We start from the raw sequence: 1,050,316 nt of genomic DNA on the forward strand, positions 1-1,050,316 counted from the left end.
TAAGGCCATGGTCACTTCCTGGCCAGTCCTAACCCTGTCCTATACCCTCATTACCGTAAGACTTGTCTGAGTCGGTGTCACATAAAACCAATAGAAAAATTTTAATATATAAAAATACTGTCTCTCTTCAGTGTGGACCGAGCTCGATAGCTGCAGTCGCTTAGTGCGGCCAGTATCCAGTAATCGGAAGATAATGGGTTCGAACCCCACTGTCGGCAGCCCTGAAGATAGTTTTCCGTGGTTTCCCATTTTCACACCAGGCAAATGCTGGGGCTGTACCTTAATTAAGGCCACGGCCGCTTCCTTCCCACTCCTAGCCCTTTCCTGTCCCATCGTCGCCGTAAGACCTATCTGTGTCAGTGCGACGTAAAACAACTAGCAAAAAAAAAAAAAAAATCTTCAGTGTGGTGGGAATTAATTCTTCAAACTCTGAAGATTGTGGCTAGTAAATACAATAAACGTATCCTACTTTAAATAAAGAGTTTGAAATTCAATTCAACTACATTTATATATACTGTGTATACTGAAGTATGTCTGTACAGTCATTTACAGTACTTGCAAACATTATGTTAAACTAAACCATATCTGCCTTTTTTTTTTTTCTGACAGAAAGTGTTAAGTATCACATTATACATTATTATCATAATATAAGCAATTTTAATGCCTGCAGTAATAAAATGTTATTGTACTGTCTGGTCTACGTCGAGATCACACATCAAGTAGCTTCTGATAGATCATTAAGGAACCAGATATTCCTTTAAATAAATAGTTTTAAAAGAATTGTTTTTCTGGAGTTTTAGTGAAATTAAAAACTACTCCATCATTGTGAATTGAGTATAATTCCTCAATAATAATCATCATTCTCAATATTAGCAATGATGAAGTCTATACAATTCATTATTCCTTAGAATTCCTCAGTCAATAACAGGCATATTTCCTCTGCCATGACTATTGGCAAAACAACTTTTGTACTTTAAAGAAAATATTGTATTTGAGTCTGTAATGATTACCACAAAAGAAAAAAACAAGAAAGTTTCAAGAATACATTAATGTATATCAACTGGGAAAGTTGATTTTTTTTAAAAGTTCTAATCTACAAACTATCACATAATCTAACAAGGCAGAACATTAAAATATTATAAACAATACATAACAAAGAAATAAAAATATCTATAACAATATCTACCTGGAAATGCTACACTAAAAATTACAAAGTTGAAGTTAATACATGTATTATATATAATTCTTATAAGTATACCAGCTACTTCACATACAATGAAATAGCCATTTGTAAATATTATCTATATAATAAATGTGCCTCACATGAGAACACTTACATTAAATTTCTTAAAAAATATATTATGGTATTGGTGTTCATAGAACTTACTGGAAAAAATATATCATAGATATATGGGACCAAAAATTACCAACTTTCAACACACCTATCAGCACTTGAGAAGCCAGAACGAAGTCCATACCCCACCTCCAATATGAAGGCTAGGCAGATGGATGGCTGGTCTCTCCTCTCCAAGCACAGGGCACCGGAGAATGCATGACAGGTGGGATACTTGTCAGTAAGTAACATAGTAAATAAAACATAAGAATACCAGATGGGGTAAATAAAGTAAGCTAACTACTGAATCTCCTCAGACCCAGGATTATGAAAATTACCTTTCTATCCTCTGGATCTGAGAAATCAAAATACACTATGTACTCAATGTATTATAATAAATTATTGAGATAACCCACTGATATTATAAATATATTCCTACAAATCCTATTTTAAATATTGTATTGCTACAAAGGACCAGCCTTTTATGAAGCAAACCTTATTACTAATTTGCCAATGGCATACTTTGCTCTCCTGCTAATTCCACTGCAAATGATCTTCTAAAGTATGTCCTTAGTTCACACTTCAGCATTGCTCGTGGAAATACTGCAGAAGATTAAATAAACCACTCGTTGCACCTTGCTGACTGCAATGATGCAAGAGGGAAAAATAAATATGTACAATAAGCTCTCTAGTTCACAAAACATGAGATTCTTGTTAGATATCAGGCACTTCTGAGTAAGGCTTAATATATTCCCAGGATACCAGTCCCAATGAAGTATTTACAGATGGTGAGGCATGATGGATAATTCATTAGCAAAACATGAGTGAGAGAATTACAGTATATCAATCTATAAATATTTCTCAAACACATTTTGCATGACATGCCAAAGAGTTGAAAGGAATCTACAGACAATATGGGTGACAGAACTGGTAAACCAGCCTCTGCGACCTTTCTGTCTTTTTCATAATACCCTTCTTGTAGTACTGACGTATGGAACGGGAAAGCTTATCGTAATTCATTGCAGGTCTATTTTTGCGCTTGCCCCAGAGTCGAGCAACACGGACAGAGTCTTCAATCTTAAATACTCCCTTAGAACGGTCAAGCCAGCGAATACACGAACCATGCAGCTGGGGAGAAGAGAGAAGTTCTTTGAGAAATTGCCAGAGATGGATATGGGAACCACCTCCACTACCCCCTGGGCGGCTTGAAGTTGATTTTCCTCCTCCCACTGATGCTGCTGGGGTTTCTACCTCCTCATCTTCATCTGTAAAAATATTGCCCACAATCACACAAATATTCTTATCATTTGTTTATTAAATAATTCTACAGCTCACTTAGATGCAATGATAGTGGAGCATGTACAGTTTGAAGAAATAAAACTATATTTCAAGCCTTGGATAAGGTCAATAAGATAAACCATTTCTAGAGAAACAAATAAGATGAAATGTTTATTGAAGATCATAACATCTGCAGAAATTGTTGTGTTTAGTACTAATATACATTTTTTATCATCAGCTATGTTTTATGCTTGTGTCCATTAACATCACTGCGATTGATTGTTACAGATGGACACTATCCTGATTGAAACAAGAGGTCAGTACAGAGTTATATTTGTTAAATTAGGATTTATGGACTCAGTGCCAATCAACAGAAAAGCTATTCCTCAAATCCGAAGTGACAGTATACAGATGTGCCCTTGATAATTTATATGAACATCCATGCTGCAACTGTCCACGTTGGTTTCAAGGTAACCTTCATGTGATTCAGTAGTAGATACAGTATAAATTGTGTTGTAGTCTCGAAATCCCCACTCAGCATGTCGAATTTATCAGAGCAAGAGTTTTATGCAAAATTAGAGGAAGCAGTAAAGAAATGTCCATGTTTATTAGATGTTAGCAGATTATTCAAAGAAACATGTAGGTAGAAAAACATGGGAAGTGATTGGAAAAGAATTTGACTAAAATCATAAGTTTATCAAACTTTTAATAATAATGTTGTTTGGCTTTACGTCCCACTAACTACTTTTATGATTTTTGGAGTTGTCGAGGTGCTGGAATTTAGTCCCGCAGGAGTTCTTTTACGTGCCAGTAAATCTACCGACACAAGGCTGACGTATTTGAACACCTTCAAATACCATCGTACTGAGCCAGGATCAAACCTGTCAAGTTAGGGTCAGAAGGCCAGCACCTCAACCGTCTGAGCCACTCAGCCCAGCAGTTTATTAAACTCAATGATAGCTTAATGATTGTCATTCTAAAAGGCCTAATATCTAGGTTATCAGCTCTATTGAACTCATTAACCAATTTATAAACAAACTATTAGTTTGAAAAAACTCCCTAACATAAAAATGGTAAATGATGCAACTGAATGTCCACATTTTGACTTATGAAAGGGTGAATCAAATATTTTCATTTTCTTTGTCTCATTTTCAAAAACCACTTTAAGAATCGCAGCAATCGACATGTGAAATCACACAGAATAATAAAGTGTTGTTTATTGGCTGGATTAGTGAACAAAGGACGTACCTTGTAATTTGTTAGCAATTGTCATGATGCAGCTGAATCTAAGTCAAGTTGCACTTTCGTTGCACCAGTGGATAAAAAGCCTCAAGTTGGCTGCACACTAGTACGATACGATATATATTTTACGTCGTAAGCGATACGCAATAATTGTCTTATAAGACTGACAGTGCTCATAAGAGTGCAACTGTACTGAAATGATTAAACTGGTGTACATCAATATGTGGTAAAAACATCTATCAAAAGATACGTGCATTAAGCAACATGCTCTGCTAGTCTCTTTGCTCAATATTTTACAATAGTTCAAGCGAACGACATGTATAAATGTCGATCAAGGCTGAAGATACAACATTCTTAATTTCCTTCATTAATACTGCTGAAAAAACCGAGCAGAGTGGCCGCGTGTTCACGTGCTATGGCTATGGAGCCAAGCTCTGCATCAGAAGACGGGCGGGTACCAAAATCACTGTCGGCTGTCCTGAGAATTGTTTTCTGTGGTTTCCCAATTTCACTTCTAGGCAAATGCCAGGACAGTTCCAATTAGGCCACACCCAATTCAATCCCTCCTCTTACCCAATTTCATTCATCATTCATCTTCATCAGCTGAGGCTGGCATCAGAAAGAGCATCCGGCCATAAAAGCATGCCATATAAATTCATTTCACCTCATCCCTGACCCCGTAACAAGGGAAGGGATTATTTGCAATCAAATTTAATTTAATTTAATTATTACATTAATTACATTATACAGATGCACCCAATACCTATCTTCCGGTTCTTTAAATACATGGCAACCAGATGTCATAAACAGGAAAGAGGACGTGGTGCCCCAAAATGTAGGATATTACAGAATAAAAGTTTAAAACTCTCATAAACAGATGTCATATAACACTAAATTTTGTGATATAAGTATTAGGCTACATTTATGAAATATGCCCAGGGAAAGTCATATAAACTTGAAAAAATAATAATTCATACATAAACAATTAAGTGATTTTGTAGATGCAGCCATTACATGCTTAACTGTATTTTTCTGATGAACATATCTTCTTTAAAACAGTTTGTTGACTTAGAATATAGTTATAGAATTTCCTGACAAGCCATTTTATGGTGGAATTTATAAATCCAAGTTTGCTTTGAAAGCAAGTCACTAAGATATGACAGCTGAAATTACTATTATCACAAATGGATGATATTTTTGAATTGCTGAAATTACCTCCTGGATGCCAGACAGAAGATTACAATGCAGGACATGTCAGGGTAAAAGGAGGACTTCTATAGCCACCCAGTTTAAATACCAATACACTGCAACAACGTCATCTTCACTTGAAAAGCTCTTTACTGAAACTGACTGGAATGTGTCATTTAGGAGAGAACATATCTCTTTGGTCACCAGCAAAGCTGTCTTACGATAAATATCATACATCGCAGAGATTGTGCGATTAATATCTTTTCTTCTTGGTGTGCAGGATGCCTAAAAGTACGCTCCAACACACACAGTGCAAACATTTTGTGGGTAATTTTATTTATAAAGATAACTAATAGATGTTCCTTTCCGCAAAATATCTATATGTTAGGCCCCTTTAAACAACGAGCATCATCATCATCATCACCATCATCATCATTGGATTTCTTAACAATAAATTATTATTTCAGTTTCGGAAAGTCTGTACTTTCATTTACTGCTGCTCAGTGATTCAGCAAGTACGTTAGTGCAAGAAATGTTTTTGTTATGAGCAATAAAATGCAAAATCAATAATGATCTTTCACAAATGGTACTATTTTTTTAGTAGGCCCACCAATATACAAATGAACAATCAAAAACTGTTGCATCTCTGGAGACATGTAATATAAGACAGTCCACTTCGGCTATGTTCGGCTCTGTACAGGCAGTTGGATGCATATTGCAACACAGCCCATAGTTCTAACTCACTGTGTCAGTTACTCCCCCACTACCCTCTCCCCTCACCTTTCTCACTCCTCCTCGTGATATTCACTTTCATACATCACTATGAAATTATAAGCACATGGCACGATCCCATACAGCGCAGTGGGTCAGCTGCAAGCTACAAAATTCATGCCTACCACATCAGCTGAAGTTCAAATCCTGGTGTGAACGATTCTTTTTTTGCTCCCGAATGAATACACTGTGATGAGGTCAGACAATGAAAACACCAAGTTTGGCCGAGCTTTGAAGCTAAATACTACACTCCATTCCGACATGACACATTATTCACACGCATCGTCCAAAATGGCAATTTAAGCATTTGTGAGGCAGCGATTTAGTGTGGTGTTTCGCCTAAGGCTGATCAGAGATGGATATAGCAGTGATGGGTGTCAGAGGGCATTCACTGGAAGTCTACTGGGCACTGGTTTAAAGCAGGTTTCTAGTAGGGAAGAAGACAACAGGTTAGCTGAAAATTCACACGAGAACCCGTTCTCAAACTTGGCGGAGCTCATGCAGATGACCGACTTTATTTAATGTCCGTACAAGGTTTGTAAACGATTACAAGAAGCCGGACTCCATTGCAGAAAAGCTGCCCTCGAAGAATCTCTCTCTAATGAACATATGGTTGATGTGCCTTTGCCGAGATGAAATTAAATCATAAATGGAATCATGTGATCTTCTCTGATGAAACTTCTTTCAGTTCGGCAGAGGTCGGGCCAGTTCGTGTTTACAGACCACGGGGAGCCCAATACGACAAAATATATATACCAGAGTATTCACGCAGTGGCTGTATATCTGTGTCATGTTCGGGGTGGACATCATTTGATGGGGTGAAGTGCTTCATTGGATAGATGACCGTCTCACATCGGACCAATCTTTTGACGTTGTGCAGGCTACTATGATCCTGAGAGTGAGAGAGCGCTATCCAGATGAGGTAATACAGTTTGTGCAAGACAACGAGCGGTTGTGTTCATGGCTGGTTTCCTGAGCAGGACTCCAATGAACTGCTCAACTAGGTCCCTCAAGCTCCAGACTTGAACCACATTGAACATGTGCGGGCAAGGTGGAAAGGCTTCATAAAGAAGCACTGACCTCATCCTCCCCCTCATTCGTATAATACTTTGTTTGGCATTATGTTAGATGCATAGAAGGAAATCACCCCCAACGAGGAATATATTAGAAAGCCTGCTGAGTCAAAGCCACATCGGCTCCGACAAGCTGATCAAGCCGGCAGGTACTGGACAAGGTATTAAGCCATGTTTAAAACAGTCTGTTTGAGGACTAACCTAATTAAAAGCACAACACAAGATTTTGCAATGAACAGAAATACCCATGTATTCGGTTAATGCAACATGCTAAATTTTTTTCAAAAGGGCCTGTCAGAGTAGGACTCAAACTCTGGTTCCCAACTTGACAGGTGGGTATGCTTCCTTGGTGCTAACTGGCACTCGCATGAACACACTTAATAGTGTAAGGCTATTCCCCTTTTTTACATGACACATAGCATCCCTACACATCCAATACAGTCCTTTGAGGGACTGGTGATAATAAACTACATGCTCAATGCGAGTGAAAATACAAACTGTTAGCATAGTGGAGTTACACTATGGAGTAATAGAGTCCAGTAAACAAAAACTGCAATACCAGTACTCAAAACCCGGATCTCCTGGTTGATAATCAAGAACCCTTCCCCTACACTCATACTGACACACCATGAAGTGCTTCACATGGAGCTTCACTTGCCAGGCGTCCCTCATTTCACATATTCATTACCCATTATGGCAGTTTCTCATCCATTTCATTGTACTCGTTTGTTATTCTGATATGTGAACAGTCGCATTTCGTCAGGAACGTGTAGCTTAACAATAAGCGACTTGCATCACTTTTTGTTGTACTTGTACCATAGCACCCAAGGATGATGATACATGATACAGGAATTTGAATTTTTTAACTATACAAGTAGTTAATCTAACCACTTTACTAACCCTTTTAAAATGTCAAAGACTGACATTGTTTCAAAGCAGATTACAGATCACAAGCCTGAAGACTGCTCTTCTTTACTCTCTGATAACCTGTCTAGCTGCATGGTGAGTACAAGGAAGGTTAAGAATTCCTCCTTTGGTAAATTTGGATGTGGCAAGCTGCTAGCACTCCCTTTAATCCACAAGCTCTTGCAAATAGCTTTAATTCATTCTTACTCTCAATCGGTTCAAGCAAATGCATGAATAGATTTCCGTTATTCCTATACTTAACTGAAAGAAACCATGATAAAGTACAAAAAGCTGATGATAGTACCATAACAATACAATGGTACATCTAAACTCCAAGTGAATTTTACGAAGTTGCATGCATGTGAATTTCATCAATCAACAACATTTCAAAAGATTTAAAAAAGAAAAGCTTTAAATAATTCATCTTGTGAAGGATAGAATAATACAGAAATGAACATACATCCTCAGATTTTGAAAAACAGTGTTAAACTACACTTGGAATTTGACAATATTTCCTGAAAAGGCAATACAAAGGAGGGCTCCTAATTTCTCAAACAAGAATAAATAGAAAGATGCAGCTGTAATACAGTGCAGGAAACCTAACTAAAGTTGTCAGGCTTAATACTGTATTTTTTTTGCTAGGGGCTTTACGTCGTACCGACACAGATAGGTCTTATGGCGACGATGGGATAGGAACGGCCTAGGAGTTGGAAGGAAGTGGCCATGGCCTTAATTAAGGTACAGCCCCAGCATTTACCTGGTGTGAAAATGGGAAACCATGGAAAACCATCTTCAGGGCTGCCGATAGTGGGATTCGAACCTACTTTCTCCCGGATGCAAGCTCACAGCCGCGCGCCTCTACGCGCACGGCCAACTCGCTCGGTAAATACTGTATTGAAGGAGACTAGAGAAATGTGCATGCCAAAATTATAGGTTTTCAGATCTCAATATTATTCCTTAAATTCATCCTTTAAATGCCCTGTGAATGCACCTGCTTTGGTGATACCGTAAGAACAGATATGAAGAATGCAACAGAAAAACCTATACAGTTTTTTCCTGTAGGTAAGAGTTTTACATCTAAAAAACTTAAAAATTCCACCAAAAATTAATGTCCTAGATCAGGACATGACTAACTTCTTAACACATTCCGTCCGACTCGTTGGCTGAATGGTCAGCGTACTGGCCTTTGGTTCAGAGGGTCCCAGATTCGATTCCCAGCCAGGTCGGGGATTTTAACCTTCATTGGTTAATTCCAATGGCCCGGGGGCTGGGTGTTTGTGCCGTCCCCAACATCCTTGCAACTCACACACCACATATAACACCACCCTCCACCACAATAAAACGCAGTTTCCTACACATGGCAGATGCCGCCCACCCTCACCGGAGGGTCTGCCTTACAAGGGCTGCACTCGGCTAGAAATAGCCACATGAAATTATTAACACATTCAAAATTTTGTACATTCATTTAGCCTTACAAAACCAGAAAAATTTACATTTTTGGCATGTTTTTCACTACAATGACTTATCTTACAGATACCAGTCAAAGGATGTTAGGGGTCAATGTTCCATCATATTGTGTGTTCTTTGATAGAGGCTTTTACTCTGTGATAATGTATAAACTATGTCGACTCAGCTGTGTCCCACTATCAATGTGCGTGTCAGTCATTCGATGTATCAGTTGGATGGCAGTTGTACATGTAGCAAGATGTAGTAAGCTGGTGTACTAGCAGACTGAACTTTTACAGATATATAGTATGGCTTGTGATGTGATGTTGAATAAATTTGTATTTTAACTAACATGTGGTATCGTGGTTGTGTTACCTCGCATAGGCCGATAGAGAGTTCGCCTACAAAAGAAAATCTTTTAAAATTTACTATATACCAGTAACTACATAACCTGATGTCATGGAATTCTAGATTAATAGAACCCTGGGAAGTGTCAACAAGCTTTGTAACTGTACCAGCCTGTAAAGCACATTGTATACTTCATGGACATTTAGAAATGAATGATAACAGAGTACTTTTTGAATAAATGTAGGAGAGGAAACTGAGAGTCATTGATGAAATATATCCTCTGCAATTTTCACATAAAACCTAACCCCATGGCACTAGAGCCCTGAAGGGCCTTGGTCTACCAAGTGACCACTGCTCAACCCGAAGGCCTGCAGATTGTGCTAATATGAACCTTACAACATTTACTGTAAGTTATCTAAACACAAACACAATATCATTGTTGAATGCTAACATACTTTTGTTGTACACATCCACAGACCAGAGCCAGTGATGGTACACCTTTTCTAGTAGATGTGTGATTCGTTTTATGATAACTTTTCACTGATCATTTTGGTGATGGTACGAAGGCAGATCAAATATAAACAGGAATTTGAATGTACCGCTGCTGTTAGAAGTAATTCTGAGGTGGGGCTTTAACATGATGTTAGTGGGGGTGACTGGAGAAGGGGTTTGCACATGCGAACGACAGTGGAGAGCTGGCTGCTTCAGTACGGCATGAGTGAGCTAGAGGGGCACATGTCTGTTGCGTAACGCATCATTATAAAATTTCTCGACCCATCCGAAAGTATGAAATGGCTCCACGCAAAGTTTGGGGAAGAAATATTTTCGCACATTCGAGTGTATGAGTGGGCTAAAAAATTTGTGGCCGGAAAAAAAATATCTCTGGAAAATGAACCTCATGAAAGGAGACCGCGGATGAGGATCACTGCAGACAACATTGCTGCCATTCGCGACATTACTGGTGAAGATCGGCAAATGAAAATTTCGCACATTGTTTTAGCCATAGGAATAAGTTATGGAAATGTTCAAACCATCATCCAAGATGAACTCCATTTCAGAAAATTGTCTGCCAGGTGGGTTCCTCGTCTCCTCAACCAGGAACAAAAAACTTTACGCCAGAAAGTTTCTCAGAGACTCTTGCAATGCTACGAGAAGGAAGGGGAGGATTTCTTGCGTCGTATTGTGACTTGTGATGAAACTTGGGTTCATCATTACACCCCAGAGTCAAAGCAACAGGCATGGAGTGGTGGTGAAGTGACAAAGCAGGTCCAGTCAAGGCCAAAACACGCCCATCGGCTGGAAAGGTGCTTGCAACCGTTTTCTGGGACTCCACGGGCATTTTCTGGTGGATTTTCTTCACGAACAAAGGACAATTAATGCAGCATATTACTGTCACATTTGGATGAAGCAAAAGCTGCGTATCACAACAAGCAATGCTGGCAACCAATCTGGAACGCCATTCTTCTCCATGACAATGCAAGGCCAAATACTGCCGCTTTAACACAGGAAAAACTGGAGGAATTCACTGGACACATCTGGAACACCTTCCGTACAGTCCAGATTTATCGCTCTGTGACTACCATTTGTTTAGACTACTCAAAATCAAACAAGACCTAGGAGGACAGCGGTTCGATGATGATGCAAATGTAGAAGAGTTCACGTGCAACTGGCTCCGCACACATCCCTCTTCTTTCTATCAGGACAGCATCAAATACTTACCAATCCGATGGAGAAAATATGTATCAAAGGCAGGACACTATGTAGAAAAGTGTTTTTGGTTGATGCAATAAATATAAAAAAGTAATTCCCGCTTATATTTGATCCACCCTGGTACAAACCTTCCCTAACCATCCACTTTCACTATAACATACACTATTCAGCCAGAACATTACGACCACCTACATACTATCGATATAAACCTCTCTAAGTGATAGCAGCATCACCTGACGAGGAATAACTTTTAGTCAGACACAACCAAGGTGCATGTAGTATCAGTGAGCGTACTGTCCGTGTGTTCAATGGGGAGAGCGCGCGATCTATCTGAGTTTGACCGACGTCAGACTGTGATGGCCCAGAGGCTCAGCACGAGCATTTCGGGAAGTGCTCAGCTTGTCGGGTGTTTGGGAAGTGCTCAGCTTGTCGGGTGTTCTGGAAGTGCTGTGGTGAGTGTCTTCAACAAGTGACGAAACCAAGGTGAAACCACGTCCAAACGTCGAGGGATTTGGTGGCCACCCCTCATTACAGATGTCGGATGTCGTAGGTTGGGCAGACTGGTGAAACAGGACAGGCAGTGAACTGCGGTGGAACTAACATCAGATTTTAATGCTGGGCAGAGTATAAGTGTGTCTGAACACAGTGTACCGAACACTCCTACGGATGTACCTCCGCAGCCGACGACTCACGCATGTGCCAATGTTAACACCACAACATCGCCAACTACGACTGAAATGGGGACGTGAACATCGTCACTGGACGTTGGTACAGTGGCAGAACATTGCATGGTCTGATGAATCCCGATACCTTCTTCACAATGCCAATGGGAGTGTGGGAATCCGTCATCTTCCAGGGAAACAGCTCCTTGACACTTGTACTGCGGGATGGAGACAAGCTGGTGGCAGCTCAATTATGGTCTGGGGGCCATTCACGGGGGCATCCATGGGTTCAGTGGAGCTCGTGCAAGACACGATGACGGCCGAGAAACATCGTTCACTGGTTGCAGACGACGTACACCCCTTCATGATGATCATGTTTCCCAACAGCAGTGGCATTTTTCAACAAGATAATGAGCCATGTCAAAAGGCCAGGGGTGCGATGGTGTGATTCGAGTATCACAGTGGCGAGTTGCAATTCATGTGGTGGCCCCCAACTCGCCCTATCTTAATCTGATCAAACATATTTGGGATGTGATTGAACATGGGGTCAGAGCTCATCCCCCCCCCCCCCCCCCTTCGGAATTTACAGCAATTAGGTGACTTGCGTGTGCAGATGTGGTACCGACTCCCTCCAGCGACCTACCAAGGCCTCATTGCTTCCATGCCAAGAGGCGTCACCACTGTTATCCGTCCCAAAGGTGGACATGGTGCTATTAGTTAGGTGGTCATAATGTTTTGGCTGGTCAATGTATATACTCTTATTGTTTCTTCTTTATATATGCAGAAATTCAAATACAAGTAATAGTATTATTAATCCTTTCCCACGGGCTATCTTTCACTCATTGTCTGACGAAACCTAGAGTAATAATTTGCTTGTCAGGTATAATTGTGGAGTACCTTCACTAAATAATTTATTCTGTAAAAACCACTTAAAATATCGGTTTCAAATTTTGCAACAAAGGAAAATACACCATACATATTCTAAAATGATACAATGAGATCACCTAATTACACGCAGGAACCCCACAGTTCAGAATGATACATCAAGAAGCATCCAACACAGTGCGAATTAATGTTAAATTGCTTGTTCTCAAAGTCAGTCTGAATTGCTCGACCTGATGGGGCTCTTATTTTCTTGGTAATGCAGAGAACACAGGATTTTACCCTGAATCTCCAAATTTATTTCATTTTTGTGATCCGTCAGATGATGATTTATAGATAGCAAATCATACTGCCTCTCGGACGTACAAATTATAAACTATTTTTCACTGAATGGAATTGAAAGATGAACTGACATTAGTAGGAATATCATTTAATTATGTAGAAGCCCATAGTCCGGAACAGAATTAACTGGAGGATTAAAACTGATAATTATTTCTTGTCCAAGTAGGCCTAATATTTTAAAGGGAGACGGTACCTGAATGAACATTTCCTGTCCTGTGCAATATACCGTATTTCAATTTCCCTCAGTTTCATCTTCTGTCCCATCTGCTTCCCACACCATTTTTATGTTATCATACCTACAACTTCAAACTTGCTACCACTGCATTCATCAACATATTAATCTAGTTTGTAACAAATATCCTCTTCACTCAACTGGTTATGTGCAGCCATGTTGCTGCAATGTGTTTACATTCAGTCAGCTGTCTGTTCTATCTAAGAAAACGTATACAAAAACACTTTATTTTAGCATTCCGTGCATGTCAGTTGTATCTAGGAAGCATAGGAAATTCACTGGTTCCAAGAAGTTATATGTTTAGCAGACAGATGGCAGAGGAAGTCGGTTTCAAAGTCGAGTACGCTCTACTACGCAAGCTGCGGGAGACAATGAGTGACTCCAGTGCGCTTTTCTACACAACGCGCAGGAAGGAGTTAATAAATTTCCTGCTCTTGTCTCATTCCACTATAGGTGAGAAGTCCTGAATATTTCATTATAGTGGGGGAGGGGGAAAGACCTGTTTAACCACACATTCATAAAAGTCATTTTAATTTCAATGAAGTTCAATGTTATTCAACCTACACTAAAGAATGTAGGTGTATTACACGTTAATTGCAAATACATACAGCATGTTCTTTGTGAGTTTAGAAATGTTGAATTCAAGTGATTTGTACTGCTGAACATCTGAGTAGCTTGAAAAACCTTTAATGGGAATATAGATACTAAACATCATGGTTAAGGTATGTTTTTTGTAATATATAATTGAAAAAGTTTAAATAATCTTTCATGGTGGGTAAGTTACAAAATTCCTCTCATTTTCATTGGAATATTTTATACATACACTTTATATATCATATCATATATATTCTCATCACTAGAGACGGGAATTATAGGCACAAATAGGTTAGAATGCAAACGTATTTAACCAAGGCGCAGGTGCATGTTACCCGCATGACGGTTCTGCGGTGAGATTTTCATATATATTATCGGTCTGGACAAACAGAACCCCAAAAATTTATGGAATTCCCCGACATAACTGTAGAGCGGCTGGATTACACTTGCGCCTTCTTCAAATACGTTTGCATTCTAACCTATTCATGCCTATAATTTCCGTCTCTATTCATCACAAATTGGAAATGTTAAGTAGAAGTTCACTTCAGGGAAGTGTTACTAGCAGAAGAGGCAGAAATCTTAATGAAAATAATGACTGGAAAGATTAGCACCCATTTAACAAGAGGAATTGGACGTCTTTTTTTTTTTTTTTTTTTGCGTCGCACCGATACAGATAGGTCTTATGGCGACGATGGGACAAGGAAGGGCTAGGAGTGGGAAGGAAGCGGCCGTGGCCTTAATTAAGGTACAGCCCCAGCATTTGCCTGGTGTGAAAATGGGAAACCACGGAAAACCATTTTCAGGGCTTCCGACAGTGGGGTTCGAACCTACTATCTCCCGAATACTGGATACTGGCCGCACTTAAGCGACTGCAACTACTGAGCTCGGTGGACATCATTTTACAGGTCATATTCACAATGTCAAAGGTCAAATTTGTTCCCACTAAATTAAGCAGAAAGGGATGACAAGAATCTTCTAAAGATTAAACAGGTCATTTCCTTTCTTATGAATCATCAGTTGTCAACTTTTGAGGTAGTGAATTAACATTTTGAAAAATTCATGTGTTACCTCTGTGAGACTGTGATTTTACAATGTTTCTTAAAGTAATCCAGATATCAGCAAGGAATTAGTACTGTGGAGTCATGCTCAGAAAGTTATTTTTAATATTTGATATTCCTCTGAAGAAGCAGGACAGGCAGATCACTAAGCAGTGTTGGAATCTCACATCAGAAACTTGTGACCTACACAATGTTACTGTGCCACGTGAATGCCTTGAGATCAAGAGGTCAAGTTACAGCAATGTTTAATATTTCCACCCCTTAGAAAACATATTACATCTCCAGAAAATATTACAAAGTTTAAATGACTTCGACCAGCACTTGCATGCAATGGAATGTTTAAGCTTCAGGTACAAAAACAGATGAACAATGGACAAAAGTTCCTAATGGACAGAAAAGAAACTGAAGCAGCAAGGTACTTACACACTATGCACCAAATTTGTTGTTTAACAATTAGAATTGCTGATTGAAATGAATCTGTCAAGATTCTTCACGATAAGATGGAACTGAAGGTACACATGGGAAAAATTGTATGTGGGTTCAGCAACAACATATCTTTTTCCCCTGAAAGAAACTGGTTTTTGAATATTGTTTCCTAAATTACAAGAGGGAAGTTTAATTGAGAGAGAAGTAGTCACATATCTTTTGGTCGCTTCATATAATATTTCCAACAAATGCTGAAGAAAATGTGGCATTTGGTCATCAACTTTAGGAAAAGCCTCACCTCCTGGTGGCAGAATTTTCAGATTCTGTTCTTCCACTATTTATCAAAACAATCATCAATCCAAATTCTAATAACACCTAATGCTGCTCATCACCTCACATCCAGATATGCAGGTCTCCCATGTGCATCAACTAGAAACTAGGTCTTTTCGGAGGCCACCCAACATCAATCAATCAATCAATCAATCAATCAATCAATCAATCAATCAATCAATCAATCAATCAATCAATCAATCAATCAATCACTCAATCAATCTCCTAAGACTCCATGGGTTGGTACAACTAAGTCATCTGCTACTTTGCCCATGGTAAATTTCTGCTTATTTTAGAATGTAAGGTACGGTAAAAGTTTGCTCTTTCTAATGCACAATCACACATTTCTTTATTTGCAATAATGGAAAGCAGACATTTGCAGGAAAAGGGACTTTCTACTATCTCTACAATATTCACACAAAGTTATTCACATTCACAGTTATGAAAACAATATAAACTCTTTATAAAGAAGTATTAAATGTAATATATGCCTAAAATGACACCACGATATAAGCACTCTCGTAAGATGAAATACCTCATTTGACTCCTTTACCATTCATAAAGGATCAGCTGTACCCTGAGACTGATATATACAGCACTTGATCCTTCTATACTCTCAGAATAATTAACAATCATGAGTGTACATTTCATGATTATTTTTTGGAACCAGGTCTAAGATGTCCTTTTGTTCATTTTCCTATTCCTGGTATTTGTATGACCAGTGATAAACAAACTATTCAGGAAGCTATGGTATGCATCACTGGTTCGTAGAAAAAATTGCTGAGGTAAGGATATTGTATAACTCACTGGTTCATAGACAAAAATGGTCAGGTACGGAAGCCAACATGAGCAATATGTAAATGATGCAAGGAACAATATTGAGATCATAACCAGGATGATTTGTGTTTTATCTGTGGAATGGATATCAACATCACTGATAATATAAACTTAGAATTAACAATGAATGGTAATGACTTCACTGAAGTTACCAAGTTTATATAGGAGCCAGACCACAGTGGTAGAGAATGGTTAGAACATACTACAGGATTTTAAATTCATGCCTTCTAATACAGAAACTGTATATGTATTTGTAAGAGCAGCAAACATTACCAAACAGAAAAACTGAAAGGATGGTGTTTGGATACAACTCAGCAGACAAATTTATTAAAAATTTATAACTACCGGTATATTTAAGTGACAAACGGTAAAGAACGCAATATTCTATGCTCCAATGGGAATTGAAGAACACCAAAGAAAACAAGTCTTAGCTCACCTTCAGAGGCATCTCCACTTGAACTACTGGAGGTATTGCCATTATTCCACTGAATGTCCAGGTCCTGACAAGCTGCTTTCCAGATTTCAAGCTGAGCAAACAGGGTACTACCACACTACAAAAGAAGAAAAAAACACTATTTCATCAAACAGAAGAATCATATAATCATTGAAATGACAAATGGTCAAAGTCATTATTATTTTTTTTTTTTTACCACAAATCATACAGATTTTATGGATGGTCCAGTGAAAAAGGCCAAGCCCCATGTACATTAGCTGCTTCACAGCCCCTCCAATCAAATATTTAAAATAATTACATTATTCACATATTTACACTTGTACAGTAATTCATTCACTAGATAACACTTACACTTCCTTTCACTCTTGTTGATGCGCACAGAGATTTACACTTTATTTTTTTATATGTCATCTTGAATAATAACTCTATAATATTCCAACTAACCTGCGGTGCTCTTTGCTGAAAGTCTTGCTCAGTAAGAGCAGTCAGAGCGGCTCCATCCATGTCAAAATACTCCATAGGGACCATAGGTAAAGCATACTGGCGAAGCGTCCACAACAACCATGAACGCACATCTCCGGCGGCCCAGCGTGTAGGGTCTGCAGTCAAAAAAGTTAACAGCTATTCATAATCACTTCCTAACATCAGATCCCTCAACAGGTTCACACTAATATCAGCTGATTGATATTGTATGGGTTACTGGTTCATAGCAAAAATACTCAGGTAAGGAAGCCAACATGAACTATATATATACATGTATAGGAAACAAACGGTGAGAAGCAAACTTACTGTGTACGCACACACAGATAGAGTATGCATAAAGGATAAATATGGGTCCAGAATTAATAGCTATCAATCTTCTTTCAGAACAAATGCTATAGTGAACACAGGCCTGTTCTAGATCAGAAATTCAGCTGCAATTAGATTCTCAGCTTCTCAACAAAAAAATGTAGATGACATGGAAAAATTATACATTATTTCACTGAGGACCAGAATATTAATATCATGCACCAAATAGAAGTTAAGGTCTGTTATGTGCAAATACCATACCTTTGTCTCTTATTCCAGGAATATATTGTAAATATATTAGAATAATCACATTCATGTAAGGATCCAGAGGAGGCAACATTTACATAATACTACTCTTGACAGAAATCATCCGGGAACAAACCGTATTGCTTTCCTTTCTTGAATCAAGTAATCCTGGTGATGTTCCCATATCCTGGAACCATACTCTAATTAGGGTATTACCAGCAACTTTTATGCCCTCTCCTTTAGATCCTCATTAATGTAATTACCACAATGAAGATCTTTCCTTATATTACTTACAGTGATCCCCATGAGGTACTTTCACACCATTAACCCATTAATTAGAACTTAGAGGCCTTTACCTCTTGGCGAAACTTACAACCAGAGTTTTCATCCTGTTTACCGTCATTCCATTGTCCGCTGTCCATCTCACAATTTTGTTGAGTTCCTTTTGCAGTCACTCACAGTCTTGTAACTTATTTATTAATCTATACAACATCATCCACAAGATGTATTATGCATGATTCCACTTTTTTTACTCATATTATTTAGCCTACAAATATATAAGAAAACAAAGTTCCAATAATACTGACTTGCAAAACCACCCCTTCCCCCTTACTCTAATTCTTTCTCTAATTCTCAGGTTTGCTCAACAATACAAGGTACCTGGTACAAGTAATTCTCAACAGCAATTTCTCCAGAGACTAAGAACACTTATTTGACAATATGCACCTTGAACACAATTCATCCATAATATTGAAAAGTGGAAAATGCAGGGATCTCAGTGTCTAAGACATAGCTTCTCATGAAGTGAAGAAAAAATAATATCCTTTAAAAATAACCCTAAATGAATGTATGAATAAGTTTTCTGAACAACAATCAATATTTTTGTAAATGCCTTTGTACACATTATTTGTTAATACTGAACCACAAAATACCTTCTTCTTTTCTTTTCCTACCGCTATTCCCACGCCTGTGGGGTTGCGGGTGCGAACTGTTTTACTGCCGGATGCCCTTCCTGACGCCAACCCTATGTGGAGGGATGTAATAACTATTGCATGTTTCTGTGGTGATTGGTAGTGTAGTGTGTTGTGTGAATATGAAGAGGAGAGCGTTGGGACGGACACAAACACTCAGTCCTTGAGCCAGATGAATTAATCAGAAGTGATTAAAATCCCCGACCCGGCCGGGAATCGAACACGGGACCCTCTGAACCGAAGGCCAGTACGCTGACCATTCAGCCAACGAGTCGGATTCCCACTGGCCTTACAGTTCAAGAAACAAAACAGTCACCAAGATTACAATTCAACCACAAAATACCAAAAATACAAAAAAAACTACTTTGGAAGATTGTTGTAAAATTGTTTGCATTCTTCTTCAATAATATAAGGATTCATTCCCAGTACTTTAAAAATTAAGTTCTCATCATCTTAGAACGGTGTAACAATCCCACTAACAAGCCCAATGTCATACCGAGGCAAAACGCTGCTGAGAAAAGCCTAAAGGGCTTGAATAATTCCTAATACATATTTATCCTTTATCTTGACCTTACAGGAACACACTTTTTTCTTTTTCTGTATTTTTTGTATCTTGTATATTTTGTACAAACCATGAAAGAAAAGAACTACTTGAAAGATTCAAATAAAATTATTTGTAAATCATTTTGTAAGGTGAGGTAACATTTCCAGTTTATATTCATTACCGGTACCTATTGATTTAGGGGTTTCATGTGTCTTAATTCATCCGATACCTTACAATGTTTTTCTTAGGCAGAAATTCGGCCTGCCGGTGTTTTTGAAATCGACTGTACACAGTTTTTTTTGTTTTACGCCACACTAACTAGGTACTTCTACGGTTTTCGGAGATGTCGAGGTGCCATAATTTTGTCCTGCATGAGCTGTGTTACGTACCAGTAAATCTACCGGCACGAAGCTGGCATATCTCAGCCCCATCAAATAACATCAGACTGAGCCGGGATCGAACCCGCTAACTTGAGCTAACAAGGCCAGCGCTCAACCGTCTGAGCTATTCAGCCCAGACTGACTGTACACGAATGAGGTGTTAAACATATAACATTATTATATTACTGTCCTCAAAATTATAACCGAGTAGAATTGTTGGAGGAACTCCATTATTACAAAATTATGTTTATAGTCACGAATAAAACAAAATATACGTGACGTCTAACAAGTTATTTCACGATACTGGATAGAATAAAACTGAACTCGCCCACAAATGACATGATGGACTCCTCGGCAAATAACGCATGGTTATTAGAGACGTAGAATCTAAATTTTACGATTAGATGGAAAGTGGTGGGAGTTAGTGGCAACATATCAACTCGTTTCCAAGAACTTGAACCAAGAGCCAGAATGTCAGATGTTATCTGCTGGGGCCGGGGCACGGTCGCGTTAACATGGACGCCTCGTGCTTACACGGCAGGATTCGCATATTGATAGCCTGGTGTGAATAAGTAACAGCACACGGACCGAGGTTTCGTATCAAACAAAAATGAGAAGAAAAGTAGCGATTATCACACACACAAAAAACCGAAATACTGTTGGAGGTATTTGCAGTTTTCAATTGTAAAGTAAAGCTAAAGAACAGAATAGTGCAAATACCACTTAAAAACTTCCTATTGTGCAAAATGGAAATCGGACGCGGAAGCTCTCAATACTGTGAAAGCTGGACGTTAGAGGGGTTATAACTTGGCAGTATAGACTAAATATCCCTGCCCCTAAGTCGAAGAATGAAAACTGTTAAGATCATATTTCAGGTCTAATGATATCGAACATTTTCAAGGACGACCGAAGTTTTACTTTGGACCCATTAGTTCCCACGAGGAACCTGTCTGAATAGCCTGTGGTCACCTATACCGTGACTCTAGTGCGGCCAACAAGTGTTTCATTCTGATTGGCTCGGCCATCTTTTAGCCAAATCTTCCGTCAGCTAATTAAAACGTACATATTCCGCACAGAGTAAGAGCACTCTATAGAATTTGAGTGAAGTTTAGGGGCTACCTATTTTAAGTTTAACAGTACCTATTTTTTTAATCAAGCACAAGGGATTATTATCTACCATTAATTTTGAAATATATGTGCATTTACGTATTTCTCAGGTCTGAGTTTTAAAGAAAAGGCATGCCAGGGATTAACAAAATGGGTTAATAATTTTAAAGGGGCCAAATAAATAAACGTAAAATGTCTTCGTTAATATTAGCCGTATCGAAAATCTGTACATAACACAAGTTGTTTAGAATTTCCTATCTTTTACGTTTCGTGCGATTTTACCGTGCGAGTAAAAATAACAGAGATTTTCTATATTATTAATGTTTACACAAATTTCCAAATACTTACAAGCATTCCCGAAAATACATGTTTTATCTAAAACTTGTATATAACAAATTTATAGGAACGGACACTTCTGATCATTTATTTGTCTCATTCATGTTTACTGCATGAGCTGTCATGACAGATATATTCTCGAATTCAAGCTTTTATTGCTATTCATCTCTTGAAGGACCAGATTGTAAGTGCCACCCAGCATCAAACAGGGTTTTTCATACATTATAGTTATAACAATAATAACAATGTAATAGCAAAACAGATAGTAACAAACAGAACTAGAGCATAAAATTAGTCGTTTATCATGTGAATCGAACCGCGGGTGGTCGGTAACCGAGTCCTAAACACAAGTACCCCGTAACCAGGAAAACTGCTCGTTTTCCTTGAACAACAAGCAGTATTTTCTCAAACTATACTGTATAGAGATACCAATATTTAATTGCTCATCACGGGGATAGGACCGTAACCGTCATTAACAGAACACTATACACAACTATCCCCGGGCCACGATAATTGCTCGTTTTCACCACTAAACAGTAGCAGATCATTATTAGTTATATTAGTAACATGAGTAGAATGATACAGTATATCGTCGTTGCGCCTACAAAAACCCGTGGGAGATATACTGACCCGCAGCACATATATCAAACGACCGTAAATTCTTTGAAGTTGCTCACACAACATTAATCCTTAAATGACAGAACCTTACCATCCAAAGTTAAAAACTTCATAATTGATCCGTATTGAACTGAGAATCACAATGCTAAAAAGAGAGATGTTCCACCTATTCAATACAATGATAAAGTGTTGCACAAATTAATGTCACAACATGTTTAATTTGGTTTGGGACCGGTTTCGACACATATCTATGTCATCATCAGCCGATAGAAAAAAACATGGCAAGAAGTATACAATTATCAACACATAATAAAACACATTAAAGGATAACTGTAACACATATGACACTTTCTTGCAGAAGTGAACAATCAATGTTCATGTAGCACTTTTCCATGAAGATAATTTTTGTAGAACATCACACTGCTTACGATCTCTACAAAAATTATCTTCATGGAAAAGTGCTACATGAACATCGATTGTTCACTTCTGCAAGAAAGTGTCATATGTGTTACAGTTATCCTTTAATGTGTTTTATTATGTGTTGATAATTGTTTACTTCTTGCCATGTTTTTTCTATCGGCTGATGTGTGTCGAAACCGGTTCCAAACCAAATTAAACATGTTGTGACATTAATTTGTGCGAAAGTTTATCATTGTATTGAATAGGTGGAACTTCTCTCTTTTTAGCATTGTGAGGATCTTACCGTCCAGAGATGAATTATTTCACAAAGCGGTTTTTGCAGGAGCAACAATGATATTACGTTAATGCAAACATGGAGCTAGGTAATATAATGTTGTCTACCCATCGGTTAATACAGGCCTAATCGATTACAAGTAGCTTCTATGTTCTGCATTTGTTAATATTATATGTACCGATGAGCCATACATAAGAAAGTAAATTTCTATGTACAGTTAGGGTTTGATAATACTATTTTGTGTATTCTGATAGTCATCACATACATTATTCAAAACAATGAGTATACTCCTTTATGCCACATGTATTATAATATAAATGTTAATATAGGTCTAACTACCAACACAGAATTTCTAACCTCTCAAATAATCGTGACTTGCTGTATCCCACGTATAAATCTGAATTTTGAGAAGTCTTATGTCAGGTGGTCAGGCTCTGAATATAACAAATACTGTATCAAATATCGACATGTAGCCTATATAAGCAAAATAAATATAATCGTAAAACAATGAACTATACTTTACTGAAACAATAATCATCTATTTATCAATCTATTTATCAGCTGACTGAGTACTTGGCTAAAACATGGCGGCTGGACTGGACATGGCCACTCTGCCCATATAGAGTCACTGTGTGATAACGGTGCACTGTCTTCCTTTTTTTTTTTTTTTTTTTTTTTGAGTGAATGACAAAAGGAAGTTGATGAGGACTTCTGCAGGAATATGATGACCACTACGTGTTATGATCGTAAAACAGGCATATCTCAATACTAAATTTCTTGGACAAGTCTGAAGTAGAATTGTCAATATATGGAGGGAGACAAAGAAGATAATAATAATGGAAAGTATGAATCACCCACCTGGCGCAATCCCCAGTACACTGCAGGTGTCCCCGACATCCTTGCGGAGTTGCTCGATGGCAAGCGACAGTACAGGTTCCATCTTCTCGCGACTGAGAAGAGCTTCTCCTTCCTCGAGCTTCACCTCCGTGGGCTGTACAGTCTGTTGAGACTGTCCTGCCGCTCCTTCAGACATAAAACCAGCTGTTAAGCCCGAGAATTCGAATGGTTTCCAGTTGTATCGTCTCTGAAAGCTGGTGTCACGAAGGACCTCCCTGAGTAGCCTGTGGTCACTTCCAGTGCCTTCAGGAGTGCTACACGAAGCACTGTCTTCCTTTTTGAGTGAATGACTTCCAAAGGAAGGTGATGATGATTCTCGTAGAATTCTGTCGTCTGCGCATCCTAGAGTCTTCTTTTTGTCTAAGGATTCTTGAAGGGCACGGGACTCCTGAAGGATATCCTGGAGATCGATGGTTTGTTCAGGTTTGATGGCGGGAGATGGACAACGCTGGTAAGAGGTAGAGGATGAAGATGTTGAGCCTGCCGGTGAAGAGGGCATGGGTGACGCCGATAAGGGAGCGTAAGGTGATGTCATATAGCTGCAAGACGGCTCCCTCGACAGGAAGGAGATTGGCTCCTCTTTTATGGTATTTGTAGCAGGCGCTTGGAAATGGAATGGATCCGATGTGCATGACGCCATGCTGGAAGTCGGAGTACTCGTAGTAGTGCTTCCTGTTGATGTGGTGGTATTTGTAGCAGCCTTCAAAGAATGGAAATCATCCGGGGCCCCAGAGGGAAACATGGAGGGTGGAGACGTGGTAGGATCACTGTAGAAAGACATCACCTGGAACAGGTTGACAGGAGAGTACGGGACCTCACCGTCTGGAGAAGGTAACAGGGACAGATCGAAGCAGTCGGCCGCAAAATTACTGTAGTCGCAAGGGGGCGAAAAACCGGCTGAAGGCACCGTCTGCGGCATCTGCAACAGAGAAATGAAGATTCGTCACATATTTGTAACTATGCATTTGGTGTATAACATAGTTATAAAATTTCAAGAATAAACAATCTGTTAATTTACAACAGCTTTAAATTATCAATGTTATGTTATAAAATAGTGCCCCTAAATGATGGTTGCATGAGTATTCTTTACCTCAAAACGCTTACTGATACGAGAGAAATGAAAACTTACAACCTGTTTTCCAGTCAATGACCGGATCAGGGATGGAATGAATGATGCCCCTATCTTGCGGCGAGGATAGGAATTGTGCCGGCTGCCGAAGCCTGTCGCACTCCTCTGGGGCAGTGATTATTGACTGACAGATGAAATGAAATGATAGTGGAGAGTGTTGATGGAATGAAAGATGACAGGGAAAACCGGAGTATCTGGAGAAAACCTGTCCCGCCTGAACCACGGAACCCAGCGGTGAGAGTCCGACGCGCTGCCGTCTGAGCCACGGAGGCGCCTTCTGATAAGAGTATCGGACCCAAAGAAAAAGTACAGAAGTTATACAAAGGAACTACAGGAGCTTGTGTAACACTAGCTCTGGGAAGTGAAAAGGGGAGTATAACCTCGCGTGCAGCGCAAGGAGGTATACAATTCCGGCCACTATATGAATGACACATTTTTTCTTTTGTCACATTCAAGTCGCATTTTTACCGGTCTCAGTATTATCAGAAAACTCTTTGCTAGTCTGTGGTGTGGAATGCAATTATCTTCGAAATGTAAAGTGCCGGCCGTAACGTCACTGACTAAACGTAGGCCTACTGACGTGGGCTAAGAATCCCTACCTATTTATTCTGGTGTTTATTTCAATGTGTGAAAATTTCGGCCCTAATATTAGTGAAGGTGCTTTGAAACTTGAAACGTGGGTACTATTGAAGCATTCACTTGGAGTGTGAGTTGCATAACACGGGTGAGAAACACATACGCCGCTACTGCCTCGGTCTCCGTACTATGTTCAACCACTCGATTCCATTTCTCCTCCTACGTCCAGGCCAGAAAATACACGGCCATCGAGGTTTGAGGGTATAACGAATATACCAAAAAAGAAAGGTTAGTAGATATTCGGCGGTGGTCTCGTACAAAATCTTACATGAACACGAGAAATAGTACAATAACATATATCGATTCGACCAGCACACGAACTTTGTGTGGGACTGAGAAACGCAAATCAGAAGGGTACATTTCATCTAATGAGGTATCCTGCCGGAAAATCATCTGTTTTCTTGTCGCTGGCCGCGATGCTTTGCGAAAGTTTCAGAAATTTGAAACGAATCGAAGCAAGAGGACAAAGAGGAAAGGAGACATCACAGTCGCTGCCTCACCCTTGCTCTCTTACTTCACCGAAAAATTCAAACACATGAAAATTTCCGATCATAGCGAGTTTGTAACGCAATTTTAATTAACAGGTATTTTTCCAAAATTATTTACTTTAGTTTTAAAAAGTTTATTCAGCTAATCCCTGTTATGTCTGGGATCGCTGGAGCCTTCCAAGATCATCTTGTTTTTAGCCGTGGTTTTACGGCCGGATGCCCTTTCTGACACCACGTGAATGTTTGAGGTGAAAATCTCAACCCAGAATCGACCGAAATTCGCCCTTCCAATTGAGAATCCAGCAGCATTTGCTTCACCCCCCCCCCCCCCCCCATCCCGCATTGTGAAGCAATTACGATGTCCATCCTCCTTTACAGACTTCCCTGCGAGTTACAGTATATTTTGTAATTAGACCAATTAACTTCATTTTAGATACAATAAAATGCTTTGCCAGCTATGATGAAACACTGCTGTGACGGGAAAAGGACGTGTAAGTTCGGAAAGTTGAAAAAACCCTGTCGTGAACCATTACTGGAGTTTTAAAAAAAATTCGGGGATAACTAACAGTAGAAATGAAACGCGAATGTCCTTCGAATCTGAGAACAGCGGACACTTTGGCCAGCACTTGAACGCAGCACTGGACCGGTACTCAGATTTTATAAATAGGCTAAAGGAAGGACGCCCAACATCATAATACACAGTTTACTGTTTCTTTTCTCTGCCTTTAATTTTTATATCTGTGCTGGAAGTTGGATATCCTAGTTTGATGACGTCAAAGAAGTGGAGACTCGTGGGAGCGGTCCACAGTTGCCATGTTCTTCAGTTCCCCACCATACAACCACTCCCTGTTCACAGCCGCCGCATGTTACGCTTGTTTTCCCTTTCACGGCATCTATACCCTCCTTTATCACCAGTCTCCACCCACAACACGAAAATAGAACCTCTTTCACACCGATGAGTGACAGACAAGTCCATTGACGTCATAAGAGTTTCTCAGCTGCACTTTCATCTGGTTAAAATTAATTACACAGCACCCTCTTACGAGCGCAGCGAACTAAGTTGTTGAATGTAAGCAATGGTACCTTCCCATTCCACTGTCAAACCTTCAGTAATGACCGAGTAACTATTCTTGAATGAAGAGGATAATAAAGCAACATTGCTGCCAACTCTAGTGAGATCTTGGTAATCTCTCGACTTCAAATACTTCACACCAAAGGCAGGAGGAAAACATCTTCCACCAGGTGAACTGATCTACCAACCATAAATTAACACGAAAGAAGCTTCAAATCTAGACTGGCAAGTAGTTTCTACCCAACAGCCACTCATTAAATAAGAGAGATTTCTCTTCATCAGCTCTCAATTTAAATATTCTTAATCGGCACAAAATTAACTAATTTTATCCTCGCTGTTGTTCTGAAACATGCAAATCAATTTTACGAGGCTAGGAACATCGAAAACATCAGCCCCGTGCAGAAAAAGACTCATTTAACGTCACTTCACTTTACAAGTTAGTACACAGTTTCAAAATATACTTCAAATTGACATTCCTGACTACTCTACTACGTCATTTATAGATTACAAATTAATACTCTCTTATTCCTCTCATCACTGATTACTCAGTGATTGTTCATATGACTACTTTTCCATAAATAGTTCCCCCCTTTGTTCAGGGTCTGCACCCTCTACAAAAAAAAAAAAAAACTCCTGTAAAACGTATGAAGAATGATGTAACATTTCTACTGCGCGATTACAAAAGATTGTTAGCTATTTAATGTCGCGCGAGAACAGGCAGGTTTTCGGCGACACCAAGATAGCAAGATAACGCAGTAGTCTTACATAACGAACAATCCCAGCATTAGCTTGTGTGAAAATTAGAAACCACGGAAAACAATCTTCATGGCTTCCAACGGTGTATTTTGGTACTACCATATTTCAAACGTGCAACGTTACTCATGGCTTCCAAAGGTGTGTTTTGATACTACCATATTTCAAACGTGCAACGTTACTCATGGCTTCCAACGGTGTATTTTGATACTACCATATTTCAAACGTGCAACGTTACTCATGGCTTCCAACGGTGTATTTTGATACTACCATATTTCAAACGTGCAACGTTACTCATGGCTTCCAACGGTGTATTTTGATACTACCATATTTCAAACGTGCAACGTTACAACTTTATGACCAAACCAAATTGCATAATAAAAATTAGAAATCACTGACAGAAGAGCAGTAAATATTTCAACTGGTCTCATTCCTATCTCTATGAAAACTTGTCCCGTTCTGTAGACGATGTTCGATGGAGAAATTGTTTTCGCAATCGAAGAAACAACGAAGCCCAAGAGCTCGGTGAGCTTAGGTTTCTGAGGTCACAGAACCGTAGTCGCAACTACAGAGATTCAGTCCGTATCAACAAAGAAGTTCACGGACTTAGGTAAACGTATAATTAGTTTATAATTCAATGTTCGCCAAACACTGAATGCAATCATGCAGTTCTCATATATTCTGCACGGAGCTCGATAGCTGCAGTCGCTTAGTGCGGCCAGTATCCAGTAATCGGGAGATAGTGGGTTCGAACCCCACTGTCGGCAGCTCTGAAGATGGTTTTCCGCGGTTTCCCATTTTCACACCAGGCAAATGCTGGGGCTGTACCTTAATTAAGGCCACGGCCTCTTCCTTCCCATTCCTAGGCCTTTCCTATCCCATCGTCGCATAAGACATATCTGTGTCGGTGCGACGTAAAGCAAATAGCAAAAAAATAGCATATATTCTGCTTAACTGAACAATTTCTAACAAAAGCCAACTGACCTGAAAAATACAGAGCCATACGACTAATACAGCATGAAAGTTCTTCTATCAGAATGAGATGTGTTTGATTTTCAACGGTTATGCTGGGACAATGCTCAACTCCGCGAACTGAAAACTAGCAGGGCCGTACGAGGATGATCGTTTCAATGTAAAGAAGTGAACTTAATCGGAGGAAAGTTACGGATTCAGCCAAGGAAATATCGGGATCACCACTGCAACATTCTCAAGCTGTGAGCTATGATAACCGTTCCCTTCTGGACATGTCGAGGGTATCATTGTGCAAACGTTAATTCCATAAACGGAAAACTCAGACGTTAAATTACTTCATATGCCTTGTAAAAATAATCATCATTCCGAAACACTTGTCTACCTTCTAATCGTACATGTTTCCACTTCCGCGTTCAGGAATGAACGGAGTGCTGTAAAATTAAATTGTTCCACTTAAACCGAAGACCGTGCAGTCTTGGTTGTCTCAAACATCGCAAGATATTTCAACACGAAACAATACAATAATCAACATGATAAACGATTTTTTCTTTCTTACATCTTTCATTCTTACCCTGAAGGGGTAAGGCGGGCCACTTACAGGGTGATGCCCCCTCTGTGGCCAAAAGATGTGTGATTATGATTTGAGGTGAGGTAAAGGTGAGAAGGGACCGGCTGTGGCCTGTGAATAAGAACTGTGCCGGCATTTGGTTGGAAGTGAGAATGGGAAACCACAGAAAATCCTCCTCAGGACAGCCGATAGTGGGGTTCAACTCACTTGCCTCCAGAATGCACAGCTTGGCTCCAGATCCAAACTGCTCGTTATAAACATATTTTTAAAAATATTTTCTATGCTATTATTTCGTACACTGATCAGGTATTGCCGGCCTCCTAGAAGGTGACGCCCTCTCTCAGACCAGGTGAAGTGTTGCGGTGAGGGCCGATTTCCCAGATATTAGACCCCTATAAACAACAAGCATAGTCATGTTTCGGTGATTTGAGGTGCAGAAAAGGGCGAGAAGGGAGCCGCCGTAGCCTATAAGAGAAACTGTCCCGGCATTTGCCTTAGTGGGGAGAATGGGAAACCACGGAAAATAATTTTCAGGCCACCCGACGATGGGACCAGCCCACCACCTACCGAGTGCAGAACTGCTCAGTCGTAGCCACTCTGCTCGGTACAGACGTGGTTTTTTACTTTGAACTTTCATTACGTACCCGCGAACATCCTACAAGGTGACGCCCTCTCTCAGACAAGGAGATGTGTTGTTGTGCGGAGAAGGGTGAGATGGGGAGCGGTTGTGGCCTATAAAGAAACAGTTCCGGCATTTGCCTTAGTGAGGAAAATGGGAAATCACGGTAAAACATTACCAGGACAGCTGAAGGTGGTACCAACCCACCGCCTCTCGAATGCGCTGTCTTTCAAGCTGTAAATGCTCTGTCTAAACGATCTCATATGGAGAAGAAATGGATAATGGGAAAGCGGTTGAAATGGAGAGGAAAGCCGGAAAAACGCCATGAAGCCGTCATGGAAAGTCAATAAAAACCAATAGTTGCGAACATTCAATAATAATAATAATAATAATAATAATAATAATAATAATAATAATAATAATAATATCCAGACAAAATATTTGGTGCTGTCAGATTCTAACAGAACATTTGATGTCGACAATAATAACTGTACAAAAAAAGTGTGCTCCTTGGTGTGTGGTGTGTGGCAGGCAGCAAGACAAGTTCTCCTACCTAACCCAACTCTACAAAAACTAGTGCGCTCCAAGGTCTACTGCCAGCACCCGCTCACCTTCAGAAATTCCCAGGGCCGTCAGTCCCCTCCCGTGGAGTGAGTGGCAACAAGCACGTGAAGGAATAGACTGGCTCCTTCCTCACATGCGGAAAAGCAAACTACGCAAGGTAACACCTGCACAAGAAATGTAGTATGCCCCATCCAAATATTCCGTTAATATCCATGTCCCTTCATGTAAAGGGCTCGGGCCATCGTGGTCAACAACCACGAGTACTTAGCAAGTGTGAACTCTGACAACGTGAGATTCATGGGCGCCCGCAGGATCTTTTCCAGGGGGGGGGGGCACATTAACAATTTTCTTGAATATAAAAACCAATATAACGTCAGCAACATTAAATTGTTTACAGAAACTTCCAGTTATAACATATGCTAGATGACTGTCAGTAATTTCAGTTTATGAAATAATCTGTTATTATATTAAACAATTGAACATCAACATCTTTAGAATTCCAGGGGGGGGGGGGGGAAGTGCCCCCCTTGCGGGCGCCCATGACGTGAGTGGATGTAGATATACTGTAAATATAGCTGTTATACTTCGCTGTATTCGTATGGAGTCGAAGAGGGAAACCGTCTGGGATGGAGGACAGTATGATTTACAAGATATAAGACGATTTCTCTTTTTGACTGGATTACTTGAACCTGATACAACCGTTCCTGTCTGTCAAACCAGTCTTCAAGTGATGACTATGTTAACTGCTAGATCCAAATTTCCCAAAACTTCATCTAATTGTTAATAATTGCTTACCTAACACATGTGGTCGACTGAATAATGAAAACAATTTTCACCCAACACTCCCAATGGAATATTAATTGTAAGATTAAAGTATAACAAGTTCCAAATGTTTAACAATTTGCTTTACGCCGCATTGACACTGATAGGTTTTATTGTGACGATGGGATAGGGAACGGCTGGAAGTTTGGAAGGAAGCGGCCGTGGCCTCAGGTAACGTACAGCCCCAGCATCTGTCTCAGTACCAGAAATTTCAATAACGACCAGACCCCCAGGACTTCCAAGATAAGGAAACGTAATGACTAGTTATATTTCCCAGGACCGGGTGAGTTGGCCGTGGGGTTAGGGGCGCGCAGTTGTGAGCTTGCACCCGGTACATAGTGGGTTCGAACACCACTGTGGGGAGCCCTGAAGATTATTTTCCGTGGTTTCCCATTTTCAAGCTAGCCAAATGCTGGGGTTGTACCTTAATTAAGGCCACGGCCGTTTCCTTCCCACTCCTAGGCCTTTCCTATCCCATCGTCGCCATAAGACCTATCTGTTACGGTGCGACGTAAAGCAAGTTGTAATATACAGTATGTATATATATATATATATTTCCCAGGCATTCGACAAAGCAAGGAAATTAACAGTGTACAAAGGAAAGTTTTAACAGTGTATCAGAAGTGGTGTTTTTTGTTTGTTTTTGTTTTTTTCTTTTCGGTATATACAATATTACGACACAGCTATTGGGGTGCTCTTGATGTCTAATTTTTCCACTTCAAGTTACGGAGAAAATAGCCTTTCACTGTTTTAAGGAAATCAACAGCCCCCTATGGTATTAGTTCTGTAAATACATAAAATGTCAAGGTGACTGCTCGCTGCTGGACTAGACGACCAGTATTTCAAAGTCAAAATGAATAGAAGAAGACGTAATTTTTTACAAGCTGTTTTACGTCGCACCGACACAGACAGGTCTCATGGAGACGATGGGCCAAGGAAGCGGCCGTGGCCTTAATTAAGATACAGCCCCAGCATCTGCCCCGTGTGAAAACGGGAAGCCGCGGAAAACCACCTTCAGAGCTGTCGACAGTGCAGTTCGAACCCACCATCTCACGAATGCAAGCTGGTAGCTAAAGCGAGTCAAACCACGGTCACTTGCTCGGTTCTCCCCGAAGTAGAGATGGGGAGATTCTGAACGAGTGATTCGTAATGAACGAATCATTGCACTGAACGATTGAATCATGATTCAGTGAACGAAATGAATCGACTCGTTTGTGAATCGAAAGCTGAATCGAGAGATGGCAGCCGCAACTCGTTCCTTGGTTCCTCGTTCGTTCTGATTCATATCCCCAAATCGAGTATCCAGTATCCACCCTTTTTGAATCAATGACAACTAGTGAAGAACGACTGTGTTATTTTTTATTCAACCTGAACTAAAAGTTCAGTTCACAAGTCAAATACTCCTAACCCAACCTTACAGGATTTTTTAAAATAAGAAATTACCACGTCGTTTCAAGTCACGCACTTCACGGAACTGTAATATACAGTCAACTTCCAGCTCGTTGCGAAATGTTAGGTTAAGTTTACTTCAAGGTTCCCGTTACCGTTCTCGTTCTCGTGAACTACTGTGAACCAACGTGTGGAACATGAAAGCGTCCCCTCTCTCGTTCTTAGCCCTTAGTAAGAATAGATATAAGTGATTACTTTTAATGAAGCAAATAAAGCAAGGCATAAATCCTCCAAGTGATAGATTCTTGTGAATATGATATGTACACCAGTTACTATCTGACACTGAACCTCAATTAGGCCTATTTCTTAAGCATTTTCGTAAATTGTTCCACACTTCCCCCTTTGGCGTTCGCCTTTCTGGTTTCTATGGTTACTCTGAGGAGCGGCAGTATATTAAGGGGCAACCGTACTAAAGAAAAGATAAGTGGCCGAGTGAGTGGCTGCGAGGTTTGATTCACGTAGTTGCACTCAGGAGATAGTGGGTTTGAACTCCACTGTCGGCAGCCCTGCTTCCTTCCTACTCCTAGTTGCTTTGTCACGGTTGATTATTTCACAGTCAGGTGATCACATTTAAATATAGTTTCAGATGTTTAAAAAAATTAAAAGTAAAGACTTGATGGTGAGCTGCTGTCTATATCCACTTTCGAATCGCCACAAAAATTTTCAAATCTACTATAAATTTCTAATTCGATTGTCGTATAGTTTCGAATGGCAGCTTTGAAGAATGCACGTTACTTTCCTAAAATCACAGTTAAGCATCGCCAGTTCCTAACCTACTTGAGTTTGGAAAGGAATAGTCGAACAGTGGTGTAGCTTTTTTCTACTATAACCTCTAAAATGGATATTGCTCTTGTTAAAATGCTAACGATTCGCTTCAACATTTCACTTCTTGTAACTTGTAAATCAGTAGCAGTTATGAAAAACACAACGGAATAGTTCATCTGAGTCGATGGCTTCGTTTTCGGCTCTCAGTCACGTGGTAATCGAATGAACAAATCAAATGAACAAATCATATTGGTGAATCGTTTTAAATGAATCTGTTCTTCTAAATGAATCGAATTCCCGATCTCTACCCCGAAGACCTGTATATCTAACTCGGACAACAGCTGACAGAATAATCTACGTTGATACTTTAAATTGTGTTTAAATGCTCAGATGCAGCAAATTTCGTTGCTAACCTCAATAGGAAAGTTAATTACATCCCCTGAACACTGATACACACCTGCTCCCTGTTAAGTACAAGAGAAAAATTATTTTCTTTATATTATCCGTCAATCTACTCTTTGTATGGTATTATTTCTTAAGTTACTCTAATAACGAAATTGTAACAACTGGTCGATTCTCCTTTAGCGGGTGCCAGAATATTGATATACAACTCACCATGAAACAAGTTTATAATAATAATAATAATAATAATAATAATAATAATAATAATAATAATAATAATAATAATAATAATAATAATAATAATAATAATAACAATAACAATAACAATAATAATAATAATAATTTACGCAGCCGTGAGCTTGCATTCGGGAGATAGTGGGTTCGAACCCCACTGCCGGCAGCCCTGAAGATGGTTTTCCGTGGTCTCCCATTTTCAGACCAGGCTGTACCTTAATTTAGGTCACAGCTGCTTCCTTCCCACTCCTAGCTCTTTCCTATCCCATCGTCACCATAAGACCTATCTGTGTCGGTGCGACGTAAAGCTAATTGTAAATAATAATAATAATAATAATAATAATAATAATAATAATAATAATAATAATAATAATTTTATGCCCCTTTAAGTACTAGTGATCTGAAGAAACGCCGCAGTACCGGAAATTTGTCCTCAAAGGGATTCTTTGATGTACCAGTAAATTTCCTGATGCGGGTCTCACGCACTTAAGCAGTTTTAAATACCGAACCCGCAACCTTGAATGTCAATTTATTGCAGTACTGTAGTTACAATGTGACAATGAGGATCATGGACCCCTTTACGTAACGTCTACGACGAATACCGTATGATGTACAAGAATTTCAAAGCAAAGTGAAAGGTGAACTGAAGTGAGCACCAACTTAATACAAAATCTAATCAACCACCGAAAACAAGAACTTGAAACATAATATTTTGAGATAAACAACAAGATCTGTAGGCCTACACGTTAAAACAATATAGTCTAAAACTGGTCAATCTCAAGTATCAAGTGATTAAAGTGAGCCCGGAGAATTAAATGGACTAAGTTGTTTGCAATAAAGAACTCTGAGAACCCAATGGTCTAATTTGTTTTACAATAAAGAACAAGCTCTTCAAACGAATAAATCACCGTGAAACCATCCCCGAATAAATGAACACCTTTGTGAAATATCTGCCCCGGTTTGGAGACCGACTTGGGTGTTGAAGAATAACTCTCTTCATCCTTTCTCAGGTCAATGTCTCTAATGCTCTGAGAAACGATAAATTGTATGATAATATTTATTGCGATCATTCGTGTCAACTTGTCTGGGCCGAGTGGATAAGAATTATCGTAACAAACACGAATTTTCCCTTTGCTGCAAACACACGTTTATCCTGATCTCTATAATGGATCGTTCTGTTGAGCCATTAGCCAGTAACGGAACTTTACAGGCTAGGCCTAGGTGCTGTACAATCCGTTAAACTTTCTCTCTACTGTACCACATACGGAAAAATACTTGGACACTTTATCTGAATGTCGCTATATATAATCAGTACTCTACTTAGAATGATTGAACGAATGGAAAACATTACAACTCATGAAATAGTCCACCATTTAACTTATTATCCCACAGAAACCGCGGTATAGCAACATGTCTCTCACCAAACGAGATGCAAGATTTATAATCAGAATGAGCCTTGGGTATGGTTGTTATCCAAGTCACTTGCACAGGATTGAAACTCTTGAATCGCCAAACCGAACGGCTGGCCCGAGTAAAGCAGCAGACTTCTACCACTCACAACCTAACTGCAGAAAGTACACTCAGCATCAGTCGAAGTTTTATGAGGCACTCCTCAAGTTCTACCAGTAAGGGCACCACGATAACCGAATAGATCTAGCCATAATCCATTTTCTATCCGCAGCCAATGAAAAGTTTTTTATGGCGTGTGACCTCCGAAGAGGCCTGGTGCATGTATTTTGAGTTGACGCCATATAGGCGACCTGCATATGCCCTACCTATGATGAATTCGAATGATGGAGACGGCACACACACCCAGCCCCGTGCCATCGGAATTAACCAATGAAATTTAAAATTCTCACCTGGCCGGGAATCGAACCCTAGAAGCCCTGGACCAAAAGCCTGCACGCTAATCATTTAGCCATGGAGCTAGACAATGTAACAATCTGAACCAGTGACAGATATAGAGCACAATGAAAGTGGGGAAGGGGAAAGATTCGTATTACTTTTCACATGCTTGTCTACTATAATTAGCGTGTATTTTAAAAAAGGGCAATTCTAATAATGATTTAACATAATATGATGTTTAGAAGATGTAGTTGGTCTGTCTTGAGTAGGCATTTATTTTCTCCAATATAAACACCAAAATAGCAGTTCCCCCCTAATGTTACGAAATCTTATGCATAGACGCAGCTTCCAGAACACGTCCCATGTCACCATCGTATCTAAACAATTCAAGTCTATCTTTAAACTATGTATTTAAATGGATTTTCTCAGTTTGTAACATAAGTGAAATGGAACCATGATTTGGGACGGGCGGGGGGCAATGGGCCCTTTCTTTAAATCCGCGCGTGATATGAACATAAATACACTCTGTTAAAGTCATTTTGAAGATCCCTCACGTAGTCTTATTTATCCCATCCGAGGCCTACCAACTAGTAGAACACATGCCATTGGCGAGACGGTATAGTGCTCCCACAATCAGAACTGACTGTGTGATCTGTCGGAATGGATGCCGTAAAAAAAAGGTCAGTACCTTATCCATAAGTTACGATAACTCTTTAAGCAAGGATATACATGGAGATGCATTAAAATATTCGTCTGTCAAGCAACTTTATACAACCACATTCCAGCAAGGAAATTCCTAGTATAAGAGCTACTGTCTGATAAAGCTCGATCTGCAGCTTTCCCACAAGTTTCAGACTGGCTTGAGGATCTAAGGTAAGGCATATTTATCATCGAGAGGACAATAAATTACTCAGTTACCATATTCGAAAAGATCGCAAACCTGGCCGTTTCCACTGATATGGTGGTGACCACACATTTAGTCCTCCAATGACAAACGTCAGTCAGTAAAGCAGAGGCGCACAAATAGGCACAGAGGTTGTATTTTAATTCCTTAGAATGTGGCATTGAGAAGTGACAAGCGGCTGCATGGATGGTCAATTAAATATCTTACCTAAAGGTAAGATGCGCTGAATTCTCGAAAACCTCCAAAGGATTTATCAACCGAGGGCTACATAGAAACTTTTCAGAGAGACTTCAGCATCCCTATAAATTATCAGCAGTTGGTATTCTTGTAGGAATATCTATATATATATACTGTATATATAAAATAACATGTCCTGACTGACTGACTGATTCATCATCGCCGAACCAAAACTTCTGGACATAAAGAAATGAAATTTTCGGGATACATTTATATTAGGGTGTAGGTGCTCACTAAGGGAGGATTTTTGGATATTCTGTCGCTGAGGGGGTGAAAAGGGGGTGAATTTTTAAAATGAGGATATCTATATATCAAAAACTTGAAAGTTTACGGACTTAAAAATTGATATTTGGAATCTCCTTTAAAAATAAAGAAACACGTATTTTTTTTGTTTTCAGAAAATCCCATTAAGGGGGGTGAAAAAGGGGGAAAAGGGATTGATCACCTTCTATGAGGGGATTTATATCTTAAAACGTTAAGATGTTACAGACGTGAAAATTGATGTTTGGAATCTCCTTTGAAAATAAAGAAACACGTATTTTTGTGTTTTTGGATAATCCGACGAGTAGGGGGTGAACAGGAGTGACAAACGGGGTGAATTTTTAAAAAGACTATATATGCAAATTATCTCAGACACGTAACATATTACAGATTTGAAAAATGGTATTTGGAATTTCCTGTAAAAGTAAAGAAACTTAATGTTTTCGGAAAATCCACTTAAGAGGAAGTGAAAAAAGGGAGTGAACTTTAAAATTAGCATATCTACAGTATATCCGAAAAATTTAAGTTGTTGCAGACTTGAACATTGGTATTTGGAATCTCCTTTAAAAATAAGGAAACACGTATTCTTTAGTTTTCGGAAAAAAACTTGACGGGGGGGGGGTGGAAGAATTGAAAAATTACTTGAATTATTTGTATGAGTATATATAAAACATGTTTCAAACGTGAAAACTGGTATTTGGAATCTCCTTTAAAAATAAAATACACTTAGATGGGGGTGGGAGTGGGGGAAGGACTGATCGAGGGGTTGAATTATTTCTGTGGAGATACTTTTGTATATCTCAAAAACTGAAGATGTTACAGATGTGGGAATAGGTATTTGCAATCTCCTTTAAACATAAAGGAACATCTATTTAGTTTTTCGACTTAAGAGAAGACTGTTCTCGCATGTACAGTTCTATGTCGCACGGTCGTATTAGCCTCAAAACATAATACCACAAACATGGTTTACAAAGAATTTCTGGGGTAAATGAAACTCAATTTTTGTATGAGATTTTATACTTTATGAATTTTCAGATACCGGCAAAGTCTTAGTACAATGCCGAGGAACGATTACTTTGTTCAAATTACAAAATCCACGCGAGCGAAGCCGCGGGTAATTGCTAGTTATTAATATGTAATCATACAAAGCGATTTCTCTGCTTTCTCATAATATCTGAATTTAAGAACCAGCAACGACTCTTAGCTTTGACTCCATTCATGACATTAAGGTCGAAAAGGTTGATTTTCGAATAATCAGAAACCTCCTCAAAGCTTCATTTTCCCTCGTGGAAGAAATATTCCAGACATCAGTGACAATAACGACGCGCAGCTTTACCACAAGTTTCAGACAGGCTTGAGGATCAGATATAAGGTATATTTATCCTTGAGAGGACAAACAATTGTTAATTCAACAGTCTAGGCATGGTGGAATAACCAATCGCGTAAGATCACAGTTGAGCACCATTAGGCGTGACCAACAAGAATTAGGTGATAGAGGTAAGTTGAAAACTCTCCATATCAGTTGACGTGTTTAAAGCTGGCGCTACTGTTGTTTCGCTTTCAGGTAACAGAAGTCATCAACATTCCTATGTACTTTTTGGTGTTATTATATGCAGCTCTGTGTGCAACTGTAATCACTTAGACCTTTTACTAAGATGGTGTCCCAGGATTTAAGATAAATGCCTCATCCTTAATGAATATGGTAAAAACAGTAATAAACACGCATAGGTTAGTTAAAAAGAAGCATAAAATGCCTGTGATGTGATCAATCTACTAAAGTTTGTCTTCCCAGTCACACCGTGCTTGCGTAATTGACACGTTAGGATACTGAAGTCAGGAGCAATTAAAAATATTAGGTAATGCAAGAAAAAGTCATTGAAGTAGCTATCCACGAGGTGTTCTTAAACCATATTTCTAACCTACTGGAAACATTCTGGGGGTATTGCACAACAACAGTATCTTAATTTTCCTATGTGTGTTGTGCGGAAAGAGAAACTAAGAATTAAAACTTTATATTATTTGCATTTCTAACCAAGAATTGCCAAGTGAATAAGAGGCACGCATTCCATTGCAATTCGGTAATCCACCACAAGTATCTCTAATCTAGATAGTATTTTAATTTTAAATAAAAAATTCTTTTTCACGTTGACCTGCTTGTGTACGATTCTACAGTGACGATCGCACTCCTTTCAACCTTTGGATTTCAAACTCAAACATTAAACTAGCATGAGAAAATATTTCGGGTACATTGACGAGTTTTTAAATCCAATCCCGAAATAATACAGGACTCTTCTAATTGGTAACAATTTGCACCCTGAAAAGTCAAAGTAAATGTAATCGATAATAATCCTTGTCGCGCTCGGAAAAAACCCCTACGTGACAATCTAGTCGGGAAAATACTGACCCGCGACACATGCCATTCATAACGAGAATGCTTGCACAATGTTCCACCTCACAATGTTCCACCTAAGTGACGAATGCTGTCGAGTCAAGAGTTGTATGTTGTCATAATGTCACATAGTGGATTTCTTTGGTGCTTCGACGTAGTCTCTATGATGTACTGCAGACGTCGTAATGAAACTTATTTTTTTACATACAGTGGTAACGACAAAGCTAACCGTTAATATCAATATGGAAGAAAAATGACTTGCTAGTTCAACAATGGGGACACTATCAAATTAACTAATGTGTTCATAGTTGCTCGAACGACGTCAAGACTTTCTTATCACTAGGTTGTCGTGAAAAAACCTCGAGAAGTGGAAAGTTCAGGCTTCTAACTATATTTAACCATGGAATTAAGTAGTATGGGATGGTAAGCTGTGTGCTCGTCCGTTTTTTACCCTAGGACTTTACCTAGTGTTTATTTCCGTTGAAGACTGTATGAATGTGTTAATGTTTGTGTCTCTCCCCAGAAGTGAACAAGTCCATTTCTCAATTCCTTGGTTTCCCAACGGGGAACTAAACCCTTGTCCTAGCAGTCGTTCCAGTTCAGCAGCCACGCTTAGAAATGTTCCTAGGAAACAAAAGCACTGCAGTGAACTGTAAGCAGTAAAAACTGGCAAACCTTTATACAGAGTGATCAGAAATAACGTGAACCGGGTATATCAGCGTTAGAGGGTTGGTCGTGCTGATAAATAATTTGAAAGAAATAATTCAATATCTCGCACCGTCGTCATTTTATCAGCTGCTGAAGTTAGCCAATCAGATCACTTCGCGGGGGAATTCGAATGGGCTTTGCGCGGCGGTGTTGTAAATCTGCACGCGACTTAGGGCCGGCAGGAGAGCACCAGTCAAAGAATAAACCTTCCCCAGGGTAGGGGTAGACCTCCAAGCTGACAGGATCACGCCAAAGCAAGTACGCTACTGTGAAACCGGCTGAAACCAACGGTGTGTTTGTGTTTGATGCTGATTTCTCGCCATGGCTCTCAAGCTGTGCAGGTTTAGCAACAGTGCCGCGTAAAGACTTGAATTCGCCATCGAAGCGATCTGATTGGCTAAATTCAGCAGCTGATAATATGACAACGGTGTGAAATTGTGAATTATCTTTTTTCAAATAATTTATCAGTATGACCCACCAATCCTCTAACGCTGATTTACCCGGCTCACGTTGCTTCTGACCACCCTGTATAGACAACATAACAGACTGCCATGTCCTCGAGATACTTCAATAAGTTTTCATCCACACTGAAAGTCGAGCATGTGAATACACATTTTCGAGTTCTCCAAATGATATGGTCAGATAGCGTTACATTTTCCGTGGAAGACTATATCCGCAAATTTATTCGAGAACAGGGCACTATCCATAAATCAGACAGTAGTCCATGAATGTCGAGCAATTAATTTTACCAATCATAAGCGGTTTTATGATATAGTTACAACGAAAAAAATAAAGGTATACATATAAAAACTCACCAGAATCAAGAATAAACAGCAAGCGTAGTATTATTTAGAAAGAACATAACAATATAATGTAGAGTAGCAAAGTCTGCCCCCGGGCTGAGTGGCTCAGACGATAGAAGCGCTGACCTTCTGAGCTCAAGCTTGCGAGGTCGATCACGGCTCAGTCTTAACGTGCTCAAAATGCTCTAAGTGCTCGTGTCGATAGATTTACCGATACATTAAAAAATGTGTGGGACAAAATACCGGCACCTCGGCGTCTTCAAAAACCGTAAAAACGTGAATGGCACATAAAACTAATATCATTTACTATTATTAGCAAAGTCTTCAAACTTGACTTCCCTGAAAATCGTACCTGAAACATGTACGGACCCTAATGTTCTCTACATGGAACTGGCACGAAGAAATTTTAGTCAAAATAGAACATACAGTGTATATGTGAATTAACAACGTGGTCTGTTAGACTCAATTGCCCTTTTAGTACAACTGATTAGTTAATGAGAGTAACAATACTTTTTACGATCTAAGCGTTAATTCGGGATCTATTTCTCGTGTACCTAAAAGAACAGATCAGGAAAACTGCTGCAATCAAGAGGCCAGTGAAAAGATACATTATGTAATAGAAAATAAAAGCGATTCCGAAAATATACCGGTATAATCAGAGCCATTGATAGCAAAATATACTTAAATAGTTCTTAAGCGACATCACATTTGATATTTGCATCAAAATTACGAGAAGTGTACAATCGAGACCTAATTCACAGACATTCAATTAATGTCAATTTTTTTAATTCATGGAACAAGATCAGTGAATTAACTGAGCTAAATTTCTCCAAAAAGCCTGGAAATTCAAAAGAAGCCAGAACATATTGATTAAAGGATGTGGAATGTTCGTTGGCTGCACGATAAATTATCAATAATATTACAAAGACGACAGGTAATGAGAATTCAATTCCCGCCAGGCTGTGTTACGCAGTCTTCCCTCAACAGTCATACAACGTAGTCCAAGTTCTATCCGTCTAGCCACAACCGTGGGTGGAGATTCACGAAAGATGACGAGGTCAGTGGAGATGTTACGACATTACCCTGAAGGCCAACGATTAGTCAAAGACCATAGGTCTCATTTCACATGGATGAACGCTACAGAATACAACGGAGCCCGTTAATGACTAAAATAATCATTTTGAGAGGGCAAATAAAGCAGATGAAAAACGTTCTGTCCAATTTCCTAACGGTCCAATTCAGTCTGTTGGGACCTACGATGGAAATAGATCAGTTGTAAGCAGACAAGGTTATAAATTGAACAGCACAAAATCTTTTGTTAAAATAGTTCCTAAATCAAACAAGAGAACAGTTAAAATCTTAAAGAGGTCCAAACCACTGAGGGCTCTGAACTTTATATTTCTCGCCATTGGTCACTGAAATGGTTGTTTTTGTTGTTTCTGCCTATTAACTTCGGAGGATGGTGACATCTTTCAATATTGAACACGAACTTGTGCGTTCATGAATTTTGTGAAAAATGATATCGCTGTGAGGTCACTGTGGTACATGAAACTAATTATTTGGGAATTCCAGTTAGAATGGTGTAACACATGAAATAAGTTACTATCCCATTATTTTTTCGTCAGCAAGTATAGATAAAAGTAGAAAAATGACACTTAGCAGAATAGTCACCTCTGAGGTTATATCAAGTAGCTCAACGGGACGTATGAAAGTAGGATTGCCACGTACCCCGGTTTTCAAGGGTAGTCAACCCATCTCTGGAGAGAATCGCACGTTATTAACATTAATAGTAATGTAAGTGTACGACAATTAAACATATTTTCGTAAAATCAATACAACCCCAACATATAAATATGTATTATAGAAATAATTCATGCCATGTCAATATTTTAACATTGCTTGCCGTAGTTTTGGATTCTTACGTTAACTACAAGAGGCTCCAGTGTTACCATCGACGAAGTAAAGAAGCTGGCATTTCCACCACTAAAATAATGTAAAACAGATGTAATAAGGTGCGTGCGCTAAATAATGCCAATCTATTCGGCATAGTATTTCGCACAGATTGGCCGTGTGCGAGTGTTCAATGAAGCAACAAAAATATTTCAGAACATTCAACTGAGGAATGCTCGTTTACATATCCTACTTCACACATAAAGCAAGCCGTAAAGATTGACCCGGGCACAAATTTATCAATCCGGGCTCTTTCTCCAGGCCAACAGAGGTGTTACTGAATGAAGAGCGGGTAAATATAAACCGAGATTTCGTAGTGCGAACAACATTCTACGATTCTTCGTGTAACTCGAAGAAACAATGTGAAAGAACTTCCAATACACAAAATTAATAATACAAATTAAACGGATAATTTGCAAAATACACCAAGGCAAGAATAAACATAATATTGTGAAATTTCCAATTTTCTATTAAAACATTTTTTTCAATAGCAGTATTAAGGAATTTTCAAGGAAATACTATTCACTCAGCAAGGATGATAAAGCAACTTTGAAAGAACTTCCTAAGATTACTTCGCGAACTAGTCGCAACAAAGATAATAAATAATAATATAATACTGATTAATAACAAAAATGTATTATGCTATTATTGTCCGGCGCCATGGATAAATGGTTAGCGTGCTGGCCTTCGGTCACAGGGGTTCCGGGTTCGATTCCCGGCAGGGTCTGGAATTTTTAACCATCACGTGTTAATTTCGCTGACAAGGGGGCTGGGTGTATGTGTTGTCTTCATCATCATTTCATCCTCGTCACGACGCGCAGGTCGCCTACGGGAGTCAAATCAAAAGACCTGCACCTGGCGAGCCAAACATGTCCTCGAACACTCCCGGCACTAAAAGCCATACGCCATTTAATTTCATTATTATAGTTATTATTATTTTGCATCCTCATCATTTCCAATTAGTGCAGATTGAAACTAGAACAGGAACAGTAATGCCTAGAACGTTTACATGATGGTAAGGTGAAAAGTCCACTTATTAGTAAAAATGGGGTGCAGTGAATTTAATGCGAAGTTCTAAAAACTCATCACTGTTAAATCAATTACAGTATATACGTTACTCGATAATAATAATAATAATGTTCCTTACGAAACGTCGAAGAGCCAATTTTTTTCTCTGAGAAAAGTAATTGTATTTATTCACAGGAGTCGCTCCATTCTAACCAGGTTTAAATGCCAACCGGCCGGGCTGAGTGGCTCAGACGATTAAGGCGCTGGCCTTCTAACCCCAACTTGGCAGGTTCGATTCTGGCTCAGTCCGGTGGTATTTGAAGGTGCTCAAATACGACAGCCTCGTGTCCGTAGATTTACTGGCACGTAAAAGAACTCCTGCGGGACTAAATTCCGGCACCTCGGCGTCTCCGAAGACCGTAAAATCAGTTAGTGGGACGTAAAGCAAATAACATTATTATTAAATGCCAACCGATCACGCCAGGATACGATTTTCGAACCTTGAGCATAGGAATCGAGCACCATCGTTACCGGTGAGTCCGAGATACAAAGAACCATATACTGTACATAGTATTTTTCTGGGACGTGGATGCATCAATAGCTACACATTATTATTATTATTATTATTATTATTATTATTATTATTATTATTATTATTATTATTATTATTATTATTATTATTATTATTATTATTATTATTTAGTATATTCACAAGTGGACGCATGGGGGTTGTTCTGAAGCATTCCACCAGAACGAGCTCTTATCTTCTATCATGCACCATATCGAAAAGGAAATGCAGTCGTGCCAAGCAGATTCGTGTTAATTTGGAAATGCAGATCGAGATGTACAGTATCATAAAAACTAACAAACGTCTCCACTGAACAGACGTAGGGCTATCCGGTCCGTTATTACGTTAATCATACTGAGGTGTAAGCTATAATAAGCACTGGTTTCTACGACTAAATAAACACGAATTAATCATTTAGTACACAATACTGTGGCTGCTTGTTGTCTCTCGCGAAGACTGCAAGGTTTCATTAATAAAATATCAGTCTGCTGTGACCGTGTGATTACGTCACTAATAAATATGGTCGCCAAGAATGACTGTAATTGCCTAGGACTTGTGCCAATATTTTGATTACAAACCTCGACAGCCTTTAGACGTGTTCAGTATGAGAATTAATTAGACTCTGTGAATAACTATTCATGGTTTTATCAGCAATGATACAACACATTATCATGCAGAAAGGTAGATGCAACATAAATTATTGAATGCATTGCACGCACTATTTTACGGCATAAATATTACGAATTTCATTATTGTCTGCCGATACATAACCGAAACATCAAAACTGACACTAACAGAGCCAAGTGTCAGTTTTTCATATGTAACCTTGTTACTGATAGCAAATGCTGCGTAATGTTTGCTTTTGTCTTTTTAATCTTAAATAATTCATTATATCCTTTGAGAAACATTTAGCAAATCAATACAAAATCAGAAAAGAAATCTGCTCAGACTGCTTTGCATTTCAGTAGCATTACACACTCGCTAGAGATACGCATTTAATGACAACGTGAAACTATTTAGGGCTTAGCAGTTGGGCGAAACAAGAAGTTCTTACATCTGGCAGCAAACAGTATTAAGTTCTCACCAACATTTCAGTTAATGTTTGCTATCAATGGGGGAAAGCATGTTAACTTTTTTTCTCCGATTCCACGTGTGCCACCATCTGACAGTCAGGTGAGAAGTTCACTTCTCGGAAAAGAAAAGAAAAGAAAAGAAAAGAAAAACACCGCCATATTGAAAAAGAACTATTTTGGCGCCATTTTCAAGTTAGTGAACTTCCCTCGCTTAAAAAACTAGCATAATCATTTTTGCAAACAGAATATCTGAAACACAACTAAACATAAGTACGAAAAGTCTCCGCAATCAAAAATGTTAACTTCCTTGGTGTGGGAAGTATCTTCAGGTACAGGACGGTAGACTTCTGGTTCTATAAGAAACTCGTTGTTATATACATGATAAGAAAAGAATGCTAATCAGGTATACAGTATTTAATAAGAAACACTCAGGTTCGTTTAATGAGCAATAAATATTCAAAGGAAAGGAGAAAATCACTGTAAAAGAATGTAACGCATGCCTTAGCGACCATCGACAGATATTATTACAGTCAAGACGGTTTCACTTTAAAATACGCTATTATAAACTAAGAGTAAATAAAACATTCACCGTCTATTAACAACAATGGTTTGAAAAAACTATGCTTACCCAGCTGCAGCCATGGCAGGTACCACCTAGAGCCGGCCGGTGAGGCGCAACTGATTACTGAAAAGAAGTCTTTCTTTCGTTCCGTAGCGCATGCGCATTGAACACGGCCTTGCTAGCGCACGACAAACGGGCTTCAGTGGCAGGCAGTTAATGGTGCACTTGAAAAATACGAAAGCGCTCACTTCCAACATTCTGTCATCGCATACTCACGGCTACGTAGGGAAAAACAGGGAAGCAATGATTTAACACAGAAAAGCCAACGGATAGATGTGGATGATGGGAATCAATGATGCTTTTCTCTCACCGAAATCATATCAACACCGTTGTAAATCCTCATCACTGGTAAATGCTTATGATTGATGTACGGTACTTGAATGGTGTCCTTCAAACGATTGCTATTAATTATTTCGGACAGGTCATGAATATCTTAGCTATCACGAAGTGCAATATTTATTGTACTTTCCTCGAGCTCCGTTTCACGTCAGTATTCACGTGAAGAAGATGGTGATGAAAGACCGGAATATTTTACATTATGTTCAGCTTAAAAAGTCAGATTTCCCACATTGCAAAACTTCGCAATTTTCTATATGATATGAGGTCTACATACATTTTGTGTGGACTTTCCTGAGTATATGGCCTACTACAAATAATTGGCCTGTACCGACACGCCCTGACCTTCGATAAATTTAGCTATTAAGGTACCGATACCGGTATTACATGCAGCCCAACCTTCCAGTATCTATTATAATATTTTCTGAAACAATGATTTCACTTTATTTTATTTCATTCCCTTCCTCAATATTTGGTGGAAATGACCATCTGGTAATGAATTCCACTCCCTCTACACATGTTTAATTATATGTCAGGCAGCCCCGTGTTTCAAGTTAATCCAGGAAAAGGCAAGAGTGATTTTTAAAGAAAGTTACATCATTATATGGTAGGAATAACACAATGAAGAACTCATCTAATCATTGAAATAAGCAACAGTAAATTTGGTTTGATAATCACTGAACAATGATAAGGCTAAGTATTTTACATTAATGACTACTCCAATGAGGAACTGCCGATTCATGAAGTTAAGGAATATGGGAGTGCAGCACGCACTGTATTCGGGACGGTTTAACAAAACAAAGGAAACACTTCAGATTCTCCGAGCTATTGTATTTCTGTCTACAATAACAGAGCCTCTACTGGCATCTTATCTATCAAGGAGAACCTTCTTGAATTAGTACGGAGGAAATTTCTGGAGGAATAGGAACTAACTGTATGAGAGTAGAAAACTTACCAGTCTCATAAATGTTCCCTGAGCGTCGATTTTGATCAGAAATAACACTAGCAGTACAGTGACCAGCTCATCTTGAACCAATAAAAGTTCGAAAAACAAAACGACGGCGACATCGAATTCAGCAGAAGTCCCGACAGCCCGCCATTTGCGAGATCATTAAACTTCAAAAGGTCCTATAATTTTAAACATAGGTAGCTCGCAAAATGGCCTAAGAGTGCATCATGATGTAGCACCAGGAAGATGTATAGAAGCTTGGCCTCAGTTACATAAAACCGCTTCGCGTACAGCACAACGCGTTCCTTGTGTTTGTTAGGTATTACGCGCTGGGGCTTCCCCACTCACTTTCTCTCTATCTAAAATAGCTTCATCTCTGTCGCTCCACAGAGCCAGTCACTTGCTCGCGCTTGTCCGTGAAGATCAACAGCAGCGATCTCTCTCTCCCTCTCTATTCAAGAGACGGGAAAACACTTACGTCATGAAAATTCCCAAAAATAAAACTAATACTAATAAAAGACACGCGGATAACAAAAGATCTGTTATAAATCACTTTCTGTGCAATAAATATCATATTCCTCCTACAAGTTTATAAATTTCGCGAAAGGATTCTTTAATTTTAGAGGCGTAATCCATAAATATACGATGAGTCACAACCATCTTTCAAATTATGGCCACGAATAGCTGGGGCTCTCACTACAAAGTTATTATGAAGTAGTCTCATAATGCTTCTTACAGCTCAGAATTTACTTTTATGAGAGCATCCTATTCGTTATACGCTTTTACAAATCGAATCAGCCCGCAACAGTAATTTTAAGAACATCAAGCCGTTTCCTTCATAGAAACACACATCTTGCCTTTAACTAGAGTTACTATTTCTAACGTACGAAGAGGAAAGTTTCTGAACTTATATTTCAGAATGCATGAACGCAAAGCCTACCAATCAGTAACAACTATGTAGCAGATCTATGATGACCAGACGTCCTCTCTTAGCCGGACATGTCCTCCTTTTTAGACCACTGTCCGGTGTCTGGGTGGATTAGTTTTAAAACCCGAAATGTCCTTTTTTAGTGAATATGTTTATTTTGGGGTAAACTGTTTTACTACTTCGATGTTTACAAGTATTCTTCATTACGCGACGGCATCACCGATATTGTGCCGATATACAAAAATCATCGATACTGTGCCGATATACAAAAATGTGATTATTGATATACAGTACATGCAATTATTCTATGCATGCCTTGTATTGAGACAGAAAACTGCGATGTTAATGTGCGACAGCTACAACGTGACAAGCGACAGGAGATAGCCGGGATTTGAAGGAAACCTGTTTAAAATGGATGGTGCTGAAAAGTGACATTGATTATTGTGATGTTGGAAAATGTATTCTGTATTTCCTTTCAAATTGATGATGTGTAAAATCTTTTGATCAGTTGTGCAATTTCAAACAATTCCTGAATGAAAGTAGTAATGTGGTAAGTAATGGCCAAAGTATTTCAATTCACGTACGCCAGTTGATTGTAGTTCAGAGTTATTAAGAGAGATTTTTTCTGGTACCAGACCACAATACAAATGTAGAAACACTATATTCATTGATCTCAGCACAATGGACTGATAATAGGAACCGTTTCAAAATAGTATCTCTGAAAACCCTCTTAAAGTTTCAAAATTAAAGGAATTTACATGTGCATCCTTTCATATTCAGACACGCCAAACCTCCTGAAGGCAACCGAATCTTCAGAAACGTACCAGCAAGGCGTGTAAATCAATTTCATTTATTAAATTGTGTAAGAATTTACTGTATAATGTGGACATGTATAAATTTGCTGTGGGTGTGTGTGTGAAAATTAAAATATATACGTCTAAATTCAGGCTTTCACTGGAGGATATTTGGTCCTATTTTTTCCTGCATTGTCCTGCTTTTTAAATAGTTTTGTCCTCTTTTTCTTTATTTACTTGCAACGGGTCACCCTGAACAGGACAAAACACTGGAGTACCAGATCAGTCCAAATGAGAGATTCCCAGAATTACTAACTTGCTTTGCTAGTAAACAGATGCTCGATCTGAGGCTAGTGAGAGGTAGATGTTCTATTTCTTGAGTTGCTCACAGGTCACCAGAAACTACTGTAACTCCCATCCGTGAGCTGTGATAGCGACCGTCAGCGTAGTGGCCTTCAATTCATAAAGCCCGGAATTTTAGCTATGCCTGGTTAATTCCTCTAGCTCGGGGGCTGGGTGTTTATGGCCGACTGAAATCACACACAATATATCTCATCCCTCCACATAGAGTTGGCATCAGGAAGGGCATCCGGCTAGAAAAACTGCTTAATCCACATCAGTACCTACCCCAGGTAAATGGACAAAAAGGCTGAAGAAGTGAGCACCCCCAGTCGACGGGGACGGACATCGTACCGTGCTCCCCCAGTGTTAGAGAACATCTCACAACTGAACGATAGAACGTTTTCTTGGCCACTGGTAAAGAGTTGTAATTCTCCAGAAGCTGCTTCCTTTATAAATGCAAGTATCAGAAACATTAAAATGGGCTAGTGATTTAGTGTTCACTTCTTTCCTCAAACTCCAAACACGAAAGAATCGTCGAATCGCGACATCCTAAAAAGAGAATTGAAGCTATACTAGCTACATTACTGCACTGCGAAATAGCGGTAAATGATCGAGGGATATCTCAAGATCTGATGGCCAGAATGTTTACTGCATAGTGTCTTTTAGATGCCAAAGGAGAAATTATAACCTCAAGCTGTTTGCACTGTTGGGGAGTTTAAAAATTTCTCGGCTCTAAGCAGGATATCCAGGGCCTAGGCTTTCGTCACGAGCAGGCACATTACAAGCACACCTTAATGTACCTACATCGACCTTTCGAAAACAAGACGTGGGCGTTAAGCATGCACTTAGGTAAAAAGTTTCAGCTCGTGGAAGGTTAAGGCAACTGTAAAATATATATATATAACATGCAAGACGAAAGAACGGAATGTGATGAGCAGATAAGGAAGTGCTCGTATGTAGTTACTATAAGGAGAAAATGTCAATAACTTAAACTACAGAGCCTTAACAAGTAGAGTAGGAAAAATGATTTTGATAAATCGGTCATGAAGGCATTAAGGTTCTACTTCACTATGACTGATGGCAGAATGACTGAACGTCTTTGTTGAGTGTCAGTCAATTCTCTTTTTTTGTGCCCTGTTCTTTGTTTTGAAACAATAACCTCCCTCTTCACAGATAACATCAGAGTGGATGCTCAGAATTTCCTAGTTTGTATTTGTGAATGGTCAAAATAAGTTTGTTACTAACTACAGAAAAGGAATATATAGCCTATGATCTCTTTTAACAGACAGATACAGGTTTATCTCGGGAAAACATCTCTGGATACTGTGAAGATATCATTCAAAGGAAACGAAACCCAGTGTCGAACAACTGGCCTAACGTACAGCTCTCCAGTCCAATGCAACCTCAACTGAGTAGCTGTGATTACAGTAGAGAAATAATATTTAGAGGTAAAGAGGTTTCCTGTTTCCTGCTGACTGATAGGACGGCGTAAACTTTTCATGACTGACAAAAGTCTCCGTGCTTTTCCTGCCACTAGTAGAAGAATCCGTGTAAGGCCTGCTGTTATTTATATCTCATTTACAGCCTATTGGCACCGTTCATTGTCCTCGTGTACCTGACGTGTCCGATGCTGTGGTGATTATTGGCGAGCGCATCTGAGATTTAGGCTCGGCATTACGTAAGAGACGGACGTGGCAGTTTCCCTAAGTGAGATAGTAAACTAGGAATATGTACTCATTTCAAGAACAGCCTTCAGTAGCCTCTTTGTAACATTGGCACTGGTCAACAATGTATCAACATGCTCATATTTCATTACATCAATCAACACTGATCTGCATTTAGGGCAGTCGCCCAGGTAGCAAATTGCCTATTTGTTTTCCCAGCATTTTCTTAAAAGATTGCAAATAATTTGGAAATTTACTGAACATCTCCCTTAGTAAATTATTCCAATCCCTAACTCCCCTACCTATAAACGAATATTTGCCACAATTTGTTCTCTTGAATTCCAACGTTAACTTCACATTGTGATCTTTCCTACTTTTAAAAACACCACACAAACTTATTCGTCTACTAATGTCATTCCACGCCATCTCTCCACTGACAGCTCGGAACATAACACTAATAAGCCGAGCAGCTCGTCTCCTTTCTCCCAAGTCTTCCCAGCCCAAACTCTGCAACAGTTTTTGTAAGGCTACTCTTTTGTCGGAAATCATCCCGAACAAATATCGAAGGATGTACTAGAAAATGATTAGCGTTCCTCTAAATTACGTAGCAATTTACCTTGCTCTTATACATAACTGAAAAGAGACTAACAAAATGGTTTACTTATTCTGGTTACTTTACGAAAATTATAGGGAGCAAAGTGCTTAGGATTCATAATTCTCACATCAGCTACAAAAGGAAAAACAAGGATGACAAGAATGTATTCCCTAAGGCGTTCGAATACCAGCGCTTACTGAAGAATTTCTCTCATTACCACAATCTTCACAGTGAAAAACAAAACCGTCAAGAAAATGTCCCAAATGCTTAGGACCATGTAGTGACGTCTACAAACGGACAATTTTAATCTTTAAGGACGTTAAAAGAAGAACAATATAATTACGACCAAAATAATCCTTTACTCGTCTTGAGGTAAACAATTACAATAAGTACTCAATCGACAGTCCTCGTATGCAATGAAAGAACCCTGGATATTCTCCCTTATCTAAGAAGATGTACAATAAACACCGCACAAAATCTTTTTCTTCTGGAGAACATTTGAAATTTATCTACTGTCCATCTTCACGGAGTTGAATAGAGTGAGGAGAATCCATTTGGCGTTCTAAATTAAAACTACAATAAAACGTCATCCCAAATTATTAAACAGCAACATTTTACTTGTACACAACTGTTAAATGAAACATTTCATACATTTCCATGTAATTGCTACTCGTTTTTATTGCGTATTAAAGCTACTTCCCCCCCCCCCCCTTACATTAAGATTATTGGAACAGTTGAGGAATTAACTCTTAATGGGAGAAAGCTAGCCTCCTCTGAATTTTGAAACCTGTTTCTAGGAAATGAACAGTCGGAGATGGAATTGATGGGAATAGCTACATAAATGGAAACGAAAAATTTCTATGTTACCGCCATAGTAACGGTAAACAGAAACCATCGAGGGCTAAATGAAATAACAAAGCCACATTTTCTCAGTAGTACATTATCTGAGAGGTCTACGTATACACATTTCTTCCTGTGACACTCAAAATCAAAATGCATGGTTTAGAGCGGAAATTAAAGTTCTAATTTTAAGCAACTCTAGATTTTGCCCGGCCAGGTCCATCTCTGGCGAGATACAGAGTGCACTGTAGCGCCTGGTATCGACTCAATCAAATTTGTTAGTTTCCTTTTTCTGTCTGTCTGTCTGTTTGCGTCATCCTTAGCTATAATAACATGAAATTAATTGAGGTATGAGGTATGCTTTTGTGGTGAACGGTGTGAACGTTTTGCTCGTAGGGTCGGTTAGTATATGCACTTGAGTGGACTTGGCGGACTCATGCATAATAGTACCTCCTGGCTCGGCGGAAAAAGTAACTGGAAACTAGTTCACACCTCATTTACCTAGCACGCCTCTTCACTGATGCCTAGGCCACCTATGACAGCTGATGGTGGATCTGTTGAGGATCCAATCAGCCTTAAGGCTGAGGACTAAGCATATGTGTGAGATTCCGATTATAAATAAGTTACATGGGAAAAGCCCATACCAGAAGACATAGTGCACTGTAAACACTACATCTCGCCAGCAAAAGCATAAAGCAACTTGTAAAAAAAATTAGAAATGTATAGCATTTCTACTCGCTCGCTAGTGTCTTCTTATACTAAATGCAGGTCAAAGCTGTGGACTCACTGCATTAGCATATAACCTAACAATAGACTAACAACTTTCAGTCAACAGGACATGCTTATGCCTGTACTTTAACTGTGCATCAAAGCTTCCATTTTAATGGCAACATGGAAGCATGGCACTTTTGAATGAGAGGAAAGTAACATTTTAACACATGTTTAGTAAGCTACAGCAATCTATATACATCCATTTCGGAATCTCACCAATCTCCAAACTTTGCATGCGTATAGTTCTGGAGGACTTCTTGTAGTTCGTGGTTTGGTGAATTAACAATGTAGGTCAGTTCTCTAATCAACAAGGTACTTAATATGAAAGAACTGGACGTCTAAGTAAGTGATTATCAGAGTAAATACCACCGCCTACGTTCCTGCTAAACAGCCGCACCGTTTCATTCATTTAACCCACTACATGACGCAAGCATACCACATCCGGTCTTGATAACGTAAATCGACTCGCCGGGAAATGAGCGATCCCGTATTTCACGAAATTTCAAACATTACACTTACTCCTTAAAAACTACAATGGGTAAGGCGATAGCTTTGCAACTGGACAGGTCAAGATTTTATTATATTCGGTAGTGATAGATGCTAAGGAACTGTCCGTCCATTTATCAGACAGCACATGAATGACTCAGTCAACTGACCAAATGAGATCAGAAAGCTGAAGTTTTACTCGCATATCTCCCATTGGACAATTGCTGGTGCCGGGCTGAGAGGCTCAGACGGTTAAGGCGCTGGCCTTCTGACTCCAACTTGGCAGGTTCGATCCTGGCTCAGTCCGGTGGTATTTGAAGGTGCTCAAATACGTCAGCCTCGTGTCGGTAGATTCACTAGCACGTAAAAGAACTCCTACAGGGCAAAACTCCGGCACCTCAGCGTCTCCAAAAACCATTAAAAGTATAGTTAGTGGGACGTAAAAACAATAACTATTATTTATTACAATTGCTGGCTGGCTTTATTGCTAAGACAACTCTTTCATTCTAAATGATAGTAAGGCAGTAATTATTAGAATGACAGAGTGTCTGTCTTCCAGTATGAATTAAGCGACAGCATAGGGGAAGAAAATAGTCACTTTTCATCATATGAGATCAGAAAAGTTCACGGATCCCTCTTTTGACTATCGCTGGTCGGCCTTCCTAGTAAGTCGACCCTTTCATTTTAAATGAGACCGAGACTGTCATCACTCCTCATCTTGCCTAGTACGCCTCATTTTGGTGCTGCCATTGGTTTTTGTTGTTTTCTGATAACCACATAACCTTTGGTGGTGCTATTTGAGGACCGAACCAGCCTCTGGGCTGATGACCTAACAGACAGACAGACAGACAGACAGACAGACAGACAGACAGACAGACAGACAGACAGACAGACAGACAGACAGACAGAGACTGTCAAATTTCCGAGTGGCTGTCAGCGATAATTAAGCCATTCTATGGATAAACAAAATAGTTACTTAAGACTTCTGTGCAAATGGAACAGGGCATTCGATTCCTTGTTTTCAAAGTATAAAGGTCCATTTTCCACTACAAAATTATTTTCTGAACAAACTGGATCAACAATAGGCAATCAATTGCCCTCATTTAAATCTCCAGAATAAAGAGTTAGAAATTCGAACGATCGAAACCTTAAAAAGCAATATTCTTATCCAAAAGAAAATCTAACTCTTCTTTAAACTCTTTGAGCAAATAAATTAAGTACATCTCCACAACAAGGAATGAGAAAATAATTAATGCGAAAACGAAGCATGTTGCTTTTCCACCGAAGAGCATAAAGGGGTTCTCAACAAAACTAATGCTATCCGAAAAGTGTTCCGTTACAACTAAGATCATTCTAACAAACTAAATTTTCTCTATGCGTTGAGCGTTTCATGGATGTCAATCGCGACGGTGAGTCGATAGTTCATAATTTATGATTCGACAGAATCGTGCGTCAGACGCCTTCCGCATGTCCAGTTGTCTTATAAAAGACCATGTTCTATTATACATCACTGTAACATGCAAATCCATCTTTCCCCTCCTCCGCCTTTCATATTATGCCTCTCGAAATTACAGACGATGTAAATTCCAAGGCCACCCATCTCATAACCTAACTTCGTTTTGGAGGCCATGCTTCCAGTTACTGTCGATTCAGTTGGCCGATACGACCAAGCTCCTATTTATAAAACGATATCTCGGTTGCTAACCGGTGTCCTGCCAATAAGCAAGAGGAAGGCTACCCATTATTACAATTACTATAGAGCAAGAAGTACGGCTTGGAAGTTTACATAATCAGCCCGCTGCGATTAGCCCAGCACACACAGCAATGTATAGGCGAACATGTTTTCTTTGGATCTCGTTTTTCTCTTGTACACATCCTAGTCTCATTTCTCTTCAGATTGCAGTATAGAAGTCTCCCTATATAATGATACGATGTTCTCCATCCAAACAAATTTTTTATTCGCAGTAATATATCTTCAACTTCACGAATGGGTTGTGATTGCAGCTAAGAAATTGTAAGCATGTACAATAGTGGTCATGAAATTTCCGATCGTAATAACTGGACAAAATAATTGTCGTTCACCGTTTGCCATAATTGTTCCTTGCACAGATGTTACACCTGAAACCACAGTCACACGTGAAAGAATATCAACTATATTAAAATCCTCATCTTCTTAAAGTGTATGTTGCACCCAAATTATAACTTACCAGTAAAGTAGAAATTTACGACTCAATTAACAGCCAAGGACAGCTTTGTCATCAGTTCCACGTTATTCTTGGGTGTGTGAAATAATCTATGTTATTTTGGAGTTTGTGTAGATGTGTTTTATCGAGATTAAAATTTATAATAATGTGTTTAACGTCTCTTCATTTACTAACCGATTTTAAGAGACGTTACGATGCCAGGATTTTTCCCTAACCCTTTCAGACCGAGTACGCACAATTGTGCGGGTTCGTATTTTAGTTATCCCTGACCGTATTTGATGTTTTTTCGGCGCTACACCGGACTGCAGTGATTGTGCAGGACACGTGGCGTGTATTTCAATTGATTTTAGTATGCGCTTGACCGCCAGGGCGAAGGAAGAAGAGTTTAAAAAGCACAGTTGATCGGCGAGATGGCAGGAAGCAGTAGTGCCGAAAGTAAGTATTTATTTACTGCGTTTATTTTAATCTAGAAGCTTTACTGAATACCGGAATATATTCAATGAAGTGTGTACATTGGTTAGTGAACGTAAATTTTGAAGCTACACCATCGTACGTGATACAACAAGGTTTTGAATTTTAATACGCACCATTGTGTGGGTCCTGTTTTCCGGATGTTAGTTTTTATTTTGTAAAATAAACTATTAATATGTGTATTGAGGAGCATTTTAGTCAGTTCTTGACGTACAAACAAAAATTCACACCGCCAGTTTTCTTTCAGGTCTGAAAGGGCTAAAAGAAGGTGATCTTAAACGTGTCAGGAAATCTACTCACAAGAGGGCCAGTCATTAACTACTCTGAGAAGACAACCAACCGCGCCAGGATTTGATCCCGCAGCCATAAGCAGAGGAGACGAGCGCCTTACCAAATACGCTATGCTACAGGTCGCTAAAACAAACAGGTACCTATATTTTCTGCAAACCAGTGAAAACCATATTCATTATAGTGACCAAAGACAGTGGCCGGCTGTCGAAAAACTCAACACTGTTTTGTATTTGTTTTTATAGTTTACTCATGATACGCATTTTAACACAAATATTGAGGTGAAAAAATGAAATGGCGTTTGGCTCTTAGTGCCAGCAGTGTCCCGAGGACATGTTTGGCTTGCCAGGTGCAGGTCTTTCGATTTAACTCCCGTAGGCGACCTGCGCGTCATGATGACGATGAAATGATGATGAAGACGACACATACACGCAGCCCCCGTGCGAGAGAAATTAACCAATGGTGATTAAAATTCCCGACCCTGGTGGGAATCGAACCCGGGACTCCTGTGACCAAAAGCCACCATGCTAAACATTTAGCCACGGGGCCGGACAATAGTGAGGTTAAGCGCCATGAATAAGTTGAGCACGACTCCCGCAACGAGTATTCGTATGAAATCGTAAATACAGCATTAAGTTTCGAGTTCAGGTGGCCAGATAAAAATAAATGCTTGCTGGGATGAGTAGCTCAGACGATAGAGCGCTGGCCTCCTAAACTCAAGTTGACGAGTTCACTCCCGACTGAGTTCAGCCCTATTTGAAGGCGCTAAAATATGTCAGACTCCTGTCGGTATATTTACCAGCACGTAAAAGAACTATGGTCAAATTTCCGATATCTTCGCGTCTCCGAGAACCGTAAAAGTAGTTAGTGGGACGTAAATTATTATTATTATTATTAATAAATGCTTACTAGATACATGTGATTTACGTTCGAAATAGCTGCACAGAACGCCTATCCATGCCTGACATCGGACTCGAACCAAGACGCAAGAGTAAGCCCAGTGCCCTGCAGTTTGAACCACTCATTAACTTCTGAATGCCATTCCAATCATTTCCTCCATTCTCCACTCATGTTTATAGAGTTGTGTTCTAAACAGGTATGCATCATCAATACCAAGCATTGTAAAAGAACAGAATTAAAATGTACGTGAGATTGTATCATTGTGTAGTAATATTGAGTGCCGGCCCTGCAGAGTTGGGATAGCGTGCCTGCCTCTTATCCGGAGGCCCCGGGTTCGATTCCCGGCCAGGTCAGGGATTTTTACGGGGATCTGTGGGCTGGATTGATGTCCAATCAGCCTATGTGATTGCAATCGATGAGCTGACGATGAGATGGCGGCCCCAGTCTAGGAAGCCAGGAATATTTAACCTGGTAGGCTCTATTAACGAGTCGTCTTATGATGCAGCCTGTGATACACTCATGGTTTTCATATTGCTTACTTCTCAGGCGCCGTACAAATTCGACGGAGTTTGTTATAGAATAGATAAAAGAATGCACCAATGAGTTTTCGCTAGCACTGATGCTGGGCTAAGTGGCTCTAACGACAGAGCGCTGGTTTTTCTAACAAGGGGATTGTCTGGGTTGGATCAGACAGATTTAAATGAAACCGGAGTGAATGATCAACTAACATATACCAAGTTGAATGGTGGTAACGATTTTGCCGTAAAACTAACGATAGTGCTATAATAAACCACTGAAAAATATCTGGGCGGCTCGGAACAGCATGATACTGCCAATGCACTGTGGAAGTATACCAAGAGTTCTAGTTTAAACCTACATAAAATACTTTATATCGAACATGAGTTTTTCACAATGCGTACAGAATGTCACGTGCGCGCATCTATTTCACTAACACGTGCAGTATATTAATATAACAAAATATTAGGGTTTTAATAATTCTGTACCGTTATAATGGATGCTAAATACTACGGGGTATGAAAGCACTGTCATATATATAATGTATAAGCGAGCATGCTATAATATAATATTTTATGCGTAAAAACAAGAAAACTGCCGGATTCCGGTTCAGAATAACTCATTTTGTCTATTAGCAACCAAGGCAACTGAAGGGAATCTCTTATTTTCCCTTAAGGTCCTATTTCGCTAGACCACTCATACTTATTTCTCTTAGTACATCTTAATTTTTACTTCCTGCAGTTTCTATTATACCACTGTAGGCAGATATATATTGAATACATTTATGCAATGCACATAAACAGACTGCTCTCGGAGCAAGAGTGAAGGTGAAAATACAGTATATGTACCTAGGTCATATGGGTTCATAGTCAATAATTATTTGTGCCTGTTACAGTCATATAATTCTTGAGTCACAGTGTGTTAGACAAGCATCTATTAGATACCATTACATGAATATGCAGTAAAAGTCTCACGGTCTAGCCCTGAACCTCCTGATTGGCTTAAACAATACTCATTTCTGCTTGAGTTGTAACCTAAAAGAGACCGCTCATATGTACGCTTTTCCAGTGACAATTAGCTCTTGCCGAAAGAACCAACAGAGTGTATTTGCACATCTTTTAGCAGTGCTATACTCTCCTTGTGACCGCCTGTTCTTGGAAATGTGAGAGGTTAACTTGGTTTTGAAAAGAAGGAAAAATTAGAGACTTTCAAAACAACTGATTCATAGCTGCAGTGTTATCGCATTTTCTTCGTAGTAAACTAGGGTCATTCGAAAACGTTATCATCTTGAGAGGGAACATACACGCTAACGATGAGTTTGGACGTGACCGATGATTTATGGGCCTTACTAGTGACATGACGACATAGCTGGAATGGCAAGGTCTTATTGTCCTGTCAAGTTAAGGTTGGTTATTCACGTGTTTCTGACGCTAGGTTGAGAATATGATTAGATAGTGCTATTTGCTAAGGCAAACCACGAAGTACAGTACGCAGCACGCACGCACACACACACACACACACACACGTAGCAGAAGCTCGGCATACCGATATATGGGGCAAAAATACATTCTTTATCACAGTGTTGGAGGATTTTAAGAATTTCGAGTCCATACGTAGAAGTTCCCCTTCTATCACCATGGAACGATCAGGCAGTCCAAGTCGAGTGGTTTCATTCCGTGTAATGTCCAGCTCCATGGTTAGCGTGCTGGCCTTTGGTCACAGGGGCCCCGGGTTCGATTCCCGGCAGGGTCGGGAATTTTAACCATAATTGGTTAATTCCGATGACACGGGGGCTGGGTGTATGTGTCGTCTTCATCACGACGCGCGGGTCGTCTACGGGCGTTAAATAGAAAGTCCTGCATTGGCGAGTCGAACTTGTCCTCGGTCACTCCCGTCAAATTTCATTTTTCATCCCGTGTAACAACGCTTTACTGAGCGACTTCTTTCCGGGGGTTCATCTTGTTTACTGCAAGCAGTAAATTATTCTCTATTTCACCAGTATGGTGATAGAAGGGGAACTTCTAGATATGGACTCAAAATTCTTAAAATCCACCAACACATTGATGAATGTATTTTCGCGCTCACTCCATTCAAATTAACTCATTTTAATGCTTGGGTCCAGGTCGAGTGTCTTCACTAATGTCTGCGCTTGCAGAATCTAATATCAGCACAGTCGTTCGACTTTTAAGCGTACTTAAATACAGTAGGTACGACCCGATTTAGTAGATATATTAGCATGTTAAAAAACCTTTTGCAGGCTAACCCCAGGTACATCGACATCTTTCAAGACTGTAGAATATAATGAGACAGAGAAATTATTATAGTCATGTCCGACTCGTTGGCTGAACGGTCAGCGTACTGGCCTTCGGTACAGAGGGTCCCGGGTTCGATTCCCGGCCGGGTCGGGGATTTTAACCTTAATTGGTTAATTCCAATGGCACGGGGACTGGGTGTATGTGTTGTCTTCATCATCATTTCATCCTCATCACGACGCGCAGGTCGCCTAAAGGAGTCAAATAGAAAGACCTGCACCTGGCGAGCCGAACCCTTCCTGGGATATCCCAGCACTAAAAGCCATACGACATTTCATTTTCATTATTATTATTATTATTATTATTATTATTATTATTATTATATTTTCATGTGGCTATTGCTTGCCTGGTGCAGCCCTTGAAAGGCAGACTCACCGAGGCGTGCCCGCGTACAGGATACTGCGTGTAATTGTAGTGTAATTGTAGTGGAGGATAGTGTGGTGTATGAGTTGCAAGGATGTTGGGGAAAACACAAACATCCGGTCTCCGAACCAAGAGAATTAACCTTCTAAGGTTAAAATCTCCGACCCGGCCGGAAGTCGAACCGCGGGCCCCTGAGCTGACAGCCAATACTCTGATCATTCAGCAAAGGAGCCGGACTACGAAGCTAATAAAAAATAGAGGAGGTTTCAATGAATTTGTGACGCAAATTATGAACATAGAAACCGAGAAGGTGGCTGCGCTATTTGGGTCACGTAGCTATCAACTTGCATTCGGGAGACAGTGGGTTCGAACCCCACTGTAAGCAGCCCTGAAAATGTTTCTTCCGTGTTTTCCCATTTCCACACCATGCAAATGCTGGGGCTGTACGTTAATTAAGGCCACGGTCGCTTCCTACCCACTCCTAACCCTTTTCTATCTCGTCGTCACCGTAAGATCTATCTGTGTCGGTTCGACGTAGAGCAAATTGTAAATGGACATAGAATGTACTGTAATTTAAAATGTCTTTACTGGGCAAACAAGAGATGGCAGATACAAATTATTCCTAAATGAAGAAGTTTGGTGAGTTGGCCTACTGCATACCGTACCGTGGGTTTAGTTTAACTGTATAATCTATAATTCGTATAGAATTTAATGCTGTATTTTAGGTACTTCTGTACTATAAAGTCAGGCTTAGAAGTAAATATACAATACAAAATAAACCCAATTAAGTTTTGTTCTATAATATTTTCCACCTCACCGGCCAGACTGCATAAATCTTTTGTTACAACGACACTCTTTCATAACGACACAATTAGTCGGTTCCCTTAGATATCATTATAACCAAGTTCTACCGTATGTTAATTTAGCTATGTTTCTTGGGGAACTCTGTCTTCTTCTTCTTCTTCTTCTTCTTCTTAATCTGCTTACCCTCCAGGGTTGGTTTTCCCTCGGACTCAGAGAGGGATCCCACCTCTACCGCCTCAAGGGCAGTGTCCTGGAGCGTGAGAAATTGAGTCGGGGGATACAACTGGGGAGGATGACCAGTACCTCGCCCAGGCAGCCTCACCTGCTATGCTGAACAGGGTCCTTGGTGGGGGATGGGACGATTGGAAGGGATAGACAAGGAAGAGGGAAGGAAGCGGCCGTGGCCTTAAGTTAGGTACCATCCCGGCATTTGCCTGGAGGAGAAGTGGGAAACCACGGAAAACCACTTCGAGGATGGCTGAGGTGGGAATCGAACACACATCTACTCAGTTGACCTCCCGAGGCTGAGTGGACCCCGTTCCAGCCCTCGTACCACTTTTCAAATTTCGTGGCAGAGCTTGTTCGGGTCATTCTTGTCCACATCCACATTTCCGTAGCTTCCTGTCCCTGACTTTCGCTTTCATATGAAAAAAGAAGGTTCATTAAAGAGATTAAAAGAAGGAAGACGAAGACCCTGGGTCACATGATTAGACACGATGACTTCCCTTGCAACATATTCGAAGGAAAATTCTTAGCGAGAGCGGAATATCACGACTAAGAAAGTCTTATTTCTAAATCATGGCCATCATAATCATCTGCGGCTCTTAGTTAGAGCTTCAGCGAACTGCTAAAGACGAAATTTTGTGGTTGCAGTAACAAGGCTTCGCCTTTAGAGGATGAATAAAATGAATGTCTCGACAAAGGCACACTGTTGACTACTTAAGACGAAAAAAGCCAGTAAAGAACGTCTTGTCGGGGCTCGGATATAACAAACTACATGCATAATATCCCCTCAGTGTTTATGGAAATCGTGAGACTCGTTTTGGTTCCTACAGAACCACTAACATACGCGACCACCGAAAGATCACCTCTGATCTGCAGCTTCGTCATCAGAAATTAGCTTTGCCGTTGCTTCAACAACGCCTACAAACGCACGACCAGGAAATGGCATGGTCTGTTCTTTGCTGGTGAAAGAGAGATGTTTCACCTTGAATATCCCACTGCGCTTTGTCTCGGAGTTCACGTCTTGTAGTGGCTTACTTTTCATTTCGTACTGGAGTAAAGTCATGTCCTCATACCGAGGTAGTGCAGATCTTTTCAGGCACACCCCCAATTGAGGTGGGCTGCATGTACCATTTTAATTACATACCAGCCCTCCTGTCATTCCTAAGTTTCTAGCAATACCGGGAATCGACTCCGGGCATCCGAGGACGGCAGCTAGTAGTGCTAACCACTATGCTACGGAGGCAAAAATTTCTTACTGATAATCGTCGCTATCTATCACCAACCAGATCTGCTGGGTCATCTCTCGGAACCAACGATCCAATGAAAGAAAAGTGGGTTCCATATCTTACCAAGAACTGTTAGTATTAAGTATCAGAGCAGGCAAACATACGTAAAGCTAGTACCAGGACAAGACGCAGAAGTCCGTGAACGATACTATCTCAGCATTATCCTGGAATGTTTTCATACCCCGTAGAAGTTCCCCTTCTATCACCATGGAACGATCAGGCAGTCCAAGTCGAGTGGTTTCATCCCATGTAATGTCCAGCTCCATGGCTAAATGGTTAGCGTGCTGGCCTTTGCCCACAGGGGCCCCAGGTTCGATTCCCGGCAGAGTCGGGAATTTTAACCATAATTGGTTAATTCCGATTACACGGGGGCTGGGTGTATGTGTCGTCTTCATCACGACGATGAGCAACGGCTTCGAAACCCAGAAGTGGTCCAGAGAGTCAAGATACTAGTTATTATGGAAAAGGAGTAGGTTTCTCGTGATCCTCTTTGTGTTTAGGATCCTAGGACCACGCAATTCTCTGGTGACCCCTTACCCGTTCGAGCAAATCTCTCTGGGACTACGTGTAAAGGCATTAGTCCTGTTTCTCAGACATTACCGAGCGCGCTCATAACGTTTTATGCTAACCTCGAACCTTTAGGAGTGACTGAATCCCACTCCCATTTAACAGGCCAGAACTCCTGGTAAGCGCATTGTTAATTTCCAGAGGCTTGAAGACTTAACGCTGTAAGGCATAACAATCTATAATGAGTATGTATGTATGTATGTATGTATGTATGTATGTATGTATGTATGTATGTATGTATGTATGTATGTATGTATGTATGTATAAACGGGACGCAAAGATCTAGAACGAAAGATAACAGTCGGAGGTGAAATTAAGCCTGACACTAAATTTGTCACAATTTTCTCCTCTAGTAACTGTTAACAGCCGTAGGATTGCTGCCCCGTCCGTTCGTGTTGCTCATTTACTGGATGCAAAATCTTCAGGCGTGAACCAGAGGAGCCTACATTTCACCTCAATCGTGAAGGCTCCACAAGTCTAGAGATCAAACCTGAAATAACTATCTTGGCTGTATACGGAGCATACATGTGATGAAGGTCCCGCATCTGTTTCCGATAGACTGCGTGACAGTTATCCATACTATACTGCCTCAATAGATCAGCACCCAACTGGCCTCTAAGGAAAATCGGTTAAGCAAATATTACTTCCATGCTGGTATTTTAATGTATGACATAACCGAAAAATTCAATTCGTTTCACGATATAGCTAAGACCCTGCAGCGTTCAGAAATCCTAAGTTTTAATTACGACACCGACAGGGGGGTGTTCAACGTGTTGTCGTCGTTGCCGCCGCCGCCGTCGTCGTCGTCGCCGCCCCCATCCCACTCCCATCGATATTATCGCGCCCTCGTCAGAAATTAAACGGGGGTTTTCCAATTTTAAATCTCGAAGCATTTAACTCCATCGTCGACCACAATAATACTAAAAACAGTGCACAAAATGCAGGTCACTACACGGTTAACGCACTCGCACGTACCGGAGCCATAGATGACTCAAAGTAATCTATTCAGGCAATCGGATATTATTCTCTCCACAACATTCTAATTCACACATCATATATTTCAGAAGTGGTTCGGATAATGAAAAGTTTCTTTCTTAAACATTATTACCATAATTCACTACAATGTCATCTTGGTTTTAAGTAAGAAAACAGCAAATGAAGAACTGAAATAGGGACATAAATAAAAGTAATAAAAATATGTCTCAGAACTAGTGCTTTCGGAAAATTTCCCATTACTAATAATACTAATACCTTGGAAATGCACTTAGGCAGAGCCACTACCCAAGTACAGTAGAAAATCCAACAGTATCTTAATATGAATCAGCTCAGCGAAGACGCGCTTAGAAAACAAAGTTGGCAAATGGCCAACGACCCCAGAAGGAAAAGAGAAAGTTAGAACAATAGTCCTGCCTCGGACTTTCACCCACTGACCCGAGTTCGATCTTCTGTTTGGATTCTACAGCACACGTCTTACAGAGAACCATAAAAGCGATACTAAAAACAGACTTTCACCATGAACAAATCTATCAACATTTGAAGGTATATTTTCTAGGAAGACCCATTCCAGAATTCAACCCTTAACTTTCCTCCGCTCGGGCACTTCACCTAACTCGTGGACTAGTCAGAATTAAGACTTCAACGCTTAAAGGTTTTTGTTTTGTTTTTGCTATCTGCTTTACGTCGCACCGACATAGATAGGTTTTATGGCGACGATGGGATAGGGAAGGCATAGGAGTGGGAAGGAGGCCGCCGTGGCCTTAATTAAGGTGCAGCCCCAGCTTTTGCCTGGTGTGAAAATGGAAAACCACGGAAAACCATCTCCAGGGCTGTCGACAGTGGGGCTCGAACTCACTATCTTCCGGATGCAAGCTCACAGCTGCGCGCCCCTAACCGCACGGCCAACTCGCCCGGTTTAAAGGTCTTATACACGTACATATGATTAATCATACCACGAGGAAAAGATGTTCCACTAATTAGCTACGATAAATCATACACCAGGGAGAGACGTTCTGGAGATTGAATTACTGGCAGTTGAGCATAATATACACTCAGACACAAGCAAAAACTGATAACCTCTTTGTTTTGTCCCTTAACATAAACAGCATAATAATGTTATGGGCTTTACGTCCCACTAACTACTTTTACGGTTCTTGGAGACGCCAGGGTGCCGGAATTTAGTCCCGCATGAGTTCTTTTACGTACCAGTATTTCCATCGACACGAGGTTGACGTATTTGAGCACCTTCAAATACCACTGGACTGAGCTAGGATCGAACCTGCCATGTTGGGTTCAGAAGGCCAGCGCCTCAACAGTCTGAGCCACTCAGCTCCGCAAAATAAAAATCACCTCGTCACATACAAACAAAGACATCCCATGAGTTGTGATTTCTGGTCAGTTCAAGGAATTCAGTTCTGGAACTGAACACAGCCTCGTGAGGCAAACTGACGAACTATCTGATATGAGAAGCAGCGAGATATGATTGAGGATGTCGTATTTCTTCATAAAAGCCATTTATCAATTTGCTTGGTTGTGCAAGAAAGACAAGCAGCATTGTAGATACATAGATAGATTGATAGATCTTCGATGGATTATTCTGCATTTCATTTCACCTGAAATAAATTTGTTTTTTAGTTTACCTGGTTGCGCAAGAGGAGAGCAAACCAAAAGAGAAGGCGTGGAGGGGGCGAGTGAAAGGACAAGGATGATTCACCGCTTCCCTTCCTGATTGTCACAACCAGTGACCTAGAAAGCGGCATGCGTCATTCGATTCCTTTCAAAACTACCGACCACAAAGCAAAAACACACTCATTTACCACCGATAGGCTTTTCTCACGTTTTCTGGTTCTACTAAGCACAATCTGTAACAAATGAGGTTGTTGAAACAATTTCCCTAGTGATTTAAAACAAAATCAGCAATAACAATAACAGAAAAAAACACCCAAGAGGAAAAAGCGTAAATATACAGTGAGTCAAAATTAAACTCATACACCAGAGGAATGCTTGTTTATTTGGATTCAACAAAAAAAATATCCAATACTTTATTTTAGTCTTGGTTCTGGTTTAACATACTGTATACACATTTCTCTACTAAGGTACAAAGTAAATCAGGTCCTATTTCTTCTTCTTCTTCTTCTTCTTCTTCTTCTTCTTCTTAATCTGTTTACCCACCAGGGTTGCTTTTTCCCTCGGACTCAGCGAGGGATCCCACCTCTACCGCCTCAAGGGCAGTGTCCAGGAGCGTAAGACATTGGGTTGGGGGATACAACACGGGGAATGGCCAGTACCGCGCCCAGGCGGCCTCTGCTATGCTGAACAGGCTAAGTTAAGGGTACGGTAACTAGCCTGAGGTGACTTAATAATTCAAGGCATACCTTTATCGTTCCCACACATAAAATGCGAACATTAATTATTGTCCACATGTCTATTCATAAACACATACAGTACTAGTTACAATCGTGTATGAGTTTCATTTTGACTCACTGTATATAGTGTGAGTCAGATAAAATGTTCACCTCAAATAACTCGTAAACTGTTAAAGACATCGAAAATCTGTTTTCACTGACAGTAGACCTTATGTTCTTAATCAAATTTGCAATACTCTTTTCGGGTGTCAATGTCGAGATAACGGTACTAGCATAATGTGTTTATAATGTTTCCTACACATACATTTGAAGACATGAACATTCCAAGTTCAAGGGTGTGAAAATGTTCACAATCCGACAAGTACTTACACCTTGAGAAAGCGGAATGTCTTCAAACTTGCTTCGTTCGTTCGCCAGCCGAAGCTGACCTATTCGAGTGAATGTTGTTTCTTTAAACCCATCACATATCCTTTTTCTTCCTTTACCTACCACCTTAACAACCTCCGTGGCTTAGGCGGCAGCGCGCCGGTCTCTCACAGCAGAGTTCCGTGTTTCAAATCCCGGTCACTCCATGTGAGATTTGTACTGGACAAAGCGAAGGCGGGACAGGTTTTTTCTCCGGGTACTCCGGTTTACCCTGCCATATTTCATTCCAGCAACACTCTCCAATATCATTTCATTTCATCTGTCATTCATTAATCATCGCCCCAGAGGAGTGCGACAGGCTTCGGCAGCCGGCACAATTCCTATCCTCGCCGCTGGATCGGAGCTTCATTCATTCCATTCCTGACCCGGTCGAATGAATGGAAAACTGGCTGTGGATTTTCATTTTCAACACATACCGGTCTAATGTGCAGAAAATGTAAATTCGTGTACTCGTTCCAAGGTGGCGCAGCCCGTTTCAGGGACATCCCCAATGGAGGTAAGATGCATGTACCTTTCTAACCACATACCAGCCCTCGTGCGAGTCTAACATTTGTGGCAGCACCCGGGACTCCAAGGACGGCACTAATAGCTCTAACCGTCACACTACAGAGATGGACTTCAGAAAACGAGGGCTATGAAATAAGAAGTTAATTCAGTTTGTACAGCACGTTACTGGGAGAATCAAAGGAATTTGCTTTCAATTAAGACCTGAAAATGAAAAGAAAGGATTGTCAAAGTCAGCCAGAACCTGCTAAAAGGTCGTGATGAGAATACTGGCTGTGTTTATTTCATTGAGTGCAGCAGAACTATATCTTATCGCACAGAAGTGTTCGACATCCTTGTGCACCTTCGCGTTCCCTTTCCAACACATGTCTGTCAGTGAGATCATCAAGAGTTCGTTGGCTGGTTGGACCCTCAAATAGCATTACCAAGGGTTATGCGGTTATAATGAAACTGCAAAACCGATGGCGGTGCTAAATTGAGGCGTAATAGGCAAGATGAGGAGTGAGGTACATCCAGGTGTTACGGGCAAGCGGAGATGTGCGTGTGTACAGTGCAATAGCAAAATACGCGAAGAAAATTTAAAGACACAAGAGTGTTTATCCCAAGTGTGTGTTTCCTTTTCGCTCTTTTCTAGGCCCTTCCTCTCATTTTATATGTATTTTACTTTGTAATCCAATTGTTTTCTCTTATGCTGTAATATCTTAATCATTGTACATTGTTGATGGCGAGTCAGCCGTAGCAAACGAATGGCAGGTTAGTATCCTCTAATTCTCCTTCTCGCTATTTTTTTTTTTTTTTTTTTTGCTAGTTGCTTTACGTCGCACCGACACAGATAGGTCTTATGGCGACGATGGGACAGGAAAGGGATATGAGTGGGAAGGAAGCGTCCGTGGCCTTAATTAAGGTACAGCCCCAGCATTTGCCTGGTGTGAAAATGGGAAACCACGGAAAACCATTTTCAGGGCTGCCGATAGTGGGGTTCGAACCTACTATCTCCCGAATACTGGATACTGGCTCTCCTTCTCGCATGCGCCTTTTTTTTCTTTAGTGGTTTAACATCGCACTAATACATCGAAGGTTTTCGGTGACGCATGGATGGGAAAGTGATAGGATTGCGATGGTAGTGGGGCCGTGGCCTTAACTGAGGTGAAGCTTAGCATTTGCCTGGCGTGACAATGGGAAACCACGGAAAACCATCTTCAGGGCTGCCGATGGTGAGGTTCGAACCCACCATTTCTCAAATGCAAGCGCACAGCTGCACGACCCAAACCACACGGCCAACTTGCTCGGTCGCGTAGGCCTATGTTGTGCTGAGAAACATGCTAAGACTGATTTTCTACTTTTAAAAGTTCTAATTCAACAGTATGGCGCGGAACTTTCACAACCCAGATGGACGATTATGCTACATTGTATCTGTGCGTACATTTCCTGGCACTACCTAGCACTTAGTGCTAATAGTGCACTTCGACACGCGTGTCACGTGGACCGTTTAGTCATTAACTAAGAATATTACTTCCTTTCATACCGTATAACATTACTCTTTATCTTTATGGCAGCCAAGTGCAGTTACGTACTTCTGAATGAAATATGCTTTATTAATGTGAGCATTCGACGAAGACTGTCAATTCGGGTACAGTAAATCATTAAGTCAATATCTTCTTACATTCTGTTCTGTGACTGGTAGTTTCATGGCAGCAAGGTTCTTAATAGCTGTTGTTGTTGTTGTTGTTGTTTAATATCCCTTCAACTGCTCCAGATTTTAAGAGACGCCAGAATGTCGGAATTTCGCCCCTCAAGAGTTCATTAAATTGGCAGAAGCCGATGATAAAGAGATTGCCACTCATCTCAACCAGATTCGAACCCGTTATACTGGGAACAGAAGGACGACTAGCTGACTGCGTCACTGAGGTCTGTTTGATGCAAGGGGTAGTACATCTAACTAAATTCGGAAGAATTTGGGCTCTACTACCGAAAGGCGATCGAATAGTGTATTTTCAGCACTGTGAATTTTTGAATGAAACTAAACTTCAACTTCCACCATGACACCTATATTCATGGGAATAAAAAGCTAAATTGGATGATTGGTGACTAAAGACTGCCTCGGGCGGTGGAAAGAAACGAAACTCGTACCGAGCGATTTGGCTACGTGGTATGTGCCGAACCCCCACTATCGCATCATGAAGATGGTTTTCCGTAGTTTTCCATTTTCACACTAGGCAATTCATTAAGGTCACGCCCACTTCCTTCCCAATTCTAGCCCCTTCCTATTCCATCGTCACTGAAAACCTCTTTGTGTTTGTGCAATGTTAAACCACTAGGAAAAAAAGCACACACAAGATGTTAAGGTCACCGAGAAACCCGCCCTAGACGCTACGAAAAAAAATCGTACCGATCTCGGAATGATTTACATTAAGGACATAGGAAGGCCTGCAGTCTAAAATCTACATTAAAGCCTGACAACAAAATGGGTTGGAGGCTCAAATTCCTGTTGTCAGCTAATACAGTTTTTATATTAATTTTTCAAGAGTAGGTCAATGCCATAATCTTTTCAAATAGTTTACCTTTAAAAACTGATACAAATTACCGAATGTACCAGCCCGTTATAAGTGCATAATTACATACCACAATCTACTGTATAAACAATGTACAAAATCAAATACCAGAAGTATACGGCCATAATATGTTGCAATAAGAAATTCACAGCCCGTTTCCAGTTATTCGACCGGGTCAGGAATGGAAGGAATGAAGTCGCCATCTAGCGGCGAGGAAAGGCTGCCGAAGCATGTCGCGCTCCTCTGGGGCAATGATTAATGAGTGGCATATGAAGTAAAATGGTACTGGAGAGTGTTGCTAGATTGAAAGATGAGAGGGAAACCGGAGTACCCGGAGAAAAACCTGTCCCGCCTCCGCTTTGTCCAGCACAAATCTCACATGGAGTGACCGGGATTTAAACCACGCAACCCAGTGGTCAGAAGCCGTCGGGCTGCCACCTGAGCCACGGAGTCTTACACGTAACATTAAATTCCGTTGAAAGCACGCTATTCAGTCTCTCTTCGCTTAGGAGTCAGTGCGGTGCAAATGTAGGCAGAGGACTGCGAGCTCGAAGTTCTGAACTATGATTTCCCATTTCAGCAGTCAGGCTTTTTTACTGACTTTTAAAATGGAAACTTCCGTGCGATTTGAAAGGAAGTTTGAACAACTTCCCTATTCATCACCTCGAAGTAAGTACAATACGCTGGCATGCAGAACAGGCAGTCGCAGCAACGTAAACGAAGTATGTGACACTCAGAATTGTTCAGGGAGCGATTGGCTGGGGATGAATCATATCGTAGATCGTTTTAATAGGAAGTAATCAGTTTAAATTTTAACGATACCAAATCCGGTCAGCAGATGCCGAACTTATAGCAGGTTTAATCATTTCACAGTACGTAAAAACAAATCGGCTAACTGGATTCCATCAATACTGGAATCTCATCGGTGAATTAACGACCTGTCGATTAAGTGTTTATAACACTCAAGTGTTATATGACAGGCCTATTTACACGTTAATGAAATAACACAATGAACATTATTAACTAGCAACATGGTAATAAAAATATGTAATGAAACTGATCTTGTATCCAGCAAGTGCTAGGCCTGCCATTCAGGAATATTGGTGAAAATACACTCCTCATATTGAAATACAAGCATGTACCAGTTATCTTTTTGCTGAGAATGTATTTTATAACTTATTTATGAACAAAGTCCGCCTCTGTGGTGTGGTGGTTAGTGTGATTAGCTGCCACCTCCAGAGGCCCGGATTCGATTCCCGGCTCTGCCATGAAATTTGAAACGTGCTGCGAGGCCTGGAATGGGGACCACTCACCTTCTGGAGGTCAACAGAGAAGAGGGGGTTCGATTCCCACCTCAGCCATCCTCGAAGTGGTTTTCCGTGGTTTCCTCACTTCTATTCCAGGCAAATGCCGGGATAGTACCTAACTTAAGGCTATGGCCGCTTCCTTCCCTCTTTCTTGTCTATCCCTTCCAATCTTCCCATCCCCCACCAAGGACCCCGTTCAGTACAAGTCTGAGCCAATTGAAATATGTATCACAAAACACACACACTAATAAGTATCAAAAGTATCAGAACACAGCTTTCGTCACCAGGGCCTAGCCATTAGCCACGTACGCACTTCGCGTTACCCAGCAACTAACAGTAAATGCTGTGACGTCACACACATGTAATATGTCTTCTCGTAAATTACTCCCAGTTGTTGCTTCAGATAAAGTACAGTGAGTGCAAAAGTAGCACCAGGAGCCTGAAGCCACCCAACTTTCTCTTGGCAAGCTAGGCCGCATGCGTTGCACAATATGGGTGTGAACTAAGAATTAACGGCAGTTCAGTGCTTCCAGGGAAGATATGTTTATTACAAGCATTCTCAGAATTCCCCCGTAGTTATCCAAACAGATAAAATCAAACGTCCAGCAGGGTAATCAGATTCAGATTACTGTACAGTCGATAAGGGAAAGTTGTGTCAATACGTTGGCCGAAAAATATCATAAGACTTCCTGATTATGTAAAATTAAACCGAGAGAGTTGGCTACGCGGTTTGAGTCACGTAGTGTTGGCTTGCATTTGGGAGATGGTTGGTTCGAAACCCTGAAGATGGTTCTCCGTTGTTTACCATTTTCACATCAAGCAAATGCTGAGGCTGTACATTAATGAAAGCCACGGCCACTTCCTTTCTAATCCTATCCCATCGTCGCCATAAATAAGACCTGTCCGTGTCGGTACGACGTACAATAAATAAATAACAAAAAGCAAGAAAGCTTTTAGTTATACGTCACAGTTTATACAGTGATCATAGCAGGACCTCCAGTTTTACGCGGGATACGAACCACAACACCGTGAATTTTTATTTCAAAAATCCCATGTGTAATGGCTGGGATTCGAACAGCCACCTCAGGGAGAAGCCAAACGTGATGCCACTTAGTTCTACAGACCACATTGAAAATACTCTTCCAATCAGTATAATTTTTGTACAAGGTGTAGACAGATTTCACTAAATAGCTGGAGATATCAGAGTCTCCCTTTTCCCGAACTTTTCTCAATTATTTAGGGTCGGCACTACATTTTAGTATGGCTCGGTTTTACGGACGGATGCCTTTTCTGACGCCAACCCTCTATGGAGGAATGTATTCATTACTACGTGCCTCTATGGTGGTTGGTAGTTGGATATGTTGCTCTTATACGAAATGTCATGTATTGAGACGATCACAAATATCAAGCCCCCTGACCCATATAAAATTATTCAGATGAGGCTAAAATGCCCGGCCCTGAAGGGAATCGAGTCCTAGACCCTGTGAACCGAAGGTCGCTACGCTACCATTCAGCTAAGAAGTCACACAGATATGAGAATATTCATGTAATTTAAATCGCATTCCTTAAACCACAAATACATAAATAAGCTAACTAGGTCCCTAAAACGTCAAATCCATATGAAGTACCGATCCCAAGAAATCAGGAAAATGTCAAGAAGAAGAAGAAGAAGAAATACGTTAATAAGGGACTAGGAAGCCGTAAACTGATATAGGCCTACCCTTGCCTCTCATGAGACCCTCTGATTAAACACATGAAAAGTCTTTTAAACATGAAATGAGAAATCCTAGGCAATTCAGGATCAGACCACTACGCCACGTACGTACATACAAGTCGGTCACGGCAACACTGGAGGCGATCGACTACACTTGGCGAATACTAATCGTCTCATGTGGGACTTCGAAGTGGGTAAATAAAGCGTTCGTAGAGTTCTACCAGTAGCATGTATGAACAGCCCCATTCCTCAACAATTCTATGAAGTAGAAAACAGGGAACAACCCGCTAAGAAGATAGCAGGTAATTTTTACCTTAGGTTATAGCGTAGCATGGCCTCTGATGGAAAAATAGTTATCCTTCTCTCGCTGATAGAATTGTGTGGGCTTATTATTATTTCTCGCTCCGTTTATTCAACTACAGTAGGTTGTCTCGTCATTTGTTAAAAGAAACGAAGACACCGTACATGTAGAACTATTTTATTTATTAAAAATATCGTTACATGGTCCATATTGCTGTTACCTCGTTGCAAGCTGTGAGTGACACATGTTTGAACTTATTACAGCAGCAAAGCAAGTTTGCAGTTTTACTTGACTACTGAAATCGTAATCATAGCCACATGACCTGCATGGGGATTCCAAACCACTAGGATGCATTAGCTATTTCAGAATTCTCACATGAATTGGGCGGGATTTGAATCACAGCCGCCTTGATGAGAAGCAGATGACCTTGTCACTCAGTTATCACTCATCACGCCCCCTTTACCGGGGTTATTCCAGTAAGCTAGAAACATGAGTTGTCGCAAGAAATGTCAAGACCCATTTTCACACTAGGCAAATGCTAAGGCTGTACCTCAATTAAGGCCACCACCGCTTCCTTCACACTCCTAGCCTTTTTATATCCCATCGTCACCATAAGACTGATCTGTGTCGACATGACAAAAAGCAAATTGAAGATGAAAAATCGAATTCGGGTCACAACTTGCGGTGGTCATCCAGAGGTTGGTTTATCTCCAGGCCTCTCCTCACTCAATCCATTCAGATGACGAATCGGGATCGTAATTTCTATTCCCGGGAATATTTCTGAACTTAAAATTCAAATACCGTTGCCACACTCCCCGGTAAACATAGGCTACCCAGAACAAGATTTTCACGCTTCATTTGACACGAGGCTAGAGCCATAACATCAAATGCAGTCACGCGTAATCTTGAAATGAACTTGACAAAGTGGATTTCTGTCTACAGGATGGCATTGCAGATAATGTAAGTTACTGATCAAATACGGGTTAGTAAGGAAAAATAAGAGGGCGATGAGATCTACACCTCTCGATCAAACCTTCCTTAGATACATCTTCGGTACTCCTTTAAGAGCAAGGAAAATCGATCTGGGTTTATGGGAAGGCAAAGGGGTACCGTAAACGTCCATATTGCCTTAAAAAAATTGAATCTCAGTCCTTCACGTCAGGAAACATGGTTTAGTAAAAAGTATGTATTCTACTTCAGGAAAGAGAGTTGTGTATACTGCTCAAACGAAATTCTCTATTGTACGTACTTCCTAGATTTCATTGGAAATTAGTCTTCCCGGGCGATGAAAATTCTTCTTATCGTTCACGATTTAGAAGGAAGCAGGTCGGCAATAACATCTGCCCAAGGAAGTATACCGAAGATCATATTCCATCAGTAATTTGTTGAGACAAACGGATAAACGTTGTTAATAAGCTAAACAATTAAGGTTACTGACCAAATGGCTATCACAAGAATATAAACAACATTCCGATGACATATACCAGATTAAAGAATATCTTCAAGCCGCTGCAATGTCTTAAGTAATCGCGAAGCAATCCAGTAGGGCCTATTAAGTGCCTTTGCCAACATACTGATGAACGCAGATAAACTGCACATTGTTCGTATTCACGCCATTAGATAACATGCGTTGTGGGCGAGTTAGAATAAAAACCCGGCTTTTCCCTGTTCTGGGAAGTGTTTAGGCACGTAGTAAGTAACTATCTCTTAACTGAACTCCTTGCGAGAAAATAAATTTGCTGGTTCTTTTTAAAGCTTTTATTCCCCACCCTTATCGGGTGGGGCGGGCCACCTAAAGGTCAACACCCTTCCTCTGGCCGGGATTGCTGAATTCTCACGGAGTGATTTTTTATTTCCTCACAACTGCATTCACCTATGGATCTGATGCAGACATTTCATTCTGATTAGCATTTAAGGTAGCTCGACTGATACAGCGACCCACGAAATCGCTTGATACGCGTGGATCTTCACCTTCAAATCATGAGGACTGTCACGAGCAGGGTGAGAATATTTAAATTATTTCCCATCACTTTCGACTAATCACAGGTTACCTGGCGTGAGATTCGAAGGTATCGAGGCCAATTCGAAAATTTAGGGTATATGAAAGATAGCATAACTGTCCGGCTCCTTGGCTGAATGGTCAACGTTGAAGCATTTGGTTCACAGGGTCCCGGGTTCAGCCCCGGTCAGTTCGGAGATTTTAGCCGCATCTGGGTAATGCTTCTCATTCGGAGGCTGGGTGTTTCTGTTTTTCTTTTTTTTTCTTCTATTTGCTATTTGCTTTATGTCGCACCGACACAGATATGTCTTATGGCGACGATGGGATAAGAAAGGCCTAGGAATTGGAAGGAAGCGGCCGTGGCCTTAATTAAGCCACAGCCCCGGCATTTGCCTGGTGTGAAAATGGGAAACCACGGAAAACCATCTTCAGGGCTGCCGACAGTGGGGCTCGAACCCACTATCTCCCGATTACTGGACACTGGCCGCACTTAAGCGACTGCAGCTATCGAGCTCGGTAGGTGTTTCTGTTAGCCCTAATACACTTCTTTTCATGCACATACAATACATCTCACTACCAGCCTCCACAAAAACACGCGATAGGGAGTACATCCGTCCACACAGGGCATCTGGCTGTACAACAGGGCCAATTCCAACTTGCTCAGAGTTCGCACCCGCGACCCCACCAAAGTGTGGAAACAGCGACGGAATAATAAAAATAATAATAATAATAATAATAATAATAATAATAATAATAATAATAATAATAGGAAGAAGCAGGATATTATAATTGTTATTCCATGATGTTACAAATTTGCCACGTACAAGGTGTTTGCTAAAGGGCTTGACGTTTCCACCAGACACAAGAGAATTATCAAGGAAAACATGAGGATTTTTAAGTGTTGCCAACTACAAAAGCTATCCGGTTGACTATTATTTTGTTCTTTGTTTCAATGCATTTAACTCTTGAGGGTTAGGATAGGCAAGAAAGCAGTGCTTAAGAGCAGAGATCACCCTGAAGTAATATGGACCTCTGAGATGTGAGAGTCAATATGGACTGTAGAATCGGGTCACCCAAACCACAGCACGTGAAGGTGTACTGCCGTACACCCTTCAAGGAAGAGGCCAGCCAATGAAACAGCTCGCCTGAGATGGCGTAACTGGTGCTAACAAGCTCTAAGCTGCTACGCAGCAAAGAAAGGTATCAGAAGGGAGATCCGGAGAAAGTTATGATAGGAGGAGGAAATCTCCGGCCATTACAGTTCAGTAACCTCCCCCACCAAAGTGAAAGTGTCAATTTATTTACACAACCGAGGAGAAGTATTTCTCGGAATTGTGTATCATTAAGGAAATGCTATCGTTTTCGGTCTGAAATTACAATGAGTCTAGTCTCAGAACGAGGCCTCATATCTCAGAGGAGAAAGTAAACTGATATTGTGACTAGGTGTTCCTACAATCATCGTCAAGAATTTCCGCCTTCATTCCAAGAATAGTACGTCAATGAAGTCTTGGGGGTTACATCGACAAGGGCTCTAACTTCAACTTTAAGTTGAATGACGATATCAGTAATTTCGGTTTTAAGCGGCCAAACACCGAGGTCATAGTCACCTCAACCCTTAAAACAAACGCCTGTGGATCAGAGAAAGTTATTATTATTATTATTATTATTATTATTATTATTATTATTATTATTATTATTATTATTATTATTATTATTATTATTATTATTATTATTCCGAAACACGGTCAGAGACCCTATATTCCATTCTTTGTTAGACTAGAGGCTCACTGTCTTTCCTGTTAGCTAAACTCGTAAAAGTATCGACTGAGAACTACATGCCAGAACATTACTGTAAGTTAGTATTTTTAACTACGGTGGTATAAGCCTTCCCTGCATATCGTTGAGCACCATCGTAAGTTGCTGCGCTTTGAGCGATTCTTTTAGTTTGTACAAAACAATATTTATCGTTCTAAAATATTGAAATTTTATGATTAGTTGACTACAAAACTACGGACTGTACATGTATTTATTTTTTTGCTAGCGCTTTAACGTCGCACTAACACATCGAAGGTTTTCGGGGCCGCAGGGATGGGAAAGGGCTAGGATTGGGAAGGAAGCGGCCGTGGCCTCAAGTAAGGTACGGCCCCAGCATTTACCTGGTGTGAAAATGAGAAACCACGGAAAACCATCTTCAGGGCTGTCAATGGTGGGATTCGAACCCACCATCTCTCAAATGCAAGCTCACAGCTATGCGATCCTAACCGCACGGCCAACACGCTCGGTCATTTGGTTTTATTACGGGTAAATATGTTTAATTTTATGTAGTTTTATGTTTTAATTGTAACGTCATGACTATATTGTTTCTTAACTGTGCATGGAATTTAACTTTAATATCGACTTTTCAATAGATTTAATTGGAAATATGGTTCTAGTCTGGTACAGTCATAAATTTGTTACGTTTTTCCAAAGCTTCAACTTTCCGTGAGAATGTAGCAAACCTGTGAGAAAGAAAAAACTCTATAACTTACTGCTACCCGACATATGACGTAAAGGGATCTTTGGAGAAACCGGAACTCGTGGGAATAGCATTAATTTTAAATAAAACACTGGTAGATAAATGTGTCTGCCGCAACAGCTGAAAACAGTTCGTTTATAAGAAATGTAATTTGATATAGCCGTTGCTACAAGAAGAACACTCTTTAGTATTCTTCTTGTTTTTTGCCGCACCAAGACAGACAGCTCAAAGTTCTTTACTATCATTATCGCGGAACTAGAATGAAGTTTAATGGTACGTCGGTCATGGCAGGGAATGTTCTGTAATCACTGGGACCTCGACACACACGCATACTTCAGTCACATATATTTCATAAGTTATGAAAAGTACTGTTTCCATCTTTTCTCAGAAATGATCGTATTTTACAATTTTGAATACGTGGTACTATATGAAAGGCTAAGACATGTCAAAAAGAAAGTTTTACGTCACATGTGACAAATCTATAGTTCCTTTATGATTTTTTTCGTAAGCATGTTTTTTTTTGTTTTACGTCGCACCGACTCAAACAGGTCTTATGATGACGATGTGATAGGACAGGGCAAGGACTGGGAAGGAAGTGACCGTGGCCTGAATTAAGGTACAACCCCAGCAGTTATCTGGCGTGAAAATGGGAAAGCATGGAAAACTGTTTTCAGCGCTGCCGGCAGTGGGGTTCGAACCCAGTACCCCCGAATTCAAACCCACAGCTATGTGATCCAAACCACGTAGCCAACTCGCTCGGTCGGAAGAAACCCAAGAATTGAATGTCCCGCCAATATTACAAAAGTGGATCAGGTGAATTTTTCAGGAGATATATTCTCCAAGTATGGTAGTAGACTATGTTAAATCGAATCAAGGTGAAGGAATTTAATGCAATGACCTTACATTTACAAACAAAGTTATCTCTAAGAAAAAAAGTACCTCTCGGACGAAACTATCCCTACATCAGTTTGTTGTCAGACGGACTTTGCTGTACGGAAGTCTTATTCACAAGTTAGAAGTAACAGACACGAAAGTAGCGAGAATGAATGGTGCCAAGAGGGTAATCAGAATGACGAGATAAAAGGTTAAGTTAGTGAACAAATTCAACGGATGAAGTTGAATGCATAAACCGGCTTCGATAGTGGGGTCATGTGAGGCGAATGGAGAAATATATGTTCTACAGAATAAAGGACTCAAACATGGACGGTAAGAAAAGTAGAGAGAGACCAAGGTAGCGATGGTAAAACGCCGTTTTTTACGATTTATTGATATGATAAGAGGTGTGGAACTAAACGAGGTCACAGAACTAGTTGCAAATTGAGGATTATGGAAGGGTTTAGTGAATTTACAGAGGTTATCACACTGAACACTGACAGACATAGCAGTCTATAGTGAAGATGTATATGCATGTTATGACCAAAGTCTCTAACGTTTACTGTTTTAATTCTACTTTTATGAATTTTCCACGTCATATTTAAACAGTCACCGGCATATTCTGTATTAATTTCTATTCCATAGTTTTTGCAAAGTCATTTTTTAAATATCTTCTTATGAGTAACTGAAAATCCAAAACCCAAGCCAAACCCCATGGCACTACAGCCCTTGAAGGGCCTTGGCCTACCAAGCGACCGCTTCTCAGCCCGAAGGCCTGCAGATTACGAGGTGTCGTGTGGTCAGCACAACGAATCCTCTCGGCCGTTATTCTTGGCTTTCTAGACCGGAGCTGAAAATGAATATCCTGTAAATATAAAAATTACTAAACTTATGACTCCCTAATCTCCGATGCCTCGGTGAGTACATCTTTGAGATTTTTGAATAAATTTTGACATCTATCGCGAGTACGCTAAACTGAAATATTGTGGCTACAATACGATTAATTACTTTTATTTTTCTACATGCTATTTTAGCTGAAGAAATATGATGAAGAGCAAGTGTTTGTAATTCAGACAGTAAGGTATATACAGTTTTATTTTAATTCAGTGACTACTTTTTTAACTCTTTCATTGCATCCCTGAAAATATAAATCCTACCAGTCCAGTAATCCATAGGATATGGTACACAATGCATTGAAAACATCGAATGCATTATAATTAAAATAATTCAATATGAACATTCACATAACCAAACACCGAATACTGCACTCTGCAGGCATACGTATTTTTAATGGCAATACTACCACCGTAACGAATGAGGCAGCTTGTTGTCATTTATTTGTCGAAATAGAGAAGTTTCAATACGAGGTGGTTAAAAATTGATTTTTTTTAAATTCTGCATCCGGTACAGGTAAACGTAAAGATCATATTTCTAGAACAAGTGTCCCAACAAACGATATACCTATTTATTCTGTAAATTCGAAGTTATCTTGTGATGAAAAAGTTTAAAATATCAACATTTTCTGTTTTAATATGCCGGGCTGTGTGGCTCAGACTGTTGACGCACTGGCTTTCTGACCCCGGTCCGGTGGTACTTGAAGGTGCTCAAATACGTCAGCCCCGTGTCGGTATATGTACTGGCACGTAAAGAAACTCCTGCGGGACTAAATTCCAGCATTTTGCGGTCTCTGAAAACCGTGAAAGTAGTTAGTGGGACGTAAAAACAAATAACATTATTATTTATTATGCTTTTAATGCACCAAAATAAATAGTCGTAAAAAGTTCCTTATGTAACGAACTTGACTGGAATATTATAACTTATACATGCGGAAACTTCCATATAAAACTGGACGTCTCTTGGCTATGATAAAGATCAGTTAATCACTACTATCTGCATTTATGGCAGTCGCCCAGGTGGCAGATTCCCTATATGTTGTTTACCTAGTCTTTTCTTAAATAATTGCATAGGATTTGGAAATTTGCCGAACATCTCCCTTGGTAAATTATTCCAATCCCTAACTCATCTTCCTATAAACTAATATTTGACCCAATATGTCCTCTTGAATTCCAACTTTATCTTCATACTGTGATCCTTGCTACTTTTAAAACACCACTCAAACTTATTCGTCAACTAATGTCATTCCACGCCATCTCTCCACTGACAGCTTGGAACATACCACTCAGTCGAGCAGCTCATCTCCTTTCTCCCAAGTCTTCCCAGCCCAAACTTTGCAACATTTTCTTAAGGCTACTCTTTTGTCGGATATCGCCCAGAATACACCGAAATGCTTTTCTTTGAATGTTTTCCAGTTCTCAAATCAAGTAATCCTGGCGAGGGTCCCATACACTGGAACCATAAAGATATCAACATTCAAATAAAACTGCAAACTTGCTTGCTCATTAGTCAGGATAGAATGAAAGGGATAGAAACAGAAGGTAGTAGCTTTCTGGGCAATACGACTGAAAAATTACGAATAGTCCAAGATTATAGTAACACTCCTACGTTAAAGTTTATCTTCGAGTGGTATCATGGAAATAATAAACTTATTACGTCTGCCAGAAAAGTTTAGTGCTGTATCCTTCTGTTATTAACGCACTGTTCACTTTTGTTCTGCTATCGAAATGATCCTTCTCAAGTGTCTCATATTGTAGTAAGACCGGTGTAGCGGGCGTGGATATGTTTTGGTTCTCGACTGGATGTTCTGTTGATGCTGACCTACTTGAGCAGACGACGGCTACGCGAGCAATGTTGACCCGCAAAGTAAGCTACGTTCCAAGTTTGAAATTGCTCGCCGAGATTTCGTGACAGAAGCTCAGCGGGATAGTATCATCGACCCGGCAGAGGATTACAGAATTTTGTCATAAACCAGAGGACGTAGCGTCTGGTATGTGATTTAGGTATGTATATGACTTTATGAATAGCATGATGGCAGCAGTGGTTCGGTGGTTCTCCAAAGGTACCGATGCAGGTGGTCCCAGTTCCGTCATGGAGCTCTAGCTTCTTATTCTTTTCCTAGGAAAATTCTGCAACCACACTTTTTGATCTTAATCAGCTCTGCTGGCAGAAACACCGCAATGACTCAGGTTATCAAACGGACTTGGGTAACGAACGAAAAACCCATAAACGAAGCAGCAGCCGTAACAACAATAACATGAGATGATGATGATGATGATGATTGTTGTTTAAAGGGCCTAACATCGAGGTCATCGGCCCCTAATGGTACGAAATGAGACGAAATAGAATGACAAATTAAAAGTCTAAAATTCTCCACTGACCAGAATTCAACGCGTGAGAACGAAGAATGAATGGATGGACATGAATTTAAAACAATCAGTGGATGCGACTCGCAATGCTTTATATTCACACAAACTGACGTAAAAGAGTAGCTATCATCCCATGGTCCTGCTCATATGGTGGTACTAATCACAGGTACTGCAAAAGCCGACCGCACGGTGCTCCTGTGTGTTACTAATCACAAACCTATTTGGTACCTAATATAGTGGTACTACGCGCAAGTAAAAGCGGCCCATGATGTTCTCCGCGTGGTGGTACTAATCACAAGTAGTTTCATGGTTCCAAGACAATCATCCCTTGGTCGCCCCTTTTAGTCGCCTCTTACGACAGGCAGGGAATACCGTGGGTGTATTCTTCGTCGGCGTCCCCCGCCCACAGGAGGTTGTGTGTTTGGTCCGCGAGAGGTATTTTATTTCCCTCAAGTCCGCCGGCAAGCCGGTTAGGACCCCCCTATCCGCTACCTGGGACGCGCCACGTGGGAGTATCACCTCTCCCCCTGCTACGCCAGCGCAGCAGGTTCGTGGCAATGACATGAGATTGTCTTAGTTTTCAAATAAGATTAATGGATAGGTCGAGTACACCGAGCGGTGTGGCCACGCGTGTTAACGCGCTGTGGTTATGCAGCCAAGCTCTGCAATCGGGAGGCGCGTGGGTTTGAGCCCCACCGTCGCCTGTTCTGAGAATGATTTCCTGTTGTTTCCCATTGTCACTTCCAGGCAAATGCCGGCACAGTTCCTATTCATAGACCACAGCCGATTCCTTCCACCTCCTTACTCAAATTAATTCAATGTCATACTTTTAATCTTCATTAGCTCCTTAACTGAGGTTGGCATCAGGAAGGGCATTCGGCCGTAAAAACATCCCATATAAATTCATCTCACCTCATCTCCGACCCCGTATCAAGAACGGGACTAAGGAGTAGACATACATGCATGTAAAACAGCGGTTTCAATAAGAGGTGGTCAAAAGTGGAGTTTTTAAATCTGCATCCGTAGCAGGTAAATGTAAAAGTCATATTAAACTCGTAAAAAATATTCATTTAGCCCCAACTATGATAAATAATACTGTCGTGCTCCACTGCACGTCAGTAAGAGACTTAGGTGTTATAATGACTGAGATGCGAAATTGGTTTGAACAAGCTACAAATACATGCCGTAAATTTCAGAAATCCCCTTTTCCTCTCAAAAGCTACTCTACTGCTTTTCCAAAAGTCTTTAAAATACAACTGGTACAATCCCTAATCTTAACTGTTCTAGACTACTGCGACGCTGTACTTCAGACTTTAACTCAAGACGGTAACACGACACTCGAACGGCGTTTAAACACCTGTATTAAATGTATATTTAAGCTGGGATATGATTCTCACATTTCACCTTATTACAGGGGTTTGTCATGGCTTCGTGCGCACGAGCGTCGCAGTCTCCACAAGTTTAACAATAATGTTATTGTTTTCACGTCCCACTAACTACTTTTGACGGTTTCCGGAGACGCCGAGGTGCCCAAATTTTGACCCACAGGAGTTCTTTTACGTGCCAGGATATCTACCGACACGAGGCTGTCGTATCTGAGCACCTTTAAATATCACCGGACTGAGCCTGGATCGAACCTGCCAAGTTGGGGTCAGAAGGCCAGAGCCTCAACCGTCTGAACCACTCAGCCCGTCTCTCCACACGTTGTCCCTTCTACGTGGAGTTCTAAACTCAGGTGTAGGCCTACCGAATTACCTTTCATCAAACTTTAATTCCATCTCCTCCTAACATAAGCACGATACACGATCTGGATCTTCTTTAACTACATCTCCCAGTCATTTCAGGACTTAAAACTACTCCTTCATAGTCACTGCCGCAAGACTGTGGAATTATCCCCCCCCCCCCCCCCTGCTAACATTAGGCCAACAGATTTGCATTCTCGTAGGTTTAAGGTGGATTGCCGAAATCACTTGCTGATTGCTCCCAGCTGACTTGTATGAGTAAAGTGTGAATGAGAAACGTATTTGATAGTTATAGGTTTTTACTGCATTTCTGTCTGTTTTCGTTACTATTGTTGGTTTTAATAATTGTTATCTTCATTTATATTGTCATATTGTACATTCTATAAGTATTTCTATTACTACTATGTCCATGTTTGCTATTGGCAGGCCTACTACTAATTTTGTTCATGGTTTGTTGTAATTTCTACTATTTTTATTACATAATTGTAAAATTATAATGTTGTGTTTAAGTGTAAGAGAGGACCTTGAGCACTAGCTTCGCAACGAATAAAGATGAATTAATTATTTAATTAATTAATTACCTACTCACTCACTCACTCACTGTAAATGAGTATGTTTCTACTCACTCACTCCTCAGCATTCCGCAATGTTCTTAAGTACTGTCTTATGGTTCAGGTATATTACATCGTGTACTATGGACATTTAATGTATTTCCACAAGCACATATTATACGTTCGCCATTTCTACTCTCAGAAATTTCTTAAAAGTCTTCTGAGCCCATATCAGTAATATAGGTCCAGATATTCTATAAAGGGGCTGCCTGATCGCAGTGGTAACGGCGTGCTCGGTTCACCAGAAGGACGTGGGCTCGATTCCCCGTCAGGGCGTCGGAAAATGTAGAAACGAGATTTCTACTACTGGACGAGCACATGACGGAGAGGTTTACTCAGCCTACACAAAAAAATGAGAACGAAGTTAATTCCTGGAGACAAAGGTGGCCGAGCATAAGAACAACCACTCTATCCCACGTAGTGCTGAGGTTACGGATAGTAGAAACCTTTATCTTCCACTCCTCCAAGGGCCTTTATAACATGTGTGGAAATGGTTCTGTTTTGCTTTAGACGTGCAAAACGTCAGTCTGGTAGTTTGTGGCTCTACTGTTCTACCGTGAGGCCCCAGGTTCGATTGCCCGGCTGGAGGAATGAGTTTAATCGCCCTGTGCGTTGGAATGGGATCCAATTAAACTCGTAAGGTCAACTGTTGTACTGATAGGAAAGTCAGCGACCCGGTCACGAAAACCAAGCAATGCGACTGAAACAGTCATCATACTGGGAATGTATCGTTCAAATACCTGAAGGTTATCTAAATTCATGAGGCACTGGTGACGGTGGGACAGTAAAGGGCTGGGAGTGGGAAGGAAGCGCTCGTGGCGTTAATTAAGGTACATCCCCAGCATTTTCCTGGTGTGAAAATGGGAAACCACGGAAAACCACATCCAGGGCTGCCAACAGTGGGGTTCGAACCCTCTATCTCCCGAATACTAGATACTGGCCACACTTAAGCGACTGCATGTGTCGAGCACGGTCTCTCATATTTTACTACACATTTCTGGATACGGACTAACGAGAGTAACTGAAAAAACTTTATTTTATTTCCACTATCGTCACAAGAAATTGGCAAGAGTATTGTTTTATGAAAATGTATTCATTTCCTTTGTGAGGACAATGAGAGCGTATCAAGGCCAATGTAATTCCTTGAAAGAACCGATGTGCCACAAAATACCAACCGCCCATAGCTTCTTTCGACTCCTTCCACAAGTGACATTCCTATCAACTGCGGGATGTCGGCAGCAGGTAGTTTGCAGAGGGTCAGATCAACTTCTCTCATTAATCTCCAACGGCTAAATTAGCCTACGGGTATGCAATATGCTAATGCGTGTGTCGTCAATAAAGGGGTCGGGAACAATGAATCATCCTCAGTCACTGAAATGATGACTCTAGTTTGATACACTGCTAGCGATAACGAACGATCTCTTACGTTATTGATGATGTGATGTTTCCTGAAAGTAGTCACGCGAAATGTCGCTTCCTTTCTATTCTCCTTGACTCAACAATGTGGTTTTCCTGCCATTTGCACACTCGACTAATGTCGGTCGTAATCGGCTAAAGTCGTCGGTACTGGTTAGCCTTCATTTTAACATGTTTATGGCCAGTTCCAGTTTATATGCGTATTATCTGCTGCACTCTCTATCCTGGCACAAAACTAAGAGCTTGCTCCAAAACACTGTCTTCCAGAAATAATATCTCTGAATACAAAATTAAATCCAAACAGACATAAATTACGAACATTTAAACAGCCTCAGTTCAGTAAGTGAAGCAATCGTAGGAGAGCACATTATTTACCACATGGACTGTTTTACTAAGTAACTTATATAACTGGCCCTACATTTTAATAACTATAAATCTACCCATACTAGTAAGAAATTATTTCATTTAATGCATGTGCTGGCCGAATACTGGACATGATTTAAATTAGTCACGGCGTGAAAACTAGATAAATCATACAAAAGATTTGACGTCTTTGAAAGAATCGTTGCGTTTTCAGAAGAACTGTAGCTTGTGTTTCAGTTTCAGCGACCAAACGAGTTGGCTCCGTGGTAAGCGTCGTATGGCTGTGAGCACAGGCATGAACCATGCCGTCGACAAATTTATCATTTTCACACCAGGTAAATACCGGGACTGTACCTGAAATAACGTCAAGGTTGCTAACTTACTAGTCCTAAACCTTTTTTTATCCCAGTGTCGCCGAAAATCTACGTGCTAGAGCGATGTTAATAGAAAAGAAACAGAAAATCCGTTTCGTGATCAAAAAACCCAGGCTTCATTGTACATGTGAATTTTATCTTATAAGAGAGCAATGATATCCGAGTGACATGTTCACTGGCTTCTCACGCAAGTGGCCGTAGTTCGAATTTCGAGCAATGCATGTTTGATTTTAAATGAAAAAATTACGTCCTTGTGGTTTAGATTTTACGTAATACTGGAATCCCGTCAGCAGTCATGTTTGCTTCCTTTTTCCATTTGATAACCTGAATTTCTGTGGTATCGGTTAATACAGCGTGCAATACACAGCATTCCAAGTTATATCATAGTCAAACTGAAGCTTTTTCCGTCCTTCCATCTTCTATCTGCCAAATCTATTTAAATGGTTAGAAAGAGAAGGCAAATACTACGTGAGAGTCTGTACCATACGAGCAGTGGGAAGCATGGAAATCCCTGAGCGCCCACTCCTTCCATTGTTCACAACAAACATGGGAGAAACCAACTGCAGCAATCAAATAATATATGGATTCCAATATGAGGAGGAGAGGAAAGTGCGCTTCATACACGGCCACGGCTCTGCTCTTTGAGCTTTGTCACGTCTTCATTGCTCTTAAAGTCCGGTTCCATGGCTAAATGGTTAGCGTCCTGGCCTTTGGTCACAGGGGTCCCGGGTTCGATTCCCGGCAGGGTCGGGAATTTTAACCTTCATTGGTTAATTTCGCAGCCACGGGGGCTGGGTGTATGCGTCGTCTTCATCATCATTTCATCCTCATCACGACGCGCAGGTCGCCTATGGGAGTCAAATCAAAAGACCTGCATCTGGCGAGCCGAACTTGTCCTCGTACACTCCCAGCACTAAAAGCCATACGCCATTTCATTGCTCTTAAAAAGATTCTCAATGACCTATTAACCAATCACCACTGATCTGTATTTAAGGCTGTCGCCCCGGTGACAGATTTCCATCAATTATTTACCTACTTTCCTGTAATCGGAATCTTGTAAATGAATAAAGGTTCTCATGAAGTAGACAACTTCCATGATCATTTTAAACCAATTTATATACCATAGTTCTACTGTTTCGATGAAATAAGTTAGTTCCAATTCCATTACAAAGGCAATATACATTCTTCCAGTTTCTTGTTGCTCGTAGGTCTCTATGGCCATCATTCCCAAGAAATTAATGCGAGCTTAAATGATTGGTTACATACATAATTGTGTTGCCTGTACTTGCGGTTTATACGTAAAAAGTATTAAAAAGTATAATACTTCCAGAGGCTCCTGACTTGGGAACATGGAGTGACAAGTAAGAAGCCCTTAGCTCAGCCTGGTACTGTTTTCAATTACACCAGGCTTCTCGCTTTCTTTCATGTTTTATCTTCGTTTCTCTCCAACCCCGGAGATATTAGGTGTACGAGGCTTAATAGTGGGGTTCTTTTTTTTTTCTCACGTCTTTCTTTACCGATATCCTCATCCTCGGAAGAGTCGGGCCTCTTCCTCCTTCTCCAACGAATAGAGTTAATAATAATAATAATAATAATAATAATAATAATAATAATAATAATAATAATAATAATAATAATAATAAAAATAATAATAATAAATAATTCTCTTAGTCCACTTCCTGCACGATTTTTTAGCGATGTTCGTGTCGGCCATGATCGTCCCTGGAGAAGCGAACGTTAATGGCTCCCACAATTCCTAGCCGCTGCACCGAGATAGAGTAATTATCCCTATTCCTGGTCACCTTGCCCATAGGAATTAATCTAGAACTCATTTCTGGTGTAGGCTGAGTGAACCCACAGCAGTGTACCTTTTCAGAAGTGGAAGAATCATTCCGAAATTTTTCAACTTCTTCACGGGGAATTGAACACACAGCCTTTAGGGTTTACTAAGAACGATTCTACCATCTCGGCTACGCACACTTTACTAGAGCATTTTCCTATGTAATTTCAGTCATATACTTTAATCTTCAAACCAGGCTTAAGTGCCTGGCCTTTTGAGTCGAAGATGGCGGGTTCCATTCCGGCTGAGTACAATGGTACCTGAAGTTGCTTTAAAAATGTCAGCTTCGTGTCGGTAGATTTATTGGCACATATTTTTTTTATGCAGGAAAACATTCCGACACCTCGGCTTCCACGAAAGTATTTAAAGTTCAATATCAGGAGTTTAGTCTGTATGCATATGCGAAGATTTGATACGTCTTGGCTAGACTAACGCTAGCACTCCACTCACGATCTTCCGTAATTACATATAGGTACTTTTACTTGCCATACCCGTTACGACGGCAACGGATATTTTCCTCAGTTACAGGAGGCTATTTAATTTCGTTCGAGAAGTTTAACAGTCTATGAGGAACTTAACACGACAGTTCAGTATTTTTTCTTTTATAGTACCTATTCGGCACGTAAGGCCGCCCTATTCTCTTTTTATAATGGCTCATCACTGCAGCCATCTTGACTAGTTACATATCGAAATCACCAGACATAACCATAACAAACTAACTTCAATGTATGGATCAATAATGGAGATTCCCTTACCTAAGTAAATGATAAATCAAAATATTCAACAATTAAGTCGGTTTTCAAGATCAATGAGGAATTAAAGAGATAAACACTCTCTCACCCCCACTCAATTTAATGTCATATATTTCTGACTTTATTTTCATATATGCATTACTATAACCGCAATCTACCGGTGTTTGCCAGATGTAAATCATTCAGCTCCCTTCTTGAAATTTGCTATTACTTGCCGCACTGAGGTGAAACCACGCTGTAATGATACACACAAGCAAATATATTACATACAGTATACACATATACCGTATATCAATAAGAATACACAAAGGCTAAGTCTGCAAATAGTACCAAAGTCGAGAGAAAGTTAGGTTAGTTACGAAATTTCCTTCCATTTCAACTGATTCTCATTATGCGAAGGACTTATCATAGAAACAAGATTAATATACATTCTTACCACCGTTAATGTTGCAATTCTTATCATAAGTTGCGTATCACTACGAGTGGATACCCTCATCGTTGTCTTTCCTCTTCAGTGCCTCTTAACAATTCATGATAGCCTCCTGAACTGATCTTTGTGATTTATACATTTCCTAACTGAATTATGTATGGACGAAATAAGACCGTATTAATGAACTACTGCGCTCGTCATTTCACACCAACTACGTTATTAAATGCATTATTCGAACATACTGCAATTCTACTTACCTGGTGTTATCCAAATAGGTTTACAATCCTACAGAAAAAGAAAATAGTCTTCACTTACACTCGCCAATGTAACAGTAGTGATTTTCATAACACGGCAGTGGCAGTACGTATTATCTCGCAAGTCACGAAAAAAATATGACTGCATAGTGCCAACATGCGAGGTGAACGGTAACTGTAAGACGTCGAACCCAACAGTTAGAAATAACTATAAATCACTACTTTCAATATTAATACGGGGAAAGGGTGAGGTTGTTCCCTTAGTGTGACGAGTAGTATAAGAGTGGAACGCTGATGAACTGAACAACACCTAGGGTGTGGATGAAAATGAAATGAAAATCCATAGCCTATTTCCAGTCATTCGACCGGGTCAGGAATGGAATGAATGAAGCCCCCATCTAGCGGCGAGGATGGGAATTGTGCCGGCTGCCGAAGCCTGTCGCACTCCTCTGGGGCAATGATTAATCAATGACAGATGAAATGAAATTATATTGGAGAGTGTTTCTGGAATGAAATATGACAGAGAAAAACCGGAGTACCCGGAAAAAAACCTGTCCCGCCTCCGCTTTGTCCAGCACAAATCTCACATGGTGTTACCGGGATTTGAACCACAGAATCCAGCGGTGAGAGTCCGGCGTGCTGCCGCCTGAGCCGCGGAGGCTCTAGAGTGTGGATATGGGACCAAATTCGAGTAATGGACGACCATGAACAACAAGACAGGAGTTTTATATCCAGGGGGGTCAATAATAACACGAGGGTTCTTTACTGGGTAAAGAAAAAGCTCTCAACATGCCTTATTACCAGGTAGTCGGTAGCCCAATATGACATTTTAGGCCTACTAGAGAGTTAAAGAAGGTATTTCAAGATTGTACTGACAGACCAAAATGTTACAATAACGGCACAAGTGAAAGTGAACTTTAATGAACACCAGTCAAGTTTCCTTTAGAGAATTAATGCGAGAGGTAAATAAATAATTGACACCTCCAAATCTAACCGCTGACAAATTTCTCGGAAACATCCTGTAAGCGGCCAAAGGCGGGAAGTGCTTAGAGCAGAACGACATGCCGTGCCGCGCGGTGCAAAGCTATGACGTTCGTGCTACAGGCCTTCCCAGAAAGAGCATCGATGTGGCTAACTGACCCACTTACTTACTAACGGCACTTGGAGAGTCGACAACGAACAACTTTTAACTAACTGGTGCCAACATCATGAGCAACGAATTATTTAATAAAATACTCGTCGATAAAAAAGAAAATTTCAATATTCCTAGCTGAAATTAAATTATAATAGTTCGTCCCTTAAAGCACATTGTACTATACGCAAGCAGATTGCGCAAAATGTTGTGTTGTGGACAAGGAACACAAGAAATACGTGGTCGGTGCTTGAGGAAGTATCTGGACTGTTCCTGGGATCTATCCTTTCTATTTCACTTACGTTACCTCACACTACATGACAGAACTCGAGAAAGCTCCAGGGTTAAACTCGGGGCAAGGAGCCATGATACGTAAGTATTGTTCTTCCCCAAGCTCTCAATTCGCGCAACACTAAGATAGTACCTTATTTCAAGTCCTCTGCCCTTTTCTAAATCAAGTTGGATAAGTTCTTCGCAATTTCCGTAGGACACATGAATTGCTTATTTATAAAAGGGTACGAGTGTAAGTCCTAATTAACAATTTTTCAGGAGAAGGGAAAACCGATTTTTACAATTACTTTTTGTGTTACCGTTATTATTTTTGTCTCATTGCTTTGAGTCCTGTATCGGAAATATGCATGGATAAGAATACCCTGTTGGAAAAAAAGAAATGGCTGCTACCGTGATTTTTTTATCGTCTGGACATGCCCTCTTTAAGCAACAAATTTTGAAAAGAATAAACTTTAAGCTTGCTTACTAAAATTAAATTAAAATAAGAAGCTTAAAATAACATAAAACATTACTTAAAGAACAACAGATGCTATTTAAGACAAAAGTTGTCACATAATGTCATTTAATGGCATGTGATCCCCAAAGAGGCCTGAGGCAGGTCTTTCGAGATGACTCCGTATAAGCGACCTGCGCATCTGTGAGGATGGGGCCCTACCTATGATGAATGAAGAAGACGGAAAACACACCCAGCTCCCGGAATTAACCAATGGAGATTAAAATCCCCGACCCGGTCGGGAATCGAGCCCGGGACCCCGTGTACCAAAGGCCAGCTCGCTACCCATTTAGCAATGAAGCCGGGCACATAAGTACATGATAACTATATACAGATTATAAAATCAATTCACTTGATATCCAAACACTTAACAAACTTCGGCTTTGCACTGACCAATTTCCTATCAAATTCATTCTGACCTGTTGCAGGCCATTTCTTGAAATTAACGTAAAAGCCTTCATACTGTGGTCCTGTTATTTTTCTTTCTTTCTCTTTCTTTCTTTCATTCTTTCTTTCTTTCATTCTTCCTTTCTTAATCCGTTTATCCCCAGAGTTGGTTTCTCCCTCGGACTCCGAGGGATCCCACTTCTACCGCCTCAAGGGCAGTGTCCTGGAACGTGAAACTTTGGGGTGGGGGATACAACGTGGAAGGAGGACCAGTACCTCGCCCAAGTATCCTCACCTACTATACTGAACCGGGGCCTTATGGGGGTATGAAAATATTGGAAGGTGTAAACAAGGAAGAGGGAAGGAAGCGACCGTGGTCTTAAGTTAAATACCATCCCGGCATTTCGCCTGGAGGAGAAGTGGGAAACCACGGAAAACTACTTTGAGGATGGCTGAGGAGGGAATCGAACCCCACTCTACTCAGTCGACCTCCTGAAGCTGAGTAGACCCCGTTCCAGCCCCCGTATCACTTTTCAAAATCTTCGTAGCAGAGACGGGCCTCTAGGGGTGACAGCTAATCACACTAACCACTACACCACAGAGCGGACATAATGTTTCTCAATATTATATTCCTTTTTCTTCTTCGTTGTGGGAAGTTTTTCAGGATATGAACTTCTTGTAGAACACAATGTCATTAATGGGAAAGTTGCCATCTTTCATTAAAATGAAAGATAATGATCATTAGCCCTCTGATATAGGGCTTAGTAATCACCGGTCCTTTCCTTCTAGTGTTGTAGCCTACTCAAAAGTGCAGAAACTACTGGGGAGCAAATGATACTTGTACACTTTTGCTAGTGTCTTTTGCATGTTTTAGCAGAGAACACTATTTTTGTTGTGAAGAATTCCCGTTAAACATGGATATATTTCTCTTCCTTTTTTGGTTTTATTCCAAGCCTGATTTATGAAATTAGCAATACACGCAAAATTCTAAGTCCCTTATCTACACATGGTAAAGGAACTGACATACCCTAGTTTAGCACCAATCGATGTGTTTACTACCAAATAATATGAAACAAACAAAAAAAGTATTTTCCATTTTTGCGGAGCTATTCCCTTTTCGTAGTACAAGATTCAAACAACAGTGCAAAACTACCACAAACCAATCAATCACCACTGATCTGCATTTATGGCAGTCGTCCATGTGGCAGATTCACTCTCTGTTGTTTACCTAGTTTTTCTTCAAGAATTTCAGATAATTTGGAAAAAATTGGTAAATTATTCTAATCTCTAACTCCTCTTCCTATTAACGAATATTTGCCCCAGTTTGTCCTCTTGAATTCCAACTTAATCTTATTATGATTTTTCCTACTTTAAAAAAAAACTCAAACTTATTTGTCTACTAATGTTATTCCACGCCATCTCTACACTGACAGTACGCAAAATACCGCTTAGTCGAGCAGCTCATTTCCTTTCTTCTAAGTCTTCCCGATCCAAACGTTGCAACATTTTCGTAACGGTACTCTTTTGTCGGAAATCACCCAGAACTAATTCAGCTGCATTTCTCTGGATTGTTCTAGTTTTCGAATCAAGTAATCCTGGTGAGGATCGCATACACAGGAACCAAACTCGAACTGGGGTCTTACCAGAGGGCCAGCAAACAACGGCTCAAGTTCCCAGGCTTCATTTTTCTCGTTTCTGTATCCATCTGATTAGAAAGCTTTTAAAACGTACAATTATTCTTTACAGCTCAGTGATCGTATTTTTATGGTATTTACGACAAAATATTTGATTGAATAAATTTCTAAATTTGGTATATTCTGTGTAACATCCTTTTTAATGCAAAGGCAATGGTATCGTATGAAGACCAACGGAACAGTGGAAGCGTAAACTCGGCACTACGTGAGATGGAGTGTTTACTCTATATCCAATCTGTTTTTCCCCCAGGAATTAACCTGGTACTCATTTCTGGTCCGGGGTAACCTGCATCTACAGAAGTTGAAGTCTCGTTTCTAAATGTCTCGAGTTTCCGAAGGGAAACTGAACCTACCTCCTGCTAGGTGAACCAAGCACGTTTTTATCCCTCAGCTCATCCTTAATACAATATAATATAATATAATATAATATAATATAATATAATATAATATAATATAATATAATATAATATAATATAATATAATATAATATAATATAATATAATACACTTTGCATACTCTTTCATGATTACGTATCCTACTTCATAGCATTCTATGTCCAAGCAATATCTTCCTACCGTGCCACCGGTTCATTCAGGTTCATGCTCTCGCTCTACCACGAGGTTATGACTAGTTTGTTATATCTAGTTCGCTATATGAAACAGAGTGCACTTATTCTCTGGAACACAGTGTCATACATTTTTAAAAAAGCAAGAAAGCTCCCAGTTTTACACGATTATTACTATCGTGATCACAGCCATAGGATCCCATATGCATTGGCCGAAATTCGAACCGCGGCCATCCAGGTGAGAATCCAGTAACGATGTCACTAAGCTCTTTTCGCCCTATTACCACAATTAATTCAACCTGTGGCGAATGACACAAGGATCCGTAATATGTCTGCTGTATTACTACGGATACCACAGTAACATAGGCTTCATTTGTAGTAGTTGTATGTGGATCAATCAACAACAACAATAATTATATTATCACAAAGGATATCAGGTCAGTGGACAGGATGTGGGGGGGGGATGGACAACTCCCAGATCTGACACTGCAGTGATGCAAATATATATCATAGTCCGCATTATATAAGTTATATTTTTAACGAGTATTCTACATTTTCCTTTCCTTTCCACGTTGGTTACGTTCCATTTCACACACATTATTTCACATTATTTATGCCGGGGTCAACACTGATTTCAAATAAGATGAACGTTTGATTGATATAGTTTCGGTTTAAATAAGGTTTATTATATTTCGAATCAATTTCAGGAATGTGTTTTACTATCCTGCAAATCACATTTTAAAATGAATGCAGTATTCAATACTCTAAATATTTTGAATATCAGGAAAAAAACATACAGACGTTTAGAACTATCGCAGGCTTCGATAGTTCCTGTACGTATCACCTGAACTCGGCGACTCAGAGACCACTCACCGCATGTTCAGCACGGAAGTCAATGAAGTACCACCAGCTGTCAAATGATTTCATGAGCAAGCAAGAATGATTCTCTTATTTGAAGAATGAAACGTGAAACGTGGAAGTATCGTACTTCTGAATGCATTATTACAAAGGCGGATATTTTCAACCATATAAGCAGACCTGAAGTGATAAGTTGTCAAATGACGTCACTGCTTACAGGAATTTGCACGATCCTTTACGATGGTGTGATTTGCATGCTTATTTTCTAACTGCCGATTGGGTACTTAAATACTTCCACCCAAAATGCATACATTATGATTAGAAAGGGGGAGAACAAACATGTTTGATAGCTTTTGCTCAATGTGAAGTTATTTAATATGAGAAACCACACTCACTGAAAGAGTGATAGTTGCATTTTGAATAGAAATGTGTTTAAATTAACGCACTAGTTGCACTGTCTCAAACTTCAGGCATTGGGGGGTCGCTATTACAGATTATCAACATTATGTTCCTTCTGCAAGGAATGGTAATATTTTTCTTCTTTCTCCCCAGAAATAAAACAGTATATTTAACAACTAATTCGTCCACCTCTCTCAAACGGTGAAGGACATTAAAAACTGGATAAAAGATTACAGTGTGGGTGTTAAAAGACAAGCTTACTAACTTTATAGTGTAAGACCGATGTTTCCACCCAAATGACTGTTGTTAAGAAAAGGAATATGAAAAAAGGAGCCTCCACTGAAGAGGCTAACCGTAGTGAGAATGGAGAAAATAAACGTATGTGAATAGATTACAACTACGTGGCGTGCGATTTACATGTTTTTACATTTTAGTCCCTCTTCTTCTGCTACAAATCGTTCTACCGGTCTCGTACATGTCTGGGTCACTGAACTAGAAACGACTGTCGCTGAACGGAAAGATAAAGAGGAAGGTATTCAGAGAGGACGGTTCATAGAGATGAAATGGCGTATGGCTTTTAGTACCGGGAGTGTCCGAGGACAAGTTCGGCTCGCCAGATGCAGGTCTTTTGATTTGACTCCCGTAGGCGACCTGCGCGTCGTGATGAGGATGAAATGATGATGAAGGCGACATATAGACCTACACCCAGACCCCGTGCGAGCAACATTAACCAATTCCCTGCCGGGAATCGAACCCGGGACCCCTGTGACCAAAGGCCAGCACGCTAACCATTTAGCCATGGAGCCGGACTTCATAGAGATAGTAAGATACGATACAATCCACGAACATAGGAAAACTGGCAATTGCCTAAGTAACTCAAACGAATAAGGGGATACTGCTTGGGACTTCTGCTGCACAACTTTCCACAATTCCCCAGTTATTCAGGAACGTATTTCTTATCGAAAGACCTAGCTCCATGAATAATGAAGAGACACGTCACGCATTACATGAGCATTCCAGTTATCTCCATTATTTTTCACAAAAAAGGTTCTTATAAACAAATGGATACATTCCCAAAATAACGACTAGAATTGCAGAAGATTATTTTAAATGTTGCTGAAAATGCGTTACTTATTTTATTTATTTATTTATTTATTTATTTATTTATTTATTTATTTATTTATTTATTTTTTTATTTTTTACGAGCGGTTCAACGTCACACTAACACATGAAAGGTTTTCAGCAAGGCAAGGACGGGGAATGGGAAAGAGCTATGATTGGGAAGGAAGCGGCCGTGCCTTAATTAATTTGCCTGTTGTGAAAAGTGGAAAACAACGGACGGTGGAGTTCGAACCCACCCTCTCTCGAATACAAACACACAGCTACGTGACTAGAACCGCGAAGTAAAATCGCTCGGTACTTCTGACATTTATGAAGCGAACGTTGATTCCGTGGTAATAAAAGAACTATGTTGTTAAGCATGTCTAGAGCATAAGTTATAAATAGTGGAAATGAACACAACATATCGCAGGAGAAACTTCAGTATTACTGCACAATAAAATTTAACCTCTTTAAACAAAGCTCGTTCATATTTTCAGCAATTAAACTGGTTTAACTACCTATTTTACAACGTATCCCATATAACATGTCCATTAATAAACCATCAAAATAAGCCTTAATCTTCTAAGGACGGGAATGTGGGGACCACGATATTGTTCTTACAAACTCCTGTCCCTTTGCAAAGAAAACTGTCCTTAAATTTTAATATAAACTAATTCCAAGAAGTCAGGTTTCTTTTAGAGAAGTATCTATCTATGCTGTGTTTGCAAAGTAAAGGTATGGGAATGAAGCAGGAAATCTTTATCTACAGATGTTTCCTGTCACTCGGAGCTTGTAGCAGATGACACGAAGCACTTTCCATACATGGTCCATTAGGTTCTTTACATGTTCCTCTTCAACACGTTTGCTTATCCAGGACCAAACCTGTCTGAATCATTGAAAAGTTACTTTTTTCTACGATATTAATGTTTGCAAACTGCTCCAAACATTTAGCATGCTGCATTCTGGCCTGGCATGGTAAAGTGTCATTAAGTCAAAATGAGACAGACTTCTTGCGCACGGAAATGAAAAGTAACAAAAATGAATTCGTGCTCCCAACTTATCCGAAACACGGGTGCCAGTTTTAAAACAGGATTACTCAAAACAAAGGAATAAGCCCAAAACACTTCATGGATTTAGCCGTGTCAGTTCCTGCATCAGGAAACAAGTCGCTGAAGAACTAAGAATAAGCTAAGCTTGATAGACCATGATTGGTAAGTTATTCTGCTACTGGTTACAAGAGTTTTCAACAAACATACATACAAACAAACATATGAGAAGAAAAATGTTTCTCGTCTCTCTGTTTTGGTTTGCAAAGAATGATGACTTCATAAAATATGTCTCTCTTCGGAGTACAGTGTTTCATTGGCAGTACCTTAATTCTAGAATGTTTCACCTGCTAGATCTCGTCAGAATGGAAACAGAACATGACACCTGGACTACGCTGAAATGACCAGTAATGTATTATGACAATGGTCAAAGCAGCCACAATTTAAAGGATTATTGAGACAGTGTAGTTAGAATCACAATCTCCTTCCATATCAACTTCGGATGTACCTTTCCTTACGACCATCCTCTCTCCTCCCATTTTTCAGCATCCTATATTCCAGCCAATTAGGACCATTAAGGGGTGGGGCTGGACTGGACTAACCATCTAATATTCTTCTTATTGAAAATGACTGAAAAATGGTCCCCCGTGTGATCTGAGATTGAAATCAAAATTCGAGGGTTAAAAGTAAAGAAAGAATGAAGCATGAAAACAATGAAGCTAATGCCAATTCCTCCAGGGGGTGGGGTAAATATTGTATGATAAGGAATCGTGTCAAGAGTAACCTAGGTTGTATTCAATTACAATTGAAATTGTTGAGCATCTAGTGTTGTGTTCATTTATTAATCGTACGTATGTAATTAGTTTCGGTTGGTTAATCCTCCGTTGATTATTATCAGCAGTTACGATGCATACAATATAAAGAAAACAAATCAAACACTCATCACATAAGCAAATTGTATTCAAAGTGCATTACGACAGGGACATATGTGAAAGAATGAACTAAACTGGCATGTAATCTCGCTCACTGCACATCCCATTAAAGAGGAAAAATTACTCACTGGATAAGATGTGATCAGCCTTTTTAATGAAAATGAAAATGTAGTTCATTAGAAGTACTAGTCAAGTTTATATGAAAAATAGACAGAATGAACGCCCGTCTCATTTGTCGTCGTATCTAGAACCAGAAGTCAATTTGTTGCGGCACGGCGTTAGGGTCAGGTAAAGGGTGTACATGCTGGCCGTGAAATACTGTACAACAGGAAGCAGAAAGTCAAATGACTCCAAACACAGGCAATGGAACTAGATTATTACACATGATTCTGTATCGAAGTATTATTTAGTAATGTTTATTTAATTATCATCTCGTAATCTTTAATCTAATGTTACTTCACTCCGTTCGGCTTTCATCCCCTGCTGTCTCATAAATGCTGGGAACCTTTAGCTTACAACTGCTGACTGAATCTAATGATTTGAATAATATTATTCTAGAAAATACTCGCCTTTCAACCATATGATACAACGTTCTATTACTATGTAACAAGGGGTTGATCAACTTGTTAGACTTGCTTAGTCGGTGCAGGAAATGGGATTACACTGTCTCTGAATTGTTAAGAGAAGTACAATTCGTATGCTATGTGAAAAACATATATACTTATTGTTATTCTGCTTCCCAGATCTATAGCCATACTTCAGTTCTGCCCTTAACAAAACAATTACCATTACTGTACCTCGATTTGAAGAAGTAGGATGCAATATTCTTAAAGATGTTAAATAGCTCCTGCTTTAATACTTTAATCAGAAGTTTCAATCTTCTCAAAACGTGGTATTCTCGTTCTTAAAATATCAATACCCGTTTTGCAAAATGAACATCGAACGTGACAGAAAACTTAAGAAACGCAAAACAATTATCGTAACACCAACACGCTAACCATTCGCTAAATAGCAATTTTGCCCATATAAACTAATGAACTGAAACATTTATTTTCTAATTTGCACCGATTTATAAAACAATAACTATGTTAGAGATCAAAATACAAAAATGTATAGTCTGCACTATAAATTAAATGTGCCGCAAATGAATAATCACTTTTAGTACGTTCATGATCATTTTAACTCCATATTGGACAACTACTAGGTCAATAACAAATGCTCCCAGTGAGTGTGCCCGCAACAGAATAAGTGATCCATAACATTTATAATAACTTTAAATTTACTCTAAATACATATTCTTAACAATTCTTAACAAAACTAATAATTTCTTGATAATAATCAAAAGTTCTGATTAAAAGAAAACTTTCGATGTCTGTAACCTTCACGAACAGTGAGGATATTTACTACACCAAGAAAGTAGTAAACAAACCATAAAAACACTGAAAGATAAAACTGAAAAGATTGGAATACCTACTGATGAGATAAATGTGTGTTGTGAGTGAGCCCAGCAAACAGTCTGAGAAGCGATGGAAAGTTTACAATCAACGTTTATCTGAACTATTCAAAAAAGAATTAACATTTTAACATGAAACATACAGATTGCTGTTCATCAGACATCACGACTATAAATTTAAAATTTAAGTGTAAAGAACACAACTTGCTGGAAAGCCGTTGGTAACTTAGAATTTGTTAACAATAAAATGTATTTCCCAATATTTAATAAATAATGACTTAGCTCAATGGAAGTGTATTCCAATAGTTTAGCAATTCATGACAGGCGAATCATTTATCGGCGAGTTCAAATGGAACCAGGACTCCAACCGAAATAGAATATTCCAATTACGGACAAGCATCCAGTTGACAAGCAGATGGGATCACACTTCCCCTTATTGATAAGATTATTTAAAATAACACAAAAAGTAATTACAAATATATATTCTTAAAACGATAAGAGTACCTATGATGAAAACTTAATAAATACGACCGATTGGGAATTCCCACCAATACTGCCGAGGGTCGACAAGTTATGAAGAAAGAAATTTATAATAATGTGAGTACTGCAGTGTTCGATGGAGCAATGTTGTTGTTACCGTAAACTGAATAATATTCGGACAGAAATGACAAAGAAAACCTCAACGAAGTTTCTATCCTCAGAAAAGTGGTCTGATTTAAGTTGATGGATGAAATATATCGTTCATCGGTTTATTGGTCAACCGGAAAAGTATGGTGATGGAATAATTCATAGTCTTTTAGTGTACCCCAGACGAGATAACATTTCGGAATATTTATTGTCTGTACAAAGAGGGTGGACGTTTAGAAATACGGTACATGCATAACACTAATCTCGTAACTGCTTAAAATGCATAGGACAAGCCAAAATGGAATGTTCAACTACTTTGACACAATTTAAGAAAAGAATACGCTAACAACTGATAGGGAATTTGCCATCTTGATGACAGCCCTAAATACAGATCTGTGGTGATTGACTGATTGTGATGGTAAGCTAAAACGACACATGCAAAACAATATATTCTAGAACCAAACCCAAACCAAACCCCATGGCACTACAGCCCTTGAAGGGCCTTGGCCTACCAAGCGACCGCTGCTCAGCCCGAAGACCTGCAGATTACGAGGTGTCGTGTGGTCAGCACGACGAATCCTCTCGGCCGTTATTCTTGGCTTTCTAGACCGGGGCCGCTATCTCACCGTCAGATAGCTCTTCAATTCTAATCACGTAGGCTGAGTGGACCTCGAACCAGCCCTCAGGTCCAGGTAAAAATCCCTGACCTGACCGGGAATCGAACCCGGGGCCTCCGGGTAAGAGGCAGGCACGCTACCCCTACCCCACGGGGCAGGCATATATTCTAGAAGTTTGTAATAAACAAAAGAACCGTCAAGGTATCATTAACGTTAGGCTACTGAAAAATATAAATCTCAATAAAATCTGTCACTCCGATTTGCTATATTAAAATTCTATGAAAACCAAGGACTAACAATGAGGTTATTAAAACAATAACCTTTTTAAAATGGGCCTGTAAAATACTTTGAATTAGAGTATTAATTTCACTTAGTTTACGTACGAACGCAAAAATAGAGTGCAGGCCACTAACATGATACATTTCTTTTAAAATGTTACGATTAGTTTAATTGTGTTCAACTAAAAAGGCAATGGTGAATTAGAACATCTCCCTATCATCTACGTATTAACATTCAGACTAACGATACACATAGCAATATTATTGATAATAACGAAAATAGAGTCACAATCAATTAATATTATAAAACAACATTTTTGGACAAGTGTGACCTATCCAAATGATCGGCAATTATTTTCTATCTACCGTATAATAGCGAGCGTTGCCAAACTCAGAATTTACAACAAATGGCAGAGGATTAACGGACATCGCAAAACCACAAATACCAGCAAGATCACGGTTCATCAACGTTTGTACCACCACACACATGAGACATGGTCAAGGATACCTTAGACATCTCTTCAGAGTAAGGGTATTCAATGCGCCAATGACACACGCTAAAGTGACATAGCGGACATTAATCATATGTTCTTCGCGTGTTCCAACAACATACAATTCCAGACCTTATAGTATAGACTCAAATATTTATACATGTTTTTCCAACCCCAGAACAGACATGATTATCATCATGTACTCACAACTGGACCCTACAAAAAACAAATCGTCCTTGCCGGGACAAAACCTCCTATGTGAAGTATTTTAGCTTAGAAATTTGGCCGGTAAGGTTCTGTCAGGTAAGGTGCAATATTGTGTGAATATTGTCAAGGCATTCTCGCTTTTCATGATGTATGTGCTGCGGGTCAGTATATCTCCAAAAATATTATTACAGGGAAGGTTTTGTCCCGGCAACGACGAAATATTAAAAAGTCATTCTTTAAAAACTACGAATTATTATGTTATTAGTGTATTAAAGTAAAGCTGAGTAATGGTCAAAAGTTAAATGTAAGGCATTAATTTATGGACTCTAGGGAAGAGAGAAGTTTGTCCGTTGCCTTTTGATAAATTTCATTATCAGAGATATTGTTTTTTATATTTTTAAGTGTGCACTGCGTAGCCTCTTCTGATTAAAACAAACTGGCTTCGTACAGCAAAACAAACGCACCAAGTAACTTTTCAACACACAATCAACCGAGCGAGTCAGCCGTGCGGTTAGGGATCGGTCGGCTCACCTACACTGGAGGTCAAGGAAATTGGGACCTATTTCTACCCATCTCTCATTGACCAAGAAACCAGTCAGAAGGGCACTTTGCCATAACTTAATTTACCGTGCAACTTATTGTCTTTTCTTCCGTTTGTATGGAGTCATTGGGCTATTCTTCTCAGTCTCACTCTCCATCGAAAACGTTTCTTCTGTCGTACGGTATCCCATTGGAAATTTTAGCCAGTCGACTGGATTTACTCCAAGATATCAGCTACTAGTCGTAGGATCAATCACCTCCAACCTACCTACGCTTCCCTACAGACGAATATCTTCAAACGGAACTCTACGATGAAATGATTTGCAACGGGAACGAGGCTTTCCTAGACAATAAGACAGAAGTAAATATAGGGTTAATTCACTATTAAGCCACATAAACAAACCCGTTGTGCAACAGCCCATTACATCTTTGGCCTCCCAATAAGACTGCTGCCCATTCAGAAGTCCTGTAAATAGTGGAGTGGGACATGGTCAGCGTAACATACTCAGCCACACAGAGTTATTTTCTGACCAGATCCGCTGCCTCTCGTATCAGTCAGCTCCTCGGTTGGTTTCACAGTCTGAGTGAACCTCGTTCCAGCCGTCAGTCCAGAACTGAAATGCCTAGATTGGCTCGGAATTGAACCCAAGACCTCCGGGCAAGAGGCAAGCCTACTACCCCTACATCACGGGGCAGGCATTAAGGCAAATAAGCCGAAACATTTAATGAAGGCTGGACGTAAGATTATGCTGATTTTATTTACACAATCATGTAAAAAAAAGGCATTCAGGGATATTAGAACTACTCGAGCATTTGGGAGGAAGAATATATTTCGAGTTGTTTTATCACTTCTCGTTAAATCGATCAATTATGCTGTTACCTATACTTTTCCTAGTACCTAATTAATATTTTATATTAGGCAAATAGCGTTAAGATTCCGCGAAATCTTTTCAACGATAACGCCTTTCATTATTCAAACTGTTTCTCGAGTACAACCAGAGTTCTAAGGAATGTGTTCCATTAATCAAAAGAACAACTGTTTAATCTCGTAATTAAACCAAGCACCACCCTGAACGAGTATGGAAATTGCAACCTTGGACAAGAATTACAATTTTCATCATGCTGTTTCTACACTGATACGAAAAATTATCTTGGCTTGCTTCCATACCAGGAGTTTTAATATTCCGGTTAACTCCACCAAGGCCCCTCCTTGGTTCAGACGGTAAAACGATGGCCTTTCACTGCTGCGTCTCAGGTTCATATCTCAGTGAAGGAATATAAAGTTAACGAAGGCAAAATGGAGACGAGGCGAGATTTCTCTGGACACTTTCATTCTATTAATGATTCGAAACTGTACACATCTGATCGGCACGAGGACGTTGTAAAGGCCGTGCCAATCTGCGCGTTACTATTTCTGGGATTTTATCTACTTCGTTAGAATCAGGCTGAGTTTGCAAGATATTTGGTCAGGCATAGATCGAGAGGGCTGGCGTTTCAGACAATAGGATTTGATGAAATGTATGATACAGAGTATGAATGTACTTTTAAATCTCTACTACAGATGTTAAGGCTAGTAATGTTCCAAGAAAGAAGATAAAAATTATATGAAAAAAATATCTCCCCCCCTCGCGACACAACAGCCACTGAAGGGCCAAGTCCTGCCAAAACGACTGCTTCTCAACCAGATGGTCTGCAGGTATTGAGCGTTCCATGTGATCAGCATGACTACACCCTCAGCAGTGTTACCTGGCTTTCGCGACTGGGCTCGCTGCCTCTCATATCAACAGCTCCTCAGCTGGTCTCGTGAGACTAAGGAAACCCCGTTCCAGCCCTGTCTAGAATTATAATCATTGGATTGGCTGGTAATCGAACCCACGGACTCCGGGAAAGAGGCAGGCACGCCAGCCCTCTAAACCTGGGGCTAACTCTGAAACAATAACAATTTCTATAAAATATGATATTCCTATGAATGAAGAAAAAATTAGAGCATATGTTCATTTCGGATAGCAATATAACTGGCATGTTATGTGTTTTGCGCAGCGCTGAGCAGCTTAGACAGCAGAGCGCTGCCCTTCTGGGTCCAACTTGGCGGGTTTAATCCCAGTTCAGTCCGGTATTATTTAAAGGTGCTCAAATGCGTCAGTCTCATGTCAGTAAATATACTGGAACGTAAAAGAACTCCAGCAGGACAAAATTCCGGCACCTCGATATCTCCAAGAAAGTAGTTAGTGGGACGTAAAATTAATAACATTATCATTTGGGACGTAAAAGTAAAAAATATAATCATTATTCTTATTACTGTTTTGTTTTCATGTTGCGCAGTAATGTTTCATTATTCGGTTATTTGTATTCAACAAGTGATGAAGCAATAAAAGAGTTTATTAGTAACATTTACAATACTGAAGAACATTGTAACCAAGTGATTACTCCTTTCTAAGCTTATCAGTCAATAAACAACATACTGTTTACAAATGACGCAATTTATCTAAGAGATTCATTATGCTGCTTAGTTTCTTATCTTTTAAGTTTCATCACAGGTCAAACAGCAACTGATTTAACAGAATGTTGAGAGAGCATTTTCAGTGACTAAGAGTTACAAGTTTTTTAATGCAATGGAAGGCCCCAATGTACTCGGATGACAGGGGGTTGCATGCCCATATGCTCTCAGATTTTGGGACCAATGCAAGCTGTGAACGTAATAAAATGCATTAAATTATAGATATTTTGTCACAGCCCTGTGATACTTCCTAGGATCGACGAAATACAATTAATCTGTCTCTGGCAAAACCTTCACACCGTAGGAGTACTTTACAGCCAACCTGAATGGTCAACGTAGCGCCATTCAATTCAGAGGGCTCTCGGTTCAACTCTTGCCCGGGGATTATAGTAGCATCTGGTTGATTTATCTCGTGCTTGTCTTAATATCCACACCTCACAGTGTGAACCACAACAGAAACACGTATGAGCGGACTACACCCCTTCACATAGGATGAATATGAGGAAGGGCATCCGACCGTAAAACTGGACCAAGTCTACATGCGCTACATTTATCGCATACGCGACTCTATAAGGAAGTGGTGAATGTGGCAGAAAAAGGAGGGAAAGAAAGAAAAAAGAGGAGATATGTGAAACCATTAGTTACAGGATTCAACTAGGTTCTCATAAAAGTGCATGTAATGTAGCCTTTATAATCATCATCGTCGTCACGGCTTCTTTCCCCAATTTCCTAAGGTCGGCATGACATGCGAAGGCTAGTACGCTGACCATTCAGCCAAGGATACGGACTAATTCTTTATTATACTACACTGGGGAAGAAATAAGACGCTCAGATGTCATCACATCTTCACACTATGTCATTTCGAATTGGCATCTCCTTTTACCAAGTTCGTTAGCTGTAGAGATTTCTAGTCTGTATTTCTCGAGAAAAAGATACTACTCTTGTCTTGAGGTCTACAGACGACTGTAGCTCCTGTTTCAGACAGAAATCGCAGATTAGTATGAGATACGTCGACGATGAGTGACATGCTTTCGATATCGTGTATAACTGTTTGTACAAGAGGGTATAACCAAATGCTTAGGGACTTTGTCCAAGATTTAATCTGGAATTTGCTTGGAATGGGGGAAAACCGGAAATAAAAATTCACTGAGAGCAGGAACAAAGAATTTGTGAGGTCAGCATTCAAGTCGCGAATACACAAAATTCGTGTTTCTCATTTAGGTGAGTGCTCTCTCATCTGAGAAATTCTTGGAGGACATATTTCAGAAGTGTTCTCAAGTGTATCTGTTCTTTTCATGTATAATTCATTCGCATGACATTTTAAAACTGAGATATAAGACTTTTATTTTGGTTGTAACTGTTTTAAAAGGTCATATAACTTAATCAAGCCATAATACATATGCATCTCTAAGAAAAACGGCGGAATCTGAGAGGCATGAGAGGCCAAGGCTTCCTACAAATGTAACAAAATACTTTAGTATAGTGTATCCAGTTCGGCCCCGCGGTGTAGGAGGAAACGCGTCCTCCTGTCACCCGGCGGCCCCGGGTAAATGATTAAATTATTAATATCCCTGGCCTGGGGATTGGGTGTTTGTGTCTTCCTTAATGTTCCTTTCCTCACATACAAAATTCTACACTTCCGCAATTCCAATTACACGCAGGTTCATATCATATGGTGCAAGTAGTGGCAAAAGATCCGCAGGGGCCGACGCCACGAACAAATATCATTTTTTTTTAATAATAATAATGTATCCAGTTGAAGACGAGCGTGACGTAGAGTTAATTCGTCTCCCTAATCGAAAGAGAACACTATGAGCAAAACGACCTTGCTCTTGTGGAGACAGTCAGTTTCGCTCGGAAGGATAAGGCGCGAGGGGAGTTCAGGTCCTCAAACTCTGTCCCGATAGTGACGACAAGGAACGTTCAACTAATGATCAATAAAGGAACTCGCAACAGCGTGTAAGGACAGAAGCAATATGAGTAATCCACTTTGGGAGAATCCTACTCGTATTATTCTATTGCCGTGATTATTGTTATTGTTTTTTAATCTAAATTCACTCGGCCAGAGAATTTGAGCCCTAACTTACAATTGTTGTCCATTTCAGTCATTCAGGGTAAGCATTTCTTGGCACCTCCAAGCGTCAGACCTACTGCCTGAACCTTGGCAAAGCATCACTTTGTTACATGAGATATTATGGTGATACTATTACATATTATGTAAATGGCTGGGACGGAGTATTTATTTCAGAGGGACCGACAGAGATTTGAGCAGGGGTTAAATCCGGGTGATAACATGAGAGATAGTGATGGACAAAGTAAAGGTGGGACAATTTTTAACGGGAACCTAAGATCTTTTTCTTAATTGCTTCATAGTCATTAATGAGACGTCTGAGTGCAAGCCTTGTCAGCCAGCATGTTCCTATATTCCTCCACTAACTGGGCTAAAATCCCTCCCAAAACCATCAAAATGCTTCAAGTAGGTCAGGTAGATGCATAAATCATATCAAAAGTTCCCTAGCTATCACATTATTCGACCCTGCACAACTAGGGGCAGAAGGAAAACTTATCGTGGTATTTAGCGTTTTCAGTACATATGTCAACAATTCTAGCGGCCAAGCAGATGCAACTTAAATATTCGTACCAGGTCTTTTTGATTCGCTTCAATATACAATAGGTGAGTTTGTTTTTATCTACCAATGAGATGATCGCAATGTGGTCACCCCAAACGAGCTTTACCCACAGAGGAAATCTGTCTATGGCTAGCTGGCTGAGTTGACAAGGAGACGTGTGGAAACTGGGAGATACGGAAATCAAAACATTCGAGCTAGCACAATAAGGAACAGGAAGAGTACTAAATGACGCTTCGCGTTTTTAACATTATTGCGGATCGAGGCTCGGCCCTTCCAATTAGAAACCAAACGCCTAATCTGATGTACCATCGCAACTCGATTACACATACAGTAATCAAAAACCATTTTCTTTGGGAAATATTCTCACCGTCCGCCCTTTCCAATCCCAAATTTCCTGGTGACTACCAGGTTTAGCTTTTCGGCGGTCATATGACTAATTACCATCGAAACTCAAGACATGAGACATTATCTTCTGAGAACCTAAACTGCATGTAGGACGTCCTCCAAATACCCGTACATTAACTTTTCTTTCTTTCTTTCTTTCTTTCTTTCTTTCTTTCTTCCTTTCTTTCTTTCTTTCATTCTTTCGGCGTTTCCTTTCTTTCCTTCTTTCTTTTTCTTTCTTTCCTCACCCAATTTAGCAGATCACGAATCAGCCACAATACATTGTAAACAAAATTAAATTAATATTTTACTATAGAACTGGAGCTCTTTCTCCGAGGAATACTGCCATCCTCAGCAAATTACTCCCTGGACAGCAACGCTTAAAGTATTCTATCCAATGCCAACACTGTGATTAGATTAATTAGAAAGATAGATAGATAGATAGATAGATAGATAGATAGATAGATAGATAGATAGATAGATAGATAGATAGATAGATAGATAGATAGATAGATAGATAGATAGATAGACAGACAGAGAGACAGACAGACAGATAGATAGATAGATAGATAGATAGATAGATAGAGGGAGGGAGGGAGGGAGGGAGGGAGGGAGAAGGGAGTACGTGCATATACTTTTCTTCTTCTCCTTTTCAGTCTTCTTCCACGTTTCCCACATACATGTGGGGTCGCAGGTGCGAACTGTGTCGCAATGTAGACATGACCCAGTTTTACTGCCGGACGCCCTTCCTGACGCCAACTCAATGAGTAAGGCTGTATTCTGTATTGCGTGTTTCTTTAGTGATTGGTAGTATGGTGTGGTGTGTAAATGTGAAGAGGAGTGTATAAAGACAAACACAAACACCGAGTTCCCTAATCAGAAGAATTAACCAGAAGCGGCTAAAATCTCCGTCCCGGGAATCGAGCGCGGGACACTCTGAACCAAAGGCTTCGACGCTGACCATTCAGCCAAGGAGCCGGACAATACGCGAATATGCATAAAATTCACATTTTCTAAGAGTGTTAAAGGGGCGAGTCAGTTACGGCGCATGCTTGTGCCTGATGTCAGAGAGACCGTTCATGGCTTGTGGCTAGGTCTATAAGTGGTAGACAATACATAATTATTCTGTGTTTTGCTTCGGTGCTCTGATATATTTTGTGTGTGTTACGTTTTCTCCAGAGATGAAGTACTCACCACGTCACTCTTCTCTCAAGTCGCAGATGGCTGTGTGGCACAACCGGATAGGTGGCCGCCTGCTATGCCCAAAGTTGTGAAATTAGATCTGAGTATAGTTCCCCGGTATTTAAGCGAGGCATGCAGCAGCAGATTTATTGGCATGTTAAAGAACCACGTTTCCATAGGTCGTTAAACCCTCATCATTACTGTGTTTCACTGGACATGAGCTGTATCTTATGCACCCCATAAACGTTGTCATGCTTAAGTGATTCATTAAAAATGTATATCACCTCATTAAACTCAACAGAAATCAAGTCCATTTCGGTGACGACTGGATATGGTGGCACTATTTACCACTCGCCAATGTTTTTTTATGTTCATCAACACCTTAAAAGTCCCAAAAATGGGCTGAGATAAGGAGGCACTATAGTTGTGCAATCAAAATTTACAGTGACTGCCCACTTGAAACTTGTGACTTTTCTAGGGAGTTACAATAATTCCATGTTTACGCGAAACACGATAATGAAGGAAAAAGAAGAATAAGATGTCGTACACTGTTCGTTAATTATTTCAATATTATTTAAGAACTACTTCCTGAAGAACACATGTCGTATGCAATGCATTCTATATTTATGGAAAAAGAGATTTTAAAAAAAACATAGAAATACAGTCCTGTATATCGGCTAATGGCATGCCCTGGCTTACTCGATGTGCATTCCTTAGACTTAGAGAAATTGTACCTGCTCTAGGTCGGACGAAAAACCAGGCAGCTATCACGCAGAGACCTGAGTTTCAAATCCCAGTGCTGTTGGAAGAAGTTCTGCGAGTTTACCTCCCTGAGGTCCCCAGATTCTCTCCGAGAAAATTCTGAGATATTCCCTCCCACTCCTAGCTCTAAATAGTTATATACTGGCGAAAGGGAATACTTCTCCGGTGAGGCAGTTAGGAAGAATAGTTTCCAAAACTAAATAAATGCTTGCCAGGACGAGAGGCTCACAAGGTGGAGCGTTTGCCCAAGATGGCAGGTTCGAACCTGATTACTTAGAAGTGTTCAAATACGCCAACCTCGTGCCAGCAGATTTACAGGCACTTGAAAGAATTCCTGCGGAACAAATTCCAGTGTCTCCTGAAAATCCACAGCCTGTTTCCAGTCATTCGAACGGGTCAGGAATGGAATGAAGGAAGGCCCCATCTAGCGGCGAAGATAGGAATTGTGCCGGCTGCCGAAACCTGTCGCACTCCTCTGGGGCAATGACTAATGGCTGAAAGGTGAAAAGAAATGATATTGGAGAGTGTTGCTAGAATGGAAGATGACAGGGAAAACCGAAGTACCCGGAGAAAAACCTGTCCCACCTCCGCTCTGTCCAGCACAAATCACACATGGAGTGACCGGGATTTGAACCACGGGACCCAGCGGTGAGGCCGGTGTGCTGCCGCCTGAGCCACGGAGGCCCTTCCAGTGTCTCCTAAAACCGTAAAAGTAATTAGTAGTAGAATGTACAAACAACGACATTATTATTATTATTATTATTATTATTATTATTATTATTATTATTATTATTATTAAATGACACTTATATTTTTCTAGAATTCCAAGGAATACTTCAATCGATCCTCCAAGAAAAAAAGCCTCAAAACATAAATTGTTTTAACTATTCTATGGACGTAAGGGGAAACACTGCTGAATAGAGTGACCTATGTGGAACAATTTGTACAGCCACCACAAGAATACAGGCAGAATTCCAAACAAATGGAAATGAAACCGGACAATATCGAAAAATAAGCGGGAATTACCATTAAATTCAGCTTCCTACTGCAGTTTAAAAGTGCCAGTGGGGATATAAGGATTTTCTTAGGGTAGAGCGTAGCTACTCAAACCGCGCACGCAAGTAGATGGGAGAGGTGGAACCACCCTGAAATATTTTAGCTCCTCCTCGTTCCCCACCTGCTCTGCGCTGTTGAGTGAGACGGCAGGTGCAGAAATCATTGTTCGGGAAAAGATCAGGCACATTTTATAATAATAATAATAATAATAATAATAATAATAATAATAATAATAATAATAATAATAATAAATACACAGAACTACCTTCATTGAAGTTATACATTTGCCTATCCGTCCCGAAAACGTGTCGCTGCATGAGCGCCACATCGAGAAATTAAGAGAAATGCATACATCAATCATCATGAAGGTAGATTTCATAGACGGCGCACTGCACTGAAACTCTTTAGACATTGGATTTAAGTCTAGATAATAAATTGGATGAAATAAGAAAAACAATTGTCTCAAATATACCTAAATATTCTGACTAAACTTAAATTTTCTTTTCTCTAGTCGTTCCATATCACGGGTCATTTGTCGTCTTCGAAATAAATGGTCGATTTATATGAAAGACAATGTACTGTAGGTACATTATGCAGCAGTCATCTAAATAAAACCGCAGTTGAAGTCCAGATGTTGACTTGCTGAGGCCCCACGTTTCGCTGCACACATTAATCAGTTAATCACAGTTTACGGGACGCTTTCCATAACCCACGGTTTTTAACAATCGGTTTAATGCATATCAAAATAGAATAAAAACACATTCCGTTTACCTTTTCATAACAGATAACTTGACTTCAGGCCTTTAATCATATTACACAGCAGATAATTCTCTAACGCTCCACTTTACACCGAGTCGAAATAAATGTAAGTCTCAGGAGCAAAATATACATGGATAAACTTATAATACATTGTCGAGAAACCTCAATAATAACAATAATAATAATAATAATAATAATAATAATAATAATAATAATAATAATAATAATAATAATAATAATCAATTGCACTAAAATCAAGTTCTGTGTGAGGTATATATTATAAAGAAATAATCATATAAAACGCAGTGAAAAGAAGTCCTCATGGAATTCAGTTCCTTGACCTAACTCCTTCCACGGATGATGCGACGAGATTAGAAACTCAGGTAGCCTTACACTTGTCCCTCGAAATAGATCACCTGTCATTGAAGCAATAGTTTTTCCCCACAATAAGTTACAAAATATTACAAGTAGGGGAGTTCTTTTGTAATACTGGCAACTGAAAGTTCATGGTGAGTCAAGTTAGGCGAATTCACGTTTATTCCTAGCTTTTTCTCAAGAATGCATAGCTGCGGTAATTCAAACAATCCCTTCTCAACCTCATGCAACTTCGGGCAAGTTCAACAGATAAACAACTATACGAACAATATTAATTATTATCCGGTTATTTGATCAATCACATGCCATACCTATGGATACCTACGAACAAATTAATAAGAGAATTATTACGGTATTTGTGAACTCATTTAAGTGGTGAAGCATTTCCAAAATTGAACTGTTTCTATATGTAAACAAGGTGAAACTATTAAAAAATTGGCTGCCCCACAGAATGTCAAGACACGTGGCATTTGTGACATTTTGGGAATTATTTAAATTTCCTTCCCTTCCATGTGGAGGAAAACCTTTTCTTAAGAGGTGATCTTAAGAACAAGATGGCGGGCCAGTTATGCGCCGTGACCTCGTTTCCCAACCTTGGAAATGACATTCAGTGAGGTAAATAAAAGTACTAAAAATTGTAAGCTTAAATTTTTAAACAACGTGACAGAGCTGGAAGTCAAATGAAATACATATATTACGAGTAATTTTGAAGCCTTGGGCATTAGTATAATTTTAAGAAAAAATAGTAACTCACCGTGTCTCTCATCGTGTCCAGACTTCGATAGCTATACACCAAGTCGCACATGTCTGTTTCAGGCTGTCAAATACAGGGAGGTCTGGACATACGTCAGGCTGACTTACACGCCCAGGAGGTGAGTTGATGAAGCCCTTGTTCTGCTGAAGCAGTGTGGACTGTGGATAAACCAGCGACCAGCGCTAAAGGTGTTCCAACAAACAGTCCTTCTCCTGCGTCAACTGTCTAGCAACTGCCGAACAGCACAGCCGAGAACGAGTAAGGCGGTGACCTCAAAAAGCTGTTGCTTTGCTGCTGCTGCGGTCTGCAGAGTTACCAATACAACAGCGGGAAAATACACTGCTTGCATGCCTAGTGGCACGTTCTTCGGGAAGTCTTTCGTTCAAAAGGCGCTCTGTCAGATGTACGAATGGAAAGATGCTCGAGATCTATTGAGAACGTTGACATGATCATTAGGACATATGAACGTGCATTCCTCATTAATGGGATGTAATCTGCTCCCTCTTCGTTTCGAAATATTGGGAGCGATTGTGGTTTCCCCGAGGCGTAAACAGTGTGTACTGCACCAGCCAGTAAACACTTAAATTTACTTGCATTGACGACAGCTATGTTAATTACCGGTATCCTGAGGGAAAGACACTCTCTAGTAAACAAATCACTGAACCAAAGATGGCCTACGGGGAGTGAAAAAACATCCTTCTGGATAGTACTGTAGCTCCACATCCAATGCAACCACGGTACCTAGAGGTGTCGCCCTTCACCCTGAAGCCATCACTATGAGATGAATATTAACATCGTCAGCACCGTAATGTAGAGGGGTAGCTTGCCTGTCTTTTACCCATAAACCTTGGGTTCGATTCCTGGTCAGTTCAAAATGAAAATCACAGGGAAAGTGATTGTAGACTGAGGGCTGGAACATCCTCATGAGACCGATTGAGCAGATGTCTGATACGAGAGATAGCAGACCCGGTCAAGAAAGCCAAGCAATACGGCTGAGGATATCGTCACGACCACCGCGTGGCACTTCAGTATCTGCAGGATATCTGGCTGGGCAGCAGTCTTCTTGGTAGGTCAAGGCTCTAATGGGATGTTGCCTCCATGGTTTTTAATATGTTCGCGCCATGTTATCTGTTGATGTTCTGATGAGATACCGAGGTGCTAAAATTTCACCTTCGAGGAGGTCCTTTAACGTGTCATTAAATCTAAACACTCGCGTAATACTTCAATTTGTTAAACGTCCCTTCTCATACAGAAAGAGTGATCAGCTGAAAAATCCAAGTCCCCGGGTAGAAGCACCATCAAACATGAGGAGTACATTATCATAGAGGTCTCTTGGCTAGTTGACACATGGAGGTTTACCTACACTTGACCAATAAAATAGTACACTTGTATGCTTTTAGAACGAGTTTAAATGATAACTTTCACTACAAATTCCCCTAAACGCTGCTTGGCATTATTCTAACATAACAGAACCGCTCAAGCCTATTGGTAAAGTGTGTACTAGAGAAATGTTTATTAAAGAGTAAGCCAGATGTATACAGAGTTTTCTCCGGTACTAAAGTCCGCTCAGATTTTGTCAAATAAATAAATAAATACATAAATAAATAAATAAATAAATAAATAAATAAATAAATAAATAAATAAATAAATAAATAAATAAATAAATAAATAATGCTGTTACGTCCCACTAACTACTTTTGACGATTTTCAGAGACGCCGAGGTGCCACAATTTTGTCTCGCAGGAGTTCCTTTACGTGCCTGTAAATCTACGGACACGATGCTGACGTATTTGAGCACCTTCAAATATCACTGGACTGAGCCAGGGTCGAACCTGCCAAGTTGGAGTCAGAAGGCCAGCGCCTTAACCGTCTGAGCCACTCAGCTCGGCCAGATTTTGTCAACAAGTGTACTAATGTTCTTAAGAACCATCGAAATGCTGGAAATCTGTCATGAAAACATGGTCCTTAAACTGCCAGTAAAAATTCAGACAACGAGTCTCGCACATTTAAACACTCTTAAATGCCAAGTGATTATCCCGATATTCGACCTCGTAACCTTTTTTTTTTTACCCGGAGGACCGGGGTTCGATTCCCGGCCAGGTCAGGATTTTTACCTGGATCTGAGGGCTGGCTCGAGGTCCACTCAGCCTGCGTGATTACAATTGAGGAGCTATCTGATAGTGTGATGGGGGCGCAGGTCTAGAAAGCCAAGAATTACAGCCGAGAGGATTCGTCGTGCTGACCACACGACACTTCGTAATCTGCAGGCCTTCCGGCTGAGCAGCGGTCGCTTGGTGGGCCATGGCCCTTCGGGGCTGCTGCGCCATGGAGTTTGATTTGGGTAACCTTTTTGTATATGAGGGGAGTACCTAATCAACTAGGCTTACTCTACACAGGTAGCATCCATACGTTGAGTCCTCAGACCGAACGCTGCTTAGAACCCTAACACTCCGTCAGCTGTCAAATAAAGCCTATGGCTCATTGAAGAGGAATACTAAGGGAATAAGTAGCGGTTTAGTTTCCCGTTAATATCCTCATTGAACCAGCAGCTGCTATTGCATATCAGTCTGTAAGTCAATTGAAATATACGCACCGACAGACTACACCTGGGTGTGCTTACGTGAGGAATGTTGTTACTAGCATAGTTCATGCCTCAATCACTTTCATAATGTTAAAGCCAAATATCAGATTGAGATCTGTTCGAACCCATACTGGAAGGCAGAAAACACTGTAAACACTGTGGTGGATCTGGGCTGAGTAATTATTTAAGCTGGCTTAAATGCTGATCAACGGAGCTCGATAGCTGTAGTCGCTTAAGTGCGGCCAGTATCCAGTATTCGGGAGATAGTCGGTTCGAGTCCCACTGTCGGCAGCCCTGAAGATGGTTTTCCGTGGTTTCCATTCTCACACCATGCAAATGCTGGGACTGTACCTTAATTAAGGGCACAGCCGCTTCCTTCCCACTCCTAGCTCGTTCCTGTCCCACCGTCGCCATAAGGCCTATCTGTGTGGGTGCGACGTAAAACGACTTGTAAAAAAAATGCTGATCAGGTGTGGTGCAACTTGGCACGCAGGGATAAGCGCCTGACCAACTGCACCTTTCGTCAGCTCGCAGTTTATTTTACAATTTTCACGTCGCCAGAGCGAACGAACACGGGGATAGAAAATAAGGGAGGCCCGGATATCGCATCCAGCCTCCGACTATTCCAGTAGCTCTCTCTGCCTGGCCGCCTAAATTCCAGAAAGTATTATCCCCCATCACTTCTCTTCAATTACGAGGGAATCTCAAGGCTAAACGCATCCTTGAGGAGTCAGTCGCAAAGTCTAGCATCTCATAGAAAATTGAATCCGCGCCCTTCCAGAGAGGGAAATGCACACACACCCCTTTCACCTCGACTAATTGTGTCCCGAACACAACACAAGCTTCTTCTCAACTGTATAGGCCTACATTTTGTGCAAGTGTTTTATCGTCGCGTCGACTCAGTTAGGACTTTTGGTGACGATAGGATAGGAAAGAGCTACAACGAGGAAGGAAGAGAATATGGCCTAAATTAAGGTTCAGCCTCAGCAGTTGCCTGGTGTGAAAATGGGAAACCACGGAAAATCATATTCAGGGCTGTTGACGGTGGAGTTCGAACCCATTATCTCCAGAATGCAGGGTTACAGCTACGTAACGCGAACCGCGTATCCAACTCGCTCGGTCAAATTACAAGTCTACTTCTACTACTACTACTACTACTACTACTACTACTAGCGTTTTTTCTCACATCCTGCTGAAGTTGTGGGTACGAATTGTGTCGAATACGTGACCTTGGCCCAGTTTTACGGTGAGATGCCTTTCATGACGCCAACCCCATGTGAAGGAATGAATTCACTCTTGCGCGTTTCTGTGGTGATTGGTAGTGTGACGTGTTAATGAAAGGGTGTGTATTAAAGCAAACTCAGACACCCAGCCACCGAGCCAGAGAAATAAACCGTATGCGGTTAAAATTCCTGACCTGCCCGGGAATCGAACCTAGGGCCACTTAACCAAAGGCCACTACACTGACGAACGTAAAACTTGACGTGACTTTAGTTGACTGTGCTACGCTGGCCATGATCTTTTTATACTTTCAGCGACTATCATCTTTACAATTTCTGTCATTGGTTAACATAGTCTTAACATAGTTTTCATGACTGACTTACATCATTAAAAATGAACAGAGCAATCTCCAAATATGCTGCGCATTATTGATGAAATTAACCTGACAGTGAAGAAATCTTGGTGACCTTCAAGAGGCCACAATGCTGGAGACCTATGTACTATCCCAACGTGATTCTTCAAAAAAGTACTTTGGTGACATTAAAACCACATAACAAATCCTCATTACGAGCTCCCGTTCGACAGCACATTCAAACTTCACAATAAATTTGATCCATAGCTCTGCACAGGGTTGGGAGACGTTCCGCCTCTCATGTATTCGGTTTGCAAGAAGAATTCGTTATTATTTTCCCCATGGGCCCTTAAAAGCATCACTTTAAAGAACTAAGCTTTGCGGTCAGTACCGTGGACTTGAATCAAAGGTGATTTAGAACGTCATCTTTCGCCATTCTTAGTCTAGTAATGCTCAGAGAAATTAAATTGTGCTCTAAACATTTACCTTTCATTCAAACTGCTTCATATAGTCTCACCTTCCTCACTTCGGCTCAATTTATACTCGTTCCATGGTTTCAATCCTTTCATTTTTGATATGGTTATTTCTTACCATTAATAAGTTAATAAATACATACACACCTACATCATAATTGTAGACCGGTATGCCTTTCAGCGTTCAGTCTGCAAGCCTCTGTGAATTTATTAAATGTCGCCACAATGCTGTATTATCAACTAGTGCTGTGGCCTCATTTCATTCTATACCTCTTATCTTTAAATCGTTAGAAAATGAGTCTAACCATCGTCGCCTTGGTCTTCCTCTACTTATCTTACCCTCCATAACATAGTCCATTATTCTCCTAGGAAACCGATCTTCCTCATTCGCCTGACATGACCCCACCACCGAAGCCGGTTTATGCGTACAGCTTCATCCATCGAGTTCATTCCTAAATTAGCCTTTATCTCCTCATTCCGAGTACCCTCCTGTCATTGTTCCCATCTGTTTGCACCAGCAATCATTCTCGCTACTTTAATGTCTGTTTCGTCTAACTTACGAGTAAGTTATCCTGAGTCCACTCAGCTTTCGCTCCCATAAACCAAAGTTGGTCTGAAATCAGACCGATGTAAAGATAGTTTCGTCCGGGAGCTGACTTCCTTCTTACAGAATACTGTTGATCGCAACTGTGAGCTCACTGCATTAGCTGTACTGCACCTTGATTCAGTCTCACTTATAATTACCAACCTGGGAGAACACACATCCTAAATACTTGAAATTATCTACTTGTTCCAGTTTTGTATCACAAAACTGACATTAATTTCTGTAGAATTCCACATCTACTGACATCAATTTAGCCTTCGAAAGGATAATTTTCATACCATACCCATTGAACCTATTTTCAAGCTCCAAGATATTAGATGGCAGGCTTTCGGCACAATCAGCCATTAAGACCAAGTCGTCAGCATAGGCCAGACTGCTTACTACATTTCCACCTAACTGAATCCCCCCCCTGCACACCTTATACCTTTCAAAAGATGATCCATGTTAACAGCAAAGGTGAAATATTACAGCCTTGTCTAAATCCTGTAAGTACCCTGAACCAAGAACTCATTCTACCATCAATTCTCACTGCACTCCAATTGTCAACATAAATGCCTTTGATTGATTTTAATAATCTACCCTTAATCCCATAGTCCCCCAGTATGGTGAACATCTTTCCCTCGGTACCCTGTCATAATACTTTTTCTAGATCTACGAAACATAAACACAACTGTCTATTCCTCTCGTAGCATTTTTCAGTTACCTGGCGCATACTGAAAATCTGATCCTGACAGCCCCTCTGTGGTCGGAAACCACACTGGCTCTCGTCCAACTTCCTCTCAGCCACTGATCGCACCCTCCCTTCCAAGATGCCAGTGAATACTTTGCCTGGTATACTAATCAGTGAGATACTTCGATAGTTGTTGCAATCCTTCCTGTTTCCTTGCTGCTGGATAGGTGCAATTAGGCCTACTGCTTTTGTCCAATCTGAAAGTACCTTACCAACACTCCATGCTAATCTTACTACTCTATAAAGCAATTTCATCCCTGCCTTTTCACTATACTTCGCCATTTCAGGTAAAAATTTCATCTATTCCTGCTGATTTATGACAATGGAGTTTATTTATCATCCTTTCCACTTCCTCCAGCGTAATTCCACCAAAATCATGATCCTCCTCCCAATGAGCTCGATTGTTCACAACACCACCATGAACATTTCCTTTTACGTTGAGAATATTTTCAAAATATTCCCTCCACCCTTCCAGTGATTCCTTGGGATCTATTATGAGTTCACCTGAATGACCCAAAACACTGTTCATTTCCTTTTTCCCTCCCTTCCTAAGATTCTTTATTACTGTCCAGAAAGGTTTCCCTGCTGCTTGACCTAGCCTTTCCAGGTTGTTACCAAAATCTTCCCATGACTTCTTTTTGGATTCAACAATTATTTGTTTCGCTCTGTTTCTTTCATCTACATACAACTCCCTATCTGCCTCGGCCCTTGTTTGTAGCCATTTCTTATAAGCCTTCTTTTTACGTTTACAAGCTGCTCTCACTTCATCATTCCACCAAGATGTTCGCTTTTTCCCATCTTTACATACAGTTGTTCCTAGGCATTCCATTGCTGTTGCTACTACACCATCCCTGTATGCCACCCATTCTCCTTCTATATCGTGAACCTGCTTAATGTCCACTGTTCGGAACTTCCTACTAATTGTATCCATGCACTTCTGCCTAATTTCCTCGTCCTGGAGATTTTCTATCCTTATTCGTTTACAGGCAGATGTCACTTTCTCTATCGTAGGCCTAGAGATACTTAGTTCACTACAGATCAGATAGTGGTCTGTTTCATCGAAATATCCCCGAACAACCCGCACATTCCTAACAGATTTCCTGAATTCGAAGTCGGTTAAGATATAGTCTATTATGGATCTGGTACCCCTAGCTTTCCATGTGTAGCGGTGAATAGCGTTATGCTTGAAGAATGTATTCGCAACTGCTAAACCAACACTAGCACAGAAGTCCATCAAATGCTTCCCATTCTTATTAGCTTCCATATCTACCCCACATTTACCAATCACCCTTTCGTATCCTTCAGTTCTATTTCCAGCTCTCGCGTTGACATCGCCCATTAGCACTATCCTATCCTTGCTGTTCACCCTGACAACGATGTCACCCAATGGTTCATAAAACTCGTCAACTTCATTCTCATCTTCATCCTCACATGGTAAATACACTGAGACAATTCACGTACTAATTCCTCCAACTGCCAAATAATCTACCCACATAATTCGCTCATTTACGTGCCTAACAGAAACTATGTTGCATGCAAGAGTATTTCTGATGAACAGTCCTCACCCATACTCTGCCCTTCCCTTTTAACACCCGCCAAGTACACTTTATTATCTCCTATCTCTTCCTCGTCATCTCCCCTTACCCGAATATCACTTACTCCTAGCACATCCATATGCATTCTCTTTGCTGACTCAGCCAGTTCTACTTTGTTTCTCCCATAAGCCCCATTAATATTGATAGCTACCCATCGAATTTCATTTCGTTCGCCAAGTTATTTCCAAGGAGTCCCTCGCAGTTAAAATGGGAGTGGGGATCCGTTACTACCATAGGCTTGCTTAAAATGTTCTGAGCTCGGTAAATTCGTGATGCAGGATACTACCCTACTTACACATAGTCCAAGTGAGGATCTCTCCTTTAACGGGTTAGGGACCACCGGTGGATTTTATAGTCCTAGCCGCCTGAGTGCATGGAAGGCCATGACTCAGAATATGTCCGAGATGCCCACTACCATTCTGAAGCAACTGGTTTCCCGACTCTCAGTATCACTAACTGAAAAATAATGTATTCAAAAGTAATATGAATTGATTCATTCATGACGTTCTTAGCGGAATCAAATACACTTACCACACACACACACGTACATACATACATACATACAAACATGCATACATACATACATACATACATACATACATACATACATACATACATACATACATACATACATACATACATACACACATACATACATACATACATACATACATACATACATACATGGTGGCTCAGACGGTTGAAGCGTTGGCGTTGTGATCCCAACTTGGCAGGTTTGATCCTGGCTCATTCCGGTGGTATTTGAAGGCGCTGAAATACGTGAGCCTCGTGTCGGTAGATTTACTCACCCGTAAAAGAATTCCTGCAGGGCTAAACTCCTGCACCTTGGCGTCTCCGAAAACATTGAAAGTGGATAATCCTATATTATTATTATTATTATTATTATTATTATTATTATTAGTATGATTAGGTACATACATCTTCATTATAGAATTTTATGCCTTTCAGCGTCTCTATGGATGGAGCTGTGCGTATAAACCGGCTTCGGTTGTGGAGTGATGTGAGGCGAATGTCGGAGGTTGCCTAGAAGAATAATGGATTGAACAATGAAAGGTAGGAGAAGCAGAGACAGCCCAGGACGACGATGATTAGACACAGTAATTAATTATTTAAATACTGTATTACTAAAAGACACCACGGAACAAGTTGAAGATAGGGGATTGTGGTGACGCATTCATAAATCTAGAGGTTTGCTGATTGAACTGTAATTATCTTTAAAAGTCTAGCCTCTTATACATGTTAATCTTGCACAGCGTGAGAGATGTACCTACCATTCCTGCTCAGGCACCAAAAATGAAGTATAATGAAGAATTTATGGTAATTTGGATTTAAGCTTGTTGAGAAATGTAAGTTTGTTTAATGTTTTCTGGTCGATGCAAGTGTTCAGTACCAGTGTCCGGCTCCGTGGCTAAATGGTTAGCGTGCTGGCCTTTGGCCACAGGGGTCCTGGGTTCGATTCCCGGTAGGGTCGGGAATTTTAACCTTAATTGGTTAATTTCTCTGGCACAGGGACTGGGTGTATATGTCGTCTTCATCATAATTTCATCCTCATCACGACGCGCAGGTCGCCTACGGGAGTCAAGTCAAAAGACCTGCACCTGGCGAGCCGAACGTGTCCTCGGACACTCCCGGCACTAAAAGCCATACGCCATTTCACTTCATTTCAGTACCAGTGGCACGACCATCGGGGACTCAAAGGTGCAAATTTATCGCATAAGTTATCCAGCAAACGTATTCCATCACCTCCTGACTGAAATTTTAATCCATAACTAAAAAACGATATTCCTCCGCATCATTGCCTTTTTGTAGTAGGATTACTCATAAAGATTATTTTTTTCTTCTCATGTCACACTATACTTTCAGAACCGGTCACTAGTGGGAATTTCAAAACGTTCTTTGCAGACATCGGCTTGACTTCGAGCTTGGGCTTCAGTCAATTCATATAGATATAATCGTCAACGTTCGAACACGATCCCGATTTGATGGCGGTAGTAATGGACTGAGTCCAAGATTTATTGACAATTCAGTGCAACTGGCCAATAGCTGCTATTTCCAGTTTAATGAATATAGCCAGCCTCGTTCTCATAGATAGGTTGTCTTCATGAGCGAAGCTTGTCTTCAAGGCATAAAACGAATCGCTAAAAACCAGTTTCATGCCGTCCTACTACTGACCACTCCTTCACCATCCAATTTGCATATTTCTTCAGCTTCTGATTTTGCATTCATGTTCGCTTTTTAAAACAATCCAGATACTTGGCTGAATTACCAACGTAGAGACCTTCGGTTCAGAGGGCCTCATGTTCGATTATCGAGCAGGTTGAAGGTTTTAACCACATCTGATTAATGTCATTAGTCTTGCTCGGGGACTGGGTATTTGTATTTGTAATAACACACAAATATTATTTTACACAAACGCACTGCACTGCCAACCACCACAGAAATATACGTAGGTCCAGTCATAAGTCATGGCAACGATTTTTTTCTCGCGAACAGGAAACGACACGGAAAATCTAAGATATGCATTTGGAAACGTACGGTATGTGCTTGAGTATGATGCCACTAGATGGTGTATGCAAACAACAGTATGGGTCTAAGCATCCCCTAAGTGCAGTGCGTGAGTGAGAGAGTCCCAAAATATAAGTTTTTTTGCTAGTGGTTTTACGTCGCACCGACACGGATATGTCTTTTGGCGACGATGGGTTTGGAAAGGCGTATGAGTTGGAAGGAAGCGGCCGTGGCCTTAATTAAGGTACAGTCCCAGCATTTGCCTGGTGTGAAAATGGGAAAAAACGGAAAATCATCTTCATGGCTGCCGACAATGGGATTCGAACCCACTATCTCCCGGATGCAAGCTCATAAAATGGAAGTCAACAAGCAGGAGCAAAGATCGAATATTAAAATAGGCAGAAATGCACGCTAATGCAATGCAGAGCTGCGGGAAGCATTGGGTGGACAACGGTTTGCTAACAAAGAGGACATCGTAACAGCATTTCGGACAGAGGTGTCACACGTTAGCGATACACATGCAGCGAATGATATTCAGAGCCTGCCCCACCGCTGGCAACGCACAGTGGAAACCTTGGGTGATTATTTCGAAGTTCTGTAACCAGTGGAGAACCGTGCTTTGTACGTAGTCTTGTGTATTTGCTGTCTATACCATAATAAAACGATGTTTCCCAATGGCATGTTTTCTGTCACTTTCCTACAAGAATCTCCTGAAGTCAGAATTTGTCTTCAGGCACTGTGCATAAGTACATGCCGTATCTTTCCAAATGCATATCTTAGATTTTCCGTGTTGTCTCCTGTTCGCGAGAAAAAAAAAATAGTTGCCATAACTTATAAATCGACCCTCGTATAATTGTTTAATACATCCCTCCATTAACGGTGGACCTCAGGAAGAGTAGCCAGCCGTAAAACTTAGACACCAGTATCCAGTATTCGGAAGATAGTGGGTCGAACCCCACTGTCGGCAGCCCTGAAAGTGGTTTTCCGTGGTTTTCTATTTTCACACACACTAGGCAAATGCTGGGTCTGTACCTTAATTAAGACCACGACTGCTTCTTTGCCACTCCTAGCCCTTTCCTGTCCTATCGTCGCCAAAAAGCCTGTCTGTGCGGTGTAAAGCAACTTGCAAAAAAAAAAAAAAAAAAAAAAAACCTTCGACAGGTCCAAATGCACAACTCTAAATTATACCCGCGATTCCCTCAGGGTGTGGGAAAAGCAATGGAAAGAAAGAAAGAAAGAAAGAAAGAAAGAAAGAAAGAAAAAACAAGAAGGAAATTATTTTTGAAAACAATCACAGAATTAGGATGCTGCCGGGTTGTGCCTGGGCATGGGTGCTTGTGTTGTCTTTAATTAAAATTTATTTTCATCATGTACTGTATCGAAATCATTTTTTATCTTCATGGAAAATATATACACATTGAAATGGCGTTCAGCATAATTCAGATGTGCATTAAAACGGGGGTTAGTTTTATGGTCGACCAAAATCGAAAAAGAAAAATTACAAATTGACATGCGACTTTATCACTGCACATTCCCAATAAATAACTGAAGATAATAGTCGCTATCAATTTTTTTTTTGCTAGGGGCTTTACGTCGCACCGACACAGATAGGTCTTATGGCGACGATGGGATAGGAAAGGCCTAGGAGTTGGAAGGAAGCGGCCGTGGCCTTAATTAAGGTACAGCCCCAGCATTTGCCTGTTGTGAAAATGGGAAACCACGGAAAACCATTTTCAGGGCTGCCGATAGTGGGATTCGAACCTACTATCTCCCGGATGCAAGCTCACAGCCGCGCGCCTCTACACGCACGGCCAACTCGCCCGGTGTCGCTATCAATATACCGTATCTTAAATACTTAGACATTTCAAGCCTTCTTAATATGTGTTTCAAGTGCTATCCGTAACAATGAGAGGTGGAACACGTAAGACTCCCCTGGCGTCGTAAAATTAAAGAACACGAGTTGATAACGGAAGATCGGGCAGATAATACGATAGAAGTAGTCTGCACAGACTCGGTTGGGGCCCCATGGTCCTCATACACGTCTCTCAATTTGTGGGCCGTGGAAAGGGGAAAGACAAATGAGCAGAAGATTCAGAGAAACACTTTCCAGACAATCTGGTTAAACAGAGATTGAAACCTGCGTTCGTCTACGCAAGTTCGAGAATCGAGCAACAATATGAGCACTGATTAATTTATCTACATGTAAAGTTGGAAAGTGTGCGACCAGTCCAGAGCTCTACTAATTACACTCGAGGTCCTGTAGCATATAACTAGGGCTCGGAAGTTAAAGACCTATACAGTGCCTAAAAACGACCTATAAAAGACCTAAAATATCCAAAATGAAAGGCATAAAAGCTGGCAAAAAAGGACGTAAAAATGCGATCCAAATTCATTCATATTAAAAATGCAAAATTCTGGTGATATGCAACATTTTCGTAATCTGGTTACCCTCCAGGGTTGGATTTTCCCTCGGACTCAGCGACAGATTCCACCTCTACCGCCTCAAGGGCAGTGTCCTGGAGCGTGAGACATTGCGTCGGAGGATACAACTGGGGACGATGACCAGTACCTCGCCCAGGCGGCCTCACCTGCTATGCTGAACAGGGGCCTTGGTGGGGGATGGAAAGATTGGAAGGGATAGACAAGGAAGAGGGAAGGAAGTGGACGTGGCCTTAAATTAGGTACCATCCCGGCATTTGCCTGGAGGAGAAGTGGGAAACCACGGAAAAGCACTTCCAGAAAGGCTGAGGTGGGAATCGAACCCATCTCTACTCAGTTGACCTCCTGAGGCTGAGTGGACCCCGTTCCAGAACCCGTACTACTTTTCAAATTTCGGGCAGAGCCGGGAATCGAACGCGGGCCTCCGGGGATGGCAGCTAATCACACTAACCACTACACCACAGAGGCGGACGATATGCAACATACAGTGCAAAAATATGAGTGAGATACTTCTTTCAAACTTTATATATTTTTAGATTAACATAATTTAAAAAAGGAAATCGTGTTAGTTAAAAAATGTACTTGAAGAATTTAGAATTAAATATTTTTTTCACCTAGAATGAATTCATCGAACCTGAAATGGGTATCCTGGAGAAAGAAATTGAAATGAGTATAACTGGAATCATATTTGGCTTACTCACACTAGGGTTACAGAAATTGGAATTCGGAAAACTTACCTCAGTTGGCTTTGCAGTATATCACAATAATCATATCCAGGTTCTTAGGAGTAAAATATCTTGGATTTTAAGACAGCACGTTGCAACAAGATTGAGAAATTTCCGCATCAACGGATGTTAAGAGTTTATACTTCAAGCAAGTGAGATCTTCAAAAACACTCGCATCAAAATGTTCTAATTTCAATATGTCACTTATCTTGCACATAATTTGACCCCACTGTTTTATTTCAAGCACTAGTTTCATTTTTCATTTGTCCGACTCCTTGGCTGAATGGTCAGCGTACTGGCCTTCGGTTCAGAGGGTCCCGGGTTCGATTCCCAGTAGGTTTGGGGATTTTAACATTCATTAGTTAACTCCAATGGCCCGGGGCCTGGGTGTTTATGCTGTCCCCAACATCCCTGCAACTCACAGACCACACATGACACGCAGTTACTTACACATGGCAGGTGCCGCCCACCCTCTTCGGAGGGTCTGTCTTACAAGGGCTGCACCCGGCTAGAAATAGCCACACGAAATTATTGTTAGGCCTATTATTTTTCATTTGATTTTATTTTCATGTCGTTTTCTCTCTTTTCAGATATGGTATAAATATATGCATTTACTAGAGAAAAGGTGTTAAGGAGATGATGGATGAACAACTGATGATTCGAATTGAGAATGGGCAGCAAAAATGTAGTCGAGAGAAGGCGCGAGGTTGCAAAAAAGAGCCGTTAAGACCTAAAACAGGGTAAAAAGGACCAATTAGCCAAAACATGCCGAAAAAGAAGAATGGACAAATAAAACCAATCATATTCTGACCTACAATGACCCAGAATGATAATAATGGTATTGGCTATACGTCCCACTAACTACTCTTTTACGGTTTTCGGAAACGCCGAGATGCCGGAATTTAGTCCCACATGAGTTCCTTCACGTGCCAGTGAATCTACCGACACGAAGATGACGTATTTAAGCACCTTCAAATACCACCGGACTGAGCCAGGATCGAACCTGCCATTTTGGGGACAGAAGGCCAGCGTCTCAACCATCTGAGCCACTCATCCCGGCGGACCCAGAATGAGCATACTGTATATAATGTTGGGCCTCGTCTACGGACACTCGAGGGAAAAAAATGGATTATTCCTCAACTTCCGAGCACTACACATAACCTTGGCGTGTACCGACGTAAAACGTTAAGTAGATAATGAGGAGTCTGTACAGAAGTAGATGCTGCAGTAATAAATGCAATAAAGGAACACCATAAGCTACCTCTATTCAGCCTTTGAATTTCTCCAAGCTTGTTCAACTCATGTGTAAAAATTAAGGATATCTTTTTACAATTGGCTTTTTTTGCTAGTGGGTTTACGTCGCATCGGCACAGATAGGACGTATGGCGACGATGGGATAGAAAATGGCTAGGAGTTGTAAGGAAGTGGCCATGGTCTCAATTAAGGTATAGCCCCAGCGTTTGCCTGCTGTGAAAATGGGAAACCACCGAAAACCACCTTCAGGGCTGTCGATAGCGGAATTCGAACCCACTATCTCCCGAGTGCAAGCTCAAACTTGCGCTTCCTAACCGCACGGCCAATTCACTCAGTAAATTAAGCATAACTTCCACACACATGGGATGTTACACAGAGTGGCAGTTTAGTTGAAAAGCACAACCGAAGTCAGAACTTAGCCTGGAAGACCAGCTGGTGATAACAGACTAACTTGACATCCGACCCAACATGACGTATATAGTGAGGTGTACAACTCCGTGACTGAATGGTTAGCGTTCTGGTCTTCGTACCACAGTTCGGGCCTGTTCATGTAGAGAAGGAAGTAGCATTTCTTATGGGTTTACCGAAAGGAGTACTATACAATATATTGTCGGGGAATGTCTCTCTAGAAGGCCAGTCTTTTACTTTGTACTGTGGTAGTCCCCAAAACAACCCAAAAAAATGAGTTTGTAGGTGCCGGGCTGAGTGGCTCAGTCAGTTGAGGCGCGTGCCTTCTGACACCTACTTGGCAGGTTCGATCCCGGCTCAGTCCGGTGGTATTTCAAGGTGCTCAAATACGTCAGCTTCGTGTCGGTAGATTTACTGGCACGTAAAAAAACTCCTGCGGGACAAAGTTCAGACACCTCGGCGTCTCCGGAAACCGAAAATGTAGTTAGTGGGACGTAAAGCCAATGCTATTATTATTATTATTATTATTATTATTATTATTATTATTTCTTTCCTTCTTTCTTTCTTTCTTTCTTTCGTTCTTGTTTATCCTCCAGGGTTGGTTTTTCCCTCGGACTCAGCGAGAGATCCCACCTCTACCGCCTCAAGAGCAATGTCCTGGAGCGCGGCTAAGTGGACCCCGTTCCAGCCCTCGTACCACTTTTCAAATTTCGTGGAAGAGCCGGGAATCAAACACGGGCCTCCGGAAGTGGCAGCTCATCACGCTTTCCACTACAGCGCAAAGGCGGACTCTTATTATTGTTATTACTATTATTATTATTATTATTATTATTATTATTATTATTATTATTATTATTATTATTATTATTACTATTAAGTGTGTAGGTTTATGGAACTGTTGATGTGGCGATCATTGCCACGGTCCATTTTTTTACGTGAAATTCGAACCACAAGAGCTAGACTTAACTTCAAATATCCCATATATGGCCCGGATTAGAATCGCGTTTTTATTGGCGAATGGCCTCCGGAGAGGCCAGGTGCAGGTCTTTCGAGTTGATGCCCTTAAGCGATCCTTCGTGTCTACGAAATTTAATTTTGAAGACGGCAAAAAACATCCATTCCCCGAGCTAGAGGAATTAAACAATGAAGGTTAAAAATCTCAACCTACGTAAGAATCGAACCCAGGACCCCCTGGGCCAAAGGACAGCATACTAACTAGTTAGCCACGAAGTCTGGCGTCCGCCTTGGTGAGAAGGCAGTGACAATGCCATGTACCTAGTCTCGAAAACCAAGAAAGCAACAGCAGGTATTTGACACATTCCTCACTTAAGAAAAAAATACGATGATTTTAAAATCTCTGTCAACTTCCTGGCAGTAGCGACCCACCCCGGTTTCGCACGGGAGCAATTTTGAATTTATGTTGACAAGCGTAGGCAGCGTAAGCCAAAAAGTGGTCGGATGGCCAATTTGTCATTGATTTCCTTCACTAAAATAGTCATTGTTCGACTCGTGTTTGTCATAGATTCATTGTTCACGCAGCTAAACCTTTCTCGATTGATGTTCTGTACAGTGGTGTAAACAACATTAGAATCCACTGAGTGGTTCTAGAGGCTAGCCTGCACAAACACACGTTTCATTCATTTGTAGGGAATGTGCCACTGTTATTGATGATCTAGTGTTTACAGTGTGCAAGAACTCAGCTTTCAGACTTACTTTACAGAAATCAATAAATAACCACCATTTCTAAATGATACGTTTAAAAGTAAAGTTATCCATCTCGCCACGTATACAGGTGTTACCAAACATGTGGGAAGTAGTCAGGGGTGGGCGTGGTGGACAGTAAACCCCACAACAACGCACATAATCGCTATGAACGTAAGCTCTACGCTCGATCTTTTACTAAATACACACTTACCCATTTTGTATGTGAAGTAACCTGGCACATCGCATGTCGAGTACTTATCGCCATGTTTTTGTACCAGCAGGGATAGAGCATCCTAATACAAGAAGTCCCCAAAATGCCCACTACGCGCCTGAATGGACGCCTGCACACACCACCTTATTGATGGTCAGACATGTTGGAACATTCCAAGGTATTCCATGTATTCGATGGCAACCTTGTTCCACACGCTGGCGAAGTACTGCAATGCCCGTAACGGCATGCCTGACGCTAATCTTAATTCTAAGTACGAATTATCCCCACATTCCCGCTAATAACTAAAACAGACGGAGGTCGTCAACGATTGACCGTAGGGCATAGGTTCAAAGGTAGTTTTGGTGTTGTTTTGGGTTATTGTCCACCCCCGCTTACTTCCCACATGTTTAGAAACACCATGTAAATGTAGCACAATCATAGGAACACATATTATCTTCTTCTACCGCTTTTCCCACATCTACGGTGTCGCGGGTGCGAACCGTGTCGCACGTGTGTATTTGGCCCTGTTTTACGCCCGGGTGACCTTCCAGACGCTAACCCTGTATGGAGGGATGTAATCACTATTGCGTGTTTCTGTGGCGGTTGGTAGTGTAGTGTGTTTTCTGAATATGAAGAGAAAACTGTTGGGACAAACACATACATCCAGTCCCCAAGCCAGAAGAATTCATCAGACGCGATTAAAATTCCCAACCCGGTCGAGAATCGAACCCGGAACCCTCCGAACCGAAGGCATTAGCGCTGACCATTCAGCCAACGAGCCGGACAACCATAGGAAAATATATAATGTAAAGAATATTGAGAATTGTTTATGATTCTTTCCAAACATTTACATTTTAGTGAACTTGTACGGTAGTTCAGGGAAATTAAGATCTTTCACCAATTCTTTAAGTCTGGATTTCCAAACTAGGCGAAGTTTCTCTACACAATCTACAGTATATTTTGGAAGAACTTATGTGGACGATAGGGTAAATTTTTTACTTGCTCTTCTGATCGAAACTTTCTTCTTCTTCTTCTTCTTTAAGTGCGGCCAGTATCCAGTAATCGGGTGATAGTGGGTTCGAGCCCCACTGTCGGCAGCCCTGAAGATGGTTTTCCGTGGTTTCCCATTTTCACACCAGGCAAATGCCGGGGCTGCACCTTAATTAAGGCCACGGCCGCTTCCTTCCAATTCCTAGGCCTTTCCTATCCCATCGTCGCCATAAGACATATCTGTGTCGGTGTGACGTAAAGCAAATAGCTTCTTCTTCTTTATCTGTTTACCCTTCAGGGTCGATTTTCCCTTCGGACTCAGCGAGGGATCCCACCTCTACCGCCTCAAGGGCAGTGTCCTGGAGCTTCAGACTCTGGGTCGGGGATACGACGGGGGAGGATGACCAGTACCTCGTCCAGGCGGCCTCACCTGCTATGCTGAACAGAGGCCTTGCGGGGGAATGGGAAGATTGGAAGGGATAGACAAGGAAGAGGGAAGGAAGCGGCCGTGGCCTTAAGTTTGGTACCATCCCGGCATTTGCCTGGAGTTGAAGTGGGAAACCACGGAAAACCACTTCCAGGATGGCTGTTGACCTCCCGAGGCTGAGTGGACCCCGTTCCAGCCCTCGTACCACTTTTCATATTTCGTGGCAGAGCCGGAAATCGAGCCCGGGCCTCCGGGGTTGGTAACTAATCACGCCAACCACTACACCACAGAGACGGACGACTTCAATTGCTAGGCAGAAATAACATTTATCTACGTGGTGAGTTGGTTCACGCCAGGAAATTGGAAGCATGAAATATATACTGTAGCTCCATTTTTGTCGACATTCATCCACGCAATGAGATCATAAACATTTTGGCCAAAATATATGGCAAAAATTAGGAGCCCAGACTCCGTGAAAATCAATACGACATCCGAAATAGCGTTAAGAATCTTATTGTTACGTTCCTTTTATAGAAGGGAGTTGACCTTTTTATCATAAACTTTTCATATATCGTCATCATCATCATCATCTGTTTACCCTCCAGGTTCGGTTTTTCCCTCGGACTCAGCGAGGGATCCCACCTCTACCGCCTCAAGGGCAGTGTCCTGGAGCTTCAGACTCTTGGTCGGGGGATACAACTGGCTAGAATGTTCATATATATAATAGAAACAATTCGGAGAGGTAATACTGCTTGCGTGCCGTAATTTCTCCATCACGAAAAAGGAACTATCTAAGCCACTTCAAACTACTTGTTATAGAAATAACACAAATTTAAACTAAGTTTGCAGTATGAATTTTCTTTCTTTCTTTCTTTCTTTCTTTCTTTCTTTCTTTCTTTCTTTCTTTCTTCTTTCTTAATCCATTTAAGTCCAGGATTGGCTTTTCCTTCGGACTTAGCGCGTAATCCCACCTCTACCGCCGCAAGCGCATTGTCCTGGAGCGTAAGACTTTGGTCGGGGGATACAACTGGATATGAAAACCAGTACCTCGCCCAGGCGGCCTCATCTGCTATACTGAACAGGGGCATTCTGGGGAAATGAGGAGATTGGGAGGCATAGACAAGGAAGGAAGCGCCTTGGCCTTAAGTTAGGTACCAACCCGGCATTTACCTGGAGGAGAATTGGAAAACCACTTCGAGGATGGCTGAGGTGGGAATCGAACCCCCTCTACTCAGTTGACCTCCCGAGGTTGAGTGTACCCCGTTCCAGCCCTCGTACCGTACCACTTTTCAAATGTCGTGGCGCAGCCGGGAATCGAACCCGGACTTCCGGGCTGGAAGCTAACCACACCAACCACTACAACACACTGGTAGACAGCATGCATTCTTCACCTCAAAATTCCATCCCTTAAGCCATTTCCTGTCAGCTTGGCGTTTCAAGTTAAAAGGTAAAAAGCTCAGGTAGGTCCTTACAGCGTCTTGAAGCTCTTCGTTGGTAGCGGAGCGTTGTCCGCCTAACCACGCCTTCATTTCTCGAAAGAGGTGATAAGTCACTGGGTGCTAGGTCAGGACTGTAAGGTGGGTGGTCAAAGACTTCCCACTTGAACTTTTGGAGAAGTTATTTCGTCATATTGGCACTATGTGTCATGGATTAGAACCACGCCAGATGAGAGCATGCTTCTTCGTTTGTTTTGTATCGCTCTTCGGAGGCTACGTAGGGTCTCACAGTAGACTCCCTCATCTTGCATAGACTGGTGGCAGACTTCTTTGCAGAAGGTATAGGAACGCTGGTCTCTCGTTATGACAAATGTCTCAACCTTCATGGTGACTATGTAGAAAAATAAGTAAGAATGTACAAATCTTTTGGTAATAAAATCATCTTATCACAATACGTCTATTCTTTATGGCCTTCGGAAATTGAAAAAAAATCAGCCTTCGTATTTTCACAAACTCACAAACACTGTATGAAGAGTTCCTCTATGGATTTTCAAAGACGGGCTAGTGCATGAAAAATGTACAAACAAATACACCATTGAAGCGTTTAAAAGGTCCCGAATTCGATAGCTGTATATCCTAGATTTGTTAATGTTTTAAAAATATATTCATGATATACTTCAGTAGAAGGTAATAATTTTATGGCCTGTGGCCTCCGAAAAGGCCTGATGCAAGTCTTTCAATTTGACGCCGTACAGGCGACCTGCGCGCCTGTGAGGATGGAGCCCAAGCTATAATGCATTTTAATGCTGAAGACGGCATACACACTCAGCCCCCGAGCTATTGAAATTAACCAATTAAGGTTAAAATTCCTGACCAGGACGGGAATCAAACCCGAGCCCCTCTGGACCAAATATGACAGCACGCTAAACATTTAGCCATGAAGCCGGATAGTGGGAGGTGATAAAACACGTCTACGGTCATGCTCGCTAACAGCATATAAATATTGGCGTAAAATATTTATTTATGCCTAGGAGGCAAAAGGCTTGTTAATTAGTAATAGTCATTAAAGGTGAAGAGAACAATTCTGGGAGGAATTAACAAGGATGTAGTAGCAGACTACGCCCATCATTAAGTACTTAATATTCTTGATTTACTGTAATTAAACTAGTCTTATAACTAACCATAACGTATAGCCTATTATTATAGCAGGGCATCGTTAGGAAAAGCACTAGATTTGTAGAGTTTCCAGGATATTTGATTCCAGCTTCGCCCACTGTGACTGAGTAGCATAGATCCAATCGTCTTCCTCCAGAATCCAGTACCATGAGTTCATTTTTAGCGCTTTGGATGTTGTGGGACCCTCTGGTGGGTTGGTACCGATTGCCCGCGAAAGGGTCAATTTTTGCCCAACTTCGCGCGAGCGACTGAATAGTAAAGAAGCTGTTTGCGAGCGGGTGTACCAAAAGAACAGATGTTTGGTGGTCGTTGTCATGTAACAGAAGTGTGACAGCATTAGTAGTAAATTAAGGTTAGTACTTTGTTTCGAGAATAGTTGTGGCAATAGGGATGGTAGCATTGTTAACGACTGTCAGTTTTCCCAAATGTATATGACGGCGTGCTGTGTACAACAACTTTCATACATTCTGAATCTCCGTTTCCTCCAGAAATTTCGGCTTCAGACACTATCACATCAGAAAGAACAACCATTGCATGTGAGGCATTCGAAAGGTGTTTCGGACTTAAACAGTGTACATCTAGTGCCGTCCTAAGTCTCCGAAAATAGGAAGGAAAATGGACTACTACTACTACTACTACTACTACATGTTTTCGGTCCTCCCCTGAAGGGAGAGGCGGGCCTTATAGACGGTGACGCCGTCTCTCAGGCCAGGAGATTTGTATCTTTCTTTTTACAAGTTTCTTTACGTCGCACCGACACAGATAGTTTTTATGGCGACGATGCGACAGGAAAGAGCTAGAAGTGAAAAGGAAGTGGCCGTGACGATAACTGAGGTACATTCCCAGCATTTGCCTGGTGTGAAAATGGGAAACCACGGAAAACAATCTCCAGGGCTGCCGACAGTGGGGTTCGAACCCACTATCTCCCGAATACTGGATACTGGCCGCACTTAAACGACTGCAGCTATCGAGCTCGGTAGGTTTGTATGGAAGAAGGATATGTGCGGTGAAGGTGAGAGGGTTGACGGCCGTGGTCTATATTAGGAACTGTCTTAGAACTCGCCTTAGTGTAGGAGGATGGAAAACCATTCTCAGAACAGCTGACAGTGGCGACCCAGCCCCACTCCGTTTCCCGAATACAGAGGCGCAGAGCCGTGGCACCTCTCCTGTGCTCGGTTGGCCGGTCGGAGTGCAGTGCTGTCGCACTACGGGCCAGCCGTGGCCACTTCTGGGCCGAGACCTTCTCCGCATTCGACGACCAGGAAAATGGATGCATAATCCCCGCGCGCAGTTGAACTATTCCCAAAACTGACCGCCGTGCGCAGTGGGGCGCTTCGAAACGTTTAACACTTGTTCACAGTCGGGATCCTCTGCCTCTGCTTTAGACGAAGAGTTTCGAACAAGGACTTTTAGTGAGAAGACTTGGACGTTACTCTTGGCTCCGTTACCACACCTTCGTAGCGGTATCCTTCTTGAAACTGCGTAACATGTTAACACACTCAAATACAAAATAGAAACTTAACCTCAGATAACACAGATTAGGACACGTAAGGAGAACGAGTTTGAAGAGAGAATTTATACAGCAGAGAGGGAATATAGCGGTAACATAAGAATGAAACTCATGACCAAGTTTTTAAAACGAAAGCAAACTCTACTCCCAAAGCTGTAAAAGTAGTTAGTGGGACGTAAAAACAATAACATTATTTCGAATCTTCTCAGCTGTTAGCAGCCTCCGTGGCTCAGGCGGCAGCATGCTGGCCTCTCATCGCTCGGTTCCGTGGTTCAAATCCCGGTCACTCCATGTGAGATTTGTGCTGGACAAAGCGGAGGCGGGACAGGTCTTTCTCCGGGTACTCCGGTTTTCCCCGTCATATTTTATTCCATCAACGCTCTCCAATATCATTTCCTTTCATCTGGCAGTCATTAATCATTGCCCCAAAGGAGTGCGATAGGCTTCGGCAGGTGGCACAATTCCTATCCTCGCCGCTAGATGGGGCTTCATACATTCCATTCCTGACCCGATCGAATGACTGGAAGCAGACGGTGGATTTTCATTTTCAGCTGTTGTTCTTGGCTTTTTAGACCGGAGACGCTATCTCGCCGTCAGATAGATCCTCAATTGTTCTCAAGTTGGCTAAGTGGGCCTCGAACCAGACCTCAGATCCAGATAAAATTCCTAACCTGGTCGAGAAACGAACCCGGGTTCCCCGCTTAAGAAGCAGGCTCGCTAGACAACGGGGCCGGGATAAGCACGATTTTAGGTACCCGTAAATTAAAATTACAAACACCCAGACGTGCAGGTCTGCATCATGGATCTGAGGAGGCCACACGACATCAGCCAATAAATGTAGAAATGGGAAACATTAATTACGAAAACAAGTGATGATCTGCTCTTACCTACCTACCTACCCAAAGACTTTAATATTACTTATCTAGACTCACAGAGCGCGCTGATGCTAAGCGGAATATTGAACACTTTTGCGCATCGCCATGTTGCGGGCGCTTCAGCTTCGAATGCATGGCTAGCAGGTGGTAATGCTTACAGACCCTTGCATATTTTCGATCTGAATCATGCCTGTTAGTGGATCTGGTTTGGTATTATATGTGATGGAGTGTTAATATATTGTCAAGTATTTTCAAGGAATGTGGGAGCTGAAACATTACGTTAGTTAAATTGAACGGCAATATTAGGCCTTACCTGTGGAATAGAAAGATATTCACGAGAGTGAATTCGTGTGCAGTCATCATTTGTACAGATTGCTTTCCGATGGTATCTGGTATTTATTTTCACATGTGAGTAGAAATTGAACTGTTAAAAATATCTTTCATTTACCATAATCGAGAACTAAACAGGTTATAGGGTGGTTGATTCAGAGAACGCATGGACATGAAATTTAGAATATTTAGGCTTATTTTTCTTGTTTGGCTTTTTCCAATTCTTGGGGGATAATTGTTTAGAACTAAAAAGCTGTTCTGAAAAAGACTACATATTTTTCATACAAACTGTGTAGCGGTATTACAAATTTGAGAAACCTGGGCCAAGAATCCGTAAGATATGATTGATACAACTTGATAAAACCTTCTAATATTACGGCAAGGTATTGCTTCAAATTATCAATTATCTGAAAAATTATTATTATTAATAATAATCTGAAAAATGATTTATTAGTATCGTATTGTTCTCACTTACTTTATAATAAAAAAATACACTTGTTAATACGCTATTCCAGACAAATCTGACAATATAAAGTCTAAACAAAGCTCATTACAATCTTGTCAATCCTAGTATGCATTAGAAAACGCTAATCAACTTAACTTTTCACTATGATATTAATCTGTATTGTTTGCAAGTGCTTTACTTTCAATTTCATTTTATTTTCTTTCTGGTGTAAATCATGGTGCTCATAGTAGAGAAGAATTAGAACTCACTTTCAATTTTTATGCGCTCAGATAATGTTAATTCAGAATGAGTTTTTAAAAGGAGTAATATTTAAGAAGATAGTATTATGAGGAGGGGTTTACGTCTTAAATGATAACATTCTTACTTAAGCCTAACCGGGCGAGTTGGCCGTGCGGTTAGTATCGCGTAGCTGTGAGCTTGCATCCGGGATATAGTGGGTTCGAACCCCACTGTCGGCAGCACTGAAGATGGTTTTCCGTGGTTTCCCATGTTCACACCAGCCAAATGCTGGGGCTGTACTTTTAATTAAGGCCACGGGCTCTTCCTTCCCATTACTAGGCCTTTCCTATCTCATCGTCGCCATAAGACCTATCTGTGCCGGTGCGACGTAAAGCAAATTCTAAAAAATAAAACTTGAGCCTAAACCACGCAGAGAAACTCAAACTAACCCTAGATATTAATTTCATTTTAAGAAATACACAATAGAAGACTAGCACCAGTGTAACGAATGTCAGGCAGCATTTAACTTACCTAAATCCAAATCACACAAATATGATAATGTAACTTCTACTCATCCAATTACGTTATATCATATCCAAACCAAACCCCATAGCACAACAGGCCAGAAAGGTCATGGCATACCAAGCGACCTCTGCTCAGCTTGAATGCCTGCAGATTACGAGGTGTCATGTGGTCAGCACGGCGAATCCTCTCGGCCGTTGTCACCGTCAGATAGCTCCGCAACTGTAATCACGTATGCTGAGTGGACCTCGAACCAGCACTCAGACCCAGGTACAAATCTCTGACCTGGCCAGGGACTGGACCCGGAGCCTCCGGGTAAGAAGTAGACACACTACCCCTAAACCGCAGAGCCGGCATTTCATATTCAGAAAATGATAAAACATGTATCTGATTGTTTTAGAAAGATTTCTGCAGTCAGGTACTTTTTAAACAATCTGTTCAGATAATTGAGTAAAATTTGCTGTAATGACTTATCTGAGAAGAATCATATGTACCTTTCATAGAATAATTTTATTTCACATGTTTCCTTTTTTGTTGATATTGAAGATTATTGTTATCGGTACAGGAGTTTGTAAATATTTAATTTATGTGTTTTCCAGTCAGCTGAGAGACAGGTAATTTTTTCACGTAATCATACTTAAGTTGTAGACCGCTTTTTGAACATCTCTTCATATTTTCAATAAAGCTAAATAGTTGTTGATCCTAGGTTCAGCCCGCCTGGTGGCCATGATCGTTAAGGCGCTGAAGTCTAAAACGGTCTAACACCGAGGTTAGCCGGTTCGAGTCCCGTTGGTCGAAAAAATTTTCACCATCAGAATGTTGGCCGGCAGGGTAGGGGAGGTGGTGGTATACAATTTCTAATCACTAGATTGCGTGCCAAAAGCCTGGATTAAATTCCAAACCTCTCCGCAGTGCTCATATGGAGTGAGGGCATATGACGCTGTTGATGGTGATTCGTCCGTCGGATGGGGACGTTAAGCCTTGAGCAGACCCCTTGGTGCTATTCGACAGGAGTAGGCTATGTGCCGGCACCGGGTTTCACCCTCTCCCTACTATCATATATCACGTCATTCATTTCATCTCTCATTAACTCCTCTGATGAGGTTGACGTCAGGAAGGGCATCCGGTCATAAAAAACCGCCACGACAAATTCATCTCACCTCATACCCGACCCCGTAGGGAAACGGGACAAGGGCTGGACAAACAAACAAGTTGTTGATCCTAGGTTTCTCAAGAGACAGATTACCACGTTATTCTCGTCCTTTGAGTCTGGCCTTCTTGCCATACGTACACTGTTCAAACTCATCAGTTACAAACATACCCTTGTATTAAAGTGAGCGACATGATCATTTTCAAGGTACCGCTAGTGTATTTTGGTAGTGGTGTATTTTTCAGTCTTCTTATTCAGTCCGATAAAGGTTTCTCTTTTTAGGTGCGCCACCTATAAGCTATCCAAAGGATTTGTGTAGATTGTTCACAAGTATATTTTAATATTTCCACAGTCTTAATACACTGACTGACAGAGCAAATGCAACACCAAGAAGGAGTGGTCAGAACTTTATGCCAATTGCAGGGTAGACTGACGTCACTGAGGTATGCTCATGATGTGAAATGCGCCGCTGTGCTGCGCACGTAGCAAACGATAAATGGGACACAGCGTTGGCGAATGGCCCACTTCGTACCGTGATTTCTCAGCCGACAGTCATTGTAGAACGTGTTGTCGTGTGCCACAGGACACGTGTATAGCTAAGAATGCCAGGCCGCCGTCAACGGAGGCATTTCCAGCAGACAGACGACTTTACGAGGGGTATGGTGATCGGGCTGAGAAGGGCAGGTTGGTCGCTTCGTCAAATCGCAGCCGATACCCATAGGGATGTGTCCACGGTGCAGCGCCTGTGGCGAAGATGGTTGGCGCAGGGACATGTGGCACGTGCGAGGGGTCCAGGCGCAGCCCGAGTGACGTCAGCACGCGAGGATCGGCGCATCCGCCGCCAAGCGGTGGCAGCCCCGCACGCCACGTCAACCGCCATTCTTCAGCATCGACCAGAACAATTTCCCGTCGATTGGTTGAAGGAGGCCTGCACTCCCGGCGTCCGCTCAGAAGACTACCATTGACTCCACAGCATAGACGTGCACGCCTGGCATGGTGCCGGGCTAGAGCGACTTGGATGAGGGAATGGCGGAACGTCGTGTTCTCCGATGAGTCACGCTTCTGTTCTGTCAGTGATAGTCACCGCAGACGAGTGTGGCGTCGGCGTGGAGAAAGGTCAAATCCGGCAGTAACTGTGGAGCGCCCTACCGCTAGACAACGCGGCATCATGGTTTGGGGCGCTATTGCGTATGATTCCACGTCACCTCTAGTGCATATTCAAGGCACGTTAAATGCCCACCGCTACGTGCAGCATGTGCTGCGGCCGGTGGCACTCCCGTACCTTCAGGGGCTGCCCAATGCTCTGTTTCAGCAGGATAATGCCCGCCCACACACTGCTCGCATCTCCCAACAGGCTCTACGAGGTGTACAGATTCTTCCGTGGCCAGCGTACTCTCCGGATCTCTCACCAATCGAACACGTGTGGGATCTCATTGGACGCCGTTTGCAAACTCTGCCCCAGCCTCGTACGGACGACCAACTGTGGCAAATGGTTGACAGAGAATGGAGAACCATCCCTCAGGACACCATCCGCACTCTTATTGACTCTGTACCTCGACGTGTTTCTGCGTGCATCGCCGCTCGCGGTGGTCCTACATCCTACTGAGTCGATGCCGTGCGCATTGTGTAACCTGCATATCGGTTTGAAATAAACATCAATTATTCGTCCGCGCCGTCTCTGTTTTTTCCCCGACTTTCATCCCTTTCGAACCACTCCTCCTTGGTGTTGCATTTGCTCTGTCAGTCAGTAATAATAATAATAATAATTTCGTGTGGCTATTTCTAGCCGAGTGCAGCCCTTGTAAGGCAGACCCTCCGATGAGGGTGGGCGGCATCTGCCATGGGTAGGTAACTGCGTGTTGTTGTGGTGGAGGATAGTATTATGTGTGGTGTGTGAGTTGCAGGGATGTTGGGGACAGCACAAACACCCAGCCCCCGGGCCAATGGAATTAACCAATGAAGGTTAAAATCCCCGACCCGGCCGGGAATCGAACCCGGGACCCTCTGAACCGAAGGCCAGTACGCGGACCATTCAGCCAACGAGTCGGACAGTCAGTGTATTATGTACATTTATTGTGTGTGTACACGGCAGTCGGTGTAGGCTGTCATTAATTTTATAAGGCGAATGTTTTCATGTGTGCGAAATGTAAGTTAAAGCATGAATTCCATACGATCTCCGCGTCAACCGAGGAGCGCCCGCAACATGGCGGTACGCGCATGGACATGTCTTCCCCAGTTACACGCTTCTGCGCAGCCAACGGTGTGGGGCCTTGTAATTACCTACCGTACCTAGGAAGCAGGTCAGGCAGACAATCAACTGGGAATTATATAAAACGAAAAATTCAAATATTTCGAACGAATTAAGAATAAGCTAAATCATCAAGTTTAAGAATGTATATGTATATATCTCGCCTGTTGCCATTTCTTGATGGATGCAGTATTTTTGTATCCGTCTCTTGGCACAGGCTAGAGCAAAGTGTAGCTTCCACCGAAGTCCTAGTCTCATCCATGGCTGTGACAATATGGAAGCTGCTGGGGTATGGGTGGTGCTGAGTAATGACATTTGGGGCACAACTAGTGTCCGAGTGTTAGGAAAGGTGTTGCTCATAGGATCAGTCGTGCTGCAGTGGCACCTTCTGGTCCAGTGAGGAAAGCAATGGCAAACTACCTCACTCCTCATCTTGCCTAGTACGCCTCATTTGGGCTCAGCCATTGGTTTTTGCAGTTTCCCTATAGCTGCATAGCCTTTGGTGGTGCTATTTGAGGACCCAACCAGCCTCTGGGCTGATGACCTAACAGACATGTATATATCTGAATCTAGTCTCCGCCTTTGTGGTGTAGAAGAACAAAATTATGATATTGCATGACTTGAGTTAAACTTGCGACATGATTATGTCAAATGAAAAATACTTAAAGCAAACACAAGAAGAACCATGTCCCAAATGAAAATGTTAATATCGAAACTGTGAACTACTCTCAAAGTTTTATGTTCAACTTGATAATAACAATAAACGAAGCAAATAACTAAAATGAAATCATATGCTTACAATAAGCGTTCAAATTTAATTGAACGAAAATGAATATGGACTCAACGAAATGGCGCACTTGCTATTCACAGATACGGTATACAAATTGTGATCTCCTGCGTTTAAAAATAAAATATTCATATTGACAGCGTTGTCGTTTATAACATTCCGTTAAACTAAAATATTATACAACTTAAAGTTAATTTTCTCATGAAGACATCTACTAAATAATAAACTTACCTACCGATGAATCCAACCGCACTCGAAATAATAGGCTACAACGATATACTATACAACATATATTTACAAACCTCATCAACAACAAACATTGAGCTAAATTCGTCAAGATCAACTATAACTTGAAAACGCAAAAACATGGAACATGACAATCCATCAACTAACCCTCTACAAGTGGTCAAACCCAATCACTATTAGATGGGATTCCATGTGGTGAGAATAATACGGCGAACCAGGTTACGCAATATTAGACCACCGGGCGAGTTGGAAGTGCAGTTAGGAGCGCGCAGCTGTGAGCTCTCATCCGGGAGATAGTGGGTTCGAACCCCACTGTCGGCAGCCCTGGAGATAGTTTTCCGTGGTTTCCCATTTCCACACCAGGCAAATGCTGGGGCTGTACCTTTAAGGCCACGGCCGCTTCCTTCCTAAGCCTTTCCTGTTACATCGTCGCTATAAGACCTATCTGTGTCGGTGCGACGTAAAACAAATAGCAAAAAAAAAAAAAAAAGATCAGAAATATACCCTAGCTTACTCGGTTTCTGACACCTACCATGCCTTTCGTGTATCCCACTGAACATCCTTCCATGATCTAACTCAGAACACTAACAACGTTGATCACACTTACGACACGAACGATCTCTTGAATAAATAAATCCCAGTAATAATTTATAAATATTCATAAACCAAGAAAATGACCGGCGCGGTCCTATCGTGTGTATGTCCAACTAATGGGAATGAAACCTAAATAAATAAGCAATTGCGCCATTGGCATTACCACATAATCACTACTCAAACTGTATTATTATTATTATTATTATTATTATTATTATTATTATTATTATTATTATTATTATTATTATTATTATTATTATTATTATTATTATTATTATTATTATCGTATGGCGTTTACAAGCATAATGTGCAAAAATATACAATGACCATATAAATTAAAATAGAGAAATAATTAAACTAGAATGTCCATCTTCGACAACAAGTCCACTTCACTTGGTGTCAATTCATGCAGAGCCCGTAAACCGTCCTTAAATGCTGACAGTGGACAGCTCTCAACAACATGAAGCAGTGTCTGCTTCTCAACACCACACTCACATGTAGCACTTTCACAATATCTCCACTTTTTCATCATATATCGGCACCTGCCGTGGCCTGTTCTGAAACGGTTGAGTTTTGACCACTCATGTCGTGCAAGATCGAAACCTGGCACTTTCTTCGTTGGGTTTTTAATCAGAAAGGCGTTGGTCAAGCTGTAATTGACCTTCATTACATCTGGTGCACTTGTGAGGATCCACCCTGCCAATAACGCTGGTGGTTACTTGTGAGAATACAAAAATATGAAAATGAAAACTCCCTTAGGTCTAGTAACAAATGTGTCCCATCCATCCATGAAAATAATCTTTAGTCCTCTCATACAAACCCTCGGACTAACCTTTTTTGCTAGTTGCTTTACGTCGCACCGACACAGATAGGTCTTATGGCGACGATGGGACAGGAAAGGGTTAGGAGTTGGAAGGAAGCGGCCGTGGCCTTAATTAAGGTACAGCCCGACATTCGCCTGGTGTGAAAATGGGAAACCACGGAAAACCATCTTCAGATTGTCGATAGTGGGGTTCGAACCTACTATCTCCCGAATACTGGATACTGGCCGCACTTAAGCGACTGCAGCTATCGAGCTCGGTCGGACTAACCTACGGCGTTCCCAAACAAAATACTGAACTCAACATCAAGTTGTTACCATGAATACATTTGGAATAGATACAAAGAACACAACTTCCCATCTACGCTCCAAATTCAAATAGAGGCCTAAGAATAATCGACCTTCACCAAGCTTCATTTAGAACCGTGGGACGAAACCTACCACTGAACATCATGGACCTGCGACCTTACACAATATACGAATCATAGTACGAACACTTCACAAAATCACTTCAGGCATCTCAAAATCTGCATGGGCTCTCGCGGCTATCCACGGATAAGACTCCAAAACTGCACGACACATCAACACAATAGAGGGGCTCAAACCTGGCTACACACTGTACTGAAAGTAGTGCACACATTAAAACTCGACAGGGACGATCACAAAATTCACTGGCTACAATACAACTATGTCTGAAATTACGATCTCACAGTCAAGCGATGCTGCCGCCTACTCCAAATTTGATGACTATAAATTCCGATATCTACACTTGGCCTCATTTGTCTAGTATATTCGTCATGAGCTTGTGGCGACCGCATAACATGCGCTACTCAGCCCAACCTTTTATTGTATCGTAGGCTTCCTTGGTTTTTATTAAATTTTGTAACACGTAGATTTCGAGGCTGTCTTCGGATAGAGTGTAACCATCCAAGTGGGTGACATGTAATGCCTTAAGTATGTACGAGTTTGGACCCTCGTTTCCCTTGTTCACTTTGCTCTTTGGTGAATAAGCTTTTACAATTTTCTAAATTGTTCTTCTTGCATTTTGTTAGTAATTTTCTTTCTCGCCTTAGTCACTAACGTAGTATTGCCTATCGTCCCGTGTCACCGTGCCTTCTGCCCCATTAGCTTTTATGGTAAGTCATGTCACGGGATTACTTGAGTTGGTTCAGCATCCCATTCTATTTTGTTTTCGGCCTTTGCTATGAATCGTTATTTTCTCATTCTTGGCCGTGTAGTATGAATTTCTGTTCCTATTTCTTCTGAATCCTTCTGATCCATATGTTGTGTTTCTGCTTTCGTCTGAATTAAGGGCAGCGAGTGTCAAGTGTTGCAGTAAATGGTAGATTTAGTGTACGAAGAAGTACCCTGATTTGGATTCTAGGCCCACTCGGCCATTAAATGTATAGTTGAGGGTTCGATATCCCTCTCCAGGGTAACATTTATTATTGGAAGACTAGCAACTCTTGTAAAATTGGAGCTCCATCTCCCCTGTTAATTATTGTCGTTGTTTTTGTTACGTTTGAAAAGAAAATACAAACAGAAAAGAGAGAAAAGAAAAGATATTTTAGCAAATCTACTCAAAATTTAAATTTTTTTTGTGTGGTCATTTGATCAGTAGCCTAGGCACTGCCACGTTTTTCCTCCCTACTGCCCTTGTAGCCCATAATAATAATAATAATAATAATAATAATAATAATAATAATAATAATAATAATAATAATAATAATAATAATAATAATAATAATATGCCTTCTTTCCCACGCCGTAAACGGAGATTATTTGTTACCACTGTAGCAGATAAAATTTCCTCCAGCGTATTGTGGAGCGCCGTCCCTAATATTGTATTTATATGATGCAAGTGGTTGAACTATAACATGCTGACGGCATGAGACGTTTCCATTGAAGGCCTCATCTTCTAATTCTGTCCTGAGGCGGTAGACGCGGAATAACATCAAGCAAGTGGAATCTTATTTAGTGATTTCAAATGGACAAGAATTTCTGTGACATAACGCATCGTTTAAAACATAAATCGAACATAGGTCAAGTATCCGAATAGTTATTTACAAAGAGAGTGGCTGCGCGGTTTGTGTCACGTAGCTAACAACTTGCATTCTGGAGATAGTGCGTTCGATCCCTACTGTCGGCAGCTGTGAATATTGTTTTCGTGGTTTCCCATTTTTATACCAGGCAAATTCTGGGGTTGTACCTTAATTATAGCCACGGTCGCTTCCTGTCCACTAGTAGCCCTTTCCTATCCCATCGTCTCTATAAGATCTACCTGTGTCGGTGCGACGTAAAACAAATTGTAAAATGAAGTCCCTGGTCAGTTGATAAGTATCACGCCGGAGAACGCATGTTCCTGCTGAAGAAAGGTAGAAAATAAATCAGAAACTATGAATTAAATTGTTAGAAACATACCATAAACGAACATACCCGACGTAGAACAAAAGTTCAGAAAATTGTCAAAAGCAAGAAAAATGATTGGTAAACAAACTTGAAAATAATTTACAGATGTTTAGTGTTAATGGAATACGGTCTTATATACCCAGCCAAGTGATTATTCACGATTGGATAGGAAGAATGTACCCCTTAAAACAAAAATCGTCACAACTATTGCCGAATGTGTAGACTACGCGGTACGATCCGTGTAGCTGATATCTTGCAGTCAGAAGATATTGGGGGATCCTATTTCTCCGTCGGAAGACCTGAAGATGGTTTCCCAGGGTTTCCCATTTTCACCCTAGGTGGACGACATAGCTGTAACTTAATTAAGACCACTACCTTATAGTACCTGTCCTTTCAACTCAACACCGAAAATCTGTATCTGTTAATTCGATGTAAAACCACTACAACTTTTTCTATAGCCACGTGTAATATTTGAACATTTGGCTTAGAATTATGTTTATAAATAAATAAATAAATAAATAAATAAATAAATAAATAAATAAATAAATAAATAAATCATCATCATCATCATCATCATCATCTGTTTACCCTCCAGGTTCGGTTTTTCCCTCGGACTTAGCGAGGGATCCCACCTCTACCGCCTCAAGGGCAGTGTCCTGGAGCTTCAGACTCTTGGTCGGGGGATACAACTGGGGAGTATGACCAGTACCTCGCCCAGGCGGCCTCACCTGCTATGCTGAACAGGGGCCTTGTGGAGGGATGGGAAGATTGGAAGGGATAGGCAAGGAAGAGGGAAGGAAGCGGCCGTGGCCTTAAGTTAGGTACCATCCCGGCATTCGCCTGGAGGAGAAGTGGGAAACCACGGAAAACCACTTCCAGGATGGCTGAGGTGGGAATCGAACCCACCTCTACTCAGTTGACCTCCCGAGGCTGAGTGGACCCCGTTCCAGCCCTCGTACCACTTTTCAAATTTCGTGGCAGAGCCGGGAATCGAACCCGGACCTCCGGGGGTGGCAGCTAATCACGCTAACCACTACACCACGGAGGCGGACAATAAATAAATAAATAAATAAATAAATAAATAAATAAATAAATAAATAAAATGGCGAATAATGTGAACAACTAACCTGTAAGAGTTGTTGAGTTTGATCACAGACTAGCGTCCAGAAACATACACTATATGTATTAGACAACATACGCTATATCAAAACGACAGCATATTGGTAATAATTTAATGGAGTGTGGCCTCCGGGATGGCTTGGTGCAGGTCATTCCAGTTGACGACGTATAAGTGATCTACGCGTCTATGAGGATGGCCTCTACCTATGATGAATTCTAGTTATGAATACGGCACACACACCCAGCCCCCAAGACATCGAAATTAACCAATGAAGGTTAACCTCTCCGACCCGGCCGGGAATCGAACCCAGGACTCGCTGGAACAAAGGTCAACACGGATAGCATTCTGGTGACAGGGTCAGGGAGTCTACACATAATCACCCCCAACCGTTTAAGCACCTGTCCGAACTCTGAATAAGTTTCTCTATATTTTCCACAATGAAGGACACTGGCTGCTGATTGGACCACTCTTCTACTGAATCAGAAACCGCTTCATCAATGGTGAAACGTTTCTTTACTCTTCAGGGCTGTCTTCAGCAGACCAAAGACTTGACTATCGCAAGTGGAGAGACCTTGGTTGTAAGGCGAGTGATCTTTCCAGGACAGCCAGCGTTGGGGTTCGAACCCACTATCTCCCGAATGCAAGCTCACAGCTTCGCACCCCTAAGCGCACGGCCACTTGCTTGCATTCGACTACACAAGAGAGTGATAATGATTTGCTATATTTCTATAAAATAGAACTCAGACAATTAAAGTAGATGAAGCATTATCTGATCGTGTAATCATTAAGAGAGGAATTCCTCAGGGTAGTATTATTGGACCCTTATGTTTTGATATATATAAATGATATGAGTAAAGTACCAAAATCAGAGATAAGGTTTTCTTCCGGATGATGTTATATTGTATAGAGTAATAAATACTGTAAGTTACAAGATTATGAGTGACTGAAAAAGGACCTCGAGAATATTGTGAGATGGACAGTAGACATTGGAATGATAACATGGGTGAAAAGTCAGGTTCTGAGTTTCACAAAGTGGAAAAGCCCTCTCAGTTTTAAAGTTCCTCGTTTGTGTTAATCGAATAAATGGAATTGTATTTGTTTTATTTTCTATTTTTTACAAGTTGCTTTACGTCGCACCGATACAGATAGGTCTTATGGCGACTGTGGGATAGGAAAGGACTAGGGGTAGGAAGGAATCAGCCATGGCCTTAAGAAACAGCCCCAGCATTTGCCTGGTTAAAATGGCAAACCACGGAAAACCATAATCAGGGATGCCGAGAGTGGGGTTTGAACCCACTAACTCCCCAATGCAAGCTTATAGCTGCGCGCCCCTAACCACAAGGCCAACTCGGCGGGATTATAAATAAGTGTTACAGCTCTTTTCACATGGTTATGATAATGTTTAAGGGTTGTAGTAAGGATGTAAAGGAGTTGGCATATACAATTAGAGTATAGTCACAGTGTGTGGGACCCTCACAAGGATTACTTGATTCGAGAACTGGAAAAAATCCAAAGAAAAGCAGCATGGATTGTTCTGGGTGATTTCCGGCGAAGGAGTAGCGTTACGAATATGTTGCGAAGTTCGGGCTGGGAAGACTTGAAAGAAAGGAGACGAGTTACTCGACTATAAGCGGTATTTTCCGAGCTGTCAGTGGAGAGAAGGCGTTAATTGCCATTGGTAGATGAATAAGCACGAGTGGAGCTTGTAATGTTAGGAAAGATCATAATATGAAGTTAGATTTTAAGAGGACAAATTGGTTCAAATATTCATTTATCAGAACATGAATTTAAGATTGGAGTAGTTTATCAAGAGAAATTGCAAGTTCTTTGAAATAATTTAAGAAAATACTAGGTAAACAGCAGGTAGGGAATCTGCCACTTGGGAGTCTGCCTTAAATGCAGATCAATGGGATTGATATCCTCGCCGAATTGTGAAATAACTTTCCTCCAATGGACAGCTTTACCGTAGATGGCATTATCATTGACATTCTAATGCTTTAACTGAATCATATACGAATAAACAAAACTTTCTCTCAGAAAAACGAAAATAACAAGCACCAACTTGTATGCTAATACTCGGGCACGTCGACAACCTGAATGAAATATGAATTTGTGTCTACTGCACTGATCATACGACCCCCACCCTCTCATCGCAAGCCAATCTTTTACGTCGCACCGACACAGATAGGTCTTGTGGCGACGATGGGATTGGAAAGAGCTGGGAAAGGGAAGGAAGCGGCCGTGGCCTTAATTAAGGTACAGCCCCAGCATTTGCCTGGTGTGATAATGGGAAACCACGGAAAACCATCTTCAGGGCTGCCGACAGTGGGGTTCGAACCCACTATCTCCCGAATACTGGATACTGGCCGCACTACAGCTATCGAGCTCGATTCAAGCCAATCCATGTCGCTGTCTAGGGATGCAGCTTTCGAAAGATTACGGATAATGGATATAGAAGGTTACTTTATTTCACAGCTTCCAAACATTTTTTCATTTCATTTTTTTAATTTTTACAATTTACTTTACGTCGCTCCGACACAGATAGGTGGCATGGCGGCGATGATTAGGAAAGGGCTAGGAATGGGAAGGAAGCAACCATAGCGTTAATTAAGGCATCGTCCCTGCATTTGCCCGGTGTGAAAGTGGGAAACCACGGCAAAATATCTTTAGAGCTACCGACGATGAAGTTCGAACCCACTTTCTCCCGAATGCAATATGACAGCTATTTGACCCAAACCACACAGCCATTCGCTGGTGAACTGAGTGCTGAACCTTTCGATGTTTGAGTGTTCTCGTTTATTGAAAGCTCGATTGATATTCAGATACGTTGTGTGTATGTATGCCTACCCCTTAGTCACGTTTAATCATACGGGGTCGGGGATGAGGGGAAATGAATGTTGATGGCATTATTTTACAGCCGGATGCTCTTCCTCACGGCAACCTCAGTTGAGGTCCTAATGAAGTTGAAATGTGTGATAGTGAATTAAACTGGGGAAAGAAGTGGAAGGATTCGGCTGTGACCTATGAATAGGAACTGTCCCGGCATTTGCCTGGAAGTGAAAATAGGAAACCACGGAAAATAATTCTTGGTTCATGCGGATGGACGTGGGGTATGGAACTGAGTTGGACGAGGATGAGGAGGTGATGATCAGTGGCTAGGACACAGGAAACCAGTTAGCTACGTCGTACATGTTCCAAGCTTCGTAGACCACAGGTAGGGCAAAGTATGGCCCATTGAAACCATAACAACATGCGATGGCAGGTAGGCATGCTGCTGCACAACCTCCCGTCCTTCGAGGCAAGTCACAACACAACAGAAATTGTTATCCACCGCCTCGTAATGTATTCCAGCGACGACTATGTGGATATGTTACTCATCTATGGAGAAGCTAGACAGAATGCATACCAGTCACAACGCAAGTATAAAGAACGCTATCCGGATAGACGACAACTGACAGGCATGGGCTTTTGGAGTGTGTAAAGACGTCTGCGGGCTATTGCATCCCTGGGAAGGAAACGGCCTGTTCGAGATCATCCCGTGGCGTCTGCTCACAATGAAGAGTTTGTCTTCGACGCTCTCCGGCATAATCCTCACACTAGCACATGGGTCATTGCAGAGGGGACGAACATCAGTCGGGAGTTTGTCATGCGGAGATTGCATACCCAGGCGTTTCACCCGTACCATCTGCACTTACACCAGGAGCTCCATGGTCATGATTTCGAAGCCCACGTGGCGTTCTGTCCATGGATTCTACAGCATGTGGACACTGATCTTGCCTTTTTAGTGACCGTCCTACTTACGGACGAAGCGCGGTTCCTCAACAATGAACCATTAATCACCATAATATTCATTACTGGAGTGTGGATAATCCCTATTGGGTACGACAGGCACATTTCAGGTACTGTGGGGCGTGAACGTATGGTATGATATCGTGGGTGATCACCTCGTTGGTTCCTATTTCCTTCAGTGACCCATAATGGGAGAACGCTATCTGCGGATAAAGGCAAAAGTGTTAAGAAGAAGAGAGAGACAATGTGAAAAGAACTATGAAAAGAAATAGTGAACAAAGAATCAGGTCTGAAGGATGGACTGATGTGTGCAGTGTAAAAGTCTATGTTAAGAGGGTGAGTAGTGGCTTAGGTAGTAAAAGTAAGGTTTAGGTAAATAGGAAGAAGGAAAGAGTATGAAAGAGAAGTGGGTGGATGCAATTTGGAAGGCATGTACATAAAGGGTTTACAACATGAAAAGGTATAGAGTTGGTGATGGAAGGAAGGGTAGAAGGAGCAAAATAGTCTGAGAAGTAGAGAAAGTTAAAGACAATAAACTCATAAGAAGAGAGGGAATGGGTTGAAAGATCTCTGTAATAACGAGCAGAGAACGGGGTATTAAGGATGGACCGTTTAAGAGTGTAGTAAAAGTCGATGTATTATATATTGTAAAGATGTGGTGAGCACATGGGTGTGGATAATGTGTATGGGTGTGTATATCTAAAATGAAATTCTATGAATATTAAAGGATGAGGGTGGATAAGAGAGGCTAAGCTTAAGGGGGATCTGGAAATGTACCTGTAAAGTAAGTAAGAAAGGAACTGTTGACCGAGTTAGTTAGGAAAGAAAGAGAGAAGCAAGATGGTGGAGTTGTGTGATGTAAAGGTGAGAGAGGGAGTGATAGGCGTGAACTATATCAAGCTAAAGTTCTGAATCAGACCCACTGTAGTTGTAGATTAGAATAAGGTACAAAGTAGTATTAGGTTAGAGGAGGGCAAGATGTCAATGAAGCAAAGAAAGAAAAGCCGAGTTATGGTATCCGTCTCGACAGGGGAATGCAGAGGTAGCATGCTACATGTGGAGCTGGCAGTCCGCTCAGTGTGAGCTGCTGCATAGAGGAAGGGTGGGGAAGCTAGCATTGTCATCTTAAGGTGTCTATGAGGACTCGGTTTCCGGCCTCATGAGACATGTCTGGTCGCGGCATCCCATGGAAGGGTGGTTGCAGTTCTTCGCCAAGGGGTGATGTCGCGGCCACACAGACTTATGTATAGATTTAGTTGTAGTTAAGTAGTTAGTCCAGTCATGTGCTACCTTTATTTCCTTGTACTGATGGTTTGTTACTATGGTGGGGTAATAAAGCTGTAATGTAATGTAATGGAGGGCCACCTGTTATATTCATATAAAGCGATCTCACAAACCTGATTCCCAGTTATAGGAAAGAAGCCTGGAAATGAAGAACGCTACGTGTATGCTACATATTAAGAACCAAACATAGATGTACAATGCCTATTTCCTGTGGCTGCGAGCAAGCCGAAACTGGTGTGTTACGAAGTACTCATGAGCACGGGTTAGTTAGTGTGATTACTTCTTCTAATTCCGTTTCTCCCCACACATGTGCGGTCGCAGGTTGCGACTGTGTAGCACAGATGGATTTTCCCTGTTTTACGGCCGGGTACCCTTCCTGACACCACCCCTACGTTGACGGACGTAATCATTATTGCGTGTTTTTGTGATGTTTGGTAGTGAGATGCGTTGACTGAATATAAAGATAAGCGTGTTGGGACAAACACAAACACCCAGTCCCCGAGCTAGGAGAATGAATCAGATGTGATTAAAACCCCAACCTGGCCGGGAATCGAACCGTGGACTGCCTGAACCAAAGACCTCAAAGCTGACCATTCAGGGAAGGGTGGTCGGAGTTCCTCACCAAGGGGTGATGTCGTGGCCACACAAATGTAGTTATAGATCTAGTTGTAGTTAAGTAGTTAGTCCAGTCATGTCCAGTCGGAAAGTTAGTGTGCTTACTAGTATAAAATTATTCAATTATTAGTGTTACTCCGCCAACGGCCGTAGCCGTGTTGAAACACCGGATTCCGTGAGATCTCCGAAGTTAAGCAACATTGGGCGTGGTCAGGAGTTGGATGGGTTGCCACGCGCTGTTGGTGGGGGGTAAGGAAATGGAGGAGCGGAAAGGAACTGGCCACCTTACCGCACGTAAACTCCGGCTCAGGAACACCTCTGCGGAGGTTCGAATCTGCCTTCGGGCAGAATAACCCTTACCTTAATGTTACTCCTGTGAAATGCAATACAGTGTTCTCCGCTCGAAGAGTGATGGCTCCCAAAGTGACGATATTTATATAATTTCTAAGCAGTAATAGACATGCATGCAGCGTGCAGCAGAAGAGATCTGTTTGAAGACACTGAGACTCCCTGTGTTCTATGTTCGATAGCACGGACAATGGATAATTGTTTCAGTATAACACCTTTGAGTGACTATTACAGTCGGATGCAGCGCTCGTAAGGCAGACCTTCCGATGGTGGGTGTCGTCTGGCGTGTATGGTGATGATGATGACGATGATGATGGTTGGAATTTAAAAATGCCAAACATTGTCGTGTATGCGAAGCTGTGAACCATTGTGACGGAGGATAGTGTTGTATATGATATACGAGTTACAGGAATGTATAGGACAGCATGAAGACCCAGTCCCAGAGCCAAGGAATTAACCATTTGCAATTAGAATTCCACGACCCACTTGGAATCGAACCCAAGGCCCCGAAGCCTGAAGGCGAACGGACTGACCACTCAGACATGTATATCCCTATCTCTTAGTCCCGTTTACTGATACGGGGCCGGAGTCAGATGAAATTATATGGGGTGTTTTACGGCCGGATTCCTTCCTGACGCCAAACTCGGTTGAGGAGCTAATGAGGACGAAGTGAATGAAATTGGGTGAGGAGATAGGAAGGAATCGACTGTGGCCGAGGAGCTGTCCCGGCGTTTGTCTGGAAGTGAAATTGCGGAACCACGAAAAACCATTCTCAGTTCAGCCGACGGCGAGGTTCGAACCCACTCGTCTCTCGAATACAGAGCTTGTCTCCATAACCGTAGCGCGTTAACACGCGTGGCCAAGCCGCTCGGTGGATAATCGTTTCAGTGAGGAATATATTTGTGTTTTCATGAATTTCTCAAAGTAGTCCGGCTCGCTGCTGAATGGTCAACGTAATGGCATTCTTTAAGAGGGCTCATGGTTCGATTCCCTGCTGGGTCGGGGATTTTAACTGCTTATGGTTAATTCCTCAAGCTCAGGGCTGGATGCTTGTGTTCATATTAATAATTTTCTTTTTTTTACAATTGGCTTTACGTCGCACCGACACAGATAGGTCCTATGGCGACGATGGGAAAGAAATGGCCTAAAAATGGGAAGAAAGCGGCCGTGGCCTTTATAAAGGTACAGCCCCAACCTTTGCCTGGTGTGAAAATGGGAAACCAAGGAAAACCTTCTTCAGGGCTGCCGACAGTGGGGTTCAAAACCACTATCTCCCGGATGCAAGCTCACAGCTGCGCGCCCACTCGTCCGGTACACATCTTCATTTGCATAGCCTTCAACTAATTACGTTACCTTCCCCCACAGAAACACGCAATAGTGGATAGATCGCTCCACATAGACTCGACATCAGCAAAGGTATCCCACCGTAAAACTGGTTCTAATCGTACTTAGAGCCAATATCAAGTCTTTGAAAAAAGCTAGGAAAAAGAAGAATTAGAATTAATCTCTCAAAACAGTAATGGTGACAGTAACATTCGGCAAGTAATTATGATTTGAAAAATGGAAATGAAAATACACAGCCTGTTTCCAGTCATTCGACCGGGTCAGAAATGGAATGAATGAAGCCCCCATCTAGCGGCGAGGATAGGAATTGTGTCAGCTGCCATAGCCTGTCGCACTCCTCTGAGGCAATGATGAAGTGAAATGATATTGGAGAGTGTTGCTGGAGTGTAAGATGACAGGGAAAACCGGAGAACCCGGAGAAAAACCTGTCCCGTCTCCACTTTGTTTAGCACAAATCTCACATGGAGTGACCGGGATTTGAACCAGCACGTAAGTATAATTTCCGTTAACGGCACTGAATAAAAACAAGCTAGTCATCTGTTTAGAGCTTTTGATTGTATCAACATCAAAGTTCCACGACGGCAGAAAACTCAATATTACACGTACGGTAGCTGTCAAGGGAAATGTTGGCGGCGGGCCTTTGGAGGAAAGAGAGTGCGCTAGTTGTATATGAATATTCTCGAAATAGCTTCATTCTCAATTTAGCTTTTAATGAGGAACAAGTTGAACGCTCATCGGTATCTTGAGATCTCCAAGCAGAAGAGATATTAACCACAATATCAGGTCCCTGAGGTCAACAGTCATCATTATCTAAGTTACACAGACACAATATCACTCCATTTATGTTCTGTCAACGCAGTTTTTTACGTCCATGTTCTGATATTAATATGACCGCACATGCAATTCAAATTAAGTACTTCGAAAGTAAAACATTTTATGAAACAATGCATTAAAGCACAGATCCAATACGGCAAGTGTCGTCGATTCAGATGACAGGTGAGCTCAAGTCTACTATCGGCTAACTCGAAATGATTTTCCGCAATCACCCACATCAGCTACAGACAAATGCTCAGATAGTAGCTTGCTGAAGCTTATAGTGCCATCCTTCTCAAAATGAGAAAATGGAAATTGCAACACCATGAAGGCATTGGTCGTTTGTGTTGATTTTCAAGATATGGAATGATACCATGTAGGTATGTAAACGATCAAAGTTTCAGACTCATTGGATTGTTGCTATAGGTCTCCCCACGTGATTGGTCGGGGAGGAATCAACTCCAGTATACGGACTCTGGTGCAGCGTAGTTGACTTGCAGTCTGTGCAGTGAAGTGTTCCCCGTCAAATATGCCTCGACGACAGGGAAGAGCACGCTATCAACAACTGTCGCCGTTTGAGAGGGCTCGGATAATTGGGCTGTGTGAGGCTGGATTATCGCTAAGGACTGTCGCTGCACGTGTTCGCCGACAGGCATCTACGGTACAACGTGTATGGCAGCAGTGGTCAAATGAAGGTACCCACACTCGTAGACCTGGCACAGGCCCAGCGCGACAGACAACTGTGAGAGAGGATCGCCGCATCATTCGGATGGCCCGGATGGAACCCCATGCAACAGCAGCGCAAATTTGAGCAGCTGTGGCACCCCACGTTACACAACAAACAGTTGGTAATCGCCTGCTTGCAGCTGTCTTACGAGCCCGTGTCCCTGCAGAAGGTGTTCCATTGATCCCAAAACAGCGACGTGTAAGGCTGGCCTGGTGTCGAAAAAAGATCGTTGTGGGTCGACGAATGGCATAGGGTCGTCTTTAGTGATGAATCGCGCTTCTGTCTTGCCCGCAGTGATCACCGGAATCGTGTGCGCCGACGTACCGGGGAGAGGGGCCGCCCAGATCTTATTGTCGAGAGGCACACAGGGCCAACACCAAGCATTATGGTCTGATGAGCTATTGGCTTTAATGTGAAATCACAATTAGTGCTTGTTGAGGGCACTATGACTGCTCGACAGTACGTTGATAGGGTACTCAATCCAGTGGTTGTCCCTATGATGGCGAACGTTGCTAATGGGATGTTTCAGCAGGACAATGCCCGGGTTCACCCTGCACGCATCTCCAGAGAAGCTCTCCACGACATCACAACCTTAGAATGGCCCGCCAGATCCCCGGACCTCAGTCCTATTGAGCATGTGTGGGACATGATGGGTCGACAACTGGCCAACCGTCCTCAGCCACCCACAACTCTGGAACAACTGACCCGTGCAGTGCATTAAGCATGGGCCACAATTCCTCAGGAAGCGATCCATGGCCTTATTGACTCCATGCCTCGACGAATTCATCAATGTATTGCAGCTCGTGGTGGGCACATCCTGTATCGATTGTTGTCCAAATTTGCGGTCAGAGGGACCTGAAAGTTTAATCATCGAATCACAACCGAACATTCGTCCTGCATATTAAATTGAAGCAATGTAGCACCACTCTTTCTGGGTGTTGCAATTTCCATTTTCTTCAGTGAATATAATATAATATAATATAATATAATATAATATAATATAATATAATATAATATAATATAATATATGAGAGCATGCTAAATTTCTTGGAACAGATACTATAAAAGAACTACATATAAAAAATACAGTATTATAACACAGCAGTTAAAATAGAAGCACTTTATTCATCAGAAACTATTATAATTGGTGGCAAATCTCGAATAAAGATGATCGAAAAACAAGAAAGAAAAATCCTCAGAAAAATCCTATTACCAAAATGCGAAAACGGAATTTGGATGAAAAAGAAATCACACGAAATCTATCAAGTAACTGAAACATCACAGATACAATCAGGAAACGGCGATTACAATTTTATGGTCACTTATATAGGATGGATAATAACAGGCTCACAAAGAACATTTTAAATTTAGCCTTATCAATGAGAAATCACAATAATTGGCTAAAAGAAATCAGTGAAGACCTAAATGAAATTGACATTAATGAAGAAACTATTCAAGATAGAATAAATTTCAGAACCTGAATTCACAAATACACATCTTCTATAATGCCCACAAGACTAAATACAGGGGTGGATTGAACAACGTAAAAAGGAACACAGCGAGAGGATGAAAAGAGATTCGGAAGAGAAGAAGAAAAACAGAAAAGTGCTAATAAATTCAAACGCGCTCGATAGCTGGGCATAACGAATCAAGAAAGGGTGTAATGTTCTGGCCCCGCGGTGTAGGGGGCAACGTGTCCGCCTGTCACCCGGCGGTCCCGGGTTCGATTCCCGGCCGTGTCTGGGATTTTTAATTGTAAATAATTAAAATCTGGTGACTGGGTTTTTGTGTCGTCCTTAACGTTCCTTTCCTCACATTCAACAGTTTACACTTTCGCCATATACGTAATACACGCAGGTTACTCACATATGGTGCAAATAGGGGCAAAATATCTTTATACGTCGACGCCTCGAACAAATGTCATTTTAAATATAATATAATATAATATAATATAATATAATATAATATAATATAATATAATATAATATAATATAATATAATCAAGTGGACGTTTACGATGTAGTCATTGTCGCACCTAGGCCAGGAGCCACTAATCAGGCATCCTGAACCGGAGTTTACTTGTGGTAGGGTCGCCAGTTCCTATCTGTTCCTTTTCTAGCCAACAGCACCCACGTAATTATTACTTACCCCACGTCATTCTGTTTGGTGAATGGACCATCGTATGAACTCTCTCCATCAGTTATGTTTTTCTTTCTTCTTCTGCTCCCATAAACCTCCATACTTGTCTTCTTCTTTAATGGCAGATTTCACTATGCTATGTCTCTGTATCTCATTCTGGGTCACCCTCTTGGTTTCCAGTCTTCGAGTGTTGGGTCGTGTATGTTCCTTGCTACTCTATTTACCTGAATCACCTGCAATCGATCACGCCGTCTGAAGCTAATGATGAGGATGGTTGTTTATTGGGGCCTAGCATACAGATCATCGACCCATCTGTAGTCTACCAACCTCTGCCCTGTGCCTTATTAGTCTATTCGTACTCTGTTCTGTCTTATCTCCCAACTGCACTTCGAGTAAATCTCTGTTAATAGTCCACATCCATATAGTCTATGTCTTGTATCTGTGTTTCGAAATCGGTACATACTAACGATAAGTTCGGTAGTCGTTTCACTTGAATTTAAATGGCGTTTTTTGTTCCGTATTAGATCTCTAATCTTACCTGGCTCCTTGTGTAAATGGTCAGCGTACCAGCCTTGCGTTCACAGAATTCCAGGATCAATTCTCGATTGGGCCTGGGATACTAAACGCGTTTACTTAATTCATTTGGTCCAGGGACTTAGTGTTACTGTTGTTAGTGTTTGTCTTCATACACACCTCTTCATTTACATACAAAACATCGCACTGCCAATCACCACAGAAACAGGAACTATCTGAATACATTCCTCCGAATAGTGTTGGAGTCATGAAGGGCATCCGACCCTAAAACTGAGCCAAATCCACATGTGCGAGAAGAAGTGGTGGAGAAAGATTATATCCCTAACCATATCAGTTTCAGCCCCAATTGTTTAGTACCACACACACATATGAGCGCGCAACATAGATTATCAGTTAGAACTCACAATTATTGCAGTAAGTAGGCCTACAAAGAACTGTTGATCGAGAAGCTCGAAGCTCCTAGAATTAATGAAAAGTGCTAGGTTAATAATGATGTTATTGGCTTTACCTCCCACTAACTACTTTTACGATTTTCGAAGACGCCGAGGTGCCTGAATTTAGTCCCGCAGGAGTTCTTTTATGTACAAGTAAATGTACCGATACGAGGCTGACGTATTTGAGCACCTTCAAATACCACTGAACTGAGCGAGGATCGAACCTGCCAAGTTGGGGTCAGAAGACCAGCGCGTCAAACATCTGAGCCACTCAGCCCGGCAGTGTTAGGCTAAGCATTCATGATATTCATACCGAGTTTCCATTTGATTTGTAAAATTATCTTGAACGACTTACTAAGTTGTGCTGTCTACAAAGTTACCGTGTTCAAGAACAAAAGGAAAACGAAGTATGATAAGCATATCTTCTTACTTCGCGGAAATCCCCCGGAAAACATACAGTACACACGTACACTTTGTAACACGTTCACGTCACAACCCGTAAACTAATGAAACTCAACCGCTTTCAATTATGATCGGCGTATGCATATTTTATAAAGTGGCATATTATTACTTGATCAAATATTGAACGTGTTTGAATAGGTTTAGATATCGTAGTTGACTGAGACGGCATAAACTTATTATCTGTGTATTATATTTGTAAGGGGATAGGAAGTATCCAAGTTGTATTTTGGGGTGAGTGCTTGGGTAATTCTATGACTCAGATGGATAATTTATTTTCTGTAAGGGGAGTTGCTATGAACACTTGGGTTGAACCAAATAGAGTAGAGACAATACGCGACACTCAGCGAGATATCGAGGGACAGCTATTAGACCTCTCTCTAGCGGGTAGACCTGAGAACTACTGATTCTGTCATAAGAGCACGTGTATTTGTGTGTGAAGTTGTTGGTGTTATTTATGCGTTTTCAGTGAGTTGACATAATTAACAGTAGCGTGTGTCATTCCTTGATATCTCCTCTCAACATGAGGGGAATGGTATGTGCTATGTTTGGCTGCAGTAACTATGAAGTAGAGAAGAATGCGCGGTCTTTCTTTCGCTTCTCTCGTGACAAGAAAATGTAAGTAATATTGTGTTTGCATATATATTCTTCCAGGGACAAAGCGATTTTTATAGTACTTCATAATCTTCTGACCTGCTCGACCCACATTTTAACTGGCTTAAAATATAATACTCATGTTTGATTGTATAATGCAGCAGTTAACCTTCAATACCGATGTGTTGTTGTAGATGTGATCTGTGGGTTTTGAAATGTCACAGAAGTGATTTGGATAAGGTGTACAAGAAAGAAGGGACGTCACGCTTATATAAGAACTATAAGATCTGTTCAGATCATTTCCAGGCCAGCGACTTTAGAAATCCTCGACTGTACAGCCATGGGTATGTTACATTTTTACTCTAATTGTACGTAAATATTCCTCAATGCATCACTATCGACAACATTTTCATACTTTTCTTTCTTTTATCCCTCTTCCCAGATTAAAGCCGGGATTTCAAAAATTTTCTTTCTGTTAGTAGGCTTCATGTTAAGAGGAAAATTGTCCAGCTTTTAAATGTTAATTCATTGCATTATGTGTGTAAGGAATGTGCCGATATTTTTATTGACAAGTGTCTTAATGTGATGATACGATGTTTTTTAAATGAGAAAAAAGGACAAACCTAACCGTAAAAGTTCAGGCAGGAACACTAAAGCAAAAAAAGTAATGCATAAATGAAAGATCAAGCCATTTGACAGCAGTCCATTTCACATCTTGTTTATATGTCTAATTTCAGTCTTTAAATAATAACCTTTTAAATAATTCTTCATCCATTTATCCAGAATTGCTTTAGCAACGAAGTTAATATCTCAATAATACTTTCTTTCTAGACGTAATTTATTTATCCATTTTCGTATATGCATTTCCATTGATATTTGAATTTAGCGCGACTTTTCAGGTCAAGTCACTAGGATCGCCACCGTCGAATTGTCTCCCATTTTAACAAGACTAAATCCGTAAGTGTCGCGTATTGTCTCTTCTGTATTGGGTTGAACTAGCTAGCACTGCAAACCTAGGACGTGGTCCAGCCTTCAGGTATAAAAGGAGGAAGATATAATCAGGAAGTGCCTCGTCTTAGACCCTCACCTCGCCAGGGCTTATCAGTACTTAAATATCAGTACAGCCAGGGCACTTGTACTTCTAAGTACAAATAAGTCCGGCTCCTTGGCTGAATGGTCAACATAGTCGCCTTCGGTTCAGAGGACCTCGGGTTCCATCACCGGCTGGGTTGGAGATTTTAACCTTAATTGGTTATTTCTCCTAGCTCGGAGACTGGGCGTTTATACTGTCCTCAACATTCCTGCAACTCACACACAGCACAATTCTCCTTTACGAAAACACGCAGTTCCCATACACGGCAGATGCCGCCCACCCTCGTTGGAGGGTCTGCTTTACAAGGGCAAGGAATAGCGACACGAAATCATTATTAGTATAAATAAAAGAACATTGTCTATAGCGATGTACTCATCGGTAGAGTTAGTGCAACCTCTCTGACAGGTCTAATTTCAGGTATCCACAACTCGACCTTCCAGAGGACTTCCATTACGAGGGCACATCATTCGTTCAGCAGCTAAACCCCCTGAATCTGGCCCTCCTGGCGCTGATGGCGCATCACCGACGGGGCACGACAGTCAGCATCTTCGAAGTCTTGTCTAAACTAAATAATGAATGCGGAGGAAACGACCCGGAAGAATTCGTCGAGGATGTCCTATCCTGGCCGTTAACCATACGTCCAAAAGACCCAGAGCGCATCGGCTTCTACAAGAGGAACCTTTCTCTGTTCTTTCAGGTTGCCGGGCTACCAGGTATGAGGGAAAGCCCAGCAGACACCGGCAGACAGGTAGCAGCCACCCAGACTACATGGAGGCAGAAACACAAGCAGGCTGGACCTTTGGCAGCCACGGACGCAAGGACCGGACGGGTCGCTACGGGGAGACCGAGGTCATCATGCCCCGCTTCTCCGAGTGGAAGCAGACGACCAGCGCAGCCGCCTATTCTCCACCACCTGCACGTATCACCCAGGAAAGGCCCACGACCCGGGCACAATCCCAGACGGCTCGCAGGACTAAGGACGGCAGCACGTATATTCTGAGCCCCAATTACAAATACCCCTCCCAGTTCACGCCCCAAGGAGGGTTTTGGGAATTTTCTAGTTTTCAAGGGATCTTATAGCTTTTGCATTACAGTGTAACAAGCTTCTAAGTTTCTAGCGTGACTGAAATTGCCTCCTTAATTCATGTCTATTTTCATCTTTATATATTGCTACACTCGACTTATGTTTGTTAGCATACAGCAGATTATGAACATACCAATGAAACACACGCATTCAGAGACACGTGTTTCAGTATATTTTTTATTCTTTTTTAAAATTTTCAAAATCTTCCTCTTCTTGGAGGCTGCCTGAGACAAAGAATGCTCTAAAACAACTCCGTTAAAAATAAAGAGATTAAACGTGAATCATGATCTCACTCTGGCGAATACAAGTGGTGTCTGAGGATCAAAAAACCCTGAGCGCTTTCAGCCTCCAGTCGATGAACTCCTTGGTACTGATGTTGAAGGTCTTCATCAGCTCTAGGGTCTTGTTAGGGACTATCCGTCTCGCACCAATCGTTAGACCCCTCACTTCTACGTTATCCAACTCGTATTTATTCATTCATATAACACGGCACTATAGCCAGGTAGATGGATTTATTTTCTCTGTGTACTTCGTCTGGCTGGTCAGAGTGTGTTCTAAATCTTACTGTGGAGTCTAATATTTACATCCTTCTTTCCCCTTAATGGCGATCATGTCTGTCCTTCTCGTGCTGTCATTTACTCGGATGCCATAGATTTCCCCATGCACTTGAAATCTTTTCTCACGGAGCGACTGCGCTGTGGACGATCTGATGTGATGCCCAGTGTTTCGAAGAGCTTCACCGAAGGCACAAGAATCCAAGACTATCCCCTAGACCCGTTTCCTTGATACGAGGTCGGTGATGGGGTGAATTGAATTTTTATGACACGTTTTACAGCAGGATGCTCTTCCTGACACCAACCTCACTTGGGAGCTAATGAAGATGAAAATGATGGTGAATAAAATTTGGTAGACAGTTGGAAGGAATCGACTGTGGCCTGTGAATAGGGACTGCCCTGGCATTTCCCTAGTAGTGAAAATGGAAAAGCAAAGAAAACCATTCTCAGGACATTCGATGGTGGGGTTCAAACCCACTCGTCTCTCGTCTTCTGAATGCAGAGCTTGCCTTCATAGCCGTAGCGTTAACGAGAGCGGCCACTCCACTCAGTATCTTTGTTCTTGTAACAAAAGTGTAAATTGTTACACCTACTTCTGACAAATTATACGTACCATTATTCAGGTTATCATATCACACTCCTTTTATCATTGTTCATTTAAAATTATAACTTAAAATTCATCAAAACAAAACACTGTCTCAGGGGTGAAGTTGGTATTATAGCACTTCTACCGCTGACGCTTGTACGAGGTTGGATGAAAACAAAACACAGTTACACGAAAGTGACGAGTGTGCGGGCGTTGTTCATCTGTTATTGTTACAATGCCGTGTGGCAAAACTATGTCAGGTGAAGAGAAAGCAAGTATTAGTACTTACAAGGAGTTGGACCTCTCCAGTCGTCAATTTGCTAAGAAACTAGGGCGTTCAACTTGTGTTATTGACGGTTTTGTCAAACTGGAAGCACAGTATGGAAAATATGGAAAATATGATCGGACAAAAAAGATCCTAGAGCGCACTAAGCGATTAACCCAGCTAGCGCCTACTCAGAACGAAACAACTTCGGGGCCAGGTTGCCCCCGCTGTTGAGGAACGAGAGCAGCTGAGCGAGCATGGAGGGTAAGTGCAATACGCAATACGTACTGAAGGCCAGTGGGGGTGCACGTTATTCTCACACCACATGTATTATAACAGAATTTGCAGGTGTTCGCTACACCCGTCTCAGTGAGCGTGCAAAATATTAGACCAGAACTACAGATAGAGCTGATTGACTTACAGTGCGATACTCCAATGAAAGATAAGTTTCCAAACACAACCAGTTTGGCTGAATTATATATTCGTTTTTCACGGGAGAGATTTCCTAGTTTGCACGAACGTAATGCACGTATTTTAAGTATATTCGGATCAACTTATTTATGCGAACAACTGTTTTCATTAATGAACATTTGTAATTCTAGACAGAAGTAGTTTCACCGATAAAAAAATGTAAAAACGTTGCCAGTACGCAAACGATGGTACCAAACATTGACACAATACTATCTAAAAGTCCCGTCCAGGAGCAATACACTGGTGATACGTTTCAGATCGTGTGTTTAGTTTGTTGTCATAGTCATAAATGCCGTACATATTGCACCCATATCCCTTCATATATCTGGCATAATTGATAATCTAATATACCTATTTGATATAAGAATTGGGCAGTACAAAGCCATTTCACTGCTAGTTATGCAGAGCAGAATTTGGCAGGCCACACAAGAAGAATAAAAAGCCAGTGAAATTCTTAAAGATCACATTCTATTTTGACCATAAAATAATTATGTTGTAAAGTGCGCACTCACCGGAAACAACAAACCCGGCATGGGAAGCTTGCTTTTGCAGCACTCGCCAGAGCCGATACGCTTCCAGAAACTTCGAAAAGCCGCAAAGTAGGAGATAGAACATGAATCAGAAAAGGATAGCGTCAACCTTACCTCCCTCAAGTGAGAATGGTTTCATCTAGATAAAAATAGCACAGCCAATCAGAATATTCTATTTTTAAGTACCACAAATCGCCGCCGAGAAATATTTAGGTCAGCCCTGATATTTGAACATACCTACACGTAAATAAACAGTAATAGTTTATCTCTTAATTTTGGTGAACTTTATTCAAGTAATTGTGACCTGGATTGTTAAAAAAGTAATCTGCGCCTAGGACTAATTAACTGTTGGGACTATAAACAGATGTTGAGCAAACCACCGCCCAGGATAGAACTTGCGCCTGTACAAGTAGTTCCCACCAAGCCGAGCGATTATTAATTAAGTGTGTGGTTGAATATAAGGTTTAGGCATGATGACACTACTGAACCAATTTTATAAACTCAGAAAGCCAGGAGAGACAGTGGTAAGATTTACATTATAGAAACGGGCAGCCCTCCATAGACCCCCACCTAGCCTTTATTGGAGAAAGCTCACCCAAGACTTTAAAAGTAGATCCAAAAATAACGCCGCACACACTCGACTCAGTTCATTCATGGTATAAGGTGTATTCAGACCGCTCAACAAGTGCGCGCCGATTTTCGTTACGTCTGCTCGGCAAATGTCAACACGAAGCGATCGGACAAGTATGGAATTTCAGCATGTGAACCAGGGAGTAAGTGTGAACTTATAAACTATTCATTATCACGTCCGTTGTTGGAAACAGACGAGAACTGATTAATTTATGTGATGAATGTTAGATACACACAAAACTGTACAAATCACATTTATAATTTGTGGGTCAATATGAGAGCCTGTCTAGGAATATCATGTTCACTTAAATGCATGGCAGCTAAGAAAATATAGACTGTGAAAGCCCGTCCCGGTTGTAGGAAAGGACGGTAGCAAACAGTGTTACGAATAGTAAGTTTTCAAAGTCTTGAGTAGTCCACGAGAACAGATAGAAACCCTACCTCGAGATCATTAGCCAGTACCGCTAGTTGGAAAGAGAAAAGGACAGTGAATCGGGTTATTTACAAACATTAGAACTGACCTTGGGGAAAAGACGGTGACCAGGGCCTATATTTAAAAGGGAGTTGCATTCCTGTATTGTAACTAATCAGCTGAGATGCTCACGTAATTTGGGGAGAGTTTCAATTCCGCCCAACCGAAGACGTCGGAGCGATGGATGAAACAAGATTGTGTTAGTGAATAAGTTAAAAATTAAGTGGTAATGTCAAGAGCCATTGTAATAGGGCGGGTGTTGAAAATAACTCGTGTGCTACAAATGTATCATATCGTGCCTAAATAGATTACACACATATGTCGTCAAACGAGAGTTAAACCGTCATGATGGAGTAAATAAAATCGCCGTAGGGGCCCAACGACGCCCCAAGGAATCATCCGAATGTCAACGCCTTCAACAATGCAAGTAGAATACGAAATGTTGTTTTTATTTTTGAATAGTGTGCAAATTAAATATATTGATTATCAAGTTGTCTTCCGCAACATATCGATTTAATACGGGCGATATCGTATCTTTATAAGTTCAACTAAAATCATCTTAATTATAATATAAATCCCACTTCACGTATAATAAGTTACAGGCAAAATTTTGAAGTAATGTTGTGGCAAGACATTAAGTCAGGATGTGTCTTACAGAAGCAATAAACATTTCAATGTAGGATGAGCTGTGTTACTTACTAACGGGATGGATGAGGATGATGATTATAATATCACATAACAATACTAGTAAAAATGTCAAGAGAAATTATAAGTCGAATGCCAATGATAATATTTATGATAACCAATAGTGTGACGATGAACTTTGTAGATCGAATTTATCCCAGTAATTTGATTTAGATTGTCGAACATTTGTGACTATGGTAAATATTCAATACAATAATATTAACTATGGGAATACTGAATAATTCCAACAATTACAGATTTATAATAATAATAAAAATAATTGTGCTACTGAGATTATTGTTATTAGCAAACAGATAATCGTTAAGTTTATATACCCGACATTTGTGACTTACGTCAGGAAATGATGATGATGATAATAATAATAATAATAATAATAATAATAATAATAATAATAATAATAATAATAATAATAATAATAATTCGTCATTGGCTTTTTAATAGGAAAATATAATTTGAATTTTCTCAAATATGTCAAAATAATATTGTGGTGCATTTATTTAAATTAAACACAGAATTGTAAAAGTGTCGATGGGACGTAAGAGAATGTCGTTGTGGTCTATACGTTATAATTGAGAGAGAGATAAGCAATAATTAATTTCGTTCCGAAACGTAAATATGATAATTTCCCTACAAGAGGAGGAGGAGTTGTGTCTCTGTAACAGCGAAGGATTCTGGACAATGGAGATCAAAGAGGAATATGATTGAACTATGTGTAACGCTTCTTGAATGAAAGCTGATATATACGTGACTGTAAGAGGAATAATAAATGAATCGACGACGTATAAGGAATAAAAGAAAGACTGATAAGGAATCCACGACGGATGATAGTGATGAAATGGAGGAACGATAAAATAGGATCATGATGATGAATGAATAGTACTGATCCAGCTCAGATAAATGTTGGAAGGGCAAGGTAGTTATTGTACCCAGACGCACTTCACAATGGTTTGTCATGAAATATGCTGTATTTTATGCTACTAGGCAGAGTAATGGCATGTAAAATTATTTCCATATGTCAAATTTTCATGGTAAATTTAATAATAATGATGATGATTTTCATAGTATATGGTAATGTTGATATTTTTATCATTTGAATGAGAGTGATTTAAAAATATATTTTGTGTGCAGTTATAAAAGGACACGAGTGATGAATATTTCAGTTACAAACAATTATGGTGAGCAGGAAAGTAAATCTGAGTCATGGTCAGCGATTTTGTTTCAGTGAGAAAGTACTAATAGTCACTGGAACAGGGATGTCGCATTTATAAGATGTCAGAGGGAATCAACAAGACAACATTCATCCTATCTATATGGTATGCCAAATAAGTGAAGATATTTTATTTGTGAATAGTCTGGATAGCATAGGATTTCATTGTATTTCAGGAGTGTATTTAAGTCATAGAGATATGATCGATGATGCTTAGCTGACAATTCGCTTGTAATCACTTAATTTTAATCAATGTGGGAGCATAATCCACATTTTATTTTATTTTCATGACTGGAGGACAATTAGGTGGTCTTTTAAAAGCAACATTTCTATTATACTATGAAGGCAAGGCACATGCAACTAAATTAATCGCTGAACAGACCTGTGGTGAATTGTAAATAGCAATGTTTAAGTCATAGTCCATAGATGTGACCCTTACCAGTCGTTTGAAGTAATTCAGAGGTAAATCAGAATAATCACAAACCCATAGGTTTGACATGGAATTTTACAGCAAAACATGTATAATATTCGCTTGTAAGATGTCAGGAAGGTCTGTTCAGGCGGTCGAAAGAAAGAATAGTAGAGACAATTGACCTTCAATGATCCGTGTATATCAGTATGCTCATATTGAGGTATTTGAACCATAAACTACAATTGTAAACTTGTGTAATTTTATCATGCACAATGGAGTTTAAAATGAATACTAGAAATGTGTTGGGGAATATTTACTGAATAATTTTAGTTCATGTTTTGATACTACAAAGGTGTCTTCATATCAACTTATAGCACAAGGATAGTGGTTTTTCTTAGTTTTCATGCAATCTTTCTGCATGACTTATAGCAACTAATTTTGATATGATTTATCTGTAATTTATACTCTATACCTACCGCAGCTAAGGTATTATGCTTATGAAACAATCAATAGCCAGATTCTCTCAGAAACGCCAAGTGCCTTTATACGAATTTCGTCCACAGTGGCACGTCATCCGATCTTTATCGGATCTCAGAGCTAGGGAGGTTGAGAACCTCTGCTCTAGTTGTTCCCTGCTGAATGATCAGCATACTGCCCTGTGGTTCAGAGGGACCCGGGTTCGATTCCTGCTCAGGTCGAGGATTTTAACTGCGTATGGTTTATTTCTCTGGTTTAGGAGCCGGGTGCTTATGTTCATCTTAATACACTTCTCTTCATCTACTTACACGCATACACAAACCACCACAGAAACGAAGCCCGGAAGTGCATCCGACCGTAATACTGGTCCAAATTCACATTAAGTTTCGACTTCACTGAATTAGAAAAAAGGCGAAGAAGAAGGAGAAGAATTTAGCGGTTTTACAATCATTACTCACCTAATTGTAGCACTGAGAAACTTATAGTTTCGATCATTAGTTGTATCATATATGACGGTAAACGTAAACTCGTGTCCTCGCCCCGAGATGGTGCAGCTTTTTTCAGATACACCCGCAATGGAGGTGAGCCCCATGTACAGTTTTAACCACCTACCATTCTTAAATTTCTGGCAGTACCAGGAATCTAAACCGGTCCACCGAGGATGGCAGCTGATAGTGATAACCGTTACTCTACGGAGGGCGGGCTTGTGTGATGCTTCACGTTACGACATTGGGTTACCTTGGCCATCAACTTCGAAAAAGGAACCATCTCGCAGAAGAAGAAATTATCTACTTATGTAATTACCTTTCGCTATTATGTTCATGATATTTAAAGCAAAAGAACAGAACTGGCAGTGATCACTGTGAACAGCTCTGTAGACAGAAAACGTACTTCACTGATGAAAGACCTTCTGCAGCTTAATTCAAAGACGTTGACGCATTCTCGTCCTCAAGTCCAGTTAATTCGCTAAACTCATAAATGTTGTAAATAGCGTAGTATGCATTCATGTCGTTTCATTTTACAATACAATATAGAACGAGAAAGCTAATAATAACAGTATCCAGAGAAACAATTCAATATTCGTGTAGGAGGGGACATTGTCGGGAGCGAAGGCTAGCTTACACCAACCATTACCCAAACAATGCTATTGTTTATTGTCTTGATTCAATCACAATTCTCGCTAAGTTGGTCGTTGTATACCTATAATATAAAGGATACTTAAATGAAAAGACAAACATATACACGCGCACTGGTTTATAACTGGCTCTTTCTGTTTCATAGATAAGCAAAACAAACTAGTTTGAAAACATTACACAATCAGTCGGAGAACCCGGAAATTGGGATAAAATTATTGAGGTTACAGTGTACTGCAATGGGCTGAGCTGAGTGGCTCACGCGGTAGAAGCGCTGGCTTTCTGAGTCATGGTTAGTGGCTTAGTCCAATGGTATTTGAAGTTTGCTAAAATACGCCAGCCTCATGTCGCTAGATTTACAGGCAAGTAAAAGAACTTCTACGGTATAATACTTCGGTACCCTGGCGTCTCCGAACACTGTAAAAATGGTTAGTACCGAGCTCGATAGCTGCAGTCGCTTAAGTGCGGCCAGTATCCAGTATTCGGGAGATAGTAGGTTCGAACCCAACTGTCGGCAGCCCTGAAAATGGTTTTCCGTGGTTTCTCATTTTCACACCAGGCAAATGCTAGGGCTGTACCTTCATTAAGGCCACGGCCGCTTCCTTCCCACTCCTAGCGCTTCCCTGTCCCATCGTCGCCATAAGACCTATCTGTGTCGCTGCGACGTAAAGCAACTAGCAAAAAAAAAATGGTTAGTGGCATGTAAAAACTATATCATTAGTATTATGCACTGTACAGATATTTTCACGTTTTATTTTCATTAAAAACGAATTCTATGCAAGCGATCAATGATGGGTAAAGTGATGAGTTTAGCCTTCTGGAGATAGATGAAAGATATTCTATGGAAACACGCTCACTTATATGTTGTCAGTAACAACGGGTATCTACTGATGCTTTGTTCAACCGAATCGTGCTCAGTCCAATTTTAGCTGGATAAACAAGATCCCACCGTTAACTTTCAAATTTGTTTCGTTATGAATCTTGCCGAAAGAAATAATACCGGGAGAAAAATTATGACTATGTTACTTGTATTGAAGTACTGTAACTATTTAAAATAAACTCCGTTTCAGCAACATGCCAAAAATGTTTGACCAAAAATATGGAAGTCGCATGGCGACAGGTCAGGGCTATACGTTGGATAATCCGTTGAGAAAGGCATTGAAGTGTCGGCGCTTCCACTCGGACAATGAAATCATGGCCAATGTTTGGAACCGGTTCCAATCTCAGCCACAGGAGTTCTGCAAGGATGTTCATCGCTTGGTGAAGCAGTGGTACAAGAGCTTGTGTAACTTTAGGGGTTGTTTATGAAATAAACTTTGTTGATTTCATTCTTTGTCTCCTGTTAAATTTTCATTTTATCCGCCCTTAGAGCATGATTTGGTAGTAGGAGGAGTCAGGAAGTATTCTTTGCATATGTTATTTTCAATAAGTCATGGGATATATTTATTTGCATGAGTCAATGAGGGAAAGATTATAGAATACTTGTCTTCTTACGAAATGTCGTGGATAGTATGTAGCAAACGCCAGATGATTGTTATTCTTGAACGGGGTGACACCGAGCAACTTTCTATGCAGAAATATTTATTTGGATAAATTGAGATGGATAGTAGGTGGTAAATATAGATGGTTGCTATTCTCGAACAGGGAGACACTGAGTAACTTCGAATGCAGAAAATAATATTTAGGATAAAGATATCATTCCAGGAATAGAATTTGTTAGCTTTGTGGAAAGGAGAATTTGATACTTTAGTTTACTAACTCTTGCCACCATGGATCTAAGAAAGGTGCTTATGGGAGCCCAGGAAAAACGGACGTAAATAATCTCTTCAAGCAGATTTCTAACATACTCAGTCTACCCGATTGGAAAAGATCCAAAGGAAAGCAACACGATTTGTTCTTGGTGATGTTTGACAAAAGAGCAGTGTTACGAAAATTTTGCGAACTTTTGGCTGGGGAGACTTGGGAGTAAGGAGACGAGCTGCTCGACTAAGTGGTATGTTCCGAGCTGTCAGTGGAGAAATGGCGTGGCATCAAATTAGCTTGAGTGGAGCTTTTACCATGTAGGAAATATCATAATAGGAAGATAAAGTTGGAATTCAAAAGGAAAACTTGGGACAAATACACATTTATATAAAGAGAAATAAGGGATTGGAATAATTATCAAGGGAAATGTCTGTTAAATTTCCAAGTTCTTTGAAAAACGTTTAAGAAAAGGCTTGGTAAATAAGCGAGAGGGAATCTGTCCCCTGGGCGACAGTCCTAAATGCAGATGATTGATTGATTGATTGATTGATTGATTGATTGATTGAATGATTGATTGATTGATTGATTGATTGATTGATTGATTGATTGATTGATTGATTGATTGATTGATTGATTGATTGATGTCCGCCTCCGTAGCGTAACGGTTAGTGTTATTAGCTGCCGTCCTCGGGGGCCAGGGTTTGATTCCCGGTACTACTAGAAATTTAAAACTGCCAGGAAGGCTGGTATGTGGTTGAAATGGTACATGCAGCTCACCTCCATTGCGGGTGTCCCTGAAAAGAGCTGCACCAGCTCTGGATGAGAACACGGGATAACTTGATTGATTGATTGATTGATTGATTGATTGATTGATTGATTGATTGATTGATTGATTGATTGATTGATTGATTGATTGATTGATTGATTGATTGATTGATTGATTGATTGAAACGAAGAAGATACTGATTCGTGAAGTGCAGCTTATAATATTACAGGTGGTACTCTCCTTCAAGGAGTGATAATTAGTAGATTTCCTCCAGGAATCAGCTGAATGATAAAAAAGAATGGAAATCTTAAATAACATATTTTATTATTAGGGTACTGGATATAGGTTATGCTGAGGTGATCAGAGATGTTCTCAGTTCCCTCAGGAAAATATGAGTTTATCTTCCTTTCCATGGCCTGCACGGATATACTTAGTTTATATGCTAAAAAGTACGTTACATGAGCCAGGAATGCCGGGAGCAAACGCATGTTTCATTGACTTAGCTTCAAAGAATATGTACTATGGTTTTCATTTAAGATTAAATAATACTTCGTGAGCGAAGTTTCTGTGAACCTTTCATGCCTAGGACCTTCAGAAGGAAGTTACATGTCTTATTTAAAAGCCACTCAAGTGCCACGAGATTGATTTGCCTAGTTCTATACGACTCCAGTGTTGCGAGGTGGATAGGTCTAGGTCTATACCACTCCAGTGCCGCTTTGTTGATAGGTCTAGGTCTTTACCACTCCAGTGCCACGAGGATGATAGGTCTAGGTCTACACCACTCCAGGGTGGCGATGTTGATTGGTCTAGGTCTTTACCACTCCAGTGCCACGAGGATGATAGGTCTAGGTCTATACCATTCCTGTGCCGTGAGTTTGATTTGAATAGGTCTATACCACTCCAGTGTCGCGAGGCTGATAGGTCTACACCAGTCCAGTATCGCGAGGTTGATAGGTCTAGGTCTACGCTACTCCACCGTCGCGATGTTTATCATGGACACTTGTTCCCTGGTGTACAGACCTAGGTCTATACCACTCTAGTCTTGCGAGCTTGATAGGTCTAAGTCTATACAACTCCTGTGTCGCGAGATGAATAGGTCTAGGTCTATACCACTCCAGTGTCGCGAGGTTGTTAGGTCTAGGTCTACACCACTGCAGTGTCACGAGGTTGATAGGTCTAGATCGATTTCACTCCAGTGTCGCGAGGTTGATAGGTCTTGGGCTATACCACTCCATTGTCTAGAGGCTGATATGTCCAGGTCTATACCACTCCAGTGCCGCGAGCTTGATAGGCCTAGGTCTGTACCATTCCAATGCCGCGAGGTTGATAGTGCATCCGCTCACCCTCTGAGTTCCAGGCTAGCATTAATCTCAGGGGTGTCCGGTTCGTTAATAAACATCTTAAAAAAATTGAACTATAAATATAGGCGCACAAATAAACCCCATGGGTGCTGGGGCACTGACAGTACCGGTATTATAAAATAAAATAAAATAAAATAAAATAAAATAAAATAAAATAAAATAAAATAAAATAAAATAAAATATTATAACAAACTCTTGTTCTCTGTTTAACTTCGCTCTAACATAGCAGTAGGTTTCTGCCAAAGCTGGGATAAGGGCGAGATAGATCTTTAAAGATAGCGGTCGTAGTCCAGGTTCGCCATTTTACTGTTGTGAAAATAGGACTTGGCGGTAAACTGTAAATTTATTTAGGAGAACTTTCTCCCCTACCAGGCTTTATAGTCAATAATGAAATTAGACTGCAATTCTAAAGGAGTAGAATTAACTACTAGGGCTTAAAAATTTGCTGTCTTTACTTATAGCTTTGAAGGCTATTAGTTTAGATAACTTAAAACCTAAAAGCATAGTGTACACGGAGAACATTCTTCAGTGCTGTCAACGGTGGGATTCGTACCCACTATCTCCTGAATATTTTGCTCACTTCAAACATTGATATCGGAATTAGAAAGATGTTTTTGAAGACTTTCGTGTGGAGCGTGGTATTGTATGGAAGTGAAACATGGACGATAACTAGCTCAGAAAGAAAGAGAATAGCAGCTTTTGAAATGTGGTGTTACATAAGAATGTTGAAGGTGAGATGGATAGTTCGAATCACGAATGAAGAGATACTGAGTCGAATTGGTGAGAAGAGATCGATTTTGCTAAATTTGACGAGAAGAAGGGATAGAATGATAGGACACATCCTAAGACACCCAGGATTTGTTCAGTTGGTTTTTGAAGGAAGTGTAGGTGGTAATAACGGTAGTTGTAGACCAAGGTGTGAATATGACAAGCAGATTAGAGCATATGTAGGATGCAATAGCTGCGTAGAAATGAAAAGGTTAGTACATGATTGGGTGGCATGGAAGGCTGCATCAAACGAGTCTGTGGACTGATGACTCAAACAACATCTCCTGAATACAAGATCACAGATACACGATCCGTACTACGTAGGAAAACCCCCTCGGTATGGAAACTATCTCGTATTAAATTATATTTGTATTCGCCAAAGCTTTTTGACGACAAGATGGATGTCAATGCCTTAAGCAATCCTTTGTCATTTAAGTTGTAGCAGCCTGGCTACATTTAGTGAAATTTGTACAGGTTAAGAAAACTTTCACCATTTTACGAGACTGTTGATGTGATCATACCGTCATGAGTTATGTTGAACTCGATCCAGAGTGACATGAATTTTAATTTCATGTATCCCGAATCCATTAGCCGAGGTTCAAGCTTCTGAACCCTCGGTGAGAAGTCAGTAGTGATGTCCCTCGACTATCATACCCCAGCAAATTTGTACTTTTCTGGTACAGTTTATACAAATCTCAATCGGTTGAGAAAAGATGATGATGATGATGCTTGTTGTTTAAAGGGGCCTAACATCGAGGTCATCGGCCTCGTTGAGAAAAGACATATGGAATAGTTAACCTATCATTTGTTATTTGTTTCACGTCCTACCGACACAGACAGGTCTAATGGCGACTACAGGATAGGACAGGGCTAGGACAGGGAAGGAGCTGACCGCGGCCTTAATTAAGGCCTGGGATGAAAATGGAAAAATACGGAAAAGAATATTCAGCGCTGGCACAGTGGTGTTCGAACCCACTATATATCAAATGCAAGCTAACAGGTACACACCGAGCTCGAGAGCTGCAGTCGCTTAAGTGCGGCCAGTATCCAGTAATCGGGAGATTGTGGGTTCGAGCCCCACTGTCGACAGCCCTGAAGATGGTTTCCCGTGGTTTCCTATTTCACACCAGGCAAACGCCGGGGCTGTACCTTAATTAAGGCCACGGCTGCTTCCTTCCACTTCCTAGACCTTTCCTATCCCATCGGCGCCATAAGACATATTTGTGTCGGTGCGACGTAAAACAAATAGTAAGAAAAACAGGTACACACCTCGAACCGCGTAGCCGACTCGCCCTGTAGTTGGATTATCATGCCATGGGACATCAACCGTTAGGGAACTTGTAAGTTTGTGTGATGTGTAGAATTCTGTGGCCTTAGAGATCGATACAAAGTAATCTGCATCGCTAGGCTCTGAGCCATCTAACCTTGAGTCAGTTCGTGAAGATCGAATGACTCAACTGTAATGTACAACTTGCAGAGAGCAAGCTTTCACTTCTCTCATCACTATGTAACTTAAAATAATACATTCTTTAGAAACTGCATATCGAGTGAACACAATCTGATTTATGATAAGATTTGTAAACAATATAATGAGAACTATGCTAAATCACTATCAGCCTTTTAATATGACCCGGAAAAGACGTTGATGAACGTAGGCGAAGTACCAGCGTATTAAGTATATTCTCGTTTGATGAACGTAGGCGAAGTATCAGCGTATTAAGTATATTCTCGTTTTAAGAGTTGGTAGTCCAGATCTACTGATATTCTTGTTCCATAGACTGCTGTATCTGTTTGAAAATATACTCGGTCGAGAATCGAGCCCATGGAAACTTTGAACTAAAACCCACCACGCTATCCATTTAGCCATGGAGCCGGACATTATTATTTGCTAAAGTGTTAGTGGCTGGCGGTAAGGGAGATTTTAATGGTTGTATCACTCCCATTCAAGGTTAGAGAACAAGCACAAGAAACAACACTATTGGTAATAAAATTAAATGTTTAAGTCGGTACTGCGATGTTACCCCAACAGCAGGTCATGATTGTCCAACTGTTACTGTATGTGTTTTAAGACATTCAAGTCCTGGTATATAACACTACATCATCATTAACGCTTTAAATTTTCCAGTTGCCACCACAATGCCTTTGATTGATTTTAATAATCCACCTTTAATCCCATAGTCCCACAGTATGGCGAACGTCTTTTCCCTCGGTACCCTAGATCTACGAAACATAAATGTAATTGTCTGTTCCCCTAGTAGCATTTTTCAGTTTCCTGGCGCATACTGAAATTCTGATCGTGACAGCCCCACTGCGGTCTGCAACCACACTGGTTTTTATCCTACTTCCTCTCAACCACTGATCACACCCTCCCCTCAAAGATGCCTTTGTATACTTTGCCTGGTATACTAATCAATGAGATACCTCGAGAGCTGTTGCAATCCTTCCTGTTCCCTTGTTTATAGATAGGTGTAATTACTGCTTTTATCCAATCTGAAGGTACCTTACCAACACTCCATGCTAATCTTATTACTCTATGAAGCCATTTCATCCCTGCCTTCTCACGGTACTTCACCATTCCAGGTCTAATTTCATCTATTCCTGCTGATTTATGACAATGGAGTTTATTTAGCAACTTTTCCACTTCCTCAAGCGTAATTTCACCAACATCATTTTCCTCCTCCCGATGAGCTCGGTTGTTCGCGACACCACCAGAAGGACTTTCTTTTACGTTGAGAAGATTTTCAAAATATTCCCTCCACTGTCCAGTGATTCCCTGGTATCTATTATGAGTTCACCTGAATCACCCAAAATACTGTTCATTTCCTTTTCCCCTCTCTTCCTAAGATTCTTTATTACTGTCCAAAAAGGTTTCGGTGCTGCTTGATCTAGCCTTTCCAGGTTATTACCAGTCTTCCCACGACTTCTTTTTGGATTCAACACCTATTTGTTTTGCTCTGTTTCTATATCTATGTACAATTCCCTGTCTGCATCAGCCCTTGTTTTGAGCCATTTCTGATAAGCCTTCTTTTTACATTTACAAGCTGCTCTCACTTCATCATTCTACCAAGATGTTCGCTTTTTCCCATCTTAACACACAGTTGTTCGTAGGCATTCCCTTGCTGTTTCTACTACAGCATCCCTGTATGCAACCCATTCTCTATCTATATCCTGAACCTGCTTAATGCCCACTGTTCAAAACTTCTCACTAATCATGTCCATGTACTTCTGTCTAATTTCCTCGTCTTGGAGATTTTCTACCCTTATTCGTTTGTAGACAGATTTTACATTCTCTACCCTAGGCCTAGAGGTACTTAGTTCACTACAGATCAGATAGTGGTGTGTATCATCGAAAAATTCCCCAGAAAACCCGTACATTCCTAACAGACTTCCTGAATTCGAAGTCGTTTAAGATATATTCTAATATGGATCTGGCACCCCTACCCTCCCATGTGTAGCGCTGAATAGCCTTATGCTTGACGAATGTATTAGTAACTGCTAAACCCATACTAGCACAGAAGTCCAGCAAACGCTTCCCGTTCTTATTAGCTTCCATAACTTCCCCACATTTACCAATCACCCTTTCGTATCCTTCAGATCTATTTCCAACTCTCGCATTGAACTCGCCCATTAGCACTATCCTATCGTTGCTGTCGACCCTGACTACGATGCCACTCAATGCTTCATAAAACTTGTCAACTTGATCCCTATCTGCACCCTCACATGGTGAATACAGTGACACAATTCTCGTCCTAATTGCTCCAACCCCCAAATCTACCCACATTACTCGCTTATTTACTTGCCTAACGGAAACTATGTTGCGTGCGATAGTATTCCTGATGAAAAGTTATACCTCACACTCTATCCTTCCCTTTTTATTATCCAATTAAAATTTGGTACAATTGATTATATACCGTATATATAATCTATATAAATAACCAAAACTGTTACACTCAATAAAAAAATTGAAGGGGTTACAGTGGCTAAACCACGAGATATTTCATAATTTCAAAAATTAAAATTTGAATTATTCTAAAATCTATATGAATGTACTTCTTGTTCCCGTGGTGTCTTGTTCTCTAGAAGAAAGTCTCTGATCTCAAGAACTGTGAAAAATTGCCCGTATTTTTCTTTACTTTTGGGGATATTGTGTTTTTGAAAAATATGGAAACAAGATTTTGAAAAGTCTTTAGTAAGCATTAACAACATACAAAGTATGTTTTTCTATACCGTACGAAACATTCAATAACATTGTACACCACAGAAAAATTTCAAGAAAATTCCTCCAATGATTGCAGAAGGAAGTACGTTCGGTTGTGGATGAAATCCCCTACATCTTGTTGAAATGACAGGTGACAACAAGGATACAGAATAATGAAATATTAATTCTCTACAACAGATATAAACAAACGTAATGGTATATAAATATGCAACAAAAAAAATTATAGTTTTCGACACACTGAATCCGTTAACGTGAGGTTGAGTATAAATCGTGTCTCAATGTCATGATTGATCTCCTCAGTGTTGTGAGGGCACCAGCATGGATGACATCTCTCCTGATTCTGAATATTTTGCAGAAGTCCCTATGACTCCGACTATAAATCATACGACTTCAGGATTCATAAGTTGATATTTCTTAAAATAGTTTTTATCTATTCCTTCTCTTTGTCGACTTGTACGGGATGTGTCGCATCAGTCGCATCTGATGGTTTCTTATTAGAAATGGCTTACTGGACCAGACAAATGCAGAATGGTGCCACACGTGCACGGATTATTGATGGTTGAATATACATGACGGACAAGTACAGTATCGACTAAGTCATAGCATTAGTCTTTGTGGTTCATAAACATAAGAGACAGCTTTTTATATATACTGTCTTTGTTCGTGACGTCGACCTCTAGAGATCTTTTGCCACTACTTGCACCATCTGATATGAACCTGCGTGTAATTGGAATTGCGGAAGTGTAGAGTGTTGTATGTGAGGAAAGGAGCATTAAGGACGACACAAACACCCAGTCCCCAGGCCAGCGATATTAATCATTACAATTAAAAAACACGGATCCGGCCGGGAATCGAACCCGGGGCCACCGGGTGACAGGCGGACGCGTTGCCCCCTACCACGGTAGCTAAAAGGGGACGGTAGGTATGACGCGCAGCCGGCCAGGAGCGTGTGACGTCAGCGGAACGTGGACGGTCCGCCAGGCGCTTACGTTACTGCAAATCAGTGTGCCGAGCACCCCACTTATGTTCATTATCACAATTACGTTTAGGTTGTAATAACAAAATTTCACATGAAAACCACTAAGATACTGCATAGAACTATTACTTTTTATTATGTTTGCGTGCTTTCGTAAATATTGCATATATACTTTGAAATCCAGAATAGTGAGACCTTTTGCAAATATGTTCAAAAATCATTTTTAAATGTTCCAATATACCGGAAATAATATTAACCGAAACAGGCTGTGGATTTTCAGAGTCTAAATAAAATATACAAGATTAAATACTGCATGTTATTACTTTTCCTGAAAATAGTAAGAACTGTACTAACATTACTGCTTTTTTATTTCTAACAAAATATAACACTAATAATAATAATAATAATAATAATAATAATAATAATAATAATAATAATAATAATAATAATATTAATATTAATAATAGTAATAGTAATGATACTGGGCAAGTTGACCGGGCAGTAAGGGGCGCGCTATGAGCTTGCATCCGGGCAGCAAAAAAAGAATATCCAGTAGAGCGTATACAAAAGTATATTAGGGCTCGGATGGTTTGTACAGCCTACCACCGCACAGCACGGCATTTTAACAGCATAAATACGACATATACAATGGAATTCACTTCATTCACGAACGATATGCACAAGTTCACGACTTTCAAAACATTCGCAATCCTCGAAAGTAATTAAATAATTAAAGAAACAATGTGCAGACCGCAGACGAACAGCAATGCACCGAACTTCACTGCTTAGAATGAATTCACCGACACCAAAGATTATATACACTGATATTAACACGCCAAACATTGCGTAGTGTAATGGGAGCGACGGTCCAGTGACGTCACGACCACGGCAGTCTACTGCGCATCCGACTCGTGACACCTACCGTCTCTCTTCTAGCTACCGTGCCCCCTACACCGCGGGGCCGGACAAGAGACAGCTTAATTCAAATTCCACCCTCGAACATCCAAAACGTACTTTTCAGTTGTTACATATTTTAACCTCCTCTGCGAACCACGTACCTTTCCGCGGTGGGGAGGCTTGCGTGTCCCAGTGATGCAGATAGCCGAGCCGCAGGTGCAACCATATCGGATGGGTATCTGTTGAGGGACCAGACTAACGAATAGTTCATCGAAAGGGGGGTAGCAGCCTTTCGGTAGTTGCAAGGGCGGCAGTCTAGATAATTGACTGATATGCCCTTGTAATAACACTCAACATGGCTTAGCTGTGTTGATACTGCTACGTGGCTGAAAGCAACGGGAAAATACAGCCGTAACTACCTCCCGAGGACATGCAGCTCTCTCTGTATGAATGATGTAATGATGATGGCTTCCTTCCGGGTAAAATATTCCGGAGTAAACTAGTCCCCCATTCGGATCACCGGGTGGGGACTACACGAGAGGGGGCGATCATCAGGAAGATGGATACTGATATTCTGCGAGTCGGAGCGTGGAATGTTAGAAGTTTGAATCGTTGTGGTAGGTTAGAGAATCTGAAAAGAGAGATGATTAGACTAAAGTTAGATGTAGTTGGTATAAATGAAGTACGTTGTCAGGAAGAACAAGATTTTTGGTCAGACGACTACCGAATTATCAACACAAAATCAAACAGGAAAAATGCAGGAGATGGTTTAATAATGAATAAGAAAATAGGGCGGCGGGTAAGCTACTACGAACAGCATAGTGAAAGAATTATTGTCGTCAAGATAGACACCAAACCAATGCCCACCACAATAGTGCAGGTCTATATGTCTACTAGTTCAGCGGATGATGAAGAAATCGAAAGAATATATGAGGAGATAGAAGATTTAATACAATATGTAAAAGGTGACGAGAATCTAATTGTGATGGGAGACCGGAATGCAGTGGTAAGACAAGGAAGAGAAGGTAGTACAGTAGGAGAATTTGGATTGGGACAAAGGAACGAAAGAGGAAGTCGGCTGGTTGAATTCCGCACTGATCATAATTTAGTCCTTGCCAATACTTGGTTCAAACACCACAAACGACGGCTGTATACGTGGACAAGACCTGGAGACACTGGAAAGTATCAAATAGACTTCATTATGATTAGGCAGAGATTCAGAAACCAGGTGTTGGATTGCAAAACTTTCCCAGGAGCAGACGTGGACTCTGACCACAACTTGTTGGTCATGAAATGAAATCTGAAGTTGAAGAAATTGAAGAAAGGAAAGAATGCAAAAAGATGGGATCTAGACAAGTTGAAAGAAAAGACTGTGAGGGATTGTTTCAAGGAACATGTTGCACAGGGACTAAATGAAAAAGCTGAAGGAAACACTATAGTGGAAGAGTGGAGAATCATGAAAAATGAAGTCAGTAGGGCTGCTGAAGAAATGTTAGGAAGGAAGAAAAGATCAACTAAGAATCAGTGGATAACTCAGGAGATACTAGACCTGATTGATGAACGACGAAAATACAAGAATGCTAGAAATAAAGAGGGCAGAAAAGAATACCGGCGATCAAGTGGATAGAAAGTCCAAGGTAGCTAAGGAAGAATGGCTGAAGGAGAAGTGCAAGGATGTCGAAGGCTGTATGGTCCTGAGAAACGTAGATGCTGCATACAGGAAAATCAAGGAAACCTTTGGAGAAAGGAAATCTAGGTGTATGAATATTAAGAGCTCAGATGGAAACCCACTTCTAGGGAAAGAAGACAAAGCAGAAAGATGGCAGGAGCATATCCACCAGTTGTATGAAGGTAAAGATGTAGATAATTTGGTTCTGGAACATGAAGAGGCTGTTGATGCTGATGAAATGGGAGACCCAATTTTGAGGTCAGAGTTTGACAGAGCTGTGTGCGACCTAAATAGGAACAAGGCACCTGGAATTGATGACATTCCCTCTGAATTACTGACTGCCTTAGGAGAAACCAGCATGGCAAGGTTATTTCATTTAGTGTGCAAGATGTATGAGACAGGAGAAGTTCGATCCGATTTTCGGCAGAATGTTGTTATACCTATTCCCAAGAAAGCCGGTGCAGACAGGTGTGAAAACTACCGCACCAAAAGTTTAGTATCTCATGCCTGCAAAATGTTAACACGTATTATTTACAGAAGAATGGAAAAACAAGTTGAAGCTGAGTTGGGAGAAGATCAATTTGGCTTCAGAAGAAATGTAGGAACACGTGAAACAATCCTGACTTTACGTCTGATCTTAGAGGATCGAATCAAGAAGGACAAGTCCACGTACATGGCATTCGTAGATCTAGAAAAGGCATTCGATAATGTTGATTGGACCAAGCTATTTACGATTTTGAAGATGATAGGGATCAGACACCGAGAACGAAGAATTATCTACAATCTGTATAAAAATCAGTCTGCAGTGATAAGAATCGAGGGCTTTGAAAAAGAAGCAGCAATCCAGAAAGGAGTGAGGCAGGGCTGCAGTTTGTCCCTTCTCCTTTTCAATGTTTACATAGAATAGGAAGTAAAGGAAATCAAAAAGAAATTTGGAAAGGGGATCACAGTCCAAGGAGAGGAAATAAAAACCTTGAGATTTGCCGCTGATATTGTTATTTTATCTGAGACTGCAGAAGATCTCGAGAAGTTGCTGAATGGTATGGATGAAGTCTTGGGTAAGGAGTACAAGATGAAAATAAATAGGTCCAAACAAACGTAATGGATTGCAGTTGAACGAAGGCAGGTGATGTAGGAAATATTAGATTAGGAAATGAAGTCTTAAAGGAAGTAGATGAATATTGTTACTTGGGTAGTAAAATAACTAACGATGGCAGAAATAAGGAGGATATAAAATGCAAACTAGCACAAACAAGGAAGAGCTTTCTTAAGAAAAGAAATTTGCTCACTTCAAACATTGATATCGGAATTAGAAAGATGTTTTTGAAGACTTTCGTGTGGAGCGTGGCATTGTATGGAAGTGAAACATGGACGATAACTAGCTCAGAAAGAAAGAGAATAGAAGCTTTTGAAATGTGGTGTTACAGAAGAATGCTGAAGGTGAGATGGATAGATCGAATCACGAATGAAAAGATACTGAATCGAATTGGTGAGAGGAGATCGATTTGGCTAAATTTGACGAGAAGAAGAGATAGAATGATAGGACACATCTTAAGACACCCAGGACTAGTTCAGTTGGTTTTTGAAAGAAGTGTAGGTGGTAATAACGGTAGGGGTAGACCAAGGTATGAATATGACAAGCAGATTAGAACAGATGTAGGATGCAATAGTTACGTAGAAATGAAAAGGTTAGGACATGATAGGGTGACATGGAGAGCTGCATCAAACCAATCTATGGACTGATGACTCAAACAACAACAACAACAACAACAACATATTTTAACACCAGTCAAATGACGGGGTAATGTTTTGCGACTGAGACCTTTCAAATTTCCATCCCAGTTAATTACAACTACAAAACCTAGTACATATTCATCAGCAACAAAGGTTATCATATAGATCTCACACACTAACCACAATGGATTAATAATAAGAACTTCCGTTTCTCTAAAATGAAATGCCATCTAAAAGGTAGAGGTCTTCTCGTGTGAGAATGTTTAAGCAGGCTCCACGAAAGAGGAGTAATGGTCCATCTCCCGTGAAAACAAAGATTATTGTTTTAAGAGGAAGTACAACTAGGCAACCATCCTCTACATAACACTAATCAGAGAGAAAAATGTAAGGGGTCCGACACTTCGAAAAATGAAGGTATCGGCCAAACAAAGACAAGGGCCACGAAGGGCGTGAAAGTGAAAGACTCCCTAGCCCTCGCAAACCTAATAGCGTCGGAGTCGGAAAAGAACAAGAGTTGACCAAGGGAAGTCGGATAGGATAGATGAAAGTGAGCAGCCTGGCACAAGTAAGTGGAAGCAATGCCAGGACTCAGCTGAGGGCCCGTGGTCGCCAGTCCACGCTCCAAAGTTCAGAGCCCCTAGGGCCCCTTTTAGTCGCCTCTTACGACAGGCAGGCGATACCGCGGGTGTTATTCTACCGCCCCCACTCACAGGGGGATTTCATTTGCTCAAACGACTGTAATGCAAGAATACGAGCACTTTAAAAAAGTATTTAATGTTAGTTAAAAAGAGGTTGTAAGGGGTCCTCCTCTCTCGTTTCGGGTAAAAATCTTAAATGTCCGACTCGTTGGCTGAATGGTCAGCCTACTGGCCTTCGGTTCAGAGGGTCCCGGGTTCGATTCCCGGCTGGGTCGGGGATTTTAACCTTCATTGGTTAATTCCAATGGCCCGGGGGCGGGGTGTTTGTGCTGTCCCCAACATCCCTGCAACTCACACACCACATAACACTATCCTCCACCACAATTACACGCAGTTACCTACACATGGCAGATGCCGCCCACCCTCATCGGAGGGTCTGCCTTACAAGGGCTGCACTCAGCTAGAAATAGCCACACGAAATTATTATAATCTAAAATATACTACTGTATATGGATAAGGTTTATCAAAGTATTAACGGAATATTAAATCATAAACTGCATGGGAAAAAAAGGAAGGACCACTCTTTATAGAACTACAGGAAGGAACAGGCCAACAGTACCTTCGCTGTGATTCTTTGACCTTATGAACATTTCACAGAGTGGCATTAGTTTTCAGCTAGGCTTTAGAATTATGATAGACCTCTAGAATATTGTATTCCTCCATAATGAACGTGGATGTTTAACCTACATCTGTAATTAATCGCATTACATAAGCTGCGTAAATACTTGTCTTCAATTAAAGGAAAACTGGTGTCACTGACAATCGGCAGAATACATAATTTCAGAGGTCAAGAGAAGCTCCCGTGACTGCACCACTGATCTCGGATCCGTAATTTTGTTACATTCATCGTAAGAAAACTGATATGTTTTAAATATAACCTTCAGAATGTGTCACGTCGCTTCAGACGTTCCGAATGTTTAGCTCAAGTATGATGCGGGTCGGCGAACTCCGTCGATCAGGAGAAGAATATACTATATTCTGGATGATTCGTGACTGTGTTGCCTTGACCTATTGACACAACAACTGTTATTTCATTGTTAGTGTACCTGGAGATCTATCCTTCTCACAGTCGACTACGAACACGGATTCGATGAACTGAATGTTGGATGAGACTCAATCACTCAAGTTCTAGCGTACGTATTGCAATCTGTAAGCTAAATAACTACCAACAGTAAGTTCGTCCGAGGACTGTAACGTATCTACAGAAATAAAATTATAATTTTGTCTGAACACTTAACAGTTTTGACACACACTTAGTTTGTATACGGAGTGGCCGCGCGTGTTTACGCGCTACGGCTGTAGAACCAAGCTCTGTCTTTGACAGACGCGTAGGTTTGAACCACACCGACGGCTATCCTGAGAATGATTTTCTGTGGTTTCCCACTTTCACTTCCAGGCAATTGCCTGGAGAATTCCTAATCATAGGACACAGCCGATTCCTTCCCCCTCCTTAGTAATTCAATTCACCATCATTCATTTCATTTTCATCCTCTCAATAAGTGAGATTGGCATCAAGAAAGGTACCGACCGTAAAAGCATGCCAAATGAATTAATCTCACCTCATCACCGACCCCGTAACAAGAAACGGGACTTAGAGATAGATATCGTTTTCATCCTAAGTACACAAAAGTCGTAAATAAGTTTCGAATGGAATTATTGTTTGTTTGTTTGTTTGTTTGTTTGTTTGTTTGTTTGTTTGTTTGTTTGTTTGTTTGTTTGTTTGTTTGTTTGATTGTTTGTTACCCCCACGACATCACGCTGAACACTGTTTCTCGAAACTCGGTGCTATGTGCAGGGATAATCGATTTGTGCACTAGGCTATAGATCTTTTTGATTGATACTCTTAGTGTACAGGCCATAGCATTTTTAAAGGTGCCAAAACAGATAATATCAATGTTTCCGTTAATATTAGCTGTATAGAAATATTCTATCTACCTAACAAGAGTTATGGAAGTTATCATTTTCGATCTCTTATGTTTCACTTGTTTTTACCCTACGAGCAATAATAGCGGAGAATTCACGATTATTGCATCTTTCACAACTTCTACGTATCTCCAGAAATATTACTTCCATCCAGGCCTTAACATAGATAACAAAAGTTGTATAAATACAGTAAGCAATCTTTTACATCTGATATATGTTACTATATGATTTAAGGTACAGGAGATATCCACGAAATTCTATTTGTATTGCTAAGATCATCAAAGGCGAACATCGCTGACTTAGAAACAATATTCACTCGTCGTCATGGTAAATGCCAGGATGAGTGACTCAGACGGCTGAAGCGCTGGCTTTCTGAGTGCAACTTGGCAGGTTCGATCCTGGCCCAGTCCGGTGGTATTTCAAGGTACTCAAATACGTCGGCCTCGTGGCGGTAGATTTACCGGCAAGTAAAAGAATACCTGCGAGACTAAATTACGGCACCTCGGCGTCTTCAAAAATCGTAAATGTAGTTAGTGGAACGTAAAGAAAATAACATTATTATTATTATTATTATTATTATTATTATTATTATTATTATTATTATTATTATTATTATCGTCAAACGAGTTAACTGATGATTCTTGACGTGAATTTTTTTATAAGGTGCAATATCGCACGGTTATGAATTATAAGCTACTGTTCATCATGATTGATCTATGAATTAACGAAGCCCCTCTAGAATCCTCCATTTACTGTGACGTCATTTAGTTCTACAAATCCAGCCAATAAATCATCATATTACTTTTTAAATGATGTATTCCTTTGTTTCTCTTACCTTCCACGACCGAATCCATTCTCCATGCTAATTTATCCTCATCCAATCCCCTCATATGACCTCACTACCGAAACTGCTTTATACGAACACATTCATCCAACGAGTTCATTCTTCACTTAGCATTTATCTCCTCATTCCGAATACCCCCTGTCATTGTTCCTGTCTCTTTGTACCAACTATAATTTTAATACTTTCATATATCTGTAGCTTCTAACTTATGAGTCAGATATCCTTGATGATGATGATGCTTGTTGTTTTAAGGGGCCTAACATCGAAGGTCATCGGCCCCAGTCAGATATCCTGCATCCAACCAGTTTACACTTCCATTCAGCAAAGTCGGTCTAAAAGCTGACTGCCCCTCGAGAAGTGCCCTTTCTTGAATTACTTCTTTGCTTACAAGATGGAACAGCACCCTGCTCTTTAGTCAAACAGCTGAGAACACCTTCACTTGTTTACTAACTTCGATTACCAAGATTATGGCATCAGTTAATGCAGTTTCTGAGTGTTCTGTTAGGTGTAAAAAGCGTAAGATGAGTGTAAGAAATGTGAAAGATTACAAATGTAACGTGATAAAGCAAGGAAGGTTTGGAGGTAGTGAATATGTCAACAAGCCAACCTTGCAGGTAATTATAACTTCATATTTTCTGTCGTGTTTGATAACAAGTTAACACTTAAGTACATTTATGAGCTTCTATTTTCACAACACTTTTATACTTAATGCTAGTTTGTTTGATGATAATATTGTATATGTACGGTTCTGGTCACAGAAGTCATGTGCAAAAATTATGTCTGTTAATTAACACATTTGATTAGTCCGACTCGTTGGCTAAATGGTCAGAGTACTGGCCTTTGGTTCAGAGGGTCCCGGGTTCGATTCCCGGCCAGGTCGGGGATATTAATCGCTTCTGATTAATTCTTCTGGCTCGAGGACTGGGGTTTGTGTCCGTCCCAACACTCTCCTCTTCATATTCACACAGCACACTACATTACCAACTACCACAGAAAGACGCAATAGTGATTACATCCCTCCATATAGTGTAGGGTTTGCGTCAGAAAGGGCATCTGGCCGTAAACAGGGCTAAATCCACCTGTGCGATACAGTTCGCACCCGCGACCGCACAGGTGTGGGAAAAGCGGTAGGAAATGAAGAAGAAGAATTAACACAGTTGATTAATACAAGGCCTTAGCCTACTGTATTTTTCTTCGAAAAACAAATAGACTACATGAGTTGAAATGTATTTTTCAGGTGTACCAAGAAGTGTTTTGGAAAATAGGTTAAAATGAGTAGGTGAAGATAATAAAACTTTACAGTGAACTGGACAGGATGGATGAACAAGACATATATTTATCGAGTCTTCTTGAATATGAGCATATAAAACGCGGAAGACCTACCTGCAACCCCAAAATCAGCAAGCCACATTCTGGAGTGTTCAAGTACGTCTTCGTCAATTTACAGTGGGTGAAAGTTTGTAAGGTGGCTTTTATGAGTTTGTTTGGTGATGTCAGTGCCAAATGCCTATGGAGGCTTCAGAGTTTACTTCTTAAGGGAAAACCACCAAAAGATATGAGAGGCGAAGGAAGTATAAACATAGCTCGTAGTGAAGATTCGGTGCGAGTTCTTCATGACCACAACGACTTCACATTATTAATCGCGAGAGTTCAGATTTCTTTCACCCGATTTCAGTTGTCAGAAGATGTATGACCTTTTCAAGGAGAAATACCCGACCAGTAATATAACTTACAAGTACTGTGTTAAGTACTTCAAGCATAATTTTGACCTGTCATTTTGCCCGCCTCAAATTGACACATGTATTGAGTGTGAGGAGCTGACCATGAGAATCGGGAGTCCTTTTTTGAACTTAAACACCAGGAAAGCTGCTGAGGCTGAACAGAAGTGCATAAACGCAGAAGCACGTCGTATATTCCAGTAATGAAGAAAACTGCGTTAGAATTACAAAAGTAATTCTTAAATACTAGGATTTTATGATTATTTTCAGAACCTTCCCCTGCCAAAAATACCAGCGCAGGACATATTCTACATGCGACAGCTGTGGGTGAACGTGTTTGGAATTCATAATAAACAAACGACATTGTCAGTGCTTTATGTTTACCACGAAGGTAAAGCTCGTAAAGGTGCCAATGAAGTGTGCAGTTTTTTGTTACACTATATTCAAAAATATGTATCGGTACCAAAGAGTGTAAAGGAACTTCGACTATTCTCTGATGGAGCTGTAGAACAGAACTAAAATCATACAGTGATCAGATTATGTGCAGCACTAGTTGACATAAAGCGATTTGAAACCATTCACTATTTCCTCTCTATCCGAGGGCACTCATTCAATGCATATGATAGAGATTTTGCTATCATTAGAAAGAACTGTAAAAAAATGATCGAATTTATGACTTAAAGCAGTATTGTGAAATCGTCTTACAATCACCTAAATGCCATGACAAGTTCACTATCATTCCGGTAAAGACTAGTGATATTCTGAACTTTAGTGCGTGGTGGACGAAATTTTATAAGAGGGTTTTAATGAAACTTGTCATTTCGGTTTAGAATAAGGTCGAATAGAATCTTAGATATGTCCAAAACTGTCACCGGGAGGGATGCTTCCGAAGAGACCTAAAGCATAAAACTCTATGTCTCTCTCGTACGGTTGGTTTTACACGAAAATAGCTCATGGCGAATTTTTGTTCAATGCTCTTTTCCGGTACAGTGAAAAATAAGGGAAAAATTCATTGGCAGTCACATGAAAGCTTAAAGCCAAGGACCAGTAACTAGTTCTATAGACCGTCAAGAGAGTTGCTATGGAGATCGTTCTGGCAACGATTTAAAGGCTTTATTCATCTGTCAGTATTTTTCTAATATCAACCCGATACTTTCCCGTCTAAGATTCTTCATTAGAGTCCAGAAAGGTTTCCCTGCGGGTTGACCAAGCCTTTCTAAGTTATTACCGAAACATTCCCATGATTTATTCTTGGTCTATACAATGGTTTGTTTCGCTCTGTTTCTTACATCTACGTACAATTGCCTATCTACACCAGTTCCTGTTTAAAGCCAATTTTTGATACACCGGCTTTTTCAAGCTTACAAAACTGCCCTGAATTCATTATTCCGCTAAGATATTTTCATTTCTCCATCTTCACAGACAGTTATTCCAACTCCAGCTAAGAGACGCTGATAGGAACGAGGAGTGTGGACACTTTACGGGAAACGTGTCGGGCCATTCCAGGTATGGAACTTGGCACTGTTAGAACGCCAGCGTTGTGCCGTTCATGTAAAGTGAGAAATTGTGCCGTTTTTCATTTTATCAAGCAATCCGTATGATAGTATTGCTTTTAATCGCACTACAGCCAAATTATAGGGTGGTCGATAACATCCCTGAACATCTATAATAAATTCTGCGGCGGTAATTAATTAGCTTGGTTTAGCTCACGAATGATTATAAAATGTTACCAAGAAAGAGCAGTAGAAGTTAATTGCTCAGCTATTTCAGGAAAAACTTACGAAAATTATGAACACCTCTGCCAACAGGAAACAGTCCTCAAATGAGTCCAAAAGTGGTTATGTGGCCTGATTCGAATGAGATAGAGTATAATTAGGGTGAATATAAAGTTAATTTTTCTGCGGTGATCTCAGGCTCTGTACAGTGAGTAGATCTTATACGAACTGGTTAAATCTGGGGACCCAGCCAACAGGATTGTATTGAACTTTGACTGTTGAGCATGTGCTGTCACCTCTACTGTCAAGGCCGCGAATGTATTGACTTGCTTAAGACAAGTCATCAAGATAAAGATGATGCAATCTCACAAAGTATATAATATATATCTTGAAAGGATAAACACACGATCAATACACGAATAAAGTTGGTGGTTGTAATTTTATCTCTTCCCACGTATACGGTACCGTATCCATTCAAGTATTATGACGTAATGCTACAGTCGAATATGTTGACGAATTCTTAGTTCCTATGAATATAATGTTTGTTGTGGGTATCCCCAGGTCTTTTTTATCTACATGGTAGGTGAATTATAGTTTGATAATATTATTTGACGAAGAAATTCGGCCTTTACTAAACAGAGGTTACGAAATCATTACAAGGACGCCGCAATTATACAATTTAAAGAGTACGCTGTACCGAAACAGAAATCACGCTGAAGTAGCGCAAAAAGAGCCAAGAAGTTCCGAAGAGGTTGTGCTTCGTGAGAAAATCTTTAAAATGTCTGACGGGAAGATTTTTTCCTAGCCGATGATGGTGTAAAAGGTAGGTTGTTGGTGTTCGGTGGAGGCAAAGCGAAGGAGGTTTTGAGAAGCGAAAAGTCTTTCTTCATGGACGGGACATTCATAAGCTGCAGCAGTTAGTTTAATCAAATCTATTCCATACATGTCGACCTTGGAAGCACAGAAGATGAAACAAACGTTGCGCCAGTTGTCTTTGCTCTTCTTCCTGACACAAAGAAAGAAACTTATTTACGAACGCTACGATTGCTTCTACGAGAAGTACCTAATTGGCAGCCTGAGATGGTATATACTGATTTTGAAACGTCAGCGATCTCAGCCTTAAAGGAGGTATTTCCCGCAGTTAATATACGCGGGTTTTTTTATCTTTTTATTTTACGCAATGTATCTGGAGGAGGGTTCAGCATATTGGTATGGCTACACTATACAAAGAAAGTGACTCCAGACTGTGTGTACGAATGTGTGCTGCACTTGCTCTTCTCAAGCCTGAAAATGTTGATGAAGGTTGGCTATATATCTACGGTCAAGCACCAGAAGAAGGAAAGCTCGTCGAATTCCTTGACTGCTTCGTGGACCATTGGCTACAAAATACTGAAGTGCCACCTGAATTATGGAACTGCTACCGGTGACGTCATAAAACGAATAATTCAGTAGGAAGGTGAAATCATAAACTGAACAGTCAGATTGGAAGACCACAACCCAGAGTGAACGACCTCACCAAGTACTTAAAATCTGAAGCTGAGGATTCTAATCATAAGATTCTGACGACAGGTTTGAATTTAGAAGGAGTGAAAATGGTAAAAAAGCTGTGTAGGGAGTTGGATAGAAGAATAGCAAGGATTACTGGAAGGTACGAAGGAGATTCTGATGTTGGAAAGTTTCTGCTGCTTTGAGCTGTTTTACTGTCTCGATTTGTGCTGCAAAAGGATGGCTCCAATTGCTGTAAAATTATCGCGGATGAAAGCAGTAGTTTACTGCTCCTATCTGCTATAGCCCGGCTGCACTAGCAGTTATGTGCAGCTGTGGTGAGATATTCTTTGTGTACGAGTGATGTGTACCAAATATAATAACACAATAGGCCTATAATAAATAAATAAATATATTATAAAATATAAAAATATAACACTACAGATATTAATATTGTAAGTCAACAATTTATTAAAAATGACTACAGTAAGCGTAAGGTAATTTTATGCTTTTTTTGCTGGTGGCTTTACATCGCACCGACACAGATAGGTCTTATGGCGACGATGGGATAGGAAAGGCCTAGGAGTTGAAATGAAGCGGCCGTGGCCTTAATTAAGGTACAGCTCCAGCATTTGCCTGGTGAAAATGGGAAACCACGGAAAACCATCTTCTGGGCTGCCGACAGTGGGATTCGAACCCACTGTCTCCCGGATTCAAGCTCACAGCCGCGCGCCCCTAACCGCACGGCCAACTCGCCCGGTGTAATTTTATGTATGACTAGCAAGATACCCGTGCTTCGCTACGGTATTATACTGAATTTATAATTGAATGCTTAACATTTGTTATATAATCCGCCAAAATTCGCGATCCGATGACAAAGTTCCTCCCATTTTTCAATCTTTCTTTCCAGCAATCGATTTCGTACTTCCCAGGCTACCTCCAGGTATTCCGCCCGGCCAGTTGGTCCCTAAATCTTTGCCATCTTTCCCTATAAGTATTGTTAATATTGGTAGAATTCTTGAAGAGATCCAGTGAGGTGTCGTCTTGGGTACCTTGGCGGTACTGAACCTGCGGCCGGACTGCATTCGTAGTCATTATCCGGCCAGGACCCGTTTCCAGCGCGGTCCGCACATTTTGACGACGGTCCAGAACATTATTATTATTAGGGTGGCTGATATTAGTTGAATTTAGGTTATTATTATTATTATTATTATTATTATTATTATTATTATTATTATTATTATTATTATTATTATTACGCAAGACCGCTGCTTGGCGGTAAATTACATCTGCTGCCATTGTCATTGCTGACAATGTGACCAGCACCATTGTCGCGCGTACGCAAGTGCGCGAGATTTCTGGTGATACGAATGATATACTTCCGTGCAATATTGAAATTATTATAGAGGTGAACAATTGCACGGTCAGTATCATTCCTATCGTTTGTTTCTTTTTTGCTATTGGCTTTACGTCGCACCGACACAGATATGTCTAATGGCGACGATGGGACAGGAAAGGGCTAGGACTCAGAAGGAAGCGGCCGTGGCCTTAATTAAGGTACAGCCCCAGCATTTGCCTGGTGTGAAAATGGGAAACCACGGAAAACCATATTCAGGTCTGCCGACAGTGGGGTTTGAACCCACTATCTCTCGAATACTGGATACTGACCGCACTTAAGCGACTGCAGCTATCGAGCTCGGTATCGTTTATTTCAAATGTGTTCACATTTTATTTGTATGCCAGGAGAATCTACTGTAATCTAACTTTAACGTCCCCAAAGGCAGGTAGGGACCCTCTTCAGAGGTGTCCCTGCCCAGGGATTGGCGCCCCTGCCTATGTGAGTCCCAGAGCACACTGACCCGGTGTGTAGCATCTGGTAAGGGTCCCAGTTCAGGGTTATGAGTGAAGCCCTCAACGGAATCTACAGCAGAGAAGATGGACTTCTGAATGGTGGAGATTGCGGAAGAGGCAGCCTAGTACTCAGGTAAATAATATGAGTACGCTTGGCATCAGCAGCGTCTGTTTCCCATGTCAGGGGCGGCTGCAAGGGCGTCTGTTCCCCATGTAAGTGACGGCCTAAATAATTGCTGGCAGTAGCTCTAAAATGCCTTTGGGAGTGGCGACCCCATTGTAATCAACGCTCCTGAATAAGATTCGGAGTGGCCAACCCTGAAGGCGTTTAATCTTCACCCCTAGTAAATTTCTTTACTAGTCGGCATGCGATGATAAACAACGACGCAGATGTCACTACCCCAGGGAGTATCCAATCTCCCGCCACCAATGGTGGCGCTTTCAGCCCTTCGGATTCTGGGGAGCCTGACCTCATCGTGCGGGGAAAGTCGGAGTTCCCCAATATCACCAACCTACTGAGACCCAAAACTGTCACACACTTTGGAACCATCAATATTCAAACTCTCTGTAAGACGGGAAAACTAAAGCAATTGACAGACATCCTGTATAAGCGCAAAATTTCAATGACAGCAGTCCAAGAAACCCGATTTACTGATGATGTGTCTTTTGAGTCAGAAGGTTATAGAGTAATTAAGGGGAAATCAGCGTCTAAGAACACGCATGGCTCCAGCGTTTTTAGTACAGCCTTTTTAGTACGACGTGATATAATGGATTCTGTCATCGGATTTACATCAGCTAGCGAACGCATCTCCGTGTTATCTCTAAGATGTGGCAACAAGGTATACTCTATTGTAAATGCACACACTCCAGTTAATGATGACAATAAGAAGAACCCTGAAAAGGTCCAACGTTTCTGGCAGATGCTAGAAGACGAGATCGGTAGGATCCCTGGTCACCGTGTCAAAATCCTCGTAGGTGACTTCAACGCTCAAGTGGGAAAAGAACGACGGTACCAAGATATACTGGGGCCTTACACAGCACATAGATGAACAAATACCAACGGCAAGCGCTTAATTGAACTGTGTAGATTATATCAGCTGAATATCATGTCCACAGTTTTCCCCAGAAAGGCAAAATACCATACCACCTGGCAGTCACCGAACGCAGCTATAGGATCAATTCAAATCGATCATGTTGCAATCAGTGTAAAATTCAGTAAATAGATCATGAATGTCAGAGTTCATAAAGGTTGGAATGTTGATTCTGACCATTTCTTCACACAAATAAAAACCAGATTACTGCCCAAACGAAAGATACCTTCTACCACAATTCCACCAAGGACTGATCCCCAATTCCTGTCGGAGAATAAAGAATGTATTTCAACTGACATCTTGCAAAAAGATATGAAAGACTGGAACCAACTAAAGTCCACCATATGTGATACGACCAATAACCTTGGACAACCTCGAAGGAAAAGACAACATAGATGGTGGAATACTGAATGCGATCTTGCAGTTAATGAGCGCGCCGCAGCCTGGACGAAATGGTACTCGACTAAACGAAAGGAAGACTGGGAAAATTTCAGAATGATGCGGAAACTCTCGAGTAAGACCATCAGATGTGTGAAAAGATCTTACGATCGGTCAAAACTGGAGAAGTTTGATTAAGAATTCAAGACGTACAACACCAGAAACATTTTTCGGGCCTTCAAAGAGGAACCCTCGGGTTATAAACCACAATGTCTTCACTTTAAAAATACAGACGGGGAGTTAGTCACCGGTAACCGCCGGAACGTGGAACTTTTGGCAAACTACTTTGAACAGTTGCTCAATTGCGAAGAGCCTACGGAAAGATTACCTGTTGAAGATCCTCCAGAAATACACCTCCCAACTAACCCACCAACAATGCAGCAATTTGCTAATATCATCGGACATCTTAAGAACTGCAAGGCACCCGGTGAATATGGCATCATTGCGGAAGCTCTAAAAACAGGTGGAAATAAGATCACAGAGGCAATGCACCAGACCTTGATCGACTGCTGGGAGACTGGCAGGATCCCTGATGACTGGAAATGAGCTATCATACACCCTTTACATAAAAAAGGTGACCGCATTGATGTCAACAACTACCGAGGGATATCTCTGCTGTCAGTAGCATACGAAGTGCTATCAAGGATTTTACTGGACAATGTGGAAAGTCAATGCGTTCGAAAGATTGGTGAATATCAAGGAGGATTTCGGCGGGGACCGTCCTGTACCGAGCAGATCTTCAACCTAAAAACCATTCTCCAACTAAAACAAATAAGGAGTATGAACATCGCTGTGGTTTTCGTCGGCTTTAAAAAAGCTTATGCTTCCATCGACCGCCAGACACTCTTCTCCGTACTGCAAGAACGAGGTGTCGTTTACAACACACGCACCCTCATCCAGCAGACTCTTACGGATGCAATATCTAAGGTGGAGTTCAGGGGAGAACTATCTCGGAGTTTCAAGATAAAAACTGGAGTACGACAGGGTGATGGCCTCTCACCCATTCTGTTTAATCTAGTGCTTGATAAAGCCATCAAGAACTGGGACTGTTCACTGAGGAATCTAGAAATCAAACCAGTTGCCATTGGAGCAGGGACCCGAAAGATTGAGATCAGGTGCCTAGCATTCGCAGATGACATTGCAATCCTAACCAACAACTCTAAGGATACTGTCATTGCTATCGAAGCCCTGCACGAGATAGCGGTGAAGGCAGGATTACACATATCGTACGACAAAACTAAGTACTTTGAGACTCGGCATCCCGGAAAGCCCCCTTTGACGAGCATACATGGGACGATTGGGAGAGTAAATCGCTTTCGATATCTTGGTGAATGGGTTCATCCCAATGGTAGAGACAGTACATCCATCTTAGAAAGATGTAACGAACTCAATGCAGAGTACCAACTATCCCACAACCATGATAATAAGAGGTGAATTCGAAAAATGCTAAGATCTGTAATTACAAAGCTGTTGTCAGACCACAGTTTATGCACGCCTCAGAAACCCTCCTGATGAACAAAAAAGGCACCGTGAATGATCTAGAGAAAGCCGAAAGACGTATCCTCAGGAAAATTCATGGACCGAGATTGCTCTCACATGGAACGTACAGATTTAAATCGAACTCTGAGCTGTATCGACAGTTAGAATCAGCCAATACCAGCATGCCACGTAGGAGGCTTAAGTTCTACGGACACCTACAACGAATGGACAGCAACAGGCTTATCAAGAAGATCTTCTCTTTGGTTAACAGCTACAAGACTAGAAGCTTGTGGCTTAATGAAGTATAGAAGGACTTGGATTCGGCTGGGATGTCAGACATTGATATAGAAGATCGTTCCAAATTTTGTGCTATGGTACAGTCTTGGACCCCACCACCTAGAGTCCCTAGAAGTCGGAAGCCCATTTCACAGGAGAGAAATGAGAAATTATCAGCAGGGCTCAAGAGATATTGGGAACGAAGAAGAGCATCGAGGAAGAACTAGTCATCAGCGCTCCTTAGTGGGCTTGAATCAATAATAATGATGACTCTTGAAAACGAACCCAGGAAAGATTAAAAATGATCGGTTTATGATCAGAATCAAGTACATTATGAACAGTAAAATCAATTGGTATCAACTCCTTTTTCATCCCCACCACCGTTAAGTTGATTCCCTCCACCACTCAAAAAAGAAGGCGTGTTTCTTTATGTTTAAAGGAGATTCCAAATACCAATGTTCACGTCTGTTACCTTCAGTTTTGAGAAATAATTATCCCCATAAAAAGAATTCATTTTTTCACATCCTTTCACAATCCCCCCTTAAGTGAATTTTCCGGAAAAATACCGTAGGCCTACTTGTTTCTTTATTAGTAAAGGATCTTCTAAATACCAATTATCACGACTGTAACATCTTCAGTTTTTGATATATGTGTCATCATAAAAGGAACTCAACTCCTTTTCACCCCCACCCCCAAGATGATTTTCCCCCAAAAATGCGTTTTTCTTTTTTTTAAGGAGATCTAAATATAAATTTTCACGTCTGTAACAACTTTAGCTTTTATTAGATGTAAGTATCCTCAATTCAATTTATTTTTCAATTCTTTTATCACCTCCTTTCATTGGATTTTCCGAAATCAAAGCAATAGGTGTTTCTTTACTTTTAAAGCAGATTCCAAATACCAATTTTCACGTCTGCAACATATTTCGTTTTGGAGATAGTAGTATCTCCATACAAATAATTCAACCCATTTTTCAATTCTCCCTCCCCTCCCCTTAAGTGGATTTACGAAAATAAAAATACTTATTTCTTCATTTTTAAAAGAGATTCCAAATACCAACCTTCACGTCCGTAACATCTTCAGTTTTTGAGATATCAGTATCCGAACAAAAATAATTCAACTCCATTTTCAGTCATCCCCCCCCCCCCCCGCAAGTGATTTTCCCGAAAACCAAAAATACATGTTTCTTTATTTTTAATAGAGATGAAAAATACAATTTTTCACTTCTGCAACATAAGTTTTTGAGATATAGTGTAGATACGCTCATTTTAAAATTTCACCCCCTTTTTAGTTCCCCTTAAATGGAGTTTCCGAAAACAAATCACCTATATTTCTTTACTTTTACAGGAGATTTCAAATATCAATTTTTACGTCTGTAACATTTTACGTTTCTGAGATGTACTGCAGATAGAAACTTTCTAAAAATTCACCCCATTTGTCACTCCTGTTTAACCCCCATTAATTGGATTTTCTAAAAACAAAAATACGTGTTTCTTAATTTTTAAAGGAGATTCCAAAGACCAATTTTCAGGTCTGTAATATCTTCAGTTTCTGAGATATAAGTATCCTCATTAAAGGCATTCAACCCCTTTTTCATCCCTTTCACCCCTCCTAGTGGGACTTATTCAAAAACAAAAAATACGTATTTCTTTATTTGTAAAGGGGATTCTAAATACCAATTTTTACATCTGTAACCTTCATAAGTTTTGAGATATAGATGCACTCATTTTAAAAATTCACCCCCTTTTCACCCCCTTAGCGACGGAATATCCAAAAATCCTCCCTTAGCGAGCACCTACATTGTAATATAATTGTATCCTCAAAATTTCATTTCATTTTTATGTCCAGTAGTTTTAGCTGGGCGATGTTGAATAAGTCAGTCAGGACATGTTCTTTTATATATAGAGATTATGATGACGCTTGTTGTTTAAAAGGCCCTAACATCTAGGCCATCGGCCCATTGTATGTAGACAGTGGTTCGCCGTCGACGATTGCACCAAAGGAAATGGTGGATACATCCAATATTATAAATCGTTGGAGGCGCGTTTGCTGCGATACATCACAAGCTTAGTAAGTATACTGAAACATGTTCTGAGTACTACCGAATGCCCGAGAGTTCCTTTGATTATCTTCTGTCTGTGGTCTCAGGCAGTCTGAAGAAAATAAATACCAAGGCGAGGGAACGCGTAAGAGTAGAAGAAAAAAATTTCTGTTACATTAAGGTTACTTTATTTCGTGTAGATTGCACCCATATCCCGAATTTATACAGAATGGTTCTTCATTTTAATCAGTATATTAGTTGCAAACACAGCCAGCGCAGCGAAATTCACTCCAAGTTCGGCATTGGAAACTCAAAGAGAACTTGGGGCGGAAGTCTTAATCCGAGTAAGCAACTTTAAGGCACGTTTCAGGAAGTTCGCAAATGGACAGCACTTGTACGGTACCCCCAAAATAAAACTGAGATGCTGACAGCTACCAGTTCTCGTTTACTTTCTCACGGGAAGCCCAATGTTGAGAAAAATAGATAACACTCCCAGTCCCAGACAATGACAGAGCAGCCTAAACACGGATACGAAAGGTTCGCAATAAGGGATGGAAAGATGTCTGTCAGTCATCTTTTTTTAGGTACGCCTATACGGAAATACGTCAAGATCCCCCCTCCCCAGACTGTCTGCAATCAATGGATACGTTCAAATATCCCAATTCAAAACCAGCACCTATGATCGTTTAGTAGATCTTGGAGATGTGAACAATGTTAACGAAATAGCGAGGTGCTAGAGACACCTGGTTAAATCAGCATATTTTCTGTGTGAATTTGGTGATTAATTGTATGTGGTATATAATTACATTTGTGAAAGTGCATAGCAATGACGTAGTATGCCGTGCTCTGAATGACGTGTTGCCGCCAAATACGGAACTACATTGTCTGCGCAGGAGAAGATAGTAATAACCCCGAGCCCCTTTAACGAATAAATATACGAGCGATTTCGGAAAATAAGGCCAACTGTGAATACGGATTAATATTACGAATTCACGGACACTAGTGATAAAGTAATACTGATATACCCTTTAAAATTATTTCTGTGAGTGAAATCCACCCCCAACAGCGGAGAGATACAAACTATAGCAAACCCCGTGGTATCCACGCACCTTAAAAAGAGACCCTGCCACCGCACACGGTCTCAGAGGACAAGCTTGGCCGTTACAGCGAGAGGACGTACGTGCTTCCCGCTGACTCATCTCTCCTCGCCAGGCGATCTGTACTTTCCAAGTACTAGTCAGGCAGCTGTACTTGTTGGTACATTTTCGAAAGAGCATTGCCTACTGTGTGTACTTTTAAGAACGCAGCACGAGCTTGCTCAGGGCACTTTTCAGTGCTCTCTCTCTTTCAGGTTTTTATTTCAGGAAACTACAGGAATGGAGGAACTGCGAGACAACCTACCAGAGGACTACAGGGAAGCAGTGGCGGAGATTGTTCAGTGGGTCAACCAAAGGACCGTCCCACTGAACCTGGCCCTCCCTGCTCTGATGGTGTACTATCGACCGGGACACGACGGCTACAGGAAGGCCTACCTCATCATTGAACTCCTCACCAGGCTAGAGGGGGCTGAAGGAAAGGACCCTTCAACCGACGCCATCGAGAACATCCTGAACTGGACGATAACCACTCGTCCCATGGAACCAGGTCAGATCAGCCGCTATGAGAGGAGCTTTTCTGCCTCATTTCAAGTCAGCCGACTACCAGGATGGAGAAGCTGCCCTGCCGGCACCGGCAGCCAGGAGGTAGCCACCCAGACGTCGCAGGGGACGTCTACAGTCGAGACGCAGATAGCAAGGAGGCAGAGGAACAAGCAGGTTGGAACGGATCCTCGCTACTTGGCTGCCCCGGAGCCGAGGACCGGGAACGACTGCGGCGCCTCCGAGCGCCACGATGGCGCGACCCAAGTCGACTTGCTGTACTTCACGAAGTACACACTGACCGACAAGGCCGCCAACCAGGATCATCCACCAACTGCCAGGGCTACCCGGGAAAGCCCACCACCCGGGCGCAGACCAGGAATGCGGCATGGACACGGACGCCCCCGGGCGTTCAGAGGCTGCTACCTAGGCCCGGCCTGCCGGCGCCTCATTCACGATGCAGACATCCATGTGTGCCCTACAGGACAGGGACTGTACAGAGATGCCAGCAACAAGCGCCGCCGCCGCCAGCCAGGAGGGAAAAAACGGCACTGCAGAGGGGCCACCCGCCACACCACGGTCACCAGGCCCGAAAGAGGACTACCAGGAAGCGGCCTCTTCCCCCGCCGAGAAGACACATCCTTACAAACGCTATTTACAAAATGTCAGGTTTTACTTGTAGGCATCTTTCTATTTGCGCCTATGTAGTTTTGTCCTGATACTTATTACCCGATTACACCACTATTGATACCCATCACCACATCTGGCCTGGTAACATGCTGAGCTTGGGGACAGGCAGATACTCCTGTTGTATCACACTCCCACTCCTCCCTGCTATATTTTCTCTTCTTAGAACTAAAAGCATGTCGGAGGCAATGTAGAATAGTGACGATTGCCACGCGGGGGGAGCGAGCTTCGGGCCCCCCCCCCCAAAAAGCACTCAGTTTCAGTGTGTTCTCAGCTCTCAATATGTAATCAGCAGTCAGTCTGTTTCGCACGCTCCGAGCGAGTATAGTATTTGAACTTCGTGAAACTTTCTGTGTCTAGCTAGGACAATGCTTAGCGACATTAACTTTAAATCGGCTATGCCGAGAGATAATTACTAAACCAGCAGAACCTAGGTCGTATGGCTTTTAGTGCCGGGATATCCCAGGACGGGTTCGGCTCGCCAGGTGCAGATCTTTCTATTTGACACCCGTAGGTGACCTGCGCGTCGTGATGAGGATGAAATGAAGATGAAGACAACACATACACTCAGCCCCCGTGCCAATGGAATTAACCAATTAATGTTAAAATCCCGACCCGGCCTGGAATCGAACCCGGGACCCTCTGAACCGAAGGCCAGTACGCTGACCGTTCAGCCAACGAGTCGGACAGATCCTAGGTGAATGCCTAGTTTTCAGACTTTATTTGGAATAGTAGTTTCTGTAGAGAGATTAAAAATGATGAAATCTATCTTCAGCATTATTATTAAATATCAGTGTCTTGCCGTATAAACAAATATCATCATCATAAACAATAGCATTTTCATTAATCATGTTAGGTAATCAGCACGGCTGACAATGTTACATCCCAGTTAGTTGGAAAGGGAGTTGCAAAAGGAACTGTTTAGTAATAACGGGACAGACACTTGTATTCATTGTGTAAAGGGAGAGATGTTTGCCTGAGTGAGGAAGGCAACCCCGACTAGCTCATACAACCAGTCTAAATTCCTAGAACTGTAGGGTGAGCGACTTTCAACGTAAACAAATTTGGTGACCTTGTTAGGAGGCAGTTGTGTTACCAGTACGAGGGGAGGCACGTATTTTCCAAGCCCAGCTGAGTAAATTTTCAATACAGGGATGGATCCAAGACTCTCAAAGTGGCAGCAGAAGTAAAATCCCGAATGCAAATAGCGTCAGGAAATATCAAAAGTGTTATATTAATAAATTGTGTATGTAGAAAGTAAAGCAGCAAGACTGTGTGATCGTGTGTGGCAAGGTGTGTGTGAAGAAAGCTATCATGATTGGATAGCTCAAAATTGTCATGTTTTCCGAAATTTCAGCTACAGTGTGGTAGATACAATTTGCCGGAGTGGGATGAAGCGACGACCGATCATCGCACAATGATCACTCAATTGAAGATGCTGTTTCTCCTTGTGATGTAACTTGTATTCTTTTCCAGACTCGAGCTTGTCGTAGATAGATGTCGATGGCATAATGTACTAAATGTTAGTCAGGTAGGAAGATTAGAGCAGTCAATCACCGTGTATATAATCTTGCCAGTCACGCACCTTATCTGTAATTATCTCACTTAGTTGGAGAGTAGCTAGGATTTACAGCAGTAACTTGATTTTTAAACTCACAGCTCAGGGAATAATTCTCCAGTATGATAACGTCCGTAACGATATTCAGATTGACAAAGTTTCTTTTACAGGGAGTAATATTATTATTATTATTATATATTATTATTATTATTATTATTATTATTATTATTATTATTGAAGCTGTACGCATAAACGCATAAACCGGCTTCGGTGGTGGGGTCATGTGAGGCGAATGGAGGAGGATAGGTTACCTAGGAGAATAATGGACTGTGTTATGGAGGGTAAGAGAAGTAGAGGGAGACCGAGACGACGATGGTTAGACGCTGTTTCTAACGATTTAAAGATAAGAGGTATAGAACTAAATGAGGCCACAACACTAGTTGCAAATCGAGGATTGTGGCGACGTTTAGTAAATTCTGAGAGGCTTGCAGACTGAACACTGAAAGGCATAACAGTCTATAATGATAATGTATGTATGTATGTATGTATGTTATTATTATTATTATTATTATTATTATTATTATTATTATTATTATTATTATTATTATTATTATTATTATTATTATTATTACTAATGATGATATGCTTCAGAGATTTTCATCTAGAGCATTTCAAAAAAAAACTTTTTAATGGATAAACAATAATTAGGAACGTTAGTTGCCATTTAAGATCAGTGTAGTAATAATAATTCGCGATTTTTTTGTAGCGAGGATCTTTGCAATGTTGTATTATTATGTATTTCACGGGAGCAGCTTAAATCCTGGTAAACACATTTGGGATTATTTTCAAAAGTTAATAATAGAGCCAGCATAATTATGCGGAGATCGGTGAATCGGCTGTGGAAGGTTGTAAAAATAGTAATTGGTCTAAAATGATGATGACGAATGATGAGCATTTATATTTTAATTTGTCCTGAGAATAAAGGAAAAGATCATTTCTATGACGGCGAGTAAGCTGTCGAGTGATATAGAAAGTGTAGATAGCTCTGAGTAAAGAATATAAGAGCACTAGGCTGTATAGTCCGGGAGAGGAACGTTATGTGAAGTCTGCGATGAAATATGAAGGAAGAGATGATGAAAGAAAACGCTCTCTACAATGCTGTAAGGACCCAAGTGCGAAGGAAAGGCCCACGCAACCAACCATCGAACATCCATTTCAGTAATAATTATGGAAGGCTCGAACATCACCAGGTTAGAAATTGTTTTAAAGTACAGTAATTCCCAGAGGTGTTTAAGAGGAAGTTCCTTTGTTAAGGGAGATAGTGTTTAGTGTAATAGTTTCGATTTCTTGTATGTGAATGTCATCCAAGAGAGTCATTTATAGCATATTTCGATTTGGTTATTACATATTATTTTTTGGTGTTATGAGTTTATTTACGTGTTTTACGCCAGAAAAAGGCCATGAAAATCTACCTCAAATCATGGCGGCCGCTGATTTCGGTAATGATAAAACCTGTAGACACTGAAATCAACGCGTCCTAGGATTCAGTAATGTGATAGTTTACTATTTATGTTGTAAATAGCCGAGTGCGTGAATTGGCTAGTACATAAATTAACATAGGATATTGGTGTAAGTTTTCTCTTTATTTTTTTAATTTTCAGCTGTGTACAGTTTGTTGTGTTGTCTAGGTTGGGTGGTGATTGATTGCGATTTTATTCAAAGAGGGACAATTGTCCACATTATCTTCAATTAGCAATAGGGTTTTGACAGCTCATGTCAAGTCACGTTATGTTAATTATAGTAAACGGCACTTTCAATTCACTTTTTTACATTATGGCAACACACATAATGAGAAACGTCATTGAACAGTACACGTACCAATCATAGATTTTCTTATGTGTGAAAATCAAGCTAATGTTGATCATGGAATTATTAATGTATTTAATGTGGTTTTTTATGTATTTAGGTAATGTGGGTCCCTGTGAGATCGAATATGAACAACACATGTTATGGAAAATTCAAGATTATCAGTGACTGTTCAGTTGATCAGTTAAATTAGGGTCTATTCAAAGTCGAGGTAAATAAACTCCTGTTTTCATGGTTTTACACAGTGCTGACAGCATTGAATCTGTGAACTCGTGATGAAGAAAGAATTAATTAGTATCAATAAAATGTTATCATGTAATTATTTTGTTTTGAGATGTCAGATTGTGATTTTCCATCATGAGAGGTCATAGGGCCATTTGAAGATATTGTAATTTAAATGAAGATATAGAGCGAAGAGATTAATGTTCTGAGTTGCTAACTACACACACTTGAACACTATGTCACACTTGAATACTATGTTTCTTTTTGTTAATAACAAGTAAATGCAAGGTTGTTTATTATTAAATTTGACAATAATTGATGTCCAGAGTTCAGATCAGTGAGAGTTCGGTTGATTATTATCAGAGAACCATGTACATTTTCATTAGAATTATAGAATCCATATCGAAATTGGATTATAATTTATCTAATTAGATCAGAAAGGTTTATTTGGAGGATAAGTACATTTTTGTATGATTACAATGAGTTGATGACGGACACAGTTGTTACACACATGCTTTAATCAGAGTTATGTGCTATTACTTGAACTCCTCATTTTTATTAATTTTATTATTCATTTTAAAATAGAACACATTTAAACCTCAGTCTGTGACAGTATTTCATTTAATTCAATAGGATAGATTAGCCTATAGCCTAATAGCCTAATATTCTCCACTCGCACCACACAAGACAGTCTAGAGGACGTAATTGCACCCTGGAGAGAAGAGACGTCTGCGGTGAGTATATTTTATTACAGGGCAGCCGTGGCGAATCCAGGAAGAAGAAATCACCGCAGAGTAAGAAGTGCAGTGGGTGCACGATTAACATTTAAATTCATACCTATATTGGCATATAACATTTGAATGCAATGCCCAGTTTGTGAGTTTCAAATTAACATCACTGATTCTTCAGACATAATATTTTTCTTCCTTCCGTTGCTAGTACTGATCGTGGTGATAGGGAAGAATTGGATGGGTAACATGGTGAAGACATTTGAACGCGAAGAAAGGCCTGATTACAAGCTTCAGAGGAAGGGATTTGGTGTTGGGTCTGAATGTTTTGTAACTGTCTGGGAAGGATTTGTTGCTGTTGTTGTTGTTGTTGTTGTTGTTGGTTAGAAGAGGTAGGTAGACCTACCTCGGTAGGAAACAGGGTTGGTTATATGGTGTGTCTGTTATCGGTCAAATACTGCTGTAGTAGTTGCATAACTAAGTTGGAAATCGATAGAAGATAGGTGATTTAATTGTTTAATTTTCGAAACTAATGAAAGTAGGATCATTTCGTCCGCATCATTTTCTGGTGAAAGTGTGCCTTGCTGTGAAGTTTCTCTTCTTAGAACCTGTATGAGGTGATTTTCAAAAGACTCTTTCTGTTCCTTTTTCCTCATTGACGAAGGTATTTCAGTGCGAACAATGGGTGGAAGTGTTTCTATTCGTTCATTCTCGTTTCTTTTATCGAAAACTATTTCCATGTTTCCAGTAGTCCTGAAAGGAATAGGGATTACATTGTGGTTAACAAAATTGCTATAAAGTGGTTTATACATTTTAATACATTGTAATAACACATTTTTCGTGTTGTTATTTATCACTTACGTATATCATTTTCTTGTGGTAAATCTAACTCATGGTACCGCTTACCAACGACAGCTTCTGTAATTCTCTTCCATGCTTCAAGTTTTGCAGTTCTGATTTTATAGTTTTCATCGCCAGTATTGTACAGTGCTGGATTCTTCTCAATTTCCATTATTATGACCTCACAATTAATCTCAGGCTCCATTGATACTTAAAATGTTCTGAAACACCACAAACTATTTGCAAGGCAACTGAAAACCACGAAGCGCTCACCACCGCTGCCAGAAGTAAACTACTGCCAGTGGAGCCGGAGCACGAGCAGTGAACTTATGCAGAAAAATGGAATACGGCTTAATCCCTGGCAGTGAGACATTGACACTGTCGCCGTAATTCTCCTAGCCGCAGTATATAGCCACCCACCTTGTTTTGCGTGCGTTCCATTTTAAGGCAGTAAAAACAGCTCAAAACAGCAGATAATTTCAGCTAGTGGAGGCCTGGACTTAGCGGCAGTACTAACATTCCTACTCTGTTTCAGGTTGGCCAGTTGCAGATATTTTGTAGTTATTTGAAATGCTCTTTTATTAGGCTTATGGCCGTGCGGTTAGGGGTGCGCAGCTGTGAGCTTGCATCCGGGAGACAGTGGGTTCGAACCCCATTGCCGGCAGCCCTGAAGATAGTTTTCCGTGGTTTCCCATTTTCACACCACGAAAATGCTGTGGATGTACCTTAATTAAGGCCACGGCCGCTTCCTTCCAACTCTAAGGCTTTTCCTATCCCATCGTCACCGTAAGACCCATCTGTGTCGGTGCGACGTAAAACAAATGGTAATAAACAGTATATATTAGGCTAACGCGTGGTGATCATACAGTAGCGCAGTTCCTCGATACATTCCCGCGTGGTCTTTCTACGTTATATTTCGTGTTTCACGCTGTGTTGAGGACGATGACTAAAATACAAACAAACGAGTCCTCTATTGCACACGTCCCTACTCTATGGTCTTCGGCGTTAAATCTTCACGGTCGCTTACGGGGAAAACTCAATAGGACATCAACTATATAATAACTTAGCGGCATGAAGGGTAGGAAAAGATGAGAAGAAGTTTTATAAAGTTTAAATCAAATCAAAGGGGTTTATTAAATCCTGATGTTTATGAGTTATTTACAAGAATTGATTCTACATCGTTGTGGATTGTTTTCAAAGCTGATATTGAGGGATAAGACCGAGTACCCACCATTCGTAAAGCAACTATGTCATGATTTGTCGTGTACGGAAACATTTAACATAAATGACTGAAGCTATTCCCACATTACTGGGTAATAAAATTAAACACTCAATGCAGACAAGTCTGAGTGACACCTATTGTACCACAAATTGGTTTCCCAATGGAATAACCTGAAATGATATGATACAAACCATACAGGGATCATAAGTCTTGCGTTCGGATCGACCCCTCACCTGAACACACAATTTCGCCGCACCAATGGAGAACAACCATTGTCAACGCTGAATAACAACACAAACAAGACACGAAACACAAAAAACACACATGAGAAACACACATTTTTATGTACACAAAGCTTGAGAGACGCACATCATTTGTCCCAACACTGCAAGGTAGCTGTTCACAAGCCCAGGACCGAACACAGATCCACGATGTCTTCAGGTACGGTACCATGAAACCCTACTAGTCATTTAATACGCAAGAAAACAATAATAAAGAAAATAATAAGTACAGAACACCGAGTCGCTTACTTCTGAAGTTGATCTAAATCAGCTGAGGCAATAAATCAATCGACTCGTTCGCAAGAACAAAATGCGTCAGACAAGAGGTTCACGTTAGAGTCGAAGCTAACAGAAAAAATACTGCACACGAGTCTCGCACAAAAATACGGTTTCCTTCTAGGTCAGCCACCCCTCACAGCGGGCGGGGCTGAGGGACATCCAACCGCTCGTTAAAGGAAGAACAAATATCGTCCTTTTAAAATACACATCATATCAAACCGCAACATACCATAACTTCGTCATTATAATGAGGTAATTCCTCATTCATCTCTCAAATCATAAGCATCTATGTGTGCAACTATGGTCTGACAACAATATCTCACATCGTGAGTCCTGACTTCGAGTCATCCTAACTTCGTAAACCACATCTCCGCACACAATCTTACACACAGCTGATCCGATGGCACTCAAACAAACACGTACATCTGAACATCAAAACACCGACTTCTAATATTATTATTGATATTATTTTGATTATTATTATGGATCCTTTAAAAACGGGTCTACTCTCTATCTGACGTGCCTACGCGATTTACTTTTCACACACGCGTTAATCAAACAACATACAGGGTAATTAAAGCAATGCAGGCGTTAATAAAACAACGAAAACAAGCACAGTGATCGTTTCACACTGTTCAAAACGTACTATCAAACACACGTTAAATGAACACAATAAAATGAAATATTATCTAGTTAAATATCTCATTGGAGGTCAGATTCGGTCCTCTGGGCGATTCTCACAGTTGCATTCCTTCTCTCACACAAATTATTCTACAATAATACCACTAAGCATACATACTAACTCCGCTGGTTAAATACCAGCTTCCCTTACATCATCTACCCAGAAACTATCAAAACTACGCAAATATAGGACTATTAGTGAAATATAAAAATCCCCAAAATAAAATGTAAAGAACAACACTTTTCCCCACTAATACATTTACCCATATTTACAATCAAAGCCAATCAGACTTGTTACAAAGGGAAAACTCTGTGCTTTGCATAGGCACATTTATATTTAAATACAATTGAATCCCTGACATTTTATAGCTACTGTTTAAAACAAATTCCCGTACCCCAACGTCATGCATAATGAATGGCGCTACTCAGCCTTATATCCCCGAATACACCTTCGTCAGCTCAGGTGGCCCATCTAGTAGGTTTAGCGCCGGCTCATCTCCATTGTAACGGTCACCAATTCCACATGTTGACTGCTGGGTTTAATCTCCATCGTCTTTGGTGAATGGAAACTCTTCAGTTATCTAGACACTGAATATACACAGATTTAATCCACGTAACGCACGCCTGCTTCACCACGTACAAACCGACGGGATCTTTGATTAGCAAGTCCCGAATCAAAGAATACTGGTACAAGGTATTACGATACGACCCGCACGATAGTATACACGACTAAATACTGAGTTAACCCTGTATCTTAAACCGGAACAGTGCATTTATTATTACGCGTCCCCTTTGTTATTTCGGGTAAGCGTTGAAGTAATAATAACAATAATAAAAATAGTTTACGAGTTTACACAATATGTTCAAAACTCGATACGGTTTGATCACTCATTTATTTAAGTCTCGCGTGTTAATTCAGCACACATTTCACTTGAATTAAGCAGTTTTAGCAGTTTTCAAATTCAACAGTTAGTTAAACAAAGAAAAACTGGGAGCTCGCCTGGACATAGGTCCGTCCCTCGCATGAAGAATCATCCAAGTGTGTGGAGTGACGTTTCTACAGCCTTATAACAACTAAGAAACTACCCCCTCTCAAAACTCGCATACAGCCTGTTCTCAGCCTAACCGAGACAAAATAGTGCGATATTTAGGTGTCCAGCAACCTAATGTAAATGAGACATATCCGTACGAAATCCGATCGTGGGATCTCTAGTAATCAATACATACTTTTCCTCAATTTCTCCCGTCGTCGTGGGAATCCCCTTGGCGCTTAAGTGTGAAGAGATAAACCAGATGGCCCCCAGTAACTTTCCGTCGCTACGTAACCAACTATTCCTCTTTTTAGCAGCAGATTATCGTTAAAAAGGACATCACACACTTTAAACTAAACAAATTCTCCCATTACGACCAGCACTTTTGGACCAAAACGCAATGCAGTAATATGAATTTCATTAATTCTTTCAGCGCAGACGATCAAATTGGTCATGCTGATTTAAAGATGGCTCCCATATTTCGATTCGAAATAGTATACCTCTCCCAGTCGGCTACGTCATGAGATGGGGGTAACTTCTCCTAATATTCATCTAGGTGCTTCCCTGGCGCAGGCCACACCCATAGCGTCACCAGCCTCGCTGCTAGACCGAGAAATGCTTGCCCAACTAGATCATAAAGAAAGAAAGATTTTGGAATAAAATTTATAGGATTGTTTTATCTCTTGCCAAGATGTTGAGAGTAATCTATTTTACGTTTCTTATCTCAAAATAGTATTACATCTGTGATTTAGATGATTAATCTCGACCATAGGTCCTCGGTTCATGTCCCTATCGGACACAGTATGGTCTTTTTCAGTCACAATCTATGTAACTAAATTTGTCCAATACGATTTTTGTGGATAAAATTTCGTTTATAGGGAAACGGGTTATTAATTTGAAGAAACGCATTGCCACGTGGTCAGCACGACGACACCCTCATACTGATGGCTTTCGTGAAGGGGCCCACTGCCCCTCTTATGAGTTAGCTCGTCATAATTAGCCCTTTTCATAATTAGAATCCTAGGCGTGGCTTCGAATGGAACCCGGGGCCTTCAGGTAAGAGGCAGGCACGTGGCGATGTCCTTAGTCCTACTTGACCGGATCCGATACATCTCATATCAGAAAACCCCTCAGCTGACCTCACAAGGATGAGTAAACCCCGTTCCAACCCTCAGTGCAGGATTTAAATCTTTATATGAACCACGACTAAAACTTGGGGGCCTCCGGGTAAGAAACAGACAAATTCCTTCCTTAGCTGTATTGTTTTAATAATAATAATAATAATAATAATAATAATAATAATAATAATAATAATAATAATAATTGTTACGGGGTTATCCGTGAAGCAGAAAGAGGTGAAAGAAAGTGCTGATGTTGAATGGGTCTAATTACGATATCAAAAACTGAATTAAAACTTTATATTTCTTTATATTTCTTTATATTTCTTTTCAAAAAAATAACTGAACAATCTTTCACTTAGTGAAGTAACAACATGACAGGTACAAATAGCAATATTAAAACAAGAATTGGAAAATCCAACAATCGGTAAGTTAGAATTTTTTTGAGCTTCATGCTCCAGATTTACAAGTTTTGAGCTTCAGGCTCCAAATTTACAATTTTCGCAAATGTTGTGCTAGTCAGATAAGGAGCGATATCTCCCAATACACAGTGTTCACGAGAACTAGGCTCCAACAGTAACATTTTACGGCCTTCCAAACGCACCCCTCAATATTACAGTAAACTTAGGAAAGAGCTTACATGCTCTCAACCATTGACCAAATTTTAACAGCCCACTTAAGGCAACATTACACCAAACTTTACGATCTCTGGCCTCTCTAGGCACAATTTACAATTTAAATTTCTTTTACACAGGGGTATCTATTACCCAACTTACTGGGCCAATGTGGAAAAAGAATAACAGGTTAAATTAATGGCCCGAACACAAACTGGATGGAGGCGTATACTTGCACTCCTAGATAATGAAGAATAAAATCCTAACAGGGCTCTCGGTCCAGGGATACAGGGGCTAATCCCAAGCTACTGAGGTAACTCGAATGGAAGTTAATTTAATATATTATAGAAAAGAAAAACAGTTACGAAATCGTAGTCACCTCAAACCAAGTTGAAGGGGAACTCGAGAGAGTAACGCACTCTCTATCCCCGATTTACAGTTAAAGGCTTTATAGAATTTTGCATTAACCGAACGAAAATTTACATTTTAGAGAAGTTGGTTACATAGTTAGAAATTCGAACCTTCCCGTCGGATAAGTTTGGGGAGACAGCTAGAAAGATAGAATATGGTGGCCATTACCTGGCTGTTGCTCTGCCTGCCGAAGAATGAGGCGCCCCGCCTCCTGTCTTAACACACTCAGAAAGACGACGATCAGTGAGACAAGGTAGCCCGAAAAGCCTCAGCTTATATACCCGAGGGGATTGTTCGAGAGGATTCTGGACTACTCCGGACACACCCTCTCAATTTTGTTGGCAAATTCAAAAGATACACCCAAAAAAGCAACAAGAAGCCTGTGATAGGCTAAACAATAATTGCAGAAAATTCTTATTGGCCAGATTCAAAACTGGCGAAATGAGAAAGAGGTGTTGCAAACTTCGAAATATATACAAAAAATAAATGAAATTTATTTGAGAAAACCCATAAACACAAAATTTCTTTCAATAACAACTTCTTTTACCTTGCACCAGAGTGAATGACCTCCGTTTTTGTAATGGCATCTATGGAGAAATGTCCAAACTTCTTGATGTACAGCAAAACAAAACAAAATAAATCTAATCAGTTTAGGAAACTTAGAAATTGTAAACTTCTCAATTATTCATTAGTGACATCTTTTGATTAATATTCCAACTTCATGCAATAGCAGTTTCACGTTTGTTGGATAGATAAAGTTCATTAAGGCACTTCTTTTGAATGAGCGGAGTTGAGGTGTACCTCCCAGTACAATAATAATAATAATAATAATAATAATTTTACGTCATACCTTCCAAATTTATGGTTTTTCAGAGGCACCGACGTAGTGGAATTTTGTCCCGCAGGAATTCGTTTATGTGCCGGTAAATCTGCTGGCATGAGGCTGGCGCATTTGACCACTTTCAAATTCCAACGGAATGAGCTGGGATCGAACTCACCAACTTGAATTCAGAAAGCCAGCGCTCTGATCCACTCAGCCCGGCTGTTTAGTTTCAAACTTCTCATTACAAACCTCATTATATTCTGCAAAGTGCTCATTAAAAGAAAGTACGAAGAAAATACTTTACATAAGATGTGCCACTTCGGAGGTAGGGTGTAGCTTTCCTTCAACATAAGAAAGTATGACCAAACACGAATTGCTATTGAATGTTGTAGAATAAATGATCATTATTGACTTACTCCTGTCCATCATGATCATTTATATCCAGAGTTTAATTTGCATTGAAGGAATACATACCTCTGATTTTATTCGAACGTCTAGAACAGGGCCTCTCAGGCTGCATGCACTGTGCACGGTGCAAAAGACGATTTCGCTTGACTGACCAGAGTGCAGCACCCCCACAACACCTGTCTCACCCGTTCGGCCTGTCACCGCTTTCCTCACCTTCACCGCTGCTTCTTCCCCACTGCGAAATGTTTACGTGTGGTGAGCGGAGACGCTCAGTTGTACGAGACAAGGTTACCAGTGTTATAAAGAAAAGACCTCTTCTTTCAGTTTAGTTTGAGGGTCCCATTTCAGAAAGGTGCTGGAACAGGGTACTAAACAACTTTACAGGTGGTGCACGGCATGCTGGATATTTGTCAGCATATACTGTAGATTACGTTTGGTTTGAGTAGTGTCCTTCTTTAGCTCTTCTTTTCCTTTTTCCTTGCAATTATACCAGTAATGTCTGGAATAAGGGATCGGCTGACAGCAATTCTGAGAGCGTTCTTTGAATTACAATCAGAAATACTAGCACGCAATCTACTTTTCGTACAAGTTAAAACAGAAAAACCTTTCACATATACACGTGGAACCAAACAGAAATAACCTTAGCTGCTTCTCGATGTAGCTTAGGAAAATCTTCCTTCGCCAAATTCTGGTCTATTGTCACGGAAAATAGCTTTTCCCAAGTGAGTCCTATTCCTTCAGCCGCCATTTCGACCGCGTCTAAATCATCCGCACCTGTAGCAGTGTCCTTCATTGAAATCATATCTAGGAGCTCTTCCGTTACATGCAGGTCGTCGCCTACGCCATGTAAAAAAATGGCTAACTGGGATGTGTCGCTAATATCCGTTGACTCATCAAGTGCAATGGAATAGGCTAAGAAGTCTTGAGTTTTGGCTGCCAATTGTTCACGCAAATTCCCCGCAATGTCGCTGATTCGTCGAGTTATAGTCATACTGGACAGTGGTAATCTGCTGTATGCTGGAGCTAATCTAGGATTCGTTGTCTCTACTACGTCCAACAAAATACTCTTTATTAGTGGCCCTTCGATAAACGGTTTCCCAGTTCTTGCTAGCCGTAGAGCAACTTTATAACTAGCTCTAAGAGCAGCGTCGCTACATCCTTCATCTTCTTCGCCCTAAATTAGATATATTAAAAAAGTGAATTAGAAATACACATACATGTACGAGAGGAATGTAAACATAATTTTAAAAAATGCAGAGCCCGTAACCAAAATGAAAATGCTACAGTACTGGAACAAACCTCATTTGTGGATATAGAATACTCTTCTTCAAGATGTTTCAACTTCCTTAATTCTTTCTCTCTGGCGTCTCCTATGATTTCACAATAATTTACCGAATGTAGTCTGTTGTAGTGTCTTTCAATAGACGATTTTCTTACGCACTCAATTATCGTACCACAGATTAAACATTTGGCGTTATCGTTAGTACAGACAAAAAATACGAAAGTTCCAGTTCGATTGAAATGGACTTTCGGAAGTCTTTGCTTTCTTCGAAACAGGTTACTCCATTATTATGTTGTTGTTGTGCGCTTATCTATTTCACTAATAAACACGTCGTCTACCACCAAACGCTTCGTCGCTCTCAGTACACTACACCATCCGAGTCAAGCCGAGTTGAGCCGAGGCGGACCGATGCACAGTGCACAGAGTCTATGCACCTCGCTCTGCACGCGTGAGAGTTTGTTTGTTTGAGAGGCCCTGGTCTAGAAGTACACCCTGGCTGAGTAACTCGTATGGTAGACCACTGGCCTTCTGATTTGAAGTTGGCAGATTCGATCCAGACTCAGTCCACCGGTATTTGGAAGTACTCATATATGCCAGCCTCACGTTGGTGGATTTGCTGGTACGTAAGAGAACTCCCGTGGGACATTCCAGCACCTCGGCGACTCCAAAAAGCGAAATAATATTATTATGAAAAAAAAAAAATGAAATGGCGTATGGCTTTTAGTGCCGGGAGTGTCCGAGGACAAGTTCGGTTCGCCAGATGCAGGTTTTTTGAGTTGAAACCCGTAGGCGACCTGCGCGTCGTAATGAGGATGAAATGATGATGAAGACGACACATACACCCAGACCCCATGCCAGCGGGAATTAACCAATTATGGTTAAAATTCCCGACCCTGCCGGGAATCGAACCCGGGACCCCTGAGACCGAAGGCCAGCACGCTAACCATTTAGCCGTGGAGCCGGACATTATTATTATTATTATTATTATTATTATTATTATTATTATTATTATTATTATTATTATTTACAGTTTCAGTCCTTAATATTAATTTTGAGCCTCCGTGGCTCAGGCGGCAGCGCGCCGGCCTGTCATCGCTGGATTCTGTGGTTCAAATCCCGGTTATTCCTGTGAGATTTGTGCTGGACAAAGCGGAGGCCGGACAGGTTTTTCTCCGGATATTCTGGTTTTCCCTGTAATATTTCATTCCAGCAACACTCTCCAATGTCATTTCATTTTATCTGTCTTGTTGTAGCGCTGCTAAACCAATTTATTAAGTCGCCTTCAGCAACTGGCTTAGGACTATTGATACATTTACGTGTGTAGGGTTGGGAGGGGTGAACTGCATATTATGTACAAATACAAACAAGTAAAAGTCCATTAAGTTATATTTTAAAAGAGAGAATTGAAAACACGTCCCTCAACCACTTCAACGAGACTTAAATGATATTTTCAAGGGGAGAAAGACGAATGGTGATCGATTAGCTCCCAATCCGCAAGGCATATAGACCGCATAAATGCAACTTGGTGCGACGTATTGTTTTTATTTTTGTGAAGTGACGAAGCATAAATTCCCGAAGTCAATGTATTTAAGCGAATCTTGACCTTTCTCGTCTTCTATAAGTTTCTACAAGCTTCTTTTCTTTATCGAGTTGATAAGAGCCGCAAATCAATGACTTCCCCTTATCGCTATGCCCCATGGCCAGCGCAGTGTTGTTACTACATAGCTGCATGACTCATTAGTCCCAGCATTAATTACAGTATGCCACGTGCTGATTTTTCTCCACTAGATTGACTACCATAGCACGCTTGTGGATTCAACTCATTCAGAACGGAACACTTCACTAGAGGAAGGAAATTAATTCGTTTATAACATTTGGCCTTCTGAGAGCATACAACATGAGTACCATTCTTAAAGAAAGTCCATACATACATACATACATACATACATACATACATACATACATACATACATACATACATACATACATACATACATACATACATACATACATACATACATACTGCAGCCATAAGCGGATTTACGTAATTAATTTATGAATTAAAAGTTGAATAATTCGCATATGGAATACTACAGTAGGCTGTGAAAGCCAGCAGTCACAAAGCAACATTCTGGCGCCAGGCAGTCGGCAAGGAAATCCTCGAAACTTTTCTTAGAGCACGAACAGCTTATAGACCGACCTGAGTGCTAACATCCAAGGAGTGGCAACTTTCTACTTGGTTCTCACGAGAAAATCACGCGTTGAGGCCTGACCTACTTAGAAGGACAAGGGAGACAACGATAACACCCACCAACCCTTGGGAGGAAATGGAAGCATCCATGCTGCGAAGAGCGGGAAAGTCTCAGCCAATCACAAAATTCCAAATTTGAATGTCCTGTCATAGCGGGAATCTACAGTCAGTATTTCACTATTTGGAGCCCGGAGGAGTTGTGTAAAACAGTGTCCTGACTTCCTAATAATATTTTGAAAATTTATCGGTGCAAATGTGTGAATAATTAAGGGTCAATTAAGAAAATTTTAACTTCACACGTAAGAGTAGTATCGCCCAGGAACTGAACCGTCATGGCGGGAAGAAACCATTCGCTGGAAGAAAATAACGCCGGTGACGCGCGCCGTCGTGTGGATTACCCTGTGATCGTTTCCCACGGCGCAATATAACAAGTAAGACAGACCGAAATTAGGAAGATTTTGTACATAATTTTTGAAGCGTTAACCTACGGATGTATGATAAAGCGCTCCCAAGTGCTGGATTACTACGCCACATCCCTTCCACAGAACTATTTTCGAGGTGGGGGAGAATTGATTATAAAACCAGCGAGCAGAGTGGTGAATCTTCAGTGTGTGTGTGGGTTAGATGATTCAGAGTGTGTTTAGAGTGTGTCAGCTAATTCAGTTAGTGTGAGTCAGCTTTCAAATTCAGTCTTGTGTGAACTTTACTTTTGTGAACGCTGAGTCTGGTAGGAAAGCGATCAGAGACACTTGTTGGCATGCGACTGAGCCATGTATTTTACTTGGGAGAATAATATTTCAGGAGAAATGAACACTTTAACAATCTTTTACTTTACTTTGAGCTTATGCAGAGATAACAGGCAATAGCTACATCTTTCAACACTTGCCTTAAATGAACTCACATTACCAACCAAGAGGGACAATGGAACATGTTGCGACACGTAACTGCATAAAACCTTTCTAATCCACGTGTAGTTTGACATTTGTTGGAAAGCTATTTTTATTCTTTTATTTTTTGGAGGACGATCAGTATAAAATTTCTCCACACATCATTGGAAACTGTACTTTTAGCTTGCTTTTCATCACTTACAATAAACTGTTATGGCAAGCGAGATGTTTCGGGGAGAAACTAGTTAAAGCAGACAGGGAGGAGAATGACTTCTCATTAATGGAAGGCCGCGATGTTAAGACCTTGAGCAAACTGTTACGTTCCGAAGAGGTGAACAACCGGTATGCTGTAAGTAAACAAACTGAGAGGGGTGTGAGGGACCAGCAGGAGGCGTCAGGCAGGTAGCGGAGAGAAAACTTTCGACTTCACGTCAGATGTTACGCAGTGCTGTTCTATCATCTTCACTGAAGTGTTAGAAAATGCGTGTGTTATGTAAATGTGAGCGTGTGTAACGCCATGATAAAAATGTATCAAGTTTGCGTGTGTGAAAATTTGGAATACCACATCAGCCTCAAGATGGAATTCTAATTCATCATGACGGAGCCCGGAGGGTGATCCAACCTGCCTCCAGCACCAAGGTATGAGCAACAACAAAAATAATGTGTAAATAAATATGTAGGACTGTGAACTAATCGATGATCAAATGTAGCTTAGACTGTTAGATAGGATTGTAAATAATTCACATTTAATAATAATAATAATAATAATAATAATAATAATAATAATAATAATAATAATAATAATTTTGCACTTTTAGCTAGGGTTATTTTGCGCACTTTCTTTACGTAGATGTGTTGCGTATTATTATGGATCACTTGTAGTAAGTCACTTTGACAGTTTAGGATGCTATATTATTAGATCTCAATGAGTGTAATGCCGATTTTTATAATAATAATAATAATAATAATAATAATCATGTTATTATAACTTTAGTTTTGAGCGATACTGTCGTAAGAAATAGAGATGTGCACGACAGATATTTCGCCCGCCGGATACGAGCGAGGCCGTACCATGAGGTACTACGTCGAGAATAATGATGAGTAAATAGAATTGAGAGATGAATAATGTAACCAAGAGTGTTAAATACGTAACGACATGGGTTATGATTGTAGGCAGAAGCCTGTATTTTGTTTCAAATAGTTCCAGGGAAAGTAGATGCTCGGCAAATATGCTAGTTATAGCGAGGTATATGTGAGCAGAGCGACGAATCAATGTGTATTTTGACAGTCATGTAGAGTCATGGATGACATGGAATAGCAGTAATTATTGTCCATAAAGGTTCAATAGTGTCATGGCCAGACATTTGTCGTCTGAGGTTAGAGATTGCCGTCAAATTCACAATATTTTTGCTACTCGTAGCGGGGAAAATTTTCCTTTAGACTCCGATATTTGCGCATTTCATTCTTATTATTTTCAGCAGCCAGCGATGTTGGGATCTAGATTTGTTTATTTATTATTCTTTCTTTGTGTACTTTTTATTACCGTTTATTTATAGGATGTGATCGTACGTGAATTATTTGCATTTGATGTGATGTAAATAGATAGGCGTAGTTAGGCTAGTTTGATTTCTGTATTTTTTTGGTTGGAGCAGTGTTTCTCCATTAACAAGTTTAATTATGTAAATAAGATTCCATGTGTTAGGATAAGAGATCATCGATTAGGTCATAGTCAAAACCATAGTAGTGGTATGCTCATACCAGACATTCAGTAATTACCAAACCTTTAAAATCCACTACATTCTAATTAGGAAATGAAGCGATCTTTAATAATCCAGTTGTATAATAACTGCCGCAATGAATGAGGTAAATAAGATGGGATCTGCCTCCATCTAGTGGTGGTACCACAAATAATGAGTTCGTAATGAAATGCAGTCAGCGGCAAGTTAAGTAAAATTTTAATGTACAAGGATCGCTTTCATTTGAAATGTAAACATGAGGCACTTGGCCTAATCATTTGGATTATTTTAGGAAGTCCAGGCTATCACAGTCATGCAAGTGAAGTTTAAATAATTAGATGAGTAAATGTAACACTCAGGTTCATGTTACAATAATTTCCTTTTCAACCATGAGTAGTTTGAATGTGACAATGGTTATGTGGTAAATGAAGTACGATGTTCATGGCTGTTTTCATTGAATTATTCTTTATTTGTTACACATGGTTAGTGCAGTCCATGATTATTTTAAAGTTGGGTGTTTCCCAACTGAGTCACATGAGTTAAACATTTGATAAACACCTCTGAGTCAGTGTTGATTTGATGATTAATTAATTAATTATTCAACCACACTAATTTATTTGATAGACACTTTTCTATGTAATACAATTCAGTACTTCAAATGAGGCGGTATTTTCTGAGCAGAGTTTTGAATTTATTCACGTCATCGTCTTGAAGACTGTGTCAACGTAATCTGGAATATAATTAATTTGATTGACCTTCAGTCAGTTTTATTAGGCAGATAATTGAGTTATTGTAAGGCAGATCTTCAATCTTTTTTTTAATTTCTATTTCATTACACTTTGTTTATTTTCTTTCACCAGTTCATTTTCAATTTTGACACTTTGCACTTTGTTCAATAAATCAGTTTGTCATTTAAATTTTAATTCAGTCTTTGGGTACCGTCATTTATAGTTAGTTTACCCCATCTTTTCATTTCCTCACTCCCTGATCGACGGGTGGCCTATCGCCGGGGATATCATCGGACGCACCGCGACTGAGGAAGAAGAGTCTACATGCAGCGGTGAGTATCATTTAAATGTCATTTATTACAGGAGCAGCCGGCGCACAGAAGAAGGGAGAAGTTCACCGCATTTGTTGCCTTGAAAAGGGCACAATACATACATACATACATACATACATACATACATACATATTCATCATATGCAGGAACATTATGCCTTTCAATATTCAGTCTGAAAGCTTCTGTGAATGAATAGGCATCTCTGCAATACTCTGTTTACAACTAGCTTTGTGGCAACTCCTAGTTCCACACTTCTTATCACAAATCATTAAAAACTAAGTCTAACCATTTTGGTTTACCTCTATCTCTCTAACTTTCCAGGGTCGAGTCCATTATTCTCTTTGACAAACTATACTCCTCCATTCGTCTTACATTATCCCACTATCGAAGTTGGTTTATTGGCCCTACGTAAAATTTCATCCATCAAGTTCATTTTTAACTTCGCCTTTATCTCCGGAGTTCAAATAACCTCCTGCCATTGTTTCTACCCGTTTGTACCAGCAATCATTCTCGTTACTTTCACGCTTGTTACTTATAAATTATAAATAAGATATCCTGAGTCCACCAAGCTTTCACTCCTGTACATCAAGGTCGATCTGAAAACAGACCGATGTAAAAAATCGTAAAATATAAAATCGTAAAATATTTTCTTAAATGTACTTACATCTACATTTTGCATTTCCACGTTCACCTACAAGGTGTAATAACAATGTCATTGTCCATCAATTATGACAGTATGTTATAAAAAAAGGTAACTTACATACGAGATATGTATATGTTTTATACTGTATCATTAAGAGACATTTATCTATATATATATATATATATATAATAACTTATCCTGACTGATTGACTGACTGACTGACTCATCATCGCCGAGCCAAAACTACTAGACGTAAAGGAATGAAATTTTGGGGGTTCATTCATATTAATATGTAGGTGCTCGTTAAGGGAGGATTTTTGGGCATTCCGTTGCTAAGGGGGTGAAGAGGGGGGTAAATTTAAAAAAGGAGGATATCTATATCTCAAACACTTAAAAGTTTACAGACGTAAAAATTGGTATTTGGAATCTACTTTAAAAATAAAGAAACGCGTATTTTTCGTTTTCGGAAAATCCCATTAAGGGGGGGTGAAAAAGGGGGAAAGGTGTTGAACACCTTTCATGAGGAGACATATATCTCAAAAACTGAAGATGTTACAGACATGAAAATTGAAATTTGGAATCTCCTTTGAAAATAAAGGAACGCGTGATTTTTTGCATAATCCGATAAATAGGGGGCGAACAGGAGTGACAAACGGGGCGAATTTAAAAAAAAGACTATATCTGCAAATTATCTCAGACACGTAACATACTACATATTTGAAAACTGGTATTTGGATTTTCCTGTAAATGTAAAGAAATATTTTTTTCGGAAAATCCACTTAAGGTGAACAAAAAGAGGGCGAATTTTTAGAATCAGCGTATATACAGTATATCTCAAAAACATAACATGTTGCAGACGTGAAAATTGGAATTTGGTGTCTCCTTTAAGAATTAGGAAACACGTATTCTTTGGTTTTCGGTAAAAACACATAACGGGGGGGGGGGGGGTAAGAATTGAAAAATTAGTTGAATTATTTGTATGAGAATAAATATATATATATATATATATATATATATATATATATATATATATATATATATATACACCAAAATCTAAAGATGTTACAAACGTGAAAACTGGTATTTGCAACCTCCTTTAAAATAAAGAAACATGCATTTGGTGGGGTAATCAACTGGGTAGGGGGGGGGGTGAAAACGGAGATAAACTCATTTTACGAGGATGCATATATCTCAAGAAATTAAGATTTTACAGTCGTGGTAATTGGTATTTGGAAGCTCTCTTAAAGAAACTGGTACTGTTTGTTTTTTGGAAAATTCACTTGAATGGGGAGTGTGAAAGGAAGTAAAAAATTTGAATTCTTTTTCTGGAGAAACTTACATATCAAAACTGAAGGTTACAGACGTGGAAATTGGTATTTGGAATCGCCTTTAAAAATAAAGGAACGCGCATTTTGTGGGTAGAGGAAACCAACCAAACGGACGGGGGTGGAGTGAAAAAGGAGTTGAATTATTTTCATGAGGATACTTATAACTCTAAAACTGAAGATGTTAGAGGCATGAACATTTGTATTTGGAATCTTCTTTCATAGTAAAGAAACACGTGGTCTTTTGTCCTCGGAAAATCCACTTAAGGGGGGTGAATGAATTGAAAAATTGGTTGAATTCTTTCTGTGAAGATACTTATATCTAAAAAAACTAAAGATTTTAAAGACGTGATAATTGGTATTTGGAATCTTCTTTAAAGATTAAAAAACACGCACTTTTGGGGAAGGGGAAATCAACTTAACGGGTAGGAAGAGGCGGGGGTGTGAAAAAAGGAGTTGAATTACTTTTATGAGTATACTTATATCTCAAAAACTGAAGATGTTACAGACGTGAAAATTAGTATTAGGAATCTCCTTTAAAAATAAAGAAACTAGCATTTGTTTTTCTCGGAAAATCGACGTAAGGGGTGTGGGGTTGAAAATAAGTGCAAGGAGTTGAAATATGTTTATGAGGATTCATTATATTAAAAACTGAAGCTGTTAGAGACGTGAAAGTTGGTATTTTAAATTTCCTTTCAAAATAAAGGAACACGTATTTTTTTGTTTTCGGTAAGTCCACTTAAGGCGGGAGAGGGGTGGAAAGAAGTAAATAAGAAGAAGTTGAATTATTTTTATGAGTATACATTATTTCAAAAACTGGAGGTATTACAGACGTACAGACGTGAAAACTGGTATTTGGAATCTCCTTTAAAAATAATGAAACACTTATTTTTTGTTTACGGAAAATCCAATTAAGGGTCTAAAAAGAATTGCAAACGCGGAGGAATTTTTAAAATCTGTATATCTATGTTATATGTTAAAAACTTAACATGTTAGAGACAAGAAACTCGATATTTGGATAGTCCTTTAAAAATGCAGGAACCTGTACCTTTTTGTTTTCGAAGAAGCGGTGAGTGAAAAGAAGTGAAAAATAGTCGAATTATTTTTATGGGGATACCTATATCTTAAAAACTGAAGATGTTACAGACGTGAAAATTGGTATTTGGAATCTCCTTTAAAAGAAACATGTATTTTTGTTTTCGGAAAATACACTAGATGGGGTGGGGTTGGGGGAAGGACTGATGAAGGCGTTTAATTCTTTTTATGGGGATACTTAAGTATATCTCAAACAATGAAGATGTTACAGATGTGGGAATAGGTATTTGGAATCTCCTTTAAAAATAAAGAAACATACATTTTTTTTCAACTTGAGAGAAGACTGTTTTTCACATGTACAGTTCTATGTTGCATGGACGTCTTATCCCCGAAGGGTAATACCACAAACATGGTATACAAATAATTTCTGGGGTAAATGAAACTCAATTTTTGGGTGAGTTTTTATACTTTAGGAATTTTCAGATAAAGTCTCAGTACAATGCCGAGGAACGATTACTTTGATCAAATTACGAAATCCACGCGTGTGAAGCCGCGAGTAATTGCTAGTTTACTCATAAAATCAGGAAGACTAGAATTGGCTCACCTATTGCATGCTCACTCAAGTTTATACGCTCTTGTCCATTTATTCTTTCACTTTCATTAACTCCTTATAAAGCGCACTATCTTACTAAAAGCAGAAGAGAAAAATCTGTAACACGGACAAACCTTTCCAAACGTTGTTAAATAAGAAGAACCCTTAAAAATATGTACAAAAGGCTGCATACATTATAATGGACAATAAGTTTGAAAGGATCACCGAGACAGACCATTTTGTCGTTTTTCCTTAGCGTCTAGATGGTCAGATTCGAAACCACCAATATCAAGTTTGGCATATATGGTAACAATTGTGAGTATATTTCATATTATCCCACCCCAGAGACAACCTACTAGCAGTACGTGAGGATTCTCACATGGAAGAGTTACCTACTATATGGTAAGCATAAGGTTAAGGTTTGTATCCCAGTAGGAGATAAGGGTGACTCAGTCGACTCACCAGATGAAGAAACGAAGTGAGGTGATTACCACATGTTAACAATTACAGACTAATATTAAGGATAAGCGAACCTCCGTAGCTCAGGCGGCAGCGAGCCGGCCTCTCACCTCTGCGTTCCGTGAGATATGGGCTGGACAAAGCGGAGGCGGGGCAGGTTCTTCTCCAGGTACTCCGGTTTTCCGTATCATCTTTAATTCCAGCAGCACTCTCAAATATCATTTCAGTTTATCCGTCAGTCATTTCATTGCCCCAGAGGAGCGCAACAGGCTTCGGCATCTGACACAATTCCTATCCTCACAGCTAGATGGGGCTTCATTAATTACATACCTGTCCCGGTCAAATGACTGGAAACAGGCTGTTGATTTTCATTGCGGATGAGTGGCGGAAATAAATCATAAGATATTCATTTATACTTCTCATTATATCGCACACCTTTCAATTCTCTTTAAAACTAACCAATGCCAAATTTGCAAATTTGCTAACAATATTACTGAATCGGGCTAGATGGAGAAGAATTATCTTAAATTCTGTTCAGTCTAAGCTAATCAATTTACTAGAACTCTGTACTAGATTACGTACGGGATGCACAAATATAATGCAACTACAGTAGAATAGAGGGAAACAAGTTCCAAAATGGTTCACAACCGAACCCATTTATCTCTTCTATAACCTTTCAAACTCTATCAAAGCAGCCGATGATACCGCAAAGCCAATGTTTGACTAGTGGTTTTCTGTTCCTTCCCTTGTGAGAAGTGATAATAATAATTGTACAAGGGGTACACCTTCCCCGGCTACTTAGACTGCGCGCCTTCTCTACGGCCATCTATACCAGCTGACATAAACTTTTCAAAACTTCCGAAAACTTTCTTCTCCGACGGTTAGATGGCTCTGCCATCTATTCGTTAGCGATATCTTATGGCTAGACATAAACTAATAGCTTAGGAAATTTTGTTTTTTGTTATTGGTAAACCTTTTTAGAGGATTTTTTTAATGTACCGAAATTGTCAACACTTCAGCTGGTTCCTGCTCTCCATTTTCACACCAGGCAAATGCTGGGGCTATACCTTAATAAAGTCCACGGTTGCTTCCTTCCCACTCCTAGCCCTTTCCTGTCCCATCGTCGCCATAAGACATATCTGTGTCGGTGCGACGTAAAGCCAATAGCAGGTTTCTGCTCTATTGTAATCTACCTACCACACGCTTGTAATTATGTTCTCTAGCCAATCAAACCCAGGGGTATGTATGGAAATTCAGCCTATCAACATATTGTATTTTGATTTTGTCTGGAATGTTTCCCTACGGAACTAAATAAGGAGGGCACATTAGGGGCGACTTGTCTGAATTGCCCCAGATCTTGAGAGTGCATCTTGACGGAGGCCAGAGAGGGGTGGGGCCGGCTTTAAGAAGATCAAGCGCCACAAGGTAGCTTGCGGGTGGTTCGAGGGGAAGGTTTCAGCCGTTTTCTAAATGTAATTTGTTTTTCTTGTGGTTGAAATGTGGGAACTTTCGTGCAGTCTTTGACTATTTCAATTCCCTACTGGGAAATATGTAATGTAAGGGAGCACGAGTGGTGACCCTCAGTTGTCTCCTCTTAAAACTCTTGAGTTGGGCGACTAAAGTTTTCAACCTCTAAATTTTGAAAATCTTGTCCCAGATTTTAAATTTTCCACCTTTAGTCCCCCTTTTTAGTACGGGATTAGCCTCTGTGTCATTGAGCCTTAAGTCACTTAGTTTCTCGTCCTTTCAGAGATTTCTATAAGGAGTGCTAGTATTTCGCCTCCTTGCCTTTTGTTAAAGGCCAGTTATGTGTAACCTTTTCTTTTTATTCTGACGGCCTTGTAATATGGATAATTATGTCCCTGTGTATTCTTGATTATTCTTAGGGTAACTATGTTTTCGCTTCGGTTCCGTTTTGGAACAGTAATCAAACTTATTGTGGAGCCTTACAAGCCCAAGATGGTGCAACTGCGTATGTACACTTTAAAGTGGGGTCACTGTTTGGATTGGCTAGTGTAATTAAGAGTGTCAAAAGCAATTGATTGCCTGTTCGAGGCTAGACTCTTGTATATTAGAGCTGAGACTCCTATAAAATGCACTATTTCGGAGCAAATATGCTCTTCCACAATATTGTAGGCTACCTGTCAGGAGCAATTAAGCTCTTTCGTATGTAATTTAACGACTGGGAGTTTTCTCCCAAGTTATTTTGTACCTGATTTAGGACTTCTAAGCCCAAGGCATTGTTAGAGCTAACGAGCTCGTTGTTAATATATACAACTGTTCTTTGTTATACTATTAAATTTCTGTCTCTCATTTTAACGAAACAAAAGATATAAAATTTCCAAATTTGTTATATTAATAAATTGTTGTAAGTAATCCTCTGTCCAGCCGTTCAACCCAGGACCCAGGCGCTTTCTATTCCTCTGAGAGTCACAGAATTTCCGAAATAATAATAATAATAATAATAATAATAATAATAATAATAATAATAATAATAATAATAATAATAATAATAATAATAATAATTCTTTCCTTCTTTCTTAATCAGTTTACCCTCCAGGATTAATTCTTTCCCTCGCACTCAGCGAGGTAACTCACCTCTACGCCTCAAGGGAAGAGTCCTGGAGCGTGAGACTTTGGGTCGGGGGATACAACTGGGGACGAGGACCAGTATTTTGCCCAGGCGACCTCACGTGCTATGCTGAACAGGGGCTTGTGCTTGTGGGATGAGAAGATTGGAAGCGATATACAAGGAAGAGAGAAGGAAGCGCCTGTGGACTTAAGTTAGGTACCATCCCGGCATTTGCCTGGAGGAGAAGCGGGAAACCACGGAAAACCACTTCGAAAAAGGCTGAGGTGGGAATCGGAACCCCCTCTACTCAGTTGACCTCCAGGGCCTAAGGCTGCCGGGAATCAAACCTGGGCCTCCGGGGGTGGCAGTTAATCACACTAATCACTACACCACAGAGGAGTACCCAATTTCATTCAATATCATTAATTCCATCTTCATTAGCGCCTCAACTGTGGTTGGCGTCAGGAAGGTTATCCAGCCCTAAAATCATGCCATATGTCCGACTCGTTGGCTGAACGGTCAGCGTACTGGCCTTCGGTTCAGAGGGTCCCGGGTTCGATTCCCGGCCGGGTCGGGGATTTTAACCTTAATTGGTTAATTCCATTGGCACGGGGGCTGGGTGTATGTGTTGTCTTCATCATCATTTCATTCTCATCACGAAGCGCAGGTCGCCTACGGGAGTCAAATAGAAAGACCTGCACCTGGCGAGCCGAACCCGTCCTGGGATATCCCGGCACTAAAAGCCATACGACATTTCACATTTCATTTATCATGCCATATGAATTCATCTCACATCATCCCCGACCCAGTCTCAAGAAACGGGGCTAAGGGATAGACATACATACACACACACACCTTTGTCCGAAAGTCTGACCTGTCATTTAAGCAAAAATAAAATAAAATAAATAAATTGCAACAATAACGCCTTTTTGCTAGTGGCTTTACGTTGCACCGACACAGATAGGTCTTATGACGACTATGGAATAGGAAAGGCCTAGAAATTGGAAGGAAGCGGCCGTGGCCTTAATTAAGGTACACCCCCAGTATTTGCCTGGTGTGAAAATGGGAAACCACGCGAAACCACCTTTAGGGCTGCCGACAGTGGGATTCGAACCCACTATCTCCAGGATGCAAGCTCATAGCCACGCGTCTCTAACCGCACGACCAACTCGCCCGGTCGTAATAATGTTTACAAAAATATATCACCTCACCCGATACTTGGTTCGAAGTGTAATAAGCAGATACGCTATAGTACAAACAGCTGTAAACTTCCATATCGTAATACATTAATGTGCCTGTGCATGGACTGTAATAGCCCGGACACAAAGGAATAACATACTGAAGTCGGCGGGAGTGGGCAGTATTTGTAGTGGGAGCAATAAAACGTTTATTACCTGAACCATTCACTCCACTACAGTGCTGATTACTGGAAATCCAGTCTTGACCTGCAAGGAAATTTCCGATTTCCATTTATACACTGTCCGGCTCCTGGGCTGAATTATCAGCGTAGTGCTCTTCGGTTCAGAGGCTCCGGGGTTCGAATCCTGGCCGGGTCGGAGATTTTCACCTTAAACGGTGATTCCGTAGTCTCGGGGACTAGGTACTTTTGCTGTCCCCAGCATTCATACAACTCTAACAAAGAATAAGAGACATATCTGGAGATTTTTTTATTACTGTACTGTTTTGGCACGCAGTGGTCATAGAATATTTTATCTGACGTTATACATGCTCGGTACGATGAACAGACCTCGTAAAGCTCAGACAGCATCATAGGACCTGTCAAGAAAAATTCCCAGCAACAAGCCATGGAAGATATTCAAAACGATGATTTTCGAGTTAAATTCATTGGTGCAGTCGACGTCGAGGTCAGCATCAGAAGAAGATTCTGGTCACTTTTCATTGGATGTGGACATCCGGCTCCATGGTTAAATGGTTAGCGTGCTGTCCTTTGGCCACAGGGGTTCCGGGTTCGATTCCCGGCAGGGTCGGGAATTTTAACTATCATTGGTTAATTTCGCTGGCACGGGGGATGAATGTATGCGTTGTCTTCATCATCATTTCACCCTCATCAAGACGCACAGGTCGCTTACGGACGTCAAATCGAAAGACCTGCACCTGGCAAGCCGAACATGTCCTCGGACACTCCTGGCACTAAAAGCCATAAGCCTTTTCATTTTTCATTGGATATGCTAGTTAGTTAGTTGCTTTACGTCGCACCGACACAGATAGGTCTTATGGCGACGATGGGACAGGAAAGGGCTAGGAGTGGGAAGGAAGCGGCCGTGGCCTTAATTAAGGTACAGCCCCAGCATTTGCCTGGTGTGAAAATGGGAAACCACGGAAAACCATTTTCAGGGCTGCCGACAGTGGGGTTCGAACCTACTATCTCCCGAATACTGGATACTGGCTGCACTTAAGCGACTGCAGCTATAGAGCTCGGTCATTGGATATGGATCTAAATGAACATCTGACATCAACTGAAGATATCATTCGATGTCAAATATTAGCATTAACACTTCCAAGGTGTGGACGTCGAGAATCGTGATCCTTTCGAACAATGCTACTTGTTCAACCGTATTTAAAAATACCTCAATTTTGGAGAACACCACATACTGTACTATACGAAGTCATGTATACAAGTGGTACGTCCGGCCCCGCGGTGTAGGGGGCAACGCGTCCGCCTGTCACCCGGAGGCCTCGGGTTCGTTTCACGGTTGGGTCAGGGTTTTTTACTTGTAAATGATTAATATCCCTGGCCTGGGGACTGGGTATTTGTGTAGTCCTTAACGTTACACGTAGGTTCATATCACATGGAAGAAAATACCAGTGGTATTCGAGGTGTGGTACCCATACCACTAGGGGTACGCCATCGTCTCTGCTTTCATTGAGCAGTCCAGAAAATAGTTGACACTGCTAATTTGCAATAAAAGATGGTTTTGATTTAGTGTCCCCTTTCCGAATTATTAATTCTAAAATATGTGCCAGTTTGAACCTCCCATTGACTAGGTATGTAAAAATAACTTACTTACTTACTTACTTACTTACTTACTTATGCTGAATTACTCCTTTTTATATTTCTTTTTTCGAAATCCATTCATTCACTTCAATTTTTTTCAGTAGTGGTGTATATAGTAAAATATTAATCGTTGCACCGTTGCTAGACAATGAAAACCTCGTAATTCCACTCACGAGGAAACCACGTTTATCCATCTGTCTTGTGAAGGCTTGGCGCGTTGCCTGAGAAGGGAACGGAAGACTCCAATGGGCGACAGGAGATATTCAGTAAAATACGAGGGTATCATTTCTCGTTCTTATCAGCCTAAGTCTGGCGTTCCACAAGGTTCAATATTGGGACCTTTGTGTTTCCTTCTATTTGGTTAATGATCCGCCATCACAAATCCATTCGAGCAACTACCTGCTCTATGCTGATGATCTTAAACTTTACAGCGTAATTGAAAAGACGAGTGACTGTGAATTGTTACAGTATGATATAAATAATATTAGTGATTGGTGCAAAGTGGCATTTAACCATAAATATTTCAAAGTGCAGTGAAATATCCTTCACGAGAAAATCGCAAGTCAGTGTATTCAACTATCATATAAAGGATCAAGAAGTAAAGCGTGTTAATAAAATTAACGACCTTGATGTTAATTTTAGTAATCTAAATGGTCTATCTTTCAATGAGCATGTGTTAAATATCGTTAACAAGGAATTTAACACGTTAGGCTTCCTCAAAAGAAATTGCAAGAGTTTTAAATCTGTTGGACCATTGAAAACCCTGTATTTCTCGCTTATACGATCTAGTCTAGAGTACTGCTCTGAAGTGTGGGTCCCTTCACAGCAATACTTAGTTAATGCCTTAGAGCGAGTACAGATCAGATTCTCAAAATGGATCAATAAAAAGTATTTGGGTATCAAGCTGTCATCGATAGATTATAATTTGTTTTGTACAAACATGTGTATTGAGTCTCTTAGGACTAGGCGCAGGTATGTCAACGCACGTTTCATACACAAATGTTTCCTTGATTGTCCCAATTTACTCCAGTTGCTCCCAATTCATGTTCCTTCCCGCAACATCGGACAGGCTGTCACCTTTCACTTACCCAGGTGCAGAACAAAATCACACAGGAACTCTTGGTTAATGCAGGCCCTAAGATCCCTGAACAACGAAATTAGCGGGATGGTGGATATATTTATTTCACTCGTCAGCTAGTGAAATTCGCAGACATCTTATGGACGCTTCATAGACAGTGTGTTATTCCTTGTAACTTGTTCTTTGCATTTGGTAACTGAAAGTTATACTTCCTTCCTTCGATCATTTCATATGTTAAACACTTTTCTGTTTTCATGTTTCTTTTCTTCCGTATGTGTTTTGTAAATATGTATATATTATATATTGCTTTGTTATAATTAGTAGTAGTAGTAAGTGCTGTTACGTACTTACTTACTTACTTAATCTGTTTACCCTCCAGGGTTGGTTTTTCCCTCGGCCTCAGCGAGGGATCCCACCTCTACCGCCTCAAGGGCATTGTCCTGGAGCTTCAGACTCTGGGTCGGGGGATACAACTTGGGAAAATGACCAGTACCTCGCCCAGGTGGCGTCACCTGCTATGCTGAACAGGAGCCTTGCGGGAGGATGGGAATATTGGAAGGGATAGACAAGGAGGAGGGAAGGAAGCGGCCGTGGCCTTAAGTTAGGTACCATCCCGGCATTTACCTGGAGAAGTGGGAAACCACGGAAAACCACTTCCAGGTTGGATGAGGTGGGAATCGAACCTACCTCTACTCAGTTGACCTTCCGAGGCTGAGTGGACCCCGTTTCGGCCCTCGTACCACTTTTCAAATTTCGTGGCAGAGCCGGGAATCGAACCCGGGCCTCCCGGGGGGGCAGCTAATCACACTAACCACTACACCACAGAGGCGGACAAGTGCTGTTAATATTGATATTATTTGAATGTATTATACCATCTGTAATTGGAGAATTATCCGGCTCCATGGCTAAATGGTCAGCGTGCTGGCTTTTGGTCCAGAGGGTCCCGGGTTCGATTCCCGGCCGGGTCGGGGATTTTAACCTTCATTGGTTAATTCCAATGGCTCGGGGGCTGGTTGTGTGTGCCGTCTTCAGCATTAGAATTCATCACAGGTAGGCCCCCATTCTCATAGACGCGCAGGTCGCCTATACGGCGTCAACTCAAAAGATCTGCACTCGGCCTCTTCGGAGGCCACACGCCATTATTATTATTATTATTATTATTATTATTATTATTATTATTATTATTATTATTATTATTATTATTATTATTATTATTATTAGCATCCAGCCATAATCATTTGTTCTTTCTGGTATAATTACTTAATACTCGTACTTTGCGGGCACGAAAGTAAAACAATTGAATGTCGGGGCTACGCCAACCAAAAAGTTTGAATACCACTGATGTATACAACTTTACAATAACTGGAACGCCACCGCTCATGTCTTGCTTTTACTGTTGTAGAAGAAGGGGACCCACCGAGCAAGTGGCTGCGCGGTTTGGATCACGTAGCTATCAGCTTGCATTCGGGAGATAGTGGGTTCGAATCCCACTGTTGGCAGCGCTGTAGTTGGTTTTCCGTAGTTTCCCATTTTTACACAAAGATCCCTTCCCACTCCTAGCCTCCTCCTATTCCATCGCCGCCATAAGACGTATCTGCGTGTCAGTGCGACGTAAACCAAAATCCTAAAAAAAAAAACGAGCTCGATAGCTGTAGTCGCTTAAGTGCGGCCAGTATCCAGTATTCGGGAGATAGTAGGTTCGAACCCCACTGTCGGCAGCCCTGAAAATGGTTTTCCGTGGTTTCCCATTTTCACACCAGGCAAATGCTGGGGCTGTACCTTAACTAAGACCACGGCCGCTTACTTAGTCACTCCTAGCCATTTCCTGTCCCATCGTCGCCACAAGACCTATCTGTGTCGGTGCGACGTAAAGCAACTAGCAAAAAAGAAAATCCTAAAAAAGACGATGTGTGGGGTGGAGCTTTGGTGAAGTACACATTAGGAGCCTAGAAAAACAGTTCAGATATTTTGTATTCTTATGTTTACATTAAGGGGAGGAACAGGTCTTCTTCATAAGATATTCATCATTGCGCCTGAGAAAGCTTTGTTTTATAGAAAAGCAAAAATTAGTTGGCACAGAATTTTGAAGTAAATAAATTCAAATGTTACGGCAAACAACATATAATGTTATTTTCTTGCACAGGAATTGGAAGGAGTATTCCTTACATACCTGTGGCCATATTTCGTTTAGTACTAACTTATCTAGAAGTCCAGTTTTCTTTCTTCTAACTGCCAACTGTTGTCGAGTTTGGAGTTGATGAACTGTCACAGATGGCAGTAATTCAAAAGAAAAACAGAAGTTGGAGAGGCAAAAGACACCAACATGTTGGGTTATAAAAAGACTGAGAGCTTCCATCTGGCAAGAAGATGCTAAGACACATGTGGTAGAGGACACGGAAATTATTAGTGTGCTCCTGTATTATGTAATGCGTTACAACCTCTATTTTTTACTTCCTATTTACGCTGAAACGATGAACCACGACGTAGGAAGTATTAATAGGATTATAAAGATGTGCCAGCAACGTCATAGAGACCTTTTGAAGGTGCCCTGTCGATACTTTTAACTAAAGTTCTCCATTGGAGCATTCTCATTTCAGATTTCTTCTTATTCAAGCGAAAAACAATAGTCTATATTAAGCATTTTGTTTTTGGTTCACTTTTCGTCGTCCCGTAAATACTGTAGTACTCATAGCTGCTAAACCATTCGGTCTAGATACCAAGCCAAACCCCATGGCGCAACAGCCCCGAAGCGCCAAGGCCTTCCAAGCGACCACTGCTCAGCCTGAAGGCCTGCGGATTACAAGGTATCATGTGGTCAGCACGACGTATCCTCTCGGAATTCTAGACCTGGGCCGCAATCTCACAGTTAGATAGATCCTCAATTGTAATCACGTAGACTGAGTGTATCTCAGATCCAGGTGAAAGTCCCTGACCTGGCCGGGAATCTAACCCGGGTTCTCCGGGTGAGAGGAGACACGCTGCTGCTACATCGCAGGGCCGGCGATCTAGGTACGGTTCGTGGTTTTGGGTAAGGCGTGCTCTTAAAAACTGGATATGGATACGTGTGGTCACCGGGGCCGCTATCTCACCGTCGCATAGCTCCTCAATTGTTCTCGCGTAGGCTGAGTGATCCTGACATGAACGTACTGTATAAATTCTGATGTCTACCGAGCAAGTGATAGAACAAATAGCGAACCGGCCATTAAAACCGACAGTAAGGGAAGTGCGATTTAGAATGTTTAACGCATGATATTTATCGTAGTTCTATCATTTGTTCGTGAGTTACAAATCCATAGAAAGGGTAGCCATCAGACCGTAGATCTTGGCCCCGTAGTGGTTTGTAGAGGTTCGAATTGAATGCAGCTTTGATATAACCTATTAATGGAATTTGATTGAAGTGCAAGAAAGTTTAGGTATATACAAAAAATCCTGCAAAAATGCGCCAAATTCAAGATATCTCACTAGCCTGAATCATCCTGACATGAAATCTAACGAGCGCGTGGCTACGCGGTTTGCTCATGCAGCTGTCAGCTTATTTTTTTTACAAATTTCTTTACGTCGTACCGTGACAGATAGGTCGTATGGCGACGATGGGGCAGGCAAGGGCTAGCAGTGGGAAGGAAGCAACTACGACCTTAATTGAGGTACAGCCTCAGCATTTTCCTGGTGTGAAAATGCGATACCGCGGAAAACCATATTCGGGGCTGGGGACAGTGAGGTACGAACTCACTATCTCCCGAATACTTGATACTGCTCGCACTTAAGCGACTGCACCTATCGAGCTCGGTCATGCAGCTGTCAGCATGTATTCGGGAGATAGCGGTTTTCCATATTTTCTCATTTTTCACACGAGACAAGTACGTGACTGTACCTGATTAAGATATATCTGTATCGGTGCAACGTAAAACAAATTTTAGAACTAGTATGAATGCTATGCGCAATTCGGAAAGATTTGCGACTTAGGAAACCTTCAAACTTATGCATTAAGTTGATATTTCTGAAGTACAGATACGGAGGTTGATTAACTCGTAGACTGCAGAACACTGCTTAGCTCACAGCTGTGGTCCAAAGGAGATCGACAGAGAGAGAAGAGAAGTGAGATACGAACTAGAAGCCAGCCAAATGCACACAAGAAGCGTTCTTCGAGTACTCTATTTCAAGGATTTTCAGCGCACTCGTGTCCCTTGCCCGCTGTTGACACTCAGGCATACAGACTGAAAAATGAGGGAAGGAAGGGTAACATATCCGTTTGTCTGTCTCACTTTCTATATTGCTATGATTAGAAAACACTCAACAGCTTCAATATGACCGAATTTATTGAAGAACTAGCTTTTTTCTTCTTTTTATTTAACATTTGTTTTACGTCGCACCGACACAGTCAGGCCTTGTGGCGACGATTGGATAGGAAAGGCCTAGGAGTGGGAAGGACGTGGCCGTTGCCTTAATTACAGTACAGCCCCAGCATTTGCCTGGAGTGAAAATAGGATACCACGGAAAAACATCTTCAGGATGCAAGCGGTGAACGATGAATTAACAATAATAATAATAATAATAATAATAATAATAATAATAATAATAATAATAATAATAATAATAATAATAATAATAATACAACATACGTACATACATACAAACATACATACATACATACATCTTCATTGCAGATTGTCCGACTACATGGTTAAATGGATAGCGAGCTGGCATTTGGTCCAGGGGTCCCGGATTCGGCCTGGTCGAGATTTTTAACCTACATTGCTTAATTTCGACGGGATTAAATCCTTTGGTTAATTGAAACTGTGTGTGTGTGTGTGTGTGTGTGTGTGTGTGTGTGGGTGGAAAGGAAGCGCCCGTGGCCTTAATAAAGGTACTGCCCCAGCTCATCCCCGGTGTGCAAATGGGAAGCCACGGGAAACCATATTCAGGGCTGCCGACAGTGGGGTTGGAATCCACTATCTCCCGGATGCAACCTCACAGCTGCGCGGCCTTAGCTGCACGGCCAATTCGCCCGGTGAGCCTATCTTTCCTTCCTGGTAAGTAATCACGCCAGGTTTACTCAATACTGTGAACAGATTGTTGAAAAAGGTGAATGAATATTTCCAAAAAAATAGCTATGTCAAGTGTTCACCACAATTAAACCTACTTACTAAATGCCAACTGAATGAAATACATCTCTACATTATTTCCTGGATATGAAATAACATATCTGGATTAGTATACTTTCAATTATTATTTCTGTGTGGTGTAGAACATAGTATTTGACATCTTCTGAGACATTCTTCTAATACAAGGGGTATTATAAAATGAAGTGAACCAGGGAACAGGAATCATGCGTACTGGTTAACAAACCGAATGGATTGAGTTAAACGTTACCTGTCAATCTTTACGCTGGTGAAAGTCTACCTCCTAATTATAAAAGTGTTTCTTACAAAACCGCATGGCGCAACAGCCCCGTAGGGCCATGGCCTACCAAGCGACAGCTGCTCAGCCCGAAGGCCTGCAGATTACGAGGTGTCGGGTGGTCAGCACGACGGATCCTCGTCCGTTATTCTTGGCTTTCTAGACCGGGATGGAATAAAAACCTAGGTTAAATATCTTAGCAGTGGTTTAGGCTTAAATACGAAGAAAATTATATCGTTCAAGATGTAGCATTCCCCTACTACTATTCTGTCCTTTAACACCAGTATTACTGCATTTATAAACTCAAATTGAACGGAGATTATCTAAGCACAAATTAAAACTGAAAGTGTCTTCTAATTTTTTCTATAATGGCAGCATTACGATTCACATCAGGAAAGAAATAGGAGTTGAATATAAAGCACCTAAAACATAACGAATATCATAGTTATACAGATAATTTGATTCATGTTTCCTAGTGCAAAGTAGGAGTCACAGGTTTGTAGTAAGCTTTATACTGACTTAGTCCTAATCAGAATTTTCTGGAATAGCGTATTTAACAATTCTTTTACTATAGAGCAGCTGTGAAAAACTGGAAAAGTGAATATATACGGTACCAATAAACTATTTTACCGAGTGAGTTGGTCGTGCGGTTAGGGTCGTGAAGATGTGAGCTTGCATTCGCAAGTTAGTGGGTTTTAACCCCACTGTCGGCAGCTCTGAATATGGTTTTTCATGGTTTCCTATTTCTGCACCAGTCTGTACACTAATTAAGGCTACGGTTGCTTCCTTTCCAGTCCTAGCCGTTTCCTATCTCATCGTCGCCATAAGACATATCTGTGCCGGTGCGACGTAAACGCAAATTGTAAACATAAACGTTTTGCTCGGATCATATTTAATAATAATCTAAAGCAGTAATTTTCCCTAAAATTAGATGGGTTCTATCAAGCATTATCAATATTGTTTTCCGGATCTTAGGTCCATGTTTATAGAATTTTAGTACCGGTACACTGTCTGTAAGAAAAAAGTATATGTTTTCTCAGAATAGTTCTTAATCACTCCCAATGCACTGGAGAAAAGGCCAAGAAGGAGGAGAAGAAGGATAAGAATCTTAAACACTCAAAATGCTACGTTCACACGTTATCTGAATCCACCACCCTATATTCTTCTCAACTCTCGATTATGGTGATTGGAAGTAATTTTATAACAGTTGAGTTTCTACTCACTTGTGAAATGAAATGCCAGATCCCTTCTGATAGCGATCTGTACAATGAAGAGGTGCACAAGAGTTCACCATACTGGATACTTTTCCACCCCCAAACGTAAGGCCTAACTTAGACCTACTTACCTTTCATATTGCCGATCAATTTAATTGCTCTCACTTATTCCCTGAAAATACTTGGTTATACTGTATATTAACACGCAATCACACATAAATACTACTACAGCTCCACTAACCGACACGATTCAATACGAAAGCACGCAATGTATGTAAACATTACCACGTGCTAACAATGCATTCGGAGTTGGAGCCAGTAGCGTAGGCAGGATCGGCCAATCGTGCTATAGTTACAAAATGATGGTAGAACACAACGAATGTGCATGCATGACTTGTCATTACAAGGGCACTGATATAAGTGAATTACAGATCTGTTGGTTCCACAATTATGTCTCTGTATGTTTATTTAGTTTATTGTTTATTTTCTTATTGTAAAAATTCCATGTAGGTGGAGTTCTAACCCCCAATACCCCCCCCCCCCACCACCTCTGGCTATAAACCTGGCTGGAGCGCCCCTAACATGGCGATGCACGAAAGTGTTAAATATTCCGCATAGCACCAGCGTGGTCTGTGAGTTCAGAAAAGTAATATTAAACTCTCTGGGTGATATAGCACTGAAGAGACATAAGCCTATTAAACAACCGCGGTTCAGCCCGAAGCCCTGCAGAGTCCGTGGTGACGAGTGGTCACCGCCTCGAATCCTCTCGACCGTTATTCCTGGCATTCAAGAATGGGGTCGCTCTGTGAAAGTAGTGAGGTGAGTGGACCTCGAACCAGCCCTCAGATCTAGGTAAAATTCCGCGACCTCAACGGGAATCGAACCCGGGGCCTCCGGGTGAGAGGCAGGCATGTTACTCCTAGACCGTGAGGCCGGCTCCATTATTATCCTACGTAACCTATCCTCCTCCATTCGCCTCACACGATCTCGCCATCGAAGGCGGTTTATACACACAGCTTCGTCCATCGAGTTTCTTCCAACGTAGCTTAATCTTCTCATTCCGAGTGCCCTCCTGCCATTTTTCCAAGTTGTTTGTACCAGCAATCACTCTCACTACTTTCATATCCGTTACTTCCGACTTTCAAGATGTCCTGAGTCAACCCAGTTTTCGCTTTCTTACAGTAAATTCGGTCTGAAAGGCGACCGATGTAAACCGAGTTTCGTCTGGGTACCGACTCCTTTCTTACAGAATGTAGCTGGGAGCTCACTGCATTGGATTTGCTGCACATTGATTAATTTCACTTACAAGGGAACATCGGCGATGGTTAAGTCGCCGATCGCGTTGAAACTTGGAAAACACATTGAGGTACATGTAAAAACGATGTCGGCATCAATTTTGGGTGCCAACATTCATTAGGGCGTTAACTACGGGGCCTAAAAGTTGCGACATTTCAAATTCCGCGCGATCAGCGATGAATACCTGCTCTCCAATGCTAAGCCGGCACTGCGTGCTTGGAGACACACCTCCGCCCCTCCTTCTGGTTCGCCACCGCACGTTTCCCTTCCCCCCGCGCCTGCCCGTCTTCATAGCTATCCAAGAGAAACGGTACTTTGCGTACTCTATCAGCCTCATATCTCTCCATTGTAATTTCCACATTGTATTAGTCAGTTTACGTTTTCTGAAATGTTTATGAAAACGTTTGCACCGGGCGAGTTGGCCGTGCGGTTAGAGGCGTGCGGCTGTGAGCTTTCATCCGGGAGATAGTGGGTTCGAATCCCACTGTCGGCAGCCCTGAAGATAGTTTTCCGTGGTTTCCCATTTCCACACCAGCAAATGCTGGGGTTGTACCTTAATTAAGTCCACGGCCGTTTCCTTCCAACTCCTAGGCCTTTCCTATCCCATCGTCGCCATAAAACCTACAGTGGTTGCTTATGCCGAAGAGGAATCAGGGAGCATTGATTTACATTATGCTGTAAAAGAAAGGATATTGCTCACATGGGTGAAATGACACGCCTCAAAAATATTCGGTCACCCGGAAAGGCCAGGATTGCCGTTGTGTTCATTGACAGAGACATCCTATCCCATCGTCGCCATAAGACCTATCTGTGTCGGTGCGACGTAAAGCCCCTAGCAAAAAAAAAAAAAAAACACTCCACGGTTGGTCACGGTTTTCACAAGCTGCATGCCGGCACTAGTGCTGACACACTGAAGAACGGCTATTATACGTATACTGTTACTCCGGCAATGTTTACTGTTCATCAGTGCTGCCACACCAGTATCATATGGACGTGTTCGTAAATTCAGAAATTAAAAGACGGCTTGATAAATTTATGATAGACTCAATCTTCCTTTCTACAAACGATTTATATGCCATAGTTATAGTTTAGAGCCATTTAGTCACTTTCAATGTGTGATTAATTTGTCACATTCATTTGCGGTATTATAACCTGAATTTTTGCGGTACTGTAACCTGTATTTTTGTGGTTATGTCACGGTATCCCACGATCAGTTTTGCGCAAATGGCATGCACCCGAAGTTGCCTTGAGGAACGCCAAGTCTGATCAAACAGATGGGCAGGACATGGCTTTCTTGGCTTTTATTTTAGAGACAACATCCTCTTTGTCCATGGTCTGAATTATGTAGCGTTGGAACAAACAACTGTAAACAGATGTTGGGAAAGGAGAAAATAATTATGTCGATCTCACCAGCTAGAATATAATGCATTGGAAGAAAATAGGCTTCTTTAAAATACTGTCAAATCGCATTAAGTAAGCAGTTATACTTCAAATAGGCAGGCACCCCTGAAATAGGCATTCATAGGCACTTTTTTTTTGCTAGTGGCTTTACGTCGCACCGACACAGTTAGGTCTTATGGCGACGATGAGATAGGAAAGGCCTAGGAGTTGGAAGGAAGCGGCCGTGGCCTTAATTAAGGTACAGCCACAGAACTTGCCTGATGTGAAAATGGTAAACCACGGAAAACTATCTTCAGGGCTGCCGACAGTGGGATTCGAACCCACTATCTCCCGGATGCAAGCTCACAGCCGCACTCCTCTAACCGCACGGCCAACTCGCCCGGCCATTTATAGGCAAAATAGAACCAACAAGTTCTTGCTTAAAAGGGCTTACAACCGATTTATATCTTAAAAGTCTACGTTTCCGTACACAGGAGTGAAATAGGCAGAATCCCATCCCTAGTGATAACAGATATAACCACTCTGCGTATGTGTATTAAATGCGTCTTTCTCAGTAATAATCGCTCACTCTTATGTCACCGTGTGATAGCTGACAAGCAACAGGTGATAACTGGGGATTGAGGGATTTGTTTATAGTTGCTGTAATATCTCTAGGACACACTCAGACAGTTTCCCACAGAGGGCAGCACACTTTATTGTTGTGTCACAATGCCGCACCTCGGTTATGGAACCCCGCTTGGGCCGGTGTCCGGACATTTGCGGTCACTGAGATAAACTTGTGCCCACTTACAGAAATTCCCCAGTTGTCACAGGACATTTGCTGTCACTGCAGCAGTGGGTGGGCCTCATTAGCTTAATCTCGGGGTATCCCCGCTATCCTACCTGAACTCCTGCTCGCTCCTTGGGATCAACATTTTTCTCTCACGGGCATTATTTAGAGACTGATACCTTCAGAAACAAACACAATTCTATATCTAAACTTCTTGGTGTAAGTATTTACTGTTGTGTGCTGTAGTGGATTTGATAGTTACTAATAAGGAAAATGGTTATACAGTATGTACAGAAAGTATAGGGAAAGTCAACATAAAATCGTCACCTGGGTGTGTCTGAATGAGAAAACCAAGTCATGTCATGTTTTTGGTAGCATACAATTCTGTAGATGATAAATAAATATATTCTATTTCCTATTCGGCCTCTCTTGGTCAACTCTTGTTCTCTTCCGACCCCCACGGTACGATGTTTGCTAAGCCCAAGCAGTCTTACATTTTCACGTCCTTCGTGGCCTTTCCCTTCTTTATCCCTGAAAGCGAGTCGGACCGATTCGACTTTTTTTCTAGTTAGTTTTAGGGAGGATGGTGGCACCGTTCTACATTCTCACAAAAACAGTGATCACAACCACCACGAAAAGGTCCCGTGGCTACCACGATATAAGTAGTGACGCAGATATACAAGTTCGTATATTTGATATTTAAACTCTAACACACCACAAAGTGAATTTTTATATACAAACATCAGAGACTAATTCAAAAATTTAGTTTCCTGTTTATTTATCGTGGGATAATTAATGGTAGGCCAAGGTTAAAGACACTGTTTTATTCCGTACCAGTCCTTTATTTCTAGAAAAGCAAAAGTTAACCCATCGTTAATTAATTAATTTATTTATTTATTTATGGTAGTCTAACGTCACGCTAACATATTTTTTGGAGAAAATGGGATGGGAAGGAATTAGAAATGCCGGACTCAGTGGCTCACTCGGTTGAGGTGCTGGCCTTCTGACCCCAGCTTGGCAGGTTCGATCCTGCCAACCCACGCTCCCAAGTTCTGAGCGCCCGACTTGCATCTTACGACAGGCAGGGGATACCGTGGATGTGTTTGTCTGCGTGCTCCACCCACAGGGGTGTCACAGCCTCCAAACTCGAGCACAAACAATAATTTGGTTGACAGTAAATTATATGTTTTAAAATGCTGATTCCCATCACACTTTATCCACGCTTTGGACTGGCATAATGATTGTATTAAAATCATTTTGGCGTTTTTAAAATCAGCTGCAACTAATCTTCGTCAATTATTTTTGTCGGTTTTAGGTAAGCGTCCTTATAATTTTGTTCCTTTGTACATACCTATTTACATTAGGAATACCTGAAGCAGCAAGAAGATTACACTAGTTTTTTACGTAAGAAATTGCCTTTAAGCAGGACCTGGTGTTGCTTTTTTTTCTTCATATTTCTTAAGGGTTCTTTTAATCCTGGCACCATTCTTCATATATTTCGTCTCCCTCCTCTTACGTTCAAGATTTAGGTCCAGTTTCAGGTACATGCAGTTCGTCGCTTCTGCTTCCTCCTTTAAACAAACCACCAAATCGTCGAAACGAGAATGTGGATTTCCAACTAAAGAGTTGATCTTGTGATGCCATACCTCTACAGCATTTGCTGTTCGATGTGGCTTTTTGTAACAGCTCCACATAGTAATTGGTATCTCGCTGTTTTCAAGCCATACGCTTACAAAATAGTCGAAGAAGCCAGTAAGTTTTTCTGTAGAAGGAGCCTGAGAATGTATTACCATCCATCCCTCACTGACGTCATCTGGCTTAAAAAATGCCAGAGCAGCGCACATTCGGATGTGGAGACGTATATCTTCGTTCTCCTTGTAGTCGCCCGTCAGGCCAAGTTCCTGTACTTTTCGCCACAGACACTGCTTCATGTGAAAAAACAGCCACTTAACTCTGCTGACGGAAATACTTCTTGTGGGGCTGATATCGTAGCTGCTTCGAAGTCAATAGTGATTTTCTTAGGATTCTATTGGGGAACCGCTTCCAAGATAAGGTGAAAGAAACGAATACAAGTTTCTTTCTTTTTGTTAGGCAGGAACGCAACGACGACTGGATAAACGTTGCTTTCATCACTCCGGCCTCCACGATCTGCGTGAATGGTGTATATCTGGGCGAACTGTTTGCTGCAACTCTTAAACGGGCCGTCCATAAAAACTGCGCACAATGCCTAAGACTTTCTCTACCTTTTTCGGCACTAAACATTATAATTCTCGCATGCCGTCGTCAGCTAAAAGATACGGGCTGCCATTATTCATCCTTAATGCGTCTTCATTAAGAATTATCTGAGCACTCGTTTTTGGCTCTACTTGAAGTCCGCATGCATGATTTCGTTGCCGACGCATTGTTATTTTTAAAGTTTTTTGAGCTGGCATATCAGTGACAAAGTCGCAGCCCCTGTTATACATATCACCCAACTTCCGCACGTAAATCTGTGATAGTGAAGTCGCTTCTTCTCTTGTTCTCTTCTTTACTCCGTGAACTTGCTTTATCACTGTGAAGGCCGCTTCATCAGGTGGTCCACAATGATGAACGACGGTATGAAGTATTTCTTCGCCTCTTGTACTCAGGTGACGATACCAGGTTGACTCTCCCTATACTTTCTGTACATATAACCTTTGTAAAGTGCACAACGATTCCCCTGATTAGTAACTGTCAACACCATTACAGCACACAATAGTAAATACAGTACTTACACCAGGATGTTTCGGTATAGAATGTGTTTGTGGCTGAAGGTATCAATCTCCAAATAATGCCCGCCAGAGAAAAATGTTGATCTGCAAGGAGCGAGCAGGTGCTCAGGCAGGATAGCGGTGATACCCCGAGATTAAGCTAATGAGGCCCACCCCCTGTTGCAGTGACCGGAAATGTCCTGTGACAACTAGGGAATTTCTGTAAGTGGGCACAAGTTTATCCCAGTGCCCGCAAATGTCCGGCGACCGCAAATGTCCGTGACCGCAATTGTCCGGCAACCCTTGGGCCAGGGACTGAGCGAAGGGAGAGACTGTTTCTGTTGTCACCAGCGCGATAAAGTGGTCACACAAGGAACAGTGCCAAGGACAGAGTGAAATGTAAGGAAAAGGAAGCCGGACCATTCAGACTCCGCATATGTACATAACAGCAATTTGTACAATAGATCACTGCATTCTTTTGAAGTTTTATACGAGTGTTTAATAACGGTAAAGGGCCTGCCCCTTCAGATGTTGAAGGATGTTTTCCTCGGTTCTTGACTTGACATACTATAGCAGCCCGGAGGTTGTTGGAAGTGTGTGGAGAGAATGGCAGATCCCTCAGCACTTGATCATCGCTACTTGTGCAAGAGCGTTAGTCTACATTTCGTCCCATACTGCTTATCAGTTGTCCTCACAAGGATAGGCTAATCCTTTCCCAGTCCACACGTCAAGTTTGAACCATGGCTAAAGTCTGGGATTGAACCCGAAGCTACCAGGACAGTGGCCAACGGTTTTCAATGGAAGGCCACGATGTCCTTAGAATACAAAAAAGGGAACACTGTAACAAATATAACAGCATCTCCGTTCGAGTTGTGAGGCACATAAAGTGGACATGCCTCTCCCTATCAGCGGCCTGTCGTGACATGTGTTTTTAATGCTATTTTTATCGGGGCGTCGACCTATAGAGATCTTTTGCCCTTACTTGCACCATGTGATATGAACCTGCGTGTAATTGGAAGGGAGGAAGAGTAGAATGTTGAATGTGAGGAAAGGAACGTTAAGGACGACACAAACACCCAGTCCCCAGGCCAGGGATATGAATCATTTGCAATTAAAACCCCTGACCCAGCCGGAAATCGAACCCAAGGCCGTCGGGTGACAGGTGAACGCGTTGTCCCCTACAGCGCGGGGCCGGACTTATGGTGACGTACTCGCTTCCTTGCTCTCTGTGGCCCTTTGCAGTTTCATAGCTTTTTGTATTATTGCTGAACTTGATTTGATCTTCCTTCCGGTATAAAAGATCGCCTAGTGTTGGGTTAATATCAAAATAATACTGACAGGTGTACAAAGACTTTAAAGCGGTGCCGAAACGATCTCCATGGAGACTCTCTTTACAGTCTATAGAAGTAGCTACCAGCTCTTGGATTTAAACTTTCACATGAGTCCCACTGATATTTCCCTTATATTTCACTGTATTGGAGAAAGGTATAGAACAAATTTCACCATGATTTTTTATTTGCAAGTTGCTTTACGTCGCACCGACACAGATAGGTCTTATGGCGACGATGGGTCAGGAAAGGGCTAGGAGTGGGAAGGAATCGTCAGTGGCCATAATTAAGGTACAGCCCCAGCATTAGCCTGGTGTGAAAATGGGAAACCACGGAAAACCATCTTCAGGGCTGCCAAGAGTGGGGTTCGAACCCACTATCTCCAGAATACTGGATACTGGCCGCACTTAAGCGACTACAGTTATCGAGCTCGGTATGAGTTATTTTTTGTGTAAAACCAACCGTAAGAGAGATACATCGAATTTTATGCTTTAGGTCCCTTTCTGAAGCACACCCTCCCGGTAAATTCTTTTGGACAACTACAGTACTCCATCTTATTCTAAACTGAAATACGAAGTTTCATTAAAATCCACCTATCCACTTCCTCATGATGCTGTAACAGACACAGGCAAATATTAAACTGACTCGACATAGGTCATAACAATTAAGTCAATATTCTTTTCAGAATACAATATTAACCGACTGGAATGTCGCGGTTAAAAGAAATGCTGTCATATGAAATGGTCGATAAAATGGAAAACGGCACAGTTTCTCACTTTTTACGAACAGTACCAAGTTCCAGAACTGGAATAACCCGGCCACAGACAGTGGTGAACACAGCTGTGTCAAATTCCATTTAAGTGTACACACTCCTCGTTTCTATGAGGGCTTCACCAGGGATCGAATAGCTGGAATACTGTAATTAAACTGTGTGTTATGTACCAGTAGTTAACAAAACGTATATTAACTGGAGGCATGGCATGCTAAAAGGAAAGTTACGTAACTCCCAAACTTCTTTCCGGCAATATTCAGGCAGGCTGTTCTACTCGCGACGCAGCAGTGATCCCATCTATTGGAGATGAATGGCAGCGGAAGGGACAAAGCACATCACAACAAGCAGTAGTCAATGTAATATTATTGTTAATCAGTTTTATGAGCTTTCGATATTGTAGACCTTCATATTAATTTTAGGAGGGAAATGAAATGTCGAAATGTCGTATGGCTTTTAGTGCCGGGATATCCCAGGACGGGTTAGGAGGGAAATGAGAGAATGGTAGTATTTCACGTTGGTACCAACAATGTAAGGCAAGCAGGTATAAGTACCAACATGTTTGGGGATTTGTGGAATCTGGTAAATGCAGCACGGGTGAAGGAAGCGGAGATTGTTATCAGTGGAATACTGTGTAGGAGGGATAATGTCTGGTAGCAGATTGGGAATTTAAATGAGACTACGGAGTGGGTATGTGGGAAACGGAGTGAGATTTCTAGACCCTAATGGGTTGGTAGTAGATAGGGATTTGTGCTCAGATGGCCTTCACTTAAACCACAGTGGTACGTATAAGTTAGGAAATTTGTTTAGAAAGGTTATAGGGAGGTAATTCAGGGAAACGGGGTGGTCTAGGGAGTGGTGATAACGGTACAGCGATTTGGAAATCAAGTAGGGATGACACAAAAATGTTAGTGTTGAACTGTTGAAGTATTGTAAAGAAAGGAATAGGATTAATTTAATAGATATATATACTTAACAGATATTGTAATAGGAGTTGAAACATGGCTTAGAAATGAAGACATTTTCTCACGGAACTGGAGTGTGTATCGTAGAGATAGGATAGGAATGGCACAAGGGAGAGTATTCATTCTGGTGAAAGAAGAATTTTAAGCTACGAATAAGTTAAAGATGACAAGCATGACATTCTTGGTGTAAGGCTCATCTCTAAAGATAATAGGCAACTTGATATTTTTGGAGTGTACAGAACGGGAAAGGGTAGCGCTGACGCTGATTCGGAATTACTTGATAAGATAGTCAGCTATGTGTGAAACGATATGGAAAGGAACGTGATTGTAGCGGGTGATCTCAATTTACCAAATGTCAATTGGGAAGGTATTTCGAACAACAGGAAGCATAATCAACAAATGGCAAATTAGTTAGTATGGGAAGGACAGCAGATTTAGAAAGTGATGGAACAAACTAGAGAGAAGACTGTTCTGGACGTGGTGCTGGGAAAACCAGATGAGCAGTGTAGAGAAACCGATGAAATAGATGGTGTTCCGGGAGGTACACCTCAACGCCGCGCATTCAAATTAAGCGCCTTAATGAACTCCTCTATTGATCAATAGGTGAAACTGATACTACACGAACTTGGAATTTTAATCAGAAGATGTCACCACTGAAATATTAAGTAATTTTTTTTGTGAAGTTTCCTAAACTGACTGAATTTCTCCTTGTTTTGTTTTGCTCTACATCAAGAAGTTTGGACATTTTTCTACAGATGGTACTACTAGAAACTATGATCATGCACCCTGGTGCAAAGTGAAAGAAATTATAATTTAATGAAGTTTTGTATTTCTAGGTTGTCCATAACTGAATCTATGTTCATTTATTTTTGGGTTGGCAATACTTCGTTTTCTTTCCGCCAGTTTTGAATCTAGCCAATCAAGAATTTTTGTAATTAATTTTCAACCAATCCCGCATTTCTTGTTCACTTTGAATCTGCCAATAAAAATTAAGAGGGTGTGTCCTGATCAGTCTTGAATGCTCTCGAGCCTTCCCTGAGGGTATATAAACCGCGGCTTTTCACGTTTCCTTGTCAATTGATCATCGTCTTTATAAGCGTGTGTGTTAAGTCAGGAGGCGGGGCCGCCTCTTTCTTCGGTCAGCAGAACATCTATAAGGTAATGGCCACATGACTTCATTCTTTCTTGCTACCTCCGCAACTTCATTCGAGGGGAAGGTTCGAATCTTTAATTATGTAACAGTACTTTTCTAAAATGCAACTTTTCTTTTGGTTAATGTAAAAACTTCATAAAATCATTAATTGTAAATCGGGGATAGAGAGTGAGTTACCCTCTCGAGCTCCCCTTCATCTTGGTTTGAGGTGACTACGTTTTTGTAACTGTGTTCTCCTGTAATGTGTTAAAGTAATTTCCATGCGAGCCACCTCAGTAGTTTGGGAATAGCCCCTGCTTCATCGGCCGAGAGCCCTATAGGTTTTGATATTTCATTAGCTGGAGCGCAGTGTACGTCTCCATTCAGTTTGTGTTCGGGCCATTTATTTAACCTGTTCTTTTTCACAAAGGCCCTATAGGTTGGCTACTAGATACCGCTGTATTAAATTATTTTCAGTTTGTAAGTTGTGCCTGAAGAGGCCAGAGATTGTAAGTTTTGATGTTGCATTGAAGAACCTGAAGGCCTGTTTGCTCTTTTTCAAAGTTTGTAAAAGTAAGGTGTGCCTCTGGAAGGCTAGATATTGTATTTTGGGAGCAAGTGCTCTTGGATTAGGGGATTTCTGCCTTTAACTAAACAATACCATTTTTAATTGTAAATTTGTATCTTAGGAGCTTGTAGCCCAGAATTGTTAAGGTCGAAATCTTGAATTTTCCAATTTTTGGAATTGTCATTGTACCTGATGTTTCATTGTTATGATCATTCAGTGAATAATTGTTAAGTTCGAAGTTCTAAAAGAAATATAACCTTTTACAATTTTAATTCAATTCTTGATATTATAGTTAGACCCATTCAAGCCCGCACCTTCTTTCACCATCTCTGCGTTCCACACAAACCCCGGAACAGATGGTATGAGTGATCACGAAGCTGTTTGTGTCGTAGTTAAAAATAAATGTAAGAGAAAGGAAGGTCTTAAAAGTAGAACTATTAGGCAATACCATATGGCTGATAAAGCAGGCATGGAGAGTTTTTAAAAAGTAACTATGATCGGTGGAAAACGCTAAATAAAAATGTAAATATACTCTGGGATGGGTTTAAAGCAATATTGTTGAGGAATCTGAAAAGAGGTTTGTACCTTTAAAGGCGGTAAGGAATGGTAAAGATCCACTATATTATAACAGAGAAGTAAAGAGACTAAGAAGGAGGTGCAGGTTGGAAAGAAATAGAGTTAGAAATGGCTGTGGAAGTCAAGAGAAATTGAAGGAACTTACTAGGAAATTGAATCTAGCAAAGAAGCCAACTAAGGATAACAAGATGGCATGCATAATCGACAGTAATACAAATTTTGTTGCTTGTTGTTTTAAGGGGCCTAACATCAAGGTCATTGGCCCAAGTGAAAAAATGGAAGTGTATGTATAGGTACTTTAAGGTAGAAACATGTTCCAAGAAAGACATTCCAGGAATCATTAATGAACAAGGGGAGTGCGTATGGGAGGATCTTCAAAAGGCGGAAGTATTCCGGTTGTTGGTTACAAGGATAATGTCCAGATATTTTCTTTCAAGTTGCTTTACGTCGCACCGACATAGATAGATCCTATGGCGACGATGGGATAGGAATGGGCTAGGAGTGGGGAGGAAGCGGCCGTAACCTTAATTAAGGTACAGCCCCAGCATTTGCCTGGTGTGAAAATGGGAAGCCACGGAAAACCATCTTCAGGGCTGCCGACAGTGGGGTTCGAACCTACTAACTCCCGAATACTGCATACTGGACGCACTTAAGCGACTGCAGCTATCGAGCTCGTGATGTCCAGATAGAGGAGGTGACTAATACTAAAGAATTATTAAATTTACCTGCGATAACAACGACATTTACAATAAGTTGCGGATGATGTTATTCTGTATAGATTAATACATAAGTTACAAGATTGTGGAAACTGTAGCTTCCGTGGCTCAGACGGCAGCGCGCCGGCCTCTCACCGCTGGGTTCCGTAGTTCAAATCCCGGTCACTCCATGTGAGATTTGTGCTGGACAAGGCGGAGGCAGGACAGGTTTTTCTCCGGGTACTCAGGTTTTCCCTGTCATATTTCATTCTCCAGCAACACTCTCCATTATCTCTTCGTTTCATCTGTCATCCATTAATCATTGCCCCAGAGGAGTGCGACAAGCTTCGGCAGCCGGCAACAATTCCTATCCTCGCCGCTAGATGGGGGCTTCATTCATTCATTCATTCATTCATTCATTCATTCATTCATTCATTCATTCATTCATTCATTCATTCTATTCCTATCCTGGTCGAATGACTGGAAACAGTCTGTGGATTTTCATTCATTGTGGAAACTGTGAATAAAGGGTACAGATCCCTGCACATGTTTATGAGGGTATTTAGGGGTTTTAGTAAAGATGTACGTATAGGAGAGGGCATACCTCAATAATGTTGTGGGATGGACAGCAGGCAATTGTATTATGACAAGCGGGGTTAAAAGTCAGGTTATGAGTTTCTCAAATAGTAAAAGTCTTCTCAGTTTGAATTACTGCGTTGATGGGGTGACAGTTCCTTTTGAGGATCGTTGTAAGTACCTAGGTGTTAACATAAGGAAAGATCTTCATTGCGGTAATCACATAAATGGGATTGTGAATAAAGGGTACAGATCTCTGCACATCGTTATGAGGGTATTTAGGGGTTTTAGTAAGGATGTATAGGAGAGAGCATACCAAGTCTCTGGTAAGACCCCAACAAGAGTATCGCTCCAGTGTATGGGACCCTCACCAGGATTACTTGATTCAAGAACAGGAAAAATTCCAAAGAAAAGCAGCTCGAATTGTTCTGGGTGATTTCCGACAAAAGAGTAGCGTTACAAAAATGTTTCAAAGTTTGTGCTGGGAAGACTTGGGAGAAAGGAGAAGAGCTGCTCGATTAAGTGGTATGTTCCGAGCTGTCAGTGGAGAGATGGCATGGAATGACATTAGCAGACGAATAGTTTGAGTGGTGCCTTTTAAAGTAGGTCACATCAAAATATGACGATAAAGTTGGAATCCAGGAGGAAAAATTTAGAAAAATATTCGTTTATTGGAAGGGGAGTTAGGGATTGGAATAACTTACCAAGGGAGATGTTCAATAAATTTCTAATTTCTTTGCGATCATTTAAGGAAATGCTAGGATAACAACAGATAAGGAATCTGCCATTTGGGCGACTGACCTAAATGCAGATCAGTATTGATTGATTGATTGATTGATTGATTGATTGATTGATTGATTGATTGATTGATTGATTGATTGATTGATTGATTGATTGATTGATTGATTGATTGATTGATTTCTTCCGATTGTGTGAAATTAGTCAATCTAATGTAAAGTGGTTATTTCTTCCACCTTTCAAGACTACGTCTTGTTTTATTTTTCAAGTGATCGTTCCTTTACATTTTTTTCCATTTTCATAAAGATGTTCACAATTTTCCTTGCCGGTATGCGTTGATGACTACGCGGTTTTTAACTTAAGAAAATCATGGCCAGTGAACACTATTGAACGATATTTCCATGTTAGCGATGCTAAGCTTTCGTATGGACTAAGCAACAAAAGTTTAAATTCATCAATTCCATTATCATAGTCGGTACGGTAAAACTGTGTAAGGCATAAATGATCGAAGATTGCATTCTCTATAACTTTTGTTACGTAGTATTTGTGGATAGGACCACTAATAACGTAGAAATTCGTGAATTAATTTTTAGGCCTTCCCCTAAACTGCCATTTTCACCCAGCATGAATAAAATAATATACAGCCTGACTGTAGTGCCTTAATCTTCGACTATACACACAGATTTTCATTCAATTTTGTTCACCCGTTTTCTCGTGGTTCCGTGTTGATATGGACTAGGAAACAAAAATGTAAATTCACTAATATCTCTGATATCACAGCCGGTACAGTGAAACTGTTTGAGGCATAAATGATCGGAAATTGTATTGTATAAAATATTTGTTTTTATAATAATAATAATAATAATAATAATAATAATAATAATAATAATAATAATAATAATAATAATAATAATAATAATAATAATAATAATAATGTTATTTGCTTTACGTCCCACTAACTACGTTTTTTGTTTTCGGAGACGCCGAGGTGCTGGAATTTAGCCCCGCAGAAGTTATTTTACGTGCCAGTAAATCTACCGATACGAGGCTGACGTATTTGAGCATCTTCAGAAACATATTTGAGCATCTTCAAATACCACCAGACTGAGCTAGGATCGAACCTGCTAAGTTGGAGTCACAAGGCCAGCGCCTCTATTGTCTGAGCCACTCAGCCCGGCTTTGTTTTTATCGATAGGATTACTAATAACAAAGCTTTTTGAGAATTAAATATTAGGCCTTCCCCTAAACTACCATTTCACTCAGCCTGAATATCATTATTTATAGCCTTAAATGCAGAGCCTTACTGCCCGACTTTACGTCCAGATTTTCATTATATTCTCTCGAGCCATAGCGGGACCGGCCGGGGGACTCCCATCAACGTCTTAAAAGTTATAACAAAAACTTAACCTCAACTTCGGTCATTCGGAAGGAGTTTCCCCCGGTTGGCGTATATTAAATTTTACTTTTTAAAATTGTAAGTCTATCCTCGATATTTAAAGTAGATATTTCTCCAACATTTTCAAGAAAGAAGATCCCTTACATACGGATTTTATCTCAAGCTTGAACATTGACTTGTTGAGTGTTTTGGCTCAACATTAAAGATTATTTTATCTCATCATCATCATCATCATCATCATCATCATCATCATCATCATCATCATCATCATTATCATCATCATCGCCATCATCATAAGTGTTATATTTCGTTTGTGCCCATTTTTGTACCCCTTTTATAGATGAAGATGTTCCGCATTAGGAACGAAACATGTACTTTTTTAAAATAATGCAACTAAATTTTAAGCTGGAATATGTTTTATAATTACATAGACTAGCAGTAAAAAACAAATAAGTATTGGAAGGTGGGATTCTTCCGTCAATCCAAACTTCGTCAAGGGTTTATATTGTAGAGATTGTATTCATATTGTAGAGATTTTAATAATTAGTACACTAGTGTCTAAAAGTTAAGCATAATCACTAAACGAGGCCATACCGCCTGATAGGAATGTCAGACGGATTGCCGAACAAACGTAAGCTGAATCACACACCATATGTCACACAACTTGACCAAAAAAACAGTGTCAGAAAGGTTCTGATAGCTAAGGCACACCTTTGACAAAAACTAACAAAACCTGGGAATGTCTTCCACAACAAAATATTCTGTTAATAGGGTCTATGGTTACCCCTAACGGCCACACATGCTTCGCAGCGACGTGGAATGCTCTCTATCAGATGGTCCAAGAGCTCTTGTGGCAGTCGATCCCATTCCTCCAAAAGGCCAATGCGAAGATCTTGGGAGGTCCTTGGAGGAGGCTGACGGGATGCAGTTCGCCTCTCCAATGTATCCCAGGCATGTTCTCTAGGATTCAGATCCGCAGACCTCGCTGGCCAGTCCATGCGATGAATGTCTTCCCCAGCCAGAGATTCATCCACCAGAGCATCGCGGTGCGGTCGGGCATTATCATCCATTAAGAGGAAGTCTGGACCAACCGCACCTCTGAAGAGTCGAACATGTGGTCTCAGTACCTGATCCCTGTATCCCCGAGCGTTAACAGTGCTCCTCGGACCACCCATGAAGATGTGCAGCTCCGTACGGGCATTCGACATGATGCCGCTCCACACCATGACGCCACCACCACCATACTGGTCCCGTTCCACGATGTTCCTGTGGATGTATCGGCTACCCGGTTCTCTCCAGATTAATGTGCGACGGGAATCATTCTGCAAACTGAAGCGGGATTCATCTGTGAAGAGCACATGCCTCCATTCATTCATGGTCCAGTTTCAATGCTGACGGCTCCAAAGTAAACGGGCCCGTCTCGGTGTTTGAGTGAGCGGACGCATGCCGCTGGGCGTTGGGCAAATAGCCCTGCTGTTCTGAGCCTCCGGTACAAAGTTTGCCGGGAAGCGTCAATCCCTGAGACGGCTGTAAGCTCCACCGACAATTGTCTTGCAGGTGCACTCCGATTTCGTCGGGCGGTTAAGGCCAGATATCGGTCCTGCTGGGGTGGTTACCCTTGGTCGACTTGGTACTGGCCAACGTCTAACATCTCCTGCGTCTCGAAATCGTCTCCAAAGCCTGGAAAAGACACTTTTTGGCTCATTCAAGGATACGGCGACTTCGGTCTGTGTCTGGCCTGCTTCCAGGCGGCCGAGTATTCTACCCTGCAAAACGGGGGTCCAAATGGCGTCGTTGTGCCATTATGTTGCCACGTTCACCACGAGGCTACACTCCGCACAATATAACAGGGAATACACGACAGAAGGTATATGGGGCGCAGGCACTGGCTGTGTTTACCTTGCGGTTATGCCGATAGTCAAAGAAGGGAACACTCCTTTCCTATACAGACGAACACATAAGGCTGATAGGTGCATATGTCGTGCGATTTGCGGTCTATTTCCTGTTGCCCTGCTTATGCTTAACTTTTGAACACTAGTGTAGACAGTGTATTAGTTTAGAAAGTTACATTGTTTCAAATGGAACAATGGCTATTGAGATTAACAAAAATATTAACAAAATAAAACTAGAGAAAATTAGGATGTCAAAGGCTTTTTTTTTTGAGAATTCTGTATAAGTAGTTTACGAGCTATCGTAGTTTGAAAATTGTAAATATCGACAGGTGCCTGTTCCATTCAACTGCTTAGTTACGATGCTATGATGTTCTTAAGTTTGTTTCCATTACAGTACGCTGATTGCATTGTGACTTCCTTGTCAGTTTCTTTGTGATAGTTCAAGAAGTAGGATGTGGTGAAAGATGGTATTTACCAATGCTGAAAAGGCCGACATGTTAATGGTGTAGACTATGGGGAATGCAGAGAAAACAATACTGTTCGTTCTTGTGCTCTGTACGCAGAACGATATCCTAATAGACGTCACCCATCTCGACAATTATCTGCGGACCTCTTCAACCAATTACGTGACACTGTAAGTGTAACACCTAGAAAACGTCAAAGAAACACCCGAGTGATTGGAGAAGAGGGTGAAATTAATGTTCTAGCTGCTGTTGCTGTAGATCTACACGTTAGTTCCCGTGCAATCGCACGTGGAAGTGGCATGAGTCAGGCAGTTAGTGTACTATGCGTTCTCAGCCGTGATCTTAAATTCCATTCGTATCATGTCTTTCTCCATCAAGAGCTGCATGGAAAACATTTTTGAGAATCGTGTTATATTTTGTACATTAGCGTTACGACAAGATACACCAGATTTATCATGTATCTTGTTTAGTAATGAAGCAACATCTACAAATCATGGCTAAGTAAACCTCCGAAACATGCACTATTGGTCCGTAAACAATCCGCATTGGCTTTGTCAGATGGAATTTAAATGTGTGGTGTGGAATAATGAACCATCAGCTCATAGGTCCTTTTTTCCATAGAAGGAACACTGGATCCTCAAAAGCATCTCAACCTCCTAACAGACCAATTTCCACAAATGTTAGAAGACGTTCTACTGCAAACTAGGAATATTATGTGGTATTGGCATGATGGCAGTCTAGTGCATAGTGCACGACGTACTGTACCAGTAAATATAGCCCGACTTGATCATTTACTTTAAGTTTGCATGGAGTATTTCCCAGGGCAGTTACAGGTAAATTATAGCTTGGGCTTGGTACAGGAGGAAGGGTCCTATCTACAATAAAACTTGAAAATTTACTAAAGAATGAAGTTTTATTCATATAAATGCAAGTTGACGTGCACATCACCTCAATGTAGATACTTGCTCTCTTCAACATCGCCTATCAGGTAACCCATAATCCCAAGTCACCATGCTGAAATGGACTGGAACTCGTTCTGCAGGCCGCTCGTGTTGCGATGAAATGAAGCAGGAACACGGAGGTCGGCCTGACATGGGATCGAACTCGAACCTTTGTAGTTCTAGACGGTCTCAGACGTTCTCCGACGATGTTGCGAGGTAATCACTCGTCACTTTACTCACACGAGTGTCCACAATTGCACAGTCGCCCGACACATTTGTGTAACAGCACTGTTTAATTTAATATTGTCGTGACATGCCATCGAACTCTACTAGTCCCTTGTAGATAGAAAAAGTTCATTAAAGATGAAGATGCGGATAGCATCGAGTTTGAAAAGAAATAAATCACAGTTCATGAACAGAAATAATGAAACTGAAAATTGTTCACACATTCGGCACAGTTCGTGGTGGCTTTCCGCTTAAACAGAGTCGCACTTGACACTTAAGTAAATGTATGACTGCTCGAGAGTTTATCAAAGACACTGCTGTCAGTCATGCATAAATTATTAAACACTTTGATGAAGAAATAAGGTTAGTAATTATTAAACACATTTCGTGATTGCTACAATATGGGCGCACTTGACACAAAAAAAATATGCGAATGTTCGAGAGTTTATCCTACGGACACTGCTGTCAGTAACGCATAAATAATTAAACACTTCGAAGAAGAAATAATGTACAGCTCAAAAGGTAGTTCAGTTCGAACTGAAAAGCATTCGCTTCAACCCATAAATTGAGAAAATAAGCAATTGCAGTTGTACATTAATACAGTTTGAATTGATTATCGTTCAGAATGAACCACTTTTGTCGAAGCACACGAGTATACCTTTTATAATAGGCAATCACTTGCATTTATATCAGTGAGAAAGTCTGAACACTTTCATGAACACACCTATTCAATAAAGAAATTATGCTGACTGAGTTTTCAGGGAATACCACAGTTAATAATATATCGCAGTAGTGTCACTTTTAAATTAACCTTTGTTCAGAGACTAAGTTCCACTATGGCAACGTGGTAAGAAACATAGAGACATGTCACATCTAGAAGTTTCTACACACGCACAAATTCGAAGTTCACTTCGACTGTCGGAACCTAAGTCCATTATAAGACTTGTCACAATTAGAGTTTCAACATGCACACAGATTCTAAGTTCAACTTGACTGATAGAATCTAATTCCACTATAAAGACTTTGTTACATAATGGAGTTTTAACACGCGCACAGATTCAAAGTTCAACTCGACTGACAGAGTCTAAGTCCATTGTAAAGGCTTTGTATAATTTGAATTTCAACACGTGCACAAATTTAAAGTTCAACTCGACTAACAGAGTTTAAGTCCACTATGAAGACTTTGTATTATTTGAAGAGAGACTTGTTCAGCACTTCGACCCGACGAACAGTAATGAGGCAGCGTCTTGAGTCAGACTGGACTCCCAGTTGTGACTGACTGATTGGGGTCTAGAGAGCTCGCCTTATATTCGGTTTGGGCTCCTACGTCATCAGATAGCGTGATATCTTATAAGTTGAATATCTCGAGAATACCCCGACGGATTTGCTTGAAATTCACAATAAGAGACGGTTATGTGATCCTCTTCAAAATGGTGCATCTCTCAAGCTGATACGATAATTATTATAGAAGTTTTAAAAATTTTCAAATCTAATATTCGAGAAGGTGTGACGTTCTTTCTGGAACACGTCAGGCCAGGCCAGGCTACACGTGGCATGTCAAGCTGGTAGCCTATCCTGCTCCTGCGTCTACGTCACTCACACAGCTGCAGCTGGATCAAGCCGGCTCGCCTCGTCGAGAGTAAACAACCCATCCTCGCAGTGAATGTCTTGCGTGAAGATTAACATAATTGATCGTAAAAAATACGGCATTTACCACTCGTAACCGGTACAGTACTACTGCTTGTTTCCACCGATTGTTTCCAAATCGTTGGATTGGACGAAGTGAATCTGTACCTTGGCCGGCCCGTTCACCACATTTGAACCCTTTAATTTTTTTCTCTGGGGAAAGCTGAAAGACGCTGTTTACATGGATATACCGACTACACCAGATGATATGAAACCACGTACTACAGCTGTCTAAGATGATATTTTTGATGAAATGCAAGAACGTGTGCATCAGCCTTTACATGGCAGACTGGAAGTTTGTATTGAAATCGGTGGTCGTCATTTTGAACACAACCTTTGAATGCCAATTCTCTTTCTTCTTCATAATCCAAGGAATGTGTTTATTCACTTTTTTCTTAAGTTAGTACTGACACATGGAGCAGACAATTGCCGGTATTTACAACTCTCAAACTACGACAATTTGTTAACTACATCTACTACAATCCTGAAAAAGTACCATTGATATTCTAATTTACTTTTATTTTATTCTGAATTTATTACAATCTGTGTATAGGCTACAATTATCAGCCCTTGGTTACACCTCATATCTGTGAAAACAGCGCATCAATAGCACCTTCCAGTTCAGAAATATTTGGGGTGCAAGTTTTAGGTGATTCACCCTGTAGCTGATACGATAATTATTATAGAAGTTTTAAAAATTGTCAAATCTAATATTCGAGAAGGTGTGACGTTCTTTCTGGAACACTTCAGGCCTTAACCTTAATTGGTTAATTCCAACGGCCCGGGGGCTGGGTGTTTGTGCTGTCCCCAACATCCCTGCAGTTCACACACCACACATAACACTATCCTCCACCACAATATCACGCAGTTTTTACCTACAAATGGCAGATGCCGCCCACCCTCGTCGGAGGCTCTGCCTTACAAGGTCTGCACTCGGTTATAAATAGCCACACGAAATTATTATTATTATTATTATTATTATTATTATTATTATTATTATTATTATTATTATTATCATAGATAAACCAATTCCTCCCGTCGTATATTACAGGGAAGAAATGTTGTACAGGTGTGGTTTATTTTGAAGGAGACTGCATGCAAACGATGATAGACAATGTTATTTCAAGTACAAATTCAAGCCCAATATGATTGCACCTATACACTCAAATTAGATATCACCGAGCTCGATAGCTGCAGTCGCTTAAGTGCGGCCAGTATCCAGTAATCGGGAGATCGTGGGTTCGAGCCCCACTGTCGGCAGCCCTGAAAATGGTTTTCCGTGGTTTCCCATTTCCACACCAGGCAAATGCCGGGGCTGTACCTTAATTAAGGCCACGGCCGCATCCTTCCACTTCCTAGGCATTTCTCATCCCATCGTCGCCATAAGACCTATCTGACCGGGCGAGTTGACCGTGCGCGTAGAGGCGCGCGGCTGTGAGCTTGCATCCGGGAGATAGTAGGTTCGAATCCCACTATCGGCAGCCCTGAAGATGGTTTTCCGTGGTTTCCCATTTTCACACCAGGCAAATGCTGGGGCTGTACCTTAATTAAGGCCACGGCCGCTTCCTTCCAACTCCTAGGCCTTTCCTATCCCATCGTCGCCATAAGACCTATCTGTGTCGGTGCGACGTAAAGCCGCTAGCAAAAAAAAAAGACCTATCTGTGTCGGTGCGACGTAAAGCAAATAGCAAATTAGATATCAAAATAAAGCTGATAATAAAGGAATTTCGAGTGAAGTGGTAAAGTAACACGATATCTCCCTGTCTTTTCTTAACAATTGCTTTACGTCGCACCGACGACAGATAGATCTTACGGTGACGAAGAGACGGAAAGGGCTAGGAGTGGGAAGGAAGCAGCCGTGGAATTTAATTAAGGTGTTAAAATGGGAAACCACGAAAATCCATCTTCAGGGCTGCCGACAGTGGGGTTCGAACCCACTATCTCCCGAATACTGTATACTGGCCGCACTTAAGCGACTGCAGCTACCGAGCTCGGAAATGATCTCTCTCTCTCTCTCTTCCCTAGTCTGATTCTCTTTATTGCTCACTCACCATCAACTCTTTGCTGCTTCGTGGAAGAAAAGGAGAGTTCATATCGTTTGTCATTGAAAACCTCCAGCTCACGCCATTATTCGTGCAATGGTGTGGTTGGCTGTACATTGTTCAAGAAATGATTACTTTTCAGTAATTTCAAGTCACTAAGGCCTTTCCTGTCATAATATTTAAGTAAATAAAACCTTTAGAGCAGAGAGTCGTTGGCTAGTAGCATGGTTAACATTTTGAATATTTTCCGTCCCTTTGGTTTGATTTGTGGGTACACCTACATTTGTGTAACATCAATTAAACAGTCTTCCTGAAGATACATCTGAGTTCTTAAGACCATCATTCGTTAAAAAAATAAAGTAAAAGAATTTCTGTTGCTCTTTGTTTAGTATTAGTACTGAAAAACTTAAATATGACGCAATAGAGCAGGGCCATCCACGCAGCGCTCCCCGAGCGCTAGCGCTCTGGCCGCGCTCTAAGCCAGTGCTCCGAGCGCTTTGGGGGCAGGTAGCTTCGGTAGTGGTGAGAGGAGCTTGGCTGGCTGAGCGAGCAGCCGATCCATCAGTCGCTAGTTTAGTCCAATGCGCTTTGTTAACAGAGTGTAACTAAATCAGTTTCGCAGCTGTCATAAAAATGAAATGAAATGGCGTATGGCTTTTAGTGCCGGGAGTGTCCGAGGACAAGTTTGGCTCGCCAGATGTAGGTCTTTCGATTTGACGCCCGTAGGCGACCTGTATGTCGGGATACGGGTGAAATGATGATGAAGACGACACATACACCCAGTCCCCCTGCCAGCGAAATCAACCAATTATGGTTAAAATTTGCTACCCTGCCAGGAATCGAACCCGGGACCCCTGTGACCAAAGGTCAGCACGCTAACCATTTAGCCATGGAGCCGGACGCAGCTGTCATGACTGAACATCATAAAGCAGAATGGAAAAGTTCATTTTTCTGTACAGCTTATAAAGGCCATGCCAAATGTTTAGTGTGCCACCGAGATTTAGTGTGTTTAAAATAAACACGATTTGGAACGGCACTACAGTGCCAACCACAGGGATGATTGTGGTGATTTGACAGACGCCAGTCGCCAATCGAAATTGGAAGAATTGAAAGAAAATGTCAAGCGGCACTATTCTGTAGGTATTATTTAATTTTAAAATGATTGTTTACAAACGGGAATGAAGAAATGTTTGAATTATCTGAAGAACACTAAAATTGTGACTTGCCGTATTTTATTTTTATTTTTTATTTTTTTTGATAGGAGATTGAGGAGAGTGTGGTTGGTGACCCATTTTACGAGCAAGCTATAAATGTTCGCTGCGAATTTCCAAAGCTGGGGAGCCCTTCACGGAAGGGAATTTAATGGACGCGGCAGCATGTATTTGTCCTGTGGAGGTAGTTGAGAAATTTGACAAAATTTCTCTTTCTCCTCAACCTGTGGCTCGCAGAATAGACAATATGGCCGTTGACATGGAACAGCAATTAATGGAGAAGGCAGAAAATTTGGTATCATTTTCCATCGCACTCGACGAATCAACCGACAATGCAGACACAGCTCCGCTTGTTATTTTCATTCGAGGGGTGGATGACGATCTTCGGGTCACCAAGGATTTCCTAGACTAGGTAGCTCTCAAAGACACCACTACCGGTTTAGAAATCTTCCAAGCTGTGGAGGGTGTTTTTGAGTCAATGGGATTAAAATGGGAGCTCCTGCTTTATATGGTCTACGCTCGGAGGTTCCTCAGCTACGTAAAAGTAAAAATGGCTGAGAGCGGTAGTACCCTAATGGCGGCGATCCATTACTGATACAGCAGGAGGCAATCTATGCAGAAGTCGCCAAGCTTAAAGACGTAATGGGAATAGTTGTGCGAATGGTAAATTTTCTTCGCACCCATTGACTCACGCACCGTCAATTCAAAGAGTTCTTGGATGGCATCGAAGCGGAGTATCCGGATATGCCGTACTATGCAGAAGTAAGATATCTGAGCAAGGTGAAAGTGCTTCACGTGCTTTTTGCGGAACGCAATAGATACCTTTTGTGACATGAAAGGGCGGCCCGAAGTTCTTTTGCGTGATCCTAAGTGGGTGGCAGACTTGGCATTTTAAGTGACATTACTGCCCATCTGAATACTTTGAATATTTCGCTTCAGGGCGAAAAGCACAATATCTGCGATTTGGTGGAAAGAATCGAACTGTTCGAAAGAAAATTGATTTTGTGGGAAAACCAGATGCGTGCAAGGAACACAGGACATTTTCTATAGCTTGAAACAGTGAAAGAAGGTGTCGACTTTGATGAGTACTTGCAGGTAATTCGCCAATTACAAGAAGAGTTTGAAAAGAGATTTTTCAGAATTATCAGAACTGCAAGTGGTGTTAGATGTATTTGTTCGACCACTTTCTCTTAGAGCAGACAGTGCTCCACACTTAAGAGTTGATTGAACTGCAGTGCAATGTTCGTCTTAAAGACCGCTTTCTAATGTCACGAAGTTTAGAAGAATTTTAAACAGCGACTTTCCGCAAGAATACCCCCTTTTGTATCAACGTTCATGTAAAGTTATGTCAATGTTCGACTCAACGTACATTTCTGAGTGTTTCTTTTCGGTTCTTAAGCTTACCAAAAGTAACATCGTGCAACGATGAGCGATAGAAACTTTCGCAATTGTTTAAGAATAGCTGTGTCTAGAAATATTAAACCCAATTTTGAGAAGATTCTTTGCTCTAAAACTAAAAGCTCGTAAAAACGACTGAGCAAAAGTCACTCAAGGTCTGTACTATCTGTCCATATTTGTAAAATTTTGTTGAATTTTCCTCTCAGATATGTTCTAATTTCAGATTTGGAAAATTACATTATTCTTTACTTAACACTGGATTTCGTTTCCTGCATATTCCATAATTGGAGTACCTTTCGATTTATATATGCCGTAGATGGCAAAACAGCCCTATCAGTATGATGTCAACAAACCCACAAAAGCCGTCGACCGCACGTCTGTACGTACGTATCTAGTCAGTGCGGTCCGAACATAGTCCGTCTGTCCCAGGTCCCCTAGCTGCCACAGTGTAGTGGTGGTAGGGGAAGGAGCGCTAGTCTGACTGCCCAGCGCTCCCCGAGCGCAATGACTGGATGACCCTGCAATAGTCTCAACCCAAAAGTACCGTCCGACTCGTTGGCTGAATGGTCAGCGTACTGGCCTTCGGTACAGAGGGTCTCGGGTTCGATTCCCGGCCAGATTGGGGATTTGAACCTTAATTGGTTAATTCCAAGGGCCCGGGGGCTGGGTGTTTGTGCTGTCCCCATCATCCCTGCAATTCACACACCACACATAACACTATCCTCCACCACAATATCACGCAGTTTTACCTACAAATGGCAGATGCCGCCCACCCTCGTCGGAGGGTCTGCCTTACAAGGTCTGCACTCGGTTATAGATAGCCACACGAAATTATTATTATTATTATCATTATTATTATTATTATTATTATTATTATTATTATTATTATTATTATTATTATTATTATTATTATTATTATCATACATAAAGTACCTAGGTTTGGTTGAACTTGTTAATTAGTAAGTTATAATGCTAAAAACTTTAGAACAGCCTTCGCTTTGATTATAATGTCAAGCTTATTATGAATTTATTTCATCCACTGACCAAAGACTCACAACCTATGAGTGATAGCAGGATGCAAATTGTATCGTTAGCCTGGTATTGTGTCTAATCGTTAAACCGCGCTTAGCCGATGCATCATTTAGTGCCTTTCCGCTTACAGTACTGTATGCACAAGTTGCAGGACTTGCATGCATTTTGCTTTATGCCTCTTTTTGTTTACACGTGCTGGTGAGAGATGAATGCAGTAATACATGAAAATGTATTGTAAATCACTTCAGTGTACAGGTATCGCTCACATCTATCATAATTATTGAAAGCAAACGAAAACGTAACCGAAAACGATGATCGTCATATTTTCTGAGAAAACGGATTAAATACAAAATATCCTTTATGAGTACCGAAATGATAGTCTTATTCAGTCAGAAACTTTATAAGAATATCAGCAAGTGTTTGTGAGCTGCTGCTACAATTGATTGGACCATACATTAAAAAAAAAGAAGATACTAACATGAGAAAAGCTATTTCATTAGGCATGCGTTAACTATGACTTTACGATGTTTAGCCACTCGTGATTGCTATCATACTCTTATGTTTATCATCTTCACCACACTGATAAATGTGAAATTTCCTACTGTTCAGGAGAGCAAAAGTAAGTTTCCATGAGATATTATAAATCTGCCCTTATGAGCAGCGTCTTCCCCTAACTTTTCTTCGACTTCCGCTTACTTACATGTTAAGTGATTGACATTACAATTGCAATGGTAGCTTTAGTTTAACTACAGTATATTGGTATAAATTTTGGCATTTTCGTTACCTCACACTGCATAGGCCTATTCATTTTCAATTAGCTACCAAAGACGAGGTGGAAAACTCACTGATATGCTAATTTCGCTTTATAAATTTCAAAGTATATCACATTCGTCGTGTTATTTTCTCTTTAACTGTACAGGTAAGTAGTGGTAAATCATAATTATGAGCACAAGATTTGAAAACAAGCTTGACTTTCACGCACTGTACTTATACTCTATAGTAAGTAGGAACGTAAGAGGGCAGAAAGAAAAAATGAATGAGAATAAAAGCAATATTCATTTATTCATTCATTCACTCACTTTAAGCACTTTCCTCTCTCAGCATTAAGATAGCAACACAAAGTTACGAATATGACATATTCGCTACTTTACCATGGCCACTTTAAGAACAACCTCATATTCATTAAAGTGCAGGGGATCATGGTAGCCCCTCATCAACAGATACAGATTTAACCATTTCCCATGGCACACAATAGCACTGGAAAATGATAAAAATGAACAAATGCAATGTTGCACATTCGTGAGTGCCAACGATGTGTTTAAAATATCAGTATATCAATCGCCATATTTAAAAATAAGATACACATTGAATGAAAGATTATAATTACTTTATACCTAACCTCATTTTCAAACAAAGCATGTGTTGTACAAAATGAAACACGGAGAACCGTATTCAGTATGGGGAGCACTTGCAAATACTTAGTACGCCTAGCCGTGCGCATAAGATGATGCGTGGGGTGCTGAATGCTTCAATCTGTCTCTAGCGCATACCTCTTGTAGCAAGAAAAGATGCACCGTTTAAACGCAGCATTAGGCGAATTCCTGTCCAGTTTCTATTGGCGAACACATCTCGACCAACGCGGCAGAATTAGGACATCACGCTCACTCGACTTCCACAAATCTACTCTATCGGTCATGCACGTAGTGGTTCCAGATGAAAGTCGGAATGATAACTTTCTCAAGATCACAGTTCTAGTCCGACTGATTACAAACACACACAATGAAGCAAACATCACAATAATACAGTTATTGAGATTCGCAGTAGATACGCGGAACTTTTCACAAGACATTCTAAACACTTCAGCGAAACAATGAAAATGCTTGGCTCATCAGGATTTGCAAATTCATTCTGCTAGAGGTCATAATTCTTCTTTCTGTATTTCAACGGACTGATGACCTTCATGTTATACACATATGACAAAAAATATATTCTATTTCTATTATATTTCTTAGAAGTAGTTGGAGGGGGTTATCACAAAAATTACGCAATATATTGCAGCTTGCAGATAAGCTTCCAAAGTTCTAATGAGATAACAATTACATATTTCAATATTGACCTCCATACTACAATATGTTATCAAAAGCTGCTAAAATACAAGATTTGTGAGACAATTAACTGTATACTCGTCCATGGCGTGATATCGATATTTATGTCAGCGATGCTCGGTGTTGATGGACATGGCAATAAAAATTCAAGTCTATCATAGGTCATTTAGTAAAAGTATACACAGAACACAAAATATTGGAAATTGCATTTCCTACAACGTTTGTTAAGTACAAGTATTAAACAGAACACTGATATTTATCGATATATTTGAAATTTGTTAAAAATGTATCAGTCGCGAATATCTCCGTTATTCTTTCTAGAAAGGTAAGAACAAATGATACATGAAAGATCGGGAATTATATTTTACACAATTTGCATTATACACAATTAGTAATAATAATGGTATTTGCTTTACGTCCCACTAACTACGTTTACGGTTTCCAGCGACGCCGAGGTGCCTGAATTTTGTCCCGCTGGAGTTCTTTTTCGTGCCAGTAAATCTACCGACACGGGGCTGACGTATATGTGCACCTTCCAATACCACCAGGATCGAATCGTTCAAGTTGGGGTCAGAGAGGCCAGCGCCTCAACCGTCTGAGCTTCCCAGCCCGGCATACACAATTATTTGATACAGCTAATATCAACGGAGAAATCTGGTATTTCCCGCATTGGTCTCTTTAATATTGCTATGCTACTGTATACTAATCAAATAATATATAGCCCAGGGCACTACCCGACTATCCCTAAACTTAAATGTAGAGTTTCTAGAAATTCTATTGAGCCGTTTTTCTGTAATGTCGTAACAAACAAACAAACAAACAGTCAGACAAAAATTGAAGTGAACCTACTTTCGACATTTATATACCTAATTCGAGATAAATACGAAGTATGCGGCAACAAATTGAAGTGTATAGACAAAATTATAATTTTATTTATATAGACTGAGGCGGTAAAGGAGTGCTCGGTTCACCCGGAAGGATATGGGTTCGATTTACCTTCAGAAAGTAAAAAAAAATTAAGAAACGTGATTTCCACTTCTTCTGGAGGTGCACATGTCCATGAGGTTCACGCAGCCTTCACCAAAAATGAGTAACAGGTTAATTTCTGGCAGCAAAAGCGATGGGCAAACGGCTTTCATGACCTGTATGGAGATGACTTTGCTTTATATAGTCATTGTATGTAAAAACGTTGCCAAAAATCGTGAACTAAGTGATTTTATACTTTTTTGAGTGCCCTCGTTAAGAAATATATGGTTGTGAATAGAGGGTTTAAATTTGCCCAAATGCATGAAATAAAGATCATAATTTCCATACCTGATTCCACGAAGGAGTTATTTCTACTGTCGTACCACCAAACACTGCTGTGGTTACTAGAAAATTCCCTCATACACAAAGAGTGCGAAAGAACTGTGTGGGTAGTTACATTATTGTTCTTAAAGTCGTAAATTGATTTCAAATGGAGAACAAAGGGGCAGGTTGACGCACGTAGCTATTCAACGCATATCTGAAGCAAAAATAATATTCCCTACCCATTGATAAAGTCCAGCACCTTTAATTTACGACCAATAACTAAGCATAATTTTAATCATTAACAACCTATTCAAAATGTCTATTATAAACCATATAACCACCCTGCCAGAGATACTGTATCAGCAACAAACGGAAATAACGCCGAACATACATAATCTTTACATTTTCGCTTCCAAGTGATCGCTTACTAGCTTCGAGAATTCCACCAGGGGAAATAACTGCTACCCTGCAAAGTAAACGATATTCATATTCTCTGTTTATTCATCACTTGTCCTGAAAAAAAAGCAAAACACTTTTTTTATTTCGTCTCACCAACACTGATAGGTCTTATGGTGAGGATGGGATAAGAAATGGCTAGAAGTGAGAAGGAAACGGCCATGGCTTTAATTAAGGTACAGACCCAGCATTTGCCTGGTGTGGGAAAAACCATCTTCAGGGTTGCTGACAGTGGGGTTAGGACCCACTATCTCCAAAATGCAAGCTCAGAGCTGCACGCTCCTAACCGCACGGACAAGTCGCTCGGTGCCGTAACTTGTAAACACTACACTCGCACACACTTCGAACTGAGACATTCATACCTGTCAACTAATACTGACATTTCCCAAACATTCGGATGACAGTGGAGACCTCTGTTATGTAAGCCATGTTATTGCCGTAACAGTCCAATCCCCATCCCGCTATGTAATCGTACAATGAGGTTCGGAACATCTAAAAATGTAACCGAATTTATTTTTTGAGCAGTGTGTAAACTGTGTTAGGGTTAATGAGGCACTTACAACAAACAAAGGACGTTATCAATTCAAATATTTATATTTCTTTCGACCAAAATTACTATATTCCAAACAATAAAACATGCCATTAAAATTACCATATTTAATTTTAAACGTTGCGAGCTTTATAGAATGTATGTACTCATATCCCATGTACCAGGGGTACACCTTCCCCGGATATTTAAACTGCGCGCCTTCTCTGTGGCCATCTATGACAAATAACTTGAATTTGCAAACTCCCAAAAAATGTAATCTCCTTTGGTTAGATGGCTCTACCATCGATCCACGATCCCCTCTTATGGATTAAAACTAACTTAGAGCTTAGGAAATTTATTCTTTGCTATTGGTAAAGCTTTTCCTGTGGATTTTTTTGTTAATGTACCAAAGTTGTCAACACTTCAACTGGTTCCTCCTCGATTGTAATCAACCTATCAGATACTTGGACACATGTTCTGTAGCTAATTAAAACCGGTGGTGTGTACAGGAATCCAGCCTATCGGTAAAGAGTTCTGGAAGATTCCGCGTAGGGTACTATAAAAGCAGGGCACTTGTCCGTCTTGTCCATCTCCTCTCCATACTCGAGATCAACTAATACACCTGTATTTTTTTCGGCTGGGGTGCCCTCAACTCTAAATCGCAACTCAGTCGGCCCACACAAGCATAAATAGGCAGACTCCTAGTTGGTTGTCGCCTCCCCATAACAACATGTATTATCCCTGCCTTATCACAGGTGTAGACACCAGTCTTTCAGAACATGTCATCCGGACCCAGCTACGAAAAGCCGGCCTCCGAGTCTACGATGCCCGCAGACTCCTGGACCGCGCAACTTCTCAACCTTCCACGCAAGTCTTGGTCTACCTTCGAAACGACGTCGATGCAGCAGTCCTGGAAGTCGACGGAGCGAAAATCAACAACAGGATATATACAGTGGTACCAACCCCAGACTACATTCTGCAGCAAATGGATGAAAACCCCAACACTCTCCCCACTGTTATTGAAAATCAACTCACAATCCAGGAACCCCCACCACCTACCTCCGTCATCTCGTCCATATCAATAACTACTACCACTACTACCATCACTACCTCGGCCTCCACTCCTACCTGCACCTCTATCATCACCACCACTACTACGCACCCTTCTCCCATAATGTCAATACCCATCACCCCCCTTAGCCCCTCACAACCTAGTACCCAGCAACCCCCTGCCAACAGAGAAGACGCAACCATCACAGCACAGCCAGCCACTCAAGAAGAAGCAACTGTCAACCGAGTAGAAGCAACCCGCACAACTCAGCCAGCCACACAAGAAGCAACTGCCACATCACCAGCACTCCAGCAGCCACCAGCACCGAGTTGTGTCATACGGGGTATTGACCCAACCATAACCACAAGTGACATCCTCGAGAAACTCAAAACAGCAGGCATCCCAGCCCTCAGAACATACAGAATATACAACAGGAACGGCCCGACATTCATGGTTCGCATTCAACTCCCATCTGAAGAAGATGTACACCACCTCATCACCACCGGCGTCCGAATCCACTCTCAGTACCACCGAGTAGAGCAATCCCGCTCCCTACCCCGAACCACACGTATACCTTCCAACAACTCCCACCGCCGCCCACGCCCACCTCCACCCCCAACACCTCCACCAGTCATCCATCCACCTATTCCTCAAACCAATTACCTTATTCCACCCCTCCCAATACTAGACCTTCTCCGACTACTAGCCACTTCCATCACAAACATCACAACAACCCTCCACTTCCTAACATCCCAACTCTACCTCAGCACCCCGTCCAACTCGCAACTATACCATCACTATATGTAAAACAGCATTGTAATCTCTATATGTATTTGTAAAATTAATCTTATATGTATTGTAAACCTAACATGTATTGTAACTCAATGTATCTCTAGCAAAACTCAATAAAAAGCAAAAGAGCAGGTACTGCACCCTTAGCCAAGAGGCCAAACACCCCCACTTCACCAAACCCAAAGCTCCTTTCTTTTAACTATAAACAACTCCAAATCCCTGAACCCCGCCAAATCTCCTGGCCAGAGAGAAGGCGTAACCTTCTAGGTTTATTCGGGAAGGGGAATGAAAACTTCCCCCTTGGTCCTTGGTCCGTCTTGTCTGAATTGCTCCAGTGCTTGGGAGTGCGACTTGACCTAAGGGAGGCGTGAGCGAGTCCAGCGTGCGGAAGATCCAGAGGTACAAGGTAATGGCAGAATTTACCTAGACATGTGATAGCCCCTGCGGATAGTCTGAGGGGAAGATTTCAGCCGTTTTTCCATTAATGTAACTTTATAAACTGGTGGTTTAAATGTAGAATTTTCGGTGAAGTCTGAGGACTCTATTTCTGTTCCCTAATGGGAAGTATGTAATGTAAGGGAACGAAGAATGCTGACCCTCTGTCGTTTCCCATTCAACCTTGTATTGGGTGACTAAAGTTTTCAACCTTAAAATGTTGTAAATCTTGTCTCAGCTTTAAATATTCCCCCTTTAGTCACACAATGTAGCATAGGATTAGCTTCTGTGTCATCACGCCGTAAGCCCACTTAGGGTTTTAACAATTTCTATAAAGAGTGCAGCTGTTTTGCTTCCTTGCCTTTTGTTTATGGCCGATTATGTGCAACCTTTCTTTTTAACCATTAAGGCCACGTACTATCGGCAATTATGTCCCTGTTTATTTATTTCAGAGTGTAAATATTCCCTTGTGTTATTTCCCTTTGGGAACTAACGTAACTGTTGAGCAAGAGATAAGAACACATCGTGGCAACTATCTATAAATACTTTAATGTGAGGCCAACCGATAGGTTGTCAGGTGGAATTTTTGTGCGCCATAAGAAACTGATGCCTGATCAGAGCCAATCGTGCTCTTGAAAAATATTGTACCTGTCAATGCTCCTTTGTAAGCAAACTAAGTGCCTGGTAATTATCACTACCGGGCGAGTTGGCCGCGCGCGTAGAGGCGCGCGGCTGTGAGCTTGCATCCGGGAGATAGTAGGTTCGAATCCCACTATCGGCAGCCCTGAAGATGGTTTTCCGTGGTTTCCCATTTTCACACCAGGCAAATGCTGGGGCTGTACCTTAATTAAGGCCACGGCCGCTTCCTTCCAACTCCTAGGCCTTTCCTATCCCATCGTCGCCATAAGACCTATCTGTGTCGGTGCGACGTAAAGCCCCTAGCAAAAAAAAATTATCACTAGTCTTTGTAGCTGATTTTCGGACTTCTAAGTCCCTGATATTATTTATAGCTGACGAGCTCATTAAAAACTTGTTATATTGTCTCTTATTCATTCCGATTTTCTATCCAACAAAAAATAAGGAAGGAAATAAAATTTCCAAAATTTGATATACAATATTAAAATTTGCTTTAAGTAATGTTCAGCCATTCAACCCAGGCTCTTCCAAATCCTCTGTGAGTCACCGAACCCCCGGAATATCCCACATTCCATGATATTTTACGGATTTTTCTACCTCGAGTTTCCCAGAGATGCACTTAGGCCCTATCCGCACATTTACTCTTACGCTACCGACAGCGATTTGCAAATTGCCACGAATGTTGCTCTAATGAAGGGGTAACGACTTGTACAAATACCGCCATAAGTATTCTTAGACCTGTGCTGACGAACGGTGTATAACACTGATTCAGCTGCTCTGCGATACTTTGTGGGGCTGTGGTATTACTAAACAATACATTCCTTTATTTTTATACATCTAAGATTTGAACAAAACGTGTATACAATCTCTAGTATTAAAGAAATAATGTCAAGAAACACAAAAGGCTATCGTGTCCAAAGTATTCGTACACGTACCATGTTTGTTGTGAACGAACTGAATGCAGTCTCTTTCCAGGTTTTGAATACCCTGTTGGGTTTCCCTTCGCTTTAAGGGGAGGTTGTAAGCTATTTTGCGTTAAAAGACCCATTTTTAGATCTTTGGTCATTTTGGTAGCTGGAGGTCTGTTTTATAATGTGCATGTGTTTTTTTTTTTGGCTGAAAAACACCCCAAACACCATTTAAAGTCCATTTAAATGCCATGTGACGTAAGAGCCACGTCTCCTTTCTGGATCTGTTCCTTCAGGCCTGGGAATTGCAATATTTTTTGTCTTCCAGATTAGTTCCTTTTAAATATCTAGGGGATGGGGACAGCAAGGCTTTTGCAAGTATTGTCCAAAAGAAGCCTTATGGGGAAATAATTATTGAGAAACTGGAATATATAGGTCATATCCGGAAACGAATGGAGTCCCATCCCCGGAGACTGCGCAGTGAATACGAAGGGAAAAAATTGGAAGATGGTAAATTACTATCGGGAAAGGGTAGGCTTAGTGACAAAGAAATAGATACATTACAAAACTATTATGGAATGGCTATAAGAAGAGACACCAATAGTGTGGAGGAAATAGGAAAGCTGTCTGGGCAATTTTCTTACACAACATTTCTACAGATGAAGTTCCTCAGCACTGTCTTTGTCCAAAAGGTTTGTCTTCCTGGTGTAAATATAATAGGTCCAAAGTTACAGGAGAAAGCTATTCACATAAACATTCATTCCCTATGTCTGTGGCTGATGTAATCAAGCCAATATTCAGAAGTCTAGCACATCCTGACCTTCTGAAAAAGTGCTTACATGGGAAAACCCAAAACCCTAATGAAAGTCTTAATAGCTTTATGTGGGCTAGGGTTCCGAAACGAGTATTTGTGGGGTATTAGACACTGATTCTAGGAGTTAATGATGAAGTATTGGCATTTAATGAGGGAAATGTGGGGCGACTTCAAGTGCTGCAGCAGCTAGGTATACAACCAAGAATGAATGCACTGAAGATTTACTAAGATCTCGACAGGATGCGGGTTACTAAAGCTGATTTAGATGCAGAAAAGCTGGCAAAGAGGGCCAGGCGGCTGCAGAGGTCTAGGAAGAGAACCAGAGATGATGAGGACAACAGTGAAAGTCCAGAATATGGCTTTGGCATGCACTGAAGGTACTGTCAACTTTAAATCAATTTTTCTCAAAATCTTACCATGGTAACATATTATTGCATTTTTTCAGGAAGTTCTTTGCCCAGATGTGTGAAATTTTGTATAGTTATTCTATACTTAGCTATGGTGTTACTGACTTTCTATTGTTTTGTTCCTAATTTAATCATGGAAGTTATCCAACATTTTTATGGTAAAATATGGGGGAAATTCAGTGTACTTAAAAAAATATATAGAGAAATTAAACTTTTCACTCGGCATTAAAGAAAGTCACTGTATTGGCAAAGCATGTGTCCAGCACTGTTCATAAGTTCAACCTCATAGTTTTATTAGTTTCTGAAATAACTGCAGTCAGTTCGCCAATTTAACATTGCCAGTATAGGGCTTACAACCTCCCCTTAATGACAACTTGAAGACGCCATGACATTGATTCAACGAGTTTTTTCGTTACCTCATTGGAAATAGAGGACCATTATTCCTGCAAATATAGGATTCTGGGTTCAACTATTTACTGGATACTGCTCAGCAATGCTAGAAATGACAAGAATCATCTATTGGGATCATGAATATAAATTTATTCCTGAATTTTGACACAAGAAAACAAAGAGCATTACTACGATAAAATGTCCGCACACGGAGGAAAGAAGAAAAGAAATACGCAAATTGAATTGACTCGCCTGAAGGGCGTACAATGATCTCACTCAGCACAGGCTTCATTTGGCAATGAAGTATAATCGAAGTCTGTCAATTAACATTATCTATCTTTCTATCCTTAATTTACTTTCTTTTGGTCGATCACCACCATGTAATTTGAGAAGATGTCCCCTACACAATACACTCTATCCTTATCACGCAATTAACCGGTGCCTACGCTACATAGTTAGCACATGAGATAAATATTCACATTAATGAAACACAGAACCATGAGCAAAACTCTCCGGACTCTCCGTAGCCCTGACACCACGACAGGCAACGATGGAGATCGGTTCTGCTTGAACTCAAGGAAATAAAACAATACACTGAACAATATCATATGTACACTTTATGTATAGATGGGGCCATTCCTGTAAGAAAAACATGGATGACACTTTCTTCTGCCCCCGACGAAAGCTTAATGCAATCTTGCGCAGGCCGGCTAATTCTGGCCTGGGTTCGAACCGGGCTCCTTCTGACTGAGAGATACATATTTCGAAATCCCTAGCTATCCCCTGCCTTGTACACCTGTACGTGGGGATACATAATTATCTATTAACTAAATATAAATTATCATTATGTTTTCATTTAATACATGTGTTCTTAAACCGAACTGTTGGAAAAGAAAAGAAAAAACACAGTTTAAAATCCAAGGGTCCATAGCTTTTAACTTCAATACACAGCAGTTTGCGTGAAGGGGGACCGGAACAAAAAAAAACGTTCCTTTGTCACCCTGGGAGAATAGTCACCCGTCGCCCTCCCCATTCATGAGCGAAGGCCTTCTAATTACAGCCGCTATTTCCCTTCCTAGGATACACTTATTATCACCCCAATTAATTTATTTATTCCATTTATTTCATATCACTGCAGATATCCCAAGAAATATTATTCATTTGCTCTCCATCCTCTCATCCTTCACGTCGAATATCTTGAGGCATTATAACATCCGAGTTCCTCACTTCATATATCGTTGTAGACTCTTTTGGGCGTTCTGCCTTCTCATTACTTCTCATACCGCGTACCCCAGTTCCTTCGGCATAGGCTACCATTATTCTTTTCTCACCCCTTCATATTTCTCTTCGCTCACTTTAAACATTCTGACCACTCTCTCAAGCACCCTGCACCACAGCACTTCACACTAGTTCCGCACAAAAAAGAACACTCCGGACAGATTCTGATAAAAATCAACAATCACGGGAAATTTGCACGTTGTCCCTAACGTAATTTACCTAAATAAAACAATTTTGTGGAGCCTCCGTGGCTCAGACGCCAGCGCGTCGGCCTCTCACCGCTGGATACCGTGGTTCAAATCCCGGTCATTCCATGTGAGATTTGTGCTGGACAAAGCGGAGGCGGGACAGGTTTTTCTCCGGGTACTCCGGTTTTCCCTGCCATCTTTCATTCCAGCAACACTCTCCATTCTCATTTCGTAGCATCTATCATTCATTAATATATCACTTTGGGATTGGCGACCCCATCGTAATAATAGCCTATATAGCAATCATTCATTACATACCTGACCCGGTCACTGACTGGAAAACAGGTTGTAGGTTTTCATTTTCAACACAATTTTGTATCTCTCTCAGTCAGAACTCTTCATTCTTGATGTTCATGAATTCATAGTATGTATCAGCTAAGCATGCATTGTCTAAATGACCCGCGAGCTCCCCGGCTACTCTCTACAACAACCATATTGAACATAAATAGCAATTTCTTGGACATGGTATCCCTTGTACATCACTCACTACTGTTTCCAACCCACCTTAGGGGAACTCAAAATACCATTCTCTCCTTGTTTCTCATGCTTGCTAGGATATTACTTATTACTGACAATAAACTACTCCTCACGAAGGACTTATTAGAAACAAAGAAATGGTTTGTCCGGAGAGTTAGCTCTCTTAATTTTACGTTAACATGACAAAAGAAAACTCAAATTCCATATTAGGATATGCATTATTTACAGCATTTATGTATTAACAAAAGGAAATCCTACATTATATCACTCCGGTTATACTTTATCGTGCTAAGAAGTAAAATGACATCAACTCATCTGTTTGGTGGTCGTTTTTCTTTCCACGGCAAGCCCCTGGTAGAGTTCTACTCGTCCATCCTCTCGGCGCCGTAGACGGGAGTATCAGCCTTCGAACCTGGTCTGCCGTTCAACTGCTACAAATCTTGAAGTTATCCAATTGGTATCAACTCCCCACACTCGTCACACGTTCCCTTTGTCTACAACGACACATACACAGAATTTACACCGGAGTTTCCCTTATGTAGGTAGGTCACTCTAATCAAGGGCGGCACGCATTGACACAGTGAATAGGGTGACTCATAAGGATTGAGGAAACCTGACTCCGAATATCGGATTGTCCCTGTCGACGCTATTCTACCGCCGTACCTTACTGCTACGAACTGGATACCACTAATTTACTGATAGCACGTTCATAGCCCACTTCCGCTATTCATTTATACAAATGTTTCCAGCGGCCTACTTCATTTATGTTCAGCACTGAGACACTTGCCTAGGGTCGATTGGCTATTGTTCGAGTTACCAACACACAGTTCATAATGTTATAAAGTTTACGGTCGTGACGGACACAATCAATTCGTGTTTGCTTTTCGTTTTGCTATTGGATTTACGTCGCACTGACACATATAGGTCTTATGGCGCCGATCGGACAGGAAAGGGCTAGGACTGGGAAGGAAGCGGCCGTGGCCTTAATTAAGGTACCGCCTCAGCATTTGCCTGGCGTGAAACTTTGTGTTTGTGAGTGGTCAATAGACTGTTCTCAGCGAGGAACAGGACAGGCCTTATATTGTCAACTCGCTGGTCCTTGGGGTGGGAGACTCCTTCACGCTTATTTAAGGAAATCGGCTCCGTTAATAACTGGAGTTCAAGATATTTAAAGGGTGCGTATTGTACGCCTCGATTCCCTCTTTCACCCGAGCTAAGTTTGATCGCAATCTCATCGGCAGTTCTTAAATAATCAAGCTCCCGCCATTAATTAGGGCACTCGCGTCTCTTCGAGGGAGGGCCTAACTTTGGCCTCAATTCTCAGCTTTGGAGAAGCGCTACATTCACACGTGTTAGCAATACATTGCAGCTGGACATCTAGTGACCTCAATTCGTCCCGTTAATAAAGTATTCCATATTTTCAGTCTGGGATAAACAGAAAATTCAGCTCTATTCCTTGATGTGGCTCACATATTTTTCCTATGTCTGGATCAAAATATCACATAATTTTGCGCGCCATAATTCAACGTTGGCACACGTAAAACTAGCAGGAAAACAGGAAGTTTCTTCTGTTAGTGTGGGACCCTGTAAAATAGGCCACACCTCTGAGCGTATTAGACTGTTCGTGGCGTCGCGTCTTATCTCCTACTCTGTTTTACATTTCAGAGCGCATTTTCCGCGGTGCATGGTCTCAGCCACACCTTTCCATTGTTCGCCCGGCTGTCTTTTGCAGGTCCGGTTCTGACCACATGGCGATCCAGTCTCGGGAATGTTCCTTTTGCCCAACATGCTACAAATAACGTGAGTTTTGAAGTGATTTTAATGGGATGGAAAGGCGCAGATGCTGTCAGTGAGCTGTACAGGACACTGTAAGATTTCAGTATCCTGACCTCCAAAATGCTCCATAACTGCTCAGTCGGATATCCAGGAATTGAGGAGGGTATCGAACTGTTTTGTAACATTTTATAACAGCCGCAGTCTTGTACTATGGGCGGTATGTTTGGTATCATCGTCTTTTAACACGATGTCATTTTGGAGGTTCATTTGTTCGGTACTGGAAGCCAGATTTGTTTTCAAAATGTCAATATACATTTTGTGATCCATTATACTGTCTATAATAAGAAGCTTCCCTACTCCGGCAACACTCGTGCATCTCCAATTTAGCACATTTCCACCTCTGTATTTCACTGTGGGACACAGGTGTTCGGGCGCTAGCTCAATATTCTTTCTCCGCCATACCATTTGTCGTCCATCGAACCCAAATAAACTAAATTTACTTTCATCGGAAAAAATACATAACTTTATTCCAAGGTGCGTCACCGTATTGTTTAGCGAAAGCAAGGCTTTACTTCCGATTCGCTTCAGAAACATGGAACTTCACGGTAAAATTTCTTGCGAGCAACTCGACCATTGTACCTTTCGTGTTTAAAAGTATGGCGAACTGTGCTTTCGGATGCTGCAATACCTTGATTGAATAGCTCCGTCACTATCTGTGGAGCACTTAATTTTGGATCTTTCTCAGTCAGACCCACCACTTTACGCTTGTCTCTGACATTCAGTTTGCCTGGACGTCCAATTCTTGGCATATTTTGCACAGAGTTAGTAGCACAATACTGATCTATTACAGACTGCACTGTCGATCGGGGCCTCCCGACAAGCACTAAGATCTCCCATAAAGATTTACACTGATGGTGGAGTCTAATAACAAACTTGCGCTCCGCTTGATTGATTTCTTTTCTCTTACGTCTCATATTGACACCACTTTACAATCACACATACAAGTACAGCTGCAGTCGACCTCGGACTGAACAACTGCTTGTCGGAGGGGTTTTCGTCGTATGGGAACTGCGCATACAACCCTGTTTATACAGATTGCTTTAATGTCTGTACGAATACTTATGACACGATAGCTGTTTGTGTTTCTTGACATTGTGTCTTTAATACTTGAAATTGTATACAAGTTTTGTTCAAATCTTAGACGTATAAGAATAAAGGAATGAATTGTTTTGTAACACCATGAGTCCTATTACTCTAGGCCCAACAAGTATCGCATATCAACTGACTCAGTGCTACGCACCGTTCGTCAGCACAGGTGTACGAATACTTACGGTATTAACTATATACTATTTGTCCGATTTGACCATTTTTAATTTTTATCATCTCTCCCGCCACAGTATTTGTTTGGCGATGGCCCTAATAATTTTTAAAAAAGGAAAGGCTCTCTCTCTACAACATACGTACACGATATGCAAACTATAAAGTCATGGCTTATCTTCGTGGATGTGTATGTCACATCACGCGCAATTTTCATCATTCGCCCAAGGCAAAATGGAAATGAAACTATCATTCGGTTCATGAAAGTGGTTATAATTTTAAATGAAGGATAAGGAGAATCGATAAGGATAGTGTTTCAGACTTCCATAATCAGATCGGGGTACCTTATGATCGACATGTTCTGTTACCCGTCCATCACTTTTCTACGAATAGTCACGAGAATGAGAACTTAATTGCGCCCCAAGAACAATTTATCGGTGTCAAGTGAGAATAAATCTCTTCATTCCAGTCTCCATCTCTCCAAGGAGTAAAATCTATGTTTTGTGCGAATAGCGGTTCCGCAGTTGCAACAGCATGAGTCACGGACGTAGCGCAGATGTGATGTGTTAGTCAGGCTACAGCTCAGTAGTGTTGCAGTGGATGAATTGAAATAAACCTCCTCTCTTGTCAACTAGAACAATAACGAACGTCACTTTAAAATAACTTCACTGTTGTAGTGTTGTGACTGATTGTTCACTTTGTTGTTTGAAGGGGCAATAAACAAAACAACACAAAAGAAGAGAATACTATATAGGACAGAATGTATAGTATCGAGCTCGATAGCTGCATTCGCTTCAGTGAGGTCCATTTCCAGTATTCGGAAGTTAGCGGGTTCGACCCCCACTGTAGGCAGCCCTGAAGATAGTTTTCCGTGGTTTCTCATTTTCACACTAGGCAAATGCCGGGGCTGTACATTAATTAAGGCCACGGCTGCATCCTTCCCACTCCTAGCACTTTCCTGTCCAATCGTCGCCATAAGATCTATCTGTGTCGGTACGACGTAAAGCAAATTGTAAAAATAAAATTAAAAAAAAAGAATGAGTAGTGGAAGTCCTTACCTTCTGCTCCTCCAAGCATCTTCGTGATTTCTAAAGTGTGAACTTCGCTATTGTTGGAGCCTATAATCTATTATGGAATTGTGTCTTTAATAACAACGATGACATGTTGATTTACGGATCCTAACATCGTAACTTAGTTATCGGCCATTATAGGATTTAAGTAAAGCAGGAACAAGAGAAACAGAGAGAAGCCAATGGAAAGTGAAACATTAAACCCAGCGCAAAGACCCCACGCGATTGCTACATCTCAAACGGAGCTGGAATACTATGTGAAGATATAGCCTAAGTAGGCCTATACAAGCAAATATGCCTAGAAATGTAATAAAATACCGCTTGAGATCAAGCGGGAAGACGGGAGGGAAAAATTAAATTTAGCATATCAACACCAGATGAAACATTTAAATAATGATTACTGGCTTATGACAGTTAAAAAAATTACTTGACAGAATAGGAATGGGAGAATACTCGGATAAAGAGATTCAGAACAAAGATAAGAAGTTATGCAAGGAAGTAACGAGTAGAGTGAAAGATATTGAGAAGCAAATGATTATGGAGGAACGTAAGACTAAAAGAACATTATCGGAATTCTGTAAAATTATTTCAAAAATGTCAATAAAGACAGAAAGGTTTCCAAACAGAGGAGTAAGAGGTATGATATGGTGGCTAATCGCGCTAATGGGAGGAACATGACGAAAACCTTTGTTTACTTTCTGGAAAAAATAAGGGAAGAGGCGCATCCATTGAGAGTTTATAGGGAGACTAATGCAATAAGAACGGGAAAAAAGCAAAAATGCGAAGTCATTCCTGTACAGGCTATGAAGGCCCTGGGAGGAGTGGAATGTAAAAGTTTCCACTATCCGTAACCTCGGCACTTGGTGGGGTAGAGTAATTAGCTATACGATCGGCCGCCTTTGCCCCCAGGAATAAACCTGGTACTCATTTTTGGTGTAGGCTTAATGAACTTCAGGGCCTTGCACACCCCCGGAAGTGCAAATCTCGTTTCTTAAATTATTTGACTTCCTGACCGAGAATCGAACCCACGTCCTTCCGGGTGAACCAAGTAATAATGAATAATAATAAATCATAAAGAATTGATTACGCCAGGAAGAACAGTAAAAGTAGTTAGTATCTTAAAATATAGCCCGCCTCTGTTGTGTAGTGGTTAGCGTGATTAGCTGCCACCCCCGGAGGCCCTAGTTCGATTCCCGGCTCTGCTATGATACCTATTTGAAAAGTGGTATGAGGACTGGAACGGGGTCCATTCAGCATCGGGAGGTCAACTGAGTAGAAGTTTGTCTCCGTAGCGGAACGGTTAGCAATATTAGCTGCCAGAAATTTAAGAATGGCAGGAGGGTTGGTATGTGGTTAATGGTACTTGCAGCTCTAAAGGCCTTCCACAGGGCAGTGTATTAAGCCCCTTACAGTATGCTATCTACACCCCTGACTTGGGCTCAAATTTAGTCCTGCCATCAGTGTCTTGCAATATGCTGATGATGTCTGCATTTATATATCCTCAGTCTGCTTAACTATTACCCTTCAGCGCCTGAACGCAGCGTCAAAACGTCTTCAAGAATGGAATACACAGAGTGGACTTACGCACTCTCTCTTTCGAAATCGTCAGTAACTACAGTATATTCACCAAAATGAAAGAGGTTCTTCAGTCTCCTACAGTTCAACATGACCGGGCGAGTTGGCCGTGCGGTTAAGAGCGCGCAGCTGTGAGCTCGCATCCGGAAGATAGTGGGTTCGAATCCCACTGTCGGTAGCCCTGAAGATGGTTTTCCGTGGTTTCCCATTTTCACACCAGGCAAATGCTGGGGCTGTACCTTATTTAAGGCCACGGCCGCTTCCTTCCCATTCCTAGACCTTTCCCGTCCCATCGTCGCCACAAGACCTACCTGTGTCGGTGCGACGTAAAACAGAATAGGAAAAAAAAAAGTTCAACATGGACCAAATTCCTAATCTGTGAAGTCTGCTCTCTGTCTCCTGGGAATGCATTTGAGTAAACCAACTTTGAGTGGACATATTGCTTACATCCAGACACGGACACTATGTGCACTCAACGTAATTCGTTGTTTAACCCGCACTTGGTGGGGAGATGCCTTAATAGGCCCTACGGATCGTTATTGACTATGGCAGTATGTTGTATGATTTGAAGAACTTAAATGTCCGACAACATCGTGCTCTCAGAATATGTCTCGGTGCAATGTCATCAAAGCCTACCAATGCTCATCAGCTCGAAGCTCTTGAACTACCCCTGCATTTGAGGCGGTAACTACTAGCAACAAAATTTCTCCTGCAACGTGTAACGGTTCAAATCCCGTTACATGGTGATATCTGTATTATTATTATTATTATTATTATTATTATTATTATTATTATTATTATTATTATTATTATTATTATTATTATTATTATTATTACGTCCGTAGTATTATTATTTTATCTGTGAGATTACTATTATTGTATTATAATTATTATTCTATTCAATTCTGCAATGCTTGTCGCTTGCGTGATTGTAGTTAAATGAATGCATTATATACCTGTGTGTAGATTAACACTAAATACATGTACAGTAAAGAAATGCTGTATATCAGATGTGGATGTGACATTGTTATATTGTGCAATACTGCTGGAGTAAATGCAGAGTCATCGCTACGTCATGGCTACGTCATCGTGCTTATTTAGCAATGAGCTCAGTTTCTTTGAGTAACCCAGGCCGCCCCGGGCGATTTCGCCATAGGGTGTAATATTTGTCGCGAGGTGGGAGTAGATCATAGTTATTTCTGGAGATTACGTAGGTGCGTCAACCAACGTCTATAAAAGGTGGCTGTATATTGTAGTGTCAGTCATTATTCTACTGGAAGGAGAGGCCACAGTTGGCCATTAACTGAACGAGATGGAGAGGCCTCAGTCGGTAATTAATCATTGGTCATTGAGAGAGTGAGGCTACAGTTGGTCGGTCTCTTAGTTGAAGATACTGACGGGAAGACTTACCACGAAATCATAGAAGGATAGACTTACCAAGTAGTCATCAGGATGCAGAAGAAGCAGTCACATGGATACATCACCAAATTAGGCTTGACACTTCTACAGTAAACACCAGATCTAAGGAATACGTCGTAATTACACTAAAAGTGTTGAAGGTACAGTCAAGTGAACCAGTGAGGGATATATTTCGTTTAAATTGTTAAATGTCCGGCCAAGAAGAATTCAAATTCATGCCCAGTTTCTTACGATTGCAATGTCATAATTTCATATTCTCATCTGTGTTATCGCAGCAAGACTTACTATTTTTATATAAAATTTAAAGAATACATTTTGTTCTATCAAATTAATTTAGCGTTTCATTTCCAGAATAGAATAACATGACCTCAAATTTAATGGGGAAACCGAACGCCAATCTCCTTTTCTCAGAACTTACATGGTATGTTGTCAAAAGTAAGCTTATTACCCCACACCCTAGAGATAGTCAAGATTCTCATTCTATTATTTCTGCACTGAGTGGTAGCTGGCGCCCATCAAATAACGTATGTGTAAGTAAGCAGGTAAGAACTAAGTGTGAGTGCATGGTCCGACGATTATGTATTTTATTTAATGAATATTAATTTTCATATTTTCCATTTTAAATACAGATACTGTATTTCATAATTTTCAATTTAAATGCAGTTTGATATGTTTCAAAAGATGGTAAACGAGTTAGGAACATCTCAAACGATCTACTCTGAAGGAGCACCCGTTGTTCAAGAGCCTACACCTTCTGCATAATCAGTATGGAGAATATCATGGCAATGGCATCCACCTCTACTCCTAGAATGTTTCAGATAACTGAAGTTTTGCATCCGGGAGGTAGTTGGTTCGAACCCCACTATCGGCAGCCCTGAAGATGGTTTTCCGTGGTTTCCCATTCTCACACCAAGCAAATGCTGGAGCTGTACCTTAATTAAGGCCAGGGCTGGTTCCTTCCCATTCCTAGTCCTTCCCTATCCCATCGCCGCCGTAAGACCTATCGGGACGTAAATCAAATAGAAAAAACAAAACAAAAAAGAACTGAAGTTCTGTAGCCTATACCTTTGATTTTGAAGTCCCACACAATTCCGGCATTCCAGTTTAACTACGACTGTTCGATATCTCCAACCTCCACATATTATATCCCGAGGTACCCACAAGAAACACGTGCTTCATATAATCACCTAATGGACTTTATTGAATCTACCTGGTCAGATTACGCCCACGTTTATTGTGACGGTGCAAAGTTTACTTATTCGGTTGGTTCTGCATACTTCTGCGTGCAAACACAAAAATGTGCCCATTTTATATTCCCTTTGAACCATCCATCCACACTGCTGATCTTATCGCCATCCAGGAGGCACTCTATTACTTACAATCAAGAAATTATCATAAGACACTTATTTCAGATTCTCAAAGTGCTATCAGAAAATTGGAGCACCCTCGAAGATACATACGAAGACACACCTACATCTATGAAATATTAGAATTATCGTCAGTCATGAAGTCGCGTGGAAAGAGTATGTCATTTTTATGGGTGAAAGAACACACAGGACTTCCATACAACTGTTTGGTTGACAGTCTGGCCAAAGAAGGCGCACGCACTGGCTTATTCCTTTCATTAAGCCTCCCCTGCATTGATTTTAATGTAAATAGCAGAAGGAAAATTTACGTTGAATGGACAGCTCTTTGGAACAGGACTACTTAACACAGAGGTCATTACTGTCCCTCCATCCAGTCAGCTATCCCACACAAGCCATGGTGTCAAGACGTCAGATGGGCAAGTGGCCAAATAACCACAATCATCCGGATAAGATTCAACCATGCTTCATTCCCCGCTCTCCTCAACAGAATTGGAGTCCTCCAATCATCACAATGCCCGGGCAGTGTAAGAAACACAGAAGATGTGAACCACCACATCTTCGAGTGCAGCAGAACTACAGTATATTTTACCGCACAGAATTGTTCGACACCCTTGTGCACCTTCGTATTCACTTTCCAACACATACCCAGCTGTTACTGACAACCGGAGTTTGCGCGTGTACAGTGCAAGTGCAAAACTTGAAGAAAACTGGTGTAAATATCTAAATAACCAAGAGTGTTTTTCTTTCTTTTTTGCTCTGTTATAGACACTTTCTCGAGCATTCCACTGCCCGTATGCTTTATGAGCTTCAGCCGTTGACGCAATGAAAGTAGGGAGGACGAGACTTCAAGCCTGGGAAATGACTTCTGAAGTTCTCATCCAACAATTCCATCTATACATCTGTTTGTGAAACCGAATTATATAATAGTTGCCCTAATATGCCCAGGATGGGTACAATACAGATGTGTTGTTGTAGGTTCGATCTGTGAGTTTCGATTTAATTAAGGAAAATGCATGTGCATATGTGTGTGTGGCTGCTTGTGTTCCAAGATACCCCATTTGGAATGCCGTAATGCGTTGTCAAGCACTGAAGGAAATATGAGTAACTTAAGAAATGTACATATTTTGTTGAAACAACATGATGATGCAAATTTGCTTTATCCTAATGTAATGGCAAGTATTGCTTATAGGGAAATTTTGAATGTTTTTGAGGCTAAATTTATAGATTATCTTTCTGTTAGTAGGCTTCAAGTTAAGAGGAAAATTGTCCAGCTCTTAAATGTTAATTCATTGAATCATGTGTGTAAGGAATGTGTCGATATTTTTATTGACGACTGTCTTAATGTAATGATACAATGTTTTTTAAATGAGAAAAAAAGACAAATCTAGCTGTAAACGTTCAGGCATGAACGCTAAAGCTAAAAAAGTAATGCATAAATGAAAAACCAAGCCCTTTCACAGCAGTCTATTTCACATCTTGATTATATGTCTAACTTCAGTCTTTAAATAATAACCTGTTAAATAATTCTTCATTCGTTTATCCAGAATTACCTTACCAGCTCTGAAGTTAATATCTTAATAACACTTTCTTTCTAGACATAATTTATTTATCCATTTCCGTATATGCTTTTCCATTCATATTTTAATTTAGCGCGAATTTCCGGGTCACGCCACTAGGAGCGCCAATTGCGAATTGTTTCCCATTTTAACAAGGCTAAATCCGGAAGTGTCGCGTATTGTCTCTACCGTATTTGGTACGACCACCTCTCTAACGCTCATATAGCCGGTTCACATTGTTCCCGACCACCCTGTATACCGATAAAGGCATCACAATAATACGCTCACACGGATAACATGCTGCCTAGCCCAGGTGGTAAAGGTGTGCAGAAGGACGTAAGTTCGATTTCCCGTGAGGAAGTAGAAAAAAATAGAAACGAGACTTCCACTAGTGGATAGGTCACTCAGCCTACTACAAAAATATGAACCAGTTTAATTTTTGGGGTCCAACATCACCAGACAAAGAGTTAAGCACTCTGTGCCACTTAGTGTCGACCGAGCGAGTTAGCCGTGCGGTTAGGAGCGTGCAGCTGTGAGGCTGCATCCGAGAGATAGTAAGATCGAACCCCGCTGTCGGCAGCCTGGAGATAGTTTTCTGCGATTTTCCATTTTCACACCAGGCAAATGGTGGGATTGCACCTTAATTAAGGCCACGGACGCTTCGTTCCCACTCCTAGCCCTTTCCTATCCCATAGTCGCCATTAGACCTATCTGTGTCGGTGGGACGTAAAGCAGAATGTAAAAACAAAATAGCTTAATGTCGAGATTAGAAAGACTGGAAGCCATTACCTTCCACTCATCCAAGGGCTTCCTTTGTCTGTGCGGTTAGGGCTTTACTTTTGCTCTTAGTGAGGAGGTAATATTCGTAACCCGAATGAACCAACAACAACGAGCACTATGGATAAAAATTCGAAGAATGTAGTTGGTAAGCAGAAAGAGAAGCAAATTTATAAAACAGAGTGCAGTCGAGGACATGACTATTTTCAGTAATACGCCTCAATTAATTGGATCGTAGTCGCTCTGCCAGTTCTGATAAACTCTTGCTATCCTATGGTCAACGCCGTCCCACATGTTACAAACAATAGCGCTGTTAAGTTAGATCGTACCGTGGGTTTTTCAGGCACAGTGATACATATCTAAGAGAACCCAAGGCCGTCTAGCTCTCCACACCTGCAATGCTTGAGTGTTCCAGTTATAATAGCTCTGTAACAGTCGACATGCTTTACCTCTGGCTATTTCTTTTCAGCATCAGGACTGAATCACCAGACTGCAAAAGGTCATAAGACATGTTCCAACTCTTTCTACGTTACATTATTAACAATATGCTGAAATATAATATTTGCAATGTTAAACGGTGCTGTATAATTATAATTTCGTGTGGCTATTTCTAGCCGAGTGCAGCCCTTGTAAGGCAGACCCTCCGATGAGGGTGGGCGGCATCTGCCATGTGTAGGTAACTGCGTGTTATTGTGGTGGAGGATAGTGTTATGTGTGGTGTGTGAGTTACAGGAATGTTGTGGACAGCACAAACACCCAGCCCCCGAGCCACTGGAATTAACCAATGAAGGCTAAAATCCCCGACCCGACCGGGAATCGAACCCGGGACCCTGTGAACCTAAGTCCAGTACGCTGACCATTCAGCCAACGAGCCGGACAACGGTGGTGTCGTAAGGAACATTTCGTTCAAGAACCATTTCTATTTAAAATAAAGGCGCACATGAACATGAAGATACCTTCTTTGATATGTACTTTTTCCTGGAGGCAGTACTGAAGACGGTTTTCCGTGGTTTCCCATTTTTACGCGAGGCAGATGCTGGGGTTGTACCTCAATCAAGGTCACGGTCGCTTCCTTCCCACTCCCATCGTCACCATAAGACCTATTTGTGCCGGTGCGATGTAAAGCAAACTGTAAAAATAAGAAAAGCATCATCATCATCTCTCTCTCTCTCTCTCTCTCTCTCTCTCACTAGAAACCCGTCGTCATCTTCGATGGTTCTTATTTTGACGTTCGGTTTAGTTAACCAGCTCCAGTTCGTATTGCTGACTAATATCGTGGAAACTAATGTTTTTTTTTTCTAGTTGCTTTACGTCGCACCGACACAGATAGGTCTTATGGCGACGATGGGACAGGGAAGGGCTAGGAGTGGGAGGGAAGCGGCCGTGACCTTAATTAAGGTACAGCCCCAGCATTTGCCTGGTGTGAAAATGGGAAACCACGGAAAACCATCTTCAGGGCTGCCGACAGTGGGGTTCGAACCTACTATCTCCCGAATACTGGATACTGGCCGCAATTAGAAACTAATGTTTAATTTATTATCCAATTTAGAACGATGTACAGTAATACAAATAAGTAATGACACAGATGAATTGCCAAGTCTCAGATAATATATACCGTACATTCGCAAAGCACTGGTTACACTTTGGTGGAGACGGAAGGATTGGTATTCGCTCTAAGTTGATTGTTATCCTATCTCATTATCCCATAAACCGACGTGTCAAGTACGAAGGACATCCATATAATGTCTTGTGCATCCCTACAAATCAGCTATGAAACCACTTAATCATCAATACAATAATCATTTATGGTTACAAGCACACATCCTTCTTTTGAATATTCGCGTAATAGCTAAAGAGAGACATCCTTAAAGATCTCATACACGTGGCATGAAACGTACAAATTTGCTCGTGAACCGACTCTAGATTAGAAATGTTTCTACATTTTTTTTTAATATTTCAGATTTCCTGAATGGAACCGGCCATTAAATAAGGGATACCGACTTGCTTGAAGTACTAGTCTGTTGCCATCTTCGCCTTCATACTTGGCATAAAACGTACAGACATCAATTTTTTCTTATTTCAAATTGGGAATATTTGTGAACTAATTATGAAATTTTGAAATTTCCTAGGTAGTGGCATGAGAAATTTTAAACGCCGCCTACTTGAATTTTCTGACTAATCTGATCCGAAAATTGAGTTTTAAGTGCTTTTGAAAATTTATTTGTGTGGCCAATCACAAGAATACGGTTACGTTTTAAATACTTAATGCCGGTAAGTTACCGGGATAGAAAATAGACATTGATCAGTCGCTTTGTAGTACTAACAGCGCTCAGTTTGAGTGTTTTTTGTTACATGAAATATTAAGAAGTGTAGCGTTACATTTTCAACTCTTTTTATACTTTATCAGAGTGTATTATTATTTGTAGGCGATTTTCCAACTAAATTGAGATAAAAACATGAAATTGACACATAATCTAATCAGTCGAAAAATGGTTTATTAAGACGGAAGACATTCTTTTCAGGGTCGACACAGTTAATAGAAATTTATAAGACTTTCAGTTTATCAAAACACAACATGACCGGGCGAGTTGGCCGTGCGCGTAGAGGCGCGCGGCTGTGAGCTTGCATCCGGGAGATAGTAGGTTCGAATCCCACTATCGGCAGCCCTGAATATGGTTTTCCGTGGTTTCCCATTTTCACACCAAGCAAATGCTGGGGCTGTACCTTAATTAAGGCCACGGCCGCTTCCTTCCAACTCCTAGGCCTTTCCTATCCCATCGTCGCCATAAGACCTATTTGTGTCGGTGCGACGTAAAGCCCCTAGCAAAAAAAACACAACATGTAACACTAAGAACACTATAACATACCTAAGTGTTACATTTCCTGTTTAGACTGACTAAAAAGCTTGTCAATTCTACTATAGTAGTTGTAAAATGTCTGGAGCTGTTAATTGAAAGTGTTGATAAAGAAGGAAAGGTTGATGCTGTGTCACACATCTACCAGTCCGCGCGTTGTAGTAAATAAATGTATATCATAGAACTATGAATAACATAGCGGATGCTATGTGAATAAGAGAGGCATTTATGATGATGTGAAATACAGTTTATTATGCAAGGAAAGGATAATCGACTCAAAGTATGAATTTCCTGTTAATAATCAAGGTGGGCACAATCGAAAATTCCAAATGAAGTGAGCAGAGCAGTGTCGTTTTTGTGTGCTATTTTTCAGAAACGAAGTGGTAAGGGATGACCAAATTCTAGGAGCCTTTACAACAAAACAATTTCGTCGGCATAAAGTAGCAGTTAGTGAACTAAATAACCATTGGTCTTGTCATTATCACAAAATGTATATAGTAAAGGCAAATGTGATAGTGTATCATTGCAAGTTGATTCACACATGAAAAATTAAACAAAACATGTTGCATGTTATTCCTATAATAAACCGATACTATTGCGTAGCCGCCAGAATGTTCGTCTGAGAGGTCATTTCGGTTCACGTATGGGAAGTAAAATGGTAGGGAATTTCTACGCAAGTCTTAGATTTCGAGTAGATACTAGGGATGGGGTTTTAAAGACTATTTGGAAAAGGCTTGCAGAAATGCAACCATAATTAGCAAGACGACACAGAATGATGTAATTTGGTGTTGTAGAGGTAAAATATGCCCGCCTCTGTGGTGTAGTCGTTAGCGTGATTCCTGTTCAGAGGTCTCTACGTCATTAGAAAACATACGGCTTAGTCCGTCCGCCACAACATTTTCAGACCCGCTAATATGCCTGACATCAAATTGGAAGGCAGAAATTCTGATGGCCCAGCGGGCTATACTACCCGTACGACGCGGCCTAGCTAAGACCCAACTTAAGGCTTGGTTATCTGTTTCCAAGTCGAACCTGACATGTTCCAGGTAAAGGCGGAACTTCTCTAGCGCAAATAAGACTGCCAAACCCTCAAGTTCATAGATGGAATACTTGGCTTCTTGAGCCTATAATGTCCTAGATGCATAGGCGATGGGTCGCCTCCCTAGTTCAGTCTCTTGGAGAAGAACTGTAGCCACCGCCAACGACGACGCTGTTGGTTTGAACGATGAATTTCTTCGACAAATCAAGCATAGCAAGGACAAGGGCATTACAAAGAGCTAATTTCAGGTCTTCGAAAGCGCCTTGTTGAGAAGGCCCCCACTCGAATTTGACGCCTTTCCTACGAAGTAAGTTCAAGGGCGCCGCTCTGTTAGCGAAGTTAGGAATACATTTCCTGAAGAAATTCACCATGCCAATGAATCTGGCAATACCTTTGATGTCCTTGGGAGGTTTGAAATCACGGATGGCCTGTGTTCTGCGACACCATCGGGCGATACAATATGCCCTAGAAAAAACAAGGAAGGCTTAGCGAAAGCAACCTTAGAGAACTTCACGGTTAACCCTGCCTTACGAAGGCGATTAAGGACCTCTTTCATATGATCTAGATGTTCTTCAAAGGTCTCCGAAAATACGACGACATCATCAAGATAATGGTATTAGTACTCGAATCTGATGTCGGAGAAGACCCTATCTAGCAGTCTCGTAAGCACAGCTGCTCCCGTTGGGAGCCCGAAAGGCACGCGGTTGTACTCATACAAGTTCCAATCCGTGGCAAAAGCTATAAGATGTTTGGATTCTTCAGTATAGAGGGATTTGGTTATACGCCTGATTAAGGTCTAAAATGGTGAAAAACTTAGCTTTGCGAAACCATGAAAAACAAGAGTGAAGGTCGGGAAGGGGCACAGATTGTAACACCACTTTCCGATTTAAAGCCCTATAGTCAATCACAGGCCTGAAGCCACCTTGGGGTTTCGGGTTTAAGAAAATAGGCGATGAATATGCCGACATAGAGGGCCGAATTATACCATCTTTCAGCATCTGATCTACGATCTCCTTCAGGGCCCTCATATTAGGTGGAGATAACCTATAAGGTGGAAATCGGACTGGAATCGAATCCGTAACCTCGGTCTTGTATTCGATAAGGTCAGTAACACCAAGAGTATCGGAGAAAACATCTGGAAACGACTGACACAACTTACGAATACTCTCAGCCTGCTCCTCAGGTAGATGTCTAAGGTCTAACAATATCTCATCCTGGGTAGGCGAAACAGATGAGCATGACGCAGAACTACATTCGACCGAAATAATGGAACACACACTCCCAGAGTCTAATAGAGCAGTAATCGGTTCATTATTCAGCTCAGTTTTTAGGAAGGGTACCGGAGCCGGAGACTCCGCCGCAATCTGAAGACATTCTTTAGGTCATTCAAATGTGGGGTTGGAAGACTTTCTACCATGTTCCGAGCCTGAGATTTCGGATGGTTTACTTGGGGCTGAGCCTTGAAAAGATGGATTTGCCGACTCAGCCGAAGGCACTAGTCACGTTTGATTATTTGCATTGGTGGAAGTTGCACCAGAAGTTGAGCAGGAGGGGCTGCTATTAGTATTAGGACAATTCTCGGCTATATTGGAAAACGAGCCGCATTTAAAACAACCTTAGGATGACCCTGCTCCATTCCTTGTCCCACTAGATTTAATCAATGGACACTTGTTCCGAAGATGATCAGGCGACCCACAAGCATAACATTTGCGAGGTGCGATGGTTCGGCGAGGTGGAGGCCGAAAATTACTTAACGACGGAGGGGGCTCCTTCGCGACGCGTAAGGTGTCGGCATATCTAACTCCTTCGGCTGAGACAGGATAGCCTCTAACTCAGCAAAGGTTTGAGGACGCGACGCAAAACACAGATATGATCTGTAGGGTGGTGAAATCCCTTCCACAATGGCCTGTACGATTTGATCTTCAGGAAAATGAAGAGCAAATACCCTTGTGTAAAATTTAATATCTTGGATGAAGTCGGCCAAGTTTTCATCCAGTCGCTGTACTCTGTAATATTACTTCTGTATTAGAGAGGACCTTGCCCTAGCCGGAATGAAATTAGCTAACAGGTGGGCGTGGAAGTCTTCTATAGATGATTGTTCAGCAATTGCTCTTACTATTTTGTCTGAGAGGAAACCTATGGAGTAGGGGTAAATAATTTGAAGAACTTGACACGGAGAAAGAGAAAACACCAGAGCGTGAATTTGGAATTCAACTAAAAATCTTAAAAATGAAATGACATCACTAGTAGAGTTAACGGAAAACTTGGAAATACCTCTAAACAACATCACTAGAGGATGAGGCAAACTACTGAACCCGGGTGACATAGTAGTTAAAGCCTAGGGGGCGGAGAAGCTGTTTCAGAGAGTGCATTATTCAAAACAAATGGAAGAATGGATGTACGACGACCGGACTCAGTTTCTAAAGGGGCAGATGTTTGTTGGACTCCTACGGATTTTCTACTTTCTTCCCCCTTGGAAGAATCCTCCTCATTTGCTATGTTTGCAACCGTGGCTTGATCGGTCTTGGGAGGAACTGTCCCAGTTAACAACTGACTAACTTTATTGGACATTTTAGAAAGGTGTTCTACAAGATTACTAGCCTCCTTACCCTGAAGTTCATTTAACTTAAGAGACAATAGATCGCTCACCCAATTATAAAAATGGTACAGTCTAGCCTGTACACTTTTAAGTTGATTTGGGGATGGATCACCTACTTCAAGGAAACTAACTACGGATGCTAGCTCAGTAGTGTTGTCAGTGATCGTGGAGAGAGCCTCATCGATATCTTTCTCTCCCAAGGTTGGGATACTAATCGGCAAATCAAGGGAATCCTTAAGTTTGGTGGTATCGGCCGCAACCGTGCCTCCAGATTAAACATTTCTAATGGTTAATTCATAAATCAATTCCTCCTTGCGCAAATAGCCGGGGTGGAGGACTTCGCGAGGGCCGGACATGATGACAGAATGTTGACAAATTTAGAAATTTGGAAAAGAAAATTCCAGCAACTGAGAAAATTGTTAAAGTTCAAATTAAAAGCAATGTTTAGCCGTCAAAGGGGCTTAATTGAGACCCATTCAACCACGCTCTGCTACCACTTGTTACGGGGATACCCGTGGAATGCAGAGGTGAAAGAAGGTGCCGGGGTGAATGGGTCTAATTACAAAGCCGAGATATGAATTAAAATTGCATTAAAGGTTATATTTTCGAAAATAGCAAAATTTAACAATTCTCACATAGACTTTCAAAATTTAACAAATAACAACAAGTCAACAAATAACCGACAATCAGGTACAAGACCAGTAAAGCCAAGATTTAGGGACAAATTAACAATCTGGGCTTCAAGCCCCCATTTTTTACAATTTCTGAGCTCTCCGCTCAACTTTACCAAGGCACACTTTTGTCCAAAGGGCAGGAAACCCCTTCATTCAAGGAGCCTTTGCTCCAAAAACCATATCAGGCCTCCTAGAGGCACTTTTACCACATATAAAAGAGCTGACCCGCTCTCAATTTTCTGAGCTTATCAAAGGCCACAACAGAATTTACCATTAACTGCCCTCAAGGCACACTTACAAAGAAACAGGGGTATCTTGTACCCAACCTACTGGGGCTTAGTAGAAAAATAACAGGTTAAGTTAATGGCCCAAAATGCAAAATGAATGGAGGCGTGAATTTGCACTCCTACATGAAACTTCTTTAAAACCTAAGAGGCAGTAGGCCGATGAAACAGGGGCTATTCCCAAACTATGGAGGTGACTCGTATACTGAATAAATTTAACATATTAAGGAAGAGTAGAAAATCGGTTACGAAAACGTAGTCACCTCAAATCAAAATTAAGGGGAGCTCGAGACGGTAAAGCACTCTCTATCCCCAAATTACAGTTAAAGATATATGGTTTTACAAAAGGGACGGAGAATTACATGTTTGAAGATAGGTTACATAGTAAAGGTTACGGACCTTCCCTGCGGCTTAAACTGCTGAGCTAGCAAGAAATAAAGATGTTAAGCGGCCATTACCTTACTGAAGAACTGCGGCCGGAAGAAAGAGGCGCTTCTCGCCTCCTGCTACATGTCCATACACCAAGTTAAATGTTGATGATGTGGCCGAGAGACAAGAAAATCAGCAGTTTTTATACCCTCGGGGAAGATTCGAGACCTTTCATGAATAATTAAGACACACCCACAGGCGTTTATTGGCTAAAGTACACAGTCACACACAAAATCGAAGAAGAAAGACACGATTGGTCAAAAATTAATTACAGAAATTATTGATTGGCTAACTTCAAAACTGGCGGAAAGAAAATATTAATATTGCCAACCCACAAATGAAAAAATGAAATTTAGTAAAGAAAAAACTTTTGAATCCAAAATTTCTTCAAAAACGTTCCTTCACTTCGCACCAGGGTACATGATCATAGTTTTTTTGGTAGAGACATCTATGAGACAATGTCCAAACTTCTTCATAAATAGTAAGCAAAAACACGACGAAATTAACACAGTGACATCTTCAGAGCAACTTATGAGTTGATCCAGTTTTTAAAGTTCAGAGTTTCTCCTGTAGAGGAGGACTTTAAGGCGGAAAATTCAAATGTGCGGCGTAGAGGTGTACCAGCCGGTACAATTATTATTATTATTATTATTATTATTATTATTATTATTATTATTATTATTATTATTAATCGAATGGTCTGCAGGCAATTTTGATTCACGCCATCTTGCTGCCTGTGCATCAATATCGACTTTCAGTTTTGCTCTATGAAACGGTGTAAAAAACCGGATCTCTCTTGGGAAATCTGTCACAGATTAGAAAAAACCATTGTTGGGTAATCACCAAATGTGTCACCAGAGTCCAAAAATCTGCCTTCTCCCGCGATTGAACCCACGGTCTTGAGATCCGGAGGCCGACACTCTCCCACTGATCCAAAAAGGGGTCAACCGTTTGACGAATCGTAATCTTACCGAGCGAGTTGGCTACGCCGCTTGAATCACGTAGATGTCTGCTTGCATTAGGGAGAAGTGAGTGAACCCACTGTCGGCAGCCCTGAAAATGGTTTCCCGTGGTTTCCTATTTTCATACCAGGGAAATGCTGGGGGCCGTACCTTAACTAATGCTGCGGTCGCTTTCTTCCCAGCCCAGCCCAGCCCTTTCCTACTTTAGCGTCACATAAGACCTGTCTGAGTAGGTGCGACGTAAAAAACAAAAAATATCAAAAGAAAAGAAAAGTCGTAAACTTCGTAGCCGAAGGGCCGTTGGGAAAGAGGCCATGATAGAGGAGCCTCCCTTGTCAGTTGAGAGTTTATAGATTGGGAAAGCGTCGTCCTTTCCGACGAGAAATGCATTTCTCCCGACCGAATGGGCCCTGTCAGAGTGTATCGTGAGCCTAGTGCTGGATAGGACACACGCTATGTGAACTGGCGTCGAAGGTCAGGACGCTTTATCGTGTATGCTGGGGTTGGATATCTCGCCATGGCACTTGCATGTTGGAACACGTCCACGGCCGGTTGAAGGGGCTTTTTCACGGGACTAGTTTACGAGCTGCAAATTCTAACGTCTTGTGAACTTACCCAATGTAAGCATACTCGCTAGTCAGATTCCAGCTTACCGGACTAGTGGCAAGCGGAGTTGAACTCCCGGCTACTTTACAAGCCACTTACCTCTCATGTGACAAGCTTGCAGCACGTACTTGCCGCGTGCAAAACTCAGAGTTACTCAGTTACTGGCTAGCGAAGACAGAACCTAGATTTCATCGAAGTGGACTTGTGATTTCTTGATATCTATGAGCAATATGAGTGCCTTTGGAGCATACGACATTCTGGTTATTGGAATAAAAATCAACGAGATTCTGCCATGATGAAATGAATGAGTGCATTGGCGAAAGAGAACATTTGCGTTGATAATATAGAGAACTTACGTAAAAAGATCAAAGTACTAAATAATGTTTATCGACAAGAATTACTCAATATAGAGAACTCTAAAGCCTCAGTGGCTCAGGCGGCAAAGCGTCGGCCTCTCACGGCTGCGTTCCGTGCTTCAAATCCCGGTCACTCCACGTGAGATTTGTTCTCAACAAAGCGGAGGCTCGACAGGATTTTCACCGGGTACTCCGGTTTTCCCTGTCATATTTCATTCCAGCAACACTCTCCATTATCATTTCATTTCATCAGACATTCATTAATCGTTGCCCCAGAGGAGTGTGGCAGGCTTCGGCAGCCGGCACATCTATGGGAAACTGCGTTTTATAGTGGTGGAGGATAGTGCTGTGTGTAGATAATTAGTTGCAGGAATGTTGGGAACAACATAAAAATCCAGTCCCCGAGTCAAGGAAATTGACAGTTTGAGACTTGAATCCCTCGACTCGGCTGGGAATTGAACCCCAGGCCCCGAGGCTCGATTTGTTCTGGGTAATTTCCGAGTAGCGGTACGAAAATGTTTCAGTTTGGGCCGGGAAGACTTGGGAGAAAGGAGACGATCTGCTCGACTAAGTGGTATGTTCCAAGCTGTCAGTGGAGAGATGGCGTGGAAAGACGAATAAGTTTGAGTGGTGTTTTTAAAAGTAGGAAAGATCACAATATGATCACAATATGAAGATAAAGTTGGAATTCAAAAGGACAAATTGGGGCAAATATTCGTTTATGGATTGGAATAATTTACCAAGGGAGATATTCAATAAATTTCCAAATCTTTTGGAATTATTTAAGAAAAGACTAGGTAAACAACAGATAGGGAATCTGCCACCTGGACCGGGCAAGTTGGCCGTGCTGTTAGGGGCCGCAGCTGTGAGCTCGCATCCGGGAGATAGTGAGTTCGAACCCCACTGTCGGCAGCCCTGAAGATTGTTTTCCGTGTTTTCCCATTTTCACACCAGGTAAATGCTGGGGCTGTACCTTAATTAAGGCCACGGCCGCTTCCTTCCCATTCCTAGGCATTTTCTGTCCCCAGTTATGATTGATTGATTGATTGATTGATTGATTGATTGATTGATTGATTGATTGACCAACTCCGAAGGTATTAGGTTTGCGACCAATGATTACATGGCCGTTTTATCTTCGTTTGTTGCACATGCCTCCTCTGTAAATATTGGAACTTTTTTCAAGGACATTCTGTACATGGTAGCAGAGAGAACTATACGAAATACAAAGGTTCTCCAAAGAGATTATACATATTTTGAAACATAACGTAGCCACACAGACGCACACGAGATGCTGTCAGTTGGTACAATGAATTTTATTCACATATATTCACAAATAAACACACACATAACCTTTATCACAGTATCAAAACACTTCACTTCGAGAATATCAACAAAGCCACCATTATTAAAAACAACTGCCAAAACTTCAATATGGAGGTTACAACTTTGAAACACAGTTGAAAACAGATATTTCAATATAAAACCAAACCCCAATGCACTTTAGCCATTGAAGGGCCTTGGCCTACCAAGGGACCGCTGCTCAGCCTGAAGGCCTGCACATTACGAGGTATCGTGTGGTCAGCACGAAGAATCCCCTCGGCCGTTATTCTTGGCTTTAGAGACCGGGGCCGCTATCTCACCATCAGATAGCTCCTCAGTTCTAATCACGTAGACTGAGTGGGCCACAAACCAGCCCTCAGGTCCAGGTAAAAGTCCCTGACGTGGCCGGGAATCGAACCCGGGGCCTCTGGGTAAGAGGCAAGGACGCTACCCCTACACCACGGGGCCGGCCCGTATTTCAATATGGAGACTGCAAATATTGCATGTCAGCCCGGGATATATACTTGCTACACCATAACTCTACTAACCAACAACTAACTTCTATCGTCAAGATCGTCCCCTTATCTATGTGCCTGGCCAGGCTTCTAGAAAGTTACATTGCAAAATATATCTTGGTGAAAATTCTAGAGTGCGTAATACACAGTTTACAATGGATGGAATATTCTCAATCGTTCTCGTCAACTATGACCATTCTGGAAGTTACAGTGTATTTCACAATTATGGATTACAATTTATATATACAAGTAAGAATAATTTATAATATTTATTTACAGGTATTTACATTAACTGAACTGATATAGATGTTTATATACAGTATCTGTTTCATGAAATAACCTCAAAAACAACGCGATCATATCGCATGTACACATGATGTAATAATACTAATACGAATACTAATAATAATAATAATAATAATAATAATAATAATAATAATAATAATAATAATAATAATAATAATAATAATAATAATACCAAATCGATGAAACACTTCACAGCTATACATACAACAATCATAACTGTAAAATAATAATACTAATAATAATTACTATTATTCGAGCTCGATATCTTTATTAGTTACACATGGGTGAGAAAAGATTGTTTTCAAGTTGTTACGGAGATATCCGTGGTAGTCAGAGGTGAAAGAAGGTGCGGGCTGGAATAGGTCTCAACTACAAAATTAAAGTTAATTTAAAACTTTAACAAAGGTTATATTTTCTTTTCGAGATCAACAAATAACAGATAACAACATTTAACAATTTCCACTAGGTGAAATAACAACGAAAGGCAGGTACAAAATAATTTTACCCGTTCAGGGGTTTTTTACAAGGTTTTGGGCTTCGAGCCCCACAGTCACAATCCTTGAGCTATTAGCCCAACTTTACCAAGGTACAAAATTGAACAAAGGGGCAGAAAACCCCATCATGCCAAGGAGCACTTGCTCCTAATTACAATGTTAAGCCTCCTAGAGGCACACAGAGATCAAATTTAGGAAAGAGCAGACCTGCTCTCAATAGTTCAAGCCTATCAGGAGGCCATAAACAGACCTTACACTCAACTGCCCTTAAGGCATACTTATAAATAAACAGGGGCAACTTGTACCCATTCTACTGGGCCTCAAATGAAAAAAATAATAGATTAATTTAAACGGCCCTCAATACAAGGGGAATGGAGGCGAGAACTTGCACTCCTAAATACACATATTAAAACCTAAGAGGCACTAGGCCGATAATACAGGGGCTAATCCCAATCTATGGAGGTGACTCGTATGAGGAAACTTAACACATTAAGGAAGCGTAGAAACGGTTATGAAAACGTAGTCACCTCAATTTCAAAATGAAGGGGAGCTCGAGAGGATAAATCACTCTCTATCCCCGATTTACAGTAAAAGAGATTTGTAGTTTTTACATAGACTGAAAAGGAATTTACATTTTGAAGTGGTAGGTTACATATTAAAGGTTTCGAACCTTCCCCGAGAGTTAAACTGCTGAGCTAGCAAGAGATAAAGATGTTAAGAGGCCATTACCTTGATGAAGAACTGCTGCCTGAAGAACGGGGAGCTTCCCGCCCCCTGCTACATATCCACACACTAAGCTAGATGTTACTGAAGTGGCGCGGAGACAAGAAAATCAGCAGTTTTTATACCCTCGTGGAAAATTCGAGACCTTTCAGGAACGAGTAGACACACCCCCTAAATTTTATTGGTTCACTAATAATTACACATGGAAATTCGAAGAAGAAAGCAATGATTGGAGGAAAATTAATAACATAAATTACGGATTGGCTGAATTCAAAACAGGCGGAAAGGAAGGATTAATATTGCCAACCCACAAACCACAGAATGAAATTTAGTAAGGACAAAACTTATGAATACAACATTTCTTCAAGAGAGTTCATTCCATTGCACCAGAGTGTATTACCATAGTTTTTGGTAGAGACATCTGTTAGAGAATGCCCACACTTCTTGATCACTGAAACACAAAAGTAAATCAAAAACACTCACTGACATCTTCTGATAAACCGTAGAAGTTAGTTCGGTTTTTAAAGTTCAGGGTTTCACCTGTAGAGTAGATTAAATTGGCGCAAGATTTGAACTTGCGTCGTTGAGGTGTACCGCCCGGTACAGACCTCCCCCCCCCCCAAAAGTCCTTCCAAGGGGTGACACAAAAGAGAAAAGAAAATTTTCGAAACAAAGTCCAAGTTTGTTGCTGATTAGTTGAAGAAGAATTTCGAAGAGAAAAATATAACTTTTCAGTAGTCGGAGGTCTCTGAAGTTGATTAATATGGATGGGTAGGACTAGTTTAAATCCAGCTTTAGAGTTTCTTGGTAGTAGTAGAATTGCGAAACAAAAACATTAATTCATGGAAGTAATATTTTTCTATGTCCACCAAAGGTTGATTTGAAGTCAAAAAATTATTAATAGAGTAGTACATTAGCAGTCAATTAATTTTGACAGCAAGACCAGTCGCCGCTGCCAAAGTTCAGTCGAGGTCGACCGGACCCCTCAAGTACCCTGAGATACACCTCAGGGGTAGTCGTGGTGAAGCACGCCGCAGACGCGACGATTGTTTACAGTCCTCGAGCAGTTTGCAGGTGGTGCGCCGCACATCAGCCATGGTCGAAAGGAGGGCTCCGGCTCGCCGTACACTGGTTGACCTCACTGGAGTGGAGTGGGCCCGTACCCCACCTCAGTGGCGGTACGGCGCCGCACGGCTGCGGGGCACTGAAACAGTAAGATATCGGCGGCAGAATTGTGTTGGACATTAATGTTTTAGGGTACTGACTTTGTGGGTGAGGGGCCAGCGGCGTGGAAACTTTATTTAATTTGCCACTGGTGTGGTTTAGCAGGAGACAGGAGCGTGGTAATGGCCGAACGGAGAGGACAGCAGATTACCCTCGGAGGAGGTTTGACAATATTTATACTAAGCAGATAAAAAAACAACCAAATGTAAAAATATAAGGGGCAGAAGGCCTAGGATTTAGAGAAAAATATAACCTTTGGTGTTCTTACAAGATGTTACAGATCCAATGAGCAAGTAATATACACAGGTTTCACCTGAGACAGGTGAACCCTAAAGATTCTCTCGGTGGCTGGATTGCTCACTAACAATGTCACCGGCGTTAAAAAATCCAAGACGGAGCACGGCCCATGAAATCTGGGGGCAAGCTTGCCCGCGGGAACGAAGTTTTTGACCATAACTTGGTCTCCTACCTTTAAATTGGTGGGCCTCCGTCCACGATCATATCTTTCCCTAACCTTTTCATGAGAAATATTACGGATGGCCTTAGCCTTCTTCCAAAGATCTTTAATCTTATCTGGATCTATTGTCTCAGGTAGAATATCACTAAGAGACCAAAGGGTAGAGAGAGGCGTGTTGGGTACAAACTTAAACATCAAAGAAGCTGGAGTAAACTTATGGGATTCATGAACCGCCGAATTCAAAGCGAAAGCTAACCAATGCAGGGACGTGTCCCACCTAGAATGATCTTCATGGTGATAGGCAATCAGAGCCGACCTCAGATTACGATTGACCCGTTCAGCTAGAGATGGTTGAGGATAGTAAGCAGAAGTAGTCACATGAGAGATGGACAGATCAAAACAGAATTTGCGAAAGAGATTGGATGTGAAAGCTTTAGCATTATCAGACACAATATATTGACACGGACCAAAAGAAGCAAAAATAGAATTTAAACAAGAAATGGTGGACTGGGCGGTAGCCAGCTTAGTCGGAAAAAACCAAGAAAATCTTGTGAAACCTTCTACACACACCAAAATGAATTTGTTGGCGTTCCCCTTTGATTGGGGGAAGGGTCCTACGTAGTCGATATAAAGACGTTCCATGGGGCACGACGCTTGATGAGAAGACAAGAGCCCTTGCTTAGAAGACATGGTGGGTTTACTAAGCCAACAAGCTTTACAAGCTTTTACTAATTCACGAATTTCTCCGTCCATACCCTTCCAAATGAACATCTCTCTGATCTTTTCTCGAGTTTTGAAGATGCCTAAATGCCCCCCTAATGGGGTCTCATGATAGTACTTGAAGATCATGGGCACAAGAACAGCTGGAACCACTACTTTCATCCTCCTATCATGCAACGACGGGCAACATAAAACACCATTCCTCAATACGTAAGGGACGACATGTTCCCCAGAAGAAAGGGTTTCCATAATGGGAGCCAGCACTGGATCACGTTGATATTTTTCAATATCCCTAAATAACATGGGAGCATCAGTCAGAATGGCATTAACCTCAGGTAGTATGGACTCGGGAGGTGAAGAACTATCAACCTCTTCAGGGGTCTCTGCGTCATTGGCAAACATACGGCTTAGTCCATCTGTCACAACATTTACAGTACCTCTTATATGCCTAACGTCAAATTGGAAGGCAGAACTTCTGATGGCCAAGCGGGCTATACGCCCCGTACGACGCGGCCTAGCTAAGACCCAGCTTAAGGCTTGGTTATCTGTTTCCAAGTCGAACTTGACATGTTTCAGATAGAGGCGGAACTTTTCTAGACCAAATAACACTGCTAAACCTTCAAGTTCATAGATGGAATACTTGGATTCTTGGGCCGATAATGTCCCAGAGGCATAGCCGATGGGTCGCCTCCCTAGTTCAGTCTCTTGAAGAAGGACTGCAGCTACCGCCGACGACGACGTGTCGGTTTGGACGATGAATTTCTTAGAGAAATCAGGCATAGCGAGGACAGGGGCATTACAAAGGGCTAATTTGAGGTCTTCGAAAGCAGCTTGTTGAGAAGGCCCCCACTCAAATTTGACGCCTTTCCTGCGGAATAAGTTCAAGGGCGCCGCTCTGTTGGCGAAATTTGGAATAAATTTCCTGAAGAAGTTCACCATGCCTATGAACCTGGCAATACCTTTGATGTCCTTGGGAGGTTTGAAATCACGGATGGCCTGTGTTCTAGAATGGTCGACTGCGACACCATCGGGCGACACAATATGCCCTAGGAATGACATGGAAGGTTTAGCGAAGGCAACCTTGGACAACTTCACCGTTAACCCTGCCTTACGAAGGCGACTCAGGACCTCTTTCAGATGATCTAGGTGTTCTTCAAAGGTCTCAGTAAATACGACGACATCATCCAGATAATGATATAAATACACAAATTTGATGTCAGAGAAGACCCTATCTAGCAGTCTCGTAAGCACAGCTGCTCCCGTGGGGAGCACGAAAGGCACGCGGTTGCATTCGTACAAGTTCCAATCTGTGGCAAAAGCTGTCAGGTGTTTAGATTCCTCTGTTAGCGGTATCTCACAGATTGTAACACAACCTTCCGATTGAGAGTCCTATAATCAATCACAGGCCTGAACCACGTTGGGGTTTCGGGACTAGAAAAATAGGCGAAGAATATGCCGACTTATAGGGGCGAATAATACCATCTTTTAGCATCTGATCAATGATTTCTTTCAGAGCCTTCATTTTAGGTGGAGCTAGCCTATAAGGCGGAAACCGGACCGGAATCGAATCCGTAACCTCAATCTTGTATTCAATGAGGTCAGTAACGCAAAGAGTATCAGAGAAAACATCTGGAAATGACTGAAACAACTTACGAATACTCTCTGCCTGCTCCTTAGGTAGATGTCTAAGATCTAACAACATCTCATCCTGGGTAGGCGAAATAGATGAACATGATTCAGAACTACATGATAACAAGGGGATTTTGAAATTACTGACAAATTTGAAAGTGCACGACTTGCTGTGAATGTCGAGCACTAGACCGGTGTGTGGCATGAACTCCGCTCCTAGTATAATGGGGCAAGACAAGTGCTTAGCCACAAACAGTTTAACTTTCCAAGTAAATTTGGCAATTCTAATTTTTGCATACAGAAAACCTACAATTTCTAATGGAGAGGAGTTTGCCGAAACGCATTGAACCAAAGACGAACAATAATCAGGAAGTTTACACACAGATTTTAATTTTGAATACCATTCAGCCGAAATAATAGGACAAACACTGCCTGAGTCTAAAAGAGCAGTTACGGGCTCATTATTCAATTCAATTTTGAGAAATGGTACAGGTGCGGGGGAATCCGCCGCAATCCTAAGACATTCCTTGGGACCTTCAAAAGGTAAATTCGAAGACTGAGTTTTCCCTGAGATTTCGGCTGGTTTACTTGGGGCTGAGCCTCGGGAAGATGGATTAGCCGACTCAGCCGAAGCCACTAGTCACTTATGATTGTTGGTGGAAGTTGCACTCGAAGTTGAGCAGGAGGGAGTGCTATTAGAATTCGGGCAATTCTTGGCGATATGGGAAAAAAGCGCCGCATTTAAAACAGCCTTGGGATGACCGTGCTCCCTTGTTTGTCCTATTGGATTTAATCAAGGGGCACTTGTTCCGAAGATGGTCGGTTGAACCACAAGCATAACATTTGCGGGGAGTTACGGCCGAAAATTACTAGAAGATGGAGGGGGTTCTTTCGCGACACGTAAGGTGTCGGCGTATCTAACCCCTTCGGCTGAAACAGCCATAGCTTCCAACTCGGCAAAGGTTTGCGGACGCGACGCAAGGCACAAATATGACCTGTAAGATGGGGAAATTCCTTCCACAATAGCCTGTACAATTTGATCTTCTGGAAAATGGAGTGCAAATACTCTAGTATAGAACTTAATATCTTGGATGAAGTCTGCAAGATTTTCCTCCAGCCGCTGTACTCGGTAATAGTACTTCTGGATTAGTGACGACCTAGCTCGAGCCGGAATAAAATTAGCTAACAGATGGGCGTGGAAGTCTTCGATAGATGATTGTTCGGCAATTGCCCTAACTATTTTGTCAGATAGAACACGAATTGAATAGGGATAAATAATCTGCAGAACTTGACACGAGGAAAGAGAAAAAACAAGAGCATGATCTTGGAATTCAACAAAAAACCTTAAGAATGAAATAACGTCACTGGTAGAGTTAACAAAAAACTTAGAAATACCTCTGAGCAACATTGCCAAAGGATGGGGCAAACTGCTGAAGCTAGGTGACGTAGTAGCAAGGGGCCTAAGTGGCGGAGAAGCAGATTCAGAAGGTGCATTATTCAACACAAAGGGAGGAATGGAGGTGCGACGAACGGACTCAGTTTCTAATGGAACAGAAACTTGTCGGACTTCTACAGTTTTTGTAATTTCTTCCCCCGTGGGAGAATGCTCCTCGCTGACAACGTTTACCAGAGTGGGTTGGTCGGTTTTAGGGGGGACCGCCCCAGTTAACAAAAGGCTAACCTTACTGGACAATTCAGAAAGGTTTTCGAGAACAGCACTAGCTTCCGTCCTTTGACTGTCATTTAACTTAAGAGACAATAGATCAGTGACCCTAGTGTATAAATGAAACAATCTAGCTTGCACACGTTTAAGTTGATTTGGGGAAGGATCATTTTCTTCAAAAAACTAACTACAGATGTTAGCTCAGTAGTATTATCCGTGATCGTGGAGAGCGCATCGTCAATCTCTTTCTCTCCCAAAGAGGAGATGGAAATAGGCAAATCAAGGGAATCTTTAAGCTTGTTGGTATCTAGTGCAACCGTGCCTCCAGATTGCATATTTCTAATTGTTAATTCATAAATCAATTCCTCCTTGCGCAAATAGCCGGAATGGAGAACATCGCGAGGGCCGGACATGATGACAGAACCTTACAAATTTAGAAAATCGAAAAATTCCAGCGACGGAGAAAATTGTTAGATTTCGAAACAAAAGCAAAGTTCAGCCGCCAAAAGGGGCTAAATTGAGACCCATTCAACCACGCTCTGCTACCACTTGTTACGGAGATATCCGTGGTAGTCAGAGGTGAAAGAAGGTGCGGGCTGGAATAGGTCTCAACTACAAAATTAAAGTTAATTTAAAACTTTAACAAAGGTTATATTTTCTTTCGAGATCAACAAATAACAGATAACAACATTTAACAATTTCCACTAGGTGAAATAACAACGAAAGGCAGGCACAAAATAATTTTACCCGTTTAGGGTTTTTTTACAAGGTTTTGGGCTTCGAGTCCCACAGTCACCATCCTTGAGCTATTAGCCCAACTTTACCAAGGTACAAAATTGAACAAAGGGACAGAAAACCCCATCATGCCAAGAGCACTTGCTCCTAATTACAATGTTAAGCCTCCTAGAGGCACACAGAGATCAAATTTAGGAAAGAGCAGACCTACTCTCAATAGTTCAAGCCTATCAGGAGGCCATAAACAGACCTTACACTCAACTGCCCTTAAGGCATACTTATAAATAAACAGGGGCAACTTGTACCCATTCTACTGGGCCTCAAATGAAAAAATAATAGATTAATTTAAACGGCCCTGAATACAAGGGGAATGGAGGCGAGAACTTGCACTCCTAAATACACATATTAAAACCTAAGAGGCACTAGGCCGATAATACAGGGGCTAATCCCAATCTATGGAGGTGACTCGTATGAGGAAACTTAACACATTAAGGAAGCGTAGAAACGGTTATGAAAACGTAGTCACCTCAATTTTAAAATGAAGGGGAGCTCGCGAGGGTAAATCACTCTCTATCCCCGATTTACAGTAAAAGAGATTTGTAGTTTTACATAGACTGGAAAGGAATTTACATTTTGAAGTGGTAGGTTACATATTAAAGGTTTCGAACGTTCCCCGAGAGTTAAACTGCTGAGCTAGCAAGAGATAAAGATGTTAAGAGGCCATTAGATTGATGAAGAACTGCTGCCTGAAGAACGGGGCGCTTCCCGCCCCCTGCTACATATCCACACACTAAGCTAGATGTTACTGAAGTGGCGCGGAGACATGAAAATCAGCAGTTTTTATACCCTCGTGGAAAATTCGAGACCTTTCAGGAACGAGTAGGCACACCCCCTAAATTTTATTGGTTCACTAATAATTACACATGGAAATTCGAAGAAGAAAGCAATGATTGGAGGAAAATTAATAACATAAATTACGGATTGGCTGAATTCAAAACAGGCGGAAAGGAAGGATTAATATTGCCAACCCACAAACCACAGAATGAAATTTAGTAAGGACAAAACTTATGAATACAACATTTCTTCAAGAGAGTTCATTCCATTGCACCAGAGTGTATTACCATAGTTTTTGGTAGAGACATCTGTTAGAGAATGCCCACACTTCTTGATCACTGAAACACAAAAGTAAATCAAAAACACTCACTGACATCTTCTGATAAACCGTAGAAGTTAGTTCGGTTTTTAAAGTTCAGGGTTTCACCTGTAGAGTAGATTAAATTGGCGCAAGATTTGAACTTGCGTCGTAGAGGTGTACCGCCCGGTACACAAGTTATACCTGTTATCGTACTTCTGTTATCGCACTTGTATCAGTATCCCCCCTATAGCTTGAAACAATTTTCACACTTTGTCACACACGTCGACTTTGTCTCGGACGTAGATTGTATCTTCTTTCTTCCTTCCTCGATGTCGCTGGATGTGATCTCCTTCTCTTGACCAGCATGTGGCGTGTCGGGGGTCGGGGTTGATTCGCTGCCAGCCTCTTCCTCGATGATAGTCGATGTGTTCTCCTCACGATGACCAGATGATGCTGTGTCATTGGTAGCCTCTCCTCCAGGCTTACTCTGTATGCGCAGCGGTTGAGTGACTTGTCACAACTCCGATGCGTGGACCTTGACAGAAGGGTTGGTCTTCAGTAAGTAGACCCCCATGACCCAGCTGTTTATCCACCTCGAAAGGACCAACCCACTTAAGTGCGAGAACTGCGTGAAACCCTCCAATCTTACTACTGACTGGGTGGTTACGTCGCAGTACTTGTTGGCCCGGTAGGAAGATCTAAGTCTCTTCGACATCCTGAGCCTTGGCCTGGGTAAGAAATGTCTTCTCGGCCAAAGCCTGCTTCTGCTTGATGTTCTGAACCTACTGCTGCTGCTGCTGCCACTCTGCCAGGGAAACAGCTGCATCATCTTGACCCGAAGTGGATGCCGGACGAATCTCTCAATCCCCAGTGCGGTACAGCTGTCGACCAAGAAACAGCTCTGCTGGGGAATAGCCGGTGACATGGTTGATGCGTCGTCTCAGGGCAAAGAGTGACTGCGGTATCTGACGGTCCCATAGTCGATGCTCTTTGTCTATCAGGTGGATTCGTAGCATCCTTTTCAGCTCCTGGTTCCGTCGTTCCGTTAAATTTGCCCTTGGGTTGTAGATAGGGGAGTTCCAGTGGTCCACACCCCATTCCGTCATCATTTGCTGCCACTTCCTCGACGTGAACTGACTCATGTTGTCTGACAGAATGTACCGTGGATAACCGTAGCGGCTGAATACCTCGTCTTGTACCAGGCTGGTGATGCGTCCCGGCGTGGCATAAAGTATCGGAAAGGCCGCAATCCATCTTCTGAAGAGGTCAGTGATTACTAGGAGTCCTGTTTTACCCCGTGGTGTTCTAGGGTAAGGACCCATCAAATCCAGGACTATGACCTCCCACGGGCGTTGTGGCCGTATTCCTTGTTGACTGGAATCTGCCTTCCTGTTGTTCGCCTTGGTGGAGGCACATATGTAGCACCCCTTCACGTAGCCCATGATGTCTTTCCGCACGTTGACCCGGAAGAATCTCCGTCGGATAGACTGATATGTCTCTTCGCCTCCTCGATGTCCGGCTTCCGCGTTGTCGTGGAACATCTCGAGGATGTCCGTCGTGTGCTGTCTGGGGATCACCACTACTGCAGGCGCGTCGGAGAGGTGCGACCTGTACATCAAGGGTCCTCCGTTGACCCGGAAGTTCTTATAGCATATCTCGAATTCCCTCGGGACAAGTCGACTATCGGTGTTCTGTCTCCTAATCCACTGCGTCATGGTCCTACAGGGCTTTTCTTGTTCCTGCCACTGTCTGATCACTCCCAAATCAAGTTCCTTCTTGATGGTCATAAGAACAGGTTCTTTAGGCTCACTCTTGTTTTTTGTGGGAACTCCATCTCGACAATGGTGCTCCTAGCTTCAGGTCCCATCGCCGGGTGCCTAGATAAGGTATCTGCTCCTATGTTCTTTGGTCCTGGGACGGGACACACATCGAAATCAAATTCTATGATTAACAGGGCCAATCGCATCAATTTAGGTTTTGAGCCAGAGACCGAGTTCAACCATTTGAGAGCGGCGTTATCGGTGTAGAGCTGGAACTTCCTCCCCTCCAAGTAGCCTCTGAATTCGCCCATGGCCCACACCACGGCTAAGGCTTCCTTCTCGGCAATGCAGTAGCGTTGTTCGGTGGGAGATAGCTTCCTGCTGGCATACTCGATGATGTCCCTTTCGCCGTCACCCCTCTCCTGGAACAACACTGCTCCTAAGCCGGAGTCGCTGGCGTACGTCTGTAGGCACATCTTACGTTGAGCGTCGGGATAGGCTAGACCGGGAGCGTTGCATATCGCAGCCTTAATGCCTTGGAATGCTGCCTCTTCCTTGATGGTCCATCGCAACGGGCGGTTGTTATAGAGTAGATCGGTTAGTGGTATTGCCTTCTCTTCAAAGTGTGGCGCTAAGCTGCTATACCATCCACACGAGCCAAGGAACTGACGTACTTGTCGCTTGGTCCATGGTCCACGGTCGTTCAGCTTCTTCGATAGCTCGATTCTTCTCCGGTTTCCTTTCTGGGATTGGGCGAAGTTGCACTTCTCCAAATGGCAAGTCAGTCCATGAATCTTCAGTCGTTCCAGCACTTTCCTCAGATGTACAAGGTGTTCTTGAAAATTCTTGCTGTGAATTAAAATGTCGTCGAGATACACTTGGCAAAAATCTCCAACATATCCTGATAATACCTTACCCATCAGTCGCACGAAGATGGCAGGAGTATTCTTCAATCCAAAGGGCATTACTGCAAACTGGTACAAACCTCTCGGTGTCATGAAAGCGGTCAGTGGTTTAGAAGTTTCCTCGACCTCCACTTGCCAGTATCGGGAGTTGAGATCCAACGTGCTGAAAATCCTAGACGCACTTACTTCTTTCAGCGAGTCTTTCAGGTCAGGCATGGGGTAGGCATCACTAACGGTCTTCTCGTTCAACCTGCGGCAGTCCACACACAGTCGATACTCCCCATTCTTCTTCTTCTTCGGTAGGCGATAGGTGAAGCCCAACAGGATGTAGAGGGTTCGATGAGACCTTGCCCTTCCATCTCTTGAATCTTCTCGATGACGAAGTTGCGCTTATCCGGGTTGATTTGATATGGACGTTGCTTGATGGGTAAGGAAGTGCTGCATTTAATGGTGTGCGTTACCGTGGTAGTCCGTCCTATTTTGATGGTGATGACTTCCGGAAAGTCCTTTAAGGTGTGTCTCAGCTCCTCTTCTTCACTCGGTCGAAGATGTGTTAACTGGATATCTCCCAGGTTTACGTCTACTTCTGTATCCTTTTGAGTCCGGAGATTTCCATCGTGCCAGGAGACCCTCAGAAGTCTGTCTTTTTCCAAGAAGACTTCATGAGCTGCGTAGTCTAGGATCACCTTTTATTCCACCAGAAATTTATGACCTAATATGACGTCAGGTATCAGGTTCCGAATCACTGCAACATCAATTACAATAGGCATGTTCATGCATTTAGCGGTTAGGTTAGTCTGTCCTTGGATGGAATAGGTTACCCCATCCACTGCTTCCATTACCGTTACGAGATGGTGAGGCATCATAGGTGGTAGTAATCTGGCGACAGTCCCGTTTACAAATGAATGGCTTGCTTGGCTGTCGAGTATGGCTGAAAAATTCCTGTTCCCAATCCTTAACATGATACCTGGGCGAGGTGGGCCTAATCTACTCACTGTCTGGAAAATCCCTCACCTACTTGACCAGGGACGCTTATCTGCTGGTCTTGGGGCGCATTCTTGTTCCCGGTCCCATGCCCCCACTTCCACACCGGTAACACTTCCTAACTGCACTGGACTCTTTCGTAGATTTGCTCTTATGTTCCTCCTCCAGATGGGCGATGATTCTGCCTAGATCATCAAAGGATCTGGGTTGTGATACTTTCACTACCGGTCGAATCTTATTGTAGAGTAGCTCTGTGATATCTGGCAAGATCTCGTTTTCGCTTCCTTCCGGATGCAGGCGCTTGAAGAGTTGGTACTTCTGTAGGATGAAGGCGCTAGCTCTCATGCCAGTGAGTTGTGCCTCAGTCAGTAGCATCCTTTTCACGGAGATCTTCACCCCTTCGGAATTAAACCTAGCGAGGAATTCCATCTTGAAGTCCGTCCAGTTTAGATTTAATCCCTTCAAGTTGTTCCACCAAGTAGCGGCTTGCACCTTTAATCGCGGTGTGATGTGTTGCACGAAGATGTCCTCTAGTAAATTAGTCGTTCCCAATAGGTTGACCGATCTCTCGACGAAGCTAGTAGGGTTAACCTCCAATCGCCCGTGGTATTCTGGAAGGCTCTCTATAATCACCTTCGGCTCCAGGTGTGCTGTATTGCCGGTTAGGTTTGAGTGGGTTAGAGGTGTGGCGGTATGTCCTGTTTGAGTCAATCTATTTTCTACTGCGTGAAGGCTGCTTTACCTTATATTCTGTACATTTTCCTTGATTGTCGAAATCTGGTTTTCTATCCTTCCTTCAACAGCAGAAATACGGCTCCCAAGATTTCCCTCGAGGGCAGATATACGGCTTTCAAAATTTCCCTCGATGTTAGAAATCCTCCTCTCAACCTGTTGCTTTATGCCGGAAACCTGGATTTCCACCTCCTCCTTGAGGTCCCCTTACAGCTGGCTTACACTACTATCGATCTGGTCAACCTGTCCCAGTATTAACATGATGTCCGATATCTGCTGCGTTAATCGATCGGTGACGTCGCTAATTTGCGATGAAATTTCGTCATTTACAGTTGAAATTTTCCATTCTAGGCCCTGTTCTACATTGTGGACATGTGTGTACACTTGTTCTATCTGTCCGGTCAAAACTGGAGTCCATTGTGACTGAAGATATCAAGATTGAAGAACATATAGAATCTTCTTCTTTTTCTACCGCTTTTCCCACACTTGTGGGGTTGCGGGTGCGAACTGTATCCCACATTTGGATTTTACCCTGTTTTACGGCCGGATGCCCTTCCTGGCGCCAACCCTATATGACGGGATGCAATCACTATTGTGTGTTTCTGTGGTGGTTGGTAGTGTAGTATGTTGTATGAATATGTTGAGTAAAGTGTTGGGACAAACACAAACATCCAGTCCCCGAGCCAGAAGAATTAATCAGACGCGATTAACATGCCCGACTCGGCCGACAATCTAACCCGGGTCCCTCTGAACCGAAGGCCTCAACGCTGACCATTCACCTAAGGAGTCGGGGTGAAGAACATATAAAATACCGGATTAAATCAGCATTTGCGTCTTTATACTCTCTTTTGAGAAGTAAAATCCTTAATAGAAAATTAAAGTGTTTTTTTTTTTTTTTTTTTTTTGCTATTTGCTTTACGTCGCACCGACACAGATATGTCTTACGGCGACGATGGGATAGGAAAGGCCTAGGAATTGAAAGGAAGCGGCCGTGGCCTTAAGTAAGGTACAGCCCCGGCATTTGCCTGGTGTGAAAATGGGAAACCACGGAAAACCATCTTCAGGGCTGCCGACAGTGGGGCTCGAACCCAAAATCTCCCGATTACTGAATAGTGGCCGCATTTAAGCGACTGCAGCTATCGAGCTCGATGAAAATTAAAGTTGGCATAAGACCATGTAAGACCAATATCAGAACTGTTGTGACATATGACGGTCATGAAAGATGGGAAAATGAAGCCTCTTTGGCCTCTTAAACCTGACACTATCGGAGATGCAGAAGAACTAGAACTGGTATTTGGCAGATGACAGACAACAATTAAGTCAAAAATAATATTGGAGACTAATGGCCACCACATACGTCTCACAAGTTGTTAACCCCTGAGGAGAATGTATCAAGTCCTATGATACGTTGTCATAGGTTTCAATACATCGTGAAGAAGTCAACAGGAAAGAATTTGACATACCTGCTTCGGGCTGCGAGCTGAAACAAGATAGTTGAGTATTTGTGTAGCAATGACAGTAGCAGTCTCGTGATGGACTGTTATTTCATTGTAGGTTTCGGTCAAAACAACGTGTAACCCAGCTTTAAAATACAGCAATCCTAATTGTCGTCAGCTAAACCATCGTGGAGAATTTAACTTAGAATGAGTGCAGCCCCACTCTAAAATACAGCAATCCTAAGTGTCCTTGGCTCAAACATCGTGGAGAATTTAACTTAGAGTGAGTGTAACCCAACTCTAAAATGCAGTAATCCTAATTGTCATAGGTTAAATCATCGTGGAGAATTTAGCATATAGTGAGTGTAACCTAGCTATAAACTACAGCAATCCTAATTATCATTGGTTAAATCACCGTGGAGTATTTAACTTAGAGTGAGTGTAACCCAGCTCTAAACTTCAGCCATCCTAATTCTCGTTGGTTAAAACATCGTGGCGAATTTATCTCAGAGAGAATGTAACCCAGCTTTAAAGTACAGCAGTCCTGATTGTCGTTTGTTAAGTCTGAAAGCACTGCGTAAGTTATGTGGTTTTAGGGGTATTTTCGATGCCCAAAGCAGTGCTATAATGATACTAGGCAAGGTGTTGAGTGAGGGAGTTTGCAATTGCGCTCTGTATTAGTCCAATAGGTGCTAAAACATCGTCACTGACCCTATGTTTAACACCTCTCACAACAGCTGCTTGGTATATATGAATGATATTGCTCAGCATTACCCTTTCCTCATCAACTTCCATACTAAATCAGACTTAAATGAGACCGAGACATGTGAAAGCTACATTTCGTTCTAACCTGTAAAATTGGACAAATAAAAAAATACTGCATTCATGAAGAAAAGTGAACAGGCAGAGCGCTAATTATTTGTTTCATTTTTGTTTTCCGAATGACTTGAATTAATTTCGAAAATATCTCATTGATCCATTACCTTACCCATGGAACGTATCAGACAAATTTTGATGAATGTAATTTCGAGACGAGGTTGTACCCTATGACTAGAGGCATGATTTTTTCGCATTAACGATAAACGCGACAAGAAATATTTTGGAGCGATTTTGCGATATCTTTACGAATCATATGTTTCTGGTTAAGAAAATATGGATATTATGTTCGCGAATTAAAGCGAATTAAAGCGATAAGGCCATTTAAAAGCGAAATTCAATTATTTCGCGATAAGCACGATATTACAGCGAAACCTGTAGTGAATAACGAACTTGACATTTTGTTCCAATATTATGTATGAAAAGAAAAGGAAGAGCGAACAAAGATTCATCAACAGGAAAAAAATATGTTACCATTAATGTTCTGGAAAATCTCTCTAAGACATGGCATCAAAGAATAGGGGTTGGTTCCCAGGTTTCTTGCCAAACGAAATGTTTGTAATGTTGTTCTTGTGGTGGCTGGTAATCCCACCCCAGCCTGTCTCCTCACGGCACAGTGCAATCCTGGAATCCCTAATGACGTCTACAAGCAGCACAATTGACTGGTGTATTTCGGCTTCGTAGTCAGGTAAAATTAAGAAAGTGATCACAGACAGTAGAGAAGATTGGTCGCTCGACAAGTGTTACAGTGCACAGCAGAGCTAAACAGTTTGCGAGTGAAGGTTCATACGTTTCGTAAAGCAATATTTTAATGTGTAAATTTTGTAATGTTCGTATCGAGTGGGAGAAAAAAGATACTGTCTCAAAACATTGTTTTAAAAATAAGGAACATTCAGAACGTAAATTTAGCATTCCAACAGTGAAACAGCAGGCAACGATAGAACTCTCATTAGATATGCAAAAGAAAGCTAAGAGTGAAAAAATAGAATTTATTCACGAAACAACAGCGATGCTACTCAAAGCCAACATCCCGCTGGAGAAGGTAGACGACCCTGCAGTCCGGAAATGGCTTCAGAAGTATGTACCAGGTATGTAGGCCTACCGTCTATCAACTAAACCTCCACAATCAACGATCAGTAATAGTAAAGAAACCTTTAATGATTAATTTTAATATTTCATTAAAGCGAAATTTAAGCGATACGGCAATATCTATTTCGCAAAATAACGCGAAAATTAGTATCCTTCTCGCGAAATCGTTCAAAAATTAAAGCGAAAATATCATGCCTCTTCCTATGACCCACGCCATGTATATCGGTTGTTCTCGACTGATTTATGTTTGAGTTCAGTGAGTTTAACATAGGGGCTGCCTGGCCGAGGCGGTAAAGGCGTGCTCGATTCACCCGGCAGGACGTGGGTTCGAATCCCCGTCAGGAAGATATAAAATTTAAGAAATGAGATTTCCGCCTTCGGAGTTGTATATGGCTCTGAGGTTCACTCAGCCTACACCAAAAATGAGTACCAGGTCAATTCCTGGGGGGGCAAAGGCGGCCGGGCGTAGAGCTAACCACTCTACCCCATCAAGTGCCGAGGTTACGGATGGTGGAAGCCTTTACCTTCCACCCCCTCCAAGGGCCTTCATGGCCTGTACGGAGAAGACTTTGCTTTGCTTTTGGGTTTAACATAAAGATCGTTCGCTACATTTTATTCAAACTAACGGAGAAATCTTTGTCAGCTCAGAAAAGGGTGAACAAATTTCAAGAGTTAATTAATTTTAATTATATTTGTTTTACGTCCCACTAACTACTTTTACGGGTTTCGTAGACACCGAGGTGCCGGAATTTAATCCCGCAGAAGTTCTTTAACGTGCCATTAAATCTACAGACACGGGAGTGACGTATTTGAGCACATTCAAATACCACCCTTCTGAGTCAGGATCGAACCTGCCAAGTTGGGGTCAGAAGGCCAGCGTCTCAACCGACTGAGCTACTCAGCCCGGCAATTTTAAGCGTGACAATGAATAAGAAAGACACCCTGGCATAGGGCTCAAAGGAAAACAAGAGTTGGATGGTGTTCAGAATTTGAAGTTAACAGGAGATCTTCAAATACAGAAAGTAATTCTCATATCCTAGGCCTCCTTCCACTCCTGTTATTCGCTTAAGCCGAGTCCGTGAGCCTGCTAGGTGACCAAGTCTCCTCGTTTGCCCTACGGCTGCACTTACGGCGACTCTCACACGCAACCTCCATTCGTTTGTAAAGTAGCTTTTGTACTTTCATTATAAGATTATAACCCTCTCGCGATTGTTTTCACCTGTTCATAACAGTAGCCTTTCGAATTATTTTTACATAAATGTTACATCCAGCTTATAAATGAGATACTCCGAGTCCGCCCAGCATCCTCTTCCAGACATCGAAGTCGACCCGAAACCAGAGCATTGTACGGTTTATTTGGCCTGTGAACTAAATTAATTTGTATAAAATATCGAAGATCGCGACTGTAAACTCACAACGTTAGCTTTGCTATACGTTGATTAGATTGTACTCGTTACGTCGAGCAGCACACGTATCCTGAATAGTTAAGACGATGCCCCTTCTCTAATCTGACGTCACGTTAGTAGAGGAAATACTTATTTTCGAACCACCCTCGCTGGATTTCTTTTCAATTTCCTTGCTGTCAGATTGCAATTACTTTGTAATTCCATCCTACAACACTATGTATTTCAGTAATTGATGAATATACTGTAAACTACTAGCTGCTGCAGTCGAGCTTGCATCCGGGATATAGTGGGTTCGAACCCCACTGTCGGCAGCCCTGAAGATGGTTTTTGCGTGGTTTCCCATTTTCACACCAGGCAAATGCTTAATTAAGGCCACGGCCGTTTCCTTCCCACTCCTAGGCCTATCCCATCGTTGCTATAAGACCTATAGGTGTCGGTGTGACGCAAAGCAAGTTGTAAAAATAAAAGAGGAAATTGCTGCTGCCACAGAAGCAGCAGTAGTAATGCCATCTATCGGAGGGGAGTGACAACAGACAGTCAGTGTAATGTTAATGTTGATGAGTTTTAGAGAATCTGTAATGCGTGATTTAACAATAAATGTGTAATTTTCTGGAGAATCGTTCGAGTTACGAAAAAAATTATATGGCCTTTTTGTAGAAAACGGACTTTGTAGTCCACATACGGGTCTGTATTTTGTAATGCTACTAACCATTTGCCCATTATTTTGGTTTTTAGACAATACAACATGCGCAAGTTCAGTAAATACCTACATACTTGGGGGCGCCATTTTGAAGAGGTTAATAATTGAAAAATTAGAACAGACTTATATTTGAACTGAATATCTGAGATGTACCCATACCAAATATCAGCCCAATTGCTGCAGTAGTTCCAGGCGCAATTGAGCGTGAAAAACTAGACAACATCTCATTTTAGTTCTTACCCATTTTTTGCTAACTATTTCGTAAGTAATTTATTTTCAGTTCAATATTTTAGAACAAAACGTGGTTAGCCTGACCACCTCTGTGGTGTAGTGGTTAATATGATTAGCTGCCAAATCCGGAGGCCCAGGTTCGATTCCCGGATTTGCCACAAAATTTGAAAAGTGCTACGAGGACTGGAACGGGGTCCGCTCAGCCTCGGGAGGTTAACTGAATAGAGGGGATTCGATTCCCACCTCAGCCATCCTCGAAGTGGTTTTCCGTGATTTCCCACGTCTCCTCCAGGCAAATGCCGAGATGGTACCTACCTTAAAGCCACGGCCGCTTCCTTCCCTCTTCCTTGTCTATCACTTCCAATCTTCCACCCCCCCCCCTCCCTCCCGCAAGGCCCCTGTTCATCATAGTAGGTGAGGCCACCTAGGCGAGGTACTGGTCCTCGTTCCCATTTGTATTCTCCGACCCAAAGTTTCACGCTCCAGGACACGCCCTTGAGGCGGTAGAGGTGGGACCCCTCGCTGAGCCCGAGGGAAAAACTAACCCTGGAGGGTAAACAGATTAAGAAAGAAAGAAGGAACGTAGCGTGTGATATCTCCCTCTGAGAATGTGTAAATTTTCATGAAATTCGGCCCCAGTAGTTTAGACGTGATGGCGTTTCAGAAGGGAGACAGATAGACATACATCGTCTTAATAAGACAATGGTGTCCGACTCGTTGGCTGAACGGTCAGCGTACTGGCCTTCGGTTCAGAGGGTCCCGGGTTCGATTCCCGGCCGGGTCGAGGATTTTAACCTTAATTGCTTAATTCCAATGGCACGGGGGCTGGGTGCATGTGTTGTCTTCATCATCATTTCATCCTCATCACGTGAAATAAAAAGACCTGCACCTGGCGAGTCGAACCCGTCCTGGGATATCCCGGCACTAAAAGCCATACGACATTTCATTTCATTAGACAATGGTCAAATAAATTACAAAGAACTACGGGGCCGCTCTTTCAGGCATCATATAGTACGTCAAGTACTTTAGACATAGGCCTATTTACATTTATTCACTCATACTGTATTTGATATTAATGATATATTCTACTTTATTTATTTTCACTTAACTGTAAACGCGATTCTTCTTTCATTTGTCAGTTTAGTTTATACGGCAATTAGTTGATAGGACGCAAGGTTGAAAACTGATAGGTTCAGGTTTGTGTCCCAAACAGGTACACCATCTCCAAGTCTTTTACAAATGGATATCTTTCATCCTTGTTACGAACTCCCATTGACTGGATAAAACTTACAGATTTGCTTCGGTACGATGGATCGTGTCCTCCACAGAACGAAAGGAGTCTTAATCTTTATAAGCTACGACCATCCAAGAGCCTTAATCAATTCTGCACTGAAGTTTACTCGTAACTACAGAGCACGGCTTTGTAATCAAAGCAGCTCCAAAGCAGTTCACTGAGGATATGTCGCTGTGTCCATGACATCTGACATTTCCTTAATAACTTTCAGGTTTCTACATTCGTCATATAAAACCACAAGTGTAGTTTTTTTATGTGTACAGAAGAGAGACTAATTCTTATGATTAGTATAGAAAATGGTACGATTTCAGAACAATAAGAAAACGGAAATATTTCTACATGAAATGCGATGCTAGAAAGAGAAGAATATATTAAACTCCCACCCATTTTCTTGTACACAATCCAGCTATGACAAGCTATTTTACGTGTTTGATAGAAGTTTCAATCTACACCCTAACGTGCGGTTACGGGCGTACAGCTGTGAGCTTGTATTCGGGAGGTAGTAGGTTCGAACCCCACTGCTGGCAGTCCTGAAGATGGTTTTCCGTCGTTTCTCATTTTTACAGCAGGCAAATGCTGGGGCTGTACCTTAATTAAGGGCACAGCCGCTTCCTTCCCACTAATAGCCCTTTCCTATTCCATCGTCGCATAAAACTTATCTGTGTCGGTGCGACGTAAAGCAAATTGTAAAAATAAAATATCCAATTCTTAATGGTTTGACTTTTAGCCTAATTGGCCATGCAGGTAAAGCAGACGGCTTTCATAATTTTAAATATCTATCTGTCCATATCAGGATGTATAGCAATAGGGGGGGGGGGGCGGACTACAGGAGGAAGAAAATCCTATTTACCATTCTGCACCAAACATATATCCTGTGCTTTATCACACTGACCAACACCAATTTCCATGTTAAACGTTCGTGCATGTAAATCACATTTTCTGACAAATTTCGTAAAACATTTTAATAACACTCATGTTAACTTTAGAGGTAAGTAAATCGAGCTCTGTTCAACTCACGCCAAATCCAGTAGAGATAATACGCGACACTGAGCGAGATATCGAGGGACAGCTACTGGAGCTCACTCTAGCGGATAGACCTGAACAGTACTGATTATCTCATAAGAGCACGTGTATTTTTGTGTGAAGTTTTTGGTGTTATTTATGCGTTTTCAGTGAGTTGACATAAATAAATAGTAGTGTGTGTCATTCCTTGATATCTCCTCTCAACATGGGGGGAAAGGTATGTGCTGTGTTTGGCTGTAGTAATTACGAAGTAGAGAAAAATGCGCGGACGTTCTTCAGGTTCCCTCGTGACAAGAACATGTAAGTAATATTGTGTTTGCATATATATTCTTCCAGTGACAAAGATTTTTATAGTACTTCATAATCTTCTCACCTGCTCGACCCATATTTTAACTGGCATAAAATGTAATACGCATATTTTATTCTATAGTGCAGCAGTTAACCTTCAATACCGATGTGTTGTTGTAGGTGTGATCTGTGGGTTTTGAAATGTCACAGAAGCGATTTGGATAAGGTGTTCAAGAAAGAAGGGACGTTACGCTTATATAAGAATTATAAGATCTGTTCAGATCATTTCCAGGCCAGCGACTTTAGAAATCCTCGACAATACAGCCAAGGGTATGTTACATTTTTGCTCTAATTGTACGTAAATATTCCTTAAAGCATCACTATCGGCAAACGTTTCATACTTTTCTTTCTTTATCCCTCTTATCAGATTAAAGCCGGGATTTTATAGATTATCTTTCTGTTAGTAGGCTTCATGTTAGGAGGAAAATTGTCCAGCTATTAAATGTTAATTCGCCGGGCTGAGTGGCTCAGACGGCTAAGGCGCTGGCGTTCTGATCCCAACTTGGCAGGTTCGATCCTGGCTCAGTCCGGTGGTATTTGAAGGTGCTCAAATACGTCAGCCTCGTGTCGGTAGATTTATTGGCACGTAAAAGAACTCCTGCGGGACTAAATTCTGGCACCTCGGCGTCTCCGAAAACCGTAAAAGGGTAGTTAGTGGGACGTAAAACAAAAACATTATTATTATTATTATTATTATTATTATTATTATTATTATTATTATTATTATTATTATTAAATGTTAATTCATTGCATCATATGTGTAAGGAATATCTTTCTGTTAGTAGGCTTCATGTTACGAGGAAAATTGTCCAGCTATTAAATGTTAATTCATTGCATCATATGTGTAAGGAATGTGCCGATATTTTTATTGACAAGTGTCTTAATGTGATGATACAATGTTTTTAAATGAGAAAAAAGACAAATCCAACCGTAAGAGTTCAGGCAGGAATGCTAAAGCTAAAAAAGTAATGGATAAATGAAAGATCAAGCCATTTCACACCAGTCCATTTCACTTCTTGTTTATATGTCTAATTTCAGTCTTTGAATAATAACCTTTTAAATAATTCTTCATTAATTTATCCAGAATTGCTTTAGCAACTTCGAAGTTAATATCTCAATAACACTTTCTTTCTAGACGTATTTTATTTATCCATTTCCGTATATACATTTCCATTGATATTTGAATTTAGCGCGATTTGTTCAGGTCAAGTCACTAGGAGCGCCACCGTCGAATTGTTTCCCATTTTAGCAAGGCGAAATCCGTAAGTGTCGTGTATTACCTCTACTGTATTTGCTCACACCCCTCTTATCCTTAACGGGGTTCTAATCACTACCAGAATAGTCAGAAATGGGTCTAGAGGAAAGTTCTCATAAAGCAGCTGTTTTCACGGAGAATAAATAGGAGAGTACACCCCCTTGGGATTTGAATTCTTCCCGTTCTCGATACGAATACGGTCCCAATACCACTTCGAAAGTACGGCCATCCCTAGAGAGGCCTTACTTCTCAACGTTCCAGTATTCGAAGAAACGGGCATGCTTCGACACAGACTGTCTGTGGTGCCTAAGGTAAAGTTCTGAGAATTCTTGTAGTTATCGGCTTCCTTTACTCATTTGGAATTTGTGAAGGAGCCGCGATTTCCTTGGATTTGTATATGGCAACCTGGGTCCTGTTTATTCTATGAGAGTGATTTGGAACAGAAATCCTTCAAGCCTACGATCAGAATGTAGACAAGCCTGCTGGTAAGTTAGTACACCAGAATGCTTCTGGCATGGGTGTGAGTAAACCCAGGATAACTCTCCTTCAGGCTGGCCACTATAAGGACCGTGACATGAGCATTAGATGTATTGGAGGAGCAGTACCTCGTCTTAGCTATACCGGAGTGTAGTAAAACAGGTGCCCATTTCTTCATATATAAACCATCGTTATACTTCTCTCATGCATGAGTAAAGTGAGAGCCTTATTTTACACCTCTCTTATCGTGAGGTGATAGTGTGATAGTACATATATCACACCCCCGAATTATATGTAGAAGTTAGAGATATTATTGTCAGCATTCGATTTATTATTATTATTATTATTATTATTATTATTATTATTATTATTATTATTATTATCAGTATTTCATTTGTATATTTTGCTATTTATATTTATAAGCTGGAAGATATCCACATATGTAGGTATGAGTAATTTGTTTTGCATGAGTGGGAAAACATTGCTTTAATAACTCTGGTAATTTGAATGAGTCATATGGCTACCCCAGTGTCTGTTGTGATGTACTTGTGTCGGGAAATTCATGAGTCATGTATATATCCCAGCCTGATGAGATGAGCTTGTTGTTGTATTAGGAAAGTTTGGTGATTCATGTAAAACTCCCGAGTGTTTGTTTATCTCTTGGGAGAAAGGAGAAGTTCAGGGCATGTCTTGACAAGAGGTTCACTCATGATTGGCTGGCAAGCACCAATCCAGACGTATCATCTGAGAGGAGGGGGATGTTGATGTCTATAAAGGTTGATCATCCAGCGGCAACCAAGGAGATTGTAAGAAATATTGTGAGAGTGATTGTAAAGGAACGAGAAGGAACTACTACAACTACAAGCAGTAACACTGTATGAAGGAACGACAACTGACGCACTGTACGGGAAGGAAGTGGTGCTGATACACGGTACTGGAGTGACACGGCTGCAATGGACTGGACTTCAAACGATCGTGGAGCGTAGTCTTGTTATGTTTGTGGAAAGTGGATGATTGTGGAGAGTGCTAGCGCATTAAGTATTGTAGCACTTGTGGCGGCCTAGCATTATATGTTGGTGAAAGCTACCTCAGACTTTCCATAAATTTATATGTTGAGGATCGACAGACGTGTGTATATATCTTTACAACAAGTGTTAAAATATGTGAACACAGTAGTACAAGGTAATCTGTGTGATGTGATAACTGCCGATTATGAGAATCGGTAAGTCGAATTGATACAGAGACAGTGAAGGGTATTTATCTTCATACATGTACATTGTTCATCGGACTATTTACAAATGGTAACATAGTTCTCGCTTTCGTTTTCCCACGGTTTTCATTATTGTTGTTGTTGTAAATATGGAGTCTTCCAGCAATATTTTAAGTGTGTATTATATGTATAATGTTGTATGTTGATGAGGTGCTCATGCACGGAATTTGTTCAGAATATAGTTACAATTGGCTTCCCAACGTGTGGCTGAATGATTGGTACATCTGTTAGGCTTATAAGCGTAGGTGCACTTGTCAGGTGTGGATGGAATTCTACAAACTATGTCAGTGAAGTGTTTTATATGTACGTGATATGTATATTGGAGTATGAAGAAATGTTGTAGCGAGTCCAGTATTATAAAATTGAGAAGTAGAGAGGTTGTTAAAGTTGTGGGTACTATGAATCAGGATAAGAGAAATCAAAAGAAGTCCACCACATCGAGTTTATCTAATTTAATTGAGAATAGCGAAATGGCTGATAGTAGGAAAGATCAATCGGTAACGATAGGTGAGAAATCGAGTAACCCGTCTCAAACTCAGAATGTAGGGGATTTAGAGGAGGCTTCCATTCGTAGTTTGCTACAGTTGATTCTTATCCAAAATAAAGAGTTCAAGGATGAATTAAATGTTGTTAACAATAAGATTGATAGTCAGAGTGTGGAATTGTCCAGTAAAATCGATAAGAATAATGTTGAACTATCCAGTAAAATCGATAATCAAAGTGTTGAATTAAATAGTAAGAGTGATGAAGTGTCCAGTAAGATTGATAGTCAAAGTAAGGAGTTAAATTCAGTGAGTGTTGAATTATCCAGTAAGATTGATAGTCAGAGTAAAGAGTTGAAGAGTGAACTGAGTTTTTTAAGTAATGAAATATACAGTATTAATAGTGAATTAAATTCAGTTAGTACAGAACTGTCCAGTAAGATTGATAATCAGAGTAAAGGGATAAATTCAGTGAGTGTTGAACTGTATAGTAAAATTGATAGTTTAAGCAGTGCTGTGAATGGTAGAATAGATGAATTAAACCAGAAGTTTGACCATCAAAGCAGTGAAATTCAGGAAGTCAACAATAAGGTAGAATCTCAACGCTTGGAATTGACTGAGAAAATCGAATGCCGATTTAATGTAGTTAGGAAGGAATTTGTTGAAAACAGCAAGGAATGTGACAAGAGAATAAAAATAGTGGAAGATAAAGTCGAAGAAATAGATAGAATTAAAACCAGTCAGAATGTTTTAGCGAGGCGAATAGATGAAAAGACTGAGAAATTGGAGAAAGATCTCAAGTCAATAGAAGGAAATGCCAGAATGGTAGTGGAAGAAGGAATTAAATCATGTCATGTGAAATTAAGGCAGGAGATCAGTCAAATCCAAGTAGGTAGCAGCATATGTAATAGGTACATATCTTGTACGAAGGACTCTGAATTACCCAAATTTAATGGTCGGCAGTTTAATCCGATGGAATTCTTGAAAACGGTGGAGAAACGGTTTTCCAAGAATCTTGACGATGGTTTGATTGAGTGGAGTATGGTTGATGAGCTGTTGGATGTTGCATTTGTTGGAGAAGCGAGATCTTGGTTTCAAGTTTATAGACAGGGTATTTCGAGTTTAGAGGAATTTAGGGAGAAATTTAGTTCTAAATTTTGGAGTGAAGCTATTCAGGGAAGGGAAAGAGATCGCGTGCTATTTGGCAAGTATAAACCTCAGGAAGGTGTATCTATGACGGAGTATTTCTTAGCGCATGTTCTGATCAGCCAGAATATTGAAGGTCTAGCATCGGAGAGAGATACAGTCCGCCAGATGTTGAGGCATTTTCCTGAGAAGGTCGGATTAGCTGCATGTATGCAGAATATTGTTACGATTAAGGAATTAGAGCAGCTGTTAGAGAGGTTTGATGCTTTGGAAGGGCAGGGGAGGACTAGGCAAAGTGAAGGTAGAAATTACGGGGATAATGGGAGACAAGGTAATCAGGTAGCGGGAGATAGGAATAATCAGAATTTCAGTCATTCTAGGCAAGGGAATCAGGGTGGTAATTCCGGAAGGGGAAACAGACACTCTAACCAAGGAGGTAATCACCAGGAATATTATGGCAGAAGACCTAATCAAGGGGAATCAGAAAGTAGGGGGCGTACGGATCAAAGACCGCCAGATCAAGTGCCGAGACATGATAATAGTGAACAGTCCATGTCAAGTAATTTAAACCGGAATCGGACTTCTTAGTTGGGTCAGATAGGCAGTCCGATACCGAAATTCCTATTCACGTGATGAAACAGGTAAGTTACGAGGTAGACGTGAAAGAGGAATTATTGTATGACCATGTGTTTTGTGATCAGGGAGATTTTGAGAATAGGGGGCGTGATGAAGGTAAGAAAGCTGTGTCGGATGACTTACTTTGTGCTAGTGGTGATGGTAATAGCGGTGTTGCGATCGATAATCTTGTGGAAGTTTCTGAAATTGAAAGTGAAGTTTTTTGTGAAGTTGATGAAGGTTGTTTTGTGAGTGAAGAGTGTTCACGGAGTATACATCATGAGGATGTTTTTGTTGATTTAAGTGTATGTGAGGAGAGTAAAGTTAGGTCCATTATGTGTGAAAATGGTGACTTTGAGATTAATGAAACTTCTGATAAGAGAGTCGAAAGTAGCAATGTTGTTGGCATGAAAGTGGTGCAAGTAGGAACTGATATGGAAGGTGGTGAAGATGGATTAATTGTTGGGTCATTAAGTGGTAATGATAGCAACATTAAAGTGTATTATGGTAATAATTTTAGTAATAGAGTGAGCGTGTGTGAGAATGGAAGTGTGCGTGAGATGACAGAAAGTCTATTCAAGCGAGTGTGTTATGTTTTATTTAATTCTGAGAGATGTGTGAATGATTTGAATGACGTGCTGAGTGATAGCGATGTGGAATGTGTGAAAAAGTATGTGATTTGTTTGCTTGCATTAATTATGAGTTTGTGGAAGAGTAAACATTGTGAGATTCCCGCGCATTTCAGAAAGAGGGATTTTCTTGTTATGAATGTTCTGAATGAAAGCTTGTATAATTCTTGTGTGACTGGATGGGATGAATGTTTCTGTGTGAGATAGAGTGGATTCTAAACGTAGTTAGATTTTATTGCGGTACGCATTCCTCACTTATCGATGCTGATGTTAAGTTTATGTATAGTTTTTTCATTTATATCAGGGTCCGTATACTGTGGACAGTAGAATAGGCAAGTGTGCTTATAGGCTCCTAACCGCTGAAAATAAGGTTCTTGGAACATTTAATATCCATAGTCTTCGCAGATATAAGAGATAGGATCTGCACCTTGGATGTATATATTATCAATTATGAGTTATGTGTACAGTAGTAAGAAAGGATTGTATTCAATGGTATATGAAACAATCGGAGTTGTGTGTATATAGCCATACTATGATTATTATTATTATTGTTTGGACAAATTGTATTTCGTGTGTGCGAATACAATGCAGTAGACGCAATGTATATATCATTATTACAGTAAATTATGTGTTCAGTTATGTCATTATAAGGTTATGTATGAAGTTCTGTTTTATGGTGAATCATAATATGTGATATCATCGATTCACCAAGGGGGCGTTATGTGATAGTACATATATCACACCCCCGAATTATATGTAGAAGTTAGAGATATTATTGTCAGTATTCGATTTATTATTATTATTATTATTATTATTATTATCAGTATTTCATTTGTATATTTTGCTATTTATATTTATAAGCTGGAAGATATCCACATATGTAGGTATGAGTAATTTGTTTTGCATGAGTGGGAAAACATTGCTTTAATAACTCTGGTAATTTGAATGAGTCATATGGCTACCCCAGTGTCTGTTGTGATGTACTTGTGTCGGGAAATTCATGAGTCATGTATATATCCCAGCCTGATGAGATGAGCTTGTTGTTGTATTAGGAAAGTTTGGTGATTCATGTAAAACTCCCGAGTGTTTGTTTATCTCTTGGGAGAAAGGAGAAGTTCAGGGCATGTCTTGACAAGAGGTTCACTCATGATTGGCTGGCAAGCACCAATCCAGACGTATCATCTGAGAGGAGGGGGATGTTGATGTCTATAAAGGTTGATCATCCAGCGGCAACCAAGGAGATTGTAAGAAATATTGTGAGAGTGATTGTAAAGGAACGAGAAGGAACTACTACAACTACAAGCAGTAACACTGTATGAAGGAACGACAACTGACGCACTGTACGGGAAGGAAGTGGTGCTGATACACGGTACTGGAGTGACACGGCTGCAATGGACTGGACTTCAAACGATCGTGGAGCGTAGTCTTGTTATGTTTGTGGAAAGTGGCTGATTGTGGAGAGTGCTAGCGCATTAAGTATTGTAGCACTTGTGGCGGCCTAGCATTATATGTTGGTGAAAGCTACCTCAGACTTTCCATAAATTTATATGTTGAGGATCGACAGACGTGTGTATATATCTTTACAACAAGTGTTAAAATATGTGAACACAGTAGTACAAGGTACAGTATCTGTGTGATGTGATAACTGCCGATTATGAGAATCGGTAAGTCGAATTGATACAGAGACAGTGAAGGGTATTTATCTTCATACATGTACATTGTTCATCGGACTATTTACAAATGGTAACATAGTTCTCGCTTTCGTTTTCCCACGGTTTTCATTATTGTTGTTGTTGTAAATATGGAGTCTTCCAGCAATATTTTATGTGTGTATTATATGTATAATGTTGTATGTTGATGAGGTGCTCATGCACGGAATTTGTTCAGAATATAGTTAGCTATTTTAGAATCAGTGTTATTGATGAACCTAGGTGCAGTACCTACCTAATTAGTCGTTTTCAGGAGATTAGGTAAGGCCTGCAGCAGATGTACCAGTACGCAGCATTATGTACACGCCCTGGGATATAAAGTTTATCATGCTCTTATCTAAATTCGAGGGATCCATTCTGGTGAACTCTGGCGCCCATACTACGGACATTTCGGTTAATTATGCTTATTAATTTTATTAAGTTTTTGAGTAATTTTATTTATATATTTTTATTCATGATTTTATTTATTTATTATTATCATAAAAATGTTACAATAGATAATAATAATAATAATAATAATAATAATAATAATAATAATAATAATAATAATAATAATAATAATAATAATTTCGTGTAGCTATTTCTAGCCGAGTGCAGTCCTTGTAAGGCAGACTCTCCGGTGAGGGTGGGCGGCATCTACCATATGTAGGTAACTGCGTGTTATTGTGGTGGAGGATAGTGTTATGTGTGGTGTGTGGTGTGTGAGTTGCAGGGATGTTGGGGACAGCACAAACACCCAGCCCCGGCGCCACTGGAATTAACCAATGAAGGTTAAAATCCCCGACCCGGCCGGGAATCGAACCCGGGACGAAGGCCAGTACGCTGACCATTCAACCAACGAGTCGGACATAATAATAATAATAATAATAATAATAATAATAATAATAATAATAATAATAATAATAATAATAATAATAATGTTATTGGTTTTACGCCCCACTAACTACTTTTAAGGATTTCGGAGGCCGAAATTTTGTCTCGCGGAAGTTCTTTTACGTGCCAGTAAATCTACCGATACGGGGCTGACGTATCTGAGCACCTTCAAATAACAACCGGGCTGAGCCAGCATCGAACCTGCCAACTTGGGCTGGATGTTTGTACCGTTTCCAACATTCCTGCAAATCACACACCACATACAACACAATCCTCCAATATGATAATTTCGTGTGGCTATTTCTAGCCGAGTGCAGCCCTTGTAAGGCAGACCCTCCGATGAGGGTGGGCGGCATCTGCCATGTGTAGGTAACTGCGTGTTATTGTGGTAGAGGATAGTGTTAAGCTCCACTATAATAACACGCAGTATCCCATACATGGCAGATGCCGCCCGCCCTCGTCGTAGGATATGCCTTACAAGGACTGCGCCGACCTAGAAATAGCCACACGAAATTATTATTATTATTATTATTATTATTATTATTATTATTATTATTATTATTATTATTATTATTATTATTATAGCCTCCGTGGCTCAGGCGTCAGCGCGCCGCCCTCTCACCGCTGGGTTCCGTGGTTCAAATCCCAGTCACTCCACGTGAGATTTGTTCTGGACAAAGCGGAGGCTGGACAGTATTTTCTCCGGGTACTCCGGTTTTCCCTGTCATATTTCATTCCAGCAACACTCTCCAGTATCATTTCATTTCATCAGACATTCATTAATCGTTTTCCCAGAGGAGTGCGACAGGCTTCGGCAGCCGGCACATTCCCTATCCTCGCCGCTATTATTATTATTATTATTATTATTATTATTATTATTATTATTATTATTATTATATTGACATTTTCAGGTATGCATGGTCGTACTAGATGGGAAGTTGGAGCGCGCAGTTGCTCCCTTGATATTTATCCTTTCAGTTCTTATTGCGGTTCATCTGTGTTTCGGCCTGTCTTTAAAAATACTCCTTAAAATGAAGTGTAACTTATAGACGTGTAACATGTTATTTTTACGGACTAAGTGCATTTGGCATACCATCCATCTTTGAAAATTTAATAATAATGCTACGAGTTTTGCGTCCTTACAAGTACCTTCGATCTTAAAAGACCTCAAAGTACCGGAGTTTTGCCCTGAAAAGTGATTCATTAAAGCATCAGTAAAAACACTGACACGGGTCACTCGTCCAATGCTTAAGTACTCACAATTATCAATAGGCTGTGCTGGAGTGATCTTGCAACCTCAGGCGTAGGAGACAATAACCTAACCAATGATGATCATGATCATTATGATGATGGTTGCTATCTTAAGGGGCCAACATCGGGAATATCTGTCAAACCTAACCAAGTACTCTATGCAAATGGTCCTTTTAAAAGTCTGAAATCATTGGGAAAGCAATAGCAGTTAAAAATAAAGTTCCCAGAAGGAAACCATAATTTAATTTCATCGTTTCCAAATGTTTTTATAGCAGTTAACTTATACCTATAGCCGGCGATTTAATCACTTGCAAAGACGAAGCAAAAGTAAACGTGAAGTTTTACGTTACTGTTGATATTGTAATCATAGCTACGGGGCATCCATTTTCAAGAGGAATTCAGACTACAGGGATGTGACTTTTCATTGCAAAAATCCCATATGCATTTGCCAAGATCCGAAGAGCGGACGTCACAAAGACATGGCATGTGAGTTTCATGGAGCCGGCTCTGGATGATGAGGTCTACTGGCAGTGCCGATAGCCCTGCGGCTACTTGTTTGAACCTTCATAGCCCGACTGTGTGACTAACACGAATGATGATGCCACGCAAATATGTGGAGCTCTTTCGCCACTACCGGTCCTTAAATTGCGTTTCGAGTACGGAGCAATTGACCTTAGAGGAGAATGAGTATTCTTTTAGGCTAAGCTATCTAGTAATATTCCTGCCTAGAAGAGGCGAAGGACATGATTGGTTCGAACGGAAGGGCATGGATTCCATACCCCCGAGTGTGTTGGTTTATGCTCCATTGTGCTTCAAAGTGGTATTTAAGCAATTGATTGCTGTTTGTCAGTTATATGTATTTGTAAACAGATTTTTTACACCCCTCAGTATGTGTTATACGAACTCTCGTGCTTACAGGAGAAGATCGCAGGTTGTATAATCGGTCTGATCTGTCAATGGAAAGAGACAGCCACATTCTAGGTAAGTGGCTTCTCTTTCCAGCCTTTCAGCGTTTAGATTGTGATGTACTGTGCATGGACCTCCAAGTAAAGAACTGTGGATAATGCTACCGTTTTTCAATTACTTTTCAGCTAGCGGGTTAACGTCGCGCTAACCCAGATGGGTTTTCGGGGACGATGAGATAGGGGAGGGCTAAGACTGGAAAAGAAGCAGCTGTGTAAAGTGCAGCCCCATTTGTGTCTGGTGTGGAAATGGGAAACCACGGTAAACGGGAAACCAGGGTTGCCGATGATGGGATTCTAACCCACTCTCTCCCGAGTGCAAGCTAAATGAGTTACACCCACTGACACTCATATGAATTATGCATCTCTGTATTATCCCATCGACCACCAACAGCCATTAACTCAACTGACGTATACCAGAGAGGAGGGGTGGGGGAGGAGTAGAAGCTGAAAATATGACCGGAAACTAGGACACAGGAACGTTTGGTACGGTATCCATTGTGAGAGTGATCTTTCTACTTGACCACAACACATAATACTGGCTAAAATAATACATTATACTAAGTTCCGAGGAAAATTTCTCGACAAAGCCCTATTTAAATAATAATAATAATAATAATAATAATAATAATAATAATAATAATAATAATAATAATAAAAATGACACACTTTCAACTCAAAAATAGTTAAAGAAACAAACCCATCTCTGTACAGGTCCGGAAAGCCCTTGGAAGAAGGGAAGCTCAAGGCTTCTACGTACGTAACCTCGGCAACGAGTGGGATAGAGTAGTTAGAAATATGGTGGTCACCTGTTGTTATTATTATTATTATTATTATTATTATTATTATTATTAATATTATTATTATTATCTTATTCCCTCTTTCTTCACGTCAGTAACATCTTCAGTTTTTGAGATATAAGTACCTTCATAAAAGGAATCCAACTTCTTCTTCACTTCTTTCCACCCCTCTCCCTCTTAGGTGGACTTTCCGAAAGCAATGAATACATGTTTCCTTATTTTTAAAGGAGATTCAAAATACCAACTTTCACGTCTGTAACATCTTCAGTTTCTGAGATATAAGTATCCTCAAAATCAGAATTCAACTCCTTTACTTATTTTCACCCTCTCCCCCCACCCCCATTAAGTCGATTTTCCGAAAAAAATACGTGTTTATTTATTTTTAAAGGAGATTCGAACTACCAATTTACACGTCTGCAACATCTTTAGTTTTTAGATATAAGTATCCTCACACAAATAATTGAACTAATTTTTCAATTCTTTCACCCCGTAAGTAATTTTCCGAAAACAAAAGAATACATGTCTCTTTATTTTTAAAGGAGATTCCAAATAACAATTTTTATGTCTGTAACATCTTTAGTTTTTGAGAAATAAGTACCCTCATACAAAGAAGACGATTAATTTTTAAATTCATTCACCCCATCTTAAGTGGATTTTCCGAAAACGAAAGAATTACGTGTTTCATTACTTTAAAAGAAGATTCCAAATATAAATGTTCATGTCCGTAACATCTTCAGTTTTTGAGATATATGTATCCTCATAAAAAAAGAATTCAACACCTTTTTCACCTCCCCCCCCTATCAAGTTGATTTCCCCCCCCCCCCAAACAATGCGTGTTTCTTTATTTTTAAAGTAGATTCTAAACACCGATATTCACGTCTGTAACATTCAGTTTAGAGATATAAGTATCGCCATAATAAGAATTCAATTTCATTCGCTTCCTTTCACCCTCCCCCTTAAGTGAATTTTCCGAAAACAAATTAATGTGTTTCTTTATTTATCCTCCTGAGACTTATAAAGGTTGAGAGATTTGGATGAAACTTGTTTATATATTGAAATAGGTTAATAAAGTGTTGTGGAGTAATTTTTTGATATTGATGCCCAAGGGCTTAAATGAGGACTGTCCATTTAAATGGACATTGGGTCTTTTTTCTCAATTTGTAATATTCCACTATTTGTTAAATTTCAATAGATATCTATCAATTTACAGAAAAAATGAGGGAAATCGAGTAAATATACAGGCGCACAAAACATCAAACAACAAAATGTGATACAAGACATTGGTCAAAAATTATATAAAATATTGGAATCAAGACATTGGGGTCACTTACATAGTTGCTACAGATACTTGCTATTGTAATGGATACTTTAAAATAATCAATTAGAATGTAAATACTGCCCAACGAAAAGAACAAATTTTACATAGAGCACATGATAATATTGAGGTTTTAATGACTTGACTTTTCCCTTCAATCAGTCATCACTTTTCATGGAACTCTGAGAAATAGCTGTTGTTTGTAGTGATGCAGAAGTATTTTTCATATCTCCGGCACATTAGTTTTGTTTATCGTCTATTTATTGAGTTAAATCTTACAATGCCTACTAAAGCATCGGAGTACAGTACGAAAGTTGAGGTTATGGCAGAATAACAAATAAACGCACCATGACCCCATATCCAATAAAATGGCCATACGTTTTAATCTGTAGTTTCATCAACTTACTGCATTAAAATCTCATAGTAATTACTAAAATACTAAAATATGTAGTATTACTTTCATTTTATGCCAATACACATATTTTAGAACCATTCATTTATTTTTAATTCCATAGAGAATTTAGAACACTTACTATAATGGTGATGCCTACCGAGCTCGATAGCTGCAGTCGCTTAAGTGCGGCCAGTATCCAGTAATCGGGAGATAGTGGGTTCGAGCCCCACTGTCGGCAGCCCTGAAGATGGTTTCCCGTGGTTTCCCATTTTCACACCAGGCAAATTCCGGGGCTGTACCTTAATTAAGGCCACGGCTGCTTCCTTCCAATTCCTAGGCCTTTCCTATCCCATCGTTGCCATAAGACCTATCTGTGTTGGTGCGACGTAAAGCAAATAGCAAAAATGATATTATCTAATAAAATCAATAGACCCTCTCATTACAGTAAAAACTGTTGGACATCAATGATATTGAAGTTATGAATATATTTCAGTATAATTTTAAACTGCACTTAAGACTATCCTAATTACACCAGGTTAACTGAACAAGTATTATGGAAAACTAAAGCAAGCAAGATATTTTCTATTAAAATAACTACACTGCAATCCTAAACTGCGTTTTGAGACAAGGTTAAATGAAACGAGAGAAATGTAGTTAAAACTAAATAATCATTAGAGAGCTTTTTTACAACCCAATAGAAATTTATAACTGCCCTTAAATGCTTAAAGATCGAGGGTTGAAAGTACAAAGTACAACGGAGACTTGAACCGTGCAGAAATACTAATATCGGAATACAGGAATCGGTTGATAATCGTAATTATTTATTTTTTTCGACCTATGCGAACAGTGTAATATTTGAATACGAAGGGCAGAAATAATCACCAACAATACAAAGACAGTCAACTATTTTGCCACTGAGATATCGTGTATTTTCTCAAAGTTTTAAAACAACATTTACAATGGTACCGTGTTTTTTAATTATTACCTTCATGATAGGCGGAACGGAGCTTGAAGTGCTATTCGAAATACTGTGTCAGTCGCCTGCACGAAAGTAAAAGCTAGAAAACGTAAAACTCCGTAAAATAATCTATCATTGTAGGTATTATGTAAACAAAACTGAAATGGGAGTAATATTTCCTATTTCCCCAACCCAAAATCAAAACAAAGTAAACCTAACCTACGTAACCTTGAGCACGTAACATACCGTACCGAACACCAAAGCAATTACTGAATGTAAAATTTGAATTAAGTTAATGGTCTTTGCATTATTGATGACTATTATTGCTGCTCTTCGTAAAGAAACCTTGTAAATATAGAGAGGTTCTCGAAAGGTACGCGAGAATCAAGCTGAAACATGTTTCTTAATCGATACAAAAGACAACAGAGGCCACAAGGAGTCAAACCAAGGCCGCCTCAGTGAAAGTCCAGGGTCTCCACCATTACCTTTCTCTCCCCTGCGTTCTCACACAACGAAGACAGCGAACCGAGAAACATTCATTAAGAAAATACACATAGTAAAATAAAAGTCTATTTGAAAATATTCACCAGCTTTGCTTAAGTATAGCTTAAAATACCGAAGTTTTTTATAACAAGCTTATCAAGTGTTAGAGTAGAAATCACCTACATTGAGCATTCTTTCAGAAGCACTATTGGAACTAAAAGAATAATACATTCAAATTAACTTTCCACCAATCAATATCAAACGAAGTTACTAGAAGTTAGCACAGCTCCGAAGGATGTACAGTAGGCTACCTCCAAACATATACGTACTTGGACAAATTTTTCAAGATTCATTACTGAGATTTATAATCCCCCAAGTAGCCTAGTCGAGAAGATAAAAGCGTGGTTGCCCCTTGCTCCTCAACATTCATGATTATTCTAACTTATTTGAATAGTTCTTTCAATCTGATTGTTAAAACACTAAGTTTAGCCATTTCTTGGATTCTATAATAATTTCTCTCAATCTTCAACTCTTTAAGATCAACTTTCATTAATTAATGTCCATTGCCTATTTAAAAAAGTATTTTAGTATTCATATCTTTCCTATTCCATCGTTCTATTGATCTACTTCCTAACTTGTAATTCTTGGATTTGAACATCGCTTCAGTCCCTCATTTTAATACACAACACTACATTCCACGTGGTATTCTGTGTCAAATGTCTATATTACATTACTTTGCGGCACGTGTGCATGCTAAAAGAAATTCGTTAAGCTTATTGCCTAAATATGTAAATATTGCCGTGTATTTATAATGTTGAGTTGAAATTAGATCATATAGAATTGGAAAGTTAAATTCTTCACGCACACATAAATTCTTGAGGATGCCAAACAACGACTATATTCGTGGGATAATTCACTGGCATTTCCTCTATTATTCAATAACGATTTTTAAATGTTTTTCGAGATTCAGTCGAGGCTCAACTTTGCATCCATGGAAAAGGAAACAAATATCTTCCCGGCTACACCATACAGTGAGCTATCTGAGTCTCAAAACGAGTAATAAACCAATCAGATAATCAGCAGTAGGGCTACCCCATGAGTATTTATTTCGTAAGAAAGTGACGTCATTCTCAAAAGATCACAGCAGTTGAGGGGACATTAAACACACTCAAAACGAGGGCCAAAAGAATGATAAATTAAAATAAAATCTCTGTAATATATGCCTTTAACTTCACATTTAAGAGTATTCTGCAATCGTAGTATCGATCATGTAACTACGTCAACGATGCCGAGCGCCTGATTCTCGGACCATTGTGTGCATTGATAAAGGGGTTCCAAAATATTAACAACAGATCCTTATAAAATGTAAGTAATCCGAGAAAAATTTCAATACATTTATAAATGTTCCTGGCACATAGCACTAAAATTGGGCAACAATAACCCTAGTCACTCCATTATAACTGTCCCACAAAGTTCAAATTTGTTTGTAATATACAAATTCGCTCTTCTTTTCGTTCTCGATCCCAGTCTCAATACACGACTTAAATTAAGTCCAAACAATTCATATTTCCATTCCATTAACATTAAATAACAATAGGTTAATTCTGAGGTTTATTTGGACCGAGTAAATTTGCCGTGCGGTTAGGGGCGTGCAGCTATGAGCAGGCAAATGCAGAATGGGATTAGCAAATACGATTACATTCAAGCATGAGGAGGCTAGGGACACTAGCTCCATAATAGACAGTATCCGACTTTGAATTCAAGAAATCTATTAGGAATGCACTGGTATTCCAGTTTTTTTAATAATATAGGCCATTGGTTGATCTGTAGTGAATTAAATACCCCTAGGCCTAGGATAGAGAAAATGAAATCTGTCTGCAGGCGAATAAGAGTAGACAAGCTCTAGGACGAGGGAATTAGACAGAAGTACATGGATATGATTAGTGAGAAGTTCCAAACAATAGATAGTACGCAGATTCAGGTTATAGAAAGAGAATGGGGGCATACAGGGATGTTGTGGGAGAAATAGCAAGGGAATACGTAGGGACAACTGTGTGTAAAGACGGGAAAAAGCGAACATCTTGGTGAAATGATGAAGTGAGGGCAGCTTGTGAACATTAAAGAAAGGCGTATCAGAAATGGCTCCAAACGGAGAGTGAATTCTTCCGTAGATGACAGAAACAGAGCGAAGCAAGTAATCACTGAATCCAAGAAGAAGTCGTGGGAAGATTTCGGTAAAAACCTGGACAGCCTATGTCAAAGAGTAGGGAAAACTTTCTGGACAGTAGTAAAGAATCTTAGAAATAGAGGTTAAAAGGAAATTAATTGTGTTTTGGGTAATTCAAGTGAACTCATTAATAGATCCCAGGGAATCGCTGGACAGGTGGAAGGAATATTTTTTCGAAAGTCTCCTCAACGTAAAAGGAAATGTTTCTGATGACTTCCCGAACAATTGATCTCATGTGGAGGACGACAATGATATTAGTGAAATTATTTATTTATTTATTTATTTATTTATTTATTTATTTATTTATTTATTTATTTATTTATTTATTTATTTATTTGTGACTTTGGCAGTGGCGAAGTTCGGGCTCGTGGACCTCTCTTACATTTAACAACGTCATTACAGAATAATGCGTATGTAAAAGAAACATTATATTCCATAATAAAATCAAATTAAGCTAGATAACCGATTTGGAGAACATATAAGAAATAAAGAAATAATGAAAGAAAGAAAGAAAGAAGGAAAGAAAGAAAGAAAGAAAGGAATCAAATCTCAACAAATAAAATTAATTTGGAACATAAAATTAAAAACAGTCCGCCTCTGTGGTGTAGTGGTTAGCGTGATTAGCTGCCACACCCGAAGGCCCGGGTTCGATTCCCGGCCCTGCCACGAAATTTGAAAAGTGGTACGAGGGCTGAAATGGGGTCCATTCAGCGTCGGGAGGTTAACTGAGTAGAGATGGGTTCGATTCCCACCTCAGCCATCCTCGAAGTTATTTTCCGTGATTTCGCACTTCTTCTCCAGGCAAATGCCGGGATGGTACCTAACTTAAGGTCATGACCGCTTCCTTCCTCACACAAGGCCCCTGTTCAGCATAGCAGGTGAGGAAGCCTGGACGAGGTACTGGTCCTCCTTCCAGTTGTATCCCCCGACCCAATGTCTCACACTCCAGGACACTGCCCCTGAGGCGTAGAGGTGGGATCCCTCGCTGAGTCCGAGGGAAAAATCGACCCTGGAGGGTAAGCAGATTAAGAAAGAAAGAAAGAAAGAAAGAAAGAAAGAAAGAAAGAAACAAACAAACAAACAAACAAAGAAGAAAAGTAAAAACAAGGAGAAAAGTCGTAATGATAAACAAGTAAAGTACAAACTGAAAAATATAAGCCAATGCACATGCACAATACATAATAACGTAACGGAAAATCATATTAATGGCTTATGGCATCCGGAGAGGCCTAGTGCAACTCTTTCGAGTTGACGGCATATTAACAACCTGCTTGTTTGTGGGCATGGGGCCCTACTTAATATGAAATCTAATGCCCAAGACGGCACAAACACCCAGCCCCTGAGCCATAGGAATGAACTAATCAAAGTTAAAATCCCCGACTCGACCGGAAATCGAACCCGGGACTTCTTGGGACAAAGCCCAGCATACTAATCATTTAGCCATATGGCCGGTTATAACGATAGGCCTATAACTTAAACTCTATGCACATGAGGTAAAAGATTAATATTATGTACATTTACACTGTAATGCCAACGGCCGTAGCCGTGTTGAAACACCGGATCCCGTGAGATCTCCGAAGTTAAGCAACATTGGGCGTGGTCAGGAGTTGGATGGTTTGCCACGCGCTGTTGGTGGGGGGTAAGGGAATGGAGGAGCGGAAAGGAACTGGCTACCCTACCACACGTAAACTCCGGCTCAGGAACACCTCTGCGGAGGTTCGGGCCTGCCTTCGGGCAGAAGAACCCTTACCTTACCTACACTGTAATAATAATTGTACCGCGAGCTGCACCCGCCCCGTGCATTCAAATGAAGCGCCTTGTAGAATGCCATCTTAAAAATAAACTTGCAACAACTTGTGCAAGAAGTTTGGACTTTTCTTCACAGATGTATCTACCCGAAAAAAAAAACCGTATGTTATTCCCTCTAGTGTGAAGAGGAACGATTAAGACTAAAAAGTAATTTGTTATTTTAAGGTTTCAAAAACTGAGTTGATTTTTGTCTTTGTTTTTTGGTGTATCACACAGTTTTCAACACTTCGATCTCTTTCCGCCAGTTTCAAAGTTGACCAATAGGAAGTTTAGTATGTGTATTTTTCTACCAATAATGTTCATCTTCTAGTTATTTGACTGTCCAATAAAAATTGGGGGTGTGTTGGACCTTAGCCCAGATCTCTCTAGAACCTCCTCTAGGATATAAAAGATGGTACCTTTTTGAGCCACCCTGTCTTATTGATCGTCCTGTTTACTGAGTATGTGCTAATAGAGGAGGCGAGGGCGTCTCGCCCTTCATCGAGCTTTACTGCAGATTATAGTAATGGCAGCTATTTAATATCTATATAATAATAATAATTATTATTATTATTATTATCATCATCATCATCATCTGTTTACCCTCCAGGGTCGGCTTTTCCCTCGGACACAGCGAGGGATCCCACCTCTACCGCCTGAAGGGCAGTGTCCCGGAGCTTCAGACTCTTGGTCGGGGATACAACTGGGGAGTATGACCAGTTACTCGCCCAGGCGGCCTCACCTGCTATGGTGAACAGGGGCCTTGTGGAGGGATAGGAAGATTGGAAAGGATAGGCAAGGAAGAGGGAAGGAAGCGGCCGTGGCCTTATGTTAGGTACCATCCCGGCATTCGCCTGGAGGAGAAGTGGGAAACCACGGAAAACCACTTCCAGGATGGCTGAGGTGGGAATCGAACCTACCTCTATTCAGTTGACCTCCCGAGGCTGAGTGGACCCTGTTCCAGCCCTCATACCACCTTTCAAATTTCGTGGCAGAGCCGGGAGTCGAATCCGGGCCTCCGGGGGTGGCAGCTAATCACGCTAACCACTACACCACAGAGGCGGACATTATTATTATTATTATTATTATTATTATTATTATTAATATCTATATGATAGCCTCTGAAAGCTAGCTCGAGGGGAAGTTTTTCTATCTTTAATAATGTAACCTTTAATTTCCAATCTTCCAAAACGTAAATTTTTACTGTAAATTTCAAATTAGCCGAAAAGCACTTGGCTTAAATTCGGGAATAGAGAGTGCGACACCCTCTCGAGTTCCCTATCAACTTGACTTCGAAGTAACCGTTTTCTGTCTGTAACGTAAATTTTCTCCATCTAGTCACCTCAGTAGTATAGGATTAGCCTCTGTAAAGTGGGGCAGTGAGCCCAACTAGGGCCAAGGAGTACAAGTGTCCGCCTCCGCATCATTTTGATTTTTGGGTCAGTAACTTTAACCTGTGTTTTTTTCTTCCCACAAAGGCCCGGTAGAATGAGTATTCGATACTCCTGTAAAATTCAATCATTTATGCCTTGAGGAGGCAATAAGAGTATAAGGTTCGGAGCGCAGTCTCCTAGATAATTCATAGAACATGGACGCTCTTTCTATTTTGTAGAGATGTTGTTAAAACTCTGTAAATGAAAGTGGGAGACCTGTCTCCTTGGCTCTTGAGTGGATGGAGCAATAGTGCTCAAGTAACATTTGTAAAATTGGGAGCTTCAAGCTCAGATGATTAATTGACAAATTTTGTTGATTTTCTGATTTCTCCTAATTTGTATTTGAACTACTGTACCTGAAATCTCGTTCCGTCGTTGAGCGACTTGTTTTGTTAAAATTTAGCTTCTGAAAGAAAACCAGCCCAAAAGAAATATAACTCTAATTTTAAAGCTTTTAATTAATCTTTTGATTGTAGTAGATAGACCCATTCATGCCCGCACCTTCTTTCACCTCTGTCCTCCACGGAACCACCGTGACAATAACAACCTAATATTAATTATAATAAACAACAGTATTTTTTCAGTTGTCCGACTCATTGACTGAATGGTCAGCGTTCAGGCCTTCAGTTCAGAGGGTCCCGGGGTCGGGGATTTTAATCGTCTCTGATTAATTCTTCTAGCCCGGGGACTGGGTGTTTGTGTTTGTCCCAACTCTTTCCTCTTCATCTTCAGACAACACACTACACTACCAACCACCACAGAAACACGCAATAGTGATTACATCCTTCCATATAGGGTTGGCGTCAGGAAGGGCACCCGGCCGTAAAACAGGGCCAAATCCACATGTGCGACAGAGTTCGCACCCGCGTCCCCACAGGTGTGGGAAGATCGGCAGAAAAATAAGAAGGATAACAGTACTCTTCAATTGTTTAAGAAAATGGCAATCATACCACAATCACACAACTATCGTACGCCAACAATCACACGAAACAGTCAGCGGTATTCAGCAGATAATATCCGACTCCATGGCTAAAAGGTAAGTGTGCTGTCTTTTGGCCCAAGGCGTTCCGCGTTCAATTCCCGACCGGGTCGGGTATTTTAACCTTCATTGGTTAATTGTGTGCCCCGTCTTGAGCATTGGAAATCATCGTAAGTAGGGCCCGATCCCAACAGCCACGGCAGATCTTTTATAAGCCGTCACCTTGAAAGACCATCAGGCCTCCCCGGAGGCCACACTCCATTACACTCCATTATTGTAGCAGGCAAACTGCATGCAGTCTTAGATTTTGACATTGTCTTACAGTTCTCGACAGCGGCTGGAAGTAAATCCCAAAGTAGTGACCCAGCCACAACGAAGGTTCTATTGAGCATAGAACAGCGGTTGACGGGACCAGCGAGGGAAGTGCCAGATCTAGTTTTACAATTGTGGAATAAGGACAAGAAATGGAATTTTGAAGAAATGTATTTGGGTAGGTTTTCGTTACATATCAGCGTAAGTACAAGATACTTACGAAGCCTGCCGGGTTTAAGCGAGGAAATGTAGTAAGCAGTTTGGCCTATGACGACGTCATGATCTTAACGGCAGATTGTGCTGAAGGCCTGTAATCTAATATCTTGGAACTTGAAAATATGTGCAATTAGTATGATAAGAAAATCAGCATTTTCAAGATTAATGTGAACATCGTAACTCCAGTTAAAAACAAATCGAAGAGCAGAATTCAATGATCGTTGCAGATTCGTAGTTTGCTCACGGAGCGCATCATTGAGGACAACGTCGTAGTAGTCAAGTATTGGTAGTATCAAAGTGTGGTGAAGTTTTTCTTTACGTAATACGGCAAAATGTGCTTATGTCATAGAGTAAGTCGAAAGGATGATAAATAAACTCGATTGACATAAAGCAGCAGGGATAGATGAAATTAGACCTGAAATAGTGAAATATAGTGGGAAGGCAGGGATGAAATGGCTTCATAGAGTAATATGATTAGCATGCAATGTTACTAAGGTACCTTCTGATTGGACGAAAACAGTAATTGCACCTATCTAAAACCAAGGGAAATTACAATAACTATCGAAGTATTTCATTTATCTATATACCAGACAAGGTGTTCACCATCATTTTGGAAGGGAGGGTGCGATCAGTGGTTGACAGAAAGTCGGATGAAAAGCGATGTGGCTTCAGACCACAGTGGGGCTGTTAGAATCAGATCTTCAGTATGCGCCAGGTAATTAAAAATGTATACGAGAGGCATACAGTTATGTTTATGTTTCGTAGATCTAGAGAAAGCGGCATATGACAAATCGAGGGAAAAGATGTTAGCCGTACTGGGGGACTGTGGGATTAAGGGTAGACGATTAAAATCAATCAAAGGCATTTATGTTGACAATTGGGCTACAGAGAGAATTCATGGTAGAATCAGTTCCTGGTTCAAGGTTTTTACAGGCGTTAGACAAGGTCATAATCTTTCACTTTTGTTGTTCATAGTTTACATGGATCATCTACTGAAAGGTTTAACGTGGCAGGGAGGGACTAAGGAGGAAATGTAGTAAGCAGTTTGGCCTATTCCGACGACATGAACTTAACGGCAGATTGTGGTGAAGGCCAGCAATCTTGGAACTTGAAAATAAGTGCAATTAGTATGATAAGAAAATCAGCATTTTCACGATTAATTTGATGTCAGTAGGTAGGAAACCTAAGAGAACTGAATGTCAGGTAGGGAATACAAAGCTGGAACGGACAGATCATTTCACATACAGTGGACGCCGTTTATTGTAATCACGGATAATGTTATCAACCGTATTATATAATCACTTTTATGAAGTCCCGTACGGACAAATACTAAAACATTGAAAATCTTCCGTTTATTGTGATCTTGAATTCGGTTTACGTTATCACATTTGCTTTCAAGGATTTCGTTCTCAAGTATGCAAGTAGAGTGCATACAAGAGAGCTGCCAGAAGGAGAGGAGAATGTTGAACTTTGTCCAACAGGCTTAACGGGAGATAAATTTCAGGAATGATGAAAAAAATGAAATGGCGTATGGCTTTTAGTGCCGGGAGTGTCCGAAGACATGTTCGGCTCGCCAGGTGCAGGTCTTTCTATTCGACACCCGTAGGTGACCTGCGCGTCGTGATGAGGATGAAATGATGATGAAGACAGCACATACACCCAGCCCCCGTGCCATTGGAATTAACCAATTAAGGTTAAAATCCCCGACCCGGCCGGGAATCGAACCCGGGACCCTCTGAACCGAAGGCCAGTACGCTGACCGTTCAGCCAACGAGTCGGACTCAGGAATGATGAACATTGATGAGGGCATCATTACTGATGCGAAACAGACAGAAGACGACATGTGTGAGGCAGTTTCTTCCGCAGAATTAGATATGAGAGATAAAGAGCACGGAGCGATGCTGATGATGACGCTGTTGCCGAAGCTTCCCAAACAGCAACAAATGCTGAGATGCGACAGGCGCTAGATATCTTGCGACGAGGTGTTCAGAGTAAGTCAGAGGACTTCCAAAAACATTATGAATATGAAAGATTCACTAATGGACTTTTGAGAGACAACCAGAAGCAAACAACAATTAGAGACTATTTTACTTAGCTGAAAACAGTTAACTGTATTGCAGTGCTGTGTATAGCGGTATCTGTTTCATTGTAGTGCATGTAGGCTATGAGTAAATACAGTAGGCTACCTATCAATTTTTATTTTTTCGGCTACTGTTATCAACCGGTTAATGTTATCAAATCATCTTCGTCCCAGAGTGATTATAATAAGCGGCGTTCACTGTCTTTAGGACGTGTATTCTCCCAGGATGGTGATATAGTGAGAGTAAATCAAGGCGCAGCAAACCTAATGCATTGAGCTCGTAGTTGCGATCAACATTATTCTGTAAGAAAGAAGTCAGCTCTCGGGCGAAACTATATTTACACCGATCTGTTTCCTGACAAGTTTGCTGTACAGGAGTGACCGCTGGATGGACTCAGGATATATTATTCATAAGTTAGAAGTAACAGACATAAAAGTAGTGAGAATGATTGCAGGTACAAACAGGTGGGAACAATGGAAGGAGGGTACTCGGAATGAAGTGATAAAAGCAAAGTTAGGAAAGAATTCGATAGATGAAACTGAACATATAACCGGCTTCGGTGGTGGGGTCGTATGGGGTGAATGGAGGAGGATATGTTACCTAGGAGAATAATGGACTCGGCCATGTTTGCTAAAAGAATTAGAGAGCGACGATGTTTAGACTCAGACTTAGATATAAGATTTATAGAACTAAACGATGCCACAGAGCTAGTTACAAATAGGAGATAGAGGCGTCATTTAGTAAATTCACAGAGATTTGCTGACTGAACGCTGACACGCATAACGGTCTACAATGAAGATGTAGTCTATGTATGTATTTATTTATGTAGGTATATAGACTGTGTATAATAATAATAATAATAATAATAATAATAATAATAATAATAATAATAATAATAATAATAATAATAATAATATGTGAACATCACCTCACTTGATGGACTATTCTTTCTAAAATGATGGTAGTAACTACTGTTTTAAGGTGAAGTCATCGAGGTAAACCATCCCCATTGGTTTTAAGGGAAGCCAAGAGGTACTTGTCCAATTTTCAAATTAATCACGGTGCTGAATTTGTAATGTTTGTACGTTTAAGGCAATGTGTAGTAATCAGTGTAGTTCAATTTAAAAACAAAGTTAGCACCATTATCTCAGATGATATTGATGCCATGAACAAAATACTGTAAGTCTGATTAAGAGCCCCCCAGTATCAGTTCTTAAAATGAAAACAGAAAGTCGATATCTTGAACGGTTCAAGAGTTATTTAACTTGGACGTATTATCTGAATAAACCTGTATAAGGGTTGGCTAAATGAAACTGAGACTTTTGGTTGTTTCTGTAATAGTTTATTGTTTGGAATAGGCCTACGTGATTGCATAAAATGAATTTCATTGCAAAGCCCATATTGTCGATAGTATACTTTTTAAGGTACAGTCAGAGGTTCCTCCTTTGCAATGCTAATTTTTGCTTAATTAGTAATTAACAAGGGTCGGGACATGTATCGTCTTTCATTTTGGACATCATCAGCCGAAAATACCTGTAAAATAGACAAGGTTACAAATACACATTAAAATACGATTCGGGTTACCGAATACGTCAAGTTAAAATGCATGATAAAAATTTGACGAATGTTCGTAAAATGCTGGAGCTCAATTGCTTTTTAGTTCTGTTGGAATGAATATAAAATTGTTTAACACTCGTAATAGTTCCATTAAAATTCGATGATTGCGCTCTTTTATGTTGGCGTGATGATGTGTTGTTGATAATTCTTGGAATTCGTGAACATGCTGGAAGTAAAGAGTGATATATGGGTGATATATCTGCCGGGATATAGTCATCATGTTGGTTCAAGCAGTGTCCCAGCGGTCCACTTGATGACGAATACCCCGAGCGAACAACGTCCGTGGTTGGCGGCATTACCGTTCTTCAACGGCGTCACGAAGCTAGCGAACCGTCATCCTTCGACTGTTTTTTTACATTTCTCACCAGGCTGCCCACTGTGCGTGGCCTGGTTATGGCACTTTCTTACCCGTCCATGATGAAATTCCCAAATCCATCTGAGTACTGTACAGCGTGATACATACTCATTCCCGTACACTTCCTTCATACGACGGTAAATCTCGGCTTCGCAAACACCGTCTACCAGTATAAAACGAATAACCGACGCTGGGCAACTTTGGATGAACGGCGAAACCGTACCTAGTCACGTTTCCTCACATACAAAAGGCACATTAACACTTTCCGACGATAGATTTCTTTCTGACACACGTAACCATCCACGGACGCATGCGCAATGTTCTCTTTCTTCGAATAACGATGTTCGTGCTAAAGTCTCAGTTTCATTTGGGCAGCCTTTAAAGAACCAGTGGAGAAAGTAAACTTAGGTGAAAAAACCTTAACAAGTGAAAAATAAGACTTGGTACGCTTGTATGTGAAATGAACATACATGTTCAGTATTTACTAATAATATGGAGATCTCTTTGAGGATTTTTCTGTCAAGGATGGTTACTGGTACCTGCAGTGAACGCTCATTTTCTAAAACGAAATTATCTAAAAAGTGAAGGCCCAGGATTCGATTCGATTCCCGGTTAGTACAGATATTTTAATTCTGGGCTGAGGGCTGGAATGGGGTTCACTCAGCCTCATGAGACCAACTCAGGAGCTGACTGATTTGAGAAACAACGGGCCGGATGGAGAAAGCCAAGTGATACGGCTGAAGATATCGTCACGCTGACCACGTGTATGTCCAGTATCTGCAAGCCATCTGACTGACCAGTAGTCGTCTTGGCAGACTCAAGTCTTAATGGGATGTTGCATCATCGGTTTGTTTCTGTTTTGTACGGCAGTGCCACGATTAAACCACCTTAATTGAACATGAGATTTTACACAATGTTAACTTTGATGACCTAATGCCACATCAGCATGTAAAAAAACAAAAACATGGCGCTACAGCCCTGAAGGGCCTTGGCCTACCACGTGACCGTTCTTCAGATTCCGAAGTGACGCGTGGTTAAGTGCGACGAATCTTTCTGGCAGTTATTCTTGGTTTTCTAGACCTAGGTCGCTATGCCACCGGCAGATTGTTCCTTAATTGTTCTCACGTAGGCTTAGTGGTCCTTGAACCAGCCCTGAGGCCCAGGTGAAAATCCCTGACCTGGCCAGGTATCGAACCTGCGTCCTCCGGGTAAGGGGCACGCTCGCTATACCTAGACTGCAGGGCTGTCAAAATGTAAAGAAAAAAAAAAGAAATGGTCACTTAATAACACTTATTAATGTTAGTTTTGCTTTGGGGTAATGGTGGGTGTGTTTTTCATTGTTTTGAATATCGCCTTCACATCCACCAATAACATTCTTTGGGACTTCAGTCATTTAAGTATATGATTTCGTTTACTTTTATTATTATTATTATTATTATTATTATTATTATTATTATTATTATTATTATTATTATTGAAGATTAGGCTCCTTCGATGAATGGTTAGCGTAGTAGCCTTCTGTTCAGAGCGCCTCGGGTACGATTCCCGGCCGGACCGGTGATTTTAGCCGCGTTTGGTTAATTCCTCTAGTTCTGGGGCTTGGTGATTTGGATCGTCTTAATACACATCTTGCCGGGCTGAGAGGCTCAGGCGGTTTAGGCGCTGGCCTTTTGACCCCAACTTGGCAGGTTCCATCCTGTCTCAATTCGGTGGTATTAGAAGGTGCTAAATTCCGGCACCTCGGCGTCTCCGATAACCGTAAATGTAGTTAGTGGGGCGTAAAGCCAATTACATTATTATTATTATTTACTAATAGACATCTTCACATACCAACATACCACAAACCAATAAACACACACACACACATACACATACACATACATACATACATACATACATACATACATACATACATACATACATACATACATACATACATACATACATACATATTTTATTTTTTTAATGTTTTATTTTAGGCTACGTGCATTTACTTTCAGATTAGTGTTTTTGGACGGTTAACGCAAATTCGCCAACCAGCATATCTACGCCACAAACGTTGTTTTTCTCCAGTCTGCTCATGGCAAACCTAATCTCAGCCAAGTTGCTCAAGCTCTAGACCGGTACAAGAATGCTTCTTACAGCCGACACTGGTACAGATGACCTCGCTCCCCGTCAGGAAATGGAGAGCATAGATCGCATTCCAGCAGGGCAGCACCGCGTAGCAAGGTGCTCAGTGTCACGTGTTCAGAAGAAAAGGGACTGCGTTACTCAACATTCCGTAATCGAAAGGGTTTGTTCTCCTGCTCAGCATAAACTGTGAGTTAAATATAATTATGTAAAAACGTGTGATATTATTGTTCCTATCCTTATCCGTATTAACGACATAAGCAGCTTGGAACGCAAAGAGGGGTTATCATTAACTTATTTATAGTTGATACATTAGTTTTTTACACCAGTAATAATCTATATGAGATAATGCGTTACATTTAAAATGGCCTTCTACAACTACATCGGTGGTTGTGCATCAGTAAGTTCTTCCATAATCTGGGTAACAGTCTTTGCAGTAGTTCACAAACCACGTATGAATATTACTCAACCAATTATTATTATTATTATTATTATTATTATTATTATTATTATTATTATTACGAAAATATCGTGGGTCACAGAGGAGTAAGAAGGTTCCGGGGTGAATGTGCGGACAAGGAATTGACTAGAGCAAAAGTTAACACAACGAAATTCGAAATTTTATTTCTTTCATCTTTTTAATTTAAAATTTGATAAATACAAAATCTAAATTAACAATAACAACTTACAATGAGATCGTCAGCTCCAACAACAATGACTCAAAGTCCAAAACATCAGGTACAAAGCTTGAGAGGATTATCAACATGATAATATACAAGGGGATGAGCATTATAGCTCTGAACAGGTACACTATTTTATAAAACCATGTCTGCTCCACTAATTTGCATAGCCTAGGAGTCTGAACTCCAAAAGTTAATATAGTGCAGCCTCTCAGAGGCAAACGTTTCTTATAACGCACACGGTTATACCTGACAATCTTCAAATAATGTATTTACCGTCACGCAGCCCTGGTTTGTGCTTATCTTCTGCTCAACAGTTTTTCACTTTCTTTTCCAGAAACATAAACAGGGGCAATGGATGCCCATACTAAATGGCTTTAATGTAAAAATAGAAAGGTTGAACATGATTGGCCATGAACCAAAGGCTAGGAGGCGAAACACTTGCACTCCTTCTAGAAGTATTTTTTTTTAAACCCTAAGTCGGCTTATGGCCCAAAGATGCAGAGTCTTAGCCTATTCTACGCCGGGGTGACAAAGTGAGAAACATTAAAAACCAAAAGAGAGTTAAGAATTTTAGAGGATAAGACACTTTAGTCACCCCATACCATGTTGAATGGGAATCAACTGAGGGCAATCACTCTTTATTCCCTTACATTACGTATTTCCCAGTAGGGAATAAAAAAGAGTCCTTAGACTGGCCGAAAAATTTACATTTAAACCACCAGGTTTAGAATTTATATAAAATAAAAGAGGTTTGAAACCTTCCCCTCAAGCTATCTGCCGGGGCTATCACATGTTAAGAAAATTCTGCCATTATCTAGAGTTGCTGGGCCTTCCGAGCGCCGACCGCGGCCCCTGCCCCCGAAGAACACGCCGCACTCACTAAACTGGAGCAATGAAAATGACAAGAGGGCCTTAAAGAGCCCAGCTTTGATACCGTAGTATTTCGAGGGGAAGTTTCCAGAAATCTTTACAGATAGGCTGGATGTCAGTACACACCCCCAATTTTAATTGGCTAGCGAAAATAATTACCAATTTCTGATTGGTTGATAGCTATAAGAAGGAAGGAGCTAAGGTGTTGACAACTTTGATACATGAACAAAAGTACCGAGCTCGATAGCTGCAGTCGCTTAAGTACGGCCAGTATCCATTATTTGGGGGTAGTGGGTTCGAACCCCACTGTCGACAACCCTGAAGATGGTTTTCCGTTGTTTCCCATTTTCACACCAGGCAAATGCTGGGGCTGTACCTTAATTAAGGCCACGGCCGCTTCTTAACCAATCCTAGCCCTTTCCTGTCCCATCGTCGCCATAAGACCTATCTGTGTCAGTGCGACGTAAAGCGACTTGCAAAAAAAACATGAACAAAACAATCTTCAAAAACAAAGGTTAGCCAATAGTAAAAATCAACGTTCCCTTAAGAATTAAGTATCGTTGATCCCGCCAGAGGGGGCACTTAGACCGATGGTAGAGACATCTCACAGTTGAAAACCAAACTATTTTGCATAACATCAGTTCAAGCCAGATTGTCTAGATGGACTTATAGAAGGCGCGCAGTTTAACTGGCCGGAAAAGGTGTACCCCCCGGTACAGACCTCTAGCCCCTAAGATTTTATCACGGTATGAACAGATTTGAAATCTTGAATCTTGCAATACATAAATTTTGAGAAAAAACATAAATAAGTTGGAGTATATCTTGATAGAGGGTCCGTTCTAATTTTTGTTGAAGTAATGTTATCTTAATGGTGTTTGCGAAGTACTTCAAGTTTGGGCTATTGCGCCCAGAGTTGCCGGCAAGAACGGCCGCCGCTGCCGATGTCAGGATTGAGTCGCCTGGACCCCCAAGGTACACTGAGATACCATCCTCCAGTATACTGAAGGGAGCAGCCAAGGCGATTGTCACCAAGGACCAAGTAGCACGGTCCAGTCCAAGAATACAGTAGGAGGTTGAGACCAGCCTCCCAGCATCTTCCAATGATGACAGTCCCAAAGGAAGCAGTTTAATATGGAGTCTAAACCGTGTCAAGGCGGGCCCATACCGCGCACCGGCATCTTTCCCATGCTGACATGATGTGGCCTCGGATGAATGTTGGGCACTGTAACATTCAATTTAGGGGCAACGGTAATTGTTTCTCAGGCAGTGCTACATTATGGAGAAGATAAGGTTGGCAACTTGGGAGGAGGAGCATATGGAGTTTCTGACTCAGTTTTGGAGGCAGGGGCCGTAATGGCAGAATGGTTTAGAAATTATAGAAGGAAAGGTTTTTACAAAAGAACTTTTCCCTGAAATCCAGGTTAACTTATGATGTAACATAAACAAAAATACAACTTCAACAACCAACAGGGACAGAAGGCCTCCTTATTCTTAATTTTGCTTACATGAAACTTAAACGAATAAGATGCTAAGGAAAGAAATATAATTAAATCAGCACTTGGTAGCATATAATGAAAAAGCAAAGGCCTTCACACAGGTTTTACTTGAGACAGGTGAACCTTAAAAATTATTTCGGTCTTTGGATTAATCACCAAGAGGGTTACCGGAGTAAGAAAATCAAGGATGATACAAGGTCCAAGAAATCTGGGGACAAGCTTGCCTGCTGGAACAAAATTTTTAACCATGACCTGATCACCAGCTTTTAAATTGGTGGGTTTTCGTCCACGGTCATGCCTCATTTTTACTCTCTGATGAGAGGCCTTAAGATTACTTCTGACTTTTCTCCACAGATCCCGGATATTCGCTGCGTCTATTGTCTCTGGTAAAAGCTCATTGATTGACCACGAACTGAACAAAGTAGTGTTTGGAACAAACTTAAACATAAGAGATATAGGAGAAAACTTGTGTGACTCATGAACGGCCGGGTTAAAGGCTAATGATAATCAGTGCAAGGAGGTGTCCCAACGAGAATGATCTCCGTGATGGAAAGCAATAAGAGCTGATCGAAGATACCGATTGACCCGTTCAGCTAGAGATGGCTGTTGATAGTACGCGAATGTAGTGATATGTGAAACAGAGCGATCAAAACAGAACTTACGAAATAAATTAGGAGTGAACGCCTTAGCGTTATCTGAAACAATATACTGACAGGGTCCAAAGTATGCAAATATAGAATTGAAACAGGAAATAGTAATTGTGCAGTGGCAAGCCTGGTCGAAAACAACCATGAGAAACTTGTAAAACCATCCACACACACACGAGAATGAATTTATTCCCTTTTGATTGCCAGAAAAGTCCCACATAATCGATTTACAATCGTTCCATAGGGCGCGAGGCACGGTGTGATGACAATAGTCCTACCTTGGTAGACAACGTGGGCTCGCTAATCAAACAGGACTTACATGCTATACCAGTTCCCTAATCTCGCCGTCCATACTCTTCCAGATACATTTCCCTTATCTTCTCTCTGGTTTTAAAGATGCCTAGATGTCCACCTAATGGGGTCTCATGGTAATACTTGAAAACCATAGGTACTAGCACTGCTGGAACGACAATGTTCATCTTCCGATCGTGCCTCGAAGGGCAACACAGGACTCCATTCCTCAAAACAAAAGGGACGACATGTTCCCCAGAAGAAATGGTTTCCATAATGGGAGTCAGCACCGGATCTTCACGTTGGTATTTCGCTATGTCATGATATAGCATAGGGGCGTCAGTTAGAACAACACTTATAGTAGGAGGTAAGGAAATAGAAGGCAAAGAGCTTTCCTTGGAATCAACAGAATCAGAATCGCGGGAAAACATTCTGTTCAACCATCTGCGACCACATTCTCAGATCCCAGATTGTGTCGCTCATCAAACTGAAACGCTGAAATTCGAATCGCCCAACGGGCACGACAGGGCCTAGACAAAACCCAGCTCAGAGCCTGATTTTCGGTCTCTATTTCAAATTTAACATGATCAAGGTAAAGGCGGAATTTTTCTAAGGCCAAAAGCACGGCCAATCGCTTTGACTAGTATATAGAGTATTTGACCTCTTGAGGTGACAAGGTCTGGGACGCATAAGCAATGGGTCGCCTTCCGAGTTCAGATTTCTGAAGAAGAACCGCAGTGACCACAGATGAGGAGGCGTCGGTCTGTACAATAAATTTGCTAGAAAAATCGGGCATAGCCAAGACCGGAGCGTTACATACAGCTAATTTCAGATCCTCGAAAGCGGTTTGTTAAGACGGGCCCCATTCGAATTTGACATTTTTCCTGCGAAGAAGATTCAGGGGTGCCAACCAATTAGCGGAGTTCATGCCGATGAATCTAGCAACCCCTTTAACATCATTGGGATGCCTGAAATTATGGATGGCTTGAGTTCTGGAATGATCGACCGAAACAATATGCCCCAAGAAGGACATAGATGGTTTAGCAAGAGATACCTTCGACAGCTTAACCATCAAACCTACGTTACGAAGGCGTTTTAGAGCTTCCTCTAGATGAGCTAAATGTTCTTCAAAGGTCTCAGAGAAAATATCATCTAAATAGTGATAAAGATACTGAAATTGAATATCAGAGAAGACTCTATCTAACAGCCTAGTGAGAACCGCTGCGCCCGTGGGGAGACTGAAAGGCACGCGATTGTATTCATACAGGTTCCAGTTATTAGCAAAAGCAGTCAGATGTTTCGAGTCTTCCACAAGAGGTATCTGATTATGTGCTTGGTTTAGATCTAGGGTGGAGAAAACTTTAGCCGTACGAAACCAAGGAAAACATGAGTGTAAGTCGGGAAGGGGTACTGACTGTAGGACGATCTTACGATTCAATGCCCTAAAATCAACTACTGGCCTGAAGCTACCTTGTGGTTTTGGCACCAGAAAAATGGGTGAAGAATACACCGACTTGGAGGGTCGAATGATACTGTTGTATGTCCGGCGCTCCCGTCTCGCTCCGCCGGCCAGCTGCACGCGCGCCTGTGTATCATTCTGCTAGCTTCGACGCGCAGCCCTCAGTGCGCGTGCCTGACCATCGAGTGTACTATAAATAGGAGCTCCCTGCCTGCTCACTGGCCCACTCGCCCCGGTGTCCAGCTCCAGAATACACCCTACGTCGAGCACGGAGGCTACTCCTCTTGAAAATGTGCTTCGACCAGGTGGACTGAATTTCTGGCAGTACGAGGTTTCACCTCTGGTCACCGCTCCCTTACCTGTTTCCACTGCCTATGTTCCGTAATTCTTTTACAAGCCATTTTCATTCCCTAATTTATGCAAGCTCCCTTAGTTTCGCTAGGTGGAATTTCTTCAATCAATTGAACTTGCTTTTTAGGAATTCAGGCACTTCAACAAACAAGGACTCTCAAAGACATTTATGTTAGTGTGCCAGATAGTTCTCGACTATCAACGTGTCAATTCACAAAGACTATCTTTTCAAGATAGAAGTGTATATAAAGACTGTAAACCTGTACATATTGTATAAAGACAGACTTTTCTCAAGATTCAATATTCCTTTTTTGCTTCAAAATAAATTTCAGTTATTTGTGTAAATATTATAAAGTGAAGCAAATAAAAGTTGTGTTCTGTAATTTCAACCTTGGTTACAACACAACTCTATGGCGACGAGGTAAAAAAAAGCGACTCTACAATTCTTCGACCCCAGTTGCCAACTCTATGGCGACGAGGTAAAACGGCAACAAACTACACGTCATCAGCCCCAATCGCCAACTCTATAGCAACGAGATAAACACGACACTACAATTCAACAGGCCCAGTTGTCAACTCTACGGCGACGTGCTAAACAACAACGACACTCCAACCAGTTCTGACACACAGCTTACCTTACTCTTTCTTGCACGCATCTCGCAATGGCTACTGCGGAACAACTTGCTACGGTCTTCCAAGCCTTACAGCAGCAACAACAACAGTTTATGCAACAACAACAGGCCGCATTAATTCAGGCTATTCAAGCTATTTCTGTCTCTACACAGCCATCAGCTATTCCTCCGTTCTCTGCTTTTGATCCGGCTAAGGAAGAATGGTCAGTTTATTTCGCCCGTTTACAACAGCATTTCATCTGCCATTCTGTCACAGATGATCAACGCCGCCGCGCACTATTTCTTAGTTCGGTTGGCAATGCTACGTGTGACTTACTACGTAAATTAAGTCCGGAAGAACACATATCTGAGGTACCCTTCACGCAGCTCTTGGCCCGTCTCACGGAACACTATGCCAAAGCTCCTCACATAGTGGCTGCTCGCTATAAATTTTTTCAGAGCAGAAAGCAACCCCATCAGACACATGCTGAATGGATAACTGAATTGCGTGGTCTAGCTAAACCCTGCCAGTTCATCTGCTCCAAGGACGGTTGTGGTTCATCCTACACTGATTCTCTCATTCGGGACATGATAATTTTACATACTCCTGAAGACAAAATACGTTTTGACGCTGTCAAGCAGAGTAACCCTTCTTTAGAAGACGTCCAGCGTATTGCTACGGTTTATGAGCTTACTACCCAGACTGCCGCAGCCATAGCTTCTCCACACGAAGTTGCACAAGTCTCGCCTCAGGCCCGCAAGTCCTCTGCTACAGTGAACCGTACGGATAAGGCGCTCTCCACCAAGCATTCTCGCCAGGTTCCCTCTCGTAATGCTACACGGAAGCCCAATTCTAAGAACACCTCGAAACTCCTGCCTTCCTGCCGAGGTTGTTTCAAGCATCATGAACGTCGTGACTGTCGTTTTTTCAAAGCTACTTGTGAAAGATGTAATAAACTTGGACACATTAAGACTGTCTGTCAAAGTTCGCTCCGCCCTGCTAAGACTACTGCAGCACGCCGGAAGCATATACAGCCCCGCCAAGACATGGAAGTTGATCAGATCAATCTTATTCTTCCCACAAAGGATTCTCACAAAATCATCATTCCTCTCTCATTCTCTGATCGATCTGTCGATTTTCAATTAGACACTGGATCACCTGTCTCTATTATTAACCTGACTACCTACCACAACTTAGGTTCACCTTCATGCTCTCCAGCTGACATCCAGCTCGTGACATTTAACAAGAAGAAAATTGACATCAAAGGTCAAATCAAGCTTCAGGCTAGTTATAAAGGAATTCAGAAGGCCATTCCTCTTCTCGTAGTTAACAACTACACTGCATCAAACATTATGGGCATGGATCTATTTAACTTATTTGGTTTCCAGATACATGACAACGTTAACGTCGTATCTACATTGCATCCTACTTCTGACGTTACCGCTCTCCTAGCGCAGTTTCCTGAAGTCTTCGACTCTCAGCTCGGAACAGCCAAAGACTATACAGCTCACATACAGCTGAAATCCGGAGCTAAGCCTCGCTTCCTCAAAGCTCGTCCAGTACCCCTTGCACTTCAAGACCAGGTCACGAAAGAATTAGAAAGATGGATACAAACTGGAATTGTTGTACCAGTTACTTCTAGTCAATGGGCTACTCCACTCGTAGTAATCAAGAAACCTGATGGTAATGTTCGACTTTGTGGCGATTTTCGATCTACAGTCAACGCACAACTCGACACAGATATCTTTCCTATTCCACGTCCAGAAGACTTATTCCGTCGTCTCTCTGGTGGACAATTCTTCTCCAGAGTTGATCTTAAAGAAGCATATCTCCAGCTACTTTTAGACGAAGAATCTAAGAAATTTCTCACACTCAACACTCCTCTCGGACTGCTCCAGCTCCAGCGGCTCCCATTCGGTGTTTCATCCTCAGCGGCTATTTTTCAGCGCTATTTGGCTCAACTCACCGCCTCCATTCCCGGTTGTGCTAACTACCTGGATGATATTATTGTTACTGGAAAAGATCATCAGGAACATCTAACCAATCTACGCCTCCTTCTCCAGAAATTGAAAGACAATGGCCTACGAGCGAATCTCGCTAAATGTACCTTCTTTCAGCCTCAAGTTCACTACCTAGGACATATACTTGATAAGAATGGAATTCGTCCTAGTACACAGAATGTCTCAGCGATAGTAAACATGCCAGCACCTCAGAACCTCAAGCAGCTTCAGTCCTTCATAGGCAAAGCGAACTATTATAATAAGTTCATTCCACGCTTCGCTACAGTGGCAGCTCCATTAAACGCTCTACGTAAAAAAGGTGTTAAGTTTCAGTGGACTCCGCAATGCCAACAGGCATGGAAAACAATCAACAACGCCTTAATTCAAGCTATACAACTCACTCATTTTCAGCCCGACAAGATCATCACGCTAGCTACTGACGCTTCAGACTACGGTGTCGGTGCCGTTCTCTCCCAGAAGGATCGTCATGGACAAGAACGCCCCATCGCCTTCGCTTCGAAAACACTTAATGACCATCAACGTCGATACTCACAGATAGAGAAAGAAGCTTTAGCCATCATCTTTGGTATTCGCCGTTTCAATGAATATCTCTATGGCAACCATTTCCTGATCATTACCGATCATAAGCCTCTCGTACACTTATTCCATCCTGGTAATAAGATCCCAGAGAATTCCCTCAGAAAGCTTCAAAGATGGTCCATGTTCCTTTCTGATTATTCCTATCAGATTGTATATCGAGCCACATCCCAGCATTGTAATGCTGATGCCCTCTCCCGCTTACCCGTTGGTCCTGATACTGCCTTCGATTCTCAAGAATCTGAATGTCTTCAGTTGGACATAGAACTTGAAGATACTGTATCCAGTTTTCCTATTGATGCTACCTGCATAGCTAAAGCTACGGATAAGGACAGTACACTTGCTACTGTACGTACTTACATCCGCAACGGTTGGCCTCTTCAGAGCACACTTCCTGCCCACCTGGCACCTTATCATCGTATGCAGCATCGTCTCACGACTCGTGCCGGAGTTGTATTACTAGAAGCAGGCACCATCTTCCGAGTGGTTATCCCACTTAGCCTACAGAAACAAGTTCTCGGATTATTACACCAAAGCCATTGGGGTATCTCCAGAACAAAGCAACTCGCCCGTCAACACTGCTACTGGCCCGGTATTGATGCCGCCATCGAAAAGCTAATACGTCATTGTGAGCAATGTCAAACGAATCAGAACGCCCCGTCTTCTGATCTTGCTTCATGGCCTCCTGCTACTACTCCATGGGAACGAGTTCACATCGATTTCGCAGGTCCTTTCCTCAATTCCATGTGGTTAATAGTCATCGATTCACTGTCAAACTTTCCATATGTCGTGGATATGCATTCGACTACTACAACCGAAGCTACCATTCGTGCTCTCCAGAAAATCTTTACTACAGAAGGTTTACCGCAAGTACTCATTTCAGACAACGGACCTCAATTTACAGCTACTGCTTTTCAGAACTTTTGTACACATAATGGCATTCGTCATATCCTAGCACCACCTTTTCACCCTCAATCTAATGGTGAAGCTGAACGCTTCGTACAAACATTTAAAAGAAGTATGAAGAAAGCTGTCTCTTCAGGCTTAAATAAAGACCAAGCCTTGCTCCAACTCTTAAACAACTACAGAACTCTACCCGGCGCTGATAATATCACTCCTGCACAGAAGCTCCATGGACGACCTCACAGAACTTTACTTTCTCTGTTACAGCCTCTCCCGGCCCAGCATAAGACCTCACCAACGAAGTTCTCCCTCAACGACAAGGTCTACACCAGGACATTCAAATCCAACCCACTTTGGATACCTGGAGTCATCTGCAGATCTTTGGGTCATCGTCTATACGAGATACAGACTACGGAGAAACGTATCTGCCGCCATCAAGATCAGATACGTCTGCGCTACCGCCCCTGTCCAGCTATTGATGCTATTGCTAAACCAGATAAATCTATTGCTGAACGCGCTTTAGATCATTTAATAACAATGGGTTCCTTTCAGGACGAGACAGCACCACTCCGCCCAGTTCCAGCTCCGGACAATACAACAGAGAAACCAGCAGCTCCGCCCCAGCATCGCAGTCGCCGCCAGCGCCGCCGCCGTTTCACGCCGTACCGGCGTATTTAGGAGGGGAGGGTGTTGTATGTCCGGCGCTCCCGTCTCGCTCCGCCGGCCAGCTGCACGCGCGCCTGTGTATCATTCTGCTAGCTTCGACGCGCAGCCCTCAGTGCGCGTGCCTGACCATCGAGTGTACTATAAATAGGAGCTCCCTGCCTGCTCACTGGCCCACTCGCCCCGGTGTCCAGCTCCAGAATACACCCTACGTCGAGCACGGAGGCTACTCCTCTTGAAAATGTGCTTCGACCAGGTGGACTGAATTTCTGGCAGTACGAGGTTTCACCTCTGGTCACCGCTCCCTTACCTGTTTCCACTGCCTATGTTCCGTAATTCTTTTACAAGCCATTTTCATTCCCTAATTTATGCAAGCTCCCTTAGTTTCGCTAGGTGGAATTTCTTCAATCAATTGAACTTGCTTTTTAGGAATTCAGGCACTTCAACAAACAAGGACTCTCAAAGACATTTATGTTAGTGTGCCAGATAGTTCTCGACTATCAACGTGTCAATTCACAAAGACTATCTTTTCAAGATAGAAGTGTATATAAAGACTGTAAACCTGTACATATTGTATAAAGACAGACTTTTCTCAAGATTCAATATTCCTTTTTTGCTTCAAAATAAATTTCAGTTATTTGTGTAAATATTATAAAGTGAAGCAAATAAAAGTTGTGTTCTGTAATTTCAACCTTGGTTACAACAGATACCATCCCTCAACATTTGATCTATAATTTCCTTGAGGGCATTCATTTTCGGCGGAGATAACCTGTAGGGAGGAAATCTTACGGGGATCGAATCCTTAACCTCAATCTTGTATTCCATTAAGTCAGTCATGCATAGATTTTCCGAAAACACATCAGGAAATGGCTGAAACAATTTACGAATGTAACCAGCCTGATCCTCAGGTAGATGCCTAAGGTATAACGACATCTCACTCTGCGTAGGCGAAATAATAGGATGCTACAGAATTACGTTTCAAAAGAGGTAGGCCTATATGGAAATTACTCCTAAATTTGAATGTGCAGGATTTACTTTAAATATCGAGCACGACACCGGAACATGATATGAAATTTGCCCCTAATATCAGAGGGCATGAAATGTTTTTGCAAAAAACTTAGATTTCCACTTAAATTTTGAAATACGAATTTTGGCATGTATAAATCCTAAAATATCTTGGGGAGAAGAGTTAGCCGAAACACATTTTACAGAAGAAGAAACATATTCAGGAAATTTACAACAGTATTTCAGCTTGGAATACCATTCTACCGAAATGGTGGGCACAATACTTCCGGAATCTGAAAGGGCCGTGACCGGTTCGTTATTCACCTCAATTTTGAGGAAGGGCACGAAGCCTGGAGTATCGGAGGCAATTTTTAGGCATTCTTTAGGACCTTCAAAAATGGTCTTAGAGTTCTTCCTTCTTGAGTATGTGACATAGTACCCTCAGGTTTAAACTGGGTTCAGCCTGGATACACAGCTAGGGGACAGGACTCAGCCGGGCACATTAGTCAAATTGAGTTGCCGTTGGAACTAGAGATAGAACACGAAGGAGTACTAAATCTGTACTTTACAATTCATAGCCAGGTGTGTAAATGATCCACACTTGAAACAGCCTGCAGAAGACGATGGTCCATTCCTAGGTCCTTTGTTATTTAATAGAGGGCACTTATTTCGTAAATGGTCAGTCGACCCACACGCATAACATTTACGGGACGTGAAAGTTCGGCGAGGTGGTGGCCAAGAAATAATAGAAGAAGGTGGTGGTTCACGCGTGACTCGGACAAGTTCCGTAAACGTTTGCGGACGGGAAGCAAAACATAAATATGATCTATAAGATGGCGAAGTCCCTTCATTGATAGTCTGTACAATTTGACCTTCGGAATAATTCAAGGCAAAAACTCTAGTGTAAAACGTAATGTCTTGTATGAAGTCCACTATATTTTCATCTAGCCTTTGGAATCGGAAGTAATATTCCTGAATCAGAGATGATAGAGCTCTCGCGAGAATAAAATTTGCCAACAAGTGAGCATGAAATGTTTCAATTGAACTCCTTCCCGATATGGCCTTAACGATCTTATCTGATAGAACACCAACCGTGTAAGGATAGATTATTTGCAAGATTTGCGAGTGCGACAGGGCAAACACCAAAGCATGGTCCTGGAATTCCACAGGAAGTCTTAGGAAGGTTATGACGTCATTTGTTGAATTCAGAGAAAATTTCGAAATCCCTTAAGCAACATGGCTAAAGGGTGGGGTAAGCTGCTAAAGCCTGGAGATATGACTGGAGAGGGCGCTGGAGTTTGAGGAAGTTCGAAATCGGCATTACTTGAAAAATGGTGGAAGATGCTGTAGATTTGTAACAGGGTTTACAATATGTTCGGATGGGGCAGAAGCTTGTTGGTCGACTGATCCCCTACTATCTAACGCTTTATTCGGTTCCGCTTCCGTATTGACATTTAGTGGGGCAGCATAGTCACACATTCCACTCGCAGACCCAGACAACAATTGACTAACTTAATTAGACAGCTCAGACGTATGTTCAGCCAGGAGGTTAGCCATACTAGAATAATAATCAGTGAGTTTAAGAGACGATAGATCCCCCACACTATTGTAAAAGTGAAACAGCCTAGCTTGAACCCGATTAAGTTGCTTACCAGAGAGTTTACCTACTTCAAAAAACTCAGAACAGAAGCAAGGTAGCAATATTGGTGGCGATCGTGGATAAAGAGTCACCAACTTCCTTCTCTCTATAAACAGGAATAACAATAATAGGTAATTGTCAAGAGTCCTTTAACATGGACGCATCTGTCACCACCGTGCCAAGAGACTAAACCTTTCTAATAGCTAATTCATAAATAAGTTCTTCCTTGCGAAAGTACCAAGAAGCAAGAACCATCATAGAACCAGACATAATGAACAAAATTTCACAAAATTTTGAAAAATCGGAAAACCGAAATATCTCTAGAGTTCAATTCCAAATTTTAAAGAAATCCGTCAAAAGGAGCTTTGTCCAGGCCCATCCAACCACGCTCTGCTATCACTTGTTACGGAAATATCATGGGTCACAATGGAGTAAGAAGGTTCCGGGGTAAATGTGCGGACAAGGAATTGACTAGAGCATAAGTTAACACAACGAAATTCGAAATTTTATTTCTTTCATCTTTTTAATTTAAAATTTGATAAATACAAAATCTAAATTAACAATAACAACTTACAATGAAATCGTCAGCTCCAACAAAAATGACTCAAAGTCCAAAACATAATGTAAAAAGCTTGAGAGGATTATCAATATGATAATATACAAGGGGATGAGCATTATAGCTCTGAACAGTTACACTATTTTATAAAAGCTTGTTTGATCCACTAATTTACATAGCCTAGGAGTCTGAGCTCCAAAAGTTAATATAGTTCAGCCCCCCAGAGGCACAAGTTTCTTACAGCGCACACGGTTATACCTGACAATCTTCAAATAATGCATTTACCATCACGCAGCCCTGGTTTGGGCTTATCTTTTGCTCAACAATTTTTCACTTTGTTTCCTAGAAACATAAACATAGGCAACACGGGCTTTTAGAGGATAAGAAACTTTAGTCACAAGTTGAATGGGAATCAACTGAGGGTAATCAGTATTTGTTCCCTTACATTACATATTTCCCAGTAGGGAATAAAAGGGAGTCCTTAGACTGGCCGAAAATGGTACATTTCAACCACCAGGTTTAGAAATTTGAAGGTTGAACATGATTGGCTAGGAGGCGAAACACTTACACTCCTTCTAGAAGTAATATTTAAACCCTAAGTGGGCTTGTAGCCCAAAGATACAGAGTCTAAGCCTATTCTACGCCGGGATGACTAAATGAGAAACATTAAATACCAAAAGAGAGTTGAGACTTTTAGAGGATAAGAAACTTTAGTCACAAGTTGAATGGGAATCAACTGAGGTTAATCACTATTTGTTCCCTTACATTACAAATTTCCCAGTAGGGAATAAAAGAGAGTCCTTAGACTGGCCGAAAATGGTACATTTAAACCACCAGGTTTAGAAATTTACATAAAAAACAAAAAATATTTGGAAACTCCTCCTCAAGCTGTCTGCTGGAGCTATCACGTGTTAAGAAAATTCTGCCATTATCTAGAGTTGCTGGGCCTTCCGAGCGCCGACCGCGGCCTCTGCCCCCGAAGAACACGCCGCACTCACTAAGCTGGAGCAATGAAAATGACAATACGACTTTAAAGTGCCCAACGTTTATAGTACGTCGAGGGGAATTTTCCAGAACTCTTTACAGATAGGCTGGATTTCAGTACAAACCCCCTATTTTAATTGGCTAGTGAAAATATTTACCAAATTCTGATTGGTTGATAGCTATTGATGAAGGAAGCAGCTAAAGTGTTGACAACTTTGATACATTAACAAAACAATCTTCAAAAATTAAGGTTAGCCAATAGTAAAAACCAACTTTCCCTTAAGAATTAATTATCGCTGATTCCGCCAGAGGGGGAACTTAGACCGATGGGAGAGACATCTCACAGTTGAAAACCAAACTATTTTGCATAACATCAGTTCAAGGCAGATTACCTAGGTGGCTTTATAGAAGGCGCGCAGTTTAACTGGCCGGAGAAGGTGTACCCCCGGTGCAATTATTATTAACAAATACATTGCATTTGGGAGATATCCCAGTGTCAATGCTTACTGACAGTAGTATGAAATGAAGTAAAATTAAAACTTAAATTACATGACAACAACAGCAAAAGTACAACAAAATTCTGTGAACGCGAAATGTTACAAGAAGTTATATCGAAACAGAGAATGTCACGATAACAAAAGAACAAAAAAAGAAATGCGTTAAATGGAGATAAATAAGACTTAACATTTAAAAATTATATACGAGCAGTGTGAAATAAAAATTAACAGGCAATCGCAAAGAAATGAATACGAAATTTGCGGAAGGTAACTTAAAATATTATCATACCTATAGCGTACCGTTTTTTAATGCTTGTCCTCTGTCAGGCAGACATTCATTATTTGCTATTAAATGTCCGGATTTTTGTATATTGTGTTCTTAGTTTTTCAGTTTCCTATTGTTTTCTCTTTCGCAAAGCTATTTTTTGTTGAACTTCGTCTATCACAGTCCATATTCTGGTTACCCCTGTCATTTACACACTTGGTTATTCGATGCGCATGCGCTTTGATTTCGTCAATGATGAACTCTTGCAATACAATCGCAAGTTGCACCAATCCATTCATGTTCTCCCTCCCTACCCGGCTTTCAGATGAACTGAATGTAAGCTTTTATAATAGGATGGAAAATAAATGCATGCTTCTTAAAATCAAACCGTTTCTGAAATCCCTCACTGAAAATGGCTTCGAAAGAGAATGCATTGCATTTGTAGAACATGCTGTTGGTTTTTATGAAATGTGCATTCACTATCTATTAAAGTGGAGTAACCCTCTCATGGAAGAATTTAAGTGTTTCTCAACTGAAGCTTCATAGTATGAATGCCATTAAGTTTGATTAAGTTCATCCTTGTCTCGAGTATTTGCTATATAAAGGTGTGGAGATAGATGATTCGAAACTTTTTGATCAATTTTGCAATGTTCAGAATTTCACCTGAAGTTCCAAAATTGATAAACATACATCAGATAACAGTGCTGTGAGTTTTTCAAATGTAGCCCTGACAATGAAACATTTCGTGAGCTGCTTAAAATTTGTCAGCTCTATTTCACAATTCCAGGTTGCAATGCAACCGTCGAAAGATTGTTTTCGCTGATAAATACACCGTGGTCAGAATAAAGAACCCAATTGCTGACCGAGTCGTTTAAGTGTATTTTAATAGTGAAGTTCAGTTTTAGAAACACGCCATGTGGAGGTTTTACAATTATTTGTAACAAGAAAACAATTCATCTTTGCTGTCGAAATTTGACAAGTATCAGCAAAAATAGGTGTTATTTCAGCATCTTCATCAACATCACAGTAATAAGGTATGTAATACTAAACGTTGTACTTAAAAGTTAAAATTCCATTTGTCTTCCATTTTTATGAAAAGTCCTCCATTTGAATATTTAGAGTAGGTCACCCTAAGCGCACCATAATTACAAGATAGACGTTCAGATATTCATCCAAAATTTAAAAAAAAAATCACTACAAGGAGTTTATCACAGTGATAGTTACAACTCTATCTCATATAAATTCACACACAAATGAAACATTTCCCATGCCTCAACACTACGACTTACAGCAAGGCAGTGCCCAGGAATTTTCAGGTGGTGGGAGGAGGAGGATTTTTTCGCGGAATTTCCAAAAGCAAAAGATGTAGAATGAAATACAAAATCTGTGGATGCGGGCTGTAGAATACACCCACGATATCTCAACCTGTCTAAAGGGGCGGCTAAAAGTGAGAGCTGCAGCTCTCATTTGGGAGCGTATGTTGGTACCACGGTTCCCCTAGCTCAGTCTGGTATTGCTTGCACTTACTTGTGTCAGTCTCCTTACTTTTATCTGTCCTATCCGACCACCATTGGTCAATTCTTGTTCTTTTCCGATCCCGTCGTAATTAGGTTTGAAAGGCTCAGAGAGTTCTTCATGTTTACACCCCTCGTGGTTCTTGCCTTTCTTTTACCGATGCCTTCATTCTTCGAAGATATGACATCGTCCGCATTTCCTCTGATTAGTGTTAATAGATGGCGGTGCGATTAGGGGCGCGCAGCTGTGAGCTTGCATCCGGGAGACCGGGCGAGTTGGCCGTGCGGTTAGGGGCGCACAGTTGTGAGCTTGCATCCGGGAGATAGTGGTTTCGAATCGCACTGTCGTCAGCCCTATCCGTGGTTTCCCATTTTCACACAAGGCAAATGCTGGGGCTGTACCTTAATTAAGGCCACGGCCGCTTCCTTCGCACTCCTAGGCGTCTCCTTATCCCATCGTCGCCATAAGACATATCTGTGTCGGTGCGACGTAAAGCCACTAGCAAATCTCAACGAAAATATTTCTGGAAAGTATTCCTCACATAGAGAGGAAAACACAAAACGGGTATGACAACATCGACACGGAAATGCATAATTGCAGAGTTATCCGACATTTTAGATGGTCCATAATCAACAGCAGTCGAATACACGACAGACTTTAATTGTCCCCAAAGGTGGAAGTCAAGGGAGCGTGATGGCCAAGCAATTGGTCCACTCTTCCTATCCAGCACCCAGGATAATACCAAAAGCACTATAGACAATACTGGACACTTCCATATACTCCTGTACTAAACTGAGAGACATATCGACAGTGGGGCACCTGGCGGCCCGACCTTGTAAATCAGGCGGTAAGTTTGAAACTACAAAAGTTGCATGTTAACACTGATGAACAATGAAACTACATAATGATTTTGCTTTGTTCGACTACGAAATTTGATAGAAATAATTTAACTCTATAATGATTTCTGTTTTGTCCGAATCCTTGGCTGAATGGTTAGCATTGAAGCCCTCGGGTCAGAGGTTCCCGGATTCGATTCCCGGCCGGATCGGGGATTTTACTCGCGTTCAATTAATTCTTCTGCCTCGGGGGCTGGGTGTTTGGGGTGTTTGTGTTTGTTCCAACACTTTTCTCTTCAAATTCAGACAACACACTACACTATCAACCATCACAGGAACATGCAATAGTAATTTCTTAGACCTAGAATTTTTAGGTGCTAAAATGTAGGCAGGTCCTTCTTTCTTGTAAATGCCATCTAAATCACTTCTGCATTTCATAACCCATTAATCACACAATAGAAAACAACAAATTAAAATCTAACCAATGAGTGCAACTTGTAGGCTATTGTCTACTATTGATTTACATAATTAATCTAAGATAATTGTTGACAACAAAATGTTAAACCTAATGTGATATGTACACTAATATTTTACAATATTGGAATTGACCTGCACTGTTTTGTCTCGAGGAAAGAAGAAGGAAGATTTCGGTAGCTTCCCAAGTTCAAAGTTACTGCAGCCAAAACCAGCTCAAACCTTACCAGATATGTTTCAGTGATTGTTTGATTTAATTCCAAAATCGTTTTGTCCCCGGATGAATTAAATTTTCACGGAAATCATCTTCTTAACGCAAATCAAGAACAAAATGAGGGAACACCATATTACAGTACATGAAGTACCGATGTCGACGGAATGCTATTGGCATGTTTTCCAAGTAATCGGTACTGTACTGTAGTACTAAAGAAAGCTGTGTAGTTCTGTCCAGTAAGCCTGTCCAGAAGAACACAGTTCCCAACAAGCCATCTCCAGGGAGGATGGGGGGAGGGGGTGAGATATAATGTGCGGGGGCCTACGGGTAGGTCAGGCCAACAACAAATTTATTCGCAACGTGAATAAATGTGTAATAATTGTAACCGGTGTATCGCATTTTATCCAGACATTCAGGACGTGTCGGTTTGCACTCAGCAAGCACACGCTCGGACAACTCTGTAATTATGCATATCCAGACCCACGTCGTCATACCCGTTTATCTACCCTCTATATGAGGAACTCCTTCCTGAAATTTTGTCGGTAAGTTTAATATACCCCGTATGCTAAACGTGAATTTCATTAATTTGCAGCTTGCACGTAAAGAGTTATGGACTTTTAACACACTACATAAAAATTAATTTCTTTATAATTGTTATAATATTTTGAATTCGCAAAATTATATATAGCCAGCATATATTTCCTTTACTATTATTAAAATTTATATTCTTTGCATTTGGGTAAGGTTGGTGAAACAGGGGGGCCACTTCACACATTTTGACCCATTTATATTATCATTTTCACTTCATTCTTCAAGTCTGTCTGTCACGAATTATTTTTCCAATTTTTTTAGATCAGGACTTTTTTTTACCGTAAGTGCCAAATGTTATCTTTTTGACATAATGTTGTAAGCAATAATTCGTGCATGCCAGTTTGAAACTTTAGGATAAATACTGTATATTCACTAATACGTACTTGTTTAAGTGGGAAAGATTATACTAGCTGTAGGTATAGATGGAACTTCGGTAAGAAAAGGTTAATATTTCATCAATCGTGTACGCAAATGAATGTGTAAATATTACTGTGCCGCAAATTTGGCTATTACTTACATATCAATATCGTTTCATACAATCAGTTTCAAATCAATTCATCCTCACACTCCACGCAAATACATACATACGAATAATTATAACAATGTTTATTATACTAGTTTATATACTGTAGTTTATAATACGTTTCCATAAAACATGTGGGTGTGTTGTAATGTTAGATTAAGAAACTCGCGAGATCACGATCAAACTATACCTATTAACAAGTGAACTGGCTGTCAGAACGATACGAAGCAAGCTCGATAGCTGCAGTCGCTTAAGTGAGGCCAGTATCAAGTGTTCGGGAGATAGTGGGTTCGAACCCCACTGTCTGCAGTCCTGAAGATGGTTTTCCGTGGTTTCTCATTCTCACATTAGGAAAATGCTCGGACTGTACCTCAATTAAGGCCCCGGCCGTTTTCTTCCCTCTCCTATCCCATCGTCGCCATAAGACCTATCTGTGTCGGTGCGAGGTAAAGCCAATTGCAGAACGATACGATGGTGAGATTTGTGACGTCCGAATACGATTTCGAACCAACTTCGCTCCATTTCTCCATTTATTTACAACTGACCCTTTGGGTGGGTAAGACAAAAATCACTAAAATGTGAATGCTAGGAGAAAGGTACCCCACATCTGTTGGGGTTTCCTCCAATTTCTGTAGCTCTAAATCTGTACTACATCTGTTAGTTTTATTTTCTCAGGCTAGATGTTCTCTTTGCGAGCATTTATTTCCCTGCTTCTGAGTTAGGTTTTTGACCATTTGTTAATCGGCAGACTCGGGTAAGGGTTTTACAAATGCAATTATTCTTAGGAAAATTAAAAATTATGATTTTTTTCGTGACCTCTACGAACTGTTGAAAAATAATTCATTTTTATTTATAAACGTGAATAGGCAACAACAATTCAAGACGAAGTCCAGTAGGGCACTGAAAATTTGAGACTAAACACTAAATATTTTAAAAAAATATTTGAATTATTTTCATTTGAATTATTTGTAATAAATTATCAAAAATTCCCTTAAGAATGTCTATTTCAGGCCCTTAAGTACATATGAAAGTCCGCCTCCCAGGATGAATGGTCAGCGTGGAGGCGAAGGACCCCTGGATCTCCTCAGTGATGGGCCGACGATATAAAACACGTTTCATTAATTCTTCCACAGACATATAGATTTATTACGGACTGGCAATGAGCAGCAGGATTCTGAAGCCGGAGACGTGCGGCCGCCGCCATCTTACGTCACTACATCATCCCGATGCATTAATGTAAAATAATAGCCAAACGGGAATATTGGACAGGAGATGATTAAAATAATTAAAAGCACAATGAAAAGCACATTGAAATAATAACAATAATACTGATTGATTAGGCATCCTTCATTTTACTGTTAAAGAAAGAAACATTGGTATATTAATTTACAAATGCTTAAAAATAGCCATCCTCTTAAGACCGATCTATGCGAGTTGGCCGTGCGCGTAGAGGCGCGCGGCTGTGAGCTTGCATCCGGGAGATAGTAGGTTCGAATCCCACTATCGGCAGCCCTGAAGATGGTTTTCCGTGGTTTCCCATTTTCACACCAGGCAAATGCTGGGGCTGTACCTTAATTAAGGCCACGGCCGCTTCCTTCCAACTCCTAGGCCTTTCCTATCCCATCGTCGCCATAAGACCTATCTGTGTCGGTGCGACGTAAAGCCTCTAGCAAAAAAAAAAAAGACCGATCTATGGACAGATCAGTTTCCATCCAACTCTCTTACAGCATGATTCACACGTATATTCAAGAACAGTGATGAAATTATGCTAATAAGGCGATAAACATGCGTGTCCATTGGGTTTAGATGTTCCCTTTCATGACTGAGCTTAAACCATGACGGTACATGTATTCTCTCTAAGATACATCTCGGTAAGTTTTCACACATGAACAACATCTTTCATAGGAACATAGAGATTACCCATATTCTTAAAAGAAATGAATGGATAAGGATTTTCCTTTTGTACAGCTGCTTTCTTACAAGTATCACACTGTAGAGAATTGACAAATCCTGAGAAATACTCAATAATATTCTGTGATAATAAACCTAACACCTATCGATCTATGCAAGCTTACTAAGTTCCACTCTAATTTTAACAGTAATTTTGACATCCTTACAACATACAGTATTCTTAAAGCAAAGAAGAGACCAAGACTACTATTATTTAATTACTAATGTAACCAAAACAAAACCCAACCTATAACCAAGTGTTGCAGCAACATTATTATTATTATTATTATTATTATTATTATTATTATTATTATTATTATTATTATTATTATTATTATTATTATTACGCACTTCATCACAAGGTGGCTAACGCCAACATATATACTTCGTAAGGAAGTTATCACTGTCTCCTACATAATTAGACAAATTTAATAGTAAATTCAATAGTATTAATAACTAGACAACGAGTGTACATGAACACATGTGAACCACTTACCGGTGTATTGAAACTCCTGTTCCTTCATTGTTCGGGAATAGGAAAACCCACGCCCAAACACTACGCAGGTATTCGCCATTCTACCACACAGTAGTTTGCCGAAAAGAAAAGTGAAATATAAATAAAAACAACATAAACCAAAACTTCACGTAACACAGTAACATATATGTTTACAGTGGATCTGTAGTGACGTTAGATGGTAGCGGCCGCAAGTTTCCGGCTACACTAGCACCAATGCTACGAGATACAGCTCTGCCAGTCTATTTACTATATGTCTGTGAATTCTTCTAGCTCGGAGACTGGGTATTTGTAGTCGTCCTAGTGCACGCTCTCATATATGTTTATCACACTATTAACTACCATGAAACACGCAATAGTGAATACATCCACAACATAAGGTTGGCGTCAGGAAGGGTATCAGTGATCCGTAAAGCAGGGTTTAATCCACATTATTGCTGATCGTAGATAGCTGGGAGAAAGGCCAGGAAAGTGGAAACATCACTTTAGTATATCTGAAACATTATCCACCTGAACTGATAGCAAATGTGTCAAAAACCGAAGACTAAAATATCATAAATTCCTACGCTTATACCCATTCAAATATATAGGTATTTCAACAATTACAATATTAAGAAAATGTACTGTGTATTTTCCGTTTTCTGTATTTATACGACGCTAATAAAAGGACCAAACAAAACATTATACAAGAATAACTTAAGTCTGATGTGTAAATAATTAATAATAATGTTATTTGCTTTACGTCCCACTAACTACTTTTACGGTTTTCGGACACGCTGAGGTGCCGGAATATTGTCCCGCAGGAGTTCCTTTACGTGCCAGTAAATCTAGTGAAACGAAGCTGACGTATTTGAGCAATTTCAAATGCCACCTAACTAAGCCAGGATCGAACGCGCCAAGTTGGGGTCGGAAAGCCAGAGCCTCAACAGTCTGAGCCACTCAGCCAGACACATACACTACATAATTAAATGATGGTGCAAAATGTATTAAAAACATTAAAAACAAACAAATCTCACAAAAATTAGCATTTACATTTACTTTTTCAGGTAATTTGTTAACTACTGGGCGAGTTGGCCGAGCGGTTAGGAGCGCGCAGCTGTGAGCTTGCATCCGGGAAATAGTGGGTTCGAACCCCACTGTCGGCAGCCCTGAAGATGGTTTTCCGTGGTTTCCCATTTTCACACCAGGCAAATGCTGGGACTGTACCTTCATTAAGGCCACGGCCACTTCCTCACCATTCCTAAGCCTTGGTCTCTTGGTCGTCTTGGTCTCCCGCTACTTCTCTTACCCTCCATAAGAGAGTCCATTATTCTCCTAGGTAACCTATCCTCCTCCATTCGCCTCACATGACCCCACTACCGAAGCCGGTTTCTACGTACAGCTTTATCCATCGAGTTGATTCCTAACTTAGCCTTTATCTTCTCATTCCGAGTACTCTCCTGTCATTGTTCCCACCTGATTGTACCAGCAATCATTCTCGCTACTTTCATGTCCGTTATTTCTAACTTATGAGTAAGATATCCTGAGTCCACCCAGCTTTCGCTCCCGTAAAGAAAAGTTGGTCTGAAAACAGACCGATGTAAAAATAGTTTCGTCCGGGAGCTGACTTCCTTCTTACAGAATATTGTTGATCGCAACTGCGAGCTCACTGCATTAGCTTTACTACAACTTGATTCAATCTCATTTACTATATCATCATCCTGGGAGAACACACATCCTAAATACTTGAAATTATCTACCTGTTCCAGCTTTGTATCCCCAATCTGACAATCAGTTCTGTAGAATTTCTTATCTACTGACATCAATTTAGTCTTCGAAAGGCTAATTTTCATACCATACTCATTGCACCTCTTTTCAAGTTCCAAGATATTAGACTGCAGGCCTTCGGCAGAATCTGCCATTAAGACCAAGTCGTTAGCATAGGTCAGACTGCTTACTACATTTCCACCTAACTGAATCCCTCCTTGCCACTTTATACCTTTCAGCAGATGAGCCATATAAACTACGAACAACAAAGGTGAAAGATTACAGCCTTGTTCTAACCCCTGTAAGTACCCTGAACCAAGAACTCATTCTACCACACACTGCAGCTCAATTGCCAACACAAATGCCTTTGATTGATTTTAATAATTTAGCCTTAATCCCATAGTTCCCCAGGATGGTGAACATCTTTTCCCTCGGTACGGTACCCTGTCATATGTTTTCTCTATATCTACGAAACATAAACACAACGGTCTATTCATCTCGTAGCATTTTTCAATTACCTGGTGCAAATTGAAAATCTGATCCTGACAGCCCCTCTATGGTCTGAAACCACACTGGTTTTCATCCAACTTCCTCTCAACCAGAGATCGCACCCTCCCTTCCAAGCTGCCAGTGAATACTTTGCCTGGTATGCTAATCAATGAGATACCTCGATACCTAGTTGTTGCAATCCTTCCTGTTCCGTTGCTATAGATAGGCGCAATTACTGCTTTTGTCCAATCTCAAAGTGCTGTACCAACACTCCATGTTAATCATACTACGAATAATAATAATAATAATAATAATAATAATAATAATAATAATAATAATAATAATAATAATAATAATAATAATAATACCTATATCTCCATTATAGAATGTTATGCCTTTCAAAATGTAGTCCGCAAGCCTGTTTGACTTTACTGAAGACATGTATTTATAACTAGCTCTGTGGCTTCGTTTAGTTCCATACCTTTTGTCTTTAAAACATTAAAAAGTGAGTCAAACCATCGTATTCTTGGTCCTCCTCTACATCTAATTCCCTTCATGACTACTATTATTCTTCAAGGTAACTTTATATGTGTCGGTGCGACGTAAAGCCAGCGATAAAAAAAGTATGTCACCAAACATCCCTGAATTTTCCGTAAATTTCTGTAAGAGTATCCATTATATAAAGCACAAGGCTCGCCTTTCTTCGTTCTCAATGACCTACATGTCGTAAGTAAGCACGCAGATAACAACATAACAACAAAAGCTACATCAACGATGGATGTCTACAGCTGGATTAATTACAGTATCTTAAAAGCTGTAGACTAATATTACCTCAGAAAACCTCAAGCGAGAGGGAACGGGTTGGAAGAATCCTTATCACACGGTTGTGTGGAATATGCCCTAATTAGCAGTCCCCCTGCTGCATGGACTTTGGAAAACCCTGACAGGCTGCTGATAATTTTACAGTGGTCGCAAATGGGACACGAACTGGTCTTTCTTCACATTCTTGTTCACCACTGTAATGGGAGTGATTGCAAATGGGACATCTGCTGTGATCGCAAATGCGACACAACCCTGACGACAGCCATGAAGATGGTTTTCTAGTAGAAAATCTCACATAAGTACATGGAATTGTAGGACATAGCTGTGCGCCCCTAGTCAACAACCTAGGCCCTTACCTATTAAGCTGAACTGAGGTCATGTAGGCGGATGGACAGATTAGAAGTGTAGTAAAGGAAGAGGTAAGGAAGCGGTTGTAGCTGCCTAGAAGAGAATTGTAAAACCATAGAAAACCACTTCGAGGATGGGTAAGGCGTGAATCAATCCCATCTCTAATTAGTTGAGTACCTGTGCCAGAGTTGACTCCGTACTTAGGAACGCGGTTGACGAATGCAAACCCACACTCCTGTGTTGAGACGCGTTAATGGGGGCCCACTTAGCTACCACTTACAAGAGACAGGGGTTACTTTTATCAGTTGTTGACGTGAAATTCGAGCACACGTCTACACAGCTGACTATACAATGCTGCGGCACAATGTCTACTTTTGTCGAATAACACCAAGGCTTTACGTCTCCACCCAACGGAAAATCACCTTCAACGTCGAGTTATGCCCTCACACCATATGAGCACTGCTATTATTATTATTATTATTATTATTATTATTATTATTATTATTCACATCTCCCTACAAGGCCCCCAGTTCAGCTTAACACGTCAGGCCACAGTGTAGTGGTTGATGTGATTAGCAGCGTCAGGGGAGAAAAACCAACCCTAGAGGGAAAACAGGGTGCATATGATTTAACGAACCGTAAAATATAATGTTTACTGGCAAGATGCACTTCCTATCATTTTATTCACTTCTTTTATACATCAGAGCGAGATATTGTTCATGCATTATTCTACTGAGGTAGAAGAACAACACCCGCGGTATCCCTTTGCCTCTTGTAAGAGGCGACTAAAAGGGGTCCCCTAGCGACTATAGGGTGGTCCGATCGTTGTGGGTAGGGGGCGTTAGAATAACACTATGGTATTCCCTTGCCTCTTGTAAGAGGCAACTAAAATGGTCCCCTTGGGAAAAGGTATACCCTGCCTCTTGTAACGACTAAAAGGGACCGCCTCTCTAGTGGCTCTCAACTCAGGAGCGTGGTTGGTGACAGTTTTAATTTCACTTTCTCTTTTGCTTACTCGATGATTTAACGAACCGTAAAATAATGTTTTCAGACAAGATGCTCTTCCTATCATTTTATTCTCTTCCTTTATACACGAGAGTAAGATATTTTTCAAACATTATTCTACTGAGGTAGTAGAATAACACTCTCCGTATCCCCTTGCCTCTTGTAAGAGACGACTAAAAGGGGTCCTCTTGGGGCTCTCAAACTTAGGGTTGCCGACTATAGGGTGATCCAAACTCTGTAGGTAGAGGGCGTTAGAATAACACTACGGTATCCCCCTTGCCTCTTGTAAGAGGAGCATAGAAGGGGTCCCCCTAGGCTATTTCAACACAGGAACGTGGTTGTTGACCGTTTTTATAGAGTTTTAATTTCACTTTCTCTTTTTCTTGCTCGATGATCTAACGAAACATACGTTTTCAGGAAAGATGCTCTTCCTATCATTTTATTCTCTTCATTTACACATCAGAGTGAGATATTTTTCAAGCATTATTCAACTGAGGTAGTGGAATAACAACAACTGGCCCTCTGTTATAAGTAGAACTGATTGTCACGTGAATACGTGTGTTAACGCCTTTCCTTTCAAATCCATCTTTCTTTTGCATGATATAGCATGTTACAAGTAACCTTTGTACTTAACGCTCTTTATACTATTTCTTTTTACTTCCTTATCTCATCTATCTGAATATCCTCCTCCCAGCAGAGAGAGTTCTATCCTCCTTATAGAACTAGTGGCTTATAACTACCTCCTCATCCTCCTTCTCCTCATAGGCTTAGACTTCCTCCTTATAATCCTCCTAAAACGCATCTCTACTTAGTTGAGCACCTGTGCCAGAGTGACTCCGTTTCAGGCCTTGTACCACTTTTCAAATTTCGTAACAGAGCTGCGAATCAAACACATTGTAATACTTTATGTATAGTTCTATAATAATGGCATGTGGAATACTAAGGTCATGCTGTTCTAACATGAAGTGATCACGTCGTCATGGTTATGCAAGGTTAGACTTGTTCGTTATCAAGGTCACTCTCTAGTAAACTCAAGCCTTTATATATGCTATAGGTGAGAATATTTTCTTTACTCTATAAGATACTGTGATAGAGAGTAGAGCGCTCCATCATGACAAGAACATTAATAGTTGATGTGCAAGGCTTTAATGTGAACGGGAACAAATGTGTGTTCAAAGAGGTCACTGTGTTGGATTGCACTGTGTTGTGGGTGCCAAAACTCGTCAGTTTAGTATATAGCCCATCTTTCCCTTACTGTTTGCAAATGGGTGAAGACAAAAAGCAGACACAATGGTTAGAAAAAACATAAGGTAGGCTATGATCATGAACGCTCATTTATCAAGAGCAGATCTTGTTTTTAAAGGGTTGTGAAAAGAAGGAATGGTTGCGTGAGTATCTACCATCAACATCTACCATCTACCATCAATATTTTCTTTACTCTATAAGATACTGTGATAGAGAGTAGAGCGCTCCATCATGACAAGAACATTAATAGTTGATGTGCAAGGCTTTAACGTGAACGGGAACAAATGTGTGTTCAAAGAGGTCACTGTGTTGGATTGCACTGTGTTGTGGGTGCCAAAACTCGTCAGTTTAGTATATAGCCCATCTTTCCCTTACTGTTTGCAAATGGGTGAAGACAAAAAGCAGACACAATGGTTAGAAAAAACATAAGGTAGGCTATGATCATGAACGCTCATTTATCAAGAGCAGATCTTGTTTTTAAAGGGTTGTGAAAAGAAGGAATGGTTGCGTGAGTATCTACCATCAACATGTGAAAATATCGACATGCATGAACGCAGTGCATGCCGGGAAGTGAACAACATATGTAAATTGCAGGGTCGAAATGACGATAGTGTGAAATAAACATTTGTAAAATCATTATGTCATTTCTACCTGATACTAAGTGTAACGCTGTTTGAAAGGCAATTGTAAAGTTTTATGCTTCCAATAAATAACTGAACACTTTTAGTGAAGAAGACTTAAAGGCATTACCAAAAGCATTTCTAGTGAGCCGCGCTCGATAGCTGCAGTCGCTTAAATGCGGCCAGTATCCAGTATTCGGGAGATAGTGGGTTCGAACACCACTGTCGGCAGCCCTGAAGATGGTTTTCCGTAGTTTCCCATTTGCACACCAGGCAAATGCTGAGGCTGTACCTTAACTAAGTCCACGACCGCTTCCTTCCTACTCCTAGCCCTTTCCTGTCGCATCGTCACCTTAAGACCTATCTGTGTCGATGCGACGTAAAGCAACTTGCAAACAAAGAAAAACATTTCTAGTGAATGTAGCTGCAAATGCTGTAAAGAAGATTTAGGAAAAATTGCCTCGTGAGTGGACACAAGATCCTGTTTTATCAGAGCTTCAAGCGAGTAGTCTACATCATGAACAAGTAAGTTTTCAAAGAGATCTTCAGTGAGACAGTGTCGTACATGTCAAGTGATTAAACTGTATCACGATCCTAAAACTAACGAGATGACTTTACCTCTGAACACTTACCATGGCTGCGAAGAAAGCATACAAGCCGACACAGAAAAACATGAAGAGACGGCTGGGAGAAAGGTGAAGAATCATGCTGGGCATGGGCTCATCAATAAAGCAATGTAACTTCTTCCTTTTGAGCTTCATCTTCCTTCCTACCAATACTGTAGTCCTGGCACTAAACTCAATGTTCGATGGGCGCGTGGTGATCGTGGAATTAATATGCTGGATGCTGCTTGCAAGGACTACTTTGGTGTTTACCGTGCTAGTAAACGTGAGAAAACCTTAACTAAGATGTTTAGCAGATAAAAGTCTGCTCCGTAAAGCTATACAACGTGTGACGTCACCTAATGCTACATTTGCTGAAAAATCGCACCGCTTGTCGCTGCCGGTGCAATGAAAGGAAAACTGTTACTGGGTGGTGGCATTAAACAGTGAATACAGCAGAAAATTTTCGGTGAGTTTTTATACTTTAGGGATTTTCATATGTCTTAGTACAGAATCGAGGAACGATTTCTCTTACCAAATTATGAAATCCGCGCGAGCGAAGTTGCGGGTAACTGCTAGCATGAGCGTAAAAAAATAATCGATATTTTCGTGTATTTCATTGACGTACCCCTTAATACGATGGCGGCACGGATCATGAATAGCTTCTACGCATTGTATAATATTAGTAACAAGACATGGGTTTGTTCCGATAGTGCGATGAGGTGTATCGACGTAGGTAGACACGAGTCTAGGTAATAGTTCAATCCAACGATAAGACCCTTTTGCTCTAAATTGTCGCCACATCATTGTTTTGAGTGTACGATTAAAGCGTTTTACAATACTTGCCTTGAGATTGGTGTACGTAGAGTAGTGATGAATGGCAAGTAACTTGAGGTAAGAAGAAAAATCCTTGTTGTAAAACTCTTCACTTTGATCAGTTTGAAGAAGACTTCGGCAGCGTTTTAATTGTTCAGCAATATGTTTAAATGCGTCTTTAACTTCAACTAATTTCTTAGAACGCACAGGTTGTGCAAAAGCAAATTTAGAGTACACATCGATGATAGTAAGTAGATACTTACACCCTTATTGCTAGAGGCATATGGAAACATTTCTACTAAGACTGCTTGCCAGAGATCATCTTTCCTGCGTGTAATAACGCGTCTGTGATAGTAGGTGCGACGAGCTGGCTTCTGTAACTCGTGTGCGATGCTTATCTTTACGGGTGAGGTCTTATCATGACGAACCATTACTGAATAATACCCTCATGACGTAATTCTATCTCTATTCCTAGAATTTCTGATCCGTGACCTGTGTGACCAGCATCCTGAGAAGCTCTAAGAATTTGTAATCTTTATACGAGAAAATTAGGATCATTCCAGTATCTTACGTCTACATACTGCAACAAAGGCTTGTAGATGACATTAAGACCACGTGCAGTCAGTTGATGTGAAGGAAACAGCTTGGAAATAAACTCTCGACTCTTGCGACTCTTATTTACAGTTTCTGTCCTCTTGTTATTACGTTGTGTTGCGTCTGTAGCAAAACTTATTGCTTTATATTTTTAGGATCATCTTGTGAAATTATATACTTGTCAGGTATTCGTGAGAAAAGAAGTTCTGAAAGACCTTTAGTAGGTTTATAGGTAACACCTTTTACGATGAGACTGTTGTCATTAATCTTAACATTTCCTATCCAGAAAAAGTCGTCTTCATAGCTAATACCTTAGGATGTGCCAGTTTGTCTTGTAACGAGATTTTCTGTATAAGGGGGAAAGAGTGATCCATGGGTATTTTGAATAAAAGTCTTAAAATAATTACGACACACTTGTGTAATCATGACCTCGGACAAAGAAGGTAGATCTTGTGTTGATGTAGTAGGTGTTTCAGCAATAACATCTGTAATTACAAACGTAACTCGCTTAGATGGTAAAGTAACGTTAAGATCTGTCCGTCCCCGCAGTGTAGGGGACAACGTGTCCACCTGTCACCCGGCGGCCTCGGGTTCGATTCCCGGCCGGGTCGAGGGTTTTTAATTGTACATGATTAATATCTCTAGCCTGGGGACTGGGTGTTTGTGTGGTCCTTAACGTTCCTTTCCTCACATTCAACACTTTACATTTTCGCAATTGCCCTTACACGCAGGTTCCTCTCATATGGCGAAAGTGGTGGCAAAAGACCTGCAGAGGTCGACGCCACGAACAAATGTCATTTAAAAAACAAAAAACCTTAAAACCTTCTTCCTTATCCTCTCCTTCATCCCTATCCTGCTTCTCCTCTTCCTCATCCTGCATCTCTTCTTCTTCCCGCTTCCCTTTATCATGAGATGTTTGCATAGAAACAGAACGTTTAGTAGGGTTGGGCAATGAAGTAGAATTTCAAAAAATTTCAGTGATGTACCTAGTTGCGTTTTGAAATATAAATCAGTGTCTGCTTGAATAATTTAAGCTCTTTAAATTTTCGCCGAATGTTGTTTCGAGCACGGATTATATGTTGTGTAATCTCTTTGCTGGATGTTGACATGATGGCGATTTTTGATCAAGTGGAGTCCGCAAATCTGTGTTGATGCATATAAAATGATCAAAACCCACGCGATACCGTCCATAATGAGCATCACTTTCTTTATCGATAACTAAAAAGCCGTAACGATGCGATGACCAGCATGTAGCACACAGATGTTTAAAGTCATTGAATGTCATATCAGCGTTAACATGATCATCATACACATGTCGCATGTTCGATCATCTTGACGAAAAAGCGCAATAATATTTGCGTTGTCACGTATCAACTGCTTATGCACACGAGAATAGCTTGACATAAATAGAAGCAATCTACATATTTATGACGTCCCATACTAAAGTATGCACGAACAACGTTTTGCCGTTCTGTAGCGATATCGTCAAAGATCATAAGAGAATTCGGAAGCACATCATCTGGTGACGGTACCGTACTTAATCATGTGCATTAAACTGAAAATATTTCAAACCAGCTTTAACCAGATCATGCATTGCAATTTTTAGAATAGTATATAGTGTTTGATAGTGACTTTGCGAAAACGTAAATATTCTCGAAGCGTATGCCATTTAAAGAGGTAATGAATGTGAGTAAAAGATTCGTCTTCCCGATCACGATGGGCCAGTTATAATCCATCGAATAGTAAAAGGAAACAATGTTCCATGAAGTCTTTGTGTAGTTGTACCAGAACTAGGTAACAGATGCGACACTATCACATCACACATAAATGTGATATTGAGTCTTCATTCAAGATTGACAACAAATAAAACAACCTGATTCGATTGGACCATTGCTTGGATTTTCACCAAGAGAGCTCATGCCGAATGTACGTTATGAGTCTGATCAACCTATTACAACCTATAACACACTTCGATGATCATCGTGTAAACATCTCTTGTAATATTATTACAGACTTGTATAGTAATCAAAAACTTCACACATCCTGCACTAAGGAAAGTAGATGCACTATTCATGAGAAACTGTCGGTAGTTCTTTATCATTCTGTGTCTGTAAAACACGTTAGCAACATCACTGTTAAGCTTGTGAATAAACATAATCAGCTCATAAATTTAGATCGTCGCACGTACGTAGCTTACATAGACGGACGCCTAGATAAGGCAGCAAGAAGTGTACCAAGCACATATCAACTTAACAACTATGATCAAGCTTTTCTCTTTTCTGAAGCGCGTTATGAAGTAAATAATGTAGAAATAGATAGATCGAAAAATGTTTGTATTACAAATGCAATGAAACTCTACCCTTCTTATGGTGAGGAAGAAAGTAATCTTTTACGGATGGTGGGATGGTGTCCGAAAGTTATTAACAACTGGATGATTAATCAGGACGGTACTTCTGCTACGTTATCATTAAAACATATTCTCGGCTTTGCTGATGATTTTAGACGTATTATAATCAACGCAAAACAAGAGCACTTTCTGATCCGTGATCGAAGTGATTACAATTCTCTTAAAGTAGCAGAATCACCAGTGGACTAGAAAATTACTCTTCATCATATATTGTGGAGGATTCCACATGTAGCATTATCTGATCGAGAAAAACTTCGATTGCTCAAGATTGTATAAAATGACACACCATTACCTATACGTTTTCGAAGTTGGAAGCTCCATGAGTATCCTATGTTACCACCTACAAACAAGCATAGCTGGGCTGTTAAAACGTCACGTTGTACTGAAAAGCCTTTGTATATTATTTGTGGATTTCAAACCCATCGTAAATTCAACCATGAAAAAGATAGCTTACAGAGACTGCTCTTATCATGAAGAATCTATAAAAGAATCTCCTGTCGATATTCGTTAAGAATTTGAAACATCTGGATATATTCCTGCTAACACAACAGCCTATTGTCTTATTATTGATATGAGTGATGTCGCTTACCATCCAGTATCGAATGTTATTACAAGACTATAAAAAAGGATAGCCCTTCATCATGATCGTTAGTGTATGCTTCTACACCTTACACGATGGAACGGAAAGGCGATAAAGACTGCACGGTTACAGACAATCGTCCTGATAACAAACAAAACTGTGAATGTGCATCCTGTTTGCCTACCAGTGAAACTAATACGCAACATCTTATTTACCTCACTCAAGTAAGTGAACAATTAGGATGTTCTATAAACATAGAATATTATATCAGATGCCAAAATATCTGATTCAGTGTTTACCACCAGGATTTTTATCTACATATGCTGCTCCTTTCGCAGATGTTTTTGGGACATCATAGCTCTCCACGGTAAGATGTCAATCGATGTAGCTTCATGCGGACGCTGTCGACGTCATTACAAGCTTCGCAGTGAAAATCACATCAATTAAGATGGACCTAATCCGAAGATTGTTAACTGTAGACAGTGTATGCATGAACTTTTCCCCTTCTTTACAGTGCCTGATAATGATTCTGAAAGGAACTAAACACATGAATGACATCAAGGTAAGAACTGCATAAACTTCTTTGAGAAGCATAACATGCATAGTATAACATATTTTGAAAACTTAATTTCATAAACAATAAATATTTTGTTTAATTTGAATGTTGCAGGGCATTACAATTTTTCAAGCATGCTACCTCTTCACAGAACGATGTTAATGAGTACAGCAATCTTGTCGGCACCATAACGAAGACTGCAGTATAACCGGTGGTAGTTCGTTTAATTTTGTAAATAATTACACAATAAATATTTCATTAAATTTAAAATGTTCTCCATATTACATTCCCTTTGCCTCTTCACACCTATCAAATGTTTTCCTAGTTGTCGCCATTTTATCTTTATGAAAATATATGCTGAAAAACTTCTAGTTCTCTTTCCATCACAAACGCTGTTCGTCTCTTACAACGCTCCTATCCAACCTCCCTTAGTCATCTCTTGTTCTTTTCGATGTCGTCCGCACAGTATCCCCTTGCTTCCAAACACATATTTACAAATGTTTAAAATTAACGCCTTTGTCATCCGTCATGCATACATGCATGCGGCACCTATCCGAAGGATGGAGAATTGCGTGTCATTTCTTTTGATACATAGCGCCCCCGCAATCCTACCTTCTCGCATGCCTAACAGAGTGCGTGAAGAATCCGTTTTACAGTAACTTGCAAACTCTCCGTCAGAGTGTACCTCATCACTTCTTCTTTCCTCCGCATACGGAGAGAGACAGTTCAGTTTCACATATTTCTCTTTGCAAATAAACGTTCGTTTGCCTTAATGGCGATCATCGATACATGCTTAGGACTCATGCATGTGTTCTCTGTGTTATTTAGCTTTGAATCATTTGTGTACGGTTACGAGGGTGTTAGGATTAAACGAGGTTTGTTCTATAGTCATGTGTTATTCTTATTGGGGTTTAATTTTTGGAAGCTTGTGGAGTTGGGATCATTGAAAATTAAAGGACGTAGATACCTTATAAGTAGGGCAAGGCATTTGATGATTTTGCATCTTTTTTTATGAAGGCCAAAATATAGCTTGAGTATATGTACATGTGTTTCATGAATTGACTGATTAAATAAGGGCAATTTGTTGGGGCATTTTTTCATTTTTTGCCGTTTACAAGAGATAGGTCATTTTTGGAGCAATTTATGGTCATTTTTGGCATTTTAATTGTTTTCTGGGAAGTGTTATATTTCGTTATATTTGGATATTTAATTAATATTATTTATGTTTACAATACTTGTCTATTATGTTTAACTTAGACAAATAACTTGTTCAAGAAAGAACGTAGACTTGCAACATAACCTGCTGCCACTAGTTTTCAAGGAAAGAGTATTTTCAACTCGATTGCACTTCCAAGAAAACATACTATAAACAGTACCTGCTTCCCCTATATGTAAGACGCATAATGGACTCGCCCAAGCTGAGCATTGCTCCTTATCTTCAGCTAGATAAGAAGGAAGTCAGTCGCCCGCGTACTGAGATCGAGTGAATTCTTTGTTGACAAGTACTGTAAGATGCCCAAAGTTAAAGGAAGTACAATTGTTAAATTAAAACAATTTGTTACACAATATGGAGAAAATATATTTTCCACTGATGGGAAAATATTATTTTGCAAAGTGTGTGATGTGCGAGTTTCAGCAGAAAACAAGTTTACAGTTGAACAACATGTGTCGCGAGAAAAACATAAACGTGGTGTGCAGCGACTTGAAGATAAAAGAAACCGTGGCTTACACTAGACACTACTGGGTGAATCTTCAACATTTTCTCCATTTTGTGAGAAACTGTGTACAGCATTTTTATGCGCCGATATTCCACTGAACAAATTGTACCATCCAAAGCTGCGTACATTCTTAGAAGACGAGACTGGAAAATCTGTACCAGATCCCATAACATTAAGAAGAACCTAATTGGAAGATGCTATGACAAAACGTTACAAGAAATAAGGATAAGGGTAGGAGACGGAAACATATGGGTATGTATAGATGAAACAACAGACAGTATGGGATGATATATAGCCAACGTTATTGTAGGCGTCCTGGAAGCAGGGAATGCTGGAGAACCATTTCTACTACATTGTGAGCAATTGGACGAAGCTAACTGGTCAACAATTAGCAAACTGTTTGACCAGTCTTTGAGGCTATTGTGGCCCGATGGCATTCGGAATGACAATGTGCTGCTTTTAATAACAGATGCAGCACCCTACATGGTAAAGGCTGCAAATTCTTTACAAGCGCTCTTCTCGAAAATGGTGCATGTCACATGCCTAGCCCATGCGTTACATCGGACCGCGGAAGAGGTACGACATAATTTTCCTGAAGTTGACAAGTTAATTGGATGCATAAAGAAAGTCTTTTTAAAAGCCCCATCTAGAGTTCTAGCATTCGAAACAGAAGCTCTTGAAATTCCCTTGCCCTTTTCACCTGTTTTGACTAGATGGGGAACGTGGATTGAGGCTTGTTGTTATTACTGCGAGAACTTTGAAGTTGTAAAGAAAGTGGTCGATTCCTTCGACAAAACTGAGGCTGGATCAATAAAAACAGCCCAGGAACTCTTGGCTGACAAAGAAATTGCAGGTAAACTTTCCTACATAAAAACAAATTTCGGATCCCTTCCTAATGCAATAAGTGCTCTAGAAAAATCCCAAGTGCCCCTAGTGGAGCAGCTGCAAATTGTGTATAAAGTTGTGAATGATTTGAATCGTGTGTGTGGTAAAGTGCGTGAAGTTGTATCCATGAAATTTAACAAGGTGTTGCAAAAGAACAGTGGGTATAAAACTTTGTGTTTTATTGGCAAAGCATTGTCGGGTGAAAATTTTTCTCTTACCGACTGTGAATTGAATCCGGGAGATATTGCTTGTTTTCAGTATGCACCAATTGTTTCAGTTGAGCTAGAAAGAAACTTTTCCATGTACAAATCGTTACTTGCAGACAATAGGCAATCGTTTTCATTTGAGAACCTACGCAAAGTTTTTATTGTGCATTTCAATTCGAATTTATTGTAAACAGCAACTGAAGTTTGTTTTCTTAAATATTCTTTGTTAATTAAATGACACCTATTTGCTAGGAGAGTATTTGAAGAATATGCCAGTTCTAAAATATTTCATTTTTTCACCAGGGGTGCAAAGTGGTATTTACTTTGTTAGTAACAAAAATCATTTTAAACTTAATGCATTGTCATCCATTAAAATTCTTTCTCAAATCAGCTAATTGTTTCTTAAAGGATTAATAAATAAGTGACTTACGATTAATTTATTGGTCATTTTTTCAAATTTTGTGTCATTTTTTAACAATTTTTAGGTCATAAATGCATTTTTTATTTTGCATTTTCTTGCTATTTTTTGGTCATTAAATGCCTTGCCCTACTTATAAGTATCGAATGGGGAGACTCTTACTGGAGTGCCAGGCGACCTAAGGTATAGGAATTTCATATTATATTAATGTGTATGACCTTTTCAGATACGCAGAAGAAGCTGAGGATACTAAATCCCAACGTTGCACTAGAAAGGATTTTTCGAAGTAATTCCGGCAAGCTAACACATAGCTATGAACGGGGCATGAACCGGGGTCCGTTGCATGAAGAAAAGAGAATTACGAAGTATATTCCGGAGATTCTGGATGGCCTGAAGCAAGGTAAAGCATGTAGGCCTGTGAATTACGAGTTTGAGGAAAATTATTCCGGACCAGAGAGATACGCTATTATGTGTTATCGAGAGGCCAGACGCGCCCGCAGCCTGTCCCTAGTGAAGGGGTGAGATTTGGCTCAGCTGAGAGATGCCTTGGACTGTCAGGCGGAGAGGGGGCCCTTAGCCATGTGACGATAAGCAGATGTGAAAGAGGCTTCGCCGGGTAGCTATGTATCTGCAGACAGATATATGATATTGTTTGAAACAGCGAGAGGAGACGGCCTCGCTATTCCCCCAGTAAAGGTAAGGTCGCTCCAGAAGACGACCCAGAGATACGATTACATCACCAATCCCGAAAGACTAGTGTGTATTTTGTGTGTTTATTTCAGATCCAGTGGAACATTAGTGATTTGTTTATTGTTGTTGTTTAGTTGTGTTTCAATATTCGTGCTTATCATTTTATTGTATATTGCTAGAGGGGAAGCACGTATGCATTTTAGGGTTTGAGAGGTTCAATCCTCGTCTTTGATTGTGAGATCGGGCTCATATTAGCTTCAGTGTTTTTTTGGGGGTTATCAGAAAGTCCTAAACTAAGCATCCTTGTGATTATGTATCCCAAATTTAAATGGGAATAATTTTAAGCTTAGTTTTCTTACATATGCGAAGTTTTCTGTTGCTTATCTCATGTACGAGCCGGCCCCGTGGTGTACGGGTAGCGTGCCTACCTCCCGCCCCGGGTTCGATTCTCAGCCAGGTCAGGGATTTTTCTCTCGACCTGAGGGCTGGTTCGAGGTCCACTCAGCCTACGTGATTAGAACTGAGGAGCTATCTGACGGTGAAATGGTGGCCTCGGTCTCGAAAGCCCAGAATAACGGCCGAGAGAATGCGTCGTGCTGACTACACGACCCCTCGTAATCTGCAGGCCTTCGGGCTGAGTAGCGGTCGCTGGGCAGGCCAAGGCCCTTTCAAGGGCGTTAAGTGCGTTGGGGAGGGGGTGTTATCTCATGTACCAGGACGTTTAAGTGCGACGCAAAAAGTCGAGTCTGTTCAAACTTATTTAAATATACAGTGCAGTGTTTATGTAACGCCCCACGGATTCAAAGAATAATGCTTTTTTACTTCTGGTGCCACTTGATGGTTAACAACACTAGTTGTAATAGAACTTGTATCGAATTATCTACGGCAATTTATTTTTCTTATCCATCTTTTATGTTTTAGCATATTAAAACATGTTCATGCAAATTTTATTCCTCATTCACTCACACAAATGCAATTCCTGCCCTACTTACATCTTTAAGAGATCTTATTTGGTGGTTCTTGGAAACCAAATTACGGACGTTCCGCGGGCGATGCCGCTGAACTAGCCAGGTCAAAAGAGGACAAGAAATATGGTAAATTGTGGCCTATTACGTGATGTCCAACTTTGTTTTTAGTGATTTATTTGTTTGCCGACCAAGTAAGGTTACATAATAAAATAGCAATTGGAATAGTGACCAAAAACTAAAATCGCATGGCACAACAGCCCCGAAGGGCCATGGCTTACCAAGCGACCCCTGCTAATTCCGAAGGCGTCGAGCTGTGTGAATCAGACGGTTGAGGCGCTGGCCTTCTGATCCCAACTTGGCACGTTCGATCCTGGCTCAGTCCAGTGATATTTGAAGGTGCTCAAATACGTCAGCGTCGTGTCGGTAGACTTACTGACACATAAAGAACTCCTGTGTGACTAAATTCCGGCACCTCGACGTATCCGAAAACCGTAAAGGTACTTAGTGGGACGAAAAGCAAATAACATTATTATTAATCCCGAAGGCCTGCAGATTATGAGGTGCGGTGTGGTCAGCACGACGAATCCTCTCGGCCGTTATTCTCGGCTTTCTAGCCCGGGGCCGCCATCTCATCGTCAGATAGATCCTCAATTGTAATCACATAGGCTGAGTGGACCTCGAGCCAGCCGTCAAATCGAGGTAAAAATACCTGACCTGGCCGGTAATCGAACCCGCGGCCTCCGGGTAAGAGTAAGGCACGCTACCCCTACACCGCGGGGCTGGCATTGGAATAGTGACACATTTATTAATTTTTAAATATTTAATGGTTGTAGCGGAGATATGGTATTTACTGAGAATGATGGGTTTTTCGATGCAGTTTTTACCACGAATTATTCCATTTCAGGAAGATATTAAATCATGGAAATTACAGAAATCCACACAGATGCAGTTTTTAACACCCTTCATAACAAACAATCATTTCTTCAATCCAGATCGGCGTCTCAAAATTATTCACATTGCAACCAATACTTTAGAAATTATAGAAATACAAAAGTGTGTCAAAAATAATCATTAGATATTTTTATAAATGAACAAACTTTTCTCCCTGAACACTGTGAATAATACATTGTACAGTTCAACCCCTTAACTTATTTCCGCTACCCGATTCTCATTTGTCTGTAACTTATGTTGACGTCCAACGTACACACTAGAGAAGGTTTGTTCAGCGGTTTTTCTTTTTAGATACATTTCTCATTTTATATTTTATATTTATATGCATTTTAGTTTGTAAGACTTATCTGTAGAGTCTGAATTTATGTATCAAAACTCCTTGTACTTATAGGCCGAAGATAACTTTCAATTAAGTTGAAACTCGAGTAACTGAAATGGTTAAAACTACATCGAAAAACCCATCACTTATTCATTTTATCAGGTTCTCCTTTCCCTGTCTACGAGCTCCGAGGATTTGCTATATCGTCTCCATTTCTCTCCGTTGGTGGCGTCTTCATGGTTCAAACCGACCGCGTGCATATTGTCCAGCACTTCATAGGCTTTTATTATTATTATTATTATTATTATTATTATTATTATTATTATTATTATTATTATTAGTATTAACAAATATATCGCAATTTGGAAATATCCCGGTGGCTAAGATCACTCACAGTAGTGTGATAATAAAGTTAAAACATCATTACCCAACAACAACGACGACAACCACTACAACAGGAGTACAAGTAATGCCATGGAAAGGAAATATTACAAGAAATACTATTAGTTCAACATTATAAATCCAGCATCATCATATACAAATTCACACACCTTAAGTATTTCCAGTGCTTAACACTATGGCATGCAATACTTTTTTTTTTTTTTTTTTTGCTAGGGGCTTTACGTCGCACCGACACAGATAGGTCTTATGGCGACGATAGGATAGTAAAGGCCTAGGAGTTGGAAGGAAGCGGCCGTGGCCTTAATTAAGGTACAGCCCCAGCATTTGCCTGGTGTGAAAATGGGAAACCACGGAAAACCATCTTCAGGGCTGCCGATAGTGGGATACGAACCGCATGCAATACTATGAATGAGCTTACTGCTAACTTAACATTACAACACCGTCATATACAAATTCACACGCAACTTACGTATTTCAAAAAAATATTATCTTAGCATTGAACATACAGCACGTTCATATAAAAATTCACACACACCTTAAATAATGCAGATGCCTTATTAATACAGTTTACAGTGGGTTGAACGTTGCATTAAAATATGACACAATCACATATAAATTTACACATAATTTACAGAACGCTGGAGTCTATTCTTGAAGCACTTGGCTGGTGTCCTGAATCGAAACGGAGGGAGGTCATTTTTTGCTTCAGAGCTGCGGTTGCTTCTCACGACATGGCCGTACCACCGGAGTCTAATGGTGGCTGCACACGTAATCGAACTGCGGAGAACTATCTCACGTGTCGAGGATAAATCGTTGCAGGTACAGTATTTTGGCTTGACAGTCCATCGGATCAAGTAGTCTACCTCACTTAACACGAGGCTGCGCCGAACATGCTCATTTCTCACGAGGTCATGACGAGTAAATCCGATTATCAACTTGAGCAGTTTCATCTCCACGGAATGGAGGGCCTGCTCGCTTCTCCAAGCCATACGATGATATCAATAATAATAATAATAATAATAATAATAATAATAATAATTGCTTTACGTCCCACTAACTACTTTTTCGGTCTTCGGAGACGCCGAGGTGCCGGAATTTAGTTCCGCAGGAGTTCTTTTACGTGCCCGTAAATCTACCGACACGAGGCTGACGTATTTGAGCACCTTCAAATACCACCGGACTGAGCCAGGATCGAACCTGCCAAATTGGGGTCAGATGGCCAGCGCCTCAACCGTCTGAGCCACTCAGCCCGGCAGTATACGATGATATCCTGTCCCATTAAAGGCTACCGGACGCACCACGGTCTTTTAAATCTTCGTCTTGACAGGCATTCCTACATTGCCGGGGATATCGGTGACCAGGGTTACGAATACCGAACAGTAAAATTACCATCCATTATTGTCGACTCGGCTGAACGGTCAGCATACTGGCCTTCGGTTCAGATGGTCCCGGGTTCGATTCCCGGCCGGGTCGGGGATTTTAATCTTAATTGGTTAATTCCAATGGCACGGGGGCTGGGTGTATGTGTTGTCTTCATCATCATTTCATCCTCATCATGACGCGCAGGTCGCCTACGAGCGTCAAATAGAAAGAACTGCACCTGGCGAGCCGAACCTGTCCTGGGATATCCCGGCACTAAAAGCCATACGACATTTCACCATCCATTATCGATGCTTGATCCTTCCGCACAAGAGTTCGATCAGTTTTTGTCAAGAAGTCAACATTAGTTATATGTCAGCAGATTGGAAGGTATTACTATCACTACCATGACCACCTGAAGAATCAGCTCTTTGTTCGGAACTATGGGACATTAAAATTTGTTTAGTATGATACTATCTGAAAACGAAAACATTTTCTAATATATCAAATTTTCATGGATTTGCGAAGGACATGACTGAGTTTATCCGGACGGCTGGTGACCGTACACCAGTTCCAGTGCCCAGGACAAGCCTAGCATGTCAAACTAAACACACTGGACTATTAATGGTTGTCCCCGAACAGGGCGCCGCCTCTGTGGTGTGGTGGTTAGTGTGATTAGCTGCCGCTCCCGGAGGCCCGGGCTCGATTTCCGGCTCTGCCACGAAATTTGAAAAGTGGTACGAGGGCTGGAACGGGGTCCACTCAGCCTCGGGAGGTCAACTGAGTAGAGGTGGGTTCGATTCCCACCTCAGCCATCCTGGAAGTGGTTTTCCGTGGTTTCCCACTTCTCCTCCAGGCAAATGCCAGGATGATACCTAACTTAAGGCCACGGCCGCTTCCTTTCCTCTTCCTTGTCTATCCCTTCCAATATCCCTATCCCCCCGCAAGACCCCTGTTCAGCATAGCAGGTCATTCTCCCCAGTTGTATCCCCCGACCCTGAGTATGAAGCTCCAGGACACTGCCCTTGAGGCAGTAGAGGTGGGATCCCTCGCTGAGTCCGAGGGAAAGACCGACCCTGGAGGGAAAACAGATAAAGGAAAAGAAGAACAGGGCGTGGCGCACAGTAACATTGCGACATACATGCTTGGGGTACAATAAATCAAGTGAAAATTAAGTCCTTCGTTCAAGGAGTGTTGCTGGAGATGGCTAAGGAGTCTAAGTTACTAGAAACTTCATTCGCCATTAGATTCTTCGCTTGTCTTGAAGGTGGGTGGGTCGTGGCCTTGGCAACTCGCTTCCGCATCTCGCGCAAGTATATTTAGTTTAGTTTCCAGGCCGCGCCCGGTACTGGTAAACACATGCATGGAATTCAGTCTTCGAAACATTGCTGATGTAAGCAACTTTTTCCACTTTAACTCAATGATTTAATGAGGTTTCCATCTTTCTAGTTCATCTAAGCGAGGCCGATGACCTTAGATGTTAGGCCCTTTAAAGAACAAGCATCATCATCATCAGTTGAAGTAAGCAAGCACAGTCATGGACATTTTGAAAGACTGTCGATTCTTCTGTTATAATGAAGGAATGAGTAACTGCATGTTTTATCACTGTTTTTCTCGCAAACTACAAACAGAACAATGGACTTAATTGGCAACATATTTTTCGATTTGAACGAATGTTTTTGATTACTGGATAGAATGCATCTCAAAGAGTCAATACCGGTATTTTGCGATTTTCAATTGCTTGTCTACATTGCAATAATCATCTATCTGTATCGTTGTTAGTGACTTGGGACACCGTGGTAAGCAGACACATGTACTTATTGTATTTTTTTTTTTTTGCCGGGCTGAGTGGCTCAGACGGTTAAGGCACTGGCCTTCTGACCCCAATTTGGCAGGTTCGATCCTGGCTCAGTCCGGTGGTATTTGAAGGTGCTCAAATACGTCAGCCTCGTGTCGGTATTTACTAGCACGTAAAAGAACTCCTGCGGGACCAAGTTCCGGCACCTCGGCGTCTCCGAAAACCGTAAAAGTAGTTAGTGAGACGTAAAGCCAATAACATTATTTTTTAAGTGTATTTTTGAGCATTGTCATTCATCGAGCCTGGGAAGAAGACGGCGCTGGGCTTGAAAGATTATTCAATCACCACTCTGTATTTAAGGTTGTCGGCAGGTTCCCTGTCGCTTGTTTACCTGGTCTTTTCTTAAAAGATTTCAAAGAAGTTGGAAATTTATCATTCGAGCATATTCCTGGAGTTGATATAGGGAAGCAACAGACAATAATTTCCAGAGAAGCAGATGGAGGGATTCGAACCTTCTCGTTTCCCACAGTTAGGTCTTAACAGCTAGCCTCTCAACATACCCAGCTAAGAAATCATATCACTGTTTTGTGCTTTACTGCCAGCGACTACCAACTGGTGTGTCATGACATCAGTTTTAAGACTGCTGGGATTCTGCTCCGGAAATAATTACTAAACGTGCCACTTAGTTTATTGACATGGGTTTAGAAAGAGAACGCCAAACCAACTATGCTATTAGAAGCCGGTCGCAGCACAAAGAGACGATCTCAGAGTGAGATTAACTGATAATAGGATTCCTCCTGGCTAAGTATGGCAAACTGCATACATCCAAATCGAGAAGCAAAAGCACTTGCATTGCTTCAGCCTTTCTAAAATTCGTGCTCACAGTCATGAGCAATTATTTTCGGGCCGGGCTGAGTGGCTCAGACGGTTGAGGCGCTGGCCTTCTCACCCCAATTTGGCAGGTTCGATCTTGGCCCAGTGCGGTAGTATTTGAAGGTGCTGAAATACGTCAGCCTCGTGTCGGTAGATTTACTGGCACGTAAAAGAACTCGTGCGGGATATAATTCCGGCACCTCGGTGTCTTCGAAATCCGTCAAAGTAGTTCGCGGGACGTAAAAACAATAACATTATTATTTGTATTAATTATTTTCGGTACTGAACAAGGACAGTCAAGGTGCAGGATTGTAATGCTGGGACAAATCTATGAGTAGAACTAGAGTAGGTGGCGTGCATTAGTAAGATACGGGCCAAGTTCGGGAGATGATGGGTTGATATATGAAGAAGACGTGAAAATGTAGAATCCACGATGAAGTAATTCTTGCAAAATGGCAGAAGGTAAGCACATCATTACAAATCTTGGCCTCCTGGACAATCTCCACCCACTCTTCTCTGTTGACTGCTCTGACTCTTCATCGTCCAACTCCCATCCTTCTCCTTGTTCTGTCATTCTCTCTACATTCGATCCAGTAGTAAAAAGATTTACAAATTACTCAAATCCAAGTTGGAACGGTTTTTATAAAATTAGTTCGGGAACTAAACCCGGGGCCCTCTTAGCCGAAGATCACTATGCTGACCATTCAGCCAAGGAGCCCGACTTGCAAAGCAGTAAATAACTCCGAATTACTGGTCTGGCATAATAGGCCTATACAGTAAGTTTGCCGAAAGATGGGTAAAGTTGAGATTTGTGCACTAATCCTTAACTGTGGCAAAAGCAAAAAAAAAAAAAAAACTGAAATTGCAATAGTGATGGTTCAGTCGAAACTCATGAAAACATCGGACATGCTCAGCCAAATCAAACAAAGTTATTACAGAAGATAACAGCACAGTGCAATAAACAGCGCAAATAATTATAAATTATTACTTACTTATTCATTGACGCTACCTGTAGGGCCTTGGCCTCCTGACAATCTCCACCCGCTCTTCTCCATTGACTGCTCTGGTTCTTCATCTTCCAACTCCCATCCTTCTCGCTGTTCTGTAATTCGCTCTACATGTCCCAACCACGGCAGTCTACTACTCCTTATTTCTGCTACTATATCTGGTTTGTTATGATTTCCTTATCATTCCTGATTCGCCAGAGTCCACCGTCCTTTACTGCTAATCCTCCAGGTTTACTCAGTGTTCTTACATCTATGTCGCGAAATACCATTTCATGTACCGTTTCCGTTGCCAGGGTCGTTCATCCGTTACATTCGTCCGGTTTCCTTTGTCCTTTGGTTCCGTAACAAGTGCTTTTTTCCAGGGTAGGGTTGTTGACCCCACGTCTAACCCCCAACCTGTAGGACCGGGGTACTGCTCTTCGTCTGGCTCATCGCCTTATACCTGTCCAGCTTGGGTGGCCCTGCCAGGACCCGTAGCTCCCACTGGCATAGCTCTAAAGAGTCATTTGAGCCTTCGTCAAGGTGGCAGTACCAGCGGGAGGAATGATAAATTATGGATGTTTAATTAATAGTTAAGTTTCGTTATGTTCAATACTATCCCGGTCTAGTTGAATACACAATCGATGATATAGCTATTTGTTTTACATCGCACCGGCACAGACATGCTTATGGCTAGGACTGGGAAAGAAGCGACAGTGGCCTTAATTCAAGTACAGTCACAGCATTACCTGGCGTGAAAATGGGAAACCACGGAAAACCATCTTCAGGGCTGCCGACAGTGGGATTGGAATCCACTATCTCCCGGATGCAGCTCACTGCTGCGTGCCCCTAATCGCACGGCCAACTCGCCCGGTTTCAGCAATTTTATTATTATTGTTTACAATTTGTAAAAAAAAATATATAATTTGCTTTATATCGCACCGACACAAATAGGTCTTATGACGATTATGGGATAGCAAAGGGCTAGGAGTGGGAAGGAAGTGACCGTGGCCCTGATTACTGTACAGCCCCAGCATTTGCCTGGTCTGAAAATGGGGAAACGACGGAAATCCGTCTTCAAGGCTACCGATTTTGAGGTTCAAACCCATTATCACCCAAATGCAAGCTGCTAGCTATGTGATCCAAACCGCACAGCCACTCGCTCGGTCAACAATGTATTCTTGATTGGAATTGCTGTCAACAGTTGCTGAGACGATCGACTATAAGATAACAATAGCTCAGCGTACCGTAGGCTACCGGTAAGTTAGCTAGCTTAGCCCATGCAGTCGCAAATGCTAGTAGATGAGGGAAACAGGATGAAAGCTCTTGAACTGGATTACTTGTTACACCACCTCATTTCCCATCCTGCAGCATACATGCAGAAAATAGTAATATAAAATTAGTACCTACACTTTATATTATTGGAACACTGTTTGCGGACCGGATGGAATGTCATGCAGGGCTGTAGTTCGGGCTTAATCATTGGCAACAATATCTTCCCCCACTAATGAGAGATTTACCAGACAAATGGAAATATACATATCGGAGTCGGGGTGCCTTGGAATGTATGAGTAATGCCGAGTATGTTTACCAGCTGTAGGATATAGAGAGGAAACTGATAACCATGAAATCCTTGTGCTATATAATGTTTATTTTCAGAGAGTACAGTAACCATTACAGTAAACCCACAAAAGTAGGCCTAGTCTACTATATTGTTCACAGCACATTGCCAATGATGAGGGAGACGTCAGATACCAGTCGTCTACTATGTGTGAATTTTCCAGTCACATGTTTCACAGCATTGGCAATGTCCTCTTGCGTCCCAAGCCGTCTTCCACACAATGGTTCTTTCACATTGGCTACGAGGTCAAAATCGCACGGGGACAGGTCGGGGCAGTACTTCGCACCCTCAGCGCTAAAGTTGCCTCCGTACAGACTCTACTGCATGTTGTTTGTAACTCGAGTAGTGTCAATCTTCTATGTCCATGTAATTACTGTATGTGACACATCTATCCGGACACTTAACAGGTTTTTCAGAACGTTGCACGTGGCTGCTTGTTTCACATTCATGTTGAAATGTTCCTGTCCATCTCATCATGGTTCAGTATGGAAGGGCATTATTCCCCACAGCTAACACAAACTCTCTATGACATTTCTGGCATTGCAACCCCAGGGAACGGCCAGTTTGATGTACGCATGCTGTTCCTACTTCGTCACATCCAATCTGCACGGACCCTGACTCACTACTGCAGTCCCATCGCCGTGTGCGTGGTACTTGTCTAACGCACTGCATTTTCATGCTGAGCTCATATATTGTGTTCTCATACTTTCCAGGACATATGACCACTGTATGGTACACCGTGCAAATGTGAGGAAAGAAAATATTTTCCATGACTTATGGCCCCAACTCTCATATAATAATAGTTAAGTCAGTTAATGTGCCTCAAATAACACAGCCAATGGTACTGTAGCCCTGATAGGCCTTGGACTACCAAGTGATGGATGCTCAGCCCAAAGGCCTGCAGATTACGAGGTGATGCATGGACAGTACAACAAATCCTCTCGGCTATTATTCTTGGATTTCTAGACCGGGGCTGCTACCTCATCATCGGATAACTTCTCAATTATCATCACACATGCTAAGTAGACCTCGAACCAGACCTTACATTTAGGTAAAATTCTCTGACCTAGCCAGGAATCACACCAGAGGCTTCCGGGTAAGAGGCAGATTCGCTAAACCTAGGCTGTGTGGCCAGAGAAATATGTTAAAAATGGGTATTTACAATGAATTCAATCGGTTATTCACTTGAAATTATTCCTATTTTTTTTAACATAATGTAATCCTCACCAACAGTAATACATTTACTGCAACACCTTGTCAGTGCCCTGCCACCTGCTGCACACCAGTCATTAGGGTGTTGTCTCAGCCTCATATGCACCTTATTTGAATTTGTTATCATCTGTAAAATGTTTGGTACCAAGGAGAACTTTTAGTAGACCAAAAAGTTGAAAGTCATTACGACATGAATCAGAGCATATAATGTGGATGTTAAAGAAGTTTCCACCTTACTTTTTGAATTGTCTCCTAGGTTACTTGAGCAGCACGAGGTTGGGTATAGGCATGATGAAGCAATACTTTTCTACTCAGTAGACCTAGATGTTTTCTTGGGTTTTCTAAAGATAAAATAATACGTGTTTCCTTATTTTTAAAGGAGTTTCCAAATTTAAATTTTTATGACTATAATATCTTCAATTTTTTAAAATATATGTCTCCTCATAAAAGGTGTTCAACCGCTTTCCCCCCCTTTTCACCCCCCTTCATGGGATTTTCCAAAAACAAAAAAATACGTGTTTATTTTTAATGGAGATACCAAATACCAATTTTTATTACTCTAAACCTTTAAGTTTTTGAGATATAGATATTCACATTTTAAAAAATAACCCCCCTTTTCACCCCCTTAGCGACGGAATATCCAAAAATCCTCTCTTAGCGAGCACCTACGTGTTAATAAGAATGTATCTCCAAAGTTTCATTTGTCTATGTACAGTAGTTTCGGCTCGGCGATGATGAATCAGTCAGTCAGTCAGTCAGTCAGTCAGTCAGTCAGTCAGTCAGTCAGTCAGTCACTCAGTCAGTCAGGACAAGTTATTTTATATATATAGATGATATGAGTAAAGAAGTGGAAACAGAGATAAGGTTTTTTGCAGATGATGTTATTCTGTATAGAGTAATAAATAAGTTCCAAGATTGTGAGCAACTGCAAAATTACCTCGATAATGTTGTGAGATGGACAGCAGACAATGGTATGATGAAAAATGAAATGTCGTATGGCTTTTAGTGCCGGGATATCACAGGACGGGTTCGGCTCGCCAGGTGCAGGTCTTTCTATTTGACTCCCGTAGGCGACCTGCGCGTCGTGAAGAGGATGAAATGATGATGAAGACAACGCCTACACCCAGCCCCCGTGCCATTGGAATTAACCAATTGAGGTTAAAATCCCCGACCCGGCCGGGAATCGAATCCGGGACTCTCTGAACCGAAGGCCAGTACGCTGACCGTTCAGCCAACGAGTCGGACAATGGTATGATGATAAACGGGGTTGAACGTCAGGTTGTGAGTTTCACAAATAGGAAAAGTCCTCTAATTTTTAATTACTGTGTTGATGGGGTGGATGTTCCTTATGGGGATCACTGTAAGTATCTAGGTGTTAATATAAGGAAAGATCTTCATTGGGGTAATCACATAAATGGGATTGTAAATAAAGGGTACAGATCTCTGCACATAGTTATGTGAGTATTTAGGGGTTCTAGTAAGGATGTAAAGGAGAAGGCATACAAGTATCTGGTAAGATGCCAACTAGAGTGTGGTTCCAGTGTATGAGACCTTCACCAGGATTACTTGATTCGAGAACTGGAAAAAATCCAAAGAAAAGCAGCTCGATTTGTTCTGGGTGATTTCCGACAAAAGAGTAGCGTTACAAAAATGTTGCAAAGTTTGGGCTGGGAAGACTTAGGAGAAAGAGGATGAGCTGAAATGGTATGTAAATTCTAAGTTCCCATGGAGGGAATTAGATATTTTTTCCACCAAGAGAGCATGTCAAAAAACAGATCAGATGTAAGGCTTTTTCAGGCGTTTGTCTATCAACCAGCGTTTCGTCTTAGGTCTGAAACTAGACTCATCAGAGTGGGATGTGTTATACCTTACCCACTGACGCTGTGTTAGGGTGAATTTTTTCTTTTCTTTTTTTCCAGGGAGTTTGTTAAATTCCGTCACCAGAGGTGAAGGCGGGCCATCAGCCGAACGAGCGGCTCTTCAGCCTTCGAAATGGAGGAGTATCTTGTGAATTACATATTCAGAGAAGTATGTACATACCGAAAAAGATGGGGTAATAGAGGGTGTCTGGCGCAGTAATCACCAGAGAAATATATACACAGAATATCATACATTGGTATACGGATCACTGCAGTCGGAGATTAGGAAAACGACAAGGAAACAAATACAGCATAGCACAAAAGGAAAATGCATAATGCGCCTAGTTTGTGGCCAAATAAATGCAAAGATATACTGAATAGCACAAAGAAATGAAAAAAGCAGTCGTGCCACCACTCGGCACATGAAATATTGAAGAAAATTTGCATTAAATAGTGCAAAGAATGTCTTCTTGCCATGGCTGTACGAATTAATGAAAACAACATGTAAACACAAAGATAAAAGAATGTCTTCCGTGCCTCTCTTGGGCACTATACTGCGAGTAAGCGAAAATAAATAAACACCAAAGCGCACTTGCCTCTTAAAGGCACTAAGTAAAAACAAAAGAGCAATGAAAACGATACACAAAATGCACTGGGTATAACGAAAAGGAAGATAAACAGAGAAAAATAGCTTGAGGGAACACTGCACTTCACTGATTGTACAAGCACTACACGGATGGCACTGGTGGTGCCGTTACGGCACGTCGTTGGAGAAGGCAATGCTCCACCGCAGCCAGGATCATCTATATTATATAAAATAAGAGTTTTGTCTGTACATTGCTCAAAATTTAAAAGGGATGGTATTTCTGTATCAGCCATGTCCATAGTAACAAGGAAATACATTTTTTAAATTTTCCGTAATTTCTGTCCGTCTGTCTGTATGCCTGTCTGTCTGTCTGTTTGTGTGTATGTACACGCATCACGAGAAAATGCCCCCCCCCCACCTAGGACAATCCTTAACTTCCACAAAGCCGACTGTCCCTCCTATCAAACCACACTTAACCAAGCACTCGAGCACCCCCTCCCCTTCCTACCGACCAACCATCTGTTGATAACCTAAATACATTCATTCTCCCCACCATAGCCACTGCATCAGAATCCAGAATCCCCACAACACTCCACTCCCCATCCCAACCCCGACTCCCCCCCCCCCTCCGCTTTGTACACCACCAAAAACTGTCCCACTCATACCACCGAGAATTCATGCGCACCCGAGACCCTTACTTTCTACGACTTCACCGCCAAATCCTCCGAACAATCCGTAATTACCTAGCTGCCCATACTCGCCGCTCCTGGTCCCAAACCTGTTCCAAACTCAATGACCTGCAAACCCACCCCGCTAAATTCTGGGCCAAACTCAACTCCCTCCTCGGCACCAAAACAGCACCCCGCTACCCCCATCATCCACAGAGGCATAATACCGAGGAAAAGCTGGAAATCTTCGCACAGTACTTCCGTCAACGCTTCATCACCCACGGAGACCCCCACTTCGACAAATCTAACACAGACCTATACCTAAACCACGCCTCCTCACCCCCACTCAAACCTTCTAACATCCACTCCCTATCAAATCAGTCCTTAGACGCACCCATCACCCCGGCCGAAATACAGTCCGTCCTCTCCAAATCCCGGAATACCACCCCAGGACCAGATAAAACCCGGTACCTCCACATCCGATACGCACCGCAAAACCTACTAACCCTACTGGCCGAACTATACACCTACATCCTCCGCACCGAATTCTACCCCTCATCCTGGAAACACACCACAATGCTCCTATTCCAAAAACCAGGCAAACCCCCTTCTGAACTAAGCTCATACCGTCCAATAATCCTCATAACAGTCCTAGCAAAAACCCTAGACAAAATCCTGGTCCGCCGCCTCCATCCCCACCTACAATCCCACCATCTACTCCCCACATCCCAGTTCGGCTTCCGCCCAAAACTCTCCACAGAAGACCAACTCCTCCGACTCATCCAAACCACAGCCAACAATTTCAACCGAGCCCGCCCTACCCTTCTAATCACCTTTGACTTCCAGTTAGCCTTCGACTCCGTCTGGCACCCAGCTCTCCTATTCAAACTACGGTTCTTTTCCCTCCCTACCTCCTACGTTCGCTTCATTGCCTCCTACCTTACAAACCGATCAACTCAAATTTCTATTCGGAACCAACTGTCACCCTCCTTCCCCCTCACATTAGGCGTCCCACAAGGTTCACCCCTCTCCCCACTCCTATTCATCCTATTTGTGGGCGATATCCCCCAAAACCCCCCATAAAACTTCTCCAGTTCGCCGACGACACCGCCATCCTAGCTCCCCTACACGCAGTCCAAGCCATTAACCGCTCAATCCAACCATACCTTAACACCTTCCTAACATGGTGCGACCGGTGGCACCTAAAACTCAAACCAGAAAAAACCCAGTCCATCCTCTTCAGGCGTAGACGGGGAAAAACCAGCGTTTCCCGCAACCCGGACAACCTCCATCTCCAAATCCGCAGATCCCCTATCCGCACACAACCCACCCTAAAATACCTTGGTATCCTTTTCGACCAACAACTCACCTTCCGCCCCCACTTCTAACACCTGAAAACCAAGACTGCCGCCCGAGCCCGGCTAGTGCGCCGCCTGGCCGGGACCCGGTGGGGTCTCAAATCCTCACTACTCCTACACACCTACAAATCCTCCGTACGTCCCGCAATCACCTATGGCCTCATCACCTGGGCGGCCGTTGCCAACTCCCACCCGAATCTTTACCACCCCCTACTATCTATAGAACGCCGCAGAGTCCGTCACGCCCTCCGACTCCCCTTTAGATATCCCACGGTTGACCTACTCGCAATTGCCTATACACACTCTCCATTTTTCACTAAAATTTGTATGGCTGCCAATTATGCTTGCCATCATGTTATCCTTAGCTGACTTCTTTGCTAGATTCAATTTCCTAGTAAGTTCCTTCAATTTCTCTTTACTTCCATAGCCATTTCTAACTCTATTTCTTTCCAGTCTGCACCTCCTTCTTAGACTCTTTTCTTCTCTGTTATAATATAGTGGATCCTTACCATTCCTTACCACCTTTGAAGGAACAAACCTATTTTCACATTCCTCAACAATTGCTTTAAACCCATCCCAGAGTCTGTTTACATTTTTATTTACCATTTTCCAGCGATCATAGTTACTATTTAAAAACTCCCTCATGCCTGTTTCATCAGCCATATGGTACTGCCTAATAGTCCTAATTTTAATACCTTTCTTTCTTTCACATTTATTTTTAACTACGACAAAAACAATTTCTTGATCACTAATACCATCTATTACTTCGGTTTCTCTATAGAGCTCATCTGGTTTTATCAGCACCACATCCAATATATTCTTCCCTCTAGTTGGTTCCATCACTTTCTGAATCAGGTGGCCTTCCCATATTAACTTATTTGCCATTAGTTGGCCATGCTTCCTGTCGTTCGCATTACCTTCCCAATTTATATTTGGTAAATTGAGATCACCTGCTACTATCACATTCCTTTCCATATCATTTCCAACATACCTGATTATCTTATCAAATAATTCTGAATCAGCGTCAGCGCTACCCTTTCCCGGTCTGTACACTCCAAAGACATCAAGTTGCCTATTATCTTTAGAGAAAGCCTTACACCCAGGGTTGAAAATAGGGTTGAAAATTGGCAGAAGGAGTGTCAAGTTTCAGTCGGTACGCAATACGTAATGCATGTCGGTCAAATTTATGAAGATTCCAATAGTCTAAGGGGTGAATATTAATCCAAGTCAGGGATGCATAAGTAATAACAGGACGGTTGAAGGATTTATAAATATTAATGAGTTGTGGAGGTCTAATACCCCATGTATGTCCAGTAAGGGAACGAATGGCGCGAAAACGGGAAAGGGCTTTACGGTGGATAGAAGAAAGGTGAAGGTTCCATTGAAGGTTATTTTGAAATTTAATACCAAGATATGTTAGTTGGTTAGTTTCAATGAGGGGAGTGTTATACATGGTTAAATGAACTCTATGAGTGGGGCGACAAATACGGGACTTGGGACGAAAGAGCATGAACTGAGTTTTCTGATGATTGACGGAGAGGTGCCAGGTATTAAGCCAATGTTCAAGAGTGTTGAGGTAGTTCTGAAGTTGCCGGTCTGAGTGGCTCAGACGGTTGAGGCGCTGGCCTTCTGACACCAACTTGGCAGGTTCGATCCTGGCTCAGTCCGGTGGTATTTCAAGGTGCTCAAATACGTCAGCCTCGTGTCGGTAGATTTACTGGCACGTAAAAGAACTCCTGCGGGACTAAATTCCGGCACCTCAGCGTCTCCGAAAACCGTAAAAGAGTAGTTAGTGGGACGTAAAGCAAATAACATTATTAGTTCTGAAGTTTGGATTGAAGGGAGGTACGGGTATGACAGAGGGCTAAAACTGCAAGGTCATCCGCGTATTGATGTAGACGGAGGGGAGCACGAGGGTGGGGAATATCATACATGTACAAGGAGTAGAGAAGAAGGGAAATGGAGGAGCCCTGAGCAAGTCCGGATGTAATACGAAAGGTGAAGGAGTGGGTACTGTGAATCAGGATATCGGCGCAGCGGAAGTTGAGGTAATTACAAAGAAATCGGAGAACGGTGGTAGGAAGCGGTAGATGACTAAGTTTATAAAAGAGACCAGGATGCCACATGCTATCAAATGCTTTATCAACATCCAGGCTAATGAGGGCAACGGGTCGGTGAGTTTTAAGAAAGGTAGTAAGAGAGGAGGTGATATGAAAGAGGTGATCTTGAGTAGAAAAATGAGAGCGGAAGCCAGCTTGGGAGAAGGGGATAAGTTTTAAAGAATGCAGATATTTAGACATTCTCTGAGTAAGAATACCTTCAAAGATTTTTGATAAGACGAGAAGAAGAGAGATGGGGCGATAGGAATGAATATCAGAGGGAGGTTTAGTGGGTTTAGGAAATAGCAGGATGTTTGCTTTACCGCAGTGCTTGGGATAAACACTGGTGCATAGCATGATAGTGTAAATACTGGAGAGGATGTGGATGAGGAGAAGAGGAGCTTCACGAATATGACGGTAGGTGATACGGTCACTTCCGGGGGCTGTATTACGACGATGACGGAAAGTAAGGGTTGTTCTGCCCGAAGCCGGAGTTTACGTGCGGTAGGGTGGCCAGTTCCTTTCCGCTCCTTCATTCCCTCACCCCCCACCAACAGCGCGTGGCAACCCATCCAACTCCTGACCATGCCCAATGTTGCTTAACTTCGGAGATCTCACGGGATCCGGTGTTTCAACACGGCTACGGCCGTTGGCACGATGACGGAGGAAGGTAAGAATTTCTTGCGGAGTGATAGGGGCATTAAGGCGATGGTGATAATCAACGGTAGGAAAATGGAGAAAAGATGGTTGGAGGTGGGGGAGATCAGGGCGGTAGTATTGATAAATAGTGGGTCTATCAGGGTGGTCATGTAATGGGTTAGTAGAGGGAGAAAAAACAGTAGTGTAATGAAGAGCAAATGCGGCGGCTTTTTCTTTGTCAGTCAGAGGGGGATGAGGGGAGGTATGGATGGGGTACGTAGGATGGGGTGGTCGAATGTGAGTCATGCGTCGAAAAGTGGTCCAGAATTGTCGAGAATCATGCATATTAGAAAGATCAGAACAGGCAGTTGTCCACTGTTTACATTTGATGGCCTTAATATAAGAACGGGCATGTCGCAAAGTTTGCCGATGTTGGCGTAAAGTAATAGGGTCCCGGGTTCGTATATAGGAGTGATAAAGGTCATGAGAAAGTTGAAGAAGAGCAAGGGCTTTAGGAGGGATAGAGGGTTTAGAGGGGTGGTAAGAATGACGTGGGATATGCAGATGATCTGCCCGAGTAAGAGCAAATTCCACTTGGGAGATGAGGGTAAGGAGATTAAGGAATAGAAGTGGGAGGAGGACAGTCAGTAAGGAGATCAGTGATCGTCTGTTTGTAGGCAGTCCAGTTGGCTTGTGAGTAGCGTCGAGTAGGCAGGGGTCGGGAGTTAGGAGAGCGATTCTGATAGGAAATAGTAGGAATAGTAATAAGAGCTAGTGCATGGTCCGAATCTAAAGCAAGGGAAGGGGTGATAGTAGGAGAAGTAGATAAGGACGGTGCCATGATTAGGGCGTCAGGGGTAGTGTTAGAAATGGGACGGGTGGGGAAGGGGAAGGGAATCTGTTCGCCCCGAAGGTGAGAAACAAGATTATCGAATTCCAAGTGTTGTGAAACAGTGTAAGAGTGAATATTGATATCAGCAACAAAGAGATAATTAGAAAAAGTAGTATCAATATACTTTAGAAAATCAAAAGGGGGCGGGGTTCGAGCAGGAACACAAAGTGTTACAAAAACAAGAGAAGAGTTATTAGGAAAAAAAAGTCTCTAGAATAAGATATTCAGAGAAACCGTCAGGAAAAGAGTAGTAATGTTGTTGGGTAGTAATGTAATTTTTAACGCTAATAGCCACTCCGCCACGAGCTTCTCCGTGTTTATCCGCTCGGAAAAGGCGATACTGAGAAAAACGGGGCTGTTGGCGATACGTTAAGAAGGTTTCATTAAGATAAAAACTTCGGGGTCGTACAGGGAAAGGGAGAGATCAAAGGGAGCGCGATTGGATTGAATAGAACGAATATTAGCATAGTAAACCTTAATTACCATTAACTAACCAGGGGCACAGCATTAAGGGGGAAAAATGCAAAGTGCATTTTATTCCCCGAGTATGCTACGTCCATGTGAGTAAATACCAAGCGCGCTGCCAGTTGAATTTGGGTAAGGACATGGGGGTGGTTAAAGGGGAGGACGTTTTGAAGTACCATCGTCACAAAGCAAATGATATTTTCAGAACTGGGAGAGAGGAGAATGGAACAGGAAGCAAAGGTGGGGAGGTCCTGAGATATAACAGGGATGACAGATTCGGGTTGGGAGGGATCAGGAGCAGGTTTGGCCTTGCACTTACATGAAAAGGCGGGATGAGGGAGGGAACAATCGATACATTTAGGGGTAGCCTTATTAGGACAAGCAGAAGTAATATGATCCTGGCTACATATGGCGCATACCTGGTCTTGAACGCAGGGAGCTCCAGGCGGATGGTCATACCGCTGGCACTGCTCGCAGCGGATCCTCTGCGGCGGTGCCGAGCGCGACGGCTCCACCCGGTGACAACGCCCGTAGATGACAGCACCATCGCGAAGTAGCACATCCAGGGTGTTGACGTCCTTCGAAAGTATCCTGATCAGCGAAGTGGGGCCCTGGGCGTTGCAGATGATTTTAAACATTTGATGGCCCTCGAACTGGAGTTGAGCGGCCACCTCATCGTCAGTCCAGTCACGGTCCACTCCATAGGCAACCACGGACAGGATAGATGATGGTCGAGACGGTGGTGTCGGGCGCCGTGCAGTTTATTGCTGCGTCATGTTGGTAGCACGTGCGTGAGATCCAAATTGAGCGACCCCGATGGTGGTAATGAGATGATTGTAGAACGGCTTGGATGTTTTAATATTGAAATAGCCATCCCGGGTGCGTTGAATTTCCACATTAAATTCTCCATAATTGGGTGTGAAGCTGGTGAGGATCTGGTAAATACTCCTGGTGTTAGCCTTAGCCGGATCAATATGCATGAGCTTCACCACGTAGAAGGGAGCTGCTGGTAGAGGCGACGGATGAGTGACGCTTCGATTCCTGATGTGGGGCACCAAAGCTGGATTTTTTTGCAACTTCTGCGAAGCTGCGAACGTGTGCAGGCATATAAGGGTCTGGATTATTAGCTGGTGGGAAGCACGGCGGCAGATGGAAAGGTGCCGTGACTTTCCACCCTGAAAATTCGAGAAGCGGATCAATGCCTGACACAAGCGACCCCAACTGTTGGTCCCGAACAGAGAGGGAGATCTCGGAGACGTATACGTCGAGCCTGAAGTACCTGATATTGATGGTGCACAGATTTTCTTACGATCCCTGTCCGGGACGGCAGATTCAACCTCTAAAATAACACGGGCTTGCTTCTGTTGGATGTAGTCCATGTTTGGAGAACCTTGCAAAGAGCTGGGTGGCGTACGTTCCTGACTCATCTTGAAGCTTGGAGAAGAATCTCGAAGATGCCAGAAGATTCTAGAAACTTCCACACACTTGTAGAAATACCTCGATGATTGTAGAAAATACGCTCCGAAATCACCAGCGACATATATAGTATACCGTGCGCAGGTGACCCTTTCTTTTCGTTCCCCGGCCGAAGGGCGGGGCGGGCCCCCTAGAGAGTGACGCTCTCCCTCAGACCGGGAGATGTGAAGAGAGCAGTGCGGTGTGGCTGAATGAAGAGGATGGGTAAAGCGATGTGAATATTTATTGAGAAGAAAAGATGGGGGTCACTTGGTTATGGAGATGGGAAGAAATGGAAGTTTACACGGGAGTGCTTAAATGGAAGTTGCGTGGAAGGGTGAGGTGGTGAAGTGTGGAGGCGATATGATACAGTATAGTTGTGAAGTGTCGGAGATGTCTGAGTGTTGGCGGCGGTGGGAAGGAGATATTAATTGGGAGAGAAGGTGGACGGACGTTGTGGGGTGATTGAAAAGGAGGATGATCAGGCCAGGTGCGGCGACGTGGTGTGGTGAGGGGATGTCTAGATTGTGGAGGGGAAAGAGAGGGTTCGACGTTATGGAGACGACCGTAGAGGGGGCACCGGTGGCGATGAGATGGTCGACGGCTCTTGCAGTGGGTAGCTGTAGGCGCACTAAGTATGTTGGGCCGGTGGAGTTGAAGATTCGAAACACCCTCCGGACTTGTACGGCGTGAAGGCGTAGCTGGCGTTGGACGTCTGTTACGGATATGAGTGGGTCGACGCCGCGAACGACGCAACTGAAGACTGTGTTGGTATCTGATGTTGATGGCGGTGATGCCGGTTGATGGGCGGCCAATGCTGATGCGGCTGGAGTTGACAGTGTCGTAGATGGTGGCTGTGCAGACGAAGAGACAGGTGGTGAACAGTGGCGCAAAAAGCGAGGAGGTGGTACACTGATCTGAGGAAAAGTTTGTGGCACAGAGAAAGATGAGGACATAAGTGGTGTAGGATGGGATGGCGTAATAGTCTTCATAGGGTGGGAGGAAAAGGTGAGGGCGGAAGTCGTTGTTGTGGTAGTGGTGGTCGTCATTGTTGAGCGTAATAGGGAGGCTGACATCCAACTAGGAGTCGGCCGTTATGCTGATTCAGGTCGGCGGGAGCTGTTATTATAGATGTGAAGAAGCCACCCGGCCGATCAAAAGACACTGCAGGTGCTGCTACGAAGATACGTCCACGAACAGCGAGGTTTTGAGAGTTTCTTGCCAGGTGAACTACTACTACTAACTACTAAACGTTTTCATTCCTCCCCTGAAGGGGGAGGCGGGCCTCTTAGACGGTGACGCCATCTCTCAGGCCGGGAGATTTGTTACGGTGAAGGAGATGTGCGGAGAAGGTGAGGGGGTAGCCAGCCGTGGCCTATACTACGAACTGTCCTGGCATTCGCCTTAGTGCAGGAGAATGGAAAACCACGGAAAACCATTCTCAGGACAGCCGACGGGTGGGACCCCAATCTCCTCGTCCACATCTCACTGCTCCACCACCTCCCAACTACTTTCTGCCTCCCTCACCTCCCCCGGACCTATTCCACCTTATCCTCACCTCCCTTGTTAACTTTTCCTCATTTTACCATCTCCTTGCCCTCCATCTATTCTGTCCCACCATCATGTAAAGCTCTGTATTTAACATATTGTATTGTATTTCTGCTCAATAAAGACTCCTCTCCTTTGTATTAAAAACACTTAGCCAAGAGGCCCCTATTCTCCCCACTCCTTCATCACACATCTCCTATCCCCTCTCCTTCTTCTATCAAATCTCCTCAACCCCGCCCAAGCTCACGGCCAGAGGGACGGCGTAACCCTTCAGGTGGCCCGCCCCACCCCTTCAGGGTGGGGAATGAAAACTTTCTCAGCCAGATAGACAGACAGTTCACCTGCAGCACTAGCCACACATTCATCAATACATGAGAGATCCTCAAAGCCCACTGCGGGGGACACACGCACAGGCTTTTCATTTTCAAATCGGACTATACTTACGTCCACGCATTCCTTCGTCTTTTTTTGTGGCCGGATGACCATCATCTATAGTTGTTACCCAGCCGACCCCCCAAAAACATAGGTTGACCCACGTTGGCTGTCGCCATGACTTTCTACATTTTGTACAACGGTAAACCCCCTCCCTCCTTCTAACAACCCCTTGGCATCCACTGACTCAACGCCACCATCGCCTCAATCATCGCTTCAAGACAACGTTGCAGAAGAGCACCACCGTCATCATCGCCCACGCAGCAATCCATATCTCATCATGGTCTCCCCAGCTGTGTGATCCGTGGAATCGACCCTTCCATCTCCAGCCAGGACATGCTACAAGAACTTCACCCCGCCGGAATCCCCGCCTGTCGTGGGCTTCGCATTCAGACCAGTTCAGGACCTACATATATGGCACGTCTCCCCCTCCCGACTATCGCCTACGTCCAGCGCCTCGTTGCCACCGGAGCCCCCATCTATGGTCATCGATATAGAGTGGAGCCTTCTCGTTCACTACCAGCACGCTCTCAAACCTACACCACCCCTCGTCGCCCCCTCCTCCCGTTCCACCTCCTCAACCCGTTAGTCCATCCCCTCCTCCAACTCATTTCTTCTTTTCGCCACCATCATCCTCCGCTGACCTTTTCCGACTCTTACTCACTTCTCTTGTAACTTTCTCATCGGTGTTTCATCTCCTTGCTCTTCAACTCCCTCATCACCCCCTTGCTTAAAAGTTCTCTTCCTTCAGTTCCATCATGTTTCTCTTAAGTCATATATTAAACGTTCCACGCGCACTTTACTTTTCCTCACTTCAAATTCCCATCTACCTATTTCCCTCGCTCCTTCCCAACAAGCCGAAACTCCTGGCCAGGGTGAAGGCGTAACCTTCAAGGTGGCCCGCCCCTCTCCTTCAGGGAGGGGAATGAAAACTAGAAAAAGAAAAGAAAAAAGTTCACCTGCATACACCCCAGCATCAGTGGGTAGGGTCTGACACATCCCACTCTGATGAGTCTAGTGTCAGACCTAAGATGAAACGCTGGTTGATAGAGCAAACGCCTGAAAAGCCTTACATCTGATCTGTTTTTTGACATGCTCTATTGGTGGAAAAAATATCTAATTCCCTCCATGGGAACTTAGAATTTCCATTCGGAATTGCTAGGCAGGCAATAATTCCATTGTGGAGATTTATCTCCCGTATGCAGTTATCAGACTGTGCCTCTTATAATGGGCTTCTGATACGTTAACCTGGGGCATCGCAACACAGCACATCAAAAGACACGCAGCAGAGATCCTCTATTTTTTTTCAGCCGGGGTGACGCCTCATCTATAAATCGCACCTCGCCGAGCCCAAGCGCAAAGGCTGACACCACAATTGGAAGTCGGCTATATTCACTTGCGTACTCAATTCTCTCCAAATGGCATCACCACTGCACTTCTTCCGACCAGCCCACATACTGCCTTCACGTCTTCCCGCACAGCTGATGGACCCAGCACCTGCTCTGACTACGCTTGTTGCACCGCCGCTGACATCGTCTCCACCAATGCACTTCTCCTGACCGGCCTACATATATACCTCATGTTGTCCCACCCAGCTGATGGAACCACCGCCTGCTCTGTCTACACTTGTTGCACCGCCGTTCGTCCCAGGTACTACCACCACTACCACCACTCCTATCACCACTAGAGTCTTAAATTCTGCCGTTTTTACCTTTCCTGCCACCACTACCATTATGTCTCATCCATTCCCTGTCATGACTTTTCCTCCTCTTACCACTCAACACCCTGCTCAATGGTCCGACTCACAGCAACCGCCTGTCGACGAAGCTGCAACTGATTCCTCTACTGTTCCTGAGCATCCACCATTGCCATCGCCGTCTGAATGCACTGCCAATTATACTTGTGTCGTCTGTGGTGTTGATCCTGCTCTTCCAGTCGAAGTCATCACTTCTGCCCTTCATCAAGCTGGACTTTTTGTCACTGGGACCTCCAGGATATACAACTTCGCTGGACCTACGTTTTTGGTACATCTCCACTTCGCTACGCCTGAAGCCATCAATCACCTGCTCACACATGGACTTCAACTCTTTGGCTGTACTTATCGTGTGGAACCATCTCGTTCTCCTCCTCGTCTTCAATCTTGTATTCCCTTACCCCGTCGGCATCCCCGGCCTTCTGCATCTCCTCTTCACTCACCTCGACAACGTCTTTGGTTCACTCCACCCTCCCACAGCTCTTTTCCTCCATCCCCGCCTTCAACCGATCTTTTCTGTCTTCTCTTAACTTCTCTTGCTACATTCTCCTCTACCTTCCATCTTTTCCCCTATCACTCTATGTAACTCTGCACTGTACAACATGACTCTGTCTTTGTATCACTGTGCATTTATGTTATGAATCAATATTTAAAAAATCATCTCTCCCATTTCCATCACCTCTGTTTACCCTCTCCCACATAAAGCACATCACATTTAACCCCCACAACTCTCTTGGCCAGAGAGAAGGTGTTCCCTACTAGGTGGCCCGCCTCCCCCGTCAGGGGAGGAATGAAAGCTTAGTTAGTTAGTTAGTTAGTTCACCTGCATACACCCCAGCGTCAGTGGGTAGGGTCTGACACATCCCACTCTGATGAGTCTAGTGTCAGACCTAAGATGAAACGCTGGTTGATAGAGCAAACGCCTGAAAAGCCTTACATCTGATCTGTTAAGTGGTATGTTCCGAGCTGTCAATGGAGAGATGATAGTAGACGAATAAGTTTGAGTGGTGTCGTTAAAAGTAGGAAAGATCACAATATGAAGATAAAGTTGGAATTCAAGAGGACAAATATTCATTTATAGGGAGTGGAGTTAGGGATTGGAATAACTTACCAAGGGAGATGTTCAATAAATTTCCAATATCTTTGAAATCATTCAAGAAAAGTCAAGGAAAACCACAGATAAGGAATCTCCCCCCTGGGTGACTGCCCTAAATGCAGATCAGTAGTGACTGATAGAAACTGCATCTTGGGAATCAAAATGCTGCAGAACTTGTTTCACAGAATCAAAATTCCTTTTACGGTAACCTACAGCATCAATCCAGCTCCTCACCTTGTTAAAAATGGCAGAGGAAGAAGCAGCAGCTCAGGAAAAAGCCCTCTGAAATTATTAACTCTGGCATGAGCCTTTAAGGATACCTTCATTGCATTCAAAAATTGTTAATCAACACCAGGAAATTTAGATCAAACCAGTTCTGCTAGGTGATGGAATGCATGCAGAAGACATGTGAGATGTAACGGTTTAAGATACAAAACTTTAAAAGCTCCTGCAGCTGTGTACATGTATGGTTCTGCATTAGTCACTAAAGTCCCACTGCATCATTAACACGTAAGGATGCGCGTACAGGTAAAAATTACCCAGGCAAAATTAAAATGTATGTTTCAGTTATTTCTAATGTGCTCTTCAGGCCCCCTCCCTCAGTATCTTTCGAGTGAACCCCTTCAAATGTCATTACGTTGTATCAGCTGCATGGCTTTGTTAGTTCCGCTCATAGTGTGAGAGAAACTTTAACTGGGTAAATTTCGCCCATGTGCGCGCTCATATGTTTCGTATGCCATTCTTGTTTATTGTTAATTTCTGTACTTTGTTTTTGTAGTATGTGTACGTTTTTCAGCAAGTTTACGTGAAATTTTAGTGAATTTCAGGAACTGAAAATGTAACACTCCATGACGCAGAATGAAATTCTTTTGCTCCCATAGAAGACAGCGACATTAAGGGTCAGATGACTCAGAGATTGACAATGTTGAAGAAAGTGATCAGGCATGCTCCTAATACATTTATTCCTCTGTAGACATTAGTAATTGACAATTATATCCTACTAGCAATTACCCACGGCTTCGCTCGTGTGGATTTTGTAATTTGAACAAAGTAATCGTTCCTCAGCATTGTACTAAGACATTATCTGAAAATTCCTAAAGTATAAAAACTCACCCAAAAAGTGAGTTTCATTTACCCCAGAAATTCTTTGTAAACCATGTTTGTGGTGTTACCTTTTGGGGCTAAGATGATCATGCGACACAGAACTGTACATGTGAGAAACAGTACTCTCTCAAGTCGAAAAAATAAATACATGTTTTTTATTTTTAAAGGAGATTCCAAATACCTATACCCACATCTGTAACATCTTCAGTTTTTCTGATATACATAAGTATCCCCATAAAAAGAATTCAACCGCTTGATCAGTCCTTCCCCCACCCTTACCCCCATCTAGGAGTATTTTCAGAAAATAATATTATATGTTTCTTTATTTTTAATGGAGAATCCAAATACCAATTTTCACGTCTGTAACATTTTCAATTTTTAAGATAACTATCCTGATAAAAAGTTATTCAACTATTTTTCAATTCCTTTCACACCCTGTTAAGTGCATTCTCCGAAAACAAAAAGGTACAGGTTCCTGTATTTTTAAAGGACTTTCCAAATACCAAGTTTCTTTTTGCTAACCTGTTAAGTTTTTGATGTATAATGTAGATATGCCGGTACTCATTTTAAAAATTCACCCACTTTTCTAATTTTTTTCAGCCCCTTAACTGGATTTTCTGAAAACAAAAAAATACGTGTTTCATTATTTTATAAGGAGATTCCAAATACCAGTTTTTATGCCTGTACATCTGTAACACCTTCAGTTTTTGAGAAAAATGTATAATCATAAGAATAATTCAACTTTTTCTTCTTCACTTCTTGCCACCCCTCTCCCGCCTTAGGTGGACTTTCCGAAAACAAAAAATACATGTTCCTTTATTTTGAAAGGAAATTCAAAATATCAACTTTCACGTCTGTAACAGCTTCAGTTTTCATGATAAAGTATCCTCATAAACATACACTGAAGAAAATGGAAATTGCAACACCCAGAAGGAGTGTCACTATATTGCTGCAATTGAAGGTGCAGGACGAGTGTTCGGTTGTGATTCGATGATTATACTTTCAGGTCCCTCTGACCGCAAGTTTGGACATCAATCAATACAGGATGTGCCCACCATGAGCTGCAATACATTGATGAATTCGTCAAGGCATGGAGTCAATAAGGCCCTGGATCGCTTCCTGAGGAATTGTGGCCCATGCTTGCTGCACTGCACAGGTCAGTTGTTCCAGAGTTGTGGGTGGCTGAGGACGGACGGTTGGCCAGTTGTCGACCCATCATGTCCACACATGCTCAATAGGACTGAGGTCCAGGGATCTGGCGGGCCATTCTAAGGTTGTGATGTCGTGAAGAGCTTCTCTGGAGGTGCGTGCAGTGTGAATCCGGGCATTGTCCTGCTGAAACATTCCATTAGCAATGTTTGCCATCATAGGGACAACCACTGGATTGAGTACCCCATCAACGTACTGTTGAGCAGACATAGTACCCTCAACAAGCACTGATTGTGATTTCACATTAAAGCCAATAGCTCCCCAGAACATAATGCTTGGTGTTGGCCCTGTGTGCCTCACGAGAATAAGATCTGGACGGCCCCTCTCCCTGGTACGTCGGCGCACACGATTCCGGTGATCACTGCGGGCAAGACAGAAGCGCGATTCATCACTAAAGATGACCCTATGCCATTTGTTGACCCACGTCGATCTTTCTCGACACCAGGCCAGACTTACACGTCGCTGTTGTGGGGTCAATGGAACACCTTCTGCAGGGACACGGGATCGTAAGCCAGCTGCACGCAGGCGATTACCGACTGTTTGTTGTGTAACGTGGAGTGCCACAGCTGCTCGAATTTGCACTGCTGTTGCATGGGGTTCCATCCGGGCCATCCGAATGATGCGGCGATCCTCTCTCACAGTTGTCTGTTGCGCTGGGCCTGTGCCAGGTCTACGAGTGTGGGTACCTTAATTTGTCCACTGCTGCCATACACGTTGTACCGTAGATGCCTGTCGCCCAACATGTGCAGCGACAGTCCTCAGCGATAATCCAGCCCCACACAGCCCAATTATCCGAGCCCTCTCAAACGGCGACAGTTGTTGATAGCATGCTCATCTCTTTTGTCGAGGCATGTTTGATGGGGAACACTTCACTGCACAGACTGCAAGTAAACTACGCTACACCAGAGTCCGTATACTGGAGTTAATTCCTCCGCGACCAATCATGTGGGGAGACCTGTAGCAACAATCCAATGGGTCTGAAACTTTGATCGTTTACATACCTATGTGGCATCATTCCATATCTTGAAAATCAACTCAAACGACTAATGCCTTCATGGTGTTGCAATTTCCATTATCTTAAGTGTATTTCAACTCCTTATTTACTTATTTTCAACCCCACACCCCTTACATTGATTTTCCGAAGAAAACAAATGCGAGTTTCTGCATTTTTAAAGGAGATTCCAAATACTAATTTTCACGTCTGTAACATCTTCAGTTTTTGAGATATAAGTATACTCATAAAAGTAATTCAACTAATTTTCATCCCCCCCCTCCTACCCGTTAAGTTGATTCCCCGTTCCCCAAAAGTGCGTGTTTCTTTACTTTTAAAGGAGATTCCAAATACCAACGTTCACGTCTTTAACATTTTTAGTTTTTGAGATATAAGTATCCTCACACAAAGAATTCAACTAATTTTTCAATTCATTCACCCTCCATAAGTGGATTTTCCGAAGACAAAAGAACATGTGTTTCTTTAGTTTGAAAGAAGATTCCAAATACAAATATTCATGCCTCTAACATCTTGAGTTTTTGAGATATAAGTATCCTCATAAAAAGAATTCAACTCCTTTTTCACCCCAGCCCGTTTAGTTTATTCCCTCCCTCCAAGAATGCATGTTTCTTTATTTTCTTAAGGAAAATACAAGAAACACTGTCTATGAAGCATCCATAAGATGTCTGCAAATTTCACTAGCTGACGAGTGAAATATATCCACTATCCTGCTAATTTCGTTCAGGGATCTTAGGGCCTGCATAAACCAAGAGCTCCTGTGTGATTCCGTTCTGTACCTGAGTAAGTGAATGGTGACAGCCTGTCCGGTATTGCGGGAAGGAACATGAATTGGTAGCAACTGGAGTAAATTGGGACAGTCAATGAAATTACTGATACATTTGTATATGAAACGTGCACTGACATACCTGCGCCTAGTCCTAAGAGACTCAATACACATGTTTGTACAAAACAAATCATAATCTGTCGATGACAGCTTGATACCGAAACACTTTTTACTGATCCATTTCGAGAATCAGATCTGTACTCGCTCTAAGGCATTAACTAAGTATTGCTGTGAGGGGATCCACACTTCAGAGCAGTATTCTAGACTAGATCGTATAAGTGAGAAATACAGGGTTTTCAATGGGACAACAGATTTAAAACTCTTGCAATTTCTTTTGAGGAAGCCTAACATTTTATTGTTAATGATATTTAACACATGCTCATTGAATGATAGACCATTTTGATTACTAAAATTAACACCAAGATCGTTAATTTTATTAACACGCTTCACTTCTTGATCCTTTATATGATAACTGAATACAATAATTTGCAATTTTCTCGTGAAGGATATTGCACTGCACTTTGAAATATTTAGGGTTAAATGCCACTTTTTGCACCAATCACTAATATTATTTATATCAGACTGTAACAATTCACAGTCACTCATCTTTTCAATCACTCTGTAGATTTTAAGGTCATCAGCATAGAGCAGGTAGTTGCTCGAATGGATTTGTGATGGCAGATCATTAACAAATAGAAGGAAACATAAATTTCCCAGTAGTGAACTTTGTGGAACGCCAGACACAGGCTGATAAGGACGAGAAATTTTACCCTCATATTTTACTGAATACCTCCTGTCGTAAAGCAAGCTTTCATGAATTGCCATATGCTGACAACTTAGTCAGAAGAGCATTATGCTGCTCAGAGTGGAAAGCCTTGGAAAAGTCCGTGTACATGGCATCAACCTGCTTCCAATTGTCCAGAGCGCTGCATATGAAGTGGGAGTACACGGCAAGATTGGTGGTAGTTAAGCGTTTCTGGACAAAACCATGCTGGTTAATATTAATTAAACCACTGACGGCACTGTACAAGGCTTTGTATACGACTCTTTCCGCTACTTTGGAAATGAGTGAAAGAAGAACTACTGGTCTGTAATTGACAAATAAAGATCTGTCACCTTTCTTAAAGACTGGAATAATATATCCTTTCTTCCATTCGGACGGCAAATGCCTGTACGAAGAGACCAGTTGATTATCGTGGCTAGTGGGGTTGCCAGCTCCTCAGCACACTCACGTAACACAATTCGTGGAATGTGATCTGGACTACAAGACTTCTTCGTATACATCGACTTCAAGATGTTGCAGACTTCCGATGCCGAAGTTACCACTGATGATAAGTTAATTTCCCTGAATTGTTCGGTGTGAGAATTACAGGGAACACTGGGTGGATGGAATTTTTTGAAAGTGTCAGCAAAATTATCCAGAATTTCTTTCATTTTTCATTGTTTTTTTAATTTTCAGTGCTCTCGTAGAGCACCACTTTTCAATTTCTTCCCTCTTGTGTTTCCAGTCTTCTACTGTAACACGTCCAACACCATAATCTGAAGCTACTTTTTTATGTTTCCAGTCTCTCACTGTAATACGTCCAACACCATAATCTGAAGCCACTTTTTGAAGAGTTTCCCATATGTCCAGTCTCTTTTAACCCACTCAACTTGTCTTCTACATAAACAATCACTTTCTTCCGTTTAGTCGCCATACTCACAGAGGATATGAAATCTATAACATCTGCACCCAACCAATACTACACTGAACAATGACTGAAGACTTGCTGCACCTGTCCTTGAGAAAACACCGGTCCTACCGTGTAACTGCCAGTGCTTGTCCCACGGTCGCTCCCTCCACACCAGGTGTCCCATAACTGCCCCCACCTAAAGTTCAAATTAAGTCTACCAGTGTCAGATAACACGAAATGTTGGATAAGTGAAGGTCGGTTGAGTGAGACTACTGTACTTGTGGGTATTTTTGATAACTCCATACATAAGACATTCCATCAAAATATGTATTTATTAATCAAGTAGTATTTTTCTGTTTATTTGTGAATATTATTGAAAACTCCATACATAAGATTCATTCGGAAAAGGTACTTGAGAAACAAGTTCTATTGTCGTTCTCTTTTACTGTTTGATTGTGAATATTTTTAATATACAGGAATGTTTGCAATAATAGTTGTTCATCATTCCACATGACCTTGTTCATGTTAATCATGCCCCCTTCCCCACCAATAATAACCCGAAGTCAGCACGCCTGGAAGCGAATCACTAATTCTAGGTATATTTCTGTATTTAAAATGGCTATTTAAGCACAAATCAGGTCATTTCAAATTTATTTGTGCACGTCCACTACAGGAAACTGGAGGTGAAAATGCCAGAGGGGAAAAGGTTAGAGGTGTGTTAATGAAGCAATTACCACTGATTCATCCTTTTCCACAGATGGACGAATCATTTTTTTGCCAGGCTTGAGCGAAAGAAGTATGTTTAACATTTTGTTTTGGTATTCTTTTATTATTGTGTCATTCTGTTTTACTTTTAATAAATACGTCAAATCAATAGTTGCATTACCACCATTGTTTGGGCAGATTACTCAATTAAGTGAATCGTTACAATGACACCATAGTTTTAGATCAAAGATATCATCTGGAACAACACAAACAGACATTCCTGCATCAAGAAAACACCGGGAAGAAATCGAGACACGAGCCTTTCTTTTCTGATCCCGAGACACATAACACAGGCCATGACAAATGTGAATTCTCTTCCGAATTGTGTGCCGCAATGATAGCTGCCAATATTTATAATTTATAAGTTGGGCTGTTTTTAAAATTAATGATTGGTCTAACAGAAATATTTGTCCTACGAATTTTGGGTGCTGCTCTAGCTCTCTGCAGTCTAGGATTCATATTGACCAGCTGTGAATATTATTGCTCATTTAATAGAAAAGAAGAATTTTTCAAGATAACTTACAGGTTTCTTTGTACTTTGGTGGTAGGATATTTTTTATCATTGAAAAACGATTCAGTTTTTCTTTATATTCTTCTTTTTCCATTATTACAGTGACATTACCTTTATCGGCTTTAGTAATAACATGGTTATTGTCTGATAATTTTTTGTTTTAGATTGGACAATTGAGTATATGAGGTTTGATTGGTATGTGAGGGTTAAACATCTTTAAAAATATTTTTTAGTACTTTCTTGATGTCACATCTCACTTCACCTTTTTATCAGTAGCGGGAAATGAGATTGCCTGTTCTATTTCTGCTAGATTGTTAATTGTGTCTTTATGGTTAAATGAAGGCCAATTGTGTTTTGGGAATCAATCAATCAATCAATCAATCAATCAATCAATCACTATTGATCTGCATTTAGGGCAGTCGCCCACGTGGCAGATTCCCTATATGTTGTTTTCCTAGCCTTTTCTTAAATGATTGCAAAGAATTTGGAAATATATTGAACATCTCCCTTGGTAAGTTATTCCAATCCCTAACTCCCCTTCCTTGCCCCAATTTGTCTTCTTGAATACCAACTTTATCTTCATATTGTGATCTTTCCTACTTTTAAAGACACCACTCAAACTTATTAGTGTAATGATGCCCTCCCACGCCATAGTCGAGCAGCTCGTCTCCTTTCTCCAAAGCCTTCCCAGCCCAAACTTGGCAACATTTCTGTAACGCTACTCATTTGTCAGAAATCGCCGAGAAGAAATCAAGCTGCTTTTCTATGGATTTTTTCCAGTTCTTGAATCAAGTAATCCTGGTGAGGGTCCCCATACACTGGAACCATACTCTAGTTGGGCTCTTACCAGAGACTTATATGCCCTCTCGTTTACATCCTTACTACAACCCCTACATACCCACATATCCATGTGCAGAGATCTGTACCCTTTATTTACAATCATAACTAAGTGGTTACCTCAATGATGATCTTTCCTTACATTAAGACCTAGGTATTTACAATGATCCCCAAAGGGAACCTTCACTCCATCAATGCAGTAATTAAAACTGAGAGGACTTTTCCTATTTGTGAAACTCACAACCTTACTTTTAACCCCGTTTATCATCATGCCATTGCCTACTGTCCATCTCACAACATTATTGAGGTCATTTTGCAGTTGCTCACAATCTTGTAACTTATTTATTACTCTGTACAGAATAAAATTATCTGCAAAAAGCCTTATCTCTGATTCCAGTTCTTAATACATATCATTGATATATATATCTAAGAAAACCTAAAGGTCCAATGCCTTGAGGAATTCCCCTCTTAATTATTACAGGGACAGATAAAGCTTCTCCTACTCTATTTCTCTGAGTTCTATTTTCTAGAAACATAGCCACCCATTCAGTCATTTTTTTGTCAAGTCCAATTGCAATCATTTTTGCCAGTAGTCTCCCGTGATCTACCCTATCAAATGCCTTAGAGAGGTCAATCGTGATACAGTCCAATTGACCTCCTGAATCCAGGATATCTGCTATATCTTGCTGGAATCCTACAAGTTGAGCTTCTTTTCTTTCATTTTTTTTTTTTGTTTTTTTGCTAGTGGTTTTACGTCACACTGACACAGATAGGTCTTATTGCGACGATGGGATAGGAAAGGCCTAGGAGTTGGAAGGAGGTGGCCGTGGCCTTAATTAAGGTACAGCCCCAGCATTTGCCTGGTGTGAAAATGGGAGACCACGGAAAACCATCTTCAGGGCTGCCGACAGTGGGATTCGAACCCACTATCTCCCGGATGCAAGCTCATAGCCGCACAGCCAACTCACTCTATCAAGTTGAGCTTCAGTGGAATAACCTTTCCTCAACCCAAACTGCGTTCTATCAAACCTGTTGTTAATTTTGCAAACATATCTTATATAATCAGAAAGAATGCTTTCCCAAAGCATACATGCAATGCATGTCAAACTGACTGGCCTGTAATTTTCAGCTTTGTGTCTATCATCCTTTCCTTTATACACAGGGGCTACAATAGCAACTCTCCATTCATTTGGTACAGCTCCTTCATGCAAACAATAATCAAATAAGTACTTCAGATATGGTACTATATTCCAACCCATTGTCTTTAGTATATCCCCCGAAACCTTATCAATTCCAGCTGCTTTTCTAGTTTTCAACTTTTGTATCTTACTGTAAATGTCATTGTTGTCATAGGTAAATTTTAATACTTCTTTAGTATTAATCACCTCCTCTATATGGACATTATCCTTGTAACCAACAATCTTTACATACTGCTGACTGAATACTTCTGCCTTTTGAAGATCCTCACATACACACTCCCCTTGTTCATTACTGATTCCTGGAATATCCTTCTTGGAACCTGCTTCTGCCTTAAAGTACCTATACACACTCTCAATTTTTCACTAAAATTTGTATGGCTGCCAATTATGCTTGCCATCATGTTATCCTTAGCTGACTTCTTTGCTAGATTCAATTTCCTAGTAAGTTTCTTCAATTTCTCCTTACTTCCATAGCCATTTCTAGCACTATTTCTTTCCTACCTGCACCTCCTTCTTAGTATCTTTACTTCTCTGTTACAGTATAGTGGATCTTTACCATTCCTTACCACCTTTAAAGGTACAAACCTATTTTCACATTCGTCAACAATTGCTTTAAACCCTTCCCAGAGTCTGTTTACATTTTTATTTACAGTTTTCCACCGATCACAGTTACTTTTTAAAAACTCCCTCATGCCTGTTTTATTAGCCGTATGATACTGCCTAATAGTCCTAATTTTAATACCTTCCTTTCTTTCACATTTATTTTTAACTACCACAAAAACAGCTTTGTGATCATTAATACCATCTATTACTTCGGTTTCTCTATAGAGCTCATCTGGTTTTACCAGCACCACATCCAGAATATTCTTCCCTCTAGTTGGTTCCATCACTTTCTGAATCAGATGGCCTTCCCTATTGGTCATGCTTCCTGTCATTGGCATTACCTTCCCAAGTGACATTTGGTAAATCTTATCAAATAATTCTGAATCAGCATCTGCGCTACCATTTCCTGGTCTGTACACTCCAAAGACATCAAGTTACCTATTATCTTTAGAGATGAGCCTTACACCTAGAATTTCATGTTTGTCATCTTTTAACTTTGTCATAGCTTACAAATTCTTCTTTCACCAGGATGAATACTCCCCCTCCTACCATTCCTATTTTATCTGTACGATACACCCTCCAGTTCCATGACAAATTTCCTGCATCCATTATATCATTTCTCAGCCATGATTAAACTCCTTTACAATATCTGGTAAGTATCTATCTATTAAATTACTTAATTCTATTCCTTTCTTTACAATACTTCTACAGTTGAGCACTAACATTTATATGTCGTCTGGCTCCTGTTCAGCACTGAATGTTCCACTTTGTCAAAAGATACATTTGAAAGGCTTTTATGTAGAAGGGGTGAAAAACATGACAATCTCTGCTATTAGGACCTTTTGATTCATTTATGGCAGGATTGCAGTAGATAGTTGAAATAATTTAGGCTAGTTTATTGTTTAATGTATTTTGTTCTTTATCATAAAAATATTGAACTTATTGATAGTATATAACTGGAATGAGTTCTACTCCAACGGGATCATAAGGTAAGAGGCCTTAAAATGTGCTTTATACATTTTATTTTTTAGAAAGGCTTTCTTTTTGTATAGAAACAATTTCGTTCTTAAGCCATAGGGCATTGGAGTACTATTGTATTTTTTTAAAGTCAAATGAGGGTTTCTATGCTTCATTTTATTTGCTTTAAAGAAATTCAGAATCAAATTATTATTGGGACAAGTTTTCAAGAATTTTATGTCTTTTCCTATTTTTGCGATTTTAATTTTAAGAGCTGTGCACTGTTCAACATTTTTTTTGTAGCCACCTTTCATGCTTGGAAATAAGAAAAAGTCGCACGGAGCCAGGTCAGGCAAGTAAGGTGCATGGGGCAGCGGAACTATGCCATTTTTTGCCAAAAACTGTCTACCAGAGATGGCTGTGTGTGCAGGTGCGCTATCGTGGTGAAAGAACCAGTCTCCTGTCTGCCACAAATCGGGTCTTTTTTTATGAACACTGTTGCGCAATCTTCTTACAACTTCCAAATAAAAGGTTTGATTGACGGTCTGACCTGGGGGAAAATGAGGGAGGAGCGGTCAACCATTTCTAAGATGACTACAAAAAATGTTTTGAACAGTGGAAGCACCGCTGGGATAAATGTATTAGTTGTAACGGAGGGTATTTTGAAGGGGATAAGGTTGTTTTGTAAAAAATTTGAAAATATACAGCTTTAAAAAACAATACAGTTTCTTTTTGGTACCCCCCCTCGTATTACTTTCACTGAATAGAACAATTAAGAATCGAGCGACGAATTCAGTGATGTGCTTATTTTGCAAATCTGGCGAGTCCTTTTGGAGATATTAAAGGTTTCAAATGTGTAGGCATTATACAGAAAGAGATGCGCCACTCGCTTTAATGTTGGGTGCATATTTCTCTGTGCTTGACTCGCCTTGTTGATAAACACACTACCTTGCCATTATCTCGAGGATGGCCGAAAAAAGAAATCCAGTATGATGTAGGCCTATAGCACTTCGGAGTTACAAGGCTTTTGTTTCATAGCCATTGAATCAGAAAAAGAGCAGATGGAAAATGTAATAATTAAAGTGCTGTATTGTCCTTCTCTTGAGTACATAGTACATGAGATGAAATTAACACCTTCAAAATCCAATGAATGACACAATCATTGGGAAGATTGGATGTAAATTTAACAGACAACATTGTTGGGCTCTCTGGTCCCCCTTAAAGTCAACATGTAAGATCAATATACATTAGCCACAGGCATGGGTCGAGTTGGGAATACATTACAGTTGGTATGCTAACATGCACTGCTATTCAGACAAAAAGTTCAGGTATTTTTATTTTTGGGAGCATTGTTTCATTCTGCCTCGTTTCAACCACTTGCATCACACAGAGAAATGTGCAGTCACTCAAAAAGTCATTGAATGTATGGTATTATGCAAGTCTCTTCCAGGCACATTCACATTTCCCTCCACTTCAGTAGCAGTCTACTCAGAATGTAATTGTACAATGGTGGCATGTGTGGAATGCCATCTCTTATGTCTGTAAGCATTTGCCCCACTCCACCTCACCCTGTATCCTACAGGAAATATCCAAAACCACCTTACTGCATAGGATAAATGATAAGTATTATACTCTTTCAGTACTGGCGAACCTGTGAAAATTGAATTAATTTACACAATAAAATTAAAAACAAAACTCGCGAATTTAGTTACTTGTGAACATCTCTTCTAAGTTTATTCTTACGAGTGTGGCTGACCATCAAACATTTTGACAATCCAGAATACCATCACAATATGCTATGCATGGAATACATTTAATGTGTGTGTGTTTATCAACACAGCATGAGTCTTGCAGGAGGACAATACACTGGACATCATAGTGAGTGGTGCATTGTTTTCTGTCTAATACCCACATATATGAAAACTTTTAATATCTCCAAAAGTACACATCTGATTTTCAAATTAAGCACATCACTGAATTTGTTGCCCAATTTTTTAGTGTTCTATTGGTGAAATTCATTTAGTCTCATTAAAAAAACAAAGTTGCTACTGATTTCTCAGTAATTCTGTACGTGATCAAGAGGAACAGAACAAAGGGATAGGACAGTACTTTATGAGTCCCTTAATATAATTTAAGATTTTGAAAACAGAATGTCTATATCTTTAACAGAACAGAACATATTTGAAGTGGACAACTTAGCTGAATCACCCTGTATGTATAACTTTTACACTTTCCAAATGCAGTGTTTTTTAAAATGCCGTTTTATTTTTATGCATTCACTGAAATAAAGAATATAGGTTCTTTTGCACACATATGTGGGTACTGTACATGGATAAGAGGAAGATGAAGCATGACAGTTATTCAGAACAATTTACTACAGTAAAACAAGACCATTTTCCCTCTAACTCTGAAATGTTTTTCAATGACAATAAAATGATACAATTTGCCTTACTCGTAGCTTTATCCACATTCAAACACAAACATATTTTACTTGATGCATTAGTTTCTTCTTGATGGTCAAATATTACTGTCATGTTCCATTTATTGATGTGTACTTCATTTTAAAGGTAACAGAGAAATAACAACAACATTTATAAAAAGAAAATGGAAATTTTATTACTTACACATTCTGTCACATACATCAATATAAATGAAATAAGAATAAAGCTCTATGTATTGTGGTTGGCTTCAATGACTCCACCATTTGAAGAAATATCCATTACTCACAAACCATGGAGTCAATTCCAATCCAGTTATAAAAAGATGAACACTCAACAAATGGGATCCACACTTTACACACTCGCATTCATATTTGTACCAGGACATTGAGATTTACAGACGAATGATTTCCACTTCCCTAGTGTCACAGAATAGGTATAATTTTCAGTGTCAGTGTTTATATGGCAGGTTAAGAATATTTCCATTATAATTATTTCTGTCTCACTACTGATAATGGAATAAGAAATCATCACTTGCAGTGTGAAGTTGACTGGAACAAAGAGCACCAAGGTAATGATATCCAGTCACAGGAAATGGGAGATTACTCCAGCCACACTTAACCCCTGAAACAGAAGTATCATTTATATCAGAAAGAAAATACTAGGAGGAAGAAGAGAGAATACAACATTATAGTCTTTATAGATGTTGCCATTTTAATTAATAAATAAGACAACACATCACATCGGTGAATTATCTGGAATTCATAGTTTGTAGAGTAATTTATACATGATAAGGACTACTATTGTATTTTCTCGCATAATTAACACCCTTGCATAATTTACGCATCCCAATATTTTTGGGCCCAAAGTGGAGAAAAAGAAATGTTCACATATTTGACGCACCCACTTCTTCAAACATCCATCACGCAGCTCTGGATGCACTTCGAAATAAGATGTCAGCTACTCAAGTAGCAGGCTTCCTATTGCAAGACCGGGCATTCCAAACACCGGACAATGTGCTGTTATCAGCCGATAGGAAATACCACTGCACTAGTTCAGTGAGAGAATCAGCGCAGAAGTGACTATTGATGCTCTATTCCAGTCTGGTACAAACATATTTTATGAGTGTTTCGGCTATGGGACATGCGTTTTCTGTGATCACAAAACTGTTCGTTAGTCCACAGTGGACAAGTATTTCAATAATACTGCATCATATAAACTCGCAGTGATCAGTTACGCCAGAAATATACGAGAATATGGCAGCGGGCCGTAAGTATTCAGTGTCCGAATGCAACGTGCGCTACCACAGTAACAGAGAAGTGCACTTGAAGCGACCAACAAGTCTCGCCAAGCAATTCGTGGACAAAAAAGTGACAAGTTTACACAAGTAGAGGAAGATTTGCTTAAATATAAGATTTTGTTACACAATGTTGGATATGGTGTTTCCCATGGAATAGCCGCTGCATATGGAATCAGTGTCTCAGATCTGAAGGTTAACCACAGCTGGATGAATAATTTTATGAAGAAAAATTGACTTTCTCTTCGACGAAGAACAACATTATGCCAAATTATGACAAATGATTTCAACCAAAAAGCAATTGATTTTCACCGCTTTGTGATTGAGAAGCGTAAAGTGAAGGAATATTTAATCTCCCTAATAGGAACCGCAGGTCAGACGCCTATCAGTTTCCATACGCCACAAAATTGAACAATCTATAAGAAAGGGACATCGAGTGTTATTGTACGCGCTACCGGAAGCGAAAAACGACCATGTATTGCAATGCTTGCTGTGAAAGCTGATGCCAAAAAGCTTGCACCTTATGTTGTTCTAAAATGAAAAACAATGCCTAAAGTAAAATTTCTGCAAGAGATCCACGTTTGTATTCAAGAAAATTGGTGGATGAACACATCACTCGTACAAGATTGGATAAGAACGGTCTGGGGAAATCTAGCAGGCTCCCTTCTTCGATGCCCGGCCCTTCTCGTGTTGGACAGTTTTCTTTTCATTTTTTTTTTTTTTTTTTTGCCGGTATGTCATTACTATGACATTACATAAATTGTACTTTTATTAGTTCATGTTTATATCACTTCAGGTCATATTGTCAGCTCGTAATGTGAAGAATATTTTCCAGTATTGGTACTTCAAACCCACGTGCCCAACATACCTGATGTAACCTAATTTGTCTTTTCCGAAAAATCTCACGCCAGAATTTTACGCCAAATGACGGTAACTACAAATGAGTTGAACCAATTGCGTTTACATTTTAAATATAAATTAATTGTAAATAATTTTTAAATATGTGAATTCATGGTTCATGTTTGTGGGTTACTGTAGTCACGTCCTAGTTCGTGAACCATGGGCAACGGCTGAGAGGCCTAGTAACTGGTCCTCAGAGTCGGGATACCAGTTGCTATGGAATGGGAGTGGGCAACTCGGACATATTCTGAGTCATGGCCCTCCTTGTGCTCAGGCGGCTAGGACTATACAATTCACTGGTGGTCCATAACCCGTTAGAGGAGAGATCCTCACTTGGACTATGTGCAAGTACGGTAGCATTCTGCTTCATGAATTTACCGAGCTCAGAACATTTTAAGCAAGCCTCGGACCTATGGGAGTAATGGAGTCCCACTCCCATTTGACAGGCGAGGGACTCCTTGGAAACAACTTGGCGAACGAAATGGAATTCGATGGGGAGCTATCATTAACGGGGCTTATGGAAGAAAGAAGGTAGAAATGGCTGAGTCAGCAAAGAGGATGCATCTGGATGTGCTAGGAGTAAGTGATATTCGGGTAAGGGGAGATAATGAGGAAGAGATAGGAGATTATAAAGTGTACTTGACGGGTGTTAGAAAGGGAAGGGCAGAGTATGGGGTAGGGCTCTTTATCAGGAATACCATTGCACGCAACAGAGTTTCTGTTAGGCACGTAAATGAGCGAATGATGTGGGTAGATTTGTCAGATGGAGGAATTAGGACAAGAACTGTGTCCGTGTATTCACCATGTGAGGGTGCAGATGAGGATGAAGTTGACAAGTTTTATGAAGCATTGAGTGACATCATGGTCAGGGTCAACAGCAAGGATAGAATAGTGCTAATGGGTGATTTCAATGGGAATAGAACAGAAGGATACGAAAGGGTGATTGGTAAATGTGGGGAAGATATAGAAGCTAATGGGAATGGGAAGCGTTTGCTGGACTTCTGTGCTAGTATGGGTTTAGCTGTTACAAATACATTCTTCAAGCATAAGGCTGTTCACCGCTACACATGGGAGGCTAGGGGTACCAGATCCATAATAGACTATATCTTAACAGACTTTGAATTCAGGAAATCTGTTAGGAATGTAAGAGTTTTTCGCGGATTTTTCGATGATACAGACCACTATCTGATCTGTAGTGAACTAAATATCTCTAGGCCTAGGGTAGAGAAAGTGAAATCTGCCTGCAAACGAATAAGGATAGAAAATCTCCAGGACGAGGAAATTAGAAGTACATGGATATGATTAGTGAGAAGTTTCAAACAGTAGACAGTAAGCAGGTTCAGGATATAGAAAGTGAATGGGTGGCATACAGGGATGCTGTAGTAGAAACAGCAAGGGAATGCCTATGAACAACTGTGTGTAAAGATGGGAAAAGGCGAACATCTTTGTGGAACGATGAAGTGAGAGCAGCCTGTAAACATAAAAAGAAGGCTTATCAGAAATGGCTCCAAACAAGGGCCGAGGTAGACAGGGATTTGTATGTAGATGAAAGAAACAGAGCGAAACAAATAGTTGTTGAATCCAAAAAGAAGTCATGGGAAGATTTTGGTAATAACCTGGAAAGGCTAGGTCAAACAGCAGGGAAACCTTTCTGGACAGTAATAAAGAATCTTAGGAAGGGCGGGAAAAAGGAAATGAACAGTGTTTTGAGTAATTCAGGTGAACTCATAATAGATCCCAGGGAATCACTGGAGAGGTGGAGGGAATATTTTGAACATCTTCTCAATGTAAAAGGAAATCATCCTGGTGGTGTTGCCAACAGCCAAGCTCATGGGGAGGAGGAAAATGATGGTGGTGAAATTATGCTTGAGGAAGTGGAAAGGATGGTAAATAAACTCCATTTTCATAAGGCAGCAGGAATATATGAAATTAGACCTGAAATGGTGAAGTATAGTGGGAAGGCAGGGATGAAATGGCTTCATAGAGTAGTAAAATTAGCGTGGAGTGTTGGTAAGGTACCTTCAGATTGGACAAAAGCAGTAATTACACCTATCTATAAGCAAGGAAACAGGAAGGATTGCAACAACTATCGAGGTATCTCATTGATTAGTATATCAGCCAAAGTATTCACTGGCATCTTGGAAGGGAGGGTGCGATCAGTCGTTGAGAGGAAGTTGGATAAAAACCTGTGTGGTTTCAGACCACAGAGAGGCTGTCAGGATCAGATTTTCAGTATGCGACAGGTAATTGAAAAATGCTACGAGAGGAATAGGCAGTTGTGTTTATGTTTCGTAGATCTAGAGAAAGCATATGACAGGGTACCGAGGGAAAATATGTTCACTATACTGGGGGACTATGGAATTAAAGATAGATTATAAAAATCAATCAAAGGCATTTATGTTGACAATTGGGCTTCAGTGAGGATTGATGGTAGAATGAGTTCTTGGTTCAGGGTACTTACAGGGGTTAGACAAGGCTGTAATCTTTCACCTTTGCTGTTCGTAGTTTACATGGATCATCTGCTGAAATGTATAAATTGGCAAGGAGGGATTGAGTTAGGTGGAAATGTAATAAGCAGTCTGGCCTATCTTGAGGACTTTGTCTTAATGGCAGATTGTGCCGAAAGCCTGAATATCTTGGAACTTGAAAATAGGTGCAGTGAGTATGGTATGAAAATTAGCCTCTCGAAGACTTAATTGATGTCAGTGGGTAAGAAATTCAACAGAATTGAATGTCAGATTGGTGATACAAAGCTAGAACAGGTCGATAATTTCAAGTATTTATGTTGTGTGTTCTCCCAGGATGGTAATATAGTAAGTGAGATTGAATCAAGGTGTAGTAAAGCTAATGCAGTGAGCTCGCAGTTGCGATCAGCAGTATTCTGTAAGAAGGAAGTCAGCTCCCAGACGAAACTATCTTTACATCGGTCTACTTTCAGACCAACTTGCTTTACGGGAGCGAAAGTTGGGTGGACTCAGGATATGTTATTCATAAGTTAGAAGTAACAGACATGAAAGTAGCAAGAATGACTGCTGGTACAAACAGGTGGGAACAATGGCAGGAGGGTACTCAGAATGAGGAAATAAAGGCTAATTTAGAAATGAACTCGATGGATGAAGCTGTACGCATAAACCGGCTTCGGTGGTGGGGTCATATGAGGCGAATGGAGGAGGATAGGTTACCTAGGAGAATAATGTACTCTGCTATGGAGGGTAAGAGAAGTAGAGGGAGACCAAGACGACAATGGTTAGACTCAGTTTCTAACAATTTAAAGATAAGAGGTATAGAACTAAATGAGGCCACAACACTAGTTGCAAATCGATGATTGTGGCGACGTTTAGTAAATTCTGAGGCTTGCAGACTGAACGCTGAAAGGCATAACAGTCTATAATGATAATGTATGTATGTGAATTCCTCGAATAATTTACGCATACGAAGTTTTGCCGGTATTTTTGTCAAAAATGTGCGTTAATTACGCGAGAAAATAAAGTATATCAGATATTCAAAGCCTGTCATAGTGTTAATTAACACAAATACACAACATTACTTAAAGAGACCACAACAAAAATACTTGTTCCTCATGTCTGTTAGCATTTGAAATTTAAAAAAAAAAAAAAATGAACAAATGCATAATTCTCAAATGTAACAATTTTTATATTGGTCAGGTATCTGTTCTATGTTTAATTATTATGTTCATGGCAACATTACTATGAAAAGAGTTGCAAACCGCACAAAGCCACCACAGCAGAATTCATTTTTATGAGGTATATACTTTCAAAAACCTATTGCAGTTTCTGTAGCAAATTTTTGATAAGTTCTTTATTTGCTCTTTGCTGAATGAAACACAAAGGATGGAGATATTTCACTTATAATCTACAATATAAACAATTTGTAGCTTTTTTTTTTTACAATTTGTTTTACGCCGCACCGACACAGATAGGTCTTATGGTGACGAAGGGATACGAATGGCCTAGGAGTGGGAATAAAGCGGCCATAACATTAAGGTACAGCCCCAGCATTTGCCTGGTGTGAAAATGGGAAACCACGGAAAACCATCTTCAGGACTGCCAACGTGGGGTTCGAATCCACTATCTCCCGCAAGCAAGCTTACAGCTGCGCGCCCTTAATCGCATGGCCAACTCGCCCAGTTGGAGTTTTCAGTTTTAACACTTCTTCTTTTCCTACCGCTTTTCCCATATGGGCGGGGTCGCGGGTGCGAACTGCGTCGCACATGTGGATTTGGCCCCTGTTTTACAGCTGGATGCCCTTCCTGCTGCCAACCCTATACGGAAGGATGTAATCACTATTGCGTGTTTCTGTGGGGTTGGTAGTGTAATGTGTTGTGTGAATATGAAGAGGAGAGTGTTGGCACAGGCACATATGAAGAGGGGAGTGTTGCCACAGGCACAAACACCTAGTCCCTGAGCAAGAAGAATTAATCCGAAGCAATTAAAATCCCCAACCCGGCTGGGAATCGATCCCGGGACCCTCTGAACCGAAGGCCAGTACGCTGACCATTCAGCCGACGAGCTGGACATTTTTTGTTTTTTTTTTGTTAGTTTCAACACTTATTGCATATACATTTCTTCTTTCATTTTAAACAGAGCACACTAATATTACACTATCATTTGGAAAAAATAGCCTGCTTATACAAATACTTTTTACCTGCCCAAATGTTCAGTTGTACAAAGGTTGATCAAATATAAGCAGTTTTTTTTGTTCCTGAACATCAACCGCTGGTAGGACTGGCCCTGCGCTTCTGCTATGCTTAGGCGGGACTGTTAGGAGTGGGGAGAACGCGCTGTTAGATATTTCCCGCCGTTTTGTCAGTAACGCTCATGATGTCGGAGCAACATTTCTCTCATGAGCCGCTGGAAAGGCACCTTGCGGATGAGCAGCTCGGTGCTCTTCTGGTAGCGCCTGATCTCACGGAGGGCCACGGTACCGGGCCTGTACCGATGAGGCTTCTTTACACCACCCGTGGCAGGCGCGCTCTTACGGGCACGCCCCTCTACTGCGCAACGCATAATTATAAAATATCTTGCTCATGAAGGAGTTACAAAGGCGGAAATTTGCCAGAGATTGACTGCACAGTTTGGTGATCAAACTTTGTAAAAGACGAGCATGTAAGGAGTGGCGGAGGAAATGGGAGGCAGCACAAGTGAAAGCCAAGACTCAACTGTCAGCTGGCAAGGTTCTTGCAACCATTTTCTTCGATCGGCAAGGCATTCTGCTGATTAATTTTTTGCATGAGTGACGCACAATCAATGCTGCTTACTACTGTGAGCTGCTGAACAAGGCGAGGGTTGCACATCACCACAAAAGAGGAGACCAACCGATTCAACAATGTGCGGACCCATACTGCAGCTCTAACCATCGCCAAGCTACAGGAAATGCACTGGACTGCACTTGATCACCCTCCTTACTGCCCGGACTTATCGCCCTGCGATTTCCATTTGTTCGGACCGCTTAAAGAAGCTCTAGGAGGGCAACGATTTGAAGATGATGAGTGTGGAAGACTTCGTGCACAACTGGCTGGTGACACAATCGTGTTCTTTTTACGATGAGGGCATCAAAAAGCTGCCCATACGCTGGGACAAATGCATTTCCAAAGCAGGAAACTATGTGCAAAACTAAATTGTAATTGCCTTGTGTTTTTCAATAAATGAATTTATATAAAAAAATAAAATCCTGTTTATATTTGATCCCCCCTCGTATACCGGTATTTGGTAATTTAATACAGTAAGGCCCGGTTTCTTCAATGAATGTTAAGTGTTAACTCAGCTGTTAAGGAGACTTAACACATAATTTAACAAAATGGTCGTCTCATCAAGAATTGTTAACTCTAACAAATGTTAATACATGTGTTAAATTAACCTGGCAGCAGCCCTATGTTAAACCTCTTAACAAATGCTAAAATTTCAAAATGGAGGCATGTAGAAGACGTAAGTTTGAAGCTTTACTGCTGTATGAAGACTATTTATAAGCTGAAGAAGGCCAAGGACGACCCATACTAAGGAATAACTACTTTCTAGAGTTGTCAGAAGATATATTTCTAATTCAAAAAAACCATAATGAACAAGATACTAGACGATATTGAAAATATGTTAGAGTTTCCAACAGTGAGGACAAATATCAGGCAGGATCCGCTTCGGACAACATGGAGGTGATAGAACACTAAAATGCGAACACATTTTACTCAAACTTGTCAGGTCTGCAACCTAATAATTTCCGAAAAATTTATGAATCCCCCGATTTTAATACAACATCTATATACTTGAAAAGTTGCAATCCCGACAAGTGGAGCAGTGGGCGAGTGGTCATCGCACTTGTCTCCTAACCGCAACGACGTGAGTTTGAGTCCAGCCATAGACATACTTTTTAAATACAAATTAAATTATTGTTTCAGGGAATATGAAGGTAAAATGTGAATAAAAAGAATAATAAAATTGCAGTGGAACTTTATTTTCTATCTAAAGTTAATAGAAAGAGATCCAGATATATATATATATATGTAGAAAGAGATCCAGCAGTAACTGTGAGAATGTTTAGGCCTATATTAATTTCAGGTAGAACATAAACTGTACTGCAATTTCCGTAATATTTTTGTTCCAATTTTTTAACGTTCCCTCAAATATTAATTTAATCGTCTTTTTGCTCTTCTTCTTATTGATATGTTTACCCTCCAGTGTCCTGGAACTTCAGACTCTGGGTCGGGGATACAACTTGGGAGGATGACCAGTACCTCGCCCAGGCGGCCTCACCTGCTATGCTGAACAGGGGCCTTGTTGGGGGATGGGAAGATTGGAAGGGATAGACAAGAGAGAGGGAAGGAAGCAGCCTGGCCTTAAGTTAGGAGGAGAAGTGGGAAACCACGGAAAACCACTTCCGGGATGACTGAGGAGGGAATTGAACCCACCTCTAATCAGTTGACCTCCGAAGGCTGAGTGGACCCCGTTCCAGCCCTCATACCTCTCTTCAAATTTCGTGGCAGAGCCGGCAATCCACCCCGGGCCTCCAGGGTTGGCAGCTAATCACACTAACCACTACACAATAGAGGTGGACATATTAATTTATTTTGTGCAAAAATCACAGCTGCGACAAGACTCAAATTCACGTCTACGAGGTTCGCAGACAAATACGGTGACCACTTGGCCACCACTCCCTTCCGCTGTTATGTAACTCTCAAGTATATATGCCTTGCATTGGAATCTGCGATTCATTAATTTTTCAGAAGTTATTAGGTTGCGGACCTGACATGTTTAAGTAAAACTTGTTCGCCTTTTAACACCCTTATACACGAGTTACCATTGAGTGTCTCCCCACAGGTACATTAAATCTCGGTGATAGATATTATGCTTGAGACTCTTTTCATGTAATTGCAGGCGACTATGTTCACGAGTACAAAGAAAAGTGTGTAGAATCCTGCAAAGGATTCCTGCTGCCACTGCAGCATTAACAAGGCATTACATTATTTTCCCTGCAATAAAATAATGCTCGAAAACCATTCAAAACACATAAATTATCACATTTTCCCAGTGTTAACAATATAAGAATAGGCTATATCGAATGTTGTGATATAACAGTCCGTTCTTTCATTTTTTAAGCACAGTCGCATAATTTTAAATTAAAATTAAATGAAATATAAACTCGCATTCATCATAACGCTTACGTCTTATCGGTCTCCACTAACCATAACCTATAATAATGTCAACCATGTGTCTGTGTGACAAAATACTACTTCAACACACCACTAGGAGTGCTTTATGTAAATAAACAAAAGACGCTCACTGTCAAACACGTTCAGAAATCTCACTGAAATGTGTTAATTTGTCTTTACAATTGTTTCGTAACAAATGTTGGAAATGTGTTCGTGAAACAGGGCACTTTTAAACAAAATGTTAAATTAACAACAATTGTTAGTTAACATTTGTTAAGTAAAATTTAACATACAGTTGAAGAAACCGAGCCTAAGACATAAGAGAAATGCACATAGATGGTACCATTAGAAATTCACACAGTTCACTCTCTCCGCATTAAGTGTTTCCCTGCTTAGTAGTAGGCAATGAATGAGACAGCTACCTGCTTGGAGTCTACAATGGGGTGCAGCAAGAGATGCAAATTTAAACCTTAGGAAATGATTACTGTAGCAGGGAGACTAGCTGAAATTATTATACTTTAACTGTACCGGCTTCAACCTATAAATACTATTATGAATGAAAAGTCTGTTTTATCAATTTAATTTAATTCAAGACGACCCAATTAGTACACACACAATTATATTTGAGAATGAATGACAACAGTTCTCTAATTAGCGGCTGTTTACAAAGCCTCTGTCCTCCTCACAGCAGATAGACAGGCTTGCTGGCAATACCTGAGACGGGCAATAATCCTGATTAACAAGCCTCACTTTCACTTGGCTCTGCATCCTCAGTCACTTCACACAACACCTGCACGCATATAGGTTCAAACACACAGTCTGTTAGCAATCATGATGCATGAAACTGTGCCCTGCCTTGACCCCAGTAAAGTCTGTCACTTAAACTGTCATTTAATGTGGCTGCTCCACATAGGGAACTGCTCAACACCGACAACTAAACAGAGGTCACACAACAGTAACAACTCATCATTGCTAACCAGCAGTACAATACTCCTCACGACGACAATTAATACTGGTCCAACTCTACTCTCACAAACTGTTCCACACACTAACTCCACATCGGTAAACACACAATACTCAGTATTCCATGGCAGTACACACACACTACTCAAATGCATACTTCAAACACATTCCATCATGATCATACTCTTACACTGACTCTGGTGGGATACCACCACATGAAATTGGACAAGAGGCAGCACTAATGCTGTCCAGGTCCGCCAAACACTGACGGTCTGTTCATATTCCCGATGAGAAGTTCCCGACTTTTGGGGTGCGGCTGGAATGAGAACATTCTGGTTATTCCTTCCAGAAAACAAAATAAAGAGAACAATACAGGGTGGGATTGGGCACTATGTCCCTGTTTCAGCACACTGTGCCGGTGCACAGTTACGTGCCATTGTTCTGGAACATGGAACGTCAGTTGTTCCAAAACATTCTCAAGTGAGGCCGAGACAGTGACTCGCTGTCCCGTCAGAAGCGCCACTATGCACTCCTCTTCGCCCACTAGCTTACTGTCGATACCGGCAGTGTGCCGCCATGTGCTGGAGTGTTCCATCGTATCCTCTTTGTTCTGTGAGTTCCGTTGCACCTGCAACTGGCCTTTGGGAAATGCGGATAACTTTATGCGTTCTGTTTTGTAAGAGTGTTTTCATTGAAGCCTAGTAATATATACCGTACAAAAGATGGTAAACTTTGAATAATGTTGCACCGGAGTCCTGTTTATGACATTTTTACTAGAATAAAACCAGACAAAGTGAAATGCAATTTATATTCTTTTATTTTGTCTGCAAAGAGATCTTCAACCGGCACAGTGATGAGATATTTAAAACTTAAACATCCCACAATTTTTTATCTTCGTGTTTTGATTGTATGGGTTACATTTTTATTTTCGGGTTCCGCTTGTATATTGTGTACGTAAATAGATTACTGATGAATGTTTCTTCAACTGTGCAAGTATATTTTTAATTGGTGAAAATAACATTGTGACATTTGTAAACACATCTACTGTCAGTGTAATTGTGACAGGTGTATTTCAGAATGAATGAAAACATTCTTACCCAAAAAACATCATTTAGACATGCTTTTCTGGGTGCCTACTTCAGAGTTCCAAGTGCTTTTTCAAGCGCCGTGAAGTTTTATCCTGGCCATAATTATTCACAATATAGGCTGATACATTCAACTGGTGAAAATATCCTTGGATTAGTTACTTTTAAACATCTGTACTGCTATTGTAACTGTGTTGTGTGTATTTCACATTGACCAAAAAATCTTCACCTAAAAGCACAGCCTTTAAACGTTATTATTGGGCAGGAATTTCAGTGTTCCGACTGTTTCTTCACGTTCTATGTAGCTTTACGCTGGCCGTAACTACACACAGCACATTCCTACTGGCGCAGAGCATGTCACTGTTGCCTCACGGAGTTCTCTCTACTGCGCAGTTACAGTCCCATGTGCATTGTGCCGGCACACTGTGCTGAAACACTCCACCTCAAACTCCTAATGTTCCGGAACAACTGACTGTTCCAACACTGCCCCCCATGTGAGAGCTGATTGTCCCAGTCAGTTATCTTCTCAAGTGTTCCTCGGTAAGGAACTTGAACAGACCAAATGTACCACTTTCATCTTGCATCTTGGCCTCAGTCGTATCCGATAGATGACATCATTTATTTCCCTCAGAATATGGTAACGGCCTTCCCACGCCTTCTGGAGCTTGGGGGACAAGCCTTTCTCCCTTATGGGAATTATGCAACCACACTAGGTCATTTTCATGACATCCAGTAGTGTTTGCTTGTTGGTTGTATAACGCTGTCATTCAGTTGCTCTCTATTCTCAGCTTCTTCTAGACAGTGGCATGGACATCCTCCAGTCTCCTTGTCAGATGAAGGCAGTACTGATCGGACGGGGCGTGACTGACCTTGGGTTCGCCGAACACTAAATCTATCGGAAGACACAACTCTCCTCAAAACGGCACCTTGTGTGTGTGTCTCCTGTGTTATCACGCACTGTAGGCCGGGGTGCCAATGGGAACAAAGGAAGATGGCAATCTCAGTCCCTATGCGCTTCCATCTAGGCATCATGGATCCAGTTTCCCTTGAACTCCATGTTGGTTTTTAGGCAGAAAACTTCATGTTCACCCTCCCTCTTGAAGCAGAACTGGTAGTCTTCTGGACAGAGCGCTGACCTGCAGAATGTGCCCTATATCGTGGAGACCCCTCCTCAAACGTTTTCTGCCCAGCTTCCACAATCTCCTTGCTTTCTACCACCATCTTCCATCTTTTTCTGGCTGTTTTATGTCTGCTTCTGGCCTTTTTCCATCTTCATCTTCACCATTTTCTGAGCTCAGTCATATCCGATTGATGTCGTAATTTATTCTCCTCAGAACTCAGTAAGGGCCTTTCCATGCCTTCTGGAGCTTGGGAAGTTTTTTTTAATCATTTTCTGTTCTTCTTCCACCTTCTTCTGGCTTTCGTCTGTCTTTCTTCTATCTTCTTCACCATTGTCTGATTTTCTTCCATCTTCTCCATCATCTTGAAGAGCACATTTAATTAAACCTCTATTTTGTGAGGCTTCTGGTCTCAATGGGCATGCAAAAATTATCACAAGAGGAAACCTAACAATTTATGTGTGTGTGTTTGTGTGCTCACTACATACAGATGTTCTGTAACATTCACAGCAGCAGTCAAAACCTGCAGTGATTCAAGCAGATAACAATAATGTCACACATGGGTCTATTCTGACACCACTATTATTACGAATAAAGCACTATTTTATTGATCTATTTTAATTTGGGGGTCACCCAATTAGTGCGCGCACGCACGCACGCACACACACCCTATATATGAAAAGAACAACAACAATTCCCTAATTAGTGGCTGTTTACAAAGTCTCTGTCCTTACAACAGCACTTACCATATTTCCTCGTGTATTAGAGCCCTGCTGGCTTTTCGAGACAAAGAAAATGAAAAGAAAAAAAATAGAAAAAAACCACTTGCATATAAGATCCCCCCTGCAATGTAATTTGTCAGAGAACAACAACAATTCCACTTCAAAGCAGGTACTGGCCTACTGCAGCTCTGATTACATCACACAAATTTATGAATAGTTTCGTACGTCCGACCCATGCAATGAAAATACGCATCGAAGTCATGCAGTATATCTGTGTTTCATAGTTAAGAAATGTCTGCCTCCGTAGCGTACTGCAGCTCCTCCGATGACGTAGCACAAATAGGTGAACAGTCTCACATGTCTGACCCACGCACAATGCAAGCATGGATCAGGTGTGGGATATGTCTCCCTTTCGTAGTTAAAAATGTCTGTTAGTGTACTGGTTAGCACAATTAGCTGGTACTCTCAGGGGCCTGAATTCAATTCCTGGTACTGCCACAGATTTAAGAATGGCAAGAAGGTTGATATGTGATAAAATGGTAAATGCAGCTCACCTCCATTGGGGGCGTGCCTAAAAAGAGCTGCACTACCTTGGGATGATGACATGAGTTTACTTTAGTTAAGAAATATTCATGGTGGTTGTTATTAATATAGCAGGTGAGAGCATTAACAAAGTGATTGTTTAATATCTTGTAACTCAGGCCAATATTTTTTCTTAAGTTGCTTTACATCGCACCGACACAGATCGGTCTTATGGCGACGATGGGATAGGAAGGGACTAGGAGTGGGAAAGAAGCGACTGTGGCCTTAATTAAGCTCACAGCTGCGCACAACTAACCGCACGGCCAACTTGCCCAGTAATTACAGCTGTTTAGGCAAATCCTGATGTGATAAATGTAGAGAGCAAGAATGAAATATACTTCAAATTAACGGTCTGGCTTTCAACAGTCAGTTTTCCAAAGAATGCTTCCGGTCATTATGCATTACATTCTGAAGTACAACTTGTAACATTTGCTAGCGATCAGTTGGTGGGATGGCAAGCTTTCTAGAGCACGACTTTATTCAGAAGGGGTGATTTCTGCTTTACATACATCAACTGGGAAAATACAGAGAAAATCTCTAGAAATAATTTGCAAAAACATTCTCGCTGTTTGGACTCTATAATCGTGAATGATACTATTGTAAAAAGTTCCAAAAAGGCTGGGATATCGAGTGCCATCAATGGCAATGAAGATGATGTAATTTGGAATGATGACAACACCAGTAGCAGGGAAGTTGGCAGCACAAGACAATGATAATTCAAATGAAATCAATGATTAGGTTTAATGTGTTATACACCTGCTGCTCAACTGACAGAGACAAATGACTGGCCATTAAGTTCTTTTGAATTACCAGGTAATACTGTATAATTTGATAAATGCAACTGTACGTCCAACCCTTATCCCTTTTACCTAGGGGGTCGAGTATGAAGCGACATGAAACTTCGCAGCAAATTTTTGCGACTGAATGCCCTTCCTGATGTCAACTTCATCAGAGGAGTTCATGTAATGAAGCAAATGATGTGATATAAGAGTAAATAAAACTGATTATATTTACACCGTATGTAGGCCTAAGCCATGTGTTCACCATTTATTGTTTTCTTTATTTTTAAATTTAGAAATATTGCCTTCCTATGATGGTAGCCACTTACACTCAGAATAAAATACTAAATTTGTTACAGAATAGTGTAGAATACATACATGTACAATTTATAATTCTTTATACCCAAAAGTCACTGGATGAAATTGGGGGCTATTGCACATTGGACCCCTCACTTACTTTTTGTGGCTATAAAAGCGTGGGGAAAAAACAGGGGGTCTAATATGCAAAGAAATGCAATGCTGCCCAGTAATTACAACACAATAATGAATAAATAAACTACCAGAAATGACAATTTTACTGCTACTGGATCATTTGATATGGGTGTTATTTTTGAGAGCAGTGAGCATACTATCTACTCTTGTTTACTCTAGAATAGATCTATTTACAATTTACAGTTCAGTTGATACAACAACTATATTACGTTAATATCATTGAATGCAGTACTTCTCAGCAAGGAACTGCAATTAGCAATAAGACTACCTCTTTTGCCATTTCTGGAATATATATTCTGAGAATACAATTTTCTGGGGCTTTGTTTTTTTTTTGCCAATTGCTTTAAATCGCACTGACACAGATAGGTCTTACTGTATGGTGAGGGGCATTATCTAAGAGACAAAGAATAGTAGCTCAACAAGGCTTTCTTTGGACTAAAAACCAATTGTTCAAAAATACATGGCCAAATGGCACAATGTCCATATACAACACTCCCCTCCTGCCTCTTATTGTACGGGACCGATGGAAATGATCGTATTTACCCGAATAATCCCCGCCGTCGAATAATGCCCGCACTCTCATTTTAGGAAGGCTCGTTTTGAAAAAGAAATGAAAATAACTAAAATTCCTTTCATCGAAAGAGTAAAGTAGGCATAAACATTTTCGTATCACTGCGCGAGGTCCACGTGGTCTTTATGCAAATATGAACATGTAAATTTCTGGATATAGTTGCTTTGCCTGAGATGATAAAAATACATTATCATTGCTATGAAATATATTTTCCACGAAAATGAGCAAGTAGGCCTCCTTACATGACAGGTATTTCATTAATCTGAACTTGCAATAGGCTCGATTCCCTGTAGATGGGAAGATTCGTTGTCTCTTGCATCACTAGAATCCTCTCCTAAATTACTTACAAATTCGTCATGCGCCACGTTTAAAACACTTCACACGTGGTCTCTTTTTACTTGGTGGTGGATAATTTTTTCGTGCAATTTAAACACTTGAAACAGATACACTGGCGCATTCCGATGTTCGTCTAAAACACTTCTCACACGTGGTCTTTTTTTACCGTCGTACTAATAAATGGTGCATAACTTTTATACAAGGTTTATACACCATTAATGTGAAATTCGTTACTAATAAACCATGTATACATCTGTTATAGTTATTCACTGAACTGCTTATACAGACTAGGACCGTTGTATAAGTGTTGTATAGCAGCAACTAGCGGAAAAAGAAACGAGTGAGCAGTTTATTTCCGTGGTATTTACTGTCTGCAGTAATATAATCGTGGTGAAATATTAGACTTATCCATTCAACATTGAAGGAATGGACAATAACGTTGATGATCCTCACGATACTTTAAACATAGAAGACATACACCATTTAGGGGTTATGGAGGCTAGACATCTTTGTAAAGTGAAACACTTTTAAAGAGACGGAATGACAATGAATAACTATAAAAGAAATGACGGTTGGGCAAATTTTTGTGTAATAATGTGTTACTGCTTAATAGACTTTTGAAATTATGAGTTTATTATACATTATCTGCCTCTACAAAGATCTTTCTCAAATTTGAGTATAAAAAGGGACATATCCCTTGACATAAAAAAATGGTATAACTTGAAAAGTGTACGTAATATGATTTCCATACTTGCAGTTGAATACACAGATGCATGATGTATAAAAGGCCTAATAGAAACTTTTTTTGATCAAATCTTTCTTTTAGCTACAAAACAGTTTTTCCTTTCTCCTGAAAAGTAAGGATTTTCGAAGTGTACCCTTTTCAACACACTGATTCAATTACAATTGCTTATGTTTTCCGTACTATCCCAGTTAGGAGTTCTTGATCTTTTCTTAAGCTTTTCTGTTTGTTTCGTGGTGTTCATTACACAAGCAAGCTGAAGAAATGTTGATATCAATATAAGCCAATTTCCAGCTGTCTCACTTTGTGTTGCTACTGCTTTTTCGATATGCTGTGCTAGTGTGCGACTTTCCAGAAAGTTTTGCTCGTAGATAACAAGCAGAAGCGATTACAAAGGCAGTGAACGTGCAAAATACGTCAGTTAACTGCAGGAAGAGATTTCTACTACTTGGAACAAGTGTATACGTGCTCTATAATAATACGATGTGTATACCACATTTATTAGTAAGAAAAATATACAACGCATATACAGGGTTTATTCACTGTATAACTATACAACTGTTAAACAACTGTATAAGGACTTTTTATTAGTAAGACAGTTACTGGACAATAACACGACCGGTGGTGGATATTTCTTTTCGTGCAATGTAAACACTTGAAATAGACACACTGGTGAAATCTGATGTTAATTTTGCGATACAGTAAAACCTCATTAATTCAAAGTCTTTGTGATACAGAAATCGGACTTCCAATTACATGATTTCGAATTAACAACCGTCTTTTAATTCAGAAATGCCAACCCTCGCCAGTTTTCGCGGATTCTGCTTTTCCACGTACTGCCTGCTACATGATATTGTGGCGTTCCTTAAAATGCTGAATACAAAAGAATTACTATTTCACACTATTTTCAACTATGAAACACACTATAGACACACCAAAGTGAGTGAAAGTGTGGAAAGCTACCCCTGCACATTCCGGAAGACGGGTTCTATCGTGATGGAGAAATTTTTAATTTAAATTACTCTGTAAAATACGGTACTATTTAAAAAAAATGTAAAGTCAGTTAGAAATAAAAGTTCTGAAATGTTTTCCGCTTAAATATGACATATGGGGACAGTTTTCTTCCATCTACGGTTGCACAAAGCATAACTGTACACTCAGCATCAAAACTAGGTGAGCCAGGAGCGTGTTGGCAACCCTGATGCAAATAAAACCCGCACCCCAATTTTGTGCCTATAATTTTTTTAAAAAATATGCGGCGATTATTCACGTAAATACGATAGTAATAACCACTGAAGGTAACTGAAATAGGTACCCTCTCCGCCATATAAAGTGTTTCTTTTTTTGCTAGGGGCTTTACGTCGCACCGACACAGATAGGTCTTATGGCGACAATGGGATAGGAAAGGCCTAGGAGTTGGAAGGAAGCGGCCGTGGCCTTAATTAAGGTACAGCCCCAGCATTTGCCTGGTGTAAAAATGGGAAACCACGGAAAACCATCTTCAGGGCTGCCGATAGTGGGATTCGAACCTACTATAAAGTGTAGCAGAGGCACCACTTGAATGTTTACAGTTCTGTGCAATATGTTGGGTCAGAGTTAGATATGTTACATATGTTCAAAGATATGCAGAAATGTAATGTAATGTAATGTAATGTAATGTAATGTGGTGGGGACATGAGGCATAGACTGAACTTCATGCCAGCGACCAGAGTCTCAGAGATAAAGGCGGCATAAAACACTGAATCCCTGCCACGGAACTTGCAGACACTTCCATTTCAACAATTTCCGACCCTGAAAATAAAAAGAGAACTGGGTACCACAATAAATACCAGCAGAATGACGCCTACAATAAATAATCTGTTGCCACCACAATGAACCTGCACTTGATCATATTGCGATGTGAGATGAAGACGAGGTCAGTGAAGTGGACAGTGGTTGGACTTTAGTAAAAACCCCAAACACTTTTTTTAAAAAAGATGCCCGTACAAGATTTTGTTGTTAGTACAGTGAAAAGTACTGGAAGCAAAACCGTAGAAATGGTTAAAATGACCAGAGAGAGAGAGAGAGAGAGAGAGAGAGAGAGAGAGAGAGAGAGAGAGAGAGAGAGAGAGAGAGAGAGAGAGAGAGAGAGAGAGAGAGAGAGAGAGAGAGAGAGAGAGAGAGAGAGAGAGAGAGAGAGAGAGAGGAGAGAGAGAGAGAGAGAGAGAGAGAGAGAGAGAGAGAGAGAGAGAGAGAGAGAGAGAGAGAGAGAGAGAGAGAGAGAGAGAGAGAGAGAGAGAGAGAGAGAGAGAGAGAGAGAGAGAGAGAGAGAGAGAGAGAGAGAGAGAGAGAGAGAGAGAGAGAGAGAGAGGAGAGAGAGAGAGAGAGGGAGAGAGAGAGAGAGAGAGAGAGAGGAGAGAGAGAGAGAGAGAGAGGAGAGAGAGAGAGAGAGAGAGAGAGCAGTAATGCCATCTAGTGGAAACGAGTGGCAGCAGAAGAGACAGAGTGCACCTCAATTAATACTGTTTCCTTCCAGCTCGATGATATTAACAATTCATGGGCAGTGGTAATTCACAACTGTAGGCATCAAGAAAATAGAAAAATAAAAATGCATGCAAAAATTTTGGAAAATTTACTAAAACCATGAAAATATACCCAAATTAACCACATACCTTGCTTAAGAGTGGAATCCCAACTCTGAAGACAAAATAAATATTGTCTTATAACTGTTTTCACTGGTAGAATGGCACAAGGGACACTCCATATATGATATGATCTGACAATGGTTAATTTTAAGTACATATTAGTCCTATGTATATCTACTGGTTAGTCTTATTTCCTGATACGGGTCGGGGGATAAGGCGAGATGAATTTAAGGCAGGTTTGCACGTCTGGATGCCCTTCCTGACGTCAACCTGAGTTGAGGAGCTAATGGAGATGAAATCAATGATGGTGAATGAAACTGGGTAAGTAGGTAGTAGGAAACAGCTGTGGTCTATGAAAAGGATCTGTCCTGGCATTTGCCTGAAAGTGAAAATGGGAAATCACAGAAAACCACTCTCACAACAGCTGACAGTTGGGATTGAAGTCATGTGTCTCCCGAATGCAGAGCTTGGCTTCATAGCCATACCGTGGCTATTCCGCTTGGTACAGAATAGTCCACTATTATGAAATTACTTAATCCGTTTACCCTGCAGGGTTGATTTTTCCCTCGGACTCAGCAAGGGATCCCACCTTTACCACCTCCAGGGCAGGGTCCTGGAGCATGAGACTTTGGGCAGGGGGATATAACTTGGGAGGAGGACCAGTACCTACCCAGGCAGCCTGACTTGCTAAGATCAACAGGGGGCTTGTGGGGGGATGGGAAGATTGAGAGGGATAGTCAAGGAAGAGGGAAGGAAGCGGCCGTGGCCTTAAGTTAGGTACCATCCCAGCATTTGCATGGAGGAGAAGTGAGAAACCATGGAAAACCACTTCCAGGATGGCTGAGGTGGGAATCGAATCCACCTCTACTCCTTTGACCTCCCGAGGCTGAGTTGACCCCGTTCCAGCCCTTGTACCACTTTTTGAATTTCGTGGCAGAGTCGGGAATCGAACCCGAGCCTACGGGGGTGGCAGCTAATCACATTAACCACTACACAACAGAGGCAGTCCACTATTATGAAATATATGTTCTAAAAGCTACTTTCAATGATGTTTTGGTTTTGTTTTTTCTCTTGGTTCATCAAAAAGTGGAAAAATTACTCAAAGAATAGTCAAAGCAGTTGAACCCAAGCTTCACACAAATAACATAAATATTCTACAGGGTGTGTTTATCAAAGTTAACGGTAACATTAACCCTTGATCAATATCATGAACGGGAGTAATAGTCATTCCAGGACTGTTATTACTTACTTCCTGCCCACACTGTCAATACCAGTGTCACTTGTGTTTTTTGTTCTCATATGAACTGGAGAAAAAATGTTTGCCTTCAAAGTCACATTTGTCTGTATTATCCAATATTGACACTGCATCGGTATCACTAATCTGTCTTTGCAACGGCATTTCACCGGAAAACGGTGAAAATGCTTAATAAGTATGTGCATGAAGAAACTGTACAAATAGGAAAGGACTTCCACCTTATCAATACTTATTTATTGTATTTATTATATTACAGTACTGGTTTCGACCCCCTCCTTTTTTGGGTCATCTTCAGCTCAACAATACATTCACATATAGATCATGAAGCGATAAATTCATCATAAGACGACTGAAAGTAAGTACTGGTCTCTTGAAATTACTTTGTCTGGGGAATGCCGTATGATAACAAATGTATGGTTACGTCCAAATAGGGCATGTCAAAACAGGAACTGGCATATAGGTCACTATCTGTGGCAATGCAATTATATGTCTATAATAACGTGCTTTAGATCTTAAAGTTAGTTTATACAACACTATCTCCACTTAAAACTAACTTATAAGTATATGTAACAAAAAAAAATATATGTAGGAACACTTCATGCACATGAACGTTCGTGTCTTGCGTATTATTCAGTTCATCGGTTGACTTCTGTGTTCAAGTCTTTTTTTCGTGGTTGTACACTCGGTTGATGCTTTGGAGCTTGAATAATATGATTTGCTTGTAAAATTATCCTATTATTTGTATAAAAGATTTTGTCTTCATATATATGTACATAGAATAAAACACTATTCAAATTTAAAAAGAGTACCAGGCATATAGATACAATTAGGATAAAATGTGTATATTCAGCTCTGCCGTGTGTTGAATCTTGTTGTTTTATGTTAAAATTGAATCATGTTGTCCAGTTACATTTGTAATATTTGAGTGGCATTAGACTCAAAGTGGTGGCTCCTTTCCTATCTGTAGCTGTGCAGTGATGTTATAATTATCTCTGGAAGATAAGATTGAGCTGTGAGTGATATTTTATACTGGAGGAATGTCTAAGGATTATGTGCGCTAATTTGAATATGTACTTACTGTTATTGGTGTGGTTGAGTTGCGTTTGATATGTGAGCTCGCTGTGTACTGCTTCGTGTTCGTCTTGGGCTCATACCAGCTGCTGTGAGGGGAAGGGAAGGAGGGGTAGGGAGAGTTGCTGTTGTGGGGGTAGGGGTGGAGCTAGGTGTGTTGTTCTAAGTTTCTCTGTCGCGTGTCATGTTTTGTTTATTGATTATCTTAGGATAACTGTTTTTTAGGGCAGGGATGACAGTTCTGAAGATGTTAGTTTTTTCAGTAATTTCATTTATGTTGAAATTTGGATTGGTATACTGATCTAGTGAAATGTAAAATTCTTCTGTTATGTTGAGCAGGGGGTCCTTTTGGTTTATGTTCAGAATTTGCATATCGTTCTCGATGTTCGTGAAACTGTGTTTATAGTTTTCGATATGTTGGCCTATTGAGGAAAAACGATTGTTTTTTACAGTGTTTGCGTGTTCATTATAGCGGGTTAGAAAGTTCCTACCTGTGCGTCCGACGTAGCTTGTCTCACAGTTATTGCATTTAATATGGTATACCCCTGAGTGGTTAATACTGTTTTGACATGCCCAATTTGGACGTAACCATACATTTGTTATCATATGGCATTCCCCAGACAAAGTAATTTCAATCATTGCTTCATGATCTATATGTGAATGTATTGTTCAGCTGAAGACGACCCAAAAAAAAAAAAGGGGTCGAACCCGGTACTGTAGTATAATAAATACAATAAATAAGTATTGATAAGGTGGAAGTCCTTTCCTATTTATAATTGTGTAGTTTGTCAATAAGGATATGAAGATCATAGATTATGATATGAAAAAACTGTCACACGGTGTGTGTGTGTGTGTGTGTGTGTGTGTGTGTGTTACGCAACCCCACTAACAGGAGAAAAAACATTGTACGGTACTGAGGGGATTTCCTGCATCAGTAGAATTGAGAGAACAGCTTCTGCCAACTATAAGCATTTCAGTGTACCTCCTCGACAAGTAAAGCCTCGAAATTTGAATAGAACATATATATTTCCGCCGAGAGAAAAAAAAGTAGAGCATATTGTAACTGTTTCCACCTGTGTAGAGTCAAAGCATTTAAGGTCTAAGCTTCCAACTTCCTTTTTATGATTCATTAATTTCATTTCTTGTAATCATGTTCCTCCCCATTCTCTGAGTGATCATTCCTTCACATTCTTATCCTCATTTCAATAGTAATCTTCATGATCTTTTTGATGAACAGAGGCTAATAACCACAAAGTGGTGCTTTATGTCGCACCAACACAGATAGGTCTTATGGTGACGATGTGACATGAAAGGGCTAGGAGTGGGCAGGAAGAGTCTGTGGCCTTAATTAAGGTACAGTCCCGGCATTTACCTGGTGTGAAAATGGGAAACCGCAGAAAACCATCTTCAGGGCGACCGAGAGTGAGGTTCAAACCCACTATCTCCCGAATACTGGATACTGGACGTGCTTAACCCTTTCGCACTCAGCACGCCGATCTATCGGCGCGAGAGGTTATGGCAAGAAAGCTCACGGCGCCGATACATCGGCTCTGTCCTATTTACGGATTTTGGTCACTTGCGTGGCTGTTAAATCGTAACAGTTGATCGTGACGGTACCTTAAAGCGTTGAATTTGCGTTTTACTCAACAGATATATCCTCCAGTCCTACAAAATATTTTTATTTTCGATAAATGAAATCTGCTGACCGTGAATGTTTATGTTGTGGTGATTTGAAGTCGTTATTGTGTGGATCTGTTTTGATTGGCTTATGAATACAACAAGTTGATCTTCTTATGAGTTTTGTTTAGAGTTTATTTCGTTTTTTTTGTATATCGTGTGTTTGATGTAATTCGTATACTACAATCTTACTCCTTTTCATAACTCCGTTGTTGCACGTGCTTGCGTCATCATTTTATTGTAATAGCTAGGCCATATTCAAGGCCGAATGAGGCGATTACCTTGAATTTTCAGATAATTTAGACAGTAATAATGACCTTCTTTTGCCAAAAGTGATTCTCGTTATGTGGAAAATGACACAGTCACAGCTGCTCACCGTGCATCGGACCACGAGGACCTGACATCGATGACCGTTACATGTACTCTGAATAACTTTGTGCCATGCTTCATGATTGAATTGCAGCACATACATCATATTGATATCAAATTATTCAGAATTAAATGTTCTTTCTTTCACGTCTAAGAGTAATGAAGGAAGACGCAATGATGTCTGATTTTTCTGTCATTGGAAACCATAATTTTTTTAAAAATTTATTTTCGATATTTAATAATTTTTTTGGGCCTTACCAATAACAATAAGTCCTAGCTATATTCATTTCTGAAATGCTCATAGTTTCCTCTATTAGTGCGATTTATTTTATTTTAATGTGTGTTAAACTGTTTACATGTTGAATTTTTGTAATTTGCTTTGGAAAATCACAAAAATTAGTTTAAGTGTCTTCGAGCAAACCCCTGCATATAGGCTGAGTGCCAAAGGGTTAAGCGACTGCAGCTAGTGAGCTCGGTGTGTTTTATTGTGACATTAAATACCCTTAGGTTTCTTACCTACAGACATTACTTAAGTCTTGGAAAGGCTAATTTTCACATCGTACTCATTGCACCTATTTTCAAGTTCCAAGATATTATATTGCAGGCTTTCAGCACAGTCTGCCATCAAGACCAACTTGTTGGTGTAGGCCAAGCTGCTTACTACATTTCCACCAAACTGAATCCCTCCTTGCCAGTAGATGATTTATGAACAACACAGGTGGAAGATTACAGCATTTCCAGACTCCTGTAGGTACCTTGAACCAAGAACTCATTCTACTATCAAGTCTCACTGTAGGCCAATTGTTAGCGTAAGTGTGCACATAATATAATTTTATTTATAAAAATTGTGAAGATTTTATAATGATTGTGAACATTTGTGCAGTTTAACTTCTCCATTCCCTTTTTTCAACAATTGTTGAACTCGAGGGGGGATGTTTGAGTCAATTAATAATACTCGTCGACTGGTGTTCTGTAAACACAATTTGAAAATGAAAGAGAACGTATTTCCATAACAAATGCATAAATAACATGGCCGATAGCAGTAGTTAACTCATTAGAAATAAGGGCTGAATTGATGATGATGCTTGTTGTTTAAAGGGGCCCAACATCGAGGTCATCGGCCCCAAAGGCTGAAATAAACAATCGCTTAATTTAATGTTATGTACTGAAATTAAGCAAGAATGCGATACACTTCAAAATACGGCGCAGAGTGGATGACTGAATTCAGAGGTTAGTTTATTCAGTAAAACGTTGTTTGGACATTTCTGCAGGGGACAAGTAAAGAGAATGTGTTAAGCGAGAAAAGGTACTATTGAATACACAAATCACTGTAAATCACTGTTGTGTAAACACTAGATGTGTTTATTCCGACATGCCTGCACTTTACGTCATGTACGCATGGGTACAGTGAAAGATATAGACTATCAATTCTAAAGATGAGAGTAATATCAGTCATTAAAAAGACGAGAGAATAAATATGAAAACCTTTTCCACTGGGGCTTATTAAATAACAGTATATAAAAAGGTGTGCTGAACACCACGCAACAAATATAAAAATATCTGCATTGGGGTCCATAAAAGTATCCGCACATTATTTGCAGGTCACACTCTTTCTAAAACAAATGTCAGCTGAACCTGGGTTATTTTAACATTGTTTTCTGATCATACTCTTTGACCGTGAATTATATGGAGGTTAAAGCTCGGCAGTGTGCAAGAGGATTACTTTGTCATCTCAAATGCGACACCACTTTGATCGACTCAAGTCGAAACTCGAAGGCGCAAGTTTCAACATTCGCGCCACCGTTGCAAGATACGGATGTCTGTCCACTTCCTGGATTTTCATTATGTCTTCATTAGTAAGCGATATCATGACTTTTTCAGTATCCAAAACTGGGCTACACAATAATATGACCACGTCAGTCAACTTCACACGGTTATATTCCTAATCCGTACGTATGCTATCACAAGACAAATATTCATTACTCTTTACTTTATCACTGAACACAGAATAAATTCCTAACTTCTGAAATTTGTGCAAAATACAAGCACAAACAATAAAAACAGGAGAGCAAAAGTGAACTTTCTTGACGCTAACGGCTTGCTTCCCGAAGGTGTTACTTACCCTGTAAATTTCAGGACTTCAAGGATATTTCGCGTTTTTGCGCAACTTTTGCCGAACTGCCACAGGTGGCAAGGTCTCTAATCTGTGTTTTTGCGCAACTTTCTCTGACCCGCCACCGGTGGCGAGGACTCTAATCTGTGTTGGAATTCATGTTTCTTTCACAAGGGATGACAAAGAACATTTTCAGGGATAGGAAACATGTGATCGTACTAAGCAGTAATAGTAACAATTTGTGAAGCAATAAATGAGGTAATTTTATATAGATTTAATAAGACGTGAATCAGTACTTCGAATTTACGGTGTGCTAAGCGAGAAATTGTCTTAATGAGGCAGTTCCTAATGAGATTTTACTGTATTTTCTCATGTCTGGTTACATTTCGGAACCGCTATTCCCATGTAAATTTATAGCGAAAAGGTTATCATTACTTTACTGGCGCTTGAAATATGATTTCATGATTCATATAAGGTTATGTTCGGTTAGATGACACAATTTGAATAAGAAAACCAAAATGTTTGCCACAGAAGCCACAGGAGTTATACTACTCAAATATTTCAGAATGAAATTGAACATACACGCTCATGTAGTCTCGGAATTAGAAGATAACTAACCAGTAAGCCGTAGTGTGGAAATCTGTGAAATGCAAGTTTTGAGAAAATTGTACATACATACATACATACATACATACATACATACATACATACATACATACATACATTACATACTGTACATCCATCATTATAGACCATTATGCCTTTCAGCGTTCAGTCTGCAAGCCTCTATGAATTTACTAAACATTGCTACAATCCTCTATTTGCAACCAGTGCTGTGGCCACATTTAGTTCTATACCTCTTATCTTTATATCATTAGAAACCGAGTCTAACCATCGTCATCTTGGTCTCCCTCTACTTCTCTTACCTTCCATAACAGAGTCCATTATTCTCCTACCTAACTTGTCCTACTCCAGTCACCTCAAATGACCCTACCACCGAAGCTGGTTTATGCGTACAGCTTCATCCATCGAGTTCATTCTTAACTTAGCCTTTATCTCTTCATTCCGAGTAATATCCTGCCATTGTTCCCACCTTTTTGTACCAGCAATAATTTTCTCTACTTTCATGTCTATTACTTCTAACTTATGAATAAGATATCCTGAGTCCACCCAGCTTTCACTCCCGTAAAGCAAAGTTGGTCTGAAAACAGACCGATGTAAAGATAGTTTAGTCCGGGAGCTGACTTCTTTGTTATAGAATACTGTTGATCGCAACTGCGATGACAGGCTCTGGTTATCTGTTTTTATCTACACATAATGGTTGAAACGTACAGCTACATAGGCTGGAGCAAAAGGATTGACACAGTAATCTGTCAATGTGTTTGTATTTGTGTACTTTTGTGGTTGATCGCAACTGCGAGATAACTGCAATAACTTTACTGCACCTTGATTCAATATCACTTACTATATTACCATCCTGAGAGAACTCACATCCTAAATACTTGAAATTATCTACCTGTTCCAGCTTTGTATCAACAATCTGACATTCAATTCCCTTGGCTTTCATACCTACTGACATCAATTTAGTCTTCAAACGACTAATTTTCATGCCATACTTACTGCAACATCAAAATAACATTTTGAACAATTGCTATTTAACCAGACGTGATACAGCAAAACAAAATTCATTTTTGAATTCAACATTATAAAATTAATCTTCTTCCTTTGTTTCTTTCCTTTTCTACTGCTTTCTCCCACGATTGCAGGGTCGCAGGTGCGAACTATGTTGCACATGTGGATTTGGCCCTGTTTTACGACCGGATGCCCTTCCTGACGCCAACCCTACATGGAGGGATGTAATCACTATTGCGTGTTTCTGTGGTGATTGGTAGTGTAGTGTGTTGTCTGATTATGAAGAGGAAAGTGTTGGGACAAACAAAACCATCCAGTCCCCAGGCCAGAAGAATTAATCAGAGGCGATTATAATCCCCCACCCGACCGGGAATCGAATCCGGGACCCTCTGAACCGAAGGCCTCAACGTTGAAGATTCAGCCAATGAGTCAGACTCAGCAATCCAAAGTTAATAAGACCCACCTATTTTAGTTTGTATGGCCAAAAAAAAATTTTTTTTTTCCTGGCTAGTATAATTTGCCAAGAAAATTAGCAAGCAGCCCTTCTTACATGAGAGGTATTTCATCAATCTGAATCTGCAAAAGGCTAGGTTACAACTGGAAGATTGTCTCTTGCATCACTAGAATCCTCTCCTAAATTATTTACAAATTCGTCACCCTCCACGTCTAAAACATTTCTCACACGCTGTCTCTTTTTAATTGGATAGTAACATGACCAGTGGTGAATAATTCTTTTCGTGCAATGCATACACCTGAAATAGACACACCTGCAAACTCGTTTGTTAGTTTTAAGATATACCGGGCGAGTTGGCCGTGCGGTTAGGAGCGCGCAGCTGTGAGCTTGCATCCAGGAGATAATGGGTTTGAATCCCACTGTCGGCAGCCCTGAAGATGGTTTACCGTGGTTTCCCATTTTCACACCAGGCAAATGCTGGGGCTGTACCTTAATTAAAACCACGGTCGCTTCCTTCCCATTCCTAGGCCTTTCCTATCCCATCATCGCCGTAAGACCAATCTGTGTCAGTGCGACATAAAGCAAATAGCAGAAATGAAAAGAGATACAGTAAAACCACGTTAATTCGAAGTCATAGGGATGCAAAAATGTAACTTGGAATTAACCGCCAACTCGTAATTGAGAAATGCCAACCCTTGCTGCGTCACAAAATATTCTAAGACCCGTTACTGCATGCAAATAACATTGAGTCACAGTTTAAAACCTTTCAAACGAAAAAAAAAAAAATCCAAAATATATCTAACAAGGCGCATTTGCAGTATTCAAATAATGCACTTCGATAACTCCCTAGCAAACGTAATCTCATGCAATGAAAAAAAAAAAACAAAAAAACACACACAAAAAAAAACCCACGAGGTTCAAAGATGAGGACAAATAATTCTGGCTCCCCTGTGCAAGTGCTTTATTTTTGTTATTTTAGATACCTTGTACTTGCACGGAAAGTACCCGATACCCTTAAAACATCCTGGCTTATCAAACATTCCTATGACGAGGAAAGAAAGTCTCCCTCTTCCGTCTGCATTGCAACATACAACGGTGACTCTATCCTTGTACGATTTCCTGCCATGGCATTTCTCTCGTAATTCAGAAATGCGAACCACTGCCCTGTCACAAAGTATTCTAAGACCCATTTTGCATGCAATCGCCTTGATTCATAGTTTGAACCTTTCAAATGCCATGAAAGAACACTATTTCTGAAATGTGTCCAACAAGGTGCATTTACATTATTCAAATGAAGCACTTGGATAAATCACTGGCAAACATAACCTCATGTAACAAAAGAAAAACAAAATTCAAAGATGAGGACAAATTATACTGGTTCCCCTGTTCAAGAACCTTATTTTTTGGATTATTCTACTGTGTGCACTTTTAGATGACTTGTACTTGCACGGAAACATCAAGGCTTATTGAACTTTCCTATGATGAGGGGAGGAAGACATTCGATTCCATCTGCCTTGCACCATAGTACAGTGACCCAATTTCCTTTAAAACCAAAAGTCCGTTTGATCTCGCCATTAAAAAAAAACAAAAAAAAAAAAACATGCAGTTTCATCGGCATTGACAATATTGTTCGGTGTATACGAAGTGATTATAATTATGAGCCACGCTTTTTGCCAACCTTCGGCATTGCTAGTGTAACCAATATAAATGGTCCGTTATTGGACATTATAAATTTTCCAGCTAACTCATTCCTGGTTGCCAGCGTTTCGCCCCAGTGTGCTAAGTTGGGCTCATCAGTTGGTAAATAGCACACCCACCAAGATGCATGGCTAGTGCATACAGCGCAGGCCACTTGGAGCCACTGGCAGCACCAATGCACTATGAGAGACTTTTGTCTCATTACCAAAAACTGATCCCTACCTGGCCATCAGATGATACAGATGTTGATTCCCATAGAAAACCTGAAATATTTGTCCCGAATTAGTAAATTTATAATACCAATATAAATGGTCCGTTATTGAACATTATAAATTTCCCATCCAATTCATTCCTAAAGCCAATAGTTCATTGGGGCTGCAGGTGGCTCCAAGTAGACTTATGCAGTGGCCTCCACGGTATGCACTAGCCAAGCGTCTTGGTGGGTGTGCTATTTACCAACTGCTGAGCCTAACTTAGCACAATGGGGCGAAACGCTGGCAACCAGGAATGAGTTAGCTGGAAAATTTATAATGTCCAATAACGGACCATTTATATTGGTAATATAAATTTACTTATTCGTGACAAATATTTCAGGTTCCCTATGGGAATCAACATCTATATCAATTGCCAGTGTTCGTGGATTCTGCTTCTCCACAAAATGCCTGCTACCTGATATTGTGGCGTTCTTTAAAACGCTGAATACAAATGAATTGCTATTTCTCTCAAACTTAACAAATTATGAAACACACTGCAGACACCGAAGTGAGTGAAAGTGTGGAAAGCTACCTCCAAAGAGTATGCACATTCCGGAAGATGCAATCTATCATGAAGCAGAGAAAATTCTAATTATGTACTCTGTAAGATACTATTTTTAAAAATGTAAATGTAAAGGCAGTTTCAAATTTAAATCTGAATTGCTTTCCGTTTAAATATGACATATGGAGCCAGTTCTTTTTTTTTCCATCTGCAGTTACACAAAGAATAACTGTATACCCAACATCGAAATCTATGTGAACCAGGAGCATGTTGCCAACCTTGACGTAAATAAAACCTGGACCCCAATTTCGTGCCTCAATTCATTAAAAAAATATGCAGGGATTATACTGAAACCAGTGATAGCCACACAGAAGATTTTGAGTAAATTGTTTACCGGGAAGGTCCGTATTTCACAATAATGCAATAAATTTTGCTAGCGTAATATTTCAAATTCAATGTTCCAATTAATGACAACTTAGTAAATTTATTCTTAGTTCCAGATTGGAGAAACCGCCACCAGACTGTTGCAAATAAATGATGAATTTCGTTTTGGACTATTTTAATTATAGAAAGGTCGATCAAATATAAGGTAAGGGTGTATTCTGCCCGAAGACAGGTCCGAACCTCCGCAGAGGTGTGCCTGAGCCGGAGTTTACGTATGATAGGCTGGCCAGTTCCTTTCCGCTCCTCCACTCCCTTACCCCGACCAACAGCGAGTGGCAACCCATCCAAAACTTGACAACGCCCAATGTTGCTTAACTTTGAAGATCTCATGGATCCGGTGTTTCAACACAGCAAGGGCCGTTGGCGATCAACAGTTGGTAAGACTGGCACCGTGCGTCTGCTATGCTTAGGCGGGACTGTTAGGAGTTGGGAGAGCGTACTGTTAGATATTTCCTGCCATTTCGTCAGTAACGCTCATGATGTCGGAGCAACAGGTGCACCCCTCCACTGCGCAATGCATAATTATAATATTTCTTGCTCGTGAAGGAGTTACAGCGGCGGAAATTTGCCAGAGACTGACTGCACAGTTTGGTGATCAAACATTGTCACGGTCGCGTGTGTTTGCCTGGCATAAAAAGGTCAAGGAAGGACAAGAACATGTGGAAAATAAGCAACACGATCGCTGTCCCCGGACCAGCATTACAGACGAAAACATACGTGCAGTTAAACAATCGACGGGCGACAGTATCAGAAATTGCAGAACAAGTCGGAATCAGTTATGGGAGCTGTCATGCAATCATCACAAACAACCTTCAGTTCCGTAAAGTGTGTTCCAGATGGGTCCCTCGCCTTTTGACAGAAAATTTGAAGTTGAGACGTTTGGAGGTCTGTCAGAGGTTTACAACAAGTTTTGCGGAAGAAAGTGATGCATTTTTTAGTCGGATCGTCACCTGCGACGAAACACATGTCCACCACTACACTCCCGAATCCAAACAAGCCAGTAAGGAGTGGCAAAGGAAAGGGGAGGCAGCACCAGTGAAAGCCAAGACTCGACTGTCAGCTGGCAAGGCTCTTGCAACCGGTTTTTTCTTCGATCGGCGAGGCATTTTGCTGATTGATTTTGTGCATGAGCAATGCACAATCAATGGTGCTTACTACTGCGAGCTGTTGAACAAGGCGAGGGTTGCATATCGCCGCAAAAGACGAAACCAACCGATTCGACAGTTCATCCTCCTCCACGACAATGCGCAGCCTCATACTGCAGCTCTGTCTCCAAGCTACAGGTAATGCACTGGACTACACTTTATCATCCTCCTTACAGCCCGGACTTATCGTTCTGTGATTTCCATTTGTTCGGACCGTTTAAAGAAGCTCTAGGAGGGCAACGATTTGAAGATGATGAGAGTGTGGAAGATTTTGTGCGCAACTGGTTGGTGACATGACCCTGTTCTTTTTACGATGAGGGCATCATAAAGACAAATGCATTTCCAAAGCAGGAAACTATGTGAAAAAGTAAACTGTAATTTCCTTGTGTTTTTCAAAAATGAATTTAAAAAAAAATCCTGTTTATATTTGATCCCCCCTCGTATTGCTAATTACGTGCACCTTAAACTTGTATAAAATACAATTTATTTATAAATTATTTTTTTCAAAAATACAACACTGGTATTAAAATATCTTTCGTGTAATTGTCACACACTACTATTTTTTTGTAAATTTTGGTGTAAAAAATGTGATTATGCGCTGAAATTGATGCAAGTGTGATAAACTGATATAACTTGAGAACAATATTCTCTCACCCATGGGTAAATAATGCAAGCATCGAGCTCAAATTGTTGTGTTGTTGTTGAGTCATCAGTCCACAGAGTGTTTTTTTTTTTTTGTTTTTTTGTTGTTGCTAGTTGCTTTACGTCGCACCGACACAGACAGGTCTTATGGCGATGATGGGACAGGGAAGGGCTAGGAATGGGAAGGAAACGGCCGTGGCCTTAATTAAGGTGTGAAAATGGGAAACCACGGAAAACCATTTTCAGGGCTGCCGATAGTGGGGTTCGAACCCACTATCTCCCGAATACTGGATACTGGCCGCACTTAAGCGACTGCAGCTATCAAGCTCGGTACAGAGTGGTTTGATGCCGCTCTACATGCCACCCTATCCTGAGCTAACCTCTTCATTTCTACATAACTATTGCATCCTACATCTGCTCTAATCTGCTTGTCATATTCATACCTTGGTCTACCCCTACCGTTCTTACCACCTACACTTCCTTCAAAAACCAACTGAACAAGTCCTGTGTGTCTTCAGATGTGTCCTATCATTCTATCCGTCTCGTCAAATTTACCCAAATCAATTTCCTCTCACCAATTTGATTCAGTATCTCTTCATTCGTGATTCGATCTATCCATCTCACCTTCAGCATTCTTCTGTAACACTACATTTCAAAAGCTTATATTCACTTTCTTATTTTCTGAGCTAGTTATCGTCCATGTTTCACTTCTATACAATGCCACGCTCCAGGTGAAAGTTTTCAGTAACATTTTACTAATTCCTATATCAATGTGAGCGAGCAAATTTCTTTTCTTAAGAAAGTTCTTCCTTGCTTGTGCTAGTCTGCATTTTATGTCCTCCATACTTCTGCCATTGTTAGTTATTTTACTACATCATCATCATCATCATCATCATCATCATCATCATCATCATCATCATCATCATTTCTATTTATCCAGCTGTAGCCGGGTAGGGGCAAATATGTTTCCTCTCCATTTTCTTCGGTCTTTCCACCACTCCTCCTCCAACACTGTGTCCCAGTCCAGGTTTCTTCCTATAATACTGCGTTGGATTGTGTCCGTCCATCTCAATCGTGGTCGACCACGGCCTCTCCTTCCTTGCATTTGCATTTCTATCACCTTTATTGGCATTCTTTCATCACTCATTCGCTTTACGTGCCCAAAACATCTTAGTCGGCTCTTCTCAATTCTATCATTCATTTTTTCCACTCCAATTTCTTCCTGGATTTTCTCATTCCTTATTTTGTCTCTTCTACTCTTCTGTAACATACTCAAGAACTTCATTTCGGCTGCCTGTATTCGACTCTCATCCTTCTTTGTCATTGTCCAAGTTTCTGCCCCATAAGTAGTTATGGGTACGTAATACATCTTGTACATAGTTTCCTTTGCTTCCATTGGCACATCTTTGTCCCATAACATGTTTCTTACACTATGATAGAAACAGCTTCCAGCTATTTTACTATAAAAGAAACAATATTCATCTACTTCCTTTAAGACTTCATTTCCTAATCTACTATTTCCTGCATCACCTGCCGTCGTTCGACGGCACTCCATTACTTTTGTTTTGGACTTACTTATTTTCATTTTGTACTCCTCACCCAAGACTTCGCCCATATCATTCAGCAGCTTCTCGAGAGCTTCTGCAGTCTCAGATAAAATAACAATATCACGGGCAAATCTCAACGTCTTGACTTCCTCTCCTTGGATTGTGATTCCCTTTCCAAATTCCTCTCTGATTTCCTTTACTGCCTGTTCTATATAAAAACTGAAAAGGAGGGGGAAAAAAACTGCAACCTTGCCTCACTCCTTTCTGGATTGCTGCTTCTTTTTCAAAGCCCTCAATTCTTATGACTGCAGACTGATTTTTATACAGATTGTAGATAATTCTTCGTTCTCGGAATCTGATCCCAATCACCTTCAGAATCTTAAATAGTTTGGTCCAATCAACATTATCGAATGCTTTTTCTAGATCTATGAACGCCATGTACGTGGGCTTGTCCTTAATTCGATCCTCTAAGATAAGACTTAAAGTTAGGATTGCTTCACGTGTTCTACATTTCTTCTGAAGCCAAACTGATCTTCTCCCAACACAGCTTCAACTTGTCTTTCAATTCTTCTGTAAATAATGTGTGTTAACATTTTGCAGGCATGAGATACTAAACTAATGGTGAGATAGTTTTCACACTTGTCAGCACCGGCTTTCTTGGGAATAAGTATAACAACATTCTGCCGAAAATCGGATGACACTTCTCCTGTCTCATACATCTTACACACTAAATGGAATAACCTTGCCATGCTGAATCCTCCTAAGGCAGTCAGTATTTCACCGAGCTCGATAGCTGCAGTCGCTTAAGTGTGGCCAGTATCCAGTAATCGGAAGATAGTGAGTTCGAGCCCAACTGTCGGCAGCCCTGAAGATGGTTTTCCGTGGTTTCCCATTTTCACACCAGGCAAATGCCGGGGCTGTACCTTAATTAAGGCCACGGCCGCTTCCTTCCAATTCCTAGGCCGCCTCTGTCCCATCGTTGCTGTAAGACCTATCTGTGCCTTTTTCCTATTTAGGTCTCTCACAGCTCTGTCAAACTCTGAACTCAAAATTGGGTCTCCCATTTCATCAGCATCAACACCCTCTTCTTGTTCCAGAACCTAATCATCTACATCTTTACCTTGAAACAACTGTTGGATATGTTCCTGCCATCTTTCTGCTTCGTTTTCTTTCCCTAGAAGTGGCTTTCCATCTGACCTCTTAATAGTCATACACCTAGATTTCCTTTCTCCGAAGGTTTCCTTGATTTTCCTGTATGCAGCATCTACCTTTCCTAGGATCATACAACCTTCGACATCTCTGCACTTCTCCTTCAGCCATTCTCTGCCCTCTTCATTTCTAGCATTCTTGTATTTTCGTCGTTCATCAATGAGGTCTAGTATCTCCTGAGTTATCCATTGATTCTTAGTTGATCTTTTCTTCTTTCGTAACATTTCTTCAGCAGCTCTTTTTTTTTTTTTTTTTTTGCTAGGGGCTTTACGTCGCACCGACACAGATAGGTCTTATGGCGACGATGGGATAGGAAAGGCCTAGGAATTGGAAGGAAGCGGCCGTGGCCTTAATTAAGGTACAGCCCCAGCATTTGCCTGGTGTGAAAATGGGAAACCACGGAAAACCATTTTCAGGGCTGCCGATAGTGGGATTCGAACCTACTATCTCCCGGATGCAAGCTCACAGCCGCGCGCCTCTACGCTTCAGCAGCTCTACTAACTTCATTTTTCATGACTATCCACTCTTCCTCTATTGTGTTTCCTTCAGCCTTTTCATTTAGTCCTTGTGCAACATGTTCCTTGAAACAATCCCTCAAACTCTTTTTTTTTTTTCAACTTGTCTAGATCCCATCTCCTTGCATTCCTTCCTTTCTTCAATTTCTTCAACTTTAGATGACATTTCATGACCAACAAGTTGTGGTCAGAGTCCACGTCTGCTCCTGGGAAAGTTTCGCAATCCCACACCCGGTTTCTGAATATCTGCCTAATCATAATGAAGTCTATTTGATACCTTCCAGTGTCTCCAGGTCTCGTCCACGTATATAGCCGTTGTTTGTGGTGTCTGAACCAAGTATTGGCAAGGACTAAATTATTAGTCCGGCTCCATGTCTAAATGGTTAAAGACAGCAGGAATAGGTATTGTTGGCAAATTTTCAACATGTTCTCGCCGATATCATGATGCCAATTTTAAGTTAATGGTTATCAAACACATGGGAATGAAGAATAATTGTGCAGCCGCAAGAAAATATGGCATAACTGAAGCCAATTTTCTGCATTAGCGTGAAGACAAAGATAGCTTAAAAAGTGCAATGTACAAAAAATGCATTCAGTGGCCTGCAACAAGGATGCTTTAGAGAAGTTGGAAGATTAAATTGTGAGGTATGTGCATGAAAATTACAATGGCCATTCCACGGTGCAATAAACTCACTGACCTTCAACGTTTGCGTCTTCATTATACATCGCCAGTCGCTGAAGTCAGCTGAAGCCGGCAAGCGATATGTGAATCTAGTGGAAGCCGGTTGTACGTAACGCTTAGCCTTTTCACTGCCGAGTTTTGATGACCTGTCGAGCCCTGTGGGCCGGGTATATTTTAAGGAAGAAGTACTTTGACAGATACATATTTACTGTTACTATTAATGGAATGCAGACCGTCCCCTTAGTCCTGCAGCCCAATACGATGTCGGGGATGAAGTGAGATTATATTTTACACCATATTTTATGACCGGATGCCCTTCCTGACGCAAACCTCAGTTGAGGAGGTAATGAACATGAAATGAACGATGGTGAATGAAACTGGGGACAGAAGTGGAAGGAATCGGCTGTGGCCTATGAACAGGAACTTTCCCGGCATTTGCTTGGGGGTACGAAAGGGAAACCACAGAGAAAAGGAAATAAATTCTCAGGACAGCTGACGGTGAGGTTCGAACCCACTCGTCTGCCGAGTGGAGACCTTGACGAAATGCAATAGAAAATTCTTGATCCAAGAACTGGTAATATCAAAATCATTTACATTTGGGGAAAAAAAAAATTTATCTGAAGAAGGGGTGACATTTCCGCATTAGATTAGGCATTACTACATTGTCTCACACTTTCTTGTAGTTCAATGTCGCCACTTCGATATTCTTCATCTTCATTATCAAAATATAGCTCTCCAGAAACACGATTTATGAGGAAACATTCAATTTCTTCGTCAACAAGAGATATACTTCAAGACGCCATGATGGCTGCACGTAAGCGGGAAAGATGTTCCACTCCAACGAACATGAAATAACACTAGATCGCTTTCAAAATACACAAAATAGAGTGGTATATCTGCATTACAGAAGTTCTTTGAGCATTTCCATGGAATCTCAAAGCATGACACTATATCGCATTCATTTGTGAGATTGGTGAAGTACACACTGCACCAAAACGTATATATACGGGTTTGGCGGACGTGGCATGGCATTCAAAAACATATATATACGGGTTTGGCAGTGATTGGGTTAGAGTAAGTAACAGTTTTATAGACAGAAGGAATATTTTCCTGATGGATCGTCGTATTGTGGACATGTGGAACAGGTACTGCCGGCAGATTTTCAACGGTTTCTCTTCAATATTACGCCAATTTTAATTTAATGGTTATGAAACTCGCGGAAATGAAGAATAATTGTGCAGCCGCAAGAAAATATACCGTAACTAAAGCCAATATTTGGCATTGGGGTGAATACAAAGATAGTGTAAAAAAATGCATAGTGTTCAAGAACGGCCTTCATATTTTTTCACAAAGCACTTGGTTAAGCCAGATTTAATTTGTTTGAAGGAAAAAGTGGGGGTTGTCTTGGATTTGGAGATATATGGTACAATAATAAATTAAGTGAACGATGTTATTATTGATTAACAACACAGAAAAATATATGAACTCCCTGAAAGAGGATGGTCGTTTTAAATGGCAATACACTGAGCAGAAATTTGATACTGCAACCACTGGCAGGCAAGGCAAGTTTCTAGTCAGCCGTCGTAGAAAGAACTAGGAGACAATTCTGAAACACTCTAAAACATCAAAGAAACTGAATAATGCTCCTTAATTTCTTTGATAAATTAGGTTAATAGTGTACATTAACAGTACCAGTAAAAGTATGATGTACTCGAGGGATTTCATGCTCATTCTGCAACAAGCTGTGTTTTCTAAAAAGAGAAATCTGTCAAGCTCTAAATAAAATAAAATTAAAAAAAATAAAATAATACATTACTATCAGGATAAGGTAAACGGACATTTTAAAGGTAATTATTTAGTCTATTCATGTTGAGTCCTCAATACAAAGGCTGGATAAATCCCCAACAGCTCAACCATTAGCTGTTGCAGATAGCCTACGTGTCACTGAAGAAGCGTACTAAGGAAATGAAGAGTGATGAGGAGCTTATCATACTGAGCCTAACGTGCTGTTACGCATCAGTCTGCCAAGCTTGTACCGGGAGGTACACCTCAACCCTGTACATTTAAATGAAGCGCCTTGAAGAACGCTATCTATCAAATAAAAATTGAAACAACTAGTGTAAGAAGTTGGGACGTTGATCAACAGATGTCACTACTAAAGTGATAGAGTAATGTGCTATTTTAAGGTTTCCTAAACTGACCAGAGTTTTTTTTTTTTTTTTTTTTTTTTTTTTTTTTTTTTTTTTTTTTTTTTTTTGCGTATCACAGTTTACAACAACTATTTCAAGATGTTGGGACTTTTCTTCATAGATGTCTCTATACAAGAACTGATGTCATGCACTCTGGCACGAAGTGGAATAACCAGAAATTTAAGGAAAGTTTGTGTTTATAGGTTTTCTGAACTGAATTGACTTTATGTGTTATTGATACTCCAAGGTTTGCAACACTTCTTACTGATCCCGCCAACTTTGGATTCGGGCCAATCACAAATTTTGTGTATTTAACTTTCAGCCAATCATAGGCTTCTTGTAACTTTTTGACTGTCCAATAAAAATGAGGGTGTGTGTCTGGTTTTAGTCCAGAGTCTTCTCGAAACTTCCTCTCGGGTATAAAAGCTGATGCCTTCTCGAGCTAACTTGTCTTACTGATCATCGTATTACTGAGTGTGTGTATTAAGAGAGGAGGCGGGGGCAGAAAATCAGCTAAGGTAATGCCCACCATTTTTCTATCTCTATAGTTATCTCTGCAAAATGATTCGAGGGGAAGGTTCCTATCTTTATGTAACAGTCAATTTCTGAATATGTAGGCTTTCTTCCTTCTCATGTAAAAGTTCAAGTAGGGTAAGTCAAAAATACTTAACTGAAAAACCGGGGATAGAGAGAGTGTTACCCTCTCGAATTCCCCTTCAATTAATTTTGAGGTGATTACGATTTTGTAACTGTTTTTCGCTTGTAAATTATAAGTAACTTGCCCTTCTAGTCACCTCAGTAGTTTAGGATTAGCCTGTGAATTGTCGGGCCACAAGCCGAAGTAGGGTTTTAAACTTTTGATTTCAAGGAGCGCAAGTGTCCGCCTCCATACATTTTGTTTTTGGGACCAGTAAATGAACCTGCTGATTTCCATAAAGGCCCAGTAGAATGGGTACTAGATACATCTGTGTGAATTTTTTTTTTTTTTTTTTTTTGCTATTTCCTTCACGTCGCACCGACACAGATAGGTCTTATGGCGACGATGGGATAGGAAAGGCCTAGGAATTGGAAGGAAGCGGCCGTGACCTTAATTAAAGTATAGCCCCAGCATTTGCCTGATGTGAAATTGGGAAACCACGGAAGACCATCTTCAAGGCTGCCAACAGTGGGGTTCGAACACCCCTGTGTAAGCTTATAAAAGACAATATGATCTTGTAAAGTGTAGGTCGTGCCTAGAGAGGCCAGAAATTGCAAAGTTTATTGAGCAAGTGTAAATGTTAAAGGCTGTAAGAAATTGGGAGCTCAGTCTCCTTGGTAGAATTTGTAGAGGATATAGGCTCTTTCTTATAATATAAACTGCGTGCCTTTGGAAGGCCATATCTTGTAATCTTTGGAGCTAAGTGCTCTTGAAAAGAGTGATTTAGAATTTCCTGTGAAACCAATTGGGAAACTAATTAGTGATGTTGGGACCTTTGTAAATAATGAGCTTGAAGCTCAAATCGTAACTTACAAATTCTTGGTTTTTCTGCTTTTCTATTTTTTACAAAACTACCCCTGTACCTGAAATCTTGTTGTTTGTTAAAATTTAATATCTGAAAAGATATATAACCTTTAATTTTAAAGTTTCAAATTAATCTTTGACTATCCTAGATAGACCCATTCCAACCAGCACATTCTTTCACCTCTGCGTTCCACAGAATACCCCGGAACAAAGCTGACTAAAATGTATACACCAACTGACACTATGAGTGACACTTTCACACCATTCTTCAAAGTGACTGGCTGCATAAGGAATGCCATCAATAGCACGGCTCATACCCAAGTCATTCATATCAGCAAAGCCAAGGGTGAGTCTAGGATGGAAAACTGAATGTAACAAATTTGATCTAGCTTATAGCTGCATATTGTGTTTCATCAGATCTGGATATAGACAGATTTAAAGTCTATTAAAGCATGAAGGCTAAAATATATTACCTTAATAGAAATGTCCTGGTGTACAAAGAACCTAAATTCTTCAGTTTCACCGGCGATCTTTTCTATCCCGTGATGAATGTCTGCTCCTCGATTTACTGCTGCTGTAATAACGGTCATAGCTATCGGGACGTCTATCATGGCTTCGTGACCTGGATCTATGGCGTACTTTATCCCTAAGAACAGAAGAGAAATCCTGATCAAGATCATCCTACAGAACACAATAAGTATTGTTGCAAATAAATACAAAACCCAGCACAGTCAAGCAGAATTTATGAGAAAAAATGGCATATTGTTTAAACAGCTTGAAAAATAGCAAGCGACTTGGCTATGTGGTTGGGTCATGCAGCTGAGAACTTGCACTTGGAAGATACAGTAGTGGGTTTGAATCGCACTGCCAGCAGCCCTGAAGTTGGCTTTCCATGTTTTTCCATTTTCACATCAAACAAATCTTAGACTGCACCTTAATCCAGGCCACTGTCTCTTCCTTCCCAGACCTATCCCACTATCACCATAAGAACTTTCTGTGTCAATAAAATGCAAAAATGAACATGAAAAAAGTTAAAATCTCAAAAGTAATTTTAATTGTCATCATGTCTATGCCTACATTTAAACACACAGCTTGAAGGATTTTCTTTTCTTAAAGAGGTCATGAATACCGTATAATTCCAAGTACCACCCACTCCTGAATAAGACCCGCACCCTATATTTTAAAGGACAAAATTTTAAAAAGTTTCACTCAAATTTATTTACAATATTTGCTACAGAATAAGAATGTCATTTCAATACATATCTTTCACAAATTTAAAATAGTTTTCGGCAGTTTTTGAAGTGTCCTTGAAATAATACCCAATACATTGTTTAAAAAAACACAGAGGAAATGTTATCAATCACAGAGCAATAGTCAACACTTCATTCATCATCTGAAGTACCAAATTTCGATCTCTGAAGTACCAACTTTCGAGCTTTCATCATCACTTTCCCAGACAACATTGTCTTCGCTGCCATCCATAGCATTAGAAATACTGCACTTCTGGAAACTTTTCTGGACAAGGTCACCAAAGATACGATCCTACAGTGCTTTTACCCACAAACAAAGCAGCTGAACTTCTGGGCGCTTAATACGACCAGTGGGTGTCAGCCTGTGATAGTCAACCGCCACCCACTCTGTATACAGCTCTTTTAAGGCTGCTTTGAATGGACGGTTTACACAGATATCCAACGGCTGTAACATAGATATCAATTCGCCTGGAATGATTGCTGTATCTGTTTTTGCGACCTTGGTTTGCTTCTTCACAGCTTCTATTGTGTGACCACGGTTGCTGTCCATAACAAGCAAGCTTTTCCATCCAAGCAATGCACCAGGGCGAAGTTGCCAAACACATTTCATCCAGTCTTCCACTAACCGACTGTCCATTCAACCGAAGACCTGAGTTTTGACAATAACACCAGCAGGTAGATTTTCTTTCGGAAGCATCTTTCTCTTCAAGACAACGTATGGTGGAAGTTTAGTTCCATCAGCAAGTACACATAGCATTAGTGTACACCTCTGTTTTTCATTACAACCGGTTCTGACAGTAACGCTTTTTGACCCCTTAACACTTACAGTACTGCCCAATGGCATTTCAAAATAGACAGGCGTCTGATCTGCATTTCCAATTTGGGAAAGGAGGTACAAATTTTTCTTTTGCAAGCAAATTACATGGCGCTGAAAGAAAAACAGTTTTTCTTCACAGGCAGTAGAAACACGCTGTGAAATTGTGGTATGCCTTCTAATGCTCAGTCCATTCCTTTTATGTAAATTTCTGATCCACCCTCAGCTTGCTTTAAACTCTGACATAGAAAGTTCTTTTGCGATTTGTTATGCTTTTAATTGGCACATTTTGGTAGACATGCCATATCCCAATTCCCGCCTTTCTGTTACATAGTTGTACAGAATCCCTTCAATTTCAGGAAACTGTGCACCCTGCCTTCAGAAAGCTCTATGACCACTACTACTTTTTAAAATAAAATCCTCCTCCTTTCTCCTACCTCAAATTCAAAATTCATCTATATCGTATTCAGTTTTTCACTTACAGTAAAAGACCGCAAACGCTTTGTTGAATTTTAGTTTATATGTGGCATTCTAAGAACATGAGACTGGAGACTGACTGCTGCCGAGTGCTTACGGTAAAAGAAAAGTGAAAGTGTGTTTAGGGATGGGGGAGTGCGCATTGAGAAACTCAGTTGCTAAATCATGGCGACCACGAGTGTGCCAATGTTTGATTTCAGGGTTGTTCTGTACTTAGAAAGAATTTTATTGAGCTTATAAACTACAGCAGACTTTTAGGGAAAGTCCATGAAATACATAAGAGATAAATATATGGTACACACATGTCCACTTGTTATTTTCAAACAAATGCTGTCGGAAGACGTGGTTGAATCCAATGCCAACCATTAAACCTAAAATACACGAGAAAACTTTACATTCCCTAAGAATGTGTGAAGTATGGTGCCGCGAAAGGAAAGGCTTGAACAACACAAGCACCCAATTCTTAGAAGCGATATTTACAAAAAAATAAAATAAAGTGTGGGTGGTATTAGGGATTACATGGTTAGTAGTAACTTTTTTGTGAAATCTAAGAAAGAGATTCACCTTGAAATAACTCAAATCGCACATGATTAATTATACAAAGGGAAAGGGCAAGGGAAAAAGTAAAAGCAATAATTCATAAATAACAAGGGAGTAATCAATCAATCAATCAATCAATCAATCAATCAATCAATTAGTCTACACACAAACATCAATTCTACAATATTTCAGGATACAAACTGCATTACTGACTCTAGAAATTTTATCATTCTCATTCTCTTAACACGAAATGTTTCTCACGAATGATCTTACCACCTGGTAATCTTGATGCCTTCCCTGAGTTTCATAATAGAAGCTGATGATGCAGCAATAATTTAAATAATTTTCTCTATTCAAACTGCCAAGTAAGATGTTGATGTACTTCTAATTTCATGTCAGGGGCTTTGTTCATCTAGGTCAGCAGCCCTGTGTATTTACAGCACATGAATTCAATCTGATAAATCTGTATGCTGTGGTGCCAGTACTGGCAAGTACTTGAAATTCATTGGGGCTAGGAATGGGATAGAAGTAGTTGCTGCTTAAATGACTAGAATCACTGCAGTGAGTGTACCTAGCACTAATATCACAAAGGACTGTTACCATCCATAATAGAGTTGGAAATTAAGGAATAATAATAATAATAATAATAATAATAATAATAATAATAATAATAATAATAATAATAATAACAATAACAATAACAACAACAACAACAACAACAACAATAATAATAATAATAATAATAATAATAATAATAATAATAATAATAATAATATCTTACAAATACTCAAAATTAGATAAACTAAGCAATTTCACAATCCCATATTTAGAGCTCTCTGTAGCATCTATCAATTCCACATCTATTTTTAAATCAATAAAAACAGAGTCTAACCACATCATCACCTTGGTCTCCCTCTGCTTTTCTTATCTCCATGACCCGAGTCCATTATTCTCCAAGGTAACCTACCCTCCTCCACTTCGTAGACTTTAGACAAGCATATGACTCCATAAACCGATAGACACTTTTCAAAGTACTCGAAGAAAAGCAAGAGAATTGATCAGACAAACATTAAACGACACTACTTCCAAAGTTAAATTCTCAGGAGAAATATCTGAGCCTTTTAATGTGAACACAGGGGTTCGACAAGGAGATGGACTGTTACCTCTCTTGTTCAATCTTGTTCTAGAAAAAGTAATCAGAACCTGGGTAAAGGAAGTTAAAGGAATAGCTCTTGGTATACAACTGAAGAACAGAATTCACGTGCGGTGTCTAGCTTTTGCAGATGACCTGGCAATTCTTCCTAATAATAGGTAAGAAGCAATCCACTTCATTGCAAACCTACATGAAATTGCAGCCAAAACAGGACTTCAAATATCATATGGAAACACCCAGTACATGGAAGGAGCCTCTCTGTTTCTAGATGGGCAAGCTACGATGACTAAATTTTGACAAATTTCCCAAGTAAATAAATTCAAATTCCTAGGAGAAATCATTCAACCTTCTGGATTAAATCGTGAAGCAAATAAGGAGAGAATTACTAAATTACAGAAAGCATATCGAATCACTTGAAACACATATAACAAAAAAATCATCATCTCAGAAAACAGAACACAAAGTCAAGAACAACTGGCTAACTGAAATAGAATCAACATCAATCAGAAAACTGTGAAAAACCGATCTGCTTTCAGAACACTAATAACCATTGTTTCGCGGGGCTAAAAGATAGAACTAATAAAACTTGGACAAAAGAACATAAGAATTTCAGTGAGAGGATGAAGAGATTTTGGGAAGAGAAGGCAAAATCATCAGCTAAATAAGTTTGAGCATGCTCCTCAGTTGGGCATAAAGATGTGGGGAGGAAAAAACAATAATAATAATAATAATAACAATAATAATAATAATAATAATAATAATAATAATAATAATAATGCATTTTCACTACAGACTGTTATGTCTTTCGGTGTTCAGCCTGCAAAACACTTAATGAACTAAGCAATTTCACAATCCATATTTACAGCTAACTCTGTCGCATCTATCAATTCCACATCTATCTTTAAATCAATAAAAACAGAGTCTAACCACATCATCACCTTGGTCTCCCTCTGCTTTTCTTAACTCTATGACTGAGTCCATTATTCTCCAAGGTAACCTACCCCCCTCCACTTACCACACACGACCTCACCACTGAACCACCACTTTTGGCAAGGCATACACAGCAATATGTTTCCAAGTGGCTAAATGTCACTTAATGCAATGTAGCTAAGATGTTGAACAAGCACAGAGAGATTGGTAATGTGAATGATAAACTTCAAAGTGGTTAACATCCTGTTTCCATGCAATGCCATGATCAGTATATCAAAACTGTGGTTCATCGGCAACCATTGTCTAATGCCATACTCTTAAATGGACTTCTTCCAAGACACAGAAGTTCATATATCAGATCAAGTATGCCAAACATGCATGTGGTTGGCCTCCACTCCAAAAGACCTAATAGGTGCTTTGCACTGTGTCGAGAGAACTGAGTTTACCGAAAGAACCAGGCCCTACCCGATAAACATCAGACCATTAAGAAATGGAGGAATGTGGATGTTTTATGGTGCAATCAGGACTGGTTTGAGACCTAACATCAGATATACAAGGGTATGGAGGACCAGCAATATGGCCACATTCAGTATGATTCACCATTTTCTGCCAAAACGGTCACATTCTGTGCTGGAATAATGGTCGGATGACATTCCTCTCATTTCCATCCATGGCTCTGTGACTGCTCCCGAGATAATCAAGGGATTCTAGACACAGTTGTAAGGTCCCTCTGGGAACCCCTTCCTTCTATTTACACAAGACCTAATCATACTATGGAGATGCACCAGTATCTTCAAGTATATGATATCAACTGAATGAACGTGCAAGAGATAAATAGGATATTATAACCATTCCAGGACTAGGAGTTGTAGACCATACCATAAAAAGTGGAAAAAGAGGCTACAATAGCAGAAAAAGAGACTAAAAAGAGAGAAAGTTGCCAAATGATCAATATGGTCAAATGTTTGATGTTCATATCTTTCTGTATAAAAAATTGTTATGTATTATATACCATATTTTATCACGTAATTAACACACATTTTTGACGAAAAATACAAGCGAAAACTTTGGATGCGTAAATTATTCAAGGAATTCCGATATTCAAAAATTATTTACAACTCATTTACATTGAAAAGATACATCAAATATAATATAAACACAATTGGTTCAACTCATTTGCAGTTATTGTCATTTGGCGCAAAATTCAGGCGAGATTTTTTCTGAAAAGTCAAACAGGGTACATCAGGTAAGTTGGACATGTGGGTTTAATGTACCGACACTGGAAAACATTCTTCCCATTACGAGCTGACAATATGACCTGAAGCGAAATAAACACAAATAAAAGTAAAATTCATGTAAGTAAATAATAAAACATACCGGCAAAGAAAGAAAACTGTCCAACACGAGAAGGGCCGGGCATCGAAGGAAGGACCCTGCTAGATTTCCCCAAACCATTCGTATCCAATCTTGAACACGTGACGTGTCCATCACCCTTTTTCTTGGATACGAGCGTGGATCCCTTGCGGAAATTTCACTTTAGACATTGTTTTTAGTTTTAGAAAACAAAAGGTACAAACTTTCTGCCATCAGCTGTTACAGCAAGCATTGCAATACATCGTTGTCTTTCGCTTCCGGTAGTACGTATGATCACAGTCGACGTCCCTTTCTTATCGATTGTTCGACTTGTGGCACATGGAAACTGATTTGCGTCTGACCTGTGGTTCCTGTTTGGGGGATCAAATATTCCTTCACTTTACGCTTCTCAATCACAAAGCGATGAAAATCAATAACTTTTTGGTCGAAATCATTCGGCATTTTTTTGGCATAATGTTCTTCGTCGAAGAGAAAGTCCATTTCTCTTCATAAAATTAATCATCCAACCGGGGCTAACCTTCAAATCCGATACACTGATTCCATGTGCAGCAGCCATTTCTCGTCCTTTAAAACACAGCATTTCGTGAGAAACGGCATATCCAGCGTTGCGTAACGAAATCATATATTCAAGCAGATCCTCTTCTAGTTTTGGAAACTTGCCGCCTTTTTCATTTTTTGCGAGACTTGTTGGTCGCTTGAAGTGCACTTCTCTGTTACCGCAGTACGCACGTTGCACTTGGACACTGAATACTTACGGCCTGCTGCCTTATTCTCATATGTTTCGGCGTAACAGATCACCGCGAGTTTATATGATGCAGTATTACTCAAATACTTGCTCACTGTGGACTAACAAACAATTTTGAGATCACAGGAAACGCACGTCCCGTACCCGAAACACTCGTAACATATGTCTGTACTAGACTGGAATGGAGCGTCACTAGTCACTTCTGCGCTGATTCTCTCATTGAACTAGTGCAGTGGTATTTGCTACCGGCTGATAACAGCACGTTGCCCATTATTTGCAATGCCGGTTTCACAATACGAAGGATGCTACTCGAGTAGTCGACACCTTTATTTCGAAATGCATCCGGAACTTATTAGTGCACTCTTATGGGCTAAAAACCAACCTAGAGCTTAAGAAATTTCATTTTTGTTATTGGTAAGCCTTTTTTCCATGCATTCTTTTTGTTAATGTACCAAAGTTGTCAACACTCCAGCTAGTTCCTCCTCGATTTTAATCAACCTAGGAGATACTTGGAAATATGTTCTCTAGCCAATTAAAACCAGGGGTGTGTGCAGGAATCCAGCCTATCAGTAAACAGTTCTGGAAGCTTCCCCTTAGGGTACTATAAAAGCAGGCACTTTAGGGCCGTCTTGTCCGAATTGCTCCAGTGCTTGTGAGTACGACTAGACCTAAGAGAGGCGGGGGTGAGGCTCACGTGAGGAACATCCAGCGGCACAAGGTAATAGCAGAATTTACCTAGACATGTGATAATTCCTTGTGTAGTTTGAGGGGAAGGTTTCATCCTCTTTTCTTTTAATGTACTTTTGTAAACTGGTGGTTTTGATGTAGAATTTTTGGCAAGTATGAGGACTCTGGCTCTATTCCGTACTGAGAAATATGTATTATACAGTAAAACCTCGTAAAATCAAAGTCACTGGGACTAAAAAATCGGACTTCGAATTACGTGATTTCGAATTAACCGCCAATTTGCAATTCAGAAGTACCAACCCTTGCCGTGTTACAAATGCCATGAAAAAAGAACTATTTCCAAAATGTATGCATTTACAGTATTCAAATAATGCACTTGGATATCTCACTGGCAAACATAACCTCACGCACCGGAAAAAAAAAAAAAGAAAAAAAAAGAAAGAAAAAAAAAAAAAAGCACGATTCAAAGACGAGGAGAAATCTATGCTGGCTCCCATGTGCAAGTGTTTTATTCATTGGATTACTATACTGTGTGCATTTTAGATGCATTATATTTACACAGAAAGTACCCGATGCCCTTAAAATCGAACTTTCCTATGACTCTATCCTTGTACGATTCCCTGCCATGGCACTTCTCTCATACCAAATACAGTAGAGACGGCTCGTACTTCAGAAATGTAAACACTTGCCGCGTCACAAAGTATTCTAAGACCCATTAATACATGCAATCACCTCGATTCACCATTTAAACCTTTCAAATGCCATGGAAAAATCTATTTCTGAAATGTATCTAACAAGGTGCTTTTACAATGTCCAAATAATGCACATGGATAAATCACTGACAAACATAACCTCACGCAACGACAGAAAAAAAATCACACAATTCAACGACGAGGATAAATTATGCTAGTTCCCCTGTGCAATGCATTATTTTTTGGGATTTCTGTACTGTTTGCATTTTTAGATGCTTTGTACTGGCATGGAAAGTGCCCGACGCCCTTAAAACATTGTGGCTTATCAGACTTTCCTATGACGAGGGGATAAAGTTTCTCGCTTCCATGTGCATTGCAATTGCAACGCACTACAATGACTCCCATCCCCCACCCTGGTACGATTTCTCCGGCTGGCACTTTCTCCTTCAAAACCATAAGAACGTTTGGGCTCGCATTAAAATAGAGCAATGCAGTTTCATCGGCAATGACAATATTGTTCGGTGCCTACGAATTTATTATATGAGCCGCGTTTTTTCGTCAACTGTCGGCATCGCCAGTGCTCGCGGATTCTGTTTTTCCGCACACTGCCTGTTGCGTGATATTACTGTGTTCCTTAAAAGGTTCAATACAAAAGAATTCCAATTTCATTCAACTTAGCAATCATGAAGCGCACTGTAGACCCACTGAAGTGAGTAAGTGCGGAAAGCTACCCCTCCACGTTCCGGAACACGCGTTCTATTATGACGCGGATACATTTCGAGTTGAAATTACTCTGTAACATACTATTGTTTTAAATTTTAAAAGCAGTTTTGAATTAAAAGTCTGAATTTCGGTAATGGGGCCGACATTGTACTTCGAATTACGAATTATCCGTATTTTGAATTAAACAATTTAAATAACATGCAAAACTGTATCTCGTGTTTCCGGGAACGGTAGCTTCTTCGAATTAGGCGGGATTTTGAATTAACAAATTTCGAATTATCGAGGTTCAACTGTATATGCATACCTGCCAACTTTACAAAACCAAAAATCGGGAGATATGGATATGAAAATCGGGAGATGCAATTGGTCAAAACCGCTTATTCTACATATTGTGTGCAATACAGGAGTACTAAAACATGACTGTAGCTATACGAGGCTAGTCCCTCACAGGAAGTATGCGAGATGATCTGCCTCTGATAAGTTCCGAAAATAGTATGAACTGATGCTCCACATGTGTGAATCAGTCGTGCATTTACTGTAGATGCTATTACTTAGCAAGTGCATAGAATAAATTGCTTCACCCGCCCGCGTGATTATGCGAATCGCAATACTATTTTTTTCAAGCGATAAATTCAAGTTCGCCAGAATTGTCTCCGAATGGGTCCTAAAATCTCTAGAAAAGTCACTAGTCGCTATCTTTGAAATTCTGTCACTAATTTATTAAAAAACTCCAAACCTAGCGACTAGCCTCAACAACTGACTAGACTGATGTGAACGAACACGAACATAGCACGCGAGAACGAGAGATTGACGATCGAAATACGCGTCGTGATATACAGGTTTGAATAAACATCACACATTCTCGTCTTAATAAACGTCCATATTTAATTTGAAAGCGGCAAAGAGCGAAGGACTTTCGGTCACTTGCGTACAATGCTGAAATGGCGGGATTTGAAAAACAAAAATTTTTGAAGTTAAAAAAAAAAAAAAGCTAAAATCGGGAGAAATAATGGAATAATCGGGAGGCGGGAAATACTGTCGAAAATCGGGAGTCTCACGCCTAATTCGGGAAAGTTGGCAAGTATGTATATGTAAGGGAACAAAGAGTGATAACCCTCTATTGTTTCCCATTCAACCTTGCATTGGGTGACAATACCTCTACATTTCTTAAATCTTGTTTTGGCATTAATATTTTTCTCCTTTAGTCACCCTCGTCTAGTATAGGATTACCCTCTGTATCATTGGGCCATCAGTCCACTTAGGGTTTTAACAATTTCTGTAAGGAGTGCAGGTGTTTTGCCTCCTTGCATTTTGTTTATGGCCAGTTATGTGCAACCATTTCCTTTTTTCATTAAGGCCATGTAGTATAGGCAATTATGCCCCCTGTTTATTTGATATCAGTTTCTGCATCTTGATTCTCTTCAGGAACAGTGCTCAGTGTTATTATAATTGTGGAGTTAATTGATGAACACTCTGAACCCAATGGGTTTCCTAGTGTAATTTCCATATAGCAAAGGAAACTTATTGCCTCTGCAAGGCTTGACTACAGTATTTTGGAGTTCAGACAGTGTATCTTTTGGGAGCACATCGTGCCCTTGTAAAATATTGTACCTCTCAAGAGCAATACGGCTCTTTTCTATGTAAATGAACTGCATGGTATTATCACAAGTTTTTGTACCTGATTTTTGGACTTCTGAGTCCCTGATATTGTTAGAGCTGATGAGCTCATTAATAACCTGTTATATTTGTTGGGTATTCATTCAGATTTTCTATCTCTCAATTTTATAAAAGGAAAGAAATAAAATTTCCAAATTTGTTATGTTAAATTCTGCTCTAGTTAATTCTTTCTCCAGCCATCCAACCCTAGCACTTCTTATTCCTCTGTGATCCACAGAAACCCCAAAACAATATATATTAATCCTCAACCAAAAAAGGGCAGTGAAGACCGGGAGAAAAAGAATGTGTATGTACTAGTACACACACGTAAATTACTAAATGATAAAGAAAAGTAGCTATTTCATTTGATATTTTAGGCTAAGCTTAATTTGTTTCTGGCCCTTGTTGGAATATAGTCTGTTCATTTATTAAATAAGTATGAAAATTATACTACATTTTTTATTAATAAAACACGTTCGAGGAACAAAAGTATAACAGCAATAGTTTTTTTTTTCTTTTCAAGTTTTACATAAACATTATGTCAAGAAAAACATTTAGTTACATTACTAAAAGAAGAAAGTAAAACAGGGATATACAATTATTATTCCCATGTGATAGAGGCAATGCAATCTCAAGGCAGCCAATTCCTTGTATTGTTTTTTGGCCTGCTACATAAGTTTTCTTCAAAGTTTTATCCCAATAACTATCAATTCTTCCTTCAATCATCGCCATAACACCTATCTGTGTTGGTGCGACGAAAAGCCACTAGCAAAAAAAAAAAAAAAAAATCTTCCTCTGAAAGCTTGTCCCGTCTCCATCTGCAACGTCTTCCATTCGTCAACGAGCACATCCTCTTTTATAAGGATAGGCAGTTCTCTGGTGAGTGAAACTATATCTTGATAGCCTTGTTGGCTCTTCACAAGAGAGGGGTTTAAACATCTCAAAGCTTTAATCAAATCACAATCTTTCATTGCTTTTTCAATGAAGGGGTATTTGAAAGTAATAACTTTTTAGCACTGTTCATGAAAAAAAAAGAATTCTTTTCCTGGACGATGTGAAGGTTCATTTTTTATTTTCTGTGAAGCAACAATGTCTTTCAGGGGAAATATACGTTTTTAATCAAGTGACATATTTAGGAAAAACTTACCAACAGGAACAGATTTGCTAACATGTCCAACCAGTTTTCTTAACAGATCTTGTACCTGAGGATGTACAATATGAATTAAAGATTCATCTCATTGGAATACTGCTACTATGGTGAAGCATGTAAAAAGTTCTGCAGAAGATATTGTACCGGTAACGGCGGTACCAAACTAAGTCCCCGTAATAGAAATTTTAAAACTTACGTGTTACGCTCCGGGCCGCCTACGAAAGACTGACTGGACGGCGAGCAACAGCTGTGTGCGTGTGACGTAGAGAGCAGGTGACGTCACAGCATGCCTCGCCACGATACAGAGCCTAGACTGATGTGGAATGTTCTTTGAGTTTCTATGGGTAATAACCTTCCCCACAATAATAATTAAACAAATTAAACAACATCACCATGTAACTCGATCCCTTATCTATGTTCCTGCCGAGTTTCGCGTATATCTGACATGAGGCGATAAAGTTATGGAACGAGATGTGAAGGCCCGGATCAGATATAAATACGTACTGCTTCGCTCAGCAGACCAGTGTGTTGCCAGTGTGTGTTGCCTGAGTGTGTGGCCTGAGTACGTATGTACACGCTAGGCAGTGGAGTTCACACAGTCGGTTCGCGAGCACCGTGATCGAGCGTGAAGCAGCTATTAATCTTCGAGTCCGTGGACTTTAACCTAATCGCGTCGAATATGGACTTGTACGGATTTCTTTATAATGTGAGTGACAACTTTTTACTCCGACGGGACGTGATATAAATTGTGCTTCGTCTGAACATTATCAAGTGACTGTTATTCTACACGAGTGTCTAAGACTTGCGAATGTTTTCGAGTGCTCGTAATTTGAAGTTTCATGTTATGGACAGGACTTAGAACAGTTTGCTCCTTACAAAGTACTAAATACTTCGAGTTTATGAGACTGTGTTTGAATCCAAATTTACTTGATTCCAAGCATGACTACGTCACTAATTTACCATTTCATGAACTGTGTAAATATTTTTAGGTCATGAACTGTGAACTGTGCATGTGTGAACTGTGCATTTCAATTCTACTAAACAGCACGTTTCAATTCGATGAACATTCAGTTTACGAACAGTCGAACCGAGGACTGTCAATACTCGATTAATTTCGTCTTTTGATTTCATGTTGTTATCAATACGTGAATGAGTTCTAATTCACGAGTGGAACATCTTTATTTTCGAATCCAATTAAAATCATGTTGAACAGTGCTTCAAAGAACTAAGTCGTGCGGCATTACTTTACATCGTACCAAGTGCCACAAACTTTAAGTGACTCTGTTAAAATTTGATGATAAGTTTCGAGTGGACTTTTATTTTTATGAGTATTAAACTTACATGCTCATTTGAGTCTAGTGGCCTTCTTTCATTTAACACGGGACAAAATTTAGTGACATTTCACCGTGTGATAAACTCTCAAGGATACATTTTTGTGTTTGAACCTTGTTAAAACATTAATAAACTTTCCTCTCATCTGTGCAGAAGCAGTCTTTGCATTAACTCGCCCCAAGGCTTAACGATGTTCATTCACGCTCATCATTCACGAGGACTACCTCAACGCCCTTCATCAGCATCGTATGGATCTTCAAGACGTCAAATGGATTTTCTAGAACTTCCATCGGGGGATGAATTGTGGTTCACTGGTATGGGAGAAGGAGCTGCCGGAATCCAAGGACATCGCCAGCCCTAGGATGAGGAACGCTTTCTACTGTATCTGCTGTACAGAGGTGACATGACTTTGAATTTATTAATAAACTCAGAGGAAAAAATTTTAAGATTTATTTCTAAACAAACCCTCTCCCTCTGTACGCACTTCAACGAATGGTACACACCCTGCGTCTCATGTCTACCGAAGTACCACATTTACTGTTACAATATAGTGAAGTACATTTGTGCTTTGATTGTTGAACAACATAAAGTTTGCCCCGCCCCCCCTCCCTCTTTATATTTAAAAAAAAATTATGAAGCAGATGGTGACACACACTGTTCCTTTACTGATGGCAAGAATTTAAGAAAATAATGATATCATCCTTCCCACAGTTCAAGCAATCTCTCAGCAATGGGATGAAATAAAAGCCACCTAGACGGAGAATGTTTCAAGAACAACTTTTGAAGTAACTTGAGATCTTCTGGAATACTTTCATATTCCTCCAGCCTGGCTGGTCACCCATCAAAATAGTGGTAAACAGCAACACCTAATTCAGATGCATCTTCACTGAATGATACCTATCGCGACTGATATGAATGGGACATGTCTCGATATCAACTAATCCACGAGATCTTACATTAAATCAACTTTGAAAAGTCTATGAACTTTTGTATTCACATTTGTTCCATCTGAGCAGTCGTAAGTTTGTAGCTCCCTCTGTGAATCAGTGGTAGAGTGTTGGCCACCACATCCCAAGATAGCAGGTTCAAACCCATCCTCAAGGGCAAAAAAAAAAAAAGTCCATTTGAAGCACCATGTCATATGATGTCAGTATGTAAAAGATCTCTGGTAAGACATTTGGCGTTTACCCCCAAAAAAATCATTAAAAAACACAGCCTTAGATGCCACCTGAGAAAGATTTGGTTTATTGCGACATCTAGTAAGCCTAGAGTAAAACAGAACATTGAAACTTGATAAGCAGCCAGCCAGATGGCATCAAATTAAAATGCTTAGGCCTACATACGGAAGCTGAGGCTGTATTATTTTTATTATTATCACCATAACTTTATGAACAGGCAGGTTTGAATTACTGATGGCAAACTGAATTTTTCCATGAACAGTTTGTGGATAATTTTTCCTCATGAAGAATGTCTGCAAATGTCTAAAGTACCTCACCTCAATTTTCTGACTGGCCAATATCTTACCAATATCGGAAGCTCTTTTTTGTCTTCAACATTTGTTGATTCATCAAAAGAGACTGAATACAAGATGGTTCCCAAATCATCTGAGATCATCAGTTGAAAATATGATCCTAGTGCATCAGTTATTAAATTTAGGGCTTAAAGAAAAATCAGTTGGAACAACCCCTTTGCGAGATGATGCAGCAAGTTGCAACACACAGAGTTCATAAACCAAATTAATTCAGATACTGTTGCCACATTCTTTGAACTACTGTATTTTCTCGCATAATTAACACACTTTTCCGACGAAAAATACAGGTGAAAACTTTGGATGAGTAAATTATTTGAGGAATTCAGATATTCAAAAATTATTTACAATTCATTTACATTTAAAATATATATCAAATATAATGTACACACAATTGGTTCAACTCATTTTCGATTAATCATCCATCATCTGGCATAATTTCCAGAGTGACAATTTTTTTCCTGAAAAGTCAAGGTAAGTTGGACACATGAGTTTGAAGTACAGACACTGAAAAATATTCTTTCCACTACGAGCTGACAATACGACCTGAAGTGAAACAAACATACAGGTACTAATAAAAGTACAATTCATGTAAGTACATAATAATAACATACTGTACCTGAGTGATAGGGGTCATATTTTAATCATGATTTGATATCCGAAGGAGAATATGGTATGCATATTGAAATGAAGAAAATCGGGTAATAATATTCAGACCTAAGGAGTGTGGAAACAACGGGCTGGCTGCGCGACATAGTGGAGCCTAAGGGATTATTCTGTCACAATGGCTAAAGTTCTGCCTCTCGGTAGGGTGCCTATTAATATACCGACCAGAAGATACGGATGTCCCCAAATACGCTTCGTACAATAAGAGAAAGGAGAGCCAGAAACAAGGGAAAGGTTGCAACATTAGCGCTGCGAAGATGTATTTCCATCGGTCAGAAAGTTTCCGTGACGTCATGGGTTCTCGGAAATGGATAGTGGAAAAGGCCAGCGCCCCTAGACAAACGTCTGTCAAGTTGTCATGGAGGAAAATTCAAATAACCCGCTCGCTCTAGTCCAATCACAAAGTTCATTTGGCCAGCCAGGAATACCATCTTGAAAGAGACGAAGTGAAATAGCAAGTTATTTCCGAAAGTAACCATTAACCAACTATTGCAATTATATGAATCAAATTAAGGAACTTTTAGATGTCATGCGTAGAAGAAGAATACATAATAAGCTGCAAATTTAATAAATTGAAGACTGAAATTATTGGAAATAGGGCATCTCGAATGCTATTGGCCGAAAGGAGACCACACTGCGAGATACGCTATTTAACCTGCGAAATATTGAAGAGCGATATCTGCTAATATCTCGGAAATCTGCGATCGTTAGGAGATGATATTATACCAAGTGTATGTTTTAGATGAGGGGATGATTTTGGTATCAATTATAACTTCCAGTTTGGATTGCCAGTGCCAATTTGAGAAATCCACCCCCTCTCTCCATGGCGTGATGTGAGCTAATCCATCAGTAAGGCCCTCCATCAATAAATAAGAGTGGAAGGAAACCACATTAACCACACTTACGCACGTACTCACTTTCAATTGTATTCGGAACTTGGGCGAAGTGACTTGTTATTCTGAGTCTGGTCGTTGTGTCCCTGTTACCCGCGTATCGAGTAAAGTTAAGTCAAGCCAGATCATGTTACCGTCTGAGCCTACGATTTATATATCGCAAACTCAAGTAAAGATGTAATAAGTAGCCAGGAGTGATAAGCTATTTTCTTGTAAAGTAACAGTGAAAGCAGGTGTATTAAACTGTGTGACGGACAGTAAATGGAAGTTGTAGTGAATAATTGAGCCTGTACCGTAGGAAGCTGAGCTACACCGCCGTCAATATAAACACATCAAGAGTGCGGATTGATGTGAATTCGGACATGCCGTGTCGGGGATCATGAAGCGCATAAAATTGGGTCTCAGGTGCCTGAGGGTTATTATATGGTAAAATTAAGTATCCATGTGTCAGTGTTAACATATGAAAATATTAAATCAGTGTTATAATGGCGGAACGCCGTGAAATCAAATATGAAGGCATAATGGAACCAGCCATCATGGAAGAATAAGTCGGAAGAGGGCCGAATGGGCATCTCGTCTGCAATGCCTGCCAAGGATTACAACCACAGATGAGTACTGAGATGTAAACTTATTTGGGGATGTTACCATGACTGGGAAGGGAAATAGTTTTATTTTTGACTTGGTTACTTCATGTACGAAATGGACCGCTTCCAGAGTCCATTCTAAATTTAGGATAAACGGACGGAATTAAATTGTAGTATTGTAAATGTCGGGTCAAATAATGTATTTACTTTGTTGTACATATCTTATCGTAGGTGTGGAGTAGTGATTTAAGTCATGCATGTATAATAATAATAATAATAATAATAATAATAATAATAATAATAATAATAATAATATAGTCGAGCTGTTCCTCGACATTTGATTTTGTGTTTAGTGTTCAAATTGACCCAGAGTTTGCTTTTATATGTCAATCACTTGACGACAATTTGAGTGATAATTTCTATGGAAAATCCAGCCACATGCAATGCTGGTGTTTTCCGTTGTGTTAATTTTTTTTAAAATTGCGTTGACAAAATTTGTAGGGAATGTCATAAACTAATAATAATAATTCATGAAATATCGTATTCGAAAATGAACAGTGAGTCACATTAAAATTTGAATGGATAATAAGGTAAGATAAACGGAAATCGTTAATGACGGAATAGTTTTTCTAAATTGGGCTTTAAAAAATGTGATAATTAAAAGTTGTGAAATAATAATTATGAGTAATTATACCGGTGCTAACAAACCTTAAATGCTAGTAAACATGTTGTTTAAATTACGGCTCCAATATTTTTTAAATTTAAATGTCAGATATTTAATTTGCACAAGTATTAGCAAGACCACGTAGGTCTAATAATTACGGAATCATGATTGTCAAATTTAGGCTAATATAATTTCAGGCTTTTGCGATTATTTGTGGAGGATGACCTCAGATGTAAATAAGATATGAAGAGAGATGGAAAAATAATGCAGTCAGAATATAAATATGTTGTACGAGGTCGTCGATGAGAATTAAGTTGGTTGAAAACTCTGTGATTAATAATTGAATAAATTTATGTCGAGAGATGAAGAGAGATGGATTCCGTATCGGGACACGTACCGTATGATGAAGCTGTGTTGAAAGATAGTGTGAAAAGAAGAAATGTATGAAATTAATGTTAAACACAGAGAAAATGAGTGTATGAATATGGGCAATGTAACAGAGTAAAATTGAATTATGTAGAGGGCAGGATTCAAACCCGGAATAGTGCGTACGAAATACATGGACTGCGCGTATGGTCGTTTTGAAACATTAAGGACCCCAAAAGATTAAAGAGGTTCAGATTCCACATAAATGATGGCATGGTGTGATGGTTAAGAATGACGAGTGATGATAATCATGATGATCGTAATAATAATTGTTACGGAGTTATCCGTGGTAGTTAGAGGTGAAAGAAGGTGCTGGCGGGAATAGGTCTCAACTTACGAAATTAAAGTTAATTTAAAACATTAACAAAGGTTATATTTTCTTTTCAAAATCAACAACTGACAACAAATAACAAAGATGTAACAGGTACCAAGTAGCAAGTTAACAATTTAAGAATTTATAGAGCCCCAAGATTAATTTATGAGCTCTCAGCTCACCACCACAATAGTTACAGGGCAGAAAACCCCTAAGTACAAGGAGCACTTGCTCCTAATTACAATGTTAAGATGAAAAGAGCAGACCCACTCTCAATTTTACCAGCCTGTCAAAGGCTAAAACAACCTTTATTCCTAACTGCCCTTAAGGCACACATACCATGAAACAGGGGTATCTTGTAAACCAACCTACAGGGCCTTCACATGAAGAAAACAAACACTGGGTTAATTAAATGGCCCAAAAAACAAATTGACTGGAGGCGTAGCTTGCACTCCTACATGAAACTTCTTAAAACCTAGGTGGCACTCGGCCAGTTATACAGGGGCTAATCCCATACTATGGAGGTGACACGATAAGAAAATATTGTTACATTACGAAGAGAAGAAAAACGGTTATGAAAACGTAGTCACCTCAAAACAATATGAGTGGGAGCTCGAGAGGGTTAGGCACTCTCTATCCCAATTTGTAGTTAAAGAGATGAAATTTTACCAAATGTCTATTACATTTTAAAGATAGGTTACATGAGAAAAGTTTCGAACCTGCCCCGAGGGTTAAACTGCTGAGCTAGCAAGAAATAAAGTTATTAAACGGCCATTACCTTGTGGATGAACTGCTGCCCGAAGAAAGAGCCGTTTCCCGCCCCCTGCTATCTAAGTTCACACACTGCGAAAGATGTTACTGAAGTGGCCCCGAGACAAGAAAATCAGCAGTTTATATATCCTCGTGGAACATTCAAGACCTTTCATGAATGATAACAACACGCCCATAAATTTTTATTGGTCGGCTAAAGATTACAAGTCAAAACTGAAGAAGACATCTAGGATTGGTGGAAAATTAATTACAGAAATTACTCATTGGTCAAATTCAAAACTGGCGGAAAGAGAAGGGTTATACTGCCAACCCAAAAAATGAATGAAAGAAATTTAACAAAGAACAAACTTATGAATACCTAATTTCTTAAAAAAAACCCAGTTCCTTCACTTCGCACTAGGGTGCACAATTATCGTTCTTAACTAGTGCCATCTAGAAGAGAATGTTCACACTTCTTACTACAGAGCAAACAAATACAAATCGAAACAGACATAGTTCAGAACACTTCAAAATTCACAGTAGAGACATCTTCCGAGAAACTTTTGATTTAATACAGATTGTTAAAGTTCAGGCTTCCTCCTGTAGAGGGATTTCAACTGGCGCAATATTTGAATTCGCGGCGTGGAGGTGTATCGCCCGGTATAATAATAATAATAATAATAATAATAATAATAATAATAATAATAACAATAATAACAACAACAACAACAACAACAACAATTACAGATCCAAGTTGGACTGTATTAAATGAAGGGACGATTATAAATTTGTTAACGAGGAATATAACCGATGATTTAAAACCGATAATAGAAATAACGTTAGGACGGTGATAAATCGTAGTGATCATAATAATAATAATAATAATAATAATAATAATAATAATAATAATAACAACAACTATAATAATAATAATAATAATAATAATAATAATAATAATAATAATAATAATGAGATATTTTGTTTTGATCATTGTATGCCTGTAAACGCGACCGGTATATTGAGACGTCCGTGGATGTGACCAACTCGTAACCCAAATAATAATAATAATAATAATAATAATAATAATAATAATAATAATAATAATAATAATAATAATATCGTATGAGTAATATCACGATAATAATAACATTTGTATTTTGCGTCCAGTAATAAGAATGATTATAATCATAATGTGGCAGTGTCAGAAATCGTAAATAATAATAATAATAATAATAATAATAATAATAATAACAACAACAATAATAACGATAATGTCTGATCGGAACAAATTAAAAGTACGCGGACGTCATTCGTATGATTACGCTAAATTGACGTAGATGTTGATTTCATAACTCTAATAATTATAATAATAATAATAAATGAAATTACTGACGACGATATCCCTCAGCGTAAGACTTTGAACGAAGATAATAATCATATGTTGACTCATAAGCAAGACGAATTGCCATGCGACCCGGTTTGTTTATTTTGCTTGAGGGGTGAGAGGAGGTTATCGCCCGGTATTCCCGTTACACACCGTGTTATGTCAGGGTGACATCGACTTACTCAAACCAGGTGGTCGAGCCTGGCGATAATTAGATCATGAGTCAATATTTTATAATGGCAAGTTCAAATTGGCATGGCATCATCTGAATCGATTACAGGGCCGTCCGTGAAATTCACCTTCAATCATCGTCGCATTACTCAACCCGAACGCCGACATCGGGAAATGTAGATATTTCTCGGAGGTACTCAATCTAAATTGAATCGAGAAGCTGACGATAAATTTGATTTATTATCGGGCTCTCGATGTAAAGAAGGCTTGCCCTTATGGACCATCAGATCGTACGGACTCTGGTTCGATCCCAGTAGGATCAAGTAGTGAATCATACCCCGAATTTGTGTTTCTCATTCAGGACGGACATTCTAAGTGTATAGTCACCACGTGCGGTGAAGCAAGAAGTATTATAACTTGATGTGTTGTAGAACCAATGTTTCGCAACCAATGTTGTGCCGGATGGTGCAATAAACTGCTCCTTCTGGCATTTATTTTCAAAGGAAACCATTCTCATAATCTTTTTATTATAGTTAGATACTAGCTGATGTACCCGTGCTTCGCTACGGAATTCTACATTGTATACAGAATTCTGGGTTAGGTAGTGTACACATTGTGAGCAAGGTTGTAATAAATTGCATAGCTCTTAACGTTACCCTAGAAACGCGACGGGGAAGTCATCAAACTTCTTTTCTCATATAGAATGGGTTAAGGAATTTTCATTGTAATGGTAGGCCCACTTGCCTACCATCAGTCACAATCAGGTTGGAGAGTTTTCATTATAATGGCAGACACTCACTCTCCACCTCCTCTTTTACATCCTCAGGAAGACTGACATAGTGGTTTTCTCAACTGAAATGAACATAGGTCATTACAATGGTGTCAGTAAGAATGGTACGATTAAAAGCAATGGTTGCATATGAAATATTGATCAAATGAAAAACCACACATTTTCTCACTTTTAACGAACAGTACTGCGCTGCCGATCTACCAGTCTACAGTTCCAGAGCTGGAATGACCAAGCTGCAGACATCTGTGATCCGTGAACACTCTTTGTCTTTCTTCGGGGGATGGAAGGCGGTTGAATAATGGAGAGTCCCAGGGCAAAAACTATGCCTTTTACTAATCTGTTTCCTAGGATTACCCGATGAGTCGGAAAATCTCAATTCAGTTCACTGGTGGCGGAAATATCTATCTGACTTGGAGGCAAATTTTTCCTCCAAGCCAGAGGAGAAACCCCCTCTTCACTGCTAATTTGGAAGAAAAAGAATGTAGAATTTAATAAAAGTGAAGGGGAAGAACTTTTCTTAAGAAATGGCGCTTTTCAGGGTTGAATTTTGAGTTATTTAGTGAATTGAAGTGCTACAATTTGGAATAGGCCTAAACTGTAATTCTAGATCAGGTCATACTACTACTACTACTACTACTACTACTACTACTACTAAGTGAGCCTCTGCTCATTCAAAACAGCACGTCAGAGTAGGGACCGAATAGCAATAATACTATGATGAACCAGTGTGTTACGTACCAGCAGTATCAGGAGATGTATGAAACAGAGGAATGGCATATTAACAAAGAAAGTTTTCTAACTCCCCAGCTATTTCCCGCCAATATTCAGACATGTTATACTCGGTATGCAGCAGTAATTCCATCTATCAGAGTTGAGTTGCAGCATAAGGGACAAATACCATCACAACAAACAATGGTCAATGTAACGTTATTGTTGATCAATGTTATGCGCTTTCGGTAGCAAAGACCTTCATACTTAGTTTTCTTACGACTCTGAAATACCACTCTTATCATAGTCGGTACGGTAAAACTGAATAAAACATAAATGATCGGGAACTGTATTTTTCATAACTTTTGTTATGTGGTACTTCTCGATAGGACCAATAGCATAGGTATTTAAAAATTAAATTTTAGGTGCCTTCCCCTAAACTACAATTTCATCCAGGGTGAATAAAATTGTTTATAGCTTAGACTGTTGTTTCTTATTCGCTGACTCTACATACCGATTTTCATTAAATTCTCTTAACCCATTTTCTCGTGGCTTGGCGTGGATATGGACTTAGCAACAAAAATACAAATTCGTGAATATCTGTGTTATCATAGCCGGTACTGTAAAAATGTATAAGACATACTGCTATATAACATTAATTATGTAGTATTTATTGATTGGACCACAAATCATATAAATATTTTATAATTAAATTTTAGGCCTCCCCTAAACTAGGGGTTGCCGTGCCGAGGCGGTAAAGGCGTGCTCGGTTCACCCGGAAGGACGTTGGTCCGAATCCCCGTCAGAAAGTCGTAAAATTTAAGAAACGAGATTTCCACTTCCGGAGGTGCGTACGGCCCTGAGGTTCACTCAGCCTACACCAAAAATGAGTAGCAGGTTAATTCCTGGGGGCAAAGGCGGCCGGGCGTAGAGCTAACCACTCTATCCCATCATGTGCCACAGTTAACAATGGTGCAAGCCTTTACCTTCCACTCCTCCAAGGGCCTTCATGGCCTGTACAGAGGTGACTTTGTCTTTGTCACCTAAACTACCATTTCACTCAGCGTGAATAAAATTATTTATAGCATAGATTGTAGAGGCTCATCCCCTGAAGCTACATTCCGATTTTCATTAAATTCTCTTCAGCCATTTTCTCGCGATGCCTGTACAGACAGACAGACAGACAGACAGACAGACAGACAGACAGACAGACAGACAGACAGACAGACAGACAGACAGACAGACAGACAGACAGACAGAAATTACGGAAAAGTAAAAAGTGCATTTCCTTGTTACTGTGGACATGACTGATACAGAAATACCATTCTTTTCAAATTCTGAGCAATGTACAGACAAAACTCTTATTTTATATATATAGACTAGCAAGATTAATATGGATGAAATCCTTCAGGAGATCCGGCGTGGTGTCATCTTGGGTGCCTTGGTGGTACTGAACCCGCAGCCAGACTGCATTCTTATTCATTACCCGGCCAGGACCCGTTTCCAGCGAGGTCTGCACATTTGACGACGGTCCAGAACATTATTATTATTATTATTATTTAGATGTTCTGGACCTCACAGCAAGATGCATGACCGCTACTTGGCGGTAAATTACGTCTGCTGCCATTGTCATTGTTGACAATGTGACCAGAACCATTGTCAGGCGTAGGCAAGTGTGCGGGATTTCTGGCGATACGAATGACATACTTCCGTGCATTATTGACCTTATTATGGAAGTGAACAATTTGATGGTCAATCTCATTCCTATCGTTTATTTCAAATGTGTTTAAATTTTTATTTATATGCCGGGAGAATCTACTGTAATCTAAGAACGTTCTCCGAAGGAAAATAATGGCTGTTGAAAACGAACCCAGGAAAGATTAAAAATGATCGGTTTAAGGTCAGAATAAGTACATCGAAAATCTACAGCCTGTTTCCAGTCATTCGACGGGGTCAGGAATGGAATGCATAAAGCCTCCTCTAGCGGCGACAATAGGAATTGTGTCGGCTGCCGAAGCACTCCTCTGGGGCAATGATCGATGAATAACAAATGAAGTGAAAATATTGGACAGTGTTGCTGGAATGAATGATGACGGAAAATTGGAGTATCTGGAGAAAAATCTGTCCCGCCTCCGTTTTGTCCAGCACGAATGTCACATGGAGTGACCGGGATTTGAACCATGGAACCCAGCTGCGAGAGGCCGGCACGCTGACGCCTGAGCAACGGAGACTCCTTATAAGTACATTACGAACAGTAAAATCAATTGGTCTCAGCTCCTTTTACATACCACTGCCGTTAAGTTTATTTACCCCCCCCCCCCCAAAAAAAAATTAAAAGAAGGTGTGCTTCTTTTTGTTTAAGGGAGATTCCAAACACCAATGTTCACGTCTATTACCTTCAGTTTTGATATATAAGTATCCCAATAAAAATAATTCACTTTTTTCACTTCCTTACACACTCCCCCCCCCCCCCCAAGTGAATTTTCCGGCAAAAAATACTTGTTTCTTTAATAGAAAAGGATCTTCTAAATACCAGTTATCACGACTCTAACAGTTTTTGATTTATGTGTCCTCATGAAAGGAATTCAACTCCTTTTCACTCCCGCCCCCCAAGATGGTTCCCCCCAATACGCATTTATCTTTGTTTTAAAGGAGATCCATACCAATTTTCACGCCTGTAACTACTTTAGTTTTTATTAGATGTATGTATTCTCATACAATTAAGTCAATTAATTTTTCAATTCTTTCACACACACACCCCCCCCAATCCTTCACTGGTTTTTCCGAGAATTCGTGTTTCTTTACTTTTAAAGCAGATTCCAAATATCAAATATAACGCTTGTAACATCTTCATTTTTGAGATATCAGTAGCCTAATTAAAAGAAATCAACACCATTTTCAGTCACTTTTACCAACTCCCCCTTCCACCCAAGTGGTATTTCCGAAAATTAAAAATACACGTTTCTTTATTTTTAATAGAGATAAAAAATACCATTTTCACATGTTGAGTTTTTTGCTATATACTGTAGAAATTCTCATTTTAAAATTTCACCCCTTTATATTTCCCCTTAAGGGGATTTTCCAAAAACAAATCACCTATGTTTCCTTACATTTACAGGAAATTCCAAATACCCACTTTTTAAGTCTAACATTTTACGTTTCTCAGATATTCTGTATATATAGTCTTTCGAAAAATTCACCCCAATTTGTCACTACTCTGCCATTAATTGGATTTTCCAAAAAAAAAATTACGTGTTTCTTTATTTTTAAAGGAGATCCCATATACAAATTTTCAGTTCTGTAATATCTACAGTTTCTGAGTATGTATCCTGATTAAAGGCATTCAACCCTTTTACAACCCTCCTTTTGGGATTTACAGAAAACAAAAAATAAGTGTTCCATTATTTTTAAAGGATATTCTAAATACCAATTTTTACATCTGTAAGCTTTTAAAGTTTTAAGATGTAGACACACTCATTTTAAAAATTCACCCCCCTTTTCATCCCCCATTTTTGGATTTTCCAAAAACGAAAAAAAAATACCTGCTTCTTTATTTTTAAAGTAGACCCCAAATACCAATTTTCAGGTCTGTGATATCTTCAGGTTCTGAAATATAAGTAGCCTCATTAAAGGCATTCAACCCCTTTTTCATCCTTTTCCACCCTTCCCATTGGGATTTTCCAAAAACAAAAAAATACATGTTTCTTTATTTTTAAAGGAGATTCTAAATACCAATTTCTACATCTATAAACTTTAAAAGTTTTGAGAGATACACTCATTTTAAAAATTCACCCCCTTTTCACCCCGCGCCCCCAATTAATTGGATTTTCCTAAAACAAAAAATACGTGTTTCCTTATTTTTAAAGGAGATTCTAAATACCATTGTTTACATCTATAAACTTTAAAAGTTTTGAGATATAGATGCACTCATTTTAAAAATTCACCCCCCTTTTCACCCTCCCATTAATTGGATTTTCCAAAAAGAAAAAAAGTACGTGTTTCTTTATTTTTAAAGGAGATTCCAAACACCAATTTTCAGGTCTGTAATATCTTCAGTTTCTGAGATATAAATATCCTCATTAAAGGCATTCAACCCTTTTTCACCCCTTTTCACCCCTCCTACCGGGATTTTCCGAAAACAAAAAAATATGCGTTTCTTTATTTTCAATGAACATTCTAAATACCAATTTTTACATCTGTAAACTTTAAAAGTTTTGAGATATAGATGCACTCATTTTAAAAATTCACCCCCCTCTTCATCCTCCTATTAATTGGATTTTCCAAAAAGAAAAAGAAAAAAAAAAACGTGTTTCTTTATTTTTAAAGGAGATCCCAAACACCAATTTTCAGGTCTGTAATGTCTTCAGTTTCTGAGATATAATAACCAGTATCCTGATAAGGGCATTCAACCCCTTTTTCACTGTTTTTCACCCCTCCTATTGAGATTTTCTGAAAACAAAAAAATATGTGTTTCTTTATTTTTAAGGAAGATTCTAAATACCAATTTTTACATCTGCAAACTTTTAAAGTTTTGAGATATAGATACACTCATTTTAAAATTTCAACCCCCTTTTCACCCCCTTAGCGAAGGAATATCCAAAAATCTTCTCTTAGCGAGCACCTATATCTTAATATGTATCTATGCCCAAAATTTAATTTCTTTACGTCCAGTAGTTTTGGCTCGGCGATGATGAATCAGTCAGTCAGTCAGTCAGTCAGTCAGTCAGGACAAGTTATTTTATATATATAGACTAGCAAGATACCCGTGCTTCGCTACGGTAATATACTGAAATTTATAATTGAATGCTTATCGTTTTATATACAACACGCCGATATTCGTGATCTGACTCGTTTACTGAGAGATTACGGCAACGTTCCTCCCATTTTTCAATCTTTCTTTCCAGCAATCGATTTCGTATTTCCCGGGCTAGGTCCAGGTATTCCACCCGGTCAGTGGGTTCCTAAATCTTTGCCATGCTTTCCTATAAGCATTTTTAATGTGGATCAAATCCTTGAGGAGATCCGGCGTGGTGTCCTCTTGGGTGCCTTGGCGGTACTGAACCGGCGGCCGGACTGCAATCGTAGTCATTACCCGTCCAGGACCCGTTTCCAGCACGGTCCGCACATGTTGACGACGGTCCAGGATATTATTATTATTATTATTATTATTATTATTATTATTATTATTGTTATTAGGGTGGTTGAAATTAATTGAATTTAGGTATTATTATTATTATTATTATTATTATTATTATTAAGATGATTATTATTATTATTATTATTATTATTATTATTATTATTATTATTATTATTATTATTATTATTATTGATGTTCTTGACCCCACAGCAATATGCAAGACCGCTACTTGGCGGTAAAATACATCTGCTGCCATTGTCATTGCTAACAATGTGACCAGCACCATTGTTGAGCGTAGGCAAGTGTGCGGAATTTCTGGCGATACGAATGACATACCTCCGTGTATTATTGACCTTATTATAGAGGTGAACAATTTGACGGCCAATCTCATTCCTATCGTTTATTTCAAATGAGTTTAAAATTTTATTTATATGCCAGGAGAATCTACTCTAATCTAAGAACGTTCTCCGAAGGAAAATATGGCTGTTGAAAAAGAACCCAGGAAAGATTAAAAATGATCGGTTTATGATCAGAATAAGTACATCGCAAGTCTACAGCCTGTTTCCTATCATTTGACAGGATCAGTGATGGAATGAATAAAGCCCCATCTAGCGGCGACAATAGGAATTGTGCCGGCTGCCGAAGCTCCCCTCTGGGGCAATGATCGGTGAGTGACAAATGAAATGAAATATTGGACAGTGTTGTTGGAATGAATGATGACAGGGAAAGCCGGAGTATCCGGAGAAAAACCTGTCCCGCCTCCATTTTGTCCAGCACGAATCTCACATGGAGTGACCGGGATTTGAAACACGGAACCCAGCTGTGAGAGGCCGGCGCGCTGCCGACTGAGCAACGGAGGCTCCTTATAAGTACATTACGAACAGTAAAATCAATTGGTCTCACCTCCTTTTACACCCCACCGCCGTTAAGTTTATTTACCCCCACCCTCCAAAAAATTAAAAGAAGGCGTGTTTCTTTATGTTTAAAGGAGATTCCAAATATCAATGTTCACGTTTATTACCTTCAGTTTTGAGATATAAGTATCCCCTTAAAAATAATTCACGTTTTTAACTTCCTTCCACACTCCCCCCCCCCCTCCCTCACAAAGTGATATTAAAGCAAAAAATACTTGTTCCTTTAATAGTAAAGGATCTTCTAAATACCAATTATCACCACCCTAACCTCTTCAGTTTTTTATTTATGTGTCCTCATGAAAGGAATTCAACTCCTTTTCACTCCCGCCCCCCCCCCCCAAGATTGTTTCCCCCCAAAACGCGCTTTTATTTGTTTTTAAAGGAGATAAAAATACCAATTTTTACGTCTGTAACAACTTTATTTTTTATTAGATGTATGTATTCTCATACAATTTAGTCAATTAATTTTTTCTATCCTTTAACACTCCAAATCCCCTTCATTGGATTTTCCGAGAATACGTGTTTGTTTACTTTTAAAGCAGATTCCAAAAATAAAATTTCACGTGTGTAACATCTTCATTTTTGAGATATCAGTAGCCTAATTAAAAGAATTCAACACCATTTTCAGTCACTTTTACCCCCACCCCCCACTACCCAAGTTGTATTTCCGAAAACTAAAAATACACTTTTCTTTATTTTTAATAGGATAAAAAAATGACCATTTTTCACTTCTGTACATGTTAAGTTTTTTGAGATATACTGTAGAAATTCTCATTTTAAAATTTCACCCCATTTTAGTTCCCCTTAAGTGCAGTTCCCAAAGACAAATCACCTATGTTTCTTTACACTTGCAGGAGGTTCCAAATACCCATTTTTTACGTCTGTAACATTTTACGCTTCTCAGATATTCTGTAGATTTAGTCTTTCAAAAATTCACCCCAATTTGCCACTCCTGTTTAACCGCCATTAATTGAATTTCCCAAAAGCAAAAATATACGTGTTTCTATATTTTTAAAGGAGATCCCATTTACAAATTTTCAGTTCTGTAATATCTTCAGTTTCTGGGATATATGTATCCTCATTAAAGGCATTCAACCAATTATTCACCCTTTTACACCCCTCCTATTGGGATTTAGAGAAAACAAAGAAATACGTGTTCCTTTATTTTTAAGGGAGATTCTAAACACCAATTTTTACATCTGTAAACGTTTAAAGTTTTAAGATGTAGACACACTCATTTTAAAAATTCACCCCCCTTTTCACCCCCCATTATTTGGATTTTCCAAAAACGAAAAAATACCTGTTTCTTTATTTTTAAAGTAGATCCCAAATACCAATTTTCAGGTCTGTAATATCTTCAGGTTCTGAAATATAAGTAGCCTCATTAAAGGCATTTAACCTATTTTTCACCCTTTTTCACCCTTCCTATTAGGATTTTCCGAAAACAAAAAAGGACGTGTTTCTTTATTTTTAAAGGAGATTTCTAAATACCAAATTTTACATCTATAAACTTTAAAAGTTTTGAGATATAGATACACTCATTTTAAAAATTTCATCCCCCTTTTCACCCCCCATTATTTGGATTTTCCCAAAACGAAAAAATACCTGTTTCTTTATTTTTAAAGTAGATCCCAAATACCAATTTTCAGGTCTGTAATATATTCAGTTTCTAAGATATAAATATTCTCTTTAAAGGCATCCGAACCCGTTTTTCACCCCTTTTCACCCCTCCTATTGGGATTTTCCGAAAACAAAAAAATACGTGTTCCTTTATTTTTAATGAAGATTCTCAATACCAATTTTTTACATCTCTAAACTTTAAAACTTTTGAGATATAGATGCACTCATTTTAAAAATTCACCCCCCTTTTCACCCTCGCATTAGTTGGATTTTCCAAAAACAAAAAAATATGTGTTTCTTTATTTTTGAAAGCGATCAAAAGTACCAATTTTGAGGTCTGTAATATCTTCAGTTTCTGAGATATATGTATTCTCTTTAAAGGCATTCAACACATTTTTCACCCCTTTTCACCCCTCCTATTGGGATTTTCCGAAAACATAAAAATACGTGTTCCTTTATTTTTAATGAAGATTCTAAATACTAATTTTTACATCTCTAAACTTTAAAACTTTTGAGATATAGATGCACTCATTTTAAAAATTCACTCCCCCCTTTCACCCTCGCATTAATTGGATTTTCCAAAAACAAAAAAATTTGTGTTTCTTTATTTTTCACAGCGATCAAAAGTACCAATTTTGAGGTCTGTAATATCTTCAGTTTCTGAGATATAAGTAGCGTATCCGGATTAAAGGTATTCAACCCCTTTTTCACCCTTTTTCACCCCTCCTATTGGGATTGTCTGAAAACCAAAAAATATGTGTTTCCTTATTTTTAAAGAACATTCTAAATACCAATTTTCACATCTGTAAACGTTTAAAGTTTTGAGATATAGACACACTCATTTTAAAATTTCACCCCCCTTTTCACCCCCTTAGCGACGGAATATCCAAAAATCCTCTCTTAGCGAGCACCTACATCTCAATATGAATCTATGCCCAAAATTTCATTTCTTTATGTCCAGTAGTTTTGGCTCGGCGATGATGAATCAGTCAGTCAGTCAGTCAGTCAGTCAGGACAAGCTACTTTATATATATAGATTATGCCCTTGAAAATTTTAAGTGTCACTTCCTAGCCCTATCATGGAGTCTTTAAATTTATGTTTACAATTGAGCATCCCCCACTTTATTTTTGCATGCCCCGTTCACCCCTGTGTTCACTGATGCCTCTACATTTATACTGAGATTTATGATTTTGATGACTTAAAATATGAACCGACACCCCGGAGATCAATGGTAGTATGGGACTCAGAAGGGTGGACGGGTGCAATACCGGTAAAAAAAAAAAAAAAAAGAAAACTGTCCAACACGAGAAGGGCAGGGCATTAAAATACGCTTGTGCCAGACTGGAATAGACCGTCACTAGTCACTTCTGGGCTGATTCTCTCAATGAACTAGTGCAGTGGTATTTCCTACTGGCTGATAACAGCACACTGCCCAGTGTTTGGAATGCCTGGTTTTGCAATAGGAAGCCTGCTACTTGAGTAGCTGACATCTTTATTTCTAAGTGCATCCAGAGCTGCGTGATGGATGTTTGAAGAAGTAGTGCATCAAATACGTGAACATTTCTTTTCCTCCACCTTGGACCCAAAAATATTGGGAGGCGTAAATTATACAAGGCCGTTAATTATGCGAGAAAATTTAGTACTATAGAGTTCAATAACATACCTAGAAGAACTACAGCTTGACCTAGTATCTTCACTTGGGATTCTAACAGAACAATCAATCAATCAATCAATCAATCAATCAATCAATCAATCAATCAATCAATCAATCAATCAATCAATCAATCACTACTGATCTGCATTTAGGGCAGCTGCCCAGGTGGCAGATTCCCTATCTGTTGTTTTCCTAGCCTTTTCTTAAATCATTGCAAAGAAATTGGAAATTTATTGAACATCTCCCTTGGTAAGTTATTCCAATTCCTAACTCCCCTTCCTATAAACGAATATTTGCCCCAGTTTGTCCTCTTGAATTCCAGCTTGATCTTCATATTGTGATCATTCCTACTTTTAAAGACACCACTCAAACTTATTTGTCTACTGATGTCATTTTACGCCATCTCTCCATTGGCAGCTTGGAACATACTACTTATGATAAAGATGTTGATTTCGAGCAGCTCGTCTCCTTTCTCCCAAGTCTTCCCAGCCCAAACTTTGCAACATGTTTGTAATGCTACTCTTCTGTCAGAAATCATCCAGAACAAATCAAGCTGCTTCTCTTTGGACTTTTTCCAATTCTTGAATCAAGTTATCCTGATGAGGGTCCCATACTCTGGAACCATACTCTAGTTGGGGGTTTTACCAGAGACTAATATGCCACGCCTTTATGTCCTTACTACAACGCTTAAATACCCTCATAACCATGTGCAGAAATCATTAACCTTTATTTACAATCATATTTACGTTATTTCCCACATGAAGCTCTTTCTATATCTTAACACCTAGGTACTTACTGTACAATGATCCCCCAAAAGGAACTTTCTTCCCATCAACACAGTAATTAAAACTGAGAGAACTTTTCCTATTTGTGAAACTCACAACCTGACTTTTAACCCCGATTATCATCATACCATTGCCTACTGTCCATCTCACAACATTATCGAGGTCATTTGCAGTTGCTCACAATCTTGTAACTCATTTATTACTCAGTACAGAATAACATCATCTTCAAAAAGCCCTATCTCTGATTCCACATCTTTACTCATATCATTTATATATATATATAAGAAAACATAAAGGTCCAATAATACTGCCTTGAGGAATTCCCCTTTTAATTATTACAGGGAAAGATAAAGCTTCGCCTACTCTAATTCTCTGAATTCTGTTTTCTAGAAATATAGCCATCCATTCAGTCACTCTTTTGTCTAGTCCAACTGCACCCATTTTTGCCAGTAGTCTCCCATGATCTACCCTATCAAATGCCTTAGATAAGTCAGTTGCAATACAGTCCATTCAACCTCCTTAATTTCTCAGCCACCGGGCGAGTTGGCCGTGCGCCTAGAGGCACGCGGCTGTGAGCTTGCATCCGGGAGATCGTGGGTTCGAGCCCCACTGTCGGCAGCGCTGAAGATGGTTTTCCGTGGTTTCCCATTTTCACACCAGGCAAATGCTGGGGCTGTACCTTAATTAAGGCCACGGCTGCTTCCTTCCAACTCCTAGACCTTTCCCATCCCATCGTCGCCATAAGACCTATCTGTGTCGGTGCGACGTAAAGCAACTAGCAAGAAGAAGAATTTCTCAGCCATGATTCAACTCCTATTACAATATCAGGAAAGTATATATCCATTAAATTACTTAAATTCTATTCCTTTCTTTACAATACTTCTACAGTTCAACACTAAAATTTTTATGTCATCACTACCTGACTTCCAGATCCCTGTACCCTTATCACCGCCCCCTAGACCACCCCGTTTCCCTGAATGTACCTCCTTATAACCCTTCTAAACAAATATCCTAACTTACATGTACCACTGCGGTTTAAGCGAAGGCCATCTGAGCGCATATCTCTATCACTTACTCACTCATTAGGATCTAGAAATCCTACTCCCAGTTTCCTACATACCCATTCCATACTCTCATTTAAATGCCCAATCACCTCCCAGTCAGTATCCCTCCTACACAGTATTCCACTGATAACAATCTCCACTTTTGCAGTTTTGCGTCGAATAAAACTATCTGCTTGTATCCCAGAACATCAGAGGCTAATTTTGTATTTTAAGCATATTCTGAGTGTTGAAGAGGAGCATGACACCCCTTGTTTTGAAAATCATTTCTACACACAGAGTTTGAAAAATACTTCAGTTTGTGTGTGTCTTGATTCCCATATTGACAAAAAATGACCATTTCAACCAGCTTTAAAATTGTACTTTCCCATTATTAACACTTCTGTTCAGAGAACAGCAGCCAACCATTCCAATATAAATCCTTAAAGGAAAAAATAGAATAAAGTGAAAAAGTATATATTACAGAAACAAAAAAAAAAATCTATTTTAAATTGTTCTGCTGAGAAATGTAACTCAAGGTCAGTTTCTTGAAAGTTTCATGAAGAACACACACACAACAATTTCTGTGTTCATGACACAGATATTCATATCACAAGAAACTTCAGAAGGAAGTTATATATTGATCAACCTTAAATATAATGACAAACCGCATATTTTTATTGTATATGGAGAACAACACCTCACACAATTCTTCTACTCCAACCCCACATCTTTGAAATTCTTTGCCTGCTATAGGCAAGAAAGCTAGAAAAAAGACTTATTCTAGAGACTGCGATACTAACCCCTCAAAAAAGAGAGAGAGAGCTAGAAAAGGGACCAACTACTAGGCCTGCCATTCCAAGTAAGAAATGTACACTCAGCATGCATAGCTAGCTGTGAATAAGTGAATGAAGAAGAATTAAATTTTCTTACATAGGCTTGTAGTCTGAAAACTGAAAAGAATGATTATATTAAAAATGTATAAATCACAATTACCATAATTTCCTCAATGACCTCAACTTAAAATTACATTAACCAGGGCAACACAATATCTCCTCAATAGAGAGAATACTGTATTTCTTCTCTATGAATAATCTACTCATATTAGCCAAATGTATATGCAAACATTCATAATGACAGATTGTGGTGTTTCCTCCTGTGAGAGAAACATTAAACAACTGGATATTTCGAATGGTGCTTGCTACTTTTGATGAATACAGAAGATACCGCATTTATGCAAATAATCCCCGCACCCTAATTTTGGGAAGGCTCATTTTGAAAAAAATTAAATGAACTAAAATTCCTTTCATCGAAAGAGTAACATAGGTATAAACAAACATTTCATTTCACTCCACGAGGTCCATGTGTTCTTTACGCAAATATGAACATATTAATTTACGGATATAGCAGCTTTGCCCGAGATGAATAAAAATACATTATCACTGCTATGAATGCCATGAAAATTAGCAAGTAGGCCTGCTTATATGGCAGGTATTTCATAAATCTGAATTTGCAATAGGCTCGATTCCCTGTAGATCAGAATATTCGTTGTCTCTTGCATCACTAAAATCCTTTCGCAAATTACTAATTCCTCACACTCCACGTCCAAAACACTTCTCACACGGGGACTCTTTTTACTCGGATAGAAACACAACCAGCGGTGGATAATTCTTTTCGTGAAATGTAAACGCTCAAAACAGACACACCGGCGAACTCAACTGTTAGTTTCTAGGTACTGTAAAACCACGTTATCACGCGATTTCAAATTAACAGCCAACTCGTAATTCAGAAATGCCAACTCTTGCCACGTAAAAAAATATTCTGATGCCCACTACTGCATGCAATTAACATTGATTCACAGTTTAAACCTTTCAAATGCCATGGAAAAGATCTATTTCCAAAATATACCCAACAAGGTGCATTTACATTATTCAAATAATGTACTTGGATAACTCACTGGCAAACATAATGCAATGAAGGGAAAAAAAAAAAGCAAGACTAGGACAAATTATGCTATCTCCCGCGCGCAAGTGTTTTATTTTTTTGGTTTACTGTACTGTTTGCATTTTTGGATGCCTTGTACTTGCACGGAAAATGCCAGACGCCCTTAAAACATTGTGGCTTATTGAACTTTCCTATGACAAAGGGAGGAAGTCTTTCGCTTCCGTCTGCTTTGTATTACACTACGTGAACCCATCTCCTTTAAAACCATAAGTCCGTCTGGGCTCGGCAGTAATTAAAAAACAAAAAAACAGTTGCATCGGCAATGACAATATTGTTCGAAGTGATAAATATCATTATTGATCCGTATTGAAGATACTATATGCAGGATGCTAAATAGTTTATTATGTCACCTATTCAATACATTAGATATATATATATTCAACACATTAGATGTATTGAATAGGTGACATAATAAACTATTTAGCATCCTACAATGACAATATTGTTCGGTACGTACGAATTGATTATAATTATGAGCCACGCTTTTTCGCCTACTGTCGGCATCGCTAGTCTTCGCAGATTCCGCTTCTCCGAACACTGCCTGCTAGGTGATATTATGGTGTTCCTTAAAATGCCGAATACAGAATAATATGTGATTTCACTCGAACTTACCCACTATGAAACACACTACAGACACACCGAAGTGACTGAAAGTGCGGAAAGCTACCCCAGCACGGAAGACGAGTTCTATCATTACGCGGAGAAATTTTTAAAAATTACTCTGTAAAATACTATTTTTTTAAGTAAAGGCTGTTTATAATTAAATGTCTGAGTAGTTTTCCGTTTAAATATGACATATGGGGACAGTTTTATTCCATCTGCGGTTACATAAAGGATAACTGTACACCTAACATAAAAAACCGGGTTAGCTAGGAGCGTGTTGCCAACTTTGACGCAAATAAAACCTGCACCCCAATTACGTGCCTCAATTTGTGTAAAAAAAAAAAAATATGCGGGGATTATTTGCGTAAACACAGTATTTTCTGGGTTTGTTCTATATTCTTTCTATATTCACTCTGACAGCAGCCACAAGAGTTTAAGAAAAATAAAACACAACTAATAAATATTTAAGTTAAATTTGGAAGGAGGAGGTACCGAGGAAGTGACTGATATTCAAGATGTGCTATACACCCATATTGACATATATAACTAAGGTATAAAAAAGGTATATAAAAGTAAATTCCCACCTTCCACTACTTATCAGTTTCTCATAGCTAGTTTATAATTTACATAACATAATCCAGCTTAATCTCCGAGTATAATACTAAATAGAACATGTTTCGTTATAATTATGGAACATCTTCAGCTAAAAGATTTAACAAAAATTTACAAGACAAATAAAACATTTGTGATGGTTATGATAATAATGACAGGATAAAATGTTCGATCATGTTGGGTTAAAAATTTCCAAAACATAAAATTTCAAATGAAGAAGAAGGTATTATCATCTGGCTAAGGTTTGTTGATGACATTTTTGCAATTCTTGATGAACAAATCAATAGAGTGCTAATTTAATAGATCAAATTAATAGTTTAGACCCTTTCATAAAATTCACATTAGAAACCGAGAACAATAAAAAACTAAATTTCCTGAATCTAACCATTGAAAGAAAAGAAGAAAATTTATCCTTCTCAATCTTTAGAAAACCAACCCAAACCATAAATACCATATGAAAAGATTCATACCATCCTGAAGCATATAAAAGGAGTTCCTTTTTAAGCATATTAAATAGATCCTTTAACATCTTCTTGTCCAAAAACGATTTCCAAAAAAAATAAATCTCATTTACAAAATAGCGATAAGCAAAGGATACACAAAACACTACATAGATAGATTAATTAATAAAATAAAGAGTAAACCTCAAACACAGCAGAAAAAAAAGAGCATAAAAAGAAAAACTTTGCCACATTCACCTGTTGCACGTTATAACTTTCATATTAGAGCCCGTATTGTCCAAGTATCAACTTGTGAAAATTTTAATTTATATTCCACCTTAACAATACTGTAATTGTCTTTATTAGACTATGTCAAATTATACACATGACACATGTTTCGTCCTCTTATGGGACATCTTCAGTCACAAATACATGACATTGAAAAATAAGGTGAGGATACGTTGAAATAAGTAAATGAAAAGTCTTTGGATCTTGTGACGCGGCGTGATGGCATCTTGTCAATCTTGAACGTTAAATTGGTGCGGCATGAACATGATATGAAGCATGAAGTCCAGTTAAAATCACAGATTAAAATGTTGTTAAAAACAACGAATTGTCCAATTGTAAAACAACATGAGTGGCTGTGTGAATAAAATTATATGCATTTTGTACATAAAACAGTGTGATGGTAATGCCACATCAAAATAGCTTTCTTGATTAGAAGGTGGAATTATACTGATGATGCAAGTTGAACTTGATTATGTGTTGACAATAGGGGCCTAAAAAAGAAAAGGAAGAAATATGTATGAACTAAAGAACAAATTCAATTAAAACGTGACCTAAGTGCCCATCGGGTCAGTCACCTCCATGCCCGTCCTACATCGACCACTCCACCTCAAGTGCTAAAGCTACCTGAGTGATGTCCTCGAAGGTCGTTGAGGACTGACTGTGAGGGAAGGTTGAGGGGAGTTTGATGTAAGGGGAGAGGTGTAAGGTGAAGCATTACTCATGCGCCTTTGTGAAAAGATTTTATTGAGCAACTCCTCGAAAAGTATACTGATTTCCTCCGATATCGCATTAAGATTATAAATCGGGTTGCATTTCTGATCAATATTTATAAAAATGTTTTCTAAAATATTCAACAGATTTCCTTTCTTACATAAATGGAGGATCTGAAGGTCTTGTTTTATGCCCGTAAATGTACGATTGGTATCGTCCATATGAGAACAGAATGCTGAGAATCTGCCGTACTTTGACGCATTAACACGTTCAGTATACCTTACGTTAAAATTGCGGCCTGACTGTCCAATATAACTGGCGGAACACTGCTGGCACTTTAATTTGTAAACACCTGATTTCTGAAGTTTGCTGTTACAGTTATTGACAGTGTGCTGATTAAAGAAAGATGAACGTTGTCTTAAAAGAAACTTTCATACTAAGTTTCTTGAAAACATTCGTGATTTCGTATATTTTACTGTGACTATAGGTGAAATGGGCGTAACTATCTTCTTTCTTTTTGGTATCCTTGGTTAATGTGGAAGTTATGTCTTCTAAAGTTTGCTAATAATTTTATCCACAAATTGCCTGTTGAACCCATTGCTTTCTGCTATAAAATAAATAGTACCCAATTCATTTTTACGATCTACTTCTGATATGGGTATATGATAGGCTCTGTAAATCATAATGTAAAAGGAGGCCCTCTTATGTGCTGCCAGGTGTACGGAATTTTGTCTAATTACGTTCGCCGTTTGAGTGGGTTTCCTGGATATTTTAAACCTAAGTTTATTAGAGTCATTAATAATTGTAACATCAAGAAAATTTAACGCTTTATTATTTTCACGTTCAAAAGAAAATTTAATCTGTGAATCCATATTGTTTAATTGTTCTAATACCTCCTCTCTATTAGTAATGCTATGATCAATTATTGTAAACATATCATCTACGTATCTCAACCACCTTATTATTCCTTTAGTGTTGTTGATCTTTTTTTTTTTTTTCTATTTTGCTTAACGTCGCACTGACACAGATATGTCTTATGGCGATGATGGGATAGGAAAGGTCTAGGAAGTGGAAGGAAGCGGCCGTGGCCTTAATTAAGGTACAGCCCCGGCATTTGCCTGGTGTAAAAATGGGAAACCACGGAAAACCATCTTCAGGGCTGCCGACAGTAGGGCTCGAACCCACTATCTTCCGATTACTGGATACTGGCCGTACTTAAGCAACTGCAACTATCAAGCTCGGTGTGGATTTTATTATTTTCAAGAAGATCCATATAAATTTCCGCCATAATTCCCCCATAAATTCAAATTTTCACATTCACCTATAATAATGTAAACATTTACCAGATTATCAATATTTTTAAGAGACTTAACTTCAACATAGACTTTTGCACCAATAACAATAATCGTTTAATTTTCAATTACCAGAGCATTGCAAATAATAACAGATATTCAAATTCAGGGATACATAAACTTAAGTGTACAAATTGTGCCAATTCTTACATTGGGCAAACAGGACGGAGTTTCTTAGTAAGATACCAGGAACATGTTAATGCCGAGAAATATAGGAAATACTCTGCCATGAGTCTACATATGACTGAATATAAACACAATTTTACGACAATAGAAAAAGACTTGACCATTTTACAAACGTTAAAGGAAGGTAAATTAATGAATATTCTGGAAAATATTTATGAGATAGATCAGAAGGAAAACCCAGCCAGAATATTAACGAAATAACAGATAATATCAATATATTGTTAGAAGAAGCTACCAAATTGGATTTATCTACGAAAGCCATCAAAAAAGATCCAGAAAAACATCCAATATGCCTCCCCTCCGTTAGCTCCACCCTACACAGCATTCCCCCTACTTCTCCTTCCGCTTTCCCTCGCCTACCACAAGCTCCTCATACACACACAAACTCAGTCAGCTGACGACATGGCGTATGGGAGCATAAGGGAGGACACACAACATAAGGACGCAGAACATAACACAACAGACATTAGGTAAATCATTTCACGTATCCTTATAAACCTAACCAACATACCGTATTTACCTGAATAATCCCCGCCGTCAAATAATGCCCGCACCCTCATTTTAGGAAGGCTCATTTTGAAAGAAAAAAAAAATGAATTAACATTCCTCCCATCGAAAGAATAACGTAGGCATAAACAAATATTTTGTATCAGTCCGCGAGGTCTACGTGGTCTTTACGCAAATATCACTGCTATGAAATATATTTTCCATGAAAATGAGCAAGTAGGCTTACTTTCTAGACAGGTATTTCATTAATCTGAACTTGCAATAGGCTCGATTTCCTGTAGATGGGAAGAATTCTTGTCTCTTGCATCAGTAGAAGCCTCTCCAAAATTATTACAAGTTCGTCACACTCCATGTCTAACGCCCGTAGGCAGCTGGAATATCAAATTGAAAGATAAAATCACAGCGACGAGTAATATGATGGAGATTGTGCAATTAATAAACGTCCTAGACATATTTCCAGGACTACGATGACTCTGATTTTCAGACACATTTTAGGTTATCTAAAGCTTCCGAATATAACCTGGAATTCCCAACACATACGTAGGCCTAAAATGAATTCTCGATTATAGCTAATATCTTGTAAGGTACACGACTGGGTGACTCTTAATGGAGAATTAAGGAATACTGCCTTCTTTTTTGAGTGACGTACAATGTGTAGGCTACAATTGGTTTTCTTATTCCCTTTGTTAATGTTTTCTGCCACCAAGTTCAATAACAATTCACTCTATTGGAAAGTCATATTAGGCTTCTTTCTTCGTTTCTGCTCAATAGTGGACATAATTTATGCAAATTATTTGTAACCCCGAATGGAATCAAAAAATTATTTACAATTCGATAGTGGCGGCAGCATGTAGTCATTTGTTTTCCGTACATCAGCATGAAAAATTTGCGGTTCAAACTTAGACTGAAACGAAAACTCAGTTTTGGTAAACCGAGATAATAAATTCCGTGGTGAATACGGAAGTGAGCATTATCCGAGATAATGACATATCTGAGTTTTGGAAATCGAAGATAACAGCAAAAGTTACCAACGTTGGTGGATACGGGCCTAAAACAATTCTCACACGTGGTCTCTTTTTACTGGACAGTAACACGACCGGTGGTGGATAATTCTTTTCGTGCAATGTGAACACTTGAAATAGACACACCGGCAAAATCTGATGTTAGGTTTGCGATACAGTAAAACCTTGTTAATTCAAAGTCTTTGTAATACAGAAATCGGACTTCCAATTACGTGATTTCGAATTAACAGCCATCTTGTGATTCAGAAATGCCAACCCTCACCAGTTTTCGTGGATTCTGCTTTTCCGCGTACTGCCTGCTACATGATATTGTGGCATTCCTTAAAACGCTGAATACAAAAGAATTATAATTTCACTCTATTTTCAACTATGAAACACACTATAGACACACCGAAGCGAGTGAAAGTGCAGATAGCTACCCCTGCACGTTCCAGAGTCAGCATCAAAAACTAAGTCAGCCAGGAGCATGTTGGCAACCTTGACGCAAATAAAACCTGCACCCCAATTTCGTGCCTCAAAATTTTTTAAAACATATGTGGGGATTATTCGTGTAAATACAGTATATGCTCTCAAGGTTTTCTTCTTTAAAATACCACCCTTCTTATTTAATTTTTTTTCTCGTTTCAGGCTTATTTCAATAGTCAAACTTCAAATACGGTTATTTTCAAGAGTTCCCCCAAGGATCATATTTTAAGAAAATCTTCTATATTCTTAATTTTACCTTCAAGATTCAACAAGCATACATATACTTCTCCAGCCTTAAAAGAAGACCCCTGACGTTGATTTTATTCATTAACTTGGACACTGACTTGTTGGGAATTTTTAACCCAACATGAACAAACATTTTATCTTATCATCCATTATCATAATTATCACAAGTGTTTTATTTGTCTTGTCAACTTTTGTTAAATCTTTTAGCAGATGATGTTCCATAACTGGAATGAAACATGTTCTATTTAGTATTATACTCAGAGATTAAGCTGGATTATGTTATGTAAATAATAAACTAGCTATACGAAACTTACAAGTATTGGAAAGTGGGAATCTCCTTGTGACATAACCTTAGTTGTATTGAGCCAATATGGGACAAAATATGAGATTTATAAGCTATTGACATATGTGGCAAGGCCAGGACTGTGAAAAAAAGACAAGAGAGTAAAATTCAAGCCAGTAAATTGAAATGCCAAAGAAGTGTGACAGGAATGACAGAGAGAGAAATGAAGATGTCAGCAAGGAAATAGGAGTAGAAAAGTTCAACTACAGAACTGAGAAGAATAGATATGTAAAGAGAATGGAGACAGGAAGGATACCGAAACAGATGATGGAGGCTAAGTTTAAGGGAAAGAGAGCAAGACAGAGACCCAGAGCAAGATGGATACACTTGATCAAGAGCAGTATACGAGGAGGGAACCTGGAATGGGAACAGAATTACAGAAAGAGAGGTAGATGGAGGAGTACTATAATTGCCCCAACCTGGCTGGAGCTGGATAAGGGGAAATGATGACAATGATGATTATGATGATGAAAATAGCCTAAAATATCATGAGCAACTGACTTACCAGTAATACAGTTTCATGGAAATGAGATACACAGAAGAAAATATGGAGGAAGAGTGATTTACTCATGTAAGTTGGTTCCTCTTGGATATTTAATTGAAGAAAAATGGATAACTGACTGATGTCAACTAACCTGGCCTTCCGCTGCTTGTAAGGTGATGTGCTTACTGATCTCGAATAACTGCGTCTATTCTTGCTCCATTTTCTGCCTCTTCGCTCATGAGAACGAGATCTTGTTCGAGTTCGGGAACGAGACCTTGACCGTGACCGAGAGTGTGACAGTGATCTTTCTCTGTAACAATTATAAATAATTTTATTCAAAACTAGACATCAAATATAATATCTTCTGCCCGGCATTTAACAATTAACAAAAACAATAAAATTGTGTTAAAATGACCTTACACTCCCAAGTACCAATGATACACAAAACTATACTACCATGCTGTAAGAAAATATAATACCAATAAACAGGTACTTTAAAGAAAGTGTGTGTTGGCAACCTATTTCCCGAATTCAGAGCAATCTTTAAGAGCACTGGCAGATTTGTTTCATAACTACGTAACAAAAGTATGAAAGTTGTACCAAAAGTAAAATTTTATTTGATTTCTTCTAGCAAGGTCTGTCCTTGATTTTTATTCTCCTAATATGATCAACCTGCAGGAAAAAATTCAATTTAACCATATATTATATCAGTACATACTTATAATAACTCAATCTTTTTTATAATCTCTTTGGGGATATCACGAAATACCTATCTATTACAGGGTGTTCACTGAGAAACAGAACCCACAGATTCTCTAAAAAACGTATTTTAGAAATCTCCTGGGCAGTGTGATTTAATAACAAACCACTATGCTCAAGGATTTTTTTAGAACCCACTTAATACATAGGCCTACAGCATGTGACCTGTTGAGTGGATAGGGACCCAAAGTCACATCTTTCATTTTTGAGATTTTTGTGGTTCTAAAATTGGCATAAGATACGGAACATTAAAAAAAAAAAAAAAAAAAAAAAAAGAGTTCATGCTTCTAGGTACAATACTTCAGATGATATTAATTATTGACTGTTGCTCTTAAGAAAACTGTATTTTGAGAAAAACACAATTACAGCATTCACTCATTTTCTTACCACTTGTACAAAGTTTTCATGACATCAATTGGTGAAGACTCGAATTGTTGCATAACTTAGTTACTGCAAAATTTCCATTGCCGACTTTGGGTCCCTTTCCACGCAACAGATCACATATCAGTAAAATTTCAGGAATGAAATCAGAAGAATTATTGAGGTTCTACAGTTTTCCAGCTATGAATACTTACGCAGGGAATGAAAAATAATAAGGATTGAAAGAAATCAACATAAAATATGAGTATATACACTGACTGAGCAAATGTCATGGGATAGCGGAGCACTGATGCGCAGGTGTGTTGTCTGCGCACCACACGCCCCCTGTGCCAGCGGCAGTTGCATAGGAGACCTTGTGAGCAGTGGCTGTGCATGTGACAGGTGTAACATGGAACGTCGCCGTGAGCTGACACAGTTCGAACGGGGTATGGTGGTCGGTGCCCGACGGATGGGAAGTGCGATTTCGGAAGTGGTGCAGGAATTCGGCTTTACACGATCAACCGTGTCCAGGGTGTATTGTGAATGGTTGAATGCCGGTGTCACCAGCCACAACAGATGAGCGACCGGCCGTCCAGCCACCCTCGATGACCGTGACCGGCGACATCCGAGACGGATTGTCAATAGTGACAGACAGGCAACTGTGCAACAAATCACAGCTCAATTCAACACAGGCCATGCTAGACACGTCTCCCAGTGGACAATTCGTAGGAACACGGGCTCTATGGGGTATGGGAGCCGGCGCCGCACACGGGTGCCACTGTTAACCCAATGTCATCGGGCATAACGACGCGCATTTGTTTCCAGTCACCAGGGATGGACACTGGAACAATGGGCTTAATGTGATATGGTCGGACGAATCACGATTTCAACTACACCATGCCGATGGGAGACACCATGCATGGTGCAGACCACATGAAGCGATGGATCCCGCCTGCCTCGAAGGTGTGGTCCAGGGAGCTAGCGTCTCTGTTATGGTCTGGGGTGCATTTTCCTGGTATGGAATGGGCCTCCTAGTTGTTCTGGAAGAGACTTTGAATGGTACGCGGTATGTTGAGCTGCTCGGAGACCATCTCCACCTATTTTTGGCCTTCCAGCGCCCAGACAGTTCTACGGTGTTTCAAGATGATAACGCGCCGCCACATTGCTCCCACGTCGCCCGGGAATGGTTCCAGGAACATGTAGCGGAGGTCCAATGACTGCCATGGCCACACAGGAGCCCCGATATGAAACCTATCGAGCATATCTGGGATGTCCTGGAAAGCAGTCTCCGTGCCATGGATCCTGCACCCATGAACAGACCAGCATAGGCGGCCACTCTGCAAACGATTTGGTGTCAGCAGCGTCCAGAGGACTACCAGGGACTTGTCGACTCACTTCCATGGCATCTCACTGCAGTTCGCAGGGCCAGAGGAGGCCCCACACGCTATTAGGTGACTATCCCATGACATTTGCTAAGTCAGTGTACATCACTAATGCAATAATCCAAAAGAATTACAGTGGAAAAGAAGACATCACAAGATATTATTCTTTCAACAGCACAATAGCTTTCCTTTTAAATGCCTATGCATGTAAACCAGAGCCAAGCCAAGATGTGATAAACATACACAATGTACCAATGTGAACAACAACAACATTACTTCAGCTGAAACTGTACAAAACAACAATGGAGCAAAAATCACAAAAATAAACTAGGGGTCCTGTGTTCAAGCTGTTTTAGTAGTGTCCACAATTATACTGATATTGCAAGGCATTGTTGGAGCTGATGGTTGAAACTGCCCCATGCCGTGTGTGAGCAGCTCACTCCAGAGCAAACAAGTGGTTTAGGCTTGTTTCACACCTACCCGGCTGCCGGGTACACGATTGTCAGGGCGAGAAGTGTACGAGACGTTTCACACTTGCCCGGTAAAAGTCGTTGCCATATAAACGGCACCCGGCTGCCGTGCTATTGTAGTAGGAAGCCGGCAGCCCCCACTGTACGGGCGAACAAAACCAGATTGTGAGGGTAGTGGGGGCTGTGAGTCAGTGGAAGTTTACACATCTAGCCAGCAGGGCAGCTCTCTACAGTCTTCTCACGTGTTGTTTCCTTGTTTTTACGCTCTAGTGTATTACGTATTTACTCTTATGGAGGAAATTGACACAGAAATGCTGATTATGTTGGTACATGACCGACCCATATTATGGGACAAAACTCTAGAAGTTTATAAGGACAGAATCCTAACGAAAAATGCTTGGGTAGAAGTGTGTAAGGAATTGAATGCTAGATTTGAAGAAATGGGGGGAAAAGAAAGAAACGAATATGGCAAGTACACAGCTACTCTTTTATTTTATTTATTTTATTTTATAATTATGTTTGTTTCTTCAGATAAAAGCATATGAATACTACATGGATTCTACAAAACTAATAAATATACCAATCTGTTAATGCTTTGAGGACACATTAAATCTTAGATAATTACCATTTTAATGAGCCTATAGGCGTTAAAAAATATTCCATCATAATTTTTCTGATGTTGTTTGCTGGGATTTCCCCATGGCCGCATTCACTTCTCTGTATACTTTGAAGTCCAACTATTGTAAGTGTATCCTCAGTTTCGTAACCGTCCCTTTCAAGAATGAAATTATGCAAAACAACACAAGACTTAACAATATCAATGGCAAAATCAGGATCCAGGTTTATAGCTCTGTGCAAAATTCTCCATTTATTGCTCATAATTCCAAATGAACACTCTACACATCTTCAAGCTCTCGAGAGGCGGTAGTTGAAAACTCTTTTGCAGCTGTCAACTGGTGTCCCGCAAATGGCCGTAGAAGGTGTCTGTGCAGTCCAAACGCTTCATCAGCCATGAAAAAGTATGGTACCTTGGGACTTACTGTACCAGGAAGACATTTCTCTTCTGGAAGTCCAAGTTCATTTTTCAGCAGTGATTTCCACAAAGAACACTCTTGAAATATGGTTGAATCATTGTCTTTACCATAACTGCCAACATCAACGTAAATAAATCTATATCATGAGTCAGTTACAGCCATCAACACGATAGATGAATATCCCTTGTAGTTGTAATACATTGAATTACGCGGATGGACAATGCGAATGTGTTTCCCGTCAACAGCGCCAATGCAATGAGGGAAATTAGCCATTCGTTCAAAATTTTCAGCAATTTCTGCCCAGTGCTGTGAGGTGGGTACAGGTGTACATTCTTGTCGTAGAGACCAAATAGCGTGACATACGCTTCTGACAATTTTACTGATAGTAGAAATGCTGAGCCTGTAACTGTAGTGAAGATCAGTGAATGTACAACCGCTAGCCAGATATCTGCAATAAATATTCCAAATAATTGTAATTTTTCTTGTGTGTTATATAATAAATATATCATCACTATTATTACTATTGTAGTAAATGAGCCTGTTTAACTTTTTTAGCCAAAGCTGTAATGAAGAAGTGGGCGAATAAGCGTGACTCTTTCCAGAAGAATGAAAAAAAAGTACAAAGATTCCACGAAATCATCAGGGAGCGAGAGACAACCACCCAGAACTTACATTTATGACAAACAGATGCAATTTCTGAAAAAAAAAAATATGGAAGGCCGTCGTACATATGACAGCCTCTCCAATGATACCCAAGCCACACAGCCCCCCCCCCCCGAAAATTCTGGTGACGAAACAAGTACGGACACACCCAAAAATACAAGTGAGACATTTGTAGAGCAAGTTGATACATTCAGGAAACCGGCTTCGACAAGAAAGAAGAAACTAAACCCTGTCGAGGTAAAGCTGATTAGCGTCATCACTCAAAAGCCAGATCGACATACGTTATTTATGCAAGGAATAATTCCCTCGCTCGAAACATTTGATGACGATGAAATAATAGAGTTTCAGCTCAAAGTGTTGCAAGCAGTTTCAGACATTAAGAAACGCAAAAAGGCGTCAGCAAATGTGACTCCAGCTTCCCTAACAAGCACTATTCCAACCCCCATACCTAGCACATCAGAGAACATCCATTCACATCAAGGTTCCCAATACCATATTCTACAGTTTCTAACATCCCAACTACAACACACCTCTACTAATGTACAATTCTATGAATATGAGGCACAAAACCTTTTAGAGACAGCTTCCACCTCCCCCAATATGTCAGACTTTTCTGAAGCTTCATCAATGGACTCATTTAATTTTTAAGTAATATTATGTTCTTAGTAAATTATTTGTATTCATAAACTTGTGCATTTATTAATAAAAAATAAAAAATCATAATATTGTTCCACTAACCTACAGACGTGGCCAAATTATTAGAATAAAATTGGATTTTCAGAATTTATTGACATAAATTTTTGTTACATTGACAAATTAGGGAGATTGTTGTTTTTGTACTTTGTATGCCACCCTTTAGACTGAATGAGAGCCTTGATTCGCCTTGGCATCCCATTAATCAGTGTTTGGCATGCATTTCTGACGTCATCGTCCTTAAACCAGATTTCTTGGACCTTAGCAATGAGCTCATCCCGTGTTGTTATTTTGCTCTTCCTCAATTTTTTCTTGACAATAGCCCATAGATTTTCAATGGGGTTAATTTTGGGCTATTTCCAGGCCAATCTAGTAACTCTATGCCCTTCTGTCCAAAAAAATCCATGACTTTTTTTGCTCTGTGGCATGGGGCACCATCCTGCATAAAGATGCAGTCTTCTCCCCCATACCATCGGTCCATTTGCGGTATCAGCTTGTTTTTCAGCACTTTTATGTACTGATCGTGTTTCATTTCCCTGCAACCATGCCATGACATGATACTCCACACCATAATTGCCGTAGGATGTTTCATGGTTTGCTGTATACAGTCGACCTTGAACGCCTCTCCCTCCCTTGGTCTCACATATTGGGTTGTCTCTTCTCCGATGGAGAAGATACTTTCATCGCTGAAGCATACCTGATGAAAGAAATAAAGCTTTCTCTAATAACTGGTCCATTACAGTGTTGTAAAATGTAGCAAACAATGGCAGGTACTTTTGTATTCCATGTAATCATAAAAGTAAATCGAACACACTAGCAGGTTTTAGCTCACAAAATGATTATAAAACCTTTGACATATTACATACCTTCTTCCAGTCATCCGCTGACCAGTTTTGATGAATCTTGGCCCATTTAAGTCGCCGGGAAGCCATGTAAGGTGTAATCTTAGCCTTCTTTCGTGGTCTCTTTGCTTTCAAGCCACTGTTGAACAACTCTCTTCGTACAGATCTGGGGGATATATTAACCCCACATTGCTCCATTGTCTTGCTCAGGTCAGTACTTGTAAGTTTGCGATTACTAATCACAAGATTCTTAAGTTTTCTCATGCTTCTGGGACTCAAAATCTTGCTCGGTCCACACTTGCCTACTCGGTCCTGAGCGTATATTTGTCCACCATTTTCATGTTTTTTAATTCTGTTCACTGAAGTTTGTGAAATACCTAATTTCTGGGCTATTTATTGTTGTGTGTAAATCTTTTCAGCAAGTAAGGTCCTTACTATGCCAATTTTTCTTGAGGAAAGGTCACACTTTTTCCCCATAACCTCAAAATATTTCACTCACACAATAATGGAACACCACTGACTCATCAGGGTTAGAACACACTTTGAATACTTCAAAACACCTTTCAGTTGAACTGTATTACACAAAAACAGTGATTAAATTGCAGTGCAAAACAACAGAAACACAAAAGCCATGGACACTCGGCAGTAGTCACAAGGCGGGAAATCTCAGCTGAACAACATGTGCACTTCATCATTCATTTGTTCTTCGTTCTTGCCAACTGTTGTCGAGCAAAAGTATCCCAGAGGTACAAAATATATCAAGCACCATTATGCCTATCAGAATTAATCCACCACCTATCTACTTATGGGCATATTCAGCCATTTTAGGCACCTTTAGACTGAAATTGAACTTTATTCTAATAATTTGGCCACGTTTGTAACTGTGACTGCCAACATCTGAATAGGCTGGATGCATTCTATGAAGGATGTGTTGCGGCGCTGTATGGAATTTTTTATTTTTTACATGTAGTTCGTCAAAAGTTTGCACACTCATCCTAAAATAGTTGAAAAATTTGTCGCTGTCATTTCTTAAGTCTTCAAAAAGTATAAAGAATGCCCCAACTTCGTCTCTTTTCATATTGACTGGATGCACCCATAGCAGTCTATTTTTTCTCCTTTTCTTCAAACGCGTATACAAGTCCATAAACGCTAGTAATTTATTGCGATCCATTCCAATCCGAGATGTGTACACAACTGCTGCCGTGTGCTTGCCATGTATATGTGAAAACGATTCCCATTCTTGCCGGAGCTGGCTACCGGTTACCCGGCAGCCGGGTAGGTGTGAAACAAGCCTTACATTTCATAGCATATTCATTAAAAAGAAGAGGAAGATTCCAACACCTATGGTTCAAATGAATGGGCAAATTATAAAACTAGTTGATCAAATTGTCCTATTTAAGTGTTGTTCTGGACAGAATTTTCACTTTTAGAGTGCATTTTGATATGTTATCTGCCAAAGCTAGGAAACTATTGTCCGGTTTCACTATTGCTACAGGAAATACCTTGGGTTTGAATCCATATTATTTAAAGGTTATATATTGTCCCTGTCAAATTTGATCATTATTAGATTATTTACTACAGGTCTACATTGAAAATGTTATTGTTCACCAAGAGTTGGATTCATCATTTGGAGAGCTGTGTTAGTGCACCAGACGGATATTTTTTCAATTCAGAGGGAGCGAGTATTGATCCGTCTTCGATTCAGTGCAGGGGTTGATCATGTGACAGACTGGTTTCCAAAGTGAGAAGTACGCGTGTACTGACCAGCGGGCGAGCAGGTGACAAGCTTCTAGAACAGTCACGACCAATTACAAGAGACACTGAACCAATGATCGGCTTTAGAAACGACACATCCCCCGAGCTAAAACTATAAAATCTCGTGCTCGCATTAAATCCCTCTCTTCTTCTGCTTCAGATTCCTGCTTATTCTGTGCTGTGCACTGACAACGTACTTGCTGTTCATCGGGACCACGTGGAAATAAATTCAGCCATGTAGATGGAAATCTACTCTGCTAACAGACTGCAGTTATTTACGATAAAGCTTTACGAAGTATACTTCGAAATTAGTGGATCCAAGTTAAGTTCATTTCTCCACGAGAATATTAAACATTCCGACTGGTGTGTGCAAATTTTAATGCTTATTGTATTAGTTGCAGCTTAACATTACTGGCTCGTGGCGAAGACTCAGCCCATTGGATTGTCGTGAACCTCAAGATGGATTCTTCTTCTATAAGATTCAGCGTAATTTCATCGTGGGACGTCTACTGCTGTGTCTCAGTGACCTGCTAAACATGTAAGGCATTTCTGGCTGGAGAAGGTGACTGACGGGAAATGCCGGAATGATGGACACCTCAACTGGGAATCGAACTTCAGCTAAAATTGAGTACCAATTTTAATTGTCTGATATCTTTCTCATCCATGTAAAACTAGATGATCTTTCTTCCCTAGATCGTAGTTCTATTAGTTTTTGCAGTACTTTGAGTTATTTCCATTTTCATTCTCAAGATAGTCGAGTTACATGTGTGACTGAAATTTGAGATTTATTAGACTAGTTGTTGTAGTCGTTCTTTCGAATTAATTCTCAAATGCAGGATTTAGCTATGTTAAAAATCACTGACCAAGCAATAAACTTCACTTGCTTACGTGTAATATTCGAAATATAGTGATATGGAGTTGTATCCAATTTTGTGAAATAGTGTCGAATTGAGTGTCATCTAAGTTCACTTGCAATTCTTTAGGATCGTGTCATCTAATTTCAAGACATTTCAGGAGGACTGATAGACCTAATAATCACTAAAAATTATAATAAATTCAAGTAGAAGACCAGGTTAAAAATGTAATTTAATGGTCGTGAGCTAAAAATTGACTTAGAATTTTCACATATGATATTTGTAGTGCTCTGTTCATAATTGTGCCTGGAATACTGGTGATCCTGCGGGATATTAATTGAGTACTTTGTTGCTTGTGTCTTTGATGATGATGATGCTTGTTGTTTTAAGGGGCCTAACATCGAAGGCCATCGGCCCCTTTTGTCTTTGAAACGCAGTGTGAATTATAATAAATGTGGAGCATGTGTTCGATATATACTGTATTTCAAGAGTAGGGAATAATAATAAAATGATTAAGGCTCATGAACGCTAGACTTGCGACTTGTAACCCATGTGACGGTGATGATTATTGAATTCTATTAGAATCTTCAAGTTAATTTCTGAAAGTTAGATGGATTTCCGTTGTTATTTAAAGATTGTTTCAGTTGAAGTGATTACACTAATTCGATCACTATAGCCACTAACTGAGTTGTTAATGTTACCGGATATGAGTTCATCTTACATGTAACTAATCTCATGTTTAGACCCGTATTGAAATTTGCTATAATATGCTTACAATTTTTTATTTTTTATTTTTCTATTCCACCTTTTCAATACAATTGATTTTATGTTCTTAGAAATTTATATTGCTACAACACTACTTTATAGGGACATGTTTCGCTTGGTTACAAGCATCCTCAGCCTTTGTAATCATTTCAAGGTTAAGACCTGTCATTGTTAATTTGCTTTGACAAATTTGTGCTTAATTATAATTCTAAAATTAAGTAGTAAAATACATAAACGTAGGAATTTATGGACAGTTTAACAAAATGAATGACAATACTATAATTGGAATATTCGTTACTTCTAATGACACTGACGTCCAAAACACAGTAATATCTTCATAATGATGAAAATTTGGCTAATATTGTTTATCAAGGTCTAGTTTATTAAAAACAATTGTTAATTGACTTCTTGTGTTAAAATTTGAGTCGTAATTTTTGTTAAGTTTTAACAAAAATTAAGACTAAGTTTTTATAAAGTAGTGTTGTAGCAATATGAATTTCTAACAACATAAAATCAATTGTATTGAAAAGGTGGAATGAAAAATATAAAATTGTAAGCATATTATGAGTTCATCTACCGAATCTTACTGACGCAACAATGTAAAAATAATTGATTAATTCACTATATCAGGATTCATTGTAAATATTGTGTACACAAAATACGTGTTACCCTTGTGTGAATGTGATGTGTGTGTGATGTAGTTAGGAATATTTTCATGTGTCCAAGTGATCATTGTGCTTTAATCTGGTCCTGCGTTCATCGCGGCAGCACAGATTATTTCAGCGTTGATTTGCCACCTTCATAATTTGTTTGGTGAACTTTGAGGAACAATTTGCTGGGAATAACGTCAAGTAAGACTAGATTAGGATTTAATTTTCATTTAATGCTGATTGAGACTAAAGATCGTCTAGTTCATTTTCAGCAAAGGCAAGTGATTTATTAATAAGTCTTCAAAAGACTAATTCACACGTGGTTATAATCAATTTTTCAGTGCATTTATAATTAAATTTTTGAAGAATTTCTAACTGATTTCAAAAACTTTTAATGCTGAGCAAATAGAGATTAAGTGTCCACAAACGATATAATTAATTTAGAGCTAAGGAGGTAACGAGTAATAACAAGAACAATTAAATAATTAATTTAATTAATTTGACAAGTGTGTCATGATTAGAGTGAGAGTTATCCAATGTAATACATCAATTTGTGAACACGATCGTGTGATAATCGAAGTAAATGTTACCTAGATAATTTACTGAAAATGAATAATAATAATTAATTAATTAATTATAACTTTGGAGTTGACTCAGATTTTCTAGTAGAGTTACTGATGTCATCAGCGAGTGTTACCTACCTTAAATAATGTATTTGATCACTGGCTAACAGTGACCACGTGTTAAAGTTCTAATGAATTAATGAAAATTCAGTTTAATTTTGACACTAAAATAATAGACGAGATAGCTGCCAGCTGACTTCTCTTGTAAATGCAATTATGGATTACAGGAGGCTCAAGTTATATTTTTATTTAAAAATTTTTAAAGACCGTAAAGGCCTAATCCTTCTGATATTATTTGATTTCTGAGCCTAACCGCTGTCTCCAAGGACGAAGATCATTTTTGTTGTTTGTAATTTAATACTGGAAGATAAGACAACACGAAAGCACAAATGTATTCAACTTCAACAAGGATATTTTGTTTGTTTTAATGAATGCTTACGTTAATAAATGTCAGAATGTTGTTTCTAAAATTTATTTTAAGCTTGGTTGTCACCCCATTCCCTTAAATGCCTCTAGAAAACAGAAGCCATAAACGAACGGTCCCCCTTGGGACCTCTCGCTCACTGGCTGGGCTTAAGCTAGGCAATAAAGGGGGCAATATTACTGTGCAGTGGAACCTGTATTATTGCATGTTGCATCAGCACATCTCAATGTTCTTAAAAGAAAGTGGGTTCAAATTAAACTAGGACAAATTCAACGAGGTTTTGTGCCAGAATTATTTGGGCATAGCACATTTACATTTAACGGCCATTTCTGAAGCAGAGCTTACTTTCATGAAAAAAGATGCGATAAACACTGTGGAGATTTACTCCAGAGCTGCAGGAACGTGCCTTAACAGGAGGCCACCCATGTAAATTTCACATTTTTGTTACACAACTTAATTGCAGTATAGACCATCATTTTGATATTTACACAGATGGCTCTCAGATTTGGAAGGAAAATCGTTGGCTTGTGGCATGTGCTTTTGTGATTTTAAAGATAACATTGAGAATGATGCTAAAAAATTCAGATTGTCTTCAGAATGTTCATTATTTCAAGCAGAACTCTGTGCTATACAAGAAGTAGTTGATTGGATTCGAGTCACAATTGTAATGCAGTAATGCACATATATTGGGTGATTCTCAAGGGGCTTTGAATGCAATTCAAGACAAATACAATTTACATCTGATTTCTGTTAATATAACATCCCATGTATTAAACTACAACAAGAATATCTGAATGAAATGGGTACAAGGTCATAACGGCACAGAAGGGAACGACAGGACAGATGAACTTGCCAAGTAAGCTGCAACCAACTGCCGACTCTCTGCTAATATGACAAGTGCACTATGTCATTTGTCAAAAAGGAAGAGGAAACATGTATGGAATAATCTATGGATAACTAGCTCAAGAGGTCAGCTTACAAGAAATTTTTTCTTTCAGGAGTTTCAGGATAGACTGAAAAGTAAAGAAAAAACATACCATAGTTTAACAGAATATGTCAGAACATGGAAAACATGGATCATATTTTGAGAGGTTTAGAATCAATATCCAAAGGCCCTACATTTGTACCTATAAAATACCACAAACTGTTTATCTTTTATTTGAATGTCCAAATTTGAAAGCAGTAGATATGAATTAGTTATTCACTTAAATATGTGTGATATACAAAATCAAGCAAGCACCTTTTAAGACTTTAATTTAAAATAGTTGCTGTAATAATGCATTTGCTAAATGTATCCATTTTATTTACAAGTTGTCCCAGTTTTAAGTTTTAGTTGTTATGTATTAATCTAATTTTGTTATCTATAGTCCTAACATGTGTGTGTGTGTGTGTGTGTGTGTGTTCAGTCTTCAGCCCTAAGGCTGGTTGGATCCTCAACAGCTCTGCCATCAGCTGTCATAGATGGCCTAGGCATCACTGAAGAGGCGTACTAGGGAAATGAGGAGTGAGGTAGTTTCCCGTTGTTTTCCTCACCGAGCCAGAAGTTGCTATTACATATCAGTCTGCCAAGCCCACTGAAATGCATGCACCAACCGACCCTATGAGCAACATTTTCACACATTCATAGCAGGGACTGGCTGCACAAGGAATGGCATTACTAGCAGCGCTCATACCTCAGTCACTTTCATATTGTCTAAGCCAAGGATAAGACAGAGACAGATCAATGAAAGTAACAAAATTGCTCTAACCCATACCAGAAGACATAGTGCACTGTAAACACTAGGTCCTGCCAGCAAAGGCATAGTCCTAACATACAAAGTGTAAAATAGGGTTTATACTTGGATAATCAATAATAATAATAATAATAATAATAATAATAATAATAATAATAATAATAATAATAATAATAATAATAATAATAATAATAATCCCACACTAGAGACATAACTAAAATCCTGAGAATTAAAATACTGACCTGTTCTTCTTTGTCTTCTTACTATGTTTCGTCACCACTGGGCTATGGCTGGGAGATCTTGAGCGACTCTGGCTTCGATTTTTTTCTGCACTGTGGTTATTACGACTGAAAGTAAGAAAACATCTGTTTTAAAATGTTCAGAAACTCTTCAGATATATCTTCTACTAAAAGAGAAAAAACTAACATTAGTACTTGCAACTACAAAATAAAAAATAAAAAATTTATTTCAGCAAAAACCATATGAATTCAGTGGCAATGTTCTCATTAATTCATTAATTCAGTTTAGTTTAAGAACACAAATAATGAAAGCAAACTTAATCATGCAAAATTAACATAGTTTCAATATTATAAAACACACATGAAACAGAATTTCTTGAGGGAGCAGCACTGAATAAAAAATATGAATGAATGTACAGAGTTCATAATGAAACTAGCACTTCCAACAGTTTGAGGAATGATACACTACCCAGGTCAGTATAAACAAGTACAAATTATTATATCTCCTTATTGAAATCCATGTTGTATTAATATAAATTACTCTTAATCTTGAGAATAAGCTGGCGTAACAAGTAAATATTATATACGAGTCTTCATATGGATAACAAATAATTGTATGAGGAAAAGATCAATGTCATGTTCATGATTCTCAATCGAGATATTATCCCATAAATGCAGAACACCAAATCACTGTTCAAGCATACTATCTATTTATTAATTTATTAAATCCATCCATTTCCTGCAAAATGTTATACAATACCGTAAATATATGTGATGAACTTTACAAACTCCTACAAGCTATTTGAGGTGTTGATATGAAGAGTTTATCAATTATAACAGTACAAAAATGAATGCCCAGTGATGATCCATAGCTCTTGATTAACTAAACCACCATAACCAACAGTTTCTCATGACTTCTATAGCAAAGAGATGTGAATAATACATAAACATTAAACAATTAAATTGCTGGAAACATTACTTTTTTCAATTTGTTTTTATATCGAACTCACACAGACAGGTCTTATGGCAATGATGGGAAAGGAAAGGGCCAGGACTAGGAAGGAAGTGACTGTGGCCTAATTAAGGTACAGCCCCAGCATTTGTCGGGTGTGAAACTACGAAAACATGGAAAAAAAATCTTCAGGGCTCCTGACAATCGGATTCAAACCCACTATCTCCCAAATGAAAACTGACGGCTATGTGACCCAAACTGTGTAGCCAACTCGCTTGGCACTGTAGCATCTGCAAAAACAGCAGTGACAATCTTGTCAGTGAAAAATAAACACATGGCATACCACTTAGGATGAGAATTATGTAATGTATCTTGTACAAAATCTCTCTGACCAGAGTTTAAGCTGTAATATTTCACACAGTGGATTTTGCAAGTACAACATGTTTTCATTCCATCACAGCTTTATGAAAAAATCATATTGTTTCACAATCAGCAAACAATATGGTTCTGTACATAATTATCAAAACTTTTAGTTTCACAAAACACCAAGATAACCTACCAATATGAGAGAAAATGAATGATTATTAATGAAAGATGGGCTACAGATGATGTTTACTCATTTCTTGTTAAAAGCACGTATCAAAGTCTTGAAATCAATATTAGCATAAGGATCAAGGGTGAAGTTTCAATTGAAATATTCTGCATATTTTCAGAATTTTGTTTATTACTACAATTTTGTTATAGTCAATGTGTACATAAAGACAATGTTAAGTATATAACACAAAGTTATCATAAAATAAGGAATAAACATTGCTTAAAAATTCACCTGTTTTACCTCAGATTTCAAATTTCAGAGAACTGAATCACCACACGACACTGAAAGAAAACAAAGGGTCCCAAATTAATAAATAAAATATTAAATCATTAACGGAGAGCAATATGATGCACAGTATCCAGTAATTTAAGGAGACTGCATTGATGTTCATACATAATTAATAAATTTAGACACTACTAACTCCCCACTTAATGTTTACCAAGAAAACAACAATTTTTGCACTCAATAATAATGCAATTCCTAAATGGCAGGTAAGAAAGATTATGTATGTGGTGCCATAACCAAGAAACATGAAACCTATAAACAATAATAAGTAAAATTATGATACTCAAAAATAGGGGTGGCAATATAAATAACTTTCCTTTATCTGTCAGTATTTTATCTCAGTAATAATATCAATAATCAATGAGAAGAAAGAACAGCCAAGTAAACACACACTATCACTGGTAAGATTTTGGCACGTATGGCTGTGGGCTTGAGGCATGGACCTGGCATTCACCTAATGCAAAAATGGGAAAGCAGGGAACAGGACTGCTGACAGTGGCAACTGAACCCATCTCCTTGCACATGAAAACTTACAGCTACATAATCCATCTGCAAAGTCAACTTGCTCAATTTGACCCTTTTTATTCACAATCATTGTTGTGTAAAATAACACTATAATTAATATGTTTATCAAATGTAACTTATCCTGCATACTGCTTAATTTTTAAATTGCATACATTTTATTGTACTTTAAGGCAACTTTTAAGTTATCTTATGTTGTATGTTAACATTATTTAATAGTTACATTTCTGGTAATGACTTACTGAGTAAATATGTTCCACTTTTATATCTAGCCATTCTCGCCTGTTTTAGTGTACCACACTGGATTAGCACAGTAGATGTGTACAGTGTTACACTGGCAAAATGTTGATGCATTTGGAAAACTTTTATAATGAAAAACACATATTCTAATACACAAATTTGAGAATGTGGAGTGAAATCACCAAGCAAGGGTCAGTAACTTCTTGTCAATATATCTGTAATATACATTAAACAGGAAATATATTTGACTGATAAAACAGATGCATTTTTTGGAACACATCATGGTCAATGTACTACAGTGAGGTCTAAATCAATAACTTAAAACAGGATACTTATTAATTAATCACTCATAAATAAATTTACTTCAATATGTTATAAAGATGGTAAGGACAAAAACACACACACACTGAAAAAAATGAAAAGTAAAGGAAACCCTATAGCTACATTATCTTTATACCACCATTCTACTGTATTTCCTCACATTGTAATTTTCTCCCTTAGTTATTGATTCAAATACGAGTCTACAAAAGTAATTTTACATTACACAATGTACGTATTTTGTATCTCTGTCTGGATAACTCACTCCACACTCTCTCTCTCTTTTCTCTTTCAGTTAATTATGTTTCCTATATTTTGGCCTTTTCCAATAATATTTTGCAAGTATTTTAATTTCCATACATTAGCAGAGTGGCTGCGTGTTAACGTGCAGCGGTTACGGAACCAAGACCTGCATTCGAGATGAATGGGTTCGAACCGCACCGTCGGCTATCCTGAGAATGGTTTTCAGTGGATTCCCATTCTCACTTTCAGGCAAATGCTCGGAGAGGTCCTATACATAGGCAACAGCCAATTCCTTCCACCTCCTTACTCAATTTCATTAACCATCATTCATTCAATCTTCATTCCTTCCTAACCTGAGGTTGATACCAGGAAGGGGATCCGGCCATAAAACATGCCAATAATATTTTGCAAGTATTTTAACTTCCATACATTAGCAGAGTGTGGGTCAGGAAGTATACTACACAAATTTCCTTTCCTGTAAACAAGATAAAGCAGTAAAAATACTGGCATCTGTATCATATCATATATATCACCAGCATATTATTATTACAGTAAAACCTTGTTAATTCAAAGTCGTTGGGACGCAAAAATCGTACTTCGAATTACGTGATTTTGAATTAACCACCAACTCTTAATTTAGAAATGCAAACCCTTGCGGCATCACAAAATATTCTATGACCCGTTACTGCATGCAATTAACCTTGATTCACAGTTTAAACCTTTTAAATGCCACGGAAAAAAACTATTACCAAAATGTATCCAACAAGATGCATTAACAGTATTCAACTAATGCACCTGGACAATTCACTGGCAAACATAACTTCACGTAATGAAAAAAAAACATGATTCAAAGACGAGGAGAAATCTATACTGGCTCCCCTGTGCAAGTGTTTTATTCATTGGATTACTGTACTGTTTGCATTTTTTAGTTCCTTGTACTTACACGGAAAGTGCCCGATGCCCTTAAAACACCGTGACTTTCCTATGACGAAGGAAGAAAGCCCCTCGCTTCCGTATACATTGCAACACAGTACAATGACCCCCACCCTTGTACGAATTCCCGGCTGGCACCTCTCTCCTTTAAAACCATAAGTCCGTTTGGGCTTGGCATAATAAATGTAGTTTAATCGGCATTGACAATACTGTTCGGTGAGTATGAACTGATTATTTGAGCCACTCTTTTTCGCCAACTGTTGTTATCACCAGTGTTCGTGGATTCTGCTTCTCCGTACACTGCCTGCTACGTGATATTGTGGCATTCCTTAAAACGCTGAATACAAAAGAATTAAGATTTCACACAAACTTAGCAAATATGACACACCCTGTAGACATATTGGAGTGAAAGTGCAGAAAAGTTTTTTTTTTTTTGCTTTACGTCACACTGACACAGATAGGTCTTATGGCGACGATGGGATAGAAAAGGCCTAGGAGTTGGAAGGAAGCGGCCGTGGCCTTAATTATGGTACAGCCCCGGCATTTGCCTGGTGTGAAAATGGGAAACCACGGAAAACCATCTTCAAGGCTGCTGACAGTGGGACTCGAACCCACTATCTCCCGATTACTGGATACTGGCCGCACTTAAGCGACTGCAGCTATCGAGCTCGGTGTAGAAAAGCTAACCCTGCACATTACGAAACACATGTTCTTTCATGACACGGAGAAATTTTGAATTTAAATTACTCTGTAAAATACTAGTTTTTCAAAATGTAAAAACAGTTTTGAATTAGGAGTCTAAACATTGTTAATGGGTCCGACATTGTTCTTCGAATTACGAATTATTCGTATTTCAAATGAAACCATTTAAATAACATGCAAAACTGTACCTCATGTTTCCAGGAATGAGAGCTGCTTTGAATTAGGCAAGATTTTGAATTAACCGATTTTGAATTATGGAGGTTCTTCTGCATTTTTTTTATCATAGACAGAAGTCATTCTACTATATTTCTAGTTGTTCCCTTGACTTTTAGACCAAAGTCGTTTTATAACATGTTATTGATCAAACAAACACGATTCCATCAACTGCAATATCTCTTACAACCCTCTGTACATCCAGTTTCATTCGTCAACTTTTGACATTTATCTTGAAATCTATATATATAAAATAACTTGTCCTGACTGACTGACTGACTGACTGATTCATCATCGCCGAGCCGAAACTACTGGACATGAGAAATGAAATTTTGGGAATACATTCTTATTAACATGTAGGTACTCGCTAAGGGAGGATTTTTCGATATTCTGTCGCTAAGGGGATGAAAAGGGGGGTTAAGGGAGGATTTTTCGATATTCTGTCGCTAAGGGGATGAAAAGGGGGGTTAATTTTTAAAATGAGAATATCTATATCTCAAAAACTTAAAGGTTCAGAGTAATAAAAATTGGTATTTGGTATCTCCATTAAAAATAAGGAAACACGTATTTTTTTGTTTTCAGAAAATCCCATGGAGGAGGGTGAAAAGACGGGAAAAGTGGTTGAACACCTTTTATGTGGAGACATATCTCAAAAACTGAAGATGTTATAGTCATAAAAATTTAAATCTGGAACCTCCTTTAATAATAAAGAAACGCGTATTTTTTGTTTTTGGAAAATCCAAATAAAGGTGGTGAAAAGGGGGGAGTGAATTTTTAAAATGAGTGAATCTATATCTCGAAACTGTAAAAGTTTACAGACGTAGAAATTGGTATTTAGAATCTCCTTTCAACATAAAGAAACATGTATTCTTTTGTTTTTGGAAAATCCCAACAGGAGGGGTGAAAAGGAGTGAAAAATTGGTTGAATGCCTTTAATGAGGATACTTATATCTCAGAAACTGAAGATATTACAGACCTGAAAAAAGGTATTTTGGATCTCCTTTAAAAATAAAGAAACATGTACTTTTTGTTTTTGGAAAATCCAAATTGTGGAGGGTTGAAAGGGGGGGTGAATATTTAAAACAAGTGTATCCATATCTCAAAACTTTCAAAGTTTACAGATATAAAAATTGGGATTAGAATCTACTTTCAAAATAAAGAAACACTTATTTTTTGGTTTTTGGAAAATCCCAATAGGAGGGGTGAAAAGAGGTGAAAAATGGTTGAATGCCTTTAATAAGGATCCTTATATCTCAGAAACTGAAGATGTTACAGCCCGAAAATCGGTATTTGGAATCTCCTTTATAAATAAAGAAACATGTATTTTTTGTTTTTAGATAATCCAAATAGTGGGGGCTGAAACGAAGGGGGGGGGGGTTATTTCAAAAATGAGTGTATCTATATCTCAAAAATTCAAAAGTTTGCAGATGTAAAAATTGATATATAGAATCTCCTTTAAAAATAAAAGAACACTTTTTTTTTTTTTTTTTTTTTTTAAAATCCCAATAGGAAGAATGAAAAGTGTGAATAAGGGGTTGAATGTCTTTAATGAGGATACTTATATCTCAGAAAATGAAGATATTACAGACCAGACAGTTAGTATATGGAATCTCCTTTAAAAATAGAGAAACATTTATTTTTTTGTTTTCGGAAAATCTAATTAATGGGGGTTAAACAAGAGTGACAAATTGGGGTGAATTTAAGAAAGACTATATCTACAGTATATCTCAGAAACGTAAAATGTTACAGACGTAAAAACTGGTATTTGGAATCTCCTGTTAAAAAAGAAACCAGTATTCTCGGAAAATCTAATGAAGGGAGGGGGGTTGAAAAATTGAAAAATTAATTGAATTAATTGTATGAGGATATTTACATATAATAAAAAGTAAAGTTGTTACAGACGTGAACATTAGTATTTAGATCTTCTTTAAAAATAAAACAACGCTTTGGGGGGGGGGGGGGGGAAATCATCTTCGGGGGCGGATGTGAAAAGGAGTTGAATTCGTTTCATGAGGACACATATCTCCAAAAATTAAGACAATCGGTATTTAGAAGATCCTTTACTATTACAGAAACAAATTTTTTTGCCGGAAAAAAGGTGGGGGGAGTGTGAAAGCAAGTGAAAAAAAAGTGAATTATTTTTATGGGAATACTTATATATATCAAAACTGAAGGTAACACAATTGAACATTGGTATTTGGAATCTCCTTTAAACATAAAGAAACACGCCTTCTCCTTTTTTTGGGGGGGGGGGGGGTTAAATCAACTTACCCGCAGTCAGATGAAAACGGAGGTGAGACCAATTGATTTTACTGTTCCTAATGTACTTATAAGGAGCCTCCGTGGCTCAGGCGGCAGCGCGCTGGCCTCTCACCGCTGGGTTTCGTGGTTCAAATCCCGGTCACTCCACGTGAGATTTGTACTGGACAAAGCGGAGGCGGGACAGATTTTTCTCCAGATACTCCTGTTTTCCCCGTCATCATTCATTCCAGCAACACTCTCCAATATCATTTCATTTCATTTGTCATTCATTAATCATTGCCCCAGAGGAGTGCGACCGGCTTCGGCAGCAGGCACATTCCTATCCTCACCGCTAGCTGGCGGCTTATTCATTCCATTCCTGACCCGGTTGAATGACTGGAAACAGGCTGTGGATTTTCAATGTACTTATTCTGATCATAAACCTATCATTTTTAATCTTTCCTGGGTTCGTTTTCAAGAGCTATCTTTTCCTTTGGAGAACCTTCTTAGATTACAGTAAATTCTTCTGGCATATAAATAAAAATTTAAACACATTAGAAATAAACGATAGGTATAAGATTGACCCTGCAATTGTTCACCTCTATAATAAGGTCAATAATGTACGGAAGTATGTCATTCGTATCGCCAGAAGTCCTGCGCACTTGCCTACGGGCGACAATGGTGCTGGTCATACTGTAATCAATGACAATGGCAGCAGATATAATTTACAGCCAAGTAGCGGTCTTGCATCTTGCTATGGGGTCCAGAACATCAATAATAATAATAATAATAATAATAATAATAATAATAATAATAATAATAATAATAATAATAATAATAATGTTCTGGACCGTCGCCAAAATGTGCGGACCGTGCTGGAAACGGGTCCTGGATGGGTAAAGACTACGATTGCACTCTGGCCGCCAGTTTAGTACCGCCAAGGCACCCAAGACGACAACACGCCGGATCTTCTCAAGGATTTGATCCACATTAAAAATGGTTGTAGGAAAAGATGGCAAAGATTTAGGGACCCAACTGACCGGGTGGAATACCTGGACCTAGCCCGGGAAGTACGAAATCGATTGCTGGAAAAAAGATTGAAAAATGGGAGGAACGTTGCTGTAATCTCTCAGAAAACGAGTCAGACCACGAATATCGGCGGGTTATATATAAAATGATAAGCATTCAATTATAAATTTCAGTATAATACCATAGCGAAGCACGGGTAGCTTGCTGGTATTTGGATAAAAGTACATTATACTTGTGTACTTCTCTGTAACCTAACCCTAGAGCTCTAAGACATCTCTTTGTATTTCTTGTGCATTCTTTTCAAGTGCCATTACTATGAATTTAACTTGGACTCTAAATTTAATGAGAATGTTCATAAACACCTTTGCAGGAAAATCACCTACACAGTACAGGCTGTGTAGCTGCATTCAAGAGGTACTGGGGTTTGACCCCCACTATCGGTAGCCTTGAAGAGGGTTTCCTATGGTTTTTCCATTAACATTTCTTTCTTTTTCTTTTCTTTTTTTTTTCTTTTCTTTTTTTTTCTTTCTTCTTTTACAATTTGCTATACATCACACGGACGCAGAGATAGGTCTTATGTCGACAATGGGATAGGAAAGGGCTAGGAGTGGGAAGGAAGCAGCCATGGCCTCAGTTAAGGTATAGCCCCAGCATCTGCCTGTTGTGAAAATAGGAAACCACAGAAAACCATCTTCAGGTCTGCCGACAGTGGGGTTCGAACCCACTACCTCCCGAATACTGGATACTGGCTGCACTTGAGCGACTGCAGCTATCAAGCTCGGTGTTTTTCCATCTTTTTTTTTTTGCTAGGGGCTTCACGTCGCACCGACACAGATAGGTCTTATGGCGACGATGGGATAGGAAAGGCCTAGGAGTTGGAAGGAAGCGGCCGTGGCCTTAATTAAGGTACAGCCCCAGTGTTTTCCCATCTTAATACTAGGCACATGATGGGGCTGTACCTTAACTAAACCATGACTGCTTCCTTTCCATTTCTTGCCCTTTCCCATAATACCACAGCCTAATGCCTGTATGTGTTAGTGAAACATCAAATCCTCATGATAAAAGAAAAATTATAGAAAACAAAGAAGAAAGAGAATCTTCCTGAGTGAAGAGAAAAATAAAAACACAAAGTAAAGAACCTTGCATGATAACTTGAATTCTATGATTTTCTTTCCACTCCTATATGTTCAATGGAAAACTACTGCAGGGTACACTGAAGTTCAAGTTCTCAAGTGGGAAAAGAAAGCAGTTAGGTACTTAATACAAATTTCAGATACAAAATCATTTGAACCCATACTCCAAGAAGTGAGAATAACAACACTTCTTTGAACAAACAGCGTATCTGAAAATAAGTTTGGGAAAATTTATGGGCATAAGTATACACACACACATTTCTTTTCCTGAACCATTTGGTTAATGGCCACTTGTCAACTGTTGTCCTCTTACCTCGTCCACTGTATTTGCAACAACACATTAGTGATGAAGAGCTGTTAAAATGCAAACACTCACCCAAACTTTTGGCTGGCAGCAATTTGACCACTCTCCCCACAACCCCAGTCTTGTGCCTTGTGAATACTACCTCCTTCTGCACCTGAAGAACTTCCTTGGTGGCAAGCGTTTTCACACCAACGATAAAGTGAAAAGCGACTATTCAGAAATGGTTTTCCTCGCAGTTAACAGACTTCTACGAAGAAAGTCTATAAAACCTCATTTCATGAAGTACAGTACATCATTAAAATTAGAGGGCAAACATTGGTGTCACTTCCTTATAAAGATAACACCAACAGCAAGCACGGCATCTCTGTCCAGAAATGACATGGAAAGAATTCCAAGGGGTAGAATCCTGTCATGAATGTTGAAAGTGAAAAGTGGCACTGCAGCATGAATATAAATATTTCACGATCTATCACACAGCGTTCAACTATTGTTAGAAGCAGATCATTTGTTTAAGTTAAGCTATTGTGTTTCAAGCTAAATTAATCTATGGATTTCTATGATAAATAGCATTAGATTCTGGAAGACTGACTGATAATGAACATTGTTTATACTATAATTTGAAGCAATGTAGGTTGGCACTGCAGATTTGTTATTTCCACTGTGGTTGAGAACTTGTTCAAGTCTGTGCATACAGTGATTATTGATTGTTTAAGATACATTAAGCATTTTTTACTAATAAAAAGTCCTTATACAATTGTTTAACACTTGCGCAGTTATACTTTGAATAAGCCCTGTATAAGCGTTGCGTATTTTTCTTACTAATGAACGTGGTATATGCCATGTATTACTATTCTGCACGTACATACTTGTTCCACGCTGTAGGAATCTCTTCCTGCAATTCACTGACGTATTTCTTCACATTCTTAATTGCTTTTGCTGGTTATCTGTATATAAATCTGAACATTATCGGTTGAAATAGGTGAATGCCGAGTAATGTACAGAATTTCAAGCCGCATCTAATGCCATTAACAAAAATAATGTTTAAAAGTAATTGAGTGTGAAAATGTTAATATAATAGAAAGTTACATTAAATAAAAAAACCATTGCATGGAATCTATCATGTCATAACTCCCATTTCATCTTCATTATGTTTGTAATCTTTTCACTGCTAATAAAGAATCATTTTGGCTCAAATTAGATATCTATGAATTGAACGATAAAGAAAATCAGTATGTATATTTCTTCACAGTTATGTTCAGAAAATTGTATGTGCAAACAGGAAAAAGTCAGTCGCTGGCCAATGTCACTTTTGACTTTACATTGGGGGGGGGGGGGGGGGGTCAAAGCGAGGCATATAGTCTTCGGATATTTTAAAAACAAACCTCAATTCCTCATCTTGCTTAGTTCATAATTTATGACAGGAATAACGCCTCATTTGTTTAGGTTTCATGCGTGACTCCGCTGACTGACTGATTTGCCAGTAGGGATCTCCCAAACAGTGGACATTTCAGTCTCATTACAGTGCAGTGTTCATTTTATCAGTAGTATAATACTGATTAACTAAAACTCAGTGATAAATGTACAGTTCTTGAGGACAAGTGGATTATACTTGTGTAGTCTGTGTAGTTTGTGAGTGTGTGCTCATGCATGGGGGTTCTTAGTTCAAAGAACAAATGCAGAAGGGTGCACAATAGATCAACAAATTATGAAGAAACATTCCATAGTAATAATTATGTCAATGATACTACCGGTAATTACAAACTTAATTCCGCGCATGTGTCCATAGTGCTGCGAGAACTTGGAAGTTCACAGGATATAGAGCCACCTCTATGATCTTTCATTAACCCATTAGTGCAGGGGTGGCCACTAACTTTAATTCTGGGAGCCGCAAAATTAGGAGACAAAAAATTGGGAGCATGTTTAGAAAATGGTTCATAAAAAGAAGACAGGTTTTTCATTTTATAACAAATGAAGGAATATTTATTTTCTACACTACACAGAACATTATTGTTCAGGTACTCACCAAGGAATGAAATTTGACTTCTGAGAAGTACTTTTTCGAGTGTTAATTTTTGCTGCTATTTTTTTAAAATCTGGCTGATAATTGGTAAGCGCAGTTTGCACAAGTTCACTTAAATGTTCACTAGTTAGGTCAGATAGATATTTAGATTTTATAAATGTAAGCGTTGAGTACAGTGATTCACACACATAAGTAGTCCCAAAGATTGAGATAAGTCTCTTGGCACACTCTTTCATTAGTGGGCATTTTTCTTCTGGAACATTCTTCTTGCCATTTGCTTTACGTCGCACCGACACAGATAGGTCTTATGGCGACGATGTTATAGGAAAGGCCTAGGAATGGGAAGGAAGCGGCTGTGGCCTTAATTATGGTACAGCCCCAGCATTTGCCTGATGTGAAAATGGGAAACTGACAGTATGGTTCGAACCCACTATCTCCCGGATGCAAGCTCACAGCTGCACGCCCCTAAACGCACGGCCAATCTGGAACATTCTTCCAAAATTCTATGGTAAAAACGACACTTCGTTTGAGTCCTTTTAGTCCTTCATCCTCTTGCAGTTCTAGTAGCTCCAACTCTACAGCAGCTGTATCCTTTGTTATTGGTGATGAAACAGGACAGCCATCGCCCAAAACATCAACAGCAAAAGGATTTTCCAGGAATTAAAATTAAGGTTAAAGTGATCTCAAATCATTAAATGTGCCACTGTTTTTTTCAGCAACGCCAGACATTTTACTCACGTAATCTTCAGTTTCCACCTGAATGTCAGGAAGGCTTTCAGTAATAGTCTTCAAACATTTCAAGTGAGAAAATGTTTTAGTCTGAAGGTCTTTCCCAAAAAGCTTTAACTTGCTATGAAAGCTAAGTATAGTCTGAGCCAAATCAGAAGTATGTTTTTCTCATCCTTGTAAAGATATGTGTAGCGTTTTTAAATGCTGGACCACATCTGTAAAAAAAAAAAAAAAGCCAAATCTAACAACCGCTAGGGGTCATTAAGTTCAGGAAATGATTTTCCTCTTTCTTCCATGAACTGTTTGATTGGATCGAGTAATTCAAAACATATGCCAAGAACATTGCTTACAGACAGCCATCTTACTAAGCAGTACCAATATACATCATCAGGAAGCTTGTCACTGTTCATATCTTCTATAAAAATTTGAACTTTAGGCGTGTTTTTGCACATAAGCGAATACAGTTCACAATTTTAGAACTACATGAATAATATGCGGGAACTGAAAATATTTTGCTGCTAAATGTTCTCTGTGAACAATACAATGTACAGGTAGGAAATCAGGAACTGATATGTCAGCATTTAAAAGCCCAATAAGCCCTGGTTTTGTGCCAGTCATAGATGGTGCACCATCGATAGCAATGCTGACAATATTACCAATAAGCACTGAGTTTACCTGTAAACCACCATCCAGGGCCTTGTTTCATAAAACTAACTAATTATATTAGCTAATAATATTAGAACTCATAAAAATAATTATTAGTTAATCAAATTCTGTTTCATAAAGATTTACACATGACTAATAAAATATCTTCCCTACTAATATTAGTTCATTAGTCAGCTGATACAAATGGAGGTTAGAATCGGTCTGTTGCATATGTTCTTGGTTTGGGTTTGTTCCTAGCAGTAGGCTAATGCTTGACTACAACCGACTATTAATCCACATTTTCAAAAGGCTCACTTGATATTTTTGTTGTTGTGACTTCAATACATATGAAAATGGATAAAAGAAGTGAAAATCATGTGAGAGAAGAAATTTTCTTTGCGGAAAGTGATTGAGTTAAAGCGTCAACTATTCGCAGCCTTTTGCACACTATAACTCTCCTTGTTCCTTTTACTTTTTTATTTCATGTGCTTTTAAAAATCTCTGTTGAGATGGACTAGCAAAATCTTTGTTTACTACCCCTGTTGGTGGGGGCAGTACAATAACAGCCATGGTATCCCCTGCCTGTCGTAAGAGGCGACTAAAAGGGGTCCCAGGGCTCTCAACTTGGGAGCGTGTGTTGGCGAATATGGGGCACTGAGAAGAGTCCTGCCATTGCTTCAACTTACTTCTGCCAGGCTCATTTTCATCTACCCTTCTGACCTCCCTTGTTCAACTCTTGTTCTTTTCCGACCCTGACAGTATTAGGTTGCAAGGCCGAGATAGTCTTTCATTTCCACGCCCTTGTGACCCTTCTCTTTCTTTAGGCGATACCTTCATTTTTCAAAATGTCGGATCCTTTCCATTTTTCTATCTGATTAGTGTTATTATCGACAATGGTTGCCTAGTTGTAGCCTACTTCCTCTTAAAACAACGATCACCACCAGCATCATCTTGGTTTACTGGTGATATAAGCCAAGATTTTAAAAGATACTTGGAGTGTCCGAGCAGAACTGTACTAGAGAAACACAATGATACTGTGTATCACTACCAACCGGTGGAGTGCAATGCGAAGCTGCTATTTTTCAGGTTATGCTTCATTCCTTGCAGTGGAACGTTCTATTACCTACCAGTCCTATCAAGCAAATACTCAAAAGTTATGTAATCTAACCTAAATCTCCCATTGTACCGGTATTCGTATGTTTGTTGCATGTCAGTACAGGCTGTTTTTGATGTAACATTTATTGAACGGTGAATACCTACACTCGTTCCTTATCACTATTTGAATCAGAGACAACCATTTCAGTGATCTTCATGATTTTATGCCAAAATATTAAAATACCGCTCACTTTGGTTTCACTAATAGTATGAATTATGAGTCAAAATACACTCATGGAAATTATCCTTATAATATGAGTAACTTTTATTAGTCATGTTGTCTATGAAACAATTTACTAATATTATTAGGAACATCTACTAATAATTTTGACTCATAAACTAATAACTAATATTATTAACTAATAATTTTATGAAACATAATACTAATATTATTAGTTAATATTATTGGTTTCTTACTAATAATATTAGTGAAAGATGTTTTATGAAACAGGGCCCAGGGCTTCTTTAATGTCACAACCACGAGTAGTATCCTTCAAAGCAACCAGGTCTAAAAGTTCTTCCACCACCTGCAAGTCCCTCGACCCATACCTCACAAATATGGCTAGTTGTGGTTTATCTTTGATATCAGTAGACTCGCCCAGAGCCCGACTTACTGCTGAGCACTTGCTTAGATTTTTTTGTAAATTATTAAAATTATCCACACTAATAACAGAAACTCACCTCTCTACCATGTGTCTAGCAACGGGCATTTCATTGATCAGTTTCTGCAGTTTCTTATTTTCGGGTTCTAAAATAGAAATAACTTGTGCCATGTTGTCCTTAATAAACTCCTCATCTGTGTAAGGATTTTTTTGCTTTTGCAATATTAAGAGCCAAGATGAAGCCAGCTTCTGTTGTCGTATCTGCTTCCTTGGTAAAAACTGACATAACCCTACTCTGACCATGGAGTTTTTCCTTTAGTGATTTAAGTTTGGTTTTCCTTAACTGAGAGCCAACAGGAAAATCTTTGTTGAAACCACTGTGGTTAGTGTCATGATAGCGTTTTAGAGTATTGGCCTTGAAATATGACAATGTTATTTGACACAAAAGGCACATTGGCTTACCATTTCTTTCTAAGAAAACGAATTCTTTCTCCCAGTCTGTATTAAAAGCTCGATTCTCCTCTTCATATTTATGCTTCTTAGACAGCATCACAACTGTTCGTACACCAGGCCACAGCTGTTCTTAACCAGCACACAGAAAAGTGGCGGCACTCGCTACTGCCTATACGTGAACACGACTGGCTTCACCTCACGACACTGACTCGCTGACACACTCTCCAGCTCAAAGCACAATCTAAAAGAAGGCCCCGGAACTATATTCACCTCCCATCTCTCACCAATGTCCTACAGCGCTAATAAAGTTAAGTCGCACATCGCTGCTACTGACTGCCGCCAGCCGCGTAATGTTGTTAGATTCCATTAATTATATCATTTAATTTTACTCTAAGATTGGTGTCAAGAGCCGCACGAGACTGACTCAAGAGTCGCATGCGGCTTGCGAGCCTCGTTGTGGCCAGCCCTGCATTAGTGCATACCGTCCGAAAAATCGGACGTCTTAAAAATGATAAAAAGTACAAATTTTATGCATGGTTTTAAGCCCACACTACTTTCTTGCACTTCCGAAAGGTTGTAGCTAACAGGAAACAAGAATACATTATTCTCAATTCTTAGCGTTCATTGTTGAATCACATTTGTAGCCAGGAAGGTGGCAAGACAAAAAAAAAAAACTTTATGCACTAATGGGTTAAGTCTATTAACGACAATTCGAGTATACTCCTTCATAAATTGGTATTTGCCACATTTACTCGTGTATTAGACCCCCCTTGGCTTTTTGAGACGAAGAAAATGAAAAAAATATATGTCCCAAACGTAATTGTCAGAGAAGAGCGATTCCCCTTCGAAGCAGGCACAAGCCTTACTGCAGCTCTGATGACATCACACAAATGTATTAATAGTTTCGTCCGTATGACCCACACAATGAAAACACACGAAGTCATGCGGTACATATGTATTTCGAAGTCAAGAAATGTCCCGCTTCTGTAGCGTAGTCCTACTGCAGCTCTGATGACGTCGCACAAATAGGTGAACAATTTTGTGTCCAACCCGTGCATTGCAAGCACGCATCAATCATGTATATGTGTCTGTGTTTTGTAGTTTAGAATGTCTGCCAACATAATGGTTAGCACAGTTAGCTGCCATTCTCGAGAGCCTGTGTTCGATTCCCGGTACCGTATTGCCAGAGATTTATGAACGGCAGGAAGGTTGATTTGCAGTAAAAATGGTACATGCAACTCCCACTGGGGGGCCTGTCTAAAAAGAGCTGCACCAACCTCAAGATGAAGAAACAAGTTTACTTTAGTTAAGAAATATTCACGGTTGTTGCTTTTAATATAGCAGGCGAGACCATTAACTAAGTGATCATTTAAAACGTGATAAAAACAATCCAATCATAACGATTGTTTTACTCACCAACGTACCTCATGAATAATGATATTGATTTTACGTCTCCACGTAACGATTTTCAGAGACGCCAACCAAAACATACTATGCGTTAATTAAAAAAATGGAGACAACGATCGTATGAAATTAAGCATTATGATGGTAAAACGCATTACCGCCACACCTGTAGATATCCATAAATGCGACTAATTTCCTGTTATTTATTTTTAACCTCCCCGTCATGAAACTTCTGGCACTATGCGGGCAATTGATAGCATACCTAACTTAAACAATGCGGTCTCTCTTATCTCATTTACAGCTGTTTAGGTAAATCCTGGTGTGATAAATGTGGAGAACGAGCAACAAATGTTCTTTAAAATATGGATTAGGCTTTCAACAGCCGCAGTTATGCTAGGAACTCTTCCAGTCACTACGTATTACATTCGGAAGTACAACTCGTAACATACCCTAATTATCAGCTCGTGGTTTGGCACACGTTCTACAGCACGGCTTTATTTGGAATGAGTGGCTTTTGCTACACATACACCAACTGGGAATATCAGAGACCATCTCCAGAATCCATTTGGGAATAGATTCTCACTGTTTGGACTCTATAGTCGGGAACAAAACTATTTTTTATTTTTTTTTATTTTTTTTTAATGGGACCTCGAATGCTCTCGATACATAGCTGATGAGAAGGCAGTGCAAATGATGTAATTTGGAATAACTAAATGCCGGTAGCAGGGAAGTTGGCAGTACAAGTCGATAATTCAAATGAAAGCAGTGATTAGGTTTACTCAGGTTTACTGTGTGGGCCTACTGCACAACCGACAGAGACAAATGACTGGCCATTAAGTTCTTTTGTACCAATATTGCATAATATGATAATACGATCCCCTTATCCCTTTTCTCTACGGGGTCGAGTATGAAGCGAGTAGAATCTTCGTAGCAAGGTTTTCCAACCGTATGCACTTTCTGACGTCAGCCTAATCAGAAGAATTAATGAGATGAAATGAATGACGTGATATGAGTAACTAAAACTGACTATATTTACTTTATATGTAAGCCTAAATGTCATGTTCACCAATTACTGTCTTTTTACATTTAGAAATACTGCCTCCCTACGAAAATAGCCAGTATAACTCAAATACATTCATAGGTTTGTTAAAGAATAGTGTAGAATGTTTACATGTATAATTTGTAGCTGTTTATAGCCTAGAAGCCATGTGTTCACATTTTTCGCTGTAAAAGTGGAGAAAAAGAGTGGTCTAATACGTGTGTAAATACGGTAATTTTAAAACTTCCATCATCTAGGAGAAATGGGTCACTCCGCCTCTTAAAGTGTTTTATTTTACAAACATTTCCAGCCTCCATAACTTCAAATGTTCCGTCTTCTATGTAAAAAATATTGTGGAGATAATCAGATTCTATGTAAAAAATACTGTGGAGATCATCAGAGTTATTTTTCATTCTTTCAACGTGTGCTTAATGGATAAGGCATTCGATTATATCACGGCAGACAGTAAATACCACTAAAATGAACTGATCACTCATTGTTTCTATTTCATCACTCGTTGCTATACAATGCTTATACAAGGGTCCTAGTCTCTATAAGCAGTTCAGTGAAATGAAATGGTGTATGGCTTTTAGTGCCGGGAGTGTTCGAAGACATGTTTGGCTTGCCAGGTGCAGGTCTTTCGATTTGACACCCGTCGGCGACCTGCGCGTCGTGATGAGGATGAAATGATGATAAAGACGACACATACACTCAGCCCCCGTGCCAGAGAAATTAACCAATGACGGTTAAAATTCCCGACCCTGCCGGGAATTGAACCCGGGACCCCTGTGACCAAAGGCCAGCACGCTAACCATTTAGCAGTGGAGCCGGACAGTTACAGGAGGCTTATACAAGGTTTATCATTAACAAACTGTACATAAACGGTGTATAAACCAGGTATAAAAGTCATAAACCATTTATTTGTAAGACTGTAGCTGTGTAATGTTTACTTGTAGAAAGAACATAAGTTTATCAAGGTTTCTTCAACTCTGTATTTTTTAAAACTTGCAAATCATTATTTATAGACAATCGGTAATTTTAGGATTTTGTTTTTTTTGTTTCTTTGTAGTTTACATCTAATAGCATTTTGTTTTTGCAACTGTTTTCTGTTGATCTCCAGATGGGACTCATGATAGATGAGAGTTATTCACAACTGTATTATTTTTCTGTTACTACAGTAAATGTTTTAATAAACATAAGAAAAAGCTTATATTACAGGGAGAAATTTGGCAGTTAATACATTAAGTATGAAGGCATTCTAGAATGCCTCAAGAAAAAGTATCAGCACTGGTTGTTACAATCACCTCTACGAACAACACAAGGTGAGGATAGCATTGTTGGAGCTTAAAAAGAAACAGTGAGGGACATTGTGTACAGTAACGGGTGGCTGAGTCATGGAGTGAAATACAGTCAGAAACACTAGTCAAGTCATGTAACAAAATTTTGAAGAAAGAGAGTGCAGCAAGTCAGGAAGAGAACAACGATGAAGGTGACCAGCTGTTATCTAACTTATTTAGAAGACTTCCAGGTTGTGAAAGCATGGACAAGACAGACACCATGGAACAGTGAAAAGGCGATGAACAGGTGAAAATTACAGATGCCCCTATCATAGGAATGGGTGCACCATCACGGTATGAAAGTGACGAGGATGTGACAAGTACTGTACTGCTGATGAGCGACAGCAAGGGGCAGGCTACACTAGAAGCAGCTATGCATTTTGTCAAATAGACCGAAACGACCCTGATGGACAACCTGATGTTTAGACGAAAGTGTGACAATGCTGCTCTGGAACAGTGCAGTTCATTAAAACAGATGACACATGACAATTTTTTAAAAATATAATGAAATTTGTGTTTTTGCTTTCATCACTCCTGAAGTGGCCCTACAATGTTTACGGTAATTTACAAAGGTTTTTATTTTCAAAAGAAACTTGAAAATTTCTTTTAACATAAGATCATCTGTGTGGTTACGTTTTAAGTAAAAAATTTCATGTACACAGGCTTTTTCTGGTGTAAATTTGTAAGCCTGAGTGTTTCTATAGTTTGAGGTAGTCCCATTCCTGCTCACCTCGAATTACCACAACTCTACTGTAAAACAACTGGCTTTGGAAATCCAACTTTTTGACTGAATGGTCAGCGCAGCAGATTTCAGATCTAAGGACCATGGATTCAATTATCAGCTGGGGAGGGAAATTTAGCTAAATCTGGTCAATTCCTCCAGTTCAAGAGCAGGGTATTAGTGTCAGCTCTTCATTTACGTACACCACAATGCACTACACTACCAACTGCCATAGAAGCACATCATTGGGTTGGTATCATGTTGAACATCAGCTGTAAGATTGGGCTTAATTGATGAGTAGTGTCAAACCCAAATAATTGAGACAAGGTCAAAAAGAAAGAAAAACCATTGAGCCTCACAATAAGCTGCATCAAAGGATTATATAATTCATGTTTATTTTCTATGATACTATGATGTTCACAGTTAAAATGGGAGTATGTGGGTAAGATTTTTCAAGAGCATTGAATACTCCTGTTCTTTTGCTATGTAAGTCGCACAATTTATTTGCATTAACAAAATAACGTTCTGCCCTGTTGATATCCAAAGGACCATGGATTCAATTATCAGTTGAGCAAGGAAATTTAGCTAAGTCTGGTCAATTCCCCCAGTTCAAGAGCAGGATACTAGTGTTTGATACACAGCTCTTCATTTACATACACCACAATGCAGTACACTACCAACTGCCATACAAATAAAAGACACTTGCCCCAAAAAGCTGTTCACATAGAAACAGCATAAAAGCATGGGTTTCCGATTTCATATATACTTTGTGACAGAGAAGTCAGAGCATATCTGACCAAAATACTGAAAGAGAAATCACATACTGGTCTCCAATAATACTTACAAACACACAAAGGTAGACATATGGATACTATTCTGAAAGATGTATCAATCAATGAAACCTGATAGTCCGACTCGTTGGCTGAATGGTCAGCGTACTGGCCTTCGGTTCAGAGGGTCCCGGGTTGGATTCCCGGCCGGGTCGGGGATTTTAACCTCCATTGGTTAATTCCAATGGCCCGAGGGCTGGGTGTTTGTGCTGTCCCCAACATCCCTGCAACTCACACACCACACATAACACTATCCTCCACCACAGTAACACGCAGTTTCCTACACATGGCAGATGCCGCCCACCCTAATCAGAGGGTCTGCCTTACAAGGGCCGCACTCGGCTAGAAATAGCCACATGAAATGATTATAATGAAACTTGATTTGTTTCTGTGTAATAAACCAATTCCAGGAGCTCTTGGAAGCTTTTGCATCTATATACAATACAAACATTCATACATTGTTACAGACAGCATTCCAGCATTCAGTTGGAAAATGGCTTCATGATCCCTTATTTGCAACCAGTACAAAAATCAGCTATTTCCAACTCCTTTGCAATCTATTCTCCTTCATCCATATTATATGTTCTATCGTCTAAAGTAACTCATTTGCAAAACATCACTCAATATGGCTATTCTTAAACTTGGTTTTCAGCACATTATTTATTAGGGATATAATCCTGTAACTGTTCCCACCTGTTTATACTAGCAACCATTGTCATTATTACCATGTATGCTACCTCTAGCATATAATTAAGATGGACTCAAATACATCCGCCTTTTGCTCCATATGTGTGTATGTATGTGTGTCTGGGTGCATACGCACACAACGCATAGTGTTGTATAAGTTCCCATTCCTCAGAGGTACACACATTCCTCAGAAAACAACTGAATCTATAGATATAATGTTTGTAGTGGGCAACCACAGGCTTTGTATCTACATGGGAGGCAAATTATATTTTGGTAATATTGAAATTAAGTCTGATAAAATAATAAATGCGCAGAACACTGATTTATTTACTGAACGAGTATACATTATGTACACACTGCCAGCTTTCTAAATAGATTACACAGTATTCTTCATCAAGGCGAATGATGCACCCTTACTTGATCTGAAGTAATCAGAATCTCCAGCCAGCTCAATTTTAGCTGCCTGGGAGTATACAGTATTAAGATGTGGAGATTGTCCTCCTCCTTTAGTGTTTTCTTTCTATTACTCCCTCTTCTCACAATGACTAATCATTGTGTCTATCCTATTATGTGTTCTTTCCAATGTTCTTATCTTCCTATATATGATCTGACCTGTTGGGTTTATCACTGCATGTTCCTTTCAATGTTCATATCTTTCAATATATGGCTTGATTTACACTTGTTTTTTCCTTCTTATTATTTATGGTGAGCTATTGTGTCCTCCGCTTGTGTTTGTCCTATGTTTCTATAGTGTGTTAGGACCTTAAAATGCAGTACCACAGTAATGGGATAGTTCATCCCTTTCCTTTTTAAGAATTTGCTTTACGTCGCACCGACAGAGAAAAGTCTTATGGCGATGATGGGATAAGAAAGGCCTAGGAGTACGAAGGAAGCAATCATGGTCTTAATTAAGGAACAGCCCCAGCATTTGCCTGGTGTGAAAATGGGGAAACTAAGGAAAACGATCTTCAGAGCTGCTGAGAGTGGGGATTGAACTCACTATCCTCCGAATGCAAACTGATAGTTACATGACCCAAGCCCCATGGCCCCTTGCCCCGTCATCACCCCTATCTTTCTCCTATGTTTCGTGGTTGGTGCCGTCGTCCTTTAATGTACTCAGTTTGCCATATGTCCGCAAATCTGAATGTTACCGGTTAAAATGGATGAATAATGAGTCCTGAACAGAATTTCAAGCCGCATCTGATGCCGTAAACATAATAAATGTTAAAAAAATAGCAGAGTGCAAAACTGGTAATATAATGGAGAGTTACGCTAAATATAAAATCTCCATTGCATGGACTTATCATGTCATTACTTCTATTTAATACTCATTATCTTTAAAACATCCCCTGTGAACCATGTGACCTTGCTGCGGTGGGGAGGCTTGCGTGTCCCAATGAAGCAGATAGCCGAGCCGCAGGTGCAACCATATCGGATGGGTATCTGTTGAGAGACCAGACTAAGGAATGGTTCATCGAAAGGGGGGTAGCTGCCTTTTGGTAGTTGTAAGGGCGGCAGTCTAGTTGATTGACTGATATGGCCTTGTACTAATACTCAACATGGCTTAGCTGTGTTGATACTGCTGCACGGCTGAAAGCAACGGGAAACTACAATCGTAACTAACTCCCGAGGACATGCAGCTCTCTCTATATGAATGATGTACTGATGATGGCTTCCTCCCGGGTAAAATATTCCGGAGGTAAACTAGTCCCCCATTCGGATATCCGGGTGGGGACTACACGAGAGGGGGCGATCATTAGCAAGATGGATACTGACATTCTGCGAGTTGGAGCGTGGAATGTTAGAAGTTTGAATTGTTGTGGTAAATTAAAGAATCTGAAAAGAGAGATGGATAGACTAATATTAGATGTAGTTGGTTTAAGTGAAGTATGTTGGCAGGAAGAACAGGATTTTTGGTCAGGCGACTACCGAATTATCAACACAAAATCAAACAGGGGAAATGCAGGAGTTGGTTTAATAATGAATAAGAAAATAGGGCAGCGGGTAAGCTACTATGACCAGCATAGTGAAAGAATCATTGCCGTCAAGATAGACACCAAACCAATGCCCACCACAATAGTGCAGGTCTATATGCCTACTAGCTCAGCGGATGATGAGGAAATCGAAAGAACATATGAAGAGATAGAAGATTTAATACAATATGTAAAAGGTGACGAGAATCTAATTGTGATGGGAAACCTGGAATACAGTGGTAGGCCAAGGAAGAGAAGGTAATACAGTAGGAGAATTTGGATTGGGACAAAGGAACGAAAGAGGAAGTCGGCTGGTTGAATTCTGCACTGATCATAATTTAGTCCTTGCCAATACTTGGTTCAAACACCACAACCGACGGCTGTATACGTGGACGAGACCTGCAGACACGGGAAGGTATCAAATAAACTTCATTATGGTTAGGCAGAGATTCAGAAACCAGGTGTTGGATTGCAAAACTTTCCCAGGAGCAGGCGTGGACTCTGACCACAACTTGTTGGTCATGAAATGCCATCTGAAGTTGAAGAAATTGAAGAAAGGAAAGAATGCAAAAAGATGGGATCTGGACAGGTTAAAAGAAAAGAGTGTGAGGGATTGCTTCAAGGAACATGTTGCAAAAGGACTACATGTAGAGGCTGAAGGAAACACAATAGAGGAAGAGTGGATAGTCATGAGAAATGAAGTCCGCAGGGCTGCTGAAGAAATGTTAGGAAAGAAGAAAAGATCAACTAAGAATCAGTGGATAACTCAGGAGATACTAGACTTGATTGATGAACGACGAAAATACAAGAATGCTAGAAATGAAGAGGGCAGAAAAGAATACAGGCGATTAAAGAATGAAGTGGATAGAAAGTGCAAGGTAGCTAAGGAAGACTGGCTGAAGGAGAAGTGCAAGAATGTCGAAGGTTGTATGGTCCTAGGAAAGGTAGATAGGAAAATCAAGGAAACATTTGGAGAAAGGAAATCTAGGTGTATGAATATTAAGAGCTCAGATGGAAAGCCACTTCTAGGGAAAGAAGACAAAGCAGAAAGATGGCAGGAACATATCCAACAGTTGTATCAAGGTAAAGATGTAGATAATTTGGTTCTGGAACAAGAAGAGGCTGTTGACGCTGATGAAATGGGAGACCCAATTTTGAGTTCAGAGTTTGACAGAGCTGTGAGCGACCTAAACAGGAACAAGGCACCTGGAATTGATGACATTCCCTCTGAATTACAGACTGCTTTAGGAGTAACCAGCATGGCAAGGTTATTCCATTTAGTGTGTACGATGTACGAGACAGGAGAAGTTCCATCAGATTTTCGGCAGAATGTTGTTATACCTATTCCCAAGAAAGCCGGTGTTGACAGGTGTGAAAACTATCGCACCATTAGTTTAGTATGTCATGCCTGCAAAATTTAAACACGTATTATTTACAGAAGAATGGAAAAACAAGTTGAAGCTGAGTTGGGAGAAGATCAATTTGGCTTCAGAAGAAATGTAGGAACACGTGAAGCAATCCTGACTTTACATCTGATCTTAGAGGATCGAAACAAGAAGGACAAGCCCACGTACATGGCATTCGTAGATCTAGAAAAGGCATTTGATAATGTTGATTGGACCAAGCTATTTAAGATTCTGAAGGTGACTGGGATCAGACACCGAGAACGAAGAATTATCTACGATCTGTATAAACATCAGTCTGCAGTGATAAGAATCGAGGGCTTTGAAAAAGAAGCAGCAATCCAGAAAGGAGTGAGGCAAGGCTGCAGTTTGTCCCCCCCTTCCTTTTCAATGTTTACATAGAACAGGCAGTAAAGGAAATCAACGAGAAATTTGTAAAGGGAATCACAATCCAAGGAGAGGAAATCAAAACCTGTCCAAAACAAAAGTAATGGAGTGCAGTCGAACAAAGGCAGGTGATGCAGGAAATATTAAATTAGAAAACGAAGTCTTAAAGGAAGTAGATGAATATTGTTACTTGGGTAGTAAAACAGCTAACGATGGCAGAAGTAAGGAGGACATAAAATGCAGATTAGCACAAGCAAGAAAGAGCTTTCTTAAGAAGAGAAATTTGCTCACTTCAAACATTGATATAGGAATTAGAAAGATGTTTTCGATGACTTTCGTGTAGAGCGTGGCATTGTATGGAAGTGAAACATGGACGATAACTAGTTCAGAAAGAAAGAGAATAGAAGCTTTTGAAATGTGGTGTTACAGAAGAATGGTGAAGGTGAGATGGATAGATCGAATCACAAGTGAAGAGATACTGAATCGAATTTGTGAGAGGAGATCGATTTGGCTAAATTTGACGAGAAGAAGAGATAGAATGAGAGCACACATCTTAAGACACCGAGGACTTGTTCAGTTGGTTTTTGAAGGAAGTGCAGGTGGTAAGAACGTTAAGGGTAGACCAAGGTATGAATATGACAAGCAGATTAGAGCAGATATAGGATGCAGTAGTTACGTAGAAATGAAAAGGTTAGCACAGGATAGGGTAGCATGGAGAGCTGCATCAAACCAGTCTATGGACTGATGACTTAAACAACAACATGTATAAAAAAATTCACTTCTGGTAAAGAAACATTTCAGCTCAATGTAGATACATTTGATTTTAAATCTGAATGATAAGAAAATGCAGTATATGTGTTTCTATTCTGTTATGTTCAGAGATTTTTATGTGCACAAGCACAAAAATGTTGGTTTCTGGCCAGTGTCTTTGCATTGCTCTGTGATTTTTACATAGGAGGTCAATGTGAGGCAAACAGTCTTCGGATGTGTAAGTTGCTTTTTATTAGAAACCAAGTACTCATCTCGCTTAGTTCTTAATTTATGACAAAAAGAATGACTTGTTTGTTTTTTGTTTCACGCTGATGTAGTCACAAAGACACACAAAAAGCTGTCAGTTGTGCATACTAGTTTAGTTACAAATTAATTACACATATTCACATGCAAACTAATAAGCTACTGGGCGAGTTGGTCATGCGGTTAGGGGTGCACGGCTGTGGGCTTGCATCCAGGAGATAGTGGCTGTCGGCAGCCCTGAAGATGGTTTTCCATGGTTTCCCATTTTCACCCCAGGCAAATGCTGGGACTGTACCTTAATTAAGTCCACGTCTGCTTCCTTCCAACTCCCAGGCCTTTCCTACCCCAACGTCGCCATAAGCCCTATTTGTGTCGGTGCAACGTAAAGCCACTAACAAAAAAAAACCTAATAAGCTGCCATCATAAAACAAAACACTACTACGAGGAATAAAGACAAGGAGAGACTGCAACAAATGCATGTCAACTACCAACCCAACAAAACCAATTCACATACTTGACTTCAACACTTGGTTAACATGACTTCCACACAAGTCTCATTAAAACAACTCCACTCTACCATCAAGACTGCTTCTGGCCAGGCTTCTAGAAGAAAATAACACAAAAAATTTTCTCGTACATTTGCAAGTTTCCAATAGCCTAGTTATAATGTTAAGAACATTCTACATACTTCTGGTCACTCATAGCATTGTTCTGGACTTATTAAAGTGTGTTGCACAATGTTACATTGGATTATACATCATCTGTCTTACTAATAAAAAGTCCTTATACAGTTGTTTAACACTTGTATAGTAATACAGTGAATAAACCTTGTATAAGCGTTTTATATTTTTCTTACTAATAAACATGGTATACGCATTGTATTACTATACAGCACGTATACACTCGTTCCAAGGCGTAGGAATCTCTTCCTGGAGTTCACTGGCGTTTTTTGCATGTTCACCGCCTTTATGATCACTTCTGCTGGTTGTCAACGAGCAAAACTTTCCGAAAAGTCACGCAGTAGCACGGCATATCGAAGAGGCAGTGGCAACACAAAGTGAGACAGCTGGAAATTGGCTTATACTGATATCAACATTTCTTCAGCTTGCTTGTGTAATGAACGCCAAAAAAGAAATGGAAAATCTTAAGAAAAGATCAAAAGCTCCTATCTGGGATAGTACGGAAAATGTAAGAAATTGTAATTGAATCGGCGAGTTGAAAAGTGTACACATTCCAAAATCCTTACTTTTCAGGAGAAAGGAAAAACTGTTTTGTAGCTTAAAAGAAAGATTTGATCAAAAAAGTTTCTATTAAGCATTTATACATCATATTTCTGCGTATTCAACTACAAAGTATGGAAATCATATTACGTACGGTTTTCAAGTTATACCATTTTCTATGTCGAGGAATATGTCCCTTTTTAGGGTACTCAAATTTGATAAAGATCTTTGTAGAGGCAAATAATGTATAATACAGTAAACTCACAATTTCAAAAGTCTATTAAGCAGAAATACATTATTACCCAAAAATACGCGCAACCATCATTTCTTTTATAGTCATTCATTGTCATTCAGTCTCTTTAAAGTGTTTTACTTTACAAAGATGTCTATCCTCCATAACCTCTGAATGGTATATGTCTTCTATGTTTAAAATACCGTGAAGATTATCAACGTTATCGTCCATTCTTTCAATGTGTGTTCAATGTTAAATGGATAAGTCGAATATTTCACCACAATTATATTACTGTAGACAATAAATACCATGAAAATATACTGCTCACTCGTTTCTTTTTCTGCTACTCGCTGCTATACAGCGTTTATACAAGGGTCCTGGTCTGTATAAGCAATTCAATGAGTAACTACAACAGATGTATACACAGGAGGCTTATACACAGTTTATTAGTAACGAATTTCACATAAACGGTGTATAAACCTTGTATAAAAGTTATACACCGTTTATTAGTAAGACGGCATATATACAGGTAATGATAAATTATATATTATTAATTATACGTTCTTACATTAAATTAACTCGTATTAATATATATACAGCAGATGTTTCATGACATAACCTCACAAATAATGCGATCATGACTATACCAAATATGGTTCGTACACAACTACGTAAACAATAATAATAATAATAATAATAATAATAATAATAATAATAATAAAAATAATAATAATAATAAATGGATGTAAACACTTCATAGCCACACCTCACAAGTAACAATAATCATAAAAATAATAATAACAATAATAATAATCAATATTTGCATTATTTACACATGGGTTAAAGAATATTGTTTCCCAGTTATATTAGTCTATTACAGTTGTGTCAGCACGTGATTCAGCTGGCTGGCCAAACTTCCAGTAGGAATCTCTCAAACAGGGCACATCTAAATTTCAAGACAATTGCATACAGTGCAGTGTTCATTTTATCAGTAGTAAAACACTTATTAAATAAAAATAAATGATAAATGTACAATTCTTGAGGACAAGTGGACTGTGTTTGTGTAGTTTGTGAGTTCATTCTCATGTGTGGGGGTTCTTAGTTCAAAGAACAACAGCAGAAGAATGTACAATTGATCCTCAAATTAAGAAAATATGTTCCATAGGTAAACTCAGGGGAAAATAACTCCCTCTTAAAATGAGCCTGAATTATTTTGTAAAGACAATGAATGGGAGTAGAGCAGTCAGCGCAATGGCAACAGCTAAAGGTTGTTCCAAAAGAACAATCTATGCTATAAGGAAGGAACATACACAGGGGCCTTTGCAAAATTCCATAAAAAGCAAGGAAAATTAAATAATCATGTATTGTGCACAGTGGAGTGTATTGGGTAGTTCACTTTCTTTTATTTGCAAACATACCACAGATATTGAGCAAGATTTTGACTGGGGTAAATGGAGACCTTTTTTTTTTTTTTTGCCATAATTTTCCAAAACTACGCTGTATCACGTCTACATGATAGGCTTCCGATACTTGAGCAACTTTCACTCAAACTGATTAATTGGAGGCACATGCAGCTAAGGGAAATAACATGTTTAAAGGCACAAAATAAAGCTATAATTGATACAGATTAATCCTGGGTAAATGTTGGGCATCAGTGACAAAAGAATGGAAGTATGTTATGGTTGTAAATGCATGCAGGCCATTACTGAGGGAGTGAGCTCAGAACTTGGGCCACCATAAAGATGAGGCCTCCAGTTCACATTAGTTCATGCGGGTAATGAAAATGGTTTTGTTCCAAATGCTGAACCAATATTTTTATGCCATAAAACATGGCAAACGACCACGAGGAATCGATTGGTGAAATTTCTGAGAAGTGATTTGCAGAACAACTATTGCCAAACACTCCTGAATGTACCGTGATTGTTCTGGATAATGCTGCTTATCATTCCTGTCAGTGGGAATCTTTGCCGGTGGCATCTTGGCAAAAAGATGACATCGTACAATGGTTATGTAAAAAGCAAATCTCTTTTGGGAACAGGATGTTAAAGCGGGAATTGCTGCAAATCGTTTCTCAACATAGGGCCCTGTATGATAAGCAGAGAATAGATGAAATGACAATGGCAGGTCGGCAAATTCTACGTCTCCTGCCTCATCACTATGAATGAAAGCCTATTGAGGAGGTGTGGGCCCAGGTGAAAAACTACATCTGGTATCATACCATATCATTCATAAGAAGTGACATGGAGAATTTAATGACTGCTGCTTATAAGAATATTACAGTGGACAAATGGGCAAATTATGTGAACCAAGTAAAACAAATAGAAAAAAAGGTGTGGAAAGCAAACAAACTGCAGTGATGATGAACAGTTTTCAACAAGATTTTCTTCCTTGTCCATATCATCATCCTCAACTTCATCTCCCGAACACATTTCATCCAAAGCAGGAACATCAGACCTTGCAGAAATCATAGAAGGTGCATGTACGCTATCTGAGAGTAACGACAGTGCATTTAATTTCCCATCCTTCAAATATACATTTATGAATGAAATTTAAATTTTAAATGATAGACATGTAACTGTGACACCCTGCTTGAGCCACACTTGAGTGCAATCTGTATGAGCTGATTTGGCAACAGTGCACTTCATCTTCATGATATTGTACAATGGTTATGTATAAAATAAAAAAATAATTTAAAAATCCCCTTTGAGAACATGATGCTAATGCAGGAATTGCTGCACATCGTTTCACAACATAGGGCCCTATATGATATGCAAAGAATAGACGAAATGGCAGGTCGGCAGATTCTACATCTCCCGCCTTAAGGTATGAACGCTGTATAGTCTTTTACCACCTATAATCATATTTATCCTTCTTTTTCGACTCTTTTCTGGTGTTTATCTAAGTTCCTCCTTATTCTACACCCCCACTTCATCAAGACTGAAGTTGTGTTCAAATGGCCCCTCATGAGTGTTGAAGTCCGCCTTCCCGATGAAGCCGGGAAGCAGAAACGAGCTCGTTGGTGCCCAATAAGAATTAGGACCAACAAGGAGAGAGCCAATTTATTTGAAGGAGGCAGTATATGAAGATGTACTTGTCATTTTGTGTTTTCTTACTTTTTCTCCCTCTTCCCACACTAACCTGCCACTGTGTTCCTATCTTTCTATATATGGCTTTGTCCGACTCGTTGGCTGAATGGTCAGCGTAATGGCCTTCGGTTCAGAGGGTGCCAGGTTCGATTCCCGGCCAGGTCTGGGATTTTAACCTTCACTGGTTAATTCCAATGGCTCGGGGGCTGGGTTTTTGTGCTGTCCCCAACATCCCTGCAACTCACACACTGCACATAACACTATCCTCCACCACAATAACACGCATTTACCTACACATGGCAGATGCCGCCCACCCTCATCGGAGGGCCTGCCTTATAAGGGCTGGATTCAGCTAGGAATAGCCACACAAAATTATTATTATTATTATTATTATTATTATTATTATTATTATTATTATTATTATTATTTATGTATGGCTTGATTTTCAAACAACTAAACAATTTTAAGCAAAACTCATACAAAGGCAATCAAATCTATTCATCAGCCCAATTACTCCATTACTTTACTCGAATTTCTTCGACTGAATGCAATTTTCACTATTCTGTAATAACTGTGATAATTATAATAATCATCACCATCACCATCATCATCATAAAGCCCAATGTTTAATGATCCTTCAGCTACTATAGATTGTAGTCAACCAGGCTTCACTTTCACCTCTGGAAATGATAAAATACCACAGGATGTGAAGTTTAGCAAATAAGGAAGATGAGAAACCGGAACGCTGTTGTTAGACAAAATCTACCAAGTCAGAAAGTTAGTGTGTGCAGAGAGCAATGTCATGATGGAGAAGCCATGTGTTATTCTATGAATATGTTTCTCTTAACATTATATATAATAAGGCCTAGTAATTTTACCAGGAGGAACAAAGTTTATTTTACGAGTTGTTTTTCGTTGCACTGACAAAGTTAGGTCTTCGATGGGACAGGAAAGGGCTGAAGTGGGTAGAAAAAGGCCATGGCCTTAATTAAAGTACAGCCCCAGGATTTGCCTCATGTGAAAATGGGAAGCCACGGAAAACTATCTTCAGGGCTGCTGACAGTGGGGTTCGAACCCACTATCTCCCAAATATTGGATACTGGCTGCACTTAAGCGACTGCAGCTATCGAGCTTGGTAGGAACAAAGTGCAATTGAACAGCCTGGTTCTGATTATGCACGGCCCTTCACTTGCAGTGAGAAATACAGATTTATTCAATTTTTTAGCACACAGCTTTTAGTGCCGGGAGTGTACGAGAATATATTCAGCTCTCCTGGTGCAAGTTTTCTATTTAACGCTCATGGATGACCTGTAGTGGTGGTGGTGGTGGTGGTGGTGGTGAGAGGGTGAAACCTGGTGCTTATACATAGGGTACACCTGTCAAATAACACCAAGGGGTCTGCTGTAGGCTTAGCATCTCCATCCAAGAGATTAATAACTGTCAACAACATCATATGCCCTCACCCTGTATGAACATTGCAAAGATGTTTGGAATTAAATGTAGGCTTTTGGCTCGCAATCTAGTGATAAATTGTTTAGCAACATCTTTCCTACCATGCCAGCCAACATTCTAATGGTGAAATTTCTTTCCATCAGCAGGACTCAAACTGGCTAACAATATTGTCAAGCCATAGAGACTTGACACCTTAACGATCATGGTCTCCAAGAGGGATGGGGAACACAGAGTTTTCCACTAAAAGGCCAACCATTTTTTCAGATTTTAGAAACCACCACACACTACTGTTCCAAGATATAACCTTTCTACAATCGATTAAATATGCCTAAATCTCAAATATCCTTACTGTTTAAACTGACAGAAAATAAAACCACAACTCTGTGAAAGTAAGTCTGAATTTAATGAGGACGGCACCTTATTATTAAAATATTCTCAAATAGCGGTTACTGTGACTATAAAATCCACTATATACCAACAGATTTTCTGGATTCAAACTTGGCGATGCCATAGTCTATTACTAATTTAGTATCCAATACCAATAATGGGTATCTCATTCCTCACTATCTTCTCGTATCGTTCTGTTCTATTTTCTATCCAGGATGGAAATTATCCAGTAGACCACAGCCCATGGATTAAGTGGAAAGATATGACTACAGTAACCCATATTACAAGCTATTATTTTCATAAAAATCCTAACTTTGCTGTTCCATTCTTTAAAGGTATTACAGTAAGTTAGTATGCCAGATCTTAGAGGATCGAATCAAGAAGGACAAGCCCACGTACATGGCATTCGTAGATCTAGAAAAGGCATTCAATAATGTTGATTGGAACAAGCTATTTATGATTCTGAAGATGATAGGGATCAGATACCAAGAACGAAGAATTATCTACAACCTGTATAAAAATCAGTCTGCAGTGATAAGAATCGAGGGCTTTGAAAAAGAAGCAGCAATCCAGAAAGGAGTGAGGCAAGGCTGCAGTTTGTCCCCTCTCCTTTTCAATGTTTACATAGAATAGACAGTAAAGTAAATCGAAGAGAAATTTGGAAAGGGAATCACAGTCCTAGGAGAGGAAATCAAAACCTTGAGATTTGCCGATGATATTGTTATTTTATCTGAGACTGTAGAAGATCTCAAAAATCTGCTGAATGGTATGGATGAAGTATTGGGTAATGAGTACAAGATGAAAATAAGTAAGTCCAAAACAAAAGTAATGGAGTGCAGTCGAACGAAGGCAGGTGATGTAGGAAATATTAGATTAGGAAATGAAGTGTTAAAGGAAGTAGATGAATATTGTTACTTGGGTAATAAAATAACTAACGATGGCAGAAGTAAGGAGGACATAAAATGCAGACTAGCACAAGCAAGGAAGAGCTTTCTTAAGAAAAGAAATTTGCTCACTTCAAACATTGATATCGGAATTAGAAAGATGTTTTCGAAGACTTTCGTGTGGAGCGTGGCATTGTATGGAAGTGAAACATGGACGATAACTAGCTCAGAAAGAAAGAGAATAGAAGCTTTTGAAATGTGGTGTTACAGAAGAATGCTGAAGGTGAGATGGGTAGATCGAATCACGAATGAAGAGATACTGAATCGAATTGGTGAGAGGAGATTGATTTGGCTAAATTTGACGAGGAGAAGAGATAGAATGATAGGACACATCTTAAGACACCCAGGACTTGTTCAGTTGGTTTTTGAAGGAAGTGTAGGTGGTAAGAACAGTAGGGGTAGACCAAGGTATGAATATGACAAACAGATTAGAGCAGATGTAGGATGCAATAGTTACGTAGAAATGAAAAGGTTAGGACATGATAGGGTGGCATGGAGAGCTGCATCAAACCAGTCTATGGACTGATATCTCCAACAACAACAGTATGTCAGAAGCAGGTTTGGAATGATCAACTACCAACCATTGAGGAGAGTTTCCAAATAAAGTAGTCCGAAACATTCCAAGGTTTCGGCAAGCAAGAATTACTATAGTAGTATTCATAATACGATGTAGTAATGGATATTAATTGCAGCTAACTTGAAGCTTCTGTTGTGTGCAGAAAGGATGAGTCTACTCTTTAAATGATCACAGGATTTACCGTATTTTCTTGCATAATATACGCACCACAACTTTTTTGGTTCATAGTGGGGAAAAAAGACGGTTTAGCCTATTTATTGCACTGTTCCAGCTGTGTTTCAAAATAAAAATGTCACACAGCAGTCTCTTTATTGCAAAATCTGGGATTCCAAATACTGAGAAAGGTGCTGTTATCACCCATTAGGATTACCACTGCCGATTGCATTATTTTACTTCAGTGAGTGGATCAGTGCAGACCTGACTAGTGACGCTCCATTCCAGTCTGATAAAAACATATTCTATCAGTGTTTTGAGTACATTTGTGTTTTGTGATCTTAAAATTGATAGCAAGTTTTTGAGAAATACTGCGTCATACTGTATGAACTCATGGTGATCACTTATACCGAAACACACAGGAATAGGGCAACTGGCCGAAATTATTCAGTGTCTGAGTGCAACATGTGCTACAGAAAACTGCACTTTAAGAGACCAATAAGTCTCACAAAGCATTTTGGCAGTCCAAGCAGTGGTAAGTTTCCAAGTTTCCGCAAGTAGAGAACGATCTATAGAAACGTGACGTTGTTACACAACAATGGATATGCCATTTCCACGAAATTCCATGGGTACTTCAACCCTTGGATGTTTTGATAAATAAATCATCCAAGGACAAATGTGAGAAAACTCCTTCAGTGCTGGATGGAAGAAAATGTGCATGAACGTACTCCAACAGGTAACATTAAGAAACCACTGGTGAAATTCCTCTGTGAGAGGATACTGTGCGCTTGGGACATAATTTCTTTCAAGGTGACTGATTGATTGATGTTTGTTGTTTAAAGGGGCCTAACATCAAGGTCATTGGCCCCTAATGGTATGAAATGAGACAAAATGAAATGACAACTTAAAAGTCCAAAATCTTCCACTGACCAGAATTCAAAGCATGAGGACGAGGAATGAATGGATGGACGGATATGAATTTGAAACGATCAGTGGATCCGACCCACAGTGCCTCACATGCACAGAAGCTGGCACAAAACAATAGTATTACTGACCAAGGGACTGCTTCTATAGCACAATGCTGAATCGATTATGCTTATAGTCAAAACGGGTCCAAAATCCAGGACACCGGCCCCTCATATTGGTATTAATCGCTAGGAAAGTAGAACCTTGCTGTGTGTAATGTTGCGGTACTAATCAAAAGTAGCGGAGACTCGCGGTATTCCACACATTATGGTACTATTCACAGGTAGTGTAATGCGCACATGTAACACAGACCTATGGTGTTTCGCACATTAGAGCGCTACTTACAGGCAACGCAAACCTATGGCGTTCCTCACATAAGTGGACTAACTGCAGGTACTCGGAATATCCCGTGGAATTCCTCACATAGTGGGAACTGAGCATAGGTAATGCAGAACCATGGTGTTGCTAATCCCATAGTGTCGCTCATACAGGGGTACGAATCACAGGTACTGTAGGACCCACCTCCTGATTCACACAATGTCGCTACTAATCACAAACCTATTGCGTACCTAACATAGTGGTACTACGCGCAAGTAAATGCGACCCAGGGTGTTCCCTGCGTCATGGTACTAATTACAAGTAGTTTCATTGTTGTAATTGGATCATCCCTTGGTTGCCTCTTACGACAGGCAGGGGATACTGTGGGTGTATTCTTTGTCTGCATCCCCCACCCAGAGGGGGTTCAAGGTGATTGAAAAGAGTTTTAATAAAATGGGAATCTCAAATATGTTAGATGGGACTAAGGATGACACCTTATGGAGAGATGTGAGCAGTGATAGCAGCAGCAATTCTTCCTGAAATATCGCAAGTGATATCGAAGAGGGTGGCCTAAAGAAAGGAAAGAGTTTTTTTTGTTGATATGGGATTATGCCTTTGCTGGCGGGATGTAGTGTTTATACTGCACTATGTCTTCTGGTATGGGCTATATCAAATTTGTTACTTTCATTGACCTGTCTCAGTCTCATCCTTGGCTTTGACAATGTGAAAGTGACTGAGGTATGAGTGATGCTAGTAATACCCTTCCTTATGCAGCCAGTCCCTGTTATGAATGGTGTGAAAATATCGCTCATAGGGTTGGTTGGTGCATGCATTTCAGTGGGCTTGGCAGACTGATATGTAATAGCAACGGCTGGCTCAGTGAGGAAAGCAACGGGAAACTACCTCACTCCTCATTTCCCTAGTACGCCTCTTCAGTGATGCCTAGGCTATTTATGACAGGTGTTGGCGGAGCTGCAGAGAATCAAACCAGCCTTCGGGCTGAATACCCAACATACAACACGTCATTATTACTTATGCGATTGCTACTGTAGTTAATTCATATTTATTTCGTCTCAGGTCGTATTATCAGCTCGTAACAGGAAGAATATTTTCCAGTGTCTGTAGTGTAGACCTATCTGTGTCGGTGCGACGTAAAGCAACTAGCAAAAAAAAATCAAAATTATCAGATCAACCCCCTAGTGTTGGCGTAACATATTTGTCTCTTATTCAGAGGCCGCAGGTTCGATTCTTGGTTCGTCTAATGATTTCAATCCTGCACTGGCCATGGGATTAAGGTTCTTCTAGCTTCATAAGAAGAAGGATGTTACGCTGACAACATGCATCCCAATATCTATTGACATCTGGCTGTACAATAGTCGTATTGGCAGAATAAACCATTTTCAGGGCTGCCAACAGTGGGGTTCAAACCTACTATCTCCCGAATACTGGATACTGGCCGCACTTAAGCGACTGCAGCTATCAAGCTTGGTAGCTTGCAATTTCTCAAAGCCCTGGTGAATCCTAGCAGTTTCTCCCTGGAGCAGCTGAAGTACATGGTAAAAAAGATGGGTATGTTTCCCCATTAAAGTGTTGAGCGGCCTGCGCCATGCTTCAGAGGTAGTTATTGTTCTAGGCAAGTTCTCCCTGATTTGAATGTAAGAGTTCCGTGTTCATGGAGGGAAAATTAACTGCTGTCTATCTCAGCTACGTCTCCAAACCTTCTCATAATTATCCTCAAAGTGGTCAAAGATTGAGGTTAGATCGTCAGTAATATTTTCTTGGAGCATGACGAAAGCGCATTCAACATCATCCTCGGGCACAAAGGCCAAAGCTATCGGAGAATAATACTGATTTCTTAATTCTTCATTTTCCTCCCAACAGCATTCGTCTCTTAGAACGTCGGCTTGAATTCTTCTTCACATTGCTTGGTCGAAGTGAAGGACGCAACCAGCAACTCAGCAATCTGAAATATATTCATAACGACACTGATAACTGCTGCCTCGAAGTCAGAAGAGATGAACAGTAGTTTTAATTGACAATTAAGAATATCCCATACCTTTTCTTTAATAGTGGTGAAAAGAATTTTGTATGCAGATCAAGACTTTCTTTTCATTAAAACCATACCTTGAAATATATAGCACAAATTTGTAGGAATAATAGTGGTACAGACTGAAAAAGTCCCATCCATAACCCAAAAGGCAGCATTCTGCAACACACTCAGTTGTCAATCAGTGGCAAAAACCATAGCCTTTTCACTGCTTCTGGCATCGAAATGCAGTCAGTGTCATTCTTTGGCAGATTCAGGTTGGTCTTGCTGGAAATACCTTGAACATGGCCTTGAACAATGGAAGATGTAGGTTCTGCCAAGTTGTTCTTTCAGTGATTGCAGACACTATGTCACACGTATCCTACCCTAATCTGTTGCATGATTAGAGTGCTCTGTGGGCCCCTTCTTAACTGTTTTCTGGTCTGCAGAAAGTGTGATTACGGAGCTACATGACTCTCTCTGATTGCACCTCCAAATGACTCCAACCTTAGTAATTTTATATTGTGTGAACATGTCCCCATGACAGATAAATTTCTCTTTTCCTCTACTTGTCTTTGTGAAATTAATATTTTCACACATTACAATTTGGAACGTTCAAAACAAAAAACCGAGGAACTCTCAGAAATTTCATAACCTGTAACTGTACAACGTGTTTACAGATTTCATTCAGCATTTATTATTATTATTATCAACATTAATTGACCCAATTAGATTTTATATTCTGATTTTCATCATTCAGACTGTAATATAGTTAAGAATCACGCATATTATAATGGTCATGCTGTGACTTGTAACTGTGGGTAGGTGAGCTGGCATGATATTTTGCAAGTGAGGCTATGTTCAACTGAGGCTGTATTAGGCAAGTAAATTTTCCGCTGACACATCTTTGTAGTCATCATTTGGATGCGTGGGGAATCTATTAAGACACATGACTACTTTTGTATAGTGCGTGGCCACGTGGTTTCAATAGTGTGTCCGTATTCGCTAGCTACCATGTGACGATGTGGAAGGGATGACCAGATAGTAGGGAGATGAGTGGTCATCACGAGTTTATACAAGTCGATGTAAGAGTGGTGGTCAGAGTTAAAATTACTACTCCAACCACTACTGTTACTCTTAATTTCCTTTACACAATATAGTAAAAATTGGTTCAGCGCCAGTTGCTGTAATAAGCAACAAAATTCGGAGAGCATGCCTCTTATCTCAATTATTCTCAAGGCGTGAGGTGATTTCAGTAGATAGATTTACCAGAGATTTAGTGCCGAGGTCTGCAGAGGTATAGGAAATATATACTGTATATCGAATTTAACCGATATATGCAGTTAACAGTCATCATGGTACTTTAAATTCTTTATTGAATTCTATTATGCAATTCACGAATTGAATCTAACGTAGATACATCTAACATTGCATAGAACTGTTGTATTTATTTCAACAGTCTATATATTAGCTATCAGTACGTGTGAAACTAGATAGTATGCCTGGATGTTACATGTTCTTTCAGTTAAGTTTTCCAATTTCTAACAATAAATATTGAGTGGACGTAACTGCATTGGAGCTTACTACACTCAGACAGGGAATGTAGGTCAGCTCCAAGTTACATAAGAAGATAACAGCACACTGCTTCTGACTTCAACCCAATGGTTTTTCCAGGAATTTCAAGTTCAACAGTGGTGTGTGCAGACATCAGGTAATTACAGCATTAGACATGTTCTGCATAAATAACATGAAGAAGAATGTGATCAGCGGCGATATCATAGTTAAATTCAAGTTCATGCCAATAGCTTTCCTTATTTAGATCAAATTTTCTGTATATGTAACAACAAATTTCACAGGGTATATTTTTAGTGTTAAATTAAAATACGGCAATGCTAGTTCACTGTGACGTAAAGTATAGTCATAAATTCAGTTTTATTTCAATAATAATAACCTTTTCTATTTCCAAGTACAATCCTCAATTGTGGAAATGCAACCGTAATCTACAATTGTCCTGATCCATATTCCTGTATATTGCCAGATGTGTGGGTTTATGCCTTCACTCCTTAAGAATAATTGAGATAAGAGGAATGCTCTCCAAATTTTGTTGCTTATTACAGGAACTGGCGCTGAACCAATTTATAGTATATTGTGTAAAGGAAATTAAGAATAACAGTAGTGGTTGGAGTAGTTACAAACCGTCACCTTGTTACCTTGGAAATAATGAGATTGTTACATTATGCTGCAGTATGTGGCGATGAAATACATGGTGACAAAAGTGATACAGTGACATAAAATCTTGGTGACAGAAAATAAATGGTGATGAAAGATGTTTGTGACAAGTTACAATTTGGTAATGAAATTACCAGGTGATGAAAATTCTGGATCCTGGCAGGTTTCCTTACACCCAACTGTTTGAGAGGATAAGCATTTTAAATAACTATGCTTTAGCCTGTGATAATTACTCTGATTTGGCAAATGTACTGTTCAGATAGAAACATTCACTAAAAACAATCTCTTGTACATACTACTGTTCTAAAGAGACTTGAGTGCTTAAGTCTAAGGAATTGCATATTTTTCAAAAGACTGAAATAAAAGAAATGATGCTGTTAATACTTAATATAATTTTCATCACAATTTCCCAGTTCTAAAACAAAAGTGGATATTAAGACAAAATTCATACAAGAGACCAGTATGCTTTCTAATCCCTTTACCATGACCGAACTGAATGATGCTATAAATATCAGTAAAAATGGAAAGGCTCCCGATATATATGAAATCTGCATTCAATAAATCAAGAATTTTGGACCTGTTACGAGAGAATGGGTACTAAATCTATTTAACAACTGCATTTGAACATGCAGAATACCTAAAATCTGGATGAAATCTAGAGTTATAGCATTCCTTAAACCAGGAAAAGATCCACATGATCCTAAAAATAACAGACGAACTTCCTTGCTTTTTCATATATTCAAGATCTTAGAACGAATGATTCTAGTAAGGCTTACGAAATTAGTTGAACCACTTTCGATCCCAGAGCAAGCAGCAAGTTGGTTTTAGAAGAGGGACGAACTGTACATCACAAATCCTCCATTTGACCCAATACACTGAAGATGGTTTTGAAAACTGGAAAATAACTGGGGCAGTCTTCATCAACCTAACTGCAGCCTATGACACAGTCACCAAATTCTGTTGAGTAAACTTTATAAGATGACAACGGACAGCAAGCCGACCAAATTTCTTCAATGTCTTCTTAAAAATCGAAGATTCTTTGTAGATTTCAAAGGGCAACATAGTCGGAAAAACCTCATGAATGGCCTACCCCACGGTAGTGTTTTGTCTTGAATATTATTTAATATTTACATGAATGATCAACCCTTGCCAAAAGGAACAAAAAGTTTCATTTATGCAGATGATCAAGCTATTGTCACCCAAGGTGATCAGTCTGAGAGTGTAGAACGGAGACTAATGGAAGCCTTAGATTAACTGAGTCCATACTAAAGAGAAAACCATGTAAAGCCTAACATCTCAAAGATGCAAGTTTACGCTTTTCACTTAAAGAATATGCAGGCAAGAAGAAAATTGAAGATTTTCTGGGAGGTGTTCTCTTGGATCATTGCTAAACACCTAAATATCTAGGGGTAACTCTGGATCATGCACTCATGTATGAACAACACTGTGTTAACACGAAACACTAAGTATCTACGTGAAATTCTATTCTTCGAAAGTTATGTGGTACCAACTAAGGAATGCAAGCTCAAATAATGAGAACTACTGCTTTAGCACTGAGCTACTCTGCAGCAGAATATGCATGCCCTGTTTTGTATAGATCATTTTATGCCAAACAGGTAGATATTGCTTTAAATGCATCTTGCCGGCTTATAACTGGTTGCCTAAGATCTACACCTTAAGACAAGGTATACTGCTTGGCTGGCATTGTTCCCACAGATATTAGACGTGAAGTAGCTGCCAAACATGTAAATCTAAAGTAGACATTTCTCGAACACATCCATTACTTGATTATCAACCTGCCCAATGACGACTGAAATCCAGGAGAAGTATTCTACATTCTACTGAGTGCCTTTTGGATTCACCTCAATCATCAAGACTAACTTGCTGGACATCCAGAAACCTTCATCTGAGATCCAGAAAGCTTCATCTCAATGGATGGATGGATCCATCTGAAACTCTTCCAGCCAGTAATGAAGAGCTGTGGTCTACATGGAAGTGTCTGAACAGGCTGCGGTCTGGGGTCGGTTGATCTAATATCAATATGAAGAAGTAGGGTCTATCTGATGAGTCAACCCTCTGTGCCTGTGGAGAAGAACAAACCATGGTGCACCTCCTTCATTGCAACTCCTGCTCTCTCATTTGCACTTTGCAAGATTTAGTGAAGGCCACACCAAATGGTAGAGATCTTGCCAAATTCTGGTCCAATAAGACATGACATAATTGTTACTTTGAATGTACCTCTAGTGTGTTTTTAACAGTTATCTAATCATTGTTCTCTTTCTTAACTAATAATTTATACATGACTAGCTGATGTACCCATGCTTCGCTACGGAATTCTACATTGTATACAGAATTGTAGTTTAAGTAGAGTACACATTGTGAACAATACTGTATTAAATTGCATAGCTCTTACCGTTACCCTAGAAACGCGACGGAGAAATTACCAAACGTCTTTTCTCATATGAAGATTGCGTTAGGGAATTTTCATTGTAATGTTAGGCCCATTTGCCTACCATCAGCTCCTTAAGAAACGACTCTTTTCAGGGTTGAATTTTTAGTTATTTCGTGAATTGTGGTGCTATAATTTGGAATAGGACTTAATTGTAATTCTAGACCAGGTCATGCTACTACTACTACTAAGTGAGCCTCTGCCTTAAGCGTGCGCACTGCTCATTCAAAACAGCGTGTCAGAGTAGGGGTCGAATAGCTGGAATACTATGATGAACCAGTGTGTTACATACCAGCAGTATCAGAAAATGTATGAACCGGAGGAATGACATGCTAAAGAAGAAACTTTTCCAACTCCCCAGCTATTTCCCGCCAATATTCAGTCAGGCTGTTGTACTCGGTACGCAGCAGTAATCCCATCTATTGGAGTTGAGAGGCAGCATAAGAGACAAAGAACACCACCACAAAGAATGGTCAATGTAATGTTACTGTTGATCAATGTTGTGCGCTTTAAATATTGTAGGCCTTAACATTTAGTTTTCTTCTGACTCTGATATACTAATCATAGTCGGTGCGGTAAAACTGAATAAAACATAAATGGTCGGAAAATGTATTCTGCATAACTTTTGTTATGTAGTACTTTTCGATAGGACCAATAATGTAGTTATTTAAAAATTACATTTTAGGCGCCTTCCCCTAAACTACAATGTCATACAGGGCGAATAAAATTGTTTATAACTTAGAATGTAGTTTCTTATTCCCCGACTCTATATACTGACTTTCATTAAATTCTGTTAACCCATTTTCTCGTGGCTCGGCGCTGATATGAACTTGGCAACAAAAATACAAATTCATGAATATTTGTGTTATCAAAGCTGGTACAGTAACAATGTACAACATAAATGATCGGAAATTTAATTATATATAACTTAAGTTATGTATTATTTATCCATAGGACCACTAATAATATAAATATTTGAAAATTAAATTTTAGGCCTTCCCCTAAACTACCATTTCACTCAGCGTAGGTAAACTAATTTATAGCCTAGATTGTAGTGGCCCATCCCCCCCGAATTCACATACCGATTTTCATTAAATTCTCTTCAGCCATTTTCTCGTGATGCATGTACATACATACATACAGACTGACAGAAATTACTGAAAAGAAAAAAGTGCATTTCCTTGTTACTATCGACATGACCGATACAGAAACACCATTCTTTTCAAATTCTGAGCAATGTACAGACAAAACTCTTATTTTATATATATATAGACGTATTGCTTCTGCTGTGAATAAATTACAATTTCCGAGTGAAAAACAATATCTGAGGACTACAATAATACTCATAAGAGGAATTTACTGCCAAAGTGATGCAACAGAATCTTTCTACAAAGGCTTACACAGAAAACTTCCTTTGTAACTTTCTTTGTAACTTCCTTATGACATTCTTCGCAATGTTGGGTTTCTCTTCTATCTTGCACATATCATACTCACCTGTAACATTTCCAGCTTCCAGAACCAACAAATATCTTCTAATTTGTAATACTGCTACACAGAACTGCTCAACATTTTTATGCGATAACCACACTACAGGAAGAGGGAGCCCTCACAACTCCTTAAGATGGTGGAGATTTATTCACCTGAACATCCTTCTTAGGTACAACAAACACCTGCAAAATGAGAACATATCTCTGTATGATTTGTACTCCATCACAGAATCCACAATACACATTTCCAACATAGCTATACCTTGGGCAATAATTTCTCCAAAAGAAAGGGATGATCATAATAACAAGAACAACTAAAGAGTAAAAATCGTGTGTAATGATGGAATTATACATCACAAATAGTATAATGAGCTTCAATATTCAGCAACTGCCTTTAAATTACTAATTATAAATTTCTTGTACGATATAAAATTTCCAGTCCTTATCTGGATTGCTAACTGCCTCCTTTAGGCATTCTTAGCACCATCAAAAGAACCACATCTATTCATATAGACCTATCTCCAAAAGCAACCTCGGGAAGTGTTTCTGTTTTTTCGAAAGGAAATACTTTTGTTTTAAATTCTGCGAACAAGCAAAAAATGTTCAGTACAAATACTCAATGATTTAGTCTGCTAAGAACGAAACAACAACAACAACAACAACAAAAAAAGCAAAAGAACAAACAACGAAACAACTTGGAGCTACAGCTCTGATGGGCGTTAACCTACCAAGCAACTGCTGTTCAGCCCAAAGGCCCATAGATTACGAGGTGATACATGGTCAGTGCAATGTATCTTTTGTCCATTGTTAGTCTGCTAAGGGCTGGTCACAAAATCACAGTTAAACTTTGATCCTGGTATATGTCAATGAAATTCGAAAAGTTACAGCTTTCTGCCAATCTATCTACAGTGGGCATAAATATCTCCTCTGGGTCAAAATTGGCCACCTTGTGTCTCTAAAGACCAACAGTATTAAATGAGATGCTATGTATATATTAATCCTATTTATTACGCAGAAGGAAAAAAATGGATTTAAGATAACAAGTAATTAATTAACATTTTAAGATTGAAAATTCAAATTCGAAGGTGGCCCAGTTGAAGAAACAATTGATTAGCAGACACTACAAAGTTACAATTAGCGATAAGTCGACGTCAACTATAACATTACAAGTGCCACTCACATTTAGCCCAAGAGAAAACAGAGTTCGTCAATGGACTGACCTCTTTGAAAGTATGCATATGAAATTCGTGCCATCCTTTGTCGAGACAGAAGATGAAGTACAGAACCAAGTACAAAATTAAATACTGAGTGAAGATGATGTGAATGTAATAAAGGTGGTTAAGGAAATGTGGCTAAAGCCACAGAGATCATCAAGATACAGTTAAACCTTGTTAACACGAACTCAAAGGGACCAGAGTACATGTTAAAAGGGGTTAATATTTTACAGTTCTATATAATAATTAAATCACTACCATACTGCTGAGACATGATTATTGTGTCCAAGGTCCATTACACTTTACTGTGCGCTAGAGTACAGTATGTGTTAGCCAATGGGTATAATATTAACATTTACGTCATACAGACACAGATAGGTCTTATGGTGATGATGGGATAGGAAACGGCTAGGATTGGATAGGAAGCGACCATGGCTTTAATTATGGTACAGCCCCAGCATTTGCCTGGTGTAAAAATGGCAAACCACAGAAAACCATCTTCAGGGCTGTCGACAGTGAGGTTCGAATCCACTATCTCCCGAATGCAAAGCGACAGCTACGTAACCCAAACTATGCAGCCACCTGCTCAGTAATATTAAATCAAAGTAGGCCTATGTAAAACATGATGTTGCAATTCACATTCTAATATGAAACTCGAAGACACAATATTTTATGGTCTGTTACAAAAACAAGGTTCATGATGTGGGTGTCCGACTCATTGGCTGGTCAGTGTACTGGCCTTTGGTTCAGAGGGTGCCGGGTTTGATTCCCGGCTGGGTCGGGGATTTTAACCATCATTGGTTAATTGCAATGGCCCGGGGGCTGGGTGTTTGTGTTGTCCCCATCATCCCTCCAACTCACACACCACACATAACACTATCCTCCACCACAATAACACGCAGTTACCTACGCGTGACAGATGCCGCCCACCCTCATCGGAGGGCCTGCCTTACAAGGGATGCACTCGGCTAGAAATAGCCACACGAAATTTATTTACTTATGATGTGGGTTACTGTAGCCACGTCCTAGTTTGTGAACCATGGGCAACGGCTGAGTGGTCCTGAGAGTCGGGATACCAGTTGCTATGGAATGGGAGTGGGCATATTGGACATATTCTGAGTCATGGCCCTCCTTATGCTCAGGCGGCTAGGACTATACAATCCACCGGTGGTCCATAACCCGTTAGAGGAGAGATCCTCACATGGACTATGTGTAAGTAGGGTAGCATCCTGCTTCATGAATTTACCGAGCTCAGAACATTTTAAGCAAGCCTCGGACCTATGGGCGTAACGGAGTCCACTCCCATTTGACAGAATTGTAACCCTCAAATTGATAGGCACATTCAGTGTTTAATATACTTTAAAAACCTACAATACTGGTTTGGTATGTATTTTTTTTCTCCAGGATGTTATAAGGAAGTATTACACATACCATTGTATTGAGTTAGATGTTTCAAAGATAAAACAGTTTTGCAGTAAATATTCTGTGAAAATTCATTCCTCCATATCTCAGAACTTACAAAATGTGAGTTGTCATTATTTACCCTCGAAGTCTTTAATTAATAATCCTGAAATTATTGTGAGAGAATGAAGTAATGGGCTTCACATTTAGTAAAATGTTAGGACGAGACACTCATAAATATCATTCTAGAAAATATATTCTTAATGCATGCTCATGCTGAACAAGATGCTAGTTTAATTTCTTTGCATAATAATAATAATAATAATAATAATAATAATAATAATAATAATAATAATAATAATAATAATAATAATGTTATTTGCTTTACGTCCCACTAACTACTTTTACGGTTTTCGGAGACACCGAAGTGCCAGAATTTAGTCCCGCAGAAGTTCTTTTACATGCCAGTAAATCTACCGACAAGAGACTGATGTATTTGAGCACCTACAAATACCACCGGACAGACAGGATCGAACCTGCCAAGTTGGGGTCAGAAGGCCAGCACCTCAACCGTCTGTAGACTCTGTTAACAGTCCAGGCAGTGAGACAACCTGTATGAGAAGTTTAAAAACATGCCTGGTGGTGAGATAAGGTGACGGCAATTGCTGAATGATCAAATCAGTTATTTCAGATGTACAGGCTGTTTAAAATGATGGAATTATTCAATGCTTGTTCCTGAAGAGAAGTTTCAAAGTGATGTTTCAATGTAAAGCAAGTCGTTGGATGAATCATAAAAATGGTCTCCCACAGGGTAGTGTTTTTGCATCAATTCTGCTCAATATTTGCATTACTGATCAAACCAGTGGACCTAATAGCAGGCATTTCCTATTTGCTGATGATCTTGGTGTTGAAATGCAGTTGAGATCATTTTGGGAAGTAGAATCCAGGCTGCAGAACAGTCTCAATAAAGTGTTCATATATTACAGGAATAACTACCTTTAGCCCAATCCTAGGAAAATACAGGTTAAGCTTTTCCATCTACATAATCATGCTGCAAATCACAAACTTAACATCAATTGAGAAGGAAAGTAACTTGAGTAAACCCCCTTTTGTCAGATACCTTGCAGTTCAGCTAGATGGTCATTCTGTCAGTATGAAGCTCAGAGCCAGGAATAGTTCATTATGCATGCTAACAAGGTCAAGCTGGGGAGCATAGCCAGTAAGTGTACACACTACAGCCTTAGCACTTCTTTTCTCTACGGCCGACTATGCTTTGTAGTGTGTGTCAACTGTGTCCATTCCAAGAAAGTGATGTTGCTCTGAACGATATGTGCTATATAGTTTCTGGCTGCCTCAAACCAACAAATATTGAAAGGCTACACCACACCGGTGGGATACCTCCACGTTCAATCTGATGGCAAGTAGCAGTTGAAACTCAGAAACTCAGACAAGATGTGGACAACCGTCATCCTCTCCAGGGCCATGAAATATTACAACAATGTCCCAGGTCACAGAGGTTTTTCATGAATAACACCAGGACAGCTCCAGCAACACCAAGTATTCCTAGGAATCAATACTGGCAGCAACTCTCCCTATTATCAGACTGGAATTGGCCGAACAAAATGAACTCCAGCACATACTGTACTTCACAATCTTGGAACGTCTAGAACATCCTCTAAGAGGACAAGTACAGGAATGGCATGAACAAAGGCTACACTCAAAAAATGAGGCTGTACCCAGAATGCTGATGCCAACTGTGGTGGAAATCAAGATCTTGAGCATCTATTTCACTGTCCAAACTGCCCTGTGGAAACTCACTTTAAGATTTCATTACAGTCACTGATAAATCTACTGCCGATGTTCCTAAATGGAGCGCTTTCAGCATATGAGGATAGTTGGATACGATCACCACCTGGATCTGAGGGATGGTTCAAGGTCCACTCAGCCTGAACGAGAATAACTGAGAAGTTATCTGATGGTGAGATAGTGGTCCTGTTCTAGAAAGCCGGAAATAACAGCCGAGAGGATTCATCGCACTCAGCACTCACCTCGTATTATCTCAGGCTGAGTAGTGGTTGATTTGTAGGCCAAGACCTGTCAGGACTGTGGTGCCTCTTCTTCTTTCTTTTGAAAATATTTGTTCTAACACTATCCAGTACAGCAAATCAACCAAATGAATATTTTAAGTTAAAAAGTAGTACTCAGAGAGGAACAGTGAGTCGAGTCAAGTCAAGTCAAGTGACTAGGAAGGTATTTTATATATAAAACTAGTCCTGGAACTCATTAGAAACCATTTGTGCCAACCTAACACATACAAAAACTCAATTCAGTGGGCACTTGCTGCCTACATAGACAATAAAGAACAGGCCTTTAATTAATTTAATGTCTTATCTCTTTATGATGAAAATACACATGAAAATTCTAGTACCAGTACTAATACCATCCCTGAAATTTCTGCAATGTTCTAAAACAGCTGTTTTCTTTTGAAAGTCAAGTTGATTTATTAGCTCACAGACAATTAAAATAATTCTGAGGAAAAATATGGCATTTAAAGAGGGAAGCATCCTCATCCATAACAAAAAAACATTGTGATTTTCAGCTTGCAGGAATAAATAGTGACCAGTTTAAAAGTTTATGTCAGAAGTTTTTATATAAACATTTAGCACAACTCACAAAAATTCATGTGGATTTAAGACACCACAGCAAGAAAGCAGTATAATATTCAAGGAAATTCTAAACAATGGTTCAAAATCTATTTTTTACATATTAATGCTTGTAAGTACAATCAATATATACATCTGCCCAAAGCATTGTGCTTAAGAGTCATGACAGAAAAATAGCAGTAATAGCTTGTACCAAATTATCTATATACTGTATTTGAAACACTAGGCTGATTTTTGTGATCGCAAATTTGAGAGAACAGCTGAATCGATTGACAATGTAAAACATTCCGACGATAACTCTTGGCCTGTAGATTTGCAGACTCCCTTTAAAAGCATGAAAATTACTTGCCTATGTTTTTAAATTATTAAAGAATTATGTAGCATTCTGATTGGCTAAAGCTCTCACTAGTACTTCAAGGTCGCCTAAATCGTGAAAGCACTGAGCAGGTGGCACGGCAGGGGAGGTGGAAGATGGTAGGCACGCATGCGTAGTCAAATGTCTTCCTGGTAGACTGTACTTTGTGAACAGGAATAGTCCCTGTTATGTTGCCCAGCGGTCGAACATTCAAAATTCCTCTAAATTTACATGAGAGTTTGGTGTCTGGATTAAAATTAAATTCCAAAACAGTTGACGATATTAGATTAACACACCTCGATATGGGATGAAGCCGAAATGGCAAATAGCCATTTGTTAATGTGTGTGAATCGTCTTCTGAAATATATCATAGATAATGACATTCTATTCCTTCTGGTGTGAAAATTATTGTTCTTGAGGTAGAATTCATAAAGGTTTTGCCTGTTTTGCCACATGCTTATGGCCAAACAATTATTTATGTATAATTGTATTAAACACTCTCTTCTTTGACCCTTCTTCAAAATACACCACTTAAATAAGAATATGCGAGCAAAACCACAAAAAGATGGAACTCGCTGATTTTTTGGAAGAAACTGGTAACGGCGACTACCCCTCTGTAGATGGCAATAGATCAAATGTCACTGAACTACCAGCCAGAATTTTAGCACACGATATTAGAATGAAATTTATAGAAAAACGTTTACTTCTGATGTCATCATTTCCTCGAAAGTTGCCATTCTTAATTAATTACTTAGCTGGAAAGTCATGGGCTTATACCCGGTAGTTCAAAACCATACATTAGCATCAACAGATTAATACTAAAGATGAAAGCTAGCTACTTCAATTTCCTACATAATTCTTGAATTTGTTGGAATTAATGGTTTGCCTTCACATATTCTTATTCTAAAAATTACAGCCATAGCTATGTTCCTTACAAATCGGAACATTTCCCAACGGCTCCAGATTAGGGCCTAACTGCAAGAAGTATGTACAAAAATTGTTTAGATTTGGAAATATTAAGTACTGAGCGAGTTGGCCGTACGGTTGAGGGCCCGCAGCTGTGAGCTTGCATTGGTTTTCTGTTGTTTCCCATTTTCACACCAGGCAAATGCTAGGGCTGTACCTTAAGGCCACAGCCACTTCCTTCCCATTCCTAGCCCGTACCTATCCTATCATCGCCTAAGACCTATTTGTGTCAGTGTGACGTAAAGCCATTTGTAAAAAAAAAAAAGGTGGAGATTAAGCTGAACAGAGAGCTCTAATCCCTAAAACTGGCTTAACAAAATCCTATAAAATACTTCCATTTTCTTTCAAGGGGCACCATTTTCCAATTCGCTTGGCATTTTGTATCACGATCAATAAATCTCAAGGGATGTGAAGGTCTCTATTTACCTCAGCCAGTTTTCAGTCATGGCCAGTTAAAATGTTGCAATGCCAAGAGAACAATATTTTAAAGTTGCAATCGTGCCAAAAGGTAACTTTACAAGGAATGCACTGAGCAAGTGGCTGCATGGTTTCGGTTACGTAGCTATCAGCTTGCATTCGGGAGATAGTGGATTCAAACCCCACTGTCAGCAGCCCTGAAGATAGTTACAAGGGTTCCCCATTTTCACACCAGGCAAATTATGGGGCTGTACCTTAATTAAGGCCATTGTCATTTCCTTCCCACTTCTAACCATTTCCTATCCCAATGTCGCCGCAACACTTACCTGCGTCGGTGTGACATACAGAAAATTGAAAAAAAAAGTACAAGAAATGTCATTTATAAGGAAATCCTTCAATAAATATTGACCCCATTGACTGTTATGCCTTGATGGGTTCCAGCTAGTTTTTATTATTATTATTATTATTATTATTATTATTATTATTATTATTATTATTATTATTATTATTATTCCTGACCTTTTCCCAATTACTGTAGATATATGGCTTAAGCCCAAAAGTCTATTTTCGCTATATGTCTACATTTATACACAATGCTACACACTGAGTTCCATTTATTAGTATACGTTGCCTGCATAATTTAATGGATATAAATTTACAAGATATTGTACCCGGAACTGAATCATGGCTGAGAAGTAATATTATGGATCTGGAGTGTTTATTGTAGACAAGATAGAATTGAAAGCCAAGGAGAGTATTCACACTGGTAAAAGAATAATTTGTAAGCTACGAAAAAATCAAGGCTGTGGGCTCATCTCTACAGATAACAAGCAACTTGACGTTTTGGGGGTGCACAAATCTGAAAGAGGTGGCATTTATATAGAATTATTTGATAAGAAAATTAGCTATGTGGGGAATGACCCAAAAGGGAATGTGATTGTAACAGGTGATCTCAATTTATCTAATGTTAACTGGGAATGTAATGCGAATGAAAACAAATGTTAAATAAGTTAATCTGAGAAAGACAGCTGAATCATAAAGTGATGGAACCAACTAGAGGGAAAAATATTCAAGACATGATGCCAAAAAACCAGATGAGCTCTGTAGAGAAACTGAAGTGACAGATGGTTAAGTGATCATGAAGCTGTTTTAGTAGTAGTTATATAATTTCGTGTGGCTATTTCTAGCCGAGTGCACCCCTTGTAAAGCAGACCCTCCGATGAGGGTGGGCGGCATCTGCCATGTGTAGGTAACTGCGTGTTGTTGTGGTGGAGGATAGTGTTATGTAGTAGTAGTCAAAATCATTAGAAAGAAAGTTTGTAAAACTACGACTATTAGGCAGAACCATTATGACAGTACTGCTTACTTCAATCAAACACTGTGTTGCAAAGACACCCAAAGGTCCACTTAGTAATGAAATCATTAATTTGATACTGGTGGAAACAAACTGCAGTGGAAGAAACCCAAACAAAATAAATGGACAGATGTACTAAGCCTGAGTTGTGGAACTTTTCTGCATTCATTATTTATACGGGATTATATTCCGCACGGCTTTACTTCTAAATTGACGTTTCGCAAAACAAATGAGCATCACCTTACCTCTGTTGCCACAAGAACAGCTGATGCAATACAACTCTTGTAAAATGTAATACCGTACTCAGAAAAGCTAATGAATCGGGACTGAAAAATTCACTTACTAACAACATCTGACGCTAATAAGAGAATGCAATTAATAATAAAAGAGAATGAGGAAGTAACGTCACTCACCGCCAATGCCTGTCACAGGAAGGAGGTTATGACCTACAAAGGGAACACTCCAGTGATCTCCAAGTCACTTTCTTGTCACTTGTCTTCTCCGAACTACACTGAGACATCTAAATACGAACAAACTAAGTACACTAACCAATACACAGACGTAAATAAAACTACTAACCCTGTAATTGTGATATCTTACACTATGCTAAACTGTAAACTACGCTATACTAGAGAGATGGACTAATATGAAAAACACTAATTATTGAAGAAAAAACAAAAGATCGTGAACCGTACCAAATACCATACACGCTGAGCAGGATAGGTTAATCACGAGGTGCATGTAAATATTAGAGTTGGCAACTAGGTTTCGAGATTGCACTCTGCCGAAATAAGTCGATATAAATGGCAACTTGGAATTGGATGGATGCCTATGTTTCAGTGCAAAACCACCAGACAGAGCCAACATCGGCCAAAATGTAAACTGGAAGTAAAACCGTGCGGAGTATAATGAGGTATCCTAAAATATCGGACTACTAGTCAAAGCATCTTACACCACTTCTATTCATATATTTGCATGTATTTTATCATATAAAAGGCTTTAAGACATGGAACCTGCATATTGAAAAATTTCTTAATTATCCTATCTCCTATATACCCCTTAAATGTTCCACATCAGAAGAAGTTAGTTTGCCTTCTGTACAGATCAAACAGGAAGTACGGAAGCAAAATCTGTGAACGACTCATGGTGCGGATCCATCATATACAATTCACCATCCACAAGTAGAGTCTGTATGACCTGCCAGCAGATCTCATAGTTGTCAATGTGGTAATTTAAACTTATGCTGCAACTGAACAGTTCCACACACTGATTGGAACCAACACTTTGAAGTTACCCCTCAACCATTACATTTCCTAAACAGAAGCATCACACACGCTGTCTATTTTCTTATCAGATGGCAGCACTTGCATATAAGAACAGAATGGCTCGCTGAATGTGGTAATTTAGTACATGAGATCCATGGTTCAAACTCTGGGCTCACAAACTTGCTGATGACCATCCTGGGTGAAGATTACCTTTGGATGATCCTTAACTCATTCCACAGATTGTATCTTGTACACTCACCAGCAAAAAAAAAAAAGCGCTACATATTTCAGACAAAGTTTAATTTTAGTCCATTTGAAACCTGGTTTTTTTTTTCTTTTTGCTACCGCTTTTTCCCACACCTGTGGGGTCCCAGGTGTGAACTGTGGATTTGGCCCTGTTTTACAGCCGGATGCTCTTCTTGACACAAACTCTATATGGAGGGATGTCATCACTCTTGCGTGTTTGTGGTGGTTGGTAGTATGGTATGTTGTCTGATAAGGAGAGTGTTGAGACAGACAAATACACCCAGTCCCCGAGCCAGAAGAATTAATCAGAAGCGATTAAAATCCCCGATGCGGCCGAGAATCGAACCCGTGACCCTCTGAATCGAAAGCCAGTGCGCTCATCATTCAGCCAACAATTCAGACTCCATTTGAAACCTGGCAAAAATGGAATATTATGACATTACAACAATATGGCAATATATTTTAAATTAAATAGCCCATTCGAAAAGTTTCCGCTCAAGAACTGAGAAATGTTACTGATCGTGACGATCACAACAGTCCACCAACACAAATTTGAAAATGTCAAAACCTGGAGCTCTGTGCCGTTTCGTATGCTGTCCATTTTTCAACATATTTTCAACACACTTCCATTGCCTCAGTAACGGGTATTACTACCTCTGGCCGCAATTACAGCTGTGATTCGATCAGGCATGCTCACGATGCAATCTCGAATGTTCTCTTGTGGGATGAGCTCCCATTCTGCCTGGAACACAGCCTGAAGTTGAGCCAGTGTGTCAGGCGAACAGCTCCTAGCAAGTCTCCCAAGCATATCCCAGACATGCTCTATCGAATTTAGGTTGGGACTGTGAGCAAACCGCACCGAGTGCTAAATTCTGATTCCATCCAGGTAGTCACGTACACAAACGGCAACGTGTGGGTGAGCATTGTCATGCATCAGGATAAAGTTCTAGCCGATGACAGGTGCAAAAGGCACCACGCAAACCATTAAAATATCCTCGATGTATCGGTTGGCTGTCAGACTTCCAATCTCGATTAACACAAGCTCCGTACATGCATCAGTAGTAACCTCAGGCCAGACCATCACAGAGCCTCCAATGAACAATGTCCTTGCAGAGAAAGTACAGCGTGAATAATAATCCCTGGACCTTCTCCATACTCCCTCCCTTCCATCTGGTGCCCTCGAACAGAATCTGGATTCATCCATAAACAGCACTGAGCTCCACTGCTCCACAGTCCAACTTCAATGGGTGTTGGTGAATTGCATCCGACAGGCATGGTGCTCACTTGTAAGCAGAGGTCCTGTGGTGGGCCTCTTGGGGTTTAATCCACTTCATACAACCTCCTTCTTACCGTCCTAACGCTGACATTCATGCCTCGTACTTGCTACAAACGCTTTCTGGCCACCACAGCTGTTGTGTGCCGGTCACGAAGAACTTGCATTACGAGAAAGCAAGCATCGCGCTCAGTAGCGCTTCTCCTACGACCAGAACCAGGCCTCCTAGTGCAGATATCATTCCCTCTCTACCTTTTAACAGTTCTGTACATGTTAGAAAAAGATGCGCCTATAACGTTTGCTACATAGAATATATTGCACTCGTTCTTAACTAATGCCACGGCCCTTGCAGCATTTAAAGGTAAAAGAACCATTATGACCCGACTTAGAAGTGAAACTAACTGTTGCTGACAAGCCGCAATGTCCACACAAATACGCGGCAAGAGAATTCAGAGCAATAACCTTATGGTTTGTTGTTATTCTTGTCCAAAGGCAGGAAACTGCAATATTGGTGTTGTGATTGTCATGATGTTTATCAGTTATTGCGCTGAAACTTCTCAAATGGGCTAATTAACTTATGATACATTGCCATATTGTTGTAATGTCTAATTTATACATGGTTTCAAACATAATAACACTACATTTTGTCTGAAATATGTAATGTTTCGCTTTTTTCGCTGGTGAATGTATTAAACCCTGGAACATTCCCCCATTTTCAGTCCTGTAAATACACTGCCGAAAAAAGAACAAACAAAAAAACATGCAACATCCTCAAGGACAAGGTAATTTTATTCACAAGCAATGTGACAGGTAGTTCATCATTGCAGAAGTATATGATTACAAATTCTGACCAAATGAAACACACGTCACAGTAAAGGGTGCCCAAACAGTTGCATCAATAGACAGCGTGCGCGCGCACACACACACGCATGCACGCACACACACTCTCTCTCTCTCTCTCTCTCTCTCTCTCTCTCTCTCTCTCTCTCTCTCTCTCTCTCTCTCTCTCTCTGTATTCAAGCATGCAAACGATCTTTTGTATAACCTCAAAATCTGTGTATCCGAAAACTGTAGTAGAAAAATCTGTAATATTCGTATATCGGGTATAATTCACTATCATTCTGATACATATAGAGGTTTCTGGAATCTTACTGTAATGATTTATTATCCAGATACATGTAGAAGCATTAGGAATCAACTGTCCATACGTGTTCATAAACGATAATTGAACATTCGAGTTTGATCTACTCCATTCGACAGGCTGGTCGACCGATTGCTCCCTGTGTGTTCCATTTGGAGTGTTGCAACTTGGTTGCAAGAACTTTTCCAGAAGTCGATATTTCTAGACTGTTACTTGAACAGTATATATATCGGACTGACAGGCCGACGGTCAGTGTTGGATTCAGTGTTTGAGCTCCGTGGTGGAGCCAGAGCTGATGCTGCACTCGGAGTCAGTGTTGGACTCCGTGGTGAGTCAGTCAGTGAGAGAGTAACAGAGAGAGACTGTGCAGTAAGAGAATGTAGAGTGTGGGTTAGAGTGAGTCCTCCACCCACCTTTAGATGTGACTTGTGTGGCCGCATGTTTCATGCAAAGATTGGCTTGATCAGTCATCAGCAATATCTCCACAGAGCCAACAGACATTAAGAGGAATTGCAGGAGAAAATGTATTCTCGGAAACGAGTAGTGGCCGACGACAAGAGCGAGTTCATATCTGTATTTGTCAAAATCGACTTGAGTGAGAGGGTAGTCAGTCTTGCCTTGTGATGGCAAAGTGAATAATCAGTGTCTGGACTGTTGATATCTGCACTTTTCAGAATCCACTGTGTGATGGTGACGTAAATAACCAGTGTGAGAACTTGTTGATATCTGTACTGACAGAATCAATAGTAAATTGCCTCAGTTTGTTTCCCTTAATAGTGTAGTGTTGTGTATAATTATGTATAATGATTTGTTGTTAAGAAATAGATGTAGCAACAATAAAGTGGTTTTATGTAAGGAAGTGAATGTATCTCATGTGATATTTATTTACACCAAAATTAAATCGCATTGAGAATGATATAATAAGGTGCCGAATGGCATCCTGTGATACACTGTTCCAAGCATCTTGCAACTTTTGAAGCAATTCAATAATGGTTCTTGCAGGCTCTAGAGAAAGTGTAAGTTCCCGTTTCATCATGTCCCATATGTGTTCAATTGGCACGAGATTCGGTGATTTTGATGGCCAGGGTAGTTGTTGTACACCACGTGGAGCACGTTGCACCGCAGCGGCTGTATGTGGATGTGCGTTGTCCTGCTGAAAAAGCACATCACCTTCCTGATGAAAAGATAGCAGTAGCACGGGAACAACAACCTGTACAATGTAGTGGGCCCTGGTTAACCCTAGAACTGCCAAACGTCGCGCTTGCGACTCAATAGTGTGTCACTAGTATGCCAACGTCGCACACGCGACGCATAGTACATGCATTCGTTTAATCAGTCATAACATAATTTATCGTTCACTTACGCTATTTTAATAAGTAAGACATTGAAGAGGAAGCTTCAAGTCTTCCATCACACATTCCTTACTAGCCGGAAATGACTCAGTCAAGGTCAGGGTAGGTATAAAAGTCAACTACTCTTTCCTCATCCCCCTGCCGTCTCAGATGCTATGTAACTTCGCGCTCGCTCGCTGTTCCTGTTAGTTTCTGTGAATATCTTTCGTTATCTTTCAACAGATTGAGTTTATTCTTAAATTGTTTCTTTTGAAGTGTAAACTTTCATCATGGATAATGAGCTATGTGATTCAAGTGATATTCATAAAGTTCTTGAAGATGATTGGCATGCTTCCTCTTTTCTTTAGCTGATGATTCTTCTGAGAGCGGAGAAGAATATATTCCCGAATCTGAAGTTGAAAGTGGTTCCGATGAAGAGAGAAGGCCTGCCGACGTTTCATTGGATGATACTGTTTCCGTAAACCGAAGTGGTGAAGGGTTTATCCACCCGAACCGGAGTTCGATGTTTCCGGGAAGTTCCGCGTAAGGGATCCTGGCATTTTGATCTATCCGCCCCGAAACAGTCCACCTATTATGTATCTCTACTTGTTCTTTTGGGATTTGATTTAGAAGCTCTTGGTAAAAGAAAGTAATGACTATGCAGCGAAAAAAAACTAAAAGACATTCTGGAGAAAAGGCCTTTTCTCGTATGCGAACCTGGTTTGATGTAACTGTCTCCGAAATGAAAAATGAAATTGCCATCCTAATAAATATGGGGTGCACCGTGAATGCTATTATAAATTGCAGCATTTCTGGAGGCCTATGAGGCATGGCAGGAAAAGAAATTTCCTCTAGAACGACTCCCAGTAGTGCTCGGCAGCTGAAGGAACTGTGTGCAGCTCGGAAATTTTAAATTCTTTTGCGATTTTTTTTGTTTTTACTTTTGAGAACCTAATATTTTTAAAAACTAGAATAAAATTTGCGTGTTTTGTACATAGTGATTTTTTAAAATGAGTGGTTATTTATTACTAATGGTGAACTTGAAAATATGGAAAACACTTTTTTTTAGTTTTCCAAATTTTTGATCGCCTGATACGCACCAGATAAGCACGTAAATGATTGAATACTTATATAAGCATCTTAAATAAAGCTTTCTGAGTAATATGGTATGCTGCATGCCTAACTTTTCTGCACTAAACATGCTTAAATTTGTTAAAAACATAAATGTGTAATACATTGCGAAAATGGCCTGGCATTTAGGGAAAAACACTCGGCACTTCTAGGGTTAAGTTACCCTGCAGAAACACCAACTGCGACAGAGAGTCGTAATGGTGTAGTGGGCGAATGCACTCGGGAATAGGCCGCTCACCGGGTCTACGCCATACATGTATATGTCCATCAGAACCTACTCTCGTCAGTGAAGACAACAGAGGGCCATTCCTCTCTCCAGTCTACTTTTTCATGACACCAGAGTAGCCGTGCTTAGTGATGTCGTGGTGTCAGCGATAGCCTGGCCAGAGGCACACGTGATCGTAATCCTGCTGCAAGCAGATAGTTACCAGTGGTCCTTGGTGAGACAGCAGTTACTATATGTGATTGGATTTTGTTCCTGAATGATGTTCCGTCGGCCACCACTGCTCGCACAATGCGCTGATCTTGACATGCGTCATTACTACATGAATGTTTGAAGCCTGGTCTACAGATGTGGGAATGTCCCACAGATCACTGTTGAAAACAGCGACAGACCACCGATACATTGTGCCTGACATGTGCAGCAATCCACAGATACGTATAGCAAGCTTCCCGCAGGCCCACAATGTGACCCCATTCAAATGGCTGGGGCATGGTTGTACCCTAGAATGAATGTTCCGAACACTGTTCACCTCTAACCCAACCACAGTTACTGCATGCAGAGTTAAAACAGTGCGCACGGATCGGCCTCCTGAGCGCCATCTGATCGCCAATGTCCGTGACAAATGAATCGCTCACATAACCCCCCACCCCAGTAAGCACATATACCCTGGTACCACATCGTTGAGGATGTTGCATGTTTTTGTTTTGTTTCTGGCAATGTACTATACCCGGAATGATTACACGCACGAGTCCATCCAGATGTTTCCAAAGCTCACGCATGCTATCTTTGCTATATGTTCTTTGGACCACGCAATAGTATTCGGAAGTAGAACATTTTTCTATCCAACATCTTTGACCAACATGGAGGAAATAAATACGGCCATCAAGAAGAACTGGGTTCTCTTTACTGCTTGAAACATCATATTTACAACAAGTAGAGTTAGTACGTTGTCAGAAAGTCAGGAAGAACTTCGGGTTTTTTCATTCTGTGTGGAATATCGTTGTTACAACACGAAGAGTTTGTACGGCGAAGTATTTGTGAATTGTTAATCATTTGAAGTTTCGAGAAGGTTACGTATGGAATAATGTTTTTACAACATGAAGTGTCTATTCAATGTTAGATAAACCTCGAAGGTCGTCATAAAGGAGTGGAATAAATTTAAACATGTATTCACGAAATCTATTTTTATTCAAAATAGCGGTGTCTATCACACTGAATTGGACATGTGGTTGAATGGACTGCCAAATGCAGAGAAGTACGTAATAATTAGTGTAAATATGCAGACGTTTTGTTAATAAGACATTCTTTTTGTGTTTCGTGAACCATGATAAGAGTGTGTTGATTCTTGACATGTTATAGTCAAGATACACTTTTTTTCTTGTGCGAAGTGAGACATGTGGACGTCAATCGCTAACAGATCGTCAAGTTAAGTTTTTTTTTCGTTTCATCATGTAGAACATGAGTGCGCTTAAGTATGCATAGTGGTAATGCAAAGTGGAAAACCGATACAGCTAATCATTTCGATGAAGAAGTCATCTTATGTTAAGGCGATTATAACTTTACACCTTATGTTACTCATGGGAGTAGACATCGATCTTGTTCGAACTGAGCGTTGTGTAAATAAGGTGAAGCGCAATTATTTACATTGATTTCATTATGGCACGAGTTCATCTAGGATGAGGCATCATCTTACAATATGCAAGATTTACGTAGCCCTCATTTTTCCTTCACCTGGATTCGACACGAGTAGGAGTCCAAGGATGATCAACCAACCAGCAGCCTTTTCCAACACCATTATGGAAGCTTAAATCATGGACGGGTGCTGAAGGATAACTCAGGTCGTGAAGGACTTCCGAAACGCCTAACCATGAGGTATGAATCATGGAGACCACCACGACCACATGGTGGGTACAGAAGACCAAATGCGAGTTTGTATCATTCTATTTATTACTCATTCATAAAGTGAAATCAAATCGGATTAAGTTGCCACAAATTCCAGCATAACAGTTGATTATTATTATTTATAAATTTCATTTTCCGTATTGACAGATTCAAAGTATAGATAAGAAAAGTGTTTTTCCACCAATCAATACACAATTTATTTTAAATAGATTAAACTAGTACCGGTTTCGGCTCTTTCGGCTATTCGAACTTGTGATGATATATAACACAATATAAAAAATTTCTTCATGACAAAGGTCCATATCAATATGACGCATACCAGCTTCAGAACTTTCTCGAAGATTACCATACACAGCTAAAATCAACATAACATAAAAGCAAAGGAACTACACAGAAGATAGAAGAATGGAACCTATGTAACATGAACTAAAAATTTTTAACAAGTGTCTACCTATACTTACCAAATTTTAATGTGTTAAGACTTTTTAAGTGTTTTATATTATGACCCATATGTTTTAATATGTCCTACATACTCATGTTTTAACTTATTGTAACTTTTTACCTTGACTACTGATATTTTAATTACATGCTACTGTATACATTTCCATCCCCCATTAGACATCCGGATGTCTAATACAATAACAACTTGTGAATTGTCTAATGGCTGGAAACAAATCATGTACTAGCTGATGATGGCCGTTAAAGAGCCGAAACCGGTACTAGTTTAATCTATTTAAAATAAATTGTGTATTGATTGGTGGAAAAACACTTTTCTTATTTATACTAACAGTTGATTAGCCTACATGATGATAGTGATGATTTTTTTTTTTTTGTGGTATGAATTGAAACCGAGATGTTGATTTAACTTGTATTTTCCAAGAAAGTTCTCAATGGGTGTACTTTAGTGACCGTACAATGCAAATTTATTTTTAATAGGTTAAGTAACATATAAGTATATTTCTGAAGTACATGTACGAGTGATATCAATGATTTAACCATGTTCAATCTGTTTTCTTAAGGTAAATATGAGGTAATAAATCATACAGTTCAAAGGTATTTAAATCAAACTATAGTGAATCAAACTATTAAACTATACATTCAAGTGACAGTGTGTGATAAAGTATCGAACTTACTGGACATATGATAAAAGGGAAGTGAAGCCACATTTAAATGTGAAACCTATGTTTTATTTGATGGCGAGGTAAATTTATTAATTTCATTCTACTTAATTTACAACGCTTATGCCATAGCGCAGATGTCTGTTACGTTTAATGCAATGCTGGATTTGTGAGGCAATGTCATTTTCTTTTGTTATTGTTCTTATTTGCTTTTCACAATATATATTTGTATTCTTGGATGTTTGTGTATCTAGCAATCCTATGAACTCGTTATCCTATTTTAACCTGTATCGACCCTAGATTTCATGCTCACCCATATTTCCAAATCATTTTAGGGCACAGTATATACAGTCATATACTTGCATTAGGATGGCCTGTAACATGAAGACATGCAATTTTTTTAAACTTCTACAAATGCACAATCCAAATCATTCAGTGACACAATAAAACCAATTCACTTGATGGAATATTAACTGGTGCCGCAAGCAATGGAAGGTTCTTTTGAAATGGATCACCTTTTAGAATTGTCTGTATAGAATAACCTTCAGGGCTTTACTTCTAGAACAAATATCAAATAAGACTGAAATGTGAGAGGAAGAAATGAATCTATCTTTGCCCAGCTGTGAAAGGCCTACAAAAGTATTTGTACTAGTGCAACATATCTTAATACCATAAACTATGATTTGCCATGGCTACGTGTAGGCATTGTTCTGACTGATATAAGGATGGAAGACTACAATGTTCAGGCTTATAAAACAGGAGATCCTGTGGCTATGTTCACGATATCCACAGTCACGTAACACTAAAAGCTTACTTGCTTTTAATGCATTTTTGTGTGTCTCATTTAAATACCCTGCTTACACTTAAAACAGAAGCGTGTTCTATGTCCTCAACTCATGTCGCGTAATGAAAATTTTCATATTAAGTAACAAAAACTGTGGTCCTATTGGTAGAAATTGTACGTTGCTGTCAGTTGACCATGGAGAACAGAAAGAGAAAGTAAAATTTGTACAAGAAGTGGACTATAATACATACTAAACTAAAACTGAAATAATTGGAAGGAACTGCTTATACCACCGCACTTTGCTAACATTTGTAGAATAAATGCTATTTTAGACAAAAATTTTTAAAACTGGGTGCAAAATCAACAAAATGCAACTGTTAACAACAGGGGAGACGTGTAGATTTAGAAAAAGGCTCTCCTTACAGGGTTTTGGCAAAAATGTGCTGCAACTCTCCCAATGAGTGGCAAAATGTTGAAAACCAAACCAATACATCTAGCTAAAGTGATTAACATCACTGAAGATTTCAAGGCCTCATCAAGATGGCTGCAAGGATTTAAAGATCGGCTTAGAATCACTGGAAGAATGGTTTGTGGTGAGTCCAAGTCTGTGGGCGATGTCCCAGTGCTGCACTGGAAAGAAAAGATTCTACCAGAGATAACAAAAGAATATCAATCTCAGAACACTCATAACTGTGACGAGACTGGCCTATTGTACAATCTCCTTCCAAGTAAAACACCAGCTGAGGAGGATGACCCATGCCTTGAGAAAAAAAAAAGGAAGGGAGCACAATTTGCATTACTGTTATTCTTGCCACCAATGTGGATGGCTCCAACACACTGCCTCCTCTTGTAGTAGGAAAATGTCAAAACACAAGGTGCCTCAGGGACGGGGTGTCAAAACAAAACCTACCAATTACAAATCCAACGGAAGTTCATGGATGATCATGGTTATTATGGAACAATGGCTAAAGAAATTGGACCTTAGAATGAAATAGGAAAAGAAGAAGATATTGCTTCTAATGGATCATAGTGCAGACCATCCACCCAAAATAGCCTAGGATATTTTGGATGGAATTCTTTCCCTCCAACTGCACCAAGGTTGTTGCACCAAGGTTGTTCAGCCACTTAAGCAGGATATCATAGTCAACTTCAAATCCACTACAGGAAATTAATATTTGTGCATTAACCTACACGCCCAATTTTCGTTCACCAATCTGTTTAATTACCGGTATATGTAGGATGCTTATCGGTAGTTTAACAACATGAACGCAAGACAATGCGAAATTTATTCACTTTTGTCTCATTTAAAACAAGTAAAGCTGTAAGTTACCGCTTCTCGGTAACATCGCTGGGAAATACCAGCACAGCAGACACTTGTTTCTAGTACGGCTTCCAAAATCTTGCAACCAAGGGTGCACTGGTATCAGAATGCACCGGCAAACAGAAACAAAATAAGTCATTGAGAATCTAATTCACAAAAAAAAAAAAAAAGTTAATATTTGCTCTTGTCAATGGTAAACATCAGATGAAGGCGTTCTTTCTTCATAACATTATCATTACCTTGTGGTCTGCTATAACATATAAAAGAACGTTCCAGTACTCGAAAATTTATTAGTAGAGATAGCCCTGTTTGTGCTTCACCTTAAGTGGACCTCTCCATGTTGTGGAGGTATGCAAGTTTTTCCAGTTTCGTGTTTATTAGGCACTCTCGTGGAAGTATTGACTGCTTTGGAATGTAGGGATGCATGTGTGTGTTTGTGAGTGACCTGATTACTGTAGACATGTGTGCGTGAGAATTTATAGGGCTCTCGCTGTAACAGAAGGACAATACACAGTTTAATATAGAAATTTTGAAGGGACAGACAAAAAATGCCGTTATAACGGAGTTATTGTTATATGCCGTACTCGTTATAGCAGACTTCTACTGTATATACTTGAAGAAATTATATAAAGTCACAGGTACTTGCAAGAAGTTTTCAGCATTTCAAATTTTACCCTGTACCGGTATATTATGTCCTTGACTTAAATTTTTGAAAAGTCTGTGATTTTCCTCTGAACACTCCCAGACACTGCATTTGAATTTAACATAATTCTGGTACATCACTTCGTGACAGAGGAAAATCCTGAAGACTATATGCCATGTTTGTTGCCTGCACAAAAGTCGAACTGTGATGAACACTTTGAGACACATCTTCCTCTTCCACATCATCATCACACGGATTTCTTTCACTTAATATTTTTTTTTTTTTTTTTTTTCCGCTAGTTGCTTTACGTCGCGCCGACACAGGTATGTCTTATGGCGACGATGGAACAGGGAAGGGCAGGGAGTGGAAAGGAAGCGGCCGTGGCCTTAATTAAGGTACAGTCCCAGCATTTGCCTGGTGTGAAAATGGGAAACCACGGAAAACCCTTTTCAGGGCTGCCGACAGTGGGGTTCGAACCTACTATCTCCCGAATACTAGATACTGGCCGCACTTAAGCGACTGCAGCTATCGAGCTCGGTTCACTTAAATTAGAGGTGTTAATTTTGTTAATTAGTGATAAAACAAAAAATCATATTTAGAGGTTAGGAAGGTTTTATTTTTATGTATTTGCACGTTTCGTGTTGTCCACAAGTGAATTTAAATTGTGAAAGAATGCGAATTTCATGAATAACACCACAATCTGCAAAACATTTTAATATATTTTTCCACAGCACTCCAAATATTCTTGTCCACACGCCAATATCCAAATTTGTGTGGCATAAATTTGAGAATGATCGATTCTATCGTTTCTTGAGGGACAATCAATACTGCGATATAATGTCGATAGTCTCATTGCACGGCAACAGCCTTCAATGCTAGTGGTGTGGCTGGTGGTGAACAGCTCTTATCTTGTGGCATGAATCATTTGGTTGACTACCTCCAAAATGTTATGTGATTGTTGTTCAAATTGGAAACTACGTTTGCCTCCTTTTACATCGGTAGCGAGTGTAATTCATAGTAGAATTCTATATACGGTACCACAATTTAATAAAAAGTACGCAAATTTTGCGCTATAATCAAAGCTGGTGTTATTTGTATGAATCAGTTGACGACCACGTTTTTGTCACGGTACTTAGCAGCAAGCAAAGATGAGACGTGACGTAATTTAAATATTATGAATGGAATTCAGAAACAAATTTTGCGCATGGTTATGAATTTATACTGGTGTGTGACTACAATCAACCATGTGATAACAGTGTTTGATAACGGGCATTGCAATATTGGGTATAAAAATTCCAAAGGTAGCAGTTTCTGCTGCGGGCAGCATTAAAGAATATAAGAATGAAGGATTTATAATTTCCTGTGGCATTTTTACAGGCAAATATTGTGACTGTCGGTTAGATTATAGCAGGAAAGATGCTTTAGACAAACATTGTAAATCTGAGAAGCATTCAAAACATCGTGGAACTTCGCGTCCTGAAATTAGTGAAGTTAGAAGTGAAAGAAACATTATCAAATGTTAGTCGTGTGAAGGATTCAAAAGAAGTTTACTTTGGACACTACTACTGCATTCGTGAAAGCTAACATGCCAGTAGAGAAGACAATCCTACTATCCGTACTTGGCTTAATCAGTATGTTCACGGAGGTGGAGCTTTACCATCAGCAAATCAGGTCCATCAGAAATACATCCCCATGATCGGCAAAAGGAGGAGGGAGGAAATTAAGGAAGAGCTAAAAAAAAAAAAAAAACCCCACTTGATTCTGCTATGTGATGAAACAACTGACAAGAATGGTAATGTGTTTTTAACATCCTACTTTGTCCATCAGTACCTTCAACTGAAATGAACACCCATCTGGCTGCATCTGTGAAATATGAAAATGCTGAACTATAGGATGAAATTCTAACTTTCCCAATGCCTGTGTGTACAAGAAGGAATTTCTGCTTTAAGGCTGTAATATAACTATTCTGCCAATAGTGCAAATAGTGCCAATGCTACTGTATATTAAGAGACTTTGAATTTCTACGAAATTGAACGTGAGCGTGTAGTTGTAGTAGTTACGGACTCTACGCAGTACATGACAAAATGTATAACTAATTGAACTAATTGAAGAAGTAGGTCATGTCCATAAAGTCAACCTTGTCGGCTGCATATTTGAAAACGAGCTGGACAAATTGAACATGTCTATAGTAAAGACAGAGAATCCAATTTGTCACAAGTGAATTATGTAGTGCAAGTGGAAAATGTTTTTTTTAAGAATTTATTTGTGAAGTACAATATGATGTTTTATTTATTATGACCTAACCTGTACTGTGTAAGATTGGTGACTTGTGCATTTGTAAATAGTAGAATTCTGTTCTGTATTTCCTGGAAGGATCCAGAAAGTCACATGAATTATGGAACAGGGTGTGTTGTTTTGTGGGTAATGTATTCTAGAAAATATTTCTGACTGTTCTAGAAATAAGACATTCGCGATCAGGCGTATTCTAGAATGTTAGTCAAAGTTTGCGATCGAAAGTAAGATTGTGATTGGTGAGTCTAGGTGGCAATAGGGAACTCATGTACGCTGATTGGCTGCTCCAAGGCCGGAAATTCCTATATATAGAGAGCGAGGCAGTGTTCAAATGAATCCTGTATCCTGAATTCTGTCGGTCTTGGTCTATCTGTCTGCGAGCAGCCTATCTGGTTGACGTCCCCCGGTTTCCAGGATGGCACTCTCCTCGGGTAAGCACTCTTGAATTCCATTCCTGCTAAAATTTCCGTAATGTTCCGATTTGCTTTTCATACAGGAGTCTGCCCTAACCTCGCCTAGATTCACCAAATTAGTTACTTATGACGCCTTAGTTTTTCAGCTGCGCTTACCTGCTCGTTTCCGAGGCATTCCTATTTCTTGTTTCACTAAAATATGTAGATTGTAGTTCTGTATCACTTGAGGTATGATAGATTTTGGATAACCTGTTTCACATCACTGTAAATTTGCATTGTACAACTCCATTGGTGACTAGATGTATAGTTGATTTGAAATTTGAATTTACACTGCTACGAAATAAGCTATGTATACCACTGAACTTATAGCTCGTAACTTGGAATAGTATTTGTAATGTATTTGTAAAGTTATTTTGTAAATAATATTTTTCAAATCCAAGGATCACGGCGATTTATTTTGAAATCCGCTATCTAAGCCATGTCAATGCCTTTGGTAGGTTCCCAGCCTTTTTCATCTTCCCGGTTTGTTGTTCACTAGTTGGCCCTACTGATATTTACCTACATGTTTTGTTGGAGATCCGTGTAATGCCAGCTACTGTTTTTCCGAGTGTGTAGCGATTTCTTATATTGTGAAGTTTGCTCTTACCTTCCCCTTTTTACTCTGTTTGTGCCTTGTTTTGTGTTACCACTGTAGTAGAGGTAACACAATTTTAAATACGCAGAAAAGAAGAAAAAAAACCATCTGCACTGCATTTGTAGGAGAGAAATAAATGCAGAACAAGAGGATGAAATTCTAACTTCCCCAATGCCTGCGTGTACAAGATGGAATTTCTGGTTTAAGGCTGTAATATACCTATATGGCCACACATGTGGAAGATCTAGTGGCAATTTTCAAAACACAGGAAGATTCAAATTCTGGGGTAAAATTTTTCCAACAAGCATAGACTTCAACAATTCAAATTATAAAATTACAAGTTGTGTGTGTTTCTGTTGATATTTCTGTTGTTGGTGCCTCTCTTATTGACTTGCTTAATTTCTTGGCTGGCAGGATCTAAGTACCCAACAATTCATGTACTTGCTGGGAAGCTAGATGACCTCGAGGTAAAGCTCAAGCTATTAGGCAATGGTGGAATATTCAACCAGACAATCCTCCAGAACTTGGAACAGCTTCCTCAAAAGATACAAATAATGGTTAAGTGCAAGCTTACAAGTGTTGCTCTAGTAGAAGTCAGAACCTTAAGCACCACAGATCCGGCCAGGAAGACTGTAAAAGCCATCGGGTTATTGTTTGATCCTCGGCATGCACCTAAGAATGTGTCTCCTACAGAATTGCTCCAGTTTAAGAAGAATGCTCCATTTCTTAAGAGGATGGAGTCTCAGCGTTAAAGGCTCACAGCATTTACTTGACTGCATATTTGAAAACGAGCTGGATCAACTGCATCAAGATAATGTGAATTTTCCAGAGATCCGCATGGGATTAAGGCTTGCTCACCAAGACTATGCAACTGCTGCACTAAATGTGTGTGGTACCCATGTATAAATGTGGATTCTGAAAGGTTATTTTCAAAATTTAGTCTCATAGTAAGTGGTGGTGGTGATAATTGACAGCTGCAAATGCTGAGACACTGACCATGATCTACTTTCAATGATTTTACTGCAATATTCAGATAAAACTGAAAAAGGAAACTTGTATTCATTGAAAATGTGTTTCTTGAGATGATGCATGGAGATCTATATATAAAATAACATGTCCTGACTGACTGACTGACTGATTCATTATCGCCAAGCCAAAACTACTAGCCATAAAGAAATTAAGTTTTGAGGATACATTTATATTAGAGTGTGGGTACTCACTAAGGGAGGATTTTTGGATGTTCCCCCGCTAAGGGGGTGAAAACGTGGGTGAATTGTTTAAATGAGTATATCTGTATCTCATAAACTTAAAAGATAACAGATGTAAAAATTGGTATTCGGAATCTCCTTTAAAAATAAAGAAACATGCATTTTGGGGGAAAATCAACTTGGGAGGGTGGAGGGAAGTGACAAAGAAGTTTAATCCTTCTTATGAGGATACATATATCTCAAAAACTAAAGACATTACAGTCGTGATAATTGGTATTAGGAAGCTCCTTTATAAATTAAAAAAAACAGGTTTTTTTCCCTCGGAAAATTCACTTTATGGGGGAAGGGTGAAAGAATTGAATTCTTTTTATGGGGATACTTATATCACAACTCCACTAAGCCAGTTGCAAGCCCGGGGCCTCATCTCACAAGTGATTAGGAAGGAGGAGCGGGAGGAGTACAAACCTCGTTAAAAAAACCAAGGTCCATCTGGCTCCGGATGGTAACACACTGTTACAGGACCCCTACCTAGGGTTACGGGTGAAGAGGACCAACAGCTTGAAGGGTGGATGAGGATATGTCCCAACAGCTGGAAAGGCAGAGGAGTCTGTTCCTGGCAGTGGAAGCAGCGCTATCAGTATCAGCACAATGCAGGACTAAATTGTTTACTGGACTGTTGCTGAAAATTTACTGGCATGGTCAGGAAGACTTGAATGGCAGTAAAACTGCAACGTGGAAGGCAGCGAGAAACCACCACATTATTTTTCCTAGTATAGCAGCCATGGATAGTACAAATTGTAACTTAGATACTACTGATCATAGTACTCGGACACCCAAGATCCGGCAGGGGAGTAACTGAAGTATGCCAAGTCATCAGCAAGCGAAAACCTCAGAAGTTTGGAGAAAGGATTAAAACAGGGACATGGAATACAAGAACAATGCTAAGAACAGGAAGACTAGAAGAATTCAAACGAATTATGGATGAAAACAAAATAGACATCCTGGGATTATGTGAAACTAGATGGCCTGGCAAAGGTGATTTCCACAATGACCCATACAGAATTGTGTACAGTGGAAATGAAAATGATTGACAGTATGGAGTAGCTGTAATATTAGGAAAGAAGTGGGCAAACAACGTGAGGACGAAGAATGAACGGATGGATATGAAGTTAAAACAATCGGTGGATCCGACCCACAATGCCCCACATTCCCAGAAACTAGTTTCTCAAGCACAATACTGAATCGATGATGCTTGTAGTCTAAATGGGTCCAAAATCCAGGTCATCGGCCCCTCATAATGGTACTTATCACTAGGAAAGTAGAACCATGGTGATTGTCATGTTGTGGACTAATCAAAAGTAGCATAGACTCGCGGTATTCCACACATTATGGTACTACTCACAGGTAATGTAATTTTTTTTTTTTTTTTTTTGCTAGGGGCTTTACGTCGCATCGACACAGATAGGTCTTGTGGCGACGATGGGATAGGAAAGGCTTAGGAGTTGGAAGGAAGCGGCCGTGGCCTTAATTAAGGTACAGCCCCAGCATTTGCCTGGTGTGAAAATGGGAAACCACGGAAAACCATTTTCAGGGCTGCCGATAGTGGGATTCGAACCTACTATCTCCCGGATGCAAGCTCACAGCCGCGCGCCTCTACGCGCACGGCCAACTCGCCCGGTAATGTAATTTGTATATGTAACACAGATGTATGGTGTTTTGCACATTGTGTCGCTATTTACAGGCAATGCAAACCTATGGTGTTCTTCACATAAGTGGACTAACTATAGGGACTCACACTATCTTGTAGTGTTCCTCAAATAGTGGGTACAAATCATAGGCAAGGCAGGATCATGGTGTCACTCATACAGTGGTATGAATCAGAGGTACTGTAAAATGCTCCTGAGCACACACTGTCGCTACTAATCACAAACCTATTGTGTACCTAACATAGTGATACTACGTGCAAGTAAAAGCGACTCTCACTGTTCCCTGCGTGGTGGTACAAATTACAAGTAGTATTATGGTTCATGAGTCACTCTTACGACAGGCAAGGGATACTATGGGTGTATTCTTCATCGGCGTCCCCCACCCACAGGGGGCAGGGAAAAATTACTGTAGTGATAATATTGAAGATTAACATTCCAGCCATCAACGCAAAACTCTAGAAATACTGGATTGCAGGAACTTCATTCTTGAGGAGTTCTGACACATACTGAAAACATAATGGCATGAGACTGTTTTATTCTTCCATGTACAGCTTTTGATAGTGTAAAACTTATGCACCTAACAATAATTAAACTCTCACTGAGTACTTTCAGTGCTTTGGCCTTAAAAAGTACATTATTAACTCTTTCCACTTGTGAGTCGGGCATAGCATTCAGAGATCTGACACGGAATAGGAATACCTTGTGCAAACTTCTTGATTTAGCGTATAAAACCATATTACAAGAAAACAGACTACATAATAATCACCATCTTAGATCTGAAAATATTTGGACCTTTCAGTAAATTCCAAGATACTTAAAATTTACTTACTGTGTTTATTTACAACATGGTGAAAAAGGCAAGTGGCAGTTGTAAGTAGTTTTCTTCAGTTCAATATGAACCAGCAGAAGTAAGTCACAAAAACTACAGAGTCACTCTGTTACAATTAGTTGGTTGCAAATGTTCCAAGTCGGCAAGGCAGGGAGAAAGGAAGACCGTCAACATCCATTAACCTTTCAAGTGGTACATATCCTTTGAGTAGCTACAAACAGGGTGGCACATTTTACATACTGGGAAGTAACATACAGTGAAATACTCTTGTGTAGTATAGTATTTTTATCAGGTTCAAAAAGTACAGAATATGTATCAAGCTGCCAAAATGATCACATACGAAGGGCAAGGCATCAGACTCACTGAGGAAAGCAACGGGAACGTATGGTGAGATACTTTTAATTGGTCAGGTATTTTCATCAGGTTTAAAAAATCAATGTCTCACTTTCAAGCTATTAAAATGATTACAGTGCCAAGGGCAAGGAAAGAGAATCTGGCTCAGTGAGAAAGTAACGGGAAACTTACAATAGCATAAGAGACTCATCTTTCAGGTGTGTACACACTTCGGAATCTCCTGTTTAAGTGGTCCAGAGTAGGTTTCAATTTGTACTATCTTCGGACCACATGTGGCTTCATCGTATGCTTTGTTATCGACAAAGTGTAAGAATTTGAGAAGGAGACGAGATCTTCTTTCAGAGAACAGCTCCAAAAATATTGGGGTCTCTAATATCTGCCTACAAGAAAAATAGCTCTTGTTGTCAGGTAGCTGATGAATGCCTTGCAAGAGAAAGAATGCAAAGAAAGCCATAATTTCATCTTCATTTGTGTCAGTCCACTGATTCACTCTCGAATATAGTTTCAAGGTTGATGTGCTTTCCAAAAACTTTGAGCATACTGGTTGGATTCCCAACATATTAGTTCTGCTAATTCAGGAGTAATAAACAACTGAAAATATTCTAGCGGATTATTTACATCTTCAATTTGTACATTTAGTCCAGGTTGCGCAGTAAATACAGTAGAAGTCCGCTATAGCGAGTACGGCATATAACGAGAACTCCGTTATAGCGACGACAATTTTCTGCCCCTTCAAAATTCCTATATTAAACTGTGTATCGTCCTTCGGTTACAGCGAGAACCCTATCACTGGCGCATCCGTTATTACGAGCGATTAAGCGCGCGCGATTTTTTCCGTTGCCGATATTTATGCACCCCAGCGATGATATTGCATGCGATTGATTACCTTCGGCATCGTTTCCTCGCTATTTGCACTAGCCTCGTCGACATTCGAAGGCGATGTCGGAGTCGATTAGTAATATCCGTCGACAGTTGTTCCGTAAAGAAAATTCGAAATGAAAGAGAACATATTTTCGCAATAAATGCGTAAATAACGTGTCCGATAACGGTTGTTAACTCGTTAAAATTAAGGCTGACTAAACCACCGCTTAATTTTGAGGCTAAATACTGCAATTAAGTAAGAATGGGATACATCTTGAGATATGGCAGAGTGCTTAATGATTTAAGAGGTTAGTTTATATTTTGTCGCGTCTGGTTAAATTACGAAAAGGCTATTATGAAAACTGATAGCGAGAAAGGTATAATTTCCCTACTGGCGCTTGAAGTGTGCTTTCATCATACGTATAGTATAGTTAAGTTAGGATACGTGACGCTGTTTGAGTAAGAAAACCGAAACGTTTGCAACAAAATGCTATCGATCATCTTCGGTACGGTATAGTTTTCTCACTTTGTGCATTTGCGAGCTCTCTCGTTGACATTCAAAGGCGATGTTGGACTTTATTAGTAATACCCATTGACTGCTGTTCTCTAAAGAAAATTCGAAATGAAAGAGGAAAACACGTTTTCGTAATAAATGCGTAAATAACGTGGCCGATAGCAGTTGTTAACTCGTTAAAAATAAAAACTGAAGTAAACGATATCTTAATTTTAATGTTATATACGGTAGGGAAATTAAGTAAGAATGTGATACACCTCAAGATATGGCAGAGTACATCACTGATTTCAGAGGATATTTCACATCTTCTGGCGTCTAGTTACGGCTATTTACATGTAAATTTTTCGCGAAGAGGTTATTTCTCTACATGGGTTTCAAATATGTTTTCATGATAGGCTACATATACGGTTAGGTTAGGTGACACTGTTTGAAGAAGAAACCTGATGTGTTTGCCACAGAAATCTCTGGAGTGATATCGTATTTCTCCGAATCCAAGACTTTTTTTTCTCAGAATCACATGCGAAAACTCAAGGGTTGTTGCATTCGCGGCCTAACAGTAAGTTAATGGATACCACTGGCAACTACCGCGGTAACCACGCTGCTTCTTTTCACACGCGCACTGAACTCGTTGACAAACGACCGCCTCTTTACTACACATCGCTAGCCGCGACAACCGGTTGTACAGAGCCTGTGTGATTCTCAAATCTGCAGAATGGCATCAAAGCATGCGACCCTTCGAATTCTTAGAAAAGCCATGGCTACTCAGTGGCAGAGTCGTAACGCGTCTATTGTACTTGACGCTTAGTAAAATTAAGGTTTATAGACAGCGGGAATATTTTCGTGATGGATGGTCGTATTGTAAAGATACGTGGAAAAGGTATTGCCGGCAAATTTTCAACGGGCTCTAGTCGATATTATGATGCCAATTATAAGTTAATGTTTATTAAACACACGGAAATGTAGAATAATTGTGCAGCCGCAAGTAAATACGGCATAGGCCTAACTAAAGCCAATATTTGGTGTTAGCGTGAAGACAAAGAGCTAAAAAAATGCGTACTGTACAAAAAATGCATTCAGTGGTCCGCAACAAGGACGCTTTAAAGAAGTCGAAGAAGAAATTGTGAGGTAAGTACACGAAAAACGCAAGGGCGGAATTGCCATACCGTGGCGCAATAAACTCGTTCATTGACTTTCAACGTTCGCGATTCGGCCAATACATCGCTAGCCGCTGAATTTGGCCGAACCCGACAAGCGAGACGTGCGTGTAGCGGCAGCCGGCTATATCTGACGCTGAGTAAAAATAACAGTTTTGTACACAGCAAGAATAATTTCCTGATGGATCGTTGTATTGTAGAGACGCATTGAATAGGTGTTGCCGGAAAATTTTCAACGAGTTCTCTTCGGTATTATGATGCTAATGTTGAGTTAATGGTCCTTAAACCCGCGGAAATTAATAACTGTGCAGCCGCCAAAAATAAAGAAATACGGCGTGACGAAAGTCAACGTTCGGGGTCTAAAAATGCGTAGGCCCACTGTAAGACAAGGCATTCATATGTTTTACAAACTTCTTTTTGAGCCTGATTTAAATTGTTTGAAGGAAAAAGTGGGGTTTATTTTGGATTCGGAGATATACGGTACTATATTTTTTTTCAGAATGAAATTAAACATACACTTTCACGTAGTATCGGATTACGAAAAGTAACAAACAAGTAAGCCGTAGTGTGGATATCATCTACGGAAATGCAAGTTTTGAACAAACTGATTGCCGTTTCACACCGATTTTAAAGTGCATAAAGGGTTTTCCGACTTTTATACAAAAATCGGATATAACGAGAATTCGTTATAGCGAGTAAATTTTTCGCTGTTATGAATTCTCGCTATAACGGACTTTACTGTACAAATCTCGGCTGTTCAGATCCTACCTTTATCGTACACCGAACTGAGTATCACCGCTAGTGCTACCGTCACGTTCACTTGAGTCGCTTTCACCATTGCACTCGCTATCTCCTGACATTTCAACATTAGTCTCACTATCAGATGACACATCACTCTCCGAATTGTCACAGTGTAATAAATCAAACAGTTCTTCTTCTCGCAGATGTTTCCGAGCTCTGCTTGGACCTGCCATAATGCACTATCTAGCACTTTCAGCAGCCTGGGGGCCGATACTGGCTGGCTGCCAGCTGGGCACGGAACGAAAGCATTTCACCCAGTCACGTGGTTTTAGGAGAGTGCTGCTGTAGGCAAAGCTCAAAACTAACACACAGGCACAAAGGAAAGTGATCTCGGATCCCATGGCGGAATAAGTCGTCATACCTATCGCCGAATGACATTTACAATGTAATGACGGAATATTTCGCCATGGCCACTTAGGAAGCCATGCGGCTATGACAATTTATTCCATCACTACTGCTTGAAAAGTTAATGAAGAATCAAATTCCTTATTTGATTTATGTCAATGAGAAGAGAATCACCAAGGACAAGGATGGAGCTGTATGGAGTGTTAGATAAATTTAGAGAGGGAGATGAGAAACTGTGAACTATTGTAAATCATGTTCCCACACCCCAGGGCTTCACCTTGGAAAATGCCAAGAGAAATATCAGATAGTGAATAAATATAGGTAAAATGTATTGTCTTGTAAAAGAGGACAGAAATTAAGATAGGCCTCTCTCAATCAATGTACAGGATTTGTTAGGTAGGCAAGAGGGAGGGAAAGGAAGGGGAGTTGTTGTGGAAGATAGATGGGCCAATGTATTAAGGTCAGCGCAAACAAGGGCTAAGGGTTTTTTTCCTCAGAGAATGAGCTTAGGGGAGGTATCATGAGGAATCAGTATGAGTCACTGCAGGTAGATCAGCAGAGGGAATATGGAGATCAGGGAAGTGTTACAGAGAAGGGGCGGGACAAGAGAAAAGAGACCAGTAGAAAAGGGAAACATAAGAGTATAGGACAGGAAGAGGGAGGTGGAACAGGGTATAGATAGGGAGAAAACATAGGAGGAAGTGAGTTTTGCAGGGGTTAGGAAAGTTAAGGGAGACCAGAAGTGGAGAGGATCTAATGAGGGTGGGGTTGTGGCTCTGGTCATGGGGTGACTCAATTGTCAGGTATGTGGGGAAAGTATGTGGAGGAAAGGGAACCAGGGTAGAGTGTTATCCAAGAATTAGGTTAAGGCAGATGTTGAGGAAGATACAAACGAGCCAGGAGGGTGAGGTAGTAATTTTCCAAGCTGGTACCAATAACGCAAGGCAAGCCAGAATAGGTACTAACATAGTTGGAGATGTTTGGGATCTGGTTATGGTAGCAAAGAAGAAGTTTAAGGAAGCAGAGATTTTTATTAGTGGGATATTGTGTAGGAGGGATACTGAATGGAGGGTGACTGGGGATTAAAATGAGACTTTGGAATGGGTGTGTGGGAAATTGGGAGTGAGATTTGCAGATCCTAATGGGTGGGTAGGAGAGAGGGATCCACACTCAGCTGGCTTTCAACTAAACTGCAGTGGTACATGTAAGTTACGGGGTTTGTTTAGACGAGTTATAAAGAGGTACACTCAGGGAAACGGGGTGGATCAGGAAGCGGTGATGAAAGTATAGGAAGCATAAAGTCACGTAAGGATGACATAAAATTATTATTGTTAATCTGTAGAAATATTTTAAAGAAAGGAATAGAACCAAGTAATCTGATAGATATTTACCAGATATTGTAATAGGAACTGAATCATGGCTGAAAAGTGATATTATGGGTTCGGAAATTTTCTCACGGAACTGGAGTTTTTATTGTAGAGACAAGTTAGGAATGATAGGAGGGAGAATATTTATACTGATGAAGGAATAATTTGTAAGTTATGATAAAGTTAAGGATGAGAAATATGAAATTCTACGTGCAAGACACATTTCTTAAAGACAATAGGCAACTCGATGTTTTTGGGATGTACAGACCTGGCATAGCTGGCGCTGATGCTGAGATGAGAAACATTAACATCAAATAAAGACAATTTGCTATGTGGGGAATGATACAGAAAGGAACGTCATTGTAGCGGGTGATCTTAACTTTCCAAATGTTAACTGGGAAGGGAATGAGAACGACAGAATGCATTACCAACAAATGGTGAGTAAGTTGTTACATGAAGGACAGCTGTATCAGAAACTGATAAAACCAACTAGAGTGCAAAATATTCTAGACACGGTGCTGATAAAACCTGATGAGCTCTACAGGGAAACTGAAGTGATAAGATGGTAGGTACTGTATATGTGATCATGAAGCTGTCTTTGTCGTAGTTATAAATAAATGTGTTAGAAAGGAATGTCGTAAAAGTAGGGCTATTAGGCAATACCATATGGCCGATAAGAGGGGAATGGGGAAATTTTTAAAAAGAAATTATGATCAATGGAAAATGGAACAGCCTACAGGACGGGTTTAAAGCAATTGTTGAGGAGTGTAAAAATAGGTAGGTACCTTTAAAAGTGGTAAGGAATAGTAAGGATCCATTATAACAGGGAAGTAAAGAGATTAAGAAGGAAGTTCAGATTAGGAAAAAATTGAGGTAAGAATGGTTGCCGGAGTAAGTAGAGATTGAAGGAGCTCAATAGGAAATTGTATTCAGTGAAGATATCAGCTCAGGATAACATGATGGCACACATAATTGGCAGCCATATGAATTTTTGGGAGCAATGTAAGAAAGAAGGATAGATTTCAGTGGTGAGCATATTATGAGAATGAAGAGCGAGAGACCTGCCAGAAAATACTTCGACCTTACTGTACAAGGAAAAAGACCAAGGAGAAGGCCAAGGAAATGCTGGATAGACACAGTGGAATCAGATGTGGAGGAGATGGGGAGAAACAGTAGCTGAAGTATAGAAAAAACTGACAGAATGGAATAATATGTTCAATACATATGAGATGAAGATAAGCAAAACAAAGACTGTAGAAAACACAATCAACAGGAAAGGAACTCGAACCTCTTTTGGAAAGGAGCAAAACTATAATCAGTTTTTCACTTCAAGTACCTCATAAGCATGATCTCCAAAGAACATTGTCAAGCAGGATACAGAAAGCATTAAACTTTTACAATCAAGTCAGAAATCTACTCTGGGACTGAAAAACACCACCAAAACCAACAAAAGCCATGTACCATACCTACTTCATACAGATTCTCACATATGGTTTAGGGACTCTACTGAACAATGACTACAGAAATGAGATTCATTAGAACTATAAATTAAACTACTCGAAAGGACAAAATCGGGAATGAAGTAATCAGGAAGGTAGCTGGCACAGAGGTGACTGTTGTCGGTCATTGCTGTAGTACACGTTTTATTACTGCCTGCTGGCAGATCCATCACATGTTGATTGACAGCTAGTATACTAGTGGAATGCAGAAGAAGGGTGGGAAGGGAAGAGAAGGGGCTGCTTCTTGTGAGAGACTTCACTCAGGAAGTACAGTCAGTAGCTAAACAAATCAGTTCGTTGTCAGGAGATATTCCTACCATTCATGCACAAAGTGAATTATGTAGCTGAAACTTCTAAACTGAAGTTTGTGACAACAAGAGGATAGATGTGACAGACTGTTCAGTGTTCATAGTTTTATGAATAAGGAAACTGAGGACAGAACAGAAGAACAGTATAGAAGGAAGTTGTTGAAAGTATAAGAAAAAAACAGCAGATGCAACAAGTGTTGCAGTGGATGATCAAGAGAATTTGAACCAAGCTAGTTGGCCATGTGGTGATAGTCGCTCAGCTGTGAGCTTGCATTCACGAGGTAGTGGGTTCGAATCCCACCGTCAGCAACCCTGAAGATGGTTTTCCGTGGTTTCCCATTTTCACACCAGGCAAATGCTGGGGCTGTACCTTAATTAAGGCCACAGCCGCTACCTTCCCAATCCTAGCCCTTTCTCATCCTTTTATTGCCAAAAACCTTCAATGTGTTAGTGCAACATTGAACAAATAGGAAAAAAAATTAGTACAAGAGAGACAGCATGAGATTGAAGAAACTTCATTTGGTACACCAGGAAAAACACGGAGAGGGAAAAGAGTGTAACAGAATTTAAAGATTTTGACGCATAATCTATGAATATTACATTCTTCAGAAAACAACTCCATCAATATCTAAATTACGACCTGTGTCAGGAGAGAGGACTGGTTTCCAAGGAGGTTATATCAGTTTGAGTACCATATTTTCTCACATAATTAACGCCCTTGGATAATTTACGCATCCCAATATTTTGGGGTCGAAAGTGGAGAAACAGAAATGTTCACATATTTGACGCACCCACTTCTTCGAATATCCATCACGCAGCTCCGGATGCATTTCAAAATAAAGATGTCAGCAACTCAAGTAGCAGGGTTCCTATTGCGAAACCAGGCATTCCAAATACCGGGCTACGTGCTGCTACCAGCAGTTCAGTGAGGGAATCAGCCCAGAAGTAACTGGTGATGCTCTATTCCAGTCTGGTACAAACATATTTTACGAATGTTTTGGGTGCAGGACATGCATTTTCTATGATCTTAAAACTGTTTGTTAGTCCACAGTGAGCAAGTATTCGAGTAATACTGCATCATATAAACTCGTGGTGATCAGTTACGCTGAAACATATGCGAAGAGGGCAGTGGGCCACAAGTATGCAATGTCCTAATGCAACGCGCGCTACTGCAGAAACAGAGAAGTGCACTTGAAGCGACCAACAAGTCTCACAAAGCATTTTGCAGACTAGAAAACGGCAAGTTTCCACAAGTAGAGGAGGATATGCTTAAATATATGATTTCATTACGCTACATGGGATTTGAAGTTTCTCACGAAATGCTGTATTTTAAAGGACGAGAAATAGCCGCTGCACATGGAATCAGTGTCTCCGATATGAAGGCTAGCCACAGCTGAATGAATAATTTTATGAAGAGAAATGGACTTTCTCTTCGACGAAGAACATTATGATGCCAAAAATACCGAATGATTTCAATCAAAAAGCAATTGATTTTTTAATACTTTGTGACTGAGAAGCATAAAATAAAGGAATATTTGATCTCCCAAATAGGAAACGCAGGTCAGACGCCAATCAGTTTCCATATGTCACAAAGTTGAACAACTGATAAGAAAGGGACATCGAGTGTTACCGTGTGCGCTACCGGAAGCATAAAACAACGATGTACTGCAATGCCTGATACAAAAGCTGATGGCACAAAGCTTGCACTTTACGTTGTTCTAAAACGAAAGAAAAAAAAATCTTAAGTAAAATTTCCGCGAGGGATCCACGTTCGTATCCAAGAAAAAGGGTGGATGAACACGTCACTCGTACAAGTTTGCATAAAAACGGTTTGGGGAAATCTAGCAGGGTCCCTCCTTCGATGTCCGGCCCTTCTTGTGTTGGGCAGTTTTCTTTTCTTTTGCTGGTATGTTATTATTATGACATTTCATGAATTGTACTTTTATTAGTTCATCTTTATTTCACTTCAGGTTGTATTGTCAGCTCATAACGGGAAGAATATTTTCCAGTGTTGGAATTCAAACCCACGTGTCCAACTAACCTGATGTACCCTATTTGACTTTTCAGAAAAGAAATTCCACGCAGGAATTTTACGCCAAATGACGATAACCACAACTGAGTTGAACCAATTGTGTTTATATTATATTTGATATACATTTTAAATATAAATGAATTGTAAATATTTTTTAAATATTTGAATTCCTTGAATAATTTATGCACCCCAAGTTTTTGCCTGTATTTTTTTGTAAAAAAGTGCATTAATTACACGAGAAAATACGGTAGTATTATAAAAGAGTTAGGCTTCAACTGGAAGAAGATTAGACAGAACAGAAGGGTTTTAACTGAGGTTGCTTATATGGCAAAAGACATACATCACATCTCTCTGGAGGCCACATGCCATGACAGGCCACATGCCATGACATGACAGTTGTTATCTTGTGAATAAATTTGCGAGTGAGTTGCTGTGGAAACTGACCATACGTCTGATGACTGATTGGTGATGTCCAACAAGGAGATTAGCAGGCGACATAAGACGAGTATCAAAACCTTACTTATGACTCCTAACACAGTGATCTATTACCACAAGAAGATGAGGAGGACTGATAAAAGTGCTCCTTTTAAATACTGTGCCGTAATCAGCGTAATTTCCACTTTGATCCTCTTAATGTAGTGTAGTAAGTCAATGTGCCTATTGTTTTAATCTACATTTCTTAATACAATCCTTTAAGAATATCCCTTATTATCTTCATGCCTCACATTCCTTTAAACCAATCCCTCCAAAATATCGTAAGCGCTACAAAAGCCATTGTAAGAAGACCCTTTTGCTTAAACAATGCACTCGACGATGACCAGCAAACAATCGTGTCATTCATAATTTTAAAATAAGTACCTTTTCTCTACAATTAAATAAATGAAAATGAGAATCCACAGCCTGTTTCCAGTCATTCGACCGTGTCAGGAATGGAATGAATGAGGCCCCCATCTAGCAGCGAGGATAGGAACTGTGCCGGCTGCTGAAGCCTGTGGCACTCCTCTGGGGCAATGATTAATGAATGACAGATGAAATGAAATTATACTGGAGAGTGTTGCTGTAATGAAATATGACATGGAAAATCGGAGTACCCGGAGAAAAACCTGTCTCGCCTCCGCACTGTCCAGCACAAATCACACATGGATTGACCAGGATTTGAACCACAGAACCCAGCGGTGAGAGGCCGGCACACTGACGCCTGAGCCATGGAAGCTCACACAATTAAATAAATACGTAAACTAATATGACAATAAGGTGAAGAATTCATTTCCGGAGTACAATAAAAACCGAAACTGCCTAAACTGCAAGTATTCGACTTGCTAATAGTTTTTATCATTTCCTGTAATATTCATATTTTGTCATTTACAATACTTTGCCTTCCCAGGGATGATATAGATATTGATTCCCATACGGAACCTGATATATTTGTCCTGAATGAGTAAATTCATAATTCCAATATACAGTAGAACCTCGATAATTCGAAATCGGTTAATTCAAAATCTTGCCTAATTTGTAGCAGCTCTCGTTCCCGGAAAAATGAGGTACGGCTTCGCATGTTTTTTAATTAGTTTAATTCGAAATACAGATAATTCGTAATTCGAAGAACAATGTCGGTCCCGTTACCAAAATTCAGACTTTTAATTCAAAACTGCCTATACATTTTGAAAAAAAACTGTAATTTACAGAGTAATTTAAATTCAAAATTTCACCGCGTCATGAAAGAACGTGTCTTCCGGAACGTGCAGGGGTAACTTTGTGAATTTCACCTACATTGGCGCTTCATATCTGCTATGTTCAAACGGAATCGTAATTATTTTGTATTCGGCATTTTAAGGAACGCCACAATATCACGTTGGCCTAGCAGGCAGTGTGCGGAGGTGTAGAATCCGCGCACACGGGCGATGCCGTTATTTTGGCGGAAACACATGGCTTATAGCCTATAATCAATTCGTATGCACCAAACAATATTGTCAATGCTGATGAAACTGCATTGTTTCTTTATTTTTTTAAATGCTGAGGCCAAACGGACTTCTGGTTTTAAAGGAGAGAATTGCCAGCTGGGAAATGTAGCCTACTGTGTTGCTATGCAGTGCACACTGAAGCGAGAGACTTCCTTCCCCTGTCATAGGAAATATCGAAAAGCCACGATGTTTTAAGGGCATCGGGCACTTTCCATGCTGGTACCAAGCATCTAAAAATGCAGACAAAATAGTAATGCAAAAGATGAAGCATTTCAACAGGGGAGCCAGCATAATTTTTCCTCGTCTTTGAATCGTGTTTTTCTTCCTTTCATTGCGTGAGGTTATGCTTACCATCGTTTTATACAAGTGCATTATTTGAATAATGTAAATGCACCTTGTTGGATAAATTTCTGAAATAGTGTTTTCCATGGCATTTGAAAAGTTTAAACTAAGAATCAAGGTGCTTGCATGCATTATTGGTTCATTGGTTCTTAGAAGTGCCATGGCGGGAATTCGTACAAGAATAGTCACTGTACTGTTGTTGTAAGGTGGACGGAAGCGAGATACTTTCCTCCCTCGCCATAAGAAAGTTTGATAAGCCGGGATGTTTTAAGGGCATCGGGTACTTTCCATGCAAGCACAAGGCATCTAAAATGCGTACAGTACAGTAATCCAATGAATAAAGCACTTGCACAGGGGAGCCAGTATAGATTTCTCCTCGTCTTTGAATCATGTTTTCTTTCTTTTGTTTCCATTGCATGAGGTTGTGTTTGCCGGTGAGTTAGCCTATCCAAGTGCATTATTTGAATACTGTAAATGCACCTTGTTGGATACATTCTGGAGATAGATATTTTTTTTTCTTTTTTTTCATGGCATTTGAGAGCTTTAAACTGTGAATCAAGGTTAACTGCAGGCAGTAACGGGTCTTAGAATATATTGTGACGCCACAAGGGTTGGCATTTCTGAAGTACGTGTTAGCGGTTAATTCTAAATAACGTAATTCGAAGTCCAATTTCTGCGTCCCAACAACTTTGAAATAAAGAGGTTTTACTGTAATTGGTCTGTTATTGGACATTTTACATTTTCCAGCTAACTAATTCTCGAGACAAAGTGTCTCGTAGTGAGTGCATTGGCACAGCCGGTGGCTCCATGTAGACTACGCAAGTGGTCTCTGTGGTATGTACTAGCCATGTGCCTTGGTAGGTGAGTTAGTTACCAACTGATGAGCTCAAATCGCAACACTGGGGCGAAACGCTGGCAACCAAGAGTCGGCGTGGAATGACATACTGTACATAGGCGAATAAGCTTGAGCGTAGCTTTTAAAAGTAGAAAAGATCATAATATGAAGATAAAGTTGGAATTCAAGAGGACAAATTGGGGCAAATATTCATTTATAGGACAAGGAGCAACAGATTGGAATAAATTATCAAGGGAAAGGTTCAATAAATTTCTTAACATCTTTGAAATCATTTAAAAAAAAGCTAGGTAAACAATTAATAGGGAATCTGCCACCTGGGCAACAGTAATAAATGCAGATCATTGATGACTAATTGATGGTTGGCTGGTTGGTTGATTGATTGCAGTGAAAAGTGATATATTCACATTTAATATAATTACCCCAGCAACTATGTGCATACAGAAGAGTCCTGCTTATCAGACATAAACGGGCCGGCAGGACATTGGATTAACGGGAATGTCTGTTAAAATGTAAAGATTAAAAACAATATCGTGAATTGAACGATTATTCATACAGATGATACAGTAAAACCTCGTTAATTCAAAGTTGTTGGGACTCAAAAATCAGACTTCGAATACAAAATAATTCCGATTTCACTCGAACTTAGCAATTATGAAGTACACTGTAGACACACCGAAGTGTGTGAAAGTGCAGAAAGCTACCCCTGCACATTCCAGAAGATGCGTTCTATCATGACGTGGATAAATTTTGAATTTAAATTACTCTGTAACATACTATTGTTTTAAAATGTAAAGGCAGTTTCGAATTAAAAGTCTGAATTTTGGTAATGTACTTCGAATTACGAATTATGCGTATTTTGAATTAAACAATTTAAATAACATACAAAACCGTATCTCATGTTTCCGGGACCGAGAGCTGCTTCGAATTAAACGGGATTTTGAATTATTGAGGTTCTACTGTATTTACATTCACTGTGCAATGCAATTACACATTTGAGCATGGAAGGATGCTGATACAAATTAATTTTTTTTTAAGAGTTCCTAATACAGCTTCGCATGCCTGACGACTGTCTATTTCATGCCGTCATGTCACGTATTCTCTGTAAAAGTAACACAACAGTGCTGGAAGTTTCTTCTTGTTGCTCCACATATTTCGTCGCTGCTTCAAGGGCTTTGAATTCTTCATTGTGTGTTATTTTGGTACCACCTTCAACTACATTTTCTTCCACTTCTTGTTTCCTTTTCACTGCTGTTAACATTGCCAACAATGACTTCATCAGTCATTTCAAATTGGTTATCAAGGTCAAACAACCCACTGAGGTCTCGATCAGTTGCATCTGAACATTCAGGAATCAGCTTCAGCAAAGGCAACATACTGTCCATGTTTTCCACGCTGATTTCATCACTGTCAGAATTTTTCTCTGCCTCCTCTTTACTTAACAAAATTTTCCACAATTTGTAAGTTGTGTTGAATAAAATAGAATGTTGAATAAGTGAAGGTCAGTTAAGCGGGACTCTGCTGTAATTAACTCACAAGATTTAGGTTTAGATTTCAACCTGGAATGAGTAGATGGCAGGTAAAATCTTATTTAAGGGGAAAGGTTTAAAGGTTTGTTTCATACGAAAGCCTCCTTCAGATTAACTACTGGGCATATTAAGAATTACAGAGTCAATCCGTAGTAGATGTTCGGAATCAGCAAGGCAATGGCTCTTCTGCCAGCCTGTGGTGCCAGAGAAGTGTGCCTATCTCTCACCTGAATGCCCAAGTTTGATTCCAGGCCAGTCAAAAGATATGAATAGTGGACTGAAAGCATAACAGGGTTCACTGAGCCTTGTGAGAACAGCTGTGGAGCTGTTTAATCTAATAAGAGAGGTAGTACACCTGGTCATGAAAGCCAAACAATAAAGATGAGGATGTCATCATGCTCACCACATGGCACTCGGAATATCAGCAGGCCATCTCCCTGGACAGCAATCATCTCAGCAAGCTTAAGCCCAAAATGAGCTGTTATGTGCCACACTTTAAAGACTATTTAAAAAATCCAATGATGAATTACATTTCAATTTGAAGTCATTTTAGAAGCAGATTTACGAATTCCTTTCTCACGTTGTCACTGGATACATTGTAAAACTCTGCAGTAATGTTAAAATGTTCCCAATAGGTTGTGAGTGTCAAGAATTACAATTCAACTAGAGAAAGAGTAATGATTAAATAGATTAAAATTAACATCATTCACCAAGATCATAAACTCGAGTATAACACGACAACTTGAAGTAAGACCCTGGAAGCCTAGTGATTTAAACACTAGTTCCATCAGCTCATCAGCTGATGCAGGGCGAGTATGAGAGAGTAGACAATGAATGTTGCTATATCTCTCTTACTTCATTATGAACAACTTTGTTTTAGCACTTGTCATTACGTAACGCACGGAGATAATATACTTCCAATAGGATAAAGTATAATATTCCAAAAAGGATGCCAGCGAATATTTTGCAGCGCAACACTCAATGTACAAAAGCCGGCAGCAATGGCTATTTAGGCCCCAGTGTTACCAAGCCTTGTGCAGTGACAGACACACACGGAGCTAGAGCACTTCAATACTGGCTTAATGGAAACATTTCCCATGAGGTCCAGGCAGGAACTGATCTGCAGTCACTATTCGTCAACATAGGGCGATCTTCACTTCGTTTGGCTCGCAATGGGGAACTCCCCTGTACAGATTAGAAAGCTACTGGCCTTGCATGAATATGGACAGAAGGGCAGGAGGGAGTTATTCGAAGTTCACATTTCTTGTGGGGTTTCACTTTAGTTGCCGAGCTCTAGTAAGAGATTGGAAGTATATTGAGATGAAGACCACTTTGCTATAGAATAATTGCTATTTTTCTTTGTTAATACCTGTAAAATTGGTATAAAATCCTTGGCTCTAATAATGTGCAACAATGTTTCTTCAAGCTTATATTAATATTCTGATGATAGTTTACAGCATGAAGTATAATCGTTTACTTACCAACTGATAATTTACCTCAGGCCATGGATCACATATGCTTCCTAATGTGTCAAGTCTTCAGAATCAAACTCCAGGTTAGCCAGTGTGGATCCTGCTGGTCAAAAATTTTTTTAATTATCAAAATGTTAGTTGACAAGGAAGCAGATGACATGCAAATTGTCATCGTTTAGTTTCACTTCCAAGACCTCTCACATTATGCTCTTACGACAAGCAGGCACATTAAAATTGAGGAGTATTCCTTGGCCTCTCATGGTGAACATTTTATATGCTGGTAATAGGTTTTACAGCTTGATTTTCCCCATACATACAGTATATATCACATAAAATTACTCAATATTTGAACGAATCCCTGATGTATGAAACACATGTAGTAGTAGTAGTAGTAGTAGTAGTAGTAGTAGTAGTAGTAGTAGGAGTAGTACGTAGGTGAATCAAAAGGTTAGTTGCACTATCGCGCCGCAGCAGTGCGCTGTGTGTCGCAAACGTGGACACAGCGGAGAAAGGGACAGACACTGCCCACAAGTCTGTTAGGCAGGTCGCTGTGGTGTCTCATCTAGTATTGTATGAATAGCGGCCAAATGCAATGGCGCGTCAACTGGACGTTCACTCCAAATATGAGGTGCGTGCGACAATCCGATTCCTATGGGCCAAAAGGAAGAATTGCATGGGCATTCATCGTGAAATTAGTATTGTGTATGGGGAACGGACCATTTCCCGGCAAGGTATCGTAAAGTGGTGTCAGCAATTCAAAGCCAGACGCACGGATGTCACGGACAACCATCGTGAAGGCAGGCCCGCAACATCCAGGACCCGTGCAAAGGTCAACCGTGTGAATGGGATCATTAGACAGAAACGGCGCATTAAACTGAGAGAAATTGCGACACAGGTAAACATGTCGTATGGCAGTGTGTTCGCCATTGTTCACGAGGACCTTGGATATCGTAAGCTGTGTCAAAGATGGGTCCCACGTCTTCTCACCGATGAGCACAAGGGACAACGTTTTCAATCCTCCCTGGCCTTTTTGCAACGCTGTGCCGCAGACGGCAACGGGTTTCTGCGGCGAATCGTCACAGGCGACGAAACGTGGGTCCACCACTTCACCCCTGAAACGAAGAGAACATCAATGGAATGGGTGCACCCCTCATCACCGCAACGAAAGAAGGCCAAGGTTAAACCTTCAGCCAGTAAGGTTATGGCGACAGTGTTCTTTGATAATGGAGGGTTTGCTGCACGTGGAATTCATACCGAAAGGAACGGCGATCAACGCGGCGTCATATTGTCAAACGTTGCACCGGTTGCGTAAAGTGATTAAAGAGAAGCGCCGGGGGAAGTTGAGGGCCGGGGTGATTTTGTTGCATGATAACGCAACACCTCACAAGGCCCACCAAACGAGAGAACTGCTTCAGCGTTTCAAGTGGGAGGTCTGGCAACATCCACCCTACAGTCCCGACCTAGCACCATGTGACTTTCATCTGTTCGGTAAGTTTAAAACGGAGCCAGGTGGTCAACGTTTCCAGACCAATGAGGAGGTGAAGGCCACTGTCTCCGAGTAGTTGCAGAACGTTGGAGGAAATTTCTATGCATCTGGCATCAACAAGTTGGTTGTGCGTTCGCAGAAATATTTGGAGTGTCTTGGAAACTATGTGGAAAAGTGAAGTAGTAGTAGTAGTAGTAGTAGTAGCCTTTGAAGGTATTAACCTCCAATACTTCCATGCCACATGATGATGATGATGCTTGTTTAAAGGGGCCTAACATCGAAGGTCATCAGCCCCATGCCACATGAAGTAATATTCAAGGGAGCCTCAAACTGAAGCTGCTTATGATCAGAGAAACAATTTTAAAATATTTCGGTCAATGTTCTACCAGTGCGTTATACACACCAGAGGGCTGTCTGGATATTGATGAACTGGTTCTTTGCACAGTTTGTTCCAGTTGTCAAAAAGTTTCTAACTTCAATGAGTATAATTACAATTCAAATGAAGAAGAGGGAGCTCCACCTATCAATACACATTTATTATAGGAACTATTGCTTAAACCACCATGGTACCAGTTTCAACTTTTATTGGAAGTCATCTTCAGGCAAGGATCTTAAAAACTGATATGCCAATGACATAATGATACACAATGAAGGACAATAAAATCTGATAGTATTTTGAAATTTAGATTGTAGTTTGTGTCATATAAGGATGCACATGATGGAAAACTTACTAAATGGGGATACCTTTCCAGCTTTATTGTAGTCCACATATATATATATATATATATAAAATAAGAGTTTTGTCTGTACATTGCTCAGAATTTGAAAAGAATGGTATTTCTGTATCAGTCATGTCCACAGTAACAAGGAAATGTACATTTTTCTTTTCCGTAATTTCTCTCTGTCTGTCTGTCTGTCTGTATGTACATGCATCACGAGAAAACGGCTGAAGAGAATTTAATGAAAATCCGTATGTAAAGTCAGGGGATGAGCCATTACAATCTAGGCTGTAAATCATTTTATTCACGCTGAGTGAAATGGTAGTTCAGGGGAGGGCCTAAAATTAATTCTCAAATATTTATATTATTAGTGGTCCTATCAATAAATAATACATAACTAAAGTTATATAGAATTAAATTTCCGATCATTTATGTCATACATTGTTACTGTACCGGCTTTGATAACATAGATATTCAGAATTTGTATTTTTGTTGCCAAGTCCATATCAACGCCGAGCCACGAGAAAATGGGTTAACAGAATTTAATGAAAGTCGGTATATAGGGTCGGGGAATAAGAAACTACATTCTAAGTTATAAACAATTTTATTTGCCCTGTATGAAATTGTAGTTTAGGGGAAGGCGCCTAAAATGTAATTTTTAAATACCTAAGTTATTGGTCCTATTGAAAAGTACTACATAACGAAAGTTATAGAGAATACAATTTCCGACCATTTATGTTTTAATCAATTTTACCGTACCGACTATGATAAGAGTGGTACTTCAGAGTCAGAAGAAAACTAAATGTTAAGGCCTACAATACTGAAAGCGCGTAACACTGATCAACAATAACATTACATTGACCATTGTTTGTGGTGAAGTTCTTCGTCTCTTATGTTGCTGCTCAACTCCGATAGATGGTATTACTGCTGCATACTTGACAGAGTATAACAGCCTGACTGAATATTGGCAGGAAATAGCTGGGGAGTTAGAAAACTTTCTTCTTTAGCATGCCATTTCTCTGGTTCATACATTTTCTGATACTGCTGGTACGTAACACACTGGTTCATCATAGTATTCCAGCTATTCGATCCCTACTCTGACACGCTGTTTTGAATGTGCAGTGTGCACACTTAAGGCAGAGGATCACGTAGTAGTAGTAGTAGTAGTAGTAGTAGTAGCAGCAGCAGCAGCAGCAGCAGCAGCAGCACGACCTGGTCTACAATTACAATTGAGGCCTATTCCATATTACAGCACCACAATTCAATAAATAACTCAAAATTCAACCCTGAAGAGGGCCGTTCCTTAAGAAAAGCTTTTTCATCTTCACTCTTATTAAATTATACATGTATTCTATTCCAATTAGCAGTGAAGAGGGGGTTTCTCCTCTGGCTTTGAGGGAAAATTTGCCTCCAAGTCCGATAGATTTTTCTGCCGCAAGTGTAGTGAATTGAGATTTTCTGGCTCATCAGGTACTCCTAGGAAACAGATTAGTAAAAGGGTATTGTTTTTCCTCTGAGACTCTCCACTATTCGATCCTCCCCGCCCCAAAAAGACGAAGAATGTTCACGGATCACGGTTGTCTGCAGATTGGTCATTCCAACTCTAGCACTTTGGACTGTAAGATTGGAAGCGTAGTACTGTTTGTTAAAAGTGAGAAAATGTGTGGTTTTTCATTTGATGGAGTATTTCATTTGAAAGTATTGCTTTTAATTGTGTCATTCCTACTGACGGTATTGTAATGACCTATGTTCATTTCAGCTACGAAAACCACTCAGTCTTTCTTAGGATGTAATAAGGCTGATTGAGAGAATGTGTCTGCCATTATAATGAAAACTCCCCAACCTGATTGTGACTGATGGTAGGCAAATGGGCTAACCATTACAATGAAAATTCTCTAACCCAGTCTTCATATGAGAAAAGACGTTTGGTGACTTCCCCATCGTGTTTTTAGGGAAACGTTAAGAGCTATGCAATTTAATACAATCTTGCTCACAACGTGTACACTACCTAACCTAGAATGCTGTATACAATGTAGAATTCCGTAGCGAAGCACGGGTACATCAGCTAGTTGGAAATAAACTTGGATTGGACTCGTGTACTTCGATGTATCACAGGCAACATTAAGTACTTACCACCTTCATAAACACAAATAGCTTCACATTACATTATATGATAAGTACAGCCCGGAAGTTAGGCAAAAATGCCTTTTTTATCTGACTGGAATATATTGAAGAATCAGATAGAGATAAATATGTTTTCGTGCATTTAGGAAGTGTAGAGAAAATTTTTATTTTGCCTTTTTTGCCTCTTTTGGCCTCCGTTACCTATTTTAAGATTTAAAGCTTTTTTTTGCCTTTTTTGATCGTTATGCAATTTTTTCTGCGATTTACACATTTAAAAAAGCACATAATGAATTTCCGTACATCAAAGACAAAAAAGGATGCACAAATTAAATTACATATTGCCATTACAAATATCTATTTAGAATACTGTTCCCTGTAAATTGTTTGTTTTCAGGCATTTGAAGGCTTATTTTCTCAACCCATTCATTTAACCTCTGTAAATAGCAGAACCTTCATAAGTGAAAGGAATGCACAAGCATAATGAATACCAGGAAAGAGAGAAGACTAGGGAAGTACGTCTCTTCTCCTTCCACACACCCCTTTTGCTGTGACAATGCGTAATTTCCTGATATTCCCGATTTCAAAATGATAAGATAATGCAGAGGAAGGGAGGAAATCACTTCTGTCTACCAGGTCAGACATAAAAGAAGCTGTTAGTCTACTGTTGATCTTGTTAAAGGCAACTCGGGTGTTTGCGCTGACTTTTTATCATGCTGAAATTTTCATTGTTGCGTGGTAAATTACATGGCTATGTTCGCGAATTTGGTTCGGATACACTTTCTACTGAAGCTATACTCTTTTGCAAAATCTGTGAAAACTCTATTAATCACGAAAAAAAGTACTTAATAACTCAACATTTTGCAACAACGAAACATAAGTCTAGGTTAAATATTGTTGGCCCTAAGACCAATTTAACCCTTTGAGAGTCAGGTTTCTTAGTCCACTGCACACCCCAAAATTTAGGTTTTTGCACATGTTTGCAAAACAACACTCAAGAGGCATTATATTTTAGTGAAATGAATGAATTTAACATAGTATGTTAACAAGACATCAAACAACTAGTTTGAGCAGAAAAATTGCGAAACATCATTTTAGTAATGTTTTTTGGTATGATGATCCTAAAAACAAGGTACAGGGAACAATTTTTTACTTGTTTACTTAATCTGCTTACCCTCCAGGGTTGGTTTTCCCCTCAGACTCAACGAGTGACCCCACCTCTACCACCTCAAGGGCAGTGTCCTGGAGTGTGAGACATTGGGTTGGGGGATACAACTGGGGAGAATGACCAGTACCTCGTCCAGGAGGCCTCACCTGCTATGCTGAACTGGGGCCCTGGTGGGGGATGGGAGGATTGGAAAGGATAGGCAAGGAAGAGGGAAGGAAGCGGCCGTGGCCTTAAGTTAGGTACCATCCCAGCATTTGCCTGGAAGAGAAGTGGGGAAACCATGGAAAATCACTTCCAGGATGGCTGAGGTGGGAATCGAACCCACCTCTACTCAGTTGACCTCCCGAGGCTGAGTGGACCCCGTTCCAGCCCTCGTACCAGTTTTCAAATTTCGTGGCAGAGCCGGGAATCGAACCTGGGCCTCCAGGGGTGGCAGCTAATCACACTAACCACTACACCACAGAGGCAGACAACAATTTTTTGAAAATGTCATTTTCTGAAGAATTTTTCGTCAGTGAAACATTCTGAATTCCTGACTTACTGCCATTGAAGCTAAAGCGGTTTGCGTGTTAGTTATAGTCTCGCCTTCTCAAACTCAGTGATAACTAGGTGCTTTATTTACATTTGTTCGCTTCGGACGTGGCGGCTGTAAGACCTCATCCTCACTTTCATTTAAGTCTTGGCCACTTGAATTATTTCCAGATATACCTCCTACATCGTCTTCATCACTGTCTTCAAATACTGAACAATCACTTTCAGTATTCATAAGAATTTCACGAACTGTATCGTCGCTTGTAAGCAAGTCAGCTCGACTTTGCGCAGCCATGTTCAACTGTTTGCAATCGACTCGCTAAAGCTGAAGACATCCGCTTAAACACATTTCATTTCCAGCACTCCCCGTGGTCATAACAATAAGCTAACAACTTCAAAATATAGCCAACAGATGTAGGGAGCTATCCGTTTTTCAATCGTTGTCCAAAGACATACAGTTACGAAGATATATCACTTCAAATTCCAACACGCAATATACTGCGCCGTAACCACAGCGGCACTTACCGCTACACGCAATATATTGTGCCGTGACCTTCAAGGGGTTAATATCAACAGCAGTTACTACATCCAGCAGGCAATCTCAGTAAAGCTTTCTTGGAGTCCGGAATTCCGTTCTGGAAACGGAAAAATCAATCCCTCAGGGCGTTTCTGCAGAAGTACCCTAAAGAAGAAGCTCTGTCAGAATCCACATTAATAAAAACGTACTTGAATATCTCCTTTGAAGAGACCCTGCAGAGGATTCGAAGCAGAGTTGCAGAAAAGAAGATCTGGATCTCCATTGATGAAACTACGGATATAATGGGACGTTACATGGCCAACGTCATCATTGGAACTATGGAAGTGAAGCAAACTGACCTAACATCAGTATTTCTTTTGATGACAGACGAGATGGAGAGAGCAAATGGTTCCACAGTAGCACAGTTGTTCACAAATTGATTAATGTTACTCTGGCTGGATGGAATACGGCATGATAATGTCCTACTTTTTGTCACAGATGTGGCACCTTACATGAAAAAAGCAGCCACAGCCTTGAAAGTTCTCTTTCCTAAAATGCTCCACCTCACATGTCTAGCCCATGGACTGCACGGAACTCCTGAAGAGATAAGAAGTTTGTATCCTCACGTGGATAAGTTAGTTTCAAATACCAAGAAAATCTCCTAAAATCATCCTCCCGAATCCGGGTTTCAAGGACATGGCACCAGAGCTGCCTTTACCTCCACATCCAGTTCCCACCAGATGGGGAACCTGGATCTCAGCAGTCATATATTACAGCAACAATTTGGACAAGATAGGTGAGGTACTTCATGCCGTATCTGTAGACGAAGTTGCTTCAGTTCGCGAGGTAAAAAAGTTGTTGGACCATAAAGAGCTCAGCAATGATCTGGCATTTATAACAGCACATTATAATGCGATACTGGAAGCAATCTTGAAGTTGGAGAAAAGAGATGATTTGCTGGTATCATCTATGGCGATCTTCGAAAATGCAGTAAAACAACTGCTGCAAGCACCAGGAGAAAAAGAAAGCAGTGTTAGTGAAAAGTGTAAACGTGTTCCGAGTGCTAATGTGGACATTGAAAAAATGAACATTCGTGATGTTCTGAAATGTGAAAATTCTGTTTTAACTGGCATGTGTCCTTCCAAAATGGCTTGTTACAAATTTGCGCCAATCACTTCAGTGGAAGTAGAATGTTCCTTTTCCATGATGAAAAACATTCTTCCTGACAAGTGTCTGTCTATGACAATTGGTACTTTCAAAGAGCACCTTGTTGTTGCTTGTAACCAAGGAAAGTAAAAGTATGCTAATTATGTGATAAATTGATAATAAAGAAATGAATGAGTATTTAAAATACATATTTTCATTAATAATGAGCGAGATTCCTCTTTGCTTTCACTCCTAACAAATGCCTATTTTAATTACAGTACTGCCTATTTCAAGTTTTAATATAGAATTTTTGACATTTTAAACACACACACTCACAATACCTTCATTAAAATCCGCTGCCACGCGAGGTTTATGGTCAGAGGAGACTACAAAACACACGTAGACACTGTCACTGAAAACTTCCGCAGCAATCCCAAGCGCTACTGGAGTCTCATCAACACATGGAGAAGGACGGAGCGGATTCCTGTCAGCGTGAACCACAATGATGCAACAGCAGATGGCGCCGATCGCAATGAACTGTTCAACAGGTATTTCTTCTCCAACTTCTCCCCTCCCTTACAAAACCAACCGCTCCCTCCCATCGGTACAGCTTCAAACAGAACCCTATCAAGCATAATTACCACACCAAGTGAAGTTCATAACCTTCTTCAAACTCTTCGTACCAACAAAGCTACTGGTGCCAACACTATAGGTCCTCTTTTCCTAAACAATACTGCCAGCACTCTTTGCGTCCCTCTCTCTAAATTATTTAACAGATGTTTTGCTGCGGGCTATTTTCCTATTACCTGGAAAGAGGCAAATATTGTTCCAGTTCTCAAATCAGGCAACAAATTTAATGTTTCATCTTACCGACCAATTTCTATTCTCCCCACACTATCCTTTATCTTTGAAAAAAGTATACACCAGTATCTCCTCACATTCACTTTGCCGTATATCTCAACCAGGCAGCATGGTTTTCTACCAGGTGGCTCTTGTCTAACAAACCTGGCCACTCAGCATAGCTTTGCATCACACGCCAATGCAGCTAAATCACAGCTGGATATGTGCTATGTAGACATTTCGAAAACTTTCGATTCTGTAGACCATACTCTGTTGCTCCATAAACTCTCCGAACAATTTAATAAACACGGCAGTCTTCTGACGCTTCTTGCTGGCTTCCTACATAACCATTGGCAGAGAGTGGTAATATCAGGCACTTCATCCTCATGGTTTACCAGTCACCTCCGGTGTCCCACATGGCAGTACTCTTGGTCCTTCGCCGTTTTCTTTCCTTATGGACGATCTGCCGTCCGAACTCAATGAAACAGCGAATACCCTACTCTTTGTTGACGACTGCAACAGGTTACATTTAATTTATCTCCAATGGTCTCCTTACAACTTGGCACAACTTGGCACAAGGAGCTAACGGTGACAAGTTGGGAGTGACAAGCAGAACCTTGGTATGCACCACACTGGTCTCCGTACACAGAAGTCCTACCTTTTGTGGCTCTTAAGTATCTTGAATATTCACTCTCACAAATGTGTGTTTTTTGATACATTTGCATAACTGACATTTCCTTCAACCCTAACCTCAATGTTCCACTTTCCTTGGTTGTTGTTCTTGTTGTTTTTTCAGCATGAGAAGACTGCTAATTACATGTCACTGTATTTCAACTACTCAGTTCATGCAGGGAAATCACAAATATCTTAATACATAGAATTTGAATTATCAAATAAATGTGAAGATTATCATTGAAAGTAATGAGCAATATGACTTCTCTCACATCTGTTTCTCCTCTATCATACAACAATATCTAATGGTCCTTTTAATTCAAAGAACAACTTTTTTGTGAGAACAAAAACAAGCAGCAGTATGCAAATCTGAGAGCTGTCATTCCCTCCTCTTTGTTACAGTAAAAAATAAGTACTATCCTCTTTGTTACAGTAAAAAATGAGTAATATTTATATAAACTACTAGGTGTTGACCAAACACACAGAATTGCTGTATTGATTTTCCTATAAATTAATGCAAAATATTTTATGAAATACACATGCAGAACAAATTCATCATGAACTGATCATTTGCTCCATCATATGTCTGCAATTAGAACTACAAAAAGGTATTTTCTAGCAAACTTCCTTAACTGATGTATGAACTTAATGGCAATCATTGCCCTAACACCTTGCAGAAGGGCAAGTTCAAATGGTGCAGGGAGGTTTCTATAGCAGATGATTAAAATACTACACAACATCAAAATTGCACAGATCACCTCTTACCATCAGAGGTCACAGACAATGCATTGCAGTTCTAACTGGGCCAGTGGGGAGGAAGGAAGCACAATAGAAGTACATCATTATGACAACTTCAAATATTTCAGCAACACAGAATGTTAACAAATGCTTTTACGATTGTCCATAATATTCATCAATTATTTTTAAAAATTAATAATAATAATAATAATAATAATAATAATAATAATAATAATAATTGAATGTATGATTCAAATTCAATAGAAACTTATGATATAAGAACAAAATGAGTGATTCTGTTTTAAATTAAATATTACCTTTTCAGGTATACACCATTAAATGTTTTCTCTTCAGGTATTTTTATTAATCCTGCATTACTTTTGACAGACTGAAAAACTTCACAAAAATAGATTTCACCATCTTACACCAATTAGCAGTGTTCTCTTTTCCCCAGACTTGCAGATGTATTAGTCTGATGGCATGGAGTTAGCACTGTAAACTTCTATAGCACTTATTCAATGTAAGATGTACAGAAAACTTTGAATTAAGTTCTCCATTCCTAACATAGCAAATTCTCTCATACAACCAGGTGTTTCATATCAGTTCGAAATAACTAACCAACATTCTCACGGTAGCCAGCTGTGACAGAGAGGGAAACAGGATAGGACATGTTTCTCAGATCTAAGTAATTCTTCACCTGAATACAGCATAAATTGCTTTCCCTCTACTTATCTTATAGTACCTATCTACATGTAGAGTCCCAAACAATCAGTTTCATTAACAGATACAAAACTACCATAAAATGAAGTAAAGTATTTTATCTGGAGTCCTGTTTTCATTTATTCACAACCACTCTTTTATAAGTCACCAACCTTGATATCTGACCCTTAATCGTCATTAAGTAACTGATTCTTACTTGTGTAAATTTTATGGATGAATAAGCGAGTCCTGCATGTCCAAAAGTTTTTGGTCTTCATTTCATGATCGCTACTGACAACAGTAAAACCATTCATTCATGCAGTATCTGTTCATCATCTATATCACTTTTAATTACACTAATGAGCTTCCCAACACTTTAAAGCATTTCTTCTAAAATTACTACTTAATAAAATCATTAACAACAGTTTGTCAATGTCAACTGCAGTACACAGTCCAACAATGGATGTCAAATATGTGTAAGAAGGATATAAAAAAAAAAAGGACAAAAGGACACTGGCAAAATAAATTCTCATTCCAAGAAGAAAATAAGATGAAAATCAATCCTTATGAAAGAACTTACCAGTCAGTGCAGCGAACTGAGAAATCACGGAAGGAGCAAGCTCCTACTCAAGACCATGAAGCTTCAGTGACAACTTCTGTCACTACACCTGCAAGCTTCTCATTTAGTTTCATGTTGAGAGCTGTGAGAAAAGTGTTGAAAATTCTATCTCCTATCCTTCTGCCTATCAGTGCTGGAACAGAAATATCAAATCCAGTGACATATGGTGCAAAATCTATTCACTGTATCATAATTCAGGGACTGAAAAAAATTGGGCAACGTGACATTCCTCACGGCTAACTATGCTTCAAAGCAACAGGTGAATGTCTAATCCCACTTACCTAGTGTCATGTTAACTAAGGAAATTATACTACCTTTGACAGTATACACCTCATGAACCAACTGGAAAGTATGTCATCTAATCAGCACAAGTGAAGCATAAACGTCATCTTCTTATCCTCAGTGTGACACAAAGACAGAGCAGCATTATGCTTGCATTTGGATTTCTGCAAGCTTACGCTGTTCATATGATTCTTCACGTGGTATTATCAGCTTTGTATCTCAAGTGAAAAGGTCAATAGGCCATTTGAAAGTTTAAAGTAATGTATACAAACTGCTGCAAGAGAGGCCACTCTAGAATCAATTACCACAGATGTGTTTCACAGTTTTTCCCAAGGCGAAGGAAATAAGGTACGAACTTCACACATACTATTTTCTTAAACACAAACTTTAACATGGAGAACCGAGAGTTAATGCCAGCCAATCAATGCACAATTATTGTAACTGTTTAATCAGTTCAGTGAGAACCCTACAACCTAATTTTCTCAAGCTTACCAACTGCTCACTCAGTGTGGTATTTGAGTCTAATCAGCTACTCTAAATATCAAAGCTCTCAAGGTGGTGTGAGCCGATCCTCAGAATGTACAAAGGCATGCTTTATGAAACAAAAGCAATCCACAGCACATTTTTAATCCTATCATCCAAGCTGTAAGTGAAATAGATGATCAAATAGTAACAACAATGCTGCTCCCTCTGAACAACATCACTAAAGCATTCATAAAAAAAAAATATAGAAGAAAACATAAAACAAAACAAATAAGCAAGAACAAAATAAAAGCAGTAATGGATGAATGAAATAACAAAACAATAGAAACCACTGCAAATGTAGCAAGGGGAACTTACCTAATAAAACCTCCCCATCTCTGAGGTGAGTTACGAAGACGTGACTGGTTCGATGGTGAGCTAGGACTAATGCTCCCTGCATTCATGTTCTGAGTTCCTCGAGCCTTCTGCCTTGCCTCTTGGTATTGTCTACGAAGGTCCTCAACCCGCTTCTCCAGTACATCTGCATTGGGCTAATGAAAAAAGAAAAGAAATATAAGTTGCACCATGCCCAATAATTCAAGAATGAGCTTTTATTTGTACAGTAAAATCTTATGAGACAGTACACAGAACAGCAGGCTTAATCCAATAGTAGGATACTATTAACTCATTCACTGCCAAATCCGTATATGTTATTGAACGCCATGCCACGTCAAACCCGTATATATACGTTTTGGTGCAGTGTGTACTTCACCGATCTCACAAACGAACACGATATAGTGTCATGCTTTGAGATTCCGTGGAAATGCTTAAAGAAGTTCTGTACTGCAGATATACCACTCCATTTCGTGTGTTTTGAAAGCAATCTGGTGTTATTTCAGCTTCGTTGGAGTGGAATATCTTTCCCACTAACGTGTAGCCATCATGGCACCTTGAAATTTACATTCATCTCTTGTTGACGAAGAAATTGAATGTTTCCTAATAAATAGTGATACTGGAGGGCTATATTTTGATAATGAAGATGGAGAATATCTAAGTGGTGATACTGAACTACAAGAAAGTGCGAGACAAAGTAGTAATGATGAGTCTCATCCGGAATTGTCACCTCTTCCTCAGATAAATTATTTTGATAATACCAGTTCTTGGATCAACAATATTATGTTTCAGTAATAGCATCACCGAGTGGAGTAGCCGCGCTTATTAACATGCTACGTCTATGGAGCCAAGCTCTGCACTTGGCAGGTGAGTGGATTCAAACTTCACATCAGCTGTCCGGAGGATGTTCTCTCTCTCTCTCTCTCTCTCTCTTTTTTTTTTTTTTTGCAAATTGAAAGTTAGAAACCTCTCCTTTCAACATCTGTGCCATCATGCTGCTCAAGGTCTCCATGTTTCCATTGATTTAAATTATGATCTTCACACGACCACATTGTTGGCTTCGAAACCACCTGAAATAAGCCTGTTAATTACCGCTACTTAAGAGAACAAGGTTTATTCTTCCCACTGATAACATATGTTACCTTATGATCTATGCACCTCAAGCTGGACTATTCTCTTGTTTATCAAGACTCAAAAACTGGGATACCTTCTCAAAATTTTTTATATTTAACGGTCAGACCTCATCGCTGTCATGTGTTCTAGATGGTCATACGCACCATACCCTCATCATTTTAACGTTACATTTAAAACTTGCCTTAGTAGGTGCATTCAAGTGCTGTATATAGATACACCTTATGCTCTACAAACCTCAAGCTGGACTATTTTCTCGTGTATCATACCCTAACAATTGTGTTACCTTCTCTGATTTGCTTTCATTGTTTTAACTTGTTACAATTTAACTTTTAACATGAATCCTTGTATTTGCTGTAATGTGGTTTATATTTTAACTAGTCATAGTTTAACATTTGTCTTGTAGGTGCTATCATGTGTTATATATTGCTATTTGATAAGTTGTATTTTGCCCAATTGATTCGTTGGCTGATGATGCGCAATGAGCGTCGAAATTAGTACCAATATTCTTTAAACGTTATGTGATATATACTCGCATCAATAAACATTCATGGTATTGAAAAGGTGGACCTTTAACATTTTCATTTTACTGCACCCAAGCAAATGTCAGGACAGTTCCCATTCATAAACCACAGCCGATTCCTTCCACTTCCTTACCCAGTTTCATTCACCATCACATTACATATTCATTATCTTCCCAACTGAGGTTTGCGTCAGGGAGGGCATCTGGTCGTAAAAAATATGGTGTAAAATATAATCTCACTTCATCCCTGACACCATATTAGGCTGCAGGGCTAAGGGGATGATATGCATTTAATTAATAGTATCAGTAAATACGTATCTGTCAAAGTGCTTCTTCCTTAAAAAAAAAAAAAAAAAACCGGCCCACAAGGCTCGGCTGGTCATCAAAACTCGGCAGTGAAAAGGTTAATAAAATACTGACAAACAAAAAATTGTGCTACAGCTCAAGATATTTGAGAAACTGAGATGTAATATATATTTTAACATTACTCATGCTCTCCAATGAAACTTTTGACTATGTACTGAATCTTATAGGAAATGTTTAAAAATTTGTCAAATGGAACCAGCTCAACAACAGGCAATAATAGCCAACAATAGATCACCCCAAAGGTATAGTTTTATGCAGCTGAAAATTACTGCCTACCACAAGAATGCAAATCTATGTTCCAATACACTAATTGTTTCCTCCATGTGCAAGGGAGGCAATTCTCTGACCTTCTATTCAGTATTCAAATGGCACTTATGAGAGTGAAGAGCCAGTGAGCTCAGAGGATGCCGCTAGGGCAGTAGCGTTGGTAAAGGATGCACACAGCTTTCATTATGTTGCTAAGTTGTTAAACTGTCCTCCATCAACAATTTTACGTACCACGCAGGGGTATCAGGAAGTGGTCAACAGATGGTATGGAAAAGCAACAGTTTTTGATGCATATGCAAAAACCAAATATAAAAGATAAGATATGCAGCACAGATTGTGCATGAAGCAGTCATCCACTGTAGTAGACCTTGATGATAATTTGCCTGTGTAATCAAGAAAAACAAATTTCTTTCTAGCTCAAAAAAAACAAACAATGCTTTACCAATATACTGGGGCATTATTTTCAAGGAAGAGGTCTGTCATTCATGCAGAAGGTGATGCAGACACACTAATTATCAAATAAGCTTTAAGCACAGCACAGCAAAAATCACGTCACTGTAGTACAGTAGATAAAGATACTGATATGTTAATACTACTGTTATATTATTCTTCTAAAAACTTTTTAATGCAGTCTGTCACACAATCAGATGATGTTCGTGACATTCAAGCCATTCAACGATCTACTGGAGAGGAGGCTTACAAAACTTCACTTTTTGTTCAAGCATTAACAGAGTGTGACTCCATCACAGCAGAAACTTTGTTTTCACTATCCATAATTCTGTTAAAAATATTCCATAAATCACTTGAAAAAGCAGGAAATGGATTGTGATCTATATTTCATATCTCTGAAATATCAGTTAAATCAGTACGATGTTCACTACCAATACGTGAAGCACTGGTCAGCAAACTAACTGCACATGTTACCTCACTGATTTAGACTGGCTCAAAAATCATTCCCCTTCCATGAGTTATACCAAAACAACTTTTAGTGCACTTCATGAGCGTTTGCTCAACATATATATTGGCCCAAACACTACAGACCCCTTCCCATCCTTTCTTCATACAGTAAAATAGCCTTTATTCAGCATTTTGTAACGTTATGGATTCGTTATTTTTAGTTCCCACATTTGTTGAACGTATATTATTGCGCATTTAGCATAATTACTATGACCTGAACTCTAAATAAAAGGTAGCATGTGCTCAACTGCTTGAAAGTGAATTTCAAATTTACTGATTGCTCAGAGTTATGTAGGTATACTATTTTCATCATTCTCCCCTCTAATTCATCTTCGTAAACATTTTACTTTTAGAAACAAATATCATATTTGTTTTCTTACTTTTAGATGGTTTTTCAAGATGGCAGCCAAATAAAAAGCAGTTTGCACGACAGTACAGGTATATATTTTCAGTATGTTGATAAGGAGCATGCTACCTACCATTTACAACAAGAATCATTTTTGTTGAAATTAGTTCCACCTCTAACACTATGTCTAATGCACTATAACATTTCAGTGAGAGGAAATGAAAACAATGTTAAATTTTGATACAAACAACGATGAATTCAACAAGGTTTTTTTTTTTTTTTTTTTTTTTTTTTTTCTCCTGTGAATAATTTTGCTGTAAACCCTCATTTCTCCAAATTAAAATTGCTCTGGATATACCATTAGTAATGAATTAAATGACAATCATAAAGATAACAACAACAACAACACTACCACACACGAGTTAGTCAATGATTTTAATGAAGTAAATCATGAAGTAAAGTGTTGCAGTTTTTTGCTAGTCAGTGTATAATTAATGTATTAATTTATATAATATCTCGCCATTTCTGCAAGAAAAATATGTGATAAAGAAAATCATTTTTTAAAATATTGGGAGCCAGAGGTACAGTGACAGCTGACAAAAACAGAAAATAAATAGTGAACAAAGCAGTAAGAGAATGCAAGAATAATGCAAATTGAAAAATTTTAAGTGTTAATTAGCAAATATCACTGCAGGACTAAAGACACCTTCCATTGAATATAACTACGATAAGTAACCACCACTTCCTCTTCAATAACAATGAATAACAAATAACGAATGCAATAAGGAGAAGTGATAGCCAAGTGCCATTGTCACTGATGTCTCGTCAAGATACCATGATTCGAATCAGCCACCACACTTGGGACTTTTGAAATTAAAAGACATATCCTTCTAGCTTGCTTTCCACTTCTGTTTATGTAACTTATTGGATAGCTTTAAGATCAAGGAAATTAAATATCTAGTAATTTCTTTGCTCTATTTCAATAAAAAAAGGCATGAAATTATTAATGACTCAAGTTTCTTAACCCATTAATTCGTTATAACCATAGAGTATGGCAGTAATCTGTAGAGTGTTGTTTACAATTAAAGTTGAAAATTGAAGCTGCAGCTAAACACCTTGGAGAGAAGAAAGACCCAATTACTGGCTTCAAAGTGTGGATACATTCACAGAGTTGATAAGGAGGCCTTTCAACATAATGATAATGGTTTTTGAAAAATCTGAGGTGCCAGAATTTTGTCCCACAGGCATTATTTAACGTGCCAGTAAATCCAGTGACATGAGACATATATTTGGACACCTTCAAAAAACCACCGGACAGAGTCAGGGTCAAACCCGCCAACTTGAGCTCAGAAGGTCAGCACTGTACTGACTTAGCTACTAAGCCTGGCAACAGGATAATGCGCTATGCTACAAGGTGTGCCTTCTAGTGATTCTAGCAGTATAATAAGTTGAAATTGTTACGGTGGCCTTCATGTTCCCGCTACCGCTTCGACTGAAGATGAAGATAGTGAGGATGAAGACCAGGTGCCTGAACTGACCAAAATACTAAATTGGAAAAAGAGGAACCTGAATCCAAAGAAACATAATTTCATTGAGCATTTATGGATGAAGTAGAAAGAGCCCAAACTCCTCCAAGGATCCTCAGGAATTCCAAAGTGTTATCCACTTAGCACCATCTGGCATCTTCCCAGTATTGTTATCAAGACCTTACCACAAATAATCTGATATAATGAGGCATCCAAAGATGATACAAGAAGATATTTGAATATTCTGCATACGTATGAGAGGGTGGGAATTAATTAACTCAGGTATATTTTTCCAGTAGTGTTGTTTAATCATGTTAGTATTCTAGAAAGTCTACATTTTCTGGTTGTTCTATGTCACTCAGTCAAGTTTCTTTAGGATCAAGCAGCCTAGTGCGCTGTCACCAAGCTTTGACCATCCCAAAACACAAGTGCTTTCTGCTTTGATTTTATGTGGCATTTCCTTAGCATTCAGCCCATTAGTTAATCCTCTTGCTGATGTTCAGGATGTTAACCCTTTCACTCCGGTCGACTGCTCTAGCAGTCAGGAGGGAGCTGTGCCTCACAGCCTGCCGACTGCTGTAGAAGTCGTGTGCCTTTTGGCTCTTTTCCGTTTTACTACGATAGACTGTTGTGGAAGTTCGGCCTTGGGAGTCTCTCGTGGCTGACTTGGGATTCTATAGTTACGACTATGATCACCAGATGACAGGAGTAACCAGTTCGAAGATGAAATCAATTTGTCCGGTATGCTACTCACTTCGCCCCTACTTGCTCTCCTGTGCTGACGTGTTTGTCCTTCTCGATTTAGCCCTCAATCGCTTAACTGTGAAAGGCCTGATGACGCAGGAAAAATATACTGCGGAGGAAGATCTTGCCCTCATATTTGGTAGCAACTTTGAAGAAGACGACGATGATAGCGATTTATCATCTGATGCTGGTGACGGAAGGACTTAAATCACATAACCTACTTTGGGCAAGTTTTCTACTTCAGCTACCGCTTCGACTGAAGATGAAGATAGTGAGGATGAAGACCAGGTGCCTGAACCGACCAAAATACTAAATTGGAAAAAGAGGAACCTGAATCCAAAGAAACAATTTCGACGCAGCTAATTCTGAACTGAAAAGTTTAATGGACAATGCTAGCATGTTAGTTTCTTTCAACTGCTTTTTAAGACGAGTATCATGACTCTTCTGAGCAAGGAGACTAATACATACTTTTCTCAGAAGGTGGTTGAATATGGAGTTCTACGTTACAAAGAAAATAAAATACATTTCACCTCTTCCTGTTTACTCCTCACACCACGCGCCGTACGCGGACGGAAAGGCAGAGCGAGACAAGTATCCCATACAGCGGGCTCGGTGAGCCACTTGTTCCTCGCGTCCAGAGGGTTATGCCACCTTACTCGCTATGCCACAGTGAAAGGGTTAATGGAGCAGGACAGAGAGAGAGAGAGATATGACCATTTATGTTGGAAACATTCAGAACACATATTTTGCAATCTCTGAAAATCATCAAGGAAACCTATCCAAAAGCAGTTTATGGTTAATTTATTGTACATATTCCCAAAGAAGATGTTTTTTTGTTGTCCAGTGAAATTTCCAGGCAAATGATTAACTATTCAAAATGGACTGTATATGGCACATGGCTTCAAAATACAATACTATCTGAAGAACAAAGTTTGATTATGAGTGATTGATGATGACTGTACTGGAGGGCAATAGGAATTTAGATGAAACACTGAAACAAAAACTGGTCCAGGTCATTAACGCATACACACATTTTATGCTGTTAGTAATCTAACATTTAATATCAATTCCATAAAAAAAAAAGGACATCAAAATCAGTGAGTTACAAAAAATTACCCGAGTTTAGCAATGTAAAAAGAACACAGTGTGGAAATAAAGTTTATATAAGTGTTCACAATTTTTAAAATCAAGCTATAAGACTTTAGGTTATTTCTGTCCAGATACAGCATGCATTATCAGTTACTGGTTAACACTTGGTAAATTTGACTGGATTTCTATACTTCAAACAAGTATAAGCAAATATGTTGGGACTACAATTAACTGAACCCCATTTCACCCGATTACTATCCAAGGTAAAATAAATAACCTACAGGCATTCAATGATGTGTGTACAAAATTTCTGTAGTGGTTGAACAATTTAAGCAAATTCATGCATGATAAGGAAGGAAATATTATATATATAAAGTAATGCTTAACTTTACTGTACATAATTTCCAAATATAGTAACTTTTAAAAAGAATACTAAAAGAATTTTTATACCTTTGCTCTGATGTAAAGTCTCAGTATTCGGTAACAAATGTCTTGGATGTCTCGTTCTTCAACACGAAAAATACTAAACCATGGTGGTGTGCGAGGTAGTGCTATGTTCAACCTCCGGGCTGTTAGGTAAATGCAAGCACAGGCTACCGTTTCTGGCTGATATTGTACAAAAACATCCGTCCTTAAAGAATCATTCATATAATTCCTGAAAAGAAAAGAACATTGTGTTATAAAAAGTTATCTGACCTTTGCACTGCAAAAGGAGTTCCATATAATACAGGGTCTTTTTCTTAGCTTGTTCCATGTGTCAGGGGAACACGCACGGAAGGTGATAGCGCGGCTGGGTGACTCATTTGCAGAGAGAGATATATTGATTCATGACTGGCTAAGATGATCTAATGCAGTACAGTAGTGATAACCATTGATTCACAGCAATAGTTTAGTTCAACATCTGTGGTATTGGTATTGTGTTCAATGTGTTCACTTTAAAATAGCAAAGTTTCTGTAGGAATACTAAAGTAATTGTGTGTTTAACGAGTGATGTATACAGTAGAACAGCGTGTATTCAATGTGTTGTGCTATGCAAAGCATTCTTCCTGAACAGAATCCCGCTTTCGGTTCATTTGTAAGTTTCCTGGCATCCTCCCTCCTCATAGGAGTACAGTACGTAAATTAGTAAAGAAGTTCTGCACCACTGAGTCCATTCTTAACAAGAAATCACGCAGAAGACAAACCGTTTTTAACAGAGGAAAAGCTACGCAGAAGACAAACCGTTTTTAACAGAGGAAAAGCTTAACGAAACAGGAGCTCTCTTGGAAAGAACTCCAACAAAACCCCTGTCGCGTCTCACCGTACAAGCTAATGTGTCATTATCTTCTGCCCACAAAGCAAAAAAACTGTTAAAAGCAAAACCGTACAAACCCACCCCTGCCCAGCATTTAAGACCTGAAAGTTTCGCTAGGGTTCGGTATTTTAACTAGTTGCTTCAGTCAGTTCATGATGGGTATGCTAACCCAGAACATTCATTTTATAGTGATGAAGCATGGCTACACTTGAGTGGCTATGTAAATAGTCAAAACAATCGCTACTGGTGTGCAGAAAATCCCCACCAGCTGCAGGTCCGTCCACTTCATGATGTAAAGATAGGAGTTTGGTGCGCAATAAGTGCTCACAGAATTATAGGGCCTATACTTTTTCGTGAAACAATAAATGCTGATCGATATACAGACTTTATTCTTAGATGATACTTTCAAGAGCTGATGGAAGAAAAAAGGAGTAATGGTTACTTTATGCAAGATAATGAAACGGCACACACTACTGATCGGTCTATGGAGGTAATTCAAAAACAATAAAGGCGATCTTTAATCCACCTATTCAATACATTAATTTCCACTTATAGTGGTTACATTAACATACTATTAGTTAAATGGGACATGTTACACCCTCAACTCAGGTCATCTTCAGCCTAAAAACAATCTTCAAGCGTACACCTTAAATTAATATCGAAGCTAAAAGTTTAGCCAGTTACTAAAATTCAGTATATAAAAATGTGAGAAATGATACATTATACAAACATATTGATGGAAACACTGTCAATGATTAAACCATGAAAATATTTTGTCAGAGACTAAAACTTATTCTGTTACAAAATTTCTAATTAAAACGCTTCATTAAAAAATTTTTTAGTGGATAAACAGTGTGACAATGATATAATGCCAACGACATGAGGGCGTGAAAAACAAGCACTAAAATGAATGTCATAAAAACAACATCTTCAAGGCTGCTGATGAAATCATGAGCATAATGTGAAACTGAAGCATCAGTTGAATTATTGCAGAAGGGGCCTTTAGCACTGGTAGGCAATAAAATTGACTGAGACCATGTCAGGAAGTGTCAGTAGATATTGGAAAACGTTGTCTGTAAGAGAAGGAAAGGAAAGATTAAGAAGTTGAATGCAAGGCGAGAATTCTGTTTACGATGTTAGGAACAGATGAGGACTTACATGTTTGTTGGAATCTGTTATTTGTTATCTACTGTTGCGTTGGTAGCCGCCCTTCTGTTGGCTCTGAGTCTCGTGTTGTAACTGTGCTGCAGAGGCAATAGCGAACTCGGAGGGGAAGGAATAGGGGAGCATGGAAGGAAGGAGAGGATGGGTGGAGTCAACTGTGATGAGGCTGACAAAGGGGTGGAGTTATCTGTGTTGCTGGAAGTAGCCTAATATCCGTAGGTATGGGTGGAGCACTAGAGTATGTAGAATTAAATATATTAGGTATCCTAAATTTATTTGAATTAACTGTCTATTAATTTCGGCGTTAATTCATGTAACATGCTTTCTCTGTCCGTGATGTCATTAAGATTCTGTTCCTTATTATAGGTCTGGTCTAAATAGATATACAGTATAAACTTTCTAATTCGTTCAACATTCTACCTTTTTCTATGTTTCTAATTATCGCTAGGCCTTTCTCTATGGATTTGAATCGGTGACCAGTTTCCCTCATATGCAAGCTCATCGCTGAGTATTTTCTATGTTTTTCCGCGTTAACATGTTCCGTGTATCTTGTCGTAAAACTTCTGCCAGTCTGTCCAACATATTGTAAAGGTTATGGCGTCCGCCATGCCAACTCGCTACGCGCCGGGGGGCGTCATCGTATCAGACTCACCCCCGTTACGCTCGAGCGCGCCAATCACGAGCAACACTTGGTGCTAGGCCGGCCCTCTCACCTCCGTCCGCGGTCCCATAGCAGAGGACGAAGGAAATTACTCGACTATTAATCTGGAGTCTTCTATCTCACAAAGTTCCTGGATACATCTAGCATCCGGACTGTTCTGGAAGGCCCAGAGCAGGTATATAAGGAGAGGAGTAACTTGGAGTGACAGTCAGTGAGAGTTAGTGAGTAAGTGAGAGTGAGATTGAGTTCGCACAGTCAGTGATGGCCTGGGAAAGTGCAGCCTGATGGAGTATCTGCCTGTTGGAGCCGAGGACTCGTTCCTGTTTCCTTGACGTTGCGTGTGTAAGTCTCTTGGGCCGGCTGCTGGAGGAGAACCTGGAGTGTTCTGGAGCAGCGCAAAGGGAACACTGGGTGCCGACGTGTGCGGACTGCGAACGGGGTTCGACGGATTGAGTGAACAGCAGATACTATCTGACCTGTGAGACTGACGTGTAGGCTGTGGACCGTGACAGCGCTAACGAGTGTGACTGAGTGGCTGAGTGAGTGTAGTGTAAATAATCGATGACTCCGTGTGTGTCATTGTAGATGGAACAAGAGAAACTAAAAGAGAGAAAGCGCGAACCGTGTAAGTGTGTAACCGTGTACGTGTGCAAGTTGTAAGCTCGGCTATCGTCTGTGTGTGTGTAAATCTGTAACTGTAGTGCTTAGCTAATAAATCTTGAAATAGGACGCTACCAGGTTCTGTACTCATTTATTTACTTATTTACCCTGCCAACACGTTACAACTGGCATCAGAAGTGGGATGGACAAGTGTGATAAACTAGTGGATAAACACTTACGTAAAAACTGGTGTCAAAATCGAGTACCTGGTAGCGTATTTTGTAGTTGACAGAAATTTCTACTAGTGAAATGAATTCCGAACAGCTTCAGATTTTTCTAAGCAAGTTTAGTGAGCTTGAAAACAAAATCTTATCTACCTATGGCAAACTCGTTAATGAACTGAAATCTGAACGCAGTTCTATCCCGGACCAGCTGGAAACAGACTTAAGTGATCGGAAGAGTGAGCAGTTAAAGTCAGAAAACGAAGTGCGCTCTCTCGAAACTGAGGTCGACAATGACGAAGTGCGGGACGACAACGAACTGGACGAGAAGGGGTCCGAAGGGATGCCCGCTGTTGTGGAGCCCAGAGTTCGAGGCCCAGCAGTGAAAGTGAGTGCCCTGCGTGCGTAAACGATGGCTGTGAAGACGAGAATGAATCCTGCTAGCAGCGATGGCGGCTCCACCATCATGAAGTTGGAAACTCCACGGGACGGCGGGATTACTTCCAAGAGAACATGCCAGACCCAGTTCGAGACCGAATCGATGTCCAAGAAGAGTGCCGAATACCCGATCGCCGGACTATGTGTACAACGCAGCCCCCGGCCAAGTTCGACCTAGGAGGAGGTTGTGGGAGTGCTCGACGTACACTGCGGTGTCCACCAACTGAGAGCCACCTACCGAGTCCAGCTGCAGGTAAGGACTCAGCGCACAGATATAACGCCGCGGATAATCGACACCGAGATTGAGCGACTAGGCAACGTGATTGTGGAAGACCCCGAGGTGATGCCAAGTTCGAGGCGGCTGACGCCTGTGTTACACTACGCGGCGCTGAGATCCATCCAGGGAGGACGATCGGCAGGAAAGAGAACTACGAACAGACTCTGACGATGGCCCGTGAGACAGAGGCAGCGACTGCAACAGCATGGCTGGAGGGACCCCTACTAGAAGACAGAGCACCAATGGAACATGAACCGATGACCAATGAACAAGGATGCCACCTGACCACGACACCTGTTCCGGCACGAAGCTGCGTGCCGGTACGAAAATCAAATTCCGCACCCCGGAAGAAAAGGAAATTCAGCAGGGCTGAATCTGGGGCGAGAAAACCAGTCCTGGGCATCACATGAGAGGACTACGAAGGCGCCCAAGCCCTGAAATTAGACACGGGTGTGGACGAAAGGAAAACCACCAAAGTTCCGGCTGCCACGCAAGGACTTACTGAGCGTTATCAACGGGAACGAGGACAGTGTCGGCCGGACCCGGTGGATTTCCCTTGGAAACGTGGTGGCCAACCGAACAAACCATATTGCAGCGTATCGTGGAGCAGCTTTAAGGAGGGAGCAAAGTAATGGTTATGGCGTCCGCCATGCCAACTCGCTACGCGCCGGGGGCGTCATCATATCGGCCCCACCCCCTCACGCTCGAGCAACACTTGGTGCTAGGCCGGCCCTCTCACCTCCGTCCACGGTCCCACAGCAGAGGACGACGGAAATTACTCGACTATTAATCTGGAGTCTTCTATCTCGCGAGGTTCCTGGATACATCTAGCATCCAGACTGTTCTGGAAGGCCCAGAGCAGGTATATAAGGAGAGGAGTAACTTGGAGTGACAGTCAGTGAGAGTTAGTGAGTAAGTGAGAGTGAGATTGAGTTCGCACAGTCAGTGATGGCCTGGGAAAGTGCAGCCTGATGGAGTATCTGCCTGTTGGAGCCGAGGACTCGTTCCTGTTTTCTTGACGTCGCGTGTGTGAGTCTCTTGGGCCGGCTGCTGGAGGAGAACCTGGAGTGTTCTGGAGCAGCGTGAAGGGAACACTGGGTGCCGACGTGGGCGGACTGCGAACGGGGTTCGATGGATTGAGTGAACAGCAGATACTATCCGACCTGCGAGACTGACGTGTAGGCTGTGGACCGCGAGAGCGCTAACGAGTGTGACTGAGTGGCTGAGTGAGTGTAGTGTAAATAATCGATGACCGTGTGTGTGTGTCATTGTACATGGAACAAGAGAAACCAAGAGAATAAGGCGAACCGTGTAAGTGTGCAACTGTGTACGTGTGTAAGTTGTAAGCTCGGCTATCGTCTGTGTGTTTGTAAATCTGTAATCTGTAGTTAATAAATCTTAGAAATAGGACGCTACCAGGTTCTGTACTTATTTATTTACTTACCCCGCCAACACGTTACAATATGAAAAATTACACTGTGTACACTTGAGTCTGTATATTCCTGATCCCAAATAACGATTTCTGTCATGATTAACTTTTTTATGATTAAAGAATATGGATTGGTTAGTATTAGTAGTTCTAAAAGCTATATTAAAATCATGTTTCTTGAATACATTAATAATCTGCTGTATAGCTGGATTATTAAAAGCAAATGTAGCATACTCAGTTTTTTTTGTTCTTTCTGGCATCAGATTCGTGGATAACTTGATCTTAATTTCATTGATCAATTTATTGATCATTTCTATTTTGAAAGCATTCTGTTTAGCCAGATGCCTAATATAATTCAATTCCTTCTTCAAATTATTCGGAGACAGAGGGATTCTAAGTGTTTTGTAAATTAGACCGTGAAAAGATGCTTGTTTATGTGAATTCGGGTGTAATGAAAAATTGTTTATAGTTGTAGATGATTGTATCGGTTTTCTACATATTTGGAAATCAAAAGTGTTATCCTTACGTGTTACAGTTACATCTAGAAAATTCAATGAGCTATCAACGTCCTCTTTTGTGAATATCAAATTAGGTTCGATTTCATTTAACTTGTTTAAGATTTCTTGACTATTAGTGACATCTTTGTTTATAATTATGAATGTATCATCTACATATCTCAACCATAAATCAATTCCTACAATTTTTGCTAATATTTCATTGTGTTCGATTGAATCCACAAATATGTCGGCAAGGATGCCCGATATTGGGTCACCCATTGCTAATCCATTCTGTTCATAAATTTTATTGTTAAATGAGAAGTAATTATTGTCTAATACGAAATTTAATAATCTAGTGAATTCTTCTACTTCCATTTTACTAAGATTACTGTGTTTACAAATGGTATCAAAAATAATACGAACAGCTTTTTCTGTCGGAATATTCGGGAACATATTCATTACATCATACGAGCACATCGTCTGGTTTGGACGCACGCCAAATTTAATCAAAAGGTCACATAAGTCAATGGAATTTCTTAATGGTTGTTTATTATTAAAAGTGTAATGTTTTTTCAAAAAGTTATGAAAGTATTTGGAGACCTTGTGCATGGGAGAATTTCAGCAATTGATTATCGGACGAATAGGAACACCTTTTTTTATGTATTTTGGGAAAAGCTCTAGTTTCTGGGAGCCTAGGATTCATATTGACAAGTTTTAGTTCTTCTTGTTCAGTAAAAAGATATTGGATCTTTTAAGTAAGGCCTTTAAGTTACGTTGAACTTTAGCTAACGGATCTTTAGTGACTACTGTGTATTTGTTATTATCAAAAAATCTTCAGTTTTTCTTATATGTATCCTTATCCATTAAAACGACTGCGCCCCCTTGTCAGCCTTGGTTACTACAATATTGTTATCTTCAATTTTTTATTTCATGTTTTTTATTGTTTTCTGTCGTTTAGGATCAAAATTGGTATAAATTTCTTTAAACAAAGATGAAGTATTGAAGCTTCCACCTAATCAATACATATATTTATATATTATTGTTCTACAGGTCCGGTTTCAACCTTGTGAAGGTCATTTCTATTTATAGATTATTTATAGATTATGATAAATTTCTTTAGCTAATTTGGGTATTCTTTTCCTTAATTCCAATCTTACTTCATCTTGTAAATCGCGTGGGAGTTTTGATATGTTTGCTTCCGCTTCTGCTACAGTGTTTATTAGGCCAATTGTGTTTTGGACCCCTTTTAAGTAGTTCATTCTCTCCTTCCGTAAATTGTACCTTGGTCAAATTAACTACAGTAGGAGTAACAGCGTCCGATGGGCCTTTAATTTGTTCTTGCATCGTTTGTTTACTGTGACATATTTGTGTCCCTACCAAATGATTCAATTTCTTATTCAATGTATCTTGTTTCTTACTAAGTGTGAACGTTAGTTTGAGTTCCATGTGTTGATGAAATGACTGCCATTCTAATAGGGCAAAATCCTGTGTCACCACTAAGTGAACATTACATAATTGCAAGTTCAATTTGGATTTTTTCCTGTAATATGCCTTGATTTCATTTTTAAGTCATAATTCATTTACCTTACTTTGGGTTACATTATGGCTTGGGCTGCTTATGTTCTTACGTTGTGTTGATTTAAGAAAACCTAATTTGATATTCACAAAAGAGGACGAAGTTGATAACTCATTGAATTTTCTAGATGTAACTGTTACACGTAAGGATAACACTTTTGATTTCCAAATATTTAGAAAACCGATATAATCATCTACAACTATAAACAATTTTTCATTACACCTGAATTCACATAAACAAGCATCTTTTCACAGTCTAATTTACAGAGCACTTAGAATCCCCCTATCTCCCAAGAATTTGAAGAAAGAGTTGAATTATATTAGGCACCTGGCTAAACAGAATGGTTTCAAAATAGAAATGATCAATAAATTGATCAATAATATTAAGATTAAGTTATCCACGAAGCTGATGCCAGTAAAAACAAAAACAAAAAAAACTGAGTATGCTACATTTACTTTTAATAATCCAGCTATACACCAGATTACTAATGTATTGAAGAAACATAATTTTAAATATAGCTTTTAGAACCACTAATACTAACTAATCCATATTCTTTAATCATAAAAAAGTTAGTCATGACAAATATTTATTTGGGATCAGGAGTATACAGACTCAAGTGTACACAGTGGAATTTTTCATATGTTGGACAGACTGGCAGAAGTTTTACGACAAGATACATGGAACATGTTAACGCAGAAAAACATAGAAAATACTCAGCGATGAGCTTGCATATGAGGGAAACTGGTCACCGATTCAAATCCATAGAGAAAGGCCTAGCGATAATTAGAAACATAGAAAAAGGTAGAATGTTGAACGAATTAGAAAGTTTATACTGTATATCTATTTAGACCAGACCTATAATAAGGAACAGAATCTTAATGACATCACGGACAGAGAAAGCATGTTACATGAATTAACGCCGAAATTAATAGACAGTTAATTCAAATAAATTTAGGATACCTAATATATTTAATTCTACATATTCTAGTGCTCCACCCATACCTACGGATATTAGGCCTACTTCCAGCAAAACAGATAACTCCACCCCTTTGTCAGCCTCATCACAGTTGACTCTACCCATCCTCTCCTCTCTTCCACGCTCCCCTATTCCTTCCCTTCCGAGTTCGCTATTGCCTCTGCAGCACAGTTATATCACGAAACCCAGAGCCAACAGAAGGGCGGCTACCAACGTAACAGTAGATAGCAAATAACAGCTTTCAACAAACATGTAAGTCCTCATCTGTTCCTAACATCATAAACAGAATTCTTGCCTTGCGTTCAACTTCTTAATCTTTCCTTTCCTTCTCTTACAGAGAACGTTTTCCAATATCTACTGATACTTCCTGACACGGTCTCAGTCAATTTTATTGCCTACCGGTGCTAAGGGCCCCTTCTGCAATAATTCAACTGATGCTTCAGTTTCACATGATGCTCATGATTTCATCAGCAGCCTTGAAGATGATGTTTTTATGACATTCATTTTAGTGCTTGTTTTTCACGCCCTCATGTCGTTGGCATTATATCATTGTCACACTGTTTTTGTTGTTGTTTGTTGCTTGTTGTTTAAAGGGGCCTAACATCGAAGGTCATCAGCCACACTGTTTTCCCACTAAATTTTTTTTTATTTTTTTATGAACCGTTTTAATTAGAAATTTTGTAACAGAATAAGTTTTAGTCTCTGACAAAATATTTTCATAGTTTAATCATTGACAGTGTTTCCATCAACATGTTTGTCCACCCCTTTGTCAGCCTCATCACAGTTGACTCTACCCATCCTCTCCTCTCTTCCACGCTCCCCTATTCCTTCCCTTCCGAGTTCGCTATTGCCTCTGCAGCACAGTTATATCACGAAACCCAGAGCCAACAGAAGGGCGGCTACCAACGTAACAGTAGATAGCAAATAACAGCTTTCAACAAACATGTAAGTCCTCATCTGTTCCTAACATCATAAACAGAATTCTTGCCTTGCGTTCAACTTCTTAATCTTTCCTTTCCTTCTCTTACAGAGAACGTTTTCCAATATCTACTGATACTTCCTGACACGGTCTCAGTCAATTTTATTGCCTACCGGTGCTAAGGGCCCCTTCTGCAATAATTCAACTGATGCTTCAGTTTCACATGATGCTCATGATTTCATCAGCAGCCTTGAAGATGATGTTTTTATGACATTCATTTTAGTGCTTGTTTTTCACGCCCTCATGTCGTTGGCATTATATCATTGTCACACTGTTTTTGTTGTTGTTTGTTGCTTGTTGTTTAAAGGGGCCTAACATCGAAGGTCATCAGCCACACTGTTTTCCCACTAAATTTTTTTTTATTTTTTTATGAACCGTTTTAATTAGAAATTTTGTAACAGAATAAGTTTTAGTCTCTGACAAAATATTTTCATAGTTTAATCATTGACAGTGTTTCCATCAACATGTTTGTCACATTTTTATATCCTGAATTTTAGTAACTGGCTAAACTTTTAGCTTCGATATTAAATAAGGTGTACTCTTGAAGATTGTTTTTAGGCTGAAGATGCCCTGAATTGAGGGCGAAACATGTCCCATTTAACTGATAGTACGTTTATGTAACCGCTATAACTGGAAATTAATGTACTGAATAGGTGGATTAAAGATCGCCTTTATTGTTTTTGAACTATAAATTTTCAATACAGACCAAAGATGAGATTTATAACATGTACTATGGAGGTAACAGAGGAAGTTTTCGAAGATCGTGTTGTTAATTATCCCCCCTAGATCTCCTGATTTAAATCCTTGTGATTATTACCTGTGGGGGAAGCTGAAGGGAAAAGTGTATGTGAACAACCCTCACACAAGACAAAAACTACTAGAGAACATTACCGAGCACGATAGCTGCAGTCGCTTAAGTGCAGCCAGCATACAGCATTCGGGAGATAGTGGGTTCGAACCCAACTGTCGGCAGCCCTGAAGGTGGTTTTCCGTGGTTTCCCATTTTCACACCAGGCAAATGCTGGGACTGTACCTTAATTAAGGCCATGGCCGCTTCTCTCCCACTCCTAGCCATTTCCTATCCCATCGTCACTGTAAGACCTATCTGTGTCGGTGTGACATAAAGCCAATTGTATATTTTAAAAAAACACAGAACATTACACAAGTTATTTTGAACATCACACGGGCTGAGATTCGCCGAGCGTCCGCACACAAAAAAAACCAACAACAAAACCACAGAACATTACACAAGTTATTTCGAACATCACACGGGCTGAGATTCGCCGAGCGTCCGCACACTAGAAATGGATTTCTATAAATGTGAATTGCCGCGAGTAGTGGGGATGAAAAGCGTGCATTATAACGGCTAGCAATGGAGTGTCATTGTGCCAGCCGTGCCATGCTCTGAGTGGTGCTGCAGAGTGAGCCAAAAAAATAAGACCGTGTACAATCTATATAATATGTATCATGCATGAGCTGGCTAAACTGGTAATCACTTCAAGATTTATTACTAATAATGTATTCTTATAAAAATTATAAGCCTTCAAACTTATGAGATAGAGTTATATATGGCACCCAATCCACAGCAATTCTCTGAAAATCAGGTGCATTGAACTTTCATTATATGATACTAAGATACTAGAAGACATCCAAGTTTGAAAATTAGTTCCTAATGATGATGGTATATATCACCTGGTAATACTGAAAAAATATACTGAAGAAAAAAGAAACAAAAAAAAAAAATGTAACATCCTCAACTAATGTATTCAGTGGCACCAGGGTATAATATGTACATACTGAGGGGCTGTTGTGCGAGTGATTCATTTGTCACGGACATCGGCGATCAGATGGTGTTCAGGAGGCCTGTCCATTCGCACTCTCTTTTGACTCTGCAGGCAGTAACTGAGCTGAGGTTAGATGTGTACAGTATTTGCAACATTCATTCTAGGGTACAACTGGGCCCTGACGACGAGTACATGCTCTTGTTGAACAACTGAAGTCATTTGAATGGGGTCGCATTGTGAATCTGTGAAAAGCTGGATGGATGTATCGATGGATTGCTGCACATGTTGGGCCCACATAGTACAGACAAACATCCAGATCGACGCATTGTGCAAGCAGCGATGATCGAATGAATATTATCCAGGAAAGAAATCCAGTCACATGTTGCACCTGCTGTGTAACCAAGGACCATTGCAAACCGTCTGCTTGCAACAGGATTACGACGACATGCGCCTCTGGCCAGGCTACCACTGACACCACGACACCGCCTAGCACTACTACTCTAGTGTCGTGAGAGTCTACTGGAGAGGGGGCTGAACGGTCAGCGTACTGGCCTTCGGTTCAGAGAGGCCCGGGTTCGATTCCCGGCCCGGTTGAGGATTATAACCTTAATTGGTTAATTCCAGTGGCACGGGGGCTGGGTGTATGTGTTGTCTTCATCATCATTTCATCCTCATCACGACGCGCAGGTCGCCTACAGGCATCAAATAGAAAGACCTGCACCTGGCGAGCCGAACCCGTCATGGGATATCCCGGCACTAAAAGCCATACGACATTTAATTTTCATTTTCACTGGAGAGGGAATGGCGCTCGGTTGTCTTCAGTGAGAGAGTAGGTTCTGCCTGTAATGCACGTGATGGACGTACACGTGTACAGCATAGACCTGGTCAGCGGCCTATTCCAGAGTGCATTCGCCCACGACATCCAGGTCCCACCCCAGGCTTCGTGGTGGGGAGCATCAGTTACAACTTGCAGTCACAGATGGTGTTTCTGCAAGGTAACATAACCAGTGCCCGCGACACTGCACAGGTTGTTGTCCCCGTGCTACTGATATCTCTTCATCAGGAAGGTGATATGCTTTTTCAGGAGGACAAGCTCATCCACATACAGCTGCTGTGATGCAACGTGCTTTACATGGTGTAAAATAACTGCCCTGGCCAGCAAGATCACCGGATCTCTCACCAAGTGAACACAGATGGGACAAGATGAAGTGGGAACTTCAGCGTTCTCCAGAGCCTGCAAGAACCACTGCCGAATTGCATCAAAAGGTGCAAGATGCTTGGGGCAATCTATCGCAGTATGCCATTCAGCACCTTTATGATCGTCTTTATGCGTGAATACATGCCTGCACTGCCGCCAGAGAGGGGTACACTGTGTACTGATGCGACTGTTTGGGCACCCTTTACTGTGACGAGTGTTTCACTTCATCTGAATTTGTAATTATGTACTCCTACAATGATGTACTACCTGTCACATCGCTTGTGAATAAAATTACCAGTTGCAATTCAACCGCCGAGGTGTACAGATGTAAAGTTCTGATAGCAAGTAAACAGTGCGTGCATGTGAAATACAAGAATGGGAGTATCTACTGAACAGTGCAGGTGCGCTATAGGAAGGTGGCATTGCAAGATAAAAATCAAATACATCCAAGATGTCAAGAACCGGGCGAGTTGGCCGTGCAGTTAGAGGCATGCGGCTGTGACCTTGCATCTGGGAGATAGTGGGTTCGAATCCCACTGTCGGCAGCCCAGAAGGTGGTTTTCTGTGGTTTCCCATTTTCACACCAAGCAAATGCTGGGGCTGTACCTTAATTAAGGCCACAGCCGCTTCCTTCCAACTCCCGGACCTTTCCCATCCCATCGTCGCCATAAGACCTATCTGCGTCGGTGCGACGTCAAGCCATTAGCAGAAAAGTTGTAAAGAGTCCCCTTAACATAGCGCAAATGGTGTTGACTGCATTGGTTGTTATGGTTATGCTAGTGATTGGTGGTGTTGAAATGAACCCCGGCCCTGGACTATCTTGGGAGGTCACCGAAATGCTTAACCCAATCACTGCCAAACCCGTATATATACGTTTTTGAATGCCGTGCCACGTCCGCCAAACCCGTATATATACGTTTTGGTGCAGTGTGTACTTCACCGATCTCACAAATGAACGCGATATAGTGTCATGCTTTGAGATTCCATGGAAATGCTCAAAGAACTTCTGTACTGCAGATATACCACTCTATTTCGTGTGTTTTGAAAGCGATCTAGTGTTATTATTTTCATCTTCGTTGGAGTGGAACATCTTTCCCGCTTACGTGCAGCCATCATGGCGTCTTGAAGTATACATTCATCTCTTGTCGACGAAGAAATTGAATGTTTCCTCATAAATCGTGTTTCTGGAGAGCTATATTTTGATAATGAAGATGGAGAATATCTAAGTGGCGACATTGAACTACAAGAAAGTGCGAGACAAAGTAGTAATGATGAGTCTCATGCGGAATTGTCACCCCTTCTTCAGATAAATTATTTTTTCCCCAAATGTAAATGATTTTGATATTACCAGTTCTTGGATCAAGAATTTTGTATTGTATTTCAGTAAGAGTATCACTGAGAGGAGTGGCCGCGCGTATTAACCTGCTACGGCTATGGAGTCAAGCTCTCCACTCGGCAGACGAGTGGGTTCGAACCTCACTGTCAGCTGTCCTGAGAATTTCTTTCTTTTCTTTGTGGTTTCCCTTTCGTACCCCCAAGCAAGTGGCGGGAAAGTTCCTATTCATAGGCCACAGCCGATTCCTTCCACTCCTGTACCCAGTTTCATTCACCATCATTCATTTCATATTTATTACCTCCTCAACTGAGGTTTGCGTTGGGAAGGGCATCCGGTCATAAAATATGGTGTAAAATATAATCTCACTTCATCCCCGACATCGTATTGGGCTGCAGTTCTAAGGGGACGATATGGATTCCATTAATAGTAACAGTAAATATGTATCTGTCAAAGTGCTTCTTCCTTTTAAAAAAACCGGCCCACAGGGCTTGGCAGGTCATCAAAACTCGGCAGTGAAAAGGTTAAAGGACGTAATTAAAGATGCGTGTCAAGCGGACAATACCAGACAAATGATGAAGATGTTGATTCCCATAGGGAAGCTGAAATATTTGTTCCGAATGACTAATTTATAATACCATACCATAATAGCATCTGATGGCCAGGCAGGCATCAATTTTTGAAAATGAGACCAAGTCTCTCATAGTGCATTCGCATTGCCGATGGCTCCAAGTAGCCTACGCAGTGGCCTCCACAGTATGCACTAGCCATGCGTCTTGGTAGGTGTGCTATTTACCAACTGATGAGCCGAACTTAGCACACTGGGGCGAAACGCTGACAACCAAGAATGAGTTAGCTGGAAAATTTATAATGTCCAATAAAGGACCAACTATATTGGTATTATTAACTAGCAAGATACCCGTGCTTCGCTACGGTATTATACTGAAATTTATAATTGAATGCTTATTGTTTTAGATATATAATCCGCCTAAATTCGCGGTCTGACTCGTTTTCTGCGAGAACCCACCAAAATTTCCGATCTGACTCGTTTTCTATTAGATTACGGCATGTTTCCTCCCATTTTTCAATCTTCTTTTCCAGCAATCGATTTCGTACTTCCCGGGCTAGGCTCAGGTATTCTTCCCGGTCAGTTGGGTCCGTAAATCTTTGCCATCTTTTCCTATAATCATTTTTAATATGGATAAAATCCTTCAGGAGATCCGGCGTGGTGTCATATTGGGTGCCGAGAAGGCACTGAACCCGCGGCCGGACTGCATTCTTAGTCATTACCCGTCCAGGAGCCGTTTCCAGCGCGGTCCGCACATTTGACGACGGTCCGGAACATTATTATTATTATTATTATTATTATTATTATTATTATTATGTGTTGCTGGAATGGATGATGACAGGAAAACCGGAGTATCCGGAGAAAAACCTGTCCCGCCTCCGTTTTGTCCAGCACGAATGTCACATGGAGTGAACGGGATTTGAACCACGGAACCCAGATGTGAGAGGCAGGCGCGCTGCCGAGGATCCTTATAAGTACATTAAGAACAGTAAAATAAATTGGTCTCACCTCCTTCTACACCCCACCGCCGTTAAGTTTATTTACCGGCACCCCCCCCCCCCCCGCAAAAAAATTAAAAGAAGGCTTGTTTCTTATGTTTAAAGAAGATTTCAAACACCAATGTTCACGTCTATTACCTTCAGTTTTGAGATATAAGTATCCCCATAAAAATAATTTACTTTTTTCACTTCATTTCACACTACTCCCCCCCCCCCCCTAAGTGAATTTTCCCGCAAAAAATACTTGTTTCTTTAATAGTAAAGGATCTTCTAAATACCAATTTTCACGACTCTAACTTCTTCAGTTTTTGATTTATGTGTCCTCATGAAAGGAATTCAACTCCTTTACACTCCCGCCCTCCAAGATGGTTTCCCCCCAAAACGCGTTTTTCTTTGTTTTTAAAGGAGATCCAAATACGAATTTTCACGTCTGTAACAACTTTAGTTTTTATTAGATGTATGTATTCTCATTCAATTAATTCAATTAATTTTTTGAATTCTTTCACCCCCCCCCCCCCTTCATTGGATTTTCCGAGAATACGTGTTTCTTTATTTTTAAAGCAGATTGCAAATATCAAATTTCACGTCTGTAACATCTTCATTTTTGAGATATCAGTAGCCTAATTAAAAGAATTCAACACCATTTTCAGTCACTTTTACCCCCCCCCCCCTCCACCCAAGTGGTATTTCCGAAAGCTAAAAATACACGTTTCTTTATGTTTAATAGAGATAAAAAACCATTTTTCACTTCTGTAACATGTTAAGTTTTTGAGATAAACTGTAAAAATTCTCATTTTAAAATTTCACCCCTTTTGAGTTCCCCTTAAGTGGAGTTTCCAAACACAAATCACCTATGTTTCTTTAGATTTACAGGAGATTACAAACACCCACTTTTTACGTCTGTAACATTTAACGTTTCCAAGATATTCTGTAGATATAGTCTTTCAAAAATTCACCCAATTTGTCACTCCTGTTTAACCGCCATTAATTGGATTTTCCAAAACTAAAAAATACGTGTTTCTTTATTTTTAAAGGAGATCCCATACACAAATTTTCAGTTCTGTAATATCTTTCGTTTCTGAGATATATGTATCCTCATTAAAGGCATTCAACCCATTTTTCACCCTTTTACACCCCTCCTATTGGGATTTACAGGAAACAAAAAATACGTTTTCCTTTATTTTTAGAGGACATTCTAACTACCAATTTTTACATCTGTAAATTTTAAAGTTTTAAGATGTATACACACTCATTTTAAAAAATTTACCCACCCCCTTTTTACCCCCCAATATTTGGATTTTCCAAAAACGAAAAAGTACGTGTGTTTATTTATTTTTAAAGGAGATTCTAAATACCAATTTTCACATATATAACCTTTAAACATTTTGAGATAGATACACTCATTTTAAAATATTACTCCCTTTTCACCCCCCCCCCCTAAATTGGATTTTCCAGAAACAAAAAAAGTACGTGTTTCTTTATTTTTAACGGAGATCCCAAACACCAATTTTCAGGTCTGTAATATCTTCAGTTTCTGATATATAAGTAGCCTCATTAAAGGCATTCAACCACTTTTTAGCCCCTTTTCACTCCTCCTATTGCGATTTTCCGAAAACAAAAAAATACGTGTTCCTTTATTTTTAATGAAGGTTCTAAATACCAATTTTTACATCTGCAAACTTTAAAGGTTTGGAGATATAGATTCACTCATTTTAAAAATTCACCCCCTTTTCACCCTCCCATTAATTGGATTTTCCAAAAACAAAAAAATACGTGTTTCTTTATTTTTAAAAGAGGTCAAAAGTACCAATTTTCAGGTCTGTAATATCTTCAGTTTCTGAGATATAGGTACCGGTATCCTGATTAAAGGCATTCAACCCATTTTTCCCCATTTTCACCCTTTTTCACCCCTCCTATTGGGATTTTCTGAAAACAAAAAAATACGTGTTTCCTTATTTTTAAAGAAGATTCTAAATACCAATTTTTACATCTGTAAACTTTTAAAGTTTTGAGATATAGAGCAACTCATTTTAAAATTTCACCCCCGTTTTCACCCCCTTATCGAAGGAATATCCAAAAATCCTCTCTTAGCGAGCACCTACGTCATAATATGAATATATCCCCAAAATTTCTTCTCTTTATGTCCAGTAGTTTAAGCTCGGCGATGATGAATCAGTCAGTCAGTCAGGACAAGCTACTTTATATATATATATATATATATAGAGATAAAAGAGAAATGTTATTAGACCAGAGCAAGGAGCTTAAGGACATGAAGAGCTGCATACAAGCAGAGTTAAAACGACATAAAGGTGAGCCTGAACCAAAATAAGTCTAACCTGGAGGAAATTACAAATCGAATAATGAATTCACAAGAAAGGGTAATGAGACTTGAAATGAAGGAGCTATCATGAGATAGGGAGGATAGGAAGAGAAATGTAGTAAAATATGGCTTGGAAGATTCTAATACAGAGAACTTTTAATGAGATTATAAACAAGTGACATTGCTGATCAGGGAAAAGGTTAAGGTAGACTGTAGTGAAAGTGATATTGACAAAGCATTTAGAATAGGAAAATGCACGTGAAGGAGACCTGTAAAAGTGTGTATGGCACTGAGTTCTGGAAAATGTGAAGAACCTGAAAGGAATTAAAATATGGATCAGAAAAGAACTGGGTTCGGAAGTGATAGAAGACATAAGAATGCTACGTCATCACTTATACAGAGTACGCAATTCATGTCTCCAAGCCTTCATTCGTGGTTATAAACTTATGGTTAGAGGAGATTCGTGGAGCAAATCATAGTCAGCCAAACAGCTGAAGGATATGGAAGAACGTTCTGATGTCCCAGCAGTGAGTAGCAAGGTCAACTCCAAGAAGAGGAAAATATTGGTTGATGACCTGCCAGAAACAGCTCAGCAACCAGGAAGAGATGGTATTAGCATATGTGGAGAGCCGACCTTGCCCCGCCAGCAGTCCAGAACTGTGGAAACAGATGAACAAGCAGCCTGCCAGATGGACGACAATACAGCAAGGAAAGAAGCTAATAGACGTAAAGTACCATTAAAATTGAAAAATTTGTGGGATAAAAAGCGGACAAGGAGTGAAAGGAGAGACAGGGATACAGAGTTCAAAAATAATGAAGGTGTTCATTAATCCACCTATTCAACACTTTATTTCCACTTATAGTGGTTACATAAACACATTAATGGTAACACATATTTGGGACATGTTTCGCCCTCAATTTAGGGCACTTCAGCTTAAAATAATCTTCAAAACTACACGTAATATTACAAATAGAAGCTAAAAGATTAGCTAGTTATTAAAATTTGGTATATATAATGTGAATATTGATACATTTTTAGAAACATGTTAATGGAACACTGTCAATGATCATACTAATACTATCTTGTCAGAGACTAAAACTTCTTCCGTTAAAAATATGTAGTTCTAATTAAAATTGTTTTTGGATTACCAATGTGATAATACGTAATGCCAACGGAATAAGGGCATAAATATAAGCACAAAAATGTATGTCATATATACAATACGTTCAAGGCCGCTGCTAAAGACGTAAGTATGAAGGTGGAAGGGAGGAGAGGATGGGTTGAGTTAACTGTGACGAGGCTGACGAAGGAGCAGAGTTATCAATTTCCACATTCCCCCATTCCTTCCCCTCCGAGTTCACTACCGTCTCTGCAGCACAGTTACAATACGAGACTCAGAGCCAACACAACGGCAGATAACTAGCAACAACTTTCAACAAACACAACAAACATTATTCCAGAATCTACCAACATTTCTCGACAAAGGTCTCTAACAATACTTCCATTCTGTACAACGGACCACTTCTTCTACAACACTTCTACTGATGCTTCAGTTTCGCCTTTATGTATATCTACCTTTGAATGTTTTAATACCTTCACGCTTACGACTTTAGCAGCGGCCTTGAACATATTGTATATATGACATACGTTTTTGTGCTTATGTTTATTCCTTCACTTCACTGGCATTACGTATTATCACACTGGTAATCCACAAACAATTGCATTTGAACCATTTTAATTAGAACTACGTATTTTTAATGGAAGAAGTTTTAGTCTATGACAAAATAGTTTTAGTATGATCATTGACAGTGTTCCATTAACATGTTTAAAAAAAAGTATCAATATTCACATTATATATACCAAATTTTAATAACTAGCTAATCTTTTACCTTCTATTTGTAATATTATATGTACTTTTGAAGATTATTTTAGGCTGGAGATGCCCTAAATTGAGTGCAAAACATGTCCCAAATATGTGTTACCGGTACTGTGTTTATGTAACCACTATAAGTGGAAATAAAGTATTGAACAGGTAGATTAATGAACACCTCCATTACTTTGAACTGTAAATTTTCAATACAGACCAAAAATGAGGTTTATAACATGTAAGGGATACAGAGGATGACATAATTAGCTCCCCAAGTGGAAGTATCATGCAGTTAGAAAGAAAAAGTCACTCTTAGTAAGACAGTGAGTATGGCGGATACGCAGACAAGTAAATAACTGGTATGGAAAATAAACTATGTAAATATAGAGGGTGTATTGAATAAACTGGGAAATGAAGAGATGAAGGAATTAATGAGATCATGGGGATTACAGAGACATGGCTCCCAACTACAGATACTGGGTTATAACAACTGGAGTAAAAGAAAGCAGAAGTAAGCATGTAAGGGTCATTATCCTGGGGGCATATCAGTGTGTGTAAAGGATGCAATAGCGAAAAAGGTGCAACTAGTGGAATCGAGTAATCTTGATTAAGATAATTAAGAGGGAAGAGGGAGAGAAGGAATTAATCACAGGATTTTTTTGCAAAGCAAAATGTCTTTCAAGAACTCATCAAGGAAATAAACGAGATAAAACTAGAGAATGAAGAAGCAGGGGTGATTTTAATGCAACGGTGGGTGAGAAAAATCCAGTGTATGGTACAGAAACAGATGAGATAATAAGAGATGGGGTGGGGAGTCAAGACAAAGAATGTAATAAGAATGGAGAGATGCTATTAGAAATAGGTGCAATAGAGGAATTATACATACTACTGTAAATGGCTGGTGGCCAGGAGATGAGGCAGGGAATTTAACTTATATTGTGGATGCAGGAGGCAGCACAACAGATTTAGTGGTAGCTTTTAGGGAAGCACTGAAGTACATTAAAGACATTAAGGTAAAGAACTGGGCAAAAACTCATCATATCCCTGTTGTTATTTAGTGACAGAGAATTAAAAGAAGAACAAAGGGGAAGCAACAGGCTACAAATGTAGAGGAAGGTAAGGCATAGATGGAAAGATGAATATAGAGACAAATTTAAAGATTATTTCAGGGGAGAAACATTTGAAATCTTGAAGACAGGTATTGAAAACATATTAAAACATAATAACATTGATGAAGCGATCAAAATGGTGAAAGGAACCATAGCAAAATGGCTGTAAGAAAGAAAAGGGAAAAGAATAAAAATTGTTGGTATAACTATGAATGTAAAAGAATGAAGCCATAAGTGATAAGGGCCCTAAAAAGTACAGAAATGAGAGATCACTGGAAGCAAGGGTAAATATTTTTTAGGAATAGAGTACAAAGATACATTAAGTAAAAATTGGGAAAAAAAATGGCAGGCCAAAGAAGTACAATGAACTGTAAAGAAAATGAAACAATAAAGATATGGAACAGAATAAACAAACTTTATGCAGATAATAAGTACAGTAAACAAGTAAGTATAAGTAATAATGAATAGATAGAGCATTTCAAGGGATTATTAGAGGGTCAGGATAAATGGAAACCAAAGGAAAATGAGAATGGCATACTTGGAACCATGGAGAAAGCAATAACCTTATTAGAAATCCAATAACAAGGGAGTTAGAGGCAATGAAAAAAGGGAAGAGGGGAAAATCAGGTGCTATTAGTGGAATAATTTACGAATTTTGGAAAGAGCTAGGCAACAAAAGTTATATGCTGGGAACAATAACAAAAGTATTTAACATAATTTTTGATGGAAGGAAACTTCCAAGATTTTGGCAAGAATGAGTAAAGGCCCGCTCTCATCTAGTAGAATGGAATGGAATTGAACCAAACAGAACTTGTTTTTAACATGTGTTTAAATGGCAGATAGAGATGGCAATCGCCACGAGTTGAATCAAATCGAACCGAACGGAACAGGATTCTCTGCCAAGAATATTTTTCAACTAGCAGAGCTGGGTCTTAACCTTACAATTGACAATAGGCTGAAGATGCCCAAAAACAGGGCGATACATGTACCTATGTAGTGTATACAAATCACTTAGAATTTAATCACCAAAAACTGTGAATTGTATTGAATATGTGGCTACAATAAATTTTATTCTAATAGAATTTTAATTATTGTTATCTTCAATACGGAGCAAACATGAGATTAGTTACTTGTAGCGGAGCGGAATCGAACAGAATTATCAAGATTCGTGCAACTTCGTAGACGGTCGAGTCAAGATCTTTAGGACGACCATTTGGCGGCAAATGTGCATCAGCTTCAGCTGGAAAGTCAGCTGTTTCTTGGATACGGTTGGGAACGTTCTGTTTTGTGATAATTTATTTAACTTATTGTCACTAGACACGGAAAAACCTATCAGTTTAGTTCAAAAATATAATTTCCTCTACTACAAGACCCACAAGCATTACTGCAAGAACATAAAAAATAATGCCTGGGTGGAAATAAGCAAGGCTATCAAAAACCAAACTTATTAGAACATTCAATTTTGTGGTAGATTACTGTAATCTATATATAATTTACTTCATAATTTTTGTTGACCTCATCACAAAATTATGTTATGTTGGAGTCCACATACAGTATATCAGTACGATAATTGACATCACATCTCCCATGGGATGTATCTTTAAGTGTTTATTATATTTACAATGAACAACTTCGTAAGTGGCATTCCCGAGGTTTCAAACTGTCGTATGCGTGTTCCTAAGAAATAGTAGGCTACAGTACACAAAACTGCTCTGCTGTGGACAATAAACACACTTCATGGTCTTTTATTGATGTTATACAGTTGGCCGTGCGGTTAGGGTCGCGTATGTGTGAGTTTTCATTCGGGATATAGCAGGTTCGAAACCCACTGCCGGCAGGCCTGAAGATGGTTTTACGTGGTTTCCCCATTTTCACACCAGGCAAATGCTGGGCCTGTACCTTAATTAAGACCACGGTCCTATTCCTTTCCTATCCCATCGTTGCCATAAAACCTATCTGTGTCAGTGCGATGTAAAGCAAATTGTAAAAAAAAAAATAATAATAATGTTGAGGCTACCTCGATTAATTTTTGCATACTGCCACGGGATGCAATCTACTGCATTAATGTAGTTTTTAAAATGATCATGGACTCCACTGCATCTGAGGTATGGTAGCATTTCCCCCGGTAAAATGAAATTTTCTGTTAAATTTTACTATCTGAAATAGTTGTTGAGATTGCAATACAGTAACAGTGAAGTAGGTCTACCATTGAGACATAGCTTAATAGCGCAATAAACATTCAAATAAGTTTGAATACTCTCCGTTTGGCTCTCTTCTTACTTTCATGCACCCAGAAACTTCTCTGATCTCCCTTATCTTTCTGCCACCTTACACCTTCTATCAGACCGTCCATTGGAAGCCTGAAGTTTCCTGTAGAATCCTGTTCGATTCTGTTCCTCCAGATGTGAGCGGTCTAGTAGAAATTTGTTTTTCTTTTCTTTTTGAGGTGTAAATAAGGACTTAAGGAAAGGAGAAGTTTCAAGAGCAGAGCAGATTTTAAATTTTAAGATACAGTGACTAACTTAATAGGTTTTATTCATTTTATGATTTGAAAATTATTCTGTTTTTAAAGTTTTTACTAAATGACATAGTAAGTGTAAGTGAACAATTTAGACACAAAAGAAATATTTTAACGATTTCAAAGATTTATGTATAATTTGTTTTGTTGATGACTGTATTGTACAAATGTATCAAGACCAAGAATTTAGTTTGATGTTTTGGCACCACTGAAGAAGAACAGTAGCTCTTGAAACATGTACGGTAGATAATTATAATTAAAATGTCAAGTACTAACAAGGCGGAAAAATGTTCCATAGAAATTGAAAATGAGTCAATACGGACAAGATTGAACCAACATGGTTAAAATGATCTATTCTATTCAAATAAAATGACCTTGTCCTTGAGGATGTTGTGTGCTTTTTCCTGGTAGTGTATCAAGAATACTAACCAAAACCAGAAAATTCTCTCTCATGGAATATTTAAAGAGTTGATCAATCGATTGATCGATCAATCAATCAATCAATCAATCAATCAATCAATCAATCAATCAATCAATGACCCCGATCAGCATTTAAGGCTGTCACCCGGATGGCAGCTTCCCTGCCAGTTGTTTACCTAGTCTTTTTCTTAAACGATTTCAAAGAACTTGGAAATTTATTTATATGATGATCTTACCTAGTTCAAAAACTCCATTCCAGTTTATTAGTCTACTAGTGTCATTCCATACCATCCCTCCGTGGAACATACTGTTTTTTTTTTTTCTATTTTGTTTTACGTCGCACCGACACAGATAGGTCTCGTGGCGACGATGGGATAGGAAAGGCCTAGGAAGTGGAAGGAAGCGGCCGTGGCCTTAATTAAGGTACAGCCCCGGCATTTGCCTGGTGTGAAAGTGGAAAACCACGGAAAACCATCTTCAGGGCTGCCGACAGTGGGATTCGAACCCGCTATCTCCCAGATGCAAGCTCACAGCCGCACCCAGTCAAAATTCCTTCTACACAGGATCCCACTGATAACAATCTCCATTCCCTTAATCTAATCCTAAAAACAAAAGGGAATTATCATATTGGTGAAATCACTCTGGAACGGGGTCCACTCAGCCTTGTGATGTCAGCTGAGTAGAGGGGGGTTTGATTCCCTCCTCAGCCATCCTGGAAGTGGTTTTCCGTGGTTTCCCACTTCCCCTCGAGGCAAATGCTGGGATGGTACCTAACTTGAGGCCACGGCCGGTTCCTTCCTTCTTCCTCGTCTATCCCTTCGAATCTTCCCATCCTCCACAAGGCCCACTGTTCAGCATAGCAGGTGAGGCTGCCTGGGCGAGGTACTGGTCAAAATCCCCAGTTGTAACCCCCGACCCAGAGTCTCACACTCCAGGACACTGCCCTTGTGGCGGTAGAGTTGGGATCCCTCGCTGAGTCCGAGGGAAAAACCAACCCTGGTGGATAAACAGATTAAGAAAGAAAGATTATTATTATTATTATTATTATTATTATTATTATTATTATTATTATAATTCGCTGGGGCCATCAAGGACCACATTAAGTCTTGTTGCATTTGACACTGAACTTGGCCTTCTTTAGAGCCAAAATTTCCCTCATTCTTTGTGAGTGGGCCTGCTTACGCTCCTCTGTCTTCTCTTCAGTTGCTCGTCTCGGTTTAGCCCGTTCGTCAATATTTTTTTGCGGAAGAGATCTCTGTTAAGGGCGCCTTCAGCTGAGATATGTAGCATTTGCAGGTCTTCTTTGGTATTTCTAAACCAGGGAATTGTGGTTTTGGGGTTTGAATCAAAAAAGTGAAAGATTTCTTTAGTTAACTTTCTTCCGTCCATTCTTTTCAGATGACCGTAAAATCGTGCCCGTCTTTTTCTGACTGTATTATTATTTATAAATTTCATTTTCCGTATTGACAGACTCAAAGTATAGATAAGAAATGTGTTTTTCCACCATTCAATACACAATTTATTTTAATATATTAAGCTAGTACCGGTTTCGGCCCTTTAACGGCCATCATCAGCTAGTACATGTTTTGTTTAGCCATTAGACAATACACAAGTTGTTATATTAGGCATCCGGATGTCTAATGGGGGATGGAAATGTATATAATAGCATATAATTAAAATATCAGTGGTTAGGGTAAAAAGTTACAAATAGAGTATGAGTATGTAAAACATATTAAAAAAACACACAGGCCACAATATACAACATTTAAAAAAGCTGATGATGGCCGTTAAAGGGCCGAAACCGGTACTAGCTTAATATATTAAAATAAATTGTGTATTGAATGGTGGAAAAACACATTTCTTATCTATACTTTGAGTCTGTCAATACGGAAAATGAAATTTATAAATAATAATACGGAAGCCAACCAGGCAAAACGTAAGGCATTTAAATATCAGAACTTGAAAATTAAACTAATGAACACAACCAAAAGCATTGCCTTTTTGAAGGAATGCCTTTCAAACAACTTAACACCGAAATTTCTCCAGAAATACAATAATAAACACAGACGAACTGCTCAGACACGCAAAACACAAAACAGGACTAATGAAATTTGGTTAAAAGAAGAAATAAAATTCCTATATCGGAAGAAACAACACCTTAATAATGAACTTTACTCAACACACCTGAAAGCATCCCATGAACTCCCACACAGCTATTGGAATTATTTTCAACGAATTTCCAGAGAAAAAATAGAAGACTTAGCCATAAAGAAACAAAACACACTAAACAAAAAACTGGAAACACTGAAACAACAACAAAGTAAACCAAAGTCACTAACCATAATCCAAAACAAAGATCCCTCTCTTCCTAACAAGAATTCCCAACATAAATTCCATCCGTCTATAAAAAATCTTACGCAAACCGTATTTGACGACGTAGAAACGGATATATTGAACAGGGGACCCAAACACAACTGGGGTAATGCATCATCCTACCAGAATATTATAACTACCATTACCGAAACAGAACTTGCTTTACAAAAGATCCCATATGACATACGAGACGAAGTAAGACACGAAATCAGTAGAAAGATTCCGCAATACATCAATAGCATCCACAATAATAACCCAAACACGAATACTACCAATAGATCGAACTTAAACAAACTTAAAAATAAAATAAAACAAAACAATCTACTAGTAACGAAGGCCGACAAAGGCAACACTACGGTCATTATGGATAAAAATGAATACATAGCAAAGACTAAAAAATGTTTCCAAGATAATACTTTTTCCATTAAACGCCGAGATCCAACCAACAACATACAAAGGAATTTAAAAATTTTACTTAAAAACACACATTTTCTTCTCACCGAAACTGAATCTGCTAAACTCATAACAATGAACCCCCAATTACCGACTGCGAAAGCCTACCCAAAAATACATAAAGACGACGTACCTATGAGACCTATTATAAACTATAGAGCCAGTCCAACCTACAAATTATCGCAATTCATCCAAAAATTTTTAAAAAAGCACTATACATTTTTAGCAAACAAAACAATACTAAACTCAATAGATTTCTGCAACAGAACCAAAGAGCTAAAGATCGAACAACACCATACCCTTGCTTCATTTGACATAATAAATATGTACCCTAACATTCCTGTTAAACAAACAATCAAAATAATAGAATCTAACCTAAAAAACAATAGCAACTTGAGCACCTTAGAAATAAACGAATTCATAAACTTACTTGAATTCGCCATAAACAATAACTATTTCAGATTTCACGATACCATTTATCAGCAACAAGGCCTACCTATGGGGTCTCCTGCCTCCGGAATATTAGCAGAAATATATATAGATAACTTAGAACACACGTCAATCAAAGAAATAGATAACATACATTTTTGGTGCAGATTTGTTGACGATGTCTTCGTAGTGTTAGATAATAGATCCACTGACGCACAAACTATACTAGACAAGCTTAACACTCTAGATCCCCAAATTAAATTCACCAAAGAAACCGAAAACAACCGTACACTAAATTACCTAGACTTAACAATAACCAGACACGACAACCACCTATCTTACAAGATCTACAGGAAACCCACACACACCTCAAATACCATAAAAAATGACTCCATTCATCCCAATACACATAAAAGAGCAGCCTATTATAGTATGATTTATAGAGCCTTTAACATCCCAATGACAACAGAAGACCAAAATAATGAATTGAAGTTAATCCACGACATAGCTAAACACAACGGATACAGCAAAGAAATGGTTAACAAAATCATTCACAAAATAAAATCACAACCTAAAACTAAATTAGCAAAAACAGCCAAACCCAAAAAAGACTATGCCCTATTTACCTTCAACAACACCCACATATATACTATAACTAATATTTTCAAGAAGCACAACATTAAAACAGTATTCAAAACCACACACAATAGTACCAACATTATACATAACACTAAAACAGTCAATAATAACAATAAATACAACCAATCAGGTGTTTACCGTATCAAATGTAACAACTGTGACATAAGTTACATAGGACGTACAGGCAGAAACTTCACCATCCGCTACAATGAACATATAAATGCAGTAAAACATAACCATTTCTCATCAATAGGCCAACATGTAGAAGAATCCAAGCATAGCTTCACAAACATCAATAACGACATGACGATACTTAATATAAACTCCAAGGGCCCCCTGCTCAACATAACCGAAGATTTCTACATTTCTTTAGACCAATACGCCAACCCCAATCATAACATTAATGATATTAATGAAAAAACCAGCATCATTTTTGACAAAGCCATTCCGACATTAAAGAATGATTATCTCAAAATAGTAAACACACGCTCTAACAAACCAACGAATCACAAGCCTGACCCCGCCCCTACTTCTCCAACAGCCACTCCTACTTCCCCTCCACCTACATTCCCCTCCACAGCTAATATGAGCCCCAGACGCACTCGCAGCAGAACACAACAAGCCTTCAAACACATCGGCACAAGACCTCCACAACAACCATAGTAAGTACTCTATCCATACACACACTAGGCATTCCTTCATACACACACTACCGGCATACTCACATCACTTTATCTTTACAGACTACAAGAACAAACATAGACGAGAGAGGTGTTACCACCGACCACTTCTAAATACAAGCTCGAGACCTGCTGTTTGCTATATTGAAACCTGCCATAGTATATCACAAGTTGGGATATATAACACAACAAAATTTCATCACGACAAAGGCCCACACCAATAAGACATACACTAGTTTCAAAATGTCCTTGAAGATTACCTTACGCAATATAATCAACATAACTTAGAAGTAACTGTACAGAGGACAGAAGAATGGAATCTATATAGCATGAACTGAAGATTTTAACAAGTGTCTACCCATACGCACCATTTTAATGTGTTGAAACTTTTTTAAATGTTGTATATTGTGGCCTGTGTGTTTTTTTAATATGTTTTACATACTCATACTCTATTTGTAACTTTTTACCCTAACCACTGATATTTTAATTATATGCTATTATATACATTTCCATCCCCCATTAGACATCCGGATGCCTAATATAACAACTTGTGTATTGTCTAATGGCTAAACAAAACATGTACTAGCTGATGATGGCCGTTAAAGGGCCGAAACCGGTACTAGCTTAATATATTAAAATAAATTGTGTATTGAATGGTGGAAAAACACATTTCTTATCTATACTTTTTCTGACTGTGTCGGTAATTTTCTCTATTTTGCTGTAGACTTCCTTGTTGGATTTCTTTTGATGGATTCCATTTCTGTACTTTGATCTCAAGATTCCTCTCACAATTTTGCGTTCTCTTTTCTCCAGTTCTTCAAGGAGTCCTTTGTTGGCATTTAGAGACAGGGTTTTGGCTGCATATAGAACTACTGGGTTCAGAACGGTTTCATAGTGACGTATCTTGGTGTTTTGGGAAAGGCATTTTTTGTTGTAGATTGTGCGGGATGTTTGGTAAGCTATTTCTAGTTTGCGTACTCGCTCCTGAAGTGCTTCTTTGTCCAGTCCATTTTGCATGATGATCTCACCCAGGTATTTGAATTTGTCTACTCGGGTGATGTCCCTGTATTTTGTATATAGTTTGGGTGGAGCCTCTTTGATGTTAGTCATTACTTCCGTTTTCTCAAACGATATCTGCAAACCAGTTTGTTCGGCAATTTCCTTTAAAATTTTAACTTGAGCTCTAGCGGTTTCTATGTCGTTTGAGAGAACAGCAATATCATCGGCAAATGCTAAGCAGTCTGTTGCGATCCCCTTGGATTTGGTTCCTATTCTCAATGGACTGTAGTTGGTTTCCTGTAATCTCACCTACCAGGTTGTCATGATCTTTTCAAGAACACAGTTGAAGAGTATCGGGGATAGCCCATCACCTTGTCGGACTCCTGTTTTGATGTCAAAGGAATGCGAGAGACATGCGTGGAACTTCACCTTGGATTTTGTATCGGTCAGGGTGGCTCTAATTAATGCCAGCAGTTTCAAATCAACTCCAAATTCATTTAAGATGTTTAGCAGGGCTTCCCGGTCAATGGAGTCGTACGCTTTCTTAAAGTCCACAAAGACTGACACATACTGCTTGGATCTTACTGTACAATATCTGATGATCGTTTTGAGATTTTGGATCTGTTCAGCTGTTGAGCGACCTTTTCTGAACCCTCCTTGGTATTCACCTATTTGATGTTTGACTTGTGCTTCCAAACGCTCCAGGATGGCAAGTGATAGAATTTTGTAAGTCACGGGTAGCAAAGATATTCCTCTGTAGTTGTTGATGTTCTTCATGCTGCCTTTTTTGTGTAATGGATGGATCAAAGCTATTTTCCAATCTTTGGGTAGGGTCTCCTTGTTTCAAATTTCTTCTATTTGCTTTTGCAAAATATCAAGTGATTCCTCTGGGGCATATTTCCGTAGTTCTGCTACTACTGAGTCTTCTCCCGGCACTTTGTTATTTTTGAGATGGGCAATGTGGCGCTTGATTTCATCTCTGTCGGGTGGTCTGGAATCTGGGTATCTGAGTAAGGGTTCCTTGGTCTCAATGGCGCTTTGCGGTTTAGAGCAATTAAGTAAATTCTTGAAGTAATCTGCCAGAATGCTGCAATTTTCTTCACTTGACGTCGCCAGTGTGCCGTCCTTTAGCTCAAAGCATAGAGATGGTGGTATTATTATTATTATTATTATTATTATTATTATTATGGAAATATTTCTGTTATATTGGCGCTAGAACACACTAGTTTCAAGTTAAATTTGAATTTGCTTTTAATTTCTGGACATATATAGAAAAACGTAAAACGTGACCAGAAGTATGGGATGATTATTTACAAGCTGACGGAGGAGTTGAAGTCTGTTTGTGCTGCACTGTAAAACATGGCACAAATGAATTGTAAGCTCCGGCCGCGCGGTGTAGGTGGCAACGCATCCGGCTGTCACCTGGCGGCCCCAGGTTTGATTCCCGGCCGGGTCAGGGTTTTTTATTGTAAATTATTAACATCCCTGGCCTGGGGACTGGGTGTTTGTGTCGTCCTTAACGTTCCTTTCCTCATATTCAACACTTTACATTTCCGCCATTACATAATACACGCAGGTTTCCTCACATATGGCGCAAGTAGAGGCAAAAGATCTTCATAGGTCGACACCCCGTAGCATTTTAAAAAAAGTTAACGAGGAGCGTAGTTTCGTGCAATAATAGCAACAAGTTATAAATTCCTGTGAAAATGCTCATTCATTTCTCCCGTATGTTCACACTACGCACTTGTCATTCAATATTTGTACGCAAGAATGCTATTGGTAATATTGCCCAATAATAAAGGTATAAACTGAGGGGCCTAGTTTCTCACATTAGAGGTAACAAGTTATAAATTCCTGTGAAAATGCTCGTTCATTTCTCCCGTACCAAGTTTAAACTACGCGCTTGCTTGTAATTCAATCGGAGGTTTTCCAGAGGCACCGATTGAAAGCACCCGGAGCCTCCGCTCCGTAAACAACAGCTCCGTTAACAGCGCTAGTAGGGAACAAGCACTGACTCCTTGTTGGAAGCAGGAAATGTAAACAAAGGAGTAGGTAGGGAGGGTTGGGAGGGGAGAAGGAGGGAAGGGGTGTCTAAGGTGGGGATGAAGGATATGGAAAGAAAGACTGCTGCTGAGAGGGGAATTTAAAGAAATTGTAAAAGTAAGAATTCTTTATATCTGAGATATGATTACTAAAGACAGGAATTATAAGGTCAAATACAATGTTTGGTTTCTCTGAAATTTAATTTAGATTGAAGTTAGGATTTAAAAACTGCTCCAGATGTATAAAACAATTTTCCGTAATATTTAGCAGAGGGCCTTTTTGTATTATTTTGAGAATTTTCATGTCTTGGTTGATATTAGTGAACTTATGGTAGTATCACGCATGTGCTGTCCCATGGCCGGAAATCTGTTATATTTCAGGGCATTAATATACTCTAAGTATCTTGTATGGAAGCTCCTACCTGTCTGACCGACATAAGATGCGTAACAATTATTACAAGTGAGTCTACAGACTTCTTTGCCTGAGGTCCTAAGTGAACTTTAAGACAACATAACATGACAAGATCATTACCATAAATTTTGTTATTATATGTAATTTAATGTTATAATTATTCCTACAACATTGCCTTTGTCTGTTATACAGATGTTTCAGTTATCACATACTCTGTTTAATTTTTACTTGGCCGAAGATGGCCACTAAGTGGCTGAAACTAGTCCCAAGACTTATGTAATATCATTTACTTGATGTATTGTATTGAAAAGGTTTATTCTTCACGTAATTCTTCGACAAGTGTCCTCTTCCACATGTGTCTTTAGCAAGTCTCGTTTTGTGGTAGAACTAGACCACCCACTCTAATTCTTGCACCACAGTCTTGAGGCTGACGAAATTCATGGGAATTCCGTAACAGAGCATGTACTCTTTACTTCAACATTTCCAGAAGTCATCAGCTATTTGTTGGCATAGTCTGAAGGCCCATGCAAGGTCACTCCTAGGTGGTTCTGGTCCGGTGTGTAACATGGGGAGTCAATCGCCAAAGAGGTAGTGCGCTGGATTCAGTATTTTTCCACTGTCATCATCTTGCGCCAGGGGTGTTGTGTTTAATGTGGCTTCTGTGTTGAACAAAACAGTCCACAGACCATCATCAATAGTAGAACGGCCAAGTATTTTCCACAGACATCGCTTGGTGGAGCTAATCAGTCTTTCTGACCATCGTCCCCACCAAGAAGCATGTGGGCCAATGAACTTCCATGTTATACCTTGCTGGACTAGATACTGGTGTGACTCTGTCGCTAAGAATGATGTCAAAGATTCTGTCAACCCTCTGTTCACCGAGTGGAACGCCTGAGCGTTATCGCTGTAGATCGTGAGTGGTATGCCACATCGGCCGATGAACCTCTCTAAGGCTTTCTCTATTGAGGTGAATTTATGGCCTGTTTCACTCATATGCTGGCTCATTGCCGAATACTTGTTATGCTTCGAAGCATTGTCATGTCCCAGATACCTTGTGTAAAAGCTCCTCCCTGTTTGACCAAAATACGTGAACCCACATTGTGTACATTTTAACCTATAAACACCCGATTCTGAGTAAACGTTATTATTATTGACCCTATTGTGGTTGAGAAATATGTTCTGGTAATTATTTACTGTCCTGAAGGCTATTTGTTTTTTTAAAACATTAGTGATCTGATGGATAGCCGGGAAGCCTTTTCTCGGTCATTGATGGTTTTTTTGGAGAGAATTGAGGCCAACGTTATACGTAAATGTGGCGTAACTGTTTTTCTTTGATTTCTCTGGGACTAGGTTGGAAGATAGCCTAATTTTGATCTTATTAATTAAGTTAAGACACGCATTGCTGCACGGGTGAATAATGCTATGTAGGCGTTCTTCAAGATGTTTTCAGACCTGACGTAAAGTGGCCCTGAGAATTCTATTCTCATTACAGCAAATGGTCTACAAGGACATAGTTGATCCAGCATCAGTGGTGTTTGCAGCTCCTCACATCTCCTCTGGTGAGCAATTTTACACAGAATGCAAGAGTGTAAGACTTTCCTGATTTCTTGCCGTGCCCACAAGATCCATTATTCAGAGCACAGTTTGAATAGGACAGCGGGGACACCCAAGCGGTGAAATCTTATGGGAGTTTGTCATATCAGGAGCTTACAGAAAGCAAGGGAGTCATCTAGATGTACTGGGTGCTTTTCACTGCTCGTGATGTTGGTGAATTTTAATTGACCACCAAGTCGAGGTACATCATGTTATAGGAAAGGGCTGTAGCTAGTGATCTTTGGAGTTTCTGCTAGCAGAAGATTTTACTTCAAGGCTCACAGCTCAGAAGCGAGGCCTTGTTGTTGGACTTCCTGTATCCAGTACATTCTTGCTTCTTCCATTTCTGCAGCTGTGAAGTTGTGACAATACTTGGTTTTCTTCTTCAAACACTTCACAAACCATAGAATCCATGCTGTAACTCACAAATGTTTTTAGTACGTGATGAATCACAAGACGGTGAATAATTGTTTTTGAGTGGTGGTTGCCAGAATTTCAGTAGTCTTCTTTTCTTCTCGTAAATTGTGTTAGAGGAGGTAACATTTCTGGGCCAAGAGCTGGGATGTTTAATCAACCATGGAGGCTTCTATCACCATGAGTCCAGGGACGTCAGTCATGCCTCAAGTCCCCTCAAAAGGTGGTCGGCAGTTCTGACCATTCTGGACAATGTCTCCACTGGCTGGACGTAGTGTGGGCCAGAATCTCAGTAGCCCGTTTGCAGAGAAATGTCATCCAGCATTTGGAATTACATCTTATTCATCCCAACGTGACTGTAGAATTGCTCCATAAAGAGGCTCATGATGAGTCAAGTCCTGTCTCTTCACAGACGTACTTCAGATGGCATGAGCTGATCAAAGCTGCAACCAACTCTAGCTTGGGTAGAGTAATTCTTTTTACAGGCATTAGTCGGTTCATACTGTAAACGAGATGAACAGTTGTATTATTGGTTGTGGTAGATCGCATGTACAAAGCTGTATCGTACGCTCTTTCTGAGGTGTCACAGATCACCTGGATTGTATCACCGTTCACATCTCATACACCAGTCCATCGGGGTATACGAATGGAAAACAAATGCTGAAGATTAGAAGTTCATTTCTCCCATTACTGAGGGATAAGAATTTCATATTGGTCCGTTACGAACTGCGATTACATTAAAATTAAGTACATTTTATGTTTCCACCTTTCCAATACAAATTATTTTGTAATGTGAGCTACATTACAAGTTGTTTACATATGGTACTAGTTTCGATTCCAGATCTGGGTCATCATCAGCCGACAACACAAATAGTGCCAGGTACTAAAAATCACAAAACCAATGTACAAACACATAACATGCTGCTGATGATGATGCTTGTTGTTTTAAGGGGCCTAACATCGAAGGTCATCGGCCCCTAATGGTACGAAATGAAAGAACAAAAATTGCAAAGGCATCCACTGACCAAAATAAAAATAAAATATGGCATGAAGAATGAATGGAGGGACATAACATGAAACATGGAAGAGATAAAATGCTTAGTTAAAAAGATAAGCCTGTCTGTGATGCAAGTTCGAATTGATTCTAAAACTTTTGAACGTACGTATAATAAAATAGAATGGGGCATTTGAAAGTCATAAAAATGTTTGTAGATATTTATTTTGGTGCAAAGAGAATTGAAATCAAACACCAGTATGATGAAAAAAAAAAAAAAGGCTTGCAGTTCCACAACATATATAAATGCAAAGGACACTAGGAAAGTTTTGCTATGCGAGTGAACGCTTTAGACTTTTTCAAAATAATTTCCACCACACTCAATACACTTCTCCATACGTCAAAACCAGTCACTGAACCAACTCTGCCACTTTCCTTCGGTTACATTTTCACACTCTTGATCCCATGCTGCCAGAAGCTCCTCGTCAGATGCAAAATGCCGCCCTTTCAGCTTCATCTTCACTTCTGGGAAGAGTGCGAAGTAACATGAGGCAAGATCAGGACTGTATGGAGGGTGATCAAGCACAGTCAACCCTGATCTGGCAAAAAAATCCATTGTTACATTAGCACGATGTGCTGGAGCATTGTCATGATGCAACAGCCAAGTGTTGAGCCGTGACCTTGGACGCAGCTGCTTGAGAGCCTGGATGACCTGAGGCAGACAAGTCTCACCGTACCACTTCGCAGTAAATGTCCTTTGTGTTTCTAGCACAACCCGAGACAGGATGCCCCCTTTAGTGAAGAATTGCAATCATCCTTTTCTTCAATGACCTTGACTTTCGCACAGTCACAGGAGTTCTAACAGACACACCTTGTTCTGGGATTTTGTTGGGACATCGTGATAATAAAGCCAAGTTTCGTCACCTGTAACGATGCTATTGACGTTATGCCAAGTCCCATTTTCAAACTGTTTTAGCATTTTTCGGCACCATTTTACTCAATGTGCCCTTTGTTCCTCTGAAAGTGAATGGGGCACCCAAAGGGAACAAACCTTTCTAACACGGAGATGGTTGTATATAACTGAATGAATAGCTGGTGCAGGGATGTGGAGGGTCTCTTCTACCTGCCGATATGTCAACCGCCTCTCTTCCTGCAACATTTTCCTCACAGCTTCAATGTTTTCCTCAGTCACTGATTCAGACGGTCACCCAAAACGAGGATCGTCTTCAACCCCAAAATTTCCCCTCTGGAACTCTTTGTACCAGCGGAAAATTGTTGTCCAATGTGGACAGTCTTTTCCCAGCACAGGAGTCATTTCCTCCAGGCACTGGTCAACAGTTAATCCACAAGGAAAATTTGTAGTGGATAATTGTCGACTGAATATAAAAACCGGGCTAAGTGCCAAAACAATCAAATTCCATTTTATTGCTAAAACATGGGCTATGTGCCTATGCCTGTGCAGTAAAAACCAGGCTATGTGATATTCAGTCTGCAAGTAGTTCAAACTTTAGCCACAAGAATTCGCCTGGGTCTAACTGCCACCTCCGGGCTATGTGCCAAGCGCCATGTGACTGATTTTGTAGCTACATGATACTGCAGTTCAGTACCAATTTTACTTAGAAACAGTGAGAAAACACTTTCCAAACCGAGAAAAGACACGTGTAATACTTGCAATTTATTGCACAACAAAATACAAAATGACCAGAGGAACAACGAACTACACTGAACCTCAATGGAAATTCACCACAGAAAAGCAGAGCGAGCCAGAGAAATGATGAAACTAAATCACAAAGGATCAGCTGCTCCCATGAGTGATACCTGTACAATTTCAGTCGACTTACAGCAAGTGTTTCCTTTACCAACACTAACCCACTGCCAAATGTATTACTTATAACAATTGTCTTGTTTTAATCTGGGTTTGCACATGGCTGACAACAATCAGAGATTTATGTTTGTTTGGCATAAGGTTTTGAGCGGCCGGGGGAGGGGGGCAACGAAATTTCCAGTTGAATAATAAGAGGCGTTAATAATAACATAACAGACAAGAAAAAAATGAACATATGGAGCAACATCTGTGAGGGCCAAAGTAAGAATAAGATGCTATTGTTTCTTTGGATATATTTGGTTTCTAACAACTATGTTGATGAGGTTCAACATAAGTATGTTACCCCAGGCCACTCCAACTTAAGATGCGACCGCAACTTTCGTCTCGTAAAAAGAAGAAAATGTTAAGAAATGTGAGGTTCTCTTGGATGTTGTCAGACTTCTCTGTACAGCTTGCACACACACAAAAAAAAACAACCACCACTTATAATCACTTTGATGGATGAAGAAGATTTTTATGACTTCAGCACAGCAGCTAAAAGTTGCCTTAATATGACAACTTTAGAAATTTCTAAGTTTGTTTGGGTCAAAGTAACCAAGAAAAATCCAGGAACTGTATATACAAAAAAGCTTTCAGTGATTTTGAACTCCGGGCAAAAACAAGCGTGTTTAAAATAGGGGTAACGAATGAAACTATAAAACACTTTGAACTGCCACGGTTGGGAATGACATCCAGATTGAAGCCGGAAAAGAAGGAAGATCTGAAAAAGATGATTCCGTACCTAAAGGAAGAAAACTAACCTTTTTACACTGAACTAACACAGTATCCATGATTTGAAGAACACTGTTTACGTAATAAAAATGTTAATATTTGTATAACAATTATTATAGCCTAAAGAAAGGTACTGTACACTACATTGTTTTCAAATTACTAATTTTTTCTACAACAAAGTTTTCAAGAATACTACTTTTTACTCAGGGCCTACTATTTTGACTTGAGTACTTGGTTTTGTTTTGTTTTATGAATAAAATTAATTTTTTTAAATTCCTCCTTTCTTTATCGAAATGTTATATATACCTGTCGTTTGCTCACTCTGCTCTTGTAAATTTTGCCTTTCATTATTGTGCTACTTTGATGGCACTTAGCCCAGTTTTAATGGAACAAGGACTGGCACATACCTCATTTCATAAAATGTTCAAACAAAAGAGGTAATTACAACAATAATATTCCTTAGGTAACATTAAGCTTTCGAGTGTTTATAATGTAAGTGTTTCCGACTTTTTTTACGCTTTTTTCAGAAGAAAAAATAAAAAAACTGTGAAAATGACAATGTTTTTTTCTGTTTATCTCAAAACTTAGATTTTGGCACTTAGCCTGATTTTTATATTCGGTCGACAATAATGCGATATTCACCTTTAGACCACACTGACATCCTAACTTTCTTTCAGTCCCACGGCTTGGTAACGACTGGTGTGAAGATTGCACCTTGATATCTTCTAGACCGGTTTTCACCCCTCTTTTCATCCCTCACCATAGCAGTGGTGTCCAGCCAACCGTTTTTGCGTATTGCAAAACCTTCCTAGTGCCCTTTGTACAGTTAACATTCGACGATGTCTTTGAAATTTATACTGATAATAATGTTATTTGTTTTACGTCCCACTAACTACTTTTACTGTTTCTGGAGATGCCGAGATGCTGGAATTTAGTCCCGCAAGAGTTCTTTTACATGCCAGTAAATCTACCAACACGAGGCTTGACGTATTTGAGCACCTTCAATTACCACCGGACTGTGCCAGATTGAACCTGCCCATTTGGACTCAGAAGGCCAGCACTCTACTGTCTGAGGAAACGTTTTTAAAACTGATGAAACTGTTTTTTCATCACTTGTGAGAAAACGTAGCCGTAGATGTGTTTGCAAGTTATGAGCATCATCAATTACCACTGGACTGAGGCAGGATTGAGCCTGCCAAGTTAAACTCAGAAGTCCAGTGCTCTACCATCTGAGCTACTCAGCCTGGCCGGAGACTTTTTAAAACTGATGAAACTGGGGGTTTTTTTCCCCAGCATTTGTGAGGAAACGTAGCTGCAGAAGCATTTATATGTTATGCAAATATCACGACAGCAAAACACATGAAATGTGCATCTTTAAAGAAGCCGACACAACAGTTGCTTTCCGAAATGCAAGATGTGAGACCTGGCCTTGCAAAAGTGCCAGTTCTCATAAGACATTTGTCAAACATTTGTTGTAGCTGACATACCACTTACCGGGCGAGTTGGCCATGCAGCTGTGAGCTTGCATCCGGGAGATAGCGGGTTCGAATCCCACTGTCGGCAGCCCTGAAGATGGTTTTCCGTGGTTTCCCATTTCCCACCAGGCAAATGCTGGGGATGTACCTTGATTAAGGCCACAGCCACTTCCTTCCAACTCCTAGGCCTTTCCTATACCACCATCACCATAAGACCTATATATGTCCGTGCGACGTAAAGCCACGAGCAACAAAAGATATACCAAGTAACAAACTGCAGAATCCAATGCTACGTGAAACATTACAAAAGTAGGACAAACTTCTTCTCCCCGACGAGTCAATCCTGTACGCTCCATTTACCTAAACATTCTGAGATAGTACATGGAATTCATGGTGAAATTTGCGACAATGCGGTATTGGATTACAATGGATGACTACTACTGGCAGTTACGCAACCAATACCACAATCAGTGTGTTACAATGCGATCCGTCACTGTGATTCTTACTGACAACGGTTCATCTTGAGAAAACTAACAGTCATACACAAGCTACAGCTTTTAATGATACTACAAAGCTTCTGTGGCTTGATGGCATCTGATATGATATTAATTACAGATGCTGCACCTTATATGGTTAAAGCATGCCAAGGGTTGAAAGTTTTGTGTAGCAAGATGATTCATTTAATTTGTATGGTGAACGGTAAGCACTGTGTTGCTGAAACAGCAAGGAGTATTTTCCCAAATTGAACAGAGTAATAGCATCCATGTAGGAAGTGTACATTAAAACAGTCAGTCGTATAAGTTTATTTAAACAGTGTGCCACTGATCTACCACTACCTCCGCAACCAGTATGCAACAAGTGGAGTACTTGGCTGGATGTGGTGTGGCATTATGCGAACAATTTGAGTTTTAAAAATAAACTTTGGCAAATAAGTAGTGTAGTTAGTGGTACAGGAGATCTGGAGCCCAACAAAGAAGAATTTTCACTGTCAGACGCTGTACCTTTTACATATGCCCCAGTAACCTTCTCTGATGTTAGAGCAGCTTTTCACAATACACAACTGTTTTAGCTCAAAATAGGCAGAGGTTTTTTTTTTTTTTTTTTTTTTTTAACTTCAAAATGCTGATCTTTGTAAATGGTACTGCTAAAGTGTAGAAAGAAGCTTCGACCAGTGTAATGTATATATATTTGCATTTGGAGTGAGAAAGGGGGTGTAATTTTTTTTAATGTTGAGCATGGCTTTATTTGTGAAATCAAAGCAATTTGTTCTTTCTGTGTATGACGAGTAGCATAAGTAGTATTTTCATTTGCATTATTTTGTTATATACAATGACAGTCAGCTGGTGGAATTACTAGTATGTCCTTTGTGTGTTACCATTTGGAAATTGTTATTTCAGAGAGAGAGAGAGAGAGAGAGAGAGAGAGAGAGAGAGAGAGAGAGTGTGTATGTGTGTGTGCGCGCGCGCGGTTTTTTTTTCTGCATGTCTTGTATGTGAAAATACTGCTGTGGTATTTTTGCTGTACAAATGTACTGTAAGTTGCTGAGAAAACACCAAATAGCGAATTTTAGTGCAACGGATAAAGGTGGTGATTATGATTATGTCTGTGTTTAAAGGGGCCTCTAGCAGCTAGGTCATTGGCTCCTAATAGTACAAGGTGCAACAAGATGAAACTTAACTCTAAAAAAAAATATTCCACTGACTAGAATATAAAACGAATGGTGATGAAAAAAATTATCATGAAACGAAAGCAATCAGTGGATTCAATTCACAATGTCTTAATTACTGTGATGATCTAAAGGAGTCCAACATTCAGGTCACCAGCCCGTCATAATGGTACAAATCACTGCTAAAGCAGAATTATGGTGTTCCTCCTATAGTGGTACTAATAACAAGTACTAATGTAAACTGATGGTGTGTCTCGCAAGGTGGTATTAATCACAAGTAATGTAGACAGACTCATGGTACGACACACACAATGGAACCACTCGCAGGTAAAACAAACTTATTGTGTTTTGCACAGAAGGGTACTATTCACAAGCAACGCAGACCCATTGTACTCCTCATATAGTGGGACTGATCACAGGCGCCGGTATTCCCATGGTGTTCCTCACTTAGTGGAATTAATCATGGGCCACACATACTCGTCGAGTTGCTCACGTAGTGGTACTAATCATAGGCACTGCAGACCCATGGTGTGTGATACATTATGGTAAAGCCCACAGGTAACAAATCCCATGGTGTTCTTCACATATTGGAATTACTCTCAGGTAACGCAGACCCATGGTTTTCTTCACATAGTGTTACGAATCACAGGCAATGTAGACCCATGGAGTTTCTCAGAAAATGGTACTACTCATACGTATTAGAACTCTGGGAAACCAACACATTTCAGCGTGGCATTACGGCACATGGACGTTAGTCTGCGCAGCCAAATGCAGCCCTCCCCCCCACCCCCCACCCCGCCACAGTGGAATACTCATGACAGTACCAACCACAGGCAGTGCCCAGACCCATGGTGTTCCTCACATAAGGGTACTAACTACTCCTAGGTAACGTAGATCCAGGGTGGTAATAATCGTAAGAAAAGTCGACCCATGGTGTTCCTCAGGTAATGGTACTAATCACAAGTAGTCTGATGGTTCTATAATCATCATACCTTGGTCGCCCCTTTTAGTCACCTCTTACAACGGGCAAGGGATACTGTGGGTGTATTCTTCATCTGTCTCTCCCACCCACAGGGGCTGATAAAGGTGGTGTTTTGTTTAACTGTCTAACTATGGGTATCTGTGTAGCCATGCCGGCAGATAAATTTATTATACTATATACGTCAATCGAACATATTTAGGTACACTAGTAGCAGTAGAAGACAAAACAATCAGTGCTATGGAAGGTTTTGAAGTGAAATTTTTTTCCACTCTAGAATAAAATTAGAAAACAGCACGTACATGGTTTCATATCGTGCACCCGCAGTAAGCAACCTAAAGCTATTCAGAAGAATGTGCTGGAAATTTTACCTACACTCAGATTGATTTACTCTTAGAAGTACCCTTAAATTTTAGATTATTAAGTTAAATGAATAAATGTCAATGTAAGGTTAGAAAGATTATAGTTTATATTTTTCGAGATATAGCTTTAATAATAGTAAATATTATAAATTAATTTTAAAATGTTAAAATGATTTGGAATGATGCTTTACATTTCACATTAACTTTAAATTATAATTAACTTATTTTTTAAGTAGTTATAATGTTCAGTATATTATGTTTATGCAGGTGCATAATTATATGGTTTGGCATAATAGCAGGCTTCATAGCCTGAGCCCCGCCATGTACAGAAAGACATTAATAAATAAATAAATAAAATAAGTATTGTGGGATTAGGAAACTGCAGCAAGCGGCAGCCTATTACGCGGGAAGTACGTCCGATTGAACACTTGTACTGTGGACTGGTTTGTTCAAGCAGATGGATGTTCAACTACATTTTCAAAAAACTGGAAGGTAGAATTATAATACAAATTTAAGAAGATATTTTCGAAAATTAATCACCTATTTTTCTGCCTTTTAAACACATAAATGTATACAACCTGTGACAATAAGGGTCGGTGAATCAAGTCAGAACGGTTGATCTGGCAACACTGGCGACACACAACGCTGCACCTGCATAGCAGCAGGTTTTGACCACCTGCTCCCAACATTGTTCAGCTGAGCATCGTGTGTGTGTATGTGTGCCGTGTAAGACCTGTTTGACACATTGCGTGATTAGTACATTGGTTCTTAATGGCGAACAGGAACATGCACGACCAAAAGATCCATGTACAGTCTTAAGCTTGGCAAGACACCGAAAGAAATGCATGCGATGCTGGGACGTGTTTATGAATATCAAGCACTGTCCTTAAAGTGTGTGTACGAGTGATTCACCCATTTTCAAGGAGGCCGGGAAGGTGTTTCTGACAACCCCCCGTAACGGAAAACCGGCGACCGCCATCAATGACGAAAACATTGAGAAGGTGAGGACATTAATCACGAATAATCGGCGATTAACTATGCGCATGATAGCGCATGAACTGCAGATAACCTGTGAATCCGTGTGACAAATTGTTACCCAGAAGTTACAGAAGAGGAAAACGTGTTCTCGTCTATTGCCACATCACTTGACTGATGATCAGAAGCAGGCATGTTTAGAGGCTTCGCAGGATTATGTCGAAACGGCAGATGCGACACCAAATTTCTTGAACTTTATTGTCACTAAGGATAAAACCTGATGTCTCAGGTACGAACCTGAAACGAAAAGGTAAAACTTGGAATGGCGTTCTCCGGGATCCCCTCGTCGGAAAAAGGTCAGAGCCGAAAAGTCACGCATCAAAATGATGCTCATCACCTTTTTCGATAGTCAAGGCATTATCCACAAGGAATTTCTACCTGAAGGAGAATGCTGCACAGTACATTGAAATTTTAACCCGTTTCGTGAAACATTTACGCAGGGTACGACCCCAGTACGCACAACAACGTTCATGGTTTTTTTGTCCATGACAACGCCCACCCATACACAGCCACTATCGTCAAACAGTTCATGACAAAAAAGGGGGTGGTGCAACTTGAACATCCCCCATACTTGCCCGGTCTCAATCCTCCAGACTTCTTCCTATTCCCACGACTCAAACTCGCTTTGAAAGGAAAGAGATTTGACGATATTCCTGACATCCAACGAAACGTGGCGAGGCTTTTGAACATCATCCCAAAGGAAGCCTTCTTGCAAAGTTTCCAGGACATGTATCGCCGATCTCAGCAGTGCATAGTTACGGGAGGGGACTATTCTGAAGGCCAGTAAGGTCACTGTCGTGCATTGTTCATCTAGGTTGATAATACAGGACTATTCACCGAACTTTATTGTCACAGGTTGTATTTCCGAAAAGTTAGCACATAATTATCTGAGCCCAACTGATAACACAGAGAAAATGAAATTAAGGAATTAGACTGTCATATGAAGATGGTTATTACACACAGTCCTTCAAAAACCTCATTTAACATGACAGCTCAACTTCAGTTCATTTGGAGCACTTCAGGTAACCACAATACTGTATTAATGCCACAAAACATAACATGAATCTCAAGAATATAAAACTGAAGACTTACCATGCTAGCTGCATTAAAGTTCGATTCTTTTCAAAACCTAGAACTTGCAGGTACATCACAATCAACTGAAAAAGAAACAGAAAAAAAAGGAGGGTTTCAATCTTTTAAAGCAACACTCCAGATTTCTGAAAGGAAATATGTTCTGCCCTTAACTCAACGTACCACTAATTTTAAGCACACCCATTGGTCATTATTAGACTGCAGATCTCTTTACAAATTAACATTTTTACTACAACTGGAAAACGAACAGAACACTATTTATTAATACTGGTGCACTTTCCCAAATGTTTTTTCTACAAATGATACCTTTAGAAAATTATAATTTTCCTTTAACTAGATTATAGAAAATAGATACATACATATAATCACTTTGAAGATGATGCTGATGATGATTGTTGTTTAAAAGAGCCTAACATCTAGAAGACATGGCATGATATCAGATAATTATTTAAAATTTACCAATTGACCAAGGTGAACATGTATATTAGTTGAAAATAATCAGTGGGGTCTGATCTACAAGGTCTTATTTTCCGGAAAAGGACTTTAAAAAAAAAAAAGAAATATGAACAAAATGACAGAAAATTCAATATGGTATTGCCTTTAAAAATACACTCATTTAATAATATCATGAAATATTAGAAGGAAATATCAAATTTGATGCTTATATCCAACCACACAGTTAAAAGATAAAAATATTTTTAACTATACAGTATATAAATGTCAAAATTTGACTTTAAAATGGTAAAACAGACCACTATCCCTCGTAAAATGGACGATGTAGAGTCTACTGACTGCTTGTCATTACGTACGAGGGATATGGTAATCAGAAGTTTTAAACTATGGCAGAGATCAGCCAGGCCCCTGCACCCCATACGGATGTGTGGTACAGTCAGATGGGCACCGTAAGTACACACTCGGGATGGGGGGAGGGTCCTCTCCCCTCAGTAAATAGGAGTGCACTGCTATATCATAGTTAATTCAAAGATGGCACAATACCACTGTTTCTATCGAAGATAACTTAAGAGATGTCTTCCGCACCTTCACTGATCTTTTAATAGTTTATTGGAAAGAGGGGTAGTCTGCCACTTCACTCATGGAAACTTGTAAGGCAACAGGGGCAGTGTGACTGCCTTTTATTTTACCTTTTTAACGTCGCATTGGCACAGATAAGTTTTATGGTGATGATGGGCTAGGAAAGGGCTACGAGGGGGAAGGAAGCAACTATGGCCTTAATTAAGGTATTAATTTAAGTATTAATTAAGATTTGCCTGGTGTGAAAATGGGAAACCAAGGAAAACCATCTTCCAGGCTGCCAGCAGTGGGGTTCGAACCCACTATCTCCTGAATGCAAGCTGGTGGATACGTAACACCCAAACCGCGCAGCCACTTGCTAGGCGACTGCCTCCTTGGCAGCCTTATCACCTAACTTATTTCTCACTATACCTAAGTGGCTTGGAAGCCACAGAAATGTAATTCTGGTGTTTACTTTCCACAATCCGATCAGTATAACGTGGATATGTTGCACCAGGGTGTATTGCGGGAACCACGGAGAGACAGTCTACACCAAGCTCAACGAGTCTGTGCATACCAGGTATTGCTGACATTCATTGGACGGCCTGTACCATAGAGACTCCAAGATGGCATTGAGCTTTGCTGTGTACACACTGCAGGCTTCAGGTAGAGAATAGAGAAACCTAATCTGGTTCAAAATGAACAAGTTTAACTTCTGCCCTCGAACCATCCATGTACAGCACATATGATCCTGGATACTAGCTCACAATGGTCCTGAACAGCCTCCGATGAATGGAGGAATCTGCGTTTGCTTTTGTGCCAGTGTGCAAATTCAAGATAATGTCAGGTCAACTTACTGTCCATAGTGGCACCTTACTTGGCACTCTGACAAGACAAGGAACCGAAGATACATAAAATTTTCTGTATACACTATCCAGACGTATTCCAACCAGCTGTGTCCATGGATAAGCAGCATACAGCCAGCAATTCTGCTTATGGAATAGGACTACAGAGAGCTCTCATTGTCAACCTAACTCCACTGTGGTATGCTTTTAAGTTTATTAAAAGAAGAATCAAGTGTTAATCCATATGCTGCACTGCCATACTCTAATCTGGATAAGATATAGGTCCTATAAAAACACAGCAGCACAGTGTGATCAGCCCACACCCGAATATACTGAGTTTCTTAAAGCATCTGAGTTTTAATTCAAGCAAGTATGTCTCCCATGATGATTTAATATTGGAAAGGTGCCGAAGGAATCGATCGGTATGTGTCTACAACTGGAAAGAATGGCATTTCCACAGTAACTGGCAGAAATGGACAACAGAGGTATTGTCCATTAAAAACTGTAAGTTACGCTGTAAAGTCCACTGTTCCACTCTCTGAATAGCTTGCTGTAACTGCTGCTATGCAACTACCATATTATAAGCACTGCAATGTAATGAACGTCAGTGCCGGTACGACTGCTGAAACAGCAGCAGCAACAATACCATTTATGGCAATCACAAACAGAATGACACTTAAAATTGCTGAGGGACTACATTTTCCTGAACATGGTATGGAGAATATTATCATTTTTGGATAGAAGAGACATAGGGACAAAAGAATTTGCAATAAAAACCAGAATATTGCCTCTGATTTTCCACTAATGCAGAGTTGAAAGAATGCCATATCGCCATTTGGTGTCATACACTTAGTCCAAAAGGAAGAGCAGACTTCCTTCCCACCTTCTTTTCTTGTTTAGGCAGGCTGGCAGGAATATTCCCAGCTTGGTCGAAGAAATCACCTCCGCTGGCTTAGGAGCGGCTTTCACCGACCTCTTTCGGGAGGGGGATTTAGCCTTCCTTCCCTGTAGCGCTAGCTTCATTTCTTTTGCCAGCACAGGATTTTACCCCATACAGTGTTGCTTACAGGAGCAACCACCGCTCTGGATGGTGCGATCCCCAATGGTTTAACTTGAACAAACAGCAAACTCGGCAGGCTCTGAGCTATAATGCTAATGTCTAATTGATTTGATGGAGAATTCATGAAATTAAACTTTCAGTGCACTTCCTGGTATGAAATACTATCCAGGGATTTCATATCCTGGATCTTCTTCTTCCTGAGATAGACTGGACAGTTCCTACCTTGGAAAGAATGAAGACCAGGGCTTTTAGCGCATTTGTTTGGAGATGTGCACTGCTCTGTGCCATGAGTTTCTCTTTTACAAGTTTCATAAATAAACTTGTTCGAATGAGATATATGTGTCTGAACCTTTTGCAGTTATAACACTGCACTGGAAACAGGATATACAGCCTCACATTGCAACGATAGGTTGTAACTTTAACTTTCTCCCATAACAATGGCAGCTTAAATGAGACTATAAAGGCACCCGTGGCAATGTCTTAACAAATGACCTTGTGCGTAATGCTCCTGACGTGTCATGCCAAAGTTCTTCACGTCTTCCATTAGCTCATTTTATTTTTTATTTTTTTTATTTTTTTTGCTTTACGTCGCACCGACACAGATAGGTCTTATGGCGACGATGGGACAGGAAAGGCCTAGGAATGGGAAGGAAGCGTCCGTGGCCTTAATTAAGGTACAGCCCCAGCATTTGCCTGGTGTGAAAATGGGAAACTACGGAAAACCATCTTCAGGGCTGCCGACAGTGGGGTTCGAACCTACTATCTCCCGAATACTGGATACTGGCCGCACTTAAGCGACTGCAGCTATTGAGCTCGGTCCATTAGCTCATCATCTGAATTCTAGATCCGGTCACAGTAAAAGATCACTCCATGAACTAGATTCAGAGATTTGTGCTCTTACATTCTGAGGGGGATTTTGCCAAAGTGGTCATGGTACACATCTACAGTAACAAGCTTTAATTGTAGATCCTTTTTAAATCTTCAGGTTTACTGAAGATACCTTTTGCGTGTCTACTGAACAGGATTGATTTTACCAGCTTGAAATCATGCCCATCGGTTCTAATAGCAACCGGGGAACTATCAAAGCCCTATGCGAATCTTTCAGGCTGGCACTTGTGGTGGTGTGGTGGCACTGGGTGGTAGACCACTATGGACAAGTTTTGACATTTGGAAGCAATGACCAAACATACCCTCCTAGAATGCTAACGACTCCGATCATGGGCTGCCTCTGTCACAGCCACGCAGCCAAGGTGATACTCGCCTGGGATGGAAGGTATTGCCCAGGGTCCAATACCATATAGGCATGTACCCCACGGCATATACAGAGGGGTTTCTGCTCAGGAATTTAGCTGTGTGAGGAACTGTGTTTTCAGGTGGATACTACTGCCAAGGTATTTGATGCTCCTATCCTACCTGAAGGGATGTGGATAGCATCTGGGCTTTCAGGCAGCCGCTCTCGTAAGAGGCACTTCCCCAGGCAGGAAGTACATCAAATTTTCATTCAGTAAAACCCCAAACATAGGACTGATGGCCTCATGACACCTTTCGTTGTCTTTTACAACAGGCATGGATTACATGTGGATGTATACATCCCCCCCACAGGGGATTCAATTAATGAATGCCATGCCACAAACCAATGGCTTTCCCAACATCCCACCTGCAAGGGGCCATTCAATGTGATTATGTTCATATAAATGCCTCAAGTGTGTTCAGAGAATTTCTGTCAACTGGATTAAAGAGGAACTATTTTCATGCTCATAATATTAAATGAAGGTATCCCCAAAAGATGGCAAACTTAATATTAAATACAAATGGTAAAATATAGTTTTATGAAAGTACTATGAATATAGCTAAGCAAAGCAAAGCAAAGCAAAGCAAAGCAAAGTCACCTCCGTACAGGCCATGAAGGCCCTTGGAGGAGTGGAAGGTAAAGGCTTCCACCATTGTTAACCTCGTATGAATATAGCTACATGAGTAAAATTTCACACACTTACATTACTGAGAACACAAAATACTTCCAGCCAAAGGGTAGTAAAGGATTACATAATTTTCATATCATACTGTTCAAAACAGAATATTATTTTTATGATGACATGCTTTCATTTCCTGCACAACAACACATTATACAGGCTGCCTAAAAAGTTACAGAAAATTTATGGGCATAATAAACCCAATAATGAAAGAGAGGATCCATATTCATTTTCTTAAACCGTGTGGTTTACTGCTGGGAGTAACTGGTTCATATCTCTTATATCTTGCAACGCAGTGCACTGAATTCGCAACAGAATGTTAGCTGTGAACAGTGTTACTATTAGCATTCAAAATTCCCAAGAAAAATGCATGGGGTACGTACAAGAATAATCCCAAAAATAAGGTCTCCTATTTCTTTTTTATAAATACAGAACTCTGTTCGTGTGGCTGTTGGTCACAATATTGTGAAGAGTTTTCCCCGTGCTCACATACAAACATGCACACACCGCAATGAGGCACTCAGTCTTGGCTTCGCAGCCATTGAGAATGGAGTTACCGTTGGATGTTACCGCTAAGTGCAAAGTGCACGCAGTTATTTGGTTTTTGAACGCAAAAGGTACTGATCCGATTGAAATTCATCACCAATTGACGGAAGTGTATGGTGAGTCGTGCATGGATGTCAAATATGTTTGTAAGTGGTGTAGAGAGTTTGCAGCCAGACGGACTGAAATTCAGACAAACAAAGGAGCGGGGGACCATCAATTTCCATCGAGACCGTCGTGAAAGTTGAGCAAATCATGCGTGAAGATCGGCGAATCACCCTGGATGATCTCTGCACTTTGGTTCTTGAGGTTTCCCCAAAGCGCCGCTCACAGAATTTTAACGGAGAAGTTGAAATACCGGAAGGTGTGCGCAAGATGGATGCCATGCATGCTGACTGAAGACCACATGCAGCAACGAGTTGATTCTTCCCACGCATTTCTTCAATGCTTTGCAACCAAACAGGACAACTTTTTGGACTCAATTGTCACAGGTGACAAAACCTGGGCCTTTCACTTTGCACCTGAGACCAAGCAACAATCACGCCAGTGGAAGCATCCCTCTTCGCCAAAGCCACGGAAATTCAAGCAAACACAGTCTGCCGGTAAAGTCATGACAACTGTGTTTTGGGATCGAAAAGGGTTACTGTTAGTCAACTTTATGCCTGCTTGGACCACAATTAACGCTGACAGGTACTGTGAGACCTGAAAAAACTCAAGACGGGCAATTCTGAACCGGAGAGGAGGAATGTTGAGCAAGGGCGTAAACATTCTCCATGACAACGCTCACCCACACATCGCACGGCAAACCGTTGCTCTCCTGAAACAGTTTCAGTATATTATTTCGTGTGGCTATTACTAGCCAAGTGCAGCCCTTGTAAGGCAGACCCTCCAATGAGGGTGCGCGGCATCTGCCATTGTGGGTAACTGCGTGTTATTGTGGTGGAGGATAGTGTTGTGTGTGGTGTGCGAGTTGCAGGGATGTTGGGAACAGCACAAACACCCAGCCCCCGGAACACTGGAATTAACCAATAAAGGTTAAATTCCCTGACCCGGCCGGAAATCTAACCCGGGACCCTCTGAACCGAAGGCCAGTACACTGACCTTTCAGCCGAGTCGGACAACAGTTTCAGTGCAACATCATCACCCACCCACCCTATAGACCTGACCTGGCGCTCAGTTGAAAGAACATTTGGCTGGAAAGCGATTCAGAACCGACGATGAGGTGCACGATGAGGGTCACAACTTCCTGAACAGCATGGCGGTGAGCTGATATGACATGGGCATACAAAAACTGTCACAGCGACTACAAAAATGCATCAACCAAAAATAGCTAAATGTTCAAGCTGTAAAATGATGTAAATCATTGTAGAAATAAATAGGTCAAGGTATCTATAAAAAAAAAAAATGAACTTATTTTTGGGATTACCTTCATAGAAATGATCACAATCTTTACTAGTGAATGGAGTACAGACATGAATGTGTGAATGAGTACCACATGGTATCCATTGTTTACATGAGGCATGCATCTGGCAAGCAATACAGTAGAATGCATTGCGTGACTCAACACATGTAGGGGAGGGTAGTGAACAAGCAGAGCTTTGAAGAAAGAGAAATTTAAAGCATCATTTCCTGTAAGTTTTTGTACTTATGCCCTGTGCTGGGTGAAACACATTACAAAAATGAAATAAAAATATTAATGTTCACAGTATGCATTAATCAGAAGATGTCACTACTGCAAAATTGAGAAGTTCATCATTTCTATGTTTCCTAAACTGATTGGATTTATTTTGGTTTGGTTTTGCTGTACATCAAGAAGTTTGAACATTTCTCCATAGATGTCATTACCAAAAACTGTGGTCATGCACTCTGGTGCAACGTAAAAGAAGTTGTTATTGAAACAAATTTTGTGTTTATGGGTTTTCTCAAGTAAATTAACTTTCATTTGTTTTTGTTTTTTTTTATATTTCAAAGTTTGCAGCACTTCTTTCTCATTCCACCAGTTCCGAATCTGGCCAATAAAAATTTTCTGTAATTAGTTTCAGCCTATCACAGGCTTCTTTTTGGTTCTTTGGGTGTAACTTTTGGGTCTGCCAATAAAATTGAGAGGGTGTGTCCAGACTAGCCCAGAATCCTCTCAACCAATCCCCTCGGGTATATAAGCTGAGCCTTTTCGGGCTACCTTGTCTCACTGATCGTCGTCCTGCTGAGTGTGTGTTAATATAGGAGGCAGTCCAGCAGCCAAGGTAATGTCCTCCAGGCTTATTTTTCTGTAGCTACCTCCGCAGACTTACACGAGGGGAAGGTTCAGATTTCTAATTATGTAAAATCCTCTTTTCCAAAATGTAAACCTTCTTTCGGCTAATGTAAAATTTCATAAATTCTAAAAACTGTAAATCGGGGATAGAGAGTGGGTTACCCTCTCGAGTTCCCCTTCAATTTAATTTGAGGTGACTATGATTTTGTAAATTTTTCTCTTTTGGTAAAGTGTTAAAATTAACCTTCACTCTAGTCACCCACGTAGCTTGGGATTAGCCTCTGTATCATCGGGCCGAGCCCAATTAGGGTTTTATATTAAAGTTTCTGGGAGCGCAAGTGTACGCCTCCATTCACTTTGTTTCGGGCCATTAGTTTATCCTGTTCTTTTTCCACAAAGGCCCAGTAGGTTGGGTACTAGATACCCCTGTGTACTAACTTTTGTTAAGTGGAAATTGTGCCTAGAGAGGCCAGAGATTGTAAGATTGTGACATAATGTTGCCTTGAGAAGGCTGTAAGAAATTTGTTGAAGTTGGAGAGTATGCAGCTTTTTTCTGAGTTTTCTGAATTCAACTGCAATATTGAGGGGCGCCGCTGGAAGGCTGTAAAGTTGTAGGAGCAATGTGCTCTTAAATTGGAATATTCCGGTTCTTGTCTAAAAATTGAGAATTTGCAAAGTTTTGTAAACTACATCTGGTATCTAAGAATTTGTAAACTAAGGGCTTGAAGCCCCAAATCTGTAAAATTCCCTAATCTTGGGTTTTTCTATTCTAGTTTCAAGATTGCTATTTGTACCTGTTACTTTATTATTTCACCAAGTGAAAAGTTTGTTAAGTTTGAGATTCTAAAAGAAATATAACCTATGTTAAAATTTTAAATTAATTTTTGATATCGTAGTTAGATCCACTGCACCCAGCACCTTTTTTCACCTCTTTCTGCTCCACGGATAACTCCGTAATAAGCGGTAGCAGAGCGTGGCTTTATCGGTCTAAAGTAAGCCCCTTTTGCCGGCTAAAAGTAGGATCTGTTCGGAACTCTAAGAATTTTCTCGCTCGCTGGAAATTTTTCCAAATTATTAACTTTCTGTCAACATGTCTGGTCCTCGTGATGTCCTCGCTCCTGGGTACTTGCGCAAGGAGGAATTGATTTACGAGTTACTCATTAGAAAGGTCCAATCTGGAGGCACGGTTGTGGCAGATGTTGCCAAACTCAAACAATCCTTAGAATTGCCTATTTGTATCCCAGTCTTTGGGGAAAAGGAAATTGACAAGGCTCTATCAACCATCATGGACAATACCACTGAGCTAGCATCTGTAGTGAGGTTTTTTGAAGTAAGCGATCCATCTGCTAACCAACTTACGAGAGTACATGGCAGACTGTTTCATTTTTACAACAGGGCTAGGGACCTATTGTCTCTAAAGTTGAAAGAAAATCATGCTAAGGAGGGTAGCAATTTGGTAGAACATCTATCAGAAATGTCGAATAGGGTTAGTCAGTTGTTGACTTTGGCCGCTGCTCCCAAAATGGACCAAGTCCCTTTAATCAACTTGCCTACTTAGGAGGATTCGTCTAAAGCTGTAGAAAGTGGCTACTCAACAAACTTCGGCCCCAATGGATACTGAGCCTGGTCATCCTAAACAAATTCCACCTTTCGTTTTGAACAATGCTGTGTTTGAGACCTCTCAACCCTCTATGCCGTCACCTATTATATCACCTGGTTTCAGTAGTTTGCCTCATCCATTGGCTATGTTGCTTAAGGGAATTTCTAAATTTTCAGTAAACACCACTAACGAAGTCATTTCATTCCTCAGGTTTTTAGTTGAATTTCAAGATCACGCACTAGTGTTTTCGCTCTTTCATTCTCAAATTCTTCAAATCATGTATCCATATTCCGTAGGTGTTCTCTCAGACAAAATAGTTAAGGCCATGGCCGATAGATAATCCATAGAAGACAGCCACCCCCACGATTTGGCAAACTTTATTCTGGCTACAGCAATGTCATCTTTGATACAAAAGTTTTATTTTAGGGTACAGCGACTGGATGAGGATCTTCCAGATTTTATCCAAGACATTAAATTCTACACCAGGGTGTTCGCACTCCATTTTTCAGAAGACCAAATAGTGCGAACTACTGCCGAAGGCATCTCACCGCCCTATAGGTCTTACTTATGTTTCGCGTCTCGTCCCCAAACTTTTGCAGAGTTAGAGGCTATGGCTGTATCAGCTGAAGGAGTAAGGTATGCCGACACCTTACAAGTTGCGAAGGAGCCCTCTCCGTCTTCTAACATTTTTCGGCCTCCACCTCGCCGAACTTTCACCACCCGCAAATCCTATGCTTGTGGGTCAACGGAACATTTGCGCCATAAGAGCCCATTGATAAAATTGAGTGGGGCAAAGAATGGAGCAGGGTCATCTCAAGGTTGTTTCAAATGTGGCTCGTTTACTCACCTTGCCAGGAATTGCACCAATGCCAATAGCAACCCCTCCTGTTCAACTTCTACTGCAACCTCCGTGAACTCCAGTAATAGAAAGTGACTAGTGTCATCGGCTGGGCTGGCATGTTCATCTTCCCAAGCCTCAGCCCCTGCTGAACCCAGTGAAAGCACTGGTAAGGGTAAAGGTTCTTCTAATTTATTGTTTGAAGGCCCCAAAGACTGCCTCAGATTTGGGGCAGAGACCCCTGCTCTCGTGCCATTCCTTAATATTGAAATAAATACTGAACCCGTCACCGCTCTGTTAGATTCAGGGAGTGTGTTCTATAATCTCGGAAGAATGGTATTCTAAATTAAAAACTGTTTGTAAGTTCCCTGACTATTGTTCGTCTTCTGTCCAATGCGTTTCGGCTAACTCTTCTCCATTAGAAATTTTAGGTTTCATAATTGCTAAAATTCATATTTTCAAATTTACCTGGAGAATAAAGTTGTTTTCTCAAAAATGTTTACTCCCGCTCCCCTCCTGACCAATTTAATGTGATGGGTTTCTACAAGGATGATTTTCGACACTGATTTTAACCTGTTTTGTTATTGATACTAAACAATATTTTGTAAACTATGAGGTCCACAACCTCACCATGCGCTACTATTGTTCATTTCCATCGGCATCATTTGTTTTTTCATTCCTTTGTTTTCTTAGGTTAACACAGTTTTTACTTTCAATTATTACTTTAAATTAACACCTTTTCACTGAATTTTGTCGCAGTGAGTTGTTTTTTGCTCTGCATAATGATGTAAATATTGTATATTTGTGCTCATTTTGTTTCCGTCTAGGCTCTCTTTTGTTTGTCTTTTTCATTTGCTCCTTCATTATGTTTTTTTAGCATTTTTTCAACTTATATTATGTAAATTATTTCAAACTCCCCTCATTTTTCATTGAAGATGGCTCAAACAAGCCGAAACATGTTTGAATTTGTTTACTCTGTCTAATGACGGAATATTTATTATACTGAATTAGGAGGATACTCTCATTTTTCACCTTTGTAAAGTTGTTTGTCGCTAAACACTTGTCTTGCACTGTAATATTGGGGGCTGATTTCATGTCTTCTACTGGTCTCGTGCTTGACATTCAGAGTAAGTCGCGCACCTTCAAATTTGCAAATAATTGTAAGATTTCTCTATTAAAGTGTAATTCTGTGTCATGTTCATCTGTTTCGCCTACCCAGGATGAGACGTTGTTAGACCTTAGACATCTACCCGAGGAGCAGGCTGGAAGTATTCGTAAATTGTGTCAGTCTTTTCCTGATGTATTTTCTGATACTCTTGGTGTTACTGACCTTATCGAATACAAGATTGAGGTTACGGATTCAATTCCAGTTCGGTTTCCACCTTATACGCTATCGCCACCTAAAATGAAGGCCCTTAAAGTGATTAACAATCAAATGTTAAAAGATGGGATTATTCGACCTCTTAAGTCGGCGTATTCATCGCCCATTTTTCTTGTGCCAAATCCCCAAGGTGGCTTCAGGCCTGTGATTGATTATAGGGCTTTCAACCGTAAGTTGGCGTTACAATTGGTGCCCCTTCCTGATCTTCACCCTTGTTTTTCGTGGTTTCGGAAAGCCAACTTCTTTACCATTCTTGACCTGAACAAGGCGTACAACCAGATACCTCTAGCTGAAGAATCGAAACACCTAACTGCTTTTGCCACGGATTGGAATTTGTATGAGTACAACCGCGTGCCTTTCGTGCTCCCCGCGGGGGAAGCTGTTCTTACTAGACTGCTAGATAGGGTCTTCTCGGACACTACCTTGATGATGTCGTTATATTTTCCGAGACCTTTGAAGAACACCTAGATCGCCTAAAGGATGTACTCAATCGCCTTCGTAAGGCTGGGTTGACTGTGAAGTTATCCAAGGTAGCTTTTGCTAAGCCATCCATGTCATTCTTAGGGTATATTGTGTCGCCTGAGGGTGTTTTCATTGTGCATTCTAGAACACAGGCCATCCGTGATTTCAAACCTCCTAGGGACATCAAAGCTATCGCCAGGTTCATAGGCATGGTGAATTTTTTCAGGAAATTTATTCCTAACTTCGCTAACAGAGCGGCGCCCTTGAACTTACTCCGTAGAAAAGGTGTCAAATTTGAATGGGGGCCATCTCAGCAAGCCGCTTTCAAAGATCTGAAATTAGCACTTTGTAACGCCCCTGTTCTAGCAATGCCTGATTTCTCAAAGAAATTCATCGTCCAAACAGACGCCTCGTCATCGGCGGTTGCTGCTGTCCTTCTTCAGAAAACAGAACTCGGAAGGCGGCCCATCACCTATGCTTCTAGGACATTATCGGCTCAGGAGGCCAAGAATTCCATCTAAGAATTTGAGGGTTTGGCAGTTTTGTTTGCACTAGAGAAGTTCCGTCTTTATCAGGAACATGTCAAATTTGACTTAGAAACAGATAACCAAGCTTTAAGATGGGTATTAGCTAGGCCGCGTCGTACTGGTCATATAACCCGCTGGGACATCAGGATTTCTGCCTTCCAATTTGACGTGAGGAATATTCGAGGATCTGAAAATGTAGTTGCGGATGGACTAAGCCGCGTGATTTCTCATGAAGTGGAAACCTCCGAACTAGAAGATAGATAGTTCTTCTCTTCCCACGCCCACTCCTTCAGGCATAAATGCCATTCTCACTGATGCTCCTATGTTATTTAGGGATATTGAAAAATACCAACGTGAAGATCCGGTGCTGGCTCCTATTATGGAAACCCTTTCTTCTGGGGAACATATCATCCCTTTTGTGTTGAGAAACGGGGTTTTGTGTTGCCCGTTCAGGCACCAGGCATGATCAAAAGATGAAAGTAGTAGTTCCAGCTGTGCTTGTGCCTATGAACTTCAAGTACTATCATGAGACCCCATTAGGGGAGCACTTAGGCACCTTAAAAACTCGAGAAAAGATCCGAGAGATGTTTATTTGGAAAGATATGGACGGTGAAATTAGAGAAATGGTAAAAGCTTGTAAATCTTGATTGCTTAGTAAGCCCACCTTGTCCACTAAGCTAGGTCTATTGTCACTTTTCTTTTTTTTGCTTCACGTCGCACCGACACAGATAGGTCTTATGGCGACGATGGGATAGGAAAGGCCTAGGAAGTGGCCGTGGCCTTAATTAAGGTACAGCCCCAGCATTTTCCTGGTGTGAAAATGGGAAACCATGGAAAACCATCTTCAGGGCTGCCGACAGTGGGGCTCGAACCCATTGTCTGCCGATTACTGGATACTGGCCGCACTTAAGCAACTGCAATTATCGAGCTTGGTTATTGTCACCTCATCAAGCGTCTTGCCCCATGGAACGTCTATATATAACTACGTCGGACCTTTCCCACAATCAAAGGGGAACGCTGAGCCATGCTAAAATGGCATATTCATAAAAATGATGTTTTCCGTATTGCAAAGGGTTTGTATTGGCCTCAGTGTTTGCATGATTGTACCAGGGAGGGCAGCTCCCTGGGTCATGAGCACAGAAGATCATTCTTTCGGCGAGACTGTTGTTTTATCTCTTTGGAGCGAATCTTTGCATTGTTATGTGTGTGGAATATAAACATGGATCCCACGCAGATTGGAGTGGCGTTTTTATGCCATAAATGGGTTTTTAATAGATTTAAACTTGACCCATACTACCATCCTTCTTGTTATTTTGATTATTGATATTACAGGTATGGTAATCCTTGTATTAATAATATTCCTATGGTTCTCTTTTGCCATTCACCTCTTTTAATGATGGCCGACTGATATGCATCCTTCTGCTCTACAGTGAGAATGGGCCGTGTGTCTGTTGTTGACGTGATTGTGTTCTGTTCATAGCTGGGTCTATGATTGATTTTATTTACGTGCACTACATTGTAAAGTATTTTGCCATCGAATGGATGTACGCCCTGCGTGTTGACGCGGAGATCCAGTCGTGTCGTACGAAGTGCGTAAGCTGATGGGTTTATACGTGACCACTGGGTCCCTATTATCCTACTGCTAATTGTCTGCGCCGTGCACGCTATCTCTGACATGTGAGACCTTTGTTTGTGGCCATGAAAGTCATACTATATGAGTTGGTGTTCAACTTATTAACTGGAGCAACTGCTCGTATTGTTTGCCGATACCGGCAATGTCAGCATGTTTGGGTGTGTGTTGGTGAGTGGAAGGAGAGAAAGGATGACATATCGGTCAGCTCAATTTATATTTTTGACTTTGTTTCTGAGCCTCATGCTTGTTGCCGGTATGGTGATATTTATTTTGCCTTGGTCTCCGTCATGGCCGTTTGCTTGCCCACAAGGCTGCCATGTTTGTTTTCTTATATTCAGGCTATGCGCTTGCCTGTGTTTCTCTTTGGGTTTGAATATCGTTTCTTTGGTCCAGAGATGTTTCTCCCTGTGCCATGTTGTGATCTAACATATGAATAGTAACACAGTAAAGGTTTCCACCTATTCAATACTAATATGTATTTACAATATTATACATTCATATGTTATTCTCAGTTCAATACGGACCAACAACATGAAATTCATAACCCTTGATCATGTTGTGATCTTCCAAATACGCTGGCTAGTGCATACCGTGTAGGTGTGCTAGGTACCAACTGATGAGCCCACCCTAGCACATGAGGGCGAAACGCTGGCAACCAAGAATGAGCTAGCTGGAAAATTTATAATGTCCAATAACGGACCATTTATATTGGTATTATAAATTTGCTCATTCAGGACAAAAAAAATTTCAGATTCCCTATGGGAATCAACATCTATATCATCTGATGGCCAAGCTGGCATCAATTTTTAGTGATGAGACAAAGTCTCTTAGTGCATTGGCACTGCCGGTGGCTCCAGTTAGCCTACGCAGTGGCCTCCACGGTATGCACTAGCCAGCGTATTGGTAGGTGTGCTAGGTACCAACTGATGAGCCCACCCTAGCACATGAGGGCGAAACGCTGGCAACCAAGAATGAGCTAGCTGGAAAATTTATAATGTCCAATAACGGACCATTTATATTGGTATTATCTCGCTCAGTGTCGCGTATTGTCTCTAGTGTATTTGATTGCGCTCAACCGATATAAATGGCAGTTTGGGATTGGCTGGATCAAGACCGAATACATCCGAACATACTTCACAAACTCAAAATCTCTTAACCAACAAACAACCTTCATCTTACAATGTGATGACACTATTTTAAATCTTGTTCTGTATTCGCAAAATTACATGTGATATTACAAGCTACTAGTCGTGCCTCAAAACTTCCAAACCCCTCGCACGAAAGATAGGTTAGAAACTCAACACGGCGAAGCCCAAATGGTGTTGCAATGCACTACACATTTACACAAGGCTTACCTACGTCAGTGCATTTTATAATAGTAATAATCTTGAGCACTCGAATGAGTATTAAGTTTAAGAGAATTTCACACTTTTCTGCATTCAGTCGGTGTTTTGTCTCTGTTTTTACATTTTATGAGGTAGTAAGTATCGCACACGTCATTACATCGTAAACAAACACAGTCATCTGTTGGTTTGTGGAATTTTGTCTATATGCATATTTTGTTGTGGAAGCCATGCATTTAAGCGATTAGAAAAACTGAGAAGGCAATATAGGCCTAATTCATCAAGCTTGCCATTCCCCAACAACACAGAATATTCAATAGTACGCAGATCAAAACATTGAAAATTCGATCGATCAATCATATAGCTATTGATATTATTGGTTACTTCACATTCGAGATCACACTTTAGTAACTTTTCATTACAATTTATTCCTGCCCTAGATTAATGTTATAAAAACTCAAAAATGTGTTTCTATTACACGGATAAATACGGTATGTCAATTTAATCTGGCAGAAGAACTAATTTCCAGATTTTTTCCTGAATTCCCTGACATTTCCAGGTTTTCTCATTATTTATAGAATTCCCTGACATTTCCCTGTTTCCCAGGTTTTCCATATGGGTGGACACCCTGTTTCAACAAGTATTTTTCTGCTAAAAAAATTGAGTAATGCTCATGGGGTGGCCTTCTGCCGCTATTTGTTATTATTGTAAAACCTTCCCCTCCGACAAATTTCCTGTTAGCCAGTACCTGGTGGTCATTACCAAGCCCCCGTCTCCTTCATCCACGCAGTGTTAACACACACTCACCATCTACGCCGCCTGCCCCTCTACCTCCAAGAAATAAAATTGTACTGGCATGCTCCAGCGACACATCTCCGTCACCCAGATATTATTGTTTCAGTACCCCATCAGCAGCTGCCGGCCATGCTTCAACAACTGGTGAGCGATACTGGGGTGGGGAATGGGCCCGCTCCACTCTAGTTAAGACTCCGTCTGGACGGTGCACCGGAGTCCACCTTCCCGGCAAAGGCTGAAGTGCGGTGACATCACTTCCAATCCATCTGGGGACTGCACATCTACATCTGATCTGCGGTGACCATCACCACTACTACTACCCTTCTCACAGTAGCGGGAGAGGTGTATCTGAGGGTATTTGGGGGGTCCGGGCGACCTCACCTGGGTATCGGCAGCAGGTCTTGCCGTCAAACTCAATTGGCGCATCCAAGAATTCTACTACCGCCAAAAGACTTCAAAGCTGGTTTTCACAATTAAGTTACTAAAAAGGAACTTTTCAACAAATTTTTTTTCCTATAAAAATTTGTCTGTGCAAATCTTCTTTGGTCAAGTGTCTTCTGCGTCACCCCAGGGAAGGACCTTTGAGGGGAGAGGTCTGTACTGGGAGGTACACCTCAATTCCGCTCATTCAAAGGAAGTGCCTTAATGAACTCTATCTATCCAACAAACGTGAAACTGCTATTGCATGAAGTTAGGACATAAATCAGAAGATGTCATTACTTCAAAATTGAGAAGTTTATCATTTCTAGTTTCCTAAACTGATTGGATATATTTTGGTTTTGTTTTGCTGTACAGCAATAAGTTTGGACATTTCTCCATAGATGTCATTACCAAAAACTGTGGTCATGCACTCTGGTGCAACGTAAAAGAAGTTGTTATTGAAACAAATTTTGTGTTTATGGGTTTTCTCAAGTAAATTAACTTTCATTTGTTTTTTTGTATATATTTCAAAGTTTGCAACACTTCTTTCTCATTCCACCAGTTTTGAATCTGGCCAATAAGAATTTTCTGTAATTAGTTTTCAGCCTATCACAGGCTTCTTTTTGGTTCTTTGGTTGTAACTTTTGAGAGTGCCAATAAAATTGAGAGGGTGTGTCCGGACTAGTCCCGAATCCTCTCGAACAATCCCCTCGGGTATATAAGCTGAGCCTTTTCGGGCTACCTTGTCTCACTGATCGTTGTCCTGCTGAGTGTGTTAATATAGGAGGCCAGGCAGTCCAGCAGCCAAGGTAATGTCCACCAGGCTTATTTTTCTGTAGCTACCTCCGCAGACTTACACGAGGGGAAGGTTCAGATTTCTAATTATGTAACCTCCTCTTTTCCAAAATGTAAACCTTCTTTCGGCTAATGTAAAATTTCATAAATTCTTAAAACTGTAAATCGGGGATAGAGAGTGGGTTACCCTCTCGAGTTCCCCTTCAATTTAATTTGAGGTGACTATGATTTTGTAAATTTTTCTCTTTTGGTAAAGTGTTAAAATTAACCTTCACTCTAGTCACCCACGTAGCTTGGGATTAGCCTCTGTATCATTGGGCCAAGAGCCCAATTAGGGTTTTATATTAAAGTTTCTGGGAGCGCAAGTGTACGCCTCCATTCAATTTGTGTTTCGGGCCATTAATTTATCCTGTTCTTTTTCCACAAAGGCCCAGTAGGTTGGGTACTAGATACCCCTGTGTACTAACTTTTGTTAAGTGGAAATTGTGCCTAGAGAGACCAGAGATTGTAAGATTGTGACATAATGTTGCCTTGAGTAGGCTGTAAGAAATTTGTTGAAGTTTGAGAGCATGTAGCTCTTTTCTACGTTTTCAGAATTCAACTGCAATATTGAGGGGCGCCTCTGGAAGGCTGTAAAGTTGTAGGAGCAATGTGCTCTTAAATTGGAATATTCTGGTTCTTGTCTAAAAATTGAGAATTTGCAAAGTTTTGTAAACTGGATCCGGTATCTCAGAATTTGTAAACTAAGGGCTTGAAGCCCCAAATCTGTAAAATTCCCTAATCTTGGGTTTTCCTATTCTTGTTTCAAGATTGCTATTTGTACCTGTTACTTTATTATTTCAAAAAGTGAAAATTTTGTTAAGTTTGAGATTCTAAAAGAAATATAACCTATGTTAAAATTTTAAATTAATTTTTGATATCGTAGTTAGACCCATTGCACCCAGCACCTTCTTTCACCTCTTTCTGCTCCATGGATAACTCTGTAACAACAACAACAACAACAATAATAATAACAATAATAATAATAATAATAATAATAATAATAATAATAATAAAAGACAAGTTGCCATAAGACCTATCTGTGTCAGTGCGACGTAAAGCAAATAGCCAAAAAAAAAAAAAAGAAAACAACTGGGAGGTTTGACAACGTAGTCGTATTTTTTGATTTCAGGAAGCACATGACTCGATTGACCAAGAGTTCTTATTGAATGTTTCCAAAGTGTTTGGAGTAGATTATACATCCCAGAACTTGATTATGCAGATTCTCACCAACACAATATCAAAAGTAAAATTTCATGTATTAGATTTCAGAGCCCTTCGAGATAAATATGAGGGTCAGACAAGAGTATGGGCGTTCTCTTCTTTTCAATTGTGTCTTAGAAAAGGTCATTAGAGAACAGAGAAAATCGCTGAACAAAGAAGAAGGTAATGAAGATTGGTTTCAGATAGGCTGACTGTAGGATTTTGCAGATGACTTAGCCACTGTTGCCAACAAGAACATTTTGGCAATCAGGAAGATGAACCACCTTAAAGTAACAGCAGAGGAAGTAGGACTGCATATCTCCTTTGATAAGAATAAGTACATGATGAACATCAGTGATTGAGTGAAGTGGATTAAAACTGACCACAGAAAGATTGGAAGAGTCAAGAAATTTAAGTATCGGGGTGAAGTAATCCAAGTGAACTGCCTATAACAAGAAGCAACCAGTATCTGGATCTGGAAATTACAACGGGTGTACCAACTGAATAAAATATCCGTAATAAGAAGCCATAGGAGCCAAATTAAGACATTACAGCACAGTTGTTAGGCCAGAAGGTTTGTATGCTTTGGAGAGTCTATGCATGAATTGAAAAGGGCAAGTCGCCCAGTTACTAAAAAGAGAACGCAGGCTACTACGAAAGATCTTGGGCAACAGATGGGTTGACGGGCAGGTTCGATTAAGGTCCAACAAAGAAGTAAACTTATACAGCAAGCTAGAACCAAAAACAACAGCAATTAAAAACAGAAGACCACTGTTGTATGGGCACATCTTCTGTATGAATAACGAGCAGCTCATGAAGAAAATCTGGAATATTCTGCACCCGAAGGCATCCAATTTAAGGTGGTTTCAAGAGTGCGAGAGAAATCTGTGAGAGATAGGTATTGCCGAAGATAAAATCAATGACCTGGGTAGCTTCAGGAGGGAAAAGTCATTGTGGTGTTTTGGTGGGATCAGAACCCAGAAGATGGAGAGAGCAAAACAGCGAAAGAAAGCACTGATAGATTTATTTATTTATCCGATGGGAGGATGTCAAAGCCAGCAAACGAACAAGATCTATTAGACAGTGAAACAGAGATTGCTTGTTAACACGCAGTCCACAGAGGCTTAATTTGAATGTTCAATAATTATACAAAGGGTGTACTATATTGTTTTATACTTTATTTTTTTCTACCCAAATGAAATACATTACACAACAGTTGTTATGTCCATCTTCTCAACATAATCTCCTTGTAACTGTGTGCACTTTTGCCAACGATGTGTCAGTCTCTCCAGACCTTCCTGAAACCAATCTTTCAGAGTGCTGCGTACCCATGCCTTGACAGCTGTGTCCAGTTATGCAAAGTCCACAAAATGGCAACCATGCAGAGGTTTCTTCATGTTCCAATACAGGTGATATAATCACTTGGTGCCAAGTCGGGCGAGTATGGTGGGTGTGGCAGCACCATGAATCCCATTTGATCAATGGCAGGGGTGGTCTCTCGGCTAGTGTGGGGCCGGGCATTCTCATGTTGCAGAAGCACATCTTTAGCCCATATTCCTGGCTGCTTAGTTTCAATGGCACGATGTGAGCACTTAAGGGTTGCCACATATGCTGCACTGTTAATCATGGCCCCAAATTCCAGCCAGTCAATGAGGATGCTGGCCTTTGTGTCCCAGAACACTGTCGCCATTTGCTTGCCAACTGATGGCATTGTTCGACATTTTTTCTGGTGGTGGACTGCCCCTATGCTTCCATTGCATGGATTGTTGTTTCGTTTGCGGCTCATAGTAATGGAGCCATGTCTCATCACCAGTCACTAGCCTAGCCATGAAGTCTGCTGAATCTTGATCATGGCGTTGCAAGCATTCTCTGCACACGTCCACACCTCTCTGCTTTTCTTCTGTAGACACTCGTCTAGGCAGCCATGTACATGACACCTTCCCCAACTGTAAGTGGCCGTGTACGATCCGCTGCATGGTGTTTCAGCTAATTCGCGTGGCTGCCTCCATTTCCGTAAATGTGAAGCATTTATTTCCTTGGATTGCCTGCTTGACCTGGGCAATGTTGGCTGGTGTTCACACTGTCACATTCCTTCCAGAACTGGTTCCCTTGTCCACTGATATGCGGCCTGTTTTCCAACCTTCCACCCATTTGTAAACTGTTTTCCGTGACGGCGCATGTTCTCCACAGACTGCACTGGTCACGCATTCATTCTATAGGAACCAAGTCGTATAGCACTGTCCCTGACGGTTGCTTTCCATGTTGTCTTCTTCTATGCTGACAGTGTTGTTATGAAATGGCTATGACGAGTGCATTTGTTGGTCCCTGTGTGTGTGCTGCTACCAAACGGTGGAACAAGACACTAGTTACATGTCACCACCTTCAAAAGTGAAATGTGAACCATACCCGAACGTACAAAAAATAAAGTGTAAAACAATATAGTACGCCCCTTGTAATAATAATAATAATAATAATAATAATAATAATAATAATAATAATAATAATAATAATAATAATAATAGGTACGTGGCATCTGGAGAGGCCTAGTGCAGGTCTTTCAAGATGACGCCCTATAACACACCTGCGCATCTATGAGGCTGGCACTCTGCTTAAGATGAATTTTGATGCTGAAGACGATTAGAACACCCAGCCCCAAAACAAGAACTAAACAATGGAAGTTAAAATTCCCAACCTGGCCAGGAATGGAACCTGGAACTCCTTCGATAAATTGTCAGCATGCTAACCATTTAGCCACAGAGCTGGACAAAACTCGTGTCCTTGTCCCGATGTGATGCAGCTCTGTTCAGACACACCCGAATGGAGGTGAGCTGTATGTGCCATTTTAACCTCATACCAGCCTCCCTGCCATTCTGAAATCTCTGGCACTACGGGGCATCTGATGACAGCAGCTAATAGCACTAACTGGTATGCTACGAATGCGGACAATGCATAGTCAAACTTATTCTTAAAGCAATAATCACCACGATTAGTAAATAAAAACAATATATTTTTAGTTGTGAAATACATTTAATCGAATGAAAATGGCTCAAACATTTTAGAGCAGTACCATTTACGAATCAACAGGATAACAGGAAAATGAAAATGTTAAGGGTCCACATTTTCAATACAATGAAAATTTATTGATGTGAGTATATATCACATGTCGTTTAAAGAAGATTGGTACTAGTTTCGACGCTCATTGCGCGTCATCATCAGCCAATGAAACAATTGAGCAAAACACAACTTATCAAAAAACAATATAAAACACATGACAGCACTTACAAGAAAAATGTTAAATTATGACTAGTTAAAATATAAACACATGACAGCAAATAAAATGACAAATGTTAAAAGTTAAATTGTAACAAGTTAAAATGTTGAAAGCAAATCAGAGCAGGTAACCCAGTTGTTAAGGTATGATACACAAGAAAATAGTCCAGCTTGAGATGTATAAGAACGTAAGGTGTATCGTATAAAACACTTGACTGCACCAACTAAGACAAATTTTAAATGTAACGTTAAATTGATGACAGTATGGTGCGTTTGACTATCTAAAACACGTGGCAGCACCTATAATGTCACTGTTAGATTATAACAAGTTGAAATGGCGTATGGCTTTTAGTGCCGGGTGTGTCCGAGGACAAGTTTGGCTCGCCAGATGCAGGTCTTTTGATTCGACACCCGTAGGCGACCTGCGCATCGTGATGAGGATGAAATGATGTTGAAGACGACACATACACCCAGCCCCCGTGCCAGCGAAATTAACCAATTAAGGTTAAAATTCCCAACCTTGCCGGGAATCGAACCCGGGACCCCTGTGGCCAAAGGCCAGCACGCTAACCATTTAGCCATGGATATAACAAGTTAAAATGGTGAGGTGCATCTGACTGTAAAGTATAAAATTTGAGAAGGTATCCCAGTTGTTGAGTCTTGATACACAAGATAATAGCCCAGCTTGAGGTGCATAGGTCATAAGGTAATCTGTGTTATCAGTGGGAAGAATAAACCTTGTTCTCGTAAGTTGTGGTAATTAACAGGCTTAATTCAGGTGGTTCCAAAGCCAACAATGTGGTCATGTGAAGATCATAATTTGAATCAACGTTATGATTCCCAGTTCAGTATGGAAACGTGGAGACCTGACGAAAAGATTGAAAGCCAAATTAGGCATGATCTAAATGTACATGGACAAAAGAAAGATAAGGGAAAAGAGGCAAACTCACCTTGAGCAGCGTGATGGCATAGCTGTTGAAAGGAGAGGAGCTGGGCTACTAAAGAGAGCAATAATAGAGGCCAAGTAACAGAGGGGACGGGAGAGTGAGGGGAGGAGAAGGGGGGAAAAAGGAGGAGCTAAAGCTGGGGAGTAGGGCTAAGGTGGGGCAGAGGGATCAGGTAGTGGGGGTAAGTGACAGGGATGCGTATTGTGCATGGCTTGAAAGATTGCACTAGTGTTTGGAAATCTGATGGTTTTTAAACAAGTTAATTAAGAAATTGAAAAGTATAGTAGGCTTCTCACAAGTTTCATTTCAGTTGAAGTTAGAATTAAAGTATTGATCAAAATGAATAAAACAATTTTCAATTATATTCATGAGAGGCCCTTTATTGGCCATTTGAAGAATCTCTAAATCGTGTTCAATGTCGGTAAATTTGTGGTTGGAGTCAGAAATGAGTTGCTTTCTGAAGAGATTGGTGACTTTGTAGACATCCTTGTTGAAAGTAAAGGTGGAAGAAGTGACGTCTTTATATTTTTCTTTAGTAAGAGTGGGCTATCTGAATTTATAAAGGACTTATTGTAACCGTTAAATTTGTTAAATGTTAAACATTAATAGGTGGTTACAATAAATTAATGTTTAACATTTAATAATTGAATATCAATACAGTCAAAATGAAAATAATCACTTGTAACAGTTAAATTTGGCGACTGCACGAATAGTATTAAGTTCGTTGTTCAAGTCCTTCTTTGACATGGGTATTGTGAAGGCATGGTGGACTAAACTATTATAGGTAGCACGTTTATGTGCTTGGGGATTTGTGGAGTCTTGACGAATGGTAGTTGCAATTTGTGTGGGTTAAGATAAAGAGGAAGGGTGTCTATGAATAGTCAAACCTAAAAAAATTGATTACTTTGTTTGTTTCAAATTCAAGTGTAAATTTCATGTGGGGATCGATGCTGTTAAGATCATGAAGGGTGGAGGCCGCGCTATTAATTTCTTTGTTCATAATTATGAATGTGTCATCCACGTATCTGGCCCATAGAAGAATGTTAGGAAAACTGGTGTTGATTTTTTGAGTGTTCCATATAATCTAAATAAATCTCCGCTAAGATTTCAGAGGCGGGTGATCCCACTGCTAATCTGTCTTGTTGATAAACAGTTTTGTCAAAAGTGAAAAAGTCATTAGTGACGGCTAATTTCAGAATGGAGATGAGATCATGTATTTCAAGTTTGCTAAGAGGACTCTATTTCTTTAAGTTACTTTCAATAATGGGGAAAAGCTTTGCTGTTTGTATGCTTGGATACATGTTGACTATGTCAAAAGAATGAAGGGAGTGGTTAGGTTGCAAGTCAAAGTTCTTTAGTCTGTCAATTAGTTCAATGGTGTTTTTAATTGACTTACTGATGAGGAAATGGTAGTTTTTAGCCAAGAAACTTTGGACAAATTGAGAAGCTTCATACAGAGGACTAGGCCTATAGTTAACACATGGGTGACGGGCCCCAAGAAATCTCGTAGTACGCTCGCCAGCCGTAGGTGACGGGCCCCGAGAAATCTCGGTTTTATTCACGACATTGTTTTCGGTCTTCCTGTGACATCTCTTGACCATATCTTGAACTATTTCGGACGTGCACATTGAGTAGAAAAAATCGTAGATGTATATCTGCCACTTTTCTTTTACTCACGGCCTCTTTTATTCTTTGATTTAGTTTCGAAACGTCGTCTTTCTTTCTGCCGGTTCAGTCAATGACAAGATGGAGTGCCCGCGGAATACGGTATTAGCTGACGACGATATTTTAGAAGAATTATATGCCGATGATCGTTGAAATGGAAATAGTCTAATGAATTAGCGGAACCTGAATGTGAGAATGATTGTGGAAGTGATGTTCAAGCCTCTACAGGCCGTAATTTACCTAGTGAACTTATTCAAGTGATTCTGACGACGACAACGATGTACACATTAATGATATATTAGGAATTGATGCTGAAGATGGTTTTGTAAAGGCAAATCCACTACTACTAGGGGCATTGGAGAGCACCCATACCAACTTTAAAGATAAAATATTGACTGGTTTAATATTTATGTACATTTTTATAATCAAGTGTACCCTAGTATGCTTAGTAGAAAAATGTCCGGTCCACAGGGAATGTGACAAGCTCAAGCATCCGGTCAGCAATGTGTTAATAATAGGGCAGATAGGGGTGTTGGCCTTATGAATCTTTGGAAGGGCTTTAGCTGTAGGTAGACCCAGGTTCATATTGAAAAGCTTGGACTTTTCGTGGTCCGTGAAAAGAAAGGATGTGTTCTTTAGGGTTTGTTTTAATTGTTGCTGAATTCGTTGGGTTGGGTCTTTCTTAATTATTGAAAAGGTGCTGTTTTGTTAAGAAATTCCATAGTTTTAGAGACAAGGTAAGTTTTATTCATTATAACTGTGGTATTACCTTTATCAGCTCCAGTGATTATTAGGTCATTATTACTGACTTTTCTTAAGTTTGGCGATTTGTTTGTGTTCGGAAATCGACTTATTGTCATTAGGATTAATGGAGGTGAATCTTTTGTCTACGTTATCAGAGGTAAAGATATTGTCTAATTTTCTTTTTACTTCGAATATAAGTTTGTCATGTTGTTCTAGCAGGATTTTGTTGATGGCGGCTTCAGACTCAATAACTAAATTAGTGGCAACATTAATTTTGTTCAGATTAGGCCAGTTGTGCTTTGGGCCTTTCGACAAAATGGCGGTTTCTTCTTCATTTAAAGTTACATTAAACAGGTTAACTACAGGGGGGAGGAATTTCTCAATTACATTTTTAGACAAACTAGGCTCTTTAAACTGATTTTTTGGTGGAGTTGTGTTCCTTTTTTAAAGTGTTTAATTTTTTCTCTAAGGTAAAATGTTTCTGCGAAAGTAGGTCGAAAAATCTATTATTAATTTGGTCTTGGAATAGATTCCACTAGGCACTAGGGAACAAATCGGCTGCATCGAGGCGAGTCTCGTAAAGACTATTATTCAAGTAATATTTCTTCTTGTGTAAAAACCGGATTTCAATTCTTAGCCATGTTTTGTTGGTTTTTTGGCGAGTTTTGATAGAATGTGATGCAGAACAGTATTTTTAATGGTACCTTTTATAAAGTTTAAAGTTAAATCATGCATAATACACTGCTTCAAGAAGCTAATATCTTTGCCCAATTTGGCTATTTTAATTTTCAGGCCCATGTAGTGGTAGGCCTTTCGCTTTGTCTGCTAGGCTATCTCATTGAAAGTTAGAAAATTCATTCTGTTCCGTATTGGCCTTTTATGTGGGAATAATAAAAGTAACTAAAATGTGTATGCTAGGACATAGATGCCCAATCTGTTGAGCTTTTCTTATAATTTCTGTCTCTGAACCTGCACCACATTTATTGGGTTTCCCTCATGCTACAGGTTCCCTTTGCGAGTATTTATTTGTGATTTTATTTGCTGCCATGTGTTTTATATTTTAACGAGTCATAATTTAACATTTTTCTTGTAAGTGCTATCATGTGTTTTATATTGTTTTTTTGATAAGTTGTTTTGCTCAATTGATTTACTGGCCGATGATGTGCAATAAGTATGAAAACTAGTACCAATCTTCTTTAAACAACATGTGATATATACTCGCATCAATATTCATTGTATTGAAAAGGTGGACCCTTAACATTTTCATTTTACTGTAATCTCAGTTCAATACAGAACAGAATGAAGTTTCTAACTTTCAATCAATAGGATAAGGCAAAAGGTAAAGTAACTGCGGCATAGTGTACACGCTATACCGCAAGCATGCAGCACAGGACACAGAGTTCTGTAATTTGTTTAAAAATGGAGAAAACCAATTTTTTCACTATAGTTCTTATAAAAGTTCAACCAAGTTTTGAAAAATATCTTACAGTGGCTTGATAACATGATAATATTTCTGTATGTTTATTAAAAGTGATTATTTAAATTGAAAATAATGCCCTAATGCCATCTGTGTGTCACATTAAATAGTTTGCTCATGTGTACACTTTATATGTGAATTTCGTTAATTTATAACTTGCATTTATAGATTTGTGCATTTTTTAAGCACTGCAAAAAAAAAAAAAAATTAAGTTGTTTACAATTTGTACAATAGTTTGAATTTGCAAAGTTACTTATAGGCAAAATATATTTAATTTACTACTATTAAAGTATATTTCTTTCACATATTACGACTCAATTATATTATCATTTTCACTTCATTCTTCAAGTCACAAATTAACTTTTCAAATGTGTAGATGAGGATAACTCCTATTCCTTTATTTTTGTAAATACCAAATGTCTTTTGACATACTGTTGTAAGCAATAACTTGTTCATACCAATTATGAGATTTAAGTATAAACATATTCGCTAATATGTACTTTTTCAGAATGAATGTTATTCCTTTTGCATGCTGGACTGGAAATTGCGACATCTAAAGCGGAACACAGAAGTGCAAATCCAAAAGTGCTTTCCAAGCAAATTATTCAGTCAATGGAATCTATCCTAGAGAGGAAAAACAAGCTGAAGTGACCCCATCAAGATCAGCCTCCTCCAGGGAAAGGCCAGTGTTATGTTTGCGTGAGATATGCTAAAACCAGAAAGAAAAAGTACAATAATTTGAGCAAGCCGAAGCAATATTGTGCCCAGTGTAATAGACATGTATGCAACGCACACTCAGAAAGAATTGTAAAATGTGCAAGTTGCCTTGAAACAGATGACTTAGGCGTAATTTCAATGTACCACATTGCAAAATATGGCTGTATTACTCCCATGACAAAGTTTTCAATATTCCAAAATAGCTGAACATATTGCATACTAGGAACATTTCCTAGTGATCATAAACTCTGTTTTAAAAGGAAAGTTCTTAATAAAATTTTGATTTTCTTTCCTTAAAATAATTTGATGTAGTGGATTCAATGAGTTCATATTACAAAAATAAGCTTCGGCGTTCTACGGTTGAGTATAGCTGAAACAGGATCCACATGGATGGACTGGTATCAAACAATGAAGACAAAATGTATGAAGTTTCTAGGTTTATAACTATTAAAAAAAATAGTGTGATCGGAAACAACATGAACCAAGTATATGGGCATTAAAAGGTTGGCCATGCTGATAAATAATTTGAAAGAAATAATGTGATATTTCACACCATTGTCATTTTATTAGCTGCTGAAGTTAGCCAACCAGATCTCTTCACGGGCAAATTCAAAGGGGTTTTGTGTGGCATTGCTGCTAAATATGTACATGACTTAAGAAAAACTTGAGAGCGATGCTGAGAAATCAGTATCAAACACAAACACATCGTTGGCTTCAGACAGTGTCACCATAGCGTACTTGCTTAGGCACGATGCTGTCAGTTCGTAGGTCTGTATTCAAACCCCTCCCCTGACAAAGTTTTATTCTTCCACTGGTGCTCGGATGCTGGTCTTAAGTCACGTACAGATTTAGCAACACTGCCTTGTAAAGCCCATTTGAATTCACCTGCAAAATAATCTGATTGGCTAAGTTCAGCTGCTAATAAGATGACAATGGTGCGAGATAACGAATTATTCCTTTCAAATTATTTATCAGCATGACCCTCTAATATCAATATACCTGGTTCTTGTTTATAACCACCCTGTGTATAGGTATTTCAACTCTTATAATATTAAGAAAATATACTTTACATTTTCTCTTTTCTATATTTATATGGTTGCCTGCTGTCATTTCTTGATGGATTCAGTACTTTTGCATCCATCTCTTGGCAAAGGCCAGAGCAAAGTGTAGCTTCCACCGAAGTCCCAGTCAACATCCATGGCTGTGACAATATGGAAGCTGCTGGGGTATGGGTGGTGCTGAGTAATGACATTCAGAGCACGACTAGTGCATCTGAGTGTTATGAAAGGTGTTGCTCATAGGGTCAGTCGTGCTGCAATAGCACTTTCTGACCCAGTGAGGAAAGCAATGGCAAACTACCTCACTCCTCGTCTTGCCTAGTACGCCTCATTTTGGTGCTGCCATTGGTTTTTGCGGTTTCCTTATAACCGCATAACCTTTGGTAGTGCTATTTGAGGATCCAACCAGCCTCTGGGCTGATGACCTAACAGACAGACAGACAGACATATTTATATGACAATGCTCCCCTCGCTCCTAGCCTGCTTCCCCTCCCCTCTCTGTAGAACAGTTTGCTACACCCAAACAAATTTTCCACTAGCCTCTCCACGACCACAGTCCTGAAACAGTGTTTGGAGACAACGAACTACGCTTCGGCCTTCTAGATTAAGTACAGATGTATTTCATTAAATTAATGCAGTGAAGGTAGAATTCTAATACAATAATTTTTGCTTATACTTGTTCATATTATAACTCTTTATCATTGATGAGTTTATGCAACGTATACAATACTGTACATACATGATTTTAAGTGATTTGATAGAATCTGAGGATGTCCTTGTAGAACAAAACATCTCATTCTTTGTATAATAGTGTGTATCTTTTACAGGTATGTTATATTCATAATTTTTATTGAAATTATGTGTTTGACAGACTGGAAATATTTTATGTTACATTTAACTAAGTAAACAGTGGAAAGTATGGCTTCCTTCTTAACAAAGCATTTTAAAAAAGTGTGTGACTACAAATGGAAGGTTATTTATTTTCCTGCATAAAATATGTTTTAGTCAAATGAACATGGCACACACAGGGCCTACTCCCTTTCCCTATTTTAACACGTTTGTTCACGTGATCGAGCTTAACTGATTAAGGTTTCGTTGTCCAAACTCACGTGGTCAACTAATGACTTGTGGCAGAAAGTGCTATAAGAAAAAACTCTGACCACTCTGTAAGAAAAAACTCTGACCAAAATTTTAGTATGTTTTTTCTGAATGTGTCCGATAGACAACACTTAAAAGTTTTCATTATTGCATCAAATTTCTTTGTTATATTGAAAATTTAGGACGATTATTTTCTTTGCTCATTCTTAAGGAATTTGTGCACATGTTAGTTGTATCAAAATGACAATTAAATGAAGAGATTTGTGGAGTGGAAATAAAAATGGTACAATTTTAGATAAAGAAGTTATGAACAGGAAATAAGTGATATGATAGTTCAAATCATCTGATATGGGAAGTGACACAGATGGTCAAGGTGAAAATGAAGATGAAACAAACATCAACGTGGCATTTGATCCTGATTTATCTTCACTTTATTGCCCTCCTCTTTTTTCTTACTGGGAACCTAGAAGTAAATGTTAAGGCTGATTTCCATGAAGATATAATGACATTTGTTGACTTACTTTTACTCCCAAGTTTTATCAACATTTTGTTGATCAAACTAACCCCTATAAAAATCAGGTGATAACTGTTGAGCTACACCCCTTTAACGAAGTATTCTGTGTATCACACTTGGGTTCCTGTGACAATAGAAGAAATCAAGAAATTTTTAGGACTGATGTTCATCAGTGGGATTATCTGATAACCTGAAGATGCTTAAAAGTAAAGATCCTATGTTCGAGTAACATATTTTCTAAAGTAATGGCCCATAATCAATTTGAGATCATTCTAGTGTTTTTGCATTTCAATCACAGCATGATAGTGAGTTGTATAATATTGAACCCATTCTGGAATCACCCTTGGACAAATCTTTTAGACATGTATACTCGAACTATGCAGCTGGCTCTGGATGATGGAATGTTGGCTTGGCAAGAGAGACTTCAATTCTTGGTGTATAACCCAAGGTAGGATAGTGATAAGAATATCACGATAAGAATGATGTGTGAATCATCCTCTGGGTACATATATAAACTGAAAGTCTATGATGGTAGTAGCATGACTTTTGACAGAACACTTTTACATTTACTACAATTTTACCTCCCTCCCGAAGGTATCACCACTTTGACGAACGCAAAATACATTTTGCCGGGTGTTTGGAGGCTTGCATGTTCAATTGACCCTTAAAGCTATGCCGGCGGGAGCACATGCTCCTGGTAGGGCCACCTAAGCCGTACAGGTCTAAGGTGATGATCCAGACTGAGAGTGATACCCTGGTCCTCCAGGTTGGGGGTTGGGCGTAGGGTTAACTCCCCTACCTCGTAAAAAGACAAATGTTACGGATACCTTACGACATACTACAGGAAAAGCTTGGTGATGACCTGGCAAGAAAAACGGCTTAAGAGAAGGAAAAATGATATAGTAGCAATGCGGAATATAAGGACATTAAAGAGACCTGGCAAGTTGAAGGAATTAAGGAATGAACTGGATAAGTATGGAGTGAAAATAGCAGCATTGCAGGAGCTAAGATGGAAGGGGCAAGGGATAATAATGTCTGGCCAACATATCCTGATGTACAGTGGAGGAGAAGGCAGTAATGGCACAGGATTCCTCAAACAAAATTCTGTAAAGCAAAGCGTGATCAACTTTACTGCAATCAACGATAGGATGTCCTCCTTGAGACTTCGAGCAAAGTTCTTCAATGTTACAATGTTTTGTGTGTATGCCCCTACAGAAGAGACAGAAGAGGAGGAAAAAGATGCATTTTACACCAAATCGGAGGATGAAATTATCAAAGTTCAAAGATATAACGTGAAAATGATCCTTGGAGATCTAAATGCAAACATTGGAAGAGAAGAGGTGTATAAACACATAGTAGGGAAAGAAAGCTTGCACGAAGTCAGTAATGACAATAGTTTGAGACTTACTGACTTTGAGAGTGGGAAGCAGATGATAATCAGAGGTACATGGTACCTGCAGAAAAACATAAAGGAGACATGGATGTCACCAGATGGTGTAACAAGAAATCAAACAGACCATGTTATCATAGAGAGGCAGCTTGCGTCTGACATCATGGATGTTAGAAGTTGTAAAGGTGCTGATGCAGATTCAGACCATTATCTTGTATAAAATACAGACAAAAAATGGACTTGGCAAGGACGGAAAAAGTAAGAAGACAGACAAAGCATAATGCAGAAGGTCCGAAAAATAAGGAATTGCAAGAGAAATACAAGAAGAAAATAGCAGAATGTTTGGAAATAAGAAAGGAGTTATGAGAGAAAGGAGAAGTGGAAAGTAAGTGGGAGATAATGAGAACAGTTATCAGTGAAGTTGCAGATGATACTCTGGGGAAGAAGGAACGTGTAAAGAGAGCAGAATGGGTTGATGAAGAATGCTTAACACTAATTCAAGAGAGAAATGAAGCTAGGAAAAGAATGCTTCAAAGAAGGACAAGGCAAGCAGTGGAAGAGTACAGAGAGAAGCGGAGAAGAGCCGATAAGATATGTAGATCCAAAAAGAGAGCTTTTTAGAGAAAGAGAATCAAGGAACTGGATGAAATAAAGGATAGAAATGAGGTACGAAATTTTTATGTGAGAACAAAAGATCTTAAGAGAGGATTTCAACCAAGAGCTCTTTTCTTTAAGGACGAGGATGGAAAACTCATCGGTGACAAAAGCAAAGTGCTCGAAAAATGGCCGGAGTACTTTTACAAGGTACTCAATGGAAATAATGAGAATGATAGAGAAGAGGAAAACATCACTGATGATGGGGAAAAAGGAGAATTGAACGAAGAGTTAATAGAGCAGCCAGATTTAGAAGAGGTCAGGATAGCAATTAAAGCATTAAGGAATAACAAAGCCCCAGGTGAAGATGGGATGGAGACACAACTGTTGAGATATGGGGGAGTGAAGAACGGAACGAATAGCAGTACAGATCACTTTCGAGACATACATCAATACCAATATAATACCAATTTAAATGGTCCGTTATTGGACATTATAAATTTTCCAGCTAACTCATTCCTGGTTGCCAGCGTTTCGCCCCCGTGTGCTAGGCTGGGCTCATCAGTTGGTACCTAGCACACCTACCAAGACGCTGGATAGTGAATCAACATCTACATCACATACATCAATGCCGATGACTATGTTCCAGTGTGTGCAACACTATGACAATAGATGAAATACTTGAAGAACAGAAGATGGAAAAAGCGTCAGTGCATGATGAAAGTGACGACGAGCAATCCTGAGCCAGTTCCCACAGTGTCAAAAGTGATGGAGGCACTGGACATAGTGAAGTGATACATGTGTAGTTTCGAAGTTGATGATAAAGTAATGATTTTATTAAGCAGAATAGACAGTAAAATTTTAAAATTAAAACCAAGAAAGCAATCAACCATACATATGTATTTCAAATCAGTGTAAATATTCATGTTCGACTGTGAGGTAAGATGTACTATTAGAATTAAAGTTCATATTGTCATTGCCACGACAAAACCTCCTATGTGATAATATTTCTGAAGATATACTGACCCGCAGCACATACATTATGAAGAGCGAGAATGCCTTGACAATATTCACACAATATTGCACCTTAGAGGACAGAGACTTACGGGGCAAAGTTCAAAGCCAAAATATTTCACATAGGAGGTTTTGTCCCGGCAGCGACAATATACTGTTATTCATTTATATGTTGTTATTTATTTCCCCCGTAAGTTACTGACAAACCTATGTTGATGTTGTGTCTGTATTAGTGCATGCAACTAACTCTTAAGGTCAGCAATTTCACACACGTCTATGACTTGCTTTTTTAAAATTATTTTTACACACAAGTAAATATAGTATTGCATTTTTGGTAATACTTTTCCTGCTTTTGACGTCCAATTTTTTCAGTCCCTTCAAAAACATACTAATGAAGTTCCACTGGATGTAATAACATCCAAGTTCTTTATTTATTACATTGACAGGGTGCTGTTTACATAGATTGCATGAGCTTGCAGCTGATTCTATAGTAGGCTACATACAAACTAAATACATATATATATATATAGTAATTGCCACGTAAGGAAATACCCCAGAAAGTAAATATCACCGCCCGATGCTCTTCTTTTCTCTTTTTTGTAATGGCTGATCACTGCTGCCAACCTGCCTGGTTACATATTAAAATCATCAGACATAACCATAACAAACTAACCTCAATGTAAACACCGATAATGAATGTTTCCCTACCCTAGTAAATGATAAAAGATGAAATAAATCAAGATAATTATGAATATCTCCTCAATGAGGAATTAAGGAAATAAACACACTTTCTCACTTAAATTATCTGTCTTTATTTTGATATACAGTAGGCGTACTATAACCATATTCTTGAAAAGAGGGGCGTGTTAAACGATGCAATTTATTTAATAAGTCTTTGCAGTGTGATTTTCGAAAGTTCCAGACATCCAATGACTTCCCTTTCTTTTGCGCGAATATTTCCTTCTCTCTTCAATACCGGTAACTAGTAAGGAGAGAGATTATTGGGCATATTTTCAGCCTGCAGGCTGGTTATATCTTCAAGCTTATCAGGAAACATATAGGAATACTAATGTGCCAAGCTCCGTGAACGGAATTTAGGTCAGCTTTCAAGTTCACTGCGGATTTGAAAATAATAATGTTATAAGTTCTACTGCCAAAATTTCGTCCCGTAAGAGTTATTTCATGTACCGGTAGATCTAAACATGAGACTGACGTATTTGAGCACTTTTATCATTTCACACAAACTATGTTATTAAATGCATTATCCGAACATGCCACAATCCTACTTACCTGGTATTAGCCAAATAGATTTACAATCCCACAGAAAAAGAAAATATGCTTTAAATATTCTCGCAAATGTATCACTAGTGACTTTAACGGCGATGCGGTGGCAACACGCAATTCACGCTAGAGCAGTGACTGAACGTTGCCAACGTGCCAGATTAACGGTAAATGTAAGACGTCGTATCGGCAAGTAGGGTCCCTAAACTGTATGGTTACCGACACTGAAAAAGACCCAACAGCAAGAAAAGTAACCATAAATCAATATCTTAATATTACAGGGGAGAAAGGGTAAGGTTGCACCCTTAGGGTACGTCCTTACACGGAGAGGACTATATATGAAAACCTACAACCTGTTTTCCAGTCAATGACCGGGTCAGGGATGGGATGAATGAAGCCCCCAATTTGCAGCGAGGATATGAATTGTGCCGGCTGCCGAGGCCTGTTGCACTCTTCTGGGGCAATGATTAATGACCGACAGATGAAATGAAATGATAGTGGAGAGTGTTGCTGGAATGAAAGATGACGGGGAAAACAGGAGTACCCAGAGAAAAACCTGACATGCCTCCACTTTGACCAGAACAAATATCACATGGAGTAACCGGGATTTTAACCACAGTATCCGGCAGTGAGAGGCCAGCGTGTTGCCGCCTGAGGCACAGAGACTCTCCAAGGTATACGAGAAAACGTTTTATTCACAATAGATGACTGTTAGTTAACAAGTTATTCAATGCCAGATAACAATAATGGAATGAAGTATCTTGGACATCTGGCTTTGCCTAATCATGAGGTGATGGACCAGTGTTGCCAGGTCTACAAATAAAAAATTGGTAGATTGTACGTAAACATTTAGGTAATCAACAAATTTCGGTAGTTACTCAAGCACTGAAATGTTATAATACAACTAAATTAAAGAACGCAATGGTCATGTGAAGTTATTATGAGAAAAATATACAATTTCAACCATCCGTACTCTCTGGCCACTCTATGCTTCTTCTTCTTCTTCTTCTTCTTCTTCTTCTTCTTCTTCTTCTTCTTCTTCTTCTTCTTCTTCTTCTTCTTCTTCTTATTTCCATGTTTCCTGTAGATATAGTTATTCATCAGTCGCGAGTACAAATTATGTACCAATTTTGAAGTTGTAGCAGGATGCAGATTTTATATTCTATATGCGGGTCGGAGATTTCACTTCAAATGATGCAGTCAAGCCTGAGTTTCAAGTTCAATAACAGGGGAGAGATTACATCATTTGAGCCTAAAATGAATGCTGGGAAGTACCTAACGAGTGATGTTATCGATAAAATGTCACGCAGTGAGACGAGGAAAGAGTATTTTGGCACAACTATATTATGTACCATTAATCAATATTATTCATTTCCCTTAACTTCGGATTAGAAGAAATTTTGGGAGATTTTTTTTTTTTTCCTCCAGGTTTTCTGGTCTGTTGCAAAAACATCAGGAGATCTCCTGAAATTCTGGGAGACCTGGCAACACTGTGATGGACATGGATGATTCACAGCTCTTGAAATAGATCAACTTTTTCTTTTACTGAACAAGCGTTTCTAGAGTTAATTTAACAATAATTTTATTTAATGTTATTTGTTTCTATGTCCCACTAACTACAATTTTATGGTTTTCGGAGATGCAGAGTACCGATAACTTGTCCCGCAGAAGTTCATTTACATGTCAGTAAATGTACTGCCACGTGGCTGGCGTATTTGAGCACCTTCAAACACCACGGGACTGAGCGAGGATCAAACCTGCAAAGTTGGGCTTAAGAAGGCCAGCGCTCTACCGTCTGAGCTACTCAGACCGACAGTGTTAATTTCTTCAGTACATACTGCTTAATTAAATGAGACAAACGACTTCAATATATGGTGACCAGATGGATTACCTTTAACTGCATATTGCTCCTATATGAGTTACTGTGCATTATTTTCTATCTGCCCAAACCTTTTGTTACACTAACAAAAGTGGTCAAATGTTAGTAGCCGACACTGGTGTGTGTGATTAAACTGAAATGTAAGATAACCGTGATCAATAAAGTGTTAGGGGTGACAATAAGAAAGGAGTATCTCAAATTGCTGGAGGTGGCAAATTCTCCCTGAAGTATTAAAAGTGAATGTACAATGTTACTGACTACTTGCATGTGCATAAGATTTTGAGCAACGTAGTGAAAGTTAAGCAGGTACATGTCACAAAATTCCCCAATATCCTCATTGACTTCCCACATTATTTTTTATCTTTCACATTAATATGTGAAGTTGCTTAAAAGAATTCTGGTCACCTCAGTTTATCAAACACAATTTAAATAACAGATGTGTGTGCTGCCACAAATTTTTTGCTAAAGACAGTTTTACTTTCCTTTCTTCTAGAATAAATTTTAGCCCAATGCACCCCATTATGAATGTGCACAATAAATCATGACAGTCGGATACCAGAATTGCAAATTTCATTCTTCACTTTAGATACCAAAACATTTTTCATGTCAATAGACTTGCTTTCTGACTTCAATATATCAATATAGCTTGAAAAGACTTCTTCATTTTCTAATACAAATTGAAATGTGAGGTCATTTAAAAACCATAATGTCCTCTCTTTGAGACATTTAATTCGAGTTTACCTCCCATTAGGTAAGCCATAGGGCTCTAAATGACCTAAACTCTTTAAGCATTCCTCACAATGCCTGTTGGTACAGCCAAATGCACAACAACTCAGAATTTTCATCAACTCTGTGAAGTACGGCCATTAAAACAACGTGTTTACAATAAAGTGCTAGGGAGGAATATGGCGGATGAAGCAAAACTCCAGGCACGGCCAATCAGAAATCAAACCGGCATGGCCGCACTATTACACGTTATGAGTCTCATTATGATAGCCGTATTGGAGTACAGAATGTAAAAGTTTCAAACAAATTTATTGGAATGGTGTTTTTTTTTTTTAAATAAACCTGTTTGAAACTTTTACATGGCCGACCGGGCGAGTTGGCCGTGCGTGTAGAGGCGCGCGGCTGTGAGCTTGCATCCGGGAGAGAGTGGGTTCGAATCCCACTGTCGGCAGCCCTGAAGATGGTTTTCCGTGGTTTCCCATTTTCACACCAGGCAAATGCTGGGGCTGTACCTTAATTAAGGCCACGGCCGCTTCCTTCCAACTCCTAGGCCTTTCCTATCCCATCGTCGCCATAAGACCTATCTGTGTCGGTGCGACGTAAAGCCCATAGCAAAAAAAAAAAATTTACATGGCCGCACTATATCGGTAAACATATTTACACCACACTAGGGGCTTGGTTTTATTATTTTATTCTATGGTATCTTCATTACTACTACTACTATTATTATTATTAATAAATTAATAATTAGACAAATTTCAATTATGCCACAGAAATAAACATACATAAATTCTGTTTTCCAATAACATACATATATGCGGTATGCACAGTACAGCAGAACATAATACATCGTCGCCATAAGACCTATCTGTGTCGGTGCGACGTAAAGCCCCTAGCAAAAAAAAAAAAACATAATACAATAATGTAGTGGTAGCCTAGCATCACTACCATCAATTAATTCATTTCACATCTTTCAACAGCCTGTTCTTGCTTGACCTGGTGGCAATAATGCAGTAGTCAGTTATGTATCAGAATATTTTCCAATCACATCTAAAATGGATTATGGTTGAAAAGTGGAAGTTTGAAAGGAAAACCAGGAGTAACAAAAATGGAAGTTATTGATCGATGAATGTCAGACTCCACTGGTAATTGAATTTCTAGTGGTGTGTGTCAATTCAATAAAGGTGAACACTACGTAAGGAAAAGTGTACATATGAAACGGAATCAGGGAGTTACAAAATCAAAAGGTAGTGTTATGTCAACGTCAAACTCAGTAGGTCATTCAACTTCTATACCCTATCTCAAATAACCTGGGTGATAATGTAAATGCCAAAAACACGTGGTAAAGGTGGTGGTACTGTCTATCTTTTGGTAAAGCGTTAAAAATACTTTACATGTGTTAAGTAATGTTATATCCGCGTAAAAGTTATGTACATCATCTAAATCCGTTTATCTTCACTTTTCACTTTTAGAAAGCTGTTTAGTTTCAATTTATAATGGATACTCATGCATTAAAGTACCTTTTGAGAGGTGCAATGTGTCAACAGTGGAACAGCCATTGCAGTATTCAGTATTGGCTCATTTAGCTAACATACAAACTATGTGCTTTCTGTTTACTGCTGTGTTCCGGGTGTTACTGGTGTGAGTGATTTTGTATATTATTATGGTTTTCTTTTGTGCTAGTATTTAGTAATATATCATTATTAACCCTCAAATGGTTAAACGACGATGGATTGCCCTTTTTGTACACGTTGTTGTGGTCAACGACGATACATCGACTGTTTCGCAGCCGTTCATTAGACACGCTCTCGTTATGCGTAGTAACACACAAATGTGCTCTATGTAGTATCATTTTAAACAGCAGATTACAGTATCTCTTTTTGCTCTATTGCTAGGTTGTAGACTATCGTTTAAATGTACTGCACAGTCTTAAAATTCAGTCGTTAGGCTCGCTACCTTAACTGCGCAGTACAATATGGCGCCTTGCCGCGTCACGATGTTGTTCTGTTGTAGCGCTGTTTTTATCAGTGTTTTGAGGAAATGGCGAGTAATTTAGTTTCAAGTCGCAAGAAATTTAGGTTGAAGTCCCATTCGGAAGGTGTTGGATGAAATAATGAGTGACGCGAGTGATATGAGTGATAATGACAGTGACATTGACAGACTTCCTGGAAAGCTGGAACGTTTATGCGTAATCTGTGGACCAACAAAAAAAGCGGAAAGACCCGGTATTTGTGCCCTGATTGTAACTGGGCAGTTCACAGGGGGTGTTACCACAATTTACAGCATTTTTGGAGGCCTGAAAGGAGAGGAAGAAAAAGGTGAGAGCAGTCTAGTTCTGGCAGCTCCTCTGAGTGACTTTGTGGAGGCGTTCTAGTGCTTGTGTATATATGTATATATATCATTATTTGTGTATATAACATCTAAAGTGTTTACATTTTTTTGAAGTGCATAAAATTGTCATTTGACTTTCTCGGGTAGTCGAGTATTTTGGGCGCAAACATTTTGATAATATCATTTTGGAACACTTTTTCGGAAACTCAGGATGGCTGTAAAGATATAATGAAAGGTACAAAACAAAAATATATTTATTTCAATAGCCTATGATATTATGATTTAATAAAATGTATTACACTGCACGATATCCTTTTAAAACCTATTTTTAAGAATTTTTAGTGAAAGTATACAAAAATCCTGAAAATCGTGTGACCGTAACAGTCGTTTACATAGACCATTTGAGGGTTAATTAAGTTGATAGTCAGTCTTTGTCTTGGTGTTTAGGATTTGGTTAACTGTTTTAATTTACGTTTATATAAATAATATATAACCTCTGTTCAATTTCCGTGCGGAGTGAAGATGGGTGAGCCTGGCCCTTCTCACATAAAGCATAAGAAGGAAAAGCACTGAGAAGGTTAGTGATGCAAATCCTGGTAGTACTCTTGAAAATGTGACAAGGTTAGTAGCCGCTATTATTGGCATTTCTAGAACTAGTATTTATCGTGCCAGAAAGGAACTTAAAACTGTAGGAACAGTTGCTTCACCAGAAGAAAAAAAAAAAAAAAATGGTCGGAATAAAACAAAGTTAGTGGTTAAGTATGATTGTTTCACTAAGGATGCAATTTGGCAAAAAGTTGCCAAGTTTTTCTCTAGAAGTGAAATACCAACAATCGACAAGATCTTAAGAGTCTGTGAAGAGTGATGAAACATTGCCTTCGTTTTCGCGTGCAACACTTCATAGGCTTTTAGAAACTTTAAATTTCAAGTTCATGCCGTGTAGTCGCCAACCACTTCTTACTGAAAGAGAGGAAATAGTTTTGTAGCAAAGATGTTATTTGCCTCAGATAAGAAAGTTTTGGGAGGAGGGAAGACCAATTTATTACTTGGATGAGACGTGGGTAAATTCGGGACATACCTTGCGAAAGTATGGAGTGATAAAACTATCAAATACAGTAAGGACGCATTCATGAAGGGATTGTCAAGAGGCTTAAAGAATCTTTCAGGAAATGGGAAACGCATGATTATCATGCAACTGGTAACGAGAAAGGTTTTGTGGAAGGAGGGTTATTGTGTTTTGAATCTAACACCATGAAAGACTATCACGAGGAAATGAATGGAGATGTATTCGACAAATTGTTTGTGAACCTTCTTACTCATCTTGAAGCAAATGCGGTAATTGTTATAGACAATGCGTCTTACCATTCGGTAAGAAATGAGAAAATGCCCAATCAATCATGGAGAAAGGGATATACAAGGGCAGATCAGAAAATAAGTTGCACTTCCCAGTTATGGCCATTTATTACACCACCTATACAACAGCAACACGGCTATAACGACCTACACTGTAACGTCACTTTTCCACAGTTTCCAAGAGACTCCAAACATTTCTGGGAACGCACAACCAACTTGTCGATGCCGGATGCATAGAAATTTCCTCCAGCGTTCTGCAACCAATCGGACACAGCGGCCTTCACCACTTCATCGGTCTGGAAATGTCGACCACCGAGCTCCGTTTTGAGCTTACCGAACAGATGAAAGTCAGATGGCACTGGGTCGGGACTGTAGGGTGGATATTGCCAGACCTCCCACTTGAAACGTTGCAGCAGTTCTCTCATTTGGCGGGCCTCGTGAGGTGTTGCGTTATCGTGCAACAAAATCACACCAGCGCTCAATTACCCCCGGCACTTCTCTTTAATCACTTTACGCAACCGGTGCAACGTTTGACAATATGACGCCGCATTGATCGCCGTTCCTTTCAGCATGAATTCCATGTGCAGCAAACCCTCCATGTCAAAGAACACTGTCGCCATAACCTTACCGGCTGAAGGCTGAACCTTGGCCTTCTTTCGTTGTGGTGATGAGGATGCACCCATTCCATTGATGTTTGCTTTGTTTCGGGGGTGAAGTGGTGGAGCCACGCTTTGTCGCCTGTGACGATTCGCCGCAGAAACCCGTTGCCGTCTGCAGCATAGCGTTGCAAATATGCCAGGGAGGATTGGAAACGTTGTCCCTTGTGCTCAACGGTGAGAAGACATGTGACCCATCTTCGACACAGCTTACGATATCCAAGGTCCTCGTGAACAATGGCGAACACACTGCCATACGACATGTTCAGCTGCGTCGCGATTTCCCTCAGTTTAATGTGCCGGTTCTGTCTAATGATCGCATTCACACTGTTGACCTCTGCACGGATCCTGGACGCTGCGGGCCTGCCTTCGCAATGGTTGTCCGTGATATCCGTGCGCCCGTCTTCGAATTGCTGACACCACTTTACGATACCTTGCCGGGAAATGGTCCGCTCCCCATACACAGCACTAATTTCACGATGAATGTCCGTGCAATTCTTCCTTTTGGCCCATACGAATCGGATTGTCACACGCACCTCATATTTGGAGTGAACGTCCAGTTGATGCACCATTGCATTTGGCCGCTATTCACCCAATACTAGACGGGACACCACAGCGACCTGCCTAACAGACGTGTGAGCAGTGTCTGTCCCTTTCTCCGCTGTGCCCACGTTTGCGACACACAGCGCGCTGCTGCGGCGCGTTAGTGCAACTAACCTTTTGATCCACCTAAGTATAATAAAGTTTCTGGACAGGAAGGGAATCCCTTACGAACCAAACAGTGTCAAGTTGGGAATTCTTAATGTCAACCCACAGCATATTACGGACTTGTGTGGCGCGTATAGAGTAGATGACATTGCATTGCAATCGGGAAGGCAAGTTTTAAGGTTACTTCCATACCATTGTTCTTTAAATCCAATTGAAAGTGTGTGTGGAGCCAAGTTAAGAGCCATTCGGCTAGGAACAACAAAACCTTCACCCTCGTGGAAGTAAGAAAACTGCTGCTGGAAGGGATTAAACTAGTGACCCCTCAACGTTGGGAAATGTGTGTAAAACACGTCGAGACAGAAGAAAAACGAATGTGGGACATAGATCAGTTAGTAGACGATGCAACTGAATGGTGGGAGATTGGGAAGGTAGTGGCTGTGGCCTTCATTGGTACAGCCCCAGCATTTGCCTAGTGTAAATTTGGAAAACCACGGAAAACCATCTTTGGGGCTGCCGACAGTGTGGTTCGAACCCACTATCTCCCGAATGCAAGCTAACAGCTACGCGACCCTAACCGCACGGCCACTTGCTCGGTCAGTGATAAATGTGAACGACTCCAATAGTGACGACGACAACGACGATATGGAGGGGATTGAGAAGCCTACCTTTCTTCCGCAGGCGACATCGGTGAGTACATTAACCTTTAGAATTGTATTGAATATCATCTTGATTCATTCTGATGATTGTATAAATCTTGTATTCTTCTTGTAACATGTTAGTTACAGATTATTTGAACTAGCTATTGATCTCACCTCTTCCTGACTGATTTTTTTATGCGACTAGTACAGCAACATGTATGTGGCCGCACTTGTTATTCCTATCTCCCATGTAATTTGAGATAGGGTATAGTGATGTGCGTCAATACAACAAACATGAACCAATGTGCTTACAATATTGTGATTTTTTATTCCACCTTTTCAATACAATTGGTTTTATGTTGTTAGATCATAATGCTACAACACTATTGTATAGGGACATGTTTCGCTTGAATTTCAAGTAGTTTGTATTTATGAGGGTTTTAGTCAAAAGGGACGTCAATCCAAAATCTACTACCAATGGAAAATCTGATCATAAAAACAAGACTAGTTCGATGAAACTAATTAATTCAACATTTTACTGTTCAAAACTATTAAATTACAGTAGCAAGCCTCAAAATTAAAACTTGAAGCTGAATTCCAACGTATCCAAGATTTTAATCTTCAGACACCAATAAGTTTTAACTATAATTACGACTCAAATTTTAACATAGAAGTCAAATTACAATTGTCTTTAATAAACTAGAACTTTGAGAAAACCATTTTAGCCAAATTTTCAACATTTGATAATACTGTGTTTTGGACGTCAATATCTTTAGAATTAACGGTTATTCCAATTTTAGCATAGTCATTCATATTGTTAAACTATTAATGTGTTCATAAATTACTATGTTTATATATTTTATTACTTAATTTTAGAATTATAATTAAGCACAAATTTATCAAAGCAAATCAAATATGAGATGATTATATAGGCTGAGGATGCTTGAAATTCAAGCAAAACATGTCCCTATAAAATAGTGTTGTAGCATTATGATCTAACAACATAAAACCAATTCTATTGCAAAGGTGGAATAAAAAATCACAATATTGTAAGCATATTATAGCAAATTCAATACGGGTCTTTTTTTTTTTTTTTTATTGCCAGGGGCTTTACGTCGCACCGACACAGATAGGTCTTATGGCGACGATGGGATAGGAATGGCCTAGGTGTTGGAAGGAAGCGGCCGTGGCCTTAATTAAGGTACAGCCCCAGCATTTGCCTGGTGTGAAAATGGGAAACCACGGAAAACCATTTTCAGGGCTGCCGATAGTGGGATTCGAACCTACTATCTCCCGGATGCAAGCTCACAGCCGCGCGCCTCTACGTGCACGGCCAACTCGCCCGGTCAATACGGGTCTAATCATGAGATTAGTTACATGTAATGTGATAGTCAACCAGGCAAAAACTAAGACAAACAGGTACATTAACCTCAAGGTTAAAGTCAGTAAGATTGCTAAAGAGATATGGTTTTTGAAAGAATGTTTAAAGTGCAGTATAATACCTAAGTTTTTAAGGTCTACCCAAAGAAAGAACATATCAAGTTCAAAATCTCTTGACACCCAAAACAGAGTAAACAAAATATGGCTAAAAAATGAAATAATGTTGCTATATAGAAAGAAATCGTTACTAAACTTGCAACTTTACAAAGTACACTTAAGTACATCCCAATTTACATCCCCATTAGAATGGAGTTCAATTCAACAGTATACCGACGAAAAACTTTCCAACTTCTTAGACAGAAAGCAAAAACCTCTGAAAAACAAATTAGAACACCTAAAAGAAGCTCAAAAAAGGTCAACAACACACGTAAATAGAGAAAAAGACCCAATTTCTTTAATGAAAAACACCCCCACGACAATTAATTTATCAGACACCAACTTTTCTGAAAATGAAATGAACGGGTACTTAATAAAGCAGCTAAATTCAATTGGTCCAATCCACAAAAAACGGAGGATTTAACAACCACAATAGCAGAATCAGAAGTAAATATAGGGAAATTGCCGGCAGAAATACAAAATGATATTAAATTCGAAGTAAAAAAGAAACTCCGAAGTTTAGTAAAAGAAATGAAAACCAACTCCAACCAGACCCTCCTAAAACAAATAAAGGAATTAAAAACAAAAATAAGGGATAACAACGTTATTGTAACCAAGGCGGATAAAGGCGTAACAATAGTCCTCGTAAATAAAAGCGACTACATTATAAAAACGGAAGAGTTCTTTTCTAATGAATCTTACACTACAGTAAATAAAGACCCAGTCTCTAGAACTCAGCGAAATCTAAAAACAATCCTAAAAAATTCAACTTGTTTATTTAATGAGCAAGAACAACAAAAAATGGTTAACATGAACCCGACAATACCTAAGGCAAAGGCACTACCCAAGATGCACAAAAACAACACACCCATTTGACCAATCGTATACAGCAGGAATAGCCCAACATATAAAATGTCAAAATTTATATATCAGTTTCTTAAAAAACGAAGTTCTATAATACTTCCTCAATTAAAAATTAAATTGAATTTTGCAAAAAACTAAAGAACCTCAACTTACAACCCTACCATAGGATGAGCTCGTTTGACATTACTAATATGTATTCAAACATCCCTATAAAAGAAACAGTGGAAATTATTAATTCAAACCTCTCCAAGCATAGTAACCTAAGTAAGCTCGAAACAGATGAATTTATTAAACTACTTAATTTCGTATTAAGTAATAACTATTTCACTTTTAACAACAAAATTTTTTAGCTATTTGCTTTACGTCGCACCGACACAGATATGTCTTATGGCGACGATGGGATAGGAAAGGCCTAGGAAGTGGAAGGAAGCGGCTGTGGCCTTAATTAAGGTACAGCCCCGGCATTTGCCTGGTGTGAAAACGGGAAACCACGGAAAACCATCTTCAGGGCTGCCGACAGTGGGGCTCGAACTCACTATCTCCCGATTACTGGATACTGACCGCACTTAACCTGGATCCGCCCAAGATTTTATTTTTTGAGAATCAAGTTGTAACTTTTAGCGTTGGATAATGTGCATGTGAAGATCCCGGAAAAGCTTTCATTTTATTCATTTGGCATGTAACTTCCGAGAAAAGGCCCGTGCCATATATGGCACGCTGGGCGGTAGTGCTATCTTTTGTTTCATATACGGGAGTTTATATGTTATTCCGCATTTTGATATGCTTTCATCCAATACCTTCTTTGTAAATTATCAGTATACAAGATTTTCTTCAATATTTGCACATATTACAAAAATAATGTCCTTCCAGAACTATTAAAAATACCTAGATGTTTGATTGTTGGTACTAGGGATGATTTTATAGGGGTTGTAAATGACCTGAGTTGTTAATTTTATAAAGAAATGAACTTATATTTTAAATAATAATGTTAGAATCTCACAGGCTACCCAAAACACTTATTACATTACATCGTGAGGCAATCAGTCTCTACGAAGAATTATAGCAGCGGTATGTAGAAAGGTAAGTCACTTGTTCATATAAGTACTGCACTAACGATGATATTCTGAAAGGCAAGTACACACTACTTATTTACTTTGCGCGTATGATAATCGGTAAAACAGTCTACACATAAACCTACATTGCACTTCGTACACTGGGTTCTAGGCCTAGCAAGGCAGTTTTCTAACACGCATCTTCTTCTCTTCGCTTCTGGAATTGTAGAAGGCCAGTGATGCATTCCATCGTACCGAAGTTCCTGCATTGCATTATGTCCAAAACAATGAGATCTGCTGAACAAGGGAGCAGCTTTGTAGCGTGTGAGGTAAGTCTGGACAATTGCTCGTCGAAAATCAAGGTGAGAAATGCCTTCTCCAGACATGTGTTTCAGCTGCCATGCATTATGCATTCCTACATCGACGAGCCAGGCAAATATTGCCCACCACCATTTTTTCCCTCGTATTCCGATTCGCACATCTGTCAAGTTACGACCCATACGATCAGTACCTCACATACCCACATTGTACTGAGAAATCATGTATGGCTGAGACACTCTGACTTTTCCACCTCTAGTCTGTCCTTTTTCTTTCACATAACGAGATACATGTTTTTCAGGGTGCACTCCATAGCATGTAGATGCTACGGTTACTACTGAATTATCCACCCAACGGCAAACCTGAACACCTTCCTCCAAGCTCTTTAGGTAATCATATGTACCCCGCTTTTCCTTCTTCATGGTAGCGGAAGATTTCAGATTACAATCCTTAGGAATGCGATTTTCTCGAAGTGTGCCTGTAGCACCATATCCCCGTGCACCAAGATGTGTTAGCAATCCCATTCCAGTGAAGAGATTGTCGAAGTATAATTTGAAGGGCAAATTTTTCAGGTCTGGTCGAAGATTATCCAGCATTGTTACAAGGGGGGCTGCGCACTTCCCAAATTCTGCTTCATACTGGGCATTCGCTTTAGGATTTTTTCCTTGGTATACTTCAAAATCTACAAGATATCCATGACGAGTGTTTAGACACCATACCTTGAAACCAAAACGAATGGGTTTTCCTCTTATAAATTGTTTGCAGGAATGCCTCCCGAAATATGGCACCATACACACATCATATGACAAGTGCTCCTCAGCTCGAAAGTTTTCCATGAAACGGGCACGTAGAAGGTCAATCAGAGGTGTCAGCTTCCACATTTTGTCGTTGAAATTTGGTTTCGTGTTATCAGCACAGTGAATGAAACGGCAAATTTCAAGAAACCTGTTTCGCCGCATAGCACTTGCCACCACAGAATGGTGCACATCACACGCGTCCTCCCAATATGATCTCTTCGATGGAACGGTATTGTATCCAGATAAAATCAAAATTGCAATGAAAACTTTCATTTCTTGCCTAGTAATATTGGGGGAAGGACAGTTCAAAAAGCTGGCATATTTGTTAGATTCAGAAACTAAGCGATCAAAAATGTCATCTGTAAAAATTGACTCGAACAGTTCAACGCACGATTTTTCTCGAAGTTCGGTGAAGTCACTGTTGGGGAATATTCCTGAACGTGCGATAAGGTTTCGCTTTTCCCATTTTGCAGGAATTCGATGTACCTTTCTGGGTCTTACTTGTACCAACTCAGCTTGATCCACTTCAACAGGCACCTCTTGAAAGTCTTGATAGTCAGTTGGAGTTTCACGGGTCACTAATTCTGCGTTCGCTAGAAGCTGGCTACCAGGTAAATTGTCGGCGAAGCCACCTCCATCTTCATTCCCGCTGTCTTCGTCCGACAAAACTGCAGCGTCTGGAGGCTCGATGAATACATTTTCTACGTCGGAAATTTCATCATTTTCCAACAAGTCGAGTACTTCTTGTAGTGAAATTCCCCTAGAAAAATGTGAAGCACGTGAAAAGACAGGACGAATAACTGCGTAAGAGATACATTTAAACAAGAAAACCGCAGTGAAGTGTCAATTTTATGTGAAAATTTTACTCTGTGTGATTAAAAATGGTTTAATTTAACCATATAATTATTAGCCAACACTATTATGCATTGCTAGGTTGATAATGAAGAATGAAATGAACGGAAAGTAACATCAGAAATATAACAATTATAGGCTGAGTTGTGCCGGTCAGAAAGACAGCACTTCCGCCCAGCGTGCCAGATAAGTACCACCAAGTTTCTACTTCAAATGAAAGGACACCAATCATCGCCAAGACATGCCTAAGCTAATCCCCATACAAATAAGCACCTTAGAGAAAAATCTTGCGCAATAGGGTCCATATATATAACTATAGAAGGAAACAGGAATTACTTACTTCAAACGTGCAGCCATAACTGGCACTCGTGAAAACAAGTCTTTCTTTTATGAAGCTATACCACACAAATGACCACAATATACTAAAACCAAGCCACGTAAGATGTTAGGCGGGACTTCTATGAGCACGACAATACCGTAGTAAACAATACAGTGCGCACGGTTTCAATAATAAGAGTCCAAGAAGACTGTGTAGTTTGCCGTGCCATATATGGCACGCTGGGCGGATTCAGGTTAAGCGACTGCAGCTATCGAGCTCGGTACAACAAAATTTACCACCAGTTGAGTTTAGCTATGGGTGACCCCAGCTCAGGGATATTGGCAGATATTTATATGGACAACATGGAACATAGAATAATTAAACCGAATATGGAAGGACTCTGCCTTTGGCTAAGATTTGTAGATGACACGTTCGTAATAATAAATTACCGGAAAAATAATAGCGAAAAAATCTTAGATTTTTAAAATAATATTGACAGTTACATAAAATTTACTGAAGAAGATGAAAAAGACAATTCATTAAATTTCCTGGACAATACTGTAACACGCTTAAATTCTAAATTCGATTTTCAAATATTCAGAAAGCCGACACATACTTCAATAACAATAAGAAATGATTCACTCCACCCGAAATCCCACAAACAGGCAATATTTTTTAGTATGGTCTACAGAGCTCACAAAATATCCTTATCACCGGCGAATTTCACGATGGAACTAAATTTTATAAAAGAACTAGCAATAGTCAATGGATACAAAATAGAGATGGTAAATCGAATCATCAATAAAGTAAAACTCAAATTAGCCACAAATCTCGCACCGGAAAAGACTAAAAAATCAAAATACGCAACTTTTACTTACACCAGTCCAACGATTCATCAAATAGGAAACCCACTGATAAAACGGGATATGCAAATAGCCTTCAAAACACACAACACCAATAAAAACTTATTCTTTAATCATAACATAGTAAACTCCAACAATAACAAATTTCAAGGCTCCAGAATAAACAGACTATCATGCACACAGTGTAAATTTTCATATGTTGGCCAAACTGGCCGCAGCTTCTTTAGTAGATACATGGAACACTTGAACACCTTAAAACACAATAAATATTCCGCAATAAGTAACCATATGGAAGAAACCGACCATCAATATACCTCAATATACAAAGATCTCACAATAATCAAAAGGACTGAAAAGGGGAAGCTAATGATGGAGTTTGAAAATATATTTATTTGGACCAATATTTTAAAAAGGGAAAAAACCTGAATGACGCGGTCGATATAAAAAGTCCGCTAATAGAGCAATTGCCAATATTATTACAAACTTTCAAATCAGATAATAGTAAATTCTTTAAGATATTTAATCTGACAACTCCCACCACAGAAACTACTTCAACAACGCATAAAGATTCCCCTCCACACAACACAACACGCCAAGGCCCAACGCCCCGCCTACACTCTCCTCCCCTACCCCCACCTCGACAACAGATAAGGACTCCTCACCACATGATACGCCAATGTCTAACGCCCCGCCTAATATTTCTTCCCCTAAATCCCCTATCCGCCCTTCAAAACAGCTTTTCCATACGTATAACACAAGGAGTAGAACCACAACAGATAACAGTCACCGTAATTAACAAAGTCCACAAGGTTTTGTAATAGCAGTCAAAGGGGTGAGTGAATACATACCATCAGATCACTGTAAAAGCACAATAACACACAACATTATTCACGTAAATTTCCTTTGTTACAGACGCACCATCATTCAAATATTATGAAAGAAACAAATCAACTCCTCAAGATTTTGGATTGACGTCTCTTTTGACTAAAACCCTCATAAATACAAACTACTGCCAACGGAAAATCTGATCATAAAAATGAGACTAGTTCGATGAAACTAACTAATTCAACATTTTACTGTTCAAAACTATTAAATTACAGTAGCAAGCCTCAAAATTAAAACTTGAAGCTGAATTCCAACGTATCCAAGATTTTAATCTTCAGACACCAATAAGTTTTAACTATAATTACGCCTCAAATTTTAACATAGAAGTCAAATTACAATTGTTTTTAATAAACTAGAACTTTGAGAAAACAATTTTAGCCAAATTTTCAACATTTGAAGATACTGGGTTTTGGATGTCAATATCTTTAGAATTAACGGTTATTCCAATTTTAGTAGTCATTCATATTGTTAAACTATTAATGTGTTCATAAATTCCTATGTTTATATATTTTATTACTTAATTTTAGAATTATAATTAAGCACAAATTTATCAAAGCAAATCAAATATGACAGGTGTTAACCTTGAGATGATTATATAGGCTGAGGCTGCTTGAAATTCAAGCGAAACATGTCCCTATAAAATAGTGTTGTAGCATTATGATCTAACAACATAAAACCAATTGTATTGAAAAGGTGGAATAAAAAATCACAATATTGTAAGCATATTATAGCAAATTCAATACAGGTCGAATCATGAGAATAGTTACATGTAATAAAAACATGAACCATTCGTAAAGAAAAGAAAGTATGGTGATAATTACATTAAGACTGCCCAAGACCCCAGTGTGTTGTCTGTGGTAACATTTTTGCTAACAGTAGTCTAAAACCTTTTGTACACAAATACCATTTAGAATCTAAATACCACACACATGTAAACAAACCTTCAGATATTTTTACACAAGAAACTAAGAAGTGGATAAGTGGTTTAACTTATTTCTTTCTCTACCTAACACAATACATCCTAATTCATAACTTTTCCAAATTCAAGCGCAATTATTCCACCGATCGATTCGCAGCACCGCAATAGCCCCATCCTATCCCAAACAATTCATTGGAAAACTTAAAAAAGATTTCTTGGCTACTGAACCTCTCCAGCCCCTAGTCTGGTGGAGGTTCACTAACAATATCTTTCTCCTGTGGCACCACGGAGCAAACCTACTGGACACTTACACATTTTACTTTAATGTATTACATCTTACAAAATTCGTATATGAACCTGAACAGTTTTAAGACCTTTTCTAGTATGATTACTTTCCAGCCTTGTTGATTAGAAATTTACAGTCTCATAATTATCCAAATTAAGAAGGAAAAGGGCTTCTTTCTTTTCCCACTTCGTAGATCTCATTCACAGAATTAAAACAAAAACAAAAATTGATAAATAATTGGTGGCTACATTACTATCAGCATAGTAAAATTCTAATCCTTAATGCAAATGATCGAAATATGTCAACAGCTTATTGCCATAGATAATATGCTTACTTTATGTGGATGTTTTACGTGCACACAGAATCCCAACTCTTTTAGTACTCTCCTTTCAGCCTTAATGACTTGAGTTTTCAATGCTATGTAGTTATGGTCCAGCATCATTGGTTGAATAGTCCTGTAAAAGAAAAAAAAAGTGTGACAATCATTTACAATATATTCTGAACTTTTTGTATCCAAGCAATGATGACTCCATTAGCTGAAAGTTTAGACCCTAGAGGAAACTAGTTCTGGAATACCAAGAACAATAATCATAATTACAAATAAAAGTTTCCCTTTGCAGAAAGCTAATGATCAGAAATATGTCTTTTAATAAATGAAACTCAAATACTGCTAACGAACAATTTATTTGCATCATTTCACAGAACATCTTTGGTGACTAAGGCCTACGGTAACAACTAATGTGGCATCTATGACAGTAAACTTTCTAATTCAACACACTATTTATACAAATCCATGGCCACAGCATCTTTGGCAACCAAGACCTATGGTAACTAAAGTGATGTGATTCCACTGCACATTTTGTCGCATTACATAAATTTCTGGATGACCCCCAGCCATAAGACATATTCATGTCAGACACATCTTTTTAATTTTTGAATTGTTTTCTCAGAGACTTAAAACTTCCAATTACAAACTAAAAGTTTTCACAACTGAAATATTAACTTTTGACTTCTAGCATGCTACGGCAAATGATGCTTCCTATGCAAGTGTGTCACTTCACGAAACTGTAAACGTAACATATATACCAAATCCCACATAGCACAGTTTTACTGTACAAACTAGTTGAAATGCACACCATTTCTCAGTTTTGTAAAATATTCTTCCAAAATATGAAAATATTTGAGTACACATTGTACATTTCAATATCTTATTTTATGGCAATATAAATGATTGTACTGTGCTGGACAACACAGAGGCGGGACAGGTTTTTCTCTGGATACTCCGGTTTTTCCCTGTCATCTTTCATTCCAGCAACACTCTCCAATATCATTTCATTCCATATGTCAATCATTAATCACTGCCCCAGAGAAGTTCGACAGGCTTCAGCAGCCAGCACAATTCCTATCCTCACCGCTAGATAGGGACTTCATTCCAGTCGAATGATTGGAAACAGGCTGTGGATTTTCATTTTCAAATGATTGGAATTCGATATACAGATGCAAATAGGTGACCTAGTTTTAACAGAAAAAACAAGAACATATTTCCTCCTGTCAACCAAAATATTATGTGTATTTGAGCGTGGAGGCTGTTTATGAAATAACGAACAGGCCTCCTGAAAATCAAATAACACCATAACTTTTCTCCTATCATTTCACATTTGATCATATAGGTTTCAAAATTTTAATTTATATTCCTTTTTCTTTTCGCAGGCGGAATGTAAAAAGTGCCTGCTTTTAAATGTGTTTAAGTATGCATCAAATTTGAGACATTCTTTCTCAAAAACCAGTCATCTGCTTGAATCCAAATCGTAAACAAATATACATTGGGATATTTTAAACAATATTCATACATTTCAGAATTTTATGTTTCAAAGGAAAAAGTTACCGATTTTGTAAAATAACTTTTTCTCGGCTTGGGGTGGTTGGAAAATTGCATTCTTAGTTGTGTTGTAATCTTTATATACCCAATGTACGACTGTTATATACGTAACTAAATTAACTTTGTCTATATCGAGTGAGAGACGGCATGGTGTGGTGGTGTCCCATGCTATCGTGGCAACCATCGCACGGCTTTTCCTGCAACGGCCAGCTACAGAATCATATCGTTCTACCTAATAAAAATACAAAGTGATATTTCAAAAAAGCGAATGCATGTACTTATTTAACAGTTATGAAGCATAACCATTGGATGTATAAAGATTACAACACGACCAACAATGACATTTTTCAACCACCCTGAGCCAAGAAAGCAGTACCTTACAAAATTAGCACCTTTTCCTAGGAAACATAAAATTCTGAAATTTATAAACAATGTTGTGTTATTGTGTTAATTTTTTTTTTCTAGTTGCTTTACCGTCGCACCGACACAGATAGGTCTTACGGCGACGGTGGGATAAGGAAGGGCTAGGAGTGGGAAGGAAGCGGCCATGGCCTTGATTAAGGTACAGCCCCAGCATTTGCCTGGTGTGAAAATGGGAAACCACAGAAAACCATTTTCAGGGCTGCTGACAGTGGGGTTCGAATCTACTATCTCCCAAATACTGGATACTGGCCACACTTAAGCGACTGCAGCTATCGAGCTCGGTATTGCGTTAATATTTGGATTCGATCAGATGATGGGTTTCTGAGAAAAAATGTTTTAAAGTTAACGCGTGGTTGAAACGTGTGTTCGACTTGCAATAAAAAATATTAAAATATAAATTTAAAATTAGAAACCTACATGACCTAACATGAAATGAAACAAGGAAAATTTTGGTGTTATTGGATTTTCTACAGGCCTATTGGTTACTTCATTAACAAAATAGAAAATGGAGTACACATAATATTTTGGTCGACAGTAGGTAAACCTGTCTGTATCCCAGTAAGAAACTTTTACATATTCCGTGCTCTGCAATTATGTTGCATGTCATCACTGATCACCAAATTATTATAGAATAAAATCCAAATTTTACTATGAACACAAACATTCTCAACCCAATCACATGTGAAACAGTTAAAAAAGTTGGTGATAAAAAAAAAAGAAAAATTTCTTCAGTTATTTCTGAGGTCACTGGAGACACAATAGCTCATTTTCGGTTTTGGCCAGGAATTTAACGTAATATGCCCTTCCTGATTCCACAGAATTCTTCAGGTGAAAATTTCAATCTAGGATACAGCAAGATTTGAACCTCAGTCATCTAGATGGTAAGACAGAAGCTAAGCTAATATGAAAATCATGGCCCCAAATAAGTGATGCTAAAATAAAACAAAGTTTTAAGAGAAAAGTTAAATAGCATATAAATATAGTACTTGTTTTAGAGCCATAGAGTTTAGGATAAAATTAGAATACTTAATCCTTAACAATGCAGATTAAGAAATGACAAAATCTGCTGATCCTAGACATTCATGATTCAGAATACAAGACTTAAAAATCAGTTTACACAATGAAAAATAATATTTCAACAGTCCAGATTACCACTGGATGCCATTCTTTAAGGTGTGTGCTGTATGAATACATGTGGATGTTCACACAGAACCACTGAACTGTTAAACCATTTGCAGAAAAGAAAGATAGAAAGAAATCTAAAGTGTACATTCATACAACACTGCATCAGGTGATGAGCATATTCACTACTAAAACTACTTCCTAGGAAATGAAGGTTTGACCTAGAACATGAGGAGAAACAGAGATGGACTAGGTCAGGCCATTCAAACTTAAGATTTAAGGGCTAAGGAGCCTTGATGCCGCCCAATATTTGCCCATGGCTGACCCCCCACTATTGTAAGTTGCTGCAGATGGGGTGATGTAAGAATGAAGCTGACATTGCAAATCATTTGAGTAATTTCTTTCTAAGGCAAGAATGTATGGGACAAAATTAATGCTTTTAAGGTGGAACTTTCATCATTTGAAAACAATTACAAGAGAAAGATTATGAAGAATTCCTACTTTTAAAACCAATGACGTGTCTGACTGTAAAAGGGGTAGTTACTGTGAAGCCCTTAAACAATTTGGCAATGGTTGAAGAAATGTAAAATTTCAAAAACAACTGATTAGGCTTCAAAGTAACACAATTTTTAAACAAGTATTACTGTATGACCTTCCTGCATTTTATAAGTACTTGGAACAAACAAGAGTTCCAGCAAATTCATGCATTGGCATGCAAATTAGTTGCTTAAGTTTAGCTCTACATACCTTTGTGAACATCAATCAATCAACATTGATCTGCATTTAGGACTGTCTCCCAGCTAGCAGATTCCCCATCAGTTGTTTACCAAGTTTTCTCTTACATACATACATACATAATCATTATGGACTGTTATGCCTTTCAGCGTTCAGTCTGCAAGCCTCTGAGAATTTACTAAACGTCGCCACAATCCTCGATTTGCAACTAGTGTTGTGGCCTCATTTAGTTCTATACCTCTTATCTTTAAATCGTTAGAAACAGAGTCTAACCATCGTCGTCTTGGTCTCCCTCTACTTCTCTTACCCTCCATAACAGAGTCCATTATTCTCCTAGGTAACCTATCCTCCTCCATTCGCCTTACATGACCCCACCACCAAAGCCGGTTTATGCGTATAGCTTCATCCATCAAGTTCATTCCTAAATTAGCCTTTATCTCCTCATTCCGAGTACCCTCCTGCCATTGTTCCCACCTGTTTATACCAAAAATCATTCTTGCTACTTTCATGTCTGTTACTTCTAACTTATGAATAAGATATCCTGAGTCCACCCAGCTTTCGCTCCCGTAAAGCAAAGTTGGTCTGAAAACAGACCGATGTAAAGATAGTTTCGTCTGGGAGCTGACTTCCTTCTTACAGAATACTGCTGATCGCAACTGCGAGCTCACTGCATTAGCTTTACTACATCTTGATTCAATCTCTCTCACTATATTACCATCCTGGGAGAACACACAACCTAAATACTTGAAATTATCGACCTGTTCTAGCTTTGTATCACCAATCTAACATTCAATTCTGTTGAATTTCTTACCTACGGACATCAATTTAGTCTTCGAGAGGCTAATTTTCATACCATACTCATTGAACCTATTTTCAAGTTTCAAGATATTAGACTGCAGGCTTTCGGCACAGTCTGCCATTAAGACCAAGTCGTCAGCATAGGTCAAACTGCTTACTACATTTCCACCTAAGTGAATCCCTCCCTGCCATTTTATACCTTTCAGCAGATGATCCATGTAAACTACAAACAGCAAAGGTGAAAGATTACAGCCTTGTCTAACTCCTGTAAGTACCCTGAACCAAGAACTCATTCTACCATCAATTCTCACTGAAGCCCAATTGTCAACATAAATGCCTTTGATTGATTTTAATAATCTACCTTTAATTCCATAGTCCCCCAGTATGGCGAACATATTTTCCCTCGGTACCCTGTCATATGCTTTCTCTAGATCTACAAAACAAACACAACTGCCTATTCCTCTCGTAGCATTTTTCAATTACCTGGCGCATACTGAAAATCTGATCCTGACAGCCTCTCTGTGGTCTGAAACCACACTGGTTTTCATCCAACTTCCTCTGAACGACTGATCGCACCCTCCCTTCCAAGATGCCAGTGAATACTTTGCCTGGTATACTAATCAATGAGATACCTCGATAGTTGTTGCAATCCTTGCTTATAGATAGGTGCAATTACTGCTTTTGTCCAATCTGAAGGTACCTTACCAACACTCCATGCTAATTTTACTACTCTATGAAGCCATTTCATCCCTGCCTTCCCACTATACTTCACCATTTCAGGTCTAATTTCAACTATTCCTGCTGCCTTATGACAATGGAGTTTATTTACTATCCTTTCCACTTCCTCAAGCATAATTTCAACAACCTCATTTTCCTTCTCCCCATGAGCTTAGCTGTTTGCAACACCACCATGATGATTTCCTTTTACATTGAGAAGATGTTCAAAATATTCCCTCCACCTCTCCAGTGATTCCCTGGGATCTATTATGAGTTCACCTGAATTACTCAAAACACTGTTCATTTCCTTTTTCCCTCCCTTCCTAAGATTCTTTATTTCTGTCCAGAAAGGTTTCCCTGCTGCTTGACCTAGCCTTTCCAGGTTATTACCAAAATCTTCCCACGACTTCTTTTTGGATACAAGAACTATTTGTTTCGCTCTGTTTCTTTCATCTACATACCAATCCCTGTCTGCCTCGGCCCTTGTTTGGAGCCATTTCTGATAAGCCTTCTTTTTACGTTTACAGGCTGCTCTCACTTCATCATTCCTCCAAGATGTTCACATTTTCCCATCTTTACACACAGTTGTTCCTAGGCATTCCCTTGCTGTTTCTACTACAGCATCCCTGTATGCCACCCATTCACTTTCTATATCCTGAACCTGCTTACTGTCTACTGTTCGAAACTTCTCACTGATCATATCCATGTACTTCTCTCTAATTTCCTCGTCCTGGAGATTTTCTACCCTTACTCGTTTGCAGACAGATTTCACTTTCTCTACCCTAGGCCTAGAGATACTTAGTTCACTACAGATCAGATAGTGGTCTGTATCATCGAAAAATCCGCGAAAAACTCGTACATTCCTAACAGATTTCCTGAATTCAAAGTCTGTTAAGATATAGTCTATTATGGATCTGGTACCCCTAGCCTCCCATGTTGAACTGGCATCCTCTGATAAACCTCTCTAAAATACAGTTAAAGAAGGTTGGAGAGAAACCATCACTCCTCCTCCCTGTCTCTGCCTTATGCTTGAAGAATGTATTCGTAACAGCTAAACCCATACTAGCACAGAAGTCCAGCAAATGCTTCCCATTCCCATTAGCTTCCATATTTTCCCCACATTTACCAATCACCCTTTCGTATCCTTCAGTTCTATTCCCAACTCTCGCATTAAAATTGCCCATTAGCACTATTCTATCCTTGCTGTTGACCCTGACCACGATGTCACTCAATGCTTCATAAAACTTGTCAACTTCATCCTAATATGCACCCTCACATGGTGAATACACGGACACAATTCTTGTCCTAATTCCTCCCACTGACAAATCTACCCACATCATTCGCTCATTTACGTGCCTAACAGAAACTATGTTGCGTGCAATGGTATTTCTGATAAAGAGACCTACCCCAGGCTCTGCCCTTCCCTTTCTCTTATATGATTTCAAATTTATCGAACATATATTCTCAGTCATGAACCTGAATAAGAGTATAACTAGATCATGTTTGTTTGATACTGTCCTGGAAGCAGGGTTACATATTCATTCTGTTCAAACAATTTTCCTCGTAAATCAAAGAAATTTCATGTCGTCCTAAAAGAAGAAAGTTTTGTTTTGTAATTTTTTAGAGGTTGGTTTTTGTAATTCTCGAATTATTTCTATGTCTCATAAAATGTGCCGTCCATAACACCTTTCTTTCTTCCTTCCTTTCCCTCTTCTTCTTCTTTGGGGCATTCTCAATATGTGGGTGTAGCAAGTAACGTCATTCCTAATTTTATCATTTATATTTATAATAAAGCCATTTATTTGGCATTTACCTGTCTGTTCTACCATTATTCAAGAGATGGTGGGATGTATTTCAGTGAAATTTCACATGCATATCTATTAAGAGATAATACTATCCAGTCTGCATCCATTGGGAAGAGTGCAGTAAAGGAGGAAAAAACGGAGGAAAGTGGAGAAAACTAGGTGCCCGAGACCATTAAAAATAAATAAACACCCTAAACTTTTATAGGTACAACAACATACGGGAAGGATACAGTATGATCTGAAAATATTTGCCCAAAAAAGAATGGACGAAGTAGGGACTTAAAAGAATGACATTAAAAAAATGGCTCCACGGCTCTGAGTCTCTATTCCTACGACTTACAAGTCCTCCAGGTGGGGCGTCATATTTCCTTACATTGATCAGCCACACCTACATGTTCACTAGATGACTTACTTACTTACTTACTTATTCGATCCTATTTTATCCAGAAGTGTTGAGCTTTTGTGGAAATCTTTCCACCCAGTCTACATCTCCTTATCTCAGACTATTTCTGATATTATCTTCCCAGGGCACTCGTGGTCGACGTGAGGTCTTGCCCTGAAGCTCAGACTTCCCACATTCTGCATGGAAAACAAATTTCCTCCATCCTGATGATGTTACCACACAACCGAAGCTGGGTTTTCTCAATTTTTAACAGTAATGACTGCAAGGTGAGCATAGTCCTGATTGTCACGTTGTACACTTTCTCTCTCTTTGCATTCCCCCAGTTCTTCGAAGATAGCGCAATTCTATCGCTTGCATTCGGCTATTAAGCTCCATATTTAGGGCCTGTGCCTCACACGTATGTGTGTCGATACATAGGCTACACTGAGTTGTAAACTGCCAATTTGGTCTTCTTACTGATTTCCTTCTTGCCCATCAAAACCTCAGCTGATGACATGGTAAAGGCAATATGTTGCAGCAATCCTAGCATCTATTTCAGCATTCATTTCTCCATCTTCAATGACTGTACTTAACTGTACTTAAAGTTCTGTACTTCTTGTAAATGCTTACTGTTCGGGGTGATGGTGTGTTGAACAGGCTTCCTTGAAATCACCGTTGACTTTGTCTTCTCTGTGCTAATGATGTAAGCTTTGGGAAAGCATACTTTCTGATTATATTAGACATGTTTGTGAAATTAATAACTGGTTTAACAGAAGGCAGTTTGGGTTCAGGAAAGGTTATTCCACTGAAGCTCAACTTGTAGGATTCCAGCAAGATATAGCAGATATCCTGGATTCAGGAGGTCAAATGGACTGTACTGCGATTGACCTATCTAAGGCATTTGATAGGGTAGATCATGGGAGACTATTGGCAAAAATGAGTGCTATTGCACTAGAAAAAAGAGTGACTGAATGGGTGGCTATATTTCTAGAAAACAGAACTCAGAAAATTAAGAGTAGGAGAAGCTTTATCTGACCCTGTAATAATTAAAAGGGGAATTCCTCAAGGCAGTATTACTGGACCTTTATGTTTTTTATATATATATATATATATCAATGATATGTGTAAAGAAGTGGAATCAGAGATAAGGCTGTTTACAGATGATGTTATTCTGTACAGAGTAATAAATAAGTTGCAAGACTGTGAGCAACTGCAAAATGACCTCGATTAATGTTGTGAGATGGACAGCAGGCAATGGTATGATGATAAACGGGGTTAAAAGTCAGGTTGTGAGTTTCACAAATAGGAAAAGTCCTCTCAGTTTTAATTACTGCCTTGATGGGGTGAAAGTTCCTTTTAGGGATCATTGTAAGTACCTAGGTGTTAATATAAGGGAAGTTCTTCATTGGGATGATCAAAAATATGATTGTTAATAAAGGGTACAGATCTCTGCACATGGTTATGAGGGTATTTAGGGGTTGTAGTAAAGATGTAAAGGAGAGGGCATATAAGTCTCTGGTAATACCCCAACTAGAGTATGGTTCCAGTGTATGGGACCCTCACCAGGATTACTTGATTCGAGAACTGGAAAAAATCCAAAGAAAAGCAGCTTGATTTGTTCTCGGTGATTCCCAACAAAAGAGTAGCAATTACAAAAATGTTGCAAATGTTTGGGCTGGGAAGACTTGGGAGAAAAGAGACAAGCTGCTCGACTAAGTGGTATGTAAAAAGGAGAATAATAAAACTTAGACTTCCACCTATCTAAGTTTTATTATTCTCCATTTAATAGATTTTCAATACAGAGAAAAAAAAAAATTAGGATAGTCTCTTGCAATAAGTGGTATGTTCCAAGCTATCAGTGGAGAGATGGCGTGGAATGACATCAGTAGACGAATATGTTTGAGTGACACTGGATCTTGGTATCTGAATCTTTTAGTTTATACATTTTGATCTTGTCCCTTCCCCTCTTCCTCCTCTTTCTTCTTCTCTGTGGAGTAATCAGTATCATTGTCAATATGAGACAGTCTCTGGCAATTTCAGGACCCTTTCTGACCCTAGCATCACGCACATATTTCATCTGGTTTCTCTTCAATATAGTGGTCAATCATGGATCTCTAATCTTTAGAAGGCTCAACTCGGGTGCATTTGTGAATGAAGTTAGTGTTAGGAATGACCAAGTAATTCATTATACATAAATGAAGAAGTTGCTGTCCGTTATCATTAAGAACATCCTCTACTTCTTTACCTATACATGCTCCCACCTTTCCAGTTCGTTACCAACATGTCCATTCAGATCTCTAAAGATTATCATTCTCTCAACATTTGTTTCATCTATTGTCCAGTGCAACAGTTCAAAGTACTCGTCCTTCACATTCACATTTTCATCTTTGTTTGGTGCATACGTTTACAACCTCAAAACAGGTCTTGTTTGATATTCACAACCAGAATCCTAATTAAAATCAAGAGACTTCCACCTTTCAACACATGTATTATTTGTGTTGTCAAAAGAGAGTACTTAATTACAAGAGCAATTTTTATCTCTTAGTTTTGAGAAATCTTCAGTTTAGAAGAAAACAACACACAAAATAACAAAAAACACCTTATTTAAAACACAGACAATGTATATGTTAAAAAGTTTAAAGACGTTATATGCCACAGTTGTAGTCTTCTTTCTTCTTCGTGAAAAACACTACTCTCGATTATCTGGGTGTGGATTATCTGGTTTGCGGATTAACCATGCACGTTTTTGCTTTATTAAAAATACTGAAATTGAATACGTTTAAATTTACAGTATTTTTTGTACATATTTTTACAGTGTAGTCCTGTTAATTTTTGTACATATTTTTGCAGTGTAGTCCCGGTTGGAGTAAGTTATTTTTAGTATGGTACTTTGTGACAGGTCGACGGCATCTTGCATTGTCCCGTCTTGTTTTGTAGGAAGGAGGTGGGGGTAGGCTTATTTCAAGGTTGCTGGAAGGCAAGTGCTGTCTGCATTCCACTGAGGGATCTGCTTAAATGGTCAATAGCTGTTAACAAATTGTCCTACAGTAAGACACGGTACGTTGTGGTGTGAAAAATGTCAGATGTAAAATGTAAATAAGTAGTGCTAAAAATCAAACAAAAATTAAATAATGGCCAAGCAGGCATCAATTTTTTGGTAATGAGACAAAAGTCTCTTAAGTGCACTGGCACTGCTGGTGGCTCCAAGAAGCCTACGCAGTGGCCTCCATGGTATGCACTAGCCAGAGTCTTGGTGGGTGTGCTAAGTACCAACTAATGAGCCCAACTTAGCACAAGTGGCAAAACGCTGGCAACCAGGAATGAGTTAGCTGGAAAATTTATAATATCCAATAATGGACCATTTATATTGGTATACAAAAATTTTATATTGGTATACAAAAATTAAATATCATTCACAAATTAGATAATGGAGTCTCTGAAAGAAAATTAGCCAGTGATTACGGAATAGGAGTGCAAACAGTGCAAGACATAAAAACAAACACCAAAAACTCGTAGCCTTCACAACAGACTGTGATAACAATTCTGACCCTATGAAACGGTAAAGTATGAAGGCATCTTCTTATCGGGAGCTTGATTCAGTGCTCCTGAAATGGTTTAACCAGAAGACAGTAGAAGGTATACAGATTTCGGGTGTAGTGTGCTCCGAGAAAGCCAGTATTTTTCATAAAGCTCTAGGCTCAGAGAGTGATTTTAACACTTCATCAGGGTGGCTTACTACATTTAAACAGTGACATGGTATCCATAAATTCAGGGTGGAAGGAGTGCACCTTAGTGCTAATACAAAAGTGTCTGCATCATTTTGCAGCAGCTTAAAGAAATTTATAGAAGAGGAAAATTTTTCAGTGATTAAATTTATAATGCTGATGAGTCAGGGCTAATGTGGAAATACCTTCCTACAAAAACTCGCCTCACAAAAGGAAGTCTGCTCATGGATAAAAAAATTTCCGTAAACTAACTCAAACCATTAACATCACCCAGAAATTCATGAGAGCTACATTTCGCAATATGATTAATAGAGACTATAATATCCTCATGTCACAGAGAGATCTCAGAAACTAAATTAATACTATTTATAAAATAGCAACTAGCAATAGATACACTACTAATTATATAAATAAAATAAAAAAATTAAAACAAACACAACTCACACCAGAAAAGAAAGAAAAATAACAAGAGGAATTTAGCCATGTTCACCTTCAACAATAATAAGATTTATCAGTTTCCAATATAAAACACAACTATGAAATAAAATTCCATACAAACACCACCTACAGCAAATTAATATACAATCACCATAGTATTACACAAAACTTACAAACTCAAATGTTCACAATTCAAAACAACCTATATTAGTCAAACTGGAAGAAACTTTGTAGCATGTTACCTCGAACATACCAATGCAGCAAAATACAACAGAATTTCAGCAATAAGTACACATATGAGTGACTTTCACCATATGTTTACAGCAAGAGATCAAAATTTAACAATTTTACATTTAGCAAATAAAGGTACCCAGATCAACATTCTTGAAACAGTTTATACTGACAAAGATCAAAAATCAAACCCCAATTTCAATTTTAATGAAATTACAGACAGCATAAACACATTATTAGAAGAGATTTTTCCTATAACTTCAAAAAACATTAAAAAAAAGGCTGTTAGGAATGAACACCATGGATGAAGCTGTACACATATACCAGCTTTGGTGGTGGGGTCGTGTGAGGCAAATAGAGGATAGGTTACCTAAGAGAATAATGGACTCTGTTATGGAAGGTAAGAGGAGTAGAGGGAGACCAAGACGATGATGGTTAGACTCTGTTTCTAACGATTTAAAGATAAGAGATATAGAGCTAAATGAGGCCCACAAAACTACTTATAAATAGAGGAATTCGGCGGTAATTAGTAAATTCACAGACGCTTGCAGACTGGACACTGTAAAGCATAACAGTCTATAATGAAGATGTATGTTAGATATGTGTTACTGATGATACAAATCTCCAATCAACAGTGCGCTTCCCTTACCATAGCAATCCCTCTCCTACTCTCGCCGCACCTCCTGTACCAGTACCTGATCAACTGCCTGACGTTAGCAGTTAGTCAATACAAAGGTGACTCGAGACACGTTCGAAAGGGGCCAGCAGCGCAGTGAGTACTCAACATCCTTTCAGAATTCCACCAATGTTAACACATCCTTTCATTAAGTTATATATATATATATTTTTTTATCCACTCCTATAACATCTAACAATACCAAAAGAATCAAGATCTTAAAATGCATATTGCACTACTTTGCAATCAACGGGAATTTCTCCGGCTGTGATTTCACATTTTACTATAAAATTACACACAGTACATGGCTCAGTGCGAAGTTTTAAATAATTATTCAACAATTTAAGGAACAAAAAAACCAGTGAAATAGAATAACATTATAAAGACATTCAGTATACTCTTGATTATCTAGGCTAATGATCAGGTTGAATGGCACGGATAATCGGAAAACACGGATAATCCAAAAGCATGTGTTTATTGCATGAAAAATGCCTTCTTTAATGTTTTTAAATACAGTACCATATAAAGTAGGTTATAATACATTTATAAAGCTAACTTGTCCACATTATTGTGCTCTGAAGAATTCTGTAATGTTCTCTGTTTTTGGCTGTTCATCTGCTTCCTTACCTGAAGACATATTTTGCGTGCGGCAATAATGTTGCCACATTCAAACCCCGTTTGTCTCGTACAATCCAACAGAGCCACAGAATGAGAAACACTTTCATCATCTTTTTCTCAATGTCACTACCATTTCCAGCACCATTTTCATCACTGAACTGTTTAAAGCATTGTTAACATGAGTCACTCAAAAACCAGAAAAAAAAAAAGTCAAAATTTGGAAAGCAATCAGGTTTGTACAATAAATGCACTTAAAAACATATAAAATTAATTGAACATAAAGTAAAAAATGAAATAGCTGGTAAACCATTAAACGTAACTATGGAGGGATGAGAATACACCTGAAAGGAAGTCACATTTTTATTTTACATTCACCTCCATGAATCTCAAAACATATTTTAAATAACCACAAGTTACTTTTTTTCTCCCCTGTTTTATCCAAATACTACAATGAAATCATTGAAAGTAGATCATGGTTAGTGTCTCAGCATCTGCTGCTGTTAGTCATTGCCTCCTATCACTTACCATGAGATTATCCTTTGAAAACAATCTTTCAGAATCCACATTTGAACATGGATAGCACACACATTTTAATACAGCAGTTGCATAGTCTCAGTATGCAGGCCTTAATCCCATGAGGATCCCTGCACACTGACATTCACATAATCTTCTCAACAAAGATTGTTCCTAATGGCAGTCAGGTAAATGCTGTGAGCCACTAAAACCTGTTGAGACTCCATCCTCTTAAAATAGGGGGCATTCATCTTAAGCTGGAACAGTTCTGTAGGAGATACGTTTTTGCTTGACGAGGATCAAACAATGACCTGAAGGCTTTTGCAGTCTTCCTGGCTGGATCTGTGGTCATTAAAGTCCTGACCATTACTAGAGCTCACTTGGCAACACACTTAAGCTTGGACTTACCCATTAACTGCATCTTTTGAGGAAGGTGTTCCAAGTTGTGGGGGATCATCTGGTTGAATACTCCACCACTGCCTAATAGTTTGAACTTTATCTCAAGGTCATCTAGATTCCCAGAGAGTAAATGAATTGTTGGGTGCACCCCAAGAAATTAAGCAAGTGCACAAAAGGGGCACCAACAACAGAAACATACACTTCTTGTAATTTTATAGCATAGGTGCAATTTGTGCTATTGGCAGTATCTATGACAGCAGAGCAGCCAGATGGGTGTTAATTTTAGTTGATGGTAGTGATGGACACAGTAGGATGTTAGAAACACACCTACCCTTCTTGTCAGTTGTTTCATCACATAGCAGCAACACAGCTTGCTTAATTTCTTTCCTCGTCCTTTCACCGATCATGGGGATGTATTTTTGATGGATCTGATTTGCTGACAGTAAAACTCCACTTCCACAAATGTAGTTATTAAGCCAAGTACAGATAACAGGATTGTCTACTTTCTGCACTGGTACGTTAGCTTTCACGAACGCAGTAGTAGTGTCCAAAAAGAACTCTTCTTTTGAATCTTTCTCTTGACTAGCATTTGCTAATGTTCTTTTAACGTGTTCACTCCAGGAACACAAACTTCAAGACATGTAGTTTCTCGGCATATTGAATGCTTCTCCGATTTACAATATTAGTCTAAAGTATCTTTCCTGCGATAATCTGACAATCACAACGTTTGCACATAAGAACAATAAGAAATTATAAATCCTTCATTCTTATATTCTTTAAGTCTGTCCACAGCAGAAACTTCTACCTAAGGCATTTTTAAACTTGATTTTGTGATACCCAGTACAGAACACTGTTATCACACAGTTGATTTCAGTCACATGTGCAAAGTCATAAAAAACACACACACACAAAATTTATTTCTGTATTCCTATCATAATATTTAAATTACATCAGTCTCATCTTTGCTTACTGCTAAGTTTGGAACAACTGCAACAAACACATTGTTGCCAAGTGATTCACACAAATAACACACTAGCTCCAATGATAACGCACAATTTGCACACTTCTACTACAAATTATATTCTCATTTTTACTGAAGTAATAGGAGGCAAACATAGTTCCCAATTTGAACAATAGCATATCTTTTTGGAGGTAGTCAGCCAAACTATTCATGCCATGGGATAATAGCTGTTCACCACTGGCCATAGCATTACTTTCGGTGTTAGCGATAGTTATCCATATAATAATTTTGACTGCCAACTTTTAAGCCTCCATGTAACGAGACTATCGACAATATATCATGGTACTGACTGCCCCTTGTGAAGCTATACAATCAATCGTTCTCAAATTTACACCAAACAAATTTGAATATTGGCTTATGGACAGGAATGTTTGGAGTGATGTATGAAAACATTTAAAAACTTTTCTTTTCAGATTGTGGTGTTTGTGGTGTTATTCACAAAATATACATTATTTCACAAATTTAAGTTCACTCCCACACAACACAACACAACACGTTAATAAATGAAAATAAAACCATGCTAACTTCTGAAGATGTCTTTTGTTCTGTCATTAGTTGAAAAACCAACACCTATACTTATAGCTCCTTCATTCAAATAGTAATCAAATATGTGCTTCAATTATGATACTATATCCTATCCCATTGCCATTAGTACATTCCCAGAAAACTTACAATTCCAGCTGCTTTTCTGGTTTTCAGATTTTGTATCTTTCTTTAAAATATATTTTACCGTAAGTACCATAAGCTGTGGTGAATCCTATTAAAAAAATCAGCAATTTAAAAAAAATATTCCATTCACTGCTGTTAGATTACAATGTAAATTTGAAATATTTACTATTTGACTTTGATGATGTTAGATCCACAAATTAATTTGTTTTGTTCAAAATTTCACCTATCATTTAAATTACAACACTGGTTTTCACCTCGCAAGGTGGGGTGAATGTGACCACTAATGCATTTTGCATGTAAGAATGGAATCAATCTACTGATGTGAGAGTTTGATCACTATTTTGAGCTTTCAAAAATATGGTAAGTATTTACAACATACTGTACATCTTCATTATAGACTGCAATGGCTTACAGCATTCAGTCTGCTAGCTTTTGGGGATGAATTAAGCACCTCCATGTCTCTCTCTTTGCAAGTAATGCTGTGATATGCTTCTGCACCTCTTACCTTGAAGTCATTAAGCATAGTGTAGCCATCATCACTGGCTTCTCACCAAGTGGCCATGGTTTGAATCTTGGCCAATGCATGTGGGGTTTCTAAAATGAGAATTCATATCCCTGTGGTTTGAATTTCACATAAAACCAGAAATCCTGTGGCTTTGTTCACAATATCAGTAACTGCATTCAAGTGAAAGCTTGCATAATTTGTATTTTACTGCACTGGTATGTTTGAGGTAATGTGTTATGAAGTTTCTTCCAGTTTGACCAATATAAGTTTTTTCACATTGCAAAAAATTAAGTATCTGTTGTTTAATGTAATGCTATGGTAATTGTATATTAATTATCTGGATAAGAAACGAAATACAATTTTTATATGGGATAAAAAACAATATTAAATTCAAGGTTATATAATGCTCATACAAGTGTCTCATTCCAGCTGGTCCCTTTCGAATGAGACTCGTACCAAAAATGAAATCAAACTAAACTTTGAACAAATACTAGTCAAGAAACAAGAAATATTAGATAGGAAATTAAAAGAGCTTAGAACTGGAAAACCGGGTGAGTTGGCCGTACGGTTAGGAGCGCGCAGCTGTGAGCTCGCATCCGGGAGATAGTGGGTTCGAACCCCACTGTCGGCAGCCCTGAAGGTAGTTTTCCGTGGTTTCCCCACATTAACACCAGGCAAATGCTGGGGCTGTACCTTAATTAAGGCCATGGCCGCTTCCTTCTCATTCCTAGGACTTTCCTGCCCCATCATCACCATAAGACCTATCTGTGTCGGTGCGACGTAAAGCAACTAGAAAAAAAAAAAAAAACTGGAAAAACTGAAAAAAATCCTTGAAAAAGACCAAATTCAAAATACCAACAAACCTGAGCAAACCTTTCACCCACCCCTAAACATTCTAAAATTTTGAAGAAAAAAGAGCTAAAAATACACAACAAAGATCCCTACACCTAAAATACGCATTGATAACAGGTTTATATAAACAAAAAGAATACGTTACATCGCAGGAATAGAACAAACCATTTCAAAAATACCCCCACTAAAAAAAAGATGAGATTAGATATGACATTAAGAAAAAATTCCCAGAACTCTTTAAAAACCAAAATTCAAATACAAGTACATCTCTCATCCGAACAGTCAACGACCTTAAACAAAAATAAATGAAAATAATAATATAACAGTCACAAAAGCATACAAAGGTATTGTCACAGTAATTTTGCACAAAAATTAATATTTTGACAAACACTGAATCATTTTTTCTCAGACAGTACATTAATACAAATTAAGAAAGTCCCTAGTAACACAATCCAGAATAAACTCAAACATGTACAAAAAAAATAAAATAAGTTTCATTCTATTTAACAGCAGCATATCTAAGCTCATAGCCATGAACCTTAGAATACCCATTAGCAAGATCTCAACTGAAAATACTTAAAGGAGGCATACCAATTCGACCAATAATTAATTTAAAAAATAGTGCGACATATAATACATCGCAGTTTATTCATAACTTTCTTAAGAAATATTACACCTTCCAACCTTCCAAAATAAAACAGTAGTCAGAAATTCTATAGAATTCTGCAATGCCACCAGAAACATAAAACTGCAACCTTCATATACTGTTAATTCATATGACATCATAAACATGTATTTTTTTAAACCAGTTAAAGATACAATTAATTTCATTAGGAAAAATGTAACACAAAGAAGTAAACTAAGAAACAGAATAATTTCTATTTTAGATTTCACGCTTAATAACAACTACTTCTCTTTTAATAATAAAATTTATCAATAAGAAGGACTCGCAATGGAAGCTCCTGCATCCAGTATCTTCGCAGAAATATATATATCATCTAGAGGAAAATAAAATATTAAATAATATTAAAGGAATCGTGGCATGGCTTAGATATGACATTTACATAATAATGGATCAATGAACTAATAACAGTTTCACAATACTAGATCATTTGAATGACATAGATCCCATGCATAAAATATCCACTAGAAGTAGAAACAATCGAACGCTTAATGTTTTGGACTAATTGCAATAGCCTGGGGAAAAGTAAACCCATGCAGAGGATATCTGCAAAGAAGACACTTCTCAAGAAATTCTTGCTCATGCTAAGAAAGCTGAAGAGTTCGAAGAAATTGACAAGGATAACTTAACTACTGTAGACCACTCTGTCACATCCTTACATCTACCCGTGTTGATGTACACTGTCCGCTCAAATCATCAATGTCTCATTGATTGCTACTGCGTTACGCTCACGTAGAGGCGGTGTGCGTGTGGTTAGAGCACGGGACTCTTTTGCGGTGCCATCTTAACAGTTTTAACGATCCATCTGTGCATGCACACTAAGGTGACTAATTTTCTATCCAGTGAGCTTACATGCATACATACATTATAGACTGTGATGCCTTTCAGCAATCAGTCTGCCAGCTTCTGTGAATTTACTTTTATTTTTGCTCGTGGTTTAACGTCTCACTAACTCATCAAAGGTTGTCGGTGATGTAACGATGGGAAAGGACTAGTACTGGGAAGGTAATGCCCATGGACTTAATCAAGGTACATCCCCAGAGTTTGCTGGGTGTGAAAATGGGAAACCATGGAAAACCATCTTCAGGGCTGTCGACAGGATATAAACAAACCATATCCCAAATGCAAGCTCAGAGCTAAGTGCAGCTAACCATGCAGCCAACTCACTTGGTTGTAAATTAACTGAACACCTCCACAGTCCTCTTATTTATAACTAGCTCTGTGGCCTTGGTTGAGTTCTATACCTTTTTTCTTTAAACCATCAGAAACCAAGGTTGCCTTGATCTCCCTCTACTTCTCTTACTCTCCATGACTGAGTCCATTATTCTCCCAGATATCCTATCTTCTTCCATTTACAACACATGACTCCACCATCAAACACTGCCTATGCATACTGCATCATCCATAGAGTTTATTCCTACCTTAGACATTACCTCCTCATGCCAATGTTCCCACCTGTTTGTACAAGCAATCATTCTCACTACTTTCATATCTGTTACTTGTAACTTATAATATATCCTGAGTCCACCAAGCTTTCACTCCTGTACAGCAAAGTTGGTCTGAAACAAATCAGTGTAAAAATAGATTTGTCCAGTAGCCAAGTTCTTTCTTAAAGAAATTAAGCTGCCTGGGAGACAGATTACCTTGGATTGAATAGTGGTACTTAGTCGCCTTGACAAACAACACTGCAATGTATTCGAAACATCGGCAAACTGTACAGAATGTACAGAAAACAACAATGCGGTTCATACAGGAAGAAAAACCAAAAACAAAATGGACCGTGGAAGCTTTACATCTAAGTAACAGAATACTGTTGATTGTAATTGCAAGCTCACTGCATTACCTGTGCTATGCCTTGATTCAAACTCACTCAACATAAGGCCTAATACCATCTTCAAAGAATACACATTCTAAATACTTGAAATGATGCACCTGTTCCAGTTTTGTATTCCCAAATGAATATTCAGTTCTCTTAAGTTTCTTCCCTACTTGTCTTGCAAATGCTGATTTTCATATCATACTCACTCCACCTATTTTCAACTTCCAAGATATTAGATTGCATGCTTTCAGCACAGTCCGCCAGCAAGACCAAGTCGTTCGCATATCTCAAACTTCTTACATGTTTCCACCGAGCTGAAACCCTCCCTGCTACTTTATACCTTTCATCAGATGATCCATGAATGCCTTTGATTGGTTTTAGTAATCTACCCTTAATCCCATAATCCCTCAGTACAGCTAACATAATTTTTCCTATGTGCCTTCTCTAGATCTACAAAACATTGACATAACTGTCTCTTCCTCTCATAGCATTTTTCAATTACCTTGTGCATGCTATAAATCTGATCCTAACAACTCCTCTGTGGTCTGAAACCACACTGGTTTTCATCCAACGTACTCTCAATTATTGATCGCAACCTCCCTCCCAACATGCCAGTGAACAACTTGCCTGGAAAACTGATCAATGAAATGCCTCGATAGTTACCGCAATCCTTACTATTCCCTTAATTTTGTCCAATATGAAAGTCCCTACTGTATCACCTGAAAACCAAAATGCATTTACTCTGCACATTGTCTCAATATAAAAATACCTAAACATGGTCCCCACACTGCTAAAGTGAGGCGTGATCTAACATCGTTGAAAGTGGAATGTTAAGAGGATGATGACTGCACCTGCCCATTCACCCTTGATGGCATCCTAAATGCACTAAAGAGGTAATGTTAGATGAAGTACTAAGGTTTGACAATATACATTTTGGGCCGATTGCAGAAACGGTGTTTAGACAACGTCTATAGTTAAACAGTGCCTAAGTGTGGCTGCAGCATTGCAGAGACGTTATTTATCACTTGGACATTGTCTAAAAACGATGTTCAACCGGCCATATTTAAACACTGCCGAGAACACTGTTTAACCTCAAATGAGATGAGTGAATCGCAATCAGAGGTTATGTACTATGAAACATGTAATTTGTATTATCGTGTCACGATGATTCCGGGAAGAAAGGTTAGTCCCACTTCTGTGGGTCGCACACTGTGAAATCGCAGCAATTCATTTGAAATGTACGGGGAGGTAGAGCTCAAAATAAGATTTCGCATTTCAAGAGACTAGTTTCTTGAGAATGACAGTAACTGTCAACTTGGATACAATTCTTGACAACTGATACATTTTATTATACATGGGGTGATTTCCATTGAATTTTAGTTCACTTCGACTATATACATGTCAGAATTACTTGTCCCAACTGCCAGAGGGTTGTCACATGAATCGACCGGGAGGGATTCACTTATATTTACTGCCAAGTAAGCACATATAATAGTGAAAACTAAAAAGTAGGTTTATGTGGTTTTCTTACATATAATCGTCTCACTAATTCAGATAACTTTCTGGCAACCATGAGATAGGAAAAGGCAAGGCTGTTTAAAGACGAGGACTGGGAAAGAAGAGTCATGGCCATAATAACAGCCCTAGTATTTCCCTGTTGAAAAAATAGGGAAACTACGGAAAACAATCTTAAGGGCTGCCGATGATGCGTTTCAATCCTATGATCTCCACAATACAAGCTACATCTATATGGCCCGGACAACACATTCGGTTACACATTACTATTGTTTCATCTTCCCTTCGTCCAAGCTATTTATGAGTAGATTACACTCTATATTAATATTTTTTACAATTAATTCATTGAATATCCACCTTTTCAATACTTTACAATCCTTGTGACTAGGATATAATTGTTCTACATAGGTTGTTGTGGTACATATTTCGCTTGTTCTACCAAGCATCATCAGCCACTCAATTCTCTAAATAAGTCAGCGCTCTGAACCAGATGAGTAAGATTATCCCATAAGAACTAATTGTTTACAATAATTCATGTATGATTATTTGATACATTTTGTTGGATCACAGTTTAATAACAGTGGAGGTTGAACTGGTTGATTATAGCCTAAGATTTTAGAGGGTTGCATATTACTATCTTCCCATCTAACGGGGATAAAATGTAAGTGTAACGTCAAAATACACCAGTATTGATGCTATGTTAGCAATCAAGAAAACTAGGAGCCTTAATATTTACAAAGTTTCTGCAATATGTACAAGTGTTTCTACACATTCAACAAATTAAAAGGAGTGTGGATTAACTAAAATCTTTGTATATTAAAACTTTTCAATAATAGAAATAAGAGTCTGTTTGATAGTATACAAGGTAAAAATGCTGGTTGAACACCAAGTAAACAAGTTTGATTAATGTAGAATGCTTGTAAAATCTTGAACACGTAGTATACTTATAGTCATAAAGCTGTGCGGTTTTATCTTCAGTGGGAGTCTAAAGAGAGGAGTTCAACATGAGTCTTGGATGTAAAAAGGAAACCGCTATGTAATGCGTGTTGAAGTCTGAAAAGTAAGACAAAAATATGTGTGAATTGCTATAGTTCAAAGTTATTCTATTTAATTGAATTTGAATGCTTACCCTTTAGATCATTGGAGAAATGACCAGTGGCGTTAGCTGTGTGAGAAGGTCTGACAAATGCTTTATTTCTACTCCTCGTGTTGTAGGGATATGCCTGTATTGGCAGGAAGTGTGTCATGTGAGGTGGAGTGGGCGGGGCATTGAGGTCGCTGGTGGTAAGCGGAGGGGATGTAGTGTGGCTAGTGTGGCTGCTGTTGTTGCAGGGGTTTATTGATGAATCTATAATTAAAAATTTAAAAAAAAATATTATTGTTAATATTAAGAGATACCAGTTTGCCCAATGTACAAAAAATTACAGTGGGCACACTTGAGTCTATAAATCCCTGAATTTGAATAACGGTTGTTTGATTAATTTACTATATTGGAATTTAAAAATATATTTTGATTCGTATTGTGAGTTCTAAATGTGATGTTGACATCGTGTTTTCTAATAGGGTTGGTGATCTGATATACGGCCGAGTTTGTGAAAGCAAAAGCAGCAAATTTTGATTTTACAGGTTTTTCTGCGGTTAAATTAGTGGCAGTTCTTAGCTTCATTTTACTAATGATTTTATTAATCAAGTCCAACTTACAGCCATTAAGTTTGGCTAGTTCTTTAATATAGTGTGGGTTTTTTTTTTTTAAACTATGGGTTGATAGAGGAATCTTAAACGCTCTATGGATTAAACTAAAAAAGATTGCATGCTTGTGAGAATATGGGTGTAATGATTTGTTTTTTATGGTTAAAGGAGTACAAGAAGGTTTTCTCTAGATTTGGAATGCAAATTTATTGTTAACTCTATAGTGATATTTATATCCAAGAAATTCTATCAATTTCATCCTCTTTTGTAAAGATGATATTATTGTTAAGCCCATTGAGGAATGTTAGAATATTTTTCTTTTTTTTTCTTTTTTTTTTTTAATCAATGATGGCGAATGTGTCATCAACATATCTCAGCCATAGATGGAGTCCATTGATCTTATTTATTATTCTATTAGCCTCTAGATTATCCATAAAGATATTAGCTAAAATGCCCGAAACGGGATCGCCCATTGCCAGTCCCTTTTGATGACAGATTTTATTGTTAAAGGTGAAATAGTTATTATTGAAAATAAAACTTAATAAATTGATGAAGTCGACTACTTCAGATTTACTCAAAATACTGCGATTAGAAAGATTTGTTTTTATAATATTTATTGTTTCATTCACAGGAATACTTGAATACATATTAGTGATATCGTATGAGACCATTATGTGATTCAGTTGTAGCTTAAATTTAGTTAATTTTTCACAGAAGTCGACTGAATTTTTTACATAAGCTTCATTATAAAATTTTAAATGTTTGCTGAGAAAGTGATGTAAAAATTTTGAAACCCTATAAGTGGGGCTCTTCCTGCTGCTTATGATAGGGCGTACAGGTATCTCTCTTTTATGGATTTTAGGTAAGGCCTTGGCTGTTGGTAATTTAGCATTCATGATTGTAAGTTTTTGATATTCATGTTCCTGTAGAAGAAAGGATGAACTTTTCAATAGATTCTTTAAATTTTGTTGAATTTTGGGTATGGGATTTTTGTTTACTGTAGTATACGCATTGTCAGAAAACAAATCTTCTGTTTTATTGACGTATTCATATTTATTCAATAAAACAGTAGTCTGCTTTCATAACGATATCATTATTCTTAATCTTAGTTTTTAATTTTGAGTATTTGTTTTTTAAGAACGGGTTCTGAATTGGTTTTTAATTCATTAACTAAGTAGGGAGGTCTCTTTTTAATTTCCTATCTGACATCATTACAATTACTGATGATGATGATGATGATGATGCTTGTTGTTTTAAGGGGCCTAACATCGAAGGTCATCGGCCCCTAATGGTACGAAATGAAAGAACAAAAATTACAAAGGCATCCACTGACCAAAATAAAAATAAAAAATGTCATGAAGAATGAATGGATGGACAGGAACCCAACAAAACACAAAACAAACAAAAACAAAAACCAGTGGATCGGATTCAATAGAGAACGGAAATAACAGTATTACCGACCAAGGTACCACTTATAAAGCACAATGATGCTTGGTGTCTAAAGGGGGTGCAAAATCCACGTCTAAGGCCCCACAGAATGGTACATGTCGCGAGTAAAATAGAACCATGGTATGTGTCATGTTGGGGTATTAATCAGAAGTAGCGAAGACTCACGGTGTTCCACAAAAGATGGTACTACTCACAAGTATTGTACTTCGTACAGGTAACGCATACCTATGGTGTTTCGCACACAATGGCGTCACTTACAGCCAACGCAAACCGATGAGTTTCCTCACCTAGGGTACTAGTCACGGGTGCCGGTCCCAAGGGCCCCGTGGTGTTCCGCACATAGTGAGTACTAATCACAGGCAACGCAGACCCACGGTGTCGCTCATATAGTGGTACAACTCACAGGCTACGCCCAGACCCGCGGTGTTGCCCACATGGGTACAACGCACGGGTACTGGAATCCACCAGGCCAGGCTTTTTACTGCAACTAATCACAAACATATTTCGTACCATATTAGTGATACTACTCGCAAGTACATGCAACCCATGCTGTTCCCCGCATGATGGTACGAATCAAAAGTAGTTGCATGGTTCTAATTCATTCATCCCTTGGTCGCCCCTTTTAGTCGCCTCGCACGACAGGCAGGGGATACCGTGGGTGTATTATTCGTCAGCCTCCCCCACCCACAGGGGGTGTGTGTTTGGTCCGCGAGAGGTATTTTATTTCCCTCAAGTCCGCCGGCATGCCGGTTAGGACCCCCCTATCCGCCACCTGGGACGCGCCACGTGGGAGTATCACCTCTCCCCCTGCTACGCCAGCGTAGTAGGTTCGTGGATTTCAATTACTGTATGGAAGTTTTATGATGCTAGACTCAATTTCACCGGCTGCAGTAATTAGGTCCTCTGCTTTGTTAGAATTAGGCCAATTAAAATTCACGCCCTTTTTAAGAAGATTCAATTCACTGTCCGAAAAATTGGTATTTGATAAGTTTACAGTTGTGGGGATACTGCCTAGTAGAGAAGTATGTGTGTCTGGTTTCCTAATAGGGTTCATCAATTTATGCTTTGTGTCTTTCATTAGGGATGTCAGTTTTCTATCCAGTGTTACTAGTTTTTTATTTACAACATAAAAACATTAATAAGATCAAACTAAAAACAGCAACTAATTTAACCCCAGAAAGACCTAAAAAAAAACCAAAATTTGCTGCTTTTACTTTTACAAACTCGACTGTACATCAGATCACCAACCCTATTAGAAAACATGATCTCAACATCGCATTTAGAACTCGCAATACTAACCGAAGTATATTTTTAAATTCTAATAAAGTAAATTAACTGAACAAAAGTTATTCAAATTCAGGGATTTATAGACTCAAGTGTGCCCAGTGTTATTTTTGGTACATTGGGCAAACTGGGCATAGCTTTCAAACTAGATATTTAGAGCATTAATAATAATGTTATTTCCTTTACGTCCCACTAACTACTTTTACGGTCTTCGGAGACGCCGAGGTGCCGGAATTTAGTCCCGCAGGAGTTCTTTTACGTGCCAGTAAATCAACCGACACGAGGCTGTCATATTTGAGCACCTTCAAATACCACCGGACTGAGCCAGGATCGAACCTGCCAAGTTGGGGTTAGAAGGCCAGCGCCTTAACCATCTGAGCCACTCAGCCCGGCATTTAGAGCATTATAATGCATCTAAACATAATAAATATTCTGCTATGAGCATTCATATGAAGGGAACGGGACATAGCTTCACCACAATAGATCAGGATCTTCAGATCTTGAAGCTTATAAATAAGGGTAGTTTGATGACAGAATTTCAAAACATTTAAATCTTTTTAGATCAATAAATCAACATTTGCACTGACCACCCGGCTATCATAACGTAGATATCTGCTAGTTACGTAATATTTCAACTTGCATTAAATCGCACCGACACAGATAGGTCTTATGGAGACACTGGGATAGGAAAGTGCTAGGAGTGGGAAGAAAGCGGCCGTGGCCTTAATTAAGGTACAGCCCCAGCATTTCCCCGGTGCAAAAATGGAAAACCACGGAAAAACATCTTCAGTGCTGCCGACATTGGGGTTCGAACCCACTATTTCCCGAATGCAAGCTCACAGCTGCACGCTCCTAACTCGCTCAGTTTATGTAATATTGATGATGATGATGCTTGTTGCTTAAAGGGGCCTAACATCTAGGTCATCGGCCCCTCATGGTACGAAATGAGATGAAATGGAATGACAAATTAAAGTCCAAAAACCTCCACTAACCAAAACGTGATATATATATATATGGACGGACGGACGGACGGATGGATGGATATGAATTTAAAACAATCAGTGGAACCGACCCACAGTGCCTCACATGCACAGAAGCTGGCATAAAACAACAGTATTACTGACCAAGGGACTGCTTCTATAGCACGATACTGAATCGCTGCTGCTTGTTGTCAAAACGGGTGCAAAATCCAAGTCATCAGCCCCTCATAATGGCACTCATCACTAGTAAAGTAGAACCATGGTATTTGTCATGTTGTGGTACTAATCAAAAGTAGCGTACTCGCGGTATACCACACATTATGGTACTACTCACAGGTAATGAAATTCGCACATGGAATACAGACCTAAGGTTTTTCGCACATTGCGGTGCCATGTACAGGCAACACAAACCTATGGTGTTCATCACATAAGTGTACTAACCATAGGGACTTGCGCTATCCTGTGGTGTTGCTCATATAGTGGGTACTAATAATAGGCAAGCCAGAACCATGGTGTCTCTGACATAGTGCTACTAATCACAGGTACTGTAAATGCCAGCAACACATTGTTTTGCAACTAATCACAAACCTATTTGGTACCTAACATAGTGGTACTACGCACAAGTAAAAGCGACTCATGGTGTTCCCCGCGTGGTGGACTAATTACAAGTGATAAGCTTTAACAGCTTCATTTAAAGTAATACTAATCCCGTATTGACTATAATCAATCAATGAATATTCAAGATAAACTTAAATATTATAACTAAGCGGTCCTCTCGGTGACACTCAGGTTGTTCACCTTAGGACACACTCTCCTACTTCCCCTCCACACTCCCCGCTCAGCGTAGCAACTACCAGTACTTGTTTTAAAGCAGATGCATACTTACCTCGGTAGAAGCAAGTCCTTCTCTGCACATCGGGGCCAATAATGAGTAAGTAATACGATTTTATTACATTATGTTATATTTATTTTATCTTCCATCTCACGTTACTTACACTTATATTATTTTTCATTTTTTATTTTTTCATTTTATTTCAGATTAAATTATATCCATTACCATACAGAACTTTACCATCACGGTTCCGATCTGACTTTAAATTCTGAAGCGTTTAAATTTTATTATACCATCTAAGGAATGCTTATTAAGTTTCAACAAATCTTTCACCAAGAGATACAAATCAAGTGTGCTATTTAAAACAAATGATATTTTAAGATTTTATAAGCAAAATTGGTATTTTCCAAGGATATCAACAATATGGACAATTTAACTGTTTTATCTGTCTTATGACTTACAATTTTAACAAAATATCAAAGATCTTATTTTAAATGTCAAAAATTTTAATGTGTCTTTCCAATTTTAATAATATTTATTTCTGATATATTAATGTTAATTTATTATTAGCTGATGATGTCCCTTAGGGGACGGAACATGTACTAAATATAATAAATTATATATTGTATTGAATAGGCGGACCGCTTAGTTATAATATTTAAGTTTATCTTGAATATTCATTGATTGGTGGTATTAATCACAGGAGTTTCATGGATCTAATACAATCATCCCTTGGTCACCCCTTTTACCCGCCTCTTATGACAGGCAGGAGATACCGTGGGTGTATTCTTCATCTGCATCCCCCACCCACAGGGGGTGCGTAATATTAATACATACTTCAGTCATTGCAAACCTACAACCTGTTTTCCAGTCAGTGACCGGGTCAGGGATGGAAAGAATGAAGCCCCATCCTGCGGCAAGGATAGCATTTATGCCAGCTGCCGAAGGCTGTCGCACTGTCGCACTCCTCTGGGGCAATGATTAATGACTGACAAATGAAATGAACTGACAGTGGAGAGTGATGCTGGAATGAAAGATGACAGGAAAAACTGGAGTACCCAGAGAAAAGCCTGTCCCGTCTCTGCTTTGTCCAGCACAAATCTCACATGAAGTGACTGGGATTCGAACCATGGAACCCAGCGGTAAGAGGCCAGCGCGCTGCCGCCTGAGCCACAGGGGCTACACATATTTCAGTCATTGTGTGTTCCAAATTAAAATGTAAACACTGTAAAGTTGTTTATTTAAATGAAAAATCTTCATTATTGTCAGCATAATTGCGCTAGTTACATGAAAGTTCAGCTTATCACGTAGTGTCGTGCGCGAGCGGTGTCTGGATTAGCACGAAATCGTATGCGAGCACTCGCTTCCGCGGGACGTAACAAACCCATCTGGCTCTCAACAGCAACCGAGTGATTATGAATGAGCAGCAAAACACTACAAAATCAAACTACTCTGTTACGTCTTCTTCGTGATAACACTAAAATAGTTCATTTTTGCACTTAATATTTACCTGTCAAATATTATTGTTAATAGCCTGAGGGGAATAAGTTTAAATTTTATCATATTTATTTTTTACATAGTATTCCCCACCCGGCTACTCATTCCTGCCACATAGCTGATTAAAATTCCTGGGGAGAACACTGAAAATCTAAATGACATCTCAGACACAGAGTGTCTGATAATTGAACAAATTCCTAATCTACTGGCATCTCTTAATATTAACAATTTTTTTTAAATTTTTAATTATAGATTCATCAATAAACCCCTGCAACAACAGCAGACACACTACATCCCCTCCGCATACCACCAGCGACCTCAATGCCCCGCCCACTCCACCTCACACGACACACTCCCCGCCAATACAGGCATATCCCTACAACACGAGGAGTAGAAATAAAGCATTTGTCAGACCTTCTCACACAGCCAACGCCACTGGTCATTTCTCCAATGATCTAAAGGGTAAGCATTCAAATTCAATTAAATAGAATAACTTTGAACTATAGCAATTCACACATATTTTTGTCTTACTTTTCAGACTTCAACACGCATTACATAGCGGTTTCTTTTTTACATCCAAGACTCATGTTGAACTCCTCTCTTTAGACTCCCACTGAAGATAAAACCGCACAGCTTTATGACTATAAGTATACTACGTGTTCAAGATTTTACAAGCATTCTACATTAATCAAACTTGTTTACTTGGTGTTCAACCAGCATTTTTACCTTGTATACTATCAAACAGACTCTTATTTCTATTACTGAAAAGTTTTAATATACGAAGATTTTAGTTAATCCGCACTTCTTTTAATTTGTTGAATGTACAGAAACTCTTGTATATATTGCAAAAACTTTGTAAATATTAAGGCTCCTATTTGTCTTCATTGTTAACTTAGCATCAATACTGGTGTATTTTGACGTTACACTTTTAGATGGGAAGAATGCCTTTGCTGGCGAGATGTAGTTTACAGTGCACTATGTCTTCTGGTATGGGCTATATCAAATTTGTTACTTTCATTGACCTGTCTCAGTTTCATCCTTGGCTTTGACAATATGAAAGTGACTGAGGTATGAGTAATGCTAGTAATACCATTCCTTATGCAGCCAGTCCCTGTTATGAATGGTATGAAAATATCGCTCATAGGGTCAGTTAGTGCATGCATTTCAGTGGGCTTGGCAGACTGATATGTAATAGCAACGGCTGGCTCGGTGAGGAAAGCAACGGGTAACTACCTCACTCCTCATTTCCCTAGTACGCCTCTTCAGTGATGCCTAGGCTATTTATGACAGCTGTAGGTGGAGCTGCACAGGATCAAACCAGCCTTTGGGCTGAATACCCAACATACATACACAGATGGGAAAATAATAAGATACAACCCTCTAAAATCTTAGGTTATAATCAACCAATTCAGCCTCCACTGTTAGTAAACTGTGATCCGAATCATACTTAAATTATTGTAAACAATTAGTTCTTATGGGACAATCTTACTCATCTGGTTCAGAGCTCTGACTAGTTTAGAGAATTGAGTGGCTGATGATGCTTGATAGAACAAGTGAAATATGTACCACAACAACCTAAGTAGAAAAATTATATCCTAGTCACAAGGATTGTAAAGTATTGAGTAAATCTCTTGTAAAAATTTTAATATACTGGAATTGAATACAGCTGAAATAATGAGATGAATCACTTGTAGATTACAACCCCCGTAACAATGCTATAATCAAAGCTACACTTCCCCGTACCATGCTGTATCTCTGTAGTGTCGATAATATTATGAGATTTAATTTCCTCCGAAAGCGATATTCTTATCTGTGGGCAAGTCATGCTCATGCCTAGCCGTATTTGAGTAATGTGTATAGGAAGACAAACAGCTGACTGGCATTCAGCACGCGCACCAATGAATTTCATTGGTTGCGACAAGCAAAGAGTTGCATGAAAGATACTTCTATCTCCATTTTCAAACCAATATTGAAATCTTAAACAATGTCTAATTAAACACCGGCTGAACACTGTTCATGCAATGGAAAATCGTACTCGATTTAGATGTTTAGGTAGACATTGTCTAAGGCTTAAAACTAGTCATGGTTCCTGTAATCAGCCCTTTAAGTTTCTTCTACATAGTAGAAAGTATGCCGGAGTATGGCTAGCTCAATTTTTTCCCAACATTCTTCAGATGGGCTCCATTCCACAGATTCTAAAAACGCATAGCAGTTATTGCCATCCTGAAACTAGACAAACTAGGTGACAGGCCTGAGAGTTATCATCCAATAGCTCGCCCAACTATGATTTACAAATTAATAGACACACTCATACATCAGAATCAGAGCTGAATAACTGTATTTATTTGAATAATCTGTGCAGGATGTTTCTAAAATAATTATATTAAAAATAGAATGCATTAATAAACTAGGACAAGGCTGGAAAACAACTTATTTCTTGCCAGCAATCAAATCTTCCACTCACGTTCCTGTGCAAAGAGACGTTCACAAGTGGCTTCATTCTTGCTGGACAGTCACGGAAGTAAGCTGACTTTAATGGTTTTTGGTGATTGCCGTTTACAGTGAATATATGTGCAACTGTGATGTTTGGGACATCACTGCATGTTTTTAATTATTGAACTATGAAATTAATTGATAAGATGTGTATATTTAATCACTAATAGGCCATGTTTAAATTAGTATATATATATATATATATATATATATAGGGTTTTTATCATCCATTTCAATCATCATTTCATTTCTTTGTATCGCGGCTATAACGTATTCTGAACGAACAAATTATTGGGTAAGTATTCCAACATCATGCATATTTATAACTTGCAATAAATTTTCCAATAGCCGTTGTGAGGTGACCAGAGTCAACAGGCTAATTTCAGCCCAATTCCAGGAAAACTATGTCATCTAGGTTACGAGAGACCTTACCCTCTCTACCTCATGAAGAGACAGTTGATACATTATTAACACCCACTTTTCAAACTCCGCTTCGGGACGCTTTATTTCAGCGGGAAAGTTCAGCCTATGTGAATTAACGTAATGAAACAACGTGATGGATTCACAGCAATACATAGGAGAAGGGATGAGACCTCGAATCTTACTGGACCATGTGATATGGCTGATGGAAGGAGACTTTTGAACCGATATATACCACCGACAAGAGCTGGAGATTGACATTCTGATTAGCATTCTTATTCAGATTGAGATTCAGATTCATACTCTTATTCTTACTCGCGAGCAGATTGTCACTTGTATTCGGACTTTCGGACATTCTGATTCTCACTCTTGGAAGATACTCTTACTACGATTCTACGTCTACACATCGGAGAAGATTTTAACTTAGTTCACTTCGCATCTGAGTATATTCTACTCAAAAGTTACTCTCATTGGGACTTGTTATCTCAATGACGAGAGGTAGTCAACGGGAGACCGGTTCTAACTCGTATAGGGGAGGAGAGCTTTTATTATGAATTTAGCTACGCTACTGTTCCGTAATACGGAAGAATACAAGTGTATTCTCTCCATGAACATAACCCATGGTGGTTTTGCATTTAAGATTAGGACTCATTACGACTTTATGTAAGGAGTACAGTAGGAAGTGTTAAGGACAGGAAATGTAGAAGTAGGACTGGAATCCAACAACAGAGAAGGCAGCCAGTACGAGATCCACACATCATCAACTTCAAGACAACAGAGTCTACATATGGTGAGCTTATGGCGTAAGTTACTGCAAGTCTTCGCGCAACAGTTCATTTTTAAAATTAATTTCATTCAATTTTTCTTTTGCTTCCGTAGGTTCAGATGTCGTTAAAACGCTGTTACGTCACGTTTTTCATCTTAATAAATAGCTGTTTTAATTTTTATGTTCTGAAATTATTATTAATGATCCTTAAATTCCAAGTTAGTGTACTTAATGATTTGTGTTCCGTTCACCTCACCCCTGGGAGTTTTGGAGTCTCATTACATATTATTATTATTATTATTAGTTATCTACTTTTGTTTTCAAGCCATAAGCTTGAAGACTGGCGCCCTTGGGATACTGTTTATGGAGAAACAATGACATATCATTTATTTATTTTAATATTAAAGTGACCCGCCACGTTATAATTTTGTCATACATCTGTGGGCCAAGTGGGTACGTCACATATTGTCGCCACAACTGAGGGGCTCGTAAATCATTAAGTACTGGTATAGAAGGATAAATTCAGTAGTTTGGGGGTAACTGTTGTGTATCCTCAGTATATTTTTCTTGTGTGTTTGATTTTGGGGGTAACATGGCTGAGCAAGAGGAGAAAGACATGACGCTGCATAGTGGACACGTGCTGAAGGGTAGTACTTTAAGTAATTCTAAGGAAGAGTTAGATAAATGTGTAGAGGAGGAAACTGATATTAGGAGCGAAGATAGCGAAGGGAATAAGAGTAGGAATGACGAAGTTACGTTAGATTCAGACGATATTACGATGGGGGGCGAGGCGGAGGTTAGCCCAAACATTGAGAGTAATAATACTCAGTTACTTGAAATGATGCAGTTAATGTTGAGTAAGATAGAGGACAGTAAATCTGAAATAAAAAATGAAATGGAACAAAATAAATTTGAAAAAAAAAATGAAATAAATAAGGAATTGGAACAAACTAAATCAGAAATAAAAAATGAAGTAGAACAAACTAAACGAGAATTACATAAGGCATTGAATGAACACAAGGTCGAAGGTAATAAAAGGATGGACGAACATAGCAAACAGTTACAAGAATTATTTAAACAAAATGAAAGATTTAACAAGCAGATAGAGGAACAGAAAGAGACAACTAAGTAAAACAAACAAGAGGTAGAAAAGAAATTTGTAGAACAAAGGAGTGAATTGTTGGGATTAATGGAAAAAGAAAGCAACAACACCAGAAAGGAGTTAGAGACACAGGTGACAAGTATTAATAATAAAGTTGATACCCAAATGGAAGAAATAAAAGAATTTAAAGATCAGGTACAAAGCAATATCGATACGGTTAAGTGTATAATAGAAGACAACACTAGGGAACAAAGAGAAAAGTTTGCGATGGTAGAAGGCAATACAGTGGAAATTAAGACATTGAAAGAAAAACAGAACACTGTAGTGAATGAAATTGAAAGAAGAGATAAAGATGTAGAGAACCGCATAGCGATGGCAGAAGCACGCATACGACGAGAAGTAAGAGAAAGACAAGGTAACACTGAGAGGCAAAGTCATGGAGGGATTTACAGTAAGGAAATCGAATTACCGAAGTTCAATGGGAAACAAACTAACCCACTAGAATTTCTGAAAATAGTAGAAAAACGGTTTGGGAAACGGATTGAGGAAGGGTTTATGGACTGGGAAGAGGCGATCGACATTATTGATCATGCTTTTGTGGGAGAGACACGTTCCTGGTTTTCAGTCTATAAAAGTAACATGAAAAGTCTGAAGGAATTTAAGACGAAGTTCACAGACAAATACTGGAACGAAAACGTTCAAAGCCGTGAAAGAGAAAGGGTAGTATTTGGGAAATTCAAACATAATGAAGGGGTCTCTATGACTGAGTATTTTTTATCACATGTTATGATTTGCCAGAATTTAGACGGAATCACGGCTGATTCAGATGTAGTCGGATTACTGTTACGACATTTTCCAGACAGGGTACGCGAAGCAGCGTGTATGCAAAGTATTAAAACTATTCGGGAGATGGAGCAATTATTAGGGAGTTTTAATGCACTAGGAAACATTGGGCATAGAACAGGAAACTCACATAATTTTGTTCCTCATAGTGAACCAAGGGACAATAGGAGACAGCCAAACTACGAGAATCGTAATCAGTTTCAGCCAAGGCATAACGGTAGGGGTGGCGCATCTGGAAATAGAACGGGAAATGCCCAACAAATCAGAGGACAAGTTACTAACGAGCCAAGTGTAGGTACACGATCGCAACCTTTAAACTAAATGCAGGCTGTAATGATGGGTCAGAATTCCAGCCTTACCAGAAAGTAGTTAGGAATTGTGTTATGAAACTATTGCCATATGACCTAGATGTTAAGGAAGATCTTATGTGTGAACCAGATAATAATTATTTAGATTCGGGTGATGAAGAGATTAATCCTGTGGTTCAATTAGAAGTTTGGGGGGCGTATGTTAACGCGTTAATTGATACTGGAAGTGAGAAATCATGTATTAGTTCAGAATGGTATGACTCTTTAGTTAAACTGGGTATTATGATAGAAGAGATGCCTGTTAAGTCTACATTCATTATTACAGCTGTTGGTAAAAAGTCGAAACAAATACGCAAGCAGGTTGCGGTGCCGATTTGTATAGAGGGTTTTATTTCAGTACAGGTATGTTTGGTTATTCCTCACCTTGTATTTGATCTCATCTTGGGATGTGACTGGCTGACTTTAAAATCGGCTCAGCTAGATTACGATGATGCAATGGTAAATCTGAAGTGGGATAATAAGTATGTCAAACTCGAACTGAGAAATGAAATTCAGAGGAAAACGAATGTTTGTGCTATGTGGAGTGTTACTGAGGTTTCTAGATATGAGGAGAAACCCAGTGAGGGGTTTAATTTATGCCAGTTGTGGTTAAAAAAAGGATCAGAAGGATGCCTTATTTGAAGCTGCGAGTAACAGTAAATTAGAGGAAGTCCAGAGGGACGAATTGTTGGCAGTGTTATGTGAACACGCTGAGATTTTTTCTAAGAAACCCGGTAAAACACATGTTTATGAACATTCTTTTTCAGTGCTGGATGACAGTCCTTTCAGCGGGCCACGGTATGCTATCCCACACAAATATGCCAAGGCAGTTGACGATCAGATACAAGCTATGTTAGCTGATGGGATAATTGAAGTGTCTAATAGCCAGTATGTAAATTCTTCAACCCCTCAGCGCCGACCTCTATACGTGGTATGGACCCCCTTTTCTTCCTTAGCCGCCGACTTCTATACGTGGTATAGACCCATACATGGTTTCGCATTTACGGCTATAACGCAAAAAGTTTTGGATGGATATGCAAATTGTTTTGTTTCCAAGAAGACATTTTCGGGTTTATCAGTGTTCTAAATAAGAACTGAAAATCGTTGAAGTGTAGTTGCTTTTGCAAGGATAATTATATGTCAATTACGTCTGAGCACCAATCCCTGCATTTTTAATAGTCCGTTTGCTTCATTATTTCCCACAGAATAAAATAAAGAAATGATGATCTGAGAAGTTTGTCTTTTCGTGTGATGTTCTTTGCTCTAATTTTGTATTAACAGTGCGGTTTATTTATTATATTTGTCTTTATTTCTCAGCTTGTAGTCTTTTCGTAACTCTCCACGAGTGCTCTGTGTAGGCATCAGTAAGTGCTGTTTTCTGTCATACGACACAAGAAGCAGTTGTGCATGGTATATATTTCGTTTGAAAGACGATGTATTGACCTTTTAATCTGAAATATGTATCGAGTTGGTTTGATTCGTCATAAATGTTATTCCCCTCATTCAGTTTCGTCCTGCCGCTTTCGGTCCCGCTGCAGCTTCATCAGCTTGTGTGACGCACCGCGCTCAATGGCTAGCTCCTGCTGAGAGTGACGTGCTTTAAATATTGTATAATTCAAATGAAAGTTTAGTCGGAAGTAGTAGTGGCAGTATTAGCAGTAGTGATAATGAAATATATGATGTGGCTGTGGCCGATGCAGTGGTAAATGATGAGAGTGACGATGAGGAGCAAACAGTACTTGAAAATTTCGTGTAGGAGACTATAGATACGCATACAGGTCAAAGGGAAGTTTTCAACAGTGAATTATGATTCCTAGATTCTCCAATAATATTTAGACAAGTCACAGGGACAAACATTGAGCAGTTATTTTATCAGTTTCAGCTGAGGGAAGGTTTGTTTACGTAGTACAAAATACGCTTCTCGGGCGGGAAACGAAAAATTCAAGGCCGGCGCGCATCAGATAATACAGTTCCAAGGTTCCAGGAAATACGTTTTATCAGGAAATTAGCACCCAAGAGTGAGAAATCTAAACCTCAGAGACGTTGTATCGCGTGTTCAAAACACGGTGACAAGAAGACATCGGGGTACTGCTGCCAGGAGTGTGCCATGGGTCTCTGTCTCGAAGAGTGCTTCGAACTCTATCACACAGAACTAAATTACTAAGGAAATACGAAACAATTATGTAATTATCTTCATGCACATAGTTCTACCATACTGAATTCCAAATTTTGTGAATATCGGGATACTCTTATACTAGTTATAACCCTTTAAGTGAATCAATGTATTTCAGTCGCGCGTAGTTGAAATCTCATCCGGCCGTGGGGTAGGAAGCTCTTTAAACGGCTGCGACGCTGAGGGGTTAATCGTTGTGCCTAAGAGTGATGGGAGCGTCAGACTTTGCATTGATGGGAGAGATATGAATAGACGTATTTGTGCTGACCAGTTATAATCACAGACTATTGAAGAGTTAATTCAGGGCTTTGAGGGTAAAAAATGGTTTTCATCTGTTGATTTAAGTAGTAGTTTTTGGTGGATTCCTTTGAGAGTAGAGGACAGGCCTCTGACAGCATTTAGTCATAAGTACAGCTTTTATCAGTTTCAGCGCGTTCCCTACGGGACGAAGACAAGTTCTGCAGCCTTAATTAGAGCATTAAATATTGCATTAGGTGATGATACAGGTGATTTCGCCACGGTTTATATTGATGATCTGGTGATTGCGTCTAGGACCTTTGAAGAGCACTTGTGTCACTTAGAGAAGGTGTTTACTAAGTTAGAGCGTGCTGGTTTTACTTTGAAGTTAGATAAGTGTGTTTTTGGTAGACAGGAGGTTACATTTTTGGGACACCGTGTTTCTGCGATAGGGGTTACGCCTGAGAGTACAAGGATTGAGAAAATATTGAATACCAGTACACCTAGAAATATCAAGGAATTAAGGTCGTATATTGCAGTATGCAATTTCTTTAGACGCTTTGTACTAAGATTTGCAAACTTACTTGAGCCGTTTAGAGACTTGTTAAAAGCCGGCAGTAAGTGGAAATGGACAGAAGGTCACCACAAAGCTTTCAATGAATTGGTGAGAGTATTGGGTATTACTGAGGTGCCGCAGCGTAATGCTGAATTTTATGTTAGACTGGTCAGAGAAAACCTAGTAAAAGCTGGCAACCTTCGAAAGAAGCAGCAAAAACGTAAGGTACTGGATGAATTTGAGGTAGGTGACCTTGTTCTTTTGAGAGTTACCATGTTATCTAACAGTGAAGATAAAGTCACAAAAAAGTTTTTCCTTTTATATCAAGGACCTTATCGTATACATAAGAAACTAGGACCTTGTGCTTATAAATTATCTGACGGCGATTGCATTTTAATGGGTACGTACAACATTAGAAGTTTACGTAAATATATTACGAGTCCGGTGGATTTTCCATAGTGCTGGAATATAGGTCAGTGAGCCAGGCCACGCTTATCTCTTATATAATATACACCTGTCGCAGCGTGGATCAATCAATCAATACTGATCTGCATTTAGGGCAGTCGCCCAGGTGGCAGATTCCCTATCTGTTGCTTTCCTAGCCTTTTCCGAAATGATTTCAAAGAAATTGGAAATTTATTGAACATCTCCCTTGGTAAGTTATTCCAATCCCTAACTCCCCTTCCTATAAATGAATATTTGCCCCAGTTTGTCCTCTTGAATTCCAACTTTATCTTCATATTGTGATCTTTCCTACTTTTATAGACGCCATTCAAACCTATTCGTCTACTAATGTCATTCCACGCCATCTCTCCACTGATAGCTCGGAACATACCACTTAGTCGAGCAGCTCTTCTTCTTTCTCTCAATTCTTCCCAACCCAAACATTGCAACATTTTTGTAACGCTACTCTTTTGTCGGAAATCACCCAGAACAAATCGAGCTGCTTTTCTTTGGATTTTTTCCAGTTCTTGAATCAGGTAATCCTGGTGAGGGTCCCATACACTGGAACCATACTCTAGTTGGGGTCTTACCAGAGACTTATATGCACTCTCCTTTACATCCTTACTACAACCCCTAAACACCCTCATAACCATGTGCAGAGATCGGTACCCTTTATTACAATCCCATTTATGTGATTACCCCAGTGAAGATCTTTCCTTATATTAACACCTAGATACTTACAATGATCCCCAAAAGGAACTTTCATCCCATCAACGCAGTAATTAAAACTGAGAGGACTTTCCCTATTTGTGAAACTCACAACCTGACTTTTAGCCCCGTTTATCAACATACCATTGCCTGCTGTCCATCTCACAATATTTTCGAGGTCACGTTGCAGTTGCTGACAATCTTGTAACTTATTTATCACTCGATAGAGAATAACATCATCCGCAAAAAGCCTTACCTCCGATTCCACTCCTTTACTCATATCGTTTATATATATAAGAAAACATAAAGGTCCGATAACACTGCCCTGAGGAACTCCCCTCTCAACTATTACAGGGTCAGACAAAGCTTCACCTACTCTAACTCACTGAGATCTATTTTCTAGAAATATAGCAACCCATTCAGTCACTCTTTTGTCTAGTCCAATTGCACTCATTTTTGCCAGTAGTCTCCCATGATCCACCCTATTAAATGCTTTAGACATGTCAATCGCAATACAGTCCATTTGACCTCCAGAATCCAAGATATCTGCTATATCTTGCTGGAATCCTACAAGTTGAGCTTCAGTGGAATAACCTTTCCTAAAACCAAATTGCCTTCTATCGAACCAGTTATTAATTTCACAAACATGTCTAATATAATCAGAAAGAATGCCTTCCCAAAGCTTACATACAATGCATGTCAAACTTACTGGCCTGTAATTTTCAGCTTTATGTCTATCACCCTTTCCTTTATACACAGGGGCTACTATAGCAACTCTCCATTCATCTGGTATAGCTCCTTCGGCCAAACAATAATCAAATAAGTACTTCAGATATGGTACTATATCCCAAAACATTGTCTTTAGTATATCCCCAGAAATCTGATCAATTCCAGCCGCTTTTCTAGTTTTCAACTTCTGTATCTCATTGTAAATGTCATTGTTATCATATGTAAATGTTATTACTTCTTTGGCCTTAGTCTCTTCCTCTATCTCGACATTATCCTTGTAACAACAATCTTTACATACTGCTGACTGAATACTTCTGCCTTTTGAAGATCCTCACATACACACTCCCCTTGTTCATTAATTATTCCTGGAATGTCCTTCTTGGAACCTGTTTCTGCCTTAAAATACCTATACATACCCTTCCATTTTTCACTAAAATTTGTATGACTGCCAATTATGCTTGCCATCATGTTATCCTTAGCTGCCTTCTTTGCTAGATTCAATTTTCTAGTAAGTTCCTTCAATTTCTCCTTACTTCCACAGCCATTTCTAACTCTATTTCTTTCCAGTCTGCACCTCCTTCTTAGTCTCTTTATTTCTCTATTATAATAAGGTGGGTCTTTACCATTCCTTACCACCCTTAAAGGTACAAACCTGTTTTCGCATTCCTCAACAATTTCTTTAAACCCATCCCAGAGTCTGTTTACATTTTTATTTACCGTTTTCCACCGATCATAGTTACTTTTTAGAAACTGCCTCATACCTGTTTTATCAGCCATATGGTACTGCCTAACAGTCCTACTTTTAAGACCCTCCTTTCTATCACATTTATTTTTAACTACCACAAAAACAGCTTCATGATCACTAATACCATCTATTACTTCAGTTTCCCTATAGAGCTCATCTGGTTTTATCAGCACCACATCCAAAATATTTTTCCCTCTGGTTGGTTCCATCACTTTCTGAATCAGCTGTCCTTCCCATATTAACTTATTTGCCATTTGTTGGTCATGCTTCCTGTCGTTCGCATTTCCTTCCCAATTGACATCTGGCAAGTTCAGATCTCCCGCTACAATCACATTTCTTTCCATGTCGTTTCCCACATAGCTGACTATCCTATCAAATAATTCCGAATCCGCGTCAGTGCTACCCTTTCCCGATCTATACACTCCAAATATATCAAGTTGCCTATTATCTTTAGAAATGAGCCTTACGCCTAGAATTTCATGTGTCTCATCTGTAACTTTTTCGTAGCTTACAAATTCTTCTTTCACCAGAATGAAAACTTCCCCTCCCACCTTTCCTATCCTATCTCTACGATACACACTCCAGTGCCGTGAGAAAATTTCTGCACCCATTATATCATTTCTCAGCCATGATTCAACTCCTATTACAATATCTGGTAAATATATATCTATTAAATTACTTAATTCTATGCCTTTCTTTACAATACTTCTACAGTTCAACACTAACAATTTTATGTCATCCCTACTTGATTTCCAGTTCCCTGTTCCCTTATCACCGCTCCCTAGGCCATCCCGTTTCCCTGAATGTACCTCCCTATTACCCTTCCAAACAAATTTCCTAACTTATACGTACCACTGCGGTTTAAATGAAGGCCATCCGAGCGCAGATCCCTATCTCCGACCCACCCATTAGGATCTAGAAATTTCACTCCCAGTTTCCAACATACCCACTCCATAGTCTCATTTAAATCCCCAATCACCCTCCAGTCAGTATCCCTCCTACACAGTATTCCACTAATAACAATCTCCGCTTTCTTAAACTTCACCCGTGCTGCATTTACCAGATCCCACACATCTCCAACTATGTTGGTACTTATATCAGCTTGCCTTACGTTGTTGGTACCGACGTGAAACACTACCACCTTCTCCTTCCCCTCCTCCCTCTCTTCTACTTTCCTCAACATCTGCCTCAACCTAATTCCTGGATAACATTCTACCCTGGTTCCCTTTCCTCCACACACTTTCCCCACGTGTCTAACGATGGAATCCCCCATGACCAGAGCCTCAACCCTACCCACCTCATTTGATCCCCTCCCCTCCTGGTCAGCCCTATCTTTCCTGATAGCTGCAGAAGCTACTTCCTCCTCGCTTTTGTCCTTCCCATGACCCTGTTCCACCTGTCTTTTCCTATCCTCTACTCTACATTTCCCTTTCCTACCTTTTCCCTTCCTCCTACTTCCACGCATCTCAGCAACAGCTCCCTGTCCCTCATCTTCCCTCTGTTGTTCTACCTGGAGTGACTCGTACCGATTTCGCACAGACACCTGTCCTGAATTCTGATCCTGAATAGAGCCCTTGGCCTGCAATCTCCTTCCCCTTAGAACATTAGACCACCTGTCTTCTACAACTCCTCCCTTTCCTTCCCCTCCCTCTTGTACACCTACTGTTACCTGTACATTGTTTGAGGGAGTCCTATCTTCCTTCCTGTCTTCTGTGAGAATCCTAATTATCTCCCTCAAACTTTCCAACTCCTCCCTCATACCCCTCAATGCCTCACCACACCCACAATAAGTACACTCGCGCTCCTTAGCCATTCTTTACGGGGAAAAAATTTTAAATAAAAAATAAAATAACTTATTTGCAAAAAAATAAATGAACGGAGGGATATATTGTCTGGGATAGTACACAACAATAAGGTAATTAATATACGACTACACTACAATACTACTTAGTCGTGCTCTATATTTTTATCCTACAACCCCTAACAGGATAAAAGCTGCTGTTAATTACTGAATATCGAAAATAATACACAAGAACTACACAATTTCAAACTGCAATTAAGCCTATCCTAATTTCAACAATATTTTAGTAAGAGTTTCTACGGATACCTCCACTACACCAGTACTACACAAATATTTTACAATAATAAGCACACTAAATTCTAATAGGATATTACTCGTATACTACTGACTGCTCTCTGGTAGGTGGAGTTTCCCAAGTTTTGTTTTGCTTGCTACACGATGTATGTGTATGCGATTGACACGAGTTCATTACTAAGGTTACGTCTGTTCTCTTTACGTAATGCCATGTATGGGTTATCTAGTATTTGATTTAATATAACGAGGATCATTAATATTGCAGTTTAAAATTTGTAAATTCCCCATAGACTGAGGATGGTTGCCCAGTTGTACTTCCTCTTAAAACAATAATCACCACCACCACCACCCCGTAGACTATAAGAAGTCATCATAAAGACTTGCAATAATTTTACCCTAGGCTAAAACCACGTGAATGTGTTGGCGTGTGTGAAGTGATAGTCATACAGCAAGAACGTATAAAAACTTGAAAGAGTAATACGCTGCATTTTGTTTGTGTAAATTTTGGTCAGATATAAATTGAATTGTCAAGTGTTGCATACACTGGATTCATGAAATCAGCAAGAGATGATGAACATTTGAGAAAGTGAGACATCAGAAACTCGCTAAGTTGTAATATTGTGTTTTAATGGAAATTTTGAAGTGTTATATATTATTTGTTATTAAGTTGTAGGTGGAATCATCAAGTTGTAATTTTGTAAAATAGTGTTATGTTGTATACAGTAATAAATGAATGTACAGTTGTTTTGAAGACAAGTGAAACGTAAGTGGCAAAGTGTAAGTGTGAGCCCTCAACGGAAGTACTACTTGTTTCAGGCTCAGAGGGGTGAATGTGATGTTTGGGACATCACTGCATGTTTTTAATTATTGAACTATGAAATTAATTGATAAGATGTGTATATTTAATCACTGATAGGCCATGTTTAAATTAGTATGTATGTATATATATATATATATATAGGGTTTTTATCATCCATTTCAATCATCATTTCATTTCTTTGTATCGCGGCTATAACGTATTCTGAACGAACAAATTATTGGGTAAAGTATTTCAACATCATGCATATTTATAACTTGCAGTAAATTTTCCAATAGCCGTTGTGAGGTGACAAGAGTCAGCAGGCTAATTTCAGCCCAATTCCAGGAAAAGTACGTCATCTAGGTTACGAGAGACCTTACCCTCTCTACCTCATGAAGAGACAGTTGATACATTATTAACACCCACTTTTCAAACTCCGCTTCGGGATGCTTTATTTCAGCGGGAAAGTTCAGCCTATGTGAATTAACGTAATGAAGCAACGTGATGGATTCACAGCAATACATAGGAGAAGGGATGAGACCTCGAATCTTACTGGACCATGTGATATGGCTGATGGAAGGAGACTTTTGAACCGATATATACCACCGACAAGAGCTGGAGATTGACATTCTGATTAGCATTCTTATTCAGATTGAGATTCAGATTCATACTCTTATTCTTACTCGTGAGCAGATTGTCACTTGTATTCGGACTTTCGGATATTCTGATTCTCACTCTTGGAAGATACTCTTACTACGATTCTACGTCTACACATCGGAGAAGATTTTAACTTAGTTCACTTCGCATCTGAGTATATTCTACTCAAAAGTTACTCTCATTGAGACTTGTTATCTCAATGACGAGAGGTAGTCAATGGGAGACCGGTTCTGACTAGTATAGGGGAGGAGAGCTTTTATTATGAATTTAGCTACGCTACTGTTCCGTAATACAGAAGAATACAAGTGTATTCTCTCCATGAACATAACCCATGGTGGTTTTGCATTTAAAATTAGGACTCATTACGACTTTATGTAAGGAGTACAGTAGGAAGTGTTAAGGACAGGAAATGTAGAAGTAGGACTGGAATCCAACAACAGAGAAGGCAGCCGGTACGAGATCCACACATCATCAGCTTCAAGACAACAGAGTCTACATATGGTGAGCTTATGGCATAAGTTACTGCAAGTCTTCGCGCAACAGTTCATTTTTAAAATTAATTTCATTCAATTTTTCTTTTGCTTCCGTAAGTTCAGATGTCGTTAAAACGCCGTTACGTCACGTTTTTCATCTTAATAAATAGCTGTTTTAATTTTTATGTTCTGAAATTATTATTAATGATCCTTAAATTCCAAGTTAGTGTACTTAATGATTTGTGTTCCGTTCACCTCACCCCTGGGAGTTTTGGAGTCTCATTATGTATTATTATTATTATTATTATTATTATTAATAGTTATCTACTTTTGTTTTCAAGCCATAAGCTTGAAGACTGGCACCCTTGGGATACTGTTTATGGAGAAACAATGACATATCATTTATTTATTTTAATATTAAAGTGACCCGCCACGTTATAATTTTGTCATACATCTGTGGGCCAAGTGGGTACATCACGCAACGACAAAATGGGAAACTATTAGTTGTTATCGCCCATATACAGTGAGTGAAAAACTAAACATAACTGAAGAAGCTGAAAAACAAGGTAACTGAGCTGCAGGTAGGAAATACGATGTTAGCAAATACTGAATTTGCAACTGGCGAATTTAGATAGCTCTTTTATTGAAAACCACAGATAGCCACAAGCTTTGCATTGGCAAGCTGTGAAGTATCCAGAAATAGAAGAGAAATTGTGTGAGTACATCAAGGAGGTAGTGTGGTTTTCACAGAAATATGCAAGATGAAAGCATTAGCTATAGTGAAGAAAATGAAAAGTAAGGACTTCAAGGCTACTCGAGGTTGGCTTACTAGATACTTATGATAGGAGCGAATATCTGTCAATGTCTGCCTGATGCATACACAGAGAAAACCCTAAAATTCCATTGTTACATCAATCTGAGGCAAGAGTAATTATCAACTAGGGCAAACTGGTAATGCAGATCAGACCAATTTATTTTGAAATGCTGCTGGACACAACAGTTAGAAGAAGGAAAGAAAAAAAGGAGAGGAGTGCACCTCTGTATGGACAGGTGGTGGTAGTGAGAAGTTATGCAGCACCGTCATGTTGTACAATGCAGCCGATGGGAGAAAAAGCCATCTTTATGTAATTTTAAGGTGCAAAAATTTGCAAAAAATCAGTGGGCCTGCATAATAGTCACGGCCCTACAAAAGGTGTGGATAGACACAAACCTTGTACTCAACAGGGTATTACCAGTAATCATTAATTAGTAGTGCCCAGAAGATCATGCATTTGCATGTGTTTCTTAGGGGTATGCTTACACATTATGTACCACTGGCAGTAGTGCTGTAATGGTGATGTAAACTGGTTGTGTGCCAGACAAATGATATTAAGTTACGTGTATAAAGTGTTTGTTAAATTCCTTTACATTCCAAAAGTAAGGTGAAATTTGAGCGGTAGATTAATTAATTTACAGAAGGAGTCATCGGCATAGTCCAAACTGCTTACCCTACATTTCCACCTAACTGAATCTCTCCCTGTCACTTTATACCTTTCAATAGATGATCCATGTAAACTATGAACAACAAAGGTGATACAGCCTTGTCTAGTCCATGTAAGAATCTTGAACCAAGAACGCATTCTACCATCAATTCTCACCACAGCCCAATTGTCAACATAAATGCCTTTAATTGCTTTTAATACTCTATTCTTAATCTCACAGTCCCCCAGTATGGCGAACATCTTTTCCTTTGGTACTCTGTCATATGCCCTCTCTATATCTACAAAACACAAATATAACTGTCTACTCCTCTTGCAGCACTTTTCAATTACTTGACACATACTGAAAATCTGATCCGGACAGCTGCTCTGTGGTCTAAAACCAGACTGGTTTTCATCCAACTTACTCTCAAACATTGACTGCACTGATCAATGAAATACCTTTGTAGTTGTTGCAATCCTTCCTGTTCCCTTGCTTATGGATAGGTGCAATACTGCTTTTATTCAATTAGAAGGTACCTTACTAACATTCCATGCTAATCTTATTACTCTGTGCAGTAAGATCTTCCCAGTCTTTCAACTACATTTCATCATTTCATGTCTAATTTCAACAACCATCCTTTTTCCCACATCCTTCAGCCCCACCTTAACCCCCCTCCCCCACCCCCTTCCCCAACCCCCTCTCCTTCTGACCTTCCCCTCCCCTCTCCTTCCTTTTCATTTGAATTTCACAACAGTTAGTCTGAAGCACACTCAACAATGGACCACACACCTCATGCTGTATTGAGAGGTAAGTCTCATATAACCTATGCCATCTAACTAACACATTCTCTCATTCAATTCATTAATTTAATTTTATCTAATTTATCAGGTTAACTTCATGGGCACCGCAATGAATCGCAAAAATTTTATACCAGACACAATGTATCTGTGTTAACCACATCTTCATGTGCTGTCCTGACAATGTCCAACAACATTTCAGCAAGATTTAACAAGCACCATGAGAGCATCTCATTTATTATTTTGATTGAAGATGAAACAACATCTAACAGTTCCCTGTCAGCTAGTGGTTATTTACAGCAGTGTCCAATGGATTACATATAACTAACACCACACATATAGATTTGATGACAAACTACAGGATCAACATTTACCAGTTCCTATTGAAATGATCAGCAGTATTAGAACTAACAGTTCTGTGTATATAAATTAATACTTAATACTTGAAATTATTCTCAATGATGAACATACTCAAGATGTTAGAACCTAGTTCATTTTCAAATTTATTCATATTCCATCCCAGTTTTTAATGTCACTTTGTATATATTTGTTTTCATTTGTTTTTATGTCAATTGTGTGCATGTACATTTGTTTAGTTATTAGGTGTTTTACATTAAGGCTGAAGATGGCCAGCCCAGGCCGAAACTAGTCCCTAATTAATGTAATTTAGAATATTACATATTATAGTATTGAAAGGTGGACCATTACTACATTAATTTAATAATTACATTGTACTTGCAATTCAATACGGATCAGAACCATGAAGTTTATAACTTATGATTGTAGATATCCAACTGACGGCAGCCCTGAAGATGATTTTCTGTGGGTTCCTATTTTCACACCAGGCAAATGCTGGGGCTGTACCTTAATTAAGGCCATGGTTGCTTCCTTCCCACTCCTAGCCCTTTCTTTTTCCATCTTTTAGAAATCAAAAATAGGAAGATTTTTTAATTCTTGGATTTCATCACATATATTGCGCCACAGTCTAAGTCAGGGCCTCTCAAACGCCCAAAATCTCACGCGTGCAGACAGCGGCGCAGAGTTCCTGTGCAAAATGCATCGGTCCCGCTCAGCTCGGCCCAACGCTTCGTCTCTGGGCTACTCGGTTAAGCTCGGCTCGGATTTGGAACGCTACGGAGCAAGTGAGGAAGAGGGAGACAGGGGGAGCAAGCGAGACAGGCGTGGGGAAAGAGAGAGACAGCACTATTGCTCCAAATGGACGAGTGGGGGTCTGCACTCTGGTCAACCAAGCGATGTCGCCTTTTGCACCGCGTACAGTGTATACACTGGGCGCATGCACCCTGAGAGGCCCTGGTCTAAGTGAAAAAAGGACAGAATAAAAGGCGTGCATACCTACAGTTACAATGTGATTTGATCATTAAATTTAAAATCTTAAACTTAAAAAAAAAAAAACATTAAAATGGTTACAAGGAAATGTACCTAATCACTCTCATTTATGACACATACATACGATACAGTCGAACCTCGATATCTCGAAACTCCATTACTCGAATTTTCAGTATCTCGAATTAACTTAGATTTTCCGGCCGTTCGTCCTATTCGGTTATACGAATTTTTCGATTTCTCGAAGCAAACATTACCTCCCTTGACGCAAAAAATACTCTGTAACTCGAATATTGTGCAACGTTAACTGTGCAATACGGCATTTGCGGTTTGTGAGCAAGAGTTAACAAGTAAAGAAAGGATTCCAGTGAAGCTGGAAACTAATATGACGGGAACCGAAAAACTCGAACTTCTAGTGATCGGCAAATCGGCAAAGACTCGCCGTTTCTCGAGTGTCAATTATCAGTCACGTACGAAAACAAGCCAAGAAGTCGCGGATGACAAGCTCCATTTATGAAACTCGGCTGCGTGGTATTGACGATAAGTTTCAACGTGAAGGGAGGAAAGGTTAACCGCAACAAACAGAAGAGACTAAGGGATTTTTTCCAAACGTGTTAACGGAGCTATGTTTCTTATTTCACTACGGTACTGTGCGTACTGTATCCTGTCTTCTAAAAAATTACTATAATAAGGGTTATAATTAAAGTGATGCCTTAAAACAGAGTTTCTTTGTATATTTTTAAGTAACGGTACCGTTAAACATAATGTATTCAGTAAAAGTCCATAGATTTATATGATTCAATTATGTGCTATACATGCTCAAAAACGGTATTCTTTATATCTCGAAATTTCGATAACTCGAAATAAAATTTATCTCCCGAGGTGATTCGCATAATAGTTTCCTTTATTAGACTGCAAAATGAACGGAAATTTAATTTTACAGGTAACTCTGAACACTTGGAGATAAGGTTTGTTATGTTTTTTAGCCATAACGCGAAGAGAAAATACCACAAAATGTCACCGACACAACTCCCTGAAATACATTCAACTCATTAAAATTATGAAGTAAGAATAAACAAAAAATGCAGTGAAATACGCGAAAGTAGCACATACAAAACAGATAGGATTGTCTCATACATTATTAACATACGACTTTGACACGGGGAAAACCATAGAACCGCTAGAAAAAACACGTGGCATACAATTCCAACGAAATAACGCACAGAAACGATATTAATAGTGCGCGAACCACACAATAAGAAACTCATTCTTTCGTCCCGATTAACTGAGACGCTAGCCTCTCTTGCTTGTAGGACGATTGCCGTCCCGAAACCCCAGCCGTAAAGCACACATGCTGCTGTAGCGAGCAGGAAACACGATACACGAAGGCGACGGACGATACACTCGCGAAATAAAGCATCGAATAAAAACGCTTGAAAATGAGGTTGGGTAAATTACACAAGCACATAAGAATTTATTCTTTATCCCAGGGGAAGAGTATTGACTGTACTGGAGGTTATATTGGTCAAAAATAGGAAGAATTAAAAATAAATCGGAAGACGGAGTTAAAAACGGAAAGTTTCCGGGTAAATCGGAAGGGTTGGCAGGTATGCAGTGGGATTCGAACCCACTATCTCCCGGATGCGAGCTCACAGCTGCGCGCCCCTAACCGCACGGCCAACTCGCCCGGTTCACTACTTTTATAACAGTGAATCCAATACCTCATTAGAGAGCCCTGTCAATCACCTTATGTGTGGCAATCTTAAGCAATTACTTCCAGAGACAGCTAATAGTTGAAAGGGCTAAAATGCTCCACATAGTTGGTGATAATGTACCGAACATCCTGTCACGCTAATATCATGCTTGTCTCCGCCGACAAGCCATTGAAGTTATGACAGCCAAAAACAATTTCAAGAAAAAAGATGAAGGGCAAGAGATTAGAGTTGGCGATGTGGAGATGTCCCAAGAACGGCAGCTCTGTGTCACACCAAGCAGCTGCATATACAGTAAAACCTTGTTAATTCAAAGTCGTTGGGATGCAAAAATTGAACTTCGAATTAGGTGATTTTGAATTAAATACCAATTTGTAATTCAGAAATGCCAAACCGTTGCGACGTCACAAAATATTCTAAGACCCGTTACTGCATGCAATTAACCTTGATTCACAGTTTAAACCTTTCAAATGCCACGGAAAAAAAAAAAAAAAAAAAAAAATTCCAAAATGTATCCAACAAGGTGCATACGAGGAGAATATTTCCAAAACATCCTTTCTCCACATTTTGAGGAAATTGACTTATGGGTACAATGATAATGTCCATCTCTTTCTCCGTGGAATGGTGGTGAGTTTTTTAGGCAGAATGTCCTTTTTAAAAGCACAAAACACGGTTAAATATGAGAGTCTCTTCTCCACAGCAATATGGCTGACTGAGTGCATCACAATTATGATTACAAAACCTCTCTTCTCCTCTATACTGTATAACAAGGACTGCCATTATTGTTTCAAAGCTGTCTCTTTTCTTCCAAAACAACTAGATATAAAGGCAATGCAAAACGAACATTTTATGCAATTTCTTTGCAAATATGGTGATAATTGTGTAGTGGAAACATTGTTGCATGACTATGAGATTTAGGAAAACAATTGAGGTACAGGTTATGGTGTAATAATACATTAAAGTCCTTGTACTTCGTGTGCGTTTTTTGCTAAGTTATTGTGCTTTTACGCATATTGTTTGGTATATTTAATAAGTTTGGACACACTTTTTGTCAGGTGTTTACTATTACATTCGTTTCCATGCAAAATAATGGCAGAAAAACAGTCAAATGAAGTAGTGTGAAAAACAGTGTAGTAGTTCCTGCTCCCTTGAGAAAAGGGAGAAAGCGTACTAGGAATGAGGAGGAGTGGAGGAAAAATGTTAAGAAACGAAAACTCTGTGTTCAGACTACCACAGATGCCAAAGTGTACGCATGACAGCAGCATTTTGAAGTGTATGTAGAATGTTCAAACGTATTTCCAAAACGTCTCTTATCCTTTTTATATTTCCAAAATGTCCCTTCTCCAACTCATTTGTATTAATATCTAATTAATGGTATGGTATTAAATGCATTCTTTGATTGCGGGGAATTATGGAATGTATAACAATTAGCTAGAAGAATGTTTGAGAGGGTCAAACTCAAAATTGCATTTTCTGTTCGTTTTTTTCTCTGTTCTGTAAATTAGAAGCTGCTGGAGAAAGGACGTTTTGGAAATATGCTCCTCATATACAGTATTCAAATAATGCAGTTAGATAACTCACTGGCAAACATAACCTCACGCAATGAAATTTAAAAAAAAAAAACATGATTCAAAGACAAGGAGAAATCTATACTGGCTCCCCTATACAAGTGCTTTATTCATTGGAGCATCATTCACTGAGCAGAGAGATTTTGGTCACTTCAGAGATGCGCCAAATGTGTAACAGTGGCCTTCCACTGTAAAATGTAATGGTCCTATTGTGGTAGAATATTTACAACAACAATTAGCTTCTGAACCAGACCACTTATTAAGAGATGAAACAGTAATAATGTCTTGAAGTACAGCTGCTAAGCTAAAGTACATGAGAAAACATAAAATATTCCATTTGAGAAATACATGGATAGGAAAGGAAATGAACATAAACAAGCATGGTCAAAGATTAAACCAATGCAATAATATGAAACTCTAAAAAAGATGTAGGACTGTTATCATATAGAAATTCATTAACGCCATACAGACAGTACAGATTTCCTGTGTAGGGATGCATCCATTCCATCTTTGTCTGCTACCTGTTAAAGTGAAAACAACAGAGAAGTCAGGACACAGATGCCAGGGGGAAGTTATGGTCAAAACAGCAACAGGTTTTTTATCTCTATTACGTATTACGTATTAGCTCTGGCTAAGAAAATCAAGGCATCACCATGCAAAAGTAATTTGAAGAAATGGTTTTAGAGTGATGAAGACAAGTTGTGATTGCAACAAAAATGCAAAATTCTGCATATATGTTCAAATGCAACAATATTGTTCTATGATATATACAGTCTTAGTTAATGACAATGCTATTCAAGTAGCATAGCTTTGGAGATTAAAGTTTCAGGTAGAATTAGATATCAATTCAAATAACATTTCCATTTTGAATAATTAGGCATACTTCTTTCATAATGCACATCTGGATGTGAATGCATAAAATAAAATGTGTTATAAAGCCAGGGTGATGGAAATATCCTACATAATAACAGGTTAGCTGCTGAGAGAGAAATATAGCCGACATTTAATACATTACGATTTTCAAATAATACTGACACGGGTCTGTGTTTATCAACACAATATTCTCCACATATTTCATAATATTTTATTGATGTGTACATCAAAAATGAATTGTTTGCCCAGCTACTAAATATAATGTTACACCCAAAACAAAAAAGTTAATGACCAATGAATGACCTTAAAGTTAGGCTCCATAAACCCACTACTGTCATTAGAATATTTTAAATGTTGTATTCTTCATTTATTTCCAGTATAATTACTTACAACAAACAAGGCATAAATTTACTTTTTACTCTCATGTCAATGTTTACTAATACGAAGCAACAGTGATGGAATACTTGACTTGTAAACCAAGAAATATAACAGTATTAGATTTTACCATAACATGCATTTCTTCAGCAACAGAGTAAATCTTTTCAAGCCATTATAGGAAGAAATGTTCCAAAAACTCAAACGCTAGTGATTAACATTACTGTAAACCGTATCATGGTTGTGTAAGAGTTTCAGTCATCTGAAGAAGGAAAGAAACTGGTATTCTGACAAAGAATTTCCCTGTTTTTACTGAAAACCCCATCCTTTTGGGTTCAATATGGTTTCCTGAGAAGGAACAGTTCTGCTTCTCCAGCTACAGGTCAGATAAAAAATGAAATCGACTTTTTTACATATACACGGCATATCTTTAGTCAGAAACGTGGAATTACTGAACTCCATTGTGTTTGACTCTGAACATCAATTGGCGAGAGCTACACATGAATTCTCAGACAAAATAGACAGAAAATGGTTCTGATCCACATAGGTTCCTACAGTTGGCAATTTACATTAGGAGGCTTTTGTTGTCTAGATTCAAAATAAATTAAGTTCCTTAGAAGAAGACTGGAGATTGCTTACAGAAATACAATAATCTGATGACTAATAGGGCCTATTATACAGGCTGTAAATGAAGTACAGTTACATAACAGGAGAGAGAGTGAAATGAAAGAATCAATAGACTTAACAGACCTAGAAGAATGTAAATGAAACATCAAACAACTAAGTACTGGAAATAGGGTAGAATATAATGTACTCAATAAACTGACAACCATCAGAAACAAAATGAGGAAAAAGAAATTTGAGAAGATAAAATCCATAATGAATGAATGTAGGTCACTCAAGAAGGTAAAAAAGTGAAACTATAAAATGGAAGATACTGGTTACAAAGCTTTGTAACTTCAGAGCCTAAGGAAACCAACAACAGGGGAAAGGTGCTATATACAGGGTGAGCAAAATCTGGCTTTCCCCTACAGTTTTCTTATATTTAATTCATATGTGATTACACATCCCGTTACAGAGATTGTTTAGATAAGAGACCCAGTTTTGCAATACAAAATTGACAACATTTTGGCACCAATTTACAAATGGTAGAACATAACTCATGACTTGAATGACTGTTCAATCATCTGTTGCAACCAAAGCAGATCCAATGGTTCCTTAAGATACCTCATAACAAAAATTCACATGGTAACAGGTTGCACAATCTGGGTGCCATGACCAATCGATTCATGGAATTACTGGTTCAGGAAGTTCATCATCAAAATGAGGCACTACTCCATCTTGCTGCCATACCAACATACAGCTCGTGGATAAGGGGTGGATTGGCAATCATGTCGATAAAAGTTGTGAGTTACATTCTAATCAGTGTCTAAATATTGTCAATTTTGTATCAAGAAACAGGGCCTCCATTTTGAACCATGTAATGAGTAATCAAATGTAAATTAAATTTAAGGAACTGTTGGGGAAAGCAACTTTTCATCACATAATTTTATCAAAATCTCTATACCAGTTAGGTTAACATTGCTTCTGAGGAAATGCTTGATTGTTGTGAGAGGAATGAACAAATGATGGAACAGTTACAATCCATACTTGAATCTAAGGTCAAAGCATTAATTAAAGAGCTCAAGAAGGGTAAGTGTCCAGGAAAGGATGGCATCACAAACAACATATTTCAGATGACATCTGCAAAACAAAAAGGCCCAATAACAAAAACTGTTCAATGAAATCCTCAGATACTGTAGAATACCTGAAGAGTGGACCATATCTGAGATAGGTCAAAGGCTAAGAATGACATTATCAATTATCGTCCCATTAGTTTGATGTCTTACCTTTAACTAAGATGCTGGAAGAATGGAAATACTCTGGATACCAAACAGCCAGTTGAACAGGTACATTTTGATCTGATTTTTCTACAACTGACCACCTTCATGTTATTAATCAGATCTTTGAGAAATGCAAGGAATACAACAAGAAACTGTATGTAGCCTTCGTTAACTTTACCAAAGCTTTTGATAAAGTCAAACATTCATGTCTTTTGAATGCTAAATCCAAGAAAGGAGTGCCAAAATCCTACATAAAAATCCTTCAACGTATCTACCATCATAGTACAGCAAACACCAACACCAAACTTGAGCCATCTGGGAGAATATTTAACATTAGGAGAGGAGTCAGCCAGGGAGATCCCATATGGGCTAAGCTATTCACTTGTCTACCAGAGGATATGTTGCAAGACTTGGACAGGGATGATAAATATGGCATTAACACCAATGGCAGAAAACTTTCCAACTTATTTTCAGATTATGATGTCCTGTTTTCAGAGAACCATTCACAGCTTCAGTTCCTGTTCTGCAACATGTATAAGCACAGTAAGCAAGTGGGACCTACTAATGAATAAAGCCAACACCATGTTATTATTATTATTATTATTATTATTATTATTATTATTATTATTATTATTATTATGCTATTTGCTTTACGTCCCACTAACTACTTTTACAGTTTTTGGAGACGCTGAGGTGCCAGAAATTCCGCAGGAGTTGCTTGACATGCCAGTAAATCTACCAACACGAGGCTGACGTATTTGAGCACCTTCAAATATCACCTGACTGAGCCAGGATCGAACCCACCTGGTTGGAGTCAGAAGACCAACGCCTCAACCGTCTGAGCCACTCAGCCCGGCACACCATGTTCAAGACAAAATAGTCTTGAGGAACAAATAAAAGTGAACAGAGAAACAATAAAATGTGTTGAACAATATGTCTATTTAGGTCAGGCGGTATCTTTCCAGAGCAGCTTGGATAAGGAGACCAGGAGAAGAACAGTAATTGCCTGGAAGAAATACTGGTCACTTAGCTCCATCCTCAAGAATGACTATCTGCTCAACATCAAGAGGGAGGAACTGACACCTGTGTTCTGCCCATGCTCTGTATGGTGCTGGGACATAGTCCCCAACTAAAAATCAGACCTACCATCTTCTAGTCTGTCGGCAATGGATGCAAGGAAGCTTACTACAGTTCCGGCCATAAGTATTTTGACATTCATATTTTTCACCATAGATAGAATAAATGGTACCCATGATGCAAAACCAGTTCATTACTTTACCTACTTGTGTTCGAGTAGAAGTTATGCGTTGCCTGTGCTTCTAAACTAGCAGTAAAGTAAAGTAAACCAACTGTTTACGTGGAGTCTAAATATTTCGACATATGACTGTAATAGTGATTTACATACATCTGATTTCCAGTTCTTTCACTCACACACACATTACAATGGGGAAAAGGAAAGAGTATTCATTAGAATTTAGGAAAGCAGTGATTTTTGTTTTGAAGGGAGGCAATAGACAAGCACAAGTTCCAAACGACTTTGGCCTTTCTAGACAAATTATAAATGTTTTTGAACAGAGACTACAACAAAAGTGGAACACTTTTAAATATACCTAGATATGGTCCCCCTAGAATTGTCACCCCTGCTGCTGAGAGACTCATTTGAAGGCAATGTTGCTGACCAAGCAAGAAGCCCTTGATTTCAGCAAAGAACAGGAAGACTTGACTTGCCTTTGCTAAGAAATGTAGTGCCTGGATGAACAATGAATGGAGTAAAGTATTGTGGACCAATAAGAGTAAATTCAATATGTTCAACTCAGATGGAAATTAGTTTGACAGACATCCAGTTAACATGCATAATGATGTATGGTACAGTAAAATATGGTAGTCGTGTAATGGCTTGAGGATGCTTTTCTAGAACTGGAGTTGGTCCACTGGTAAATAGTGAAGGCTTCATGGACCAATCTGTATAAGGCAGGATCATTGAACAACATATGGTACCGTATGCTATACACAACATGCCTTGTGGGTGGTTGTATCAGCATGACAATGATCCTAAACATACCTCCAAGTTTGTCAAAATATGCCTCAGCAAGAAAAGAGTCAGGGTTATTGATTGGCCAAGTCAAAGCTCTGACCAAACCCAATTTAATATCTATGGAAAGAATTCAAAAGGCGTGTTAAAACATACACAAACAAGGAGGCATATTTTGAAGCTACAAATTAATAATGGTCCAATATTCCTGTCTCATGCCTTGAGAAATTGGTGGTCTCAATGACAACTCGATGTGCATGAGTTTTACAAGCAAACGGTTACCTGACTAAATACTAGATGATATGAAGCACATATGAACTTCTGGAATAGGTTTTTCTGCTTAGTTATGGTCTCCATGTATTACTATAATGTAATAATGCATGTTATACATTTCCATTTGTATGAATGTGATAGTATTGTTGGGTATAGAAATGGTCAATTTATTTGTGTTGTATGAGTGCACGCATTATGTTAATAAACAACGATACCAGAGCAATCTAATCGTTTGTCAAAATACTTATGGCTGGTACTATAAGTGCTTCTATGACGGATCGTCTATGTAACACTGTCATAAAGCTTAAAACTTGAGTAAAGGCATTACAAAAGGTGGTCTGGCCTAAGAAGTGGAGATGGGCAGGGCATGTAGCAAGAAAAAAGATAATGGCAGTAACGAGGTGGTATCAGAAAGACTGACAGTGAAGAAGTGAATGTCTGTAGTCTACATAGATATAGTGAGGCAAACTGTGTGGGACCATTGTGGATGAGAACTGCTCAAGATAAAATAGTAGTAGTAGTAGTAGTAGTAGATTTATTATTTCTCCAGATTGTACAGCTTTTCAACCAAATTAATCTTTACAGAGAAATAAAAGAGAGAACAACCCAGAAGGAAAACGTATAGAAAGCAATCCACAATACAATCAAAACAAGATGTAAATAATGAAAAACCCTATTGAATAAGGCTTCGGCAACACGGCAAACAAGGCAAAAAACAAACCAAAAAAGCTAACTATAGCAGCCCCTACAATGGACGTGTGTCCGAGTGGCAAGCCCTTGGTCAGCTGATCGAGTCTTCCAACAGATTCAGGCAGCCGAGTCCTGCCATAGGACGCTGCTCGTGCACACCCATTATCTCCCCCTACTCTGCTATCCAGCAGTGTGAGGATCTTGATTCTCTGCTGCTTATCTCGTCACTCCCTACTGGCCTATCTTCTCAGCAACACACTCGCCACGACAGGAAGAACAATATATACATTTTCCTCACTCCACTCTACTAACTTCAGTTTCCTTCAACTTCTTATTGCAGCGTTTTTTGATAGCCTCTAAAAACTTGTTTAATTTTCCAGGTTCTTTCCACTCTCTCACTATCCAGTTAATAATCTTCCGGTCATTGTCCAACACTTTCATGGCTTCCAATTGTCCCTCGCTCATGAATTTCTCTCTCTCCGCACGAGTTCCCTTACATGCTATTAACAAATGTAACTCCTCCCTTGTCTCTCCACACAATAAACAAATTGAGTTGTCGTTCATTCTTGTCCACCCTTTATTTCTGTGAGTACCCAACATCCACCAAATTATTGCTCTTCTCTCTAATCTATTCACATTATCTATTCTTACACTTACTATTTGTTTGATTTTAATAAACATGTTTAGGGACACTTCTCCTGCAATCAGTCTCCAGCTCCTGTAAGTGAATATCTTTCATTCTTTTTAATGTGTTCCTCCAACAAACTGCATTCCTTCTTTCCCAATAAATTCCTAACCCCAACCTCTCAATGATATTTTTCACCTTGTCAACCCAATAGTCTACGAAAGAACTTCATTTGGTGCCGGTACACCGTTTGCAGGGGCAGGCCGCCCTCTCCCGTTACCAATCTTCTCCAGTACCCCAACACTCTCTTCATATCAACCTCTAAGCATTTAAACCTAAGAATTTCATATTTTTGTCCGTATTGAACTGAGAATGGATAATAGGAAAACTTAAAACGGTCCACCTTTTCAATACAAAAATGTTATAGTTTATTTATAACATGTATTTGCACTTGGAACTAGTTTCAACGCTGTTTTGCGTCATCATCAGCCAAAATGTGGGAAATAGGCCAGCATGTAGGCATTTATATTACACAAGGCGTTACATTAAACAATACACATCTTACAAGGAGATAAGAACAGGGACGAATATAGAAACAAATGAATCGTTGGGAAAGCAAAAGTTATACATATTAAAAATAACCTTAACCACACATCTTGCAGTGCGAAAGTGTTCTTCTTGAATGATTCCTGAATATAAAAGACACGCGCACACATTTCTGTAGAGCCAGCAGGCAGGACAAAGTAAAGTGAAACCTTAAGAGTTCTTCTGAGAAGAGTTCATCATTTTTTCTATGTTCCGACTAACTAATGAAGTCTCCCTTGAGTTCCTGATAAACATACACAACAGGAAATTCTCCTTCACTTTCAACAATAGCTATAAAGACCATCGGTAAAATTTCATTTCTAAATATTGTGCAGTGACGTGAAAGCATGATCTTGAACATGATATAACTCCTTCATATAACCCAATTTTTTACACAAGGTGTTACATTAAATAATACATATCTTACGAGGAGATAAAAACAGGGACGAATGTAGAAACACATGCATCGTTGAGAAAGCAAAAGTTATACATATTAAAAATAACCTTAACCACACATCTTGCAGTGCGAAAGTGTTCTTCTTGAATGATTCCTGAATATAAAAGACACGCGCACACATTTCTGAAGAGCCAGCAGGCAGGACAAAGTAAAGTGAAACCTTAAGAGTTCTTCTGAGAAGAGTTCATCATTTTTTCTATGTTCCGACTAACTAATGAAGTCTCCCTTGAGTTCCTGATAAACATACACAACAGGAAATTCTCCTTCACTCTCAACAATAGCTATAAAGACCATCGGTAAAATTTCATTTTTAAATATTGTGCAGAGACGCGAAAGCATGATCTTGAACATGATATAACTTCTTCATTTAACCATCTTTGAAAGTCTCTCTCTATATTACATAGCTTCATTAACACACCATTCTGTAGATGCACAAAATAATCTTGTAAAGTTGTAATACCGGACCTGTGAAGATTACAAGATTATTTTGTGCATCTACAGAATGGTGTGTTAATGAAGCTATGTAATATAGAGAGAGACTTTCAAAGATGGTTAAATGAAGAAGTTATATCATGTTCAAGATCATGCTTCCACATCTCTGCACAGTATTTAAAATACAATTTACCGTTGGTCTTTTATAGCTATTGCTGAGAGTTAAGGAGAATTTCCTGTTGTGTATGTTTATCAGGAACTCAAGGGAGACTTCATTAGTTAGTCGGAACATAGAAAGACTGATGAACTCTTCTCAGAAGAACTCTTAAGGTTTCACCTTACTTTTTCCTGCCTGCTGGCTCTTTAGAAGTGTGTGCGCGTGCCTTTTGTATTCAGGAATCATTCAAGGCAAATATTTTCGCACTGCAAGTTGTGTGGTTAAGCTTATTTTTAATATGTATAACTTTTGCTTTCTCAACGATTCATTTGTTTCTATATTCGTCCCTGTTCTTATCTCCTTGTAAGATGTGTATTGTTTAATGTAACGCCTTGTGTAATATAAATGCCTACATGCTGGCCTATTTCCCACATTTTGGCTGATGATGACGCAAAACAGCGTTGAAACTAGTTCCAAGTGCAAATACATGTTATAAATAAACTATAACATTTTTGTATTGAAAAGGTGGACCGTTTTAAGTTTTCCTATCATCCAACCTCTAAGCACACATTACACATGACTCTGACCGCTGCGTTAGCCGTACAATTTGGGAGGTCCAATACAATTTCTCTAAATCTACTAACAATCTGATTTAATATAATACAATCCTTTTCAACTCCCCGTATTTCTGCTCCATATAACACCCTACTTAGAACCATTGTTTTAAATACCATTTTCAGAATTTTGTAATCGACCCCTGGGAATTCATTTTCCAATATTCTCATAACTGAAAGTGCTGCTATCCCCCTCCACTTAGCTTGATTAATTTGTTCGGGCCATTTGCCATTCCTACTTATACAAACCCCCAAATACTCTAACTTATTTGTCTCCTCTATTACCTCCACATTTATCACCCAATGCTTCCTTGTCTTCCCATTCCTGCTTTTCCTACATACCATTACCTTTGTCTTAATACTATTTACTCTCAACGACCACTTCCTGGCGTAATCCGCAACCTTATTTAACCTTTTGATCAGTGAGTTTTTGGTGACACAGACCACCAGGAGAGAGTTTTTTCTTGAAAATTCTGAATTGTTGATTTTAAGTTATTTTGATTCTAACTTTTCTCTATTAATAAAATTACATAATTCAAACTTATAGTACATGACTGATACCTTCAATTTAATTTAATTCAGTGGCGTAGATAATATTTTCTCAAAATATTGAAAGGAACAATAAAATTAACAAAAACATAATTACTCTCTATAGGTGATCACGTTTGTAGCCTTTGCAACACACTGACTTGACAGTTTCGCCCATCAAAATGTCTTTAGGGTATGGTACTCTTCAAAACAGGGGTGTACACACAGGGGTCTATCACACTCAACACACATCCACTTAGTGTCTGTTCTTTTGGGTGGTCTCTTCTTTGTGTGCTGACACACAAAACACCGCCATTGGGGTTTCTGCTTTGATTGTGTTAGGGGTACTGGTTTAGGGAAATGACGTCCAGAAAGTCCCAAGCAGTCTCCTCCTGAAGGTGGTCGATCTCCTTTTGTTGGTTTCCTCTCCACTGCAAATTCCTCTAGTAGCTGATCTATAAGGAAGAGACGGAAGTCAAGTAGTTGTGGACTTTTTCCAGTCTTCACTTTGTAAATAATGTAAGAGTTCAGCACTGAAATGTCTATCAGGTAAAAAAACAACTTCACATACCATTCCAGTGTTTTCCTGACATTTGCAGTGAAGCTTACTTGCATATCAGCTTTGTCAATTGGACCCATGTTCTCATTATAATCCAGTACACTCAAGGGTTTCTTTTTATTCTGCCCAGTGGCGTGATCTGTTTTACCTGTTTCTACCATCACGTTCTCGTGTATGCTGGTTAGCATGGTAACATCCTTTTTGTCATGCCATTTTGCACCAGCATATCATTGGTGTGCCATGAAATACACTCTCCCCTTTGAATTTTCTTCAGGAAGTCTGGCATCCCTTTTCTGTTTTTTCTGACTGTGCCACAAGCTCCAGTATTTTCCTTGTGTAAGTACTCAAAAAGAACTGGGCTTGTGTACCAGTTGTCGACATACAGGTTGTGACCTTTGCCAATGTAAGGTGCTGTCAGAGTTTTGACAACTGACCCAGACACTCCGAGTTTTTCATCGTGTTCAACTTCCGTATCTTTCCCAGTATAAACAATAAAAATCAAGGATAAACCCAGTTTCACAGTCGCAAAGTATGAACACCTTTATACCAAACCTGTGTCGCTTTGATAGAATGTATTGTTTCCATTTTAGGCGACCTTTCCAAGCAACAAGGCTCTCATCAATACAGATATTTTGGAAAGGATAGAATATAGATCGGAATTTATCTCGGAAATAGTTTATTATAGGCCTAATTTTGTAAAGTCTGTCACCTGGGGGTTGTAGATTGTTGTCTGAAAAGTGAAGCAGTCTTAGAATGAGGGAAAAATTGTCGAGAGAGATCACTTTACCGAACATCGGAGTTTTGATCAATTTATTTGTTGACCAATAGTCTTTCATCCTGTTTTTCTTCACATGGCCCATCAACAAAACAGTTGCCATGAAAACAAAGATTCTCCACGGTTATGCCTTGCCACTTATGTAACTTCGACTTTTCCTTTACGTCCGTATTTTCTGTAACAATTAAGTAGTACTTGTTCATTTCTGACACTATCAAGTTCATAATATTGCGATCAACAACTTCTTTGAAAATCGACTCTTCAAGTCTTGACTCATTGTCATTATCATTCACATGAAGATTATCACTAAACACCTGAATTTGAAGCATCAAAATGAGCAGAAAGCGTAGGAAGAAACCTACCTACACAACTCCACTTTCTTTCTTCGGCTTGAACAGCTGACAGCTTAGCCTTCTTTGCGACAGCGGGTTGCACTTCGTCCTCAGTTTCCGTGTTGTCGTCTTCCGACGAATTACCAATTTCACTCTCATCGGACACAATATAATCACTGTCATCAGCATAAATATCAATTTCATCATCAGACTCCTCGTTAGTCAAAATATTACTTATATGTTGCGGAGCAAGCCCGCATTCTCGACTTGATCCCGCCATTAGCACGTGTGTTTATTTACAATCAGAGAGTGTTTGTTTCTATGGAAATCAGAGATGAGGTAAAAGAAAAATTATGTGTATTGTCAAGGAATAGACGTACAATGCACTCACAGGAAACAACAATAGAAAACAGTTCTCGGGTGTTGTAATTCGTAGCAAAATCTCGTAAGAAGTTAGGTTACGTGACTACAGACGGTGGGACAGAACTTCATCACAGAACATGCGAGATGTAACAAAACATGGAATAAAATTCACTGAACATGTCAAACATCCCCAAAATTGTTCTAGAAACCCGCCAGTACGATGTCAGAAAACAATTTGAAACATTCAACATGAAACATGAATAGACGGCGCTACTATTCAGGCGCAAACTACGAGGACGTAAATATACGGCAGTACTCCTGTACGTCACGCACAACACTGCTGTAAATAGACGGCAGTACTGCTCAATGGGTTAAACTTCTCTGTAATCCTCCCCCGTCAACGTCATCAATAATACATCTGCAAATATCAGGCCAGGGATCTCTATATCACCCAATACAGGACTTGCCCACTCCCTCCCATGCCCTTCTAATATATCATTGATAAAGATCAAAAAAAAGAATGGGAAATAATTTGCAGCCCTGTTTTAAACCTACATTTGATACGATTAGACCACTTACAACTCCTTCTTCTAATCATATACTACAGTACACTTCCTCATATATGGCCTCAATAGCCCGTCTCATTTTTTTTTGAAATTCCCACCCTACCCAATCTCTCAAGCAGCGCCTTCCTACTAACTGTGTCGAATGCCTTTTCAAAATCCACCGCTGCTATATACACCTTACTTCCTTCCTTCCTCACATACTTATCAATTATTGTCTTCACTATCATCACGTTATCCATTGTTCTACGTCCCTTCCTGAACCCACTTTGGTAGGTCGATAAAATAGACAACTCTTCCGCCCATTTCTTCAGTCTATTCACTAATAAACCTGTGTACACCTTACTCAACGCATCCAATAGAGATATGCCCCTATAGTTAATGGGGTTGCTCCTCGCTCCTTTCTTTTTATATATAGTGCATATGATACCTTTTTGCCACTCTTTCGGAAAATTGGTACCTTCGAACACCTTTTTAATAACTTCACTATACACTCCCTCATCCTATCATTCTTTATCGCTTCTTTCCAAAATACATTTGTTATTCTGTTCCTACCCCCAACTGTTCTATTTTCAGCTTTGCCTATCACTTCCAATACCTCTTCCCCTGATATTTCTTAGTCCAACTCATAATTCCCTACTTCCAACCCCCACCCAATCGCCTCCATCCCTCTATCCCCCTTCCATCTATACTTCCCTCGTAACAGTTTACGGAAATATTCCATCCATATTTCGTAATCAATTTTACGTTTACTAGCCATCCTCTGTCCCCTATTAATTTTGTTAATTCTCTCCCATACCTTTTCCCCTTCCTTACTTTTGCATTCCCTATTGATCGCCTCCTCTTGTTCCTTTTACCATAACTTTTTCCTTTCTATTATCTTGGCCTTGTATTCCCTCCTCAGTCTACAAAACCTTTCCCCTTCTTCTCCCCCTCCATGCTTCCTACAGTCTTTCAGCACCCTCAGAACTTCTCTCCTCAATCCCTTACACTCACTATCGAACCACCCCTCTGTCTCCTCTACCATTTTCCCCCTATGACGTATAACCTCTGCTACCCCCTTAATGGGGTATTCCACTAGCTCTAAGGCCCTGTCTACATTATTACATCTCAGTGCTACTTCGCACCCTACATTAATAATTCGAAATTCATTTTGTAAATACTCATCAAGTCTTCTTTTAGTCTCCCCTGTCCATTCATATTTAACGAGACTCATACCCTTTTCTCTATCACTTGTTCCTTTTCCCAACCTATCCCCATGTTCCCCTCTCCGCAGGTTTATAGATATCGGGGCATGATGAGATTCAGCCCAGTTTATCACTTCCATTTTATTTATGTTCTCCAACATTTCCTCTGAGCTGATTACCAAGTCAATAACACTCCCTCCTTGTTTTGTGATATATGTCAACTCCCCTTCATTATCCCCCTGTTCACCATCCATTCAGAATGTATAAATTGCTTGCCGAACATAATTCAAGCAGTTTCTGCCCATCCCATTTATTCCCTTATCTTTACTCCTTCTTTCACTCCTTCTGATTCCTTTCACCTCTTTATTATATAAGGGGCTTAAGTTCGCTATTCTCGCATTCCAGTCGCCCATCAATATCATCCCCGCTTCTTCGTATTTCTCCTTTATCCCACTAATTTCCACTATCAGTTCTTCAAAGAACTATCATTTGCATATACAGAACCACTGGGGTGGTTGTATAAAAAGGCCAGGCATACCTCTTTCGGTTCGCCCCCACCTAGGTTAACCCTCACCCAAATCACCCCTTCCACCTGATTGTCTAAAACTTCAATCCTGTCGCATATTTCTTCCTTTATTAGTAATGCTATTCCACCAGGATATATTCCCCTCCTCCCCCGTTTTTTCTTTTTTATATTCCTTATCACAAGCCTTTCCAGGTCAAACTCCTTCCTTCTCCTAGCCATGTCGCCAAAAGGGCCACAATGTCAAAGCTCTCCACTACTTTTATCACTCCCCCGTTTCCCAATTTACTTAGAACCCCCTCAATATTTACAAATCCTATTTTCCAATATAGTTATTTACTCCCCTCTCCATCTTCTACCCTTCCACCCTTAAATTTATTTCCTTCTGTTGTGTTGATCATTCTACTTCTCGTTAACCTCGCTCCTTCTCTTTCAAGTACACCTTCTTCCTTTTTATTCATTTCGGCACTCTCCTTACTGGTCTTGTCATCCTGCCCTTTGTTTTTCTTACCCCATAAGTCTCTTAAGATTAGACTCCTTCCCTACCCAAACCTTCTCGTCTTCTTTCTTCTCCTTCCACAGCTCCACTTGGGTGAGACAGCACCAACCCCTCCTCACTCGGTGATCCACTCGTTGCTCTTTCCTCCTCTGGGCACTGGACTTCGGTCACTTCATCACAGTTTTTCACTACTGAGTCAGCACACACTGCACTTGCTTCGACTTTCCTTTCACCTTCACCCGCTACTTGCTCGCTAACCTGCTGATGTCTGTCATCCATTTCCTGGAGCTTTTTCACTCCCCACACCTGTGACCACCGGCCGTCTCCAACTATCAACAAACGATCTTTAATATGTGCTCTCAAATCTTGTTTTCTCGCTAACCAAAGATGTTTTCTCAGAATTCTCAGCTCTTTAATTGCTTCACTGCCAATATCACTCTTCACCCATATTTCCTCCCCTTTTAAATTCCCTGCGTTCCTTAGCACAATATCCGCCATCAGGGTGGATAATGGAGACACTTAAATGGGCCTATTTCCCTTCCTTCTCCCCATTCTGTAAACATCATCAATGTCAACCTCGCTGAAATTTATTTTCATTTTGTTTTGTATCACGTCCACCACCTTATACACTAAGTCCACTTTATTTTCTCTGGCCCCTTCTTGTATCCCATAAATAAAAATGTTTTCCCTTCTCCTTTCCTGCTCACCATTAAATCTTTCCATCTTCACCTTTACCAGCTCCTCTTCCAAATTTTTGACCTTCTTTCGTAGTATTTCTACCTCTTCTCAGTTGTTCTCCACCTTCCCCTTTAGATCTTTCATCTCCTCCTTGATGCATTGCTTGATATCCTCAGTCTGTTACGTTAACAGATCCCGTACATGGTCTGCCTGACAAGCCTCCTTCACCAGCTCCTTTACTACCTCAATTTCTTCCCAACCAAGAGCGCCCACATTGCCTTGTCTTGGTCCTGGGTTCGTCTCCACTCCCCCTATCATTAGCAACACTGCCACCATCACTGCTACAAGCAGAGCTGCCATTAACCCCTCTTTCATTCTTATCGTTTAAGTCATTACTCTTCCATCTACTCTGCCAACTTCCTATCGCAGCTCTATATTGTTGCACAGTGTTCCCCATTACGCAGCACTCACTCAGCACATCCGTTCCATTCACTAGCTTATTCAAGACTGAGATAAAATAGAAGAACCTGGAAGACGATGCAGGAGACCTTTCCTCCAAACAGGGATTGATCAGATTCTGATGATGATCTATACTGATATTACAGAGAGCAAATTTGTGAGCTTTCTTATTGAATTTTTTTTTAAGTCCACGACATTATATGTTTATCTTCAATACATTACTTTCAATAAGTGCTCTTAAGGTTAGTTTTTACAGCTCCTCAAGCAGCGAAGTATATGGATGAAAACCATCTAGAACTTATGAAAATGAACCACAGAGTAAGCAAGAAAATTTAATAATCTTTAATACAGTACAGCCTCTACATTCAGAAACAACAAGCTCTGGTTGAATAATATTTTCATATTCGGTGTGCAAGAGAGAGCAACTGAGTAAAGAGCAGAGTGCCACCAGCTGTTTGTTGAATAGATTGTGCAATCAAATTAGTGCATTCTTTAACCTTACTGGATTTTTACTTTTGTTACTGTTAATTTTGGTGTTAGCGTTATCTGTTGCACAATATGTCACAAGTGGGGGGAAAAATTAAAAACAAACACAAAACTAAGACTGTGGCTGAAAGAGAAGAAATAATTAAGAAAGTGGACAAAGGAGAAAAATTTAGTGACTCAGCTTCATTTCATGGTGTTGGACATGCTACCATTTATGACATTTAAAAATACTGGGATAAAATTGAGAGGTTGGTTATCAATTTGAATAGCAAGAACACCATTTATGACATTTAAAAATACTGGGATAAAATTGAGAGGCTGGTTAACAATCTGAATAGCAAGAAGAGTGACAAGAAAGCAATAAAAACGGGCGAGTATCCTGAAGTTGAAGACGCCTCGTTCACATGGTTCCTTTAGGAGCGCAGTAAGCACATTTCAGGGGATCATATCAAAGAAAAAGCAATATTTTCCTAAACACAGATAAAGAAAACAGACAATTTCTGTGGAAGTAACAAACTGCTTGATAAATTTAACAAAGGATTTGGAATCTGCTTGCAAATCACAACAGCAGAACAACAGTCTTGTGGACCTTGAAGCCATTAAACCTTGTAAAGGAAATAATAATAGGAAATAATCAGGTCTATAACATGGATGAAAATGAACTGTTCTGGAGATTTATGCCAAACAAAACATTTGTCCACAAAGCAGAAGCTAGCATTCAGGCAGAAAAATATCTAATGACAGACTCACATTTATGCCATGCTCTAATGCTAGTGGAACACGCAAGCTTAAGCTGCTATTAACAGACAAATCCAAAAATCCTAGGACATTAAAAAATCTGAATATCTACCAGTTAAAAATAAATATCAGAGCAAAGCTTGGATGACACGGAATTTGCTCAATGAGTAGTTTCATAAGGATTTCGTACCATTGGTCAAGAGGATCCCCAGGAAATAAAATTTGCTTCTGAAAGCTTTGTTGGTTTCAGATGGCTGCCAGGTACATCCAGATGAGGATGAACTTAAGACCAAAGGGGGTTTAATAAAAGTTATGTTACTTTCCCCGCCCCCAAATGTAATCCCTTTACTCCAACCTACAGATTAGAACATTATACAGACTGATAAGATTCATCAAAAAGAAAGCCTAACATATAGTGTAATAAGCAAAGCATCATTCAGTCATTTGAAGACCCTAACATAAAAGAAGTTGTTTACAACAATGCTCAGTCGGGAAAGGGTGTCGACTAAGGTGGCGATAACCGCATGGGGCAAACTGTGGCCAGATCTTCCTTTATTAGCAGAGTACAAAAATTAATCTAAAGAAGGTGAAGTTTTTTGTTTTTTGTTTTTGCTAGGGGCTTTACGTCGTCGCACCGACACAGATAGGTCTTATGGCAACGATGGGATGGGAAAAGCCTAGGAGTTGGAAGGAAGCGGCCGTGGCCTTAATTAAGGTACAGCCCCAGCATTTGCCTGGTGTGAAAATGGGAAACCATGGAAAACCATCTTCAGGGCTGCCGATAGTGGGATTCGAACCTACTATCTCCCGGATGCAAGCTCACAGCCGCGCGCCTCTACGCGCACGGCCAACTCGCCCGGTAGAAGGTGAAGTGAGTGAAGTTGTAGAAGATCTTGATCCTGCTAATGACAAGGAAATCATACAGCTCCGAGAGACGAGACCTGCACCAATGATTCTCAAACACTGCCTGTTGACGATATAAATGACTGGCAGTTCGGATATGAAGAAAAAAATTGTCAGCTGATGAGTGATTATGAGATTGTCCACGACAAAATATCATGCTATACGACATACCAATGCTGCTCTGGTTTTAAAGAGACTGCAAGTGGAAGTTCTTAAAAAAATTTAAAAGAGAAAGATTAACAATTTAGCTCATATGTCAGAAATGTTCCGACATCACGTTTTTCTGTTGTGCTCGTATGTTGGAAATGGTCCAACATAAAGTTTCTTCCAAGAATAACGTGTTTTAACAAAAGAATTTAAGTAGCCAGCAATTCTTGGGCAATACCTAGACTTTAGAAAATTCATGGCCTATCGAATATTATTCTAATGTGTAATGTAAGAAGCAAAGAGCAAAGCATCGTTCAGTAATTTGAAGACCCGTACATAAAAGAAGAGGGCAGGCATTCTCCGCAATGTACATGAAGCGCTGTGTCTACAGTTGGAAGACGCAAAATGGCCTCAATGCAAATCAAGAATGCTAAGGAGTTCTGACATTACCGCGTTTGTGAATGATATGAACTCAAGTGAAGACTATTGTCTTTCGGAACATGATTTGGGAACTAAGTATTGGGGTGCTTCAGAAATATCCAGTGAATATGAAGAAGGCTGTAGTTCGTCAGAAGAAAAAAAACTCTGACTGGGTAACCTATAAGCCTATACACGCTGATTTTATGGAGTTCCTGCATAATTTGATTTCTTGTTTCCAATTACCACCCGGTAAGTATCTTTCAACACCAGTAGATTTTTCACAGACAATAAAAGGGATATTGGATGAGACAAACTGATGTAATTTTTAAAAATCCAGCAGAGCACACTAATACAAAAGAGAAGTGTATGGGCTACTTGGAACGATGAGCTCACAGCATTTCTGGGTGTCATTATGAATATGGGAATGAATTCAAAATCTTAAAAAGTGTATAAGTGAATACACAAAGGGACATTATTGTAAATTCTGCCTATTCAGTGTTTGTGTAAGCATGTAAAATCTTTTATTCCAGCTTGAGATTTGAAAAAGGCACATTGTTTTAGCTCAAAGAAGAAATAGCAGAACAGCCATTCACTTCCAGAAAAAATAAATAACAGTCGAGGTATGTGACCAGCTAAACAAATTCGAGTGTGAAGGGTTAATGATTTTATTCTCCAGGACAGATCTATTGATGCAGAAGACAGACTTTAACCCTCCAACACAAACTTTCTCCATAATTTTTACGAGATCATAATAATAGGCAAAAATTGTGAATTACATAGTTATCAGTAAGAAATAATCATACAAGGCATTATTATTTATAAACACAAGAACAGAAATGATTGCTCTTGAGAATACTGGACATATGCAGATGACAGTGTTTGTGTGCCCCCATGCTATTCACAGATCAGTGAAGAAATAGTAAAAAATATTGTGATGGTTCGTGCTGCAAGGTTGGAGAAATTAATCATGGTTATAAACTGCCATTAATTGAAAACAATGTATTTTTCATTTAATGTGTCATTATTGTTGTCAGTATTGTTGTTCTTTTAATATGTACTCTTAGGACTGCACAGCAGTCTATGGTTTTCAAGAAATGAAATGCTTTCTTCTTCTTCTTGCGTCCCGGCCTTCTAAGGACCACGTTACAATTTCAATTCTTCATCCTTAGTTCTTTCCTTTTCTTCCAGTATTCTTTCATTGTTTCGCTGTGCTTCTTTTTCCTGTCTTCAGTCCACTTTGTGCCTGTTTTCTTTTCCTTCCTCCCTTGGAATCCTTCCATTTGTAAGACTTTCTTCCTAAAAATCTTTCTTTCCAGTAATTCTTCTTCTCGTATGTTGTTCCTTTCCAGGTCTTTCTTGACTTCTTGAACGTGGTAGTTGATTTCTTTTCCCAAAGGTACTTGAAGATTCGTTTAGTTAGTCTATTGTCATCCATTCTGTAAATGTGTCCAAGAAATAGCAATCTCCTTTTTCTTATTGTTTCTGATATGTTTTCTATGTTCTGGTAAATTTCATTGTTACTTCTTAATTTCTAAAACTTTGCAATTCTTAGAGGACCTAATATTTTCCTTATGATTCTTCTTTCTAATATTTCTAATTTATCGAGCTTGTAGTTCAGTACTAGACATTCGCTGGCATAAAGGCATTCTGGTTTCACTACTGTGTTGTAGTGCTTTATTTCAAGTTTTCTTGATAAGCACTTTTTGTTATAAGTATTCTTAGTTATACCGTAAGCTCTTTCCATCTTTTGTATCCTCTCCTCTATAGCAGATTTTTCTAAACCATTTTCTTGAATTGTCTCACCCAAATATTTGAATTTCTTTACCTTTTCTCTTTGACCAATATCCGTTACTAAAAACTTTGGGGCACTTTTTATATTCGTCAAAAATTTTGTTTTCTCGGCAGAGATTCTCAAGCCTGTCATGTTGGCTGTCTTTTCAAGGAGATTGACTTGCATTGCTGCATCTGTAAGGCTTTCTGAAAGTATGGCAAAGTCATCTGCAAAATGCTAGGCAATTTATTACAACACCTTTGTTGTTCTTCCCCAGTACGAGTGGCAATATTTTGGATTCTTTCAGTTTTTCATTCCAAATTCTTACAATTTTCTCCATGACACAATTGAAAAGGAGTGGAGATCGACCATCGCCCTGCCTGACACCTGTATTTATTTTGAAAGGTCGAGATATTTCACCCATAAATTTTACTTTCGAGATAGTGTCTGTAAGTGTTTCACGAATTAGGTTTGCCAATTTAGTTTTAGGTCCAAATTCCCGGATTACTTTATCTAGGGTTTCCCTATCAACAGAGTCAAAAGCTTTTTTAAAGTAAATAAATGTTACAACTATGTCTTTGGAGTTTATTAATCTGTGTTGAATTATAGATTTCAGGTTGAAAATCTGTTCAGAGCAAGATCTTCCCTCTCTAAATCTACCTTGATATTCACCCAATTGACTGTCCAGTGTCGAATGTACTCTGTTTAGTAGTATTGTTGAAAATATCTTGTAAGCAACTGGCAAGAGAGATATACCTCTGTAGTTGTTGACATCTTGCTTGTTACCCTTCTTGTGTAATGGGTGTATTAGAGCCACTTTCCACTCCTCTGGGATCTTTTCTGTTTCCCAAATTTCTTCAAAGATTATTTGTAGATCTTCTATAATTTTTGGTTCAGCCCATTTTAAAACTTCAGCTGTTGAGTCTTCCCCACTAGCTTTGTTATTTTTAAGATTTTTTAATGCTTCCTTAATTTCTTCTGCTGTTGGAGGTGAAACAGCTTCTAGATTTTTGTGAATTTCTGAAAATTCTAATTTATGATTTGGCTCATGGCAGTTCAGCAGGTGTTTGAAGTGTTTTGCCAGAATCTCACAATTCTCGGCATTGTTAAGGCCAATATTACCATTTGCATCTCTGAAGCAAATACTCCGGGACTGATAACCTTTCAGGTTATTCTTAAAGGTCTGATAGAAATTTCGGGAGTTATTTCTTACAAAATTATTCTCAATTTCTACTAGCTGCAATTTTTCAAAAGATCTTTTAACCTGCCTTATTATTCTTGTTGTTTCTTTTCTTTGTTGTTTAAATAGCTCATAGTCTTCATTCTTTCCGGCACATTTCCATTTTTTCCACTTTTTCATTCTTTCCATAAGTGCTTCCTCGCATATGTTATTCCACCATACTTTCTTTTTAGTTTTAACTGATCCAAATACTTTCTTTGCTCCACTATTAAACTGTTTAGATCATTCCGGCCATTTGCCATGCTGAGTTATTTTAATTTCTTCCTGAAAGTTTTCTATAGTTGCTTGTGTAATGTTGAGCCTATCTAAATTGTATTTCATTAATTTTCTCAACCTTCTTTCATTCCTGCGAGGTAGAAGCTTTACCTTAATTTTAGAGAGGTAGTGATCGGAGTCGAACTCCCCACTTCTTATTACTTTAACATTCATAATTTCCTTAATACTTTTTTGAGAAATAGCTACATGGTCCAACTGAAACTCAACATCGGAATTTTTTTTTTTTTTTTTTTTTTTTGCTAGGGGCTTTACGTCGCGCCGACACAGATAGGTCTTATGGCGATGATAGCATCGGGTTTGGGGACACCCATGTTTTAGCCTTTCTTTGAAGTTTCTTAAAGAAGATCGACATTAATTTTAGGTGAAAGGATTTACAGAGATTCATTTAAATAACTTGTTTTATCATTGAACATCCAGTAATCCAACAGATCTCCAAAGGCCCGGTCCCATATGTGTTGGCCAAGAGAGAGACTACTGAATATGATGCTATTAGTATTTTGAATTGGTTGAATCCATTATGAAATGTTTAAGAAAATAACATCCAACACACACTCTGCCATTTACGCTAATACACAATATTTGCATGGAGTGCTGATGCACTACAATTGCCTAATGGGAAGCCAGATGCAAAATACTACTGGCTGGAATTCACAATAAGTTTTCAATTATTTGCAAGTGTACTGAGATTCCCTATTTAATTACTAACTTGGTTTGGATTTTATTATAGACTGAGGTTATCACTCTGAAGTTTCCATTCAATTCCACTGCCTTCACACCAGCATAGTCAATCAGGCCTATACAGGGTTAGGAAAGACTTCAAAGAATTTTTTCTTAAATGTTTGCATACAACTGATAACTTTGTATTCTAGGTAGGGGGATAATGTCGATTTGAATGCTCCTTTCTGTCTGAATTCTTATGTTTTTGTTTGATGTTGATTGTTAGTGTCTTATACATTCTGATGGAGCTCATTACAACTATGGGTTGTCAATTTGCTTCCTTCAATACACTGCATTATTATCAGTATAGACATCATGCCAAAGAGAAAATCCCTGTTATTCCAAAATGCTTCTAAGGCAAGGAAAGAAAAATAAAGGTCTTCAGGAAATGGAAAAAGAGCAAGATGTTGACTATTTCAGAAAAAAATTAATGATCACATTCTCATATAATTTCCAGTGTTAATCATTTACCTGAATGACAACGAAAACTAATTCCAGCATGTGGGTAAACGCTAGTTATATACATTTTTATTACCGTATTCCTTCCCAAAGTGTGCTTTGCCAGCATTTTTATTTCAGAGAATAAGCCTAGTTCAAGGCTGAATGTTTCTGAACTGCTTGAAAATTTAGATATTTTAGACAGTGTTAGTGACTTTATTGCCGAACATGATTCTGATTACAAGGAAAGCGACAAATGTACTCCTGATTGTATCCTTACAGTCACAGACACAGTGTATCTAAATGTGAAGAAGATGAGATGGATTTAAGTGGCATGTGCAGTGAATAACGTTGTCATACTTCACTAGTGAACTGCAATACACAAGTCACACCGATATCACATTATTCATAATTAAATGTTCTTTTTTACTATTTGCTTTATGTTGCACTGACACAGACAGGTCTTACGATGACGATGGGATAGGAAAGGGCTAGGAGTGGGAAGGAAGTGGCCGTGCCCTTAATTAAGGTACAACCCCAGCATTTCCTTCTTGTGATAATGGGAAACCACAGAAAACCATCAAGGGCTGCTGTCAGCGAGGTTTAAACCCACTATATCCCTAATGCAAGCTCACAGATGTGCACCCCTAACTGGCCAACTCACTCCCTAATTAAAAGTTCTTTATATCAGCTTTAGCAGTCAAGAAGTCAGACAAAATAACAAGAGGTATTTCTGTCATTTTGCCCCAGAGGAGTGCGACAGGCCTCAGCAGCCGGCACAATTCCCATCCTCGCCGCTAGAAGGGGGCTTCATTCATTCCATTTCTGACCCGGTCAAGTGACTGGAAGCAGGCTGTGGATTTTCATTTCAATTTCTGTAATTCAAAATTTAGTAATACGAGGGTTGGGGCAAAAGTCATGGCAACTAGTTTCTTTTTCCTTGAAGATACCAGTCCGGTTGGAAAATGTGACATATACAAACAAAAGGACAAGGTGTTAACTACATGTGTGGACAATGAATAGCAGTGAAATATCGTAACACACTAATTTATTACGGTAGTATACAGGGCAATATGGCCTTCCCGGTGCAAAAGAATGACAACACAGTACACAAAGTTGACATGACAAACCTGGGCCTAAAGACCCTCAAAGTAGTCCGTTGCTACTGACACCACACGCTGCCAACGATGTGGGAGGCGCTGAATACCATCTGCCTCAGCATTTGCCACACCACGTGTGAATCGAGTCCACTGCTGGTGCACAGCATTAGCAATGTCCTCTCGTGTTGCAAACCGCCTACCACGTAGTGGTTCCTTAATCTTTCAAATGAGATCAAAGTCACAGGCCGAAATGTCGGGAGAGTACGGTGGGTGCTCCAATTCTTCCCATCCCCAACATTGCAGTAGCTGCCCTACACACTAGGGTGGGCCGAAAAACTCGAATTCTTATTTCCAAGTTGTAATACCATGGAAAAGTTGCGAATTGGGGAGAATAAGACGGGGTAAAAAAAAGAAACAAAATAGGTTCATTTCTTCCGGTCGCGCACGTGCTCTAAATTTCGCCAAAATTCAGAGAAATTTATATTTCTATGATAATTTTCTACCTTGCTTAACTTGTCAATATTTAAATGTAATAGCGTTAGTCGACTCTTACTCGAACCAATAATGTGGCTGCTGGTGGCTTCAAGTAGCCTATACAGTGGCCTCCATGGTATGCACTAGCCTTGCATCTTGGGAGGTGTGCTAAGTCCCAACTGACGAGCCCAACTTAGCACACGAGGGCGAAACGCAGGCAACCAAGAATGAGTTAGCTGGAAAATTTATAATGTATTATATTGGTATTAGAAATTTACTCATTCAGGACAAATATTTCATGTTCCCTATGGGAATCAACATCTATATCATCTGATGGCCAGGCAGGCATCAATTTTTGGAAATGAGACATAGCTCTCATAGTGCACTGGCACTGATGGTGGCTTCAAGTAGCCTATGCAGTGGCCTCCACGGTATGCACTAGCCTTGCGTCTTGGGAGGTGTGCTAAGTCCCAACTGACGAGCCCAACTTAGCACACGAGGGCGAAACGCAGGCAACCAAGAATGAGTTAGCTGGAATACCAATATAATGGTCCGTTATTGGACATTATAAATTTACTCATTCAGGACAAATATTTCATGTTCCCTATGGGAATCAACATCTATATCATCTGATGGCCAGGCAGGCATCAATTTTTGGAAATGAGACATAGCTCTCATAGTGCATTGGCACTGCTGGTGGCTTCAAGTAGCCTATGCAGTGGCCTCCACGGTATGCACTAGCCTTGCGTCTTGGGAGGTGTGCTAAGTCCCAACTGACGAGCCCAACTTAGCACACGAGGGCGAAACGCAGGCAACCAAGAATGAGTTAGCTGGAAAATTTATAATGTCCAATAACGGACCATTATATTGGTATTATAAATTTACTCATTCAGGACAAATATTTCATGTTCCCTATGGGAATCAACATCTATATCATCAGAGGAGATTCATCCGTGAACCTGCAACACAGTATACGTAAGGCTGACCTATTCTTCTAATTTAATAAGACCAGTAGTAAAGAAATAAGTCTTGGTCTTTGAATATAGAGAAGCGTCAAGTAGAACGCAAGTAAAGGAACAGTAGCTTGTGATTTCCTGTGCCTAACAAAGACAATTAACTTCAAGTATAAATAGTTGTAAATACAGCAAGTAAGAGATAATATATATATTGGACGGAAAAGAGGAAAAGTTGTCTCTGAACTTAGTATTCATCGAGAAACCTACCCACCTGCTCCTAAATGGTAACTGACCACGAAAGCGCCATCCGCTCGGCCGCACGACAAAAAGTGGTGTCATCTGCGAGGTTTTCCAGACATCGAGTACCTCAAGGACAACAGCCCAGCAGTCCATCGAAGAAGAAAGAAGAAGAAGGCATCCGCAGGAGAAAGAAGACATCAGGCAGCCAGCAGTCCAGCCAAGAAGACAGCAGTAACAGTGAGTCATGCTAAGTAGTTGAAAGTAAAAGTACTGTAGTGTAATGTCACACCCTTCTGAGTATTCTAGTGATTGTGAAAGTAGAAACAAGGGACAGCTTAGAGAATTCTGTTCAGATGTAGATGCGATATTTAAATTAAGCCAGAACAACATGGGTTCTTCTACCAGTATGTGTTATCACGAATTAAAGGGGAAGCTAGGCACAAAATAACGGTTAGGTGCGATGTAAAAAACTGGGCAACTGCGAAAGCTGTTTTACAAGAATATTACGCAGAAAAGCAGACACCAGAGCATTATGTCAGCCAAATATCAGAGGCACAGCAAAGGAAAACAGAAAAAGTACAAGAGTGGGCAAAGCGGATAGAATAATTATTTACGGCATTCCGAGATGCATCATTAGAGATTGCTACTCCAGAGGAAGTAGATGGTATTAGAATGATTGGGGAACATTTGGGATGTACGTATGTCGTTAAGGGACTAAGTAACCCAGGCGTTACATCAAATGTATGAGGGCAACTTGCAAAGGTTTTTTAAAGTGCAGTGACATATGCAATAGAGGAAGAAGCATCCATTCTTGCCGAAACCAAGTGGTCAAACGTATCAAATACAAGATCGTGTAGTAATTGCGGTAAAACATGTCACAATAGTACAGAGTGTTTTTTAAAGAAAAAAGGCGAAGAGCGAAAGCAACCGAGACTCCGCACAACTAAGAAAGTAGATAGGCCTGTAGAATGTTACGGATGTCATAAAGCAGGACATACAGCAAAGAACTGTACAGTTTCTAAGTGCGAAAAATGTAATAAATTAGGGCATGAAAGCAGAAACTGTAGAAGTAAGCAAGAAAATTTGCGAGATACTACGCGAATAGGGCTCCTAAAAGGAGAAGGAAAATGTTTCCAATGTGGTAAAAGAGGCTACATTAAAAGAGAAGGCTGGAATCAAACAAGAGAAAATCCGACAAGGCACAAGCGGTGTTACAACTGCAACCGAGCATCTCGCTTAATAAAAGATCGCTGGTTCATATCTCCGGGAAGACATGAAAACTCTAGAAGACAGGGAATATTAAAACAAGGAAGCAAAGGGCCACAGGTCAGGCAAAACGAAAGAGAAATGAGTTCGGTAGTGTCAAACTATAACGGCTCTGTACCGAAGGGACCAGTACAAGCTGAAAATTTGAAAATGCCCCTGGAGTAGAACAAAAGAAAACTCCTAGAGTAGAACGAAAGGAAAACTCAAGAGTAGAGCGAAAAGAAAGGATAGTAAACCATTTACTGTTCTAATGAGAACGTCAGAAAATGAACCAGTTAGGAGATTTTTAATTGACAAAGATGCAGACGTATCATAAAAGAAACCAGTCTTCCTGCTAATTGTAGAATAAATACGAAAATGATAATGAGAATTAAAGCGATTATGAAAAGTTCATCACAAACAAAAGGTGTAACGAGGTTGAAAATAGGAGATCGTGTTTTCAGATTTCATGTGGTAGGGCATGAGTTTGATATTTCACAAGATGGTATATTAGGACAAAACATACTATGGAATACAGTAATAGATAGTGAATGAAAAATTTTACATATGGGAGAGCATACGTACCCATTTGGAAGCTCAGGTACAGTAGGAATAAAATTGAAACGTAGAGCAGAAACGTTGTTACGTTGAAGTAGACAAAGAGTATGGTGACGGGATAATTGCTAAACAAGAATTAGGCCCAGGAATACGAGTATCAAGTTGTGTAACCTATGCAAACAAGTATCAAGCAAGGGTTAGTATTCTGAATACTACGGAAGAAGAATTTCAGATGAATAGTCCGATATTTCATTGGGACCAAGAGATTGAACACACAGTTAAGGTAGACGAGAAATCAGACACGAAGGCACAGTGCTGCGTTGTGAAAACTGCCGAGAAATCACGAATACAGAGAGTAATTGAGCAAATCTGAACAGATCACATGGTAGCAAGGGATCATGAAGAAACTTAAAGAATTTGTGCGAAGGAGACTAGTTGACGTGCACATGTGCACTTAAGCACACAATTCAGTTACAACAAGATACGGCTCCGATTAATGTCCGACCGTACAGATTACCTGAATCACAAAAAGAAGAGCTACATAAACAAATAGAAAAGTTATTAGAGGATGATATTATAGAAAGCTGTATTTCTCCATGAAATGCTCCAATCTTATTAGTTCAGAAGAAGATGGATGCGTCAGACAAGCGAAAATTTCACATGGTCGCGGACTATAGGCGTTTGAACGATGTTACAATAGGCGACGCTCATCCATTACCTAATATTACGGATATCCCAGATCAATTAGGAAAAGCTAAATACTTCAGCACCATTGACTTAGCTAGTGGGTATTACCAAGTTCAGTTAGATGAAAAGGATCGTGAGAAGACAGCTTTTGGTGCGTTAGATTGGCACTTAAAGTTCAAAATAATGCCGATGGGGTTGAAAAATTTGCCAGCTACATTTATGAGACTGATGCAGTCCGTATTGAGTGGATTAAATGGATTAAAATACATGGTCTATTTGGATGACATTGTAATCTATGGCGATTCATTTGAGACTCATAATAAGAGACAGAGTGAAGTCTTTGCAAGATTAAGAGAAAATAATCTAAAGATTCACCCAGACAAATGTGAATTTCTCAGAGCTGAAACGCAATTCTTAGGACATGTAATTTCAGATAAGAGAATTGAACCTGACCCTAAGAAGATAGAAGCGGTTAAGAATTTCCCTCAATCACAGACAACCAAGCAACTAAAGAGTTTCTTAGGACTTTCAGGATACTATAGGAGGTTTATACCAAATTATAGCAAGATAGGTAAACCATTATACCAATTATTAAAGAAAGGTGTGAAATATGAATGGGGATATGACCAAGAAGAAGCTTTCAAGGCATTGAAAGAAAAGCTAATAACATCACCTATATTACAATATCCTGATTTTTCAAAACCATTCAATGTCACTACAGATGCGAGTGATTATGCGATAGGATGCGTGCTATCCCAAGGACCAGTAGGTAAAGGCCTACCAATAGCATACGCATCACGAACCTTAAACAAAGCAGAAAGGAATTACAGCATTATAGAAAAAGAACTATGTGCAATAATTTTTGCAGTTAAATATTTTAGACCGTATGTGTATGGTCGCAAGTTTATAAGAGTAACGGACCACAAACCGTTAAAGTGGATCTTTTCTGTACAAGATCCGAGTTCTAGACTTCTGAAATGGAGATTAAAACTACAAGAATATAATTACGAAATCCAATATGTGAAAGGGAAACTTAATAGCAATGCCGATGCATTACGTCGTATAGACACAGGTATAGAAGTACTTCCAGTGGTAAGTGAGGTAGTAGAAGAAATTAAACCTAGCTGTAGCAGTACACAGACATGTGAGACAGAAACAGTAGGAAAAAGTGAAGAGACAATGATAGAGAAAGTGGAAGAAAATGATAAAACACCAGAAGAAAAGAGAGCCATAATTAAAGAGTTCCATGAATCTCTAATTGGAGGACATCAAGGAACGCATCACATGTTAGAGAGGATAAGGCAATATGCAATATGCAAATGCAAATGAGATGTAGAGGATTATATTCCGAAATGTGAATCGTGTCAAAAGAATAAAGTGACACAACCCTATACTCGGATGAGTATGAAAATAACAGATACACCTCATGATGTAATGGAAAAAATGGCATTAGATATAATAGGATCTTTACCAGAAACAGATAGCAAAAATCAGTATATTTTGACATGCCAAGATTCACTATCGAAATATTTGGTATCAGCAGCTATACCGAACCAAGAGGCAGAAACAGTAGCAAAAGCGTTAATGGATAATGTAATTCTAATATATGGTATAACAAGTACCATTCTTACAGATCAAGGAGCTAACTTTATGAGTGAAGTCATGAAGAAACTGTGTAGATTTCTTCGTATAAATAAGGTACATACGACAGCGTACAGACCGGAATCTAATGAATCAGTTGAAAGATCGCATTGCCAGTATTACTGAGTACTTGAGGCATTATGGAAGTCATGATCAGAGTAATTGGGATTTATTTTTAGCATCAGCGGTGTTTGTATATAACACAACGCCGAGCACGAGCACGAAATACACGAAGTTAGTGATAGTAATACGAGTGAAGAAGCAGATGTAAATATTATGAACGCAAATGTTCTGACGCACTGTAAAAAAAGTTGAAGAGTGGAAATGGGAATCTGCTTGTCCATTGCAAGGTATTCCTATCAAAATACCATTCACTGGAATTCCTGGGGCAATCCTATTTTTCGAAGTATCGAAATTATGCCTAAACATATTTTTTATTAATTTCTTAATGATGATTTCTGGCAAAGTGTGTGTGATGAGACAAACAGGTATGTGAACAGTTGTTTCAGCAAGTACCAGCCTGGATTCAAAGTGGTATGATGCAACTAGTGATGAAATAAAGGCATTTATTTCATTATGCATTCTGCAATCACAGGTTAGGAAAGACAATCTTCAGTCTTACTGGAGTAAAAAGAAATCAACGGAAACTCCATTCTTTCCATCTGTGTTGCCATATAAATGATTGCTACTATTTTGCCGTTATTTGCATTTCGTAAATAATGATGAGATAGATAAAACCGATCGTTTAGGTAAAATAAGGCCTTGCGTTGAATACCTGAATGACATATTTCAGAGCCAGTACACCCTGGATGAGGACGTTTCTATTGATGAAAGTTTAGTGAAATGTCAGGACAGACTGTCGTTATGTGAATCGTCCTGTGGATACTGTCATCAGTTCTGTATTTACACGGGCAAAAAAGGCTGGCGATGAAAGTGTTCCTTCATATGAGGCTATTGTTATGGAGCTAATGAATCCACTGCTAAATAAAGGATATTCTTTGTACACAGATAATTGGTACATGTCCCTTCTGTTAGATGAGAAGCTTTTATTAGAGAAAGCTAACGTTCTAGGCACAGTTAGGCTGAACAGAAAACAAATGCCCCAGGACTTGAAAAAGCTGAAGATCAGGAAAGGCGAGGCTGTGGCTAGGTACAGTCATAAGATCATGGTTATCATGTGGCAAGATATGAAGCCTGTTTCCAGAGACATAGACATGACTAACATGGGGAAGAAGAATAAATGAACAAATGAAGCAATTGTGAAACCAAAGGCCGTCCTCCATTACAATAAATGTATGGGTGGAGTAGATCGTACGAACAAGCAGCTGGGTTCATTTCCATTGATGCGGACGTATGAGAAAGCATACAAGAAAATATTCTTTTATCTTATTGATATGGCGATGTTCAATGCTTATGCACTGTACAAGAAAATGACCAAGATAAGCATGAAATACAATCAGTTCATGCTTCTTATAGATACTGGAAATATCACTTTACCAGACTATATAAGAAGAGGTCATCAATCTGCTGACACCCCAATAAGACCACAAGCAGAGCGCTGGGCTCACTTTCCTAGGAAAATACTTCCTAATAAAATAAAACGAACCCCTCAAGGCAATGTCGAGTGTGTGCAGCCAAAAAGAAGACTAGCACAAGCAGATGGGAGTACAAGGTCTGCGAAGTAGCCCTTCAGATGCCTGAACGCTTCAAGATATTCCACACTAACAAGAATTACTAGGCGAGTTTATAGTGCATAGTTCATAATTTTCACTGTAATGTAGCACATTCCATTGAAATGATTATTTTTGAGTATTTCTATGAAAGTATGACAACATTTGAGCCATTAGTTGCAGTGATATCATTTAAGCACAGTCTTGCATGGACCTTACAAACACCAGCAATTAAATGGTAATTTAAAGGTCCAGAACTGGTGTTTATATGGCAAGCGGATGGGTTAAAGGAAAAGCACTCTGCGCTCAGCAGGATACACAATCTTTTATACTGACTAAACATGGCGCGGCCAGATTCATACAATAAAGTACAAATGGCAAGAAAATGTAATACACGCTCTGAACAAGAGTAGGGGCCACATACAGGAAATTTACGGATGGCGAGGTGGTTTCAAGACACCATCAGAGGCAGGAAAACATTTAATAATTCTCCAGATCGGAAGTGAAGATGGATTTTTACCTGCAGCAGAACTTTGTTTCATCGGGAAGAAAAACACTGGCGACTACCATAACAAAATGAACTTTTCACATGATCAGGAATGGTTTTAAAAAATGTTGACTCTTTTATCTGCAAAGTTTGCTATTGTGATCGATCAGGCACCGTATCATACAATGGTTGATCCCGACACAAAAAATCCTTCAATGTCTTGGAGGAAAAATCAAATTATTATGTGGATCATAGCTAGAGGCTGTGAACATCATTCAGGAATTCAGAATTCTGAAAATATGTCTAAAACGGAACTCATTGTTCACTGTCCGTGCCAAGTCGCACTTCAGGACACTCAAAAGGAAATTCAATCAGATCATGAAGCATGTTCGTCCTGACGTCGAACTCATCTGGCTGCCAGTCGCTCATTGTGCGCTTAACTGCACAGAGTTGATATGGGCATATGTAAAACATAAAATAGCTAAAGTGAATACGGTATGTTTAACCAGGCAGAGAGAAGGAGGTCAATGGAGGTGGTACGGGATCTGTGCCAAGAAGCCTCCCGAGTTATGGAAAAAATTTCATTGGACACACCAATAAAACTGAGAAACATTATTGGGAGAAAGATGCGCTCATGGAAGACGTCCCTGCTATTGATCCTGTTGTAATAAATATAAACAACAATACATGATTCATCAGAAAGTGATTATGCTGATGACTGAAGGAGGAGCATTGTAAATCTTACAAACATTTGATTCCATTGTTTATTTCTTGAAGTTTGAACTCTGTAAATAGGCAGCGAAAACCTTGTAAATACTGTGTAATAGTACAATGACAACAGCTTTTCAGCTGGAACACCATTTTTAAACCTGCCATTGGTGGTCCAAAGCCCTTATGAGAAAAGATAATGGGAGATGGTATTTTTCTTACAAAACTTTTAGAAACAGCAGTTTTTGACCTTTATTGTATTGAATTACATGGTCATTATGAGACTTTGCAGTGGAGGAAATGCTACTGTCCTCCCCGCACTCAGCTGACCAGACTTGTTAGTGACAGCGTAATCTGTACCCTCTTACTAAAGTTCATGTAGAAATGAAACATTCTGAAAAAACAATGACTTCTTCTCTACTTCTAAGGAAAGTAAGTTTCCAAACAATTCTGTGAAGTGCACTGATGCATCACTAACAAAACGAAGAGATTCTTCTCATAAGCCAGAACTTACAGCGAAATATGAAATATACTACATAATTCTTTCATTGATATACCAAGCGCTAGTCCAATAAAGGTTTTAAACAACTGACAAAACAATAAACAACCCCATATTGCACAGCAGGGATTGCCAAACGATGTTCAACCCGGCAAGGTCGCTAGGGTTTCCACGGCCATAGCCAAGTGCATTGTTCTCACCAGCCGGTATGCTGCTTTCTTCTCACATAACAACCCAATTAAATATAAAACAACATAAAATCAACAATTGCATGCAGGCACATAGCCGTTTTAATTTTAGCCTGACATTCTCATGAGCTTCATAACAAGCCAAATTTTTTCGGGTATGATCACCCAGTAATGAGAAAAAGTTTTTTCTTAGAATTTACAAGGACCTTTTTCACAAAAACTCGTATGAAATTAAAACTTGGTATATAGACTAACAATAAGTTCCTTTGAATCGTATTAAAGTTAGGTAATGATCAGATCATTACTTTTAAAGTTATGAATTTTCTAAGTGAGCACTGCGCTGTAAATGGAAATATCAGCACTGTCTTTTGTTCAATCAGCATTAAAATTTTAACTGGGTATGGTAAAAACCTCTACCCCACAAAATTAAACGTAGAATAAAATAAGATAAATCTTTGTGTAGCTTGTTTCTATGTGGGACAAAAACTTTTTATTAACATATTAATTTGGGTGCCTATACTTCTTCCACCATAGTAATGATAAATGCATGAATAAAATGAAAGTGTCATAGAATAACATGAGTATTTATAAGCTCACTGGACAAAAAATAATTCACCCTAGTGCACACACACAGATGGATCATTAAGCCTGTACAGATGACACAGCGAACAAGTCCCTTCCTCAACTGCATGCACACTGTCTCTACATGAGCATAAGGCAGTAGCGATCAGTGGGACACTGATGTTTCAATCGGACAGCGTATGTCAACATGGGTAGATGTAAGGATGTGACAGAATGGCAGAAAGAGGCAACTGTGTTTGACCGTGCCCATGGACACACGGTGTGGATTTGTTGGTGTTTCACAGCGGACTGTTGAACGTGTCTACAAGCAGTGGTGTACCACATGTGACCACGAAACACATCAAAATTGTGATCGGAAAAAGATCCTGACTGAGAGGGACCAGAGACATGTTTCACGGCTTGTGAATCAAAACCGCTTCCAAACCCGACAGAAATTGCTGCAGTCAGTGAATGAAGGTCCAACCAAACCCATTAGTGAGAGAACGTGGCAACAGGAACTGCATACAATTAATATTTTGTATCGGTCACCTCGCAAGAGGCCATTGCTCATAGAGGCACATAAAGCCGTGCGTCTTCAATGGGCTAGAAATCATCGAACGTGGACTGTAGCTGACTGGCAGAATGTAATGTGGCTTCACGAATCACATTTTTTGCCTGTATTCCAATGACACATCACTGAGTGCGCCAAAGGCCAAATGAAGCATTTTGTCCTGAATGAGTGCAAGGTCAGGTTCAAGCCGGAGGTGGGTCTGTGATGTTTTAAGGGGTGTTTTTCGTATCACGGATTGGGCCCGCTCACTGAGGTGACAACTAATATGAACTAGCATGTTTATTTAAACATTCTGGATGATCAGGTGTTGCCCTTCGGTCAACATCTGCATGATGAGTATGCTTTTGATACCTCAATTCTTCAAGATGACAACAGCAAAGTTCATTGGGCTGGACGCATACGTAACTGCTGTTATGAATACTCTCCCACACTATTACATCTCGATTGGCCTGAACCCCATTGAAAATGTGTGGGCCATATTGGAAAAGCGGATAAAACGCAGTTATCAGCATCCCCGCAATTTGGTGGAACTGTGCAATCAAATCCTCAGCGAGTAGCTTAACCTGGATACGACGTACCAGCACAATCTTGCGGACTCACTTCCTAACCGAATCCAGGCTTTTATCAAGTCCAGAGGCAGAGTTACACAGTATTAAATGATGCTCGTTATGATTTCTCCTGGGGTGACTTATTATTTGTCTGGTGAGCTTATACGTAAATAACAAAATAAAGGAGCATTACTGATCAGACAGAACCTGTTAGGAAATTACAATTTATGCACAGAAGAAGACACAGCAATTAAAATTAATAAAACAAGAAGGTCTAGATTTGATTCTGAAGTGGAAAACTAATAAACAGCCTCATATTAAGTTTAATATTTCATGGTTAAGTTTCTTGTTTCATATTATAAAGATCTGTTTAATAGGTAGTGTTTTCCTCTGAAAGTTTTATTACAGTGATAGGTTCATGATCCATAATGAAAATAGTTTGCAAATATCATAACAGATTCAAGCATCCGGTGTTTATCGTAGAGACAGGAGAGGAACGGTAAAAAGGGAAGTTTTTATACTGGTGAAAGAAGAACATGTATACCACAAAACAGTTACGACAAGAAACATGAAATTCGAAGTGTATGGCTCATCTCTAAAGGTAATATAGAAATGGCTGTGGAAGTAAGGAGAAATTGAAGGAACTTACTATACTCCGCACGGCCTTACTTCTAAATTGAAGTTTTGCAAAACAAATGAGCATCGCCTTTCCTCTGTTGCTAGCACGCAACGCCTGCGAGAACAGCTGATGCAAAATGACCGCGGTAAACAGCCCTTGTAAAATGTAATACCGTACTCAGAAAAACTAATGAATACAGATTTAAAACAAATTCACAAAATCTACACTTACTAAGAACACCTGACACTAATAAGAGAATATATTATTAAGAATAAAAGAGAATGAGGAAATGAAACATCACTCACCGCTAATGGCTGGCACAGGAAGGAGGTTATGGCCTATAAAGGGAACACTCCACTGATCTCGGTCACCAGAACCCTCCAACAATATGAAAAACACACTAATTACTGAAGGAAAATGTGAAAGATCACGAAGTGTACCAAATACCATACACGCTGAGCGAGATAGGTTAACCACGTGGCGAATATAAATATTAGAGTTGGCAACTGGGTTTCGAGATCATGCTCTGCCGATATAAATCGATATGAATGGCAGATTGGGATTGGTTGGATGCCTATGCTTCAGCGCATAACCACCAGACAGAGCCAAAATCTGCCAAAACGTCAATTTAGAAGTAGACCATGCTGAGTATAGGAAATTGAATCTAGCAAAGAAGGCAGCTTAAGGATTAAATGATGGCAAGCACAACTGACAGTCATACAAATTTTAGTGGAAAGTGGAAGGGTATTTATAGGTACATTAAGGCAGAAACAGGTTCCAAGAAGGACACTCCAGGAATAATTAATGAACAAGGGGAGTGTGTATGTGAGAATCTTCAAAAGGCAGAAGTATTCCATCAGCAGTATGTAAAGACTGTTGGTTACAAGGATAATGTCCAGATAGAGGAGGTGACTAATGCTAAAGAAGTATTAAAATTTACATATGATAACAAATGACATTTACAATAAGATACAAAAGTTGAAAACTAGAAAAGCGGCTGGAATTGATGAGATTTCTGGGAATATACTGAAGACAATGGGTTGGGATATAGTACCATATCTGAAGTACTGTACTCATTTGATTATTGTTTGGTTGAAGGAGCTATACCAAATGAATGGAGAGTTGCTATAGTAGCCCCTGTGTATAAAGGAAAGGGTGATAGACATAAAGCTGAAAATTACAGGCCACTAAGTTTGACACGCGCTGCATGTAAGCTTTGGGAACGCATTCTATCTGATTATATTAGACATGTTTGTCCAATAAGAGACCATTTGTATTCGTGTTATGAATTTGCTCATTCGGGATAAATATTTCAGGTTCCCTTTGGGAATCAACTTCTGTATCATCTGATGGCTAGGCAAGCATCGGTTTTTGGTAATGAGACAAAGTCTCTCATAGTGCATTTGTACTCACAGTGGCTCCAAGTGGCCTGCGCAGTGGCCTCCACGGTGTGCACTAGTCATGCGTCTTGGTGGGTGTGCTATTTGCCAACTGATGAGCCCAACTTGTCGCACTGGGGCGGAATGCTGGCAGCCAGGAGTGAGTTAGCTGGAGGGTTTATAAGCGGAGAGAGGGCATGGAATGACATTAGTAGACAAATAAGTTTGAGTGGCATCTTTAAAAGTAGGAAAGATCACAATATGAAGATAAAGTTGGAATTCAAGAGGACAATTTGGGGAAAATATTCATTTATAGGGACTGGAATAACTTACCAAGGGAGATGTTCAATAAATTTCCAATTTCTTGGAAATCATTTAAGAAAAGGCTATGAAAACAACAGACAGGGAATCTGCCACCTTGGCGACTGCCCTAAATGCAGATCAGTATTGACTGACTGATTTTGACTGATTGTAATTGGCAACTTGATGTTTTTGGACTGTACAGACCTAGAAAAGGTGGCACTAATGAAAAATTAATAATAATGTTACTTGGTTTACATCCCACTAACTACTTCTACAGTTTTTGGAGATGCCAAGGTGACAGAATTTTGCCCCACAGGAGTTCTTTCATGTGCCAGTATATCTACCGACAGGAGGCTGACGTATCTGAGCTCCTTCAAATACCACTGGACTGAGTCAGGATCGAACCTGCCAAGTTGCGGTCATAAGTCCAGCGCCTCAACCATCTGAGCTTCTCAGCCCGGCTAATGCAAAATTACCTGATATGAAAATTAGCTATGTGGAGAACGACAAAGAAAGGTACGTTACTGTAGCGGGTAATGATATTAACTTCCCGGTTAACATGTGGTAAACTGAGAATGACAGAAAGCATGACCAACAGATGGTATGTAAGTTAATCTGGGAAGGACATAAGAAAGTCATGAAACGAACTAGATGGAAAAATATTCTAGACGTGCAGTTGATAAAACCAGATAAGTACTAGAGAGAAACTGAAGTGACAGATGATACAAGTGATCACAAAGTTGCTTTTGCCATAGTTAAAAATAAAAGTGATAGAAAAGAAGGTTGTAAAAAAAAAAAACAACCATTAGCCGATACCATATGGTTCATACGTAAGACATGGAGATGTTTTAAAAAATTAATTATGATCAGTGGTAAACTGTAAATAAAAACGTAAACAGTCTAAGGGAAGGGTTTGAGAATATTATAACAGATAAAGAAAGATATTAAGAAGAAGGTGCAGGTTAGAGAAAAGTAGAGCTAGAAATGGTTATGCAAGTAAGGAGAGATTAAAGAAACTTACTAGGAAATTGAATTTAGCAAATAGTCAGCTATGGATAACATGACGAACATAATGAATTTAAGGGGAAAATTAGAACGGTATGTGAAGGTACCTTAAGGCAGAAACAGGTTGCAGGAAGGCCATTCCACAGGATCGTTAATGAACAATGGGAGTGTTTATGTCAGGATTTAAGGAAGGCAGGAAGCATTCAGTCAGCAATGTGTAGAGGAAGTGACTAAGAGTGGCAAAATTTTACAAAAAGATACAAAAACTGAAAGCTTGAAAACCAACTGGGATTGATAAGATTTCTTTTTTTTGCTATTTGCTTTACGTTGCACCGACACAGATAGGTCTTATGGTGACGATGGGATAGGAAAGGCCTAGGAGAGGGAAGGAAGCGGCTGTGGCCTTAATTAAGGTACAGCCCCTGCATTTGCCTGGTGTGAAAATGGGAAACCACAGAAAACCATCTTCAGGGCTGCCGACAGTGGGGTTTGAACCCACTATCTCCTGGATGCAAGCTCACAGCTGCGCGACCATAACCGCATGGCCAACTCGCCCGGTGATAAGATTTCTAGGGTAATACTAAAGGCAATGAGTTGGGATACAGTGTTGTATCTGAAATATTTGATTACTGTTTGCATGAAGGAGCTATATGAAATGAATGGCGAGTTGCCGTATTAGCCCCGGTGTTCAAAGAAAAGAATGATGAAACAAAGTGGATAATTACAGATCAGTGTTGCAAATAAGCTTCAGGATAGCATACTTTCTAATTATATTAGACTACCTGGCTTGAGAGAAGGTAGTTTGGGTTTAGGAAAGATTGTGAGGCTCAGCTTGTAGGATTCTAGCAATATATGCCAGAGATATTTTAGATTCTGGAGGTCAAATGGACTGGATCGCTATTGACCTTTAAAGGCTTAAGGTATATCATGGGAGACTTCTGACAAAAATGAGGGCAGATGGACTACGCAAAGGAGTGACTGTATAGGTGGCTAAATTTCTAGAAAATAGAACAGAGAATTTGAGTAGGTGAAGGATTATCTGATCCTGTGAGAGGGTCCCATACGGCAGTATTATAGGACCTTTATGTTTTTTATGTATATAAATTAGATGAGTAAAGAACTGGAATCACAGATAAGACATTGTGCAGATGATGTTATACTGTACAGAGTAGTAAACAAGCTAAAGAATTGCAAGTGACTGCAAAGAGACTGGAGTAATCACATTAATAAGGGTTTTTTTTTTGTTTTTTTTTTTTTGTTTTTTTTTTTGTTTTTTAAGTTACAGATCTCTTCATATGGTTATGAGGGTATTTTGGGGTTAGTTTTTCTTCAGGAACTGACTGTGCTGAAAAAAGCACAATAATTTGTAATATTTACAATGTTCTGTATACTATAGGACATAAAGGAAAACAGTAAGTCAGTACCTATTTGACAAAGGCATCTTTAAGCAGAAGGAAAAGGAGAAAACTGTGAATACGAAATACAAGAGCATTATACCCATAGTAAACAGTTAAAAAATGTGGTTAATACAAATGTACTAGAACTAATGAATTCACAATATTATTAATAATCCTGAAGCTCTTTCAAAATTACCTGTTAGATACAATTTTTTCATAATATGATAAATTTCTCCAACTTTTCAGGGGAGGATCCTAACTCCATTTTGTGAAATTATGTAAATGGAGTATGGTAATAAAATCATTTATCAAAGAGCTATTTGTTGGGTTGAACATGACAAATAAATTAGACATGAATTCAAAAGAATGTATTACATGTATTTAACAATTCATCATAGTGAGAAACCAGTTGTATACCAATTATATCCCTGTACAAGAAACAGTATTTCCCTCTGAAGTTAACTTACCTCAAGCATAGATCATATCTCTCTCTCTTTCCACTTTTGAGAATGCAAACTGAGACTGATAAAGCTGTCAAAGAATTAATAAAGGGGAAAAGTAGCAAGGTTCACACAAAATAAAACACTTAATGAACATATGTATTTATCTAAGTGGGTCCTTTAAGAATCGAAAGGTCCTTCCAATCAATCAATCAATCAATCAATCAATACTGATCTGCATTTAGGGCAGTCGCCCAGGTGGCAGATTCCCTATCTGTTGCTTTCCTAGCCTTATCCGAAATGATTTCAAAGAAATTGGAAATTTATTGAACATCTCCCTTGGTAAGTTATTCCAATTCCTAACTCCCCTTCCTATAAATGAATATTTGCCCCAGTTTGTCCTCTTGAATTCCAACTTTATCTTCATATTGTGATCTTTCCTACTTTTATAGACGCCATTCAAACCTATTCGTCTACTAATGTCATTCCACGCCATCTCTCCGCTGACAGCTCGGAACATACCACTTAGTCGAGCAGCTCTTCTTCTTTAGAGCAGATGCATATGGTACCATTTTTAAGACGTCTATAAAGGGGCCCATGTAGAAAACTGAAAACAGGATATTATACTACCACCTCCAAGCATCTCAATAAATATATTACATAAAACTACCAATGAATCTGATGCTTTAACCCTGGAACCGGCAGTCGTCGCGATCGCGACTCATTTCCCTGATACTCAACCGGCAGAGTCGCTATCGAGATCCATCACGCCAGCGCTGACTAATTTCGAGATAGCGCCTTGACATTCAACAACTTTATGACATAGCTTGCATCATGTTGAAGAGGAAACTCTACTCTATAATACAGCATAATTCTGAAGTAGTTTAGTGTATCAGTGAGTGCGGTATACACGTGGAAAAACGAGAACGCTTTGCAGACGGCCATTCTGTTGCGCTTGCTGTGGTTGTCCGATGTGAATTTCCTCTTGTGGCGCAAAATTAATGAATTGTCAGGAAGTAGTGAAATTCGGAAATGCTTGTTTGATCTGGACGGCAAAGGTGATAGTGACATATTTTTAGAAGGAATTGACGATGATTTTGACAATAATTCATCAGGTATTAGCGAGTTATACGAGCCTAGGCTAATTGATTTTGAGACTGATATTGACGATGATGTGGAACACAATGAACCAGCCACTGATGATAATAATGATAATGACGGTAATGCAGTTGACCAAACAGAACCGAAGTGGACAAGAGTTTATCCTCGAGAGCAAAAAATAAAGGTGGAAGAGAAGTTCAAGGTTCGAAACGTAGGTGTACGAAATTGCCCTCCGAGAAACAGTCCTCCTCTACCACATTTCTATTTGTTTTTCTCCATCAATGCTATCTGGAATCATTTAGTGACTGAAATTAATAAATACGCACAGGAAATTAATCGAAATAAAACGAATTCCGGAAATATGGGTCCGTATTCTCGTCTGCAAAGATGGGTTGACGTTACAGTACCAAAAATCAAAAAATCCTTTATCTAGTTATAAATATGGGTCTGAACCCTAATAACAATATTGAAAAATAGTGGTGCACTTCAAAATCGCAAATATTTCTATATTTTTCTAAAGTCATGTCACTAAAACGTTTCGACTGGAATGAAATATTCTATAACCTGTTGGTAATGGTAATTTTTGATGCCTACATGAGGAATTTATGGTTAGTATTGTCTAAGGTATTGTAGATGAAAAAAGTCTTCAAAACATTCCACCTGAGCCTTCAGGAGAAATGGGACATCAGCTGGTACGCCTCCCAGGGAAGAAACTGCGGTTATACCCTGTCTGTTCGACTACAGAAAAAAGTCTCGTATCCACTTCTGGTGCCCAGGATGTAATTGTGGTGTCCATAAGCATTACTACCATAAATTAAAACATTTGTGGAGGCCTATGAAAGCAGGAAGAAAGAGGAGCTACCCGGAAGGTAGCGATGATGAATCTGACTAAGTAGACTCACGTTCTGATGTGATGTGCTTGTGTTATTTTGGTTCTATTTTACTTTACAATACTTCATTATATAGTGAAACCTTTCCATATATTTTTAATCAGCATAAAATTGTGCAAATTTTGTATATAGTAAAAACTTCATATAATTTTACTTTCTACGTACACGTTGACCAAAACTTTCGGATTATTTTGGAATTCTTAACGTGTGTTGAATACTTCGCCCATACTGCTTTAGGATACTAAATTGGTAAGTTTAATTTTCTACTATAGTAATCTTCGTCCTTTTCTGAATAATATGACATGTTATACATGAAAATAAATTGAAAAACAACATTTTTATGAAATTTTTAAAAGTTGCTTGCAAAACTCGCCTAAATGCTTGCCGCTTGAAGGTAAACCGCTTACCGGTTCTAGGGTTAATAGCCATAAATTTCATATTCAGATACCCTTCCTTTCAAACATCAACATTCGCTATTATTTTGTTTTACGTTACACCAACACAGGTGCACGGCGATGATGGGATAAGACAGTTCTAAGACTGTGAAGGAAGAAACAGTGGCCTTAATTAAGGTACAGCCCAAGCATTTGCCTGGAGTGAAAATGGGAAACCATGGAAATCCGTCTTCAGGCCTGCAAACAGTGGGAGTTTGAATTCATCGTATACCAAAAGCGACCTCATGCCCACAAAACCCAAACTGTGTAGCCAACTCACTTAGACAAAATGATAAAAGGGAAATGAAAGGGATTATTTGGTGGTTGATGAGAGCATATCAGAACAATGCTATAAGAAAAGATAACAAGGAAAATCAATGCATTTTATGCAATACAAATATGAGAGTATAAAGGGGCAAGAAATATCAGGAAAAATATATAGATGGAAAGGAGATAGGTAAAATTGAAAATGAACTTAATCTCAAAACTCTTGTTAAGTAATTAAACAAAAAATGGTAAAAAACAAAAAACAAACAGGAATGTGGGAAAAAACATAAGGAAAGAAAAAAACGGAGGAGTTGCATGCAGCGAGTAGTAAATATGTAGTTACTAAAAAAAAGAAAAAAGAATGGCCAAATGGTGTTGTATGTTCCTTGAATTCTGTATTTTATCAGAATTTTAACTGTAGTCAAAATACAATTCACCTTTCATGTAAATACAAACCCTGTAGATACCTACCTACAACAGGTTAAATAATTTACAATACCATGAGTTTATTCTTTTTGCGCGTCAGTACAGAGAAGGATTCAGAGACTCCATAATTTAATTAAAGTCTGGGAAATATCTCAAAAATCTCTTAAGGATGCATTCAAGAAGATTTTATAGGGTATTTATTTTTGTAACATTTTGTTAGTTGAAAGATCTTTAGTATTTTATATTATAAGCTAACTGCATGTATTAGAAATGATTACAATAAATGAATACTCTCTCAGTTGCTGGTCAACCATGACTAAGAGAGGAGAGTATCCTATTCATTCATTCATTCATTCATGCTCATGTTACTATGCTAATTTTAGCATCTACTTAAGGGGTAATAGCAATGACAACTCCTTCTTGCTGCAAGACCTTTTTTTATTGCTGAGTGTATGGTATATCACAGGGAACACAAGTGGATTGTATTAAGATCTCTCATGTATGAATTAATATTGGACTTAACCAGAAAACTGTACTATGATGGTCAAGACCTAACCAGAAATGTACCTGTCAGTTACATTAGTCCCATTACAGACATGCTTCTGCTTATAAAGGTAAAATATTACCAATGACCAAAGAATAATTGTAGATTGCAATTAATGAGTCAAGACTTCTGGATTAATTAAATATGGCCATGTTTCTCACAGGAGAAGAATTCATCAATGATTCATTTTGCTATATTAAAGAAAACAAAAAAAAACAGCAATATCATTTTGCACAATAACATGGTTGTCAATAGTACAAACAAACAGAGAATACAAAATTAAGTGGCAATGGTTTCATACGTGGAAATGAGATTAAATATTCGTTTGGTATAAAATAGGCAGATTATTCCTTTAACTCTCTGCATTGTATAAGTTATCTTACCCACACGAAAATATTTCCCCAAGGCTACCTAGGTAGGTTTAAAATCTATGTTCAATAGTAAGAGTAAATAATGTGAGACATTATCCTATTTATATTTGCCTTTTAGTCTAAAATGTAGGCTTGTAAGTTATATACCAATTGTGTACTATAGAGCTAACAACTGTAATTTTACAGTGTCTACAAAATATTCTTTTTTTAAATACAGCTGTGTCTATTTCGGCTGCTAATGCCTAAAATTGTACTATATAGAAAATATCTCTTCTTTTCAAGAACTGTGAGATATCTGCAATCATGTAGAAGTAATATAAAATTTTATGTATACAAATATACATGTGGACTCCTCTGCCTATCCAACTGTTGGAAAGTGTGCGTCAAGTGTAACGCGTACCTCGCTAAGGTATTGAGTCTGTTGTTCGATATCTTCAAGTTGAGGAAACACAAACTGTTCAAGCATATTGAGGTAAATTAGGCCTGTAATTGTTTTTTCAGCGAAAAAGAGAGGTCCAATAACTTGGTCACGAAGTAACCCGCACCACACGAGTTTGGGAGAATCACGAACATATTTGTGGATTTCATTAGGCTGTTGCAATCCCCATATTCGACAATTGTGATGATTCACACAACTATTAATGCGAGATGTTGCTTCATCAGTAAAACACTCTCTCTAGAAAAGTTGGATTTTCATCAATTTTATTTAACATAATAATAGCAAATTCAGTATGCTTAGGGAAACCGGTAGGTTTTATTTCCTGTCTTAACTGAAGTTTATACGCATGTAGTCGTAGCTGTTTGTGCAGTATATTTTGAATGATTGTTTTTAGGAATTTGCAGAGCGAGACTTTGTCGAGCAATTGATTTATTTTGGGCTCTGAACACATGATTGGCGGATATGTTTGCCATTTTCCTCTGATGTTCTTGGTCAGCTTGTCTGAACTTTCTTCGCTACGTTCCCTATTTTTCTAAACTGATTAAACAATCGAGTAACAGCTTTGTTATTTGGTGCAGTTTCGCCTCGATAAGTTATCTGAAAGAGCCCCTATACACTGACAACTGACTCCGATTCCACAAAAGTAATAACGCACTGTGCTTTCTGTTAAACCGTCAACGTCGTACTGGGGCAGCGGTTGCTGGTTGGCCTTCACGTGGTGGACCTTGACAACTGCGTAAACAGTCCGCGCAAACCAAGGTAACGCTAATGCATTAAACAAAACTTGCGCTAACCAGTTACCACACAGTGAAAGAATCACTCATTCAACATACAAGATTTCAATGTTATAATTTTTTTTTAATCAAGGAATTATTTTCTGATGACCCTGTATTCATATAAAATGATTTTGCATGAGCTGTGTTTGAAATCTCGTCAACTGTTATTCATTTTAAAAGGTATTATGGTACTGAGACGGCCAAAGGTGTACCAAAAAATGGTCTAGAACACTTGGAATAGTTGTAACAATTTTAATCCAAGGTGAACAAATGACAAATGAGTGAACAGAACTCCTTCCAAACACTTCTCATTTAATATTGCTGTAAAATCACAAAAACGAAGCAAAAAATGTAATTTCATATTTACAGCCGTGGTGATGGTTGTTCTACGGGCCAAAATAATGTTATCAGACCCATTCATTGCCATGAGAATACTTAAGAATATATGTTACAGAAGTGATCTATGAAAAAAATAAAATGATAGAAATTCAATGTTTGCAATAGAAGGAAATATCATTTTCAGTTATGGTAAGTTAGTCATGAAATACTTAGGTTTAATGACTTTGTTTTGGTATTTTAAAAATATCAAGTGTTATTTATTAATGTGTCAAAATAGGCATTTGGATTAATACTATCACTTGGAATGTGTATGAGTACAATTAAGTGGAACTATACATTGAGAACGTTTTAGTTCAAATGCGCGATTAAATGTCTGAAATAGATACTGTCTCAGAAAAACAAAAAATTGAGACACCAGCCTTATGATTACGATTATTGTAAAATTACCAAATGTATACTAATAATTGCTACTAACCCTCTATTGAACACACTAACAGCAGCTGATATTCAACAGGCGGACCGCTCAATTATAACATTTAAGTTTATCTTGAATATTCAATTGATTGATTATAGTCAATACGGGATTAGTATTACTTGAAATGAAGCTGTTAAAGCTGATCACTTGTAATTATCAGGGAATTTTATAAAAAAAAAATATATCAAAACAGACATACCTCACAACTAATAATAATGTTATTTGTTTTACGTCCCACTAATGACTTTTCGGTTTTCGGAGACGCCGAGGTGCCGGAATTTTGTCCCGCAGGAGTTCTTTTACGTGCCAGTAAATCTACCGACACGAGGCTGACGTATTTGAGCACCTTGAAATACAACCGGACTGAGCCAGGATCGAACCTGCCAAGTTGGGGCCAGAAAGCCAGCGCCTTAACCGCCTGAGCCACTCAGCCCGGCATATCCCACAACTGACATAGGAATAATTATTTAGTCACCTTTTGAAAATGTGAGTATATATATTTTTTTAAATAGGTGATATTTTTAGATTTCTAACATTTCTTTTAATGGAATTGCAAGGTATAAGTTACTTTATAAAATCTTCCCCATACAAATTGGGCTTTATTAAATACTTTTTTCCTTTCACTTATACAAAGAAGTTGAAATCTACACCATACTTTTCAAACTCTGACTCAACTTCTATCTTAAATTTTCTATGTAAGGCATCCACAGTGTTTCATTAATTCATACTGATTCAAATTTTGAAACAAATGAAACTTCTGGAATAAAGTTTTGTTCAATTACATAATACTGCTATACTAATAAATATAATAATGCAGAGTACTACTGATCTAGTACTGGAAACTTTGCCTTGCAAAGGTTCTATAATTTGCCAGTCAATCTAATGACATCTCTCACATATAAGCACTCTTAAATATTGCAGACTTCCATCAACGAATGGCTGGTTGAGGCATGCACATTTAAGCTCAAGATTGCAAGCTCGAATCACAGCACTGCAATGAAATGGCGTATGGCGTTTAGTGCCGGAAGTGTCCGAGGACAACTTCGGCTCGCCAGATGCAGGTCTTTTGATTTGACGCCCGTAAGCGACCTGCGCGTCATGATGAGGATGAAATGATGATGAAGACGACATATACACCCAGCACCCCGTGCCAGCGAATTTAAACAATTATGGTTAAAATTCCCAACCCTGCTGGGAATCGAACCTGGGACCCATGTCGCCAAAGGCCAGCAAGCTAACCCTTTAGCAATGGAGCCGGACATCACAACATTGATGGTTGGCAATTAAAGAGTGCTTGAATGCGAGAGATCTACAATAGTAACTTCAATGGCATGTTAAAGAACACCTTTACAAAGCCAAAGTCCAAGACGCTAGCACCACGTAAAACCTGTAAGAACTGATTTAGAGACAATGTCTAACAAATTGGAAAGAAATACAGTTAGTACAAAATGAAAATCAAAATCAGCATATTTTTTAGGACTGAAGCAATGTTGGTGAGGAGCAGTGCTTTATCTTCTTTTCTTTCTAAAAACGCTGTAAGGGGTACTCTCAGCCTGCAGTTGTCAAAACATCACCTAACAATTTACATATTAAAAAATGCAATGAACAAATTAACAAATATAAACAAGTATTGGTAGTGTCTCTTACCGCTGACCTACTAACAACAACTTCCACATTGATTTTCTTTCCTTACTTTGGTGTCAGTTCCCAGATGTTTTGTTTTTGTTTTTTTGTAAGAAGAAAGCCATACTTTTCATTGTTATAATTAATGTTTTTGAGAGTCTAAAAAGCTGTAAGTTACATTACACATGCCATCCATTCAGGAACCCTAAATTCACATAATCCATAGGTTTAAAAAGTCTTAACAAAGGCCCAATGAACTTCTCAAACATAAGCTTTGTAACTGCACTGAAATAGGAAAAGCAGGAAAAACATCTTCAGGACTGCCAACAGTTGGAGTCATGATCAAGTTCATTTGTGAGAAACCTAGTTCACAGTCACTCATCAAAACTGGGATGTTGGCAATAGCATTAATTTTTATTTTCATTGGTTTCACATTGCACCGACACAAAGAGGTCTTATGGGGATGATGGAATAGTCAAGGCTAGGAATGTGAAAGAAGAGTCCATGACCTTCATTAAGGTACAGCCCCAAGATGTGCATGCTGTATAAATGGGAAATTATGGACAACTATCTTCAGGGCTACCAGCAATGAGATTCGAACACACTACCTCCAAATGCAAGCTCATAGCTGTGTGACCCAAACCACACAGCCAACTTGCTCAGTCTCATAGTGTTAGAGGAGGGGCAGATCATGAGAACATTTATTCTCTGTAAGAAACTCTTAAAAACTTCTTAAGATTCGTCTCTCACGAAGTTTAAAACATTTGTGTAAGTTTCTTATTTCTATTTCCCCATAAGTTAGATCAGGATTTTCTGATCAAGATGCACTACCCAAAACTCTAGCCCATTCTGGTATTCCACTGTCATCCAAAGTTAACAGATGGTTCTTCACCCACACTTTTCCCGGCATTCACAAAACTCTAGTGGTCGCGTGGCTTACGAATATATTCCAGGCTTCTTCGTTTTATATCTGCGAACATAATACATTTGCTTTTGGTACATGCTTTTCAGTACCTTTCCTAGAAGATCTCCCCGCTACAATCACCGTGAAATATTACATCACTGACCACTAGCGTGCCAATGGCATACCAAAGAGTTAACTCTGATTACAAATGTAATCCACATGACTATTTACAGAACTACTTGTGAAGTGGCAGTTCTATGAGTCAATGAGCTTAGAGGGGTTGTTTTGTGGCGTATGCATTCTGTAATGGTAAATTAGTATTCGCTAGCAATTACGAGTGATGGACAGATATATCAGTGGATCTTAGAAGACCAGGATGATGAAAACGAAGATTGTAGTGAAGTTTTGTTAGGAACGCCGCTGCCTTAAATGCACTGAACGTATATTCCAAAAACAATTACTGTGAAAAGATAATGAGGAGGTCTCTCCTTGGCACTTATGATAACCAGAAATGAAGAGGAGAATAATGTGCAAAACAGTGCCAAGGACGATAAGAGTACGTGGAAAGCTGCTACTCAGCATTCAGGAAGAGACTGCAATGCCAGTGGAACCTTCTAAAGGACATGTAGGACGATGTTTTCTTTGCAGTCGACAGAGGAACAAGAGCACCTGGCAGCATTGCAGTAAGTGCATGAATTGGGTGTGTCCAGAGCACATGAAGAAGGTTTGTGTGAAATGTTAGAGTACTCAGCAAGACTCTGGCTCAGGTTCAGATTAGAACGCTTCAACTGTGTTCGTTTGATTGTATAGAATTAGGAAACTTAATATATTACAAACAATTCATTCTAGAAAATGTCTTTAAAAATTTCAAATTAAATAGGTTTTAATTAAACTGAAATTAAATAAATTAAATTAAACATTTTCCCTATTATTTTAGATTTGATTGAAACAACTGAAATGGGTCGATAATTGCTTGGGTCCATAATATCCGATATAGATGTTGATTCCCACAGGGGACCTGAAATATTTGTCCCGAATGAGTAAATTTACAATAAAAAATATAAATGGTCCGTTATTGGACATTATAAATTTTCCAGCTAACTCTTTCCTGGTTGCCAGTGTTTCGCCCCAGTGTGCTAAGTTGGCCTTACAAAATTATTTGTAGCGTAGACTGTAGTTCCTTATTCCCCGACTTCACATACCGATTTTCATTAAATTCTGTTTAGCCATTTTCTCGTGACTCGGCGCTGATATGCACCTAGCAACAAAAATCCAAATTCATGAATATCATAGCCAGTACGGTAAAAATGTATAAGACACAAATGATCGGAAATTGAATACTATACAACTTTAGTTATGTAGTATTTGTCGATAGGACCATTAATAACACAAATATTTGAGAAGTTTACACCTTCCCCTAAATTACCATTTCGCTCAGCGTAAATTATTTATGGCCTAGATTGTAGCGACTTATTCCCCAACTTTGCATACCGATTTTCATTAAGATAGGACCACTAATAACATGAATATTTGAGAATTAAATTTTAGGCCTTCTCCTACAATACCATTTCTCTCAGTGTGAATAAAATTATTTATGGCCTAGATTGTAGCAACTTATTCCCGGACATAACATGCCAATTTTGATTAAGATAGGACCACTAATAACAAATATTAGAGAATTAAATTTAAGGCCTTCCCCTAAACTAACATTTCTCTCAGTGTGAATAAGATTATTTATGGCCTAGATTGTAGCGACTTATTCCTGGACTTTACATACCGATTTTCATTGAATTCTCTCCAGCCGTTTTCTCGTGATGCGTGTACAGACAGACATTAGGGAAAATTAAAAAGTGTATTTCCTTATTACTATGGACACGGCCGATACAGAAATATCATCCTTATAAATTCTGAGCAATGTATAGACAAAACTCATATATATAGATGTGAAAATAATAGATTTGATAATCGATTTTCAAGCCATCTCACCTACGTAGGTGGTTTGAAAAGTTCTCGGAATGTACTAGAATTAAGTATCTTACCTCGGTGGAACTGCTTTTATTTTTCAACATAGTCTCCCGGTAGACTAATGCATTTGGTCCAGCGATGTTCCAATGCCTTGATCCCATCTAGAAAATGAGATTCCTCCAGGCCTGCAAAATACCTCTCCATTGCAGATGTCAGTTCTTCCCTTGCAGAAAATCTCCGTCCACCGAGGAAAATTTTCAGCTTGGGGAATAGATGAAAGTCTGATGGTGCCAAATCAGGTGAATATGGTGGATGTGGCAGCAATTCGTACCCCAGTTCATGAGGTTATGCTATGGCAATAACACTTGTGTGCAGCAGAGCGTTGTCCTGATGAAAGATGACCTTTTTCCTTGCCAGACCAGGCCTTGTTTCACGTATCTTTTCCTGTAGTTGGTCTAGGAGGTTTGCAAAGTATTGCCCCGTAATTGTTTGGCCAGTAGGAAGATAATCTGTCAGCAGAATGCCTTTTGCATCCCAGAAAACTGAGGCCATGACCTTTCCGGCCGAACGCACTGCCTTTGCTTTCTTTGGTGGTGGTGAATCAGCATGTCTCCACTGCTTTGACTGCTGTTTTGTCTCTGGGGTATAGTAGTGGACCCAAGTTTCATTTGTAGTCACAAACTGGCACAAAAAATCTTGTTGGTTGCACTGAAAACGGGCCAGACTTTGTTCGGACATTTCCAATCTGGTACGTTTATTGTCCAATGTCAAGAGCCGCGGCACCCATCTTGCGGATAATTTTTTCATACCCAATTCTTCGGTTAAAATATAATATACCCATTCAGAAGACATCCCTACAGCTTCAGCAATCTCCCGCACTTTCAGTCGACGATCCTCCATGAACGTTTTATGCACTTTTGCGATAAATTCTGGGATCGTAACACTTTTTGGCCGTCCACTACGCAGATCATCATCCAAGCTCTCCCGACCAAATTTAAACTCGCTGGTCCACTTGGCAACAGTTGAAAATGAAGGAGCAGAGTCCCCCAGCGTGTTCTGAAAGTCAGCATGAATTTCCTTTGCTTTCATACCTTTCTTTACAAAGTATTTAACACTGCTCGAATCTCAGTTTTTTTCCATTGTCACAAATCACTACGCGGGAACAACAACAAAGAGTCGTCACTACCATACTCCTGTAGCTAGAGCACTGACGCACCACGTGTTCACTCACAAAGGATGTGTGATTATTGCGCGGGAACCTCGTTGATCTAGCACTGACATCTAGCGGTGATTCCGAGAACTTTTCAAACCATCCTCGTAGAATTGCAACTGTGAGTTTAAAAGAATCCAATAAAATTTATACCATCATAAATGCCCATGCCCCTACTAATGAAAATTTTCGAACAAAGACTAGGAAAGAAGTGGAAAAGTTTTGGGATGTCCTTGACCAAACAGTAAACCAAGTAAATATTCATTTAACATCATTACGATCCTGTTATGGGACTTCAATGCCCAACTCGGAAGAGAAAAGAAATACCGAGATATCCTTTTGAAATGGGCTCCACATAAGCATACAAATAAGAATGGTCAAAGTCTTGTTGAACTCTGCAGGGAACACAAACTGATTTCAGAGTCCACATACTTCAAAAGGAGGCCAAACAAACATAAAACTTGGAAAATTGGAGAAAAGGGGATGGCAGCTGGATCATTTATTTATGGACAAATCCTTCCACAAAGAAACCTACAACGTTAAAGTATTAAGAGGAGTAGATACAGGTTCAGATCATTACACAGTCAAAATAAAAATTAAGTTCGCACCACTAAAAAAGAAACCAAAATGCAATAAACGAAAGAGGAACTTTGATCCACACCAATTAATTAGAAATTATAAATATAGAGAAGTCACACAAAACATAAAACTGACATAACTTAGAAGTGGTTCCAATTATCAGGCAACAAGCTGAAAATTTAGCTGCTTTGAACCCACGTTAAAGACATGCCTGGTAGACCTCAGAATGTTACAAAAATCGTGAAGAAAGACATCAGGAATGGTTAAAATTTCAAACACACAAAACAGAAGAAAGTGCAACCAACCACAAAAATATCAGGAAAATGTTCACACAAATTATCAAGCAAACCAAGACAAAATCACAGAAAGATCTAATCGACTCAACAGAAGAAAATTACCACAAAAACAATTCCAGAGACTTTTACAAAATGTTTGGAAGACAACTAAAAAAATTTGCATCTCCCACCACGTTAATGCTGAAAATTGAGGATGGAAAAATGACACATAATGACAAGGAAAATGTCAAAATCATGGCAAAAGCATTCATTAAACATTTCAAATGTGAAGAACCCCAGGAACTTTTATCAATTAATACAAACACTGTGATGTACCCACTCTTGCCAACACAGATGTGCGACAATATGTGACGTGTAGGGTCACCTTAATTTTAATATAAATAAATACTTGTTCATATACTTCTCCATAAGCAATATCTCATAGGCACCAGTCTTCAAACTTATGGCTTGAAGACTATAGTTGATAATAATAATAATAATAATAATAATAATAATAATAATAATAATAATAATAATAATAATAATAATAATAACAATAATAATGAGACTCTATGTACTCCCAGAGGTGGGGTGACAGAACACTAGCCAGTAAGTACACTCTAACTTGGAAATTAAGGATCATTAATAAGAATTTCTGCAATAACCAATTAAATAACTATTTATTAGGATGAAAAACATGACGGCGCTTATACGAACTCTGAACTTACGGAAACAAAAGAAAAATTGAATGAAAGAAAATTTAATAAACTGAATTGTTGCGCAGAGACTTGCAGTAATTTATGCCATTAGCTGACCATTTGTAGACTCTGTTATCTGGACGTGATCTCTGTAGCAGCTGATATTTGATGGACCTCTCATGCTGGCGTCGTCTTCTCTCTTTGTAGGTGCATATTCGTGCATAGCTCACTAATTGAACAATGACTTTCCTGACTTAACACTTCCTACAGTACTCCTTAAATAAAGTTGTAATGAGTCCTAATTTTAATAGCAAAACCACCTTGGGTTATGTTCAAGGAGAGAATACATTTCCATTCTTCTGTATTACAGAATTTTAGCATAACTAAATATATAACAAAATTTCTCCTGTCCTATACCAGTCGAAACCGGTCTCTCGTTGACGTAACTCTCGTCATTGAGATAATCTGGTCTCAATGGGAGTAATTTCAAGTAGCGCTCTACTCAGATGCGAAGTGAACTAAGTTAATATCTTCAGCAGTTAAGACCTTCTCCAATGTCAAGACGTATAGCCCTCCTACCATGTAATGATAGAATAGATTAGAATTGACCGATAGCCTTTGTCTCTTCAGAGTACGGAAGGGGTAAGGACTCTTGCAAGCTTGATGACGTCTTTTTCCTGGCAATAGGCTAAAATTAATTAGCATGGTGAGTCGGTTCACCTGACCTCGGCTACTGGAAATTTACTGCAAGCTATTAATACGATTGATGTTGTAATACCTTACTCAAGAAGTCGTTCGTTCAGAATACGTTATAGCCGTGATACAAAGAAATGAGATGATGATGATGATGATGATGATGATGATGATGTGACATGGATGACTAAAACCCTATATATAAACATAATAATTAAAAATAACCTACCACTAATTAAATATATACATCTTTCCAATTAATTACACAGTTTGATAATTTTGTACATACTGTGATGTTCCAAACATCACAACATGCCCATCAAGATCCTGCCTGAACTCATAAACCCCATAACAATCCAAGAAGCGAAAACACCACTCAGAGAGTTGAAAAATTATAAGGCATGTGGACAAGGCCATGTTTTTGCAGAAATGTGGAAAGATGCTGGTGGTATAGTTCGAACCTTACACATGGCCCTAACAAAAATCTGGATAACAGGAAAGTTCTCCGATCATTGGATCACAGCCATAATCCACCCACTCGACAAAAAAGGAGGTAAAAGCTATCCAGATAACTACAGAGGTATCTCTCTCTTAGACTGGACATAAAAGATTTTCTCCACAATCCTATATAGGAGGATTCAGACCTTGGAGAAGCTGTGCAGAACAAATCTACACTTTAAAATTAGCCATAGCATATTACAAGAAACAAAACAAACCACATGCAATAACCTTCGTGGACTTTAAAAAAACATACGACTGTATCCATAGACCTTCAATGTTGAGAATCTTAAGAAATTTCGGGCTCCATCCAAAATTAATCAAAATGATAGAATTCTCCTTAATCAACACTAAATCAAAAGTCAAGTTCAGAGGGAAATTCGCTGAGCCATTCAACATAAAAACAGGCTTAAGACAAGGAGATTTGACACCACTGCTGTTCAACTGTGCCTTGGAATGTATGAGGAAATGGTACAAGATTAACCCAAAGAACATCCGAACTGGAAGACCCAAAGACAACAGAAGTTTAAAATGCCTAGGATTTGCTGACTGACCTTGCTCTCTTGTCCAACAATATTCAGGAAACCAGACAAGTTATGTGTGCTAGTTGCTTTACGTCCCACCGACCGGCCGTGGCCTTAATTAAGGTACAGTCTCAGAATTTGGCTGGTGTGAAAATGGGAAACCACGGAAAATCTCTTCAGGCCTGCCGACAGCGGGGCTCGAACCCACTATCTCTCGAATACTGGACACTGGCCGCACTTAAGCGACTGCAGCTATCCAGCTCGGTAAACTGCAATTCAAATGGAGTGGACCTCAGTCTCAGAAGAAGTGATCATTCCTCTTAAACAATCAACACCCAAGAGGATTTTCACATATATTACGGACAATTGAGGTTCAACAAAATACTACGTCATCGTTGTGATATGTTTACAGTTTACCTTAGTTTATTCTAACAAAATACATAAGTGCCTTTATATCAATTCCCACATAGGTATATGGCTTTTTTTTTTCAAGTACAAATGCTAAACATAAAATAAAAATGTATGCTTTGATTGTAAACTGTACAGTGAAAAAATGAGTGCAATACTGAATAAGTAAATAACCCCCCCCCCCCCCACACACACACACACACAAAACCATGTGCCTTTATGCTGCCTTTATACTAATTTCCACCACTGTATATTGTAATTATAATGAACATTAACTCACTGTGGACCATGGACGGCGTAAGACGTTTTAATGTTCCGCGCGAAGCAATGCTATTTATATTCGTCATCTGTGCATTCTTACACCTTAGTCAGCGTTACTGGTTGTAACAGGAAGTTGGTTGACCTTGTTGAGATAACCCTTACGTTGAGTGGGCTCATGTTTATCTCAGCAGTTTTAGCTGGAAAAGCTCAGCACTTCCTCACGTGTCACGTCGGTACTTGAGATTCCAATGCAGTGCGTGTCGTTCTTACCGAGTGTAGTATAATGGCTTATAAAACAAAGTTTCTTACGGAAGAACTGTTAGATATTGTTCACAATGATGATTCTGGTGATGAACTTATTCCTGAAATAGACTCAGATAGTGGAAGTGAGACCGACGAGGAAATTCCTATTCCCGAATGCGATAGGCCTAGAGAGGAAAGTGAAGTGCCCGATACATATCATCCTAGTTATTGTCCACCTGTTCCACCATTTACAGGGAATTCAGAGCTAAATGTTCAAATAGAAAACGAGCAGGATATTATGAGTTACGTGAGTATTTTCATGAATGACGAATTTTATCAGTATGTGTGTGAGCAGGAATCTATACGCGAGTCGAGTGATAAGTGCGGCGCCCCAGCCTTTCACAAAGAATTCGATTATGCAATCCTGGAAACCGATTGATGTCACCAAGTTGGAAAAGTTTTTAGGGTTGATGTTCATCACAGCCTGATATAAAAATGTACTGGACCGAAGACCATGTTTTTCAGACTCCGATATTTTCTAAAACAATGTCCCGAACACACTTCCTTCACATTCTTTCATTTCTTCACTTCAGTGACAGTTATCATTATGGATTAGTTTTCTTTTATATAACTTTTTACAATTAAGATAAGTTTTATACTCACCATTCTGCTCGGTTCCTCCTTGACAAAAGAGTTTTTATAAATTCTATACAGCAAAAGCATTATTTCTCTATACTGCGTCAATTCATCAGTATACCAGTTCAACTTCTTGTTTTTAAGTTTACCATTACAACTTTTACCAGAGGTGAACATAAATGCCATAATTCAACCAATTTCCAGTTTCCAAATACAGTTTCAATATAATTTTCTCCAATTCAATATTCAAATACAAAGCCCCAGTTAATTTGTTTCAGATTTTCTATAAATATGTTAATATAAGATTTTCTATACATATGTTAATATAATCATCACCCTGAATTTTTGCCCACATAAGAACAGGTTCGTCAATGCAAATTATATCAGACTGGTTAAGATATGATATAAGCAAAGGGTCATGATCTGCGATGCCCCCACAAACAAGTCCAAGTTTATACATATCTCTTGAAAAATTTACAATAACATTATCCAAGCATGCATTATTACGTGTAAGTAGTGTGTTTGTGCAAGTTCAATTTAGACTTTGCAGTAAGTTCAGAAAATTTCTAGAAATCTGCCCATCTGAATTTGCCATCTCTATGTTAAAATCCCCACAAACAGCAACTTTTGCCTTAAACTTTAAATTTTTTTCCATTACTAATTCAAAATTCTTAAGAAATTCATAAGCATCAGCTTTTGGAGATCTATACAAACTAACAATTATCAAACTCTGATCAACCAGGTTCACACAACTGAATTCTCCATCTAATTCCACACAATACTGACTTAAATCAATCTTTACACATTTAAATCACTCTCTAACTAAAATCCTAGCTCCCCCATTTTTCTTATTACTACTACAAAATATATCTGCAACAGTATATCCACAGAGCACAAAATATTCTACTTCATTTTCAGAAAGCCAATGCTCTGAGACATAAATCACATCAACTTCCTCAGTTTGGCAAAAGTGTTCTAATTCTAACAATTTATTTCTAATGCATTGGATATTCACCTGCAATAAATTGAGAGATTTACCCTTGCTATCCTTCTTTTGGATGCCATTTACCTCTCGGCAACTACTTTTTGTATCACTCATTATTGGTGGAGATTTCTGACCTGATGTTTCGTGCACTGGTATTTTAAGAATAGGAGAATAACATACCTCAGTTTGGCTACTTACTAAACTATCTTTGATACTGGTATTTGATTTGGTAACTGATCTGATTCGGTCACAGAGGCTAGTTTTGATTTACGTGGCCTATTAAAATTCATAACATTTTCTAGTTGACCGAGCCAGCTTGAAGTACAGTTTTCTGTATTAACTTTGTCCACTTCAATATTCACACGAGTCTCTACTCAAATCATGTCTGTGGGGCACATTCACTACGAAGATGTTAGTGTGAGTCAGCTTCCCTATTGTATATTTAAATTGTGACCTTACATTCTTGGCATTGTTGTGAGCTACGTCATTCATACCACCACACTGCATCGCTGCTCCCGAAGTTCCTAGTTGCTTCTTCTATGTTTTCCAGGACATTGCTGATAGAATTTCCTGGATATATTTCTCCAGTTGCTGCTATATTATCGTCGTTTATCACTCCCACAATTCCCCTTCCTTGGCTATCATCAAATACAGCTACCTTTGTTGATTTAGGCCTAGCTGAGTCTTTATACTGAAATCTAGGCCTAAATTTTAACCTTGGCATGGCAACGGCAGTGGCTCACGATGTTTTCATTTCGCTACCATCCTGGGAGAATACACATTCTAAATACTGTACTTGAAACTCTCTAGCTGTTCCAGGTTTGTATTCTCAACCTCACATTCAATTCTCTTAGGTTTTTTGCATAATGACGACATTTTAGTCTTGTAAAGGTTAATTTTGATGTATTAGTAGCACCTATTTTCAAGTTCCAAGATATTACATTGGAGGCTTTCAACACAATCTGACATTAAGACGAAGTTGTTGGCATAAGCCAAAGTGCTTACTAAGCAATATTTCCACCTAACTGAATCCCTCCCTGCCACTTTATACCTTTCAATAGATTATTTATGTCAACTATAAACAACAAAGGTGAAAGATTACCGCCTTGTCTAACCCCTGTAAGTACAGTGAACCAATAACTTATTCTACCATCAATTCTCACCGCATCCCAATTGTCCACATAAATACCTTTGAATGCTTTAAACAATCTACCCTTCATCCCCTAGTCACCCAGCACGGCAAATATATTTTCCCTCGGTACTGTCATATGCCTTCTCTAAATCTACGAAACAAACATAACTGTCCATTCCCGCTCTAGCATTTTTCAATTACCTGGTGCATATTGAAAGTTTAATCCTGACAGCCCCTCTGTGGTCTGAAAACACACTGGTTTACATCGAACATACTCTCAACCACTGTTGCATTCCAAAATGCTAGTGAACACCTTGATTGGTATACTGATCATCAGGGCTAGGATTTTAATGACATGTCAAATTTTAATGGGTTCACAACAGACATTGCTAACTTGTACAGAAATCCTGATCATAGTCACCACATTGTAGAAACGTTAATTTATTAAGGTCTTTCTTTTGTCATTTTTTCCATTTTGTATTTTTATGTAATTTTCTAAAATTATACATCACTATTTGATCATTTTATGAAGTTTATTAGACTACTTTATATTTTTGAGTAATTTTCTTATATATTTGAGGATTTTGAAGCATTTACGCATGTGGTATTTGATATTATCGCAACTTTAAGTGAGAATGAATACGAGGGCTTGAGAAACTTCGCAGTGCTTTGTCAATCTAGGGAGTAAAGAAACTTCGTTCACCCATTACTTCTTGGAAATGTCCACATTCCAGCAGAGAGACCTGTAGTTGTAACTAATCCAAGAGAGATGATCAAAGCGAGAGTAGCAGAACTAATTACATTTGGGGGACCGACGATCTTAGATGTTGGGCCACTTTAAACAACAAGCATCATCATCATCAATTACATTTGGTCAAGTAATGTCAGTCTGGTTAAGTGTCTCAGTGTAATTATACGTGTGTGGAGTTGAATTTTGTTATTGATTCCAATTTTTGTTTGCAGTGTAGATATTTAAAATGCCAAAATTAAAGCCAAGTAGGGCTGCTCATTTCAAACAAATTCAGAATTCAGGGAGAAATTTTTTTTGTACCGACGGTAAAATTTTTCTGCAAAATATGTGAAGTGAAAGCGGAAAGGGATAGGAGATTTACCGTTCAGTAACATATTGGTCGAGAAAAGCATATACGTGGAACCCAAAATAATAGCAGACGAAAAGTTTCTCAACTGTTACTCACACAAAAACCATCCTCCAGTGACGTCACCCCTCCGTGCTTTTCAAAGACTTGAGTGAAGCTTTGGTTTCTGCGAACATTCCCATCTGGAAAGTGAAGAATATTAAATTCAGAGATTTCTTAGAAAAGTACACGGGCCGTTCAATTCTGGACCAGTCTACTTTGAGAAAGAACTATGTATCCCACTGCTACGAGAGCACTATGAGCAAAATAAGAGCACAAGTCTGCTGGTAAAAAATGTCTCTATGGATGCAACCAGCGACTCTTAGGACCGTTACATTGCCAATGTTATCGTGGGTTGGAAGTTGATAGACTTGGAAAAATACGTTTGCACACAACCGAGGTTTTGCACTCGGTGAACCATTCGGCCGTAAGTCGCCTCTTTGATAAATTGATGGCACTACTGTGGCCTGAGGCTGAAAGACATGATGATGTTTTGCTCTTTGTGACTGATGCAGCACCTTACACAGTTAAAGCTGCTAACACTATCAAAGCATTTTACTAAAGAATGGTGCACATAACCTGCCTAGCCCATGCATTCCACAGGGTAGCTGAAGAAATCAGATTAAATTTCCCTTAAGTTGACAAGCTTCTGTCGCAAACTGAGAAGGTATTTTCTTAAAGCTCCATCATGCAGGGAACTATTTAAATCCCAGGCACCCGCCATTCCATTACCACCGCAGCCTTGCATCACACGGTGGGGAACAAGCATCAACACCTGTGTTTACTACTGTGACAACTTTCAGTCAGTGAAACATGTAAGAGATTCTCTTGAAGAGCAAGATGCCAAGGCCATTAAGATTGCCCAAGATTTATTTTCAGATATACAAATGGAGGGAAAAGTAGCATACATACGGGCGAATTTTGGTTCCTTGTCATCAACTATTACATGTCTTCAGGAGAGAGTCGTGACTCTTGAAATAATGATAAATTTAGTCAGAACAGCCGCAGACCAATTAAATTCCTTTTTTACAAGCTGCTTAACATCACACCGACTAAGACGACGCAGACAGATATAAAGGTAACGATGGGATAGGAAAGGGTTAGGAGTGGGAAGGAAGTGACCGTGGCCTTAATTACGGTACAGACCCCGCATTTGCCTGGTGTGAAAATAGGAACCACATAGAAAAACATCTTCAAGACTGCCGACAATGGGATTCAAACAAACTACCTCCTGAATGCAAGATCACAGCTGCGCGCCCCTAACCACATGGCCAAATTGCTCTGTCAGACCAATTAAAATGCGTTCATGGTGATTATGGTATGTCAAGTGTCAGACAAAATGAAGAGTGTTCTTGACAAGAATTCAGGCTTTATTGTTTTGTGCTCCATCTCTCATGTGTTGAAAGGTGAGATTTCAGCATCATTGGAATTGAAGAGGAACTTGCATCCAGTCACTTAGTGCACTTGAAGTATGCTACCATCATATATGGTAGACATTGAAGGGAGCTTCTCAAAGTACAAGAGTGTGCAGGTGACAACCGTCGTTCTTTTTCCTGGAAGAATCTGCAAATGGTAACCGTCATCTACTGAAATGCGGATTAAAGGAAGATTCTATATCACATTTTAAGTGCACAATTTTCATGTATGCTTTAATCCCATAATGCATTTGATTATCTAATAGCAAAATTTCCGTTCTTTTCTTTCTTTCTTTCTTTCTTTCTTTCTTTCTTTCTTTCTTTCTTTCTTTCGTTCTTTCTTCCTTCAGATGTTCCCGGCTTAACGGACTACATAACAGAAAAGAAATTCTTGAAAGAAAAACTAAATTTGCAGTATTAAACAATGGGCTGATACGTTAACCAGTATATATGTGCATCTTCTTCAAAGTATGAAATTAGATTAGGAATCCATTATACACTGGTAGACCAAAAAAAAAAGTGGATCACTTTAGTTTGAGAACAAAAACTGTGTTTATCTTAAGCCTTGCTTTTTCTTCATTCCTACAATGTATTATTATAAAATGACGTTAGTGTTCTGCATGCTTCAAACTGATTATCGAAATTCCTTCTTGAAGTTTATCCAAAATGTTCTAGATGCTGTAAGTTACATAAATGTCATTACCTTAAATTAACATTGCATTATACTAAGCGAAATTATGAACATACCATTGAAAGTTTTCTTGATGACACTCTACACTTATGTTGCCTTAGTACGGGGTGTTACCACCACTGGTGATGATTAAGGCCTCCATCCTTCGCAGCATGCAAGCTAGAAGGTCTGGGATGGTCTCCTGGGGGATGAGTGCCCACTCTCCCAGTAGTACTGCCCGCATTTTGTTGAGGGCCTCAAAGATGCAACGCCGGACATTTCAACCAAGCTAATCCCACAGGTATTATTCGAGACTGAGGTCTGGACTGCGAGCCGGCCAGTTGAGAGTTTGTATTCTGATGTTGCGTAGATATTTCATCAGGCAGCAAACAGCACGCATCAGAAGATAGCATAGGAAATGACATGCTCTGCTAACACCTCTATGATGCAACGGTGTGCATTCAGAGCATCTCCATTGTTGATATTTTTTCTTTCAATTTGTTTTACGTCGCACTGACACAGACAGATCTTATGGTGACGATGGGATAGGTTTAGGAGTGGGAAGGAAGCGGCCATGGCCTTAATTAAGGTACAGCCTTGGGAAACCACAGAAAACCACCTTCAGGGCTGCTGACAGTGGGGTTCAAACCCACTATCTCCCGAATGCAAGCTGATAGCTACATGACACAAACCGTGCAGCAAATTGCTTGGTCATTTAAAAATTCATAATGAAAATAATCACATTAAACACACCAGGGCATTACTCTTACAGCATGCAAAGGCTCATATTATCAACGAAAACAAAAGCTATATTATTAAAGTAAGACCATATGGCAGTGAAGATCGATTGAAGCTCAGCCGACCACATGACTTCACTCAATCGCTTGTGCGCCAAAGCCTGTCTTTCTCAATGGCCCCTGGGGGAATACAGCCAGTCTTTCCTGGCAGCTGACTATGCGTGCCTCACCAGAGTTTGCTGTAAACTCTTGTTTGGTGGTTATTGTGTAAGCCCGTAAATCCTATTCCATATGAGAGGAACATTTAGCCATGGTCACTTTTATTTTGCAGAAAAGGGGCTGTCGTGGGAAAATGTGCGAGCATACGAACAGAGATGACCCGAAGTTAGGGAAATGTTGTGGTTTTATTGGACATTAAGCCCTTTGCATTAAACATTTGGCAACATTTTTAAGTGGTGTTTAATTGGTGTTAAAGGATTAATGAGCACCTTGAATTTGGGCGAGGAATATGATTCCTAGATTTAATTTATGATATATATTTATATGCTTATAAAATCCTTCTGAATATAAAATTTTCTCTCAATACTGACGTTTAATGATTACGATTTTACAAAGCGATCCACATTCTTTTCTCTGCAAGTGTATTTCCAGACAGGAATTCCCCAACTGTTAAGGACTACAGGAGGTTAGCACCATTATGAGTCTCATTAAGCCTCCTTTGCCCCTTCACTAGCCCATACCTTAACGGGCAATTTAAACTCAAATTTTGGTGGTCGCCAAATTTGTAACACATAGACAATGTGGAGTTTTAATTTCAATAAATAAGATGATGATGATGATGATGATGATGATGATGATGATGATGATGATGATGATTGTTGTTTCAAGGGGTCTTAGAGCTAGGTCACTGGCCCCTAATGGTACGAGATGCAACGAAATGAAACAATAATTAAAACTTCAAAATGTATCCATTGACTAGAATCTAAATCGAATGACGAAAATGGAAAACCAATTATGAATCCAAAACAATCAGTGAATCCAATTCACAATGTCTCATTTTCTGAGATGATGCTTGTTGTCCAAAGGGGTCCAAAATCGAGATCACTGGCCCCTCATAATGGTACTAATCGCATATAATGCAGATCCATGGTATGTCACACATACTGGCACCACTCACAGGTAAACACAGACCCATGGTGTTCCTCACATAGTGGTATTAATCATAGGCAATCCAGATCCATGGTGTATCACACATTATGTTTGCTTCCCTGAAATGAAAGACCTGAAACCTGGTCCAGCAAACTGCCAGTTCCCATGAGATATTTGCAAAGCATTCCTTGCAACTGATATACCACTTAAACTGCAGCATCCAGTGCTACATGAAACGTTAGAGAAGTAGGTCAAACTACTTCTCCCTGATAAGTCAACACTGCCTAAGTACTATTTACCAAAAGTTTACTCCAAGGCAGTTCACAGAATTCGTGGAGAAATTGGAGACAATGCAGTAAGGATTACAACGGACCAGATGACTGATGCTACTGGAGAATGTGCGACTGCCATAGTCAGCGTGTTAAAATTCAACCTGTCACAGTCGTTCTTACTGACAATGGCTTAAGTCATACATTAGCTAAAGCTTATAATGATCCTGTGGTACTTCTGTGGCCTGATGGCATAAAATATGAAATTAACTACAGATGCTGCACCTTACATGGTTAAAACATGCCAAGGGTTGAAAGTTCTGTATAGCAAGATGGTTCATTTAACTTGTCTAGCGCGCAGTATGCACAGTCTTGCTGAAACAGTAAGAAGTATTTTCCCCAAATGTGAACAGAGTAACAGCATCCGAGAAGAAAGTGTTCATTAAAGGACCCACTCATGTGAGTTTATTCAAACTGTGTAGCACTGATTTGCCACTACCTCTGCAACCAGCAAGTACCAAGTGGGGTGCTTGGCTGGATGTGGCGTGGTATTATGCGGAAAAATTTAAGCTTATTGAATTAAGCCTTGAAAAGCTAAACAAAGATGATGCTATGTGCGCTAGTGAGTCTAGAGAAGCTACAGGACAGTGCTGGGGCCAGCACTGAATTATGCTTCAAAATGCTGGATATTCAACAAACACCAGAAGCGTCGTCTAAATGCGACGGAGATGAAGATACTGCAAATGTTAACAGGAATTTGAAAGAAAGACCCCATCTGAAATCAGCACAAGCACGTTACACGTGAAGGAGACAGTTGTGGATAAGGTTCAACATGAGCGGGTGATATGGTTCAAGAAGGTAAACAAATTGGATGAAAGCTACATAACAAGAAGGGCCCTTGACCCTTACCTACCTGGGATACGAAGAAGAACCATCTTGCTATAAAGAACTGTGTAGCACTGATTTGCCACTACCTCTGCAACCAGCAAGGACCAGGTGGGGTACTTGGTTGGATATGGCGTGGTATTACGAGGACAAATTTAAGCTTATTAACCCTTACCCCTCAAATTAAAGTTCTCTGTGTTGTCTACTACTAGTATTTTAAATGTGAATTTCTATCTTATATGACCTGCAATCAACTTTCACAATTTTCGAAATGGCACTTGCTCTTAAATGATGCATTTAGGCTACAGACGTTTACAGCAAGTTATACTGGATCAAATAAAAGCAATATGTGCCATTTAAGACACATTATTTTACATTTTTATTCTAATTACTGTTACGGAGTTATCCGTGGTAGTTAGAGGTGAAAGAAGGTGCTGGATGGAATAGGTCTCAACAACGAAATTAAAATTAATTTAAAATTTAACAAAGGTTATATTTTCTTTTCGAGATCAAGAAATAACAAGTATAACAGGAACTCAGTTGTATATCAACAAGTTACGAAGGTACAATTACAGTTTATTAATGGATTTTGGGCTTCAAGCCCCAGATTCACAAACCCTGAGCAATGAGCCCAACTTTACCTATACGCAAGGTTCAACAAAGGGGCAGAAAACCCCAAGGAGCATTTGCTCCGAATTACCCAGTTACGCCTGCTTGAGGCACACCGAAAATACAATTTTTAGAAAGAGCGAACCCGCTCTCAAAGTTCAAGCCAATTCAAAGGCCACACCAAACTCCACCTTCAAGCTGCCCTCCAGGCACACAAGAACAGGGGTAAAAATACCCAACCTACTGAGGCCTATTCACTAAAGAAACAGGACAATAACATGGCCCCAAAATACCAACTTGAGTGGAGGCGTAACTTGCACTCCTAATACACCTTTTTTAAAACCTATTTGGCTCTTAGGCCGCTTATGCAAGGGCTAATCCCATACTACGGAGGTGATACGATAGGAAAATTTATTGCATTATGAAGCGAAGAAAAACGGTTATGAAAACGTAGTCACCTCAAAAACAATATGAGAGGGAGCTCGAGAGGGTTAGGCACTCTCTATCCCGATTTGTAGTTAAAGAGATAGAATTTTATACTAAGTGTCTTTTACATTTTAAAGGAAAGTTACATGATAAAAGTTTCGAACATGCCCCGAGGGTTAAACTGCTGAGCTAGCGAGCAAAGAAGTTATTAAAAGGCCATTACCTGATGGATGAACTGCCGTCTGAAGAAAGAGGCGCTTCCCGCCCCCTGCTACATAATCACACTAGGAAAGATGTTGCTGAAGTGGCCAGGAGACAAGAAAATCAGCAGTTTATATATCCTCGCAGAAAATTCGAGACATTTCAATTTTATTGGCTAGGATCAAGCAACATATCCATATCGGAGAAGACATACGTTATTGGTCAAAAATTAATTAGAGAAATTCGGGATTGGCTAAATTCAAAACAAGCGGAAAGAGAAGGGTTATAATGCAACCCAAAAAAATGACTGAAAGAAATTTAACAAAGAACAAACTTAAGAACACAAAATTTCCCAAGAAACAGTTCCTTCACTTCACACCAGGGTGCACAATTGTAGTTCTTCAGTAGTGCCATCTAGAAGAGAATGTTCACACTTCTCACTACAGAGAAAACAAATATAAATCGAAAAAGACACAGTTCAGAACTCTTCAAAATTTACAATAGCGACATCTTCTGAGAAACTTTAGAATTAACATGGTTGTTAAAGTTCAGGCTTCCTCCAGTAGAGGAGTTTGAACTGGCGCAATGTTTGAATTAGCGGCGCAGAGGTGTACCGCCCGGTACAATTACTATCATTATCGCATACCAATTGGTTCCGTTAGTAATTTCACTGAACAAATTATCGGTAAAAAGCAAATGAAAAACTCTAATCCAGTCTCTGGTTTCACACCTCGCAGTGGTTTGTAGCCTGAAACCGCTGTAAATGGCGATTTCTTGAAATCTGGATCTGTTGATTTATAATTGTGCCAGCCATCAGCATCAGCTACATGTTGGGTTACGGTACACAAGCCGACCATCGCCAGTTCACTTGTAGGCGCCATCAAATTCTATTAGATATATTCTTTAGGGCACAAGGAAGGAGTAGAGGTGCGAAAGTACTGGGGTTTTGTAGAATTACCTGACATACAACATTGAACAGTACACTATATATGACTAAGAAAGCACATGGCGACCACGTCCGTTTACTATCGTTCGAGCCTTCGCGTGTGTGAGTGGACCGGACACAGCTGACGTCTACACTGCCATCTAAATAACAGATTTTTTACTGACTGTCAAATAGTATCTGTATTTTACAAAGTTCCACGCTGAACCAAAAGATGGCAGTACAGTATAGGATCGTGTAATTTGTCAGCTAAGAGTTGGCAAGTATCTATGCCTAAGAGTTGGCAGACGAGTGGTGGGTGATACAATGCCGTGTCGGGCCTTGCCTGACACGCGACCAGAAAGGGAATATCGTAATGCCAGGCCTTACCCGACAGACGAGGGGTTAGGGTTAAATTAAGCCTTGAAAAGCTAAACAAAGATGATGCTGTGTGCATTAGTGAGTCTTGAGAAGCTACATGAAAGTGAAGAACAACAACTGGACCCAACAGATGAGGCATCAACAACTTTACGGCTCCAAAGATGTTGAAAAACAAGCAGTTGCCAACAACAAAGTGCAACTGTGTTCAGCTAACTCTACAGGATCTGTAGCAGCTCCGCAATCAGGATAACATCAATAATGATAAACTGATGACAAAGTGAGGAAGAAGAACAAGAGAAGCTATGAGAGCAAAGGGAGATCATGAAGACATGGTATGCATTAAATAGACTTTGCTTCCCTAACTTCCACAATCCCAAACCTTGAAGAGGAAAATGTACCACTTTTGTTCACTCTGTAGGACAATCTTGAAGTCTGTGAGGAACTTGAGAATTATCCAGGCGAACCCGAGAAACAAGTTTTAGAGAAATTAAGAAACATCTTATCAAAGAACCTTGAGTAAAATGAACTTGGGCAAATAAGGAGTGTACTTAGTGGCAATGGAGATCTGGAGCCCAACAAAGAAGAATTTTCACTGTCAAATATGCCCCAGTAACCTCATCCGATGTGGAGAGAAGCTTTCTGCAATACAAAACTATTGTAACTGAATATAGACAGAGCTTCCTTTCTGAAAACTTGAAAATGCTGCTCCTTGTGCATTGTAATGCTACAGCATAGAAATAAGCTTGGATCAGTGTAATGTACTTTTTTCTTTAGAATTTGAGATGACAAAAAATTATGTGCATTTTTTAACATTATGCATGGTTTCATTCGTGAAAAATCAAAGCAGTTTGTTCTTTCTGTGTGTAGGTGTATGTTCGACACAAGAAAAATGTTCCAGTATAAGAAGTTTTGTGTATGGCACTAAGTGACATAAGTAGAGTGCTTTCCTTTTACATTATTTTGTTACAGACATTGACAGTCAGCTGGTGGGCTCATGCGTACCTTCTTTTGCGTGTATGTTACCAATCGGAAATTGTGAAAACCTGTGAATTTTTGTTTGTATATGTTCTACATATCTTGTAAGTGAAAATACTGTTGTAGTATGAAAGCGAACATGATAGCATACTCTACTCATACAAAGCAAGGTGTAATTGTGGATCCCACATGAAGATTAGAGTCCGAAAATGAACAGGATATAGAGTTACACCAGGAAAAGTATTTATGAACCCAAAGTAAATTTCCTCAAAGATAAATATCACTTTGAGTCAATCGAGGTTTATGGTCTTTCAATGGGAGCTCAAGATGCCATACCAAAATTGTTCGAATACTTTTTTTTTCTTTTGCTAGTTGTTTTACGTCGCACCGACACAGATAGGTCTTATGGCGACGATGGGACAGGAAAGGGCTAGGAGTGGGAAGGAAGCGGCCATGGCCTTAATTAAGGTACAGCCCCAGCATTTGCCAGGTGTGAAAATGGGAAACCATGGAAAACCATTTTCAGGGCTGCCGACAGTGGGGTTCAAACCTACTATCTCCTGAATACTGGATACTGGCCGCACTTAAGCGACTGCAGCTATCGAGCTCGGTGTTCGAATACTTTGGGAAGAGATTCCACTTATCATCCTGTCTTAGAGATTAGATTCGAGTGACGGTACTGAAGATATCCTGCTGAATTTTAAATCAGCATCTCAATCCAAATATTTGAGCATGATTTGCTATAGCTGTTATACAAAATTTCTATTAGTATACTCAGAACCGAGGGGCTACAATCGTTGGATAGCAGTTTTGTAAAATACAAAATTCTATATAAATGTAAATTGCTGATGAAATGCAAATAGAAAATTTTACTGCATCTGTTGGCTATTCCCAGATAAAAGTGTTACTGTGGCTAACTGTCTGACAGTGCGTGTTTGTGAAGACATGCCAGGGGCAAAATTAAATTTACTTTTTATGTCAACTGAGTATATTTAGATACTCTAGTAACAGCATAAGACAAAACAATCAATGCTATGAAAGGTTTCGAAGCGACATTTTCTTCCACTCTTTTGAATGAAATTCGAAAACAGCGCATACATGTCTTCGTATACCGCATCCACAGTAAGTATTTTAGGATTCAGAAACTGCAGCTAGCACCAGCCTGTTAAGTGGGAAGTATGTCTGACAGAACATTTGTTCTCTGAACTGATACTCAAGCAGCTGGACCTTTTCTACCACCTACATTTTAGAGTTAACAGGGGGATATAACTGTAGTATGAATTGAAGAACATATTTTGGAATCTTAATCACACATTTTCCACTTTTTAAGTATGTAACGGTAAATAAATATGTATTTGTAAAAAGTCAAGCACATAATTATCAGAGTCCTATTGATGAGCAAGTAAAATCAAAACTATATGCAGAAAATTGTTTTGCCAATACTATGCATGAAACAGTAACCAACAAATTGAAATGTATGAGAAATCGCCAATTCAGCATCTGGACAACTGTTATCCCACAAAACTGACACATTGTGACTGCTGTGTAAATATTTGCATCAGAGACCAACTATGATCATCATCATAATCATCAACATCATCAGTATTTGTGTTATGTTATACATTAATACTTACTGGGTTCCATTTACTAACTATGCCATAGAATTCTGTACACTCTTGTTCTCAAACATGATTTTGCTTCCAAACATGTTTATTATTTACAAAGAAATAGTGGTTAATTACTTAGAATGCATATATCATAAAACCATTTCCAACAGAGTTCATGATTGCAAAAAAATTGCTTAGGATTCCATCATTCACTGCATTTATGAATCAAGGTTCCACGATGAGGGAAAGTTGAGAACATTAGTGGATTCTACCACGCCTGAAATACGTATAAATTTTTCAATTTTGTTAGAATAATCCATATACACACGCACAATCCTTAACTGAATTACATATATACACCATACAGCTGATGTGAGATAATTTTTTTTCATATACTAGCTGTAGTATAAGCCAGCAATGCCTGGTGTAAAAATGCAGAAACCACAGAAAACCATCCTGATGCCTGTTCATGGTGAGGTTCGAGAAAACCTCCCCGTTAATGTAATTCTACAGCTATAAGACCTGTACAACATAGCCAACCAACTCATTGATGTAAGAAACTTAAAACATTTTGGAATGCTGGAGTACATTTTAAACATGACCCTGTAGAACTTAAAACTCAACACAATGGTCTTTAAATGTTTTAAGCATGACTAGTGTAGGGATAGACACATGCAATCATGTGGTATATTGAAAATTCAGTTATCTTGAAAGCAAAGTATTTCATAAGATGAATCCAGTAACTGAAAACAACACAATACGTATTTCAATGGAAATTGCCAGCATATATTGCATAAAAGTAAGGAGATAAGGTTCAAATTACACTTGAGAAGAGGGAAATAAGTTCTTAATAATAAATAGTCAAGTCTACCATAAGATGTTAACTCAATGCAATGCACTGAAGTAAAATGTCATATGTATATATCAGTTCCTTTAATAAAATAAAAATGTACCAACTATGGGATCATACAGTGAACCAGCATATTTCAGTTCATGAGTGATCCATGTGTCCACATCAATATCAAGGCATTAATTCTTTTAGACATGACGAAGTACAGTATATGCTGAAGCCCACACTTAGAAACTTAACCTATACAGGGGCTATAAAATTTAGACCAACAAACTTACAAAGGTTGTACAGGACACAAATATAAACAAAGTTTCTGATGCCATTCCGTGCTGCAAGACTTGTTTAGTAAGAATAAGAGTAACAATCACAACACATACAATACATTAAATTTCTTCTGAAGTACAGAGCCACAAAAGTTACACATTTCAGTGCTATTTACAGAAGAGGTTTAAAAATATTGTCCAGCAAAGTTCACATTGCTGAATCATGGACTGTTCAACAAACTACTGACAAACTTATAGTCACCGATGGCAAAACTGTATCTTCCACAAAAAGATATTAGAAAAAGTCGCTTGATTTTGTGTCCTATACAAGTTTGTTGGTCTAATTTTTATTCACCCTGTACACATACCAATAAATCAGAATAAATATACTAAGCCCCTGCATTATTCAACCCTGATTAAAGAGATGAAAAGCTTCAAAACAGAAAGATTTTTAAAGCAAAGCATTCCAGAATACCCAAATTCATATGCATCAGTAATAGTGAATTTAACACCTAACCCCTTACATCCACATCTACAAAAACATGACAAAACTTTAAAATGTGAGAACCATATATAGTATGTAGAAAAGATCAGACCACCTTGAGCTGTGGCCCAACCTTGGGGAAGAGGGGATCATGAGTTCAAGATTATTGTGAGATAGAGAGATAGCAGCTCGTGTGATGGACGGGCCTTCGAGAGTGAAGAGTGCGCGTGGATGGCGACACACCCCCGCAACCTTGGGCTGCCAACTCACCAGCAGCACATCTGTGGAAAGTAAGGACAAAAACACTCTGAGCAAAGGTGACGTTCTTATGCCCAAGAGTGAAGCCAACCCCCACCCACTTTCACCATTCCATCAAAACACTAGTGCTCTTCTAACTTTAGTTTAAAGTACTCAGGTTTTCCACAGTAAGGTGATGATAATAATGTTGTAGTACAGTAAATTAACACTTATTGGTATCAATATACAAATAATTTTGGAGACAAACATGACATGACATATGAACTTTTCAAAATGTTTGGAAAATATAATATGATATATTTACTTGAATTTATTAAATAGAGTCACCTTACCTCAGAATCAACTGCATATTAACACACTCATAAAAGTACTTCCTTTAATTTTCTCATTTAAGATTTATATCACACAGATAATATGAACAGAAATCAACTGCGCACAAAACCCCGTAATTTAAGATGCAGTTGATTCAAGAAATTCTAAGCACTTGTTACAATTTCAATTAAAGATATGTGTTAGTTGTTGAAATTAACACTTGAATCGATATGAGATCTCTCGGTACTATGACACACTAGCTTACTATTGAAACTGAATGGCAGATTACCTAAGCTAACAATTACTGATCAGAAAACAATATTTTGAAACCTCAATGCAGTAAGATAAATATGGCATATGAGCAGTAAAAATATTAAAATCAAAAATCAAGAATAAATCATAACTAGCAAAGAGATCACTAATTTGTTTTCGATCATGCTAATTCTGTCTGCTTGACAAGATGACAAAAGCCTATGGAATTCTGCACAATAAACCATTTGAATGCATTCTCAAGAATAATTTACATGTCATATTCCCCAGGGTGGACTAGACAACCTGTGCTTTGCAATATGTAAACACATCAATTACGTTATTCAATTATCTTGGGTGTATAATTAAATTAAGAATAATAAATGCACTAGTTAAATGAAAACATTACCAATACATAAATGTACCTCAACAAATCAAACAATATGGTAAACGCTAACTGTTAATAAGAACCTCAATATGACTTGCTAAGATACCCTTATATACTGTATGTTCTTCAGAGTGATATGTTTGCTCTTGTACTATGTCATATTGACAGATAGGCCATGTAAGCTGTTCAGGTAAATGGAGAAAAGAAGCAATTAACTAAATCAACTGTTGAGAGTTAAAATCCTTCCAGGTCTAAATGTCCACTGCATTATGTCGACTGAAGTGGTGGTGGTGGTGATGATGATGATGATGATGATGATGCTTGTTGTTTAAAGGGGCCTAAAATCTACGTCATTGGTCCCTGATGGTATGAGACAAAACAAAATGAAATAATTAAAATTTACCCACAGACTAGATTTTAAAAATTATAATGATGAGGAAAATGATTATGAATTTAAAATAATCAGTGAATCTGATTTGCAATGCCTTATTTCCCTCTAAAATGATTAAAAAATGTAATAGAACTGAATAAGGTCCTTTAAATTAATAATAATGTTATTTGTTTTACGTCCCACTAACTACTTTTTAAGGTCTTCGGAGACGCCGTCCTTTAAATTGAAATCATGTATTTTGTTCAGGTTAAAAAGCTCAAGGCATATTAAATTAATAAATATTAATAGTGCTACTTGGTTTACATCCCACGAACTACTTTTATGGTTTACGGAGATGCCGAGGTGCCAGAATATTGTCCCATAGGAGTTATTTTATGTGCCAGTAAATCTACCGACACGGGGCTAACGTATTTGGGCACCTTCAAATACCAGCGGACTGAGCCAGGACCGAACCTGCCAAGTTGGGGTCGGAAGGCCAGTGCCTCAACAGTCTGAGCCACTCAGCCTGGCAAGCATATTAAATTAAGCACACACACACACAAAAAAAGCTAAACACATAGTCAAAGGGATAAAAGCGTAGTTAATAAAAGAAAAACATAGAAACAAATAAAGATGATAACTTCACTTTTAAACACGATAAAAAATGCCACTATCCCTCAAAAAAAAGATGATGCCACCAAAGTAAAATTCCATAGCAAAATGTCCAAAATGCAAGAATGTCCACACACTGTACTCAAATGTCCACATACAAAAGTATCATTTTCACTTGCAAATATGTGCACAGTCAGTGGAAAGTTTCTGATAACTGATTTTTAAAACTGATTTCAGTAACACTGCATATGTTGCTTTGATGGTTGTATATATTGCTAAAGCAATTGCCTTTAGCACAATAAATTTTAAAAATAATGATAATGGCATAAGTCATTGCATCACAGAAAAGTAGAGTATTTTAGTAATTTCCATGTACCAGTATCATTTCAGGAGTAGGAATGGAGAAACGTTTTACTGGCGATGGTTCAGAAAGGCATATATGTACCGCAATATGTGTATTAAATATAGACTTTAACACCATCAAAATACTGAAAAATGGTATGGCAAACTACATGCACAACACCAATACAGCAGAGGTAGAAGTAAAAAGAAATATCAGGTAGACATTCATAATGTTAAACATTTCTTATAAACACATAAACTAGGGCTGGATTGGAGGGTCATCAGATTTTGGAATGAACACATTTGCCTCTTACAAGGTATGGTTCACAACTTCACATTTGGATATGATAAAATGAGTTTGGCCTATAATGGAGTTTTAATTAGTAACGCTTCCATACTGCCATAGTACACATGGGAAATCTGTGGAAAGTACAGAAAATCTGAAGTAGTTGGTATCTCTGCTTTCAGATCATTTTATGCAACTTTTTACCTTCCATGGTATAATTCAGGGACATCTGTTTCCACTTATATTCTGTTTAATGGAACTGTTACTATCAAATTTATGACCAGAAAAAGTACATGCACAACAACAAGGATGACAGCTCATACCTACAACAGGGATACTGGATTTTGAGCTAGCCAACATGAATGCAGTACACAGAGTTTTCACAGCTGCCAGTGTGAAAGGTTGTGTGTACCATTTTACACTGTAACAGTTCAAATCACGTTACAAGGTGATATCTGTATTTGTATTATTATTATTATTATCATCATTATTATGTCTGTATTATTAATATTATTACTATTATTGTAATTATTATTATTGTTCAATTCAATTATGCAATGATGATCGCTTGCGTGATTGTAGTTAAATGTATGTATATATACATGTGTGTAGATTAACACTGAAAACATGTACAGTACGAGTTGCTGTATATCAGATGTGGAAGTATTGTGTGTAATAACTTGTCACATTACAACATTAGGTAATACTACTAGCGTAAATGCCGAGTCATCGCTCTGTCACTGTGTGCATTTAGCGGTGAGCTCACTTTTTGTAGATCCCTACAGCTGCCCAAGGCAATTTTACCATAGTATGTAACATTTGCTGCCATGTGGGAGTAATATTATACTTATTTCTGGATATTGCGTAGGTGTGTCAGCTAAGGCTATATAAGCTGGACCAGTGTCATATAGCGTCAGTCAAATGGATGGTGAACAGTGAGTGAGTCAATTGGAAGAAGAGACCTCAGTCGGTCAGTTAGTTGAAGTCATATAGAAGGAGAGACTTGCCATGAAGTCATATGGATGAAGACACTTGCCATGAAGTGTTGTACTGAGATGATAGTAGTCAGTCATCTGGATGGAGAAGCAGCAGTCACATGGATCCTTAGTCATCAATGAAACAAAAAGGATACATTACCAAATTAGGCTTGATACACCCACAGCAAACACCAATTCAGAGGAATACGTCGTAATTACACTCAAAGTGTTGAAGGTACAGTCGAGTGAACCAGTGAGGGATAAATTTCTTGTACAATTTTTAAATGTCCAGTCAAGAGGAATTCAGATTAATGCATAGTTTCTTTCAGTTGTTATGTCATACTTTTATATTTTCATCCGATTTATTGCAGCAAATCTTACTATTTTTCTTTACAATTTAAAGAATATATTTTGTTCTATCAAATTAATTTATCATTTTATTTCAAGGGTAGATTTAAATAACCTCAAATTTAGTGGAGAAACAAAACGACAATCTCCTTTTCCCTAAACCTACACGGTTCAAAAGTAAGCTAGAGATATTCAAGACTTTCATTCTCTTATTGCTGCACTGAGTTGTAGCTGGCACCCATCAAATATTGTATGTGTAAGTAATCAGGTAAGAACAAAGTGTAAGTACAAGGTCCGACAATTGAGTATTTTATTTCATTGTTATTTAATTTAATTTCATATTTTTAAAGTTGGTTAGTCAGGAAAGTCTGAACACAAACAATTTATCATAAAATAGACTGGGATTAAAGAAAAGGTATTTAAATGCCCAAGAGGCTGAAATGAGATGTCAAATTCAAGAAATGATGGCACTACCATTTGTGCCTCTTTTTTGCTATTTGCTATATGTCACATTGACACAGATAGGTCTTATAACGACTATGGGATAGGAAAGGCCTAGGAGTGGGAAGGAAGTGGCTGTGGCCTTAATTAAGGCCTGGTGTGAAAATGGGAAACCACGGAAAATCATCTTCACAGCTGCCGACAGTGGGGTTCGAACCCACTATCTCCCGGATGCAAGCTCACAACTGCGCGACCTTAACTGCATGGCCAACTTGCCCAGTCATTTGTGCCTCTAGAAGACTATGAAGCCACCTTCGATACTGTTACGAATAAAACTCCATCTGTTTCATTAACTCTAATTTATTTCAGGATGGCCTAATAAATGCACGCACACGCACACACACACACGCACACACACACTTAATCACAAACAATTCTCACCAGTTATGAATGGCCACACTAATTACCGGCCTATTTACTATTCTCTCTACCTTATGCCACAGCAAGGGTCCAAACCATTCCTTTACCTGGGATAATAATCCTTACTTTCACTTTCCCAAAGTCCAGTCGCCTCCTACAGCCACTATACGTAGACAGCTGGATTTGAACACTCCTATACAACACACGACGAATGTTTGTTGGTTCGACTCCACACTTCACACAGTCCGATGCAGTGAACAACTAAACAGCTCAACAGTGTTCAACAGCAGGACGATACTCACGACAGCAAACATTAACACAGGCCCATTTATCCTCGCACTCACAATATCATGTTTCCTCGCTGGCTCATGGCGATCCTCAGTCCACAGAATTACACAGTACAAGACTTTCGTTTTGTCGCCTCCAGTTACACATTCACTGGTCTCTCCAACACAACAACAACTCCTGGTTCAAACCTCAGTGGGACACAGGCGACAGCGAACACCTCTGTCACCCTCAGCTCAGCCACCGAACCCGAACTCACTGAGTGTCACACTGGCTCCAAATCGGAGCCCAACTCTCACTCACTCTAACACTGACTCCCACATGGAGTCCAACTCTGACTGTCCGTGGCTTGCCTCCCATTTTATAGCTCGCGTTATTTGATCCAGAAATTTCACGATGTCACTAGAAGCAGAACACTCCCATTGAATCCCCAAGGAACTCACAGGTAAGCCAGCCGATGAGAACAATACACGGAAAGGCCAGCCCCACCCCACAAGCTGGCTGGGAGATTGCAGGTCGTCTGAGTCACCAGCCTTTGTTAAGTACTGAAAGGTGCTGCCACATAACATTGCCCCCCTTCGAGAGCTGATCGTCCTTCTCAGCTGTTCTTCGGTGTGGCACCCGTCGGTCTAGATGTACCACCTTCATCTTGCAGCTTGGCCTCCGTCGTACTCTGTAGCTGACATCGTTTATTCCTCTCAGAACGTGGTAAGGGCGTTTCCACTTCTTCTGGAGATTGAAGAACAGGCCTCTCTTCCTTACGGAATTATATAACCATCCTAGATCGCCCTCATGATTTCCCGTGGTGTCTGCTCGTTTGCCGTTCCGCACCTTCACCCGGTTGCTCTCTATGCTGGAACTCTTCTTGATAGCGGCGCTCACATCCTCTGGTCTCCTTGTCAGGTCCAGGCAGTACCTATCAGTCGGGGTAGGATGGTCCTGAGGCTGGCCGGACCCCAAATCCACCGGAAGTCGCAGCTTTCTTTCAGACGGCGCCCTCGCTGGAGAAGATCCCGTGGCCTCATGCACTACGGACTGGTAAGCCAGGGGAGGGGGGGGGGGGGGAGGGGAAGGTGACGATCCATCCAGGCGTCATGGCTCAATTTTCCTTCGAACCCCACGGTGATCATTCATCAGGAACTTCGTTCTCAGCCTCCCTCCTGGAACAGAACTCGCAGTCTTCTGAACAAGGTCTACGGGACAGAGCGTCGACCTGTGGAACATGCTTTATCTCGTGTGGACCCTCTTTGACATTTCTCTGTTCATCACCCATCTTTCTCTGGCCGTCCCATCTTCTTCTGGTCGTCCCTTGTCTTCTTCTGGTCGTCCGCCATCTTCTCCTGGCCATCTTCCATCTTCTCCTGACTGCCCTTCATCTTATTCTGGTTGTCTTCAGTCTTTCGGCTGTCTTGTGTCCTTTTCTGGTCGTCTCCCATCTTTTGACTATCTTCCGTCTTTTCCTGGTGGTCTTCTGACTACTGGCCATCTTCCATCTTCTTCTGACCATCTTCTATCTTCTCTTGGTCATCATCCTCCAACTTCGTCTGTCTGATGGTCTTTTATTTCCTTTATCATACTCTTCTGACTATCAACTATCCTCTACTGGCTTTCCCCCATCTTCTTATAGCCTTCTTCCAACTTCATCATCATTTTCTGGCCTTCTTCTGTCTTCTTTTGCCCATTATTCATCTCATTTTGATTTTCTTCCATATTCTCCTCCATCTTCTTCGTCATTTCGAGGAGCGCATTTATCTATGCCTCCATTTTCGTGTGGCCTCTGGTCTCAACTGGGATACAGTAATTAACAAAATATTTATATGGGTGTGCATTCGGTATACACTGACATTCTAGAATGTTCCTGATGGCGCTCAAAACCTGCAGTACCTGGTCCGCTGATTACAATGATATCTCACACATGGGGTCTATTCTAACTTCTTACACCATTTTTTACGAATAAAACTCCATCTGTTTCATTACTCTAATTTATTTCAGGATGGCCTAATAAATTCATACACATATATTTAATCAAAAACTATCAGCCTAGGCCTATTTACAAATCTCTCTACCTTATGGTGCAGCAAGGGTCCAGCCCGTTCCTCTACCTGGGATAATCATCCTTACTTTCAATTTCCCAAATTCCAGTCACCTCCTACAGCCACTGTGCGTAGACTGCTGGATTTCACTGGCTATACAACACATGACAACTGTGCGTTGGTTAGACTCCACACTTCACAAAGTCCCATGCAGTGAACAACTAAACAGCTCAACAGTATTCAACAGCAGGATGATACGACAGCAAACATTAACACAGGTCCATTAACCATCGCACTCACGATAGCGCGTTTCCTCGCTGGCTCACGGCGATCCTCAGTCCACAGTATCACACAGCACAGTCTTTTGTTGTGTTGCCTCCAGTTACACATTCACTGGTCTCTCCAACACCACAACAACAACAACAACTCCTGGTTCAAACCTCGGTGGGACACAGCTGACAGCCAATACCTCTGTCGCCCTCAGCCCAGCCACCGAACCCCAACTCACTGAGTGTCACACTGACTCCACCTTGGAGCCCAACTGTCACTCACTCAAACACTCCCACTCCACTCCCACACGGAGTCCAACTCTGACTGAATGTCTGTGGCTTGCCTCCCTTTTTATTGCTCGCGTGATTTGATCCATAAATTTCCCACACTAGAAGCAGAACATTCCAGCTGAATCTCAAAGGAACTCACAGGTAAGCCTGTAGACGAGTACAATACACGGAAAGGCCGGCACCACCCCACAAGCCGGCTGGAAGATTCCAGGTCGTCTGAGTCACCAGCCCCTTCCTGGAAATACCAAAAAGGAGCTACCATGGGGCTGGCACTTAACATGTTGTATGAAAAACTATATGATGATCTTTTGGAGTTAGCAGAATATCTACAACGTGTTTATATTCAAGCCCAAGGAAGACGGAGAGCAATGCCACCCCAATTCTCACCTCACCCCAACAACCCCCCCCCCCCCCTCCCCGCTCCGTGTGGAAAACTTTGAAAATACCATCACAGTTTTCAGGGAACAAATAACGCAGTCAAAAGTTTTCATCGAAATTCTAAGGAATAGTTTCCACCAACAGCATAAGCATGTGGAGATTTGGGACAACATACGTCAAGAACATCAGGGAACCAGTGAATAATAGGTATGCAATAAATCAGGGGGAAATCGATCAAACTGCAAGTAGGTACATAGATTATAAAACACAGGGATATACCAATGTACCTCAAGGCCATATCGTATTATTTAAAAATGTACAATGTGCCTCAAGATTAAGTTTAGTTTGAAAATTAATTTAATGAACACCTATGTGTTAAAATATATCTTAGCTATTTATAAATATGTATTATACAAATTTTTGACATTTAGATGTAGTGGATATTTAACCCTTAATCTGGCACGTAGCGGTCTAAATGACCAACCTCTAAAAGTTTTGGTCAGGGAATCCGTCTGAAGGTCAGCTATGTCCCCCTCCTCCAGACTATCTCCCCCAAGGGATCATCTAGCCACCTGATAGGGTGGCCCCTCCTCAGAAGCCCTGTAGACAGGAAGGTAGATGTTCGAGTCAGTCTGCGGTCTTTTACACCGTTGCGCCCGTTAGTGTAACTTGTGTCTCGGTCATTGTGACCAGTACGCGCCCGGCTGTGTTTTACTAGATTCGTTTAGTTTCGTGTGCATATACATCTCAATATAGATCCTGCTGAAGAGGAAAGGATCTGATTATTGATAGAGTGTGTTGAAAAGGAAGAAAGTGAAAGAATAACTGCATTTGTGAAAGACAGTGACAAAGCAGTAGGATGCCTATTGGAATAAGTTGATGAGGCAGCAGAAGATACTTCCAGACAGCACCCACAAAGTGATGATGAAGGTGAAACTGACAATCTTCAGGTTACTGACCATGATACAAATAGTGAGCTGGTGATGACTGATGCGGTGCTGGTGTTTCTGAAGTGAATTTGACAGGCAAGGACGGTAAGACAGAATGGCGTGCGCGCCCAACATTCGCAAGGACTGGTCGTGGACCAGGTCATAATATTGTAACACGCCTCACAGGGCCTAAAGGTTTAGCCAGAAATGTTAAAACTCCAATTGAAACCTGGGAGCTATTTTTTCCAGACGATGTTGTACAAAAGATTGTCGACTATACCAATATTTGGTTAAAACCATGATAATAATTCTTCAGTGTGTTGACATAAAGAACATAGTGCAAAAGTGAACTAGAATATGAACTCAAATATACGTAAAATATTGTATAATTCTCTCATATACATGTTTTTCACAAAGGTGGTTGTTATGCTGTAAAATTAGACTTTTTATCATTTGAAATACAAATATTTCTGAAAAAACGGTGTTTTAATTTATGATTACTTATGCCAGAAATATTACAGTGTCAATGGATGAAGGGGAGGATAAATATATATCTAGTTCAAACATCTTCCATTTTACAAACCAGAAAAAATAAATAGAACGGAAAGTTATTTTTCAAAGCTTTCAAAATTGATTTGTAAATCAACTCAATTTTCAACAAGTTTTTATTTTTCTAATGCAGTCATTGAGTACGTAAAAATGTTTTAAATATTATCTAAATAAAAGTAAACTTACTTGCAACAGTATTAAACTTCAACATTTTTATTAGATTCCAAGGCTGTACAATAAATTATGAAAATAATCGCTGCGGTCTAAAAGACCGCACGAGCCCGAGAGTGTTCGTCGGAAGAGTGTGCCCGATTGAGGGTTAAGGACATTATACATATATATATTTGGCATTTAGTATAATTGGACCTACATGTACGGTAGAATTTTGGTGAATGGCCAATTACACGGTGAACATTTTGCATTGAACATTAAGATTCACGACTGTTAAATGCAATAGTATCATATGAAATGCTAGATCGAATGAAAAGGAGCACAGATTCTCATTTTCCACTAACAATATTAAGCTTGCAATCTACTAATGCCAAGTTCCAGCCCAGGAATGACCTGGCTGTAGACAGCAGTGAAGGCTGTTCTGGTGTACACTGTTCCATTCAGTGTGTAAATTCCCCATCCCTATCACCTCCTTAGCATTGATCAAACAGCTCGAATAATATGATGGTCTAGAGAATCAAGTACTTATCAGAATATGTACAATCCACAAGAATCGCAAGGTAAAAAAGAAAGTTATCTAACTCCCCAGTTTCTCCCCACCAATATTCAGACAGAGGCTGTTGCACTCAGCAAGGTAACTCCTCTAGATCCCATGCCTGGTCGACAACTGTTCATAGCCCATTGTGGAACAGAGAATACATTCAAGTACTGGGACCTGCAACCTTTTTACTTTGATGAAAATGTATGTATTCCTCCTCCCTTTGTTAGTAAGGATTCTTTGGTAAGATTAACATTAACAACAGCAGGACATAAGAAATAAATAAAAACAAAATTGCAAATATCTAAGTTATTATTCATCACAGGATCAATTTACTACACACAAGATTGGAAATGTTATTTTCAGACAGAGGCTGTTGCACTCAGCAAGGTAACTCCTCTAGATCCCATGCCTGGTCGACAACTGTTCATAGCCCATTGTGGAACAGAGAATACATTCAAGTACCGGGACCTGCAACCTTTTTACTTTGATAAAAATGTATGTATTCCTCCTCCCTTCGTTAGTAAGGATTCTTTGGTAAGATTAACATTAACAACAGCAGGACATAAGAAATAAATAAAAACAAAATTGAAATATTTAAGTTATTATTCATCACAGGATCAATTTACTACACACAAGATTGGAAATGTTATTTTCAAGAACTTTTGTTATTTAACATTCATCGTTAGGACCAGTATCAACGGGATATTTGAGAATTAGTTTTTAGACCTACCCTTAATCTATTATTTCACCCAGAGTGAATACAATTTTTTACAGCCTGGATTGTAGTGCCCTCTCTCCCCTGACCTTAAACGTCCAATTTTCATTATGACTGACACATAGATATACATTTTCAAAAATTCTGACCAAAGCACAGTCAAAACTCTTATTTTATTTACACACAATACCAGGGATAGAAGTTTGGACACTGATGGTATGAAGTTAACTATGCTGAGTGTTACAAAAAATTGTGTTATTCACATCAACTCAAGGTGATAGAAGGGCTTTCAGAGAAAACTACTATGCCTGAATCAAAACACTGGTTGACATACTGTAGTTCGGTGACTAAAACAAATAATGTATCACACTTATACAATAGTGAACTAACTCAATTCTCTTCTTCGGAGAAAATGGTAATATATTTTTAATAAAACTGAATGTTCCACTTTAAGTGTCACTAATTTAGTTGCAATGTGCAACCATATACATTCGTAAAATGTCAAATAATATACCTTCATGCAACATCCTTCATTCTACAAACGAACCTGAAGGTACATCAATAAAATAAACTGACATCATCCTACAGGCAATATTCCTTGAACCTGTAGCCACCTAAGGTACTGTTTCAGTGTCGAGGCTTTGTTCCCTGCTAATTATACTCTGTGTTTCAACAATGCAACAATAATACACAACAATGGTGGTGGAAGTGATTACTGTTTTAAGGGGATACATAATGAGATAATTGTCCCCTCCTCACTTTAATCACAGGTGAAGATGGAAGAGATCCAACCCTTCAAAGAATGAAGCGAGGGCTATGAAGGCATGACAAGGAAAACTTCAACACAGTTCACACCCACGACCCTACCAGGGTGTGAGAAAAGTTGCAGTAGAAGATAGAGAAAAATTAACATAATAGCAAACTATTTGACTACAGTACAGAAGAGCAAAGTTACAAATAATAGGCCGAAGCCAAAATTGCTAATGCTAATACAGTGTAATCAGATATGCTTTACTCCGGTGCGTATGCTCCCTACTCGTCCACCGTACATGGAAAGGGGATGGCACGGTATGCCATCATGTTTTCTTTCCCAACCCATGGCTTAGTTTCGTGTACGTACACATACCTGTTGACTGGCCTCATACACACGTCCGAGGTTGCAGTCAGTCGTACTTCCCAAGTGTGCATGTTTTTTGTTCTTTTCTTAATTCTGCCATTAGTCATAAAGGGTATTATGGCTTGTGTATTCCGATGGTATCGCGTGTCCTTGCATATGATTTGTATGTGTTAACTCAGCCAGCTCATGAAGTTCAAAGATGGTTGCTAGAAAGATTTCAGAGTGTAGACATTCTGAGTAGTAAAACAGTCCATAATCTTTATAACAAATTTCAGGAAAATGGAAGTATCCAGCCTAAGAAATCAAAAAGGCAGTGTAAAGTTCTCACTGAAGAAAAATTACATAACTCTGGTCATTTTTTGCACAAATGGGAATTTCATATGGGTTTGTGCAAAAGGCTACTAAATTATTACACTTAAAGTCATATAGAATTTTTCTACAATTTACACCCAGTCACCTGGCCTGTTGAAAACGTTACGCAGTTCGTTTCCTCTTTACTGTACTTCATTTCTAACATTAAACCCTAAAAACATTTCCATGCCACTTGACATAACATTTCCTCGTTGTTTCCAATAACCCACCACTAATTATTCCTGATGAACTCCACATAATTACTGGTTTGAATCTATTCCTTTCCACTCCAAAATGCTTCAGCTCTAGCAACAATTTTGTCAACGTCTCCAACAGAAACTGTGGTTGTACAGTACCATGTGAATTAAATAGAACAAGGTATTTTTAGAAATAATTTTACCAATGGTTGGCAACAGTGTGCTACATACAGCTTATTCTTAGATCCAGCAATCTCTATGCATTCTTTACACTGTTATTCATTAGTAATTATCTATGTGACTAATGCATAAGGTTGAAAGTGTGTTTATTTCACTATATATAACTTTTGAGGAATTTTGAGGTTTCCTTGTATGATTAGTAATACCTATATCTTCAGTGGATATGACTGCCAGGAAGTGTAGTGCAATTTTAGCATTTTCTCAGGATACTTTCATGATAAGAAGAGAGTTAGCTACAGAATTTGCTGTCAGTGTAGACACTACAAAAAAAATTATTCAGAGGCACAAACAGACTGGCTCAATTTCACCAAAGAAAACGGGAAACACTGAAAGGTAAAAGACGCCAACTGATGAACGTTTTCTCCTCAGAAGCAGCAAATCAAACATTGGGCCCACTGCTGTGGATTTGTCCTGAGAGTTAGGGGAAAGGGGAGTGAATCTGCATTATTCTAATGTTCGTCGTAGACTCCTGGCAACTGGAAGGAAAGCCTGCAAACCTGTAAACAAACACCCTCTAAAAGTAGAAATGTGCAGGAAACTTTTCTTGTGGGCAAGTAGTCATCAGGACTGGGCAATGAAACACTGGAGGAAAGTCTTTTCTCTGATGAGAATCACTTGGAAATGAAGGGGCAGAGGGTTCAAAATGTGTGATAAAAAAGGATGAACCAACAAGTTCAGCACAATTGCAACAGACCGTAGAACACCCCGTGAAAATGATGTTTTAAAGAGTGTTTCACGCATGAAAAACCAATCGACAAAATGATGAAATCCAACCAGTACATCCAAATACTGGAAAGGACGGTTGTTGGTGAGCTGAAGAAGAGGTTTCGAGATGGTGAAAGAATTTTTCAACGAGATTTGGTTTCCTGCTATACTTCAAAGACAGTTAAGATATTCTTCAGTGAAAATATTTTTTTTTTTTTTTTTTTTTTTTTTTTTTTGCTAGTTGCTTTACGTCGCACCGACACAGATAGGTCTTATGGCGACGATGGGACAGGGAAGGGCTAGGAGTGGGAAGGAAGCGGCCGTGGCCTTACTTAAGGTACAGCCCCAGCATTTGCCTGGTGTGAAAATGGGAAACCACGGAAAACCATCTTCAGGGCTGCCGACAGTGGGGTTCGAACCTACTATCTCCCGAATACTGGATACTGGCCACACTTAAGCGACTGCAGCTATCGAGCTCGGTGAAAATAATATTCATGTACTTAATGTCCAGGGAACTCCCCTGACATTAATATGTAGACTATTTCCAGAAGGAGGCTCCCAAAACTTGACTGTTCCATAAAAACATGCATGATGAAGCCTCAAGTTCGAGTTTGGTTTCATGATGATGAACTTAAAAATATGTGTTCAAAGAGCTTGCGGAATCTATGCCAAATCACGTAAAGCAACTTATAAAACAGAGAGGAGGACAAATTAGCTATTAACAAATGTTAACGGTATGAATTATGTGAATAAGTGCAATTAAATATAAAATGTGCACGTTACTGTCATGTTTAGACTAATTTCCATGGAACTGTAAGAACTCCAATATACCTGCAGATACTGGCAGCATGACGTTAGAAAGGATAGAATGCTCCTCACAATACTTTGATGGAAGCGCAAAAACTGATGCTGAAGAACTACTGCTTGGTTCAGTCATCGTCCTTGGAATTTTATCTGATCTCTGTAGAGGATCCTGCAGCCACATGCTTGATGTGATTGAGGTCAGAATATGCACTTGTATTATATAATTCCAGCACTTGCAAATGAGAATGCATACTGAAGAACTGTGTTTGAATACTAAACATTTGCTTGGCCTACAGAACACTATATACCCTCACTCACCTTCTAGAAATTTGCCAATTTCTGATAGAAAATAAGCTGAACACAGGACCTACCGGTAACTGAGGTTCCCTCGCACCCTGCCAATTCTACTAGAAAAAAACGCCATAGAGTATGTTTTCATTTGGTTTTGTATGTATTCTAAAGGTAGCTTTACAATTCTAATCACTATAAGAGATACCAATATAATCACTATCGAATACCCTGTCAAACTGTCAAATGGAGGCAAAAGTGTATTACACCTAACGATCTGTAGCCCACTGATAATAATATAAGTTCAGAATGCCTAGATTTTGCTCCTCTATAATGTGACTATAGTAAGGGACATTATTTAAGAGAGCCTGTATATGTTTTTGTTTTAATATGAAGGATATTTTTAAATTAAGAACCACTTGTACATATCTTTTAAAATCTGACACATTAGTTCTTTTGCACATGCACACTGACTCCCAGCAACCCCCGGACACTAACACATGCTTGTTATCACAATGGTACTATGTTACTGCTTCGTAGTGTGAAATGGAACTCATTAAAAGATCGAATAGCATGTGAGATACGGTCAGTTATCCGGTTCTTGACAGCAAGGAATGTACCACCAATAGAGATTCATTGCCAGATTTATGAACTGTAAGGCCCCAACAGCGTGAGTGATGGAAAAGTCTAAGTGTAGAAGGTAATTCAAGGACGGGTGGGAGAATGTTCGTGATGACCCACCTCTGGACAGCCATCTCTGATCAGTAACAATATTCTGCGTAAGATTGACACTACTCTTCGTGCAAACACACAGCTCACAATATTCTCATCATCCCTTCACTTTCCACGTGTTTCATTTTTCTATAAAATTGTGTCAGAAATGTTGGACTACAGAAAGATGTGCTTTTTATGAGCGTTGAAGATACTGGCCGAGGAACACAAATGAAGAGATATGTCTTCAACATTCTGACCCGTTACCATTAAGAGTGTGATACCTTATTCGGCCATATCATCAAGGGGGATGAGACATGAATGTCCCGCGTGACCACTGAATCCAAGCAGCAATCAATGGAGTAGCGACACACATCATCTCTGACAAAAGCGAAATTCAAACGGACTTCGTAACGTGCAAGATTGTGGCAACAGTGTTTAGGGACAGATTTCATTCTCTGCTAGTAGACTTCATACAGCCAGGGACAACAATCAATGCAACTGCGTATTGTGACACCTTGATGGCACTTTGTTGCACAATTCAGAATAAACGTCCCAGCCTTCTGTCTACCAGTGTTGTTGCTTCATTATAATGCAAGACCTCACTCAGCAACTCGACCACAAGCTCACACTGAATCGTTTGGGCCTTTCAATCCCCCCCACAAACTAGAGCGCTGACCAGCCTACTGACTACCATCTTTTCATTTATCTGAAAAGGTTCCTCGCTGGCAAGCACTCCCACACCAACGAGAAAGTGAAAGCAATGGTTCAGACATGGCTCGTATCCCATCACATCACAAGGGTTTAAAGAAACTCATCTTCTGATGCGACAAATATATGAAAAAATGTTGATAATGCATTCTGCATAAAAATAATTGAACGTATCTAGAATCAGATGAAACAGAAATTGCCAAAAAATATTTGGTAGTTTTTATTTTATTGCAAAACAGTCCTTACTTCTAAAATAGCCCTCATACATTTTTCCAAAATACAGCAAATCTTTAATTCAAGTGATTGTGAAATACTGCATACTACATATTATTTTATGGGCACTTGAACGTTTAACATGAACTCTATCCAGATACTATCTTCCATCAAGACTTCATTTTGAATCAAAATAATTTTGTAAGGAGTAATAATAAAGAAATACAGAACTTCTCAAGATAAAAAATTAACATATCTAATATCACCATATACTCAAGATATTCCACAATAGCTTCCTTCTTCCCAACAGAAAGGAATACATCCCAAATCTCCCTTGTTCAGGGCAAAGAGCATGTAGGAACATAGATTTCTTTAAAATTACCTTTAATTACATTTGGCCATATCAAATAATTTACATAAGTTATAAACACACAGTACAGTCAATAATTATGTGGACTGCCTGGGTACTGTGGTGCTAAGATGTTACTGCTCAGGTATAACGAAAGGCAAAATGGCAGGTCATGTCAGAAATTATTTCAACATTATCAATTCCAGAAGGAGTAACTATACAGTAGAAGCAGTACTACACAGAGTCCCTTAGTAGTTTCATCATTCAAATCCTTGTATGTATGCAGACTTTAGCAAAACTATAGATCTGCCCCCAAATAAAGAGCGGCATTCTTATGGTACAGTAACAAAGAGGAAGATATCTGATCAGCCCCCAGTTAACACTTTTGTTGAGCTTCAGTGTAAATGCATGAAATAATATATTTCTAGTCTTGTACTTACCATAGGACTAACTTCTTTAGCTGATCAATTTTTGTATTCAAAAGTGAACATCTGGTATAAGAGTGCTAAGATATTTTTTTTTTAATTTCTAAGAAATCACTAAACTTATATTGGAAAAATGAAGACAGAAGAATAAGGTGTAACATATTTGCTGTTGCAGTTACAACTTAATAAAATAAGAAATGCTTTGATTCATTTCTGACAATTTGGTACAACACACATTTATAAAGAGAAGTGAATTTATGTTATTTCCCTAATATGAAAGAAATTTACAGACACATCTGAAAATAAGCTCACCAGACAAAAAAAAATGTCACCACTGGAGAAAGCATTATAAGCGTCATTTATTACAGTGTAACTCCGCCTCTGGACTTGATAACCGCCTAGATTCAGTTAGGAAGGTTGTGCAGATAACGTCGCATTCAGCTTAAGCCACTCACTGAGAATTTGACTGCACAATTCCATCAAACTGCAGGGATGCTGATGTCAGCGTTTTATCTGTTGTTCCAGCCTGCCCCAAAGATTTTCAATGGGTTTCAAGTCAGGTGATTTTTCAGGCCAATCGAAATGTAATAGGGTGGGGGAGTATTCACAAGACCAGTGACATATGCGTCCAGCCCGATGAACTTTGCTGTTGTCATCTTGAAAGATCGGAGTATCAATAGCATACTCATCATGCAGATGTTGACTGAAAGGCAACACCTGATCAATCAGAATGTTTAAATAAACATGCTGGTTCATATCAGTGGTCACTTCAGTGAGCAGGCCCAACCTATGATATGAAAAACACCCTCAAAACATCAAAGACCCACCTCCGGCTTGAACCTCACCTTACACACATCCAGGACGAAATGCTTCATTTGGCCTTAGGTGCACTCAACAACATGTGTCATTGGAATACAGGCAAAAAAAGTGACTCGGCAGACCACATTACATCCCACCAGTCAGCTACTGTCCACGTTCAATGACTTCTAGCCCATTGAAGATGTGCAGCATTATGTGCCTGGGTGAGCAAATGGCCTCTTGTGAGGTGACCGACTCCAAATTTTCATTGCATACAGTTCCCGTCACAATATTCTCTCGCTAACAGTTTTGGGATGGACTTCCACTCACTGACTACAGCAATTTCTGTCGGGTTTGGAAGCGATTTTGATTCACAAGCCATGAAATGCGTCTCCGGTCTCTCTCAGTCAGGATCTTCATCCAACCACAATTCGGACATGTTTCGTCGCCACGTGTAGAACACCACTGCTTGTAGACCCGTTGAACAGTCTGCTGCAAAACACCAATAAATCCAGCAACTTCATGCACAGTATGGCCAAGGGCACGACCAAACACAATTGCCCCTTTCTGCCACTCTGTCACATCCTTACATCAACCCATGTTGACGTACAATATCTGCTTGAAATATCAATGTCTCACTGATTGCTAATGCCTTATGCTCACGTAGAGGCAGTACGTGTGCTGTTGAGCACGGGACTCAGTCGCTGCGCCATCTCTAAAGGATTAACGATCCATCTGTGCGTGCGCACTAGGACGACTAATTTTTTGTCCGGTGAGCTTACTAATTATAACTTTGAAAAGGAACAAATATAAAACTCCCTGCTCAACAGAAATGCAACATTTTTCCCCCTCATATTTGTTTTATGTCACACTGACACAGGGAGACCTTGGCCACAACTATGGTATAGTTCCAGCATTTACCTGGTGTGAAAATGGGGACCCAACAGAAAACCATCTTCTGGGTTGTTGACAGTGGGGGTTCCAACCCATTATCTCTCAACTGCAAGCTGACAGCTACGCGATCCAAACCATGCAGACAACTCACTTGGTACGAAAAAAAATAATTCTCACCAAAGGAAAAATGCATAATGTGTAAAGGAAAGAGCTGGAATTTCATAAAGTAAAAACAAAATTCTGAAGCACTATCTAGTTCTTTAGAGCACAAACTTACTGGAAATCATCATATATGAATTCTATTTATCATTTACCCCCTTCGGTGGCGGGTTTTGGCAGATCTCCTGTGCCAGAAAAGTGAGGCTTTTCGGAGGAAATTATTTATTTTTAGGAGGCAAGGAATGAGTAACAGTTATTAAGGGAACACATTCCTACATTATTCAAGGTTAATAAAAACTTACTTTACACTCTATTTACACTTTTTTTTTATAGTAGGCCTGTGATATGGTTTCATAAAATATTGGTGTTTTGAGAATACCGTCCTGTGAGCAATACATTTTTATTTCACGCTTTCGTATTATTACCATCAACAACATTAACGCAATAAACTGCCAAATTTCATAAGAGTTTTTTTTTTTCTTTTCAGAACTGTGCCCTTGAATGCGAAGATTTATTTACAAGTTTTCCATGCACTTTTGGCACAGTGCAAACAAATTTTTCCGTCACTATCAAATTCATAACTTCATCCATTAGAAACAGTTCAAAACAGTCAATCGCACTCACTTCTGGTAATAAGCAAACCCTCACACCGGGATTTCCCGTAAATGGAATAATATTAGGTAGCACACTATCCCCAGGCTTACGCTTTTTCCACACGAATGTATATTCAACATCTCCTACCATCACCTTAGCTTCTGACGTAATATCTTCTTCACTTTCACTAGAAATACTAAGGCCATCATACGAAAAATCAATAGAATCATCATCACTACTATCAGAAATATTAATGTCATTTAGAGATTCATCTTTGATGTAGTTCCTTAATTTGTCTTCAGACAAACATCTCATCCGTTTCGCGCTCGCCATTTCTGTTTACCTCATCAGCTGGCCAGAGATTGTACATGTAAAGTAGAGAAGATAAGGCATATTTTAGACCAGAGACTTCATGAATACAGCTGGAAACCCTCTCGCCATCTGTTGAGAATGCTGGAAAACATTTTCCAAAGAGATTACAGTACCCGAGAAATTATTGGGCGATCGCGAAATGAACACTGCAGCTAAACGAGAATTTCTCGGGCCGTGATGTTATGGGCAAGCGTGCGCCACCCGAGAAATTCTCGGGCGTGCCACTGAAGAGGTTAATCTGATGACTGCAGATTTCTATATTTTCAAACCTTGGAACATTATTTTAAGGTTCATATGTCTAATAATCAATACACCTACTACCTACCTACCAACCTACCTATCACTGATCTAAATTTAGGGCTGTCACCCATGTGGCAGATTCCCTATCAATTGTTTACCTAGTCTTTTCTGAAATGATTTCACAGAACTTGGAAATTTATTGAACATTTCCCTTGATAAATTATTCCAATACCTAATTCCTCTTCCTGTAAATAAATATTTGCCCCAATTTGTACTAGAGAATTCCAACTTTATATCCATATCACGATCTTTCTACTTGTAAAATCACCACTCAAGCTTATTCGTCTACTAATGTCAATCTACACCATGTCTCCAGTGAGAGCCTGAAACATACCACATAGTCCAGCACGTCATCTTCTCAAGTCCTCTAAGCACAAAATTTGCACTATCTTTGTAACACTATTCCTTTAATGGAAATCACCCATAACAAATCTTTCTGCTTTCCTTCCTTTGGATCCTTTCCATTTCTTGTATCATGAAATCCTGGTGTGGGTCCGTTATACCGAAACCATATTTTGAGGACTTACAAGAGACTTATACACCCTCCCCTTTACAGAACATTAATACTACAACCCCTAAACTCTTTCATAACCAAATGCAGAGATCTGTAACCTTTATTCACAACCTCCTTAATGTGATTAACCCAATGAAGAATCTGTCTTATCATATCCTTTACAAATCTTTGATATACTGTAACCGTATCAGTAATGTGGATATTTATTTGAAAAGTAATGTAAGGGAAGAGGACATTTTTTTCAAGCTTCTTTGTATTCTTTCAAGAGGTTACATCATATTGCGCAACACATCCGACTGGGTGGCGAAGAAGTCAAGAGTTTCATGGTTTGAAAAACTCCCAAAGTGAGTGTGTAAGCCAAGGAAGGAAGATATATGTAGATAACTCTGCCAAAAACAAATGCCGGATCACAGTAATGCCAATGTGAGAGTGTGATTTTAGATATATTCTAATAACATCGCCTAAATTATATAAGGAAAAGGTGTCAGGTCAAAGTTGTGAATATTTGATCTTCGACAAAATTATAAGTGAGCTTAATACAGCAATGTGAGTGAAATTACGCTGCCAAGGATGATGTTATCGGTAGTAGTATGCCCACGCTAGCCCAGAACCCAAACGCCCAATGGGGAATCCCAGGGGCGGTGCTAACCTTTGATCGCGGATAATAATCTACTGATCGATTTGGTTTCCGCGTCACATCAAGTGGTACTGATCGATGGGCCACACAATCAATCGTATCGCCAATACTGTAGGGCTTGTAGAACGTGAGAAATCAAAATTGGAGTGGGGGTGAATCCTTAACTAATCTCCAAACCAGGGGGAAATTATAAAAGAGCCCGCCTGTGAGGGGAGGAGGACAGCTGAAGCAAGGTTTTCAAGGCAGACACACGGCCGGCGAGTATTCTGTCTTAGCCTTTGTTCGGACATGTAATGCACAAGTTGTCGGCAACTCTGTGGTAAAGAGTCTATAAAGTGCATAGATAATTGTGGAAACATTGTAGACGGTGGTGAAAGTTCGATTCACGGGACGATCGCGACATACAGAAAGTATCATGAGACTGTGTCGTCGGCTCATGCCGCGAAATCGGGACGTGAGATCGTTCTGTTGTTCAGGAGTGAGAAACAGTCATCCAGACAGTGCCGTGTATCAAAGACGAATCCCATGGTGATGATCACGAACAAGCTGGTTTAGATATTATGGAAGGACACGCGAACTGAGAGGGATAAGTCCCATGTAATATTATACTACTGTAAACTAGAAGTGTATAAACTGTGTTAGTGTCAGAATGTCGAGATAATCTTCTGTCTGCAGAAATACAGAAACTGCGACAGAGACTCGAACACAGGAATCTACCATAATTTTTGTGTCGCATAAACTGTAGCAGTAAATATATCATAGTCTGCCGTAAAGTAACTTTGCATGTAAAAACTAAGTGGAATTATCTGTAAAGTTCAGACGATTGATGTTTCATACATGGGTAATGCAGGAACTGTGCTAGTGAGAGTATAAATAACTTACCGTGAAGAAGCATTCCATAATCTTTGCAACGGGACTGCAGTTTTAAATTTGTTAGGATTGACGCGCAAGTAACTGAGACAAAAGAAGACGGATTAACATTGAACATGGTGTTGCTTAGTCTGTTTCCAGTGTTTACGAACGAAGAATCATGAAGACACCCAGAATGGATGCAAGACGACGTGAACCAACGGTCTACACCAACATCAACATGCAGTAAACAACGCCCAGGAGCCTCCCGAGGCTCAAATGATGGACAAACCACCATGACGTTAAGTACACTAATTTGCAATATTTGTGAATGTGGGGTAATTTCCTTTCTGTAAATATGTAGATAATGTTAGAATACAGTTATAAGAATATGTTGAATTTAGAATTTTAAATAGGAAATAGCTTGGAGTGGTCAATAGGATGATATCAAGTTAGCTTAGTTGGGAAATGGAGGCTAGAGAAGCAGATATGTCAAGCGCACCCTAACTTCATTTAAAGTAGTGCGTGTGCATGGAGTTAAATTTTCATTAAGCTGTGAGAGTGCTTTAGACAGAGGAAAAAATATTAACGTTGTTGGTAACACTACGGAGTATATTTTCCTTCAGGTTCAAATATTCACTTATATTTTATGATAGCATGATGACAGGGTCCTCACAATTACTTGCTGTAATGTATCAATTGTGGGATAGCAATGCACTCTGTCTGTAAAGTTAGATTTCTTTGTAGTTTAGTTTGCATGAATAGAGATAGTGATGGCTGTACATCTGTGTGTAAGAATGCACCATGCCTGGACTCTAAGTACCATCCACCCCACGTAGATAGGGTCCCGTTCCTTTAACTAGTTGAGTTTGGTTGCCTTTATTTTATTAAAGTCACTTTACCTTACATTTAAATATCTTTGAATTTTAAGCAATGTTTTTCAAGCGTGAGGAAAACTGTAAGGAAATCTTCTATGCAATGAGCCGTGTGTGAACCCGGGCCCCTTGTAAGAGATGAGATGAGACGGTGTGACGTGATAATATGATTGAAGTGCTTAATGTGAGCGTGGAAAATGATACAATGGTGCAGTCGAATTAAATAATAGCCGCAAATGTTTCTTGAGAATATGCTTCCTTCTTGTGAGATTTTGTTTTAAGACAAGGTTCTCCGCCTGACTAGAGGCGAGACCCTGCCTGAAGATTTATGGCTTTAGAGGGATCGGCCACGAATGTTGTTTCTTTTAAAGGGATAGCCATGTTGAACGAAGGTCTCCATGTCAGTGATAAACGCCGGGTGCTCACATAAATACGGCTCATATTAGAAAAGGCACTGACTATTGTTTCCTAGTTTGCTACAATAAAGATTTTAATAAATGGATGTCATATTTAGGAGTTATTCTTCCTAACAAAAACTTAGATAAGGATTTACAGGGCCCCTTGTTGATGGTGCCATTGAGGCCACCAGTACAAGTCCCAGGGCACATGATGGATCTCCTGTCAGACACAAACTTATTGCTCCAGGAATACAGCCAGTGATTTGTGTTAATATGTCTTTTCATTCAGAGATTTTTAAGGATTTGGGTGTGGTTTAATGTATAAATATTGTGTCTATTTTTAATATGATTTCGTGAGTTTCTTTTGTTGTTGTTGTTTATTTGTGTGAAGAGGGTTCTGTCCTTTGCTGTTGTATTGCTGTAGGTCTTCGTATTCGAGGAGATGGGGGTTCGCTCCCAAACTCGACATCTGCTAATGGGATTGTTGTGTCGGCATTATACAGGTAGTGTAACATTTCTTTTCCTCACAGTTGGTTTGCAATTTGATAGGCTAAGATTTTAATTAGGTGACCACTCTAAAGCGAATTCCAGTTTATTTTAAGGGACACTGGGACTGAAATTTTGGCAAAATATATGTAAAATATTGATTTTCGGCTTTTTCCATATTAATACACCCCTAACCCCCGCGGATCAGATAGCAGTGTTTTCATCCAAATTCCTCCATTTTTAAAGCTCTAGCGTAGCTTTTAAATGCCTGGCGTGCAGTCCTTTAAACGCCCACTTTCGTTCGACTCACGATCAGCACACATTAGTGGTGTATTCAAGCAGATTTTACGATTTCATTTCATAGGAATACTTCAAAAAGGCCTCCTACATCTGTTGGTCTGCATTTGCTGCTTTCTAGTGGAGGAAGTAGGCACTTTTACTATGTAAACTATATAAGAACTACAAAAGTTTGAAAAATCTGAATGAAAATTACAGGTGGTGGTGTGGCCTTGCATAATATATTGAGTAAATTTTTTATGCCTATTTTCAAGGACAGTGATTACTTATTAAAGAAATATTTATTAGTTTCAACATTATTTATGACTATTTCCGTACATACCATGTGCAAATCCTGTTTGTTTACAAACAAGTTGTTTTCCAGTTTGATTGTGTTGAGGTATGCGAGTATTTTCTACTATTGTTTGGTGTTGTTCTGTGGTGAAATGCATACAATAAGTTCTCGGTGGCGTAAGCCAAAATCCAAAAGTAGGAGAAAACAAGAAATTTCTTTGAGATTCTCAGCTGGCAATACAGGTTATGAGCATTGTCCATTATTTTTAAAAATTGCTTTTTTCTCTGTTTCACTTTTTCAGGCATTCAAAATGTTACACGCATCATAAATCTTATGATATTGCTTTCAGAATTTGCATGTATTATCTTCATTGCATTGACTATAAACCTGCGGATCGATTTTTGGATTGCACTTTTGGTCTGGCTGCAAAAAAAATTTCAAACTTAAAAAATTGAAGATTTTTTGTAGATTAAAAACTTTGATATTAAAAAAAATTATTTCTTCATACTCATTAATGCAATTCAAAAAAGAATCCGTAGGTTTCTTCCAATTGTATTAATGCAATAGAATATTATCTAAAAGTTACACTATCTTGATTGGTTTAATGCGGCAGACCTTTATAAATATTGAATAATTTACACATGAAAATGTATAAAATAATTAATATCTCAAGAACTAATCAACTTGCAATGCTCAAATTTATCACAGTGGTTTATGGTATGACTATTCATAAGCATACAAAATTTCAAAGCTGTACCTCAATTTATATAGAATTTGGAAATTTCAGTCCCAGTGTCCCTTAAGTGTTGTGTTTTTCAAATAGAAATGGAAAATCGTGAGGAATACCTTCGCATATGCAAAATATCTAATAGTGTATTAAACTATGTGTCTTTCAAATTAGTGTTTCTGATTGGGAATCATGTACTTAATGTTAAGTAATAGCTATAAGGGTTGATCAAATCGAAAACCAATGCAAGGGCATTCATGATTAATACCAGCTCAAAATGTGATCAATTTTCTTTAAGATTTATAAAGGGAGATAGAAGTCCCAGGCTTCATTTCATCAAAATGATTTGTCATGATTAATTAGACTTCTATTATTCAGGGTTACTTATGCATTTGGATATGTTTTAACAAGAGTCATTAAATTCTTTTTATAGTTTTTATGCTTATCATTTGCCAGGAAAATGCATCCTAGTTTTCCTCCGTTTACTTAGGCCTGTAAGTTAGATGTTTGTTATTTAGGTGTAGCCACGGACGGCTATGGCCCTCAGAGGCCGGGATTCATATCTTGGAGGGGAGGAGTTGTGGTGGATCCTCGCACTGTCGTAAGAGCATTTGTTAGCTCATCAATTTGGATTACATTTGGGAATCCAGACAAGATGACATTTGTCTCTACACAAAAAAAAGGTCCCTTGACTAATGATCTCTGTGGCGTGTGGTCCAATGTGACCATGACCCATTCGGGGTAATTTTGCCGTCACATGGTCCCATGGGCTATGGGTATTGAAGGGAAAGGTCTCAATATAACTCAAGAAAATAAAAAAGCCGCTGCATTTGTTTTCCTGTTTACAGTACAAATTATCTACTCAACTCCTGTCATTGTAAATAACACCATTTAATAGTTTAATTACAGTTATGTTTAGTAAATTTATACACTGAGTGTTAGGAAGAATGAAACATGCCGATTGAACTTCTGAACAACTATGAGCTCAGTAATAAGTTCATTCAATTACAGGCATAAATGATAAATAGAGCTAAATCAACAGCAATTTCTGCTCATTTTGACTCAACATTTTTTTTTTTTTTTTTTTCTTGCTATTTGCTTTACGTCGCACCAAAACAGATAGGTCTTATGGCGACAACGGGATAGGAAAGTCCTAGGAGTTAGAAGGAAGCGGCCTTAGCCTTAATTTGGGTACAGCCCCAGCATTTGCCTGGTGTGAAAACGGGAAACCATGGAATATCATCTTCAGGGCTGCCAACAGTGGGGTTTGAACTCACTATTTCCCGGATGCAGGCTCACAGTTGCGCGCCCCTAACCAACAAAATTTTAAATAGTTATACAGTTTGCAGTTGATATTTACAAAAATTTAAAATCTTATAAACAAACGTGCAGGTAAGTTCACATGCAGCTCACAAAGTGAACAGGAAGTCTAAGTACCATCAGGAAAGAGCAGAAAAACACACAGTATTAAAATGAATCCTAATAGAAATAAACAAGTTTCTAAAAGGGCTACCTATGATCCAGCGGGAAAAGATTCTCGACATCCCCATCGGGTTAGGACTTCCTGCTCATGGTTGTGAGAGAAAGAGAGAGAGAGAGTGAGTGTATGTTTTCGATCCCCAACCGAGTCGGGGAATTTAATCACGACTGATTAATTCTTCTGGCTTAGTAACTGGGTGTTTGTATTTGTCCTATCACTATTCTCTTCATATTAAGACAACACACCGCACTACACTACATTACCAACCACCACAGAAACACGCAATAGTGATTATTACATCCCTCTACATAGGATTGGCTTCGGGAAGGGCATCCGGCCAAAAAGCATGGCCAAATCCTAATGTGCGACACAGTTTGCACCTGCAATCCCACAGGTGTGGGAAAAGAGGTAGAAGAAGAGTATGTGTACAGAGAAGACTCGTATTACGTATTCAAGATATGACTTAATTTGGATGATACGGCACTGGTGTTTATCACATTTGATAGACAATAGCGGGACAAGCAGCAAAATTAATACAGTCATTATATCTGTCTCACAACACCAATAGGACAAGATGAATTTTAGAGAATTTGTGAATGCTTCAAATGCAATAATAATACGGCTAAATCAGAACGGAATGTGTGGCTGATCTTTCAAGAGCTAGCAACTTTCTGATCAAGACTGAAAAAAAGATAGTGAAATAAACCATTGAATCACCAAACACTGAGTGACTGATGAAATGAGCAGTTATGGATCTAGCGCACTACTGTACCTGCTGACAGAGCTGAATGACAGAACACTGGCCGTAAATAAGCAGTAATTCCTGGGATGGCTGAGTGCTATCGTATGATGATGATGCTTGTTGTTTTAATGGGCCTAACATCGCAGGTCATCGGCCCCTAATGAGGCGAGATGGACGACATGATACATGAAAGTTAAAATTTTAAAATGTATCGATAAACTAGAGTTAAAATAATTGGTGATGAAAAAATTAGTATGAGATTAAAACGGTCAGTGGATCTAATTCACAATGCCTTATTTTCTAACAAAATAAAAGAAAATACTGGAGACAAACAAATAGGGCATTGCCTGGTAGTACAGATATATATACATAATTTACGTTGGAAGTTAAAATAACACATTAAATTACGCAACACAAACTAAAAAGAAGTCAATGGGATAAAAGCGCAATTGACACAAATACACTAGGACAAAAGATATCATTATACACAATAAAAAAGACCACTATCCCTCATAAAGCGGATGACGAGGTCTGCTGACTGCTCGTCATCTCGCAAGATAAGGGAGATTGTACTTGAGAGGTTAAGACTACGGTGAAGATCGACCAGGTCCATACACTCCGTGAGGATGTGTAACACAGTAGGATACCGTGGCCGATCTGAAGACGACATAATACCACGGCTTCCCTCCGCGAAGCCCAAAGGGAAGTTCTCCATACCTTTGTTGTTCCTTTTATCGCTCTCAGCTTATTTGGAAGTGGAATGGCCTGCCCCTCCATCTCCCAATCGAAGATAACCAGATGTCTCAGCTGAGTGCGAGTATCACTTGCTGGAACCTTGAAAGGCAATTGGGGCAGTGTAACTGCCTCCTTGGCAGCCTTATCTGCTAATTCCTTTCCTTCTACACCCATGTGGCTTGGGAGCCACATAAAAGTGATTTTGGTGCCAGCATCCGAACACCCGACCAGCAGGTCCAACAAGTATCAATAGACTGTAACGAGCTCAAGGAGTCGGCACACACAAGAAAGTGTTGGCGTCCATTGGACAATGCGTACCGCAGAGCTTCACAGATAGCATAGAGCTCTGCTGTGTACACACTACAGGTTTCCAGGAGAGCAAAAAGAAACCTATCATTGTCGACAACGAACGCACAGCCCACCTTCTTATCTGTCCTTGAACCATCCGTGTAGATGACGACTGAACCTGGATAGCGGCCAACAATGGACAGGAAGAGCCTCCGATAAATCGAAGGGTCCGCGTTTTCTTTCGGGCCAGTGTGCAGATCCAGGATTATTTCAGGTCGTCGTACTACCCACGGAGGTACCCCACTTGGTTGTCTGACAAGGCAAGGAACCAAAGGTATGTGAAACAATTTGTAACTGCTATCCAATCGTATTCTAACCGGCTGCATTGCTCGAGGACAAGCAGCGTACAGCAAACGGTTGCCATTGTTGAACACGCAAGGATAGCTTGGATGAAGTGGCATCTGTCGCAAATTTGCAGCATATGTAAGTAGGAGCTGCTGGCGCCTCAGGTGTAAAGGCGGCACACCAGACTCAGCGAGCAGGCTGGCAATAGGGTTTGTACGAAAAGCTCCCTTCGCCAACCTAACCCCGCAGTGGCAGATGCTGTTCAGCTTCGCAAGCATGCTTTGCCTTGCTGAGCCATATGCTGCACTGCCGTAGTCTATCCGTGATAAAATATGTGCCCTATAGAATCGTAGGAGCACCGTGCTGTCAGCACCCCAATTAGTGCTGTCACGAATCTTCATAATATTCAGCTTCTTAGTGCATTGCACTTTTAACTGCCGCACATGTGGCTCCCACGATAATTTGCTATCCAAAAGGAGCCTAAGAAATTGGTAAGTGTCAACTACAGGAATACCTACATTTCCTATATAAAGTTCAGGAGGAGGGGGAAGAGAACGTTAGCGAGAAAAGTGGACAACACAGGTCTTTGTGGTGGAAAACCAAAAGCCATGTTCGAAGGTCCATGCTCCACTCTCCTAATAGCTTGCTGTAATTGTTGCTCTGTGACTGCCATATTACGTGAGCTATAGTGCAGAGCAAAGTCGTCCACATATAGCGACGGTATGACTGCTGTACCAGCAGCAGCAACAATACCGGTTATGGCAATCGCGAACAGTGACACTAAGGATCGATCCCTGTGGGACTCCATTTTCCTGAACGTGGTATTGCGAATATGTCCTCCTTACTCGGACACGGAGTAGACGGAGGGGCAAAAAATTTGCAATAAATACCAGCAAGTGACCTCAGAATCTCCACTGATGCAGGACTGAAAGGATACCATATCGCCATGTGGTGTCATAGGCCTTTTCTAAGTCACAGCTACCAAATGCTGTTTGCGGAGAAACACATCCTGAATAGAGCTCTCCAGGCATACCAAGTGGTCAGTGGTGGAGTGCGCGGCTCGAAAACCACAATGGTACTCTGGCAAGAGTCCTTGTTTCTCCAGACACCACACGAGTCGGCAATTTACCATCCTCTCAAATAGCTTACACAGGCAGTTTGTAAGACAAATCGGTTTGTAACTTCCTAAATACTTAGGATCTTTGTCAGGCTTGAGGACAGGAATGACTATGCCCTCTCGCCACTGAGATGGAAAATCAACCTCTATCCAGATTCGGCTGAACACACGAAGGAGATATAGTAGACTATCATCCAGTCATGGATGTTGTCTGGTCCTGGAGACGTGTCCTTGCAAAGCGCTAAGGCGCTGCGGAGTTCCCACTCCGTAAAGGGCACGTTGTAGTCCTCTGAAGCTTGAGTGGCAAAACTAAGGTGATGACGTTCTGCCTCCCGCTGCAGAGCGAGGAAATCACGATGGAAATTCTCGGAGCCAGATACATCCACGAAATGACTAGCTAGAAGGTTAGCAATCGTGAGAGGGTCAGTGGCGATACTGCCTGCAATGGAAATTCCCAGTACAGGAGATGATCCTTCGATACCCGAAATCCGTCAAAGCTTAGTCCACACATGAGATGAAGGAGTAAGTGACATCATAGACGACACACATCTCTCCCATGAAGCCTTCTTACATTGGCGAATAACAACTCGCGCCTTAACGCGGAGTTTCTTAAATGTTACCAAGTTGGGCGCAATAGGCTGTCTACGGTAACGTTTGTGAGTGCGACGGCGTTCTTTGATAGCTGCTGCTATTTCTTCGATCCACCAAGGAACGAGTTTTCGGCGAGAAGTCCCCGAGAAGAACGGAATGGACTCCTCAGCAGCAGCACCAAGAATAACTTGGGTGACGTAAGTTATTTCCTCGCCAACGGTCCGTCTGATATCGTCGTTAAAGACAGCTAGTGATGTGTACTTTGGCCAATCAGCATGTTTAAAAATCCATCAAGGGGGAGCCTCGACAGATTTACGTTTCAACAAAGTAAGGATGATGGGGAAAATGGTCACTGTCACAGAGATCATCGTGTGTATTCCACCGAAAAAGCGGAACCAACGCTCAGCTGCACAGACTTAGGTCTACGTGAGAATATGTGCCATCACGTACACTAAAGTGAGTTGGTTCCTGTGTTCAAAATACATAAATCCAGCTCTGTTACTAATGTTTCCAGCTCTCTTCCCCAGGGGCGAGGCGTCTCAGAGCCCCATATGGGGTTATGGGCGTTAAAATCGCCCAATAAGAGGAAGGGAGGTGGAAGCTGATCTAAAAGATCAGTGACTCATTTATGTTAAGAGGCTGGCCTGGTGGAAAATGAACATTACACACTGTTGCTATGACAGGCGAAGAACACAAACAGCTACAGCCTCAAGAGGGTTTCTTAATGGAACCTCTTCGCTGTAGGTATTGGAACGTACAAAAATGCCAACACCACCAGACGCCCGGTGGGCATAATATCGTTCTGTCGAGTATAGTCTGAAATTCCTCAAAACCGTATGATGACCAGGTCTGAAGTTGGTCTCCTGAATACAGACTACACTCGCTGCATACTCACTAATGAGCTGAAGTAACTCAGCAAGATGCCTGTCATAACCGTTACAATTCTACTGTAACAGTGCCATAGTGTGGACTATGAAAGGAGTGTTAGGTTAAGAACGTCAAAATGCTCGCAAGCCTAAACACTATCAACATCAACATCCGTAGATGTAGAGGACAGCGCGACATCCATCCCGTCATCAACAGATGGCGGGGATGCCGCCCAGAACTTCGATGCTTTTCGGGGGCAAGCAGTTCCCCTACGAGGAGAGCGTGCAGGTTTTGGAGCAGGAGTACCTCCTGGCGCAGACTCATACCCTCCAGATTGGGGGCATGATTTCTCCTTCGCAGGGGAAGTGCGAGAGCGCAGAGCAAGGGTGCTCTTCTTCGCTGCCTTCCTTTCTGGTTTAGACGGGCTGGGAGATGGTTTCCCAGCCCTGTCGACGAATCCGCCTCCGCCAGCTGGGGCATGGCTTTCGCCGACCTCTTAGGGGGGAGACTTAGCCTTCCCCCCCTTGCTGTGCTGGTTTGGAACTGCCAGCCGGCACAGACTTCTGATTGGTCGAAGGTGGGGTGGTCCCCCCCTTCGAGCTTTTACTTTGCGACATTGCTCGGAGGAGCAACAGTCGCCTTGGGCGCAGCGATCGGGAGTGCAATCGTATTTTGAATATACAATAAAATATACTGTAGGGAACGAATATAAATCACAAAATATTTGAGATTAATAACAATACCCAATTAAATATTTAAATGTTAATGGTTTGAGTAGTACACTCCAAAGTATATGTATATATATATTTTTTTTTTACAATTGGCTTTATGTTGCACTGAAACAGATAGGTCTTATGGTGACGATGGGATAGGAAAGGCCTAGGACTAGGAAGGAAGCAGCCATGGCCTTAATTATGGGACAGCACCAGCATTTGCCTGGTATGAAAATGGGAAACCACGGAAAACCATCTTCAGGGCTGTCAACAGTGGGGTTCAAACCCACTATCTCCCAGATGCAAGCTCATAGCTGCGCGACCCTAACCACACAGCTAACTTGCCCGGTAAATATATTCTTAACCCTAAAGAGGTAGCGTCAGTCTTAGTAATGTTAGCAGTGGCAATTAATGAGGAAGTCTTTTTATAAAAAATAAAGGTCGTGCACATACAAAAGGGCATTTACTATCTATCTATGACTTAGAACAGAATAGGAATCAAGAAATACTGTATCACTGTCAGCAAATATATTACCTTGCTTAATTCATTTTTCACAATTATAATTCTTCTTAGTATTTGATTAAACAAAAGTCAGATAACACAGAATGTTGATTTTCCATCAATAATCACACTCTGAAAATTAACACTTTTTGCCATAAAACTTAACAATAAGCAATGCAGAGTACTTTCAGGGTGAACAATGAAAGTTTTAACTTTATATCACAAATTATTACACATGAAATATTAGATAAATAAATACCATAAAAAACACACACACAATCTAGTCCTCAAATCAGTATCAACTTCTCAGCAAGATATCACTGTGATCCTTACATATTAGCCTTTTACAGTTAGTACAAAATAGTTTTGTTTTCCTGTCTATATCTCTAGGGCATATGCTACATCATCACCTTTCCTGCAGGAGTTTCACTTCAACATGTTCCCAATATTGTTTTTTTTTTTTTTTTTTTGCTAGGGGCTTTACGTCGCACCGACACAGATAGGTCTTATGGCGACGATGGGATAGGAAAGGCCTAGGAGTTGGAAGGAAGCGGCCGTGGCCTTAATTAAGGTACAGCCCCAGCATTTGCCTGGTGTGAAAATGGGAAACCACAGAAAACCATTTTCAGGGCTGCCGATAGTGGGATTCGAACCTACTACCTCCCGGATGCAAGCTCACAGCCACGCGCCTCTACGCGCACGGCCAACTCGCCCGGTTCATATTGGTTTAAAGTTGCACTAACACAATGAACGTTTTAAGTGACAGGAAAAAGCTAGGAATGGGAAGTACCAGCCATGTTCCCAGCATTTGCCTAGTTGGAAATTTTGAAACTATGGAAAATCATCTTCAGGGCTGCCGACTGTGGGACTTACAGCTATGCAAACCTAACTGCATGGCCAACTTGCTCGGTGTTGTTCTTGTTCTGGAGTGCTGGCAAATTATTTTATTTTGGAAATCAGGATCCCTGACAGTGTAGATATCACAGTCCTCTGCTGCATGTGTAGCTGTACAGGTTTTTCAAGTATTATTGCCTTGGCTCAACACATCCATTATTTGCTTATGAAATAATCTGTGAATTAATTCCACTAATGTTTAGCAAGGAATAAAATGGAGCGAGTGGCCATCTGCTACTTTTCTGAAACACGTTATAGGTTCCACTCACTTAATCCACTGCATCCACACTCCTTTTTGTGCTGTTGTGAAAAGTGACTATCTCTGGCCTTTCTGCTTCTCCTGAATAGTTGTCGACTGCATTATTGTGGTGCACTACAATTGGCTGTACGTTGTACGAACATAGATAGGTCTTATGGTGACGATGGGACAGGAAAAGGCTAGGAGTGGGAAGGAAGCAACAATGGCCTCAATTAAAGTACAACCCCAGCATTTGTCTGGTGTGAAATTAGTAAACTATGGAAAACCATCTTCCAGGCTGCCAACAGTGGCGTTCGAACCCACTATCCCCTGAATGCAACCTCACAGCTGCGCGCACTTAACCACATGGCCAATGGGCTGCACTTTAACTACTGCTTCTTTCTTGAGTGTGTATGAAACAATGATACCTTCCTGGAATGCAAACACACTACTACTCACTTGTTTATCTTTTGTAGTGAGGAATTCTTGATGTATTTGTTTCTTGGCTCTCTACAGGGGACCTACTACAGTAAGCTTACAGTTTTGTTAAGAGTATGCTAGTATACAATTTATCAAAAGTGATGTCTTACCCAGCCTTCAAAATTGGTACAACAAATCACTTTACGACAACTGTAGGAAAATTTATGAGTTAGTACAGGCCATCTGGCCACTTACCAGCATATACCTCCATTTGCAAAGTGTAGTAAATTTGAGAGTCAACGATACATCCATACGAGTAAGAAAATATACGCAGGTTTATTACACAGGAATTGATGAAATGAGCGCCGTCCTTGAAAAGCTACCAAAATTTCATCAGCAGTGCAGTATTCACTGACTATGTAACAATTACTGAAGTTTTCAACAAACATTTCAAAGAATATGGAAGCACAACAGTCCATTTTCTCCTTCAAATCTGCTGCTCCCCATTGAACTGCAGAAGAAATTTCAACCATCTCTGTGACACCACACAAGGAAATATTCAATTCCTGTTCCATCCGAGCCCATAAATCCTCTGAGTTTACATAAGATGACTTCAGTATTCTCTCTCTCTTTTCCAAATTTACTCTCACTTCAGACCAGATTCTACAAATTATTATTCAATGCACATATTAAAAAAATCATAATTTGGTTTCCCCAGTTAATTTTTAACCTGATTTATATAGGGCAATCATCTGTCACAGATAGAACTTCTGACTCCATAACCCATGTCATTGGTGTGAAATTCTTTTTGCATGAAATATAAGTAGCATTCAGCTTAAGACAACTCTCCATTACCTAAGAATTTCATCCCAACAACTTTTCACCAAGCCCTATATAAGACAGTAACCTATCTCTCACAGCCAAGTCTTCGTACGCTTCCAACATGTTGCCAGGACAGTCACCGATGCTTCCAATGACAACTACCTTGTGGGTAAACATCAAATTGAAGTGACAAATTTATCTGTAGTACTTCTTTAAGCCTGATTGTAGAAAAAGAAGACACAAGGACAAAATTAAGCATAACAATCTATTAATAACTAACGCAGGCAAAGGTAATACCACAGTCCCGAAGCTGACCATAATGAATCCTTGACTGCCAACTGTGAAGGCCTACCCTAAAATCCATAAAGATAAATTACCCATGAGACCAATTATAAATTATAGATCAAGCCCGACTTACAAATTATCATGCTTCATACAAACATTTCTCAAAAAACACTACACATTCTTAGCCAAGAAATCAGTACGAAACTCAATAGAATTCTGTAACATCACGAAAGAGCTGAAAATTGAGCAACACCACATTCTAGCATCATATGACATCATTAACATGTACCCTAACATACCTACACAGAAAACAATAAGACTAATAGAATCAAATTTAAGAAATCACAGTAATCTTAGCGTCCTTGAAATAGATGAATTCATTAATTTACTTGAATTTGCCCTCAACAATAATTACTTTAGATTCCACGACACTATCTACAAACAGCAAGGCCTTCCCATGGGTTCACCAGCTTCAGGAATATTAGCCGAGATCTACATAGACCACTTAGAACACTCAGAAATTAGCAAAATTAACAATATACCATTCTGGTGCAGATTTGTAGACAATATCTTCATTGTTATAAGACTGCAGGTTCACACACGAAAACAAAATACTTGAACAGCTAAACAAAATAGACCCACACATAAAATTTACGGTGGAAACTGAGAAAGATCACACTCTGAATGATCTTGATTTATCCGTCACTAAAACTGAAGACCACTTAACACACAAAATCTATAGAAAACCTAACCAAACCTCTAATACTATAAAAGTAGATTCCACTCACCCTAATGCACACAAACAGGCAGCATACTACAGTATGACATACAGTGCTTTCAACACACCCCTATCTCAGGAAGAATTAAAAAAGGAACTAAACCTAATTCACGTAATAGCAGAGCATAATGGATACAATAGAAACATGATAAACAAAGTCATTCACATCAACCGAAATCCAAATTAAGTAGAAACAACAAACCTAAGGAAGACTACACATTTTTTACCTTTAACAACACCCACTTCCACCCCATAACCGATACTTTCAAAAAACACAATCTAAGAATAGCTTACAGAACCACATGTAATAATCCCTCCATTTTACATAACACTAAATCTGTCAATGAAAACAACAAATACAGCCACTCAGGAGTATACCGCATGAAATGCAACGATTGCGAAGCCAGCTACGTCGGGGGCATAGGCAGATGTTTTTCTATTCGGTACAACGAACACATCAATGCCACTAAATATAATAACTTTGCATCCATAGGACAACATGTCGAGGATCATAAACATATGTTCACTAAAATTGAGAATGACATGGAAATTTTAAATATTAACCCCACATGCCCATTGCTCAAAATAATGGAAGATTTTTATATCAACATGGACCAATACGCTAATCCTAACCTCAACTTACATGAAATCACAGATAAAACAAATATTCTCTTCAACACAGCCATTCCCATTCTAAAAGACACATATTTTTAAAAAATCAGCAGACACAAACCCACACACAACCCAAAAGACATAACCCACTCCACCCCACCCCCTCCACAAGCTGCTTCCCCCGCCCCACCTCCTCTCAATCTGAACGCTACGACAGCCACACGACATACACGAAACAATGTGCAGCACGCTCCCGGCCATACTCAAAGACATATCCAGCCCACACATATCGATGGCCTAGATTGAATACATCGTATCTCAAAAAGTTCTTCCTATCCATTATTTCCCTTAAGACTGGCCACGCCTCCCAGCCACACATGAATATGCAGTCCATCAGAACAATGCTCACTGGGTTTATTTTCCTATGCTGATGCGTAAAGGAAAATGAACCTTATAAAATTATACTGTAGGAGTCAGTAAATATGTTACGCAGACATTCTTTCCTATAGTACGGTATGATACGGTTCATTTTCCTTCACACGTCGACATAGGAATAAGAACACAACGAACATTGGTCTGATGGACTGCGTATTTATCTGTGGCTGGGAGGCGTAACCAGTCTTAAGGGAAGTAATGGATAGGAAGAACTTGGTGAGATACGAGGTTTCATTCTAGGCCATCGATATGTAACACACACACTATAGCACACAAACCATTTATCAGGCACTCTCTATCAGTCATTCTAATCCCTACCTTTCATTTTCTTTTTAGATTTTTTTAATTTACCTGAGCGGGAATACAAGTATGAAGAGGGGAGCTCTCTCAACCTACTTTCATATAATTCAATATGTCATACACAGCATATTATGCCTCAACAAGGATTCAATTCAACTAGCATGTACCAGCAACGATATAGACTAAGAATGAATATAGTACCTGTTAAACAAGTTACAGAAACTCATTTCTGCTGAACGCAACTTTCCCTGCATATTTTTTTTTCTCTTTACTTTGCACCGACAACAGATAGGTCTTATGGTAACGATGGGACAGGAAAAGCCTAGGAGTGGGAAGGAAGCGGCCGTGGCCTTAATTAAGGTACAGCCCCAGCATTTGCCTGGTGTGAAAATGGGGAAACCACGGAAAACCACCTTCGGGGCTGCCGACAGTGGGGTTCAAACCCACTATCTCCCGGATGCAAGCTCACAGCTGCGTGACCCTAACCCCTCGGCCAACTCGCCCGGTCCCCGCATATTTGCGGCTCAACAATGCACCTATACAACAGTTGGACATAACGTCGGCATACAGCATAGATATTTGAACTGAACACCAAACCTCAGCGACCTTTTGAACTCTAAGAATTGTACCCTATTTTTAAACTCTTAGCAATACTGTTTTTGGAAAATGTGGCATTTACAGGACTCCAGCAAATCAAAGCCCTTTATTGTACCATACGTAAATACCGTAACATTATGTATTTTATTACAATAGTGGCATTCTTGTGTTTTATTCTGCACAATCACTATTAAGCAGGTTCATCAACAACTGATAAACTATTTACAGGTTAAAACCGGTACTTCTTTTAATGTACATATTCTAGACACTTTGTAAAATAAAGTATTGATTAGGTGGCCAACTCTTCCTTCATACTTGTGTACTCAAATTATCAATACGGACATGAAGCTGATTTTATAGCAAAGACAAGAGAGACACTCGCAATCATCAAGTAAGTAGTGGACATCCTAGAAGAACATCTGCAGCTGTGATCTTCAGCAAGCATAAGAGAGGGCTTACAGCTGTGGATATCTGTGTTGAAATCAACAGAACTAGAGAACAACCAGTGTTAGTGTAAATTGTTAAATGTAACTTACGAGATGTTGCATTGTGTGGACATGTATCAGCCAAAAAGCTTCTTGTAACATGCAGAGAAAAATCTCAGGGACTTCAGTAGGCCAGACAACATAGGGATTGGACCACTGACCAGTGGAAATGTGTGCTATGAACCCATGAAAAAAAATCTGAGAAGTCTGCGTGAAATTGTTGTCGGTATGTGGACCGTCATCCAAAAGAAAGAAAGAAAGAAAGAAAGCCTAACACCAGGACGACATCCAGAAACACTTATCAAAAGCTGTGCAAGAAGTATGTAAGAAACAATGAATCATCACAATCACCACCCTCATTTACCTGATTTATCACTCATTGAGTTGTTGTGGGATGAGCTTGACTTTAACACAAAACAATCTTCTGTCAACAAATGTAAAGATCTCTGGCAATGCTCCCTACAAGCATGGGGAACTATAACCACAGAGATGTTGGAAAAACAAACCAGACAAATGTCATGTATTTGTCAATTAACAATCAGAGCAAAAGCGGGACACAAAAATGAGCACAGAGTTTGAAGAGTGAAGCTCTAACAGATATTGCTTTCAATTATCTGAAGCATAAACTGCTTCTTAGTGTGTCAGTTTGTATATACAGGAAGCATTGCCAGAGATCTTTATGTTTATTGATACAGTAATGGATGCCTATAATTGTATTTCGATTTAAAATGTATCTCATTTGAAATATACTAGTCTGCACCCTAATAAATTACAACTGAAATTTTCTTAAGCTGAGTTTAAACTCTTTGATGCTAAAGTCTATCCTATTTCCAAGTATTACAATGCAAATTCAGGAGTTATAACAGCACCTTTTCTGGTATATCTTCTACAGTAAAGAAAAACAGTTCCACAAATACAAGAATTTGGAATGTTACACACATAGCAGCTTTTGTCCACCTATGCTTCAGATAAGGAGCTGCAACTGCACTGTTTACTCACGCTGACACAGAGGTAGGTAATAATAATGTTATCTGCTTTACATCCCACTAACTACTCTTTTACGGTTTTCGGAGATGCCGAGGTGCCGGAATTTTGCCCCGCAGGAGTTCTTTTATGTGCCAGTAAATCTACCGACACGAGGCTGACGTATTTGAGCACCTTCAAATACCACCGGACTGAGCCAGGATCGAACCTGCCATGTTGGGATCAGAAGGCCAGCGCCTCAGCCGTCTGAGCCACTCAGCCCGGCCACAGAGGTAGGCACAGGAACATTGTGCGCATTTGGGCTGGCCCAATTCATACAAAAAACTATGCAATAAGACATATCAAACACTAAGAAAACAATTACCTGGTGATCAAGTTATTTCCTATTATAGTAGGCTTACTTCATACTCTGAAACGTATTTCAAATAATTAACATATAAGACAAGAGAGCACTGAAAACGTGTCTCTTCTAAACAATGAAAGAATGAAAAATCCAGAAAAATACTTGAAATGATATTCCAGAATAGCAGAATGCAAAGTACAAAATTACGAACTTCAATAGTGGTTTAAAGAAAAAAAAATTGTCATCAATGCCCTCAAAATGCAAAATACTCCAAGAACTTACTTTTGGCCTTTAACTTGTTTGATGTGATGGAATACATTAATGACATCGCGAATTCTCCGAGGTGCTTCTTCAATCTTTGATGCCAAGCACACACAACCCATAGCAGTTGTCTCCATGGCATGTCGAACAAACGACTTAGAATAATAAAATCTTTGGAAAAGAACCTGTCCAGTTGCCATGGCCACCTGTAAAAGAACAGTTCTCTCGTTAACCACTTAAATTTACAAATATCTGGTTACAAAAACTAATTTTCTGAAATCATTATGACCTTTAAAAACACAGATCATGTTAGAAAATACAATCATTGTGAAAAAAAATTAACATGATTGGATAAAAATTACAACACTGTAATAGAACACACCGAAAAGAAAAAACAGAACAAAAATGCCCAACTGAAATATTATCATTATTATTTGAAGCGTAGGGATGTGGCGACCCCATCGCCCAGTGGGAAACCACGGCAATCAGCTACCCGAGTACTGGCGGGAAAACCATAACATTTGGGGCGTGTGGAGGGAATGCCTACTCCCAGTCAACAACTAGGATGAAATAAGGCAGAAAGCCTTCTTCACAATTTCATGAAATCATCCATCTCTCACCTTCATCTTTCTAAATAACATTTAGAATTGTAACTCAAGGATTTATCCTCATCTCAAGGCGACAACTTAGACAGTCGACCATGAAAAGTCTTTTGAAGGAGAACTCCACCGACTGCAATCATATATTGCAGGAAAGACAGCATTCGGATGCAGTGGGCTGTCATTTGGAAGATTATGATGGAGAATAATAAAACTTTGATTTCCACCTACTCAATACATTAGAAGCAATTATAAAATTAGGATCTCATCCTTAATTTATTGCTTAATTGTTAAAACATAGGACAGGTTTTGTTCATATTTTGAACATCTTCAGCTATAAATATTCTTACAAGGTTAAACGGTAACGTTATTCTAGAACTTACTCTTATGGTTTGCCGTTAACAAACTTATCCATAGTAAACTTTTTATTTTAAACCTCTTAAATATAAAGCATTTATATATTACGTCATCTTATTAAAAACAATACGACTATTTGTTGAGTTTGAAACTTTAAAACCTTATTCTAATATTTAAAATACAATGCCATTAGTTAGTTTCTGTATAAATACATTTACAATCTGTTAAAATTGCTGAATGTCTTAAAATTATTTGTTGAAATACACATTAAAACATTTTGTTACAACTGGCGTGAGCTTCTCCACACGTTGTACTATATGGAAATGAAATCTTAATACACTCTCATAACAGCTGAGTTTAGGCATGAATATTATTCATTTTATCTGTAAAATGTGTATTTCAACAAATAATTTTAAGACATTCAGCAATTTTAACAGATTGTAAATGTATTTATACAGAAACTAACTAATTGGCACCGAATTTTAAATATTAGAATAAGGTTTTAAAGTTTCAAACTCAACAAATTGTCATATTGTTTTTAACAAGACGACGTAATATATAAATGCTTTATATTTAAGAGGTTTTTTAAAAGTTTATTATGGATAAGTTTGTTAACGGCAAACCATAAGAGTAAGTTCTAGAATAATGTTACCGTTTAACCTTGTAAGAAAATTTATAGCTGAAGATGTTCAAAATATGAACAAAACGTCCTATGTTTTAACAACTAAGCAATAAATTAAGGATGAGATCCTAATTTTATAATTGCTTCTAATGTATTGAATAGGTGGAAATCAAAGGTTTTTTGTTCTCCTTTAACAGACTTTCAATATGGAAAAATGAGGATGGTCTCTTGCAAAAATTATGATGGATCACAACATCTGAAAACTCAACAGCCAGCATCTACACAAGAACTTCAAAGAGTTAGACCTAAACAAATCTCTTCCTTCTTGACACACAAGATTAACTCTTTGTGCCAAATTGGAAAATTACAGATTGTCACTGATATAATAGACAAACATAAAATTCTAACCATAGGCCTTCAAGAAATAAGGAATAGTTATCATCAAGACCCAACAGAATCACAAGGATAGCGAGTGTATGAAAGAATTCCTGGGAAACGAGTGATGAAAAACTGTCTGCAGTTTAGTAATGGATTTCTAATAAATCTCAAAATCATAGATTCAGTCATGGAATTTAAATCTCAATCCCCCAGACTTGCAACACTAACTCTGAAATCTGCAAATAAAATCTACAGAATTATGAATCTACATGCTCCCACTAATAAAAAAAAATAACACCCTAAAGGATAAAGAAGAAACATAAAAATTCTGGGATCTCCTGGATCAAACTTTAATCAACATACCTCCAGAACACGTTAAAATTCTCTTTGGCGATTTCAAGGCACAACCGGGACAAGAAAGAAGGTACCGATATCTCATTGGAAAATCGCCAGCACATAAGAGGATGAATAAGAACGACCAAAGATTGGTTGAATTATGCAGAAACCACAATCTTATCTCAAAATCAACATACTTTAAAAGGAAACCTTACAAATTAAAAACCTGGAAACATCCTGATTTCCAAAAAGGTGAATGGCAACTCGACCACATTTGCATGGATAAATTTCACCATCGTGAAATCTACAATGTCAAACTCCTAAGGGGGGAAGACTCAGGGTCATATCGCTATGTTGTTATTATCAAAAATAAAATTAACTCCAAGGGTTAAGAAAAAACCTACAAATAAAAAATTCGACCCAACCACCTTATTACAAGTAAAGAAAATCATTTTATTTTCCGTATTGAAAGAATCTCAATAATAATAAGAAAATTTATTGGACTCCAACCTATTCAATACATTACAGGATGTTAAAATTTTTAGTTAAACATTGTTAAAATGGAGACATGTTTCGCCCCCTGTGTGGGGCATCATCAGTCATATCAAAGCACCTCAAAATTACACCAGACGTCTGGTTGGGACTTATGAACATAATATGCGAGAGAGAGAGAGAGTACATTAAGAAACACTTACAAGGTCTTATCTTAGATGAAATAACAAACTGACTAGTTACACATAGTAAAATAAGTTAGTGGTTCTTAACATTAAAACGAGGCCATCACATGTACAGTATAACAATAAAGGTAATTAAAATCTATTTGATGTTGAGTTCGAAGGTAGTTTTACGTAGTATTGGAATGTTTCTCCTCATCAATTTTTAACAATTATAAATAAGTGTACAGTAATTGTAAATTGTATTTTATTTTCCAACATTTGTATATACTACGAAAACTACCTTCGAACTCAACATCAAATAGACTTTAATTACCTTCATTGTTATACTGTACATGTGATGGCCTCGTTTTAATGTTAAGAACCACTAACGTATTTTACTATGTGTAACTAGTCAATTTGTTATTTCGTCTAAGATAAGACCTTGTGTTTTTTAATGTACTCTCTCTCACATATTATGTTCATAAGTCCCAACCAGACGTCTGGTGTAATTTTGAGGCACTTTGATATGACTGATGACGCCCCACATAGGGGGCGAAACATGTCTCCATTTTAACGATGTTTAACTAACAATGTTAACATACTGTACTGTATTGAATAGGTTGGAGTCCAACCACCTTAACAAGTAATAGGGAGTACTATAGGAAAACAGGAGAAGGATCTGTTACCACTAACACATCAGAAAACTGACCACCAAACTATAATCAATAGCAGAAGGGTTAGCTTCAACAAATCCTATGAAAAAACATAAATGGTGGAATGAAGAATGTGACCAGGTAATCGAGAGAAGACACCAAGCTTGGATAAATCATCAAGCCCAAAAGTCAGACAAATCAAATTTAGAACTAACAAAACAAAGAAAGTCAACCAACAAAATAATCAAACCAAATGCAAACATCTTTAAAATACCTTACAAAAGATAGAAGAGATTTTTAACAAAAAACAATCACGAGATTATTATAAAACCTTTGACAAATACCTTAAAAAATATGAGCCTCTAATATTAATGCTCAGAGATAAATCAGGAAGGTGAGCCCATAGTAATCTTAAAATGAAGAGATCCTCGCAGACATATTCAACAAATTTTTAAATTGCGATGAAACGTTGGAAGTAAATACTGACACACCCATTTTAACCACCCCAGATCTAACAGATCCCCCAACTATCAATGAGGTAGAATTCGCAATTATGGAACAAACATTATAAGGCATGTAGTGAAGACCAAGTCTTTGCAGAAATCTGGAAAAATTCAGGGATATAAGCAATCATAAATCTACATCAGCATCTAGTCAAAATGTGGATCACAGAGAAAATCCCAGAACACTGGACCTCAGGTGTAAATGATCCATTATTCAAAAAAGGAGATAAAACAAATCCAGAGAATTACACAGAAATAACCCTTTTGGACTGCACTTACAAAATTTTCTCCAGCATAATTTACAATAGGATAAAAAACATTCTCGAACCACAACTTGGAGAATACCAAGGAGTATTTTTCCCATACAGAAGCTGCCCAGACCAAATTCTCAGTCTGAAACTAATAATGGAATATTACAAATACAGAAATAAACAGCTGTTTATTTCATTCATAGATTTCAAAAAGGCTTATGATAGTAGAAACAGACCCACTCTTTTAAAAAACCTCAGATCATATGGCCCTCATCCTAAATTAACAAAAATTATTGAACTAACTTTAACCAACACAATTTCAAAGGTAAAGTTCAGGGTAGAAATGTCAAATGCTTTTACAATAAATACAGGCCTCAGACAAAGTGACAGATTATCCCCACTGCTTTTAAATGTAGCTCTAAATTACATCATGAAAATTTGACAAAAAGAAAACCCATCTACAATTGGAACAAAACTCTCAATAAGGACAACTGCCTAGGGTTTGCAGATTTAGCTCTTTTAGCCCTTGACATGGAAGAAATACGTGCTCAGATCACAGGTCTCCAGAAAATTGCATTAAAAATAGGATTACAAATATCCTTTGAGAAAAATGAGATCATGCCAATGAAACCCCTTGACATTAACAAAGTCATCATACATGATCAAAAAATTAACATAGTCCTGCAATTTAAATACCCTGGAGAAATCATTATGCACAAATTAAGCGAGAAAGCAACATGGATAAATAGAACCAACAAAATTAAAAAAGCACAATTTCTAACCTGGTCAACTTATAACACAAAAAAAAAAATGCTTGTCAATAGACATTAAGATCCAACACTACAAAATTGTAACTTTTCCCGAAGCCACTTACGCTTGCAAAACCTTCTTCTAAATTAAAAATGAAAGAAGAACTGATCAACTTCTCAATACTGAAAGACGAAATATCAGAACTTACATAAATAAGAAGTACCAGATTGAAGAAGTCTGAACAACCCTCCCCAATGAAAATGTCTGTCAAGAGATTGACCCAGTTACCAGCATGATAAAGAAGAAAAGAATCTCTTATTTTTTTCACATCTTACGATTACCAGAAAACAGGATTTTGCAACAACTAGGGATGAGAAATCTGGGAAAGAAGACAGGAGGGCACTGAATCAAAGAAATTCAAGAGGATCTCAAAACAGTCAGACTCAAAATTAGATGCATACAACAAGATTAATAATAATAATAATAATAATAATAATAATAATAATAATAATAATAATAATAATAATAATAATAATAATAATAATAATAATAATAATAATAATAATTGTATTGGTTTTATGGCCCACTAACTACTTTTATGGTTTTTGGAAACACCGAGATGTTGGAATTTAGTCCTGCAGGATTTCTTTTACATGCCAGTGAATCTACCGACACAAGGCTGACATATTTGAGCACCATCAAATACCACCGGACTGAGGCAGGATCGAACTTGCCAATTTGGGGTCAGAAGACCAGCGCCTCTATCATGTGAGCCACACAGCCCAACTGTGAATGTACGTGACTGCTGACAACATGATTACAACCACAGGAGCAACAATTTTATATAAAATTTGAACTAAGCAGATGTGACATTTCATTACAAAAATCCCACCTGTATTGGCCAGGATTTGAACCACGGCAACTTAGGTGAGAATCCAGTGATGGTAATACCCGATTCCACACTGTTGAGATGAAGGTCGCGGTCTCAGCATTTGTCTCTCTCTTTGTATGTATTCAGACTTCTATTTGAGCTTGTACTGTTCTGCAGTGCAATAACACACATGTTGTGTTCTGAGGGCAAGAATGAAAAAATAACTTTTACAACTTAACCTTGTGACAGCTAGCTTCTGCCATCCTCCTCTGTCTCCACAATGCTTTCAAAACTATCAGGAAGCAACATTCTTCTCCGCTGTGCATTCTCTGCCCAAGGACAGTTTACATCACCATCCAAGCATATAAATGGCCTTGCACCGCTCGCTACTTTGTCGTGTTTCGGTTGTGATCAGAGCAACGAGAGTAATCCTCTTAGTGTTCCAATTACTGGACACAGATCGTTCGACTAAAAACTGTTAATCTCTGTGAGCCTATGAAAATTTATTATTAAAAACTATGTGGGTCAAAGGAAAATACTGCTATTATGTGTGAAATAACCTAAACAAGACTGAATTATCCTAATTTGAGGACTTCTGCTGACTTGTATGTGATGTTGCACCCCTTCGTTAATGAGCTTTTTTTTTTTTTAATGCTACAAACTTTTCAAGATCGGTTGTGCTACGCTGGCAGTCTCCTAAGTTACATCTTATCAACTCTATAAGTGTCAACATTTAGTTTAATTCTTTCTCCAGTTATCCAATCCACTCTGCATTGCATTAAAAAAATGTCCACTACCATTAATTCCTTGCTTACTTTCTACTGAATACTGGTCTGTATCATCGAAAAATCCCCGGAAAACTTGTACATTCCTAACAGATTTCCTTAATTCGAAGTCGGTTAAGATATAGTCTATTATGGATCTGGTACCCCTAGCCTCCCATGTGTAGCAGTGAATAGCCTTATGCTTGAAGAATGTATTCGTAACTGCTAAACCCATACTAGCACAGAAGTCCAGCAAACGATTCCCATTCCCATTAGCTTCCATATTGAAACCGTACGGTGTCCTGTACAGCTCACTGAAATCATAGGTGCCTTTCTACCTTATTAAAATCGCTTTAAAAGTCGCGCATTGGCAGTAGTATGGGCGATGGGGATCGAGCAGCATCTGGCCAGAACGGAACCCGCGAAAGAGCGCCTGGAAAACAAAGGGAAGGCTGAACAGGAGCCAAGCCCCCGCGAAAGGGCCCTCTCAAGTTGCAGAGAGAGTTGGAGATATGACGCGACGCTGGAGTAGTCAAACACGCCCCGAGGTGTGGCTTATTTTACCAGGGATCCAAACTAACAGAAGGAACTTCCGGTTTTTTATGCACGTTTCACAAATGCCAACGTCGAATTTTGGCGCGTAAAATTTATAAGATATTTTGATCCAGACAGGGGAAAATTATGAAAGGCACACCAATGAATAGAGCTGAATTTTCTGCATATCCCAGACTAAAAATATGGAATACTTTATTCAGGGGACGAAAGGAGGTCACCAGATGTCCAGCCATGACATATCGCAAACACATGTGAACGAGAAAGCGTCCCCCAAGCTAAAAGTCGCGCTCAAAATTGACTCCACCCCCCCCCCCCCAGATGACGCTCATGGAATAATTAAAAGCAGGAAGCAAATTATGTAAAAATTGAGGATCGTCGGAAGAGCACACTTGGTTCAAGAGGAAAGAGTGGGTTACAATATGCACCATTTAAATCTTTTGAATTCCTGGGATGAAAGGAGCTGCTGTCCATAATGAACCGTGAATCGTGTACGCCCATTGTTTTCCGGTGCGTAGACCATAAAAGCTGAGCTGACCCTCGCTGGACACAGTTCCTAGCGGGTCGTTGAGAGGGGACATTGTGTCATGTTGTGCTCCAGTTTTACAGTCCGAACCCTACTGACCGCATACTAAGACAGTGTTATTGTGTCCGTCGCGGCCGTGAAATACGAAGCCTTTGTGAAGTGTGGACGGGAAGCCAAGTGAACCTAGGCGAATGTCTCTGTGCCGCATGTCATTAAATAAGCTGCGAGCATAATTTATAAGCGAGTAGCGGGTTTCGGCTATATACAATGCCGGCCTAAATGAGTCCGTGATATTAGTAAATTGGTATCACCCAAATTGCTACTCTAAGTCAGGGTGCTCAAGTGTCGTAAGCCACCCGATTCCTGCTGTGAACGCGCCCGCTGTGATTAGAATGACCTGCTTGTTCGTGGTGTAAAATCTGTGTGCGTGTCACGGTAAGTAGAGGACCGTGTGACGAGTGGTGAAGTGTTACACATTTGGATTACTTTGAGATTTCAGCTGTGAACGAGATATCCAGGATGTCTGACTTGTATGGACCAGGGCTGAAGGACAGCACGCCCATTACCAGTGCCAAGGTCATGCAGCAGTAAGCACCGCCATGGGTCTCCCGTGGAAGGAAAAACCACGGCCACCAAACAGATGAGTGATGTAAATATAAAATTTCTTAGCCCGTTAATGTAGAACCGGTAGTAGGATGAGCTTTCCTCTGTAACACCTAAAATGGTATAAAATAATGCATGTCCTAATATGGAAATTTTATTGTTCTGGATCATGTTAACGTAAAATTCAAGGGAAGCTAACTCCCCGGACAACCCATTTGTTTTCTTCTTAATGATTAGTTTATCGTGAGGGGTTATTCTTAGTAATATGTAGAATATCCTAGCAAGTAAGGGAGACAAGGATAGGAGAATATTTGAGTTCCCCAAGGGGTGGCTGGAACAATAATAAGTGAGCAGGGAAAACCATGTCCAAAGGTTGCTAGTTAATGTCCAAGGTGGCTAGCGTATATGCAGGGGAAAACTCATGGGTCAATCAGACGATGCGTGCGTAACTTACACATACAATAATTGCATGCTGCAAGAAAGAAGAAATCCTGTCCGAGAGAGGTACAGAAATATGTTATTTAGGTATAATATTGAGGGACAGTTCGCGAGTTTCCCGTGATTCTTGATTATTTAACCAGAAATGTATGGAGTTTTTTTTTTTTTGGTATGCAACCGGCTGAGATCCAGGGAAGCCAGAGTCTTATGTATGGTAGAAATATAAATATATGCATGACTTTGGGCAGTGAGCGAAGAAGAGGAGGAGTGTGGAATTGAGGAATCATGAGAGTCCTATGCCCAAGGAAAGAAGATACGCGATATGGGACGTAATGAGAGGGCCGAATGATGATGAGATGATTCGGAAGTAATGGTGCCTATAGTCGGCGCTCTACGAGGAAAATGAGAATGTATGGAATAAATGAGTATTTCTTGGGAAGTTTGCGGTAAGATGAATAAACAAATAAAGTGGGCCATAGATATGTGTCTTTGAGAAAGGAGGGCTGGACGTTGTGAGGGAGAGAAGAATTCAGCGTGGCCAATGAATGAGAAATGGTAGTATGAGCGAATGACCGTCCCTTCCCTTTTTTTTTTTTTGTGAGTGTTCGCTTCTTGCCCTCGCGACAGAGTGGTCCCGCTGGGCTATTATAGTTAAGACTTGAGGCTGTGGATCTCCCCCGTAATTGCTTGTTTTTAAATGGTTCAGCTAAGACACTTCTGTCAATGATAATATCACGGTGATATAGATGGTAATTAATAAATGAGTAGGGATCTCCCCAATATCCAGTAATATGAGACCGTAGCTAGTGTAGGGATTTTTCAGGAATGTACCTCTCAGTCGGATTCATCTAGTTCGAGCACAGGTCAGTTGGGCTGAGGCAAAAGATACTGATAACCATGTTTTTCTTACAGGAATAGCCTCCCTTATGCATGAGTGTATATATCTGTATGTGTTTATTATTTAATGTGCATTATTTTGAGTTCAAGCAGAACCGATGTTCAACGTTGTATTGTCTTGGTGACAGATCAGGGAAGTCTGGGAATTTCAGCTAATGGTATGTGTGTTTATCTATGTATTATATAAATATATCTTGTAATATGGTAATCATGTAGTGCAGGAACCGGTTAATTACGTGCTAAGAACAGGAAATACTATGTGTAGGGACATCAGCTCATCTCACGGTGTGATCGACATAATATTTTTTTTAAAATGTCATGAACGGTTTGAACTAATGAAGGAAAGATGAACGATAGCAAACGCAAAACCTCAATTATACCACTGTGCAGACGACGCCCATGGGCGAGTCAAAATTTAAAGTGTTAATTATTTTCTTTTCCTCCCGTATGCGGAGAATTCATTGTATAGGGTTGTATCTATTTTTTTATGTCATATTTTTAATAAATTAGTCTTCGTAACTCCCCTTATATGATTCTAGTCATTTGTAGCAGTGTTAAGCAGTATCCAGTAGACAGTTGAACACAGAGAATCCTACTTTCAAATTACATAAGGCTCCATCTTAAGTATTAGTGTTTTTTTTCTTCGAACATACCACCCCCCAAGTGCTCGAGCTGCCGAGGCCAGCACAGAAAGTAGGAAGGGGAGCAGTTCGAAGCTTGTTAGGCAATTCGAGCTGCTCTTCACACTAGTCTCATCCATGGGTGTTTACCCTGTTATGTGGAGGCATTCTGATGCGCGGGTCATCCATACGAGGCCCGGAAGGGCGTAATATTTCCCCTAATTTGCCAATCACCCTTTTGTATCCTTCGTTTCTATTCCCAACTCTCGCATTGAAATCGCTCATTAGCACTATTCTATCCTTGTTGTTGACCCTGACCACGATGTCGCTCAATGCTTTATAAAACTTGTCAACTTCATCCTCATCTTTATTTTTAATAGGATGTTTTCTTTTTTAGCTTCAAATTTTGTATATATTTAGAGCAATTGATTCCTTTTACGTTACTTAATTCATTTGTTGCAATATTATCTGGTTAATATATGGATTTCTTTCCCAAACAAACTCCTCATCCTTTCCCTTTTCTGTTGTTAACACGAAATACTGCTTCATATTTTGTTTATATCAGATTCCACTTACTTAAGAACAATAATGTTCATTGATCCTTGGTTTTATTACTTGGGTCAGAGTTCCAGTTATTTTCTTCTTCGTATTTTTGAACATTATTCCCAAGTGATTTTTTTTTTTTTTTTTTTTTTTTACAATTTGTTTTACGTCGCACCGACACAGATAGATTTTATGGTGATGATGGGATAGGAAAGGCCTAGGAGTGGGGGAAGGAAGCAGCCTTGGCCTTAATTAAGGTAAAGCCCCAGCATTCGCCTGGTGTGAAAATTGGAAACCATGGAAAACCATCTTCAAGGCTACCGACAGTCAGCTTCGAACTCACTATCTCTCAGATGCAAGCTCACAGCTGCACAATCCTAACCGCATGACCAACTCCCAACTTGTCCGGTAAGTGATGTCTTGTTATATTGAGAGTCACATAAACACTGTGATCTTCTACCAAATCCATTCTGTCATATGGTAGCAGATAAGAAAATATCAGCCCCAATGTGATATTGAGATAAAAAATACTTTAAGGTTGTAGTAAGGAGATGAAGGGCAGGGCATATAAGTAATTGGTAAAAACCCCAATTTAAGTATGCTTCCAGTACATAGGACCCTCACCTGGATTACCTGATTCGAGAACTGGAAGAGAACCGAACAAGAAAAGCAGCATGATTTTTTCTGGACGATTTCCAACAAAAGAGTAGTGTTATGAAAATGCTGCAAACTTTGAGTTGGAAACACTTGGGAGTAAGGAGACGAGCTGCTCTACTAAGCGGTATGTTCCGAGTTCTCAGCAGAGAGAGAGCACGGAATAATATTGACAGACGAATATGCATGAATGGAATTTTTGAAAGTAGGAAAGATCATAATATGAAGGAAGACAAATTTGAGACAAATTCAGGCAAATATACACTGCTTTGCAAAACGAAAGGATGAAAGTAACTTCTGCAGCTTGATGAAACTTGAACCATACATGGGAAGAATGATACAGTACGGTACGGTACGGTAGGCAACTGAAATTACACTTTTATACAGAGACAATTACATGAATGTCACTGTAACCCATGATGGTCCCCTGAATATCACAAAAGAAGGGACACGGTTCTTAAAAGCGAGTGTGATCACCACGGACAGTGATGCATGCGCTGCAATGTGTTCCCAAGCTGGCCACAAAATTTGTAGGAAGTTCTTGTGGTACGGCGTTCCATTCCTCCATCAGCACGGTTGACAGCTGCTGGATGGTCCACCATCCCGAAGCGGTGACAGTAAATGATCGATGGTATGTGGTTGTTCGGTGGACAGGTATTTGTAGGACGGACACTGAGCGAGTATCATGGAGATGTAAAGAACCGAGGTAACGAAAATTGCTGGAGAGATAAGCAGGGATGTCTTCCGAAAGTACCTGGTACACAAGAGTATTTGAATGTAGTTTACGCCTGTCGTCTAGTCGTAACCAAGATAACTGTTTATAGTAGGCAGAAACTTGAGCGTCATACCGTAAATCCATAGCATATCTAAGACAAGCATTTTGAGTGCGTTGTAGTTTCAAGATTAATTCATTTGTTATACCCGTAAAAAATTACATCACAGTAGTCAAAAATGGGAAATAATAATGACTGAACAAGTTGAATTTTTAGTGATCGAGGTAATACATGTCAGAACCGTTTTAAGGGGTGCAAGCAACAATAAGCCTTTTTACAGATATTCTTAACTTGCGCTGACCAGTTTAGAGATTCCGTTATATTAACTCCAAGGTTAGAAACTGATTCACAATAAGGTATAACAGTATTATTTAAAGTTATGGGCGGAATGCAATTTTGTTTTAGAATGTGAAGGTTCTTTGATGTACCGATGATAATGGCTTTCGTTTTATGGGGGTTTAATTTAAGGGTGTTTTTAATTGCATAGCCATTAATTTGCTCAAGGTCAGCATTTACATCACATATTGCTTGTTGTATATTATTAGTCCTAGTGTGGTAATAAATTTGCAGATTATCAGCATAAAGATGGTACTTGCAGTGCTTAATTGATCTAGTGATATCATTTATATATAAAGTAAACAGGAGAGGGCCAAGGACTGACCCTTGTGGGACACCAATATTTTTTGTTCACCACGTTGATTTATTATTATTTGCAACCACACACTGCCGGCGGTTTGTGACGTAAGAATAGAAAAACTGCAGCACCTTCTGGCTAAAGTTTAAGGACTGTAATTTGGGAAGAAGCAACCTAGGATCGACAGTATCAAATGCACTACTGAAATCTAAAAGAGTAAGTATTGTCACTTGTTTGTTGTCCATTGCATATTTAATGTCATCTGTCACTTTCAGCAGAACTGTCATGGTACTATGTTTTTTTCTTAAAGCCTGATTGGTAAGAGTCAAGTAAAGCATATTTATGTAAGTACGTAAGGATTTGCTCATGTACCAGGCTTTCCAGCACTTTGGACAGGGGTGGTAGGATAGAAACTGGTCGGTAATCTGAAGGAATACTGGGTCCATCCTTTTTCGGGATTGGGATGACAAGGGCATCCTTCCACGCCGTAGGAAAAATTCCTTGGGTTAAACAGTAGTTAATAATGTGTGTTACGATCGGCAGAATGGCACCAATGATATATTTGTAGAAAGACAGAGGTTGCCATCGTGTCCAGCAGCATTTGATTTGAGAGAATACATAACTCGCTTTACGTCATTTATACCAACCTCTTTAAACACAAATGTATCTTGAATTGGCATGGAAGAAACATCATCATTATTATTATTATTATTATTATTACTTGCACAGTTATGAAAATTATTATTATGATTATTATTATTATTTGCTGTTACAGTGGATTCGGCCAACGTGAAGTGTAAATTTAAGTCAGCAAGGGATACATTTGGCGCCAGCTTTAATAACTTTCGACCTACACCCATCGTTCTTAATTGTTTCCATATTTCTGTCGAGTTCTTGCATTTCTATACTTGACATATGTGTTTATATTTACTGTTTCTGATTAACTGTTTAACCCTGTTGCGGAGAACGCGGTAATTTTCAAAGTTATTAGCATTACCCGTTCGTTTAAACCATCTGTACAATGAGTCACACTTTGCCATTTCTGATTTAATCTCACTAGTCGTCCACAGAGAAGGTGGTCGAGTTACCCGGATCTCTTTCTTGGGAGCAAATCTGTCGTACAATTCTAACACCAGATCAGATTATTTATTTTTACGTCAATATCATCCACGTGTAAAATAGCGTTCCACGGCAGATAATATGCTTCATGTCGTATTCTTTCCTTGTCCAGATTTTTTTATATCCCTACGTGTTATATATTTAGTTTCATATTTTGGCATCTTTAATGAATAGCAGACATATTAGATCATGGGTAGAAATACCTGGCACTGCAAGCTGTCCGTGATTTAAAACTTTCTGAGGATTGTTAGTTATGATCAAGTCAATCAAAGTATGAGTCGTCTGGTTTACTGTACGTAGATGATTAGTAGCATTCAGAGGTAGGATGTTTAGGTCTAAGCTGAAGAACATATTTTGTAAATGTAATGAGTTGTTTGTCCCAGTCAGCAGATTTGTATTAAAATCTCCCAGTATAATTATATTTTCGTACAGTGGAATTAACTTGGCTAAGCAAAGTTCAAGGTCCGATATATGTCTTACATCTGAGGGTTTATAAACTACTCCGATCAGTACTTTTTGATTGTTAGCCGAAACTTCCACAAACTCAGGTCGATTGGGAATTGTCTGGTCTGAAGTGGCCACTATTTTACTTTTGAGATCATTACGACAGTAAATAGCACACCCTCCCCCTATACGTTTTCTTCGGTTTAGACGATGTAAAGTCATGTTATTTAAATCAACAAGGCCTGAGTTTAGTGAGGGTTGTAACCAAGCCTCAGTTACACATATGCACTGCAAGGTATTACTGTCATGAAAGAGGGATTGTATTTCGTCAATGTGAGCCATTAACGATTGCGCGTTAATATGACAACACTGTAGGGCTCGCCGATAGCTTGCAAGACTTTCCCTGAGAATTTTTCCTGCTGACGCTGTTGAAGGGTAGGATGAGAGGGGAGACTGGGGAGGGGGTGGGAGAGGGTCACTGACATCAAGGACACTACAATCGGTAGAAATAACACTTGTATTGTGACTAGAGGTATTAGGGATTGGAATAATTTATCAAGTTTGATATATTTCCAACCTTTTTAAAGTAATTTAAGAAAAGAATACGTAAACATCTGATTGTGAATCTGCCACCTGGGGAACAGCGATATGATACTCCATCCGTGTGCTCTTTATTATAACTGTGTTAAATTAAAATAGGACATTCCCGAAGTTAAAGATATTCAGTTGGAATTTTCGTGTTCTACCAGCATGACCTTATGTTTTGACTACACTACATTTATACCCAAGCGTCACGACACCCAAAAAGTTTCCTTCCATGCCAACCAAATTCACTGTGCTTTTGGAGCCATATTCATGAACCCAGGACTTCAATCAGACAACTTCCAATATGACTACGCCTATAGAACCTCATTTGACATTCTTGAAAAAACGGTGGAATATTATTCCCAGCCCCCAACGGTTATGAACTGAGGTTAGAACACTCTGCATATTACTGTATAGTGTTAATACTGCAATCGTCAACCAACGGCTGAAACGAGACGCACTTGGTGCCACATATTCTGTATCTTTTCTCCCCAAGCTAGTCTCTTGTAAATATGTATTATAAGCCTATAATTTCCCATCTGTTCAATGGAATAATGTAAAATTACTGTATAATTACCCTGTCAAACTGTGATCGTTCAACCAACGGCAGTAATTAGTGTTATGAACATTGACGCCAGACACTTTATACCCTTTATCCCCAAACTGCCTCCGTGTAAATATATGTATAAACTTTATAATTTCGTATGATTTTCTATAGATTAGCGTCAATTATTCTTCGGACCACCACTGCTGGACACTGCTAAAATACCCTGTGATTTTACTCTTTGGTGCCGACTACTGTGTCTATAAACATATATTGTTTATCTGTATCATCACTGAACATTGCTTTGTTTTTTTTGTTTTTGTAATATGTTTAGTTTGTATCTTAGCATTTACATTTTAATTACTAATCAGGTACCTGATTTATGCCTTGAGGTGGTACTATGACTGATGATGCCCTCAAAGAAGGGCGAAACATGTCTCAAATGGAAATGGTAATAAATTCCTAAATTTAAACAAAAAAATTTAAATGTATTGAATAGGTGACACAATAAACCCTTTAGCATCCTACAAACAGGGAGTTCAACGTGTGGTTCGCTGAACTACATGTTCTTCAATCCAGTCCAGTGTTCCAGTAATACAGGTGACGTAAGTGCTTTACAAATTTTGTAGTTCCACCATACTAACTTTTCATTAGTGGAACAGTAAAACCAGTGATTTTTGGAGTGGGTAGCTCAACGAACATTATGAACTAGAATCATTTGGGTCTATCACAATTATTTAAAGATCAAGGTTGAACTTTACAAGACGCATTTTATTTTTCACTTTCATAATTTTGCAAATCTCAGTGTTAAATTTAGGTAAACTAAAGCATAAATTTGTCTCGAGTGCTATAAACTTAAAAACAGAATTTATGATACGAGTGATAAAATATTTTATTTATTTCCGTTCACTAAATGAACTTATTCTCAAAAGAGACAATATCAGAAGAGTTTGTTACTTTAAGATATAATTTATTTTCATTCAAGTATAAATCAAAAGAGAGAAAAATTCATAATTTTGACAAGCCTATGTGCAGGATAAATGCTTTACGTTCAATAGCTTCAACTAAAGCTAGCCAGTTTCTGTATATAAATCATCATAAAAAAAAAAAAAAAAAGGAATCTACCTTTTGAGTTCAATGAAAGAATAAATGTTATTAAAGAATAATACACTATCATTTCGCATACCTTCTCTGTACCGCTCTATAAGAACTCAAAACCCCTTTGATAAACCTCATGCCTTATTGTTCCCGGTACAGTTATTATACTTGAATCGACAACAATATTATAAAAATACTTTTAATAATGTATACCTCGCATATTTCACTGGTGACAAAATAATAATACTGTACTTACTATAAATTTACTATAAAGTAATTGAAGTCTGCTTCTTCTGAGAGTATACTGAATACCCTCTTTCTGAACTGATTATATTCTAGTGGCCTCACATGATATTTTAGCACACAAAAAAAACTTATTTGTGTATGTAAAGATTGTGCGAGCTCTATGATGAGTAAAAATCTGGTGCACTGAAATCACTGAGTTTGAAGTATCCAACTGTTACCTAGTGGCATAGTCTGTGTCATAGAATAGAACTGATTATTGGTTAAAAAAGTAAACTCTATGTCTCGAGTAAATGAATTTTAGATTTTCAAGTATAAAGTCTATTCATTGTATCACAGATACCCAAAATATCAGTGTCAACTGCAGGCAAATGACTTTGGACTGCAAATAGCAAAAATAGGGAGAATTATGTCCAAGCTCTGGGTAGTTTCATCTTACAGAGCTGCTGAGGCAACTCTAAAGAGTTGCCAAGATCTAGAGGAACATCATCTAATGGCATCAGATGATCAGAATCACAGTTCTAAAGAGCATTCATTGTATAAAGGTCGCTGCCCTTTTATTTGTTCACATGAGTTTGCGTTCAATTCAGCACTGCTGTAATGCCCAAAGTAATGCTGCCAATACATCAGAGTTTGAAGCACTGACTGAACAAATCAAGTAATGGAACCTTTTACATGGCCAGTAGACATAGATATTCCATGGCTTGAGGGAGAGAACAAATTTGAACAACTATGTGGAAGCTTCTGCATGCCGCCTGACATGGTTCGTAAAGACTTACGGGATTTCATAAAAAGTAGTAGTAAATGTGTGAAAGACAATTTGAATAAAGTGAGACTGGCTATATCAACATTGCCAATAACTAGCGATGACTCTGAAAGGGAATTTAACACTTTGAATGTCATCATGGCACCGTCTATGAACCATCATGTGATTGAAAATGTTCCTAGTTTGACATTCATCAACTTATTCGAGGAACAAGTTCTGTGGGATCCAACAACTTATGTACAAGAATGGTCGCTGAACATTAGGACGGCTGATGACACAAGAATCAGACAGCATCAGCTTCAAGAAAATGATCGATACAAGACTCTGTAAATTCTTGCATTATATTGCTGTTTGTATGTGATTTTTCCATGACAAATACCGTGCAGCTTTTATGCTACTGTATGTTATTTTATGTTATGTAGAACTGTATTATAGGTCAGTTATGTTGGTGTTGAACTTTTATGTGAATTTGAAAAATACCTTCATTAATGTTTTGCTATTTTTGTATTATCATTATATTTCTTATTTACCATATAACATAGAAAATTAGTAAAATGTGTAATAATTGACAGTGCTAGAGGCAAATATGTCTTTATATGGAAACCCTCTGCAACTGACTAAGCTATTTTAAATAACTGATCAACCTTTGAGTTATGGTAACACAGCAAAATAATTATATTTCTTGCCCTTCTGATGTTGCATTTTTAAAAATATAAACAGTGATATATTAAGATATTTAAAACTTACAACTAATTTAAAGCAATTATTTTTTCTGTTTTAACTGGTGAAAACCCCTTCTAATTAAACTGTTACACGCTCCTTCATCTTTCATTTGTCATTTCACGAATGAGTCTGAAACCTATTTCTGTTAGCACTGCAACCCTGAGTACAAGGTATTGCATTATACAGCTAACCTTAAATTTCTCTTCTTAGGAAATCCTTCCAAGCACTCAGGACAGACAAGAACCTTCCATTTCCTGCACTGGTAGCTTGTACATCTTTTGCAACTTTCATTATGGCATCTTGGAAATTTCTTGTGCCCAAATTTCAATGGATAATGAACAACCCCATCTGTTCTCACTTCACCTGAATATCCCATACGCTGCCATTTTTTTTTTTTTTCTTCTTTCGCTGGACCCTTAGGAGAAGTTGAGAATCTGCCATGCTTAGTGCACGCAGCACTAATTTCTATGATGGCGTTGGCAATTAGATGCCTTGAATACCGCAAGTGGCATTTTGTCATTCAATCTGGACAGTATCCAGGTATTTACAATCAACACATTAAAAGAGTGGTAAAAAAATCTACAGGAAAATCTTCTGGTCGTGAAAGCATATGTGCAGAATATCTTTAGTATTATAATAAGTTTATCTGAATTTGAAAATTAAGTGTGAAATGTTTTAATTTTGAAGTATAATAATATTAATATAGTATAGTATTAAAGTAACCACACCCGGGCGACTGGAGTGGGATATTGACGATGATGAGTATTATAGTATGCTATTATAGTATTAATGTATTTATCACTTGTGTTCCTTATTATTAGGTCAGTACCTATCAGGATCAAAATAAATAAATAAAATAATGAGGTACCATTCTGTCATTCATGTCCACTCGCCCCATGTACTGATTGTAGCATGTGTCACTATTAGGTCTCTCTACCTCAATGTAGGTTTTGGGTTTCCTGTCCCACCTGGTGACTTTGTCTAAAGGATATTTTTACCATGTGAACCACGTTATCAGCCCAGCTAACAACTGTAACATTATTGCTTGATGTCATACCAAGTTTACATATTTTCATCTTATTGTCAACGTTCTACGGAGGAATGACAGTTTACGTCAGTTTTCTAGATAACAACATTCAAAACACGTCCCATGGTCAACAACGCCACACTTATGACTTTAAGCTCTACAAAGTGATCAAGACTTATTTAAATATTTATAATAGTTTTTCACCTTCTGTTTTACAGTTAACCATCATCAACTTGTGTAAATATAAGAATAACTTTCTCCTTAAGCATCATCACACTTTGTATTTTATCTAACCATTGTCATTTTACTATTAATGGTCTATAGATTGTATTTTAAGATCTTAACATCTTTGTTTACTTGCCCAATTTTGGCCGATGAGGACATCCGAGACATTGAAACCGGTACCAAATAAATAATGTTGTGATTTTAAATTAGCAGCATACTGGAACTTTGTATTGAAAAAGGTGGATCAATTGCACTCTCCTTTATTGTTTGTTGATGTCATAACTGACACAGCCCCATGATCATCCTTCAACACTGACTTTGAATCTTTCAGTTTCCTCTCTGAATCTTGTAACCTGTTCTATCAGACTGTTCTGATTTTTTTCTGAATGTGAAACACTAGGGGGATGATAGAGAATGTACAAGAAACAAGTTCTCTGCCATTTATACTACCAGACAATGACCAGGAGAGTTTGTTGCTTTTTCTAAGAAGCTCATTCTGAAAGACTGCTGCTATATGTTAGCAGAATCATGGGAACTGATGAAAGAAAGCAATCTCAAAATAGCTTGGAAAAAAGTGTGGCAAGTAGAAGAACTTACAAAAAATGACCCTGAAGAGCAGCAGGTTAGTGAATTTACAGCATTGTTTCAATCAATTTCTGGATTTGAAGAGTGCAATGAACGAGATGGAAATGAGTGGGTGGAAAGTGATGTGGATCCTGGTTTTCAAATTTTAAATGAAGACGAAATCATAGAATGTGTTCAGAGAATGTCTGATGCCTCGGAAAATGAAGCGGGCGAAGATGGAGATGACAAAGAAAATAAGGGTCTAACACATGCAGAAGGGTTTGCTGTCATGGAAACTGCAAAGATGTGGTTTGAACATTAACCTAAATGTGCTCAACTCAACTTATTCTACTGAGGGGAATTAGGGACCTCACAGCTAGGAAACGCAGAGCTACATTTCAACAGCGAAAAATCGTGGATTACTGTAAATTTCAGAAAATAAAGGTAAGCCAACTGTATAATATATTAACCCGTTAACGCCGTGCGTGTCCATATGATCACGGCCTGCATTCCTTCATTTCTATTGCTCTCAGTGCTTTGTATAGCGCTGGAATTTATTGCTGACTGTGTAGATCAATTCAAGAAGCATGTGGCAACTGTGTGCGAGCATATTGTTACGTGATACATATCGACTCATTGTTTCGGCGCACTTTCGTTTCGTGTCATTGTCACAGCAGCTGAATCATGGCGCGCTTCAAGTAAGCTTGATATTTCACATATATTTATGTTTAGATTACACAACTCATATGCTTAACAAGTTTGGGAGTGATCTATGTTCACATTATGATGCAGTTAATTTACATTTAACAGTAAATATTACTCCCATAGGCACTTAAAACATTGCGTGATCATACGATCACGCTAGGCGCTTGTGGTAGCTATTCACCCTGTGCTTGTATTTGATGGTGGACGTTATGCTACCTGTTACTATTACTGTTATACATCAATTTTCATTGAACAACTTTATTCAATTTACGGTCATCTATTCTACATTTAAATAAATTGCGACTTGTTAACATGTATGCAGCTACAAAACCTTGTTTCCCTTTTTACAGGGACATTACGCTCCAAGAAGTATTAGATATTCTTGAATCGGACGAACCAATTGGAGAGGTTAACAGCATTTTTATTGAACCTCCGGAAGCTAATATTCACTCCGACGAAGATTCAGGAGATGAAGATGTTGGTGGTTTGGTTGATAACCTCACAGGTCGCCAGCTTTCAAGTAAGGCAAAAATTGTACTCGCTGGCAACGATCATATAGGAGGCGCAGACGATGATCCCGTTTCAGCAGGAACAGATAGGATGGACCAGAATGTGTCGTACTAGAGAGTAGGCATACGTGGAATGAAATGGTGGTGGTCGCTATTCACATGGCTCCTGGACGTATCCATTCACAATATTCATGGTTACTGCTAAGGAGGTCTGGATGTGATTTGTCACATCTAGAATTTTGTCGCCACATTGTGCACACATATCTACATAAGTTCAAAATAACGCCAGTAGAAAGAGGGCGCCCTGTCACCTCGAGATACAGTATCCAGCAGAGTAGTGTCACTGACGATGTACGACTTGACGGGATTGGGCACCTCGTAGCGCCCTGCAATCGACGACGCTGTGCTGGAAAGGAATGCTCCAGTAATGTTCGCACCGAGTGCACAAAATGTAATGTTGGACTCTGTGTTCCATGCTTTGTCCTATTTCATACAGTGTGAAACATACAGTTCTTATATTTGTTCCTATTCGGTAATTTTTGTGAATTAGATTACTTGAATGTAATATATTACGAATATCTTGAGACTTTTATTGCTTTATTTATGTATGTACACATTGTAATTAATGTATATTCTTCGTAAATTATCATCTTTAGTTTATTTTAGTGTATTTTGTTCATAATTTATAAATATCAATACATAAAATCTATAAATACCAAAGAAATGCTATACAGAATGAAATGCTAACACATCCGCCTAGCGTGATCATATGAACACACCACCTAACGACGAAACCGTGAAAAGTATGAGCTTAATATTTTGTAGTTATGTTATACTATGGACATGAAGTGATTTAGGCGAATTTCAAAGAAAACGGACGAAAAAAATAATTTCGGCATTAAAGGGTTAAATAATTCTATCTTCATGGTGAAATTAACTTTGAGACCTAAAATTTTATCCATTCTTTGATATTTGATTATCCAAAAAATGTATTATCCGGACTATGTCCAGACCCAATTAGTTCAGATAATCGACGTCCTACTGTATTGAAATATCACTTGTGAGACAAACACTGGAATAATGAGTATCTGTGTGAAATCCTCTTTACCATCCTGACACACAATCAGTACATAGTTCTTTTCACATTCATACAAATCAGACTACTTGACTAGTGCCACCCAATAAAATGCCATAGATCAATTACCAAAATTGCAGTCTATTAAGTGTAACAATAATTTTGATATATACTTTATTTACAAACCAGTTAATTCTTCAATTAATTGCTCAAAGCTAACAGAAAAAAATGTATTTCAATGATCCACCAGGATGTGCCAAAACTATCCAAATATTAGCAACAAATTGGTATGGAATGAATTATCCATTCCGTAGTCCAACAGCGGATAGAATAATGAGGGCCTCAAACATGTTATATATTGATGTTTGTAACAGTCAAATGCGCTATCAAATGAAAAATGTAAACATATTAAGATACAAATGGGGATGGAGAGTAAGCTCCTGCAAGAAGTGAACAATAGAGTCAAAGTCATTGAAAACAGGAAGCCACGTTATTAAGCTCACTGCTCTATTTTCCTAATAGTTTGTTGTAACAGTCGCTTTGCATCCACCATATTCTAAGAGCTAAAATGTAGAGCAAAATCATGTACAGATGAACAATAAAAAATTGTTTCATCCCTGGAGACATGAAATATAACAAAGTCCACTTCAGCTATGTTCAGCTTTGAAGTGTCAGCTGGATGCGTTTTGGAACACAGCCTGTAATTCTGCATAGAGCACACCAAAATTATAAGCACATGCAAACTCCCATATAATGCAGTGGATCAGCTGTAGACTAAATAAAACGTGCCTACCATAACAGCTAAGGTTCAACAGATTCAATTCACAGGGTAATTTTTTTTTTTGTTACCCCTATGAATACATTGTGATGTTAAGAGGCAACGAACACACCAAATTTGACCGAGCTAACTTTGATGCTTAATGCTTAACTGCATTCACATGGCACATTATTCACATGCTTCAAGAGAGCAAGCACTAGCTCTTGTCCAAACCTACAATTTTAGCACTCGAGAGGCAGCGATTCGCTGTGACATTTTGCCTACAGCTGCTCAGAAGACATGGCAGTGGCGGGTGTCAGGAGACATAGGACATCTACCAGGAACCAGTTTAAAGCAGGTTTATACTAGGGAAGGAAACCACAAGTTACTGAAACTTCGCAGGAGAACCTGTTGTTAAAACTGTTGTGAGCAAATTTCCTAGATATCCATACACTGTCCATAAACGTAAACAAGAAGCAAGACTTCACTGCAGAAAAGCTGCCACCGAAGAGTCTCACCCTTATGAATAAATGGTCGATCCGCGTGCCTTTGCCGCGATGGAGTTAAATTGTAAATGGAAACATGTGATCTTCTCTGATGAGACTTCTTTCAGTTCGGCGGAGGTTAGACCAGTTTATGTTTACAGGCCCAATACCACAAAGACATATAGCCAAGTGTTCACACATTGGCTACATATGTGTTGTGCTGAGGGGTGGATATTATCAGATGAAGCTGGAGTGCTTCATCAGATAGATGACAGTCTCGTATCAGACCAATATTTGGACATTCTGCAGAACATTATGGTCCCGAGTGTGAAAGAGAACTATCCAAATGAGGTAATACAGTTTGTGTCAAATAGCTCCCCAAACCACACAAGCAGTTGTGTTCAGGGCTTGTTTTCTGAGGACTCCATTGAGCTGCTCAATTGGGTCACTCGAGCTCCAGACTTGAATCCCACTGAAGATGTGTGGACAAGGTGGAAACTCCATATAAGAAAACCCTAGCCCCACCCTCCCCCATGTTCAAATGATGCTTTGTGGTGTGTTATGTTGGACGCATGGGAGGTGATCGCCCTGGACGAGATAAACCTTAGGAATCTTGTTGAGTCAATGCCACATCAGCAAGCCGACGGATACTGGACGAGATATTAAGTCTGTTTAAAGCGTCCTTTTCAGGACTAATATGTTTAAAAGCACAATAGATTTTGCAATTAATAGAAATACACATATATTTGGTTAACACATCATCTTAAAAGTTTAGAAAAAGTAATGTGTACAGTAGGACTCGAACACTGGTTCTCACCTTACACAGACGGGTACGCTTCATTTGAGCTACATGGCACTTGCATGACCATGCTTAATATTATAAGGCTATTCCACGCCTTGAATGGCACAAAGCACATTAATACATCTAAAACAGTCCTTCAAGGAGCCAGTGATGATAACTACGCGCATGCTGCAAGCAAGGAGTGGTGCAGTTGCACAAAGTCGCATGAAGAACAAGTCCAGACCTGCCACCCAGAGCTGAATTAGGCCTGAGCCTATCGGTAAGTGCATGTAAGTGCCATCCTGTCACATGTTTTCAGGTTGCTAATCTAACATAATACCACATCAATTACACAGTGGCAGGGTACGTGTGTTTATAATAGGAGATATAAAACACCAAATAACTGGAAACAAATTACCATCAAGTAGGTAAGTAAATTAAGTTTTATTTTATAACATAGGGAGGTAAAATTAACTTTCAGTGTAAGTGCTAATCTTGTGGTTTATGAGTGCATGATATTCTGGGAGAAAGCAAGAATTCTTTCTTTTTTTTTTTTTTTTTTTTTTTTTGCAAACTGCTTTACGCCACACCGACACAGATAGGTCTTATGGCGACGATGGGATAGAAAAGGGCTAGGAGTGGGAAGGAAGTGTCCGTGGCTTTAATTAAGGCACAGCCCCAGTATTTGCCTGGTGTGAAAATGGGAAACCACGGAAAACCGTCCGCAGAGCTGCTGACAATCGGGTTCGAACCCACTATCTCCCAAATACTGGATACTAGCTGCACTTAAGCGACTGCAGCTATCGAGCTCGGTAGCGGGAATTCTGACAAGAGCTAATCAACACTGTTCACCAAAACGTAACAACTGGTATTCGGAGTGGAGAAAAGTGCACCAAAAAAAAAAATCGTAAACAAGAGTGAAGATATTTCCAAGCATCGTGAAGAGTTTAGAAATAATTTAGACAATCTATTTGATATTGCACATGCTCTACAAATGATGAAGTTGGAAGAAGACGGAGAGAGCTTGCCTTGCAGCATTCTGCACTGATGTACACCGGGCGAGATGGACGTACGGTTAGGGGCGCGTGGCTGTGAGTTTGCATCCGGGAGATAGTGGGTTCGAATCCCACTGTCGGCAGCCCTGAAGATGGTTTTCCGTAGTTTTCCATTTTCACACCAGGCAAATGCTGGGACCTTAATTAAGGCCATGGCAGTTTCCTTCCTACTCCTAGGCCTTTCTTATCCCATCGTCGCCATAAGACCTATCTGTGTCGGCGTGACGTAAAGCCAGTAACATTGATGTACACTCAAAAGTATCTCCTAAAAATTCACCAACGTTGATTTCCTCTGAACTTGGAAGTGCATTATCTGAATCTTCAGATGATTATGATGATGAAGAAGACAAAGCAGAAGAATAAGGTACAGCAAAAGATGCAGATACTGCACACTTATTTCTCTTTCCTTTTCTCTTCTTGTAATTTTCTTTGCCTCGCCCTTTCTTCCTTATACGCGAGTTTTTGGTCCACTCCTGCAAGGTAGCTTTTATTGACCAGGACATTTGAAAACAGTGAGCAGCACATCAGGGTTCCATTATTACAGAATTCTTCTGGGAAAGAGCAAACAAATGCTGTTTGGAATGCATTAACATATTCTCTGCTGTAACACAACTACATCAAACACTCAACATTTTAATGGACCATGTGTCTTACTTATGCCTTTGCTGGCGAGATGTAGTGTTTACAGTGCACTATGTCTTCTGGTATGGGCTATATCAAATTTGTTACTTTCATTGACCTGTCTCAGTCTCATCCTTGGCTTTGACAATATGAAAGTGACTGAGGTATGAGTGATGCTAGTAATACCATTCCTTATGCAGCCAGTCCCTGTTATGAATGGTGTGAAAATATCGCTCATAGGGTCGGTTGGTGCATGCATTTCAGTGGGCTTGGCAGACTGATATGTAATAGCAACGGCTGGCTCGGTGAGGAAAACTACGGGAAACTACCCCACTCCTCATTTCCCTAGTGCGTCTCTTCAGTAATGCCTAGGCTATTTATGACAGCTGTTGGTGGAGCTGCAGAGGATCAAACCAGCCTTCGGGCTGAATACCCAACATACATACATACATACGTGTCTTACTTTATCACCATTCTTTAATTTTTAATTCCTGAACAATTTCCCGCTCCCATTTTCACACTGCTTATCCCCAGATTTTAACCTATTATTTAGGAAAAAATCTGCAACAGAGCGCATTGTTTCAGATAAAGTTATATTAAAAAAAATTATTGATCACAATGACTTCAAATTTTCTATGATATTAGAATATATACCATCACATCCATTTCGCTATTCATAGAGTCATAAGGTTGTTGGTCCAAACCTCCACCCCCCCTACTGGTGATACTCGACACAGAGGAAGGCTGCATTTGTCACATTCTCATGTTGCCTGAATCCCTCTAAACCAATTATCACGTGATTTTGGAAGTGGAATGATGCCCATGTATGTAAGATTTTATTTCATCTGGGCAAGTGACTTCCCATTCTGTATCTATTTTACCCGAATGTGCCTGTCTGAATGCTGCATTGATATATGTAATAGGCTATGTCACTGAATAGTTTGTCTCCTAACAAAAAGGAAAAAAGCAATGTGTTTCTCATAATACTCTTTCCAAATTATGGACAGGTTCATCATCATCCACGTAATAATTCGGAATAACGAAACAAAACGTTTGTGTTACCTGAACTGCCGTGGCATCGCCATCAGGTCCCATTTCTCGATATCCGTTTTCACTTATATCAGTGTTATCACTAAAATGATCTTCTGTCTCTGTCTTATCCTTGGCTATGACAATATGAAAGTGACCGAGTTATGAGCGATGCTAGTAATGCCTTTCCTTATGCAGCCAGTCCCTGCTATGAATGGTGTGAAAATGTTGCTCAATGGGTCAGTTGGTGCATGCATTTCAGTGGGCTTGGCAGACTGATATGTAATAAGCAACTCCAGGCTCAGTGAGGAAAGCAACGGGAAACTACCTCACTCCTCATTTCCCTAGTACGCCTCTTCAGTGATGCCTAGGCCATCTATGACAGCTGATGGTGGAGCTGTTGGGGATCCAACCAGCCTTAGGGCTGTGGAGTGAACATACACGTTATTCACTCACTAAAAATTCACCTCCACCCCCTACTCTACGATTCAGTGTCCTTTTGTTCGTCTGTATTCAGCTTAGTTTCAATATCCACAGTATTCAATCCCGCCATGTTTACAAACGAAGCAGCTGACCCGCGCCGAAGTTCAAGACCGTTGCCTAGGCAACGTCAAAACGGATAATCGCTCTTCTTTTATTTCCTAAGCCTCGTAGATTGTACTGCGTGAACCATGCCTAGTGGCATGTTCATAAATGTGCGGTTTTTCAAATATGTAAATGGCTTCCTATGGTCTCAATTTGAATAACTTATGCGTTTCTGATGAAGTAGTAGAGAGGGCAGCACTGTCTGATATAAACATGGAAGATCGTTTCCTTTTGCGAGACGAGGAGTATTATCTCTTTAAAGGGAATCTTTGCTTTGTTTATGAGAGATTACTTAACAATGGAGCCCGCACAGAGCAGAGCTGCATTCCTATCTTATAAATGGATGTTTAATATATTCAAACCGAGCTCATACTAACATGCATCTTAATATTTTGATTATTCATATTGGAGGTACGTTAATTCTTGTTTAACTTTGGTCTTACATTTCTTACTACTACTATTCGCCCTATTGAATATAGCTGATTGGTATGCGCCTTCCTACCCAAACAGCGTGAGTGGGGACGTGTGTCTGATAGTGTGTTTGTGACTATGCCATGTTAGTAACTGGGTCTCAAAATTTGGTTCTGTTTATGTGCACTGCATCGTATGGTATTTCGCCATCAATTATGTGTATGCTCTCCGTGTCGACTGGAAGCTTCATTCTCGTCGTACGAGGCACGTGACATGATTGTATTATTGTTTGCGTTGTGCACACTGCTGTCTGGTGAATGCGAGACCTGTAGTTCGTGACCAGGTGAGTCACCCTATATGAATTCGTGTTCTGCCTTATAAATTGGAGCTACTGCTCCTATTGCCTGCTGTGCTGGCATGTGTGTGTGAACCTGGGTGCGTGTGTGTGAGTGAGGGGAGTGGAAAGACGATGTATCGGTCAGTTGTATTTTCGTTTGTGATTTTGTTTCTGTACCTTTTGTTTGTTCTTGGTACAGTTTTGCTTATTCTATCTTGGTCTGTCTTGGGCGCTTGCTTGCCCGTGAGGCAGCCATGATTGTTTTCTTTTATTCTGTCGGGCTATGCACTTGCCTGTGTTTTCTCCTTTTGATTTAATTCACTTCTTTGGTCCAGAGACGTTTCTCTCTCTCTGGCGTGTTATTATCTGACGTTTTGGTTTTACCTTTTTCCCCCTCCATTAGGCCTATGCATGGAACCTTTTTTCAATGAGCCATGACTATTGTTGTTGTGTTGATAATGAGTGCAATGAGGGATATGCTGCTAATGTAGTAAATCTCGTAAAAAGAATGACCTAGTTGGGCCGTGTGAGCTGTATAATTACCTGCACATGATGTAACCTGGTTATATGCGAGGCGGCAAGTTTGTGGTAATATTTATTTCTATCTTGGAGTGTAAAAACACCGCACTCGCGCTATAATGTTCAGACATCCACTGAACGAGGTATGCTTATGATACAATTTTTTGCCCTTTTTTAATGTTATTGACATCACAATTTTACCTTTCTGCTTCAATCTTATTTCATCAATAAACCTCCATTTAAATTTTATTTGGATTTTATTGCTGCAGTTTAGACTGATATCCTTATTCATCAGTAATGAAGATCATTTCCAGCTCAATGCTGTTCTCTGCTGGCCTTTTCTAGTTGTGGTTCACACCTCGTTTTTCCCTACGAGCATATGATTTTACGTCTTAGAATATCGCTAGGGAAGGGGGGCGTTGCATGCGTTTTCATAAATGCCTTATAAACACTTCAATGCCAAAAAAAAATACAAAACTATTGCAAAGATCGCAGATGTGTGCAGATAAAGCAGCTGGGCGCTTTCGGGCGCTAAGGACCAGAAGGTGAAATGAACAGTCGGGCGCTTTCGGGCAGGAAAGGGTTAATATACATCTCTTAATTCAATCGTATCTTCATTTCAGTGAAAATAACAAGACTACTTTGTGTCAACCAAAAGCAGAGTACTGTTCTCTTACATGAAGATGGACAATAGTTTTGTTCAAGAATGTCCTTTGAAATGGATGAGAAACACTTCATATCGTCGTCGTTCAGGCAAAATTCACTAAGTCAGAAATCTTACTTCTGAGTTTTACCTGCTTTAATGTTTCAAACAACTCCTAAAATCAGTTTTTCATTATTAGTTAGTATTAACATGTTTTTTGGTGTTGTTGCCACTATTACTTCGACTTACTTCCATAATTTCACTATTTTTGCAAATCTGAAGTATCAAATTTAAAAGAAATTTAATATTTTTTTGACTTAGTGACTTCTGCCAGGAAAGGAATGAACTTCTTCGTAGGTTATGAAGGCAAAAAAAAAACAAGTACTGGCTCACAATAAATGTGTAGGTGCATGAAATTATTATATTATTATTATTATTTATTATTTCTTTGAACTATTTCTAATAACTACACAGTACGATTCAGGGAACGAAAGTGTGACAATATAAAAAAATTTAGAACACTTATGTCAGTAAATCAGTAAACCTTTCTCACTGTTGTGTCATGTTTTACTCATTATCATTAGCTTCACACTCACTTTCACTGTCCACACTTGGTTCTGGATTTCAATCCCTCACTGCACCTGAATGGGGTAAGGAGCAGTACCATGCTTGAAATTCTGTTGGAATAACTCCTTTATTGCAGAGACTAATAAGATCCTTGTACTTTTGTTCTGATACAGGGAAAGGAGTTTTGTAAGCCTTCTGAAGGGTGGGCATCTTTTTTGGGCGACCTCGGCCAAAAGTATTTATCTCAGAGTATCTTCCAGAATGACCCTATCGATATTTCAGAATACCCGGTGCATCCTTTTCAAATCTAAAGCACTTTACTTTCAACCAATTTACTTCATTTCCATCACTGTCCTCGGTTTTGTTACACATACAAAGGGCACTAGGAAAGTTTTGCAATGTGAGTGAACGCTTTAGACTTTTTCAAAATAATTTACACCACACTCAATACACTTCTCCATACACCGAAACCAGTCACTGAACCAACTCTGCCACTTTTCTTCGGTTACATTTTCATACTCTTGATCCCATGCTGCCAGAAGCTCCTTGTTGGCTGCAAAACGCTGCTCTTTCAGCATCTTTACTTCTGGGAAGAGTGCAAAGTCACATGGGGCAAGATCAGGACTGAATGGAGGGTGATCAAGCACAGTCAACCCTGATCTGGCAAGAAAATACACTGTTACATTAGCACGATGTGCTGGAGCATTGTCGTGATGCAAGAGCCAAGTGTTGAGCCGTGACCTTGGACGGAGCTGCTTGAGAGCCTGGATGACCCGAGGCAGACAAGTCTCACTGTACCACTTCGCAGTATGTCCGTGTTTCTAGCAGAACCCCAGTCAGGATGCCACATTTAGTGAAGAATACTGCAATCATCCTTTTCTTCAGTGACCTTGACTTTCGCACAGTCACAGGAGTACCCTCATCTTCAAACAGCCACACCTTGTTTCGGGATATTGTTGGGACATTATTAGAACTGCTGTTGCCAGGAGGTATACACGACTCTGCTCGAATATTCATGTGGGTTGTTGTAGGCTTTCTAGACTTACACATCTGGTCTATTTCACTACAATCTTCATCATCTGAAGGTAGCCAATCAGGATCCTTGTCACTATCATCCATGCAAGGATAGCCAAACGGATCAGATTCATTATCCTGATAATGAAGATTGAGGAATTAGAAAAGCTGTTAAGTCTTTATGATTTAATTTTCAAAACTAAAAAATTCTACACAAACTTACATCACTATTTTCATCAGCAGTCGATTCTGCTATAATGGTGCTTTTATTGCCCTGTATTTCCTTTGAGCCAAGTCCATTCTCCTCAGTTGCACCCGGCTCTGCCTAAAGTGTTAAAAGATTGCTAACGTAATGAATTTATTCCTCTACAGAATCGGATTTATTAATGAATGTAAACGAGAATGTAGTAAGTCCATGACCACTCAAAGAATGGATCTATTGTACTTACTTACATCTATAAGAATAGCTTCAGATTCTGCATTTAGGGCCAGTAACTGTAACTTGAGTTTAAACCGATGTTGAGTCTTATAATGGCTGGCCTAACTTAAACTGAGGTGAAGAAGGAAATATACAATCTTGGTAGCAGTGAATTGCGAGAAAAGATTACTGTCGATAATGTTTGGTTTCATTCTTGTAGGCCTAGGTAAAATGGCGGATAAAAGCAATAAGCGTTGTCCTAATTTTACTTGTAAGGAAATAGAATTGTTTGTGCAATTAGTACAGAAATATTTATATAGTCCGTGAAACAGTGGCCTTATGAATTCCTCCGAAATCTCCCATTTTAATAAACATACTTCGGGAGGTATAAAACCACAATGCTATTAGTAGCTGACTGAGGGGTTCTACAGCATGATTTCTGAAATAGAAGGAAGTTACTTTATTTTTCTAAAATTTACACTTTTGACATTCAAACAGTTCAAAAAGTAATTTTGACTCCATGGCTAAATGGTTAGCGTGCTGGCCTTTGGTCACAGGGGTCCCGGGTTCGATTCTCAGCAGGGTGGGGAATTTTAATCTTAATTGGTTAATTTCGCTGGCACAGGGGCTATGTGTTGTCTTCATCATCATGACGCGCAGGTCGCCTACGAGCGTGACTTCAAAAGACCTGCATCTGGCGAGCCAAACTTGTCTTCGGACACTCCCGGCAATGAAAGCCATACACCATTTCATTTTTCATTCTTATGTTTTCATTGCATGTTTTATTATTTTTTTATTTTTTTTTAGGGGCTTTACGTCGCACCGACACAGATAGGTCTTATGGCGACGATGTTTTATTCTAGCACCAATTTGATGAAATAGGGTTATGACAGTCTGTTTTGTAAGCCTAAACCTATTTAAAAACTATTTTTCATTCCATATATGAAAGTGACGCCCCCTTGCTCGGAAAACTCGTAGTGCCCATGGTCGTTCAATAATTTGAACCACTTCTTCGTCATTGTTTAGTATTTCTTCAAACACCTCAAAAATATCTTCGAGATCCATTGGTTCTGCCGTGTTGTAAGGTTATGTATTCTTAAACTTCAGTTTAAACGGTAGATGAGTGGCAGTAAAATTAATCTCTAGAAGATTAAGTTTTATAATACATGACTAACAGATAAACTGAAGTTTAAATTGAACCAACAGTTTAAACCTGTATAATAATACTGGTCCTTAGAGAGGTATACTCAGGTTCTTGGTGTTTAGCATAATGTATTATAAGGTGACTTCTGCTTTCTAAAGATAAATCGCATATTTTATTGTTATAACAGCTGCATAATATGATGTGAATTCTACTGAACAATAATCAAAGGAAGAACTTGCACCAAGCAGAAGTCACTAAGTGGACTAAGGAACTTCCGCCTGACTAATAAACTGGAAAAATGCACTTAGTAAAAATAGTGAGTGTAGTTTGCAATGGAACGCTTCTCAATATGACTTAGTAAGTTCTACCTGCTGATAGAGCGTCATTTTGTTAGAATGGTTTTGCACCTAACTCAAAACCGCCAATTTCTGACTTAGTGACTTCTGCCCGAACGACGACGATATTTAGAAACTCAAAGGATAGTTATTGGTTGAGTGTTTCAATGTCTGATTATTGATATTAGTGTACATGGTCAGTGAGCCACCTGTACATGGTCAGTGAGCCAAAGTCCCCAAGGCACTTCAGAATACCCACTCCATGAAAAGTATGTAATGAGTGAGTAGACAAACTTAAGATGATTATGTTGAGCCTCGTGCATTAGAGCAAGAAATGTAGAATCAAACTTTCAGGAACTAGAAAAATCCATGAAATGAGCTGATAAATAATTAACAACTTAGCATGGGTCAGTGCTGATATTGCCCGGAACGGAAATTTCTTGCATATTATTTTTCCCTCACACACACAAAATGTAACCAAGTTTAGTCAACACAGGAAATGATGGATTGATTTAGAGAAACATATTTCGTGTACTCAACTATATTCCATCTACTTGTGTCAGAGAAGACAGAACATAATGCAAACTTTGGCAGTCTGCACGTTTTAGAATCCATCAAGGAGTTTCAGTGGATGTTTGATTTAACAGAATAAGAATAACGGGAAAGATGTCACTATCATAGAGGGTGTTATGTGTATATGGTCAAAAATAGAATGGGCGTATGTTCCTCGCATACAGTATTATATCACACTTAAATTACCAAAATATAATTAACCTCCCATGTAGATACAAACCCTGTAGATACCCATAACAAACATTATATCTACAGGTTCAGTTGTTTTTGAGAAAAGTGTACCGAAAGGAACTTCTACAATACTATGTGCTCATTCTTTTTCTTTGTTTTGAGCGACTGTGCCCTCCGCAAGAGCAGAGAAACAAGCACAGGATTACAGAAACTAATGTCAATGCTAGACAATTTTCTGTGCCCTACACTGAAATGAGTTGGTTCTCCCATATGCTCATACATGAATAAAATTCTGCTCTCCTATTAGTATCCCTGTATTCAATAGACATAAATTCAGCTCTGCTATTAGTCTCTCAAAAATTCTGCCTCTGAGACTTAGCATAAGTGAACCCAGTACTGGATGTTAAGATCACCCACAAGCAAAGGAGGATGGGGAAGAGGATTTAATCAGTCCATTATCCCATCGACATATAGAGGCTGGGGGGGATACTCATTACAAAATGTAGTCGTAACAAGCAAGGAAACACACACCAATGCCATTTCCAGCTGACTTCTTAATCGAACTGGTTCATGTAAAGGTTTGAGTGTATGAAAATTTCAACGCCATCTGGAACCCAATTGGCACCAGCCACTCTTTCAAGTATAGTCTGAAATTTCTTCAGAATGTATGACGACAGTACCTGTAACAGCACCACAGTATGGACTCTTTTTTGTCTTCAGCTAGGTTTTCAGCAGCAGATTGTTTGCTCATCTCCATCTACAACCGAGGATGGAACTGATTTGTCAACCTTTATTACCCTATCAGCAGTCGAGGTACTGGAAGTTGAAAGGGTCCTTGAAGATTTACTTCAGAATCTACCTCAGACACACCTTGTATGTGTGGAGGAATCACGCATCCCTTCTTGGTAGTAGTGGTAACGGTGTGTTGAAAAAGAACTCCCTTAGTCCATCTCTTTCTCTCTTAGCGTTCCATCAATTCTGAGGACCGTGATCTCTGAGGAAGTTATTGTTCAGTTGTCACTGTCTCTTGTGGTCCACACCCAGACATGCTTTGCCAAAAAGGTTCAACCTAGTTATATTCTTGATAATGTTTGGCCACTGAGTGAGAACTCGTCCACGATCACTTGCCAGGAAAATTTCCAAGAATGATACATTTTTCTATGCTGTCATTTCCACGTTGCATAGTGTATCCAAAGAATTGTAAAACACTTTATTTGCATATTGATGGCAATCCGATTCTGAGGTTGGGCTGCTCAATAATGGAATCATTGGTGCAAAATGCTGTCCAAGGTATACATAACATTCTTCGCCAGCACCACATTTCAAAAGAATAGAACTACTTCAGATCTGTAGCACTAAGAGACCATATCTCAGCTTCATAGAGGAAAACTGAAAATACCGATCTTGATACTACTCTCATCTTCAGTGGTATACTTGGGGTAAAAACATGACAGCCTCAGTTCCTAGAAGCAAGCTGGAAGCCAGTAGTCCATCACATCCTGCACCCTGCTGAGTTAACGAGTTCTAAATGATCCTTCTTTGGTGTGGAGAGGTGGCCAAACTACTTTCTACCACACACTATTCAGTCTTTACCCTTTCTTCGTGTCAAGTGCAGTAGACTATTTGGCAACTCCAGCTACAGTAGATGTAGTAAATCCTACAAGCCGCTAATAGACACCGGGCTGCTGCTGAAGAGTAGTGGTGTCAGACGAGGTAGTCATGTTTTGTCCCCAAGTATAACAAAACAGAGTGATCCTTCCATAAATGATACCATTTTTAATTACATTTCTGACCACAGCTGTTCTTTTAATCTCATGAGCACAGCTACTTGAGCTGGAAATGTATAAACCAAGCTATAGCATTTCTGACAGTTTGCAATCTTGAGGATGCTGGCTAATTTCCCGGTTCTAACAACAATCATTATTTTGGTCTTGTCCATATTAATTTGTAGGGGCTACCTTGCCGAGGCGGTAAAGGCGTGCTGGGTTCGCCCGAAAGGACATGGGTTCGAATCCCCATCAGGAAGTCGTAAAATTTAAGAAACAAGATTTCCACTTCCGGAGGTGCATATGGCCCTGAGGTTCGCTCAGCCTACACCAAAAATAAGTACCAGGTTAATTCCTGGGGGCAAAGGTGGCCGGGTGTAGAGCTAACCACTCTACCCCCATCACATGCCACGGTTAACAATGGTGGAAGCCTTTACCTTCCACTCCTCCAAGGGCCTTCATGGCCTGTACGGAGGTGACTTTGCTTTTCCATGTTAATTTGTAGTCCCAAACGAGCACCAACATTTTTGACACAAGAAATGAGCTCAGCCATTTCAATTTCATTAGTGGCAATGAGTATAGTATCATCTGCATAATGTAGGTTGTTTTTTTTTTTACCACTGACAGGAAATCTGCCATATCATTCCTGAAGTGTACCTCTCGCGATGTACTCACCACAGATATTGAAGAGTACAGGTGACAGTAAACAGGATTGATGGAAATCTTTCTAGATCTTGAAATTCCCACTCAGTTTGCCATTTATTTTTCCTATACCTGACTTCCCTTCATGCAAGTTCCTTATCACTCAAACCAGTCGAGCAGGAACACTTATTTCCAACAAAATTTACCACATTTTCTCTTACATTTTTTTCGTTTTGAATTTGCTTTAGGCTGCACTGACACAGATAGATGGTCATGGCCTTAATTAAGGTACAGCCCCAGCATTTGCCCTGGTGTGAAAATGGGAAACCACGGAAAAACACCTTCAGGGCTGCCGACAGTAGGTTTTGAATACACAATCTCCTGGATGCAAGCTGACATGTGCATGCCCCAAACCACGTGGCTATTCGCTCAGTTTTTTCTCCTACTAAACACAGTGAAAAATCTTTCAGTAGTCTTAAAAAGCAGCTGATGATCAGAAGTTGAAATTCTCTGCTTTTTTTTTTTTTTTTTTTAATAAACTGATGAATGTTTAATATATGTTCTCTTATCCCTTTACCTCGGACAAATCTAACTTGTTCAGTGTGGATCTGTAAAGCAAGGAAACTTTGAAATATCTCTTTAAGTACAGTAGTGCGTCGATAATCTGAAAGTCAATAATACCATAGAAAGTTCAAACCCAAACCTCATTTCCTTAAAGGTGCATCTGAAAAAGCGTAAGCATGGTTCACTCTCAGCCCTTTCAAAAAAAAAATCTGCAGAAAAATCCTTTCGCATATGCTGTTGCTAGCAGGGCCTGACAATGAAAATGTTGTGAGCTTTATAAAAAAACTTAACTCAAAGGACTGTGTTTATGTGGTTGCTGATGCTTGTGATAGTTTAAAAAATGGATGGAAGAAAATTGTGGGCTGAAGGTAAAGAAGCAGGAGAAAATCAGGAAAGGGAATGGGTGCAAGCTGAAGATTTAACTGAAGGTTTCTTTTCAATACCATACCTGGCTTTGAAAACTTGGACAAGGACAATGCTATCGAATGTCTGAATACTGATCAAAAATGACTTTGCCTATCAAATTCTGAATGATGACAAACATCTGACTGCTCTAACACATAGTGAAGTGTCTGTAAATGACGATGACAACACAGCTGAAAACCAGGATGAAGAAAGCCCTAGGCCTACCCATGCTAAAACTTTCAATGCTCTAGATGGCTATAAATAATGTTATTTGCTTTACGACCCATTAACCACTTTTACAATTTTTGGCGTTGCCAAGGTGCAGGAATTTAGTCCCGCAGGAGTTCTTTTACATGCCAGTAAATCTACCAACATGAGGCTGACGTATTTGAGGACCTACAAATACCACCGGACTGAGCCAGGATTGAACCTGACAAGCTGGGGTCAGAAGGCCAGTATCTCAACCGTCTGAGCCACTCAGCCTGGCGACAATTTAGAGACTTGGCAGCAGAGAAACAGAGCTCAGTAACAATTCATAAAAAGATCAAAGACTTCTTGAAATATGTCTATTGTTGTTTGTAGTGCAGTATGTATTTGCAGTTAATACAGTATGTAGATAACCTTCGTTTTTGCTCTATGTTCAAAAATCCTAACAAATCGATACTCTGAACAGGGCTAAATATAAATTAGTTAGGATCATCGATGCTCTACTGTACATACAGCAGGATCTTACTTGCATGTGAAATGAAGTCTAAGATCCTGTAATTGTTACATTTGGCTCTGGAACTCTTCTTGTGTAGGGGGCCAATTTGAATCCAAACCAGATGTTAGCCAAATGCCATGTCTCCAAATGATGTTGCAAATGCCTGCAATGATCTGCATAACTATGTCGCCTCTCTCTCTCAGAAGCTCAACTGCTATGCCATCTGGAACAAGTGCCTTACGCAATTTTAACGAGGCAATTCCCCTTTCCGTCTCTTATGGTAGGATGTCTGGTCCCATTTCAAATCCATGCCAGAGGATAATCTTTGGTTATACTGTTATTCCTTGTAGAGATCCTCTCAGTATTCCTTCCACCTATTTAATATACTCTCAAAGTCATGGATTTTACTACCACTGGTATCTTCTATTGAAAACATTTGAGTTATTTATTGGGTTATTTATCTGATATCAGCCTAACTTTAAAAGTCCACATTTTCTTCTTAAATGTTGACAGGCTGGGAGAGAAACTCCCAGTATTCGTCAACAAAGCAGTCCACATCAGCTTCGGGCAGCTTCTGCCAACCTGTTGAGGTGTTGCACTGAGCAAACAATCAAAATCAGTGCAACCTTCATTTTGACCAGAAGCCTCACTTTTAGTCTTGGAAATTTTAGTAAAACAATTGCAAACCATTCAGAAAGAACTAACTTGGAGGCATAAGACTTGGCATTATCAAAGGGAAATCCAACTCCTTCCCCCTCAAGCACACACGACATACCCAGTCTTGAGAAAAATTAAGACAAGAGCACTTAGTGTACTGTTCATAGATGCTAACTATTTCACACCATGAGGTATTTCCCAATAGTTTGGACAGGAAGATTTGTTCGCGCTGTGAGGTATCATACGCCCAAACAACTGAAAGTTATAACTTAGTGTGGGCAGTAGTTTGGACGCTTATACTCCACAACAGTAGCCCCGAATGATAATTTTCTCAGTTTGAACAAGATAATGAACATACTAGTGGCTACGTCAACATTGTTAATGTGTCGGGTGTGAGTTACACTAAGGCTGACTAGAAGAGAAAGGACAGGTTCTGTAAAAAGAATTGAGGAACAAGACATTGAAATTTTGGAAAGCTTATAGTACTTGTGAAGTGAATTTATGTAGCACTGGAAGATAAGTAAAAGGTTACAACAGAGAAATTAAACTTATCAGAGAATGAGGAATTTGGCCTCCGTGACTCAGGTGGCAGCACACCGGCCTCTCACCGCTGGGTTCCGTGGTTCAAATCCCGGTAACTCTATGTGAGATTTGTGCTGGACAAAGCAGAGGCAGGACATGTTTTTCTCCGGGTACTCCGGTTTTCCCTGTCATCTTTCATTCCAGCAACACTCTCCAATATAATTTCATTTCATCTGTCATTCATGAAAAATCATTGCCCCAGAGGAGTGTGACAGGCTTTGGCAGCTGGCACAATTCCTATCCTCGCCGCTAGATGGAGGGCTTCATTCATTCCATTCGTGACCTGGTCGAATGACTGGAAACAGGCTGTGGATTTTCATTTTCATTTCATTTTCAAAGTATGAGGAACTTGATCTGGAAAAAGATAGTACCAAGATTTAAGTATCGTCATCATCAGCTTAACTCATTTCCAAGTAATTATCTTCTTATAATAAATTAACTTCTATCTGTGTATGTACTTTCGATGATTGAACAGACCAATCCTAGCATCGAAGAAGCATTCACACAGATTGCACAGAACTGTTGTAGGAACGCGTGGTTGTGCTGCACCGAGTTTTCATGCTTGTTTCCTGGCCTTTTCACGTCTGCGTCATTCCTCTTCAAACAGACTGATAGTAGCAGGGATGGTCTGGTGTCAAACTAAACAGTCTTGAGCAAGTGTGTCCCCGGTTTGTAGATTGAGACATGTCAGCTTCACTGTGTGCTTAAGTTGGTTCTTGTAGAGCCTCATAGGGGCTCCATGAGGTCTGGTGCCAGAACAAATTTCACCATACAGGATTTGGCATGGAAATCTGGTATCACTCGTCCGACGGACATGGCCAATCCATCTAAGTTGATGACAAATGGTGGACAATTCTATACTCTTGGCATGCGCTTTCTCAAGAACACCAATGTTGGTGACATGGTCTTCCCATCTGATCCTAAGGATGGTTCAAAGTTTTCCTTGGTGGAAGCACTCAGGGTTTTTCAAGTCACGTTGTTAGAGGGTCAAAGTTTCTCAACCATACAGCAATGTTGTGATGACTACAGCGTGGTACACCATGAGCTTCCTGTTCATGGTCAGGTCATTATTCATGAACACCCGGTGTGATAGTCGTACAAATACTGCATGAACGTTAATGGTGAGACCAAAACTATCACATGCACTCTTGTAGCAGTTAAATGACTGTTGCAATCCCTCTGGTGTGAGTGTAAGATGTAGGTGATGCAGCATCATCTGCATACAGACCTTTGGTTACCTTTGTAAACTGTGTGAGCCTCCGAGAGCAAAGTCAAGCTAGGTTGAAAAGGCCTCCATCAAAATGATACCTAACCTCCACACATGGGTTGTTCGTAGGTAACTCATACAGCATGGCAGCCAAATATAGTGCAAATAATGTTGGAGCAAGCATACAGCCCTGTTTTAATCCATGAGTAATAGGAAATTCATACGAGATGTTATTCTGATGGCAAACCTGCCCGGTAATGTCATCATGGAGGGCTTGAATCAGATCAACAAAATCCCAAGGAGAGTCAAAGTGTTTCAGCACCATCCAAACTGCAGGTTTTGGAAGCAAATCAAAAGACACTTAAAGGTCATAAAAGGCTAAGAAGAAATGATTCTGTTGCTCTCTGCATTTTTTCCTGAAGTTGCCTTGCACAGAAAATCAAATCAGTTGTACCTGGCCGGATATTCCGCTACCATAATGGAGCAAGTCTGTACAGCCAGCAGCTCAACACCAAGTGTCAGGCAAACTTGATACCCTAAGGGGGCCAACGGCTTTGCGTGGATGAGCCCCTTTAGATAAGTTAATAGTCCCCTCAGTGTAAGTAATTACACCGGAACCCGTCACAAGTGTTTGGCCCAATGGCAAATCAAGCGAAACAGAAATCTATTACTCTCATGGTTCCCAATGGTCATGGAGGCAGAAGATGTCATGCCAGACGAACTGGCTGTGAAGGCGCACCTCAGTAGTACTTTGAATCTTTGCAGTCTCATTGTTTGATCCTGCATGTCTCATTCCATATGTGCCACAGGTCATGGCTCCGAGATCACAGTGCATTGGTCATTTCCTGGCAAGCTGAGATCCACCCAAAACAAATCCACGCCAGAGGCACTTCTTTCAAATGTCACTTATTACATCCAAAGTCCAATGGAAATGGGATATGGATGGTGGGGGCAGGTTACGGCTGAAACTGGAAGCCCCAAGTTCGAACCTGCATGGTTGGCAGCAGATGTGTGATAGTCATCTCCCTGAGACCCTGTGACTACTCAGGAACTCGGTCCTGCACCTGTGTTTGGGCAGGCCTGTTTATGATTACCACTGCCCATCTCACAAAGGGAAGGCCTTAGGAAAGCTGGGCTAAACATCGGAAGTCACATCTTATGTCAGGCTCAGTGGCCGCACCCAGAGGGTCACCACTTATCCAGTCAAAAATCAAAAGCAGGAAAGAAAGACACTGAAAATTGGAACGAGGAAGGTCAGAACTTTAAATGACAAGACTCAGAGCTCTCTACATTCAACACTGATATTGCTGCTTTGAGCGAAATCAGACTGTCCACTGAAGGCAAAATTACTGAGTTTGGATCAGGATATAACATCTTAACAAAGGGAAAGGAGGAGCAGGAACATGGCATGCATGGTGTGGGACTCAGTGCGGAGACTAAAATAGTTATTGATCACGAACTTACTCCCACTGTAATCAGCGAGTCATATGACTCTGCATTCCAATCTCACAAGGTACTTTTAAGACTCTCGTCTCCACCTGAGGTCTAAACTTAGATGCTGCTGATGATGTAAAGGTTGAGTTCTATAATCAGCTAAACTGAGTGAGTTGGCCATGTGGTTAGGGGCCAGCAGCTGAGAGCTTGCATTCAGGAGATAGTAGGTTCAAACCTCCTGTCAGCAGCCCAGAAAATGGTTTTCCCATTCTAATTAAGGCCACGGCCGCTTCCTTCTCAGACCTAACCCATCATTGCCATAAGACCTATCTGTGTAAGTGCAATGTAAAGCAGACTGTAAAACAATCAGCTAAGCACAACCATCATGAAGATACTATTATCAGAGAAGCTCTTACACCTTAGCGATTTCAATTACTGAGTTGGGAGAGATAATCGGCTACGGAAAAATGTGATGTGTAAACAAGGACTTGGCAACTGTAAAGCAAATGGACTATGCCTCTCGGTCTATGTGTAGAACATGAACTCTTCATCAGCAAAACTCTGTTTCGACTGCCTAACTGCTTCAAGTCCACATGGATGCATCCTTGTTCCAAGCATTGGCACATCCTTGATCACATCATCACTCAGCAAGGACATACTTATTACCAGAACAGCACAAAATATTGATAATTTTTTGTCAATTCAGGATCTCCACGTGCCCTAAACCACCTAGATATCTCCAAATCTTGTCCAGAAGAAAGTTTAATGTGTTTAAACTTCAGAAGGAATCCTTTGACACAGAATTTCAGAATATGATCATTGTCCAGCTGAAAGTCAATCCAGTTAGCACAAATGATGTTCAGCAAGAATGGGCCACTTTGCAGAAGATAACCATGAAATAAGCCGAAGAAACTGTTGGTTTCGTAAAGCAGAAGAAGCAGGACTGCTTTGACAAAAACAAAATTTTCTGTATCAACGCATAAAGGAAAGCCTATCCATCCCATCTTCAAGATCAATCCTCCAACATGAAGAAAGCATATTTTCTAGAACTTAAAAGAACATGTCAGGCAAAGATAAGAGAGATTAAGAATACCTGGTGGCAACAGAGAGCTCAGTAACTTCAGAGACTATCTGATGCTCCGGACCTGAGAGACATTTACGCAGGAATAAAAGAGATGTATGGTACATCTCACTATTTAGGTACACTGAAAAGTGCTGACAACTCTACCACTCTGACTGACAGCCATGAAATCTTGGTGCATTGGAAGGAGCATTTCTCCACCCTTCTAAACCGTCCTTTCACTGTTACTGAACACTTTCTTTATGACGTGATTAAACAGCCCGAATAACAACGGATGACAGTTTTTCCAATTTATTAAGAATTCAGTGTAGCTCCCAATCGACTGAAACCTGAAAGCCCCCTGGCCCAGATAACATACCCCTGGAGCTCAGTCAAGGTGGTAGTTAATCCTTCACCGGGCAAGTTGGCCGTGCGCGTAGAGGCGCGCGGCTGTGAGCTTGCATCCGGGAGATAGTAAGTTCGAATCCCACTATCGGCAGCTCTGAAGATAGTTTTCCATGCTTTCCCATTTTCACACCAGGCAAATGCTGGGGCTGTACCTTAATTAAGGCCACGGCCGCTTCCTTCCAACTCCTAGGCCTTTCCTATCCCATTGTCGCCAGAAGACCTATCTGTGTCGGTGCGATGTAAAAGCCCCTAGCAAAAAAAAGTTAATCCTTCAAAATGCGGATTTTCACTCTAATCCTCAACATTTGGGAAATAAGAGCAGTACCCGGTGAACTAAAAAAAATGCCACTATCATAATCTTCAAGAAAGGTGATCGCAGAGTTTGAGGCATTAATCACGGTGTATTACTACTATTTATTGTAGGCAAAATCTCGCAAGAATTTTGCTTAACAGCCTCCAGGTTATCTCTGAGAGGGTCCTCCCAGAGTCCCAGTGTGTGTTTTGAGCCTCCAAGGAAGTATCAAGTATAGAGAAAAATACTGAAGCAGGTGACGGAGGCTAGGCCTGAAGGAAGACAAACAAAAGGCGGATTCAGACTAAGGTGGTTAGACTCGATAGCATAATAACAAGGAAGATGGATTGGAACACAGTTGAGGAGCAGAAATGGTGGATGGATAGGGAAAGATGGAAAGGTGTCATTAATATCACAACCAGGCTGCAGCTAAAAACCAGTAAGATCATTATGATGATGATGAAGAACCATAACCAAGAAATGCCTTAACACTAGCTTGAATGACTAAAATAAAATCATAGATTAACACGAACAAAGCAGAGAGAGAATGAAATAAGTCAAACACACACTACGTTAAAAAACATTCAGATAGCAGGGCTGATGTGGCCAGATCAGTCACCCCTGTTAGACAATGCAAATATCCAATTCTCAAAAATTAACTGCCCTGTTATTTAAAATTTCTTCCACTGTTCATCACATCCAAATAAGGAGTGTAACTAACAGTAACTGATTTATATTCTACACAGACATCTGAATAATCAAAGAACAAAAACTTCACACTTTATAGCATACTCTAAGAGAGATCTTAATAACCAAAGGTCATACAAGGATTGATGTATCCCACCAGATGTAAAATAGTTGATTATTATTATTATTATTATTATTATTTAATATCCCTTCAACAGGTGTAGCAGATGTCTTCTGAGGAAGTGAAGCAAGCTCTTTGTGAAATGTTAAGTATTCCACTACCTAGTTTGCCATTTTCCACATGATATAAATTCAAAAGTCTATCATACTGAATTACTTTCAGTACTGTATAATAGGCTCAGGAGTTAATAGTGTTAATGTAAGTCAGAATTACTCCTTAAAATCAATCTGGAAAGGTTCGTCAAGAAATGGTGGACCTAAAGCACCCATGGGAAAAGAAAGTCATAATGTATAGGGTGGCTCATAAAAAGCTGATGCACTTTCAAAGCAAACAAGCTTTTAATCTTGAGTCAAGCGCCATCTTCCGTGTGTGGCTCAACTGTCTCCTGGAAATGCCTGTAGAAGTTAGGGTAGTGGATTAAATTATCAACACCTTTGTTTCAATTATCTTTTCACCATGGCAATCTACAGTTGCCTCTGTGTTGAACAGCACATAAAACCATATTGCTTTACGCTGTGACAGAGAGTGTGACATTGACGCAAAGAAAATATCAATCCATGTTTCAGGTTTGGTGGGCTCCTGCTCAGAACACTATCCTCCACTTATACGAAACATTTGTGCAGACAGGCATTGTGAAGGAAGAAATGAGACATCAAGTATCAGCAGAGAATTTTCCTCAAAACATTTAAGTCCACAAAAGTCTACTCGACGAACATCAAGAGATATAACAATATCTCGCTCTACAATGCAGAGAATACTGCATAGTGATCCCAGAATGTTTCCTTACAAAGAGATTTTTGTATAAGCTGACATAACATGACAAAGGAAGGTTATGATATCCTTTATGGATGGAGGGTAGAGAAGAAATCCTTTTTACCACACGGTTCTATGTTGAAGAATATTTTACACGGATGGGGCAAGAAAGAAGAAAAATATATGCTTTGGGCAAAAGAAAAGCCTAAAATTGTCCAAGAAGAAAACAGTCAAGAGAAGAAAGTGGTTGTCTGAGATTCTTTATGCAGCCAAGGAATTATCAGACCCACTTTCTTAAGTCACAAATTCACAGCACTACTTGATTATGTTGCAGAATGATTTTGTGCCTCAATTTCTCACAACCAAACTGCCAAACCAAGCACACCAGTTTATACAAGATGGTACAAAGCCTCACACAGCTCATAATGTGTAGGACATCCTGGGGAAAATATTTATTAGGTGTAATGTCCAATCGCTATCTGGAGTGATTTATTAAGCCCTTATGATTCTTTCTGTGGGGTATCTTGAAAGAGATAATGCAACTGAAATGCGTGAGTGGTTGTTGAGATGTGAGTGAAAATACTGAAGATTTCTGCAGCTTTACATTGCGAACATGCACACTTATCTTGAAGTTATTCGCAATAATAAGAGCCACACTAGACACATTGTACATTAGGGCTAAATGTGTCGGCTGCCCATGCGGCTTGCAGTATGTCACGCAGGTTCAGCAACAACATGGTTTATTCCTGAAAGAATATGGATAACTTCATTAAGACAAAAACAACTACTGGTTACCATAGGATAATGGCCACTGAGATATTTAACTGGTTTTAAAATCGGTTCTAACTTTACTCGGATGAAGGTAATATTGTAACGGTGGAAAAAATCCCAGAGCATTCAGTCACTGTATACACAATTCCAAACACATTCAGTAGAAAAGACGTCAGTACTGAAAGGTTGCAAGAAAATGGTATCATAGTTTTGTCAAATGAAATTCAAACTATATTTTTACAAGCTGCTTTACGTCGCATTGTCAGAGATAGGTCTAATGGTGATGATGGGATAGGAAAGGGCTAGGGGAGGGAAGGAAGCGAAAGTGTCCTTAATTAAGTTGAAATGTGAAAATGGGAAACAATGGAAACCTATATTCAGGGCTGCTGACAGTGGGATTCGAACCCACTGTCTCCCAAATGCAAGCTCACAGCTACACACCCCTAACCTCAAGGCCAACTTGCTTGGTAAAATTAATTCTTACAACCTTTTAAACACTAGCTTAAAATTACAGCTTTATGACCTTGCACATAAAGGAAGGCATGATATTATACAACTGCTCTCATGGATAACATGCAATATCACAATACCAGTATTGGAGATGGTCACTCTGAATGGTTCAATACAACCAAAGGAGTACAACAGAGAAGTGCCTTATCACCTCTTCTATTCAAAGCAGTTATGGATACCATTTTAAAGGAACTAAAAGGAAAAGGTAATAAAGATCTTCAGGCTCTGGTGTTTGCAGACGATGTGGCAATATGGGATGAAAGAGAGGAGGGAGTGCAAAATAATCTGAATGCATGGTGTAAGAAGTTTGATGATTATGGAATGAAACTGAACCCATCAAAACAGTAGCATTGAAAATCAGCAGACATAATACAGAATGTAACATAAAAATACAGGACCGCCAAGTTGAAGTAGTACACCAATTCAGATATTTAGGAAGCAGAATGGCTAGTAATAATAGAGCTGAGAGAGAAATAAAAAGCATAGTAACCAATGGCTCTAACTTGTACAGTATCGTTAGACACCTACTATGGGATGAGAAGGTCCCACAAAGAACAAAAATGGCCCTGTACAAGTCATATTTCATTCCCATCCTTACATATTCTCTGGAAACCTGCACACTAACAGCAAAGGATTGTAGTAGGATTAAAGGCTGTGAAATGAAATTTCTTAGAACTGCCCTCCAAAAAGACATGACTTGATCAGGTAAAAAAATGATGAGATATGATCTAACCTAGGTCTAAATGAATCGATGGAGGAAAGACTTAGGTCATCTAGACTTAAATGGTTTGGGCATGTTAAACGAATGAATAGTACAAGGTTACCATGTGCTTATTTGGAAAAGAGAATAACAGAAGACAAGCTGGAAGACCACGAAGAAGAAGGCGGATGGATCAACTGAGGTAAGACGTGAAGAGAAGAGGATGGAATTGGGAATCTGTCATGGACAACAAAATCTTTTTGAACAGGCAACTTTGGAAGACGCTCGTTTTCAAACACCCTACCCGGCTCACTGGAAGGGCAAACCGATTATGATCACAGCGGAAAGGAGAACGAGGGATTGAATAAAACATTGACCAAGTCAGTGATAATTCAGTTCTCCAAGAGAGAGAGAGAGATCACATGTGACATAATAATACTAAATTGTGACCTACATGACCCTCAGAATGCTAAGAAACCCTGAGAAAACATTTCAAGTTGACAGATTTCTCATTACAAATGGTCATGAGGTTACTGGAATGTTTGTGACCTTAATACAATTGGCATAGAATGTAATAGCAATGAAGCAAAGTTTAGCCATAGCTACGATGAAATTTTTGCATAAGCTGTTCCTAAGTACAATCATTAATAGCTGAAGTCACGTAGTGCATTCAGAGACATTTGACTGAACACTAAAAGGCATAACAGTTTATAATTAAAATTATGGGAAAGTGTGTGTAATCATTTCCAGCGCTGGACTTCAGTTGGCGTGCCTCGTTCGCATAGTTAACACCGTACGAGTGTACATGTTTTATTTCTGTCATCTGATGGGCCCTGTAAACGAAAATAAGGCTAAAAAGGAATTCGGTCGGAAGAAGGAGATGATTACAGTGGATGAATCTGTTCAATGACAATGCAATGTCACATTTTCGTGAAATCGTCAAAAAGAGGCAAAAGCAACAGTCATTGGACAGGTTCCTCGTTAAAGTTGCACGAAAAGAAAACACTTCCAATGAACCAACCGATAGCAGTGATTCCGTTAGTGAAATTCGTGCTACACAGTAACTCTTTTCCTGTCATCTCTCGTCTCCCTCACACCAACAATGATTCTATTGTAAGGTAAAGTGCAGTTTAATTGTTTTACGTTATATTTTGTTTTAGAAATGTTATACGAATAAATGTTTTTGTGTGGTGGACGAATCATCCGAGTTTCAATAGTTTCTTATGGGAAAATTTGCTTTGATATATGAGCGATTTGGATTATGAGCATGTTGTCAGAACGAATTATGCTCGCAATCCAAGGTTCCACTGAGAATGAAACAATGCCCTCAACTCGACCTTTTGGCATTTTCACAAGTGTTCCCACTTACAAACTTTCTAATTAGTTTTACTCATTTCTATTTATTATGTAATACATCTAGCAGCATAATTACACAGAAATATTGAATTTCCAATGATACACAATAAAAAATTACCTACCTATACTTAGTAATTTATTTTAAATTAGGGGTGTCACTATCTCACTTACAGTATCCAAAAGTCTTACACTCAAAAACGTGTTAATTATTATTCAAAAGTCTTAAACTTTCAACCATATGACAAAATATATGGTTTAGAAAGAAATATAGCAAATCCAGTAAACGATATAACTGGCGTAACAGAAGGAGGAAGATTACATCGTCGTGGAAAGTGCAAGTCACAGCCGATGGATGGCTCTACTGGGAGAGGCATTTGGCAGACACCATCCAGTAGTGGTAGCAATAAAGAGTGACAAAATATTGAAAGAATAATGAAAGTAAGAGAAAATAAAATTTAAAAAGGACAAAAATCAAAGGACAAAAATATGGAGGAGATATTGAAACAACTGATTCCAGCAATGGAATTGGGAAGTGTGAAAGGGTACAAAGTTTAAAGAGACATTAGTAAGGTGTGCAGAGCACACGTCTTAGAACATCTGCAAGAGTAAAAGAAAAGGAGATACCGTGGTGGAAATAAACAGTGAAGGAAGTTGTGAAAGTAAAGAAGAAAGCAAGGCAAGAATGGAATAGAGGAAGAATGTAAAAGGAAGTATCAAGAAATTATAAAACCTGTAAAAAAATTTTAGTAAATAAAGAAAAGAGGAATGCAGGGCAAAATTAATCACAAGAGAGATAAAATAGGATTTAGAGGTGGAGATTGTAAGAAGCAAGAGAGGAGTATGCACATAGTTGAAGAAAGATGAAGGTTGAGAGTTACTAACACAGCCAAAAGAGGTAAAGAAGACATATACCGAGCAAGTCCAAACCCCACTGTTGGCCGCCCTGAAGATGGTTTTCCGTGATTTCTGATTTTTAACACGAGGAAAATGCTGGGGCTGTACCTTAATTAAGGCCACGGCCGCTTCTTTCCCACTTCTAGCCCTTTCCTGTCCTGTCGTCGCCTTAAGACCTATCTGTGTCAGTGCGACGAAAAGCCAATTGTAAAAAAATAAATAAAAAATGAAGGTTATTTTGACAAATTTGTGAATGTGAGAAAAAATGTGTGTGAGACAAGTGATACAGTATGAAAAGACAGAAATAGAAAACGATACAACAAAGTTAAAGGTGGAATTAACAGTTGGAAGGATAAAAATGAGAAAAGCAGTAGATGTTGATGAAATTCACATGGGACTGATATCTAACAGAACAAAATTAAAGAAAAAGAATAGTGGGAGGAGAGAGGAAGTTGGAGATGTACCACGAATGCCCTGAACACAGCTCCATAAGGAGAAATTATGATAAAAATAAATGTGTTTATGAAAAAACTATAACACTGATGGTTTATTCACTGTAGAGACAAGTAAACTTTGCATAACTTAAGTGCTTCTTTTCCTATATTCATAACCTGAAAAAAAAATTCATGACTTTTTCAGGACTTTCATGACCAGAACTCCAAATGACAAGTTTTCATGACATTCATGACCTGTAGACACCCTGGCATACCATAATGTTAGGCTGCATACATTTTCTGCGACTGCATGTTGCTTGCTATGGCACAATTTCACTGCCTACAAAGAATACACAAGCAGACGACTGTCTCCATAGAGATTAAGGAAGTTTATGCTTCAACAATTGAGTAGTGGAAATTGTCTATGTTAAAAGCATTTCTAGTTAAGGAATGTTCCTAAGCTGAGATTATGGGAAATACTGAGCTAATAATTACCAAATGGAAGAGGGAACAAAAATTTCCACCTCGAGGAAAAGTGGGTGAATGGTAATCTCAGCCTCCGGGCTTGTAGTCGCAAGGGGATGGCCATGCCTTGTAAGATGGAATATTTGAACTCCCGCTCACTTCATGGACCTATCGCAAAATTCTGTTATACCTCAGAAAGTAGCAAGTAGGGCCACCATCAGATCCTGCAAGGACATGACCTGACTAAATGAGTTATGATCAATGATGAATAAATTATGCTGAGTACAAAACCTTGTGAGAATTTTCGAAGATCATTATCATAAACAACTACAATAAATTGAATAATTTAATGTGTCAATTTCCAACAATTCACCCTATCTCCTGAATGGTCAGGTTCACATTACGCCAACGCTGAAGCCAGGAAGCCTGCGAAAGCAGGAGACAAAAACATAATCACAACTTTTGATCCCACGATCAATTCTGGATCAAACTACATTGCGAAGGTTAAGATAACAGCTCAAGTTGAGTGGCATCATTTTGAAGGTTACGAATGCAAATTATAATCTATTAGCTTCATTATCCGTATTGATGCTTAGCATATACCCAAATATAAATATAAAGATGGGAACTTTCCACCTAATCAATACTTTATTCTGTAAGCGTTTAAAAACACTTAATATTACAGTAATATCACAGTACCGGTTTCGACTTCATACTTCGGTCATCTTCAGCTGCTGAAGAACCTGTCAATAATAACTATGTACAATCTTAAAACATTACTTAACCTAATCATAAATGACAAATAGTTCATTAAATGATATTCTATGGTGTTAAAATATGCTTCAGTATATAATTCTCAAATCTAAAATGTTAATGCATTCTTTAGTCACACTTGGTTTAATTTAAAGACGTCTTGGTGTTGCATTGGTAAAACATTGTTTCCATTAATTGCTCATGGCCAGTGCTAAAATACATTAATAAAATGTGGTTGTACAGTGTGCTTGAGAAAGTGGCTGTAACAGTTTAATATATTCGCCAGCATACTAAGACATTGTTCTTGATAAATGCACACGCTTATTCACCCAGTCCACTACTGTGCTGTAAACATACTTATTTAGAATTAAAACATCTTAATGTTGAGTTATAAGTTAATGTGTTTTAAAGTGTCGGCATAATTAGTAGATTTGGTGAAGTGCGAAAGCTCCCCTCTTCATACACATGTACCATTGGACTATGTCAAGTAATGTGCAGTCTTAGCTTGTCATCAGCACAACGAGAGAAACGAAGGATCTACGATATAAGCAGAGAAAAGATGAGCATCCGGGTGAATGGATATGTGCTATTATCAGCCAGTGGGACGAACGTGAATTAAGACTGATGGAGTGTCAATGGGATCGCAAGCCAGTACAGTACAAACAATAAGGAGAGGCTGTGTGCAATTTTAAAGTACTACGACCCCGGAGAAAAGATAGGTTCACTGTCCCTATGAGTAACTGTATGGTGGAATGTGAATCCTAACAAAGTGAACGGAGTTAAGCAGGATCAATAATAATAATAATAATAATAATAATAATAATAATAATAATAATAATAATAATAATAATGTCTCAATGATCGTAAACTAATAATCATAGGCATAATAATAATAATAATAATAATAATAATAATAATAATAATAATAACGGGGTTGCCGTGAGTCAGGATTGTACGAGATTACAGAGACACCTTCCGAGACTTTTCTGTGTGGAAATGACAGTGTAAATAATAAGACAAGGCTCATTCAGGTGAGCTGATACTGGCATGCTTGTACATCTGGATGGTTAGGCTATGGCCCTTCTGTGAAGTCCCCTCTTGTTAACGATAATATTCCTTGGGTAGGATTCCAGTTATCCAATGTGTGAATAACCCCTGGGGGTAGCTCATCTCAGTAACATGGAGGCAACCTCAAGGTAGTCTTGCACTTGCGCCCACGGATCCCAAATGGTCACAGGTTTGACCCATATGAGTCAGTGGTTCAACTGATTCAGGTCTACATGTCGCAGTACACGGGTCTCTATACGACCCCATTTGATTATTGTTCCGCTATTTGCTTTACATCGCACCAACATAGATAGGTCTTATGGTGACAATGGGATAGGAAAGGCCTAGGAATGGGTAGGAAGCAGCCGTGGCCTTAATTAAGGTACAGCCCCAGCATTTGCCTGGTGTGAAAATGGGAAACCTCAAAACCATCTTCAGGGCTGCCCGCAGTGGGATTCCAACCCACTATCTCCTGGATGCAAGCTCAAAGCTGTGCGCCCCCAACCGCACAGCCAATTATTTCAGGTTCTGTTGTACTGAAATTCATGTCATCTTATCAGATGTTGCATTAAGTAAATAAACTGCTCTTTGGTTCAAAAGAAAGAAGTTCCAGTATCTTTTTCTTGTAGATGGTTAATCCTGCCCATGGTGTGTAATCAGGTTATCTTCCCAGTCCTAGTGTGAAGTCTTTCCTTTGAGTTATCACGGATGAGCACTTACCTCTATTTAAAGTTGCAGGTTCCGTTCACCCTGGTAGTATAATTTGAGTGTCATATTAGAATACATATTTGATTTAAGACTTTTAAAGATGAACCAAACACACCTGAGATAAATAATAGTCTGGGACTCAGGCATGAGCAAGTGCAGTAAGTATGTATGTATGTATTGTGGCAATAAAGGCAGATTGTGGAGCAGATAGCAATAATGCCCCAGCGAGAGATGATAATTGGGGCACAATGGCCAAGAGTGTGGAGGGGGCCAGCAGCAAGGACGGTGGCACCAGAAAATTGCTGAGGCTCACAGTTAAATGATATGGCATATGGCTTTTAGTGCCGGGAGATCCCAGGACGGGTTTGGCTCGCCAGGTGCAGGTCTTTTGATTTGACGCCCGAAGGCAATCTACGCATCATGATGAGGATGAAATGATGATGAAGACAACACATACACCCAGCCCCCGTGCCAGGGAAATTAACCAATGATGGTTAAAATTTCCAACGCTGCCGGGAATCGAACCTGAGACCCCTGTGACCAAAGGCCAGCACGCTAACCATTTAGCCATGGAGCCAGACAGGCTCACGATGGAAAGAGGGAAGACACAGTAAGCTGATTAACTGTAGACCATGCATCCAGAATAATCTAGGGTGGGAACAGTTGGAACCTTCTAAGGGTGTTTAAACAGAGTGCAAATGGTACACGTCAGTCAGTCTGGATTCAATCTTCTGTGTCTGTCAATTGTGAGTGATCATGCAGATGGTCACAAGTCCGTGAAGACTCGTTCACCGGGAGTGAGTCTATCAGATGGCTATGCAAAGTTGAATGAGGTTTGCTACTGCAAAATCTTCTGGAATGACACCACACTGTGAGAAGTCATGTTGAGAACATGAGTTCAACGCGCTAGTGTGTGTGTGTTGTAGTAAGTGAATATGATCATGAATAAAATCTGTGTCAAGTGGAACACCGAGACACGAGTGAACTTGTGATGGCTGTAGATAGTAGTTCAATAAATTCAGTGGGCAATAAACATGCTACATCTCTGAGTAGTAATGTCAGTTTCAAGGACCCCGATAACCTGTAACAGTATGTATATTCGAGGGCTATTTTTTTTATTGAAGGCATTTATTAATTACGAATGATACAGAAGAGATATCTACATGAAATGCCTAGAGCCCCTCAATATAGTTCTAAGCATTGTGCAGAAGCCATTACCAGCAATGTGGAAGCCATAATATCCCTCTGAATGATATGAATGGTACAGTTTATTGTCAACAGATCTTTGAGAACAGCATCTTCAGTATCAAATCAAAATCACAGGGGTTTAAGTCCAGGGGGTATGGGGGATGAGAAGGCACTTCCCAGCCTTACAAAGCGTATAAATCAGCCATCTGAAAGTGATGAGAGGCGTCTGTAGAAAGAGTCGCTGCTTCTTGAACAATGATGGTCACAGGTGATGTTCCAAAACTGAACAGTTACACTGTGCATTTTTTGGAATACAGTATGCGTTAAGATTAACACCATCACAGTCGTACACTACTGTATACTTTCGTGGGAACTGAACACTCTCTCAGAGATGATGCTATTCTTAGCACCACAGTGCTAGTGTGGAGCATTGAACTGAGAAGTCCAGGTACGGTACTGAGAGACAGGATGGGTATCACCCTAACATATATATGTGAGAAACACTGGTTCTGCTTGTTGATGTACATACAATAGTGTTTTACAATAATATATATATTTTTTATATATTCTCGTATTCAACACATTTTTCATCTGCTGAGATTAAGGTTTTATCCTAGCCAAACATGTTTCGATTCTATGTGAGTCACCTTCAGTGGATTATTCTAGAATTAAAATGTTATAAAATATTAATATGTTTATAGAATATATCGCTAAAAAAATTTGTAGTTTTGAAAATTATCTACATAATTCTATCAACGTGTAAGCTCCATACGGAAATATTAATAAAAGTGTAAGGCCGATGACCTAGATGTTAGGCCCCTTTAAACAACAAGCATCATCATCATATAAAAGTGTAAGAATACAAACAATGTTGTGAGTTACAGTCTCTTGTCTGCATTACTTGTTAAACATGTTGAATCTTTGGGTATAGTTGATTTGTTACAAAGGTGGGTTTTAATTATTATTTGTAGTTAGTTGCTATGTTGTAGTGTTATTCATAATTCTGGTAAGTGCAACCATCAAATGGATTCCCTGTAATCTGTAATGGAAATGAAGAAGCTGAATGTATAAACTGAAACAGATTTTTGAAATAGTTCTTGAAGCCTTGCAGTCAAATATGTAAAACAGGACAAATAAGAGTTGCCCATTTAACTGTCTGCAATATGCTGGTATAGAAGTATTGTCCTCGTTTGCCGTGTTCTGACTAGTGGGGTGTTACCGCTGTTGTTGTTGGGGAGCGATGTTGAGGGGAGGAGCGGGATAAGTTGGGGAAGGTGGAGGGAGGAAGTGGTGGGAGGGGAGATGTTTGTAGGAGTTATTCTTGTGTGCTGAGGGCAGGGCTTATCTACACTATGAAGCTGTTTACATATAACAGGAATGAAGGTCTCCAATAATGTGTTTCTTTTTGTTAATTTTGTTTAGGTTGCACATAATATATGTGCCAATATTCCCATCATTAACACTATCAAACTAATAAAAAGTAACTTAATTAAGTTTAGCAAATTAAGTACAGGAGAAATAAATGAATTCATTCAAACCCTGTGATTTATGTTAAATAATAATTACTTCATTTTCAATAATATAACTAGTGGACTGTCGCAGCAATACCTGCGAACTTATTACTTATCTTACTGCTTTGCCTGCATTATAACATGATGTAGCATATGAGTTATTTAGCAAACTGTAGGAGAGTCTTTCAATCGTCTCTGGATTAAGAGAGGAATTTATAGAATTTTCACAACAAATTCTGTTCGCAAGACTTGAATGAATATGAACTTGCTCAGTAATATAACCCGCTTAAGAAATGAGGAGAGTCTTCAATAAGCGCATTTTATTAGCCTGTTTCCAGTCATTCAACCAGGTCAGGAATGGAATGAATGAAGCCCCCATCTAGTGGCAAGGATAGGAATTGTGCCAGCTACCAAAGCCTGTTGCACCCCTCTGGGGCAATGATTAATGACTGACAGATGAAATTATATTGGACAGTGTTGCTGGAATGAAAGATAACAGGGAAAACCAGAGTACCTGGAGAAAACCTGCCCCGCCTTCGCTTTGTCCAGCACAAATCTCTCACATGGAGTGACTAGGATTTGAAGCACGAGAGGTGAGAGGCTGGCATGTTGCCGCCTGAGTCATGGAGGCTCACTTTGCATGACTTTGAATCTATCACATAAGGAGCACACCTTCTTGGGCGTCCTCTCCTGAGAACAGAACTCATTTCACAAAAGAAAATTTAAAACTCTGTGTATGTGTGTGTGTGCACGAATGCTCTGTAGTGTCAGAATAAAATAATGGGCTTTCTGCTAGGTAGAAGGATACTCAGTCAAGGAATAAGAAACCATGAAATGAAAATGGAGATCATATAGAACAGAAACAAAGAATATCCAGTTATCAATATTACACCCTTCCGGCACTGCACTCCAAATTCAACATAATGGTGCTTTTGCTACGAAGAAGTAATCAAAAGTGCCATAATGGGCTTAAATAAAGTGTGCCACAATGGCGCTGTAGAATAAAACAACTGACATTCGACGTGCTCTGTAGTTTCACTTCAGCCACATAACACTGTTTAGATGAAACATTGTACTCTATTGCTAATAATCATAAACCTATTTGGTACCTAATATAGTGGTACTACAGATGTTGATTCCCAAAGGGAATTTAAAATATTTGTCCCGAATGAGTAAATTTATAATACCAATATAATGGTCCGTTATTGGACATTATAAATTTTCCAGCTAACTCATTCTTGGTTGCCTGCGTTTCGCCCTCGTGTGCTAAGTTAGGCTCATCAGTTGGGACTTAGCACACCACCCAAGACGCAAGGCTAGTGCATACCGTGGAGGCCACTGCATAGGCTACTTGAAGCCACCAGCAGTGCCAATGCACTATGAGAGCTATGTCTCATTTCCAAAATTTGATGCCTGCCTGGCCATCAGATAATACAGATGTTGAAGGGAATTTAAAATATTTGTCCCGAATGAGTAAATTTATAATACCAATATAATGGTCCGTTATTGGACATTACAAATTTTCCAGCTAACTCATTCTCATGACAGTATAAGACTTTATTTGTAAAGTAAAATCCTCACTGGGTGCGACAGGCAGCCTACTAACTACAATCGGCAGTGAATGTACTGTACCATTAAGCTATTATTACAGTGAAAATATTAAGGAGACCGAAATAAATACAATGGCCGGCGGCGGCATCAAACAGAATAAATAAGTACACAATGTCACTTAAGTCCAGATTAACATCATAGCAGAAGGCATAGAATCATAATGGCTGTGTAAAAGACCACAAAACAGGAGCTGGATTGTTGAAACAACAAAAAGAAAGGAAAAATGACTTCTGATTCGCTTTTTCTGAGAGATACATGCAAGTAAGCTCGAAGGATACAATATCACATTAAATAATCGCTATAGAACAAGAAAGCCCATTTAGGAGAAGACTAACAAAAATTTCTAATCAAATGTCTAGAAATAGCAAAAATTACGTGGAGAAAATTCTAAAATTCCAGAAAAATTTATCCATAACATCGGAAGAAAATGAGAGTGCTATACGCAACTTCAGGCAATCCACCAAGAGAAGAGAAAGAGTTATACCAAGTGTTTAATGCTTATACTAGCCAAGAAAATCGAAATCAATACTTTGAAATCTCATTCACCATAAATACTTGGAGAAATAACTGTATTAGAAATTTAATGAATGGCATCAACATGTATTATTTCATACAAATTGTATCTTATGATTTCCTGAATGAGATCGTCACCATGGAGTCCTAAGATGAGGGAACAGACTGCCCAAGATTACATAATTTAGCTCAAGATGATCGACCGTGATCAGAGATGACACTCGGAGGACCAGCTGCCAGCCGCGAGGGTCGCATGTACCAGCCGAGGAGAAGAGATCATCCCAAAAAGGCGGAGGAAGAGAGATAAATTTTTTGTTTTTCAAAATGTGATGTATGATTTCATACAGAATAATTTCAATAGCTTAATTGCAAGTGACATACAATCAATGTGCCAAATGTGATCTTCAAAATGAACTTATTTCATTTGAACTTACAAATGATTATTGTGCTAATCAATATATACTGGTGTAGGAAGTGATTATGTTACAAATGAATTTCAATCCTAGCCACGGTTTTGTTTATGCTACTGGGGAATGTGTTATGAATAGATATATAGTCCCCAAATCATATTGAAGGTATAGGTGGTTGTCATTCAAAGAGTACTGGAGAGGTTACATGCTGTATGGAATTAAGATGGATTCTAGGATAAAATAATATTAATAGGGCGATGGCTGTGTATCCCTTTCACACCGTGTACGCACAACTGTGGGGGTTCGTTATTTATTTATGTCTGAGCTTATTTGCCGTTTTTTTGACGCTAGACCGGACGGTAGTGCTTGTGCGGGACATGTAGAATGTTGTTTTTATTTAGCGCTTGACCACTAGGGGACAGGAAGAAGCGTTTAAAAATACAGTTCATCAGTAATGCCTAAAATAAGTATCGATTTATGGCATTCGTATTAATCTAGAAGCTCTATTGAATATCAGAATATAATCAATGAAGTGTGTAAATTGTATAGCGAACGTAAATTGTAAACTTACAACACTGTACGTAATACCATGAGGTTGATACACACAAGTGTGCAAGCTAGGTTTCCCTACAGGCAATGCATGCAAGAGTGCTGGGTGCTACCACCAAAAGGACTGTGAAAGCAGAACTCGTACTCTACGTGAGAAATGTAATGTATAAGATTTTAACTGTTTAAAATACATTGCTCCACACTATAAAATAGAACATTTGATCATGTACATATGTATATTCACATGCACTGAGGTAATTTTTCTTCTTTGTAACTAGTGAATTAAGTCCTGACACGCACAATTGCGTGGGTGCTTTTTCTCAGATGTTAATTTTTATTTTGTAGAATAAACTAAAAATATATGTCTGTAAGAGCATTTTAGTCAGATCTGACGTACAAACAAAACTTCACACAGCCAGTTTTCTTTCAGGTCTGAAAGGGATATTACAAAGAAGAAATAGATCCTATGTGAATTGTGGGCAAGTGTAGAAGCAATAACGTTGAGGGAAGTTGTTATGAAGAATGAGAAATATTAAGAAGATATGAGATGTGAAAGGCATAGTCTACGAAGTGATAGAGTTGAGCAGAGTCAATATGGAAACGTAAAATATATGAAGGTGTATCCGTCGTCGATTTTGAAGAAAGATGGAATAATTGTGATATTAGATGACATGAGAATAGGATCATACTTGGTAGTTATTATATGGCAATGGTTTTGTTGAGAAGAGATTATAATACTATGATTACAGCATATTCCAACCTTAAATAAAACTCATAGTAGTATCCCTAATCAGCTGATAGCCTCCATACTTCAAATAAATATCGTGGTAATGAAATATGACAGGGTTAGTCGACACATTCAGAACTACTCCTTTTCAGTTCAAGTCAAGATCGAGGTTATGAAGTGATTCAATATAAATGGCACACGAGAGTAGATATGTCAGTTTATAATATCCCCACAGAAGGAAGCACAATACATTTCTGGCACATGTCTGAATTCTAAGGCTTAGTTATATAGAACATAAGATATGTACGACATAGTAAACCTTGCTTATATGTTACATGAATTTAATATGTGTATGTTAGATGTAGAAATATTTTGTTGTGAACAATAGGTTTATAATAGTAAATGCTGGCTGCATACAAGAAACTTATTGAGCATTCCAAAACCTGAATAGATGAGTGAGGTCATAATAAATTTCAAATAATAAAATTCAATTAGAAACTTCAAAAAATAATTCAGATCAAATAGGTTCAGATTAATCAGTCAAAGAATATTGTACCTTAGTTAGGATATTGAACTGATGATGTTGAATGGTATAATTTTGGTTAGGTACGATGCTGAACTCCAATTTTCAATTAAGAGACAATTTGTGTATAAGGATATTTCTCTCTTCCAACTCTTTATTACTTCATTATGTTTAATAAATAGTTATAAGTAATGGATAACTTGAAGTGTTATTTATGAAAATAATAGTAGGATAAGATGTATTAGAAATAAGGTATTGCATTTTATTCGAGTTGGATATCATTGCCGTGATGTGTTGGATGGAGACGTCAATCAGTTTTTTTTGCTATTGGCTTTACGTCGCACCAACACAGATAGGTCTTAATGACTACGATGGGACAGGAAAGGGCTAGGACTGGGAAGGAAGCGGCTGTGGCCTTAAGGTACAGCCCCAGCATTTGCTTGGTGTGAAAATGGGAAACCACGGAATACCATCTTCAGGGTATCCGACAGTGGGGTTCGAACCCACTATCTCCCGAATACTAGATACTGGCAGCACTTAAGTGACTGCAGCTATCGAGCTCTGTACGTCCATCAGTGAGGTCAAGGTTGACGACATGATAATTGGCGCATCGAATACTTTCTCAGGTCCCATGTTAAACTGAACCAAATTCAACATTCCCTGAGAAGTTGGCTGGGAATCCTTTACATTGACCAACCTGGATGCAGGAAGGGCGAAGTATGGTGTGGAATCTTGGGTGATCGCCATATCGGACCGTATTTCTTCAATGGTCATTTAACAGGCACACACTACCTGCACTTCTTCTGCCATGAAGTCCCACTCCTTCTGGAGGAAGTACCACTTGGAGATCATTGAACAATGAGGTTTCAACAGGAAGGAGCTCCACCACATTCACGGAGGCACTTCAAGGGTTAGAATCTGCAAGAAGGTATCAGGAGCAGTTTGATGTCGAGGACAGTGTGTTAGTATCATGCAGTGTGTTAGAGAATGAACTGCATTTGATGAAACATTGTGAGAAGAAAAAGCAAATGTCCATTCCTGATTGGCTGTAGAAGTAAGTCTAGTGATACTGTTGTCTTCTCTAGTGCTATTATGAATGTAAGTTACCTTCTCAAATTTCAGCAGTTGTGTTTACCGTACGTTTAATGTCACTGTGCTCTCAGATATGTAGCCTATTGTATTCCTCCATGGGTAAGTCACTTATGCTTCATTTTTAAAGGGTGGCTGCTCTGTTTTTCAGTTCTTTCTACCCTCTCTGTAATCCTAAGTCCCTCAGTTAACGTCCAATTATTATTTTAAATTACATGGTAAACAAGATTGTGCAAAATAAATACTCTTCTTGATTTTACACCTACTCAAAATAGTCCTCAAGAGTGATGTAAAACAGAGATTTCACTGTACTAAAGTTAGAAAACTTAAAACAGAACTCCGAGCAATATACACCATACATGATTTCAGAACTCTTAAAATACGAGAGATTTACTGGGATTTATTGTTGACAACAACTTGCATGACTGTCTCGGTGAAGTTTATTTATTTATCCGTGTCCGAAATCACTACAATATATTTACAAATACTCTATTTACACTTTGTCTCTCCAGTATTCAACTGTCGAGATTGCACATTCATTGGCTTCCACCAAATACTTCATACTACATGGTTTAGGCAGATTTCTACAGGTGAGAAGGTGTCCATGATCTTGCTTTTCACCACACTCACACAAATCTTGATCACCATACCCCCACCTTTTCAGGTTGGTTTTATAACATGTCACTCCAGATCATAATCTGTTAAGTGTCTTCCAATATCCGTACTGAAGATGATGTCCTGCAGCTGGCTTCTCTTTCAAGTCCAATAATCCTACAGGCGACTTCCTTCTCCAGAGCTCCTTTCGCCGAGATTCGGCTGATGATGGGATTGACGTTGTTGTTTGTAGGAAGCTCTTCCTCGATTTCAATCTTGATGGGTGGGCGTGAAGTCCAAACACTGGATGTCTTGGATCTGTTTCTTGCTTCTTCTTCTCAATCTCTCCTGCAACTTGTCTCCTAACATCTGGAGGTGCTACTCCCATAAGTGGAAAGATCTTATTAACAGGAGTTGGTCGTAAACAGCCTGTAACAATGTGACCTGTCTCATGGAGGGCAACATCCACTTGATTTGTATGAGCAGAATTCCTCCAGACTAAACTTCATCAGCTGATCATCAAAATTCTAATGTCAACAACTGAAGAAGAGAGATGATTCTTTACAATGAAGAAAATTAAGACAATTTTAAGAAGTACAATGAATGAAGATAGGCTCAGTGCTCTCGCAACACTATCCATTGAAATGGAGATAGTAAGTCAGCTTGTGGAATTCAATGAGAAGGTGACCGATAGATTTGCAACCCAGACAGAAACGAAGAAGAATGGATGTCACGTACAAAGATTCCACCACAGCATTATTAGGCAGTTCATTCCGCACACAAGAATAACTTCAAGGTACGAAAGTTTCCTTCATGTCACTACCTTTTTATTTCTTTTTGTTATACATATTTTGTTACCCATGATTGAACCCCTAGTCTCAAAACTCACAAAGCCACCACTGACGTACACAAATACATGATACACGGGTACCAAGTTTGCTGACAGATGTGTGCTGTACAAACTAGTTTTTCTCTTCTTCTGAGAAAAACACCACTGGTCTTCCAGTTTTTTTGCTGTGTTTCCCATATAATTTATTTTTCAATATGTTTCAAGGAATACTGTAAATTCTTTCTGCTTCACTCTCTGCCATAGCATCAGACTTAATTCTTCCTAGTGCTTCATTCACTGTCTCCAAACTATAATTTGACTTCAGCCCATACTGACAAGTTCCTAGACTAGGACATGGCTTCTTTCTTCCCATGACCTAAAAATTAAATTGAAAAATGTAAGACAACTTTCTTGTATTTTTCCATACCGTACGTGCTGCAACTTTGGAAGTTAAGTTATGCAGGGGTAATGTTATCCACATGCTAGCATGAGATGGCTCTTTACCTGGAGGCCACCACTTATGAGGTTAGGGAACGTGCCGCTCTCTCTCTGTTTCCCGATGTTTGGTAGAGATTGAGCTGCTGTCTGTCTGCTCATGGCTACAAACTTACCTTCTGCTTTACCAAAGAGTTAGCTTATTCTCCCACACCCAATTGTACTCCTAAACCTATAGGGAATAACCAATTATTGCTAAGGTAGTTAGGTTACGAAAACTGACAAGCACTGCTAGGGAAGTTAGGTTGCGAAAACTGACAAGCAAAGGTGTTCTGGTGTATAAACACCAGGTTATGCTCCAAAAACGGCTGGTAGGCACGATAGCGACCCTAGGGTAGGCCGTTAAAAGGGCAGTTCAGTTAGCTAACCATAACAAACAATTACTGCTAGGGAAGTTACGTCACGAAACCCAACCAGCAAAATGTGTCTGGGGCTTAAGCCCCAGGTTAGCCTACGAAGTGGGTGGTATCCATGACAATGATCCTAGGGGGCCTTAAGCTTCATTGTATGGCTGCAGTGACACTTTAAATTACACAGTTCCCTTCAGCCAATTTCAATGCATGTTATCTGTCAAGGTGACTGTGTTACCATCACACCAATATGAACATTTTGCTACAAAAGAAACTAATATTTTTGGGGTGATATGGCAGAATGAAACCATTTAACAAGAACACATGCAAGTCCTTTACATGAAGCTAGTCCAAGTGTTTCTTCAATGTATTAACATTCTTTTTGATAGGTGGTAGCCTCCAGATAAAGTAGTACCAGTACCCAATTTGGTAAAACTTCCATACCCGGTGTGCGAAAGTGAGGTTAGAGATCCAACATTGCACAACACGGGCGACGTCACGTAACACTCGACAGGCTTACCAACTTATGCATTCTTAGTGCCAAGACCATTGGGCTGGATTGGTTACGTCTGGGGAGTGACAAGACCATTGGGCTGGATGGGTTAGGTCCAGGGAGAGACAAAACCATTGGTCTGGATTGGTTAGGTCCAGCTAGTGACTAGACCATTGGCATGGGGGCAAGCAAAGAGGGTCTGAGGGCATAAGCTTCCAGGTTAGAGCCGTGAAGCGGCCCTTAGGGCTGTAGTATCCCACGTGACACCACCATCGGAGTCTGGATAGGTTATGGTAGATTAGTGACAAAACAATTTGTCTGGATAGGTTAGTGATAAAACGGGTCCGGTACACAAGCCGGCTATCTCCAGATCGGGTCTCAGAAATTTTTTAACCTAAAGGGCGAATTCTACTATGTCCAAAAAAGGAACTTAGATGCGAAAATGAAGAGTTTTTGCAATTTGTACGTAATTATTAAATGCCAATATGTGCCAAGCGCTACGGCTCTCTTGCCAGGGTAGCCATGTTGATGACATCATAGTTCATCCCATCAACCTCTGGAAGGTCAGCCATGATGAAACTATGACGTCACGAGGCAACATCTGACATTTAAATATACATACAAACAAAACTAAGCATCCCATGGGTTACAGCAGAAAATGAGCACAGCAAATCACAGAATGCATACCTATGATAGAAAGGTACTTGGTAAAACTGTACATTCCGCATCCGAACGTTTATAACAGTATAAGGAAGGGAACACAACGCAAATAGCCGGCGTAAACACAACGCAAACAGCCAGCATACCTATGATATACATTTACCGAGTTAAGTACACGATATCGCACAATGTGTATATACAAGCCATTAAGAAAATAAATATCCGAAATGTGCAATGACAGTACCGGCACAGGTTTCACGACCACGTGGTAATGGCTACTGGAGCTCCAGCGAATCACCGCCCCTCCACCTTCGATCAACATATCGTCAGAGACGTACCAACCTCAGGAACCTAACCACTTGGCGATAGAGGACATGCCGTGACGACGTATGGAACGGCGGCCTATTTCAACAGCATTGAAGCAGAATGCACAACATTCACATACTATAATATTAGCGTACTCACCTTCTACTCCTAACTGCACTACTTACCTGTTGATTGGCGACAAACGGACATCATATGATTATTGTTTCCCGAATAGTTTTAGGCCCACATCTCACCTCTACAAGGACTTCCAAGTAAGATTTGCATTATTTCCACTTCCTTATACTGTTATACACGTTGGGCTAGGGAATGTATAGTTTTACTTAAAGTAAAGGTATACAATAGGTATGCATTCCCGAATAGTTGTACCTAAACTATTCACACGTTGTATACGCCATGATTATGCATTTTCTGCCATATTCCTTCATGTGCCTTGGATATGTACATATTTCGATGAACCCACACACATCGGGACAGCTGGTGTTACGCCCCCTTCGTTAAGCGCGGAAGGGTTGGCGGCCCTGTCTGACGTCACAGCTCCCGTCGCCATGACCAGGTGTACCACATGAGTTATCTATAGAGGAACAGGGGGGGATGACGTCACGGGTACGATGCGCATTGGTATCACCCAAGTATCACTGTAAAATTTGTCACAAATGGAACATAATAATTGCTTTTACACATATCAAGTGAAAAATCCCTGGCAAATTAAGAAATACCGTCGTTATTTGAGAAATATGAAAACATTCTTAAGGCTTGTAGACAGGACTGGTTTATGACGTACTGCGCTGCTGGTGCCGTCTTTTGTTACTTTCTTCAGGTCCAGGGCTAGCACCGTGGAATGGGAGTGCTATGTCTGTAGATTCTCATTCTCTTTGTCCATATGACTAGAGCGGCCAGTTCAAACAGCAAAATGGAGGTCAACAGAAAAATAGCATGATCCCTGGACCAATAAATCACTAGTCCACTGAATTTTTCTTATGTACATTGGCCATACCATTTTGTCGCCTATTAAATATTGCATATCGCGATACAATTCATGAAATGATGATGTTTGACAAGTGAAGCAATGAAACGAAAGCAAAGAACTTCAGTGAACACAGATATCACACACGAAATCGTTGAAAGTGTAAGACAAAAGACATACGTGTGTCACTGTGAGCGCAACACCAAATGTACTTGTAAACTGGTAAAGTACGTATACATAATATTCTCCAAAAATCAAATATTTCTTAATTTGCCACGGATTTTTCACTTGATATGTGTAAAAGCAATTATTATGTTCCATTTGTGACAAATTTTATAGTGATATTTGGGTGATACCAATGCGCACTATACCCATGTCACGATCATTTTTCTTGTCCACGGTGAAATGCTAAATAATTAAATTGGCGGCGCATGCGCAGTAGCAAAAATTCGGACTTAGTTTTCGGATATTAATTCCCTGTCTCTCTCTTACACCCTGTGACATCAGGTATGACGTCATCACCCCTCCGTCACCAAGTAAACATGGTCGCCATGTGCTCTACCAGTCCTATATAGTGTCTTCTTCAGTGTTCTATATGGCAGGTAATAATACAAAAACCTAGTATTTTTGCACCTCTACTCCTTCCTTGTACCGTAATAGACATATTTAACACCATATGACGGCGCCTACGAGTGAACTGGCGATAGCCGGCTTGTGTACCGTGTATTGTATTGAACAGGTGGACTTATAATATTGTAATAATACTTGAGACATTGTGTACCGTAACCGATAAAACCATTGGTGTGGATAGGTTAGGGTAGGTTAGTGACAAAACCATTGGTCTGGATATGGTTCTCTTACTTTTAGCGAATATGGCAGCCCTGTACTTGCACACGATGCGAGTTCTGTCAGAGACAATACGAAGCTTGTCTGGCGAATAGGAACACATTGCGAACATTGGCCAGCCAAAAGAAACAGAGCACATGGTCACATTCAGCAGATTTGCACAGTCTCAGTTTTAATTCTGCTATATAAGTAAGAATAGTTCTTGGGGCAGGATGGTGGATTTCCAGCAAACATAAGGGAAGGATTACTTAAGGTATCACTGCACATAATTTTTATATGATTTTTATCACCCCTTAAGTCTACACACAGGGTACAGATGCGGCACCCCCAATTTTTAATGATAAATTAAGTTTCTATATTATCAACATTTACCCTAACAATAAATCTTCATTTTGTATGAAAAACAAAACTGAAAATGTGGCATGCAAAAGGAAGGAAAACCACCATTTGAATGTCAAGGGTATGTTCTGAAAACTTCTCTGGTTTTCTGGGCCAAACTTATCCTGAAGGACGAAGTTACCCTATTGACTCTAGTTTTACATGTCTGTTAATATCGTCTTCACAGCTACAGGACCACAAGTCCTTCATGGAATCTGAACCCGAGGGACATAACTTTCCATTTCAAAAATCTCATATGCATTTTGACAATGCTGCTCATTACCACAATCCCGACATTTTTCCTTTGATAAGGAAACTGCACAGCACATCAGTATCGTGGCCTAAATCTAACACGAAAATTAAACAGTTAATTAATATAAAGTAGGATCTGAAGTACCATACTTTCTGCAAGAAAAAATTCAGCATTTTCTAAAAGGAAAAATCAAGGGAAATTGGATAACCCATCTCATATTAAGGTAGAATTTTACTATGAACTACACAAGATTTACAACATTATACCGGGCGAGTTGGCCATGCGGTTAGGGGCGCGCAGCTGTGAGTTCGCATCCGGGAGATAATGGGTTCGAACCCCACCGTCGGCAGCTCAGAAGATGGTTTTCCGTAGTTTCCCATTTTCACACCGGGCTGGGGCTGTACCTTAATTAAGGCCACGGCCGCTTCCTGTCCCATTGTTGCCATAAGACCTATCTGTGTTTGTGCGACGTAAAGCAAATAAAAAACATTACCGGTATAAGGAAGTAGGAGTGATGCAAAAGGAATTCATTCTACAGGTGAGAGGTGTTCGTTACGACAGCCAGGAGTCCACCAGTCCCATATCTTGGCAGCCTATCTGTAGTGTAATATCATGGATATCCATCAAAATCCAACTCATGGTTGTACTAGGTCTTGAGTTGTATTCCTAAATCTGCGCCTGCACTACGGTACAGACCAGTAATGTGAACAATGAATTTACTCCCGGTAAAAAAAAAAAACAGCAATAGTTCACATAACTACACAGGAGACAAAATGCCTTCGGCTATGCATAACACACTCGCGACGAATTTTTCATAAATGCAGAAAATAATTCCAAACGATGTCAAATAAGACAAAAATCTCAGCTATATTCACGCTTCACACGAATAACACTCACCTGAGGTAATTTCAATAATATTCCTGCGGTTTGAATAAGTTCACACCCCAGGACCCTCAGGTCGGTTTCAGTCTCTTTATCTAGCCCATCAGTTTGCGATGGCGTAGGAGACAGTTTCTCTTCTGGAAGGAGACAGTTCTTTAAAGTCAAGACGATTCTTCCGTAAGGTTTCTTGACAGAATTCGATACAACTGTAGCACTATTTTCTTGCTTGGCAGTACCCATTGTCTAATCCGAAGTCCACTAAAATATATGAACGCGTGCCTTATACGCTCTGGTAACACTATTAACGTAGATTCCACCAATGATTAATAAAATACATCGACCTATACATGAAATTAGCAGGTTTTCCATCAATCCGGTATTCATTACGTGAAACTCATTCTACAACCAGGAAAAACACACGACCGCCAGTTCACAACAGAGTTCTCTGTATTTCAAAGAGTAGTGTACACTACACAGAGCATTTAATTTTTCAAACAAAAGATGTATTTCAATCTTTCAATCTCTATTCGTCCGAATATTTGGCTGAATAATAGTAAAAAGTGTAAATATGCAAATAATCATATAACGGACCCGTGGTCGCCAACTAGTGGCCCTTTGCTGGCCTCTTACGACAGGCAAGATATACCGTGTGCGTTAATTCTACTAAATACACATAGGGAATACGTGGACACTGCGAGATATCGCAATACATTCATTCCCAGCGCACCTAGCGGGACGACTTTGAAACTGAGTGCAGTAGCAAAACCGATCAGCTGATGTGTGAAATTTTGTTCTTAGATTTACACTTACAAGTGAATTCCTGCCTTAATTTTGTTGTATCTCTCAAATTATAGTTGCTGTGTGCCCTACGAGTGTTTCGTACCGAAACATTTCAGGACAGTTGCCAGTGATCTAATTAACGTTTACCACACAACTGCTGCCCGTATCTTTCATTGCATGGTTAAAGCACTAGTGAGACTAAGAGGGAGGTGCGCCTACAAATGAAGATGATTGTTCGGAAAATAAAAGGATATTCTTCACTTTGGCAGCTTTCCACACATCGTGGGTGCAATTGACTGTGACTGCACGCATATTCCCATTTTTTGCCCTCGACAACGGTGACCTTTTCAGAAATCGGTATGAAGAAACCACCATCAGTTTAATTTTCCCCGTTTGTACATGACTTCCTGCTGCTTTGCTTCCGCCTTTGCTTTTAAGTCCTTCCACCGAATATTAACTAGCTCTTCACTGAGTTTTCCGTCACTCGAAGTATTGAATTCTTCTGTCACGGCTCTACATGAATTTCTTTTCTTATTCAGCATCTTTACGTTGTGTTTCTTACACCCTATATCCTTTGCATAGATCGTCATTATCTCTATTAACAAACATTTATCTTTTTCGCTTACTTTTACCCCCGTTTACTATCGCATATAACTTTATCCATTTAGATTTCTTTAAAGAAGACGCACAAACACAGGACTACCGGTACTCCGAGAGTTACGACCGCTAAGTACTAACTAAAAGAGTAAATTGCACTTCAACTCTCCGACGTTACTTCCAGAGTAAATAACTTCCGTAGTAATTTACTTCTGTAGAATGGACTTCTTTAGTAAACGCTACTTCCGTAGTAATTTACTCCAAGATAGTGCACGACACCCTAGGGATTATAATATATGTACCTCTCAGTCGGAAGGCGTCCAGTTCGAGCCCAGGTCAGAGTGAGCCGGTTTGTGCGAGATTACATAAAGTTTGGGCCGGGACAGAAGAAATTGATAGCCATGTTTTCCTTTCGGGAATGGCCCCATTTATACATGTTGTGTACATATGATTGTGTTTAGTGTTTAGCGGGTATTTCGTTGGGTTCAAACAGAACCGATGTCCAACGTTGTCCGTCTTGGTGTCAGGTTAGGGAGTCCGGGGAGTCGAGCTCAGTGCTGTGTGTTTCTTTGTGTGTTATGTACATATTTTTCTAATGTGTCAATTATGTACCGTAGGGAACGGTTATTTACGTGCTACGGGTAGAATGTATCATGTAAGGGGACATCTCCTCATCTTACACGGTGTGATCGACAGAAGAATGAAATTAACGACAGAGGTACGAAATTAATGAAGGAAAGATAGACGATATTAGTCGCCAAGCCTCAATTACTGTATTCCGTTATGCCAAATCAAGCTTATGCTGAATGAGGTCAGGGAACGCCCTCAGACGAGTCAATTTGATGTGATTATTTCTTTTCTTGTTCCCTCCGTATGCGGAAAATTTATTGTATAGGGTGTTTTCTTTTATGTCACAGTTCAGAACAAATTAGTCTTCGTAACACCATTACATAATTCCTGTAATTTCTAGCTGTGCTAAGCAATATCCAGTAGACAGTTGAACCCAGAAATCCTACTTCCATATTAGATGAGACTCCATCTTAAGTTTTTTTCCTTCTTTCGAACGTAACCACCCCTTAAGTGCGCCAGTTACCGAGGCTACCACAGAGAGTAGGAGGGGAGCGGTTCGAAGCTCGCGTAGGCAATTCGGGCCGCTCTTCTGACAGCTAGTTTTTTCAAAATGGCGGCCGGTAATTACGATGTAGTGTTTTATCCTCCGAGTAAATTAACCGTAAAATGTGACGAAAAGTGCGGAAAATGTCGAAGATTAGTGAAAAATGGAGTGTTGTGTGATTCATGTGATCGATGGTGGCATTATAAGTGCGGAAATTGCCCTCGAGACGTAAAAACTAATGAAAATGTTGACTGGATTTGTGAGCAGTGTGTTCGGAATGTTGTTGTTGGCGACGGTGTTGACGAAGCACCGAAAACAGTCGATGAGGAATATAAAAGTGCATTAGAAATTATAAACATTCTAAAAATGAACAATGAGATTCTTAAAGTTGAAAATCAAGAATTAAAAGAAAGACTGCGATCGCAAGAATTTGGGACTGACCATTCTTCGAGTGATATACCGGTACCAGTAACAAACTCGAGCACGTGGTGTCATGTAGTTCGTGGATGGCCGGCTAAGAAGAAATCTACAACTGAATTTCCGGAAATAAACATTAGGAATAGGTTTTCTGCCCTAAATAATTTAATTCTGGAAGAAGGTGATCACGCGCGTGCAACCGAATCATCGCGATCCGCTGCCGTTGCCGTGCCGAGTTTAAAATTTAGGCCTAAAATTCAGATTCAAGACCCAGTTAGGCCTAGATCAGCGAAGGTAGCTGTGTTTGGTGATAGCCAAGAAAGGGGAATTGCGGGAGTGATTAACGACGAGAATATAGCAGCAACCGGAGAAATATATCCAGGAGCTTCTATTAGTAATGTTCTGGAAAACGTAGAAGCAGCAACTAGGAACTTCGGGAGCGGCGATTCAGTGCTTATCATCGGTGGGACGAACGACGTACCTCACGACGACGCCAAAAATGTAAGATCACAACTTAAACATACACTAGGGAAGCTGACCCTCACTAACGTCTTTGTAGTGAACGTGCCCCACAGGCATGATTTGAGTAGAGACTCGTGTGTGAACATTGAAGTGGACAAGGTCAATACAGATATTGTTAAAATTTGTAAACATTTTCGGAATACTCAGGGTATTCAATGCAGAAGTTTTGAGAGATACTGTTATACAAAACATTTCCTCCATCTAAACAATTCGGGTAAACGAAAGATAGCAGATATTGTTCTAGATTTTATTAATCTTAAGATATGTACTGTAAAACAGGCAACTCCCTTGAGTTATAATACTGACGAGAAAAGCTAGTAGAAAGAGCCAGCTGTACTTCAAGGTGGCTCAGTCAACTAGAAAAAGAAACTCAGGGTAGTAAGGAATTTCAAGTTACCCAATTGCAACAGTCAAGTTTTAGGGAGGAAGGGGGTCTGAGATTGCTCTTGGTAAACTGTCAAAGTGTAGTAAATAAACAATTAAAATTCGGTACATTGATGGAATCTTATGAGACTGATGTGGTGATAGGAGTGGAATCGTGGTTGAAAGAAGGGGTGGGTAATAGAGAAGTATTTCCAGAAGGGTACATAGTCTATCGTAGAGATCGAGGAGATAAAAAGGGAGGGGGGTGTTTATTCTGGTGAAGGAAACTTACTGTTCACATGAATGGTTTACTGATGAAAGGGATGAAATATTAGGGAAAAAATTAGTTTGTGATAATATGAAGGAGGTGGGAATTATAGGAACATACAGGCCTGGAAGAAAGGAAAGAGACATGGAAATATTTGAGAAAATAATAGATTATACTCATAAAAACAATATTAATGATATGGTAATAATTGGGGGAGATCTAAATTTGCCTGAAGTTGAATGGAATGGAGCTGCAAGTGAAGCCCATGAACAGAAACTGGCAAATAAGTTAATTTGGGAGGGAGGATTTACACAAGTAGTACAAGAACCGACTCGTCTCAATAACTTACTAGATGTATTCTTGGTTAAACCATGGGAAATTGTTGATGAAACTGAGGTAACTGAAGGAATAGGAGACCATAAGGCTGCAATAATGGATGTAGGACTCGAACCAAAAAGGCTTAATAAGAGGGTTACACAAGACAAGAAATTGTACAGAAAAACTAAAGTTGATGAATTTGGAACTTACCTTAAATCACAATTCAGTTGTTGTATAAGTGAAGGGAGTAACGTGGATACACTTTGGGCTAAATTTAAAGGAATCATTTGGGAAGGAGAGAAGAGATTTGTACCTGTTAAGAAGGACAAAATGACCTCAGACACTGTTTATTATACAAGGAAAATAAGAAAATTAAAAAGAAAATGTAGAATAGTAAACAGGAAAATGAAAGAGGGTAGGGAGAGTAGAGAAACTAGAAAACAGCTAATGAGGGAACTGAATAGAGTGAAAAAGGAAGCAAAAGAGAATTATATGAATGGCATACTTCAAGAGGGTAATGACCACAAAGGGAAATGGAAAAAGCTGTATTCATATATCAGGAATCAAAAAGGAAAAGGAATCCAAATTCCTACAATGGTGGGAGAAGGGGGTGAACACTATTTAACAGATACTGAGAAAGCAAACCTAATTAGTAGGGAATTTAGAGATTCAGTAGATAATTGTCAAGAGTTGGATACCGAAACAGAAGATAGAGAGGGAGAGACACAGAGGGAAACAAGAAGCTTCTCATTCACAAATGAAGATATTTTCAGAGAAATCCAACTGCTTCAGCAAGGAAAAGCAGCAGGAAGTGATCAAATTACTGGGGAAATATTAAAGACAATGGGGTGGTACATAGTGCCTTATTTAAAATTTCTCTTTGACTATGTCATAAATAATAGTGTAATACCAAAGGAATGGAAGGAATCAATAATAATACCAATTGATAAAGGAAAGGGTGATAAAAGGAAACCAGAGAACTACAGACCAATCAGCCTTACCAGCATAGTTTGTAAAATACTGGAGAGTTTAATATCAAAGTACATCAGAGGGATATGTAATGATAAAAATTGGTTCATGAGGAGCCAGCATGGATTTAGAAAGAAATTTTCTTGTGAGGCACAACTGGTGGGATTTCAGCAGGACATATCAGATCAATTGGATTCAGGAGGTCAGTTAGATTGCATAGCCATAGATCTTTCCAAAGCCTTTGATAGAGTGGAACATGGAATATTATTAAAGAAATTGGAGGGAATAGGATTGGACGTAAGGGTTACACGTTGGATAAAGACATTTCTAAATTCAAGGGTTCAGAAAGTCAAAGTAGGAAATAATGTATCTCAGGAAGAGAAAGTTTGGAAGGGAATTGCACAGGGTAGTATAATCGGTCCGTTACTTTTCTTAATATACGCAAATGATTTAGGGAACAATATAACATCAAAAATAAGATTGTATGCAGATGACATTGTTTATAGGGAAATAAACAACATTGAGGATTGTTCAGAATTACAAAGGGACCTTGAAAGTATCCAACAATGGGTTGAAGAAAATAATATGAAGGTTAATGGAGGCAAATCAACTGTTACAACTTTTACAAACAGGAGCTTTAAAACTGAATTTGATTATTCTTTGGATGAGGTAGTTATCCCAAAAGATGGCAAGTGCAAATACTTAGGTGTGAGATTTGAAAGTAATTTGCACTGGAAGGGTCATGTTGATGACATTGTTGGGAAAGCATACAGATCGTTACATGTCATAATGAGGCTACTTAAAGGATGCAACAAAGAATTAAAAGAAAAAAGTTACTTGAGTATGGTTCGTCCATTATTGGAATATGCAAACAGTGTTTGGGATCCTCACCAAGAATACCTAATAAAAGAAATAGATAGTGTGCAGAGGAAAACAGAAGGATTTGTAACAGGGGATTTCAGGAGAAAAAGTAGTGTATCAGAAATGTTAAAGGAACTTGGGTGGGAAACTTTAAGTAAGAGAAGGGAGAAAACTAGACTTATAGGATTATATAGAGCCTATACAAGAGAAGAAGCATGGGGAGATATCCGTGAGAGGCTTCAGTTGGAAAATAATTATATCGGCAGGACTGACCAAAAATATAAAATTAGAAGGAATTTTAGCAGAAGCGATTGGGGTAAATTTTCATTCATTGGGAAGGGTGTGAAGGAGTGGAATAGTTTACCAGGGGTAGTGTTTGATCCTTTTCCAAAATCTGTACAGATATTCAAGAAGAGAATAAACAGCAACAGAGAAAATAAATGAAGTGTTAGAGGGCATTCGACCAGTGCGGGTTATTGTAAATTAAAAAATGTGTGTGAATAAATTAATTCCACCCCCTGGTCTAAGGACTTTGGACAGCCAAAGTAGGGGACTGCCTGTAGGGGTGAAGTACAGTGGGGACTTCGAGGGCCCTGGGACCGCTACGGTAGCTGTGAAGGCCCTTCAGAAACTCTGAAAAGTGGTGGCAAAAGGGGCTCTGGTTAAGACGCAGCAGGTCGTTATGCTACTTAGGTTCCAGAATGGGTAAAAAAAAGTTAATAAGTAAATAAATGCAATGTAAATATTAATCTTATACCAGTTGTATAGTATCATTTGAAGTAATTCCACATACTGTATATCAGTTGACTATATTTGTAAGTAGTACAGGAGATATTATAAGTAGAATTTTGTAAACGATATAAATTTATTAAGGATGAGCTGTGTGTTTAATAGAAAACATTGTTAGCGTAAATTGTAAAATATTGTATTATAGGAAAATTTTCTTCTCTTGTTAATTTAATATTTAGTGCTTGACTATAATGAATTTTAGTGTACCATTTGCCACCGAGGTAGACACCTCATTTGCAAATAAAGATATTTTGATTTGATTTTGGTCTCATCCGTGGTTGTTTACCAGGTTACGCTGAGGCATTATTATGCGTGAGTCTTCCATACGAAGCCCGTTAGGGTACAATATGGAAGGATGTAATCACTAGACCTCCTATTTTAGAGAAAGACCTATTTTGTTCTTGCATAGATAACTTATAATGAAGTTGTACTTACACATTTAATGTGTGTACAGGGTTAGAAACGGTAGACCTATACTACCTAAAATGCCGGAATTGACATTAGACCATATATTTGTCTATATTCCTATAATTCATATTTTATCCCTAAATCGGTTAAAATGCCATTAATATATTCCAATAAAATAAAATATTTGCTGACTCGCAATCAGTACCTTAAACAAAATATTACAATCGGAACGCTGTAAAAACTACACTCCCCGGAAAGCCTTAAAAACCTCTCGCAGCTAACACTCCCGTAGTCTGTTGCTAGGCAGGAGACAGTATCCATTGAGTTACTGGAAAAAAACAACAACCTCCATTTAATTCTGTGAGAACAGATCGGTATTCCCGTTTTTTCAGTGCGTGAAATGAGCCGGAAGTGTCAAGTTCCAAGACATACTCAATGAAAAAAGTTGTTACAGGAGTTTCCACATTTCACAAGGATGTGAAAATTCTCAGACGTGTGTAACAAAGAGGTGAGTGAAACACGATTTACATGTCATCCTAACGAGATATAATCAATTAAACAAAATAAACATGTTATTTTAATTTATGCCTATTAAAATACGTAAAATTGAAACTGCCAAAAATAATTTAGACTCTATTTTCAGCAACTAAATAATACTTTAACACCTAAAATCCGAGGTTTTGTAATCACTATTGTCCTATGCAACAACAAATATTTTTTTTGCTAGGGGCTTGACGTCCTAACGACACAGATAGGTCTTAGGGCGACCAGATCATTTATTTTAACACAATCACATTGTATTCATATATACCCAACTTCGAGCATACAAATAGATAAAGAGGGCGCTGCCGGCAGAACACTGCGTCAGGATAAAAATCAGCTGATGTTGGACACTTATGGTGAATATGCTCGGGCTGTCGGCGTAAATGGGGAATTTGAAGTAATCATTATCGACTTACAAGGCTCTTTCTGTATAATTGTAATGTATTACAAAAATATAAAAGCACCTATTTTCGTAAATGGGATAAGTGAAGTACGCCAATTTGAAGGAATATGGGTAAAATGGTTATATCATGCGTTGCTTACAATTGCAGTCAGAGATTTGAAAAGGGGAGTATTATATCTTTTCACAGGTAAGGATTCAAATCTATAACAGAAAGACACTGACATGATTACATACCGTATTTAGGCTGCCAGGGAAAGAGAGAATATGTCACGAAATGACTTGTACTCTTCTCCCTTATGTGTTTACTTATACAATTAGAACGGAATGAAATATTGTACATATAGTTTAATTCTGACTTATACTACTTAGACCAAAGAACGAAATCCCTTCCAGGACTCACATCGTGTATTTACCTTACTTTGAACATCTTCTAAATATATTTCTGGACCTCACAGCATATCCGTAAGTCGCGCGCCATGACTGTGCGGCTGAGGTGGATGTCCGGAGGTAGAAGGGTCGAATCTCGGTCCTGACAGTGACCATCCTGAGAGTGTTTTCCCGGAGTTTCCCACACTCCTTCCAGGAAAATGTCGAAATGCTACCCTTTTCAAGTCCTGGAGAACTTACCCACCTACCCCAAAAATAGACACTTTTAATTTCGTGTGGATATATATAGCCGAGTACAGCCCTTGTAAGGCAGACCCTCCGATGGGGGTGGGTAGCATCTGCCGTGTGTAGGTAACTGTGTGTTATTGTCGTCGAGGATAGTGTTATGTGTGGTGTGTGAGTTGCAAGGATGTTGGGGACAGCACAAACACCCAGCCCCCAGGCCAATGGAATTAACCAATGAAGGTTAAAATCCCCGACCGGGTTGGGAATTGAACCCGGGACCCTCTGAACCAAAGGCCAGTACGCTGTTCATTCAGCCAACGAGTTCGAAATAATAGACCCGAAAAACCAGTTATACACACCAGATTATTAGACAAATTCAAAAAACACCTAAGTATACCTGGATGTTGGCCAATATGATTCAAGACCCTCAAAAGAATTAACATCATTCATTTAATGTAAGATGTCTGGTGTGAGTGACTCAGACTGTAGAAGCACTGGTTTTCTGAACCCAACTTGGCAGGTTCGATCCTGGCTCAGTCCGGTGGTATTTGAAGTTGCTCGAATACGTCAGCCTCATGTCGGTAGATTTACTGGCACGTTAAAGAACTCCTGTGGGAAAATATTTTCAAGACATTCAGTTTTCACAACATTTCTGGACAAGAGTGGTGTATGACTTATATGTAAATATTTGTTTCCTGCATTGTATCATACATTTATTGACTGGCTGTTTTGTTGGGTTATAGCCTACATAGCTTCCTGTTTTTCATCATATTGTAAATTATGGTCCATTTTAAGGATAGTTTTGTGAATGGTACTTCTCATTAGGCTTCAGTAATTCAGTTATAGTTTGATATAGCCTGAGCATTTAGAAGTGTTGAACAACCTGTGGTGTGTGTGCTTATTCATTTAGATAGTGGCTGATAATCCAGATGTTATTCCCTGTAAAACAATAATTATCAACGTGCATAACTGCATGGTATATCTATATAAATGTGAAGGTATGTGAATAAGTGTAATGGTGGTGGTGATAGCTGTTCTTAGGGGGAACACCTTGAGTTTATCAGCTGCATTAAGTATTAATACCTTCAAAGCTTCTTTGACGATAATTATTCTAGGTGTAATGGTTCCGAATGCGTAATAATCGGCCACGTTTCTCGACTTATAAGACTTAACCAGACCATCTACAATACCTCAGACCTTAACCGAACTATCGAAACTTTCCAAATGGTGGCAGTTGGAGTGCTAGCATGTGTTTTTTCACTTGAGTAAGTCGTGTTATTACCAAATATTTACGGAAATTTGAATATTATTAATCGAAAGTTATACCCATTTATAATATAAAAAATGTTATAGGACCCCTTTCAGTGACGTAAGGAGCTGTTTGTTCATAAAAAGTGTATTACTGTCACTATCCCTATCAGCCATATTTAATCGTTTTTGCGATGTGGCCTCGTTAAGTCCGAATCAAGGTAGGTTTTCATGAGGTCTCTCCATCTGGGACGGTCTTGAGCGATGTTCTGCCAATTGATCCCAGTAATCATCCGGAAGTCTTTATCCCATCTGTCCGGTGGTCTTCCCTTATGTCTCAGATGATCTTTCGGACTCCACTCAAGCACAAGCTATGTACACCTACCATCAGTTCTCCGAGCAACATGGCCTGCCCACTGCCATTTTAGTGTAAACGCGCTTTCTAAAACGTCACTGACCTTTGTGATTGACCTGATGTAATCTTCTCTCTCCCTGTCTTTCTTCGTGAAGCCTAGCATAAACCGTTCCATAGCTCTTTGGGTTATTCTGAGATTTTGCTTAACAAACTCGCTCAATGTCCAGGTTTCACAACCGTAAGTCAGAACAGGGAGAACACTCTAGTCAAAGACTATCTTCTTTAGGTGGGTTGGCATGTTGGATTTGAAGATTGAAGAATTTCTTCCGTAGGCTTGCCATCCTAGTTTGGTACGTCGGAAGATTTCTGGTCTTAAGTCCCCTGTCATGTTTACAAGCTGTCCAAGATAGACATACTCATTGACCTGTTGTAATGTGGAGTTTTGCACGTGTAGCTTTCCTGCTGGGGCCCATTTGTTGAGCATTACTTTGGTTTTAGAAAGGTTCATGGATAGTCCCACTTTATGACAGGCTGAGACAAGATCTTGGATTAGAGTTTGTACTTCATCGATGTTGTTGTCCAAAAGCGTAATGTCGTCTGCAAACCTTAAATTGTGCAGCATTATCCCATTGATTTTGATTCCTGTAATTTGCCAGTTGATTTTTGACATGGACCTTTCTAATACTGCTGAGAGCATCTTGGGGGATATGGGGTCGCCTTGCTTTACACCTCTTTGAAAGGGAAAATCCATGGTTGGCACATTGACGTTCACGAAGGCTGAAGAGGTTTCCTAGATATGCTGGAGTACTCTTGCGTAGTCAGCATCGACTCCGTGTTCGGCTAAAGCTTGCATAACAGCAGCGTGGCTCACCGAGACAAAAGCCTTTTCAAAGTCCACAAAGGCTACAGAGAGCGGCATTTGATATTCATTATTTCTGCTGATAGGTTAACGAAGGGTGAGTATGTGGTCGATTGATCCAAAACCTCGGCGGAAACCTGCTTGTTCAATTGACTGGGCAAAATCAAGCATTGAACGGATTCTATTTGTTAGTACCTTGGTGAAAACCTTTTAAAGGACAGAAAGCAAGCTAATAGGACGATAGTTTTCTGATCTCATGTATGTTCCCTTTCTTGTGCAGGAGAAGTATCATCACTATTTTCCAAGCGTAGGTATTTGAACAATTCCGGTGGTGATAAGGTGATTGTCCTTATGTTTCCCACAGAACTTGTTTATATTTTCACTTACATGTGGGTATGTTTATAGTTTAATTAGACGGGTCGTATGTGCCGTGTGCCTAGATATAAGTCCAATTACAGGGGCACAGCAAAAACTTCAGTGTTCAGATATCCAAAAGACTTAGTATTTACGTAAACTGGTTAGGTGCATTCACAGGGAAAAGTTCGAAGAAAGTGATACCAGTGTTGTATGCATTATTAATTCGATAGCAGATATATTGTTAGGGAAGATATTATACCCATAATAGTTGTTTGTCCAATTCGGGTGCCACGCAAATATCTGAGGTTACCTAATGATGCCTATCCTAGCACTTTTCCTAATCAGTCAACGTACCTAACAATAAAATGAAATAAGTGCCTGAAATATCGTGACTCAGAGTTACGACTCATATATGAAAAATGTTTAAATGGGTACAAGAATTATTATGTAATTGAATATTTTTAGTGTTTCGCAATGGAGGTACGAAATCTAAGCACATTTCTCGTGATTTGGAACAAAGTTGATTGTGGCGAGTAGATATTTTGTTCGAGAAATGCATTTGTTTGCATGTTTTACGAAATGGACTGTGGTTAATAATGTTACATGGTATTTCAAGTAAGGTTAATAATGTTATCCGTCGACATCTGTTAATCTTATTTGCTGTCCGGAATTACATACGTAAATTATTTTATACTGTGTGTGATTTTCAACCTGACGTTGATAAAATAATTCTCCCTTCGTTATTTTCTCTCTGAAATTCAAATTACGTAATAACGTTACTTTTGGTGCTTAACTATTCACATTTTTAGTTAATGTGTTCCATTTCATGACATTTTACTTGTGGTGTTTTCTGTAGGTGATTGAGAATAACAGTTCATAACATTACCCTTGACCTCTCATGTCGCTCACCAATGTCCGCTACGTTTCTTCTGGGTTACGGTCCGACATAATTGTAGTTGGTCTTGGTATAACCAAATACACTATAGACAGGACGAACAGAAATGTATAGTGTCACGACTTGTGCTGGTTGATACGTTCCCTCACTGGCAGCGCTGGTGTAGATAGACAGGGATCAGCTGTCTCTGAACATGTGCTTCCAAATGAGAATTGAAGAGATGTAATTCGGAAGTAATAGTTTAAATCTATATATATATATATATATATATATATATATATATATAAAGAACTTGTCCTGACTGACTGACTGACTGACTGACTGACTGACTGACTGACTGACTGACTGACTGACTGACTGACTGACTGACTGATTCATCATCGCCGAGCCAAAACTAATGGACAGAAAGAAATGAAATTTTGGAGATACATTCATATTAATATGTAGGTGCTCGCTAAGAGAGGACTCTTGTAAATTCCGTCGCTAAGGGGGTGAAAAGTGGGGTAAATTTTTAAAATGAGGATATCTATATCTCAAAAGCTGAAAAGTTTACAGATGTAAAAATTGGTGTTTGGTATCTTCTTTGAAAATAAAGTAACACGTATTATTTGTTTTCGGAAAATCCCATTAAGAGGGGCGAAAATGGGGGAAAAGTGGTTGAACACCTTTTATGGGGAGACTCATATCTCAAAAACTGAAGATGTTACACACGTAAAAATTGAAATTTGGAATATCCTTTGAAAATAAATAAACAAGTATTTTTGTGTTTTTGGATAATCCGATGAATAGGGGGTGAACAGGAGTGACAAGGGGTGTGAATTTTGTAAAATACTATATCTCCAAATTATCTAAGACAGGTAACATATTACAGATTTGAAAACTATTATTTGGAATTTCCTATAAAAGTAAAGAAACATAAATATTTTTTCGGAAAATCCACTTAAGGGGAACTGAAAAAGGGGGTAAATTTTAAAAATTTGCGTATCTACAGTATATCTCAAAAATTTAACATGTTGCAGACGTGAAAATTGGTATTTGGAATCTCCTTTAAAGATAAAGAAACAAGTATTCTTTGGTTTTCGGAAAAGATTCTTAACGGGGGGGAGGAGGATTGAAAAATTAGTTGAATTATTTATATGAGAATGTATACATATCAAACAAAAATAAAGATGTTAAAAACGTGAAAACTGGTATTTGGAATCTGCTTTAAAAATAAGGAAACACACAAACACGCATTTTGGGGAATTAACTTGGTAGAGTTGAATGAAGAGATGAATTCCTTTTACGAGAATACATATATCTCAAAAACTGAAGATGTTACAGAAGTGATAATTGGCATTTGGAAGCTCTGTTAAAGAAACGAGTAAGGTACTGTTTGTTTTTGGAAAATTCACTTGAGTGGGGAGTGTGAAAGGAAGTAAAAATAGAATTTTTTTCTGGAGAATCTTATATCTCAAAACTGAAGGTTAAAGACCTAGAAATAGGTATTTGGAGTCTCCTTTAAAAATAAAGAAACACGGATTTTCTTGGTGGGGGGAAACCAACTTAACGGGCGGGGTGGAGTGATAAAGGAGTTGAATACTTTTCATAAGGATACTTATATCTCAAAAACTGAAGATGTTACAGACATGAAAATTTGCATTTGGAATTTTATTTCAAACTAAAGAAACACGTAATCTTTTGTCTTTGGAAATTGAAAAATTCGTTGAATACTTTGTTGAGGATACTTATATCTCAGAAACGAAACATGTTACGCACGTGAAAATCAGTACTTGGAATCTCCTTTAAAAATAAAGAAACACGCATTTTGCGGAGGGAATCAACTTGGGGCGGGGTGGTGAAAATATAGTTTAATTCTTTTTTATGAGGATACATATAACTCAAAACTGAAGATGTTACAGTCGTGATAATTGGCATTTGGAAGCTCCTTTATAAACAAAGAAACAAGTTATTATTGCTTTTCGGAAAATTCACATAAGGGGGGATGGTGAAAGAAAGTGAAAATTTTAATTCCTTTTATGAGGAAACTTATGTCTCAAAAACTTAAGGTTGCACACGTGAAAATTTTTACTTGGAATCACCTTAAAAATAAAGTAACACGCATTTTGGAGGGGGGTGGACGAATCAACTTAACGGGCTTGGGTGAAAAAGGAGTTGAATTCTTTTTATGTGGATACTTATATTTCAGAACTGAAGATGTTAGAGGCATGAACGTTTATAGTGGGAATCTTCTTTCAAAGTAAAGAAACGCGGGTTCTTTTGTCTATGGAAAATCTACTTAAGGAGGTGAATAAATTCAAAAATTAGTTGAATTTTTTGTGAGGATACTTATATCTCAAAAAATTAAAAATGTTGTCCGGCTCCATGGCTAAATGTTTAGCGTGCTGACCTTTGGTCACAGGGGCCCCGGGTTCGATTCCCGGCAGTGTCGGGAAATGTAACCATCATTGGATAATTTCCCTGGCACGGGGGCTTGGTGAACGTGTTGTCTTCATCATCATTTCATCCTCATCACGACGCGCAGGTCCCCTACGGGAGTCATGTCAAACCCTTCCTAGGATCTCCCGGCACTAAAAGCCATACGCCATTTCATTTCAACTAAAAATGTTAAAGACGTGAACATTGGTATTTGGAATCTCATTTTAAAATAAAGATACAGGCACTTCTGTGGATGGGGAATCAATTTAAGTGTAGAAAGGGGGGTGAAAAAGGAGTTGATTTACTTTCATAAGTATAATATTATATATAAAAAACTGAAGATGTTACAGACGTGAAAATTAATATTTGGAATCTCCTTTTAAAATAAAGGAACGCGCATTTGTTATTTTTATCGGAAAGTCGACGTAAGGGGTGTTGGGTTGAAAATAAGTAAATAAAGACTTGAAATACGTTTATGAGGATACTTTATTTTAAAAACTGAAGCTCTTACAGACGTGGAAGTTGGTATTTTGAATTTCCTTTCAAATTAAAGAAACTCGTATGTTTGTTTTCCGGTTAAGGCGGGAGATGGGTGGAAAGAATTGAGGAAGAAGAAGCTGAATAATTCTTATGAGTATACATTTATCTCAAAAACTGACGTTGTTACAGACGTACAGGCATGAAAAATGGTATTTGAATATCCTTTAAAAATAATGAAACACATATTTTTTTCTTTTTTCTCTCGGAAAATACAATTCAGGGGCTGAAAAGAATTGGAAAAGCGGGTGAATTTTTAAAATGAGTACAGGTATATCTACATTATATATCGTCCGACTCCATGGCTAAGTGTTTAGCGTGCTGGCCTTTGGTCACAAGGGTCCCGGGTTCGATTCCCGGCAGGGTCGGGAATTTTATCCATTATTGGTTAAATTCCCTGGCACGGGGGCTGGGTGTATGTGTTGTCTTCATCACCATTTCAGCCTCATCACGCCGCGCAGGTCGATTACGGGAGCCAAATCAAAAGACCTGCACCTAGCGATCCGAACCCGTCCTGGGATCTCCCCTCACTAAAACCCATACGCCATTTGATTTTACATTATATGTCAGAAACTTAACCTCCTCAGACCCAGAGTCCCCTGTGGGGGACACCAAACAGCAGTTTGTTTAAAAGTCCCTGGTGGACAAGCCAGGAAACTAACAGTTCCCATATCAGTTCAGGCTTGCATACACAGCGAATTAGCAAAATGGCGTGTTCTAGCAGAGGCACGTTTTCAGGTGCAGCTCTAGGTATGTTTATTTGTGGAATCAATATTTTTTTATGTAGAAATTCACAATTATCAGTTATTTATCAACAAGGCTTCTGCTAACGAATTACTTTAAAATAATTGTTGAAACATCTACTGACAATGTTATACAAGTAAGGAAAGTATGGTGTCCCCTACTGGGGACGTTGAGTCTCAGTGTTATAAATTGCAGAAGATTTTTCATGTTAACCTCAAAAGCGAATTGGGCTTCGTTTGCAACTCAGAGTCGTTTGTTTGTCACATAATGAACTAAATGCAAGTATTATCATTTAACTGGAATTTATATTTATTCCATACATATATATTTGTGATGAAACATGGTAATTGTTGAACCATCACATGCAAAGTAGAAACTATGAGTGAGGTTATTCCACTTTATGATAGTAGCAGTTACAGAAGTACGTTTTCTCTTTTAGAATCTGAAACCTTCACTAATTTTGTTAATTTTGAGATTGATGGCAACATCTCAGAGTGTGATGACCTGCCGGATGATGATGATGATGACTATAATGAACTGAATGGCCCATCCTTCGAATTAATTGGCGAGTTAGCTGAAGAAAATGTGGAAGAGGATGAGGAAGAAGATGAAGGTGTTGATGAGACAGCAAGACATATACAGCCAAGTCCAGTTCGTATAACATATTGGAAGAGAACCGAAGACTTCAGCATTTTACCTCCTGCTCCAGATCACATCGAGATACCTATCAATCAAGTAAATCCTCCTCCAATGGAATATTTTAATAAATATATTCCTCATGAAATTTTTGAAGTATTAGCCATGCACACAAATCAGCGCTACCTCAAGGATACTGGGATGATACTGAATTGTTCTGTCGAGGAGATGAAAACATTTTTCGGTATCACAATCACAATGTCATACTTGAAATTCCCTAGGATCAGGATGCACTGGACAGGGAAAACAAGAATTCTTGCTATTTCAGACGCAATGTCCAGACATCGCTATTTTATTATCAGAAATAACCTTAATTTGCGAGATGATGCAAGGGTCACAATGGAAGAGAAAGAGGGCAATCGGTTATGGAAGGTTCAACCGCTCATCTAGTCAGTTCAGAACGGGTGTCTACGAAATCCTCGGCTTCTGGGGCCATGTATCTGCATGGCAGTTTGTGAAAGGGACATCTAACCCATGTGGGTTGAAAATGTTCATTGCAGCTACGCCAGATGGCCTTCCCCTTGATTTCGTCTTTTATCAAGGTAAAGGAGATTCCATTACACATGATCTGGAGTACAAGCAGCTTGATTTAGGTGGTAAAGTGGTCATGCGTCTAACCAGATCCCTGCCCCGTGGAATCACCACCTATTTGCAGCCGTATTCCACACCATTCAGTTGCTTGACATGCTACATGCTAGGGCAGAATGTCAAACGACGGGTACGATCCAGAAGTGTAGAATTCCAAAATTTTGCAATCTCAAGGGTGATGGAGACATGAAGAAAGAAGTTCGAGGATCAACAGATCAAACCGTACGAACTGATGGACAGATAACACTAGTAAAATGGAATGATGATAACAGACCAGTGACCACGATCTCGAGTAAAGAAGGCCAGATTCCCTTTGATGAATGTCGACATTGGTCGAAAAAAGATGCTATGTACATTCAAGTTAAACGTCCACAAATTGTCAAGGCATACAACATGTGTATGGGTGGTGTTGATTTTCTAGATAGGATTATCAGCATTTACAGGATCTGTGCACGAACCAAAAATGGACGGAAAGGCTCATCTTCCATCTCTTTGACTTCGCTATTGCAGCCTCCTGGATCGAATACAGAAGAGACCAGGCAGGCCTAGGAATACCGAAGAAGGATGTTCTGGATTACCTATTTACGAAGAAAGTAGAAGAAAGTTTGATCAATATGCCTGCAATTGATTCAGGATCGGACTATGAATCAGAAGGGCCTCCACCAAAGCATCCCAAGACCAAGATATTCCATCCTTCTGATAGCCTCCGGACAAAACATGTTTTGCACATGCCTGAGTTTCCAACCCCCATAACCAAGAATAGATGCCGATTTCCCAAGGCTCGCATTCGCTGATCAACATGTAGAGTTTCTTTGTCTGCAGGATACAAGGAATTGTTTCAAACTGTACCATGAGTTGTGAATGTAAGTGACTACCATGGACTGAAGATGGCTATCACGTGATGAAAATGACTAGCATGTGCTGTAGGTGACTTGTGAATTTTAAGTGGCTTTCATGAGCTGTAAATTACTGTTCCGCGCTATTTTGACTGTGTATTTTCTGAAGTTTTTACATAAATTTGCTAATTTTGTATAATGTTAATTATTATTTGTGTAATTATTGTGACAGTGATATTTACATTATTTCTGAATATGTATATCATGGTTTGACTACAGAAATGGATTAAAATAAGTTTTACAAATCTGAAAATGTGACTAACTCATCCTTGGTTAAAACTGTATGTCCCCTGTAGGGCACGTGAAATTCCTCAGAAGTCAGCCACTGGAATTTATTTTATTGTAACCATGACATTTGTATTTTTGTCTAAGTATATGTGTCATGGTTTGACAACAGAAATGCTTTAAAATGTCTTTTTCAAAATCTAAATATGAGGCTAGATATACTAGGTTAAGACCCAGTGTCCCCTACAGGGGACATGCGATTTTGCAAGAGTCAGCCATCCCATATTTTTAAAATTATTTTTCCTGGTCTCCAGGAAGCTTCTTCTATTGGGTACTGCAAGAAAATATAAAAATTAGATTAAATTATTTCTCTGGGTCTGAGGAGGATAACATGTTAGGGACAAGAAACTTGGTATTTTGAAAGTCCTTTATAAATACAGGAAGCTACGTGAGTCTCTGAAGGAAAGCGAACTATTTAATGGAAGCAAGACTTCACTGAATGTTGTGGTAAAGGAACTGGGATTCCGTTACAAGAAATTAAACGGTCGGCGAGTGTTAATGGAGAGAAGTGATACTGTGATGTGGCGCTGCCGGTTTTTAAGGGACGTTATGAAAGACAATTTTGATTCGATTGTGTGGTTAGATGAATCATGGATTAATGCAAACCATACCGTAGGAAAAGGCTGGACAGATGATTCTGTGGAAGGTAAAATGGCAGTGCCCATTGGAAAGAGGGGAAGAATTATTGTGCTACATGCCGGTACCGCAAACGGATTTGTACCTAACTTTTTATATATTCTGAGGTCTATGCAGACTGGCGATTACCACGAGGAGGTGAATAGTGTCAATTTTCAGAACTGGTTTGAATACACACTAATGAATAACCTGCCTGAAAATTGTACAATAAAAATGGACAATGCCCCCTACCATTCCGTAATTCAAGACAAAGCTCCGACAATGGCAGCAAAGAAGTCGATTCTTGCTGAGTGGTTAAGGAGGCACAACATTCCTGTGCGGGACGACATGAAGAAAGGTGAACTGTTGCAGCTTGTGAAAGAAAACAAGCCACAATTACCTGTGTATATCCTGGACGAAATTGCAAGACTTCATGGACATAATGTTATTCGACTTCCACCTTATCATTGCCATTTCAGTGCAATAGAGAAGATTTTGGCTCAGGTTAAGGGTTATGTTGGAACAAAAAATAAGCGTTTTATTGTACCCGAGATGGAAAAACTGTTAGCCGAAGCTGTGGCGAATGTCAGCAACGATGACTGGAGTAAGTTGTGCGCAGTACACAAAGATTAATACGTGAGGGGTGGGAAAATGAAGAACTCCGTCGAAGGTTTAATAATATCTTTGGGAGCTGGTGATAGTGACAATGATTCATTGTTGGAGGGTTCCAGTGACTCTGAGATCAGTGGAGTGTTCTCTTTGTAGGCCATAACCTCCTTCCTGTGGCAGCCATCGGCGGTGAGTGATGTGTTATTTCCTCATTCTCTTTTATTCTGAATAATGTATTCTCTTGTTAGTGTCAGATGTTGTTAGTAAGTGTAGATTTCATGAATTTGTTTTCATTCCATATGTATTCGTTTTTCTGAGTACGGTATTGCATTTTACTATATATGGCTGTTTACCGCGGTAGTATTGCATCAGCTGTTCTCTCGGGCATAACGCGCTGGCAACAGAGGAAAGGCGATGCTCATTTGTTTTGCGAAACTTCAATTTAGAAGTAAGGCCGTGCGGAGTATAGATGTAAATTAGTAATAATATTTAGTAGGAGGTGGTAAGAGGAATAGTAGAATTGTTTTTTTATGGGTATGTTGAACAAGTATCTGGGCGAAAGCCTGCTATGTTCAATGGTCAAAATAAATAAATGCGCTTAGTTGCGCTAGGTGTTCTTTCAGTAATTCGCCACGAAAATGACTGCATATCAAACTCTGCAGGAATTATCAGTTATAACCTTTAAAAGCAATATGTCAACTGCTTGGTGTACATGCTACGAAATCAATCAATCAGAACTGATCTGCATTTAGGACAGTCGCCCTGGTGGCAAAAAGCGGCTGGAATTGATCAGATTTCTGGGGATATACTAAAGACAATGGGTTGGAATATAGTACCATATCTGAAGTACTTATTTGATTATTGTTTGGTCGAAGGAGCTATACCAGATGAATGGAGAGTTGCTATAGTAGCCCCTGTGTATAAAGGAAAGGGTGATAGACATAAAGCTGAAAATTACAGGCCAGTAAGTTTGACATGCATTGTATGTAAGCTTTGGGAAGGCATTCTTTCTGATTATATTAGACATGTTTGTGAAATTAATAACTGGTTCGATAGAAGGCAATTCGGTTTTAGGAAAGGTTATTCCACTGAAGCTCAACTTGTAGGATTCCAGCAAGGTATAGCAGATATCTTGGATTCTGGAGGTCAAATGGACTGTATCGCGATTGACATGTCTAAAGCATTTGATAGGGTGGATCATGGGAGACTACTGGCAAAAATGAGTGCAATTGGACTAGACAAAAGAGTGACTGAATGGGTTGCTATACTTCTAGAAAATAGATCTCAGAGAATTTGAGTAGGTGAAGCTTTATCTGACCCTGTAATAGTTGAGAGGGGAGTTCCTCAGGGCAGTGTTATCGGACCTTTGTGTTTTCTTATATATATAAATGATATGAGTAAAGGAGTGGAATCAGAGGTAAGGCTTTTTGCGGATGATGTTATTCTCTATAGAGTGATAAATAAGTTACAAGATTGTGAGCAACTGCAACGTGACCTCGAAAATGTTGTGAGATGGACAGCAGGCAATGGCATGTTGATAAACGGGGCTAAAAGTCAGGTTGTGAGTTTCACAAATAGGAAAAGTCCTCTCAGTTTTAATTACTGCATTGATGGGGTTGAAGTTCCTTTTGGGGATCATTGTAAGTATCTAGGTGTTAATATAAGGAAAGATCTTCACTGGGGTAATCACATAAATGGGATTGTAAATAAAGGGTACCGATCTCTGCACATGGTTATGAGGGTGTTCAGGGGTTGTAGTAAGGATGTAAAGGAGAGTGCATGTAAGTCTCTGGTAAGACCCCAAGTAGAGTATGGTTCCAGTGTATGGGACCCTCACCAGGATTACCTGATTCAAGAACTGGAAAAAATCCAAAGAAAAGCAGCTCGATTTGTTCTGGGAGATTTCCGACAAAAGAGTAGCGTTACAAAAATGTTGCAATGTTTGGGTTGGGAAGAATTGAGAGAAAGAAGAAGAGCTGCTCGACTAAGTGGTATGTTCCGAGCTGTCAGCGGAGAGATGGCGTGGAATGACATTAGTAGACGAATAAGTTTGAATGTCGTTTATAAAAGTAGGAAAGATCACAATATGAAGATAAAGTTGGAAATCAAGAGGACAAACTGGGGCAAATATCCATTTATAGGAAGGGGAGTTAGGGATTGGAATAACTTACCAAGGGAGATGTTCAATAAATTTCCAATTCCTTTGAAATCATTTCGGAAAAGGCTAGGAAAGCAACAGATAGGGAATTTGCCACCTGGGCGACTGCCCTAAATGCAGATCAGTATTGATTGATTTGATTGGAAATTCCTACGTAATTTATATGTTATCATGATCAGCTTAATCATGAATCCTACTAGTAACTTCCTGTGAAGATGCTTAATTCTCTGATTATCAGCACTAAATTTGTGTTATCACCAGCACTAGAGAATACAGAACTGATACTAGAGGAGTCCAGTATGGAATAATGATCTGATATAGTACGTTGGATTGATATGGACATCTTTTTACTATGATTTTCAGGATAAGTATAATGGAAGATTTGGAAAAATGTGTGGGACTGCTATGGGATGCTGTTTTGCGTCACTGTCTTGGAATTTCCAATTTTTCAACATTGTTAATGAAACTGTCATCATTTTGTGTAAGTTGGGCGGTAAAATGTAGATCGCAGATACGATGTTTATCACTCAAAGGCAGACATTGTCTTGCAGTAGCCTTCGATCACTTGGAGAAAAGATTGGGATCCTTCAGTGTGAAAAAATAGTTTTCCTACTGACTGTTTCTTGCAACACGACAGCAAGCAGTTGACATATTCTCATGTGGTAGTAATTTGAAGCATATGTTGAAGTATACGTCCGACATTTCAAATACTTAATATTTTTCATTTTCAGTTCACGAAAAATTAACAACATATATTTTGCGCATATAAAACTACCTAAAAAAATAGAAACTGTTTACACACTTCCTTTTTAAGTCGACAAAAAGTGCCTACTTGGCCTTTATATCGACAGCAGCGTTTTGGGCGGCACTGTACACTGTGTCTGTTAACATGTGATTCAGAGAGATTCATCACATTATTCATTTCTATTCGTCATGCTATAGAGAATACGTAACACATTGCCATATATCGCAAGACAATGCCTGCCAGCGCATCTTGCTGGATTGCCTTAAAATTGAGTGTAACAGTAATACGGATCAGCTTATGCAGTGTGAAATTTTTATCTTGGATTTGCGTTAAGAAGAAGATTTTCGTGAGAATTTATTTTATCCGGTGACAAAAGGTTTTGGAATTACAATCATACGCGCATTGAACCATGGTTGGTAAGGTTTATGCTATTTTGGCTGCAATAACTTTGAACTTGTTCGGAGCCTTCCGCTTTTCTCGAGACAAAACATTGTGGATCTATTTTACGGCCGGATGCCTTTACTCACGGCAACCATATATTGAGGGATGTAATCACTAGACCTCAGATTTTAGGCAAAAGCCTATTTTGTTCTTGAAGACAGAACTTAAGATTAAGTCGTATTTACTATTTCGTGTATTTATAATGTTAGAAACTGTGGTTCTATAGTGCATAAAAGTGCTTAAATTAACGTTAGAACCTATATTCCTATATTTCCTATTTTTATCCCGAAATCGTTTAATATGCTTTTAATATATTCCGAGAAAATACAATATTTGCTGACTTGTTCTTAGTACCTTAAAACAAAATCTTAAAATCGGAAAGCTGTAAACCATACACCCCGAAAAGCCTTAAGATACTCCCACAGTGAACACTTCCGTAGTCTATTACGAGACTGGAGACAGTATCCAATGACCTGCTGGAATAAAAACCTCCATTTCATTCCATGAGGACATTTCGGTATTCCCGTTTGTTCAGTGTGTGAATTATGCCGAAAGTGTCAGGTTCCAAGTCGCCTTTAATTAAAAAGTTGCATGAGCTTCCCCATTTCATATCGGGTGATAAAATTATGTTTTGTGAGGTTTGCAGCAAGGAGGTGAGTGAAACGTGTTTTATATTTCCCCCTAACGAGTTATTATCAATTTAGCAAAATAAACATGGTATATTAATTGATGCTTATTATAATACGTAAAATTGAAGCTGCCTAAAATATTTTAGAACCTATGTGAGTGCCTGTTTTAGGCAGATAAATAACATTTTAGCACCTAAAAATCAGAGGTCTAGCAATCAATATTTCATGCTTCCGTGATCGTTGGAAGTGCAGTCTGTTGTCGGAATAAGAAGGGGAAGTGTTGGAACAAACACAAACACCCTGTTCCCGAACGAGAATAATTAAGTAGACGCGATTGAAATCTCCAATCTTGCCGGGAATCGAATCCGTGTCCTTCTGACTAAAAGGCCTCAACGCTGACCACTCAGCCAAGGATTCGGACAAAACCAAATCGTTATTTATTTCATTATTTCTATCAGTATTAACATTCAACTTTCGCAGTAGAGCAAAGCAAACATAAATGTTTGGTTTCATTATTTCTATCAATATCAACTTGCAACTTGTGCAGTTTGAATCTTACCATCTGACGTTTAAGGTCACGTCACCAGGTGCGCCACATTAAACATTTCTCGCAATTAGTGCGGGAGAATGCGGAAGTGTCCAGTATTATCTAGAGTGTAATTGGTATAACTTCCGTTCTCCACATTCTCCCACCTTTCAAAAGGAAAATTCTAGTTTCTCGAGTTTTCGAACGGCACTACCACAGCGAGTCTTGAATTCACTCCAGTTTTCACTCCCGAAATCACTCCTGGTAACATTTTAATTGATTCTTTCCGCGCCTGGGGAACCACAGCGATTCTTGAAGTCACTCCTTGAAGTCAAATCCTGAGTCACTACTGGGAACATCTTTGATGATTGCTGCCTCACCTCTTCCGTGTTGTGGAGCATTAGTAAAATCCTTCTTCTCAATACAGTCTATCTCTAGAGGATAAAGTCGTTGTACTGGACGAAGCAAGACAGCAATTGCAGTCCTTGTTGAACCAGACGAGACACATTGTCCCTTCCAGGTAACAGCTTCACCACTCTTCCTAAGGGGCAATTTATTCGCTTCTTGTTGTCGCTCTCCACCAACATGATGTCTCCAACTTGGAGGGATCCTCGTTGCTTTTGGATCCATGGTCGGAGAAACCCCAAGTATTCTTGTTTGAAGCGATTTCTAAGGCTCTCTCGAAGAGCTTGTAGATAACGCCATCTGTCGTTCAAACTGTATGATTGAACTTGGTATAATTCGGTTTAATCATTATACTCTAGATTCTGTAGGAACATGGGGGGGGGGGCGTATTGGCTCGAGTTCATCCTCTTCAGAAACATAAATTAGAGGTCGGTTGTTCATCAGATTCTCACAATCGCACGAAAGAGTACACATTTCTTAATAATTTAGACAAGCTTTGCCCAAATACGACGTAGCAAATCCTTTAAAATCCGAATAAGTTTTTCCAAGAATCCTCCCCACCAAGCTGCCATGGGAGGTGTCAGTTTCCTGGTAATTTTCAGAAGACTGTTCCAGGGCTCTACGAAATCCCGTTAAATTCGTCTCATCGTCAGAATAAATGGTATTAACTCTTCCTCTTCTTGCTACAAATCTGCGTAGACCTTGGAGATAAGCTACCGTACTAAGCGAAGTGATCAACTGCAGATGCACAGCCTGATAAACCGCACAAGTGATGCTAATAATCCATCCCTTTTCTACACCTCGTAGAAATACAGGACCTGTTAGGTCTATACAGGTGATCTGGAAAGTACTCGATGCCTTGATTCGATTCTGTGGTAATGGAGGGAAAGATACTTCCAAAGCTTTAGCACAGTTTCGACGACAGATCACACATCTTCGAACAACTTCTGCCACCGTTCTTCTTCCTCTAAGAAACCAAACCCTTTGGCGCATCAAAAAAGTAGCGTATGTGTCGCAGCCTGTTTATGAAAATAACTAAATTGTACAAACATCCTTTCAATCATTACATGTCTTGATGGAAGTACAATTAGACAGGTATATTCTGGAGTGTCATCAAAATCAACAACTCCTGATTTCATGCGAAGAATTGCTTCCTTATCTGTAAACACCTGCATATTCTTCAATTGCTCCTTTTTTTCTTCTTCATAAAGAGTTTCACACTGGATAAGGATAAACAGCTTCTTCTTAGCATAGATAAATTCTTCGCTACCAAATTCTGTAGATTCACGATCCCTATGATTACAATGTCTGAATATCAAAATTCAAGCAATAGTCCTGACGATTTCAGTGCACCCAGAGAATCGTGAGCTTAGTTGCAGTAAGACCGTTTACACAACAGTGATCTTGACAGTTACAGTACACATGTTTTTCTTCTTTCCCTGTTAACTTCTTCCAATACTGGTTCAGGACGGTTAGAGACCCATTCTTCTTCTTCTTACTTTTAAGCCAAGAGGGGCCCTCCCATCATCGGTATTTCCAAAGCTGTGCTGGTGAACATCGTCTATACAGCAGGTCTGCTGGGTTGAGACTGCACGGAATACGGCTCAATGAACCAGCCTTACTGTACTCGTGAATTTCCTTTACCCGATTATCTACGAACAAAGACCAATATCCTTTGCTTCTATCCAGGATAAGACTACTGTTTAATCGGACCAAAACACGGTGTGTATGTTATCATGGAGTAAACAACACAGGCTCAACCGAGACATTCTAACTCCAACTAGCGCACTCATGAGTTCGAGACGTGTTAGTTTCCTGAGAGGTGCCACTCTATATTTAGCCATCAGAAGGCTCAGTTTGATTTCATTTTCATCTTATGTCCTCAGAAATAAACAACAATCAAACGCCTTTTTGCTGGCGTCAACAAATACATTCAACGAGCTGGAATCGTATATGGGGGGTAAGCCGGCTAAAAAAACTTGATGAGGAACACCAACAACAGCAGAAGGAGTCCTTGACGGCAGAGGAAATAGCAAGGAAGGGCACAAGTAGAAGTGGCAGTGACGTAGAGGAGAGTGATATTACGGAAGTGAGCGAAGTCCACATCATATCAGGTGCAGTAAGTAGAGAACTGCTGAACAGCAGAGCCAGCAACCAGATGGCTGGGACTGCAGAGACCTTGAAGAGTCAGCGCAGCGTAGAGATGGAGGAAGCAAGTAATGTGTCACAAGTGGTACAGAGTGAAGTGAAAAGTGCAATTGAAGACAATAGGAAACAGGGTAAGGATTCAATCTCCCCGCATAAAAGGAATGCAGAAAATAAAATGGAGAGGACAGGTACTAAATAAGGAAAGATCACTGAGTTTGAAGGATTTATGGGGAAAGAAAAAAGGCGTAGGCACGGAGAAAGGGAAGGAGGACGAGAGGAAGGAAGAAGAGGAGAGAGATGGAGAAGACCTGCAAGGAAGAGTGACAAGGAATAGGCGTGGAAGTGGAGAAGCACAAAAGCAGAGTGGGGGAGGCAATAAATAACTAGATATGACGACAGGTTTGTGGAATATTGAGGGGTTGATGGGGAAGCTAGGGAATAAAGAAATAGAGAAATTAGTCAAAGAGTTTGAGATCATTGCCCTAATAGAGACTTGGTTAGGGAAAGGGATAGAAATTGAATGGGATGGGTATAGAGTAGTCAACGTCACAAAGAAAAAATAGGGAGGATGGGAAGGAGCCCTGGAGGGATAACAGTTTTAATAAAAAATGAGATAGTAGGGAGAGTATAGAGAATACAGAATGAGGCAGAAGGGGTGGTGTGGTATAGAGTTAAAATGGGAAGTGACGAGAAGGAGGCAATTTGTCTAGTTCTATTGTACAATCATCATAAAAATTCAGTTTATGCGCATAATTTTTTTGAAGAGCTGATTGAAGAAATAAATAACATTAAAGGTACCTATGTAGAAGATGGAATGATATTAATAGGAGATTGGAATGCAAGAGTGAGTAATAGGGTACCAAATTATGGGAGGGAGGATACCGAAGTGAGAGGGTACAGAAGAAGCAGTAAAGACAAAGATATAAATAGTAATGGTGTAAAGTTGCTAGAGCTATGTGCTATAGAAAAATTATATATCTTAAATGGATGGATGAAGGGAGACAGTATAGGAGAATTGACATTCATCACATCGAAGGGAGGGAGTGTGGTAGATATAGGAGTAGTCTCGGAAACAGCTTTAAGGAAAATAATAAGTTTTGCGGTGGTAAAATGTGGGACAACAGATCACATGCCCATTAAGATAAAATTAAGATAGGATAATGGTGAAGTGAAGAGAGGGTTAGGAAAAAGGGCGAGGCATAAGGAGGGATGGAAGTATATTTGGAATGAAACTATGATTGAGAAATTGAGATTAGAGTTAAGTGAGAGGGGAGATAGTAGAAGGGTAGAAGCTAAAAGGATGCTGGAGGAAGAGGACATAGATAAAATTTTGAAAATAATAGAACACCCTGTATGTGAGGTGGGAAAGAAAGTGAAGATAAGGGAAGATGGAGACAAAAACAGAGCCGCGGGGTGGTTTGATGAAGACTGTAAGAGGGAACGCAAGGTAGTTACGTCAGCACTAGCAGAGTTTAAGAAAGGAGGGGAACAAGAAAAACGAGAGGAATATTGTAAATTAAGAAGAGAATACAAGAAGTTACTGAACGAGAAAAAGAAATGCTGGAAAGAGACGGAAGCGGAAAGAGTGAACAGATATTTCAAAGAGAAAGATTTGGGAGGATATGGGAAACTATAAATAAACTAAGGAGAACTAGGCGTACGGGGAAGGGAACAAGCATAAAGGAAAACGAGTGGGTAGGATATTTTACAGGTCTTTTGAGTGGGACAGGAGACTGGCATGGGGAAATGGGCAGGACATATATCCTAAGAGATTTACAAGTAGGAGTACAGTTACTAGATGTGGAGATAACAAAACAGGAAGTAATTAGTGTGTTAAGTAAAATAAAAACGAAAGCAGCGGGTGGGGCGAATGGTATTACTAACAGATCATGGAATGAAGTAGGGACAAATGAATCGATGTTGAAGGTGATGGTTACATTTTTTAACAAGATATGGGAAACTGCGAAATTTCCTAGCGAATGGAGAAAAGGAGTATTATGTCCTATATACAAGAATAAAGGGAGTCGAAGTGATCCTAATAATTACAAAGGAATAATACTCCTTGACTCGCTGTCGAAGGTGTATACAGGAATTTTAGCCAATAGGATTAGAAATTGGGCAGAAAAGTACGGAAGGATATCGGAGTATCAAAATGGGTTTAGAAAAGAGAAAAAAACACTGTGGATAATACATGGATTTTGGATACCTTAATTACGAAGTATGTCAAGAAAGCAGGGATGAGATTATATATAGCAGCAATAGATTTGGAGAAAGCCTTCGATGCAGTGAATAGGGAGGCGTTGTTTACTAGATTAAGAGATATTGGGTTATCGAAGAAAATGAGGATGGCAATAGAAGGAATATATGATGAAGTAATGGTGATGATTAAATTACAAGGGGGTGAATTTAGTAAGTGTATTGAATCGAAGAGGAATGTGAGACAAGGCTGTAAGCTGTCACCGATATTATTTTTATTGTTTATAAACAATATATTAGACAGACATGGAGGCGAGGGCTGGCAATGTCCTTGGATAAGGAAACGGGAGATACCGCGACTGCAATTTGCGGACGATTTATTGATTTTGACACTAATAGCAAGGGGGCTGAAAATGGGCTAGAAGAGGCGGTGGAATATACTAGAAAATGGTCACTTAGAATAAATGTACAGAAGACGCAGATAATGGTATGTAGGAAAAGGAAAGACAAGAAAGAAAAGAAATTTTGGAGAGTAGAACAGAAGAAATCAGACCAGAGAAAAAAATTGAGTATTTAGGAGTAATAATTAGTAGCAACGGAACATGGAAGGAACAGACCAAAAGAGCTAAACTTAAAGGGAGGGGAGCACTTGCAGTAGTGGGGGTATTAGAGAATATATTCCCGGATATTAAATGCAAAATTCAGAGAATGGTGTTCCAATCAATGGTTAAAGGAAAAATGTTATATGGGGTATAAGTGTGGGGATTGGAGGAGAATAGAAATGAATTAAACCGGGTGGTGGCGAAATTTAGTAAGATTATGATGGGGGTTCCTAACTGTACTGCTAATGTGGGGACTAGATTAGTATGTGAAGAATCGATAGATATTACTCTAGCAAAGAGGGTAATGAAGTATTGGATGAGATTGGAAGAAAAGAAAGGGAGAGGATTTATTACAAGAGGTGTATAGGTTCAAGAAAAGTATGGAGAACGAAGAGTACTGGCTGAATAAGTGCAAAAATAAATTACGAAAGCTATGGTTAGGAGATCAATAGTGTGAAAGATGGGGGAGAGAGGAAAGAATGGGTATGTAGAAGGTCGGAAAAGAGATTGGCTGATACAGAAAGACAGAGTTTAATAATGGAATATAGGGAAAGAGACTCACAATGAGTATTAAACAAATTAGTAGAGACTACGAACCCGAGAACCGAATTTGAGAGTAGCAGGGGTAAAAGAGGATTATACTGGTGGGTTATGGGAGTTCCAAAAATATAGAATGGATAGGTCGAGAAAATAAGGATAGATGTATTTTATGTGGAGAGGGATGGTCGGATATGCATATATTTTCTAATTGTAGTGTGATTAGAAGATATGAAAAAGAAAGTGTTGAATAAGAAAGAGATAGAAAAAGTAGAAAAGGGTCATAAGATGACGGCATGGCTATGTAGAGAATGGGAAAGAGGAATAAATATATCAAAATATTTCAATTTGGTTAGAGCTAATTTTTTAAAGAAATTAGGTGAATAAGAGGAAGGTGTTATGTTCCAATTAATGAGTGACAGAATGCAAGGATTGTAGATATTAGAATTAAGAAGAGAGATGAAATAGTAGATAGGGACGAGGATAAGTTGAAAAAGTGTTAAAAGATAGAAAATCTAAACATAATAGTATAATATGAGTAGAGGATTCTAATAAGTGATGAGCCGGTAATTGCTAGATAAGGTGAGGCAGAAAAACCTTGTTATAAAGAATATAGATAGACAAAGGTAAATGAAGAGAGAACTTGTAAAGAGATGATATAATAATCGAAGTGGTAATGTAAAGAAATGTGCAATTAGTGAGAGATTCTTAAGGCTAAGATACGTAAATAAGATGAATGAACTGTGAGAGTAAGGGAAATGTAGAACTGTGGGTAAGTTAATTCACGAGCGAGAAATAGCAAGATAAGGTAGGATAAGACGATAAATGTGCTATAGTATGGATATTATAGGAACAATAAAAAAGAAGACTGCAAGTATTGGAAGACTCTATGAAGTGACGAGCAGAGAATTGCTGATAAGTGTGAGGTAGGAATTTATTGTTACAAAGAAATTAAAAAGGTAAAAGTAAGTGGAGAGAGGACCGGTAAAGAAATGGTATAATAATAGAGTTGGAAATGTAAAGAATGTATAATTAGTGAGTGGTATTTAGACTAAGAGACGCAGATAAGAATGGAAGAATTGTGACTAATAAGGAAACTGATGAATTGTTAGCAAGTACGGTGTTGTTAAAGTTATGTTAATATAATAAGATAGATGTAGGAAGATGTAAGTGAAACAGAGAGAATGAAAAACATGGGATAGGGAGTGGGAGGTTTTAAGAGGTGGAAGGGAGGGATGGGACTGACCCATCCCAGACAAAAAAGAGATAAAACATGTCCCCACGGGATGGAACACGAGAGTCAAGATGGCGGTAGGCAAGGTAAAGGTAGACGACTCGAGTACAATAGGCGGGGCAGTAGATAGAGCGTGACGGATCGCATGATGAACTGGTTTCCGCCTCATGTTGATTCCCCACGCAAGGAGGGGAGGGAAGCAAAGTGCAATTGTGTGTAGGTGGGGATGACATCTGACCCACGGGGAGTGGCTGGAGTAGTATCGTGGGTTGGGCGGAAAGCGTCCTTGAAAGGGGGGTACTAGACCGGCTAGTTTTTTCTGTTAAGTAGTTGTAGGTAGTAAAATAGTTAGCAGGTTAGAGTTGATGTAGGGGGTGCCCTAACATGTGGTTAGGATTCCTCTCATGTTAGAAGCACCTCGGTAGATTTAGTTAAGTAGTAAGTAGTTTTTCTTTTTCTTCCTTTTGCTGAGAGAAGGGAGTTATAGTAGATTTTGTATGTTTGCCTTTAAGTAGGAGGTACCCTAACATGTGGTCAGGATTCCTCCCATGTTAGAAGCACCTCAGTAGATCTAGTGAAGTTGTGAGTAGTTTTTACTTTCTTTCCTCTTTCTTCCTTTTGGTGAGAGATAGAATAGGTTTTGTTTGTTTATGTAGTGGGTGCCCTAACATATGGTCAGGACATCCGCCTTTTTTAGAGTCAGGTCAGTAGATTTAGTGATGTAGTTAGGTAGTTTTAAGAGCGTTATAGTAGATATTGTATGTTTGCCTTTGTGTTTTTGTGTTTGTGTTCCTTCTTTTTGATTCACTCTGTCTTTATTGCCTGTAAGCCGAAGGTGTAAACTAGGGTGGGCAATAAAGAAATGTTCTGTATATTATATTATATTATGTACCGGGCGGTACACCTCCACGCCGCTTATTTAAACTTTGCGCCAGTTGAAACTCCCCTACTGGGAGAAGTCTGAACTTTGTCTTATGTGTTAATTTTCAAGTTACCCTGAAGATGCCACTACTTGGAAATTTTGAAGTTTCTGAACTGTGTTGTTTTCGATGTAATTTTGTTTGGCTTGTAGTAAGAAGTTTGAACTTTCTCTTCTAGAGGACACTATTGAAGAACTACAACGGTGCACCCTAGTGCGAAGTGAAAGAACTGTTCTTTTGGAGAAAATTTAATTTCAAAAGTTGGTTCTTTGCTAAATTTCTTTCTGTCATTGTTTAAGTTGGCAATATTAACCCTTTCTTTCCCCTTGTTTTGAATCTAGCCAATCCCGAATTTCTTTAATTAATTTTCCACCAATAATGTGTTTCTTCTTCATATTGTGTAGGGGCTTTGTTTATCCACCAATAAAATGATTGTGGGCGGGTGTTTTCCTTCCTGAAACGCCTCGAACTTTCCGCGAGAGTATATAAACTGCTGATTTTAGGGTCTCTGCGCCACTTCAGTACCATCGTTCAGTGTGTAAAGTACATAGCAGGGGGCGGGAAGCGCCTCTGTCTTCGGGGAGCAGTTCTACTCCAAGGTAATGGCCTTTTAATAACTTCTTTTCTTGCTAGCTCAGCAGTTTAACTCTCGGGGCGGGTCCGAAGCGTTTCTACCATGTAAACTTTTCCTAAAATGTAACTACTCTTAGCATCTATTATCTTTTAAGGCTACATATTGGGATAGAGAGTGCTTAACCCTCTCGATCTCCCACTCATTTTGTTTTGAGGTGAACTTATTTCTCACAGCCGATTCTTCATTAATATAAAGTATATTGTTCTTTTCTAAAGTCACCTCTGTAGTATGGGATTAGCCCTTGCATTAGCGGCCTAGTGCCAGATTAGGGTTTTAAACAAGTGTATTAGGAGTGCAGATCGCCTCCTCTCTATTGTTATTTTAGAGGTCAAGTAATTAACCTTTTTCTCATTTAATAAACCTCAGTAGGTTGGGTATGTTACCCCTGTGTATATGTCCTTAGAGGACAACTTGAAGGTGGAGTTTGGTGTGGCCTTTGATAGGCTTAAAGTTGAGAGCGAGTGGCTCTTTTTCGAAAACTGAATGTTGTATGCCTCGGGGAGGCCTTACTGTGTAATTGGAGCAAGTGCTCCTGGGCTTGATTGGGGTCTTCTGCCCATTTGTTGAATTCTGTATATCGTAAAGTTGGGCTAATTGCTCAGAATTGTGTGTCTGGCTCTCGGAGCCCAAATCCTGTAATTGTACATTCTCGGTTTTGCTACTCTGTACCTGCCATTATTGTTATTTCTTGTTTTTTTGCTAAGGAAATATAACCTTGTTAAATTTTACATTAACTTTAATTTCGTAGTTTGAGACCCGTTCACACCCGCACCTTCTTTCACCTCTACCTACCACAAAAAATACGGTAACATATTATATTATATTATATTATATTATATTATATTATATTATATTATATTATATTATATTATATTATATTATATTATTCCTCTGTAGTGCAGAGATAAGCTGTCTCCATCTAGAGCAGAGGGCGCTCAGATGGGTGCCTGTTGAGGCTAGCCCAGTGTGGCAGGGCTGGCGTGACCTAGATGGGCGCAGCTATGTAACAAGTGTACGTCACAGTGAAGCGAGGGAGTGGACACACTTTGAAGGGAAGGGAGGGAGCATTGACGTTCAATTGTGATTACGAGCTCCACTCCACTACTCAGCGAAACACTGATTGAGGTTCAGTATTTAAAATAAAGCGCTGTAATCGCAAAAACTGAACTTTTTCAAGATATTCTGGATATTTTTTACTGCCCTCGATATAAACAGTCAGTTTTATTTTCTTATATATACTCATTCAAAGAAAACCTACACGTTACAATTTTTTGTCACTACGTAAGCGAAAAAGCTGAAATTTACAATTCCTTGGATGGATATGGCAGTATTTCCATTCAAAAAATGTAAAATTCCTGTTATTCATTAAGCAAAAAGTATTATAATTACATAATTCAACAAGTTTACTGCTTGATTTTGTAGTGTTGTGTGACTTTCTCTTTTCACTGAATTACTCAAAAAAGTATTTCAAATTTAACAGGCCTCCGATGATAGTAACTAGCATCCAAATGGCGATGGGGAGTTTCATCACGAGTGACGACATAATTAATCACTATCCAAGATTAAAGTACAACTATGTAAATCTATCTACCAGACAGATGTACAGTATGCCCTAAAGTTATTCCCGGTAAGCATGATTGGATTTTTGTTGAGTTTATCAAATAATTTAAACCGAAACAACCACAAGCCGTAGCTTATCCATCTTAACTCCGTATTATAATGGAAATATTTCTAAAGCACCTCTTAAAATGTAATAGTGAAAATTGTAATTCGTTACGTACCAGTACATTATAAAATTATTTGTGGTTGTAGGACAAACTCTTTATTGCAAGGGCGCCCGTACCCGGGGGCAAGGGGGCCGCGGCCCCCCCTCAACCTCTCAGAGAAAGGCAAGAATCTAACGTAGTCAGGTATTTTTCTTTTAAGAAAATGATTTAAAAGTCAGTATTACGGAGAAATGGTAGTACCGCATCCCACCAACAGGCAAGGGATAACGTGGGTGTTATTCTGCTGCGGAATACAAGTCACCATTCATCTTCCAAAATATTAAAAAATACTACACACTCCCAGGTCTAGCCCCCTCCCTCTAAAAACTGTCATATGGGCGCCCATGCTTTATTGTATCCCAGAGTTGGTCAACTGGGCGCACATTGAGGCTAACCCGGTGCGGCCGGGTTTGTGTGACGTACGTGCGGGCAGTTTACGTAACAAGCATACGTTACAGTAAAGCGAGAGAGCGAACGCAATTTGCAGGAAGGGTACGGTGACATTCTATTGTCATTACGAAGACCCACTACTCCACTACACAGTGAATAACGCTATTATCGCAAGAACGACCTTTTCAAAAATTCCCGTTTGATCTATACTGAGCTCGTTTTAAACAATCGGTTTTATATTCTATATTTATACATTTAAATAAAACTAACACGTTATAATTTACGTTTTATAATATAAGAAGGTACATGGTTGCGTACAAGCTACGATTTGCAATTCCTTGGATGGGGATGACAGTATTCCCATTTCTTAAATTGTAAATTCCTACTATTCATTCAGGAAAAGTAATATATATATATTTTTTGCTAGGGGCTTTACGTCGCACCGACACAGATAGGTCTTATGGCGACGATGGGATAGGCAAGGCCTAGGAGTTGGAAGGAAGCGGCCGTGGCCTTCATTAAGGTACAGCCCCAGCATTTGCCTGGTGTGAAAATGGGAAACCACGCAAAACCATCTTCAGGGCTGCCGATAGTGGGATTCGAACCTACTATCTCCCGGATGCAAGCTCACAGCCGCGCGCCTCTACGCGCACGGCCAACTCGCCCGGTGTAATATATTTATATAATTCAACAAGTTTACTGCTAGACTTTGCACAGTGTTGTTTTGTAGTTTGAATTTCCCTGTACACTGTATTTAAAAATAGTAATTAACACTTACCAGGCGTCCGGTGATGATAATAGCTAGCCCCTAAATGGCGAGGGAGTTTCGTATCGAGTGGGTGCATAGATAATTACTATTCAGGATTAAAGTACAAGTACAATGTATGTATCTATCGAATAGGTGAACAGTATGTCTTCAAATACATAACCTAACTGATGTTATTCTCGGTAAGCATATTTGCATTGTTGGTAAGCTTATCAGATAATTTGAACCCAAGCAACCACAAGCCGCAGCTTTTCCACCTAAACTCTGTATTATATAAGAAATGCTTTTAAAGCACCTCTTAAAATTTAAAAGTGAAAATTGTATTTCATTACGTACATTACAATACTAATTGAGGTTGTAGACCTAACTCTTTATTGTATAGGGTCAAAAGACGTAAATTGCAATGAACAAAAATAACTTATTTCTTACAACATAAATTGAAAATTACGTGGATTTCTGCCTTCTTTCTTTCATTATTTTCTGCCTCCATTTCAAACTCGGGTTTCGCCGCAGTGATCGAGAGTGACTGAGAAAACTTCGTCCACCCTTCACGGCCTGTGACGTAGCCACTACGTCACTGGCTGAAGAGCATACGCTCACGCCTGCCTGCCCGCCCGCTTACAGTGTTGGGCGCCCGCAGGACGAAATGCCCAGCGTGAGCGCCTCTGCTGTATACGAAGCGTTGTGGACATGACGGCTGCGATAGGCGTGACATCTCGCGATTAAAACTTTTTCTTCAGCTGTGTTAAGGTGGTAAAGGACGTGTCCTTAAACAGCTGTTTTCTAGCCGTATACTTATAAGACTCTCCCTGATAAAGACATGTAATCACATATTCCCTTCCTTTATACAACAAAATTGGTCTAAACAATGCACGGTAATAAACATTTCATAAAAATCGTGTTCGGACATATAATTGTACAAAATATATTGTTTATGCCTTCTTTTTAATTATTTTCATAGTGCACATATTTTGTGTGACGGGGGTGATTAGGATAATTGTGATATATCTTATGTTACTTACTTTGTATCAATATAATATTTAATAACATTAACTGAAATCGACATACTGTACAGAGAAACATCAATGTAGGCTATATATTCAGTACTGGCATTTAATAACATTCATTAAATTAAGAAAAATGTACAGAAACACGCCCATGTAAGCTGGATGTTCAGTAATTAATAATTCAATTCATTGAAATACTGTAAGTCAATGTGTACCGAGCTCGATAGCTGCAGTCGCTTAAGTGCGGCCTGTATCCAGTAATCGGGAGATAGTGGGTTCGAACCCCACTGTCGGCAGCCCTGAAGATGGTTTTCCGTGGTTTCCCATTTTCGCACCAGGCATTAATTAAGGCCACGACCGCTTCCTTCCCATTCCTAGGCCTATCCTGTCCCATCGTCGGCATAAGACCTATCTATGTCCGTGCGACGTAAAACAAATAAAAAAAATAATGGCGTGTGGCCTCTGAAGAGGCCAGATGCCTGTCTTCCGATTTGACGCCTGATAAGCGACCTGCACCTCCGTGCGAGTTGTGCCCTACCTATCCTGAATTCTAATGCTCAAAGCGTCACCCACACCCAGACCCCGAACCAACGGAATTAAATATGAATGTTAAAATCTGCTACTGGCCGGGAATGAAATCCGCGACCCCTTGGACAAAAGTCTAACACGATAACCATTTAACCATGGAGCAGGATATTCATGGAAATCAGCACAATGCACAGAAACACGTCATTTTAAGCTAGATGTACGGTGTTTGATAACAATAAATGAAATAGACAGACTGTGCAGGAAAATACTCCCTGTGGGTGGGGGCAGTAGAATCAAATACACTACAGACAATACTGGTCACTTACGAATTCTCCCGTACTTAACTGAGAGACATGTTGACAGTGGCACACCTGGCGTCCCGACCTCAAACATCATGTGGCAAGGTGGAAACTACAAATGTTGTATGTTAAAATTGATATAAAAATGAAACAAAAGTAAGTATTTCTGCTTTGTACTACTACGAAAGTGTTTAAACTGATAGAAATAATGAAACTCAATAATGATTATGTTTTGTCCGAATCTTTGACTGAAGAGTTAAAGCCTTCTGTTCAGAAGATCCCGCATCCGCTATCCGGTGCGATCGGTGATTTTAATTGCGTCTAATTAGTTCTCCAGGTTGGGGGACAGAGTATTTGTGTTTTTTCCAGCACTTTTCTCTTCACATTCAGACAACACACTACACTTCCAACCACGACAGAAACAAGCGATAGTTGTAGAGAACGCAAGTTATACCTTTTGCGAGCAATCGCTTCCCAGCAGAAGAAAGGCAGTATTTTATTATATGTTTTTATGAAGTTCCCTTGGTTGTAATTTTGAATATTGTTTTGGGTTGTTTGAATAAAATAGTGATTGTGTTAAAATAAGTGATTTGTTGTTGTGTAGAAAATTTGGCGACCGTGACAGGAACTGCAGGGAATTTCAACATCAAGATGAATTAGAAGAACTATGACCGAACGACGAGCATTACCCTGCGTGTTTACTCGCGAAGTGAATAAGCTTAAAGAACTACTGAATCTTGCCGATTGCGACCACGTGGAAATTCGCAGCAGGTATGCTTCACTTGCTCAAAAATACGAGAAGTTAAAACGTATTCATGATGAAGTCTACAATAAACTGTTGCAAAGTGAAAACCTAGAAGATACCGTGCTTGAAGGAGAGAACGAGAATTGCAGTGAGTACGAACTGAAATTTCTAAGGTTAGGGAAAATGTGCAGGCCTTAAAAATTGTAGAGCATGCTGTTTCTGTAACTGTACACATTCTTCCACTCAGAGATTATTAAGACTACCAAAACTAGAGCTCAAAATGTTTGATGGGAATATGAAATGTTGGATTGGATTTTGGGTGCAATTTTCTAAAATACATGAAGATGGTAGTCTTACAGATGAAGACAATTTTTTATTTGATACACTGATTGGAACCTGGTTCACTTGCTCAGAAACTGGTAGAAATCTTTCCTCCTTCCGAGGATAACTATAAAAAGGCTATAGAATTGTTCAAGTGTATGTATGGGAAGGATGAGTTAGTTATTGAATACTATGTTAGGGAACTTTTATCTTTGGTGTTAAAGAAAGACAGCATAAAATCCGTAGCACAACTGTGTGACACCGAGCTCGATAGCTGCAGACTCTTAACTGCAGCCAGTATCCAGTATTCGGGAGATAGTGGGTTCGAAACCCACTGTCGGCAGCCCTGAATATGGTTTTCCGTTGTTTCCCATTTTCACACCAGGCAAATGCTGGGGCTGTACCTTAATTAAGGCCACGGCCGCTTCCTTCCCACTCCTAGCCCTTTCCTATTCTATCGTCGCCATAAGACCTATCTGTGTCGGTGCGACGTAATGCAACTATCAAAAAAAAGACACGAACTTCGCGGATATCCGCATCCTTGCAGGGCTCTACCAATAGACTACTGCTCACTGACTTCTGTTTTACGGTCGTAAGTACTTCATGACGACAACCGTATGTACAAGGATGTGATCACAATTGCGTGTGTTTGTGTAGTGGTTAGCACAAAACAATAGACTATTAAGAAGAAGATACTTAGCCTACATTTTAGAAATAGAAGTGCATCTAGGGAAACATGTCAATGGAGGTCAAATAAGCATAATGTTTTAAATTTAACGATATCTTTATTGTTAAATTTTATTTATAAACTTTTGTAAAGTCTCCATTACATTATAGCCTGTTAATACAAGACAATAGCTTGTGTTAGGGTTGTATGCTTTGACATGAAGCATGTTTATATCTATATGCCCTTCCTGACGCATCTTTACTTGGAGGCGCGTGCACACACGCACACTGCTTGTATCAAATTTTAATTCTTATAGCACTGAAGTTGTGTGTTTGAATTGGATCTAAGCAATTAACACAGTTAGGGGGCTACTTTTCGGGTTTCGAAATATAAGCAGCATGCGAGATGTAACTAAACGCTTTCGAATCAAATAGCGCCAAGGAGGTAAACAAGGGATAGGTGAATGGGAGGGGACTAGAATTTTATCAGCTTACATTTTTAGATATTCAAAAGTGATGACTAGGAAAACATGTGAAAGGATAAAAAATAAGCAGTCGTTTTAAATTTAACTAAACATTAATTGTTGAATTATTTACAAAATAGTGTGAACATTACTAAACTCGTTGTTGCCATACTCTTGCATCACTTAAAATATTACTGCGATCGAGTAGCTCTTCCGAAATTTTGTGAAGCTACTGCGATATTGAAATTCAAAAAATATTTAATGTTTATAAAATTAAGTGTTGAAAATATACTACGCTCTATAAAGAAGACGTTGCTGTTCTTACCTTGGTGAGATCTATGTGACAAGTTTTCTTCATAGTCATCATCATCATCTACAGTAAAGAAAGGTGAAAGTTCACGCATACACTTTCCACAGATTACAGTCTTCGGATTAGGGCCATCTCAATCGGAATGTTTGTAACGTCGTCGACAGTGTCTGCATGAAGTTACGTTGATTGACATCTTACTGTGGAGTGTTAAAATGACACAAAAAGATCTACGAAAGGAGCAGCGTACGTAGACAGAAAGCCTGGTGGTAAACATTAGATCATATGCTTTGGCATTCGGCATCAAGATTTATGTTTATACAACATATTAATAGCATCACTTACTTGAGAGAGGTAAATTAGACGAAGCGTATTAATTTCGCTGCTAAACAAACAAGCTGCATATTCAGAGTTTTATTTGTTATTGTATCAGGGGTACATTTTCCCCGGCTATTTACACTGCACGCCTTCTCTGCGGCCGTCTATGAATAGGCTTGAACTTGTAATCTACCAAAGAATTTCGTCTTCTACAGTTAGATGCCTTTACCATCGAGTTGTCTGCTCCCTCTACCGCACTAAAACGAACTACTTGTGGAGTAATGTTTATTTTAGGAGTTGTAATCTTTTTCTGCGTATTGTTTCTTAAATGTACCAAAGTTGTCAACACATCAGCTGGTTCCTCCTCCATTGAAATCTACCTATCAGCGGCTTGTAAATATGTGCTCTAGCCTATCAAAACCGGTGGTGTGTACAGGAATCCAGCTAATGTGTAATGTGTTCTGGCAGCTTCCCCTTACGGAACTATAAAACAGGGCACTTTAAGGCCTTCTTGTCTGAATTGCTCCAGTGCTTGGGAGTGCTACTTGATGGAAACCTGGGAGGCAGGGGCGAGGCCTGCTCGAAGAACACCCAGGCCCAGTTACTTCAATGAATGTTAAGGGCTAACACTGCTGTTAAGGAGACTTAACACATCATTTAACAAAATGGTAGTCTCATCAAGAATTGTTTTCTTGCTAGTGGCTTTACGTCGCACCGACACAAATAGGTTTTATGGCGACGATGGGATAGGAAAGGCCTAGGAGTTGGAAGGAAGCGGCCGTGGCCTTAATTAAGGTACAGTCCCAGCACTTGCCTAGTGTGAAAATCAAGAATTGTTAACTCTAACAAATTGTTAATACTTGTGTTAAATTAACATGAGAGCAGCCCTGGGTTAAACCTCTTAAAAGCTACTAAATTTCAAAATGAAAGCATGTAGAAGACATAAGTTTGAAGCTTTACTGATGTATGAAGACTGTTTATAAACTGAAGAAAGCACAGGATGACCCATACTATGCTGAAACGACTTTTTAGAGTTGTCTGAAGAAGGATTTTTTACAAAAATATCGAATTACCAAAGCTATAATGAACAAGTTACTGTAAGAAATTGAAAATAGACTAGAGTTTCCAACAGATTCAAACTTATCAGTGTCTCCAGTGCGGCAGTTGCATATAGATTTTACAAGGACAGGTCAAACCCTGCGGCCAATCAATTTCAATGAGCTTAATGTACCTGTTGGGGGACACTCAGCAATAACTCGTGTATAAGGGTTTAGAGTTTAGAGTAATAAATAAGTCACAAGATTGTGAGCAACTGCAAAATGACCTCGATAATGTTGTGAGATGGAGAGTAGGCAATGGTATGATGATATACCGGGTTAAAAGTCAGGTTGTGAGTTTCACAAGTAGGAAAAGTCCTCTCAGTTTTAATTACTGCGTTGATGGGGTGAAAGTTCCCTTTGGGGATCATTGTAAGTACCTAGGTCTTAATATAAGGAAATATCTTCATTGGGGTAATCACATAAATATGATTGTAAATAAAGGGTACAGATCTCTGCACATGGTTATGAGGGTATTTAGGGGTTGTAGTAACGATGTAACGGAGAGGGCATATAAGTCTCCCGTAAGACCCCAAGTAGAGTATGGTTCTAGTGTATGGGATGCTCACCAGGATTACTTGATTCAAGAACGGCAAAAATCCAAAGAAAAGCAGCTCGATTTGTTCTGGGTGAATTCAGACAAAAGAGTAGCGTTACAAAAATGTTGCAAAGTTTGGGCTGGGAAGACTTGGGAGAAAGGAGACGAGCTGCTTGTCTAAGTGGTATGTTCAGAGCTGTCAGTGGAGAGATGGCGCGGAATGACATCAGTAGACGAATAAGTTTGAGTGGTGTCTGTACGAAAGTTCAAAATATAAAGATACAGCTGGAATTCAAGATGACAAATCGGGGCAAATGTTCGTTTATAGGAAGGGAAGTTAGGGACTGGAATAACTTACCAAGGGAGATGTTCAATAAATTTCCAATTCCTTTGCAATCATTTAAGGAAAGGCTAGGAAAAGAACAGATAGGGAATCTGCCGCCTGAGTGACTGCCCTGAACGCAGATCAGTATGATTGATTGATTGATTGATTGATTGATTGATTGATTGATTGATTGATTGATTGATTGATTGATTGATCAATACGCATTCGTTTTCGAAAAAATGAGGACAAATGCCGTGAGGTAGGACCCGCTTCGGACCAAGTAGAGGTGATATAAAAATTGATTACTCCACCGATTCCAATGCACCGCTTATATACTTGCAGAGTTGTGCTGCAGTGAAGCGGAGCGGTGGCCGTGTGGTCACCGTACTGGTCTACGAACCACAACAACAATTACATTATTATTTGAGGGTACGTGAAAATAAAAATGCGAATAAAAATATTAGGCAAACTGCAGCGAACGTTATTTTCTACCTCTTCTTCTTCTACTTCTTCATCTGTTTACCATCCAGGTTCGGCTTTTCCTTCGGACTCAGCGAGGGATCCCACCTCTGTCGCCTCAGGGGCAGTGTACTGGGGCGGCAGATTCTAGGCCGGGATAAAACTGGGGAAGGTGACCAGTACCACGTCCAGGCGGCTAAACAGGGGCCTTGCGGGGGGGATGGAAAAATTGGAAGGGATAGACAACAAAGAGGGAAGGGAGCGGCCGTGGCCTGAAGTTAGGTACCAAGCCGGCATTTGCCTGGAGGAGAAGTGGAAATCCACGGAAAACCACTTCCAGGATAGTTGAGGTGGGAATCGAACCCACCTCTACTCATTTGACCTCCAGAAGCTGAGTGGACCCCGTTCCAGCCCTCGTACCACTTTTCAAATTTCATGGCAGAGCCGGGAATCGAACCCGGTACTCCGGAGGCGGCAGCTAATCACACTGACCACTACACCACAGAGGAGGACTATTTTCTACCTCAAACTATAAATATATACACAGAGAAATAGATCCAGCAGTAACTGTGAGAACATTTAAGCCTATATTAATTTCAGGTAGAAAATCATGTGTACTGCAATTTGCGTAATAATGTTCCCATTTTTATCTTCATGTTTCCTCAAATATTAATTTCTTTACAAGAATTGTAGCTCCGACGAGATTCGAAAACACGCCTACGAGGTTCGCAGAGAAGTACCAGGACACCCCGCCGCTTGACTCTGATGTAACTTCAAGTATATATGCGTTGCATTGCAATCAGGGATTCATCAATTGTTCTGAAATAATCAGGATACGGACCTGACATGTTTAAGTAAAATTTGTTCGCGTTTTAGTATTCTATCACCTCCACTTTATCCGAAGCGGATACTCTGTCGTGACATTTGACCTATTTTTTTCGAAAACGAAAACGTATTACACACGAGTTATTGTTGAGTACTGAGTGTCCCCCATGGGTACATTGAAAATCGTTGAAATCGGTTTACTGCAGGTTCTGGCCTCTACTTTTCAGATATTATTCTTGAGACTCTTTTCATATAATTGTAAGCGACTATGTTCACGAGTGCAAGACAAGAATGTGTAGAATTCTGCAAAGAATCCCTGCTGCCATTGCAGCATTTACAAGGCATTACATTATTTTCCCCGCAGTAAAAGTTTGCCAGAAAAGCATTCAAGACATATCAATTATCACATTTACCCGGTGATGTAGGATTCATAGATTGCACTCATATAAGAATATATTGAATGTTGTGATATAACAGTACATTCTTCCATTTTTCAAACCCACTCGCATACTTTAATATTAAAATTTATAACAGCATTTGTCCTGCATTCATCATAATAACTCATTTGTTGCCTCTTACTACATATGTTTACGTCTTAGCAGTCTCTGCTAACCATAACCTATAATAGTGCCAACCATGTGTTACATGGGGTACTTCATGTAAAGAAACAAAACATGCTCACTGCCAAATGCTTTCAGAAATCTTACGGAAATGTGTTAATTTGACTTTAACATTTGTTTTGTAACAAATGTTGGACGTTCGTGAAATAGGGCACTTTTAACCGATGTGCTAAATTAATAACAGTTGTTAGTTAGCATATGTTAAGTAAAATTTAACGCAGAGTTGTAGAAACCGGGCTCCAGTGATACAAGGTAATGACAGAATTTACGTACACGTGTGATAGAACCTGCGGGTAGTATGAGGGGAAGGTTTAAGCCATTTTTATTTTAATGTAATTTTGTAAACTGGTGGTATCGATGCAGGATTATCGGCAAAGTCTGAGGACTCTGTTTCTATTCCCTACTTCGAAATATGTAATGTAACGGAACAAAGAGTGTTGACCACCTGTCGTTTCCCATTCAACATTACATTGGATGACCAAACCTTTCAAACTCAAAATTGTTAAAATCTTATTTCAGCATTAGTTGTACCTCCTTCGGCACACCTTATAGTATAGAACTGGCCTCTGTATCTTTGGGCCATACGCTAACTTATGTTGTTAGCAATTTCTGTAAGGTGTGCAGGTGTTTCGACTACTAGCCTTTTGTTTATGGCCGGTTATGTGCAACACTTTTCTCTTTACTATTAAGGCCATGCAGTATGGACAAGTATGCCCCTGTTTATCCTTTAATTGTTTCTGTTTTGGTTCCCTTTAGGAGTAGTGGTTAATATTATTGTTACTGTTGAGCAGTTGACGAATACATAAATGTGGGGTCACCCGATGGGTTCATTAGTGTAATTTTAGTGTATCAGAGGAAACTGATTGTCTCTGTGAGGCTAGACTATGGAATCGTGGAACCCAGGCTTCTGTAGAATGTACTTGCTAGGAGCAAATTTTGCTCCTGTAGAATATTGTACCTCCCGAGCAATTATGTTCTTCTGTATGTAACTACTACAAACTGTTGATTATCTCAAATTGTGTACCTGATTTCAGGACTTCTATGTCCAAGACATTGTTAGAACTGACGAGCTCACTATTAACCTGTTCAATTATATTGTTATTCATTCAGATGTTCTATCTCTCAATTTCAAGAAAGGAAAGAAATAAAATATCCAAATTCAACTCACGCGCTTCCTCTGTGAACCACGGAAACCCCAGCACAAGTGGTAGAAGAGTGAGGTTGAACTGGCCCGAACAAAGCCCCGTTTGACAACATTCTCTATATTTTCTAATTGAACACCAGAATTTTTTCGGTTTTCCTACTTTTCAAAATGTCGTCCAAATTGCATTCATTATGTCCGGCATCAGAAATGTTCTTGCTCCTTGGTATTTGCGCATGGTAAAGCTTATTTACCAACTAGCAATTAAAAACTTTTAGTCTGGTTGCAATGATGCGACAGACGCATCAAGACTAAAGGAAACTTTAGATCTACCTATTTGTGTAACTGTTCATGAAGAGTAGGAAGTTGGTGAGGTTTTATCCACGATCAGCACCAACATTGCTGATCTTGCATCTGTTGTTAGTTTGTTGAGGAGGCTGCAACGGCCCAAGGACACGGAAAATGCACACGGTCAAAACAACATCAAAGCACATACTTACATGGGTGCAGCAGCTTACGAACATGAAACGTGCAAGGGGCCCAGAATAAATGAAAGATAAGAGATCAGGATCTTAAATTTACAATGGAAACGTTGCTAGGTCAATGCGATTAAGAATACCAAATGAAGACACCAAATTAAAATTGGAATTAAAATATTTAAGTAATAAATAATAATTAAAATGTCATGGAAAATTACAATTAGGTAAATCTTCAAAACACTAAAAAGCTTGTACATTCATAAATTCTTACAATGAATTGAAATATAAGGAAAATTGAGAAAGTGATACATTTAAATAAATTGATAATTAATATCAAATAAAACCCTTTCTTGAAATATTAAAATACTGGCCAGTAAGTTACCTAGGCACAATTAATTTACTTACATTGAAATATGTTTCAAGTAACTTTTACGTAAATCATTAAAGAACAATCAAGGTTAATAATTTCGTGTGGCTATTTCTAGCCGAGTGCAGCCCTTGTAAGGAAGACCCTCCGACGACGGTGGGCGGCATCTGCCATTTGTAGGTAACTGCGTGTTATTGTGGTGGAGGATAGTGTTATGTGTGGTGTGTGAGTTGCAGGGATGTTGGGGACAGCACAAACACCCAGCCCCCGGGCCATTGGAATTAACCAATTAAGGTTAAAATCCCCGTCCCGGCCGGGAATCGAACCCGGGACCCTCTGAACCGAAGGCCAGTACGCTGACCATTCAGCCAACGAGTCGGACAACAATCAAGGTAATATGGTCACATACACCAACTCAAAATTGCGACCTAAATAGAAATAAATATTACACTAATAAATAATTAAACAATTGAAATGATAAACTAATAAATAGCAGGAAAATTTCCCGAAACACTCACAAAATAATACAGGGAAAATATATTAATAAGTTCCGCAAATACAACAGGACAACTACACACGAACAGCAAAATGCAGCTTGCCAAGCCAAGTTATCAATAACAACAGCCAAAGCCTGGCAAATTTATGCGAACACCATAGATAATTTAGGCAACAAATATTGAAAAAACATGGGTATGTATAAGTCAGGTGAGCATTAACCAAATGAAGATTTAAGAAGTAGGAGGAACGAATTTCAAATCTATACAAAAACGGTGTTACAGAAAATAAATAATTATTATTATTATTGCATTAAATATTATAATATAATTTTATTGAATTTAACATTTCATTTAACAGAGGAACAAAATCGTTGTTATTAAACCTATTACGAGGTGGCCTTGGAAGCGCGACAATGCGCATATGAGGTAGAATTTAAACCCGACCCCGGAAGAAACAGAGAAGAAAACGATCCCATTTCGACAAATCAGCCAACACCAGGCATCACACAAACATTACGGTACAATTAGATATCACATTACAAGAACAGGGAAATGTAATTGAAATTAAATACACCCCAAAAAATAATGATAAATCCCAAATAAATATAGGAGGAGGAAATTAAACACAACGATAATCTCAATGAAATAAAACTAATACAATGACATTAACACACATAGGCCCTTATGCCGCGCTTCCAAATTACCACATAATATAATTACTGTTACATCTTCAAAAAATTTTAATAGTACTGATTCAACGTTTTGACCTTATACAATTTTTAGGTGGGAGGAGAAACTTGTTCTGATTAACGAGATAAAACATTGTCGGAAATTCTTTGAATGGATAGGCCTAATTTTAATAATGACACATGACGAAGCTTGTTGATTCGATTTACGGTAATATCTTCTTCAACTAATCCACGGCCGTAAAAATGTTCCCCACCGGGCGAGTTGGCCGTGCGCGTAGCGGCGCGCCGCTGTGAGCTTGCATCCGGGAGATAGGGGGTTCGAATCCCACTGTCGGCAGCCCTGAAGATGGTTTTCTGTGGTTTCCCATTTTCACACCAGGCAAGTGCTGGGGCTGTACCTTAATTAATTCCACGGCCGCTTCCTTCCAACTCCTAGGCCATTCCTCTCTCATCGTTGCCATAAGACCTATCTGTGTCGGTGTGACGTAAAGCAACTAGCAAGAAAAATGTTCTCAAATTTTTAAAGTGTATAATTACTTACATTTTCCCTTTGGAATATCCAAATATATGTAATCCTACGACTCACACACTTAAGACACAGTTGAAGGTAGGCACGCAGCCATTAATTTAACATTCAGATGAATAAATATAAAATTAAGATTTAAAAGGTAATAACTTGGAACACAAAAAATTAAGGCATATCGTAATTTTTTGCTAGTGGCTTTACGTCGCACCGGGACAGATAGGTCTTATGGCGACGATTCCTTAGTTTTCAAGCACGTTATCCCGGAGTATCGAACTCCATTCGCTCGACAGTCAAATATGTCTTCCAACACACACGCGAAGGGGCCACCACCTTACAGCCTGGTCACAGAGCAAGTCAGCGGCTAGAAGGAGCTCACGGTCCAGGAACGAGTTGTGCGCATGCGTGCCATTATTGATTTCCGTTTGAGTGAATAGGATTTGTCTCAGCATCGACGCAATCATTGTAGGTCACATATTTAAAAAAACTGAATTGTAGATCGCACCAATTTACAGGCGCTCCAAAGAATGTACTATTAAGGGGAATAAAATCCCAGTACACCAGTAAAATAAGTTCTAATAAACACAGTTCCCCTTATTCACGTCACAGAGGTGAGCCCTCCGGTAACCGACTTAAACGTGTTCATGCTACGCCGTTCCACTTTTATAATACTGTGGGGTATCTGTTGTCTCTTAAGCTGATTGGAGAACATTCTGGTATGGCTAATTCTTTGTGCCAACATATTTCTGTACTGTTTGATAAAGTGAAAAAATTGCTGTCTGGGTTCGTCAGTGCGAAGAGTGAAAGAGTTGAATACGAAAGCTGATCCTAATAAGTCTTCAGATAGTGGGGAATCTGCTGAACAACAGCAGGCATCTGCCCAATCCGAACAGATTGCTAACACTGTCGGCAAACCAAAACACCTTCCCCCATTTTTCAATAGTAATGCCGCTTTCGAAAAACCTCACCCTCCGGCTGTCTCTCCGGTAGTATCCTCAGGCTTTAGCAGCCTGCCCTATCCTTCAGCCATGTTGCTGAAGTGAATGTCAAGATTTTCTGTCAACTCCACTAACGACGTCATATCGTTTTCAAGATTCTTTGTGGAATTTCAATATCACGTTTTGGTGTTTGCCCTTTCGCACTCTCAAATTTTATAAATAATCTATCCCTACACCGTTCGTGTCTTATAAGAAAAAAAGGTTACAGCTATATCCGAAAAATTCCATTGACATTTTCCATGCACACTTGTTGGCTAACTTTATACTTGCGAGAGCGTTTTCGTTATTAATTCAAAAATACTATTTCAGAATTCAGACGTTAGGTGCAAAATCTGGCTGATTCCATAGAGGATATCAAATTTTACACCAGGATATTTGCCTTGCACTATTCCGAAGGTCAAATTGTACAGACAATAATTGAAGGTATTTCTCCAGCTTACCGCTAATATTTGTGTTTTGCTTCCCGCATGAGAGTTACGCGCGACCCACCACCTTCTTCTAATATTTCTCGGCCACCCCCACGTAAAAACTTTCACTCCCCTTAAATGTTACGTTTGTGGGTCTGCCGACCATTAAAGGAATAAGTGCCCCGTATTAAATACCAAAGGTTCTAAATATGGATCTTATGACACTTCAGGCTGTTTTAAATATGGTTCCTTCACACGCCTGGTAAAGTATTGTAACTCACCAAATAGTACACCTTCTCATTCTACCTCTGGTAACAACAGTGACGTGATTTGTCTACAGTGTCCAACTGAGTCCTCTTCCTAGTCTGTGTCTCCGGGCTCAGCCAAGCTTGACACGGGTTACACCATTTCTGGTATTGAGAAAACAAGTTCATCTAAAGCGTTCTTTGAATGTCATAGATAATGATTAAAATTACTTCAAATGCCCCAAGATTTGTACCCTTCTGCAAAATTGAAATAAATAATGAACCCGTCACTGCCCTCTTAGATTCCGGAAGTATAGTGTCCATCATCTCCGAAGAATGCTATTCTAAGATAAAGTACTGTTGTAAATTTTCTGAATATGTTTCTTCCTGTGTACAATGTGCTTCGGCCAAATCTTTCCATTTAGAAATTTTAAGATTCGTACATGGAAAAATTCGTATTTTCTAGTTTACCTGGAAATGTAACATATTTGTTGCTAAAAATTTGTCATCCTCTGTGATATTAGGGGCAGATGTTGTCCTATTCAGGTCTTTTGCTTGATCTTAAAAGGAAATCACGCACTTTTTAGTCGATAGTAATTTTCATGTGCCCATTTTGACGTGTAATTCTCCATCAAGTTTGCGTGTTTCGCCTCCTCAGATTGAGATGACGTTGGATTTTACGCATCTACCTGAGGATCAGGCTACCAGCATTCGTAAATTGTTCCAGCCATTTTCCGATGTATTTTCGGAAAACCTAGGTGTGACTGGCTTAATTGAATAAAAGTTACGGATTCGATCTTCGGAAGATTTCCTCTTTATAGGTTGTAACCCCCTAAGGTGAAGGCCCATAAGGAAATTATCAACAAGATGTTGGGCGAAGGTATAATTTCTCCCTCTACTTCGGCATATTCTTCACCTATCTTTCTTGTGTGAATACCACAAGGCGGCTTGAGACGAGTAGTTGATAACATAGCGTTGAACAGTAAGATTGATCTCCAGTCAGGATCCGTTCCCGACTTGCATTCATACTTTTCTTGGTTTCGTAAGGCTAAATTCTTCACATCAAGCCTATAATCAGATACACCACTTTCGGAAGAATAGAAACAGCTGACTGCCTTCGCTACCGACTGGAATCTATACGAATACAACCGTAAACACTCCATACTCCCTACTGGACCGGCGGTTCTTACTAGAACGCTAGATAAGGTCTTCTGAAAATTAAATTCGAATATCTCTACCATTATACAGATAATGCTGTTATTTTCTGAGAGACATTCGAAGAAAACCTAGATCATCTAGAGAAAGCACTAACACTCCTTCGTAACGCAGGTTTGACGGTTAAGCTGTCAAAGCATCTTTTGCTATGCCATCAAAGTGTTTCTTGGGTCATATTGCTTCCACCGATGGAGTTTATTTAGATTAATCTAGAACGCAGGCTATCCGTAACTCTTTTTTTGCTATTTGCTTTACGTCGCACCGACACAGATATGTGGGTAGGAATTTGAAGGAAGCGGCCGTGGCCTTAATTAAGGTACTGCCCCGGTATTTGCCTGTTGTGAAAATGGGAAACTACGGAAAACCATTTTCAGGGCTGCCGATAGTGGGGCTCGAACCCACTATCTCCCGATGTAAAGGTGTTGCTATATGTGGGACGGCGTAAGGTTGCACGTGACAGCTGCGCACAATGTTGGTCACACTGCAATGGCGCACGAAGCGATGTTGCCACCGCAACAACAGCTGATTGCATGACACGTGTGTTTTTAAAAACATGGGAGAGTTTCTTTTAATGTCATCGCGATGATACACAATACAAATGAAATCGGCCGACAAAAATCCAACTTCTCAACACACCGATTAAGTTTACAATAAAATATTTCATCAAACAAAATGATACGAGGTACTCGTACATATACTACGAAGTTCTTATTATCGCGATGTTAGAAAATACGGAAGAAATCGGCCGAAAAGAAACTCACTTTAAATACACCAATAAATGTTTTAATAATATACACCGGTGCTAACACGAAAGGTTTCAAGTAAAATCTATAAAATTCTCGAGAATTCAGAAATCTTATTTTCATACCTGATTCATACAGGTAGAGGCTCGATACCCTCCAGATAACTGCTATCACTACCGTCGCCTTCGTTATTGTCATCGTCGTCTAGGCAGATCATTAACTCCTGACAGTCACTGTTGATGCCATGTATTGCCATTGCTGAGTTAATGAATGTGGCGACATGGCTAACTTTCTTCCTCCACAAAGCCGCATCCATTCGAGCAATACTCTCCCGGAACAGCCCTTCCACCTCAGTAATTGTAAAGGACGTGTTATTACTGCGTACGTAATGTTTTACTTCATCCCATACCGTACCGGTACCAACTCAATGAGGTTGAAGTGACAGTGGTACAGCGGCAACCTAATAACTTCGTGCCCTTGTTCCTTCGCTACCTCGTCGACTAATTTTGTCATACACATATGCGCTGGGATATTTCTTTTCTGCAGCAATTCCACTAACAGTTCTTTACGAGCGTTCGAAGTAGGGATCTTGTCCATTGTTACGGAGTGGTAAGGTGCATTGTCCATAACAATGACGGAAGGGACTTTGAGCTGTAATAATCGTACACGTGTCTTCGTATTGCATGAGGCTGGAAAAATTATTTTTTGTTACAGGAGATAGCTTAATTCGTTTCTTTCACGGAGTGCTGTGAAACAAGTCCCTAATATCAACCACGTTTCCGGTACCGCTATGTTCCCCAGTTTCTTTTTCCTTCTGTTCTTGGAGGCGAACAATTGTCTGAATAACAGTACGCTTTGAAAGCCATAATATTTGACATATGCGTTCCACAATCTGATCTGCAGGAACAGAGATGACGAGTATACAAGCGTACGAATCTCCTCTCCCTATTGTTCACCTAAAAATGTGTATGACTTCTTTCTGCTCCATGGTGTTTGATGTAGAAGTACACGGTAATATTAATAATGTAGACCTGTCGTATTTATTGTCTTGTAATGTTATTCGACAGTTGATGATAAGTGACATCATTCATGTGAATAATAAGCTGTACTGTTAGCAGGCATATTTTCATATGTTTCAAATTCTAAACGTATATCGACAGCAGATTCTTTCATATAGGTATTCTTCATGATAACGACAATCAGTGCTTTATTATACAATTCTCAAGAGTAAAGGCAGACGACAACATTTTTGGTAATACGTTGATTGGAATTTACAAAACATGTTAGAGAGCAAGCAATTTTTTTGAAATTCATGTCTAAATGTTCGTAGGGATAAGTAAATCCGTTGAGGTAGAGTCTTATTTTGCAGTGATCAAACTGAGAGCTAAATTTATCATTGCTGAATTTCAGATGAGTTTTAAACCCACTAATAATAAAAAACGGCTTTTCGGTAAAACGAAATGTTTTTACACCATTCCCATCCTGATGCCAACTTTATGTAGATGAATGCAATTTGCTTAACAGATATGCAAGGACTAAAGTGTACTATAGGACTACAGGGCTAAAAACCAAAAGGGGCAGAATGGTACTAAATAACAAAATAGCTAATGGGCTAAATGGCAAAAGGCAAAGTCTATAGAAAAAAATGTAAAAAGGTTGACGAGCACTAAAGCCTAAAGTGCTAAAGGGCTAACGGGCAATAAAGGCAAAGATCTAAAAGCTAAGGGATACAAAGGCTAATGGGAATTATAGGGCAAAAGGGCAAAAATTGTAAAGTACAAAAGCGCTTAAGGAGTAGCAGGTGCTATGGAAAAAGGACATTAAATTGCAAAACCCAGAAGGAACTATAGGACTAAGGAGCACTAAATAGTAAAGGGTTAGGCGACTAACGCTCACTAATGCTTGCTCGTAAGTGCAAAAGAGTACAGTAGGACTAAACGGCTAAAGGGCTAATTAGCACTATAGAACTAAAGGGACTAAAAGCTTGTTGTTAACTCTGAATCTATATGCAAGCAGTTTATGTGCATGAACTAAAATACTAGAGGACAATAAAGTGGTAAAGGGACTAAAAGCTTGTTGTTAACTTTGAATCTATGCAAACAGTTGATGTGCATGAATTAAAATACTAAAGGACACTAAAGGGCTATAGGGATGCTAAAGGCTGAACCAAAAATTGCTACTGAATCCCAGCCGAATACTATGAATACTGGACTGAAACTTTAGAACAAGCTACAATTTTTCTGGCTTGTGCTAAGAAACATATAGAAAAATATTGTATTAATCGAGAAATGACAACAGGCAAATTCAGCCTTGTGTTCGTAGATTTTTGGTATCTAAAATAATTTCTGTAAGACGAAATTTTAGTGCAGGCAGTTAGCGGTACGAAAAACGAATAAGATTCCTTATCATTTTAAAATAAATTTCACAGGTTGACGAAGTAAAATCAAGTATTGTGTTATCAAAATTAATATTTTCAAACTTCATACTCAATGCTCATTAAACATGCTCCAGAAGGAGGACTTAGGTGATGGTGTAGATGGGGACTGAGAATGTAGGAATTCGCTTACTTTTCGCTTACTATACACTTCTGAGATTGTTTACAGGTGAAATCTTCACTCAATAAAATCTGCACAACGCAATTTTAACTCTATTTCTAAAATTTCTGTTCTATACTCTGTGTAACCATAATTATGATAAGTTCTTGGCAGTTGCAAACTTTCAACAAGTGGATTGATGTCTTTAGGTTATTTGACGTCTATATATAGTAACAAAGGGTTGTTGTTATCTTTGAATCTATATGCAGCCTTTTGACGTGTAGGAACTTGTTTCTGATGTAGGACGTGCTCCTGCAATAGCGTTACTAGGTACAAGTTAACATAATTTTGTAGCAAAAATGCGTTGAAATCTTCTTCTACTTCATCTTGCTTCTTCTTATTTTTGTTTTTGAGATGTTTACAAGGGAACATACTGTGTAGTAGTCCTGAAAATGAAGTACAATTAATGTGGTCTGATAAAAGAGGAAACATTGAATTCTTTTTCCTTTTCATCTTCATCATCGTCATCATTATCCAGCTTGTACACTGACTGACAGAGCAAATGCAACACCAAGAAGGAGTGGTCAGAACTTTATGCCAATTGCAGGGTAGACTGACGTCACTGAGGTATGCTCATGATGTGAAATGCGCCGCTGTGCTGCGCACGTAGCGAACGATAAATGGGACACGGCGTTGGCGAATGGCCCACTTCGTACCGTGATTTCTCAGCCGACAGTCATTGTAGAACGTGTTGTCGTGTGCCACAGGACACGTGTATAGCTAAGAATGCCAGGCCGCCGTCAACGGAGGCATTTCCAGCAGACAGACGACTTTACGAGGGGTATGGTGATCGGGCTGAGAAGGGCAGGTTGGTCGCTTCGTCAAATCGCAGCCGATACCCATAGGGATGTGTCCACGGTGCAGCGCCTGTGGCGAAGATGGTTGGCGCAGGGACATGTGGCACGTGCGAGGGGTCCAGGCGCAGCCCGAGTGACGTCAGCACGCGAGGATCGGCGCATCCGCCGCCAAGCGGTGGCAGCCCCGCACTCCACGTCAACCGCCATTTTTCAGCATGTGCAAGACACCCTGGCAGTTCCAATATCGACCAGAACAATTTCCCGTCGATTGGTTGAAGGAGGCCTGCACTCCCGGTGTCCGCTCAGAAGACTACCATTGACTCCACAGCATAGACGTGCACGCCTGGCATGGTGCCGGGCTAGAGCGACTTGGATGAGGGAATGGCGGAACGTCGTGTTCTCCGATGAGTCACGCTGCTGTTCTGTCAGTGATAGTCACCGCAGACGAGTGTGGCGTCGGCGTGGAGAAAGGTCAAATCCGGCAGTAACTGTGGAGCGCCCTACCGCTAGACAACGCGGCATCATGGTTTGGGGCGCTATTGCGTATGATTCCACGTCACCTCTAGTGCGTATTCAAGGCACGTTAAATGCCCACCGCTACGTGCAGCATGTGCTGCGGCCGGTGGCACTCCCGTACCTTCAGGGGCTGCCCAATGCTCTGTTTCAGCAGGATAATGCCGCATTTGCTCTGTCAGTCAGTGTACTTTGTAGAATGTAGTTGACGAATATTTCATTAGGAAAGGAATAGGTCGTTATATCTTCATGATATGATTCAATGTCGCGTATTTCCACGCGTGTGATCCAAACGTTACGTATTTAGGAGGTGATAGGTAGTCTTCAACACGAGTAAAGTACATCCTAAAATAGAGAAGTGGCCATATAACGCTGAAGAGTTACCTTAGCGATATTCAGTTCGTTACGATAAACCTTGCCATTGATAGGAATTTATGATGAGAATAGAATGTGTTACATAATAATATCGTGTCGTTAATTATGATAAACCTTGCCATTGATAGGAATTTATGATGAACATAGAATGTGTGAAAATAGATTGTGTTACATTAAAATATCGAGTCGTATAATATCAAGATCATAAAGATTGAGCATGTATTGCCAGTAATAAGTCAGAACAGGTTAAATATGGATGCATATGGATAAATAAAGTACATACCGGTATTAGTAAAGATGAGAGATAGTTGTTGATCCGTGAAATGATATTTGGTTATGTGAGAAATGAACTGATTTTGTGCGTTAACTTGAATTAAATAAGTAATACTGACATACGGTGCGGTATAAACATGTAAAAAGTAATATGAAGAAGGAAGCCTGAAATGATGGAATAATGTTATATGAAGGAAAGAATCGATGAATTATAATAAATGCGAAGAGATATGAGGAAGGATTTTCATGTGTGAATTAATAAAGAGTAGTTAAGTAACGCAGATGTGGATCAATGGTAGATTGTGTGGTGATATTGATGTTTACGAAATAAATAATCCATATCGCATGGCAAATGACAACTTAGTTTTGATTTTACAAGCTAATGATTGGTATTGGTCATCAAAAATATATCCAATAACCCACGATCATCAATCATATGGCAATTTCAATGATAAATATATATTTTATGCGGTTTAAGCTGATTGTATATAATATAAGTTAACAGGTTGTTAGTGGAATATATAGTCGTAATGTCTTCTTGATAAGATTCTATGACTAATGAGAACTTAGAATTTTCATCCATGGTATTCCATATTAACGTATACTGGAATGATTGAATTTTACGAGACGATAAACTATAATTGCAATCTGACAATGAAACTACCGTGTCTATTTATAGCATTCTTACTTATTTCCAGAGTAGATTTTGAATGTATATATATTGATGAGTATATTAATTTAGAAAATTTTACATGGTATGAAGCCAGTGGATGCTACACATGATTGAAACTGATCTTATTCTATATACGTCTAATTTATGAAGGCAGATCAAAGCAATCGTTCTTAATATCAAGATTTTTGTTCATAACGTCGTGTTAACTTATTATTTCAATCTAATATCAAAACATATTTTAATTTCTTAATAACTTAATACCTCAACATCAGGAAGCTAGTTCTCGAATATGTGAGAGACAATTTTGTGTTATGAAAGATTCATTTTGTTTAACAAGTTCCAATCTACGAAGACTTATATGATGTGAATTATGTAATTTTAAAGTGATACGTTGAGGATAAACTGAGTTTGCAATTTTTCTTTTCAATGAATATTTTGACACTTTCTATGATAGGAAGATGTTATTGAACAAATACTTTACAAAAGTAATATTTTAATTTCAACAACAATTTCGAACCTCAAGCAAATATTTAATTTATCCATCATATTTAACTTTTTGAATAAATGATAGTAATATTTAAATTGTTATTATTAATAGATTTTAATATAGACGTAAATTAATATCATGGCGATACGAATATATTTTTGCTGAAACTACAATTGACTTATGATAAAAACATCCGTCGAACTTATCTGGAATGAATGGAAGCGTTACGTTGGATAATCCGCTCTGAATTCACGTAAAAAGAAAGATATGATTTGCTACAAACCCCGAGATGCTCACCGATCCTAACCGTGGATTTTTCTTGAACGCTAGGAGACTTAAATTCGGAATGGAGCACTAATTTATTTTATTATATTTTATTCATTTAATTGTTGTTTCACCAGTGCCTGCGGACCCCCCGGATGGGAGTTGATCGTAGGCCACATGATTATTATTTTTATTCTTATAATCATTTCATTTTTCTTGTTTGTCTGTCTCTAGGATTACAATATCTTGTCTAGCAAGTGAAATGAGGAAATTTGAGCTTGTCTAGGCTAGGCACGGTATTTTCTCCATGTAAGGATCAATGAGGTTATAATACCGCATGTGAGGTCCGGAGAAATAAATAAATAAATAAATAAATAAATAAATAAATAAATAAATAAATAAATAAATAAATAAATAAATAAATAAATAAATAAATAAATAAATAGTATGCCAGTAAATGACTGTCATAATCCACCATGGACGGAACAGTACATTTATAAACCTTTATTTGAACACCATGTTCATTAAAACCAGAACATCTTGAAAGACTATAGGTAAGAAGTTCATATTTACAGAATATGGGCATCAGTATGTTCTGAAGAAATGATTAGCATTTGAAACATGTCGGCTCTCAAGTTCAAAGTCCACATCGAAATCTCGGCGCACCACCACCTTCTGGTAAAATGTGCCTGCGGCTCTCGATGTCACTATAAACCGTAGGTGATGGATCAGTGTGACTTGAGCGGACGTGCAGAATGCCTCGTAGACGTATGCCAGAACCGTACTGTCAAATGAGTGAGTTTGAATGAGGGCGCATTATTGGCATGAGAGAACGTGATACATCCATCTGGGAAATTGCTGCACGTGTGGGGCGACGTGTGTCGTCAGTGCAACGTGTGTGTACAGAATGGTTCACGGAAGGCAGTAGAACATGACGAGAGGGGTCTGGTCGCACCACCCAGACCACCCCCCGAGAAGATTCACATCTCATCTTCCTCGGCTCTGGTGCAAAAGTCGAACAGCGTAACACATCGTACACTATCAGGAGTGACTGCCCGTCGACGTTTATTACGGTCTGCGTTACCGGCGCGTCGTCCATTTCTCCGCGTACCTTTGACTAATGTGCATGAACAATCTAGAGTGCAATGGCGTATGGAACGACGTCACTTGGGACAAGAATGGCAGCAGATAGTGTTTACCGGAGAACCAACGTTCTGTTTGTTTGAAAATGATGGCCGCATTTTGATTCGCCACAGACAGGGGGAGATGCATCACATTGACCGCATTAGCGCAGGACATGCAGCGCCATCTAAAGGTCTTATTGTGTGGGGTGCTGTTGGGTGCAACCACAAATCACAGCTGGTGCGTGTTCTGGGCACTGTGACCAGTTTGACCTATGTGAATGACATCCTCCGACCCATACCCATACGCTTTCTGCACGAAACCCCAGAAACCATATTTCAGCAGGATAATGCGCGATCACGTATTGCACCACGAACACGTGCATTCTTGCTGTCAGAAGACGTCAGACTGTTGCCCTGGCCTGCCCGATCAGCGGACTTGTCGCCAATCGAACATGTGTGGGATATGGTGAAACGACGGGTGCCACGCTGTGGCATAATGCCCACCACCAAAAATGCACTACGGAACCGGGTGAATGCAGCATGCATAGCTATACCCCAGGACGCCGTTCGCGCCTTATACGCGTCGATGCTATCACGCATGGAACAAGATATCCTTGGAGATGGAGGACGTAGTGCCTACGAGGCAACGGGACACATGCTAAACCTGGGTGAAAGAAATGCTAATTGTTTCTGAATAACATACTAATGGACATGTCCTGTGACTGTGGACTTCTTATGAATAAGCGTTCTGTTTTTTATGAACATGAGTGTATAATAGGGTTGTTCCCCACTTCGTCCTGTCAGTGACCTCATAATTTGAATTATTTCGTCTGTTTTTCTTACTAAATTTGTTATTTATTCCTTACCGTTTAGTTTATTGTCTATTATCATACTCAAGTATTTGAAATTGGTTGTAAATTGAATATCCAGGTTTACCATTTGAATTGGCCTGAGCTCTAGGTTTCTTTTGCTTGAAAGTAATAGGGATTTGCTTTTTGACGCATTTATTTCCAATCCCCTTAATGTGAGCCATTTATTTGCTTCCCCTTAAGTTTGTACAAGATTTATGCTGCACTCTTCAGCAGAATTCCACGGTGTATGTAATCTGCAAATTCTAATATTCTTGATTTACGAGTTATATTCGATTCTAATACCGCCGTATATAATAAACAGCAAATCGGACTTAGTACAGCACCTTATGGTTAACTTACTGAAGTTGTTCTATTAGAAATAAAAGGCTCAAAGTCTCGAATTGTTATCTTTCAATTTATGAACATTTATTTTATTACATGTAGGACATTTTGACAGAATATTGCGTTCATTTTGGAGTTTCAGCAAGATGTCAATATCTACATGGTCATGAGCCCCTTTATGTCCAATAAACTGCAAGCATAGTTTCTTTTCCCGATTTGGCAATTAAATATCTGTAATTAGAGTATTAATGACGTCATGTGTACTGCGACCTTTTGTGACAGCAAATTGATATTAAGGAACAGTATTATGGTACTCCAAACACCATAAAATTCTATTTGGTAGGATTCGTTGGAAATTTTTCGCATGCACGAACCTAAAACTACCGGGCGAGTTGGCCGTGAGTTTAAGGGCGCACAGCTGTGAGTTTACACCCGGGGGTTAGTGATTTCGGACCCACTGTCGGCAGGCCTGAATATGGTGTTCCGTGGTTTCCAATTTTCACACTCGGCAAATACTGGAGCTGTACCTTATTTGAGGCCACGGCTGCTTCTTTAAGCCAGCGGGATCTATAGAACGCACAGCATTGGATTGGAATCCGCAAGGGGCACGGAGGAGAAGTCGTCCTAGGGAGACCTGGAAGAGGACTGTAGAGGAGGAAGTTCTTAAAGGAAGTTCAAGCATTGGCAAGTCTACGACCACAATGGAGACTTTTCACGGATGCCCTATGTTCCAGCGGGAACGAGAGGAATTAAGTCCGCTTCTTTCCCACTCCTAGTCATATCCTACCCATCATCGCCATGAAACCTATCTGAGTCGGTTCGGCTAATAGCAAGTTGCCTCTGTATCCGTTAGGATCAATTTATTTTGACCGTTCTTTAAAATGGATATAGCAATAAACTCGTTCCATTCGAACGATATGTTCCCTGTATTTAGTATTTAATTTAAATTGGTTACTAGAATTTTCCCCATCGTTCGGCAGGGCATTTTACGTATTCTACGTAATATGATCCGGTCCAGGAAATATGCTTTTCCGATTTCGTATAGCTTTTGTGAGCTCGGCCATTGTTATAATAAGGGACATTGCCACGAATTTATTAGATTGACATTTGATTCTGTATTGACACGCGGTTTGTACAAACTCGTGTGTCAGTGTGTACATTTTTGAATAATTTTCAAATCCAATTTATAGTAATTTTTACCCCTTGTAGTATTTGATATTTTTTAATTGCTGCCCATTTTCTCTAATAGGTGCTACCTGATTTAACGAGTTTGTGTAGATTATCCAACCCAGTCACCTTTTTTCATTCCATCGATACGGTATTGGATTTGAGCAACAGTTCGTTTATAATTGAGATAGAATTTTTCTGACCCCAATCTAAGAATTTCATTTAAGGCTTTTTTTCTACTGGTTATAAATTCCCGAAATTCACTATTCCACACGTTATATGACAGTTGTGGAAATTGTGCATTTTTGCAGAAATTAGGTGGAAGGTATCAAAATATTATTTTGTTCCTTGAATAAGCTATTCATAGTGTTCCTTATCGTTTAATTCCGCTTTATGCACTTTTGTGTTATTGTTTTTCAAAGAAATGTCTATCATGCTGGGAGATATTCCTGCTCTTTCGGACTTGTCAGTTTGTGTTAACTTCGCATCTTGGTTGGAAATCTGTTCTTATCAGAAAGTTATAACTCTGATGTGTATCTTTTATAACATACCATTGTATATTTTGTTATAGTTTATTTGAGAAAATAGTGTGATCAACCGCATGTTTATTTGGTTAGTCTTGCCGCCAGTCCATCGCTTAAAATAACATAAACTTTGTTTTTAATCGCCCATTCCAACCAACGACCTTTTGTATAACTCGTAACACTTCCCCAAATCACATAATATTCATTGAAATCAAACCCAATAATAGTTCTCATTAAAGTGACTAAAGAACTTTTCCTTAATATTTGGTGTGCAATATATTGCTGCTAATGAAAAGTGCTCTAATTTAATGTAAATGCCCTGCATGCATGGAATAATGTATTTAATTGTTAAAGTAGCCACACATCCGAATTTAATACCATCGTGTCTAACGACTTTATCATTTTGTATTATATCATACGCTTGGTAGACATTTTTGATTCAGGATAGAATTTGTGGCGCTCCTTCTGCAATTAATGTATTTAATTCGTATTTTTGATACGCACCTACTGTTCAACTGCAGTAAACGCATTTCTTGATCCTAACACTTTTATTACTTCTTCTTTTATAACTATCACGGTATGACTCCAGTGTGTGTTAGTCCACATTTGTGGGCCGATGACCTGCGATGTTAGGCCCCTTAAACCAACAAGCATCATCATCATCAGTCCACAGTTGTTCCATCAAGGTATCAAGTTTTTGAGATTGTGTTAATACATTACCATTCGTAATTCCTTCGTCTTGAGACGATATGGTGTGTTGCCTCCTTATAATAGTCGTATTTGCTGCAGGGTTTTGGAGGGTTTTTCAGGATGTTTAAGTACCTTACTTTATCAAATCCTGGTCGTTCTACGGGGAGAGGAGGACTCCTAACTACCCCAATATACTTTGTTTCCTAGGTCGTTCCGGAGTTGGGGTAATATTACCCTTTGGGTGATTAGGAAATTGTTGAGGTATCAGCAAATGGTTAAATTCCTTATGACTCCTGCATTGCTCGCCTATTACTTCTTGATGTGATTTGTTTTCTCTGCTAATAATTCTCTTGGCGGTGATTTACTTTTGATGTTCTTCACCTTTCTCTGCGGGATAGTTTTCGCAGAGTGAATGCATTTAAATATAGTTTGAGTGCAATTCTGTGTTTCGTGATTCAGGGAGCACTTTCCTCATCAAGGTTCACTAGAGCGACAAGTTTTTTAGTATGTCAGTACCTTTGGCATTTATTGCAGCTTATTGGCGCAAAAGTGAAGGCTTAGACTTCCGTAATAACGCTTACAATATATAGTCTTTTGGGTAATATCCGAGTTTTAAATGTTAAATTAATAGTTCCAGTGGGTACATAGTCGACTTTTTCGTCAATGGATGTTCTGTTATCCTGTCTTTGTACGCCTATTACTTGACAAGGGGACACATATATTATTTTATTTCCTCTTCTGTGAGTTCAACATCAACCCCCGTATAATACCTATTCTTTGTACAGTTGAGGAAAGTGTGTCGGCATTCAATTCCTTTTCTCGAAGGAGGTCTAAACTTACGAATGAGTTAGCTGCTTATCCCGAAAGGAAGGCTCCTTATTTCCTACTTCTAACTGTTCTAGTTATTTTTTGATGTTAAGGATATTTTTTCCATAAGATAGTCTTTCTACTCCATGGGGTGGATATTTCCTACTTGTCGATTTGTGCGAACTAATTCCATAAATGTGGTACATGAGCCTAGATTACCTCGTGGATATACATTTGTTACTTTCTCTTTCGGTTGGCTGTTAATTATTGATTTTGCCTCAGAAGGACTAATCGCTATATTTGCATGTTCAAGAGTTTGAGGGTCAAATCATTCTGATCCTCTAATGTGACCTCCTGCATAGTAAATCGATTAATCAACTTCCTATTAATCCTTTCTTAATGTCCAGATGTTGGGGTTCCAATCCTCCACAACATGTCGCCGTAATGAACAAAGAGGTTCTTCTACACAATAAGATTTCATTCTACTTACTTAAGAAAATAAAAAACAACCACTAATAACTAAATATTAAACACACCACTGTCTACGCCAGTCACACTTTCGCATTTCACCAATTCTAGAAACATGACCGAATTCTTGGAACGAGCACCACGCCATGAATAAAGACTAGGTATGCTCACCCGCCATTATGGTTCATTCCTGCACTACGTTGGTAAGGCAGTTGACCGCCCCAGTATTGTATATCCTTCTTTTTTACTGTTCTACATGCTAGAAAATAATGCTAGACTAAAACACTGTAAATATACTCATTCTCAGTACTACTCAAACGGTTACTCAACGTAAATATTAGTATATATCGTTAATTATTGTGTAACTTATTGTCGAGACGGTGATTGTAGAAGCAAGGTCGTTGATAATTTGCCTTTTAATAAACAAACAAACTAGGCAATTACTCTCACTGGATAAATATTAGAAAAAATAGCTTACTAATAAATCGGTTTTATAATTATAATTATAATTTTGATAAGTTGAATAGGTTGTTCGTAAGCTATGGATGGTACCGTCAAATGAAATTAGGGACACCGTGGTATTGATATAGGCTACTGTAGTTCTTAAATCGTGGAATTTGACGTGGTAATCGGTCAGTGTCGAAGATATATAAATTGTGATAGTAGATTTTGATACCATAAGATCTCAGTCGGTATTTCATACTTGCTTGAAATTGATTCACTGTTGTCGAAACAATAAGAAAAATATTCTTGGAACAGAAATAACGCTGAAATGTGATGTACGAAGACGAACACACCCAAGTAACTGGGATTCTTTAAGTTTATTTCTTCTAAAATTTAGTCTCTTTTCTTATTTACCAGTATTTAAGAAAAGACATTCTATGTGCAAAATAAACTTAATTTTTGGTGAGTGTTATGAATCTCATCTGCTTATACAGGTATAATGAACAGAGGATTTTAGTTTATTCAACCGAACATTCATGAAAGAGATGTTATGTTATGTTACATTACATTCGGAAAAATGTAGGAATAGAGTAACTACTTCTATAACTGAAACTTCCCTCCCAACCTGATACCCAGTTACCAGTGACTTGTAAGGTGAGTGGCCCACGAGCTGTGGAGAATATTGGAAAATTTTGACTTCGGCAAAGTTAACAGTACTTTTCTAACAGAGATTCCTCTGGTTTGCATAGAAGCAGTATTATTTCTCAACACGACTCACCTTATTTACCTTCAAAAGGTTGCATCATTTGTTAACTTGCTCAGGTAGCACATTAAAAATGATATTTAAGTAATATTTTACAAATTTACTGTCTCCTTTTATTACAGTATTTACAAAACAATAACATTCCACTTCTTGTTGATATTTTTCTCTTCTTTACCGAAGTAGTCCCATACATTTTACCTCGTTTCCGTACATTCTTGTTAAAGTCCACAACAGCATAGGATCGAATTTTGAAGAAGTGTCTGCCAACTTTTTCTTTTAAATTACAATACGTTGGAGAACATGTACTGATACATTTATCATTCAAAGTTTTCTCCATTACAAGATTTGCACCATTTTGCATTATATAATGCTTATAAATGCTCATAGATACTATAGAAGACCTCGCAGTTACAAATTGATTTCTTAACTTCACAATTTGGCTTCTTTGGATCAACCAGTTCTTTTTAAATGTGAATTATTCAGAGCTTGAGCCAGAAAACTCACGGTCTAAAATCTGCTTGCATATATGCCTACCACAGATCTTGGTTTTCAATAATGCATTTGTTGTACTATCACCAAAGTTAAACAAATTATTTCTGTCATATTTAGTTATGACAAATATTGTAACTGTGGTGTTTGGAAGTTGAACTCCTGTTGCCGGACTTTGGGGGCAGAACTGAATATTGAATGATCACTGTGACTGGATTAAGGGGTGTAGTAATGTCAGTGGGAGCTAGATTCATTTTTAAGTCAGCAGTTGAAGTAGAAGGTGTAGCAGAGGCAGTGGAGGCATAATGCAGGCCAGAAAGGAATCTAAAGAACCTGTATCCCGCAGTAGAGACATTACCGGTACTACAATTAGGTGCAGAACAACCCACCATTATTCGATAAATATCCACACAAATATAGCACTATTCTGTCCATGCAAGCGGTGATTAAAGCAATACCATGACGAATATAAGACCAAGTGTGAGGACTCAGCCATTATAGCATGGTAGTTTGTGGTCCCACCACTGCGAGCGATTATATTCAACACGTGCTGCAGTAGTTCTGGCAAGCCGGGTATAGAAAAGTGCGGGAAACTTTACTGTGCGAGATATTTCAGTGAATGAGTTGAATTTTCTTTGCTTTCAGTTCCTGAAGTCAGTTCATTGCGTGTCGTGTACTTCAAGCATGTATGTTATGTGACTTGATTAATTTAATAGTTCAGCATGCCGTACTGTTTTTTGCCTCGCTGTAAGTCAGGCTATGGTAGAGTAGTTGATAGTATGCGATTTTTTCACCACCGAAGGATAGAAATCAATTTTAAAAATAGGACAGAGCTATTCCACGGAAGGATACTGAGTTAACGCGAAATGGCAGAATTTGTCATGTTCATTGCTCTAATGATTTGAGTAAAATCAGATCATTTTATAGTGAATGGTGAATTTACAAACTCGAACATCCGTCAAATCTTCATGCAAGCTTTCGAAAGTCCAGTAACCAAAAAACTGAGGTAGTAAATAGAGTATTACCTTTAAATAGTTCACGGGTGCTTGTTTTAATATGCTGGGAGTTATGTGTTATTTACCCGTATATGTACTCTCCAGTAACCCGTGCTTTCGGCAACAAGTGATGAAGACTATAGCTCTTATTTCCATGATTGAATTAATCCATTGTTCCTTGCTGTGGTATTTTAATTGTGATATCTCATTGTTTTTTAAAGGACAGAGTATATACTTATCAGTTACGTAGTAATACGTTTCCTCTGGCATCATTCCTAAGACCAGCTGATGGGTACTGTGGAGCTTGTCCGGTCTAGCGTAGTCTGGCGGTGCGCGCTTGAACTCGAGGAGTCCTCATAGTTGTTCTTATATTCGTCATGGCAATACGTTCTTCTTCTTCCTTCGTGAGGCTTATGGGCTCTTTTACTGTTACCCAGTCACTATACTTTTTAAGAAACGGAATCACACGCAAAATAGGGGTGTTAAACACATATACAGATGAGCTTTTTTTGCTATTTGCTTTACGTTGCACCGACACAGATATGTCTTACGGCGACGATGGGAAAGGAAATGTCTAGGAATTAGAAGGAAGCGGCCGTGGCCTTAATTAAGGTACAGCCCCGGCATTTGCCTGGTGTGAAAATGGGAAACCACGGAAAACCATCTTCAGGGCTGCCGACAGTGGGGCTCGAAACCACTATCTCCCGATTACTGGATACTGGCCGCACTTAAGCGACTGCAGCTATCGAGCTCGGTGAAATGTTTCACATATTGAAGAAGAAATATAGAGCTCATGAATACTGTTTGAATTGTCAAGTTATTCATAGATCACGCGAGAAAAATATCTCGCACACAGTTCAAAACGGAAGCCGAAGCGTACTGTCTGATGGTAGACAAATGAAGTATGAAGGTTACACAATCTTCATCGTCTGGTAATTTGAACTGCCTGGAAGTTTGTCACCCTGGTCCAATACATAAGTATTAAACACTTTACTGCACTTTTAGCCACAATTTATGATGTTGGATAAAGCATTGTACCACAATTTCTGCACGTGACAAAACTGAAAATGTCTGGGTAAAGGATGTATAGGGGATACTTCATGAGAACGTTGGATTAGAGCAACTATGCGGAAAGTAGTATGACCCAAGAACCTTTAAGAGTAGTGAGAATTAAGACATAGGCAATAAGGTAAATGCACGTAGGATACAACACATGGGCACAAGGTACTATTCTTCACGCCGAAGTGATCCATCTTAACATCTTACTACCACACGAACATGTCCGGATCAAGAATTGGGAACAAGGATAATACATGGATCAACAACATTAAATGAGGTATCTTTAGGGAGGGGAAAACACTAATAGGAGGGTGGACATTTAGGGAGTGATTAAGGAATATGAGAAAAATACAGGAAGGGTGTGTTTTTAAGATCGACGTGATAACCTAAAGCCGGAACGCGCGATGTTTGATCGGGTTGACAAAAGAAGAACTCACCAAAAGGCGTATGGTACGAATCAAAGAGAATAAGTAGTAGGAATGAAAAAAAGACGGTAACAATACAACGAGAAGCGCAGTAGCCAAAGTGGCAACGAAGAACAAAAGAGAGAACCGACACAAAAATAGAATTGGCGTAGAATCAGACAGAAAAGTGAGAAGTGGTCAAAAACGACTATGAGCGAATAATGGTAATAAAATCAATTGAGCGTCATCAAGAAATTGATTAATAACGTTTATGGTGGCTGGGGAGATGTCAGATAACAAACAGGTAATACTAGTAGGGAAGGGAATTTTCATCCGTGTAAGACTAGTGAGTAACTTACGACGAGAGAGAAAATATGCAGGACATTAGAAAAATAAATGATTTAGATCCCCGTCTGAAACACCGCACACACAATTAGGCAGATTAACTAAATGAAAACGTTTCTTATATTACGGGGCAAGAGCATGATTGAACCTTAAGCGAATTATGTTAGTAATATGTCGCCGTGTATATGTGCCATTGGAAAACCAATGTTTTATTGTAATGTATGGTTGAATCTGGTAATAATAAGTATCTTTAAAACGCGCGGATCGGTTCCACTCGTCTTGCCAGGACCGGTAGGCAGTTTCTTTAAGACGAGGATAGAAATCAAGAGGCGGTATGGCTACTGTAAAAGAATTGGTGTGCAGACGGCTGGCTTGTTTGGCAGCAAGATCAGCTTGATCATTACCGGTAATGTTAGAATGTCCTGGTATCCATACCAGTGGCGAAGCTTGGGGGGAATCTAAGAGTCTCAGATTCCCCAGACGAAATGCGAATAATAAATTATTGATATAAGGCACGAAAATTATGTCTAATAAACTTAATAGACTTCACGGCTCTTCGATCTGCCGCGCTACTCGCAGAGCACTGAGCCTAGCCGTTGAGTCTGGCTTCAGCCAGACTCTTACCTTTCTGCTAGCGGGCGGGGCTTGTACTGGTTGCTATGACAACGTATGACGTCATGCAGCGGTAAGTGCTCGCTTTGAAACCTAGCTGGGAGTCTAGTCTCCAAGTTGCGAGTTACGAGTTAATGTTTACGTTCTGATCTGTTGATCTGTGAAGTTTACAACTTATTATTAGTGGCCTGTGTTTTGTGAAGATTTGCCAGTATTTTTTAAATCCGTGTATAATGAATGAAAGTAATGATCTTATTACATACTTGCTTCGAACTCCATTTTCTTCTTTGTCTTTCGAAGAAAAATGTGCCCTGAAAGACAAGCTGCCACAGCCATTATTGAAAATTGTGCAAAAGGATGGAAACCAAATAAGAACTTTCCAGTCCCAATGTTATAAGGATTATACATGGCTTACAGCAAGTGTGACAGATTGTAAGTTTTATTGTTACATTTGCATATTATTTGGAGGTGATAGTGAATGGAATGAGGGTGGCATCAGTACCCTAAAAAATTTTCATAGAAGAGCACGTAAACACCAGATTTCAAAAAGACATATTCAGAACAGTGAGCGTTTTCTTCTCGGCAGGAGTAGAATAGATCATGCGATATCAGAAGCGGCTCGTCTTGCAGCTCTAAAGCATAATGAGTTAGTAAATCATAATAGACGGGTTCTTGGCAGGTTAGTTCAAGTGGTGTGTTTTCTCGGAAAACAAGAACTTCCATTCCGTGGGCATGACGAGAGTAGTGACTCCGTAAATAAAGGTAACTACCTCGAGACCTTGGAATTGCTAGCACAAGAAGAACAATTCATGAGAGAGCATCTGGGAGCAACTTCAGGATTTAAAGGAACTTCGAGTGACATTCAGAATGAACTTATTGACTGTGTAACTCAAGTGATGAATGAAGAGATTCAGAAAGAAATTTCTATTTGTGAATTTGTATCAGTTCAGGCGGATGAAACATTAGATATATCTTGTCAGAATCAGATGAACATTATATTTCGGTATTGTGTTGGTTATAACGTTCACGAGAGGTTTGTGGGGTTCTACGACGTCTCAAAAGATAAATGTGCCACTGGACTGTCAGCCGTAATATTGGATGCCTTACAAAAATGGGGCGTAGAAAAGAAGTTAATATGTCAGACTTACGACGGGGCTTCCGTAATGGCGGGTTCTACAGGGGGTGTTCAAACTATCGTAAAGCAAGTTTGCCCACATGCAATGTTTATACATTGCTATGCACATAAGCTTAATTTGGTACTCTTGTATGGAGCAAAAGCTATAAAGAAAGTGCGTCTCCTTACTTATGATTTGACTGCCTTCCATACATATTTCAGCAAGTCATCAAAGAGAACTCAAGTCCTAAGAGATAAAGGCTTTAAACTACCCCCGGCATGTACGACACGTTGGAACTTCCACTCCAGAGCAATACTAACAATAGCATCCCATTTCAAGGACTTGAAAGAAGCTCTTACACACATTGTTGATAAAGATGAAGAATGGGATGGTGAATCTGTTAATGGTGCTATGGGACTGGTTAAGAGATTAGATGACCCTCATTTCCTCTTCCCGTTTTGCGTCTTCAACAAGATATTTTGCTACACGGATCATTGATTCAAGGTGCTGCAAGCAAAATGCACATCTAATGTAAATATCTGCAACCATGAGATAAAGCAAACCATAAATAACTTAAAAAATCTGAGAAATGAAGAAACAGTGAATGAATGCATAGACACCAGCAAAGCTCTCAATACCGCAATGGCAACAGAATCATTTGTAGTGCCAACCCTCACAGCATTAGCATATGAAATAATTGATACCACCGTGGTACAGATGGAAATACGGTTCTGTGACTTTGAAAACTTCCATTTTGCAGAATTATTGGATGAGAATCAATTTAAGGCTTACAACACAAGTTTTCCCTCAATGAAAATGAAACAACTCCTGAAGATGTACCCTTTTTTCGAAAGTGAACAACTGACAAATGAACTTGTGAATGTGTACTCTGATGAAGCTAAACATCTACCTCCACAAATACAGCTAAAATATATGTTGGATAATGGTCTGGACAAGGTTTACGAACAAACAACACGTTTGGTTCGTTTAGTTCTCACATTTTCAGTAACAACATGTTCGAGTGAAAGAAGTATGAGTGCGCTAAAACGCATAAAAACCTTCCTGAGGTACCGTATTCAATGACAAACAGTAGACTATGTCATGTAAGTACACTTGCGATAGAGAAATCTCTATTGCACGAACTGTCAAATAATCAGAGCTTCAGGGACCGTGTCATTGATGCATTTGCAGAGAGAAGGAGCGCCGCATACACTTGCTGTACAAAAGAATTTAAGGTAAGCTTGAACAATATTCTTAGACTCCCCAAGTAATATAGCTAGCTTCGCCACTGATCCATACAAGCGTTATATATACTCCATCTTGTTCAAGTTGGTAGAGTAGAGATTTGACATTATATAAATACCAGTTTAAAGAGGGGGTAAATGAAGATAATGCCTGTAAAACGCTTTGAGCATCTGTATAAATGGTACCTTTTGAGGAGGAATGTTGTTGTGTATAACCTAAAACTTCTTGGATGACAACCAATACAGCAGAGAAAATAGAAAATGTAGTCGGGAAATGGAATCGTTCAAACGTGCAGGAATTGCTAATAAAGAAAGCAGCACCAACTCCGTGGGAAAGTTTTGATCCGTCAGTGTGGATATTAACACCACGAGCAGAAGGGTTTATGCATAATTTTTTTCGACGGGGCTAAGGGAAGATCAGATTTAGACGTCGATCCAGGCCATAAGGATTTATGATAAATTATAATATTGGGTTTACAGTGTAAGCTAGTAAAGGGAATGGAATACACTGGGAGTGAAGGAGCCTTGAGAAGCGAAGTTCGGAATCCGTTTAGAGTAATATAAGCAGTGTATATAGCAGGGAATCGTCCCGAACGGGGAGGGCATTGTTGATAATATTCCTGTAAGAGCTGCAACTTCGTTATTAAAGAGGAAGACGAGAAGGAAAGACGTTTAAGCAAGTATTTCTGTGCAAGCATGTGCCGTCTAATTACAAGTGGGAATTCGCCTGTTTCTACCAGTAACGCGTTGGTAGGAGTAGTCTTAAGGGCTCCGATGCAGAGACGTAAGGCGTGAAATTGTAAAATATTAAGCGGTGTAAGGGATGTGACTGATGCAATGTCTATTTTATGAGCACAATAGTCCAGATAGCAGCAGATATTCGCTTTATATAATGAGAGAGCAGTGTTGGGATCTGCGCCCCATTGACGACGTACGACAGTTTTAAGAATTTTAAGATATTCGTCAGCTTTTTGACATGTCGATTTAATATGCCGTTGCCAAGTTAGTTTTTGATCATAGATTATGCCAAGTTATTTATGATGAGTAGTAAAGGAAATACTACAGCCATCGAAGGTAAGTGGAGAACGGTCATAAGAACGCTTGTGAATAAAAAGCATAGCAGCACATTTATCAATAGAACGTTGAAGTCCATTATCATGAAAACATATATGTACTTTACTCATTACGTCTCTCATCAGTATTCTTGCAACATCGATGCTATCATGGGATGTTTATAAAACTATGTCGTCCGCATAAATAAGCACTCGGGCATACTGCGATATGAGATGTTCTAATTCACTAATATAGAGTGCGTATAAAATTCCAATTTATATGTCGCCCTGGGGAAAACCATTACAAGAAGAGCGGCTAGATAATTGATGATATAAAGATTTAATTGTTAATGAACGATATGTATATATTTTTTTAAATGACGACAAAGTCGGGAGGAAGGCCTTTCGCAACGAGTTTTTCCCAGAGAAGATATAGAGGGACAGAGTCGTAGGCACTTTTTATATCCAGAAATACTGTAAGTGTACTCTGTTTACGATGTTGGGCAAGATGAAGATCTATAGTCAAAATATTGGTGGGATCTTGTGTACTTTTTCCTTTTAGGAAGGCATATTGGTACTTGGGAATTAAATTATAATATTCTATAGTCCACAAATATTGGTACTTGGGAATTAAATTATAATATTATATAGTCCACAACAACCGTTGTAGGAAGATTTTTAAGAAAGTTTTGCGAATACATGATCCTAAGACAATTCCACGAGAACTGTTCGGGTCCGTAGGAGGTTTTTTAGGCTTGAGAATAGGGATTAGGGAAACTCGTTCCACTGCGGAGGAATATGAGTAGTAAGTAATATATCGTTGTAAAGATGGAGAAGTACTGACAGTGCGCTCGAGGATAATAAACGGAGCATGTGATATGTAATGTAGTCCGGACCTGGGGAAGATCTGGATGCTGAATGAATGCCAGCTTTCACTTCACTTAATTGGATGGGTTTTAAAAGGGTGAGTATTGAATATGTGGATTACAGGTTGGGAGTTCAAATATTGGTAAAGTATAATCAGGGGTCAAGGAATGAAGAAAAGAAATGATAATATCACCAGGTATGACCCATTGCATTTTATGTTGAAAGGCACGCGACAGCATTCGGATGGCGTTCCATAAATGAAGAGCAGACATGTGCGATTTGAGGGAAAATATAAACAACCTCCACGCGGCACGGCGTTTTTGATTGAAAATGAGTTTGGTTTTAGCAATATGATGCTTCAGTCGTAGATAATTGTGACGGGTTAAGGAACGTCGGTACGTGCGGAATAAAAGCTTACGTGTTAGTATAAGTTGGTGGCAATCATTATCGAACCAATTAATCTATTGGAAAAGGCGGGGGGGGTCGGAATTTACAATGGGTTTGCGGGGATGATAACTATCACGGTACTGTTGAAAAGTGTAAGAAGGGACTGGTACATGAAGGCGGGTTCCGAGTCGCGACGAAGGTGATATTGAAGGTATGAGGTATATATCTGGTCATCAAAAAACCGCATGGATCGAATATTACTTGCGGCTAGGGGGGTATGAGGGGAGTGTATGAGTCTGCCAACCCCATATGTAATCCAGATAGGATAATGGTCACTGGTGAATGTATCAGAGATCGTTGTCCACGTTGCATGGGATTCAAAGTTGAACGACAAAAGGTTAGATCAACAGCACTATAAAGCTGTGAAGCTAAGAGGAGATATGAGCCTCGAGAAGTATCGCTGTTGCCAACCCATGCTGTATGATGAAGGTTAAAGTCGCCTAAGATGATGGAAATGGAAATGGCGTGTGGCTTTTAGTGCCGGGAGGGTCCGAGGACATGTTCGGCTCACCAGGTGCAGGTCTTTTGATTTGACTATCGTAGGCGACCTGCACATCAAGATGAGAATGAAATGATGAAGACAGGGAGTAGTATAATTGGATGTTTCTGCGGCCACCACCGCCACCGGGCTCCCAGGGGCCTTCTCCACCACCACAACCTGGGAGGCCTTCCCAGGGGCCCGCTCCACCACCACCACCACCACCACCACCACCACCACCACCACCACCACCACCAGCACCACCCGGGAGGCCTTCCCAGGGGCCCGCTCCACCTCCCGCGGGAAATTTGAAATGGTAAACAAAGCCACGTGCTTTTTGACAGACAAGAACGCATCGTTAACCTCAGTACTGCCATCCTGACGAACCTAAACCTTAGTGGTAACAACTTAACCTAACTAGCGCGAGATTCGAATCGGTAAACAAATCCACGTGCTTTTTGACAGACAACAACGTATCGCAAACCTCAGTGCTGCCATCTTGACGGCTCTAAACCTTACTGCTGCCAACTTATCCTTACTAGCGCGAGATTTGAATCGGTAAACAAATCCACATGCAGCTTTCACCCGCCATCTTTAATCAAGAGAGCACCGTGATGCCCTCTTGCAGGTTATTTCGTCAGCTGTCATCCGCCATCTTTAATCTACAAAGCACCGTGCTGCCCGCTTTATGGCTACTACCTTAAGCACGTAGTAGCAGGTAATTTGAAAATTTCCGTCAGCTGTCATCAACTTCAGCTACTTACCTTTGAAATGTGGTGCGGCAGTTTGAAAAATTCTACGTGCTCTTGTTTGGAAACAAATCCACGTGCTTTTTTGACAGCCGTCATCCGTCATCTTTAATCAACAGAGCACCGTGCTGCTATCATGCGGGCAATTTCGTCTGCTGTCATCCGCCATCTTTAATCTACAGAGCACCGTGCTGCCCTCTTTATCGTAGTAGTGGGCAATTTCTACGTCACGGCTGTCATCCACCATCTTTGATCAACTGAGCACCGTGCTGCTATCATGTGGGCAATTTCGTCAGCTGTCATCCGCCATATTTAAACTACAGAACACCGTGTTGCCCTCTTGCGAGCAATTTCGTTAGCTGGCATCCGCCATCTTTAATCTACAGAGCACCGTGCTGTCCTCTTGCGGGTAATTTCGTTAGCTGTCATCCGCCATCTTTAATCCACAGAGCACCGTGCCGCACTCTTCAGCTAGACATCTTTTAGCGGGCAATTTCGTCAGCAGTCATCCGCAATCTTTAATCAAGACAGCGCAGTGCCGCACTCTTTAGTTGAAATGTGGAGGCGGGAAATTCCACATCCGCCATCTTTAATCTACAGAGCACCGTGACGCACTCTTTAGTTGAAATGTGGTGGCGGACAATTTAAAAGAACATGACAAGGAATACCGTTGTTCTAAGAGAAAAAAGAAAAAATAATAAGACTACAGTTCTGAACAGCTTGCGTAAGATAGCGATTGTTATAACCTTCTTTTCCCTGCTCTGTCAAGGCATAGCTTTACGAATACTTGAAGATTATATTACAAAAGGAGTGATTAAGAATATAATCGAACACTGTACTCGATACAACATATGATCAGAACATTGATTGATGTATTTAGAATATGTCTGGGGAGGTGCACCTTCGTTCTAAGAGAAAAAATTACAAGACTACAGTTCTGAACAGCTTGCGTAAGATATTGATTGTTTGCTTAGCATAACTTGCACCTAACCCTTTTTTGTAAATTAGCGAAAAAATAAATTCTAGTCTTTTTACATCAGTAAGGGTAACTGGCTAAATCCTGGTCTTTCAGCGTCAGGAAGGGCATATAGCCGTAAAACAATAGTTCATGATGTAAAACACTAGATACTGTGTTTTAAAATCCTAAAAGGGCATCCGACTGTGAAAACAGATTCTTGCGTTAGGAAGGGGCATCCGGCTGTGAAACAGGTTCTTGCGACTTAAAATCTCATGTCAGGAAGGGTATCTGGTTGTAAAACAGGACTAGGAGTAGGAGAGCAGCAGCTAGCTGCTTCCTAGTGTAGTTCAAGCGTTATGCCTTGCGAGTAGGTATGTACTAGCACTGGGTTTCGAATAAGCAGACTCTAGAGTACCTCAACAAGAAAAAATATCTGGGATGTGTTTTAGATGAAATTTGAAGCAAGCCTACACACAAGCTACATCAGGCCGGCGAGCTGCTGTCGGAATGTGATGCATCAGCAGAGTACGTAGTTCACCGCACACGTCTGCAACTCCTATATCCGCTTAGTAACAAGCTGCATATTTACTCGGCGCAGCCTATGTCAAGCGCTCACAGTTCTCCGTGTGCGTTTATTGTGTGCACATCCTCTACGTTCTTACTTACCGTCTAATTACTGTCTGCTGTGAATATTATTCTTCAGTTTGCTGCCTTCAACTTAAGGTAAACCTAAACTGTTAGTGTTTGCAAAGCAACTTCTACGCTAGTTAATAAACATCTTTGAGTAAAAGATAGCTAGGCTAGCAGACTTACCCTTTCATATCCCTACACTACATTAATGTATTTTTGTTCTTTTTAGGTACAACAAGAATATTATCGTTCGAGTTACAGGCTTGAACGTGCACATTTTATTCATCTGAGTAACAGTTTACAGCGTGTATATTTTAAGGTATGTTTCGAACTTTGAGTTGTATGTTTGTAAAGATAGCTAGGCTAGCAGACTTACCCTATCATATCCCTACACTACATTCATATATTTTTGTTACTTGCAGGTACAACAAGAATATTATCATTCGAGTTACAGGCTTGAACGTGCACGTTTTATTCATCCGAGTAACAGTTTGCAGCGTGAACATTTTAAGGTATGTTTCGAACTTTTTCTATCGATCTTATATGTTCACATTTTTTAGCATTATAAGATAGGAGAATTAGAAGGCATAGACATAGAAGAGGTTAATCTTGTAATTCTAAACTCACGGCAATGTCCGGCCTCTATAGGTTAAAACTTGGTTTCTTCCGAACATTGCAACTTTAAGCTAATCTTTATTGATAAATGGTTGTTCTCTTCAATCCTTCATGCTGGTTGATCGTTATTAATTGAATTTCTGTTTTTTCTTTGCTACTCGAGGGTAGGATATTGAGTTACTATAGTTTTAACAATAAAAGTGCTTCTACTTTGTTAGGTATAGAACATTCATCTCACTCTGTCTGCTTTTCAAAACTCACGACAATGTCTGACCTCCATAGGTTGAAACTTGGTTTCTTCCGAACATTACAACTTTAAGCTAATCTCTATTGATAAATGGTTGTTCTCTTCAATCCTTCATGCTGGTTGATCGTTATTAATTGAATTTTCTTTTTTCATTGCGACTCGAGGGAAGGATATTGAGTTACTATAGTTTTAACAATAAGAGTGCTTCTACTTTGTTAGGTATAGAACATTCATCTCCCTCTGCTTTTCAAAACTCACGACAATGTCTGACCTCTATAGGTTGAAAATTGGTTTCTTCCGAACATTGCAACTTGAAGCTAATCTCTATTGATAAATGGTTGTTCTCTTCAATCCTTCATGCTGGTTGATCGTTATTAATTGAATTTTCATTTTTTCATTGAGACTCGAGGGAAGGATATTGAGTTGCTATAGTTTTAACAAGAGTGCTTCTACATTGTTAGGTATAGAACATTCATGTCCCTCTGTCTGCTTTTCAAAACTCACGACAATGTCTGACCTCTATAGGTTGAAACTTGGTTTCTTCCGAACATTGCAACTTTAAGTTAATCTCTATTGATAAATAGTTTCCTTCAATCCTTCAAGCTGGTTGATCGTTATTAATTGAATTTTCGTTTTTTCTTTGCGACTCGAGGTAAGGACATTGAGTTACTATAATTTTAACAACAAGAGAGCTTCTACATTGTTAGGTAAAGAAGATTCATCTCTCTCTGTCCGCTTTTCAAAACTCACGACAATGTTGAACTTGGTTTCTTCCGAACATTGCAACTTTAGGCTAATCTCTATTGATAAATGGTTATTCTCTTTTCAGAACTTGAAGATACGATGTTCCCCTGCTCGCAGTGTGATAAAACGTTCGGAAGACGAGATAGACTCTCACGCCATCTAAAAACCAAACATGGGGCAAACGATACGTTCCACAAGACTAGATGCTCTCAAACGTCTTTAAAAACAAAACACCCTAGCATAACATCTGCTTTATGTGAAGTTTGTGGGGTGTATTTCGCTAATACGGAGCAATACCAGGCTCACTTAGTAGAGGTACATCAGGTATCTACTTACAACTAAAACCGACAGGTAGTAGGAAAAAAGCGTGTAAATACGGATGTAGCTGTGGAAAGTAGTAGTAGTAAAAACCAAGGAAAAATCAAGAACTTAAAACTATTCACTGCGAACACTGTAACATTGTTGTACCTTCTTCGCATTTTCAGGGACACTTACGGAGTAATGCGCATAAAAATAATGCCTGTAGAAGTGGTAGTAATACAAACATCGAGGAAATTAATACTGCATTTAAAAGTAGGATTTCTAGTTGCAGATTTCGTGTTAGTCAGAAGTTTCAAAGTACTGAAAACTTTTTAAATTGTGTTCAACCGGTTGTACAACTGCTTCTTGACAAAACTTTGTCTAATCATAATTTATTTAAAGTTAATTTCGAACATTTTGCGTTGTATATTAAGAGCACAGATGAATTCGAAATAACTGACATTAAATCATTTAATACGAAGAATTTTGTAGTAAGTGAGTCGACTAATTTTGGTGATGTACTTAGGGATGTCTCGAGCATTATTTCAACTAAGAGCGAGGAATTTCAGGAAAAGGAATCAGGGTGGACTTTAGTTGACATTTTGTATCTAGAAGTTAACATCAATAAGTACAATCCCATGCGAGGATCTTCGTACATCGAGCTGCCGACATGGATTCAGCGAAGAAAAGCTGTTGTAAACATCCAAAACCATGACGAGGCGTGTTTTGCATGGGCCGTGATGTCGGCTTTAAATCCTGCAAAATCAGACGTAGCTAAAAGAACATCATCGTATCCACACTATTCAACACAACTAAATTTAGATAGTATAGAATTTCCTATGCAGTTAAAGTACATTAAGCGCTTTGAAGAATTAAATAATATTAGCATTAATGTGTATGGTGTAGACATAAAGTCTGTTGTAGGTCCTCTGTATTATACATGTCATAAGAAGAGTACTCATGTTAACTTACTCTATATCGAAAACAGTGAGAATAGCCACTTTGTTGGATTAAAAATTTGAGTAGACTTGTTGGTAGTCAGTTGTCAAACAGGTGTAACAAAAAGTGGCTATGCGATGGATGCTTGCAGTATTTTAGAACTAAATATCAGTTAACGAATCATTCCAAGAATGACTGCAATCATGTACGTACAGAGATACCTACTACAGGCAATAATGTTTTAAAATTTACAAATTATAACAAGCAGATGTGGGTACCTTTCGTGATTTAAGCAGACTTTGAAGCCATCCTCAAGCCCTGCAGCACATGCTCGCCTAATCCAGACAACTCTTTCACTAATACTACACATATTCATGTCCCGTATAGCTTCGCGTATTACATCAAGTGTAGTTATGATAGTACGCTTAACAAAGTTAGAGCTGTATCGAGGACCTGATGCTGCTAAAGTATTTTTAGAAAGACTTGAAAGTGATGCAGTATGTCTTGGTAGTTTTCTAAATACTAATGCTCCTATGAAACCGCTCACCGAAATTCAGTGACATGAACATGAACGTGCTACAAAATGCAGTATTTGTGATGGGGTATTTTCCGAAAATGACCCTAAAGTTTTCGATCATGATCATTTAAATGGTTTGTACAGATGTCCCGCTCATAATAGCTGTAATCATAAGTATAGAGTTCCAAAATTTATCCCTGTAATTTTTCATAACTTATCTGGTTACGACTCACATTTTATCGTTTCACAATTTGAAAAAGTACATATAATCCCTCAGAACAAAGAGCGGTACACTGCATTTACAAAGTGTGTGAAAGTAGATGAGGAGCATTCTATAAAACTGAGATTCCTTGACTCGTTTCGCTTTATGGCGCATAGCCTCGATAAACTTTCTAGTAATTTGCAGCTAGAGCAATCTACAGAAATTCGACGCGTTTTTCCTGAAGAAGCGCAGTTTAATTTACTTCGGCGTAAGGGTGTCATTTGTTATGAATATCTTGACTGCTTAGAACGCCTCGAAGAACGTGCTTTACCATCAAAACAATCATTTTACAGCTCACTAAATTCAGCAGATGTTAGTGATGATGACTATTTATATGCGCAACATATCTGAGAGCAGTTTCACATTCAAACGATAGGCGAATACTCTGACTTACATTTAAAGACGGATGTACTTTTGTTAGCTGATATTTTCGAAAATTTTCGCTGTGTTTGCAAGAAAACCTACAGCCTTGACCCATGTCAGTATTTTACAGCGCCTGGGTTAAGTTGGGATGCCTTGTTAAAATACACGCAGGTGAATTTTGAACTGCTAACTGATAATGATATGGTACACTTTATAAAATCGTCTATTCGAGGCGGTCTAAGTTAGTGTAGCGGGCGGTGTTCTAAGGCAAATAATAAATACAAGCCGAGTTTCGATTCTAGTCAGGAATCTCAGTATATTGTTTGTCTCGATGCTAACATTCAGAATGGGTGGGCGATGAGTCAGCATCTACCGGTGAGTGGTTTCCGCTGGCTAACGCAGTGCGAAATTGATGATTTACAGCTGCACGCCCTAGACGATGAAGCTAATAAAGGCTATTTCCTCGAAGTTGGCTCACAGTATCCTAAAGATTTACACACTTCTCATAATGACATACTGTTCTGCCCTGAAAATCTGAAGCCCCCGTACATCACAACAACGACAAAAATGCTAATTGCTAATTTGTGCGATAAATCTAAGTATATCATTCATTACCGAAATTTAAAACAGTGTTTGCGGCATGGTTTGAAGTTATCCAAAATTCATCGTGTACTAGAATTTAATCAGTCACCATGGCTAAAGCCATATATCGATCTCAATAATAATTTAAGAACAAATGCAGTTAACGAGCTTGAGAAAGATTTCTACAAGCTCATGAATAACAGTGTGTTTGGTAAGACTATGGAAAATGTTGACAAACGCGTTGATGTAAAATTGATTACAGACTGGTAAAATATGAAGAAAAGGTATGGTGCTAACTATTTAATAAGTAAACCAAATTTCCACTGCTGTACTATTATACATGAAAATTTAGTTATTATACAGATGAATCGTGTTAAGTTTAAGTACGACAGACCTACCTACGTCGGCTTTGCAGTACTTGAATTGGCTAAATCACTCATGTATGAATTCCATTACGATTATATGATGAAGAAGTACGCTCATAATGCGCAATTGCTCTACACAGATACCGATTCGTTCATTTACCAAATCAAAACTGATGACTATTACAATGATACAAAGCCAGACTTGGGTAGGTTTGCTACTAGTAACTATCCTGCAAATAATCAATATCATTTACCGCTAGTAAACAAAAAGGTTATAGGTAAAATGAAAGATGAAAGTGCTGGAAATATTATCGATTCATTTGTAGGTACTAAATCCAAGTCATATTGCATAAAACTCTTAAATGAACTACAAATAAAGAGATTGAATGGGGTTAAAAAGAATGTAGTTCAGAATCAGCTAAGTTTTGAAAACTATAACAATTGTATTAAAAGTAATCCACCTATTTTACATAAGCAAATGTCTGTCATTAGAAGCAAGAAGCACCAGTTGTATACTCATTTAATTAGTAAGGTAGCCCTTAATAATTATGATTGCAAACGGTTTGTCATTCCAAATTCTACTAACACTCTAGCTTGGGGGCATTGTAGTATTGATAGGTACTACTTTACATAAGACAGGTGTGTGTGTGTGTGTAAACATTATGCTAGAGGTGTGTACTTTGTAATATATACGTTGAGCTGTCTTACATCACAATTCACTGTACATATTGTATAAAGATAGGGAGAGGTACGCTGAAAGCGAAGTACAGCAAATGATTCAAGTTTAAACTTGTACATACTATCAGAAATAAATTCGGGCACAACTCACAATAATATAATTGATTAGAAAAAATTTATTAAAACATTCTGTCTCAACTCAACTCTACACTCAACAACACATCGCGCCATTACTCAGCACAAGCAAAAAACAAAAGAAGCACAGTTTTAGTCACAGAGTAAATATAAATTTAGCACGGTTTCGATGTGAGAAGGTTGGCGACACAATCTCCGAATAAAACAATTGAATAATCAAAAACACTACCAGATATGAAAAATACTACACACACTACGAACTATTTTTCTCATCATGTCAAATTTTAAATGACACTCAATACAGAATATAAAATTATTAATTCCAATAACTCCCCTTGTCATAAAAATTTGACCACAAACACAAATAGGAAAAAATAAGCAACATACATAGATAAACATGTGGACACTAATCAATAAGTCCTAACAACTTCCTAAATTTAGAAGTTCCCTCCCCTGACAATGCCTTTGTAAAAATGTCTGCCACGTTTTCATCTGATTGTACATACACAAACTTAGCCAATCCCTTGGCCACAATGTCCTTTACAAATAAATAGCGAACGTCCATATGTTTAGTTTTTTCAGACACAACATGAGTTGAGCTCACATGTTTAGCACCTTGATTATCACAAAGAATTAGAATTGGCACTTTAACGTAATTACAATCATCAAATTCATTGAAAAATTATGCAACTACAACATTTCTTTGTGCACATCACCATTGATACAAACTCAGCCTCCACACTTGAAGTAGCAACAATATGTTGTTTCTTACTAGACCATATAACTGGACAACCAGCAAATTTGCACACATATCCAGAAATAGATTTCCTGTCCTCAGAGTTAGCATAATCAGCATCACAATAAACACTCATTGAATCATCACTAGCTTTGTAGCATAATTTCACACCTCTTGTTTTCTTCAGATATCTAAACACCTTCTTTATTCTTTGCCAATCTTTTACGCCAGGGTTTTGAGAGTACTGGCTCAACTTGCAGACCGCAAACGATATGTCCGGTCTTGTATTGTTGGCTATATAAAGTAGATTGCCTACAGCCTTTTGATACAAAGTCTGATTACAACTATCAGCCTCCCCTGAAACCCTCTTGTCTCCTACATCCAACGGAGCAACACATCCTTTGGCATTTTCTAGGTTATACTCGTGTATCAGATTATCAATGTATTTGCACTGATCAACATAGACCGCATCTTTGGTTACAGTCATAGACATTGATAAAAAACTCTTAATTTGCCCCAGATCCTTGAAGTCTAGATAGCGACACAACTCTGACTTAAACCACTCCAAAACTTCAACAATACCAATAGCTATCATATCATCAACATACACTCCAACTAGTATATTTTTACCGAAGTACACACATGGTTCACAAACAGATCTTTTAAGACCGACCGACTTCAAAACACCATCAAAACAAATGTTCCAGTCCTTTGAACTTTGGTGTAAACCATACATGCTCTTCTTTAACTTGTAGACACAGTTGGGTTTTCTTTCAAAACCACTTGGTTGATCCACAAACACTTCCTCCTTAATGTTACTCTTTAGAAATGCCGCATCTACATCATAATGTTCAATATTCCAACTTTTGACAACCGCAAGAGCAATCAAGATTCTGACAGTCTGACGCCTCAAAACAGGACTGTAAGTATCGTTATAATCAACACGTTCTACCTGCTTATAACCTAAAGCTACAAGCCTAGCCCTGTAAATGTTCTCATTACAATCAAGTCCTTCTTTGATTCTGAACACCCATATTGTCCCAATAATATTCTTTCCCTTTGGTCTCTCTACCAATTCCCAACACTTATTTTTCTCAAAATTACTTAGTTCCTTCTCCATTGCTGATTTCCATTTTTCACATTCAGGACCAGTCAAAGCTTCCTTGGCACTCTTTGGTAAACTGTCAGTTACAGCAGACACAACATGCAAATTACATCCCATGCAATCCACACACTCTTTTCTGTTTCTGATTCTCTGTGACCTACGTAGTTCAGGAATTATGGTTTCTCCCTGCACTTCAGTATTGATGTTATTCACACTGATTTCAGGACCTATCTCTGGCTCATCTATTACTTGCTCATCAGTTCTGCGCACCAAGTCAGATTCTTTATCAGAGTCAAACAAACTTAAATCTACAACCAATGGTTTCTCACATGACTTAACAGGTAACACAATAGCAGGTCCTTCCTTAGTTTTCATGGGAAACACTCTTTCCTCAAATACTACATTTCTGGACAAAACAACACACTTGTTTTCCAAGTCCCACAGCCTATAACCTCTTCTATTGTCAGGATAGCCCAAAAAACACATTCCTTTGCTCTAGACTCTAATTTCTCAGCTTTGTTATGATCCTCATATGCCCAGGCACGACATCCAAATACTCTCATTCTACAAATTTCCTCATCAGACAATTTTTTGTTAAACCACAACTCATAGGGCACACTGTTTTCAATAGCAGATGCTTTACACCTATTCTTAATGTAACAGGCAGTAAATATCGCCTCACCCCAAAAATTCAAATGCATGCCTGCATTTAATAACATGCACCGAACTAAAGTCAGAAGCTGTTGATTCAGCCTCTCTGCCACTCCCATTTGCTGGTGTTCGCCTGGTAACGACAGCCTGTGAACAATACCATTGTCAACAAAGAACTGTTTCAAAGTCATTATTACAATATTCTCCTCCCCCATCTGTTTGAACACTTTTCAGTTTTTTATCTTGAATATTCTCAGCTCTTTTCTTGAATGTAATTATTTTTTCAGAAGCCTGACTTTTGTGCTTTAACACACTCACTTCACTGTATCTGGAATAGTCATCTGTCAAGGTTAGGAAATATTTCCCCCCTCCCAAGGTTTCAGGCTTTACATAACAAACATCAGAGTAAACAAGTTCTAAGGGAGCTGGTGATTTTTCTAGTCTAACTGGGAAAGGAGCCCTTTTAGCTTTGCCTTTCATGCACACTTCACACTTCTCACTACCTTTCTGTTTGCTAATCAAATCACTGTCAGGCAAATTTTCAGCATGCCCAAAACGGCCATGCCATATTTCTCTTGTTACCATCTTGCAAGCAACTGCACACACAGATTCCTGTTCACCATCACTATCTTGACAGTCAGATTTCTCTAGTTCATACCAATCACATTTGATTATATACATGTCATCTTCTTCTCTTGCATAGGCACTGAACGATTCTTCATCTCCATTCACTTTGTCATAAGCAGTCAGCTTTCCATTGTCTATCTCAAAACGCACATTAGTTTTTTCAAGTTGCCTCACTGACAAAATATTATCAGATGCATCTGGAACCCACAGCACTTTGGTTAGTTTCAAAGTCCATCCACCACACTGATCACTTATTTTCAGTACTATGGACCCACTGCCTTTCACATCACATACGACACTTTTCTTTCCCACCTGAACTGAACCTGACACATTTCTTGTAAAGTTGTTCAACAACTCACGGTGATGTGTAATGTGATGGTTGCAACCATTGTCCACAATCCAAGTGTTTGCATCACTTGACTTTTCGTCCTGTTTACATTCTTTGTCCTCAGGTCCTCTCATCAAATGCACAGCATATTTCAGTTTCACAGTGCTATTTCCAATCTTCTTTTCTTCTGTCTCTGGTTCTTTCTTCTCTTCATAAGTGGCAACTTTATTCTTGAATTCTCTCTGTGGCTTATTGTTGTCATGGGCATTCCCGTCTGAGCCCCTATTGTCACATGTACTAGCTTCAGAGTTTCTACACTTAAACGAAGGATGTCCCTCCTTGCCGCAAGAGTAACAAATCACATTTCCTCTTGACTTAGCTTCTCTTACTTTTGGACACTCTCTTTCAAAATGCCCAAGTTGACCACAACAGTGACAGGATTTATCAGAAGAGCTGACTTTTTCACCAGAAAAATTGTGTTTCTTCTCAAAACCATGGAATTTTCCTTTGTTCTTCATAACATAGCTTTTCAATTCTTGATTTTTCTTCTCACGTTCATCCTTCTCTCTCTCTCTAGTCTATCTTCTTCCAGCAGCAATTTACTCTTCACATTTTCTGACGATAGTTTTTCTTCATTTAACTCCATCACATGGGCAATGTGTTTGTAATTTTCCTGCTTCAAACCTCTCAGCATGTAGGCCGCCAAGTCTTGATCATTGATGTTGGATCCATGATTTCTCAGTTTTTCCACTAATTGCTCAACTCGATTCAGATATTCCAAAACAGGTTCATCATGTTTCTTGATGCAGCTTGCCAGTTCGTCCATGGTACTCACAAATTGAAAAGGAGAAATCTTGAAATGGATTGCTTTAAGTCTGTTCCAGGCATGCTTTGCTCGTTCATGTCTGGTTACATCATTCAAGTAACAGTCCTCTACTAACTCCGTCAAGTAACTAAGTGCAGTGGCATTTAGGTCCTCTTCGTCTGCAGTTAAATCTTCATCATCATCATAACCAGGATCGATGGCAGTCCAGCATTTCTTTCTTATTAGGAAAGCCTTCACTCGCTTGCACCACACCACATAGTTTTTCGGCCCAAGTCTCTCAATCTTCGGCGTATCCGCAACTGATGCCATTTTTACTCACGACTTACTGACGCACTGGGCCCAACGAGCTAGAATAACATAGAGGTGCTGTATACCTGACATCAGCGCTCCCTGCTTGAAGCAAGTTGATAAGGGGCAGCCATGTTTACGGTTGTCAAAACAAAGCGAATTGGCGCATACTGGATGTTGAGGTGACAGGGAGATCGTGCATGCCAATTTAATTCCCTAAGTTTTAAGAAGTGAAAAGATAGATTCTCGCTTTCAAGAATGCCAGCCGTAAGCTCAGCGTATGGTTGTACTAATCGGAGTAATAAAACCAAGGATATATCGTACTTTAAGTAAGTATTACTGAATTATAGCCGAGATTCCTTTTTGTAATTTCTGTTTGGAATTAAATCCATTTTATTGTTTACTTAGCGAAAGTACGGATAGCCAGGGTAATTATTTGTCGAATTTTGTTTCAGATTTCGTTTAAAGAACAAGGAATTAACTGAACAATGCGTTGTGAGGGCGAAAAGAGAAATTGTATCCCACTCAATTCAGTTGCCTATGCTCTGTACATTTCCAGCCCTATTTAATTTTCATTCACATTTACAAATAAAGGAAATGGAATGCCCATCGCCAAGAAAACGTAACCACAAAAAATCACTTATTTCGTTCAAACGTACACCAAGTATGATAAATACAGCATTTTACTGCTATTTTTGAAATGTATACAGCCTTTATTGTAGATGTCTGTTGCCTTGGTTTTTAAAACTATGCCACACTTCATAATGGACAACTTTCAAGCTAGTAATCCCAGTATGATATGGTAATGGGAGAAACATGATATCCCCCCTATATTATAATAAATAATTACACTAAACTATTATTGTGGTAAAGTATTCATGGGCCGCCTCTGTGGTGCACTGGTTAGCGTGAGCAGCTGCCACCCCTGGAAGGTTGGGTTCGATTCCCTGCTCCGCCACGAAATTTGAAAAGGGGCATGAGGGCTGTAACGGGATTCTATCAGCCTGGGGAGGTCAACTGAGTAGAAGTGGGTTCGACTCCCACCTCAGCCATCCTCGAAGTGATTTTCCGTGGTTTCCCACTTCTCCTCCAGGCAAATGCCGGGATGGTACCTAACTTAAGGCCACGGCCGCTTCCTTCTCCTCCCCCACAAGGCCCCTGTTCAGCATAGCAGGTGCAGCCCTCCCTCACAGTTGTATCTCCCGACCCAATGTCTCACGCTCCAGAACACTGTCCTTGAGGTGGTAGAGGTGGGATCCGTCGCTGAGTCCGTGGGAAAAACCAACCCGGGAGGGTAAACAGATTAAGAAAGGAACACAGTACTCATGAGGATGCAATAATTTTAAAAATATTAACAGAATGAGGTTGTAACCTATTATAGGTCCCTATGATTTTAAGGTTTCCTGTCATAAATATTTATGTCCATCGTTTTTATTCTGATTTACGCTTAACCACAGCAGCCAAGCAGGGTAACGCTCTTGTTCCGATTTCGTTGCCTATTCGTATGTCACTGTGCGATGATTTCGAACTACCCTACAATCAACTGATTGTGATGTTGGCCTCGTGCCGCAATATGATGAACTGGCGGTATTCGCTTTCATGCTTCAAGCTTTCGGCAACGGACTTTAATTCTCCCCCAGCGATTCTAAAATGCGCATTTTCTACACTTTTCGTCATATAAAGGCCATGCCCCTTGCTTGTGTGACAACAGGAAACATGGCGGACGTTCGTTCTATTAGGTTCACCCAGACAGCGCTTCCGCCTCTCTATGTTATTCTAGCTCGTTGACTGGGCCCATAACCTATCAGAAATAAATTCGGGCACAACTCACAATAATATAATTGATTAGAAAAAAATTATTAAAACATTCTGTCTCAACTCAACTCTACACTCCCAACACATCGCGCCATTACTCAGCACAAGCAAAAAACAAATGAAGCACAGTTTTAGTCACAGAGTAAATATAAATTTAGCACGGTTTCGATGTGAGAAGGTTGGCGACACAATCTCCGAATAAAACAATTGAATAATCAAAAACACTACCAGATATGAAAAATACTACACACACTACGAACTATTTTTCTCATCATGTCAAATTTTAAATGACACTCAATACAGAATATAAAATTATTAATTCCAATACATACAAGAATTGCATCGAGAATAGGAGAAGTACGCAAACACCACTACGGTAAAACGATTCGAGATAAAACTTGTACATACAAGATGTAAATAAATAATGTAGAATTGGCATATTCTTTTATTTTAGATTAGATATTACCTTCCTCCCGCTCCTTATTTGCAAGAAAGAGTTTTGTTCAATACTATATCACTCAAGGAAGAAGAGTAAATATGTCAAGAAGGAAGGTGTTGAGCAGATTCGTAAGTACGTTATAGTCTAGCTCAGTAAGTATGTTCCGAGAAGAGAATTTTACTTTTTCTGAACAGCGTTTGATTCTAGCCTTGCAATGCAGTATTCAACAACATCGAACTCTAGTATGTATATATGTTTTTGAACGGTGTATGTGTTCAAGTCTAAATTTGCACACTCTTGCTTTTGCAATGCTTGTTCGATAGAGATGTACTTTGACAGAGGAAGAAGAGCAGCTTAGTAAGTATGTTGAAAAGAGAATTTTTTTCTTTGTAAACAGTGTTTGATTCTGGTCATGCAATGCAGTATTCAACAACATCGAACTATAGGTTTTCTGAACAGCAGTATGTGTGTTCAAGTCTAAACATGCATCACTGCAGGTACGCGATATGTGTGCTGTCTTATGCATAAGATCGCGTTGTATTTTCGATAAAGCTATGCCTTGACAGAGCAGGGGAAAGGAGATTATAACAATCGCTATCTTACGCAAGCTGTTCAGAACTCGTCTTATTATTTTTCTCTTGGAACAAAGCTATTCCTTGACATGTTCTTTTAAATTGTCCGCTACTACGATAAAGAGCGCAGCACGGTGCTCTCTTGATTAAAGATGGCTGCTAAGCATATTACCTAGCACCACATGTCAAAGAATAAAGATGGCAACACGATGCTCTCTTGATTAAAGATAGCAGCTTGTAAAATTGTCTGCCGCTACAATAAAGAGCGCGGCACGGTGCTCTGTAGATTAAAGATGGCGGATGTGGAATTTACCGCCACCACATTTCAACAAAAGAGTGCGGCACTGCGCTCTCTTGATTAAAGATGGCGGATGACTGCTGACGAAATTGCCCGCTAAAAAGTATTTAGTTAAAGAGTGCGGTACGGTGCTCTGTGGATTAAAGATGGCGGATGACAGCTAACGAAATTACCCGCAAGAGGGCAGCACGGTGCTCTGTAGATTAAGGATGGCGGATGACAGCTAACGAAATTGCTCGCAAGAGGGCAGCACGGTGTTCTGTTGTTTAAGGATGGCGGATGACAGCTGAGGAAATTGCCCGCATGATAGCAGCATGGTGCTCTGTTGATTAAAGATGGTGGATGACAGCTGTGACGTAGAAATTTCCCACTACTACGATAAAAAGGGCAGCACGGTGCTCTGTAGATTAAAGATGGCGGATGACAGCTGACGGAATTGCCCGCATGATAACAGCACTGTGCTCTGTTGATTAAAGATGGCGGATGACAGCTGTCACAAAAGCACGTGGATTTGTTTCCAAACAAGAGCACGTAGAATGTTTCAAATTGCCGCCACCACATTTCAAAGGTAGGTAGCTGAAGAGTGCAGCACTGTGCTCTCTTGATTAAAGATGGTTGATGACAGCTGACGGAACTTTTCAAATTGCCCGCTACTACGTGCTTAAGGTAGTAGCCATAGAGAGGCAGCACGGTGCTCTGTAGATTTAAGATGGCGGATGACAGCTGACGAAATTACCTGCAAGAGGGAAGCACGGTGCTCTCTTGATTAAAGATGGCGTATGACAGCTGCACGTGGATTTGTTTACCGATTCAAATCTCGCGCTAGTAAGGTTAAGTTGGCAGCACTAAGGTTTAGACCCGTCAAGATGGCAGCACTGAGATTTGCGATACGTTGTTGTCTGTCAAAAAGCACGTGCTGTCAAAAACACGTGGATTTGTTTACCGATTCAAATCTCGCGCTAGTTATGTTAATTTGGTACCACTAAGGTTTAGGCTCGTCAAGATGTCAGTTCTGAGGTTTGCGATGCGTTGTTGTCTGTGAAGAAGCACGTGGCTTTGTTTACCAATTCAAATTTCCCGCGGGAGTTGGAGCGGGCCCCTGGGAAGGCCTCCCGGGTGGTGGTGGTGGTGGTGGTGGTGGAGCGGGCCCCTGGGAAGGCCTCCCGTTTGGTGGTGGTTGAGGAGGCCCCTGGGAGCCCGGTGGCCGTGGTGGCCGCAGAACCATCCAATTATACTACTACAGGACATTGCAAGAGGTGACCGTCTACCAGCCACCACAGAAACACCACGCAAGGGTAAATAAATCCCTCTTCGTAGGTTTGGCATCAGGAAGGGAATCTGGAGGATCTGAGTGCTGGTTAGAAGTCTATTCAGCGTATATGAGAATAACTGAGAAAGCTAGGAATAATGACTCATTTAGGCTGCCTGTACATCAATTCTGACATTTCATTTTACTCTGCCAGATAGTACAGAAATCTAGGGTTGAGTTTTAATTAATTCTGTATGGTAAATGTGTCACTAGGTACGGTATATTTTACATGCCGACATCATCATAAGATGTAGAGTTCTGAATGAATTTTCATCCGTCCTTCAAAAAGATAAGGACAGGAAAAGAGAAGTGTCATAAGAATATGGGTGGAAAAATACTAAGAACACAGGTAAACAAAGAGTAAGGATAGGAGCACAAAACGTTCAGTTTAAGAAAAAGGAAGGAAGAAACAATGGTCAAATATATATTGTTTTCCTTTGTTCGTTTTCATATCCTGTAACGACCCAAGGCCAAATTTAGACATACCGTATATATTAAAAAATGTTTAACCCGCGAGGGTTCGCGCACGGTCGATTTGAGCGGAGAGTATAAAATACCAGTTTTGAAGCAAAACTCATTGCATTATTAAGGAAAACTATGTTCATGAAACAAAATACCCTTTTTCTTTTTGCAAAACACGTATTAATTACAAATATATCCATGAAACAAAACAAAAAAGACCGGGTAATAAGGCAATGCTAGGAGTCACGCACGGTGGAAACGACCAGGCTTGTAGATAAAGCTCTCCACTGACTGACAGGTGATGGAAGGGTTAACAGCGAACGCCAACATGTGCAGAGGACGAGTCCATTGAAAGGATCAGGAAGGGAGGAAGTGTTATACAGGTACAGTGAAACTATTAAGAAAGAATAAAAAATGTATGCACCAGGTCTAAAAACTGTGACGCAACCCCTCGCGGGTTAATGGGCTCTTAGTATTACAAATCTGTAAAAATAATATTTTAGGTGGGAGGAGGGGAGCAAACTTCTGGGCATGGGTGCCTTTGGGGGGTTCTATGGGTGGAGATTTTGGCATTAATTTCATTTCTTTTTGGTTCAGTTTCATCTTAGAACAAAAAGTTTATACATGTAAAACCAGTATTTTCTACACAAATATCTTCCATTGTTGCGAATTTTTAACCCTCAGGTAGAACGCAGGAGTGGGATGGCCAAATGCACAGCCAGCTACTGGAATGATAAGATGATATGATATAATAATAGATAATATAATATATATTATATATATTATATAAATATATATAATATAAATAAAATAAATAACATAAATAATATAAATAACGATATGATAATAGATAATATGATACAATAACATGATAATATTCGATAAATGATCAAACTGATGGAAAAATTGAGACTATTGTGGGCTCGTAATTTGGTCATCGGGGGGACAATGAAGACTCATAAGGTGGAGTTGGTTATAAGAAATGCCGACAATAAAGGTATGGGGGATGTAATAATGAATGGATGAGTGTTGGTAAGGTATAGAAGGTATAGAACGATGCATAAAAAAGGCAGCCCCACCGTATCCTGGGCCGTCATGACGCACATGATTTTAACCAGGTAGTGAAAATTCTGTTTGGGCCGTAAACCACGTTTCCTGCAAAGCAAGAACATATCCTCCGTGTCATTTATAATTTATTGGAGTTCGTATTTTTTATTGAGGACGCTCCTGGAATTCCACTGAACTATATTGATCATAAAGATTAAAAATGTCACATAATCGATCTCGTAATTGAGAGACGGCTGAAATCATGGAGGGATGTTCTCCTAAAGCTTGGATTAGAAGTAGAAGTATGTTTTGTATGTCTTTCTGAAGATTCACTTTCTGACGGTAGACTGGGTGCTCGGTATGTGATAATGGAACGATAGGAAGAAGAACGTCAGCAGTAGAAGTAGAGGGTTGAGGCCGTTGAGGAGGGGGGGCATTTACACACACAGGCGGTATACTCGGAATATGTGGATCTCGATAAATAGCTATATGGCCAGCTCTATCATACCCAGGCGTGGGTGTAGGTCTAGGCGAGTGCATGAAAACTTGAGTAAACTCACGCTTCATTGGTTTTCAGGGGGCGTTGGGGGGATATGATTCCCTTGAGGGAGGAGGGAGTGCTGTGGGTGTTGGGCAGAATTATATACAGGAGGGGAAACTTTTGATTTAGCTTCAGGAAACGAAATATTCTCGGTACTCATAATTTTCTTGACCATTTGTTGGTGCTTGTGTTCCGGGCATGTGAAGTGTCCTGTTGGATGTTCCCCACTGCAGTGGGCGCATTTCCTGATCTGTTCCGTGCTCTCGTCTGTAGCGTGCTGCATTGAACAGTTGCCGCATCTAAA

At 39.6% G+C, this 1,050,316-nt stretch overlaps 2 protein-coding genes and 1 pseudogene across 3 annotated transcripts; all 3 read right to left on the minus strand.

Moving 5' to 3' along the window:
* Positions 1-466: 466 nt before the first annotated feature.
* LOC136863711 (DNA-binding protein D-ETS-4) lies at positions 467-114,505 on the minus strand. The gene is made up of 5 exons (XM_067140069.2): positions 114,285-114,505; positions 23,656-24,613; positions 17,557-17,711; positions 17,095-17,209; positions 467-2,598 (listed from the first exon to the last, which is right to left on the minus strand). The coding sequence occupies exons 1-5, from the start codon at positions 114,333-114,335 to the stop codon at positions 2,237-2,239; spliced, it is 1,641 nt and encodes a 546-aa protein (XP_066996170.2). The 5' UTR covers positions 114,336-114,505; the 3' UTR covers positions 467-2,236.
* Positions 114,506-426,048: 311,543 nt separating this feature from the next.
* LOC136864507 (cyclin-L1) lies at positions 426,049-957,168 on the minus strand. 2 transcript variants are annotated; one of them, XM_067141568.2, is made up of 11 exons: positions 956,651-956,788; positions 888,434-888,618; positions 848,245-848,410; positions 725,191-725,311; positions 673,387-673,451; positions 629,376-629,580; positions 621,962-622,134; positions 522,730-522,834; positions 509,632-509,790; positions 467,140-467,312; positions 426,049-426,520 (listed from the first exon to the last, which is right to left on the minus strand). In XM_067141568.2, the coding sequence occupies exons 2-10, from the start codon at positions 888,552-888,554 to the stop codon at positions 467,186-467,188; spliced, it is 1,242 nt and encodes a 413-aa protein (XP_066997669.1). In that variant the 5' UTR covers positions 888,555-888,618; positions 956,651-956,788; the 3' UTR covers positions 426,049-426,520; positions 467,140-467,185. The 2 variants fall into 2 exon arrangements, with proteins under 2 accessions (XP_066997669.1, XP_066997668.1); XM_067141567.2 differs by lacking the exon at positions 848,245-848,410 and having other exon boundaries at positions 956,651-957,168.
* LOC137498390 (uncharacterized) lies at positions 513,058-516,854 on the minus strand (annotated as a pseudogene).
* Positions 957,169-1,050,316: the final 93,148 nt, after the last annotated feature.

The sequence above is a fragment of the Anabrus simplex genome, chromosome 2 (genome assembly GCF_040414725.1).
Source record: "Anabrus simplex isolate iqAnaSimp1 chromosome 2, ASM4041472v1, whole genome shotgun sequence".
Lineage (NCBI taxonomy): Eukaryota > Metazoa > Arthropoda > Insecta > Orthoptera > Tettigoniidae > Anabrus > Anabrus simplex.

What these genes read in the sequence shown, in the direction of transcription:
- LOC136863711 (XM_067140069.2), bottom strand. Translation starts at nt 114,335, where the DNA reads ATGTGCGACTTGGTGTATAGCTATCGAAGTCTGGACACGATGAGAGAC. An exon ending in TGGACACGATGAGAGACACG is followed by an intron (nt 24,614 to 114,284) that starts GTGAGTTACTAT and finishes TCTCTGTTGCAG; the next exon opens with ATGCCGCAGACGGTGCCTTC. An exon ending in TTCAGCAAAGAGCACCGCAG is followed by an intron (nt 17,210 to 17,556) that starts GTTAGTTGGAAT and finishes CTTCTTTTGTAG; the next exon opens with TGTGGTAGTACCCTGTTTGC.
- LOC136864507 (XM_067141567.2), bottom strand. Translation starts at nt 956,875, where the DNA reads ATGGGTACTGCCAAGCAAGAAAATAGTGCTACAGTTGTATCGAATTCT. An exon ending in AAACAAGTTAAAGGCCAAAA is followed by an intron (nt 725,312 to 888,433) that starts GTAAGTTCTTGG and finishes TTTCTTTTACAG; the next exon opens with GACTATTCAACCAATGATGC. An exon ending in GACTTTACATCAGAGCAAAG is followed by an intron (nt 622,135 to 629,375) that starts GTATAAAAATTC and finishes TTTTTTCATTAG; the next exon opens with CCCAATGCAGATGTACTGGA.